General features: G+C 34.9%; 7 protein-coding genes and 4 non-coding genes across 11 annotated transcripts in view; 4 read left to right on the forward strand and 7 right to left on the reverse strand.

The window, feature by feature from the left end:
• Positions 1–8,696: 8,696 nt before the first annotated feature.
• On the reverse strand, positions 8,697–559,655 carry LOC131851627 (nephrin-like; the record flags this gene model as incomplete). The annotated part of the gene is made up of 9 exons (XM_059202146.1): positions 559,314–559,655; positions 443,520–443,682; positions 318,946–319,081; positions 135,544–135,752; positions 122,442–122,555; positions 103,711–103,914; positions 94,282–94,442; positions 9,647–9,791; positions 8,697–8,827 (listed from the first exon to the last, which is right to left on the reverse strand). Coding segments are annotated over exons 2-9 (1,179 nt in total), but the record flags the coding sequence as incomplete, so codon positions are not given.
• A 73,463-nt stretch (positions 559,656–633,118) lies between these two features.
• On the forward strand, positions 633,119–633,200 carry Trnas-aga (transfer RNA serine (anticodon AGA)). The gene has a single exon. It is a non-coding gene; the product is annotated as a tRNA-Ser (tRNA).
• A 14,685-nt stretch (positions 633,201–647,885) lies between these two features.
• On the forward strand, positions 647,886–647,967 carry Trnas-aga (transfer RNA serine (anticodon AGA)). Its single transcript has one exon. It is a non-coding gene; the product is annotated as a tRNA-Ser (tRNA).
• Positions 647,968–655,004: 7,037 nt separating this feature from the next.
• On the reverse strand, positions 655,005–655,086 carry Trnas-aga (transfer RNA serine (anticodon AGA)). The gene has a single exon. It is a non-coding gene; the product is annotated as a tRNA-Ser (tRNA).
• Positions 655,087–658,800: 3,714 nt separating this feature from the next.
• On the reverse strand, positions 658,801–658,882 carry Trnas-cga (transfer RNA serine (anticodon CGA)). The gene has a single exon. It is a non-coding gene; the product is annotated as a tRNA-Ser (tRNA).
• A 271,481-nt stretch (positions 658,883–930,363) lies between these two features.
• Positions 930,364–937,182, reverse strand: LOC131851647 (integral membrane protein 2A-like). The gene is made up of 5 exons (XM_059202165.1): positions 936,970–937,182; positions 936,584–936,784; positions 935,781–935,967; positions 933,229–933,459; positions 930,364–930,768 (listed from the first exon to the last, which is right to left on the reverse strand). Exons 1-5 carry the CDS (start codon positions 937,057–937,059, stop codon positions 930,647–930,649), a joined length of 831 nt encoding a protein of 276 aa, XP_059058148.1. The 5' UTR covers positions 937,060–937,182; the 3' UTR covers positions 930,364–930,646.
• Positions 937,183–937,581: 399 nt separating this feature from the next.
• On the forward strand, positions 937,582–946,272 carry LOC131851652 (importin subunit alpha-4). The gene is made up of 6 exons (XM_059202171.1): positions 937,582–937,866; positions 937,963–938,661; positions 941,448–941,690; positions 943,134–943,406; positions 944,006–944,182; positions 945,503–946,272. The coding sequence occupies exons 1-6, from the start codon at positions 937,804–937,806 to the stop codon at positions 945,593–945,595; spliced, it is 1,548 nt and encodes a 515-aa protein (XP_059058154.1). The 5' UTR covers positions 937,582–937,803; the 3' UTR covers positions 945,596–946,272.
• A 1,226-nt stretch (positions 946,273–947,498) lies between these two features.
• LOC131851668 (uncharacterized) lies at positions 947,499–951,384 on the reverse strand. The gene is made up of 4 exons (XM_059202188.1): positions 951,195–951,384; positions 949,571–949,767; positions 948,306–948,438; positions 947,499–947,580 (listed from the first exon to the last, which is right to left on the reverse strand). The coding sequence occupies exons 1-4, from the start codon at positions 951,264–951,266 to the stop codon at positions 947,509–947,511; spliced, it is 474 nt and encodes a 157-aa protein (XP_059058171.1). The 5' UTR covers positions 951,267–951,384; the 3' UTR covers positions 947,499–947,508.
• Positions 951,385–965,647: 14,263 nt separating this feature from the next.
• On the reverse strand, positions 965,648–985,801 carry LOC131851666 (cytoplasmic protein NCK1). The gene is made up of 7 exons (XM_059202185.1): positions 985,697–985,801; positions 975,376–975,569; positions 974,660–974,917; positions 968,138–968,225; positions 967,645–967,835; positions 966,342–966,519; positions 965,648–965,860 (listed from the first exon to the last, which is right to left on the reverse strand). The coding sequence occupies exons 1-7, from the start codon at positions 985,799–985,801 to the stop codon at positions 965,648–965,650; spliced, it is 1,227 nt and encodes a 408-aa protein (XP_059058168.1).
• Positions 985,802–986,526: 725 nt separating this feature from the next.
• On the forward strand, positions 986,527–993,013 carry LOC131851612 (transcription elongation factor SPT5). Its single transcript, XM_059202131.1, has 4 exons — positions 986,527–986,872; positions 988,086–988,155; positions 989,414–989,545; positions 989,662–993,013. The coding sequence occupies exons 1-4, from the start codon at positions 986,655–986,657 to the stop codon at positions 992,473–992,475; spliced, it is 3,234 nt and encodes a 1,077-aa protein (XP_059058114.1). The 5' UTR covers positions 986,527–986,654; the 3' UTR covers positions 992,476–993,013.
• Positions 993,014–996,922: 3,909 nt separating this feature from the next.
• LOC131851676 (long-chain-fatty-acid--CoA ligase 4) overlaps positions 996,923–997,500 on the reverse strand; it is a 76,883-nt gene continuing 76,305 nt past the window's right edge. The window contains exon 13 of the mRNA XM_059202207.1: positions 996,923–997,208. Coding sequence (XP_059058190.1) covers positions 997,054–997,208 — 155 coding nt within the window. The 3' untranslated portion in view covers positions 996,923–997,053. The remainder of the gene's footprint in view (positions 997,209–997,500) is intronic.

Genomic DNA, 997,500 nt, shown 5'->3' on the forward strand with positions numbered 1-997,500 from the left:
AATTGAATCAGTGCTAATTGGTAGTTTGTATTCACACACTTAAACTTAAAATGTAAAGTAATAATAAAATAATTTAAAAGAGCAACACGCAAATTTCTTGCTCGTTCTTCTTGTGAGAGACAGCTTTTCGAATGAGTGGTAGATTAAAAAAAAACGTGATGACTATTCAAAAGTGCTTTCGCAATGTAAGTTTATTTGAATGAATGATTTTCTATTCCTTAATGTACCGTTCTTGAAAAACTCCAATGCTGTAGTCTCGTGAGAAAACCTCGGCAAGTAGTTCAGTTCATAATCTAAGTGTTTTAAAACTGGAGCAGCACCACTGCAGATTATATTAGGCTCATTGATTTTAGAAGAAAAAATCTAATCCATAACATTTAAAATAAGTAATCATGTTGCTAAGTAACAGTTGATATGTAACGTGCAACAGATCGGAACGAGAACAAATTATACTTACTGCTGTATATGTAATCAACTGAATATCTCCATCAGGTTATAGGCCCAGGTATAGGTCCAACTATAATTAGTGATTAGTATATTAACAGATTTAATTTTGGATATGTTTTTTTCTACTATAGTTCTATTGTTTACTCTTCTGTATATTGTTTTATATTATGTATGTTATTTAAATGTATAGCTGTAGAGTGTCTTAAATGTAATGGATTAAGGGACCGTATTAGGTACATTGATTTTAGAAGAAAAAATGTAATCTATCACATTTAAAATAGTAATGTTGCTATGTAACAGTTTATATGTAACGTGCAACTGATCGGAACAAGAACAAATTATATTTGGTACTGTATATGTGTAATCCACTGAATATCTCCATCAGGTTATCCCGAACAAACAAACATACAAATTACCTCTCTTTACAATATTAATATAGATATTGTGTGACAATATATCACGTAGCTCGTTTAGAGCAAGTAGTTGCGGAACATATTGCTAAACTTAATTCAGGGGAAAGCAGTTTGGCCGCAGCCCGCAGCCGCGGCGCACGTCGCGGGCGCGACTTTAGTTATCCAGATTTCCCCAGACACGTGGCTTCTTTCCCCCCCCCATACCCGGGGTTGTAGTACTCACCCTTGTCGTACCCCAGTATTGTGAATATTATCATTGGTTTTCATTACTTATATTATAAATTCGAAACTAACTCTGTCTATCTGTCGTGTTTTTACGCCAAAACTACTGAATGACTGACTTCTAATAAATGATGAGATAGTTGATAATCCGAATGACATTGCAAACATATTTAATAATTATTATATTGACATGCCAAATTTTAATTCAAATTGTAATTATAATATTATAAATATACAATCGAACCATGCAAGCATGTTTTTAAGACCAACAGATGAGTGATTGAGAATATGAGCTACTTTGTAATGCGAAAAAATTATTGTAAGGAATTGAAATAGGAGATGAAAAGTGGTATGAAAGTATTGTCATTTTTAAAGCTTGAAACTTATTTTTAGGCTGTTGATTAAATATAAATATGACATTTAAAATTAATAAAAATTTTACCCTTAAGAAGAAAAATGAAATATCCTATTTCATTTTTCTATTCTCTTGGAAGTTTATATGGAAATGTGTCATTTTTGAAGCTAGAACAATGAAACTTAGCTAGTAATAGACAAAAAAGTTATCTCTACGAGAGTTGACAACGTGCTTACTTTGAATTCTCTTATTGACTATGACGTCGGAAGCTGACAATGTTTCTTACATGCATAGTCAGGAAATCTAATTAGTATTATACTTTATGTTATTGTACATATATAAATATATTTATTTGATATGTATTATATATGTATATTTATATTTTTCTGTCATCATTGCCTCGCCTTTGTCCCATTATTTGTGGTCGGCGCAGTATGTCATTCTCTTCCACTGCTCTCTATCGGTCATCATATCTGAACATACTCTTCTTTTATTCATATCATCTTTCACACAATCCATTCATCTTTTCTTAGGGCGTCCCCTCCCTTTACATCCTTATATTTTTCTGTATAAAAAAAAATATTAAAAAATCTCTATATATATTTTGATTTGTATTGCTAAAAATATTCGCTCGACCATTTCTTTACTCTTTTCAGAAAGTTACGAAAGTAAACAGATGCCTATACAAATAATCTGTTTGTAATATTGTATTAAGTAGCCTATACTTTTATTTTAAAATCGAAATAATTAACTTTTTTTTTAAATTCCACGCGGACGAAGCCGCGGGTACAGCTAGTATTATATAAATTCCATGCATACGAAGCCAGTAGCAGCTAGTTTGTTAAATAATACAGAACTTGTAGAGCTGTACCCACACGTACACGTGCTGAAGTAAATATCTTACGAGTCAGTTATTGATGCATGCATCCTGCTCTACTATCGCGCCGTCAAAAATAACAAATTATTTTTAGGCAGTTGTGTTATATTTCCCGAACCGACTTTTAACTTTATTGTTTGTATATTTGTTGCGGGAAACAACGGTTCGTGGCTCAGAAATAGTTGTGCACTTTGTCTTGGAATTATTTTATCTGAATACATTTGGACGGGGCCCGATTTTCTGCCTGGTGCCTGTTAGACAGTCAAGATTTCCCAAGGCTCGTGGTTTTCATATGTACTTGCATATAAATAAGTAAATAGAATAAAATAAAATAAAAGTCTTTATTGCTATACTAATATCTAAATATATATAACTCAAAGGTGACGGACTGACGTAGTGATCTATCAACGCACAGCCCAAACCACTGGACGGATTGGGCTGAAATTTGGCATGCAGGTAGATGTTACGTCGTAAGCATCCGTTAAGAAAGGATTTTGATTAATTCTACTCCCAGGCGATAAAATAGGGAATGAAAGTTTGTATGAAACTTTGTCAATTTTAAACCGATCGGGCTGAGACTTTGCATGCATGAGCTACTATGACGTAGGCATCCCCTAAGAAAGGATTTTGATAAAATAGGGGATAAAAGTTTGTAAAATCTTCTTACATTTTGTAGGCCCTAATTTTTTACACACGCTAAACAAAAATAAATCCACAAAAACTACATATAAATAATAATAATACACTAATTAATAATATACTACTACGCGAGCGAAGCCGCGGGCAAAAGCTGGTTTTTACATACGGTTAATATTATCACTACACAGAATAAAACAAAGTCGCTGTCGCTGTCTGTTCTTATGCGTGCTTAAATCTTTAAAACTACGCAACGGACTTTGAAAAGTTTTTTTTAATAGATAGTTTGACTCTAGAGAAAGGTTTATATAATACATGGGTGTAGCGAAGTCAGGGCGAGTAGCTAGTAAAAAATAAATTGTTTGTAGAAATATGTAAAACTATTTATAAAGGAAAAATGATTTTATGGTAATGGTAGACAGTGACATTAGAGAGATTAGAGAATATAAAGAAGTAATAGAAAAAAATAGAAAATAATTTATTCAAATAAACTTAATTTAAGCACATTTGAATAATCATAACAATTTGTTTTTTATCTACCGCTCGTTCGGAAAGCTCTCTCATCACAAGAAGAACGAGCAAGAATCTTGAGTGTTGCTCTTTTAAATAATTTTATTGTTACTTTACATTTTAAGTGAATACAAATTACCAATTAGCACTAATTCAATTAATTAGTCAAATAGAAAAAAACATTAAATATATAACCAACTGGGTAAAGAACTAAATAAGAGGAAATCACTCGTAGTGATTAGAGCAGACCAGTCCCTACAAGCAGCACCCGTTCACGAGTAAGACGGATAAATAAAATATATTAATAATAAAAGAGTTTCTGTAGTGCAATCTGATAATGGACCTGAATTCGTGAATAAAGAATTAGTACATTATTTTACTTTTAATAGTATCTAACATGAAACAACAGTCCCATACAGCCTTTTATAAAACGGTGTGAGTGAACGAACAAATATAATAAAAAAATATATTACTACTCGATGGATTTATATAATTTTGTTTAATTCCGCTACAATTAACATGTGTGAGATTACGAATATTCGGTGTGGAAACCTGACCAGCGCTACTTCTCCAGTGGCGATCAGATTCCGACCGTTATTGAGTCTACACCCATATCGCGACACGTGTTTCGCCTCTGAACGACGTATCATCAGCCGTTGAATGGAGTTCGGGTACAGCTCGGAAGCGTAGTGTTGACTCCTCGGCGACGCGTCGAGTCGCGGTTTGGTTGCCGATGCCGTTGGCCTGACCAGCGCTACGACCTTCTCCAGTGGCGATCAAATTCCAAAAAAATATGGATATATTTTTTTTGGATAATAACACAGAGTCATCTACTCCTAAGCTAAGCAGAGCTTGTGTTATGGGTACTGGATTATTAACAAACAACTAGTGTAGTTTTTTGTACGTCGGTTAGATTCCAACTTTCGACGTTTGTAGACATATATGTTTGTGTTACACTAGCTTATAATTAGGATGAATAAATGTAAATATAAAATAAAAAAAAAAACTTGGACAATTTATACAGCGCCATCTAGTCCCAAGCAAGACAGAGCTTGTGTTATGGATCTTGGATAATTAGTTTTTTGTACGCCAGCTAGATTCAAACTCTTGACCATTATATAGTTATATTGTCTGTGTTTTAAACCACTAGGTTATGATGATGTGACACATATGTGAATATATATCATATTTGACGGCCTCGATGGTCTAGCGGTTTAGCATACCGCCTTATTTCCAATGGTCGCGGGTTCGATTCCTCGCACGGCACAAATATTTGTATTCATGAGTACGATTGATTATATCGGTCTGGGTGTTTTCTATGTATGATATGTATGTGTTTACGAAAAAATTGTTTATGTATTTGTATCAGTTATCTAGTGCCTATAACACAATCTTTAGCTACCTTAACTCGGTACTAGTATATATATAGTAGTTCCAAGGTATATAGGTATTCCCAAAATAGGTAGGTAATGAGTGCAGACGTACTTCCCATGTGATACCGCCGATCCCCTTTTAATGTGCGAGCTAATGTTAACATTAATAATGAATAATTTGGGCTCCCGAGTGGGCGAGGCAGACATTGTCGCGAGAAAGCTTTTAAGTGACCCTCTTACGAGATGACCGCCTCGGTCATTAGCCGGGTCCGTCCGGCCGCCATTACACGCCGCCGTGAAACAAAAATTGTCCGCATCGCAAAAATAACACCAATTAAAATTTATATTACCCATACAAAAATCCCACGACGCGAGGCCCGGCCGCCCCGCTACCAACTGGCCACAGTAAATTTCGCCAGTTTAATTCTGGCGCTGTGGACGCCGCCATTTTTCAAAAACAATCACAATATAAAACAATGACACGTATCGTCGCGAACCTAACAAATGGAAGCTACGTTTAAAGCGCTTTGTAGCTACAAAAAGCGGTGTGAATATTGTAGGAGCGAGGTGGAGTATCTCCATACGATCCGACCATCCGACGCACCGGTCTACCCATAGGTGTGTATAGAACAATCCACTTACGGAAATTCCAAAGATTCCTTCCAAAGAATCTAACATTTTGTTTGTTTCATTGTTAATATATATGTAGTACATACAGTATGCTTGGCAGTGTAGTAAAAAATTAGATTCAGTTTACGGCTACATTATTGAAGTATCTCACGATTTCTTACCGTTGCTTCTCAATTTATATACTCAAATATTCTATATGTTCACAAAAATCTTCACTTATTTCCAAAAATCAGCAATATTCATAATATTAATACCAGATTTAAACATAAACTTGCTGACCTCAAGTATCGTTTAGAGAAAGTCAATAGGCCTTTTATGGGAACAGGTATGAAAATTTTCAATAAGATATCAAAGGATATACTGGAATTAGCCTTAAATAAATTTAAAACATCTATTAAATCACATTTACTGAGCAAAGCCTATTTTATTACTCACTAAACGTTTACTTGAATGACGAGCGTGCATGGCAATAGTTGTTCATGCACTGGATATTAATTATTGTTAGACATAGACATTGTAATGAAATTGCCTTTAAAATAAATGAGTGTCTTGCCAGTTCTTCTCAATTGTATCTATATACTGAACTGGACGGTAGGGAAAAAATTAGAATATAAAAATTTTTGACGTTCATAAGCGGCTAAAATGTCCTACATGAATAAATGATTTTTGAATTTGAATTGGATGATAAGCAAACAAAAGAATTAAAAATAATCAGCACCAACAATGGATAATAACATTAAACAGAAGCTGTCACGTTTCATGAAATATATAGCCAGTGAATCGCCTCAGCATCATCTGACAAAACGTAACGTCCCAATGTAAAACAATCGCATTTGAAACAAGTACGCTCAGTGCTCCGACTGAGAGCCGTCGCCGGGGTAAGTGGGTCGGCCCATGAACAAAAACGTGGAAACAATACAGGAAAACAAGCCGCGTGGGGGGCGGGCGCGGTGATGTGCGACGCGATCCGTGTAACAACGTGCGACTGATTGCCTCTGAAAGGGTGAGTTGAAAAAATAAAAATAAAACTGCTGATTAAAACGCGAACGACACAGTACAAAGCGATTATCGGACCGTACTTCAGCGTCTAGTACTTTACCAACTCGTACATATCACCCCCGCCCCTGCACCCCCGTCCCCGCATCACGCTCCTGTTGCTGCCTCCGCAACTCGTTATTGTTTCACATGATGACGACAGATTTGTTTCAGTTAATCTTTTGTTAGCGATATCAAATTTCAATGTGTTAGATAAAACAAAATAACATTAGACGATCCGCTGCAATTGCAAATTTTGAAATTCAAATTCGAAAATAATTTATTCATGTAGGACATTTTAGCCGCTTATGAACGTTAAATCATTTACATTATATTTTTTCCCCACCATCCAGTTCGGTATATAGATACAATTGAGAAGAACTGGCAAGAAACTCAACTGAATTACTTTATTTTTTTAAAGCCAGTTTATTTACAATGTATATTTATATAGGTGTCTATGTCTAACATTAAATGAAAATCCCGTGCATGAACAACTATTGCCCAGCACGCTTGTCATTCAAGTAATCGTTTTGTGAGTGGCTTTGCTCAGTAAATGTGATTTAACAGATGTTTTGAATTTATTTAAGGGTAATTCCAATATATCCTTTGGTATCTTATTGTAAATTTTTATACCTATTCCCGTAAAAGACCTATTATCTTTTTCTAAACGATACTTGGGGACAGCAAGTTTGTCTTCAAATCTAGTATTAACATTATGAATATTTACAGTGCCGTCATTGTGTTGTCTTCCATGTGAACCTATTTATTTAATTTCTGTATATCAATTGTATTTTTATTTCAGTTACCAATGTTTTGGTGGAATAAAACAAAATAATGAACTCTTCCACAATTTACAAAGTCCAATGGTTTTCAGGCAATTGCCTCATATTTATATTTGCTTCCAAGTAGTGTTAATTTCAACTGCGCAGTGCTTCATTTCGAGTGGAATTTATTTCGGAAGAGTCCCTGATATTCGAAAATTAATTTGTTTTCTGTATTGAGTAAATAAATTGATATATTTTATTTTCTTTCACTACCAATGCTACACAATTATCAGAAAAGGTCCTTAGATGAAAAGTAAAATAGAATGAAAAATTATTTATTCAAATAAATCAACATTTATGCAGTTTTGATATAGTAATAATTAATTTTTTAATCTACCGCTCATTCGGAAAGCTGTCTCGACACAAGAAGCACGAGCAAGAAACTTGCGTGTTACTCTTTTACATAATCTAGGAGAAACTTACATCGTGCCATTTTAAATAATTTGAAAAAGACGGTAAAAAATAACAAAATAGTTGTGTTTATTATGCATTCCCCTATAGGCATCATTGCAACCTTCCGTTTTGGTTGCCAATGTGTTTTTGTTGCTAATTGCATTAATTTAATTTTTTTTACCCTTCAGAATCCCTAATATACCCTTCTTGAAAAACCTCACGCTGTAGCCCCAGCAGGTAGTTTATTTCACAATCTAAGTACACTGGAGGAAATTCTTCTGAAACCGCACTGTCCGAGACCACTTAAGTTCTAGCGTGTATGGATTAATTTCCGATAGCGATCGTAAATGTAAACAATAATATAAATCTACGGCACAAATACCGGCAGTACTAGAGCCTAATGGCATTGTCCGCGAAGACGGGAAACGGCCTGATGGTATGACCCTGGTCCCGTGGAAACTCGGAAAATGTTTAGTATGGGATGCCACGTGTGTGGATACATTGGCACCAAGTCATGTGTCTGGATCGTCCTCTCGTCCTGGCACGGCAGCAACACAGGCGGCAATTTTAAAAAGACGAAAATATACGAATCTGGAGTGGTCGTATTGGTTTTTACCATTTGCCGTGGAGACGTTGGGCCCATGGAGCCCGGAAGCCAAATTGTTTTTGACATATATTTCAGCGCGGCTCATTGAGGTTACTTGTGACCCGAGAGCTGGTAGCTATTTTGCACAAAGGCTAAGTATGGCCATTCAAAGAGGCAACGCTGCCAGTATCTTGGGTACGCTGCCTCGATGTGCCGCGTTGGATTACAATGATTGTTTTTTGTAATTGTTTATATAGAAAATTGATATTGAGGAATTATGTATATTTGTATGACATTTATAGAAAAAATAATATAAATCTTAATGAATGAATATACAAAACAATACCTTGTATACGTTTATTTTATGGTTAAATATATTTAACGTATGTACTTACATCGTGAAGCCACGAGAGCTTCCTGGCGGGCGGGTTGGCTCGCACGTGGCACTCGAAGTAAACATCGTCACCCTCCTTGATATCTCCCGCCGCCAGTGAGCTGCCTAACCGCAGCTTCACTACCGGTGGATCTGGCAATACCAATACCATGATCACAATCTCAATTCTAAATATCTACATTCATGTAGGTCTATTACAGACTTATGATATGTCAGAAACTACCGTCAAGGCTGAGAGCATTAGAGGTAAGGAGAACTGACAAGAAACTCAGCTCGTATTCTTGTATATGTTTATAAAAGTATAGATTGAATTTTAAATTCAAAATTAGTGAGAATAGAGTGACCACCAGCATATGCTATAGCAATTTTGTCAAAAGGTAATAGTCTAATCAGTGGCCGTGAACGGAACAGAACAGTTTAATCTGAGGAAAACTGTACAAAGTCGTATAAAAGATTCAACAACACTTTTACATTTGTTACAGTTTTAGAAACCTCACTGTCATATCAACTTTTGTTTAAATTTGTATTGCTAGGATCTGGCAATACAAATATCATGATCACAAACATCAATTCTAAATATCTACATTCATGTAGGTCTTATGATATGTTAGAAACTATCGTCAGTTCATTATTAGAGGTAAGAAGAACTGACTGAACTGAACTGAAGAAACTCAGGTCTTATTCTTTTCAAATGTGCTTGTACATGTGATCCTTTCTTTTTAAAAACTTTGTATTTTTGATGTCTGTTTTTTTCTATGTCATTTTTGACTGTTACTTCTTCGCTGTGACCCCTTTTGGGAAATATACGCATTTATTAAAGTGAACTTATTTTTACTAAAATAGTCCTTGTGTTCCCGCTCAGTTTACAAAAATACAGATTAATTATTAAATTCAAAATTAGCGAGAATAGAGTAACTACTAGTAATTTTTCATTTACATATTGATACGTACAAACTACACTAATTGTCCACGACGTTTCCATAAACAGTGTGGTCACGTTGGGGTTCTCCGCTCTGCAGGTGATCGGCTTTCCGTCGTCGTCCAGCGTGGGCACGAAGCTCATCACGCTCACCGTCAGATTGTCTCGTAGTTCCTCCTGTTGGCAATATAACAGATGTTTAAATTTACTGTAAAAGTATAAGTATAATTATGAAGAGGGGATGCCACTACACATCCTATGTGGTTGTAGCCCACTCATGTATAGAAATATCTCATTTACACTCTATACTGAGGAGATGCAAACCATCGCTCCTAAGAATATCCCTGAATTACAACCTGACAAGTTTAGACTGGGATTTTTGAAAGAGGGTGAGCACAATATGTTTATACAGGTCGCAGTGCTACAGGTTCCAGTACCTGATAACAGCATTCTCTACCAGCTACCCAAAGGTTAGTTGGTAGATTATGGCATATCACATTAAGCTCGCCTCTTATACACGCTTTATAGTGCAATAAAGAATAAAAAAATAAGATTATTAAATAATTAAACCTTAATAGTTAAGAAATGAATACTGTAACAATCCGCACAAGATGATATTAACATACAATAATTTTCTTAAAAAAACCGACTCCAATATTAAAAAAAACTGTGCCTATCTATATGCATTTTAAAATGAAAAAAAGGTTTCTCAAATCAGTTTCTAAATGACGGAGTTTTAAGTAACAAGCATTAAAAAAAACAGTCATATTTCTATCGTCCTCCTCCTTTTTTGAGGTCGCTTTAAAAGAGTATAATATGCAAAATTTATCTGTAAATTGCTGTAAATTTTAGAAATATATTACACTCCAAATATATAATATACATGAATTACATCAGCCTTATCTGAAATGTCATATTGTCAACCAAATTATTGTATTCTAAAACCATAGTATGTATGTACTACTATTATTAGTCCATGGAGTGATGGAGGGAAAAGAAAGACTTCTTATCATACCAAGAAAGTCACAAAAGGCGACCAGGGAAACAAAGTACAAATAGGTGCTCTAAATCTTTTTGCGCACAGAGAGTTAGTTAATGTCGCAAGGATTTAACAAGTGACACCTTTAGTTTTGCAAACATTCACACTCTACGCTAGACTTATGATATATTTTTATGATTTAGTATGGGCGTTAGTTTAAAAAACAATGGAATTGCTTAAGTATTTTTTTATGGATTGGTGCTTCCACCTGTGCATCTGGTTTACGCTGGCGAGCCACCAGTGGAGGATGAGGTTAGGACAGCTAATCGTTATAAATTCATCAGGAATTTAACACGAAGGTTTCCCTCTGGAAACCAGCCCTCTGGATGCACGTGAAAATCAATTTGACTTGAATTGCTAGTAATGCTTCATACCGATTCATGCATATTTTTTTATACTATGATGGTGACAATCAAGCATACGGCCCATCTGATGGTAAACGGTTACCGTAGCCTATGAACGCCTGAAACACCAGGGGTATCACGTGCGCGTTGCCGACCCTTAAGAAACCTTAATATACCCTTCTTGAAAAACCCCATGCTGTAGTCTCGTGGGAAAACAATCTAAGTGTACGCGGGAGGAAACTCCTCTGAAACCGCACTGTTCGGGACCATTTAGGTTCCAGCGTGTGGGGATGAATTCCCTGTCGATGGCGAGCGGTGCGGTGGTAAAAGGTGGCTGTCGGCATCATGTCGAACAATTCCTCAGAACACAGTCCGTTATCGGTATCATAGAGATCAGGATTATCGACAATTCACATTAAATACCATCTCTCTGAACCGTGTCAAAAGGACCGAGCTGGTATCCAGGTGCTCCCGCCCAAAGATGAGAGCAGTACTCCAAGTGCATTACTAGCAATAAGGGTCTTTAGTCCTCACTACTAACAATTCCCTGTCCCCAATTCCTTATATATTCTTAGTAGTGACTGTAAACAATCAATATTGTTGTAGAAAAGAAATTATTCAAAGTATATTTGAACAGGTTCGACATCTGCGAATCGAGGGGCTTGCGGCGGCCCGCAGGTGGTCGCCCGATACGCAAACAATCCTGTTTGCCTCGCGCCTTAAGCCGGCCATTCACTATGCGTCCAACATTTAAGGGGATAGGATACAATCCCTTTAAACAACAGATGGATGGATGTCATTAAACAATGAATAATAAATATGACGTTGGTCTATAAAAAGTATCTATTTTACCACAATTCTTGCTTCTCAATATATTTATGAAAATATCATGTATGCCAGGAAGAATATAGACAGTTTCAAAAGAGTTAGTGATTGCACTAATAAAAGCTTACGTAACAATAACAAACTGATTTTGCCTAAATGTCGTTTGGCTAAAGTTAGTAATTCGTTTTATGGCAATTGCGTAAGATTTTACAATAAAATACCAGAGTCTGTTATAAATCTGCCAGAAAAAAGATTTAAATGTCAAATAAAACAGTTCCTTTGCAAAAAAGCTTACTATAAAAATGAAGAATTCGTTAACGATAATAAGGTTTTTGTAGAAAATTTTTAAATACATAGCACTGACAATATTATCTGATTACACTAATAATGAGTGCGTAGCGATTTCTATGTTGATTATCGCATGCCTCTTACTTGTTACACTGTAATTATTTACATAAAAAAAAACATCTAATAAAAAGAGCAACACACAAGTTTCTTGCTCATTCTTCTTGTGATGAATCTGCATTCCGAATGAGTGGTAGAATCAAAATATGACTATTCAAAAGTGCTTGTAATGAGTTTATTTGAATAAAGATTATTTCTATATCTATTTCTATTTCACAGTTCCCCTAGAAACCATCGTGATAAATAATGGTGAATTTACCACGATGGGCTAACTGACCTCATTTTCATCTTATCCTTCACTGGTGCCCCGCTAGCGTAAATCGCTAGCGCCACAACCAATGCACCATTCCATCATCATATATTAAAAAATATATATAAGCAGATGTTGTAATGTCTGTTAATCTTTAGTATACATTTTCTTATACGTAATTTCCATTTTTATATATATTATTTCACACCATATCTCTTAAAGGCTGTTGAAACACTCGCAGCGGATTAACGCGAAAGTCTAAAAGGGCCCGATCCGACCCGATTTGTCAGCGCTATTATCAATAATGTAGCGATTACAGCGCTCGATGGGTGCGCCGCTTTATTTCTCCCTTTTTCATCGCCACAACAATCACGTGTGCGCGATAAAACCTAAGTACGAGTGGTATACATCCCGCGGGCGTGCACTGCACCCGATTGTCACGTACGAGTTCCAATGGATGTTATAATGCTTAGAATTATTCTGTATTCCTTTTTCCTCCTTTACGTTCCGCCCCTTTTCATATCGCTGAATGAATACTTGATCTCGTGGAAAGGAATTAGGGTGTCTCACGAGTTATTGCCTGTACCGCGGTCTGACACGTTGCGATGGCGGCGGTTAATCACGACAAAAAAGTCAGGATTCTCAGAAACAGTGCCTTTTGTTGCCTTTACACGAGACTCTTTCACGCGCGATCTGGAGCGCGCGCGATAGAGCGAGATAGCCAGTTTTTTTTGTTCACTCTATCGCGTGTGATCATGTTATTTTCCTATCATTTTTTTTTTTATTTCACAGTGTTTGTATTAAGGTTCAATTAAGGTTTCTTAAGGGTTGGCAACGCATACGTGACCTGCTGTTTTAGGCGTCCATAGGCTATGGTAACCGTTTACGTCCAGATAAAACGTACGCTTGTTTACTACCAACATAGTATAAAAAAAATTCCAGAGACACGTTAGTTTTATAAATTATCTATAACTCTATAATTGTGTCTCTGCTCTATAATCATATAATATATCTTGTCAGTAATGTGGACTGCTGATCTTATTGCTACCATGTGAGGTTGACGCGGTTCACCTGGAAACCATCGTGATAAATTCTTGGTGAATTTGTCACGATTGGCTAACTGACCTGACCTCATGTTCATCTTATCATAGTCCACTGGTGCCCCGCCAGCGTAACCGTTAGTGCAGGCGGGTGCACCATTCCATTATCATTCAGAAAAAAGTGGCTAAAATGTCCTACATGAATAAATGATTTTTGAATTGGGTCGGAGCATGAATTCTGTGGGTCATGCGAAAATCTTAATCACAGCTGACTCGGGTGTGTTGTGCTGGGTCGTAACTCGAGCGGCGGTTGGCGGTCGTCCAACACTGCCGACGCTTATTAAGTTAAGTGATCACCTTACATATTTTTTTTTTCATACTTAAATACATCTTTCCACACATATATTCGTCCGTGCCTTTTTTAATTTACTTTAATATTATAATATTTATTTAATTTCCACTTTTGTACAACTCCAGCCGAGATGTTACAATTTGCCTAACAGTGGCACCGAGGCAGACCTTATCCGTCTGGCCCAGAACCACCGCTGGCCGGCCGGGTGAGTTGACAACATGCAGTGTCACCCATCTTCATTTGGAGGATTAGATTTATCAATATGCATATACAATTATATAAATCTTACACTACTACTAATTTCACAGTTTTCATTACATTGTGCAATGTAAGAATTCATAATGTAACAATACACATTATGAATTCTTACACTGCATATACAATTATATGAAATCTTATTTTAACACTATTTTCAAAGTTCACTATTTGTTATAGTCCAGGTTTTGTTTAATTATTGATTGTTTAATTTCACCTTGCATATTCGCGCTGTTCATGTGCGCGGACCGCCTCCGTATGCCACGCATCTTGTGCGGTAATTAAGCCAAACGACAAAAGTAAGTTAAGAAATGAAGTGCGATTTTTACTATTTAATAACAGGGTAGTATGTTGTTTGTTGATTAAAATCTTTTTTTCTTCTCTCGTTGATTGAAAATGAAATTAAATGATTTCCTTTTTTCGGACTACTCTAATGCTGTTGGCCGTAACTGGCCTTTACAGCTTCACTGGACGTTATGGGGCGAGTGCAGATGGCACTCCAAACCCGCGGAAGGATCAACTCCTGCCTGACGGATACGACTTTAGTCTGAGGGCACCACTAGGGGTTCGAACCTCGGCTCAGGCCGTCGTAATTTCGATCCCCGTTTGAATTGGACGGGGGATCAATCGGAGGGGTGATTTCTTATAATCAGGAAAAAAATTCATTTTATTTCTAAACTTTCTTTTATCGTAAAAGCAATATTAACAAGTTTCTTTAGATCTCATTTTATTCAGGTATATATCAAAAAAATATTTTCGGAGTTAAATCTATACATATAAATAAAATTGAAGTGTCTATTTGTAATATTGAAATAATCGTTTGTTACTACATGCTTATGAATCTAAATATGTACCGTATTTATATTCCACATAACCAAAATAACATTTTAACATATTAATAATTTATTTTTTTCCCTACAGTCCAGTTCGGTATATAGATCCAATTGAGAAGAACTGGCTAGAAACTCAACTTCTTTTTTTAAAAGCCAGTTTATTTCAATGTATATTTATTAAGTGTCTAACATTAAATGAAGATCCCGTGCATGAACAACTATTGCCATGCACGCTCGTTGTACATTCGCCGATGCTTCACAACTACATTTCAAGTACTACAATCAAAGTCAGGGGAAATAAAACACTTTAATTTACGACAAAAGTGTAATGGGATATTTTTTTCGGACTACTCTAATGCTGTTGGCCGCAGCTGGCCTTTACAGCTTCACCGGATGATAGGGGGCGATTGCAGATGGCACTCCAAATCCGCGGAAGGACTTATGGAGCGGCTGAAGGCCAACTCTCGCCTGACGTATACGACTTTAGTCTGAGGGCACCACTAGGGGTCCGAAACTCAGCTCTGGCCGTCGTAATATCGATCCCCGTTTGAATTGGACGAGGGATCGATCGGAGGTGGGTAATAGGATCAATATGTACACAGATCAAAAGCCACTGTCCAATAATAATTATTAGAACTAGTTAGTAACTACAAAACGAAAACATATCGCGTTGTAGAAATTGAACAACGCCATCTAGTGACAACTTAGTAAACTAAATTTACAAAAGACGATTAAACACTCGTCATTCCTATTAAATAGGCACAGGCCATATATAGACAATCCACTAAATGATAATTTGGTATATATTTAAGTTTATTCTATATATATATATATATAAAGAAATTCTTTATAATAATATAATTAAATATTTCAACAATATAAATTTTGGCGCGCTCCGCGCAGTTAATTGTGAAGTGTGTTAGAGGGACCGTTCAAAAACGTGAATAAGTTTATATAAAATATATTATTTTATGTTAGGTTATCTTAGGTTTTTATGTTGATTGTCGCATGCCTAATCCTTATTATTAATTAAATATAAGTAAATCAATATTTATTTAAAAGAGCAGCACACAAGTTTCCTGCTCATTCTTCTTGTGATGAGTCTGCTTTCCGAATGAGCGGTAGAATCAAAAAACTTGACTATTCAAAAGTGCTTAAATGTAATAATAATAATCTTTATTCAAATAAACTTAATAAAGTTTATTTCTATTTCTATTTCTTATAGAAAGAGAGTAATAGTTGATTAATAATTGTAAATAATTGAATAATAATTGTAATAAACTTTAAATGTCGTTTCTTTGTTTACAGGTGAGTTATATATGTGATTCAGTATTTCAGTGTTATATAATTGTTGTTTTAAAATTAAATAAAACATTTCTCTGATTATAGACAAACAATTTTTAGTTTATTTTATAAAGAAATCCTGAAAATATCATAATATACATACAGTATTTTTTTTTGTTCTGTTTATATTTAGTTGCATTTTGGTAACAATTATGCTCTGTAACACATATGGTTGCCTGGTGGAAAATGTCGCATGGTGTTAAGTCCGCCAAATGTACTATTACAATATATTGTATTATGTGGATTAAAGTTAAATAAATAAGATATAAATGGGTAGAGACAATAATGAGATAATTTAAAACTTTTTATAATTACCCCGAGTTATTTCATATTCAACAAAAGTTATTATAAACCTGCTGTAAAGTTGAATCAATCCCTCTTCAAAGTTCCAGAGGCTGTTGTAAGAGGCGGTGTCATTGCAAATTAAATGAACGGCCGGGGGCGAGGCCCAGCCGAGGGTGGGGGAGGGTCATTAACGAATATCTGCGTTTAATTAGCGATGTTTCCTCACGTTAATTGCATTTTAAATTATAGGACATTGAGAACATCGCTATGCTTGCATAATACCTGATTTTACGCAATACTTTATATTTTTTATTAAAAATTTCATACACTTGACAATGTATGTTTATATAGAGATAGTGGATGGATAAAATATGTTTTATTGCATTGAAGAATTATAAAAGACTAGCTTTTGCCAGCGGCTTCGCTTGCATGAATTTATCCCCTTAGGGGTGGAATTTATCAAAATCCTTTCTTAGGGGATGCCTACGTCATAGTAGCTTTATGCATGCAAAGTCTCAGCCCGATCGGGTTAAAATTGACAAAGTTTCATCCCCTATTTTATCTCCTTGGGGGTAGAATTAATCAAAATCCTTTCTTAGCGGATGCCTACGTCATAACATCTACCTGCATTCCAAATTTCAGCCCGATCCGTCCAGTGGTTTGGACTGTGCGTTGATAGATCACTATGCCAGTCACTTTTGAGTTATATATATTTAGATAGGTAGGTACAATAAATTAGTAAACTTAATAAAACTGTATAAATAAATAAATACATAAATAAAATAAATGGACAATTTACACAGCGTCATCTAGTCTCATGCTAAGCAGAGCTTGTGTTGTAGGTTCTAGACAACTGATATAAATACTAAGATATTTTTTTAAATATTAATAACTAGCTGGACTTGCGACTTCGTCCACGTGGAATGTAACTTTATTTTTCTAAAATAAAATGGATGGACATCAGCTACCTGCCAAAAAAAGTCCCGTCACAATCGGTCCAGCCATTTCAGAGAATCATAGAGAGAGAGCGAAACAGACAGATAGACAGACAAAAATTGTGAAAAATGATATTTTGGTGTATGTACCATATTTATATTTATATACACGTAGTAAAAAACGATTATTATAAATATTATTTCAATATTACAAACAGACACTCCAATTTTATTTATATGTATAGATAATATACACATACATAATACACACAGAAAACACCCAGACCGATACAAACAATCATACTCATGAATACAAATATTTGCACCGTGTGAGGAATCGAACACGCGACCATCAGAAAACGGTGTGTTACACTGCTAGACCACCGAGACCGATATATAAATAAGTGTAATAATACAACAATATATCACTCATTTATTTTATTGTATGATGATGGAATGATGCACCCGCTGATAATAATACTAATGCTGATGCCAAGAGCACCAATAGAGGATGAGAAGATCAGGTCAGTCACGATGTCTTCTGAGAGGATGACGTGGAGATCCACCTAATGAGTGATATTACTGGCAGTTGGGTCTCTAGTTCCGTTTCTAACATTGTTCATGGGAAAGAGCTAGAATTAGGTCTTTTTTTTTTTTTAAATTGATCTCTCAGTTATTTGGTTCTTATTTGGTGAAATCCATTTGTTTAGTTACATAAAACAAACTTGTCTAAATTTAAACACTATAATTCACTAAAATGTCCAGACTTGTAGCTGCGTGGTAGGCCGGGCCATTGGGCTCCCTAAAATATGGTCGAACGCAGTGATGGCTAGCTCATCCGTCATATTCGTGAACGGCGTTGCTTGTAGGGACTGGTCTGCTCTAATCACTACGGCTGATTTATTATTAATTCTTTAACCAGTTGGTTGTATATTCAATATTTTTATCTATTTGAGTATTTAATTGGTGCTACTTGGTAGTTTGTATTCACACACTTAAACTTAAAAATGTAAAGTAATAATAAAATTATTTAAAAGAGCAACACGCAAGTTTCTTGCTCGTTCTTCTTGTGATGAGACAGCTTTCCGAATGAGCGGTAGATTAAAAAAAATGTTATGACTATTAAAAAGTGCTTGAATGTAAGTTTATTTGAATAAATGACTTTCTATTCTTTTCTTTAACTTGTGTACAACGTTGGTATTAGTCACTTTAGTCTATGGACAAAATTTCATCGAGTTTAATTAGTTATTCAAAATCTACCCTGTACCATCGTAAGCACAGATTATTATATTAGAGTCCGTTAGTTTGTGTTCCCGCGGTTTCTGTTCCCCTCCCTTACCTACAGTAACAGTAACAAACTGACCGTACAACGGCCTTGACGCGCGCGCGCATTGTGTTGTGAATTAAAATAAATTAGAACTGTGAAACCTATTGTGAAAGTGTGTGAAAGCTAGCGAAGATATCTTCGAGAACCTGAAACCCAAGAAATCCGCAGAACCATACAGGTACGTGACTGACGTTTCCCTAACATTTTGGTAGCAGAGTAGTTTCCCAAACATATAAATTAGTTATTTTATAAAAAAAACATATAGTAATACGTTTCACATGGAAGGAGGGGTTAGGTACAAGCAGTCTTAAGAATGAAATTGAACAAACGAGTATTTCAATTCCTGTTTTCTATGATTTTTAGTTGCAATATCCTTATTCTCTATTTGTTCCGTACAGAGTAGGTACACACTCGATTTCGTACACGAGTATCCCGTGTTTACGTAGAGCTTAACAAAATGAAAGTATAAAAGCCGTGAACGTTGACAAATCGGAACGGACAGCAGAGGTTGAAAAGGTACGGCACAACATCGCGTAATTTACCGGCCGTCCGCTAGTTAAAGCGCTTTAATTATTTTTTTATTACGTATGTGCACAAATTAAGGGATGCCGTCGTACCTTCGTTGTCTAATTAAGCGTGGCCGTCTCCGCTTCTGAAGCGCTTTACGCTGAATAATACCACTTGGTAGTGTCTGATTGTTTGTATGTCTTGCGTTCACTTCACGCTTGTTTGCTTGTATGTATATCATTACATAGTATAAAAGAAAGTCGCTGTCTGTCCGTACCTATGTATGCTTGAATCTTTAAAACTACGCAACGGATTTTGAAGCGGTTTTTTTTTTTAATAGATAGAGTGATTCAAGAGGAAGGTTTATATATATAATACATGTACACCCGGGTGAAGCCGGGGCGAGTAGCTAGTTACATAGTATAAAACAAAGTCGCTGTCGCTGTCTGTCCGTCCCTATGTATGCTTAAATCTTTAAAACTACGCAACGGATTTTGAAGCGGTTTTTTAAATATATAGTGATTCAAGAGGAAGGTTTATATGTATAATATATGTACACCGGGGTGAAACCGTCAAGTTTTTACATTATAATTAATTTTTTTCCCTACCGTTCAGTTCGGTATATATATCCAATTGAGAAGAACTGGCAAGAAAGTCAGTTGAATTACTTTTTTTTTTAAAGCCAGTTTATTTACAATGTATATTTATATAGGTGTCTATGTCTAACATTAAATGAAAATCCGTGCATGAACAACTATCGTCATTCAAGTAATCGTTTAGTGAGTGGCTTTGCTCAGTAAATATGATTTAACAGATGTTTTGAATTTATTTAAGGGTAATTCCAATATATCCTTTGGTATCTTATTGTAAATTTTCATAGCTATTCCCATAAAAGACCTATTGACTTTTTCTAAACTATACTTTACAATGTAATTTTTTTATTAAAAATAATTACTAGTTCTAATATAAATTTTAATCTTCTATTTAAAGATAGAGTGGCATGTGTGTGTGGCATAGCAGGAAATAAGTAATAGGTAAATTCTACTTACTATCTTCAAAGTATCACAGTATCTGAATACAAACTATTGTCGTCAGAATTATACGACTTTGTACAATGTCTCCTTATTTATACCACCGGCAGTTACCATCCAAATATATAACTCAAAGGTGACTGACATAGTGATCTATCAACGCACAGCCCAAACTACTGGACGGATCGGGCTGAAATTTGGCATGCAGGTAGATGTTATGACGTAGGCATCCGCTAAGAAAGGATTTTGATTAATTCTACCCCCAAGGGGATAAAATAGGAGATGAAAGTTTGTATGAAACTTCGTCAATTTTATAACCTATCGGGCTGAGACTTTGCATGCATAAAGCTACTATGACGTAGGCATCCCCTAAGAAAGGATTTTGATAAATTCCACCCCTAAGGGGATATTTATCCCCTTAGTTTACTATTAATAACCGTTGGATTGCGTTGAGATTTATTTAAATGTGATCGCAGAAAAAATACTGCTACGTATATATATGTATGTATATATAGGCACTTCAGGTATATCACGTATGTAGCATAAAGAAAAATATGTTATAAAAATATTGAAGGCAGTAAAGAAATGTAATATAAGTATTTTTACAGCCCGCTGAAAATATGATGTTGGCAGCATTTAATTTATTTTCTTTTGCGAATAAAATAGATGAATCTAGCGATATTATGATATACTAACTGTAACCGCGACTACGTCCGCGTGGAATTTAGGTAACTTTATTTTTCTAAAATAAAAGTAGCCTAATTACATCCTTATTACATCAGCTATCTGCCAAAAAAAGTACCGTCAAAATCGGTCCAGCCATTTCAAAGATTAACCGGAACAAACAGACAGACAAAAATGGTAATAAATGTTATTTTGGTGTATATAGCGTATTTATATGCATGTAGTAAAAAACGGTCATTTCAATATTACAAACAGACACTCCAATTTTATTTATATATATAGATATATAGCTATAGAAAAATGTGTGTATAACGCTGTTGCAGATTAAATGTAATAAAATGGCAGCTACTCTACTCACGTCTATGATCTTGTTTCTGATCTTTGTCGTCTATGAAGTTTGTATCTATTCTTGATGAATACAATTTCGTTTTTAATTATATTTTTCATAACCATATATAGATTATAAAATAAATCTAATATATAAAATTCTCGTGTCACAGTGTTTGTAATTCTGTTACAAACACTCCTCCCGAATGGCTTGACCTATTGTTTGAAATCGTCGATTAAATAGAAAAGATACATTTTTCAAAATTAGAATCTAGAATTGCCTCCTTTTATGTAAGTCAATTAAATTAACTCTTATTAATTGTTTAACCAGTTGGTTATATATTCAATATTTTTTCTATTGATAATTTAATTGAATTAGTGCTAATTGGTGGTTCGTATTCACATACTTAAACTTAAAAATGTAAAGTAATAATAAAATTATTTAAAAGAGCAACACGCAAGTTTTTTGCTCGTTCTTCTTGTGATGAGACAGCTTTCCGAACGAGCGGTAGATTAAAAAAATGTAATGACTATTCAAAAGTGCTTCAATGTAAGTTTATTTGAATAAATGATTTTCTATTTCTATTTAAAGGAAAAAATAATTTAAATACATTAAAAAAAACTTTAAATGCTTGTCTTGTAAAAAAAATTGTACATTTTGAATACTGCCATTTTTCTATTTAACCGACGAAATGTTGTGTGCACATTCAGTAGGTCTGAGAATACGACGTAAACTATTTTTTATAACCCTACTGATAAGGGTGGTTCACCCCAAACATTTTATTTATTTCTCACCCTTCTATCATTAAGCGCTATTTTTAACGATATTAGTACTTTAATAACTTTGTGTTCTCGGTGGTCGATAACGGATTAATTTATAATGGAAAAACTACGTTCGCCGGGTCAGCTAGTGAAAAATTAAATTGTTTTTATAACTTAACATAATGTAGGCCATGTGCCGACCAAGTTGTGTTGTTTAAACACTATAATATTAGGGGGAAGAGAATTGTTAATAATGTGGACTAATGATTCCAATATTAGCAATGAGACATAGGTCAAGCCGCGGGCAAAAGCTAGTTATTGTATAAAAGTTTACTTTCTCTGTTGGATAATTTTAGTAATATAGTAATAGTAATAAACTCAGGACAATTCATACAGCGCCATCTAGATAAAAGTTAAGCTAGCTAAAGCTTGTGTTATGGGTACTAGACAACTGATACAAATACATATATTTTTCCGTAAATACATACATATTATAAATAGAAAACACCCAGACCGATATATGTAAATAATCATACTCATGAATACAAATGTTTGTACCGTGCGAGGAATCGAAGCAGCGACCATCGGAGGTAAGGCGGTGTGGACCGCTGGACCACCGAGGCCGTCACTTACACAAATACTTTAATATTAGGGGGATGGGGATTGTTAGTAATGTGAACTAATGATCCCATTGCGGGTCACCCACTCTTAGGAACCATTATGATAAATTCACTTGATCTGACCTCAAGTTCATATTGTAAGAAGACTACTTATGATGGACGACTGAGGCTTTGAAGCCGGCTACCGCAAGGGAAACCCCAAGTAGCGCCCGTGACTTGTGACACGGGTGTAGGTTTAAAAGGCCCCTTTAGAATGCATTAACTCTCACCTTCACTACTTGCAGCTTCCCCCCAGGCCCAACTAAGACCGGGATAAACCCATTTCTAATACAATTCACTTTAATATCCAAAACACAACCGGCACGCTCTGCGCTCGTCGACTGAATGCCGTGGCTCACGCAACGAAAGAGGATTATTCAACTACCGACCTCCGTATTTATAGACCAAAGTCAGTGTAGTAGGTTGGTCTATAAATACTAGATGGCGCTATTTACAATATTCGTAATAATCCTTACATTGGGTACTTCATTAGTACTAAAAACAAACTACCTTCTTTTAAAATATCGGATTTTTTCTGCAATAATGATATGAATTCTAACAATATTATCATACTCCACTGGTGCCCCGCCAGAGTGTATACACTGACGGGGCACTAGTACGTTAGCGGAGCGATAGCATAAGAGGGTACTTCATTCCATTAACGTCCATTGTTGTCATTATTTTTCAGGTCGCATTTGGCGGACAGTAAAAAATTATCGGAACCGCAATAGCAAGTTGCGAGCAATTATTACATCCTCTACTGGTGCCCCCCCGCCAGCGTAAACCGTTAACGCATTCAGAAGCACTATGCCAGTATCATCCAATAAAAAAAATACTGTAACATTTTACAAATCAAATAAAATAAAAAAATCATTTATACATATAGGAAATTTGAGCCGCAAATTTTATATATTACTAGCTGTCCCGGTAAACGTTGTTTTGCCTTAAAATAAAAAAAATTTAGGGGTGGACTACCCCTAACATTTAGGGGGATGAAAAATAGATGTTGGCCGATTCTCAGACCTACTCAATACCCTCACAAAATTTCATGAGAATCGGTCAAGCCGTTTCGGAGGAGTATGGGAACGAAAACTGTGACACGAGAATTTTATATATAAGATTAATTTTGTTTCATTGTTTATGTATGGACTTCGATGATAAATTTGTTTATATATGTATTTGTAACAAATACATATATACATCTGAGTATCTCCACGGCTGGGAGGAAAGAGTAGGTTCGTTGTATCATGGCCAATCCTATACACACTCTCTTGAAAACATAATAAAACGTTTAGTCCGCATTTGCAAAACTTAATATCGTTTAAAAACGCAAATGAAGAGAATCTTTTCTTGGCAGCGGTGCCCAGGTAGCTGTGCATAATCTGAGATTGCCAATTAAGGAAATAAAAAACAATGCACAGGAGTACCTGTGTATTGTTTTTATTTCCTTTTCAGTTCCTTAGTTTTCCTTCTACAATATTTACCTAATTATTTTTAAATTTGAGAGAATTATAGCTTAGTGGCTATCCCGACTTAGATAAAGGTTGCTACTTCGAATCTCATAGAATAGAAAATCATTTATTCAAATAAACTTAATTTAAGCACTTTCGAATAGTCAACATTTTTTTTAAATCTACCGCTTATTCGGAAAGCTGTCTCATCACAAGAAGAATAAGCAAGAAACTTGTGTGTTGCTCGTTTAAACAATCCTTGTAAGTTCACATTTTACAAGTCGAAACGTGTGAATACAAACTACCAACCAGCACTAATTTATTTAGGCTCAAATATAAAAACACAATAAGATTAAATCAGTCGTAGTGATAAGAGCAGACCAGTTCCTACAAGCAGCACTCGTTCACGAGTATGACGAATGAGCCAGCCATCACTGCGCTCGACCATACTTGTCATATTGGCGAGAATAGAACTCGCGATCATCTGAATTAATGCAGTGTCCTTAACCTTATAGCTTATAATATTATCACTTTAAAATATTCATAAGGTTTGAGAATGAATATAATTAAAGTTATTGTTTCTGTACATATAGAAAGTTTTTTTATAACTAACCAATATATTTAACGTTCCGGATTGTATCTGGCGCAAAGGATTTCTCTAGCAATTCAACGTGGAAATGCTGCGAGCGTTATGGGAACCTATAAGCCAGGTACGATACGGGACAATCATAGCACGACCTCGGTGGTCCAGCGGTCTAGTACACCGCTTTACGACCGATGGTCGCGGGGTCGATTCCTCGCACGGCACATACATTTGTATTCATGAGTATGATTGTTTGTATCGGTCTGGGTGTTTTCTATGTATAATATGTATGTATTTACAAAAAAAAAATCTATGTATATGTATCAGTTGTCTAGTACCCATAACACAAGCTTTAGCTAGCTAATTTGGGTCTAGATGGCGCTGTCTGAATTGTACTAAGATTATTATTATTATTATAGCAATTAACTTTTAGGTTTTTTTCTTTTGTTTTTTTATTGTATATTTACCATGTAATTATTAATGTAATTAATTATAAGATTTGACATTTAATATAATATATTTAATAATAATATTAATTGCAAAAGCCGTCATTCTCAAAACATGCCGTATTGTACGGGAATTTCTCTTTCATCATCCACATATAACTTTTAAATTCATCCTCGCTTGGCTAAGGCCAGCGTGTATGAATGTATTACCCCTATAAAATGGGAGATATATAAAATATCTTATATATAAAATTCTCGTGTCACAGTTTTCGTTCCCATACTCCTCCGAAACGGCTTGACCGATTCTCATGAAATTTTGTGAGCGTATCGAGTAGGTCTGAGAATCGGCCAACATCTATTTTTCATCACCCTAAATGTTAGGGGTAGTCCACCCCTAAATTTTTATATTTTATTATTTAGACAAAATTTTTAGTTCAATATTTTTATGATACAACATACAAAAATATATACAATCCTAAATTTTCACCCTTCTATCATCAACCCCTAATTTTTTTTTTTATTTTAAGGCAAAACAACGTTTGTCGGGACAGCTAGTATATATATGAAATAATAATAATATTATAAATTTATTTAGCAAAAAAGTTAACATTAGTATACCTACATTAAATTACTTTTGCAGTATGTGTACATGAATGAACACATATATATACACACCGCCACTACAATATAGTAAAACAATAATTAAAACCGATCCACTACTAACAATTAGAAATAGAAATAGAAATAATCTTTATTCAAATAAACTCATTACAAGCACTTTTGAATAGTCATATTTTGATTCTACCACTCATTCGGAATGCAGATTCATCACAAGAAGAATGAGCAAGAAACTTGTGTGTTGCTCTTTTTAATAGATGTTTTTTTTTATATAAATAATTACAGTGTAACAAGTAAGAGGCATGCGACAATCAACATAGAAATCGCTACGCACTCATTATTAGTGTAATCAGATAATATTGTCAGTGCTATGTATTTAAAATTTTAAAATTATTTGCTCAACGGGACTCCGCTCAGTATATTGCTGCAGCCGAAGCTACAGCGCTGATTTTCAACGGAGACCTTAGGGTAAATAAAATAGCTCATAAACAAATTTTAGAAAATAATATTTTTTATAATTTTCTAAATTTCTAAATAAATAATATTTATTCAAATACCTATACGAATATGTACTCTATTTGGGACAATCGGACTGCAGTACATTTTATACCTGAACTAGCTGTAAAATTAAAGCTTAGCTTGATACATTCAATTGTTTTATTAAAATATCTACATCATTAGTTGAGCCAACTGAACTAGAAAACTGGAGTACGCGCAGAATATCCTTGCACTTAGAAAATTTCTTTCATTAATTAAATATATTAAATAATAATAATAATATATAATAATCTCAGGACAATTCACACAGAGCCATCTAGACCCAAGATAAGCTAGCTAGAGCTTGTGTTATGGGTACTAGATAACGATACATATACATAGATATTTTTGTTTTGTAAATACATACATATTATACATAGAAAACATCTACACCGATACAAACAATCATACTCATGAAGACAAATATTTGTGCCGTGCGAGGAATCGAACCCGCGACCATCGGTCGTAAAACGGTGTAAAACGTAAAACGGTGACCGAGGTCGTCAACTTTATTTTTCTAAAATAAATGTAGCCTAAAGAACTAAAAAATATTTTGTTCGTTCCATTTCATCCTGCATCATCCCTTATTTTATCCCCATGGGGATTGAATTTATCAAAATCCTATTTAACCGAACGTCTTCATCATAGTAGCTCCAATCTTTAATTTCAGTTCAATCAGTCGAAAATCTAAGATTGAAGAAATGAAGATTTATACAAACTTTATCCCTTATTATATCCCCTTAGGGGTGGAATTTTTCAAAAACCTTTCTTAGGCGATGCCAACTTTATAATAGCTTTATGCATGCAAAGTCTCAGCCCGATCGGTTTAAAATTGACAAAGTTTTATACAAACTTTCATCCCCTATTTTATCCCCTTGGGGGTAGTATTAATCAAAATCCTTTCTTAGCGGATGTCTACGTCATAACATCTACCTGCATACCAAATTTCAGCCCGATCTGTCCAGTGGTTTGGGCTGTGCGTTAATAGATCACTATGTCAGTCAGTCACCTTTGCGTTATATATATTTAGATGTCATCAGTGAAAAACCAAATAATGTGATAGATACGAGTACATAAGCTGTTATAAAATTTCGTAGAAATTTCTTCAGCCATTTAACGTAATAATAAACAGACACTTGTTCCAAGAAGTTTGTTTGTGTTCATTTTACTTAAGCCTCCTTGACTAATTTTAGTACAAAAAATATCTCGATATTTATAGATTCTTTTTTAATTATAGCTACAATTATATATAGCATACATACCTATTAAGTAGTATTATAAATACTGAAGTGAGTTGATTGGTTAAGTTTTCGTTGCTTCAATGGATATACTAATCCTGAAGTTAGCTTTTGATCCATTCTAATGCTGTTGGTAGTTGCTGCTGTTGGTTGTGGCTGGACGATAGGGGGCGAGTGCAGTTGGCTCTCCAAATACGCGGAAGGACTTATGGAATGGCTCAGGCCGTGATAATTACGTTTTTATTTTTCGGACTATTCTATTGACGTTGGCCGCAGCTGGCCTTTACAGCTTCACCGGACGATAGAGGGCGAGTGCAGATGGCACTCCAAACCAAAGAAAGGACTTATGGAGCGGCTGAAGGCCAACTCCCGCCTGACGAATACGACTTTAGTCTGAGGACACCGCTAGGGGTTCGAATCAAAGCTCAGGCTGTTGTAATTTGGATCCCCGTTTGAATTGGACGGGGGACCGAAGTAGGTATAGTCGCTACGCTAGTATGTGGATTTTTCCCTACTTACCAGGTGCAATAATTGTACACACACACAAGTCTGGGAGTTCGCTAGTATATGTATTATGTTGACAAACATCGAGCGAGGTCACTTCATATTATCATAGACGCGTGGCAACATCCGTTTGAGGAGGACTCGGAGCGGGCTCCGCAAACATCTTCTGTTTGATTTCATCTGCACAAACATACAAACAAACAAATACTGGCTAATTGCTCGCAACACCTTGCTATTGTGGTTCCGTTAATTTGTTTACTGCCCGCCAAATGCGACTTAGAAAACAATAACAATAATAGAATGACGGCCTCAAATTCAAATTCAATTTCAAAAACCTGCATGCCAAATTTCAGCCCGATCCGTCCAGTGGTTTGGGCTGTATGTCAGTCAGTCAGTCACCTTTGAGTTATATAATATTTAGACTTCGCTCATACAATGTAATTAAATTTCTTTTTTATAATATTTTGTTCTTTAACCATCCTGTATATAGCGCAGGCGAGGAGCGGTGACGTAGTAATGGTAACCTGAAGGTAATTTTTAAACATTTAGGCAGCTCGTAAAAATATTAAAGGATGAATTTATTTCGCTCAGCGACGGTACATTTTGTAATTTAAATAACATTGTTTTTGCTTGATTTATTCATGTACAAACTTGAGGGACTCCAAGCGGATGGATGTACGGGAAATGTGATTTTATAAAGCATAGGTACCGGTTAGTAATGTTCTATTGAGTTTTTATATGATCCTCTAAAACTGTTTGTTTGTTCTCTTCAGGGATAGTCAGAAGAGGAGGTCTATGCACTGCTACAATTAACTACCAAAATCATCAAATCAATAACATTGTAGACGTTTCCAATATTTTTAAACTGCCTTAACGAAGTCTTATTATCTTAGCATTAATAGTAATTCATTACCGTCGCCCATGAGCACTGGAAACACCAGGGGAAATGCAAGTGCGTGGTCGGCCTTCTAAAAATGAATAAGCTCTTTTCTTGAAGGGTTCAATATCGTATCGGTCGGAAATACCATCGCTGGAAGGTGATTCCACAATGTGGTTGTGCGTGGCAAAAAGATTCCAGAAAATCCACACCATTCATCCAAATGATCGGGAAGGTATTTTAGTTTTTGGTGGGTAGTATGATGGTGAAATTTAGAAGCTGATATTAATCTGAACAATTCCTCAGAATACTCTTCTTGATAGAAAATATCTCTCCGCAAAGCCAATGAGAATTTTCTTATTATGAAAAAACACAAAATTTATGCAAGTAGCATTGTTACATATATTTTTCGGCAGGGAATTCATCCCCACACGCTGGAACCTATGTGATCTCGGATAGTGTGGTTTCAGATGAGTTTCCTCCCGCGTACACTTACATTGTGGAATGAACTACCTGCCGAGGTTTCCTCGCGAGACTATAGTATGGGTATATTAAGGTTTCTTGGACGTTACTGTTGCTGTTTTCGGTAACCGTTTACCGATGGGCCGTATGGTTGTTTGCCACGGTAGTATAAAAAATCTGTATCCGGGACTTCGTCCGCGTCGAATTTAACAAAAAAGTTAATTTGAGAATTTTTCTAGAATAAAAGTAGCCTAAGTGACACCTTATTACATCAGCTATCTGCCAATAAAAGTCCTGTCTAAATCGGTCCAGCTATTTCAGAGATTAGCCGGAACAAAAAATTGTAAAAAATGTTATTTTGGTTTTCATATGCATTTGGTAAAAAACGGTTATTTCAATATTACAAACGGACACTCCAATTTTATTTATATGTATATGCCAAGGTAGTATAAAAAAACGTACTTTGCTATGGCTGTGTCACAATATTAGCGGATTGGTAGGCACCTTTGAATCGTAGTCACGTGTTCCACTCGTAAACCTCTCGAAGTTTTATTGTCTAATTAGCAATGTTTCATAGCGATTTATTACGTTTTAAATTATGCACGAAAGTGCTTCATTTTATCTGAGTGCTCCAAATTGCGGCCGTTTTCATTAAGAGACGTTGCTCGAAAATAAATATAATTTAATTACGGCTGTCCGTCGCGTCCCACCGTCGGTGTCGGGCGGCGTCGGGCAACTTCGGGCAGTTTCGGGAAAGTTCGGGAGACTTCGGAGAGTTTCGGGTTGTGGGACGTGGTATCTTGGCCGCGCCGTCACTTCACGAAGCCGGAGGTTGTTTTTATTTAGATTCGTGGGGGCCGTGGGTACGGTGCGGTCAGGTCCTATATACCTACGTAGGTGTCATGATGTTGGACATCATGTTATTATGTGACAAAATAAGATAGGTATCCGACACGACTAAATTAATATCTCAGGACGATTCACTGAGTATGAATAATACCTCATATAATATTCTTTGAGTGGTATTCTATAAGTTTTTTTTTTATACCACTTAGGTGGCAAACAAGCATACGGCCCATCTGATGGTAAACGGCTACCGTAGCCTTTGGACGCCTGAAACCCCAGGGGTGTCACATACGCGTTGCCGATTCTTAAGAAACCTTAAAATACCCTTCTTGAAAACCCCCATGCTGTAGTCTCTCGAGAAAACCTCGGCAGGTAGTTCATTCCACAATCTAAGTGTACGCGGGAGGAAGCTCCTCTGAAACCGCACTGTACGAGACCACTTAGGTTCCAGCGTGTGGGGATGAATTCCCTGTCGATGGCGAGCGGTGCGATGGTAAAAGGTAGCCGTAGGCATCATGTCAAACAATTCATCAGAACACAGTCCGTTGTATATTCGGTAGAACACACAAAGCGATGCGAAGTCTCGCCTCAAGCTAAGTGTTACATGTATATAATAATATAATACTTCATATAATATACTTTGAGTCGTATTCTATAAGTTTCATATAAAATAAACTGGCTTGTATTCATATCGGTGTATACTGGCTCGCCGCCAGCGCTGCAGCGCTTCAAGAACCGCCTCGGAGTGGCGGCGACTGTAGCCGTCGTACACTATTCCTACACTCATTCAAGGGCTTTTCACCGTCGACAAGAATATCCAATTTATAGTGCAACTAAAAGAGAATTTCTAGAATAGAATAGAAAATTCCTTATTCAAATATACTTACATTGAAGTACTTTTATCTCTCTCTGTACTCTCTCATCATTAAGAAGAAAGAGAAAGATGCTTGCGTGTTCTTTTTTTGAATAATTAAGTCATTTTTTTTAAATTTTTAAGTTGAATTGTGTGAATACAAAGTACCATAGTATATCTAGAGTATTGTACACTCGCCGTTGCTTCACTATTACGATTCAAATACTTCAATTCAACGTTAGGAGAAATAAAACACTTTAATTTACGACAAAAGTGTAATGGGATCAATATGTACACAGATCGAAAGCTTTTTTTTTTCGGACTACTCTAATGCTGTTGGCCGCAGCTGGCCTTTATAGCTTCATCGGACGATAGGGGGTGAGTGTACATGGCACTCCAAACCCGCGGAAGGACTTATGGAGCGACTGAAGGCCAACTCCCGCCTGACGGATACGACTTTAGTCTGAGGGCACCGCTAGGGGTTCTAACCCCTAGCGGACGGGGGACCGATCAGATGAGAGATCAAAAGCCACTGTCCAATAATAATTCTTACAACTAGTCAGTAACTACAAAACGAAAACATATCGCGTTGTAGAAATTGAACAGCACCATCTAGTGACAACTGTGTAAACTAAATTTACAAAAGACGATTAAACAGATCTTTGTAGCAAAAAGGATACTCCTGGGAATATATTCCGCTGAATACAACTATAATAATAATTTATTTTAATACGGGACCGATTTTGACGGCACTTTTATTGACAGATAGCTGATGTAATAAGGAGTAAGTTGGGCTACTTTTATTTTAGAAAAATTAAATTAAATTCATAAAAAGTAAGTTATCTAAGTTAGATAGTTAATTTGACTGGGACAAAACAACAGAAAGTAACATTGAACAAGTTATTGTAACGAAAACCGCAAGATTTGTGGTTTTAATTAAAATAAGTTGGTAGTTAATATTAATGTAAAGTTTGGAAGATATTTATAACTTTATGTGTGTGGATGCTCCTCGCTTAATTAAACTTAGATATTGTAGTTTCGATTAAAATAAACATTTCTCTTTACGACGTCTAAATAAAAAAAAAAAAAAAATATTTTTTACGTACCGAAAATTCCGTCTCATCTTCACGGCACAAATCTTTCAATGTTTGAAGACACAAGTCTTTAACAAATGCATTCTCCCTGGTTACCCCATTTATAACATTTTTATTGTTAACAATTATATATATATATATATTGTTATTAGCGAAATAACATATACACACATATATAATACTAGCTGTCCCGACTAACGTTGTTTTGCCTTAAAATAAAAAAAAAATTAGGGGTCGACTACCCCTAACATTTAGGGGGATGAAAAATAGATGTTGGCCGATTCTCAGACCTACTCAATACGCTCACAAAATTTCATGAGAATCGGTCAAGCCGTTTCGGAGGAGTATGGCAACGAAAACTGTGACACGAGAATTTTATATATAAGATATAACAATAAAAATGTTATAAAAGTCTGTTGCAGTCAAAGTTTTTATATTTGTAATTTATCGAATAAGTATATTAATATAATATATCTGAAATGCAAGGAGTAACTTAGGCTATATTTGACGACCACGGTGGTCTAGCGGTCTAGCACACCGCTTTACATCCGATGGTCACGGGTTCAATTCCTCGCACGGCACAAACATTTGTATTCATGAGTATGATTGTTTGTATCGGTCTGGGTGTTTTCTATGTATAATATGTATGTATGTATTTACGAAAAAAAAATATCTATGTATTTGTATCAGTTATCTAGTACCCATAACACAAGCTTTAGCTAGCTTAACTTGGGTCTAGATGGCGCTGTGTGAATTGTCCTGAGATTGTTATTATTATTATTGTTATTTATTTTAGAAAAATAAAGTTAAAATCCAAGCGGACGAAGTCGCGGGAACAGCTAGTATTGAAATATGAACCTACATCTGTATTATATGTTGTTTTTTTCCAACATACACGTATGGACAGGTTGTAATATATGTTCGGAGAGCTGTCTAAATATTAAAACAATGTTGGTCGATAACGCAATAAAGATGATTTCTTGGTAAGAGAAATAGCTGAGACTGAGTTATCGATACAGACAACTTTATTATTATTTACAACTAGCTGTACCCGCGACTTCGTCTGCGTGGACTATAACTTAATTTTTCAAAAATAAAAATAGCCTAAGTTACTGCTTATTACATTAGCTACATGCCAAAAAAATTCCCGTCGAAATCGGTCCAGCCATTTCAGAGATTAGCCAGAACAAACAGACAGACAGACTAGAATAGTAAAAAATATTATTTAGGTGTATGTACTGTATCTATATTCATATGCATGTAGTAAAAAACGGCTATTTCAATATTACAAACAGACACTCCAATTTTATTGTTTGAGCAAATGTTTGTAGATACATAAGGAAGGTGTTACATATGAATGTGGATAGTTATAGGGGCAGAGTAAGAGGGAAAAAGTGATGGATGAACTGTGTGAAAGATGATATGATAAGAAAGGAAGTAAATAACGCGATGACTGCGAACAGGGATGAATGGAAGAGAAAAACATATTATAATAGGATAAGGAAGAAGCTGATGATGATGATGATGATAATGATGTGTATGCGTGTGCATTTAGTTGAGTACACAGTCGGTACTTGAATAGACTTAGGAGAGCACACACTAACATTCTACTTCAAAAGTAGAATAGAATAGAATAGAAAATCATTTTATCAAATAAACATCATTTAAGCACTTTTGAATATTCAATATTTTTTTTTAAAGCTACCGCTCATTCGGAAAGCTCATCACAAGAAGAATAAGCAAGAAACTTGTGTGTTGCTCTTTTAAACAATCCATATTTACAAGTCGAAACGTGTGAATACAAACTACCAACCAGCACTAATTTATTTAGGCTTAAATATAAAAACACAATAAGATTAAATCAGTCGTAGTGATAAGAGTAGACCAGTCCCTACAAGCAGCACTCGTTCATGAGCCAGCCATCACAGCGCTCGACCATATTTTAGGGAGCCCAATGACCCGGCCCACCATGCCGTCACATGTCTAGACATTTTAGTGAACACGACTACTCATTCCACTCGACCTTGTCATAGCTACTTAAATTTATATACAGTATTCGCACTTTACATGAGGATGCATGCGGCAATCAATACAAAAGTCGGTATGCTATTATATTTCAAGAAATAGAAAAACTCTTTGATGTTATCTCACAGGGCGGCAAAAAACAATGTTTTATCAAACTTTGAACTTGTTCTAAACCTTGCTATAGTTGCTGCTGTCACCTCAACTATTGCTATTATGTACAGACTATTGCAATTGTTGGTTATGCGACCTCGCTGGTTTAGCGCACCGCGTTACTTCCGATGGTCGCGGGTTCGAATCCTCGCACGCTACAAACATTTGTGTTTATAAGTATGACTGTATCGGTCTGGGTATTTTCTATCTTACTAATATTATAATCGCGAAAGTTTATGAAAATGTATGGATATTTTTAAATCTCACGTAAAAACTACTGAACGGATTTTGGTAAAACTTTACAGTAATATAGCTTATACATCAGAATAACACATAGGCTATAAATTTCACTCAGATAAAACTGCGGCCACAGTTATGTATTTAAAAAAAGTCAGTTGTCTAGTACCCATACAACAAGCACAAGCTCTACTTACTACTACTCACTAGATGGCGCTATGTGAATTGTCCTGAGATATTATTTCTATACTAAGGTATAAGAACTTAGTCATCAGGTACAGCAATGCATGAGTATGATACTCATGAATGTCCAAAGCTATTATAATGATTATGATGCGTGGTGGGGCGGGTCGATGTGCTCCCTCAAATATGGTTAAATTGAATAGAATAGAAAATAATTTATTCAAATAAACTTACATTGAAGCACTTTTGAATAGTCATTACATTTTTTTAATCTACCTCTCATTCGGAAAGCTGTCTCATCACAAGAAGAATAAGCAAGAATCTTGCGTGTTGCTCTTTTAAATAATTTATTATTATTTTACATTTTCAATAAGTTTAAGTATGTGAATACAAACCACCAATTAGCACTAATTCAATTAAATACTCAAATAGAAAAATATTGACTATATAAGCAACTGGTTAAACAATTAATAAGAGGAAATCAGTCATAGTGATTAGAGCAGATCAGTCCCTACAAACGTTGAGTGCAACGATGTCTGTAATAGATCTACATGAATAAAGATATTTTGAATTCAATATATATGTGTGATTGGTGTTAACAAGCCGCTACAACGTTGCACGTGCCCACCAGACGGCGCTGGTAACGAAACGATATCTCGACAAATAACTGTAGCATTCCAAGTAATATTAATTAGACTTTATCAGGCAGTTATTTTGGAATGTACGTTTAATATAATCTTAGTTAACCACTTTATAGGAGATTCTTCATGAACAGGCATGCCGTGATTAAATACCTAACAGAATTATGAATTTCCTTTGTAATATAGTGAATTAATAAAATTATCAATCGGGAATCCGAAGTGGAGGCGCTATCGGGATCAGATTATATATATATCTGATCCCGATTGTATATATATATATATATATATTATACCAAGAATATTAGCAGCCTCGATGGTCTAGTGGTTTAGCACATCGCCTTAGTTCCGATGGTCGCGGGTTCGATTCCTCGCACAGCACAAACATTTTTTCTCGAGGAATCGCGATGTCAAATAATAATAATTTTAATATTCATATTCAATAGAGTAATAATTAAGTATTTAAATATTACATTGCACTGATTCTGTGTTCTTCTTGTGATGAGACAGCTTGCCGAATGGGCGGTAGATTAAAAAATGTAATGACTATTCAAAAGTGCTTCAATGTAAGTTTATTTGAATAAATGATTTTCTATTCTATTAAATTCTATACACATAAAAATATAAATGTTTCCTCTTTGTAATATTAGTGTGGAAGTAGCCTGCTGTGAGTGATGCGTCAGTCGGACTCGGTGCTCGGAGCAGTGGGCGTGCTAACAAGCAGTTACGAGGTCGCCGCTCAGGCCGTACCCACGAGGGTACTTGAGCGGCCGCTTCCGTAGCAAAATTAGCGGACCATATCATAGGAAGCCTTTTAAATTCATTAGGAGCCCACTCCGGAACCGGTATCATACTTTGATCGTTTGATATGTCTTTTTTAAAGATGGGAACGTATGTTTAAAAGTTAATATGTTACACAATTGAAATGGAAGTGGCTGAATTGGGTTGCTTTCATCATTATCATCATCTTCGCAGCCCGGAAGACGTCCACTGCTTCTCCCAAAGATCTCCACGGCGGTCCTGCACTGCTCGCATCCAATGCCTTCCAGCGATCTTGACCAGATCATCGGTCCACCTTGCTGGAGGCCTTCCTACGCTGTCTTCCGGTCCGTGGTCGCCACTCGAAGACTTTATTGCCCCAACGGCCATCTGTCCTACGAGCTATGTGCCCTGCCTATTGCCACCTCAGTGTCGCAATTCTTCGGGCTATGTTGGTCACTCTTATAAATAAAATAAAATAATTTGTATTTATTATTACATAGAATAAAATAAAGTCGCTGTCGCTGTCTGTCCGTCACGATGTATGTTTAAATCTTTAAAACAACACAATGAATTTTGAAGCGGTTCTTGTTCATAGATAGAGTGATTCAAGAGGAAGGTTTATATGTATAATGTATACCCATGCGAAACCGGAGTAACTAGTATTTCATAAGCTTAAAACGTGTTCACTATAAAAATTTCTAATAGAATAACAATTGCGAGCAATTTATTTCATTCCAATGGAAATACTGCAATACATTTAAGAGCGACAGTAAACTTGAGTAACAAGTTTAAACTCTTCGAAATCGTAGTTGATGTTAATAATATTATGTATAGAGGACAGTTTCGCTTGAATAGAGCTTTTGCGAAGCTGCGAGCCAATCGAAGCCATCTCCAGCTCCGCTGGGTGGAGTGTTTAGCTTAGGAAATTAAGTTTATTGTAGCTTTAGATTGCCCGAGCACACTCTCGCCGTAACAATGCTCCGCTTGCGTTCTGTAGCGATTTAAGCACTCGAGAGCTGGCCGATATAGACTTATAAAATTGCTTTTCCTTGAAAGGAATTTGGAACTACATTTTTAAATTATAACTCGTAGTTTTGTAAGCTTTAAAAATGCAATAGAGAGCTTTGTGGACTGGTGGATTATTTGCTCAGTTCATCGCAATGGTCATGAGTTCGGATTTACCAGTAATCAGACATTTTTATGTATTTTTTTTATTTTTATTTATATCTGCTGTTTCTTATAATGTCTATTTATCTATCTAAATATATATAACTCAAAGGTGACTGACTGACATAGTGATCTATCAACGCACAGCCCAAACCACTGGACGGATCAGGCTGAAATTTGGCGTGCAGGTAGATGTTACGACGTAGGCATCTGCTAAGAAAGGATTTTGATTAATTATACGCCCAAGGGGATAAAATAGGGGATGAAAATTATTATGAAACTTTGTCAATTTTAAACCATTCGGGCTGAGACTTTGCATGCATAAAGCTAATATGACGTAGGTATCCCCTAAGAAAGGATTTTGAAAAATTAGAGGTGGCCCTAAGGAGATAAATTAACTCGAGCGAAGCCGCGTTGTGTGACAGTAACTGTCACACAACCTTGTTAGACTAAATGCGAAGGTAAAGAATTAAAGAATAGTAAATAAAAGACTTGACATTTTTTTGTTAAGAAGAAATACAAATTAGTTAATTGAGAGAAAAAGTGCAGGTGTCTAGGTAGCTACTAATAAAATTAATAAAGAGGCAAAATAGGGAGGGCCGAGTCGGGCACGTAGCATATTAATTGGTCCGGTACGTTCTCTATAAACTGGTGACCTTTTTAAATTAGAGGGGCTCCCTTAATCGCGCACTATCATCAGGCGACCTGCCGACTCACCTTTCCTTACACGTAATGTCATTCCAATTAATGGCAAGAAACTGTTGAAATAACGCAGAATAATAAACATTTGTTCAAGAAAATATCATTTTGTATATAGTGAAGACCTCTGTGGTGTAGTGGTTTAGCACACCGTTTTACGACCGATGGTCGCGGGTTCGATTCCTCGCACGGCACAAATATTACAAATATTTCATGAGTATGATTGATTGTAACGGTCTGGATGTTTTTGTCTGTTTTAACTTGGGACTAAATGGTGCTGTGTGAATTGTCCTGAGATTATTATATTATTTTAAACAAACTGTCACATTGGTTAGTTAGCTTACTAGAATAAAAGCGGTAAAGAACATAGGACAGTACATAAAGAGCTTGATACATAGAGAGCACGAGTATGTCATTGAACTACTGCTAATTGTTAGTTTGTATACACACGACGACCTCGGTGGTCTAGCAGTCTAGCACACCGCTAGTCCGATGGTCGCTGGTTCGATTCCTCAAACATTTGTATTCATGAGTATGATTGTTTGTAACGGTCTGGATGTTTTTGTCTGTTTTAACTTGGGACTAAATGGTGCTGTGTGAATTGTCCTGAGATTATTATATTATTTTAAACAAACCTTCAAAATTCTAGGAGATTTTCAATTTGAATCTGTTTCTTTTTAAGAATAGAATAGAATAATAATAAAATAATATATCATAATCAATCAAATAAACTTAATTTTACGCACTTTTGAATAGTCATAACAATTTTTTTTAATCTACCGCTCATTCGGAAAGCTGAGACAGCTTTCCGAATGAGTTCCGATGTTTCCGAGACAGTTTCTGATGAATCACAAGAAGAACGAGCAAGAAACTTGTGTGTTGCTCTTTTAAATAATCCTTATAAGTTCACATTTACAAGTCGAAACGTGTGAATACAAACTACCAACCAGCACTAATTTATTAGGGTCAAATATAAATATGCAATAAGATTAAATCAGTCGTAGTTATAAGAGCAGACATGTTAAATTTAATGTTTTATACTTCATAATTCAGTTATATTCATGACCAATTTGAAACTTTCTCTATTTGAAGGAGATACTTTCAAATTGGTCTAATTTTTTTATGATAATGTGTGTTTCAAAGTCAAACGAAATTTAATAAGAATATTTAATATATTAATATTAATGTTAATGTTTTGTGTGAAACACATGTCTGTCGTTACTTACAAACTAATTCGTCTATTTTTTACTAGCTACTCAGCCCGGCTTCGCACGGGTGTACATAATATAATATTAATAATCTCAGGACAATTCACACAGCGCCATCTAGACCCAAATTAAGCTAGCTAAAGCTTGTGTTATGGGTGCTAGATAAGTGATATTTTTATATACATATTATACATAGAAAACACCCATACCGATACAAACAATAATACTCATGAATACAAATGTTCGTGCCGTGAGAGGAATTGAACCCGCGACCATCGGTCGTAAAGCGGAGTGCTAGACCGCTAGACCACCGAGGTCGTCAAAACGTGTATTATATATGTAAACCTTTCTCTTGAATCACTCTATCTATTTAAAAATCCGGTTCAAAATCCGTTGCGTAGTTTTAAAGATTTAAGCAATACATAGGGACAGACAGCGACAGCGACTTTATTTTATACTATGTAATGATTACTAGTTATTACCCGTGATTTCGTTTATATTATTAAAGTTAAAAAATAACATAGTCCGTCTTTATGACGGAATTAATATTCAGGACTATCATTAGAATCCGTTTAGTCGTAAATTTTTAAAGCTAATAACAGACAGACATGCTCCTACTTTGTATATACAATATTGGTATAGATGAGTTTTATATATTTACAAATACAAATCTATATATATATATAACTCAAAGGTGACTGACATAGTGATCTATCAACGCACAGCCGAAACCACTGCACGGATCGGGCTGAAATTTGGCATGCAGGTAGATGTTATGACATAGGCATTTACTAAAAAAGGATTTTGATTAATTCTACCCCCAAAGGGATAAAATAGGGGATGAAAATATGTCAATTTTAAACCGATCGGGCTGAGGCTTTACATGCATAAAGCTACTATGACGTAGGCATCCCCTAAGAAAGGATTTTGATAAATTCCACCCCTAAGGGGATAAATTAACCCAAGCTAAGCAGAGCTTGTGTTATGGGTACTAGACAACTGATATAAATACATGGATACATTTTTTTTTGTAAATAATACCATATTATACATAGAAAACAACCAGACCGATACAAACAATCATACTCATGAATACAAATGTTTGTACCGAGCGAGGAATCGAACCCGCGGCCATCGGATAGTAAAGCGGTGTGCTAAACCACTAGACCACCGAGGCTGTCAAAGTAATACATTTTTACACACAGACTACGTAGTTTGGAAAAGGAACAACAAAAGGAAAGTTTCTAAAAGGACCGAGTCTACGATACTATCCAGTCCTTTTCGTTAACAGTGATTTTTAGTTACAAATTCAGTGACATAAATTATATCAGATATAAGTATCTGAAACTACAATCTGACGGGTATTTAGCTCGCATTCGGGGCAGTGTGTAGGAAGCCAGCGGCGTCTCCCACCCACTTCCGCTAAGCTCAAACCGGTTCCAACTTTCTAATGGTTTTGCATGAGATTAAGAGTTTGTTTAGCAAAATTTAGTGGTTATTTTAACGGAGGTGTTTGAGAATATTTGCTTAATTCATAGCTCGATTAAAACTTTGATACACACCAATATAGTGGCTTCACGGCTTTTAGTGGATACGAATTTTTCACTACAATTTTGTTTTACACTACACTAATGTGATTAGTGTCATCATTGTATATATATGACGACCTCGGTGGTCTAGCGGTCTAGTACACCGCTTTACGACCGATGGTCGCGGGTTCGATTCCTCGCACGGCACAAACATTTGTATTCATGAGTATGATTGTTTGTATCGGTCTGGGTGTTTTCTATGTATAATATGTATGTATTTACGAAAAAAAAAATTATCTATGTATTTGTATCAGTTATCTAGTACCCATAACACAAACTTTAGCTAGCTTAACTTGGGTCTAGATGGCGCTGTGTGAATTGTCCTGAGATTATTATTATTATTATTATATCTTTGTAGTATTTATTGTTTGATTTAGTATATATTTATGTTTATCATATATTGATTATAAATGTAATTTTTTTTTGTTTAGGTATTCAAGTACATATTATATATTATTATATTTTCTTTATCTTTATCTATATTGTATCAGTATCTGTATTTTGGACATTATATTTTTATGTTTAGTTTTAATTATTTATGACATTTTTATAAAAATATTATTTGCACATTTTAACCCACTGAACACTTCCTATGCCACGCTCTATTGGGTTGACTGGAAGAGATCTCTTTTAGAGATAAGTCCTCCTTTGTTAACATTAGCTGTAATTAATATACTTACAAATGTATTCAAGTGCAATAAACAATATTTAATGTTTTTACATTTTTTAACATATATTTATTTGGTTTGAGAAGATCACAGAATTATTATCTTTTTAATATTTATAAGTTCTTTTTATCTAACTTATTTATTTATTAAAACTTTAATGCACAGATACACATAAAGCTACACATGGCTGACTTAACACCCAGAGGCATTTTCTCCCAGTCAACCATAGGGCAAACAGAGATTCATGTGGGCGGTGCATTATGATTAATACACATAACTTAATAATAGATATATACATACATACCAATACATATTAATACAATATATATACAAATCAAAAATGAAAGTCAGGTTCCTGAAGGAAGAGGAGTAGAGGGAAATTAAATGGTATTGGAATCTGGAATAATAGGAATTACTGTAGTCTATTTATTTAATTTAATCTAATATATATATTTAATAAATAACATTTATCATAAATTCTTGGTGAATTTGTCACGATGGGCTAACTGACCTGACCTCATGTTCATCTTATCATCCTCCACTGGTGCCCCGCCAGCGTAAACCGTTAGCGCAGGCGGGTGCACCATTCCATTATCATAAATAAAAAAAAAACCAACAACATCGTATCATATACCCGCAACAGTTAACACTAAATAAATTCTTGTTAGATGTTAAATATATAATATAATTAAATTTAATAATTTCATCAATTTTGACTGTCTGTATTGACTAATATTTTGAGAATATATTAAAGACATATAAATTTAAATTATTTTATGTATGTATAGTATATTATATTCAAGTGATAAATGGCACATGTTGTCTGTTGTATGTCAGAAATGACTAATGTGTTGAACTAATATATGTTAATTATGTTAATCCATCACAGTAAAATCACATTTAAAAAAAAAAACAAAACAAAGGTGAAAGTATCCAGCGACGAGGGAAGCGAGGGAAGCTAACTCGCAGTGCAGTTCGTAATGTAGGTAATGTAGTGGACGCAGTCTGGCGGGTGGCCAGATTGCACGACACTGCATAGAATGTCCAAATTACACGCTGACACTAGGAAACTCGCCATAATCAACTCGGAGCGGTAAAGCAATTTAAATTTTGTAATTACAACTATTATAGAACTGTGAACCGCGCACTAAGACCGAAGCAATTAAGTGTTAAAACCATTTGAATGAGGTACATTTTATTTGCTTAGAAATTGCGTGTATGAGATATAACTTCCCATTTGCATGTATATATCATCATCATCATCATCATCGCAGCCCGGAAGACGTCCACTGCTGGATATAGGCCTCCCCCAAAGATCTCCACGACGATCGGTCCTGCTGCTCGCATCCAATGCCTTCCCGCGATCTTGACCAGATCGTCGGTCCACCTTGCTGGAGGCCTTCCCACGCTGCGTCTTCCGGTCCGTGGTCGCCACTCGAGGACTTTACTGCCCCAACGGCCATCTGTCGTACGAGCTATGTGCCCTGCCCATTGCCACTTCAAAGTCGCAATTCTTCGGGCTATGTCGGTCACTCTGGTTCTTCTGCGGATCTCCTCATTTCTGATTCGATCACACATATATTACATATATTATATAAATACATATACACAAAGCATGTATGTAAGTTAACGTTTAGTTTTTGCAGATAATTGAGGTCTTTGATCTAGAATTTTGAATTTTATTGAATTTTGGTAGAATACAAATAATTTTATAGCATACTAGCTGTACACGCGACTTCTTCCGCGTGGAATTGATCTTTATTATTCTAAAAGTAGCCTAAGTTACTCCTAATTATATCAGCTACCTGCCAATAAAGTCCCGTCAAAATCGGTCCAGCCATTTCAGAGATTAGCCGGAACAAACATACAGACAGACAGAGAGATACAAATTGTAAAAAATGTTATTTTGGTTGTTAATTTTAAACTCTCGTGTTCAATATACATTATTTAATTAAATTTATTTAATGTCGGTTAATAATTTAGAACATAATATTATTCATATGCATGTAGTAAAATACGGTTAGTTCAATATTACAAACAGATGCTTCAATTTTATTTATATGTATAGATAATATATTTATATATACAATACAATAGTCTAAACGCGTAATTAAATAATTATTCATTGCGATTAGATATAAAAAAAATATTGCGATTTATTCTTGTTCTGGAGATCTGTCAAAGAATTTAATGTTGTATAATTTTCTTATAACCATATCTGTTTATCTTCACATAAGGTTCCATGATATGGCCTCTGTCCTTATGAACAACTGTAGCTTCGTTGATTTTTATATCTCGTACTAGCTACTCGCACTGGTTTCACACGGGTAATATATTATACATATAAACCTTCCTCTTGAATCACTCTATTAACAAAAACCGCTTCAAAATCCGTTGCGTAGTTTTAAAGATCTAAGCATACACAGGGTCAGACAGCGACAGCGACTTTGTTTTATACTATGTACTGATAACGCATACATTCCATTGTTCTAGAGTTTCTTTCAGATTTCAGAAATGTATTCTATCTGTATGTACATTTGTTTCATTATCCTTTCTTCTGAAATTCTTTCCACTGGCCTGAAACAGGGAAGTACATGTACCCTTTTCATTTTCGCACCGACACTTCCTTTCAACGCTACTCGTTGCTACTCCAAAGATGAGTAGTTACGTAATAATGAGCAGAGCGTCCGTATATTTATGAAGTTAATTCAAAATATCTTCATTCATATAGATCTGCAATCATACAGACTCTTATGATATGTCAAATCTACCGTCAGGTCGGAATGATTTCGAGATGAGAACTGATAAGAAACTCAACTTGCATTCTTTTCAAATACATGTTGTACATGTTTAGAAAGTTCAAAATATCTTTATTCATGTAGGTCTATTACAGACACTTATGATAGGTCCAATCTACCGTCAGTTCAGAATGATTTCGAGATGAGAAGAACTGAGAAGAAACACAGCTCGTATTCTTTTACACTTATGATATGTCAAATCTACCGTCAGTTCGGAGTGATTTCGAGATGAGAAGAACTGACAAGAAACTCAGCTCTTTATTCGTATTCTTTTCAAATAAACATTGTACATATTTACAATAATACAGATTTATTTAAATTCAAATTTGGAAGAATACAGTGTCCACCAGCATATGCTATTACAAATGCAAAAAGTCTAATCAGTGTTCGTAAGCTGAACAGACCAGTCCCCATAAGCAGCACTCGTTCACGAATATGACGGTCTATCTAATCTACTGACATATGATATTTTGTCGATCTTAGGTTATCCTAAACTTAAACCTTCTAAACCTCAATAGAGAGTTCTTACTAAACAAAGACAGCTTACCGAATGAGCGGTAAGTTAAAAAAAAATAAGTGATGACTTCAAAAATGTTTCAATGTAAGTTTACTTGCGTTAATAATTGTCTGTTCTATTGAATTATCTTGTTGTAGATCTGTGCCGTCTCTCAGTATTATTCACATTGGCATGGTAGGTATTTTGCAACATTTTATGTCGGGCTGCAAAATATTCACTTCGTTGCACCGTTAATGCACGTCGGTGCACCATTTCGGGCACGTGAAACAGCCATCAAAGTTACGACTTTCATATTGAGCCTTTTCACCTAGAACGCCGAGGTTTTTCAGTCTTATTTGCTATTATAAATGTAATAAATCCAGTAAGATAAGCATTTACTTTTATGTACATCTGCAATATCTTAAACGGTAGAATATTCTAGAAAGTTACAGCAGATGGACTTAACGCCTTACGACATTTTCTACCAGTCAATCGCAGGTTGACTGGTAGAAAATATCGTATGTCGCAAGGTCGCAGAGAGTTGCAGGCGGTGCAAATGTAATCAATAAGAAAAATAATACATATGTCATAAATAGTAGTATATATATATATATATTTATATACTTTTTTTTCGGACTACTCTAATGCTGTTGGCCGCAGCTTTTCGGCCTTTACAGCTTCACTGGACGGTAGGGCGCGAGTGCATATGGCATTCCAAACCCGCGGAAGACCTTATGGAGCGGCTAAAGGCCAACTCCCACCTGACGGATACGACTTTAGTCTGAGGGCACCGCTAGGAGTTCGAACCTCGGCTCAGGCCGTCGTAACATCGGTCCCCGTTTGAATTGGACGGGGGATCGATCGGAGGAGATATATATACTAAAAGCAAGTACTATGCATACAAAAATACATACAATATATATAAAACTATAAATAAAAGATATAAATCATATATACCATATTATGGGAGATATTATGTGAGAGATATACACTATTATGTAAGTATGACCACATTTCCAATTTTCGCAGTCAACTCAAGTGGCTTCCCATTCGTCTTCGCAGGAATTTTCATATATTATCCCTCCTTTACTCTATTCTTTTCCACCCCTCCACCCCTGAATATCTAAAAACCAAGTTCCAATTTCATATTAAATCCCCCGGTTCTGCTTTGCGTAGTACCAGAAGCCTATGTTTGACGATCCCTGCTCACTCCTCCACATATTATTCCAACTCCTTCACTGTCCAAGCCATTCGCCTCTGGAACTCTCTACCACTCTCCATTCGATCAGCTCAAACACATGCATCATTTAAAAATAGACTAAGATCTCATTATCTCTTTTCATAGTACATTTTTTTATTTTATTTTTTTTCTCATTTCTTCCAATATGTAGTATATATGTATGTATATCTAGTAGTATAATAAATAGTGTCTTATGTGTGCCACCTACCCTATTCTATGTATATAAGTCCTCTCTTCTAGGTTGTCAGTAAGAGATTTAATTTAGCGATAAGACCGCCTTTTGTTATTATTTTAGTATTTACTGTATTTTCTCATTATTTTATGTGTACACAATAAAGAGTTTTATTATTATTATTATTGTTATTCTTTATTTTTTCTCAGCTATTGCTGGTTTTCTCCACACTTACGGGCCGAAACCAAGTAAGTGCAGAGTGTGTGTATGTGTGTGTGCGCGTGTATGTATGTGTGAGTGTGTGTGTACTTATTGTGTGCCTGGTGTGACTGGTGTTATATCATTTTCATCGATTTCTAGAAATTTTCGGACTGTACGACAAGTATTTAAGATGGCAGCTTTTTGTAGGGTGATGTAAAGTGTTTTTTGTATATTATTATTATTATTATTATGTATATCTCTATAAAGCAGATAAATTACTGACACTATCTAACAGTAAACAGTTATTGAAACTAAATAATTCCAAGTCCAATCCAATAATATCGGTTTCAAACGTTGCCGCCGATAGCAAATGAACTCATTCCATTTATCAATACCTAGGTCTTGGATAGGATTGGATCAGCAAACACGGCAAGTGGTTCCAGCTAAGGAGCAGGCTGTTTGCTCGCTCTGCAAACTAAGCTGAGCGAATCAGTTTTACCGTTGGCTTCGCTCCCCAATGTTTGCCAACCGAGAGCCTTGCTCCGCGATATCTGATTTAATAAAACACCGTCCTCGTAAAAACGTCCCATCCGATTCTTTTCTAATCACCCAAAGGAGACTGAGATAAAACATGTAAACAAGCTCCGAAATTAAAATGCCAAGGGCACGGTGCTTTTGGAAGTGAGTCCTATCCTTAGAGTGGGAGGGTTGACTTTCAAACGGTTTGCTTTTGTAGAGTTTGCTCGCTTTGCCGGCGCGGGCCGTGAAGCCAAACATTGCCGCCCCAGATAGCTTGGAAAGCCAATATGGAACTCGAGCATCTGTACGCATGTTGCATTATATATTTACTCGTTTAATAGTGTACAACATTGGTATTGCAGACGCTCAAATGTTTCATATACGAGTACTAGCGAAATAAATAATAAGTGTTGTTTAAGATTATTATTATTGACGGCCTCGGTGGTCTAGCGGTCTAGCACATCGCTTTGCGACCGATGGTCGCGGGTTCGATTCCTCGCACGGCACAAATATTTGTATTCATGAGTATGATTGTTTGTATCGGTCTGGGTGTTTTCTATGTATAATATGTATGTATTTACGAAAAAAAAATATCTATGTATTTGTATCAGTTGTCTAGTACTCAAAACACAAGCGTTAGCTAGCTTAACTTGGGTCTAGATAGCGCTGTGTGAATTGTCCTGAGATTATTAGTATAGTATTAGTATTGCTTGTAGTCATTCTATTTTTAGTGTAGAATAGATTTAGGTTTATTTATTTGCCATGTTAAAACATTTACATTTAGCTCCTCAGTTACAAAATTATAATTAATCATTAACATACATTTAAATTTGATTCTGATATAAATGGATTTATATGATAAAATAGATAATTTCAAAAAATGACTTCATCAAAATAATAAATTATTTGCGCTAAGAGATAAAAGCTCTGGTTTCAGTTACTATAACTAAAACCAGAGCTATTATCTCCTAGAGCAAATAATTTATTTTTTTATACCACGTCGGTGGCAACCAAGCATACGGCACAGCTGATGGTAAACAATAACCGTAGCCTATGGACGTCTGAACACCAGGGGTGTCACATGCGTTGTCGACCCCTCTTAATATATAATCCCGTACTTGAACAAGTATTGCCACGTATTCTAATGTACCTACATATAAATTTTAGCATGTAAGATCTAGTGGCGGGGCCTGGTGTCCCGTGACACAGTTTCTTCGGATACCTAGTACAGGCACCAGTTCTCCACAAATCTGTATTTTTGCACTCTATATTATGTACGATTTTGTGGAGAAAAATAAATATATTATTATTATTATTCATTATATACCCTATATAATGAACTGTGCACCCTCTTGCATCTCTATATAAAGACAGAAAAGGAAAGTCTGTATGAAAGGTTATCATTACATAGTATAAAACAAAGTAGCTGTCGCTGTCTGTCCATATGTATGCTTAAATCTTTAAAACTACGCAACGGATTTTGAAGCGGTTTTTTAAATAGATAGAGTGATTCAAGAGGAAGGTTTATATGTATAATACATGTACACAAGTTTTGAGCCAATCTAGAAGTCCAGTATTTTTTTTAATTGGGTTGTTTGGGCTATTATCAGGTGTTTGTAGCACTGCGACCTACATAGATCTATTGTGCTCGCCCTTTTTCAGAGTTCGCTACCTAGACTCGTCAGGTACAAGAATTGAAGGATATTCTTAAGAGCGATGGTTTTTATCTCCTCAGGATTGAGTGTAAACTTTCCAAAGGAGATATTTCGTTTATGCATGACTGGGCTATAACCACATAGGATGTGTAGTGGCGTTTCCTCTTCAGTTTGGCAAAATCTGCAAATCTTTGTTGTGTAAGAAGAGAGGTGGTAGGGCAAGACGAGAGGAGTTGATGGCAATAGGGATTAGGTCCACATTGATATTTGGGCCTATCTCCACGTGAAATCGCCTGGCAGTTACTGTTATATTTCCGTGAATTAATTGTTGTTCGGATTAATACCAGCTGCTGAGTACCGTACCACCCGCCAGAAACTGAAATACCATCCTGATCATCTGGATGAATGGCGGTCTTCCACAGTGCGGTTTTCTAGAAACTTTTGCCCCGCACAACCACATTGTGGAATCGCCTTCCAGCAATGGTATTTCCGAACCGATACGATATTGAAACCTTCAAGAAAAGAGCTTATTCCTTTTTAAAAGGCCGACAACGTACTTGCAATTCCCCTGGTGTTGCGGGTGCTCATGGGCGGCGGTAATCGCTTACCATCAGGTGAGCTGCATGCTCGTGTGTCCCTTGTGTTATAAAAGAAAAAAAAATAGTCACGATGAGTTAACTGACCTGGCCTAATGCTCATCTTATTCCCCACTGGCGCAGTGCCAGCGATGGCTGTGCACAGAAGACTGCACCGTATGATTATAATCCGAAATATAAAAATCGTATTGACTGCCTTAACTAGCACCTATAGCTACAACACATGTTCGTACTGAATATACAACGACCTCGGTGGTGTAGTGGTTTAGCACACCGCTTTACGTCCGATGGTCGCGGGTTCGATTCCTCGCACGGCACATACATTTGTATTCATGAGTATGATTGTTTGTATAGGTCTGGGTGTTTTCTATGTATATTATGTATGCATTTACGAAAAAAAAAACTATGTACTTGTATCAGTTATCTAGTACCCATAGCACAAGCTTTAGCTAGCTTAACTTGGGTATATTTTATTTATTTATTTCAGGCTACTAGGTCCATATTATAAATACCTTATAGATTAACATACATATAAAATAATATAAAATTGAGATATTGAAATTGTCTGTGTGATCACGGCACTGACGCCGGCAATAGATGGCGCTGTAGAATAGAATAGAATAGAATATCATTTATTCAAATAAACTTACATTGAAGCACTTTTGAATAGTCATTACATTTTTTTAATCTACCGCTCGTTCGGAAAACTGTCTCATCAAAAGAAGAATGAGCAAGAAACTTGCGTGTTGCTCTTTTAAATAATTATATTATTACTTTACATTTTTAAGTTTAAGTGTGTGAATACAAACCACCAATTAGCACTAATTCAATTAAATACTCAAATAGAAAAAATATCTATGTGTGTGAATTAACCTTAGATTATTATATTATATTATTGTAATATATGAAATACCTAATATAGGTCGGGATGAGGTCGATATTTTTGTATATTTTTCAGGAATTCCGAAACTTTTTATATCCCTATAGTTCTGTCTATATTTTCTGTTTTTCTTACTTTCAATTTGAGACTGTACTTATAATTTGATTATCGGATGATTATGTATTTATTTATATAGAATATTTATACATTTATGGGTTATATTTACATATATATTTATGTATGTATATTGTTATTTTTTTATAAAAATTTATACTTTGCTTTGTATTTTTTGCATTTTGTTTGAAATTTGTAATTATGTTAAACCATTTTTGCTGCCAAAAATTCTATCAATATTATAAAAACAATCCGCCAACAGAAGAGAAAGCGAGCGCTTTTATAAAGCGCTTGACGTGTTTTTGTTACATAATAAAAAAAATTACCGTCGTATTCTGGTGCAGCTTCAATTGAAAAGAACTGGCGAGATAGTCGACTTGTTTTAAATGTAATAATAATAATAATCATCTCAGGACAATTCACACAGCGCCATCTAGACCCAAGTTGAGCTAGCTAAAGCTTGTGTTATGGGTACTAGATAACTGATACAAATACATAGATTTTTTTTTGAAAGAGAGTAATCATCTTTATTGCTTTATCGACCAACATTGTTTTAATATTTAGACAGCTCTCCGAACATATATTACAACCTGTCCATACGTGTATGTTGGAAAAAAACAACATATAATACAGATGTAGGTTCATATTTCAATACTAGCTGTTCCCGCGACTTCGTCCGCGTGGATTTTAACTTTATTTTTCTAAAATAAATAACATATAATAATAACAACAATCTCAAGACAATTCACACAGCGCCATCTAGACCCAAGTTGAGCTAGCTAAAGCTTGTGTTATGGTACTAGATAACGGATGCAAATACATAGATATATTTTTTTCGTAAATACATACAAATTATACATAGAAAACATCCAGACCGATACAAACAATCATACTCATGAATGCAAATGTTTGTGCCGTGCGAGGTATCGAACCCGCAACCATCGGACGTAAAGCGGTATACTAGACCGCTAAACCACCGCGGCCGTCAGGAAAGATTCTGGAGAAATGTAACTTTTGTATTTTTTTAACTTTCTCTGATAAAAAACAAATATTTCTCTCAAATCACATTTCCAAGTGTCACTGCAGGTTTGTTTGCGTCTTGGTATCTCGGTTATCGAGCAGGATACTTAGTCGGAAATTAAAACAGGAAGGGATGGTGCCCAGGGGAGGTCTCGGCTTGGAGTCCGACCGATAAATTGACCCTGCCCCGCCGCGCGCCCCCACCCGCCGCGCCGACCCTACCTTCACCTACATTTTTATCTTTTCAACTCTAATATAAGGTTGTACACGTTGATTTATGTAGCTTTAAGAGTTTCTGATTTTCAGATCTACGCAGGAATGAGTAGGCTCTTACGTGTAATGGAACGTAACAATCCAGACCAATTTTAGTACCACGGTATTGAACAATTGAAATATATATAATATAATAATGATAATTTCAGGACAAATCACACAGAGCCATCTAGACCCAAGTTAAGCTAGCTAAAGCTTGTGTTATGGGTATTCGATTACTGATACAAATACATATAAAACACCCAGACCGATACAAACTAACATACTGATGAATACAATTGTTTGTACCGTGCGAGGAATTGAACCCGCAACCGGATAAAATAGAGGATGAAACTTTGTCAATTTTAAACCGATCGGGCTGAGACTTTGCATGCATAAAGCTACTATGACGTAGGCATCCCCTAAGAAGAGGATTTTGATAATTTCCACCGCTAAGGGGATAAATTAACGCGAGCGACGCCGCGGGCAAAAGCTAGTCTTATATATAAAATTCTCGTGTCACAATGTTACTTACCTAACGTCCTTTGACGGCTTGACCGATTTTTATGAAATTTTATATGCATATTCAGTAGGTCTGAGAATCGGCTACTATCTATTTTTCATACCCCTAAGTGATAAGGGTCGTCCACCATTAATATTCATTCTTATTTTTTGGGGTAAGATTTTTTATTTATATTTTTTATTATGTGTCATTAAAACATACAACCCTAAATTTTCATAAAATGTAGTTATCGATGTTAGTTGAGCAGGGGCAGCATCACTAGCGGCCACCGGCGGTCCCTCATTAAGTAATTAAATATAGAGTTCATATCAGTAAATGCCAACTAAACCAGCTAATGGATTAGAATACGGAAATTTGCCTAACCATGCACTCGAGTGATATAACAGCAAATACACGTGTATTCTATTATAATATATTTACGTGAATCTACTTCCCATACTTCTGAAGTGAAACTTCTATTACCACTATTTGAGTTTTATATTTGGATGGTAACTGCCGATGGTATAAATAAGGAGACATTGTACAAAGTCGTATAATTCTGACGATAATAGTTTGTATTCTGATACTGTGATACTTTGAAGATAGAAAGTATAATTTACCTATTACTTATTTACTGCTATGCCACTCTATCTTTAAATGGAAGATTAAAAATTATATTAAAACTATATACATACGACTAGTAATTATTTTTAATAAAAAAATTACATTGTAAAGTATAGTTCAGAAAAAGTCAATTATGGGAATAGGTATAAAAATTTACAATAAGATACCAAAGGATATACTGAAATTTCCCTTAAATAAATTCAGAACGTCTCACAAATTATATTTACTGAGCAAAGCCTAGTAATCACTAAACGATTACTTGAATGACGATAGTTGTTCATGCACGGATTTTCATTTAATGTTAGACATAGACACCTATATAAATATACATTGTAAATAAACTGGCTTTAAAAAAAAAAGTAATTTAACTGACTTTCTTGCCAGTTCTTCTTAATTGGATCTATATACCGAACTGGACGGTAGGGAAAAAAATATAATATAAAAAATTTTACGTTCATAAGCGGCTAAAATGTACTACACGAATAAATGATTTTTTAATTTGAATTTGAATTCATATAGACGGTGTTGTATTAAGAATATTCGGTCACGAAAAAGCTTTACCGTCGGCTGGTGGCGACGGAGAGAGGACTTCGGATGCCGCTCACCGCGCAGAGAACGGGGAGTCTGCAGTCTCATTGCAAGAGAAAGAGATTTGTCTATTGAATAAGCATATATTAGCTGTACACGCGACTCCGTCTACGTGGAATTTAACTTTATTTTTCTAAAATATATTGCATATTAGCTGTACACTCGACTTCGTCCGCATGGAATTTAACAAAAAAAGTTAATTTGAGTATTTTATTACACTAAAAGTAGCCTAAGTTACTCCTTATTACATCAGCTACCTGCAAATAAAAGTCCCGTCAAAACCAGTTTAGCCATTTCAGAGATTAGACGGAAGAAACAGACCGACAGACAGACAGACAAAAATTGTAAAAAATATTATTTTGGTGTATATACCGTATTTATATTCATATACATGTAGAGAGAAACGGCTATTTCAATATATAAGGGGTAATAGACTTATCAGTATAAATGATGAATGATTATTACTATAATTATTATATGAATTAAAAAGGAATATTTCACTATGTGGTCAATATGACATTATGTTCTATTCTGTTGGATTTCGTAAGAAATAAAACACAATCAATTAGAACCGATTGGGACTGAACGCGAGAATATCTCGAACTAAAATCTCTGCAGTCAGTAAAAAACAAAAGCTTTTGGGAGCGATTAATTATAACAAATGAATTTATTCTATTAGCCATCGATTACACGATCGCATGAGATTGGAAAATCTGCGTTCAAAGGCCATATATCTATATATATAAATAAAATTGGAGCGTCTGTTTGTAATATTGAAATAACCGTTTTTCACTACATACATATGAATATAAATACGGTACGTACACCAAAATAACATTTTTCACAATTTGTCTGTCTGTCAGTTTGTTTCGGCTAATCTCTGAAATAGCTGGACAGATTTTGACGGGACTTTTTTTGGCAGGTAGCTGATGTAATAAGGAGGCATAACTGAGTCTACTTTTATTTTAGAAAAAAATTTTTTTTCGAAAAATAAAGTTAAATTCCACGCGAAGTCGCGGGTATAGCTGGTATATAGATATATCGGGTACAATCAGTAATGACTCGAAGTTTCTTAATAAAGTATTGGACATAAATACTATTACGCTTCTAACTCAATATGTGTTGCGGCCTCTTTGACAGGGCTGCTTGCTGGCCGGTTATAAGAGGTGACTAGGACAGACGAAAGAATTGACAAGACAGACACGACAAGGAAAGAGACGGACAATTACATAGAAATTAGAATAATCAAGAGAGTTTGTTTTAAGAGTAAAATATAATTATAATCACCCAGCAAGCAATCCTGTCAAAGAGGCCGTAACAATATGGATTAACTAAATAAATAAAAAATAACGTAATAAGAAAAAAAATATTCGAAGAGAAATATTAATTACAAATTTTCTTCTCTCACCTCAGTATCATTATTATTACATATTATAAAACAAAGTCGCTGTCGCTGTCTGTTCGTCCCTATGTATGTAACCTGAGAAAGGACATAGGCTACTTTTTAATCCGAAAAAAGGGTTGTAAGGGGTTGAAAGGGGCGATGAAAGGTTATATGGAAGTATCGACAATTTACGCGGACGAAGTCGCGGGCACATCTAGTAATTCATATATATCTCAATCTTAAATATTACATAGTATAAAATAAAGTCGCTGTCGCTGTCCATCTCTATGTATGCTTCTTTAAAACTACGCAACGTATTTTGAAGCGGTCTTTTTAAGTAGATAGAGCGATTCAAGAGGAAGGTTTATATATATAATACATATACTCCCGTGCGAAGCCGGGGCGAGTAGGTAGTTTTAAATATAATATACTAACATGAAAATCCTATCATCAGCGTTATTAAAAATCACACGTCATAAAACATTGCAATACTGGGGGCCTAACTGAAAATCGGCGCTGGAAATTTCTAGCATTATTTATTTTTATTTTTTTTTATTTATATAACTTTAATGCACAAGTACAAAAGTAACAGTACATTTGGCGGACTTAACACCATGCGGTATTTTCTACCAGTCAACCATAGGCAGTACAGAGAAAAATTGTTGGCGGTGCAAAAATAAACATAACAAAAAAAAAAAATCAAGGCATAAAAAATGATATAATAATATTTATACTATTACATTTACAATAATACATAAATATAAACATATATAAACAAAGAAGGAATCTATAATAGGATATACAAATACATACTCATACACAATACACAACTATATGAATACATACTCGTGGCGGTCTTGATATTAAGAGGTAAGTCATTCCAAAGTTTAATAGCCTGAATTATGCTGAGGTTTGGCCACATTGACTCCGTTTATTAATGTGTAAATTATTCTTCTATTTCTTATGTTATTACTGTAAAAACGAGTTAATAAAAATTCTATTCTATTCTATTCAATAATTTATAATACAGAAGACGTCGCATCAATCACAAATATCATTCAGTTATGAAACTGTTTGGTGAGTAAAAACCGCCAAACTGATACACATCTCCCGAGGGCTGCTCTGCGGTCCCGCAACAGCGTGCTCCAAACTCGCTACGTCCCTATCAGTTTGACAGTTGCGTTCTCATTGACAGCACACAATTACATAATAATAGGTACTAGGTACAGTTGTGCAGGCTTATGGTAATGTGTCGACTTGTTTAAGAGCACCATCGTCGCCCGGGGAATAGGCGTCCCAAAAGTTACGGCAACTTTGTAAGGTTTGGACACATGTGACCGTCCCTGCTTTACAATAATGGCCCCGGTAAAACATTAACCGAATCCTGTTTAGTTGGACCTTTTTTAGTTATCTCGGGACAATCTGACTTGATACCGTTTAGAGGAGTGATCCCCAAAGTGGTCTATATCGACCCCCAGGGGTCTATGACAAACTGCAGGGGGTCACGACTGCGCGGTCATGTTGTTGTTTTTAACTCTAAACTTTAGTATAGTTAGAAATTTATAAGTCAACCAGTTTTTGCCCGCGGCTTCGCTCGCGTTAATTTGTCCCCTTAGGGGTGGAATTTATCAAAATCCCTTCTTAGGGGATGCTTACGTCATAGTAGCTTTATGCATGCAAAGTCTCAGCCCGATCGGTTTAATGTTGACAAAGTTTCGTACAAACTTTCATCCCCTATTTTATCCCTTTGGAGGTAGAATTAATCAAAATCCTTTCATAGCGGATGCCTACGTCATAACATCTACTTGCATGCCAAATTTCAGCCCGATCCACCGTCTAGTGGTTTTTTGGGCTGTGCGTTGATAGATCACTACGTCAGTCACCTTTGAGTTATATACATATATTTAGATTTAGTTAAAAATGAATCAAGGAAACTTAATGTATCACAGATTTTTTTTTGTCAAAATTCCCGGAAAAACACTATAAATATTATACGTTTATTGCTAATTCTTTACAAGAATATAAGTAATGTGTAACTTTGTCGTCAGTCACATTTGAGTTATATAGTTAGATACCAGATAAGAACGGGGGGTTTACCCAAAACCGAAAAATATGGCAAAGGGTCTACGACACAAAAAAGTTTGGGAGCCTCTGGTTTAGAGTGATTGACTCGGTTGAAAATAGGACGCTGTGGGAAATTGCAGCTACCTAAATAGATGTAGACGTTGATTGACTGACAGACAACAAGACGCTACTAAACGGATACGTTTAGAACCGTGAAGCTTTCGATCAAGAGTCATTTATAGCGTAGGTAAAGATTAGGAATTGATTTAAGGAAGTTTCAAATTTTCAGCGAAATTAAATTAGTGCTTTTATACAATGTGAATGTTAGGAAACGATTTCGGGAACTTTCCATATTTTTAGAAGTGAAATTACTGTTATTACATAATATATTTAAGTAATTAATTAGCAATAGATATAGAAATAATCATTATTAAAATAAACTTAATATGAACACTTCTGTGTAGTCACATTTTTTTTATTCTACCACTCATTCGGAACGCAGACTCATTACAAGAATGAGCAAGAAAATTGTGTGTTAAATCACATTTTATAAGTCGAAACGTGTGAATACAAACTACCAACCAGCATTAATTTATTTAGGCTCAAATATAAAAATCAATAAGATTAAATCAGTCGTAGTGATAAGAGCAGACTAGTCCTTACAAGCAGCACTTATTCAGGAGCCAGCCATCACAGCGCTCGACCATATTTTAGGGAGCCCAATGACCCGATCCACCACACCGCCACATGTCTGGACATTTTAGTGAGCATGACCACTCATTCTAGATTATTCTCAGATATATAGATAGAGAGGAAAAATCAGATATGGTAACGAAATATGAATCCTTGCAGATCACAGCCTCTTTGTCATTTACTTCGTTTGTTTTCGCTCAGACGCGGTTAACGCTCTCATCCTTTTATTCACAATAGATGAACATAAAAGATGCTGTGTACTCGGGAAACGCTAGTGACACTATTATATGAGTACACACAGAATAAAAGAGGAAACAAATATAGATATGTTATCATTTCATAAATTATCTGTTTTTTTTTAAATGATATGTCGGAGCCTCAGCAACTCCAATAATACAAATGATGATACGATAAATACTTTATCATGTTAATCGCCGCAATAATCTCAGAAAAAATTCACATGGGCCATTGTAATTTTATTAGATAACTAGCTTTTGCCCGCGGCTTCGCTCGCGTTTATTTATCCCCTTAGAGGTGGAATTTATCAAAATCCTTTCTTAGGGGATGCCTACGTCATAGTAGCGTTATGCATGCAAAGTCTCAACCCGATCGGTTTAAAATTGACAAAGTTTCATACAAAGTTTGATCCCCTATTTTATCCCTTTGAGTAGAATTAATCAAAATCTTTTCTTAGCGGATGCCTACGTCATAACGTCTACCTAAATGCCAAATTTCAGCCCGATCCGTCCAGTGGTTTGGGCTGTGCGTTGATAGATCACTACGTCAGTCACCTTTGAGTTATATATATTTAGATTTAGTTAAAAATTTATCAAGGAAACTTAATGTATCACAGATTTTTTTTTGTCAAAATTCCCGGAAAATCACTATAAATAATTAAATGCGGATTCCTTACAAGAATATAAATTATGTGTAACTTTGCCGTCGTACTATGCACAAGTGGCGGTCGGCTCTGTTCGGATATTGTCGGTGTCCTCCGAACGGTCCTCGCTGGTCATGTTGCTGCTTCATTAGAGTACCGTGTAATGAACAGATGAATGTCAATTAAGTGGCTTTTTTATTCTTGAAGAGATATATATTTATATATTTTTTCTATTTCAGTATTTAATTGAATTAGTGCTAATTGGTAGTTTGTATTCACACACTTAAACTTAAAAATGTAAAGTAACAATAAAATTATTTAAAAGAGCAACACGCAAATTTCTTGCTCGTTCTTCTTGTGATGAGACAGCTTTCCGAATGAGCGGTAGATTAAAAAAAATGTGATGACTATTCAAAAGTGCTTCAATGTAAGTTTATTTGAATAAATGATTTTCTATTCTATCTATATTTTTTCAATCTTGGATCACAATGTCTGGGGCTCCGTGTATTTCTGTAGCGAACTTACCCAAGTAACTATCCAATATTTATGATGACGACTTGTGAAGTAATATTGGATGTAATAACATTTATTGTTTGTTCTCTGTATTCATAGATGCCGTAGAAATATGTGAGTATATACATCCACCTCGCGTTTATAGCAACAGGATAACGATTTGTAGAAACCTTATTAGTTTGTTTACTTTTCCTTACAATCACGGTAAAATTATAACTCCTCTAAATGTATTTCCTGTGTTCCTTTTTGCATATATTTACGCATTATTTAAAAATACTTTCTACACGACGTATTTCTTTAAAATACACATTCAATTACTATTTATAATGTATATTTATTTACGAAAAAAAAAATTATGTATCTAGTGCCCATGATACAAGATTTAGCTAGCTTAACTTGGGTCTAGATGGCGCTGTGTGAATTGTCCTGAGATTATTATAAAGGTTGCTGTAAGTCGAAGTCAATAAAAATCGAAATCCGGGTCATTGGGCTCCCTAAAATATGGCCGAGCGCAGTGATGGCTGGCTCATCCGTCATACTCGTGAACGGGTGCTGCTTGTAGGGACTGGTCTGCTCTAATCACTATGACTGATTTCCTCTTATTAATTGTTTAACTCAAATAGAAAAAATATTGAATATATAACCAATATATATTGGTTATATATTCAATATTTTTTCTATTTGAGTATGTAATTGAATTAGTGCTAATTGGTGGTTTGTATTCACACACTTAAACTTAAAAATGTAAAGTAATAATAAAATTATTTAAAAGAGCAACACGCAAGTCTTGCTCGTTCTTCTTGCGATGAGACAGATTTCCGAAAGAGCGGTAGATTAAAAAAAATGTGATGAGTATTCAAAAGTGCTTCGATGTAAGTTTATTTGAATAAATGATTTTCTATTCTATTCTATTCTGATATAGTGGATTATACTGGTCTTATCTGTGTGGATGATAACGAACGCTTTTAACTTGACAGATCAGTTGAAGCTATCACGTAATCATGACATCACCTGATATGATTTGATATCTGAAATGTCATCTGCGTCGCATATTCCTCGTTTTTAAGACATTTTTCATTATTGCTCCGCTCCTATTAGTCGTAGTGTGATGTTATACAATCTGTAGAATTCCTCTGTAGTCAGTTTAATTAATAATAAAATATATTTTCGATCTAAGCAGCTGATCTTTATTAATCTCAGGCTGAACTGGTTAATTCATGTTCAACCAAACAAACTCTATAGCTTTATACATTTATTCGAAAAGAATACGAGTTGAGTTTCTTGTCACTTCTTCTCATCTAGACATCACTTAAAACTAACGGTAGATTTGACATATCATAAGAGTCTGTAATAGACCTACATCAATAAAGATATTTTGAATTTGAATTTCAAATTTGTACAGATGTACAATTTAAACTATATCACATACTTGTTATTCTATTTGATCTCACTTTAAAATGTGTTGGTAATCAATCGTATTATGACAACGGAATACTTGTAGATGAGATTTCGGAGCTTTACGTGGCGGAGCGCCAGCGTCCAGCGAACCCCGAGTTACAGATGCCGGCTACGTGACTGCAACTGTAGATGCACTGGTAATCGATAGCAGAACTGAGCCCCAGGATGTTGCTTGTAATATTGTTCGTGATAGTAAATATATCTTGGGGAGTGAACTTTAATATTGGAAGTCATATTATCTACCGATACATGGTACGCTACGAACTAATATTAATATTGTATTGTTTATTACATATAATAAAGTGAAATTTAATTTTTTTATAAATGGTGATAATCATATATCTATTTACGGTGTTGTAGGTACAATGACATATATATAACACTAGCTGTACTCGCGATTCGCTCGCGTGGAATACAACAAAAAAGTTAACTAGAGAATTTTTCTCAAATAAAAGTAGCCTAAGTTACTCCTTACATCAGCTACCTGCCTGTAAAAGCCCCGTCAAAATCTGTCCAGCCATTTCAGAGATTACCCGGAACAAACAGTCATTTTTCAGACATTTTTTCTATTTGATTATTTAATTGAATTAGTGCTAATCGGTAGTTTGTATTCACACACTTAAACTTAAATTGTAAAGTAAGAATAAAATTGTTTAAAAGAGCAACACACAAGTCTCTTGCTCGTTCTTCTTGTGATGAGGCAGCTTTCCGAAATATTGCTAGGCGACAACTGAGCGAGAGGGCTGAATGTAAAACACGCTGCCACTCGCGCTGCCAGTCCTTTGACTCGCGCATGAAAAACCAGCAATCGAGGGAGCGCCGGGCAGCGCGAGTGGCAGCGCCAATGGCATGGGAAGCATTTACACTCTCGTGCTGCTCACTTCCGTGCTCACTTCCCTGCACACTCGGACTGAGTGTAAATTGGGTATTATGCCCATTTTTATCCCACGACTACCAAACCATACTTATCTTTTTGAAGACAGTTGCAGCTTATTGCAAAACTTTATAATAATAATAATCTCAGGACAATTCACACAGTGCCATCTAGACCCAAGTTAAGCTAGCGAAAGCTTGTGTTATGGGTACTAGATAACTGATACATATACATAGATTTTTTTTTGTAAATACATACATATTATACATAGAAAATACCCAGACCGATACAGACAATAATACTCATGAATACAAATGTTTGTGCCGTGCGAGGAATATTATTATGGAAGTAATATTTATTTACGCTTCACAGTTGCAGTTCTATTAATTGGACTTTCTAACTTTAATATAATAATGAACATTCAATCTTATTGTATATTTACATTTGACCAAAAAATTGAATGCTGGTTGGTAGTTTGTATTCACACGTTTCGACTTGTAAATGTAAACTTACAAGGATTATTTAAAATAGTAACACACAGGTTTCTTGCTCGTTCTTCTTGTGATAAGACAGTGTTCCGAACAAGCGATAGATAAAAAAATTGTTATGACTATTCAAAAGTGCTTAAATTAAGTTTATTTGAATAAATGATTTTCTATTCTATTCTATTCTATTCTAAACAGAAATATATCCGTAACATATATATAAAGGCCATATGTCAGTTTGATATGAGAATCTAAATATATATAACTCAAAGGTGACTAACATAGTGATCTATCAACGCACAGCTCAGACCACTGGGCGTATCGGGCTGAAATTTGGCATGCAGATATATGACGTAGGCATCCGCTAAGAAAGGATTTTGATTAATTATACCCCCAAGGGTATAAAATAGGGGATGAAAGTTTGTATAAAACTTTGTCAATTTTAAACCGATCGGGCTGAGACTCTGCATGCATAAAGCTACTATGACGTAAGCATCCCCTAAGAAAGGATTTTGATAAATTCCACCCCTAAGGGGATAAGTTAACGCAAGCGAAGCCGAGGCAATAGTAGTATTAATATAAAGGCATTTTCTTCCACAACACACAGAACACTTGAATCCATACGTATTATTGTTACGCTGTCTGAATAAATATGCGTAGACCTCTTACTCAGAGATTATTGCTCAGCAAAAATCTGAGTGGAAATTTTCATTGTCGAAATACCAATACCACGCCACTTATAGTCTTATCAGATGGTAATAAATGTCAGGATTTGAACCTTTTGAGTCCTTGCTTGCCGTGTTGATAGAGCAGGGACTGCTCTACGATTAGTCAGTTATCTCCTTGGCATATCATTTTAATTATTCTCTTGTAACCTTGTGTATTCTTTTCTCTTCTCAATACATCTACGAAAATATTATGTATGTATGGAAAAACATTAACGGTTTTAAAAAAGTAGGTGATTACACTAATGAAAACTTACGTAATGTCAACAAACTAGTTTTACCTAAGTGCCGTTTGACGAAAGTCAGTAATTCGTTTTATGGAAATTGCGTAAGGTTTTACAACAAACTCCTAGAGTCTGTAGTCAATTTGCCAGAAAAAAATTCAAATGGGTCATAAAATATTTTCTTTGTAAAAAGGCTAATTATGAAATTGAAGAATTTATAAATGATCATAATGTTTTTGTAGAAAATATCTAACTTAAAATTCATAGCGCTGACAATGTTATCTGATTGAACAGAGATTAAACACGATTAAAGAGCAACACACAAGTTTCTTGCTTATTCTTCTTGTGATAAACCTGCATTCCCAATAAACGGTAGAACAAAATAAAAACTTGACTATTCAAAAGTGCTTATATTAAGTTTATTTGAATAAAGATTGTTTCTATTTCTATTTTAAATCAGATAAGGACAAGGTCATTGGTAATTAATAATCCGACATTAAAATATGGATTATTGTCAAAATGATCTCTTGATTTTACCGGACTATTCATTGTTGATGTGTCTTTAGTATTTGTGTATAAATATATGTGTATAGGTTTGTATATAGTATATATAAGTATGTATGTATTTGGATATATATATTTACTTTATTTATACCTACTTACTTGTATATAATTTTTATTTTTTTTATACTTACAATTATTTAGGAATTTTTATCATAATATGATAATACCAGTCCCATCGTATCTTATTAATAATCTTATCTTCTACTGTACAATGAAAATAAAAATTTTGCTGGCGATGATACAGGATCAGACAGTATACCGTGGTACATACCAACATCAAGCCGATTCAGTCCAAATTGTTCTAAAAACAATTCCCTTTTAACAGCGTCTCGGACACACTCCATTAATATGTGATGCAGATCTTCTATAGTATTGCATGTTTCGTAGTTGGGGAATTCGATTTATGCATCAAAAAGGCAAATGAATTTGACGGATAATAACCATTAAATTGTATTTATTTTTATGTTATTTTCTTAATAATGCACCGCTCACTAATCTCTGTTTACCTCATGGTCGACTGGGAGAAAATGCCTTATGGTATTAAGTCTGCCATTTGCACCAAGCCATTTTTTTATTTTTTGTATTTTTGCATTAATATTTTAATAAATAAATAAATAATTTACTAACTCATTATTTTTATATTGCTAATATTTAATTGGATCCCATTTACGTAAATAAATAAATAAATAAAAAGTGTCTGTGCGGAAGTTCAAATTAACTGCTTCTCACTGAACGTATATAAATTCTTTATTCACAATTAAGATTGACAAATTATTTATTTAAGGCACTTGTATAAGAAAGTGATAAATAAAATTGTCTGCTGTCTGTTTGTTCTTGCTTGTTATATATGTACATAGCTATTGTTATAAGGAGGAACTCGGGCTATACTAAGTAATAATGAAAATTTCTTAATGAAATTTTAGTATTATAAACGCGAAAGTTTCTGGGTATGGATGGATAGAAGCTGGCTGGCTGTGCCCGCGCTTTCACCCCCATGAAATTTATAGCCTATGTGTTATACTGATGTATTAGCTATATTTCTGCAAAGTTTCATCAAAATCCGTTCATTAGCTGTTGCGTGAAATAGTAAAGAACATCCATACTCACAAACTTTCAGCGTTTATAATATATATATATATATATATATATATATATATATGTACATTATATGCCTTACATTTAATATAATCATCCTGTCATTATGTCCATGCGGACATATCTACTTTAAAGTTAAAATTAATATATTGTATACTAGCTGTTCCCGCGACTTCGTCCGCGTGGAATTTCACTTTATTTTTCTAAAATAAAAGTTACTCCTTATTACATCAGACAAATAAAGTCCCGTTAAAATCGGTCCACCCATTTCAAAGATTAGCCGGAACGAACAGACCAAAAAACAGACAGACAAAAATTGTAAAAAATGTTATTTTGATGTATGCACCGTATTTATATCCATATGCATGTAGTAAGAAACGATTATTTCAATATTATAAACAGACATTCCAATTTTATTTATATGTATAGATTGATAATATATATATATATATAATTATATGTAGTTTCCGTTCGTTCTTGCTTTTATCCATTTTAGAGTGTATTAACCACTCTTTATCGTTATATTTGTAGCACGAGACAATGAGTCCCTTTACACTGCATCTACCAAGAGAGGTCTCCCCGGCGGCTAGTTTAGGAGATATAACGATATCTACAGTACATTGACAAACAGACACAACTACTTGTCGTGGCTTATCACTGTCATAAACAGCGTAATACAGTAGTCACTTTACATAACTTTTTCGGTTTGTTAAGGATGTTTTATACGGCTGGAATCCTTACTAACATTATAATTGTAACTCTGTCTGTCTATCTGTTGAGCTTTCACGCTAAAACTACCCCCCTCCGATCGATCCCCCGTCCAATTCAAACTGGGATCAATATTACAACGGTCTGAGTCGAGGTTCGAACCGCTAGCGGTGGCCTCAGACTAAAGTGGTATCCGTCAGGCGGGAGTTGGCCTTCAGCCGCTCCATAAGTCCTTCCGCGGGTTTGGAGTGCCATCTGCACTCGCCCCTTATCGTCCGGTGAAGCTGTAAAGGCCAGCTGCGGCCAACAGCATTAGAGTAGTCCGAAAAAAAAGTTAAAACTACTGAACCGATTTAACTGTAATTAGGTACACAGATAGTGTAGATCCAGAGAAGGGACATAGGCTATTTATTAATGCGAAAAAAGTACTGCAAGGGGTTGAAACGCGAGATGAAGGGTTGTATGGAAGTACCGACATTTCTAAAGCTAGAAGCTTGAAATTTATTTTTCATGCTGTTGATTGAATATAAATAAGTAGCTTCTAAAAGAATGTACATTTATTCAAATTCAAATTCAAATATATTGTGGTATATTTCATTTACAATTTATTATTTGTATTTTTTTTCACTTAGCTATTTAATAAACAATATTAATATATGTTAGGACTACTAATTAAATTAATTACTTAAGTTATTAACTAATTATATCATTTACATAACTTAATTATACAACTACAACCTAAAATTAAAAAGCTTAACTAATATAATACAATAACTAAAATATATTATTAAAAGGGACCCCTTTTAATAATATATTTGAATTATATATTTATATAATTCAAATTCAAAACTCATTTATTCATGTAGGACATTTTAGCCGCTTATGAACGCCAAGTTTTTACATTATATTTTTTTTCCTACCGTCCAATTCGGTATATAGGTCCAATTGAGAAGAACTGGCAAGAAACTCAATTGTTTTATTTTTTTTATGCCTTGTCTTGTAGACAAGCATTTAAAGTTTTAAATTTATTTCAATTATTTTTTCCTTTAAAGTTTTAAATTTACACAAAAGTATTATAATATCATTTTAAAAGTATTTAGATAATGATTAAGACGGCGTGGTTAATTTAATTGACTTATATAAAAGAAGACAATTCTAGCTTCTAATTTTAAAAAACTATCTTTTTTCTATTTAATCAATTTAGGTCGATATAAATTTAGCTATTGCAACCCTATTTACTGCGTCCTGTTTTTAGACTGAATTGTCCTTGTTTTTCCAACTTCAAATCCTGCTTGTTCAAATTTGGCAACCCTACCTTAAACAGCCCTGATATGAGTTTATGCAATGTGAATCGTTAAACTGAAGTGAGCACCACCGTTCCTGCCACCTGCCACCTGCCACCTGCCACTGTAGCACATCAAGGTGCGATATATGCTTCTAGAATTTTAAATTTCATCGTTACGTGCTAGAAATTCTATGTACTCTTTTATGGTACAGCAATTTTCAGTAAATTTCAGTGGACGCTGATAAGGTACATAGTACTGATTACAATGATTTTTATAGAACACTAGCTCTTCCCGCGACTTCGTCCGCGTGGAATTTAACTTTATTTTTCTAAAATAAAAGTAGGCTAAAGAACTAAAAATTATTTTGTTCGTCTAAAGATATTCATTCCATTGGATACTGATAGGTTCAAACTAATACATTTACATCCTGCATCATCCGTTATTTTATCCCCATGGGGGTTGAATTTATCAAAATCCTATTTAAGCGAACATCTTCATCATAGTAGCTCCAATCTTTAATTTCAGTTCAATCAGTCGAAAATCTAAGAAGACTTTCATCCCCTATTTTATACCTTAAGGGTGGAATTTATCAAAATCCTTTCTTAGGGGATGCCTACGTCATAGTAGATCGTCATAGTAGATTTATGCATGCAAAGACTCAGCTCGATCGGTTTAAAATTGACAAAGTTTCATACAAACTTTCATCCACTATTTTATCCCCTTGGGTTAGAATTAATCAAAATCCTTTCCTAGCGGATGCCTCATAACATCTACCTGCATGCCAAATTTCAGCCCGATCCGTCCAGTAGTTTGGGTTGTGCGTTGATAGATCACTATGTCAGTCACCTTTGAGTTATATATATTTAGATTCTAGATTGTTATATCGATGAATAGAAAGAGAGAGGACAACCAAAAAAAGATGAATGGACTGAGTGAAAGATGATATCTATAAAGAAAGGGTAAGCTCACTGACGGCTGATAGGGATCTGTGGAAGTAAAGGATATACTGCGACTACAAATAATGGGAAGTCAAGGCAATGATTCTTGATTACGATTATCCAAATCACATCTGTAGGTTACCTCTTTCGTTTCAATGGCAACTGAATGCATTTTCCCTAGAATATGCGACGACTTTTGCGCATTCTGTCGCATGTTTTAGATCTTTCTTTGTGCAGGATGTTGGGTACAAAGGACAGGTCAATAGGACCATAGTCTAGAAACGCTACATTGACACATGACTACATTTTTATCTATTTCCGTGGCCAAACAACTCACTTTGTAAGTTTTTTTCAGTTGCACAATGAGATACGTCACTGATTTTTTTTATTAAAATACATTATACCAAATCTATATTTTCTATAGTCTATATTAATATAATTATTATATATAATGTGTCACATTTATGTTTTTGTAAAGTTATTAATATAATAATAATTATAATCTAAATATATATAACTCAAAGGTGACTGAAATAGTGATCTATCAACGGACAGCCCAAACCACTGGACGGATCGGGCTGAAATTTGGCATGCAGGTAGATGTTATGACGTAGGCATCCGCCAAAAAAGGATTTTGATTAAATCTACCCCTAAGGGTATAAAATAGGGGATGAAAGTTTGTATGAAACTTCGTCAATTTTAAACTGATCGGGCTGAGACTTTGCTTGCGTAAAGCTACTATGACGTAGGCCGTAGGCTAAGAAAGGATTGTGATAAATTCCAACCCTAAAGGGATAATTTAACACGAGGGAAGCCGCGAGCAAAAGCTAGTTATTAATATCATGCTCATTAATGTTTAATGCAGTATATATTTAAATACAGACAAATATGTGCGTTAGAAGTGATGGCACAAGGAAGTTTTTGTTTTGATTCGGTTCGATTCCCGACCGTAGTATATTTTGAAGAGAAACCGTTCCCGAATACCGTTGTATTTATTTACAAACAAAGAAATGATTCCTTTGAGTGAAATTTGTTAGCATTAATATTTTATGTACTTAATTCTCTCCGCCGCCTGCCTCCATTTGAACCCTGTATAATTCAGGTTAAATACACCGTATTTTAAATAATAACAAACCAGAGCGAGATAGAGCCATTATCTCTATCTCATTTTCTTCCGACTCAAAGAAGGTAGAAGTACGCTTTGAACGCAGTAATAATATTTCAGTTAATTTTTTAACTTCCGTGTTTGATGTACGTAAGTTTTTAAACTGAATTGAAATACTATTTTGTAATATTTGCCATATTAGGTTAATAATATAAATAACTAGTTACTCGTCCCGGCTTCGCCCGGGTGTATATATATAGTACATATAAACCTTCCTCTTGAATGACTCTATCTATTAAAAAAACGGCTCCAAAATCCGTTGCGTAGTTTTAAAGATAAGCATACATAGGGACGGACAGACAGCGACAGCGACTTTGTTTTATACTATGTAGTGATGAAGATATATTTCAGTTAAATCTAAAATATACCACTAATTGTCTACATATAAACAAGTAAGTCTTTAGTTGAAAATGTCAGAATTGTATTTTCATTTCAAGAGTTAAAGTTCTGACCATAGATATTAAAAAAATAAAAATAAAGATATTAATTTAATGCAGTATGAGTTTATTTAAAAAAAAAATTAATAAAATCCTTATTTATTTGCGGTTTTGTTTTGGAAACACTAGACTAATTTACGTTTTAATTTGTTACCCACATAATGATACAGGTTATTATTAAACTAAAATTGTCATAATTATTTCATAAATGGGAAAAATGGCATGAAATTATTTATTTATAGATCCAAAACAATATATGTAAGTTCAACAATTATTAATTTATATTGGAAAAATTGTTTGAAATTATTAAAAAAATATTTATTCAACCAAAACAATATATGTAAGTTCAACAATTATTAATTTATATTAATAATTGTTTAACTTATATTATTTTGGCGACCAATGAATAAAGAATATAAGTTAAATAATTATAGTTATTTATACAATTTAATTAAACAATAATTTCTCAACAATACACTGAAAATACAGGCAATAGTAGGTACTATTCTTCCGAGTAAAAAATTTAACATCTCAGCGCCTCGTTTAAAAAATGGCCCGGTCTGGGCCGTACTTTTCTCGGTCGTTTATAAAATATTCGGTAGAATCTGCATAATTTCGGGGCACGACTAGTGTTGCCAGGTCCGATTTGTTTTAAATCGGTACATGTGTTCAAAAAAATTATGATTTAGCGTTGCAGATCGGGACAGTAAACAAATAACATGGGGTTTATAAAACTGACTTTAATTTATTGCGTTTTAAACTATTAGTGCAAGTATAGTATTATATGAATTACCTAAATTAAATATGTAGAAATAGAAATAGAAATAATTTTTATTCAAATAAACTTAATATAAGTACTTACTTTTGAATAGTCCAGTTTTTTTATTCTACCGCTCATTCGGAATGCAGATTCATCACAAGAACAATGAACAAGAAACTTGTGTGTTCCTCTTTGAAATAAATATTGATTTAATTATATTTAATTAACAACAAGGATTAGGCATGTGACAATCAACATAGAAACCGCTACGCACTTAATCTCTGTTCAATCAGATAACATTGTCAGCGCTATGAATTTTAAGTTAGATATTTTCTACAAAATAATTATTATCATTTATAAATTCTTCAATTTTATAATAAGCTTTTTACAAAGAAAATATTTTCCCGCGTCCCCAGACCCCTGAAAATCGGGACGTCCCGCGTAAATCGGGACACCTGGCAACACTAGATACGATTCATATTACCTGCCTGTGCAGTGTTGTCGGTATGTGGAAGGTCACGCCTTCTGTTACCAAATACATTGAAAAAATTAAATTTCTCTCTTACCCAAAAATCATACTTGAGACCTCTTTGCATAGGAATGTACTTGTACCGAGGATGATGCTGTCTTTCTTACCCGATTAAGTAACTAGTGAAATCGAGTTTATTTACAATTATATCCATGAAACATAATGGTGTTTAATTAAGGTAATCGGACGTAAATAAGATATATTTTTTTGTTTGCCTTTTTTACCTTTCATTTTGTGCATAGACAAAGATTACTTTAATATATATATTTTTATTATGAATATAAAATAACTGTATATTATTGTTTTCGACCAATCAAAGAAATAATTAAATATTCGTTGAAGATTATAAAAAAATAACCCTAGTTAATTCACACAGCGTCCTTTAGTTCCAAGTTATATGTATTATAGGACTGATATAATTACTTAAATACTTTTTGTATATACACGCATATATTAGAATAGAGCCCAATGACCACGCCGCCACAAGTCTGGACATTTTAGTGAGCATGACTACTCAAAACACTAGACCACGTCAAAGCTACTTACAATTGCCATCTGATAGTTATAGTATTCACATTTTACATAAGAATGCATGCGGCAATCAATACAAAACCCGCTACGCTTTCATAATTCTAATATAATTAAATCAAGAAAGCAATGAGAAAATAAAACTATAACGTTGTATGCTAATAAACTAATTATTTACTTGATATGTTGTCATCTATGAATTCGTCTATCCTGTCGTCTGGCTTTCTTACATAAAAATTGTTTAATATAAGATTTGAATTGCCTCTCTGTCAGATTTAATGCAGGTTCTGGCAGTTTATTATAAAATCTTACGCAATTACCATAGAATGAGTTACTGATTTTGTGCAGACGGCATTTAGGTAAAATAAGCTTATTTATATTGGTTAAGTTTCTACTTGTACAGTCTTTGAGTTTTTTAAAACTCTCTAAGTTCTTCCGTGTATACATGATATTTTCATAAATGTATTGTGAAGTAACGGTGAGGATATTTGATTGTTTAAAGCAATAACGTGATGACTCTCTTGAACCCATACCATAAATAGAACGTATAACTTTTTTTTGTAGAATAAATATAAATATAGTATTTACATCGGCTGCTTTATAATATTTATAGCATAGCAAATATCCAGACCGATACACACAAGTAGATTTTGACTACAAATCTTTGTTGTGCGAGTAATCTAAATATACGCATAATAAAGGAAACACCCAGAACAATATAAACATGAGTATGATACTCATACCAATGTGTGTATCGTGCGAAGAATTGAACCCGCGACCATCAGTAAAACGGTGTGCTGCAACACTAAACCATCGAGGTTGTCAAATTAAAATAAGTTTATACTAATTGTTGTGCAATTGAAATACCTTTAGTAACAGTTTTATTTGCAAAATGTAAGTGAGTATTACTACTGTGCCTTGTACCTACAGCTTCCTTTAGTCCCAAGCTAAGCAGAGCTTGTGTACTAGACAACTGATATAAATACTTAATACACTCTTTTTGTATATATACATAGAAACACTCAAAACAATACAAACAATCAGATTCGTGACTACAAATAATCGAACCCAAGACCATCGAAATTAAAACGGTGTGCTAAATCACTCGTCAAGGACCACAGAGGACGACAAATTAAATATAACTTTATACTAATTGTGTGTGCAATTGAAATATATTTAATAATAATATGCTCAGGTCAAAATTTTCCAATATCTCCAAATTCACAGTGGAGCTGGGACGACATAAGCTGTAAATTGACATACGACAACCTTTTGAGCTGTAGTACAGGTTCGGTGCGTGCTAGGCTTTTGGCCATGGGTGCGCCGGCTACTGGCTACTGGCTTCACGCGTACCCTTCGTCAAATACAGGAACATTACTTGAGCCTGACACGCTCCGAATATCAACCTGTCTACGGCTTGGGGTCTGCGCTCCTCACAAATGTCCCTGTGGCAGTGATGTCGACAAACTAGGACATCACGGACTGTCATTCCAAAAAAGTGCAGGTTTTCGAGACATGCCGCACTTAACGATATCATACGCCGGTCCCTTGCCACCGTCAACGTACCAAGTCTACTTGAGCCGACTGGTATTGCAAGAGATGATGGTAAGAGACCGGACGGTATGAGTTTGATTCCATGGAAGATGGGCCGGGTGCTGGTATGGGATGCAACCTGTGCAGACACGCTGGCCCCATCTCATCTATATGGAACCAACAACAGAGCTGGTGCGGCATGTGAAGCGGCTGAAAAAGCCAAAACATGTAAATACAGGGGTCTAGGCTCCGAATATGAATTTGTTCCATTCGGTGTCGAGACCCTTGGTCCGTGGGGTCCTAGCGCTATAAGACTTTTCAAAGAAATAACGAAAAGGTTAGTCGACATCACAGAAGACCGAAGAGCTGGCAGCTACCTCGGACAAAGAATTAGTCTAGCTATTCAAAGAGGGAACGCTGCCAGTATCTTCGGAACGTTGCCTAAAGGGACCCCTTTTAATAATATATTTTAGTCATCATATTATATATTTTCTTTAGGCTTTTTAATTTTAGGTATTTAATAACAAGATGTTTCACAAATCGTGAGTATTACTGTGCACATTTTCCACAAAACCGATGTTATTGAAACATTATCATACCTCTCATATAAAATACGAAAGTATCAAATTTGATCCCACGGAATCCTGTGATGTGTCCGAAGATATGTAAAGGGCCGAATAGGAGCCAGGCTCAAGGGGTTGTACCGGATTTGGGTACATCCACTGCTGTGATCTTTAGACTTAACGTTTGTGGAGTGCATAGTTTGTTATTGTTAGTTTGCTATATTTGGAAGGTAAGTGTGGCAAATAATATTTTTATAAAATTCAAAATTCAAAATATCTTTATTCATGTAGGTTAATCTACCGTCAGTTCGGAATGATTTCGAGATGAGAAGAACTGAGAAGAAATTCAGCTCGTATTTTTTTTTAATGTTGTACATATTTACAATAATACTATTTCATTTAAATTCAAATTTGGGAGAATAGAGTCACCACCAGCATATGCTATATAAAAAAAAAAATCCAAAAATCTAATCAGTGTTCGCAACCTAAACAGACCAGTCCCCACAAGCAGCACCCGTTCACGAGTATGACGGATGAGCCAGCCATCATTGCACTCAACCATATTAGAGGGAGCACATCGACCCGGCCCACCACGCCGTATGGGTGTAGTGTATATGGGTGTAGACTCAATAACGGTCGGAATTTGATCGCCACTGGAGAAGGTCGTAGCGCTGGTCAGGCCAATGGCGTCGGCAACCAAACCGCGACTCGACGTGTCGCCGAGGAGTCAACACTACGCTTCCAAGCTGTACCTGAACTCCATTCAACGGCTGATGATACGTCGTTCAGAGGCGAAACATGTATCGCAATATGGGTGTAGACTCAATAACGGTCGGAATTTGATCGCCAATAGAGAAGGTCGTAACGGTAGTCAGGTTTCCACACCGAATATTCGTAATCTCACACATGTTAATTGTAGCGGAATTAAACAAAATAATATAAATTAATCGAGTAGTGAAATGGACTTCCGCAAAATAACAAAATTGTAAAAATCATCATCAATTATTTATATTATATACAAACAGACAGACAGACAGATAAAAATTGTAAAAAATCTTATTTTCAGCCATTTCAGAGATTATCCGTAACAAACAGACAGACAGATAAAAATTGTAAAAAATCTTATTTTAGTGTATGTATATTTATATTTATATGTATGTAGTAAAAAGGTTCAGCCATTTCAGAGATTATCCGTAACAAACAGACAGACAGACAAAAATTGTAAAAAATCTTATTTTAGTGTATGTATATTTATATTCATATGTATGTAGTAGACGACCTCGGTGGTCTAGCGGTCTAGCACACCGCTTTACGACCGATGGTCGCGGGTTCGATTCCTCGCACGGCACAAACATTTGTATTCATGAGTATGATTGTTTGTATCGGTCTGGGTGTTTTCTATGTTTTATATGTATGTATTTACAAAAAAAAATATCTATGTATATATGTGTCAGTTATCAAGTACTCATAACACAAGCTTTAGCTAGCTTAACTTGGGTCTAGATGGCACTGTGTGAATTGTCCTGAGATTATTATTATTATGTAGTAAAAAACGGTTATTTCAATATTACAAACAGACACTCAAGTTTTATTTATATGTATAGATTACACGAACTGTAAACATTGGCCGCCCCCCGGCCGCATCCGGAGGCATTTATTCCTTTCTTTATTATTCAGGAAACAGGAAGTTTAGGTAGCAGTCGGGTAAAGATCATAATTAGCCAAGGATCTTCTTGTCGTGTTTTTTTTGTGTACTGAAATGCTTTCGCTGTTACGAGCGTAATCAGCAGCGGTTACAGCGCTTCAGCGGTTGTTTTAAAATAAAACTGGTAAGTTTGTAGTATCATTTAGAAAACAGAATATTTTTTTACATTTACACCCAGCTCTGCTCGCGACTTCGTCCGCGTGGAATTTAACTTTATGTTTTAAAATAAAAGTAGCCTAAATTACTAACATAATGTATATAATAATCTTAGGACAATTCACACAGCGCCATCTAGTCCCAAGTTAAGCTAGCTAAAGCTTGTGTTATGGGTACTAGATAATTGATACAAATACATAGATATTTTTTCCGTAAATACACACATATTATACATAGAAAACACCTAGGCCGATACAAACAACACACAAAAGGCATAAACTTTTGTATTCATACTCATGAATACAAAAGTTTGTGCCGTGCGAGGAATCGAATCCGCGACCATCGGATGTAAAACGGTGTGCTAGACCGCTAGACCACTGAGGTCTATTTATATCCGCTGCCCATTTAAATCCGCTGGTCGTCAGCTTGCTATCTATACATATAAATAAAATTAGAGTGTCTGTTTGTAATATTCAAATAACCATTTTCTACTACATGCATATGAATATAAATACGATACATACACCAAAATAACATTTTTTTACAAAAAAATTCTGTCTGTCTGTTTGTTCCGGCTAATCTCTGAAATGACTGGACCGATTTTGATGGGACTGTTATTGGCAGGTATCTGATGTAATAATGTGTAATAAAAAATTATTTTAATTCAGAAAAATAAATTCAAAGTCGCGGCTGCATCTAGTAACTAATATAATTATTTGGTATTTCAGATTCGATCCCACATACTTTATACATCGGCGTAGTCAACGACTAAGCTATGACGTCCACCAAGACATAATAATGGTATTATTGAAACGGATCGTAACGATTCCAATATAGCAATATAAACATTCAACGTAAACACTCAAGATGTTTGTATAACTGCTCATGTTCGCTAACGTAGTGTACACACACTATACATTAGAGCAATTTAGATGATAATACACCGGCAAATATTTATTCCCTCCCCCCCCCCCCCTAACCACCCCTCCTCACTTCAGCCCCGGCCGCGCGCCCGCCTCGCGACCCTTTCTCTTCGATATATTCAAAAATAATACCATCTTCCGCCTTCACTTTGTAAACACGGTCGCAATATTTCGAAGTTGGGATTTTGAAACGTATTACAGACTAGCCGTGCTCGCGACTTTGTCTATGTAACTTTATTTTTGTGAAATAAAAGTAGCCTAAGTTACTCATTACATCGCCTACCTGCCAAAAAAAGTCCCATCAAAATCGGTCCAGCCATTTCAGAGATAAGCCGGAACAAACAGACAGACAGACGAAAATTGTGAAAAATGTTATTTTGTGGTACGTACCGTATGTATATTCATATGCATGTAGTAAAAAACGGTTATTTCAATATTACAAACAGATACTCCAATTTCATTTATATGTATAGATAATTGAATTGTGTGAAGTATGTGAGATCGAATCTGGCCGTAAAAAAAATGAATTAGTATCAAAATTCAAAAAAATTCATAATCTTATTAAATCAATTCTTTTACTAGCTCTCTTGCGATGGGAAACACCGATAATGAACTAAATTGATCTTTGACACAGCAGTGGAATTTGAATTTATCATTATATCTATATATATAAAATAATAAATTTAAAATTGACAAAGTTTCATATAAACTTTCATCCCCTGTTTTATCCCCTTGGGGGTAGAAATAATCAAAATCCTTTCTTAGCGGATGCCTACGCCATAACATCTACATGCATGCCAAATTTCAGCCCGATCCGTCCAGTGGTTTGGACTGTGCGTTGATAGATCACTACGTCAGTCACCTTTGGGTTATATACATTTAGATACACATTGTAAAAGAACCAAATTCAAGTTCAGTGAAAACTTCCGTATGTATCATAAATAAGGAAGTACCGGTAGTAAGGTTCATTATTGCCTTGCCTTTATACCATTATTTCTGGTCATCGCAGTATACCTTCCACTATCTCTATCGGCCTTCATATCTGAGCATACACTCCTATCTTACATATCATCTTTCATACAATCCATCCATCCTTTTTTCGGTTGTCTTCCTTTCCATCCAATCATTTTAAACAGTATATTATTTGTATCAGTTATCTAGCTTAAATTTTTATATATTTAGCTTAAATTGGGTCTAGATGGCGCTGTGTTAATTGTCCTGAGATTATTATTATTATTATTATATATATATACAAAAATATAATTCCTTCTCAAATTATAAAATTAGTGTAGGAAAATGTTTATTTTGTTATGCAGTTAGAATAGCAAACCAGTTGTGTTTCATTCAGTTTACCTACAACGTAACGTTTATAAAACCGTTAGAATTTTTATGAATACGAGCCATCACATAGAACTAAGTTATACGAACCTTTTAACAACCTTTAAAAAGACTTTAACCTGTGTGAGGCTTTCCATCAATCTGATAAAGCTTTTAAAGCTACTCCAAGTAACGCAAGGGAAACGTAAAGAGCAATCCGATATTAGGGAACTGTGAAGTGGCCATTGTCCCTCTTAAGTCGGTGCTATCAGTTTTTAGCCCACGTTTCGGGAGCGATTCAACTGTGAGATTAATAGGGGATAATTATCTGGAAGCTGGCGTATAGCCAGTCCTGCTGTGCACGTTGCTCTCGTCCCAGGGCTGTCGCTAAACACAACCTGGCTTCTACCAGCCACTAATTTTTTTCTAGCTGACCTGTGCTATTTAGTCCATATCTCACTTACTTGATACCAAAATATATAGAATAGAATAGAATAGAAAAACATTTATTCAAATAAATTTACATTGAAACACTTTTGAATAGTCATCACATTTTTTTTAATCTACCGCTCATTCGGAACGCTGTCTCATCACAAGACGAACGAGCAAGAAACTTGTGTGTTGCTCTTTTAAATAATTTTATTCTTACTTTACAATTTAACTTTGTGTGAATACAAACTACCGATTACCACTAATTCAATTAAATAATCAAATAGGAAAAATATTAAATACACAACAACTGGTTAAACAATTAATAAGAGGAAATCAGTCATAGTGATTAGAGCAAACCAGTCCAAACCTCTGGACGGATCGGGCTGAAATTTGGCATGCAGGTAGATGTTATGACGTAGCCGTCCGCTAAGAATGAATTTGAATAAATTCCACCCCTAAGGGGACAAATTAACGCAAGCGAAACCGCGGGCAAAAGCTAGTCTAAATATATATAACTCAGAGGTGACTGACATAGTGATGTATCAACGCACAGCCCAAACCACTCGTCGGATCTGGCTGAAATTTGGCATGCGGGTAGATGTTATGACGTAGGCATCCGGTAAGAAAGGATTTTGATCAATTCTACCCACAAGGTAATAAAATAGGGGATGAAAATTTGTATGAAACTTTGTCAATTTCAAACCGATCGGGCTGAGACTTTGCATGCATAAAGCTACTACGACGTAGGCATCCTCTAAGAAAGGATTGTGATAAACTCTACCTCTAAGGGGATAATTTACGCAAGCGAAGCCGCGGGCGAAAGCTAGTTATAAATATAATACAAATGACACTCGCGACCCGGATCCAGAAAAAGCTAGTATACAATAAAGAGAAACGACATTCCACTAGCTTCATTTAAATAAACGTTATCGTTAAAATAAAACCGTTTTCCAATCGGTACTAAGATAATCGATAATCGACAATCCATTCCCGTTCAGCTCCGAATAATAACCGGTAATAATAATCATGAATAGACCATAGAGCGATTATAAATAACAATGCAAAACGATGGAAAGAACGCTGGCGATGATCCAACTGTGCTGCACGTAAGTGCTCCGCGATCACGCGATATGAGAATATGCGGAAATCGAAAATCAATGCGGTAAAACTTTTATTTGATCCAATTTGAATAGACCTAAAATGGGTAGCCGGTGTTTGACGCTCGAGTGCCTCTCGAGAATCTTGTAACCGGAATATCCGGCGTCCACGTAAGTGATATGACCTCGTATCGGTTCGCATATGCACAGCACTATCTCGGATGCATTGAATATTTTCTGAATCGGAACTGCTATGAATAGGTTTCACAGTTGGGCTCTCTATTATATTTTTATAATATGTGGTTCCAATCTTATAAGTAACTGGCTACTCGCCCCGGCTTCGCACGGGTGTACATGTATTATATATAAACCTTCCTCTTGAATCAGTCTATCTACTAAAAAAACCGCTTCAGAATACGTTGCGTAGTTTTAAAGATTTAAACATACATAGGGACGGACAGACAGCGACAGTGACTTTGTTTTATACTATGTAATGATGATATGATGAACTTTTAAAGATAATAATATAATGATATCTCTGGATAATTGAAACAGCGCCATCTAGTCCCAAGCTAAACAGAGCTAATGTTAAGGTTACTAGACAACTAATACGTTTTATTGGTAAATGCATAGAAAATACCCAGACGAATACAAACAGTCATACTCATGAATACAAATGTACAGTGCGAGGAATCGAACCGGGACATATGACCAAAAAGTCCTGTATCTTAATACCGGCCCCAAGAGACAAGAAAGATCCCTATAAAATTGGTAGTCTGTTATCATGAACGACCTGAAGAAAACAGAAGTAACCGACTCGACGACCCAGGACAGATGTGCCTGGGGTAGAAAGACTAGGAGAGTCGATCCCAAATGAAATAGAGGCTAGGCTAGGCAGAGAGAGAGAGATTGCGAGGAATCGAACCTGCGACTATCGGAACTAAAGCTGTGTGTAAGATAACAAAATTAAGAATAGGCATTTAAAAATAATAAGCTTTATAAAGATTTTATTAATTAGCCATGTAATCAAGAGTGGCAAACAAGCATACGGCCAATCTGATGGTAAATGGTTACCGTAGACTATCGACACCTGAAACACCAGGGGTATTACCTTAATATACCTTTCTAATCGGGTTCGATTCCTCGCACAGCACAAACATTTGTATTCCTGAGTATGATTGTTTGTATCGGTCTGGGTGTTTTCTACGTATAATATGTATGTATTTACGAAAAAAATTGTCTATGCATTTGTATAAGTTGTCTAGTACCCATAACACAAGCTTTAGCTAGCTTAACTTGGGTCTAGATGGCGCTGTGTGAATTGTCCTGAGATTATCATCAATTAAAAAAACATTTCACTTAATCTTTGCGTTGATGACAGTGTCGCTAATCGATATCTAATTTATTCATGGTATGCTACGATGGTGTAAATGATAGTGCAGCCCCTATCCTCGGAGCTTAAATCTCAATATAGCCTGACGTATTCGCAAATAGCCAGTATGAGTTACTGCCGGCCCGCGCCGCAAACTGTCTTTACGGGCTCTGCTTAGTCCCAGTAAATAATGAGTGATGACTTTGATGATACTGATGGGAATTGTGGTAGCTTAAATCTCAATTAAATAGCAAATGTTTAGTTACATTTAATAGATGTATAGTCATTTTATGATCCAAATTTATTAGGTGTATGAGGAACGCGAAATCATTAGTATAGTTAAATGGGTTTTAACACGAATAATTACAATTATATAAAGAACAATAGAATATAAAATCATTTATTCAAATAAACTTACATTGAAGAACTTTTGAATAGTCATCACATTTTGTTTAATCTAACTGAATAAGAGGAAATCAGTCGTTTAACCAGTTGGTTGTCTACTCAATATTTTCTTCTATTTGAGTATTTAACTGAATTAGTGCTAATTGGTAGTTTGTATTCACACACTTAAACTTAAAAATGTAAAGTAAGAATAAAATTATTTAAAAGAGCAACACGCAAGTTTCTTGCTCGTTCTTCTTGTGATGAGACAGCATTCAGAATGAGCGGTAGATTAAAAAAAAATGTTATGTCTATTCAAAAGTTCTTCAATGTAAGTTTATTTGAATAAATGATTTTTTATTCTATTCGGCGGTGTAGTGATGTAGCACACCGTTTTAATTTCGATGGCCGCAGGTTCAATTCCTCGCACGGTATAAACATTTGTATTAATGAGTATGATTGTTTGTATTGGTCTTGCTGTTTTTTATATATAGTATGTGTTTATTATAAAAAAAAATGCATCCATGTATTTATATCAGTTATCTAGTACCCATAACACAAGCTTTAGCCAGCTTAACTTGGTTCTATATGGCGCTGTGGGAGTTGTCCTGAAATTATTATTCTTTCACAATATACATTTTATTTATCCACAATTACCTAGTTTTGTTACAATCACCATAATAACTAACTGAGAAATCCATAATACTCCCCAACATGTACTGAACCCTCAAGTAACTATTACTAAGTCTTTCTATGTATCTACAGATTTGAAAACGTTATTTGTATGTATAATATTCATTAGCGCAGTATTAATAGTGCTAGTTAGTGCCAATGCTGATAACGCTGAACGTGGATTTAGAAATTACAATTTTATTAGAATTCTAAACAGCAAAATGGTAGTCCTATTTATTGTCTACGGCCTTGCATCGCCACTAAGTCGAATGACACTAAACGTGGAACTAAAATTACAATTTTATTAGAATTCTAAACAGCAAAATGGTAGTCCTATTTATTGTCTACTGGTACCGCATCGCCACTAAGTAGAATAACACTAAACGTGGAACTAGAAATTACAATTTTATTGGAATTCTAAACAGCAAAATGGTAGTCCTATTTATTGTCTACCGGCCTCGCATCGCCACTAAGTAGAATGACACTAAACGTGGAACTAGAAATTACAATTTTATTGGAATGCTAAACAGCAAAATGGAGGTCCTATTTATTGTCTACCGGCCTAGCATCGCCACTAAGTAGAATAACACTAAACGTGGGACTAGAAATTACAATTTTATTGGAATTCTAAACAGCAAAATGGTAGTCCTATTTATTTTTTACCGGCACCGGATCGCCACTAAGTAGAATAACACTAAACGTGGGACTAGAAATTACAATTTTATTAGAATTCTAAACAGCAAAATGGTAGTCCTATTTATTGTCTACTGGTACCGCATCGCCACTAAGTAGAATAACACTAAACGTGGAACTAGAAATTACAATTTTATTGGAATTCTAAACAGCAAAATGGTAGTCCTATTTATTGTCTACCGGCCTCGCATCGCCACTAAGTAGAATGACACTAAACGTGGGACTAGAAATTACAATTTTATTGGAATTCTAAACAGCAAAATGGTAGTCCTATTTATTGTCTACCGGCCTCGCATCGCCACTAAGTAGAATGACACTAAACGTGGGACTAGAAATTACAATTTTATTGGAATTCTAAACAGCAAAATTGTAGTCCTATTTATTGTCTACCGGCACTGCATCGCCACTAAGTAGAATAACACTAAACGTGGGACTAGAAATTACAATTTTATTGGAATTCTAAACAGCAAAATGGTAGTCCTATTTATTTTTTACCGGCCTCGTATCGCCACTAAGTAGAATGACACTAAATGTGGAACTAGAAATTACAATTTTATTGGAATGCTAAACAGCAAAATGATAGTCCTATTTATTGTCTACTGGCACCGCATCGCCACTAAGTAGAATAACACTAAACGTGGGACTAGAAATTACAATTTTATTGGAATGCTAAACAGCAAAATGGAGGTCCTATTTATTGTTACCGGCACCGTATCGCCACAAGTAGAATGACACTAAACGTGGGACTAGAAATTACAATTTTATTGGAATGCTAAACAGCAAAATGTTAGTCCTATTTATTTTTTACCGGCCTCGTATCGCCACTAAGTAGAATGACACTAAATGTGGAACTAGAAATTACAATTTTATTGGAATGCTAAACAGCAAAATGATAGTCTCATTTATAGTCTACCGCATCGCCACTAAAGTGTCTTCATGAGCCGTGCTTAGTGGCAGTAATTACAGGACGATGACGGACGCGGCTCCGGCCGACGTTGGCGGTATTCCAGCACGCGATCACTGCAACTCCTAAAATCAATACTGGACTGAGTTTCAAACTTGTGCATCGAATAACTTCAGCGACTAAGCCGGGCTCATCTGCCGCCCTGACAGCAGATAGCCGATAGCACTCTAACTATCCAAACGATAGTTGGAGAGTTGTGGTTGAATCAATTGGTCAAATCTTATTCTATAAATAAAATAATTAATTTTGGTAATCGAGCAGGTTTAGATGTTGTTCGAACATGATACGTTGTTTAATGAAAAGCTTAAACTATAAATAATGGTAGTGGATTGTAATGGTAATGATGTTAAAAATAATATAGCCAACAAATAGTAAAGTCGATAAATATAATAAAATAGAATACAATAGAAAAGTCTTCATTCAAATAAACTTACATTTAAGCACTTTTGAATAGTCATTACTTACTATAACGGAAATGTGTCCCATTACTAGAAGATGAGCAGGAAACTAGTGTATTGCTCTTTTAAATAATTGTTGTAACTTTACATTATTAAGTTAAAGTGTGTGAATACAAACTACATTTGGTAGTTCAAATCAATAATTCATTAGAGTCAAAATCTTGAATACACAATTAACTGGTTGAGTGATTAAATAATATTAATTCAGTCGTAGTGATTAGAGCAGATTAGTCCATAGAAGCAGAATCCATTCACAAGTATGACGTTTAATAATTCCACAATCGAGCTAGATTAGACGGTAGTTCAAGTCTTTAATGAAATGCAGTAATATTAGTATTATGCGATATCACTGCAGTCCTTATTACAAATGTAGTTAGGATGATAATGGAATGGTGCACTCGCCTGCGCTAATGGTTTGCGCTAGCATGGCATCAGTGAAGGATGATAAGATGAGCATGAGGTCAGGTCAGTTAGCGTATCGTGACAAATTCACCAGGAATTTATCACGATGATTTCCAGAGGGAAACCTGATATTGCTAGTAACTGGTCACGAGTCCAAATTACTAACAATTCCCTTCCCTCCTGCGACAAGCATTACACCCATATTAAATTCCGGAACGCACCCCTCGGACCACTGTGCACACTTTTGTGAGTAGCAAACTTCTCAACAAACCCGGGAAAGTTTCTTGGCTATGCTTATTGAAGCGGCTGTTATTAGCACGGCTTTGGCCAAAATCAGCAGTTCGAAACGCGTCTATTGGCTCAAATGGATTAGCGTACTTTGAGCTTCCAATTAGCCTGTATTCATATTATTTCAGACTATATCCAAGTTTTGTTTAATGTTTCTAGTTTGTCAGTTTTATATCGACAGCCTCAGTGGTCTAGTTGTTTAGCACACCGCTTTACTATCCGACGGTTCGATTCCTCGCACGGTACAAACATTTGTATTCATGAGTATAATTGTTTGTATCGGTCTGGGTGTTTTCTATGTATAATATGTATATATTTATGTATCCATGTATTCTATTGTACAAACTCTGCTCAGCTTGGGACTAGATGGCGCTGTGTGAATTGTCCTGAGATATTATTATTTTACAAAAATTCTACAATAATTCTCATCTCCCCTCTTAAGGAGAGGAGTTGGCAACTTTATTATTAGTATTATATATACTGTACCATATTACGGTAGTCTAGCGACTTTACTTCTAAAGTAAGCTGGAACTCGTTACTTTAAAAACGTCAAAGGATAGGTAAATAGGTAGAGGTCTAAAGCCAAGTATTATAATACTAATTTCGCGATGAAAACTGGTATAGTTACAAAAACCCTGAATTAACCAAATGTCAGTAAACATCATATAAGGATTATCACTAAATGCTAAAATAGCAATGGGAGACTGTAGGTTTTGTAAGATGTTTTCCAGTTTGATTGACGGGATTATAAATTCAAATTCAAATTAAAAAATCATTTATTAAAGTAGGACATTTTAGCCGCTTTTTTACATTAATTTTTATTTTTTTCCCTACCATGCAGCACAGCACGAGTCTTGAAGAATACCAAGGTTTGTCTATAGCATAGGAGACAAACGAACTTGAGGCTCACCTGATGGTTAGTGATTACTACCCATGATGGGTGATCATGGGTGGTAATCACACACCAGGAGAATTTCAAGTATAAGTAAATATATGTTGCCTTGGCTGTAGAAAAAGCTCTTGGACTTAAGCTCTTGTCTTTAAGGCTTTAATATTATAATGTATGAAGATTATCACAAATGTCACAAAGTATTTTATAATGTCGTTTTCAGGCATATAAACGCATTCACATATTTACCATTAGAATAGAATAAGAATAGAAAATCATTTATTCAAACAAACTTATATTGAAGCACTTTTGAATAGTCATAACATTTTTTTTAATCTACCGCTCATTCGGAAAGCTGTCTCATCACAAGAAGAACGATCAGGTAACTCGTATGTTGCTCTTTTAAATAATCCTTGTAATTTCACACTTTTAAGTCGAAACGTATGAATAGAAACTATGTCTTTCAAATTCAGTGGTAGGTCGTCTCATAAAAGACCCATATTGATACGATATGGAATAAGAGAAATGGTAACTCCTAAGTATATTAATGTATGAAACTACAAAGAAATGTTAAATGTAATTTTAGACTCGAAAAATGAGAGCTCAAATGAGGTCAACTTTATAAAAGTCGGTGCAACTACAATAAACCAAACTTTTGCCATTGTGAACGTTGGGAAAAGTTGGTTTTAAGGGGCTTCCGCGTTTATTTAGAAATTATTTGAGTACCAGATAAACAGGATGACAATATTGAAGTTTATAACTATCATGATTATGAAATAAATAAATATAACTAAGTAGAATTTATTATAGGAGTAAAATATAATAGTAATGTTAATTTTGTTAAACTTAATTACATAAATAAATATAATATAACATAGCCAGTTCATTACAAGCGTGGGGGTAATGTACAACAACGAAAGAATAATGTAAGTATATATTTGTTAGTAATAGTAGTGGATGATAATAGAATGGTGCACCCGCCTTCAGTTCGGTTCGGTTCACAACATTTACGCTCACGGGGACCTGTGGAGAATAATAATATGAACATGAGGTCTGGTCAGTTAGTCCTTTCTATCAAATTTACTAGGATTTTATCACGATGATTTCCAGGGGAAAGCGCGTGGAGGTCATCCTGACAAGGTACGTTGTTTTAAAATCACTAGTATCCAAGACTTAGGCGTAATGCCGGTTGGTCAGGGAGAGAAACACCTCATGCCTACAATATTCACAATTACCTATCTCTTATTTGTTTTCATAATAATGTAAACACTCCAACTTTTTCGCTCCAAAACTCCCGCTGCCTACGTTCAATCATCCGTCATCACTTGTCAATGTCACAAAGATTACTTTGGCTCTGGCCTCTGACGTTCCGTTTCAGGTTACATGATTATTGACTTTACCATTTTTAATTAATGGTGCGTCACACGATAGTTAACAGTTGTTAGCATTGGGGTGAGCAGTCTGCATCACTAACAATTCCCTCTTGTCTATTGTATATTAATTATGTATTCACAAGTAAAAATATCAGTTGTCCAGTACCCAGTTTTTTTTACTTCTAATCAAATACATCGTCTTCAATAAATTTCTCTTCTCTCTCTCTCTCTCTCATAACAGAAGCTCTGTTTACTTTGGGTCTAAACGGCGTGCTTTGAATTATCCAGGTGATATTATTATTGTTATTGGATTGGCATACACATGACTCGCCTTAGATCTTATTACCCAAGTTAAGACTCGATTCTCTTCCAATTTAATAAATAGTTCAAGTCTTCACGTATTGAACAATTTATTAAATTGACAATCCCTTACGCATCGATGTAACTTGACATGCATTGAGGATAGTGTGCGAGGACTCATCAATAAACTTTTAGGACGGGACTGATAACAATTTCATTATCAGCCGCGTGACAAGGGACCATCGTCCGGCGGGTTACGTATGCATACGTCCGGCCCCACGTGCCTGCGTACATGATCGACTCCGTGCGCCCCGGTACGTTTTGTAAATATTTTAAATCGTATTAGGGTTGAGTATTTGTAGATTGAATGGAATTGAAGTTCGCACCCGTTGGATCTTGATTGGACTGAAGAATTGATCTTCCATGTCAGTGACTGTAGCGAGCGAGTTGTATATTAAATATTATTACGTGAAATAAAATATTTTTACGTGAAATAATTAGGCGAATTGCTTATATATATAAATTATATTGTGTTATGTTATATAAACTATCTCGACCAATGTGTGTTGCCAGTGATGACTTACGGAACAGAGACGTGGTCGCTTAATATGGGCCTAACATGGGCTATGAACAAGCTCAGAGTCACTCAGAGGGCAATGGAGAGGGCTATGCTCGGAGTTACTCTGCGTGATCGAATCAGAAATGAGGAGATCTGCAGAAAAACTAGAGTGACCGACATAGCCCGAAGAATTGCGACTTTGAAGTGGCAATGGGTAGGGCACATAGCTCGTAGGACAGATGGCCGTTGGGGCAGAAAGTCCTCGAGTGGCGACCACGGACCGGAAGACGCAGCGTGGGAAGGCCTCCAGTAAGGTGGACCGACGTTCTGGTCAAGATCGCTGGAATGCATTGGATGCGAGCAGCGCAGGACCGATCGTCGTGGAGATCTTTGGGGGAGGCCTATGTCCAGCAGTGGACGTCTTCCGGGCTGCGATGATGATAAATTATATAAAAAATTGAAACTATATATGGAATCTTAATTTCACTGCAGAAGTATTATCATATTTAATAATATGAACATAAAGAAATATATATCATTCATAATATTTTTTATTACTTACAAAGGTTATGTTATTAAGTTATTATTGTTTTGGAATTATAACAATAACTAGCTTTTACCCGTGGCTTTGCTCAAGTTAATTTATCCCCTTAGGGGTGGAATTTATCAAAATCCTTCTTAGAGGATGCCTACGTCATAGTAGCTTTATGCATGCAAAGTCTCAGCCCGATCGGTTTAAAATTGAAAAACTTTCATCCCCTATTTATACCCTTGGGGGTAGAATTAATCAAAATCCTTTCTTGGCGGATGCCTACGTCATAACATCTACCTGCATGCCAAATTTCAGCCCGATCTTTCCAGTGGTTTGGTAGTCCTGTGCGTTGATAGATCACTATGTCAGTCACCTTTGAATTATATATTATATATGTATTTAGATTTCATTGTTGTTGTTTAAATGTAGGTTGGATGTAATGTTTCTTCCAAGTACAGAATTTAACTCTTGTATTTCACATGTAATAAAAAATTAGTATATAATGCATTGTTTCAGTTTGCATTATATACTGATTTACCGGTTACAAGTGGTTGTGGGAATAGAGTGTTTCTTAAATTTAATAAAATGTTATAAATATGATCTATACTTGATTAAACAAAACACAAGTGTCTGTAATAGACTTACATACATAACGAAATTTGGATTTATATGAGTGTAGCAGCATACTTTCTACACGTGCCTTTAGTCCAACTTCCTAGAATTCTTATCGCACGGCACGTGTAACGTTTGCAACGCAACTGCGACCTTGAAGCCGTTGCTACCTGCAAGGACGTGTACGCTGCACGTGTAACTTTGTATATAAGGCCGAAACATCACCTCAATAAAACCCCCTCCAATCGATCCACGTTCAATTCAAACGGGGATCGATATTACGACGGCCTGAGCCGAGGTTCGAACTCCCAGCGGTGCCCTCAGACTAAAGTCGTATCCGCCAGACGGGAGTTGCCTTTCAGCCGCTCCATAAGTCCTTCCTTTTGTTTGGAATGCCATCTGCACTCGCCCCCTATCATCCGGTTAAGTAAAGGCCAGCTGCGGCCAACAGCATTAGAGTAGTCCGAAAAAAAAACTCAATACAATCACTTCTATTTTATCTGTCGTATCTATCAGTTGAAGCTCCCAACTCGACGAAGTAGGTCCTAGACCTAAACCCTAAAGGGACGTGAACATTCATCCCCTCAAAGATAATATGATCTTAGCGGATATTTTTCATCCATCCCCTATCACTCGTGGTAAAGTAATTCAATTCCTCAAATACCATTACTAAATTTCGTTACGTTATACCTCTTTTATTACGCATAATACAGGTTTTGTTGCCATGGATATCAGTACTTATCAGAATCTAAGAACACGAGTTTCAAACTCTTTGATCTCAATACCGTATTATTGAAACATCCATATCACTCAAAGAAATAATGACGTTTGCTCTAATAGCAAAGTATTTTATATTTTAAGAAATATCTTGAAGAGATGTAATACTATATCTGTTTCCATTGTAATTTAATTATGTAGGAATATATCCGACGTTGCGAGTTTAAGCTTTGTTCCAACAGAACTGTGTTCTCTAATTGCGGCATTCTTGGCTCGATTTCACCAAAGAAACCGATCGCGTTTAGTTCGAACTAAACGCGATTAAAACGTTTAAACGCGTTCAAAGCTTCAGTTTGCATTGCACCACTACAAATTTCGCTAAACGCGTTTATAAATTCTGATCGTCTGATTTCCTACAGTTATATCTTTAAACGTATTTAAAGCAGCTCTCAGTTGTCAAACAGTCGTCAATCAAATTGTTGACAGTATAATGTCGGGAATAAAAAGAAAATTGCCAGTAGTGTAAACAAATCCTCAAAAAAATTATGTCCTGTTAATTTATAGGTAAAAGTTGTTGTTTTATGTTTTGTAGTCGTCGGTACTCATTAAATTAAAAATTAAAAAAACTTATCCTAATTATCACATGATTGTATTACAAATATTTCTTAGAAATATTTTATTTAAATTACCCATTGCATCAAATTATTGTATGATCTTATTTTATGAGCGTGTAACACTGTGAACGAATGTGTTGCGGGTGAATAATAAGATGTTGCTGGTCGAGACGATGTATATTACTGATGATGATAAACTGACAATGTATGCATAGAAATAATGATCTTATATACTAAATAACAATAGGAAAATGTATGGTGGGGTGACACAGTTTAGATACAGCAGTGCCTAGTAGACAATATTGAATTTGTCTTACTAGACATTATTAAATGCAATTATTATTTTGATGTATCAGGTGGACGACTGTGATCCCATAGATATTAAATTATATAAAAAAAATATATATTACACACAAAAAAAAAAATTATAAAAGAAATATATGTAAAATTTAAGATATTATGCACTTTAGTAACAATAAAAATTCATTATACCCAAATAACGACAAAATCTTCGACTGTCGTGGGTTTAGGGTCTCGTCGATTGCTTACCATTTTTTCTTGCGTTGGTTTCATCCCTTGGCTCGTTATATGATAACCAAGAAAATCTAACTCATTTGTGAAGAACTCGCATTTGCTCATATTAATTGTTTGCGGCGAATAGTTTAATTTCGCTAGCGCTCTCTTTGGTCTGTGCTTGTTTTTTATTCATCGAGATTTTTGCTTTCGGTGTCCACCAAAATTGCCTATAGCCAACTGTTAGAGTCGGTTAAATAGCTAGGCGGTTAGACGGATGAACAGCACAGCGTTCCGTATTATTCTGCGTCGATTATATAGTTTTCCGACGGTTGTCTATAGGAGCGCGGCATGTCACGTTTGTATGCCTTTTCTTTATATTTGCGATGATATAATATAAATAATAGTCATTTTTCTGACTACGCAATGACCGTAGGTGCGAATTTGATTTAGATCGGTAGTTGCTGCGTCTGTTTGTGTGTGGCGTAGCGGCTTAACTTCGCGTATATCAGCAATTTCTGATCGCAGTGTCGCAATTAGTGACGACAGGTGTGCAATGACGTCGGCGGTGACTGTTGGCTGTACTTTTGTAGACAGCATTTTTGCTTTATTTTTCCAGTTTCAATTTTTCGTCCAGAGATTATATCCAGCAGGCAGTTGTGTTTACTGGGGGTCAGTAGCACGGCAGGATCCTTGTTGCGCAGTATTGCCAACGACTTTTATGCCTCTTGAATATCCGAGCCGGTGAGACCCGCTTCTGGGAAGCCGGTGGAAATGTGCAATCGTTGGTGGTGCGCAGGATGCCGTCAGACAGAGATCTCTTGTTTGATCTCGTCGTTTTCCCAGAAATATCGTCTCGACCACGTCGGCCAGATCACGTCGTAATTTAATTATGCATTCTTGGCATCTAGAAACGATCGTACGCTGAACGCGATCACGTCGGGGTCACCACTGTTGCGGGTGAATAATACGATGTTGCTGGTCGAGGCGATGTATATTACAGATGATGATAAACTGACAATGTACATAGAAATAATGATCTTATATACTAAATAACAACAGGAAAATGTTGGTGGGGTGACACAGTTTAGATACAGCAGTAAATGCCTAGTAGACAATATTGAATTTGTCTTACTAGACATTATTAAATGCAATTATTATTTTGATGTATCTATGACTGTGTCCCATAGAAATCTAAACTTAATTTTAGTAAACGCGGTCTATATAATGCTGGCGAATTCCATTTAAAGTAAAACGAGATCAACGTCGTTCTTTTTCTTTAGTTTACGCTGAACTCCGTTTCCTTGAACTTGTTTATACTGCGATTAGTGAAATCTAGCGTTAGTATCGTAATCCAGGTTAAATATTATAAATATAACTAGCTACTCGCCCCGGCTTCGCATGGGTGTCCATGTATTATAAACCTTCTTCTTGAATCACTCTATCTATAAAAAATATTGCTTCAAAATCCGTTGCGTAGAAGTGACAATTTCGAATAGAATTTTGGTATAAGAAATATAAAGCTATTTTATATCTATTTTATAAGATGATGGACCAGTGATTCCCAAAGTGGTCTATATCGACCCCTAGGGGTCTATGACAAACTGCAAGGGGTCTACAACACTGGTCATCATGTTGTTTTTATAATACTTTATGTATTTAACACTAAACTTTACTACAGTTCGAAATTTACAAAATATCAATACCAGGTAAGAATGGGGGGTCTACCCAAAACCGAAAAATATGGCAAGGGTCTACCACATAAAAAAGTTTGGGAACCTCTATGATAGACTAAATTAGTGGCCTGTATTTCACAATAGTTGTGTGTGAAACGAGATTATGTTTTACAAAGTAACTACGCCGGCTTCTGATTTATCAGCCGGATTCAATGGTAGTAATCAATTCAGGGCCCATATGACTTGTTATATCTGTACGTACTATGTACCTATTGCTGATGGGAGCATTGGATCAGTACGGATCAGTGCTCGCTAATTACGACTCTCTGTACATTTATACCAGACTCTAATCCAGGGCCGTTTTAATTACAATGACAGCTAACCTATACACTAAAATAGAACAGAATAGAAAATCCATTAAACTTATTCTGCGTAAGGTTTTACAATGAAATACCAGAGTTTGTTAAATCTGCCTGAAAAAAGATTTAAATGTGATATAAAACACTTCCTGTGCATAAAAGCTTACTATAAAATTAAAGAATTCGTTAACGACAATAATGCTTTTATAGAAAAACTTAAAATCCATAGCACTGACAATATTATCTGATTACACTAATAATGAGTACGTAGCGATTTCTATGTTGATTGTCGCATGCCTCTTACTTGTTATACTGTAATTATTTATATAAAAAAAATCTATTCAAAAGAGCAACACACAAGTTTCTTGCTTATTCGTCTTGTGATGAATCTGCATTCCGAATGAGTGGTAGAATCAAAATATGACTATTCAAAAGTGCATGTAATGAGTTTATTTGAAAGATTATTTATATTTCTATTTAAGCAGTATTGAATAGTCATAGCATTTTTTTTATTAAGAAAGCTAATAGTATTGCACAATGGTTATTAGTAATCTATTTAAATATTGAATATGTTAAGCCTTCATCTTTATGTTTACTACTTTTTTAGGGGATGCCTACGTCATAGTAACTTTATGCATGCAAAGTCTCAGCCCAATCGGTTTAAAATTGACAAAGTTTCATACAAAGTTTCATCCCCTACTTTATCCCCTTGGGGGTAGAATTAATCAAAATCCTTTCTTAGCAGATACCTCCGCCATAACGTCTACCTGCACGCCAAATTTCAGCCTGATCCGTGAAGTGTTTTGGGCTGTGCGTTGATAGATCACTACGTCAGCCACCTTTGAGTTATATATATTTAGATGGACACTGTTAATTTTTGCATGCCAGTTTCTGGTGAAAAGTGTGATACATAAATTATAATTTTTTGAAATCCTATAAACCACTTTTCAGGCAAAATAAAGATATTTGTATTTAACATATCACGCCGTACAGGTATCCTCACAGAATCCACAATGAATCAATTTACCGTGTTCTCTTTGACGAATATATACTCGGGTGTAATTAACGTGCTATCAGGAATATATTGCAGGCGGCTTATCATTCATTGACAGCCTGCTGGTAATTTGAATTGGACGTATATGATCGCAGTTTAATACGAGCAGTTCCACCTATATCGACTCTAACCTCTAACTGTCTATATCAGTGATCGACCCCCAGGGGTCTATGACCAACTGCAAGGGGTCTGCTACAGTTAAAATTTTACAAAAATTCAATACAAAGTAAGAATGGAGGGTCTACTACACAAAATGTTTGAGAACCTTTGGTGTACCCCAGGGGTCTATGACATACTGCAAGGGATCTACGACAGCGGCCATCTTGTTTTTACTTTATGTTTTTAATACTAAACTTTGCTACAGTTAGAAATTTATAAAAAATCAATACAATGTAAGAATGGAGGGTCTACTACACAAAATGTTTGAGAACCTTTGGTGTACCCCAGGGGTCTATTATATACTCCAAGGGGTCTACGACAGCGGTCATCTTGTTGTTTTTAAAACTAAACTTTACTACAGTTAGAAATTTATAAAAAATCATTTCCAGATAAGAATGGGGTGTCTACCCACAACCGAAAAATATGGCAAGCAATCTACGACACAAAAAAAGTTTGGGAACGTCTGGTCTATTTGATATGTATTTTTAATAATTTTCACTACAATCAAGTGCTAACAGAACCTATGACACCGCTTTACTTTGATGTAGCGGGTTCGATTCCTCGCACGGTGCGAACATTTGTATTCATGAGTATGATTGTTTGTATCGGTCTGGGTGTTTTCTATGTATATTATATATGTATTTTTAAAAAATAATTAAGTATTTATATCAGTTACTTTGACGACCTCGATGGTCTAGCGGTCTAACACATCGCATTACGACCGATGGACCGATGGACATCTATATCTACATATAAACAAAGGTTGTATATGCATTGTCTTTGTTTGCCTTTATTAAATATTGACATCCTTATATATATAGATAAATGACATCGAAAGTAAAACGGCGTGCTAAACTGCTAGATCACCGAGGACATCCATATCTACATATAAATAAAATTGCAGTGTCTGTTTGTAATATTGACAGCTATTTAGAGACTACCCGGAACAAACAGACAGACAGACAAAAATTGTAAAAATGTTATTTTGGTGTATGTACCGTATTTATATTCATATGCATGTAGTAAAAAACGGTTACTTCAATATTACAAACAGACACTCCAATTTTATTTGTATGTATAGATATATATATATCATAAAGATCCTAGTATGATTGTCTCTGCTGTTCCAATTTTAAAAAAATAATATATATATATGAATTATTTAAAAGAGCAACACGCAAGTTTCTTGCTCGTTCTTCTTGTGATGAGACTGCCTTCCGAATGAGCGGTAGATTAAAAAAAACATTGTTATGACTGTTCAAAAGTGCTTAAATTAAGTTTATTTGAATAAATGATTTTCTATTCTATTCTATTCTATATATATATATATATTATAATTACTCACTGTTATCCTCTTCAGTTGTCGCTTCCCCTTGTGCCAGGTGATGACTGCAGGAGGTCGGCTACCGGCTGACTGGCAGGCTACCTCGTACCTGCGTTCAGCGGTTAACACACCACCTTCGCCCATCTCAGTTGGCTTTTTGATCTCCACTGTGAGTGGCCTCACTGCAAACAGGAACGTAATTAGTCAAGTTAGTTTTCGGACTACTCTAATGCTGTTGGCCGCAGCTGGCCTTTACAGCTTCACCGGACGATAGGGCGCGAGTGCAGATGGTACTTCAAACTAAGGAAGGACTGACGGATATGACTTTAGTCTGAGAGCACCGCTAGGGTTTCTAACCTCGGTTTAGGCCGTCGTAATATCGATCCCCGTTGGAATTGGACGGGGGATCGATTGGAGTGGATTAGTCAAGTATTCAAGTTAAAAGAATATTTAATTTTAAACTTTCGTGTTTAATATACATTATTTACTATTGTACGGATACCATGAGTGCGTTTACCATGTGTGTCGCAAAGTTTCGTTAAACAATCTAGTGACGGTAGTTTTTAAATCTAGTATTAATATTATGAATATTGCTGTTTTTTAGAAATATGTGAAGATATAATCATTATATAGAATAAAATAAAGTCGCTGTCGCTGTCTGTCCGTCCCTATGTAAATCCTTAAAACTACGCAACGGATTTTGAAACGGATTTTAAAGATAAAGTGATTTAAGAGGAAGGTTTATATATATAATATATAGCCCGAAGAATTGCGACACTGAAGTGACAATGGGCAGGGCACATAGCTCGTAGGACATATGGCCGTTGGGGCAGTAGAGTCCTCGAGTGGCGACCACGGACCGGAAGACGCAGCGTGGGAAGGCCTCCAGCAAGGTGGACCGACGATCTGGTCAAGATCGCTGGAAGGCGATTTTAATAGATTGAGTAATTCAAAAGGAAGGTTTATATATATAATACATGTACATCCGTGCGAAGTAAGGGCGAGTAGCTAGTAATATATAATAGTAATAAACAATATACCGATTAAAAGCGATATTATTGGGTAAGGTTTTACAGCAAAATACCAGAGTCTGTTATAGATTTGCTGAAAAAAGATTTAAATGTCATATAAAACAGTTCCTTTGCAAAAAAGCTTACTATAAAATTGAAGAATTCGTTAACGATAATAATGTTTTTATAGAAAAACTTTAAATCCATAGCACGGACAGTATTATCTGATTACACTAATAATGAGTGCGTAGCGATTTCTATGTTGATTATCGCATGCCTCTTACTTGTTATACTGTAATTTTTTATATAAAAAAAAACCATCTTATTCGAAAGTTTCTTGTGATGAGTCTGCATTCCGAATGAGTGGTAGAATCAAGATATGACTGTACAAAAATGCTCGTAATGAGTTTATTTGAATAAAGATTATTTCTATTAAACTGATTAAGGGTAAAATGATTTTTGATAATAGTACATGTGATAAGGATGGTGACCAAATCTGAACTGATTTTGAAAGTAATTTATTTTGGAAATAAATTAATTTATGAAATAATACTGACGGAGCATGAGTATAATGTATGTAAACCATACATTACCATACTAGACTGAAACTAGTTGTTTGCGTGAGTACTTCAATGCTATTTCAGCCACAAAGCAGCTTGATTTGTAAGCTGTATTTAGGTTATATAGTGCAGTTGAGAGGGGATTACATGATAATCCAAAATATCTGTCTGTTCATTACGAACACTGATTAGACTTTTTGCTTTTGCAATAGCATATGCTGGTGGTTACTCTATTCTACCAAATTTGAATTTAAATAAAACTATATTATTGTAAACATGTATAATATTCATTTGAAAAGAATACGAGCTGAGTTTCTTATTAGTTCTTCTCTTGTTAGTTTATTAGCATACAACGTTATAATTTAATTTTATCATTGCTTTCTTGATTTAATTGATTGATTTTAGAAATATGAAAGCATAGCGGTTTTTGTATTGATTGCCGCATGCATCCTTATGTAAAATGTGAATACTATAACTATCAGATGGCAATTGTAAGTAGCTTTGACGTGGTCTAGTGTTTTGAGTAGTCATCCATACTAAAATGTCCAGACTTGGACGTGGTGGACCGGGTCATTGGGCTCCCTAAAATATGGTCGAGCGCAGTGATGGCTGGCTCATCCGTCATACTCGTGAACGGGTGCTGCTTGTAGGGACTGGTCTGCTCTAATCACTATGACTGATTTCCTCTTATTAATTGTTTAACCAGTTGGTTATATATTCAATATTTTTTCTATTTGAGTATTTAATTGAATTAGTGCTAATTGGTGTGTAAAAAGTAATAATAAAATTATTTAAAAGAGCAACACGCAAGTTTCCTATCTCGTTCTTCTTGTGATGAGACAGCTTTAACGAGCGGTAGAAGAACGATGTAATGACTATTCAGAACTGCTTCAATGTAAGTTTTTTTGAATAAATGATTTTCTATTCTATTCTATTCTATTCATCTCGATATCATTTCGAACTGACGGTAGATTTTTAGACTTTTTGCTTTTTCAGTAGCATATGCTGGTGGTCACTCTATTCTACCAAATATGAATTTAAATAAAACTATATTATTGTAAACATGTATAATATTCATTTGAAGAGAATACGAGCTGAGTTTCTTGTTAGTTCTTCTCATATCGATATAATTCCGAACTGACGGTAGATTTGACATATCATAAGAGTCTGTAATAGACCTACATGAATAAAGATAATTTGAATTGAATTTGTCGCGTGATTTTGATTGATTCTATCTCTATTTTTCTGCCATATATTTTTTTTTATAATTTCATAAATTTAATATTAAAAAAAAAAGGAACCAGAAAAATATAGGCTTATTGAAAAGAGTTAGTTATTAAAGTAATAATAACAAACTAGTTTTACGTTTAAATGCCGTTTAACTAGAGTTAGTTATTCGTTTTATTGTAATTGCGTATTTTTTACTGCCACTGCAGCTGAGTCTGTTTTAAATCTGCCTGAAAAACAGATTTAAATGGTATATAAAACACTTTCTTTGTAATTTCAATTTTATAATAAACCTTATTATAAAATTTAAACTTAAAATTCATGCTACTCACAATATTATCTGATTGCCCAAGGAGAGAGGTTGTAGTGGTTTCTGTGTTGAGTATCGCATGCTATCTACTAGTTACTGTGTATTTATATAAATTGACATTTATTTAAAACAGCAACACACAAGTTTCTTGCTCGTTCTTCTTGTGATGAATCTACGTTCCGAATGAGCGGTAGAATCAAAATATGACTATTCATAAGTGCTTGTATTGAGTTTATTTATTTACTTGCTGCACCCGCGACTGCATCCGTGTGGAATTTAACTTTATTTTTCTAAAATAAAAGTAGTCTAAGTTACTCTTTATTGCATTAGCTACCTGCCAATAAAAGTTCCATGAAAATCGGTCTAGCCATTTCAGAGATTAGCCGGAATGAACAGACAAACAGACAGACAAAAATTATAAAATATGTCATTTTGGTGTATGTACCGTATGTATATTCATATGCATGTAGTAAAAAACGGTTATTTCAATGTTACAGACAGACACTCCAATTTTAATTATATGTATAGATTAGTTTACTTATATCAAAATTTGAGCGCGTTTGACCGCAATCTCACCTGACGTTATTATTTTGTTGTCGTTATTTTTATTTCTATTTCCAGTACAAATATCTTATTTATATATACTGTGTGTTGTGTAAAATTGAAAAAATAGTATAAAAACAGCAAAAAATGGAAACATCAGAAAACGGCAAGGGATGTTTTCCGCCACAATATATAATTTAGTGTTTGAGTTTAATACAACGTAATTAATGTGGCCAAATGAATTTTAATAACCGGTGAGACCGCGAGGTGGCGAGTTAGAAAAATGCTGGAACTCTCAGTTAAGATGGAGTGGTCTTTATAAAACGCTATTATATTAATTTTGATTTAATTTGACCCTTAATTAAGATTAAGCGAGCGCTGTTTGTTTAAGCTTCAGAATTTTTCCGCTGTCTCGCAAATAATAATGCCATTAGCTTCTTCAAATTATGATTCACTGCAGACGATTTGTTGCGGAATATTTCTGTTTTCAATTAACTTCTTTGCTATTTGTTTCATTCATAATAATCCTTAATTACAAGATAATTTTTTTTTTTAAATGAGTTAATTCCCAAACTCTCAAATAATAATGCCATTAGCTTCTTCAAATTATGATTCACTGCAGACGATTTGTTGCGGAATATTTCTGTTTTCAATTAACTACTTTGCTATTTGTTTCATTCATAATAAACGGTAATTACTGATAATTTTTTTTTTAAATTACCTATTTCCCAAATTCGAAAATATTTTTTTTTTGAAATGAGCTAATTCCCAAACTCTCAAATAATAATGCCATTAGTTTCTTCAAATTATGATTCACTGCAGACGATTTGTTGCGGAATATTTCTGTTTTCAATTAACTTCTTTGCTATTTGTTTCATTCATAATGAACGGTAATTACTGATAATTTTTTTTTTAAATTACCTATTTCCCAAATTCGAAAATATTTTTTTTTAAATGAGATAATTCCCAAACTCGCAAATAATAATGCCATTAGCTTCTTCAAATTATGATTTACTGCAGACGATTTGTTGCGGAATATTTCTGTTTTCAATTAACTACTTTGCTATTTGTTTCATTCATAATAATCCTTAATTACAAGATAATTTTTTTTTAAATGAATTAATTCCCAAACTTGCAAATAATAATGTCATAAGCTTCTTTAAATTATGATTCACTACAGACGATTTGTTGCGGAATATTTCTGTTTTCAATTAACTTCTTTGCTATTTGTTTCATTCATAATGAACGGTAATTACTGATAATTTTTTTTTTAAATGACCTATTTCTCAAATTCGAAAAATTTTTTTTTTGAAATGAGATAATTTTCAAACTCGCAAATAACAATGCCATTAGCTTCTTCAAATTATGATTCACTGCAGACGATTTGTTGCGGAATATTTCTGTTTACAATGAACTTCTTTGCTATTTGTTTCATTTGTGCGATTCATAATAAACGGTAATTACTGAAAATAAATTTTATTGGGTAATGGTCTATTTCTTTAAAAAAAAAATATTCAATTTATTTCTTAAAACTGTCTTCATTCCGTGTAAGTGTAATATTAATAATCTATACATATAAATAAAATCGGAGTGTCTGTTTGTAATATATAAATAACCGTTTTTTTTAGATACATTTGAATATCAATACAGTATACACACCAAACAAACACTTTTTACAATTTTTGTCTGTCTGTCGGTCTGTTTGTTCCGGCTAATCTCCGAAATGGCTGGACCGATTTTGACGGGACTTTTATTGGCAGGTAGCTGATGCAATAAAGAGTAACTTAGGCTACTTTTGTTTTAGAAAAATAAAGTTAAATTCCACGCGGACGAAGTCGCGTGTACAGCTAGTATTTTATATTTTTGCTAAATAGAGGAAACTTTAGATATTTATAACTTGCTCCACTCTAGGATATCTCCAATTTGGTCGCCGAAACTTGTAAGGATGCCCTCGACCGAGTTACTCAAGGACTGCCTAGATTTCGTAAAGTAACTATATATAGTTGTATAATACGATGGTAGATATTTTTCGTATAACTACAAAACAGTTTTGGTAATACTAGTCGAGTGTTAAAGGAATTTAATGCATTGTATATATCACTTTGAATTTCAGAGATTGTCCGGAACAAACGGACAGATAAAAATGTTATTTTGGTATATGTACCGTATGCATGTAAAAAAAACGGTTATTTCAATATTACAAACAGACACTCCAATTTTATTTATATGCATAGATGTCAGGATAGAAAATCATAAACAGACATTCTAACATCAAAATAATACATAAACTACAGAGCTTTTCGACGGAGTTTTTGGCGATTTTTTTAATGTATCTATACCTTTTTTTTTAAGAGACGACTTCAAAAGAGTACTTACTTAATATTTTTACTGTCCATAGTTAAAAATCATTCAGCAGGTGGATTTTCTATATAATGCAATGTATCTCACAAATTAAAATAACTATATGTTTGTGATTTTATAATAAACCAGATGCCCACCCCGGCTTCGCACGTGTATACATATATTATACATATAAACCTTCCTCTTGAATCACTCTATCTATTAACTTAATCCTTTGCGTAGTTTTAAAGATTTCAGCATACATAGCGACAGACAGCGACAGAGACTTTGTTTTATACTGTGTAATAATTTTACGGTAGGGAAAAAATATATAATGTAAAAACTTGACGTTCATAAGCGGCTAAAATGTCCTACATGAATAAATGATTTTTGAATTTGAATTTGAATTTAAATTCAGAAGACATTCAAAAGTGATTATGTATATTAATTTTATTTGAATAAAGATTATTTCTATTTCTATTTTTATTGACCTCCCGATATTTCGACGGTGTTACAACCACCCTGATTTTATATACCATCTACCCGCTGCTCTTCAGTTTACCCGTGATCATGCCGACATATCGGGAACTCAACAAAAAGAAATATTTTGATAAAGAGCTCGAAGTTTAATATTTATGTATTTTTTTAATAATAAGTATAGTATAAGTAAGGAGCCAACAGAATATCAGCGCTGCAGAGTTATCTGTAACATTATGCTGAGTTGGCTACCTTTTCACTTTTGCGGCACATAAAGTCACCTACATTTCTTTTATTAATTTCATGTTTTTCTGTATATCATGTACGTTATGTGTCTATAATTGTGAATAAAAAAATTATCTATCTATCTGTCTAAAACAAACGTAGTAAGATCCTGTGATTTAATAATTATATCTACGACCATTCGTCCACTTGTTTTTTTTTAATAATGCTTTTTTCATGACCATGGATACAAGTCCTTTAGTCGAATATATTTTTATAATGAATTGAATACAAAACATAAAACTTAAAATATAAGAAATAAACTATTATATAAGTTTAGACAGTACAATTTTAGTAATAATTCATTAATATTAATTTTTTTCCGTACATACTGGTACAATGTAGTTATATATTGGAATAAAATAAGCAAAGTGAGATAGCAAATCTTGATTGTACGTCATATGTATGTGTTGCCAATATTAATAATATATCAATTGTTTCCTCTAATTCTATTATTGAATCATCCTCTTTTTTTAAGGGATAATAAAGGGTATTCCGGCGCCGGAAGCCGGCGACCGAATCAGATCCGGTCATGTCGCCAGCCAAAGTTCAAGTCGTTTCCCTCCTTTGTCGCAGCAGCGGGGGCGGAGTACCATAGACATATAAATAAAAGAGTGTCTGTTTGTAATATTGAAATAACAGTTTTTTACTACACGCATATGAATATAAATACGGTACATACACCAAAATAACATTTTTTACAATTTTTGTCTGTCTGTCTGTTTGTTCTGGCTAATCTCCTAAATGGCTGGACCGATTTTGACGGGACTTTTTTTGGTAGGTTGCTGATGTAATACGGAGTAACTTAGGCTACTTTTATTTTAGAAGAATACAGTTGAATTCCACGCGGACGTAGTCGCGGGGACAGCTAGTGTTTAATATATTACATCAACAAACTAAATTTAAATAAATTTGCATTTAAATATTTATAATTGCATTTAAAGATTTCTTGCTTTACTATTAATTTCTTGCTGTTATAAAAGAACTATATAATTAAAGATATTATGATTTATATTTTAGGGTTTTTTTTTAAATAATAACCACAATCGCCAATAATGGTACTTTTTTTTAGTATTTTTTTTTTTATTTATTTTGGTACAAACAGTCATTACAGTTATAATTATATATATATATATATATATATAGATAGTTGATAGACAACGAGTACCGAAAAGTATTTAGTAGTATTATATTAATAAGTAGTGTTGACATAATGAGCCTAGATATTAAGGTTAGATTTTTTTTTTATACATTTTATATTTTACTATAAACAGACGATACAGTAATATGAAATATAACAAAACAATTATAACATAGACAGTGAAGAAAACATAACTATTAATTATTAAGTAAACAAAGAATACCTATATATTATGGTAGTGCAGTTTACGGCACTAATCATAATAAGGGAAAACATCTACTTAATTGCACCTACTGTTGCTGGACTTTCAAAGCGGTAAATGCGTATCAATTTATGAATTTCCTATTATTTTAATCATTATTTTTTTTTTTTAATTTCTCTCAGCTTCTGCTGGTTTTTTTTTTACACTTACGGGCCGAAACCAAGAGCAGTTTGTGTGTGTATCCGCCTTTGTGTAGCGTGCGCATGTGAGCGTGCGTATGAGCGCGTGTGTATGTGTGAGTTGTGTGTACTAATTTTTTTTTAATTTACTATTTTACGGCTCTGGATACAAGTTTTTTAACCAAACATAAAATACAAAAACTGTGTGACTGGTGTGACTAGTGTTATTATTATTATTCCTGCAAAATTTACGCACGATACGACAGGTGTTTAATATTGCTGCTTTCTGTATTGTGATATATGTGTTCGGAGGTAGATTCAAAACGGGCAGGCTGTGTTGTAGGGTCGTTGGTATTACGCCTACACTGGAGATCACCAGAGGGCCTATGCATGCACTGTGCAAATTCCAAATTCTGACCACTTCTTCCTTGAGCTCTGTGTGTTTATTATTTTTTTCTGTAATGGTTTTATGTAAGTTATGACAATTGGGTATAATAATATTATCTTTAGAATATTTTGTAGAAAAACTTAAAATTCAGAGTGCGTAGCGGTTTCTATGTTGATTATTGCATGCCTCTTACTTGTTATTGTGTAATTATTTATATAAAAAAGAATTTGAAGAATGAATAGATGTATTCAAAAGAGCAACACACAAGTTTCTTGCTCATTCTTCTTGTGATGAATCTGCATTCCGAATTATAACATATAAAATAATATATAATAATAATAATAATATCTCAGGACAATTCACACAGCGCCATCTAGTCCCAAGCTAAGCAGAACTTGTGTTATGGGTACTAGACAACTGATATAAATACATGGATACATTTTTTGTAAATAAATACATATTATATATACAAAACACCCAGACCGATACAAACAATCATACTCATGAATACAAATGTTTGTACCGCCGTGGAATCGAACCCACGACCATCGGATAGTAAAGCGGAGGCTGTCATTTACAATTAACATTTACATTTACAATTAACTTAAATGTAACAATTGTTAAATGTTAAAATTAGTAACTGTCAGCCACGCCATACAGCAGTGCACACAGTACAGTAGCCTAAAATAAATAAATATGGCGGAGCCGAAGGATCGACCGCGGGAACTATTACAATGCACCGCGACTCTGACTGTGGTGACCTGGATTATCCGTCAAAAGTATGTACTTACAGAACATGTCCAGAACAAGTGAGAGTTCCCTGGGCGGGACGAGGCGGGAGTTGGTGGCCTGACACGTGAATACGGCTGCGTAGTCCGCCCGCCGTATGGCTGGCCACAGCAGCCGGTTCTCTATGACATCTCCGGTGTTATGCTCGTATTCTTCATCCACCAGTACGCCGTTCACCAGCCAGCGGACTGATGGCTCCGGTCGGCCTGTAACAATATCAAATGAAATAATTAGATGTCTTTATTCATGTAGATCTATTAAGCAACATGCAGGTTTCTTGCACGTTCTTGTGATGAGTCTGCGTTCCGAATGAGTGGAAGAATAAAAAAATGACTATTCAAAGTACAATAAAAAATGAAATCATTAGATGTCTTTCTTCATAGAAGAATAACAAATGAAATCATTAGATGTCTTTCTTCATAGAAGAATAACAAATGAAATCATTATATGTCTTTCTTCATAGAAGAATAACAAATGAAATCATTAGGTGTCTTTCTTTATAGAACAACTAGCTATCCCGGCAAACGTTGTTTTGCCTTAAAATAAAAAAAAAATTTAGGGGTGGACTACCGCTAACATTTAGGGGGATGAAAAATAGATGTTGGCCGATTCTCAGACCTACTCAATACGCTCACAAAATTTCATGAGAATCGGTCAAGCGGTTTCGGAGGAGTATGGGAACGAAACCTGTGACACGAGAATTTTATATATAAGATAACAGATGAAATCATTAAATTAGTGTAGATCTATTGAGAAGTACGCAAGCTTCTAGCTCGTTCTTCTTGTGATGAGTTTGCGTTCCGAATAAAAAACTATAACAACAAACAGACACTCCAATTTTATTTATATGTATAGATGTATAGATAGAAGTGAGGGTCATTGTAGTACCATTTCCACATCTACTACTAGTATTACCTGATTTCCAAACAAAAGTACTAACAATTCCATTCAAAACAAATGCTTATAAATCTGCTATCTTTCCTTAAACATAACTACGAGCTTCAACGATGTTTCATTTCTAGAGAATATAAAACTGAACAGCAGGCGAGGAGAGTGGACGGACCCGTGGATCGACCCCAATGAGCTGTTTCCGTACGTTGCACGTAAATAAATTTCGCTCAAGGCATTCTCTTAGATCGGACTGCCCTTTGTCCTTTGTTTGTTTGTTTGTCCACCGCAGTGCGCTTTTGTTCGGAGCATCCAAGCTGTCCACTTGGACCAAATTGAATTAGTTCAGGTCTGAAGTGCTGAATCTAATTCCAAAAGTCAATGTATACTTTTGGAAATAGATGAAACATTCGAGTTTCTGTTGACATAAACAGGAATTCCGACAGTGCAATATTCCAAAGTTGATAATTGGATCGAATCTATTCAGACATTTATTGTAATACACGAATGAAAGTGGATTGTTAGTAATGTGGATTGATAATCTTACTGCTAGCAATGTACCAGGTTGACCTCCACTCAGTTCCCCCTGGAAACTATCGTGATAAATTCTTGGTGAATTTGTCACGATGGGCTAACTGACCTGACCTCATGCTCATCCTATCATCCTCCACTGGTGCCCCCCCGCCGTAATCCGTTTAGCACAAGCGGATGCACCATTACATTATCATCCATAAAAAAAAATACACGAAGGAAGCCGGGTCTCATATTCTACCATTTAATAATGATATTAATAATAATCTGAACTTGTTAGATTACATAGTATATAACAAAGTATAACTGTTAAAGTATAACTGTCTGTTCGCTTATATATAATAAGTTACACAACAAATTTTAATGCAATTTTTAGAGATGGATAGAGTGATTCAAGAGAAAGATTTGTATGTATAATACATGTGTGTTGTACATAGAACAAGATAAGAAAATCAAAGACTTGTAAATCATCCGTGCGAAGACGTGACTGGTCGCAAGCTATATAATAAACTAGCTGTTCTCGCGACTTCGTCCGCGTGGAATTTAACTTTATTTCTCTAAAATAAAAATAGCCTAAGTAACTCCTCATTACATCAACTACCTGCCAAAAAAAATCCCATCAGAATCGATCCAGGTATTTCAGAGATTATCCGGAACAAACAGACAGACAGACAAACAAAAATTGTAAATAATGTTATTTTGGTGTATGTACTGTATTTATATTTATATGCATGTAGTAACAAACGGTTATTTCGATATTACAAACAAACACTCCAATTTTATTTATATGTAAAGATTATACAACGGATTTTAATGCAATTTTCAGAGATTGATAGAGCAATTCAAGAGAAAGGTTTGTATAATACAAGTAGTAGATAGAACAAGATGAGAAAATCAAAAATTTGTAATACATCCGTGCGAAGACGGGAGTGGTCGCTTGTTATATTATAAATTAGTGCTGGTTGGTAGTTTGTATTCACACGTTTCGACTTGAAAAATGTAAACTTACAAGGATTATTTAAAAGAGCAACACACAAGTGTTCTTTCTCGTTCTTCTTGTGATGAGACAGCTTTCCGAATGAGCGGTAGATTAAAAAAAATTGTTATGACTATTCAAAAGTGCTTAAATTTTATTTGAATACAGTATTTTGTATTACTATTCTGTCTAATAGAAATTTAAATATTCTATGTATAAGAGAAAATACCCAGACCGATACAAACAATCATACTAATGAATACAAATGTTTGTGCCGTGTGAGGAATCGAACACGCGACCATTGTAAGTAAGGCAGTCTGTTAAACCGCTACACCACCGAGGCTTTCGCAGAATAAACCTAGCAAACTCCAGAAGAATAGAAACAATCATACTCATGAATCCAAATGTCTGTACCGCGCGAGGAATCGAACCCACGATTAGAAACGCCAAATCACCGAGGCTATCAAATTATCAGTCTCAATCATTGTGGAGGTGTAAATAAACAAATGTATTATTCGTCGCCGCTTGGAAATCATTTTCTAAGTAAAAATCTGATTATACGCAGTTCATTGTTCTGTTTGATCTCGCTTTGACAAACAACCGGTATATCTTTGTATTGGATTTCGTTATTTGGCAAACAAACATGGCGTTGCGGATTTTGATTTAAGATCGGGGTCTGATTGTTTTTGAGATCTAACGATGAGTTGAATGTAATTCATACGACAGAATGTAATTCATAATCAGAAGACATGTTGCTGCCGTATTTACATTGTATTTTCTATTAAGAATTTTATTATATAATAATAATAATCTCAGGACAACGCAAACAGCGAATACAAATGTTTGTGCCCGTGTGTGGAATCGAACCCGCGAGCATCGGTCGTAAAGCGTTGTGCTAGACCGCTAGACTACCGAGGCCGTCAAATTAGTTAGTTAATTAGTTATTAGTTACTAGTTACCATACTCCTCTGAAACGGATTGACAGATTTTTATGAAGTATATGCATATTCAGTAGGTCTGAGAATCGGCTACTATGTATTCTTTAATTTATTTTTATACCCCAAGAGATAAGGGTTGTCAACCCCTAACATTTTATTTTTTATTTTTTAGACAATTTTTTTAAGTTTTTATAAAAATGCATTAAAAACACATACAACCCTAAATTTTCAAGCACCTTCCCCTATTTTGTAATTGTAATATAATACTAAAATTTATATGGCAAAACAACGTTTGACGCTACAGCTAGTATACGTATGTAATTAGTAAATCACGGTATTTTTTTTTATGACGCTGGAGACAAATGAGCACCTGATGGTAAGTGATTACCGCCGCCCATGAGCACCCGCAACACATCTTAAATTATGAATGAATGATCTATCTATCTGTATCTATCTGGAAATTTGACCATTTCTTATGTTTCTTCTTTGCACGACTATATGGCTGAATCATCATCGTATTTATCACAAGAATAGATATAAGCTGTGTATTTTAGACAGTGCTGCTGAGTTTCACCCGCCAGAAACTGAAATACCATCCTGATCATCTGGATGAATGGCGGTCTTCCACAGCACGGTTTTCTACAAACTTTTTGCCTCGCACAACCACATTGTGGAATCACCTTCCAGCAATGATATTTCCGAACCGATACGATATTGAAACCTTCAAGAAAAGAGCTTATTCCTTTTTAAAAGGCCGACAACGTACTTGCAATTCCCCTGGTGTTGCGGGTGCTCATGGGCGGCGGTAATCACTTACCATCAGGTGAGCCGCATGCTCGTTTGTCCCCTGTGTTATAAAAAAAAAATATACAGTACCTACATATCATAACATCTATTTATAGTTTTAATAAGTGGACGGAGTACATCAAGTATCACCAGAAATAGTCTGGAGGGATTTGGTTACATTTATTTTCATTGTAACTCACTACCACTATAAGTCTAAGTCCAAGAATAGAAATAATATGTATTCAAATAAACTTAATATAAGCTAAGCTATAATATAACATACACCGACTTATTTTCGCAAACTTTTTATATGTACGCACTTATTTTATATGTGACACCGAGCGTCACCGCGATCATCTGAATGCGACTACAATGTTGTGTAGAAAACGGGTAGATTTATATTAATTACATTGTGCGCACCCTCATATGTATTTATTAAAAAAATTACAAAGAACGAACGTATCGTGTATATTTATGTATATATACTGTTTAAACCTGATTCGAGGATTTGAGGGATGGTTGATAGATATTAAATTATGTTTATGAAATAAAAATGCAATGTTGCGTTAATGTCTCTGATAATTTTTGAATTTTATTCTTTTTTTATCTTTCTTTTTTATTATGCTTTTACGAATATGACAACGCACATATTTGTAGACTGCCAGTTACATTTGTATAGAAATTATACATATACGGATATACAATAATAAAATTAATTTTATAAAAAAAAAAAAAGATACAATATTTTGATAACGTAGTGCGTCGCCTATAAAGCTCTTTCGAATAGTATTTTTTTATTCTACGCAGACCAGACAATAAACATAGAAATAGCTTCTTCTAAATTAAAACACATTATCGACATAGAAATCGCTACGCACTCATTCTTTGTGTAATCAGATAATATGGTCAGCATTATACATTTTAAGTTAGTTATAAATGATAAAGGCCCTCAAATATTTGTTTTTTTTGTTACTAGTAATTCGCCCCGGCTTCACACAGGTGTACTTGAATATATATAAACCTTCCTCTAGAATCACTCTATCTATTAAAAAACCGCTCCAAAATCCGTTGTGTAGTTTTAAAGATTTAAGTGTACATAGGGACGGACAGACAGCGACAACGACTTTTTTTGTACTATATGAAATGAAATGAAATGAAATGAAATGAAAATGAAATGAAATGAAATGATATTTATTCAGTAGAAAACTAAAATACACATTAATCAAACAAAAAATAGAATAACAAACAGTGCGAACAATTACATACAAATAACAGTACACAAATTACATATGTGAGCGTGTGCACATGTATGTCTGTCGAAGCATCCACTGAATAGGTCCGTGCTCAGCATAATGCTGTAGCGGCTGGAGCGCTGCAACGCTGTTTTTCAGCACAAGACCTGGGGTGGTGTATTGCCGTGTTGTACACAATTTATGATATGATACAATACTTAATATATAATAAATTGATATAAATTAATATACATAAATACACATTTAGCTAAAATAGAGATAGTACACAAATGACAAGGCGATAATAGATATAAATACAGTCAAATAAAAGAGATACAGGAGAGGGTATATAAAGATACAGATATATAAATTGGTAATGTATTTTTGCCTAGATTGATTTTTGTACCTGCATGAAGTATTTTTTTAGGTGTCGTTTAAAAGTGTGAATTGATTTTAGATCTTGAATAGGTGGTGGTATGTTATTCCAGCAGTGAGTGGCGGCATATTTAAAACTTCCCCTAAATGCAGCTGTATTATGACTTGGAATTTTAAGTATATTGACATTTAATCGTATCGCGTATTGGTAACAGTTTTGCCTCCAGGTTAATTTATGGTACAGATAATGAGGCTGATTGGATGCCATTATACCGAACAGCAAAGTGGCCAGGTGGAGATTTCTCCTAGCGGTCATTTTGAGAATGTCATTATTATTCAAATATGGTGTTATGTGACTTCTGGGCGGTATTCTAAAACAGAAGCGAGCACAAGCGTTTTGGACTCGTTGAATTAAACGTTCTGTTCTTGATAACAAACATGGTCCATATGCTACATCTCCGTAATTTAATTTTGACAAAACCAGTGAATCCACTAAGCGTTTACGTAACTCCACTGATAGAAAATCGCGCATTTTATACAGGACTTTGAGTCTATAAAAACATTTCTGTACAGTGTTATTAATATGATCCTCGAACCGAAGTCCCGGGTCCATTTTTAAGCCCAAAACACGCACTGTGTCTACACGTTCTATCGTCTCGTCCATTATTTTGACAACTGGTTTACCTGACATTATTTTGGTAATTTGTTTCTTGCTACCCAAAATTATAAACTGAGATTTTAGCGGGTTTAAGACCAGTGAGTTCAATTCTGACCATTTAGAAATTCTGTTTAGATCTTCATTTATATGTTGAATAGCAGTAGATGTCTCACTAGGCATAAATGATATATACAGCTGCAAATCGTCAGCATATAATTGGTACTGACAGTAATGTATGCACTTAACAATATCCGCCGTATATATTATGAACAGCAATGGTCCAAGAATCGAGCCCTGAGGAACACCCCTACGTATTGCAAGTGGCTGTGATGATAAAATAGTTCCGTCCTCTTTTGTAATTTCAACAATTTGTTTTCTTTTTGAAAAGTAACTGTGAAACCAGTTTACCGTAACAGTGTCAAAGCCGTAATAAGCCAACTTAGAAAGAAGCAGTTGCACTTGAATAGCATCGAATGCTCGAGAATAATCCAAAAGAGACAATAGCGTACCCCTACCAACGTCTCGTGCTTCCAGGATGTTACCTATCACGTCTAATAAAGCTGTGGTTGTACTACGTTTCTTCCTAAAGCCAGACTGCAAGTCAGGCAATATAGCATTTGTCTCTAAGTATTCTACCACCTGCGAATGTACCACACGCTCAATAACTTTGGACAGACAAGGCAATATACTTATAGGGCGAAGATCTTTAAATTCAGTGGGATTATTATTTTTGGGAATTGGTCGCACTACAGCCATTTGCCAAGCTTCCGGAAAGCAACCACTTATAATGGATTTATTTATAATAGCCGTGATTGCTTCCAGCGAGTAAGGCAGAGTTAACTTTACCATTTCTAGGGTAATGCCATCATTCCCCTGCGCATTAGATTTAAGGTTATTTATAATTTTGAGTACGGCTGCCTGACTAATTGGTTTAAGGGTAAAAGTACAAGTACCATATCGATTGAACTCATAGAAAGTTAAATAAGATACACTGCTTATATTATGATCACCTGGAATATTTAAAAATGATTTATTAATTTTATCTGGGTCATCAAAAAATGAAGGTAATTCATGTTCATTAACTAAAGGCAAAAGATCATTTTTAATATTCTGCCACAACTTCTTTGAGTTGTTTATATTATTATTTATGTATTGATTGTAATAAGCTTTTTTTTCAGTATGTAAAGCAATGGTAGTGTGGCGCTTTAATTCCTTGTAATATATTTTATCACCATCTAGATTTGAGTTACGAAACTTAGCGTGTGCGTCATTTCTTAATTTTATTAGTAATTTTATATTATCAGTGAGCCAGGGAGTAGGACGAGATGTAATTTTTTTTATTTTTACTGGTGCATGAAGGTCAAATAATTGTAATATCATATTATTGAACGTTACTACCATTTCGTTAACATCATTATAGTCACAGATTGCATTCCATGGCATATGCTCTAAATCCGCAGAAAACAAGTGAGGCAAGATGTCCTTCATCGGGCGAAACTTAACAGTTTTAGGACGCGGTTTATCTTTTTTAACAGTAACTCACACGACAGGAATGAGTGGTGGCCGAGTTCAATTACGTGGTCGACACAGACGTTTCTAGCATTTGTATCAGTACATATTATGTCGATAAGTGTCTGACTGTTATTTATAAAATGTGTAGGCGTGTTAATAATTTGAGTCAGACTACAACGTTTAAAAAAGGCAAGCAACTTCTTTGATTTGCAGTCATTGACATCTATCAAATTAATATTGAGATCTCCGAGAAGAACTAGGTTATCGCAATGAGCGAATGAGGTTATGCTGTCCGTAATAGCATCCAGGAAAACGTCCGTATCGAGCCATGGCGGTCGGTAAGCCGTACCGATAAGTATTCGTTTATTATTTAAATTTAATGTCAGCCACATTTGTTCTACTGAGGGATGGACGGGATGCGCCCGCGCGCGAGCATTAACTCCCACTCTGATGTAAAATCCAACCCCGCCGCCGCGGCCCCCGCGCACCGCCGCCGGCCGCGGCGTGTGCCGTAGCCGATAGCCGGGCACTACGGGCGCACGCCCCTCCTCGCCCTCACGCAGCCATGTCTCATTAATGGCCATGATGTCGACCGAGTGGCGACTCATAGCCAGCAAAAACTCATCGTGTTTAGTCCCTAAAGATCCTACATTGAGAAACCCAAATTTTAAAAATTTATGTCGAGTATTGTGGAATGAGTGATATGAAATATTTATATATCTGAAATAGCATACGAAAATTATGGTAATATAGAGTAATATCACAGATAACATAATACTTGGTAATATGTTTAAGTGTAAAATGACGCTGCGATGCTATACTATACATATAAATCGTGTTGTCATATACAGAATTAAATACAGAAAAAATATTGTACAATGTATTAAGACTTAAGATATTTGTCGGATAATAGTGTAGTTTGATTTCATTTAAACGATCATTGCTAAAACAATTTAACCAATTCTTATAATTGATGGGAAAAGGATATATATAAATTTCAAATATAGGTGTTTGAAGTTCCACAACTAATATAATATAAGAAAAATATAGTAAAGCTAAAATTAGATTTCTGCTCGGTAACATTACAACAACCAAGACATATTTATTTTTACATTTAATACAGTTCGCAATGGTTATAAAGTTATAAGTCCAGTAGGTATAAAAATTGTATTGAGATCAGTTTCACGGCGCAGCACATGAGAGGGACTTGCAGAATCCTTCCTGGCGTAAATACGCCCTCGACGTGACCATACAAACCTCCAGCCCAGACGGCGACCCATTTCCCGCGCTTTTTGAAATAATGCACGGTTATATTTAGTAAGGCGCTCGTTGACATAGAACGGACGTGGAGATGAGGATGTATCGAAGTCCTCTGTAGTAGCACCCCGCCTGACACGAGCATTCCGGAGAATTTCATCTCGTACGTCACGCCGAGCGAGACGTACCGCGATGGGACGCGGGCGGATGGGCACGGCACCTTCGGCGCTCGTCGCATTTATATGGCGCGCTCCCATTCGTTCGGCACTCACGATATCTTGCTGAGTCAGACCAATACCCAACTTACTGGCAACTTGCATGACAATGTGCACAGGATTTTCTCCTTTTTCTTCAGGTATGTTGCTTATATCAATGTCATTTGCGAGTAGTTCCTGGTCCCTGTCGTTCAAGTCCTGCTTAAGTTGATTTATTACATCATTCAGCGGGGATACATCCGTAGGTTCTGATGGTATAGCGAGACGTTTCTCAATCTCGTTAATCCTAATATCCATCTTATCCATACGCTCATTACTAGATTTTATGCATAAACGCAAGTCTGTTAAGTCCGCTCGGAATTCCTGGAATTCACTCCGAATAGCACGCAATTCGTCTCTGACAAATCCAAGCTCAGTCATAATTTCCCTATTTGAGTTATGTTTCGACTCGGCGACGGAATCATCCAAAATGCTAGTATCCATAGCCATGCTCTCCGCAGGGGTGCCTTGTGACACAAAATGTTGAGGACCCCTAACTGGAGTATCAGGCTTGTTGTTCCGGATTACATTTTTATTACACTCAGGACACCGCCAGGTTGGAGCCACAGTGCCAGACAGTGGGCAATGCCACGCAGGCTCGGTGATATGTATTATGGCAGTTATTACATTTTGCAGCGTCCGATGCATTCAGAAACCTGCCGCAACCTCCGCACTTAGCCATTTGTAGTGAATATTGTTTGTTTTCAAACAAACTCCTCCAAGCGTCGTGAGATGGCGTTACTTGTATCAAGACTATGTATCACTGATTGAAGTGCGCCCATAAAATATTGTTATAAGGAGGGTAGGTTACGTATTTACCAGATTTCGTTAGTGGTTTGATTCCGTTTTTCTTTCACAAGACACTGAATTTAGACTGGATAACACTGTATACACTGTATCACAAATAGGTTTGTATGTATATATACTTTTCAGAATGAATTAGTACGTTTATCTAATTATTATAAAGCACAAAGTGACAACACAACCGCTATCAAAGACTGCTGGTGGCGCCCCTATAACTACGAATATACATTTTGGGTTAGCAAAAACAATTTAGATTATTTATAGGTAACTAGAACAACAATGGAAAATATACACACATTATGCGAGTGCCAAATATTGAAGGATTTCAAGTAAGCCTTGTAATGAGCGCGAAGTCACGTGTCTGCGAGCCGAGTGGGAAGCGAGCAACAGGCTTCTGAGTGAACTTCCGGCGACTCTGAGCAGCCTCGATGTAAGCCTTCGTCATTAGAAAGGCATCTGCGTTCGTAGGAATTGATTTTTTTTCTGCTCGCGCCCGCTTTTCGGCAAATACGCTTCAATCAATTTCTCGATTATGCAAATTGGGTGGCCCTCGTCGATTCAAATTTCATTTGAGGGGTATACTATAATCTGATAAAATCCATTCCGATTGGAGTCGTGTAATTTTAACTCGCTGATTTTTCGATGTGCCTTCTGCATGTAAAATGTTTAATCCGACGAACCAAGTGCTATCTGCTGTCCATTCGACGGTTAGGGTACGTTATAACATCTCTATATATATCCGTTTACTTCGTCACTTCATTCATATTCATGTGATTTTGTATTACATATTCTGATGTTAATCCTTACTTCCTTACTAATATTATAAATGCGAAAGTAACTCTGTCTGTCTGTCTCGCTTTCACGCCAAAACTACTGAACCGATTTAAATCAAATTTAATACATATATAGTTTAGAACCTGAGAAAGGACATAGGCTACTTTTTAATCCGAAAAAAGGGTTGTAAGGGGTTGAAAGGGGAGATAAAAGGATATATGGAAGTATCGACAATTTACGCGGACGAAGTCGCGGGCACATATAGTAATTCATATATATCTCCAGCTTAAATATTACATAGTATAAAATAAAATCGCTGTCGCTGTCCGTCCCTATGTATGCTTAATCTTTAAAACTGCGCAACGGATTTTGAAGCGGTTTTTTTAAATAGATAGACTGATTGAGGAAGGTTTATATATATAATACATGTGCACCCGTGCGACGCCGAGGCAAGTAGTAAGTCATAAATCTGGAAAATAGTTCTTTACAAGAACAGAAGGTTATCAATCGGTTTTGAAACACACCTGACGTTAGACAATAAATGCGAGTTTCCTTTACTAACTACGCCATATTTTGTAAGGTCATGGGACCTCATTTGTTTTCAGGTGCATGTAATAACGGGACCTATTATATGTAATAGCAATTGAGTAGATGCGCAGGTGGCGAGGTGGATTGTATTTTGTTGGGATAAAAGCGTTTCTGTCTGCAGGGCCCAAGAGTGGAGCGAGGATGTGGGGGAGATCGCAGGGCGCAGGGCGCAGGGAGGGTGTACCTTACATGGGAGAAAACATACAAGGCTCTTATATACTGTTTTAAGTTCGCGGTCACCATCATTACTAGACCCTAAGAAACCTTATATACCCTTCTTAATATATAATTCCGTACTTGAACAAATATTGCCACGAAATCATTATATATCCTATATAATGAACTGTGCACCCTCTTGCATTTCTATATAAAGACAGAAAAGGAAAGTCTGTACGAAAGTTTATCATTACATAGTATAAAACAAAGTCGCTGTCGCTGTCTGTCCCTTTGTATGCTTAAATCTTTAAAACTACGCAACGGTTTTTGATTTAATAGATAGAGTGATTTAAGAGGTTTATATGTATAATACAGGTACACCCGTGCGAAGCTGGGGCGAGTAATAATAATCCCATCAAAAACATAAATGTGAAATGATAGCCGAGTTTAATATTATGATATATGCCTTGATTGTTGACTTCTACGACAAAAGAGGTGAGATCTAAATGGGTGCCAAGTTCAATGGTCTGTCCTGAAATGTATTTATAACAATATAAAATATCATTTCTTCTTATAACTTAGGATAATATACTGTAGCCTAAGGTCTGACTTGGCCAGTTCTCATATACCAATTATTACTTTCGATTGCTAGTTACTATTAATATTAAAATAGGAACCGACAAGTAACATGTTTAGAACTTGCGAAGGCTACAGTATATTATCCTAAGTTATAAGAAGAAAATATATTTTATATTGTTATAAATACATTTTAGGACAGACCATTGAACTTGGCACCCATTTAGATCTCATCTCTTTTGTCGTAGAAGTCAACAATCAAGGCGTATATCATAATATTAAACTCGGCTATCATTTCACATTTATGTTTTTGATGCACGTGAGCAGCACCGTGTGTATATTACACGGTGCTGCTCGCCAGTTGTCTTACTTGAAACTCGGCTTGACACGCTACCGCGTGTCTAGATAATAATAATAATTCTTTATTCTAAAAAATATTATATTTTACAAAGTAGGGTAGTGTAACGATAATATCCACATCAGTAAATAACACTGTGTCGGGGCCATCCACGACCACCTCCTTGAGACAGAGTAGCTAATTATTTATAAATATAATTAGTAAATCACGGAATCTTTCCACTGCTTGGCTATAGACTCCCTAATGTCTGGAATCCAGTGATTGGTTTAATTAAACAACAACATAAAACACTATCAGAAAGTGTGTGGTGTGACAAGAATGGATAAGATAAAGAATGAATACATTAGAGGAAGTATGAAAGTGGCGCCGGTGTCGGAGAGGTTGAAGAGTAATCGTCTATCGTGGTATGGACATGTAATGCGTAGGAACGAGGATAATATTTTAAGAAAGGTGTTACAAATGAATGTGGATGGTTATAAGGGCAGAGGAAGGCCAAAAAAGAGATGGATGGACTGTGTGAAAGATGATATGGTAAGAAAGGAAGTAAATAACGCGATGACTGCGAACAGGGATGAATGGAAGCGAAAAACATGATGATGACTATCAGAAAGTGTATTAAGACGTGAAGATACTGTGAGTATAGTTTGTCGAGATGAATATCCAGCGAGTTCCAATAGCAACAAACGAAGACGTGTGAAGGTAGACGCATATGTCTGGCCATAAACATTTATTTAACATCTACCCGCTGCTCTTCAGTTTAAAAAGTATTTTTGTCATTTTTACAATGACGTGTAACGTATTAAATAATGTTATATGGGAATTGCGTAAGGTTTTACTACAGAGTCTGTCCAGAAAAGAAGATTCAAATCATATTCATATTACAAATGGGATAGATTGCGAGTATGGATGGATTTTTGTTACTCTTTCACGCAAAAATTACTGAACGAACTTTGCTGATACTTTATAATAATACTAGCTTTTATCCGCGGCTTCGCTCGCGTTAATTTATCCCCTTAGGGGTGGAATTTATCAAAATCCTTTCTTAGGGGATGCCTACGCCATAGTAGATTTATGCATGCAAAGTCTCAGCCCGATCGGTTTGAAATTGACAAAGTTTCATACAAACTTTCATCCCCTATTTTATCCCCTTGGGGGTAGAATTAATCAAAATCCTTTCTTAGCGGATGCCTACGTCATAACATCTACCTGCATGCCAAATTTCAGCCCGATCCATCCAGCGGTTTGGGCTGTGCGTTGATAGTTCACTATGTCAGTCACCTTTGAGTCATATTTAGATGTAGATTATGAGCTGAGCTATGAGCACTTAAATAAAGTATATTGTTCGTACATTATCAAGATATTGTGTGATTTTTCGTAAGTTAAGAAAATGTTGTTATTCGCAAGCGATAAAAGCGTTCCAGTGTCGGAGTGGTCGGGTGTCGCGGGCAAACAGTCTGAAGGGCGACGTCACTCACTTCGCTACAAGCTGTGCGGGACAGAGAAATAGCATCACACAGAAGAGACACCGTTATTGCATCCTCATGAGAGAGAGGACTATTTTTTTTTCTCTTTAATTTGACACATACAGTCATTAAAAAAAACTTATATATTAAACATTATTACTAAAAAACAAGACATTGAGTATAGAAAATTAATTTAACAGTAGTATTTACTAAAATGAATCGCTTCAATAAATTATTTAAAAGAGGAACAGACAAGTTTCTTGCTCGTTCTTCTTGTGATGAGACAGCATTCCGAATGAGCGGTAGATTAAAAAAAAATGTTATGACTATTCAAAAGTGCTTCAATGTAAGTTTATTTGAATAAATGATTTTCTATTCTATTCTATTCTTCGTTGACATTTAATAATAAGCTAAATATGTCAGTTAGAGATGTACACAGGTTTTTGTAAACAGTACATATATATATTATACTTATATAAAAAAATTAAAATTATAAAAGTTCGCTATAAATTCAGGAAAGACAAAGTTTAGTAATTCCTTGTATGTATATGACGCCGATTTTTTTTTTTTGTTATTTTTAAGATTGACTTTTTATAAGTTGCAAGTGAGACATTAAAAGGGTCCAGTTCAGAGAATTCGGTATTGTTTTGTTTTAAGCAACGATGAAATCAGTTTGCAGTAAAATTCTTTTTAAACTAAACTAAATTATTGAAGCTGTTACTACCACGTGCTGATCGATGTTGGGTACGATGACTGTTGGCCAGAAATATCTCTTTAGTTCCCACATTTACTATATCAGTCCATACTTTATGTTATGTAGTTTTACATTGACGAGACGATGTAGGTGGCATACTAGCTGTACCCGCGACTTCGTCCGCGTGGAATTTAACTTTATTTTTCTAAAATAAAAGTAGCCTAAGTTACTCCTTGTTACATCAGCTACCTTCCAATAAAAGTCCCGTCAAAATCAGTCTAGCCATTTCAGAGATTAGCCGGAACAAACAGACAGACAGACAGACAAAAATCGTAAAAAAATGATATTTTGGTGTATGTATATTCATATGCATGTAGTAAATCGGTTATTTCAATATTACAAACAGACACTCCAATTTTATTTATATGTATATATATATATATATATGATAGTAAACTGACGATTGTACATTAAAATATCGATCTTATAGGGAAGCAGCACCCGTTCACGAGTATGACGGATAAGCCAGCCATCATTGCACGCAACCATATTAGAGGGAGCACCTCGACTACCCACCACAAGTTTGAACTTTATAACGAGCAAGACTGTTTCAAGTTACTCCACTACGTCAATTATATTATTACAAGATGTACCCGCGACTTTGTCCGCGTGAATTTTCGATACTTCCATATAACCTTTCATCTTCCCTTTCAACCTCTTACAACCCTTTTTCGAATTAAAACGTAGCCTTTCTCAGGTTCTATACTATATGTGTACTAAATTTCATTTAAATCGGTACAGTAGTATTGGCGTGAAAGCGAGACAGACAGACAGAGTTACTTTCGCATTTATAACATTATAGTAAGGATTATCGCAGTCAGTATCTTACTAATATATAGTTCCTTCCATTTTTCCATTAGCCCTGGTTTTAAGCATATAAAACGTTCGGGAATTACAAACAACGCGGTGGGGGATCGAATGGGCAAATATATCGAATGTCGATAAGCGGCGCTTGTTAATGTTTTAAAAGCAGTACTTAAGTGTTGTGATAAACGACATCATGATGTACTATCTCGCGATTTCATTTGCTTCTTTGTCTTTTTTTTATATAACACAGGGGACAAACGAGCATGCGGTTCACCTGATGGTAACTGATTACCGCCGCCAATAGCACCCGTAAGGGGAGTTGCAAGTACGTTGTCGGCCTTTCAAAAAGGAATAAGCTCTTTTCTTGAAGGTTTCAATATCGTATCGGTTCGGAAATACCATTGCTGGAAGGTGATTCCACAATGTGGTTGTGCGAGGCAAAAAGTTTCTAGAAAACCGCACTGTGGAGGACCGCCATTCATCCAGATGATCAGGATGGTATTTCAGTTTCTGGCGGGTGGTACGGTGGTGAAACTCAGCAGCACTGTCTAAAATACACAGTTTATATCTATTCTCGTGATAAATACTATCTCACTCACTCTCACGCCAATATCACGAAGATATTCAGTCATATGGGGGAGAGATCTTTGGGGGAGGCCTATGTCCAGCAGTGGACGTCTTTCGGGCTGCGATTATTATTCAGCCATATAGCCGTGCAAAGAAGAAACGTAAGAAACGGTCAAATTTCCAGATAGATACAGATAGATAGATCATTCATTCATAATTTAAGAGCTGTACTCTTGTCGGTGGAGCTCCCGCCACCTTCCACGATCTTCTATCAGTCCTTTTAGCTGTTGATACGACACGACTCCAACTTTTTCTTTAACTTGCTTGATATAGCTGTGTCTCGGTCTTCCCCTTCCTCTCTTTCCATCTATTTTTCCTTCAATAATGTTATTAATTAGTTCGTCGTGTCGTATCAAGTGCCCCAACATTTTCCCCCGTCTATTCTCAATAATATCTATGATCTGTCTCTTTTTTTTAACACTTCCAAGCACTTCTTCATTCCTTATTTTATCTTTCCAGCTAATTCTTTCCATTCTTCTCCAACACCACATTTCAAAGGCTTCCAGTTTATCTCTTTCCTTTTGTCTTGTCCACGTCTCACAGGCATACTCCAGATGTAGGTCTTGATATGTCGTTTCCGAGAGGACTTTGATATATTAGCTCTCAAAAGATGTTTTTTATCATTAAATTCTCTTTTAGCTATACCTATTCTAATATTAATGTCCTTAGTACATCTGGAGTCACTGGTAATCAAACTACCTAAATATTTAAATGTGTCTCATTTTCAAATTGTATTTTTTTTATTCTTGTAGTATTTCTGTTATAGGCTTTATGTTTTTCTACTGTGTTTATTTCAGTTTTTTTGGTATTCATATTTAGTCCATATGTTTTAAAATTTTTATTCATTATGTCCAAAAGTGTATGAAGCTGTGTGTAGTCTTCAGCTAGGGCAGCTATGTCGTCAGCAAATCTTATAAAATGTTTGTCCGTTATTTGAATACCTCCCTGGTGTAATTCTGTTATTTCTTTTACTGCAGCATCCATAAAGATATTGAAAAGGAGAGGTGAAAGTGGACATCCCTGTCGTACTCCCTGTTTAATTAAAAAAGATAGATAGATAGTTAAAAAATTTATTCACGTTAATGGCACTCACACAAGGAACTGTAATAATAGGAACAAAAATAAAACAGATATACAATTACATTAGTCAAGTCAAACAAAATACAACACACAACAAATATACAGATAAAATAAAATGCAATACAGTTAGTAAAAAAAACGGTGTGAGTAACGTAGTGTGTGTACATAGCCCATACGCAAAAAGGCAGCATCTCAGTGTATTATTTGCAGCATACAAGCAGAAGACCACTGATATTCAGGCACTGCCCAGAGACATACGCGAGGACGCATGTAACAAGACCACAGCTTGTAATCAGCCTTATTATATTATCATAAATAGTAATAATAATAAAAAAATATATAATAAAACTAGCTGTTCTCGCGACTTCATCTGCGTGGAATTAACTTTATTTTTATATAATAAAAGTAACTTAAATAACTAAAAATTATTTTGTTCGTCTTAATTTATTCGTTCCATTGGGTACTGATAGGTTCAAACTAATACATTTACATCCTGCATCATCCCTTATTTTATCCCCATGAGGGTTGAATTTATCAGAATCCTATTTAAGCGAATGTCTTCATCATAGTAGTTCCAATCTTTAATTTCAGTTCAATCAGTTGAAAATCTAAGAAGATTTATACAAACTTTCATCCCCTAATTTATCCCCTTAGGGGTAGAATTTATCAAAATCCTTTCTTAGGGGATGCCTACGTCATAGTAGCTTTATGCATGCAAATTCTCAGCTCGATCGGTTTAAAATTGACAAAGTTTCATACAAACTTTCATCCTCTAATTTGTCCCCTTGGGGGTAGAATTAATCAAAATCCTTTCTTAGCGGATGTCTACGTCATAACATCTACCTGTATGCCAAATTTGAGTCCGATCTGTCCAGTGGTTTGGGCTGTGCGTTGATACGTTACTATGGTCGAGCTGATACTGTTATGATGGCTGGCTCATCCGTCATACTTGTGAACGAATGCTGTTGTAGGGACTAGTCTTCTCTTATCACTACGATTTAATCTCATTGTGTATTTATATTTGACCCTAATAAATTATTGTTGGTTGGTAGTTTGTATTCACACATTTCGATTGGTAAAATGTGAACTTATAAGGATTATTTAAAAGAGCAACACACAAGTTTCTTGCTCGTTCTTCTTGTGATGAAAAAGCTTTCCGAAAGAGCGGTAGATTAAAAAAAATATTATGACTATTCAAAAGCTTAAATTATTATTTGAATATATGTATTAAATTTCTATTCTATTATTATATATATTCGTTTACCTAAAACTAATAAGATTTTATACGTATAAATTTTATTGTGCTTCTCGTCAAAGCAAAATAAGGTAAATAACTTACCACCGAGAACTCGGCATGTGAGGAGCACGTCCTCCCCTTCTTCGTGAGGGCCGAGGGTCGTGGTGTTGATAACTCGGCCATATCGGTCCACCACCACTGGCTTTTCAGGAGGCACTGTAACAAGGATATAACAATTGTTCAAACTTCAAATTATTAAAAACTAGCTACTTGCCCCGTCTTCGCTCGGGTTTACATGTATTATATATACTACTTCCTCTTGAATCACTCTATCTATTAAAAAACCGCTTTAAAATCCGTTGCGTAGTTTTAAAGATTTAAGCATACATAGGGACAGACAGCGACAGCGACTTTGTTTTATACTATGTAGTGATTAGTAAATCACGGTATCTTACCACGTTTTATTCTCATTGATTTTCCGATATTTCTAATAGTAGTAACAAACGAAGACGTGTGAGGGTAGACGCATATGTCTGGCCGTAAAAGATTTATTTTCCATCTACCCGCTGCTCTTCAGTTTACCCGTGATCACGGTTGAAACACTGCCGAAATATCGGGAACTCAATCAAAATAAAACGCTTATAAACATGTTAAGTAAATGTCCTGGATACCTACGCCACATCTTTCACTTCCTAAGGACTACTATCCGTCATACTCGTGAACGAGTGCTGCTTGTAGGGACTGGTCTGCTCTTATCACTACGACTGATTTAATCTTATTGTATATTTATATTTGACCCAAATAAATTAACGCTGGTTGGTAGTTTGTATTCACACGTTTCGACTTGTAAATGTAAACTTACAATGATTATTTCAAAGAGCAACACACAAGGTTCTTGCTCGTTCTTCTTGAGATGAGACAGCTTCCAAACGAGCGGTAGATAAAAAAAATTGTTATGACTATTCAAAAGTGCTTAAATTAAGTTTATTACTTTTTATTCTACGGCATAATATAGTAATTACTATAGCAATATATAGTATAGTAATTAAATGCTGGAAATGCTGGAACAATTTACCACCCCCGATTCAAAATACTATTCAGTCAGTTTCGTCTTTTAAACATCATTTTAAAAAATATTTACTCAAAGTACTAAAATTTTAAACGTGGCAGATAAATACAGTAGTTATATATACATACTAGCTGTCCAGGCAAACGTTGTTTTGCGTTAAAATAAAAAAAATATATAGGGATGGACTACCCCTAACATTTAGGAGGATGAAAAATAGATGTTGGCCGATTCTCAGACCTACTCAATACGCTCACAAAATGTCATGAGAATCGGTCAAGCCGTTTCGGAGGAGTATGGGAACGAAAACTGTGACACGAGAATTTTATATATAAGACTAGCTGTCCCGGCTACGTTGTTTTGCCTTAAAATAAAAAAAAAAAAATTAGGGGTGGACTACCCCTAACATTTAGGAGGATGAAAAATAGATGTTGGCTGATTCTCAGACCTACTCAATACGCTCACAAAATGTCATGAGAATCGGTCATGCCGTTTCGGAGGAGTATGAGAACGGAAACTGTGACACGAGAATTTTATATATAAGATATATTGATTAAATAAATAAATATATTCAAACTATATTATATTACACAGAAGTCTTTCTATCAACACTTTTTTATCCTTATATATTTTTCTTCCATTGATTACACATATATATAATTCATCCTAACTCACTCTTAATTTTATATATTTAAAAGTCATGCTAAGGAATGCTATTTCTTTTTTTCTAGTGGCTCCACTGAAAATCAGCGCTGTAGTGACACGCTGCGGCACCAGCTGAGTGCCTTTTCAGCAGCGAATTATTTTTTTTATAAGATAAGATAAGATAAGCATTATATAACTGTGTTACATCATATATGGAAACGACCAGTTTATCCATTTCGGACGTACAATACAAGACCGAAGAGCTGGCAGCTACCTTGGACAAAGAATTAGTCTAGCTATTCAAAGAGGGAACGCTGCCAGTATCTTCGGAACGTTGCCTAAAGGGACCCCTTTTAATAATATATTTTAGTCATCATATTTTTTTTTTTTTTTAAGCTTTTTATTTTAGTTCTTAGTTGTACAATTAGGTTATATGAAATTAGAATATACAATTACATCAAATAACCAAATTACTATCTACAACACAACTTAGATCAAACAATTTGTCACTCACCTACACCAAGGTAATATTTATCTAAGTTGTAAAAGCACTTACACAATAACCATTGTTTTAAGGTTCTTTTAAATTGTCCAGCATCCAGTGATTTGATGCAATCAGGCAAATGATTAAATATATTTATTCTACTTATGTAGGTACGTACAACCATATGTAGAAATAATATAAGATGAATTATTGTAATTGTTCTAAGTGTGTATGTATGTATGTATATATGTATATGAGTGTGTGTGTGCATATGTGTATGTACATATATATTATATATGTGTAAAGTGTACAATTGTCAAATGTGTATATGTAATAATGGTTGACAATAAATGTTTTTCTTTCTTTCTGTCTTTCTAACTTTTACTATACATATAACTAGAAGATCTCACAGTACAGATGTCATATTTATATTGCGATCTTAAATTACTCTTTATTTCAGTCCCTTTACAAAAAAAATTAAATTTTCTTTTTTACTCTGTACTCTATTTTATGCTGAATAAATGATTATTATTATTATTACGTTAATATTATTTACCATTAGATATTCCTTCATGGCAAAACACTATAGTGTATACAATAAACCTCCTCTTGTTTAGAATTAATGAGTGAGAGGGCAGTATAGACTGTATAAAGGCCTTTGGTTTTCAACCCTTTTGCGTACAAAGATGCGATTATATTTATATATTCACTTAACTTCCCTTCGTTTTTCCATATACAAATCATGTATCCCAGCTTTGAAGTAATAATTGCTCTCTAGTCGCGCAAACGTGTATGAAAATATCATTATTAAAATTCCTATATCCAATTCCCTTTTTATATCATACTTTATTATTCACTAGTTTTGCCCGTGACTTCGTCCGCGTGGAATTTAACTTTATTTTTCTAAAACAAAAGAATTTTTCTAAAATAAAAATTGCCTATGTTACTCCTTATTACATCAGATACCTGCCAATAAAAGTCTCGTAAAAATCGGTCCAGTCATTTCAGAGATTAGCCGGAACAAACAGACAGACAGACACAAATTGTTAAAATTGTTATTTTGGTGTAAGTACCGTATTTATGTTCATATGCATGTCGTAAAAAATGGTTATTTTAATATTACAAACAGATACTATAATTTTATTTATATGTATAGATATAGAATAGCTGCTTCCCCAGGCTATGCTGTGTATAAAGAAGAATATGAAGCGACGTGTTATGAACTGTCACAATTAAACATATTGTTAGTAAATTAACTTTAGTGAACAAAATACAAAAGGTAAAAAGTGCACGTGGTGGACTTAACATCCTACCTGCGCATTTATGTACATCAATCATGAATGGTGCAGAGAAAGCTTGATTAGTACAAATTTATTAGCCAAATGTAAACAATATTACTGAAAGAGCTCCCGAAACTGAAAGCAATTAATCAGCTCAATACAACGCAGGTGATTGCTAACAGCTCCGTTCGATTAGCATAGAGCCTATTCTACGCTTTCGTTGCACACCTGCTACATACAACACATTAATATTAAATGCCAAACGTACAGGGTCCAAATTCGCATGGCCGGGCTGCAATTGTCAGGAGTTAGTTTACGCCACAGCAACGGTGGGCTATTTTGGCCGATTCCGTTTAAAGCATCAAAGCCCAATTGGGTTTTACATTCGACACGGTACAGCGTTCGTCCAATCGAATTCCAGCTTCTGATAAAAGATTGAATGACGAACTCCGGAGTGTAAAAATACCGCAAATTCCCGGGTTCCCCAAACTCATCAAGTAAGAGTATCAGCCTTTCACGGGGGAGCGGGATAAAACCGTTATGGATTATAATTAAAATGTCAAGTTCGGCAAGACGGAAGAGTTGCGAATTAATTCGAATTCGTCTGTTTGTTGTAATTAACCAAAGTGATTCTTCATAATGAAAAGTAACAAGATTTGCATAGAAAATTGAGAAGGCCCGAGTTCCGATAAGCAAGGCTAATAGAAAGACAACAGAGCAACAATAATATTTTACGTCTCGCCTCGGATACCCGATCGCGTCTGAAAATGATTTAAGTTTCAAACTCGATTGTGTCGGATGATCACTCCCGATAACGACCGTAACACGTTTCGTGGTAGGAGACGATAGCTTCTGTAGACGAGCCTTAAACTAGCGGCCAAACTGACCGTGAAATCGAAAGCTATAGATACCGCCGATTCTTGTTCACCTGACCGTCGAAAAAGAATCCGTTCGCCAAATTGAAGTTTAAATTGAAATTGCTTTTGACGACGAAGCCGTAACGTTTGGTACACATCGAGAATTTATAGGAATGTGTCGTGAATTTACGAGAAGTGCCTCATTTGTCGATTTATTGGATGATGATCGAAAGAGGACAATTCAATTAATGAGTAGCATGTCCATGAGCAATTGCGCGATATCGGCGGAGAGGTTCGTTAGGGAAAACAACTCGTCGACGACGATAGGATAAACAATGACGGAAATGCGATTAAGATAAAAAATAGACGCTCCGCTTCCCCTGTGGTTCTATGGCAGCCGTGACGTTCGGCGTGCGAGTGATCGAGCACCGCATATTACTTTTCTGCAAACATGTCGTGCAAACTGTAGCGTTTTCCCATAAGGGGCTTGAATAAAAAACGAGATACTCGTGAGTATTTCGGAACACTTCTAATGTTTACACGGAGAATTCACTTAATGATACAACGAACAATATTCACTTTGTCAAGTCAACTGATAAAAAAGCGAGAACTATCGGACCCGGCGATTCATTTTCGAGATAATTCAGCATCGAATATTTATGGCAGGCTTTTATTGAAACAGAAAATAACTCGGAAAAGTCGGAACGGAAACAAACGAAGAATGCGATTTGTTGAAGAAAGAATATTTTTCAATTCACTGAAGATAAGGGAGGTGTCCTTTCGATTTATTATCTACAGTGCTGGGTTGTAAATACAGTTTATTCGAAGTAGCTAGCGAATTATGTACAATAAAGCAAGTATGGCGAGGCGGAGCACGCCAATATTGTAATGTGCCGCGCACTCCGCTTCCGTAAGTGATTAGTTTCACTACGAGATATGAGATTCTATATTTGCACTCATGTACTCCGAGCCAATTGCGTCATAATATTATTTTAACACTTCAACACTCGTCCTTACGTTTTATGACTAATGCAATCGAACTATCATTAAAATTAAATTTTTCAGCATCAGAGAATGAGATGAGAATCTAAATGGATAAACACGATATTCCAATTGTTCAGTATCGAATCGTAGAATTGTTATTTTGTAGATGGGAGCAGGTGAAAGCGATCCAGATAATGTTCTTTGTAGAGTGAAATTACAAATACATACGACAGAATTGTAGTAATGTTTCTAATACAATAGTTTGTAGCCAATTCGAATTTCGAATTGAGAAATTTATAGTGTTATTTCATTATGTCAGCGTTTATAATGTACTAGCTACTCCCCCTGGCTTCGCATACTTGTACACCCATGTATTAGATATATAAACCTTTCTCTAAAATCACTCTATCTATTAAAACAAAACGCTTCAAAATTCGTTGCGTAATTTTAAAGATTTAAGCATACACAGGGACAGACAGCAACAGCGACTTTATTTTATACTATGTAATGATCTATATGTATGAATACACATATTTTGTGTTTTTATTTTAAGGCTTTTGAAGCTCATTACAATTTCATTAGTGAAAGAGGTGAGGACCTCGTTTTCTAAGGTACCTACATAACTACTAGGCTAGACGACTTTGTTTAATGTTCTTGCTGAATAAATAATGCAGTAAAAGAGAGCTCGTGTCGATCATGACATTTAATGGAGCTGAAAGTCTCACCTTCAGTGTGAAGAGCGACGAATGAAGGCAATTAGCATTTGCATGACATTTGGACAGAAGGTCAAGTTTTTTTTAGAAAGTCAATAACTGTACTTGAAGCCACTTAGAATAGGAATACTTACACAATAACGAGTTGTGGCTATCGATTTAATTATTTCGTTTTAACGAAAATGCATTCTCCCGAATTTATATTTAACATGAATACGTATTTTTCACGGCAATAGGGGCTTCGTCGGGATACCTTGGAGTTTTTAGTGAGTAGGAGTCTCACAGTACCCGCTTGCCTCCCCCGGGGCGGACGGGTCTCCATGAGGGATTTTCTCCAAGTAAAAAAAAAAGGCCGCCAGTGGAGAATGACAAGGCGAGCATGAGGTCAGGTCAGTTAGCCCATTGTGACAAAGGTTGACCTCCACGCAGTTCTCTCTGGATACCATCATGATAAATTCCTGGTGAATTTGTCACGTTGCACTAACTGACCTGACCTCGTGCTCATCTTATCATCCCCCACCAGCGTAAACCGTTAGCGCACCATCTAAGCATGTACAAGCTCATATGACTTTGAATAAGAGCTGAGTTTTTGTCAGTTGTTCGAAGCTTGAAAGTACTCTGAACAGATCATCATCTCTGCCCGGAAGACGTCCACTGCTGAACAAAGGCCTCCTCCAAGGATTTCCACGACGATCGGTCCTGCACTGCTCGCATCCAATGCCTTCCAGCGATCTTGACCAGATCGTCCACCTTGAGGCCTTCCCACGCTGAACAGACAGTCCAGTGAAATTTTAAATTAAACATGACGTGACAGTTTTGGCGCAATATAAATATTTTTGTGGCTAAACTACAGCAGATAATGAAAAAATTAAGAGTACCTGCTTCGATAGATAAATTCCTGCCTGACGGATACGACTTTAGTCTGAGGGCACCTCCAGGGGTTCAAACCTCGGCTCAGGGCATCGTAATATCGATCCCCATTTGAATTACACGGGGGATCGATAGGAGGGGGTGTAGTAGGTACGATTCTACGTATTCAAATTAGAGATTCGAGTCAACTCGAGTTGCGCATAATTCGAGTTAACTCGAGTTGAATTCTGCCGACTCGAGTTGGAAGAATTTAACTGGTAAATGAAAGAATCACGTGAAAGAGCAAGAGCATGATTCTGTCATCGAACCGACAATGACATGAAATTTTCCGATCATTTCATATCATACAATTTTCACTCGTCACAAATATTTCAGAATTGATTTGAGGTTACTATCATTTTTTTTCGCTTATTCGTCCAATTATGTTATCAATAAAATGATCATGCATTCTATAAGTCCTTCCGCGGCTTTAAAGTGCCATCTCTACTCGCCCCCTATAGTTTGGTGAAGCTTTCAAGTCTAGCTGCGCCCAAAAACATTAGAACTTTTCGAAATAATAAAAAAATAACTTTTTATTCCAGGTAACTCGAGTCAACTCGAGTTAACTCGAGTTACCTGAATTTCTAATCGAGTTGACTCGAGTCATGTTTATTACGAGTTAGCACATCTCTAATTCAAATGTTTAGTTTATTGTTTATTTACGGACTTTGTATACGGAGGGGTTCGAGAGCTCTATAATATATTTTATTGTTATATTTACTCCTAGCTTTTACATTATTTGTATTGGAAATGTATTAAATATGTATGAGCGTTAAGGTACATTACTCTTGGATTACATTTAAACATATATTTAAAGTTTATTTTAGTACTAATAGATCTATACATATAAATAAAATTGGAGTGTCTGTTTGTAATAGTGTAATAACCGTTTACTACATTAATTTTAATATAAATTGGGCCAACTGAAAGTGTATTTATATAGAAACTAGCTATTCGCCCCGGCTTTACACGGGTGTACATCTATTTTATATATATAAACCTTCCTCCTTAATCACTCTATGTATTAAGAAAACCGCTTCAAAATCCGTTGCGTAGTTTTAAAGATTTAAGCATATATAGGGACGTACACACACACATCCCGTTGTAGCTCTATCATGCATAAACGAAATATCTCCTTTCGAATGTTTACACTCTTTCCTGATGAGATAAAAACCATCGCTCCTAAGAATATCCTTCAATTCTCGTCCCTGACGGGTCTAGGTAGCGAACTTTGAAAAGGGCGAGCACAATAGATCTATGCAGGTCGCAATGCTACAGGTCAAAAAATATATAATTCTGTAGAGCAACGAGGACAGCAATCCAGTTCGTAAACTTTCAATCTGTCCTTCCTAAAATAGTAATACAGGAGTAGATTTATTTCAAAATCTAAACTACAGGAATAATATTCCAATATGTAACCTTTCTATTACATATAATAGAATGTATATGATCTTTTATATATTGCTCTTTAGTATGTACATCATCTACTTCTTTTTTTTGGACTACTCTAATGCTGTTGGCCGCAGCTGGCCTTTACAGCTTCACCGGACGATAGGGCGCTAGTGCAGATGGCACTCCAAACGACGGAAGGACTTATGGAGCGGCTGAAGGCCAACTCCCGCCTGAGGGCACCGCTATGGGTTCGAACCTCGGTTCAGGCCGTCGTAATTTCGATCCCCGTTTGTTTTGCCCGCGGCTTTGCTCGCGTTATTTATCCTCTTAGGGGTGGAATTTATCAAAATCAATTCTTAGAGGATGCCTACGTCATAGTAGCTTTATGCATGCAAAGTCTCAGCCCGATCGGTTTAAAATTGACAAAGTTTCATACAAACATTCATCCCCTATTTTATCCCTTTGGGGGTAGAATTAATCAAAATCCTTTCTTAGCAGATGCCTACGTCATAACGTCTACCTGCATGCCAAATTTCAGCCCGATCCGTCCAGTGGTTTGGGCTGTGCGTTGATAGATCACTACGTCAGTCACCTTTGAGTTATATATATATATATTTAGATAAACAAACAAATAAATAAATAAATACAGTTACAACACTCAACACTCGTATAGCACTGTAACAAAACACCCAAACAGTCATTCATCAGGCGAGTTAACGAACCAGAGTCAGCTATAATGCCGAACCATAAGTCTATGGTGCGAGCCGGCGTGTATCCTTGCGCAGTAACAGCAGCCGGCTAGTGTAGAGTCAAACGGCACCAAAGCAAACAATTAAGATCGTGCATTGCTGAACCATTTACGTTATCTATTAGTTTTAGAATAGAATATATTCGGGAACAGAGACGGTTTATAGGGAATTACGTATTATCTATACTTTATACATATAAATAAAATTGGAGTGACTGTTTGTAATATTGAAATAACCGTTTTTTACTACATGCATATGAATATTGTATGGACAAATTACCGGCATCAGTGTGTAGTATATATTATATGGAGATGTATAGCTTCCACACTCATTCATTCAATCATTCATTTAATTCATTTTTTTTATGTGTTCAGTTTAATTCGTTGATTTCCTATTTTGTTATTTTGTTTTAGCGCAAGCCAATACTACATAATTTGTGTTAATTAAGTGAAACCTATAGTGGCTTTAATATTACAACATACATTAATGTAAATTGAATTGTAACGCTGTTGGTTTCTAATAAATAAATAAATAAAAAAAAAATATATATAAATACGGTACATACATCAAAAAAATATTTTTTACAATTTCTGTCTGTCTGTCAGTCCGTTTGTTCCTGCTCATCTCTAAAATGGCTGGACCGATTTTCCCAGTACCAGTTCTCAATTGGATATATATTCCGAACTGGATGGTACGGCAAAAAATAAAATAAAATAATAATGTAAAAACTTGGCGTTCATAAGCGGCTAAAATGTCCTACATGAATAAATGATTTTTTAATTTGAATTTGAATAGAATATAATAGAATAGAAAATCATTTATTCAAATAAACTTACATTGAAGCACTTTTGAATAGTCATAACATTTTTTTTTTTAATCTACCGCTCATTCGGAATGCTGTCTCATCACAAGAAGAACAAGCAAGAAACTTGTGTGTTGCTCTTTTAAATAATTTATTCTTACTTACAATTTAAGTTTAAGTGTGTGAATACAAACAACCGATTAGCACTAATTCAATGAAATAATAAAATAGAAAAAAAAACATTCCATATACAACAACTGGTTAAACAAGTAATAAGAGAAAATAAGTCATAGTGATTAGAGCAGACCAGTCCACACAAGCAGCACCCGTTCACGAGTATGACGGATGAGCCAGCCACCACTGCGCTCGACCATATTTTAGGGAGCCCAATGACCCGGCCCACCACGCCGCCACAAGTCTGGACATTTTAGTGAGCATGACTACTCAAAACACCAGACCACGTCATAGCTACTCACAATTGAATTTGAATATGTCTACGGACTCGAGGAAATCCATCAAAATATACACCGTCCAGGGGTAATTTAAGTATTTTAATACATGGTTTTTGTGGCGTTGACAAGAATTGCTCTGATAAACAACATGATTGTCATGATTGTGACGTAATTTTTAAAATGGTCACCCGCAGATGTTGCCATTATATCAATCGTGACCATTCTTTGACTTAAAACAGGACATTGGTTTTATTCTATTCGTTCTTTCTAGTATATGTAATTGGTTTGTATTTATTAGTTATAATTTTATTTTAATTATTATTATTAATATTTTAAATAGTGCCCTCTCTCTCTCCCCTTTTTATATAATAATAATAAGTTAATAATCTTAATAAGTTGCTATCTCCTCTCCTTAAAAGGGGAGATGAGAATTTTTGTTTTGTTAACGTTTAAAAAATAATAATCTCAGGACAATTCACACAGCGTCATCTAGACCCAAGTTAAGTTAGCCAAAGCTTGTGTTATGGGTACTAGATAACTGATACAAATACATAGATACATTTTATATATATATACTTTTTTCCCCGTTTTGGTGCCACTGAAAACCAGCTATATATTCACATAGGACGTACAATAAAGCGAAGTGGAGCCATTTCAGTGCCTACATGCATGTAAAAAATGACTATTTTATGTTTATTTTTAATTATCTACATGGTAAATTAAGTTTAATTCTATGTACATTATATTTAAACATTTTTTTACGTTTGTATATTTTTTATATTGTAACATTGTTGAAAAGCACTGAATAAATATTGTTTCTTTCTTACTTTCTTTCTTTCTTTCAAGACAGACAATGAAAAAAACAATTACTTAAAGTTATTTATCGAGAAATAGTTAGCTTAAAAGTTAATTATTATCGGATGAACAGATTGCTTTAATATAGCTAGTGAAGCTTTTAGGCTATTGTTTTTTCTTCGGACTACTCTAATGCTGTTGGCCGTAGCTGGCCTTTACAGCTTCACCGGACGTTATGGGGCGAGTGCAGATGGCACTCCAAACCCGCGGCAGGACTTATGGAGCGGCTGAAGGCCAACTCCTGTCCGACGGATACGACTTTAGTCTGAGGGCACCACTAGGGGTTCGAACATCGGCTCAGGCCGTCGTAATTTCGATCCCCGTTTGAATTGGACGGGGGATCGATCGGAGGGGCTTTTAAGCTAGACCACAGATAATATTATATAGTAAGACTGAAAGTCTTGGCACGTTTTTTATAGGTACCTACCCCTTCCCATCGATTCCCCTTTCAATTCAAATGCACGGCTGTTTAACCGATTGTACAGGTAACGTGTGTAGTGTGTTTCAGTATGGAATATATGTGGATATAGAATAAATACAATTGATTATAATGTTGTGTGTAAATGTACAGTGTGGATGTTGATATATAGAATATATAAATACAATAAATAAGTGTATGTATGCCAAACAGGGATCGAAATTGTCCACGGCCTGAGCCGAGGTTCGAACCCCTAGCGGTGCCCTCAGACTAAAGTCGTATCCGTCAGGCGGGAGTTGGTCTTCAGCCGCTCCTTAAGTCCTTCCTTTGGTTTGGAGTGCCATCTGCACTCGCCCCCTATCGTCCGGTGAAGCTGTAAAGGCCAGCTGCAGCCAACAGCATTAGGGTAGTCCGAATATAAAAGGTCACTATTATTCACTTTCATTATCAATAATAATTAACATCACTGGCTCGCTCGATTGAATTGATTGATATTGAAATTTTCGCAGTTTCCGAAAATGGGACAATTTTTGCGTCTTTGAGTTTATTTTGGGGACACCGGGACTCGTAATTATAAAAAGGGACAGTCCCGTTTAAAACGGGACGTCTGGTCACGTTGCCTTTATATCAGGCGTGTTATTAACACGTATCCGTGGAACGCAAACGTAATAACAGGCTAGTCGTGTGAACGCTGACATTGTTTTGTTTCAAGGCCTTTTGAAAATATTCCACCCCGATGGTCTAACGGTTTAGTAGACTGCTTTATTTTTGATGGTCGCGGGTTTGATTCCTCGTATGGTACGTTTTGTGTTCATGATGAGATATATTTCTATTTTTTTTCGGACAACTCTAATGCTGATGGTCCAGCTTACCAGATTTTTACTTTTTTTCTTTGTCGTTTTTAGATAACTAACCGTTAATAACCGCATTTTATAGGTAGCTAACCATATATTTGGTTAAATAACGGTAGCTAACGAATTTTTTACAACTATAAACACCATATACTATCATAACACAACTATATTACCATAGCCTATAAATACCTGAAACAGCATAAGGGCCGGCAACGCGCACGTAATATCCTTGGAGTTTCAGGCGTCCATAGGCTATGGTAAATGTTTACCATTAGATGGGCCGTATGCTTGTTTGCCAACATAGTATAAAAAAACTGTTCACCATCTGCTAGAAATGTACCATATCAGGTTGACCACTACACCGATACCCCTTGAAAATTATGGTAATTAATTCATGGTGAATTTACCACGATCGGCTAACCTGACTCGACCTGACCTCATCCTATCATCCTCCACTGATAAGGCAACTAATGTATGCTCCATTCCATTATCATCCATAAGAACTGTTCACCATCATCAGGCCGTATACTTGTTGGCCACCATCATCATCTGCTTCTTCTCCCATTTATTTAGGGTCGGCGTAATATGTTTTTCTCTTCCATTAATCTCTGCTCGCAGTCATCTTTCACACAGTCCATCCATCTCTTTTTCGGTCTTCCTCTACCCTTATAACCATCCACATTCATATGTAACACTTGTTGGCCACCATCGTAGTATAAAATTACTAAATTTAAAGCAACTTACCAACAACAGTGAGGTTATATCTGAAGCTGGTGGTCTGGGTGTTTCTGAAGTCGACCCTGCAACGGTAGACGCCTTCATCACGACGCTTCACGTCGCGGACCAGGAGTGCGGCGGGAGGGGGGGAGGTGGCGAAGTGTGCTCGCGGACCAAACACCTCAGGGGCGGACCAGTGGCGCGCTTCGGAGAGGTGTTTACCGCGGACGTCGAAGCTGGAAAGAAGAAAGAAAGGAATTAAAAAAAACTCTTTAAACCTTTACATAGTAATAAAATTAAGTCATTTCCGCTGTCTGCTCGTTTAGATCGAATAAATTAAAAGTGTTCTTTACATAGTGTAAAGTAGTTTCTTCTGTCTGTTCGCTTAGCTCTCTTAAAGTACGTAATTTTTTAATTCAGATAATTTTTTAAATAGATAGAGTAATTCAATAGATAGGTTTATATGTATAATACATGTACGCCCGAAGTCAGGGCGGGAAGATAGTTTATAATAACATAATGAAAATATATACATATACTACAACTACTACGACTATTTTTAAATTTCGTGCTTGCATTTTGAAATTCAAATTCAAATTCAAAAATCATTTATTCATGTAGGACATTTTAGCCGCTTATGAACGTCAAATTTTTACATTATAATTTTATTTTTTCCCTACCGTCCAGTTCGGTATATAGATCCAATTGAGAAGAACTGGCAAAAAACTCAATTGAATTACTTTTTCTTTAAAGCCAGTTTATTTACAATTTTTATATAGGTGTCTATGTCTACATATTACATTAAATGAAAATTCAGTACATGAACAACTATTGCCATGCACACTTGTCATTCAAGTAATTGTTTAGTGAGTAATAGGCTTTGCTCAGTAAATATGATTTAACAGATGTTTTGAATTTATTTAAGGGTAATTCCAACATATCCTTTGGTATCTTATTGTAAATTTTTATACCTATTCCCATAAAAGACCTATTAACTTTTTCTAAACAATACTTGGGGACAGCAAGTTTGTCTTTAAACTTAACTTTGAAATTTAAAATTATTTGCTGGCTATATTCCAAATTTAAAAATCATTAATAGTTTCTAGAATATATATGCTTAGTGCATCTTACGTGTAACCTTAAGAGTAAATATATATATATTTGTATTTGGAACCCTAAAAACCATACTGTTCGATTAGCCTTAAAAGCGTATTGGCATACTCCCAAAATCGATAACCGAAACAAAAAGCACGGCCCACAAACAATGCAGCGGAATAAAAATATTTGTCAGTGGCAGCGAGCGGCGCAGCGCGGCCGGGACCGCACACCTCACCGACCATGTATCGCCCGTGCGGTTTTAAGCGTCACTCACATGCTCGGCGTAACACTATACGACAAGAACAAAAATATACCACGACCATGTATCGTACGTTCAAAAGTTTACAAGTGCGGTTTAAGCGTCAGTCACATGCTCGTCATATACAATATACTAGTCAGCTTCGAACAGACGTAATGTAAAAGAAATAAATTTAACAAACATAATTTAGGCAATTTTTAAAGTATATTATAGGAATTTATGAATTTGTAGACCAATGAGTAATATTTGTCTTTAGAGTAGTTTAGATGTAATATAAAAATAAAGTATGTTCATACTAATGTATGTAATTAATTTAGAAGCTATGACGGAGCTAACATGCTTAATATTTCCAGTCTAAGACTCTAAATAAAAAAAGAGAAAAAATATATTTTTGAATAACATACAACATAATATATTCGTTGATAACGTATCTGGCTGACTTAACCGAAACAAAAAACTTGCCCTACATACTATGCGGCGGAATAAAAATATTTGTCAGTCACACCTCACCGACCATGTATCGCCCGTGCGGTTTTAAGCGTCACTCACATGCTCGGTGTAACACTATTCGACAAGAACAAAAATATACCATGACCGTGTATCGCACGTTCAAAAGTTTACAAGTGCGGTTTAAGAGTCAGTCTGATGCTCTTCATATACAATATACTAGTCAGCTTCGAACAGACGTAATGTAAAAGAAATAAATTTAACAAACATAATTTAGGCAATTTTTAAAGTATATTATAGGAATTTATGAATTTGTAGACAAAAGGTTCAATGAGTAATATTTGTCTTTAGAGTAGTTTAGATGTAATATAAAAATAAAGTATGTTCATACTAATGTATGTAATTAATTTAGAAGCTATGACGAGCTAACATGCTTAATATTGCCAGTCTAAGACTCTAAATAAAAAAAGAGAAAAAAATATTTTTAAATAACATACAACATAATATATTCGTTGATAACGTAGCTGGCTGACCTAACCGAAACAAAAAACATGCACCACATATAATGCAGCGGAATAAAAATATTTGTCAGTGGCAGCGAGCGGCGCAGCGCGGCCGGGACCGCACACCTCACCGACCATGTATCGCCCGTGCGGTTTTAAGCGTCAGTCACATGCTCGGTGTAGCACTACATATACGACAAGAACAAAAATATACCACGACCATGTATCGCACGTTCAAAAGTTTACAAGTGCGATTTTAAGCATCACTCACATGCTTGGCGTAACACTATACGACAAGAACAAAAATATACCACGACCATGTATCGTACGTTCAAAAGTCTACAAGTGCGGTTTTAAGCGTCAGTAACATGTTCGTCGTAACAGTATTCGACAAGACAAAAAATATAATACAGCGAGCATGTATCGCCCGATCAAAAGTTTACAAGTACAGTGTTAAGCGTCAGTCACATGCTTATCGCACCAGTATTTGATAAGACCAAACATATCCTAGTCAAATTGAAGAACAGGTGCAGTATTTTTGCTAAAAGATCTAAATTGAAACATATTTATTAAAGGATTTTTTAAAAATATATTATGCGAAACTGAAATCTCCTTTTAAATACATAAGATAGTTACCTAAGTTGAAAATATTCTGTATAATATAAGTGATTTAAAATATTTGTTTGTATTCTTTGTATAATTGTTTGTATTGATAAGTTTTATAATCTGAATATATTCACAGTACTATAAGTCCCTAATTTAATTTAAAAATGTATTTTTCTAATCATGTATAAGACCAGTTGAAAATAATAAGAGCTGTGTTTCTTGTCAGTTTTACTTAGTTCGAAAGTACTCCGAACTGGCAATAGATTTGAAATATCATAAGAGTATGTAAGAGACCTACATGAATAAAAATATTTTGATTGATCGACATTATATTCATTAATTTATTTACATTATACTTTGTCCCCGACAAAATAATAAAATCGGACGGCTCGGAACTGCCAAACCCTCGAATCGTGCCGTGTGACTGCCGCTTAAAACCATATACGTATTGCGTACAGAACTTCGAAACTTCGTTACCTATCCAATGTTCAAATGTTGGTGATATTTCACATGATATGAACGTGTAACTGTCACACTCATGTGGAGCGATACCGCTGACGACTGGTGAACGTTTGTATAGGAAAACTTGAACGCCGGAAGTGTATTGATGGCTTTATATTGATACATGTATTGTGCGGGCGTCGAAATGGAAACTGCAAGCCGAACTGTGAGGCGTTGTTATAGTGGACACGGCACAATTGAAATAGTCTTTATGGAGGTCATATATCACGTTGAACTAGTGTCCTACACTGTATCGTTGCATATAGATATCTTGATACCTTGACGAATCAAGATCTGCTTCTTCCTTATTCCATTCGTTTGGGGCGTAATATGTCTTTCTCTTCCATTCATCTCTGTTTACAGTCATATTGTTATTTACTCCCTTTCTTGCTATATCATCTCTTACACAGTGTCTATTTCTATTTCTACAGTCTTTTTCGGCCTTCCTCTATCCTTATAACCCACAGTTATTCACATTCATAGGTACCTATTACTTTCTTTGAAATATTTTCACTTCTACGCACTACAGCATACCTTGAGAACATGTCCTGGCTAAGTCGAGCCACCTGTGTTATGAGCACTAGACAACTGATATAACTGTGTAGGTATTTTTTTAAATACATACTTAACGTATATAGAAATCATCCAGACCATCAAACTATCATACTCTTTAATACAAATTTTGTACCGTCCGAGGAAACGAACTCGCGACCATCTGAGATAAAGCACGAAGCCGCTAGACTACCGAGACCGTAACTTTTTGGAAAGGCATAAAAATATTAAAATCTTCATGCATAACAAGACTGATCAATACAATTTTAAGTATGGTAATTAAGAATGTATTTTAATTATACCAGAGAATCTTGATTCTTTTTTATAAAATAGGGTAGTAAAAACGTCACAACTACTAATTCGTTGTTTGTTTCTCAAACCGGTCGCATTTATCCACCGTGAGGGATACCAAACGTCGGGCATCCGTTCCGCCGTTCTTCACAATGTAAGGCCTCTGCCCGTCGACATTAGAATAAACAAGGGTTGTATTAAGTGCCAGTCCCGGCCATTAATCATACAAAACCTCACATGCTCCATGATTTTAATGTAGGTAATCACTTGGGTGGAAAATTCAAAAGCCACAGTAAAAATAAAAAGAACGTCGAAATACAGAAGCGCATTCATAAAGGAGATTAAGTGAGGAACATTGTTGAGGCACTGGATTTTTGCTTATCACTGGCTGGACTTGTTGACACTTATTTTTATGCATATAAGCCTTTGAATAATGATTCAGCTGACTCTGTTTTAGTGTTGGAACGGATGCTGGAAACAAGATATGGTCGGAATGAACAAAGTCGCCTCGGATCATGTTAGCTCTTTTATTATAAAAATGAGACCGCCTGCAGTGAGTTTAAATTTTTATTATCTCAACAAAAGTAATATTTCACAGCTAGAATATGGAGATTACGTATATGTAAATAGTTACAGTTTATTGCCTGTAATTATGAATACAGCTAACGTTGAAAGCATTTATGCTACCGTTAGAATTAGTTGTTCAAGCGCTGATTTTGTGACATGCTTGGTTGGGTTTTAACGCGAATAATTAAACGGTAAATATGTAAAATATTTACCGTTTAATACCGTGTATTATAATATCCAAATTTTAGCTGGAATCAGCTTAAAGTTGTCTAATAAATAAGTTTAAAGGAAGGTCAATAATATCCTTCAAACATTTATTGTAACGAGCTACGGAATGAGCTATGCTTGGAGTTTCTCTGAGGGATCAAATCTGAAACGAGGTAATTAGCTAGGTCACCGACATAGCTCTTCGAATTTAAAAGTTGAAGTGGCAGTGGACTGGTCATATCTGTCGCAGAACCGATGCTCGCTGGAGTAGACGTGTTTTAGATTGGAGACCTTGAATCGTCAAACTTAGCGTAGGACGATCTGCAGTAATAACTGGATGAGAAGGGCTGAGGATAGTGTCTACTGGCGTGTCTTGGGTGAGGCTAATGTCCAACAGAGGGCTGATGGTGATGATGATAATGATGATGATACACATTTATTGATTGCATTTGGTGTGGTACAGCGGTTTTTCTTTTCTTTAATCAATTTATTGATGGTAGTTGAGCAAATTGCTGATAACTTCTGGAACTGACATCTTTATTTCTGCAATTAGCTCGTTCGAAAGTGCTCTTGATTCTACATTTACGATTGATTTACTTCAATGGCGGTTTGCTAACCATAAGTGGGGTCGCAACGATTCCGTTGCGACTACGCAGTGAAGACGCAGCGACATTAGCGCGGCGGAACAGTGATGGAGAGTCCGCACGTGACTGCCCTCGCACGCTTTTTATGATACCTCTCAAGTTACTAGCGATTGGTTCAATTTAATCCATACTTATAATTGGAGTGTATGTTTGTAATATTGAAATAACCGTTATTTCCTATATGCATATGAATATACATACGGTACATACACCAAAATAACATTTTTTTCAATTTTTGTCTGTCTATCTGTCTGATTGTTTGTTCCGGCTAATCTCTGAAATGCCTGAACGGATTTTGACGGGACTTTTATTGGCAGGAAGCTGATGTAATAAGATATTATTATAATATACAATTATACATACGCGTCCGCCTGTCACTTGTCCTCGCTGTCATATTTTTTACCGGATCCGTGTTGTTTTTATTTGTGCCGGAGGCCGGGCCCGGGGCCGGGGCTCATCGCGTATTCCGGACGAGTGCGCCGCCCCACTAGTCGCCGTCACTCGCAAAACGATCCAGTGCGTAGCCCCGTGTGTCAATTTGCAGAATTTGCCTCTTTCCTGCCCCACCGACCGCTGCACTGCCGCTAAACGACCGCCCATGAACTGCACTAAACATTTACACTGTTTATGTTTACAGTCTTTTTAGGGATGGACAAATCTCTTGCTTTCTTTACTTTCACAAATTCTTTAGAATTTGCCTCTTTCCTGTACAATAAACGCTGTACTGCCGCTAATCTACCGTCCATGGACTGCACTAAACATTTTCACTGTTTGTTTTCAGTCTTTTTAAAGATGGGCAAATCTATTGCTTTCTTTATTTTCACAAATTCTTTAGAATTTGCCTCTTTCCTGTCCAACGAACGCTGCACTCCCGCTCCAATGACCGCCCATGGACTGCACTAAACATTTTCATTGATGGTGTTGTCAGCCTTTTTAGGTATGGACAAATCTCTTGCTTTCTTTACTTTCACAAATTCTTTAGAATTTGCCTCTTTCCTGTCCACCGACCGCTGCACTCCCGCTCCAATGACCGCCCATGGAGTGCACTAAACATTTGTGTTTTCAGTTTTATTAGGGATAAACAAATCTCTTGCTAATCTTTATTTTCACAAATTCTTTAGAATTTGCCTCTTTCCTGTCCACCGACCGCTGCATTCCGCTAAACGTTTCTTGCCCATGGACTTTTGTTAATAAACATTTTCATTGATGGTGTTGTCCCTTTTTTTATGGACAAATCTCTTATCTTTAATTTACAAATTCTTTAGAATTTATTTGGTCATGATTAATCAATCTACACTCCGCTCCAATATCTATATCCATGGACTGCACTAAACATTTTCATTGATGGTGTTGTCAGCCTTTTTAGGTATGGACAAATCTCTTGCTTTCTTTACTTTCACAAATTCTTTAGAATTTGCCTCTTTCAAGCTAGACAAAGTCAGCTGCTTGAATGACAGAATGGAAACTGCACTAAACATTTGTGTTTTCAGTTTGATCTAAAATCTGGATAAAAAATCTTTGCTAATAATTTCCTTCTATCTGATTTCATCAGATCCGAAGTTAATTTATTTCACTTTCCAGCTATCTTACTCATATTATAAACACGATGGTTTCTGAGTATGGATGGATAAATTTTCCCTTGCATTTATGGTAGTTTCATCTTAAACTATCCCATATGAACGGATCTTTTGATGAAATTAATCAATCTAATATATCTATATACATCAGAATATAGGACACGTAGACTATAGTTTAATTTTTTTTAAATCATATGTAAATTGGGTGAAATATAATGATAAATATGAAACAGACGAAATAGCGCGGGTCAGCTAATATAGAACAGAACATTTTGGCAGACATTTCTTATTCGTTCCCTGTACTAACGCAAAACTTTGTAAACATATATAGATGATCACGCAAAGCAACGCATCGAAATACACCGCTAAGTGATTTGTTTAACACAGTGACATAGTGAAGGATTGTTAGTAATGTGAACTGAACGTGTCAGGTGGTCAATCTGACATGGTACGCGGTTCCCCATGGAAAGCATCGTGATAAATTCATGGTAAATTTACCACGATGGGCTAACTGACCTGACCTCATGCTCATCCTACCATCCACCACTGATGTCCCACCAGCGTAAACGGTTAGCGCAGGTGCACAATTCTAATCCATAGGGCACAGTGACGAGAAAACCTCACCGCTCAATGGCGTATCAAACCCATAAACAATACGCGGGCGTCACGTGTCGCGCATCAAAAAGGGAAACCGTTTTCCGGCCGCGAGACCGCGTCATATCCAGGGCCGTCTTTCTAGAGGCCCTGGGCGTATTAAGATAACGGGGCCCCTATGATCATAGTAATAAACTATTTAGTTAGAATAGACAAAGTAATTTTTGTACATGACTCTACAGATTTATATGATGCCCTACCTTCAAAACATACCAGGCAAAAACAATTTTAAAAAGTCATTTTGTAATGAGGGGTTCTAGTCCTTGCTACTGGACATTTATAAAAAATATAATAAAAATAAATGAATTGACTATAGTCGATAAGTATTTATTAAGACTGATTTTCAGGCAAGAGTAGAGTAGCTATTGGTTATCGTTTGATAATAGAAATTGGAAAATACCCTTAAATAAATTCAAAACATCTGTTAAATCATATTTACTGAGCAAAGCCTATTACTCACTAAACGATTAATTGAATTCGCAATAGTTGTTCATGCATGGGATTTTCAATTAATGTCAGACATAGATACCTAAATAAATATATGTACATTGTAAATAAAATGGTTTTTAAAAAAAAGTAATTCAATTGAGTTTCTTGCCAGTTCTTCTCAATTGGATCTATATACGGAAATGGACGGTAGGAAAAAAATATAATATAAAAAATTTGACGTTCATAAGCGGCTAAAATGTCGCACATGAATAAATGATTTTTTAATTTGAATAGAGTAGGAACTAGTCTAGACTAGGGGGCCCCAATCCATCGCAGGGCCCCTTGTGCCCAGTGGGGAAAATGGGCCTGTTTCTATCGACGGAAATGGGCGCCTTGTTTACGAGTGCCGCCTCATTTTTTTCTGTCATCACTTGGACTTTTGACGACCGATAACACTGAATCGTCCGCGGCGGGGACGCATTGGGAATTTGTATAAAAACAAGTTGCCGACAGAGTTCCGTGACGCGAATTTGTTGATACGCAGACTTTTTGTTCTCCGCGCGTTCGCGGTTTTTTGCAATGTTTTCCATACAAATACAATATTCGACTGAATAAAGAAGGAGATGTGGGGAATATATGAATTTCTGTACTATTCTATAATTCATTTCTGATGAAATTTTTGTACCATTACGTAAAGATAGTAGTCAAAATGTATGGTTGGAATTTGAATTTTGATGGTAGAAAGGTTGTCTGTACTTTTTAAAGCACATTCACAATAATTAAAAGTATTAAATAATTGAGTATTTTTCATATCTGTAAGTAATAAAGGTATTCACACTTAGAGATATAAAAATAAATTACATCATCAGACCTACAGCAGATACTCACAAAATTTCATAAGTATCAGCCGACCTACCATCGCACCGCTCGCCATTGATAAGGAATTCATCTCTACACGCTGAAACCTAAGTGGTCTCGGACAGTGCGGTTTCAGAGGAGCTTCCTCCCGCGTACACTTACGTTGTGGAATGAACTTTCTGCCGAGGTTATCCCACGAGACTACAGCGTGGGGTTTTTCAAGGGTATATTAAGGTTTCTTAAGGGTCGACAACGCGCATGTGCTACCCCTGGATAGCCAAGGTCATCGTGTTTTAGAGGAATCTTCGTACAATTGCAGAGAAACGAGAATTTTATATATTAGATACAATGAATGACGACTAACTGTTGAGATTAATTGCAAAAGCAGATGACTTTACACCACTTCCTTCACGATCACAAAGTATAGTGGCGTGTGTTTGTATAGGATAGTGTAATAGCCCCTTACTACATTAGTTTGTATATACCAGAGATTCCCAAACATTTTGAGTCGTAGACCCCTTACCATATTTTTCGGTTTTGGGTAGACCCCCCATTCTTACCTTCTATTAATTTTATTTGTAAGTTTCGTTCTTTTTGTAAGTTTGCTGTTAAAACCATAAAGTAAAAACAACAAGATGACAACTGTCGTAGACCCCTTGCAGTATATCTCTGGTATACCCCAGTGGTCTACCACTGGGGTATACCAGAGGTTCCCAAACATTTGACGACCTCGGTGGTCTAGCGGTCTAGCACACCGTATTGAGTAGGTCTGAGAATCGGCCAACATCTATTTTTCATTCCCCACGATCAATGTTAGTGGCGTAGTGTTTGTTTTTTTTTTTTATTTTAAGGCAAAACAACGTTTGCCAGGACAGCTAGTATTGAAATAAAAATGAGACAAAAAAAATATATATTTTGTATTTCGATCTATCATTATTAAACTCGTTTTCAGTACTTACAGATAAAACCTATCACCAAATCTATCACTTTATCACTCTAACAGGTTTAGTGTCAGATTGATGACTTCGGTGGTACGTTCTTTGCTTTACGTCCGATGGTCGCGGGTTCGATTCCTCGCACGGCACAAACATTTTTATTCATGAGTATGATTGTTTGTATCGGTCTGGGTGTTTTCTATGTATGATATGTATGTATTTACGAAAAAAAATATATCTATGTACTTGTATCAGTTATCTAGTACCCATAACACAAGCTTTAGCTAGCTTAACTTGGGACTAGATGGCGTTGTGTGAATTGTCCTGAGACTATTATTATTATTATTTTATGTAGTAGACCCCTTGCCATATTTTTCGGTTTTGGGTAGACCCCCCTTACCTGGTAGTGATTTTTTGTAAATTTGTAACTGTAGTAAGGTTTAGTGTTAAAAACATAAAGTAACAACAAGATGACCGCAGTCGTGACCCCTTGTAGTTTGTCATAGACCCCTGGGGGTCGATATAGACCTTTGGGAATCACTGGTCTATACGTACCTAGTACACAATACGAAATTGTATTCATAGAATCGCATAAACACACGTCGATGCTCCATCCCGAACTACAGCTTCATTATTCACGATGTGGTTTTGCGTCGTGTTCTTCATTTTCGTATTTATTTATCAAAGACTAGCTGTGCCATGCGGTTTCACCTGGCATCCAATTTAAACGAAACAGCGGTCATGTTCGGTGGTATGTATACTGTATGTCTTTTGAAACAAATCGTCTTCTCCAACTGCTACATTGCATTTCACGGCACTATTATGTAATTTTTAGTTAATAAATCATTACATAGTATAAAACAAAGTCGCTGTCGCTGTCTGTCCGTCCCTATGTATGCTTAAATCTTTAAAACTACGTAACGGATTTTGTTTTTTTTAATAGATAGAGTGATTCAAGAGGAACTTTTGTATATATAATACATGTACATCCATGCGAAGTCGGGGCGAGTAGCTAGTAAATAATAAATAAATAATCTCAGAACAATTCACACAGCGCCATCTAGTCCCAAGTTAAGTTTAAGCTTGTGTTATGGGTACTAGATAACTGATACAAATACATAGTTCTTTTTTTGTAAATACATACATAATATAAATAGAAATTACCCAGACCAATACAAACAATCATACTCATGAATACAAATGTTTGTACCGTGCGCGGAATCGAACCCTCGACCATCGGAAGTAAGGCGGTGTGCTAAACCGCTGGACCACCGAGGCCTCCAGTTAGCATTTCTTATTTCGACGCCAGGATTAGTACATTCAAGAGCCCTAAAAATCATCATCATTTCAGCCCGGAAGACATCCACTGCTGACCAAAATTATAAGGGGGAGCCCCATATAATGGTCTACACCAGAGGCTCCCAAACTTTGTTGTGTCGTAGACCCCTTGCCATATTGGGTAGACCCCCCCATTCTTACTTGTAAATTTTGTAAATTTCGTTCTTTTTGTAAGTTTAGTGTTAAAAACTCTAAGTAAAAACAACAAGATAAACGTTGTCGTACCCCTTGCAGTTTATCATAAACCCCTGGGGGTCGATATAGACCACTTTGGGAATCACTGGTCTACACGAACTTACTACGAATCAATACTCTAATCGACTAATGGTAAGGAATAAAAACAATATATGCATCATGACTAGGATCCTAATTGGTCAAATTAAAAAAAAACATATGGGAAGCTTAGGCCCGTGCTTAATAAAGATTTGCAGATTTTGCCAATTGGAAGAGGAAACACCACTGCACATCCTATGTAATTGTAGCCCACTTATGTATAAACGAAATCTGCTTTCGAAGGGACACCTTATATATTGATATCCTTCAATTATTGCCCTGCAGGTTGCAGTGATACAGGTCTATATGGAAGGTACAGTCTCTATCCTGAGGAGATAAAAACCATCGCTCTAAGGATATCCTTCAATTCTTGTCCTGCTGGTTGCAGTGATACAGGTCTATATGGAAGGTACACAATCTACCTTGAGGAGATAAAAACCATCGCTCTAAGGATATCCTTCAATTCTTGTCGTGCAGGTTGCAGTGATACAGGTCTATATGGAAGGTACACACTCTACCCTGAGGAGATAAAAACCATCGCTCTAAGGATATCCTTCAATTCTTGTCGTGCAGGTTGCAATGATACAGGTCTATATGGAAGGTACACACTATATCCTGAGGAGATAAAAACCAACGCTCTAAGTATATCCTTCAATTCTTGTCCCGCAATGTTTCAGGTCTCCTAAGAACCGAGTAATATCACAAATCCCCTTCTGGAAACCATCGTGATAAATTCTTGGCGAATTTGTCGTAATTGGCTAACTGACCTGACCTCATGCTCATCATCTTTCACTGGTTCCCCGCCAGCGTAAACCGTTAGCACAGACGGGTGCACCATTCTATTATCTATACTTCTCTACATATAAATAAAATTGGGGTGTCTGTTTGTAATATTGAAATAACCATTTTTTACTACAATACATATGAATATAAATACATACACCAAAATAACATTTTTTACAATTTTTGCCTGTCTGCCTGTTTGTTCCGGCTAATCTCAGAAATGGTTGGACCGATTTTAACGGCAATTCTTTTGGCAGGTAGCTGATGTAATAAGGAGTAACTTCGGCAACTTTTATATTAGAATAATTTCAAATTAAATTCCACACGGACGAAGTCGCAAATACATAAAAAAATTGCTCAAACCCCTTAAAAAATATTAACAACAATCCAGTTTCAGAGATTTAGCGCGTACAAACAAACAGATAAACCCTTCAGCTTTGTATATGAGTGTGTTAGGGGAGTGTGACATAGTTAGGGCGAAGGTATTGTAGTTGAATTGCAAATTTAAACATGACGGCGGCTCATCCGCCGCCCCCAGTCCCCCGCCCCCGCCCCCGCCCCCTGCAGCCCCCGCCCCAGTGTCGCGCGACCTTCCATACATCATATTGCTTCATTCCGGCCTATGTTTGCCTTCATTCAGATTGAACGAACGGAGCGTAGTAAATAGAAGCTACGCAGTCATTTTGTTTTACCATATAAAAAAAATTAGGTATATGGTACATGAAAACCAGCTGATAGATATTCTGGTGGCACTACACATCCTAAGTAGTTGCACACTCATGCATAAACGTAATATCTCCTTTGGAAAGTTTACACTCTTTACCGAGGAGATAAAAACGATCGCTCCTAAGAATATTCTTCAATTCTTGTCTCTGACGGGTCTAGGTAGTGAACTGAAAAATGGCGAGCACAATAGATCTATGTAGGTCGCAGTGCTACAGGTCCAAGCACCTGACAATAGCCCAAATTCCCCCAATAAAAAAAATCTACACAGATCCAAGCACCGTGGCCCAGATCTCCCCAATAAAAAAAACTGGTGGTAGATGGTAACCATCGTCTATATGTGATCCATGCTGATTGATCTGAATCGAACTGATCGAATTGTTAAATTCAAATTCAAAATATCTTTATTCATGTAGGTCTATTACAGACTCTTATGATATGTCAAATCTACCGTCAGTTCGGAATGATTTCGAGATGAGAAGAACTGACAAGAACTCAGCTCGTATTCTTTTAAAAAAAAATGTTGTACATTTTAACAATAATACACAGTCATTTAAATTTAGATTCGGGAGGAAAAGAATTACGACTATAATTGTATTGATTTTTATTAATAAGTTAAATATAATAAAAATATGTTAAAACTGACCTGCTCCTCAAAAAAATATATACAAAAAATCTAGTTGACCTCGCAAACTTTGTTTTGCCATATAAATTAAAATCGCTATTAAAAAATAGGGGTTGATGCTAGAAGGGTGAAAATTTAGGGTTGTATGTATTTTTTAGTACTAAGTAATAATAAAATGAAAATAGATTATTATGTCGAAAAAATTAAAAAAATATATTTAGGGGTGGATATCCCCAGGGGTATGAAAAATAGATAGTGGCCGATTTTCAGATCTACTGAATATGCATATAAAATTTCATAAAAATCGATCAAGCCGTTTGAGAGGAGCATGGTAACTAACATTGTGACACGAGAATTTTATATATGTATAAGATACTTTTATAAATAATGTCACTATATAATATTGTTTTTAATTTTTCTCAGGTAAAAAACTAAATTCCCGTATTTTTTGCCTATTCAAGCGTTTTCCCCTTATAAAAAAGGGTGGTAAAAATCTGGCAACTCTAGTTGTTAATTTGTTTTTTGATAAGGAGGAGTGGTTTTAATTGTAATTTGTGACCTCTTCTCAAGAAGCGTTTATTGCAACAACTTTATTTTTAAAAATTACATAGGGGTGGAGTATCCACCCTTTTTATTGGTGCTCATATATGTCGCGCGATGATCGGTGCTTCCCATTGGTCGAATTTGTGATAGAGATATAACTCGAGTTAACTCGAGTTGCGCATAATTCGAGTTAACTCGAGTTGAATTCTACCAACTCGAGTTGGAAGAATTCAACTGGTAAATGAATGAGTCAAGTGAAAGAGCGAGAGCATGAGTCTGTCATCGAACCGACAATGACATGAAATTTTCCGATCATTTCATATCATACAATTTTCACTCGTCACAAATATTTCAGTATTGATTTGAGGTTGTTATCATTTTTTCGCCTCGTCCGATTATGTTATCATTAAAATGATTATGCCTTCTATAAGTACTTCCGCAGCTTTAAAGTGCCATCTCTACTCGCCCCCTATAGTTCGGTGAAGCTTTCAAGGCTAGCTGCGCCCAAAAACATTAGAATTGTTCGAAATAATAAAAAAAAACTCTATTCCAGGTAACTCGAGTCAACTCGAGTTAACTCGAGTCATGTTTATTACAAGTTAGCACATCTCTAAATTGTGATGCCGTCATCGACGCAATGTTTAACGACCAGTGGTAGTTGAGGATGGTGTTTGTAGTACTGAGCATTATAATGCTCAGCAGAATTGCTACTACTGTTTTAACACTAGTAAACGCGAATATAGACTGAAAAAAAACCGAGGAGTTGCCAACTCTAGTGTAGACGAGAGTCGTTCTCAGGTGGTCCGCAGTCGGCACAGGACATGTTGTGACATGTTGTGACATGTTCAACACTAGTGTAAACACGAATATAGGCTGAAAAAAAAAACCGAGGAGTTGCCAACTCTAGTGTAGACGAGAGTCGTTCTCAGGTGGTCCGCAGTCGGCACAGGACATGTTGTGACATGTTGTGACATGTTCAACACTAGAGTAAACACGAATATAGGCTGAATAAAAAAACCGAAGAGTTGCCAAATATAGTTTTTAAAATCACTAGTATCCTGACGACTTAGGCGTAATACCGGTTAGTCAGGGAGAGAAACACCTCAATGCCTACAATATTCACAATTACCTATCTCTTATTTGTTTTTATAATAATATAAACACTCCAACTTTTTCGCTCCAAAACTCCCGCTGCTTACGTTCAATCATCCGTCATCACATACATCGACACATGTCAATGTCACATAGATTACTTTGGCTCTGGCCTCTGACGTTCCGTTTCAGGTTACATGATTATTGACTTTACCATTTTTAATTAATGGTGCGTCACACGATAGTTAACATAGTGTAGACGAGAGTCGTTCTCAGGTGGTCCGCAGTCGGCACAAGACATGTTGTGACATGTTCAACACTAGTATACACGCGAATATAGGCTGAAAAAAAAACCGAAGAGTTGCCAACTCTAGTGTAGACGAGAGTCGTTCTCAGGTGGTCCGCAGTCGGCACAGGATATGTTGTGACATGTTGTGACATGTTCCATGATACATGGCCTGCACCACGTCCGGTCGTCTTCCGGGCCGCGATTTACGAGTGTTCATCGCAACATTTGTATTGAAAAACTTGAATATATTCACGTTTTTTGTGATTGTTTTATGAAAGTATAAAATTTATTTACTGTTGTTTCGATACTAGTTGCATTCTACGGCGCTGCTTGCGTTGAATACAGTTTATTACTTTTTGATAATATATATATATTTCTGTAAGTGATTTTTCATAATCGGTCCAGTAATATGTGAATAATATCTCTGGACAATAAGCAGAGCTTGTGTTATAGGTACTTGACGACTGCTATAACTATATACATATTTTTTTTTTTGTAAAAACATCAAAACACAAACATTTTTACATTTTACAACATTTGTAAATACAAAAATCATAATTTTTGTAGTAATTACATATAATAAGTATAAAAAATACAGACCGCTACGAAAATTATGATTTTTGTATTGATCTGGATATTTTCTATTTACATATACTTATGAATACAAATGATTGTATCCTGCAAGGATTCAAACCTCAACCATCGAAAGTAAAGTGGTGTGCTGTATTGTAAACAGACAGATCACTAACGTCTGGATGTTTTCTATGTATATTATGTATGTATTTACAAAAAAATGTGTATCTAAGTATATTTATAAGTTGTTTAGTACCCATAACTATAGATTGGGAGTATATAGCGTTGTGTGAAATATCCTGAAAAAAAAACCAATGTAATAACTGTATATGACTGGATCGTTGCTACCTTTTTTTACATATTTATAACTAGCTGTTCCTGCGACTTCGTCCGCGTGGAATTTAACTTTATTTTTCTAAAATAAAATCAGCCTAAGTTACTCCTTATTATCTATCTACCAAAAAAAGTCCCGTCAAAATCGGTTCAGTCATTTCAGAGATTAGCCAGAACAGACAGAAAAATTTAAAAAATCTTATTTCGGTGTATGTACCGTATTTATATTCATATGCATGTAGTAAGAAACGGTTATTTCAATATTACAAACAGACACTCCAATTTTATTAATATGTATAGATTATCATAATTCTAGACACGCGGTAGCGTATCAAAGCCAAGTTCAAGTAAGAGAACTAGCGAGCAGCACCGTGTGTCAGACCTTAGGCTACAATACATCCTAATTTATAAGAAGAAATAATATTTTATACAGTTGTAAATAAATTTCAGGACTGACAATTTAACTTGGCATTAGACCCATTTAGATCTCACTTCTTTTGTTGACAAAGTCAACAACCAAGGCATACATCATAATATTGAACTTGGCTCTCATTTCACATTTACGTTTTTGATGATTACAAAACTTAGTGACGAAAGTTCGTTGATAAGACACGCAAAATGAAACGATTATGCAAAGGCTCGTCAAAATACAAGTAGAAAAGACAAGTTACAACTTTCAACAATAACAACAATGGCATATAAAGTAATACAAGGGCTGACAGGTCCGAGTTGGGGTAACACATTGGAGCGCGACCCTTCCTCGCCAGTCCAGTCACGCCCGTTCTAACGATATTGACTTTGTGCGCTGAATTAAATATTTTCGCCAAGGTAAAGATACACTCCGATGGATATTGGCTGATTTGTTTATGTCTCACTTTACGCGACCGTGTTTTGTAAAGTGACTTGGCGTGGGACGCATCTTATAGTAGGTACATTATAGTAATATCTCAAGACAAAGTTTTTTTTAAACAATTGAATTACTTTAATGAATTTTTCGACCACGTATTTAATTAATAATTTTTCTCTTCTTTTTTTATTTGATGACCTTGGTGGTCCAGCGGTCTAGCACACCGCTTTACGACCGATGGTCGCGGATTCGATTCCTCGCACCGCACAAACATTTCTATTCATGAGTATGATTGTTTGTATCAGTTTGGATGTTTTATATGTATAATATGTATGTATTTACAAAAAATATATTTATGTATATGTATCAGTTATCTAGTACCCATAACACAAGCTTCAGCTAGCTGAACTTGGGTCTAGACGGCGCTGTGTGAATTGTCCTGAGATAATAATTATTATAATAATTGTACTCGTAATTGGCCTCAGAATTGAACCGGAACCTTTATGTACACTAACTAACATGCCCATCACTAAGTTTAGGATGTCATCTCTATATGCTGGTTATTATCATTGGGACAATGACGTCATTTGAATAATGGAGACCTTTCCGGAACGAATCACAGACGGTCCGGTGAATATGACATACAGACAGTATTTCGTATCCTGCGATTCTATACTACATATATTATACTTATGAATTAAACGATTATATATATATATATATATTTTTTTTTTTTTTGTGTAAGAAAGCCTATTACTGGATAGACGAATTCGTAGATGACAACATATCAAGTAAATAATTAGTTTATTAGCATACAACGTTATAATTTGTTTATCTCATTGCTTTCTTGATTCAATTATTTTAGAAATATAAAAGCGTAGCGGTTTTTGTATTGATTGCCGCATGCATTCTTATGTGAAATGTGAATACTATAACCATCAGATGGCAATTGTGAGTAGCTTTGACGTGGTCTGGTGTTTTGAGTAGTCATGCTCACTAGAATGTCCAGACTTGTGGCGGCGTGGTGGGCCGGATCATTGGGCTCCCTAAAATATGATCGAGCGCAGTGGTGGTTGGCTCAACCGTCATACTCGTGAACGGGTGCTGCTTCTGTGGACTGGTCTACTCTAATCACTATGACTTATTTTCTCTTATTAATTGTTTAACCAGTTGTTGTATATTGAATGTTTTTTCTATTTTATTATTTCATTGAATTAGTGCTAATCGATTGTTTGTATTCACACACTTAAACTTAAATTGTAAGTAAGAATAAATTATTTAAAAGAGCAACACACAAGTTTCTTGCTTGTTCTTCTTGTGATGAGACAGCATTCTGAATGAGCGGTAGATTAAAAAAAAAATGTTATGACTATTCAAAAGTGCTTCAATGTAAGTTTATTTGAATAAATGATTTTCTATTCTATTTCTATTCTATTCTATGAATAATTCCGTCAAGGGGTACGGTAGACTCGAACGAAACCTTATGTGAATAACAAAACATAAAAAAATATTGATTTCGAGTCGACAACATATATCCGCAAAATTCGGATTATGGAGTATTTCGTTAAATTCTAATGACACTGACAAACAAACCGCAGTCGCCATCTTTTCATTTCACTAGCATTTTCTTCGGTCGTTGACGTTTCGCGAAAATATTGTTTTTGACACTTTTTTATGATAAAAGATTATATGTTTTTTCTTTAAACCTGAAATTGGCCGGTTGCGAGACAAATTTGAAAATTTTTTTTATTAATTTGTTTTACGGCTCTGGATACAAGTTCTTTTTAGCCCAACTTAAAGTTTTAGAAAAAAATAAAAATTATTTGTATAAAAACTCTTGCACTTCTTATTTATTATATTTATTAAACACCATGAACGAAGCTTTACAAATCTATGCCTTACTTACTTTTAATATTCCATGAGAACCGTTGACTACAGAAATATCTACCCACATTTCACCCGAGCGAAGCCGGGTTTTCGTCTAGTATATATATACTAGCGGTACACGCTTCGTACCCGTGTAATTTAACTTTATATTTCTAAAATAGAAGTAGCATAAGTTACTCCTTATTACATCCAATCTATCCTGAGAAAATAAAAACCATCGCTCCTAAGAATATCCTTCAATTCTTGTCCCTAACGGGTCTACGTTGGGTTCTAAAAAAGGTAAAACTCAGGGCAATGCTACAGGTACCAAGCAACTGACAATAGTCCAAACCGCCCCATAGGGGGGAAAGGGATTGTTAGCAATGGGAACTAGTAACACATTGCTAGCAATGTACCATGTTAGGTCGACCTCCACGCGGTTCCCCCTGGAAACCATCGTGATGAATTCTAGGTGAATTTGTCATGATGGGCTAACTGACCTGACTTCATGTTCATCCTATCATCCTCCACTGGTGCCCCGCCAGCGTAAACCGTTAGCGCAGACGGGTGTCCCATTCCACTATCATTCACAAAAAAAAAAAAACCGCCCCATAAAAAATAAACAGAAAAGTAGATTTTTCTGAAAAAATAAATTTAATTTTACACTTACAAAATTGTGAATTATAATAATTCTAGTTAAAACACATTTTTAGTGATTCCACTATGTAGAAACTCCGCAGTTGAAAGAGAGGGATTAAAATTCAAACTATTGACAACAGAATTTCCAATGGGAAAGCTTCAAAGCCTTGTTAGATTGGAAACATTTTGAGTGTATTGTATTGGAGTGGAATTAAACGATCACTACCTATCACTATCTAATGGTATGCATCCTCTAAAACCTCTTCGGAATTCTTCCGCGGGATCGCACTTTGTTGGAAATTAGAAACGGGAATATCCGAGTATTCGATTATACATTCAAAAGGATAGGGAAATGATTACAATCCGTGGACTTATTTACAATTTTAACTTTTGTTATGAGGTATCTAATTTTCCCATTGACATAGATAATATAATAAACACTATAGAAAGTTATGGTAAATTTAGTAATGACATATTGTAATGTGTGATAACTGTGATTGGTACAATTTATGCTGTAAATAATATAAATGACGTAGTGGAGTAACTTGAAACAGTTCAAACTTGTGGCGGAAACGCAAACAAAACATATGCTCGCTATAAAGTTCAAACTTGTGGCGGCGTGGTGGTCGGGTCGATGTGCTGCCTCTAATATGGTTGAGTGCAATGGCTGGCTCATCCGTCATATTCGTGAACGGGTGCTGCTTGTGGGGACTGGTCTGTTCAGGTTGCAAACACTGATTAGATTTTTTGTTTTTTGCAATAGCATATGCTGGTGGTCACTCTATTCTCCCAAATATGAATTTAAATGAATCTGTATTATTATAAATATGTACAATATTTATTTAAAACAAAATACGAGCTGAGTTTCTTGTCAGTTCTCATCTCGAAATCATTCCAAACTGACGGTAGATTTGATATATCATAAAAGTCTGTAATAGACCTAATGAATAAAGATATTTTGAATTTGAATTTGAATTTATTCCAGGACCTAGATATAAATATACAATGAGTTAATTGCTTCCACATGTAAGAGGAGATGTATTAGGCTCGTCGTAAATGAATCTGTATTATTAATTAAAAAAAAATATTAAGGAATTCAGTTCCCTCCAATTATTATTATATAGTTACTAGCTACTCACCCTGGCTTCGCCCGGGTATACATTTATACGAGTGTCTGTTTGTAATATTTAAAAAAGCTGAGTTTCTTGTCAGTTCATCTCATCTCGAAATCATTCCGAACTGATGGTAGATTTGACATATCATAAGAGTCTGTAATAGGCCTACATGAATAAAGATATTTTGAATTGTATTTTTTTAAGCTTTTTAATTTTAGGTTCTTAGTTGTACCATTAGGTTATGTAAATACTAGTAATAAATATAATTCAAATATTATTTAATGTAATAGTAAAATAATAAATTTAATATATTTTGAATTTGAATTGAATTGAACATGAGAACACTAGTAGTTTTTCTCATTAAATTAATTTAATTTACTAGTACTTATTGGAATTCGTCCATAATTATATTATATACTAGCAATATAGTAATATATATTATTCTGATGTATAAGTAATATTACTGTAAAGTTTAATCAAAATCCGTTCAGTAGTTTTTCATGAAAGAGTAACAAACATCCATACACACAAACTTTCGCGTTCATAATATTAAATATATATGTCAGGACAATTCACATAGCGCTATCTAGTCTCATGCTAAGCACAGCTTGTGTTATGGGTACTAGACAACTAATACAAATACATTATAGAGCGATCTACTGTATGAAGAGTCGTGACTCATTAAGTGAGAAATTCAAAGAGGCAAATATTCTCACCGTTGCTTCTCAATTTATATATTTGAATATCCTATATGTTCATAAAAATCATGACTTATTTCCAGAAAACAGCAATATTCATAATATTAATACTAGATTTAAAGACAAACTTGCTGTCCCCAAGTATCGTTTAGAAAAAATTAATAGGTCTTTTATGGGAATAGGTATAAAAATTTACAATAAGATACCAAAGGATATGTTGGAATTACCCTTAAATAAATTCAAAACATCTGTTAAATCATATTTACTGAGCAAAGCCTATTACTTACTAAACGATTACTTGAATGACGAGTGTACACGACAATAGTTGTTCATGTTCAAGATTTACATTTAATGTTAGACATAGACACCTATATAAATACCTATGCATTGTAAATAAACTGGATTTAAAAAAAAAAGTAATTCAATTGAGTTTCTTGCCAGTTCTTCTCAATTGGATCTATATACCGAACTGGACGGTAGGGAAAAAATAAAATTATAATGTAAAAATTTGACGTTCATAAGCGGCTAAAATGTCCTACATGAATAAATGATTTTTGAATTTGAATTTGAATTTATAACACAAATGTACTAAGTTTTTTTCCAGTAACTTCTAAATTTACGTATATAAAAAGTATACAATCATTTTTGATCCTTATTACACTACTGGTAAGATTCAAGAACGATTACACTAGAACTTATTCAGACCCACATAAAGACAAAACCTACAGTAGCCGAAACATGCCCTTGGTATTTCTCAACCTGAATGCTAGTCCTTTAATTAATCTTCACATAAAACTACCCTTACTGCTGAGCAACGCCCACGCAATCACGACCAGCTTCGGCGCGGCCACAAGTTCTATGTTTTTATGTTTTCCTAGTGTTTCTAACTAAGATATATTTCGGTCGTCGATAACAATGTACCAACTTGGTGATATTGATTTGATTTGGTGAATTTGTTATTTGTTAACTCGTAATTAATAAGGCAAAACAAGGTTGCTAAATTTGAAACTTTTTGCTAGGTATAAAGATTCTCAAAAATCTCGTACGCTAATAAAATAGTTATCCAACCTCATACTATATAATTACATTTTATTACTTGATATACAAACAAAATTTAGTGTACATAATAATTAAAATTTGATTAGAAATTATCCTTCATTGTGGCTGCAGTGTTTTGTGTGTGCATGCATCCTCATGTAAAGTGCGAATACTGTAACTACCATATAGTAATTTTTGTAGCTGTGACGTGGTCGAGTGGAATGAGTAGTCATGCTCACTAAAATGTCCAGACATGTGGCGGCGTGGTGGGCCGGGGCATTGGGCTTCCTAAAATATGGTCGAGCGCAGTGATGGCTGGCTCATCCGTCATACTCGTGAACGAGTGCTGCTTGTAGGGACTGGTCTGCTCTTATCACTACGACTGATTTAATCTTATTGTGTTTTTATATTTGAACCTAAATAAATTAGTGCTGGTTGGTAGTTTGTATTTCGACACGTTTCGACTTGTAAATGTAAACTGACAAGGATTGTTTAAAAGAGCAACACACAAGTTTCTTGCTTATTCTTCTTGTGATGAGGCAGCTTTCCGAAATGGCGGTAGATTTAAAAAAATGTTGACTATTCAAAAGTGCTTAAATTAAGTTTATTTGAATAAATTATTTCCTATTCTATTCTATTCTATTTACTAGCTATAAGTAACCAAGGAAGATCACGTAAGAGGTGTGGGTCCGAAGGCAAAAAAAACAGGGATTCTCGTATTGTTTCGTTCCTTGGGATTTATGAATTATTATAAAGATTAATTAAATTCGTCATATTTATTTAGAGTTTTAATAAAAAAAAAAAAAATATTACGAACATGAACAGCACTACGGATATCACGTTATCATATGACGTCCATGACAATACTCATTTATTGCAAGAGGACTAAGATCTACCCCCTATTCTGTAACACTGGCAGTGCCTTAGGTCAGACTTCAAACATCTTACAAAGCAAGCTACTTAGTAGTTGAAATAAGAAGAACACACGCAAATGATTTTGTACAATGTTTCCTTCAATACATAAAATAAGAATATAATATTACCCTATTACCCTAACATTATAAAACCAACCCTTAATATTGTGAAGCACAGTGAGGGTTTTCAAGCAGTAAGGCTTTATAACTCTTTGGCCAATAGTTTAAAGAAAATACATAATTGCTTTTTAGGAGGAGGTTGCGTTGTTTTCTGTTGGAGCAATCATTTTACAGTGTTGATGAATTTCTTAGCAGCAAAAATTGTATAATTTCAACCACAATATAAATTGTTACTGAATAAAAAAAAAAATATGAATCATCACCAAATTGAAAAAGAAATATAACAACTTAATTCATTATATGTAGATGTAACTCAATGACGTAGCTGTATCAGGTATCGACATTCTCGTATTTTTATTCCCCGCAGTAGCGTGCGGTGCTGTACATTATGTATGTACATACGTCCTCGGTTAACTCGTAAACACGCACCATGTCACATTCATTCACTGTCGTTCATTCAGAATGAATAACTCACTTGGTTGCTTTTTAACATCACTGTATAGTACGACATTTTTTTGACAGAATAGAAATCTTTGTACTCAGTTTACCGCTGTTTCCCGTATTTATTTGGTTTGTTATCGATGTTGCCGTGAATGGAATGTCAGTCAGAAACATAAATTAACACTGAAACGTGTCAAACTTTCATTTTTTTGAGGTTTAAGTCGGACCAATGCATTAATATTCTCAAACGAGAATATTGTTTTGGAAATTCAGCCGATAACTAGTAGGAAGGCCACGGTCGATCGTGCTCGTTTCATAAATAATGTAACAGTACCACTTTGCCCTTTTATAAGCAATAAACGTTAAGCGAATATAAATTGATTGATAGAGGCGTCGTGGACACGAACAAAGAGGAATAAATCTTCTCAAATCAATCGGGCATTTTCTGAAAGCGGCGTCAGAAAGTCTTGAGAAAATTGACATTAGTTATAAATTTGCTGTTACACGTCTCAATATTGTTTAAATATACAAAGATCCTTTTGCATTCACAATAAGGTGATTTTTTTTGTAAATAATAATAATATTAGGACAATTCACACAGCGCCATCTAGACCCAAGTTAAGCTAGCTAAAGCTTGCGTTATGGGTACTGGATAACTAATACAAATATACAATTTTTTTTTTCGTAAATACGTTATTATGAATAGAAAACACCCAGACCTATACAAACAATCATACTCATGAATACAAATGTTTGTGCCGTGCGAGGAATCGAACCCGCGACCACCGGACGTAAAGCGGTATGCTAAACCACTAGACCACCGAGGTCGTCAAAACAATAACTAAGACTATTCAAAAGTACTTATTTTAAGTTTATTTGAATAAAGATTTTTCTGGATACTATTTTTTGTTGGTAATAAAATTACATGAAAGAAAATAAACTTAAAGGGTACTAAAGGTGCCAAAAGGACCCGGTTTAGCAAATAACAACAGGATGCTTCTGTGCGACGCCAGTTTTCCTAACCACACCCTTTTCTATCAAATTCGAACGTAAGATTAGATCCTAACATATGAAATTGGCGTTTTGTAAGGGAATAACCTAAAGTAGATATTTTCAAAATATAATATACCACCTACCACCATGGGTGTACATGTATTATACATATAAACCTTTCTCTTAAATCACTCTATCTATTAAAAAAAAACACTTCAAAATCCGTTGCGTAGTTTTAAAGATTTAAGCAAGACGGACAGACAGCGACAGCGACTTTATTTTATACTATGTAATGACTTATTTAACAAAGTATGTACTATTGCTATTTATGTATTTTAGCATCTCATAGGTAGTTCATTGATATCTTTACTAAAAAAATCATTTGGGCGGAAATCAACGAAATCGTAGTCGCTTTGGACTGCTCCATCGGAGTTGAATTCTTCCCCTGCAAGAAGTTCAAATTTCTAAAAAAACAAACTTCTGTTTTCGAAAAACAAATGCATGAGTAAATAGCTGTATAAATTTGAAATTGGAATTCCTAACCAAAGAGGAGACATTTGAGATCAAAGTGGCCAGTACGACAAAATTTCAATGTCAATTGACTACCTCGGTGGTCTAGCGGTCTAGCACACCGCTTTACGTCCGATGGTCGCGGGTTCGATTCCTCGCACGGCACAAACATTTGTATTCATGAGTATGATTGTTTGTATCGGTCTGGGTGTTTTCTATGTATATTATGTATGCATTTACGAAAAAAAAAACTATGTACTTGTATCAGTTATCTAGTACCCGTAACACAAGCTTTAGATAGCTTAACTCGGGTCTAGATGGCGCTGTGTGAATTGTTATTAGATTATTATTATATTATATATAAAAAAAAATTACCCATTATTTCATAGCCCAAATATTTGATAGAATTTAAACACCATAACTACGTAACTATAAAGTTACGTGAAATACATTTTGCAGTGTTTGCACAACGAGCTCGGCCATTAGTCCTACTGGCTGGAAACGAACAGATGAACAGATTCAACTGTGACGTAGTGCCCGCTCCGGGATTTGGCACGGAAACGGGGCGACCTCCTCGGGGACCACATCGTGTGCGATGTACGAGTGGCCGCCACAGTGGAATACTGGATAGCTGTGGCTGAATTCATGTGGGTAAGGCTTTATTAATATTGAATTAACATGTAGCAGCGCATTGGGGAATTGCTCTATTATTTACATTTTTTTTTTCTCTCTTTTCTTATCTGCAATCAGTCCCGGAACTATGAGCAGATTTTTTGGGTGTGGGAGTATTTGTAGTAATTGAGCAGCCAGTTGATTCGGGTGGTCACATAGTCGCTTTTTATATTTTTCTTTACAATTGAGGATCTCCTCCTTTACTGTCAGTACGCCAAGTTCCTTGTGAATTTCGTTGTTGGTGATGTACCAAGGGACACCCGATATTGTTCTCAGTATAATATTTTGGGCCCTTTGAATGATGTTAACATTTGACTTTTTTTATATACATAGTGTAATAGAAATTGTATTACTTGGATATGATGTAAATTATAGTTTGTTTGTTTGTTTATAACACTTTATTGCACAATAAATACATTTAAAATTACTAAAGATACAACGATCTAAAAAAGAAATATATAAGACATACAATGGCAGACTGGCCAAATGAGGGATTTCTTCCAGTCAACCTTTGAATGACTGAAAGGAATTCTGGAGTGGTGGAAATATATATATTTATATATATATATATATATACATGACAATAACAACAAAGAAAAAAGAAGCAAACGCAATTATATAACTAAAATATATAACAACTATAATATTAAATAAATATTTAAGTATAATATAAATACATATACCTACATATATATAAAATAATAATAATAATAATGTAGAAAGTATCACTTTCTATCTCTGTATATGAGTCGCAATATCAACGATATCTGTTATCTTATGAATATAGCGAACTGAAGAATTGATTGCTCGGAGCTGCTATCAACAATAAACTTAAGAACTAATACCCTAAGACTTAGACAAAGAGCCATATTAAGTGTCCTTGTAAATATGTACAACATTAAAAAAAAATACGAGCTGAGTTTCTTGTCAGTTCTTCTCATCTCGAAATCATTCCGAACATCAGTTCGGAATGATTTCGAGATGAGAAGAACTGTACCATCAGGTAGATTTGACATATCATAAGAGTCTGTAATAGACCTACATGAATAAAGATATTTTGAATTTGAATTTGAATTTGAATTTGAATTTGAATTTGAATTTGAATTTGAATTTGAATTTGAATTTGTTTGAATTTGAATTTGAATTTGAATTTTGAATTTGAATTTGAATTTGAATTTGAATTTGAATTTGAATTTGAATTTGAATTTGAATTTGAATTTGAATTTGAATTTGAATTTGAATTTGAATTTGAATTTGAATTTGAATTTGAATTTGAATTTGAATTTGAATTTGAATTTGAATTTGAATTTGAATTTGAATTTGAATTTGAATTTGAATTTGAAATTGAAATTGAATTTGAATTTGAATTTGAATTTGAATTTGAATTTGAATTTGAATTTGAATTTGAATTTGAATTTGGAATTTGAATTTGAATTTGGAATTTGAATTTGAATTTGAATTTGGTTGGTTGGTTGAATTTGAATTTGGTTGGAATTTGGTTGGTTTTGGAATTTTGGTTGGAATTTGAATTTGAATTTGGTTGGTTGGTTTTGAATTTGAATTTGGTTTTGAATTTGGTTGGTTGAATTTGAATTTGGTTGAATTTGAATTTGAATTTGGATTGAATTTGAATTTGAATTTGAATTTGAATTTGAATTTGAATTTGAATTTGAATTTGAATTTGAATTTGAATTTGAATTTGAATTTGAATTTGAATTTGAATTTGAATTTGAATTTGAATTTGAATTTGAATTTGAATTTGAATTTGAATTTGTCCCTACAGTCAGGACTAAATACAGAGAGAACACTTTCGTTTTACGAGCATGTAAATCCTTCAACCATGTACCACATGATATTGACCTGTTTTGTTTCAGCACTGCCTCAGTTAGGAAACTCATATGTAACCAATTCTTTAACGGTACATAGCTGTACTTTAATTGTGTGTTCTGTGGATACATCGCTGCTTGTGTGTATGTTAGTCTATTTACTTGTACTGCATAACTACAACTGAAACACTGTCACGTGATTACTTAGATATGTTAAAATTGGATAATGAAAAATTTTATCTGGTAATACTATTGGCAAAGATTAAATAGTAACAGCAGAAATATATAAAAAACAATACTACTATATAAAAAAATATGAAGAATACTAAATAAGAATACTAAATGTATTATGTGTACTAGTTTGTGCCCGCAGCTTCTTCTCATATAACTCCTTTATTTGCGAATCAATAGAGTTAGAATAAACACAATTTTTTTTGGGAAGAACACAATGATTTGGTGATAACTGAACTACATCTGTTTCTGAAATCAGACCACACAAACGTACAGCCAAACAGACAAAAATTCTAATCTTTATTATGGATTCTATTAGGTTGATAATGTACCTGAACATTTTTTTCTCTTTTATTCATATATGTATATGTATGTACAGACAATCATCAGATACATTTTTATTATACATATAGATTGAGAGTGATTAAATAAATCAATTCAAAATATCTTCATGTAGGTCTATTACAGACTCTTATGATATGTCAAATCTACCGTCAGTTCGGAATGATATCCAGAAGAGAGGAACTGATAAGAAATTCAGCTCTTATTCCTTTTAAATGATTCTGTACATGGTTACGAAAATATAGACTCATTTTTTTATTTATTTAGAGAGAACATAGACGGCCTCGGTGGTCTAGCAGTTTAGCATACCGCCTTATTTACGATGGTCGCGGGTTCGATTCCTAGCTCGTCACAAATATTTATATTCATGAGTATAATTGTTTGTATCGGTCTGGTTGTTTTCTATGTGTAATCTTATATATAAAACGAGAATTTTATATATAAGATTCTCGTGTCACAGTTTTCGTTCCCATACTCCTCCGAAACGGCTTGACCGATTCTCATGAAATTTTGTGAGCGTATTGAGTAGGTCTGAGAATCGGCGAACATCTATTTTTCATCCCCCTAAATGTTAGGGGTAGTCCACCCCTAATTTTTTTTTTATTTTAAGGCAAAACAACTTTTGCCGGGACAGCTAGTATGTATATATATTTGTATCAGTTGTCTAGTACCCATAGCACAAGATTTAGCTAGCTTAACCGAACTGGACGGAAAAAAATAAAATTATAATGGAATAATTTGACGTTCATAAGCGGCTAAAATGTCTCCTACATGAATAAATGATTTTTGAAGTTGAATTTGAATTTAACTTTTATCCTGAGATTATTATTATTTTTATCTTTTCTGTTTCTTATTTTATAAATTTAAAAGAAGATAATACTCATCCACACGGCCATTAGTCAAGTGTGGGAGAGGTTGTGCCGTGTGAAGATATTATTGAGAAGGTCAAGAATTTTCGAATTATTTATTATTATTATTGTTGTTGGAACTGTATTCACAAATGTATTTTGTATTCTAAATTTGTTTTTAAGTTCTGTATTTCCTTTCATCGCGGGCAAAAGTTAGTGTAATATCTTTTGCCTTTTAGAATTATTCAAAATCCTTTCTTAGCGGATGCCTACGTCATAACATCTACCTGCATGCCAAATTTCAGCCCGATCCGTCCAGTGGTTTGGGCTGTGCGTTGATAGATCACTATGTCAATCAGTCATCTTTGAGTTATATATATTTAGATTGTTGTTCTTGTTACTTCATTTCATTCTGTTATATCAGTGGTCTATCCGAATATATATTTTCTCCGTATACCAAATCTTTTTTTTCATACCTGTAGAAATATAATAAATTACAACAATTATTATACTGACCACTAGCATATACTGTTGCATTATCAAAAGGAAGCAATCAACTAACTTATCACTCATGTAATCACTCATTCATTTGATGACTAATCGATCATTCATCAGTCACGCTTCACAGCATCTTACTGACTGAATGACCTCCATTGTGTGGGAACGTGCATATGGTGTCTATATTCTGCAACTGTAATATAGTGATTATCTATTTGTAATAGTTTGTAATTATAAATGTGTATTGCGGACCGACACGCAGTTCAGTTGTCATTATAAATCTAACTAGCTGTATACGTGACTTCGTCCGTGTGGAATTTAACTTTATTTTTCTTAAATAAAAGTAGCCTAAGTTACTCCTTATTACATCAAAAATTTCACATGCATTTTTTATAACCAATGTTAAAATATAATAATAATAATCTCAGGACAATTCACACACCGCCCTCTAGACCCAAGTTAAGCTAGCTAAAGCTTGTGTTATGGGTACTAAATAACTGATACATATATATAGTTTTTTTTGTAAATACATAGAAAACACCCAGACCGATACAAACAATCATACTCATGAACACAAATGTTTGTGCCGTGCGAGGAATCGAACCCGCGACCATCGGTCGTAAAGCGGTGTGCTAGACGGCTAGACCACCGAAGTCGTCAATGTTATGAGTAACTATGAATACTTTTAATTAGAATTTTTTTTTTTATTTTTATTTTGCGAGGAATGTGGTGTGCCCTGAGGTTATAAAGTGGGTACATATAGTTTCATACAATCGGCCATACATGAAGACTTGTAAAATTTTATTTTGGTTATGTTCTGTAAATCTATATATATATATACATATATACTCGTAACTCAAAGGTGACTGACATAGTGATCTATCAACGCACAGCCCAAACCACTGGACGGATCGGGCTGAAATTCGGCATCCGAGTAGATATTATGACGTAGGCAACCGCTAAGAGAGGATTTTGAATAATTCTACCCCCAAGGGGATAAAATAGGGGATGAAAGTTTTATGAAACTTTGTCAATTTTAAACCGATCGGGCTGAGACTTTGCATGCATAAAGCTACTATGACGGGGGCAAGAGGATTGCTCGTAATGGGAACTAGTAATTCCATTGTTAGCAATGTACCATGTTAGGTCGACCTCCACGTGATTCCCCCTGGAAACCATCGTGATATATTCCTTGGAATTTGTCACGATGGGCTAACTGACCTGACCTTCATACTCATCTTATCATTCTCCACTGGTGCCCTGTCAGCGTAAACCGTTAGCGCAGGCGGGTACAACATTTCATCATCCAGCATCAGGATCCCTTAAGAAATGATTTTGATAAATTCCACCCAGCAAAAACTAGTAATTACACAATTCTGTCTTTCAGATAGCAAACGCCACTCAAGTGAAGTGTGCACCAAGTAATAATGTCATAAAATCTTTATATTTTATTATTATAGTCCCATAAAATTGGACATAAGTATAGTGCGTGTAGTCTTTACCTCGTAATACATTACTATTAGGACTAAAACCTCACTGGTGATTAATGTTCCGGCGTTACAACCAAAAAAATTACAATAGCATCCTCACCCTTATTCCCTACGATACAAGACTCATTATGTACAAATCGATTATAATAAATAGTATCATGTTATAGAATTGGGTCATGTTTATGTAATTGCTATCGATTTGTCCGTATAGATTCTGAAGTTTTAGTGGCTGACCTGACTGACAAAGTACATTTGTAAAGAAAACAGTTTGCATTTATTAAGTCTTAGTTCTTCTCACGTGAAGTTATAGGGTAATTTTTTTATTGTTTTGAGGCGGTAATTACAGTATTCAGTTATATATTAGTATTATATAAACTGTAAATGGGACAACTTAATTGTTCACTTTTTTTTTTATACCACTTAGGTAGCAAACAAGCATACGGCCCATCTGATGGTAAATAAACCGTAGCCTATGGACGCCTGAAACACTAGGAGTGTTACGCGTTACCGACCCATATACCCTTAATATACCCTTCTTGAAAAACCCCATGCTGTAGTCTCTCGAGAAAACCTCGGCAGGTAGTAGCCACAATCTAAGGATACGCGGGAGAAAGCTCCTCTGAAACCGCACTGTTCGATACCACTTAGGTTCTAGCGTGTGGGGATGAATTCCCTGTCGATGGCGAGCGGTGCGATGGTACAAGGTATTTTTTTTTTATTGGGTTGTTTGGGCTATTGTCAGATGTGTAGCACCTGTAGCACTGCGACCTACATAGATCTATTGTGCTCGCCCTTTTCAGAGTTCGCTACCTAGACCCGTCAGGGACAAGAATTGAAGGATATTCTTAGGAGCGATCGTTTTTATCTCCTCGGGAAAGAGTGTAAACTTTCCAAAGGAGATATTTCGTTTATGCATGAGTGGGCTACAACCACATAGGATGTGAAGCGGCGTTTCCTCTTCAGTTTGGCAGAATCTGCAGATACTTGTCGTGCATAGGCCTAGCTTAGCCATATGCTTGTTCAATTTGCAGTGTCCTGTGAGGGCCCTAGTCATCATGCATATGTTGCTTTTACTCAATAGCAGTAATCTATTGGAGTATTTGGTCGAGAAGCCCGATATTAGGTCTTTTGAATGTATTAATCCTGGCATTTCTTGCCAGTGATTCAGTGCTTCTCGTTTGGTTATTAATTTGAGATGTCCCAGTTTTAGGCAACGAGGCACACCACAGAAGGGTTCGGGGCCCAGTTGGACGGTTTTTGCCCCTAACTTTGCCAGATGGTCGGCATTCTCATTGCCTTCAATATTTGAATGCCCGGGGACCCATCTCAGTATAATATTATTTCTGCTTCCTACTTCATTTAGTACAATTTTGGTACAAGGTAGCCGTAGGCATCATGTCAAACAATTCATCAGAACACAGTCCGTTGTATATTCGGTTAGCTGGTGGAGAATGCCATACAGCATTAAGCTTGCCTTTGTACATGCTATATTGCATTAAAAAATAAATAAAAACAACAATAGCATATACCGTAACACAATTTTTAATTGCTCATTGTTTCATTTAATTGTCAGTCTATAGCCAAATCAACAATATTTACGTCTCGTCGTCTCAATTATATATGTAGTTGATTTACATAAAATTAATTATTCAGTTGGTACGTGAATTTGAGATGCCATTTTGTTAGGTACGAGTGTGTGCTGTGAATTGAAGGTGAATAGGATAGATTATTCGATTCCCGGTTTCATTATTCAACGGCCTTGGGTTTATTTATTTAAACTTCAATTATGTCTACACAATACTTGATAATTTCTATTTTATTTCTTTAATTCAGATATCCATCCATATTACATTAGTAAACCAGCTTTTGTATAAATTACATTATAATTAGCGGTTTTTGTATTGATTGCCGCATGCATTCTTATGTAAAATGGAAATCTATAACTATCAGATGGCAATTGTAAGTAGCTTTGACGTAGTCTAGTGTTTTGAGTAGTCATGCTCACTAAAATGTCCAGACTTGTGGCGGCGTGGTGGGCCGGGTCATTGGGCTCCCTAAAATATGGTCGAGCGCAGTGATGGTAGGCTCATCCGTCATACTCGTGAACGGGTGCTGCTTGTAGGGACTGGTCTGCTCTAATCACTATGACTGATTTCCTCTTATTAATTGTTTAACCAGTTGGTTATATATTCAATGTTTTTTCTATTTGACTATTTAATTGAATTAGTGATAATTGGTGATTTGTATTCACACACTTAAATTTAAAAATGTAAAGTAATAATAAAATTATTAAAAGAACAACACGCAAGTTTCTTGCTCGTTCTTCTTGTGATGAGACAGCTTTCCGAACGAGCGGTAGATTAAAAAATGTAATGACTATTCAAAAGTGCTTCAATGTAAGTTTATTTGAATAAATGATTTTCTATTCCATTCTATTCTAATTACTGGCTGCTAGGTGTTGCTGAAGTACCAAAAAGTTGATTTTTTTTAAATTAAATTAAAGTGGTGGTGTTTAAGGCGTCCATAGGCTACGGTAACCGTTTAACATCAGATGGGCCGTATGCTTGTTTGCCACCTAAGTGGTATAAAAAAAAAGTTATACAGAAAGCGTTGTGGGGCAGTTATGTCAAAAAACAATCACAAGATTACTAATAAATATTATATAATACTAGCTTTTGCTTGCGGCTTCGCTCGCGTTAATTTATCCCCTTAGGGGTGGAATTTATCAAAATCCTTTCTTAGGGGATGCTTACGTCATAGCGGCTTTATGCATGCAAATCTCAGCCCGATAGGTTTAAAATTGACAAAGTTTCATACAAACTTTCATTCCCTATTTTATCCCCTTGGGGGTAGAATTAATCAAAATCCTTTCTTAGCGGAAACGTACGTCATAACATCTACGTGCATGCCAAATTTCAGCCCGATCCGTCCAGTGGTTTGGGCTGTGCGTTGATAGATCACTACGTCAGTCACCTTTGAGTTATATATATTTAGATATATGATATGCAGTTAAATACATATATATAATAATATATTATATTATCAATCTACAGGCCATAGTATTTGATATATACATAATAATAAAAAAATATATAATATGATGACTAAAATATATTATTAAAAGTGTTCCCTTTAGGCAAGGTTCCGAAGATACTGGCAGCGTTCCCTCTTTGAATAGCTAGACTAATTCTTTGACCAAGGTAGCTGCCAGCTCTTCGGTCTACTGTGATGTGTAATATATATAATATTATATAATGTCATAAATATAGTTGTTGATGGTTTGTGAATTCATTGCAGGGTGCAGGTACATGCTTCATTATTGTATCTGCATACTATCAAAGAACTCCATTATAATATGGCGGTATGGATATGTAATACGTAGGAATGTAGATAATATTTTAAGGAAGGTATTACATATGAATGTGGATGGTTGTAAGAGCAGAGGAAGGCCGAAAAAGAGATGGATGGACTGTGTGAAAGATGATATGGTAAGAAAGGAAGTAAATAACGCGATGACTGCGAACAGGAATGGAAGAGAAAACATTACGCCGACCACAAATAAATGATGACTATCAAAGTGCTCCAATATAAATAATGTTTTTACTAGATGCATATATATAAATACGGTACATACATCAAAATAACATTTTCTACAAATTTTGTTTGTCTGTCTTTCTGTTTGTTCCGTCTAATCTCTGAAATGGCTCGACCGATTTTAACGGGATTTTTATTGGCAGGTAGCTGATGTAATTAGGCTACCTTTATTTTAGGAATTCCACGCGGTCGAAGTCGCGGGAACAACTAGTAATATTATAAATTTGAAAGTAAGTATGTTTGTTACGCTTTCACGCAAAAACAACTGAACCGATCGTCATGACATTTTGTACACTGTAATATAATTCACGTTGTGATTTAATAATTTCTGTAGCCTAGCGGTTTAGTACACGGCTTTACTTCCGATGGTCGCGGGTTCGATTTCTCGTACGGTGCAAACGTTTGTATTCTAAGTATTATATTTATATCAGTTGTTAAAGGTACTAGATACCTTTAACACAAGCACTGCTTACCGTGAGACTAGATGATGCTGTGTTAGTTGTCCAGGGTTATTTATTTACCATAATAATTTCTTCAACAAAAATCCAAATACTATAACTGAAAAATGACCAATCGAAAGTAAATCTTTTTTTATATAAAAAATCTTATCTTTTAAATAAAAAAAGGTATATTGTACATTTTGTTCTTGGAGATATTACAATGAACATAGGCTACTTTTTATTAAAAATGAACCAAATATTTATAATTCAATGCCAGCGAAGCCGCGGGTAAAAGCTAGTGTTCATATATTTTGAACTGTCCGTACCAATATGGGCTTGTGGTCGTTCAGTCTAATTCAGTTTAATTATGTTGCCCATTCATTATTATTCGATATTTCGATGTGGTTAAATGAAAACACGAAAATCGTTTAAGTATACAATTACTATTGAATGGAATGGATGAATGAAAAATTCTTTATGTTCTCCTCATAGAATAAAATCTAACATTTACATACACTATTATTTAAGTAAGCATATAAATAACTAGTTGTTAACCGCGACTCCGTCCGCGTGGAATTTAACTTTATTTTTCTAAAATAAAAGTAGCCTAAGTTACTCCTTATTACATCAGCTACCTGCCAAAATAAGTCAAGTCAAAATCGGTCGAGCCATTTCAGAGATTAGCCGGAACAAACAGACCGACAGACAGACAGACAAAAATTTTAAAAAGTGTTTTTTTTGTATATATACCGTATTTATATTCATATGCATGTAGTAAACGTTATTACAATATTACAAACAGACACTCCAATTTTATTTATATGTATAGATTTTCGTACAAATGGAGACAGTCAATTTCATATCGTATAGATAAAATTTTATGGACTGCAGGCAGGCGATTCAGTAAATCCACAGCTTAGAATACAAAACTTCGGTCGGATGATTCGCTGGAAACGATCAGATTGAGCGGGCGGCGACAGTGCAAAACCGTGCGGGGCTCACTGCAGTGCCATCCCCTACTACGGGTAATTGTCGCATGTTATCTTTATTACTATTAGAATAGAATAGAATAGAATAGAAAATCATTTATTCAAATAAACTTAATTTAAGCACTTTTGAATAGTCAACATTTTTTTTAAATCTATATCATAAATCCGCTTATTCGGAAAGCTGTCTCATCACAAGAAGAATAAGCAAGAAACTAGTGTGTTGCTCTTTTAAACAATCCTTGTAAGTTCACATTTTACAAGTCGAAACGTGTGAATACAAACTACCAACCAGCACTAATTTATTTAGGCTCAAATATAAAAACACAATAAGATTAAATCAGTCGTAGTGATAAGAGCAGACCAGTCCCTACAAGCGGCCCTATTATATTTTTTATATCAAATCAAATCAAACAATCTTCATTCATCATCTGCTTCTTCCTTATCACATTTATTTGTGGTCGGCGTAATATGTTTTTCTCTTCCATTCATCCCTGTTCGCAGTCATCGCGTTATTTACTTCCTTTCTTACCATATCGTCTTTCACACAGTCCATCCATCTCTTTTTCGGTCTTCCTCTGCCCAAAAGGTGTTACATATGAATGTGGATGGTTATAAAAACATCCACATTCATATGTAACACCTTTTTTAAAATATTATCCTCGTTTCTACGCATTACATGTCCATACCATGATAGACGATTACTGTTCAACCTCTCCGACACCGGTGCCACTTTCATACTTCCTCTAATGTATTCATTCTTTATCTTATCCATTCTTGTCACACCACACATCCACCTCAACATTCTCATTTCAGTTGCATGCAGTCTTTCATCCGTCGCCTTTACGGGCCAGCACTCTGATCCATACAAGACAGCAGGCTGGATCATGGTCTTGTGAATTTGTCCCTTAAGCTTAAGGGGAACACGCGAGTCACACGTCGTTGCCGTAACCTGCCGCCACTTCATCCATCTGGCGTTAATTCTATGCTTTATGGTCCTGTCTAATTCACCGTTGCGTTGAGGAGAGAACCTAGATACCGGAAATCGGAGCTGATCAGTAATGGAGCTCCATTTAGTGATATGGCTTCAGAGCCGGAAAGACCGCCAAAATCACAAAACCTCAAACAATCTTCATTGTCGAATAGAAATAATCTTTACTTAAATAAACTCAACGCAAGCACATTTGCGTAGTGCAAAAGAGCACTCATTCGGAACGCAGACTCATCATAAGAAAAATGAGCAAGTAACTTGTGTGTTGCTCTTTTCAATAGAATATTTTTTTAATTAAATTATTACACACTAATAGGTAAGAGGCATGAGATAATCAATATAGAAATCATATTCTAAGTTTTTTCTACAAAAACATTATTATCATTTACGAGCTCTTCAAAAACTATTGTTAGTCTATTACAGACTCTTATGATATGTCTAATGCAACGTCAGTTCGAAGTGCTTTCAAGCTATGAAGAACTGAGAATCTCAGCTCTTATTCTTTTCAAATGAGCTGTTTCTTATTCTTTAAAGAAAAGAGCTTAGATTCTAGATCTGTATTTTATACAAAATACAGTTTCATTTTTTAATTCAAATTAGGGTAATAGTGACAATTAGCATATGATATTTCAATTTCGTCAAAAGAAAATAGTCTAATCAATGGCCGTAACCCAAATAGACTAGTCCCAATAAGAGGCATCCGTTCTCTACTGTTTTTGTAATTTAACTTTAATCAAAATTATCTATATCTAAAGACATCAAATTTACTGAGCAAAGTCTATTACTCACTAAACGATTACTTGAATGACGAGCGTGCATGGCAGTAGTTGTTCATGCACTGGATTTTCATTTAATGTTAGATATAGACACCTATATAAATGTACATTGTAAATAAACTGGCATTAAAAAAAACGTAATTTAATTGAGTTTCTTACCAGTTCTTCTCAATTGGATCTATATATTTAACTGAACGGTAGGGAAAACATTTAAATTATAATGTAAAAAATTTACACTTAAAATATCCTAGACAAATAAATGATTTTTGAATTTGAATTTGACAAGTTTTTAGATCAACCGTTAAGCGAGTTTCCAGTGAGTTGCAAAACAATGGTAGGTGTTTAGAGGTGCTTTGTTATAGGCACTATACAAGTGCAACTGCGAACTGGCTGAAACAAATCTCGCTTCAGAACTGGGTTATCCCTTCCTGTCTGTTTGTCAGATATTTGTCGGCGATAGAAGCGCGTTTTGCGCGAACACAGTTCCATAACTTGGAAACTGCATCAAAAACTGGCGTGTTACGTCCGCACAGGAAATTAGTTCTAAATAACTGTGTTCAGAGTTTATTTCTCTTTCATGTTAACTCTGCGTTCTACATTTGTAGTTAAATTCGTTTCATCTTTAAACATCATTTAGAAAGATATTTAGACTTATCATTGACGTGGCAGATACATGCCGTGCTTATCTATACATAGAAATAAAATTGGAGTGTCTGTTTGTAATATTGAAATAACCGTTTATTAACATTGTGACACGAGAATTTTATATTAGACTAGCTGTACCCGCGACTTCGTTCGCGTGGAATTTAACTTTATTTTTCTAAAATAAAAGTAGCCTAAGTAGTAACTTATCTCTGAAATGGCTGATGCCGATGTAATAGGGAGTATCCCTACCTACCTGTCTAAAAAAGTCCCGTCAAAATCGGTTCGGCGATTTTAGAGATTAGCCGGAACAAACCGTGTGTACCGTATTTATATGCATGTAGTAAAAAACGGTTATTTCAATATTACAAACATACACTCCAATTTTATTTATATGTATAGATGTATAGATAACATTTATTCAAAAGAACAACACGCAAGTTTCTTTCTCGTTCTTCTTGTAATGAGTTTGCGTTCCAAATGAATGAAAAATATGACTATTCAAAAGTGCATATATTGAGTTTACTCGAATAAAGAATTTTCTATCGACGGCCTCGGTGGTCGAGCAGTTTAACACCCTGCTTCCTTTCCCATGGTCGCGGGTTTGATTTCTCTCACGGTGCAAAAATGAATGAGTATGATTTTTTGTATCGGTATGTATTTACAAAAAAAAATCAAAGTAGTCAGTTGTCTAGTACCCATAAAACAAGCTCTCCGTAGGACTAGATGGCCCTGTGTTAATTGTCTAGGATTATTTATTTCTATTTCTATTTCAATATACTGAACTCAAAATTTAACCTAATCAAAATTATTTATTTATTTATTTATGTCATACTAAGTAAATTGTCTATTAACATAGGACTTAGGGATTTAGCTTATTCTACTGGTTATTCAAATTCAAAATATCTTTATTCATGTAGGTCTATTACAGATTCCTATGATATGCCTAAAACTACCGTCAGTTCGGAATGATTTCGAGACGAGAAGAACTGACAAGAACCTCATCTCGTATTCTTATCAAATTAATATTATACATGTTTACAATAATACAGATTAATTTTTAAATTCAAACTCGGGATCTATATTTTTAAATATGTTTTGGTTGTGAACAACGAAACTTTATTATTAAAACAGCCAGTTTTTATCAGAGATATCTTTCATTATATCTCAAGAAAAAAGGACCAAGAACTGTCTTTGTTTCAAAACTAAGATTCTACAAGTGCTTAGTTAATTGTTTACAATTTCAGCACATTGCTTTTGAGTAATGAGTAAACGGATTATATCATTTTTATAGTAAAACCCAGGAGGCGAGTTCACACAAACTCTGCTTATATTGTGACTAGATGGCGTTGTGTTAATTATCTAGAGTTATTTACTTATTTCTATTTCAAAAATCTCAACTCAAAACTTAACCTCAAAATTCATTCAGCTTATTCTACTAGTTAATATTTTTATTAACTTTTTTGTTTAACATCAAAATTATCTATTAACGTACGTTCCGATTTATTCAACTGGTTATATTTAAATATGTCGTGAACGATGAAACTTTATCTTGAAAATAATGATTGTTTGCAGCCATAATATGCAGCCAGGTATAATGGTCCGGTGGATATAACGAGGCGACCACGACCTGATAAAATTTAGCGTGGCACAGCGTTATGTAGTGCTGGACTGCCGTAGATAAAATGTTTTAAAGTTTCATAGTCAAATATAAAAATTGCAACAAGCAACACACAAGTTTCGTGCTTATTCTTCTTGTGATAAGACAGCTTTCCGAATATGCGGTAGATTTAAAACAAAATTGTTGACTATTCAAAACTGATTAAATTAAGTTTATTTGAATAAATGATCTTCTATTCTATTATAAATTGATAAAATGATTAATTCCTTAACTGTTAAGCAGCTTGCATAATTGTATATGTTACTAGCTGCACCTGCAATTTTGTTCGCGTGGAATTTAGCTTAATTTTTCTAAAATAAAAGTAGCCTAAGTTACTCCTTACCTGCCAAAAGAACACACGTCAAAATCGGCCCAACTATTTCAGAGATTAGCCGGAAGAAACTGACAGACAGACAAAAATTGTAATAAATGTTATTTTGGTGTATGTACCGTATTTATATTCGTATGCATGTAGTAAAAAACGGTTATTTCAATATTACAAACAGACACTCCAATTTTATTTATATGTATAGATTAAATGTGAGGGACTGACTGAAAATCAGCGCTGTGCAGCGTACGTGTAAACGTTACGGTCACAGCATCAGCTGAGTCAGTACCTTCTGCACAGAATATGCAGTGTGAGGTACTGTTCCTATTTTATACGTGGTTTAAGTCACATTTTTTATAGATTTTATTCAACAAACAGTACGAACTCAAATGTATGTTTAGCTTTGTTAAGCTAGTTAAAAAATTCAAATTTAAAAATCATTTATTCATGTAGGACATTTTAGCCGCTTATGAACGTAAAATTTTTACATTATAATTATTTTTTCCCTACCGTTCCCTACCGTTCGGTTCGTTTGGTATAATATATAGATCCAATTGAGAAGAACTGGCAAAAAACTCTATTGAAATACTTTGTTATTTAAAAGCCAATTTATTTATAATCCTATCTATCTATATTTAGATGTCTATGTCTAACATTAAATGAAAATCCCGTACATAAAAAACTATTGCCATGCACGCTCGTCATTCAAATAATCGTTTAGTGAGTAATAGGCCTTGCTCATCATAATAAAGTTGAGCCAACGCAATGAAGTGAGCATGAACATTGGACATTTAATAATTGGTAGTTTCGTTCGCTCGTCTTTATATTATTCATTATTGAAGTTATAATGGTATTATATGAAACATGTTATTACATATACATATATGTATACATAACCTTTCAGGAAGGAAATGGTTTTCATTGTGTACATTATTCACATTACAATAGGGTTCAAACGCCGCTGGCATTTGGAAATTACTGTCGTGTTAATATTTAATACTGGTTTTCCTTCATGGTGACGTACATTTGAATCTTTAATTGTTCAATGTTTCTCCAAAAACAGGAATTCATTATTCATTTTTTTGGTTTATATCGGGGTTCACTTTTATAAATATACTAGAGACTCGCCCTGGCTTCGCACGGGTGTACATGTATCTAAATATAAATAACTCAAAGGTGACTGACTGACATAGTGATCTATCAACGCACAGCCCAAACCACTGGACGGATTGGACTGTAATTTGGCATGCAGGTAGATATTATGACGTAGGCATCCACTAAGAAAGGATTTTTATTAATTGTACCCCCAATTGAATGAAATGAATGAAATTGAAAATTTGTGCGAAACTTTGTTAATTTTAAACCGATCGGGCTGAGACTTAGCATGTGTTACTGGCAGCATATAAAAAATGTAAAGTTTATAAAAAGAATGATAGACAAGCTGCCAGTAACAGCATGCATAAAGCTACTATAACGTAGGCATCCCCTAAGAAAGGATTTTGATAAATTCCATCCCTAAGGGGATAAAATAGGGGATGAAAGTTTGTATAAATATTCTTACATTTTCGACTGATTGAACTGAAATTAAAGATGTTCGCTTAAATAGGATTTTTATAAATTCAACCCCCATGGGGATAAAATAAGGGATCATCCCTTATTTTATCCCCATGGGGGTTGAATTTATAAAAATCATATTTGTAGGATGTAAATATACCCAATTGACTTCTATTATTAAATAAAAACAATGTATGCATCGTGACTACGGCCCTCACTGGACACTGCAATAAATTCACTGCACTGAGATAAACACCATCGATCCTAAGAATATCTTTCAATTCTTGTCCCTTACGGGTCTAACTACCGAACTTTGAATAAGAGTGCGTACAATAGATCTATACAGGTCACAGCACCTGATAATAGCCCAAATCTCCCCAATAAAAAAAAAGACTAGCTGACCAGACAGATTGTTCTGTTTTAATTAAGAATGTTGATAAGCAATGGTAATTAATAAAAAACATCCGCTTCATTTTTTTATTAATAACAACTTTCTCCTGACAGTATTGATTAAAGATATATAAATATATGTTTGATACACAACAAAAAATTAAAGATTAGTAAGAAATATTATAAAAAGTTAGGTATATATTTCTTTAAAAAATGTTGAGAAATATTATACAAAAAATGAGTGATGTTTGGGAGAGCAAAAGATAACTACTTATTTTATATAGAAAATGTTCGAGTATGCCGAACCTCTACTTTTAATAAGAAAAATAGCATGCCAGAAACAAATCTCAGTACATTTTATATCGTACATATACTTATACGCAAAGATACATACGCAAATCAATGAGAGAACGGATATCCAGCGTGCATCCCCTCCATAAACCGGGTCACGTTTATTTATAAGGCAAATTGATTCAGATCCGGAGTGAATTACGGATTGGTTTCAGCACCGACTTACGTACTGAAGAGATTCGTGAGATATAGATAGATAGATAAAAAAATATTCAATTAAATAGAGAACTACGCTCGTCAATGTTAATTATCATATTTATATAAAAAAAATATCTATTCAAAAGAGCAACACACAAGTTTCTTACTCAATCTTTTTGTCAGGAATCTGCTTCTGCAATCGGAATGAGTGGTAGAATCAATATATGACTATTCAAAAGTGCTTGTAATAAGTTTATTTGAATAAAGATTATTTATATTTCTATTTTGAATAATCTCAGGATTATAATAAAAATCTCAGGACAATTCACACATCGCTATCTAGACCCAAGTTAAGCTAGCTAAAGCTTGTGTTATGGGTACCAGATAACTGATACAAATACATAGATTTATTTTTCGTAAATACATATTATATATAGAAAACACCCAGACCGATACAAACAATCATACTCATGAATACAAATGTTTGTACCTTGTGAGCTTTGTACCCGCGTAAAGTTGTCAAGTACCCATAACACAAGCTCTGCTTAATGTGGGACCAGATGGCGCTGTGTGAATTGTCCTGAGATATTATTATATATATATTTCTCTGTAATAAATGCTTATTGTAACATGAAATATTACATCAATATAATTATTATGACAGAAAATATTTCTAAAAGCTTTTACTGATATTCTAATACTCGTAGAGGACGAGAGACGTTTCTTCGAAGTCCATTGGGTATATTAGACCCATGTCTAGGCAGACTGTTTTATTGATAGTCCTGACAGAACAATAATAATGACAGACGGGATTTTATTTAAACATTTATTATATACTTTATATTCTGGAAAAATATATTTACGGCCCCGTGCTCTCAAGTCACGGGTTCGATTACGACACGGTACAAACAATTGTATTGATAGTGTTTATAGCTATTTTGAAAACTGAATTAAATTCCAATAATCTATACTTGGTATGTATAAATACAGACAGACAAAAATTCTAACCAGATACTGTTACATATATGATTTTTTTTAATAATAATAATAATAATCATTAGACAATTCACACAACGCCATCTAGACCCAAGTTAAGATAGTTAAAGCTTGTGTTATGGGTACTAGATAACTGATACAAACACATAGATCTTTTTTTTAGTAAATACATACATATTATATATAGAAAACACCCAGACCGATACAAACAATCATACTCATGAATACAAATGTTTGTGCCGTGCGAGGAATCGAACCCACGACCATCGGATGTAAAGCGGTGTGCTAGACCACTATACCACTGAGGTCGTATTATATCTTATATATTGAAACGGCTTGACCGATTTTCATGAAATTTTGTGAGCGTATTAAGTAGGTCTAAGAATCAGCCAACATCTTTTTTCATCCCCCTAAATATTAGGGGTAGTCCACCCCTAATTTTTTTTTTATTTTAAGGCAAAACAACGTTTGCCGGGACAGCTAGTAGTTATATAATTGAACAGTAGTTAGTCGTCGTATACACTCGAATAACAACAGATCACAATAAAGGCAGTATTTTTCAGACTACTCTAATGCTGTTGGCCGCAGCTGGCCATTACAGCATTACCGGACGATAGGGGGCACTCCTAAGAATACCCTTCAATTCTTGTCCCTGACGGGTCTAGGTAGCGAACTCTGAAAAGGGCGAGCACAATAGATCTATGTAGGTCGCAGTGCTACAGGTGCTACACACCTGACAATATCCCAAACAATCCAATAAAAAAAAAATAGGGGGCACTCGGCACACGGCACGTCAAACCTGCGGAAGGACTTATGGAGCGGTTGAAGGCTCTCGACTGACGGATACCACTTTAGTCTGAAAGCACCGCTAGCGTTTCGAACCTCGGCTCAGGCCGTAGTAATTTCGATCCCCGTTTGAATTGGATGGTAAAGGCAGTTAGTCCTGCCCCATTATATATAGTGATATAAAACAGAGTAGAGCGCTGTGCGATTCTAGCCCTGTTTTTGTCACTTGGGCAAGGTACGCCAGTGGGCGGTGTACTGTTGCATTAGACAGACATAAAACAGTCATGCTCGCTATAAAGTTCAAACTTGTGGCTGCGTGGTGGGTCGGGTCGATGTGCTCCATCTAATATGAGTGTAATGATGGCTGGCTCATTCGTCATACTCGTGAATGGGAGTTGCTTGTAGGGACTGTCTGTACAGTTTGCGAACACTGATTAGATATTTTTTTAATAGCATATGCTGGAGGTCTCTCTATTCTCCCAAATTTGAATTTAAATTAATCTGAAATTTTCTGAAATCTTGAATTATAGAAAATTGATATTGCGGTGTTTGATACTTTATGCGCATTAAAAATCATGACACGAAAAAAAAAAATTAATCTGTATTACTGCAAATGTACATATTTGCAGTAATACAGATTAATTTTTTTTTCTAATAAAAAAAAATCTTGCTGAGCTGAGTTTCTTGTTAGTTCCTTTCATCTCGATATCATTTCGAATTGACGGTAGATTTTCATAAGAGTCTGTAATAGACCTACATGAATAAAGATATTTTGAATTTGAATTTGGTTTACTACCCATAGCTGCAGACTTCAAACATTGTACACGTCAGGTCGACACCCAAAAAACTTTATATCTCAATTTATATTTGTGACTGAGTCTCCTCTGAGAGCGATATTCTAAGTTCCACCCTGGATACCTATACGCATGATCTTGATATCTCCCCCGGGACATTGTAACGGACAATGTTAACGATATTTTCTAGTTTGTTCCATTTCGGATATTGTTTTGTAGTCAGTTGAATCTCTCGGGTATATTGAAAGTTCAGGCTTCTAAGATTGTTGCTACGAATTGTCTATTATCACTAACGTAATAGATAGCAAATGTGTTAAAGGAAACAAAACAAATGAATTCATAAGCATCCAGTATATATTTGGCGACGTCGTCCAAATAGCCAGTAATAAATAAATTAAACAGCCGTACTCAAGCCGAGCCGACGGGTGTAGCTGAACTTATAAGAAGAAACATAAGTCATTAGTACATTGATTTAATGGTGATTTTCATCCATAAGATATCCATAAAACGAGATATTTGTTTTACGAAAGGAAGATTAGCAAATTTATGTCAAATTATAATATACAGCTACATAAATAGTATTTCCATTATTTATTGTGACATCGCTTAATAATTGTATAGGTCCTAATCGCTCTAGTTTTGAGCGAGCGGTGAGAGCGAATCGAGCGATAAGAGCGAATCTCTTACAGTCCAATAACATTTCTTTAGCGATAGTCCAAAGTGATGTACAATATAATATCGCTCCAGTTTATTATAAAATAATAATCGAAGCGTAAATATAACATAAACAGTCTGTCCATTATTTATCATGACATCGCTTAATAATTGTATAAGTCATAATCGCTCTAGATTTGAGCGAGCGATAAGAGCGAGTCAAGCGCTATGAGCGAATCCCTTACAGTACAATTCATTTCCTTAGTTTAGTCCAAAGTAATATATAATATAATATCGCTTAATATATATAAATAATAATATAAATATAACATAAATTATTTCCATTATTTATATGACATCGCTTAATAATAATCAATCGCTCTAGATTTGAATCATCATCATCAAGTATGAAAAAAAAATCGCGATAGTCGCAGTAATATACAATATATATGCTTAAGTTTTTTAAAACTAACAGATTTCGAAGCGTAAATATTTTAAAAGTATTTCCATTATTTATCATGACATGTTTATATATGTGTCCTAATCGCTCTTTTTCACATTTTTCTGTTTTTTCCCTATAGTTCTCTCAATATATTTTTTTTCTTATTTAAATTTGAAACTATACTTATAATTTGATTATCAGATCATTATGTATTTATTTATATATAATATTTAATTTATATATATTTATGTATACATATTTTATATATTATTTTATTAGCGATAGTTTTTTTATATACAATATAATATTATATTTAAAATAATTGGCGTAAATATATATATATTTTTTTTTTACATTTCTCATTTATATTAATCGCTCTAGATTTTCTCTGCACCACTCATAGTTGCCTGGTAGATAACTCCGCGATAGTCCAAAGTAATTAAGTCCGCATATGTACACATTGTTTTTGTGCATTAAAGTTAAATAAATAAATAAACATATAATACATGTACACCCGTGCGAAGCCGGGGCGAGTAGCTAGTATAACATAAACAGTATTTCCATTATTTATCAAGACATCGCTTTATAACTGTGTAAGTCCTAATCGCTCTAGATTTGAGCGAGCGGTGAGAGCGAATCGTGCGCTATGAGCGAATCCCTTACAGTACAATTCATTTCCTCCACGATAGCCCGAAGCGCTGTACAATATAATAACGCTCCAGTTTGTAATGAAATAATAATCGAGGCGCAGCTGGGACGAACCTTAGTTTATTTATCAAGAAATAATATTAGGATTTTGAAGGAGACTCAGGAATTATTACGAGAATAATCCACTGAATGGCGTCTTATTACGGCTAGTAAAAAATAACATCGTACACAGTGGGTTTTATATACCTTTATTACAGCCATCAAAGGAATATTATTAGTATTACATGTCTCTCGTGTTTTATATCTCGCAGCGAACTCATTGATAGCTACGTATTTTGTTTTGTAAATAAAGAGGTCTGATGTAAACTGAATTGATTTTGAGGCTCAATAGGATATGGAGATGTGCGAATCAAAAACTGGTGCATAGGATTTCTAAGATAGCTGGATTTTTTTAATAATATTGTAGTTCTATATATATAATATTTATATCGCCCCGTATATATATTTTATATAAATTTATTATTTTTTTTTATGAGAGGAATTATAAAAAGTTAAAGTTAAATAAAAATTACATCATTAATTTTTTTCAGGCTTTAATAGTGCCTGCTATGGTATAGTATCATCATCATTACATAGTATAAAACAAAGTCGCTGTCGCCGTCTGTCCCTATGTATGCTTAAATCTTTAAAACTACACAACAGATATTGAAGCGGTTTATTTTAATTGATAGAGTAATTCTAGAGGAAGATTTATATACAAGACATCGCTTTTTAACTGCGGCTAATCGCTCGTTAATTTAGCGAGCCCTTAGAGGAAGTTTTTTATGTGGAATTTATCAAAATTCTTTATTAGGGGATGCCTACGTCATAGTAGCTTTATGCATGCAAAGTCTCAGCCCGATCGGTGCAATATTGACAAAGTTTCATACAAACTTTCATCCCCAATTTTATCCTTTTGGGGGTAGAATTAATCAAAATCATTTCTTAGCGGATCTCTACATCATAACAACTACCTGCATGCCAAATTTCAGCCCGATCCGTTTAGTGGTTTGGGCTGTGCGTTGATAGAGCCTAAATAAATTAGTGCTGGTTGGTAGTTTGTATTCACACGTTTCGACTTGTAAAAGCTGGATTTTTTTGAACTTACAAGGATTGATTAATAAAAATGAGAGGAACACACAAGTTTCTTGCTTATTCTTCTTGTGATGAGACAGCTTTCCGAATAAGCGGTAGATTTAAAAAAATGTTGACTATTCAAAATATCTATAGATCACTATATCAGTCAGTGACCTTTGAGTTATATATATTTAGATACATGAAATAAAACAATATGGGATAACGTAAATAACAATTCATATTTATAACAATGTATATTTTCTATTTCTCTGTAATTTGATAGCGTCGAATTGCACTGTGATCATCACTTGCTCGCTTATCTGGTGTCCAGTGGCTTGTCACAATGATTAACGAGACGCAGAAACAATGCCTCCAGACGACACAATGTGATGTAAAAATATATATTACATGTTCATGGAACAATCCAGGAATGATATATTATTTTATTGATATATACATCGTCTATATGTTAATATTTATTTATTCGACGACCTCGGTGGTCCAGCGGTCTAGTACACCGCTTTACGTCCGATGGTCGCGGGTTCGATTCCTCGCACGGCACAAACATTTGTATTCATGAGTATGATTGTTTGTATCGGTCTGAGTGTATATATATATATAATATGTATGTATTTACAATTCAAAAAAAAGTATCTATGTATTTGTATCAGTTATCTACTTGCTCGCTTATCCCATAACACAAGATTAAGAGAGCTTAACAATGCCTCTAGATGGACACAATGTGTGTAAAAATATATATTACATGTTCATGGAACAATCCAGGAAGATTATTATTATTATTATTATTATTATTATTATATTTTAATAAAAAAAAACAATTTACGTACGTATCAACAGTTAGAATTGTAGAGTAGTAAAGAATCATATATTAATCATTACATAGTATAAAAGTCGATTTCGCTGTCTGTCCCTATGTATGCTTAAATCTTTAAAACTACGCAACGGATTTTGAAGCGGTTTTTTTAAATAGATAGAGTGATTCAAAAGCAAGGTTTATGTATAAAATACACGTACACCCGTGTGAAGCAGAGGCGAGTAGCTAGTACTTTATTAAAAAAAACAACCCATTTACGTACGCATCTGCAGTTAGAATTGTAGAGTAGTGAAGAATCATACATTAAGAGATAATTTCTTTTTTACAATTCACATAGCGCTGTCTAGACCCAAATTAAGCTCTACCTAAAGCTTGTGTTATCGGTACTAGATAACTGATACAAATACAAATATTTGTGGCAGGCAAAAATAAATTAGTATCTTTAATAGACTTACTTAATTTAATCTATTTTGATATTTAGATTTTTGTTTATAAAGTTAATTAAATTAATAATAAGCGTTTCTCACAAAGATGCATTTTAAAAGCTTACAACTTTCTCGCTCTAACCCTAAATTGTAGTGGTTACTCAAAATTGCCGATAACAAATTATACAATACTCGAATATAATCGATTTGTGGATTCAGCACGTAAATGAATAGGCAATTTAATCCACAAAATCAATAATGAAGCTTGAAATTTTGACGTTCAAATCTTCGAGTTAAGTTTACGAGTTATGGATAAATTTTGAGCTTGATAATCCAGATTCTGAATTAATTTATCGAATGGCTCATCTCCCGGCGACCTCTTAGTGAAATACTAACGTACTCTGTCTGGGTTTACACTTTGGTTCAAGTTAATAACGTTACATTTCATTTGGATTTCATTAATGTTACCAACTACAGGAACTATAATTACATTTGATCTCTTTATTTTCGAACTTATTAACGACCTCGGTGGTCTAGCGGTCTGGCACCGTTTTACGTCCGATGGTCGTGGGTTCGATTCCTCGCACGGCACAAACATTTGTATTCATGAGTATGATTGTTTGTTTCGGTCTGGGTGTTTTCTATGTATAATATGTATGCATTTACGACGTGTGACGTCACGATTATGCCGCCACCAATAGGAATAGAGATAAAGAGGCCGGGAACAAGGAGTGAGCGGGCTGCTCTCACTCTGTTCGAGGCGACCGAGACGACCACACGTGAATGTACAACGACGCAATTTATGTGAAGTGTAATTTGAAAAAGGAATAAAATAAAAGTACTGCTGCATCGACATATCATTTCTGTAACTTCCCAATAGTTAGTACAAAGAAAAAACCTGTAATTTATAAAGTTTTAATGATCCTTGTATTCTAAAAATATATCTATTTTAATTTTAGATATGTATACAAGTTTATTATATATTTATAACTATTGTTGTACTCATGTTAATGGATATGTTTTGGAAAGAAAATATTAATATCTAAATGACGTAAGAGTTATATTTCCGTTTATATTGTAACGTGGGACGGTTGCCCGTTACTTGGTTCCTTACAGAACATTAATGTACTCCATTCCTTTAGTCAGCGCCCAATTTAAGTATGACCTTAGTGACCTCCGCACCGCTCGCCATCGACAGGGAATTCATCCCCACTCGCTGGAACCTAAATGGTCCCGAACAGTGCGGTTTCAGAGGAGTTTCCTCCTGCGTACACTTAGATTGTGGAATGAACTTCCTGCCGAGGTTTTCCCACGAGACTACAGCATGGGGTTTTTCAAGAAGGGTATATTAAGGTTTCTTAAGGGTCGGCAACGCGCACGTGATACCCCTGGTGTTTCAGGCGTTCATAGGCTACGGTAACCGTTTACCATCAGATGGGCCGTATGCTTGATTGTCACCATCATAGTATAAAAAAAAATGGTAAATTCATGAAGTGTTAGACGGAAGGAGTCGAATCTGGATCGGCCGATTGGTTCTTACCGTTTCACCCTGATGACCCGACCCACCATGCCGCCACATGTCTGGACATTTTAGTGAGCATGACTACTCATTCCACTCGACCACGTCACAAATGGTTAAATTAATTCTTTTTCCACTCATACCAAACCTCTTGACGTTGTGCAACTCCTACGATACCTTTTTCTCGTTTCCATTCCGAATGATTGGATTGAATCCTTATCCGCTATTATATCACATCTTTCACCTGACGAATGCTGCTAAACAGCAGAAATATAAAAAAAAAAACAGCTGCAGTGCTGCTAGTCGGCTTAGAAGAAATCTATATTAGTACTTAAATTTAGAGTGAATAACGCAATATAATCTGCACCTTTGATGTAGACACTCTACTGTATGAAAACAAGAACTCGCGTCCATAAAGTTTTATTACTGTGCTAATAAAGTTTAAGTTTGCCCATGAACGAGACTGAAGAAGCCTTGTAATTCATTATTCATATTCGGAGACACGCGTCAGGAATGCTAATAACGATTATGCGTGATTTTGACGCCGGATAACGTAAATTAGACTTATATTGGTTTAATTGACAATTGATTGACGTTTGGAAATACAAATTAGATAATTGCTAAAGATAAAATTCCCCGCGTTCGACGGACGTCTCAAGAATTGGCTGAGATTTTCATGATAAATTTGTTCTTAGATATTTTTTGTGTACATAGCTTTGCTTTTATTATGACGGGTATTTTAATGGAACGTAATTTGTCTATTTTTGGAATTGGAATGCCAAATTAACTAATGTTCTGCCTGATATCACAATGGACTATATCACGTTAGCAGGACAGGTAACTCGAAGAAACCAAGAGGGATTGTGGTATGAGATTTATTACAAACTGTCAGTACAAGTAAATAAAAAAATGAATAAGTCTACCTAGTTCTAAGCTTAATTGAATCTTCTTTATACGTGGAACGGTTATAGCTGGTAGGGAGGTTACTGACCGTGTGGCACTGAAGTAGCATGCAGAAACGAGAGGTTCGTCTCCATGTATCTTTGTGGCGCCGATCACTGGAGGACGGACCTCTGGGTGTCGATATTCTTCGTTTGGTTATCGGTGTTTGACGATGTTTAGAGATATTATGTTCCGGGGTGGTTGAATCGGGGGGGGGGGGGGGGGTTCTCTAATACTGTGTCAGAATTTTCGTAGTTTTTAATAGGGGTAGGCATACAGAGTTAAGAATGCGGCTTTACTTGTCGCCTCGATCCTTTCAAATTTGAATTATCTTTCCGTTCTCCCTTCGCTCCAGCGAAGTCAGAGGTCAGCACGTCAGCGGATTCTGACGTGCTGACTCTGAGTTTTTTTGCGCAACATGCGAGGAAAAACTTAGAGGCCGAAGAGTCAATACTAGGCTTCGAAGCTATATCCGAACTCTGATTAACGCCTGATGATGCCTCGTTCAGAGGCGAAACACGTGTTGCGATATGTATGTAGACTCAATAACGGTCGGTATTTTTTTTTTAAACAATAATGAACTGAACGAATTAATGATTTGATTTATTTATTATAAATAATAAAGGAACTTGAAAGTAGTAATAAGTATTCAATAAAATTTACGGAGAATTCAATATACGTACAATTTAAATAATAATAATAATAATAATCTCAGGACAATTCACACAGCGCCATCTAGTCCCAAGTGAAGCTAGCTAAAGCTTGTGTTACGGGTACTAGTTTTTTTCGTAAATACATACATATTATACATAGAAAACACCCAGACCGATACAAACAATAACACTTATGTATACAAATGTTTGTACCATGCGAGGAATCGACCCGCGACCATAGGACGTAAAGCGGTGTGCTAGACCGCTAGACCACTGATGTCGTCAGCTCAATCTGCCAAATGACAGCTCAAGCTACCCTCAACACACAGGAAATAAAAATCTATTAAATAGCTAAAGGTATTGTTTGTACAAAGTAGTTTTGGGGTTGCAACAGAACTGTTCGTAGGTATTGTGAGTATTACGGCCCGCCTTGGTTCACAGGAAGTAATATCAGAGCGGGTGAGAGGCTGCACGCACGTTTATATTAAATTTTATATTATTTGATCTCCGGAGATGAGCAGCTTATATATACTTTTTTTTTTTTTTTTTTATCTCAGTACACATCACACACCGCCATCTAGACCCACGTTAAGCTACCTAAAGCTTGTGTTATGGGTACTAGATAACTGATACAAGTACATAGATTTTTTTTTTCGTAAATACATACATATTATACATGGAAAACTGATAGAGATATTCAGTGGATTACGTATACAGTTGTAAATATAATTTTTTTTTTTCGTTACATACAAACTGTTAGTTAGCAACAATACTTATTTTAAATGTTATGGATTATACTTTTTCTACTTCAATCAATGTGCCTAATAAAAACACCCAGACTGATACAAACAATCATACTCATGAATACAAATGTTTGTGCCGTGCGAGGAATCGAACCGGCGACCATCGAACTTGAAGCGGTGTGCTAGACCGCTATACCACCGAGGTCGTATATACGTCACTCATAACATCCCAACTTTAGGGGAGAATTGGATTTTTCTTTTAAATTATTGCTGACTAAGCGCTCTAGGTGTTTTTTCGTGTAATTGAAATGATAAACTATTTGATGGCCCACCGGATGATAAGAGGCACATCATTACATACTGGTCTGCTCTTATCACTACAACTGATTTAATCTTATTATGTATTTATATTTGACGCGAATAATTTTGTGCTAGTTGGTAGTTTGTATTAACATATTTCGACTTGTAAATGTGAATTTACAAGGATTATTTAAAAAAGCAACACACAAGTTCCTTGCTCGTTCTTATTGTGATGAGACAGCTTTCCGAATGAGCGGTAGATTAAAAATAAATTGTTATGACTATTCAAAAGTGCTTAAATCAAGTTTTAAACAGCCTCGGTGGTCTAGTGGTTTAGCACACCGCTTTAGTATCCGATGGTCGTGGGTTCGATTCCTCGCACGGTACAAACATTTGTATTCATGAGTATGATTGTTTGTATCGGTCTGGGTGTTTTCTATGTATAATATGTGTTCAAAATCTACCCTGTATCATCGTAAGCACAGATTATTATATTAGAGTCCGTTAGTTTGTGTTCTGGCGGTTTCGATTCCCCTCCCTTACCTAGTACTGAACTGACCGTACAGCGGCCTTGACGCGCGCGCGCATTGTGTTGTGAATTAAAATAAATTAGAACTGTGTTAAACCTACTGTGAAACTGGAAAGCTAGCGAAGATATCTTCGAGACCCTGAAGCCCAAGAAATCCGCAGAACCATACAGGTACGAGACAGACGCTTCCACATACTTTCCCTAACATTTTGGTAGCAGAGAGTATTTTCCCTAACAATATGTATTTTTATTTACAAAAAAAAATGTATTCATGTATTTATATCAGTTGTCTAGTACCCATAACACAAGCTCTGCTTAGCTTCGGACTAGATGGCGCTGTGTGAATTGTCCTAAGATATATTATATTAGATATTATTATTAAATGATTTCTATTTCTACTATATTAGAATATATGCTCAAAACAACAGTTTTTACGTTCCTCTATTAAAACGTAACATTTGCCCGGAAGCCTTCATCTCTCGTATAGCTGTTCCCGCGACTTCGTCCTCATGGAATTTAACTTTATTTTTCTAAAATAACAGTATCCTAAATTACTACTTATTACATCAGCTACCTGCTAAAAAATGTCCCGTCAAAATCGGTCCACCACACCACATTTCAGAGATTATCCGGAACAAACACACCGCTTTCTATTCTATTCTAATATGCACTCAGATGACTTTCTACAAAGTGTTACCACGTTGTGAAGTTAAAAGTTCAAGTTTGCGAGCACCTACGTAGCAATTTATGAGTTTCCAAATGATTATTAGAGTCTTCAAATAATTGAAGTGTAATCAGAAATTCAAATTTACTGATTGGAAGGCATTTCAAAGTTAAACAACTATACACTGGTCAGTATTTATCTTTGCGTAAATTTTGGACAAATCGACCCAAGCCAAGTATTAACATAAATTTTAACGTTGCTTTCTAACCGTACAATTTATAATAAGTACTAAGTCAAATCTACTTGGAATAATTATGAAATGGAATCATTATATAGTAGTATTATAAAATAAGTCATTGTCGCTGATGTTGACAGGACTATGTACTAGGATCCCTGGTCGTATGGTCGGACGGCGAAGTAAAAATGCTCGGTTGTTTGCACTTAGTAGGAAGGCACCTATCGGGTCGTCATCATTCATCCAGATGATTAGGATGGTATTTCAGTTTCTGGCGGGTGGTACGGTGTTGAAACTCAGCAGCTGGTATTAATCTGAACAATTCCTCAGAACACTCCCCGTGATATATGCGGTAGAAAATGCACAGAGATGCAATATCACGCCGCAAAGCCAATGGGTCGAGTCTGTCACATAGATGTTGATTACTTTTATACAATTTAAAATAGAATATCTGAAAAAAGTCCAAACCTTCACTCGCCTTCTGCCTGCCGGTTCTAAACATTTTCTTACCACTATTATGACTATGAAATAGGCTAAAAGCATGTTTATAAGTTTAGTACCTAAATTAGCTGTCTATTTTTATTACGCTCTATATTCTTTGTTTATAAATCTAGAACCTACCTACGAGTATATGTCCGATCTATTTATATTACCCTATATTCTTTGAGTGGTCAATTATTTGCAGAGTGATATAGTTAATGTTATTTGATGGCACCAGACATTATTTACACTATTGTTATATGACAAACTATCGGCCGGTGTGGGATTTCAAAAGTCGAAACGAAAAGTCACCGTAATATTATTGCGTTAAAGTTGATTCTCCAGTAATACGGGTAGCAGACGCTGTAATTATTTTTATAGCTGTATCATTGTGGCTAACATTTTATGATTCTTCACATAAAGTTTCACTTGAGTGTAAGTCGATCCATAAACTATAAAGAGATCTATTCACGGGTTACGATGCGTTTTTCTTCGCATTTATGTACACATATAACATTAAAATTATTGAAATAGAAATAGAAATAATCTTTATTCAAATAAACATAATTTAAACACTTTTGAATAGTCATAACATATTTTTTTTTTACCGAACCACACACCAACGGAAAACACAGGCACTTGTGTGTTGCTCGTTTAAATCATTCTTGTAAGTTTACATTTACAAGTCGAAACGTGTGAATACAAACTACCAACCAGCAATAATTTATTATAATCAAATATAAATACACAATAAGATTAAATTAGATAGTGATAAGAGCAGACCAGTCCCTACAAGCAGCACTCGTTCAGAAGTATTACGGTGAGCCAGCCATCACTGCGCTCGACCATATTTTAGGGAGCCCAATGACCCGGCCCACCACGCCACCACACGTCTGGACATTTTAGTGAGCATGACTACTCATTTCAATTGACCACGTTATTATGCCAATACCACGACTACATATATCACGTCTAACTTATGGAGAAGTACACCAAAGAAACATGCCGCTTCGAAGCACAAAGTCAAGCTCTGAACTGTCCCTTATAATATAATAGGTAAAACAGAACGGGGCGGGTGTCACCCTGTGTGAAGGTGGTGACGACGGGGGGAGGGCCGAGGGAGGGGGGAGGCTATTCAAAAACTTTCGCTCAATTACACGCGCGAGAGTTTAGTTTAATTCCCAATCCCATGTAATAAGATTACTTGTAATACGATTAGGTTTATTACATCGAGAGGATTTCGTTCAGCGCAACTGTTTGCCGCATTATAATCTTTGGTTTGTTATTGTTTAATTGGGTAAATAGTGTCCGATGTATCGTCGAGATTAATGTAAAACCTCCTGAAATGTGATCTAAAATTCATTAATAAATTATTTATTCGTGATTCTAATCGTTCACAGGTAGACGAGGGAGAACGGTTCGAAACCAACAGTATTAATCTATACATATAAATCAAATTGGAGTGTGTGTTTGTAATATTGAAATAACCGTTGTTTACTACATGCATATGAATATAAATACGGTACATACACCAATATAACTTTTTTTTAAATTTTAATCTGTCTGTCTGTCGGTCTGTTTGTTCCGGCTAATCTCTGAAATGGCTGGACAGATTTTGACGGGACTTTTTTTGGCAGGTTAAGCTGATGTAATGAGGATACTCCTCTCTTAGGTTATTTCTACTTTTATATTTGAAATAAAAAATCTTTTACTTTAGAAAAATAAAGTTAAATTCCACGCGGACGAAGTCGCGCGTAGGTACTGCTAATTATATAGTTAGTAAAAGTCACGGGATATGTGTATTCCAAAAAAAATTAGGGATGACATGAACTTCATGGCATTCCATGGATTTAGAATAGAATAGAAAATCATTTATTCAATTAAACTTACATTGACGCACTTTTAAATAATCATCACAATTTTTATCTACCGCTCGTTCGGAAAGCTGTCTCATCACAAGAAAAACGAGCAAGAAATTTGCGTGTTGCTCCTTTAAATAATTTTATTGTTACTGCACATGTACTAAATAAGAGTAAATCAGTCGTAGTGATTAGAGCAAACCAGTCCCTACAACCTATGAGCCAGCCATCACTGTGCTCGACCATATCTTAGAGAGTCCAATGATTAACCATGTGAGAGGGAAACTCCGAGCAGTTCCCGGTACTTGTGACCCGGATGTTTGTTTAAGCGACTCCTTTACCGACACACGTCAACTCTCACCATCAGCCCTTTGTTTCTTACCCTGTCCAGTCAAATCTGAAAGCCTAGAGCCTGCTGGTGCAGATTTAGATACATATTCTAGTATAGAACATACTGCAGTTCCAGTTTTTTTATTTTTTGATGATAATGGAATGGTGCACCCGCCTGTGCTAACGGTTTACGTTGGCGGGGCACCAGTGTCAGGTTAGGTCAGTTAGCCCATCGTGACAAGCTCACCAGGAATTTGTCACGATGGTTTCCAGGGGGAACCGCGTGGAGGTCAACCTGATATTGTACATTGCTAGCGGGTTATCAATCCACATTACTTACAATCTCCTTTCCCCCCTGCAGTTCCAGTTGGCCAAGATGTATTAGAAGATTGTAGAGAGATTTTGACTATCTAGTACCCATAACACAAGCTTTAGCTAACTTAACTTGGGACTACATGGCGCTATGTGAATTGTCCTGAGATTATTATTATATATTATTACTAGCTTTTGCCCGCGGCTTCGCTCCCGTTAATTTATGCCTTTAGGGGTGGAATTTTTCAAAATTCTTTCTTAGGGGATAAATTAATGCAAGCGAAGCCGCTGGCAAAAGCTACTAATAAATTATTTCTTGTCTCAGCCCGATCGGTTTAAAACTTACAAAGTTTCATACGAACTCTCATCCCTTATTTTATCCCCTTGGGGGTAGAATTAATCAAAATCCTTTCTTAGTAGATGTTTACGTCATAACATCTACCTGCATGCCAAATTTCAGCCCGATCCGTCCTGAGGTTTGGGCTGTGCGTTGATAGATCACTATGTCAGTCACCTTTGAGTTATATATATATATATATATATATAGATTTGAAACTTGTACAAAAACTTACAAGCCAATGAGTAATGAGATATCTAACTTCTCGCTGCTGTTAATAAATTAGATTGCAAACATTTGTAATATCTTGTATTACAAACTTTGTTTTTTCATCTAAATCGCAACGAAATTAATTTCAACACAGGTACGTACCTGTACCAACAAAAATCACAACGATTCAGTTTCAAAACTCAATCTATTAGATAAAACTTGATAACGGCCGACCGCTTCCCGTAACAAACAAGAATAACAACTTAATTCCTGCTGCGAGTCGAGTTCTTATCTCCTAATTCTTTTAATTATGATTTACACTGAAAAATAAATGTCCGAATTGCTCTGCTAACACGCGACGACTTTTTTTGGTTAACAATTTTCTGTCGGCCCGTTTGGGTACGAAGGAGCTCAACTTTAATTCCAAACCAAAATATTTGTTGGTGTACACGATAGAAAAAGATACTACAATTTATGATAGCACTGCAAGGATAAGATAGAAAAAGATACCTACTACAAGTTATGATAGCACTGCAAGGATAAGATAGAAAAATATACCTACTACAATTTATGAAAACACTGCAAAGATAAGATAGAAAAAGATACCTACTACAATTTATAATAGCACTGTAAAGATAAGATAGAAAAAGAAACCTACTTCAATTTATGATAGCACTGCAAAGACACAAGATATAAAAAGATACCCACTACAAGTTATGATAGCACTGCAAAGATAAGATAGAAAAAGATACCTACTACAATTTATGATAGCACTGCAAAGACACAAGATAGAAAAAGATACCCACTACAATTTATGATAGCACTGCAAAGACACAAGATAGAAAAAAATACCCACTACAATTTATGATAGCACTGCAAAGACACAAGATATAAAAAGATACCCACTACAAGTTATGATAGCACTGCAAAGATAAGATAGAAAAAGAAACCTACCATAATTTATGATAGCACTGCAAAGATAAAAATGTAGAAATGATATTAATTATAATTATATTAATCATATTAATTATTAATCAGCCCAGTTTCAATTATATTCAAATTCATAAATAATTTTGTTATCGCTAGCTCCGGATATAGATGGCGCTGGAAGCAAGCACCAACGCCAAAGCAGTATTAATTATTAAAATTACCCGCAGTTGTAATATTGTGAAACTAGATGACGCTAGCGGCGCACTCGTCCCCACTAATACTACTTTACCGATTTTAGAACGCCATCTTATAATGCAGATTCTTTTTGTTGATTGCATTCATTCCGAAACCGTTGAAGTGAAAGGTTAACAGTAGATTCCAAAGTTTGTTACATTATATTCGATTAGATTGGTATTTAGATATAAAATTATTGCAGACAAATTCCAATAAAATTCAACTTATCCTATAATTGTTTAAATGAATTTGATTAAAGAAACTAGATAATTAAATATAATGATTATACCTACATTTATTAATATTTACATTGGAAACTTTAGAATTAAAATCAAAACGTGAATAAATAACTATATATATATCTGTAATGTGTTTAACTCTTTGTTATCAGAAGTGGTATATATTCACGCTTGTTGGTCATCATGGGACGAAAACACAAACGCACCCGGGCACCGTCTACGAGTTCGAGCACGTCAGTAACGATCGAATCTGATTCTTCAAGCACTGGCCGTAAAAGAAACCGTCGCAAACGAAGTAGAAGGCATCGCCGCAAGAGGTCACCAACCGTGAGTCAAAATGCTGTATTGTCTTCAGTAATCCCTGAATTTGACCCACTAGTGGATGATGTAGATATGTGGATTAAAGTGGTTGAGGCTAATGCTCGTGCTTTTGGGTGGGCTAATAGTATGATCAAATTCCAAGCATTGCAAAAATTAAGAAATACTGCTAAAACATGGTTAGATTCCCTGCAAAAAAATGAAACCTCATGGACTACTTGGCGTTGGAAAAATTGGCGTGATAGATTATCAGATACTTTTCAAACCAAGCGGAATATGTATGCGTTACTGAAAGATCTGATCGAAACTAAACCATTACCTAATCAATCTTTATACGAATTTTATTTCACTCAAAAAGGGAAAATAGATAGGTTACAGTTAGAGTTTGGAGATCGAGACATTATATCAATTATAGTAGGATCAATAGGAGATCCCAATATTAATACAGCGGCAGACGCAGGTAGCTTTCGTTATTGTGATGACCTAGCCTCATTTTTACACGGTAAAATTTATACAGTATCTCTTGGCCCTGACAAGAATATGCCAGAAAAATCGGTTACAAAACCTGCAAATAGACACACATCCAATGCAGTATCCAGTGTAGATAACAAATCAGATTCTATAAAACCTCACCGTCCTACTAGTAGCTTGACCGATTTTAATAACTGGTCTTGTTTTCGTTGTGGTGAAGTAGGCCATAAACGAACTAAATGTACCCTTAAAGATAATGTTTCCTGCACTTCATGTGGAAAGTTTGGACATTTAGAAAAAGCTTGTAAAACTAAAGTAAAACCCAAGTTAGAAACTGAAGTAAAAATGATAAATGAAAGTGAAAATAAACAAAAATTTTATAAAAAAGTCTTAGTTAATAATTGGGAATGTGAGGCTTTCTTTGATATGGGTAGTGATTGCTCTTTAATTACCAGTGCTTTAGTTGAACAATATAAATTGAAAACCTTTTCCTTAAATTCTCCGATTAACCTAGTTGGGTTCACTACCAACACATCCACTCAAGTTTCTAAAGCGGTGGCAGTCACACTAAAGGTTGATAATGTTGAACTAGTAATAGTAATGTATGTAATAGAGTCGCTTAGGGGATGCAATATATTAATAGGTCGTAACTTTACGGAAGATAGTTCTATCATGTATACTCGTATAGGAAGTTCATTGACTTTCAAATCAGCGGAAACTTTAAATATATTTAACCTCAACTCGAGTACAAAAAGGAAAGTACCCTACGAATATGAGAACATTTTGAATTCAATAATTTCAAAATACCCACGTTGCGTTTCGGATGATTTGTCCACTTTGGGAAAAACCAATAGCGTTGAATTGGAAATAGTGCTCACTTCTTCAAAACCTGTTTTTTACAGGCCATATAGAATGGCTGAAGCTGAAAAGAGAATCACGCGAGAAATTACAGATGACTTACTTAAAAATGGGATAATTAGACCTAGTAACTCCGCATACGCAAGCCCTGCTTTATTAGTGGACAAATCATCTGGAGCAAAACGACTATGTATTGATTATCGTCAATTAAATAAAATTACTATTAAAGAAAAATACCCTATGCCTATGATTGAGGACTTAATTGACAGACTACGTGACTGTAAATTCTTCACATCTTTAGATTTAAAGAGTGGGTATCACCAGATTCCTATTAAACCGGACTCCATTCACAAAACTGCATTCATTACACCGGATGGACACTTTGAATTTTTAAGAATGCCATTCGGGTTAAGTAATGGTCCAGCTATTTTCCAGAGATTAATGAATACAATTTTGGGGAATTTACGTTTTGGAAAAGTAATTTGTTACATGGACGATTTACTCGTCGCAACTGAGACTTTAGAAGAGAATATAACGTGTTTAGAAAAAGTACTTGAAATTCTACAAAATAATGGGTTAACAATTAACATTGAAAAATGCTCTTTCTTTCAAAATAGTATTACATTCCTAGGATATGATATTTCTGAAGATAAGATTTGTCCGAGTTCAAAAAAATTAAAGGCAATTGAAAAATTACCTACACCTAAGACCGTACATCAATTACGCCAATTCTTGGGATTAATAAACTATTTCAGAAAGTTTATCAGGAAATGTGCACTTCTGTGTAGTCCATTAACCAGTTTGTTAGAAAAATGCAGTTTGGGAATGGGGCCCTCAACAGGAACAAGCTGTAAATGATATTAAAAAGTCTCTTATTAATAATGCTGTTTTGAAAATCTTTAATCCTAATTTACCAATTAATTTATATACAGATGCTAGTCGCGAGGGGGTAGGTTGCATAATGACTCAAGTTACAAACGATGGTGAAAAACCAGTTCATTTTTATAGTCGACAAACAAGTAGTGATGAAAAACGATACCATTCCTTTGAGCTTGAATTATTAGCAGTTGTGACATGCTTACAAAAATTTCGGCATTATCTGCTTGGTACGGAATTTAAAATTATTACGGACTGTAATGCAGTGAGATACGCCTTAACTAAAAAAGAGATAATTCCACGGATAGGGAGGTGGGTTTTACAGACGCAGGAATTTAATTTTGAGATAGTACATAGACCAGGTACTCAAATGCAACATGTAGACGCACTTAGTCGCAATCCAGTTCAAAAGGATGTTTTCGTAGACTCTGATAATGTTATGTCCATAACAGAAGGTGATTGGATGTTGTCTGTCCAATTACAAGACCCGAACATTTGTAGCATTAGAGAAATATTATTATCAGGGGAGGCCGAGACAAATAAACCTATTTTTAATCAATACGAATTACTCGGAAATAAAGTGTACCGAAGAACAGAGTATGGTAGGCGATGGTTGGTACCTAAACGGTGTGTCTGGCAAATAATTAGAGCTAACCATGACGACATAGGACATTTTGCAGTAGATAAGACATTAGAAAGGATAAAATCTAAATATTGGTTCCCTCACTGTAAAAGAACAGTTTCTAAATATATTAAAAACTGCTTGAATTGCATCTATTATAAAAACATCCATGGAAAAAAACCCGGTAAGTTATACCCAATCCCAAAATATGCCCGGCCATTCCATACGCTACACTTAGATCATGTAGGGCCTTTTGTAAAATCTACATATAAAAATTCATACATTTTAGTTATTGTCGATTCGTTCACAAAATTTGTCTTCATTTCGGCTGTTAGAAATACGAAATCTCAAGTTGTCATAAATGAGCTCAATAAAATATTTAAAGTATTCGGAAATCCTAAACGACTGATTAGTGATGCGGGAAGTGCTTTTACTTCTAAAGCCTTCACAGCCTTTTGTACTGAAAGGAATATTAGAAATCATGTAATTGCTACTGCCATACCACGCTCAAATGGTCAGGTTGAGCGATATAACCTAACCATTTTAGAGGCATTGCGGAGTTTGGGTGCAAACACTGATAATAATAAATGGGATCAACAAATCACTAGCATACAACAGGGAATAAATAGCACGATTAATAAAACCACGTCTGCCATCCCTAGTGAGGTTTTCTTTGGATACCGAATTCGTACGAATAGCGATGGTATTATTGATGACAGTACAGAATTACCGGTTGACCTCACGGCATTGAGAAACAAAGTAGACACGAATATACAAAAAGATGCAAAAAGACAAAAAGAGATCTTTGATGCGAAAAGAAAAGAAGCTCCTTTATACAGCATTGGTGACTTGGTGGTAATCAAAGTACCAAGCTGTTCAAATAACGGGCAGAGCACTAAACTTATGCCGCTTTACAAGGGTCCCTTTCAAATTACGGAAGTACTCGGACATGATAGATACAAAATCGCCGATATGAGAGGATCGGAACGAACTTCAAAGCGTTATGAAGGTATTTCATGTGCAGAAAACATGAAACCGTGGATACGTATATCGGACGTTGTTATTATTATATTATTATTATATATATATATATATATATTATTTATACTTGCACAAACACATATAATATGTCATATATAGTCAAATGCATTCTCTTCGAACGCCTAATTCCTGCAGTGAGGGGATAGTATGTATGCGGAGATCCAAAAGTGAACACCGTAGTACACATGGCGATACACAGCTGAGATGATCTGGAATCATCTAGCTCAAGCCATGGCGGGATTAGTTGGCCGCCGATGGAATAACTACTTTCGCTGCTACCTGGCTCTCTGCAGGATGTTTGAGCAATCGTGGGCATTAATAAAAAGTTAAAAGAATATTTATATTACCGGTTACATGAATAAAACTATCAAATAATGGTTATAATTTGTTCTCAGATCATGCATCAGACTTTAACGCTGTCCGAGGACGAACGCGTTAGCAGGATGACCGAATGTTATCGCTAGCTCCGGATATAGATGGCGCTGGAAGCAAGCACCAACGCCAAAGCAGTATTAATTATTAAAATTACCCGCAGTTGTAATATTGTGAAACTAGATGACGCTAGCGGCGCACTCGTCCCCACTAATACTACTTTACCGATTTTAGAACGCCATCTTATAATGCAGATTCTTGTTGTTTGCATTCATTCCGAAACCGTTGAAGTGAAAGGTTAACAGTAGATTCCAAAGTTTGTTACATTATATTCGATTATACTCGATTGGTATTTAGATATAATTATTGCAGACAAATTCCAATAAAATTCAACTTATCCTATAATTGTTTAAATGAATTTGATTAAAGAAACTAGATAATTAAATATAATGATTATACCTACATTTATTAATATTTACATTAGAAACTTTAGAATTAAAATCAAAACGTGAATAAATAACTATATATATATCTGTAATGTGTTTAACTCTCTGTTAATTTATTCATGTAGAACATTTTAGCTGCTTATGAAACTCAATTTTACATTATTTGTACATTATAATTTTAATTTTCTCCCTACCGTCCAGTTCGGTATATAGATCCAATTGAGAAGAACTGGCTAGAAACTCAATTGAATTACTTTTGTTTTTAAATCCAGTTTATTTACAATGTATAGGTATTTATATAGGTGTCTATGTCTAACATTAAATGAAAATCCCGTGCATGAACAACTATTACCATGCACGCTCGTCATTCAAGTAATCGTTTAATGAGTAATAGGTTTTGCTCAGTAAATATGATTTAACAGATATTAAAATGACCTTATAACCATCTCATATTTCAGTAGTTTTTAATTAAAATCAGTATACTAATGAATATTAAAAGATAATTCATTCCAAATCATAAAAAGTAAACGTTCATTAACACTATATTGTGGAAATCAATCACAGTGAAATAACAAAGCGTTCAATGAATATTATATAAATTGCGGTATTTAATTATCGCGTTAAAAGGTTTCAGTAATGTGGCGTACATTCCTTACATATGAGTATATTATAGAGTATATTATATATGAGTATATATATGTATTCAAATATTGTTTGTATCGGTCTGGGTGTTTTTATGCATAATATGTATGTATATACGAAAAAAAAATATCTATATCAGTATTTGCATCAGAAGAATATAGACTTGGGTCTAGATGGCGCTTGTCATTAATTATTTTTAATTAGTGATATTATTATTATTATTATTATTATTATTTATGAAAATATCATGTATGTCGGAATATAGAAGTTTCAATAGCAAACTGATTTTACCTAACAAATGTCGTTTTTACCTAAATGCTAAAGTTAGTAATTCGTTTTATGGCAATTGCGTAAGGTTTTACAACAAACTAGCAGAATCTGTTACAAATCTGCCTGAAAAAAGATTTAAATGTCAAATAATATCTTCCTTTTTAAAAAAACTTACTATAAAATTGAAGAATTCGTTAACGATAATAATGTTTTTATAGAAAAACTTTAAATCCATAGCACTGACAATATTATCTGATTACACTAATAATGAGTGCGTAGCGATTTCTATGTTAATTATCGCATGCCTCTTACTTGATATAATCACAGTAATTATTTATATATAAAACATCTATTAAAAAGAGCAACACACAAATTTCTTGCTCATTCTTCTTGTGATGAATCTGCATTCCGAATGAGTGGTAGAATCAAAATATGACTATTCAAAAGTGCTTGTAATGAGTTTATTTGAATGAAGATTACTTCTATTTCTATTTTTAATATATCATATATATTTATACAACAATATTATCTGATTACACTAATAATGAGTGCGTAGCGATTTCTATGTTGATTATCGCATGCCTCTTACTTGTTATACTGTAATAAATTCCACGCGGACGAAGTCGTGGGTACAGCTAGTAGATAGACAGATCATTGATTTATTGCCAATATAACACAAATAGTACAATTTACAATAAGATACAAAATGAGAAATAAATAATAACATAGAAAGTTGTCAATAGGAGCTGCCTCAGCTGTTGCTAATATAAGCACAACCTTACCATTGTAAGTAGTTTTGACGTAGTCTAGTGTTTTGAGTAGTCATGCTCACTAAAATGTTCAGACTTGTGGCGGCGTGGTGGGCCGAGTCATTGGGCTCCCTAAAATATGGTCGAGCGCAGTGATGGCTGGCTCATCCGTCGTACTCCTGAACGAGTGCTGCTTGTAGGGACTGGTTTGCTCTAATCACTATGACTGATTTCCTCTTATTAATTGTTTAACCAGTTGGTTATATATTCAATATTTTTTCTATTTGAGTATTTAATTGAATTAGTGCTAATTGGTGGTTTGTATTCACACACTTAAACTTAAAAATGTAAAGTAATAATAAATTATTTAAAAGAGCAACACGCAAGTTTCTTGCTCGTTCTTCTTGTGATGTGACAGCTTTCCGAACGAGCGGTAGATTAAAAAATGTAATGACTATTCAAAAGTGCTTCAATGTAAGTTTATTTGAATAAATGATTTTCTATTCTATTCTTAATGAGGTGCACCTATTCAGGCATATATATGTATATGTATATAAAGCAGTATAGCATATATACATAAAGGAAACACGACCAAATAAAATTTGCATTTGAACTAATCTGTTGTACTAACCATCTACTGTCGCCATCGGGGGAGACTTGTTGACGGTTTCTATCAACTGAGACATCAGTTTGAAACTCGAATAGTTTTCCGGATGGTTAGATCGGGGGTGGGTGAATCAGGGGTGAGGGTGGTGGGGGGAGGCTACAAAGGAGTTGCCACGCGATAAATAGCTGCAACTTTGTGCTGACAGCCGACGAAATATTGTGGGCGGCGAGCCTCAACAACTCAACACTTGTCTTACGATAGTTTTATGTTTTGATTTCAATCCGGAGCCAAGTTTGTTTCTAATGCGCCCCTATAAATATTATTCAACGTGAACGAACAATGTTATCTGGTAATAGATTTATATATTAAGTAGCGGCTAGCTTTTGCTCGCGGCTTCGCACGCGTTAAGAAGTATTATTGTTAATTAGGTACAGTTTTTGCGGCTTTACTTTTGTTTCCTTTCTTAGAGGATGCCTATGTCATAGTAGCTTTATGCATGCAAAGTCTCAGCCCGATGGGTTTAAAATTGACAAAGTTTCATCCCCTATTTAATCCCCATGGGGGAAGAATTAATCAAAATCGTCATAACATCTACCTGCATGCCAAATTTCAGCCCGATCCGTCCAGTGGTTTGGGCTGTGCGTTGATAGATCACTATATCAGTCACCTTTGAGTTATATATATTTAGATACGGGAAGAAAATTTGTATTCATGAGTAGCAATATTTATATCGGTTCGGGTGTTTTTAATTTATATTACGTACTAGCTGTACCACGACTACATCCGCGTGGAATTTAACTTTATTTTCCTAAAATAAAAGTAGCCTAAGTTACTCCTTATTACATCAGCTATCTGCCAAAAAAAGTCCCGTCAAAATCGGTCCAGCCATTTCAGAGATTAGCCGGAACAGACAGAAAGACAAAAATTATAAAAAAATGTTATGTTGTGTACTTTATTTATATTCATATGTATGTAGAAAAAAACGGTTTTTTCAATTTTACAAACAGACACTCCAATTTCATTTATATGTATATATTAGTTCACAGTACCCACAACACAAGCTCTGTGTCGCTTGGGACTAGATGGCGCAGTGTGATTTCCTAGTTTATATTATACTTGTAATACTGAAATAACCGTTTTTACTACATGCATATGAATATACGGTACATATACCAAAATAACATGTTTTATAATTTTTGTCTGTCTGTCTGTCGGTCTGTTTGTTCCGGCAAATCTCTGAATTGGCAGAACCGATTTTGACAGGACTTTTTTTGGCAGGTAGCTGATGTAACAAGGTGTAACTTAGGCTACTTTTATTTTAGAAAAATAAAGTTAAATTCCACGCGGATAAAGTCGCGGGAACAGCTAGTATGTAAGACATGTACACCCGGGCGAAGCCGAGGCGTGTAACTAGTATTAAGTATACTCTCAGTTAGGTACCTAATCTTTGATCCTAATATGAAATTCTAAATTTCTAAACAATATCTGAACAAGATATTGTATATATAGAAATTGCTAGAAACAACATCCAAATACACAAACATTTAAACTTTCATATCTTATCTACAATAGCTATACTAACTTTGTAATTGATGTTGCTTTGATTTCCTGAATTTGTAATGAAGTTCGAACTATTTCATCCAGTAACATTAAAATATTTATTACTAGATACTCGCCCCGGCTTCGCTCGGGTGTACATGTATAATATATATAAACCTTCCTCTTGAATCATTCTATCTATTAAAAACAAAGCTATATAACCAATGCGTTCTCCCAGTGATAACATACGCTTGCGTTTAAGTGTGTGTGGACTCTAAAGCCGAAAGGGTCAACAAGCTACAAGTCACCCAAAGAGCAATGGAGCGATCTATGCTCGGTATCTCCCTACGAGACAGACTGCGGAATACTGAGATCAGAAGCCGCGCACTGAAGTTACCGACATCATCCAAAGAATCGCGCATTGTGTACTAAAGTGTCTAAACTGTGTCACCCCACCTTACATTTTCCAATTGTCATTTAATATTTAAGATCAATATTGGTCATGTATGCCTAACATAAGACAACAGATGGACATACAGATCATTAATGTGGCGACCTGTTTGTAGGATGGGAAGACTTTTTTTGAATTTTTCAAAGTATGACGGAGACCAACATTGCCAGATGGTCCGATATATCAGGAAGACGGCAGGACCGACCTGGGACAAGACACCACAGACAGACTGAAGTGGAAAATTCCATGCAAGAGGCATACGTCCAGCATGGATGGACAAATATATGCTGAAAGAGAGAGAGAGAGATTGGAAAAAAACCGCCTCAAAAGCCATTCGTAGTTGTAAAGATTTTAAGTATATATAGTGACGGACAGATAGCGACAGCGACATTTGTTTTGTACATGTAATAACTACAGCTATTTGGGCCCGGATTTTTTGAGTAAATGTGAACATCATAAGAAGAACGTGCAAAAAACTTGTGTGTTGCTCTTTTAAATAATTTTATTCATACTTTACATTTTTAAGCTTAAGTGTGTGAATACAAACCACCAATTAGCACTAATTCAATTGAATACTCAAATAGAAAAAATATTAAATATACAACCAACTAGTTAAACAACTGAATAAGAGGAAATCAGTCGTAGTGATTAAAGCAGACCAGTCCTTACAAGCAGCACCCGTTCACGAGTATGACGGATGAGGCAGCCATCACTGCGACTTGACCATATTTTAGGGAGCCCAATGACCGGCCCACCACGCCACCACATGTCCTAGACATTTTAGTGAGTATGGGACACAGTTACCTAGATACATCAATATAATAATTGCATTTATTAATATATTTAGTAAGACAAATCCAATATTGTGTACTAAGCACTGCTGTGTAGTGTCATTTAGTATATAAGATCAATATTGTTAAGTACATATGGCCAGTAAATTATTATCTTCTATACATATAAATGAAATTGGAGTGTCTGTTTGCAATATTGAAATAACCGTTTTTTACTGCAACGATATATACACCAAAAAACCACTTTTTACACTTTTTGCCTATCTGTCTGTCGGTCTGTTTGTTCCGGTTAATCTCTGAAATGGATCGCTGGATCGATTTTAACGGGACTTTTTTTGAAACATTATTTTATTATTTTATCAAAGTATGACGGATGAGCCAGACATCACTACGCTCGACCATATTTTAGGGAGCCCAATGACCCGGCCCACCACGCCGCCGCCACAAGTCTGGACATTTTATGACATTGACTCTAGACCACGTCATAACTACTTACAATTGCCATCAGATAGTTATGTTAATATTCCATCAGATTTATAGGATCATAACGAGGTAATAGAATAAAATATGGATGCAAAAATATAAATATCTCCCCGATGTAATATGAAATTGAATATTCTTCGTCCATCTATAAAATAACTTTCGATAGAATTTCGAATGTGGATATTTGACCGAACTAATTTCCGTCGCTCGCAGCTTCAGGTACGTTGAGAAAATTACATACAATACAAGTTGCTAAATGGCTATTTTAAAACGGATATTGAACACGAGCTGAGAAAAAGTTTGTGGTGTTGTCTAAACAACAGAAATAGCTGACTGCGACAATACAGTATGCAACTATAAACATTTCGCGACAAAATTCACGCAGCTACAGTTCTATTTGGGTGTAGATTTTTTGAGTAAATGTTTTTTTTACATTATTATATATACATATATATTCTTCACTACCTGTTCCAGTAACTTCTTCCGCGTGGATTTTAAGATTATTTTTCTAAAATAAAAGTAGCCTATATTACTTCTTACTACATCAGCTACCTGCCAAAAAAGTCCCGTCAAAATCGGTCCAGCCATTTCAGAGATTAGCTGGAATAAACAGACTTATAGACAGACAGACAAAAATTGTAAAAAATGTTATTTTGGTGTATGTACCGTATTTATATTCATATGCATGTAGTAAAAAACGGTTTTTTCAATATTACAGACACTCCAACTTTATTTATATGTATATATTGCACTTTAAAATACAGTAGTAAACTTCAATATATACAGAGTGAGCAAAAGTGGACTTATCTCTAAAAGAGATCTCTACCAGTCAACCCAACAGTGAGGCATAGCTACACGCCGATACAAACAATCTTACTTATGAATACAAATGTTTGTGCCGTACGAGAAATCGAACCTGCGACCACCGGTCGTAAATCGGCGTGCTAGACCGCTAGACCACCGAGGTCGTCACACGTATTAGTGAGTGGGTAACACATGTGCAATTAACAATATTATGTTGAAATGTCCAAAATATGAGAAAAAAATACATATAATTACAATTCTGAAGGACTGTTTACTGGTATATACACATTTACGTTTAAGTTTAAATATATTTATTTGAAATTCATAATCAAAATATATATAACTCAAAGGTGACTGACATAATTATCTATCAACGCACAGCCCAAACCACTGGACGGATCGGGCTGAAATATGACATGCAGGTAGATGTTATGACGTAGGCATCCGCTAAGAAAGGATTTTGATCAATTCTACTCCCAAGGGCATAAAATAGGGGATGAAAGTTTGTATGAAACTTTGTCAATTTTAAACCAATCGCGATGAGACTTTGCATGCATAAAGCTACTATGACGTAAGCATCCCCTAAGAAAGGATTTTGATAAATTCCACCCCTAAGGGGATAAACTAACGCGAGCGGAGCCGCGGTCAAAAGCTAGTTGCAAATAAATTTAATCACGCTCGCACAGCATCTCATTTTATATTTTTGTTCAATAACCATTTTTGATATGCAATTATTGAGTACGTAAACCATTTAATACGGACGTATATCGTACATATAGAACGTTAGGTAATTAAATATTTAATTTAATTTATAGATTACCAATAAATTTATATATATATAAATTATCCATGTATTTATCTTATTCAGCCTCGGTGGTCTAGTGGTTTAGCACACCGCTTACTATCCGATGGTCGCGGGTTTGATTCCTCGCACGGCACAAACATTTGTATTCACGAGTATGATTGTTTGTATCGGTCTGGGTGTTTTCTATGTATAATATGTATTTATTTACAAAAAAAATATATCCATGTATTTATATCAGTTGTTTAGTATCCATAACACAAACTCTCTCTAGCACACCGCTGACTAGATGACGCTGTGTTAATGGTCCAAAGAAAAAAAAAATTGTCATTACATTTTTTTATCATAAATCTCTGCTACTCGCTTCTATGTATAATATGTATTATTTACATATAAATATATCCATGTATTTAATCACTATGTTTATTCCAAAACAAACCTCTTACAATGGGAAATCCGTTGTGTATTGTTCACAGAAAAAAAAATTGTCATTACTTTGTTTTTTATTCATAAATCTAAAGCTACTCATCAAGCATATAACACGTGTACATGTATTTTATTTTTTGAATCACTATTATCTATTATAAAAACCGCCTGCGCTAACGGTTTGAGTAGGTACAGACAGCGACAGCAACTTTGTTTTATACTATGCAATGATTACTAAAGCTACCATCAAGCAGGAATTTAAACACGTTGGTACTAGAAGTAACTAACACAACAAATCGCCTCAATGTTTGATCGTTGATAGTATCTATACCAGACACAATGCTTGTACATCGTGGGGTAACTCAGTGAATTTGTTGCGAACTTGATTTACATGCGGCTGACGTTGCATAATAAAGTTAAGTGGCACCGCACTTAGATCGTCAATGAAACACAAAGTTGTAGTGCTAAAGATGGCGGGATATAAGTTCAACTTGACATGTACGCGCACTATGAAACTTACACACGAACTTATAGCAGTTTTGTAGTTTATAATATGTTTGTATTACACTACTTATGGATATATAAGAATAATAATAATCAAATTAATTAAGATATTCACCCCCCAATGACAAGATTAACACCCCATCAAAGGAAGATATATAATATATATATATATATATGTATATATAAATAGAAATAGAAATAATCTTTATTCAAATAAACTCATTACAAGCACTTTTGAATAGTCATATTTTGATTCTACCACTCATTCGGAATGCAGATTCATCACAAGAAGAATGAGCAAGAAACTTGTGTGTTGCTCTTTTTAATATATGTTTTTTATATAAATAATTACAGTGTAACAAGTAAGAGGCATGCGATAATCAACATAGAAATCGCTACGCACTCATTATTAGTGTAATCAGATAATATTGTCAGTGCTATGTATTTAATTTTTTTCTACAAAAACATTATTATCGTTTACGAATTCTTCAATTTTATAGTAAGCTTTTTTGCAAAGGAAGTGTTTTATTTGACATTTAAATCTTTTTTCTGGCAGATTTATAACAGACTCTGGTATTTTATTGTAAAACCTAACGCAATTGCCATAAGACGAATTACTAACTTTAGCCAAACGTATTTAGGTAAAATCAGTTTGTTATTGTTACGTAAGCTTTTATTAGTGCAATCACTAACTCTTTTGAAACTGTCTATATTCTTCCTGGCATACATGATATTTTCATAAATATATTGAGAAGCAACGGTGAGGATATTTGATTTCTTAAAGCACTCTCGTAAAGACTACCTGGAACCCATACTATAAATGGAGTATAGTGTATATATATATATAAACAATAATAATCTCAGAACAATTCACACAGTGCCATTTAGACCCAAGTTAAGCTAGCTAAAGCTTGTGTTCTGGGTGCTAGGTGACTGATACGTATAGATATTTTGTTTTGTAAATACATACATATGCTATAATAATAAACTTTTTTGTTAAGAAAATATTTTATAACACATTTGAATTTTTTTTCTAGCATATTGAGTATTTTGTTATATAACCTATATTACTGCAAAGTTTCATCGAAATCCGTTCAGTAGTTGCGTGATAGAGTAACAAACATCCGTCGTCACAAATTTTCGCGTTTGTAATATTACTAGTCATAAGTTGCTATGACGAGGTCGAGTGGAATGAGTAGTCATGCTCACTAAAATGTCCAGACATGTGGCGGCGTGGTGGGCCGGGTCATTGGGCTCCCTAAAATATGGTCGAGCGCAGTGATGGCTGGCTCATCCGTCATACACGTGAACGAGTGCTGCTTGTAGGGACTGGTCTGCTCTTATCACTACGACTGATTTAATCTTATTGTGTTTTTATATTTGAGCCTAAATAAATTAGTGCTGGTTGGTAGTTTGTATTCACACGTTTCGATTGTAAAATGTGAATTTACAAAGATTGTTTAAAAGAGCAACACACAAGTTTCTTGCTCATTCTTCTTGTGATGAGACAGCATTCCGAATAAGCGGTAGATTTAAAAAAAATTGTTGACTATTCAAAAGTGCTTAAATTAAGTTTATTTGAATAAATGATTTTCTATTCTATTCTATTTATTACAACGTTCTAAAATTAAAAACGTCCGATATTCGAGATAACACCAGTGTAGTAGACAAAGTCTAACCATCTTTAGTATTACAGTTCATCGTTGCCAACCATAAAAGACTAACCTACACGCTCTGGAATTACTATTATCTTTACAGCCGGAAGGTTCCCGGGTTATAACGTTACTGTGAGCTTCTTTGTACCAGTATTGTACTGTGCAAGCCAGTTATAAAGGTGATATACGGATGTATTGCGCTGTATTTTTAATATTGCAGAGTTATTATCTACTCGTGTGCGTATCTTTTATTTGCTCAATTGTTTTTTTATTCTATTGTTCTTTTTTTTTTTGTAGCATGGGGGATAAGGCTTGCTCTGAGCTGATGGTATGTGATTATTTCTGCCCATGAGCACCCGCAACACTAGAGCACAAGTATCTTGGCTGGCCATGTACGAAAGAATAAGTTTTTTTCTTTTTTTATTATCTCAGGACAATTCACACAGCGCCATCTAGTCCCAAGCTAAGCAGAGCTTGTGTTATGGGTACTAGACAACTGATATAAATACATGGATGCATTTTTTGTTTAAATAAATACATATTTTACATAGAAAACACCCAGACCGATACAAACAATCATACTCATGAATACAAATGTTTGTACCGTGCGAGGAATCGAACCCACGGTCATTGGATAGTAAAGCGGTGTATTAAACCACTAGACCACCGAGGCTGTCGAGGATTCTTTTTATTTTGTTGAAGCTTTCAATATCGTGTAAATTTGTTAATACCATTGCTGGAAATGGTTCTACAATGTGGTTGTACGTAGCAAAGAGTTTCTTAAAATCGCAATCAAATCGAAAATCGCACTGTGGAGGACTGCCATTCATCCAGATGATCAGGATGGTATAGTTTCTGGCGGGTGGTATGGTGGTAAAATTCAGCAGCTTGTATTAATGTGAATAATTCCTCAGAACATTTCACCGTGATTTTTTACTGAATTAGCTAAATTTAGGTATATTTAACTAAGTCAGTTTCTAGCTACTCGCCCCGGTTTTGCCCGGGTGTACATGTATTATACATATAAACCTTCCTCTTGAATTACTCTATCTATTAAAAAAACTGCTTCAAAATCTGTTGCGTAGTTTTAAAGATTTAAGCATACATAGGGACGGACAGCGACTGCGACTTTATTTTATACTATGTAATGATAATAATAATAATTATTATTATGATTATCTTATCTTCTACTGGCGTATTATCAAATTCTCTACACAACTCATTAATTAAACTGCATCCTAATAAAACATTCTTAATTGAACTCCAGAAATCTACAGTATTAGATACATGCTCTATAGTTAGAAAATTTTTAGTCCAATAGTCCAATTCCAAACACTCCTACTGATTAAATTAAAATATGAGAACATAGTGACTTGGTAAAAACTCCGTCCTGAGAAATAATGTATACTATTGATGAATTTGCCATTATTCCAAAAAACAGCAATATTCATAATATTAATACTAGATTTAAAGACAAACTTGCTGTCCCCAAGTATCGTTTAAAAAAAAGTTAATAGCTCTTTTATGGGAATAGGTATAAAAATGTACAATAAGATACCAAAGGATATGTTGGAATTACCCTTAAAGAAATTCAAAACATCTGTTAAATCATATTTACTGAGCAAAGCCTATTACTCACTAAACGATTACTTGAATGACGAGTGTGCATGGCAATAGTTGTTCATGCACTGAATTTTCATTTAATGTTAGATATAGACAGCTATATAACATTGTAAATAATCTGGCTTTAAAAAAAAGTAATTCAATTGAGTTTCTTGCCAGTTGTTCTCAATTGGATCTATATACCGAACTGGACGGTCGGGAAAAAATAAAATTATAATGTAAAAATTTGACGTTCATAAGCGGCTAAAATGTCCTACATGAATAAATGATTTTTGAATTTGAATTTGAATTTGAATTCACATAAAGAATATCGTGTATCATAAAGTACTACAATAAAAATAAAATTAATTTCAAATAAGTAAAAATAAAATGAAATACAATAAGTTAGTACCATAATAAAAGATGAATGGACTGTGTGAAAGATGATATGGTGAGAAAGGGAGTAAATAACGAGATGACTGCGAACAGAGATGAATGGAAGAGAAAAATATATTACGCCGACCACAAATAAATGGGATAAGGAAGAAGCAGATTGATGATGATGATTTTGACGACCTCGGTGGTCTAGCGGTCAAGTACACCGCTTTACGACCGATGGTCGCGGGTTCGATTCCTCGCACGGCACAAACATTTGTATTCATGAGTATGATTGTTTGTATCGGTCTGGGTGTTTTCTATATATAATATGTATGTATTTAAAAAAAAAAATATATCTATGTATTTGTATCAGTTATCTAGTACCCATAACACAAGCTCTAGCTAGCTTAATAATCTAGATGGCTCTGTGTGAATTGTCCTGACAATTATTATTATTATTACACACATGGTACCATAATAACGCGCACACACACAATTTACACACAATTTTTTATTGTTAGGCGTTACGAAGTACGGCGGGTCAGCTAGTACATAATAATAATAATAATAATAATAATAATAATAATAATCTCAGGACAATTCACACAGAGCCATCTAGACCCAAGTTAAGCTAGCTAAAGCTTGTGTTATGGATTCTAGACAACTGATATAAATACATGGATGCATTTTTTTTTCTGAATAAACACATATTATACATAGAAAACACCCAGACCGATACAAACAATCATATTCATCAATACAAATGTTTGTACCGTGCGAGGAATCGAACCTGCGACCATCGGATAGTAAAGCGGTATGCTAAACCACTAGACCACCGAGGCTGTCGATACATAATAATAATAATGAAGTTTCAAACATCAATGCATACAGGTGGTTGTATTGTACATAGTCTCGTTTAAATATATCGTGAACGATACGTAAAACAGTTTCCTATCGTAAATTCTTGCAACTAACATATCAATTTGGTGGCAAAAAACTTATTGGAGTGTAAAAACTTTATTTCTCAGTCAGCGCGGAGCATTTATTGTAGTCACTTCCATTAAATTGAAAAGTGTACGCTCCGCTTTGATTGACGACATTCGGAGACCTTTAACTGTGAAAGCAAATTACTTTGAACATAAATCAGGGATTTGGCAGTGTGCGGGTCTGCCCAATACTGTCGATATTGAGAAAGTTCGAGAACGCAAGCTGGACCTATGCGACCTTACACACACTAATTACTCACGCTCTCCGTCCACTTCCAATTCTATGGACCGGTTTGAATTCTTTTTATCTCTCTATACCACTTAGATTGCGTTCAGGACAATTCAACAAAGTTGATTATTAGAAAAGTGTAGACTCCCTCAATTGTCAAACTTGTTAAACATTTGTTAATGGAATGACTTAAGAATGAGACAGAAAGACAAGTATTCCTGAATCTCAATCGGTCTGCAGTCTTTATCTAAATATAACTCAAAGGTGACTGACTGACGTAGTGATCTATCAACGCACAGCCCAAACACTAAACGGATCGGGCTGAAATTGGACATGCAGGTAGATGTTATAACGTAGGTATCCGCTAAGAAAGGATTTTGATTAATTCTACCCCCAAGGGGATAAAATAGGGGATGAATCTTTGTCAATTTTAAACCGATCCGGCTGAGACTTTGCATGCATAAAGCTACTATGACGTAGGCATCCCCTAAGAAAGGATTTTGATAAATTCCACCCCTAAGGGGATAAACTAACGATACTAAATGTAAATCTTATCTCTATTAAAATTACATTTAACTTATCATCCCGTCTAAACCGACCAATAAAACGACGTCACCAATATAAAGTAGCTGGACGACAATGTTTAAAAGAATGAGCTTCACTTCGTCGTTAAATCTGACTTAAGTACCTGTTCAAGATGTTTTCCTGTAACTATGTTATCCGAGATAATACCGTCAGTCTGATGCCACATTTCCTCGCATTAATCCGTAGTAAAAACTCGCAAACTAATCATAAAGTGGACGTTATATCCGTTCATTATGTGTGGTGTTGGTGTACGGACGCGAGTCGAGAGCTCTATTAGCGGCAGTCGTAAAGACAGTTTATTGCCATCCGATAGCGGGGACACAAACTTTCTGATTTATACACTCCTCGTAATACCTTTAGAGTGCGCCGTAATGGCGGAGAGGCGCGGGAGATCTGCCCGCGGAACTCAAGATGTTAGACGAACTCGCGGGGTCCAACGTAATATGTTCAATGGACGTGATATTTTAGTCGTAATATTTTAAATCGCACATAATTATATTTAATTTATTAAACTAAATTAATTATATATATATATATTCGCAGCCCGGAAGACGTCCACTGCTGGAGTATATGTATATGTGTAATTATTTATTTAATATTATGTATTATATATAATTATGGACTAGTTTATAATTATTGTTATTTTTTTTTTTTATTGTTACTTTAAATGGTATACTAAATTTTTTTTTATTATTATTATTTTTAATGCACTACCCACATAGATCTCTGTTTGCCTAATGGTTGACTGGGAGAAAATACCTCATGGTGTTAAATCCGCCATATGCATCTATATTTGTGTATTTGTGCTTAAAAGATTTAATAAATAAAATAAAAAAATAAAAATATTTAATCATTAAGTATATTCTAAAAAAATACAGATTTCTGAGTAAATTACTTAATGTTAGACAATCAATAACACAGAAGTTTACATGATGCCTATGGCTACCTTTTACCATCGCACCGCTCGCCATAGACAGGGAATTCATCCCCACACGCTGGAACCTAAGTAGTCTCGGACAGTGCGGTTTCAGAGGAGCTTCCTTCCGCGTACACTTAGATTGTGGAATGAACTACCTGTCGCGGTTTTCACACGAGACTACAGCATGTATATAGGGAAATAATCTTTTTCAAGATAGAAGTATTTATGAACAGGATATTTTTGAAAATTAATGTAATTCGTCACAAGAAGAATGAAATGAAAAGTTGTTCTTTTGAACTTGACGTTCATAAGCGGAAAAAAATAAAATTAGAATGTAAAATGTCTACGGCTAAAATGTCCTACATGAATAAATGATTTTTGAATTTTGTATTTTGATTTTTATCTAAATAATTACACAATAACAAGTATGAAGCATGCGATAATCAACATAGAAACCGGTACGCACTCGCTCTTAGTGCAATCATATAATATTGCCAGCGCTATGAATTTTAAGTTATATTGTTCATGATTAGTAATATACGAGTAAAATGACATAACATTTGTAATGAAAATAACGACAGAGTCGAATAATTTATTGATAACTAACTACTCGCCCCGGCTTCGTGGTTGTACACGTATTATATATATAAACATTCCTCATGAATCACTCTATCTATTTAAAAAAACCGTTTCAAAATCCGTTGCGTAGTTTTAAAGATTTAAGCATACATAGGGACAGACAGACAGCGACAGCCACTTTGTTATGTACTACGTAATGTTATAAGATTTAGTATTCGATGAAATAAACTTTCGATATTTTACTAAAGTGTAAAGCGAAAATCGTATTCGACTGAGATTTTCTCTCTCTTATAATAAATAAGATATAAGATAGAATAAATAAGATAGAAGCTCAGAACCACAATTATAACTTTGTTAGCTCCGTTATAGCTTCTAAAATTACATTTATTACATGTATATTACATCTAAACTACTTCAAAGACAAATATTCTAAATTACATCCACAAATTTATAAATTACGTTACATAATAATCACGGGTAATCGTGATCATGGTGGTTGAAACACTGTAGAAATATCGGGGACTCAGCAAATATAAAACATTATAAGATCCCGTGATTTTTACTAATTATAATAATGATAATAATCTCAGGACAATTCACACAGCGCCATCTAGACCCAAGTTTAGCTAGCTAAAGCTTGTGTTACGGGTACTAGACAACTGATACAAATACATGGATATTTTTATTTCGTAAATACATACATATTATACATTAAAAACACCCAGATGGACACAAACAATCATACTCATGAATACAAATGTTGGTACCGTGCGAGAAATCGAACCCGCGACCATCGGACGTAAAGACGTGTGCTAATCCACTAGACCACCGATACCGTCAAAAAAAATTATACGTATAAATAACTGTGTTAAGGTTTAAATAGATTGTAATCAATGAGACAATAGTGCTTGCATTCTGGCGCTGTAATAAAATTGAAAAGCGCTAAAGTTTCGTTTTATTGATTTCTCATATGTTATTTGTAATATTAAAATACCTGTACCTGTATCCCTCTGATCGTTCCCCGCCCAATTCAAACGGGGATTGATATTACGACGGCCTGAGTCGAGGTTCGAACCCCTAGTGGTGCCCTCAGACTAACGTCGTATCCGTCAGGCAGGGGTTGGCCTTCTGCCGCTACATAAGCCCCCCGGGTTTGGAGTGCCATCTGCACTCGCCCCCTAACGTCCGGTGAAGCTGTAAAGGCCAGCTGCGGCCAACAGCATTAGAGTAGTCCGAAAAAATGTACCTGTATTTGAAACCGATCAAGAAACCTTATATACACGAGTGTAGTGTTTTGGTTTATAGTCTTAGGACCTTGTGGTTTTACAGACCGCGTCAAATTTAAAACAGTATATTCATCATCAATTCATAAATTACAGTAACTTATTTTCAAGCTGAATCATAGATCATCAGATCACATTAGAATTTTAATGAACTTCTTTAATATCAACATTAACATCACGTACATGATGTTATAGAACTCGATATATGAGGTATAATTTATTATCGCAAACTTCCGTTCTTGTTAATTGTAGGGTGCTAATGTTTAACTGAACTACTGAACAAAATATTGATTGCATTTCAGTACCCGTATCCCTCAGGCGGGAGTTGGCCTTCAGCCGCTCCATAAGTCCTTCCTTTGGTTTGGAGTGCCATCTGGACTCGCCCCCTATCCTCTGGTGAAGCTGTAAAGGCCAGCTGCGGCCAACAGCATTAGAGTAGTCCAAAACAGCCCTTCTTTACTGTATAACTCTATAGTTTGCATCAAGCGAGGAATAGAATAGAATAGAAAATCATTTATTCAAATAATCTTACATTGACACATAGTCATCACATTTTTTTTTAATCTACCACTCATTCAGAAAGCTGAGCTGATACAATTTTATTGTTACTTTACATTTTAAGTTTAAGTGTGTGAATACAAACTCCAATTTGCAATTTTTTTATTTTATTTATATAAAATCATATCGTCATACTCGTGAACGAGTGCTGCTTGTAGAGACTGGTCTGCTTTTATCACTATTACTGATTTAATCTTATTGTATACTTATATTTGACCAAAAAAATAGTGCTGGTTGGTAGTTTGTATTCACACGTTTTAACTTGTAAATGTAAACTTATATAAAAGAGCAACACACAAGTTTCTTGCTCGTTCTTCTTGTGATGAGACAGCTTTCCGAATGAGCGGTAGATAAAAAAAATTGTTATGACTATTAAAAAGTGCTTAAATTAAGTTTATTGGAATAAATGATTTTCTATTCTATTCTATTCAATAGATTGAACGAATATTTTTATTAAAAATAATATCTATTCGATTATTATGAATATCTGTTGTTATTTCCTATAAAATCAATATGCTCAAAATATAATACTTAATAATTTTCCTTGAAGAATCCTTTCATTGTTTACTTAAGAAAAATAATCTCTCCTATTATATATATATACGTACCCGTAATAATTATTATGTATATAAATAGAAGGAGTTTATTTTTTTATATACTTTCAATCCCTTAACTCCAACTCGTATAAGTTTATCAAAATATGTTTGCATTTCATGTTATTTCTAAAAATAAAATAATGTTGCCTCTAGCACACTTAGGGACTTATTTATTTGTTAACGGATATTAAAATTAATTTAATTTTTATGAAATTCTAGCTGATGCCGCGACTTCGTCCACGTGGAATTTTATTTTATTTTTCTAAAATAAAAGTAGCCTAAGTTACTCCTTATTACTTCAGCTACCTGCAAATAAAAGTCCCGTCAAATCGATCCAGCGATTTTAGAGATCCTGCCAATAAAAGTCCCGATCCAACCATTTCAGAGATTAGCCGGAACAAACAGACGGACAGACAAAAAATTATTAAATGTTATTTTGGTGTATGTACCGTATTTATATCCATATGCATGTAGTGAAAAACGGTTATTTCAATATTACAAACAGACACTCCAATTTTATTATAAATAAAATTTGTATAGATTTTTTTAATTGGCAACCCTAGGACACCGGGTCGTGGTATCACTACACGCATTATAAACTTTATAGGTTATATTTATTTTCAGCTGTAAACTGTAATGGCCACTCTGAACTTGACAGCTAATATTTTTATCATTCCAAATGCAGGAAGTGTAATAACAAAATTATGTTTGCTGGCTGTGGAAATAAATTATATTAATGGATATGGTGTATCTGATACTAAAACTCTTAATATATAATGTACTAGCTCTACCCTCGACTTCGTTGGCGTGAAATTATTATTTTTTATGTTTATTTTGTTTATTTTTTAATTATGGTAAATTAAGTTTAATGATATGTACATTTTATTTGCACTTTTTTTTTTCGTTTTATATGTTTATATTGTATTTTTTACATTGCACTGAATAAAATATTTTTCTTTCTTTCTTTCTTTCAAATTTGACTTTATTTTTCTAACAAAAAGTTTTTTCTAAAATAAAAGTAGCCTAAGTTTCTCCTTATTACATTAGCTACCTGTCAAAAGTCCCGTCAAGATCGATCCAGCCATTTCAGAGAATAGCTGGAACAAACAGACAGACAGACAGAAAAATTGTAAAAAAATGTTATTTTGATGTATGTACCGTATTTATATTCACAAGCATGTAGTAAAAAACGGTTATTTCAATATTACAAACGGACACTCCAATTTTATTTATATGTATAGATAATGCTGACAAAAGTTTCGTAATGTTACACTTAAAAGATATAAGGTTTTATCAGTAAATACTGAAAACGAGTTGAATAATGATAGATCGACATACAAAACAAATATATAATAATAATCTCAGGACAATTCACACAGCGCCATCTAGACCCAAGTTAAGCTAAAGCTTGTGTTATGAGTACTAGACAACTGATACAAATACATAGATAATTTTTTTTCGTAAATACATACATATTATACATAGAAAACACCCAGACCGATACAAACAATCATACTCATGAATGCAAATGTTTGTGCCGTGCGAGGAATCGAACCCGCGACCATAGAACGTAAAACGGTGAGCTATACCAGCGAGGTCATCAATCTGACACTAAAACTGTTAGAGTGATAAAGTGATAGATGTGGTGATAGGTTTTATCAGTAAATACTGAAAACGAGTTTAATAATGATAGATCGAAATACAATATATATATATATATATATTTTGTCTCATTTTTATTTCAATACTAGCTGTCTAGGCAAACGTTGTTTTGACTTAAAAAAAAAAAAAAATTTAGGGGTGGATTACCCCTAACATTTAGGGGGATGAAAAATAGACGTTGACCTACTCAATACGCTCACAAAATTTCATGAGAATCGGCAAAGCCGTTTCGTAGGAGTATGGGAACGAAAACTGTGACACGAGAATTTCATATATAAGATAATTTTACTTATTTAAAAATCAGAGAAAGCTACCGTTAGCAGATACCAATTCCATCGTGCATCTAACAAACAGAAAAAAATATGTACCAGTATCATTATAAATGAAATGAAATCTCAATAAGGAAAACTCGGTTCCTCCGATTTCCGAGAACGAAAGAGATAATTGGCGGAGATTTTGGGAACAACCAAACACAAGTATGGCTTAGGCTTACCCTGGACAATGGGCCTTCAACAATAGATATAAATAAAGAGCGGGCACCGCCAGCGATCGTTGGTTCGTGACTGGAGGCATTATCGTAGCTTTCTAAACTGTAATTTGATATTATTTTCATCCCCCTCCCTTGAATAGCCCTCTTTATTTCGCTGCAGTGGTAGATAATAATTGCAGACGTAAAGGAAACCATAACTAACGAATGTAACAGACTCGTGGACTACTTTCAGTTGTTGCGAAGCGTGTTTTGTTGCAATATACAGTACAATATAAATACCAGTAGCCTAACAAAACGTGTAAATTACATAGATTTAGTTCGAGAGATGTGTGCCTTTGTGTTATAAATAAATATAATAGAATAGAATAGAATAGAATAGAAAATCATTTATTCAAATAAACTTAATTTAAGCACTTTTGAATAGTCATAACAATTTGTTTTTTATCTACCACTCGTTCGGAAAGCTGTCTCATCACAAGAAGAACGAGCAAGAAACTTGTGTGTTGCTCTTTTAAATAATCCTTGTAAGTTTACATTTACAAGTCGAAACGTGTGAATACAAACTACCAACAAGCACTAATTTTTGGGTCAAATATAAATATGCAATAAGATTAAATCAGTCATAGTGATAAGAGCAGACCAGACCCTACAAGCAGCACTCGTTTCACGAGTATGACGGATGAGTCAGCCATCACTGCGCTCGACCATATTTTAGGGAGCCCAATGACCCGGCCCACCATGCCGCCACATGTCTGGACATTTTAGTGAGCATGACTACTTATTCCACACGACCACGTCACACGTAAAGGCTTTGAACTTCTGTTTTTCGGACTACTCTAATGCTGTTTTTTTTTATAACACAGGGGACGAACGAGCATGCGGCTCACCTGATGGTAAGTGATTACCGCCGCCCATGAGCACCCGCAACACCTGTTGGCCGCAGCTAACATTTACAGCTTCACAGACGTAAGGGGGCGGGTGCAGATGACACAATCCAAACCAAGGAAGGACTTATGGAACGACTGAAGGCCAACTCCTGCCTGACGGATACGACTTTAATCTGAGGGCACCACTAGAGGTTCGAACCTCGGCTCAGGCCGTCGTAATATCGATCCCCGTTTGAATTGGACGGGGGATCGATCGGACGGGACATTTGAACTATGCCAAATCAATTATAGCAGTCTACTGAATGCAATATTATATTTTCTAATCTGCTGGATTATATAAAATTTAACTATCTGCATCGAGTCTCTTTGCTTTGTCTATGTTAATCAAAAATTTACATTTTCACGAGCAAAATATATAGGTATTATGTTACATTGACATTGAATGACTTTCGGAGAGGATAAGATAAAGGCAGAAGGACGCCTGTACGACACGATATTCAGCTGCTTTGAAATTGTTAGGATTTTAAAAAATGTTGACAGACTATTATTATTAGAACTATGCCAAATTAAAAATCGATTTTTTTTTTCATAAAGTCTTAACATGTCTAGAATACGGTAGTAAAGCGATTTTAGAAAATGCAATATTATAATATATTTTCTAATCTGCTGGATTATATAAAGCAGGTTTAACTATCTGCATCGAAAGGAAGTTTGGGCAACGTCAGCATCAATTTTGTCCAGAAGGCGAAGACAGTTGGTGTAAATCTATGTTAATCAAAAATTTTTACATTTTCATGCTATCAAACCGGTTTTCGAAATATATAGACGAATTATTATGTTACATTGACATTGAATGACTTTCGGAGAGGATAAGATAAAGGCAGAAGGACGCCTGTACGACACGATATTCAGCTGCTTTGAAATTGTTAGGATTTTTAAAAATGTTGACAGAACTATTATTATTAGTACTTATGTATAGAATAGAAAATCATTTATTCAAATAAACTTAATTTAAGCACTTTTGAATAGTCAAAAATTTTTTTTAAATCTACCGCCTCTCTCTCTCTCTATTTATATTTGACCCTACTAAATTAGTGCTGGTTGATTGTTTGTATTCACACGTTTCGACTTGTAAAATGTGAATTTACAAGGATAGCAACACACAAGTTTCTTACTCGTTCTTGTTGTGATGAGATAGCTTTCCTAATGAGTACGTCATAGTAGCTTTATGCATGCAAAGTCTCAGCCCGATCGGTTTAAAATTGACAAAGTTTCATAAAAACTTTCATCCCCTATTTTATCCCCTTGGGGGTAGAATTAATCAAAATCCTTTCTTAGCGGATACCTACGTCATAACATCTACCTGCATGCCAAATTTCAGCCCGATCCGTCCAGTGGTTTGGGCTGTGCGTTGCTAGATCACTATGTCAGTCACCTTTGAGTTATATATATATAGATAGATTCCATTAGACAGACATTTACTAGTTATTTAGTTATATCTATTTGAGTATTCTACAGTACTGCATAATCTCAAAGAAAACCACAGATTCACCTATAAAAGCAAGTAAAACAGAAGTGACATTAACAAAGCAAACGTTGACAGTTGTACTAACGACTCTGCAGTTCGTGCATAGAGAAATCGCAGATTCCCAATCCCAGCAGAGTCGGGAAAGTTCATTATAAGAGCAAAGTTTGGAAACTAAAAGAAAAATATCAGCGAAACAGCTCCATTGCGAGTGAGGTGCTGAAATACAGGCTGTAGTCGAACTAAATCCGAGTACAAGTTTTTGGAGTGGAACTCTTGAGTAAGGATCTGTGTTCAACAGACGTAGCGCGCTGTTATCTATATATGATGCACTACAGTATATCATATATAGATAACAGTACAGCATTACAATGCAGAATGCACTCAAGAAATATAACAAGAGAAAAAGGGAAGTATAATAATATGGCAACGTATTGCATTCATGCAAATTTCATCTGACATTTATTTTGTGATTCTTATTTTAATTTCAAATACCTACTTAGTATTTGAATTTAAAATAAGATAAGTAAATAAAGTACACATTTATTTTGTGATCATGTGTCTTATTTTAATTTCAAATAATAAGTAGGTATTTGAAATTAAAATAAGATAAGTAAATAAAGTACACATTACTTTTGTGATTATGTGTCTTATTTTAACTTCAAATAATAAGTAGGTATTTGAAATTAAAATAAGATAAGTAAATAAAGTACACATTTATTTTGTGATTATGTGTCTTATTTTAATTTCAAATAATAAGTAGGTATTTGAAATTAAAATAAGATAAGTAAATAAAGTACACATTTATTTTATGATTATGTGTCTCATTTTAATTTCAAATACTTAGTATTTGAAAATAACTAAATTACATACTGATACAGTTGTATTTACAAAACTGGGTAAATGATTTACAATAAATAACGAGTAAGTTTAAATAGAGGCTTCTGTGAAGGATTCTTTTTAGGTTGTACACTTGAACTGTTAGCTATATATATATATAATATATATTGGTCTTTTACTTGTTAGTTCAAAAATATTGATACTATATAAATAAAATTGGAGTGTATGTTTGTAATATTGAAATAACCTTTTTTTACCACATGCATATGAATATAAATACGGTACATACACCAAAATAAAATTTTTTACATTTTTTGTCTGTCTGTTTGTTTATTCCATCTAATCTCTAAAATGGCTGGACCGATTTGACGGGACTTTTATAGGCAGGTACCTGATGTAATAAGGAGTAATGTAGTGCTACTTTTATTTTAGAAAAATGTAGTTAAATTCCACTCGGACGAAGTCGCGTGTGCAGCTGGTAATATATACTTTTTAAATTAATATTAAATATAAATATTAAAAAGTATATATTAGTATAGTATTTTAAATATAAGTTCATCAAATTAAAGTCACACGCACACAACCACATTGTGGAATCACCTTCCAGCAATGGTATTTCCGAACCGATACGATATTGAAAACTTCAAGAAAAGAGCTTATTTCTTTTTAAAAGGCCGACAACGTACTTGCATTTCCCCTGGTGTTGCGGGTGCTCATGGGCAGCGGTAATCACTTACCATCAGGTGAGTCGAATGCTCGTTTGTCCCCTGTGTTATAAAAAAAAATCATTCCGAACTGAAGGTAGGTTTGACATATCATAAGAATCAAATTCAAATTCAAATTCAAAATAAATTTATTCATGTAGGTCTATTACAGACTCTTATGATATGCCAAATCTAAAGTCATTCCTGGAGTGCTTTCGAGGTAAGAAGAACTGTCAAGAAACTTAGCTCTTATTCCTTTTAAACCAACGTATATATGATTAAAAACACAGCTTCATATTTTAAATTAAGTGGCAGTTAAGATCTAAAACTACATATCGACCTCGACGACCTCGGTGGTCTAGCGGACATCGCTTTACGTCCAATGGTCGCGAGTTCGATTCCTCGCGCGGCACAAACATTTGTATTCATGAGTATGATTGTTTGTATCGGTCTGGCTGTTTTCTATGTATAATATGTATGTATTTACGAAATAAAAATATCCATGTATTTGTATCAGTTGTCTAGTACCCACAACACAAGCTTTAGCTAGCTTAACTCGGGTCTAGATGGCGCTGTGTGAATTGTCCTGAGATTATTATTATTTAAATTGTGTAATATTACTACTTTCAAGTTTCTTTATTATTTATAATAAATAAATGTACGTATTTTGAATTCTCCGTAAATTTTATTAAATACTTATTACTACTTTCAAGTTTCTTTATTATTTATAATAAATAAATCAGAAGATTAATTCGTTAATTATGATAGTTTATTAGAAGATAATTATTTACTTTGGCTATAAAGAGCCTTTCTAAAGATATAAGTAGTTGCAATTCATTAAGTACCTTTGATTTCACAATAGTAAATAAATCGAATGAATGAACTGAATGACTGACTGAAATGAATGAATGGAAACATGGCGCTACTGTTGGTAACGATATTTTAATAATTTTATGCAAATCATTATTCCGTTTGCACATTGCATGCAGCCCTCTTAATATATTCGTATGTGTATAATTTGTACGACAACTTTAAATTTGCTTGCCATCGATAAGAGCTCGTTAAATTGCATAATAGCTTACTTTCTTTTTATAATAACTTATTCTAGGCTTTGTTAAGAAGTAACACTAAAATATCGCTCCTAGGAATATGCTTCAATTCTTGTCCCTGACGAGTCTAGTAGCGAACTTTGAAAAAGGGCGAGCACAGATCTACGTAGGGTGCAGTGCTACAGATACTTATCTGACAATAGTCCAAACAACCCAATAAAAAAACTAAAATAAGATTTATACATTATGGTTTTTTTTAGGGTTAATAATAGAATGGTGCAATCGGCTGCACTAATTGGAGGGTTCAGTGGAGGCCCCGTCTGCGTATACCATTTTAAATTCATGGTGCATTTCTCACCCCCTATTAAAGGTTGAGCCCTCGGGACGAACCCTTTAACCCCTTTTCCAGGTATCTGCCCCGGGAGCAACGACTCCCCGATATGATGGTAAGATGACCACGATCAGGTCAGTTTGCCTATAGTGACAAATTCACCAGGAATTTAACATGATGGTTTCCAGGCGGAACCGCGTGGAGGTCGACCTGATGCGGTACATTGCTAGCAATGGGGTTGACAATTCACATTACTAACAACCCTAAACTCTATAGTTATATAATACATATTAGAGTAGATATTATTATTAACTAGCTACTCGCCCGGCTTCGCACGGGTGTACATGTATTATACATAGAAACCTTCCTCATGAATCACTCTATCTATTAAAAAAACCGCTTCAAAATCCGTTGCTTAGTTTTAAAGATTTAAGCATACGTAAGGACGGACAGGCAGCGACAGCGACTTTGTTTTATACTATGTAACTAGCTACTCGCCCGGCTTCGCACGGGTGTACATGTATTATACATAGAAACCTTCCTCATGAATCACTCTATCTATTAAAAAAACTCGCTTCAAAATCCGTTGCGTAGTTTTAAAGATTTAAGCATACATAGGGACAGACAGCGACAGCGACTTTATTTTATACTATGTAATGATGATTTCAATTTTTTTATAATTCTTATTAAAAGGCACATATCTCGGGCATCACATCTATCTATATCACATCTATCTAATCACTATGACTGATTTCCTCTTATTAATTGTTTAACCAGTTGGTTATATATTCAATATTATTTCTATTTGAGTATTTAATAGAATTAGTGCTAATTGGTGGTTTGTATTCACACACTTAAACTTAAAAATGTAAAGTAATAATAAACTATTTAAAAGAGCAACACGCAAGTTTCTTGCTCGTTCTTCTTGTGATGAGACAGCTGCATTTTATTATAAATATAAACTAGCTGTTCCGAACGAGCGGTAGATTAAAAAATGTAATGACTATTCAAAAGTGCTTCAATGTAAGTTTATTTGAATAAATGATTTTCTATTCTATTCTATTCTATTCTATTCTATATATATATAAGTATCTGTATTATCGAGTACGTACATTAATCTGTGCAATATACTTGACTTCGTACACCAAATTGACTTGAGTTCGAAAGTTTCTTCTTCTCGATTATCACTACTTCGAGCGAAGCGATTGACCCATCTTCTTGCTTGCATGTACGGTGAACTTCGCAGTAATACAAAATAATAGTAATAATAATATCTCAGGACAATTCACACAGCGCCATCTAGTCCCAAGCTAAGCAGAACTTGTCTTATGGGTACTAGACAACTGATATAAATACATGCATACAATTTTTTTTTGTATATAGTTGGTACTCTAAATATTAATATAAAATGTAAATTAAATTTTAAAAATTATTTTCAGTGTACCAAATAAACAATTTTCTTTCTTTCTTTATTTATTATACATAGAAAACACCGATACAAACAATCATACTCATGAATACAAATGTTTGTACCGTGCGAGGAATCGAACCCACGACCATCGAACGTAAAACGGTACTAGACCGCTGGACCACCGAGGTCGTTAATAAGTTCGAAAATAAAGAGATCAAATGTAATTATAGTTCCTGTAGTTGGTAACATTAATGAAATCCGGATAGTAATCGGTGCTAAACCACTACACCATGGAGGTTGTCAAAATATATTTTGGAACGAAAAGCATTTTTGAGTCTCGATGAGCTGGCACCGTTCATTGACCTTTACAGCCCCTTAAATTTTATGGCTGTATGAAAAAACTCGAACACACCGCGGCAGCTCGTAATAATAACTCAGGTACATTAAAACGAGTGCACTTTTGTGGTTATTATTTACGACGCTGTCGACGTAAAAAAAATTCTAGCTGCATTTTTCTTCGCTCACTGAATTTTCGATAGTTTGCATTTTATTATAAATATAAACTAGGTGTTCCCACAACTTCGTCCGCGAGGAATTTTATTTTATTTTTCTAAAATAAAAGTAGCCTAATTTACTCCTTATTACATCAGCTACCTGCCAAAAAAAGTCCCGTCAAAATCGGTCCAGCCATTTCAGAGATTAGCAGGAACAAACAGACCGACAGACAGACAGACAAAAATTGTAAAAAGTGTTATCTAAATATATATAACTCAAAGGTGACTGACGTAGTGATCTAGACGCGTGTCTTGTCCAGGTCGGTCCTGCCGTCTTCCTGATATCATCATACCATCTGGCAGTTGGTCTGCCTACGATTCTGCTTCCCATCCTAGGTCGTCACATTAAGGATCTATATGTCCATCTGTTGTCTTTGATTCGACATACATGATCAGCCCAACGCCACTTTAGCTGCGCTATTCTTTGGATGATGTCGGTAACTCCAGTGCGCCTTCTGATCTCTGTGTTCCGCAAATGTTATACATGTTTACAAAAATACAGATTCTTTTAAATTCAAATTTGGGAGAATAGAGTGCATATGCTATTGTAAAAGCAAACTGACCAATCTTTTCTTAGCGGATGCCTACGTCATAACATCTACCTGCATGCCAAATTTCAGCCCGATCTGTCCAGTGGTTTGAGCTGTGCGTTGATAGATCACTATGTCAGTCACCTTTGAGTTATATATATTTGGATATGAATACAAGTAATAACTAAAAAGTAATTAATACATAGCATAGTATCCCTTAAGTCAAATGTGTCCAATTTGTCCATTGCTGGGGACTGGAGCGATAATTCTGGAAACGACAAGTAGCGACACCGTAGTATGATTATGTTGGTGGGGTGAGGGAGCGTGGAGTCTAATCGGCCAAATTACACCACCGATTGGGTCGAACTCTGATTGACAGCGATGAAGTGTGTCCTTTCTTGCCCGATCTTATACCTAGTAATACATATACCTTCGTCAAGGAATAAATGTAATATAGTCATTGTTCGAGTCAAAATAGTTTTATACTAGTACAACTAGATGGCGCTGTATTTTTGCATACATATTTATAAAACACGCTAATAAGATATTTTTGTTATTCCTTATATAGATATGTAATGTTTTATATTTCGTTCTTTAAGTACAAACGGTCCTGATCTCCAGAACCTCGATTTTATACAGTCATTATATTTTTATTATAGATATTTAATAAATACAGTAGGAATAAGCAAAATTGAATTTATATTATACAACGTAATTTCGAATAAAAACTAGAAACTCGAAGTTCGAAGAAAATATATGTTGGTGAAAGAATGCTGAAAATTTAGGGTTGTACGTATTTTTAATGACACATAAAAAATTGTGCCCAAAAAATTAAAAAATAATGTTAGTACTGGACAAACCTTATCACTTAGGGGTACGAAATATTGTTAATAGCCGATTCTCAGACCTATATAAAATTTCATAGAAATCGGTCGAGCCGTTTCAGAGGAGTATGGTAACTAACTGTGACACGAGAATTTTATATATAAGAAGATTACATGTCATGTTGTTTGTTCGTAATAGACTCCTAAACTACTGAACCGATTGCAAATTTGATTTTTGCAATTTGATCCAACTTGAAAGATAGGATGGCTTACATCTCAATTTATAGTCGCAATATCATTTAACCTTAACCATAGTAACGCGTAGCCGTGTCTGCTAGTAGACTATATGTTGTCATATATATTCGAACATATATACAGGGTGGCCTAGAAGTCACTTTACATTTTGAAAATTAAATAACTTTATTTCTATTAATATATTTCTTTTTCTCTTTTCAGAATTAAAAAATATAATCCCTGGAATTTTTTATCAATTTTTATCATTTTTATCAAATGGCGCATATACGATCTTTGCGTTGCAACAATTGACCATCCATTTTCAAAGTAAAATTCAATTATCTTCACTCGTTGTTTTTGTTATATGATCAAAAATTTCCAAGGATTATATTTTTAAATTCTGAAAAGAGAAAAAGAAATATATTAAAAGAAATAAGTTATTTAATTTTTATAATGTAAAGTGACTTCTGGGCCACCCTGTATTTGTCATATATATGTTGTCATAAACCTGGCAAAATTAAATTTTGTTATATCAAAAATAGATAGACAGAAATAAATAAATGTAAAGACAGAATTAATCTATAAAAATCTTTGAGTATATTTTAAGATTAATAAAAAAGCTAAAGTTAATGTAACAAACGATCATAACATATAAATATCTTTGGCCTGCCCATTTAAACGTTCAATTAAGTTGGCATCACCGAGTAACTTTAAACGTAACTCGAATTGTTTCTGCGTAATTAAATCCTAACCTTTGAAATATTTTAATTTCATTGTTTAAGTTTCAAAGAGTAATTACTTTGTTTCAATTTTATTTTCAACAAAATTGTTCTATTTTAAACCAGCTACTCGCCCCGACTTCGCACGGGTGTATTATGTATGTATTATATATATAAACCTTCCTCTCGAATCACTCTATCTATTAAAGGAAACCGCTTCAAAATCTGTTGCGTAGTTTTAAAGATTTCAGCATACATAGGGACGGACAGCGACAGCCATTTTGTTTTATACTATGTAATGATGATGATGATGATGATGATGATATCTCTGTTCTGTCTCCAAATTACACATAACGCAATTTGACATCAATATGATATAATGATATTATAAACTAGTCATTCACCCTAACTTCGTGCAACAATATATATAACGCATAGACAGCCTCAGTGGTCTAGTGGTTTAGTACACCGCTTTACTATCTGATGATCGTGGGTTCGATTCCTCGCACGGTACAAACATTTGTATTCATGAGTATGATTGTTTGTGTCGGTCTGGGTGTTTTCTATCTATAGTATGTATTTATTTACAAAAAAATGTATACATGTATTTATATCAGTTGTTTAGTACCCATAACACGAGTTCTGTTTAGCTTGAGACTAGATGGCGCTGTGTAAATTGTCCTGAGATATTATTATTATTATTATAGAGTATGTTCATCAGCTGTCAGGAGAGTTCTGCGACACAACGATGCCAGTCCACATAAAGGGAAATGTTTATAAAACCGCAGTTAGACCAGCAATAACATATGGCGCGGAATACTGGCCACTCACGAAACGGCAATCAGACATACTTCATGTCGCCGAGATGAGAATGCTCAGGTAGTCAGGCGGAGTTGCTCTCTTGGACAAAGTGCCAAATCACTATATCAGAGGCACATTCAGAATAAGACCTATACTGGATAAGCTAGTGGAAGCACGACTTAGATGGTATGGCCATGTCATGAGGAGACCGGAAGACCACTTGACGATAAAAGTACTCGACCTCAATTCGATGTCAGGACCTTAAGGACAACGGAAACATAGAGCCAGCAATAAACTAAAATATACACCACTGGAGAAGACAGATTAGGAGAGTCGACCCCAAATGGAAATGGGATAAGGCCGGAGGAAGAAGAAGAGAGAATCAGAAATAATTGTATTAGCAAGTGCAGTAGTTGCGAATATTATCTCCACATACACACAAACAGAATATCTAAATATATATAACTTAAAAGTGACTGACGTAGTGATCTATCAACGCACACCCCAAACCACTGGACGGATAGGGCTGAAGTTTGGCATGCAGATAAATGTTATGACGTAGGCATCCGCTAAGAAAGTATTTTGAATTATTCTACCCCAAAGGGATAAAAGAGGGGATGAAAGCTTGTATGAAACTTTGTCAAATTTAAACTGATCGGGCTGAGACTTTGCATGCATAAAGCTACTATAACGTAGGCATCCCCTAAGAAAGGATTTTGATAAATTCCATCCCTAAGGGCATAAAATCACGCGAGCGAAGCCGCGGGCAAAAGCTAGTCCTTTATAATACTGATAAATGGACTCTCAAGGAAGCTAATACCACAGTTATGTACTGAGTCTAATAAGAGCGATAGACGAGCCTAAAATATCTCCTCTTATTTGTGGAAGCAATTAACTCATTGTATATTTATGTAGGTCCTAGAATAAATTCAAATTTAAAATATCTTTATTCATGTAGGTCTATTACAGACTCTTATGATATATCAAATCTACCGTCAGTTTGGAATGATTTCGAGATGAGAACTGACAAGAAACTCAGCTCGTATTTTGTTTTAAATAAATATTGTACATATTTACAATAATACAGATTCATTTAAATTCAAATTTGGGAGAATAGTGTGACCACCAGCACATGCCATTGCAAAAAATCTAATCAGTGTTCGTAACCTGAACAGACCAGTCCCCACAAGCAGCACCCGTTCACGAGTATGACGGATGAGCTGATGATATAACTTGAAAAAGTAGTAGGCAGTTTACTACCATTGCGCTAAATCGTTAAATATATAGAATAGAATAGAATACAAAATCATTTATTCTTAATTTAAGCACTTTTGAATAGTCATAACAATTTGCATCTTATCTACCACTCGTTCGGAAAGCTGTCTCATCACAAGAAGAACGAGCAAGAAACTTGTATGTTGCTCTTTTACATTTACAAGTCGAAATGTGTGAATACAAACTACCAACCAGCACTAATTTATTAGGGTCAAATATAAATATACAATAAGATTAAATCAGTCGTAGTGATGAGAGCAGACCAGTCCCTACAAGCAGCACTCGTTCACGAGTAAGTCGGATGAGCCAGCCATCACTGCGCTCGACCATATTTTAGTGCGCCCAAAGACCTGGCCTACCACGCCGCCACATGTTTGGACATTTTAGTGAGCATGAATACTCATTCCACTGGACCAAGTCATAGCTACTTAAAAATACTATATGGTAGTTACAGTATTCGCACTTTACATGAGGATGCATGCGGCAATCAATACAAAAGCCGCTACGCTATCATATATCAAGAAAGCAGTATGAAAAATAAAGTATAACGTTGTCCGCAAATAAACTTATTCTTGCTATATATTGCTATCATCTATAAATCAGTATATATATAAATGTAACTAATTGAATAGCTCAAGTTTAGTTGTTGGTGGCGCAGCGCTGAACATGACAAACGGGTTCGAGTCACGCCTGCTATTTTACCTTAGATTGTAACCTCGGAGTTTGGTGATAATTATAACATAGTGGGCGTTCGTATATTAATACGCACTCACTATACCGTGAAATGATGAAATAATACTCCCACAAATTGATATGAGTTTAGTTATAAATAGACAGATTTTAATCTATACATATAAATAAAATTGGAGTGTCTGTTTGTAATATTGAAATAACCGTTTTTTACTACATGCATGTGAATATAAATATGGTACATACACCAAAATAACATTTTTTACAATTTTTTGTCTGTCTGTGTGTTTGTTCCAGCTAATCTCTGAAATAGCTGGACAGATTTTGACGGAACTTTTTTTGACAGGTAGCTGATGTAATAAGTAGTAACTTAGGCTACTGTTATTTTAGTAAAATAATGATAAATTCCACGCGGACGACGGTTCCTATCCACTAGCCTATGCCACCACTATCCTAGCCTATGGTATCCGGCTCGAAGGACCACTGTCAAGGCCTTAAGGTCTACTATGGGACACAGTTACCTAGATACATCAAAATAATAATTGCATTTAATAATGTCTAGTAAGACAAATTCAATATTGTCTACTAAGCACTGCTGTGTCTAAACTGTGTCACCCCACCTTACATTTTCCTATTGTCATTTAGTATATAAGATCAATATTTGTATGTACATATTGTCAGTATATTATCATCTGTAATATACATCGTCTCAGCCAACAACTTCGTATTATTCACCCGCAACAGTGGTAACCCCGACGTGATCGAGACGATACCTGGGAAAACGACGAGATCAAACAAGAGATCTCTGTCTGACGGCATCCTGGGCACAACCAACGATTGCACATTTCCACCAGCTTCTCACAAGCGATTGTCACCGGTTCGGAAATTCATGAGGCACAAAATTCGTTGGTAATACTGCGCAACAAGGAACCTGCCGTACTACTCATCCCCAGTAAACACAACTGCCTGCTGGATATAATCTCTGGACGATTGAAACTGGAAGAATAACGCAAAAATGCTATCTACAACAGTACAGCCAACAGTCATCGTCAACCAACAACATTGTATAATTCACCCACAACAGTCTGTTTGTTCCGGCTAATCTCTGAAATGGCTGGACCGATTTTGACGGAACTTTTTTTGGCAGGTAGCTGATGTAATAAGGAGTAACTTAGACTACTCTTATTTTAGTCCAATAGAAATAGAAATAGACATAGAAATAATCTTTATTCAAATGAACTCATTACAAGCACTTTTGAATAGTCATATTTTGATTCTACCACTCATTCGGAATGCAGATTCATCACAAGAAGAACGAGCAAGAAACCTGTGTGTTGCTCTTTTTAATAGATTTTTTTTTTTATATAAATAAAGTTAAATTCTGAGTTATAAATTTGAATGTTATTAGAGATAATTAAATTAAAAATGCATAGCCAAGCCATTAAACATTTAAGCTAAACGGAGCTAACCGATATCGCTCGGCAATTTAGTGTTAATTGGCAGAGGTCTGATGTATAGTATTGGTGAATAATTATTGTAAATCAATTAACAGTCGTAAATTAAGCCAGCAATAGTGGCTATTAAGCGGTGGTTTTAATTGCACGCGTGACTTTGTACCGTTTGTTAGGAGCTACGAGAAATTTAGTGGACCAAACAACATATTGTTTGTATCAGTCTGGGTGTTTTCTAGGAGTTGTTTGTTAGGAGCTACGAGAAATTTAGTGGACCAAACAACATATTGTTTGTATCAGTCTGGGTGTTTTCTAGGAGTTGTTTGTTAGGAGCTACGAGAAATTTAGTGGACCAAACAACATATTGTTTGTATCGGTCTGGGTGTTTTCTAGGAGTTGTTTGTTAGGAGCTACGAGAAATTTAGTGGACCAAATAAGATATTGTTTGTATCGGTCTGGGTGTTTTCTAGGAGTTGTTTGTTAGGAGCTACGAGAAATTTAGTGGACCAAATAAGATATTGTTTGTATCGGTCTGGGTGTTTTCTAGGAGTTGTTTGTTAGGAGCTACGAGAAATTTAGTGGACCAAATAAGATATTGTTTGTATCGGTCTGGGTGTTTTCTAGGAGTTGTTTGTTAGGAGCTACGAGAAATTTAGTGGACCAAATAAGATATTGTTTGTATCGGTCTGGGTGTTTTCTAGGAGTTGTTTGTTAGGAGCTACGAGAAATTTAGTGGACCAAATAAGATATTGTTTGTATCGGTCTGGGTGTTTTCTAGGAGTTGTTTGTTAGGAGCTACGAGAAATTTAGTGGACCAAATAAGATATTGTTTGTATCGGTCTGGGTGTTTTCTAGGAGTTGTTTGTTAGGAGCTACGAGAAATTTAGTGGACCAAATAAGATATTGTTTGTATCAGTCTGGGTGTTTTCTAGGAGTTGTTTGTTAGGAGCTACGAGAAATTTAGTGGACCAAATAAGATATTGTTTGTATCGGTCTGGGTGTTTTCTAGGAGTTGTTTGTTAGGAGCTACGAGAAATTTAGTGGACCAAGCAACATATTGCTTGTATCGGTCTGGGTGTTTTCTAGGAGTTGTTTGTTAGGAGCTACGAGAAATTTAGTGGACCAAGCAACATATTGTTTGTATCGGTCTGGGTGTTTTCTAGGAGTTGTTTGTTAGGAGCTACGAGAAATTTAGTGGACCAAGCAACATATTGTTTGTATCGGTCTGGGTGTTTTCTAGGAGTTGATTGTTAGGAGCTACGAGAAATTTAGTGGACCAAACAACATATTGTTTGTATCGGTCTGGGTGTTTTCTAGGAGTTGTTTGTTAGGAGCTACGAGACATTTAGTGGACCAAGCAACATATTGTTTGTATCGGTCTGGGTGTTTTTTAGGAGTTGTTTGTTAGGAGCTACGAGAAATTTAGTGGACCAAATAAGATATTGTTTGTATCGGTCTGGGTGTTTTCTAGGAGTTGTTTGTTAGGAGCTACGAGAAATTTAGTGGACCAAATAAGATATTGTTTGTATCGGTCTGGGTGTTTTCTAGGAGTTGTTTGTTAGGAGCTACGAGAAATTTAGTGGACCAAGCAACATATTGTTTGTATCGGTCTGGGTGTTTTCTAGGAGTTGATTGTTAGGAGCTACGAGAAATTTAGTGGACCAAACAACATATTGTTTGTATCGGTCTGGGTGTTTTCTAGGAGTTGTTTGTTAGGAGCTACGAGACATTTAGTGGACCAAGCAACATATTGTTTGTATCGGTCTGGGTGTTTTCTAGGAGTTGTTTGTTAGGAGCTACGAGACATTTAGTGGACCAAGCAACATATTGTTTGTATCGGTCTGGGTGTTTTCTAGGAGTTGATTGTTAGGAGCTACGAGAAATTTAGTGGACCAAGCAACATATTGTTTGTATCGGTCTGGGTGTTTTCTAGGAGTTGTTCGTTAGGAGCTACGAGAAATTTAGTGGACCAAACAACATATTGTTTGTATCGGTCTGGGTGTTTTCTAGGAGTTGTTTGTTAGGAGCTACGAGACATTTAGTGGACCAAGCAACATATTGTTTGTATCGGTCTGGGTGTTTTTTAGGAGTTGTTTGTTAGGAGCTACGAGAAATTTAGTGGACCAAATAAGATATTGTTTGTATCGGTCTGGGTGTTTTCTAGGAGTTGTTTGTTAGGAGCTACGAGAAATTTAGTGGACCAAATAAGATATTGTTTGTATCGGTCTGGGTGTTTTCTAGGAGTTGTTTGTTAGGAGCTACGAGAAATTTAGTGGACCAAGCAACATATTGTTTGTATCGGTCTGGGTGTTTTCTAGGAGTTGATTGTTAGGAGCTACGAGAAATTTAGTGGACCAAACAACATATTGTTTGTATCGGTCTGGGTGTTTTCTAGGAGTTGTTTGTTAGGAGCTACGAGACATTTAGTGGACCAAGCAACATATTGTTTGTATCGGTCTGGGTGTTTTCTAGGAGTTGTTTGTTAGGAGCTACGAGACATTTAGTGGACCAAGCAACATATTGTTTGTATCGGTCTGGGTGTTTTCTAGGAGTTGTTTGTTAGGAGCTACGAGAAATTTAGTGGACCAAACAACATATTGTTTGTATCGGTCTGGGTGTTTTCTAGGAGTTGTTTGTTAGGAGCTACGAGACATTTAGTGGACCAAGCAACATATTGTTTGTATCGGTCTGGGTGTTTTTTAGGAGTTGTTTGTTAGGAGCTACGAGAAATTTAGTGGACCAAGCAACATATTGTTTGTATCGGTCTGGGTGTTTTCTAGGAGTTGTTTGTTAGGAGCTACGAGAAATTTAGTGGACCAAACAACATATTGTTTGTATCGGTCTGGGTGTTTTCTAGGAGTTGATTGTTAGGAGCTACGAGAAATTTAGTGGACCAAACAACATATTGTTTGTATCGGTCTGGGTGTTTTCTAGGAGTTGTTCGTTAGGAGCTACGAGAAATTTAGTGGACCAAACAACATATTGTTTGTATCGGTCTGGGTGTTTTCTAGGAGTTGTTTGTTAGGAGCTACGAGACATTTAGTGGACCAAGCAACATATTGTTTGTATCGGTCTGGGTGTTTTCTAGGAGTTGTTTGTTAGGAGCTACGAGAAATTTAGTGGACCAAATAAGATATTGTTTGTATCGGTCTGGGTGTTTTCTAGGAGTTGTTTGTTAGGAGCTACGAGAAATTTAGTGGACCAAACAACATATTGTTTGTATCAGTCTGGGTGTTTTCTAGGAGTTGTTTGTTAGGAGCTACGAGAAATTTAGTGGACCAAATAAGATATTGTTTGTATCGGTCTGGGTGTTTTCTAGGAGTTGATTGTTAGGAGCTACGAGAAATTTAGTGGACCAAACAACATATTGTTTGTATCGGTCTGGGTGTTTTCTAGGAGTTGTTTGTTAGGAGCTACGAGACATTTAGTGGACCAAGCAACATATTGTTTGTATCGGTCTGGGTGTTTTCTAGGAGTTGTTTGTTAGGAGCTACGAGAAATTTAGTGGACCAAATAAGATATTGTTTGTATCGGTCTGGGTGTTTTCTAGGAGTTGTTTGTTAGGAGCTACGAGAAATTTAGTGGACCAAATAAGATATTGTTTGTATCAGTCTGGGTGTTTTCTAGGAGTTGTTTGTTAGGAGCTACGAGAAATTTAGTGGACCAAATAAGATATTGTTTGTATCGGTCTGGGTGTTTTCTAGGAGTTGATTGTTAGGAGCTACGAGAAATTTAGTGGACCAAATAAGATATTGTTTGTATCGATCTGGGTGCTTTCTAGGAGTTGTTTGTTAGGAGCTACGAGACATTTAGTGGACCAAACAATATATTGTTTGTATCGGTCTGGGTGTTTTCTAGGAGTTGTTTGTTAGGAGCTACGAGACATTTAGTGGACCAAATAAGATATTGTTTGTATCGGTCTGGGTGTTTTCTAGGAGTTGTTTGTTAGGAGCTACGAGGAATTTAGTGTACCAAACAATATATTGTTTGTATCGGTCTGGGTGTTTTCTAGGAGTTGTTTGTTAGGAGCTACGAGACATTTAGTGGACCAAATAAGATATTGTTTGTATCGGTCTGGGTGTTTTCTAGGAGTTGTTTGTTAGGAGCTACGAGGAATTTAGTGTACCAAACAATATATTGTTTGTATCGGTCTGGGTGTTTTCTAGGAGTTGTTTGTTAGGAGCTACGAGAAATTTAGTGGACCAAACAACATATTGTTTGTATCGGTCTGGGTGTTTTCTAGGAGTTGATTGTTAGGAGCTACGAGAAATTTAGTGGACCAAACAACATATTGTTTGTATCGGTCTGGGTGTTTTCTAGGAGTTGTTTGTTAGGAGCTACGAGACATTTAGTGGACCAAGCAACATATTGTTTGTATCGGTCTGGGTGTTTTTTAGGAGTTGTTTGTTAGGAGCTACGAGAAATTTAGTGGACCAAGCAACATATTGTTTGTATCGGTCTGGGTGTTTTCTAGGAGTTGTTTGTTAGGAGCTACGAGAAATTTAGTGGACCAAATAAGATATTGTTTGTATCAGTCTGGGTGTTTTCTAGGAGTTGTTTGTTAGGAGCTACGAGAAATTTAGTGGACCAAATAAGATATTGTTTGTATCGGTCTGGGTGTTTTCTAGGAGTTGTTTGTTAGGAGCTACGAGAAAGTTAGTGGACCAAGCAACATATTGCTTGTATCGGTCTGGGTGTTTTCTAGGAGTTGTTTGTTAGGAGCTACGAGAAATTTAGTGGACCAAACAACATATTGTTTGTATCGGTCTGGGTGTTTTCTAGGAGTTGTTCGTTAGGAGCTACGAGAAATTTAGTGGACCAAACAACATATTGTTTGTATCGGTCTGGGTGTTTTCTAGGAGTTGTTTGTTAGGAGCTACGAGACATTTAGTGGACCAAGCAACATATTGTTTGTATCGGTCTGGGTGTTTTTTAGGAGTTGTTTGTTAGGAGCTACGAGAAATTTAGTGGACCAAGCAACATATTGCTTGTATCGGTCTGGGTGTTTTCTAGGAGTTGTTTGTTAGGAGCTACGAGAAATTTAGTGGACCAAATAAGATATTGTTTGTATCAGTCTGGGTGTTTTCTAGGAGTTGTTTGTTAGGAGCTACGAGAAATTTAGTGGACCAAATAAGATATTGTTTGTATCGGTCTGGGTGTTTTCTAGGAGTTGTTTGTTAGGAGCTACGAGAAATTTAGTGGACCAAATAAGATATTGTTTGTATCGGTCTGGGTGTTTTCTAGGAGTTGTTTGTTAGGAGCTACGAGAAATTTAGTGGACCAAACAACATATTGTTTGTATCAGTCTGGGTGTTTTCTAGGAGTTGTTTGTTAGGAGCTACGAGAAATTTAGTGGACCAAATAAGATATTGTTTGTATCGGTCTGGGTGTTTTCTAGGAGTTGTTTGTTAGGAGCTACGAGAAATTTAGTGGACCAAATAAGATATTATTTGTATCAGTCTGGGTGTTTTCTAGGAGTTGTTTGTTAGGAGCTACGAGAAATTTAGTGGACCAAATAAGATATTGTTTGTATCGGTCTGGGTGTTTTCTAGGAGTTGTTTGTTAGGAGCTACGAGAAATTTAGTGGACCAAACAACATATTGTTTGTATCGGTCTGGGTGTTTTCTAGGAGTTGTTTGTTAGGAGCTACGAGACATTTAGTGGACCAAGCAACATATTGTTTGTATCGGTCTGGGTGTTTTTTAGGAGTTGTTTGTTAGGAGCTACGAGAAATTTAGTGGACCAAGCAACATATTGCTTGTATCGGTCTGGGTGTTTTCTAGGAGTTGTTTGTTAGGAGCTACGAGAAATTTAGTGGACCAAACAACATATTGTTTGTATCGGTCTGGGTGTTTTCTAGGAGTTGTTCGTTAGGAGCTACGAGAAATTTAGTGGACCAAACAACATATTGTTTGTATCGGTCTGGGTGTTTTCTAGGAGTTGTTTGTTAGGAGCTACGAGACATTTAGTGGACCAAGCAACATATTGTTTGTATCGGTCTGGGTGTTTTTTAGGAGTTGTTTGTTAGGAGCTACGAGAAATTTAGTGGACCAAGCAACATATTGTTTGTATCGGTCTGGGTGTTTTCTAGGAGTTGATTGTTAGGAGCTACGAGAAATTTAGTGGACCAAACAACATATTGTTTGTATCGGTCTGGGTGTTTTCTAGGAGTTGTTTGTTAGGAGCTACGAGACATTTAGTGGACCAAGCAACATATTGTTTGTATCGGTCTGGGTGTTTTCTAGGAGTTGTTTGTTAGGAGCTACGAGAAATTTAGTGGACCAAATAAGATATTGTTTGTATCGGTCTGGGTGTTTTCTAGGAGTTGTTTGTTAGGAGCTACGAGAAATTTAGTGGACCAAATAAGATATTGTTTGTATCAGTCTGGGTGTTTTCTAGGAGTTGTTTGTTAGGAGCTACGAGAAATTTAGTGGACCAAATAAGATATTGTTTGTATCGGTCTGGGTGTTTTCTAGGAGTTGTTTGTTAGGAGCTACGAGAAATTTAGTGGACCAAACAACATATTGTTTGTATCGGTCTGGGTGTTTTCTAGGAGTTGTTCGTTAGGAGCTACGAGAAATTTAGTGGACCAAACAACATATTGTTTGTATCGGTCTGGGTGTTTTCTAGGAGTTGTTTGTTAGGAGCTACGAGACATTTAGTGGACCAAGCAACATATTGTTTGTATCGGTCTGGGTGTTTTCGAGGAGTTGTTTGTTAGGAGCTACGAGAAATTTAGTGGACCAAATAAGATATTGTTTGTATCGGTCTGGGTGTTTTCTAGGAGTTGTTTGTTAGGAGCTACGAGAAATTTAGTGGACCAAATAAGATATTGTTTGTATCGGTCTGGGTGTTTTCTAGGAGTTGTTCGTTAGGAGCTACGAGAAATTTAGTGGACCAAACAACATATTGTTTGTATCGGTCTGGGTGTTTTCTAGGAGTTGTTTGTTAGGAGCTACGAGACATTTAGTGGACCAAGCAACATATTGTTTGTATCGGTCTGGGTGTTTTCTAGGAGTTGTTTGTTAGGAGCTACGAGAAATTTAGTGGACCAAATAAGATATTGTTTGTATCGGTCTGGGTGTTTTCTAGGAGTTGTTTGTTAGGAGCTACGAGAAATTTAGTGGACCAAATAAGATATTGTTTGTATCAGTCTGGGTGTTTTCTAGGAGTTGTTTGTTAGGAGCTACGAGAAATTTAGTGGACCAAATAAGATATTGTTTGTATCGGTCTGGGTGTTTTCTAGGAGTTGTTTGTTAGGAGCTACGAGAAATTTAGTGGACCAAACAACATATTGTTTGTATCGGTCTGGGTGTTTTCTAGGAGTTGATTGTTAGGAGCTACGAGAAATTTAGTGGACCAAACAACATATTGTTTGTATCGGTCTGGGTGTTTTCTAGGAGTTGTTTGTTAGGAGCTACGAGACATTTAGTGGACCAAGCAACATATTGTTTGTATCGGTCTGGGTGTTTTTTAGGAGTTGTTTGTTAGGAGCTACGAGAAATTTAGTGGACCAAACAACATATTGTTTGTATCGGTCTGGGTGTTTTCTAGGAGTTGTTTGTTAGGAGCTACGAGAAATTTAGTGGACCAAGCAACATATTGCTTGTATCGGTCTGGGTGTTTTCTAGGAGTTGTTTGTTAGGAGCTACGAGAAATTTAGTGGACCAAACAAGATATTGTTTGTATCGATTTGGGTGCTTTCTAGGAGTTGTTTGTTAGGAGCTACGAGACATTTAGTGGACCAAACAATATATTGTTTGTATCGGTCTGGGTGTTTTCTAGGAGTTGTTCGTTAGGAGCTACGAGAAATTTAGTGGACCAAACAACATATTGTTTGTATCGGTCTGGGTGTTTTCTATGTATGAACCGGCATTTACTTCCGATGGTCGCGGGTTCGATTCCTCACCCGTTACAAATGTTTGTATTCATGAGTTTGATTGTTTGTATCGATCTGGGTGTTTTCTATGTATCGTTCTTGTTAACGTGTATGGAAACACTTTTTCTTTCTTGTTTCTTCTTGTGATGAGTTGTTATGCGTTCTGAATAAGTGGAAGAATAGTGCTTATAATTATAATAATAATAATAATTTATTAAGTTCATTCCAAAAAGTATAATAGTATTAACATTTCTGTACTAATTGTTAGCTTCAATACATAAATAACACTCAGTTGACTAATTTGTTACTTACATTTCAAATTTAAAACCATAGCGAGTCACGTGATGTTGGTGACGTCACGATTATGCCGCCACCAATAGGAATAGAGATAAAGAGGCCGGGAACAATGAGGGAGCGGGCTGCTCTCTCTCTCTGTTCGAGGCGTCACGTGTCATAGACCCTCGGGTTCTACAAGGGGTCTACGACAGCGATCATCTTGTTGTTTTTACTTTATGTTTTTAACACTAAACTTTACTACAGTAAGAAATTTACAAAAAATCCATACCAGGTAAGTAGACCCCCCATACTTACGGGGGGTCTACCCAAAACCGAAAAGTAACCTTGTAACTTGGGGGGTAGGTGATTGTTAGTAATGTGGATTAATAACCCCATTGCTAGCAATGTACCGTGTCAGGTTGACCTCCACGTGGTTCCCCCTGGAAACCAACGTGATAAATACCTGGTGAATTTACCACGATGGGCTAACTGACCTGACCTCATGCTGCCTGCCTCATCTTATCATCCTCCACTGGTGCCCCGCCAGCGTAAACCATAAGCGCAGGTGGGTGCACCATTCCATTATCATCCATGACAAAAAAAACCAAAAAAAATCGTGTAACTTAAATAGGTTTTACGCAAAATTAAACCTATTTCCTGTGACTTTCTTTTGATACGAAAGTACCTATTCATCCTGGTAATGTAATTTGCTTACTTGCGGTACACACCGTCGCGAATGTCCGCGATGTGTCGCTTCATAACTCATGTTTCCATGCGACGGGAGCTATTGTGGCGGGTGTACTTTTCGGGATTCGACCTCGCTACATGATTGTTTAAAATCACGAAGCGTGCTCTCTGATAAGATTTATGTACTGCTCCTGACACATAATTTTGTTCGTGTTCACCGCTTGACTGTAGACAAGTATTATTTTTCTAAATTTATTTCAGACTGAAAAAGTGAAGGAAATTATTTTTTTGTACGTGAATACATTAAGATGATTTGTACATACGTTTTATTAGCTTAGTGCAATATTTATATAATCTATTGCGATGCTTGGCATTGTATTGTTTGTATTGTACAAGCACATACGTTTTGCAATTTCAAAATTCAAAAATCATTTATTCATGTAGGACATTTTAGCCGCTTATGAACGTCAAGTTTTATATTATAATTTTTTTCCCTACCGTATCTAGTTCAGTATATAGATCCAATTGAGAAGAACTGGCAAGAAACTCAATTGACTTACATTTCTATTTAAATCCACTGTACTTACACTGCATAGGTATTTATATAGGTGTCTATGTCTAACATTAAATGAAAATCCCGTGCATGAACAACTATTGCCATGCCATGATTTAACAGATTATTCTATTTAAGAGTAATTCCAACATATCATTTGGTATCTTATTGTAATTTTTTATACCTATTACCATAAAATACCTATTGACTTTTTTTAAATGATACTTGGGGACAGCAAGTTTGTCTTTAAATCTAGTATTAATGTTATGAATATTGCTGTTTTTTGGTATTTCGAAAAAAATTTTTTATTTACTTATTTTTATTATGTGTCATTAAAAAATACATACAACCCTAAATTTAAACCCTTCTATCACCTATTTTTTTATAGCGTTATTAATTTATATGGCAAAACAACGTTTGCCCGGACAGCTGGTTATAGATAATACTGACAATGCTAGTAATTACTCTATTTAAACATCTTCTGATCACACTGAATAACTTATATAATTTGCCAATTCATGATACGAAGGATTCTAACGACGTCAGCTTAATTATGGATGTATCAATTAGCAGACTATTGTAATCAGAGACACGGATGTGTTTATCTCAGGTGCGGTGTTTACAAATGTTCATTTCAATTTTGTTACCTAATAGATACTTGTTAAGTTCGCGTTTGCATCTATATTTGTGTATTTGTTCATAAAAGATTTAATAAATATATAGATAATTTGATATTAGAGCGATCTACAAAAAGTCGTGACTCATTAAGAGAGAAATTCAAAGAGGCAAATATTCTCACCGTTGCTTCTCAATTTATACATTCAAATATCCTATATGTTCATGAAAATTTTGACTTATTTCCAAAAAACAGCAATATTCATAATATTAATACTAGATTTAAAGACAAACTTGCTGTCCCCAAGTATCGTTTAGAAAAAGTCAATAGGTCTTTTATGGGAATAGGTATAAAAATTTACAATAAGATACCAAAGGATATATTGGAATTACCCTTAAATAAATTCAAAACATCTATTAAATCATATTTACTGAGCAAGGCCTATTACTCACTAAACGATTACTTGAATGACGAGCGTGCATGGCAATAGTTTTCATGTTCGGGATTTTCATTTAATGTTAGACATAGACACCTATATAAATACCTATGCATTGTAAATAAACTGGATTTAAAAAAAAAAAAAGTAATTCAATTGAGTTTCTTGCCAGTTCTTCTCAATTGGATCTATATACCGTACTGGACGGTAGGGAAAAAAAATTATAATGTAAAAACTTAATGTTCATAAGCGGCTAAGATGTCCTACATGAATAAATGATTTTTGAATTTGAATTTGAATTTGAGAATAGAATCCTTGGCCTCCTAATTAATACATATCTAATTAAGTCACCAGCCAGCCGATACGGGGAAAAAAAAAGTTTGTTCTACACTGTCGTTAAACAAATTGGATTTAAGAACATATGTCCTACTCTTGAATAAGTAGCAACTTAGTAACGTACTAAGTAAAGCACAGCTTGAAATTAGGAAATATTGAGAATAATGTAATAACTAGCTATGCCCGCGGGATCATTCGTATGAAATTTATAGCCTATGCATTATTCTGTAGCCTAAGCAATATTACTGTAAAGTTACATTAATGTACCATCAGTAGATTTTACGTGTAAGTGTAACAAACATCGATTCATTAAAACTCACAATTCTTTATATATATAAATATTATATAAATGTTTACAATATTAATAAATACAAAAGCGCGATTAAAAATAAATTGGATTTGCTGTTACAATCTAGTAATAATCCTGATTATCTTTACACCAAGCTAATCAATATTTTATCCGGACAATATGAACAATTTTTCAAGAAAAAAGAAGTTCATGTTAAATCTAAATTCACGGAATGGGCAACAGTAGGAATACTTAAAAGTAGAGATATTTTGTTTGATTTATACGATCAAAAAAAATATCGATTTGATGACAAATTCACCACTTATGTGAAAAATTATTCTAAAATTTAAAAATGTTTGTAATGACTATTCAAAAGTGCTTCAATGTAAGTTTATTTGAATAAATGATATTCTATTCTTCTATTCTTCTATTCTTTATGTTTATAATTAAATATTAGTAAAATATTTTAAATTTTTAACAAATATATTCCGTAATACTCGGAGTTGTGAAGATTAATCTACACATATAAATATTAAACTCGAATAGAAGATGTTTCAATGGAGAGAGCAATTGCTATGTATATCTTATGAGAATAGAATCCTGGCCTTGTTAATTAATACATATCTAATTAAGTCACCGGCCGGTCGACACGGGGACCCGATACAACATAAAGGTTGTTCTACACCGTCGTTAAACAAATTGGATTTAAAAACAAGGTTTGTTGATGAACAATTCTTGATTGAACTTTATTAGGTTAAATACTGTTTTAAACCTGGAAGTATTAGAAAGGATGTATAATAATTGTTGAGCCCGCGTTTCAATCGCATGAAATTTATAGTCTGTGATTCTGGTGTATAAGCTATTTTATAGTAAAGTTTCATCAAAATCTGTTCAGTAGTTTTTGCGTGAATGAGTAACAAACATCCATTCATTTGTCATCTATCCATACTCACAAACTTTCACGTACATCTATATATATATATAACTCAAAGGTGACAGACTGACATAGTGATCTATCAACGCACAGCCCAAACCACTGAATGGATCGGGCTGAAATTTGGCATGCAGGTAGATGTTATGACGTAAGCATCTGCTAAGAAAGGATTTTGATTAATTCTACCCCCAAGAGGATGAAATAGGGGATGAAAGTTTGTATGAAACTTTGTCAATTTTAAACCGATCGGGCGGAGACTTTGCATGCATAAAGATACTATGACGTAGGTATCCCCTAAGAAAGGATTTTGATAAATTCCACCCCTAAGGGGATAAATTAACGCGAGCGAAGCCGCGGGCAAATGCTAGTTGATAGGTAAAACTACATTATATTAGGATATATTGAAAAGGATGTAATAACTAACTGTGCCCGCAATTGCACCTGTATGAAATTTATAGTCTGTATTATCCTGGCGTATAAGCTATATTACTGTAAAGTTTCATCAAAATTTGTTCAGTAACTTTTGCGTGAAAGAGTAAATATTCATTCATACGTCTATTTATGAATACAAAAACTTTCGCGTTTATTAATATTACGATAAGGTTCATAATGAACTCGTACAAAATCGATTCCGGTCACATATGAACACAGCTTTACTCGCTACCTGTAGCCCCTCCACGCCTTTATCAAATAACTGGCTTATCCATAATTCTCGAGGACCGAGAAATGTACCTGCTCACTCTTTGTTCACAATTCTAATTAAATTCTTAAAGAACCGAGTCTAAAAGCCTTCGGAGTCGTAGACGTATGTCAATGTGCTAATAATTAACTTTATTAGATAAAATATACTTAAAATGTGCATTTATATTTACATTAATAACTAGCTGTATCCGCGACTTCGTCTGCGTGGAATTTAACTTTATTTTTATAAAATAAATATAGCCTAAGTTTCTCCTTATTACATCAGCTACCTGCCAAAAAAATCCCGTTAAAATCGGTCGAGCCATGTCAGAGATTAGCCAGAATAAACAGACAGACAGACCGACAAAAATTGTAAAAAATTGTAAAAAATTGTAAAAAATTGTAAAAAATTGTAAAAAATTGTAAAAAATTGTAAAAAATGTAATTTTGGTATATGTGCCGTATTTATATTCATATGCATGTAGTAAAAAACGGTACACCCATGCGAAGCCGAAGTGAGCAGCTATTATTATATATAAAAAAACACACAAACAATCATAGTCATGAATAAAAAAAAATATACCGTGCAAGGCTCGAACCCGCGACCATCAGAAGTAAGGTAGTGTGCCAAACCGCTGGACCATCGAGGCCGTCAATATTATGTACGAGTATATATTTTTATGATCACTACAAATAATAATAAGTATATATGTAAATAAATAACGTAGTATAAAAATGTATACAGTAACATTACTAGGTACAATGTTCTTGACTAGAAGAGTTTGTAAGGACTACAATTTTGTAGTATGAAAGTCGCAAACTGTAGTGGGTCGCGTGTCAAAGTGAAGTTACGAGTGGTGGTAAGAGTAACTGTTTAAAATGGTCGTGTTCAACATTCGACTACTGCTAGTCGTGTGACTTTCTATGAGGACTATATTATCGTATCATTTAGTTGAATGTTAGAAATAGAAATAGAAATAGATATAATCTTTATTCAAATAAAATTCAAATTCAAATTCAAAATATCTTTATTCATGTACGTCTATTACAGACTCTTATGATATGTCAAATCTACCGTCAGTTCGGAATGATATCGAGATGAGAAGAACTGACAAGAAACTCAGCTCGCTAAACTTAATATAAGCACTTTTGAATAGTCAAGTTTTTTTATTCGGAATGCAGATTCATCACAAGAAGAATAAGCAAGAAACTTGTGATATTTTGATCATATATTAATCATTTCTTTTGTTTCACTTTACATATGAATGTGGATGGTTATACGGGTAGAGGAAGGCCGAAAAAGAGATGGATGGACTGTGTGAAAGATATGATAGAAAGGGAGTAAATAACGGAAACGAACAGGGATAAATGGAAGAGAAAAACATATTACGCTAACCACAAATAAATGGGATAACGAAGAAGCAGATTTTGAAAATTTTTTGTTTCATTTTTAGTTTAACACCATATACATATCAGAGGCAGTCCTCGTACTTACGGCATGTTTTTTTTGTAGATGATAATGGTATAGTGCACCCGTCTGCGCTAACGGTTTACGCTGGTGGGGCACCAGTGGAGGATGATAAGATGAGCATGAGGTCAGGTCAGTTAGCCTTTATTTCTGGCTTGAACAGCATTTTTGCCCTTTCTGTAGTAAAACAGTAAGATATGTCCAAAATGCTGCTTATTCCTCTCCATATTGAAAAGGGCACCAACAAAAAACTACTGCGTAGAATTCATTGTAATTTTTCACACACAAACCTTGCTATATGAGCTCTCAAAGCGTATAAAAATTATTCCGCTTAAGTGTGAAGTTTAGTGCAAATAATACAATTAAATGCTAAATTAGGAAAAAACGAAATTACTTTCCGAACAACCTAATATTTATGGTATTTGTGTGTTATTAATTTTAATAATAATTATAAAATTTTAATATGTAATCAAAATATGTAATGAGAAATAATAAATTAAACATTTGGCTTAAAGAAACTATCAATTCTAGATTGCTTTTTTCTTTCTTCTAGCTATCAGACAGATCTTGATAACACAGCAGGCTGCACAAATTATATTATTAACGATGAAACTTCTCTCAAAATCAATCAATCAATCGAGCAAGTAATGGAGTCACAAGAAATAGCTTCTTCTATTAGTAACTCTGAAAAAGAACATACACTAAAAAACTTTCCGTAGCCTTCGCAAATTTTTTTACTAAAATGATCCTTACCTTTTATTCAAAAAATTTTATGGCAATAATAGAAGAAGCTATTTCTTGTGACTCGATTGCTTCCTTTCGTACTTATGCCTCCAATTCAATAAGATCTTCATCAGACAGTTCGTGCGAATGTGAGCATAACAGATCATCAATATCATTAGCAGTAACTGCTTCTTAGTTAATTTTAAACTTTCGTGTTTAATATACATTATTTAAATTATTAACCTGGTCTTAACACGAATAAATTTTGGCAAATAAAGAAAGGTATTTACCTCTCTCGACGTTTCGACTAGGTTGCACTAGCCGTGGTCACGAGCTGACTGGAGTAACAGCGATGTCAATGTAGATAGGTGACAGCAGTTTTTTCTTCATCTACCGTCACTAGATTGTTTAACGAAAGTTAGCGACACACAGCACTCACGGTATCCGTACACTTATTGACTATTGATGCTACTGAACCGATTGAGCTTTTTCTCCTATGCTGGTAATCGAAACAAATTACGTATGCTTGAGGAAAAGTGTCAAAACATTGTTCGACGTAACTTGAAAGTCGAGGACTGCCTGTATATGTATAGAGTATACTGTTCCTAGAGTCCAGTTATATAGTTCGAAAAAAAAAACATCGTCAGTCGTTTAACATTTTATAAAAGTCTTAGCGTTTACAGTTGCGGCCGATATTAGAAGAGTTCGTAAAAAATAACGTTAGTCTAGTCGTAGCGTTTATGGTAAGTATACAGTATCAATTACTGCATTTTTCTGAACAGCTCGCGATGTATAATTTGAAAGTATAACTTACAACCCTGCATTATGTTTGGCCGACAACCTATGTTTAAGGAAGCAATTGTATACCATACGGATAATATTTATGGTATATTCAATTACGTTGCGTCTTTTTGCACTGCACAGAGCTAGGATAGGATCAGAAAATTTCAGCTTACTTCTCTTTAGTGTAAAATGCAATGTCATTACATAGTATACAACAAACTCGCTATCGCTGTCTGTCCCTGTGTATGCTTAAATCTTTAAAACTACGCAACGGATTTTGAAGCGGTTTTTTTAATAGATAGATAGATTTCAAGAGGAAGGTTTATATGTATAATACATGTACACCCGTGCGAAGCCGGGTTGAACGAAATACTGCAAATAATTGCACAGAGCAGCTGTGCAGTTACCAGTATTTCGTAAATCAACATTAATTTCATTTCATTAGACTGATTTTGACGGGACTGTTACTAGCAGATCAGCTAATATTATAAGAGTAACTAGTACTTAGATTTTATAAATTTCATTAAATTTAATTCCACGAAGAAGTCGAGGGTATCAGCTAGGTAGTAGAATATAATTGAATAGAAAAAATCGCATCGTGGTGGTAACGTGACCATGTTGTAGCAGTAAATTAACTGTTGCCAAGTTGTACATTCAATTTAAGCATTCAAAACTGGCAATCACCACCGCGAGCAGGTTTCGTGACGTAATATCACACAAATGGCCCCAACTTTTGTTACTTCCAACCAACGGCGCAGTTTAAGCACCTTTATTAGTAAGTTTTCGTTTTCAATTTGCGTGCAGAACTGGAAACGAGCAGTGCAGCCGTAAACAAATGGAAGAGGTAAAAAACTAGGCAAGTTGCGGCATAAAGGCTTGTTAGGGAGTGCGCTTGTTAGCACAAATGGGGACATTTGGGCGGACGTCGACCGCAGATAGCGCAGTGGAAATTGTCCCATCTGCAACTGGAGTGACGGACACCAAATGTTGAAGTTCCTATGTGAACGTACCTGGAACAATACAGAAACTAATTTAAAATGAACAATTAAATTACCTCGGTGGTCTAGCGGTCTAGCACACCGCTTTACGACTGATGGTCGCGGGTTCGATTCCTCGCACGGCAATAACATTTGTATTCATGAGTATGATTGTTTGTATTTTCACGTATTTACAAAAAAAACTATGTATTTGTATCTATATATTATATATAATATTAATATATTAATAATATTATTATTAATAATAATCTCAGGACAATTCACACAGAGCCATCTAGACCCAAGTTAAGCTAGCTAGAGCTTGTGTTATGGGTACTAGATAACTGATACATATACATAGATATTTTTTTTTGTAAATACATACATATTATATATAGAAAACACCCAGACCGATACAAACAATCATACTCATGAATAGAAATGTTTGTGCCGTGCGAGGAATCGCACCCGCGACCATCGGTCGTAAAGTGGTGTGCTTGACCGCTAAACCACAGAGGTCGTCACAATTAAAAGTATATTTAATATAAATACGTGTGTAGTAATTGAAGGAACTGTAGAAGAATCGTAGAAGGAGGCAAGAGTAATATACAACAGAGGGGTAACAATTCAAATACAAATTCAAAATCATTTATTCATGTAGTACATTTTAGCCGCTTATGAATGTCAAATTTTTTATATTATAATTTTTCCCTACCGTCCAGTTCGGTATATAGATCCAGTTGAGAAGAACTGGCAAGAAACTCAATTGCATGAAAATTGTATATATAAATATTTAAAAATATCCACAATTTTCTAACAATTTAAAGAACTTTCAATATAATAGATTCTCTCTATTTATGTAAATTACAGTTACTTATAATTCAGTCAAAATTAATAGCTCTTAACGTAGATTTTTTCTATAACATCCTGAACAAACGAGCTTGCGGCACATCTGTCTTAAATGATTACCACCGCCCATGAGCACCTGCGACACCAGGAGAATCTCAAGTGCGTTGCCGGCTTATTAAGAAGGAATAAGCTCTTTCCTTGAAGGTTTCAAGATCATATCGGTTCGAAAATACCATTGCTGGAAGGTGATTCCACAATATGGTTATGCGTGGCAAAAAGTTTCTAGAGAAACGAATGGTTGAGAACCGCCTTTATTATAGTCTAAAGTATTGTTAGCAATAATAGATTTTATTTAATGTAGTCTATTGTATTAGTCATATCAGTATTTTTTTTAATATAACGTTAATTTTTTTTAAATAATCTTACATTGAAGCACTTTTGAATAGTCATCACATTTTTTTTAATCTACCGCTCATTCGGAAAGCTGTCTCATCACAAGAAGAACGAGCAAGAAACTTGCGTGTCACTCTTTTAAATAATTTTATTGTTATTTTACATTTTTAAGTTTAAGTGTGTGAATACGAGCTACCAATTAGCACTAATTCAATTAAATACTCAAATAGAAAAAGTGTTGAATATACAACCAACTGGTTAAACAATTAATAAGAAGAAATCAGTCGTAGTGATTAGAGCAGACCAGTCCCTACCACCTAGTCTAGCAGCACCCGTTCACGAGAATGACTGATGAGCCAGCCATCACTGCGCTCGACCATATTTTAGGGACGTACATGAATGAATGAATGAAATACTCGTTTGTGCCAAAAAAAAAATGGTATGGTATTTGGTAATGGTTCCTTATGTTGCTATAGGCGATGGCTTTATGTCGCCGTAAAGCGACATTCAATTAGGTCTAGCGGCGTTCTTACCACACCATGGGTATGAAACTGTTCCTGCATGGTGTTTGATCGCAATATAATTTTATAGAAAAGTATATTTTTATACTTTAATTAAATATGCAACACAACACCTTGTTTGCCGCAAGGCAGCTTGGTTTGCATGCTGTGAAATACGGTTTGAAGTTAAGCTTTGAAGTGGAATATAGTACAGTTACAGGGCACGAAAAGTAAAATAGAAGTACATACACTGAAAGTAAAGGACAGACTAGAGTGGACGGAGATTTGATGTTGATGCCAAAGATGGTGTACCACGCTCGTCACAAAAGTATATATTGACGACCTCGGTGGTCTAGCGGTCTAGCACACCGCTTTACGTCCGATGGTCGCGGGTTCGATTCCTCGCACGACACAAACGTTTGTATCGGTCTGGGTATTTTCTATGTGTAATATGTATGTATTTACGAAAAAAAAATTATCTATGTATATGTATCAGTTATCTAGTACCCATAGCACAAGCTTTAGCTAGCTTAACTTGGGTCTAGATGGCGCTGTGTGAATTGTCTTGAGATTATTATTATTATATATTGCATTTTTGCCGCCACTACCACCACTTTTCATAGGTGCGCTGTCAGTTGTGCCATATTAGTTACCATAATTACTACACTCTATTCTCCCAAATTTGAATCTAAATGACTGTGGATTATTGTAAACATGTACAACGTTTTTGAAAAGAATACGAGCTGAGTTTCTTGTCAATTCTTCTAATCTCGAAATCATTCCGAATTGACGGTAGATATGACATAACATAAGAGTCTGTAATAGACCTACATGAATAAAAAAAAAAAAATATTAATTCGAGACTTAAACATTCATTCTGGTAGTAAAGAAATAAAATTTCTCAAACAGAAGGTGCTATGATAGTTATAACAGGAACTTCATTTGCTTTAAATATTAGATGATAGAGACAATTTTATAAGCAGAATAAAAAAAAAAACGCACTGTAACTTAATTCGTCGAATTACTAAAAAAATCACAAATATATTTACAAATCAAGTAACAACTAGAACTATTTATTATCCGATTAAAATCGTATCTATTACACAGCATATTATAGACGTAATTACGAGCAATTGAAATGATGCCATAATTAGGATCTATTTTGTAAACAAATGGAAATGCAAATTCGAATTGGCTGAATGCGAATAATTTGTTGGATAAATAATATTCTCTAATAGTGTCTACACACGACCCTAAAGTCAGCCAAATCGTCAGAGAGAATGATAACAATGTTTATGATTTATTTATTCATGAGCTACAATATAACATGTGTGGATCGCCTTGACGACCTGATGAGCGATCCAAATTATAGATAATAACAAGGATTTACAATCTGCAGATTTTGCCAAACAGAAGAGGTAATGCCACTACACATCCTATTTTAATTTCTTTTATTATTATGCCGGTTGACTGTGACGCAGCGGTCTATGCGCGTTTGTCGATTTGCTCCACTCAATTCCATCCAATGACCCCCGTTTCCAGCTTTTACACTTTCCCAATTTGTTTCAAGTGGATTAACAGTTTTATCACTAACACCACAGCTTGCAGCTAATTCGAACGTGATTTGCGATGGATCCGCTTCAATAATAGCCTTCAATTCTTCATTATCAACTTTGGACTCCGGCCGCCCACGGGCCTTATTTTGTTGGTCGAAATTTCCAGAACGAAAACGTTGGAACCAAAAACGCACTGTGTTTTCTTTTGCGATACCACCGCCATACACATCATTTCTCATCATCAATTCTTCGAGCCGTTTCTGAAGCACTGGTGCCACGGCGAAACTCGTACTCATAAATAACGCGATATTTTATGTTTTCCATTTTGTAAACTGAGTGACGCAAAGAAAACCAAAAATTGGGAAAACATATGGATCATGATTTTTGAAAAAGAAATACATGAGTAAATAGCTGTATAAATTTGAAATTGGAATTCCTAACCAAAGAGGAGATATTTGAGATCAAAGTGGCCAGTACGACAAAACGACAATTTCGTATGTAAGGACCTAATACATATAAATGTGGACGTTAAGTTTCCTTAATTTTTTTATCTGCTATGTACAAAGCTTATGTGGTGCACATTCAGAGTTAAGACAGGACTTAGTTTTAGATAAATTTATCTTTTAAAACAATCGAGTCCATTGCTACTACGTGAGTTAGTGCTGGCAGAGAACCGGTCTAATTTCTTTGCCATCAAATGTTCAATACAGCGTAAGGCATATGTTGCCGATTGCCATTTTTAACCAGCCCTAATACAGTCCATCCTTCCTTCCATAACAGCATATATAGCAAATTTTGATTCGTTTTAATACTTCGTCTAAGAATTAAGTATTTTATTTCAATGCCTCCTCTGATTCGTGTACAGATTTTAGGACATTGTGTAGATGCTTTAAATTGCGTACATGGTAATAATTAATTGTGGTGAGCAAACAGACGGGACATAATAGTGGGTCGCGGTTCACAAGCCCGCCTTCGTCAAGAACTATTACGACTTTCATTGCTAGTGGATAACTAAGTCTTTTTGATTTATGTTTTAGCGTTTTAACAGTCTTTCCTAGTCCCTTGTTTTAATCATAACAATTTATTTCATTTACTCAATCATTTCCAAATCTGTTATACTCGTGAACGGGTACTGCATGTTGTTGGGGACTGGTGTGTTCAGGTTACGAACAATGTTTAGACTATATACTTTTACAATAACATATGTCGGTGGTTACGCTATTCTCTCAAATTTGAATTTAAAAATGAATCTGTATTATTGTAAACATGTACAACATTTATTTGAAAACAATACGAGCTGACTTTCTTTTCAGTTCTTCTCATTTCTAAATCATTCCGATCTGACGGTAGACTTGACATATCATAAGAGTCTGTAATAGACCTACATGAATAAAGATATTTTGAATTTGGATTTTGAATTCAAATTTTCAAGGAACCGCATAGAAGTCGATCTAACAAGGTTCCTTACTGATAATAGGGTTACTTGGCCCCAATGACATGGGGCCATAATTAGCGACCACGTCTCTGTGCAGTAAGTTATCACTGGCAATATAACTATATAGAACGCTATATTCGGGCAGACATAGGCTTATAGAACCGGCACATGAATAAACGATTGTAATAATTATGGAGTCTAGCCCAAAACCAATAATTTCACTGTAGACCACTATGCAAAATGCGGGCGAAGTTTGACATCACTCTTTTCGATTAAAACAATGTTATCAGATTCTAAGTCCAGTAAAACTAATTGAATGCCTAAGTCCTTACTAGAACTGATTTATTTATGTGAAATACTATTTTCACAATTGAATATTCTGTCAAAATTTTAATCGTTTAACTGAGCGTCTTTTGTTACAATTAAATTTCTTTAATGAATATTGTGAGACCGTGTAATGAGAGCGTCCAAGCTGTTGTTATTATTCTGTGCAATATTTTCTAAATATATCTCTATTGAGAGAAAAATAATATACCTACTTGTCACTATACTACTGTGTCATAACTATATCCTTTCAAAATTCATAATATCTCTATTCATGTAGGTCTATTACAGACTCTTTTGATATGTCAAATCTACCGTCAGTTCGGAATGATTTCGAGATGAGGAGAACTGATAAGAAACTCAGCTTTTTTTTAATAAAAGTAGCCTAAGTTACTACTTATTACATCACCTACCTGCCAATAAAAGTCGCGTCAAAATCCGTATAGCTATTTCAGAGATTAGTCGGAACAAACAGGCAGACAAACAGACAGATAAAAATTGTAAAAAATTATATTTTGGTGTTATATACACCACCGTTACATTCATATGCATGTAGTGAAAAACGGTTATTTCAATATTACAAACTGACGCTCCAATTTTATTTATATGTTATATGTATAGATGTAATCTTATATATAAAATTCTCGTGTCACAGTTTTCGTTCCCATACTCCTCGGAAACGGCTTGACCGATTCTCATGAAATTTTGTGAGCGTATTGAGTAGGTCTGAGAATCGGCCAACATCTATTTTTCATCCCCCTAAATGTTAGGGGTAGTCCACCCCAATTTTTTTATTTTAAGGCAAAACAACGTTTGCCGGTACAGCTAGTAACTATATAATAATCATTGGGGGGAACTGAATTCCGGTATGAGTTGTACATCGCAAATTGTTTGCATACAAACTTATTATTAATTCAATTTATACGTCTCGCGTTTGTAATTGGATGAAATAACTGTGTGCTACCAATAATTATATCGTGAAGATTATTTAACAAAATTCATTTGTACGGCATACTTATAACCCGATCCGGCTTCTTCCGTATACTCGTAATTTTTCGAGATATCTATACATATAAATAAAATTGAAGTGTCTGTTTTTAATATTGAAATAACCGTTTTTTACTACATGCATATGAATGTATATACGGTGCATATACCAAAATAACATTTTTGTCTGTCTGTCTGTTTGTTCCGGCCAATCCCTGAAATGGCTGGATCGATTTTGATGGGACTTTTATTGGCAGGTAGCTGATGTAATAAGGAGTAACTTAGACTACTTTTATTTTAGAAAAATAAAGTTACATTCCACGCAGACGAAGGCGTGGGTGCAGCTAGTCTATAATGTAATATAACATAATCATTATTACTATAGTTAAACGGGTTTTAATACGAATTTGAATACCTCGGTGGTCTAGCGGTTTCGGACACCGTTTTACTTTCGATGGTCGCAGGTTCGATTGTTCGAGTGTTTTCTATGTATATTATCCGCCATCGAGCCTCAAGCTAAGCAGAGCTTGTGTTATTGGTACTAGACAACTGATACCAATTGATTTAAATACATACATAACATACATAGAAAATGTCCAGATTGATTAAAACTATCATATACATTAATATAAATGTCTGTACCGTGCGAGGAATCGAACCCACCATCGGAAGTAAGGTGGTGTGGTAAACAACTTGACCACTGAGGCGTCAATTCAAAAGGTGATCAATTCTCAGAAGGCTGTAACCTTACATTTTTTAACGAATTTAGAAACTAACTAAACTAAGTTATTAAGTGTAAAGTTACACCGCAATAAAAATAATACTTAACTGTAATTATGAATGGTTACAGTGTCATTATTACGTGTTCAACTACTCCAAGTTATGGATGTTACCCTCGACGGTAGTTGAGGTAAACATAAATCAACTGAAACTGCGGTTCAACTGAAACGTGAAAAAATTAAATAGAGATATTTTATTCATAACTTTCGCCCGCAATTCAGTACGCGTTTCGAAGTGAAACTTCTATAGGGGTGTTGTTACATCGAGTACATACTTTCAAATTCATCAAAAAATCAACTCTCTCCTTCCTCGTTAAGGAGTGCCCGAGGTTTGGTCCTACGAGGCTCGACCATGAGACGACCCGTAGCATGGTTCAGGTCTCAGAACCATTCCATCTCCCATCCATCATCAAACATCAATCAACTATCGATACTTTCACATCACACATCTCATACATCATTCACAACCTCAAACATTTTAATCAGACACAATCATCATCACCAACATTCCCATATCATCATCATCAACATTCTCATACCATCATCATCTCCATACCATCATCATCAAAACCACCAACATCTTTGTTTTGTTATTTTGTTTAGACTTTTGTTATTTATTTTGTTTTACTTTCATTGTTGTTTTATTTTGTTCTTTTACTTCTGTTTTATATTGTTACGATTGTCTTCGATATTTTTCTTTATGTGCTCTTTTATTAATAATATATTAAGATATTATATATTTATATATTAATAATATATTTATATTTATAAAAAAAAAGAAACAAGGAGACTTTCGTTGACATTTGACTTATTAAAAGCTACTCGCCCCGGTTTCGGCCGGATGTACATGCATTATACATATAAACCTTCCTCTTGAATCACTCTATCTATTAAAAAAAAACTGCTTCAAAATCGGTTGCGTTGAAAAAGATTTAAGCATAAATAGGGACGACAGACAGCGGCCGCGACTTTGTTTTATACTATGTAATGATACACTACTAAAAGTAGTATAAACCACAGATTTTTTTTTTTAAATAAAAGTAGCAAACATAGTTACTCGTGATATGATCTATCATCATAACAAATTTCATTAGGATTCTTTCAGCCGTTTAGAGTGTTCGTCCGCGTGGAATCAAATTTTATTTTTATAAAATAATAGTACCCTAAGTTACTCCTTATTACATCAGCTACCTGCCAAAAAAAGTCCTGTCAAAATAGGTCCAGCCATTTCAGAGATTAGCCGGAACAAACAGACAGACAGACAGACAAAAATAGTAAAAAATGTTATTTGGTTCATGTACTGCATTTATATTCATATGCATATAGTAAAGAACGGTTATTTCAATATTACAAACAGACACTTCAATTTTATTTATATGTATAGATAAGTATCAATACACATACATAAATGGTACATAAATAAATTATAAGACATAAGTTGAAATGTAATTATAATGTATACATAACTATATAAATATAAAAGTACGGCAGCATTGCGAAATATAATACGATTTTAATTAGCTTTTGAATATTTCAATACTAGAGCTGGCACGTAGTTCTTGAGGTAAAGAGTTCCACAATCGAATAGCCATCACTACAAATGAGTTGGAATATGGCTACCCAGAATGTACTGGAGTCTGTGAGAGTAATTTATTTTGAGATCGAGTGTTCATTTCTGTCGGATGGAGAAAATTTATTTACTCAATATTTACTCAGTGTTTACTCAGTACTTACTCAGTATTTACTCAGTATTACTCAGTATTTACTCAGAATTTACTCAGTATTTACTCAGTATTTACTCAGTATTTACTCAGTATTTACTCAGTATTTACTCAGTATATACTCATTATTTACTCAGTATTATTAAATTCCCGATATTTTTCAGTTAACTAAGAGTTAATTAATGTTAACTAAAAGCGCTATTAGATCATGCAGTAGTTGATATAGGTAGCATGCATATTACAGTAGTTTTCAATATTCATACATCATCTGCGAGACTGATGGACAGTACCGCACCGCCATCACATAGGGTCATCTCTCCGGATTTACTCGGATTTAATTTTCAGCTGACTTCAGGAAAAATAGGTAAAGGTTTAGGTAAATTTGTCATATCATAAGAGCCTCTAATAGTAATTAAGAAAAATCTCCGATATTAATTTTTAACTGACTAAAATAAGTTTTTGGAAATAAGAGATATCAGATTACCTGAACGTCGTTTAACTAAAGTTAGTAATTCGTTTTATGGCAATTGAGTAAGGTTTTACAACAAAATACCAGAGTCAGAAATAATCTTTATTGAAATGAACTCACTACAAGTACTTTTGAATAGTCATATTTTGATTCTACCATTCATTCGGAATGCAGATTCACAAGAAGAATGAGCAAGAAACTTGTGTGTTGCTCTTTTAAATAGATGTTTTTTTTTATATAAATAATTACAGTATAACAAGTAGAAGGCATGCGATAATCAACATAGAAATATCTACGCACTCATTATTAGTGTAATCAGATAATATTGTCAGTGCTATGGATTTTAAGTTTTTCTATAAAAACATTATTATCGTTAACGAAATTTTATAGCAAGCTTTTTTGAAAAGGAAGTTTTATATTTGACATTTAAATCTTCTTTCAGGCAGATTTATAACAGACTCTGGTATTTTGTTGTAAAACCTAACGCAATTGCCATAAAACGAATGACTAACTTTAGTTAAACGGCATTTAGGTAAAATCGGTTTGTTATTGTTACGTAAGCTTTTATTAGTGTAATCACTTACTCTTTTGAAATTGTCTATATTCTTCCTGGCATACATGATATTTTCATAAATATATTGAGAAGCAACGCTGAGGATATTTGATTCCTTAAAGCACTCTCGTAAAGACTCCCTGGAACCCATACTATAAATGGAGCGAATGGCCCTCTTTTCAGAAAACAAAAAAATAACTCGAAAGAAAAATACAAAAAGTGTAATAATAAAAAAAACAACAATCATATTGTTAAGCAGGTCTTAACACGAATATGTTTACATCTCTCGGGAAAAAAAATGTTTTTACAAAAAGGCCATAAATTTTGTAAATGTCTGCTGGCAACCCTAATCATATATGAGCATAAACAAACACACAGCATCGCTCACATGCTATTATTTCGCTTCAGCTATATTAAACTAAAAAGGGTCGCTATTTTGATTGATCACGCCTACTCGTAAACACCGTTAGCTACATATATATATATATATATATATATGTTTATATATATATGTGTACTAACTGTGCCCGCGATTTCGTCCGCGTAGAACAGTGACCTTGGCTAAGATTTTTAATTATTTAGGCTAATCATATTATAAATAAGTCATGCCTGGAATTTGCATTTCAGCTAGAAAAATTAAGAATTTCCATACAAACTTTCATCCACTATTTTTATGTCATATTTATTTATATGTCTAAAAATTTAAGTTTCAAGCTTTAAAAATGATTATACTTTCAGACAACCATTCATCTCCCCCTTACAACCCCTTTTTTGTATTAAAAAGTAGTCTTTGTCCTGTTTCAGTGCCTAAATCTAAACTATCTGTTTACTAAATTTAAACTACTAGCTTTAAAAATGGTTATACTTCTATACAACCCTTCATCTCCACTTTCAACCCCTAACAACCCTTTTTTCGCATTGAAAAGTAGCCTATGTCCTTTTTCAGGTTTAAACTAAATGCTTACTAAATTTGAACTACTAGCTTTAAAAATGACTATACTTCCATACAACCCTTCATCTCCACTTTCAACCCCTTACAAACCTTTCTTGTATTAAAAATTAGCCTATGTCCTTTTTAGGGTCTAAATTTTCTGCTTATCAAATTTCTTTTATATCGGTTTTGAAAATCTTTTAGTTCGGCGTGAATGAGCGATGGCGTGAAAATGGTACAGACAGATAGACAGAGTTACTTCCGCATTTATATTATTACGCACATATATGTGTATAGTTGTAGGTGTGTCGAAGCAATCAGTGTGCGAAGTGGTAAACCTTTTTTTATATCTGGCGAGCGTACGTGACGAATTCAGTAAAAACGGCCGCGCGTGTCGCCGTGCGGCCCGGCCAATTTCTGCTCATGTCTTTGTTTAAAACACACGGCGATCTGTTCACACCACACCAAGTGTTTGTGGTATTGTAGGCAGTAAAGTAGATCCAACATATAAAATACGTGTATTTACATAAGTTAATTTATTAGAATAGAAAATTATGGACATATGTCAAATAGAAATATTTCATATTATAAAATATTCGAACTAGCGACTGGTGGCCAGTATATGACAGTCCTCCGCCGCTATTCTGCAGTATTCTATTCTATTTCTGGATTCCTGGGGCCGGTAGTAGCTGCTCCACGTGCCTGCGCCACACAGCTCCCTGGTCGGTCTGTACTTCGTAGTGCAATCGTCCCAGTCTATTCAATATGTTGCCAAATTCCCATTTTGGGCCGCTTACAGAGTAGTTTCTAGCTTGGACCCGGTCACCTTTTGTATATATTTGTTTAACAGGTGGTCTGTTATTCGATTCAGCTACTGCTAGTGCTGGTGTGGTGCGGAACATAACATGGAGCTTGGTTCTGACGTCTCGATTGAACAGAAGCTGATATGGTGTCCGACCGTTGGAGGTTGGTGTACGTCTGAGTCGTGTCTTAATGATCAGAAGTTTATCGTTAAGGTCACCCCTCTCGTTATATAATTTTCTAATTTTGTAAGTAAACCCCGTAGCGAGGCTCGTGTTTTCTTCAATTTTTTTATATCGATAGTTGACATCGTCGCCAATTTATAAAATACGTGTATTTACATAAGTTAATTTATTAGAATAGAAAATTATGGACATATGTCAAATAGAAATATTTCATATTATAAAATATTCGAACTAGCGACTGGTGGCCAGTATATGACACAACAGTTGATGACAATTTTTTTTATGCTATGAAGATTTATGGATGATAATATGATGGTCCACCCGCCTGAGCTGACGGTTTTTGTTAACGGGGCACTGAAGGATGATAAAATAATAACAGAATATTTGACAGCCTCGGTGGTCTAGTGGCTTAGCACACCGCTTTACTATCCGATGGTCGTGGTTTCGATTCCTCGCACGGTACAAACATTTGTATTCATGAGAATGATTGTTTGTATCGGTATGGGTGTTTCCTATGTATAATATGTATTTATTTACAAAAAAAAAAATGTATCCATGTATTTATATCAGTTGTCTAGTACCCATAACACAAGCTCTGCTTAGCTTGGGACTAGATGGCGCTGTGTGAATTGTCCTGAAATAATATTATTATTATTATTATAGAATATTAGTGATAAGTTTTTTACCACTATTTTAATATACACACGAAGTGTATTGGGGTTTAAAATATTTATAACAGCTTTTTGCACTTGATTTCGCATGCATTAAACATCACGATAAGACTTTTAGGAGTAGAAAAAAACTAAAAATGAAGAAAGAAATAAGTGAAAATTGCAATGAATGTGGACGGGTGATGATTTTTTTAATAGATGATTATGGAAAGGCACTCGCCTGTGTTCACGCTGGCGGGGCACCAGTGGAGGATGATACTCGTAAGATGAGTATGAAGTCAGGTCAGTTAGCCCATCGTTGTAAATTCACCATGAATTTATCATGATGGTTATCAGGGGAACCATGTGGAGGTCAACCTGACATGGTATATTGCTAGCCATGGGGTTATTAATCATTTAAAATCCCTGTTCACCCTCTTTGTGGTATTGTAGGCAGTACAATTTTTTTTATAGGGTTGTTTGGGCTATTGTCAGATGTTTGTAGCACCTGTAGCACTGCGACCTACATAGATCTATTGTGCTCGCCCTTTTTCAAAGTTCGCTATCTAGACCCGTCAGGGACAAGAATTGAAGGATATTCTTAGGAGCGATGGTTTTTGTCTCCTCGGGAAAGAGTGTAAACTTTCCAAAGGAGATATTTCGTATTTATGCATGAGTGGGCTACAACCACATAGGATGTGTAGTGGCGTTTCCTCTTCAGTTTGGCAGAATCTGCAGATTTTTGTTGTAGTAAAATAGATACTACAGTTAATGACTGAGTGTTTTTTTATATGAGGATAAACGGTTTTTTTCTGGTTGACAATGGAATATTGCTTGCGCTGACGGTTTTTGCTGGCGGGGCACTAGTGGAGGATAACAAGATGAGCATGAGGTCAGGTCAGTTAGCTCTTCATGGCATACGGCTTTCGCGTTAAATTCGGTCCCCCTTTTGAATTGGTGTAGAGCACTCAGCGTAGTTGAAGTCGTCGAAACATTTTTACTTAGGTTTATTACAGACTCTTATGATATGTCAAATCTACCGTCAGTGCCTGCGAGCTAGGAAGAACCGATAAGAAACTCAGCTCTCATTCTTTTCAGCTGAACAGAGGCCTCCTCCAAAGATCTCCATGACGATAGGTCCTGTGCTGCTCGCATCCAGTGCCTTCCAGGGACCAGATCGTCGGTCCACCTTAGTGGAGGCCTTCCCACGCTGCGTTTTCCGGTAAGCGTTATTGATGTATGTATGTATGTATATTATTATTATTATATGTATGAAGGTATCCGCAGAATACCACGTGGCATCCCGTCACGATATATGCTGAGCGGAGACCTATTTGGTAATATAAAATTATTGAACCAGTATTTTAGCGACTGAGGCTTCTAATGACTGTATAAATATTTCATATTTTAGCTTTAGTTTGAAGTGAAACTACGGAAACTGGTGGTAAAAAATATATATGATAGATGGAACCTACCACTGATTGCAAACAATCTAAAGTGGCAATTCCAAAAACGAACCATCGGTTAACAACACGTCTACTTAATCTAGATAGACATAACCTCAAAATAATGATAGGGACAATAACGGGCCATTGTTCCTTAAACAAACACTTATACTAACTAATTGACGCTACAGACAGCCCCCTTTGTCGGAGCTGCTTTGAAGCTGAAGAAACGGCGGCTCACGTAATCCTGGAGTGTACGGCAGTGGCCCAACAACGAAAACAAATCCTCGGAACGGTGAGGTCGCTCCGTGAAGCCTGCGAAGACACCAGGAGTCTTCTGCGCTTTTGGGAGGAGCTTGGCTGGCTACTTTAGTAGTCTGGCTCTACACGCACAACGGCCCGAATGAGAGGCTAATTGCGGAGACTGGAGTCCAACATACAATACAATACAATACAATACAATAATTTTAAAAGTGACAAATAATAGAAAAATAGAAAATGGATTTTAAATATATATAAAAAAGAAGTATAAGCATGTGCGTCGTGCGCACTGTATGTAATTTTAAATTTAAAAATTACCTTTATTATTATTTATACTAAATAAACTATATTTTATTTCTTTTTTTAAAAGACCAGTCCCCACAGGCAGCACCAGTTCACGAGTATAACGGATGTCTTTGTTGCAAGAATATACTACATAATGGATACAACTAATTGACGGATTTCGTGTCGATCCGTCTGTCGAACTGTTAATTAATTTAGTACGACGCTCCTAAATAATTATTCTAAACGACCGTGTTAATATAAGTGTAGTAATAGTGCGCCTAAATTACATATACCGGCTAGAAATAAAGTGATCGCTGCCTACTAAAATCGTTTGATTATATACAATTACGTTTTACTAGCACAGCCCGCGATTTCACCCGCGATAAATCTCAATAAAACATATATCTTATGTGTTACTCTGATGCATAAGCTATATTACAGTAAAGTTTTATCAAAATCCGTTCAGTAGTTTCTGCGTGAAAGAGAAACACATTCATACTTACAAACTTTCGCGTTTATAATGATACTAGCTACTCGCCCCGGCTTCGCACGGGTGTACATGTATTATATATATAAACTTTCCTCTTGAATCACTCTATCTATTAAAAAAAACTGCTTCAAAATCCGTTGCGTAGTTTTAAAGATTTAAGCATATATAGGGACAGATAGCGACAGCGACTTTGTTTTATACTATGTGATGATGATGATAAATATGAAGAGTTAGTGAATATTATGTATTTTTTTTATTATGATCATCCATTTTGTTTAATGTAGATATGATGATTGTGATTATATAAACATATAATTTATCTCAATTGATCTCAAGATCAAGACCGCTCAGAATGAAATCAAAAGCTACTATAAAAAAGATATCAGAATAATAGAAATAATCTTTATTCAAATAAACTTAATATAAGCACTTTTGAATAGTCACATTTTTTATTCTACCACTCATTCGTAACGATTGCTGAGTTTTCATCAAAGAATAAGAATAAGCAACTTGTGCGTTGCTCTTTTAAATAAATATTGTTTTAACTAGATTTACATTAACAAGGATTAGGCATGCGACAATCAATATAGAAAGCGCAACGAACTCAATATTTGTTCAGTCAGATAACATTGTCAGCGCTATATATTATTATTATAATTGATAAATTCTTCAATTTTATAATAAGCGTTTTTACAAAGGAAATATTTTATAAGACATTTGAATCTTTTTTCTGGCATATTGAGTACAGTTTTTACAGTTTATACAGTTTGTTGTAATAATAATATCTCAGGACAATTACTAATACCCATAACACAAGCTCAGCTCAGCCTGGGACTGAATGATTTAGGTAGATTACCTTTATACAGATAGTTCAGTCTCACGCTAAGCAAAGCATCTGTTATGAATACTAGACAACTCATATAAAAACACTAGCTTTTACCCGCGGCTTCGTTCGCGTTAATTTATCCCCTTAGGGGTGGAATTTATTAAAATTCATGCCTACGTCATAGTAGCTTTATGCATGCAAAGTCTCAGCCCGATCGGTTTAAAATTGACAAAGTTTCATACAAACCTGCATCCCCTATTTTATACCCTTGGGGGTAGAATTAATCAAAATCCTTTCTTAGCGGATGCCTACGTTATATCATCTACCTGCATGCCAAATTTCAGCCCGATCCGTCCAGTGGTTTGGATTGTGCGTTGATAGATCACTATGTTAGTCACCTTTGAGTTATATATATTTAGATATAGTAGATACGTTCTGTAAATACATATATAACATACAGAAAAGTGTTTATATACGGCCTAGATCTAGCGGTTTAGCACATCGCCTTACTTCAGATGGTCACGGGTACGATTCCTCGCACGGTACACACTTTTGTATGTATAAGAATGATTCAAAATTCAAAATTCAAAATTCAAAAATCATTTATTCATGTAGGACATTTTAGCCGCTTATGAACGTCAAATTTTTACATTATAATTTTATTTTTTTCCCTACCGTCCAGTTCGGTATATAGATCCAATTGAGAAGAACTGGCAAGAAACTCAATTGAATTACTTTTTTTTTTAAAGCCAGTTTATTTACAATGTATATTTATATAGGTGTCTATGTCTAACATTAAATGAAAATTCAGTGCATGAACAACTATTGCCATGCACACTCGTCATTCAAGTAATCGTTTAGTGAGTAATAGGCTTTGCTCAGTAAATATGATTTAACAGATGTTTTGAATTTATTTAAGGGTAATTCCAACATATCCTTTGGTATCTTATTGTAAATTTTTATACCTATTCCCATAAAAGACCTATTAACTTTTTCTAAACGATACTTGGGGACAGCAAGTTTGTCTTTAAATCTAGTATTAATATTATGAATATTGCTGTTTTTTGGAAATAAGTCAAGATTTTTATGAACATATAGGATATTTGAATATATAAATTGAGAAGCAACGGTGAGAATATTTGCCTCTTTGAATTTCTCTCTTAATGAGTCACGACTCTTCATACAGTAGATCGCTCGAACGGCACGTTTTTGTAATATGAATATATTTTTAATATCTGCCGCTTTTCCCCATAGTAATATTCCATAAGAGAGTAAACTATGAAAATAACTAAAATAGACTAATCTAGCAGTATCAGTATCAGTGTACTGTCTAACCTTACGCACGGCAAAAGCTGCTGAACTTAGTTTCGCTGCAAGGCTTTGAATTTGTGCACCCCATTGTGTTTTATTATCTAGTGTGATTCCTAGAAAGACAGTAGATTCTATAAATTCGAGAGATTCGTCATTTAATTTAATATTGCAATTAGTATTAAAACTTTTAGACAGAGAGAAATTAACACATTTTGTTTTTTTAGCGTTTAACATAAGATTGTTAGTTGTAAACCAGTGCAGGAGACGCCGCAAAGCACTATTTACATCGTCATAATTATTAGTCATTCTATTAACTTTAAAAATCATTGAAGTATCGTCTGCAAATAATACTATGCCGCATCTATCCTGCATGGCATATGGGAGATCATTAATGTAAACTAGGAATAAAAATGGACCGAGAATTGATCCTTGAGGTACACCCATTTGCACAAGTGACCCGTCAGACGTAGCGTTGCTAACCTTCACTTTCTGTATTCTATCAGATAGATAAGATTTTATTAAATTTAAAGCATTGTCTTTGACGCCATAAAAAGCAAGTTTTTTTAGCAATGTATTATGATCAACGCAATCAAAAGCCTTAGAAAGGTCACAAAAAACACCTATCGCATCCATTTTAGTTTCCCATGCAGCAAATACGTGTCTAAGCAACTCTGCACCTGCGTCTGTAGTTGAACGACCTTTGGAAAAACCGAATTGACTATTGTGGATTAAATTATTTAAATTGAAATAACTGACAAGTTGCATAAGGATTATTTTTTCAAAAATTTTACTGAGTGCTGGGAGTATAGATATAGGTCTATAATTTATTGGGTCACTCCTATCTCCAGATTTAAAAAGCGGTATGATTTTACTAATTTTCATTATGTTAGGAAATTTACCTTCATCTATACATTTATTGAAAATAAAAGCAAGAGAGGGCGCAATAATTTCCATTATACTATCCAGTATTTTAACAGATATACCCCATAGATCCTCTGTTTTTTTATTATTAAGCTGTTTGAATATTTTCATTATTTCTACTGATGATGTATGTCTAAAATTAAATACAGCTGATGACTTGCTAACATTGTCTGTTAGTAAAGTTTCAGCAGCAGACGGGGAAGATTTTAGAGCCTGTGTCGTAATTAATGGAATATTAGTAAAATAAGATTCGAATGTATGCGCGACCTCTGTGTCGGAATTTACCAATTTGTTATTAATATTTAAAGCTATTTTGCTATTTTGAAAATTAACTTTTCCAGTTTCGCTATTTATTACTTTCCAAGTGGCTTTTATTTTATCTTTAGATTTAGTTATTATTTTACCTAAATAGAGAGACTTAGCTGTATGACAAACCTTTTTAAATATTTTCGAATAAGATTTTACATGTTCATGAAATAAGGGATCGGATATATAGCTTCGTTTTTCGTAAAGTTCGTAAAGATTAGCCCTAGACTTATAAATACCAAACGTGGCCCAGTCACAAAACTTTGATTTTACACTAGTTGAAAATGTTTTTGTTTTAAATTCACTGCTAGCTTCATGTTCAATTAAATTAAAAATATGTTCACATACAATGTCCGGGTCATATTGAGGTACTATGACACTAGATATTTTATGTTCAATTTTATTTTTAAAACGTGCCAAATTCTTTTGTGTTATTTGTCTGCATGTAATTGTTTGAGTCCCTTTGGATCCCTTAGTTTCAATTATAACTTTTTGTCCGTAATGATCAGATCCAAGACAGTCGAAATTCATTTTCACCTTTACTTCACAATTACAAAAAACATTATCTATACAAGTGGCAGAATTTCCTGCGACCCTAGTGGGTTCTAAAAAAAGATTGTGCAAATTAAATGATTTAAATAAGTTAATCAATCTTAAGCTTATTGAGCATTCCGATAATAAATCAACATTAAAATCGCCACATACAAATAATGTTTTATTCCTCCGTGCGACTCGTCTCAATGCTTCCTCCATAGCCAGTTCAAAAGAATCAAAACAAGCCGATGGCGGACGATAAACGCAAATTATTATACAAGTAACTAATTCTACGCAAGATAGTTCAATTGTTTGCTCAATAGAAATATTTACAATGTCTTGACGGTTTTTATATTCTACATCATTTTTTAAAATAATAATTGACCCGCCATGAATGGCATTGTTCCTAGCAAAAAAACTAGCTATATTATAATGTTCAAAAGGACAAATTATTTCATATTGTTTAAGCCAATGTTCTGTCAGACATAACACCCGTACATTGTTAGATTCTAAGAAAAGACTTAATTCTAAATCTTTGCTGGAGAAGCCACGAATATTTTGATGAATAATGACCATATCCTGTGGCTTAACCAATGTCGTAGATGTTAGTTTAAATTAACACATGTCACATTATTAGTATAATTACTAATATTACTAATTAAATCCGTTATACTACTTATAATGGGATCATAAATGTTATACGCTAGTAAACTAGCAATAGTCTTTTTTTGTTTTTTAGGAAGATAAAAATTACCTCCCGTCATATAATAATTTGTAACAAATTTGTTACTTTCAAAATAAAATATATCATTACAATGATATGTCATCGAATAAATTAAATTATTTATACTATAAATGAACTTATTCTGTTCATTAGTCAGGGATTGAGAGTAGGGAAATGCGCATAATAATATTTTACCTATACCAAGCTCCACTATATTATATAATGATTTTATTAAATTAACTATATCAGATTTACGCATATGCAAACAATTCCCTAACGCTATTACTAGGGTCGTGTGAATATCATATTTTTCATTTACTATATTTTTTATAATCTTATATATACCTGATCCCGGAAAACAATTATTTATTACTTGTTGCGAGAGGCAGTTCGATAATAAACTACCTAAATCCTTGCCAAATTCATCTGAATAAATAATTGTTCTCCTGATGGTTTCATGTACAGTGCTGCATTTATTTACTTTTGTACTGTTTCGTGTGGGTAAACATGAAACGTCTGGTTCCGTGACGGATGAGATATCAATGTTCAACTGATTATGGTGGGACGGTTGGATATAGTTATCAGACTCTGGTGAATTACAGTGACATCTATCCGTAAGAGAAACAAACCGCTCCATGTTGTAGTTACCTAATTTTATTAAATTATCCAACTGATCAGAATATTCATGTATTTCATTCTTAGCTGATTCGTATTTCAAAGATAAATTGGACAACGAGTTCTCTAATAGTTTAATTTTTTGTGATAATTCGTCTATTTCTAAATCTTTGTTATATATTTTTTCTTTACAATTATTTAATTCTATTGATAAGTCAATTTTTTGCTTCCTAGTAATAATTGATTTTAAACACTTTTTATGACTTTTCACTAAATTTTCTGATTTTCGAATAAATTTATTTAATTTTACATATTTTTTTAACTTCTTACTACTATTAATAGGTACTTTATTAGGACTATAGGAGCTTGGTGTATTTGTCAAATCTATGGTCACAAGGGGCAGAGCAGATGTTTGATCACTAGTAGTATTTAACATTTCTGTATACAGATCCATGGTCTCGTTATAACTACTCAACCGCCTGTGATCCAACAAAGATTTATTTTGTGATTGAACTTCCTCAAGGTGCCGCTCTAGATGAGTGATTTTCTGCAATGCTGACTCATATGTGTCTCTGCACAGATCATATTTATTTACAATTTCTTGAAGTTTTTCTTTTTCGATATGTAGAACTTCAAAGTCTGTACTGATCTTCACTAGGTCATTCTTCAGAGCCACATATTTATCAGACATCAACTTAATTTCAATCTCACTTTCATCTCGTTCCTGTAATAAGGCCTTATTTAATTCATTGGATTTTTTTAACTCTAAGAGTGTCACCTTGAGCTTAGCATCAAGATCACATGCTCTGCGGGACATCATTTTTAATTATTATGTTAAATATCTACGAAACAAGACAACAATGAATATTATTCAATAGAAGAAATACAGTGTTGAAAGTGCGCTATTTCCCTTCAATAAAATAATACAATAAATAATTTAATAATAAATAAATAAATATTGTTAGTAAAAACTTTAAATACCAATACTGTTACAAAAAAAAATAATTAATCTTATATATTACCACTACAGTAAATATGTCTTAATTTGTCATATGATATCTAGCAATGGCTATGGATTACTAATATTGTATTGTTATTTAATAAAATACATAAGTTTAGTTTCGCACAGCTATTTGGAATATATTATCAATATGATAATAAATAAATTTTATGAGCTGTAATTATTGCAATAATATTTTATGTTAGTGGGTAGTTTTTTTTTTCCTCTCAACAACAACAACCGATCTTCACTATCGAATATTTGACTTTAATATTATTGTTTATTTGTAAACGGATATAGTAATAGTGAAGTGTAATAACTGTATTTAATTATTAAAGGAGTCAATAGAAATCCAAGACTTCTATTGTAAATTACCAATACTTTGACAGTTGGCGGTCCCACAAATTTTGTAACGTAGATTTTTGTCACAAAGAAATCACAGATTTGCACACCAACAATAATCGACGTTACTTATGACCAAAACTCACTGATTACATACACTAGTATCGTTATTTCACAAGTAATAAATTAAAAACAATAAATAAATAAGAGCCAACTGACAAAGACTGTTATCGGCAGTGTTGCCAGAGAGAAAAAAAAAAGGTAATCGAAAAAATTGTATCGATCTGGGTGTTTTCTATATAATAATAATATCTCAGGACAATTCACACAGCGCCATCTAGTCCCAAGCTAAGCAGAGCTCGTGTTATGAGTACTAGACTACTGATATAAATACATGGATATTTTTTTTTGTAAATAAATACATATTATATATAGAAAACACCCAGATCGATACAAACAATCATACTCATGAATACAAATGTTTGTACCGTGCGAGGAATCGAACCCACGACCATCGCATAGCAAAGCGGTATGCTAAACCACTAGACCACCGAGGCTGTCATATGTATCTATGTATAATATGTATGTATTTAGAAAAAAAATGTATCTACGTACTTGCATCAGCTATCTAGTACCAATAACACAAGCTTTAGCTAGCTTAACTTGGGTCTAGATGGCGCTGTGTGAATTGTCCTTAGATTATGATTATATAAGTGTTACTGGTCAAGTACCTACGTATACTCTATTATTACTGTATTCTATTCTATTCTATTCTCTGCTTAGTTTAGGACCAGATGGCTCGCTTGAAAATATATAAATTAGTATGTTCATAGAGAAAATAGTTACTGCAAACGACTCTATTGTCTTCCACTCACAACTGTCATTATTAACACTACAAGAGCCATAAATGAACTATCCAACCCAGTGTCTTTCTCAAACAGCGCACAAAACACTCCAACTCACAATATACATTGTTTCCTAACCGTTCCCAGCATCCGGAGTGGATCTTATAGTGCCAGCAATGTAGTTTGTTTAAAACAATAGCTTACAAAGTCGAGGGAGGTGTAAGTAGCTAGTCTTCATAAGACACTTGAAACTGCCTCGAAACGAGCAGCGCTGGTGACATCTCTTCGTTCAAAGTCCATTGCGGTTTCCGTGTGCCGGATAAGTGTAAACTTGAAGTGAAAGTAGCTATGTAGGGCCGTCTTTAGTGTTGGATTGTTGCTTTTGAATTTAATTTAAGCCTCAGGAAGAGGGATTGTCTCTCGGTTGTGGTAAATGGTATCGTAGAGGTGCTCATTCAGGGCTCTTCAATTTTATATGCGGCGCCGCAGCCCGTCTCAGTGTAGGCGTGGTTATATTACTAGTTTAATAAATATTTTTGGTCATACACCTAAGTTATTACAAATTCTTATGATTAGAAGAAAGTCACTAGTGGAACACTAACAGCTTCATCTATACATGTAAATAAAATTGGAGTGTCTGTTTGTAATATTGAAATAATCGTTTTTTACTACTTGCATATGTATATGAATATGGCACATGCACAAAATAATTTTTTTTACAATTTTTTTGTCTGTCTGTCTGTTTGTTCCGGCTAATCTCTGAAATGGTTGGACCGATTTTGACGGGACTTATTTGGCAGGTAGCTCATGTAATAAAGAGTTAGGCTACTTTTTTTTTTAATTTTAGAAAATTCACACATTCCACGCGGACGAAGTCGCGGGTGCAGCTAGTATGTTCATATATTTAGCAATAAAAATATACTCTTTCTTATTCACACAGTAATTGAAATATAAATCAAAATATCTTTATTCACGTAGGTCTATTACAGACATTTATGATATGTCTAATCTATCGTTAGTTTGGACTATTTTCTGACTAAGATGAGCTGACAAAAAGATCAGTTTCTATTCAACTGAGCTGGTTCAAAAATACAGATTCATGTTCAAATTGAAGTAGACGGAATGTAGTGACCAGGATTACCAAAACAGAAAAAAGAAAAAAATACGATACAAATGAAAAAGTCGCCAAATTCTAAAAATTCCATATCATTCTTTGTATTGAACCAACATCTCCTCTTAATGTGAAGTCTCCTTAATGTGATAATGTGCTATACATAACTATAATATTATATATTGACAGCTACTCGCCCCGGCTTCAGCCGGGTGTACATGTATTATACATATAAACCGTCCTCTTGAATCACTCTATCTATTAAACTAAACCGCTTCAAAATCCGTTGCGTAGTTTTAAAGATTTAAGCATACATAGGGACGGACAGACAGCGACAGCGACTTTGTTTTATACTATGTAATGATAAAATATGTCAATAGCAGTAATAGTAGCTATATAATCTTATATCTTGTAACTCAGTTGTAAATATAATTTAAAGCGTTACATACTGTGGTCACCTAGAAATATAAGAACGATTAGTATAAGATTAGAATTGTATAAAATTACGATAGATTTTTATTGCTGTATCTTATGTTGGTAATCCTTAAAAATAAATAAATAACAGAAATCTATTATTGTCTTCAAGCATGACAAATCAGCGGTAACCATCCCAGCATCCCAGATTCTGTACCTCCAAGTAATACTGTTCGAAGAGGGGCCAAACTGCATGTCCCAGGCGTCTGGCCGTGACAAATGGGCCACGTCTTACCCAGGATCGCCATTGTCTCGAAATGTTATACGACACGCTTTGTTTAACTGCCTAAAACTACCTACATGGATTTTGAAGGTTTTAGTTTGCATTGGTGAATGTTTATGTCTAGATTTCTAAGTTCTGCATGTTTACAATATGAATCTAGTACATATGTATCGTGTACAAATGTAACAGAATTAGTATGTAATACAATTATTATGTATAATTAAATGTATTTTGTGAAAATCTATTTTGAATATATTTGTTGGTGTGGTAATGTTGAGACCACAAATTTAACTAAAACCTTTAATTAACGTAACAATATTGTTAGAGTTTCTAATTTGTCTGAAAGATAAATACAGCCCATTGTTGAGAGTTTTTAAAATCAGTTTTCGATATTTTATTTTTACTTTATCCTAAACAAAAAAGGAGGAATCAATTTTTTATAGCAAATTAGTTCAGAATAAAAAGGGCCTACTACAAAAAGTAGATTTGAAATCAAATTCAAAAATTTGAACAGATTGATATTTGTATATATGATAACGACGATAAATCAAAGCAATTCATATTAATATAACTACAAAACAGTGTCTATTTGTTCGTCACCTTTTCAGGACCAAACAGGTACAAGACTATTATAGAAATTTCACTTGAATATATACTACATCACGTGATCCGATATAATCTGTATTTTGTCTCAATTAGCAGACAAAGTCGCGAGTCAGTAGTCTAGATTATATATCTAAAACCAGTTTAATTACATTTTTCAACTAAATTATAAATTAATTACATCGAAACTATCTTAATCTTAATCATTACATAGTATAAGAGTCTGTTTGTCCGTCGCTATATATTCTTAAGTCTTTAAAACTACGAAACGGATTTTTAAGCGGTTTTTTTAATAGATAGACTGATTCTAGAGGAAGGTTTTTATATATAATATATGACGACCTCGGTGGTCTAGTGGTTTAGCACACCGCTTTACGTCCGATGGTCGCGGGTTCGATTCCTCGCACGGCACAAACATTTGTATTCATGAGTATGATTGTGGGTGTCGGTCTGGGTGTTTTATATGTATGATATGTATGTATTTACGAAAAAAATTATATCTATATATTTGTATCAGTTGTCTAGTACCCATAACACAAGCTTTAGCTAGCTTAACTTGGGTCTAGATGGCGCTGTGTGATGTACACCCGTGCGAAGCCGGGGTGAGTAATATTATAAACGCTTATTACTCTTTCACGCAAAAACTACTGAATGGATTTTGATGAAACTTTACAGTAATATAGTTTATGTATCAGAATAATACATAGGCCATATTTTTTATTGAAATTTAACGCGGGTTATAACATATTAACTTAGCAACTAATTGTAAAACATAGAATGACGTCGCAGTTTAATCGCATCACGTAACAAATCCACATAAACGGATGCTACCGAGCGTCGCGTGACATCGCGCGACATCAGGCGACATCGGGCAAAATGTATCCAACGGGCAGTGGTTGCAAACTCGCATCGTTCTCGCGACAGATTGTCGCACGCGCGACTTGCGGCACAACAAATGTCCAGCACGCACTCCGCGTAGTTTTGCTCTAATGAAATTCGTCAGATGGACTTTAGTCTAAGTTATTAACTTACAGCGGATTGATTTAGATTCTGTCAATAACAAAAATAGCATCAAAATGTCGTGGGATAGGTAATTAACTTCCTTCAACTTGGAGATAACTTTATGAACCCATTTATATTTCTAACCGATTGCTTGATAATAAAAACTCATTTAACAAACGCAATTAATCCGATAAACAAAGGTATGCTGGACCTCCGCCATGTTTTATTAAAATACTAGCTGTACCCGTGACTTCGACCGCGTGGATTTTAACAAAAAAGTTAATTAGAGAATTTTTCTAAAACAAAAGTAACCTAAGTTACTGCTTATTACATCAGCTACATGCTAGTTACTCGCCCCAGCTTTGCATGGGTGTACATGTATTATATTATATATATAAACCGTCCTGTTGAATCACTCTATCCATTAGAAAAGACTGCTTCAAAATCCGTTGCGTAGTTTAAAGATTTAAGCATACATCGGGACGGACTGACTGCGACGGCGACTTTGTTTTATACTATGTAATGAAAAGACGAAAAGTTGAATATGGTTCAGTAGCATATGATTAAAAAAATATAACACTTAATATTTCTTCAATTGCATATGAATAGAAATTCACCAAAATAACATTTTTTACAATTTTTGTCTGTATGTTTTTCTATTTGCTTGTTCCGGGTAATCTCTGAAACGGCTGAACCGATTTTGACGTTTCTTTTTTTGGCAGGTAGCTGATGTAATACGGAGTAACTTAGGCTACTTTTATTTTAGGAAAATAAAGTTAAAATCCACGCGGATGAATCCGGGGACAGCTAGTATTACATAAATCTTTCCGATCTCTGCTATGTGTAAAAATGCATTACATTCTATTATTGTTAGTATTACAAACATCAATTTTTTACCACACTGTTTATCCCTACCTGAGAATATTTGTTACTGATTCCACTCGAGAATATTTATAATCGATTGCGGGTATGAATATTCTCGCCGTATCCGCTAGCGGTTATAACTTGCGGCCGTGACAGCTCACGAGAATTAGCGTAGTATTCTCGCAAACAAAATTAATATATCCCGCTAATTACATACGCGGATTTACTGTGTACACGACGCCGCGCTATTTGCTAATAAAGCCTGCATACACCCTGTTTGATGGCGAAATTTATTGTCTACCTACTAATAGCGTTTTAATTGAATGGTCCATAGGTCGCTGGTTCCTATCCACTAGCCTATGCCACCACTATCCTAGCCTATGGTATCCGGCTCGAAGGACCACTGTCAAGGCCTTAAGGTCTACTATGGGACACAGTTACCTAGATACATCAAAATAATAATAATAATAATGTCTAGTAAGACAAATTCAATAGCACCATCTGTGTCTAAACTGTGTCACCCTAGCTAAAGCTTTGTCATTTAGTATATAAGATCAAATACTATGTACATATTTTAGTCTAAATACATCTTAATATACATCGTCGCGAAAACAACATCGACACAAACAATCATACTACTAAATACAAATTTTTGAATGGTCCGTGCTGGTTCCTATCCCTAGCCTATGCCATCCACTAAAGCTATGGTATCCGGCTAGACCACCGAGGTCGTCATATACACAGTTACCTAGATACATCAAAATAATAATTGGATTAAATAATGTCTAGTAAGACAAATTCAATATTGTGTACTAAGCACTGCTGTGTCTAAACTGTGTCACCTTATCTTACATTTTCCTATTGTCATTTAGTATATAAGATCATTATTTCTATGTACATATTGTTAGTCTATTATCATCTGTAATATACATCGTCGCGACCAACATCGTACACCTGCAACATCTACCTACTAATAGCGTTTTAATTGAATGGTCCATAGGTCGCGCTGGTTCATATCCGGCTCGAAGGACCACTGTCAAGGCCTTAAGGTCTACTATGGGACACAGTTACCTAAATACATCAAAATAATAATTGCATTTAATAATGTCTACTAAGACAAATTCAATATTGTGTACTAAGCACTACTGTGTCTAAACTGTGTCACCTTATCTTACATTTTCCTATTGTCATTTAGTATATAAGATCATTATTTCTATGTACATATTGTTAGTCTATTATCATCTGTAATATACATCGTCGCGACCAACATCGTACACCTGCAACATCTACCTACTAATAGCGTTTTAATTGAATGGTCCATAGGTCGCTGGTTCATATCCGGCTCGAAGGACCACTGTCAAGTACCTAAGGGATTTTCAATAAAATGGACTGTATGTTTAAATACAATGTATTGCGAATTTATAAATTAATCGAATAAGAGAAAGTGACGACGCGCGTCCTTGAAGCCGCTCGTGATGGCATTGAAGAGTGATCGCCGACCGGCCACTGCGACGACCACGATGCTCTCGCACCTCGATGCCCGTCAGCATACATTGCGTAGTAACATCCATGTTATATGTTATATTTTAACACGTTAAACACCACTGTAATAATGACATTTTCGATTCTCGTGCGTCGCGAGGTCATGAGAGAGTTTTGTTGTTGAGCACCGCCCCGCTCCGTTCATTCTAGTACTACAAATACGGCTCATTCGGAAAGTAACAATAAAATTATGTAAAACGTTTAAAACTCTAACAGGTTTAGTACATCGTACCGAGTGTACGAAAAGCTATTATATAAAAAAAAAAATTGTCTGTCTGTCTGTTTGTTCCTGCGTATCTCTGAAATGGCTGTACGATTATGAAGCTTTTATTGATAGTATAAGTAGAAGTAAAAAAATTGTCTAGAGTCTTTTAGAAAAATTTGTTCCTACGCAATCGTTCAGCTAGTTAATATAGATCTTTTTTGTAAACTTAATTTGAAGCACTTTTGAATAGTCAATTACATTTTTTTATTGTAACAATAAAAATGCAAAACGCAGTTTTGGACCGATTATGACTTGTATAAAAAAAATTTGTCTGTCTGTCTGTTTGTTCCTTTATCTTGAAAGATGACCGAGTATGACTTTTATTAAAGTGAAGTAATAAAAAGTAACATAGGCTACTCTTAATTTAGAGAAATTCTTTTATTTTAGAAAAATAAAGTTAAATTCCACGCATACGCAATCGTGAGTACAGCTAATTAATATAGATCTTTTTTCAAGTAAACTTAATTTGAAGCACTTTTGAATAGTCAATTACATTTTTTTATTCGGAAAGTAACAATAAAATTATGCAAAACGTTTAAAACTCTAACAGTTTTATTACATAGTGTGGAGTGTACGGAAACCACTCTAAAACGTATCATTACCCAATACTGAATTCGCTTTCAAACAAAGAAATAACCCTTTGGCGTTGGTCCGTAAAAAGAGGAAAGCCGGCGCTTTTGCAATAAAAACCCCGCTAATACCTAAGCCGGCACAATAATAATAATTTGCATGTGAAGGAAACGCCCTGCCTAAGCGAATTTATTCTCTTTTTTTCGGGGATAAAGTGGGGAAATTCACACGGCTCCGATGCCGCGTGGCGTACGTCCGCCTTTATTACTGGGACGGGGAGCTACGAAGATACGAGTATCACGGGTGTAACAAACGAATCTCACAGAATTATACATCTATACTCATATTATAGAGAGGAAATGTTTGATTGATGAATAGATAGATAAAACTTTTATTCCCAAAATTGAACTAATTGCAAATAATATACATATAAAGTTGGCTGTTCAAAATCTACCCTGTAACATCGTAAGCACAGATTATTATATTAGAGCCCGTTAGTTTCTGTTCCCGCGCGTTCCCTTCCCCTCCCTTACCTAGTACTGAACTGACCGTACAGCGGCCATGACGCGCGCGCGCATTGTGTTGTGAATTAAAATAAATTAGAACTGTGTTAAACCTACTGTGAAACCGAAAAGCTAGCGAAGATATCTTCGAGACCCTGAAGCCCAAGAAATCCGTAGAACCATACAGGTACGTGACAGACGTTTTTCCCTATATATATACATAGTACTTTCCCTAAAATTTTAGTAGCAGAGAGTAGTTGCCCTAACATTGGCTATAGGAACTGCATCAACTGTTCCTGATATAAGTACAACCTCAATGAGGTGCACCTATACAGAGATGGTTACCAGGCAGCCTCCTATTAAAAGGGCCATTACTAACATGCCATTTGACTAATACAGTATCAGTTATGAAGTACCCATAACACAAGCTTCAGCTGGCTTAACTTGTGTCTAGATGGCGCTGTATGAATTGTCCTAAGATTTTTTTTGTTTTATTGTTACAGATTTTCCTGGGTTATTGTGCTACACTTACCGGCCAAAACCAAGTAAGTGCAGTGTGTATGTATGAGTGCGTGTGTATGTGTACTTATTGTTATTATTATTATTACTATACCATGTTAGTTTGTATTACATTTTATCATTGATTCTCTTTTTTTCTTTTCACTGCCTTATCGTGTTCGCCTTCACTAAAAGGACGGAGAGCTACGAATATTTCACGGCTGTATCAAACGAATGGTTCTTAAAGTTACAAACTATGAAATAGCAACATAACTTTTGCTAAACCTAAAATTTCAAACCTCAAATGAAATATAGAAAACGCGGAAATCGAATCTGAGACTTCATTTCTTGAAAATAATATAAACTCTGTTGTATATAATAAATATTGGTTTCTAGAAATTTTTAGAATAACATTAAATAAGATAGTTTTTTTTTAATATTTATTTATATTTAACAATCAGAAGGATCGTTACAATTTTTTTTAACAACAGTTACACTTTTAATACTATATCAATATTTTTAGTATATCTGTGTAGTCTTGACTTATAATAGTTATAGAAGAAGTTTCCGATGTACCTGATGATAAGAGAGTAAGAGATATTGAATATAATTATAAAATTTAAGAATGATATAAAAGTCCATTAAGAAGTTCGCTACAGTTATTAAATACGGAGATAATTGTTTATACATATTGTAACCATATTTTTAGATAAAGAATATGTCAAAAAATCTAAATCTAAATATGTATAACTCAAAGGTGACTGACGTAGTGATCTATGAACGCACAGCGCTTACCTCTGGACGGATCGGGCTGAAATTTGGCATGCAGGTAGATGTTATGACGTAGGCATCCGCTAAGAAAGGATTTTGATTAATTCTACCCCCAAAGAGATAAAATAGGGATAAAATTTTGTATGAAACTTTGTAAATTTTAAACCAATCGGGCTGAGGCTTTGCATGCATAAACCTACTATGACTATGTATGTGTGTATGCATCCCCTAAGAAAGGATTTTGATAAATTTGATGAAGCCGCGAGCAAAAGCTAGTGCAATATATATAAGTGACGGTTACCAACGATTTTATTCTCCTCCAATCGATATAATTTTGATCCTTATTGGAGGGCCAATAGGGCTCAAAATTACCACGGTCTGAGCCCAAACTCGAACCCCCAACAGTGCCCTTTGACGGAAGTCGTATCCGTAAGATAGGAGTTAACCTGAAGGTTAGGTGGCTGAAGCCAGTCTAGAATTTTTCCCACGGATGTAGAGTGCACTCGCCTATCATTCAGTGAAGCTGTAAAGGCCAGCTGCGGCCAACAGCATTAGAATAGTAAAAAAAAACTGTTTTCTTGTCAGCTTGTTTATTATTTCCATTACATAAATAATCGATATTTGAACATAATTCTAACATAGTATCAATACATGGATATTTCCACTTCAATAAATAGAGAACTTATATTATTATGTCTGGTGCTGAATATCCACTTTGTATAATCTCTGGGTAGACGCTCGAGTTAAATCACAAGGAATTACAACATAATCTACTTTACTTTGTCATTTGGTGTGGGAATTTAGTTCAAATCTATGTATTTAAATTGAAAACGATTTATCGTGCAATACCCGAAAACTATAATATGATAAAACGGTAATACAATAAAATAAAACAAAATAAAATAATACAATAAAACGTAATTTGAAACGTATTGAGTTTCTAAATAAATTACATTGATAATGTAATAGTAACAATAACTCTGGACAATTCACACATATATATATATTATATATGTGTGAATTGTCCAGTCCATTGTCCATATATATTATACTAGCTGTACCCGCGACTTCGTCCTTGTGGTATTATACTTTATTTTTCTAAAATAAAAGTAGCCTAAGTTACTCCCTATTACATCAGCTACCTGCCAAAAAAAGTCCCGTTAAAATCAGTACAGCCATTTCAGAGATTATCCGGAACAAACAGACAGACAGACAAAAATGGTAAAAAAATGACATTCTGGTGTATGTACCGTATTTATTCATATGCATGTAGTAAAAACGGTTATTTCAATATCACAAACAGACACTCCAATTTTATTTATATGTATAGATTTTTCATATTTTTCGGAAGGGATAAAAAAATTAGAGAAACGTTGGACTAAGTGTATAGAGCTCAAAGGAGACTACGTTGAAAAATAAAATAACTCTATCTAAAAACCTGTGTTTCATTGAAAAAGTCACAGCCTTATTGACCCACCCTCGTATGATTTGAGAAAACAGAGACTACGTTGAAAAATAAAATAACTCTATCTAAAAACCTGTGTTTCATTGAAAAAGTCACAGCCTTATTGACCCACCCTCGTATGATTTGAGAAAACAATATCACCTCCACGGACCGATCACATTCATCCAGGGCGGGCGTCATGCTTTCAATTTTCGCTATGATTCAGCGAGCTCCCTTTATTTCCCCGCCCGCCGAAATTTGTTATTGCCCAAACTAGTTTTACGGCTTTTGTCACGACGCTTTCCACCGGAACTACTAGCCGTTTCCAAAAATAACCTACACATAGCAACAACACATTCAACTGAACCTAATCTAAACAACCTTCTGTAACCAAAATTTCTAAAGAGTTAGTGATTGCACTAATAAAAGCTTACATAACAATAACAAACTGATTTTACCTAAATGTCGTTTGGCTAAAGTTAGTAATTCGTTTTATGGCAATTGCGTAAGGTTTTACAATAAAATACCAGAGTCTGTTATAAATCTGTCAGAAAAAAGATTTAAATGTCAAATAAAACACTTCCTTTGCAAAAAAGCTTACTATAAAATTGAAGAATTCGTAAACGATAATAATGTTTTTATCGTGATATATGTGAACGAAAACTGTGACACGATAATTTTATATATAAGATTTACAAAACAAAAATACATCCATGTATTTATATCAGTTGTCTAGAGGAAGATTTATATATATATATTTCTGTACCCATAACACACGCTCTGCTTAGCTTGGGACTAGATGGCGCTGTGTGAACTGTCCTAAGATATTATTATTATTAAAATAAGATTATGAAACGTTTTTATCGATACATAAAAAGTTATTGCAAATATAATAATAATAATAATAATAAAACTCTTTATTGTGAATAAAAGAAACAAATAATTACTAAAAAGGAATATAAAAAAAAAAGAAGGATATGCAAACAAAAGGCGGCCTTATCGCTTAAAGCAATCTCTTACAGACAACCTGGGAGATAGAAGCATTGAGTAAGGGGAAGGTAGGTGGCGCACTATAAAAAGTTAGATAATATATGAATACTAAATATACATACATACAAATACCATTAATATACATATATATATATACATACAAATAGAATACATATACATAAATAGAATATATAATTAATTACATGTCTAACAGAACAGGACATTACATTAGAAAGATTTTTAATTGGAGAGAAAATGAGATTTTACTAGTTTTTTAAAAATGGACTGGGATTGGGCAGATCTGATAGAAACTGGCAAGGAGTTCCAAAGACGGATAGCCTGGACAGTGAAGGATTGGGAAAAGAAGTTAGTAGAATGAGGAGGGGTTACCAAACAAAGACGTCTCGTACTACTCTCGGTCTTGCGAATCGTTATGAAACACGAAGCTCTGTTTTAAGTAATCAGGAGTGGAAGGATTGAAAAGAATAGAATAAAGGAGGGACAGTATGTGCCAATTCCTGCGAGAACGGATAGGAAGCCACTTGAGTTTATTGCGAAACTGAGAAACATGGTCATATTTGCGGAGACCAAATATAAACCTTATACACATATTTTGAAGTCGCTCAAGTTTGTTTAGCTGTTCTTCAGTGAGATTAGTATAGCAAGAATCGGCATAATCTAGGATAGGAAGTAGTAATGTATGTGCTAGCGTAATCTTGGTATCCAATGGCAGGAAATTTCGCAGCCGATTGAGACCTCCAATTGACGCAAATATTTTTCTGCTCAACTGCGTATATATTATATATACTTAGTTTTCGATCTAAAATATAATTGATGACACCAAGACAGTGTTTCATCAAAATATATACCTAAGTTTTTAACGCAAACACTATATTCGATGTTATAGTTATTAAAGGTAACAGGAGGAAGATGTTGTGATTTTAATTTGGAGATGTAAGAAGGGCTTCCAATTATGACACATTGCGTTTTTGCTGGATTAATTGCAAGGCCATAAGCTTTACTCCAGTCAAGTATACGAGACAGGTCCATATTAATGTCACGAATGGCGTCGGTTACATTATTTAAGTCAGTCAGTGAGTAAATTTGGAGATCATCTGCATAAAGGTGGTAGGATGAACGAAGATTAAGAGTGATTGAATTGATAAACAATGCGAAAAGAAGAGGAGATAATACGCCACCCTGAGGCACGCCAGCAGTTGTATAGCACCAGGACGAATACTTATACTCTATACAGATTCGCTGCCGGCGCCCATACAGGTAAGTACGAAACCACTCAATTACCGTTGGAGATATGTTAAGAGAACGTATTAAACCGAGCAAGACATCAAAGTCAACGGTGTTAAATGCATTACTGAAGTCCAGTAACGTTAACACCGTCAACTGCGACTTGTCCATGCCACGTCGAATGTCATCGGTGATTTTGATGAGAGCGGTAGTCGTGCTATGACCCGGACGGAAACCAGATTGGAGAGGGTTGAGAATGTTATTTTCTGAAAGGAATTCAAATAATTGACAGTGCACTAGGCGCTCTAAGACTTTAGACAGAAATGGGAGTATAGAAATAGGGCGATAGTCTGAGGAGGTTGAAGGAGTCCTCTTTTTTGCTATAGGGATTATGTGAGCATCTTTCCACAAGGAAGGGAAGACACTAGAGGATATGGAGTTATTGAGTATGAAAGTAATAGTAGGAAGGATGAATTCAAGGACTGGGATGATCATTTTGCGACTAACGCTATCATTCCCTGTGGCATTCGACGTAATAGCTAATATATTTTTCTTAACATCACAATCGGAGAATTGATTGAAAGAAAATGTGGGAATATTAGGGGTTGGAATAGCAGAGAGAATGTTTAAAGTATTTACTTTGTCGTTGTAGTCAAAACCAACGGAAGAGCAGAAATGTTTATTGAGACTTTCGATGTCTATATTGTTATTACTAGAATTTTGATTTTTCCAACTCCCAAAGATTTGAGAAATCTCCAGACCTTAGCAGGGTCTCCATTTTCTACGGAGGTGTGAAAGTGGCGACGTTGAGCATCCCTACACGCCTTATTGCAGATATTTCGATATTATAGCAAAGTCAATATTGTTACTTTCGCTCCAGTCGTCGGATAATCAGTTTTAAGTCAATTATCTCTGCGACATGGACCTCTGGTCGAGTTTTCCTACTTTCTTATAAAATAATATCTCACAACAATAGCTGAAGTGTTCCTCCCGTTTCTTTTGTTATTGTATTCGATTCAGGGTTGTCAACTTTATTTCTATTTTTTTATTTATTTAAATTACTTTTAATTCTCGTCATACATAAGTAAAGAGTACATACTGGTAGGTAGACTTAACACCTAATGGCATTTTCTACCAGGCAACCATCAGTTGTGCAGAGATAAGTTATTAGCAGTGCAAATAATATTATAATATTTTTATAGAACATACATAAATAAATATATACATACAAAAATATATCATAGATTCATAATTACATGACTAACAATCTGATAATGAAATAGTGATTACAGCCGATAGTATAAGCATATTACAACATAGTAAATTATAGAAATAGAAATAGAAATAATCTTTATTCAAATAAACTCTTTACAAGCACTTTTGAATAGTCATATTTTGATTCTACCACTCATTCGGTATGGGGATTCATCACAAGAAGAATGAGCAAGAAACTTGTGTGTTGCTCTTAATATTATTTTAATAAATTAATAGAGCAACACATAAGTTTCTATTTGATATTTTAATATATTTTTGATATTTTTTCTATTTGATGCGCTCGACCATATTTTCAATATATTTGATTAATTGAATTAGTGCTAATCAGTAGTTTGTATTCACACACTTAAACTTAAGTTGTAAAGTAAGAATAAAATGATTTAAAAGAGCAACACGCAAGTTTCTTGCTCGTTCTTCTTGTGATGAGACAGCTTTTCGAATGAGCGGTCGATTAAAAAATGTGATGACTATTCAAAAATGAAACTGAAAACATTACTCAAATCAAATCAAAACATCTTTATTCATGTAGGTCCATTACAGACTCTTATGATATATTAAATCTACCGTCAGTTCGGAGTGCTATCGAGCTAAGAAGCTCTTATTTCAAATCAGCTCGTACATGATTATAAAAATGCAGACTCATTTTTAAATTATATTATAGACTAGCTGTGCCTGCGGATTCACACGCGTTAGATTGCAAGAAAAAATATAGCCCCTATGGTATTCTCACGCATAAGCAAGCTAACTGTAAAGTTTCATCAAAATCCGTTCAGTAGTTTTTGCCTGAAAAAGTAACAAACATCCATACACACAAACAAGAAAGATTACTCAAAATTTTAATTCATTAAAATCGAATTACTTTATTATCTCATACAAAATTGTAGGAAAATGAAAATATTGTCAGTTAAAACATATTTTTTCTCTATACTTATTACCAACCCTGAATTGATTTCCTGTTGAATGTACCTCGAAGTTAGTCGTAAATAGCTATATTACACCTAATTGTATTGGAAGTGCGTTGAAGAAAGAACGATTTTTATTATACTCGAGTTAGATAATATTATTTGTGTTAAACTCCATAATATTGGACAAAAATAGCTCATGATTACTTACAACAATATCAATCTAAGGTCTCGCGGACCTTACTTTGTTATAGATAGATGTAATTGTTAATAAAATAGAATATTCCAGAATTGGACATACAGAATAATTTTGAATTTAAAATACATGTATTACGTACCTATTGTACGAGACATTATTTTTTTTATTTAACTTTAATGCACAATGTGTACATATGGCGGACTTATCTACCAGGCAACCATGAGTGGTGCAGAGAAAGATTGTTGCCGGTGCACTAATATAAATGAGAAATGTCAAAAAAACATATAAATATAAAGAAAAATATTTTAAATAAAAATTTCTATAAACAAAAAATAATAAACATACATAAATATATATATATATATACTAGCTGTCCCGGCAAACGTTGTTTTAACTTAAAATAACAATAAAAAATAGATGTTGGCCGATTCTCAGACCTACTCAATACGCTCACAAAATTTCATGAGAATCGGTCAAGCCGTTTCGGAGGAGTATGGGAACGAAAACTGTGACACGAGAATTTTATATATAAGATATATGAACATTAATATATAAATCTAAATATATATAACTCAAAGGTGGCTGACCTAGTGATCTATCAACGCACAGTCCAAACCACTGGACGGATCGAGCTGAAATTTGGCATGAAGGTAGATGTTATGACGTAGGCATCCGCAAAGGATTTTGATATATTCCACCCCTAAGGGGATAAAATAGGGGATGAAAGTTTGTATGAAACTTTGTCAATTTTAAACCGATCGGGCTGAGATTTTGATAAATTGACAAATAGGCATCCCCTAAGGGATAAAATAGGGGATGAAAGTTTGTTGATGTAAAAAAAAATATATTCATCCCTTATTATTGAATAGGTGAAATATTTTTTTATAGTTATTATTTAAATTATGATTATGACAGAGTAAGACCACGTGGGCTTTATTTTGTTATAGATATCATTGTCAATAAAATAGAATGTTCCAGAATTAGACATTATAATATTCTAAATAATTTTGAATTTAGAATATGAATAGTTCAGCGTAATGTCTAATTCTGGAACATTCTATTTTACACGTATGTATTGTGCGAGATATAAAATCTCTTTTATATTTAAATTTGGAATGCAAACATATATTTGTTTTAGGAACATTTTTTATGTACATGGACTTTATTTTATTACTATATTATGCATGCAAAAGTCTTTTAAATTCGGATTTTGATATAGTTTTCAACAACAGATTGATATTTCAAGAGGAAGGTTTATATATATAAATTTCATACAAACTGCATGCAAATTCTGACAAAGTTTCATACAAACTTTAATCCCCTATTTTATTATCCCCTTGGGGGTAGAATTAATCAAAATCCTTTCTTAGCGGATACCTACGTCATAACATCTATCTGCATACCAAATTTCAGCCCGATCCATCCAGTGGTTCGGGCTGTGCGTTGATAGATCACTATGTCAGTCACCTTTGAGTCATATATATTTAGATACATACGTGTTATAGTATAGAACAAGGCGACAAATTCAAACATTTGTAATGCATCCGTGCGTAGTAAAGACTGGTCGGTAGTTGTGAATAAAGTAGAATGTTCCAGTGCATCCGTGCGAGACCGAGACGTGTCGTTACTTGTCAATAAAATAGAATGTTCCTTCCCTAAAAAGGGAAAAACCTAACCAGAAAAAAAAATAGAATGTTCCAGAAATAGATTACCAAAGACAGAAAAATTTTGAATTTGGAATATGAATAATATACGTATAGTGCGAGCCGTCAAATCTCTTTTATATTTGAATTTAGAATGCAAACATTCATTAAAATATATTTTTTATTGAGGAAAATATTATGATAGTACTGTTTGAGACATAATCTCTTTCATATTTGAATTTCGAATACTTATTATTGAATAGATGAAATATTTTTTTTATATCTTATTTATAGCTATAATTTAAACTATGATTATGACAAAATAAGACCACGTGGACTTTATTTTGTTATAGATATCATGCTTACATAGTAACAAAGTCACCGACGCTGCCTATCTAATATCTTTTAAATGACGCAACGGATTATAATACAACTTTCAGCAATAGACAGAGTGATTCAGGAGGAAGGTTTACATATATACTACATACGTGTTGTAGTATAGAAGAAGCCGACAAATTCAATCATTTTTAGTGCATCCGTGCGAAGCCGAGAGGTGTCGCTAGTTGTCAATAAAATAGAATGTTCCAGAAATAGATTATCTAAGACAGAATAATTTTGAATTTGAAATATGAATAATATACGTATTTTGCGAGATATAAAATCTTTTTTATATATAAATTTGGAATGCAAATGTTCATTAAAATATATTTTTTACAAGCTCCCACAATTTCGTCCGCGTGGAATTAAACTTTATATTTCTAAAATAAAAGTAGCCTAAGTTACTCCTTATTATATCAGATACCTGCCAAAAAAAGTCCCGTCAAAATCGGTCGAGCCATTTCAGAGATTAGCCGGAACATACAGACAGACAGACAGACAAAAATTGTAAAAAATATAATGTTGGTGTATGTACCGTATTTATATTCATATGCATGTAGTAAAACACGGTTATTTCAATGTTACAAACAGACACTACAATTTTATTTATATGTATAGATTGAGAAAAATATTATGATAGTACTGTTTGAGATATAAAACCTCTTTCATATTTCAATCTGGAATGCTTATTATTGAATAGATGAAATAGAATGTTCCAGAATTGGACATTGTACTGTAGTTTTGTCGGTGTGTACATCACCGGACAAACAGTTACAAATATAAATTGACACACAAAAATTTTTAGCATTTGCTAGATTCGAACTCACTAACAACTCACTATTTCACCAGCCAAATTCAAGTAATACAGTCTTTTATTAAAGTCTGTAACGTTTATAATAATTATTTATAAAGATACTAGCTACTCGCCCCGGCTTCACACAGGTTTATATGTATTATATATATAAACCTTCCTCTTGATTTTCCTATGTACTTAAAAAAACCGCTTCAAAATCAGTTATGTAAGATTTAAACATACATAGGGACGGACAGACAGCGATAGCGACTTTGTTTTATACAACGTAATGACACACAAAGATTTTAGAAGTTTTTTGCTAGATTCGAACTGACACACACTAACGACTTTGGTGATAGTAGATAGTAATTATAGTCGCCCTGGCTTCTCTCGGGTGTACATGTATTATATAATTAAAACTTCCTCTTGAATTACTCTATCTATTAAAAAAAAAACCGCTTCAAAATCCGTTGCGTAGTTTTAAAGATTTAAGCAAACACAGAGACGGACAGACAGCGACAGCGACTTTGTTTTATACTGTGTAGTGATAAAATAATCTCCTAACATTGTTAGTATGATATGCCTCTTACTGAGTATGTTTTATGAACAAACAAATTTAATACACGAACATAACTTGTCCATTTATATAATGTAAGAATAATAAACTTTTTATTGCACAGGCACCAGCTTGTGGGTATATTCACGCGAAAGCTCCAGTAATACCAATATCAAACAACAGAAACCTCATTTAGTACAAGAATAACGTATATTGTATTTTAAATTTAAAGCTACCTGCCTGCTGTGAGTTAATTTGGTTTAAGTTAGACAGTTTGCAATTAACTTACTTTGCAATAACTACGAATATACTAATATGTTTAGTTGAGTGTTATATTTGTTTGTTTACTGTCTACCTATCGTTTTTAAAGAATAGAATAGAATAGAAAATCATTTATTCAAATAAACTTACATTGAAGCACTTTTGAATAGTCATTACATTTTTTTTAATCTACAGCTCGTTCGGAAAGCTGTCTCATCACAAGAAGAACGAGCAAGAAACTTGCGTGTTGCTCTTTTAAATAATTTTATTATTACTTTACATTTTTAAGTTTAAGTGTGTGAATACAAACCACCAATTAGTACTAATTCAATTAAATACTCAAATAGAAAAATATTGAATATATAACCAACTGGTTAAACAATTAATAAGAGGAAATCAGTCGTAGTGATTAGAGCAGACCAGTCCATAAAAGAAGGTTTTTATTAAATTGAAGAGTTTGTAAACGGTAATAATAATGTGGTGACCACGGACTGGAAGACGCAACGTGGGAAGGCCTCCAGCAAGGTGGACCGACGATCTGGTCAAGATCGCTGGAAGGCATTGGATGTGGGCAGCGCGGGACTGATCGTCGTGGAGATCTTTGGGGGAGGCCTTTGTTCAGCAGTGGACGTCTTCCGGGTTGTGATGATGATGATATATAATGTTTTTTGTAGAAAGTCTCACAGTTCTTGTCAGTTCTTCTTAGCTAGAAAGGACTGCGTAGAGTCGGTTGATTATACATATGATAAGAGTCTGTAATAGACCTACATGAATAAAGGTACTTTGAAACTTGAATGTTTGTATTTTCATGTTGAACCTTTGCTCATTGGAATAATCCAAAATATAAAAGAAAAATATTACAATCTGACTGATAGTCAAGATTTTAACTTTTGGCTTTATAAAAATCATCTCCTTGGGTAACTCAATTCCATTTCAACCGCTTGACACTGTACCTAGAACTGCTACACAGTAACAAAAGTTAACAATCCAATTGGTAGTCAAAATTTTAACCGAGATTTTTGGGCTTTATAAAAACGTCTACCTGGGTATCTCAGACCTATTTCAACAGCTTGAAATCTAACCTAAAACCAAAATATAGTAACTAAGATTTCTGAGTTTCAGTTAATTAAGGCAGTTACTAATAATACACATTTATTTTTAAATTCAAATTTGGGAGAATAGAGTAACCACCAGCATATGCTGTTGCAAAACCAAAAATTCTAATTAGTGTTCGCAACCCAAACAGACAAATCCCCACAAGTAGCACTCGTTTACGAGTATGACGGATAATAATGACATGATAATAACAGTGCCTTTCTTTTCTCAATGTGCCCTTTATGATGCTCTGAAGAATTATTATATAATCATTCTTAAGAGCAAAGTAAAGGATAAAAAAAGAGAGGTGGACCATCCAAGTCTGAAAATAACGTCGAACAAAGATTAGTGTTAAGTCAACAACAACGCTCATTAACAATTCAAGGGAACTCAAATGGCCAGTATACAAAAATGTCGGCAAAATGTATTTTATTACGACCTAGTAAATCTAACTTAACTACTGACTGCGGCTCCATCCCAATCGCATGAAAAGCCCTTGAAGCTTAATTAATAGGTTTTCGGATTAATTCGTAAGTTAGGCCGAGCTGTACGCCCGGACCGCGCTGTACGCACAAATTACAAGGGACAGCCGTAGACTATTAGTGAAATCACTCCCGCATCTTCCATTCGATGTATTCTGAGTACATTTGGATTCAAATTGTCCGCAATCGCTGAATGGTGAGAGTGAACGGTGAGAAATGGCGGTGATATTTCATGCAGCGGTCCTTTGGGCAGCTCAGTTTATCTAAGATTGTATGACCCGTTCCGGAGAGGGTATAATGAGAGTAATATTAACTAATATTATGTTGGTGCCAACAGAAATTGTGTAATTTATAACAGACTTAGCAAGTTGGGACGGACGAGAACTTGTGTTCATATCTCTAGGATGTGTAATTGTACACAGATGTTGCTGAGTTTTGATGGAGCTTCCTTTAGATCTGTTATCATTCCAGCGAATGTAGCATGGCATAACGAATTTGTTTTATACCATGCTACATTCGCTGGAATGGTAACAGATCTAAATGAAGCTCCATCAACAGACCAGGAATAAAAATTTACACCACGAGTTACAACACGAATGAAAATTTTCTTTCCAAGATGTATTGCTTTGAAGGAAATAAATTACCAAAACGAAAATAATGTTAATACTCAAAAATTGCAATATATTACAAGTACCACAATCCATATTTTCAAAATCTGTGATACTGTCGTCAGTTGTGGTCTGGTAGGCCGTTAGCTTATTTCTATTACCAATCAAATAACATTCACTTCTTGGACACAGGCCAAATGTATTTTTTCATCTTATTTTGTTAATTTTATGAATTATCTTTTCGTAACATTATCTATATCTAATTTTGCAATATCCAGATCAGGTATATATCACTACATAGTATAAAACAAAGTCGCTGTCGTTGTCTGTCCCTATGTATGCTTAAATCTTTAAAACTACGCAACGGATTTTTAATATTAGCAATTTGTCTGTATTACTTTTTTGACGTCTAAACGGCTGAGTGAATTCTAATGAAATTTGTTATGATGATAGATCGTATCACGTATAACTATGTTGGCTACTTATTATTTAAAAAAAGGAATATGTAGTTTATACTACTTTTAGTATTATATCACTACATAGTATAAAATAAAGTCGCTGTCGCTGTCTGTATCTATGTATGCTTAAATTTTTAGACATAGATAGAGTGATTCAAGAGGAAGGTTTATTTATATAATACATGTACACCCATGTGAAGAGTATCTAGTTGTTTATAAATCGGTACCTAATTTAAATTTAAATTAAGTTGCCCTAATTATAGAACATTATACATAATTAAGCAAGATATAGTTAATTGATGTATGTTATACCTAAACATTATATTTAATCAAAAACTGATAAAAAGAATTTCTCTGATCGAGGATCTGCTCGGAGAGATTTTTAATACTGCTCTAAATGCTATATTAGTTGTAAGCAACCAGTTCGTTGACTAATTAACATTCATTCTTCATTACATAGTATAAAATGATCTGCCAATACCATTTAAACGGCTTCAATTTCCGGTTAAAATATCATCTATGTATGTTTTGATCTTAAAAAACTTCGCGGATTTTGATGCGCTTTTGTTTAAAAGATAGAATAGATAGAGTGACTCAAGACGAAGGTTTAGGATATATAACGTCCCACTACTGAACACGGATCTTGAAACGCACGATAATCTATATATTCTATGTCCACGCGGGCAAAGCCGCGGGCGGACAGCTAGTATAAAATAAAGTCGCTATCGCTGTCTGTGTAGACTTAAGCAAAGTCTTTAAAACTACGCAACGGATTTTGAAGCGGGATTTTTAATAGATCGTTCTTATATTTCTAGGTGACCACAGTATGCTTTTAGTTATAAGATATAAGATTATATAGCTAATATTACTGCTATTGACATATCATTACATAGAATAAAACAAAATCGCTGTCGCTGTCTGTCCGTCCCTATGTATGCTTCAATCTTTAAAACTACGCAACGGATTTTGAAGCGGTTTAGTTTAATAGATAGAGTGATTCAAGAGGACGGTTTATATGTATAATACATGTACACCCGTGCGTAACCAATAAAACTGCATCAAAATTAATTACAATGACACAATAAACTTTCTACAAACCCTCTAGAATAGAATAAGAATAGAAAATCATTTATTCAAATAAACTTACTTACTTATTGAAGCACTTTTGAATAGTCATTAAATTTTTTAATCTACCGCTCGTTCGGAAAGCTGTCTCATCACAAGAAGAACGAGCACGAAACTTGCGTGTTGCTCTTTTAAATAATTTTATTATTACTTTACATTTTTAAGTTTAAGTGTGTGAATACAAACCACCAATTAGCACTAATTCAATTAAATACTCAAATAGAAAAATATTGAATATATAACCAACTGGTTAAACAATTAATAAGAGGAAATCAGTCATGGTGATTAGAGCAGACCAGTCCCTACAAGCAGCACCCGTTCACGAGTATGATGGATGAGCCATCCCTGCGCTCGTCCATATTTTAGGGAACCCAATAACCCGGCCCACCACGCCGCCACAAGTTTGGACATTTTAATGAGCATGACTACTCAAAACACTAGACCACGTCATAGCTACTTACAATTGCATCTGATGGTTATAGTACTGATTTTACACAAGAATGCATGCGGCAAACAATACAAAAACCGCTACGCTTTCATATTTCTAAAATAATTGAATCAAGAAAGCAATGATATAAATAAATTATAACGTTGTATGCTAATAAACTAATAAACCTCTAATTGTTAGTATCAATAAAAATAGTCAATCTTAGGAATTATAAGCTCGATTACATGTAGAAACTATTTCAGTTGAAACCGTTTGAAGTCTTGTAGCATCGGTTGAGTGAAGTACCTATTACCGGCATCTAGTAACACCAAATCTCACTTGTAGATATCTCAATTGTTCAACTGCTTCATCGTGTAATCAGTTTAAGTTAGCAACTATACTGTATGCTAAAGATGTTACACAAAGGAATTATATGTATAACATAGTTTAAGAGTACCACAACGGGTCCCAATCATCAATCTATTCCAAACATTACATAAGTTTACAGTACTATGATATAGAGATGTGCTAACTCGTAATAAATATGACTCGAGTTAATTCGAGTTGATTCGAGTTACCTGGAATGAAATTTTTTTTTATTTGTTTTGAACAATTCTAATGTTTTTGGGCGCAGATAGCCTTGAAAGCTTCACCGAACTTTAGGGGGCGAGTAGAAATGGCACTTTAAAGCCGCGGAAGGATTTATAGAAATAATCATTTTATTGATAACATAATCGGACGAATATGGGAAAAAAATGATAACAACCTCAAATCAATATTGAAAATTGTATGATATGAAATGATCGGAAAATTTCATGTCATTGTCAGTTCGATGACAGAATCATGCTCTCGCTCTTTCACTTGACTCGTTCATTTACCAGTTGAATTCTTCCAACTCCAGTTGGCAGAATTCAAATCGAGTTAACTCGTATTATGCCCAACTCGAGTTAACCCGAGTTGCAACATCTCTACTATGATATATCTTACGGAAATAGAATTATGTATCAGATCTGAAAATAACAATATTCATGTCTGGGATATATGGAGGCACACTTAGTATAGCCGCAGCTCTGCTCCCCGAGATCGTCTTGTTAGGAGATAAAGCTGGTGATTCCGCAAAAGCAGAATTTATGGAGCCATAAACAAAATTATGTTGAAACTATTGTGTTATTTCAACTGACAAAAAATTAGCTTTTCATCTGGATTTTTATATATAAACATTGTGCAGATCGGGCTGAAATTTGGCATGAAGGTAGATGTTATGACGTAGGCATTGGCTAAGAAAGGATTTTGATTAATTCTACCCCCAAGGGGATAAAATAGGGGATAATTTAAAAATATACTAACAAGACTACTCTAATTTTGTCTTATGTCGCTTGAAAATTTTTAGTGAACATAATAACTCAAAATTATCGCTAGTTTATTTAGGGGGTAGGTAGAGAGAATAGAACTCTTGCCACATGCATTTCCATAACTCGATTCACACATGCAAGTTACAGAGACTATTAAGTCCTTCATTAGATGATACAGAAGTTATTTAATAATAATAGGTAACTTGGAGAGTTTAAAATGACAAATAACTTTTACAGACACTAAGGTCGGATTTCACCAATCGTAGCATAAACACGTTCAAGGAAACGGAGTTCAGCGTGAACTCGAAAAAAAGAACGACGTTGATCTCGTTTTACTTTAAATGGAATTCGCCAACATTATAACCACTGAAGTTTAGATTTTCATTCGTTCACAGTGTTACACGCTCATACAATAATATTTGATGCAGTGGGTAATTTAAATAAAGTAATTCTAAGAAATATTTATAATTCAATCATGTGATAATTAGGATAAGTTTTTTAATTTTTAATTTAATAAGTACCGTCGACTACAAAGTATAAAACAACAACCTTTACCTATAAACTAGTAAAAAAATATTTTATTGAGGATTTTTTTTATATTACTGGCAATTTTCTTTTTATTCCCGATATTGTATTGTCAAAAATTTGATTGATGACTGTTTGACAACTGACAGCTGCTTTAAATACGTTTAAAGAGTTAACTGTAGGAAATCAGACGTTCAGAATTTATAAACGCGTTTAGCGAAATTTGTAGTGGTGAAATGCAAAATGAAGCTTTGAACACGTTTAAACATTTTAATGGCGTTCAGTACGAACTAAACGTGATCAGTTTCTTTGGTGAAATCTGATCTAAATTAATCGAACGATGATAAAGAACAAGAATTTGTTTCAACTTGTGTATCCAATATTAGAATTCCAATAACCCAAGTAACAAAGATTTGCTGCTACAGTTACACACAAATAAACAGTAACTTTTAACTGCTGGATGCTGTAGCGTATTGGAATTCTCTCAGCGTACAATTTTAGAGACCTCTCCGTCTCTCATTGCATCTCTGATTCCTAGTCAGTGGATTTCATCTTACCAACTTACAGGGATTACTTCAAGTTTTACTAATTAGTAAAGTTTCTATGACGAGCGTTTTGAAAATACGAAAAACCATTTCAGGAAGTGGATAAAGTTACAGTAGGTTGATGTATAGTTGGATATATTATTTCGGCGTTCTTTGTCTATCATTACATAGTATAAAACAAAGTCGCTGTAGCTATCTGTCCCTATGTGTGCTTAAATCTTTAAATCTTTAAAACGCAACGGATTTTGAAGTGATTTTTTTGTAATGGATAGAGTGGTTCAAGAGGAAGGTTTATATGTATAATACATGTACACCCGTGCGAAGCCAGGGTGGGTAGCTAGTTACATAGTATAAAACAATGTCGGTGCCGCTGTATGTCCGTCCATATGTATGGTTAAATCTTTAAAACCACTCAACGGATATTCTAGCGGTTTCTTATAATAGATAGAGCAATTCAAGAGGAAGGTTTATATATATAATACAAGTAGTAGTATAATCTACTACTAGAATTGTTATATGTTATAGTTATAATTTTATATATTGACGGCCTCGGTGGTCTAATGGATTACCGCCTTACTTCCGTTGGTCGCGAGTTTGATTCCTCGCACGGCACATAATTTGTATTCATGAGTATGATTGTTTGTATCGGTCTTTGTGTTTTATGTATGATATGCATGTATTTACAAAAAAAAATATCTATGTATTTGTATCAGTTATCTAGTACCCATAACACAAGCTTTATTTAACTTGGGTCTAGATGGCGCTGTGTAAATTTTCCTGAGATTACTAATATATATAGGTACTAGATAACTGATACAAATATATAGATTTTTTTACATATATATATATATATATATATATATATATATATATATATATATATATATATAATTATATTATATATATATATCGTCGGTTAAATAGAAAAATGGCAGTATTCAAAATGTACATTCATTTACAAGACAAGCATTTTAGAGTTTTTTTTTAATTTATTTAAATTATTATTTCCTTTAAAGTTTTAAATTTACACAGAAGTACTATATCTCTAGCTGTCCCGGTAAACGTTGTTTTGCCTTAAAATAAAAAAAAAATTAGGGGTGGACTACCCCTAACATTTAGGGGGATGAAAAATAGATGTTGACCGATTCTCAGACCTACTCAATACGCTCACAAAATTTCATGAGAATCGATCAAGCCGTTTCGGAGGAGTATGGGAACGAAAACTGTGACACGAGAATTTTATATATAAGATTTTAAAAGTATTTCGATAATGATCAAGACGGCGTGGTTAATTTAATTGACTTATATAAAAGGAGGTGATTCTAGCTTCTAATTTTGAAAAATGTCATTTTTCTGTCAGTGTGGAAATTCAATGAATTCTAAATACAACATTCCACAGAATTCCGCTTGGCTCAACAATGTATTTATGAACTTCACAACTGAAATCCAAAGTCTTTTATATAGTAATTAGTGTTATTGAGCAGACGCCTCCAGTGTCTCAGTGTATCATGTTTAATTATAAAACCCAATTAATCAAAGGCGCGTAGGCAGAACCTTCTAACCTCGTCCGGTTATACTCTGTGCAAAACTAATAAAAGCTGCTAACAATTCCCCGCTTGTAGAATGTACGTACAGCTATTATTTTCATCGCTTTGGTGAAAATTTTCAATTTAAGTCCGAACTGTTTAATACCTGAACGCAGGGTATTGTGCCACGAAACAATGCTCCTTCGGATTATTACGTATATAACGTGAGGTTGGTATGAATACCTCGCTATTTTAAGGCTCACGGTGTAGGTACATGCGCTCGAAAGCTGGAAAACTTATTCAGGTTGATATAGAATGAAAGAAAGAAAGAAAAAAAACATTTATTGACAACCATCATTATATAGTATAAAATAGAAGTCGCTTTCGTTTTCTGTCCCTATGTATGCTTAAATCTTTAAAACTACGCAACGGTTTTTGAAGCTGTTTCTTTTAATAGATAGAGTGATTCTAGAGGAAGATTTATATATATAATACATGATTTCTGAAAATCAGTGTTTTGCTCTTTGAGTGATTCTCCACATTGAGCTATATATTACACAGCTAATATAATATTCTTTAATAATATAATCTCTATAATAGCCTCAGGACAATTCACACCCGTGCAAAGCCGGGGCGAGTAGTGTAGTATAAAAAGAAGTCTAAAACACCTAAGTGAACCTTAAATCTTTTAAATGCACCGCAACGGATTTTAATGCAGTCTTTAGCAATAAATAGAGTGATTCAAGAAGAAGGTTTATATGTATAATACATGTACACCCGTGCGAATCCGGGGTTAGTAGCTAGTTACGTATGTAAAAGGAGGCGGGTATGAATACGCTGCTATTTTAAGGCTCTCGCTTTAGGTACATGCACTCGGAGGCAAACAGCCTGGAAAACCTATTCAGGTTGATATATTGTCTTTTGCAGGTAAGAAGGCAATATGTTGCACGTCAAGATTTTATATGGAACTTTTTTTTCTCTAACCACTTTGTTAGAGCGAGGCTGGTTTGCATAAAATAAGTACATTAGGTACAAAGCTTTTGCTTCACGTATATAGATACACAGATATAGATTATTATATACTTTATTCCTAAAAAATTAAGTATCAAAATCGATCGCAACAATAAATCGACGTTCAAAATCTCTAAGTTTCGTTGATTTGAAAATGTAATGAAAATTATCGAGTTTAATTACAATCGAAAAATCTCATTATATCGAACAAACAATCGAGATGAGGTGAGGTGAGGCGAGGTGAGGTGAAGTGAGGTGAGGCGAGGTAGCGTGACGTCAATCAACTCTCAATAATGAATACCCGCCGTAAGTAATGAACATTGAATAATATAAACAAGTCTATTTCGACTAGTGAATTATCTATAATTCACCACTAAATCCGCTTGTTAATCTGTCGCTAAAAACCAGCTTCGTTTATTTGAAAATGGAATGAAAATTATCGAGTTTAATTACAATCGAAAAATCTCATTATATCGAACAAACAATCGAGATGAGGTGAGGCGAGGTGAGGCGAGGTAGCATGATGTCCATCAATTTTCAGTAATGAATACCCGCCGTGAGTAATGAACATTGAATAATATACGCAGAGGTGGAATAAACAAGCGTATTTAGACTAGTGAATTATCTATAATTCACCACTAAATCCGCTTGTTAATCTGTCGCTAAAAACCAGCTTCGTTTATTTGAAAATGGAATGAAAATTATCGAGTTTAATTACAATCGAAAAATCTCATTATATCGAACAAACAATCGAGATGAGGTGAGGTGAGGCGAGGTGAGGCGAGGTGAGGCGAGGTAGCATGACGTCCATCAATTTTCAGTAATGAATACCCGCCGTGAGTAATGAACATTGAATAATATACGCACAGATGGAATAAACAAGTGTATTTTGACTGTTGAATATAGGGGATGAAAGTTATGCACATTTTTCTTTTTACAAGCTATTTTGAGTCCGAATATTAAATATTTTTATATACAATTCGCCACACTAAATGCGCTTGTTAATCTGTCGCTAAAAACCAGTTTTGTTTATTTGAAAATGGAATGAAAATTATCGAGTTTAATTACAATCGAAAAATCTCATTATATCGAACAAACAATGGAGATGAGGTGATGCGAGGCGAGGCGAGGTGAAGTGAGGTGAGGCGAGGTAGCGTGACGTCAATCAACTCTCAATAATGAATACCCGCCGTAAGTAATGAACATTGAATAATATACGCAGAGGTGGAATAAACAAGCGTATTTAGACTAGTAAATTATGTATAATTCACTACTAAATCCGCTTGTTAATATGTCGCTAAAAACTAGTTTCGTTTATTTGAAAATGGAATGAAAATTATCGAGTTTAATTACAATCGAAAAATCTCATTATATCGAACAAACAATCGAGATGAGGTGAGGCGAGGCGAGGTGAAGTGAGGTGAGGCGAGGTAGCGTGACGTCAATCAACTCTCAATAATGAATACCCGCCGTAAGTAATGAACATTGAATAATATACGCAGAGGTGGAATAAACAAGCGTATGGGAAACAGTTACCTAGATACATCAAAATAATAATTGCATTCAATGTCTAGTAAGACAAACTCAATATTGTCTACTAAGCACTGCCGTGTCTAAACTGTATCACCCCACCTTACATTTTCCTATTGTCATTTCTTATATAAGATCAATACTTTTATGTACATTTTGTCAGATTATCATCTGTAATATATATCGTCTCGACCAACAACATCGTATCATTAGCCGCAACAAGCGTATTTAGACTAGTGGATTATGTACAATTCACTACTAAATCTTGTTAATCTGTCGCTCATATACAACAACTAAATCCAGGTCTTGATAACTTAGTGATTTGATTTTTTGCATAAATACTTGATAGAGCACGTAATAAATAACACTTCAACTCACTCATAATACGAACAAAATCGGTATCCTTCAGATTGAAGCGTAAAGCAATTATGGTAAATATCTAGTTCTAAACTAATAACTTATCCATATATGTATTAAGGGTCTGGGAAATATTTATTTTAAAATCTTATTTTGTTTTAGAATTATAATTGTAACGGATGTAAATTCTTTTTTTTTTTTTTGTAAAATCATATGCAGACCGATATTTGTAGTTACCGACCGATAGTTTACACCGTGCGAGGAATCGAACCTGTGACCATTGGAAGCTAAATCGCTATACCACCGAGGCCGTCTATAGTAATAATAATAATAATAATCTCAGGACAATTCACACAGCGCCATCTAGTCCCAAGTTAAGCTATCTAAAGCTTGTTACGGGTACTAGATAACTGTTACAAGTACATAGATATATTTTTTTCGTAAATACATAAAACACCCAGACCATTCAAACAATCATACTCATGAATACAAATGTTTGTGCCGTGCGAGGAATCGAACCCGCGACAATCGGGCGTTAAGCGGTGTGGTAGACCGCTAGACCACCGAGTTTATAGGTCGGGAATTCTAAAAGAAAGAGTCGTTTCTAAACTGTGAATTTATAAAATTATATAAGTCGGGAATTTAATCCAAAAGATTCCGTCGATTAAAAAATGGAAAATTATAAACTTATAAATTCAGTATTGTAGCGAACGAAACCTTGATACCATAAAAAAAATTTTATACTACATATATCTTTGACATATTCGGATTTTGTTACCTTCTGTTAGGGAAACTACTCTGACAAACAAAATGTTAGGGATCTTTTCATGTATATATGTCAAAGGTAAAGAATGTGACATATGACATGTGTCGGTGACGTACCTTTATAGTTTTTGACAATTTTCTTGGGCTATCAGGGTCTCAAAATATATTTTATTAATTTGTTTCCAGTTTCACAAGGTTTAACACAGTTCTAATTTAATTAAATTCACAACACAATGCGCGCAATGTCAAATAATAATAATACATGTCATGGTCAGCTATATACTAGAGGAGCTTAAAACAAAGAGATTAACAGAGGGAACGAATATGTTTTGTTAATTTATTTTGAATGTTGATTTAAAATAAAAATTATTTGTATAAATACTTATTATTTAGTATAGTATTTATTAAACATAATGAACGAAACTTTGCAAATCTATGCCTTGCTTACATTTAATTCGACGACCTCGGTGGTCCAGCGGTCTAGTACACCGCTTTACGACCGATTTTGAACACCTTCTATTATATATTGCTGTTATATATGTCGCATTATATATTTAATCTCCATATTTTCCTCATTAAAACCTTTAGCTAACCTCCCGCTGTGTCATCAGATATTATTTAATATTCTTTGAGAGCCGATGACTACAGAAATATCTACCCGACCGAATCGGGTTTTCCGCTTCAAGTATATTCAGTATATTCTGAGGATATAATGCAAATACATCCAGATTTATCGTGGAAAAAACATATGCACCGTGCAAATCCGCGGTAATGAGTGCATACGGACCGACGCGCAAATTGGGATTATTCGAGCGCTCAGCGTCACCATGACAACGCCGCGGTCCCAGTCGCCGTCAAGCAGATTTTCAATGCTGAAGTACAAGAATAGACTTTATTGTGTTTTTAATTAATTTCCAATTCCTTTGCACGATTTAACTATATGTGTATGATATTAAAACCTATAGACAACATTTATACATATAAATAAAATTGGAGTGTCTGTTTGTAATATTGAAATAATCGTGTTTTACTACACGCATATGAATATAAATATGGTACATACACCAATATAATGTTTTTAAAATTTTTGCCTGTCTGTCTGTTTGTTCCGGCTAATCTCTGAAATGGCTGGACCGATTTTAACGGGACTTTTATTAGCAGGTAGCTGATGTAGTAAGGAGTAAATTAGGCTACTTTTATTTAAGTAAAGTTCTTAATAAAGTTTAATTCAACGATCTGTCTGTCTGTCTGTTTGTTCCGGCTAATCTCTGAAATGGCTGGACCGATTTTGACGGGACTTTTATTGGCAGATAGCTGATGTAATAACGAGTAACTTAGGCTACTTTTATTTGAGTAAAATTCTTAATAAAGTTCAATTCAACGATCTGTCTGTCTGTCTGTTTGTTCCGGCTAATCTCTGAAATGGCTAGACCGATATTGACGGTACTTTTTTGGCAGGTAGCTGATGTAATAACGAGTAACTAAGGCTACTTTTATTTGAGTAAAATTCTTAATAAAGTTCAATTCAACGATCTGTCTGTCTGTCTGTTTGTTCCGGCTAATCTCTGAAATGGCTGTACCGATTTTGACGGGACTTTTATTGGCAGATAGTTGATGTAATAAGAAGTAAATTTGGCTACTTTTATTGTAAAAAAATAAAGTAAATTCCACGCGAACAGACAAACAGCTAGTCTATCTATAAAAACAATCAAGTGACACGAATTAACAAGATCAAACGTGGCGTGTATACGTCGCGGACTTGTGTGATGTGGGGTCATATTATGATGAATATTATTGTGGTAGTCTGTCTCTCATATGAATATCTACGTAACCTAACATACGCGAATATTCCCACGGTGCTCGGCCCCAAAATAATATATGAAGACAAGAGCCCAAGCGCAGAGCTCGACTACCAATATGTTTGCAAGTTTACGATTCAAGGTTACACCATCTCGTATACTTCCTTATAACGCAACAGAAATTGGATTTTGTTTACAAGTCTGCTCATATGTACTACAATATATCACAAAACATCTTTTTTGATGTTACAAAACATCTGTCAAATTATATTTACACAGCAAAGTCTATTACTCACGAAAGGATTACTTGAATGACGAGCGTGCATGGCAATAGTTGTTCATGCACGGGATTTTCATTTAATGGTAGACATAGACACCTATATAAATATACATTGTGAATAAACTGGCTTTTAAAAAAGTAATTCAGTTGAGTTTCTTACCAGTTCTTCTCAATTGGATCTATATACTGAACTGGACGGTAGGGAAAAAATTATTACGTTTATAAGCGGCTAAATCGTATTTATAGAAGATATTGTTTTCCATCAATTTTTTAAAATCTATGGCGCAGTTACTTTTATATCAGTTAGTTTGTTCACCATATTAGTTAAATCACAATTAGCGCAATACCATTACTAAAAAAATAATAATGAAATGTCAAATTTGGTATGACCATAATGTGGGTTAATTGACGGCCTCAGTGATCTACTGGTTCTGCACACCGTTTAGTTCCAATGGTCGCATATTCGATTCCTTGTACAAACATTTGTATTCCTGAGTATGATTGATTATTTGTCTGGGTACTTTCTAAGTCTATCTAAGTATTTATTATTTATATCAGTTATCTAGTACCCACATAAGCTCTCCTTAGCTTAGCACTTCATTTATGAAAATATCATCTATACCAGGAAAAATATAGACAGTTTCAAAAGAGTTAGTGATTGGCGCCTAAATGTCGTGAATTATATTCGTTTTATGAAAATTGGAGGTTTTTTACTCTGTTATAAATATATAATAAAACAGTTCCTTTGCAAAAAAGTAAATAACGATAATAAATCAAATTAGCACTGACAATATTATCTGATTACACTAATAATGAGTTAGCGATTTCTATGTTGATTATCGCATGCCTCTTACTTGGTAATAATCTGCATTCCGAATTGGTAGAATCAAAATATGACTATTCAAAAGTGCTTGTAATGAGTTTATTTGAATAAAGATTATTTCTATTTCTATTTCTATTATTTCGCTAGATGGCGCTGTGTCAATTATTCTGGAATATTTGTTAATATATACATAATAACTGTAAATAATCAAATTATATCACTGTCTATTCAATTTTAAGTGGTAATAATGTAATTTGAATCACTCTCCTCAGTACCACATGAACGTTTGGAAACTTCTTCAATTTCACTATTTGCCGCTTCAGCTGAGTTTAAGATTGGGATGTCTGCTGAAGGTTGAAGGGTACTCCGGCACCGTACGAGACCAGCACTGCGAGTTTGTGTACAGCAATACTAACTGGAGTTATAAGAAACTTAGTAACAGGGAAAGCTACTGCAGATAATTTAAATGGTCGGGTCATGCCTAAGTTTAATTGGAAAAGGCGAGCAAAGCAATCACAGAGATGGATAGGGTTGTCGACTATCAAATGACACTCGTGGGGCAGGATTTTGATCTTCGTTTTGAGGTACGTCATCATCATCTGCTTCATCCTTATCCCATTTATTTTGATCATTCATCCCTGTTCGCAGTTGATCTCTTTTTTGGCCTTCCTCTGCCCTTATAACCATCATTCATTTCTTTTCTTAAAATATTAGTTTTTTTTTTGATAGACGATTATCAACCTCTGAATAATAATGTATTCATTCTTTATCTTATCCATTCTTGTCACACCACACAGGTACGTCAATTTAATTTTAATTAGTTTTCTTTTTATAATAGAATAATAAATTATAAAAGCGACAGTTTCTGAGTATGGATGGATGTTTGTTATCCTTTCACGCAAAATCTACTGAACGAATTGTGATGAAACTTTATAGTAATATCGTTTATTCATCAGAATAACATATAGGCTATAATTTTTAGATATTATGATATTATGTAAATTGAGCGGAATATAATGATAAATGACATGTATATCTATATAGTAAAGGAGATGCAGTATCTATAAGCGAACCGTTGACAACCCTAGCGTAAGATTACGGCAAACAACGGACTGGTTGAGGTGTTGTGTGTTATCTTTATATATTAAAAAGTCAAAATCGGTCTCGCCATTTCAGATATAGCCGGAACGAACAGACAGACAGAGGTGTTTTTCTTATTAAGAAAATATGGTGTATCTATAAGCGAACTGTTGACAACCCTAGCGTAAGATTACGTCCAAGCAAACAACGGACTGGTTGAGGTGTTGTGTGTTCATTGGGCTTTCATTATTCCAATTAGAAAATAAAAGGCCCGTCAAAATCGGTCTAGCCATTTCAGATATTAGCCGAAACAAACAGACAGACAGAGGTGTCTGGATTTCTTATCTATTAAGAAAACATGGTGTATCTATAAGCGAACCGTTGACAACCGTAGCGTAAGATTGCGTTCAAGCAAACAACGGACTGGTTGAGGTGTTGTGTGTTCATTGGGCTTTCATTATTCCAATTAGAAAATAAAAGGCCCGTCAAAATCGGTCTAGCCATTTCAGATATTAGCCGAAACAAACAGACAGACAGAGGTGTCTGGATTTCTTATCTATTAAGAAAACATGGTGTATCTAGGAGCGAATCGTTGACAACCCTAGCGTAAGATTACGTTCAAGCAAACAACGGACTAGTTGAGGTGTTGTGTGTTCATTGGGCTTTCATTATTCCGATTAGAAAATAAAAGTCCCGTCAAAATCGGTCTCGCCATTTCAGATATTAGCCGAAACAAACAGACAGACAGAGGTGTCTGGATTTCTTATCTATTAAGAAAACATGGTGTATCTAGGAGCGAACCGTAGACAACCCTAGCGTAAGATTACGTTCAAGCAAACAGCGGACTGGTTGAGGTGTTGTGTGTTCATTGGGCTTTCATTATTCCGATTAGAAAATAAAAGTCCCGTCAAAATCGGTCTCGCCATTTCAGATATAAGCCGGAACGAACAGTCAGACAGAGGTGTCTGGATTTCTTACCTATTAAGAAAACATGGTGTATCTATAAGCGAACCGTTGACAACCGTAGCGTAAGATTGCGTTCAAGCAAACAACGGACTGGTTGAGGTGTTGTGTGTTCATTGGGCTTTCATTATTCCGATTAGAAAATAAAAGTTGTGTTTTATTCATTATGCCATTTCTTATTAATTTTGTCTAAACCAGAGAGTCGTGGTGTGTGGCCTTACTACGCGCCTTAGAAAACAGAAAGACAGTGTGTTCAAATTTAGCGTAAGATTACGTTCAAGAAAAAATATTAAGTGTAAATATTAATTTTATCTAATACCAGAGAGTCGTGGTCTAGTGGCTTATTACTCCGCCTTAGACAGAAAGATAGTCTGTTCAAATTTAGCTGGCTAAAAAAATATTAAGTGTAAATATTAATTTTATCTAATACCAGAGAGTCGTGGTTTAGTGGCTTTACTACGTGCCATAGACAAAAAGATATTGTGTTCAAATTTAGCTGACTAAAAAAAACATTCAATGTAAATAGTACTTTTATCTAATACCAGAGAGTCGTGGTCTAGTGGCTTTACTACGCGCCTTAGACAGAAAGATAGTGTGTTCAAATTTAGTTGACTAAAAAAAAATATTAAGTGTAAATATTAATTTTATCTAATACCAGAGAGTCGTGGTCTAGTGGCCTTACTACACGCCTTAGACAGAAAGATAGTGTGTTCAAAATTAGTTGACTAAAAAAAAATATTAAGTGTAAATATTAATTTTATCTAATACAAGAGAGTCGTGGTCTAGTGGCTTATTACTCCGCCTTAGACAGAAAGATAGTGTGTTCAAATTTAGCTGACTAAAAAAAAATATTAAGTGTAAATATTAATTTTATCTAATACCAGAGAGTCGTGGTCTAGTGGCCTTACTACACGCCTTAGACAAGGAGATAGTGAGTTCAGTTAGTAGCTGACTAAAAAAACATTTCTGATACTCGGTGATAGAAACACCGAATATAAACCAGACCATCAGAACTGATTTTTTTATAGAATTAACTAAATAAATAAAAGAAAAAACGAAGCAAAATAGACCTTATGTTATTGGTATACTTAAATAATAATAATAATATCTCAGGACAATTCACACAGCGCCATCTAGTCCCAAGTTAAGCAAAGCTTGTGTTATGGGTACTAGAAAACTGATATAAATACATGGATACCTTTTTTTTTTAAATAAATACATATTATACATAGAAAACACCCAGATCGATACAAACAATCATACTCATGAATACAAACATTTGTATTCATGAGTATGATTGTTTGTACCGTGCGAGGAATCGAACCCGCGACCATCGGATAGTAAAGCGGTATGCTAAAGCACTAGACCACCGAGGCCGTCAAATGTATTTTTCAGACCGATACAAATAATGGATAAATAACTCATGGATACAATTATTTCTACTATGCGAGGAATCGAACCCGAGACCACAGGAAGTAAATCAGTGCGCTACACCGCAAGACAACCGTGGACAACAGTATCAAATACGTTCATATATTTTATCATAAGTTACAATTAGAAGTCAGTTCAAAAACCTTACGTAAACGTAATTTTTTTTAATTTAGGAGAGAAGTGTTGTTTAACTTGAAAGGTATCAGGAAGGATGCAGCAGTCACAAACGATTAAGAATATAATTTCCTATTTTTAAACTCGTTACCAAACTTGTTTGTGTACGGCCAGCACTTGTAATTAGGGTTCAGTGGTAAAAAAGCTAAAACGCTCTATATATATATATATATATACTACTTTAAAATTAATGGGAGATTGAAGGGGAGTAGATGTGGAGATCACCTTGTATCATATTCTAGATCGTCTCGTGTTTAGCGATATTGAAAAAAAAAATTTTTTTATACTACTGGTGGGAAACAAACATAAGTTTATTGAATAAGAACTAAGGTAATATATGTATACTAGGTTTTGCCCGCGGCTTCGCTCGCGTTAATTTATCCCCTTAGGGGTGGAATTTATCAAAATCCTTTCTTAGGGGATGCCTACGTCATAGTAGCTTTATGCATGCAAAGTCTCAGCCCGATCGGTTTAAAATTGACAAAGTTTCATATAAACTTTCATCCCCTATTTTATCCCTTTGAGGGTAGAATTAATCAAAATCCTTTCTTAGCGGATGCCTACATCGTAACATCTACCTGCATGCCAAATTTCAGCCCGATCCGTCCAGTGGTTTGGGCTGTGCGTTGATAGATCACTATGTCAGTCACCTTTGAGTTATGTACATATATATAGATTAATTGCATATATATACAATAGTTCTTAAAACTATTTAGTACCAAGTCCAGTGCAGTAGTGTCTAAACTAGGCCTAGCCTGTATCTCAGACGCCATTGCCCTCCTAAAATCAGTCAGTCAGTATCAGTCACCTTACATTACTGGTTGAGTGTTTCAACCAGCAATCTAATGTGACTGACACTGACTGACTGATTTTAGGAAATATCCGGAACTCAATAAAAATAAAACGTGGTAAGATCCTGTGATTTAATAATTATACTTATAAAGTTTTATTTATATCAGGTTTTGCAACAAAATTGGACACCGAGTAATATCATATTTCTTTGTTTGACTACCATAAATTGTACAGGTATAATCTTGTTATAAATAGCCGGATTACATACTGTTAAATAGGGACCCTCTTCATTGGGCCACAATAAGTAATGCTCGCATTCGATTTCCATAACTACATGGTGCTTAGAAGTGATTGTAATCAAATACAGTATGTTTATGCAATTTAAAAATATAGATTTAAGTAAATTAATTATGTTATATTATAATTATTTATATAGTCTAGCAGATTAGGATTTTGTCTTCCTTTCTAAATGATTGCTTCGATATCCAATCATTACATAGTATAAAACAAAGTCGCTGTCGCTGTCTGTCTGTCCCTATTTATACTTAAATCTTTAAAATTACGCAACAGATTTTTTAATTTTTTTTTAATAGATAGAGTGATTCAAACGGAAGGTTTATATGTATAATACATGTACACCCATGCGAAGCAGGGGCGAGTAGCTAGTAAAAAATAAAGTGTATTAGTGATGTTAATAATCTCCCTAGACAAACCGCTTCAAAATCCGTTGCGTAGTTTTAAAGATTTAAGCATACATAGAGCCAGACAGCGACAGCGACTTTATTTTATACTATGTAATGAAATAGGTTAATAATTGCTTCATAGTGTTGAAATTAAAGGTTTGCTTGACTAATAATTATTTGAAAACATCAGTCATTTGTACGTACACTCATAATAATACTGTACCGTGGCATCAAATAAACCAATTTCATTTTAATTACCCACTCAAATGAACTGATACAGGCATTTCATTAAACGTATATACAGAAATTGTTATAAGTGCCTTTTAATTATTAGTCTGTTGAGTTTGTAGTGAAACTTACACTATATATAACATATATATGTTAAAGGCAATCTAAATATATATAACTCAAAGGTGACTGACATAGTGATCTATCAATGCACAGTCCAAACTACTGGACGGATCGGGCTGAAATTTGGCATGCAGGTAGATGTTAGGACGTAGGCATCCGCAAGGATTTTGATTAATTCTACCCCCAAGGGGATAAAATAGGGGATGAAAATTTATATGAAACTTCGTTAATTTTAAACCGATCGACCGACTTTGCATGCATAAAACTACTATGACCTAGGCATCCCCTAAGAAAGGATTTTGATAAATTCTACCCCTAAGGTGTGGGTACTTTGATTATTAGAATATGGGAGGTACTTAATTAGACTGATATTAGAAATAAAGCAGTCATAGCTCAGCACAGTTGTTTGATTGACGTCTCCTTTATACGAACATACATAACATAAGGGGATAAAATAAGGGATGAAAATTTGTATAAATCTTTTTAGATTTTGTAGGTCCATTTTTTTACACACGCTAAACAAAAGTAAAGCCGCAAAAACTACACCTAATTATGTTACGTTATGACGTAGGCATCCGCTAAGAAAGGATTTTTATTAATTCAAATACATAGATGTTTTTGTTTGTAAATACATACATACTATATATAGAAAACACCCAGACTAACACAAACAATCATACTCATGAATACAAATGTTTATGCTGTGCGAAGAATCGAACCCGCGACCATAGGAAGTAAGCCTGTGTTAAACCGTTAGACCACCGACGTTATCAAAAATATAAATAATTACCTTAAGTGTAATGTCAGTCAGATTTGAACTCACGACCTTTATCATTTATCAATCAGGGTATTAAACCACTGGACCGTAGCACTGTCAAATCTATTACATCTCAAATGTGATGCTCACGAAAAATAAATGTTGTTTACTTAATATAGATATAGAAAAACGTTACAATAAGAAGATCGTAGTCAATTGTGACAAGCCGTATCGTCTCGATAGTAGATGCTCAATAAAATCGCTCCCCACTTTATGCAATAGGTATCACATAAATATCGTTTGCCGCGCACTCAATAAACTCGGCAAATAATTCTGATAGTGACCAAGCCAGTGTTACATTTGTTAGAAGCTTTATCGCAAACCGATAAGGTCTATATTGCTACGTTTACGTGATATGGTTGTATACCGACAGAGTCACGTATCGTGATACCGGTCCGCGAGTAGTTTACGATAATTCCGAATATTCGCGGTATGGGATGGGGCGCGTTATCTAAATTAGAACGGTAATACAGGTTATGGTGTTTGGATTATCTGTAGTGTACATAAGTTATAGGAAGAGTATCTATGTGCGATTTTAGAAATAAATTCCATTAACGTCACTCTAGAACAGAGTAATGCAGAGGACGTAATTCTAAATGTAAGTTGGACTCGATTTTCCGCACTCAACCTCTCTTGTGGGCCGTTGTGCGTGTAGAGCCTAGACTACTAGAGTAGCCAGCCAAGCTCCTCCCAATAGCAAAAATCTCCTGGTATCTTCACAGGCTTCACGGAGCGACCTCACCGTTCTGAGGATTTGTATTCGTTGGGCGGCCACTGCTACGCACTCCAGGATTACGTGAGCAGCCGTATCTTCGGCTTCAATGCAGCCCCGATAAAGGAGATAGTCAGTAGCAACTATTGGATACAGGTGTTTGTTTAAGGGACAGTGGCTCGTTATTGTCCCTATCATTATTTAGAGGGCTTAGATTCAGTAGGCGTTGGGTCAATCGATGATTTATTTTTGGAATTCCCACTTTGCACAGAAAGTTATAAAACAGATTTTTACGATGAGCTTAAATTTTAGAACTGTTAGACATGTTAGGTATAAGGATACTCGTTGTCAGTTACATTTGTCTGCTAAATAAGTCTCCACATAAAAATATATATGCAGTTTGGATTGTTGCCTAATTTATATGTATTGTTGTGGCTATTGAGTATATTTTTCTAATGGTGGACCATAGAACAATTAGTTAACGTTGGATAAAGATATTTGCCACTTCGTAATAAGTGTTCATTTCAGTCGACCCATAGTCAGGATGCTTGTAACAGCGTCAAATCTGGACATTATAAGTAATAATAAATAGCTAATAGTAATTAATTATGAAAAAGAATATATGGATAAAAGAAGTAGGTTAGTTTAACTTACAAAAATAAATCAAGCTAACGCAGAACAGAAGTAAAAAGATTTGTCACCGGAGCAGCGTCATAGTGGCAAGACGCAGTTAGAGCAAACCGGTTTAACCAAGCCTTTCGTAGTTTTAAAAAACTTTATACCGTTCATTAGAGAGAAAGTAACGTGCAGGGGGACGCTCGTTCATTATCCTGAAAGCATTCGCGCGCCACGACCCCTACGTGCTGGCTGGAAACGTAGCCGAGAAGTTTCGAGAGCGCTTTATACGTTTCAAAGAGTGTCGGCGAGCTCGTTTGCTGCAACTCGGTTAGCCGACACAAGGCACCGGCGACCCAATGAAAAACACGAATTTTGCCCCCGAAATGAGCCAACGAACGGTGAAATTACGGCCTCACCGTGAACGAGTTCGCCCCGAGAAAAAACCCTAAAACGGGAGAAGCAATTTGTCTTAAGTGGCTAAAACAGTGAAATATTCGGGAACTTTTAAAGCGTATTAAAGTTTTGCCGGACCTTTTGTAGATGTGAGGAAGATAGGAGTTAGTTAGCTGCGATTCTCTGAAGGTGGCGACGCGGCTCGGCCTCCTTCCTAATTAATTCGAAAAGTTACCCGTGGCGGACTGCGGCCCTTATTGTGCACCTTATTTAAACAAATACACGGGTTATAATGAACAGAAGTTGTCGCCACGCCGCAGCACCGCTTAATTCCTCTGGGAGTAACTTTTAAACTTTTTAAAATAAGGAAATATGAAATCGCGAAGTCAGACAATGAACTCGTTAAGTCAAATATTTCCGTCTCGTATAAATTAAAAGTGGGAACTGCAATCGTGCCTTTCAAATTTTTAGGTGCTAATCTGACTTTGAAATCACCCTTTTGAAAAGTTCGGATACAAGTATTTAACTTGTGCGTCGTTTGCGTACGCTCGTAACTTTGTCACGTATTGAAGCGAAGAATGTTGTTGAAATGAGCTTTGATTTGAAGAAGTATCCGCACGGATGTCCCTTTCAAAAATAATTTGATGTGTGCCTTCAAGTTGTGTAATGAAAACACATTAGAGTTCGGGCAGTAATTTGGTGAGGGGCGGAGCGGGCGGCGGGCGGCGGGCGGCGACGCGGAGTGTCGCGCCTGCCGCTCGCACCCAGCCATGAATTAATTATTGCGCTACAAACGCTCTTGTTTCTTCAGATATGGAGTTTTGTCGCGCCAGCTAAGCCTCGTCGCATTGTGTTGCTCTTACATAATCAACTCGTGTAAGTGTGCTATACAATCGACACGTGTATTCTCTTTTATGGGACTTGCTATTCAAAAATTTGTATTTGCTTTTATTAACTTATTTTTATTACTTGATTTTATTTTAACTTTTTATTTAAGTATCCATATAGAAAATAATTTAGTATTGAATTTACCGCTACATATTGTTATCTAGCTTTTATTACCTAAATATACTCAGACGGGGGGAAATATTATGAAAAAAATCTACCAAAACCATTTTAATATTAGCCATTTTCTGTGGATACTAGACAATCGATAGGATCTAATACTATATAGGTGTACATGTATATTTATATAATCTACATATATGAATACAAAAAGCCATACAAATTAATACAAATCTTATCCTTCCAATAAAGGTAGTATGGCACACAGTTATAGTTACAGTTAGATACATAAACAATAATTGCATTTAGTAATGGCTAGTAAGACAAATTAAATATTGTCTACTAAGCACTGCAGTGGTTAAACTGTGTCGGCCCATCTTACATTTTCCTATTGTCATTTAATATATAAGATAAATAATTCAATATTTTTATGTACATTTTGTCAGTATATTATAATCTTTAATATACATCGTCTCAACCGACAACATAGTATTACCCGCAACAGGTATAATTTTTATCAGTCTTGATTTTTTTTTCATTACAGTCTATTTAATCGCTTCCGCTGACGCCTCCGCGCCTCTCGACAGCTTCACGTTTGCAGAAACTTGCACGTTGTGTGAAAACTTATACTTGGTGGCGGCGCGGCAATTATCGCTACAAGTTCTCACCGAATCAAGCCTGCAAGCTCTCAACCCATATTCAATGATCACAGAAATATTTAAACTGCTTGTCAACTAATATTATTTACTTATATTATCAAACTATCTTTTGCCCGCGGCTTCGCTCGCGTTAATTTATCCTCCTAGATTTATTTATCAAAATCCTTTCTTAGGGGATGCTTACGTCATAGTAGCTTTATGTATGCAAAGTCTCAGCCCGATCGGTTTAAAATTGACATAGTTTCATACAAACTTTCATCCCCTATTTTATCCCCTTGGGAGTAGAATTAATCAAAATCCTTTCTTAAATTTCAGCCCGATCCGTCCAGTTGTTTGGGCTGTGCGTTGATAGATCACTATGTCAGTCAGTCAGTCACCTTTGAGTTATATATATTTAGATAAATTGAAATGGATAGTAAAATTGTCTTTATTCTAATGAAGTTATTTAAGCACTAAGACGTTTGAATAGTGATTATTTTATCTAACTACCGCCCATTCGGAATGCAGATATAGTCAAGAAGAAAATTTAAGAACTTGTCTGTATCTCTTTTAAGTACATATTACTAGCTACTCGCCCGGATTCGCACGAGTATACATGTATATAAACCTTCCTCTTGAATCACTCTATCTATTTAAAGAACCGCATCAAAATCCGTTGCGTAGTTTTAAAGATTTAAGCATACATAGGGACGGACAGCGAGAGCGACTTTGTTTTATACTATGTAATGATAAAACTTTACATATTTATGATTTCGTGTGGATATAGACTACTAAACTGCGGAATAGCATAGACTAGATATGATCATTATTATAAATATATTACATATATGAATAAAACCTAATTTTAAAGCGTGGCTTATCGAGGTTACCTGTGACCCGAGAGCTGGTATCTACTTTGCCCAAAGGCTAAGTATGGCCATTCAAAGAGGAAACGCTGCCAGTATCTTGGGTACGCTGCCTCGATGTGCCGCGTTGGATTACAATGATTCTTTTTTGTAATTGTTTGTATTTAATTATGATTATAGTATTAAAAAAAAAGTATAAATTTTAAAGTACTTTTAAATTTAATACAGAGCCATTATTTTATTTATTACAAACATCTTTAATGTATCTGTAGTATATACAGATACTCTGTAAATAAAATATCAATATAATGTTATTAGAGAAGAAGCAAGTGATAAAAGCAACATTTTGTAGATCTGCTGTATTGAAAAATTCAAGCTGGGCGAAATCAGGACCACTGCTAATATAACAATAATTTATCAGGTCAGGCTTACTTGCCCATTTTGTTAGTATTACAGATTTCTTATAACTAACGTTAGTACGTACAGACACAAATTACACACACACAAAAATAAAATACAAATGATATCAATAATTAATATTAAATTAAATTAAAATACACTTAAAATCACCGCTGTAATCCTATACATTCAAAGATAACAAAAGTAAAATATCGAATGTATGTAAGCGAAGCAAAATAATTGCATTTATTTTTTTCATGTTTATGTAATTAATTTTTTTTGGAAATAAAAGTATTACTCAAAATTCATAGCACTGACAATATTTTCTCATTGCTCAAAGCTTGAAAGCGTAGCGGTTATATTGATTGTCGCGCGCCTAATCCTTGTTTACGTGAATTTATTTAGAAGATTTCAAAAGAGCAACACGCAAGTTTCTCGCTAATTCTTCTTGTGATGAGTCTGCGTCCCGAATGAGTGGCATATTAAAAAATATAACTATATTCAAATGTGCTTGTTAAATTGAGTTTTTTTCAGTAAAGATTATTTCTATTTCTTGTCCGAAAAATACTATTTTTACTTTTTTCTTCGAAATAGAATCTCTATCTACATATATTCGATAACCAAAAAAAATATTGGCTGATGGACACAATAGAAACCAGGGCTAGCCGTTAGAATACTATAGAATAGAATAGAAATAATTTATTCAAATAAACTTAATTTAATCACTTTTGACTAATCATAATATTTTTTTTCAATCTACCCCTCATTCGGAACGCTGTCTCATCACAAGAACGAGCGAGCAACTACTGTGTTGCTCTTTTAAATAATCTTTGTAATTCACATTTTACAAGTCGAAACGTGTGAATACAAACTACCATCCAGCACTAATTTAGTTTATCTAATTCGGTCCATTTGGTTTAAAATTGTTTGATGGGTGGTGTCGAGTTATGAATAATTGATGTTATTGGTCGAGAGGATGTATATTACAGATGATGATATACTGACAATATGTACATAGAAATAATGATCTTATATACTAAATAATAATAGGAAAATGTAAGGTGGGGTGACACAGTTTAGATACAGCAGTGAGTAGTAGACAATATTGAATTTGTCTTACTAGACATTATTAAATGCAATTATTATTTTGATGTATCTAGATGACTGTGTCCAATAGGTGGTTTTCATCGTTATCCAGATAATTAATCTAGAAAAGTTTTAAGCCATAAGACATAAGTAATTAGAGAAATGAAATGTAATTAAAGCTGAGGAATATAAAGGTGAATTTAGTCATAATCAACTTGGAAATTAACAACGTCTTTCGGCATCTTAGAAGCTGCGTACATCAATATGCGTGCTAGGAAGGGGATTGTTAGTAATGTGGATTGATAACCCCGTTGCTAGCAATGTACCATGTCAGGTCGACCTCCACGCGGTTCCCCCTGGAAACCATCGTGTTAAATTCCTGGTGAATTTGTCACAGGATACATATAGAATAAATATATAAATAGGATACATATAGAATATTAACAATAAACAAAAGGATGTATATGACCCACATACACATGTGTCAAATGTATGGTAGTGTAATGTTTTTTTATTGATTTAATGTATTTGTATGTACAATTTTAAATATTCGCGTACAAAGTTGCACTTCCTTCCTTAATATTAGCGATTTCATAATAAAAATGAAATCATTTGTTACCAGCTAAAAGTTCTGTAAAATAAAAAAAATTACATACCTGTAAAGCGGTATACCGGCATCATCCCTGAACCAGAACACCATGTAGACCTTATCGTTAGCGGCGGTGCCCAGGTCGCAGGGGAACTGCGCTACCATACCCTCGACAGCCTGCACGTCCACTGTGCGAACACCAGCTGTGGACAACATATATCATTAAATAACGTTAACAGCCTCGATGGTCTAGCGGATTAGCACAGCGCTTTACTTCTAATAGTCCCGGGTTTGATTCCTCGCAGTGTACAAATAATATTTTACTCATAGGTATCTTTGTTCTTTGTTTGCGTAGGTCTGATTTTTTTCATCTTGCGTAAGAATAGAATAGAACAGAATAGAAAATCATTTATTCAAGTAAACTTACATTGAAGCACTTTTGAATAGTCGTCACATTTTTTTAATCTACCGCTCATTCGGAAAGCCTCATCACAAGAAGAACGAGCGAGAAACTTGTGTGTTGCTCTTTTACATATTTTTTTTCTTACTTTACAATATAAGTTTAAGTGTGTGAATATAAACTACCGATTAGCACTAATTCAATTAAATAATCATATAAGAAGGTACATAAAGTACATTGATCAGTTGTCTAGTACTCAAAACAAGCTGTGCTTAGCTTGGGACTAGATGACACTGTGTGAATTATCCAGGAATAAAAAAAAAACAAAAAAATAGTGCCGTGCCATATTGGTCTATGAACAGAGACTCCGAGAAAAAATGTATAATACGAGAAAACCCGCGAATATCACTCTAGTATTCGTACTTGTGCAAAAAAAATGAAAGCATTGAGTTTTAGTTTATTTCAAATAAGTGCGTTTAATGTACATTTAGATAATATTAATAATCTCAGGACAATTCACACAGCGCCATCTAGACCCAAGTTAAGCTAGCTAAAGCTTGTGTTATGGGTACTAGATAACTGATACAAATACATAGATAATTTTTTTTCGTAAATACATACATAATTTACATAGAAAACACCCAGACCGATACAAATAATCATACTCATGAATGTTTGTGCCGTGCAAGGAATCGAACCCGCGATCATCCGACGTAAAGCTGTGTGCTAGATCGCTAGACCACCGAGGTCGTCGATAATAATATTTAAGCTGAATAGAGATTTTTTTTCTCAACTTTTGGATATTTCATACTAATATTGTTAATTGCACATGTGTACCCACTCACTAATAGCTATGCCCCACTGTTGGGTTGACTGGTAGAGATCTCTTTTAGAGATAAGTCCACCTTTGCTCACTATAAGTGTATATATTTAAGTTTACTGTATTTAAAAGTGCAATAAAGAATATATATATATATATAAATGATATCTAAGATATATATTATATATGTACTTGTAGCAGTAAATTTCTTCACCTTTAGTCCTTGCAACTTCCTAGAATTCTTATCGCACTGCACGTGTAACATTTGGAATGTAGTTGCGCAACCTTCAAGCCGTTTGTATCTGCAGCAGCGCGTGTACGCGACACGTGTAACATTGTATATAAAGCCGTAACATGTCTACAAATAAAAAAAACTTCTATTCTGTCTGTCGACTGTTTAATTACAAGCTCCTAGATTATCAACGAAGCAGGTCCTAGACCTTATCTCTGAACGCACACACGCACCCCCTAAAATACTATATGTCTTCCCTAATTATCGACATTCAAACACACCATTTTTCTCACTCGCCGTTCACAGTTTAAAGCTCACATGACGCCAGCTGTGTGTGGTAGAGACAACATAATACTGCCTTCTCTTTCCCACATATACTACAATATCTCGTAATTTCTTTATTATCGCTGAAGCTTACAATTTCATAGACAAAACAATATAATAATATAATTACAGCAATCTTACGTAACACTCGCTGGCTTAATTAAACAGTGGACTGGCGTATTAAAACGGAGTGGGCACCATAAAGAAATAGCTAAACTCTTTAATGACTGGGTGGAACTAAATCCTGAGCGTTGGTTATTAATGGCGCAGTTTAAAATATTGCTCCACAAACGCGAAACTATATTAACTGCGGAAGAAATTAGACTCTTTATAACTAAATGCTTCTTAATTTGTTGCCTTCAAGATATTGGTAGGTACACATACTCAAAGAAAAGAATTCGTGATGAAAAAACATCTACAATTGCTGACGCCTCTGGCTGTCCCAGCAAGGATTACAATTGCGAAGGTATGTTTGTGTATATCGTAAGTACTTTCTATCTGATATCTGAGATCTATTGTATGTAGTAAAGAGCTCGAAGTCTACATATATACATATATATATTATAAGAGCCAACAGAATGCAGATTTATCTGTAGCTTTAAGCTGAGTTGTCTCTTCATCTTTGCGAAATAAAAAGCCACGTCCATTTTTTATATTGTAAAATTGATATTTCTGTATCTCATGTATGCTATGTGTTTATAATTGGTGAATAAATCATTTATCTATCTATGTATCTAATCTAAACAACTAGCTTTTTATCTTGAGTTTGGCTGCATTTTTGAGATAATAAATGATGGGATAAGGAAGCAGCAGATGTTGATGATGATGATGAAATAGCCTAGGTGTATTTTCGTGACTAAATCTATTTCGGTGGTCTAGCACACCGCTTTACGACCGATGGTCGCGGGTTCGATTCCTCGCACGGCGCAAACATTTGTATTCGCATTACATGTCCATACCACGATAGACGATTACTCTTCAACATCTCCGGCACCGGCGTCACTTTCATACTTCCTCTAATGTATTCATTCTTTATCTTCTCCATTCTTGTCACACCACACATTCATCTCAACAAATCACAAAGCAGTCATATTAGTATGTTAATACATCGAATTATCCAAAACCAACCGGCGGGTCTCTGGGGGGTGCAGTAACAACACAATAATGTACATTCCCCGAGAGTACATTAGCATGATAACGAGATACGGAAGCGAACTTCGGGTCCCAATTCCGAGACGAGCCGGGAAGCCAACTACTAGCGATATAACCACCAAACTTATACACATTTGTTTAGCTTTGGGACTTATTTATTGTTATATTTTAGTTCCCCGGTGTTCGCAACAAAAGTTTTCAATGCAAGCATAACGTTAGGTCCAATATTATATAAAATTTGTATTATATTATATAATATAGAACTAGATGTGCCCGTGGTTTCACTCGCATGAAATTTATAGCCTATATGTTATTCTGATGTATAAGCTATATTAATATAAAGTTACATCAAAATGCGTTCGATAATTTTTGCGTGAAATAGTAACTAACATGCATCTAAACTCATAATCGTGTTTATAATATTAATAAGATTAACTAAAAACTGTAGCTACTATTTTATTTAATTCAAATTATGGTTTCTATGTTGATTGTCGCATGCCTAATCCTTGTTGTTAATTAAATATCAGTAAATTAATATTTATTTAAAAGAGTTTCACAACAAACACACAAGTTTCTTGCTCATTGATCTTCTGATGAGTCTGCATTCCGAATGAGCGGTAGAATAAAAAACTTGACTGTTCAAAAGTGCTTGTATTAAGTTTATTTGAATAAAGATTATTTTTTTCGGATTTCGCACACTTATAGTCCATATAGAGAATAAATAAAGAATCTCAGGACAATTCACACAGCGCCATCTAGTCCCAAGTTAAGCTAGCTAAAGCTTGTATTACGGGTACTAGACAACTGATACAAGTACATAGGTAATTTTTTTTTCGTAAATACATAGATATTATAGGTACATAGAAAACACCCAGACTGATACAAACCATTATACTCATGAATACAAATGTTCGTACTGTGCGAGGAATCAAACCCACCATTGGATAGTAAAGCGGTGTGCTAAACCACTAGACCACTGAGGCTGTCAATGTAATCAATAAAAAAAAATGTAATAAAAAGTATATATATACTAAAAGTACATGTAAATTTAATACGTGAAGCAATAACTTTGTAGCCCTTTTTACGAAAATTGCAACATTAATTTGTATATTTTAAATATTAAATATATATTTTATAAAATATAAATTTAAATATATATCGATATTAATTTATTACTAGTATTTACATAACCTAATTGTACAACTAAGAACCTAAAATTAAAAAGCTTAAAAAAAAAAAATAATATGATGACGTTCCGAAGATACTGGCAGCGTTCCCTCTTTAAATAATAGACTAATTCTTTGTCCGAGGTCCAACACAACAATTTTTTTATTTTTATGGATGATAATGGAATGCTGCTGCCGCCTGCGCTAACGGTTTACGCTGGCGGGGCACCAGTGGAGGATGATAAGATGAGCATGAGGTCAGGTCAGTTAGCCCACCGTGACAAATTCACCAGGAATTTAACACGATGGTTTCCAGGGGGAACCGCGTGGATGTCGACCTGACATGGTACATTGCTAGCAATGGGGTTATCAATCCACATTACTAACAATCCCCTACCCTCTAAGAGCTAGTATTCTAGAAAATGTAAATGCCAACAGTGCCCCAGAGGTAAGTTGCTTATAAAACAGACTGCCGCATCTCAAAACATTGTGTGGGACAGATTATAAAATAGAATATTAGAGTAGTTCTGGGAACAAGAATACAGTATTATATAGAAGGCACTAATAATAAATTTCCCTTTGAAGGGTAAGAAATAGCAATGAAATTACAGCTTTGGGGTAAAAGTTAAAAATACTCTGAATAGACTCGTAATTATTTAATCGAAACTAGCTACACACCCCGGCTTCGCACTGGTGTACATGTATTATATATATAAACCTTCCTCTTGAATAAAAAAAATCGCTTCAAAATCCGTTGCGTAGTTTTAAAGATTTAAGCATACATAGGGACGGACAGACAGCGACAGCGACTTTATTTTATACTATGTAGAGATAAGCGTACAATCAACACGTGTAACAATGATTCAGCGTAGTACAGATTATAGGTGCTTTTATATTTGTCTGATGAGTCGTGACATGACGCATCGACGATCGGTAACAGTTTAGTAGATTTATTATGGTAACATTATTATTTATTATTCTTACTAGCTTCTGGCCGCGGCTTCGCTCGCATTATTTATCCCCTTAGGGCTGGAATTTATCAAAATTCATTCTTAGGGGTGCCTACGTCATAGTAGTTTTATGCATGCAAAGTCTCAGCCCGATCGGTTTAAAATTGACAAAGTTTCATACAAACTTTCATCCCCTATTTTATCCCTTTGGGGGTAGAATTAATCAAAATGGTTTCTTAGCGGATGCTTTCTTAGCGGATGCCTACGTCATAACATCTACCTGCATGCCAAATTTCAGCCCGATCCGTCCAGTGGTTTGGGCTGTGCGTTGATAGATCACTATGTCAGTCACCTTTGAGTTATATATATTTAGATTTATTTTAATTATTCGCGGACGAAGTCGGGTAACAGCTATTTTTTTTTTTAAATATTATATAAATTACGAATTTAGTAAACCAGCCATTTTAAGAAAATATTAAAGGAAAGGTTACCTAACAATGATATGTACAAATACAAAGAAATGTACAATAATAAAAAAGAACACAGCACCAAAAGAAGTTAAGTGGCTACTCCAGCAACAAAACCATTCACACCTACCTGAAGAGGTCTACAATCAAGGCCTCACTTCAGCAGCCATGAAAGAGTAATGACAATAAGAGTCGATAGTAAGTGCTCATAATAGGGGGGAGATTTGACTCATTTTAGTAACGAGCCAACCGTTTGTCACCGAGCGGTATAGCGCTCTCGACTAGTATTGCCAGTTTATTCGTTTTACCACTACAATTTATAAATTAGTGGGCTTATATACTTTTTCTACTACTTTAGTAAAAACACTTTTTTTTATACCACGTAGGTGGCAAACAAGCGTACGGCCAATCTGATGGTAAACGGTTACCGTAGCCTATGGACGCCTGAAACACTAGAGGTGTCACATACGCGTTGCCGACCCTTAAAAAACCTTAATATACCATTCTTGAAAAACCTCATGCTGTAGTCTCTCGAGAAATCCTCGGCAGGTAGTTCATTCCACAATCTAAGTGTACGCGGGAGGAAGCACACTGTCTGAGGCCACTTAGGTTCCAGCGTGTGGGGATGAATTCCCTGTCGATGGCGAGCGGTGCGGTGGTAAAAGGTAGCCGGCATCATGTCACTTGCCATCAACATGTCATGACACTTCAGACAATAATAAAAGATATAGGTCTATATATTGCAAAAATCTGTTTATTTTTTTCATTAAAATCGTTTGTTGTTTGCTTGTAAAAATGAAGTAATTTCTCAAGAAATTACTTCATTACTTTTACCACTACAGTTTTACCCGTTTTGTGGGTAAATATTGTTACTAATGGCTAGTAAATTAGTAGGCTTATTAAAAACAAATTAAATTAGAAATTTGCTACTACAGTTAGACTTATTTTTAGGGCAAATTTTGTTTCTGGTAGTAAATTAGTAAAACATGATTAGAATTAGTTTAAAATAATTTCACATGAGAATTTACTAATTGGAAATTTTGTATGTTATACCCTTGACCAAGACTCCTCATATTCGGGCCGCTGGATGGCATGACGTTTAATATTTTTAAATATTTATATTCTTATACGAATATTGTCTTCTAACCCAAGGTTTTGTTATTCCTCTTGCTTTTTTTTACAATACAACACTATTACAGTTTGTTACGAAATATATTTTTATAATATAGTGTTATACATTCATATTGCGCCTTTAATTACTACCATCATTGGCTGCACCGACCCCATCGCCCTACACACAGTCTCACAGATCTTTTTTGGTGTGCTTTATCTAAATATATATAACTCAAAGGTAACTGACTAACATAGTGATCTATCAACTCACAGCCCAAACCACTGGACGCATTGGGCTGAAATTTGGCATGCAGGTAGATGTTATGACGTAGGTATCTGCTAAGAAAGGATTTTGATTAATTCTACCCCCAAGGGGATAAAATAGGGGATGAAAGTTTGTATGAAACTTTGTCAATTTTAAACCGATCGGGCTGAGACTTTGCATGAATAAAGCTACTATGACGTAGGCATCCCCTAAGAATTTGATGAATACCACCCATAAGGGGATAAAATAGGTGATGAAAGTTTATATGAAAGTACTGTAATGTCGCAATAACTATACCTAATAATAATACTTCTTAACGATAGCGAAGCCGCGGGCAAAAGCTAGTAGATTTATTTAACTGGACACTGAACCAATGGTCTGTGGTTTCGCTATTTACTCTGTAATCTATTACAATTTATTATATGTCGCTAATTAAAGGCCACTTGGGATATCCTAATTATCATCACTGTGTAAACGATGGATCATTAACCATTTTAGTTAAGTTAATGCAGCCCCAGCGATTAGTCGGTGTCAAACGGTAATGTGTAAATTAAATTGCAGATTATTCATTAAAAGTGAATTTAGTATATGCAAATTACAATAGTATACGGGGCCCTCTGCTTTAATTCTGACAAAAAGTGTAATAGTTATTTTTATAGCATAGGAGACAAACGGGCTGACAAAACTTCATACTCGTCTTCTGATCCTTCACTGCCCCGCCAGTGTTTCTGTCAGCGCAAGCGTGTATATCAATCTGAGATAGAAATAGAAATAATCTTTATTCAAATAAACTCATTACAAGCACTTTTGAATAATCATATTTTGATTCTACCACTCATTCGGAATGCAGATTCATCACAAGAAGAATGAGCAAGAAACTTGTGTGTTGCTCTTTTTAATAGATGTTTTTTATATAAATAATTACTGTAATTATATCAAGTAAGAGGCATGCGATAATCAACATAGAAATCGCTACGCACTCATTATTAGTGTAATCAGATAATATTGTCAGTGCTATGGATTTAAAGTTTTTCTACAAAAACATTATTATCATTAACGAATTCTTCAAGAGGAAAGTTTATATATAATACATGTCATTCATCATTCATTGCCTTGCCTTTATCTCATTATTTGTGGTCGCAGTATGTCATTCTCTTCCACTGCTCTCTATCGGTCGTCATATCTGAACATACTCTTCTTTTATTCATATCATCTTTCACACAATCCATCCATCTTTTCTTAGCGTCCTCTCCCTTTACATCCATCCACATTCATATTATACACTTATATACGTATAATACATGTATTACAATAAAAAATACTTTAAATTAAATGTGCAACTATAACAGTTGAGTTATTAAAAACTCTAGATCGTTCAAAATGGGAGTTTTCAATGAAACCTTGTGTTTACTCGTACATTGTAAAAACACTTCAGATGAGTGTACTGCTGGAGCGACTCCATTTTATAATGTTAATCATAGCTCGCAGCTTTTTATCACATTGTTCTTCTCGTAACGAGTAGAATGAACTAGACATTTTAGTAAAATTAACAAATAACGTAATAGTTGGGAGCGTGGCGCTGTCTCTGTTACTCTTTGCGTTTCCAATTAACAAATGGTGTATGTGATATTGCTCCAGTTATTTAGGGTTGTCTCTACGTATTAATTATTTTAATATAATATTATTGTTTCGTTATCATTTTTATTAATTTACTAACTACTCGCACAGGCTTCGCACGGGTGTACATGTATTATATATATAAAACTTCGTCTTGAATAACTCTATATATTAAAAAAACCGCTTCAAAATCCGTTGCGTACTTCTAAAATCATTAGAAAAGGACATCAAACATGCACATTTAAACCTTTTTACAATTCTTTTTGTATCTTATAACCTCAGAAAACAATTACTTTCATTTCCACATCCAGTGATCTCGACCTCTATATCTTTTATTTATAAATAAAAGTAGCCCAAGTTACTCCTTATTACGTCATCTACCAGCCAAAAAAAGTCCCGTCAAAATCGGACCAGTCATTTTAGAGATTAGCCGGAACAAGCAGACAGACATAAAGACAAAAATTGAAAAACATATTAGTTTGGTGTATGTACCATATTTATGTTCATATGCATATAGTAAAACACGGTTATTTCAGTATTACAAACAGACACTCCAATTTTATTTATACGTATAAATAATCCAATATTTTTGCTTTGTGACAACCCTAGCGTGGCCAAACGCGTGTGGTGTGGACACTTAATTACCAACCATTTTATTTACCACACTATTGACGCTACGGTCGATGTCGTTCGAAACAAATGAGCTTTTTTTTAAGAACCACGATCGAAATATATCTTCACATAAAACAAGTGCTGCTGTCTGTACGTTTCTATCTTTTTAATTACTCAACAGATTTTAATGCAGTTATTAGCAATAGATAGAGTGATTCAAGAGGAAGGTTTTTTATGGATGATAATGGAATGGTGCATCCGCCTGCACTAACGGTTTACGCTGGCGGGGCACCAGTGGATCATGATAAGATGAACATGAGGTCAGGTCAGTTAGCCCATCGTGACAAATTCATCAGGAATTTATCACGATGGTACATTGCTAGGAATGAGATCATCAGTCCATATTACTAACAATCAAAGCAGGAGTTTGCGTTGTTTTCTGTTGGAGCAATAATTTTACAGTGTTGATGAATTTCTTCAGCAAAAGTTGTATAATTTCAAACACAATACAAATTGTTACTGAATATATAAATATCAAATCCTTTCCTCCTTAACAGGAAGGTTTATATGTACATATACATATATACATATGTGTTATATTATAAAACAAGCCGTGAAATTCAAAGATATATAATGCATCCATGCGGAGACTGGACGCCAGTGATGTATAATTAACTGCGTTATTGTGAACTCCGTTAGTCCCTAATTTATATCGCGATTATAAATTAAGTACTATATGTATGTTTACAATAATGCTTACTGTAGTCAAGAGTTCGATTCCTCGCATGGTACAAACATTTGTATTCATGAGTATGATTGTTTGTATCAGTCTGAGTATTATCTATATATATATTAAGTATGTATTTACAAATAGAAGTATATATATTATATATCAGTTGTCTAGTACCCATAACACAAGCTCTGCTTAGCTTGCGACTAGATAGCGCTGTGTGAATTGTCCTGAGATATTGTTATCATTATATATTAAATTGGAGTGTCTGTTTGTAATATTGAAATAACCGTTGTTTACTACATGCATATGAATATAAATACGGTACATACACCAAAATAACATTTTCAATTTTGGTCTGTCTGTTTGTTCCCGCTAATCTCTGAAATGGCTGGGCCGATTTTGTCGGGAGTTTTTTTGGCAGGTGACTGATGTAATAAGGAGTAACTTAGGCTACTTTTATTTTAGAAATATAAAGTTGAAATCCACGCGGACGAAGTCGCAGGTACAGCTAGTATCGTAATAAATTTTATCACTTTCGAAGCGTTGCTCGATATTCACGTGAATTCATCACTCGAATGCGTCACCGCTTCATCGCTCAGCGTGGCCGCCGTATGTAACTGGGAGGTTTAAAAATCAAAGTGCATTGAATTTGGAGTTTAAATATTGATGCGTTTAGCATTCACTGGTTATTATACGAAATATACGATATATCATACAATTCTTCTTAATTAATTAAAGTTATAAAGTATACGCCGTCGGCCTCGGTGGTTTAGTGGTTTAGCACACCACCTTACATCCGATGTTCCAGGTTCGATTCCTCGTACGACACAAACATTTCTATTCATGAGTATGACTGTTTGCATCGGTCTGAGTATTTTCTATTTTGTGTATGTATTTACGAAAAATAAATGTATTTATCAGTTATCTAGTACTCATAACACAAGCTTTAGTTAGCTTAACTTGGGTCTAGATGGCGCTGTGTGAATTGTCCTGAAATATTACTACTATTAATATCAAGTGTGCAACATCTCGTTTGCTAATACAGTTTTATAAAAATATCGTAATAAATTTTATCACTTTCGAAGCGTTGCTTGATATTCACATGAATTCATCACTCGAATGCGTCACCGCTTCATCACTCAGCGTAACGTAAAACTGGGAGGTTTAAAAATCGAAGTGCATTGAATAGAAGAATAAAATAGAAATCATCATTTATTCAAATAAACTTACATTGAAGCACTTTTGAATAGTCATCACATTTTTTTTAATCAACCGCTCATTCGGAAAGCTGTCTCATCACAAGAAGAACGAGTAAGAAACTTGCGTGTTGCTCTTTTAAATAGTTTTATTATTACTTTACATTTTTAAGTTTAAGTGTGTAAATACAAACCACCAATTAGCACTAATTCAATTAAATACTCAAATAGAAAAAATATTGATATATAACCAACTGGTTAAACAATTAATAAGAGGAAATCAGTCATAGTGATTAGAGCAGACCAGTCCCTACAAGCAGCACCCGTTCACGAGTATTTAGGGAGCCCAATGACCCGGCCCACCACGCCGCCACAAGTCTGGTCATATTAGTGAGCATGACTACTCAAAACACTGGACCACGTCATATAATTTATTGGAGTTTAAATATTGATGCAGTTAGCTTTTACTATATAAAATATTTATAACATACAACTCTCATTAAATAATTAAGGTTATAAATTGACGGACAAGGTGGTTTAGATTTTAACTTAAAAGGCCATCACCGAGGTTAGAGGAAGGTTTATATATATTAGAGATGTGTCAACTCGAGTTAACTTGAGTTCTGCCAACTCGAGTTGGAAGAATTCAACTGGTAAATGAATGAATCAAGTGAAAGAGCGAGAGCATGATTCTATCATCGAACTGACAACGACATGAAATTTTCCGATCATTTCATATCATACAATTTTCACTCGTCACAAGTATTTCAGTATTGATTTGAGGTTGTTATAATTTTTTTTTCGCATATTCGTCCGATTTTGTTATCAATAAAATGATTATGCGTTCCATAAGTCCTTCCGCGGCTTTAAAGTGCCATTTCTGCTCGCCCCCTGAAGTTCGGTGAAGCTTTTAAGTTTAGCTGCGCCCAAAAACATTAGAATGGTTCGAAAAAATTAAAAAAAAAACATTTTTATTCCCTTACCGGGAATAAAAATGTTTTTTCGAGTTATGTTTATAACGAGTTAGCACATCTCTAATACATATATATAATATGTACACCCGTGCTAAGCCGGTAGTAGCTAGTATTAAATAAAAATCTAATAGAAGCTTCTGAAATTATTGTTGAGTAGCTGGTAGAGAATTTGTCAGTATAAATAAACTCTGTTTTACCTGCATACTCTGTGCAGCTCTAAGTGCAATGTTGTGTTTTGACGTGAAGACTAGAAGATCTAGTGTTACTAACGTAAAACCCACGGGTATCCTAGTTCTTAAGCTAATGATTACTTCAAGAAAACAATCTGACATAAAAAAATATATACTTCTTTTTTTAAGTAGCTTAATAACAATTATAAACAAGCGAATGTTTGTTAATAGGACACCAGCTGTACACGCGACTTCGTCCGCGTGGAATTTTACTTTAAATTACCCTAGGTTACTTCTTATTACATCAGCTACCAGCCAAAAAAGTCACCGCTTTACCTCCAATGGTAGCGACTTCGATTACCCGCATTTATAATAATAATAATCTCAGGACAATTCACACAGCGTCATCTAGTACCAAGTTAAGCTACCTAAAGCTTGAGTTATGGATACTAGATAACTGTTACAAATACAGTTTTTTTGTAAATACATACATATTATACATAGAAAACACCCAGACCGGTACAAACAATCATACTCATGAATACAAATGTTTGTGCCGTGCGAGGAATCGAACGCGCGACCGTTGGACGAAAAGCGGTATGCTAAACCGCTAGACCACCGAGGTTGTCTTTTCAATTCATGAATATGATGAGTATGTGACTAGATGGCGTTGTATGAATTGTTTTGGGGTACTATGATTATGAAATGAAAATCCCGTACATGAACAACTATATCACCTCTAAAAACTCACATTCGAATAGTGCAACATTTCTAAAACATTTAATTTTTACCTGTTTGTCGCTGGAAGAAGGTAGTATCTATGAATAGAATAGAATAGAATAGAAAATCAAGTTCACATTTTACAAGGCGAAACGTGTGAATACAAACCACCAACCAACACTAATTTATTTAGGCTCAAATATAAAAACACAATAAGATTAAATCAGTCGTAGTGATAAGAGCAGACCAGTCCCTACAAGCAGCACTCGTTCACGAGTATGACGGATGAGCCAGCCATCACTGCGCTCGACCATATTTTAGGGAGTCCAATGACCCGGCCCACCACGCCGCCACATGTCTGGACATTTTAGTGAGCATGACTACTCATTCCACTCGACCACGTCACAGCTACAAAAATTACTATATGGTAGTTACAGTATTTGCACTTTACATGAGGATACAGGCTCGGCCTAGTATAGATGCTACTGGTAAATTATATGTATGATGTATATGTAATATTTATAAGGATAATATCTGTAACTACTTACATTGGTGTTATTATCTAAAACATTTTCTTCATGGCAACATTTTGGTTCATTTACAATCAATCAAATAATTTTGGCAATTGTTTAGTCAAATATGAGAATATTAGCGGGACACTCCGGGACAGAGAAGGAGGCTACTGGGGGGTTGTGGGGGTGGGGTATCCTGGTATGGATGATCATCGCCCCACATCTGTCTTCATTACCGGAGGTACCTTTACATCTGACGAGCCGTGGTTGAATCGGATGTCTTTCTTAAAATATCTATACATATAAATAAAATTGGAGTGTCTGTTTGTAATATTGAAATAAGCGTTTTTTACTACACGCATATAATATAAATACGGTACATACACAAAAATAGCATTTTTTTTTAATTTTTGTCTATCTGTCTGTTTGCTCCGGCCAATCTCTGAAATGGCTGGACCGATTTTGACGGGAGTTTTTTTGGCAGGTAGCTGAAATGAGGAGTAACTTAGGCTGCTTTTATTTTAGAAAAATATAGTTAAATTCCACGCGGACGAAGTTGGGTGTACAGCTAGTTTGGAATATAAATATTAGAATAGGGATCTTGAAATAATCTGATTACATGAACAAGCGAAATACTTGCGTGTTGCTCTTTTAAATAATTTAATTATAACTTTACATTTATTAAGTTGAAATGTGTGAAAACAACGTATTATTATTATAAATTATTTTCTATATGTATATTAAGTTTACACTTATTATAAAATTGTCACAAGGAACATGCGCAAGTTAAAATGAGTCGTGCCGTATCAACATTTAAAGAGACTGATGGAAGATCATCGGATGTGGCAAGAGCTCCATCGACAAGAGCTTGGCTCTTAAATTATGAATGAACTAGCTTATTCCCACGGCTTAACTCGCGTTAATTTATCCCCTTAGGGGTGGAATTCATCAAAATCCTTTCTTAGGGGATGCCTACGTCATAGTAGCTTTATGCATGCAAAGTCTCAGCCCGATCGGTTTGATATTGACAAAGTTTCATACAAACTTTCATCCGCTGTTTTATCCCTTTGGGGGCAGAATTAATCAAAATCCTTTCTTAGCGGATGCCTACGTCATAACATCTACCTGCATGCCTAATTTCAGCCCGATCCGTTTAGTGGTTTGGGCTGTACGTTTATAGATCACTATGTCAGTCACCTTTGAGTTATATTTAGATATATTGTTGAGTTATGAATATCTACATCTAAATCAACAGGGAAATCATCCCCACACGCTGGAACCGAAGTGGTCTCTAACAGTCCTGTTTCAGAGGAGCTTCCTCCCGCGTACACTTATATTGTGGAATGAACTACCTGCCGAGGATTTTTCGAGAGACTATAGCATTTTCAAGAAGGATATGTTTTTTTTATGGATGATAATGGAATGGTACTCCCGCCTGTGATGACGGTTTACGCTGGCGGGGCACCAGTGGAGGATGATAAGCATGAGGTCAGATCAGTTAGCATCGTGACAAATTCTCCAAGAATTTATCACGATGGTTTCCAGGGGAACCGCGTGGAGGTCAACCTGACATGGTACATTGCTAGCAATAAGATCATCAGTCCACATTACTAACAATCTCCTTTATTTATTATTTATCTTATTTCCAGAATACCCTTCTGGGGGGAGATTGTTAGTAAATGCACTGATAAGGTTTCTTAAGGGTCGACAATGCGCACGTGATACCCCTGGTTATTCATACGGTATGGTAACCATTTATCATCAGATGGGTCGTATACTTGTTTCATCATCTCAGCCCGGAAGACGTCCACTGCTGGACATAGGCCTCCCCTAAAGATCTCCACGACGATCGGTCCTGCGCTGCTCGCACCCAATGCCTTCCAGCGATCTTGACCAGATCGTCGGTCCACCTTGCTCGGAGGCCTTCCCACTCTGCGTCTTCCAGTCCGTGGTCGCCACTCGAGGACTTTACTGCTCCAACTGCCATCTGTCCTACGAGCTATGTGCCCCGCCCATTGCCACTTCAGAGTCGCAATTCTTCGGGCTATATCGGTCACTCTGGTTCTTCTGCGGATCTCCTTATTTCTGATTCGATCACGCATAGCCCTCTCCATTGCCCTCTGAGTGACTCTGAGCTTGTTCATGGGGCCCATAGTTAGCGACCACATCTCTGTGCCGTATACTTGTTTATTATCGCAGTAGAAAAAAAATGCACTCTCTGGAGTGGGTTTATTGAGGTCGACAACAAATAAGCTATGAAGAGCGAGCGTCTGAACGCGCGCTGTGAAAACCGGTCCCAATGCGTAATTCTCATAGCACTTAGACAATTGGGCCATCTGCTTTTGTTTACCGTGGATGCGGACTCTGTGGTAGCGGTGTGGTATGGTGTGGGTGGCGGCGGGCGTGGTAATTAATATTCATAATAACGTTAAAGAAACACCACAGTTTATCCATCTTCGCTATTTTATGATATCGCAATTTTCCGTTCTGCTAATTAATGGAGGGTAATTTTGTGCAAATGAGAATTGAGTCCCGCCACAGAGCTTATTGAGTAATATTGCTATTTTGTTGCATTTATTTGTTTGTGGATATTATTTACTAGCTACTCACCCCGGCTTTGCACGGGTTTACATGTATTATACATATAAACCTTCCTCTTGAATCACTCTATCTATTAAACAAAATGGTCCAAAATCCATTGCGTAGTTTAATAATAATAATAATTTCAGGACAATTCACACAGCGCCATCTAGACCCAAGTTAAGCTAGCTAAAGTTATGAGTACTAGATAACTGATACATAGATATTTTTTTGTAAATACATATTATACATAGAAAACACCCATACAAATAACATACAAACAATCATACTCATGAATACAAATGTTTGTGCCGTGCGAGGAATCGAACCCGCGACCATCGGTCGTAAAGCGGTATGCTAGACCGCTAGACCACCGAGGTCGTAAGTTTTAAAGATTTGAGCATATATAGGGACAGACAGCAACATCGACTTTATTTTATACTATGTAATGATGGTATGATAAGAAACATATCACATATAAACAGAACCAAGTATCCAATCCAATGCAATAAAATTCTTAAAGAGCCCTCAGTACCATTTTGCGTATGAGCTATGCACACATACTACACAAACAATACAAAAAAAAACTATGTAAGTAACCTTTTTGTATCTTTTTTTATAAAACCGTTTCAAAATCCGTTGCGTAGTTTTAAAGATTTAAGCATACATAGGGACAGACAGACAGCTACAGCGACTTTGTTGTATACTTTGTAATGATGATTAACATTTTAATTGTACTTTAACTACAGCGTTCTGCGTAAAATTACTAATGAAAATACTGCAATAAAATATTTCTTAGTTAATATCATAATCTTAATAAAATTATAAATTCGAAAATTTGTAAGTATAGATGTTTCTTACGTCTGTTAAAATTACTGAAAGATGAAAAGTACTGAACGGATTTTGATAAAATATTGAAACCGCGAGCACAGCTTAAATTATATCATGAAAGTCCTCAACGACATAATAATAATATAATAATAATCTCAGGACAATTCACACAGCGCCATCTAGACCCAAGTTAAGCTAGCTAAAGCTTGTGTTATGGGTACTAGATAACTGATACAAATAAATAGATATTTTTTTTTTCGTAAATACATACATATTATACATAGAAAACACCCAGACCGACACAAACAATCATACTCATGAATACAAATGTTTGTGCCGTGCGAGGAATCGAACCCGCGACCATCGGACGTAAAGCGGTGTGCTAGACCGCTAGACCACCGAGGTCGTCGAATAGTAATACAAATATTTGAATCGAACCTGCGACCATCAGAAAGTAAGTCGGTATGCTTAAACCGTACCGAGATCGACGAGGTCGTGCCTTTGTCGATATTATGTAATATGTACAACGGTATCGCAAGAATTTCTATTGATTTTTTCACAATTACTGGATTTTTAAGGGCAACGGGTCACGCGATCGGCCTCTTGACGGAATGCGATACAGGTCGAGGCCGAAACCTATGAAAAGCTTACTCACTTTACGTACAGGCTTTGGGACAAACATATCCAAAGAATTTCATTACGCCGTTTGAGAAACATAACCTCGGTGGTCTAGTGGTTTAGCACACCGCTTACCGATGGTCGCGGGTTCGATTCCTCGATTTTTTTATGTATAATATGTATACAATTATGGTTGTATTCTTCAATAAAAAAATGTTGGTTAATAATAATAATAATCTCAAGACAATTCACACAGCGCCATCTAGACCCAAGTTAAGCTAGCTAAAGCTTGTGTTATGTATGTATGTAATTGTGTTTGTGTTATGTATGTTATGTATGTAATTTTTTTTATTTTACAGAACTTTCAGAACGATAAGGTGTTCCTACTTGAATAAATATTTTCTATTCTTTCTATGTACTGTATAACTACAACTAAAACACTGTCACGTGATTACTTTGATTAGTTAAAATTGGATAATTAAAAATATAATCTAGTAATACTATTGGCGAAGATTATTAATTGCCACAGAATATATGTGAATGAGATGAGATGAGATTAAAAAAAACGTGATGACTATTCAAAAGTGCTTCAATGTAAGTTTATTTGAATAAATGACTTTCTATTCTATTCTAGAACGGAGGATCTACTAAAACATGAAGCGAGCAAGCGAGACAGAAACAATCACCTAATTCTTAAACGTTATACATTTGAAATTCCACACTCAAACTAGCAACCGGATAATCTTATCTTACACAAACAAACACCGCTCAAATAAAGATCTAAATATTAGTAAACATGTGTCTCTGAACCTAGGTGTAATCTGCTGAAAACAACCTCACCTACCATTGAGGATTCGAGGCGCATTACCACGTACCAAAAGTGCTTCAATGTAAGTTTATTTGAATAAATGACTTTCTGTGTATTTATTAGTTCTAGAACGCGAGGATCTACTAAAATCTTCTCAATTTTAACGGCGCCAACAATGAACAGAAACAATCTCCGAATTCTTAAACGTTATACAGGCTTTTGAAAGTTTTGTTTCATTCAAACTAGAAACAGATATATTTTGTATTTTTGTTTACAAACAAATTTACTCAAATAAAGATCTAAATATTAGTAAACAGTGCTGTCTCTGAACTATGTATGCTTAAATCTTTGAAACTACGCAACGGATTTTGAAGCGGTTTGTTTTAATAGATAGAGGATTCAGGGAAGGTTTATATATATAATTGTAAATCCGTGCATGGCCGGGGCCCTTTAGAAGTATAGTATAAAACAAAGTCGCTGTCTTAAAGTCTTAGCTCGTATGTTTAAATTTTTAAAATCCAATCGATTTTGTGTAATTTTTCAGTTGAAGACTAGTAGCGCGGTTTATCTATATTATACATGTACTCAATTTTAACGGGGCGATCTAGTACAATGAATAAAGTCTTCAAGTTGTGTGTCCGAGTCGCGTAACAAAATAGAGGCTTTTCTAAGTTTAGTGTTTCATTCAGTTTATAAACAGATATATTTTGTGTTTTTGTTTACTTGAAAGATAATTTACTTTATTATCATTATATAGTATAAAACAAAGTCGCTGTCGCTGTCTGTCCCTATGTATGCTTAAATCTTTAAAATTACGCAACGGATTTTGAAGCGGTTTGTTTTAATAGATAGAGTGATTCAAGAGGAAGGTTTATATATATAAATTTTACTGTTAAAACATGAATTTAGATTACCTTTCGTATAAATGTTGCGATTATATACTAGATACTTGCATGTTATGACCAACAGATTGTTATAATTCATTTTATATTTATTGTGGATAATTTTAAATTCATATAAATTTAATTAAAATCTGAAATAATAAAATGAACGTACATTATAGTAGTATAATAATATTGTTGCTTTAAATGCATTTGAATGTAATTAAAGATATTTTTTATATAGTGTAAAACAAAGTCACTGTCGCTGTCTGTCCGTCCCTATGTATGCTTATATCTTTAAAAACTACGCAACGGATTTTAAAGCGATTTTTAATAGATAGAGTGATTCAAGAGGAAGGTTTATATATATAAATCTTCTTATTATATATTATTTCTTTATAATACTATCTGCTCGCCCCGGCTTCGCCCGGGTGTACATGACAAAGTATTACAATAATACATTGTCATGTATACTTATTTATATACTATAAAGTAATATATATATATTATACTATAAAGAGTATAAACAAAATAAAATATAATAGATAAGACTGTACAGCTTGAATAAATAACAAGGTTCAAAGTAAAGGTTTCTGATGACCCTGTACAGGCGTTAATGTAGAGTTAACGCAGCTGGATTTAGCAATGATCTAGTACATTGCAGGTAGTCAATGGATAAAAGACTCAGTGCGACTTCTTATTATGTAGATTTATGAAAGGCTATGATTATTAAATCTATGAAAATATGAAGAAGTATTGTATAAATATCCCTAAAATTGACATGAATTAAACAAGAAATCGATACAGATTTTAATTTAATAGAGAGAATCTCTATTATAATAAATCACTACGTAAATGCAGAGTTGTGATGGTATTCCAAAAAAAAAATTATATTCGAAATTAACAAGCACAGTATATATAGTAAAATTATTAGCTCTTTTGAGTAATAGTATGCCTCACTTAGTTCTTTTCGGCATACTTCTATTATTAAATAGTTCTGTGAATGTATATGCAAGTTTATTACTAGTTAATCATATATATATGTCATAACGATATAATTGTGTATTATCTTATTTACATATGCGTGAAATAGTCTGTTTTTATGTTAAATTTACTGTCATAATTTAATAATACTTTGTCATGTACACCCGGGCGAAGCCGGGGCGAGCTGCTAGTATTATAATAATTTAATAATAATGTATGTATATAAGTACGAATGTAATTAAAGATAATTACAGGCCTACATGAAAGTAAATATTGCTGATCGCTTGTTATTTAATGTGTAAAGCAAATATCAATATTTTTGTACATTTGTCATTACTTACTTATCGTATGTTACTACTTTGTCATCACTTGTCATTACTATGATATTTCATTAAAAAAATATCCAAACACTGGATGTTCCTTGTTATTTAATAATTTATTATTTAAAATCCTTCTCTTTGAGTAGAGATATAGGCTCAACAATGGTAGATTTTTATTAATATAACGAAGTATATAAAAGGCTCATCATCATCATCATCGCAGCCCGGAAGACGTCCACTGCTGGACATAGGTCTCCCCCAAAGATCTCCACAACGATCGGTCCTGCGCTGCTCGCATCCAATGCCTTCCAGCGATCTTGACCAGATCGTCGGTCCACTTTGCTGGAGGCCTTCCCACGCTGCGTCTTCCGGTCCGTGGTCGCCACTCGAGGACTTTATTGCCCCAACGGCCATCTGTCTTACGAGCTATGTGCCCTGCCCATTGGCACTTCAATGCCGCAATTCTTCGGGCTATGTCGAACACTCTGGTTCTTCTGCGGATCTACTCATTTCTGATTCGATCCGATCACGCATAGCCCTCCATTGCCCTCTGATTGACTCTGAGCTTGTTCATGAGGTTCACTATTCTAAAAATTTATAATAATAAAAAAATAAGCAAGTTGTTGCATTTTAAAAATAGTAAAGACTTATAATAATAGACAGACCTCAGAACTCGAGGCGGGTAGTATTTAAATTCCATCTCTTTGAGAAGAGATACATGCTCAGCAGTGGTAGGTTTTTATGAAGAAGATAATAAGACATAAAATAGCTATTATTTTAAAAATATATAACAGTTTATAAGAATCATTTCACATATAAAAAAATCTTTACAGCTAGTAATATTTGTGCTAATTTATGTTTAAAATAGTAAAGACTTACAATAATTGTAGACGTGAGAACCTGAGGTGGGTAGTATTTAAAATCTTTCTCTTTGAGAAGAGATATATGCAGAGGCTTTTATGAAGAAGATAATGAATCATAGAAATGTTACTTCCGAAAATCTATAACCAATTATAAAAGTCATTGTACCTACAGAAATTTCCTTTATAAATGAGTAATGTTGTTTGCAATCAGTGTTTAAAATAGTAAAGACCCATAATAATTGTAGACGTAAGATCCTCTCTTTGAGAAGAGATACATGCTCAGTAGCGGCTTTTATGAAGAAGATAACATAAAAAAGTAACAGTTCAATTATAAAATCATTTTATACAGAAAACGTTTGTGCAAGATTTAAAATATAAGATCATTTAATTGTATAGAAATTTCAGATACATGCTTAGTAGTAGATTTTTATGAAGAAGATAATGAAGCATAAAAAAATAACTATTCCAAAAATCTATAAACGTTTATAAGATGCAAGTATAAGATCATTTCATCTATAGAAATTTCAGATACATGCTTAGTAATAGGTTTTTATGAAGAAGACAATGAAGCATAAAAAAGTAACTATTCCAAAAATATATAAACGTTCATAAGATCATTTCATCTATAGAAATTTCAGATATATGCTTAGTAGTAGGTTTTTATGAAGAAGATAATGAAGAATAAAAAAGTAACTATTCTAAAAATCTATAACTGTTTATAAGATGCAATTATAAGATCATTTCATCTATAGAAATTTCAGATACATGCTTAGTAGTAGGTAATATTATTTGAAGAAGACAATGAAGCATAAAAAATACTGTTAAAAATCTATAATACGTTTATAAGATTTATTTATAAATCTCTCTTAGAAAAGATATATGCTCAGCAGTGGCTTTTATGAAGAAGATAATGAAGCATAAAAATGTTAGTATTCCATAAATATTATTAGCTTATTTATAAGAATCATTTCACTCATAGAAATTTCAGATATATGCAATTAGTTTTAAAATTTTTATGAAGAAGTATATATGAAGTTATATAAAAAAGTAACTATTCTAAAAATCTATAACTGTTTATAAGAATCATTTTGTCTATAGATATTTCCTTTAAGATATTATTTCTGTTTTTATCTATTATTTTTATATAGAAAAATATATATGTAACCTTAATATTATATTATTATATATATGCTTGGCTTTTATGAAGAAGATAATGAAGCATAAAAATGTTAGTATTCCATAAATATTATTAGCTTATTTATAAGAATCATTTCACCCATATATATTTTTCTATATAAAAAAATACATAATAAACAGAAATCTGTTTTTAAAATTGTTGTCATGCATAATTGTATATGTATATATGTAGACGTAAAGTTATATTTATGCAAACACAACCCGTGTTTGCATAAATATAACTACTTATGAAGAAGATAATAGTTAGTGTAAGAATATTACTATTCCTAATAGGAATCAATAATATAATTTATGTACAAAAGCAAAATAGTAGGACAAAAATGACAATGACATATATATTTTTCTATATAAAAATAATAGATAAAAAACAGAAATAATATCTAAAGAGGTGCGTCATGCATAATTGTAAAGCCGTATAATAATTGTAGACGTAAAATCCTCTCTTTAAGTAGAGATACATGCTCAGCAGTAATAGGCTCTTATGAAGAAGATAATAAACTGTAAGAATATTACTATTCCTAAAATCCATAACAAATCATTATCAATAAGAGACCAAGTTATTTCACCTAAAGCAAGTATCTTTTATAACGAGTTATATTGTTTACATTTTATGTTCAAACTAGTAAAGTCCTAATAATTTTCGACGTGAGAATCCGAGGCGGGTCGCGGGTCACTTTATAAATGTTATTAAAAATAATGGCTTTAAACAGCAAATCCGCTTTCATGCGAGCGTATTCAGAAGTATTCATTAATTAAGATAAACTGCAGTCAACCCGCGCGGTGCATCGTTATGTATGCGTGGCAGTCTGTCTGTCTGTTTGTTCCCGTTAATCTCTGAAATGGCTGGATCGATTTTGATGGGACTTTTTTGGCAGGTAGCTAATGTAATAAGGAGTAAGTTAGGCTACTTTTATTGTAGAAAAATATAGTTATTTTCCACGATGTGGCGGGACAGCTAGTATATATGTAGTATGTAGAAGTATTCATTAATTAAGATAAACTGCATTCAACACGCGCGGTGCATCGTTATGCATGCGTGGCGGGAGTCAGTCTGTCGGTCTGTTTGTTCCGGCTAATCTCTGAAATGGCTGGATCGATTTGGATGGGACTTTTTTTGGCAGGTAGCTGATGTAATAAGGATTAAGTTAGGCTACTTTTATTGTAGAAAAATATAGTTATTTTCCACGCGGACGAAGTCTCGGTACAGCCAGTATGTAGAAGTATTCATTAATTAAGATAAACTGCATTCAACACGCGCAGTGCATCGTTATGCGAGCATGGCGGGAATTGACTAATTAAGGACCTTTGTGCCTCACAGCCACCTCTAATGCAATTTGATGAAATATATCGCACGTGTACTCAATTCTAATACGCGGCGACCGTTAGTACTTCAGCATGTATGCAGAATTGCAGATAGATAGATAAAATTTTCATTTACGACTAGCTATCCCCGCGACTTTGTCTGCGTGGAATTCAACTTTATTTTTCTAAAATAAAAGTAGCCTAAGTTACTCCTTATTACAGCAGCTACTTACCACTTTTGGCAGGTCGGACATCTGATATTTTGATGGGACATTTTTTGTCAGGTAGTCTGCCAAAAAGTCCGTCAAAATCGGTCCAGCCATTTAAGAAATTAGCGGAACAAACAGACCGACAGACAGGCAGACAAAAATGGTAAAAAGTATTATATTGGTGTATGTACCGTATTTATATTCATATGCATGTAGTAAACAACGGTTATTTCAATATTACAAACAGACACTCGAATTTTATTTATATGTATAGATTACTGATAATTAAATACTATTACTATACTAATATACTAGTGGGTAAGAAAGTGATATAATTTTTTGGATCCATTAATCAATTAGCGTACTACATAATTCAAATACAAAATGGCTGTCTTTATAAATGCAGCAATATTTTAACTGTACTCGCGAAAGAAGCAGCTTGCGTTGCTCGTTTGTGTGTATGCGTATTAAGACATCGTTAACTTATCTTGGAGCTTTATGGTTGATAACACCTTAACGAGTTCTCAGTTCAACCCCATCCAACCTTTCGCATCCAGTAATTACGCGATATCTTGTAATTTGGGATGAACGTTGTCTATTCAAAAAACAGTTATGGGTAAATCCGATATTTATAAAGTGTTATAGGTTCGGTAATCGTTTGTTAACTTATGGGCTGCATATCGTATGTTCTTTGCTATCATTTATAGTATGGGATCGTCTTTATGGAGTCGTGCTTTAAGGAATCAAATATCCTCACCGTTGCTTCTCAATACATTTATGAAAATATCTTCTATGCCAGGAACTCTTTTGAAATACATAGACAATTTCAAAAGTGTTAGTGATTACACTAATAAAAGCTTACGTAACAATAACAAACTGATTTTACCTAAATGTCGTTTAACTAAAGTTAGTAATTTGTTTTATGGCAATTGCGTAAGGTTTTACAATAAAATACCAGAGTCTATTATAAATCTGCCAGAAAAAAGATTTAAATGTCATATAAAACACTTCCTTTGCAAATAAGCTTACTATAAAATTGAAGAATTCGTTAACGATAATAATGTTTTAATAGAAAAACTTAAAATCTATAGCACTGACAATATTATCTGATTACACTAATAATGAGTGCGTAGCGATTCCTTTGTTAATTGTCGCATGCCTCTTACTTGTTATACTGTAATTATTTATATAAAAAAAATCTATTAAAAAGAGCAACACACAAGTTTCTTGCTCATTCTTCTTGTGATGAATCTGCATTCCGAATGAGTGGTAGAATCAAAATATGACTATTCAAAAGTACTTTTAATGAGTTTATTTGAATAAAGATTATTTTTATTTCTACTTCAATCATTGTAGTGTGAAAAAGTAGGTGAATGACGATGTATTATTGAAATTGAATTGAAATAACAATTAACACTAATTCAATTAAATAATCAAACGGAAAAAATATAGAATACACAACAACTGGTTAAACAACTACATAAGAGGAAGTCGTAGTGATTAGAGCAGACCAGTCCCTACAAGCAGCACCTATTCACGAGTATGACGGATGTGCCAGCGATCACACCAACAATTATAAATAAGTATGTTTATACTTTTATTCTAATAGATAAACAAAGAATGACAATAAGAATAAATAAATACTTGAATCCTGATTGATACATGCAAGCAGCGCCGCAGGATAAAACTAGTATGTAAACAAAACAACTGAGCCTGCGACACAATATACGAATTTAAGGAAATTTGATTCGTAGAAAGAAAAATACAAAATAATAAAGCCGTCATTTGGCGCTCGGGCAGATATTTGGATCATATCCGAGTGTGAACGAGAGTATTGGTTGAGACTCGATAATGAGATGTAATCCAGTAACGTAGCTACTGAGCAGGGTTGCCAACTCTTCGATAGAAATAATAATTATTTAAATGAACTCAATACAAAACCTCTGAATAGTCATATTTTTATTGTACCACTTATTCGGAACGCAGATGCATCATAAGAAGAATGAGCAAGAAACTTGTGTGAACAAACACAATTATCCAATAATATAATAATACGAAATACGTGGGACTAGCAACGAGATCGTGCCTATCCTACACCATCTACCATGAGGACCATGGCCGCCGGAGTCGCGGCAGAATGGTGACGCGATTTCGCGATTTCGACAATGGCGGGTAGGTGTTTTAGTAGAATCCTAAGGGTACATACACCCACTGTTCTTCTCAGTGGACTGAGAAGAAACAAATCCCGTCCTCACCTCTCTGGATGGTTCTTTTTCCACACGATAAGATAAAAAAAGATTCCCAATCCTTAAGACATTGCTGGAATGTGATTCCACGATAGAAAAACGACAAGTTTCGCCGGTAACGTTTGCGTTTTGATTACCATCAATCTAGATGATCAGGATGATCTTAGTTTATGTCGGGTACTGCAATAGTTAAATTCAGGAGCTGGTATTAATTCGAATAATTCCTCAGATCACTCTCCAGACATCATATTCCTCACACATGCTAACGATAGCGGAATTACAGAAAATAATATAAATACGTTAAATAAAGAGGATACTGACTCTGATACTGATGAACAAGAATTTAAGAATCTTGTACCATGAGGACAAGATGATACTACGGTTGGCATCCCTGCTGGTGAGCAGCGTACGAGCGGAGCGGGCGACGTGAGCGGAATACACCCGCGTGTTTGGATAAGCTAATGAGCGAACTAAAGCTCAATTGAATTGTACTAAATTTTGATATTCCCTGCTTATTTAGGTTTACATTGCTGTTAATGAAGCAGGTTAAGGTGCTAATTCTATTTTCTAGCATTTCGTGGTTCTAATTTATTTGGAAAATGTGATGGTCCTGAAATCCTACTTAAACATATCTAAATTTGACTGTCTGTCTGTAATTTTAAATTTACAGCTTTTCACTACACTAAATCTATATGAAAGTGTAACTCAGTGCAGCTCTTTTCCTGATGATTGTAGCATGATGTTATATAACTTATAGCTTTCTTCTACAAATGGGATATCGAACACAAAAGAATTTTCAATTTTACTTGGAAGATACATTACAACCATTCAACTTTACCTCTTTATAATTTAGCTTAGATGTGGCTACTATATTTGGCTGGACAGGGAGAAAAATGAGCGGTGAAAGTAAGTGTTACGTACGTCGGCAATAAGACATCTCGGAGCAGTTCTTGAGACCGATAGACCAGGTGTATGTTTAAGGAAAACCTACACCTGGGTCACAAGTCCTGAGAACTGCTCGGAGTGTCCCTCTGCAACACGATAGACCCGGCACCCGCACGGTAAATTGTTAAGAAGTATATCTCTATTAAAGAAAGCTACACCATATTCCTTTTGTGGTTTTTTCCTTCTACATTGTAGCAGCTTACTTTCTACACGTGCCACCTTTAGTCTTTGCAACTTCCAAGAACTCTTATCGCACGGCACGTGTAACGTTTGCAACGCAGCTGACCTTCAAGCCGTTGTTACCTGCAGCAGCGCGTGTACGCGACACGTGTAACTTTGTATAAAAGGCCGGAATATTTCTACAAATTAAACCCCTCCGATCGATACCCCGACCAATTCAGACGGGGATTGATATACGACTCCCTGAGCCGAGGTTGAAACCCCTAGCGGTGCCCTGAGACTAAAGTCCTTCAGCTGATTTGGAGTGCAATCTGCACTCGCGCCCTATCGTCCGGTGAAGCTGTAAAGGCCAGCTGCGGCCAACAGTATTAGAGTAGTCCAAAAAAAAAAACAAATACAAATAAAACACTTATATTCTGAACCAGGCTCTCGACGAATTGGTCCTAGACCTAAACCCTAAAGGTACGTGTACATACACACCCTTAAAACATCATATAAAGAATAGTCACTTATTATTTATGGCGTCAATTATTGCCTGTGGCGAGCACCATTGAGGTACCCCACACGCATGGGGTCGAGATAAAGCACGTCTCGCACTTGTTCCCCTAAACACTCGGAACAGCGGTGGTAACTATCGAAACGGAACTGGGTCGCACGCACTCACGCCATAGACTATATAAACTAATCCAGAGCCAACACTATGTTTATACATTTTTTTTTAACTAAAACTATCAGTCTCGGAAAACGTTGTTCTGCTTTATAAATTAATATCGCTATTAAAAAATAGAGGTCAATAGTAGAAGACTGTAAATTTAACAGAGATTAAGTGCGTAGCGGTTTCTATATTGATTGTCGCATGCCTAATCCTTGTTTGACTACACAACTGATACATATACATAGATTTTTTTTTCGTAATTACACACATACATATTATACATAGAATACACCCAGATCGATACAAACATACTCATGAATACAAATGTTTGTGTTGTACGAGGAATCGAACCCGCGACCATCGTAGAGCTCAGTCAACATGTCCTCAATACATTTATTTTCAAAATTTTACTCAATTTGCACAGTTAAATTTAATTATATCAATATCAAGTGCAGATTACCGTAAAATATTTAACTAGACAAATATTAAAAACAAAACTAGATATTAAACTGACTGACTCACTAACAGACGGACATTTTCAAAAGCATTAATATTTTATTTATCAAACGCTTCTATTTATTTACAAAGATATTATTCTGAGAATGTTTTGAACTTAACAGTAATAATACAAGTATTTATTATGTCTGAAAATATATAATCTGTATATTTTGTGGGGAGACCTTGCTGAAGGTCGTTTTTTTGGCCAGCTTTTAAACCAATCACATTTGTCTCCAAGCCTGCGGGGGTTGAACACCCCGACGTTAGCGGGCTTTACACACGAGGGCGTAATATTAACAGGCTAGTACATTTCCATCAAGCAAATCCTATTATGATTTGTATAAAGCGGAGTTTTACTGTCAGGCTTTGTTTCAGTCCCCCACATGAGTTATAATACCGATGGTATAAATTATTTCTATAGAATAGAATATAATAGAATTAATTGACATACGTACATGGCAATGGTTGTTTAAGCACGAGATTTTCGTTTAATGTTAGACATAGACATCTATATAACTATTCTTTTCTTTTTTCTTTTTTTGACAATTCACACAGAGCCATCTAGACCCAAGTTAAGCTAGCTAGAGCTTGTGTTATGGGTACTAGATAACTGATACATATACATAGATATTTTTTTTGTAAATACATACATATTATACATAGAAAACGCCCAGACCGATACAAACAATAATACTCATGAATACAAATGTTTGTGCCGTGCGAGGAATCGAACCCGCGACCATCGGTCGTAAAGCGGTGTGCTTGACCGCTAGACCACCAACTATGAAATGTAACAAAGTGGCTTTGAAAATAAAAAGAAATTCAGTTATTGCAGTATCATGCCTGTTCTTCTCAATTGGATCTATATACTGTACTGGATGTTGGGAAAAAGTTATAATATACAGGTATATTTTATTTTTATTTTTGTCTGTCTGTCTATCTGTTTGTTCAGGCTAATCTCTGAAATGGCTGGACCGGTTTTGTTGGGACTTTTATTGGCAGGTAGCTGATGTATTAAGAAGTAACTTAGGCTACTATTATTTTAGAAAAATAAAGTTAAATTCCACGCGGACAAAGTCGCGTGTACAGCTAGTTAGTTTATAAATATGTACCTCAATAATCTTCATACTTGTTTTTGGTCTTTTCTGATTTATATGATATTATCATATAAAACAAAAAACAACGAAAAAAAAATTTCAGAATAATAATAATAAAATTATTCTTTCAGTTCGTTTGATTTTACAGCCAAAACTGACTTGCAGTTTACATGATTAAATAACATCATCCTGTTTTTTTTAAATGTAATGGCAAAAGTTTAATGGACCATCTTATGGATGGTAACCGTTGTGGTGCCCTACCGTTACTTCTATATACAAACAACAACAATATTATATCCTATTTTGTAATATCATTAATTGTATTAATGATTTCTTCTGAAATAATAATAATTTGAATACATTGAAATTTCTCTCTCCTCAACTGAAACTTACAACATAATCTGCTTATCAGACGACCCACGCAAATAAACGTACACAAAATGGTCTAGGGTCATGACCATCAGTGAGTCATGCTCTTAAATGTCCAGACAGGTGGTGGAGTGGTGGCCATCCCACCCCGCCTGTCTGTCATTGGGCTAAAACATGGTTGAGCGCAGTGATGGCTGGCTCACCCGTTATACTCATGAACGGGGGCTGCTTGTAGGGACCGGTCTGCTCTGATAACTATGACTTTTTTGTTACTGAAGTAACTATTCATTTATTTATATCAGCATTGCTTTTTGGCAGTTTGTATTCACAGATTTTTTTTTTAAATATTATTCTGAACAACATTTTTTATGGCTAATGGCAACACAAATCACCGGAGCCAAAGAAAAGAAAAAAAATATTTAAAAAAGGAACACGCAAGTTTATATTTATTCTTCTTGTAATGATTCTTCGTTCCAAATGAAAATAATAAAAAAAATGTGACTATTCAAAAGTGCTTATATTAAGTTTATTTGAATAAAGATTAATTATATTTAAATAATACGAACAAAAATATGAACATTCCTTTTAGTAACACAATCCAAATATATATAACTCAAAGGTCAAAACTGACTGACATAGTGATCTATCAACGAACAGCCCAAACCACTGGACGGATCGGACTGAAATTTGGCATGCAGGTAGATGTTATGACGTAGGCATCCGCTAAGAAAGGATTTTGATTAATTCTACCCCCAAAGGGATAAAGTAGGGGATGAAAGTTTGTATGAAACTTTGTGAATTTTAAACCGTTCGGGCTGAGACTTTGCATGCATAAATCTACTATGACGTAATCGTCCCCAAAGAAAGGATTTTGATCCACCCCAAAGGGGATAAATTAACGCGAGCGAAGCAGCTGGCAAAAGCTAGTAAATAATACGAACAAAAAACATAAACATTTATTTTAGCAACACAATTTCGTACATTCTTGATCGGAACATACATTAGTCTGTGCACTCGCCCGCCGTCTCTCGTTCACATTCTCGACGCCGTATCGACAGGCCCTTGTGACTCTTACCCTCGTAACCTTCTTTGAAGTTCTGCATTTGTGTTGCGAAGCGAACACTCAACTTGTTAGGTTTATATATATAACATTCACGTTTGCCACAGAGCAAATACGACCATAGAAATAATATTATACCGTTATATATTTGATATATCTTCATTTAATTTAACTTCTATAATAATAAAATTAAGGATGTTGTTAGTGAATTAATTAGTTTACTATTACGTGGATAAATATACGTAATAAAGGTATTTGTATCCACAACTTGTTTATTTCACTATACCTCTTAAAGAAACTTCAATTGTTACTTTTTAAATTTACATTTAAAACACTTCTAGAATCCCTATAGGATTTTAGAAGTGTATTAAATGTTCACTTATTAAAAAATGTTCACTCATTTAAAACACTTCTAATATCCCTATAGGATTTTAGAAGTATTTTAAATGTTCACAAAAAATAAAGATATAAATTTGTTTGTAATACTTTATTGTACAGTAAATACATTTAAATTAACTAAACATAAAAAAATAAGTGGTACAATGGCGGACTTATATCAAATGAGGGATAAATAAGTTTTCGATTATATTTTAACAGGTCCTCAAAATAAAGAGAAAGCTTCATATTATTCTTTCTATTCTATGACAGCCTCGGTGGTCTAGTGGTTTAGCTTACCGCTTTACTATCCGATGGTCGCGAGTTCGATTTCTCGCACGATACAAACATTTGAATTCACGAGTATGATTATTATATCGGTCTGGGTATTTTCTATGTATAATATGTAATTATTTACAAAAAAAATGCATCCATGTATTTATATCAGTTGTCTAGTACCCATAACACAAGCTCTGCTTAGCTTGGGACTAGATGGCGTTGTGTGAATTGTAAAAAAATTCTATAACATACTTTCTATAAGTGTTTCACTGCAGTTCATTTTGAAGTTACTTGTGACCCAAGGCTGGTAGCTACTTTGTCCTGATGGTAACTTTGCTCTGAAGGTAAGTATGGCCATTCAAAGAGGCATCGCTGCTAGTATCTTGGGTACTCTATCTCGATGTTCGCGTTGGATTACAGTGATTGTATTTTTGTAGGAATGTTTACACATATATATGTAACTAACTGTGCCCGCGACTTCGTTCGCAAGGAATAGATTACGAATGAGGAATTTCCATTTCAGTCCTATTTTTACCCCCTTAAGGGTAAAATTTGTACAAACTTTGAATGTCATATTGAGAGTCAAAAGCTTAAAAAATAAGTTTCAAGCTTCTAGCTTTAAAAATGACGATAATTCCATGAAACGTTCTCATCTCCCTTTCAACCCCTTACAACCCTTTCTTTGCGTTAAAAAGTAGCGAACAAGCGAATGGTAGGGAAAAAATAAAATTACAATGTAAAAATTTTACGTTCATAAGTGGCTAAAATGTCCTACATAAATAAACGATTTTTGAATTTTGAATTTCGAATTTAGCCTAGGGTTTAGATTATCTGTATACCAAATTTTATTTAAATCAGTGCAGTAGTTTTGGCGTGAAAGCGAGACAGACAGACAGAGATACTTTCGCATTTATAATATTAAGTAAGAAGTAAGAATTATTTATTGTTTGCTAAATAAATGTTGTAATGGATCGGTGGACTATATGAGTGTTAGATAGATATAATATAACATATAATATAATATACAGATAGATTTAAAAATAATTAAAGATCAAACGAACTTACCAAGTGAAGTTCGATCATAATTATGTGACAGCTTCATTCTTAGCGATTTGTGTTCACACATTAAAAGAGGTTGTGGCGGCCGGTCGCCAACAAATGTATATATTTTCTATAACAATCAATATATATTGTGAAACTAAAAAACTTAACTAGGCTTTACTAATCAAACAGCGGTCTTGTAAGCCAAATTGTATCTCCAATCCCGGCCCTCGGTAACACAATTAAACTCGGTAACACAATTTCTGAATACAAAACGTCTTTGGTCTGCGTCAAATGGACAGCAACTGTCCTTTTTTTTTTAATAAGTTCTAGTCTAAATTTTAGTATTTTCTATAATTGATGTTATTCACGAATCAGCGGCCACGGTGATCTAGTGGTTTTGGTCACTATCTTCTAAATATAGATAACTCAACTCACTGACATAGTGATCTATCAACGCACAGCCCAAACCACTGGATGGATCGGGCTGAAATTTGGCATGCAGGTAGATGTTATGACGTAGGCATCCGCTAAGAAAGGATTTTGATTAATTCTACTCCCAAGGGGATAAAATAAGGGTTGAAAGTTTGTATGAAACTTTGTCAATTTTAAACCGATCGGGCTGAGTTTTTGCATGCACAAAGCTACTATGACCTAGGCATCCCCTAAGAAAAGATTTTGATAAATTCCACCCCTAAGGGGATAAAATAGGGGATGAAATTTTGTATGAAACTTTGTCAGTTTTAAACCTATCGGGCTGAGTTTTTGCATGCATAAAGCTTCTATGACATAGGTATCCCCTAAGAAAGGAAATTGATAAATTCCACCCCTAAGGGGATATAATAGGGGATGAAAGTTTGTATGAAACTTTGTCAATTTTAAACCGATCGGGCTGAGTTTTTGCATGCATAAAGCTACTATGATATAGACATCTTTCACCCCTAAGGGGATAAAATAACGCGAAGCCGCGGGCAAAAACTAGTTTAATAATTGTCGTACTGAATTCATGTCACTCTATATTTTATCCACCGTGGCAATGCTTATAAAATATGAAATCACTTATAATTTGTAATTACGAAGAAATTTAGTTTTTTTTTAAGTTTATGTTTGTATGTTTGTAAATAATAAACTGATTTGAATAATTACTTGGCCTGTAGACAGCTAATAACATAGGTTAGATACGCAAGCAGCACCGTAGCATACTGCTGGTTTTACATAATAAAATATATCTAAGATCACTTCCTCATATATCTAGTATAAAAGAGATAAAAACTCATACAAAACTCCCCCATCTGACAACCCTGGTACTGATAACAGTTCACCAAAAGACTAGGTGCTACTATTTGCGAAATACAAACCGCGGCGGGTGTGACCACTCCGATCGCTTACCGCCCGCCATCAATCTTAATAAAGGCTTGAAAGCCATATTTTTCTTCGTTTTCAGGGCGAGGCCCGTGTCAATCAATCTGATAGATTGCTGATAATACTCCGATGGTTTAGAGGTGCCTCAAAGGGCCGAGTCGTTCCAATCAAAGACGATTGTGTCGATGCAAACGTCCGGCGGCCGAACAATGCCTTTGTCTCCTTTGTCTTTACGCTTCCTTTGTGATTATTTACTGATTCGATCCCCGACACGGCTCTGTTTGCGGTACCGGCGATACGATAAATAATTGTGTCTAAATTTGACGCCTTTTGCTTAAATAATTAGTCGCGAAATGTTATCAGAGAAAGGCCCTTTTATTCGTTAAGTTCATTATTTTGAGACGGCCTCAGTGGTGCAGAGGGTGAGCTGAGCACACCGTTACTTACAATGAACGCGGATTCTATTTCTTGTATTCATGAGTATATTTGTTTTTGTTTATTTAAACTTTAATGAATAAAAATATATATAAATGTACATATAGGAATTTAATATATAAGATGAATCATAAGGCAAACTGGAGTTTCTATTATTACAAACACTTATGTAGTATTAGACATACATACGATACATAAATATATATATATACATCATCATCTGCTTCTTCCTTATCCCATTTATTTGTTTTATGTTTCAATTTACACAGTCATCGCGTTAACTCTCTTTGAATAAAAATATATATAAATGTACATATAGCTCAGACACCGGCGTCACTTTCATACTTCCTCTGATGTATACATTTTTTTCTTGTCTGTCCTCGTCACACCACACATCCATCTCAACATTCGCATTTCAGCGCTAAAGGTTTACGCTGGGCATGGCATCAGTGGAGGATTAAGATGAGCATGAGGTCAGGTCGATTGGCCATCGTAACAAAATCACCAGAAATTTATTACGATGTTTTTCGGGGGGACCGTGTGGAAGTCAACCTGACTTCGTAGATACATTACTACATATGGTTACAATTTTTTTCTGTCTGTCTGTCTGTCTGTTTGTTCCGGCTAATCCCTGAAATGGCTGGACCAATTTTGACGGGAATATTTTTGGCAGGTAGCTAATGTAATAAGGAATAACTAAGGCTGCTTTTATTTTAGAAAAGTTCATTTATTTTAGAAACATAAAGATAAATTCCACGCGGACGAACTCGCGTGTACAGCTAGTCTTACATATAACGAATCTGTGCCGGATACGGATATTATATATAACTTTCTTTTTCTTGTTCACTCCTTTGTGAAAAAATCTTTGTATCTTATACATGCGTTTTTTCAAGCAAATAAATTCTGTACGTGTATCACATAAAAACTACGTATTTTTGAACTGCTAACTATAACAATTTTATTAAAAATGAGCAATTCAATAGAGCATAACTGTTCTTGTGGGTATTCGTACGAGTCAGCGAGGCGTGTTCACAACTCAACCGATTGAGTACAAATTGGTAGTTTCATATTATTGTGAGATTTCCACAACGGACTTCCTAAGTGCGCCGGTACTCACGAGCGACTCGCTAAATCGAGAATCAAACGCCACGACTTGTGGCTTTCTGCCTGAGGGCGCACATATTTCCTGCTAAGCAATAACAGGTATTTATTCATGCAATTTGAATATTATAATTGTACAATTTATAATATTGGCAATGCATGGCAATAGTTGTTCATGCACGGGATTTTTATTTAATGTTAGATATAAATACATGTATAAATATACACTGTCAATAACCTGGCTATAGGCCAAAAGAAAAAATAAGTAATTCAATTAAGTTTCTTGCCAGTTCTTGTCAATTGGGTCATTGGGCTCCCTAAAATATGGTCGAGCGCAGTGATGGCTGGCTCATCCGTCATACACGTGAACGAGTGCTGCTTGTAGGGACTGGTCTGCTCTTATCACTACGACTGATTTAATCTTATTGTATATTTATATTTGACACAAATAAATTAGTGCTGGTTGGTAGTTTGTATTCACACGTTTCGACTTGTAAATGTAAACTTACAAGGATTATTTAAAAGAGCAGCACACAAGTTTCTTGCTCGTTATTCTTGTGATGAGACAACTTTCCGATCAAGAGATAGATAAAATGATGTTATGACTATTCAAAAGTGTTTAAATTAAGTTTAATTGAATAAATCACTAAAAATAAAATTAGGTAAAATTTTCGGCACTCAATGTCTATCGTAAAAATTACTTTTATTTGTATATTTATATGTTTTTGTAACGACTGTTTGTTGCCAAAATAAAGAGAGAAAAAAAAAAGATTTTCTATTCTATTCTATTGGATCTGTGTACTAAACTATATATATATATATATATACATATAAAGGGAAAAATTATAATATAAAAAATTTTACGTTCTTAATCGGGTTAAATGTCCAACATGAATAAATGATTTTTGAATTTGAATTTAAAATGTGACAGACACATGGAAGATGTAGGTATGTATTGCAGATTGCCTATCGGTAACTATAATTTATGTCCAGTTACAAGATGGCGGGTATAGGCGCCCAATTGATTTTTACCAAACGTAACTGAACTGAGCACATGTTCTGAACACATCTTATCGGAATAACCATAAATTGTTTCGTCTTTTTAGAGCCGTATATAAGATTGAGCACAAATCGTTATTTTTTTTCAACGAAGAATATTGCGGAATGGCAAAAAATTATATACTTGACTACGAAAACTACAATTGTCTGCGAAGCCGCGGGCAAAAGCTAGTTATATATATGACGGCCTCGGTGGTCTTGTGGTTTAGCACACTGCTTCACGTCCGATGGTCGCGGGTGCGATTCCTCGCATGGTACAAATATTTGTATTTATAAAATATTTTCTTTGTAAAAAAAGCTTATTATAAAACTGAAAATTTTATAAATGATAATAATGTTTTTGTAGAAAATATCTAACTTCAAAATTCGTAGCGCAGACAATGTTATCTGATTGAACAGAAAATAAGTGCGTAGCGGTTTCTATTTTGACTGTCGCGTGCCTAATCCTTGTTAATGTGAATCTGATTAAAACAATATTTATTTAAAAGAGCAACACACGAGTTTCTTGCTCATTCTTGTGATTGAATGAGCGGTAAAATAAAAAAAATGTGACTATTGAGAAGTGCTTATACTAAGTTTATTTGAATAAAGATTATTCTATTCTGTTAAATGTACGATTTAACTATACCTCTATATAGAATATATTCTTGCCTGTTTTACTAAGAGTTAAATATGTTTTAAATATTTAAGCCAGCTAGGCTTTATGACTCAAGTAGGTACTATCGAATCAAAGAGACGTCTGCATGAATAAATTAGTGAATAACTGAAAAGTTTTTAGCGTAGCTCTCAAAGAAAGATGTATAGAAAAACCGCAGGGACCTATTCTATGAAACAATACAAAGTGGAGACATCGTTGAAAAAAGATCCTTTTCAGACAACCTTAATCTGACACTAGAGTTTGAGAGAAAAAATTATGAAGAAATCTCATTAACACTACTTATATTGTTTTATAATAATACTAGCTGTACCCGCGACTACGTCCGTGTGGAATTTAAATATATTTTTCTAAGATAAAAGCCTAAGTTACTTCTTATTACATCAGCTACCTGCCAAGAAAAGTCCCGTCAAAATCGGTCCAGCCAGAGATTCCGGACCAAACAGACTGACAGACAGACAAAAATGGTAAAAAATGTTATTTTGGTGTATGTACCGTATTTAGATTCATATGCATGTAGTAAAAACGGTTATTTCAATATTACAAACAGACACTCCAATTTTATTTATATGTGTAGATTAAACACAGAAATCGCCTAGATCGATACAAACAATAATACTCCTGAATGTAAACGTTTGCTTCGGAGCTGGAATCGAACCCACGACCACAGCGGTTTAGCACAGTACTTTCCTACCGATCTCCCAAGATCCCAAGCTAGCTTATTACTAGATAGAGCTGTATGAATTGTCCATAGTTATTATTATTATTAACCAGCTGATCACGCAAACTAGGTTCCGTCTCAGAATTGTATAATATGTCATAGGTTTTAGAAGGAATAAATTTCTGAACGCACTCTGTTTGACAGGTACGAACAGTTTGTATGAGTAAATAAAAGTGTTGTTTCTATTATTTTCAATGCATTTTTTTCATATCTTACCACCATTCAAACCTTCTCTAGACATCCACGAATATTTCAAGACTAATTTAGCCAAATCGGTTCAGCCGTTCTCGAGTTTTAGCGAGACTAACGAACAGCAATTCATTTTTATATATATATATATATACTAGCTGACATCCCGAACTCCGTTTCGCCACAAAATTAAATACGTCAAAGATTTTGAACAGGACAATTCACACAGCGCCATCTAGACCCAAGTTTAGATAGAGCTTGTGTTATGGGTACTAGATAACTGATACATATACATAGATTTTTTTTTTTTTTTTTTGTAAATACATACATATTATACATAGAAAACACCCAGACCGATACAAACAATCATACTCATGAATACAAATGTTTGTGCCGTGCGAGGAATCGAACCCGCGACCATCGGTCGTAAAGCGGTGTACTTGACCGCTAGACCACCGAGTTTAGTTAAGCAATAACTTTCTGAACACACCCTGTTTGACAGGTATCAGCCGTTTGTATGGGAAAATTATTTGTTGTTTTTACTATTTTACATGCAATGTCTTCATATTATATCACCGTTTAAACCTTCCCTGGACTTCCACGAATATTTCAAGACCAAAATTAGCCAAATCGGTTCAGCCGTTCTCGAGTTTTAGCGAGACTAACGAACAGCAATTCATTTTTATATATAGTAGCTGACCCCGCGATCTCCTTTAAACTCTTTTTAACTCCTTTAAACTCCTTCCGCCTCAAAATTAAATATGTCAAAGGTTTTTGACGTTTAGTTACTGCAATAAATTTCTGAAAGCACCCTGTTTGACAGGTATCAGCAGTTTGTATGGGAAAATAAAATTATTGTTTTGACTATTGTACATGTAAATTCTTAATATTTTAACACAGTGTGACCCTTCCTTGAACTTCCATGGATATTCCAAGACTAAAATTAGCCAAATCTGTTCAGCCATTCTCGAGTTTTAGCGAGACTAACGAACAGCAATTTATTTTTATATATATATATATATATATATATATATATATATATATATATATATATATATATATATATATATAGATATAGATATAGATATATATATAGATATCAAAGCAAGCTGCTTGGTAGCCGAAATGTTGATATAGAGTTATCCACGTAGAGGACTATTGGTAAACAGTAAATATTACATAAATTTCCTTTTTTTTATATGCAAGCAATTATTGAGATTTTCTTAATCCCTTCGCACGAGCAAAATATGCGAGGTAAAATGGCGTAAATTTAAAAAGATTCGAGCATAAAGTGGTCCGGTTGAACGAGCCGGGCCGGACCGGGTCCGAACCGTTCACGTTTTCCGGTTGATAAAGCCTGGGCACGCGTAAAGCCCCGGACTGTGACGCCTTCGTGAAATGGAAGCCATTGCTCTGAAATTAAGCTTCGCAATTATTTGAAGCAGCACTGAGTCCATATTAAGCACAGAAATATGACAGAATTTTTAAAAAAAAAATTTATATTTAATATTGAACGACTCTTGGGTTTTTTTGTTCAATGCTCTGATTTATAAATAAACCAGCTAGTCATGCTCACTAAAATGTCCAGACATGTGGCGGCGTGGTGGGCCGGGTCATTGGGCTCCCTAAAATATGGTCGAGCGCAGTGATGGCTGGCTCATCCGTCATTCTTATGAACGAGTGCTGCTTGTAGGGACTGGTCTGCTCTTATCACTACGACTGATTTAATCTTATTATGTATTTATATTTAACCCTAATAAATTAGTGCTGGTTGGTAGTTTGTATTCACACGTATCGTCTTGTAAATGTGAACTTACAAGGTTTATTTAAAAGAGCAAAGCGCATGTTTCTTGCTCGTTCTTCTTATGATGAGACAGCTTTTCGAATTAGCGGTAGATTAAAAAAAATATGACAATTCAAAAGTGCTTAAATTAAATTTATTTGTATAAATCATTTTTTCTTCTATTCTATTCTAATGCTATTTTCCATTATCAAAGAATTAGTTACCAATATAAACACACGAAGTTTTTGGTGCACGAGAGTGCATGTAAAGAGCAACACACAAGTTTCTTGCTCGTTCTTCTTGTGATGAGACAGCTTTCCGAATGAGCGGTAGATTAAAAAAAAATATAACTATTCAAAAGTGCTTAAATCATTTTCTATTCTATTTATATTAGCAACAGATAGTCTTGCTATTTTCCATTATCAAAGAATTAGTTACCAATATAAACACACAAATTTTTTGGTGCACGCGAGTGCATGTAAAAATAAATGTGTAAGTAGATCCTGCCGCACATACAACTCGAGCGATATTACCGTATGGTATATTTTCCGAGGGTTGGTATATAAAATTAGCATCAAATTTGCTACGTATTCGCATGATACCGCCATTATCTCGTAATACAATAGTTAGTGTAACGCAAAATACAACGCAAAATTCTCGTTTTGGCGGCAATTTTGCAGTGTTATCAAACCTTTCGTCACATAAATTTTTGTTTATGAATACTTTTGTATATCACATTTTTACTTATCAACTACTAATTGATCTTTGAGGGATAATATTTAATTATTTAGACATTTTATTGCACCGTACACAGAAAAATCTAAATATATATAACTCAAAGGTGACTGACATAGTGATCTATCAACGCACAGCCCAAACCAATGGACGGATCGGGCTGAAATTTGGCATGCAGGTAGATGTTATGACGTAGGCATCCGCTAAGAAAGGAATTTGATTCATTCTACTCCCAAGGGGATAAAATAGGGGACGAAAGTTTGTATGAAACTTTGTCAGTATTAAACCTATCGGGCTGAGACTTTGCATGCCAAAAGCTACTATGGCGTAGGTATCCCTTAAGAAAGGATTTTGATAAATTCCACCCCTAAGGGGATAAAATAGGGGGTGAAGTTTGTATAAATCTTCTTAGATTTTCGACTGATTAAACTGAAATAAAAGATTGAAGCTACTATGATGAAGACGTTTGCTTAAATAGGATTTTGATAAATGCAACCCGCATGGGGATATAATAAGCGACGATGCAGGATGTAAATATATTAGTTTTAACCTATCAGTACCTAATGGAACAAATAAATTATGACTAACAAAATAGTTTTCAGTTCTTTAGGGTACTTTTATTTTAGAAAAATAAAGTTAAATTCCACGCGGACGAAGTCTCGGGACCAGCTAGTTAATATATAAATTCAATTGAGAAGAACTGGCAAGAAACTCAATTTAATAAATTTTTTTTAAAGCCAGTTTATTTAAAATGTATATTTATATAGGTGTCTATGTCTAACATTAAATGAAAATTCCGTGCATGAACAAATATTGCCATGCACGCTCGTCATTAAAAAAACTATTAATATTGTAGTAGATGTTTATCTATTACTTATCAAATTATAATACATAAAAGATATAGTAAATATGCAAGACATTGAACTTGTATCAAAGACTTCTAGAAACTTCTAGGAACTCTGACAATAGAACTCTTAACTTAGCATGTACTTAATATAACATACTGCATCGAGTCCATTTGAGTACAAATGGTGAAGCAGTAATTATAGTTGCATTGTATCAAAACCACTCCAGCACGATGGCGTAACCTGAAGTGGCGTCCTTGTCACTTCGCATTGTAGTGATAGAGATAGGTATATATATCATATATATAGAGAACTGTATATGATATAGAGTTAACAGTAGAAACAGTGTTGCAATGTAGAAATTGTTCTCCAGTAAATCATTGCTGGGTAGGAACTCAATTGTTATTGTTTTAAATAGAAATTGTAGTCTCTGACGCTCTCTCTGGCTTTTGTTATCAGTCGTTTAATATAAACGTTAATATGAGTAATGTTTTATATATTAACTAGCTGTTCCCGTGACTTCGTCCAAGTGGAATTTAATTTAATTTTTCTAAAATAAACGTACCCTAAGTTATTACATCAGCTACCTGCCAAAAAAAGTCCCATCAAAATCGGTCCAGCCATTTCAGAGATTAGCCGGAATAAACAGACAGACAGACAAAAATTGAAAAAAATGTTATTTTGGTATATGTACCGTATTTATATTCATATGCATGTAGTAAAAAACGGTTATTTCAATATTACAAACAGACACTCCAATTTTTTTATATATAGATGAAATTATTTTTAAAGCCCCTTCAAAATCGGTCCAGCTATTTCAAAGATTAGCCGGAACAAACGGACAGACAGACAAAAATTGAAAAAAATGTTATTTTGGTATATGTACCGTATTTATATTCATATGCATGTAGTAAAAAACGGTTATTTCAATATTACAAACAGACACTCCAATTTTTATTTATATGCATAGATTAAATTATTTTTATGCATGATTTAAAAAAATATTAGAATAGAAAATCATTTATTCAAATAAACTTAATTTAAGCACTTTTGAATAGTCAACATTTTTTTAAATCTACCGCTTATTCGGAAAGCTATCTCATCACAAGAAGAATAAGCAAGAAACTTGTGTATTGCTTTTAAACAATCCTTGTAAGTTCACATTTTACAAGTCGAAATGTGTGAATACAAACTACCAACCAGCACTAATTTATTTAGGCTCAAATATAAAAACACAATAAGATTAGATCAGAATACTTCACTCCTTCTTTATATAAACTATAAGTGTGCGAAATTTCATACTACTCCATCCAAGCAAAATAATAAGGTGTACAAAGTTTTTGCTTGATGTATTAACATATAGACTATCATCTAAGTAGTCTTAGAATATGTACAGTTTTATTTCTTGCATGCATTCTCAGTTCCGATCTATGTATTTTAACTACTTAACGAACTTCTTATAACTGACCGAAGACCGAAAAAGAGATGGATGGACTGTGTAAAAGATGATATGGTGAGAAAGGGAGTAAATAAACAGATGACTACGAACAGAGATGAATGGCAGAGAAAAACATATTACGCCGACCCCAAATAAATGGGATAAGGAAGAAGCAGATGATGATGATGATGCTGATGAACGAACTTGTTATAACTGTTCCAAGGTGTTCGGTGTTGTGCGGTTTTTTTTTTCGGACTACTCTAATCTGTTGGCCGCAGCTGGCCTTTACAGCTTCACCGGACGATAGGGGACGAGTGCAGATGGCACTCCAAACCTAGGAAGGACTTATGGAGCGGCTGAAGGCCAACTCCCGCCTGACGGATACGACTTTAGTCTGAGTCTTAGGGGTTCGAACCTCGGCTCAGGCCGTCATAATTTCGATCCCCGTTTGAATTGGACGGGGGATCGATCGTAGGGGGGTGTGCGTGTCGAAACACCGAATACGACACGCGCGCTCATTATTCCATTAAATTCTCTGTATTATTAATTTCTATTATTATACCAAGTTACAGTCTATAATGGCATTTAATCTAAAAGTCCTTAGTGTAGGACCCTACATTATGGTCCTTCGAGCCGGATTGTCCTGGCGGTACTATATATATTTTTTTTATTTATTTAATAAAGATAATTGACATTGACTTTTGACATTGACTCGCCAAACTGTAGAACAGTTTATTGGCAAGATATCGCTCAGTTTTTTTTAAATACTATTCTTCCCATAAACTTCTATCCACATAAATAAACGTTTTTACAGACAATTACCTACAATTACAATTTTTGTTTTTAAAGTTTATCTAAAAATGCTCTTTTTAATTTTGATTTCAGTACTGGTCTACTCTGCACGTACAGTGGATATGAATAGTAATGTGAATCCAGTTTTAAATAAATATATTTTAAATAAACTTTTTTTTTCTCGACTGGCAACATTACCGATAACTGTCTTTGTCAGCTGGCCGTAATAATTAAATACTTTTATATAATTTATTACTCGATTTTTTTAGTGCAATTGATATAATTGGTGAGTTTAAGCTATAAGAAGCATCTATTGTTGTTTGTGTTCATTTTTATATTGTATTTGTGTACAAAAATCGACACAAATATTTCCTACCGGTCAACTGTCAAAGTTCGTAATAAACTTATATTTACATCAATCTTGTATATGTTATCGCGTAATTCAATTTAAATTATTATAACATTCCTTTATTATTACTTGTTTTGTGTTACATGTTAATATTGTGGTAATTTTAAAAGTGAATTCAAGTTGTGCGTCGAGGAAAAAAAAAATTACCCACTAACCAAATATTATTGTAAGTACTAACTGTAAGTTCTTACATATAATAATCTTTAGTATTGTTATTTATAATTAACATATTTACCAACATTACTTACATATTATATATTTATAAATAAATTTTATTGTAAGGAAATAGCACAAGTTTTAAATTCCATTTAATTCCTTTATATTTAAATTTATTACTCAGCATATTTAATAATGATGTCCCGAAGAGCCTGTGATCTTGATGCTAAACTTAAGGTGGCACTCGTTGAATTAAAGAAAACCCAAGACTTGAATAAAGTATTGTTACAGGAACGGGATGATAGTGAAATAGAGATGAAATCTCTATTTGACAAATATGTGGCCCTGAAGGGGGAACTTGTAAACATTAATGTATTCTGTGAAGACTTACGCGTTGACAGGGATAGACTTCAGGAAATTGTTAATGAATATGATCACTGCAGGGACACATATGAGTCAAATCTACAGCGTATCACTCACCTCGAGAGACACCTTGAGGAAGCTCAAGCACATAGTGAATCTATGTTGGAACACAAACGGGTGAGTAGCTATAATAACACCTTAGATCTGTATACAGAATTGTTAAATGTCACTTGTGATCAAAAGTCTACTCAGCCGTTGGTGACCATAGATTTAACAAATACACCCAGCTCAAATAGTTGTACTAGTCAATTTAATAGTGTCAATAAATTAAAAAAATATATAAAAATAAACAAATTTATTAAAAAGTCAGAAAAGTTAGTGAGAACTCATACTAAATGTTTAAAATCTATAAATATTAGAAGACAAAAATTAGACCTGTTACAAGAACTTCAAAATTGTAAAACAAATTTACATGATAAGGATTTAGAACAAAATAAATTAAAGAGTAAAATTCAAGAGTTGGAATCTTTATTATATAATTTAACAAATAAATATGAGTGTGCTCAACATGAAATTAATAACTATAGTAAATCACTGGATAAATTAATAGAGTTGGGTAATTACAACATGGAGCGGTTCACCTCATTGACAGAGAAATGTTGTTGTGAGACACCTGAATCTCCTAAATCTTGTCAATATAGCCCTAATGGAAATAATAACAATAAGTCAATCACATCAGTCTTGACTGAGTCAATCACTCCTTGTTCAAATTTACTCAATTCTAACTTGTCTTTAAAAACTGATAATTGTAATGTTGCACCAGTACGAAGGACAATTATTTATTCAGATGAATATGGTAAGGGTTTGGGCCGTTCATTATCAGAAAGTTTATCTCAACATGTTATAAATAATTGTCTACCTGGTGCTTCATTGCCTAATATTTTAAATAAGGTGGTTAATGGTAGGTATGATAAGTTAACCACATTAGTCATTGCTTTAGGCAACTGTTTAAATGTAAAAAAAAGTCATGTCATTAAACTTGTAAACTCTTTGCTTAATATTGCTGAGCTGGGCATAGGTAAAATAATTTTATGTGCATTTCCTTACTGTCATTCTCTGACTATTGAACAAAATAAGTTCATATATTATATTAATAATTTAATTTATAATATGACTTGTCGTCATAATGACTTTTTATTTTTTGATAGTAACAAATTTGTTACAAACTTTTGTATGACTGGAGATAGATTTTATCTGCCTAAAAAACAAATAAGAAATATAGCTAGTTTACTAGCTTATAATATAAATGACCCCATTATAAGTAATATAATGGGTTGCACTAATCCAATTAGTAGTATTTGTACTAATGTTAATACTAAACATTCTGAAAATATTGACATAAATATTGATTCTAGTAAGAATCCTTTTATTTACAATAATTTAAATATGACTGCAGATTTAAACTGCTGAAAAAGACAAAGGGAAAGCTATCAGAATTGAAAATTGTTCACCAGAACATACAAAGTTTTCTCGGCTGTGAATTAATTATTCAATTGTTTTTAGAAAAAAATAATATAGATGTTCTATGTTTAACTGAACATTGGCTCAAAGTGAGCAATATGATGTTAAGCTTAAACAATTATAATATTGTCAGCTGCTTTAATAGAAAAATAGTAAATAGAGGAGGTTCCATGATATTGGTGAAAAATAATATAAAAGTAAAAGAACGTAGTGATATTGGCAATCTTTCCGTTGAGTGTTGTATTGAAATTTCCTGTGTGGAACTAGAAAATTATATAGTTATGTGTGTATATAGACCTCCAAATAGTGATTATAATTTATTTGAAGAGGTAATGGAGGATATTTTAAAAAGAGTATTTAATATTAACAAAAAATTTATAGTGTGTGGTGATTTCAATGTTGACATTTTATCACATAACACCACAAAAACTAAATTAATGAGTTTATTTCAATCTTTTGACTTGAGTAGTGTCTTCCACGAACCCACTCGTATCACAGCCACGTCTGCTACTTGTTTGGATAACATATTTAGCAACAGTGAATATTTAGATAAAATAATATTAAACAACCTTCCTTCTGATCACTGTGGTCAATTAGTAATTTTTCCAAATCACGTAAACAAAATTAGGAAAATTAATTTATTAAAAAGAGACTTGACTAGTTATAAGATAAATAAATTTAAAATATCAGTTCGTAGTAAATTAGATTTTTGTCCTCAATCTGATGAACCTAACAAACTTTATACAGATTTCTTCAATATTGTTTCTTACGAATATAATAAGGCTTTTAACAAAAAAACTATCAGTATTAGTAACAAAACAAAATTTTCAGAATGGGCTACAAAGGGAATTCTTAAAAGTAGAAATATATTATTTGATTTATATGATCAAAAAAAATACCGTTTCGATAGTACATTCGTAAATTATGTAAAAAGATACTCAAAAACTTTTAAAAAGGTATGTAATGTAGCAAAGTCTAATTATCTAAATAAAAAAATTAAAGAATCCAAGGATAAGATTAGGACAGTGTGGAATATTATTAATAAAGAAACTGGCAAAGTTAAAAGTCCATATAATGATTTTACGTTAAATTATAATGATAAACTAGTAACGACCACAAAAGAAATAGTCAATATTTTTGAAAAATTTTTCGCTAGTATTCCAACTGATATTACGTCCTCTTTGGACTCTTCTCCAAGTACAGCTAAATCATTCCTTATTGACAATGTTGCTTCGTGTCCGGTTACATTTAAATTTACATTTATTGACATTGCTACAATTACGAAAACATTTAAACAATTAAATTTAAAAAATACTGAAGACCATTGGGGCATGTCTGTTAAAGTTATTAACACCGCTATAGATGTTATTGCTCCATATTTAGTAACTATCTTCAATAAATGTATTTTTGACGGTGTTTTTCCCAATTTAATGAAACATAGTAAAATAACTCCACTTTTTAAGTTAGGGGATAAAACTGAAGTAGGTAATTATAGGCCCATTTCTATCTTACCAGTACTAAGTAAAGTGTTTGAAAAAATTATGCTCAATCAGATGCTTCACCACTTTAAAATAAATAGACTGCTTCACAGTCGGCAATTTGGTTTCACGGCCGGTAAATCAACTACTGACGCTGGTGTAGCTTTAATGAAACACATTTTTGACTGTTGGGAGAGGTCACAGGATGCTATCGGTGTATTCTGTGACCTCTCAAAAGCATTTGATTGCGTTGATCATGAAACACTCTTACTCAAATTAGAATATTACGGTATTAGATATGAAGAACTATGCATGATGAAATCCTATCTAAATAATAGAATGCAAGTTGTTGAAATAAATGGTGTAAAGTCTGAGGGAACTAGTATTAAAATGGGTGTTCCTCAGGGCTCTATTCTAGGTCCTTTCTTATTTTTAGTTTACATAAACGATCTTCCTTATATGGTAGAAAAGATAGCTGACATAGTTCTGTTTGCTGATGATACTTCATTAGTATTCAAAGTCAATCGACATATTGATGATATGGACGAAGTAAACGGTTCTCTCTCTTATGTTTTAAAATGGTTTACGGCAAATAATATGCTACTAAATGCAAATAAAACTAAATGTATCAAATTTACTCTCCCCAATGTAAGGCCGGTAGATTCAAAAATCGTATTGGACAATAAATCTATTAATTTTGTTGACGATACTGTATTTCTAGGTATCACATTAGATTCCAAGTTGCAATGGGGTGCTCATATTACTAAATTGGCGAGTCGACTTAGTTCTGCCGCTTATGCGGTAAGAAGAATTAGACAATTAACAGACGTGGCAACGGCTAAACTTGTCTATTTTAGCTATTTCCATAGCATTATGTCGTATGGTATTTTGTTATGGGGCAAAGCAGCTGATATAAATACAATATTTACTTTACAAAAGAGGGCCATTCGCTCCATTTATGGTATGGGTTCCAGGGAGTCATTGCGAGAGTGTTTTAAGGAATCAAATATCCTCACCGTTGCTTCTCAATACATTTATGAAAATATCATCTATGCCAGAAGGAATATAGACAGTTTCAAAAGAGTTAGTGATTGCACTAATAAAAGCTTACGTAACAATAACAAACTGATTTTACCTAAATGTCGTTTGGCTAAAGTTAGTAATTCGTTTTATGGCAATTGCGTAAGGTTTTACAATAAAATACCAGAGTCTGTTATAAATCTGCCAGAAAAAAGATTTAAATGTCAAATAAAACAGTTCCTTTGCAAAAAAGCTTACTATAAAATTGAAGAATTCGTTAACGATAATAATATTTTTATAGAAAAACTTTAAATCTATAGCACTGACAATATTATCTGATTACATTAATAATGAGTGCGTAGCGACTTCTATGTTGATTATCGCATGCCTCTTACTTGTTATACTGTAATTATTTATATAAAAAAAACATCTATTAAAAAGAGCAACACACAAGTATCTTGCTCATTCTTCTTGTGATGAATCTGCATTCCGAATGAGCGGTAGACTCAAAATATGACTATTCAAAAGTGCTTGTAATGAGTTTATTTGAATAAAGATTATTTCTATTTCTATTTCTATTTCTATTTTAAAAAGTAACAATATATTATATGCGCACCTCATAGGTAGTCGACGTCAAAAAGGGTATAGGCATAACAACCTCAACCGCATTGGGCCGACAGCGAGTGCGAGTCAATTGCTAATATTATACCTCAACATAACCATTACGATTTCAATTACCTCTGAAACTCGAACTGTTCTCATCTCAGATACAACTTAAAAATAACGCGACACTGAAAGGTGAGATTCGAGGGCCCCCTAAATTTAGCTATTAAGGCCCCTTGCAGGCAAAATTTACAGTTCATTCATGTAACATGACAACATAATTTGCATTTAAAGCATGTGAGATAATGGATAACGATGCCGCGGCAAGTCGTCGGGAGTAACAAGCGCGCGCGAGATAACATCTCTAAGAGTAGCTTAATTATATGAGCCTCAAAGTTCAGTATAACATTTCACAAGAAATTGCTGTTTTCACTTTAGCCGGTGGGTCGGTGGTGCAACGCACAGGCGGGCGCGGACTGGACGTTATATCACTAATTAACTTTCTTGATATATGATAGCGTAGCGGCTTTTGTATTGATTGCCGCATGCATCCTCATGTAAAGTGCGAATACTGTAACTACCATATAGTAAATATTGTAGCTGTGACGTGGTCGAGTGGAATGAGTCATGCTCACTAAAATGTCCAGACATGTGGCGGCGTGGTGGGCCGGGTCATTGGGCTCCCTAAAATATGGTCGAGCGCAGTGATGGCTGGCTCATCTGTCATACTCGTGAACGAGTGCTGCTTGTAGGGACTGGTCTGCTCTTATCACTACGACTGATTTAATCTTATTGTGTTTTTATATTTAAGCCTAAATAAATTAGTGCTGGTTGGTAGTTTGTATTCACACGTTTCGACTTGTAAATGTGAACTTACAAGGATTGTTTAAAAGAGCTACACACAAGTTTCTTGCTTATTCTTCTTGTGATGAGACAGCTTTCCGAATAAGCGGTAGATTTAAAAAAATGTTGACTATTCAAAAGTGCTTAAATTAAGTTTATTTGAATAAATGATTTTCTATTCTATTCTATTCTAATAAACATTCACAAAAATTTACTATTGGATATTTTCATCATTATCAGTTAATTGCAGTCCACTGCTGGACATAGCACTCCAAGACCACGATCTTCACTTCTCGTCCATTTATTACCCGCAATCCTACGTCGTCGTCGTTCCACCTAGCTGCAGGGCGTCCTACATTTTAGCGACATCAAAATAAATGACTGAATAGAACAGAACAGAATAGAACAAATATACTACTTTAGGGAATATTTGTCTGTCTAGTCATTATTGTAACAATTTTTTTATGTAATGTAATAGGCAAATTAACTATTTTATTACATTACCATTCGAGGGATTCAAAAAATCAAATCCTTTGGTAAAATTTCTTATAAGTAACTCGAGATTTTTTAAATTGTAGTACATTTGATAATGCTGTTCACTATCAGTACTACTTAATAACTTAAAGAACTATCACATACCTACTTAAATAATGTTGATGACCGACGATACCAACTTCTATTTTAATATTAAATATATTCTGCTGATATTTCAAATTGAAATATGATAAAGAATTTTTTTGGAACATCCTTTATGACATATTTTTAATAGTAATTCCATTTTTTTACCTTTTACCTCTGGTCTAAATACTAAACATAAAAAAAATCAATATATGATAATATAATAAAATTATATTCATACAAAGTGTACATACTTTAATCCATTTCACGATTATATAATTCACCGATTTGCTATTTATTATGGTTTTAATAAATAACATGTTCAACACCAGAGAGATGTTAGAGATTAAAAAAAAAACTACTAATAAAAAAAAATTAAGTTTAAATTAAAATCGCTTTCAGTTTATGAATTGTGACTGTAAGTTGCTAACACGGCTGCTACAAGCCGTATCAGTATAACAAGGTTAACGCAGTATCGCATCGCATACAACGCGCGACAAAATTTGCCGCGTCATACAAAACGGAAGCAGTGTCCCGTGGGACGGGACTTTATAATATGGGAGGGACTCTATCTTTTATAGGTTAATATAATAACAAAAATTTCTTAAATCTTTGTGACAGACTCGACCCATTGGCTCTGCGGCGAGATAGTGCATCTCTGTGCATTTTCTACCGCGTATATCACGGGGAATGTTCTGAGGAATTGTTCGGATTAATACCAGCTGCTGAGTTTCACCAATGTACCACCCGCCAGAAACTGAAATACCATCTTGATCAGCTGGATGAATGGCGGTCCTCCACAGTTTTCTAGAAACTTTTTGCCTCGCACAACCACATTGTGGAATCAACTTCCAGCAATGGTATTTCCGAACCGATACGATATTGAAACCTTCAAGAAAAGACCTTTTTTTAAAAGGCCGACAACGTACTTGCAATTCCCCTGGTGTTGCAGGTGTTTATGGACGGCGGTAATGACTTACTATCAGGTGAGCGGCATGCACTTGTACTCCACAAATGTACCAGGATGGCAGCGAGGAGAGATAAGTGATAAGCTACTTATGGTGGGTGATATCAGTCTCTTACCACACCACGTAATGACCAGGACCGTTCAAAATATTCAAAATTTAAATTCAAAATATCTTTATTCATGTAGGTCTATTACACTCTTATGATTTGTCATATGTACCGTCAGTTCAGAATGATTTCGAGATGAGAAGAACTGAATTGTTCTGTCAAGAACGTATCGAGTGAGAAGAAGAAGAATATATATGTACACTGAATGAATGAAAAAACTGTCTACAAATATAGATATATAAATTTGAATTTAACTTAATAATAATCACGAATTACTGCTTTAAATCAATACGTTACTATAATCAAATACCAATATCATTATTAATCATAAATTGATTTGTACTTTAACCACTGATATCAAAACAAATCAAACCAAAACAAATCAACAATCATTTATTCATATACTCAGTTTTTGACATTGTGTACTTATGTAGATATCTGTGTCTAACATTAAATGAAAAACCTATCCGCAAGTACAGATATACAAATGGTTTTGAATTTAACTTAATAATAATCACGAATTACTGCTTTAAATCAATACTTTACTATAATCAAATACCAGTAACATTATTAATCATAAATTGATTTGTACTTTAACCACTGATATCAAAACAAATCAACATTCATTTATTCATGTACTCAGTTTTTTTCATTGTGTACTTATGTAGATATCTGTGTCTAACATTAAATGAAAAACCTATCCGCAAGTACAGATATACAAATGGTTTTGAATTTAACTTAATAATAATCACGAATTACTGCTTTAAATCAATACGTTACAATAATCAAATACCAATATCATTATTAATCATAAATTGATTTGTACTTTAACCACTGATATCAAAACAAATCAAACCAAAACAAATCAACATTCATTTATTCATGTACTCAGTTTTTTTCATTGTGTACTTATGTAGATATCTGTGTCTAACATTAAATGAAAAACCTATCCGCAAGTACAGATATACAAATGGTTTTGAATTTAACTTAATAATAATCACGAATTACTGCTTTAAATCAATACGTTACAATAATCAAATACCACTATCATTATTAATCATAAATTGATTTGTACTTTAACCACTGATATCAAAACAAATCAAACCAAAACAAATCAACATTCATTTATTCATGTACTCAGTTTTTTACATTGTGTACTTATGTAGACATATATGTTTAACATTAAATGAAAAAACTGTCTACAAGTACAGATATACAAATGGTTTTGAATTTAACTTAATAATAATCACGAATTACTGCTTTAAATCAATACTTTACTATAATCAAATACCAGTAACATTATTAATCATAAATTGATTTGCACTTGGCGCGGCACTCGACGTAATTAACTCATTAATGTCGTCACTCGATCTAATTATAGCAATTGTCAATAATAAAATAATATAGCTTGATCGAAATTAATGCGTACCAGCCAATTTGTTGTGGGGTGGGGACAACCCCATCGCTGTGGAGTAGGCAGTTGTAAGTTGCGAGAAAACGACAGCTGCTCCGTAAGATTATATAGTCGCTCCACTAAAATCACAATATTTAATATCTGTCTGTCTGCCTTATTTCCACGCCCAGATCAATACATATATTCATCGTAGAAATATTGAGTGCGTAAGGGTTTATTTGATAATATGTATTTATATATTTCCTGGTTAATATGTATTTATTTAGAAAAACATATTATTAAAATCACTAGTATCCTGACTTAGGCGTAATGCCAGTTGGTCAGGGAGAGAAACACCTCAATGCCTACAATATTCACAATTACCTATATCTTATTTGTTTTTATAATAATATAAACACTCCAACTTTTTCGCTCCAAAACTCCCGCTGCCTACGTTCAATCATCCGTCATCACTTGTCAATGTCACATAGATTACTTTGGCTCTGGCCTCTGACGTTCCGTTTCAGGTTACATGATTATTGATTTTACCATTTTTAATTAATGGTGCGTCACATGATAGTTAACAATATATTTAAAAGAGCAACACGCAAGGTTCTTGCTCATTCTTCTTGTGATGAGGCTGCGTTCCGAATGAGTGGTAGAATATTAAAAAATGAATATTCAAAAGTGCTTGTATTGAGTTTATTTGAATAAAGATAAATATTGAGTGCGTAGCGGTTTATTTGAATGTCACATGTTCAGTTCTTGTTCATCATCATCATCTGCTTCTTCCTTATCCCATTTATTTGTGGTGTCGTAATATGTTTTTCGCTTCCATTCATACCTGTTTGCAGTCATCGCGTTATTTACTTCCTTTCTTACCATATCATCTTTCACACAGTCCATCTATCTCTTTTTCGGCCTTCCTCTGCCCTTATAACCATCCACATTCATATGTAACACCTTTCTTAAAATATTATCCTCGTTCCTACGCATTACATGTCCATACCATGATAGACGATTACTCTTCAACCTCTGTAACACCGGCGCCACTTTCATACTTCCTCTAATGTATTCATTCTTTATCTTGTCCATTCTTGTCACACCACACATCCACCTCAACATTCTCATTACAGTTGCATGCAGTCGTCTTTCATCCGTCGCCTTTATGTTAATGTTAATGTTCAGTTCTTGTTAATGTGTATTTATTTAGAACAAAATATATTTAAAAGAGCAACACGCAAGTTTTTTGGTCTTCTTATGATGAGGCTGCGTTCCGAATGAGTGATAGAATTAAAACAATATGACCTTTTAAAAGTGCTTATATTAAGTTTATTTGAACAAAGATTATTTCTATTTCATAAATTCGAAACTTTCTAGACGATAGAATAATACTGTAGGACAAGTCAACCAGAACTATTTCCCGATCCAAAAGATATCAAAAGCTTCAAGAAAACATCATCATGTTGTACATCTTCCTAATAGTTTCCAATAATGACGACCTCGGTGGTTTAGCGGTCAAGCACACCGCTTTACGACCGATGGTCGCGGGTTCGATTCCTCGCACAGCACAAACATTTGTATACATGAGTATGATTGTTTGTATCGGTCTGGGTGTTTTCTATGTATAATATGTATGTATTTACAAAAAAAAAATATCTATGTATATGTATCAGTTGTCTAGTACCCATAACACAAGCTCTAGCTAGCTTAACTTGGGTCTAGATGGCTCTGTGTGAATTGTCCTGAAATTATTATTATTATTATAATTATGCAGGGCACGTATGCTATTTTTTTTTATTTATTTTCGGAAAACCAAGGCTACTTACAAACAGTTATAAACATAATTAAATCAGAACGGCCACTTACAGGTATCACAAATAGAAACGAAAATTTTGTTCTATAAAACAATGTATAATTCTCAAATAAGTTTCGAAATTACATTATCATTATATAGTATAAAACAAACGCTGTCGCTGTCTGTCCATATGTATACTAAATCTTTAAAACTACGCAACGTATTTGGAAGCGGTTTTTTTAAATAGATAGAGTGTTTCATGAGGAAGGTTTATATATATACATATATAAATATATATATAACTAGCTTTTGCCCGCGGCTACACTTGCGTTAATTTATCCCCTTTTGGAGTGGAACTTATGAAAAACCTTTCTTAGGGGATGCCTACGTCATAGTAGCTTTATGCATGCAAAGTCTCAGCCCGATCGGTATAAAATTGACGAAGTTTCATACAAACTTTCATCCCCTATTTTATCCCTTTAGGGGTGGAAGTTATCAAAATTCTTTCTTAGAGAATGCCTACGTCATAGTAGCTTTATGCATGCAAAGTATCAGCCTGCTTGGTTTAAATTTGACAAAGTTTCATATAAACTTTCATCCCCTATTTTATCCCTTTGGGGGATAGAATTTATCAAAATCCTTTCTTAGCGGATGCCTACGTCATAACATCTACCTGCATGCCAAATTTCAGCCCGATCCGTCCAGTGGTTTGTGCTGTGCGTTCATAGATCACAATGTCAGTCACCTTTGAGTTATATATATTTAGATATATGTACATCCATGCGAAGCCGGAGCGAGTAGCTAGTTTTGCTTATAAAAGTTCAAAAGAATATATAATAATTAAATAATTGCTTTTCATAAAACTTTTCATACAATATTGAAAAAACCTTCAATTTGTAGTCCATTGTCGAGTTTCTTTATTTATAAACTCCTTTCTACTAATTTATGAATAGTGAATAGAAATAAAAAAAAAACTTTCACCTGACCTAGTTTGGAAATGTTATCGAAGGTGGCTTCATAAATCGAAGGAGCAAGTACTAACCCGTGAAGCCGCGAGTACAAAACACGACTCCAACAAAAAGACAACGGCCGAACAAGAATGAAAGAGCAATTTGGAAGAACAATTCGGAAACAAAGCTATTTGTGAACCACAAACATTTGCATGAGAACGGATAAATGTCAAGTAAAGTGTAGTTTGTGAACACCTGCGCGTAAGGCATAGGCGGAAGCGTTTTGAGGAGCGATTTTAAATTTTAACATCTATTCATAGGCCTATAATATTAACAAAAATATTTTATTTCATTAGATATATATACATATATATAATAATAATAATAATAGTAATAATAATAGTAGTACACACACTCTGCACTTACTTAGTTTCGGCCCGTAAGTGTGGAGAAAATCAGCAAAAGCTGAGAAAAAAAAAATAATAATAATAATAATAATAATAATCCGCTTAAAAATTCTCCATCCTCATCATTCATCATTTATAATGTCATTGTTTGGTGATTTTTACCCGCAATTATAAGTCTGTTACCCCATCAAAGGGAGATATAATATATATATATAAATAAAGAAACTCGACAATGGACTACAAATTGAAGGTTTTTTCAATATTGTATGAAAAGTTTTATGAAAAGCAATTATTTAATTATTATATATTCTTTTGAACTTTTATAAGCAAAACTACCTGATCGCCCTGGCTTTGCACGGATGTACATATATCTAAATATATATAACTCAAAGGTGACTGACGTAGTGATCTATGAACGCACAGCCCAAACCACTCGACGGATCGGGATGAAATTTGGCATGCAGGTAGATGTTATATATAAAAAAATAATAATAATAATATTTTTTTATTCTTGATACACATTTACATTTTTTTATTTTCACTAGGCTTACAGGTTTACTTATATTGTAGAAGTATATATATGTATATACATACATAAATATAAGGCAGTTGGGTCCAACATTATTTCTAAGACATTTACCTCTTTGGTTATTATAGATACACCAATATAAAATAGTTTTTTTTACATAATATCAAATTTGATTATCTTTTAATACTATGGGACACAGTCACCTAGATACATCAAAATAATAATTGCATTTAATAATGTCTAGTAAGACAAATTCAATATTGTCTACTAGGCACTGCTGTGTCTAAACTGTGTCACCCCACCTTACATTTTCCTATTGTTATTTAGTATATACGATCATTATTTCTATGTACATATTGTCAGTTTATCATCATCTGTAATATACATCGTCTCGACCAACAACATCGTATCATTACCCGCAACAAATACTAAAAAGTAAATTTAGCGTAATAATATAGTTACGTTTGAAATTTTGTTAAGATAACTTAATTCTATTTCATGAAAACTCACGCTAAAGTATAGGTTCTATGACAGCTCTATGTAATGTTTATGATACGTGTATATTACGTTAACAATGTATGCGTGAACTATATTATTCATAACAGGTTATTATTACTCAGTTTCATTTCAACTCATTATCAGCTCAGATATGACAACTGATAGGAAAAACTTGCTGTCACCAAGTATCGTTTAGAAAAAGTCAATAGATCTTTTATGGGAATAGGTATAAAAATATACAATAAGATACCAAAGGATATATTGGAATTACCCTTAAATAAATTCAAAACATCTGTTAAATCAAATTTACTGAGCAAAACTCATTATCAGCTCAGATATGACAACTGATAGGGATTATTGGAAAAAGAAGACATACTGCATCGACTACAATCTTAAATATATATAACTCAAAGGTGACTGACATAGTGATCTATCAACGCACAGCCCAAACCACTATACGGATCGGGCTGAAATTTGGCATGCAGGTAGATGTTATGACGTAGGCATCCGCTAAGAAAGGATTTTGATTAATTATTAGATATATATTAGATATTGATAAATTCAGCCCCCATGGGGATAAAATAAGGGATGACGCAGGATGTAAATGTATTAGTTTGAACCCATCAGTACCTAATGGAACCAATAAATTAAGACGAACAAAATAATTTTTAGTTCTTTAGGCTACTTTTATTTTGGAAAAATAAAGTTAAATTTCATTCGGACGAAGTCGCGGAAACAGCTAGTTAATGGGATAAAGGAAAGGCAATGGCAGACAAATTATTGTCTACAATAAAATACCGGACTCTCACGAGACTACAGGATGGTGATTTTCGAGAAGAGTATATTAAACTTTCTTAAGGGTCGGGAACGTGTACATGACACCTAGTATTTCAGGCGTCCATAAGTACTTGCCACCATAGTCGTATAAAAAAAATGTATACAGGAAAAGCAGTAGTAATTGACTAGTAAAGCGTAATCGCTGCTCGCTTATGCCTTGCGTAATCAATGCCGTAATAGATCGGGGCCGTAACGCGGAGTCGTATTCACGTCGCGCATGGTAATGAAGCCGCACGGTATCCCGTAAATATGGTGTAACTGTCGCCACCCGCTTCCACCTCCGCTAATGCGACGCCACTGTACTCTCACCGCTAATAACTATTCTTTGCGCTTTCGCAATGAATTAACGAATAAATTATTTCAATTATATTTCAAAAATAATATTGTATAGTATGATCTAGTATACAATATTATTTTTGGACCTGCGATTTCTCCGTATGTAATTAAACTTGTTTTTCCTAAAAAAAACTTTATTATCATTTATCTACATGTGGTATTAAATCTTTTTTTTATACAAAAACTTTGTTATCATTTATTTATTTATTTATAAAATTATATTTTATTGGTGTATATCACAAAGTAATACCAATGCTTACATCATAATTTAAAACTTTTCAATTTTATAATAAGGTTTTTTACAAAGAAAGTGTATTACGAGACACTAGAGACATTAGGAAATGAAATGAAATGATTTTATTTTGCGAGAAATGTGGTGTGCACAGATGTTATAAAGTACATATGGTTCCATACAATCCGTCTTATATGAAGACATGCAAAATTTTATATTAGTTATGCTTCTGTAAATAATTACACAATTCTGTCTTTCAGATAGCATATTACATTATTATATTATACAATTTTAAGAAGTTATTATATCTATATTATTATTTAGTCATTATATGTCAATATTATTACTGTTATGTCATTACTATTATACTAATATAATCCAATTCTTAACTCATTTTACCATCAAAATTTAAAGGTATTAGAGACACCGAGCTTCGCATAGGTGTACGTATTATGCATATTAACCTTCCTCTTGAATAAATCTATCTATTGCTAAAAACTGCGTTAAAATCTGTTGCGTAGTTTAAAACATATAAGAGAATAGAGAGCGGAAGCGACTTCATTTTATACTACACTAGCTACTCGCCCCGGCTTCGTACGGATGTACATGTATTATATATATAAACTTTATGTAATATATATTTAAAACTACGCAACGGATTTTGAAGCGGTTTTTTTTAATAGATAGAGCAATTCAAGAGGAAAGATGCATGTACACCCGTGCGGAGCCGTTGTAAGTAGGTAGTATATTATAAAACAAAGTCGCGCCGCTGTCTGTCCATTTATATCTTTTAAAATATACAACAGATTTTAATGCAGTATTCAGCAATAGGTAGAGTGATTCAAAAGGAAGATTTATCTGATATATAAAATTCTCGTGTCACAGTTTTCGTTCCCATACTCCTCCGAAACGGCTTGACCGATTCTCATGAAATTTTGTGAGCGTATTGAGTAGGTCTGAGAATCGGCCAACATTTATTTTTCATCCCCATAAATGTTGGGGGTAGTCCACACATAATTTTTTTTTTTATTTTAAGGCAAAACAACGTTTGCCGGGACAGCTAGTATATATATATATATATATATATATATAAAGCTTCCTTTTGAATACCTACCTAATACCTATATACATATATACATTGATTACACTATTTGCTTTAACAATAGCATATGCTGGTGGTCACGCTATTCTCCCAAATTTGAGTTTAAAAATTAATCTGTATTATCGTAAACATGTATAATATTAATTAGAAAAGAATACGAGATGAGTTTCTTGTCAGTTCTTCTCATCTCGAAATCATTCCGAACTGACGGTAGATTTGACATATCATAAGAGTCTGTAGACCTACATGAATAAAGATATTTAGAATTTGAATTTGAATACATATATAACATACGTGTTATATATAGTATAGAACAATCCGAGAAATTCAATGATTTCCAAAGCATCCATGCAATGCCGAAGCAGATCGCTAGCGTGATATAAACAAAAGAAATATTTCTATTACACAACCTATATTACTGTAGCAACATTCAAATAGTCGGATGTGGAGGTAAAAGCAAAACATGGTAACACCAAATGCGGTCTATCAGGCTGATTGACATGGGGAAACGAAGAAAAATATCGTTATACGCGGTAATTAAGATTGATATCGCAAGGTCTACTCGAATAAATATTATTCTTGGATATTCGTTGCCGATGCCTTGTCATGCTGGATGAAAGGAAAGTCGTCTTTTATCTTGGAAATGTAAAAAGTATGTTAGTATTATTACATGAATCCAGATAATTTCCGGTCTCTTAGGGAAAAGCATGTGAGCCAAAATCATATTTTTGGATACATTTCGTTTTAATTGCATTTCTACCTTTATGTCGGTGTGTTGTTTTAGAGAGTTTTTATTTATGTTTGTCGCGACCAAATTGTGTTGGAGTAATATAATTTTATTTCTGAATACAACTGTAATACAGTTATATCACATGATAAATATATTATATATATTTATTTCAAAATTCAAAATATCTTCATTCATGTTGGTCTTACAGACTCTTATGATATGTCCAATCTACCGTCAGTTCGGAATGAATTCGAGGTGAGAAGGACTGACAAGAAACTCAAACTACTGAACCGATTTAAATGAATTTTGGTACAGATATAATCTAAACCTGAAAAAAGACATATGTGTAGGCTATTCGTTATTGCGAAAAAAAGTTTGTAAGGGATTGATAGGGTAGATGAAAGTTAAGTTAGAAGCTTGATACTTATTTTTTAAGATGTTGTTTAAATATAAATAAATACATATGACAATCGAAGTTTCTAAAAATGTTACCTTTATAATAAAATATGGGATGAAAGTTTGTCTATATAATCGTCATTTACCGAACTGGACGGTAGGGAAAAAATAAAATTATAATGTAAAAATTTGACGTTCATAAGCGGCTAAAATGTCCTACATGAATAAATGATTTTTGAATTTTAAATTTTGAATTTTGAATTTTGAATTTTGAATTTTGAATTTTGAATTTTGAATTTTGAATTTTGGATTTTGAATTTTGAATTTTGAATTTTGAATTTTGAATTTTGAAGTTTGAATTTTCAATTTTGAATTTTGAATTTTGAATTTTGAATTTTGAATTCTGAATTTTGAATTTTGAATTTTGAATTTTGAATTTTGAATTTTGAATTTTGAATTTTGAATTTTGAATTTTGAATTTTGAATTTTGAATTTTGAATTTTGAATTTTGAATTTTGAATTTTGAATTTTGAATTTTGAATTTTGTATTTTGAATTTTACATTTAGATATTGGAATTTTGAATTTAGAATTTTAGAAGCTATGTAGAACGATGACACTTTTAATTTTGCAGTTTTTGTTTATTATTATTTTAAGTTCTAAACTCTACGTTTATGGTGTGATATTCAACGCACCATTTGATCCTAATATTAGCTTCTGATGGTGAACTATTCTGATTAAACCGACCGCATTGAACTCTATCCGTTAGAGAGCTCCACTACCACGATTACAAAGTCAAAGTCAAAATTCCTACAGGACGTTCCTTGTTACTATTGTAGCTCATTTTTTCATTGCTTTTTTAGGATTATAAGGGATTGAAAGTGGAGATACAAACTTTCCTATAAAAGAATTGTCATTTCTAAAGCTAGTAGCTTGAAACTTATTTTTAGGCCTTTGATTAAATATAACTAAATATATTATTTATTCAACGTTTCTTGACAAGAACTTGAAAATACGTTTTTTATTACTATTGCAGCTCATTTTTCATTACTTGTTTCACACTATTTCTATATAGAAATAGAACGTTAGATCTATATTTCGATGTAGATGATTTACAGAAGAACTAGTAAGAAAATAGTGGTAATAATTTTAAGCTTTTTTAAAAGATATTTAAAAAAGCTACTTGCAAGTTCCTTGCTCGTTCTTCTTGCGATGAAACTTCCGAATGAGTGGTAGATTAAAAAGTGTGACTATTCAAAATGGATTATATAAAGTTTATTTAAATAAATAATTTTCTATGCTTTTCATTCTGCAAGTCATCTTAACTGGAGCAGTTTGTTAAAAAGAATACGTATCTAAGCGAGTTATCTATACCTCTATACATACAAATAAAATTAGAGTGTCTATTTGTAATATTGAAATAACCGTTTTTTACTACATGCATATGAATATAAATACGATACACATACCTAATTAACATTTTTTACAATTTTTGTCTGCCTGTCTGTCTATTTGATCCGGAATCTCTGAAATGGCTGGGCCGATTTTGACGGGACCTTTTTAGCAGGTAGCCGATGTAATAAGGAGTAACTTTGGCTACTTTCGTTTTAGAAAAAGTCCTTTATTTTAGAAAAATAAAATAAAATTCCGCGCGGACGAAGTCGCGAGTACAGCTAGTCTTTTAATAAAATAAGAGAGGAAAACAAATTGCGAGATGCATTAGTAGAAGCTTGAAACCCATCGAGACTATTATTAGCTCGTATTGTAAGGAAGCGCTCTCGACTCTTGGACTCCTCACTTTCATCTCCAATTGAATTTTTGATTCCGCTCCGGGCGAGCGCGCAGCGTCTAAGATAAAGTTGTTACTCGGTTGTTTTGTTCGAGCGAAAAATTAACAAACAAACTGCTCTCAATAACTTGGAGTTTAAAGCCTTACAATAGCGAGCCGGGACGGTTACAAATGGGTTTCGTGAGACGTCACTTTAAGAGCAGTGTTGCCAACAAAAATCGAGCCAACCTACTATAATCTACTAAAACCGCAAATATTTTAAATTAACATTAATAATAAATGTAGAAAATAAAATTACAATGTAGCTTGAAAAACATGGCCTTTTTTCAATTATATAGAAAACTGAGTTAAAAATAAATCAGTCAATATTTACATTAACTTTAATTATACACGAGGTTAATCATTCTAAAATTTTATTTTATCGGATAATTTTAGGTGTTAAAACTTTTCCAATAAGTAATAATATTATAATAATAATTCTGAACAATTCACGCAGCGCCATCTAGTCCCAAGTTAAGCAGAGCCTGTGTTATAGGTACTAAATAACTGATACAAATACTTATATATATTTTTGTTTATAAATACATACATAATATACATAGAAAACACTCAAACTAATACAAAAAAATCATACTCATGAGTACATTTACTTATACCGTAGGAGGAATCGAACCCTCGACCATCGGAAGCAATCCGCTAAACCACCGAGGTCGTCAAAGTAACTTCTTCAAAATTCAAAATATCTTTATTCATGTAAGTCTATTACAGACTCTTATGCTATGTCAAATCTACCGTCAGTTCGGAATGATTTCGAGATGAGAAGAACTGACAAGAAACTCAGCTCGTATTCTTTTCAAATAAATGTTGTACATGTATACAACGATACTGATTCACTTTTAAATTCAAATCTGGGAGAATATTGTCACCATCAGCATATGCTATTGCAAACGCAAATAGTCTAATCAAAGTTCGTAACAAGAACATACCAGTCCCACAGCAGCACCCGTTGACGAGTATGACGGATGAGCCAGCCATCGTTGCATTCAACCATAATATCGAATGAAATATTTATTAATTTCAATTCATAATATTGTTTCTGTTTTGAGCACCAAAAAACCATAAAACGGACCAATTCCACCGGTTTTAGTGGTAAAACCACTAAGGTGGCAACACTGAGAGTCAAAGCGCTGGTAAAGTAAAAACAGTGGCCTCTCTAACAACCGTTATACTGGTAACGTATTTCTTGTCGCCCCGTTTGGGATTAAACATCTACGGTTTGAGTGTTTTTGCATCAAACCTGTGTAGATGTTGAATTTTCCAGTCATTATTGTCAAGTAACGAAATAGGTAATCTAAAAGCAATGTTTTTTGTTACACTAGCTGATCTGGCCAACGTTGTTCTGCCATATACATTAACTAAGTTTTGCCCGCGGCTTCGCTCGCGTTAATTTATCCCCTTAGGGGTGGAATTTATGAAAATCCTTTCTTAGGGGATACCTAAGTCATAGTAGCTTTATGCATGCAAAGTCTAAGCCCTATCGGTTTAAAATTGACAAAGTTTCATACAAACTTTCATCCCCTATTTTATCCCCTTGGGGGTAGAATTAATCCAAATCCTTTCTTAGCAGATGCCTACGTCATAACATCTACCTGCATGCCAAATTTCAGCCCGATCCGTCCAATGGTTTAGGCTGTGCGTTGATAGATCACTACGTCAGTCACCTTTGAGATATATATATTTAGGTATCGAAATACAAAATAAGCGGTTGGCAGTAGAAGGGAGAAACATTTAGAAGTTCACTATACTTTCATGCTGCATTATAAAAAAAATTTTTGGGGATTTTTCGGTCTATTCTCAAGGCCCTTATCTCTCAGGCCAACTGTGTATGCATAGAAAATTTCTCCAAATAATTATAATAATAATCTCAGGACAATTCACACAGCACCATCTAGACCCACGTTAAGCTACCTAAAGCTTGTATTATGGGTCCTAGACAACTGATACAGATACATAGATAATTTTTTTTCGTAAATACATACATTTTATACATAGAAAATACCCAGACCGATACAAACAATCATACTCATGAATACAAATGTTTGTGCCGTGCGAGGAATCGAACCCGCGCGAATACACCCACAATATACTTATAAAACGCCCAGACTTATATACACACAATCAAACATCGTACGACGAATATATATTAACTAATCAGTCTTCCAAACTATAGATAAATTATAAGAAAAAATATATACATACTTATATACAGTAAATACACATAACATATATAGAAAAAATGTTAAATGTTTGTACCATACAAAGAATCGAATCTGCGACCATCGGAAATCGATGTACCAAACCGCTAGACCGTCGGCGCTGTCGTCATACGTATCCAATAATGCAGGTCAATAGAAATGCTATCGATTTGATCGAATATGTTGACAATTTTGGTGATATTTTGAAGTAAAAATTACAGTTCGTTCCATCCATCATATATGATGCATTGGTATAGTTTCAACATAACCAGAATGTTATATTAAAAACAAATAGAATAGAATAGAAATAAAAAAAATACGACCTCGATGGTCTAGTGGTTTAGCACACCGCCTTACTACCGATGGTCGCGGGTTCGATTCCTCGCACGGCACATATTTGATTATTTGTATGGGTCTGGGTGTTTTCTATGTATGATATGTATGTATATAGAAAAAAATATCTATGTATCTGTATCAGTTGTCTAGTACCCATAACACAAGGTTTAGCTGGCTTAACTTTGGTCTAGATGGCGCTGTGTGAATTGTCCTGAGATTATTATTATTATTATTATTACCTTAAAGATATATGAGATACTAACTGTCTTGGTAAACGTTATTTTGCCTTATAAATTAAAATCGCTAATAAAAAATAGGGGTTGATGCTGAAAGGGTGAAAATTTAGGGTTGAATATATTTTTCAATCCTAAATAATAATAAAATGAAAATAAAAAATTATGTCGAAAAAATTAAAAATATATATTTAGGGGTGGATATCGCTCCCTTACCACTTAGTGGTATAAAAATTAGATATTAGCCGATTCTCAGAGCTACTGAATATGCATATAAAATTTCATAATAGAATAGAGAATCATTTATTCAAATAAACTTAATTTAAGTACTTTTGAATAGTCATAACATTTTTTTTTTATCTACCGCTCGTTCTTAAAGCTGTCTCATTACAAGAAGAACGAGCAAGAAACTTGTGTGTTGCTCTTTTAAATAATCCTTGTAAGTTCACATTTACAAGTCGAAACGTGTGAATACAAACTATCAACCAGCACTAATTTTTTGGGTCAAATATAAATATACAATAAGATTAAATCAGTCGTAGTGATAAGAGCAGACCAGTCCATACAAGCAGCACTCGTTCACGAGTATGACGGATGAGCCAGCCATCACTGCGCTCGACCATATTATAGGGAGCCCAATGACCCGGCCCACCACGCCGCCACAAGTCTGGACATTTTAGTGAGCATGACTACTCAAAACACTAGACCACGTCAAAGCTACTTACAATTGCCATCTGATAGTTATAGTATTCACATTTTACATAAGAATGCATGCGGCAATCAATACAAAAACCGCTACGCTTTCATATTTCTAAACCATAAAAATCGATCAAGTCGTTTGGGAGGAGTATGATAACTAACATTATGACACGAGAATTTTATATATAAGATATAGCTTTTATGAGATCTTATCATTATCAATACCAATATTTTTTTTTATTATTAGTGCCTGAACTTAAATGGAGGGGAAAATGAAATAAAAGATATGAAAAGATGAAGGCCTCTATAGTCTAGCGGTTTAGCACGCCGCCTTGCGTCCTATGGTCCCGGGTTTGATTCCTCGTAAAATGCAAAACTTTGTATTCATGATTGTTTGTAATAGAAATAATCATAATTCAAATAAATTCATTACAAGCACCTTTGAAGTCATATTTTGATTCTACCACTCATTCGGAATGCAGATTCATCACAAGAAGAATGAGCAAGAAACTTGTGTGTTGCGCTTTTTAATAGATGTTTTTTTATATCAATAATTACTGTAATTATATCAAGTAAGAGGCATGCGAGAATTAACATAGAAATCGCTACGCACTCATTATTAGTGTAATCAGATAATATTGTCAGTGCTATGAATTTAAAGTTTTTCTATAAAAACATTATTATCTTTAACGAATTCTTCAATTTTATAGTAAGCTTTTTTCCAAAGGAAGTATTTTATTTGACATTTAAATCTTTTTTCTGACAGATTTATAACAGAAGTAGTATTTGTAAAAAATATATATACAATTATAAAGCTTCGCTTAGTATAGGAGAAGCTATCGATGTGTGGGTTGTTCAGGGCCATTACTATGTTTAAATAATCTCAGAAACAAAACAAAAAGTATGTATAAAAAAACTAAATATTTATTTCTCTACTATCTATAACATAAACTCTGCTTACCGTGGGACTAAAGAGAGCTGTGTTAATTGTCCAGGATTATTTATCTATTTGAAAAAAAAAACAAAATGTAACACATAATTATTTCCTATAACACAAGCTCTGCCTACCTGGACAATTAACACGGAGCCATCTGGTCCTACCAGTACCTATAACACAAGCTCTGCCTATCGTAGGACCAGATACCTCCGTATTAATTGTCCAAGGTTTATTATTAATTACAAAAAAAAATTAACAATTACAATTGTAATGTAAATAATACATTGCCATCTAACCACAGTAATATAAGAGAGGGACCGCCATCTATCACGGCATGGATTAGAGACAAATACCATTGACCCGCGCCGTGATCGAGCGGTTTATTTTAGGAGGTGGGTTAGGCAATAAATACAGTCTAAAGTCTACAGATTTATCAGGCTGACAGCTTTAGATAGGCATAATTTCGGCTTATTTCGGCATTTTCCTAAAATTACAGGTGTTTCTTGAGCAAGCTTAAGTAATGCAATAAGTTAAGTAATAAATTTTATAAAGTCTGCGATAAGACGGTATAACAATACGTTAGAGTCACGGTTTTGTTTAAAGAAAATGGTTGCTATATATAGTGATTGAACTAGCTCATATAGATTTAATTCGTTTCATCATCGTAGCCCGGAAGACGTCCACTGCTGGACATAGGCCTCCCCCAAAGATCTCCACGACGATCGGTCCTGCGCTGCTCGCATCCAATGCCTTCCCGCGATCTTGACCAGATCGTCGGTCCACCTTGCTGGAGGCCTTCCCACGCTGCGTCTTCCGGTCCGTGGTCGCCACTCGAGGACTTTACTGCCCCAACGGCCATCTGTCCTACGAGCTATGTGCCCCGCCCATTGCCACTTCAGAGTCGCAATTCTTCGGGCTATGTCGGTCACTCTGATTAATTATATAGGTTTAATGTTTACATATTTTTGTACATGTCATAGAGTCTATTCTTTCTCAATTTAGTTTGTTTCGTTAATAACTAGCGACTCCTCTCGGTTTCGCACGGATGTATTGCAAATCTTTGAACTTCTCAGCTTATTCTATACTATAACATGCATATACTATACATTTACTCTATTGTCACCTAAGTTTGAATTTAAAAAAATAATCTGTATTATATTAATTTGAAAAGAATACGAGCTGAGTTTCTTGTCAGTTCTTCTCATCTCGAAATCATTCCGAACTGACTGTAGATTTGATATCTCATAAGGGTCTGTAATAGACCTACATGAATTAAGATGTTTTGAAATTTAAAATTTTCAATATTATCCTTACTCTTGAATCGCCCTATCTATTGATGAAAACTGCATTAAAATTAGTTGCGTAAGTATCTATCAACGCTGGACAGATCGGGCTGAAATTTGGCATGCAGGTAAATGTTATAACGTGGATGCCTACGTTATAACATTTACCTGAAGTAGATGTATGCTAAGAAAGAATTTTGAATAATCCTACCTCCAAGGGGATAAAATAGGGGATGAAAATTTATATGAAACTTTGTCAATTTTAAACCGATCGGGCTGAGACTTTGCATGCATAAAACTACTATGACGTAGGCATCCCCTAAGAAAGAATTTTGATAAATTCCACCCCTAAGGGGATAAATCAACGCGAGCGAAACCGCGGGCAAAAGCTAGCTTAAAAGATATAAGAGAACAGACAGCGGTGACGACTTTTTATACTATGTTAAGATGTGCATATTCAAACATATAAACACATACACACTATACTCTTATTCCTCTTGTATTGGAAATAGAAAATATATACCTATATTTTCTATTTCCAATACAAACAAAACTAACCATTAATACAAAAAACCTATTCCCAACTCATATATCCACAAACTAGCGCAAATAAAACACGTCGAAACCAATAACTCAAGCAATTAGTTCAAACGGTGTCAAACATACCTGGAGGCAGTTCCGTTAGCCGGCAGCCGGCCCGGACCGGCCCGGACCGGCCCGGGCGACGTTTAATTATCCCGGTGCGAAGTGATTCGCCGTCAGAGCCTCTGCGGCAATTACACACACAAATTGGACCGCGACAACCAGCTCCTACACGTATCTATATTGCTTTTAACTCGAATAGGATAAGTTGGAATTAAGTCTTAATTGCTGCTCTTGTGAGGTATCTGAATATTTTTATATTTATATATCTTATCATCATAATCTATATATATATAACTCAAAGGTGACTGACATAGTGATATATCAACGCACAGCCCAAACCATTGGACGGATCGGGCTGAAATTTGGCATGCAGGTAGATGTTATGACGTAGGCATCCGGTTTTTGATTAATTCTATCCCCAAGGGGATAAAATAGGGGATGAAAGTTTGTATGAAACTTTGTCAATTTTAAACCGATCGGGCTGAGACTTTGCATGCATAAAGCTATTATGACGTAGGCATCCCCTAAGAAAGATATTGGATAAATTCCACCCCTAAGAGGATAAATTAACGCAAGCGAAGCCACGGGTAAAAGCTAGTTACATAGTATAATACAAAGTTTTAATCTTTAAAACTACGCAACGGATTTTGAAGCGGTTTTCAAGAGAGGGGGGTCTCGGCAAAAATCACGAATTTTTTTCTGATTGAAACAAAAAAAAATAATACTATTTTGGTGCATTTAATCCAGATTGTACATGCTTATTATACTTATAACTCTCACCAATATTGATTACTAGTCTTAACTAGTCGTAAATAAAAGCACACAAGCAATTTTTTTTTCTTTTTACAATAACAATCCAACGCGTTTACGTAGGAAACCCACATTTTGAAAAATCTCACTTGTGATTGGGAGATTGGGGAGGGGGTTGAATAAAATCTCACGACATCTCACCATTACAGGAAATTAAAAAAAACCACCGCACGTAATTTATGAACGCCCCCTAAAACAAACATTACATGTTAAATAATTGATTTACTCTGTATATTTGTGTTGAAACAACAAATTGCTGATCATCCAATTACACATTTTAGACAAAACAAACGATTGTTGTTCAATCAACATTAGCTGTACCCGCGACTTCGTCCGCATGGAATTTAACTTTATTATTCTAAAATAAAAGTATTTTTAATAGTAAGTTACTCCTTATTACATCAGCTACCTGCCAAAAAAGTCCCGTCAAAATTGGTCCACCCATTTCAGAGATCAGCCGGAACAAACAGACAGACAGACAAAAAATGTAATAAATGTTATTTTGGTGTATGTGCCGTATTTATATTCAAATGCATGTAGTAAAAAACGGTTATTTCAATATTACAAACAGACACTCCATTTTTATTTACATGTATAGATTAGCTTTTGTCCGCGGCTTCGCTAGCGTTAAATTATCCCCTTAGAAATGGAATTTATAAAAATTCTTTCTTAGGGGATGCCTATGTCATAGTAGCTTTATGCATGCAAAGTCTCAGCCCGATAGGTTTAAAATTGACAAACTTTCATCCGCTATTTTATCCCCTTGGGGGTAGAATTAATCAAAATCCTTTCTTAGCGAATGCCTACGTCATAACATCTACCTGCATGCCAAATTTCAGCCCGATCCGTCCAGTGGTTTGGGCTGTGCGTTGATAGATCACTACGTCAGTCACCTTTGAGTTATATACGAACGAGTAGATTGAGATTTACAAAATGCTAGCGCTAAAAGATTTTTTAAATGATAACTGGAATTATAACATTTTTATAGAAATTTCCTCAAAATGTATTCTACATATGAGTCACATAAGTATATGTATTGTTACTCAACTACCGAAAGGTACTCGACTTGGCCGTATTTCGTCGAGTGTGCTTGAATCCACTTTAGCCGTTAAAATATTAGTACATGCATGCAAATATGTATTCATAAAGTAAATAAAGTAATAGGTTTCATTCATTGAAACTACTTCTATTTGAGTTTATTTAAACATTTAGGTCGTGTTAATTAACCGTACGTTGAAGTGGTACATGATTCAGAAATAAAACGCACAGATAAAAAGCTGTATTCCGTTAAATAATGAACACTTCACTAGCTGCTTTTTTTATACTACGATGGTGGCAATTAAGCATACGGCTCGTCTGATTGGCTATTAAGCATACGGCCCGTCTGATGGTAAATGGTTACCGTAGCTTATGAACGCCTGAAACACAAAGGATGTCACGTAAGAAACCTTAATATACCCTTCTTGAAAAACCTCATGCTGTAGTCTCGCGGGAAAACCACGGCAGGAAGTTCATTCCACAATATTCGTTTAATGCGGAAATTAGAAATGACTGTTTAATTGTTGTAATTTTTATTTCGTTCCTATTGAATGTAAAAATTGAAAAGAAAGAATAACCATGCATTGTTCAGAATCTAAATATATATAACTCAAATGTGACTGACATAGTGATCTATCAACGCACAGCCCAAACCACTGGACGGTTCGGGCTGAAATTTGGCATGCAGGTAGATGTTACGATGTAGGTATCCGCTAAGAAAGGATTTTGATAAATTCTGTCCCTAAGGAGATAAAATAAGGGATGAAAATTTGTATAAATCTTCTTAGATATTGTAGGCCTATTTTTTTACACACGCTGAACAAAAATAAAGCCGCAAAAACTACACCTAATTAATAATAATACTAACTACTACAAAAAAACTACTATAAAAACTTGACGTTCATAAGCGGCTAAAATGTCCTACATGAATAAATGATTTTTGAATTTGTTTAAAAAAATGTAAATGAGTATTATATATATGTATGGGCTACGGTCTATCAGTTGAGTGGTACCCACAGAACAAGCTTTGCTTAGCTTGGTACTAGATGGCGCTGTGTGAATTGTCCAGAGATATTATTGACGACCTCGGTGGTCTAGCGATCTAGCACACCACTTTACGTCCGATGGTAGCGGGTTCGATTCCTCGCACGGCACAAACATTTGTATTCATGAATATGATTGTTTGTATCGGATGGGTTTTCTATGTATAACATGTATGTATGTATTTGTATCAGTTATCTAGTACCCATAACACAAGCTTTAGCTAGCTTAACTTGGGACTAGATGGCGCTGTGTGAATTGTCCTGAGATTATTATTATTATTATTTGAATTCATCAGTTTTCAGAGACATATTTTTCAATAAGAGATTTTATTTAATTTAAATATAGATACTTTTTTTGTATATAACACAGGGGACAATCGATCATGTGGCTCACCTGATGGTAAGAGATTACTGCCGCCCATGAGCACCCGCAACACCAGGAGAATTGCAAGAACGTTGTCGGCCTTTTAAAAAGGAATAAGCTATTTTCTTGAAGGTTTCAATATCGTATCGGTTCGGAAATACCATTGCTGGAAGGTGATTCCACAATGTGGTTGTGCGTGGCAAGAAGTTTCTAGAAAACCGCACTGTGGAGGACCTCCATTCATCCAGATGATCAGGATGGTATTTTAGTTCCTGGCAGCAATTGTTCGGATTAATACCAACCGCTGAGTTTCACCACCGTACTTCCCGTACTTGCAATTCCCCTGGTGTTGCAAGTGCTCATACTAGTGCGGGCGGCGGTATTCACTTACCATCAGGTGAGCCGCATGCTAGTTTATCCCTTGTGTTATAAAAAAAAAACGGTGGTGAAACTCAGCGGCTGGTATTAATCCGAACAATTGCTCAGAACACTCACCCCACTTTTCTTCTATTTTTCCCTCTATAATTATTTTCATACATTCATCCTACATCCCATCATCATTAGTTTTTTTAATATTACAAAATCAATACCATACCTTTGACAGTTTATATGGAAAATATGGAGCAAGTGTCCCGTGGGATGGCGACATTAACAATGTAAATGACTCTAAGGACACAGCCATTTCCATATTCTAGTTGGTTATAAAATTCATAACGACATTGCACCGAGCGATCCGCTCCGCCCGACAAAGTAACCACTCTTTAACAAAACAACAAAACGCTGTCTTACTAAATATACGATATTTTGTTGTAAACCTAATCTATACATCTATACATACATATAAATTAAATTGGAGTGCCTGTTTGTAATATTGAAATAACCGTTTTTTACTACATGCATATGAATATAAATACTGTACATACACCAAAATAATATTTTTTACTATCTGTCTGTTTGTTCGGACAAATCTCTGAAATGGCTGGACCGATTTTGACGGGACTTTTATTGGCAGGTAGCTGATGTAATAAGGTGTAACTTAGGCTACTTTTATTTTAGAAAACAAAGTTAAATTCCATACGGACGAGGTCGCGGGCACAGCTAGTTTTATAATATAATAATAACTCAGGACAATTCACACAGCGCCATCTTGTACATTAGGTACTAAATAACGGGAACAAACAAACAGACAGACAGACAGACGAAAATATTATTTTGGTGTATGTACCGTATTTATATTCATATGCATGTAGTAAAAAACGATTATTAACAGACACTCCAATTTTATTTATATGTATAGATTACATAAATATTTATATACCCTACTCCTCTCAATAAAAAGTCTTCTTATTATGATATGACATTGCTACAGGTGTTTTTATATATAGAATCCGAATATATTTTGGTCGCTAACTATGGGCCCCATCAACAAGCTCAGAGTCACTATGACAGTTTCTCTGCGTGATCGAATCAGAAATGAGGAGATCCGCAGAAGAACCAGAGTGACCGACATAGCCCGAAGAATTTTTTATATATAGACAGATGGCCGTTGGCCGTTGGGGCAATATATTTGGACCGACGATCTGGTCAAGATCGCTGGAAGGCATTGGATGCGAGCAGCGCAGGACCGATCGTCGTGGAGATCTTTGGGGGAGGCCTATGTCCAGCAGTGGACGTCTTCCGGGCTGCGATGATGATGATATTTTGTAAAAATTTACCTGCGTTCTACCTTTTTTATCCCTAACATATATATATAAATAACTGCAAAGAGCTGTTCATATTAATATTTCACAGATCACTCCCCGCTGTACATAACAACCTTAATTAATATAAAATAACATCAAAAACCTGATTTGATATTCCAAAAAAAAAAACTTATCCCTTGTAAATGCGTAGAGAGCAATGATTACTATGCAAATATATTCCGTCCCTTTTGACTTGAATACTTGTAAGTTATAAGAGAGAATAATCGATGCATCCCAGAAATTCTGTCTACTAAAACGCCTATTTTAGTAACATTTGAAATTAAAAAACTTTGAGAGTCCGTTATCGCTCTGACATTTTAGATTAGACAAATTGTAGATCTATACTGTTATTGTAATATTAATAAAGATAAAGAAAAGAAAGATAACGTTATAAACGACTCTATCTTTGTAATGTTATCTTTCTTTTCTTTAATAATAATGATAAACTTAGACAATTTACACAGCGCCAGCTAGTCCCAAGGTAAGCAGAGCTTGTGTTATAGGTACTAGAAATCTCATAGAAATACATGAATGTACATAGGAAACTCCCGGTTCAATACAAATCCAGAATGATTGTACTGAATTGAGAAATTCATACACAATTAATAAATTGTTGCAAACTAGTACATTTTTATATGTTTATTTTTGTACCAATTTTAAATGTATTTTCTTTTGGAATTGTCACATATTTTTATTGACACTTTTTGTCTTGCAACCGTTTGTACACGTATCTTTATAATAAATTGTATCGTTTCAATCAGATGGCAATTGTTTTGACGTAGTCTAGTGTTTTGAGTAGTTATGCTCACTAAAATGTCCAGACTTGTGGCGGCGTAGTGGGCCGGGTCATTGGGCTCCCTAAAATATGGTCGAGCGCAGTGATGGCTGGCTCATCCGTAGTAGTAGTTGTAGGGACTGGTCTGCTCTAATCACTATGACTGATTTCCTCTTATTAATTGTTTAACCAGTTGGTTATATATTCAATATTTTTTCTATTTGAGTATTTAATTGAATTAGTGCTAATTGGTGGTTTGTATTCACACACTTAAACTTAAAAATGTAAAGTAATAATAAAATTATTTAAAAGAGCAACACGCACGTTTCTTGCTCGTTCTTCTTGTGATGACACAGCTTTCCGAACGAGCGGTAGATTAAAAAATGTAATGACTATTCAAAAGTGCTTCAATGTAAGTTTATTTGAATAAATGATTTTCTATTCTATTCTATTCTATTCTAATCATAAACTGTGCATTTTTTATTCGCTTACCGCGCGTAATGTTTGGAGTAGTGAAAATCGTAAATTGGTTTGCGCGGTGAACTCACGCATGCACTCGGCTTGATCTACGCGCGGTCTGTCGTCTCGCAAATCGTGATATGATCGAATAACCAGGATAAAAGCATCTCTCTTCGAAGCATCTCGTAGGAATTAAGGTGGAACCAGAACGTCGTACAAGACTCCATCCAAGTAAGTACACGTATCCTTCTTATTAATTGTGATCGCTCCTGCAGTGATACCAGAGTGTGGCGGACGATAGAACTCCACCGCCTCACAGTGTCTGCTACATAAGTATTTACCATTTTCTATCTATTGTTTGATTTACATCACGCGTCCACTCATTCTATCGCCCACATTTTGGTCCCTTTCGTCCTAGGCTACATAAATATTTTTTTTAACACTAATTCACCCAATTCCCATATAATCCAATTCGGTTACATCCGTTCCGAAAAATAAACTAAATCGGTACAGATTTTTTAAATTGTACAACAATTACTAGTAACTTCTTTACTACTTTGACGGCCTCGGTAGTCTAGCGGTTTAGCACGCCGCTTTACTTCCGATGGTCGCGGGTTCGATTCCTTGCACGGTGCAATCATTTATATTCATGAGTATGATTGTTTGTATCGATCGGGTGTACTTCATACATATTATGTAGGTATATATTTACAAAAAAAATCTAAGTATTTATATCAGTTGTCTAGTACCCATAACATGAGCTTTGTTTACCGTGGGACTAGATGGCGCTGTGTTAATTGTTCAGGCTTATTTATTTACTAGCTTTTGCCGGGGCTTCGCTCGCGTTAATTTATCCCCTTAGAGGTGGATTTTATCAAAATCCTTTCTTAGGGAATGCCTACGTCATAGTAGCTTTATGCATGCAAAGTCTCAGCCCGATCGGTTTAATTGACAAATTTTCATACAAACTTTCATCCCCTATTTCATCCCCTTGGGGATAGAAATCAAAATCCTTTCTTAGCGGATGCCTACGTCATAACATCTACCTGCATGCCAAATTTCAGCCCGATCCGTCCAATGGTTTGGGCTGTGCATTAATAGATCACTATGTCAGTCGCCTGAGTTATATATATTTAGATTATTTATTTATAACTAATTAGAATATTGTATGATTTAATAATAATTTTCTTTAATATTGTTTGTCAAAGGGAAGTAATCTTGTACTGCAATATTCCTTCTCATTTCCTTACACGTAGCTCTCGTATATAAATTCCTTGTGTGCGCTCACTGACTGCCAAGTGCATCGTTTCGCACTCCCCACTGTCTAACGGTCCTCACTCGAAATCCCTATCTCGGATTGCCCTCCTTGGCCTCGCTTTTTATTATTCTTTAATGAGAAACGTTTTACGCTTTAATATAACAATAACTGTTTTGTTGAGAGCACCCCTGTTATTAGTAACGTCAAAGGCTGTACCCCTTTATTGCTTTCCCTTTTATATTAAACAGATCCCGTTTATGAAGGTTTCGTTGGAGGTATGTTTGTTAATAAAATTGGTCGATAAAATACATCTATGTAATTGTATTACCTCGTGCATTATTAGAGAATTAGCTACTCGCCCTGACTTTGCACGGGTGTACATGTATTATACATATAAACCTTCTTCTAAAATCACTGTGTCTATAAAAATAAACGCTTCAAAATCATGATGATATGATTTAAGTATACTAGGGACGGACAGACAGCGACAGCGACTTTATTTTTTACTATGTAACTAGCTACCCACCCGGCTTCACACGGATATACATGTATAATATTATATATATAACCCTTCCTCTTAAAACTCACTCTATTAAAAAAACCGCTTCAAAATCCGTAGTTTTAAAGATTTCATACGGATACATAAGGACAGACAGCGGCAGCGACTTTGTTTTATACTAGTTACTCGCCCCAGCTTCGCACGGGTGTACATGTATTATACATATAAACCTTCTTCTAGATCACTCTATCTATTAAAAAGAACCTCTTCAAATCCGTCATAATTAAACACATGTAATGATAATAAAAATGATTATTGCTTACCTTTTATATTAAACAGATCCCGTTTGTGAAGGTTTCGTTGGAGGTATATTTGTTAATAAATTTGGTCGATAAAATATATCTAATTGAATTATCTCGTGCATTATTAGAGAATGACTAAAATCCCGATTAAAACGTCCAATGTTGATTAACACCTGTGGTGTGTGGTCGTATATCTGATAGATTTTCCTGCGAAGCATATTTATCAGTTGCAAATGGATATATTTATGAATTTTAGTCAACTTATATAAACATACGTGGTATTATATTTAAATTTCGAATAATCATTACAAAGTATAAAAAAAATGTCGCTGTCGCTGTCTGTCCGTCCCTATGTATGCTTAAATCTTTAAAACTACGCAACGGATTTTGAAACGGTATTTTTATTAGATAGAGTGATTTAAGAGGAAGATTTATATATATAATACGTGTACACCCGTGCGAAGCCAGGGCGAGTAGCTAGTATATAATATAATAATTTCAGGACAATACATACAGAGCCATTTAGACCGAAGTTAAATTAGCTAAAGCTTGTGTTATGGGTACTAGATAACTGATACAAATATATAGACATTTTTTGTGTAAATACATACATATTATACAAAGAAAACACCCAGACCGATACAAACAATCATACTCATGAATACAAATGTTTGTGCCGTGCGAGGAATCGAACCCGCGACCGTCGGTCGTAATGCGATGTGTTAGACCGCTAGACCATCGAGGTCGTCATTACATATGATCTATTCTGCCAAATTGGAATTTAAAAATGAATTAATTAGTTTTACTGGAACGTTTATTTGAAAAGAATACGAGCTGAGTTTCTTGTCAGTTCTTCTCATCAATCGGAAGTGACGGTAGATTTGACATATCATAAGTCTGTAATAGACGTACATGAACAAAGATATTTTAAATTTGAATTCTTGAATTCTTTAAAAAATATAATAAAGAACAGGTAGAACAAAACGTGTCGTGAGATGCAGGCGACTCGAGGTGGAGGCATCTTCCGAACACTCTGAAAATTTTCTCTCGTCATCCGATAAAAACTTGATAAGTGGATAGAAATTCGCGAACAGAATAAATATCTTCGAATACTTTTTGCCCCGTCCTCGGTCGTTATTTATTATTTATGGAAATAGACCTGGAAACTCCATCGAGGGAAGGTCGTCATATTTTTCTTAAAAAAAGTAATGTTGCCCGGCACGGCGCGTTTGTCATGCAAATTTATGCGATCCGTTTTAGCGTTCGTTTTTAAACCAATAGCGATTTCTAGACGGAATATTCAATCGCATTGTGAATAAAAAGAGTTAATCCTTAGATGTCGGAGTTATATTTGTCGTCACGGAATGAGTTTGACGGTACGTAAACGTAAATTACGGTATTTCAATATAGACGGGTATGGTGGAAATAGAAATAGAAATAGAAATAATCTTTATTCAAATAAACTCATTACAAGCACTTTTGAATAGTCATATTTTGATTCTACCACTCATTCGGAATGCAGATTCATCACAAGAAGAATGAGCAAGAAACTTGTGTGTTGCTCTTTTTAATAGATGTTTTTTTTTTATATAAATAATTACAGTGTAACAAGTAAGAGGCATGCGACAATCAACATAGAAATCGCTACGCACTCATTATTAGTGTAATCAGATAATATTGTCAGTGCTATGGATTTAAAATTTTTCTACAAAAACATTATTATCGTTAACGAATTCTTCAATTTTATAGTAAGCTTTTTTGCAAAGGAAGTGTTTTATTTGACATTTAAATCTTTTTTCTGGCAGATTTATAACAGACTCTGGTATTTTATTGTAAAACCTTACGCAATTGCTATAAAACGAATTACTAACTTTAGCCAAACGACACTTAGGCAAAATCAGTTTGTTATTGTTACGTAAGCTTTTATTAGTGCAATGTGGATTATTGATAGATAAAAATATAGATAGATAATCTTATATATAAAATTCTCGTGTCACAGTTTTCGTTCCCATACTCCGAAACGGCTTGACCGATTCTTATGAAATTTTGTGAGCGTATTGAGTAGGTCTGAGAATCAGCCAACATCTATTTTTCATCCCCCTAAATGTTAGGTAGTCCACCCCTAATTTTTTTTTCGATTTTAAGGCAAAACAACGTTTGCCGGGACAGCTAGTAATTTATATTTGTATCTTAGTACACACATATAGGTTTAATTATGACATCACATAACAAGTATCCGATACATAGTGTTGTGCCTAACTATTATAGAAATAGAAATGATCTTTATTCAAAAAGACTTAATATAAGCACTTTTGAATAGTCACATTTTATTTATTTACCATTCATTCTGAATGAACACTCATCACAAGAAGAATGAGCAAGAAACTTGTGTGTTGCTATTAACTCCACTTACTTTTTTTTCGGACTACTTTACTTGAACGCAGATAGCCTTTACAGCTTCACCGGACTATAGGGGGTGAGTGCAGATGCACTCCAAACCCGCAGAGGAACTTATGGAGCAGCTGTAGGTCAACTCCCGCCAGACGGATACGACTTTGTTCTGAGGGCACTGCTAGGTCGAACCTCGACTAGGGCATCGTAATTTCAGTCCCCGTTTAAATTGTATGAATCGGAGAGGTAAGTAAGTGGTACTTACGTCGAGCCCCCTAAACATGGTTCAGCGCAGTGATGGCGAAAGCCGCTTGTAGGGACTGGTCTACTCTAATAATTATGACTGCTCCGTTGCTCAAGTAACTATTTATTCATTTATTTTGCTCTTCGGTAGTTTGTATTCACATATCCTTAGAAGCTCGTATTCTCAAAATTTATATTCTCTTCAAAATTATTAAATCAAATATGCTTATATTATGATCTCTTGGATAAAGATTATTTCAATTATTATTTACTATACTATCACCATCGCTACCAAGTTATCTAGATTCCATTTTAATTATATAATTTCTCATTCATATCTGGATCTGTTTACCACACAGCTTTACATCTGATGGTCGCGGTTACGATGAATGTGGATGGTTATAAGGGTAGAGGAAGACCGAAAAAGAGATGGATAGACTGTGTGAAAGATGATACGGTGAGATAGAGAGTAAATAACGACTGCGAACAGAGATGAATGGAAGAGAAAAACATATTACGACGACCACAAATAAATGGGATAAGGAAGAGGCAGTTGCAGATGATGATGGTCGCGGGTTCGATTCCTTCCACGATGCTAACATTCATGAGTATAATTGTTTCTATTGGTTTGGGTGTTATAAATATATATTATGTATGCATTTAAAAAAATAAAAAAAACTGTATCTAAATATTTATATCAGTTATCTAGAACCCCTCTATTATATGTGCACATACACCAAACATTGAATTTCTATCATTTATCAAGTACCCATAAACAAGCTCTACTTAGCTTGGGACTAGATGGCGTTGTGTGAATTTTTCCGGATTATTTTTATTTATAACTTTATGGAATAAACATATAATTACAGTAACTAAAACATATACCTACGCAAACACATCTTCACAGCTCACAGTGAGTGCATTAAATCGTATTACTGAATCATTTATCTAAATATATATAACTCAAAGGTGACTGACTGACATAGTGATCTATCAACGCACAGCCCAAACCACTGGACGGATCGGGCTGAAATTTGGCATACAGATAGATGTTATGACGTAGGCATTCGCTATGAAAGGACTTTGATAAATTCTGCCCCCATGGGGATAAAATAGGGGATGAAAGTTTGTATGAAACTTTGTCAATTTTAAACCGATCAGGCTGAGACTTTGCATGTATAAATCTACTATGACGTAGGCATCCCCTAAGAAGGGATTTTGATAAATTCCACCCCTAAGGGGATAAACTAACGCGAGCAAAGCCGCGGGCAAAAGCTAGTCATTTATAAATCCGCATGTTATTACGTCATGTAGCCCATTTGTAGAGGGGCGACCAAGCTCCCCGAGGAGTTATGGAACGGTGCAACATCTGCATAAAGTAGTTGCGATGTTTACATAGCAATGCAATAGTAATAAACGGAAATGACGTCACTTGTGACGACCGACAAGTTTCATAGGGGTGGCATTCAACAAATCTAGCAAGTTACGACTTTCCTTTGATTTCTTGTTCAAGTTTTCGTGAATTTAATCAAAGTAACTTTATCTAATTTAACGTATGTGTTTTGTTAAGTTGCTGTTGCTACTTGAAAGTTTCTCGGCGGGGGTGGGATCTGAATGGATAGTTATAACTTAGTACAATGACAGCCGGGAGTTATTACTAGATGTGTTTAATTAACAAACTAAAAATAGATATACTGTTATATTGTAAAATAATGAAAAACAAAGCAACTTTCTAAAATTAAGTGTTTTTTTTTATTTTATTTGTTTCACTGACTTTATTATTTCAGTGAATCAAATAGAATAAAAGAAATAGCCCAAGTAAAGAGGGAACTATTATTCAAATTCAAATTCAAAATATTTTTATTCATGTAGGTCTATTATAGACTTATGATATATCAAATCTACCGTCAGTTCGGAATGATATCGAGATGAGAAGAACTGACAAGAAACTCAGCTCGTATTCTTTTCAAATATATGTTGTACATGTTTACAATTATCTTATCATATACATATATGTAATATATATATGTAAATGTATAGTATGCCTGATAGGGTATGACTTTACAATTTTAAAAACTAATTGCATCAAATACAGACATTACACACCTCAGCCGCAGCAGCAGACAGCCTCAGTGGTCTAGTGGTTTAGCACACCGCTTTACTATCTGATGGTCGTGGGTTCGATTCCTCGCACAGTACAAACATTTTGTTTTCATGAGTATTATATTATATTTAGTTCTGTTTGTATCGGTCTGGGTGTTTTCTATGTATAATATGTATTTATTTACAAAAAAAAATGTATCCATGTATTTATATCAGTTGTCTAGTACCCATAACACAAGCTCTGCTTAGCTTGGGACTAGATGGCGCTGTGTGAACTGTCCTGAAATATTATTATTATTATTATATATACATATTTATTATAACTCCCTTTTTACGGGGGTAATATTCAAACACGCTGGCCTTAGCCAAGCATGGATGAGTTATGGGATGAAGAAAGAAATTTTCTTACTATTCGGCATGTGTTTAGTATGACGACTTTTTGTAATAGCTCTATTGTAGAGGAGGGGATATGCAACGTGCAATATTTGTTCAGACTATTTGTTATAATTCCTGTGGATGACAAAACTATGGGTACTATGTGAATGGTGTGTGCTTTCCATTGTTTTTTTAATTATTATTATTATTATACAGACATAATACTTTTGAAAGTAATGACAAAATATTATCATCTTAGCGGCTAATTCATTCTTAGCTTGGTACTAGATGGCGCTGTGTGAATTGTCCTGAAATATTATTATTATTATTATTATTATTATACAGGCATAATAGTATTGCAAGAGATGATAAAATATAATCATCCTAACGGCTAATTCATTAAAATCAACAGAACCATGTATATTTACATAGCTAATGTCGCAAGTTGCGGTCCCTTGTACATCTGAGTTGATTGTTAAACGCCGCATGACTGGCGACAAGTGCTCCAAGTTCGCGGACAAGGGTCGTCACCCCCTCCCCTTCATCCCCACCGCATACCGCCCCGGCCTAATGCGAAAATGAATTATGACCCACCATAATAGCACTCGTTATAAAATCATCATGTCTTGTTTGCTCTCACAGTTTCGGACACGGCGACTTTTAAAAACTAATTTCAACTTATAACAAACGTGACTCTCGAAATCATATGAATTGTATGAGAAATTAATTTTATATGATATATTAGTTTTATCTTGCTGTAAAGTTTCATCAAAATCAGTTCAGTACTTTTTGCACGATAGAGTAACAAACATCCATACTTGCAAACTTTCGTTTATAATTTTATTTTATACTATCCGTAAGCGCGACTTCGTCCGCATGGAAATTAACTTTCATTTTTCTAAAATGAATGAATTTTTCTAAAATAAAAGTAGCCTAAGTTACTCCGTATTACATCAGCTACCTGCCAATAAAAGTGCCGTCAAAATCGGTCAAACCATTTCAGAGATTAGCCGGACAGACAGACAAAAATTGTACAAAACGTTATTTATTGTATCTACCGTACTTATATACCTTTGCATGTAGTAAAAAACGGTTATTTCAATATTACAAACAGACTCTCCAATTTTATTTATATGTATATATAAGCTGTAGTACTTCTTTCATTACGATATAATACAGACGTTTCTTTATTGCTTTCTGTATTATGTCAGCAGCTGGTACTTCTTTTATAGCCTTGTTTTCTATCTTTAATACTGAATTATAACCTACACAATTAAAACCAGATGCTCAACGAGAAATTATATACAGTTAAAGTTTGAATTTGTTTCATGAACTCACAGTTTACAATTTGTAATCATCATAATTAGAATCTATTATATTTGTGTTGTTTATTTGAAAATCCGTGCAATTTATTTAAATTTTTGACGACCTCGGTGGTCTAGCGGTCTAGCACACCGCTTTACGTCTGATGGTCGCGAGTTCGATTCCTCGCACGGCACAAACTTTTGTATTCATGAGTATAATTGTTTGTATCGGTCTGGGTGTTTTATGTATGATATGTTACATTTACGAAAAATTGACAGCCCAAACCACTGAACGGATCGGGCTGAAATTTGGCGTGCAGTTAGATGTTATGACGTAGGCATCCGCTGAGAAAGTATTTTGATTAATTCTACCCTCAATGGGATAAAATAGAGGATGAAAGTTTGTATGAAAATTTGTCAATTTTAAACCGATCGGGCTGAGACTTTGCACATATTTGTAGGCATCCCCTAAGAAAAGATTTTGATAAAATCCACCCCTAAGGGTATAAATTAACGCAAGCGAAGCCACGGGCAAAGCTAGTGTTAGAATATTTCGGTAAAAAAAAATGTTTTCTTCAAAAATATCCGAACAATGCAATCTCATCAGCATTAAACTGCGCTAAAGCTAAGCTCTTAAGCATCACGGCGGGCCTCACCTGTCACATTTCCACTTTATGAGGCCCCGCGCTCGACTTGCAAATCCAGCCCATATTTCAGCCGCTGCTTTATCGGCGCCACTCGTAAACAGCCCGAACAACGCACGAAAACAAGTGTTTTTTGCATAGGAATAAATCAACTTGATACAGCAGATGTTCTCGTTTTATCTTCAGATTATCCGTTAAATATAAAATAATTGGTAACTTTGTTTATTCGGAATTAATATTTTAAATCTTTAGACATCATTATTTAAATTACAAAATTGTCTTATTTCTTTTTTTTTATATAAAATTATTTTAAATCTTCATTTAAATTACAAAATAATAATAATAAAAAAAAATATAATAATAGTAATAATTTCAGGACAATACATACAGCGCCATCTAGACCCAAGTTAAGCTAATTAAAGCTTGTGTTGGGTACTAGATAGCTGATATAAATACATAGACATTTTTTTTTGTAAATATATACATATTACACATAGAAAACACACAGACCGATACAAACAATCATACTCATGAATACAAATGTTTGTGCCGTGCGAGGAATCGAACCCGTGACCATCGGTCGTAAAGCAGTGTGCTAGACCGCTAGGGCACCGAGGTCGTCAAAAAACAAAATTGTCCTAATATTGTGTTTGTCATATTATTTTGAAAATATATACAATGTTTGATCTTCAAAACATTAAATATTATTTATTGTATTGTACTGGGATCGAACCTGCGATTATATAAAGATAAGGCAATATATTAAATTTATAGGAAAGTTGCTAATCTAAATATTACGACTAACATGATCTATCAACGCACAGCGCAAAACACTGGATGGATCGGGCTGAAATTCGGCATGCAGGTAGATGTTATGACCGCTAAGAAAGAATTTTGATTAATTCTACCCCCAGGGGAATAAAATAGGGGATGAAACTTTGTATGAAATTTTGTCAAATTTAAACCGATCGGGCTGAGACTTTGCATGCACAAAACTACTATGACGTAGCCATTCCCTAAGAAAGGATTCTGATAAAGTCAACCCCATAGGGGATAAATTAACGCGAGCAATGCCGCGGGCAAAAGCTAGCTGAATTTATGTACTTTGAGTGTCAAATATTATGTATTACTAATAAATTAGATGTTATATATATGAATTATAATAAAAAAATACCACATACGTATATTTTTAAACTATAATATTCTGGTAACTAATTTCTTAATTTGCCTTATGGTTGACTATTAAACAACGCCTTTTGATCTTAAGTTCGCAATATGTACATTTATTTATACATTATATTTATGTAGTAAAGTTAAAATAGATAAATCAATTATAATACAGACAGCCTCGGTTGTCTAGTAGTTTAGCATACCACTTTACTATCCGATGGTCGCCTGTTCGATTCCTCGCACGGTACAATCATGTGTATTCATGAGTTGTTTCTATCGTTCTGGATGTTTTCTAATTATAAAATGCACTAGCTACTAGTATACCCCGTAATACATGTATACCCCGGCTTTGCCAGGGTATACATGTATTATGCATATAAACCTTCCTCTAGAATCTAGAAGAATGTAAAAAAAAACCGTTGTGTAGTTTTATTGATGTAAGCATACAGACAGCACTTTGTTTTATACTATACTAGCTGTCCCGGCAAACGTTGTTTTGCCTTAAAATAAAAAAAAAATTAGGGGTGGACTACCCCTAACATTTAGGGGGATGAAAAATAGTAATGAAAAATTTCATGAGAATCGGTCTCATGAAATTTTGTGAGCGTATTGAGTAGGTCTGAGAATCGGCCAACATCTATTTTTCAAGCCGTTTCGGAGGAGTATGGGAACGAAAACTGTGACACGAGAATTTTATATATAAGATAATGATATATTTACAAAATAAAAAACATATATTTATATCAATTGTCTAGTAATCTTAACATAAGGTCTGCTTATCTTGGGATTAGATGGCGCTGTGTTAATTGTCCTGAGATATTACTATTATAATACCTATTGGAAATCTTGTAATTTGCAACATTAGTCTACATTACGAGTATATCAAAATGTGTAGCATTTAGTACCAACAATGATGCATTGTAAATAACATATCTTGAACCTGCCCACTCCACCCCGGTGGCAATTCTCAATATTTCCCCCTTTGAATTCGTGACTCATTCACGAGCCGTTGTTACTCCTTACTCACAGAATTCCGTCAATATAATACGCAATACTGATGTCATTAGATATTATTTAAGAGCTCATATATTTCAGGTTCTGTGCCTATTTGTTAAATCGCATCCTGAATTATTTAAAACATCTAATGATTTTGAGACCAAGTACACAAGGAGGCGTCCTAATAAATTATATTATCCGTTGATAAAGTCAACGCTAGCAAGCTCTAATTGTTATCCAATGGCCATAAAAATATTTAACAAGTTGCCAAAGGAGTTAAAACAATTAAATAAAAGCAAATTAAAAAAAGAATTGTATAATTGGTTGTTATCTAACTGCTTTTATAATATAGACGAATACCTTTCACAAATGGTGAAAAAGTGACTAATACTAATAAATTAATTAATTATAATAATATATGTATGTAATGATGAGCAATGTATAATGACAATATTTCAATTGACAATTGTCTGTTGCATGTCAGAAATGACTAAATGTGCGAACAATATAATAATATTCAAAATACCACATCCAATGTACCACATTTTATGCAATAAAATTTCATTTCATTTCATTTCACTTTACGATAAAATGCTCTGGAAATCATATTAGTTGAGTAGGTAAACAAGAGATGCTCGCGAACGGAGATAATTTTTATCTTAAACGTAAATATTGAATATTGCGAGTAAATCCTTTTTTTTCTGTTTAATATATATTACAGTAGGTGTTACGGAAGTGTTCTTATATTGTAGACTAAACATTTTTGTGTCGTACACCCCTTGCCATATTTTTCAGTTTTGGAACCTCCATTCTTACGCCCAATTTACACTCAGCCCGAGTAGGCAGGGAAGTGAGCAGCGCGAGAGTGTAAACATGAGTGGAAACACTTCCTATGCCATTGGCGCTGCCACTCGAGCTGCCCAGCGCTCGCTCGATTGTCGGTTTTTCGTGCGCGAGTCAAAGGACTGGCAGCGCGAGTGGCAGCATGTTTTTACATTCAGCCCTTTCGCTCAGTTATCGTCTGGCAATATTTCCGGCAGCGCGAGTGGCAGGGGAAGCGGCTGAATGTAAACATAGCATTACATGGTATTGATTTTTTGTAAATTTGTAACTGTAGTAAAGTTTAGTGTTAAAAACATAAAGTAAAAACAACAAGATGATCTCTGTCGTAGACCCCTTGCAGTTTGTCATAGACTCTTGGAGGTCGACAGACCACTTTGGGAATCATTGTTGTAGACAAAGAGATCCTTGTGCAGAATTATTATTAACACTAACTTCATCCACTTTTTCTAGAACTAATGCTGTTGGCTGCAGCTTCACAGCTTCACTGAACGATAGGTGGCGAGTGGACATGACACTCCAAACACGTGAGACTTATGGAGCTGTTGAAGACCAATTTGTACCTGATGGATATAGCTTTAATCACAATACACTTCACGTTTCACTGGATGCGAGCAGCGCAGTACCGATCGTCGTGGAGATCTTTGGATGAGGCCTATGTCCAGCAGTGGACGTCTTACGGGCTGAGGTAATGATGTTTCACACGTTTCGACTTGTAAATGTAAACTTACAAGTGTTAACTATCGTGTGACACACCATTAATTAAAAATGGTAAAGTCAATAATCATGTAACCTGAAACGGAACGTCAGAGGCCAGAGCCAAAGTAATCTATGTGACCTTGACAAGTGGATGACGGATGATTGAACGGAAGCAGCGGCAGTTTTGGAGCGAAAGTGTATACATATATTATTATAAAAACAAATAAGAGATAGGTAATTGTGAATATTGTAGGCACTAAGATGTTTCTCTCCCTGACCAACCGGCATTACACCTAAGTTGTCAGGATACTAGTGATTTTAAAACAAGGATTATTTAAAAGACCAACACACAAGTATCTTGCTCGTACTTCTTTTGATAAGACAGCTTTCCGAATGAGCGATAGATTAAAAAAATTGTTATGACTATTCAAAAGTGCTAAAATTAAGTTTATTTGAATAAAGCATTTTCTATTCTATTCTATCCTTAAACAATAATAGAACCTGCGTTTCAAGTAAGATAATATGCTAAACTGCTTACCGACGTTATACACTTTATTTTAATAATTAGTGCAATTTTATATTGAAAAGTCAGAGTCGTTCATACTCGAACTACGGCAATGCAGTGACCACGTACATCTAACCGTTGTGGTCTCTAACGTGTATGCATTAGAGATCATTTTGGCGTGTATTTGCTGTTTATGTTAATATATAAAAGTAACGTGTCCGTGCATATATTACAACACTCGCATTTCACCGACACAGCTGTGCTAACGATTTATTATTGCAACGTGATTATTGCATACTACAATTTTGTTGCATGTATCTCACGAATACACGCGTGAGAAATTATCGTTCTACTAAAATATGCATCAAGTTTGATGGTCTTCGTACCAAGCAGCATACATTGCCTAAATGCGGAAAACGGAGTATAATATATACTATAATATATACGATTCAATAAAATGCAATACAATACAATACAATACAATACAATACAATACAATACAATACAATACAATACAATACAATACAATACAATACAATACAATACAATACAATACAATACAATACAATACAATACAATACAATACAATACAATACAATACAATACAACACCAAGCTGCATGCTTTGTAAGATGTGCCATATTTATGCCCCCTAAAAGGGTGAAGGAGCTTCGCAGCGAGCCCTTTTGTCCTGGAATCATCATCAACTACATCTCCAGGTGCAACAAGCCTCGGAATACTGGATTCAAATTCTATAGGCAGGCAATTTATATACAATTGACTTATCTAAGCTACGAGGGACAGCAGCTCCAGCATCTATCTAACCAGACATTGTATTATGCTAGACAACTGATATAAATACATACATAGAAAATATATACAATCATGAATACAAATGTTTATACTGCTAGAAGAATCGAAACAGCGACCATCAGAAGAAAGAAGGTCTCGGATCATTGGGCTCCCTAAAAAATGGTCGAGCACAGTGATGGCTGGCTCATCCGACATACTCGTGAACGAGTGCTGCTTGTAGGGACTGGTCTGCTCTTATCACTACGATTTAATCTTATTGTATATTTATATTTGACCCAAATAAATGAGTGCTGGTTGGTAGTTTGTATTCACACATTTCGACTTGTAAATATAAACTTACAAGGATTATTTAAAAGAGCAACACACAGGTTACTTGCTCGTTCTTCTTGTGATGAGACAGCTTTCCGAACGGTAGATAAAAAAAATTGTTATGACTATTCAAAGGTACTTAAATTCTTCTATTCTATTCTAAACCGCTAGACTGCTGAGGTCGTCAGTACAAGCAACAGTTAACACTTTCGGATAAGTCTTTTTTGCGTTTGCGTGTTTGCAATTCTGATTTCTATTTATATATATAAAAAGGTTTCTCTTTCCTTATTTATATATAGATTCGTGGTACCTCTTTTATTCGCTAGACAAACATGATATATTATTTATCCGACAACATTTGCACAGTTGCTAACAAATAGGGGGCTTTGTTTCGGACCCAGTACTTGGTGTGTGCAGGTAAATAATTTATTATTGGACCGTGGTTATTGTGGGCTTCTTGTTAATATGTTTAGGTCGAGTTACCCTCCGGTTCATTCATGTTTTATGTATCAACACGATCATAATGTAATGGTGAAGTTGGTAATATTCGATGGCGTTGTAATTAAGAATGTTACGGCTTTTAATTGTGTGGTAATGGGTTCAGATTAGTTGGTAAGTTTTTGATGTACAATATTTATAGTTTACACCGTGGCAGTTATGTGAATACTTTGGTGTTCAATTAATTGAAGGTACAGTAACGAAAATTATTATTCAATACTAGCTGCTCCTGTGACTTCGTTCGGAATTTAATTACATTTTTCTAAAATAAAAGTAACCTAAGTTACTCCTTATTACATCAGCTATCTGCCAAAAAAAGTCCCGTCAAAATCGGTGCAGCCGTTTCAGAGATTAGCCGGAACAAACAGATAGACAGACAAAAATTGTAAAAAATGTTATTTTTTTATATGTACCGTATTTATATTCATATGCATGTAGTAAAACACGGTTATTTCTACATTACACATTACAAACAGACACTCCAATTTTATTTATATGTATAGATGTATAGATATACTCGTTTAAGATTAATAAATTATAGTTTCTGTATTAATATATTTAATACTCGTTAAATTGCTCCGCCATACTATCTCTGATCACATTCTCTACCAGTCAACAGTAGCGACTGTTGACTGGTAGATAATGTCATCAGACAGTCCGCTATGTATACAATTTTATGTGCAAAAGAATAAATAAATTATCGACAAATATAGTTACTTCTTATCTCAATAGTCAGATCACCGCCATTTTGCAGAGATAATTGTTAAAAAGAAAAAGGCGCGAAAGTACGCAAAATTTAAGTACGTGGATTACCGCGAGCGACTTACCCCTGCTCTTTCTCGTTCTCTTTCTCTCTTCTCGAATCTCTTTCTCGCGTGAAAGGTGATTCGTGCGTGCAAGAACATACGTAAAGCCAGCTATTATTACAGATGTACAATGTCAAGGTGACTAAAATCATAGTGGTTAATTCTTGGTGTATCTTCTACGATGAGTTAACTTTTGACTTCTGCTGACTTTCATGCTCATCCTATCATCTCCACTGGGCACCAGACCATTCTATTACACATATTGAGCAGCCTGTATAATAATAATAATATATTCTTAGATAATTAACATAGCGCCATCTAGTCCCAAGTTAAACTGAGCTTCTGTTATGGGTACTAGACTACTGATATATATACATAGTTATTTTTTTTTGTAAGTATATAATATACATAGAAAATACCCAGACCGGTACAAAAAATCATAATCATGAATACAAATATTTATATCGTGCGAGGAATCGAACCCGCGACTACCGGTCGGAAAGCGGTGTGCTAAACCACTAAACCAACGAGGTCGTCGAATAATATACGTAGGCATTTCGTAGACTTAAATAAAGACGCACGTAGCACTTACCTGCTATTCCGTAGAATTCTACGCCTAATGTAGCACTGCTACGCACGTAGACAACATCGCTACGTGCAACGCATCGTAGCAACAAAAGCATTGTCAACGTTTCGTTTGTTCAGGAATCACGTAAACATTACTGCGCCGTTTTTAATGGAGTTTTCAATTCTTGATAGTTTATATATCGACTTGATAGCATTATAAATTGATTATTGTAGGGTTGTATTCTTAACTATAAATGAAATAAATCCAGTATACGAATTCATTGACCTACCATAAAACTCAATCAAATAGGTAGATTTGACATATCATAAGAGTCTGTAGTAGACATAGGTCACGAATATTACAGGCTCTTATGATATGTATATATCTACCGACACTTTGGAGTTCTTTCGAGCTCAGAATAACTGACAATATCATGAATATAGTGAAAAATTACTAACATACATATAAATATAATTAAAAGTAATAAATATTTGGAAGTCAACTATGCTGAATATATGCAGTGAAAAATTATATATTATATTAGTTTTAATATAATTAAAAATATATTTTTATACAATATTTTTTCATGTCAAAAACGCTTAGTTATTACACAGCCTCCAATACGAAAGACTACACTCTGTATTTACTAAATTCATAGGCAAATAAACTTAATTGAAATATACAGAGTTAATTTTATTAAATTAAAATTCGTAAGCTCATTTCGGGCAAAATACATGCTATCATTTGCAATGTGTGGAAGAATTAATGTATTATTTAAATGATTGCAAAAAAGCTTACTATAACATTGAATAATTTTCATTAACAATAATAATGTTTTTATAGAAAAACTAAGTATTTATATAAATCCATAGCACAGACTCTGATTACCGTGATACTAGATGGCGCTGTGTTGATTATGTTCTTACTTGTTATATATAATTATTATATATCTATTATCAGTTTTTTATTCTTCTTGTGATGAACATTCCGAATGAGTGGTAGAATCAAAATATGACTATTAAAAAGTGCTTGTAATGAGTTTATTTATAAGATTAAATATTTCTATTAACCGGGTCTTAACATCAAAAAAAAAAAACGCTATATATATCAGAATTGAGATATATTGATCAATTGAGTTTGTAAGAGATTGCTTTAAGCGATAAGCCCGCCTTTTGTTTAGCACATTTATATGTCGTACTTTTTTTTAATATTTTTCCGTGCACAATAAAGTGTTTTATTATTATTATTATTAAATTTAACGAGGAAATATTGAGCAGTTGTTTTCCTTTTTTCATATGTTTGTTTAAAAATATTACCATCGGTAATATAATAACTAAAATAGTTCAAAACAAGCTCTATTACAATGCTGTAAGTCTTTTTATAGCTTGTCTAATTCTTATAATTAGTGACACTAAAGAAATAACTTCTTTTAATACAACAAATACAAAATTACAACAATTATTCCATTATAAACTAGTTTTGTTTCATTATCCTCACTTTTGTGTAATAATTATAGAATTAACATCTAATTAGAGTATATAACTGTGATTAAATTATTTTGAAATATTTCTTAGGGAATATTTTCATTTATTGTACAATAAAGTGTTTACTTGAATAATTATAAATTAACAAATAGTGATAAATATATATTTCTAAGTTATCTAACACCATAATTTTGTAATAAACAAGAAATAAAAAGGCGTTTTTATTTTTTATTTATTCTATTTTATTTACAGTGTTATATTTATCCTTATGATATAAGGTGAAACTCTGCTCCATAAATAGGAAATATCCTGTATTTTAGGATAAGTTGTGTTCATTCCCTATAACACTGTATAGTTTGTATTTATATATATTATGTATGTGTATATGTATTAGTATATAAATTGTATTATATATATATATATATCCGTCAGTTCGGAATGATTTCGAGATGAGAAGTACTGACCAGAAACTCAGCTCGTATTCTTTTCAAATAAATGTTGTACATGTTTACAATAATACAGATTTATTTAAATACAAGTTTGGGAGAATAGAGTGACCACCAGCATATGTTATGCACAAGCAAAAAGTCTAATCAGTGATCGTAACCTGATATATATAATAAACTTTATAGATATATTTGACAACCTCGGTGGTTTAGTGTTTGAGTTGCTCTATTTCCGATCCTTTTCAAATGAGGTTGTACATGTTTATAAAAGCAAATATGTGTGCCCAAAAAATACCAATTAGCTGAGTTAGATTTTACATCATTCATGCTGTATTACTCTACTTACTAACCTATTTGGTTAATTTGAAATAAGTTAGTTTCTATGTTCATATGCTTGTAACAAACTTCACTACTACAATATATAAAGACAACAGATCGCTATGTAATGTAGTAATTAAAATTGTTAGCAGTTAGCGATTTAGTGAGCAACTGAACATTGATAATCATTATATATATAAAATTCTCGTGTCACAGTTTCCGTTCCTATATTCCTCCGAAACGGCTTGACCGATTCTCATGAAATTTTGTGAGCGTATTGAGTAGGTCTGAGAATCGGCCAACATCTATTTTTCATCCCCCTAAATGTTAGGGGTAGTCCACCCGTATTTTTTTATTTTTATTTTAAGGCAAAACAACGATTACCAGGACAGCTAGTATACTATGAAACAAAGTCGTGGTCGCTGTCTGTACGTCCCTATGTATGCTTAAATCTTTAAAACTACGCAACGGATTTTGAAGCGGTTTTTTTAATAGATAGAGCGATTCAAGATAGATAGATAGATATATCGTTTATTTGTTTATTACTAATCACACACAATATGTTCATAAGAATAGATAATACATAATACGACATAAGATTTATAAAATTGTGTTATTATGTGATCTGTAGCAATACAAAAAGCTCGAAGCTCAGCGTGGAACATTGTTCAGGGAACAAAACACTGATTTTCAGCTTCAACCCCTTTGAGACGTGAAAATAATAATTAAAATAATTATAAAATAAAATGAGCAATATTACCTATTGGTGACTGTCTGTGCTGTGTACAAGGTTCGTTTTGTTCGGGTGTATGTATACATATAAACCTTCAAGAGGAAGGTTTATATGTATGAAGCCGCGAGTAAATAATATATAATTTTGATACATGTACCCGAGAAACTATAGAAGACCCACAAATTTCCGCTATGATTGATTACAAAATCATCGTTAATATACCAATATATTTACCAAAAACTATTTTGCACAAGTCCACTTACACAACGTTCAAAAATTATACTGCATTTACCAAACCCGTGCTTGGTAGAAACTATAGAATGACCCACAAATTTCCGCTATGATTGATTACAAAATCATCGTTAATATACCATTTTTATGAAAACATAAAAACTCAACACGACACCAATGGATTAGTGGCTTTAAACTCATGCATAATTCGTTTAAAATTGTTACAATGGCCACTCTCTACTCACGTGTCGTAAATAATTTATTTTACACCAACTCCAATGCCACAATGTTGTACATTTACATTCAAATTTATAATTTGTGCATATAACAATATTAAACGTTCACTGAAATTATAAAAAAAAAAAACTAGCTATTCCAGCGAGTTTGTGGAACAAGCGATGAATGACGAATATACATACAAACTTTCATCTTCTACATGAATTTAGCCCCTTTATTACGAGAAATGGTGAACCCACCCATCTTCATGAAGGACTACTGGCCGAAGGGTGTGGTGTATCGGCGCTACCGTGGCAGATTACCATCATCAGTGCCGTGACCACACAGACAATTTGTATTTATTTTCTTATAATTATATTATTCTTATGTATGTTAGTCTGTAAGGTATTTATGATAGGTGCCATTTGCTGCCTGAATTAAATCTATATATATATATATATATAACTGAAAGGTGACTGACATAATGATCTATCAACGCACAGCCCAAACTACTGGACGGATCGGGCTGAAATTTAGCATGCAGGTAGATGTTATGACGTAAGCATCCGCTAAGAAAGGATCTTGATTAATTCTATCCCCAAAGGGATAAAATACGGGATGAAAGCCCATTTTTTTACACACTCTAAACAAAAGTAAAGCCGCAAAAACTACACCTAATTAATAATAATACTTACTACTATGCGAGCGAAACCGCGGGCAAAAAATGTTAGGACGTAGGCATCCATTAAGAAAGGATTTTGATTAATTCTACCCTCAAGGGGATGAAGTAGGGGATGAAAGTTTATATGAAACTTTGTCATTTTTAAACCGATCGGGCTGAGACTTTGCATGCATAAAGGAAGGATTTTGATAAATTCTACCCCTATGTTGATAAATTAATGTTATGAAAAATTAATTAGTCAGTAAGGTATTTATAATATGGGCCATTAGCTGCCTGAATTAAATAAATAAATAAAAAACTAGCTATTCCAGCCACTTTGAGAAACAAACGATGGATGACGAATTTCCATACAAACTTTTATCTCCTACTTTATTTTAGGCCTTAAATGGTGAAATTTTTACAAAATTTGAATATCATATTTATTTATATTTAATCAATAGCTTAAAAAATAAGTTTTAAATAGAAATAGAAATAATCTTTATTCAAATAGACTTACTACAAATACTTTTGAAAAGTCACTTTTTTTTATTCTATCGCTCATTCGGAATGCAGACTCATCACAAGAAGAATGAGCAAGAAATGTATGTGTAAAAATGGCGATACTATCCACACAACGCTTCATTTCCCCTTCCAACCCCTTACAACTTTTTTTCGCATTAAAAAGTAGCCTATGTCCTTTCATATAAATCGGTTTAGTAATTTTGACGCGAATTTACGACAGACAGACAAAGTTACTCTAGTTACTTTCGCGAGCTTCTCGTATGATGACATTTCTGTTCGAATCTCTCTTCATAGGTCGTCTTATTGTACAAGATGCGGCCTATGAACAGAGACCCATTCTCTCGAAAAACCAGAAGTGGTGACAATTATATTTCATATTTATATTAGTCTCTAAGGTAATAAGGACCATTAGTAACTTGAAATAAATAAATAACTATATTTACTTTAATACATGTGAAACTTATGTGAGAAAAACTTACAAGAGCTCTGAGACGTACGTGTTTACTTTGATTAAAATATCAGCCGATACAAAAGGAATATTTAATGTTATGAAAAATTATGGAAAAGACCTAGTATTCGAAATTATAAGAGAGATTGGGGTCCAAGTAATCTAAATACAGGGATAACATAAATATTACAAGATTAAATTGAACGTACTCACCGAGATTTGGCCTTCAAAGGGAAAAATCCTAGTAATATTGTAAGTAACGAGCTTCTGAGGTGTTTTGGGCTTTTACTGAATCGTATAACTGATTGAAAAGATTTTGATAACAAGTAGGTAAGTCAGAAAACCCATTATCGTCCCATTAGTCCCACGGATGATATGGACCTTTCATAAATTAAAAATACTTCTATTATACTACTGTAGGCTAGATAGTTTAGTGTGTATGTACATGCACATAATTCAAATAGAAATTCAAAATATCTTCATTCATGTAGGTCTATTACAGACTCTTGTGATATGTCAAATCTACCGTCAGTTCGGAATGATTTCGAGATGAGAAGAATTGATATATATATCAATAAGGTAAAAACGATAAAAAAAATTGATATAATTAAAGTAACTGACCCGGAAAACGTTATTTTGCCATATAAATGAATGTCGGTATTAAAAATAGGGTTTGGTGGTAGGAGGGTGAAAATTTAGGAGTGTATGTATTTTAAATGAAACGTCATAATAAAATATAAATTGTGTTAAAAAATTTTCTTTGGGTGATCCACCCTTATAATTCACAATTGGAGGTATAAAAATCAGCAATCTATCCTCAGACTAACCGAGTATATATATAAAATTTCATGAAAGTCGGTTAAGCTGTTTCGGAGAAGTATGGCAACACTGTGACCAGTGAATTTTATATATACACTAGTTACTCGCTCCGGCTTCGCCCGGGTGTATATGTATTATACCTATAAACCAGAAAATTTTATACGGTAAATACAAATTATACCTTAATTACTATAAATAAAGTTTGATTACGTGGTTATCAGTATATAATGAGTTATTTATCTTTGACTGGCTTTATGTATTTTTTTTTATCGAATATGTAATGTTATGTTAAGTAGTATGTACGTTTTTGTATTATGTAAAAGCAAATAGAAGAAAGAAAGAATAGAAAATCATTTATTCAAATAAACTTACATTGAAGGACTTTTGAATAGTCATTACATTTTTTTTAATCTACCGCTCGTTCGGAAAGCTGTCTCATCACAAGAAGCACGAGCAAGAAACTTGCGTGTTGCTCTTTTAAATAATTTTATTATTACTTTACATTTTTAAGTTTAAGTGTAAAACAACCAATTAGCACTAATTCAATTATACTCAAATAGAAAAAATATTGAGTATATAACCAACTGGTTAAACAATTAATAAGAGGAAATCAGTCATAGTGATCAGAGCAGACCAGTCCCTATAAGCAGCACTCGTTCACGAGTATGACGGATGAGCCAGCCATCACTGCACTCAACCATATTTTAGGGAGCCCAATGAGTCAAATGCTAATAAATTAAATATTATACACCCTGGGAAAGTATGTGACATCTGATATACAGTATAATTCTATACTAGTTCAGATGGCACAGTTACACTTGTATGTTCAAATTGTTTTGACTCTTATATACAACTTTTTTTTTTACGTCAAGAAAATCCATCATGGAGAACCATTCCCTTAGGGAAGAATGGATATGGTTTTTTTGCAAAGGAAGTGTTTTATTATATTATACTATGTAATGATAATAATGTGTAATCCTCTACGCATCAGTGTAGCATAGTGTTATAGAAATGAGAAGCTTTATCCCATCTCATTCATCCTGAACGGATGCTGCTTGTAGGAACTAGTCTGTTCGGGTAACAGCTACTGATTAAGTGATTTCCTTTTGATAAAAATACAATAGCACATGCTGGTGGCGACTACATTCTCTATAATTGCATTTAAAACTTAATCTGCATTTTTGTAATTACGTACAAGCTCATTTGAAATGAATAAGAGCTGAGTTCTATTCATATCACTGCACAACCTTCTTAGCTTAAAACAAGACGTAGAAGCGGCTCCACCCCTACACTAGAACTGCATCATCTTGAAATGATGGTACATTTGGTATACCATAAGAGTCTGTAATAGACCTACATGAATAAAGATATTTTATTGGATTTCAAGTTTTAATTCCATATAATATTATCAAATTCATTTTATTTATACTACTATGGTGGCAATCAAGCATACGGCCCATCTGATGGTATATGGTTACCGTATTATTATCAAGCAAAGTTATATTAGATTTAGATTTATTTATTTGCCATGTAAAACAGGTTATATTTAGCTCCTCGGTTCAAAATTATAATTCAATAGCAAAAATTAACATTAATCATTAACATACATTTAAATTTGATTCCGACGTAAATTGATTTATATGATAAAATGGATTATTTTCAGAAAATGACTTCATAGTTCTTCTAAGTTTTAAAATTTGTAATTCGGCTACTCTTTTAGGCAATATATTATATACTAGCTTTTGCTCGCGGCTTCGCTTGCGTTAATTTATCCCTTAGGGGTGGAATTTATCAAAATCCTTTTTTTGAGGATGCCTACGTCATAGTAGCTTTATGCATGCATATCGGTCTGACGATCGGTTTAAAATTGAGAGTTTCATACAAACTTTCATCCCCTATTTTATCCCTTTGGGGGTAGAATTAATCAAAATCCTTTCTTAGCGGATACCTACGTCATGACATCTACCGGCATGCCAAATTTCAGCCCGATCCGTCCAATGGTTTGGGCTGCGCGTTGATAGACCACTATGTCTGTCACCTTTGAGTTATATATATTTAGATTATTATCTACAATGGCTGTCCTTATTTAATAGATTTTCTGCTTAATAAAATAATGAATGAGATAACAAAATAAGATAATGAACAGAGAAGTTAATAGATTTGTTAAAGCACCTACAATAGGAGTATTACGTTTGTAGGTTACGCACAACGTTGGTATCGTTTTGAAACACAATTACCAGCAAAATATCATTTGTCGCTGCTAATTCAATGTTTGAACAGGGTCGGACCCGCGAGGGCCATATACGACATGTGAATTCCCTTCGTGAAATTGGAATTTAAATGAGTTCGCAAGGATGCCGGCCAAATAATTACGAGAGTCGATAAATAAATCGTTTCTCTACCATAATATGATTCCAATGGATATTAACTTTATTCAAATTAACTTCTTTGCATACTTTTAGTATAATCATATTGTAAAAATATATATTTGGTTATTGTTTGAGCATTACGATATCGCATAAAAATACATTTATTATATTTTCTATAAAGAATGAGTTGTCAATGTAGATAGAACTATATGGTGGTATGTGGTTACCCAGTGGTCGAAAATTGACCATAAATCATTTAAATTATAAGGTTGAAGATTAGTAAGGTTCTATTGTTCTGCTTCATGTATAAAATACATATATTACTTTGATAAAATCACAAAAACAGGCCTCGATTCTCTGATTTAAAATTTGAATTACTGTTATAATGTATTTATGTATTTTGTTTGCATAACTTTAAAAACATATTAGCATCTGCACTCCTTCTCTATATAAACTAAAATAATGCGAAATTGTCATCGAGTGCGAACATACTCCACCATCTGCGCAATCTTTGTAAAAGGGTCACAAAATTTTAGTTTCGGCTATTAATATATAGATAAACAAAAGAGTCTGCTGTTGGCGACAGACCTCTTTTTATAGATATTTCTATTTTTAAACCATTTATTTTTATATACAATGTCACCAGTGCGCAAAGTGGTGCCTTTACTCCTAGAGCAGGGCACCCAAGAAAACTGCGCACAGTCGCCACTGTAGATTGGTGCTCTGCACCGGGGCGGGGCGACAGATCTCATATATCTCTATAGATATTTCTATTTTTAAACCATATATTTTTTGTATACAATTTTTGACATATATTTTTTATTATTTTGTTTTGCTACATTGTGTCATGTATTCTACCACTAAATACATCACTATAAGTTTGGTAAGTAATTTTATTTATATTACCTTACTTCACTGCCGTTGCCAGCCGTAATACCTGCTATTTACCATTCCATTTAAAAAAGCTCGCATTATATAGAATGAGTCAGCTAGAGTGTACATCCTTTTTTTTTATCGTGGAGAAAATCTTCGTAGATTCGACCACCCGTCCTGGGGAATGGGTGGATGTGAGATTCGTACATACTAAAAACTCCACGGAGTTCCTCGGTACGCCAGGTCAGCATGCCACGGTAAGTACATTTATATTCTACCGCGATACTGGTTTGGATCAGCCGTCTCGAGGGACTAGTACTTTTTTTTTCGGACTACTCTAATGCTGTTGGCTGCAGCTGGCCTTTACAGCTTCACCGGACGTTAGGGGCGAGTGCAGATGGCATCCAAACCCGCGGAAGGACATATGGAGTGGTTTACGGATAACTCCTGCCCGACGGATACGACTTCAGTCTGAGGGCACCACTAGCGGTTCGAACCTCGGCTCAGGCCGTCGTAATTTCGATCTCCGTTTGAATTGGACGGGGGATCGATCGGAGGGGGGACTAGTACTGCGCTAAATTAGTCTAATTTTGCACTCAACCTGACGGTAACCCGCGTAACAAGAAATATGTAAGCAATGAGATAAAAGACTCTATATCCTAGTATAAATAATAGCATAATAGTATAAATAGCATAAATGAGACGTTTCAATTATAAATATGGCGGTCCAATAAAAATAAACGTAATCTCAAAGATGTGTAAACAATCTATTCCATTTTGCGTAATTACAGAAATGTTTCGCATAAAAAACTCCAATAACTTCAACTTTGAAGCGTTTTCATTTTAATTCAGAACGGCTACGTTTTAATATTTTTTTCCAAAAATACTTCCTATTCACGAATTGTGTTATATATTAAATGGAATTGAAACGACATTGCGAAATATCATTACAGCCATCATAAAATGTAATAATATCGAATAATTGTGAGCAACCACGTGTAACTTGGTTGAACACAATCAAAATCCAATTTCGTTAGCGAAGGATGACAGCGGTGGATGCGAGTCGAGCGCTGCAAGCGCTGCCACGCAGCGGTATTCAGTGTTGCCACAACATTCAGCAAACATATGAAATAAATCATCTAAAAACCTCACAATAACTTATTGACATTTTAAAGGAAAGCCTTAAAATAATGATAAAATTACAATTATACTTTTTTTAGACAATTTTATTTTCGACTAGCTGCTACGCGCGACTTCGTCTGCGACATACTTACTTGACATTTGTCAATATATTCCGCATAGTTTACATATTAATTTCTCAGATTATAGCCAACTTCCTCCGCATGTTCATAAATTGAAGTTGTTCTTTATTAAAAGAAATGTTTTTTTATAAAAAAGTGGCCTAAGTCACTCCATATAACATTAGCTATCTGCGAGTGAAAGTTCCCATCAAAATCGGTCAGTCGAATCAGAGACTAGAATAAATTAAATAGACAGACAGACAAAATTTTCTGAAAAAGCTGTAAATTTAAAATTACAGACACTTCAACTTTATTTATTTTTATAACCTAAAAAATATTAGAATAGTGTGCTGTGTAATTACCCAATTTTCCCAAATACTAATATATCTACTATTTTTTGATGACGATACTCAGTGGATATACAGTAAATATAATTTATTCTTCATTCCATCACAATCGCACGTAAGACATAACTGTTATTTAGCAACAAGAACACTCATTTTAAATATGATGGATTACACTTTAATTCCACAATCAATGAGCCTATTTTGTTTATTTTTAGCCCACAAAAAACCAAAACAAAATTTTATCTGGTAACAAACTGCCTAATATTTTTTGGCTTCTATCCCACAAAAAAAAACTATAGTTAAATTTACCAGTTTTTATCGAAACTGCTTAGATGGCAACACTGTGCCCACGGCAGTACTAAGAGACGAAGCGAGCGCTTGGGGTCAGCGAGCAAGCAGATTCACTCGCAACCAGCGGGGCGGGATTGCCTCCCTCCAACAATATGCATTGTCCGGGACAATTTTGTGCCTTGCCTCGTTGTTTTTCAATCTTTGTAATATGACTTGATTTTAAATAAAAGCAGCAAAAATCATTTTGTATTTGTATTTTAAGTGCACATTTCAGTGTATTCCTCTCGTGCCTTCTTTTGTTACAATAACGGCTTTTAAATGCATTTTAAATGAGAGAAAAATATTTTAAAGGTATTCCTTTTGAAGAAGTATAAATATACTGTTTTAAACTTGACGCGGTCATTATTTATACGTAAAATAATCTTACCACGTTTTATATATATGATATTTCGGTATTTAATACCCGTGTATTAGCGTGATTTTTACTAATTATACGTATGAAGTATAAATACCGTACCACCCGCCAGAAACTGAAATACCATCCTGATCATCTGGATGAATGGCGGTCTTCCACAGTACGGTTTTCTAGAAACTTTTGGCCTCGCACAACCTCATTGTGGAATCACCTTCCAGCAATGGTATTTCCGAACCGATACGATATTGAAACCTTCAAGAAAAGAGCTTATTCCTTTTTAAAAAGCCGACAACGTACTTGCAATTCCCCTGGTGTTGCGGGTGGTCATGGGCGGCGGTAATCACTTACCATCAGGTGAGACGCATGCTCTTTTGTCCCCTGTGTTATAAAAAAAAATATATATGTATATTTAATAATTAGCATTTATAGTATCTTGGCATAAACATGTAGTAAGTACGCTTAGCATTTATCTCAGCTCAGATGAATATCAAATCTCAATGTCAGGGAAAGCTTAAAAAAATTATAATATAGACAACAAATATGTCTGCAATACAAGCAACAATAGTAGTTCTGAAAAATTGACTTTATTTATTGTCACTACAGAGTATAAATTTGTTTACCATTCTCAGTAGTATAATAATTCTCGAGCGTATTAAACTAGAAACAAAATATGCACAATGAAGTGTTATTTGGGGAATGAGTCGTAAACTTTTGAATGGTTGTTTTTGTAATTTGTACCATTTTAACATTAGCGTTGTACACGAAAAGGCTAACAGATTAAACGGATTAAAACTCAGCTGGTGTAGTATCGTGCTGGCCCGGTAATTACGACTGTAATCGACCGAGTCTGTAATAATAATTACGACTACATTGTAATCGACAATTGCGAAGTTTACGAATAGCTCTTACGAACTGTGATTTGGACCTAGTAATTAATATTACAATGGTAGCTAAGGGAGGGATTGGTGTTGTTTATTGAACCGATGGGGTACTTAATTATTTATCGATTGAGTTGAGATTGAATGGACATGCTATAGTTATACTTTGTTGCTGACCATGTACAACACGATTGTAGTATCAGCAATAATAGATCACATGCGATAACGAAGCACTGTTTGTCATACGGTCTCTGATTCGACATTTCATATTTCACCATGAAATCGCGGGTTAAGCCAACAAGAGTGAGTGTAATTCTCAGTATCAACTGGTGACTCCACTACATCAGACTACTGCTTTAAGGGGCAGTTTCAAATATATGGTCTCCAAGTGTTGGAATAACTTGCCTCCTCCAATTCGCACTGTAAAAACTGAAGACAATTTTAGAAAACAACTACGAAAACATTTCCTAACTGAACAAATTACTTTAATCCCTTAGGACGTCCCTTATCTGCGGACCTTTATTACCAGCTGCTTACCCAACTTAGTCCGCAAGCGTTGTCTTGTATCATCTTCATCATCATCAGTCTCGCGGAGCCTTTCACCATATCAATATATGTGTAATCCTTGTTATAGTATTTATGTAGTATAAGTAGTTTAATTACATAATTAATTACATTATTTACAGTTTATTCATATTTTATATATTTTTATAAACAGCTCGAAGTTTAATATTTATATAATTTTTTAATAATAAGTATAGTATAAGTAAGGAGCCAACAGAATATCAGCGCTGCAGAGTTATCTGTTGCTGCTGAGTTGGCTGCCTTTTCACTTTTGCGGCACATAAAGTCACCTACATTTCTTTTATTAATTCGTGTTTCTTCTGTATCTTTAGTATGTTATGTGTCTGTAATTGTGAATAAAGAATTTATCTATCTATCTATCTATATTTATGTCTTCAGCTGAAAAGATAAAGTAAGAAATATATAAGAACAACAGGGAGAAAGAAAAAAGGCAGATATTGAATACTACAGAAAACAGACGAAGGAAAATGTTACGACACTGAAAATTAATATCGAGGGAAAAACAGAAGGAAAGAGGAGGAGAAGAATACCAAAGCAGAACTACATCAAGTAAATTAAAGATAAAAATGGAGTCGACAGTTAAAGAGCATAGTGGAAGATCGTGGAAAGTGGCAAGAGCTCCAACGACAGGAGGGGCTCTTAAATTATGAGTAATTAACTACTCGCCCTGACTGCGCCCGGATGTACATGTATTATATATATAAACCTTCCTCTAGAATCACTCTATCTATGAAAAAAACCGCTTCAAAATCCGAGTCGTAGTTTTAAAGATTTAAACATACATAGAGACAGCGACCGCGACTTTGTTTTATACTACTTAATGATTAAATATTTGTCTGCACTTACTAACATTAGTTACTAACTTACGTTGCTATGGTAAAATATATTAATTTTGTATTTTAATTGCCATGTTTTTAGACAATAAAAAATATTAACTCTTAAGAATGCTGAAATATTAATAAAATAAACAAAAATGTCTATATTTAACTTAACGCCATCCCGGGAACTAAAACGCATACTCTCATACCTTGTAATTTCACTGACATATCACTCCTTCAAACTGGAACACAGTTTACAAAGCAAGTTGCATATCTGCAGAAATATGTTACAAGACAACTACGTACCATGTTTCCTTTAGTAGAACCTTCTACGTGCATTATTTTAATACAATTACGGTATATATAGTATATATGACTCCGGTGTCATAGACTGTCCTGAGTTACTTTCAAAATTTAATTTTAATATACCAGCTAAACGTATCAGATTTACTCCTTCTATTTCTATACCTTCTGTATCATCTAACTATAGGCAAAACAGTTATATGTGGCGAGCAAGTAATAACTTCAATAGATTAAGTAGAGTATTATATATTGATTTGTTTTCCGATAGAATATCTTTAGCGAGGGCCGTGATGAGCAGGCAATTCTTTGAGTTATAAGTATCGAATTTAATGTTACTTATATGCATTTCCATTATTCAAAAATGTTTGTTTGTTAATTTCAGCATATGTTTTAATGTAGTGGATTGTTATTGTTTGATATATGATTTTATGAGTATTTATAACACAAACACGCCTCTCGTGTTAGTACTGTAATTTATTTTATAATACGTTTCTATCCGTGAAAACCTATAAGTGGCCGTTATCATTTAATTATGTTTATAAGTATGTTTGTAAATAGCCTTGGTTTTCCGAAAATAAATAAATAAATAAAAATAAATATGTACTAATATATGTAGTCCGGCTATAGCCGTGCTAAATGTTATTCTGCAAACTATTTAAAGACCAATTAGACCACAAGAAGTGCTGCAATAGTCCACTACAGTACAGCGCTAAGTTAACGAAACTATATTGTCGCGTAGGTTACTTTAATAGCTTTAGTACACTTGCTGCATGCCGCTGCTTTGCTGAGGAATGCGTTTAATTGTTATGCATTTAATTGACGACCTCGGTGGTCCAGCGGTCTAGCACACCGCTTTACGTCCGATGGTCGCGGGTTCGAATCCTCGCACGGCACAAACATTTCTATTCATGAATGCGATTGTTTGTGTCGGTCTGGGTGTTTTCTATGTATATTATGTATGTATTTACGAAAAAAACATATCTATGTAATTGTATCAGTTATCTAGTACCCATAATACAAGCTTTAGCTAACTTAACTTGGGTCTAGATGTCGCTGTGTGAATTGTCCTGAGATTATTATTATTATTATTACTACATCCACATTATAACTTAGTGCTTATAAAGAAAGAAGGGGTGAAACCTCTACATGGTCACTCTAAAGTTTTCTTTTCATTTTATTCTTCAAATTAGTTTTGTCTCGCGGTATTCCTGAGCTAAGCAGACTATGTGTTATGGATACTATAAATCTAATATAAACATATAGAATACATATGTATAATTTACTATATTTTATAGTTTGAATATATATATCATATTACATTAATTAAAGTCAGTTATTTTATCCTAAAAAGGTAATAATCAGAGAGACAATATTTTTTTTCTAATCTCTAAATATATATAACTCAAAGGTGACTGACATAGTGATCTATCAACGCACAGACCAAACCACTGGACGGATCGGGCTGAAATTTGGCATGCATGTATTCTACCCCCAAGGGGATAAAAAAGAGGATGAAAGTTTGTATGAAACTTTGTCAATTTTAAATTGATCGGGCTGAGACTTTGCATGCATAAAGCTACTATGACGTAGACATCTAGGAAGGGATTTTGATAAATTCCACCCCTAAGGGGATAAGTTAACGCAAGCGAAGCCGCGGGCAAATGCTAGTTATGTATAAATTACGAAGCTTGAATGTACAAAAAGTATAAAATTACTCAAGTACGTTCGATTGGATACTCAAATAATATAATAATACTCAGCGGCGACGAGTCTTAATTGCAAAAATGCAATTTTGATATTAGACTTATCTGAACAGTGCGATATCAGCACCTTTTATAATAGAAAGTTCATAAGATTACAATCCTAGGATATTATATTCGTATTATTACCCCGTAACATATCTAACTATATTAGTTAAAATCGAATGTTATCTCCTGAACAGATAATAATCAGACAGCCAATTATGTATAGGTTATGAAGTCTGAATGTACAAAAAGTATAAAATTACTCAAGTCCGTGCGATTGGATACTCAAATAACATAATAAGACTCGGCGACGACGAGTCATAAGTGCGAAAATGCAATTTTGATATTAGACTTATCTGAACAGTGCGACATCAGCACCTTTTATAATGGAAAGTTCATAACGTTATAATCCAGGGAGTGCGCCATTTTGCTAGTCCCGCCAAATTTTATTGCACATCAAACGGTCTTAGCGCAGTCCCCGGGATCCGCACTCGCATTATGTTTTGACATCATCACATTTGTCCGATGGCTTTTGGCTTTAAAAAGTCAACGACTTGTGATTTGTACGACGGATTGTGTTAAATTCATCCTGAATGATATATATTTACTAGCTGTTCCCGAAAACGTTGTTTTTGCTATATATATTAATATCGGTATTAACAAATATAAGTTAGTGATAGCACTTTTTAATTCCACATTATAAAAAAATAACAGAAAAATTGTCCTAAAATTAAAAAGAAATGTCAGGGGTGGACCTCACTTTGGGGTAAAGATAGTAGCTGATTGATCAGATCTATTCTATCTATATATTATAAAACAAAGTTGCTGTCGCTGTCTGTCCTTATGTATGCTTAAATCTTTAAAACTACAAAACGGATTTTAAGCAATTTTTTTTTTAATAGATAGAGTGATTCAAGAGGAAGGTTTATATGTATAATACATGTACACCCGTGCGAAGTCGAGGCGTGTAGCTATTTGTAACTAAAAGTTCTCGACAGTACCCCTGAGAATATTAAAGGTTGAGAACGTATAACAATATCGGGATATCGTCCAAGAGATCCCACCTTAATGAATTTGATACGTACAACTGTGAACTTTGGTTCTGACCTCAAGTTTAGTTATGATATAAATGAACCAGGTGGGTCATTATATAGTATTAAACAAAGTCGCTGTCGCTGTATATGCTTAAGTCTTTAAAACTACGCAACAGTTTTGATGCGTTTTTTTTAAATAGATGGTGTGATTCAAGAGAAAGGTTTATATATAATACGTGTACACACCGTGCGAAACCGGGGCGAATAGCTAGTATAGTATAAAATAAAGTCGCTGTCGCTTTCTGTCCCTATGTATGCTTAAATCTTTAAAACTACGCGTCGAATTTTGAAGCGATATTTTTAATAGATAGAGTGATTCAAGAGGAAGATTTATATAAATAATACGTGTATAACGAACGAAGCCGGGGCAAGTAGCAAGTTACTTATAAAATTCACTTTCACCAAGACACAAAGTATATATTTGCAGATAAATTTTGACTTTATTATATTGAAATTATTAGCATAGATTAATATTACACTTTAAGTACTACTGAAACCATCAAATTCAAAATATCTTTATTCATGTAGGTCTGTTACAGACTCTTATGATATGTCAAATCTACAGTCGGTTCGGAATGATTTCGAGATGAAAAGAACTGATAAGACACTCAGCTTGTATTATTTTCAAATAAATGTTCTACATGTTTACAATGATACAGATTCAAATTTAATTCAATTACTCGGAGGCAAAAAACTAGTATTTCTTACTCCAACCGAAACACATCATAGAAGTGAAACTGTTTGAAATTTAACTCAATAAATGTTTGTACCGTGCTAAGAATTGTACCCACAATCATCGGAAATAAAGCGGTGTACTATACCTCTAGATCACAGAGGCTGTTTATTTGTAATTTCATTTATTCTATTGTAATTGGTATGACATCCGCCCCAAATAGCAGAATAACTATTAAAATATCGGATAAAATCGATTAATCATCGAGACTGGTCGATTTAGTTTCCAAAATCCAACAAAATTGACCGTAACTAAGTACTACTTTACTTTTATATATTGTTTTTTTTTTAAAAAAAACCATCAACCTTTAACACTCCGAAAAGCACTAAAAGAAATTTGTTTGCTGTTTCACCTAATTATATATATATATATATATATTATTGTACAATAATTACAACTAATAACTGCAACTAAATCATTAGGTATATAGAGTTAACATGAATCAATAAAACCCAAAGCCACAAGTCAGAATTGAACAGTTTCGCCGTTGTAAAACCCGTTTAGGGAATCCACAATTAATTCGATCTGAGACGCTACACTGCCCAGCTAAAACACCTGTTCGTATCGTCCAGAGCGGTGCAACTGCAAAATAGAATATAAACCTTACTGCATATGTGTTTTGAAACGAAAACGGGCCAGCATCATCGTGTTTTATTAGAATGTAGTTAGGTGACACCAATATATCTTAATGCAGTTTATAATTTAAATAGAGAACAATATTATTCTATTTTAAAAAAAACATCATTCATATTTATTGCATTCTTGTTTTTATATATTCATCGTGTTTTATTAGGATGTAGTTAGGTGACACCAATATATCTTAATGCAGTTTATAATTTAAATAGAGAACAATATTATTCTATTTTAAAAAAAACATCATTCATATTTATTGCATTCTTGTTTTTAAGTGAAAATAGATCGGCATAATCGTGTTTTATTAGGATGTAGTTAGGTGACACCAATATATCTTAATGCAGTTTATAATTTAAATAAAGAACTATTTTGTTCTATTTTTAAAATACATAATTCTTATATATCACTGGCCATATTGATAGTATAAAGGGACAATTTAAAAAGTATTCAATAGCTCAGGAAAATTTATTCAAAAAGAACATTAGTTATTCTATTTTTAAAAAACATGATTCTCATTCATTGCTGGCCGTATTGAAAGTGAAAAACGAACAATTTAAAAAGTATATTCGATTGCTCAGGAAAACATATTCAAATGAGAGAATTACTTTCAAATATGTTTATTTTTTTATTTCTTATTGTTTATGGTTAAGAAAAAATAAAAGTATTTACAGAATAAGGTGATTATAATGTACATATATTATGCTTATAAACCTTTCTATTGAATGACTAGTATAGATAACTTGATAAAAACTGCATTACAATCCGTTGCGTAGTTGAAAAGATACTGCGAACGCGACTTCATTTTTTACTATGTAAAATATATAAAACAAAGATTTCATTGTTGATTTTAAATGAAGAAAAATGAAATAGTTTATAAAATTCTAATGCTACATTTGCGATTTATACATGGCCTGTAATTTATTTAAAAAAAATTGATAGTTTAAAAATAGAGAGGGGAACCAACTCTCTTTTTAATGGAAAATTTTTTTTTATTTAAAAAAAAAAATATTTATAATCTCAGGACAATTCACACAGCGCCATCTAGACCTAAGTTAAGCTAGCTAAAGCTTGTGTTATGGGTACTATATAACTGATACAAATATATATAATGTAAACACATACATATTATGCATATAAAACACCCAAACCGATACAAACAGTCATACTTATAAATACAAATGTTTGTGCCGTGCGAGAAATCGAACCCGCGACCATCGGAAGTAAGGCGGTGTGCTAAACCGTTAGACCACCGAGGTAAATTTTATTAAGGAAATATAAATCACTTTCCATATAATTATTTGTTTTTTCAATCGATTCGAATTTAGAGCCACTGAATTAGAGTTACATTAATAATTTTATATAAGAAGATAATCAGATTCTTAAAATGCTAATGTACATATTTAAATCCAGGAACAAAAATGTGTGGAGCGACAGTGCGAAATGATGCATTTTAAAAGTTGTCACAGTGGAGTGGAGGAAGCGAGGCGAGCGAAGTTTTCCTTATTTTTTTTTACTCACAGACTGCACACTTTCAGGGTACAGTCATCTACATATAAATCTCAGTGTCAAGCTTTGTTACAATAGTGCATACAAAATTTAATAATACAGAATAACTAAGTGTAAATATAATTATACATTCAAATTCAAAAATTATTCATGTAGGACATTTTAGCCGCTTATGAACGTCAAGTTTTTACATTATATTTTTTTTCCCTACCGTCCAGTTCGGTATATAGATCCAATTGAGAAGAACTGGCAAGAAACTCAATTAAATTACTTTTTTTTAAAAGCCAGTTTATTTACAATGTATATTTATATATGTGTCTATGTCTAACATTAAATGAAAATCCCGTGCATGAACAACTATTGCCATGCACGCTCGTCATTCAAGTAATCGTTTAGTGAGTAATAGAGGAATAACTAACTGTAACTACTTAAATTGGTGTCATTAAATATATTATTATCATTATTAAGTATCGTTTAGAAAAAGTCAATATGTCTTTTATGGGAATAGGTATAAAAATTTACAATTGGTATCTACCAAACCAATTGGAATTACCCTTAAATAAATTCAAAACATCTGTTAAATCATATTTACTAAGTCTATTACTCACTGAACATTTACTTGAATGACGAGCGTGCATGGCAATAGTTGTTCATGCACTGGATTTTCATTTAATGTTAGACATAGATACCTATATAAATAAATATACATCGTAAATAAACAGGTTTTTCAAAAAAAAAGTAAGTCAATTGAGTTTCTTGCCAGTTCTTCTCAATTGGATCTATATACCGAAACGGATGGTAGGGAAAAAATTAAAATTATAATGTAAAAAATTTGATGTTCATAAGCGGCTAAAATGTCCTACATGAATAAATGATTATTGAATTTGAAATTTGAATTATATTAAAAAGATTTTTTTGTCTAATAATTTCACAATCTCCGGTTCTAGGATATTAATTACTTAAAAAATATAAATAGATTTTTAAAAGATATATTTTTTACTAACTGTTCTGTTTTATATTAACTATTATCATATCATCTTTGAGAATTGACCTTAGTCCGCTGTTCATTCGTCCTTCAGACCTCTAAATCTGTTTTTCATAAGGTCACAGTCTGTCATTTTAAATTAGATACTTTGAAATTAGTTAACGGTTCTAATTTCCCAATGGAAGATATAGTTTGTATAATGGAAACTGGGTGAGATTTATAAGTACCATATCACGTGATTGTTAATATTACTAATTTTAATTTACTATATTAATAAAAAATAATTAAAATTATATACCTGTATATTATATTAGTCTGATACTAATACAAGATTTATATTTATATATATTTTTTTTTGTTTTCCTTAATTAAACTTTATTAATATATTTATTATTATTATTTACATAACCTAATTGTACAACTAAGAACCTAAACTTAAAAAGCTTAAAAAATATATTTATTTATTTCAATATTACAACACCATTACAGTACATATCCAAATCGGTGTTGCAGTTCTTTTATACTTGGTGATGGTAACTGTGTACTTGCAGCTGTAGGTTTGGTTCCATTATTATTCACATTAGGGGTTGGTTTGGTTGATTTCAATATACCTGTTGGAATAGTCGGACTAGTGGTAGTTTTTGTGCTTTTTGTAGTTGTAGCTTTATGTGATATTTTCTATGTATTGGCTTTATATTGATTTATTTTTGATATATTTTCTATTTCTTTCACATTTTCATGCAATGACAATAATAGACGGCCTCGGTAGTCACGGGTTCGATTCCTCGCACGGCACAAACATTTGTATTCATAAGTATGATTGTTTGTATCGGTCTGGGTGTTTTCTATGTATAATTTTGTATGTATTTACGAAATAAAATCTATGTATTTATTTTGTTCTGTTTATATAATACTCATAATACAAGCTTTAGCTAGCTGGTTGGTACTAGATGGCGCTGTGTGAATTGTCCTGAGATTACTATTATTATTATTATTGTAAACTTTTGTTGGTTCATTCCAATTGGTTAAAACCAAAAAAATTATACTAGTTAGAATATCGAATACAATTGGGTATGAAGACACGGTCTCAGTCAGTATATAAAATATATCCTAATGTACGTAGGTTGCACTGAGGTTCTCTCTATATATTGTAAAATTAGGCCTTAATAATTTGGCAGAAAGGAAGTTTCCAGAACAGTAAAAGTACTTAATAAAAAAATTTGTCAGGCGTTACGATAAATGTGTCATTCTACGACAACAGATACTGTCAGTTTTCAATCACTCAGTCCGTCATTCTATACAAAATCCGTTATTACGAGTAGTTAGTTTTTTGTGACTTGATATCGAGCTGTTGAAGGAAAGTATTGTTTGTTATATTTAAATAATTAAATTGTTCAAATAATCCTGGTTTCTTTTCTGTCTGTCTGTATATTTGAGTCTCATCTTACTAATACTTAATACTATAGACGCGAAAGTTTACGAGTATAGATGGATTTTTGTTACTTTTGTTACTTTGTGTTTCACGCAAAAATTACTGAACGGATTTTGATGAAACTTTACAGTAATATAGCTTATACATTAGAATAACAGATGGGCTATAATTTAAAAAGATATTATGTAAATTATGCGAAATACAATGATAAACGTCAAGTAAGTGTCAATACAGATGAAGTTGCGCTGATCAGTCAGTCATCGTATTAATATTATAAATACGAAAGTTTGTAAGTCTGTTAATCCTTTCACGCAAAATCTACTAAACAGATTTTAATGAAACTTTACAGTAATATAGCTTATACATCAGAAGAAGACAAATACTATAATTTAAAAGGATATTATGTAAATTGTGAGAAATAATTACATAGTCTAAAACAAAGTCGCTGTCGCTGTCTGTCCGTCCCTATGTATGCTTAAATCTTTAAAACTACGCAACGGATTCTGAAGCGGGTTTTTTAATAGATAGAGTGATTCTAGAGAGAGGTTTATGTATATAATACATGTGCACCCGGGCAAAGTCGGTCGAGTAGCTAGTATAATGATAAATGTCAAGTGTAGATAAAATTGCGCGGATCAGCTAGTCATATATACATACAAAATACACTTAAACTTAAACTTAATAAACCCAATAACCAACTATAAACTAAGAACCAATCTATAACAAAAACTCCAACACTGAATACGACAAGTTCTATTTGGTAACAGTTGCTAAAGTACATAAATACAGTAAGTTATATACACACATTGTAAACTGCTACGATTTGTTACCATGCAAATAGAAATAGAAATAATCTTTATTCAAATAAACTTAATATAAGCACTTTTGAATAGTCAAGTTTTTTTATTCTACCTCTCATTCGGAATGCATGTTTTTCTTTTCAATCTTATATATAAAATTCTCGTGTCACAGTTTTCGTTCCCATACTCGTCCGAAACGGCTTGACCGATTCTCATGAAATTTTGTGAGCGTATTGAGTAGGTCTGAGAATCGGCCAACATCTATTTTTCATCCCCCTAAATGTTAGGGGTAGTCCACCCCTAATTTTTTATTTTATTTTATGGCAAAACAACGTTTGCCGGGACAGCTAGTTTTACAATAAAATAGGGGATCAAAGTTTTTACATGTGTAAATTCATGACTTTTTAAGTTAGAATAATGAAACTGTTTTCTTTGGCTTTTTTGGGTTTATTTATTAAATACCTCACTAATATTATAACTCTCGATCTCGCTTACACGCCAAAACTACTCAACCGATTTAAATGAAATTTGGTACACATAATCTAGACGCTGAGAATGGATATAGGGTATTTTTTAATGTGGAAATGGGTTATAAGGAGATTGAAAGGTGCAAGGTTGTATGGATATATCGCCATTTTCAAAGCCTGAAACAGATTTTTAGGCTGTTGATTAAATATAAATAAATAAAAATTTGACGACCTCGGTGGTATAGCGGTCTAGCACACCGCTTTACGTCCGATGGTCGCGGATTCGATTCCTCGCACGGCACAAACATTTGTATTCATGAGTCTGATTGTTTGTATCGGTCTGGGTGTTTTCCATGTATAATATGTACGTATTTACGAAAAAAAAAATATCTATGTACTTGTATCAGTTATCTAGTACCCATAACACAAGCTTTAGGTAGCTTAACGTGGGTCTAGATGGCGGTGTGTGAATTGTACTGGATAAAAAAAAAATGAGCTGTAATGAATTTAAAAAAGAGTTACATAAATGTCTATATGTAAATATTATCATTTTTAAAGCTAGAATCTTGAAGTTTAAATTTTAGCCTATTTATTAAACATATATTAAGAAAAAGTGTTATAAGGGGTTGAAAGAGTTATGTATAGAAGTGTCTTCATTTTTTAAGATGAAACGATGAAAGCCAATAGAAGCCAAATAAAAATATTTGGCTTTTATTGGGTTAGGTTATTAAATATTTTTCATTATTTGGTCAAGGTCACCATTTTACGCGGACGAAGTCGCGGGTACAGCTAGTACAGAAATAAAATATAAACAAAAACTCCAACACTGAATAAGACAAGTTCTATTTGGTAACAGTTGCTAAAGTACATAAATACAGTAGGTTATATAGACACATTATAAACTGCTACGATTTGGTACCACGCAAACTCTGCATTACCTCACTAGAACGTACATTAATCGTGAATGCATAATCCGAACTAAAAAGTTGGCGAAATATGATATTCAGATACACAAATCACATGGTTAACTAAAGTGCATTACATGCAGACAAACTTAGTAACACAGTGATTTACTCACACGAGTATCTAGTGTGTAAATTATAATATAAGACAAGTGTTAATAATCTTTTTAATATTATAAACTCAAAAGTTTATTAGTATGAATGGATAGAAAAATCGATGGATGTTTATTACTGTTTCACGCAAAAACTACTAAACGTATTTTAATGAAAAAGATTGATATAGCTTATACGTCCGAGTAACACATAGGCATATATTTGATTTGATTATAAATTTCATGTGGGTAAAACCCCGGTCACAGCTAGTATTATAAACGCAAAAGTTTGGAATGAAAATGAAAATGATAAAATGTTTATCTCTTTAAAAAACATATCAGTTACAATAACATAGTGTTGGGATGACCTAGTAAGCATAAATGGATGAAGAAATATGAATGGATGTTTGTTACTCATTCACGCAAAAATTATTAAACAGATTTTGATGAAACTTTACAGTAATATAGCTTATACAACAGAATATCACGTAGCTGTTAATTTCATGTGGGTGAAATCGCAGGCACAGCCACGTAAAAGAGGAAACGTAATTTTAAATACTTTTAAATAGTAACTTGAACAGTGCCTTCAAGATGGTAATGCATGTTATTTATGTGATATCATTGGTGCTGTTTATATATATAGCTACAGTTGCTATTTACCATCTGGAGAAACGACAGCTAGTTTGCTATTCAATATACCAATGCATTGTAAATAAACTGGATTTTTAAAAATGGGTAATTCGGTTGAGTTTCTTGCCAGTTCTTCTCAATTGAATCTATATATCGAACTGGACGGTAGAGAAAAAAATTACAATGGAAAAACTTGACGTTCATAAGCGGCTAAAATGTCCTACATGAATAAATGATTTTTGAATTTGAATTTGATTTTATATATAAAAAAACATGCTTAATATAAATAGAAAAACTATGAAACGTTGTCATTTCTATTTAGCCGTTATTTACGTGCAGTATGATAAAAATAAAATGTTGTATTGCACAAAGAACTCCGATAATGCCACAACAACCTAAGGTAAAAACAATATTTTTATTGCAAAACGAAGAAAGAGAATTATAAAAGTGGCAGCGGTAAATTTTAAAATACAGCAGACCTCGTAAAACGATCAAGTTATTGCCGCAAACGCATTTAGGTGCAATAAAAATACACATCCACAATCGTAATTCAAGTTTGAAATTTTTTTCAGTCACGGCAGTAAAGCATTTTTATACTTCAAGTTTAGAGCCCTCGTATCTCGTAACTCACTCAATGGTGTAACTCTTGTTGTATGAAATGAAAGTCCATTAAGATACCATGTTTTTTTTATTATTTTTAAATACATTTTTTTTTTCTCTTTACTTTGGCAACAAACAGTCGTTATAAAAACATATAGATATACAAATAAAAGTAATTTTTACGATAGACATTGAGTGCCGAAAATTTTTTACTTAATTTTATTTTTAGTGAGCCTAGTGGACTAATATAAAAACAAAACAATACAAATACAAAGAAAAAAGAAATAGGAATATTACAGTACAAACATAAATAATTATAAATAATTTTCCACAGACATATTCGTCCGTGCCTTTTTTAATTTACTTTAATATTATTATATTTCTTTAATTACCACTTTTGTACAACTCCAGCCGAGATGTTACAATTTGCCTAACAGTGGCACCGAGGCAGACCTTATCCGTCTGGTCCAGAACCACCGCTGGCCGGCCGGGTGAGTTGACAACATGCAGTGTCACCTATCTTTAATTATATAAATCTTACACTACTACTAATTTCACAGTTTTCATTACATTGTGTTGTATTGTTAAGATACCATGTTAAAGATAGCTGATACGTATTAATGTACATACTATCCATCTTCTTTTTTTTTAAATAGAAATAGAAATAGAAATAATCTTTATTCAAATAAACTAATTACAAGTACTTTTGAATAGTCATATATTGATTCTACCACTCATTCGGAATGCAGATTCATCACAAAAAGAATGAACAAGAAACTCGTGTGTTGCTTTTTTGAATAGATGTTTTTTTTATATATATAAATATCTGATCCCGCAAACGTTGTTTTGCCATATAAATTAAAATCGCTATTAAAAAATTGGGGTTGATGCTAGAAGGGTGAAAATTTAGGGTTGTATGTATTTTTCAATCCTAAATGATAATAAAATGAAAATAAAATATTATGTCGAAAAAATAAAAGAAATATATTTAGGAGTGGATATTCCTTACCACTTAGAGGTATAAAAAATAGATAGTAGCCGATTCTCAGACTACTGAACATGCATATAAAATTTCATAAAAATCGATCAAGCCGTTTGAGAGGAGTATGGTAACTAATATTGTGACACGAGAATTTTATATAATAGATTTCTAATTTCGATTAATATATTTTTATTACACAAAAGTTCCATTCGAGCGATTTACTGTATGAGTCGTGACTCATTAAGAGAGACATTCCAAGAGGCAATTATTCTCACAGTTATTTTTCAATTTATATACTCAAATATTCTATATGTACACAAAAACCTTATTTCCAAAAAATCAGTCATATTCACGCCATTAATACTATATTTAAAGTTAAACTTGTTATTCCTGAGTATCGTTTAGTAAAGTCAGTAGGTCTTTTATGGGAATAGGTATAAAATTTACAATAATGTACTAAAGTGTAATAGCAAATAGTGAAGTTATATTCCATAACCACATTATTTACTATTTTTTTCATCAATTGACAGCCGCGTGGCTCAATAGGCAGCGCGTTGATTTAACAAAAGTAAAACGGCGGGTAGTTTATGGTTGATGTATTTAACACACTCAGCTATATTACGCCCTCGCCCTCGCATTGGGATCGGGCTGAAATTCTGCCTCGTGTGTTATAAACAAATTAACATACTTGTTTACGCCGAAACGTAACATTATTTCATTTTTACCTATACTTTCTTTACGCAGCGATAGTTCGACCAATACTCTATTTCACTCACACGCAGCCGCGCATCTCGTTCATTCATTTTTAACTACCAATATAATAGAAACATAAGCGCGCGTTTTAATTTGCATATCTGTCTCACTCACGCATACTCATCCCATGTATGTCCTTCCTTGTCCTACTTCCTGAAACCATGTAACATGTCAAAGGACAAGAAGAAATAGAAAGACGACTTCCGCCCAGTTAGTTCAGGTTCAAGTTCACCGCCGGCCGCCATCGCTAACGCTGCTCAATTTGCTATCCGCCTGTACAAAACTATTATACAATAAACGCATAAAGTGAGAATAAATCCGTAATGTGTTGTGTTTGTTAATCAAGAAGTTTTAAGAAAAACATTATAAAAATATTAGTCTTGGTGAATAGAAAAGAGAACCAGCGCCGAGAATCATCGGGAGAAGTCGAAGAAAGGATTCACCGGTGAGCTCCTTTTGTCCTTTCTACCTATTCACTCCAATACTTATATCGTAATATACTGTAAATGTTTAAATTTAATTGTAATTTTTAACATTCTTCCTAAAAAGCGATGATTTAATTAAACGAGAATAAAGTGCAAGCTGATTGTGGCGTGCAAATTAATGATTTTAATGTTTGCTGGTGTGTAACTTTATAGAGCAGTGGAATGAAGTTGCAATGCAAATATTTAAATATTTAATAGTTTATTAAATCCCTATAATTATTTACTTTGCCCTAAAATCAAATAATAAGATAGAAGTTTAGTAAAAGAGTGTAGTAAAAACGCAGTTTAGTTTTATGTCAGTTCTTCCCAACTGAAGTAGTTAGTATTACAAATGTTTGTATCGTGGCAGGAATTGAAGCCGCGATCTTCGTAAGTAAAGCGTTGTGTTTTTCGAACTATTCTAAGATTTACCGCAGCTGGCTTTTACAGCTTCACTAAACAGTAGGGCAGTGCAGATGACACTCCAAACCAGCGGTCACTCTAACTTATGGAGTAGTTGAAAGCTAACTTCTGCATAACGGATACTTTAGTCTGAGGGTACCGCTAGGGGTTCGAACCTCGGCTCAGGTCGTCGTAATTTCAATCCTCGTTTGAATTAGATTAGAATCGATCGTATCGTAAACGGACGATATGGGTAATGATAAAAATTTTGATGGTTAAAGGACGCAATCCGTCTCCTATATGAATATCTGATATATAAAATTCTCGTGTCACAGTTTTCGTTCCCATACTCCTCCGAAACGACTTAACCGATTCTCATGAAATTTTGTGAGCGTATTGAGTAGGTCCGAGAATCGGGCAACATCTATTTTTCATCCCCCTAAATGTTAGGGGTAGTCCACACCCAATTTTTTTTTTTTTAAGGCAAAACAACGTTTGCCGGGACGGTTAGTAATAATATAATATGAATATAACAGTAAATAGTAAAGGATTATGGCAGCTCATTTAGAAAGAATAAGACCTGAGTTTCTTGTCAGTAACTTTTAGCTATAAACCACTCCGAACTGATGGTAGATTTGACATAACATAAGAGTCTGTAATAGACCTACATAAATAAATATATTTTATTTGATATACAATCAACTACATTTGTAGAAAGTGTATAATATGAGTGTGGATGGATGTAAAGGGGGACGCCCTAAGAAAAGATGGATGGATTGTGTGAAAGATGATATGAATAAAAGAAGAATATGTTCAGATATGACGACCGATAGAGAGCAGTGGAAGAGAATGACATACTGTGCCGACCACAAATAATGGGATAAAGGCAAGGCAATGATGATACAATCAACTACATTTATTATTTGCACACATTTCTAAATCTCCAATTAAAAATGTTAATGAAACATGATAACGAATAAAAAACCATAATACAAATGTGGTTTGTTATCTTTTCAATTGAATTCACGGAATGCTTTTAGCGTATAAATTAAAGGAGCTCGTGCAATTTTTAAAGGCTTCATTTGCATGGGTACGCCTGTGACTACGAACATTGCTATTAGAGCGGGCGCCGGCCAGCCGGGCCCGGATAAATTCGCCTGTCCTAAACTTAATGAGAGTCGCAGGAACAAGCGACTGTGGGTTAGTATCCTATGCAGATGTAAGCCCACCACGAGTAATTGTACTATTTTTGATTGGAAATTAACTATTATTATCTGGCAACCATTTTGTTTTTATATGGCAGCCATTTTGTTTTTATATGGCAGCCATTTTGTTTCTATATGGCAACATTTTGTTTTTATATGGCAGCCATTTTGTTTCTATATGGCAACCATTTTGTTTTTAAATGGCAGTCATTTTATTTCTATATGGCAGCCATTTTGATCGTCACTACCTTGTGATGTTCTGTTTAATTATGATTAAACGGTCATATGAAAAAAAAAATCGAATTATATCTAAATATCTTCATTCATATAGATCTATACTTCTGATCTTTTTTGTATCATGTTATATGTGCAATTTTCATGAATAACAACAGAACGAAGGTAAAAAAAAAACATAAATATCATTTACACATTACATATGTGCATATGAATAAAGTCTTTATAAATAAACTAGAAGTATCTGTTTGTAATTTTAAATTGACAACTTTTCATTAAATACTGATCGTATAAAGATCATAACTTTTATTTAAAAAAATCTTGTCTGTCTCTATATTCTTACTAATCAATAAAACAACTAGATCAATTTTTAATCGCAGATACCTAATAGAGTAATGAAGCTACTTTTGTTTTAGAAGTTTTATATATTTTAATTAAAAGAAGTCAAACTTCACCCCGACAAAGTTGCAGGTAACACCTAGTTATAAATACAACGAGAATACTTAAAATTTGTCCAGTCAGAACTCTATATTATACGTTATATATTACGTTTGCGTGGCAGAAACGAAAAAAAATATTCCTAAAACCTAATTCGGGCACTCCCACTAGATTCATTTATAAATCTAAACCATTTACAAACCTATTCAAACAAACACATTTTTATCAATAAACTAAGAAACTTCATATAAAGATAATGGTAATAGACCTAAGTAATAATTATGTCAAGGGCGCCGCCCTTGCCCTCCGCCCTACAGCCGTCGCATCGAACCGCCCGCCCGCGCCATTTCTGTTTGCTCGGCTCCCAGAGGTCGGAGCGCGATATTAAACAGCTTATAATCTTCTTCAAGAATTCGGCTATTGAAATAAAAAAGAAATAAAATCTAATCAGTTCCACAAAACAGTTAACTCGTTCATTTCAAGAACAATTCAAATATGTATTCATATATATATATATCTGTAGGTATGTAATATTTACATGTATATAATGCCATTATTATTACTATAAACTATTACTATTCCATTCTCGAGCCACCTACCACATTTTTTGTCTATCACAAAATTCTTCTAGGCAACTTTTAGATAGACTAAAAGTTGCCTAGAAGAGTTTGCATAAGAGATAAGACCGCTTTTGTAGCCAATTTTGCTTATGCAATCTCTCTTTCTGAGAAATTGCGTAAAGATATGCAATTTCTCAGAAAAACAAATCTGTTAATTTTAATTCCTGTAATATATCTAGTCCAATAAAGACTAATGTTGTTGTTGTTTGGAAAGTAACTTCGTTTTTTCCTAACTTAGGATTTAATTGTATTTTTTGCACTCAACTTCACCCTTAAGCCGTATAATTTTTATATGACTTGAGAGCTCATATAGCAAGCTTGTGTGTGAAAAATTACAATTAATTTTACGCAGTAGTTTTTGGTTGGTGCCCTTTTGAATATGGAGACCCATAAGCAGCATTTTCGACATATCTTCTTGTTTTACTACAGAAAGGGCAAAAATGCTGTTCAAGCCAGAAGGAAATTGACCCACGTGTGTGGAGAAGGTGTGTGAACAGAACGCCAGTTCCAGAACTGGTTCGCTAAATTTCGATCCGGCAATTTTGATGTCGAAGATGCACCAACGGAAGGCCGGTTGAAGCTGATAAAGGCACTGGTTGATGCACAACCCGTGAGATGAGATTGAGGTTAAATTGATCAAATTTAACAATTTATGATTATTTGAAAGGCTTGGAATGTTATAAGTGTTGTTATTCGCCGGTTCATAATATGAGAATAATTAACAACTTTATATGTAGTCATTTAAAAAAGAACATAATCAATACACATAACCGTCTTATTACGTAAGTTCTTTATCAGACAAATATTTCAAAGGATATTCAAATATATTTCTCCATTTCAAAGTTACACCCAAGTCCAGAGTCCAGATCCTTTAAATGCATTTAAATTACAGTCTCCAGTGGAACTAGACAAGTTGTAATTGGACGAGAAGTTTCCCGAACAGATGTTTGACGAGCACACAACTTGAGATTTTAAGATTATATTATTAATTTTATCAACTGAGTGTTCTTTATCGTATTGGACGTTTTAATGTAAATTTATAATTTAATAAGACAATAGGAGATACGAAGTAATGGTTATATAAATAAATAAGAATGAAGTTAGTTAGTCTGTTTGTAATTTCTAATTAAGAGCTTTTCACTAAATGCATTTGAAAGTATTGCTAATTTCTAATATGGCTGGACCGATTTTGACGACATTTTCACTCACAGATAGCTTATGTTATAAAGAGTAACTTGGGTAAATTTTATTTATATTTTAATTTAAAAAACAGTTAACTTCCATGCGTAATAAAAAAAGGTAATTTCGTCACAAGTAATAGCTAGCAGACGATAAGGTCGCGACTACAATTCTGGTTACAAATTTTGTGTGTTAATAGATAAAATATAAATTTCTGATGGTCACGGGTTCGAGTCCTCGCACGGTATAAACATTTGTACTACTAAATATCATTATAGTAAACATATGTAAATTTTTTTTTAATATATAATGATATGTGGTATTTTTCAAGTATTAATATAAAAAAAAATTCTACACTCCATTCCTACTTCGGTATAGATATACTTTACTTATCCCAAATTTCATATACCTACCCGTCTGCGTTATTATCTCAAAGTTTTTGCTTATCGTATACATTTTTTCTTCACTCTTACACTATACACCTATATAATGTAACTGTCGATAATTTTATATACAAGTGTTATTTTCTTAAAGTTTTTGCTTCACGTATAAATATGAAATAAATTAGTTTGAGGTTTAATCTACATATAAATAACCCTTATACAACTGTACAGCTAGTATATAAACAAACTCACTTAAAATACACCTCAATATGGAAGAGGACACTGACTTCTGAACCACAGGTATTTTCTATATTTTCTATACCTACCTCAGAAAGCAGGGACTTCATAAATTATTTATAAAAGGTTGTGAAAAAAAAAAAAAAAAAGAAAAAAAATATATCACTTACCTAGTTTATCCTGCAGAACGGTCTTGGTGTCACAGTGGACAAGACATGCTATGAGGATGAGGACCACGTGGAGCGCCATGCTGCCTCTGGCGGGGGGCGATCAGGTGAGCGGGGCGGGGAGGGGCGCCCGGCCACTCGAGCTTAGCCGACGCATACCTCACAACTGCAAACAAAAGACAACAAGTTCAAATACCATTTTAATATATTACTACTGCCCGCGACTTCTTCCGCGTGGGATAGATAACGATGAATTTCTATAGCAACTTTCATCCCTATTTTATTTCACCCCTTAAAGGTATTTTTTTACAGGCTTTGAATGTTTTATTTATTTATTTCTAATCAAGTTTCTGGCTTTAAAAATGACGATATTTTCATATAACCTATAAACTCCCCTTTCAATCCCTTACAACCCTTTTTCACATTAAAAAGTAGCCTATGTCCTTTCTCAGGGTCTATACTATCTATGTAAATGAATTTAATGAAATCTAGATGTAGATAGATCCCGAAGACGGATATAGGCTATCTTCTATTATATTCTATTTTATATTAACACCCTGACTGATACAAACAATCATACTATCTATACATATAAATAAAATTGGAGTGTCTGTTTGTAATATTGAAATAACCGTTTTTTACTACATGCATATGAAAATAAATACGGAACATACACCAAAGAACCACTTTTTAAAATTTTTGTCTGTCTGCTTGTCGGTCTGTTTGTTCCGGCTAATCTCTGAAACGGCTAAACCGATTTTAACGGGATTTTTTGTGGCAGGTAGCTTATGTAATAGGGAGTAACTTAGGCTACTTTTATTTTAGAAAAATAAAGTTAAATTCTACGCGGACGAAGTCGCGGGTACAGCTAGTCATGAATAAAAGTACTTATACCGTGCGAGGAATCGAACCCGCGACTATCAGAAGTAAAGCGGCGTACTAAACCATTATACCAACGTCGCCGGCGAGCCTTGACTAGTTGTACGGCTCTAACATAAGCTACTTATGAAATGTAATTTCTTTTCAGTGTCTCGAGAGGCTTTTCCTAGTACTCGGTTTCGAATATAAGCTTTAATATACGTACATACATAGTGCTTCTAACAGAATAGTCTGAACATATTACTATATCAATATAATAAATAAATGCTAGAAGAAGTAGACCTCAATTATGCGATGTGTAACAAAAAAATATATTAATTATTCTAGAATAACCTTTATCATTATTTCAATCCCAATTTAATTATAATAATATATAATTCAATTGGCATATGAACTGTAATTAAAAAAAAATACTCGCCACTTTATAAAATCAATAATATAAAAAAGCTAATAACAGTACATAATCATCAAATAAACTCTCAAAACAGGCAATTTTTTTTTATAAATACATACATAAACAATCATACTCATGAATAAAAATGTTTGCACCGTGCGAGGAATCGAATCCTCGACAGTCGTAAGTAAAGCAGTGCTGAACCGCTAGCCCAAACTCTAAAATATTACATTAATAAAATAAGAGATCGTAAAATGCAACTCAGACTCGCCGTAGCAAGATACACGATCAAATCTAATAGAAATACAAAGTTACAGCATCACATGTAACTAAAACAAGCGCACCATGAATAAACTATGAAGTCAAAATGAAATTTTTACAAATCGCAGTGCGCGGCTGCCAAGTGCCCCTTGGCCGGTGCGAAATCCAAAAAGAAATTAACCCGCCCGCTGCCATCCTTCTGACACGGTCACACGGCAGATTTTATTACCTCCATGAATAAATTTCAACACCGGGACACTAGCACCTCGTAAATTATAACGCTTTAAACCTAACCCGATTTACTGCCGCGCCAACTCTCAATATGATAAACAGGGTCTATACAGAACGTGCAATGGTTGTTATATTAAATGAAATCAACGGAATATCAAATGTTGCGAGATACAAGTTTATTGTGTCCACGAGTCGTTTTATGGTCTTCCGTATCTAACAGTGACTGTGGTGTTTAACGATGTGTAGTTTATGTTTATTAAAAACTTTCAGTATAGGACATAAGTTATCGCTCGTACTTTGTGTTATTAGGTACATTATGGGATATAATAGCATTGTAAAGAGTTCCCTTGGCATAATGGTCAATCATTATTATATTCTTTATTGCACTTTTAAATATAGTTCTAAACTTAAACATATACAAAGTGAGCAAAGGTGGACTTATCTCTAAGAGAGATCTCTACCAGTCAACCCAACAATGTGGCATAGCTAGTAGTGAGTAGGTAACATCTGTGCAATTAACACTATTATGTTGAAATGTCTAAAAGTTGAGAAAAATAAAACATTTAAAATTCAACAAATTAAATAAAGTTCTAATTATATTATAATTATAAAAAGATATACAATAATAAATAAAATAAACATTAATAAAAGTTATATATATATACATACATATACAATTACTATAGATATATTTATTACACAAAATACAAATAATAAAATACATGATGAAACTAATCATACTAAGGTCGATAAATAGTGTGATTTCAAACTTTTCTTAAAACAACCAATTGATGGATTTTCCTGTATCTGTACTGGTAGTTTGTTCCGTAACCGAGCAGCGCGAAATGAAAAGGAATTTCCTAAGAATTGTGACTTGCCAAGTGGAAGTTTTAACATTTATATAAGGTCAAACTTGACGAGAATTTAACTCAGTCTAATATACATCATTACATGGTATAAAATATAGTCACTGTCACTGACTCTCCTTACGTATTCTTAAATCTTTAAAATTAGGCAACGGATATTGTTGCGGTTTTTTTAGAGTTCAAATTCAAAATTCAATATTCTTCATTTAGGTAACACAATTTTACAATTACATTCTACAGTCGTTGAAGACTCCTTTCCTTTTAAGCATAAAAACGCCTGTGCCAGGACGCTCCGCTCTTCCATAGCTTATATCAAACATTTGTAAAATGTTTCTAGTTTATTATACTATAATTATATAATTCAATTTTAAAATACATACATTATAGGAATATATATACATATATGTGTATGTGTAGTCTAGTTGTTCGTAGTTACATTGTAATCGTTACTTCAATTGACTTTATGTATTGAAGCTATCAAAACCATTGATAGTGCCTACAATTTACATACCATACCATTAGGTATAGGTACTTTTAAACTCCACGTTCAGCCTGTAATAAAACCATATACTTATTGTACAACTCGGTTAACACAACTATAGGTAAGCCAAGATTTAAAAATGAAAGGTATAACGTTAGTAAAGTGCACTATGGATCCAAAATGTGTATCTTGATTTGTAGATCATTTACCTCATAATATGTACCATTTTAGTACTTACTTTATTGTGAAACTATCTCATAGTTTTATTACCTTACAACAGTGTTTCCCAAAGTGGGGCCCACGCTCCACGGAGGGGCAATTTGATTGTTAAGGGGGGCCATTCGAAAATGGACTCTCTATTAAAATTATATAGAATGTGAATTTAAATTATTCATTATATATTTTATAAAGTTTATTAACAATTAATTTTTCTTCCTAAAACCTATTATATAAGTTTCATAAGTGAACAATTCAATTTTTTAAATTATAAATTACTAGCTTTACCCTCGGTTTTACTCGCATGAAATTTAAGCTATATCACTGTAAAGTTTCAAAAAAATCCGTTCAGTAGTTTCTGCGTGAAAGAGTAACAAACATCCATCGAAACTTTCTCATTTATAATATTAATAAGACGTAGATTACACAGAAGATGGGGGAGGAGAGAAGGAAGAGAGGAGGAGAGAAATAAGAATTTTAGAAAAGCAAAGATGGCTCTATAATCGTTAGGATACACAGCCTTACAATGTTTCAAAATACACTGTATCTAAAGTGGGTATCAGTAGTCTTATTCCAAAATGCATTTAGCATCGAAATAAGCAATTCCAGCATTTGGGATACCACAAAAGTAACACTAACTGGCATAACTGGTATTTGCATAAAGACGATAAATCTCAAGTTACAAAACGTTAATCCTGAACTGGTTTTAGGTAAAGATTCAGTTACATTTCACTTCTGTTTGTGCAAAGTCAAAATCGTATATGAAATTGCTATAGAAAAATTTTGTGGCGAACAAAAAAAAAATCTAAATATCTTTATTCGTATAGGTCTATTACAGACTTATGATATGTGAAATCTAACGTCAGTTCGGAATGATTTCGAGATGAGCAGATCAAAAACTCAGCTGGTATTTTCAAATAAATATTGTACATGTTTTTAAAATTTGGGAGAATAGATTGTCCTCCAGCATATGCTATTTCAAAAGCAAATAATCAGTGTTTGTAACGCAAACAGACCAGTCCCCACAAGCAGTACCTGTTCACGAGTATCACGGATGAGCCAGCCATCATTGATATCAACCATATTGACCTGGCCCACCCATTAAAATAAGTAAATTATTACGTTATATTAAATAGAAACATGTTTTTTACAGTATAAGTAAATTTTTCAATTTTTAAAAAGAAGTTATATAATATTCTCTTGAATCATCAAAATGAGTTATAACTGTATTGCATTGTGTTAGCATTGTATTTAGCTATGTTTAGCATCAGTGCGATATTATATATTTATTACATACTATGTTTTTATACATGTAATATTACTATATATATATTTAGTTTTCATACTGCTTTCTTGATATATGATAGCGTAGCGGCTTTTGTATTGATTGCCGCAAGCATCCTCATGTAAAGTGCGAATACTGTAACTACCATATAGTAATTTTTGTAGCAGTGACGTGGTCGAGTGGAATGAGTAGTCATGCTCACTAAAATGTCCAGACATGTGGCGGCGTGGTGGGCCGGGTCATTGGGCTCCCTAAAATATTTTAGGTTGAGTGCAGTGATGGCTGGCTCATCCGTCATACTCGTGAACGAGTTCTGCTCTAGGGACTGGTCTGCTCTTATCACTACGACTGATTTAATCTTATTGTATATTTATATTTGACCCAAAAAATTTGTGCTGGTTGGTAGTTTGCATTCACACGTTTCGATTTGTAAATGTAAACTTACAAGTATTATTTAAAAGAGCAACACACAAGTTTCGGTCTGGGTATTTTCTATGTATAATATGTATGTATTTACAAAAAAAATATATCTATGTATATGTATCAGTTATCTAGTACCCATAACACAAGCTCTAGCTAACATAACTTGGGTCTAGGTGGCTCTGTGTGAATTGTCCTGAGATTATTATTATTATTACTATTTGTATATACATAAAGCGCCTACAGTTTTTCTCTGCACAGCCTATGGTTGACTGGTAGAAAATGCCTTAAGGCGTTAAGTCCGCCATATGTACTTTTACCTTGGTATTTTGTGCATTAAAGTTATATAAATAAATAAATAAATAAATAACGCTTCTTATATTGTGCATTAAAGAATAAATAAAATTAAACATCAATACATAGAGATATAAATATATTCAATACATAAGTGTATTCCTCTCGCCAAAAACAACTTGATAGATTGTGATGCATGTACCGCATTACATGCCAATGCTCAAGATTAATTCTCTTAAGAGTTCCAATATTACTAGTTGCTCGCCCCGGCTATGCCCGGGTGTACATGTATTATACATATAAATCTTCCTCTAGAATCACTCTATCTGTTAAAAAAACCTATTCAAAATACGTTGCGTTTTTAGAGATTTAAGCATACATAGGGACGGACAGACAGCGACCGCGAGTTTGTTTTATACTATGTAAAGATATATATGTACAGCATTTGACGGCCTCTATGGTGAAGCGGTGTAACACGCCGTCCTACGTCTTATGGTCGCAGGTTCGATTCCTCGCACAGCACAAACGTTTGTATTCATGAGTATGATTGTTTGTATCGGTCTGGGTGTTTTCTATGTATATGTGAATATTTACGAAAAAACTATCTATGTATTTGTATCAGTCAACCAATACTCATAACACAAGTTGTAGTTAGCTTAACTGAGGTCTAGATGGCGCTGTGTGAATTGTCCTGTGATTATAATTATTATTATTATAGCCTTACAGTAGTCGCATAGTACGTGTAGTTTAGTTTAGTAATTTAGTGGAATGGACTGGTAAAATTTATAATAATAAATTTCACCAGTCCATTCCACTAAATTACTAAACTAACTACTAGTAAATATACTAGCTGTCCCCGTGAACTGCGTTCCACCTCAGAATTGAATAATATGGCAAAGGTTCTTTGAAGTTTAGTTACGCAATAAATTTAGAATAGAATAAGAATAGATTTTTTTTTATTAACTCGTTTTTACAGTAATAACATAAGAAATACAAGAATAATTTACACATTAAAAAACGGAGTCAATGTGGGCCACAACTCAGCATAATGCTGGAAATATCTATATATAATATATAATATAATTTCTTAACGAAACACTCATTTCTAACTAAAAACAGTTAGTATGGAAAAATGAATTTGTTATTTTTACTATTTCCTATGCAATTTCTTCATATTTACTCACCAATGAAATCTTCCTTGGAGCTCTACAAATATTTCAAAACTATAATTAGCCAAATCGATCCAGCCGTTTTTGAATTTTTCGAGACTAATAAACGTCATTTAATTTTTATATATAAGATTTAATATAATTGTGCGTGAATTTCATTCTTTATTATTCAAATAAAATTTCTAAAATAACAATAGTTACTCCTTATAACATTAGCTATCTGCAAGCGAAGACCATATCAAATCGGCCCAGCCGTTTCAAAGATTAACAAGACCAAACAGCCAAACAAAATAGTTTTTTACACAATTTTTTTAAAGTAAGTACCGTATAGACTTATTGTATGTTAAAGTAAATTTTATGTAAAGTATGTTTTTAAAGTTATATTTTATAGCATGACTAGCTTTTACCCGCGGCTTCACTGACGTTAATTTATCCCCTTGGGGGAGGAATTTATCAAAATCCTTTCTATGGGGATGGCTACGTCATAGTAGCTTTATGCATGCAAAATCTCAGCCCGATCGGTTTAAAATTGACAAACTTTCATCCCCAATTTTATTCCCATGGGGTAGAATTAATCAAAATCCTACGTCATAACATCTACCTGCATGCCAAATTTCAGCCCGATCCGTCCAGTGGTTTGGGTTGCGCGTTGATAGATCACTATGTCAGTCATCTTTGAGTTATAATAATAATAATAACTCTTTATTGCGCATATAAAAAAAACAAATAATTACAAAAAATAAAGAAAGAAAAGTATGCGAACAAAACGCGGCCTTATCGCTCAAAGCGATCTCTTACAGACAACCCGGGAGATAAAAGTATTCGGTGAGGGAAAGGTAGGTGGCCCACTAAAAAAGAGACTTAAATATTATATGAATACTAAATACATATACATACAAATACTAAAGGTATCTATATATATAAATAATATATATATATATAAATAATATATATATATATAAATAAAATATATAAAAAAATACATGTATGACGAAACAAAACATTAAAGAAAGATTTTAAATTAGAGAGAACGTGAGATTTGATTAGTTTTTAGAAAATGGAATGAGATTCAGCAGATCTCATAGAAAGTGACGAGGAGTTCCAAAGACGAATAGCTTGGAGAGTAAAGGATTAAGAAAAGAAGTTGGTAGAATGAGGAGGGGTTACCAGACAAAGACCTCTCGTTATATATATTTAGAAGATATATCTTCTTGCTATTTTTAATTCAGCTAGTACCCACAAAGCCTGTAAGTGGCCTATCCAATCGCTTGTTTTCTGAATTACAGAGCTGCATTTATGCACGCCGCACAAATGTGAGTTATGAGGCGTCCGATGGTCAGCTAACTGAATTCCATGTCATTTGCCCCATGAGATACTATATTTGTGTGATTTCCTAGACATATTACATTGGTTTAAGATTGGTACATAATTTAACTGGAACTTTAAACTAACACAAATGGGTGTATAATTTTGACAGATACATGAAATGAAATGAAATGAAATGGTATTTGTTCGGTAGATGTTTATACACACGACACTTGGAGGAATTACAAAAAAAAGATCTCAGGACAATTCACACAGCGCCATCTAGACCCAAGTTAAGCTAGCTAAAGCTTGTGTTATGGGTACTAGATAGCTGATACATATACATAGATTTTTTTTAAATACATACATATTATATATAGAAAACACCCAGACCGATACAAACAATCATACTCATGAATATAAATGTTTGTGCCGTGCGAGAAATCGAACCCGCGACTGGACTGTATTTGGACGACTAAAGAAGGCAATTTTGATGTATTTTTTAGCCATACTGCAGTGATCGTAGGAAAAGGGAAATAAGGAACTCACCCAATTGCACAAATTATGGTATAGATGATCTGCGTCGGCGACTGGAAGCATTTGAGGTTTTAAATAACAGTACACCACATTCGCGTCACAAATACAGTTTGTTATAATATTTAAAGAGGTCCTTGTTTTAAATTGATGGTGGTTGTTTCACTTGTTAGATGGCGGCGAATAAATGAGTTGTCCATATTGTGCAGGGGAAGGTGGGCGGGAAAAACAGTGTGGCGGCTTACCAACTTATTTTTTTTTTTATGGTTTTAGAAGAAGCACAAATACAATTTGATTTTATAACCCTCTAAAAGGAAATGCGAGTATAAAATCAGTATTATGATTACATACGGCATTCTTATAAAGAAATACAATTATTTCCTTTATACTCGTAACGATAACTCATTGGAGAGGAACGCAAAATGGCCACTTAATGGCTCATTATGCGGTCGAGCACGTGTATTTTTATTTTGCAGTAAAATTGTTATGAATACTCCGCCTCGGTTGCATTTCATACATAAATAATTTATTGTATCCACACTGTTTTATAAACGACTAGCTTTGTCCGCGGCGTCGCTCGCGTTAATTTATCCTCTTAAGGGTGGAATTCAAAATCCATTCTTAGACGATGCCTACGTCAGAGTAATTTTTTTTTTATGAATGATAATGGAATGGCGTCCCCGCCTGCGCTGACGATTTACTCTGGCGGGGCACTAGTGGAGGATAATAAGATGAGCGTGAAGTCAGGTCAGTTAGCCCATCGTGACAAATTCATCAGAAATTTATCACGATGGTTTCCAGAGGGAACCGCGTGGATGTCAACCTGACATGGTACTTGGCTAGTGAGGGGTTATTAGTCCACATTACTAACAATCCCCTTTCCCCCCTCATAGTAGCTTTATGCATGCAAAGTCTCAGCCCGATCGGTTTAAAATTGACAAAGTTTCATACAAACTTTCATCCCCTATTTTATGCCCTTGGGGGTAGAATTAATCAAAATCCTTTCTTAGGGGATGCCTACGTGAAAGTAGCTTTATGCATGCAAAGTCTCAGCCCGATTGGTATAAAATTGACAAAATTTCATACAAAATTTCAACCTCTATTTTATCCCCTTGGGGGTAGAATTAATCAAAATCCTTTCTTAGCGGATGCCTACGTCATAACATCTACTTGCATGCCAAATTTCAGCCCGATCCGTCCAGTGGTTTGGGTTGTGCGTTGATAGATCACTATGTCAGTCACCTTTGAGTTATATATATTTATTTTGTTATTGTTCTAAAATTATCATTTAAATTCATATAAAGTACTAACTGACGCTGTACTTGAGTTTCCTAAATGTTCTTTCAAATATGTGACTCGGTACAACACGGGGTAGCTACTGTGACGGTTACCATTCTAAAAATGTTAATAATAAGTTGTATGTTTGTTGACTTATAATTATTAATGTAACATGACTGAAAATATTATGTTGAAAGATCGTTTACCATATATTTGTAATATCGAAAGTTATACAGCAAGAACAATATGTCGTATTTGTAAGACCGAAACATTATAGTTGTAAGCAATTCCCAAAATGCTCTAAATTTATATATAAATGATTATTATCTAATTCAACTATACTTGAAAGGAATATACTAATAATAATACTAATAATCTCAGGACAATTCACACAGCGCCATCTAGATCCAAGTTAAGCTAGCTAAAGCTTGTGTTATGGGTACTAGACAACTGATACATAGATTTTTTTTTCGTAAATACATACATATAATACATAGAATAGAAAAAACTCAGACCGATACAAACAATCATACTCATAATTACAAATGTTTTGTACTGTGCGGGGAATCGAATCCGCGACCATCGGTCGAAAAGCGGTGTGCTAGACCGCTAGACCACCGAGGTTGTCAAGAATATAAATCTTATAAATCACATGCATTCAGCTTAAGATTGAATTAAACTCTGTAATATGCGGTACAATACAAGTCCTTCTGAGCTCGGTATTGTGTACAACAAATTGTACGGACATACGCTGTCTTCTTTTCTCTGTCGATACCATCATTGTAGATTGTATCCTATTGTTAACTGAGCACTAGTATGCTTCCCAAATGGCGGGCGCTTGTAAATAGACGTTGTAAGCAGAACTAATGCATTTCATTGATGATACTTATACTATATATCCGCAGAGAAAATATTGGATCTGTAGTATTTATTGTTGTATATCGTCGTGGAGATCTTTGGGGAGGCCTATGTCCAGCAGTGGACGTCTTCCGGCCTGCGATGATGATGATGATGATGATTGTTGTCTGTAGTTTAAATATTAACTGCAATGGTCTGCTGCTAGTTAACCGTTATTTTCAGTTTTAGTGGTAATTTCGGAATATTCTTTTATCAGCTTAAGGGTCTACTTTTAAAGGACATGCCGAAATTTCAACAGGTACATCACAAAAAACTGCTATATTTTCACCGCCCACAAATAATAAAGTAATATAAAAGCATGGTAATGAAGATTATTATTATGGTAAAAAAAGTACAAGGGTTTAGTTATGCATACACAGTATTTTTAATACAGTAGACTCAGTAAATTATGTTAAAAATTTAATTAAAAACAATAAATAATTCGTCTCAAATGAAACATATAACAAACATCTATCCATCCATACTTATAAGCTTCCGCATTTACAATATACGTTTTTTACTACATGCCCGGCTATATACTATAACCCTTCCTCTAGAATTTTTGTATTAAAAAAACCGCTAATATCCAAATCCGTTGCGTAGTTTTAAAGTTAAGCATACGTAGAGACAGACAGCGACAGCGACTTTATTTTATACTAGTTTTTGATAACGGCTTCGCTCGCGTTAATTTATCCCTTTAGGGGTGGAATTTATCAAAATCCATTCTTAGTGGATGGCTACGTCATAATAGCTTTATGCATGAAAGTCGCAGCACGAGGTTTAATAACGGTTTAATAAACTTTCATAGTATATTTCATCCCATTAGGGATAGAATAAATCAAAATCCTTTCATAGCAGATGCCTACGTCATAACATCTACCTGCATGCCAAATTTCAGCCCGATCCGTCCAATTGGTAAAAAAAATGCGTAAAATAAATCACTATGTCATATGTATTTGAGTTATACTCGTATATATTTAGACTATCTAATGAAGTAAACTATTGCTGTAAATTTTAACACAAATTTTGACTTTTTTTTTTAGAATTTAATTACATAATGAATAAATACTAGAATGTTTGTAGTCTACATATGAATGAAACGTCTCGTGCACCGTATTAAATTTCCTATTGGATTATATTGAACGTACTCGTGTACAAAGGATGAATGCAACTTTTCTGTGCTCAAACAAAATGAGTTTGAAGATAGAAGAATGCTCGCGAAAGCTGATACTGCAAATCCGGCAACAACGGTATGCTTTTCTTGCGTGTTTGTGAACCAAGGAATTTTACAAACACAGGTAACTACTATATATACCTTCTTATATATATAAAGTTCCCGTGTCGTAGTGTTTGTAACGAAACTTCTAAAGAACTTGACTGATTCTTATAAAAAGTGAGTATAAATAAATAACCGTGGACAATTAACACAGCGCCATCTAGTCCCATTGTAAGCAGAGCTTGTGTTATGGGTACTAGATAACTTGTATAAATATTTAGATATATATTTTTTGTTAATAGATATATAATGTACATAGAAAACACGCAGACCGATAAAAACAAATAATTATTATTACAAATGTTTGCAGCAAGCGAGAAATCGAACCCGTGACCAATGGATGTGAAGCAGTGTCCTAAACCATCTGAGAATAGGACGTAAATTTTGATCGAACTTTGGTACATAGACAAATATGTTATACACTAGCTTTTGCCCACGGCTTCGCTCGCGTTAATTTATCCCCTTAGGGGTGGAATTTATCAAAATCCTTTCTTAGCGGATGCCTACGTCATAGTAGCTTTATGCATGCAAAGTCTCAGCCTGATCGGTTTAAAATTGACAAACTTTCATCCCCTATTGGGATTTGCCCTATATATACCTTTGGGGTAGAATTAATCAAAATCCTTTCTTAGCGGATGCCTACGTCATAACATCTACCTGCATGCCAAATTTCAGTCCGATCCGTCCAGTGGTTTGGGCTGTAGCACTATGTCAGTCACCTTTGAGTTATATATATTTATTTTGATATTATATATATTTATTTAGTATATTAGATATGAACATTATATATCACACACTGTAATTTATGTATCCATATATTACATAGTATTTTCATTTACTTATATATATATATTATATTAATATGTCTAATCACTATGACTGTTTTACTCTTATTAATTGTTTAACCAGTTGGTTGTATATTGAATATTTTTTCTATTTGAGTATTTAATTGAATTAGTGCTAATTGGTAGTTTGTATTCACACACTTAAAACCATATTTTACTGCATGCTTATGAATATAAATACGGTACATATACCAAAATAACATTTTTTACAATTTTTGTCTGTCTGTCTGTTTGTTGCAGCTAATCTCTGAAATGGCTGGATCGATTTTTGGCAGGCAGCTGTTGTAATAAGGAGTAACTTAGGCTACTTTTATTTAGAAAAATATAGTTAAATTAGTCGCGGATACAGCTAGTCGAATATACAGCTGCAAACGGATCGGAATCTAGGTACTACGGAAGCTAGATCCGACTATAAAATATAGGGAAGTAAAACCCAACAATAAACCTAAAATCGCAGGCACGAGGTGTTGGTATGCGTGTTTTGTGTTCGTGACCGCCTCGGAAATGATTGTCGGCGGTTTGACGAGAGGTAGGGCTGTCACAAAAATATCGATATATTATTCAATAAAAAAATCTATTTTATTTTTGAACTAACTATTGCCTTGATATCGCTCGCTTTTTCCTGTTAGGGGTGGAATTTATCAAAATCCTTTTTTAGGGGATGCCTACATCAAAGTAGCTTATGCAAAGTCTCAGCCTGATTGGTATAAAATTGACAAAGTTTCATACAATCTTTTATCCTCTTAGGGGTGGAAGTTATCAAAATTCTTTCTTAGGGAATGCCTATGTTATAGTAGCTTTATGCACGCAAAATATCAGCATGATCGGTTTAAAATTGACAAAGTTTCATATAAACTTTCATCCCCTATTTTATCCCTTTGGGGGTAGAATTAATCAAAATCCTTTCATAGCGGATGCCTACGTCATAACATCTACCTGCATGCCAAATTTCAGCCCAATCCGTTCAGTGGTTTGGGCTGTGCGTTGATAGATCACTGCGTTAGTCACCTTTGAGTTATATATATTTAGATAGATAGAATTTAAAATTACGACTTGGTAATCAATCAATAAAATGATCTATTTCAATTTAGAATAGAATAGAATAGAATAGAAAATAATTTATTCAAATAAACTTACATTGAAGCACTTTTGAATAGTCATTGTTTAAATTATTAACCGGGTCTTAACACGAATAATTTTATGGCAAATAAAGGTATTTACCTCTCTCGACGTTTCGACTAGGTTGCACTAGCTTGTGTGTCACGAGCTGATTTAAATAACAGCGATGTCAATGTAGATAGGTGACAGCAGTTTTTTCTTCATCTACCGTCACTAGATTGTTTAACGAAATCGCGACACACAGCACTCACGGTATCCGTACACTTATTGACTATTGATGCTACTGAACTTTGCTTGAATTTATTTATGACTGGATTCCACGCAGATGATGGCTTAAAATTAAGCCATCCTCTCTGTTGAAATTGGGATGTTCTTTAATTTCAATCGCCTCCCGGACCATTCGTGGGTCAGTGGCGATCAGGCTAGTGCAACCTAGTCGAAACGTCGATAGAGGTAAATACATTTATTTGCCATACAATTATTCGTGTTAAGACCCGGTTAATAATTTAAATAATCTATATTAAACACGAAAGTTTAAAAAGAATAGTCATTGCTTTTTTTTTTAATCTATCAATGATTCGGCTGTCTCACCACAAGAAGAAAGAGGAAGAAATGAAACTCGTCTGTCATGCTTTTAAATAATTTAGTTATAGCTTTATATTTTTATATTATTTATATTTGATAACTTTATATTATTTATATTTGACCCAAAAATTAGTGCTGGTTGGTAGTTTGTATTCACACGTTTCGACTTGTAAATATAAACTTACAAGGATTATTTAAAAGAGCAACACACAAGTTTCTTGCTCGTTCTTCTTGTGATGAGACAGCTTTCCGAACGAGTGGTAGATGAAAAACAAATTGTTATGACTATTGCTTAAATAAAGTCTATTCAAAAGTGCTTAAATTAAGTTTATTTGAATAAATGATTTTCTATTCTATTCTATTTTTTAAAGTAAATTGTATGAATACAAACTACCAACTGACACTCAGTTATAAGATTCAAAATATTAAATACACAACCAACTGGTTGAGTAACCAAATATGAGTACATCAGTCGTAGTGATTAGACCACTTCCTACAAGCAGCACTCGTTCACGAGTATGACGCAAAATATCCAAGAAAAAATTTTTACACACTTCCCGTTCGTCCCATGTTTTTCGTTTTATTTTTTCCGTTCCCTTGTGATTAGTGGGGCACAAGATGGCGGTTTATGAACAGTGACTCGGACAAAAATGGCATTATATGAGCAGCTCGCGAACAGAATGGACGAGCTAGCACGTGTCTAATACAAACTATTAAAAAGATAAGAACACCCAGAAGTAATAAAGCCCAAAAATTAGGACTGTGGAAAATGAATCGATAATTCATTTAAAATCGATTCTTATATCGAATCGATTGTGCCATCCCTAACAGAGGGTGTGCGGCTGAGAGGGAGGGGGCGGAGCCGGGCGTTATTTTACTGCATAACTTGATAATGCTATCATTGCAGACACGTGACTGCGGGGTTTGCATAATTCTCATCTTAGAGATTAGGAGATGCTGAGAGATATGGTCCACGAGCGGCGGATTATGGAATAAAACATTTAGACAGTTTTGTCATCATGTTAAGTGTATTATAATGTATGCTAAGTTATAATATACTAATAACACGCCGCGGCTTCACACGCGCAATTATAACAGGAATCTGTAATTTTTTTTTTAATTATAACCCTGCACAATTCACACATCGCCATCTAGTCCCAAGCTAAGCAGAGCTTGTGTTATGGGTACTAGACAACTGATATAAATACATGGATACATTTTTTTTGTAAATAAATACATATTATACATAGAAAACACCCAGACCGATACAAACAATCATACTTATGAATACAAATGTTTGTGCCGTGCGAGGAATCGAACTTGCGACCATCGGATATATAGCGGTGTGCTAGACCGCTGTACCATCGAGGTCGTCTAAATTTATACAAATAAATAAAATTTCAGTGTTTGTAATTTCATATTAACAACTTTTCACTAAAAACATATTATACATAGATAAATAAAAAGTATTTAGTCTATATGTTTGTTAGCTAATCTCTGAAATGGCTGGAATAATTTTGACGCGTCTTTCGCTCGTATATAGCTAATGTTATAAGTGATATGAAACTTGGGTTTTTTTTCTGCTATTTTATTTATTTTAACTCCACGCGGCCGAAGTTAAAAATGCAGCGCAGGACCGATCGTCGTGGAGATCTTTTGGGGAGGCCTATGTCCAGCAGTGGACGTCTTCCGGGCTGCGATGATGATGATGATGTTATTGCTAAAAAATATCTTTCTCCCTACTTTTGGGTAATGGTAACATGCAAACAAGGAAAAATAATAGGAATAAAGTATAACAACTTTAATAAAAATAAGCAATTTAAGTATAATGTATACTTCTATGTATAAATCTTTAAGCATTTTTTTTTTTAATTAATTTTATAGAATGCTTATATAAAGAATTTATTTATTTACTAGCTCACCCCGCGGACTCCGTTCCGCCTCAAAATTAAATATGTCAAAGGCTTTTTAAAGTTTAGTTACGCAATAAATTTCTGAACACACCCTGTTTGACAGGTATCAGCCGTTTGTATGGGAAAATTATTTGTTGTTTTTACTATTTTACATGCAATTTCCTAATATTTTATCACCCTTTAAACCTTCCCTGGATTTCAAGATCAAAATTGTTCCGTCTGTTTACCCGTGATCATGGCGATTTCCTGTAATTTCCTGCGATTTGGCGATTCCCGATTAAAATGGCGATTCAATAAAAATAAAACGTGATAAGATCTTATTTACTAATTATATTTCATTACATAGTATAAAATAAAGTCGCTGTCGCTGTCTGTCCATATCTGTCTATGTATGCTTAAATCTTTAAAACTACGCAATGGATTTTTAAGCAGTATTTTAAATAGATAGAGTGATTCAAGAGAAAGATGTATGGATATAATACATGTAGTCTAAATATATATATAACTCAAAGGTGACTGACGCAGTGATCTATCAACGCACAGCCCAAACCACTGGACGGATCGGGCTGAAATTTGGCATGCAGGTAGATGTTATGTCGTAGGCATGCGCTTAGAAAGGATTTTGATTAATTCTACCCCCAAGGGGATAAATTAGGGGATGAAAGCTTGTATGAAACTTTTTCAATTTTAAACCGATCGGGCTGAGACTTCGCATGCATAAAGCTACGATATATATAAGCCTCGGGCAAAAGCTAGTGTATAACATATTTGTCTATGACGATCAAAATTACGAAATAGATCATTTTATTGATTGATTACCAAGTCGTAATTTTAAATTCTATCTATCTAAATATATATAACTCAAAGGTGACTAACGCAGTGATCTATCAACGCACAGCCGAAACCACTGGACGGATCGGGCTGAAATTTGGTATGCAGGTAGATGTTATGATGTAGGCATTAGCTAAGAAAGGATTTTGATTAATTCTACCCCAAGGGTATAAATTAGGGGATGAAAGTTTCTATGAAACTTTATCAATTTTAAACCGATCATGCTGAGATTTTGCGTGCATAAAGCTACTATGACGTAGGCATTCCATAAGAAAGGATTTTGATAAATTCCACCCCTAAGGGGATAAATTAACGCGAGTGAAGCCGCGGGAAAAAGCTCGTATAGTATAAAGTTAAAAAAATTGCAATCAAATAAAGTGCTTTGTAAACTTTTAACTTCTAGTTAGTAGAAACTATTTAAATTACGCCAACAAAATATCGGAGCTAACTTTGAAAATTATCAATTGCAAACTAAAAAACATTTTTCGATTAAATTGATACAAGTCGAGATATTATTTTGAATTTCAGATGATCTAATCAGACACAGTTTGAGAAAGTTGTGTCTGTACTTAAAAGTTGCTCGTTAATCACTCTTTAAGGGAGTTAATTGAATTATTATTGATGTTTTTAACATTCAGTTTGCGAGATGTTAGGAACTTTTTGAAATTAATGACGAAGTAAATTATTATCATAACATATACCCACTTACTTCTAAGAAATCCAAAGATTTTATTCCAATTTAGAACGGCCCCGGTGGTGGAGCGGTTTATGTACACCGTCTTACTAATGGTCCCAGGTTCGATTCCTATTACGATGCAAATATTCATGAGTATGATTGTTTGTATCTGTCTGGGTGTTTTCTTATGAATGTTATGTATGTATTGACAAAAAAAATGTATCTCAATATTTATATCCGATAGGTAGTACTCATAATACAAGCACTGTGTAGCTTGGGACTAATTACTTCCAATGGTCGCAGGTTTGATTCTTCGCACTATGCAAACATTTGTATTCGTTATATGAGTGTTTTCTATGTATATTATGTATGTATTGACATAATAAGCAGATATGTATTTATATCAGTTATCTAGTACTCAAAACACAAGCTTTGCTTAGCTTGGAACTAGATGGCGCTGTGTGAATTGTCCTGAGATATTATACTATTGGAAACTCCAACAAAAATAAGTATTAAAACCTCTTCAATTATTTATTTCATAATATTCAAATATACAACGCTGTGTTCTATATATTACGATTGTCATTTGTTTATCTGTTCGTCAATGTTTTTGTTACACCGGTAATTATATAGACATTTTAATAAATATATTGCGATTTAATTTACAATTTGGTGTTTTTTAATTGTTTACAATGGTTGCATCCACGCACCTCGTCGAGATTCACACATATACAACAATACAATTGACGACATCTTACGAAACAAGTCAAGGCAACAAACCGCTGAAGTGTATGACATAGTTACCCATACAGACATACATATATCTTAGTAACTAACCATTTGTAATTTTTTTTATCTTTGTTCATGTAGGTGAGAGCGTTCTGGATTGGACTCCGTAAGGCTAGTAGACCACTAGCCAGATGGTCTGATGATATAGTAACCATTGCCATGCTGCAGTAACCATTCAAATTCAAAAATCATTTATTCATGTAGGACATGTAGTCGCTTATGAACGTAAAGTTTTTACGTTATAATTTTAATTTTTTCCCTACCGTCCAGTTCGGTATATAGATCCAATTGAGAAGAACTGGCAAGAAATCAATTGAAAAAATTCAAGAGCATAGTAATGAAGTACCGAAGTCTCTAGATGAGATCTTATCAAAGCCTGCACTATTCAAGACTTTATATAAATTTATTTCCAACACTGGGAAGAAATTTTAATTTTTTTTTAAGTTTATGTATTTTATGTTGGGCTAAAAAGGACTTGTATCCAGAGCCGTAAAATATTAAATAAATAAAGAATACTTTTTTTTAAAGCCAGTTTATTTACAATGTACATTTATATAGGTGTCTATGTCTAACATTAAATGAAAATTCAGTGCATGAACAACTATTGCCATGCACGCTCGTCATTCAAGTAATCGTTTAGTGAGTAATAGGCTTTGCTCAGTAAATATGATTTAACAGATGTTTTGAATTTATTTAAGGGTAATTCCAATATATCCTTTGGTATCTTATTGTAAATTTTTATACCTTGTTGGTAGACTATGGCACGGACAAGCTACAAATCGTGCAGCATGTTAACTTATCGAAGAGGCATATGCCCAACGGTGGGATACCCGATTCTGATGATAAAAAAGTAGATTCATGTAGGTCTATTACAGACTCTTATGATACGCCAAATCTACCGTCAGTTCAGAGTGCTATCGAGCTAAGAACTGATAAGAAACTCTTTTGAGATATGCTTGTACATGATTGCAAAAATATAGATTTATTTTATAATTCAATTAAGGAGTTGTATTAAACAGCATATGATGTTTTTTTTATCATAAGAAATTATCCAATCAGTGGCCGTAACCTGAACAGACCTGTACTGACAAGCTGGACCCGTTCACGAGTATGACGGATATGCTATCATTGCAATTACTCATATTGGAGGGAGAACGTTGACCCGACCCACGCCGCTAGCAATGTAAATTTTATAGCGATGGTTCAAGTTACTCCATAATTTTAATTAATGTCCAATTTCAGCCTTCTAATGTACGGATGTAAGACAAAAACATTACTTTATCTAAACCAGAGGTTCCCAAAGTTTTGTGTCGTAGACCCCTTCCCATATTTTTCGGCTTCGGTTAGACCCCCCTTACGTAATATTGATTTTTGTAAATTACTAACTATAGTGAGGTTTAGTGTTAAAAACTTAAAGTAAAAAGACATGTTAAGTTTTTACAAGTTCAAAATGTATTGCGACCATAAAGCAAATACCTACATCCTACACCTTACACAATTTTATAAACATATATATATGTATATATTTTTTAATTCATATGTACTTTTATAAATAATATATATGTCTTTATATTATAAGATAGGTAATGTATATGACGGCCTCGGTTGTCTAGCGGTTTAGCACACCGCTCCAATGGTCGCACGTTCGATTCCTCGCACGGTGCAAACATTTGTATTCATGAGTATGATTGTTTGTATCGGTCTTGATATTTTCTACATATATTATGTATGTATTTACCTACTGAAAAAGAAAAATATCTAAATATTTATAACAGTTGTTTAGTACCCATAACACAAGCTCTGCTTACTTTGAGAGTAGATGACACTGTGTTAATTGTCCAGGGTAATTTATTATTATTATTATTTATAATATAAGTAAAAGGGTACTGTTAGTGTATATTGAGATCCACTATCGTAGACCCCCATTTTCATTTGATGGTTCCAAGATTTTTATTTGGTATTTTTTTGACGTAGACTCACAGGTTGTCATGAGTAGTAGTATATGACCCCCCGTGGGTCATATACTTTGGGAATCACTGATCTAAATCAACAACTGTACATTGTTTAAAAGAACTTAATGGATCTCTGGTGCCGAGTTTCGGAAATTCGATCCAAAAATGAAAATCACGTCAACATTTCGATTGTTTCACTCGAAGCTTATTGTTATTTTTCGATTAAATTCCTAACTACCGCCTTTTTCACTGAGCCGGAAGGAATTATATTTTATTTCATTTTGTATTAATTAATCTTGTCCCTTGACGCGGGTATTCCTTGGAAGTTCATATTTAAATTGGATCGGATTCAAAGTTTGAAAAAGAACAAGTCCCGTCCGTTTATTCATAGTCCGAAGTTTGTTGGTTTATTTAATAATTTCAATAAAAGAAGCAAATTAAACTTGAGCAAATTTAATCGATCATCACTAATTTTATCTTGCGAATAATACTTATATAAATGTTTTTTCTTAATGCCTTATTAATTATCGTATACAAGTAATCTCCTGTGACTTTACCCGCGAAGACTTATGTTGGTCTAGTATTTATTTTTGATGCAGATTTTATGATTGAACAGTAGCATTTCGTTTCTAGAAGAAAATAAAGGAGTAAAAGGCTTAATGCCTTATTAATTATCGTATACAAGTATTCTCCTGTGACATTATCCGCGAAGACTTACGAGTATGTTGGTCTAGTATTTATTTTTGATGCAGATTTTATGAAAGAACAGTAGCATTTCGTTTGTAGATGAAGTAAAAGGCTTAGTGCCTTATTAATTATCGTATACAAGTATTCTCCTGTGACTTTATCCGCGAAGACTTACGAGTATGTTTGTCTAGTATTTATTTTTGATGCAGATTTTATGAAAGAACAGTAGCAATTCGTTTCTAGAATAAGTAAAAGGCTTAATGCCTTATTAATTATCGTATACAAGTATTCTCCTGTGACTTTATCCGCGAAGACTTACGAGTATGTTGGTCTAGTATTTGGGGGAGGCCTATGTCCAGCAGTGGACGTCTTCCGGGCTGCGATGATGGTCTAGTATTTATTTTTGATGCAGATTTTACGATTGAGCAGTAAGTATTTCGTTTGTAGAAAAAAAAGAAGACATAGAAGAATGGGCAAGTAAAATATTCATATATTATTATAATATAATTAGTTAGCTTTTATGTATATAATGATTTGTCCAGATGTTGCCTTCCGAGCTGAGATGGTGATGATGATGCTGTGTATAAAGATTACTACTCTCAATCAAATTTATAAGTAGGCAGATAAATTATAAATGTGTTTTACAAATAATATGTTTGGTTTCTCCATTTGTTCTTGGAAATTTATAAAAATATCCAACGGCCTCGGTGGTCTAGCGATTTAGTACATCGCCTTATTCCACTGGGCGCGGGTTCAATTTTGTATCTGTGTGTTTTCTACGTATAATATTTCTATATTTACAAAAAAAAATCGTATCGGTCTACTACCCATAATACAAGCTGTGCTTAGTTTGGGCCTAGATAGCACTGTGTGAGTTGCCAGACTATTCACATAGCGCCATCTAGTTAGTTAGCTAAGTTAGTTATGATATTATTATTACAAGCAATACACAAATATTCAAATCTAGAATTCTTATTATGTTAAATTTTCAGGTTAGACTATCTGACCGCGATTTCACCAGAACTACCATATAATAATAATAATAATAATAATCTCAGGACAATTCACACAGCGCCATCTAGTCCCGAGTTAAGCTAGCTAAAGCTTGTGTTATGGGTACTAGATAACTGATATAAATACATAGATTTTTTTTTTCGTAAATACATACATATTATACATAGAAAATACCCAGACCGATACAAACAATCATACTCGTGAATACAAATGTTTGTGCCATGCGAGGAATCGAACCCGCGACCATTGGACATAAAGCGGTGTGCTGGACCGCTATACCACCAAGGTCGAAGACACCATATGGGCATACAAACAGACCTAGTTTAGTGAGTCTAACTCCTTGCGGTCGAGCATCCAGACTGATACAAACAGTATCGGTCTAGGTATTTTCTATGTATGATATGTATGTATTTACGAAAAGAAATATACGTATGTATGTATTTGTATCAGTTATCTAGTACCCATAACACAAACTTTAACTAGCTTAACTTGGGTCTAGATGGCGCTGTGTGAATTGTCCTGAGATATTATAAGCAACACACAAAAGTAGAAATCTAACATTCTTATTATCGGTGGTCTAGCGGTCTAGCACACTGCTTTACGTCCGATGGTCGCGGGTTCGATTCCTCGCACGGCACAAAGATTTGTATTCATGATTATAATTGTTTGTATCGATCTGGGTGTTTTCTGTGTACAATATGTATATATTTACGAAAATAATCTACGTATTAGTATCAGTTTTATAACCGATAACACAATATTTAACTAGCTTAACTTGAGCCTAGATGGCGCTGTATGAATTGTCCTGAAATTAATATTATTATTATAAATCTACCGTTTTAGACAATCTGCCCGCGATTGCACCAAAAGTGCCATATGGACATACAAACAGACCCATGAGATGTAATAGTTTAGTGAGTCTAACTCCATGAGGTTGTACTGTTTGTGTGCACAATTACACTAACGATGCGGTTGTATCGTATGTATTGTACACGAATTTAAGATGCCTCAAGGCGGAATGGTACCGCTGAGGGCAGAGCTGAGACGGAACTGTCATATGGCAACGGAAAATGGTATAAACATGACGTCATTATCCAAATATAAACTGTTCAAAATTTACCCTGTATCATCGTAAGCACAGGTATTATATTAGAGTCCGTTAGTTTGTGTTCCCGCGCTTTGCCTTCCCCTCCCTCACCTAGTAACAAACGGACCGTACAGCGGCCATGACGCGCGCGCGCATTTGTTGTGAATTAAAATAAATTAGAACTGTGAAACCTACTGTGAAACCTAATGTGAAAGTGTGTGAAAGCTAGCGAAGATACCTTCGAGACCCTGAAGCCCAAGAAATCCGCAGAACCATACAGGTACGTGACAGACATAGTAAATTCCCTAACATTTTGGTAGCAGAGAGTAGTTTCCCAAACATAAACGAATATAACATAGAATAGACAAATAAAATAATAATAATCTCAGGACAATTGACACAGCGCCATCTAGTTGAGATAGCTAATGCTTGTGTTATGTGTACTGGATAACTGATACAAATACATAGATTTTTTTCATAAATACATACATATTATACATAGAAAACAGTCAGAACGATGCAAACAATCATACGTATATAAATGTGCCATGCGAGGAATCGAACCCGAGACCATCGGACGTAAGGCAGTGTGTTAAACAATTAGACCACCGAGGTCGTCAAAAATATATAATAATCTCAGGACAATTCACACAGCGCCATCTACTAGATGGCGCTGTAATAGATCTACATGAATAAAGATATTTTGAATTCGAATTTTTTATTAAGTGTACTATATTTTTAATGCACTAAATCAACAAACGATTATGAAGGTATAGGTATAACGCCTTAAAAGCAGCGAGTCGAACAATAATCAAAGCCTGGGGAGTCTAAAACATTTCTGTCCATGGTAATAAATAATTATGGAAGGCATTCTTTGCGAAAGCTTTATGAATAAATAATATCCACCGAAACAAGCTCCTTAGACATTTTATTTATCTGAAACGTAAAAAAAAAAATACATCCGGCAGTTATTCGGAGATTTTGCGAAGTATTTTGTTATTAGAAAAATTGTGTTTACGTTAGAAATTATTATATTAAAACTTTTAACATTATGTACATTAAAAGTCAGTTTAGAATCAAAAGCGAAGTGAACACGAAGTATTTGGGGCCCACGCCTGCGGCCCTCTCATCCGACGCAAACTTTGATGGTCCTATCCGGATTTTTCATCTCGAGACTTATTTGAAATTATAATTCGCGGTGAAGAAATCAAATCAAAATTCCATTTAACTTAGGATTTCAATAATTGTTTGTTACACAGCTGCCCGTTATGGTAATCGCTGACTGACCAATGATTCATTACTGTCCTAATAAGTATATTTCAATATACAAAATTAACTATTTTTTATATACTTAAACATTGACAATTGAAAAAAGAATCATCAAAATCTGTTTATTTTTGAAGAAATTACTAATTGCCGCGCTTTCATTCAGTTGTTTCGTAGAATGAAAGCGCGGGCACAGCTAGTAAATAAATAATGTATCATGTGAGACTCGAACTTGCGACCTAAGGCGACATACTTAACTATTAGATCGTAGCTGTAATTTTTTATAGCTGTTACAGAGCATTCATATAAAAGAATACATTCGAATTTAGATCCTGTTTCGGAAAGGCGTGTGACTGCACCCGCTGTGTATGTGGCGTTGAAAATTCAATTACTTTATCAAACTCGATTGGACATGTCATTGTTAAAGGCATTTCAGACGAACGAAGGACAGAAACAAAGGATACACGGGAAATAAAGGCTCCAACGGAAACAGAGCAAATAATAATAAAAAAGGTATGAAAGGATCACAGTCCGCAGCGATACAAAAATAAAATGTCACGCATCTCATAATGACAGTCTCGGTGGTTTAGTGGTTTAGGACACCTCTTTAGTTCTGGTCGCAGGTTCGATTCCTCGCGCGATACAAACATATATTGGACTGGGTGTTTTATATGTATATTATGTATGTACTATGTGTACCCGTGGCTTTTTCCGTCTGGAATTTAACAAAAAATTTAATTAGAGATTTTTTTCTAAAATAAGACTAGCCTAAGTTACTTCTTATTACATCAGCTACGTGCCAATAAAAGTCCCGTCATAATCGGTCCAGCCATTTCAGAGATTAGCCGAAACAAACAGACAGACAAGCAGATAAAAATTCTAAAAACAAATATTTTGGTGTATGTAATTACATGACACGAAATGGACATAAATTAGAATTACCATGATTACGACTTACAAAAACAATAAAACAAGGTATTTACTTAAAAATAAAAATGTACAATAAACTATCAAATAAAACAATGCAATTAACATCAGAACAAAATAAAATCATATTTCGAACATCCTTTTTACAATGTGACGGAATATCAATGTACAATTATGACATTTTCCATTAAGTGACTTTTATTACTATGTTATATATTATTTAATTTATTACTTTGTATACTTATATTTGTAATTGTGAAATAATTATCTTGAAAATGTAATTACTATTGACATGCTGTTGTGTAACGAGATTTGTTACATTTGTGAATAAAGTAATATGAAATATGAAATACCGTATTTATATTCACATGCATGTAGTAAATAACGATTATTTCAATATTACAAACACACACTCCAATTTTATTTATATGTATAAATGTATAGATTGTCTGTATTGATCTGAGTGTAAGTTTCTAAGTATGTATGTTTATTACTCTTTCACGCAAAAACAGATTTTGATGAAACTTTACATTAATATAGCATATGCATCAGAATAACATAGATAACGCGGGTGAAACTGGGGCACTGCTAGTAGGTTATAAATTATAAAGTAATTTTGTAAATTAGGCGAAATATAATGCCAATTTCGATGTAATATTTAATAGAATGCAATGAATACCTACACTGACTAGTAGTACATTATTTTGATTTATCTCGTGGGGTTCAGCCAGCGTTTGCCATGTAAGCACAAAAAGTGTGTTTATTTACGACATCACATGAGAAACCTCTAAATTTATCAGTGTTTCTCTACAATATTATACATGTATAAATATTAAAAACATAAATAATGATCGAGTTTAATATTATGATATATGCCTTGATCAATTACGACAAAAAGATCTAAACGGGTGCCAAGTGCGTAGTTTTAAATGTATTATAACAATATAAAATATAATTTCTTCTTATAACGGACATACAGCGACAACGACTTTGTTTTATACTTTCGATTGCTAGTTACTAGCACTATAATAAAATAGGAACCGACAAGTAACATGTTTAAAACCGGTATAGGTATATTATATATATAAACCTTCCTCTTGAATCACTCTATCTATTAAAAAAAAAAAACTGTTGCGTAGTTTTAAAGATTTAAGCATACATATGGACGGACATACATCGACAACGACTTTGTTTTATACTACTACTAGCTACTCGCCCCGGCTTCGCACGGGTACAGATGTATTATATATATAAACCTTCCTCTTGAATCACTCTATCTATTAAAAAAACCGCTTCAAGATCTGTTGCGTAGTTTTAATGATTTAAGCATACATAGGAACGGACAGACAGCGACAACGACGTTAATTTATACTACTATATCTAGTGATATAAGTGCATAGCACACCTATAGCTATATAGATTCCACGTCACTACCAATTAAGGAAGCCATATATCATTAATATAAGACTATTCAAGCGAGAAAAGCGCCCGAAGAAGAGCTATTCAATATAAATCGCTTTGAAATGAAAATAAAAAGGTCCCTTTCACAGTCCAACATGGCTGCGGTTTTGTTTTAGTTGCCATCTGTAATTTTCTTAATTATACACTTGAAGCTGGCGAATTGAAGCACTCTTTCCGCTTGCCAGCTCCCATTTAAAGTTGATAATTTTTTTTCCCTGCCGTCCGACTTGCAAATAGTTTAAGTGCGGTCTATAATATTTACCACTGTTAAACGTACTACAGGATTGTTAAGTAGATTTTGCAATTTCCGCTTTATTACAATTGGCATTGCGATTATTTTACAGCAGGTAATTTGAGGTACTTCAAGTCTGGGTACTTTGAATTTGTAATTGTGTCACATTCATAGTTCTTTATATACATCTTCATTATTATGAAGATGTCCAGTAGGTAGGTACACAGAAGTCCATAGAGAACCAAATAAACCGTAGCTAGGAATATATTCCTATATTCCTATTTTCCATTACATTTCACAACAGCCATTTTTTGAGTCTACACCCATATCGCGACACGTGTTTCGCCTCTGAAGAAATAGAAATAGAAATAAATAGAAATAATCTTTATTCAAATAAACTCATTACAAGCACTTTTGAATAGTCATATTTTGATTCTACCACTCATTCGGAATGCAGATTCATCACAAGAAGAATGAGCAAGAAACTTGTGTGTTGCTCTTTTTAATAGATGTTTTTTTATATAAATAATTACAGTGTAACAAGTAAGAGGCATGCGATAATTAACATAGAAATCGCTACGCACTCATTACTAGTGTAATCAGATAATATTGTCAGTGCTATGTATTTAAATTTTTTCTACAAAAACATTATTATCGTTTACGAATTCTTCAATTTTATAGTAAGCTTTTTTGCAAAGGAAGTGTTTTATTTGACATTTAAATCTTTTTTCTGGCAGATTTATAACAGTCTCTGGTATTTTATTGTAAAACCTTACGCAATTGCCATAAAACTAATTACTAACTTTAGCCAAACGCCATTTAGGTAAAATCAGTTTGTTATTGTTACGTAAGCTTTTATTAGTGCAATCACTAACTCTTTTGAAAGTGTCTATATTCTTCCTGGCATACATGATATTTTCATAAATATATTGAGAAGCAACGTTGAGGATATTTGATTCCTTAAAGCCCTCTCGTAAAGTCTCCCTGGAACCTATACTATAAATGGAGCGAATGGCCCTCTTTTGTAGAATAGAAGGACGTATCATCAGGCGAGTTCGGGTACAGCTCGGAAGCCTAGTGTTGACTCCTCGGCGACCAAATCGCCGGACTCAAAAACGGTCGGAATTTGATCGTCACTAGAGAAAGTCGTAGCTAGTCAAGTCACACTGAATATTCGTAGTCACACATGCTAATTGTAGCGGAATTAAACAAAATAATATAAATCTATCGAGTAGTGAAATGGATTTCCGCAAAATAACACCTAAATATATTATGCTTAAGAAAGAAAAGAAGAAAGAAAAATATTTTATTCAGTGCAATGTAAAAAATACAATATAAACAACAAACGAAAAAAAGAGCAAATAAAATGTACATATAATTAAACTTAATTTACCATAATTAACAAAAAATAAACATTTTTTACATCCAATAATGCAATGAAATGGCTCCACTCAGCTTTAATGTATGTCCTAGGTGAACATACAGCTGGTTTTCAGTGGCACCAAAAATATATATATAAAAGGGGGGGAGAGAGAGGGCACTATTTAAAATATTAATGATAATAATTAAAACAAAGTTTCCGTCTCAATAAAGTAAGTACATCTTTCATGGGACATTGTATACGTTTTTATAATAAATTGCCAGATAGTGTTTTAAATTTAAGTGAAGGCAAATTTAAGATACATGTAAAAAATACACTTTGCTCTAAAGATTATTATAAAATAAACGACTACTTAAATGACTACAATGTGTGGACTTAATTACAATTTTAACTTTTGTTATGAGGCATATAATTTTCCCATTGATATAGATAATGTAATAACATTAAAGAAACTTATTATAAATATTGTAATGACATATTGTAAATTTAATATTGTAATGGGTGAAAACTGTGATCGGTACAGCCTATGCTGCAAATAATATAATTGACGTACTGGAGTAACCTGAAACAGTCATGCTCGCTATAAAGTTCAAACTTGTGGGTGCGTGGTGGGTCGGGTCGATGTGCTCCCTCAAATATGGTTGAGTGCAATGATGGCTGGGTCATCCGTCATACTCGTGAACGGGTGCTGCTTGTGGGGACTGGTCTGTTCAGGTTGCGAACACTGATTAAATTTTTTGTTCTTTGCGATAGCATATGCTGGTGGTCACTCTATTCTCCCAAATTTATATTTTAATTACTGTGTATTATTATAAACATGGTCCACTATTATTTGAAAAAAATACGAGCTGAGTTTCTTATCAGTCATATCAGTCATCTCGATATCATTCCGAACTGACGGTAGATTTGACATATCATAAGAGCCTGTAATAGACCTACATGAATAAAGATATTTTGAATTTGAATTTGTGTTTATTAAATATATACTAAACTCACAGTCAAAATAAACAAAACAATCCACAAGTTTAGCTGGAACAAATCAAAGCAACACGTCAAATTCACTCGCACTAATCGTAAATTGTTTCCTCTAAATTCACTCGCCCAAGTTCCTATAGAAGTTTGGCTATTAGGGAACAAACGGGTCCATACCTCGTATCCCATTAAGGCGCGCAAACAATAAATTGGAGATAAAGCGAGCAAATCCAGGACGCGCGGCCACTCGCTCCGAGGACCGCCGTAGATAAACTCCGATAAGGGACTAGGAGTAGCCCTTCCCAATCTTATTTATGTATGCCTAACAAATAAGTCACGAGATGTAAGTTTAAATGTTACTGTATAAAAAACTGAAGTATTATCTTAGTAGTATTATTTATTCTTTATTGAACAATGACTCTATGACATGTCTCTCTGTTTGCCTTAAGCTTTATAGCTTGAAAAGCTTAAAAAGCGATGTGGGATAGTAAGTTTAGTAAAGAGAACTGTGACAAATTTACAAATACACATAAATGACTATGCAAGAGATAAATAAATAATAATAATAATCTCAGGACAATTCACACAGCGCCATCTAGACCCAAGTTAAGCTAGCTAAAGCTTGTGTTATCGGTACTAGACAACCAATACAAATACATAGGTTTTTTTTCGTAAATACATACATATTATACATAGAATAGAAAACACCCAGACCGATACAAACAATCTTACTCATGAATACAAATGTTTGTAACGTGCGATATATCTTTGATATTTTTTTACATACATTCCCAGTTTAATTTATTAATTATATGCATATATGAACCCGCGACCATCGGTCGTAAAGCGGTGTGCTAAACCGCTAGACCACCGAGGTCGTCAAATATATATATATATATATGTATAAATAATGTTTGTTTAATTTTAAAATTTCTGTATACAATAACAATTTAATTATAAACCGTAATTCTTCCGAGAACCGGTACGAAATTTTACACCCTCGTTACCCTTTCCAAATCATCTCTCATTTATTATAAACATTTTATAAAGATACTAGCTACCCACCCCGGCTTCGCACGAGTTTACATGTATTATACACATAAACCTTACGCACAACGGCCCGAATGAGAGGCCAATTGCGGAAAATGGAGTCCAACCTATACATAAACCTTCCTCTTGAATTACTCTATCTGTTAAAAGAAACCGCTTCAAAATCCGTTGCGTAGTTTTAGAGAATTCAAATTCAAATTCAAATTCAAAAATCATTTATTCATGTAGGACATTTAAGCCGCTTATGAACGTCAAATTTTTACATTATAATTTTATTTTTTTCCCTACCGTCCAGTACCAGAGACTTAAGCATACATAGGGACAGACAGCGACTGCGACTTTGTTTTATACTATCTGTGATGATTCAAATATACGTTTCGAATCAAGTTACCATCAAAATTATTAACATTTAAAACAGTAACGTTTTTTTTTACTTGGAGAAAATCCCCATGAACCTCCTGGGGGAGGGAGAAAGAAGAAAGAAGAAAGAAAGAAAAATATTTGGGAGAGTACTCTGAGACTCCTACTCATGAAATACCCTGGTTCAGGACACCCTGGCTCAACACAAAAATATATTTTTTATTTTTCCCACAAGATTTTTTTTTTGTTTTACATTAAATTATTAAATGTCATACAGCCTTAAATTTTCACCCTTCTACCACCAACCCCTATTTTTAATAGTGATTTTAATATAGCAAAACAATGTTTGCGGGATCAGCTAGTAACCTATATATATATATATATTGTACAGTAAATTTTGGATAGTGCATTTGGCAACGGAGTATCGAAGGAGTGAAATATAGATGCAAGGCATCGTAACAACTGCTGCCAAAGGACGTGCCTGGACAGTGAATAGCTGTGTGCACTGGAGCTACCGTAATGTTACACAAAATTTTAATAAGGCCCGATTCTCACTTGCAAAATTACTTTACTACATTACTTTGTAATATTAAGCTAGCTACTCGCCCGGGCTTCGCACGGGTATAGATCTTATATATAAAATTCTCGTGTCACAGTTTTCGTTCGCATACTCCTCCGAAACGGCTTGACCGATTCTCATGAAATTTTCTGAGCGTATTCAGTAGGTCTGAGAATCGGCCAACATCTATTCTTCATCCACCTAAATGTTAGGGGTAGTCCACCCCTAAATTTATTTTTTATTTTTTAGACAAAATTTTTAGTTTCTATTTTTGATACAACATACCAAAATACATATAATCCTAAATTTTCACCCTTCAAACCCTATTTTTTATAGCGTTATTAATTTAAATGGCAAAACAACGTTTGCCGGGACAGCTAGTTATATATAAACCTTCATCTAGAATCACTCTATCTATTAAAGAAAACCGCTTCAAAATCCATTGCGTAGTTTTAAAGATTTAAGCATACATAGGGACGGACAGCGACAGTGGCTTTATTTTATTATATAGTATAATGATTTGTTTGTTTGAACGCGCTAATTTCAGGAACTACTGGTTCGAATTGGAAAATTATTTCTGTGTTGGATAGAACATTTGTCGAGGAACGCTTTAAGCTATATAACATTACGCTACGACCAATAGGAGCGGAGCTGTAATGAAAAATATTGCAAAAGGTGAGGAAATGAAACGCAGACGAAGTTGCGCGGGTCAACTAGTTAATAATATAAGAGCCATGCTCTTATTCTAAGCTCTTGCTACTTGATAAGCTTTTTAGGTCACCTCTTTATAATAATAATAATAATAATAATAATAATAATCTCAGGACAATTCACACAGCGTCATCTAGACCCAAGTTAAGCTAGCTAAAGCTTGTGTTATGGGTACTAGATAACTGATACATATACACAGATATTTTTTTTGTAAATACATACATATTATACATAGAAAACACCCAGACCGATACAAACAATCGTACTCGTGAATACAAATGTTTGTGCCGTGCGAGGAATCGAACCCGCGACCATCGGTCGTAAAGCGGTGTGTTAGACCGCTAGACCACCGAGGTCGTCGGTCGTCGTCGTCTTTATGTATTAACACAACTTCAACATTTCCTTATCCAAGCCCAATTAAACTGCTTATTGAATTTTCTATTTATAAAATAACTAACTTTTACCCGCGGCTTCGCTCGCGTTAATTTACATATACCCATAGGGGTGGAATTAATCAAAATCCTTTCTTAGGGGATGCCTACGTGGTAGTAGCTTTATGCATGCAAAATCTCAGCCCGATCGGTTTAAAGTTGACAAAGTTTCATACAAACTTTCATCCCCTTGAGGGTAGAATTAATCAAAATCCTTTCTTAGGGGATGCCTACGTCATAACCTCTACCTGCATGGCAAATTTCAGCCCGATCCGTTCAGTCCTTTGTGCTGTGCGTTGATAGATTACTATGTCAGTCACCTTTGAGTTGTATATATTTAGATTTGTATTCAAATTTATAGTTGTTTTTATTGTACATTCTTGTTTTGTAGACATGCCAAATTTCAGCCCGATCCGTCCAGTAAAGTTATTTGCATAAAGACTATAGATATAGAGATATATCTCAAGTTACAAAACGTTGATCCTGAACTCGTTCTTTTCATTTATTTTCTTGACGACCTCGGTGGTCTAGCGGTTTTTACGCACACCACTTTACGACCGATAGTCACGGATTTGATTCCTCGCACGGTACAAACACTTGTATTCATGAGTATGTTTGTTTGTATCGGACTGGGTGTTTTTTATGTATAATATGTATGTATTTAAAAAAATATGTATAAGTTATCTAGTACCTATAACACAAGCTTTAGCTAGCTTAACTTGGGTCTAGATGGCGCTGTGTGAATTGTCCTGAGATTATTATATTTTTTTTTAATCATCAAATAGTAATACCAAATACACTATTGTTACAATACCAGATGCAGTACTCTGTCTAACAGATCTGCTGCGGTTATAAATGGTTTGGATTATAATAATGGCCGTTTAACATCGTACGGTAGGATAGATCCTCTTACCCTAATGAGAATTGCTCGTAAATCCGATCCTTAGACAGTTTGTGGCCAGTGGTTAATGCACAGATGTAGGTATACACAAATATCCAAAGTAGATATATCAATAGACAAATAGAAATATAGAAATATAGATATTTTCCATTCAACACTGGTCCAGTTCCGGAGACAATTAAATTTCCACCGTAAAGAGACAAATCAAGTTAATACTAACTTTTGCTCGCGGCTTCGCTAGCGTTAATTTATCCCCTTGGAATTGCGTGGAATTTATCAAAATCCCTTCTTAGGGGATACCTACGTCATAGTAGCTTTATGCATGCAAAGTCTCAGCCCGATCGGTTTAAAATTGACAAAGTTTCATACAAACTTTCATCCCCTATTTCATCCCATCCAAGGGGATGACCCTTGGGGGTAGAATTAATCGAAATCCTTTCTTAGCGTATTTTAACTTTATTTTCTAAAACAGATAGCTGATGTAATAAGGAATAACTTAGGATACTTTTCCTAAGTTATTCCTTATTACATCAGCTATCTGCCAAAAAAAGTCCCGTCTAAATCGGTCCAACCATTTCAGAGATTAGCCGGAACAAACAGATAGACAGACAGACAGACAAAAATTGTAAAAAATGTTGTTTTGGTGTACATACACCAATTCATACAACGTCAAATAAATTCGTATTTATATTCATATGCATGTAGTAAAAAAAATGGTTATTTCAATATTACAAACAGATATTCCAATTTTCTTTATATGTATAAATTAGATATAATATATTTATTGTACATGTATGTACAATACATATATTAATATATAAATAATATGATAATAGAATCTGTAATGAGAAAATTTTAGAAAAGGTTGTCCAATGATTGCCCTCAATCTTATCTCATGGGAAGTAATAACGAAATCGAAGATCGAGCCTGGGGAATTCAGTTATTCACTTTTTATTTAAAAGGATCTGGACAACATGAGTCCGGAAAAATACACTTAGAGTTATATAAAGCTGAGAGCCATATAACACAAGGAATGCAGAATTAAAGTGACATCCTCACTCCATCCAGCAGATACGGAGATAGTTATGAAGTAGCGTGAAGCCTGTGAAGATAGCAGGAGACTTCTACGCTTCTGGGAGGAGCTTGGCTGGTGTTCAAATATTATATTAGATTATTATATATTAGAGTCCGTTAGTTTTCTGTTGCCGCGCCTTTCGTTCCCCTCCCTTACCTAGTACCGAACTGACTGTACGGCGGCCATGACGCGCGCGCATTGTGTTGTGCATTAAAATTAGAACTGTGTTAAACCTACTGTGAAACTGGAAAGCTAGCGAAGATATCTTCGAGACCCTGAAGCCCAAGAAATCCGCAGAACCATACAGGTACGTGACAGACGCTTCCCTATATATATACATAGTACTTTCCCTAACATTTTGGTAGCAGAGAGTAAATTCCCTAACAGCTGGCTACTTTAGTAGTCTCGGCTCTACATCTACAGCCCAAATGTAATGCTAAATGCTGGGACTACAGTCCATATTACTTTACAATACATTACACAGTTCATGAAATTCCTGAGAGCACGCTCCAAACTGTGGAGCAGTAAGGCAATTCTGTGATTTATTCTGTACTAAGAACAACACAACTAAACATTTTTTTTTGGGAGTACTCTAATGCTGTTTGCTGTAGCTGGCCTTTACAGCTTCACCTGACGATAAGGGGCGAGTGCAGATGGCAATCTAAACGCGCGGAAGATCTTACGGGGCGGCTGAAGGCGAACTCTCGCCTTACAGATTTTGTCTGAGTTTAGTATGAGGGCACTGCTAGGTGTTCGAACCTTAGCTCAGGCCATCATAATATCAATCCCCGTAAAATATTGCTTTTTAGACGTTAACGCGATTTTTACACCAAATATCCGATTTAGTAGACGTAACGTGATATATATCCGAAGTAACGTGACAGTGCAACTTGTCATAGTGATGGGAAATCCAAATCAGCGGAAGGACTTATGGAGCGGCTGAAATCCAACTCCTGCCTGATGGATTTTGTCTGAGTTTAGTCTGAGGGCACCGCTAGGTGTTTTCGATCCCCATTTGAACTGAACGGGGGATCGATCGAGGACGCAACTGAACATATACTATGACGAACTATAGTATATAGCATCCATATCACTGCACTGTCCAACCACTTTGCCATTAACTCGTTCTAAACCTAATCTATAAAGACATTAAACATAAAATCGAATGAAGCTTCTTAAAATAACACAAGCTAAACGATTCGCATGCAACACGAGCGATGCAGGATCGAATACGTGACCCGAGTCGATTGCAACTCGATACGCTACCGACGAACGGTGGAATCGAGTCTGATGCACGAACAAGATACGAGGCAATTAGGTAAGTCGTTTGCAGTGAATATAAACATCTTATAATTATTTATAAATTCCTTTTATAAAAAAAAACATCGGTCACGATTTTGAAGTAATTTTAATTTTGTTTATTTACTTCAGCTAGTAAATCGTTTCCGTGAGGTCTTTGATATTTTAGCGCGTAAAAGGTATTTTTTGTTGTTAAATGCTTTATTAAAACCTATATCTGGAGTATACCCTTGTATGCGTGTGAGACGTGGACATTAAATCAAAAGGAAAGAGACAAACTGGAGGCTTTTGAAATGTGGTGTTGGAGGAGGATGGAAAGAATTAGCTGGAAGGATAAAGTAAGAAACGAAGAAGTACTACTACTACTACTACACAGGGTAAAAGAAAAAAGGCAGATATTGAACACAATAGAAAATAGACGACGAAAAATGTTAAGACACTTGATACGGCACGATGATTTCATGAAAATTATTATTGAGGGGAAAATAGAAGGAAAGAGGGGGAGGGGAAGACCAAGGAATGGCTACATCAAACAAATTGAGGACAAAATGGGAGTCGTGTCGTATCAAGAATTAAAGAGCATGATGGAAGATCGCGGAAAGTGGCAAGAGCTCCACCGACAAGAGCGTAGCTCTTAAATTATGAATGAATGAATGAACTTCAGCTAGTAACTTCGCACATTACCCAGCGTCTATCAGCAACAACACAATCACGCATTATTTCCTTCTTCGGTCACGTTTCACGAAAAAACGACGCATCCATAGAGCGATTTGTGATACAGGGTAGAGTTGATGGTACTAGACCCGTGGACGATCACCCATGCGATGGACCGACCAAATCAAAGCAGCAATAGGCGGTCCACTCCACGAGTGTACCAGAATGGCAAACAGTAGAGACAAATGGCGAGCTGTTATGCGGCGGATGACGTCAGCCTCACATCCCACTACGTAATAACCACGACCATTCTGACAAAACGAAGCGAATGAGAAGAAGTAACTTCGTGGACGCGGGTGAAGTCGCGAACCTACTAGCTAGTAACTATTATATATTACCTTGACCAAAAAAGAAAATATGGCTAAAAAACTTAATAGTTCTTCTTATTTTAAAAATAATGATTTTCTATACAAACATTCATCACCTATTTTATTTTACTCCCTTAAGGGTAAAAACAAACTTTGAATTTCATATTCATTTATATTTAATCGACAGCCCCAACAGTTTTAAAAACAGCGCCATCCAGTCCCACGTTAAGCAGAGCTTGTATTACTAGATAACTGATATAAATACTTACATTTTTTTTTGTGAATACATATATAATATACATAGACAACACCCAGATACATACAATCATACTCATGAATACAAATACTTGCACCGTGCGAGGAATCGAACCAGCGACCATCGGTAGTAAACTCTGCGGAACCGCTATACCACCGAGACCGTCAATTATTATAATTATAATGATTTTTCTCTACGTAATTATATGAATTCTCGAATTTCATTTATTAGGTATATCATATACATATGTATATTAATGAATAATTAATAATTAATAATAAATTAATGAATAATATATATACTCGTATTTATTAAATAATTAATACGTTAATTACTATTTTTACTCACAATTCCATTCATTTTCCATAAGCTTAATTTTATTTCAAGTATCGTATATTGCTTGCAATTTATTTCAATATAGAGTTTTATCAAAAACTGATCATTACTCCAGTCGTAAATATATTATTATGAATATCCCAATATTCAGAAATGACAATACATGTACAACAACGTTGTTTTTTAAATGCTTATTGGAAATTTTAATCTGAGTTAAATATGGATAAGTTTATTTTATGATTTGAAGGAAACAGTATTGTTTTATCTGCAACGACTGATCAAGAATCAAATATATTAACCTCACCATTCACACTGACAGAAGAGACGCGAACAAAATTTCCAAAAGAATAATTATAACTACTGCTTTGTTAATTTAATTTAATTTTTAATAAGAGTCAGTTGCTACAGATTCATGTATTAAATAGTTGATTTTACACTCACTCAGTAATTAAATATTAATTTTATTATTTTTGTTTTATTACAGATATTAAATTATATATTTCAAAACATGGAATATTTTTAAAACCAAAAGCTTATTTGGAAGAACTTATATACTATATATATATATATAGTTAGAATATCTCTGTCGCATTGATAAGGTTTATTATAATACATTTTTGAAGTATAGTATATTTGCACACATTATATACATATTATTTATAACAAAGAGGTCCCGACATTTCGGTGCTGTTAAAAACGTCTTTGTCAACTGAAGATGTCAACAATTATTACGAGTAGACAAATCTATCTACTCACTTTCGTGGTACACCGTTATCACTATTGGAAACCACTTTATAGTCACGACAAAACACACATACTATATCACTTCGACTTTTAAGCATACCTAGCTTTATACCTAACACTGGATTCCGTACGCTGGACAAGCTAGAACCGAAATATTTATGTTTGTAAATTTGAAATGCTTCTGTAATATATTTATATGAAATATAAAACAGTTAAATAATAATTTAAAGTTTTAACTTTATCCATGGCTACTGTATAATGACTGCTGATTGCTTGTAGACAAAACAATCGTTGGTCCCGTTGCGTGTGAACGAGCTCGCGGCCAACAAGATCCGATAGCGCCGTATCCCGCTCAGCAATATAAATAAACAGGAGCACTCGCGCTCCCAAAAATCCATTTTTATATATAAACTCGCAAATCAGATAATCCAAATTGGTTTTTAGACGTAAACTCAATTTTGACGTGTATTTTACTTTATCGGGGAAGCAGATAAATTGAGTGAGATACCGAGCGGAATGTGGCGAAGTGTGAATCCCGATTCCAAAACCTACAATACCTGCGCCATTGTATAAATCGACATCGTTCTGCTTTTAAATAAGGATTTCATTTTGAATTAAAAAGAAACACTTTAGCAAACTCTGACTTTGGAAACAGGTTCCATTTACAAAAGTTTGCCACCTCAAAATGTAAAGGAGGTCGATTGAGGTGTTTGCTTGGTAATGATGAATTTTTCCTAAACAAGCATTTGTCTGAGCTTTGTATCGACGTTATTTATAATAGAGTTGTTCTGATCAGGATCAAGATACTATCAGAGTTCGAAGCTAAAGCTAATATTCTTAATCTAAAAAATCTAACTTTGTAAATAGAATCAGTAATTGCTATTTAGTCATACTAAAAAAAATCTTGAATTATAGTCATATTTATATGTGGTGAATAACATCAAAATCGGTTAAAATAGTGTCTAACATTAATTGCTAAATCATATTCATATCTAAAAGAAAATTAATGTATATGTTTGTAATTTCAAATTGATAGAGTTGCACCAAATTTGACACGTTGGCTTTCATAGCGGGGCTAGCGCAAAAACTCCAAGTCGCACAGAGAAGTATAGAGCGGAAGATATGCTAGGTGTGTACCTGCGAAACAGAATACTAGACCATTAGGAGCAAAACCCGAGTAGTTGATGTAAAGTACCCGGGTAGCCCAGCTAAAATGGTCATGGGTCGGACATGTACGCCGCGAATTCGATAGCAAATGGAGCAAGTGCTACCTGGAGTAGAGACCCTGTGAGGCTAAAAGTAGTGTAGATAGATCACCAGGTAGCTGGACTATGATATGATAACCACAGCTGGAAGACTATGGCGTCGACGTACCACGAACCGTGCGACAAGATATTGCATCTCTGTCCATTTTCCACCGTATATATCACAGTGAGTGGATCCTCAGAAGAGGAATTTTTCGGATTAATTTCACCATCATTACTGTCCACTAGAAACTAAAATACTATCCTGATGATCCTGGATGAATATTGATCTTACACCGTGCGTTTTTCTACAAACTTTTTGCCAAGCACAACCACATTGTGGAAATGAATATTGATCTTACACCGTCATTTTTCGGTATTTCCAAACCGATACGATATTGAAACCTTCAAGAAAAGAGCTTATTCCTTCTCAAAAGACCAGCAACGCGCTTGCAATTCCCCTAGTATTGCGGGTGCTCATGGGTGGCGATAATCACTTACCATCAGTTGAGCAGCAAGCTCGTTTGGGGACAAACGATCTTGCTGCTCAACTGATGGTAAGCTATAAAAAAAATTTGGAAACAGATCAGAGAGGCACATGCTCGGGTTGAGCATGTGCCTCCCTGATCTGTTGATGATGGAGTAGAAGAAGAGTGTTAACATTCTAAGTGTGTACGAATACACTTTGTCGCAAAGATACGCTCCTACCAAAGATATAAACGAGGTATATCTAAGTTTAATCCACTAAAACCGACTGATCATAATTTTTATAACTATCATAAAACTAGGCAGGTCCATTTCAATAAATTGGAGTGAATCGGGCGAAAAGTAAAGAATTTGTTCTCGAAACGTCGCCTTGATAAGTGGGTCAAAAGATAGCGTGGGCGATCCATTCGGGCCTTAGCGATCAGTTCGATTGCTAGCCCCGCAGACCTTAGCGTGGAGTGTAAGTGGTAACAATGACGGCGTTTTTACTCATAGACATTTGTGCTGTTTATTAGTCAGATTCCATACAATATCTCAAAAATTTGTGTTGATTTTAGATTTCAGATTTATTTATTTGCCATTTAAAACAAGTCATTTTGATTTAAAAAAGTAATTTAAGTAAGGAAAAAAGTGAGTTAAGGTCAATGGGCTCCCTAAAATATGGTCCAGCGCCGTGATGGCTGGCTCATCCGTCATACTCGTGAACGAATGCTGCTTAGGTAGGGACTGGTCTGCTCTTATCACTATGACTGATTTAATTTTATGGTATATTTATATTTGACCCTAATAAATTAGTACTGGTTGGTAGTTTGTATTCATACGTTTCGAATTGTTTAATGTGAACTTACAAGGATTATTTAAAAGAGCAACACACAAGTTTCAACGTTCAAGAAGACGTTCTGTTTATCTTTTTGGTATCCTAGTTCTTATGATCCTTTTTTGTTTTTAATCTTGATCCTTATTAAAATAGCAATTATACTAATATTATACATATGAAACTTTTTTATTTTATTTGTTTATGATGTATAGACTCACAGAAAGCTAATTTCCAAGCAGCGACGCACTTGGTAATGTTCATGAACCATCGATTACAGCAGTAAAGTTAAAATCAATACATTCAAGTTCAATAAACAGAACTAAAGAGCGTGACCCGCTGTCAGCTTATAACTTGTACGTATGGGGAAAGGAAGACCTTTTTATCAGGTCAATGGTTAGGTACAGGGGTCACGCAACGTGTTCTGGTGTCCACCGTGACGTCAGTGTCAGAATCATTGAATTGTAAAACAATATAGGGCGGGCGGCGCGCCGCCTACAGCAATATAGGGCCACCGGTACATAATTCTCGTTCTATCTCATTAGTCCAATTATTTAGACTATAAAAAGGAATAATACTATATTTTTTTTAATAAATAAATGATATAAAGTTAGTAGTAGTAGTTAGTAGTAGTAGAATAGTTTAATTAATGTGTGTGTTTAGTTAATGTTTCTTGCGATGATCCTGTGTTCCGAATGAGCGGTAGAATAATAAAATATGACTATTCAAACATGCTTACATTTATTTGAATTAAAATTATTTCTATTTCTATTTAAAAATATTATGAATGTTTTTAATTTTACTGAACAAAATTTGTTTATAGCAATATTCTGGTTTTATAATTATGTAATTTTTTTATAGGAGTACGGTAGGCTGTTTCTTCCGTTGATGTTGTGTTCCGAATGAGCGGTAGAATGAAAAATGTGATTATTCAAAAACGCTTACATTTATTTGAATTAAAATTATTTCTATTTCTATTTAAAAATATTATGAGTATTTTTAACATCACTGAATAAAATATGTTTATAGCAATATTCGGGTTTTATAATTATGTAAATGTTAGAGTAATAATTTGATATTTTCAATTAGTATAAAAAGGTTTTTGATATATATATTTTTTACGACCTTCGTGATCTATCGATTTAGCACACCGCTTACGCCCGATGGTCGCAGGTTCGATTCCTCACACGGCACAAACATTTGTATTCATGAGTATAATTGTTTGTATCGGTCTGGGTGTTTTCTATGTATAATATGTATATATTTACGAAAAAAAGTTATCTATGTATTTGTATCAGTTGTCTAGTACCCATAACACAAGCTTTAGCTAGCTTAACTTGGATCTAGATGGAGATGTGTGAATTGTCCTGAGATTATTATTATTATATTTGTTTTGTTTTTTAAGTAATAAAAAATTTTGATTTTGATTAAAATGACATTCATCTTTTATATTATGTAAATGTTAGAGTAATAATTTGATATTTTCAATTAGTACAAACATTTTTTGATGTAATTTTTTTAAGCAGTAATAAAATAATTTACGTTTTTATTTTTTACGGTGTTCAATCACTATGATTTAACGTAGATTACCGTATTATAATCAATGGTTACTAACGGCTCCATCCTCATAAATCCATTAGTTAATGGAACAAATTGTCTTGGGTATAACTTTTAAGAAATTACCAGCGAGAGAGAGACGGTCATCAATTATTCTACAGGCTCTTGAATTGTTTTTTTATTAAGCACCAGTAATATCTTTATTTTCGACAGTACAGTGACTTAGTAGTCATGTACATTTATTATTCTACTACCTAACTACCCGCGACTTCGTCCGCCTTTAATTTAACTCTATTTTCCTAACATAAAACTAACCTAAGTTACTCCTAATTATATCAGCTACCTGCCAATAAAAGTCCCGTCAGAATCGGTCCAGCCATTTCAGATATTAGCCGGAACAGATAGATATATTATTATATAATAGATTATTATTATTGCTTACACTCTTGTCGCATTTTCTCAGCTTTTGCTGGTATTTACCACACTTACGGGCCGAAACTAAGTAAGTGTAATGTTTGTGTGTGTATGTATGAGTGTGTGTTTGTGTGAGAGTGCGTGGGTGCGTATGTGTGTGTGAGTGTGTGTGTACTTATTGTGTGACTAATATTATGTCCTTTTCATCGATTTTCAGAAAATTTCGGACATTTTTTTTTTTTAACTTTTAAAAAATTCTCATCCCCCCTTCTTAAAGAGCGATTATTATTGTTATGATTTGTTTACTCAGCTTTTGCTGAGTTTTTACGCTTTGCGGCAAATGCCAAAGTATTATAAACCTATTATTATTTTAACATTTTCTTAGCTTTTGCTGAATTTTTCTCACACTTACGCGTCCAAACCAAGTAAGTGCATTGTGTGTGTGCTTATTGTGTGACTGGTATTATATCCTTTTCATCTATTTCGGACTGATATTATTTTTTTTAACATCTCACTGAGTCCTACTAGTTTTTTTCCCACATATACGGTCCGAAACCAAGTAAGTGCAGTGCGTGTGTGTTTGTGTGTACTTACAGTGTGACTGGTGTAACGTCCATTTCATCGATTTCTGAATTTTATTATTATTGTTAATGTCTCTTTAACTCATATTTTGTTGATTTTTTTCGCTTTATAGCGTATACCACAATTACGGGCCGAAATCAATTTATTATTATCAATATTATTACTTTACTGTACATCTCCACAACTTCATCCTGACAGCCTGTTTCATATCGCAGTGAGATCATGCTAAATTATACTCTCCAGGTGAATACATTATCCAACTCTTCGTGGATAGTGCAAACTTTATCTTCCCTTTTTTTCTGGCACTGCCATTTTAATATCTGCCAGTTTCAAGCTGAATCGCGACACTTCGTGCAACTCCAACATATAGGGTAACGTCATACTTCACAAGGTTCACAACTTAGATGGAGTTCTATCAGCGAGGCAATATAACTTTCTGTTTATAATACCCTTTTTGCAAGCTCATCGTTATTCTGTTGACATATTTAAGCGGGAATACAAAACGTTTCTTTAAAATTTTACAACAGCAAGCTGAATCATATTAATGTAAACGCTAAAGTATGTAAGTATGGATGTTTGTTACTCTTTTACGTAGAAAGTAATGAACGGATTTTGATGAAACTTTACAGTAATATAGCTTATGCATCAGAATAACATATAGGCTATATTTTTTATTGAATTTATCGCGGGTGAAACCGCGGTCCCCTCTAGTTTATAATATCAAAAAATTTAAGTATTTATATCAGTTGTCTAGTATCCATATCACAAGCTCTGCTTACCGTGGGACTAGATGGCGCTGTGTTAATTGTGTAGGGTTATTTATTTAATTACTTACCAACACTTTACTAATGCTTAAAAAAAAGGGTGAATTCCATGCAGACGAAGTTGAGGCTAAGCTAGTCTAAATATATATGACTCAAAGGTGACTGACATAGTGATCTATCAACGCACAGCCCAAACCACTAAACGGATCGGGCTGAAATTTAGCATGCAGGTTGATGTCATGACGTAGGCATTTTCTAAGAAAGGATTTTGATTAATTCTACCCACCAAGGGGATAAAATAGGGGATGAAAGTTTGTATAAAACTTTGTCAATATTAAACCGATCGGGCTGAGACTTTGCATGCATAAAGCTACTATGACGTAGGCATCCACTAAGAAAGGATTTTGATAAATTTCACTCCCAAGGGGATAAATAAACGCGAGCGAAGCCGCGGGCAAAAGTTAGTTTTTATATAAAACAGTTTATGTAATCCTACTTTACGTGAGAGATACAATCAAGTTTTCGGAAATCATATATTTATAGAAATTTTTACAATAAAAAAAGTAAGTGTATAAGAGTATTTTCACTAGACCGATGTTTCATATTCAGGTCAAACAGTATTTTTAGGATTTCGTATATGAGTATGTTTTATGATATTGATAGTTTGCTAGAATTACGAGTACGAAGTAGGTTAACGGACGAAACATTCCGCGGGTCTAGTTGAAATGGAGGCTGAAGATGGAATATCAAAACTAGAATTACGACTTTGAAACCAGCGTCGTAAATATCAAATTGCTTTGATCGTAATAACAGAATGGCCGCTCCATTCATTTCTGTCCATAATCCTATGTATATTTGACAGTCCCTATGGTATAATGGTTACAAATTCAAATTCAAAAATCGTTTATTCATGTAGGACATTTATGAACCGATTTATGAACGTTAAATTTGTACATTATAATTTTAATTTTTTCCCTACCGCCCAGTTCGATATATAGATCCAATTGAGAAGAACTGGCAAGAAACTCAATTGAATTACTTTTTTTTTAAAAGCCAGTTTATTTACAATATAAATTTATGTAGGTGTCTATGTCTAACATTAAATGAAAATCCAGTGCATGAACAACTATTGCCATGCACGCTCGTCATTCAAGTAATCGTTTAGTGAGTAATAGGCTTTACTTAGTAGATATGATTTAACAGATGCTTTGAATTTATTTAAAGGTAATGCACATAACCTCATTCTAGATGGTCGTGGATTTGATTCCCCACACATTTTTAATCATTAATACGATTAATATTTATGTATTTACAAAAAATATACAAGTTGTCTAGTACACATAACACAAGCTCTCCTTAGCTTGGGATTAGATGGCGCTGTGTGAATTATCCTGAGATATATTATATTCGTAACATCTCAGATGGCCTGGTTTTTTTAATATATGAGATAGGATATATGAATGTGAATACACCTACCTGCGGTAACTATTTAGGCTGTGAGAGACCAGTGGAGAATGGTAATATGAAAATGAGGTCATAGAAATAGAAATAGAAATAATCTTTATTGAAATAAACTATTACAAGCACTTTTGAATAGTCATATTTTGGTTCTACCACTCATTCGGAATGCAGATTCATCACAAGAAGAATGAGCAAGAAACTTGTGTGTTGCTCTTTTTAATAGATGTTTTTTTTTTATATAAATAATTACAGTATAACAAGTAAGAGGCATGCGATAATCAACATAGAAGTCGCTACGCACTCATTATTAATGTAATCAGATAATATTGTCAGTGCTATAGATTTAAAGTTTTTCTATAAAAACATTATTATCGTTAACGAATTCTTCAATTTTATAGTAAGCTTTTTTGCAAAGGAACTGTTTTATTTGACATGTAAATCTTTTTTCTGGCAGATTTATAACAGACTCTGGTATTTTATTGTAAAACCTTACGCAATTGCCATAAAACGAATTACTAACTTTAGCCAAACGACATTTAGGTAAAATCAGTTTGTTATTGTTACGTAAGCTTTTATTAGTGCAATCACTAACTCTTTTGAAACTGTCTATATTCCTTCTGGCATAGATGATATTTTCATAAATGTATTGAGAAGCAACGGTGAGGATATTTGATTCCTTAAAACACTCTCGCAATGACTCCCTGAAACCCATACCATAAATGGAGCGAATGGCCAGTTAGTCCATCATCACAAATTCACCTGGAATATATTATAGTTTCTAGGGGGGCCAGATGGGTTGGTAGAATGCCATCATCACAAATTAAATAAAAAGGTACATTTTGGATTGTTTTCATTACAAGCATAAATTAAATTACTGTAAAATTTTTTTTTTTATATTATAGATGACAAATAATTTATGTGGTCTAGCGCCATATAGGCGAATCTTTATGCCTCAACGTGCCATTTTTTCTAAAAATTTGAAATATCATTGACGTGATGAAAATAATAATAATAAATACTATCAAAACTCTCTATGAAATAAAGTAAATGCATGCTGTAAAACTGTGATTCTATCATGTTGTGACAAACTTGGATGTTCTAGCAAAATGCATGCTGAACTGGATCTGTTTCTAACCGAGTTTTTAATGTTATTCATCTCTGAAAATAATGACTCGCAGGTATAGGTAGGTGAAAATATTGTTAGAATAGCATGAGCCAGCTTCTTCAAACAGTTTTATGATCGACGACGTGCCCAAAATATTGTGTCGCGTGCCGTCAGTGGCACGCGTGCCATTAGTTCACCTACACTGGTCTAGCAGCTTACTTGATGGTAAGTGATTACGGCAGCCCATAAGCAAGACCAGGGTAAAACTATTTGCAGTAAGCTCTCCTCTTGAAGGTTTTAATTTCGTATCGGTTCGCTCGCCATCGACAGGGAATTCATCCCCACACACTGGAACCTAAGTAGTCCCGAACAGTGCGGTTTCAGAGGAGTTTCCTCCCGCGTACACTTAGATTGTGGAATGAACTTCCTGCTGAGGTTTTCCTACAAGACTACAGCATGGGGTTTTTCAAGAAGGGTATATTAAGGTTTCTTAAGGGTCGGCAACGCGCAAGTGATAGGTGATAAGCGCGCCCTGGTGTTTCAGACGTTCATAAGCTATGGTAACCATTTACCATCAGACGGGCCGTATGCTTGATTGCCGCCATCGTAGTAAAAAAAAATACCATTACTGGATGGTGATTCGATATTCCACAAGTGGTTGTGGAATATCGAATCACCTTCAATCGGCTTGGCAAAAAAGTTCCAAATGATAATTGTGATGATCTGAAAGTGAAATAAAAACAAGTGCGAACAGAGTCTCATTTATGAAACCTCCCAAAATCATACCTGTATTACAAATACAAATTTGTTACTATAGATGGATGTTTGTTACTCTTTCAAGGAAAAACTACTTGATTGATTTTGATGAAACTGTACAGTACAGCTTAGATATCAGAATAATATCTTATATATAAAATTCTCATGTCACAGTTTTCGTTCCCATACTCCTCCGAAACGGCTTGACCGATTCTCATGAAATTTTGTGAGCGTATTGAGTACATCTATTTTTCATCGTCCTAAATGTTAGGGGTAGTCCACCCCTAATTTTTTTTTTTTTTTTAGACATAATTTTTAGTTTCTATTTTTTTATGATACAACATACAAAATACATACAATCCTAAATTTTCACCCTTCTATCATCAACCCCTATTTTTTTATAGCGTTATTAAAGTATATAGCTAAACAACGTTTGCCGGGACAGCTAGTAGGCTATAAATTTCATGCGGATAAAACCGCGGGCACAGCTAATGTTATACCTACCTACAAAAATGTAATGTAATATAAATATAAATGTAAAATGTGAATATTTTTTAAGACAACCGCCCGCCGAGTGTAAACAAACTTGTTCATGGCCATTACCGAGCTGCTCGTAATACACGTTCATAGTCTCATCAATCACACCACCCAGTTTTGTGCGCTCTCGTATAATTCCAATTTTTTCTTTGTCATTTCTTAATGACTGTAACAATAAATATAAAAGAAAAGTGAAACTAAAATTTATATAGTACTAGCTTTTGCCCGCGATTTCGCTCGCGTTAATTGATCGCCTTAGGGGTGGAATTTATCAAAATCCTTTCTATGGGGATGCCTATGTCATATTAGCTTTATGCATGCAAAATCTCAGCCCGATCGGTTTAAAATTGACAAAGTTTCATGCAAACTTTCATGCCCTATTTTATCCTCTTGAGTAACCCCAAGAGCCTATGTCATAGTAAGCTACTATGACATAGGCATTATAAAAAGAATTTTGATAAATTCTATGCAAAATCTCAGCCCGATCGGTTTAAAATTGACAAAGTTTCATACAAACTTTCATGCCCTATTTTATCCTCTCGAGTAACCCCAAGAGCCTATGTCATAGTAAGCTACTATGACATAGGCATCATAATAGGCATCATAAAAAGAATTTTGATAAATTCTATGCAAAATCTCAGCCCGATCGGTTTAAAATTGACAAAGTTTCATGCAAACATTTATCCCCTATTTTATCCCCTTGGGGGTAGAATTAATGAAAATCCTTTCTTAGCGGATGCCTACGTCATAACATCTACCTGCATGCCAAATTTCAGCCCGATCCGTCCAGTGGTTTGGGCTGTGCGTTGATAGATCACTATGTCAGTCATGTTTGAATTACATATACATTTGACTAGCTACTCGCCCGGGTGTACATATAAATCTCCTCTAGAATCACTCTAACTATTAAAAAAAACTTCTTCAAAATCCGTTACGTAGTTTTAAAGATTTAAGCATACATATGGACGGACAGACAGCGATAGCAACTTTGTTTTATACTATACTAGCTACTCGCCCGGGCTTTGTACGGATGTACATGTATTATATATATAAACCTTTCTCTAGAATTACTATCTATTAAAGAAAAACCGCTCCAAATTCCGTTGCGTAGTTGTAAAGATTTAAGCATACATAGGGACGGACAGACGGCGACAGCGACTTTGTTTTATACTATGTAATTATGATAACTGATTTACGTACAATAATTATTAATAATAATTTAAAAATTAAAATAAAAATTTACAGTTTGATTCCTCGCTCGGTGTAAATACTATGTAGATATTTACCAAAAATCTAAATACCTTTTTTTATATTACAATTATGGACAACAAGCATACGGCCAGTCTGATAGTAACAAGTTACTGTAGCCTATGGACGCCTGCGATATCAGGGGTGTCACGTGCGAGTTGCCGACCATTAAGAAACCTTAAAACAAGCATACGGCCAGTCTGATGGTAACTAGTTACTGTAGCCTATGGACGCCTGAGATATCAGGGGTGTCACGAGTTGCCGACCCTTGAAAAACCTTACACCCTTCTCGAAAATATCTATCAGTTATCTAGTACTCATAACAATCTCTGCTTAGCTTGGGATTAGATGGCATTGTGTGAATTATCCAGGAATATTATTATTGCTACTGTTAAATTCTATCAAAATCTGTTTAGTAGTTTTCATGTGAAAGATATCGCATTTATAATATTAGTAAAATGGGGGGGAGAAAGGGGATCGTAAGTAATGCAGACTGATGATCTCATTGCTATCAGTGTACCACAGGTTGACCTCGGTACCTCCTGGATATCATCGTGATAAATTTCTAGTGAATTTCTCGTGATAGGCTAACTGACCTGACCTCATGCTCATCTTATCATCCTCCACTGGTGCCCATCCAGCGTAACTAACGCAGACAGGAGCACCATTCCATTATCATCCACAAAAAAAATTGATAATAAATCTTTATCTTTAAAACTACAATCCCCTTATGGGGATTCCTTTTTTTTTCAATATTTTGCGAAATATTTCCATTTTCCGGAAACTGTCGGATGTCCGTCCTAAATCTCCGGGGTAAGCAAATAAGGAATTATGTTGTCAATTGAGTGCCCTTGAGGGCAGTCCTGATTCGATTTGTGCGCCCTCTCGGGGTCCTCTCGGGGGGCTGTCCACATAAGTGTTTCAGACCCACATCTCTAATAAGGAGTCACTTGAATTTGTAATCTGCTTCCGCTAATATGGGATTCTTGTACCTTTTGATTTTAGAAATTTTTGTTTTGTTAATCTATACTTATCTATACATATAAATAAAATTGTAGTGTCTGTTTGTAATATTGAAATAACCGTTTTTTTACTACATGCATACGAATATAAATACGGTACATACACCAAAGTAACATTTTTTATAATTTTTGTCAGTCTGTCTGTTTGTTCCGGCTAATCACTGAAATGGATGGACCGATTTTGACGAGACTTTTTTGGCAGGTAGCTGATGTAATAAGAAGTAATATAGGCTATTTTATTTTATAAAAATTTTTTTAGATAAAGAAAGTTACTTCTACGCGGAAGAAGTCGCGGGAACAGCTAGTATATAATCATTATTACATAGTATAAAACAGAGTCACTGTCGCTGTCTGTCCGTCCCTATGTATGCTTAAATCTTTAAAACTACGTAACGAATTTCGAGGCATTTTTTTTTAATAGATAGAAGATTGAAGAGGAAGTTTTATATATATATATAATACATGTACACCCGTGCGAAGCCGGGGAAACTAGCTAGTTATATGTATAATACATGTATACCCATGTAAAACCGGGGCGAGTAACTAATAATATTACGTAATATATTTTTTTTCCAATTCATACAACGTCATCTAGTCCCAATATAAAAAATAAAAAAAAATAAACTGAGCTTGTGTTATAGGTACCAGATAACCGTTGTAGAAACATAGTTTTTTTTTGTAGAATATATATATAGAAAATATCCAGACAAACATAAGCAATTAATACATCGTGAAAAAAAATAAAAGTGAATCGAACCCGAGACCATCAGCAGGAAAGCTGTATCTAACCGCTAGACCACCGAGGTCATGTTGTGTTCAAAAATTTCTTTTGTACATATTTTATACAAAAACAGGAATCAGTTTAATATACAATAGCGGAGTTGTTCCACTGAGAGATGGGGGATGTCTTCCAGTCAACCTTTGATAAGCTGAGACGAATCAATAAGGTAGATAAGGGTGAAATTGTACAGACAGAATAACATATATATATATATATATATATATATATATATATATATATATATATATATATATATATATATATATATATAGTATGTATACTAGCTGATACCGCAAACGTTTTGTCTCGTGTATGTTAAAATCGCTATTAAAAAATAAGGGTTGGTGGTAGAAAGGTGAGAATTTAATACTGTATGTACTTTTAATGTCACATAATAAAAATAAAAAAAATAAAAATAAAAAAAAATATTTTTATAAAAAAAAAATACATTTTTCATCAAAATCGGTCAACCGGAGGAGTATGTACTTTTACCACATAAGAAAAATAAAAAAAAAATGTCGAAAAAAATAAGGTTATAGAAATTAGTTATAAACCTATTCTCAGACCTACTGAACATACATATAACATTTCATCAAAATCGGTCAAGCCGTTTCGGAGGAGTATGTACTTTTAATGCCACATAAGAAAAATAAAAAAAAAATGTCGAAAAAAATGAACAAAATTTTTTTAGGGTGAGCTACCTTACCACTTGAGGGTATAGAAATTAGTTATAAACCTATTCTCAGCCCTACTGAATATACATATAACATTTCATCAAAATCGGTCAAGCCGTTTCGGAGGAGTATAGACACAAAGCCTATGACACGAGAATTTTATATATTAGATATATTATTACATGAATATGTCACAATTTTAATTAATTTTGAATAATTTTTTTTTCTTATTCTATTTCTATACTTGTTTTCTTTTGTTTTATATTTGAAAGTAGCTGTTTTCGCGATTTCGTCCGTGTGGAATTTAACTTTATTTTTCTAAAATAAAAGTAGCCTAAATTACTCCTTATTACTTTTGCTACCTGCCAAAAAAAGTCCAGTCAAAATCGGTCCAACCATTTCAAACATTAGCTGGAACAAACGTACAGTAAAAATTGTAAAAAATCTTACTTTGGTCTATGTACAATATTTATATTCATATGCATGCAGTAAAAAACGGTTATTTCAATATTACAGACAGACACTCCAATTTTATTTATATGTATAGATGAATACAATTAATCGATCAATCAAAAATAATTTATTCATGTAGGCCATTTTAGCCGCTTATGAACATCAAGCTTTTGGTATTAATGTTTTTTCCCTACCGTCTTAGTTAAAAAATCAATTGAGATGAACAGAGAAAGTTATAATATAATATACAGCCAGTTCAATATACAGATTCAATTTAGAACAACTAGAGAATAGAATGTCAAATAGTACATACACTAAAATAACATTTTTTACGATTTTTGTCTATCTATTTGTTCCGGCTAATCTCTGAAATGGCTCGACCGATTTTGATGGGACTTTTATTGGCAAGTAGCTGATGTAATAACGAGTAACTTAGGCTACTTTTATTTTAGAAAGGTAAAGTTAAATTCCATGTGGACGAAGTCGTGGGTGCAGCTAGTATTATATACATTTCTTTTTTTTTTTTTTTATATCATAATTTGAGCGCGTTTGACCGCAATCTCACGTGATGTTAAGTGATGATGTGGTCTAAGCTGTTACACGCAAGCTCAAATAATACCTATTCACTCTTGACTTGAAAGACCCAATGTTGTAAGAGGCAGGAAAAATAAACGCTGGTAGAGAGTTCCACTCCTTAGCTGCTCGCATAAGGAAAGATGATGCAAAACGGTTAGTTCGAGCACCTGGGATGTCAATAGTGTAGGGGTGGAGCCGCTCTCTACGTCTTGATGTACGTTGATGGAACGGTGCTGGAGGAATGAGGTTGTGCAGTTCTTGAGCACATTCGCCAAAATGGAGGCTATAGAACACCGATAGATAATCTACTTTACGTCGGTGATTAAGACTTTGAAGCCTCTTAATACATTTCTCTCTCTGCTTCTCAATACATTTATGAAAATATCATCTATGCCAGAAAGAATATAGACAGTTTCAAAAGAGTTAGTGATTGCACTAATAAAAGCTTACGTAACAATAACAAACTGATTTTACCTAAATGTCGTTTGGCTAAAGTTAGTAATTCGTTTTATGGCAATTGTGTAAGGTTTTACAATAAAATACCAAAGTATGTTATAAATCTGCCAGAAAAAAGATTTAAATGTCAAATAAAACAGTTCCTTTGCAAAAAAGCTTACTATAAAATTGAAGAATTCGTTAACGATAATAATGTTTTTATAGAAAAACTTTAAATCCATAGCACTGACAATATTATCTGATTACATTAATAATGAGTGCGTAGCGACTTCTATGTTGATTATCGCATGCCTCTTACTTGTTATACTGTAATTATTTATATAAAAAAAAAAACATCTATTAAAAAGAGCAACACACAAGTTTCTTGCTCATTCTTCTTGTGATGAATCTGCATTCCGAATGAGTGGTAGAATCAAAATATGACTATTCAAAAGTGCTTGTAATGAGTTTATTTGAATAAAGATTATTTCTATTATTTCTATTTCTATTTCTTAGCTACAAGTGATTCGTCCCCGATAAGTCTCCTTGCTCGTCTGTCGATTGAGTCTAGAGCGTCAAGTTGGTACTGAGCGGATCCATCCCATAAGTGGGAACAATACTCCATGCAAGATCGGACCTGTGCTTGGTATAGCGTTAAAAGCATTTCTCCGAGTAGTCAGAGTTATTTTGCGTGATTAAATCCGATAAGGTATAGAAAGAATTGCATCAATATTGGTAGATTTAATTAACGTTATTTTTGGATTACAATTGAGAGTTTATTTTGAGAGATTCATGTAATATATTAATATTTATGAGGCTTCTCAATTAGGTATGTAATATTTGTTGCTAACGTGAAACAAGATGTTAAACACTCATCAAACTTGTACGTGATGCCAAGAATTATCTATACATATAAATAAAATTGGAGTGTCTGTTTGTAATATTGAAATTACCGTTGTTTACTACATGCATATGAATATAGATACGGTACATACACAAAAATAACATTATTTACAATTTTTGTCTATCTGTCTGTTCGTTCGATCCGGCTAATCTCTGAAATGGCTGGAACGGTTTTGACGGGACTTTTTTTTGGCATGTAATAAGGTGTAACTTAGGCAATTTTTATTTTAAAAAAATAAAGTTAAATTCCACGCGGATGGAGTCGCGGGAACAACTAGTTAATATATAAAACATTATCATATTACTGTTTATATTACGCTACATTTATTTTATAACACACAAGTAATCGGTAGTTGTGTATTCACACAATTTAACTTAAATTGTAAAGTAATAATAAAATTATTTAAAAGAGCAACACGCAAGTTTCTTGCTCGTTCTTCTTGTGATGAGACAGCTTTCAAAATCTACCCTGTACCATCGTAAGCACAGATTATTATATTAGAGTCCGTTAGTTTCTGTTCCCCCCCCTTACCTACAGTACTGAACTGACCGTATGCCGGCCATGACGCGCGCGCATTTGTTGTGAATTAAAATAAATTAGAACTGTGTTAAACCTACTGTGAAACTGGAAAGCTAGCGAAGATATCTTCGAGACCCTGAAGCCCAAGAAATCCGCAGAACCATACAGGTACGTGACTGACGCTTCCACCTATTTTTCCCTATATATATATACATAGTACTTTCCCTAACATTTTGGTAGCAGAGAGTATTTTCCCTAACATATGCAACGGAATAATTTATTTAAATATTTATATTTGACCCAAAAAATTAGTGCTGGTTGGTAGTTTGTATTCACACGTTTCGACTTGTAAATGTAAACTTACAAGGATTATTTAAAAGAGTAACACACAAGTTTCTTGCTCGTTCTTCTTGTGATGAGACAGCTTTCCGAACGAGCGGTAGATTAAAAAAATGTAATGACTATTCAAAAGTGCTTACATTAAGTTTATTTGAAGAAATGATTTTCTATTCTATTAATAGCAACCAGAATGATTTTATTATATCACGTGAAATACAACGGTCATTGAATTTGGTAACGAGCTGAAGGAATAAGCAAATTTATGATCTTCAAGTATGAGCCTTTTACTCGTTTGTATATTTGCGTCTCCGCAACTCGTTACTTGCGCTTGTAACCCAAACAGCACTCGAAATAACAACGGACTACTACTGATCCTGACAGACCACCCAACTCGTTATATTATCCCTTTGATCCGTGATCCGTAGCAACGAATTTTTGCTCTAGAAAATATCTAATATAATAAATTCGTTTTATTTGTTACTTTGTGATTTTGGATTCTGGGATCTTTGATTAACAAATTACAGTTATACCTTTTGTAGGTAATATTTTAGATTTCTTGTTATGATAGGAATGGTGAGGTAAAATCGACAGCCTCGATGGTCTAGTGGTTTAGCACACCGCTTTACTATCCGATGGTCGCGGGTTCGATTCTTCGCACGGTACAAACATTTGTATTCATGAGTATGATTGTTTGTATCGGTCTGGGTGTTTTGGATGTATAATTAAAAAAAAAAATGTATCCATGTATTTATATCAGTTGTTTAATACCCATAACACAAGCTCTGCTTAGCTTGGGACTAGATGGCGCTGTGTGAATTGTTCTGAGATATTATTATTATTAAATAAATAATTAACTCACATATTTATATATTAATAATTTGTGTAAATACGTTTGTATTTTGTGAGGAGAGCAATAAATAATTTTCATTTCAATTAATTTAATTTTTTTTACTAGGAATGAATGAATGAACACTTTATTGTTTCTCTCACAGAAAGAATAATTACATAAATTAATATGTACATATTTGATGAAGAAATAAAAACAATATAATTATAATATAGAGGTAACAATGGGCGGCCTTATAAATAGCGATTTTAGGATGGAGAGGAGTGATTTGTGTTTCGAGGTGTAACAATTAGTTGTTGGATATACAATTTACATATCATATACACATACATAACTACATAATAATCATTATATGTATAAAATATACATACATACACCTATATCTATATATATATATATATATACAATAGCGACGTTACTATGAAGATAAGTTTCGTGAATAATATTTTTTAGTTTTATTAATATTTTAGTATAGTTTGTATATTCAACAAAACAATGTGTACTGTAAAAAGTGGTAAATAATAAACATGATTCAAAATAAAAAAGAGCTCGTACAAACACCCAAGGTCCATACCCTACCTGTAGTTACACAATCGGCATGGATACAGCGATTATCCTTGGAAAGTATGTCCCAATACTTTCCAGCAATTGCTGTCTCAAATGAGCGGCATCCAAGAAGTACGAGAAAAAAGGAAGATTCGCGAACGCGAATAGCAGCACTCATTTATTTAGGTTCAAATATAAAAACACAATAAGATTAAATCAGTCGTAGTGATAACCAGACCAGTCCCTACAAGCAGCACTCATTCACGAGTATTACAGATGAGCCAGCCATCACTGCGCTCGACCATATTCTAGGGAACCCATTGGATATGATCTATTTTTGTATACAATTTCATTTGCGTGAAATGGAACAAACATTAATATGTGATGTATTCTCAGAAAGAAATTTCATTTATTGTAATAGTACGATTATTACGCCTCCATATAAGAGAAGGCTTCAAAATTATAGTTAAAACGGATTTGTTTGTGACGTTTAACTTGTTTATCTGTGGCAATATTTTTCTATCTCTATGTCACAACGCCCATTTCTCGGAAGGTCGGTAGTTGAGGAAAACAAACATTGCTCGTATTTCGTATTTGTTAGTTGATACTATGTTAAATTAGTGATATGTTTTTGAAATTATTAACTTCGTTGTATAATAGTTACCAGGGGCGCTAGAGCACGTTTCAATTTCCAAAGGCATGTTGAAAAAATTGGAAAATATTTTAATTTATACTTATTTTCTTGGATTGTATGTAATCTTATTGTGTATTTATATTTAACCCTAATAAATTAGTGCTGGTTGGTAGTTTGGATTCACACGTTTCGAATTGTATAATGTGAACTTACAAGGATTATTTATAAGAGCAATACACAAGTTTCTTGCTCGTTCTTCTTGTGATGAGACAGCTTTCCGAATGAGCGGTAGATTAAAAAAAAGCATTGTTATGACTATTCAAAAGTGCTTAAATTAAGTTTATTTGAATAAATGATTTTCTATTCTATTCTATTCTATTCTATGGAAAACAAGCTGTATCTTCAACTGATTGACGGTAAGTGGTTACCATCCTCTATATTCGTATACGAACAGCATAACTCATGTGATGGTGTGAGACCATAGATACCACTTATACCATTCCAGAATACAAGTACATAACACCTTAGTTATTTATAAATATTATATATTATATTATGTTAGTAATTAAACATTTTTTTATTTAGTACTGGATAGTAGGGAATAATTAAAATTATAATGTAAACAATTTGACGTTACTAATATTATAAAGTATGTGAGCATGGATAGATAGATAGGTGGATGGGTGGATATTTTTTAAATTCAAATTCAAAAATCATAAATGTTGTTTAAATTTGTATTTGAATATATCCTGAAATTTCACTGCCTTATCGCATCCTACAACCGAAATATATCTTACAAAGCAAGCTTAAATAAATGAGGCTGAGATACCCACAAAGATAATTTTTTACAGTCTAACTCTTATAAGAAAACGGTGGTTTTTTTTAATATAACGCAGGGGACAAACGAGCATGCGGCTCACCTGGTGGTAAGTGATTACCGCCGCTCATGAGCACCCGCAACACCAGGTGAATTGCAAGTACGTTGTCGGCCTTTTAAAAAGGAATAAGCTCTTTTCTTGAAAGTTTCAATATCGTATCGGTTCGGAAATACCATTGCTGGAAGGTGATTCCACAATGTGGTTGTGCGAGGCAAAAAGTTTCTAGAAAACCGTACTGTGGAAGACCGCCATTCATACAGATGATCAGGATGGTATTTCAGTTTCTGGCGGGTGGTACGGTGGTGAAACTCAGCAGCTGGTATTAATCCGAACAATTCCTCAGAACACTCCCCGTGATATATGCGGTATGTTTTCATGAATATAATTGATTGTATCGGTCCAGACCGAAACAAATAAAAAAAAAAACAAAAAAATACATACATATTGTACATACATACACCCAGGTATATGTACAATATGTATGTATTTACAAAAAATATCTAATTAGTTATATCACTTATCTGGTATCCATAACACAAGCTCTGCTTACCGTGGGACTAGATAGCGCTGTGTTAATTGTCCAGGACCATTTATTTTTATTTCTTAATTTCATTGCCTAATTGCATTCTACAACCGAAATCTTACAAAGCAAGCTTAAATAGATGAGGCTGAGATACTCGAAGACAAGTTTTTACAGTCTAACTCTTATAAGAACAGTGGTTTATACTACAGTTATTTCCGGGCGAAAATTTAGTAAAACTCTGAAATTGCGTAGGGAGTGTGCGTGATAACTCATCTATTCTATGGCCAGATGTGATATCACGTTATTTGTATGACTGTATGAGGTTCAAACTCAACCGCGAAACACTATATGCCAACATATTTTATGCACGTTTAGGTAAAATAAAAAAGGTCCGCAATACACGTTCGTCGTTTGGCTGTGGGTCGCTGCCGTCTTTATTTTCTTTTTATTCCATAACGGCTGTTTATCTCGTTATGTTTTGTCGTGATTCTCAAAACGAGATAAAGTGTCCGGAAGGGGAAAGGTTCCCGAGTTAGGCCTGACATGATTTTTAATATATACCCTCTCTGTGTCTGAGTTTTTGTTCTCAACTAAATCGATACGGTCTTTCCTCTGGGTGAATAAATTTGTGTTTGGATGTTTGGCAAAAAGATAAGTGAGTGCTATTTACATTCTAAACGCTGTGGGTGATGCTCGTGGCGTGTAGACGAATCGCGCTCGCTGGGTATGCTGATTTGATCCATACGAACATTACGTCTTATGTCCATATTTCATAGAAATCTCGCGTTATCTTTAGTTCCATTATAAACGTAGTCAAACGTTCTTCGGATTTCAGTGACGAGGAAACATTTGACAAAATTTTCATCTCCCTGTCAATCTACAATCATTTGAGCTTTCTGTTTTAATAATGTACTAAACTAGCTTTTGCCCGCGGCTTCGCTTGCGTTAATTTATCCCGTTAGGGGTGGAATTTATCAAAATCGTTTCTTAAGAGATACCTACGTCATAGTAGCTTTATGCATGCAAAGTCTCAGCCCGATCGGTTTAAAATTGACAAAGTTTCATATGAACTTTCATCCCCTATTTTATCCCCTTGGGGGTAGAATTAATCAAAATCCTTTCTTAGCGGATGCCTACGTCATAACATTTACCTGCATGCCAAATTTCAGCCCGATCCGTTCAGTGGTTTGGGCTGTGTGTTGATAGATCACTATGTCAGTCACCTTTGAGTTGTATATATTTAGATAGTATATTATATACAGTACAGTAAATATAAATGTATAATAGTTGCTCTATCTATACTAAATATTATAAAGCTGAAAAGTTTGTTTATTTGAACGCGCTAATCTCATGAACTATTGGTTCGAATTGAAAAATTCTTTTTATACTGGATAGTCCATTTGTCGAGGAAGGTTACGCTATATTACGCTATGTACGTTATGTACATTACGCTACGACCAATAGAAGCGGAGCTGTAATGAAAAATATTGGAAAAGGTGGGGAAATAAAACGCAGACGAAGTTGCGCGAGTCAGCTAGTCAAAAATATACATATAAGGGACAAGAATACAGTAATGTTATAATGATCATCATCATCATCACCATCTCAGACGTCCACTGCTGGACATAGGCCTCCCCCAAAGATCTCCACGACGATCGGTCCTGCGCTGCTCGCATCCAATGCCTTCCAGCGATCTTGACCAGATCGTCGGTCCACCTTGCTGGAGGCCTTCCCACGCTGCGTCTTCCGGTCCGCGGTCGCCACTCGAGGACTTTATTGCCCCAACGGCCATCTGTCCTACGAGCTATGTGCCTAATGTTATAAAATTTAAGAAATATTTATTTAACTGCCTTATAGAGAAACCTTTTTGGAACCTCGATGGTAGCGGGTTCGATTCCTTGCACGCTACAAACAATTGTATCTATTAGTATGATTGTTTGTATTGATGTAAGTGTTTTCTAAGTATATTATGTACTTTAACAAAATGTGTTTATGTATTTATATCAATTATTTACTACACATAATACAAGCGCTGTTTAACTGAGCATGAGTATATGAGTATGATTGTTTGTATCGGTCTGGGTGTTTTCTATATATAATATGTATGTATTTAGAAAAAAAAAAAAACTATGTATTTGTATCAGTTATCTAGTACCCATAACACAAGCTTTAGCTAGCTTAACTTGTGTCTAGATGGCGCTGTGTGAATTGTCCTGAGATATTATTATTATTATTTTACCGTAAGCATTAATACTGAGAAAAAAATCTTAATTCATCCGTTCTTTACCACACTGGCTCTGCTTAGCTTGGGACTAGATGGCGCTGTGTGAATTCTCCAGAGATATTATTATTATTATTATACCGTGATATTATTTTTACGTACACATTCGCATTAATGCTGAGAAAAAATTCTTAATTCATCCGTTCCTTACTACACAAGCTCTGCTTAGCTTGGGACTAGATGGCGCTGTGTGAATTCTCCAGAGATATTATTATTATTATTATACCGTGATATTATTTTTACGTACACATTCGCATTAATGCTGAGAAAAAATTCTTAATTCATCCGTTCTTCAAATGGACAATTTCTTCAAAGAGACATTTTATTTCATTAGAAACGGAAGCCATTTAATCAAACAAGAAATTATCATTTTGCTGCAAATAAAGAAATGTAATTTAATTTGCTAATTTGAGAAGATATTTCAATTACGATTTCTCTTCAAACTTGGATGCTGGTGTAAACCAGTGGTTCTCAAACTTCTAATTATATCTGTGACTACCTGAGGACATTGTTTTTAACTACCACTATAATAATTAGAATTTAAAAGTTCAAATATATAATAAGCTAAAAGGTAAGCTTAAATCTTATATTAATTTTCGAAGTTACGCTTTGTAAACCACATTTACTGGCTTTTTTAAATATTAATTTAAAAATTTTTAATTTTTATAAATTAACATTTATAAAAATAATGTAAAATAAAATATTGCAATGCAATTGCGGAACGCTGCCAGAATCTTCGGAAACTTGCCTACTGTGACTCCTTTTACTAATATATTTTAGTTATTATATTATATTTTATAATAAAAACAAATTTATAAAATATGTTCCTGGTTGTCAATATAAAACCTGACCGGATCACTGATTGAGAACCACTGCCGTAACCCAAAAACAAGGTTTCATCGGGAACCTTTGCTAATTTTATCAAAGACGATACAATATTTACAATCTATATTCAACAGACAATTTATATATATTTTTATTATATAACTACATAGTACAAAAGTCTCTGTCGCTGTCTGTCCGTCCCTATGTATGCTTAAATCTTTAAAACTACGCAATGGATTTTGAAGCGGTTATGTTTAACAGATAGAGTGATTCAAGAGGAAGTTTTATATATATAATACAAGAAATCATAGTCCTCAGGGATAGCAATGCCTAAGTGGTATTGCAGACATCACTTCTTCACACTGAAATTATAGTATAAGAGGCAAGAAATCATAGTCCTCAGGGATAGCAATGCCTAAGTGGTATTGCAGACATCACTTCTTCACACTGAAATTATAGTATAAGAGGCAAGAAATCATAGTCCTCAGGGATAGCAATGCCTAAGTGGTATCACAGGCGTCACGTAATAAAATTCAGAAAATTTTCAACACTTGGGCGTAAGTGACTTTGAATGAATTATTCTTCTAAAAAAAAATCCAAGAATTTTTTTTCTGTCAATGATAATGGAATGTTGCACCCGCCTGCGCTAACGGTTCACACTGACGGATCACCAGTGGAGGCTGATAAGATAAACATGAGGTCAGGTCAGTTAGCCCATCGTGACAAATTCACCAGGAATTTATCACGATGATTTCCAGGGGAACCGCGTGGAGGTCAATTACCATGTCAGGTTGACATACCATTGCTAGTTTTTTTTTTATACTACGATGGTGGCAATCAAGCATACGGCCCATCTGATGGTAAATGGTTACCGTAGCCTATGAACGCCTGAAACACCAGGGGTATCACGTGCGCTTTGCCGACCCTTAAGAAACCTTAATATACCCTTTTTGAAAAACCCCATGCTGTAGTCTCGTGGGAAAACCTCGGCAGGAAGCTCATTCCACAATCTAAGTGTACGCCGGAGGAAACTCCTCTGAAACCGCACTGTTCGGGATCACTTAGGTTCCAGTGTGTGGGGATGAATTCCCTGTCGATGGCGAGCGGGGCGGTGGTAAGCAAGCTAGTAATGGGGTCATGAGTCCATATTACTAACAATCTCTTTCCCACCTGTCCAAGAATATATATATATAGTATACACGACGCTTACCACTTACCATCAAATTCAAATTAAAATATCATTTATCCATCTGGGACGTTTTAGCCGCCCCTGACCATCAAATTTTTTACATTATAATTTAAGTCATCAGCTAAGTCATCAGCTAAATCATCAAGTGTCCAGAATAAGTATATTTGTCCTTTTTGTTTATCATTATATTAATATCAATATATATATAAAAACTTACGTTCTTCGAATCGAGTCTAGAAATATGTCCTTGATTATTACCTGAAAAAAAAATTGTTATGTCAATTAATATTCCTAGTATTAAAGCTTCTTATGAAATATGTATCTGGATTGTGTGTAATATATCAGAAACTTCAGTCCCTTTCGGATAAAATAAAATGGTTATATATATATATATATATACACATTAATATTATATATATATATACTAGCTGTGCCGGCAAACGTTGTTTTGCCTTAAAATAAAAAAAAAATTAGGGGTGGACTACCCCTAACATTTAGGGGGATGAAAAATAGATGTTGGCTGATTCTCAGACCTACTCAATACGCTCACAAAATTTCATGAGAATCGGTCAAGCCGTTTCGGAGGAGTATGGGAACGAAAACTGTGACACGAGAACTTTTTATAAAAGATATACATTTTCTGAATCTTCTCTCATTTTCCTTGTGATGAGACAACTTTCCAAATGAGTGGAAAAGAAAAAAAAGAACGAGAAAGAAACTTGCGTATTGCTCTTTTAAATCATTACATAGTATAAAACAAAGTCACTGTCGCTGTCTGTCTGTCCCTGTGTATGCTTAAATCTTTAAAACTACGCAACGGATTTTGAAGCAATTTATTTTAGTAGATACAGTGATTCAAGAGGAAGGTTTATATATATAATACATGTACACCCGTGTGAAGCCGCGGCGAGTAGCTAGTAATTGATATAAATTTACATTTTTAAGATGAATTGCGTGAACAAACACTTTCCTCGCAGATCCCACGCTTCTCTAAATACAGAGATAAATCGTTGGCTGTGCATATATGAGTATCAGTATATTAAGTTCAACTAAATAAACTGTTGCACTGAGTACATTAAGTAGTAGGCAGGGGCGGATAGTGAATTTTCGGGGCCCTGGGATAAATCTACTTAGATCTTACTTAGGTAGGCCCTAATTATATTACTCAACATTTATTCAAATAAACTTACATTGAAGCACTTTTGAATAGTCAATACATTTTTTTTTAATCTACCGCTCGTTCGGAAAGCTGTCTCATCACAAGAAGAACGAGCAAGAAACTTGCGTGTTGCTCATTTAAATAATTTTATTATTACTTTACATTTTTAAGTTTAAGTGTGTGAATACAAACCACCAATTTACTAATTCAATTAAATACTCAAACAGAAAAAATATTGAATATATAACCAACTGGTTAAACAATTAATAAGAGGAAATCAGTCATAGTGATTAGAGCAGACCAGTCCCTACAAGCAGCACCCGTTCACGAGTATGACGGATGAGCCAGCCATCACTGCGCTCGACCATATTTTAGGGAGCCCAATAACCCGGCCCACCACGCCGCAACAGGTCTGGACATTTTAGTGAGCATGACTATTCAAAACACTAGACCACTGGAATTAGTATAGTCCCAAAAAAAGTAGAAAGTCTGGAAATTTACATCCGGGAAGAAAGGAAAGGTAAAAAAAGCCTTCTGATAGGTTTTTAACATTCTAGATATTTTTTTATATTCTAAATATCGTTTCAGTGGAGACTGGGGCCCTTTGTATTCTCGGGGCCCTGGGCTGTAGCCCAAAAAGAACTCAGGTAGATCCGCCCCTGATATTAGGTAAAGAGCTCGCCATCTGAACGTACCTTGCGAGTTGACTCACTGAACTACTCTCGCCCAAATATTTGCACATCCAATCTAAAGGCCTCATAACGCTAGGAATATTTAACGCACGCTTTATGTTTGTTAAGTACATATTTTCTTTTGTATGATGTGTTTCCCATAAATTTGCTGTATTGGTTTAAGAAACTATGTAAGTAATTTAATGGCTTGGGTAGGTAGTGGTTTAAAACTGCGTTACTGCCGACGGAAGCGGATTCGATGCCTCGCACAGTACAGACAGTATCCATAAGTATTGTTGTTTATATTGATCTAGATATTTCTTATATATATTGAGTATGCATTTACAAATAATATATTTAAGTTTTGTTTATGATCTGTCTAGTACTTATACCACAAGTAGTCACTCAATTATTTAGGTGGGCTGTAGTGTTGCTTACGCAATTAACGTTGCTTTGTTACACTATATATTGTTTACCCTAAGATCAAATAATAATAAAGGAGTTTAGTAAAAGAGTGTAGTAAAATAAAGCAGTTTAGTTTTATGCCAGGTCTTCCCAACTGAAGTAGTATTACAAATGTTGGCATCGTGGCAGGAATTGAACCCGCGATCTTTAAAAGTAATGCGTTGTGTTTTTGTTAACATATTTTCACAAGTTAAATATGTATGTATATGTTAAACTTAAATAGTAAACAGTCGAGTTTCTTGTTAGTTCTTAGCTCAAACCACTATGAACTGACGGTAGATTGGACATATCATAAGTCTGTAATAGACCTATATGATCAAAGATTTTGATTCGAAGGGATTTCTCAGATCATAAGAGTCTGTAATAGACCTAAATATATAATGAAAGATTTTGATTCAAAGGGATTTCTCAGTTAATACATGTTATGCACTATAAACACTTAACGAATGAAACCTACAATCAAGAGTTATGTCTTAATATCAAGTACAATATACACAAGTTATTACATATTCTGTGGTATTACTTAGTTCATGTAGGAGCACATTGCGGTAAAATCTGGATGAAGGACATTTCTCAATGTATTAGGGGTAGCTTGATGAACGGCGGCCGGCTTGCGATTTATCACGCTGCCCCAAAAACTCGACGCGATTACGTATGACTTAGAAGGACGCCGATTGTGGTTAACATTTACGGTTTATTTTCTTTCTATTATAGTAACTAGTGATCGGTACTGCGAGGAATTCGTTTCAAGTAACCTTTATATAAAAAAAAAATTATAAAATTAATTTTTTTTAATTTATTATTATGCTAACGAATAAATTTGTAAATATATAATATATCTAGTTTTAAATATATAAAAATTATAATAATAGTAAATCTATGTATTGCCAACGACAATAATATTACACAATTTCATTTGTAATTAAATTTTAATTTCATTTTTATTTAATAGCTGTTCCCGCGACTTCGTCAGCGTGGAATTTAACTTTATTTTTCTAAAATAAATGTAGTTACATCGGCTACCTGTCAAAAAAAGTCTCGTCATAATCGGTCCAGCCAATTTAGAGATTAGTCGAAACAAACAGACAGACAGACAAAAATTGTAAAAAATGTTATTTTGGTGTATGTACCGTATTTATATTCATATGCATGTAGATAAAAACGGTTATTTCAATATTACAAATAGACACTCAAATTTTTACATTGCACTGAATCGTAAGAAAAATATTTTTTTTCTTTCTTTCTTTCTTTCTTTCTTTCTTTCATTTGTATGCATAGATAAGGGACAAACGAGCTTGTAGCTCACCTGATAGTAAGTGGTCATAAGCAACTTTCTTACTATTATAGTAACCAGTGATTGATACTGCGAGGAATTCCTTTCAAATAACCTTTATAAAAAAATATAGTATAAGGGACTAACGAGCTTGCAGCTCACCTGATGGTAAGTGGTTACCGCCGCCCATGAGCACCCGCAACACCAGGAGAATTCAAGTACGTTATAGGCCTTTTAAGGAGGAATAAGCTTTCTTGAAGGTTTCACTAGGAAATACCATTGCTGATTTAAGATGATTCCACAATGTGGTTGTGCGTGGCAAAAAGTTTCTAGAAAACCGCACTGTGGAGGACCGCCATTCATCCAGATGATCAGGATGGTATTTTAGTTTCCGGCGGGTGGTACGGTGGTGAAACTCAGCAGCTGGTATTAATCCGAACAATTCCTCAGAACATTCCCCGTGATACATGCGATAGAAAATGCACAGAGATGCAATATCTCGCCGCAGAGCCAATGGATCGAGTCTATCACAATATCCTAGATTTGTTGTCTTTAATTAAAGAGTGTTATAGTAAATTGTTTAGTTAAAGATGAGTGTTATAGTAAATTGTTTAGCAAAAAGAAATATTTCAAGCTTCTTATGAAAGATCTTTTCAAATCCAAAAGAAGATGTATTATTTACACTAAAAGAAATTCATCTCTAATTCTTCTATTTTTAACTGTTTTTTTTCTGTTAATATTTAATGGCTTTTGTGAACGCAGATAAAGAGAGAATATTTTAATTTTTGTTTGTCACTGAATAAACTTAAGAAATGGTTGAGGTATAAAACAAATCTTTCACAATAAGAAAGCTACTTTATCAGAGAGTAATACGGTTTATATTTAATGTGGACAGTGTTGTAAATCAACTTAGGTGTGCTGAAATTAGAAAAAAAAGTCAATTATATAATTACTAGGTGTACCCGCGGTTTTAACCGTACGAAATTTATAGCCTATATGTTATTCAGCTATATTATTGTAAAGTTTCATCAAAATCCGTGTAGTTTTCGCGTGAAAGAGTAACAAACATCCATCCATAGACACAAAGTTTCAGGTTCATAAGATATTGGTGAATTCTAGGTTTGATAAAGACAAAATCAAAATGTTTTTGATCTTTACTTTACATAGTATAAAACAAAGTCGTCGATGCTGTCCGTACGCTTCAAATCTTTCAAACTATGCTGTTCAAAATCTACCCTGTACCATATAAGCACAGATTATTATATTAGAGTCCGTTTAGTTTCTCTTCCGCGCTTTCCCTTCCTCTCCCTTACCTAGTACTGAACTGACCGTACAGCGGCCTTGATGCGCGCGCGCATTGTGTTGTGAATTAAAATAAATTAGAACTGTGTTAAACCTACTGTGAGGCCTACTGTGAAACTGGAAAGCTAGCGAAAATACCTTCGAGACCCTGAAGCCCAAGAAATCCGCAGAACCATACAGGTACGTGACTGACGCTTCCACCTATTTTTCTCTATATACATATATACATAGTACTTTCCCGAACATTTTGGTAGCAGAGAGTATTTTCCCTAACATATGCAACGGAATAATTTATTTAAATATTTATATTTGACCCAAAAAATTAGTGCTTGTTGGTAGTTTGTATTCATACGTTTCGACTTGTAAATGTAAACTTACAAGGATTATTTAAAAGAGCAACACACAAGTTTCTTGCTCGTTCTTCTTGTGATGAGACAGCTTTCCGAACGAGTGGTAGATGAAAAACAAATTGTTATGACTATTCAAAAGTGCTTAAATTAAGTTTATTTCAATAGAATAGAATAGAATAGAAATAAAATATACGATATTGAAACCTTCAAGAAAAGAGCTCATTCCTTTTTCAAAACCGATAATGGACTTGCAAGTCCCCTAGTGTTGCGGGTGCTTATGGGCGACGGTAATCACGTACCACTAGGTAGGTAGGTGAGTCGCATGCTCGTTTGTCCCCTGTACTATAAAAAAAAATGGTATAAAAATATTTTTTTTTATACCATGATAGTGGCAATGAAGTATACAGCCCATATTACCGGGGGTGTCACGTACGCGTTACCGACCCTTAGGAACCTTAATATGAAAAACGATTTAAAATTAATATACATGTATTAAAATATACTAGTTATTTATATATATTATAACCTCTTAGGGGTAGAATTTATCAAAATCCTTTCTTAGGCGATGCCTACTTTATAGTAGCTTTATGCAAGCAAAGTCTCAGCCCGATCGGTTTAAATTTGACAAAGTTTCATATAAACTTTCATCCTCTATTTCATCCCCTTGGGGGTAGAATTAATCAAAATCGTTTTTAACGCATGCCTACGTCATAACATATACCTGCATGCTAAATTTCAGCCCGATCCGTCCAGTAGTTTGGGCTGTGCGTTGATAGATCACTATGTCAGTAACCTTTGAGTTATATACTTAGATACGAGCGAAGCCGCGGGTAAAAGCTAGATTTATAATATCGTAGCGCCTTAATGTTGCCATCTATAACCGAGGGGCGTCAGAAAACATGAAGCCCCGCATTTTAATGGCGCCTACTACGATAATTCGCGACGATTCAAAGCCTTCATTTTGTATTATAAACCTTTCAGAGGTGAGAATTTATAAATGTAAATTTTATTGAGAACATTATATTTAGCCTTGGACGTGTATTTCTATAAAATATTAACCCGCAGGTGAAGGTACATACTTTTTGTATTTATTTACATACTAGCTACTCGCCCCGGCTTCGCACGAGTGTACATGTATTATACACATAAACCTTCCTCTTGTATCTCTCGAAAAAAACGCTTCAAAATCCGGTGCGATGATGTAAAGATTTAACTATATGTAGGGACGGACAGACAGCGACAGCGACTTTGTTTTATACTATACTAGCTGTTCCCGCGATTTCGTCTGCGTGGAATTTAACTTTTTTTCTAAAATAAAAGTAGCCTAAGTTATATACCTCGTAACAAAAGTTACTGTCACATGCACATGGTGTATTCTTCTATGTTTTCTACGAAATACTCTTTCAGTATTACTTTCCCTCATAACGTACTGGTAGCTTCAAAGGCACAAGTACTGAATCTGAAGGAGTAATGGTTTCTGAAGTTTGTTGTAAAAAAATCGGGCCAACGGAGCTAAAATATTTTTGAGGACTATTGCAGTACTTCTCATAGAAATAGAAATAATCTTTATTCAAATAAACTCATTACAAGCACTTTTGAATAGTCATATTTTGATTCTACCACTCATCACCACTCATTACCACTCATCATCGAAGCTACTTCCCATTACGACTACTCATAACATAAGTTTTGCTTAGCCAGGAACTAGATGGCGCTGAATTCTTCAGAGTTATTCTTATCATCATTATCTATACATATAAATAAAATTGGAGTGTTTGTAATATTGAAATAACCGTTTTTACTGCATGCATATGAATATAAATACGGTACATACACCAAGATAACATTTTTTACAATTTTTGTCTGCCTGTCCGTCTGTTTGTTCCGGCTAATCTCTTAAATGGCTAGACCGATTTTGATGGCACTTTTATTAGCAGGTAGCTGATGTAATAAAGAGTAATCGAGACTTTTATTTTATAAAAATGAAGTTAAATTCCACGCTGACTAAATCGTGGGTACAGCTAGTCAGAAATAAAAAAAAATGTACATAATTATAAAACGATTCGTCAACGATAAAAAACTAAAAACTTGACCGTCGCGAATCTGAACTCCGGAACGATGAAAGTTTATTCGTACCTGCATAAAATTTAGATGGAATATTCAACATAGCGGCCGTAATCCGCGGAGTAAAATTAAAGAAGTTATGAATTGCAAACTTTAAAGAATACGGTTAGATGCTCGCGTAATTCCAGCGGATCCCTCTAACGGTTTAATTAAGAGAATTCCGAAAGTACTGTTTCATTTTTAAGCCGTAAAAAAGACACTCTGTGTGGAATACAGGCCACTTATTTGTTTATAACTATTTTATATGCTTTATATTTCGAATACCAAAATTATATTCTAAATTGTCACTACTATCTATTGTTCCTTTTCGGTTTCCCTTCCTGGCCCTAGTTAGTAGTGTTTCTTTATAATATTAATATGTACAATATATATGTATATATCCTACAACTCCCTGGTTTCCTTTATCGCCCACACTCGGTAACGATCGTAACACTTAACTATTTGGTTACTTCTGGATATGTCGCAAAAAATTTAAATGTTACATTCCAATTTTAATTAACATCATGCAATTTGACAAGTTACATTATTTTGCATTCGAGAGGACGCGTTTCACAAAATTGCTCTCATATTGACTAACTTTTACCCGCGGCTTCGCTCGCATCGAATCCATTAAATATGAGTACGTTCCATCTTGTATACAGACACGTAACATCAAAGATTTCAAATTTTAAAATAAAAAGTAACCCATGTTCATTCTAATACTTCCAAGAGCATGTGTACAAAATTTCATGATCATCGGTTCAGTAGTTTTTGCGTGAAAGCGTAACAGATATCCCCACTTTCACATTTATAATTGCATAATATATTGCTAGCTACTCGCCTCGGCTTCACCCGGGTCTACATATATCTATCTAAATATATATAACTTAAAGGTGACTGAAATAGTGATCTATCAACGCACAGCCCAAACCACTGGACGGATCGGGCTGAAATTTGGCATGCAGGTAGATGTTATGACATAGGAAATATCCGCTTAGAAAAGATTTTGATTAATTCTACTCTCAAGGGGATAAAATAGGGGATGAAAATTTTGTATGAAACTTTGTCAATTTTAAACCGATCGGGCTGAGACTTTGCATGCATAAAGCTACTATGACGTAGGCATCCCCTAAGAAAGGATTTTGATAAATTCCACCCCTAAGGGGATAAATTAACGCGAGCGAAGCCGCGGGCAAAAACTTCTAAATAAATTTTACAATTATATTCTAAATTTAATTAGTATGAGACTTTGCATGCACAAAGCTACTCTGATGTAGGCATCTCCTAAGAAAGGATTTTGATAAATTCCACCCCTAAGGGGATAAATTAACACGAAAGAAGCCCCGGGCAAAAGCTAGTTCTATATAAATTTTACAATAGTATTCTAAATTTAATTAGTACATTTTGTATTTTAATTCTAAAACTTTAGTTGGTAATCATAAAAACATTACAAAGTACATTGTGGCTTCTAACATAGTGTGGTTTGCCGTCATTTACAAAAGAATAACTTCTGCGAACATTTCAAACAGGAATTCACATATTATATCCTCTAATCCATTCATATAGCAATCGAACTAGAATTAGTGACTGTAGAAATAGGTGATAATACATCATAATCAGCCCACTGCAGAACACTGCTGGATATAGGCCTCTCCCAAGGTACGCCACTGGGCAGGATCTTCAGCCCTTCTCATCCAGTTACTACCCGCAACCCTACGTATGTTGTCTCTCCACCTAGCTGCGGGGCGTCCTACACTACGTTTACCAATTCGCGGTCACCACTCTATAACACGTCTACTCCAGCGAACATCGGTTCTGCGACAGATATGACCAGCCCATTGTCACTTCAACTTGCAAATACGATAATACATTCAAATGTAATACAGTAAAATACGAGTGCTGCTTGTAGGGACTGGTCTGCTCTTATCACTACGACTGATTTAATCTTATTGCATGATTATATTTGACCTAAAAAATTAGTGCTTGTTGGTAGTTTGCATTCACACGTTTCGACTTGTAAATGTAAACTTACAAGGATTATTTAAAAGAGCAACACAAGCACAAGTTTCTTGCTCGTTCTTCTTGTGATGAGACAGCTTTCCGAACGAGTGGTAGATAAAAAACTAATTGTTATGACTATTCAAAAGTGCTTAAATTAAGTTTATTTGAATAAATGATTTTCTATTCTAAATAACTGTGAATACTTGCGGAGCAAATTACGAAATCCTTCCGCTCCGAGGCTGTCAGTGAAAGGGCTATTTCAGGTGATAATGAACAGCTTAAACGATGAAATATTCTGTCAAATCAATACTAATATTATAAACGGAGAGAACGATATTATTACGAACATATTAAATTCAAGATCTACTGCACCGTTTTAGAAAATATTTCCGTGTTTGAAAGACACATTACAAGAAGACATATTCTAGATATACTGCACCGTTTTGGAAAACTTTTCCGTGTTTGAAAGAGATATTATACATTCGAGATCTACTGCACCGTTTTGAAAATATTTCCGTGTTTGAAAGACATAACTCCCAAGTGACATATTATACATACTAGATCTACTGCACCGTTTTGGAAAATATTTCCGTGTTTGAAAGACACATAATTCCTAAGTGACATATTATGTATTCTAGATCTACTGCACCGTTTTGGAAAATATTTCCGTGTTTGGAAGACACATAATTCCTAAGTGACATATTATGTATTCTAGATCTACTGCACCATTTTGGAAAATATTTCCCTGTTTGAAAGGTACATTATTCCAAGAAGACATATACCTTAATATGTGAAGTAAAAACTTTGTCACTTAGGAATTCCTAAGTGACATATTATGTATTCTAGATCTACTGCACCATTTTGGAAAATATTTCCCTGTTTGAAAGACACATAACTCCCATTTGACGTATTATACATACTAGATCAACTGCATCGTTTTGGAAAATATTTCCGTGTTTGGAAGACACATAATTCCTAAGTGACATATTATGTATTCTAGATCTACTGCACCGTTTTGGAAAATCTTTCTGTGTTTGAAAGACACATAACTCCCAAGTGACATATTATACATTCTAGATCAACTGCACCGTTTTGGAAAATATTTCCGTGTTTGAAAGACACATAATTCCTAAGTGACATATGTATGCTAGATCTATTGCACCATGTTGGAAAATATTTCCGTGTTTGAAAGATACATTATTCCAAGAAGACATATATATATATATAAAAAATATGTCACTTATGTGTCTTTCAAACATGGAAATATTTTCCAAAACGGTGCAGTAGATCTAGAAATGAAATGAAATGATATGTATGTATTTATTTGCATGAAATATGGTATATATACCATATTATATATTCTAGATCTATTGCACTGTGTTGGAAAATATTTCCGTGTTTGAAAGGTACATTATTCCAAGAAGACCTTAATACGTGAAGTAAAAACTTTGTACCCCGTTTTACGAAAATTCGCTCACTTATAGTTTTTATATAAGACTGCAGATTTTTTTAAATTATGCATGAAAAATACATTACACACTCTACCATGTATTAGACACATGCTGTAAATAAATTGGCAAAAGAAAAAATAAGTAATTCAATTGAGTTTCTTGCCAATTCTTCTCAATCTATATACCGAACTAGTAGGGAAAATAAATAAAATTATAATGCAAAAAATTTCACGTTCATAAACGGCTAAAATGTCCTACATGAAATAATAAATAATTTTTGAATTTGAATTTGTATTTGAATTTATAGTCTTTGACAATAGAACCTTAATTCAAATTCAAAAATCATATATTCATATAGGACATTTTAACCGCTGATAAGCGTCATTAATTATGACTTAATATCGACCACAGGGTGACCACTAGTTATATGTTAATACATATGCAAATTATAAAAGTTATGAACACATGTGTCAGACCGGTCTTGACACTAGTAATTCACAAACAACAGCCAAATACGATTTCAATATACAGAATGTTTTAAAAATAAATAAAAACGCTCTCGATCAATTCCTGCAATTTGTGCTGCCATGTTATTCGATACTGCCCACCATTTGTTCCGCCCAGTGAATGGCCAGTAACACGAATGAAACAATAAAAATCTAATTCAATTGAGGTATAAAATAAAAGCGATTCGTTCCGGATGAAAAGTCGTTAGGCGTCGCTGTAATTTTTTGTTGCAGGCTGCATTGCTAACAACACTATTCAGTTCACTAACAACCGTTATAGTACGGTTCAAACACGGCTAGTTGTAACTCAGTTTTGGAGTTCCGTAGTGAGAGGTTTAGTTATAACTAGGTTCACCCGCGAATTTTCTGAAATAAAAGAATTTTTATAAAATAAGTCAACGTCGAATATAACTTTATTTTTCTAATATAAAAGATTTTTTCTAAAACAAAAATAGCCTAAGTTACTCCTTATTACATCAGCTACCTTCTAAAAATAGTCCCGTCAAAATCGGTCCAGCCATTTCAGAGATTATCAGAAACAAACAGACAGACACATAAAAATTGTAAAAAATGTTATTTTGGTGTATGTACCGTATTTATATTCATATGCATGTAGTAAAATATGATTATTTCAATATTACAAACAGACACTCAAAATTTAATTATATGTATAGATTATAGATAGAAGAGAAATGCTCACTTTTGGGGTTCCGTAGTGATAAATATAGATATAGATATAGGGGGAATGGGAAAGCAAATAACAACTTATATTTCCTAGGTTGTCTGTAAGAGATTGCTTTGAGCGATAAGGCCGCCTTTTGATAGCATCACTACATAGTATAAAAGACTACATAGTTTGTATCGGTCTGGGTGACTTCTATGTACAATATATATGTCTATAAAAATATATATCTATCATAATCGTATTTGTATCAGTTATCTAGTACCTAGAACACAAGCTTCAGCTAGTTGAACTTGGGTCCAGATAGGTCTGTGTTATTATATAAATGAAAGGTAGGGAAAAAAAAAATTAGAATGTAAAAATTTGACATTCATAAGCGGCTAAAATATCCTACATGAATCAATTATTTTTAATTTGAATTTGAATTTGAACACTAAGGATAACACGTTATCATGTGATAAACGTGATAACACTCTGGTGACGTTAAGATGTCATGCCTCCTATCCTATAATTTCTCTCCCTACCTCCCATCATCTCATTAATTAATCAAAACCCATGAAGATAGGAGAAAAATATTTAATACAGAAAAAATTGACTTGCATGACTAAAATGTATACATGAAAAATATATTTATTTATTTAGAATTAAAAATAAAGTTTGGCCGATTTTAAAATTAGTTCTCACATACACTAGTAACACAGACAAATTTTCAAACAAACAACGCCACGGTATATAGTTAGTAACGTAACATGTACTTTTAATTTTACTTCCAATGGCGATATAGATTTTTCTCGCTACTGCAACCTAAAGTATGACCATTAATCACTCGAACAGCTGTAACACGAACTTTTACTGACTGTACTAAAGTCGAACACACCTGCAAACTGGGAACTGTCATCGAACATTTAAATAAAGGTACCTCGGTACCTAAAAAACGCCAGCTATGGTATTATTCCACCGGCCACCTAAAGACCCACTCAGGTTTGTCGTTAAAAACCACATTAAAATTCGTTGAGCCATTAACGGTTCGTAGAATCTCTATATACGTACTTTATGAAAAATTTAAAGGGCCCTCGTGCTTCTACTTCAATGAATATGGGGGCTAGTTCGATGGTCATGTTAAATATCAGGTCATTTAGGATCTGTAACATTTTAAGATATATATAGCTTAAAATGTTGTAGCTTAATACATTTTCAGCTATGTTGTGTATAGCTTAAAATGTTGCATTTATTTAATATTATCTGACATTTATATACTATTAGGACCTGCACCAATAGTTCATTAAAGGAAGACTTTGTAAAAAGCAATTTACCTGGGTACCTCCATTCATCTACTGTCATATATCTTACTTTTTAAACTATATTTCGATTTGGATGTAGCATAGAAAAATACTTTATATACACTATCTTACTAATAATATGTAATATTATATTATCTGTGCTAATATTATAAAAGCAAAAGTATTTAAGATAGATGAATAGATAGATGGGTGGGTGGATATTTGTTAAATTCAAATTCAAAAATCATTTATTCATGTAGGACATTTTAGCCGCTTATGAACGTAATTTTTTTTTATTATATTTTTTTTCTACCGCCCAGTTCAGTATATAGAAAAGATCCAATTTAAAAGAACTGACAAGAAACTTAATTGAATTGTAACTCTTACACGCAAAACAGTTAATGAATTTTGATGAAACTTTACCGTAATATAGCTTATCTTTACCGTAATATAGCTTATATACATCGGCTACAAATTTCATGCGAGTGAAACCGCGGGCACAGCTAGGATTTAATATTTACGCTATAGTCCTCAGAAATGTGTTTTGCTATTTATCTAAATATATATAACTCAAAGGTGACTGATATAGTGATCTATCAACGCACAGCCCAAACCACTAGACGGATCGGGCTGAAATTTGGCATGCAGGTAGATGTTATGACGTAGGCATCCGCTAAGTAAGCATTTTGATTAATTCTACCCCCAAGGGGATAAAATACGGGATGAAAGTTTGTATGAAACTTTGTCACTTTTGAACCGATCGGACTGAGACTTTGCATGCATAAAGCTACTATGACGTAGGTAACTCGTAAGAAAGAATTTTAATAAATTCCACCCCTAAGGGGATAAATAAAAGCTAGCGAAGCCGCGAGAAAAGCTCATATGCCATATCAGAGAACCGTAACAACACAAAATTGTTATTAAAAGGCATTATGACATTTAATGCTTCTAGAGCTAAAATGTTGTAAACGCCTCAAAGAATCTAAACATCAAATAATTTCTAGATCTCAATATGTTATTCTCCCTAAGTCATAGGATAAACGAATAAATGAGCGAATGAGCATGTTTAACCGCTTCAGAGCTGGGATTATACGTGTAGGCGCTATCCTGCTGGATGCATCGACCTAACGTCGCCTACCGTCACATGCTGGGGCTAGAATCGTGCGGCGCATACAAAGTATGCCGCCCATGGACCCCGCGATCTTACCACCTCACCCCTATGTCTCCTTTAAACGCCAAGAGAAATTCACATATTTTAGGTACCTTCATGACTACAATATTGAATAGTGTGGCCAGAAGGTGAGATAGATTGTCATTTCGTTTATGTTGTATAAACAACATCTAACATAATAATAATCTAATCTGAAGACAATTCACACGGCGCCATCTAGACCCAAGTTAAGCTAGCTAAAGCTTGTGTTATAGGTACTAGATAACTAATACATGTACATAGATATTTTTTTTTGTAAATACGTACGTATTATACATAGCAAACACCCAGACTGATACAAACAATCATACTTATGAATACAAATGTTTGTGCCGTGCGAGGAATCGAACCCGCGACCATTGGTCGTAAAGTGGTGTGCTAACCGTTAGACCACCAAGGTCGTCAAGTATAGTGAGTGAGATGTGAATTTACCGTTGCAGGAGGTGATTATATTCTCGACTAGTTGTTTAGTCGCGAATTGGTCCGAGTGGAATTGAAATAAATAAAAATTCTAAAAAATTAAAATTGCTTAAATTAATCGTACTAACATTAGCTATCTGCGAGTGAAAGTCCCAACAAAATTGGTCCGGCCGTTTCAGAAATTCAAAATAATTTAATCAAATAACACAATTTTTACTAAGTGATTAGACAGACAGACAACCAAAATATTTATTTTTTATATTAAATTGCTTCTTGTTTTTATGTATGTCTGTATGTGTGCTGTACACACATACAGACATACTTACATAAAAAAATAATAACAAAAATAATAATTTTGTCTGTCTATTAGTCTAACGGTTTGTTTCGGAGATTAGCAACAACAAACAGACAAAAATATTCATAATTAGTGAAAGGCACATGAAAGGATATATCCTTTCATGTGCCTTTCAAATTATTTCTTAATGAAGTACCGTAGGTATACCTACGGTACTTCATTAAGAAATAATTTGTATGTTTATCTGTTTATTCTTGTTAATCTCTGAAACTGCGGAACAGATTGTAAAAAAATATTAATCGATGTTTGGTCATTTAATAAGGCTACACCGTGTCTATGTACTATCGAGACTGTAAGGCTGTATAAGGCAGTTTTCCTCATGAACAAGGTCACGAAGCCAAGCGCCCGATGAAGGGTTTGCGTGCGAGCTTACCGACCACTCATTGGTAGCTTCGAGCTTTTCGATTTCGATGCTCGCATCTATATATTATTCTGTAATTACGGCACCCTCGGTAGTTTAGCGGTTAACACATCACCTTACTTCCGATAGTCGCGGATTCGATTCCTCATTTTATTTTATTTTTTATTTTCCGATTAAGTACATTTGTATTATTTTATGTACTTAATACATATTTGAGCTAATTAAAAAGTTCTTTACTTATACATAGCTATACTAGCAACCTGCTCCGACTTCGGATGGGCCCAATAATTTATTTCGATTTACGAGTAGGTATTTATTTTTTAATTTCTAAACTACGTTGATATGTCAGTTAGTAAGGTTCATCTTTTATAAGATATCTTTGACGACCTCGGTGGTCTAGTGGTTTAGTACACCGCTTTACGTCCGATGGTCGCAGGTTCGATTCCTCGGACGGCATAAATATTTGTATTCATGAGTATAATCGATTGTGTGGGTCTGGGTGTTTTCATGTATAATATGTATGTATTTACGAAAAAAAATATCTATGTATTTGTATCAGTTATCTAGTACCCATAACACAAGCTTTAGCTAGCTTAACTTGGGTCTAGATGGCGCTGTGTGAATTGTCCTGAGATTATTATTATTATATTATTATATCTCCTATAAGTGATTGTGGAAATCAAATGCTGTATAAGACATTTTTTTTATACTAAATAATGTATTTATTTGGATAAAACTTAATATCATGTTTATAAAAACACTTTCGGAAATAATGCATTATTTTAGAAGAAATTCGGTTAAACAAAAGGTTACAGTGATTAACTTTAAAAGATAGACATATGTTTTTACATTTACTTTTATTACAACAATTAGAGATTAATTTTAAAAGATAAACATATGTTTTTGCATTTATTTTTATTACAACAATTAGAGATTAAATTTAAAAGATAAACGTATGTTTTTGCATTTACTTTTATTACAACAATTAGTGATTAATTTTAAAAGATAAACATGTGTTTTTTCATTTACTTTTATTACAACAATTAGAGATTAATTTTAAAAGATAAACATATGTTTTTGCATTTATTTTTATTACAACAATTAGTGATTAAATTTAAAAGATAAACGTATGTTTTTGCATTTACTTTTATTACAACAATTAGTGATTAATTTTAAAAGATAAACATGTGTTTTTTCATTTACTTTTATTACAACAATTAGAGATTAATTTTAAAAGATAAACATATGTTTTTGCATTTATTTTTATTACAACAATTAGTGATTAAATTTAAAAGATAAACGTATGTTTTTGCATTTACTTTTATTACAACAATTAGTGATTAATTTTAAAAGATAAACATGTGTTTTTTCATTTACTTTTATTATAACAATTAGAGATTAATTTTAAAAGTTAAACATGTGTTTTTTCATTTACTTTTATTACAACAATTAGAGATTAATTTTAAAAGATAAACATATGTTTTTGCATTTATTTTTATTACAACAATTACTGATTAATTTTAAAAGTTAAACATGTGTTTTTTCATTTACTTTTATTACAACAATTACGTTATATATATTTTTTGCGTAACTCAGCGCTAAAAATATGTTTTTTGCCATATATTTCATAGCTGTTCCGCTCCTATTGGTCATACCGTGATGTTATATAGTGTATTGGACTCGTCGGTAATATACCTTTATAACAGTGAAAGATTTTTTTAAATCGGACCTTCAGAACCGGAGATGACCTGACCGAACAGACATACATGCTTTCCCTTTTTATTATACCTATATTATTAACGGAGACTGTATTCCACATAGGCAGTACCGCAGTATTCAGTTAGTTGTCACGACATATGCTGAGTGTCAGCCATGTTGCCAACCATATTTAGAAATAATATAAGATAATTTATTGTAATTGTTCTAAGTGTGTATGTATGTATGTATATATGTATATGAGTGTGGGTGTGCATATGTGTATGTATATATATATATATATATATATATGTGTGTGTGTGTAAAGTGTATAATTGTCAAATGTATATGTAAAAATGGTTGACAATAAATGTTTTTCTTTCTTTCTTTCTTTCTTTAATAAGAAATACGGTTATTTTCAAGATGGCAGACGTGAGTTCTTGCGATAAAATTATTAAATTATTAATCTGCTGAAAAAAAACAAAATTGAACCGTCACCTATACCAAGTAATATCAAATTAAAAAATGCGAAACTTTCCAAGGAAGCCATCAAAACGCGCCCACTCCAAACTTCTCCGCTGTTATTATATTGCGTAAAGCACTTGAGCGATGTAAGTTACATTTTATAGTTACAAGCAGAATCTGTTAAATCAACATTAACAGGGGCAGTTTATGTTTGTATTGTGGAATAGTGGCTTTATTAATAAATTTACATATCAGGTCGACCTCCACGCGGTCACCTCTTAAAACGTCCTCTAATGGTGCCTCGTCAGTGTATGCCACGCGTAGGGGGATGTAATAATACTATATTAGGTCGACCTCCACGCGGTCACCTCTTAAAACGTCCTCTAATGGTGCCTCGTCAATGTATACCACGCGTAGAGGGACGTAATAATACTATATTAGGTCGACCTCCACGCGGTCACCTCTTAAAACGTCCTCTAATGGTGCCTCGTCAGTGTATGCCACACGTAGAGGGACGTAATAATACTATATTAGGTCGACCTCCACGCGGTCACCTCTTAAAACGTCCTCTAATGGTGCCTCGTCAGTGTATGCCACGCGTAGAAAGACGTAATAGTACTATATTAGGTCGACCTCCACGCGGTCACCTCTTAAAACGTCCTCTAATTGTGCCTCGTCAGTGTATACCACGCGTAGAGGGACGTAATAATACTATATCAGGTTGACCTCCACGCGGTCACCTCTTAAAACGTCCTCTAATGGTGCCTCGTTAATGTATACCACGCGTAGAGGGACGTAATAATACTATATTAGGTCGACCTCCACGCGGTCACCTCTTAAAACGTCCTCTAATGGTGCCTCGTCAGTGTATGCCACGCGTAGAGGGACGTAATAATACTATATTAGGTCGACCTCCACGCGGTCACCTCTTAAAACGTCCTCTAATGGTGCCTCGTCAGTGTATGCCACGCGTAGAGGGACGTAATAATACTATATCAGGTCGACCTCCACGCGGTCACCTCTTAAAACGTCCTCTAATGGTGCCTCGTCAGTGTATACCACGCGTAGAGGGACGTAATAATACTATATTAGGTCGACCTCCACGCGGTCACCTCTTGAAACCTCCTCCACTGATGCTCATACATTACATCAGCCACAAAAAAAGTCACTTAAATTTTATAAAGTTTATAAACAAAAATGTTAAACGCATACGAAATTGTAGACTGAAGCAGTAGAAAATATTTTTGAAACATTCAGAGAAGAAAGAATGAGAAGAAGAAGAATTAAGAAGCTTCTTACAGTATAAATACTGTAAGAAGCACTAATAAATGATGACGACTTATGCTTTGAAGCCGGCTACCGCAAGGGAAACCCCAAGTAGCGCCCGTGGCTTGTGACACGGGTGTAGGTTTAAAAAGCCCTTTTAGAATGCATTAACACTCACCTTCACTACTTGCAGCTTCCCCCCAGGCCCAACTAAGACCGGGATAAACCCATTCCTAATACAATTCACTTTAGTATCCAAAACACAACCGGTACGCTTTGCGCTCGTCGACTGAATGCCGCGGCTCACGCAACGAAAGAGGATTATTCAACTACCGACCTCCGTATTTATAGACCGAAGTCTGTGTAGTAGGAAAAGAAACGAGGGTAATGGATATCTTATGAAAAATAACTTAATTCGGTCTCTTGAATCACTATATCTATTAAAAAAAATCGTTGCGTAGTTTTAAAGACTTAAACAAACATAGCGCCGGACAGACAGCGACAGGGACTTTGTTTTATACTATGTAATGATAAGACAATTCCTCATAGAACCTTACACAGGTCGAGCCGACGCCACATAAAGAAGTGCTGTTTTTCATATATTATTCCAAGACAAGCCAGTAACTTGAGGGTTGTAGGTACTCATTTCCCCAGAGCTCAGCCCTTTGTGACGTTTCTTGCATTCTAAATTTTACGCAATATGCTGATGTAGAGTTTCACGGCTACAAAAAAGGAATTTCCGAATGAATTCGAATATAACAAAGTATTGAAATAGCAGTGTAGCACACTGCTTTGCCTCAGATGGTCGCGGGTTCGATTCCTCGCACGGCACAAACATTTGTATACATGAGTATGATTGTTTGTATCGGTCTGGGTGTTTTCTATGTATAATATGTATGTATTTACGAAAGAAAATATCTATGTATTTGTATCAGTTATCTAGTACCCATAACACAAGCTTCAGCTAGCTTAATATGGGTCTAGATGGCGCTGTGTGAATTGTCCAGAGATTATTATTAATATATCCAATAATATCCATGCCATTAATATAAAATACTAGCTACTCGCCCGGCTTGGCACGGATGTATAAGTATTATATATATAAACTTTCCTCTAGAATCACTCTATCTATTTAAAAAAAACTTCAAAATCCATTGCATAGTTTTAAAGATACATACATACATAAGGACAGACAGCAACAGCGACTTTATTTTATACTATCTTTTGCCCACGGCTACGCTCGCGTTAACTTAGGGGTGGAATTTATCAAAATCCTTTCTTAGCGGATGCCTACGTCATAACATCTACCTGCATGCCAAATTTCAGCCCGATCCGTCCAGTGGTTTGGGCTGTGCGTTGATAGATCACTACGTCAGTCACCTTTGAGCTATATATATATATAGGCTATGTAATAATAAATTATGAAGGATACACTTTTTAATTTATAAGTCAATCAAATCAAATCAGAAAGAGCAACATGCATGCTTTTTACACATTCTTCTTGTATTGAATTGAATTGGGTATTGAATAGTCTGTGTTCGGAATGAGAAAGAGCAACATGCATGCTTCTTATACATTCTTCTTGTATTGAATTGAATTGAGTATTGAATAGTCTGCGTTCGGAATGAGAAAGAGCAACATGCATGCTTCTTACACATTCTTCTTGTATTGAATTGAATTGAGTATTAAATAGTCTGCGTTCGGAATGAGAAAGAGCAACATGCATGCTTCTTACACATTCTTCTTGTATTGAATTGAATTGAGTATTGAATAGTCTGCGTTCGGAATGAGAAAGAGCAATGCATGCTTCTTACACATTCTTCTTGTATTGAATTGAATTGAGTATTGAATAGTCTGCGTTCGGAATGAGAAAGAGCAATGCATGCTTCTTACACATTCTTGTTGTATTGAATTGAATTGAGTATTGAATAGTCTGCGTTCCTAATGAGTGGTAGTGTCAAAAAAATATATAATAAGTTTATTTGATTAAAGATTATTTTATTTTCTATTTATTTCGATTTCTCTATTCAGAAGCCTTGCGTTCCCTCACTCAAGCGCGACAGCAATTCTTTCAGTCGAAATTTTCCCGTAAATTTTTACGTTCCGCTCTATTTAGTTTACTCTATTATTATAATAAATATAACGATATTCATCGTTATTATAAAAAACTTATTATAACTTCAATGTCTTGTACATTTTTCAAATTATTATTCAGTATTGAATTATTCTTGTGAATGAGCGGAAAGGTGCTTTTATTGGTGAAAATCGAGTTTTTCAGGTAAGAATCATTACATAGTATAATATAAAGTCGCTGTCGCTGTCTGTCTGTCCGTATGTAAGTATGCTTAAATCTTTAAAACTACGCGACGGATTTTGATGCGACTTTTTTTAATATATTGAGTGATTTAAAAGAAAGCTTTATATATATAATACATGTACACCAGTGCGAAGCCGTGGCGAGTAGCTCGTCTATACATATAAATAAAATTGGAGTGTCTGTTTGTAATATTTATTTAACCGTTTTTTACTACATTCATATGAATATAAATACACCAAAATAACATTTTTTACAATTTTTGTCTATTTGTCTGTCTGTCTGTTTGTTTCTTCCTGCTAATCTCTGAAATAGCTAGACCCTTTTTGACTAGGGACTTTTTTTAGCAGGTATCTGATGTAATAAGTAGTAACTTAGACTACTGTTATTCTAGAAAAATAAATCTAAATTCCACGCGGACGAATCGCTGGTAAAGGCTAGTTTGTAATATAACTTGGTTTGTTAATACGCTATAGATGTGAATCACGACATGGTAATTTCGTGTTGTAACGCTCCAATAATATCTCGTACTTAAGCACAGCTTCCAAAAACAATTTCGCATTTGCATGAGGGAGACGATCCTAAATCAACATACCTATTATACATATATTTTTAGAGCAAACCTCACGTTGAAATAACAAATGAAATTTGTGTTAAAAATCTATGACAATCCTTTGTGTGGACTTGAGATGAATTTATGATTAATTCGATTATAAGCCGGCCCCATTGTAAACAGTTTGTGTAAACGGAGCCTGGCGGACGAGGCATGAAACATGGTGGAAATATATTAATTCAACAAGATTTTATGTGTTATGTGGTTTTTTTTTTCTCTTTATCACAGCATATGCTGGTGACTAGTCGCGATGACGGGACATGCCAAGTCTCTCGTTACTTTATTTTTATTAATATTATTCTTATTATTTCTCTTTCTATCTCTTCTTTTATACTGGGCTCCGAATATGATTTTGTCCCATTCGGTGTCGAGACCCTTGGTCCGTGGAGTCCTAGCGCTAGAAGACTTTTCAAATAAATAACGAAAAGGTTAGTCGACATCACAGAAGACCGAAGAGCTGGCAGATATCTTGGACAAAGAATTAGTCTAGCTATTCAAAGAGGGAACGCTGCCAGTATCTTCAGAACGTTGCCTAAAGGGACCCCTTTTAATAATATATTTTAGTCATCATATTATTTTTTTTTAAGCTTTTTAATTTTCGGTTCTTAGTTGTACAATTAGGTTATGTAAGTAATAAATTAATTCAAGTATTTAAAAAAAATACAGCTTATACATCAGGGCATGTTATGCAGAGGAACGAGGACCATGTCTTATGGAAAGTGTATAATATGAATGTGGATGGATGTAAAGGGAGGGGACGCCCTAAGAAAATAGAATAGAATAGAATAGAAAATCATTTATTCAAATAAACTTACATTGAAGCACTTTTGAATAGTCATAACATTTTTTTTTTAATCTACCGCTCAATCGGATTGCTGTCTCATCAGAAGAAGAACAAGAAAAAGATGGATGGATTGTGTGAAAGATGATATGAATAAAAGAAGAGAATGTTCAGATATGACGACCGATAGGGAGCAGTGGAAGAGAATGACATACTGCGCCGACTACAAATAATGAGATAAAGATAATGCAATGATGACAGCTTATACATCAGAATATCACATAGACTATAATTTTAAAAGATATTATGTAAATTGGGCTAAATATATAATAAATGTCAAGTAAGTGTGATGCAGACGAAGTCACGCGGGTCAGCTATATGAAAGATAAGCTATATTAAAAGAGTTAGTGATTGCACTAATAAAAGCTTACGTAACAATAACAAACTGATTTTACCTAAATGTCGTTTGGCTAAAGTTAGTAATTCGTTTTATGGCAATTGCGTAAGGTTTTACAATAAAATACCAGAGTCTGTTATAAATCTGACAGAAAAAAGATTTAAATGTCAAATAAAACACTTCCTTTGCAAAAAAGCTTACTATAAAATTGAAGAATTCGTAAACGATAATATTGTTTTTGTAGAAAAAATTTAAATACATAGCGCTGACAATATTATCTGATTACACTAATAATGAGTGCGTAGCGATTTCTATGTTGATTATCGCATGCCTCTTACTTGTTACACTGTAATTATTTGTATAAAAAAACATCTATTAAAAAGAGCAACACACAAGTTTCTTGCTCATTCTTCTTGTGATATATCTGCATTCCGAATGATTGGTAGAATCAAAATATGACTATTCAAAAGTGCTTGTAATGAGTTTATTTGAATAAGATTATTTCTATTTCTATTTCTAAAAAAAAAAAAGAAACAAATAATTTTTGCCGGCGGTTTCGTTCCCGTTAATTTATTCCCTTAGGGGTGGAATTTATCAAAATCCTTTCTTAGGGGATGCCTACGTCATAGTAGCTTTATGCATGCAAAGTCTCAGCCCGATCGGTTTAAAATTGACAAAGTTTCATACAAATTTTCATCCCCTAATTCATCCCCTTGGGGGTAGAATTAATCAAAATCCTTTCTTAGCGGATGCCTACGTCATAACATCTACCTGCATGCCAAATTTCAGCCCGATCCGTCCAGTGGTTTGGACTGTGTGTTGATAGATCACTATATCAGTCAGTCATTTTTGAGTTATATATATTTAGATGTGAGGTCTGAGTTTCAATTACTATAACAGCAGTCCCATCGCAGTACTAAATGGAATAGAATAGAATAGAAGAACTGAGAACATCAATTACACCATTACATCATTTTTCATCAGATACAGGCTATGAAAATATAAAATACCCATGGGAGATTCACAATATTCCATTCTGAGAATATTCAACAAATATTCGTAGCATTTTTCTCACAAATAACGAAATATATCTTTGGAAGTACACGATATATATATACCTACATATATTGTACAAAATTTAAGAGCCTTTTTTATGTAATTGTCTACATTGAGAACCGATATATTAAAAGTATAGGGAGTACAGTTGCCTCGGTGGTTTAGAGGTTTACATCCTATTTACATCCGATGGTCTCAAGTTCGAATACTTGAACGATGCATATATTTGTATTTATGAGTATGATTGTTTGTATCGGTCTTAGTCGTATATACGAGTATGCCCGTAGCTTCGCTCACGTTATATTATCCTCTTAAGGGTGGAATTTATCAAAATCCTTTCTTAGGGGATGCCTACGTCATAGTAGCTTTATGCATGCAAAGTCTCAGCCCGATCGGTTTAAAATTGACGAAGTCTCATACGAACTTTCATCCCCAATTTATCCCCTTGGGGGTAGAACTAATCAAAATTCTTTCATAGCAGATGCGGTTACTTATATATTAAATAATTTTTAATATAGGTCCATGAGTTTTTGAGTTTTTCCATAACAAACGGTTATAAAAAATCTTTTTCCTTTATAATATTAGTATAGACGATGGTCTGTAGCTACCTATATATATACAACGAGAATAATAAACGGGACATGTTACCAATACCGAATAGATAAAAATCTATTCAAACATTACTCTTAATTTTGCAATAAAAAAATATCAAAATTGCTAGATTTCAGTACGAATGCGAGAGAAAACGCTGTACGTGCTATGCATACCGAAACGGCTACCGGAATTATATGATTTACTGAGCGAGCACAACCTTCGACCAACAGAAATACCGACCCCTACACCGACAGACCCCTGCAATAACTGCCAACAACGATTCCACTGCTTCAACACCGTACATTGCAGTTTTTGATCTATTCAACGGAATTGCAAGAGTAGAAAACATGCAATGTACATGGAACGTGGTGTAAAAATCGGGGGTTGTTGTGGGGTTGGATTGTATAAAATATGTGAGGACCAACATACACTTTACACGTAGTACATAAGTTAGCTTGAGACCTGGAGAATGTATTGCGAAAGTTACAAAGGAGAGATTGTGTACGTTAAATTAGATATCTTACACGAGTTAACAATGGTTTAATAGAAATGTTTGCATGTACATAACATACATTTGCAATTCTAGTTTCGTATGCATTTTCAAATAGTAATAAACAGTATTTATATTATCAACCGATTCTTAACACGAACTAATTTTGGTATTGGTATGGTAAAGAAAGGTATTTACCTCTCTCGACGTTTCGACTAGGTTGCACTAGCCATGGTCACGAGCTGACTGGAGTAACAGCTATGTCAATGTAGGTGACAGCAGTTTTTTCATCTACCGACAGTAGATTGTTTAACGAAAGTTCGCGACACACAGTACTCACGGTATCCGTACACTTATTGACTATTGATGCTACTGAACTTTGCTTGAATTTATTTATGACTGGACACAGAAGATAGCCATCCTCTCTGTTGATGAATGAATGGCATGTTTTTTAATTTCAATCGCCTCCCGGACCATTCGTGGATAATAGTGGTGATCAGTAGAGAGTACCTTAGGCGCTTGTAGTTCAATCCCGTGATTTGTTCCAGCGTTTAAGACCCGGTTAATAATATAAATAATGTATATTAAACACGAAAGTTTAAAAATAATTATTACTAATAAACAGTACCAATATCTTTTTTTTGTATTTGTATAAATCATATGAAATTTAACAGTCAGTGAAAACGATGATTTTTTAATATATAATTTCACTTGATAAATATTTTTTCTTTCTTTCACCTTTATACAACTTCCACTATATAATAAGTATAACAATCACTAACAGATTGACTTACTTAATTCCCATATTATATGCACAGACATACAGTAATATATCTGGCATGATAATATAGAAAGATATAGTAATAATAAGTGAGTGATTAAGATTGTGAGTATGGATGGATAGATGGCTGAATAGATGTTTGTTATTTTTTCACGCAAACACTACTGAACGTATTTTAATGAAGCTATAAAATAATATAGTTTATTCATCAGAATAACACATAGGTTATAAATTTTATACGCGTGAAACCGTAGGTACAGCTTGTACATAATATTTATATTTATTGCACTAATTACTTAATATTACTTTATTTAATTCTGTTACCAGCAATAGCGGGATTAAACAAAGTAATATAATTCCATTAATTATGAAATGAACTTCCGCAAAATAATACATAATTCCATAAAAAATGAATAAACACTTAAACGGTATGTTCGAAAATATAGGAATGTCTCGCGCAACGAAACCGATGTGCATTTGATGTAAAACTAAAAGATCAGTATTCAGAGACAGGAAGTCGGGCATCTTCGACCCTCGCCGTGAAACCGTGGGCACAGCTAATATAAAATATTTATCTGTTATTCAGACTAATTGCATTAATTACTTAATAGAAATATATTAAGTTGCTTAATTCCACTACCAATGATAGCGGAATGAAATAGAGTAATATAATGCCAATAATTATGAAATCAACTTCCGCAAAATAATATATAATTCCATAAAAAATAAATAAATACTTAAACGGTAGATTCGAAAATATAGGAATGTCTCGAGCAACGAAACCGATTCGCATTTGATGGAAAACTAAAAGATCAGTATTCAGAGACAGGAAGTCAGGCATCTTCGACCCTCGCCGTGAAACCGTGGGCACAGCTTATATAAAATATTATCTGTTATTCAGACTAATTGCATTAATTACTTAATAGAAATATATTAAGTTGCTTAATTCCACTACCAATGATAACGGAATTAAATAAAGTAATATAATTCCATTAATTATGAAATCAACTTCCGCAAAATAATACATAATTCCATAAAAAATAAATAAACACTTAAACGGTAGATTCGAAAATATAGGAATGTCTCACGCAACTAAACCGATTCGCATTTGATGGAAAACTAAAAGATCAGTATTCAGAGACAGGAAGTCGGCCATCTTCGACCCTCGCCCCCAATTCCGCACACGTCGCCATTGAAGATTTTCTACGTAATAGCGCGCTGGGGAAACATTCTACAGTGCATAATAAACAGCGTCCCCAGTTATGGAATTACATTTTTTTTTATCTAACTGTATTGCCGAACCACCTGATGGAAAATTTTTACCATTACCATCATCATCACCACCAGGACTAATCATTTAATACCATCCCTGAAGTGAGATCCCATGTAATTTGACTACCATATTACCTTGCTCTACTATGATGTGGTTATATGAAGCATTAGCTGTGCCCGCGACTTCATTCGCGTGGTTATCAAAAACATAATCGCAATCTTTGGAAGCACTCAAGTATAAATAATTTTCCCCGTTTTTGCTTCGCTTCTATTGGTCGTAGCGTAATGTTACATAGCTTAAAGCCTTCCTCGAAATATGGACTATCCAACACAAAAATATTTTATCAATTCGAATCAGTAGTTCCTGAGATTAGCGCGTTCAAACAAATAAACAAACTCTTCAGCTTCATTGACACGGTTCAGGAGTATCACGTCCACGTTGCCGACCCTTAAGAAACCTTAATATACCCTTCTTGAAAAGCTTAACTTGGGTCTAGATGGTATTCTGTGAATTGTCCTAAGATTATTATTATTATTATAGCTAAAAATTACCATTAGGTGTATATAGAATTTATTTATATGCTGAATAATAAAAATTACAATATACCTATATAATAAAAACAAATTGATGTACTGCCTTCATATTATTACTCTGTGTCGATACTGCAGCGAGGGGGCGCGTAGGGTTTATCACGTGTTTATTGCGACCCTTTCCCAATGCTATAATATATATATTATCTGTATTCATACTTGTAATATAAAAGTCGTACAGACAGACTGTCTGACCGTGCAATTGCTCTATCGAAGATCGTACAAAAAAGAGTCGTGTGTTAATTTACTTACGGTATATTTTTAATTGACGGTATGTGTAGTCTGGCGGTTTAGGAGTCCGCCTTAATTACGATGGTCACAGGTTCGAGTCCTCGCACGATTATATCGTTTTGTTTTCATTAGTATGATTGTTGGTATAGGTCTGAACGTATTCTATGTATATTATGTATATACAAAAAATGTAAATGAGTATTTGTCAGTTATCTGCTAGTCATCAACACTCATCATCATCTGCTTCTTCCTTATCCCATTTATTTGGGGTCGGCGTAATATGTTTTTCGCTTCCATTCATCCCTGTTCGCAGTCATTGCGTTATTTACTTCCTTTCTTACCATATCATCTTTCTCACCGTCCATCCATCTCTTTTTCGGCCTTCCTCTGCCCTTATAACCATCCACATTCATATGTAACACCTTTCTTAAAATATTATCCTCGTTCCTACGCATTACATGTCCATACCATGATAGACGATTACTCTTCAACCTCTCTGACACCGGTGCCACTTTCATACTTCCTCTAATGTATTCATTCTTTATCTTATCCATTCTTGTCACACCACATATCCACCTCAACATTCTCATTTCAGTTGCATGCAGACGTCTTTCATCCGTCGCCTTTAACGAGCCACTCTATGTCTTTTATTTATTTATTCTTTCTTGCACTATAATGAGTGTACAAGAGGAAAGCTTCATTAAGTTTTAGCCCAAAGGTTAGCTGGTAGAGAATCCCATATGGAATTCTCTACTAACTCCTGGCGAAAATCTCTGATAATAATACTGTAATTTATTTTTTATACCTTTAGGTGGATAGAGAAGTAAAAATAAGAACATGTGGCGCTCGTAATGAACTCAAATATACATAAATATAAATATATATACATATTAATACATATAGGTATACTTAATAGTACACATACATTTGGAAAGAATGAAGGAAGATTAGTTAAGAGAATAATAAGAAATTAAAGAGAAAGAAAATGGGTTTTAACAGAGGCTTTGAAGCTGGCAAGTGATTGCTCCTAATGCAAGAGTGGAGTGAGTTCCATAACCTAACGGACAGAGAATGATTTAGAATAGAAGGAAGTAACATATAAATAACTAAACAAAATCTATGTCGATATATAATTTATGTTATATAAATATAAATATGCTAAATATAGTTGAAAGTACCAACTCAAAGCCAAAAGTTAAAGCTCATTTTGATGACTCAACAGGTAATTAAATAATATTTTCTAACAATGATAGTTCTTACAACATATTATTATCTAACGATTTACTCTCATATTCTTTAATTCAATTGAGTTTCTTGCCAGTTGTTCTCTATTGAATCTGTATACTGAACTTGACGGTAGGGAAAAAAATATAATATAAAAATGTTGATGTTCATAAGCGGCTAAAATGTCCTAAACGAATAAATGATTTTTGAATTTAAATTTGAATTTATCAGCCCACTAATACAGAAGCTCAGGCATACATATAATATAAAAATTTTGACGTTCATAAGCGGCTAAAATGTCCTAAACGAATAAATGATTTTTGAATTTAAATTTGAATTTATCGACTAATATATTTTTGACATATAATATAAAAATTTTGACGTTCATAAGCGGCTAAAATGTCCTAAACGAATAAATGATTTTTGAATATAAATTTTTTTTTAATCAGGCATACATATAATATTTTTGACGTTCATGACTAAAATGTCCTAAACGAATAAATGATTTTTGAATTTAAATTTGAATTTATCAGCCCACTAATACAGAAGCTCAGGCATACTACTATAAAAGACCTAAACTATAAAGCTTGCGACCATATATTTTTGACCATTTATTCTTTTTTTTTTAATTTAAAAAATATATAAGACGTCTTTATAAAAAAGAAAAAAAATTAAAAAAAAAAAATATAAACGTAAAAAATTAAAAAATTAAAAAAAAAAAATAAGACACAAAAGAAAGAAGAAAGGCTCTACGGAAACCTATTTAAGTGTGCTTAAAATACGTAGGCGTTAGAGCCGGTGGCAACTATCCGAGAACACTTGGAGGTAATTAATGTTTCGCAGCTTACACGCGTATCATGACGCTCTACACATCCTGACCCCCTGCTGTGACCGTGTAATAAGACTTCACTGTTACATTTTAGCCTATTTCAATACTGTTAGTAAAAATGAGACGGTGTTTTGGTTTATGTTATACTAGCTGCGACTTCGTCTGCGTAAAATAATGACCTCGACGAAACGATGAACAAATATTTAATGACCTAACTCAATAAAAGTCAATTACAAAAGTTTCATCGATTTAGCTTCAAAAATTATGAATTTATATATATAAAAATTTTCAACCCCTATTTTATTTTACATCCTTAAGGTAAAAAATTTTTACAAAATCTGATTGTCATATTTATTTATATTTAATCAACAGCCTCAAAAATAGGTTTCAAGCTTCTAGATTAAAAAATGACGATTATTCCATACTATCTTTCATCCCCCATTTCAACCCCTTACAACCCTTTTTACGCATTATAAAGTAACCTATGTCCTTTCTCAGGGTAGACAGGGTAGACAATTTGTGTACCAAATTTAATTTGATTCGGTTCAGTAGTTTTCACGTGAAAGTGAGACAGACAGACAGACAGAGTTACTTTCGCATTTATAATATTATAGAGCAAGAGCCCACGAAGGCCAGACTTATAATATTAAAAAATCTGAAAGTTCTTGTATGTGTGTGAAATGAAACGTGAAAAAATTTAGTTTCTTAAAATAACGAATTTGATATGAAATTGTACACACTGTTGTTATCTAATATACGGTTTCAATGAGTCTGGTAGGATGAAGAACCAAGAAAACTGTCTAGCAATTTAGGAAACTCGGTTTTATAGTTCTCTTAATAAAATATATAAAGTTCAGCTTTATTAAAATGGCGTAAGTTTATTTATAAAATAGTATAGTTTAGGGGGGTCCGGCGGGGGGTTGGAACCACACTAAGTGTCTGGCAATGAGCAGCGCAAGTTATAATACTGCTACGAACAATATATGAAAATATGGAGTTTCTTAAAATAACGAATTTGATATGAAAATTTTTACACCTTTGTTACCTGTTACCTGCCAAAGGAACCACGATCCAGGTTTCATGTTTGGGGATCGTTCCTACCTGTGTTGGGGACACACATACAAGAACTTTCACATTTATTAATAAGACGTCTGGCCGTCGTGGGCTCTTGGGCTATTAGTAAGGAAGTAATGATTACATTTCAATTTAGTCTATTATAATGTTGCTAGATATAACGAGGCAGTGTTTTGGTTGACATAATTTCAGGGGATCACGGATTCAATTCTCGTATGACATAAACATTTAACTACCCAAGTATGATTGGTTGTATTGATTTGGGTACTTCTATTAATTTTACATATAATTACAAAAATATCTTTATTGAGTTTGGAACTAAATGGCGCTGAATTTTAATATATTTATTTAATTTTATTATACTAGCTATGCCCGCGATTTCGCCCCCATGTATTTTATAGCCTATATGTAAAGTTCCATCAAAATCCGTTCAGTAGTTTTTGCGTGAAAGAGTAACAAACATCCAGCCATACTCACAAACTTTCGCGTTTATATTATTAATAAGATATCATTTAACACCAAACTACAATCCGTGATATTTTTCATAAATAAATAAATTAAAAAAGTAAATAAATCAATAAACAAGTAAATAAATAAATAAACAAGTAAATAAACAAATAAACAAGTAAATAAATAAATAAACAAGTAAATAAATAAGTAAATAACTAAATAAATAAATAATGTTCATCGTGAACAACGAATTCTATGTCAATAATAATTCCACATCCATTAGCTTTTAACGTTTTAAGTAATATATTCAAGTAATAACTTATCTGTGGCGAGGCTATCCTTCATCCCCTATAGTTAACGTGTCGAACACCAGTCATCATCTGTCATCATGGCCAGGGTCTATCAATTATGTATACATGTCACATATACCATATTATGTTATCTGTGCATATACTATAGCAACACATTCTTAAAAATGAAATTATAAACAACATTTTTTTAGAATAGCAACACGCAAGTTTCTTGATCGTTCTACTTGTGATGAGTCTGCAGAATGGACGGTAGAAGGAAATATGACTATTCAAAAGTGCTTATATTAAGTTTCTTTGATAAATATTAACAAAAATATGTATTATCCATATATGTATATATTTTTTTTATTATAGCTTTTATTCAGATCCAACTTATACATTATTTTAAAACAAACAAACAAAGCTTTAAAACTTAAAACGAAAATAGTTATTCTATTATTTGTTAGATAGTAGTAATAGTTATTTATTAGATCCATATATATACGAGTATATTAAATTTATAATCTTCTAATATGTATATGAAATTCTCGTGTCACAATGTTAGTTACCATACTCCTCCGAAATGGCTGGACTGATTTTTATGAAATTTTATTCCTTCGATCTGACAATCGGCTACTGCATATTTTTCATACCTCAAGTGATAAGGATTGTCCCTAACATGTATTTTTAATTTTGTTTAGACAAATTTTATTTTTTTATAGTGTGGCATTATGAAATACATATAACCCAAAATTTCACCCTTCCAGCATCAACCCCTAATTTTAATAGCGATTTTAATTTATATGTCTGAGTAGCAGCAGAATTTTATGGGTGCTTTAAAGGAAGCTGGCGTGATGAGATGGTGATATTTTAAATAAAATCCAAATTTTGTTCACAGCACTGTATTGTCTCCGATGTAGCGGCGAGAAGACGGAAAGAATGTTGCCATATTACATAAAATATAAATTTTATTTTAGTGTTGCAATATAAAAAGTTGCAACAACCTCAAAACATCATTTGCGTGTCAGCTAGTTTACTATATTTGTTTACACTGCATATACCCTACTTAATTAAGGTTTTGTTCGATTTGAAATACTCGTGCGAATCCGGGTGACTCACTAGTGTAATATAAATGAAATTATTTCCTTTTAGATTACTTGAAGGTCACTAGGATCAATAAAATGTCAACATCCTGCAGGCATCATTATAATTGGCCCTGTTACTCGGGGGCTAACAAGGGCTGGGGAAAGGGGACGCATTGTAGAGACAATAGAACTCCGAGTTGAGAATAATAAATTTATTGTTTTGATATAAATTTATGTTTATCTATATATATATACACTGGACTAGGTTTATCCCGGGGCGATACCCGAAATACAGATCATGTTACTCTGATAACAACAGCTGCAGGTGAAAGAATTTTTAAAATCGGAAAGAAATGAGGATCTCTATGTTCTAGCGATTTAGTTTTTTTTTTTATAATACAGGGGACAAACGAGCATGCGGGTCACCTGATGGTAAGTGATTACCGCCGCCCATGAGCACCCGCAACACCAGGGGAATTGCAAGTACGTTGTCGGCCTTTTAAAAAGGAATAAGCTCTTTTCTTGAAGGTTTCAATATCGTATCGGTTCGGAAATACCATTGCTGGAAGGTGATTCCACAATGTGGTTGTGCGAGGCAAAAAGTTTCTAGAAAACCGTACTGTGGAAGACCGCCATTCATCCAGATGATCATGATGGATTTCAGTTTCTGGCGGGTGGTACGGTGGTGAAACTCAGCAGCTGGTATTAATCCGAACAATTCCTCAGAACACTCCCCGTGATATATGCGGTAGAAAATGCACAGAGATGCAATATCTCGCCGCAAAGCCAATAGGTCGAGTCTGTCACATAGACGTTGATTACCAATGATTAGTGATCTACTTTACTTCCGATGGTCGTGGGTTCGACACAAACATTTTTATTCATGCGTATATTTCTTTATATGGGTATGGATATTTTCTGTATATTTATATTATGCAAATATTTCCAAAAACAAAGTATTTATTTATTTATTCTTTTGCACACAAAAATGTATACGTGGCGGACTTAATGCCTGATGGCATTCTCTACCAGTCGGTCATCAGAGATAATAAGCGTGTCATATGTTGTGTAGTACCATAACATAAGCTCTGCTTAGCTTAGAACTAGATGGCGCTGTGTGAATTGTCTAAAAAATTTTTTTAACTTATCGGTTATGAAGAATGTAAATGTAAATATTGAAACTTTAAAATATAGGTTTCATTGTTTTTCTGTAACAGATATGGGAAACAATTTAGTTAAATTTAGTACTTATCTAATTTTAGTTCATACTAACTACTTGCCTCGGCTTCGCACGGGTGTACATGTATTATATATATGATCTTTCCTCTAGAATCACTCTATCTATTAAAAAAAACCGCTTCAAAATCCGTTGCGTAGTTTTAAAGATTTAAGCATACATAGGGACAGACAGCGACAGCGACTTTATTTTACACTATGTCATGACTAAAAAAAGGTACCTACTTTATGTAACAAACAATTTTTGGCCAATTTAGTTAAATTTAGTATCTATTTTTAGTTGATACTAGCTGTACCTGCGACATCGTCCGTGTGGAATTTAACTTTATTTTTCTATAGTAAATTAAAAGAAATATTCTAAAATAAAAGTAGCCGTAGTTACTCCTTATTACATCAGTCACTTGCCAATAAAAGTCCCATCAAAATCGGTCTAGCCATTTCAGAGATTAGCCGGAACAAAGACAGACAAAAATTGTAAAAAATGTTATTTTGGTGTACGTACCGTATTTATATTCATTCATTCATTATATTCATTCATACAAACAGACACTCCAATTTTATTTATATGTATAGATTACGCTACACTTTTACAAACAAGCTTTTGAAAGCTGCCAACGCTTTGGAGTTCATGAGATCCCGAAATTAAGGTGCGCCTGACCTTGGCAGGAATTCACCGACCTAAATATATCTGGATCACGAATTCACAACTCTCCACGTACACGACTAGTCGATCGTACCTCAAAATATTCATTTCATTAACGTAGGTATATTTAGCAATCAAATCTAAAAAGCTTCGTGGATTAGTGGTTTAAGGTCTCAATTTATACTTCAATGGTCGTGAATACATAGATATGTACATGTGGATGTTACTTTAAACTGAAGTGGTAACGTAACACCCGTAATACAGTGACATTAATCTTAGACTTTATCCCAAGAACTTATATATATTAAAATAATATGCTGTACTGCTATGTTTAAGCAAATTTATAATAAACTTTCTGAAAATATCAAATTCAAATTGAAATTCAAAATATCCTTATTCATGTAGGTCTATTACAGACTCTTATAATATGTCAAATATACCGTCAGTTCGGAATGATTTCGAGATGAGAAGAACTGACAAGAAACTCAGCTCGTATTCTTTTCAAATAAATGTTGTACATGTTTACAATAATACACAGTCATTAAAATTCAAAATTGGAAAATAGAGTGACCACCAGCATATACTATCGCAAAGAAGAAAAAATTTAATCAGTGTTCGCAGCCTGAACAGACCAGTCCCACATGCAGCACCCGTTCACGAGTATGACGGATGAGCCAGCCATCATTGCACTCAGCCATATTTGAGTACATCGACCCTGACCACCACGCCGCCACAAGTTTGAACTTTATAGTGAGCATGTGTTGGAGATTAAAACTGTTTCAGGTTACTCCACTACGTCAATTATATTATTTACAGCATAGGCTGTACCGATCACAGTTTTCACCCATTACAATATTTAATTTACAATATGCCATTACTAAATTTATAATAAGTTTCTTTAATGTGTTATCAAAATGTAAGTAGTAAAAATGCTCTGCAAAGGAAATGATCGCTCTGTACAATTCACACAGCGCCATCTAGTCCCAAGCTAAGCTGAGCTTCTGTTGTGGGTTACTATGAATTGAGTTTTTTGATAATTCTTCTCGATTGAATCTGTATATTGAACTGGACGGTAGGAAAAAAATTATAATGTAAAAAAATGGACGTTCATAAGCGACCAAAATGTCCTACATGAATAAATTATTTTTTAATTTCGAATTTAGACAGCTGATATTAAAACTGATATTAATACTAAATTATTTTATAACTACACACATTGAAAACATCCCTACTGATACTAACTATAATATTCATATTTTCCATTACATTTTCAAGGAATCGTTCCCACGACCATTGTAAGCATTGCAATGTGCTAAACCATAACACTATCAAGTCTGTCAAATGAGTGTAGAGACAGCATACGCTAGGCTAGAAAAAGCATACAAGGATTTTGTCAGGGCTGGTGAACCATTATCATCAAAACCATGAAATGAGTATGGAGCTCACGCTAGGCTAGAAGAAGCGTATAAGGATTTTGTCAGGGCTGCTGAACCATTACCATCAAAAACATGAAATGAGTATGGAGCTCACGCTAGGCTAGAAGAAGCGTATAAGGATTTTGTTAGGGCTGCTGAACCATTACCATCAAAACCATGAAATGAGTATGGAGCTCACGCTAGGCTAGAAGAAGCGTATAAGGATTTTGTTAGGGCTTCTAAACCATTACCATCAAAACCATGAAATGAGTATGGAGCTCACGCTAGGCTAGAAGAAGCATAGAAGGATTTTGTTAGGGCTGCTGAACCATTACCATCAAAACCATGAAATGAGTATGGAGCTCACGCTAGGCTAGAAGAAGCGTATAAGGATTTTGTTAGGGCGTAACACAAGTGAGCAATCTGTCGAAAGACCTCTCATAGACAATGGTTGGCCCCATGATTTATGCACGGCGCTCCAACGCTAATTATAACTAAACAGCCTCTCATCCATTACGCCTTTATACGCCGAAACTGTCAAATTTCCGAGTTTCGGAACAAAGGAGGTCGCTAGCGTGTAGCCGACCCGAACTTCGTTTATACCAACTCTAGTAAAGCGACACAGTTTAATTAAAAAGGTAAATATTTGTTTATTGTTAGTTTTGTTGTAGTACAAACACACAAGTTTCTTGCTCTTCTTGTGATGAGTCTGCGTTCCGAATGAGTGGCAGATTAAAAAAATCTGACTATTCGAAAGTGCTTATATTAAGTTTATTTGAATAAAGATTATTTCTATTTGTTATTTTTAAAATCGGTTCAGTACATTCAGAAATTACACCCTAGAACATCACAAATTTACTTATACAATACATCAGAAAGTAAATATGCATACGCCCCATCTGATAAAAAGTGTCAACCGTCGCCAACATACATAAAGAACATGATCACCACGTCTTGTAGTGGAATGTAGATTAGTTTATTTAATTTCAGATCTGGTTCTGTATATCTGAAATTAAATAAACTAATCTATGAAATATTATTATTACTCTTTATTTTTTTACTCAGCTTTTGTTGGTTTTCTCTACATTATTATTGGACTATTATTATGTAATATTATTATTATTTGTATATTTTATTTTCTGAGCGTTTTTTACTGGACTTTTTGCGATTTATTATTATTAATTACCTAGCATACAAATCAAGCTGTCTCTTTACTGAAATATATGAAAACAAAGTTCCACGAAAGCCGCCTTTTTTTTATAACACGGGACAAACGAGCATGCGGCTCACCTGATGGTAAGTGATTACCGCCGCCCATGAGCACCCGCAACACCAGGGGAATTGCAAGTACGTTGTCGGCCTTTTAAAAAGGAATAAGCTCTTTTCTTGAAGGTTTCAATATCGTATCAGTTCGGAAATACCATTGCTGGAAGGTGATTCCACAATGTGGTTGTGCGAGGCAAAAAGTTTCTAGAAAACCGTACTGTGGAAGACCGCCTATAAACTCTACAAACAAACTATTAAGACGAGTCATAAATAAGCTAAATAAACCATCAACTATGATATTACAGCGCGTTATCAGGGCAAACATCGTCTAACGCATGTGAATATTAAAACACTAATGAAAACCACATGTTAATCGGTTTCTACTGATTGATTCGAATATATAATGACAATGATTTGACTGCGATCATTAGATTGTATCAAACAGACAGATCCATTAATGTTGTGTTACAATATTTCACGGAATTCAAATTAACATTGCTACAAATGTTACTGCTATATATATATATATATAATACTTGACAATTATATTGTTAATGACTAGTTGACCCGCGCAACTTCGTCTACATTGATATTTATCATTATTTAACCCAATTACGACGACCTCGGTGGTCTAGCGGTCTAGCACACCGCTTTACGTCCGATGGTCGCGGGTTCGATTCCTCGCACGGCACAAACATTTGTATACATGAGTATAATTGTATCGGTCTGGGTGTTTTCTCTTGTATAATATGTATGTATTTACGAAAAAAAGAAAAATTATCTATCTGTATCAGTTATCTAGTACCCATAACACAAGCTTTAGCTAGCTTAACTTGGGACTAGATGGCGCTGTGTGAATTGTTCTGAGATTATTATTATTATTATTATCATAATTTTTTAAATAATATCCCCGCCCCGGCTTCACCCAGTTGTACATGTATTATACATATAAACCTTCCTCTTGAATCGCTCTATCTGTTAAAAAAAAACATTTCAAAATCTGTTGCGTAGTTTTAAAGATTTAAGCATACATACATTAAATTATTAGTATCTATAAGCCCTTTTTTAGCTTAGACATAGATAATAGGTTTTAGCTTAGAAAAAGAATAGGCACTTTATGTATTCAGCTGACTTATTATTGCTAAATTCTTAGAAAATTTCGTTACCTGAAACTATTAAATGATAGGGACTCTCCAGTGAACAAATCCTTGTTCAAATTTCTCATTATGAACTAAGTCTATTATTTAGCTTTGTTGAGAGTTGCTGAGGCAAGTTTTGCTTGGGAATCAAATATTCTATCGACTGATATCAGGTTATCGGACCTAAAGCTGTTAAATCATATTTACTGAGCAAAGCCTAACTCACAAAACGATTACTTGAACGACGAGCGTGCATGGCAATAATTGTTTAAGCACGGGATTCTCATTTAATGTTAGACATAGACACCTATATAAATATACATTGTAAATAAACTTGCCTTTAAAAAAAAGTAATTCAATTGAGTTTCTTTCCAGTTCTTCTCAATTGGATCTATATACCGAACTGGACGGTAGGGAAAAAAAATAAAATTATCATGTAAAAATTTTTGATTAATTCTAGTTTTTATGAATTTAATTAATTAAGTTTGTATGAAACTGTCAATTTTAAACCGATCGTGCTGAGAATTTGCATGCATAAAGCTACTATGACGTAGGCATCCCCTAAGAAAGGATTTTGATGAATTCCACCCTTAAGAGGATAATATAATGTGAGCGAAGCGAAGGGCAAAAGCTAGTGTAAACATAAGCTCTAAGCAATCAGTCATAATGAACTATTACATATGTAGGCATAATGTTCCACAAATCATTACCCGGCCTTGAATGACCAAGGTGTTTAATACACATGTCATTTCTCATAGACAACCCCCTTATTATTAACTTAAACTCTAATTTGTTATCCGTCATACTCGTGAACTGGTGCTGCTTGTGGGAACTGGTCTGATCGGCTTACGACTTTTGCTTTTACAATAGTATATGCTGGTGGTCACGCTATTCTCTCAAATTTGAATTTAAATGAATCTGTATTATTGTAAACATATACAAAATTTATTTGAAAAGAACACGAGCTGAGTTTCTTGTCAGTTCTTCTCATCTCGAAATAATTCACATTCAAATAGATTTCACATATCATAAGACTCTGTAATAGACCTACATGAATAAAGATATTTTGAATTTGAAAGTTATTAACTAGTATCAAATTACACCTACACGTTAATATTTTCATATTCAAAATGATTACATATATTAAATAGCGTAGATGTATTCAAAGATTGCATATTAAAAACTTAGCCAAGCATTACTAACAATGTTGTTATCATATACTATAATAGCTGTTCCCGCGACTTCGTCCGCGTGGAATTTAACTTTATTTTTCTAAAATAAAAGTAGCCTAAAGAACTAAAAATTATTTTGTTCGTCTTAATTTATTCGTTCCATTAGGTTCTGATAGGTTCAAATTAATACATTTACATCCTGCATCATCCCTTATTTTATCCCCATGGGGGCTGAATTTATCAAATCCTATTTAAGTGAACGTCTTCATTATAGTAGCTCCAATCTTTAATTTCAGTTCAATCAGTCGAAAAGCTAAGAAGATTTATACAAACTTTCATCCCCTATTTTATCCCCATGGGGGTAGAATTAATCAAAATCCTTTCATAGCAGATGCCTACGTCATAATATCTACCTGCATGCCAAATTTCAGCCCGATCCGTCCAGTGGTTTGGGCTGTGCGTTGATAGATCACTATGTCAGTCAGTCACCTTTAAGTTATATATATTTTGATTAATTCTACCCCCAAGGGGATAAAATAGGGGATGAAAGTTTCTATAAATCTTCTTAGCTTTTCCACTGATTGAACTGAAATTAAAGATTGGAGCTTTGTCAATTTTAAACCGATCATATCATAAAGCTACTATGACGTAGGCATCCCCTAAGAAAGAATTTTGATAAATTCTACCCCTAAGGGGATAAATTAACGGGCAAAAGCTAGTTCAACATAAAAGCAACATTATCCTCATAAAAATAATCATTCGGGTACAAAAGCAATTATAATTCTCAACTACTCGGTACAAATTTAAACATTGTACCAACAAGATGAATAATTAATTTCATCAAACACCAATTAATGGAGCGAAATAGAAGAAAGTCTCGTCGTTAAATATATATTGTTATTAGAAAATATATTCTTCGCAAACTCGCAGAAGTTTCACATGAAGAACTATTGAAATTTAAGTAAATATCCTTTGAAGTTCATTTGACTTTGAGATAAACGATACTTATATATATAAATAGGTCTACAAAGTACACTTTAGGGACTAGTCCAATTAGTTTAGGACACTGTAGATTGCTCCTTCAGCCCTAATATTATACAAAGCAGTATATTTCGTTCTACAAAATAACAAACTTATACAAGTAAATAATAAAATTATACAAATATAATTATTTCGTTTCAAACAATACGAACACGCGGCGCCATCTATTCACAAATTAAGAAAAACTTGTAATATGGATACCTAGCAGTGCTCATGAGATAAAAACGACTTGTTGCACTGTTCAGACATAGAACCTGCGACCATCAGAAGGTATGGTATTGAAACCACTAAACCACTGGTCTAGCAAGGTAAGGTACCTTTTACTACTGACCGAATTGGGTATAATAAATTAAATTGTAGTAAATTAAAAAATAATATCTCACGATATCTTTGGATGTCAACTGTTGATTCATGGTGAATGGAAATTAAATATTGGTGTTAAAAAACTTTTTAATTATATATTTTACTAGCTGTTCCCACGACTTCGTCCGCGTGAAATTTAAAATTTTCTAAAATAAAAGTAGCCTCAGTAACTCCTTATTACATCAGCTATGTGCATAAAAAGTCCCGTCAACATCGGTCCAGCCATTTCAGAGATTAGCCGGAACAAACAGACAGACAGACAAAAATTGTAAAAAATGTCATTTTGGTGTATGTACCGTATTTATATTCATATGCATGTAGTAAAAAACGGTTCATTTCAATATTACAAACAAACACTCCAATTATATTTATATGTATAGATAATATTCAAATATATAACGCTGTGTTCTCTATATTACGATTGTCATTTGTTTTTCTGTTCTGCAATATTTTGTTACACCGCAAATTATATCGACATTTTAATAAATATATATAATTAGGATTTAATGAACAGATTTGGTGTTTTATAATTATTTACAACGAATACATCCACGCACCTCGTTGAGATTTATACAGAATTCAAATTCAAGTTCAAACTTAATAATCATTTATTCATATAGGACATTTTAGCCGCTTATGAACGTAATTTTTTTATATTATATTTTTGTTCCCTACCGTCCAGTTCAGTATATATACCGTCCAGATCCAATTGAGAAGAACTGGCAAGAAACTCAACATGCCAAAGTTTTTTTTAGATAAATTGTTAATTTATTGCCTTCAACATAATTTTCGTTAGTTAAACGTCAACACATTTTTAAATTCAAATTGTGTCACATTCAGCGTTACTAGTATGTTTTAGCTTTTAAGTTGTATAGTATATAAGATAGATAGCATCTAAGAATACTGTAATGCTGAATAAATGTCTTTATTATTATTATTGTTATTATTATTATATTGTTTATTTTCTCGTTATTATATATTTGATTCTAACACGGCAGGGATTTGGTCTATCTTGTCTTAGATAACAATATTCAAAAATTCAAATTGAAAATTCAATCATTTATTCATGTAGGACATTTTAGCCGTAAGAACGTCAAATTTTTACATTATAACTTTATTTTTTCCCTACCGTCCAGGTCGGTATATAGATCCAATTGAGAAGAACTGGCAAGAAACTCAATTGAATTACTTTTTTTTTTAAAGCCAGTTTATTTACAATGTATTTTTATATAGATGTCTATGTCTAACATTAAATGAAAATTCAGTGCATGAACAACTATTGCCATGCACACTCGTCATTCAAGTAATCGTTTAGTGAGTTATAGGCCTTGCTCAGTAAATATGATTTAACAATGTTTTGAAATTATTTAAGGGTAATTCCAACATATCCTTTGGTATCTTATTGTAAATTTTTATACCTATAACTATACTATAACTCAATAATCTTCAAATATTATGATTTAAAGTTGAAAATTAGCCATCAATTCGGGAGTGGCTCAACGCGTACTTCACGGAAACTTTTCTTTGAAATGTTTTGAACCTCCGTCTTTGGTTACAAGGTTAAACTTTGGGGAGCAAGCAATATTCAAGACAGGGACTATCAATGGATAAATTGACGTTGCTCGGATTCCAAAATTGGACGGCAATAGATGAGGTGCGGTCTGAATTGGATCTTACAAGTGGTCGACTTTGAGCACAAACATTCAAACAATAATACTTGTATTACGAATGGTATTTTATAATAAAACTGTTGTTTTTTTCTTATTTTGCATGACTATTGAGAAAAGGTATATTACAGCGTAATTAACACAGCGCCATCTAGTACCACGGTGAACACAGCTTGTGCTATGGGTACAGGACAACTGATATACTTAGATATTTCTTTAAATACATACATAATATACATAGACCAGACTCGGGCCGATATAATCAATCATACTCATGAATACATGCGATTGTTGGTTCCGTAGAGGAATCGAACCGGCGACCATCGGCAGTAAAGCGGTATGCTAAATTGCTAGACCACCGATCGATGCGTAGCGATTTCTATGTTGATTGTCGCATGCCTCGTCCTTCTTAATATGTATTGCTTAGAAGAACTTTATTCAAAAGACCAACACGCAAATTTCTTCTTCATTCTTCTTGTAATGAGTCTACGTTCCGAATGAGTGGCAGAATAAAAAAATGACTATTCAAAAGTGCTATTATTAAGTTTATTTCAATGGAGATTCTTTCTATTTCTATTAATAGAACACGCAATAGAAAAAAATGCTATTTAAATCCTTTATTACATGATAATTTGTATTTGGTAAAATACAAACATTTTTTTACTCAAAATTGCTAATATTAAATTTATTTCAATAGAGATTCTTTCTATTTCTATTAATAGAATACACAATAAAAAAAATGCTATTTAAATATTTTATTAAGTGTTAATTTTAATTAACATTAAGCTTATGTTAATTTATATGAAGTATATTTGAATTATGTATTGTTATTGTATATCATATTACTTTCACTTGTTTGAAGCGAATGTTTCAATCTATTATTTTAGGACGATCATGGGAAGGTGGATCTGAAAGGGAATTGTATTTTGGTTGCCATGTTTTCATTATAGATTAATTATAATCCTCGTATATCGTATACGATACTTTTTCTTTTATTTATAAACATAGCATTAGTATAATACTATTATTTAATAATATTTAACTAGTTATTACTTACGTGGATTTGATTTATTTTAACTAATTATGCCTAAGTTACTATTACTGAAAAGCTTAAAGAATGTAGACTTAGGTGGTATGGACATATTCTGCGCAAACCTGAAAACCAGTGAGAAAGTGCCTTTCCATGGCTACAACAAAAAGAGGACGAGGCAGGCCACCAACTACCTGGTTGACAAATGTCCATGGGGACATGAAGGAGTTGGGCCTGTCAATTGACGATGTTTACCAGCGAAATGTATGGCGCCCCAGGATTAGAAAAGCCGACCCCGAGTAACGGGAAGAGGCGAGGATGAAGAAGAATTATGCCTAAGTTACTCGATATGAAATTAGCTATCTGCGAGTGAAAGTCCCGTCAAAATCGGGCAGACCGTATCAGAGATTGTGAAGAACTAACAGACATACATTTTTTATTATGATCAATTATGACTAGTATCCGTTTGTATTTTACAAACGGATACTAGTACTTTATTTCTTTATATAGTTACGTTATACTGTGTGTAATATTTAGTCATACTTTTCAATGTTGTCGATACGTTTTTAAGTACAATAAAAATATTGAAAAACAATATAAATATACATAAATACGAATATAAGTGATAATATTTCGATTATTAATAGTAGATAATAGCCTGTACAAACTAGTTCACCCTTATTTTCCATAAAATTATATATATAACCCATTTAACTATAGCAATAATGTGTACTAAATGCGAAAGCTTAAAAATAACAATGTTTACAAAAAAAAAAAGTCATTCAATTGAGTTTCTTGCCAGTTCCTCTCAATTGGATCTATATACTGAACTGGATGGTATGAAAAAAAATATATTATAATATATTTTGACGTTCATAAGCGGCTAAAATGTCCTACATGTATAAATGATTTTTGAAATTAAATCTGAATTTAGATTTTCGAAATATGGACCCCACATTTATAAGAACGTGAGGTAGTATAATAATAATAATCTCAGGACAATTAACACAGCAGCATCTAGACCCAAGTTAAGCTAGCTAGAGCTTGTGTTATGAGTACTACATAACTGATTTAACTACGTAGATATTTTTTATTTCCTAAATATACATATTATATATAGAAAACACCCAGATCGAAACAAACAATCATATCATACTCATGAACACATATGTTTGTGCCATGCGAGGAATCGAACCCGCGACCACCGAAAGAAAGGCTGTGTACTAAACCGCTAGACCACCGAGGCCGTCAAGTATACCGAAAGTGGTCAAATTTCGTACAATTCGTGTTGTTACCTTCGTTGTAGGTTTGATTCTTAAAATCGATTTCCTCCAAAAATAAGATATATTTCAAGGCCCTTTGTCATCAATTCGGGGTTTTTATTAAGTAAGCCTCTATTAGGATTCTCTCAGCGTAGGATCAATATATGTAAGCCTGGTAATTTGACTCCAAATCTCATTACAGGCCTATATATATATATATATATATATATATATATATATATATATCATAATATGCCTTCCCACATACTCTTTTGTCTCTTTGTCATCAAATTCTTTAGACGTTTACTGCTTATCATTTATTAACATTATATTTTATTGAAGTCAAAGGAGATACTAAATTTAATTATATATTTATTATAACGCAATGCGTATGAAATCGAGGTTCTAGAAAATTCTAAAAAATTCAAAATATCTTTATTCAAGTGGTATGTCAAATCTACCGTCAGTTCGGAATGATTTCGAGATGAGAAGAACTGACAAGAAACTCATCTCGTATTCTTTTCAAATTAATATTATACATGTTTACAATAATACAGATTCATTTTTAAATTCAAACTTGGGAGTGACCACCAGCATATGTTATTGCAAAAGCAAACAGTCTAATCAGTGTTCGCAACCCAAACAGACCAGTCCCACAAGCAGCACCCGTTCACGAGTATGACGGATGAGCCAGCCATCATTGCATTCAACCATATTTGAGGGAGCACATCGACTCGGTCCACCACTCCGCTATAAGTTTGAACTTTATAGCGAGCATGACTGTTTCAAGTTATTCCACTAAGTCATTTATATTATTTACAGTATAGGCTGTAACAATCACTGTTTTCTCCCATTACCCGTAAAAAAATACTGATCTCTATGAACTTTTATAAAAACATGTTAATAGTGCGTAATAAAAACTAATTTGGGTATAAATTAATAATTAATTAAAAAATCGTTATGACGCCTCATTCTACATGTACCAGCGCCATCTAGCGGCACTGATAAAAAACAATTTTGTTATTTTATTTTTTTTATTTTACATTTATTTAGGGACTTTTATCATAATATGATAATGCCAGTCCAAATTTGATTCCAAATTTCGATTCCAACAATTTTGATTCAATATCTTTGAAAAATGTCGCCAGACGTAAGTTTTACGTTAGCTTTTTATTTATCGAGTGGAAAAACACTTTTTTTTTTTAAAAATCGTGAATTTAGGAGTCTAAGATACTCTCGATATGTAAAATATGATGTCCAGAGACCAGCTGAAATATTTGCAGGCACCATCTGAGAGCTGATCCATTCGACAATTGGACCAGCCTCATCACTTGAAAGGATTCTTAGATAGATAGATTACATTTTTTATTTGTACATGATTCTTCAAACTATAAAAGATTTCTAAAACTTGAAAGTTCACTTCTTAGTTGTATCTAATATCTACATATATATAAATGAATTGCTGTTCGTTAAATGTTGTTTTGCTAAAACTCGAGGACGGCTGAACCGATTTGACTAATTTTAGTCTTGAAATATTCGTGGAAGTCCAGGAAAGGTTTAAACGGTGATAAAATATGAAGAAATTGCATGTAAAATAATAAAAACAACAATTATATTTTCCGATACAAACAGGGTGCGTTCAGAAATTTATTGCGTAACTAAACTTGGACATATTTAATATTGAGGTGAAACGGAGTTCTATTCGTCAGCTAGTATTTTATTTCTATAAAAGAAACAGCAGATTCAGAATGTTTAAAACAAACAGATTGCCAATAAGCAGTAATGAATAGAAGAAATTTAAAGCACGACAGACGTGAGACTGATAACAATGTTATCAGCGCTGTAAAGTTCAAAACAACGTAACTGGATATTAATATCTCCCACTGAGTCTCGCTCGGAGTAATTGAAAATGAGTTACGAAACTTTGTAATCACATACATATGTACATCCAATTGTAGTTTGGGGCGTTTCACAATTTATTGAACACTTGGAACTAGTTGGCAACTAAATTCGATTGTTTTGTGCGCAAGGCAGATATTTGAGGCTGTTGTACTTATATATGTTCACGGATATCTCTCACCTGATATATATTTTTGATAGTTTATACTAGTATATTTGTGTAGTTAAAAAAGCAGGCCTCTGAGAGGTAACTGATGCACTGGGTCGGGAGGTGACACTAAACTTGAAAAAATCCGAAATTAATATATCAGAGGGTCGCTTAAAGCAACAATATTAATATCTTAGGACAATCTTAGAACACATAGCCACATCTTCTCCCAAATTCAGAAGATCTTATGTTATAGGCACTAGACAACTGATATAAATAAATAGATACATATTTTGTAAAATACATAGAAAAAACCCAGATCGATACAAACAATCATACTCGTGAAGACGTGAAGAGGAATCGAACCCGCGACCATCGGAAGTAAAACGGTGTGCAAAACCGCTAGACCACCGAGGCCGTCAATGTAATGTAATAAGAAATGTAAATAAAGAGTTTGTATGTCCTTTTGAACCGGTTTTCGAACTATCAGTTAAATTAAAATTACTCTTATATTTTAATTGCTCAGTTCTTATGGAAGGTTATTAGTTTATTAAATTTCAAGCAGCAACCTTTAGAAGCCGAGTAGAAATAAAGAAAGGAAAATGAATACTAAACGAATAAGAATGAAGAGGTAAGACAGGAGAGACGAGGGTGTCAGTTATTTTATTTTAAATTAAATAGGGGAACGAACGAACGAAACCGCGGGACGCCGCTTAATGTATTTTCTTATATTTTCTTATATTTTCTTATCTTTATATATAAAAAAATGCGTTAACACGTTCGTCCGCGATGGACTCCTAAACTACTGAACTGATTGCAAATCAGATTTGCATATTGTGTGCAATTTGATCCAACTTGAAAGATAGGATAGCTTACATCTTAATTTATAGTCGCAATATTATTTCATTGCAAATTATCTATACATATAAATAAAATTGGAGTGTCTGTTTGTAATATTGAATTATTTCAATATTACAAACAGACACTCCAATTTTCTCAACAGACACTCCGTTTTCCGTTTACTGCATGCATATGAATATAAATACGGTATATACCCCAAAAATACACTTTATAAAATTTTTGTCTGTCTGACGTTCTGTTTGTTCCGGCTAATCTCTGAAATGACTGAAGCAATTTTAACGGGACTTTTTTTGGCAGGTAGTTAATGTAATAAGTAGTAACTTTGGCTACTTTCATTTTAGAAATATTATTTTAATTTAGAAAAATAAAGTACTTATAACACCACGCGGACGAAGTCACGGGTACAGCTAGTTTTTATATATAAAGAAACTGTTATCCACACCAACGCCCGGCCGGGTCTGCTCATTACATAGTATAAAACAAAGTCGCTGTCGCTGTCTGTCCGTCCCTATGTATGCTTAAATCTTTAAAACTACGCAAAGAATTTTAAAGCGGTTTTTTTTATATATTGTTACTGTCAACGGCAACCGTTCGCCATCTTGCCCCGCTAAAGCAGATTTCTGTGACTACAACGCCATCTGGTTTGAATGAGATAACCACCGCAATATATTTTTATTTAATTAATATTATTTATGGTTATATACTTGAAGTAAATATATAAATAGTAAAGATTAAATCTAATTATAATTATGACATAAAATGTATGGTCTACAAGTTTGATATAATCATGTTTATTATTGAGTACAAGATATAAGTTCTGATTTGACCATAACAGTCCCACCTACCTACTGACTTTAAAATGAACCACCATGTTGTGCACAGATCCTTCCGATCGATCCCCCGTCCAATTCAACGGGGATCGATGTTACGACGGCCTGAGCCGAGGTTCGAACCCCTAGTGGTGCCCTCAGACTAAAGTCGTATCCGTCAGGCGGGAGTTGGCCTTCAGCCGCTCCATAAGTCCTTCCGCGGGTTTGGAGTGCCATCTGCACTCGCCTCCTATCGTCCGGTGAAGCTGTAAAGGCCAGCTGTGGCCAACAGCATTAGAGTAGTCCGAAAAAAAAAAATTATGCAGAACCAGTTCGGTTTAGACGCTCGAAATGAAAAATACATACAAATGAAATAAGAAATAATCTCTCGTTGCTGCTGCCGCCCCGTAACAAGATAGAGTGATTCAAGAGGAAGGTTTATATGTATAATACATGTACCGGACGAAGCCGGGGCGAGTAGCTATATCTTATATATAAAATTCTCGTGTCACAGTTTTCGTTCCCATACTCCTCCGAAACGGCTCGACCGATTCTCATGAAATTTTGTGAGCGTATTGAGTAGGTCTGAGAATCAGCCAACATCTATTTTTCATCCCCCTAAATGTTAGGGGTAGTCCACCCCTAATTTTTTTATTTTATTTTAAAGCAAAACAACGTTTGCCGGGACAGCTAGTATCCTATAAATATAGAATGAATACTTCCAATAGCCCAGTATTTCAGGATACGGTTTCATTTCATGATGTAGTTTATCTGAAAATAACGCTAGTCAAAATACTTGATCGTTAAAATCCGCTCAATCTGCATTGCGATTGCCGTAGTGGAGTTAAAAATGACTAATTATTGGTTATATTTATAATACTTTATTTGAGTCGAGTTTATTTCTACTTCTCATAATTATAAATGAAGTTACAGTATAATATGAAATAGTTATTTTGGACTGCCATACAAAATTAGTTGTAATATTAAGTTTAATTAAAGTTTATTTTCAGGTATCACTTTATAGATATTACTTATCAAATTTCTGGATTATACTCATATATATAGGTAATATATTAAACAGTGTACATTTTCCGCATCATTATCATTATATAGTAAAAAACAAAGTTGCAGTCGCTGTCTGTCCCTATATGCATATAGCGACAGCGACAGGGACTTAAATCTCGATCTCGATCGACTTAAATCTTTAAAACTACGCAACGGATTTTGAAGCGGCTTTTTTTAAAAGATAGAGTGATTCAAGAGGAAGGTTTATATATATAACTAGCTGTTCCCGCGACTTCGTCCGCGTGGAATTTAACTTCATTTTTTCTAAAATAAAAGAATTTTTCCAAAATAAAATTAGCCTAAGTTCCTCCTTATTTCATTACCTACCTGCCAATAAAAGTCCCGTCAAAATCGGTCCATCCATTTCAAAGATTAGCCGGGACAAACAAACAGACAGACAAAAATTGTAAAAATTGTTATTTTAGTGTATGTACCATATTTATATTCGTATGCATGTAGTAATAAACGGTTATTTCAATATTATAAACCAATACTCCAATTTTATTTATATGTATAGATACATGTACACCCTTGCGAAGCCGGGGCGAGTAGCTAGTCAAGTATAATAGTGAAAACTTTTCAGTATAAATCATACCACGGATATGTGTTCCGGCTAATGTAGAAACGTATTTAGCTGATGTAATTTTATTTTTATTTCCACTCCTAAGTTTTCCATTACGGAGTTTTATAAAACTGGTATTTGTTCATTAAGGAGTTTGTTGGTTTGTTCTGCATTCGTCTCTTAACTTCTCAACCGATCTGTATGAAATTAGGCATACAGGTGAAGGGTGTGAGATGAAAAAGATCGCACAAAATTTATCAAGTGATAAGTTTAAATCCAATGACTGAGATGAAGGGTTGGAGATGAAAAAGAACGGACCAAATTTATCAGATGATAAGTATAAATCCAAAGACTGAGATACACGCAATCACGATGTCAGTATGTTCATATTTTAAGTATAAAGAGATTCACTGTATGAATTTCAGAGTTCAGGTCAATTTATTCTCAATTCAAATTCGAATTCAAAATATCTTTATTCATGTAGGTCTATTACAGACTCTTATGATATGTCAAATCTACCGTCATTTCGGACTGATTTCGAGATGAGAAGAACTGACAAGAAACTCAGCTCGTATTCTTTTCAAATGAATATTATACATGTTTTTTTTTGTAACATATTATTTATTTATTTATTTTTATTTATTTATTCTTTAATGCACAAAAAAAACTTGTACAAAGGCGAGTTTAATGCCATATGGCATTCTCCACCAGCTAATATTTAGGTATACAGAAAGCGTTGTGGGGCAGTTATGTCAAAAAACAAACACAAAGTTACTAATAAATATTATATAATATATATGAAATGCAAATAAATATATACAAATAATAATATATATAGTATACCTGATATTATATAATGTCATACATTAATGTTAAATATATATAAATATAATACTAGTACAATGCAATACAGTTATAACTCATTTTGGTGATTCAGAAGAAAATTAAATAATTTCTTTTTAAAAATGGGCTCACTCGATGCTTTACGCAGGTTTACAGGTATATTATTGTATTTGTTAGTTATATATTTTGTTGCATTTTATTTACCACTGCTGCTACTTGTAGGGACTGGTCTACTCTAATCACTATGACTAATTTACTAACTTACTCTAATGTAATTCCTCAACCAGTTGGTTATATATTCAATATTTTTTCTATTTGAGTATTTAATTGAATTAGTGCTAATTGGTAGTTTATATTCACACACTTCAATTTAGAATTATTTAAAAAGCAACATGCAAGTTTCTTGCTCGTTCTTCTAGTGATGAGATTTCCGAATGAGCGGTAGATTAAAAAAAATATGATGACTATTCAAAAGTGCTTCAATGTCGTCAGACGTAAGTTTTAGGTTAGCTTTTTAGTGGAAAAACTTCACAAGATATCGTAGTTTCTAAAAAAAATTGTGAATTAAGGAGTCTAAGATTCTCTCGATTTGAAAAATTATTAAAAAAAAAAAATGTGATGACTATTCAAAAGTGCTTCAATGTAAGTTTATTTGAATAAATAATTTTCTATTCTATTCTATTTATTATATTTGCACCGCCAACAATTATTCTCTGCACCACTGATGGTTGCCTGGTAGAAAATACCGCATGGTGTTAAGTCCGCCAAATGTATTGTACGTTTATATTGTGTGCACTGAAGTTAAATAAATAAATAATTAATAAATTACTATTAAAATTTATATGATATGATGTACAAAATATCATGGTACAAATATAGTATAATCTATTCATAATTAATAAATTAAAATAGACGTGAAAACAAAGCCATTTCTTTCTAGTCTATTAAGAATACTTCCGTAGGACCATAATTAGTAATTAATCATTTATTTAAACTGCCGCATTTTGTTTCATTAACATTCAAGGACTTAGGTACTCAATCTAGCTTAGACGAAATGTATGGCTTCATGAAGTAATAAGGTAGCAGGATCATACTGTTATAATTTTAACTTTCAGAGTTGGGAAAACATCTGGCTATATAAATTGCTTATTATAATTTTACTAGTTATACAGAAAACTAGGATTCAATACGTTTCTAATATAATTTGGATTCTACCCTTTGCTGCATACTACCTAGCGAACCATTGGTCCAAGATTTAAGAATTTGTGTAGGGTATTACATCATTTCGGTTGACTTTGATACATTTTCATTTTTATAATATTGTAAACTGATAAGGACAAATTTTAGTACTTATAAGATTAATATAATCCTGAATCACATTTAATTTAAATCCCATAGGATAATTTTAATTATCCTTGAAGTTATAGGTGCTATATGTAGCTTATAGCGTCGAAAAATTCCGTGTGCTCAGCTTAATAGTCATTTTTTGCTTACTGGCGCCCAACATGGGACGACAAGACAACGTGCCAACGACTGTCTCTGCATTCTCTTTCGACACTTAATAATCCAATTTACATTTTAAAACGTTATCATATAAATCAATCGAAAAATACACCTTAAACACTCACCTCAAAGTATAAAGTCCATTATCCGTGTAGAACGTATTTGTTCATAACACATTCAAAACGTTGATGTAGCGTTTTTAGGTAGCTCTATTTCCTTCACGAAACAACGTTATACTGCTCGGTTAACCAACTAAAACGGTGTTATTTACGCCTTCACGGAAGCTAAATCGCGGCGAACCCAAACTACTTTCTAGCGAACATGTACTTGATTTATGCACGTGTTATACGTAGTTGACACGTGTCATACACACATAGTGATCCACTGCACAGACACTTCACAGTAAGCGGCAATACGTGAACACCGTTCTCTCGGCACGATATTGTGTAGGACAGAGAGACGCGGCGACGCGGCCGATCGGCGCGGAATCGCGGGCACTACTGGGCTGGTACCGCGCAAGCCGCAAAGGAGCTGGGTCAAAGACTATAACCGTTTTTGAGTAGGTAAAATTGTCAACATTCGTGTATACTGTAATCTGAATGGGATATCATACCTTCACGACTGTAATCCCAAATGGGAGCAGAGTTGTCAATTAACAGTGCTGTGGTGGGTGTACATTTGAAATTATATGCACATATTCACCGAGAATAATTTGGTATTAGGGAACGAATTAGGGAAATCTACGCCGTCTTTCAAATTAATTTGCTTTATTTTATATCTGTCGTGAAATATAAATAATTCTTTATTCAGATTAACTCAATACAAGCACTTTTGAATAGTCATATTTTTGATTCTACCATTCATTCGGAACGCAGATTCACCATAAGAATAATGAGCAAGAAACTTGTGTGTTGCTCCTTGAATAGATTTTTTTTATATAAATAACTAGCTACTCGCCCCGGCTTCGTCCGGGTGTATATTATACATTTTAAACCTTCCTCTAGAATCACTCTATCTATTAAAATCCTAGCATAGTTGAAAAGATTTAAGCATACATAGGGACGGATAGACAGCGACTGCGAATTTGTTTTATACTATGTATGATTACACCGTAACAAGTAAGAGGCATGCGAATTCATGCGATAATCAACATAGAAACCGCTACGCACTCATTCTTAGTACAATCAGATAATATTGTCATCGGGGTGGAAAGGCTTGTTAGTAATGTGGACTCTCAACCCCTAGCAATGTACCATGTCAGGTTAACCTCCACGCGGTTCCCCCTGGAAACCATCGTGATAAATTCCAGATGAATTTATCACGATGAGCTAACTGACCTGACCTCATGCTCATCTTATCATAATCCACTGGTGCCCCGCCAGTGTTAACCGTTAGCGTAGGCAGGTGCACCATTTCATTATCATATACAAAAAAAATATTGTCAACGAATTTTAAGTTTGATATCTTCTATTCTCTTCTGCTTGTTATTCCAAACAAAATCCATAATTAATCATCTGAATGTACTAACATTTTTTATAATAATAATAACACAGCGCCATCTAGTGCCAAGCTAACCAAAGTTTGTGTTCTGGGACTACTAACAGCGAATGCAATGCGTAAATAAATAGTCAGTTTATAATCTAATTTTGGTGTTTGACAAGCTTTTAACCTGAAGTACATAAGGCTAGCAAATTACTATACACATGCTTTAATGTCTCATAATGTCTCATACATGAAAGCGTCAGTTACGGAATCATTAGAATACCATAAAACTACCTTTGTATTGATAAATTCAACCTTCAACACCACAGTTTAAAAATTCCCGAACATAATTCCAAATATAATCACCAGCAGATTAAAAAATATGAGTACAATATTATAATAATAATATCTCAGGACAATTCACACAGCGCCATCTAGTCCCAAGCTAAGCAGAACTTGTGTTATGGGTACTAGACAACTGATATCAATACATGGATACATTTTTTTTGTAAATAAATACATATTTAACATAGAACGCACCCAGACCGATACTAACAATCATACTCATGAATACAATTGTTCGTACCGTGCGAGGAATCGAACCCACGACCATCGGATAGTAAAGCGGTGTGCTAAACCACTAGACCACCGAGGCCTGATAACAGTCCTTACTATCTACTTTTTTTTATTTTGATAATACATACCGTGCCATCGATTTCCTAGTAAAGCTTGCACTATATAGGTTCTATGGATACTTCTAAATTACTGACAGAAACAATTTTTTTTATGAATATATATACATAATGTATATAGAACAAAACCTATAACCTCTTGAAGGAAAATGATTTTATTGTACGAGAATCGAACCCAGGTTCACTAGTAACTAGGCGGAGTGCTAAACACATAGGAATAGAAATGGTTGTATGTACGAGAATCGAACTCAGGGCCATCAGAAGCAAGACGGATCACCACATGATAAACAGACTACCGTGACCATCGAGGTCAACATTTCTTGCTAATTACTTGCAGTTTGAATTTGTTTTCATTTGACTGCTATCTGTAAAAACAAAAAAGAAGAAATATATTGTATTATATAATAGTATTAATTTGTATTAAGAAATAAGATGAATATTAAAGAGATATAGCTCGGAATATAATTTTACAATTGTCAAAATCTATACATATAAATAAAATTGGAGTGTCTGTTTGTAATATTGAAATAACCATTTTTTACTACATGCATGAGAATATAAATATGGTACATACACCAAAATAATATATTTTACAATTTCCGTCTGTCTGTCTGTTTATTCCGGCTAATCTCTGAAATGACTGGACCGATTTTGACGGGACTTTTATTGGCAGGTAGCTGATGTAATAAGGAGTAACTTAGGCTACTTTTGTTTTAGAGAAATAAAGTTAAACTCCACCCGGACGAAGGCGCGAGAACAGCTAGTATATAATAAAATATAAAGATATAAAAACATCGACACAGTCAATGACAAGAGAACGATTTAGTTTTCAAAAATTACAATCAAATATAAATTCGGAACCTATATTGGTTTTGTTGTATGTTATTATACGGAACTTGTATTGCTATTAGTCAATCAATTATTTTCTCTCTACCTTCCAAATAATATTTTATTTATACTGTCATAAATGCCTTCCCATTCCGTGTTTTCACTCGGAACATACTAGTAATAGTGCATACAAATTGACGAATAATTCTCACAAAACTCACCCTTCTACTCTGCTGTAATGACGGCGTATGCATTACAAAGATATCTCTCAGATAGTACACATTAACATATGTCACATGAACAGTCCACCAATCAGAACAGAGACAGCCACGCACACGTGTACAACTTAGCCAAATTGTAGTGATAGCACACACGTGCAATTCTCTCACCTTCAAGTTAAAGAGCAAATGTGTAAACAGCAGAGATTGGCGTTTCTTTGACTCTTTACAGTAGTCCGAGGGAGGTTTAATAGGATGCAAACACAGATAAAGCGGAGTGGAATGAATGAAATATTAGTGTGTCTGTGAGGGAACTGGGAAGTTCGGACGTGGTTCCTCAACTGCATAATGAAACAAAAAGATACATTTAATTTAAAACACTGTTAGATCTTATTAAAATTTCAAGACTATTTACGTCCTCTTACTACATACGTACTCTTCAAATAGAATTCATTCTATATATATGGTCATCTGATAAAATGACTGTTGAAAATCTGATGAAATGAAGCGTCTACTCGTACCTGTATGCTCCTGATAGGGTTTCCTGGGCTTCTTAATGTGGGCCAGCATCCAGGAGATGTTTCAAGTGAAAGCATCATCTGGATGCTAGTCCGTATTATGGGCCTTTCACACACTTTTGGACTCGGTTTATAATATTTTTTTTATTTTAATTAGGAAACGTGCGCGCGCGAGACAAGGTGATCTGTACTATCATAGATAAGGGAGAAAGACGGGAAATAGAAACTAAAGGGCTCTAATATAATAATCTGTGCTTACGACGGGTCTATACCCGTGTCTGTGCTTACAACGGGTCTATACGGGTCTATACCCTATGGTATAGGATATAGGATGTTAAACATTAAAATAGCAGTATTTTATATTGTAGTATAAGTAGTTTAATAACATAATTCATCACATTATTTACAGTTTATTCATAGTTTATATATTTTGATAAAGAGCTCAATATTTCATATTTATGTAATTTTTTTTTAGTATTAAGTATAGTATAAGTAAGGAGTCAACAGAATATCAGCGCTGCAGAGTTATCTGTAGCATTATGCTGAGTTGGCTATCTTTTCACTTTTGCCACATAAAGTCACCTACAGTTCTTTTATTAATTCGTGTTTTTCTGTATCTCATGTATGTTATGTGTCTGTAATTGTAAATAAAGAATTTATTTATCTTGTTATAGCTGTTGCTAATACGGAAATTGCTGATGAGGAGCACGGCCTTGTACTTTGTGCCCGTACTTCGAAATGACGAATCAGCGCCCCACATGTTCGTTGACCCACCGCGCTGGGCAACTGCTAACTCGACATCTTAACTAGTGTTTCCGCGTCTCAGTATTTGTCACTTTAACTCAATTCGATACCAACTTCGTCCGAAGATAGTTATAGTCATATATTAGTTTGTAATATTTTATTTTTAATTAAATATATTAAAATAATTTTGTTTTTTTTAACTCCTGCGGCTGCGTCGCACGTAATTTATTTTTTCTCAATGTTTGCATGTAACACTGCGACCTGCAGAGATCTATTGCCTTGCCCCATCTTTCGGAGTTCGTTGCCTAGGCCCGTCAGGGAAAATTCTTAGTAGCGATGGTTTTTATCTGCTTTCAGTATTTTCAAAGCAAAACAAGCTGCATATTTTGTATGCAGCTTCTATAAACCTTCCTATAGAATCACTCTGTCTATTAAAAAAAACCGTTTCAAAATCCGTTGCATAGTTTTAAAGATTTAAGCATACATAGGGACGGATAGACAGCGACAGCGACTTTGTTTTATACTATGTAATGATAAGTGTGCGAAATTTCATGCACTACCATCCGCAAGATTTTTCTAAAACATGGTACAAAGATTTTGCTCAGATATTTATATAATATAGCTGTACCCGCGACTTCATCCACGTGGAATTTAACTTTATTTTCTAAAATAAAAGTAGCATAAGTTACTTCTTATTACATCAGCTACCTGCCAAAAAAATCCCGTCAAAATCGGTCCAGCCATTTCAGAGATTAGCCGGAAAAAACAGACAGACAAACAAAGATAGTAAAAAATGTTATTTTGGTATATGTACCGTATTTATATTCATATGCATGTAGTAAAAAACGGTTATTTCAATATTACAAACAGACACTCCAATTTTATTTATATGTATAGATTAAAATAACGACATGATCCATATTATATTTAACTCCAAAACAGCCATATTGGCGTGAGAATTTCCACGTATCCTGACAAACTGATAAGGTTAGCTGTCATACTATCGATTGCAGTTCAATTCCTTAACTTTAGTATTCACACACTTCGACTTAAAATGTAAAGTAACAATAAAATTAATTAAAAGAGCAACACGCAAGTTTCTTTCTCGTTCTTGTGATGAGACAGTTTTCCGAATGAGCGGTCGATGTGCTCCCTCTAATATAATTGAGTGCAATGATGGCTGGATCATCCGTCATACTCGTGAACGAGTGCTGCTTGTAGGGACTGGTCTGCTCTTATCACTACGACTGATTTAATCTTATTGTATATTCATATTTGACCCAAATAAATTAGTGCTGATTCGTAGTTTGTATTCACACGTTTCGACTTGTAAATGTAAACTTACAAGGATTATTTAAAAGAGCAACACACAAGTTTCTTGCTCGTTCTTCTTGTGATGAGACAGCTTTCCGAATGAGCGGTCGATGTCTAATATAATTGACCCTCTAATACAATGATGGTTGGATCATCCGTCATCCTCGTGAACGGGTGCTGCTTGTGGGGACTGGTCTGTTCAAGTTGCGAACACAGATTATTTGAAACTTTATTAGATTTTTTGAAACAGACAGACAAAAATTGTAAAAAATATAATTTCGGTGTACCGTATTTATATTCATATGCAGGTAGTAAAAAACGTTTATTTTATTTACATGTATAGATAAGAATTCCGCCATGTAATAGTGTGATATTATTCTATATTACCATAACAATGCAGATATCCATTATAGATGAACATATCTTAAAGCATATCTCATACAAAATAGCGTAAAGTTTAGAAAGTTATTAAACTACCGCGTGTTGAAGTTTGCCATGTTAAAACTTACGAGATACTGGTGTGGTTATCATATCTAAACATTTGCTACCCGACTTTAAAGTATATCAATGGTTTAACAGAATAGAATAGAATAGAAAATCATTTATTCAAATAAACTTACATTGAAGCACTTTTGAATAGTCATCACTTATTTGTTAATTCAAATTCAAATTCAAAATATCTTTATTCATGTAGGTCTATTACAAACTCTTATGATATGTCAAATCTACCGTCAGTTCGGAATGATTTCGAGATGAGAACTGACAAGAAACTTAGCTCGTATTCTTTTCGAATATTGTACACGTTTACAATAATACAGATTCATTTAAGTTCAAATTTGGGAGAATAGAGTGACCACCAGCCAACAGCGGATCCAGGGGGGAGGAGTCATGAGGCATACCCCCCCTGAGGTGGTTCTAGGACTTAGTTGGACCACTAATTGAACATAATGATTTTATTTATATATTTTGACACCATACCGATTTTATGTAACTACATACCTTTAATATTTAATTAATTTAATATAATATAATAACTTTTACATTATTAAAATACCTACTTTTTACTTGTATCAAAATTAAATTATAAGTTCTTAACTTGACCACGACTATGTGACTTCTGACGTCAAAGCTTGATCCGCCCTAGACACCAGCATATCTTATTGCAAAGAAATCTTTATTTAACCTTAACCCATTTATATCTTCTGAATAACTATACTCAGTCGTAATATTACCTGAAATTCCCAAATTTATAGTCGATTATAAAACTATTAGAAATTTTGAAGGTGATTAAAAATTCGTAGTTGTTTTTATATGAAAAAATAGAGGCAATGGGGCATTTAATGTTCATAATAACAATTCATAAGGACATAAATGTCCCATAAATCAAACGCATTCCGTTCAAATTAACTTGTGTCATACTATTCGGGTATTATAGTAAAAATATGATGGTAATGAGCCATGGGTGTTGTTCCGTAACATTTGAGGTTATTAAATTAACTTTTCTGTGCTTTTCGTCCGGTTGTACATGTATTATATGTATAAACCTTACGTATACTCTTGAAACAGAGAGCGACAGTGACAGCGACTTTGTTTTATACTATCTAATGATATATAAATATAGCCTTTGTTGGAGAATAAGAAGTTTACTTAAACAATGTATTGGGTTTAATTATCGCAAAGTAAGTTAAAAATATATAAAAGTGATCAAAATAACAAAATAAATTATTTCAATTAACCACAGATGCAACAAGAAGGATGTTATAAGTTTGACATGTCTGAGTGTCTGTGGCTCAGAGGGCTGTGTGAAATTCTCAAACAAATCCACCAACTTCGATGCAAATTTTTTGGTTTGATAGTACACTCACAAGCTCATCTATATAGTTCTTAGCTAGTACAATTTATTAAAGTTTTTTTAACTCAGGTATTGCTTTATATTTTTAATATAACAATTGTTGATTTCGACCTCGATTTGAGTGATTATAAAATTCTAGTTTACAGACCAAATTATATATGTAATGTTATTAAATTAATACCACAAAATATAATAAATTATATCAAGAATGACGAATAACTACTATAAATCACGAAATACATCCTATCTAATTTTGGATCTAAACAAAATGGGAAATAAATATTTACGTCTTTAAAACTTTAAACCAATTGGTTATTAAAAACGCTGCAATTAAACAGGTCAGAGACAAAGTTAGGAAACAGGATAGGCTGAATATAATTAGTAAATTATGTAACAATATAACACATAAAAGTCATCCAAATATACGTACATATATATAAAAATGTGTTTCTGTGTGTGATAAGTATAACTACGGTCCTCCACAGTGCGGTTTTCTAAAAACTTTTTACCACGCACAACCACATTGTGGAATCACCTTTCAGCACTGGTATTTCCGAACCGATACGATATTGAAACCTTCAAGGAAAGAGCTTATTCCTTCTTAAAAGGCCGGCAACGCACTTGCAATTCCCCTGGTGTTGCGAGTGCTCTTGGGCGGCGGTAATCACTTACCATCAGGTCAGCCGACAGCATGTTTGTCCCCTGTGCTATAAAAAAAATTATTGACGCCAAATTTACAAACCTATGTTCAGATTGTTTTAAACTCGTTGTTCGCTATATTACAGAGAATTTACTATTAGTATCAAAACTAGACCGAGCCTGTATTTATGATTACGAGTTTTCCTTGTCCAATACATTAAGTATGTTATACAGAAACTAACGTATTCCAACATAGTATTTATAAGTAGTAAATTTCGCTTCTTAATAAACAGGGAAGGGAAAAATATCGCTGCATAATCTTGGGCAGCGTAGGTGCGCAATCGTGGAGTTCCCCAAGGGATGTATATAGGTCCCTTTCAAATATGCGTGGCCACAAGAAACATTTCGTGTTCGAATACAGGGAATATACGTGTTTATATTTTTTCTAACTGTGTATTTGCAAGCTTACTAGGATTTCTGAATGATTTTATTAATAGTGTAATGATGGTTGATGCATGGTGACTTCACCATGATCCGCTAATTGAACTGAATTCATCTTCATCTCAACTTTCTCTACTGGTGTTTTATGGGTGTATACCATTAGCGCAGTCGGGTCAATTTCTAAGCACTTAAAAGACATGCTTGATATCTTCATTTCACAGTCTTATAATCCTTAGCCCTTCAACCTAAACACAACATACAAGAATAATAATAATAATCTCAGGACAATTCACGCAGCGCCACCTAGTCCCAAGTTAAGCTAGCTAAGGTTATGGGTACTAGACAATTGATACAAATACATATGTAGATATTTTTTTCGTAAAAACATAGAAAACACCCAGACAATACAAACAATCTCATGAAAACAAATGTTTAAACTGTGCGAGGAATCAAACCCGCGACCATCGGAAGTAAGGCAGTACGTTAAACCGCTAGACCACCGAGGCCATCAAAAGCAAGGTACTTGACTGAAATAGGTTAACAGAGCAGACGACTTATTGAAATTCATTTAATTAATTCAAAGTGTAATGGTAGACAAATATATTAATGCAGTTATTATTTATTCTTATTCAATTTCGAATATTACGAGTATCAACAAAAGAATCATCTCGTATACATTACTTCTACCTCATTACCCATCAATTTAATAAAGTAGAATAAAATCATAACTGCATAGATGGTTTTATTGATAAAGCAATATCGGAAAATCAAACGAGTCGAGCTGACGCAGTTTATTTATAAACTCAAAACCCAATATCTACATTATTATGGAAGACGTTGCATTTCCTTTCTATCTTATTTTAGTCCAAATTGTACATAGTTGTCGCCCGTAATATTTAAGCAAATGTGGGATAGTCGGTTCGAAACCCGGGCCCGTCGTGAATAAAATATCAAGTCCCGAAGGGGATAGCGGAGGCAAACGCCGGACCAAACATACATTTACACATAGATGTGGGAGAATGGAACCACTGCAAGGATATGTAACTTTGTAAAACTCGTATGTAAGAAAAACTCTTAAGTAAGAATTAATATTGTTTTTTGTATATCAAATTAAGTAGTATAGTATTAGTATTATGAATTCAAATCACGTGACATCAAGTGTGGCAGCTACCTCGGAGAAAGAATTAGTCTAGCCATTCAAAGGGGGAACGCTGCCAGTATCTTCGGACTCCTTTTAATAATATATTTTAGTTGTTACATTATATTTTTTAAGGTTTTTAATTTTAGGTTCCTTATTGTATAATAAAATCTAAATATATATAACTCAAAGGTGACTGACAAGTGATCTATCAACGTACAGCCCAAACCACTGGACGGATCGAAATGAAATTTGGTATGCTTATGTTAGGTTATGTATGTATAGATGTTATGTGATGTATGTTATATTAGTATGTATTTACAAAAAAAAATATCTATGTATTTGTATCAGTTATCTAGTACCCATAATACAAGCTTTAGCTAGCTTAACTTGGGTCTAGATGGCGCTGTGTGAATTGTCCTGAGATTATTATTATTATTATTATAGAGAAGTCATTTAGAATTCTAATATTTTGTTTAAATTATGCATAAAAATACATTAAATTAATAAATAAACATTACACTAACTACCATCTATTTGACACACACACGCATATGTACTTTTTTGTTAAATTGTTATTGCTGGTTCAAAAATTTACTGTATTTTTTATTATGGTCAAATTTTGACCACTAGGCTGTTTGTGTGCATATATACCAAGTCCAGTCATAAGTTCTGTTACAAATGTTTTTTTTTTCTATGCAGTAGTAAATGCATGAAGCAATGTAATATTATTAAAATGTTTAACGACATATTTATTAAAGTTTCAGCGAAAATTAAAAAAAATATTATATTCGTAATGACCACCACTGGCTTTTATACCTTTAAACTTTTTGGTCACGAATCTATGGATTCACGCATTGTTTCCAAGGGAAATTTCACCATTGATTGTTACAAAAATTTTTTTAAGATACTCTATGTCGACGTGTCGATTAGACTAGGCCATGTCCTCTAAAACTGACCATAATTTGAAATCTAACGGATTGTGAGGAAGGCTAGAAGAGGCTCCAGATATTCACTTTTTCATATTGTAATTTGATAATGAACACGAAAAAATATGTGAAATGGCGCAAATTCAAAAGAAATTTTTAAAATAGCTACGTGTTCCAAATTTAAAATAATTAAAACGTAAAAAAAAAACTTTTTATGTAACTATATTTATGGCTAGATTAGTTTTGGTCAGCTTAATTATTAACTATTGTATTTAGAAACTCCCCGGTGCAATCTGCTCAACACTTCCTCCAGTTCAGTTAGCTTTTCGTCGGTCCGCAGTGTTTGAACGTTGTATGTTGCCAGGGCCAGTGGTCGTCGTTTGTGGTAGCCTGGTCTTACCCGGAGATTCTTCGCACCCCCTGCCCCGCCGTCTCCATGATCGCTACCATGGTCAAGACTAGCGGGGCTGCCGAGGCGTTGGGCGTAAATCCATTTGGTGGGATATTGCCATAATCGCCACGCTTGGCATGCGGGTTGGCGGTCGCAGTATGATGGTAGTTACTCAGTAGAACGCTGCTGCCCGTCCACTGGTCGATGAATCCCTTAGTCGCCTTTTACGATACCCACGGGAAGAGATGGGGTGATGCTATTCTTACGGCAACACTCACGCACGTTTTTTAAAGAAACATGTACATACATATGTAAGAAGCACAAGGACTTAGGCTTTGAAGCCGGCTACCGCAAGGGAAACCCCAAGTAGCGCCCGTGACTTGTGACACGGGTGTAGGTTTAAAAGGCCCTTTTAGAATGCATTAACACTCACCTTCACTACTTGCAGCTTCCCCCCAGGCCCAACTAAGACCGGGATAAACCCATTTCTAATACAATTCACTTTAATATCCAAAACACAACCGTCACGCTCTGCGCTTGTCGACTGAATGCCGGGGCTCACCCAACGAAAGAGGATTATTCAACTACCGACCTCCGTATTTATAGACCGAAGTCAGTGTAGTAGGTCGGTCTATAAATACTAGATGGCGCTATTTACAATATTTGTAATAATCTTTACATTGCGTACTTCATTAGTACTAAACACAAACTACCTTCTTCTAATATATTTTTAAAATATCGGATTTTTTTCTACAATATTGATGTAAACTCTAACACTTATAAATATTTTGAATATTTGGTTAGAGTAAATGTCGTAATTCTTCAACGATGATTAACCTTATAATATTCTATATTGTTGTACGTCAAACAAAATGTACACTATATTCTGTAAACACAGAATATCTGACAACTAATTTAAAATAACTGTAAATATCTCTATATATAATTTATTTATGTTCTAACTATATAACTTTAATAAAAACTAGTTACATTTACCCCAGAGTATGGTTCAAAGTAACTTATGACTTGCTAATTAAGCTCTCAAGCAGAGAATTCTATGTTTATATTATCAAAGAGTGATTCGTGTAATATCCGACGTAATTATTACGTTTCAAAGTGTATTTTATATGTGCTGCTTTCTATTTAATAATGACGTCATTTCCTATATATATGTTCGCGACTATTGTAAATATTTGATTATTGTTAGCTTAATAAAATTTATAATTGTAGTAGTTTCAATTCCCTAATAGGTAGAATTAAATATAATTGTATTGTATGTAAAGTTTAAATTAATAAATAAAGGAGCGAGTAGAGGTGGTCTTTTCGCGCTCTCCGTCCCGCTCGCACCTATGTGCGTAACACAATCGTTACCTAGTACGTGACACGGTGCGAGCGGGCGGAGTATAAATATAGGTGCCGAACGCGGCACAATTCACATTCCGCTGACCGACGCGCTAGCGAACGCACGTATGTGCTCGCCGCCGCCGTCTCGCTGTTCTCTGCTCCCTCGAGCAAACCACCGCGCGCGCGCACGTAGCGCAGTTACGTTCGCGCGTTCTTATTCTTATACTTCGCCGCGTGTTAGGTGCACTCGGTGCACCTAGCGTGGCCCGGGGCCTCCGTGTCCCGCGCCGACCGCGCTCTCGGCATCCGTTCCGACACAGTGCTACCGGACTTTCCGCGTGTGGGACGTGTGCGGGGACGATCCGAGCCGCCGCCGCTGCCACCAACACCCGCCGACGCCTGCTGCCTGCCGCCCGCCGCCGACGCCACCAAGTAGGTTCGCTTAGGTACACATTTTTCACTCAATAAGATTAGTGATCTTACATATTAGGGTCACATATCAATAGGCACTCACCCCCCTGCCTCACCCGGCAGGGAGGCCCCCGCTGACACCGTCGGCTGCACCCGCCGACGACCGTCCTTATCTTAAGTACTGACTTACCCTATTGTTTCATTGTATTGTATTGTTATTGTATTGTATTGTTGTATTGTTATTGTATTGTTTTATATTACTATTTCTACTCTTATTCTATTCTTTTGAACAGTGGTAATTAACATTACCACTGTTCAAAAAATGTCCTTATCAGAGGCCGATATGCCTCTGTTCTTCCAGTTCCTGGAAAAAAAGTGTCCCGGCATCTTAAATGCTTTTATAGCATTCAAAGCCGCCAAGCCCGTCCACTTAGTGTACAGCTCGCCCCCCGCGTCCCCAATGATGACTCACACTGACGAACCGAACACTGACACTGACGAATTCGAGGACGACTCGCAACGGCTCCCGCCGCTTCCCCCGACCCAAGCCGACCAGGCCGAACCCGCCTCGCCCGCCATGGAGCAGGACGACTCCGTCGCGGAGCTTGACGCTCCTAGTATGGAGCTCGACGCCATCCGCGACGGCGACGTCCCCTCTCCCATCCCCCCGGTCTCCTCAGACGAGGACGATTTTATTCTTGTTGGCAACAAGCGTGCCAAGAAGACCCAGGGCTCCCAGCCAGCCAAAACAAAGCGTGCCCATGACGGCACCGCTAAAACCGCCCCCGGTCCGAGTGCACGCAAGTCGCACCCCGAGACCAAAGCCCCGCCCCCCGTCATCATCCAGGACAAAAGTGCCTGGAACACCGTATCCAATATGCTTAAAAACAAGCATATCAATTTCAGCCATGCTAAGGCTACCTCAATAGGGATCAAAGTATCAGTCCCATCATCTGACGACCATCGTCGTCTCACCACCTTCCTGCGGGAGAAAAACATAGGTTATCACACCTATGCTCTCGAGGAAGAGAAAAAGCTCCGCGTTGTAATACGCGGTTTACCCAAGGAGCTCTCAACAGACTCCATCCTTGAGGACCTTCAGTCCCAGAATTACCCAGCGCACGAGGTACATCGTATGTACCAGTCGCGCTCACGCAACAAGGCCGCTATCGACCTTGTTCTAGTTGTATTAGAACTATCCCCAGAAGGCAAATCGATCTTTGATATAAAGAGCGTTTGCCAACTATCCTCACTCTCCGTAGAGGCGCCTCGCAAGCGTACCTACCCCGGACAATGCCACCGTTGTCAGAACTACGGGCACTCTGCCCGTAATTGTTTCGCTCGCCCACGGTGCGTCAAGTGCCTAGGCGATCACGCCACCGCAGATTGCGGCCGTAGGCCCAACACCCCCACGCCCCCCAGTTGCACCCTCTGCCTCACAGAGGGTCACACCGCGAATTACCGCGGTTGTTCACGCGCCCCACGTCCCGCCAAAAAGAAGGCCACCCACACCCAGGGCAACCGTGCTCCGGCACGTGCCCCCGCCAAGGCTCAAACACAACCCGAGCCACTCGTACCCGCCCCTCTGCCTGCTAACAATGCCTGGATTAAACCCCCGACAATTGTAAGCAAGGTAGCACCCAACCCGCCCGCCCAGAAAGCCCCGCCCGCCCAGTCGGCCCCGCCCATGCCCATACACAAACCCGTCCCCAAAACACTGCCCGCGGCCCCCAAGGCCAACGGCAGCTCCCTCGCGCAGGACTTCGCATTGGTCGCTCGCTTAGCCAGCACCATCGACCCTAACGAGATTGCCCTTCTGGCCTCCAAGCTCCGCCTGTATAAGGAGTCGCCCCAAAATAGGCTCGCAGCCGTCTGCGAGCACATCGGCGTACTTACCGCCATCCTCAATTTTAACCTGTAATTATGGGTACTCGAGCTCAGAGAGAAAAGCCTCGGTCCGTTCGAATAGCGTTTTTTAACGCGTTCGGATTAAAAAAACAAAAGGAGGAAATCGCCTCCTTTCTCACTGACCACCAAGTCGATATTCTCCTCGTGCAGGAGACCCTACTGAAACGTTCAGTCCGCGATCCTAGAATCGCCAATTACAACTTAGTTAGGAACGACCGCACCGCCTGTAGAGGCGGCGGTACGCTCATATACTATAAACGGTCCCTACATTGTATACCGCTACAAACACCGCCTCTCACTCATATGGAGGCCTCCGTCTGTCTTCTCGGCATGACCGGCCACCGACCGCTCGCCGTGGCATCCGTATATCAGCCTCCCGGCAAACTACTGCTGGAAAGCGACCTACGCGCCCTCCTAGATATCAACAGCGCCACCATTCTGGCTGGCGATTTGAATTGTAAACACACCCGCTGGAACTGCCACGTGTCCACGACAAACGGCCACAAACTAGACAGACTAGCCGACTCGCTCGAATTCGAGATAATCGCCCCGCTCCGCCCTACTCATTATCCCCATAACGTGAACCACCGACCCGACATACTGGACATGGCACTGCTGAGGAACGTAACCCTACGGGTGAGCTCCCCAGAAGTCCATGCCGAGCTTAACTCGGACCATCGACCGGTAACCCTCCTTCTGGGCCCTCCGCCCGACACGCCACTACCAACCAAAACAATAACAGACTGGCAACGACTCGAGAAATCTCTCGAATCGACCGACACACCGATACTAAACCGTATTCCCGACGTCATAGAGTCCACCGAGGACACTCTCATTGCGATCGACTCGCTTACTAACCACCTGCAGTCGGCAGTCAAGGACTGCTCCAGGGAGGTACCGGCGACGGACGACCGTCGCTGGCAGCTCCCCGATGACGTAAGGAGGTTAATAAGCGATAAGAACGCAGCCACTAGAGCGTACGATCGCTACCCCTCCGAACCGAACCGGGTGCGCCTGCGAGCCTTACAGCGTAGCATTAAGGAGCGCATCGCGCAGATCCGGGACGGCCGGTGGGGCAAGCTCCTAGAAGAGATAACGCCATGCCACACCGCGTACTGGCGCATAGCGAAATCTCTCAAAACCGACCAACAGACAAACGACATGCCCCCGCTAGTCCGACCCGACAACACTATAGCCTTCTTCGACGAAGACAAGGCTGAGTGTCTAGCGTCCAACTTAGAAGCCCAATGCTCCCCCAGCACGCTCCCAGTCGAGGCAGGTCATCTCGAGAAGATAGACACCGAAGTCGAACGCATCGCGTCCACCCCGCCCACAGAATCCCTCTCACCAGTCACGCTTGATGAGGTCAAAACGCTAGTTAAACAACTACCTATCAAAAAATCACCCGGCTCAGACGGCATATCGAATAGATTAGTCAAAAGTCTGCCATCCCAACTTTTGTTATTACTCGTCGCTATTTTTAACGCGGCGCTGTCCAACGCTATATTTCCAGACAGCTGGAAAGAAGCCGTGGTCATTGGCATCCCCAAGCCCGGTAAAAATAAATCCGACCCGTCCAGTTATCGTCCTATCAGCCTCCTCAAGGCTATAGGCAAGCTGTATGAGCGAATCCTCCTCGCCCGCCTAAAGGAGTTTATATACTCCAAAGGCCTGCTCATCAATGAGCAGTTTGGCTTCCGAGCCAAACACTCATGCGTCCATCAAGTGCACCGCATCACGGAGCACATTCACAAAAACACTCTGTACTTCGCCACCAAGTCCCCCAAAGGCGGTACAGGCGTCCTATTTTTCGATGTGGCTAAGGCTTTCGATAAAGTCTGGCACAACGGCTTGATTTACAAGCTTCATCAGTTAGGTGTCCCCGACAGGCTAGTACTCATTGTACGAGATTTCCTGTCGAATCGCTCTTATCGCTACCGTATAAACGGAGCGTTATCCGATCCGCACCCCATACGAGCCGGCGTCCCTCAGGGCGCCGTCCTCTCTCCGATGCTCTACTCGTTGTACACCAACGACATCCCCAAATTCTCCGACTTAAAAGTCGAAATATCGCTGTTTACCGATGACACGGCTCTCTTTACATCCGCCAAGTCCCGTGCGACAATAGCCAGACGGCTTCAGAAAGCCGTAACGATACTGGGCGAATGGTTCCGTCGGTGGCGCATAGAAGTCAATCCCGAAAAAAGTGCAGCAGTGTACTTTAGCAGGGAATTCGACTCTATGAATCACCCGATCGAACTATTCGGCCAAAACATCCCGTGGGTTTCGAAAACGAAATATCTCGGCGTCACCCTAGATAGGAAACTAACGTTTCGTCCTCACATCAAGCGTGTCCGCGACCGAGCCGCCTTTATACTAGGGCGACTCTATCCTTTTATTAACAAGCACAGTAAAATGTCGCTTCGCAACAAGCTGACATTATACAAGGCTTGCATCCGTCCCATCATGACCTACGCTAGTCCCGTATTCGCCCACATACCCTACTGCTTAATCAACAGACTGCAGGTCATTCAGAATAGGTTTCTGCGTCGAGCCACCGGTGCGCCGTGGTTCGTTCGCAGCGTAGATCTCCACCGCGATCTTAATCTGCCCTCCATCAAGCAGTTTATGAAGGAAGCGTCTCGACGCTACTTCGACTCTGCCCAATCCCACCCTAATCCGCTTATAGTCAGTGCGGTCGACTACGCACCGAGGAGTAATATCCGACATACGCGACAACGTCGCCCGAGGCACGTTCTCATTGACCCCGACGACCCCATAACGGCAGGTAACCTCCCCACGGGCCCACCCGTTCCACCCCGACCACACTTTTACACACACACACGACACCGTCCTCGCCGGCGAAGACGACGACCTCAAACACACAATATCGCGCATTCAACCGGGCGCCTGCGCGCGCCCGGGCGCTCCACACCGGCGCCCCCGGGCGCCCCTCCGATCGATCCCCCGTCCAATTCAAACGGGGATCGAAATTACGACGGCCTGAGCCGAGGTTCGAACCCCTAGTGGTGCCCTCAGACTAAAGTCGTATCCGTCGGGCAGGAGTTGGCCTTCAGCCGCTCCATAAGTCCTTCCGCGGGTTTGGAGTGCCATCTGCACTCGCCCCATAACGTCCGGTGAAGCTGTAAAGGCCAGCTACGGCCAACAGCATTAGAGTAGTCCGAAAAAAAAAAAAAAACGGCACAATTCATTCCGCTGACCGACGCGCTAGCGAACGCACGTATGTGCTCGCTAGTCCCGCCGCCGTCTCGCTGTTCTCTGCTCCCTCGAGCAAACCACCGCGCGCGCGCACGTAGCGCAGTTACGTTCGCGCGTTCTTATTCTTATACTTCGCCGCGTGTTAGGTGCACCTAGCGTGGCCCGGGGCCTCCGTGTCCCGCGCCGACCGCGCTCTCGGCATCCGTTCCGACACAGTGCTACCGGACTTTCCGCGTGTGTAGTGTTGTGTTGTGAGGACTGAAGGAGAAACTCTCTTCGTTCATTTTTCACTCAATAAGACTAGTGATCTTACATATTAGGGTCACATATCAATAGGCACTCACCCCCCTGCCTCACCCGGCAGGGAGGCCCCCGCTGACACCGTCGGCTGCACCCGCCGACGACCGTCCTTATCTTAAGTACTGACTTACCCTATTGTTTCATTGTATCTACATATTCCATCGCTAGTACAGACCACCGAACTCTGCTCGAGAGGATACTTAAACTTGTCTTTCTTGTTTCCACCTGCACCCGCAACCTTACAAACAAGTACGGGGAACAGATACCCGTACAATATATATATATATATATCCTGAATATATATATTTTTTATGTTTGATAATGGAATGGTGCACCCGCCTTCTCTAACGGTTTACGGGCCACCAGTGGAGGATGATAAGATGAGCATGAGGTCAGCTCAGTTTGCCTATCGTGATTAAATAATCAGGAATTAACCACGATGGTTTCCAGGGGGAACCGCGTGGAGGTCGACCTAACTTGGTACATTATTAGCAATGGGGACACTAGACTCCATTACTAACAATCCTCTTTCTGGCAATATTTACAACAGTATTATAATAGTGTGGATTCTCAGGACTATACATTTTTTTTCTTTATTCATGTAGGTCTATTACAAACTCTTAAGATAAGCATACGGCCCATCTGATGGTAAACGGTTACCGTAGCCTATGAACACCTGAAATACCAGGGAATAGAATAACAAAAATGTGACTATTTAAAAGTGCCTATATTAAATTTATTTGAATAAAGATTATTTCTATTTACATTTCTATCTTATAACAGGTAAATCTACCGTCAGTTCGGAATGCTTTCGAGATGAGTAGAATCGACACGATGTTGTACATGTTTAGAATATAACATTTATTTTTAAATTTACATATATTTGGGAGAATACGGTGACCACCAGCATATGCTACAGCAATTTTGTGAAAAGCAAATAGTTTAATCAGTGTTCGTAACCAGAACATATCAGTCCACACAAGCAACACCCATTCACGAGTATGACGGATAATAATGTTACGGTACGCTGTAAAACAATCCTCTTTCTCTACTTATATTTTTGTTTAAATTCAAAAATCATTTATTCATGTAGGACATTTTAGCTGCTCATTTTCAACGTCAATTTTTTTATAATATAATTTTTTACCTACCGTCCAGTTCAGTATATAGATTCAATTGAGAAGAACTGGCAAGAAACTCATTTGATTACCTTTTTATTTTTAAAAGTCATTTTATTTACAATGTATATTTATATAGGTGTCTATGTCTAACATTAAATGAAAATCCCGTGCATGAATAACTATTGCCATGCACGCTCGTCATTCAAGTTCACCGTTTAGTGAGGCTTTGCTCAGTAAATATGATTTAACAGATGTTTTGAATTTATTTAAGGGTAATTCCAATATATCCTTTGGTATCTTATTGTAAATTTTTATACCTATTCCCATAAAAGACCTATTGACTTTTTCTAAACGATACTTGGGGACAGCATATAAAATTACTACTAGCAGTACTAATTACATTTCTTCTCTGTAAAATAAGGGAGTTGGTTTAAAATGAAATCTGTTGTAATATTTAACAGACCCCGCTTTGGTTGACTTTAGTCTTTGTTACCGAAATGATAGGGAAGTCAAAACCTTTAGTATAACTCTAAGTACCTAATTTTTATTAGGTTGTTTGGTCTATTGTCAGGTGCATGGACCTGTAGCACTGCGATCTACATAGATCTATTGTACTCGCCCTTTTTAAAGTTCGTTATCTAGACCCGTCAAGGACAAGAATTGAAGGATATTCTTAGGAGCGATGGTTTTTATCTCCTCAGGAAGGAGTGTAATCTTTCCAAAGGACATATTTCGTTTATACATGAGTGGGCTACAACCACATAGGCTGTACCTATATACTGAATATTACTTTATAAAGATCATGTACGACAAAGTTAATGGCAGATTGTACCACAAGGATGACAAATATTTTTTTACGGCGATAGCACTTCAATATACGTCGCTCGTGGTAAAAATTTTGCGACCCGCTTTTGAGAGGCGCTTTTTAGATACAACTCCTGAGTATGTTGGTTTATGTAAATGGTACTATTAAACGAAATGTATGTTTAAAAAATTTTAGTACGACCATACGGTCGAAAGTCGGCAGAGTAGAATGATGTTTATTCAAATAAATTTAGTATAATAATTTAGACTTTGCGACGAGACATTGCATCTCTGTGCAATTGCTGTAAAATGTGTTGTTTCTACTGATATATCGCGGTGAGTATTTTGAGAAAGGGTTCGGATTAATACCAGCTGCTGAATTTCACCATCGCCCCACCCGCCAGAAACTAAAATACCATTCTAAGCATCTGGATGAATGGCGGTCCTCCACCGTGCGTTTTTCCCAGAATCTTTTTGCCGCGCTCAACCATATTGTAGAATCACCTTCCAACAATGGTATTTCTGAACCGATACGATATTGAAACCTTCAAGGAAAGAGCTTATACCTTCTTAAAAGGCAACGCACTTGCAATTTCCCTGGTGTTGCGGGAGCTTATGGACGGCCGTAATCAGTTACCATTAGCTGAGCCGCATGCTGTTTCTCCCCTATGTTATAAAAAGTACTTTTAAAAAGTCATATTTTTATAAATCTACCACTCATTCAGAATGCGGACTCATCACAAGAAGAATGAGCTAGAAACTTTCGGGTTCCTCTTTTAAATAAATATTGTTTTAAGTAAATACATATACAGCGCCATATAGTCTCAAGGTTAGAGCTTATGTTATAGGTACTAAACAACAGATATATATTTTTTATAGACACAAACATAATATATATAGAACACACCTAGACCGATAAAAATAATCATACTCATAAATACAAATGTTTCCACCGTGCGAGGATTCAAACCCGCACTATTGTAAGTTCGGCGGTGAGCCAAACCGCTGGACCAACGTGACCGTCAAAGTAAATACACATACAACGTTTTGGGTGCATAATTCCATTTCCATTCATAAAAAGAAATCCTAGTATATAAGAGGAAGGGGATTGGGAATGTGGACTGATAACCCCATTGCTATAAATGTACCATGTCAGATTGACCACTACTCGGTTCCCCTGGAAACCGTGATATCTGGTGAATTATCGCGATGGGCTAACTGACCTGACCTCATTCTCATTTTATCATCCTCCACTGGTGCCCAGCCAGTAAACCATGAACACCATGCTGATGCACCATTTGCAGATGCACCATTCCATTATCATCCATAAAAAAAATCCTAGTTAATATATTTGTAGATCGCAAGAACATACCGTTCTCAAAATAGATTGCCAATTAATTATGTATTAGCATACACAACGGTTTGTTTCACGCGCACATGTTTGAACTGGCATTATCTTCTGTACTTACATTTTTCAATTTTGGATATCCTGGCTTAGGGCGATAATCCTGCGGGGAGAGAAAACAAGTTGCTGTTTTTATTTCGTAAAGCTCCTTCCGATGTCCCTAAGGTCTAGATTAAAATCAATGGCTTTGTTATAAGGTGTAAAGAATCATTTTGTAGGTGCATCACGTGTATCATGAAAGGTTACATGATGTTACGTGCCGGAGTCATTAGATGTTATTATTTTTTAACCATTTCTCACTTCTAAATATATATAACTCAAAAGTGACTGAATAACATAGTGATCTATCAACACACAGCCCAAACCACTGGACAGTTCGGGCTGAAATTTGGCATGCAGGTAGCTGTTATGACGTAGGCATCCGCTGAGAAAGGATTTTGATTAATTCTATCCCCAAGGGAATAAAATAGAGGATGTAAGTTTGTATGAAACTTTGTCAATTTTAAACCGATCGGGCGGAGTCTTTGCATGCATAAAGCCACTATGACGTAGGCAATCCCTAAGAAAGGATTTTGATAAATTCCACCCCTAAGGGGATAAATTAACGCGAGCGAAGCCGCGGGCAAAAGCTAGTTTTTACATATTTTTTGTCAATAAAATTATGATCCTATTTGCACTATTAATGTATTCACAAGCAGTGTCAGATAAGTAGAGACAAAAATAGAATATAAAAATATAACGTTCATAAGCGGCTAAAATGTCCTACATGAATAAATGATTTTTTAATTTGAATTTGAATTTACATATATCCGATCATCTGTAGCAACAGTGATATCTCATAGTCTAACCCTATTTTTAACTATTATCAGAGGTCCTATAGACATTGTACACGTCAAAGTGTCTCCAGTTACGTCACAAAAGGGAAGCTGTCTTAAATTATTTACTGTATTGCATTTTTAATCAGTTGATAGTCTCGGGAACACTAGCAGCATGCCCAAAAGGCACTAGATATTTGCGTCGTGAAATCTTTCCTCTTTTCCTTTGCATTATTAACCGCTTCATGTCTTTGACGGTGGATTCATGATAAGTTTTTTCTTATATCACTTCTTATATACAAGAGCAAGAAGTTTTGTAAATATCATCAACTTGGAGTGTGTAAATATTTTATTAATCACGGACTAACCGCTCAAAAGTTACTTTATAATTTTTAATTTCAGTAACTTAGCTATAAAAACAACCACCTGCCAGTCCTGTAGACTAATATACATAAATCACATTGAACGGTCTGCTGGTCGGCCGACCGTTGAGAGATGTCGTCGTAGTTAAAGAAAAGAGCTTGTTTTCAAAGTAAAATATAATAATTTAAATATCTATATAATTGTTCGTCTTTTTTCCTTGTCGAGTCTGTCTTGTCAATTCTTTCCTCTGTCCTAGTTACGTCTTATATCCGGCCAGCAAGCAGTCCTGTCAAGGAGGCCGCAACACACATATATAAACATGAATTACAATCTAGGCACTACACTTTTTTTTGTACTACTAAAGTGGTAATCAACCATACGGCTTACCTTATGGTATACGGTTACCGTAGCCGATTGACACATGACAGACCAAGGGTGTCGCTTGCGCGTTCCGATGCCCTTAAGAAACCGAAGATAATATTCTTGAAAAATTCCATACTGTAGTTTTTAGAGAAAACCTCGGAAGATAGTTCATTCCAGTATCTAAATATACAAGGAAGATCCTCTGAAACAATATTTTGTGGTGTCCGTGGTACTGATTGCCAAATCAAGCTTTGCTTTTGTTTTAGAGTAAAAATATGTGAACAAAAAATATTTAGAAAAATATGCATGTAAAATAGGTGAGCCATCTATCTGAATTGTCTAGGGTCATTATGATTAATCTGCATATAAATTAATCATAATGATCTTGGACAATTCACACAGTTATATCTAGTCTGAACCTAAGCAGAGCTTGTGTTAACGGTACAAAGTTTTTTGTGCATTTTCGTGAGATTCTAAAGACTAAACAGAATAAAAACAAATTACTTCTTCCATCATTACATAGTATAAAAGAACGTCGCTGTCGCTGTCTGTCCGTCCCTATGTATGCATAAATCTTTAAAACTACGCAACGGATTTTGAAGCGCTTTTTTTAATAGATAGAGTGATTCAAGAGGAAGGTTTATATATATAATACATGTACACCCGTGCAAAGCCGGGGCGAGTAGCTAGTTGACAATAAACTATGGAATTAATACGTTGATGTATAGTTTACGAGTAAATTGAGGAGACTTTCACTGTGAAACTTTTGACGCCTGCCTCATTGCCTTTATTCCGATGGTCGCGGATTCGATTCCTCGCACGGCACAAACATTTGTATTCATGAGTACGATTGTTTGTATCGGTCTGGATGTTTTCTATTTATAATATGTATGTATTTATAAACAAAAATATATTTAAGTATTTGTATCAGTTATCTAGTACCGATAAAATAAGCTTAAGCTAGCTTAACATGGGTGTATATGGCGCTTTGCGAATTGTTCTAAGATTATTTATTTAACTATATAGTTAACGTTACTGATCGTCACGTCTGCTAAACGTAACAGAGTTCCACGTACGTGATACCTACCTATTATTATACGATAACCATCTAACAGGTAAGTTTAAAGTATTCAGAGCTCGTGCTAATATTCCCTGGGGTACTGCCGTGAAGAATGCGAGATTCAGATTCCACTAACAAGGGTCCTTGCCTGTCCCGTTCGGAAGTTCGTGACATACATTCCCACACATATGTCAACAGTTACTCATAATTACTATATTTATTATATTTTTTTATTACATACTATACTACTCACCCTGGCTGCGCTCGTGTGTATATGCACATGCACATTACCACAAATAATAAATTGTTATTGGTCGTAAACATAGAATATTTGCTCTGCCCAGGTGCAGAAACTTATGTGCTGATCATGCACCAATCCCAAGAGCACTTCGTCTGCTTAATGAGGTCCTGTAATTCGTCCACTTGACATATTTAACATATTTAACTGCACTGCCCCAGAGTTTCATACTATAATACCAGAGTCTGTTATAAATCTGCCAGAAAAAAGATTTAAATGTCAAATAAAACACTTCCTTTGCAAAAAAGCTTACTATAAAATTGAAGAATTCGTTAACGATAATAATGTTTTTGTAGAAAAATTTTAAATACATAGCACTGACAATATTATCTGATAACACTAATAATGAGTGCGTAGCGATTTCTATGTTGATTATCGCATGCCTCTTACTTGTTACACTGTAATTATTTATATAAAAAAAACATCTATTAAAAAGAGCAACACACAAGTTTCTTGCTCATTCTTCTTGTGATGAATCTGCATTCCGAATGAGTGGTAGAATCAAAATATGACTATTCAAAAGTGTTTGTAATGAGTTTATTTGAATAAAGATTATTTCTATTTCTATTTCACAGAGCGGTAACAAATTTTGTGGAGTCAGTATTAGAATATATATTTTTCTTGTCTAAATTATTATTGTTGTTCACTATTCACAATAATACGCACTGCATCAATATCGCGATATCCAATGCCGTAAATAATAAAAAAAAGTAAAAAAATAAAAAGAGATTACGAGGGTGGGAGTCGTTTCGCCTTTGTCGTTGTCGAAAAAAGTGTTCTGATTATCGCGGTCGTAATTGTCGATATTTTATATAGATTTGTTAACTAAATTCGTGAATATTATTAGTTTAAGTATGAAATAATAAAGGAACGCAAGAGTTGATACTGGAAAGCACCTATTGTCGGTTTTGGCGGTAAACAGGTAACCCGTTCAAAAGGTAAGTTCGGACAAGCCCGGAGTTCTGGGAAGCCTTGCTGAAACCGAACCGGCAATCCTCGCAGTACAAGATGAGTGCCTTCCAAATTATCATTTTCTTGCTCAAATCCTATTGTCGTAAATAGTCCACTAAATTTCCTGATCAGTTGAAAATATCCAAAGTAATACCAGTACATAAAAAGAATTCAAAATTAGATCCGAATAACTATCGACCTATTTCTTTGCCACCATTGTTATCTAAAATTTTTGAAAAATTAATTAAAGAGCGACTGTTGCAACATTTGATGAACAACAATATTATAAATAAGAGACAATTTGGATACCAAAGAAATATAGGAACGACTAATGCAATTAGTATAATGATAGACGACATATTAAGTAAATTAAATGTAAAGAAAAAAGTTGTAGGCCTCTTTCTGGATCTAACTTCGGCCTTTGATACTGTCGATCATGATCTCCTGTTGAGAAAATTAGAATTTTATGGCATAAGAGGACAAGAGTTAAAATTATTTAAGTCTTATCTGCAAAATCGACGACAATACGTAGAAATTAAGAATGTTGAAAATAATTGCGAAGTTACTTATTCATCTAAAATGACAACAGTAAAACGAGGCGTGCCACAAGGTTCAATTCTGGGACCTATTTTATTTGTTTTATTTATTAATGACTTAGCAGATTTCATCACACATTCTACTAATGATGCTAGTGTAGTTATGTTCGCAGATGACACAAATGCTATCGTTTCTGCTGAAAGTTTACATGAACTGACTGAGAAGACGAATCACTTACTTTCCATTTTCGATACTTGGTTTTCTGCGAATAATTTAATACTTAACATAGACAAAACACATGCATTGTTATTCAAAAGTACAGCGAAAGTTAAGGACACCATAGATATTGTTGTAAATGGTAGAAGAATTGATCTGGCTGAATCGGTCAGATTTTTGGGAGTTGAATTGGATGAATATTTGAACTGGAAACGTGAACTTAACTCAATGGAAAATAGTATCAGTTCTGCATGCTATGCACTTAGAAGTCTCAGAGATGACCTTACTGTTGATCAGTTGAAGACTGTTTATTATGCTCTAGTGGAATCAAAACTTAGATATAGTATAAAGTTCTGGGGCAATAGTTATGAATACAATATAAATAAGGCGTTTATATTACAAAAAAGAGCTATTAGGACTATTGTCCGTATACCACAAGTGCAATCCTGTAAGCAATATTTTAAAGAATACAGAATTTTGACTGTACCATGCTTATACATATTGGTGCTATTAACAGATTTTGTAAAAAGTATTGTTGGTAGTGAGACCAGGGAGAATCGAGACATAAGGGAAAGTACTCGCAGAATGGATTACCCTAACATTATAAAACCTACCCTTAATATTGTGAAGCATGGTGAGGGTTTCCAAGCAGTAAGGCTTTACAACTCTTTGCCCAATAGTTTAAAGAAAATACATAATTGGAAGCTTTTTAGGAGGAGGTTGCGTTGTTTTCTGTTGCAGCAATCATTTTACAGTGTTGATGAATTTCTTAGCAGCAAAAATTGTATAATTTCAAACACAATATAAATTGTTACTGAATAAATAAATATCAAAAATATCAAATATCAAAGACAGATGTATTCAAAATTATATGTTAGTTATTAATAATTTTTATATTATATTGACATCCATAAAATTGTTATATGGGGCCTGACCAAAATAGATTTACTTAAATAAATCAATTTAAGTCAAACAAAAATGTAAAAATTAACTTAATAAGAGCACGGACTTTGCGTATGTGGTTATAAAAAACAAAATAAAAAAAAAATAATTAATAGATAGTTTAGTTGTGAATAATATTTAACATTTATATCAATCGATCTTATTTATTTATTTATTAGCATACAAAACAGATTACAGTCAATATAATAATATAACTAGGAGCGTGTAGTTCGGTACAAAACTGGATTGTAATCCAACACTATGTATGCCTAAGAGCTAAATTATATAGACGCATTCAATATACGCTAGATAGCTAGATAAGGTTATATAATAAAAAGTAAACTAAACAGAAAATGATATATAACTACGATCTTATTTATATCAAGTACTAAGATATAACAATATATGTTGGAAATAGCTGGAAGTTAAAACATCGTGCTCTGTTCGCAGGAGGGTGGACTAAACCGCCCCTTGGGTAAAATCGTGATAGCTAAGTACCTGTGGTTGTAAACTATGATGTATTTTATCTGGGGTAGTCTGTTGACAGGGCTAGAGAAGTTCAATTAATACTTTTTTTTTTAATAATTTATATTACTTTGATGAATAGAAGCGAAAAACATATTACGCCGACCCCAAATAAATGGGATAAGGAAGAAGCAGATTATGATGAATTTATATTACTTTAACTTCGTCTGCATCCCACGTGACATTTATCACAATATTTAGCCCAATTTACATATCTTTTTAAATTATAGCCTATATTAACACCGTCTAAGTTATTTATACGTTCCGTTGACTGATCAATAATTTCACGACATTGTTCTCCAATAACATGCAATAATTTATTGTTATTTTTATTTATCATCATTATTACATAGTATAAAACAAAGTCGCTGTCGCTATCTGACCGTCACTATGTATGCTTAAGTCTTTAAAACTACGCAACGGATTTTGAAGCGGTTTTTTAATAGATAGAGTGATTCAAGAGGAAGGTTTATATATATATATAATATATGTACATCCGTGCGAAGCCGGGGTGGGTAGGTAGTTTAAAATAAATCATTTATATATGTCTAGTTCCTAAAATACAGCTATTGTACAAAAATAAAATGTTGAATTTATCTGCTGCTTAGATTTTGCTACTCTTACAACCATCTGCATTATATGTATATATATTCTTTTATGTTTTCACTACAGTTTAATTTTCTATAAGTTAATATTTTTAGTTCTCATGTTAAGTGAAGTATTTGTAATTCTTAATGAGAATAAATATCTAAAACCTAAACGGCCTTATTACAAAAAGATAAACCTGGTTTAGCACTAGTAATAAACCATTCACCAATGTATGCCTTATTACAAAATGAAGTTTATCTCTAAACCGTGATTCGTCTATGGTCTAAAGTTAGACCTGCGATGCCCCTAGTTTAACAGTGGTCTAAATGAAAAAAGTGAAACTCCATTTTAAAAATTGTATTGAAAGTTGTTGTTTTTCGGAAAATATTTTAACTAAATTAAAAATATATTAACTAAATATATTTAAAGCTAATTTTAAATAAATAATAATAAAAATATATAAAAGACGTTTATTGTTATTTTTTCACTCATTTGACTGTGAAATAGTCACCATTCGAATCGATCCAATAAAAATATCCCGCCGTTCCTTTTCTCCGTATAGGACTCCTACTTGTAATTTAAAACTGATTTTCAGTCTAATAGTACATTAACAAATATTATATATTAATGAAATAGTTATAATGAAGACATAGATAAATAGAAATAAATTTATTTTTAATTTATACAATTTTATTTGAAGTAATATTATTTTCGATCTTTTCAGTTTTCTGGTAAAACGGAACGTAATTGTACGCTAACAGACATGAGTGACTGATTTCTGTATGTAATACATAATGAACGATTTAACTGTAGTACTAAGTAGTCCTCTGTTAGATCTGGATTCGTAATAATGTTAGGCTTATTCCAAGTATTAACTTTAGGAATGGTTTAAACCACGACCATTTAGACCACGTTTCGTCCGAGTTTTAACAGATTTTTTGTAATAAGACCGAAAATGTTTAAATGAAAAATCTTGGTTATCTAAATGTATTCTCCAAAATCACATATTAATTAATTTGATAGATTAAATAAATTACTTTTTTGTAACTTAATACTGGCACATAGCAATTGCAAAAGAGGTTGTAATTAAATAATAATTGATAATTATAATATAGTAACAATGGGCGGCCTTATCGCTAAATGGCGATTTCTTCCAGGCAACCTTAGGATGGAGAGGAGTGATTAGACTGTGTCTGGTCGAGGTATAACAATTAGTTATTGATTGTACAAATTGTATTATATTATTTTTTGGGAATAGATCTCTGTGAATTGGTCTAGATTGTTATTATTATGATTTTTTTTCAAATGTAGCGTGTATCCAAGTTAATAAAGTCCATTTCTTACAAAGCGATGGGCAACTTAACGTGACTATTTATCACGTAGCCGGAAATGTGTGCCTTCGCGACCAACATCTCTAGTGATGGGACGTGTTCGATTTATTTATCGATATTATCGTTTTTTATTTTATTAATGGAGTTTTATGTAAAATCTTGTGTTAATACTGGCTATGAAATGTAAAAAAACACTGATAAGTAGATTGATGGATTGACATTGAACTGACGTAATCATGGACTACAGGAAGGGGTTTTTCAAGAACGGTATATTAAGGTTTCTTAAGGGTCGGCAACGCGCATGTGATACCCCTGGTGTTGCAGGTGTTCATAGGCTACGGTAACCGTTTACCATCAAATGGGCCGTATGCTTGATTGCCACCATCATAGTATAAATAAAACAACTTTAGATTTGAAGTGGTCTTGTCACTATCCTAATGTAAAGAGAAAACAAATAAAAAATTCCTATGGCACTTCACTCTGTAATTTAACTACCACATGTCATGCTTGAACCGAAACATTCTAACCGAAGCTTGTTAAAGCAAGCAGATAACTGAAGTATGTTGAGATCGATGTACTCACGCGGAAGACTTGGAATAAAGTTTATCGCGGTATTCTTACTAAATTTTATAAATGCGAAAGTAACTCTGTCTGTCTCGCTTTCACGCCGAAATCACTGAACCAATTTAAATGAAATTTGGTACACAGATAGTCTAGACCCTGACATAGGACATAGGCTAGTTTTTAATACGAAAAAAGGGTTGTAAGGGGTCGAAAGGTCATATGAAAGGTTATATGGAAGTATCGTCATTTTACGCGGACGGAGTCGTGGGCGCAGCTAGTATATAATATAAAGGAGAATTGCTTTTCTTTCTTTCTGACTATTCTAATGCTGTTGGCCGCAGCTGGCCTTTACAGCTTCACTGGAAGATAGGCGAGTGCAGATGATGTAGACTCCAAACCCGCGGAAGGACTTACGGAGCAGCTAAAGGCCAACTCCCGTCTCAACGGAGAATTGCAGATAATTTAAGAATTCATAAGCCAATTTATATTCGGATGCAGTGAGTACACAGATGCAGTTGATGGCGCATCTTGTGAAGTTAGTGAAAAAGATTAAAATGTATATTTCCGATACTTTATAGTAATGTAATAAAACGTTAATATAAAACGTTTCATTAATATTATATCGATAAGTTGATTTCCCATCACTATGATAAGTTGCACTGTCACGTTACTTCGCTAAATCGGATATTTGGTATAAAAATCGCGTTAACGTCTAAAAAGCAATCTTTTGGTAACCCTTGTGTGTCAATTTTGTTTACATACATTCATGGTGACAACTGTAACCATTAACCATCCAATTCAAACGGGGATCGATATTATGACGGCCTGAGCCGAGGTTCGAACCCCTAACGGTGCTTTCAGACTAAAGTCGTATATGTCAGGCGGGAGTTGACTTTCAGCCGCTCCATAAGTCCTTCCTGTGGTTTGGAGTGACATCTACACTCGCCCTCTTATCATTCGGAGCGAAAAATCATACTCTGACCAATCGTATCATTAGGGATAACTTGACGGCTTCGGTGGTCTAGCGGGTTAACACACCGCCCTACTTCCGATGGTCGCGGGATCGATTCCTTGCACGGCAGAAACGTTTGTATTCATGATTGTTTGTATCGGTCTGGCTGTTTTCTATGTATAATAGGTTTATGTATGTTACATGTTACACATGTGACATTTAGAACTTCTTTTTTATAAGTCGGTGGAAAATCATCATCATCATCATCATCGCAGCCCGGAAGACGTCCACTGCTGGACATAGGCCTCCCCCAAAGATCTCCACGACGATCGGTCCTGCGCTGCTCGCATCCAATGCCTTCCCTCGATCTTGACCAGATCGTCGGTCCATCTTGCTGGAGGTCTTCCCACGCTGCGTCTTCCGGTCCGTGGTCGCCACTCGAGGACTTTACTGCCCCAACGGCCATCTGTCCTACGAGCTATGTGCCCTGCCCATTTCCACTCGGTGGAAAATATTATAACCAAATACCACAGGCTACCAGGCCAATGGATTGCTGCTCAGTGCTTTAAGAAATCTTATTACAAGGTTAAATTATATGCAGACGAAGTCGGAGATAACAGCTAGTCTGTTATATATATATATAACAATAAACATATAAGTAGTGGCTTCATTGTAATAATAAAACTTTATTCATTCTATCTATTTAAATTTTATTCTACGATAAATATAATTACCAACAATGGAACCAAAAACTTTTACTTTATGTCTGTATTGTTCATTTTATAATAATTATTAATCTCCAAAATATTATTTGTAAGGGGTTGAAATAGGGATGAAACTTCATGTGGCCAAAATCCGCCAATAACCGCCAGTTCTACATACTTGTTTATCTCGGTGATATAGCGGTTTAATACGCAACCACAACGCAGACGAAGTCGAATATAACAGCTAGTCTGTTTTATATATATATATACATGACAATAAGCATATAAGTAGTGACTTCATGATAATAATAAAACTTGCGAACGAGGACGTATCACGGTGGCGAATTCGCACAAAATGTTATTTTAATCAACAAGACAAAAACTTAGGAATCTTTTAGCTGACACACGGGCGGGTATCGTGTATTTACAACGCAGCCATCATAAATTCGAATAAACTAATAAAAAATTGCTTTCAGCTATAAGACCGCTTTGTTGGTACTACCGGCTACAACTTTGTAAGATGGGGTGATCTGTTGACCTGTCCTTCGTTGACGCTGCCCTCTGTCTGTGCACAAATGCTGGACGGTACGTCCGTAATGACGTGATCGCCCGCGACCTCAAGGTCCCATCGGTGGAGCAGTTCGTCGTCTGGTTGACCCGCGCGCGGACAGCGGGCGCGACTCCGCCCCCCTCCACGCGCGCCCACCGGACGCCACTCGCGCGCCCCCGCGCGATCTCCACCGAGTGATCACGTCATTTACGTGACGTGGCGGCGTTACGCCGGCTCGGCGAGCGAAATAATGATTCCCGCCACACAATGCCCACAGGCGGCTGCTGAGGAGCAGCCGTCCTCCGGCCTGTAAAAGAACGACGCGGGGGTGGTTCACCCCAGCAATGCCCGGGCAAGGAGCGCAAGCTCGGGGCTTGTACCCAGCGGTCCACAAAAGGACCAGCGGACGTTAAAATAAAAAAATTAAAATCCAAGATGGCGGACAAAGATGGCGGCTAACTTTGACAGTTTTGCTCGGATCGATTCCGTTCAAAGAATGATTTGGCATGTCTCGGCGGGACCCAGCTTATGACGTAAAAATTAAATTTAGTTTATAAATTCGAATGAACTATTGAAAAATGTTTTCAGCCATAAGGTATTATAAGGTAAGGTATAAAAAACTTTGTCAATTTTAAACCGATCGGGCTGAGACTTTGCATGCATAAAGCTACTATGACGTAGGCATCCCCTAAGAGAGGATTTTGATAAATTCCATCCCTAAGGGGATAAATTAATGCGAGTGAAGCCACGGGCTAAAGCTAGTACATATATAAAGATTCAGACTAATGCATAATAATATAGTTTAAAAGACAAATATGGAGTACAAGAATCAAAATCGAGGCGTTACGACAACGCTACAGTCAGCCGTATATCCCCATATTTGTGGAACCAAATATGTTTCTTTTTTTATTTACCGTAAGAGATAAGTTCAGAATTTCATCCGGCCGGCTGACTTCCATCCAGCTCCGCAACTCCGCAACTCCGCACCTCCGCCGCGGCCACAAACTTTCGGATTGTTTAAGAGTTTTTCATGTATTTATTTTGGTGACGGCACCACTCTGTCTCTCTTGGTTTCTGTTTTAACAGTCGTCACATGTTGAAACTAGAGAGTGCTCAGTGAAAGATTTCCGAACAAAGCCCCTACATAATGTTTTTCTTCGCAATAGCTTTCAGAGATAACTTTGTGCGTGCGGATGTCAACTTTTTCAGTTAGTTTATCATGTGCCGCAGAGAGATATATATTCGGTTTTAAGGAGTTACTTAGTGTAATTGTACATATGTTTGGAATATCATTACTAGTTTTGTATTTGTTGATAGTCTGAACTCGCGTAAGACTTTCAAATTTAAGTTCTTTTTTGCGTTATCTTTTAGATTTTATCTCTATAAAAAATTGTTTAATTGCAAATCAGTTTTCTGTATTGTAGCTAGAGGAAAAGGCGATATTGACGTTTATTATCTAACAGAAAAAATGTAAAATGAATCAATTATTTTGACCGTGAGTTACCATGGCGTAACGCCTAGTAAATTAGTGTGTGTGGCACAATTAGCCGACAGCGCGACACACAAGAGCGTATTACCAGAAATATTGTCTTACTTGTATAATTGATCATTGTATTTCAATTAGTCTTGTTCGATCATTACATATAATTAAACACTATTACTTTGATAATTTTATATATAGTTTTAATTAAATAAAATATATTTTTAAAACGCTAATATCGCCGTAACATAAGTGGCGCACTCGATAGGATTAAGTTACCATTCGCCGTAACATAAGAGACTTTAAAAGAATATTACTTAAGAGTTGAGTAAAGACTTTTTTGTATGTTTGTTTTTTTTTATTTTGAGTGACTTTTTATGTCAGATATATTTAATTACTATCAGAAAAGTATATAATCATTACATAGTATAAAATAAAGTCACTGTCGCTGTCTGTCCCTATGCGTGCTTAAATCATTAAAACTACGCAACGGATATTGAAGCGGTTTCTTTTAATAGATAGAGTGATTCAAGAGGAAGGTTTATATTTTATATGTACAACCGTGCGAAGCCGGTGTGAGTAGCTAGTTGTAAATAATCTAAATCAAGTTATTATCCCAACTCACGCAAAGCCAGGATACAGTTACTATACAGACATATATACATATAGGAAGTTCTTTATAGCACACCGTACATACTTCCTGATAGCATCTTCGGCGCTTCCCGTTGAGCTCGGGGCTAACAATAAAATCTTTATCCAGGGGATCATTGCAAATACAATCGTAAGGATGATGCTCCGCCGCGGGTTGAAACTAAATAACTCATATTTCTATTACCATAAATCGTATCAGTAAGTGAGGAACGCAGGGTTGAAACCAGTGTTACGCACTGGCAGTTGATATCGATAGTAAACGCACTGACGTTTTTTACATTATTATTTTTAAATATAGACTTCTGAGTGTCGTAGCTTGGTGGTTTATAGCCCCAACTTACACTCGGTAGGTAGTGAGTTCAAATTTAGTTAACACAAAAAAAATCTATTCATATTTTTGATAGATTCTACGATAAATATACCAATAATGGAACCAAAAATTTTTACTTTATGTCTGTATTGTTTATTTTTCAATTATTATTTTAATAATGATATATTTATCTCTAAAAATCTATCTATAAGAGGGTGAAATATGGGATGAAAGTTTGTTCAGATGAAATTTGGAATAACAGCTAATTCCAATTTATGTCTTTTTTGTTTATTTCTCAATGATTATTAATCTCAAAATATTATTTGTAAGGGGTTTAAATAGGGGGTGAAACTTCATGTGGCCGAATTCAAAGTAACCGCTAGTTCTTCATATTTGTTTACCTCGATGATCTAGCGGTTTAACACACAACCTTACTTCCGATGGTCGCGGGTACGATTCCTCGCAACAGTAACATTGATTCCGAGTAACAGCTAGTTTCACTTTATATTACCGTTATTGTTTATTTTTCAATGTGTTATAGGCTATTCATAGTTGCCTAGGTAACTGATAAATAAATAATACAAATATCTAAATAATAGGTTGTTTTTCTGTTTTTTTTTCGGACTACTCTAATGCTGTTGGCCGCAACCGGCCTTTACAGCTTCACCGGACGATAGGGGGCGAGTGCAGATGGCACTCCAAACCCGCGGAAGGACTTATGGAGCGGCTAAAGGCCAACTCCCACCTGACGGATACGACTTTAGTCTGAGGGCACCACTAGGGCTTCGAACCTCGGTTCAGGTTGTCGTAATATCGATCCTCGTTTGAATTGGACGGGGGATCGATCGGAGAGGCGCGCGGGGGCGCCGATGCGTCCGGTTGAATGCGCGATATTATGGTTAGAGGTCGTCGTCTTCGCTGGCGAGGACGGTGTCGTGTGAGGCGAGGAACGCGTGGGCCCGTGGGGAGGTTACCTGCCGTTATGGGGACGTCGGGGTCAATGAGAACGTGCCTCGGGCGACGTTATCGCGTATGTCGGATTGCTTATTTTGTATATAACAAATAGGGCAAACTAAAGATGTACAACGGCTACATTTGGCACCGTCACCTGGACCAGTTGCTGTCGGCACCCTGCATACAGCATCCAGGCTAAGTGGGGAGGACTGTTATAGGCTATTCATTCTTGTCTAGGTAACCGATAAATAAATAATACGAATGTCTAAATGATTGCTTATTTTGTATACAACACAATGAATATTTTTTGCAGGGCTATTTGAAATAGGGGGTGAAACTTTATGTAGACGAAATCAATGTAACACCTAGTTTTAAATATTTCTTATGATGATGATGATGGTGATGATGACGATGCTGATGCTGATGATGATGATGATGATGCTGATGATGTAGCTTTTTTTTAATAGTACACATCCGTTTAGTCGTTCAGTTTACATTGCGCAGTGCGTAAGTAATTTCTCGTCGCCCGCCCTACGTCTATGACTCCCGAGGGCGCTATGTAGAATCATAGCGGAATTCTTTACAACTGTACTCACTTAGATGCGATCGGTTTATGTCACCAGCTCGTATAGTTCACAGAACATAGAAGATTGCTTCTATGTTCTGTGATAAACTAGACAAGTTCATTATATTTATTTATGAGGATTTAATGAATCTCCTTTGCGAAATATGACTAAATACATTCCAGAGAAACTAAATGTAAACGAACAATAAATGTGGGACAATTCACACAGCGCCATCTAGTCCCAGAACTAACTAAAGCACTAGACACGTGAATTCACACAGATTTTCTTGTTAATTTTCAATTATAATATGAGTTATGTCAACTCAGGTATTTTTTTTTATTGAATTGTTTGGGCTATTGTCAGATGTTTGTAGCACCTGTATCACTGCGACCTACATAGATCTATTGTGCTCGCCCTTTTTCAGAGTTCGCTACCTAGACCCGTCAGGGACAAGAATTGAAGGATATTCTTAGGAGCGATGGTTTTTGTCTCCTCGGGAAAGCGTGTAAACTTTCCAAAGGAGATATTTCGTTTATGCATGAGTGGGCTACAACCACATAGGATGTGTACTGGCGTTTCCTCTTCAGTTTGGCAGAATCTACAGATTTTTGTTGTGCATAGTTTTGTTTTGCCATTACCGCTAAAAATAATCCATTTATCGTATCGTTATTGGAGATAGTTTGAATGCGTTGAGGGAGTGAGTTCCAGAGCCGTGAAGATTGTGGACTAAAAGAGTAAGGTTTATATGTATAATACATGTATACCCGTGCGAAGCCGGGGTGGATAGCTAGTCATAATATAAATAACTAGGTATCAAATTTATGTTTAATACCTGGCCTTCTATATAATCGTCTCAAACTTTTGTTACTGTACATTTACAAAAGGGCATTAATTTGACATAATTGCTGTTCCACCCTTTCGCCATAACAAAGTTGAGGTGAAAACCAAAAACCCTAACTATTATAGTTAGTAAAGACTGGAAACTTTTAATTGCCGTAGAAAGCATGGGGTTTTCAATCATTATAATGGTCCGCACCTAACCTTGATATTCTATTTTGTTTTTGTTCTAACTGGCTGATAAAGAAATGTGTTTTTTATACTAGCTTTTGCTCGCGGCTCGCTCGCGTTAATTTATCCCTTTAGGAGTGGAATTTATCAAAATCCTTTCTTAGGGGATAGGGCTTCGCTCGGATTAATTTATCCTTATCAAAATCCTTTTGATTTTGATAAAGTCTCAGTCCGATCGGTTTAAAATTGACAAAGTTTCATTTCAAACTTTCATCCCCTATTTTGTCCCCTTGAGGGTAGAATTAATCAAAATCCTTTCTTGGGGGATGCCTGCGTCGTAGTAGCTTTCTTCATGCAAAATCTCAGCCCGATCGGTTTAAAATTGACAAAGTTTCATACAAACTTTCATCCCCTATTTTATCCCCTTGGGGGTAGAATTAATCAAAGTCCTTTCTCAGGGGATGGTTACGTCATAACATCTATCTGCATGCCAAATTTCAGCCCGATCCGTCCAGTGGTTTGGGCTGTGCATTGATAGATCACTATGTCAGTCACCTTTGAGTTATATATATTTAGATTTGTTTTTAAATTGATAGTTGTTTTTATTGTACATCTTGTTTTGTTACTTTCATTCTATTCTGTTATACGTCAGTAGTCTTTCCTAATATATTTTCTTCTCCATCCAAATCCTTTTCTTTTTCTTACCTGTACAAATATAATAAAAATACAACAGTTTTTAACTTAATTGCCGGGGGAAAACGGTGTGGAAGCAAAATTTGTATTCATACAAAAAACTTAATGAGCGACTAAAAGGTCTGATGTAATTTTAAAATTTGAAATTAAGTGTAATATTTTCAGAGCATATACATGAAAGAATTTATAAAAATACTAGTTGGTCCGGCGAACAGAATTCAAAACGAACAAAAAGTACTCAAATTCGTGAACATTAGTGCTGTAACATCATAATTGGGCTCTCTAAATATAGTTGAGTTGGCTGGCTGAATCGTCATACTCGTGAACTAGAGCTGCTTATAGGGTCTGCTCTAATTACTACGACGGATTTTATTTCTTTATTTACTTTCTCTTATTTAGTCAGTTGATTGTGTATTTAATATTGACTCTAATGAATTAGTGCCAGTTGATAGTTTTTATTCACACATTTCAACTTAAAAATGTAAAGTTACAATAATTATATAAAAGAGCAACAAGCAAGTTTATATGGAAATTCGTCATTTTTTTAATCTAGAACTATGTAGAACGTTCAAACTTTTTTTCTTTTACTTATTTGGGTTAGATTATAAAATGGGATTTTCATATAATGTTAGACATAGACACCGATATAAATATATATAAATTGTAAATAAAATGGCTTTAAGAAAAAAAATTTCATTCAGTTCAATTCAGTTCTTCTCAATTGGATCTATATAGTAAACTGGACGGTAGGGTAAAAGTATAATAAAAAAATTAAAATTAAAAAATTTGATGTTCATGAGCGGCGAGAATGTCCTACATGAATAAATTATTTTTGATTTTGAAATATTTTGATCAAGGTCACTATTCCATGTGAACGAAGTCACGGGCACAGCTATATAGTGTATATCTACATATTTAAATATACTATACTTATAATATTATAATATACTTTAATACACTATTGCAAACATAAAGTAGTAGGGGCAGTAAAGTCCTCGAGTGACGACCGCAGACCGGAAGAGGCAGCGTGGGAAGGCCTCCAGCAAGGTGGACCGACGATCTGGTCAAGATCGCTGGAAGGCATTGGATGCGAGCAGCGCAGGACCGATCGTCGTGGAGATCTTTGGGGAAGGATCTTTCAGCAGTGGACGTCTTCCAGGCCGAGATGATGATTGCAAACATAAAACCATAATACACAGTACCTAAAATACAAGTTTCTACTTAGTTTAATAATATATAATATAATAATAATCTCAGGACAATTCACACAGCGCCATCTAGACACAAGTCAACTGATGCTAAACATATATTTTTTCCATAAATACATACAGACAACTATGTGATACAAATGATGATGATGATGATGATTTTTACATACATAGAAAACACCCAGACCGATACAAACAATCATACTCATGAATACAAATGTTTGTGCCGTGGTAGGAATCGAACCCGCGACCATCGAACGTAAAACGGTGAGCTACACCACTAGACCACCGAGGTCGTCAATTTATACCAGGTACCAGGGAACAGTTTAGATTGTAAATATTGGATGCAAAATAAAAATTATTATAACATGACCTTAATGAGAATATAAAGTGACACAGTTTCAACTGTACAAGAAACATAATGCTGATATAGAACTGTTGCAAAGTGGCTTAAGAATCCACCCTTCTGATGAAACATGAATAAAGTTGAATAATTAATAATGTGCAAGACCCATTTAGGGCGCAGTTGACTCTGTCGTCCGTATCAAAAACTCGTCACTTCGACAAGTTCCCCAAGGAAGCGAGGGCACATTAATTATTGTACAATCTCGTTTAGTTTCATAATTGTTTTGTATTGGAAAATTTTGTATTTGTCTTGCAAAATTTGTATTGTAACATCAGTGCTTTAAAGAATCAAATATCCTCACTGTTGGCGACCGACCGCTGAACTCTTTTGATATATTTATTATTTTTAAATTTATATTTTTGATGAGTTCTTTTTTATATGTCATGTTATTTGATATACTTCAATTTATTTTGTTATTCTCTTATTGTCTTTCGTATAGTTCGCAACTATATTCTAATATATATTATTATCATACAAACTATGTGTTTTTATCATTTAGACACCCATACAGTACACCGATCCATTACACTCACCGTTACTTCACAATACATTTATGAAAATATCATGTATACACGGAAGAACTTACGGTCTTATTACAAAAAATCTGTTAAAACTCGGATGAAAATACTTGTAATAAACCTAACATTATTACGAATCCAGATCTAACAGAGGACTACTTAGTACTACAGTTAAATCGTTCATTATGTATTACATACAGAAATCAGTCACTCATGTCTGTTAGCGTACAATTACGTTCCGTTCAGAAAACTGAAAAGATCAAAAATAATATTAGTTCAAATAAAAATGTATAAACTAAAAATAAATTTATTTCTATTTATCTATGTCTTCATTATAACTATTTCATTAATATATAATATTTGTTAATGTACTATTAGGCTGAAAATCTGTTTTAAATTACAAGTAGCAGTCCTATACGGAGAAAAGGAACGGCGGGATATTGGATCGATGCGAATGGTGACTACTTCAAAGTCAAATGGGTGAAAAAATAACGTCTTTTATATATTTTATTATCGTAAAATTAGCTTTAAATATTTTTAGTTAATATATTATTAATTTAGTTAAAATATTTTTCGAAAAACAACAACTTAAAATACAATTTTTAAAATGGAGTTTCACTTTTTTCATTTAGACCACTGTTAAACTAGGGGCATCGCAGGTCTAACTTTAAACCATAGACGAATCACGATTTAGGGATAAACTTCATTTTGTAATAAGGAATACATTGGTGAATGGTTTATTACAAGTGCTAAACCAGGTTTATCGTTTTGTAATAAGGCCGAGAGAGTTTTAAAAAACTTAAAACCTGTACAAGTACAGTAAATAAATATCCACCCAGTAGTTTTTGCGCGAAAGAATAACAAACATACATACTAACAAACCATTTTTTATAATATTACTAAGTCTTAGTAATATATAAGATTAAATCAGTCGTAGTGATAAGAGCAGACCGGTCCTTGCAAGCAGCACTCGTTCACGAGTATGACTTATGAGTCATAATCAAAATGAAAATTTTAAAGCGGCCATTTGTTTTCATGTCTGATATTGTGGCGATACAAATATTGATAAAGGCTATGCACACGTACACGTGTCAGGACCTGTAGTGTGCCTGCAGGCGTTACACTACGTGCCGGGCATGTCAAACGCGAGTGACATTCGGACAGACAGAACAGACAACCTACCACACGTATTTCAATTGTGATTTTCATATATCCACTCGTTTCAATATGACGGAATTTAAGTAATTTATTAATATTGTATAGTAGCTGACCCCGCGACTTCGTCCGCGTGGAATTTAACTTTATTTTGTTAAAATAAAAGTAGCTTAAATTACTCCTTATTACATAAGGTACCTGCCAAAAAAAGTCCCGTTAAAATCGGTCCAGCCACTTCAGAGATTAGCCGGAACAAATAGACAGACAGACAGACAAAAATTGTAAAATATGTTATTTTGGTTTATGAACCGTATTTATATTCATATGCATGTAGTAAAAAACGGTTATTTCAATATTACAAACAGACACTCCAATTTTATTTATATGTATAGATTTTGAGAATTGTAAAATTATATTCCCAGCTATATCTCTTTACTATTCATCTAATTTCTTAATACATACTCCTTATTACATCAGGTACCTGCCAAAAAAAGTCCCGTCAAAATCGGTCCAGCCATTTTAGAGATTAGCCGGAAAAAGATATTTTTTGACGGATTAGACAGACAGACAAAAAAAATTGTAAAAAATGTTATTTTGGTTTATGTACCGTATTTATATTCTTTTTATATGCATGTAGTAAAAAACGGTTATTTCAATATTACAAACAGACACTCCAATTTTATTTATATATATATTAAGCAGCGTAAACCTTTGTTTAAATAATAAGATGAGTACGACTTCGCACAGTTGCATTACAAATCTTTGAATTTCTCGGCTCGTTGTATAATATAATAATAATAATCTGGGGGGAAGGATAGTGTTAGTGATATGGACTAATGACCCTATTGCTAGCAATGTACCATGTCAGATCGACCTCCACGCGGTTCCCCCTGGAAACCATTGTGATACATTCCCGATGAATTTGTCATGTTGGGCTAACTGATCCGACCTCCATGCTCATCTTATCATCCTCACTGGTGCCCCGCCAGCGTAAACCGTTAGCGCAGGCGGGTGCACCATTCCATTATCATCCTTTAAAAAAAAAATAATAATCTCAGGACAATTCACACAGCGCCATCTAGACCCAAGTTAAGCAAAGCTTATGTTATAGGTACTAGACAACTGATATAAATACATAGATTTTTTTTTAGTAAATAATAATTTACATAGAAAACACCCAGACCGATACAAACAATCATACTAATGAATACAAATGTTTGTGCTGTGCGAGGAATCGAACCCGCGACCATCGGACGTAAAGCGGTGTGCTAGATCGCTAGACCACCGAGGTCGTCAATGTACTATGCATATAAACCTTCCTCTTGAATCACTCTATCTATTGCTGAAAAATGTATTAATATCCGTTGCGTAATTTTAATGTTTTAAGCGTACAGAGCGCTGACTATTCAAATCAAATCAGAATATCTAATAATAATAATAATAATAATAACATGCCACATTGTTAGAAAGTTTCTACAGACAGATTAGGCCTACATTTGTATTATGGTATATCCACCTGAAATAGAACATTGTTATGTACTTGACTTAGGCCCGTACATACCAAGATTACCGGAGAAAGTCGAGAAAAAATAATATAAAAAAAAAAATAATAATAATCGATAAAAATGATATAACACCAGTCACACCAGGCACACAATAACTACACACACATTCACGCATACATACACGCCCACACACACATACATACACTCTGCACTTACTTGGTTTCGGCCCGTAAGTGTGGAGAAAACCAGCAAAAGCTGAGAAAAAATAAAGAATAATAATAATAATAACATCCAAAACATATCTCCTACAGAAAGCCACAATATTAAATACCTGTCGCATAACCCGAAAATTCTTAACCTCCTCAACAATATCTTCACCCAGCACAACCTCTCCCACACTTGGCTAAGGCCCGTGTAGGTGAGTATTACCTTCTTTTAAATCCATAAAAGAAGAGAAAAAAAAGGAAAAAAAGAAAAATAATAATAATAATAATCATTTATTTGCTTAAAAAACACAGTATAATCTGTATACATGTAGGTCTATTACATTTAGGTTCGGTTGAGAGCAGACCTTCTCGGGGTCGATCACCAACGAGATGGACTGACATTATAAGAACAGCTACACAGCAGTCCATGGTACAATGTTCTCGTGCAGCCAAAAACCGTACCAGGTGGAGGCAAATTGTAAGGAGCTCTTTCGCCAAGGACCACAACGATACCGTATCACAAAACATACCATCATGAAAGCCATGACCACTCTGCCAAGAGTGAAATGTGTCTGAAGAAGAAGAGGTCTATTACAGACACTTATATTATGTTATACAGGATGTCCCAGAATTCAACGTCAAACCGAAATGGTAACACGATTGATTGTAACCATCATGAGAAAAATCTAAAAGAAAATCTATCCCATGCAGTTTGAATATTATGAGCGTTTAAGAAAAACCTAATAATTAGGTTAAACTGTAACCATTTTTCAGTTATTGTGGTTAAATTTTATTACGTTTTTTCATTTAAATTTTAGATTTTAGATCAATCCTGTCACACCGTTTCGGCTTGACGTTAAGTTCTGGAACACCCTATAGATACATTATAGTTTATTAATTTAAAAAAATCAGATTAAGTTCTGGGACAGCCTGCATATTATAGTTTAAAAAAACATCAGATAAATCATCCCTAAAAGTATTTGCTAGGCCTATCCTCTCAGATGTTTTTTTTAGTATACTAATATTTAGTTAATAGACTTTGGAGACTGTATGTATGAAGTAAAGCGTAAGTAGCTAGTGACGGATCCAGCCTGACCGCGAGAGGATCCGGTCCACATAGTACACAAATGCAACTGGCTGGCTGGCTTACATTTTAGTGTAAAATATATACTTCTAAATTGTATATATATATAAGCTAGAATAATATTAATGAATATAACTGGCTTACATTTAGTGTAAATATAGACTTCTGAATCTATATATATAACTCAAAGGTGACTGACATAGTGATCTATCAACGCACAGCCCAAACCACTGGACGGATCGGGCTGAAATTTAGCATGCAGTTAAATGTTATGACGTAGGCATCCGTTAAGAAAGGATTTTGATTAATTTTACCCCCAAGGGGATGAAAGTTTGAATGAAACTTTGTCAATTTTAAACCGATCGGGCTGAGGATGAAAGTTTGAAGTTGAAGTTAAATAAGCAAAAGTTAGTTGTAATATATGCAACTAAAATAGGTGTTTTATAATGTAAAATAATAATAATATATATCCCTAAAATAGGTGTTTTATAATGTAAAATAATAATAATAATATCCCACAGGACAATTCACACAGCGCCATCTTGTCCCAGTCTAAGCAGAGCTTGTGTTATGGGTACACCAGGTCGTTACAAAAAATTTTTGCACCTTGCGAGGAATCGAACCCGAGATCATCGGAAGCAAAGAGGTTGCTAAACTGCTAACCACTGAAGCCGTCAAAAGGTCTAAATGTTTAACCTCAGTCATCCGGAATGGTAAATATTACCACTTACCAACAGATAGCAGCTTACCATTTCAGTTACGTAAAAAAAATTAAAAACACATTTCTTAATGATATCCAGCAACATTCGAAGATTCAAACTCACAACCATGGCCTTCAAAATCAAGTTGTAAAACAACTAGATCATGGCGTTTCATCTCGATAAAAAATTTTAAATCACCTTAAAAATTACAGAACAGATAATCAATCAACACAGATATCTACCATCCATCTCAATAGATGTCGAAAGCATTGTTAAAACATCAGTTTCCTATTGAAAAATCTTCAAACAAGCGACGTGTCATCTATTATATTCCCGAGGCGAGGTGGTCGAGTAAGGTCACAATAAATCTCGCTAGCTTTGCACCGACGAGCGGTGCTGTGCAGGGATGCCATCTGTACGGGAATCCTCATATAAATACTTGATTTTTGGTCTTTTTTTTCGGACTACTCTAATGCTGGCCGCAGCTAACCTTAGGTGAATGATCCCCTATCATTCACCTAAGGTTACCACTTATGAGGATTATGATGGGATTCCCGTACAGATGTACAGATGGCATCCCAGCTAACCTTAGGTGAATGATCCCCTATCATTCACCTAAGGTTACCACTTATATGAGGATTCCCGTACAGATGGCATCCCAGCTAACCTTAGGTGAATGATCCCCTATCATTCACCTAAGGTTACCACTTATATGAGGATTCCCGTACAGATGGCATCCCAGCTAACCTTAGGTGAATGATCCACTATCATTCACCTAAGGTTACCACTTATATGAGGATTCCCGTACAGATGGCTTAGGTGAATGATCCACTATCATTCCTAAGGTTACCACTTATATGAAGACCTTAGGTGAATGATCCCCTATCATTCACCTAAGGTTACCACTTATATGAGGATTCCCGTACAGATGGCATCCCAGCTAACCTTAGGTGAATGATCCCCTATCATTTACCTAAGGTTATCTGCGGCCAGCATTACAGTAGTTCGAAAAAAAAGACCAGTCGAGAAGACCAGTCAGAACGAGTCTAGATGGCACTCCAAACCCGCAGAAAAAGTTATGGAGTAGCTGAGATCGAAACCCTCTTCTAGCCGAGGATTATTTCAGAGTATTTTAATTCTGTTGTCTGTAATGCAGCTGGCTTTTACAGCCTCAACAAACAATAGGCGACGAGTGCAGATGGCACTCCAAACCCGCGGAAGACTTATGAAGCGACTAAAGTCCAACTCTCTGACGTTCTTCTGTACGAAGATACTTTATGTATGTTTGTCTTTAACTTAAGGAAATTGGTTAAAATACGATGATGTATTTTGAGTGCTAAATAAAGCTGAAGAAAATTTGCACGCCTGTATGCAAGCTGAATACACTGAACATTATATTTTATATGGTATACACCTATAAGTACTGTATTCTGTAAATAAATGATTTGATTTGATTTGAATTTGACCTGAGCCTTGATAAATAAAATGTATAAATTGACTAAATTAGGCAAGGCCTAATTTAGTTAATTTATTTATTTTATTTATACTCTGTATTGCATCAGACAAAAAAAAACAATTAAAAAGGTAGATTACATAAACTGATATAAAACGCGATCTTACGATCTTATTGCTAAGCAATCTCTTCCACGCTACCTTTGGGCAGAGAAGGTAACATTAAGATTAGAAAAGAGTAGATGGTGCACGTCCAATCATTTCCTCTCGCCCGAAAACTTCAAAAATGGTTAAAATTGTTGTACTTATTATGAATCCTAGTGAAAGTCAGCTACGGTTCTGAGGGTAGGTTGAGGAACAGGAACCTTCTAAACTTTTCAATATATTTTTATGGATAATAACAGATAATAATAATCTCAGGACAATTCACACAGCGCCATCTAGACCCAAGTTAAGCTAACTAATGCTTGTGTTGTGGGTACTAGACAACTGATACAAATACATAGATAATTTTTTTTTCGTCAATACATACATATAATACATAGAAAATACCCAGACCGACACAAACAATCATACTCATGAATACAAATGTTTGTGCCGTGCGAGGAATCGAACCCGCGACCATCGGACGTAAAGCGGTGTGCTAGACCGCTAGAACACCGAGGCCGTCATAATAACAGATCTTATCTTTAAATTTATTTCCATTCTTCAGATTTATTTTAACAGGTTGTCTACTGCTCACTAGATGGCGTTGTACAATGTCGACGGCGCTATTAATTTGTTCTTGCTTTTAATTCTTTTGTTAATTTTGAATTGCGACAAAATTGGTCAGATTGTTGTTGCCTCACGTATTACAAGAGTTTTTACTTCTTCATAAGAGACTAACTTTTTTAACGTTGGCAACCCTGATGTTATGTCAGTAATACATATCTTTACCATCCCGTGCATTCGAAAAATGCACAGCAAGGAATATCCACGGTACATCCGTATCGTTTAGCGTATCAGACTAAACATGCAGTTAGGTAAATAAATGTAATATTCAATAATAAATATGGAACTTATTGCTGTCTGTACCTGAAAGATCTATGTTAAAGGAAAACTGTTTTCTTATACTTTATCAAACTCAAAACTGCGATTGTTAAAATTTTGTCAATCTGTGTCTCTTTGGTTGCTAATCTCAAAAACGACTTAACGAATTTGGATGTAGTTTTCAGTAATGTGTGTGTTATACTAAAGTTTAAATTTAATGTTATTTTTAATTTAATCGATAAAAGTTATGAGAGTCGTGAAATGGAGTCAACTTTTCTAAGCATAATTTCTTACTTACTTTGCGACTAAATATATGTGAGATCGTGTATGATGCTATTTGTATTAATGTATTATTTAATTAATTAATTAATGGATTTCTATCATTATTAATTCCGCTTAATATATTATTTAATAGATAAATAAATTAATTAATGGATTTCTATTACTATTTTGTTTAATTCCACTATTAGCAGACCTGACTACGACTGAGCTATTTAACAGTCAAAACTAGACTTCCAAACTCTATTAATTGCCTGGTGATGCCATTTTAAAATGTGAAACTCGTACCGCAATATGGGTAGATCCAATAACGGTCGGAATTAGATGACTGGTAGGAAGGTAGCTTCCATTAGCGGTAGTCAGGTTTCCTCACTGAATGTTCGTAGTCTAATGCTAATAGTAGTGGAATTAAACAAAATAATACAAATCCATCTAAATATATATAACTCAGGTGACTGACGTAGTGATCTATCAACGCACAGCCCAAACCACTGGACGGATCGGACTGAAATTTGGCATGCAGGTAGATGTTATGACGTAGGCATCCGCTAGGAAAATATTTGATTAATTCTACCCCCAAGGGGATAAAATAAGGGATGAAAGTTTGTATGAAACTTTGTCAATTTTAAACCGATCGGGCTGAGACTTTGCATGCATAAAGCTACTATGACGGACGTAGGCATCCCCTAAGAAAGGATTTTGATAAATTTCACCCCTAAAGGGATAAATTAACGCATGCAAAGCTGTGGACAATAGCTAGTTAAGTAATAAAATTGACTTCCGTACAGTAACACCTAATTCGATAAAATATTAATTAATTAATTACAAATCTTATACTATAATAAATTTTGTTAATACAGGTTTTTGTTTAGGGAATAAAGCAAGTACAATAGATGTGATGCAATATATATATATATATATATATTACATCATATCTATTGTATAGATAGAAATGAAATAAAGTCGATGCGGAGTATCTATGTGGATGGCTATTGAATTTCTAAAACTTCGCAAGCATTGAGTTAGGAAAATGGAAAAAAAAGAAGCAATGCAGCAGGAACTTGTACGGTTTCGATCTGAATCTAACTATGCCTTTGCTACGTTTCCGTTCAAATCTACTTTTAGGTTTCCTCTGTGTTTCCACTAAGACAATAGTTTTGTTTATGTAGGTGAATTTCTCTAATCAACAATATTTATTTTATGTTACATTATTATTTTCCCTTTGTTTACTTTTTATATTATACAGAGTATTAATGCATTAAGTGAAAGTAGTTTCATTAAAACTATATTTTTTTTAATCGGATTAGAGCGGCATGTATTGGATAGATTCGAAATGATGTCTCGATGCAGATGTACTTGTTTTATTTCGTTCTCTAATTACATTAATTGCACTACTCATTAATTTTTATACTAACTTATATCATTGATTGGCTGCCTTCAAACGAGAATTGCCGTTCCATCCTTTTTTTTTCCTGCATGTTGGTGGTAGCATTATAGTGACGCTACCAACATCACAATGACATCGTTACTCTATGGTTCTAAATTTGAAATATAAGTAATAAATTACGTTCTGTATACATTGATGCTAACACATGCTAGCCATTAGTTTGTACAAATACAAATACATAATACAAAGTTTTATTAAATTTTAATTAAAAAAAAAAAAGTTAATTTTGATTTTAATTGCTGACGACCAACCTCATGAAAAGATATAATGCGTATATATGTATATAACTCTATAACAACTTCGTATGTGGGATACGTCATAACTCTTATCCTGTTATTTAATCTACTGATTTTTGGTTAATATAGAAACTACTACAAGAGATTTTTTTACATATATTATATATACATACATACTAACTTTATGTGAGCTCTTCTAAATGATAATAATTGAATAATTGAAAGACAATCTGTCCTGGGTCAGATCCGACTAATTTCTACATCGAGAAAAATTCCATCATCCAGTATACCAGGTAGCTGAAGTGTTCTCTACCAACATGTAGCCAATCATATAGTCTTTGTCTTTACGCTTTACTTTATATTCTTCTAGCTGTCCCACACAACTTTGTATGCACCACATTTTCCTCATTCTCCGATTATATACAAGAAATAGCTTATACCGTGTAACGCAGTAACACATAATAGCTACTCTCCTTTCCCTATATATTTTCTCCCTGAATGGCTGGCAACACACTTAGTTTCCCTGTACATTACAAATACCCATGAGCATGTTAATCACTCACCATGCTTAGAAAGTAGTGGTGCTTTCACTTTTCCTGGCGAGGCCCCAAAATCAAAATATCTTCATTCATGCAGGTCTATTACAGACTTATGATTTGTCAAAACTACCGTCAGTTCGGAATGATTTCGAGATGAGAAGAACTGACAAGAAACTCAGTTTGTATTCTTTTTAAATAGGGTTGTACATTTTTACAATAATAAAGATACAAATTTGGGAGAATACAATGACCACTAGCGTAAAATGCTATAAACTAAGTAATCATCTACACCAGGGATGAGCAACCTTCATCACCGTGCTAATTTCACGTTAATTATTTTTGCACATACAGTAACACTTATTAATAATTTACAAAACTTTAATTATACTCGACATTAGAATAATCTAAATATATATAACTCAAAGGTGACTGACTGATATAGTGATCTATCAACGCACAGCCCAAACCACTAGACGGATCGGGCTGAAATTTGGCATGCAGGTAGATGTCATCACGTAGGCATCAGCTAAGAAAGGATTTTGATTAATTCTACCCCTAAAGGTATAAAATAGAGAATGAAAGTTTGTATGAAACTTTGTCAATTTTAAACCGATCGGGCTGAGACTTTGCATGCATAAAGCTAATATGACGTAGGCATCCCCTAAGAAAAGATTTTGATAAATTCCACCCTTAACGGTTACATTAACGCGAGCGAAGCCGCGGGCAAAAGCTAGTCACATATAAAATTAAAGAAATATTTCATATATAAATTTTAATGCAAAATAGAAACTCGTGCAGACACTATCGTTATTGCATGTGTGAACAAGTCGTCTGCAAGTGAGTAACTCGTTAGAAAAAATTGCTTCCGTTTAGTGAACAAATTGAACTACAAGTTCGTTATAATTATACATCGATGGATGGAATTTATGTAATATTTGGTGGGTCGCATGGTTATATTTACTGGACTGCAAGCGACCCTCATGTTGGACATCCCAGATTGGACTATTGTAATATTAATAGTATATCTGTGTATAAATATATATATTGAAACTCGGGTATTGCTCATTTTATGGCACAAAAGCACCCCTTACATGCAATTGTCAGTATAACGGTTACGTACCTGATCCTGCGCAATACTTGAATAACACAATGGACAATCCGCTTACGGCTTACGAGTGGGCATTCAAAGATATCATCTCCTGAAGTTGCTATCGGTTGTTGAAGAATTATGTTTGTGATCCTATAGAAGATCTGATCATATTCTATACTGGGATATATAGCAATAGGAATATACTTTATTCAAATAAACTCTATAACTAACCGCTCTATCGAATGTAATTTCTGCTAAAAAGAATTGCCTGTTGTCTTTTAAAAATATGTTATTTAATAAGTCGTATGTGTCTCGCCTATGTCCAAGAGCGGACAGTTATTTTATATGTGTTATACATATAAACCTTTCTCTTGAATCGCTCTATCTATTGCTAAAAGCTACATTAAAATCTGTTGCGCAATTTAAAAGATCTAAGCGAACAGACATAGGAAGCCGTTTTATGCTTATATAAAAATATATTATATTATAATTAAAAATAATTGTTAAAGTGTAAAAAAGTGTTTCAGTAATAAAATATAATTCATTCTACATTCTAAAACATGAAAATAATGTTATTAACGATTCGAATAGAAAAACAACTATAGAAATAAGATATTTTAACATTGTATTTCACAAAAGATGCCCTTACGAAGGTTGAAAACAAATCAAAATAATACATGTTACAACGAAAAATGTCTTCATTTATAAATACTTAAGCTTGCAGATAACAAGAAATATATAAATTTCAATGGCGGGGAGCAGAAATTTTGTCAATACGAAGCGGTTTAATAACATTATACAGATCAAAGACAACCTGTTCAAACATGTCGGCGAAGTAATGAATATGTTGAATGATGGAATGCTTTGCTCCCTCAATAGGTTTCACTGGAAAGTGGTGTTTATAAACAAAAAATGTGAAGTCGCATTTGTGTATTATAAAATTTTTAATATCATCCATTTTTGACGAATTTTATGAAAATTTAATTAAAATAGCGGTGCCGTAAATTATGTTCTTTCAGACTATTCTAATGCTGGGCTGGTCTGGGGTTCGATACTGGGGTGATGGCACAGATGATTCTAATGCTGTTGGCCGTATCTGGTCTTCGCCGAGGCTCAGATGACAGTCCAAACCTGAAGAAGGACTTATGGAGCAGCGGAAAACCAGCTCCTGCCTTGTGTTATGGGTATATAAATAACATAATGTAGGGTAGAAAACACGCAGACCGGTATAAACAATTTTATTCATGAATCGTTCTAGGAATTACCTTCAAGAAATTGTATTTTCGAATCGATACGATATTGAAACTTTCAATAAAAGAGGTTATTCCTTCTTAAAGGCCGGCAATGCACATTCAATTCCACTGGTGTTGAGGGTGCTCATTGGCGGCGGTAATCACTTACCATCAGGTGAGTCGTAAGATCTTCTGTCCCCTAAGCTACAAACAAATAAAACCCACGACTTGTGTATATTAGCCTAACTACAGTTGACCTTATAACCTCTTGGTCATAATACAGGACAGGTGACCACTAAGTCACGATGCTCTTTAATACAAGAAGCTGCTATGTGGTGTTACTCAGCTTTATATGTGTAACAGACGTAACACATTCCTGGAACTATAACTGGCGGCCACCGGCCATCAAGGCTGGACGTGTGGAGTGCACTTCCAAATGCGTTTGAACGGTTATCTTAATCGCTGAGTGACTGGAACGATAAAGCTAGAAGCGTTCTCTTGTAACCACCAACTTCACGACATTGTGGATGGAGCAATCCACTGAGAATGATGCACTAGAGCTGCTTCATGTATGTAAATGATTTAAAGAAATCTTATAGAGGACTGTGAGAGATGTGATGTGGAAATAGTCAATAATGGCAGTTGCCAACTTGTGTAATTGTTGATTTAAAAAAAAACATCTATTCAAAAGAGCAACATACAAGTTGTTTTACTCATTCTTCTTGTAATGAATCTGCGTTCCGAATAAGTGGTAGGATAAAAAATAACTAAAAAGTGCTATTTCTAACAAACTTTGGTATAACTTTGGAAATATTAATAATAATAATGGACAATTCACACAGCGCCATCTAGTTCCAAGGTAAACAGAGCTTGTGTTATGGGTACCAGACAAACGATTTTTTTGTAAATACATACATAACATAAATAGAAAACACTCAGACTGATACAAATTATTCAAATACAAAAGTTTGTAACGTGCGAGGGATCGAACCCGCGATTATAGGATGTAAAGCGCTGTGAAAAGCTACTAGACTATCGACGCCGTCTTATTAGTTATCTTCTAAATTATTTAAAGAAATCTTATGCAGGACTATAAAGAGAAGCTGGGTATATACACATATTATGTATGCATTTAAAAAAAGTATTAACATCTTATATATAAAATTCTCGTGTCACAGTTTTCGTTCCCATACTCCTCCGAAACGGCTTGACCGATTCTCATGAAATTTTGTGAGCGTATTGAGTAGGTCTGAGAATCGGCTAACATCTATTTTTCATCCCCCTAAATATTAGGGGTAGTCCACCCCTAAATTTTTTTTTTATTTTAAGGCAAAACAACGTTTGCCGGGACAGCTAGTATTTCTATAAATAGTCTAGTACTCATAAAACAATCTATACTTACCTGAAATCGTAAATTGATCACGAAGCCTTAAATATGTTTTTTAACTGTTGTTGTATGCAATCAGTGAACTTTTGTCTTCAAAAGATGCTAGTATCAGTTAAGAAACTCGACCTAATTTAGACAAGTTAACTTCTACCGAGAAGAAATATTGTACCCGCGTTTTAAATTTAAAACTTTTCTCCTGTCAACTGATTTATGTCGCTCCAAACGGAGAGCTCTGACGTTAATTCAATTAAATACAATTTGTTTTATAGAAAAATTCATCATACAACCAGACGAATCTATAATATCTGTTTTATGAATTGACCTTGGAGGTTCCAGGTGCATCGTGTGGCAGAGAGGGATACTCCGAGCAGTTCTCGGAACCCGAGTGTAGGTATAAGGGTTCCCGACGTACGTTGACCGTTCGTGTGGAGGTAAGTGTTAACGAATATATTATAAGTTTGTACAATTACAGAAATGTAAATTAAATTTTAATATTCAATTAGGGAGAATGCACCACCAGCATATGCTGTTTCATTTTTGTCGAATGGAAATTTAATAGAAATAGAAATAGAAATAGAAATAATTTTTATTCAAATAAACTCATTACAAGCACTTTTGAATAGTCATATTTTGATTCTACCACTCATTCGGAATGCAGATTCATCACAAGAAGAATGAGCAAGAAACTTGTGTGTTGCTCTTTTTAATATAAATAATCAGTCAGCCGTAACTCGAACAGAGCAGTTTAGACAAACAGCACCAGTTCACGAGTTTGATAGATGAGCCAGCCATCATTACTCTCAATTATATTAGAGGGAGCATTAATCAGGTCATCACAAGAAGTTTGAAATTTATAGAGTATTCAAGCTGCTCTTCAAATACACCTCAGTGGACAGCAGTATCTCAGGAGCGGCGATTTAAGAACTGGTTTTATTGTTTGAATATAACGCCGAAACGTACTATTTCAAGTATCCGTCGTGAAAACTCAAGAACCACATAATATAGTCCTGAAAACGACATAGTTGCTTAAGTGAAGATAGCATGAACTTACTTCCACTTTACATTAACTGAAGCAGTCCGCTGCAGAATCGAAGTATAAAATTCAAATATAGAATTTATAAAAAAAAACTATTGGTGAAGAATAGCCAGCATCGTAGCTCAAATAGCATGTACTTACTTCCACTTTTAAATTACTGAAGCACAGTCGTAGAATGGCATTAAAAAATTCAAATTTCGAATCTATAAAATAAAGCTATAGATAAAATATACCCAGCATCGTAGCTCAAAACGCATGTACTTACTTCCATTTCATACTAACTGAATCACAGTCAGTTTCAGAATGGCATTAAAAATTCAAATTTCGAATTTATAAAATGAAGCTATAGATTAAATATACCCAGCATCGTAGCACAAATAGCATGAACTTACATCCACTTTGTAGTAACTGAATCACAGTCCGTTGCAGAATGGTATTAAAAATTCAAATTTCGAATTTATGAAACGAAGCTATCGGTTAAAAATTGCCAGTACCATAGCTCAAATAGCATGAACTTACATCCACTTTGCAGTAACTGAAGCACAGTCCGTTTCAGAATGGCATTACAAAATTAAATTTCGAATTTATAAAATGTAGCTATAGATTAAAAATAGCCAGCATCGTAGCTCAAATAGCATGAACTTACATCCACTTTACACTAACAAAGTACAGTTCATTGCAGTATGGCATTACAAAATTCAAATTTCGAATTTATAAAAAAGCTATCGACTAAAAATAGCCAGCATCGTTGCTCAAATAGCATGAACTTACTTCCATTTCATACTAACTGAATCACAGTCCGTTGCAGAATGGCATTAAAAATTCAAATTTCGAATTTATAAAAAAGCTATCGATTAAAAATAGTCTGCATCGTAGCTCAAAAAGCATGTACTTACTTCCATTTCATACTAACTGAATCACAGTCCGTTGCAGAATGGCATTAAAAATTCAAATTTCGAATTTATAAAAAAGCTATCGATTAAAAATAGTCTGCATCGTAGCTCAAAAAGCATGGACTTACTTCCATTTCATACTAACTGAATCACAGTCCGTTGCAGAATGGCAATAAAAATTCAAATTTCGAATTTATAAAAAAGCTATCGATTAAAAATAGTCTGCATCGTAGCTCAAAAAGCATGTACTTACTTCCATTTCATACTAACTGAATCACAGTCCGTTGCAGAATGGCATTAAAAATTCAAATTTCGAATTTATAAAAAAGCTATCGATTAAAAATAGTCTGCATCGTAGCTCAAAAAGCATGGACTTACTTCCATTTCATACTAACTGAATCACAGTCCGTTGCAGAATGGCATTAAAAATTCAAATTTCGAATTTATAAAAAAGCTATCGATTAAAAATAGTCTGCATCGTAACTCAAAAAGCATGGACTTACTTCCATTTCATACTAACTGAATCACAGTCCGTTGCAGAATGGCATTAAAAATTCAAATTTCGAATTTATAAAAAAGCTATCGATTAAAAATAGTCTGCATCGTAACTCAAAAAGCATGTACTTACTTCCATTTCATACTAACTGAATCACAGTCCGTTTCAGAATGGCATTACAAAATTAAATTTCGAATTTATAAAATGTAGCTATAGATTAAAAATAGCCAGCATCGTAGCTCAAATAGCATGAACTTACATCCACTTTACACTAACAAAGTACAGTTCATTGCAGAATGGCATTAAAAATTCAAATTTCGAATTTATAAAAAAGCTATCGATTAAAAATAGTCTGCATCGTAGCTCAAAAAGCATGGACTTACTTCCATTTCATACTAACTGAATCACAGTCCGTTGCAGAATGGCATTAAAAATTCAAATTTCGAATTTATAAAAAGCTATCGATTAAAAATAGTCTGCATCGTAACTCAAAAAGCATGGACTTACTTCCATTTCATACTAACTGAATCACAGTCCGTTGCAGAATGGCATTAAAAATTCAAATTTCGAATTTATAAAAAAGCTATCGATTAAAAATAGTCTGCATCGTAACTCAAAAAGCATGTACTTACTTCCATTTCATACTAACTGAATCACAGTCCGTTTCAGAATGGCATTACAAAATTAAATTTCGAATTTATAAAAAAGCTATCGATCAAAAATAGCCTGCATCGTAGCTCAAAAAGCATGGACTTACTTCCATTTCATACTAACTGAATCACAGTCCGTTGCAGAATGGCATTAAAAATTCAAATTACGAATATTTAAAATGAAACTATTGATTAAAAATACCCAGCATCGTTGCACAAATAGCATTAACTAACAAAGCACAGTCCATTGCAGTATGGCATTACAAAATTCAAATATTGAATTTATAAAAAAGCTATCGACTAAAAATAGCCAGCATCGTTGCTCAAATAGCATGAACTTACTTCCACTTTGCAGTAACTGATGCACAGTCCGTTCCAGACTGTCATTAAAAAATTCAAATTTCGAATTTATGAAACGAAGCTATCGATTAAAAATACCCAGCATCGTTGCTCAAATAGCATGAACTTACATTCACTTTACACTAACAAAGCACAGTCCATTGCAGTATGGCATTACAAAATTCAAATATTGAATTTATAAAATTAAGTTATCGATTAAAAATAGCATCGTAGTTCAAATAGTGAATAATCATGAACTTACTTCCACTCTGCTCTGACTAAAGTTTTAAAACAATTGCAGACTCTCATTAAAAAAAAAACTCAATAAAATAAGTAACCCGAACAGTCCCCAAAGCAGCACCCGTTCACGAGCATGACGGATGAGCCAGCCATCATTGCAATAATCCGAACCCATCAATAATAAACGAATATGTCTGTATATCTAAAATACTGAAATAATGTAACTATTTCAGATTTCCAAATGGCATCCACACAATCCCATTGTTTACATTATAAACAACTACGCGAAATCGAAACAGCGGCTCGGCGGCGTCGGGGTGCATACAGAACGCGATAATTACTCAAATTAATTAGTCATACATTCGTATGTATGTATATATAACATGTGGTAACTTCTATCTGTATGTATTTAAATGTAATCTTGGAATTATAAATTTGATTATCTACTAACTGTACCCGCCACTTCGTCCGCGTGTAATTTAACTTTATTTTTCTAAAATAAAAGTGGCCTAAGTTACTATTTATTACACCAGCTACCTGCCAATAAAAGTCCCGTCAAAATCGGTCCAGCCATTTCAGAAATTAGCAAGTGTAATGTTATTTTGATGTACGTACCGTATTTATATTCACATGCATGTAGTAAAAAACGATTATTTCAATATTACAAACAGACACTCCAATTTTATTTATATGTATAGATTTTAGTATATGTATAGTAAGTGATTACCGCCGCAAATGAGCACCCACAACACTAAATGAATTGCAAGTGCACTGCTGACTTTTTAAGGAGTAATAGGCTCTTATATTGAGGGTTTCTATATCGGTGGAAGGTGATACCACAATATTGTGCAGCAAAAAGTTTCTAGAAAACCGTGTGGGGGACTGCCAATCATCCAGATTATAAAGGTATAGAGGTATTTTAGTTTCTAGCTGGTACGATGGTCAAAATCAACAGCTGGTAAATGCAATATAACTGTATTAAAAGCTTTAACATATGATAAACTAAAAGTAAACGAAAATATTTAACATATGGTAAACTCTACTATTACACTCGTTTTATAATTTCCGCTATACAATTTAGGCAATTCAATTTTTATATACGATTAATTCGTCTCTCCTCTGGTCGGCCATTGTCTCGACTAATGACTCGATTAATTGCCATTCCGAGCGATTTCCCCATTGAGTGTCGACTGCGGCCGGCGCCGGCCAAAGAAAACTCCTCTATTAACACTCACTTAATCGCTATAATTCACAAAGAACTCCACTTTTTAATTCACCGGCTCTGATAAAAATATTTCGATAATCAACTTCCTTTGTGCCGTCGAGAGACGCGTTTTGTTTGTGTAGTTTCGCGTGCGATTTGTTCTTATAATGATTTCTGCGGTTTTCGATCTCTTGCTCGTTATAAGATTAGATTTTATTTAATGGAATTCGATTCAGATATATATAGCTCGAATTCTTAACAATCAAGAGGTCGTAACTCTTGGTTGTTAAGACTCATTTAAAAGAATTATCTGTTAATTTAATTGGAGTCAAATATACCTGTATTTAGTTTATCCATAGGCATCTCCGCCTCGGAACATGGTTTATCTAAACATTAGGAAGGAGGACGTACTATTTTTAACCTTTCATACAAAAATTCAAATTCAAATTCAAATTCAAAATATCTTTATTCATGTAGGTCTATTACAGACTCTTATGATATGTCAAATCTATTTAAAAAAAGTTCGGAATGATTTCGAGATGAGAACAACTGACAAGAAACTCAGCTCGTATTTTTTTTTAATGTTGTACATATTTATTATTATTATATTTCATTTAAATTCAAATTTGGGAGAATATATTTATTTTCATTGTTTTATATGCTATATTTAAAAATCAAAAAAAATTAAAATTATCTAATATTTTTAACTTTTCCCAAAATGAGAGCCGTCCTTCAACATGATATAGATCTGTATTTTTTTGCGAGCTCAAAAAATACAGAGCATACCAGAACAGAACAGAATTAAGATACAAAAATTCCATTTGACCATATGACTTATATAAATCTTAACAGAGCCTTTTAAATTGGTCACTAATGCCAGCGTCAAAACTGCAAATCGTCATGACTCATGAACTGATAATGCACATTTTTATTTGAAAGAAATCAGTGGCCACTTCTAACCGTTTTACATAGATTTTATTTTATATTTACCGTGCCTATTATTAACAGACTAATAGTATAAAACTACTAAGTTTATGTAGTTTTTGCGTGAGAGAGTAACAAATATCCATCTATCCTTCTATCCATCCATACTGACAAACATTCGCATTTATTATATTAACTAGCTTTTGCCCGCAGCTTCGCTCGCGTTAATATATCCCCATTAGGGGTGGAATTTATCAAAATCCTTTCTTAGGAGATGCCTACCTCATAGTAGCTTTATGCATGTAAAGTCTCAGCCCGATAGGTTTAAAATTGACAAAGTTTCATACAAACTTTCATCCCCAATTTTATCCCTTGGAGGTAAAATTAATCAAAATCCTTTCTTAGCGGATGCCTACGTCATAACATCTACCTGCATGCCAAATTTCAGTCCGATCCGTCCAGTGGTTTGGGCTGTGCGTTGATAGATCACTACGTCAGTCACCTTTGAGTTATATATATTTAGATTTAAGATTCCAAATTCAAATATTTACTTTTCAACATGTAAATGTACATTATTATTAATACCCACCACCTCAAAAATTACGGTACAACAAAACAAACGAAACGATTAAATTCATAACAGAACGGTATCGGTTACCTTTCTGGCTGCGAACCGTAAAAACGATTGAAATCTTCAGTAAACATTGTTAACATGTTATGTTTAAATTTCGAATAACATCGATTTATTGGGATATTGAAAAATGCAGTAACAGTTTTATGGCATAGTGCGCAGGTGCACACGGTGATTTAGTGATGAGTTACACGCTAACACGACTAGTAGACCGGGTATTCACGGACGGAGCGGCAACTTTTGATTTGTGCAATAAACTCCTCTTATAGCCCAAGAACCCACGACGGCCAGACATACATCTTGTTAGTAAATGTGAAAGTTCTTGAAACACAGTTTAATAATTCTCTGAATAATATATATAAATTTCAGCTTTATTAAAATAACGTAAGTTTATTTATAAAATATAGTTTAAGGGGGTCCGGCGGGGGGTTGGAACCACACTTAGTGTCTAGCAATGAGCAGCGCAAGTTATAACACTGCTACGAACAATATATGAAAAAATGGAGTTTCTTAAAATAACGAATTTGATATGAAAATTTTTACACTTTTGTTACCTGTTACCTGCCAAAGGGACCACGATCCAGGTTTCATGTTTGGGGATCTTTCTTGCCTTTGTTGGGTGTCCCCATACAAGAATTTTCATATTTACTAATAATATATATGTCTGGCCGTCGTGGGCTCTTGCTTTATTAGTTGTGCTCGGCTTGTGCTGTAACTATATATACTAGCTGTACCCCGCGGTCTCACTCGTTTGTATAAAACGGCTGTCATTCTTGATGTATCCCATCGTATAATGTTACTCGATCTGCTTTTAGTATTCCTATGACTTTCCTATACTGCAACCTATAGTTTGGGCTACTTGTCGGTGTGCAATCTACGGAGAACTATTGTGGAGGGCTATTCAAACATTCCAATATTATACATGAGATATCAAATCATCCCCTAATCCCGTATAATGTCAAAATAATAATAATAATAATCTCAGGACAATCCACACAGCGCCATCTAGACCCAAGTTAAGCTAGCTAAAGCTTGTGTTATGGGTACTACACAATTGACACAAATACATAGATTTCATTTTGTAAATACATACTTAATATACATAGAAAACACCCAGTTCGATACAAAAAATCATACTCATGATAACAAACGCATCATGCGAGGAAACGAACCCGTGACCATCGAAAGTAAGACATGCTAAACCACTAGACCACCGAGGCAGTTGCATAATAACAATTCCAAGTTGAGCACTGCAGATGAGCGCTCATCTGAGATCTGAGAGTCGGAACGCAAAGAAACTGTCGTATTTTAGAAAGGCGAGATTGCAAAATGCAAGGCGAACTGATGTCCCACTCGAACTGTACTAGATTGTATTTTTAAAGTGGCACATAAATAAGGATTCATGAGAGCTTTATGATCAATAGCGAGTCGGGACGGGCGATATCCTATCAAAACTTTAGCCACTAAGTTATTCGGCACGCCGGATATTTCTTACATATACTTGTTACACTTCTGATCTGTAAAACTTTCAAAATATCGCGGATATTGAAGGCCTCGGTAGTCTAACGGTTTCGCACACCTTACTTCGGATAGTCGCAGGTTCGATTCCTCGCACGGCACAAACATTTGTATTCATGAGTATGATTGTATGTATCTGATCTGGGTGTTTTCTATGTATGTATTTACGAATAAATTGTATGTATTTGTATCAATTATCTAGTACCCATAACACAAGCTGTAGTTAGCTTAACTTGGGTTTAGATGGCACTGCGTGAATTATCTTTAGATACATAGATATTATTATAGATACTAATGTTACGTAATACACTATCTCAAATGCAACTGATAATCCTTTCTCATGGTCTAGACTATCTGTATACCAAATTTCATTGAAATCGGATCAGCAGTTTTAGCCTCGAAATAGCCAGACAAGTAAGGATTTACATAATTTTTTATTTTTTTTTTTCTTTAGAACTCCTGATAGTCTGTAGGCACGTAGTTCGGTCTTGGAAGTAGGTTATCATAATGCAAAATAAGAAAATAAATCCTTATTTTTTTAATTCCGAAGATTCTAGATCTTTTTTTTTATACTATTATATAAAAAAAAAAATATTTAAAAATGTGTTTGTCATAAATTACTTACTACTGAAATAAGAATTTATTTTTATTTTTTTTTTATTCCTGATATTCTAGTCTATTTATATATCTAAAAAAAAATTAAGATGTTTTTGTTAAGTTTCTATTATATGTTTTTATTATTTAGGTAGTTTTATTCAGCAGCGACTAACTAGTTGTGCATCCCACATTTTCGGTCATGGGAGGGAGTTTTGTAAGTCAATAGATGATGGTTCCTTTTTAGAATATGTTTTGATACCAAGATGAATTTTTTTACTTATTTATGTAATTTTTATTAAATTATTATTTGCACACTTTGACCCACTCAACACTTCCTATGCCACGCTGTATTGGGTTGACTGGAAGAGATCTCTTTTAGAGATAAGTCCTCCTTTGTTAACATTAGTTCTAATTAAAATACTTACAAATGTATATGAGTGCAATAAAGAATATATATCTTCGGTTATGGAAGGGAGTTTGTTAAGTGGAAAATTTGTATTTTCTGAAAATTTTTCAATACTACTCAATGCTTTTAGTGATATAATTAAAATAATAGGATTTAATATGCATATATTAGTCGCTACGTAGAGTTTCGAGTAGTTAGCGAGGCTTCTTCCAAAACCGTTGACACTCGTTGCAAGGCTCTTTATAATTCTGAATCATATAATACTCCCAGAACAAGTTCTGAAGCTGAAAACTTGCATACGCGATGACTACGTAGTTTGACCCAGTCTCACTCCCCAAGCCTTTGTTATAAACTAGTAAGGATTCCAGTTTAGAAGCAGATCTAAGGGAGATAAATTTTAAAATCGAGATAAATTAGAAAATGTTGCAAATTGCCAGAATTTTTATCTATCCACAAGGAAAGTTTTTATTTATTTACTAGCTGTACCAGCGACTACGTCAGCGTGGAATTTAGCTTTATTTTCTAAAATAAAAGTAACTAGGATGTAAAGGGAGAGGACGCCCTAAGAAAAAATGGATAGATTGTGTGAAAGATGATATGAATAAAAGAAGAGTATGTTTAGATATGACGACTGATAGAGAGCAGTGGAAGAGAATGACATACTGCACCGACCCCAAATAATGCGATAAAGGCAAGGCAATGATGATGAAAAGCAACTAGACCAAGTCACTCCTTATTACATCAGCTATATATACATATTTTTTAATTCCATTATTTGTGGCAGTACATAGCATTTTACTGTCAGATTATTAAATTGTATTTATGTATGGTTTATGTATGTGTATATGTATTCATATAGATTTTTATGCGTATCCTTTAATATATTTATATTTACACCGCCAACAATTATTCTCTTAGGCATTATCTACCAGTCACCCATGGGTGGTGCCACCCATGGGTGACTGGTAGATAATGCCTCATGCTCTTAAGTCCGCCATATGTACTTTAAAATTATGTGCATTAAAGTTTTAATAAATAAATGAGTTAATATAATTAGACACATTCTTGAACATTCAATATCCTAAACAGATCGTGTTAAATTATTGGTAACAGTATTAGGTTGTGTTATATGAACTTGACTCCACCCCGGTCCAAAACTTGTGATAGGTGTACGTTACATCCACGTCTAGAACTGTAGGTATCTATTTCGATAAATCCCAAACTCAAACTTTAGATCTTAGTTCGGAACCTGCATTTGAAATGTTAAGCCTAGCTCGAAATATTACTCACAGATATTGTAGTAATTGATAACAACATCATGATACAAAAAGTTATTTAACCTACCTACTAACTACCTACTTATAATAAATATATAAATTACCTTATTTTAACCATATATTACAGATGTTACTGGCAGCTTGTCTACCATTCTTTTTATGAACTTCATATTTTTCATATCTATTTTTTATACGTCACCTAAGTATACCAGAGTCTGTTATAAATCTGTCAGAAAAAAATATATAAAGTTCCTTTGCAAAAAACTTACTATAAAATTATTCGTTAACGATAATAATGTTTTTATAGAAAAACTTTAAATTACACTGACAATATGATTACATTAATAATGAGTGCGTAGCGACTTCTATGTTGATTATTGCCTATTCTTGTTATACTGTAATTATTTATATTTTTAGCAACACACAAGGTTTCTTGCTCATTCTTCTTGTGATGAATCTGCATTCCGAATGAGTGGTAGAATCAAAATATGACTATTCAAAAGTGCTTGTAATGAGTTTATTTGAATAAAGATTATTTCTATTTCTATTTATATATATTGTTTTGTTACTTCTCGCTGTGAGCCCTTTTGGGAAGAATACACATTTTTACTAGTATTTGGTTTTTATTAAAATAGTAGTTGTATTCCCGCTCCAGTAACAACAGATATAAACGTATAGTAGCTATAATAATAATAATCTCAGGACAATTCAGACAACGCCATCTAGACCCAAGTTAAGATAGTTATCTTCTGTTATGGTTACTAGATAACTGATACAAATACATAGATATATTTTTTTTTGTAAATACATACATATTAAACATAAAAAACACCCAGACCATAAATGCTTGTGCCGTGCGAGGAATCGAACCCACGACCATCACCAAACAATGACAGTATAAATGATGAATCGATTTTTTTAATTGGAAGACAAAAATTTGCGGACTATTCTACAAGTGTGTTCTGTTAGTGTATACTATATACAGCTTTTTGGAGAAGTATGAAAGTAATTGGATGAAGTTTTAATATTTTGAGGCTAGTGTGTAGGGGTGCTGGGATGACACCTGTGGACGAGATAATAATTGGGAGAGTTTTCACTGTTTCTACCTGCCGTTGTATTTTTAGTTCTATTGCCAAAAAGTATATTTAGCAATTTTTTTTGTATGTTTTTGTAAAAGATTTGGTATTGCAATATCTATAATATAAACTATTTTATTTTTCTTATTATTATTATTTCTCTTTTTTTCTCTTCCTTTACAAGTATAAAAGAAGGTAATACTCACCTACTCGGGCCTTAGCCGAGTGTGGGAGAGGTTGTGCTGTGTGATGGTATTGTTGAGGAGGTCAAGAATTTTTTTTTTGTTAAACTTTACAAAAATTCTCATCTCCCCTCTTAAGGAGAGGAGATGGCAACTTACTCCCAGCAGATGCACAGTCGGCCGGGGTTCGGGGCCCCAGAATCTAACAGCACCGCTTTCTGCATCTTTCCCGGGAGTGAGCCGCCTCGGAATCCCAACCGTCTGAGATGTTGTTCCAGACTGGTTGGGATAAGACCGTTCACCGACATAACGATTGGAATGATTTCGGTGGACATCACCCCCCACATTTCGGTCACCTCGTGAGCCAGGTCGAGATATTTTCTCTTTTTCCCAGTTTCGGCTTTTACGAGGTTCTCGTCATATGGTATAGTGACGTCCACCAAAAACACCCTCGATAGTACTCGATCCATTACCACGATATCAGGTTTGTTCGCAAGATTTATTATTATTATTATTACATATACGTTTCTTGAAGATATAACTTTAATTTTAAACATAACTTATACATATGAATGATGTATAAAATTAAATATTTATTGAACGCTTCTATTACAAGCAATAAATCAAACATTTCCGCTTTACAACATCACTTTAGATATTCCGATGATCTCAAAATTAAACAGTCATAAGTGCCATCAGTTCCCGCATGTCTTAAGACATATTATATTTAGTTACGTATCCGCCAAGAGGCTGGCGTACATTTTTTCTCCAAGTAACACCGAGGGCTCGTAACTTTCTGCCGGCTTCTGATAAGGCCATATTGATGTGCCGCGGCGCTGACTGATTTCACCCCGGTTCAAAGCTGACGCCCTATTTTTATTATTAATATAGGAGATACGCCAATGTTTTTCACTGTACCCGTGATGAATTATTGTAGGGTCTTTATGGGAAAATTATGGGTATGAGACAGGATTATGATAGATAGATAAATTCATAGATGAGATACAGAAAAAAACATGAATTAATAAAAGAAATGTAGGTGACTTTATGTGCCGCAAAAGTGAAAAGGCAGCCAACTCAGCATAATGCTACAGATAACTCTGCAGCGCTGATATTCTGTTGGCTCCTTACTTATTGTAGCCGACGTGCCTCGCGACTGCAAACCGGACCTGTAAAATAAAACTAAAATATTAATAAAAATAAAAACACATAAAACATATAGAAATAACCATAATGTATATATAAACCCATACTTACCTTTTACTATATATATATATATGTATAAATTAATACTGTTAAAATATAACTGTAAAATTTAATATTACATCTGTATACCTACTTATTTATCTAAAATATATATAACTCAAGATGACATGACTGACGTAGTGCTATATATTAGCGACACGGACAGCCAATCGTTTTACAAACCACTGGACGGAGTATCGATACAGTTAAGCATGGATAGCTTATTTTTAAAAAAATACATAAATATTAAACTTCGAGCTCTTTATCTAAATATATATATCTATATAATCAAAGATGAAATTTGGCATAGCGCAGCCCAAACCACTGGACAGAGATGTTATAACGCAGGCATCCGCTAAGAAAGGATTTTGATTGATTCTACCCCCAAAGGGATAAAATAGGGGATGAAAGTTTGTATGAAACTTTGTCAATTTTAAACTGATCGGACTGAGACTTTGCATGCATAAAGCTACTATAACGTAGGCATCCCCTAAGAAAGGATTTTGATAAATTCCACCCCTAAGGGGATAAATTAACGCGAGCGAAGCCTAAGTATGAATAAATTGTAAATAATGTGATTAATTATGGTATTAAACTACTTATACTATATAAATACTATAACAAGGATTACACATATATTGATATGGTGAAAGGCTCCGCGGGACTGATGATGACGAAGATGATGCAAGACAATGTTTACGGACTAAGTTGGGTAAACAGCTGATGATGAATTCCCATTGAATTAATAATAATAAACCTGGATAATATACATAGCGCCATCTAGTCCCAAGCTAAGTAGAGCTTCTGTTATGGGTATTACACATATGATTCTTAAACACATTTTTTTTATAGCACAGGGGCCAAACGAGCTTGCAGCTCACCTAATGGTAAATGATAAACGCCGCCCATGAGCACTCATTTATTTAAAAAAACAGACATAAAAAACAGATATAATATTTTCTATGTATGTGTCTACTAAAGTAGGTATTACTTTAGTAGATACATACATAGAAAATATTCAGACTGATATAAATAATCGTATTCATGATTACAAATGTCTGTACCGGGGAACCGAACCCGCGACCAGGTACATACAATATGTACTATAAGAATATTAATAAAAGAAAGGGAAAAAAATTAAATAAAAAAAAATGTAACACGTCTACAGAATGATTAAAATGAAAAAAAATTAGGCCAATTTTCCAAAATGGTTTAATTGACCTGACCTCACGCTCATCTTATCATCCTCTTCTGATGCCCCGCCAGTGTGAACTGTTAAAGCAAGCGGATGCACCATTCTATTATCACCCTTAAAAAAACCACTGTAAAATTAAAATTCAAATTCAAAATATCTTTATTCATGTAGGTCTATTACAGACTCTTACGATATGTCAAATCTACCGTCAGTTCGGAATGATTTCGAGATGAGAAGAACTGACAAGAAACTCAGCTCGTATTTTTTTTAATGTTGTACATATTTACAATAATACAATTTCATTTAAATTCAAATTTGGGAGAATAAAGTGACCACCAGTATATGCTATATAAAAAAAAAATCTAATCAGTGTTCGCAACCTGATTAGATTTTTTGATCGTCTGTCATTAACATATGTTTATAAATTAGAACCTAAATATATACAGGCCTATCACTTAACAAATCTACAACAAGACATCCCAAATGAGATATACAAAATGTTCCCAACATCGGATATCCTGAAAGCGCTGGTTAAAACTACACTAAAGAGAGGTAAGCCTGCGATCCGATCATTACGTCTTCGTATCTATCAACTCAAAACAGTGCGATTAAAACCGGATCCCGTGGTACGCGATCCCGCGGCCCGGGGCCTAAACGCTAAGCTAAAGATAATTGCAACAGATTGTCCCGCCGTAAGCCATCGGCAAAGTTTAAAGAATTGACTACAGTTATCTCGGTTCGGAATTGGCAAGGGTTAATGTGGGTAGGCAGTAATTAAAGTTGGTGATCCCCCGCCGTTCAGTTGCAGGGAGCCGGAGTGCTGCTAATTCGGGGCTCTGTTGTTTTTACTGCTGGATCTCGGTTGCGAAATTGAAAACAGAGAACGGAGCTACTATTGGAGTAGATGCTTTTAAAAGCAGTGATAATAAACTAAGAAACCGAGTAACGACTCCATTGCAGTTTGTTCTATAGAGACGTTATTGCCCTGAAATAATTCCTAAATACATAATAATAAATCCCAACTCCATCAAATAAGTAATACCGAATAATGTTGACTGTATCTTTATAAATTAAAACTTATTTTTGGACCTAATACAATTTTTTTTATTAGAAATAATAATAATAATAATCCTGGATAACTCACACAGCGCCATCCAGTTCCAAGCTAAGCAGATCTTGTGTTATGGGTACTGGACAATGGAAGTATTTTTTTAAATACATACATAACACCCAGATCGATACAAACAAACATACTCATGAATACAAATGTTTACACCGTGCGTGAAATCGAACCCGCGACGATTGGAAAGTAATGCAGTCTAAACCCCTAGAGCACCGAGGTTGTCAAAGTATACCTAAGTATAAAAAACTAATACCTATAAAATTTAGATATAAGTACATTACAATCCAGGGTTTCGATTATATAATCTTATTGCACTCCATTCCGTTGTTAGTCTGTTGTAGTCTTTACCACCAGACTGGGCGTATGTTATATCACCGCTATCATTCCATGAATCCAACAGCCATTTAAATACCCATATATCAAAATTTTCTTAGAAATTTCATTTTATTAAGAAATAGGCAGAAATTAATTACGTACCTACCGATCTGCATTTAATCATTCTGTATTGTCTGTGGTATTACTATAGATAGCTATATACGTAAAGACAAAACAAAGCGTCTATCTATTTTAGAATACCGTTAAAAATGACGAGCCATCGTTCAGAATTAAGCTTGTCGCAGACAGAGAAAATTCACACTGACCGATTTTAACGACTCAAATATAATCATATTAATATTATTCATCATTTAAGAGCCACGTTCCTATTGCTATAACTATTGAAACTTCCTGCGATCTTTCGTCATCCTCTATAAATATTGATGCGACACAATAATATTACTATTATATTCTTAATTCATTCGTCCTTGTTCGCAGTAATCTCGTTATTTACTCCCATTCTTACCATATCATCTTTCAAACAATCCGTCCATCTCTTATACAGCCTTCCTCTGCCTTTATAACTATCTACATCCACATGTAACACTTTCTTTAAAGCTATATCACTGTACAGTTTCATCAAAATCGATTCAGTATAATATGTATGTACGCAGGCCCCTTTTCCCCACTAGGCACATGCCCAGGGCCCCGCGATGGATTGGGACCCCTAGTCTAGTATAGTCCTTACTCCATTACCAAACGATAACCGATAGCTACTCTACTCTACTCTCGCTTGAGCATCAGTCTTAACAAATGCTTACCGACTATGGTTTTGAATTTATTAGTTTTTGTAATTTTTTATAAATGTATAGCAAGAAACAGAACCCCTCATCACACAACGACTTTTTAAAATTCGTTTTCATAGGGACCTCCTTATCCTAATGTGCCCAGGGCCTCTAATAGGCGATAGACGGCCCTGCATGTCCGTATAACTACGAGTTTGTTCCTGCGACCGCGCTACCGTTCCTTGCGTTCCATCTCAATTCGCCACAAACTCAACAGAATTTCTGTAACCAGTCGTAATTCGCGAGGGCGTTTATTGATAATTACCAGCAGTTAATTTTGACGTCTGCTCACAACTCAAACAAAGGAGACGCCTTCAAAAGGACTCATTAAGTCCCTACTTCAATAATGACGGCGCGGCACATTCTAACGCGACGGTGTGCACGCCTCTGATAAGTGTTATCTACTTGTATAATACCAGTATATTTAGCTGATTATATAATGTATCTAAATATATATATAACGTAGAACTAACTACCTTCATGACTAACCCAGATGAAGTCTTATGGTTGATAATGGAATGGTGCACCCGCCTGCGCTAACGGTTTACCCTGGCGGGGCACCAGTGGAGGATGATAAGATGAGCAAGAAATCTGATGAGATAAATCTACGATGAATTTTGATGCATGCACGTAAATTTGTAATTTTGTAACAATAAATGATAAATATACTTTTTTTTTTGTAATTGTTGCAATGTTATTTGTTTATTTTTTTGTTTAAGGTGTGTTTTATTTTTTTTAACCTCTGCCGAATAAATATCATATCATTTCATTTCATGATAGTTTCCAGGGGGAACCAGACATGGTACGTTGCTAACAATCCCTTTGTCAGGCGAGGTCTTGAGATACCATGAGAAAAAACAGGAGGGAACTTTGCTGAAAACTATCTATTTATTATCTAGTTGCCCAAGTTAATTCAGGCAATAAATATTTTATCTCTTTCCGATATAGAAACTACCGTGTTGCCCTTTTAAGTAAATACACATACACATTAACAAGGATGAGGCGTGCGACAATCAGCATAAAGTACTCAATCTTTGTGCAATCAGATAATATTGTCAACACTATAAATTTTAAGTTAGACATTTTCTACAAAAATACATACGCTTCTAAATAAACTCTTTCAAATCTAAATATTATATATATAACTCAAAGGTGACTGACACAGTGATCTATCAACGCACAGCCCAAACCACTGGACGGATCGGGCTGAAATTTGGCATGCAGGTAGAATTTATGTCGTAAGCATCCGCTAAGAAAGGATTTTTATTAATTCTACCCCCAAGGGGATAAAATAGAGGATGAAAATTTGTATGAAACTTTATCAATTTTAAACCGAACGGGCTGAGACTTTGCATGTATAAAGTTACTATTTCTTACTATGATGTAGGCAAAATCATTGGGGCGGAATTTATCAAATATATTATTAATTAACGCGAGCGAAGACGCGGGCAAAAGCTAGTTTATAATATATTTTTTTACAAAGAAACTGTTTTATAAGATATTTGTATCTTTCCTCTGACAGATTTAGGTCAGTCACTGGCAGTTTGTTGTAAGATCTTACGCAATTCTCATAAACTTTAATTAAACAGTATTTTGATAAAACCAGTTTGTTGTTAATATATAAGCTTTTATTAATGTATGTTTTAATATATTTGCCGCTAATTAATGTACCAGATTTGTATATTTACTGGAGTCAAGCTTAGTAACTACGTACATCGTTCAATAGACACTGAATTGAAAGTACATACAATGAGAACGTCAATTACCTGTCATGACATGTCTGCAGAGTGAACTTTAGAAATATTTTAATCTAATTGTAAAATAGTCAACTGTAGTGTACACATACTGCGCATTTTTGTTATCTGCGCTCCTAGCCTCCAATATACAGGTCTGACCTAGTTTAGGGACGACAGATAATTGAAGTAAGAAAGAAAGAAGAAAGAAAGAAAGAAAGAAAGAAAGAATGAACGAAACAAAGAAGGAAACAAAGAAAGAAAGAAAGAAAGAAAGAAAGAAAGAAAGAAAGAAAGAAAGAAAGAAAGAAAGAAAGAAAGAAAGAAAGAAAGAAAGAAAGAAAGAAAGAAAGAAAGAAAGAAAGAAAGAATTAAAGAAAGAAAGAAAGAAAGAAAGAAAAATTTTATTCATTTGCTTCTCAACAATGTAAAAAATACAATACAATCATACAATATAAAAAAAAACTAAAAAAAAAGATCAAATAAAATGTACATATAATTAAACTTAATTTACCATGTAGATAATTAAAAATAAACATAAAATAATCACTTTTTATATACATATAGGCGCCGAAATGGCTCCACTCAGCTTTAATGTATGTATGTCCTATATGAACATGCAGCTGGTTTTCAGTGGCACCAAAACGAGTAAAAATATATATATAAAAGGAGGAGAGAGAGAGAGGGCACTATTTAAAATATTAATGATAATATAAAATTGTATTGTTGTAAAAATGTAAATGTAAAACTAAATAAATATATGTATAGTAGAGTATAATATACTTCACGATTATGAAAGGTAAATTTTCTAAAGTGAATTGGATCGTACATGCAGTGCAAACTCAAGGATTATATAGGCATTATATGTATAAATTAGACTTGTGGATAAACAGAACAATAACATGTTAATACTTTAGTGTTGTAATACTGAATATTGCAATTGTGAGAAAACCTTTAATTGGCTTTATTTTTAAGTACATATTATTTGTTTCGCTGTTGGTTTTCAAAATAAATAAAAAAAATTTAAGTAACTAGCTACTCGCCCTGGCTCCGCACGAGTGTACATGTATTATATATATAAACCTTCCTCTTGAATTACTCAATCTATTAAAAAAACCGCTTCAAAATCCGTTGCTTAAAGATTTAAGCATACATAGGGATGGACAGACAGCGACAGCGACATTGTTTTATATATTACTAGCTGTCCCGGCAAACGTTGTTTTGCCATATAAATTAATAACGCTATCAAAAAATAGGGGTTGATGATAGAAGGGTGAAAATTTAGGATTGTATGTATTTTTGTATGTTGTATCATAAAAATATAGAAACTAAAAATTTTGTCTAAACAATAAAAAATATAATTTAGGGGTGGACTACGCCTAACATTTAGGGGGATGAAAAATAGATGTTGGCCGATTCTCAGACCTACTCAATACGCTCACAAAACTTCATGAGAATCGGTCAAGCCGTTTCGGAGGAGTATAGGAACGAAAACTGTGACACGAGAATTTTATATATAAGATAACCCTCCTCTACCCAAAGGTTGTCTAGAAGAGATTGCTTGTGCTATACGACCAGAAAAAAAAGTAATTTAATTGAGTTTCTTGCCAGTTCTTTTCAATTGGATCTGTATACTGAGCTGGACGGTAAGGAAAATATTTAAAGTATAAAAAAAATTACGTTCATAAGCAGCTAAAATAAATGATTTATGAATTTGAATTTGACCACATTTTGTACCTTATTACTTCTAAATAAATAAAGAAATTCTAAACATATTGAGAGCACAAAATAATTATGTAAAACTACAACAATTTATATACATACATACATATATACATCTATAGAAAAACTCCTGTACTCATAAATGTCAATGTATGTTTAGTTCGAGGATCGAATCCGCAACCTTAGTACGGTGGGGCAGTTTACCAACTTCTAGACCATCGAGCTCACCGCTTTCCGACTTTAATTCACACAGGAGCTGCAATAAATAGAAGGAATAAATATTTTTTAATCCTCATTAATATTATAAAAGCAAAAGTAACTCTGTTTGTCTGTCTGTCTCGCTTTCACGCCAAAACTACTGAACCGATTTAAATGAAATTTGGCACACATATAGTCTAGAAGCTGAGAAAGGACATAGGCTACTTTTTAATCCGATAAAAGGGTTGTAAGGGGTTGAAAGGGGAGTTGAAAGGTTATATGGAAGTATCGACAATTTTCGCGGACGAAGTCGCGGGCACATCTAGTATTTTATATATATGTATTTACATATATATACGCATACTCGACAGTTAAAAAAGTACGGACTGTTAATTATAAATATCTGTATAATATTAATTCTTATAACTAATTATAACATATTAATTTGTTATAGTTATTAAGTATGTTCATATTATGCCAACATTATATGTAGCAGTCGTGGCCGAGCGGTTAAGGCGTCTGACTAGAAATCAGATTCCCTCTGGGAGCGTAGGTTCGAATCCTACCGACTGCGGACTTTTTGTAATGTCAAAATAATTTGACTCATTATGAATTGGAAATATATTTGAATAAATTTAACTGGTCTATGTATTTAAGTATATATAACATGTTCAATGATATAAACTTGACACTACTAATTAATAATACTTAAAAAAGGAAGAAAGAAAGAAAATTGTTTATTTGGTACATAGCAATAATAAAAATATTATTTAAATTTTAAGTTACATTATATAGGTTTATATTAATTTGATAGTACCAAACAGAAAGAAAGAAAATTGTTTATTGGTTACATAGCAATAATAAAATAATTTTTAAATTTTAATTTACATTTTATAGGTTATATCAATTTGATAGCACCAAACAGGTCTCCGCTCAGCATATGTCGTGACGGGGTGCCACGACGCTGGTATTCTACGGATACCTTCATACATATAAAAAAAAAATACACATACATACATAGATCTAGGCGGATAACACAGAGTAAATATTTACGACATACTACCATATATAAATAAATATCAAACATAACTACATAAAATAAACATAATGTTCTGATGATACTAGTTCTGACCTTGCATTACCCTGCATTTGGAGTGTAGACACATCACAGCACAGTTTTTTCAGTGAGGACGCGTAATTATATAAATTTATTTATAAAAATCTGCACAGTTTAAGAATCCTTTATGGGGGAGGTATATTATTCCAGGACTTTGTTATTACATTATTCTAACAAAACAATAAACACCCCAAAATCCAATCTATACACATAAATAAAATTGGAGTGTCTGTTTGTTATATTGTAATAACCGTTTCTTACTACATGCATACCTGGGAAGCATTGGATGCGAGCAGCGCAGGACCGATCGTCGTGGAGATCTTTGGAGGAGGCCTATGTCCAGCAGTGGACGTCTTCCGGGCTGTGATGATGATGATGATGATGATATCTATGAATACAAATACGATACATACACCAAAATAACATTTTGAAAAACCGAAGACACGCCTAGTAATACATATTTAGCAATGACCTTAAAACATTTTTTTTTGTTTTAGCATCATTTTGCTAAAATATAAGCAGAATATTGTAAGACATATACATAGAAACAACATTACAAGGTCACGTCAAGCGCTGAAAAATTCAGCGGATTATTTTAGTGACCTTCGTTCGTTTGATAAAATTGAAAATAATAATCTCAGGACAATTAACACAGCGCCGTCTAAACCCAAGTTAAGCTAGCTACAGCTTGTGTTATGGCTACTAGATAACTGATACAAATACGTAGATTTTCTTTTTCGTAAATACATCCATGTTATACATAGAAAACACCCAGACCGATACAAACAATCATACACATGAATACAAATGTTTGTGCCGTGCCCGCGACCCGCGACCGTTGGAAGTAAGGCGGTGTGCTAAACCACTAGACCACCAAAACAAAATCGCTGTCGCTGTCTGTCCGTCCCTATGTATGCGTAAATCTTTAAAACCACGCAATGGATTTTGAAGCGGTTTTTTAATAGATAGAGTGATTCAAGAGGAAGGTTTATATGTATAATACATGTACACCCGTGCAGAACCGGGACGAGTAGCCAGTAAATGATAAAATTGAAAATGCTACAGTATTGTTTGAAGGATTTTAATTAAATAATGATTATTTTTAATTGTCAGTGTAATAGTTTGACAAACATTCAATATTATATGTTACTAGCTGCCCCGGCAAACGTTGTTTTGCCATATAAATTAATAATGCTATAAAAAAAATAGAGGTTGATGATAGAAGGGTGAAAATTTAGAATTATACGTATTTTTGTATGTTATATCTTAAAAAAATAGAAACTTAAAATTCGGTCTGAAATATAAAAAAAAAAATTTAGGGGTGGACTACCCCTAACATTTAAGGGGATGAAAAATAGATGTTGGCCGATTCTCAGACCTACTCAATACGCTCACAAAATTTCATGCGAATCAGTCAAGCCGTTTCGGAGGAGTATGGGAACGAAAATTGTGACACGAGAATTTTATATATAAGATGAATGAATGAATGATGAAAATACATCCATCTTTTAATTGCATAGTTTTGACAAGTCTTAAATGAGTGATAACTAAAATTCAAAACTTTTATATTAAATTAATAACGTATTTACACGATTGTGTGTACATACACACATACATATACACATATAGTTATTCTTTATATTTGTTTTATTATTATTAATCCTTATCAAAATAAATTCTTTCGTATAAATCAAAATTGTTTCAATACCTGCAGATTTCTTTTTGAATTTTTCAAATCGTAGGTATATATTCCATTCATTGGATCAAGTAATTTGATTTTGACATTTATATTAGTGCACCGCGAACAATCTTTCTCAGCGCCACTCATGGTTGACTGGAAGATTCAAATTCAAATTCATAAATCATTTATTCATGTAGGACATTTTAGCCGCTTATGAACGTCAAATTTTTTAAAATATTTTTTTCTCTACCGTCCAGTTCGGTATATAGATCCAATTGAGAAGAACTGGCAAGAAACTCAATAGAATTTTTATTTCTAAAGCCAGTTTATTTACAATGTCTATTTATATAGGTGTCTATGTCTAACATTAAATGAAAATCCCGTGCATGAACAACTATTGCCATGCACGCTCGTCATTCAAGTAATCGTTTAGTGAGTAATAGGCATTGCTTAGTAAATATGATTCAACAGTTGTTTTGAATTTATTTAAGCGTAATTCCAGTATATCATTATTGTAATTTTTTATACCTATATCGTTTAACACTTAATGAAAAGCTGTTATTTAGAAATCACAAACAGACACTTTTATTGTTTCATCTGTACATTACTCTTGTTATGTTGTAAATGCGAAAGTTTGTTTGTATGGATGTTTGTTACTCTTTCAAAATAACACGCAGATGAAACTGAGGGCACTGCTAGTAAATGAATAAATCCTAATATCATCTACATAATATTGAATTTTAATAACTGTATTTATCATAAACATGTTCCACTATTATTTGAAAAAAATACGAGCTGAGTTTCTTGTCAATTCCTCTCATCTCGATATCATTCCGAACTGACGGTAGATTTGACATATCATAAGAGTCTGTAATAGACCTACCGACCTATGAATAAAGATATTTTGAATTTGAATTTGAATAAATGACCGTGCGTCGGTTTTCGGTCACAATCAGCGCGGCCTCGCCGCTCGTAATTCGATCACCGCTCGTTCACTAATCACTCAATCGTACATTTACATACAATTCATTTGTTTTGTGCTGCGACGGCCGAATTTCGGTTCATTGTTTGACTGCGCCATTTTAGTGCACCCAATGAATTAGTGATTAATAATCTCTGATTGATTTAGCATATACGTCAGCAGAATTTTGTTAGATAGATAGAAATAATAACTCTAGAGTAATTGGGTATCACTAGTCTAGACTAGTCTAGGCTAGACTACTACACTATTACACTCAATGAATTAGTGATTAATAATCTCTGATTGATTTAGCATATACGTCAGCAGAATTTTGTTAGATAGATAGAAAATCATTTATTCAAATAAACTTAATTTAATCACTTTTGAATAGTCATAACAATTTGTTTTTTATCTACCACTCGTTCGGAAACTACTATCACAAGAAGAACGACTCAATGAACTTGTGTGTGATTAATAATCTTGTAAGTTTACATTTACAATTCATGAATACTACCAACAAGCACTATTTTTTTGTCAAATATAAATATTCAATAGATTAAATCAGTCGTAGTGATAAGAGCAGGGTATCACTACAAGCAGACTTGTTTCACGAGTATGACGGATGAGCCAGCCATCACTGCGCTCGACCATATTTTAGTGATACCCAAATGTGGTCCACCACGCCGCCACATGTCTGGACATTTTAGTGACATGAACTCATTCCACACGACCACGTCACGGACAGACTACCAATCATCTTGCTGTTTTCTCTTTATATTTTTAACACTAAACTTACTGAAGTTGGAAATTTACAAAACATCAATACCAGGTAAGAATGGGGGATCTACCCAAAACCGAAAAATATGGCAAGGGTCTATGACATTAAAAAGTTGGTAACCTCTGGACAATTAACATAGCGCTATATAGTTCCACGATTAGCAGAGCTTGTGTTATGGGTACTAAACAAGTAATGTAAATATTTAGATATATTTTTTGTAAATACATCCTTACTAAAATTATAAATACGTAAGTAACTCTATCTGGCTTTTACGGGAAAACTACTGAACCGATTTAAATGAAATTTTGTACCCATATAATCTAGACCCTGAAAAAAGATATAGGTTACTTTTTAATGCGAAAAAAGGATGATAAGAGGTTGAAAGGGGAGAAGAAAGTTTATATGTTAGTATTGTCATTTTTAAAGCTAAAAGCTGGAAACATATTTTTTTAGGCCATTTATTCAATATTAATAAAGGAAAAGGGTTGAAAGGGGTTGAAAGGGGGGATGAAGGGTTGTATAGGCGAATTCTCATTTTTAAAGCTATTAAATATGATATTCGGTAAATAGTTCTTATAATTTTTACCCTTAAGAGGGAGGAGAGGGGGTGAGGGGAGGGGGAGGGGAGAGGGGAGAGGGGATGTATAATATGCATTTATTTAAAAAAAAAGTATCCATGTATTTATATCAGTTATCTAGTACCCATAACACAAGCTCTGCTTAGCTTGATACTAGATGGCGCTGTCTTCTGAGAGACTATTATATTATATTATTATTATTTTAAAATTAAACAGAATAAACTAAATATAAACTAAATGACTGAAAATTAAATATTGAAGAGGAAATCTTTTACTTGTCGTTTAAAATATGAATGGACTTTGCAGTTCTGATAGATACAGTTAGCTGCTACAGATACAGTGACATTGATGTGTTAATTCCACAGATTACCGCGGGAGGTGCTAATCAGTTTATCACTAATATTGTTATTGGTATTGGATTATTGAAATGAGGAGTCTGTTTGATTGATATCAATAATTATCTCGTGACGTATGAATGTAACCGTCTATTATACTACTACTAGCTGTGCCCGCGGCGTCGTCCGCGTTGAATAGTGAATTTAGATATTATTTTTAAGGTAGGGAAAAAAAATTCTAATGTAAAAACTTGACGTTCATTAGCAGCTAAAATGTCCTACATGAATAAATGATTTTTGAATTTGAATTTGAATTTGAAGCTTTTTACATTTAAAAACTGCCAATAGCTTTTTATTAGTATATTTTTTTTTAAGAATTTATATTAATTACTTTAGTGGGTTTTAACTTTATTTTTCTAAAATAAAAGTAGCCTAAGTTACTCCATATTATATCAGCTATCTTCCAAAAAAAGTCCCGTCAAAATCGGTCCAGTCCTTTCAGAGATTAGCCGAAACAAACAGACAAACAGACAAAAATAGTAAAAAATGTTATTTTGGTGTATGTACCGTATTTATATTCATATGCATGTAGTAGAAAACGGTTATTTCAATATTACAAACAGACACTCCAATTTTATTTATATGTATAGATTATATGTCAGCAATCTTTTTTTTTAAACTTTAAAAATTTCAATTCTTAGATATATATAGATTAATATCATATAGATAGATATAGATTACTAGATAGAAATATATTAACAAGTATCTAATAATTTGGAAATTATTTCGTAAACAGAACATATCGGTAAAAATCATAACCCTACTTTTAGCATTTTTTTTTTTTATAACACAGGGGACAAACGAGCATGCGGCTCACCTGATGGTAAGTGATTACCGCCGCCCATGAGCACCCGCAACACCAGGGGAATTGCAAGTACGTTGTCGGCCTTTTAAAAAGGAATAAGCTCTTTTCTTGAAGGTTTCAATATCGTATCGGTTCGGAAATACCATTGCTGGATGGTGATTCGTCGAAATCGGTTAATAAACAAAGGAACACAACCCACTTACATATACCGAGTATCCATAACGTTAATATCCAGTTGATGGCAATTAATACAAAATTCCACTCATAAATATATTGAATTTTTGATATAACATGCAATATTGAGAGAAAAGCTCTCCAGCCATGCATGTACTAGGTATATAGTTTGATGCAGGGAATATTCCAAACAAAATGAATATTATTGTATATATATTATATAAATTGTCGACGACCTCGATGGTCTATCGGTTTAGCACACCGTCTTAATTCCAATGGTCGCGGGTTCGATTTGAGCATGGCACAAACATTTGTATTCATGAGTATGATTGTTTGTATCGGTCTGGCGGTCTATGTATAATATGTATGTATTTACGAAAAAAATGTATGTATTTGTATCAGTTATCTAGTACCCATAACACAAGCTTTAGCTAGCTTAACTTGGGACTAGATGGCGCTGTGTGAATTGTCCTAAATTATTATTATTGTTATTTACACTATTGTCGTATTTTCTCAGTTTTTGCTGGTTTTTTACCACACGTACGGACCGAAACCAAATAAGTGCAGTGTGTGTGTATGTATGAGTGTGTTTGTGTGAGTGTGCGTGTGTGTGTGTGAGTGTGTGTGTGTGTGTGAGTGTGTGTATACTTATTATGTGCCTGGTATTATGTCCTTTTCATCTATTTCCAGAAATTTATTATTATTATTATGCTTCATTGTATATCTGCCAGATTCGAAGTCACTACCTATGGAATCTATAAGTATATTAAACCACTACACCACTCTCCCCTCGTTTAAATATATAACCCCATAGTATTTATAATATGTATAAATACTATAGTATAAATAATATTTTCCGACTATGTAAGCACGACGCGACCCACCCCATAGAACCTACACATAAAACTTTTGATATTACAATATCAAAAGTTTTATGCGAAAGCGCTACGGTGTTATACGGTGGTTATATAAAGGTGTTATGAATAACATATTGTGTACCGTACAAGACATTTACAGGGCCTGAGTTTTATGCTGTGATTTTGTATGAAAAAGCAGCATATATAAAAAATCGTGGACTATTTAAAGTTCATGTTCCTTGCCTTAAAACTACATTCGCAAGTCGCCTACCGAGCTTTACAACAAAATTTTATCAAATTTAGAACCACACAATCTCTTAGGCTATTAAACATATCAAGGCCTACCCACTCGGCTTCACACGGATGTACATGTATTATATATATAAACCTTCCTCTTGAATCAATCTATCTTTTAAAAAAACCGCTTCAAAATCCGTTGCGTAATTTCAAATATTTAAGCATACATAGGGACAGACAGCGACAACGACTTTACTTTATACTATGTAATGATAAGCGTACAATCAACACGTGTAACAATGATAGGTGCTTTTATATTTGTCTTATGAGTCGTGACATGACACATCAGAATGGTAATGGTAAATTTAGTATGGTAACATTCGTATTTATTATTCTTACTAGCTTTTGCCCGCGGCTTTGCTCGCGTTAATTTATCCCCTTAGGGGTGGAATTTATCAAAATCTATTCTTAGGGGATGCCTACGTCATAGTAGTTTTATGCATGCAAAGTCTCAGCCCGATCGGTTTAAAATTGACAAAGTTTCATACAAACTTCCATCTTCTATTTTATCCCCTTGGGGATAGAATTAATCAAAATCCTTTCTTAGCGGATGCCTACGTCGTAAAATCTACCTGCATGCCAAATTTCAGCCCGATCTGACCAGTGGTTTGGGCTGCGTTGATAGATCACTATTTCAGTCACCTTTGAGTTATATACATATATATATGTAGATATATTTTTTTTTCTGAAAATAACACACTCACACACATATACACAACACACACAATACACACATTAACTAGATTGCCGTGGTTGATATTGCCCGGCTGCACTACGCTACCAAGGAACAGGACATTGTCAACTATATCCGGACCAAAAGAATCTGACATTGAGGGTGACGCAGCTGGAATCAAGTCACAACGCGAGCTTCAAACCGTTCGTGGCCCTGGTCCCCACCAACATGCTGCCCACCTTCATGAAGGAGGACTACTGGCCGAAGGGTGTGGTGTATCGGCGCTACCGTGGCAGATTGCCGTCGTCAGTACCGTGACCAATGAGACTATTTGAATTTATATTTTACTAGCTGTTCAATATTTTTGTCTGTCTGTCTGTTTGTTCCGACTAATCTCTAAAATGGCTGGACCGATTTTGACTAAACTTTTATTGGCAGGTAGCTGATGTAATAAGGAGTAACGTAGGCTACTTTTATTTTAGAAAATTAAAGTTAAATTCCACGCGGACGAAGTCGCGGATACAGCTAGTTTTATAATAAGAAACCGTAGGGTCCAATTGGATTTCTGTGTCCAAACGAGACGAAATTCGCTACGGACAGCTGACGCGAACCCAAAGTTAGGCTTGATTACATTTGAATGTTTTTTATTCTAATTGGAAATAGAATCAACGTGTTTTTTTTCTAATTAACTGTACTATATATATATCGTTCAGACATGCGTTATATGTACAGAGCAACTATTTTTACTATGTTCTTGATGTTTATTTTTAATTACCTACATGGTAAATTAAGTTTAATATATACATTTTATTTGACCTCTTTTTTTTCGTTTGTTAGTTGTTTATATTATAACATTGTTGAAAAAAATATGTTTCTTTCTTTCTCTCTCTCTCTTTCTTTCTTTCTTAGAAACCGATCATATCGCTTTTAGGCGTTTTTGAATTGTATGGTATTTTTTTTATAATTTATTTTCACAAATTTATACAAAATAGAATATAAACATTAAGCCAAAAAACGGCTCAGCAGTTTATATGCAGCAAAAGCGCTTAACTTAATACTTTTTTACTATTTATAATGTATATATACACATACATACACATATATATTAACATAAACACATTACTGTAGAACCAGGTATCTTTTCGTAACGAGTGGTAGATAAAAAAGAATTGTTATGACTATTCAAAAGTGCTTAAAGTAAGTTTATTTGAATAAATGATTTTCGATTCTATTCTTATGTCACACAATATGGTAATGTTTGTTAACAAAAAAGTTTAATAATGTTTTGGATACACTTATCTAATAATCTTATATTTTTTGATAACATATTATAATTGTGAAGCGGATCTCGAAATTTTATATCGGTGTTGGTAGTTCAGTCAAAATCTATGAACCGAATACAAAAGCACCATAATTGTTATGAATAAAACAAACTTTTTGATATTTTTTAAAATAATCACTACCAATGCGTGATGCAAAAAATATTCTGTACTAACTGTGCGCGCGGTTTCATTCGCGTGAAATTATTAGCCTATATGTTATTCTGATAACTATACTATAAAGTTTCATCAAAATCCGTTCAGTAATTTTTGCGTGAAATAGTAACGAACATCTATCCATACTCACAAACTTTAGCATTAATTGTAACTAGCTACCCACCTCGGCTTCGCACGGGTGTATATGTATTATACATATATATAAACCATCATCTTGAATCACTCTATCTATTAAAAAAAACTGCTTCAAGAACCGTTGCGTAGTTTTAAAGATTTTAACATACATAGGAATAGACAGCGACAGCGACTTTATTTTATACTATGTAATGATTAAGATAACATTTTAATAAAGCAGGCAGCAAAATCCACAAAATGTTAAAATCAATTGAACCAAGCATCATCGAAAGCTGTAAATATGTCATAGACGAGCCCGCAGGCGGAGTGCGGCGTGGTGCGGTTGTGTACAGCCCGACGCCAGCACAAACACCGCATAATCAAGCTGCAAGCGGTAAGCGGCAAACAAACAGCCAGCACGCTCATTGCTCAGTCTATATCGAGCGTTTGAATTTGGAACGATTCCGATTTAATACGAATTAAATTACACACGAATTAAAAAATAAGCACTCAAGGATTCTGTGTATAAAGCGACGCAAGCACAAACACCGCATAATCAAGCTGCAAGCGGTAAGCGGCAAACAAATAGCCCAGCACGCTCATTGCTCGGACTATATCGAGCGTTTGAATTTGGAACGTCTCCGATTTAATACGAATTAAATTACACACGAATTAAAAAAATAATCACTCAAGGATTCTGTGTATAACGCGATGCCAGCGCAAACACCGCTTAATCAAGCTGCAAGCGGTAAGCGGCAAACAAACAGTACACCACGCTCATTGCTCGGACTATATCGAGCATTTGAATTTGGAACGATTCCGATTTAATACGAATTAAATTACACACGAATTAAAAAAATAATCACTCAAGGATTCTGTGTATAATGCGACGCAAGCGCAAACACCGCATAATCAAGCTGCAAGCGGTAAGCGGCAAACAAACAGCCAGCACGCTCATTGCTCAGTCTATATCGAGCGTTTGAATTTGGAACGATTCCGATTTAATACGAATTAAATTACACACGAATTAAAAAATAAGCACTCAAGGATTCTGTGTATAAAGCGACGCCAGCGCAAACACAGTATAATCAATCTGCAAGCGGTAAGCGGCAAACAAACAGCCAGCACGCTCATTGCTCGGACTATATCGAGCGTTTGAATTTGGAACGTTTCAGATTTAATACGAATTAAATTACACACGAATTAAAAAAATAATCACTCAAGGATTCTGTGTATAACGCGATGCCAGCGCAAACACCGCATAATCAAGCTGCAAGCGGTAAGCGGCAAACAAACAGCCCAGCACGCTCATTGCTCGGACGATATCGAGCGTTTGAATTTGGAACGTTTCCGATTTAATACGAATTAAATTACACACGAATTAAAAAAATAATCACTCAAGGATTCTGTGTATAATGCGACGCCAGCGCAAACACCGCATAATCAAGCTGCAAGCGGCAAGCGGAAAACAAACAGCACAGACTCACTGCTTGCACTATATCGAGCATTTGAATTTGGAACGTTTCTGATTTAATACAAATTACACACGAATTAAAAAAATAATCACCACGGATTCGAACCTTTTTTCGAACAACTTTAAACGTGGATTTATAGTTGTCTGATGTGTCGAGACGTGTCGTTGCGTGACGCGTCATGTCGTGACGAGATGGTCCGGTTTCACATTTATATGACATGTTCTGCTGACGCCTTCTGATGATATTTTGAATCAATACAGCCGTAGGAAAGAAAAACTCCGATGCGTCACAACACAACACTGGGTTGTCATTTGTCTGTCGTATCATGACATCCTGTTCCTATACCCCTCTGAATCAACCGAGATCGTTTTTGATGGACACAACAGAACAGTACGACCGTTACCATACTAAATGTACTAAACCGATACCGTTCTGTCGGGTCATATCACGACACATCAAACAAAAATATATCCACCTTAATGCTGTTATATGCAGCTGGCCTTTACAGCTTCACCGGACGATAGGGAGCGAGTGCAGATGACAGTCCAAACCTTACAGGACTTAGAACGGAGAGCTTAGACTTAGAGCCAACTCCCGCCATTCGAACTATTCGAATTTGGAATGTTAAAATTCCATTGTTTCAAAATAAAAACAAATATATATCAAAACATTCTAAATTTAAAATTATTTATTTATTTAAATTCTAAATGTAAATATTATTGAATATAATTTTCAAAAATAGAATAATTTTTTTTTTATTTATTGTTAGGATCAATTGGTCGATATAGTTTATTTAAGAAGATTTCGTACCAATAAACAGATCTTAGAGTAAATAGTCATTAACATGAAATGGTATAATATTTCTTTTACAATCAATATTTCAAGTAGTTGCATAGATGTAAATTATATTTATTCTTATATATATAGGTATTTTTATTCTCAAGATGGCAGTGCCAACGATTAAAATGTAGTGTTAAGGTATCATCTCAGTGTGACCCTCCGAAAAATCCCTAATTTTCGCAATATTTTTTCTCATATTAATGCTATGTGATGCTTTTTTCTAATGCTAAAAAAACTAATCGAAATAACGAAGGTTTTTTTTAAAAAAAAGATATTTACAAAATGATTTTTTTATGTTCACTCACTCAGCCCTTTTACTTTATTTTTTTTTTCTTCCGAAATATAGGTTTATATGTATAATACATGTACACCCAGGCGAAGTCGGGGCGAGTAGCTAGTTATTTATATAAAAAAACATCTATTTAAAAGAGCAACACACAAGTTTCTTGCTCAAGGTAGAATCAAAATATGACTATTCAAAAGTGCTTGTAATGAGTTTATTTGAATAAAGATTATTTCTATTTCCATTTCTATTTCTAAATAGGTGAGACAGATAGTCCATTTTCCATAAAGTCTCTTTTTTTTTTTAACGTGCGGAAAAATCTTTAACAAGACCGTCACCCCACCGGAGGGATGGCGAGGTGGTGTGTGGGACTCGTACTCACTACAAAACCACACGGCATACCTCGAGGTGCCGCGGGCCGAAGTCCGGGGTTCGCACTTGGCACTCAACCCAGACTTCGGCGGCTTGGCCTGTCCTGTAGATGTTGTAGAACAGGCCCCCTCTCTCTGGTTAGGGTGCTATGACTTGCACCCTACCTTCTCGTGGAGGCGCGTGAGTACACGCGCGCGCCTCCAGGGTCCTGGTTGTGGGCTGGTGCCTCCCTCAAGGCATGCACCCCGGCCCCCGTGGGGAGTAGACTCGGGATGGAGTTGGGCTCGTCCCGACGTCTGCGCCTGGTCCTCCGGCGTCGGATCATTGGGGCGGAAGGATCGTACTCCCGGTCCCTCTCCGCCGCCTAATTCTGTGAAATAACTTCTTCGCTTTTTTTTTTCATTCCATAAAATCTCCTACCAATCAATATGACATTTTATCATATGACATATTAAATTTATAATTCTCGATTACATTTTATCATGTACATCGATTAAATAATAAATACAGATAAACATCGTCATACAGCAAGTGTATTTAACAGAACACCTGTGTATATACAGTTTCACGTGACATTGAATATCTTTATACATGTATTTGTAGAGACTTCGCCTCGCTTTGTGTGTTCTAGAACACAGTCCGTTGTATAACCGGATACAACGGACTGTGTTCTGAGGAGTTGTTCGACATGATGCCGACAGCCACCTTTTACCACCGCACCGCTCGCCATCGACAGGGAATTCATCCCCACACACTGGAACCTAAGTGGTCCCGAACAGTGCGGTTTCAGAGGAGTTTCCTCCCGCGTACACTTAGATTGTGGAATGAACTTCCTGCCGAGGTTTTCCCAGCAACCAGACCAGAGATTACAGCATGGGGTTTTTCAAGAAGGGTATATTAAGGTTTCTTAAGGGTCGGCAACGCGCACGTGATACCTCTGGTGTTTCAGGCGTTCATAGGCTACGGTAACCATTTACCATCAGATGGGCCGTATGCTTGATTGCCACCATCGTAGTATAAAAAAAAATTTGTTCCATCTGTACAATAATAACCTTGGACAATTTATACAGCGCCATCTAGTCCCAAGTTAAGTAGACTGATATAAACATATCCACAGAGTTTCACAGAGCGGTAACAAATTTTGTAGAGTCCCAGTATTAAAGTAGTATTTTAATATTTTTGTAATTTGTATAGTTGCTGTTTTTTTTTTTTTATTTTTTTTTTTAATTTTGTTTTTTTATGACTTTATTGTTATAATTAATGTATGTATTGCATACGTTTATTGCTTGGTGAGTGCATTGCTATTGTACTGTAATACTCACCGAGAGCATGTAATTTTTAAAAATAAATAAATATCATATGATGTAGACAGAATCAACGTCTATGTGACAGACTCGACCCATTGGCTTTGCGGCGAGATATTGCATCTCTGTGCATTTTCTACCGCGTATATCACGGGGAGTGTTCTGAGGAATTGTTCGGATTAATACCAGCTGCTGAGTGTCACCACCGTACCACCCGCCAGAAACTGAAATAGTATCCGCTGATGTGAGCCGCACGCTCGTTTGTCCCCTGTGTTATAAAAAAAATAATAGATACATTTTTTAATGAATAAATATTTTTGATTTTTGATTTGGTTTGATTTGATTTGATTTGAACATTGGTAATGCGACCTATATTGTTCTATATTGAATGCTAACTGCGGATCACCTTAAACATACAAAATTAATCTACATTAGTCTCACAGTTCAGGAGGAGGTCAGTAACATACATACATGATGGCCTCGGTGGTTAGCGGTTTAGCATACCGATTCACTTTCGATAGTCGCGGGTTCGATTTCTCACACTGTGCATACATTTGTATTCATGAGTATGATTGTCTGAGTAATTGTAACAAAAAAATATGTAAGTAGACAGACAGAAGAAGTAGACAGTAGACAACTTGTATCAGTTGGCTATTTGTCCCATTTAAATCTATCCTCATAATACTCTATCTTTTCGTAAAATTTCATTAATATCGATCAAGCCGTTTATTAATGAAAATGTAACAAAGCAACAGACAGACAAACAGACTCTTTAAATTTAAACTATTAATATGGATACACAAAAACACCAAAATTACACCAAACGTGATTAAATATTAATTTTGCTCGGAATCGAACCCGGAACCGTCAGAATGAGGCAACACCATAAAGGTCACATGTACCTACTGCAATTATTTGGTAAACGTGTTTTGGTACCGGATGACCTCGATATGTTGAATTGAAGGCATTGATTCTACCATCTACCATCTGAAGTGAAAGTAATTACGTATTACGTGTGGTATCGTAAAGTTTTGTTTTATTTCGTTATATTAGCATGTAGCAGTCGTGGCCGAGCGGTTAAGGCGTCTGACTAGAAATCAGATTCCCTCTGGGAGCGTAGGTTCGAATCCTACCGACTGCGAAATATTTTTATTGCATTATTACAATTACACATTACATCATTCAGATGTATGTTTGTAATGAAATTTGATTTAGTATCAAGCATATGAATAATATTTTTTTTTCTGGACACGGCGCCGTTATTGCCTAGTTAAAAAAAATTACTCTTATACTATTGGTTTATCATTATTATTATTAAATCTTATATATAAAATTCTCGTGTCACAGTTTTCGTTCCCATACTCCTCCGGAACGGCTTGACCGATTCTCATGAAATTTTGTGAGCGTATTGAGTAGGTCTTAGAATCGGCCAACATCTATTTTTCATCCCCCTAAATGTTAGGGGTAGTCCACCCCTAAATTTTTTATTTATTTTTTAGACAAAATTTTAACTTCTTTTTTTATGATACAATATACAATCCTAAATTTTCACCCTTCTATCATCAACCCCTATTTTTTTATAGGGTTATTAATTTATATGGCAAAACAACGTTTGCCGGGACAGCTAGTAACATATATAAATATACCCAGGACAATTAACACAGTGCCATCTAATCCCACAATAAGCCGAGTTTGCGTTATGAGTATTAGACAACTGATATAAAAAGATATTTTTATATAAATATATCTATACATATAAATAGAATTGGAGTGTCTATTTGTAATATTGAAATATTTATTTATTTATTTATATTTTATTTATAAACTCTTTATTGCACCAATTAATACATAAGAATTATACAGAAATAACCGTTTTTTACTACATGTATATGAATAAAAATATGGTACATACACCAAAATAACAATTTTACAATTTTTGTCTATCTGTCTGTTTGTTCCGGCTAATCTCTGAAGTGACTGGACCGATTTTGACGGGACTTTTATTGACAGGTAGCTGAAATAATAAGGAGTAACTTAAGCTACTTTAATTTTAGAAAAATTCTCTATTTAACTTTTTTGTTAAATGCATGCGGACGAAGTCGTGAGTACAGCTAGTATATGGTATAATATAGATATCACACATACTATTAAAAACAAGTATGTTTATTAATACAAATGTTTGTACTGTGCGAGGAATCGAACCCGCGACAATCGTAAATAAACCGTTAGACAATTTTATGTCGTTTGTATGACTATTTATGTTTATTTGTTGTATACCATAAATACAATGAAATACGTTATACCATAGTGTCGCCTTTACTTTGATAGTTTCTAGACGGGGACCATATAGACCAAAAGTGCATACACGTGACACCCCTGGTGTTTCAGACATCCATAGGCTATGGTAATCATTTACCATCAGATGGGCCGTATGCTTGTTTACCACTATAGTAGTATAAAAAAAAAGTTCCCTTACTAACAATCCTGTCCACTCTCCACTGAGAAGTAAAAAATAATACTTACCTCGACACACATAATTTCTAATATCGGCAAATTCGAACTCATGACCTTTGAAGCCTATTCGACGTATTATACCACTAAACGAAGCTCTACAGATTTGACAATACACGAATAATTGCCAGATAATCATTTTCATTCCTATTGGAATGCAAACATTTCTGAATCCAATTATGAATTAATTGTATCAAGGAATTAATCCAACAAATTGCTGCGATCTTGAATGGAGTCCATTTTACTAATATTCTGCTACTCCATCACTATATTCGATACTAGCTACGCTCCCCAGCTTCGCACGGGTGTCATCATCATCTCAGCCCGGAAGACGTCCACTGCTGGACATAGGCCTACCCCAAAGATCTCCACGACGATCGGTCCTGCGCTGCTCCCGTCCATGCACGGGTGTACATGTATTATACATATAAACCTTCCTCTAGAACCACTCTATCTATTAAAAAAAACCGCTTCAAAATCCGTTGCGTAGTTTTAAAGATTTAAGCATACATAGGGACGGACTGAGAGCGACAGTGACTTAGACTTAGTTTTATACTAAGTAATGTTATATATACAAACGTTCCTCTAGAATCACTCTATCTATTAAATAAAAGGTATTGTTATGAATATTGCTATTTTTTGGAAATAAGTGAAGAATAGAATAGAAAATCATTTATTCAAATAAACTTACACTGAAGCACTTTTGAGTAGTCATTACATTTTTTTTTAATCTACCGCTCATTCGAAACGTCTCATCACATGAAGAACGAGCAAGAAACTTGGTTTGAAGATTTTTGTTGTTGACATATCCAATTAATAATGTTAAATCCAATCTAAATAATGATACAACTATCGACACAACAACAAATTATAAAAGTGTGTATAAACCAATAGAAAATGACTACAATTTAATAATTTGAAAAGTTGAATAACAACAAAATATCGTTAGCAAGACCGCAATGATTGAACAACTGAACTAGTGCCAACAAATCAAATATAAACTTCGCTTTTTACCTGTCAATCCGATATCTAAGTATCAGTTATGTTTAACAAATAGCTTTTATCGATATAATCTAATATACAATTACCAAAGAAAAACAAAGTTCTACAGAGTTTGGTTTTCACGATAAATCTGTTCTAAAAAAAGTAATTCAATTGATATTTAATCGAATTAGGTGTTATTTTGCGGAAGTCAATTTCACTACTCGATGGATTTATATTATTTTGTTTAATTCCGCTACAATTAACATGTGTGAGACTACGAATATTCGGTGTGGAAACCGGACCAGCGCTACGACCTTCTCCAGTGGTGATCAAATTCCGACCGTTATTGAGTCTACACCCATATCGCTCTTATCAGTAGGGAAAAAAAAATTAAATTAGAATGTAAAAATTTGACGTTCATAAGCGGCTAATATGTCCTACATGAATAAATGATTTTTGAATTTGAATTTGAATTTGAATAATATAAATCCATGGAGTAGTAATTCAATTGAGTTTCTTGCTAGTTCTTCTCAATTGAATATACTATATATAATAACATAATTTTATAAATCTTATGTCGTATTATGTATTATCTATTCTTATGAACATGTTGTGTGTGATTAACAAACAAATAAACGATATATATATATCTATCTATACTGAACTGGACGCTAAGGAAAAAATAATATAAAAATTTGACGTTCATAAGCGGCTAAAATGTCCTACATGAATAAAAGATTTTTTAATTTGAATTTGTTCTAAGGAGTAGTGAAATCAAATCTTGACTTAGGATTTCACTATAAATTACTCGAATCAATTATTTGGGGAATTCGGGATTATTTGGTATTTTTTTTGTAATATCCTTGGACAATTCACACAGAGCCATCTGGTCCCAAGTTAAGCTGAGCTTGTGTTATGGGTACTAGACTACTGATACATAGATATTTTTTTCGTAAATACATATATAATATACATAGAAAACATCTTGAAAGATACAAACAATCATATTCATGAATACAAATGTTTGTACCGCGCGAGGAATCGAACCCGCGAACATTGGACGTAAAGCGATGTGCTAAACCACTAGACCACTGAGGCCGTCGAGGCAATTGTAATAGCAAACATGCTGAAGGTCCACCTGATGGTAAACTGTAACCGTCGCCTATTTACTTTAACAGTGCTACGGACATCACGCTATCATTTGCCAATTGACAGCCATTATACCACTCATGCGTTTCCATTCTAGAGGACCACCCCTGCCGTGTTGCCGACCCTTAAGAAACCTTAATATAATACTCTTCTTGAAAAACCCCATGCTCCCAAAACCTCAGTCTCTAGAGAAAACCTCGGCAGGTAGTTCATTCCACAATCTAAGTGTACGCGGGAGGACGCTCCTCTGAAACCGCACTGTCCGAGACTATTTAGGTTCCAGCGTGTGGGAATGAATTCCCTTTCGATGGCGATTGGTGTGATGGCAGTATACCTTTTACTGACTTTTTTTTATTGGGTTGTTTGGGCTATTATCTGTGTGCACTGCGACCTACATAGATCTATTGTGCTCGCCCTTTTAGAGATCGCAACCTAGACCCTTCAGGGACAAGAATTGAAGGATATTCTTAGGAGCGATGGTTTTTATCTCCTCGGGAAACAGTGTAAACTTTCCAAAGGAGATTTCGTTTATGCATAAGTGGGCTACAACCACATAGGATGTGTAGTGGCGTTTCCTCTCCAATATTGCAAAAACTTTCATTATTAAAACTAAGGCAAACTGCCTTAGTTTTGATTTGTCCATCATTAAAATCCATTATTAAAACTAAGGCATACTGCCTTAGTTTTAATAATTCGAGTATAGAACCCTAAAAATATGCCATTAAACCCTCAGAGACAAGGTTAGTTCATGCATAAAAGTTCTCGGGCCTGTTAATGAAACATGCCGATCTCAGCGTGGAGGTATTTTTTAATAAAACCTCCTAGCTACCTTGGGCGAATATGCTAAATTGTTCCTTTGTACGTAGCAGTGTCATTGATGAATTGTTTAATAAAAAAATAAAATATGAGTCTATGCTAAACAATTACTGGCACACGATATGACTTAAAAAAATAACTTTTGGAGGGAACTCGATAGTTCCATCCATATTGACGACCTCGGTGGTCTAGCGGTCTAGCACACCGCTTTACGTCCGATGGTCGCGGGTTCGATTCCTCGCACGGCACAAACATTTTGTATTCATGAGTATGATTGTTTGTATCGATCTGGGTATTTTCTATGTATAATATGTATGTATTTATGAAAAAAAATTATCTATGTATTTGTATCAGTTGTCTAGTACCCATAACACAAGCTTTAGATAGCTTAACTTGGATATAGATGGCGCTGTGTGAATTGTCCTGAAATTATTATTATTATTATTACATGTTAAATAAAATTAAAGTGTGCATTTATAAATTCAATCTATATATATAAATAAAAATGGAGTGTATGTTTCTGATTATCTTATATATAAAATTCTCGTGTCACAGTTTTCGTTCCCATACTCCTCCGAAACGGCTTGACCGATTCTCATGAAATTTTGTGAGTGTATTGACTAGGTCTGAGAATCGGCCAACATCTATTTTTCATCCCCCTAAATGTTAGGGATAGTCTACCCCTAAATTTTTCTTTTATTTTAAGGCAAAACAACGTTTGCCGGAATAGCTAGATTATAGACAGTAATATTATAAGTACAGCCTCAAATTGAAAGTAAGAAAAAATATATAAAGAATATCTTTATATGTACTGTCACAATCGTGTAAATTCGTCATTAATCTATACATATAAATAGAATTTGAGTGTCTGTTTGTAATATTGAAATAACCGTTTCTTATAACATGCATACGAATATAAATACGGTACATACACTAAAATAACATTTTTTGCAATTTTTGTCTATCTGTCTGTCTGTTTGTTCCGGCTAATCTTTAAAATGGCTAGACCGATTTAGACGGGACTTTTTTTGGCAGGTAGCTGATGTAATAAGGAGTAACTTAGGTTATTTTTATTTTAGAAAAATAAAGTTAAATTCCGGACGAAGTCAGGTACAGCTAGTGTTAAATAAAATTAAAGTGTGCATTTATAAATTCAAATTAACAGCTTTTCACTAAATGTATATGAAAGTATATACAGTACTCATATCACACATATACATATTAAAAAAAATTACTGTATGTCTATCTGTTCTTGCTAATATCGGAAACGGCTGCATTGATTTTTACCGGACTTTCACTCGCAGATGTTTGGATGAATAGATTTTAATGTAAAGTTTCACTTTACAATAATATAATAATAATAAACGGTGAACGGTCTTATCCCAACCAGTCTGGAGCAACATCTCAGACGGTTGGGATTCCGAGGCGGCTCACTCCCGGGAAAGATGCAGAAAGCGGTGCTCTTATATTCTGCCCGCATTGTACGCCGGTTTCTCTCCCTGGGGCCCTGAACCCCGGCCGACTGTGCTTCTGCTGGGGGTAAGTTGCCATCTCCTCTCCTTAAGAGGGGAGATGAGAATTTTTTGAAAAAAAAAAATAATAATAAACTTTATTGGCCAATAAAACACTTTTACATTATATAAATATAACTTATACATCAGAATAACACATAGGCTATAAATTTCAAGCGGGTATAGCAGTAGATTATTGTGTAAATAATGTAAATAATAGTATAATAGTGTAAATAATAATGATTTTCCCTATGTGCTTTGTAATTTTAAGAAGATAGAAGATAAAGGATTTTGTCTCTTGTACATGCTAAGAAGAATACATGTTAAGAAGAGAACACGTGAGAAGACAGTTGTATTATTTATATGTAATTGTAAGATATATCAACTCTCATCATCATCATCATCGCAGCCCGGAAGACGTCCACTGCTGGACATAGGCCTCAAAAGATCAACTCAAGATATCAACTCTATGTACTAGTTAAAGTAAGTATTATAATAAAATAACAATTATATAGCATTAATTTAACTATGTCTCTAACACAATTCACTTTAGCATTTAAAATACATCCAGCACATCCTGTGCTCAAACACCGAATGACGTGGCTTACAAAAACCCTCCCCTTTGTACAGGGAAGATATGAAACTACCTTCTTTCAATACTCGTGAACGGGTGCTGCTTGTAGGGACTGGTCTGCTCTAATCACTATGACTGATTTCCTCTTATTAATTGTTTAACCAGTTGGTTATATATTCAATATTTTTTCTATTTGAGTATTTAATTGAATTAGTCCTAATTGGTAGTTTAAGTGTGTGAATACATCACACACTTAAATTTAAAAATGTAAAGCAATAATAAAATTATTTAAAAGAGCAACACGCAAGTTTCTTGCTCGTTCTTCTTGTGATGAGACAGCTTTCTGAATGAGCGGTAGATTAAAAAAATGTAATGACTATTCAAAAGTGCTTCAATGTAAGTTTATTTGAATAAATGATTTTATATTCTATTCTATTCTATTCTAATATTTTTCAACCCTAACAATCGACCATCCTGACAATGTGTGCATCCTCTCGCACGATGCCTGGTGCAACCCTAACATAATATCGATGGTGATACCAAAATTTTAAATAAATTTTATAAGAGCCTCACTTTACTACTTCACACCATTTTCCATTAAACTCTTTAAAATTATTTAGTTACAAAAAAATTCGCAGTCGGTAGGATTCGAACCTACGCTCCCAGAGGGAATCTGATTTCTAGTCAGACGCCTTAACCGCTCGGCCACGACTGCGTTGTTATTACATCTCTATATATTACTATGTATTTTTTATGTCAGAAATAATATTCTCTACGTTAAAGAATTCCAATGATAAAGATGTTAATACACTGAGAGCAGGTAGAAATATGGTATTACACCCAATTCACACTCAGCCCGAGTGGGCAGGGAAGTGAGCACTTCCATAATGAGCAGCGCGAGAGTATAAACACGAGTGGAAACACTTCCCATGCCATTGGCGCTGCCCGGCGCTCCCTCGATTGTCGGTTTTTCGTGCGCGAGTCAAAGGACTGGCAGCGCGAGTGGCAGCGTGTTTTTCAGCACTCTCGCTCAGTTGTCGCCCGGCAATATTTCCGGCAGCGCGAGTGGCAGGGGAAGCGGCTGAGTGTAAACGTAGCATTTAGGAGTTACGTAGGTAAGTATGCACTTACTAGATATCACTACGACTGATTTAATCTTATTGTGTTTTTATATTTGAGCCTAAACAAATTAGTGCTGGTTGGTAGTTTGTATTCACACGTTTCGACTTGTAAATTGTGAACTTACAAGTATTGTTTAAAAGAGCTACACACACGTTTCTTGCTTATTCTTCTTGTGATGAGACAGCTTTCCGAATAAGTGGTAGATTTAAAAAATAATTGTTGACTATTCAAAAGTGCTTAAATTAAATTTATTTGAATAAATTATTTTCTATTTTATATACACTATCTCTATGACTTATAGTAACTCTATCTGAAATCCTACTTACATAGGTATTATAAGATAATTATAAAATGTAAATAGGTCTTCAAAAATACTTAATTTAATTATATTATATATTTGATATAATACACATACATATAATTAAATATATACCTCCGTACTATAATATATACATATATAGATATTTTTTATAAATACATACATAATATGGATATAAAATACCCAATGCAATACAAACAATCATAGTCAAAAGTCTAAATATGCGAGGAATAGAACCCACGACCATCGGAGTAACGCAGTGTGCTAAACCATTAGACTACCGTATAATGTTGTAGACAACTGATATAAATTCTTAGATATTTTTTTGTAAATACATACATAATCATCATCATTGCCTTGCCCTTATCCCATTATTTGGGGTCGGCGCAGTATGTCATTCTCTTCCACTGCTCTCTATCAGTCGTCATATCTAAACATACTCTTCTTTTATTCATATCATCTTTCACACAATCCATCCATCTTTTCTTAGGGCGTCCCCTCCCTTTACATCCATCCACATTCATATTATACACTTTCCATAAGACATGGTCCTCATTCCTCCTCATAACATGCCCATACCAGCTCAATCTGTTACCTCGCAACTTTTCTATAATCATAGTCATGAATAGAAATCTCTAAATATGCAAGGAACCCACGACCATTGGAAGTAACTGCTAAAACAGCGAGACCGTCTAGTATTCAAATTCAAATTCAAACTCAAAATATCTTTATTATGTATATCTATTACACACTCTTATGAGATGAGAAGAACTGACAAAAAACTCAGCTCGTATTTTTTTTTAAATAAACGTTGTACATATTTACAATAATACAGATTCATTTAAATTCAAATTTGGGAGAATAGAGTGACCGCCAGCATATGCTATTGCAAAAAACAAAAAATCTAATCAGTGTTCGCAACCTGAACAGACCAGTCCACACAAGCAGGTATTCTATCGAGGTACGTAATTCACATCACACACAGAGTGCTTATTGTACTCTGTGTGTGATCGGCTTTAACATAAAAATTTCATTACTCATGTACAGCAGCTGTGTATACAGTAATTAAAGGAAAATATTATGTATTATTTCAATTTTTACCCCACTTCAAAAAGGTTTTCCAACTGTATTCATTTTATTTCTATTTTATACTAAACGACATAGCAAACGAACTTGAAATTCTCCAGGTGTTGCGGGTGCTCATGGGCGGCGGTAATCACTTACCATCAGGTGAGCTGCGTGATCGTTTGTCCCCTGTGTTATAAAAAAATGTTATTAGCGCCACCCGAAATAAGTAGGAGTATAGAATATAGACTACGACCTATTTTCAGACCTATTTTTAATTTTAATGTCAGGAAAATCTTCATTGAGACAGACCCCCCTCCGATCGATCCCCCGTCCAATTCAAACGGGGATCGAAATTACGACGGCCTGAGCCGAGGTTCGAACCCCTAGTGGTGCCCTCAGACTAAAGCTTAAAGCTTCAAAATCCGTTGCGTACTTGTAAAGATTTAAGCATACATAGGGACGGACAGACAGCGACAGCGACTTTATTTTATACTATGTAATGATGACATATAATTTATAATATGAGTATAGATGATCTAATATACACTGTGGTTTTAAGTCCCGTTAGGAAGCTGTAAAAACTACTCTAGATGAAGCATTCCATTTGTGACAAGCGGCGGACGAATAAATCAGAAGTGTTATCCAGATAGGGTAATCTAGGATCGAGGGTCGTGGGTTCAGATCTGGGGATAATCTAGAAACGCTTATCGTACATTTTCTTCTTTTTCAGTTTATTAATGCAATAGTTTTGGATCTAGTTTAACACTTTTTTTTTGATAATTCACACAGCGCCATCTACACCTAAAATAAGCTAGCTTTTGTTATGGGTATTAAATAACTGATACAAATACAAACATACTTTTTTATGTAAATACATACATTATATACATAGAAAACATCATAAACATGAACATGAATACAAATATTTTTAATGTGCGCGAAATCGAACCCGCGAATATCGAAAGTAAGGCGGTGCGCCAAACCGCTAGACCACCGAGGCCGTCATCTGGGGATAATCTAGAAACGCTTACCGAACATGATCTATTTTTTCAATTAATTTAGATCTAGTCTAACACTTTATTGATTACTAGCTGTTCCCGCGACTTCATCCGCGTGGAATTTAACTTTATTTTTATAAATACTAGCCTAATTTACTCCTTATTACATCAGGTACCTGCCCAAAAAAGTCCCATCAAAATCGGTTAAGCCATTTCAGAGATTAGCCGGAACAAACAGACCGACAGACAGACAAAAATTGTAAAAAATGTTAGTTTGGTGTATGCACCGTATTTATATTCATATGCATAATAAAAAACGGTTATTTTAACATTAATACAATAAGTGATTATTGCCGCCTATGAGCACCCGCAGCATCAGGGGTATTGCAAGTACGTTGTCGGCCTTTTAAAAAGCTCTTTTCTTGAAGGTTTCAATATCGTATCGGTTCGGAAATACCATTGCTGGTAGGTGAATCCACAATATGGTTGTGCGTGGCAAAAAGTTTCTAGAAAACCTAGTGAGGGTTTGGAGTGGAGGACCGCCATTCAAAAAATAAAAGAAAACAAAAATAAAAAAATGTAAACAAAATGTATGTAACAAGTCTATTTTACTAGTATTATAAACGCAAAAACTTTACAATAATATAATTTATACATCAAAATATCGCAGGCTATAAATTATTCGAGAATGAAATCGCGGGCACAGCTAGTCGAATATATATATATATATATGTATATAATATGTAATGTTCTAAAAGTCTGTAGTGACACCCAAAATCCCAAGGCGAAAGAGTCCTCGACAAGCATCAGCCCATCTTCTCTCCCATCTTTGTAGGCTGAATCTGAAAGTCTTGACTCTACGCTAAATGTAGATCCGAAACACAGATTACATGTATAAAATTCCAGGATCGTTAAAAAATTCCGCAGCCGGTAGGATTCGAACCTACGCTCCCAGAGGGAATCTGATTTCGAGTCAGACGCCTTAACCACTCGGCCACGACTGCTGTACAAACATTAATTGAAATATACTTATTCTACTAAATACAAGAACCGTACTCTTTATGAAGGCTATATATTTATGTACCGCAATTTGCGGTCTGGGTCCCATTGACTCATGTAGACAGTATTTTAAGAAATTGAAGATCTTAACAGTTTCTTCATTATATATTTTGGAAATCGGACTGTTTGTAAAGAAACATCCTGAATTATTTAAAAAAATTGAAGAATGTAATAAAATTACTCAAAGAGATCCTACAAAATTGAGAATGCCTGCAGGAAATAGTGCGCTATTTCATCAAAATTGTAGAATAATGTGTATAAAAATTTACAACAAAATACCTCAAACTATTAGAGAAATGTCTTTTGAAATTTTTCAAAATAGATTACGCAACTGGTTAATTGAGAGATGTTTTTATACAGTAAAAGAATTTTTAAATTTTGATGGTAAAATGAGGGGAGAAAGAGAGTGCACTATTTAAAATATTAATGATAGTAATTATAACAAATTACAACTAATAAATACAAACCAATTACATACACTAGAAAGAATAAAATAGAATAAAATAACATTAATAAATATAAACATTAAACATATATATACAACATATAAACATAAACATAACAACTTCGTAAGATTTATATGTTAAATAGTACATAGACAATTCTGTATAGTTTTTTAAAAGTGAATAGTGATTATATATTATTGAGTACAAGATATAAGTTCAGATTTGATCATAACAGTCCCACCTACCTACTGACTTTAAAAAGAACCACATTGTATGCACAGACCAATTCGGCTTAAACGCTCGAATTGAAAAGTACGTATAAGTGAAAGAAGAGATTAATGATCTCTCATTGCTGCTGCTGCCCCGTAACAGATCACATATGGTATTATGTCAATACCATTATCACGCCGAAATGATTCTGTGAGAGTCGATCCCAGCAACCATGCTTATATCATATTACACTTTTATTCCCCATGACATTTCCCTATCTTATTTATGTACACAATGGGAGACTTCATTTCATTTGTTTATTTGTATTTTTTATTAAGATTTTGCTTTCATACTCATACTGTCACTTTTCAATGGTGCCGTGCCTTGATTACAGTTTCAAAACTCAAAAATCCCTAGCTTTGCCGTTAGAACCCCTAGTGGTGCCCTCAGAACTCTTAGCCGGGCCCTCAGAACCCCTAGAAGTGCTATCAGAACTCCTATCTGGGCCCTCAGAACCCCTAGAAGTGGCCTCAGGACTCCTAGCTGTGCCCTCAGAATCCTTAACTATCTACCCTCCTAACGGTCTCTTTAAAGTTCTCATATTAAAGTCAAAAATCGTCAGGCAGCCCTTAGAACCCTCAGCGGTGCTCTCAGAACCCCTAGCCCACAGACTAAAGTCGTAGCTGTCAGGCAGAAGTTGACCTTCATCCTCCATAAGTCCTTCTGCAGGTTTGGAGTGCCATCTGCACTCGCCCCTTATCGTTCGGTAAAGCTGTAAACTGCGGTCAACAGTATTAGGGTAGGTACCCTCAGAACGCCTAACTGTCCTCACAGACTAAAATCGTATCCATCAGGCCTTCACCCTCCAATAAGTCCTTCCACAGGTTTTTGGTGTCATCTGCATTAGTCCGCTATGGTTCAGTGAAGCTGTAAAGACCAACTGCGGTCAAGATTATTAGAATAGTTCGAAAGAAAACTTACTTTATTACCTTCCATATTGTTAACAGGTGTTTATTTGTTTTTAGATCTGTATGGACTCTGTTAAGACACGCAAACTTAACAAAATTATTGTTAATGTTTTTATAGAAAATCTTAAAGTCCATAGCGCTGACAATATTTTTCCAATTGCACTAAGAATGAGTGCGTAGCGGTTTCTATGTTGACTATCGTATGCCTCTCACTTGTTATTGTGTAATTATTTATATAAAAAAAACATCTATTCAAAAGAGCAACACACAAGTTTCTTATGATGAATCTGCAATCCGTATGAGTGGTAGAATCAAAATATAACTGTTTAAAAGTGCTTGTAACAAATTTATTTGAATAAACATTTTTTCTATTTCTATTATAACAAGCTAGCTTTTGCCCGCGGCTTCGCTCGCGTTAATTCATCCCCTTCAGGGTGGAATTTATCAAAATCCTTTCTATGGGGATGCCTACGTCATAATAGCTTTATGCATGCCAAATTTCAGCACGATCCGTCCAGTGGTTTGTGCTGTTCATTGATAGATCACTATGTCAGTCACCTTTGAGTTATATATATTTAGATTATTTACTTTAAATATTTCTACATCATCTATTAAAAAACCCACAACTGAATTACTGAGTTAGCCTTTGTGCTGTCATCTCTTTCTCTCATTTATTTGAGCCGCCATGTTTGTTTTGTAAGATGTGCCGATTGAGGGGTGAAAAAAGCAGTGAAAATACATTGAAATAGAATAGAATAGAAAATCATTTATTCAAATAAACTTACATTGAAGCACTTTTGAATAGTCATTACATTTTTTTTAATCTACCGCTCGTTCGGAAAGCTGTCTCATCACAAGAAAAACGAGCAAGAAACTTGCGTGTTGCTCTTTTAAATAATTTTATTATTACTTTACATTTTTAAGTTTAAGTGTGTGAATACAAACCACCAATTAGGACTAATTCAATTAAATACTCAAATAGAAAAAATGATAACACATGGGTGCTATTGTATGTGCTCTAGCGGTTTTCCACACCGACCTACTTCCATTGGTCGCGGGTTGGATTCCTTACACGGCACAAGCATTTATTTTCATGAGTATGATTGTGTGTCGGTCTGGGTGTTTTCTATGTATAATATGTATGCATTTACGATAAAAATATATCTATGTATTTGTATCAGAAGTCTAGTACCCATAACACAAGCTCAGCTTAACTAGGAACTAGATGGCGCTGTGTGAATTGTCCAAGTATATTATAGAAAAACAAAAAAAAAACCTGATCTTGTGTGTCGGTCTGGGTGTTTTCTATGTATAATATGTATACATTTACGAAAAAAAAAACTATATACTTGTATGTATCAGTCATCTAGTACCCATAACACAAGCTTTAGCTAGCTTAACATGGGTCTACATATGGGTGACATATTACAAACAGACACTCTAATTTTATTTATATGTATATATGTATAGATAATACTTAAGTACGATAAAATTTTCCGCATGAACAGTAACAGAAATTTACTCCATACCGGTCTATTTATCAACTACAACTCCCACGTTGATTAGTATTGAATAGGTTGGCCATTGTTAATTGATTCACCAATGAATGCAAACCTAGAAGGAGTCCGCACTTAGGATTGTCAACTTTTTTTGACAAAAAAATACGTCTAAACAGATGTGGATATAAAAAAAAGTATTAAGAAAAAAAAAACATTTTTTTTTTGCATTAATAACGTATTTTTATTTGCTTTTAACACTAGAGCTGTCACAACTCACAATTGACATCTAACATTTCGTTCATCATCATCATCATCATCGCAGCCCGGAAGACGTCCACTGCTGGACATAGGCCTCCCCCAAAGATCTCCACGACAATCGGCCCTGCGTTGCTCGCATCCAATGCCTTCCAGCGATCTTGACCAGATCGTCGGTCCACCTTGCTGGAGGCCTTCCCACGCTGCGTCTTTACTGCCCACTCGAGGACTTTACTGCCCCAACGGCCATCTGTCCTACGAGCTATGTGCCCTGCCCATTGCCACTTCAAAGTCGCAATTCTTCGGGCTATGTCGGTCACTCTGGTTCTTCTGCGGATCTCCTCATTTCTGATTCGATCACGCAGAGTAACTCCGAGCATAGCCCTCTCCATTGCCCTCTGAGTGACTCTGAGCTTGTTGATGGGGCCCATAGTTAGCGACCACGTCTCTGTTCCGTAAGTCATCACTGGCAACACACATTGGTCGTAAACCTTCGTCTTGAGACACTGCGGAAATTTGGACGAAAAGATATATCGGAGCTTCCCGAACGCTGCCCATTCGAGTTGGATTCGACGATTGACCTCTTTCTCGAAATTGGATCTACCTAGCTGGATAGTTTGCCCTAAGTATACGTAGTGATCGACAATTTCGAGTGTAGAATCACCGATTTTTACGGGAGCAGGTACGACATGGACGTTTGACATAATTTTCGTCTTGTCCATTCGTTAAGTACCCATAATGAATATTTTGTTTTACGCATCACACTAAAGCATATTTGCATGCTTTATGTAAAGCTATAATTACCAAAATTAAAGTAGGATACGTTATTATAAAGTTATAAAGTATGGTTGGCAGCCCTGTCCGCACCGCACCGGTCGCAATGTTTGAACGCGCCCTTACAAATGAAGGTCCACGAGCGATCCCGAAATCCAATAGCGACGTAATTGAGCCAACCTGCGATTGATAAATAATGACAAACCGACAAACGGAGCTCCACTTGTTATCCTAATGGGGTTTTTGTACGGCTAGGTGTTGTTTCATTTGGGCAATAAAGGTCCTTTTAATTGTTATAGATATACGTATATAAATTAATGATTCGTTATTGATGTAAAAGAGGATCCTGACTGATAGATTGATCAATTATTTAAATACTTTATTAATGATGTACAAATAATAGTATTATACGCTATAAAGCGTAGAAAACCAACAAAGGCTGAGAATATGTAGTGTAAATAATAATAACGTAAAGTACACACACACTCACGCATACATACACGCGCACACACACATACACACACACTGCACTTACTTGGTTTCGGCCCGTAAGTGTGGAGAAAACCAGCAATAGCTGAGAAAAAATAAAGAATGATAATAATAATAATAATAATCTCAGGACAATTCACACAGCACCATCTAAACCCAAGTTAAGCTAGCTAAAGCTTGTGTTATGGGTACTAGACAACTGATACAATATGTACTTGTATCAGATATTTTTTTTCGTAAATACATACTTAATATACATAGAAAACACCCAGACCGACACAAACAATCATACTCATGAATACAAATGTTTGTGCCGTGCGAGGAATCGAACCCGCGACTAAAGCGGTGTGTTAGACTGCTAGACCACCGAGGTCGTCAAAAAATAATAATAATAATCTCAGTACATAAATAAAACAAAACAATATTTCGATTACCTTTCTTAATTTAAACTTTAGAGTAAATTTTAAATTAAGTTTTTTTTTTTCAATATTACAAACTGACACACCAATTTTATTTATTAAATTAATTAAGTTAATGTTCTTTTATAAGTTTTCTTTTTATTATTTTTACTGACATGGCTACGCACATATTTATATGCTGCCAGTTACAATTTGATTTTTAAATAGAATTGTATAGTTATTTAAAAATAGAAAGCGTATAGACGCCTTCTAATTTTAAATAATATAATAGTATATTTCTCAACGGATTGTAGCATTTGTACAGAACGTATTACAGAATAAAATACTGTGGCATTGCTAGTACGTATATAGGTTTTTTTTCGGACTACTCTAATGCTGTTGGCCGCAGCTGGCCTTTACAGCTTCACCGGACGATAGGGGGCGAATACAGATGGCACTTCAAACCCGCGGAAGGACTTATGGAGCGGCTGAAGGCCAACTCCCGCCTGACGGATACGACTTTAGTCTGAGGGCACCGCTAGGGGTTCGAACCTCGGCTCAGGCCGTCATAATTTTGATTCACGTTTGAATAGGACGGGGGATCGATCGGAAGGGGCGTATGTAGGTAAAAAATATCGTACGTATAAATGTGTTTTTACCAATTTTCATTAGAATGTAAGAAGTAAGAAGAAACATTAACAGAAATCCAATAAGAATTATTTTGCAAGAAACTTGACGTTCATAAACGGCTGAAATATCTGTTGCTGATTTATCGATCGTATAGTTTTATATTTCATATTTATATTGTATTTTTCTATTAAGAATTGTATTACTAGCTTTTACCTGCGGCTTCGCTCGCGTTAATTTATCCCCTTAGGGCTACAATTAATCAAAATCCTTTCTTAGCGGATGCCTACGCCATAACATCTACCTGCATGCCAAATTTCAGCCCGATCCGTCCAGTGGTTTGGGCTGTGCGTTGATAGATCACTACGTCAATCACCTTTGAGTTATATATATTTAGATTTTTGTACACATTTTCCCACATTAATAAATTACTTTTTCTTTGATCTGATTTCAATATACAAATTAATTTGTACACCTAAATTTTAATATCAACATTATTTGGCAGATTCTCGAAGAACTATAAATTTATTTGCATTACTAGGTCAAATATGATGTTTTAAGTATTTTATTATAAGAATTAATTTCTATCCACGTTTTTACAAATAAAATATTCAAAATGCTTTTCGTCAAACTATAAATTATCATGAACATAACATAATAAAAGATTAATCTACGATCCGTATGGATACAGACAGCCAGTTCGGTTCCCACCGAAAGTTAAATTTTAATAAATGATAAATCAATACTCACCCTGTTGACTCACCCCCGCGTCACCCTAATGAACGATTACTTTAAAGTTGACTTTTAAATGTATACATTGTAAATAAACTGGCTTTAAAAAACAATAATTGAGTTTCTTGCCACTTCTTCTCAATTGGATTTATATACCGAACTGGACGGCAGGGAAGAATTATGATATAAAATAAATTGACGTAGATAAGCGGCTAAAATGTCCTACATGAATAAATGATTTTTGAATTTGAATTGGTATTGTATTGATTGTAAACTTTTTTTTTCTCTTATTTCATAATTTTTTTTTAATTAAAAAGCTTAAAAAATATGATAATATATTAACTAAAATATATTATTATAAGGAGTCCCTTTAGGCAAAGTACCGAAGATACTGGCAGCGTTTTATTTATATTAAACTGTTGAGATATAACTAATTTTTGGAAAATACGTACCTAATAGGTATTTTTATATCTATATATTTTTGTATTTGAGTGTTTGAAAAGAGTTCAAACACTCAAATACAAAGATATACAAAATTCTATTCACTTTGACGGCGCCGGTAGTCTTGCGGTTTAGCACCCCGCCTTACTTCAAATGGTTGCGGGTTCGATTCCTCGCACGGCACAAACATTTATATTCAGTTTTTCGTATTGAACTGGGTGCTTTCTATGTATAATACGTATGTATTTAAAAATATATATATGTATCTGTATCAGTTGTCTAGTACCCATAACACAAGCTTTAGCTAGCTTAACTTGGGTCTAGATGGCGCTGTGTGAAGTGTGTGAAGAATAATAATCCCAGGACAATCATCCTGGGATTATTATTCTTCACAATTACAAAAAAAAATAGCTATATACATTCCGATAGATATACATTGTCTGTATTTCAAATTTATCGAAAAATATAGAATTACGTTTTAAATACGTTACTTTAGATTAAACTTAGTAAATGGTATTTTTTCTAAAATATCAAAAAATAAAACATAAAATGTTTTTGAAGAACAATCTGTCGATCTAGTCATTAGTCAGTAAGGTCCCCATGGCTAACTTGATCCAACAACTAGAACTTACAATAATTGACATTTGATAACACCGCTTACCACCGAATCCATCAAGTCACTTTGATTCGAATTAAAATTTGTCCAAATTGAGTCGAGTTTACTTAATATTCAAGTAAGAGAACGTCCATTTGTCAAGCGTCAATATTTCATTGTAAAATTTAACGAGGCGCACACTCCCGGATGGAAATTCCCCGGGGTTCGGCCATTTTTTGAGGGAAATTAAAAAAGTTTGGGCGCGAGATTCGATAGGCTCGTCTCTTGCTGTGTCCCGTCACTGGATATGTCAAGAGTGTAGGACAACCAATAAACCAATAGAAAGAATGTGCATTCCACGATCCCGTAGCGAATTCTCTAGAAATAATATCTAGAATAGAAATAGAAATAATCTTTATTCAAATGAACTCATTACAAGCACTTTTGAATAGTCATATTTTGATTCTATCACTCATTCGGAATGCAGATTCATCACAAGAAGAATGAGCAAGAAACTTGTGTGTTGCTCTTTTTAATAGATGTTTTTTTATATAAATAATTACAGTATAACAAGTAAGAGGCATGCGATAATCAACATTGAAATCGCTACGCACTCATTATTAGTGTAATCAGATAATATTGTCAGTGTTATGGATTTAATGTTTTTCTATAAAAACATTATTATCGTTAATGAATTCTTTAATTTTATAGCAAGCTTTTTTGCAAAGGAACTGTTTGACATTTAAATATTTTTTCTGGCAGATTTATAACAGACTCTGGTATTTTATTGTAATAACTTACGCAATTGCCATAAAACGAATTACTAACTTTAGCCAAACGACATTTAGGTAAAATCATTTATTCAAATAAACATGCATTGAAGCACTTTTGAATAGTCATCACTTTTATTTTATTCTACCGCTCATTAGGAAAGACGTCTCATCACAAGAAGAACGAGCAAGAAACTGGCGTGTTGCTCTTTTAAATAATTTTATTGTTACATTTTTAAGTTGAAGTGTGTGAATACAAACTACCGTCTAGCACTAAATCTATTAAATACTCAAATAGAAAAAATATTAAAACAGTTGAAAACAACGGAACAATAAGAAAAGAAACAGAATATTGTCATTTTTAAAGTTAGAAAATTAGAACTTGTTTTTTAGGCTATTAATGGAATATAAATAAAAAAAGGTTGTAAGGGCGAGATGAAGTGTTGTATGGAAGTATCGTGATATTTAAAACTAGAAGCTTGAAACTTGTTTTAGGCCGTTGATTAAATATAAATAAATATGAGGTTCAAATCATCATTACATAGTATAAAACAAAGTCGCTGTCGCAGTCTGTCCTTATGTATGCTTAAATTTTTAAACCTACGCAACGGATTCGGATTTTTTTTAATAGATAGAGTGATTCAAGACGAAGGTTTATATATATAATACATGTACACTCGTGCGAAGCCGGGGCGAGTAGCTAGTAACAAAATAAAATAGTGATTAAAAGTTTATATGGAAATTCGTCATTTTTGAAACCAGAACGATGCAATATTGTCATCGTATTTTTTAAATTAAATATTCTATAATTCTTAAATATTCCACGCAGATGAAGTCATGAGCCGTTTTATTCACGTAGGTCTATTACAAACTAGAAACATCTAGTATTGTATGAAGTATATAGTTAGCGGTTTTCCACGTTGCACGTCCCTGGACGCGGTGAAACGGTAACACCGGAACATCGGTTTTCAAACGCATCTGTTACTAACTGCCTAGGAATCCCTAGTGCGTACACTCAAATAATGGTCAGTCAAATAGCAGATCGTACTTTATTTTGCCATATATTACTGTTACCCTCGAAAGCATTCCGAACTGACGGTAGATTTGACTCTAAGAGTCGGTAATAGACCTACATGAATAAACATATTTTGATTTGATTTTATATAAACGCAATATTATTATCTTCCCCGTACCAATGTATTTTTTTTTTACACATGCAGTGTGGAGTCATAAATAAAATATTACTTAATGGTGGTATCGCTACTTGTGGGTATGTTGGTCTATTTACTTGTACTGTATAACTACAACTGAAACACTGTCACGTGATTACTTCAATATGTTAAAATTCTAATGAAAAATTTAATCTGGTAATATTATTGGCGAAGATTATTAATTGGCATAGCACAATTTGATATGATAAGTAACATGTAAAATTACACTGTTAATCTTCCTAAATAAATAAATAAATAGAAATAGAAATAGAAATAGAAATAGAAATAATCTTTATTCAAATAAACTCATTACAAGCACTTTTGAATAGTCATATTTTGATTCTACCACTCATTCGGAATGCAGATTCATCACAAGAAGAATGAGCAAGAAACTTGTGTGTTGCTCTTTTTGATAGATGTTTTTTTTTATATAAATAATTACAGTGTAACAAGTAAGAGGCATGCGACAATCAACATAGAAATCGCTACGCACTCATTATTAGTGTAATCAGATAATATTGTCAGTGCTATGTATTTAAAATTTTTCTACAAAAACATTATTATCGTTAACGAATTCTTCAATTTTATAGTAAGCTTTTTTGCAAAGGAAGTGTTTTATTTGACATTTAAATCTTTTTTCTGGCAGATTTATAACAGACTCTGGTATTTTATTGTAAAACCTTACGCAATTGCCATAAAACGAATTACTAACTTTAGCCAAACGACATTTAGGTAAAATCAGTTTGTTATTGTTACGTAAGCTTTTATTAGTGCAATCACTAACTCTTTTGAAACTGTCTATATTCTTCCTGGCATACATGATGTTTTCATAAATATATTGAGAAGCAACGGTGAGGATATTTGATTCCTTAAAGCACTCTCGCAAAGACTCCCTGGAACCCATGCTATAAATGGAGCGAATGGCCCTCTTTTGTAAAATAAATATTGTATTTATATCAGCTGCTTTGCCCCATAACAAAATACCATACGACATAATGCTATGGAAATAGCTAAAGTACACAAGTTTAGCCGTTGCCACGTCTGTTAATTGTCTAATTCTTCTTACCGCATAAGCGGCAGAACTAAGTCGACTCGCTAATTTAGTAATATGGGCACCCCATTGCAACTTGGAATCTAATGTGATACCTAGAAATACAGTATCATCCACAAAATTAATAGGTTTATTGTCCAACATGATTTTTGAATCTACCGGCCTTACATTGGGGAGAGTAAATTTGATACATTTAGTTTTATTTGCATTTAGTAACATATTATTAGCCGTAAACCATTTTAAAACATAAGAAAGAGCACCGTTTACTTCGTCCAAATCATCAATATGTCGATTGACTTTGAATACTAATGAAGTATCATCAGCAAACAGAACTATGTCAGCTATCTTTTCTACCATATAAGGAAGATCATTTATGTAAACTAAAAATAAGAAAGGACCTAAAATAGAGCCCTGAGGAACACCCATTTTAATACTAGTTCCTTCAGACTTTACACCATTTATTTCGACAACTTGCATTCTATTATTTAGATAGGATTTCATCATGCTTTGTGCTTCATATCTAATACCGTAATGTTCAAGTTTGAGCAAAAGTGTTTCATGTTCAACGCAATCAAATGCTTTTGAAAGATCGCAAAATACACCGACTGCATCCTGAGACCTCTCCCAAGAATCAAATATATATTTAATGAGAGCTACACCGGCATCAGTAGTTGATTTACCGGCCGTGAAACCAAATTGTCGACTGTGAAGCAGTTTATTTACTTTAAAGTGTTGTAGCATTTGATTGAGCATAATTTTTTCAAACACTTTACTCAATACTGGTAAGATAGATATAGGCCTATAATTACCTACCACAGTTTTTTCTCCTGACTTAAAGAGTGAAGTTATTTTGCTATGTTTCATTAAATTGGGAAAAACACCGTCAGAAATACATTTATTGAAAATAATTACTAAATATGGAGCAATAACATCTATAGCGGTGTTAATAACTTTAACAGACATGCCCCAATGGTCTTCAGTATTTTTTAAATTTAATTGTAAAAGTTTTCCATAATAAACTTTATACTATTCTGCTCCTCCAAACCCTTGTACACTATGTGCATTTTAGGAGTTCAGTTGTAATTACGTAAATCTAGACTTCCTCAGCTAGGTTAAGGAACGTTGGAGTCGCGGTAGAATGCTAAAATGACCTCACAACTCCAGCAGTGGCGCTCGTAGGTACAGCATGTGGTTTTTTAGTGGCTAAGAATCCTATTTATTCGCTCATACCCATTTGGTGAGGGAATGGTCTTGGCAATATTTTTCTACGACACCAGCAATGACGATTACACCCCTTGTACCCATTGTTTTACGGTTGATAATGAAATGGTACACCCGCCTGCGCTAACGGTTTACGCTGGCAGGGTACCAGTGGAGGATGATAAGATGAGCGTGAGGTCAGGTCAGTTAGCCCATCGTGAGAAATTCACCAGGAATTTATATCGATGGTTTCCAGGGGGAACCGCGTGGCGGTCAACTTGACATGGTACATTGCTAGCAATAAGATCACCAATCCACATTACTAACAACCTTTCCCCCCTCGTACTCATTTGGCAAGGGAATGGTCTTTGAAATATTGTTCTACAACTCCAGCAATGGCGCTCGTAGGTACAGCGTGTAGTTTTTTAGTGGCTAAGAATCCCATACACCCCTCGTCATACACCTGGCGTAGCGACGGTCTTTTCTAGATTTTTCCATGCACCACATATTAAAAAAGGGTTGACGAACACTGATGAGATTTTAATATAACTTCTACCGTCATTAAAGTTTCGGCAACTTGTATTGAATTCTGATGAATGTAATTCTCAACGAGTGTTAAAACAACGGAAGATTTTGTCCATGCACCACATATTAAAAAAGGGTTGAAGAACACTGATGAGATTTTAATATAACTTCTCCGTCATTAAAGTTTCGGCAACTTGTAATGAATTCTGATGAATGTAATTCTCAACGAGTGTTAAGACAACGGAAGATTTTGTCCATGCACCACATATTAAAAAAGGGTTGATGAACACTGATGAGATTTTAATATAACTTCTACCGTCATTAAAGTTTCGGCAACTTGTAATGAATTCTGATGAATGTAATTCTCAACGAGTGTTAAGACAACGGAAGATTTCCCAAGAGACGTTCATGTCAATTGTGACACTGCTGGTTTATATAAAATACGGTTACGATGTGTCGTTACGTCCACCGCAGATGTCGTTATTGTTACCACTGAAACAGTTCTGCGAAAGAAACTTAACAGAATAAGTTTCTCACCCAATCCAATAATTAATATTGTGAGGACACTACTAAGGTGGATTTATATTTGTCTAATGAAAAAAAAAATTTCTATCATCATCATCATCATCTGCTTCTTCCTTATCCCATTTATTTGTGGTCGGCGTAATATGTTTTTCGCTTCCATTCATCCCTGTTCGCAGTCATCGCGTTATTTACTTCCTTTCTTACCATATCATCTTTCACACAGTCCATCCATCTCTTTTTCGGCCTTCCTCTGCCCTTATAACCATCCACATTCATTTGTAACACCTTTCTTAAAATATTATCCTCGTTCCTACGCATTACATGTCCATACCATGATAGACGATTACTCTTCAACCTCTCTGACACCGGTGCCACTTTCATACTTCTTCTCTTCTATAACCATCCACATTTTTTCAATGTTACTCTTATTAATATTTTCTTTTTTCTTTTTGTTGATCCTTACCACTCAGTAAAAATTATATCAAATTATACTCTGAACTATTTACTTTATTTTTATTATACACACATCGCACAGACAAACACCAATAATATTGCTTTTTTTTATTTTATATTTATTTTAATCATTATTTTCAAATGGGTTAAAGCTGAAAATCAGTATTTTGTTCCCTGAACGTTGTTCCACGCTGAGCTTCGACCTTTTTGTATTGCTACAGATTTCACATAATAACATAATTTTATAAATCTTATGTTGTATTATGTTTGTCTATTCTTATGAACATGTTGTGTGTGATTAGTAACAAACACATATACGATATATCTATCTATCTATCTATCTAACGTGTCATGACGCGTATCGATTTAGTACATTTTGCATGGTAATGCGTAATGTGATGTGATAGCTTCTGTGGTGTCTCATCAGAACGATTCTTGTTGTATCAGAGCGGAAGTGTGTGGGTATGGGGCGTTATGACACCTCAGACAAATGTACTTAGGTCAGTGTTGTGTGGTGACGCTTAGGAATTTCACCTTTCCTAGAACTACGGCCGAATTGGTCCAAATGTAATTAGCAGGCGTTAGAACACGACATATAAACGTGAAAATTAGTCATCACGACACAACACATCACAACACAACACATCACAACACTTCAGACAATTATAAATACATCTTTAGTTATTACTGACGACCTCGGTGATATAGCGGTTTTGCACACTGTGATAGTCGGAAGTTCGATTCTCGCAAGGCACTAATATTTGCATTCATGAGTATGATTGGTTGTATTGGTCTGGGTGTTTTCTAGGTATAATATGTATGTATTTATGAAAAAAATATCTATGTATTCGTATCAGTTATCTAGTACCCCTAACATAAACTTTAGGTAGCTTAACTTGGGACTAGATGGCGCTGTATGAATTGAAGTGAGATTTTTTATACATATATATATATTATAGATTTTTTTCCAAAATACATAAATGTTATACAAAGAAAACAACCCAGTACCGAAACAAACAATCGTACTCATGAATACAAATATTTGTGCCGTGCGAGGAATTTAACCCGCGATCATCGGAAGTGAGGCGGTGTGCTAAACCACTAGACCACCGAGGCCTTCAAGGCTAATAATAACATAATAAATACAAGCAACAATTTACACATTAAAAAACAGAGTCAATATGGAAACCTAACTTGGTTTTCATATCGACTTTTGAAAACTTCCAAAGCATATGTAATTTACTAGATATTATATAATATACACACGTACACATACACACACACACACACACACATACACACACTGGCTAAATTGTATAAAATATTAATTAAGTTTATATCTACATGTAAGTCAAAACTGTTATCCTTGTTTTGGGAAGGAACTGACTCCTGATATGCAGCTCACGCTAGTTTGGGAGTCAGGGCTGCATCAAACTGTACACTGATGAACGTGAAATAATAAAAAAAACAGCTGGTACGAATATAATGAACATTTTTAACAGTTTGAATGAGGAAGAGACAAGAATCATTGTCATAATTGACTGCAAAAAAGCTGGCGGAGCCCGCATCGGCCCGGCCTCCCCTGATATGGCATCACGATAATTTCCCTTAGGTACGTATCGGAAAATTGACTTATGAAATTGTTGCACGGTCCTGGAATTTTAACAATTCATCATTCCACACCGAGGCGCGTTTGGGGCTCGTTTATATAGACCGATGCTGACGCGATGATGAATCATAAAATTCTTCTTTTAGAAAGAAAGAAAATGATTTAATGCCAACCATGATTAACCACTATTAACACATACTACACATACACTTTTTTATAACACAGAGGACAAACGTGCAGGCTCGCCTGATGGTAAGTGATTACCGCCGCCCATGAGCACCCGCAACGCCAGGGAATTGCAAGTACATTGTCGGCCTTTTAAAAAGGAATAAGCTCTTTTCTTGAAGGTTTCAATATCTTATCGGTTCAGAAATTTGATTTGATTAGATTGATGGTCGCGGGTTCGATTCTTGGCACGGTAGATAGATACATACATACAATTTTTTATTTGTATCTTAGTACAAACATATAGGTTTAATTACAAATAGTACACATTAAAATGTAATGTATAATAAATAAATAAATAATCCTGAACAATTAACACAGCGCCATGTAGTCTCACTGTAAGCAGAGCTTGTGTTATGGGTACTAGACTACTGATATAAATACTTAGATATTTTTTTACGTATATACCTATATAATATACATAGATAACAGTTAGACCGATATAGCCAATCATACTCATGAATACAAATGTTTGTGCCGTGCGAAGAATCGAACCCGCGACCATCGGAAGAAAAGCAGTGTCCAATACCGCTAAACCACCGAGACCGTCAAATGTTCTCATACATTTATTATTTTATTTTAAACCAATGAAATGCGTAAGAAATATGTACTTTGTATAAGTATATTTCAGTTCTACTCCAGTCGAAGACATTAACAATATAGCGTCATACTCGGTCAGTGTGGATCAGTCCTATAGGCGCTACAAGCGTGTTATATTACCAACTTTTTACTTTCGATAACTGGTTTCGAGAAAACGATTTTCTTCTATAATGGAAATTTTCTTACTAACCTTTTTAATACTGCCCCGTTGCGGTCAACGGTATTTGAATATTTATACTCTTTTGATGTAGGTTCAGAGCTCTGCATATAAGATAATCGAAAGAAATTCTGTTGTTCAAACTGATTGTAAATTATAATAATAATAATTTAATTTAGAAAAATTACTCTACACCATCCACCATCAAAAAGCCGCCATTTTGAATACCTGTAGAACTGTACGAAAATCCCTGGAAAATAGATGTAAATGACAAAACACCTATCACATAAATTAAAAGGTTCACAATATATACACACACATGCACTCACACGCGCTCATGCGTATATATGCACACATACACACACGCACGTACACACACACACACACACACTATACTTACTTGGTTTTGGACTGTAAGTGTGGTATACGCCACAAAGCGTAAAGACCCAGCTAAAAGGCTGAGAAAGTGAAACATAATAATAATAATAATAATCATTTATTCAGCATCACACTACAGAGTAAAAACATAGAAATTAAAATTTCTATATTTCAATGAAATTTATTTCTATATTTCAATGAAACTAATATTTCGCTATGAGTTGAAAGGGCCTCCACTGAGCTTGTGCCGCAGCGTGTCACTACAGCGCTGATTTTCAGTGGAGCCACTAGAAAAAAAAAGAAATAGCATTCCTGATGACTTTTAAATATATAAAACGAAGAGTGAGTTAAATGGATGAATTATAAGTATGTGTAATCAATGGAAGAAAAATATATAAGGATAAAACTTTGTAAAAGTGTTAATTGAAAGACTTAATCTAAATATATATAACTCAAAGGTGACTGACATAGTGATCTATCAACGCACAGCCCAAACCACTGGACGGATCGGGCTGAAATTTGGCATGCAGTAGATGTTATGACGTAGGCATCCGCTAAGAAAGGATTTTGATTAATTCTACCCCCAAGGGGATAAAATAGGTTATGAAAGTTTGTATGAAACTTTGTCAATTTTAAACCGATCGGGCTGATCCCGTAATGAAGGATTTTGATAAATTCCATCAGAAGTCCACACACTCCAAAAGAGCAACACGCAAGTTTCTTGCTCGTTCTTCTTGTGTTGAGACAGCTTTCCGAATGAGCGGTAGATTAAAAAAAATGTGATGACTATTCAAAAGTTTATTTGAATAAATGATTTTCTATTCTATTATATTCCTGATCATTACAGAATCACTACAAGATACCTGACTAAAATAAATTACTCAAATAAGTATGTCTGACAAGTAAGACTATATATGTATGTAAGTACATATATATTGTACATTCTGTGTAAAGAATATTAAGGGTACAATGTTATTTAAGTATAATTGTTATAGCGAAACTGGACCACTTTCCGAAACTTGTGGTATCGCGCGGGTACAAATAATTATAAAGTTGTCTACTTACTCCACCAAGGCAACAGAAAGTTCACTGTCCCGAGTTTAATTTTAGAGATGCAAATAAATTTGCAAGAAAACTGCATCTCAAGAATGCAAGTTGAGTGGCCCGGGAGGTGCGTTTATTGCATTTTTAAAGCACCGCTACGCCGCACTCCCTCACCCACAATCCTGTATTAAATATAAGTTCCTTTGTTAACTTTGGGATACGCAAAGCAGATCATTTCATTTTCCGGCGAGCGTTGTTTTGCATTAAAATAAAAAAAAAATTAGTGGTGGACTACCCCTAACAATTAGGGGGATGAAAAATAGATGTTGGCCGATTCTCAGATCTACTCAATACGCTCACAAAATTTCATGGGACTCGGTCAAGCCGTTTCGGAGGAGTATGGGAACGAAAACTGTGACACGAGAATTTTATATTATGCTAATATATACTTCACTTTAGGAAGAATAACAATATTACTACCTACTTTTAGACCAAATTAAGAAGAAAGAAAAAGAAGAATAAATAAAGAAGAGAGAAAAAAGATCTATAGAATATAATAAAAAGAAATAACCCTGGGGAATTCGTACAACGCCATCTAGTCCCAAGCTAAGCAGAGTTTGTGTTAATGATACTAGACAACTGTACGACATAAATGCTTAGATATTTTTTATAAATACATACATAATATACATAGACTATAGACTATAGATTGACAGCCTCGGTGGTCTAGTGGTTTAGCACACCGCTTTACTATCCGATGGTCGTGGGTTCGATTCCTAAAACATTTTATTTGTATTCATGAGTATGTCTGTTTGTAGCGGTCTGGGTCTTTCCTATATATAATATGTATTTATTTACAAAAAAAAAATGTATCCATGTATTTATATCAGTTGTCTAGTACCCATAACACAAGCCCTGCTTAGCTTGGGACTAGATGGCGCTGTGTGAATTGTCCTGAAATATTATTATTATTAAATATTATTATAGAAAACAACGAGACCGGTACAAACACCATAGAAACTAAAATACCATCCTGACATCTGGATGGCGGCGGTTTTCTAGAAACTTTTTGCCACGCACAACCACATTCTAAAAGGCCGGCAACGCACTAGCAACTCCCCTAGTGGTGGCAATTACTTCCCAACAGGCGAGCGACAAGCTCGTTTGTCCCCTATGCTATAAAAAATAGTCATAAATACAGATGTTTAGTGACCACCGTGAGAGGAATCGAACCCGCGACTATCGGAACTAAAGCGGTATGGTAAACCGCTACACCACCGAACCCGTCATTATTATTGTACTTCAATCCTGTTTGTTCAGTCTTGTATTTTTTTTTTACACATGCAGTGTGGAGTCATAAATAAAATATTACTTAATGGTGGTATCGCTACTTGTGGGTATGTTGGTCTATTTACTTGTACTGTATAACTACAACTGAAACACTGTCACGTGATTACTTCAATATGTTAAAATTCTAATGAAAAATTTAATCTGGTAATATTATTGGCGAAGATTATTAATTGGCATAGCACAATTTGATATGATAAGTAACATGTAAAATTACACTGTTAATCTTCCTAAATAAATAAATAAATAGAAATAGAAATAGAAATAGAAATAGAAATAATCTTTATTCAAATAAACTCATTACAAGCACTTTTGAATAGTCATATTTTGATTCTACCACTCATTCGGAATGCAGATTCATCACAAGAAGAATGAGCAAGAAACTTGTGTGTTGCTCTTTTTGATAGATGTTTTTTTTTATATAAATAATTACAGTGTAACAAGTAAGAGGCATGCGACAATCAACATAGAAATCGCTACGCACTCATTATTAGTGTAATCAGATAATATTGTCAGTGCTATGTATTTAAAATTTTTCTACAAAAACATTATTATCGTTAACGAATTCTTCAATTTTATAGTAAGCTTTTTTGCAAAGGAAGTGTTTTATTTGACATTTAAATCTTTTTTCTGGCAGATTTATAACAGACTCTGGTATTTTATTGTAAAACCTTACGCAATTGCCATAAAACGAATTACTAACTTTAGCCAAACGACATTTAGGTAAAATCAGTTTGTTATTGTTACGTAAGCTTTTATTAGTGCAATCACTAACTCTTTTGAAACTGTCTATATTCTTCCTGGCATACATGATGTTTTCATAAATATATTGAGAAGCAACGGTGAGGATATTTGATTCCTTAAAGCACTCTCGCAAAGAGACTCCCTGGAACCCATGCTATAAATGGAGCGAATGGCCCTCTTTTGTAAAATAAATATTGTATTTATATCAGCTGCTTTGCCCCATAACAAAATACCATACGACATAATGCTATGGAAATAGCTAAAGTACACAAGTTTAGCCGTTGCCACGTCTGTTAATTGTCTAATTCTTCTTACCGCATAAGCGGCAGAACTAAGTCGACTCGCTAATTTAGTAATATGGGCACCCCATTGCAACTTGGAATCTAATGTGATACCTAGAAATACAGTATCATCCACAAAATTAATAGGTTTATTGTCCAACATGATTTTTGAATCTACCGGCCTTACATTGGGGAGAGTAAATTTGATACATTTAGTTTTATTTGCATTTAGTAACATATTATTAGCCGTAAACCATTTTAAAACATAAGAAAGAGCACCGTTTACTTCGTCCAAATCATCAATATGTCGATTGACTTTGAATACTAATGAAGTATCATCAGCAAACAGAACTATGTCAGCTATCTTTTCTACCATATAAGGAAGATCATTTATGTAAACTAAAAATAAGAAAGGACCTAAAATAGAGCCCTGAGGAACACCCATTTTAATACTAGTTCCTTCAGACTTTACACCATTTATTTCGACAACTTGCATTCTATTATTTAGATAGGATTTCATCATGCTTTGTGCTTCATATCTAATACCGTAATGTTCAAGTTTGAGCAAAAGTGTTTCATGTTCAACGCAATCAAATGCTTTTGAAAGATCGCAAAATACACCGACTGCATCCTGAGACCTCTCCCAAGAATCAAATATATATTTAATGAGAGCTACACCGGCATCAGTAGTTGATTTACCGGCCGTGAAACCAAATTGTCGACTGTGAAGCAGTTTATTTACTTTAAAGTGTTGTAGCATTTGATTGAGCATAATTTTTTCAAACACTTTACTCAATACTGGTAAGATAGATATAGGCCTATAATTACCTACCACAGTTTTTTCTCCTGACTTAAAGAGTGAAGTTATTTTGCTATGTTTCATTAAATTGGGAAAAACACCGTCAGAAATACATTTATTGAAAATAATTACTAAATATGGAGCAATAACATCTATAGCGGTGTTAATAACTTTAACAGACATGCCCCAATGGTCTTCAGTATTTTTTAAATTTAATTGTAAAAGTTTTCCATAATAAACTTTATACTATTCTGCTCCTCCAAACCCTTGTACACTATGTGCATTTTAGGAGTTCAGTTGTAATTACGTAAATCTAGACTTCCTCAGCTAGGTTAAGGAACGTTGGAGTCGCGGTAGAATGCTAAAATGACCTCACAACTCCAGCAGTGGCGCTCGTAGGTACAGCATGTGGTTTTTTAGTGGCTAAGAATCCTATTTATTCGCTCATACCCATTTGGTGAGGGAATGGTCTTGGCAATATTTTTCTACGACACCAGCAATGACGATTACACCCCTTGTACCCATTGTTTTACGGTTGATAATGAAATGGTACACCCGCCTGCGCTAACGGTTTACGCTGGCAGGGTACCAGTGGAGGATGATAAGATGAGCGTGAGGTCAGGTCAGTTAGCCCATCGTGAGAAATTCACCAGGAATTTATATCGATGGTTTCAGGGGAACCGCGTGGCGGTCAACTTGACATGGTACATTGCTAGCAATAAGATCACCAATCCACATTACTAACAACCTTTCCCCCCTCGTACTCATTTGGCAAGGGAATGGTCTTTGAAATATTGTTCTACAACTCCAGCAATGGCGCTCGTAGGTACAGCGTGTAGTTTTTTAGTGGCTAAGAATCCCATACACCCCTCGTCATACACCTGGCGTAGCGACGGTCTTTTCTAGATTTTTCCATGCACCACATATTAAAAAAGGGTTGACGAACACTGATGAGATTTTAATATAACTTCTACCGTCATTAAAGTTTCGGCAACTTGTATTGAATTCTGATGAATGTAATTCTCAACGAGTGTTAAAACAACGGAAGATTTTGTCCATGCACCACATATTAAAAAAGGGTTGAAGAACACTGATGAGATTTTAATATAACTTCTCCGTCATTAAAGTTTCGGCAACTTGTAATGAATTCTGATGAATGTAATTCTCAACGAGTGTTAAGACAACGGAAGATTTTGTCCATGCACCACATATTAAAAAAGGGTTGATGAACACTGATGAGATTTTAATATAACTTCTACCGTCATTAAAGTTTCGGCAACTTGTAATGAATTCTGATGAATGTAATTCTCAACGAGTGTTAAGACAACGGAAGATTTCCCAAGAGACGTTCATGTCAATTGTGACACTGCTGGTTTATATAAAATACGGTTACGATGTGTCGTTACGTCCACCGCAGATGTCGTTATTGTTACCACTGAAACAGTTCTGCGAAAGAAACTTAACAGAATAAGTTTCTCACCCAATCCAATAATTAATATTGTGAGGACACTACTAAGGTGGATTTATATTTGTCTAATGAAAAAAAAAATTTCTATCATCATCATCATCATCTGCTTCTTCCTTATCCCATTTATTTGTGGTCGGCGTAATATGTTTTTCGCTTCCATTCATCCCTGTTCGCAGTCATCGCGTTATTTACTTCCTTTCTTACCATATCATCTTTCACACAGTCCATCCATCTCTTTTTCGGCCTTCCTCTGCCCTTATAACCATCCACATTCATTTGTAACACCTTTCTTAAAATATTATCCTCGTTCCTACGCATTACATGTCCATACCATGATAGACGATTACTCTTCAACCTCTCTGACACCGGTGCCACTTTCATACTTCTTCTCTTCTATAACCATCCACATTTTTTCAATGTTACTCTTATTAATATTTTCTTTTTTCTTTTTGTTGATCCTTACCACTCAGTAAAAATTATATCAAATTATACTCTGAACTATTTACTTTATTTTTATTATACACACATCGCACAGACAAACACCAATAATATTGCTTTTTTTTATTTTATATTTATTTTAATCATTATTTTCAAATGGGTTAAAGCTGAAAATCAGTATTTTGTTCCCTGAACGTTGTTCCACGCTGAGCTTCGACCTTTTTGTATTGCTACAGATTACACATAATAACATAATTTTATAAATCTTATGTTGTATTATGTTTGTCTATTCTTATGAACATGTTGTGTGTGATTAGTAACAAACACATATACGATATATCTATCTATCTATCTATCTAACGTGTCATGACGCGTATCGATTTAGTACATTTTGCATGGTAATGCGTAATGTGATGTGATAGCTTCTGTTGTGTCTCATCAGAACGATTCTTGTTGTATCAGAGCGGAAGTGTGTGGGTATGGGGCGTTATGACACCTCAGACAAATGTACTTAGGTCAGTGTTGTGTGGTGACGCTTAGGAATTTCACCTTTCCTAGAACTACGGCCGAATTGGTCCAAATGTAATTAGCAGGCGTTAGAACACGACATATAAACGTGAAAATTAGTCATCACGACACAACACATCACAACACAACACATCACAACACTTCAGACAATTATAAATACATCTTTAGTTATTACTGACGACCTCGGTGATATAGCGGTTTTGCACACTGTGATAGTCGGAAGTTCGATTCTCGCAAGGCACTAATATTTGCATTCATGAGTATGATTGGTTGTATTGGTCTGGGTGTTTTCTAGGTATAATATGTATGTATTTATGAAAAAAATATCTATGTATTCGTATCAGTTATCTAGTACCCCTAACATAAACTTTAGGTAGCTTAACTTGGGACTAGATGGCGCTGTATGAATTGAAGTGAGATTTTTTATACATATATATATATTATAGATTTTTTTCCAAAATACATAAATGTTATACAAAGAAAACAACCCAGTACCGAAACAAACAATCGTACTCATGAATACAAATATTTGTGCCGTGCGAGGAATTTAACCCGCGATCATCGGAAGTGAGGCGGTGTGCTAAACCACTAGACCACCGAGGCCTTCAAGGCTAATAATAACATAATAAATACAAGCAACAATTTACACATTAAAAAACAGAGTCAATATGGAAACCTAACTTGGTTTTCATATCGACTTTTGAAAACTTCCAAAGCATATGTAATTTACTAGATATTATATAATATACACACGTACACATACACACACACACACACACACATACACACACTGGCTAAATTGTATAAAATATTAATTAAGTTTATATCTACATGTAAGTCAAAACTGTTATCCTTGTTTTGGGAAGGAACTGACTCCTGATATGCAGCTCACGCTAGTTTGGGAGTCAGGGCTGCATCAAACTGTACACTGATGAACGTGAAATAATAAAAAAAACAGCTGGTACGAATATAATGAACATTTTTAACAGTTTGAATGAGGAAGAGACAAGAATCATTGTCATAATTGACTGCAAAAAAGCTGGCGGAACCCGCACCGGCCCGGCCTCCCCTGATATGGCATCACGATAATTTCCTTTAGGTACGTATCGGAAAATTGACTTATGAAATTGTTGCACGGTCCTGGAATTTTAACAATTCATCATTCCACACCGAGGCGCGTTTGGGGCTCGTTTATATAGACCGATGCTGACGCGATGATGAATCATAAAATTCTTCTTTTAGAAAGAAAGAAAATTATTTATTAACCACTATTAACACATACTACACATACTCTTTTTTATATAACACAGGGGACAAACGTGCATGCAGCTCACCTGATGGTAAGTGATTACCGCCGCCCATGAGCACCCGCAACACCAGGGGAATTGCAAGTACGTTGTCGGCCTTTTAAAAAGGAATAAACTCTTTTCTTGAAGGTTTCAATATCGTATCGGTTTGGAAATACCATTGCTGGAAGGTGATTCTACAATGTGGTTGTGCGTGGCAAAACAGTTTCTAAAACTGTGGAGTGGAGTGGAGCACTGTGGAGGACCGCCATTCATCCAGATGATCAGGATGGTAATTTAATTTCTGGCGGGTAGTACGTACACACACATCCATATGTATGTGTGTGTATATTATTCAGAATTATTTATTTATTTATTACACATTGCATTTTAATGTGTACTATTTGTAATTAAACCTATATGTTTGTACTAAGATACAAAAAAAAATGTATGTATGTATCTATCTACCGTGCCAAGAATCGAACCTGCGACCATCGGAAGAAAAGCAGTGTCCAATACCGCTAAACCACCGAGACCGTCAAATGTTCTCATACATTTATTATTTTATTTTAAACCAATGAAATGCGTAAGAAATATGTACTTTGTATAAGTATATTTCAGTTCTACTCCAGTCGAAGACATTAACAATATAGCGTCATACCCGGTCAGTGTGGATCAGTCCTATAGGGGCTACAAGCGTGTTATATTACCAACTTTTTACTTTCGATAACTGGTTTCGAGAAAACGATTTTCTTCTATAATGGAAATTTTCTTACTAACCTTTTTCATACTGCCCCGTTGCGGTCAACGGTATTTGAATATTTATACTCTTTTGATGTAGGTTCAGAGCTCTGCATATAAGATAATCGAAAGAAATTCTGTTGTTCAAACTGATTGTAAATTATAATAATGATAATTTAATTTAGAAAAATCACTCTACACCACCCTTCAAAAGGCCGCCATTTTGAATACCTGTAGAACTGTATGAAATAGACTGACATAGTGATCTATCAACGCACAGCCCAAACCACTGGACGGATCGGGCTGAAATTTGGCATGCAGGTAGATGTTATGACGTAGGCATCCGCTAAGAAAGGATTTTGATTAATTCTACCCCCAAGGGGATAAAATAGGGGATGAAAGTTTGTATGAAACTTTGTCAATTTTAAACCGATCGAGCTGATGGAATTTATCAAAATCCTTCATTAGTGGATACTAATGAAGGATTTTGATAAATCCACTAATGAATGATTTTGATAAATTCCATCAGAAGTCCACACACTCCAAAAGAGCAACACGCAAGTTTCTTGCTCGTTCTTCTTGTGTTGAGACAGCGTTCCGAATGAGCGGTAGATTAAAAAAAATGTGATGACTATTCAAAAGTTTATTTGAATAAATGATTTTCTATTCTATTATATTCCTGATCACTACAGAATCACTACACGATACCTGACTAAAACAAAATATAAATTACTCAAATAAGTATGTCTGACAAGTAAGATTGTGTATGTACGTAAGTACATATATATTGTACATTCTGTGTAAAGAATATTAAGGGTACAATGTTATTTAAGTATAATTGTTATAGCGAAACTGGACCACTTTCCGAAACTTGTGGTATCGCGCGGGTACAAATAATTATAAAGTTGTCTACTTACTCCACCAAGGCAACAGAAAGTTCACTGTCCCGAGTTTAATTTTAGAGATGCAAATAAATTTGCAAGTAAACTGCATCTCAAGAATGCAAGTTGAGTGGCCCGGGAGGTGCGTTTATTGCATTTTTAAAGCACCGCTACGCCGCACTCCCTCACCCACAATCCTGTATTAAATATAAGTTCCTTTGTTAACTTTGGGATACGCAAAGCAGATCATTTCATTTTCCGGCGAGCGTTGTTTTGCCTTAAAATAAAAAAAAAAATTAGTGGTGGACTACCCCTAACAATTAGGGGGATGAAAAATAGATGTTGGCCGATTCTCAGATCTACTCAATACGCTCACAAAATTTCATGGGACTCGGTCAAGCCGTTTCGGAGGAGTATGGGAACGAAAACTGTGACACGAGAATTTTATATTATGCTAATATATACTTCACTTTAGGAAGAATAACAATATTACTACCTACTTTTAGACCAAATTAAGAAGAAAGAAAAAGAAGAATAAATAAAGAAGAGAGAAAAAAGATCTATAGAATATAATAAAAAGAAATAACCCTGGGGAATTCGTACAACGCCATCTAGTCCCAAGCTAAGCAGAGTTTGTGTTAATGATACTAGACAACTGTACGACATAAATGCTTAGATATTTTTTATAAATACATACATAATATACATAGACTATAGACTATAGATTGACAGCCTCGGTGGTCTAGTGGTTTAGCACACCGCTTTACTATCCGATGGTCATGGGTTCGATTCCTAAAACATTTTATTTGTATTCATGAGTATGTCTGTTTGTAGCGGTCTGGGTCTTTTCTATATATAATATGTATTTATTTACAAAAAAAAATGTATCCATGTATTTATATCAGTTGTCTAGTACCCATAACACAAGCCCTGCTTAGCTTGGGACTAGATGGCGCTGTGTGAATTGTCCTGAAATATTATTATTATTAAATATTATTATAGAAAACAACGAGACCGGTACAAACACCATAGAAACTAAAATACCATCCTGACATCTGGATGGCGGCGGTTTTCTAGAAACTTTTTGCCACGCACAACCACATTCTAAAAGGCCGGCAACGCACTAGCAACTCCCCTAGTGGTGGCAATTACTTCCCAACAGGCGAGCGACAAGCTCGTTTGTCCCCTATGCTATAAAAAATAGTCATAAATACAGATGTTTAGTGACCACCGTGAGAGGAATCGAACCCGCGACTATCGGAACTAAAGCGGTATGGTAAACCGGTACACCACTGAACTCGTCATTATTATTGTACTTCAATACAAGCCCGTTAGTCTCTGTGCTATAAAAAAACTGTCATAAATACAGATGTTCAGTGACCACTGTGAGAGGAATCGAACCCGCGACTATCGGAACTAAAGCGGTATGGTAAACCGCTACACCACCGAACCCGTCATTATTATTGTACTTCAATATAGTAATAACAATGAATATATTAGTGTAGATACAAAATTCAGACCGTATAAATCATGTGTTTCTACTGAATATTGAACATGTTGTATGAAGGGTATCAAAACATTAAATAGTTTACAGTATGCAAAGCAGACGCTAAGCCTTGGTCAAGGCAACCTAGATACAAGTACTTGTATATGACTAAGTTACATCAATAATGGTCATTGTTGGAAATTGAAACAGTTTTATATACATCGAATAAATTTATTGAAGACATTTTAGGGTTTTGTCGAGGGTTTAATAAATAATAGTAATAATCTCAGGACAATCCACACAGCGCCATCTAGACCCAAGTTAAGCTAGCTAAAGCTTGTGTTATGGTTAAAAAAATATCTATGTATTTGTATCAGTTATCTGATACAAATACATAGATATTTTTTTCGTAAATACATACATATTATACATAGAAAACACCCAGACTGATACAAACAATCATACTCATGAATATAAATGTTTGTGTCGTGCTAGGAATCGAGCCCGCGACCATCGGACGTAAAGCGGTGTGCTAAACCACTAGACCACCGAGGGTTATATAGTTATGTATTAGATTACAATCATTGTTGTTTTCAATTGAAACAATTTTACGTACATAGACAAGTTTAGTTTTTTATTTAAACAACTTTATATGTATACAGAGATAGATATATTTTTTTATTTTAATTTTATTTAACACTTTTTTGGGTATCCCCTCCGATCGATCCCCATCCAATTCAAACGGGGATCGATATTACGACGGCCTGAGCCGAGGTTCGAAACCCTAGTGGTGCCCTCAGACTAAAGTCCTATCCGTCAGACAGGAGTTGGTCTTCAGCCGCTCCATAAGTCCTTCCGCGGGTTGGAGTGCCATCTGAACTCGCCCTAACGTCCGGTGAAGCTGTAAAGGCCAGCTGCGGCCAACAGCATTAGAGTAGTCCGAAAAAAAAACTTTTTAGCGTTTCGTCGAGGGTTACATAGTTATGTAGTAATTTTTTTTTATATACTACGATGGTTGCAATCAAGCATACGGCCCATCTGATGGTAAATGGTTACCGTAGCCTATGAACGCCTGAAACACCAGGGGTATCACTTGCGCGTTGCCGACCCTTGGAACCTTAATATACCCTTCTTGAAAAACCCCATGCTGTAGTCTCGTGGGAAAACCTCGGCAGGCAGAAGGCAGATTAGAATCATTGTTAGCAATTGAAACTATTTTGTACAGATAGATTTAGTTTTTTATTTTAATTTTATTTAACACTTTTTAAGGTTTCTTTTAGGGTTTATATAGGTATCTAATAGTTAAGAATACAAAATTCTTTATTCAAATAGACTTAAATGTAAGTACTTTTAAGTAAGCATACCTAATTTTTTAATCTACCACTAATTAGGAGAGCTGTCTCATCACAAGCGGAATGAGCAAGAAACTTGCGTGTTGCTATTTTAAATAATTGTTGTAACTTTACGTTTTTATATGAAAATGTGTGAATACGAACTACCATACATACTATAATTTCCATGCAATTAGTCTACCAAGTTGATAAATAAAAATTTCAACAAAATTTTTTTGAAAATACCTTTCAGAACTCCTAAAGGATTTCCTAACACTTATGTCTCGATGTCGCACCTGGAAAGTATTTCTGTCGAAATTTCGAAAAATTAAATGAAATTTCAGCAAAAATCCTTCAAGATTACTCGAAACTTATTTGAAAATTCTAGAGTATGTATATTTCGAGACTCAGTAGCTTTTAATAAGAAATTGCATTCGTTGTCGATGCTTTCAGTACCCAATAATGTGCCTAAATTAAGAGGACCCGTAGTCCTCTTAATTTAAGAATGCAAAATAAAGTCTAAGATTCACTGCATTTTTGATAGCTCTCGCTTCATCGTTGCCAACTTTCTGCAGGGCGTAACTTTGCTCTAACTTTTGTATAATGCGCAGCGGCGCTGCGTCTCGTTACAAGAAATTATAAAATATATTGGTAACATGTGACGAAAATGCGGCAGATTTTAACTCTAAGAATTCTTTATAGGAACTGCTCTGTTCTGGCTATGGCCACTGATTGGACTATTTTCTTTTGACTGAATTGCAATAGCATATGCTAGTCGCAGTGCTACAGGTGCTGCAAACATCTGTCAATAGCCCAATTAACCCAATAAAAAAAAATAGCATATGCTGGTGGTCACTCTATTCAGCCTAATTTGAATTTAGAATATATCTGGATTTTTTTAGTCTGTATTTTTAAATAAATCTCATTTAAAAGAGCAACACACAAGTTTCTTGCTTATTCTTCTTGTGATGAGTCTGCGTTCCGAATGAGTGGTAGAATAAAAAAATGCAATTTGTTTTAATTTATTTTTTAATTTAATTTTAAAAAATAAAATTTGCAATCCTCATAATTATGAGGCGAATATTTGCGTCAAAATACCTATAAGATGCATATTTTTTTTTATCTCAGGACAATTCACACAGCGCCATCTAGACCCAAGTTAAGCTAGCTAAAGTTTGTGTTATGGGTACTAGACAACTGATACAAATACATAGACTTTTTTGTAAATACATACATATCATACATAGAAAACACCCAGATCGATACAAACAATCATACTGAATACAAATATTTGTGCCGTGCGAGGAGACGAACCCGCGACCATCGGACGTAAGGCGGTGTGCTAAACCACTAGACCACCGAGGCCGTTAAATAATGTAAATGTTCAAACAAATAAAATTTAAAACATAATTTCATAACTTCTTTAAATGTCATTAAAGAAATATTTACTCGACTGGGGAATATAAACGTTTATATTGCGTGGAGATCGAACCTGCAGCCATCAGAACTAGAAGCATTTAAACCGCTACACCCAAAGCCATCGATCAAGGATATACCAAGTAAGTATTCCTGAAATAGGCTGCGAAAAGCTAGATTTATATTATGAATTGAAACATAAATATCACGAATTTATTTGGTTATGATTTCTCATAGTTGTTTGCTTTGATCTCTGTTAGTCTAAGAATGTTCTCGAAAACCTTTATACCTAATATTTATATTCAGAATTACTTCCAAAGTGTGGTGAGATGGAAACCTTTGTGAGATAATTTCGAAATCAAAATTAACTTTTCAACTGCAAGAATAACATATTTATATAGATATTATTATTATTTATTTATTTATTTCAGGCAACTAGGCCCATATCATAAATACCTTATAAACTAACATTATAATAATAATAATCTCAGGACAATTCACACAGCGCCATCTAGACCGAAGTTAAGCCAGCTAAATCTTATGTTATGGGTACTAGATAACTGATAATGTACATAGATATTTTTTTTTCGTAAATATATATATTATACATAGACAATACCCAGACCGATAAAACAATCATACACATAAATACAAATGTTTGTGCCGTGCGAGGATAGGTGGAGGTCAAAGATACTTACTGCTACCGGTTTGTTATGCTTACATGCAAATACTGCTTTTGATGAAACTTTACTGTAATATAGCATATCAGAATAACACATAGACTACATTGTATACTAGCTGTACACGCGACTTCGGCCGCGTGGAATTTAACTTTATTTTTCTAAAGGGATTAATCTAAAATAAAAGTCGCCTAAGTTACTTCTTATTACATCAGTTACCTGCTAAAAAAAGTTTCGTCAAATTCGGTCAGCAATTTCAGAGATTAGCCGGAACAAACAGACAAAAATTGTAAAAAATGTTATTTTGATGTATGTACCGTATTCATATGCATGTAGTAAAAACGGATATTTCAATATTACAAACAGACACTCCAATTTTATTTATATGTATAGATTGTCAGACATGCACTCCTTTCCAATTACTCTCGTTATCGGCCAAGACACAGGGAATGAAACAGTTAGTTACTGATCTTCACCTAAGACGTTCTTTTCTGCATGACTTCGAAATAAATTGTTTTTTTTTAAACTGTGTTATAACCCATTCCGTAACACTTCCAATATTTTTTTTTATTGGGTCATTTGGGCTATTGTCAGGTGCCTGTAGCACCTGTAGCACTGCGACCTACATAGATCTGTTGTGCTCGCCCTTTTCAGAGTTCGCTACCTAGACCCGTCAGGGACAAGAATTGAAGGATATTCTTAGGAGCGATGGTTTTTAACTCTTCGGGAGAGAGTGTAAGCTTTCCAAAAGAGATATTTCCTTTATGCATGAGTGGGCTACAACCACATAGGATGTGTAGTTGCGTTTCCTCTTCAGTTTGGCAAAATCTGCAGATTTTTGTTGTGCATAAGCCTAGTCTAAATATATATAACTCAAAGGTGACTGACTAACATAGCGATCTATCAATGCACAGCCCAAACCACTGGATGGATCGGGCTGAAATTTGGCATGCAGGTAGATGTTATAACGTAGGCATCCGCTAAGAAAGGATTTTGATTAATTCTAATCTTAAAGTTTATCTGAAACTTTGTCAATTTTAAACCGATCGGGCTGAGACTTTGCATGCATAAAGCTACTATAACGTAGGCATCCTCTAAGAAAGGATTTTCATAAATTCCACCCCTAAGGGGATAAATTAACGCGAGCGAAGCCGCGGACTAAAGCTAGTTTTGCCATGTTTGTTTAATTTGCAGTGTCCTGTGAAGGCCCTAGTCATCATGCATATGTTGTTTTAACTCAATAGCAGTAGTCTATTGGAGTATTTGTTCGAGTAGCCCGATATTAGGGATTTTGAATGTAACAACCTTTGAGTAACCTACGCTATTAAATTTAAATGTAATTTGTAAAAAATGTTATAAATTTATCTTGACTCGGTATTTTTGCAATTAAGAACCGACTGATTCAGAGAAAGTTTGCCGAACTTGACGGATTTTGATTAAAACGTACTTTCTCTGTATCTTCACATTTTTCAGGGGTCCGCAACGGTTTTATAAACCTATTCCTCAACTCCCCACTTCTTCACCCGAGTAGAAATTAACTTTTTTTTTTTATTAATTTCTACATTAATTCAGTCTACCATTAAATATATCTGACATACAAATACAAATACTTCTTATACTCCTCATGACATGGCCATACCACCTAAGTCGTGCTTCCACTAGCTTATCCAGTATAGGTCTTATTCTGAATGTGCCTCTGATATAGTGATTTGGCACTTTGTCCAAGAGAGCAACTCCGCCTGACTACCTGAGCATTCTCATCTCGGCGATATGAAGTATGTCCGATTGCAGATTCGCGAGTGGCCAGCATTCCGCGCCATATGTTACCGCTGGTCTAACTTTGGTTTTACAAACTTTTCCCTTTATGTGGGCTGGCATCCTTGGGTCGCAGAGCACTCCTGACAGCTCTCTCCATTTCACGTTTTATAGAGAACCCAGAATACAGTGTGATAAGACTGTCACTTGATCAGTTTTTTTTCAGTTAGCAATTCCAAGTACAATTTATCGGAATGGTAACTTTTTAATTGAATTCGTATTATCATTTACTGAATTTCCTTTTCACGATATTATACGAGTTGGAGCAAAAACGTCTCGCATAATTACATTTAATATTCCTTAGTCGAGAGCATTTACAATTTTAATGGGTAATTGATTTATTACTTAACCTGATTTGTGTAGTGTTCTGCATTTTATTATAGAATTAATCTAAGATTTGATCTATTTCTATAGCATATTTCAATCAATAATGTCTAGATTATAATGACATATTTCTTACTGGCTTTAAGTTACCATAACACAGAGAAACTATTACTTGCATAAACGTACTTACTACATATCATTACAGGTTCACACAGAAACCAAAACACGCACACACACACTATATATATATATATGTGGAAGGAGGATTTATGCATTTTATTTTTATTATAGTTTTATTAATAAGAAGTAACGTAGGCTAAAATTATTTAAAAAAAAATCCTATATTTTAGATAAATAAAGTTAAATTCCAAGCGGACGAAGTCACGGGAACAGCTAGTATAAAATAAAAATAGAAACAAAATACATAATGTACAGAAAACACACAGACTGATACCATCTCATGTATACAAATGTTTGAAGCTAGCGTGGAATCGAACCCGCGAGGAGGCAATCCGAAAATATATAGGAACAGCGCAACTTCTATCACGTTATCATGTGACTGTGATATTATTTAAGCGTTGCCATTCTGGATGACTAAGATGATATGTGTCTATGTATGTATGTGTATAAAAATTTTTATTTTTTGTAGCTTTTCTACTTTTCAGTTCTTGAAATACTTTCTATAACAAATATCTATACATATTTATTAACTTCTATATTTGTGTTATGAGTAAGGTTATTAACATCTATATAAAACATAATTTAACATTATAAGTAAAGTTGTGTTTTTTTAAAGTACCTGTATCATCGATGATTGGATTTATTTGTAATTGTGAAATTCATAAAATATTAAACAAGAATCATGTAATTCGAGAAGTGAATTGTACGTCAGCAAGTAGACCTTTACACCCACACCCGGGTCACAAGTCCCGTTAACTGTTCGAAGTTTCCTCCGCTACACTATGAACCCCGCCCCCTATTAGGCACGTTGAGAAGAAATTCTTCATTGAAGAAAAAGTATAATCCATCACATTTAAAATAAATAATGTTGCTAAGTAACAGTTTGTATGTAACGTGCAACTGCGATCGGAACGAAAGTAAATTATATTTACAGCTATATATGTAAACCACTCAATATCTCTCGTCTGTACGTCTCTCTCGCCCATTAATAAAGTAAAAACATTATGTCAATACATAGTTATCATTAAATGAAGTTAATTAACATAATTTTGTAATTAATTACATCACAATATTCATTATTCATTCACAGCCTTTTTAATTAAGTATTATCACTGTGTTCAGTATAAATCATCCAATTATACACCGCTACAAAGTGTCAACATTGGGAATACAAACAATCTCTGGTAAATACTAGCGAATCTTAATTAGAGACGAGATAAAATGAGTTTGCTCGTGGAACGCTCACTAATACAAGTGGATATGTCTTCGTTACCAATTTGTGTCATATTGCTTTACATCTTATATATAATAATAATAAAACTCTTTATTGTGCATAAAAGAAACAAATAATTACAAAAAGGAAATAAAAAAAAAAACAAAAGGCGGCCTTATCGCTTAAAGCAATCTCTTACAGACAACCTGGGAGATAGAAGCATTGGGTAAGGGAAAGATAGGTGGCGCACTATAAAAAGTTAGATATTATATGAATACTAAATATACATACTGGTTGGTCTATATTGGACCGCAGTTATAGTTATGTGTGTTTCTGCCGGCCGGCCACCGTTTGTGTACATTACAATCAGTCGCCAAAATACAACCGCGAAGACACAACGTCGTTTCATTTAAATTTAAGTACAAAATTTCCACTTCTCCCAAAGCAAACAGAAAGCAGCTTTAACACAATCAACACATACATACAAATACCATTAATATACATATATATATAAAATTCTCGTGTCACAGTTTTCGTTCCCATACTCCTCCGAAACGGCTTGACTGATTCTCATGAAATTTTGTGAGCGTATTGAGTAGATCTGAGAATCGACCAACATCTATTTTTCATCCTCCTAAATGTTAGGGGTAGTCCACCCCTAAGTTTTTTTTTTATTTTAAGACAAAACAACGTTTGCCGGGACAGCTAGTAAATATATAAATGATACTAGCTGACTCCGTAAACGTTTGGCCATATGAATTTAAAAATCAGGTAAAATGATGCTAGAAGGGTGTCAGTTTGGTGTTGTATGTATTTTTTAATGACACATTGTAAAAAGACAAAAAAATGTCCAAAAATGTTAGGGGTGAATAACCCTTATCACTTAGGGGTATAAAAAATAGATAGTAGCCCATTCTCAGATCTATTGAACATGCATGTAAAATTTCATAAAAATCGGTCAAGCCGCTACGGAGGAGTATGGTATCTAAAATTGTGATCCCCTCCGATCGATCCCCATCCAATTCAAACGGGGATCGAAATTACGACGGCCTGAGCCGAGGTTCGAACCCCTAGTGGTGCCCTCAGACTAAAGTCGTATCCGTCAGGCAGGAGTTGGCCTTCAGCCGCTCCATGAGTCCTTCCGCGGGTTTGGAGTGCCATCTGCACTCGCCCCTAAGTCCGGTGAAGCTGTAAAGGCCAGCTGCGGCCAACAGTATTAGAGTAGTCCGAAAAAGAAAAAAAAAACGAGAATTTTATATATAAGATTACTATTCTACCGTGCTGTAGTGATTCAGTGTCAGCAACTCCTAATGAGAAAAATTTTTCCGTCCGCGTAATTATTTCCTTTTTTATAGTCCTTACTAATGTTATAAATGCGAAAGTATCTCTGTCTGTCTGTCGCGCTATCACACCAAAACTACTGAACCGATATAAATGTTTGGAACAGAGATCTAGACCCTAAGTAACCTTATATTTTATTGCGAAAAAAGGGTTGTAAGGGGTTGAAAAGGTCTGAGAAGATTCTGAGAAAGATATAGACTACTTTTTCTTGCGAAAAACCGTTGAAAAGAGACAAAAGGATGTATGGTAGTATCATGAAAGCTAGAAGCTTGAAACATATTTTTAGGCTGTTAATTAATCTATACATATAAATAAAATTGAACTGTCTGTTTGTAATATTGAAATAACCGTTTTTTACTACGTGCATATAAATACAAATACGATAGAAATACTAAAATATCATTTTTTACAATTTTTGTCTGTCTGTCTGTTTGTTCCGGCTAATCTCTGAAATGGCTGGCCCGATTGTGACGGGACTTTTTTTGGCAGGTGGCTGATGTAATAAGGAGTAACTTAGGCTACTTTAATTTAAATTCCACGCGGACGAAGTAAAATATACATTATACATTAGAATAAGACATTGGCTATAGATTTCACGCGGGTGAAGCAAGCAACAAGCAAGAACAGCAAGTACAAGTATTGGATGATAATGGAATGGTACACCCTGTGGCCTGTGCTAACGGTATACGCTGACGGGGCACCAGTGGAGGATGACAAGATGAGAATGTCTTCAGGATCAGGATGTCTTACAATGTCCGCATTCGAAACGAAATCTTTAAGACAAACTGTTGATTGTTATACTGATAGATTATACTTAGATTGTGGAATGAACTACCTGCCAAGGTTTTCGCTAGTGACTGCAGCTTGGGGTTTTTCAAGAAACCCTTCTTGAAAAACCCCACATTAAGTTTTCTTAAGGATCAACAATGCGCACGTAACACCCCTAATGTTTCAGGTGTCTATAGGCTACGGTAACCATTTACCATCAGTTGGGCCGTAGTTTATAGTTGTATAAAATTTAAGTTATCACGTTGCGCACACGTGTTGGCGCGTTGGCGTGTCCGTGTGTTCGTCACAAGCACAGAACAATGGACAATATTAATCGCAGTTTCAAACTAAACAAAGGCAGGTGAAACAGCTGTCCTATTCATATAAAAACTTTAGTGTTTGTTTGGTTTCGCGAGGAGAGAAAAACATTTTCATTTTACTTGCATTATCGTCGTATACAATTTCTGTTTTAGTATTTAAAATTACAATATTATTATATATAATAACTAGCTACTCAACCCGGCTTCGCACGGGTGTACATGTATATAAATATATATAACTCAAAGGTGACTGACTGACATAGTGATCTATCAACGCACAGCCCAAACCACCGGACGGGCTGAAATTTGGCATACAGATAGATGTTAAGACGTAGGCATCCGCTAAGAAAGGATTTTGATGACCATTCCTAAGAGGATAAATTAATGCGAGCGAAGCCGAGGGGAAAAACTAGTTATATATATATAAATCTTCCTCTTTAATCAATATATCTACTAAAATAAACCGCTTCAGAATCTGTTGCGTAGTTTTAAAGATTTAAGCATACATAGAGACGGACAGGCAGCAGCGACTTTGTTTTATACTATGTAATGATGTACTAGATGTGCCTACGGTTTCACCCGCTTCAGATTTTAATAAAAAATAGCCTATATGTTATTCTGATGCATAAGCCATATTACCGTAAAGTTTCATCAAAATCTATTTAGTAGTTTTTGTAGTTTATTAGACTCTGTATTTAATAGTTTTTTAAGTGACAATATTCAAAACCTGACATATAAAAAACAGATGTCAAAAATAAAAAGAATGGTAGACAAGCTCCCAGCAACATACGGATACGTAAGTATAAATTAACAGAGTTTTTGTTGGCAAGATTGGAACTTACCAACATCAGAGTAGGTCGACTTTACACAATATTCTCCTTGGTAAAATGAAACAATTTCTAACAAGCGTTGAGGAAAAATGAAATCATGAACTGCTGTGAATTAATTTGTTGCACCCGCCGGCGCTGCTCGCATGATTCTTGCATGGAACTTCATGGAAGTTCATGGAACTTCAGCTGCGCATATTTAATGCTAATGTAACAACACTAGTTTGTTGCTAACTTGAGAAAGCACTTAATAACGGCTAATTGCTTTCATTGGTGTACATTTTACGGGCGTTTTTGCATGCGACACGAATTTCGTAGTTTGTCATTAGAATGAATACTGTTTAACTGAATAACTAGTTTCCCGTCCACTCTTCGCTTTGCAGTACAACCCTGGCGTTAAGAGCTAATGAGGAAACTGCTATATAATATTAATAAAACTTAAAATCTATGTATATCCTTACTAATATTATATATGTGAAAGTAGATATGTTTGTTACGCTTTCACGCAAAAACTACTGAACTGATCATCATAAAATTTGTACACATGTTCTTAGAGGTATTAGAATGAAAATAGGATACTTTTTATATAAAAAAATCTACATTTTGCTATTACAGCGCCATCTATCAGCATAGATAGAAAATAACTATTCAAAAATACTTAAATTTAGGTTTATTTGAATAAAGATATTCAATAGATAGAACAGAGTAAATTATTTTTTTTATAATCTATATACTGTAATATTTTTAAAGTTCTTTGGTCTAATAATAATTTTCGTATAAACTGACCTGACTCCTGATGTACAGCTCATGCTATCTTGGAAATCAGGAATCCATCAAACACTGTACACTGATGAAGACTTAAATAAATAAATTCCAAAAACAATAAAAAAAATAGATACTGCCCTTCAACCTATCATCCACCACTGGCGCCAGTGTTTAGTTTGTATTGTATATTCATCTAAGAAAAAAAAATCCCAACTCTGAACAGTTGTTCCCTAGTTTTCCAGAATTCTATTGGATGAGTCAGAGATTTTATGGCAAGTTGTAATTTATATCATTGCTTTTTTTTCTTAATCAATGATATACATATATATGTGGGAGTGAGATAATGGAAGAGTCAATAGGACGTATGGTATATTAGACGAGAGGCGAGATGGTAATTCAGACAAGAGTGTGAACGAAGATTCACGAATGAGAGAAATAGAACGTGTGTGTGTGTGTGAAAGAGTGAGTGATAGAGAAATGTGAAAAAGACGACGACGTGTAGATAGTGCTAAAAAGTTTTATCAATATACCTATATACAAATGAATTACAGTTCGTTAGTGTCCCGAAAACTCGAGAACGGCTGAACTGATAGAGATATTGAGTGGATTACATATATAGTAGTAAATATAATTTACTTCGTTCCGATTGCAGTTGCACGTTACATACAAACTGTTACTTAACAACAATACTTATTTTAAATGTGATGGATTATACTTTTTCTACTTCAATCAATGTGCCTAATATGAACCGATTTGGCTAATTTTAGTCATGAAATATTCGTGGAAGTCCAGGGAAGGTTTAAACGGTGATAGAATATGAAGAAATTGCATGGAGAATAGTAAAAGCAACAATTTTAATTTCCCATACGAACTGCCAAACAACCCTGTTTGGCAGTTCGTAAGGGAAATTAAAAGATTTCAGATTATTATTTACTTACCTCTTGGCAAAATCTGCTCACTTTATAGTATTAGGCATAGTTTATTGATTTTGCTTGTTGTTTAACGAGATCACTGTATTAGTTTATAAGCTTACCAACTCTAAACAACTAATAAAGTGGTAACAACAATTCCAATTAGACGCAATTGTGCCAAACAAACGGCAATCAGTAACGAGCAGCAAGACCTGAGATTAGGATGGCCCACTTAAGGGGCCGTGCCAAACAGAAGAGGAAACGCCACTACACATCTTATTACAACCAAATAAGAATAATAATAAACATATATACACACTTATAATATGTATAAAAATTACGTGTCACGTTGTATGTTCGGTATAAAATTTTACAATAAGGTACCACAGGATATATTAGAATTACCCTTAAATAAATTCAAAACATCTGTTAAATCATATTTACTGAGCAAGGCCTATTACTCACTAAACGATTACTTGAATGACGAGCGTGCATGGCAATAGTTTTCATGTTCGGGATTTTCATTTAATGTTAGATATAGACACCTATATAAATACCTATGCATTGTAAATAAACTGGATTTAAAAAAAAGTAATTCAATTGAGTTTCTTGCCAGTTCTTCTCAATTGGATCTATATACCGAACTGGACGGTAGGGAAAAAAATTATAATGTAAAAACTTGACGTTCATAAGCGGCTAAAATGTCCTAAATGAATAAATGATTTTTGAATTTGAATTTGAATTTATGGACTCCTAAAATACTGAACCAATTGCAAATTTGATTTGAATATTGTGTGCAATAATTTGATCCAATTTTAAAGATACATAGGATAGCTTACATCAATTATCAATCTGTAGATTTTGCTAAGCAGGAGAGGAAACGATACTACATATCCTATGTGGTTGTAGCCCACTCATGCATAAACGAAATATCTCATTTGGAAAGTATACACTCTGTTCTGAAGAGATAAAAACTATCGCTCCTAAGAATATCCTTCAATTCTTGTCCCTGACTGGTCTAGGTAACGAATGAACGTTGAAAAAGGGCGAGAATAATAGACCTATACAGGTCGCAGTGTCAACTACAGGTATTAGCACCTGACAATTGCCCATAACTCCCAATCGTAATTATAGTGACTGAAATGTGGATATGTGTCTCTCCAGTAATGGCAACACCGAAATGTGGTTATGTCAAGTATTTTGTTCACTGTCACAGTAGAAGATAATTTTGCCTACCCGGTTTAGGATAAAAGTAGTATAGATTTAACGGACAAAGATATTCCCAATCTTCCAGGAAGTGTCCTCTTAATAGAGTTGCATCATCCGCGAATCCTATCAAATTGCACCAATTCACTCCAACGCCTTGTCCTAAGTGAGCAGCGGTACTATTATATACTATGTTAAGCTACATATGTCCAGATGAATATTAAAATCAACAAATGTTGGTAATTAAATTTTAGGACCATTAATTTTTCATTCTTTTTATAAAAATCGAACGGCAAACAAGCTGATCTGTCCATCTGATTATAAGATGACTATCGCCTATATACTTGTATATGAACAGCACTAAAGACGTCACGATATTATGAGACACCCTTGATAACACTACTCACAGGTCGTTATTCCAGAGGATTAAGATGTCATGCCTCTTATCCTTTAATTGCACTGTCTAATCGCATCGTACAACCAAAACACAGGTTACAAAGCTAGCTGCTGGCGCCTGAATTAGGTAAGTCTGAGATACTTACTTAGACGACTTTTTACAGTCTACCTCTGAAAAGAACGTTTAAATACATATAAGGTAAGAGTAAGCTCAGACATCAGAGACCAGTGGAAGAAGATGGAATAAGGCGCCTACCCAAAACAGTGGAGTAAAAGCAAGGCAATAATGACTTTAATTTTTTTGGTTTATTTGGGTTACTGTCACGTACTTGGACCTGTAGCACTGCGACCTACATAGATCTATTATGCTCGCCCTTTTTCAGAGTTCGCTACGGACCCGTCAGGGATAAAAATTGAAGAGTATTCTTAGGCGCGATGGTTTTTGTCTTCTCTAGATTAAGTCTAAACTTTCCAATGGAGATATTAGAGTGGGCTAGAACCACATTAAATGTATAGGTGGCGTTTCCTCTTCAATGATAATATACTTTTGTCAATGTTTTTGTGTTTAAAGAAAATATAGTTCCTACATTTTTTCGCTAATCCTCACCCTTTTCATCCATCCACGTTCATATAAAATACTTTCTTTTATACATAAAAGTTAAAAAAGATTAATTATCGCATGGCATCACTTATGTAGGACAATACGTCAGTTCCAAAGACAATTAAAGTTACGCGACAGAATCAACAAGGGGCGAGAAGGGGGATGCTCGCTGTAAAGTTAGAACAACTTGGCCGAGGAGCCGAACATGGCCAATGCGGCGACTTGGCGGGCTTTACCCAAAACTTAGCCCTAACTATCCGATCGACTCTCACAAAAGCCTCTCGAGTAATTTGTTCGCAAAAGTCGGACGCTTAGAATTAAGAAGAAGTTAGTGGAAATTAAATAACAGTGCTTTAACTTACTTGAATCACTTATTTTGAGATTGAACTTATTAAATCACAGCAACTTCACTTTACGCTTTGTTAAGCTTGTAAATGGAGATTCAGTTCTTATTTTTATGGGAGACTCGACTGGTCCGCGAATTTTCTTGCGCGACAGGAATAAACGGTAGAATTGTTAATCACAAAAGTATAGATCCTTTTTAAAAGGGCTACAGCGTACTTGTAATTCCCCTGGTGTTGAGGGCGCTCATGGGCGGCGGTAATCACATACCATCAGGTTCGCCGCATGCTCGTTTGTCCTCTGTACTATAAAAATAAAAAAATAAATGATAATTCTGCTTTATATGGATATATAGTAATGTGAATATTAATAGAAAATGTAAAATAAAAAAAATAATAATACAGTGTTGAAATGATCTTACTAAACATAACAATGCTTGTACATCCTAAATTTCACGATAACGGTTTAAGCCGTCATGCCGGAAAAGCGGATTAGACAAATAATTTTTAGAATGATTATTTTTTTATAATCTAAATATACATAACTCAGAGGTGACTGGCATAGTGATCTATCAACGCACAGCCCAAACAACTGGACGAATAGGGCTGAAATTTGGCATGCAGGTAAATGTTATGACGTAGGCATCCGGTAAGAAAGGATTTTGATTAATTCTACCCCCAAAGGGATAAAATACGGGATGAAAGTTTATATGAAACTTTGTCAATTTTAAACCGATCGCGCTGAGACTTTGCATGCATAAAGCTACTATGGCATCCCCTAAGAAAAGATTTTGATAAATTCCACCCCTAAGAGAATAAATTAACGCGAGCGAAGCCGCGGGCAAAAGTTAGTTGGTCATAAAATTACTTGAATAGAATAGAATAGAAAATCATTTATTCAATAATTTAAGCACTTTTGAATTGTTAACAATTTTATTTTTAATTTACCGCTTATTCGGTTGCTTGATGGAAAATAGTGTACTTGAAGTCTGACGTGACACGTCACCACAATCTCACGGTTTATTACTTCAAATTTATCATAATACTAGCTGTCCCGGCAAACGTTGTTTAGCCTTGAAATAAAAAAAAATTAGGGGTTGACTACCCCTAACATTTAGGGGGATGAAAAATAGATGTTGGCCGATTCTCAGACCTACTCAATACGCTCACAAAATTTCATGAGAATCCGTCAAGCCGTTTCGGAAGAGTATGGGAACGAAAACTGTGACACGAAAATTTTATATATAAGATACATATCTATTTAAATTATATAACATGTAGAAAATCGCCAGTATTTTAAACATGTGTCTGTGGATCTAAAAAATATATGTAGTAATTATATATATAAATACAAGGAGAAAACCAATATTTGTATTAAATATATATATATATTGTATGGAGTATTGGAAAATGGGTCATTTAGGTTTGCGCTATCTACATTATTGCTCAGGTATTTTAACAACATTCTCCTAGCGAAATAATATTCTAGAGAAACACTTTGTAACATAGAAATACAGCGTAGACGGGAAATGTTCCTTTAAATTTCAATTTTTGCAATTTGAGTAATATAACGAACTGAAAGTTGCAATTCCACTGCGTCTCCATACTTCCAAATACGAAAGGAAGCTGTCACGAAATGAATATTCCGAAACTAATGTGTGCATTCGAATACTGGAATTGGGTCCCTTTGAAACGTCTGTGATGTTCGTCCATTTTACTATTTGCATTTTAAAATTATTCCCGCCCGTACAAAACTTAGTAACTTCCAAGGAGTTGGGAAGTTGAACTATAGCGTCGAGGTGTACCAACTAAAAATATAATAAGATATTTTAGAACTATTAAAATTTCCTTTCCTCGGCTAGATCTGGATTCAACAGTTAGGAAAACTCAATTAATCTTAGTTGTGCAAGTTGACTGATGAAAGTAGTAATAACTTGAATTTAATTATATATTTTTTTAATTCCTCTAACAACAGCATGAGGGATACCATAAACATTCAATACGGAAATTTGATCACCACTACTGGAAGAATTATAATCTTGTCTATTGGTGATCAAACTTCAACCGTTATTGAGTCTTTGAAAAGGAGTTTATACATTTTGAACCTGTTCAATTCAATTACATATACTATTTTATATCTTTGGCTTACCTTTCTATGTTCTTCATCAGCATTATTAGTCAACTGTTGGTCTCATAGTTTTCCAAATTGTTCGCTCTGCGACGCATTTAGTCCAGGTCGGCCCTGCCGTTTTCTTGATATCTGATCTGCCTATCCTTCTGCTTCCCATCCTAGGTCACCAAATTAGTGATCCGTATGTCCATCTCTCATCTCTGCTGTATATAGGTGGCCGGCTCAAAGCCTTTCTGTAGACTGGAGTAATTCAATGAATTATAATGTGTAAATGAAGTAGAGAGGGGAAGATGGGGGATATGTTTCTTGCTATGGAGGATTATTGCTATGTATTTTACCATATCAGCTCGACTTCTACATAGTCTCCCCTGAAGATCATCGTTAATTTCTGGTGAATTTATCAAAATGGGCTTAATGACCCTTGCAGATTCTATAATCTACAATTAGTGCCCTGAGAGCATATATCCTTAACGCAGACGGGTATGTCATTCCATTATCATGCATTAAAATATATATAGGTTTGTTTATAGTATAGAAAAACTTGGTGCCCAAGTCAAGTTAGACTCAAAAATTCTCAACGAAAAGCGAAAATGTCAATATTCATTTTCACCACTACGTTGTCGGTTAACAATATCTCTGACCGTCCCATTTAGAGTCCTAATCATGAGAATATATTTATATGTATGATAATTCTCAAATCATAACGTTATATTTGAGTTTGCGTTCACTATAAGAATATTTATAACACAAACTTGATTGTTTCGCTAAAATTTATCGGCCTAACAGTTGAAAATCTTTGGTACAAATCCTCTACATAGTTTCGACCGATGCGTACACAAATATGTTCACGACCTTAACCACGAACGGGGTTGTGTTACTACACTATACTACTATATGTAGTGGTATTAGTCAAGGATTGTTAATTATTGGCAGCTTTGAAGCAGTTCTAATAATTCGACAAAAGTATAATTTTATTTATATATTTTTTACATAATTAATACAAACAATCATTGTCATCCAACGCGGCACATCGAGGCAGCGTACCCAAGATACTGGCAGCGTTGCCTCTTTGAATGGCCATACTTAGCCTTTGGGCAAAGTAGCTACCAGCTCTCGGGTCACAAGTAACCTCGATGAGCCGCAAAGTATAATATTAATTACAGTTCATGTAAATATACTGAGCTCTTTGGGTCGCTATACTTTACGACTGTCTCTCAAAGCGATCATAAATTACTTCTTCTTATATATGTATATATGTATATATATAATATAAAAATATATATTTGAATACCGAGCGTAATGTATATTGAAATAGATACTCAATAAACATTAAGAATGAAATTCTTATTTTTATATTACACTCGCAGTTATATTTCGTTCCTTTAAAAAATCATTTCTGTTTCTGAAAAATGTAATGAGAAGGTAGTAAGACTGATATTTCTAGAGGATGACTGTATGTCTATTCGGACTACTCTAAAGCTGTTAGACCTCAGCAGCTGCATTTTACAGCTTCGGCGGATGATAATGAGTCATCTGCGTGGATCTATTGGCATATTCTGCCGCCAAGCAGCATGTTTTCTAAGGTAATTAAAATACCATCCTGATCATCTGGATGAATGGAGGTCCTTCACTGTGTGTTCTAGAAACTTTTTGCCAGCACAGCCACATTGTGGAAGCATCTTCCAGCAATGGTATTTAATAATAATAATAAGTGCTCTTAGATTCTGCCCGCATTGTACGCCGGCTTCTCTCCCTGGGGCCCTGAACCCCGGCCGACTGTGCTTCTACCGGGGGTAAGTTGCCATCTCCTCTCCTTAATGGGTTGGTAATGAGAATGGGGTGGTAATGAGAATTTTTAGAAAAAAAAAATAATTATTATAATCTTTATTTGTTTCAAACAAAAACTTTTCACACAATATAAGTGTTGCCCATAAAATAATATAATTTGAAACTAATGAATGAGACAAAACGGTCTATAACTCAGTGAGGGTAGTGAGTCCACCCTCTTTTTTCCGACCAATGCGATATTGAAACCTGAAAGAAAAGAACTTATTCTTCATAAAAGGCCGGTAAAGCTGGTCTCAGTGGTCTAGCAGTTTAGCACACCGCCATACTTCCAATGGTCGCGGGTTCGATTCCTCGCACGGTACATACATTTGAATTCATGAGTACGATTGTTTGTTAAAACAATATCGATGTATTGTATCAGATGTATAATACCCATAACACAAGCTTTAGCTACTTAACTTGGGTCTAGACGGCGCTGTGAGAACTGTCCTGAGCCCTGTCCTAAAAAAAAGTTGTTGCAATTTATGATGTTTCTTTTAATGGTTGATATTACGAGGTACGAAACGTTGTCCTCCGGAATGGCTGTATGCTTATTTACCACCATAGTAGTAAAAAAAATGGCGACACATCAGTACTAAGGGCGTCATATGATGAAGTAATGCCGTGGTCGTATCCATGTATATAGATCACGGTTTTTTTTATAGGTTTGTTTGGGCTATTGTCAGGTGTTTGTAGCACCTGTAGCACTGCGACCTACATAAATCTATTGTGCTCGCCCTTTTTCAGAGTTCGCTACCTAGACCCGTCAGGGACAAGAATTGAAGGATATTCTTAGGAGCGATGGTTTTTATCTCCTCGGGATAGAGTAAACTTTCCAAAGGAGATAGATATTTTGTTTATACATGAGTGCGCTACAACCAAATAGGATGTGTAGTGGCGTTTCCTCTTCAGTTTAGCAGAATCTACAGATCACGGTTACCAGTTACCATCAGGTTGACCGTCAGCTTGTTTCCTAGTCAAAGACTTTAAAAAGGCTAACATATTTTTTTCTATCTGGCCACCTAAAACAATATACATCTCTGTATGAAACTTTTCTTTATTTAAATCCATTAAATAAATTAAAATATTAATTAATTTTTCAATAAACTAAGTGACCAAATATCTACAATTGGGTTGTTTGCTCATGTGACTAGATCCAGGTTAATATATGGTTACTTGCTGACGCAGCAGACGTTGTTTTGCCACATAAATTAATAAGTTATCGACCGCCGAGAGTAGAAAATGAATAAGGTACTAATATCGGTAATAAAAAATAGGTGTTGATGAAACAAGGGTGAAAATTTCGATTTGTATGTATATTTTAGAATAGAATAGAATAGAATATATATTACTATCACACATCACAACACAACAACAACGATGCTCACAGCAGCATATAAATTATTATAACATATACATAGAAATAATAAATATGTTCAAAATCTACCCTGTATCATCGTAAGCACAGATTATTATATTAGAGTCCGTTAGTTTGTGTTCCCGCGGTTTCTGTTCCCCTCCCTTACCCAGTACTGAACTGACCGTACAGCGACCTTGACGCGCGCGCGCATTGTGTTGTGAATTAAAATAAATTAGAACTGTGTTAAACCTACTGTGAAACTGGAAAGCTAGCGAAGATACCTTCGAGACCCTGAAGCCCAAGAAATCCGCAGAACCATACAGGTACGTGACAGACGCTTCCACATATTATTCCCTATATATATACATAGTACTTTCCCTAACATTTTGGTAGCAGAGAGTATTTTCCCTAACAAAATACAATACAAATCTAAAAAATTTCAATATTTTGCCAAAACAACATTATTACATAGTATAAAATAAAGTCGCTGTCGCTGTCTGTCCCTATGTATGCGTAAATCTTTAAAATTACGCAACGGATTTTGAAGCGGGGTTTTAATAGATAGAGAGATTCAAGAGGAAGTTTTATATATGTAATAATAATGTACTATACTAATGTAACATGTACAATCGTGTGAAGCCGGGGCGAGTAGCTAGTAAAAACTGAAATATAAAAATTGTGGTGGATGGTTTATCCTTATTACTTAGGGGAGGGGTATAAAAATAATTAACATCCTATTCTCAAACCCACTGAATACCAACATAAAATTTCATAAGAATCAGTCGATACATTTCGGAGAAGTTTTGTTACTAATACTATGGACACGAGAATTTTGTATATTCCATTTTATAAGTATACCAAGAAATAATCTATACATATAAATAGAATTAGAATGTCTGTTTGTGATATTAAAATAACCGCTTCTTACTACATGCATATGAATATAAGTGGTAGATAAAAAACAAATTGTTATGACTATTCAAGAGTGCTTAAATTAAGTTTATTTGAACAAATGATTTTCTATTCTATTCTATAAATACAGTAAATACACCAAAATAACAATTTTTACAATTTTTCTCGGTCTGTTTATTCCGGCTGATCTCTGAAATGGCTGGACTGATTTTGACGGGACTTTTATTGGCAGATAGCTGATATAATAAGGAGTAACTGAGGCTGCTTTTATTTTAGAAAAATAAAGTTATATATATATTTTAAGTCTCAAAAATGGTCACAGTAAACAAAAATAATATACAAAAGAGAGTATCAAAATAACGTGTAAATACTTAAGCCAGGCCTGCTAAAACCCGATTGTATAGCGTTCCTAGTAAACGCAGGGCGAGGCGACCCTAAAACTTGCTAAAGGTGAGGAAACTCGGTAATTTGCGGGTTCCGTATTGAAGAGAACCAATTTGTTGACCACAGAGGGTTTGTCGGAAATATTTCATGAAACCCCTGAAAGCGATTGGGTTAGGAAAGCGGAAGCTATGCTTAATGAATTTATAGTACATGACAAAGTGTCTATTGTAATCGATTGGGTCATCGTCTTAAGTAGAGTACCAAGGAGACCGCATTTCGCTCAGCGTGTTTCTAGTGTACCGTCGAAAATATTTTCAAATATTAAAGTAGATTATCTATTCAAATTCAAAAATCATTTATTCATGGAGGAGGATTTAGAGGTCTGAAGGACGAATGAACAGCGGACTAAGGTCAATTCTCAAAGATGGTATGATAATAGTTAATATAAAACAGAACAGTTAGTAAAAAATATATCTTTTAAAAATCCATTTATATTTTTTAAGTAATTAATATCCTAGAACCGGAGATTATGAAATAATTAGACAAAAAAATCTTTTTAATAGAATTCGAATTTCAAATTCAAAAATCATTTATTCATGTAGGACATTTTACCCGCTTATGAAAGTCAAATTTTTACATTATAATTTTATTTTTTTTCCCTACCGTCCAATTCGTTATATAGATCCAATTGAGAGGAACTGACAAGAAACTCAATTGAATTACTTTTTTTTAAAGCCAGTTTATTTACAATGTTTATTTATATAGGTGTCTATGTCTAACATTAAATGAAAATTCAGTGCATGAACAAGTATTGCCATGCACGCTCGTCATTCAAGTAATCGTTTAGTGAGTAATAGGCTTTGCTCAGTAAATATAATTTAACAGATGTTTTGAATTTATTTAAGGGTAATTCCAACATATCCTTTGGTATCTTATTGTAAATTTTTATACCTATTCCCATAAAAGACCTATTAACTTTTTCTAAACGATACTTAGGGACAGCAAGTTTGTCTATAAATTTCAGAAACGACTGGCCCTATCAATTTAGAAGATGCAATAGTATTACGTACAGTCAACCCAGAATTAATTAATTTAGAAATTTTGAAGCAAGTTTAGAAATAGAAATGCCGTTTAGTTAATATCATTATCTATACATATAAATAAAATTGGAGCGTCTGTTTGTAATATTGAAATAACCGTTTTTTACTAAATGCATATGGCTATAAATACGATACATACACCAAAATAACATGTTTTACAATTTTTAATCTGTATGTTTGTTTGTTCCGGCTAATATCTGAAATGGCTGGACCGATTTTGACGGAACTTTTATTGGCAAGTAGCTGACGTAATAAGGAGTAACTTAGGCTACTTTTCTTTTAGAAAAATTCTCTAATTAACTTTTTTGTTAAATTCCACGCGGACGAAGTCGCAGGTACAGCTAGTATTAAAATGTACGGTGTTTGTTTGTAAATTATGTCCATTAATACATGATTGTACTAAAGCTTTGTCAAGCTAATGCTCGCACTTATGGGGACGTTTATAGACGTAATTATCAAACACGTCAATATTAATATCATAAATGGATTTTTCTGTCTGTCTATTTATTAACTTTTCACTACTAAATGGGTCTTCACGAAATTTGATGTGAAGATAGATCTGTAGGCTACCAACCTAGCATTAACTAACCCTATAATAGAAATACATTTACTAAAAAGTATATTGACTAAGTATCAAATAAAATTGCTTGTAAATTTCTGGTTGGTTTAGAAAGTTGTTACATTAATTTTTATTTGTTACGTTATTTCTGACATTATATACACTGTTCTTTATTAAATCTTTTATTAATATCACTCCTTCTGATATCAACACGCCAACCTTACCACAGATGATATTACAACCATACTTTGTATACGATACTTTACCCCAGATATACGTGGACAGATAACATTTTACATTGCAGCTCCGATCCTATTGGTCATAGCGTGATGTTATATATCTTATTGCTGTCTTCGATAAATTTGCTATCAAACACTAAAATAATATTTAAAATCGGTTCAATATATCCGGAGATTATTTCCCACAAAGACACAAACTCAAAATGTTTACCATATTTTGAGCCAATTTATCAAAGACGGCCTGATGATCTCTATGATCAATAGGAGCGGAGCTGAAACGAAAAATGTTACAAAAACGGATAAAATAGTTAGTATCTTATGAAAATCTCTATGGAAAAACGGGTATACAAAATCACAAGAATCAGCTAATATCTTATAAATATCTTTACACATTTTAAAGAGTTTGTCATCTACAGAACTGTTGGAAACTTGGAAAAGATTTAGAAGACAATGCGATTTACAACGCAGGTGATCGGTCCAAACTCACTGACCTGTCCCGGGACTATAGTTTCCCGATATCCCAGTGGAGCCAATGAGGAACACGAACTTCTATCAAGTTCCCAACATTTACACGTGTATGAAATTTCAATTAAATACCCGCAAAACTTTTGTGTTTGCACACACCTCGCTAACTTTCGTTTAGCCTGCAGTTGTTTGTAATGAAATGCAAATACACAATCATTGTTTTCATATCTATATATCGATGGAAATAAACAGTGTTATATTATATGTTAAAGTATATAATAAGATAGCTGACCCACGTAACTTCATCTACTTACAATTCCCGCGCATTATTTTGTTGAGCTCTCCAATTGGTCGTATCGTGATGTTATCATTGCTAATATTATAAATGGGAAAGTAACTCTGTCTGTCTTGCTTTCACGCTAAAACTACTAAATCGATTTAAAAATTTGGTAATCATATAATCCCAGAGAAAGGACATATTGTTGTAGTAATAAGAAAAAAAAGATTTTGTAAAACGGAGAAAATATATTAATAATAGAGAACTAACATATTGACAACAGAAAGAATGAATTGAAGTATCAAAAACAAGAATGTAATATAAAAGAACTATAAATTTAAATACAAATTTAGAATATAAAATACATATCTGATTAGCCAGTTACAACACATATGCTACTTTTTAGTGGGAAAAGGGTTGTAAAGGGTTGAAAGGGGACATGAAAGTTTGTATGAAAGTATTGTCATTTTTGAAGTTAGATAGTTGGAACTGATTTTTCAAGCTATTGATTGAATATAAATAAAAAAAAGGTTGTATGGGGTTGAAAGGGGTGATGAAGGGTTGTATGGAAGTATCATCATTTTTGCTGGCATAAAACTTATTTTTTAGGCTGTTGATTAAATATAAATACATATGACATTCAAAGTCTGTAAATATTTTACCCTTAAGTATAGATTTTATAGAACGATAAGTGGACTATCCAATACTAAAATGATTTTCAAAATCGGTTCAGCAGATCCAGATATTATACCCTACAACTATTAAAATTTTATATCATACACACATCATAACATAAACTGACATCCGTAAAATTATATCAAGACTACAAATCCAACATGTCCGAGGATCATAACGGATCTGTTTCACCAGCAAATTACTCGTAGATCGTACAACAGATAATCACTAATTAAAACACACGCCAAGCCGTACAGGAATACCCCTTTGCCCCGTAAATTAAGCTTTTAACATAAAAAAAATGAGAACCGCAGCGTTATCTGTATAGTGATACTATTTCACAATGATTAATCAACGGTGCTGTTTACCTTCGTCCTGTACTATTATAATCAACATTTACTAAACAGATACGCAAATTTCGTAACGATTGTGTTCATTGCAGTTTTTATTCGATTTAAAGTTGTCTATATGTAATAAATGCAGCAATGTAATTGTACTAGATGTGGGTTTATAGTTAGTGGTTGCATTGCAAGTAGTAGACTAGATTCAGCGACTCCGCCCAGTGTTATCGTATTAGGATCGGCCTTTTTACGTTTGCACCCCTTTCACCCTCGCTGCGTACCCCTTTTGTATTTGCTATTTGCGCTAAATTCTAAACTATCTGCATTCCAAACATAATAAAGATAAAATAATCTGTTCCAATAATATACCCTTAAAGCTATTGTCACATATGGGGTAATCTCAGGCGATTTCAATTGTCGTCTCGGTGTCTACCGGTTTAGCACTCCGCTTAGCTTCCGTTTGGTCGTGGGTTCGACTCCTCGCACGGAGCAAACATTTGTAATCATATTTATGGTTGTTTGTATTGGTCTGGTTGTCTTCCATGTATGTTATGTATGTATTTACAAAAAATAATTAGTTATTTTTCTATCAGCTGTTACACCACACATTAATCTCGACTTTTATACACGTGATTTTGTGCAATAAAAGAAATGGATTCGAAGTCTAAGTCGAGCAAGTAAATATCAGCCTCACAGAATAATAGCACTTTCATAGAAAAAATGGTAGAATAGAATAAAAAATCATTTATTCAAATAAACTTACATTGAAGCACTTTTGAATAGTCATCACATTTTTTTTAATCTATCGCTCATTCGGGAAGCTGTCTCATCACAAGAAGAACGAACAAGAAACTTGTGTGTTGCTCTTTTAAATAACATTATTCTTACTTACAATTTAAGTTTAAGTATGTGAATACAAACTACCGATAAATAATGTTTTTAAAATAACCTATAATTTAGTATTTAACAAATAATGTTTTAAATGTTTTCTGTGATTACTCTTCCTTACCTAATTTCGTTTCGAGCGACTCTTTGTAGTTCAGCATATTTTGCATAATGCCAGACCGTGGTCATAATTGTAAGAAGCACTAATTATGATGGACGACTGAGGTTTTGAAGCCGGCTACCGCAAGGGAAACCCCAAGTAGCACCCGTGACTTGTGACACGGGTGTAGGTTTAAAAGACCCTTTTAGAATGCATTAACACTCACCTTCACTACTTGCAGCTTCCCCCCAGGCCCAGCTAAGACCGGGATAAACCCATTGCTAATACAATTCACTTTAATATCCAAAACACAACTGGCACGCTCTGCGCTCGTCGACTGAATGCCGCGGCTCACGCAACGAAAGAGGATTATTCAACTACCGACCTCCGTATTTATAGACCAAAGTCAGTGTAGTAGGTTGGTCTATAAATACTAGATGGCGCTCTTTACAATATTCGTAATAATCCTTACATCGGGTTCTTCATTAATACTAAAAACGAACTACCATCTTTTAATATATTTTTAAAATATCGGATTTTTTCGGATAATGACGTGACTTCTAATATAATGGAGAGAAAAAGTTCCACGCTCCCTTTATATATGTACAATACTTAATAACATATTATTTGTCCTGCCTTCAATTTCTGTTAGCACATGAAACCTCGTTTCGTATAAAAGCCATAAAATTATCTATATATATAAATAAAATTGTAGTGTCTGTTTGTAATATTGAAATAACCGTTATTTACTACATGCATATGAATATAAGTACGGTACCAAAATAACTTTTTTTGTCTGTCTGTCTGTTCCGGCTAATTTATGAAATGGCTGGACCGATTTTGGCGGGACTTTTTATTGGAAGAATAGCTAATGTTATAAAGAGTAACTTAGGCTTCTTTTATTTTCGAAAAATAAAGTTAAATTCCACGCGGACGAAGTCGCGGGAACAGCTAGTATTACATAACATTTAAATAGTATATGAGTATATGTGTAACATATATAAATTCACCATTATATGCAAGTAGGCAAGTAGCAAATAGCAAACGAATCTAAAACTCTATGACTGCACACTCATTAAATAGAACAAGATGGTAATATCCGACGTCCTGCTCTAACTCATTGCGGTCGACATCAATACGTTACTAATCAATTAATTTGTCGCTTGCTCCTGCCTCCTGATTTCATTCACATACAGGGCCGTTTTTCACCTATTAAAGGCCCTGGGCACATTAAAAAAAAAAAAAAGGGCCCCCTATAAAAACGAATTTTAAAAAGTCGTTAAGTGATGACGGGTTCAAGTTCTTCCTAAACATTTATAAAACAATTAACAAAAACAAACAAATTGACCATAGTCGCTAAGCATTTGTTAAGACTGATTTTCAGGCGAGAGAGAGTATCGTTTGGTAATGGAATAGGAACTAGACTAGGGGGCCCCAATCCATCGCGGGGCCCTGGGCACGTGCACGTGTGCCCAGGTAAGAGGGGCCTGCATATACTGTCATCCGTCATTGGTGCTACAGAGCACACCACTAACACAGAGTAATCATTCATCATTCATTCATTCGTTCATTAAAATTGTAAATCTACTTAGTTGTTACCAACGACTTCCAGATGCTTAGTCACGAAAAAGAAAATGGTAACAACTGATAGATAGAATTAGCTCACTTTTATAACATTAATAAGGTTCACCGGCAGTAGCTGGCTGTTTTTTTAATAATTGTGTAATTATCCCGCTTCTTAACATCCACAGTGAGGGGGGAAGGAAATTGTTAGTAATGTGGACTCATGACCCCATTGCTATCAATGTACCACGTCAGGTTGACCTCCACGCGGTTCCCTCTGGAAACCATCGTGATAAATTCCTGGTGAATTTGTCACAATGGGCTAACTGACCTGACCTCATGCTCATCTCATCATCCTCCACTGGTGATCCGTCAGTATAAACCGTTAGCGCAGGCGGACGCTCCATTCCATTATCATTAATAAAAAAAAACACCCACAGAAACTCCTCTCTATATTACCTGAAAGAAATAGAGTATTTCAGGCTATTAGGCCCATATTATAAATACCTTATGGACTAACATACATATGAACTAATATTATAAAACTAATTATATAATATAGATATATTGATATTGTCTGCATGGTCATGGCACTGACGATGGCAATCTGCCACGGTAGCGGCGATACACCACCCCCTTCGGCCAGTAGTCCTCCTTCAGGAAGGTGAACATTATGTTTATGGACCCGGGTCACAAACGCCTTGATTTAGTAATTCATAAGATTATCATTCATATATTCACATTTTGGTAAGCTAATTAATAATAATCTTAAAAAAATAAACATAGTCATAATCAGTGATAGATGAAGCTATAAAACATGGCGAAAACTAAGCTCCTAAATATCGTCTTGGTTTTTTTTATGGATGATAATGAAATGGTACACCTACCTGCGCTACCGGTTTAAGCTGGCGGGGCACCAGTGGAAGATGATAAGATGAGCATGAGGTCAGGTCAGTTAGTCCATCGTGACAAATTCATCAAGAATTTATCACGATGGTTTCCAGGGAGAACTGCGTGGAGGTCGACCTGACATGGTGCATTGCTAGCAATGAGATCATCAGTCGACATTACTAACAATCCTTTCCCACTATCCTCTCGGTTTCTCTCTCTGACCTGACTTTGACCCACATTATCTCTGTTAGAGGTACACCATAACTCTTCCCTCAAAGTGTCCTCTAAGGAAAGAGTGATGTGATTCGTAAAATAATGATAAGAGATCTATTCATTACAGACTAAAACATGTAAAAAAAATGCGCTTAACAGGCCTACCTTATCACTGTAACGTCTGAATACCTGCAAGATAATCAAATCCGAGACTATTAAGCATCCATTGTGAACTTAAACTGTCGCGTCACTCTTGCACACTTGAATTACTTCGCAATGTAACAAAAACATTCCACAGTCGCCACACAAATGGGTATTTGTGCAAATTTACATTCCATTGAACGAATAAAATGCCTCTGTTGTAACAACGTCCTCGCCACCAAAGAGGCTTGTATCAATAAATGCAAAGTGGGCGATTACCTAAACGACCTGTCCTTAACATATCGCCTAATAAGTTTCCCCTTGAAAAATCGACGCAGCGTCGCTGTTCTCTCTCACACTTGCCTAAATACTAAAACTTGAAGAAATTGCCCTTCGCCCTCATTATATCGGAGGCAGCCAACGCGACGGGAATTTATAATATTCATAGGGAAAATGAATTCTTGCGCTGAGGAAACATGTCACGGACGACTTTACTGTACCTCTTGGTTGTTAAGGCTCTGCTGATGCTTAGTATATCATCACGGCTGTAAAACCAAACAGCATAGACAGAAAGGTTAGATATTTATCATTATAGTAGTACCTGATTACAATTTTCCCACTTTTCATATCATCATCATCATCTACTTCTTCCTTATCCCATTTATTTGTGGTCGGCGTAATATGTTTTTCTCTTCCATTCATCTCTGTTCGCAGTCATCCCGTTATTTATTCTCTTTCTCACCATATCATCTTTCACACAGTCCATCCATCTCTTTTTCGGTCTTCCTCTATCCCTTATAATCATTCACATTCATATGTAACACCGTCCTTAGGATATGATCTTCATTCCTACGCATTACATGCCCATACCACGATAGACGATTACTCTTTAACCTCTTTTCATATATACATATAAATAAAATTGGAGTGTCTGTTTATAATATTGAAATAAACGTTTTTTATTACATGCATATGAATATAAATAGGGTACATACATCAAAAAACCACTTTTTACAATTTTTGTCTGTCTGTCTGTCGGTCTGTTTGTTCCGGCTAATCTCTGAAATGGCTGAACCGATTTTAACGGAACTTATTTCGGCAGGTAGCTGATGTAATAACGAGTAACTTAGGCTGCTTTTATTTTAGAAAAATAAACTTAAATTTCACGCGGACGAAGTCGCAGGAACAGGTAGTCAAAAATAAAATGAAAATTTACCTTCACAGTACACACCAGATTCAGTCTAGGATTTCTTTGAATGTTAAGAGTCTTTTACTCACATACCTAGTACTCACAAGGCTATTCAAGTACTGTTATACTTACTTGAAAATATAATTTATATTATATAGTTCCTTATTAGTAAAGAAGAAGGAGAAGAAGGAATTAAGTTATTATTATATAATTACTAACTACCCGCCCCGGCTTAGTTCAGGTGTACGTGTATTATATATATAAACCTTCTTCTTGAATCACTCCATTAAAAAAACCGCTTCAAAATCCGTTGCGTAGTTTTAAACATTTAAGCATACACAGGGACGTACAGACAGCAACAGCAACTATGTAATGATTAAACAACATAATATTGTAGTTAACAGTGACAACACAAATGAATCTGTATTATTGGATTAGCACTTTGGGACTGCAACAGAAATTTAGGTTATGTAGATTTTTAATTAATGATTATTCTAACACAGTACACTTAACAAGCTCGCCTGCGCGGGTTTGTCTATTACTGCTGTTTCCACCTTTACTTTCATTAACAAAAGCATAACGTTATTTATTATCTCATCTGCGAAGGAACCAATTATTGAATTTATCAAAATCCTATTTAAGTGAACGTCTTCATCATAGTAGCTCCAATCTTTAATTTCAGTTCAATCAGTCGAAAATCTAAGAAGATTTATACAAACTTTCATCCTCTATTTTATCCCCTTAGGGGTGGAATTTATCAAAATCCTTTCTTAGGGGGTGCCTACGTCATAGTAGCTTTATGCATGCAAAGTCTCAGCCTGATCGGTTTAAAATTAACAAAGTTTCATACAAACTTTCATCCTCTATTTTATCCCCTTGGGGGTAGAATTAATCAAAATTCTATCTTAGCGGATGCCTACGTCATAACATCTACCTGCATGCCAAATTTCAGCCCGATCCGTCCAGTGGTTTGAGCTGTAACGTACAGCCCAAACCACTGGACGGATCGGATCGGAGTAGATGATGACGATAGATCACTATGTCGGTCACCTTTGAGTTAGATATATTTAGATTGTGTACACTATATTAGGTTTCATATAGTTATGATATACTATAATTATTAATATCACTCGCATAATACTCAATTCTCTACAAATGCAATTTTGTCGAAATGTCAGATAAAACAGCAAAATGCTTTTTCGTGACAAAGTCCTGAGTTTATGAAATTATGAAGTCAATTTTAAAAGCGTATAGTTGAAGCAACGTTTTATTTGTCTGTTTGTCCAGTTTCATCTCGAGTTAAGTAAACAAATTCAGTGACGCTCTCGTGGAATAGTTTGTTTTTCTATATTAAACTTGTCAGAGATTAATGTACATATATATATGTATTGAAATATTGCGAATCAATACAATAAACAAGCTACAGCTAACAGCTACAGCTACATTCACAGCTACTAACATAGTATGTTAAAATTTTAAAGTTAAATTGTAATAGAAGAATTGCTTCAACCAAAAAAAAAAGAGTAAGTAACTTCTTTTCTGTCTTCGTTCTTTGATAAAGTCTTTAAAATTAGTACGAAAGTCGACGAAATTATTTTATACACATGTATAGCACTACGAACATCCCCATCATGTGACGCGATACCTTTTTTTCTTTAGAATTGCCATTCATGTATGCCAACACTTTGTCAATTATTAGTTTTTTCTTCATTTTTCTATCTTTTTATATTTTGTGCAAATTATAAATTTTGGATGTTATAAGGGTAGAGGAAGACAGAAAAAGAGATGGATGGACTGTGTGAAAGAAATGGAGAGAAAGGGAGTAAATAACGGGATGACTGCGAACAGAGTTGAATGGAAGAAAGAAGCATATAACGACGATCACAAATAAGAGGGATAAGGAAGAAGCAGATGACGATGATGATATAAATTTTGAGCAACTTCGTAGTAAGAAAAAATAACGAGATTTTTATTTGTTTATTTTGCATTCAGAAACATATATATATATATATATATATATGTATATTTTCCTTTTTTTTTATTTCTTGTATATACACAATTATCTACAAATATCATTAATATGTTCATAGTACCTGTGTACCAGGCTTACCTATTTCGAAAGTCAGGGTTAAATATAATAGATTGTATATATTTATATGTTGATATATTTGTGAATAAAGATTATTATTATTATTATTATTATTATTTGTGTGTTTCGCTTTCTCAGCCTTTTTGCTGGAGTTTTACGCTTTGTGGCGTATATTATTATTATAATTGTTACTGGAGCGGGAACACAACTACTTATTTCAAAAAAACCAAATACTAGTAAAAATGTGTATTCTTCCCAAAAGGGCTAACAGCAAAGGGAAGTAACAAATCAATTTGTTAGTCAAAAGTGACATATAAAAAAATAGATAGAAAAATATAAAGATTATAAAAAGAATGGTAGACAAGCTGCCAGCAACAATAACCTTTATAAGTATTCTATAATTTCACTGCTTTAGAAGCTCCAACAGCTAACAAAGCAAGTTGCTTGGCGATATATAAAGACGACTTCAAATTAAGTGTACCTTGGTAAAGGATACTGCCATATAAACTTAATAATTGTGTCTCTTTGTAAGCAGCTTGAAAAGCCAAAGAAAATAGTTAAACTTGAAGCAAGAGACGGTAGGTTTTGGAGGTATTGAGTGCTGTACCTCGTCGCCTTGACAGTCTACTGGTGAGAGACATTTGAGGACGAGAGTTTATGATCGTGCTTTGTTAACGGGCGGGGACGCAGTGGATGGGGAACAATTTCAGCTGAAACATTTCAGTTTAAAGTTGGCTGCTGCAACGAAATTTATTTATCTTGACATCTTCGTACCGCTTCTGTGAACCATGAATTTCAATAAACATTTACACAAAGTATATTTTAATTTTAATACAATACAATAGTATGGAAAATAGTTTACATATTTTTATTTTATTACAAAATGAAATAATAAAACACGGGCAATTTATAAAATTCAGATATTTTAGTAATCAATTTTTATTTATTGGTATTTGGTGATTTTCCAAAGAATGCTAATCTTACTTAAGACGAAAAATTAAAGCTTCATTAATTTAATCAATATTTTTCTTTAGTGACAGTCCAAAATATTAATTAATCATAAGAAATATATATATATAAATGAATTACTGTTCGTTAGTCTGACTAAAACTCGAGAACGGCAGAACCGAACCGCTTGGCTAATTTTAGTCTTAAAATATTCGTGGAAGTTCAGAGAAGGTTTGAACGGTGATAAAATATGAAGAAATTGCATGGAAAATAGTAAAAAAAAATATATTTTTTGATGATGATACCTATCAAACCAAAAAAAAACCTTTAACATTGAATTTTGAGGCGAAACGCAATCGAAACGCGTGGTCAACTAGTTAATTAATTATTAGTATATTGATAAAATAAATTTGACATTTTTTTGTAAAATTTCAATAATATTGTGTTCAATATATAGTGGATATAAAAATTGTTATTATTCCTTAAATCTGTTGTTAAACTGGTATGATATATTTTTATGAGTTTCCTAATATAAAGCATATAAGTATAAGGTATCTACTTTATACGACATTATTATTTTCAATTCCTTCTATACAATTGTGGATTATTAAAGGAAATTCCAATTAAATATATAATAGCATATAAACCCTATCCCACCACGGACCGTTTGTGAGGACGATTGAAATTAGAAGCCTCGTGGAGCAGTCAGGAAGCCGGCGTTACACAGGCGTAAATCGTAAATACGACTGACTTCCCCTTAAGCCGATTATTAAAACGACAAGTATCTGTGGCTCGCTTTTAAAGGAGGCTGTGCAGAAATAGAGCCTTTTGTATTCACCGAATACTCACTCTCCGTTATTATTTTACGTTACTTAAAATTTTATGTTATTATAACTCGAGAGTTTGCTGTTATTGTGTTTATAAGTTCCTGCCTAAATCGACTAATTCCTAAATGAGTTTTAGCTCTACAACTAGATGACCTCGTTGGTATAGATGTTTAGCACACTGCTTTACTTTCGATGGCCGCTAGTTCAACTCCTAGCACGGTACAACTATTTGTATTCATAAATATGATTGTTTATATCGGTCTAAGTATTTTTTGTGAGTAGTCTAGTACCAATAACACAAGCTCTGCTTGACTTGAGTCTAGAATGCGCTGTACAATTTTTTTCGGGTCATAAAGAAACTAACTTTTTTTTTCATTGGGGGGGTTTGGGCTATTGTCAGACGCTAAGACCTGTAACACTGCGACCTGTATAGATCTATTGTGCTCGCCCTTATTCAATGTTTCACTAGACCCATGAGGGACAAAAATTGAAAGGTATTCCTAGAATACTCTTAACTAACGTATGTCCTTAATAACTGATAGAACTACTTATTACTGTAACATACCTCGGTGGTCTAGCGGTCTAGTACACCGCTTTACGACCGATGGTCGCGGGTTCGATTCCTCGCACGGCACAAACATTTGTATTCATGAGTATGATTGTTTGTATCGGTCTGGGTGTTTTCTATATATAATATGTATGTATTTACAAAAAAAAAATATCTATGTACTTGTATCAGTTATCTAGTACCCATAACACAAGCTTTAGCTAGCTTAACTTGGGACTAGATGGCGCTGTGTGAATTGTCCTGAGATTATTATTATTATTATACTTTATTAGATGTCGATAGGTGAATTATCCTGCAGTATTTTTACCTTCCCAGTTGAAATTTGAGTATTTTTAAGCTCCGGTAGTCATATAAATGTGAACTTCTTCTTTCTCACCTCTTCCCGTTGCGAGGGTATTCCTTGAGGCGCCATGCATTTCTCTGATAAGCATCGTCCTTTGACATGCCCAACTCATTCCTGTCCAAATAAACAGTTGGATAGCGGCCTGCCTCGTCCTCTTTTTTTATTATACCTAAGGAAGGGTACTTCTTTACTATGTGGTTGTTAAGAAAAGCTCTGCTACCAAAAGTGTTGAGAATAAATGTCGAAGCGTGTGAGGGATAAAGTCAGTCGTGCCTTTTCGATGCGCCGAGGTTTTCCCTGTTCTTCAGCTCGTATCAGGATCCAGGATAGGTCACGATATCACTATTCAGGAACTTGCACTCATTAGGTTTACACGTTATTACTTTTAGGTTAGGAACGTCACGCGCGCGTGTCGGCTCGGTATGGAGTTCTTTTCAACAGTCCATGTCATGGTAGGGAAAAAAGAAGGAAAAAAGATACCCTCTTTTGGCCAAATATTTCTACCTACATTTTTGAACAGGTAGTCGTAGTTGGGTTTACACAAAATAAAAACCTGACCAATCTTCCCATAATTTCTAGTAAGTCAATCGAATATCGACTTATCTGGACCGTATACAGAATGCATTGTTTGCAAGCGTCGAATGTCATGTTTGTATGTATGAGAACCAGGTGCATGGCGCTCCCATTAACATACAAAACGCGTCGACGGCACTGCTTACGAAATTGTAAACATTCTGAATCTTAAAATCGTTCCAATTCACCGTTGAAATTTCGACTTTGGTCTGCTATTCTTAGCGTTGTTTTTCGAATTGGTTCGTGACAATGTTATTCCGCTTGGAAATAAGGGTAGACACCAGTTCAACCTCTCAATTTTCACCAGGGAACTCAGTCATGCGTGCGTCAAAATGCTAAGTAGGTAGGTAGTAATAAACCATGATTTTCAGATTGAAAGCAAAGTTGTTGCGAGGTTTGAAAGTAAGTGTTCCCGTAAAACGTCGTTGTTATTCCATAGTGCCTGCTATGTTTATGGGTATCAAATAATATTCTTTACTAGGTAATACTGCTGCACTGCCCATGGTTAATATAGTCTAGTTGTATTCACAGATAATGTAGCTTTTTAATGTTTTTTTTTGTTGTATCCCATGATACAAATTTTCTATTTTATATTTTACTAGCTGTACCCGCGACTTCGTCCGCGTGGAATTTAACTGTATTTTTCTAAAATAGAAGTCTGTTTGTTCCGGCTAATCTCTGAAATAACTGGACCGATTTTGACCGGACTTTATTGGTCGGTAGCTGATATAATAAGGTATAAATCAGACTACTTTTATTTTAGAAATATCTTCTATTTTAGAAAATAAAGTTAAATTCCACGCGGACGAAGTCGTGGGTTACCAAATAACTACGGTTTCGAGTACGAGGGCGTGCTCTTCACAATTGGCTCTGTAAATCAACATCTTAACAATTATTTACAAGATGGCTTCGATAACAAGCGAGTGATAGGCGATGATCACGCGATCGCTAATGACACGTCAGGGAAATGATTCCACAAGATAACAATGATTAGGCATTCAAAACTTTGAAGACATATTCTTATAATTTGACGACCTCGGTGGTCTAGCGGTCAAGCATACCGCTTTACGACCGATGGTCGCGGGTTCGATTCCTCGCACGGCACAAACATTTGTATTCATGAGTATGATTGTTTGTATCGGTCTGGGTATTTTCTATGTATAATATGTATGTATTTAGGAAAAAAAAATTATCTATGTATTTGTATCAGTTGTCTAGGACCCATAACACAAGCTTTAGCTAGCTTAACTTGGGTCTAGATGTCGCTGTGTGAATTGTCCTGAGATGATTAATAATAATCATCTCAGGACAATTATAATAATAATAATTATTATTATTATTCTTTTTTTCCTTTTTTTTTCTCTTCTTTTATGGATTTAAAAGAAGGTAATACTCACCTACACGGGCCTTAGCCAAGTGTGGGGGAGGTTGTGCTGGGTGAAGATAGTGTTGGGGCGACGTGGTCGGACAACCTCCAAGTATGGGCCATCCATTGGGAGGCTTCCCCATCCTCGTGGATACGTCCGCAGGGAACGGTGGCCGAGCAATGGTTTGGTTCTGGTGCGCCCTGGGCGGGATAGTAGTCGTTCCTTCGGGATACTGCTACTATGTCGGCCGATAGTCCGGCGAGTAGGAGTAGGCAAATCTTTCTCTTTGACTTTGTCTGTCTTCGTCTTTTCTTTTCTTTGTCTTCTTCTTTTCTGTCTTTCTGTTTTCGTTTCCTTTTTCTTCTTTGCCTACTGGAAGCCAGGTCTGGTGGGTGCTTAACTGCGCAGCCGGACAGCACTTCAGTGCAACTGGCTTCAAACCGTAAACCTGCACTGGGTGTCGGTGATCACGTCTATCGGCCCAGTGTAGGAGCGGGGGCTCTTGGCTTAATTGCCCGGGGCCGCGAGGAGTCAACCTCTATAAAAAACCTCTTGTCTAAGCTCGGTGCCTGGCGAGGGACAGGTCGTCACGCGGAGCACGTTGCTGGAAATTCCTTTCAGTTAGCGTGTTCCCCGGGGCGGCCGGGTCGGAGGAGTAACTCCGGCCGCAAGCGCACCAACCTTTGGGCACTAGCCGCACCCAAAGTGTATGAGGCCGCAGTCGGTAGCAGGGGGCAACGCCGGCTGTGCAACCTTTCCCCCACACTCGTGGGAACAAAAATGGATGACAAACACAAAAAACCCTTTGATGAAAGGTCCGAGAAGGACGGTGTGACGAAGGAGTCCGTGAAGGACGGTGTGATGACGGAGTCCGTGAAGGACGGAGGAAATGCTGGGTCCGTTAAGGACGGTGAGGCGATGGAGATGAGAGGTCTAATGAGCGCGGAAGATGCGGCGGCGTTCAGCACGTTCGCTCGCGAACTGGAGTTGGCGGAGCGGGAACTGGCGTTGGGATCGGATTACCTCTCCAGTTCCTGCATGTCTCTAGTCGAGGATGAGGATGCCAAGACGTCGTCCATAGGTACTCGGAGGTCGTCGCGGCGGAAGAGACGTCGTACGGATCCCAACTCAGGGTCGGAATCCGAATATAGTGGGCGTTCTACTCCGGCCCCCAAAAGGGTTGGGCAGAGCCCCTCAGCAGGTGTGGAGGCCCGAACATCAGGGTCAAAGGTATCAAATCCCTCCCAGGAGTTTGGCTACCGGTTCTACGAAGATGAGAAGTTTATTGAACCGGTATCCCTGCCACCAAAGAGGAAGGGGGCTATATCCAAAGCCATAACCACAGATGGGAGTAAGGAGGCCAGGGCAGGCCTAAAACAAGTCGTCGTCAGCCAGGAGCGATTACGGGACTCAGAAATCGAGCCCCCTCGCAGTAGTGAGCAAGGTGCACCCGCCCCCACAAGCGGTGCTGAGGCCAGCCAGGCTATTAGGTCAGTCAGGATGCAGGTCTACCAGCATGCGGAGAAGATCACCGAAGTCATTCGGAGATCAGCAAATATAAAAGGGACCTGCGTCAAAACGATGAAAGATGGGCTGGCCAGCATCAAACGGCTGGTCGATGCGCTAGAGGCGAGCTTAATCCCGAGTTTTGCGTCGCCACTTTTGGCACAAAATATTCGGCTGGAGCAGGAGGTGGAGTTTCTCAAGCGGGAGGTCGCTGAACTCCGTGCCGAGAAGAACAAAGCCGTAAGGGCGGCTAAGAAGGAAGGAAGGAAGCTCCCGCCGCGAACACCGGAGAAGTTCAGGGACCGGTGGTGGGATCTGAAATGAAGGCCTGGAGGGCACAAATTATGAGGGACGTCGACGGCATAGTCAAAAACCGCCGGCATTGTCGTCCTTCATGTCGGAGATGAGGGAGTATCCCTTCCAACATCCGGAGATGGGGTCGGTTCCACCACCGGTCATAATGCAGGAGAAGAGCGGTCAGGCCGCTCCTGCCACTGCGGTTAGGGGTTCTGCCCCCAATGCCCAAGCTGGCCCGAAAACCAAGGCCAAAGGACCAGGGCCAAAAAGGCCCTCACCCAGGGAGATCACCGTGGGCCCAGAGAGGAGGTGGCGCAGTCGGAACTTCCGACGACGTCATGGGCCACGGTTGTAAAAGGTAAAAGGGGCAAACTAAGTAGTGTCCCCGAGGGGCTACCCGGTGAGCCGTGGAAGTCCCAAAAGCAGGCGTCTGGAAAGCAGCCGAATAAAAGATCGGCACCGGCCCCATCCAAATTGCGGCCGCCTAGCTCTGCGGCAATCATCATAACGATGGACCCGCAGTCCGCGTGGAATTTAACTGTATTTTTCTAAAATAGAAATCTGTTTGTTCCGGCTAATCTCTGAAATAACTGGACCGATTTTGACCGGACTTTATTGGTCGGTAGCTGATATAATAAGGTATAAATCAGACTACTTTTATTTTAGAAATATCTTCTATTTTAGAAAATAAAGTTAAATTCCACGCGGACGAAGTCGTGGGTTACCAAATAACTACGGTTTCGAGTACGAGGGCGTGCTCTTCACAATTGGCTCTGTAAATCAACACCTTAACAATTATTTACAAGATGGCTTCGATAACAAGCGAGTGATAGGGTATGATCACGCGATCGCTAATGACACGTCAGGGAAATGATTCCACAAGATAACAATGATTAGGCATCCAAAACTTTGAAGACATATTCTTATAATTTGACGACCTCGGTGGTCTAGCGGTCAAGCATACCACTTTACGACCGATGGTCGCGGGTTCGATTACTCGCACGGCACAAACATTTGTATTCATGAGTATGATTGTTTGTATCGGTCTGGGTATTTTCTATGTATAATATGTATGTATTTAGGAAAAAAAAATTATCTATGTATTTATATCAGTTGTCTAGGACCCATAACACAAGCTTTAGCTAGCTTAACTTGGATCTAGATGTCGCTGTGTGAATTGTCCTGAGATTATTATTATTATTATTATTATTATTATTATTATTATTATTACATATATATATATTTATTTATTATATCTCCCTTTTTACGGGGGTAATATATTCAAACACGCGGGCCTTAGCCATTATTATTATTATTATTATATTTAACTTGCTGTGCCCGCTTCGTTCGCAAGGAATAGAGGACGAATGAGGAATTTCCATTTCATCCCCTATTTTATTTTCCCCCTTAAGGGTAAAATTTGTACTATCTTTGAATGTCATATTGATAATCAATAGCATAAGAAATAAGTTTCAAGCTTCTAGCTTTAAAAATGATGTTACTTCCATAGAACGATATAGCTCCCCTTTCAACCCCTTACAACCCTTTATAATTAGAAGAATTTAAAACGCTATCTAATCTATATTCCATGCGTACGAAGTCGCGAGCATAACTAATAGTAAATAAATATAAAAAATGATTTTTTTTTGGATTTACTTTCTACTAGCTGGTTTTCATAAACACCAAACAAACTGTACTCTAAGAACAACTGTAGAATGTAAAAAATATTTTATAACTACTCAAAAGTTTATTTGAATGTAGATTATTTCTATTTCTATTTATTTATCACCGCATCTTGTTGGTGATCGAACGAAAATAATTATTTCATTTTTTTTTATTTTATGTGGATGTTAAAGTGTTATGTGTTGTTTTTTATAATTATTTACTATTCTTATGTGCTATTTGAATTTTGTTTGTACTCTCTTTGTTTGTGTTATCGGAATACGAATAAAGATTTTTATCTATCTATCTATAAATAAAACATTTTAAGTTTACACTGTATCTTACGGAGATAAAAACCTTCGCTCCTAATTCAAATTCAAATTCAAAAATAATTTATTCATGTAGGACATTTTAGCCGCTTATGAACGTCAAGTTTTTACATTATATTTTTTTTCCCTACCGTCCAGTTCGGTATATAGATCCAATTGAGAAGAACTGGCCAGAAACTCAATTGAATTACTTTTTTTTTAAAAGCCAGTTTATTTACAATATATAGGTGTCTATGTCTAACATTAAATGAAAATCCCGTACATGAAAAACTATTGCCATGCACGCTCGTCATTCAAGTAATCGTTTAGTGAGTAATAGGCCTTGCTTAGTAAATATGATTTAACATATGTTTTGAATTTATTTAAGGGTAATTCCAATATATCCTTTAGTATCTTATTGTAAATTTTCTAAACGACACTAAAAATATCTTTCAATTCTTCTCCCTGAAGAAAAATGAAGAAGGCTAATTCTTCATATGACAATAGCCCAAATGCCCCAATAAAAAAAATAAAGACAGTTAGTCCAATAAAATTTTAAATTAAACATGTTGTGACCAGTTTTGTCTCAATATATAAAGCATTGTTACTAATTTTCTATAATCATATTCTTATTTGAACTGTGATACCAGTTGATATTATTGTCCACAGTAATCTCGTGTTGAGAGAATACGTAATGTACACTTGAGGACAAAATAAACGTATACTATCTTATCCGGCAAGGCTTATTCTTTCGAGAATCTTTTACAATTTACCTGCGAAATTTTCTTAATTTATTTTAGGTAAGAAACATCAACCACATTTATCTATTGTCACGTCTACTACTGCTACTAAAAAATACCGTGCAAGAGTATTATATGAATGCTCACCAAGGTTATTACACCAGGAAGTTTCATTTCAAAAATTAAAATCACATTATCATCTCAGCCCGGAAGACGTCCACTGCTGAACAAAGGCCTTCCCCAAGGATCTCCACGACGATCGGTCCTGTGCTGCTCGCATCCAATGCCTTCCAGCGATCTTAACCAGATCATCGGTCCACCTTGCTGGAGGCCTTCCCACGCTGCGTCGTCGTTTGTGGTAGCCTGGTCTTATCCGGGGATTCTTCGCACCCCCTGCCCCACCGTTTCTATGACCGCTACCATGGTCAAGACTAGCGGGGCTGCCGGGGACTGGGGGTCAGGACCTTGGGTGTAAATCCATTTGGGGGGATATTACCATAATCGCCACGCTTAGCATGCGGGATGGCGATCGTAATTAAATCTAATAACCATTAAAATAACTCCTAAATTATAAATTCCTTGTACTTTATTTTCACGTATCCTCAAATAAGTTAAAACTGAAAATGTTGTTTTGTTAGTGAATAATTTTCTACAATGAGATTACGTTCTTTTCTTTTGCTGCATATCACATATAACGCGCGGAAGGACTTATGAAGCGGTAGAAGTCCAGCTCCTGCCTGACCGTTACGACTTTAATCTGTGTCGTAATTTCGATTCCCATTTGAATTCGACGGGGATCTTTTGTAGGGACTGAAGATCAATTAGAGGGACAAACTTGTTAATATAGTATCGATCTATGTTTTGTCCATATTTATATAAGTGTAATTGTGTGTTTAATCGATGGACTAACATTATAAAAACGACTACATAGCAGTCCATTGTACAATGTTCTCGTGCAGCCAAAAATCGTACCATATTAAGAGGAGCTCTGCCGTCAAAGACCACAACGATACCATACCACAAGATATACCATCATAAAAGCCACGACCACTCTGCCAAGAGTGAAGAACTGAAGAAGAGAATTGTGTGTGATTTGTAAGAATTTAAATATGATCAACATAAAAAAAAAATACGAGCTGAGTTTCTTGTCAGTTCTTCTCATCTCGAAATCATTCCGAATAGACGGTAGATTTGACATATCATAAGAGTCTGTAATAGAACTAGATGAATAAAGATATTTTGAATTTGAATTTTGAATTTGATGGAATAAAATATTAAAACAATTAAAAATTAACTAGGTGTATAGTTTGTGTGACACTAAGTGCAAGATTACAAGTCAGAAACTATAACGGGAATGTCTCTATAGAGCGCGCGTGTGTTTGTTTAGGTTGGGTTCCGCTTCGCAAATATTACTGGCGGCCCGATTTTGCTATTATAGTTTTTATTATTGTACAATACACTGTGAACGGGATGTCTTGTTCCTTTGGGATTAGCAGAAATCCTCGTGATGAGCAAGGAATTGTGGCCCTTGTTTGAATAAGACGTTCTTGCTCACGAAGATGTATAGGTTGAACTTTGTTGAGTGAATAAACATGGGCAGGGTTTTGTGATTGTTACAGAGACAAACTGTACGTATACAAAATTGAGGGCCGGTGGTCTAGCGGTTTAGCACACCGCCTTACTATGGTCGCGGGTTCGATTCCTCACACGGTACAAACATTTGTATTCATGAGTGGGATTGTTTGTATCGATCTGGGTGTTTTCCTATGTACGTATTTACGATAAAAATGTCTTTATGTTTTTGTATCAGTTGTCTAGTATCTAATTGTCCTGAGATTATTATTATCTATACATATAAATAAAATTGGAGTGTCTGTTTGTAATATTGGAATAACCGTTTATTACTACGTGCACATGAATATAAATATGGTACATACACCAAAAATTTTTTTACAACTCTTGTCTGTCTGTTCTTGTGTGTATGTCTGTCAATCTTTTTTCTTGAAAGTGACAATATCGTATTTTAAATAGCATTGCTGGAAGGTGATTCATACTTATAGATAATGCTAAAACAACTGCCCATACTTTTCAATTCCGTGGAATTCGTACTGATAGCGGAAAAGGTGTTGTTTGCAAGAAGTCGTTATCCTATCACAATATTTGTTAAAGGTCAAACTATGTATACATAGATATATGTTAGGGTTCACATCAATATTGTAGAAAAATCCGATATTTTAAAAATATATAAAAAGAAGGTAGTTTGTGTTTAGTACTAATGAAGTACCCAATGTAAAGATTATTACAAATATTGTAAATAGCGCCACCTAGTATTTATAGACCGAACTTAATTGTTTGTCATAAGATAACTATTACCCCCGCTTTTCTCCCTACTACACTGACTTCGGTCTATAAATACGGAGATCGGTAGTTGAATAATCCCCTTCCCATCGATCCCCCGTCCAATTCAAACGGGGATCGATATTACGACGGCCTGAGCCTAAGTTCGAACCCCTAGCGGTGCCCTCAAACTAAAGTCGTATCCGTCAGGCAGGAGTTGGCCTTCAGCCGCTCCATAAGTCCTTCCGCGGGTTTGGAGTGCCATCTGCACTCGTCCCCTATCGTCCGGTGAAGTTGTAGGCCAGCTGCGGCCAACAGCATTAGAGTAGTCCGTTCTCTTTCGTTGAATAAGCCGCGGCATTCAGTCGACTAGCACAGAACGTGCCGATTGTATTTCGGATATTAAAGTGTATTAGACACTAAGTTGGGCCTGGGTGGAAGCTGTTATGTCACGGGCGCTACACAAAATATCAAAGTTTTATATATATATAACTCAAAGGTGACTCACATAGTGATCTATCAAGCCAAACCTCAGGACGGATCGGGCTGAAATTTGGCATGCAGGTAGATGTTATGACGTAGGCATCAGCTAAGAAAGGATTTTGATTAATTCTATACCCAAGGGAATAAAATAGGGGATGAAAGTTTGTATGAAACTTTGTCAATTTTAAACTGATCGGGCTGAAACTTTGCATGCATAAAGCAACTATGATGTAGGCATCCCCTAAGAAAGGATTTTGATAAATTCCACCCCTAAGGGGATAAGTTTTAACGCGAGCGAAGCCAAGCTAGTATATATATAAAACTTTGATAAGTAGGTATGGTTTTAGAATTTGGTCAGACCATTATTCTTTTTCGGTTTCCCTTCCTGGCCCTAATTACGAAATTGGTATTTGAAATATAAAACTTATAAAATTGATCACAGACTAAAACAAGGGGCCTTTATTCCACGAAAGTCATCATAGACAAATATTACGTAAGAACTAAACCTTACCTTACTGTAATTACGTAGAATAGAATAGAAAATCATTTATTCAAATAAACTTACATTGAAGCACTTTTGAATAGTCATTACATTTTTTTAATCTACCGCTCGCTCGGAAAGCTGTCTCATCACAAGAAGAACGAGCAAGAAACTTGCGTGTTGCTCTTTTAAATAATTTTATTATTTCTTTACCTTTTTAAGTTTAAGTGTGTGAATACAAACCACCAATTAGCACTAATTCAATTAAATAATAAAATAGAAAAAATATTTAATATACAACAACTGGTTAAACAATTAATAAGAGGAAATTAGTCATAGTGATTAGAGTAGACAAGTCCCTACAAGAGCACCCGTTCTCGAGTAGCCAGCCATCACTGCGCTCGACCATACTTTAGGGAGCCCAATGACCCGGCCCACCACGCCGCCACAAGTCTGGACATTTTAGTGAGCATGACTACTCCAAACACCAGACCACGTCATAGCTACTTACAATTTTTATATAATTTTAGTGTAATGATAGATAGAGGAACGAAATGAAACGACTAACCATTTTCTTAAAAAGAGGTAATCGGTTCAGAAAGTTAGTTACGCGCTGGAGTTGGAACAAACAGTAACTTTTAATAAACTTTTAATAACTTTTAAACTGCTTGCAAATAGATTGACTGTTTCTATTATTGCCACCTGATTTCTTATAGTTGTTTGTAATGTGTATACAAACCACAAATCAAGAAAAAGTGATAAAAATCAAGACATTGCGTATTACAATTAGAATGAAGTAACTAAACTAAGTAAGAGCTTAGAGTCCTTTCCATTTCACTTAACATTGTTTAAAGAATAACAATTGTGGTTGGCAATAATCTGGGCCTTTCATGCCTGCGCTGGTATGGGATTGAGCTATAGAATGCTGCCGTCCTAAGTAAGCAACGAAACAAACTGACACACGCCCGCCCACGGACGCCGTGCCTAGGGCTGCCAACCATACTTTAAACGTATCCTATTTTATTTTTGGTAATTACATTTTATACTTTTACATACAAATGACGTATGCAAAATACTTCATTTTCAACCATTACTGAGATGCCTAAAACAAAATACTCATTACGGGTACTTATCGATCAGAGTCAGTTGTGAGTTGTCACAACTGAATCACACACAGTCACACACTATCACAGCTGCTCAATGATCCGCTGGGTTTGTTTATAATTGAAGATTAAAAATGAATTGTTTATTTAAATTTAAATGTTGATTGTCAAACAAGCTTTGCAAAATTTAAAAATAACAAAAAATTGTTAGCATATGCTAAAAGCACACTAAAATATGTTTTTAAAGCAATAAAAACATTCAATTTAAAATATACTTTTTTTTTATCCAATCCAGTTTAAACGATTATTTTTGTCAAAAAAAGTTGGCAACCCTAGCCGAGCCTTATATATACATCTTCTGTAATGCTAGAACAACAGTTTTATTGTGAGAATAATATGCGTCATACACGTGAACGGGTGTTAGTTGTGGGGACTGGTCTGTTCTGGTTACACACTGACTAGATTTGCTTTTGCAATAGCATATGCTGGTGGTTACTCTATTCTCCCAAATTTGAATTTATAAATGAATCTGTATTATTGTAAACATGTATAATATTAATTTGAAAAGAGTACGAGTTGAGTTTCTTGTCAGTTCTTGTCATCTCGAAATCATTCCGAACTGACGGTAGATTTGGCATATCTACCGCATTCAAACCCGAGCAGCCACAATCATTGGTAATCAACGTCTATGTGACAGACTCGACCCATTGGCTTTGCGGCGAGATATTGCATCTCTGTGCATTTTCTACCGCATATATCACGGGGAGTGTTCTGAGGAATTGTTCGGATTGCTGCTGAGTTTCACCACCGTACCACCCGCCAGAAACAGAAATACCATCCTGATCATCTGGATGAATGGCGGTCTTCCACAGTACGGTTTTCTAGAAACTTTTTGCCTCGCACAATCACATTGTGGAAATACCTTCCAGCAATGGTATTTCCGATACGATATTGAAACCTTCAAGAAAAGAGCTTATTCCTTTTTAATAGGATGACAACGTACTTGCAATTCCCCTGGGGGTGTTCATGGGCGGCGGTAATCACTTACCATCAGGTGAGCCGCATGATCGTTTGTCCCCTGTGTTATAAAAAAAATATATATCATTCAGTCATAATTTAAGAGCTGTGCTCTTGTCGGTGGAGCTCCCGCCACCTTCCACGATCTTCTATCAGTCCTTTGAGCTGTTGATACGACACGACTGCAACTTTTTCTTTAACTTGCTTGATATAGCTGTGTCTCGGTCTTCCCCTTCCTCTCTTTCCATCTATTTTTCCTTCAATAATGTTGTTAATTAGTTCGTCGTGTCGTATCAAGTGCCCCAACATTTTTCCCCGCCTATTCTCAATAATATCTATGATCTGTCTCTTTTCTTTAATCCTCTCAAGCACTTCTTCATTCCTTATCTTATCTTCCAGCTAATTCTTTCCATTCTTCGCCAATACCACATTTCAAACGCTTCCAGTTTCTTCCACTTTCCAGTTTCTTTACTTTTGTGTGTCCTTGTCCACGTCTCCTAGACCTACATCAATAAAGATATTTTGTTTTTTTTTTTTTATAGCAGACACAGAGACACTGTTACCTAGATACTATACATCAATATAATAATTGCAATTAATTATGGATAACAATACAAACTCAATATTGTGAGCTAAGCACTGCTGTGTCCAAACTGTGTCACCCTTACATTTTCCTATTGTTACTTAGATATATTAATCTTATATATAAAATTCTCGTGTCACAGTTTTCGTTCCCATACTCCTCCGAAACGGCTTGACCGATTCTCATGAAATTTTGTGAGCGTATTGAGTAGGTCTGAGAATCGGCCAACATCTATTTTTCATCCCCCTAAGTGTTAGGGGTAGTCCACCCCTAATTATTTATTTTTATTTTAGACCAAAACAACGTTTGCTGGGACAGCTAGTATAATTATATAATTATATATAAGATCAATATTGTATTATTATCTGTAATATATATCATCTCTACCGACAACAACCATATTATTATCCCGGAACAAAGACCAGTGTTTCCCAACCTTTTTTTGCCATTTTGCCAAACTTCTTATAAATAAATAAATAACCCTGGACAATTAACACAGCGTCATCTAGTCCCACGATATACAGAGCTTGTGATATGCATACTTGACAACTGATATAAATATATAGGTATTTTTTTTGTAAATATATAATATACATAGTAAACACTCAGACTGATACAAACAATCGTATTCATGAATACAAATGTTTGTGCCATACAAGGAATCTAATCCGCTAATTAACATAATTTTAATACAATTTATAAAATTGAATTGTTCATTTAAGAAACTTAAAAGATAGGGAAACTCAATTAAGAGAAACTTATATGATTAAGAAGAAATCACTAGAATATTGTTTATGACAAAACACAAATAATAAAATAAAAAGTTTATATAGCGAGCGGCTAAAAAAAGGTAAAAAAAAAAATAGATGAGATAAAGATGACTTTGTTCAAAGTCTTGTTTGCAATTCCAATTCTCTTGAATTGGTGTAAACATAGATATTCACAATACACTCGAACATACCGCAATATTCATGATTAAATTCATCAATAAGTATGCAGTATCGCAGGCCGACCGTAAAATAAAAACACTATACGATTTCCTGGAGCAGCGACGCGACTGGACAATAGATGGCGCTGTTCAGCAGTAACTCGCGCTGTCGACGCAAATCATCGTAAAAATGGCCGCCCTGTCGCCAACAGTTTTATAGTGTGCCCGGCGATAAACACCGGTGCTGTATGAGTGGTCACAAGTGGAATACACCTGCCAGGGTTGCCATATTATATATAAATTAGTGTTATGTAAAATAAATGATGATATGATGTGATAATTCTCCAGGTTGTTTTGCCTTGGTCAGGTAATTAATTATAATTATAATGTATTTTGTAAACTGTATTTTTTTTTCGTGTCAAATATGTAAGTCATGATGTAAATGGTCTGAGAAGCGTAAACCATTCCCTCATGATGATATTTTTAAGGCAAAATAATGCATAAAATATGTACATTGCGATTTATTTCTGCATAAAATAATAAAATCTATTAAATAGTATATAATAAGCCTAATATTAGGAAAGAAGATTATCGAATGCTGCCCATTCTGCAGTGACGGGTAAAATCTTTTCTTTGTGGATGAACTAAATGAGAAACAACGAAAAACGGGCGTCCAGTAATGTTTTTTTTTTTATAATCCAGGGGACAAACGAGCATGCGGCTTACCTGATGGTAAGTGATTACCGCCGCCCATGAGCACCCGCAACACCAGGCGAATTGCAAGTACGTTGTCGGCCTTTTAAAAAGGAATAAGCTCTTTTCTTGATGGTTTCAATATCGTATCGGTTTGGAAATACCATAGCTGGAAGGTGATTCCACAATGTGGTTGTGCGAGGCAAAAAGTTTCTAGAAAACCGCACTGTGGAGGACCGCCATTCATCCAGATGGTCAGGATGGTATTTCAAAAAATGTTTGGTGTAATTAATCTAAATATATATAACTCCAAGGTGACTGACGTAGTGATCTATCAACGCACAGCCCAAACCACTGGACGGATCGGGCTGAAATTTGGCATACAAGTAGATGTTATGACGTAGGCATCGGCTAGGAAAGGATTTTGATTAATTCTACCCCAAAGAGATAAAATAGGGAATGAAAGTTTGTCAATTTTAAACCGATCGGGCTGAGACTTTGCATGCATAAAGCTATTATGACGTAGGCATCTCCTAAGGAAGGATTTTGATAAATTCCACCCCTAAGGGGATAAATTAACGCGAGTGAAGCCGCGGGTAAAAGCTAGTAATAAATAAATAAATAACCATCGACAATTAACACAGCGCCATCTTGTCTCACGGTAAGCAGAGCTTGTTTTATGCGTACAAGACCACTAATGTAAATACATAGATACATTTTCTTTTGCAAATACCTACATAATATGCATATAAAACACCCAAACCGATACAAACATACAAACAAGAATGAATCTCATGAACACAAATGTTTGTACCGTGCGAGGAATCGAACCCGAACACCGCTTTTGTTTAACCGTAGACTACCGAGACCGTCAAATTAATGCAAAGGTTACCAAAGGCAATTCATGAGATATATTATTTTTGGTAACTGATAGACAAAAGTGCTAGATGTTATTGAAAACTGGCTAAAGTGGCAACAACAGCGCTGTAATGGAATATGTGATGTTTTTTTTTATGTTCCGATACGGGAGCTTTGGTATTTGAGTATGTTTTATTGACGGCACGAAAATATAAGGGCGGTTACACACCGTCGGTTAAATAGAAAAATGACAGTATTCAAAATGTACATTTATTTTATAAGATAAGTATTTAATGTTTTTTTTTTAATTTTTCTAAATTATTTTTTCTTTTAAAGTTTTAAATTTACACTGTTTAAAAATAAATTGTTTTAAATGAAAAATCTTGATCTTGTTGTATTGTTCAAAAATCACACATTAAGTAATATTTGACATATTAAATAAATTACTGTTTTTTTCTTTTACTTAATACGAGTACTCGCACATAACAATGACAAAAGAGGTTGTATACATATATTAATTAAACATACACAGAATTATTATATATCATTTTAAAAGTATTCAGATAATGATTAAGACGGCGTGGTTAATTTAATTGACTTATATAAAAGGAGGCAATTCTAGCTTTTAATTTAAACGACATTTACGTATGGTAACAGCTGTGGAAGGAATTTAACAAATATTTTATTTCTAGATCTCTTTTAATAAAAAGTTGCAAGTGACACCCATGCGTTTTTTTTTGTGTATGATAATGGTGCACCCGCCTGCGCTAACGGTCTACGCTGGCGGGGCACCAGTGAAGGATGATAACATGAGTATGAGGTCAGGTCAGTTAGCCCATCGTGACAAATTCACCAAGATTTCACGATGGTTTGTCATTCATCACGATGGTTTCCAGGGAGAACCGAGTGGAGGTCGACCTAACATGTTTCGATCAGATAGCAAGATCTAACTCTATGATTCTTTTTTTTGTATATTTATTGGTATCTTAATTGTATGAAGACATTTTTTAAAAATAAATCTTATAGTTCTGCAGATCCTTCCACAAGACTGCCCACTGCAGAACACTATCGCTCGCTATTATGGCTGGATGCAGCGGCGTGCTGGTGACAGCGGCTATAAACAGCGCTGCAGCCGATGCAATGTGCCTGTAAATCTGTACTAATATCATAAAGCTGAAGAGTTTGTTTGTTTGAACGCGCTAATCTCAGGAACTACTGGTTCGAGTTGAAAAATTCTTTCTGTGTTTGCTAGTCCATTTGTTGAGGAAGGCTTTAAGCTATATAACACTACGCTGCGACTAATAGGAGCGGAACTGTAGTATATAAGTGAGTAACCACCAATAAATAACCTTACAGATATCTTATTCGTTCTTCCAGTAAATAACACTGTTCATATTGATACATACAGCTATGATGGGCTGCTCGCCGCGTAACTTATTAATAATCTGTGACATTTTAGCGCGGGAAAATGAAAAAAATAATGTCATATAGTTCCGCACATATATGACTTTTTATTTTACCACAGATAAGATAGTATACAATGTAGATTTATATATTAGTAGCTTGCTTGCTCGCGGCTTCGCTCGCGTTAATTTATCCCCTTAGAGGTGGAATTTATCTTTCAAAATCCTTTCTTAGAGGATGGCTACGTCATAGTGACTTTATGCAAGCAAAGTCTCAGCCCGATCGGTTTAAAATTGACGAAATTTCATATAAAATTTCATACTCTATTTTATTCCCTTGGGGGTAGAATTAATCAAAATCCTTTCTTAGCGGATGCCTACGTCATAACATCTACCTGCATGCCAAATTTCAGCCCGATCCGTACAGTGGTTTGGGCTGTGCGTTGATAGATCACTATGTCAGTCACCTTTGAGTTATATATATTTAGATTTATCTAAAATTTAGAACGAAGCGATGTTTGTAGACGAAATGACAACGGTGCACGGCTGTAATAGTTCATGCACGGCATTTTCATTTAATGTTAGATTCTTTTATATATAAATAAGTAAGGAAACTGGTAAAACTGCTAAGTGGTTCGATATCGTTCGAGAGATTGAGATCATCGACAATTTAATAATATATAGATATAGTAGCTGTATCCTCGGTCTCACCCATATGAATTTTATAGCCTATATATTGTTCAGCGAAAAGAGCATTTAATGATAAAAAACATCGTTTGAGAGCTAATATATCAAAGTCCTCTCGGAAACAACTTATCAAGACCTACATCTGGAGTATAGCCTTGTATGCCTGTGTGACGTGGACATTGACACAAAATGAAAGAGACAAACTGGAAGCCTTTGAAATGTGGTTTTGGAGAAGAATGGAAAGAATTAGCTGGAAAGATAAAATAAGGAATGAAGAAGTGCTTGAGAGGATTAAAGAAAAGAGACAGATCATGGATATTATTGAGAATAGGCGGGGAAAAATGTTGGGACACTTGATACGATACGACGAACTAATTAACAACATTATAGAAGGAAAAATAGATGGAAAGAGAGGAAGGGGAATACCAAGACACAGCTATATCAAGCAAGTTAAAAAAAAAGTTGGAGTCGTGTCGTATCAACAGCTAAAGGGACTGATAGAAGATCGTGGAAGGTGGCGGGAGCTCCACTGACAAGAGCACAGCTCTTAAATTATGAAATGAAAAAAATATTCTTCAGATGTATAAGCTGTATTACTGGAAAGTTTCATCAAAATCTGTTCAGTAGTTTTTGCATGACAGAGTAACAAACCTCCATTCATACTCACAAACTTTCGCGTTGTTAGTAATTTGCGGAGATTAAACCTACTACCATATTAAGGAAGGCAGTGTGTCAACAACTAGACCACTGAGGTCCTCAAACTGAAGTATACATAATGTTTAAAGTGTTAAGTTTAGTTAAACAGCAATTACAAACACGTTTACACGAATATTGTTCAAACTATTTACGATAATAGCTACTCTACTAAACACTAACTAAAAGATGAACTAGCTTGAGTTAATATTGCGTTGGTGAGACTCAATGAATTATTTATACCCGTAAACCACACTGTAATACGATCTTTATTACCGAAAATGGACCTTATGCGTGTATAAATAGAGAACTAAATAAGGATAGTTGCGGAAATTGCGTCTAATAGTTGTGGAAAAAATATTACTTTGAGGCGGGCCGGTGTATTTCAGCGAAGAGGCTAACTTTATAAATTTGTTGATTTCTTTTTATTTTGCTTCCCCTTAAAGTCAGCTGTATTTTAACGATGGGTGTACAAAAACTTATATCGTCTACTATCTACTTCTGTACATATAATAAAATCGGGACTAGATGAAAATCTGTTTAAAGAATAATAAAAATATCTCAATTTACATAGCGCCATCTAGTCCCACGCTAAGCAAAGCTTGTGTTATGGGTACTAGACAATTATAATAATAATAATAATCACGAGGCTCACGAGGTGACCGAAATGTGGGGGGTGATGTCCACCGAAATCATTCCAATCGTTATGTCGGTGAACGGTCTTATCCCAACCAGTCTGGAGCAACATCTCAGACGGTTGGGATTCCGAGGCGGCTCACTCCCGGGAAAGATGCAGAAAGCGGTGCTGTTAGATTCTGCTCGCATTGTACGCCGGTTTCTCTCCCTGGGGCTCTGAACCCCGGCCGACTGTGCTTCTGCCGGGGGTATGTTGCCATCTCCTCTCCTTAAGAGGGGAGATGAGAATTTTTGGATAATAAGAATAATCATCTCAGGACAATTCACACAGAGCCATCTAGACCCAAGTTAAGCAAGCTAAAGCTTGTGTTATGGGTACTAGATAACTGATACAAATACATAGGTTTCTTTATTCCTAAATACATACATAATATATGTACATAGAAAACAACCAGACCGACACAAACAATCATACTCATGAATACAATGTTTGTGCCGTGAGAGGAATCGAACCCGCGACCATCGGACGTAAAGCGGTGTGCTAGACCGCTAGACCACCGAGGTCGTTAAATTGATGCATAAATGCATAGTTTTTGTAATTACATACATTAATATACATAGAAAACACATAGACAGATACAAACAAACATACTCATGAATACAAAAGTTAGTACCGTGCGAGAAATCGAACCTGCTACCGTTGGAAGTAAGGTTGAACTGTTAGATCACGGACGCATTCTCAAATGTCAATGTTGTGAGATACACAACGCCAGATGTGACCACCTTTCGGTGGTCATATTTGAATCTACCGTGATCTGCAGCTCACCGTCTGGATCTCAGTTTTGCTTATTTGATTTTTTAAAGATGTTGTTTTAAATGATTATATAATTATATAATGTTGTTCCTTACTGAGTCTTCGTCAGTCAAGTCACAATTACAGATATAACACATTTTGTAGTCAAGTGTGTAGATAGTATGTTTTAGTTTTATTTCATACTAGCTGTGATCGCGGTTTCGCCTGCGTTAAATATCAATAAAAGTTATAGTTATAAGCTATAGTATATAACTGTAAAATTTCATCAAAATCCGTTCAGTAGTTTTTGCGTGAACGAGTAACAAACATCCATACTTACAAACTTTTGTCTATCTGTTTGCTCCGACTAATCTCTGAAATGACTGGACCGATTTTGACGGGACTTTTTTTAACAGATATCTGATGTAATAAGCAGTAACTTAGGCTACTTTTATTCTAGACAAATAAAGTTAAATATCTCGCGGACGAAGTCGCGTGTACTGCTAGTTCAGAATAAATATCTAATTTCTGATTACCCAGTACAGTAAACAACAATACGCAATACTTTAGATGGAATTAAAAAAACGGTTTAAAAACAATGAAAATAATAATTTCTTTGAGATGTAATTTTTAACTGTACAAGCGGACGAAATTGCGGACGCAGCTGTTTTTTAATAACGTAGAGGAGAGAGGAGATATATAGGGACTTATGTAAAACGTTCCTACAAATGACGTTCTGAATTAAATAGCTACTAGGCTGGACCGATTTCATTAATCAAGCGATAAAGAATTACCGTAGGAGAGTGTACAGTTATTATAGTAATAATTAGGCGTCCATTGGCTGAAATTCTACCAAAATTAATTTAATTTTTATTTATTTATTTAAATCTATTTATATGGGCCTTTATCTAACTGCCTAGCTAAAGGCCTAATATTATAAATACCTTACAGACTAACATACATTCATCGCGGGTTCGATTCCTCGCACGGCACAAACATTTGTATTCATAAGTATTGTTTGTATCGGTCTGGGTATTTTCTATATATGATATGTATGTATTTACGAAAAAAAATATCTATGTATTTGTATCAGTTATCTAGTACCCATAATACAAGTTTTAGCTAGCTTAACTTGAGTCTAGATGGCGCTGTGTGAATTGTCTTGAGATTATTATTATTATACATATGAATATAATATAATTATAAGAAAATACATATAAATTGTCTGTGTGATCACGGCACTGATGATGGTAATCTACCACGGTAGCGCCGATACATCACACTCTTCGGCCAGTAGTCCTCCTTCATGAAGGTGGGCAGCATGTTGGTGTGACCAGGGCCCTAAACGCCTTGAAACTCGCGTTATGACTCGATTCCAGCTGCGTCACCCTCAATGTCATGTTACTCCTGATACATATGTAGTCGATAATGTCCTGCTGGCCATCCTTGGTGGCCTGAAATGATGAATATAATGATGATGACGATATTCATCATTTCAGGCTGTAAAACATCCACTTACCTGAACAAAGGCGTCCCCCAAAAATCTCCACAACGATCGGTCCTGCGCTGCTCGCATCCAACCTTTTCCAGCGATCTTGACCAGATCGTCGGTCCACCTTGCTGGAGGCCTTCCCACGCTGCGTCTTCCGATCCGCGGTCGCCACTCGAGGACTTTACTGCCCCAACGTCCATCTGTTCTACGAGCTATGTGCCCTGCAGATTGGCACTTCAGTTTCGCAATTCTTCGTGCTACGTTGGTCACTCGTTTCTTCTGCGGATCTACTCATTTCTGATACGTTCACGCAGAGAAACCATTGCAGTTGTCTTCTGAGTGATTCTGAGCTTATTTATGAGGCTCATAGTTTGCGACCACGTCATCATTGACATCAGTAAAACTATAGACAAATAAAATTTAACATATTATTTATCTTAAATTTTATTCATCTGTACTCCATTTGAGCACAGACTAACAATAAACAAAAGATTATTGTATGCATGTGTGTGTCAAAAACATGGTAGTATGTGTAATGTATTTTTGTTTTAAATTTAATGTATTTTATATCTGTATTTTAACATTAGCATTCTGCACTCCTTCTCTATATAAACTCTAGCCATTCGTCCCGGCTTCGGACGGGTGTATATCTAAATATATATATATAACTCAAAGGTGACTGACGTAGTGATCTATCAATGCACAGTCCAAACCACTGGATGGATCGGGCTGAAATTTGGCATGCAGGTAGATGTTATGACGTAGGCATCCGCTAAGAAAGGATTTTGATTAATTCTACACCCAAAGGGATAAATTAACGCGAGCGAAGCCGCGGGCAAAAGCTGGTGTATTATATATATATACAAACATTCCTCTTGAATCACTCTATCTATTATAAAAACCGCTTTAAAATCCGTTGCATAGTTTTAAAGATTTAAGCATACATAGTGATGGACAGACAGCGACAGCGACTTTGTTTTATACTACAGTGCGAAATTTCATACTCTTTCGTAGTAGTAAGTACTCGTAATTTTTGTAAAAAAGGTTATAAAGTTATTGCTTCACGTATTATTATAATGATTCACAGCTTGATATAGTGATTATGATTTCTGTAAATCTAAGGGCTTTAACTGAAAATAGTGCGGTTTTAATTGTATGGAAACCCCGGCCGTAGAACGCGGGCCGAAACCGCGTGGTATGAATAATGCATGCTGTAGATAGGGATGCTCCGATACAAGTAATTACGATAAAATACTCGATACTTTTACGATACCATATACTTTTAGCGCGAAACCATCTTGCGACACTTATTCGATATCGAAAGGAAAGTGTTCTTGTCTTAGCAAGATCTTTGAAACAATTTTGACTTTCACTCGCAAGTAGCTAAAATTATAAGGAGGAACTTATGCAAATGTTTATTTAAAAAAAAGTTAAATTAAAAAAAAATAATTACAAGCTGATGAAGTCGTGATGAACTACTAATCTTTGTATATTGTAGTTCTACAATATTGATAAAAACTGAGTGTTCCACTCGGTCGCTTTAAGTTCTTTTGTATTCATTGGATTTCTATTGTATTTATTGGATTTCTATTGTATTCAATCATATATTTTAGTAATAATAATAATATAATAAATAATTATTTATTTATTTACCAAAATTGTTTCAATACAATCACAATAGTATTAATTCCTACACTAGGCTGGGTCTGTCCTATAAGAACCAGAATACGAATGGTCTTATAAAATTTTAAGTCTAAAAGTACAATTTGCTAAGCTAAAATATCCTAAAACTATCTAGCAACACTAATAATGTGTGGGATGGCGAGTGAGTACGTGAGTGTAAGGTGTCTGTGTGTATGTGAATATAGTTGGTATGTTTTATGACAGCGATCTTCACCATTTTATAAATCAAGGGCCAAAAACATTTTTATTCTGCACCGCAGGCCGCACCATAGATATTTTTATAATTTTTTTATTTTATATTAAATGCACTTTTTATTACTTAATTGTTGTCGCTTTTGAGACTGGGTTTGTGCTGTTGGCGGGCCGCAGAAAACACACCAGCGGGCCGCGGGTTGAAGACCCTTGTTTTATGAGATTACTGTGAGTATGTTTTCAAAATCATCATAATTCATACTTTTCTAGAGATTGCTTACGTTAACTTTTGACTGTATAGTTTTTTTGACAATTTGTTAATTTTACTTGTAAATAAATGGAATCATACATGGAGGGAAGCGCTTGGCAAAACTAGTTTTTGTAGAAGGGTTGGGAAGGGTACAGTAACGCTTGGTGGTAGTTCTGGGGTTATTTGGCAGTTTTTTAGTAAGATTATGGCCATAGATGATAATATTGAAACTTCCAAGTAAAGAGGTTGTTCCATCTTAAAAGGCCGGCAACGCATTTGCAATTCCCCTGGTGTTGATGAGCTGCGGTAATTACTTATCATCAAGTTAACCGTAAGCTCGTTTGTCCCCTATGCTATAAAAATATACTAAAATCTTTCTCTTGATCATAGCTGATAATCTATACTTCTTGAATTCAAATTCAAATTCAAAATATCTTTATTCATGTAGGTCTATTACAGACTCTTATGATATGTCAAAACTACGGTCAGTTCGGAATGATTTCGAGATGAGAAGAACTGACAAGAAACTCAGCTCGTATTATTTTTTTTAATGGTTTTCCATTTTGAGTTATGAGCCATTTGGTATTGCTGCGGCATACACATGCAGTTTTACTCATACTGAAGTGTTTATTATTGCGTTTACAAAATATTTAGGATTTTTTATTCATACAAAATCCTAATTCTTTTGTTTCTTATATTTATTTTATTACATGAATTTATAATAATTTTCTATATATTTTATGCCTATATGTTATACCTATTTCTTGTTTTATTATAGTTTTATTATTATTATTATTACTATTTATGATAATATAATAGGGCTGATTAGAAGCTGTGGTCTTGTTACATGTGTCCTCGCGTAGTCTCTGGGCAGTGCCTGAATATCAGTAGTCTGCTGCTTGTATGCAGCAAGCAATACACTGAGGTGCTGCCTTTTTGCGTATGGGCTATGCACACACACTACGTTACTCATACCGTTTTTTTTGTTAACTGTATTGCATTTTATTTTATCTGTATATTTGTTGTGTATTGTATTTTGTTTGACTTGACTAATGTAATTGTATATCTGTTTTTATTTTTGTTCTTATTATTACAGTGCCTTTAACGTGAATAAATTTTTTATCTATCTATCTAAATATATTACGCTGAACAACATTTATTTAAGCAACACGCAAGTTTCTTGCCCTGTTTTCTTGTGATGAGTCTACTTTCTGAATGAGTGGCAGAATAAAAAAATATTATGTTACTATTCAATTCAATTCAGTTCAATTTATTTACTGGAACAGTAAACAGAGTTTCAAACATGCCGTTTCTGGCATGTAAAATTTTACAATAATATTTACATTATTGTATTTAAAATTATTATTACAATAATAATAATAATATTTATAAATAAGTCAATATTAAGTGTATTTGAATAAAGATTATTTCCATTTTTATTTCTGCTTTTTGAATGAGTAGATATCGATAACTTATGGATATCGGTACATCCCTAGCTGTGACTTTTCAACTCTTTCCCTCTGTGACGACTTTTTCTGTCCCATACACAGATATTGTGGTTCCTCGCCGGTCTCTGTTTACTGTATTATACTTTTTGCGAGATGAGTTTTACTCTGGAAATAAATGAATCCGAACGTAAATTAGCTTTGTTATTTTACTTAGATGACATCTGTGGTCTAATTGTGGCAAATTAAATAAACAATAAATAACCCTGAACAGTTAACACAGCGCCATCTAGTTCCATGGAAAGCAGAGCTGGTGTTATGAGTACTAGACAACTGATATAAATACTTAGATGTTTGATTTTTGTAAATACATACATAATCTACATAGAAAATACCCAGATCGATACAAACAATCACATATTTATGAATACAAATGTTTGCACCGTGCAAGGAATCGAACCTGCGCCCATCGGAAGTAAAGCGGTGTGTCAAACCGCTAGACCACCGAGGTTGTCGTAATTATATCCAAATATTGGATAAATATGTTTTTCTCGACAGACGGGTTTTTCAAGATATACCCTATTAAGATTTCATAAGGGTCGGCAACGTGCACGAGATACCCCTGATGTTTCAGGCACCCATAGGCTACGGTATCCGTTTACCATCAGCTTATTTGCCACCTATGTGGTATAAAAAAATTGGATAGACAGTGGCCTATTCATTGTTTGTTACTGAAGTAACTATTTATTTATGTCAACGAGAGAAAATTCTAAAAGTGTAATTGTGAACAATATTTTTTTTAAAGAGTAACACGCAAGTTTCTTGCTCATCCTTCTTGTGATGAGTCTGCGTTCCGAATAAGTGGTAGAATAAAAATATGACTATTCAAAAGTGCTTATATAGAGAAGAATATGTTAAGATAGTTTAGCTTAGAGGAGGTTTATTTGAATAAAGAATATTTCTATTTCTATTTGATGATCTCGTAACATTTTTTTTGCATATAAAGATATTTCTGTTTTTCTTATTTGTCTCGTTATTTTGTATTTATTTCGTACATGAAATATATGTGAATTGAAACTATTTTTATACATATATGTATAAAAGTATACACCTTATTGTTAGGCTCGCTTTACAACAGAAAATAGTTAGATTTGAATATTGCATTTTGTTTTTTTAGGTTCAGTAATTCAGGAATGGTTTAAATTGTCTGAAAATTTAAAACAGTTGATAAGTGGAAAAACACTGGCATTTTTGGTACGAAGTGACTTTGACTATTAGGAATTCTTTTTGATATGAAGTGAAATATTACTTTGACTATTAGGAACTCTTTTTGATATGAAGTGAAATATTACTTTCACTATTTCGAATTCTTTTTGATATGAAGTGAAATATTACTTTGACTATTAGGATTTTTTTTGATATAAAAGATCAAATACAAATCATCTGATGGTTACCAAATCCTAAAAACGCCTGAACTGCTAGACGCTGCTTCACTGCGACGTATCCCCACGTCGCAGTGAAGGTGAAGAAGAGGGTCTGGTGTACTACCCCGACTTGGTCTTCGGAGGACAATTTTAGGAGGCTGCGGGAGTTCGCGCATCATTGGCACCGGAGGCGAAGTGAGTACGAGAGGACTGACGGTGATACGCGTTCAAGAAGAGAGGATGCTGCTGAAGGACTGCTACTCGACACGGAAGCCGTTTTAGTTTCGTCCGCTGCCCCAGAAGGGGGAGAGTGAATAAAGGGACTTTGTAGGAGTCAAGAGAATGCGTGCTTTTCAGGGCGCAATTCCCGTAGATTCGGCCAGTGTAACCGAGAGGTTGGAATGACCATGGTGCAGATCCTTGCATTTGCGATAAACAGAAACCCATCTCCAAAGATGGGTTTTTGTTCATCTCTCATTATGTTCCTCTCATTAAAAATACATCTCAGCAACAAGTCGTCATTTGAAATCGGGTTAATACAACAATCGGCGAAAGCTGCCGCCCGGCTCAGCGTGAACGTTGAATTATTCATAACCGAACGAATAACCGGGTGCCGCCGGATCCGGGTGTGCCCGGCGTCGAGTCGGTCCGGACCCGGCGATGTCTTGTGATTTGAACCCTTTAAGTATGCATGTTTTAATCTGCGCTCTCTCATTTTACAGTTTTACGTGTATGGCCACACTGTCATAGGTGTATTTGGAACAAATTACTATTTAAATTTAATAGTGTTAGTTTTACCGAGTTTATATAAACATGTCTTGGTGTGAGGGATTGTTAGTAATAATAATAATCACATGACAATTCACACAGCGCCATCTAGACCCAAGTTAAGCTAACTAAAGCTTGTGTTATGGGTAGTAATGTGGATTAATACCCCCTTTGCTAGCAAAGTCAGGTTGACCTCGACGCGGTTCTGAAATAGATAGAAATAATCTTTATTTAAATAAACTTAATATAAGCACTTTTGAATAGTCAAGTTTTTTTTTATTCTACCGCTTATTCGGAATGCAGATTCGTCACGAAAAGAATAAGCAAGAAACTTGTGTGTTGCTCTTTTAAATAAATATTGATTTACTTATATTTAATTAACAACAAGGATTAGGCATGCGACAATCAACATAGAAACCGCTACGCACTTAATCTCTGTTCAATCAGATAACATTGTCAGCGCTATGAATTTTAATAATAGTAATTACCTTCCAGCAATGGTATTTCCGAACCGATACGATATTGAAACCTTCAAGAAAAGACCTTATTCCTTTTTAAAAAGCCGACAACGTACTTGCAATTCCCCTGGTGTTGCGGGTGCTCATGGGTGGCGGTAATCACTTACCATCAGGTGAGCCGCATGTTAGTTTGTCCCTTGTGTTATAAGAAAAAATACAACTTGTATATATTTTGTCATTTTTTCAAATAACAGATAGAAATAGGTGGCGTCAGAATGTGAAGATTTATTTGTTTACCTTGGTCTTTAGGTATTTAGGCTTCGGTATGCCAGTTTCTCTAGGCATTTAGGCTTCGGTATGACAGTTTCTCCAGGCACGTAGGCTTCAGTATATCAGTTTGTGGGTATTGCGGTTCTTTAAAATATGGTATAACTAAGAATATCTGTAATATTATTATGTCTTGCTAACTAACAAAACATCTAGATCGATACAAACAATCATACTCGTGAATACAATGTTTGTGGTCTACAAGGAATTGATCCTTTTTATTTACTACACTAATGCTGTACGAATGCAGATGGCACTCCAAACCCGCTGAAGGACTTATGGAGCGGCTGAAGGTCAACTCCCGCCTGACGGATACAACTTTAGTCTGAGGGCTACGCTAGGACTTCGAACCTCGGCTCGGCCCGTCGTAATATCGATCCCCGTTTGAAATAGACAGGGGATAGATTGGAGGAGAAGGAATCGAACCAGCGACCACCGGAAGTAAGGCGGTGTGCTAGACTATATACCGAGGCCATCGAAGATTTATTTGTGATTCTTTAGTCTCTAGACATTTAGGCTTCAGTATGCCAGTTCTGTGATTCTTTCAAATATAACAAAGAACATCTGTAACATTATTATGTCTTGCTAACTAACAAGTCAAACAGCGGGACAGTTGTACACACAAACGGCATAATGGTGCATTCCCGAGGGACAGCATTTATATGTTGAAGTTTTATGACTGTCGCGCAGTGCGGTGTGATTGGGGAATTAAGTTTTGTTGTACTAAGTACGTATTAGTAGAGTTTGTGACACTTGTGTCTGATAGTACTGACGTTAAAGAGAGACAAATAGCATAGTAGTGTATAAAACAAAATCAGTACAATATATCTTGACAGCCTCAGTGGTCTAGCGCTCACACCGCCATACTTCCGATGGTTGTGTTCGATTCCTTGAACGGCACAAACTTTTGTATTCATGTGTACGATTGTTTGTGTCGGTCTGGGTGTTTTCTATGTATAATATGTAATAATAATAATAATAATAATATTCATCATCCACATATAACTTTTAAACTCATCCACGCTTGGCTAAGGCCCGCGTGTTTGAATGTATTACCCCTGTAAAAAGGGAGATATATAAAATATATGTATATAAATAATAATAATAATAATCTCAGGACAATCCACACAGCGCCACCTAGACCCAAGTTAAGCTAGCTAAAGCTTGTGGTATGAATACTAGATAACTGATACATATACATAGATATTTTTTTTGTAAATACATACATCTATCATGGTATGGACATGTAATGGGTAGGATCGAGGATAATATTTTAAGAAAGGTGTTACATATAAATGTGGATGGTTATAAGGACAGAGGAAGGCCGAAAAAGAGATGGATGGACTGTGTGAAAGATGATATGGTGAGAAAGGAAGTAAATAACGCGATGACTGGAATGGAAGCGAAAAACATATTACGCCGACGCCAAATAAATGGGATAAGGAAGAAGCAGATGATGATGATACATAATATACATAGAAAACAACCAAACCGATAAAAACAATCATACTCATATACAAATGTTTGTGCCGTGCGAGGAATCGAACCCGCGACCATTGGTTGTAAAGCGGTGTGCTAGACCGCTAGACCACCGAGGTCGTCATATGTATGTATTTATGAAAGAAATATATCTATGCATTTCTGTCAGTTACTAGTACTTATAACACAAGCTTTAGCTAGCTGTTAAGTTAGCAACACTTCACATAGTGCCATCAGAGATGATGTATAGATGATGAATATGTAAATTGTCCTGAGATGATGTGCAAAGCCTATTACTCACTAAACGATTACTTGAATGACGAGCGTGCATGGCGATAGTCGTTCATGCACGGGATTTTCATTTAATGTTAGACATACACACCTGTACAAATATAAATTGTAAATAAACTGGCACTTAAAAAAAAAGTAATTCAATTGAGTTTTTGCTAGTTCTTCTCAATTAGATTTATATACTGAACTGGTCGATAGGAAAAAAAATATAATATAAAACAATTTGATAAGCGGCTAAAATGTCCTACATAACAGAATGATTTTTTAATTTTGAATTATTATTATTATTATTAAAATATAAAAATTTCGTATCACGTTCTTTATCCACAATGGAATCATAAACTACTGAACCGATTTTTATGAAATTTTATATGTACACTCGGTCGGTATGAGGCTGTTATCCATTTACAGCTACTTAGTTACTAATAAAAATTCTTAAATTTTTTGATCTATTTTTTATTATTATTCATTATTAAAAATATATAAACCCAAAATTTTCACCCTTCTAGCATCCCTATTTTTTTATTGCGATATTAATTTATATGGTAAAACAACGTTTCCTAAGAAAACTAGTTAAATATATATATATATATATATATTATTTTACTTCAGTTAGGATAATAGAAATAGAAATAGAAATAATCTTTATTCAAATAAACTCATTACAAGCACTTTTGAATAGTCATATTTTGATTCTACCACTCATTCGGAATGCAGATTCATCACGAGAAGAATGAGCAAGAAACTTGTGTGTTGCTCTTTTTAATAGATGTTTTTTTTATATAAATAATTACAGTACAAGTAAGAGGCATGCGATAATCAACATAGAAATCGCTACGCACTCATTATTAATGTAATCAGATAATATTGTCAGTGTGTATTTAAAATTTTTCTACAAAAACATTATTATCATTAACGAATTCTTCAATTTTATTTTATTTTAGCAACTTTATACTAAGTTACCATATGAAATTATACAGAATGATAGGTTTGGTTGAATATATGGTAGAACTTGGGTAATATCTGAACGGCCGCTATGAAATTACTCGGATTATGAGTTCAACTAAATTATATAGTTTATATTACTTTTATGGTATACTCAGATACTTTTATAATTACTGGTCATAGGATAAAAGTAATTATAGAACCTAATCTAAAATTATAGTAATAGTAAATAGTAAAAAAGCAGAGATGTTTCCTTCATTTAAACAACCAATTATAAGTAAGTAAGTCATTTATTCGCTATTTAAATTATTAACCGGGTCTTAACACGAATAATTTTATGGCATATAAAGGTATTTACCTCTCTCGACGTTTCGACTAGGTTGCACTAGCCGTGGTCACGAGCTGACTGGAGTAACAGCGATGTCAATGTAGATTCGTGACAGCAGTTTTTTCATCTACCGTCACTAGAGTGTTCAACGAAAGTTCGCGACACACAGCACTCACGGTATCCGTACACTTATTGACTATTGATGCTACTGAACTTTGCTTGAATTTATTTATGACTGGATTCCACGCAGATGATAATTTTAAGCCATCCTCTCTGTTGAAATCTCGAGAGAGGTAAATACCTTTATTTGCCATAAAATTATTCGTGTTAAGACCCAGTTAATCATTTATTCGCATTACAAAACCAACTTTAATCTTGGTGGAGGATTTGAGGGATGGTTGATAGATGTAAAATGTATTTATGATAAATAAAAATGTATTTCGATAATGTCTCTTAATTTGAATTTGTTCTTTTTTCAACTTTATTTTTTATTATGTTTTTCGGACATGGCAACGCATATATTTGTAGGCTGCCAGTTACAATTTAGTTTTTATATATAATTCTATACCATCTTCAACTGTTATTCACTGCTCCTTTTTTAAATATTGTAATTTTATAATATACTAGCTACTCGACCCGGCTTCGCACGGGTGCACATATATTATACATATAAACGGTTGGAAAGCGAGATACACAGATAGAGTGTTACTTTCGCATTTATTATATTAGTATAAATTTCATACTACTCTGTTCGCGCAATTTTCATAAAAAGAGGTACAAAAATGTTGTTTCAAGTATTAATGAATAACCACTTTTCAAATAGACCACCGTAGCTGGGAAAAGCTCGCAACCAATAAATCAGATTGGCGCAAACGCGTAATGGAGGGTCGAAGGGTTTGCGATGATGCCTGGCTTCAAAGGCTTGCTGACAAGAGACGGAAGCGCCACCTAGGCGGCTCAGTACAGACTACTGCCAATAGTTTCCCTTGTCGGGCCTGTGGTAGGCCATGCCGTTCTCGTATCGGTTTATACAGCCACGAAAAAAGCTGTTCACGGACCATTACGCCATAAATCGTCTATAATAGACGCATAGGCCATTATATATATATATACATGTACAATGTTGTGCTCGGAAATGTTTCGCAAGTGTTCATGTAGGTTCAGAAAAGAATCGATCCTTCCAAAAATAGAACTTGTCCAAAAGTGCCTGACATTTATTATTCAAGATGTTAATGTTACATCCTGTATCTACATCAAAGTAAAAAATTATTATTATTTGATTTAACTCAATATTAAGGGACCGGTAATATTTATAGATACACTAGCGGTTTATTGCGGATTTGCGCGACTACTTTATCTCGCATTCTTGTAAAAAAACAGGATGATATCCTGGGATTTTTTTTTGTGGATGATATAGACTGATACACCCACCTATGCTAATGGTTTACGCTGGCGGGGCACCAGTGGAGGATGATAGGATGAACATGCGGTCAGGTCAGCCGATTGTATAGTAATCTCTTATAATCTCAGGACAATTCACACAGCGCCATCTAGTCCCAAGTTAAGTGTGTTACGGGTACTAGACAACTGATACAAGTGCATAGATATTTTTTTCGTAAACACATACATATTATACATAGAAAACACCCAGACCAATACAAACAATCATACTCATGAATAAAAATTTTTGTGCCGTGCGTGGAATCGAACCTGCGACCATCGGACGTAAAGCGGTGTGTTAGACCGCTAGACTACCGAGGTCGTCAATTGTGATAAATTTACTAGTCATTTGTCATGATGGTTTCCATGGTGAACCGCGTGGAGGTCAACCTATATGGTACATTATATACCTATTATATTTTTTTATGTTTTTAATGGAATGGTGCACCGGCCTGGTTTACGCTGGCGAGGCATTAGTGGAGGATGATAGGATGAGCATGAAGTCAGGTCAGTTAGCCCATCCTGGCAAATGGTAATTTACCACAATGGTTTCCAAGGGGAACCGCGTGGAGGTCAACCTGACAAGGTACAGTGCTAATAAGGTCACAAATGTCTTGGTCGACCCGTGGCCAATTTACAAGTTATAAAAAAAAATGTTTTGATCATTTTTTTTATAACTTGTAAATTAAGCTCGGAAGACTCCGAATTGATAGTAGATTTGACATATCATAAGTCTGTAATAGACCTATATGAATAGTGTGCGGGTTCACATCGATATTGGAGAAAAATCCATTAATCTAAAGATATATAACTCAAAGGTGACTGACATAGTGATCTATCAACGCACAGCCCAAACCACTGGACGGATCGGACTAAAATTTGGTATGCAGGTAGATGTTATGACATAGGCATCCGCTAAGAAAGGATTTTGATAAATTCCACCCCTAAGGGGATGAAAGTTTGTATGAAACTTTGTCAATTTTAAACCGATCGGGCTGAGACTTTGCATGCATAAAGCTACTATGACGTAGGCATCCCCTAAGAAAGGAAACAAAAGTATATCCGCAAAAGTTATACCTAATTAATAATAATACTTCTTAACGCGAGCGAAGCCGCGGGCAAAAGCTAGTTTAAAAATATTAAAAGAAGGTAGTTTAATTGTTTCTCGTTAAACTAGTTGCGTATAATCCCCACTCATATGTTCTCTATATAAAACGAGGGTTTTTGTAAGCCACGGCATTCGGTGTTTGAGCACAGGATGTGCTGTTGTATTTTAAATGCAAATGTGAATTGTGTTAGTGACATAGTTAAATTATTGATATATAATTGTTATTTTATTATAATACTTATAGAATAGAATAGAATAGAATAGAAAATCATTTATTCAAATAAACTTACATTGAAGCACTTTTGAATAACATCACATTTTTTTTAATCTACCGCACATTCGGAAAGCTGTCTCATCAAAGAAGAACGAGCAAGAAACTTGTGTGTTTGCTCTTTTAAATAATTTTATTCTTACTTACAATTTAAGTTTAATTGTGTGAATACAGACTACCGATTAACACTAATTCAATTAAACAATCAAATAGAAAAAATATTTAATACACAACAACTGGTTAAACAATTAATAAGAGGAAATTATTTTTTATTTATTATGGAATATATTTACTAGTATATAGAGTTGATAATTCTTATCTATAATAATAATATATTTATTTGTCAGAATATGGTATGTACAATGGTGGTAACTATATATAATATATGTTTCATCATAATCTGCTGTTTCCAGCGTACAAATATTAATTCTGTAATCCTCATTATAAATCAATCAAGTCATTATAAATTCTAAATATTAGTAATTCACAATAACTTCTTACTTTAAAAACATTATGGAATATAATAGAAGGTCAATATTTCATTAATTGTCAACATTTTATTTTAATTCTAAATAATTCAATTAATTGATACTATTTCTAAATACATCACAATCACATTTCTGGCCGTTATTTGTCATTAAGAAATTCATTATCATCAGATGTCATATAAGATAGTAAAAATTAAAGTACGTCAAAGCTACGTAAAAACTGTAAAATTGAACCAACCATTGTGGAAGGAAATAATATCTGTAACACAGGGATTCTCTAGCACAGATATTACGGCCTATAAATTACTGACATTGTGTAAAAAAAGAATGAATAGAAATATATTATTATTATTATTTTCATTCCAAAAATTCTCATCTCCCCTCTTAAGGAGAGGAGATGGCAACATACCTCCGGCAGAAGCACAGTCGGCCGGGGTTCAGGGCCCCAGGGAGAGAAACCGGCGTACAATGCGGGCAGAATCTAACAGCACCGCTTTCTGCATCTTTCCCGGGAGTGAACCGCCTCGGAATCCCAACCGTCTGAGATGTTGTTCCAGACTGGTTGGGATAAGACCGTTCACCGATATAACGATTGGAATGATTATTATTATTATTATTGTTATTCTTTATTTTTTCTCAGCTATTGCTGGTTTTCTCCACACTTACGGGCCGAAACCAAGTAAGTGCAGAGTGTGTATTATTATTATTATTATTATTATTAATTGAATAATAACATTTTTCAAAAACCATGAATATACACGTTTTTTAAAGAATGTGGTATTGAGACTTTTAAAATTGTCTGGTAATTTATTATAAATACGGATCACCATGCAATATACTCTACATATTTGAATAAATGGTCAATTTCTGTCTAGGATTTTGAATTTTATAAATATTACTGCTCCTTTTGCTCAGTGTCGTGCTTTTCTGAAATGAATTTATATTAATATGCACAAATACACATATGTGATAAATATATAGACTGTAGAAATAGAAATAGAAATAGAAATAATCTTTATTCAAATAAACTCATTACAAGCACTTTTGAATAGTCATATTTTGATTCTACCACTCATTCGGAATGCAGATTCATCACAAGAAGAAAGAGCAAGAAACTTGTGTGTTGCTCTTTTTAATAGATGTTTTTTTTATATAAATAATTACAGTATAACAAGTAAGAGGCATGGGATAATCAACATAGAAATCGCTACGCACTCATTATTAGTGTTATTAGATAATATTGTCAGTGCTATGGATTTAAAGTTTTTCTATAAAATCATTATTATCGTTAATTGTGACTGTATGTTACGTCTGTAAACTGTATTATACTAACTGTATAGACTGTATTATATTAGTATTTAGTTTTGATTTAGGAGTCTAAATTATGTCATTTGAAGCTCCATGACCCCCTCCCCTCAACTCAAACGCCCCCACTCGGTCACTCGGCCAATAAATCCCATAATCCACCGCTTCCGAGGCCGAATTCCTATAAGTGGGTTTTCATTAAGTCTCTTGTACTGTTTGAATTCACTCGTTTAATAAAGCTGGGGTGTACGCTGCCTCCTCGATACTGGATGATTTAGGTGCAGCCGAGTTTTCTTTTACTTTTTTATCTTTCCGGGACATTTGGCGGAGCGCCGGGCGGGCGGGCGCCCTGTCGAAACTAATGGCAGTATCTCTTGGTGAATTAAAAATATTACTTTCCTATCGTAACATATTGTTTAAGTGATCTCCGTTACTTCTGTTACAAATATATACACAGTTTAAAATCAATATTTTGTACATACTTTTAAACTTATATCCTTTTTATATACAATACAGATAATTAAATAGAAGTATCAGTGTGTAATTTTTTTTCTTTTCAAATTTTCTGAATGCATATGAAAGTATATATACCGTAATAATATAAAAAATATTGATATTTTTTTCTTTTCACTAAATGCATATAGGATACTTACATCAAAAAATAGTATAAAATAATTCTTTGTAGGTCTGCTTGTTCTTGGTCATCGCGGAAACAGCTAAAGCGATTTTGACGGAACTTTCACTCGCAAATAGCTAATTTTATAAGGAATAATTATGGCAACTTTATTTTACAACTTACATTTATTTTAATATATAAGAAACTAAGGACAAAGACGCGTAACAGCTAGTATTAATACGAAATCGTAGTATTTTTACCGGTAACTTGGCTCTGTTCTGAAATACAAAGGTAAGAAGTAAAGTATCAGAGACTGCTGATGCTATTGATTTAAAATTCATAGTTTAGTTTGGTAGTTTGTATTCAAACGATTCGATTTGTAAATGTAAACTTACAAGGATTATTTAAAAGAGCAACACACAAGTTTCGTGCTCGTTCTTCTTGTGATGAGACAGCTTTCCGAACGAGCGGTAAATAAATAAAAAAATATTGTTATGACTATTCAAAAGTGCTTTAATTAAGTTTATTTGAATAAATGATTTGGCAAACATAAAAATTGAAAAGTTTCAAATATTTTACATATTTTTATCGGTAACTTGGCTCTACTCTGAACCACAAGGTAAAAAGTACACTAGACTGCTGATGCTCAGCATCTTCATTTTTAAAGGTTTTGTCTGTCTGTCTGTTTGTTCCGGCTAATCTCTGAAATGGCTGGACCGATTTTAACGGGACTTTTTTGGTAGGTAGCTGATGTAATAAGGAGTAACTTAGGCTACGTAGCCTAAGTTACTTATTTTAGAAAAATAAACTTAAAAACCACGCGGACGAATTCGCGGGAACAGCTATTTATACTATAAGCTCTGTACAATAACTGTAGTCTACTCAAAAAGTAATTACTCTTATAAACGTCCTCGTGAATAATTAAAAGACAGTGCAATACTCGGCGAAATAGAATAGCATTTTAGTTGCAACGTGCAATATTACGTTAAAATCTGCAAAGAGCCTAAGTGCATTTCCTTATTACCACAAAGTTCTATCTCGGAGCACGCCTGCACAGGGGTGAAACCGTGTCGCCGTGTACCGCGCACAATGAGCCAAATGGGGCGCGGAAAGAAAAATGTCGGAAACGAGCAGCAAGCAAGTGAATTAAAGTAAATCGAATTGACGCCGAACGGTCGGTTGACACGGCACCAAAAGGATCCCTCACACTCACTAAGACTCTATCTATAAACAGTGCAGTCACTGTGCGAATGTCTGTGTCTATTACGAATAACTGCTAAACCTAGTAACGGGTTTTACATAATGAGTATTTGCATCGGATATTATGTAGTATATTAAGTAAAACTGGATTATATTTAAGAAAGAAAGACACTTACCTGAAACTGTTATATAAATATAACTAGCTTTTACCCGCGGGTTCGCTCGCGTTAATTTATCCCCTTAGGAGTGGAATTTGTCAAAATCCTTTCTACGGGGATGCCTACGTGATAGTAGCTTTATGCATGCAAAGTCTCAGCCCGATCAGTTTAAAATTGACAAAGTTTCATACAAACTTTCATCCCCTATTTTATCCCCTTAGGGGTGGACTTTATCAAAATCCTTTCTTAGGGGATGCGTACGTCATAGTAGCTTTATGAATTTAAAGTCTCAGCCCGATCGGTTTAAAATTGACAAAGTGTCATACAAACTTTCATCCCCTATTTTATCCCCTTGGGGGTAGAATTAATCAAAATCCTTTCTTAGCGGATGCCTACGTCATAACATCTACCTGCATGCCAAATTTCAGCCCGATCCGTCTAGTGGTTTGGGCTGTGCGTTGATAGATCACTACGTCAGTCACCTTTGAGTTATATACATATATTTAAATATTTCAGGACGATTCACACAGCATCCTTTACTCCCAAGCTAAGCATTGCTTATCTTTAAGGTTTCTAGATATAAATACACATATACTAAAATGTATTTATGTATATCAATTGATTATTTTTTTGTAAACATATATATTAAATATTAAACAAAAAAAAATAGTTTCATTCAGATATTTAGACATAGAGACAACCCCGGTGGTCTAGTGGTTTAGTACATCACTTTACGCCTGATGGTCGCGGGTTCGATTCCTCGCAAATATTTTGTATTCATAAATATGATTGTTTATATCGGTCTAGGTATTTTCTATGTATATGTTTACAAAAATTTATATATATTTATATCAGTCACACAGGCTACTTACCGTGGGACTAGATGGCGCTGTGTTAATTGCCCACGGGTTATTTATTACTTACTACTTTCGTACGTAGTTTCGATTTCTATCGAAAACTTTCCTCAAAGGATTGTGTTTTTAAAAACATCCACAAATAACTCTAGGTCATACTGTCCGCAAGAGTGAGACAGCTATGGGTTTATGTCGATTTTTTAATAACCTAAACGTTCTATATTTAAATAGAACGTTCAGGTTATTCAAAAAAATCGACAATAAAAGACGCACACTAATCTTGTTAATTGCCGTTTTTTCCCAACACTCATAATAGTAAAAATTTAGTTTTATGACGCAATAGCGGACCATGTTTTTGTTGGTTTTATAGCCTGCGTACTCATAGCTGGTAATAAGTAAAACTAGCAATTGTAACGCTGATATATGCGAGGGATGTCGCTGAAACAATGGAGGTCGCTGGACCACCCGTGTTCTGAACACGTTTAAAAATATTTTCAGAAAATATATATTACTACATTCATAACATTCATTCGGATTTGCGTCTAGACTAGGGATGTTATGGATATAAAATTTCGGATACGGATAGGTTTCGGATATAGAAATTATTGGTCGCTAACTATGGGCCCCATCAACAAGCTCACAGTCAGAGGGCAATGGAGAGGGCTATGCTCGGAGTTACTCTGCATGATCGAATCAGAAATGAGGAGATCCGTAGAAGAACCAGAGTGACCGACATAGCCCGAAGAATTGCGACTCTGAAGTGGCAATGGCCAGGGCACATAGCTCGTAGGACAGATGGCCGTTGGGGCAGTAAAGTCCTCGAGTGGAAGACGCAGCGTGGGAAGGCCTCCAGCATGGTGGACCGACGATCTGGTCAAGATCGCTGGAAGGCATTGGATGCGAGCAGCGCAGTACCGATCGTCGTGAAGATCTTTGGGGGAGGCCTATGTCCAGCAGTGGACGTCTTCCGGGCTGCGATGATGATGATAGAAATTATTATTATACCGGATGCGGATATGAAATTATTTCGGATTATCCGTTAGTTTCGGATAATTTCAATTACGGATATTAATTTTATAAGGAATTTCAAAAATAAATTAAAATAACTAATAAAATGGTTACATAACATGTCTCAATTAGGCTCCGTCCCTATCCGATTTATCCGTAACTTTTATGTCGGATTCGGTTACGGTTATGAATATATTTTTATATCGGATATCCGATATTTTCGGTTACAGTTACTCGGTACGGATACGGAGCTCCCTAACATCCCTGATTTGCCAGTGTATCTCACATTGGGGTCCACGCACGCCCAAGGAGGTTGAGGGGCAATTCGAAAATGGACACTTTATTCAAATTATATGTATATGAATTTCCCAACGGGGGCCCACGCCTTACAGGGAGGCAATTTGATTATTAATTGGGGCAATTCGAAAATCAACTGTTTATAAAAAAAAATATTTGAGAATATTAATAATACAATCTTTTTTTTTTAATTTATTTAATGTTTCATTGACAACTTCATAGGTTTTCTTTATTTAAGTTTCTTACAGTGAACAATTAAATTTTTTAATGTTGTAAATTAAAACATCAATACAATGTATTACTCAACATTGAATTGCCTTTATGAAGTTTATAATATAAATTATTAATTTTAAAAGGGCTAAGGTAGTGCATGGCACTAAAAAGGTTGGGAACCAGTGGTTCCCAACCTTTTATATAATATATAATATTATATAATATATAATACATATTCTTAATCTGATTGTCTGATTCATTTAAATTCAATTTTCAAATCAAATTTGGGAAAATACAATGACCACTAACTAGCAAAACAAAATATATAATCAGTGTTCGCAATCTGATCAGACCAGTCCCCACAAGCAGCTATATTTAGCAAGATCACACAAATACCTACCTTAGTACTTGCTATAATTGAATTCTTTCCCATGGCACAGCCGTTTTATGGGCTGACGTGTGCCACTTTATGGTTTTATTACTCCCTAAAACATCTTACGTTTCGGCGCAAGTCGAGTAACGTATTATACGTTAGCTAAAATGTATTACAAAATATTCTATTTTCGTACACACGGTTACAACATTGTACGAAATGGTTGTACAACATTAATATTATGTTGGACTCATCTCTTAGTGATATTAAACAATGTCGCTGTCCGTTTGTCTTGTTTCCTGTATACTTGGCAGCAGGTTTTGATCGTTTCTACCGTTTGAGATAGGTTTGATTAAATTTGTTAATTTTTAATTTATCATTTACTATATATAACTAATAATATATCTATATATATGACGGCGCCGGCGCATCTACTCCCTCTACGGCTAGCTGTCAATGTCAAGTGACAACCGAACGAGAGTGACAGATCGTGGTTGCTCTAGCGTAACGTACATAGTGTAGAGCGGCATCCGTCGATAGAATAAGATGAATCCTTCTGATAAAGGCTCCTCCGATCCTTTATCAGAAGTGGGATTCATCTTGTGGGCGGAAGTGGGTCGGGTCGTGTGTAATTAAATATCTGTTAATTTTTCAATCACTATTGTACATATATTCACTTCAATCACAATTGTCGAGTTAATAACTTAATAACACAGGTCCATTAGTCCAGAGTAACAATTTAATAATACAGTTCAATCACAGAGCTAAATCACACACTATCCGAACGTTAGCGATTCGTAACGTAAGTCTATCGCTGCAACCGCCATCTTGTTATTCCGCGTCGTCTATTCTATCGACGGATGCCGCTCTACACTATGTACGTTCCGCTAGAGCAACCACGATCTGTCACTCTCTTTTTTTTTTTTTTTCGGACTACTCTAATGCTGTTGGCCGTAGCTGGCCTTTACAGCTTCACCGGACGTTATGGGGCGAGTGCAGATGGCACTCCAAACCCGCGGAAGGACTTATGGAGCGGCTGAAGGCCAACTCCTGCCCGACGGATACGACTTTAGTCTGAGGGCACCACTAGGGGTTCGAACCTCGGCTCAGGCCGTCGTAATTTCGATCCCCGTTTGAATTGGACGGGGGATCGATCGGAGAGGCGCCCGGGGGCGCCGGTGTGGAGCGCCCGGGCGCGCGCAGGCGCCCGGTTGAATGCGCGATATTGTGTGTTTGAGGTCGTCGTCTTCGCCGGCGAGGACGGTGTCGTGTGTGTGTGTAAAAGTGTGGTCGGGGTGGAACGGGTGGGCCCGTGGGGAGGTTACCTGCCGTTATGGGGTCGTCGGGGTCAATGAGAACATCTGTCACTCTCGTTCGGTTGTCACTTGACATTGACAGCTAGCCGTAGAGGGAGTAGATGCGCCGGCGCCGTCATATATATAAATGAATTGCTGTTCGTTAGTTTCGCTAAAACTCGAGAACGTCTGAAGCGATTTGGCTAATTTTAGTCTTGAAATATTCATGGAAATCCAGGGAAGGTTTAAACAGTGATAAAATATGAAGAAATTGCATGGAAAATAGCAAAAACAACAATTATATTTTCCCATACAAACTGCTGATACCTGTCAAATAGGGTGCGTTAAGAAATTTATTGCGTAACTAAACTTCAAAAAACCTTTGACATGTTTAATTTTGAGGCGGATCAGGGTTCGCAGGGTCAGCTAGTATTTATCTATAAATTATATACTTAACTCATGCTCACTAAAATGTCCAGACTTGTGGCGGCGTGGTGGGCCGGGTCATTGGGCTCCCTAAAATATGGTCGAGTGCAGTGATGGCTGGCTCATCCGTAATACTCGTAAACGGGTGCTGCTTGTAGGGACTGGTCTGCTCTAATCACTATGACTGATTTCCTCTTATTAATTGTTTAACCAGTTGGTTATATATTCAATATTTTTTCTATTAGATTATTTAATTGAATTAGTGCTAATTGGTGGTTTGTATTCACACACTTAAACTTAAAAATGTAAAGAAATAATAAAATTATGTAAAAGAGCAACACGCAAGTTTCTTGCTCGTTCTTCTTGTGATGAGACAGCTTTCCGAATGAGCGGTAGATTAAAAAATGTAATGACTATTCAAAAGTGTTACAATGTAAGTTTATTTGAATAAATGATTTTCTATTCTATTCTATTATATATTTAACTATTATTTCCTAACTTTGGTTTCACTGAGATTTATTGAAAAGAAATCAAAATAATGAATAATTATGAAATATTTTAAAGTCATAGTATCTGTATCCGTAAGATGTTGAATTAACTGTACAATCATTCATCATACATCGTCAGTTTGCTGTAATAGCTAACTAGCGGAAAATCGGAATATCCAAATATATATAACACAAAGGTGACTGACTGACGTAGCGATCTATCAACGCACAGCCCAAACCACTGGACAGATCGGGCTGAAATTTGGCATGCAGGTAGATGTTATGACGAAGGCATCCGCTAAGAATGGATTTTAATTAATTCTACCCACAAGATAATAAAATAGGGGATGAAAGTTTGTATGAAACTTTGTCAATTTTAAACCAATCGGGTTGAGACTTTGCATGCATAAAGCTACTATGACGTAGGCATCCCCCAAGAAAGGATTTTGATAAATTCCACCCCTAAGGGGATGAAAATTTGTATGAAACTTTGTCAATTTCAAACCGATCGGGCTGAGACTTTGCATGCATAGAGCTACTATGACGTAGGCATCCCCCAATAAAGGGTTTTGATAAATTCTACCCCTAAGGGGATGAAAGTTTGTATGAAAATTTGTCAATTTCAAACCGATCAGGCTGAGACTTTGCATGCATAAAGCCACTATGACATAGGCATCCTCTAAGAAAGGATTTTGATAAATTCCACTCCTAAGGGGATAAATTAACGCGAGCGATGCTGCGGGCAAAAGCTAGAGGGATATAAAATAAGGAAAACTCTAAATTTATTTCTATACCAAGATTCTAGGCCCTTGAGAATTTATGCTTACGTAATGGTAAACAAGCTAATGTCCTTCCTGATGGTGACGGGTAACCATCCTCTATGAACACCATAAGGACACCATGGACATCACGTTGTAAACAAAAATCGGACATGCTTTCCGAGTTCTTTATTACTTACAACAGTAGTCTCACGCACACAAGTAGAAATAGAAATAGAAATAATCTTTATTCGAATAAACTCATTACAAGCACTTTTGAATAGTCATATTTTGACTCTACCACTCATTCGGAATGCAGATTCATCACAAGAAGAATGAGCAAGAGACTTATTTATTTATTTATTTTATTTATTTCAGGCAACTAGGCCCATATTATGTGTTATTATGTGTTACTCTTTTTAATAGATGTTTTTTTATATAAATAATTACAGTATAACAGGTAAGAGGCATGCGATAATCAACATAGAAATCGCTACGCACTCATTATTAGTGTAATCAGATAATATTGTCAGTGCTATGGATTTAAAGTTTTTCTATAAAAACATTATTATCGTTAACGAATTCTTAAATTTTATAGTAAGCTTTATTGCAAAGGAACTGTTTTATTTGACATTTAAATCTTTTTCTGGCAGATTTATAACAGACTCTGGTATTTTATTGTAAAACCTTACGCAATTGCCATAAAACGAATTACTAACTTTAGCCAAACGACATTTAGGTAAAATCAGTTTGTTATTCATACGTCTCTTTCACACAGTACATTCCGTTTTTTTACAACATAACGTTTTTTTATATAAATAATTACACAACAGCAAGTAAGAGGCGTGTGATAATCAACATAGAAACAGCTACGCAATCATTCTTAGCGCGGCTGATCTGGATCCCGCCCACCACGCTACCTATCTGGATATTTATGTGAGTATGACTGATTAGACCACATCACAACTAAGATTAACCAAGATGAAACTATCAAATTAATCCCATCTCCAAAGGGTCTTGAGAACTTCCCAGCTTCTTGGTAATGCTTAATTTCTTCAGACACCTCATTCTGTTACGAGAAGAAAATGCTACACAATCCTGAGAACTGCAGGTTGTAATTAATAGGAACCCTATCAACAATCCGGGTACAATGTTGTTTTTTGTTGACAATTATACACAAGAACATTGTATTCAAAGTTGCTTGAAATAAATTAGTTTCTTATGAGCTTACATTAACGCTGCCATTAAAACTTTTAATTGAATAAAGCCGTTCATTGTTGTATGAACTAAATAGTAGTAAAATTTCTATAGTTTATTACATCAGTGATTATACATAACATAAAAAATACGTTTCATTAAATGTTCAAATGTTATTTTTTAAATTTATGTTATATTTGCAATAATATTTTATAATTACCTTAATTATAGTCCCGTAGAAATATAAGCTTGAATGATTATACTTTTCACTTAAAGTTTGAAATAGGGCTATTGGAAAGTTCTATATTTCTAATATGTTATTTAGCATCGCATGTACTACTAGATATGTCATGTGTATTCGTCTGCTTTTTTCTGATAAAAGATACCCCATGTCCGTCCTCATTATATTACCTACCTACCTTCAAACCAATTTTATTCAATAGGAGCACAGCCTAACACTTCTGAAGAAAAATGTTGTCAACTCACCCGGCCGGCCAGCGGTGGTTCTGGGCCAGACGGATAAGGTCTGCCTCGGTGCCACTGTTAGGCAAATTGTAACATCTCGGCTGTAGTTGTACAAAAGTGGAAATTAAAAAAATATAATAATATTAAAGTAAATTAAAAAAAAGGCACGGACGAATATGACTGTGGAAAATTATATTTAATTTAATGTTAGACATAGACACCTATATAAATGCATTGTAAATAAACTGGATTTAAAAAAAAAAGTAATTCAATTGAGTCTCCTGCCAGTTCTTCTCAATTCGATCTATATACCGAACTGGACGGTAGGGAAAAAAATTATAATGTAAAACTTGCGTTCATAAGCGGCTAAAATGTCCTACATGAATAAATGATTTTTGAATTTGAATTTATTTTTAAGGAGCACAAGGAGCTGACGGTCTACCGGAAGATATAATGATTTATGCATGTAACCTGGGATTCAGGTAATAACGTTAATCTATAGCAAAATATGTAAATTTTAAATTTGTGATCATTGCCCATCTAATTTTTATTATAAACCCTTATAAAATTGAAGTTATTACCGAAAATGAAGTACAAGGAGTACGATTGCCGGTATCGCGCGGGCGATATCCGAAAGAGGCGGTCCAATAAAATTTATCGCAAGCTTTATAGGACTATAACGGGGTTTAACGAGTTGTGCTGTACTGAATCGCCTAATGAGAGATAAGCCTACGTAGTGGGGCTGAGATGTAGCAGAGTCTGTTTTGAGCTTACTACACGAACTCGCGGCTCGCAGACTATGGGGAAATGTAGAATCTTTTTTTGTCAGTTCTTGGTGAATCTACAATCTCTAAAGTCTTCGTAAAGAATAGAAAGACTATTGTACTATTTAAGAATAATAATAATCTCAGGACAATTCACACAGCGCCATCTAGACCCAAGTTAAGCGAGCTAAACCTTGTGTTATGGGTCCTAGATAACTGTTACAAATATAGATTATTATGGGTATCAGATAATTGATACAAAAAGATAGATAGTAAAGTCGTGGTCGAAGTCGCGGGTACAGATAGTAATTATATATATATATATATATATGTTTGAATAGAGTACTTATAATGAAATAGTTAAATTCTGAATTGAGTTATATCTCAGTTTATTAACAGATTTATTTCTATGCAACTGTATCGGAGGCGGGCTAACTCCGGCGCCGTCGTGGCTGGTACTCCGATTGTTTTTTTTTATATAACGTAGGTGGCAAACAAGCATACGGCCTGGCTGATGGTAAACGGTTAGCCTATGAATGCCGGAAACACTAGGTGTGTCACGTGCACGTTACCTAGCCTTAAGTATAAGGGTAGGCAACGCACACATAACACTTCTAGTGACTGGGGGGAAATGGATGAATGGATGGGGGATTGTTAGTAATGTGGATTGATAACCCCATTGCTAACAATGTACCATGTCGGGTTGCCCTCCACGCGGTTCGCCCTGGAAACCATTGTGACAAATTCCTGGTGAGCTTGTCACTATGGGCTAACTGACCTGATCTCATGCTCATCTTATTAAGTATAAGAGTAAGCAAAACGGCCATGCCACTCCTAGTGACTACTCTTACTTTAATAAAATGTAATACAATGTTAATATTTCAATGAAAAATTATTCTTATGTACATATACATCACATGTATTACACACATATATTACACTAGTTTGTGCCCGCCGTTTCGCTCCTTTCTTAGGGAATGTCTACGTCATAGTAGCTTTATGCATGCAAAGTCTCAGCCCGATCGGTTTAAAATTGACAAAGTTTCATACAAACTTTCATCCCCTATTTTATCCCCTTGGAATTGATAAAAATCCTTTCTTAGCGAATGCCTACGTCACAACATCTACCTGCATGCCAAATTTCAGCCCGATCCGTCCAGTGGTTTGGGCTGTGCGTTGATAGATCACTATGTCAGTCACCTTTGACTTATATATATAAAGATATTCATACGTTTTAATAGAATACTTATAATGAAATAGTTGAATTCTGAATTGAATTATATCTGAGTTTATTAGGAGCAGATTTATTTCCATGCAACTGTATCGGAGGCGGGTTTACTCTGGCGCCGCGCGGCTGATACCCGATTGACGTGCTCATGTATGGTATGTCGTAGGGTTGTCACACGTTTTATACTGTTTTAAATCCGGACCCAATCACTGGATTGAACTACACCAACCAAAAGTATTAACATCAGAACGGCATTATATCCCAAGAAAGGTTAGAGAGGCCAATGAAATACAGAAATATAAAAATTTCAATCGAGATGACGGTTATAGGCTCTCTAATGCCTGGAATCCTGGAATGGAGTGATTGGTTTAATTAAACAAAAACAAAAAACGCGATCGAAAAGTGTATTAAATGTACGTAAAGATACTATAAGTACAGTTTGCCGAGATGAATATCGAGCGAGTTCCAGTAGTAGCAACAAACGAACACGTGTGAAGGTAGACGCATATGTCTGCCCATAAAAAGATTTCATTTTCCATCTACCCGCTGCTCTTCAGTTTACCCGTGATCATGGTGGTTGAAACACAGACAAAATATCGGGAACTCAACAAATAAATATAAAACGTGGTAAGATCCCGTGATTTTTACTAATTATACGTATTGTCACGTGTTTGTTTTAACCGACTTCAAAAAAGAAGCTTCGACATGTGTGTTATTAAGTGTATGATTGATATATTCGTTAATTATTGCATAATAGTCATCAATTGTTTTTTTTTATGATAGGTGGCAAATAAGCTATAAATATTAAGGAACATATGAATGCGGATGGTTATAAGGGCAGAAGAAGGCCGAAAAGGAGATGGATGGACTGTGTGAAAGATGATATGGTAAGAAAGGAAGTAAATAACGCGATGACTGCGAACAGGGATGAATGGAAGAGAAAAACTTATTACGACGACCCCAAATAAATGGGATAAGGAAGAAGCAGATGATGAGGTGGCAAATAAGCATATGCCCCGTCTGATGGTAAACGGTTAAGCTATGGACGCTAGAAACACCAGGAGTGTCACGTCTACTTGAAAAACCCAATGCTGTAGTCGTTCGAGAAAACCTCAGCGGGCAGTTCATTCTACAATCTAAGTGTATGTACTCACAAACTTTATAACATTACTAGCTGTGGCTGCGGCTTCACACGCATTACATTTCAATATATTCTGATGCTTGAGCTATATTACTGTAAAGTTTCATCAAAATCAGTTCAGTATTTTTTGCGTGAATAAGTAACAATCATTCATACTCACAAACTTTCTAGTTTATAATATTACTCGCTACTCGCCCCGGCTTCGCATGGGTGTACATGTATCTAAATATATATACCCCAAAAACAAACTGACATAGTGATCTATCAACGCACAGCCCAAACCACTGGACGGATCGGGCTGAAATTTGGCATGCAGGTAGATGTTATGACGTAGGCATCCGCTAAGAATGGATTTTGATTAATTCAACCTCCAAGGGGATAAAATAGGGGATGAAAGTTTGTATGAAATTTTGTCAATTTTAAACCGATCGGGCTGAGACTTTGCATACATAAAGCTACTATGACGTAAGCTAAGAGGATAAATTAACGCGAGCGGAACCGCGTGCAAAAGCTAGTTATATATGTAAACCTTCATCTTGAATCACTCTATACATTAAGTAAAAACCGCTTCAAAATCCGTTGCGTAGTTGTAAAGATTTAAGCATACGTAGGAACAGCTGATATGGCAGCCATAGCGACTTTTTATACTATGTAATATATGGATTATACATAACCAACCAACTTATTGTTAAAATAATTAAACATCATGCCCCTATACATTGTTTGCGCCTTTTAGTGAGAAGAGGATCTTGATGCTGTAATCAAACTCGGACTAGTAAACCTACATTTCAAGTAATTAATACTTGAAATGTAGGTTTACAGTGGTTGCGTATGATAATCCGTATACAATCGTTGACAGATTTATACAGTTCAATATATTCTATACTGAACTGTAACCGTCGTAATTTTTGGCCCGCCTAAACCCGACGATGCGTGTTGCTATATAAAAAATAACATTTGTTCCACATATAGTACAACCGCGGCTAAACAACTATAATAATAAGATTGTTTCGATGTGTTCGTCCACGTTCTAAATTACTGAGTACTATTTTCTATCGTATTTACATACAATGTTAGTTCTACTATTCAAACAGCTATTATTTATTAATATTTACATTTCTATGTTAAATACAAAGTTTATATTAATAGCAATAACTAATATCTATTCTCAATCAGTGTCTCAGTCAATCCTATGAAATGTAAAGAATAATTTTCGACTGAAATTTACTTTATTTCAAGCCTATTTAACTTTTATTTGAAGCATCAAACGTATAATAAGTCTATAAATATTGTTACAGGAGTATATTTTTTTATATCGGTCTGGGTGTTTTAAAAAAAATATATCTGTGTTTATATCAGTTGTCTAGTACCTATATATACCACTAGCTTTTGCCCGCGGATTCGCTCGTGTTAATTTATCCCCTTAAGAGTGGAATTTATTAAAATCCTTTCTAAGGGGATGCCTCCATCGTAGTAGCTTTATGCATGCAAAGTCTCAGCCCGATCTGTTTAAAATTGACAGTATCATACAAACTTTCATCCCCTATTTTATCCCCTTGGGGATAGAATTAATCAAAATCCTTTCTTAGCGGATGCTTACTTCATAACATCTACCTGTATGCCAAATTTTAGCCTGATCCGTCCAGTGGTTTGGGCTGTGCGTCGATAGATCACTATGTCAATAAGTCACCTTTGAGTTATATATATTTAGACAAGGTCTGCTGAGCTTGGTACTAGATGGCGCCGTCTCAAAATAAATCAGTCATAGTTTTAACAGCATACCAGTTCCAACAGGCAGCACCCGTGAAAGTATAACGGGTGACCTTGGCATCTCTGCACTCAACCATATTTTAGGGAGCCTAATGACCCGTCCCACCATGCCACCACTTGTCTAGACAAGTGAGTAAAGGCAAGTAACTGATTCATGAAACTAGACATGTTCAACATTTATTTCCAAAGAATACGAGCTGAGTTTCTCATCAGTTCTTCTCAGCTCGAAAACACTCCGATTTGATACATCATAAGAGTCTTTAATAGACATACATAAAGGTCTATTACAAAGGTCAAATCTACTGTCTGTTCAGAGCTTTCGAGCTGAGAAGAACTGCCAAGAAACTCAGCTCGTATTCTTTTCAAGTAAATGTTGAACATGTTGACAATAATACAGATTCATTTTTAAAATTAAAATTTGGGAGAATAGTGTGACAACTAGCATATGCTATTGCAATTTTGTCAAAAGGACACAGTCTTATCAGTATTCGTAACAAAATAATATTTTCCAGTGGTAAGAAATCTCATATGTATTTTTTATTAAGACTCATTCACAAGGCAAATACTATTTGTTTTATTGAAAAACAATCTTTGGTATTGAGTATTACATCAATTTCAGTAATTACAATGTCTTTTTATGCTTTTCTATAAATATTTACACTACATTAATTTCCTTTGTTAAACTGTTCATCGACAACCCTAAAATAATCCGAGCACTTAAGCCCGTTTGACAGCCCTGCAGTAATCTAGCCAACTAAACTGGATTGCTATTGAAATGAGAGTTTCCATCGAATCTTTCAATATTCTATAAAGTTTACTTTTTCTATAACCTTTTGAACTATGCGCTCCGATTTATTGCGAAGACCTCTCGCTAGTCTAGATCAGAATTAAGAAGTTTCTTCAGTTCTTTTATAGTGATATCTAGAGATGAACCTGTGAATTAGTTTTAACGGTTGGAGCTTTAGTTTCTTTTTAATAATATTTTCCATATCGAAATTATGTACTTTATTTAATTTTCTATTAAATTACAAAGGTATGGTGTGCTTTTACAACAGCAACATTATTATCAACTATCGAAGTGGTAAAAGCAATAATATTTTCCATATCGAAATTATATACTTTATTTAATTTTCTATTAAATTACAAAGGTATGCTTTTACGACTGCAATATTATTATCAACTATGGAAGTGATCACATTTCACTAAGTATTTTGTATCGAACCTGACAGGGGAATCTAGGATCACCAGAGTCGCGGTAGAATCCTAACGCGACCTAGCGACTCCGCAAATGGCGCTAGTTGGTACACGGTGTGGTTTTTTAAACGCTAAGAATCCCACCCATAACCTTGAAACGATGGAAAAAAATATTTGGGTTTTTATCGATAAATTTAGAAATATAAAATGCCTTCAATTAATGTTATATTGTTGAGCGTTAAGAATTAATCTGCTTAAGCATTGTATGCATTGGCAGCCCTATCGTAATCCAGTGAGCCGTCTCTCGATTCCTGTAGAAATATATTTCAACGTATCTTATATACTTGTATGTTCATATATGTAACTAGTGTAGCAAATGCCTGATATTTTATCTGTGTGTACTTCATTTATGATATTACTCCACGGGGATACATTGTTCGGATAAAAATGTAAAGTTTTCAATACAACTGTACGGGATTGTGTAATGTTTTTCATAGTATGCCGTATGAGCAGCGGGAGACTTTGTAGCGTCGTTTGATTTACCTTTACCTTAGTTCTGCCTTTGAAGATGACGGAGTTGAATAGCCTCTGGAGGATTCGTAAAACAGGTCTACCTCCAGCCCTCAGAAGCTCAGTAATTCCATCATCGGCCGGCACCTTGTTGTTTTTAAGTTGTTTAAGAGCCATACCATCTCGTACAGGCTGACGTCCGGGATATCTTCGGTATAGTGCCGGGTTAATTTGGCTCTAGGGTCTTTTCGTCGTGTTGTTAATTTTACCTACTTTAACTTTACCTACGTCTGCCGTTAACATCACGTCTAAAAAAGTAAACTCAGAAAATCTAGTGACGGTAGTTGTACAAATAATTTCAATACCAACATCTACCATATTGGTTGAGCATATCACCGATTCGATTGGTCCTAGGTTAGATTCCTCACACGGTACAAACAATTATATTTATGAGTATTGTTGTTTGTGTCTGGATGTTTTCTATCAAAGTATTTATATCAGTTGTCTAGTACTCGTGGAAGCTCTGCTTACTTTGGGACTTGATGACGTTGTGTGAATTGTACAGGTGGATTGTTAGTTATAATACATATATATTAAGTGTATTCTATAAGTATATATATTTAATTACAATCATCATTATTTTTACTTATTCGTTTTGCATGCTACCCAACATTTCCTACGCTAAGGTTGACTGAAAATTACTTTCAACAATAGGGTATTAATAACATTACTTGTCGTATTTATACACATACTAGCTGTCTCGGCAAACGTTGTTTTGCCTTAAAATAAAAAAAAAATTAGGGGTGGACTACCCCTAACATTTAGGGGGATGAAAAATAGATGTTGGCCGATTCTCAGACCTACTCAATACGCTCACAAAATTTCATGAGGTCAAGCCGTTTCGGAGGAGTATGGGAACGAAAACTGTAACATGAGAATTTTATATATAAGATATTTGGTTTACTTATTGATTATACTATTTTCTATCCTTGTATAATGCAAATAAAGCATATTCTATCTAACTGGCGATCTATTCTATCTACTTAAATTTAATGATTAGATACCGTATTTATAAAAACTTTTGTCTAATTGTCATTTTAGAAAAATGAATTAAGGAAGAACTATCACATGTCTTATAAAATTATATTGATTTTTTTTTTATAACACAGGGGACAAACGTGCGGCTCACCTGATGGTAAGTGATTACCGCCCATGAGCACCCGCAACACCAGGGGAATTGCAAGTACGTTGTCGGCCTTTTAAAAAGGAATAAGCTCTTTTCTTGAAGGTTTCAATATCGTATCGGTTCGGAAATACCATTGCTGGATGGTGATTCCACAATGTGGTTGTGCGGGGCAAAAAGTTTCTAGAAAACCGTACTGTGGAGGACCGCTATTCATCCAGATGATCAGGATGGTATTTCATTCATATGATTAAAATTAATAAGTGAATTCAAATATTGTATTAATATCATATGATCTCTAGTTCTTCTACGGTTTGGTGATATTTCTAATCTGTATTATATTTTTATTATAGCCTATACGTTATTCTGATGTATAAGCTATATTATTGCAAAGTTTCATTAATGTCCATTAATTAGTTGTTGCGTGAAATAGTAACAAACTTCTACGTTTGTAATAACAGCTAATAAGTTGCGACCACGGTCTCATCCGCATGAAATATGTAGCCTTTCTGTTATTCCTGTGTATAAGCTACACTACTATAAAGTTTCATCAAAAACCTTTCAGTACTTTTTGCGTGAAAGAGTAACAAACATCCAAAATTCAACATTCAAAAATCATTTATTCATGCAGGACATTTTAGCCGCTTATGAACGTCAAATTTTTACATTCTAATTTTATTTTTTTTCCCTACCGTCCAGTTTGGTATATAGATCCAATTGAGAAGAACTGGCAAGAAACTCAATTGAATTACTTTTTTTTAATGCCAGTTTATTTACAATGTATATTTATATAGGTGTCTATGTCTAACATTAAATGAAAATTCAGTGCATGAACAACTATTGCCATGCACACTCGTCATTAAAGTAATCGTTTAGTGAGTAATAGGATTTGCTCAGTAAATATGATTTAACAGATGTTTTGAATTTATTTAAGGGTAATTCCAACATATCCTTTGGTATATTATTGTAAATTTTTATACCTATTCCCATAAAAGACCTATTAACTTTTTCTAAACGATACTTGGGGACAGCAAGTTTGTCTTTAAATCTAGTATTAATATTATGAATATTGCTGTTTTTTGGAAATAAGTCAAGATTTTTATAGGATATTTGAATATATAAATTGAGAAGCAACGTTGAGAATATTTGCCTCTTTGAATTTCTCTCTTAATGAGTCATGACTCGTCATACAGTAGATCGCTCGATCCATCCTGACTCCTAAACTTTCGCGTTTATAATATTAGCAAAAAGAGAGACAATTTTTTTATCTCAGAAATGAAATGACAATCATTTAGATAATTTATAATTTAGTTATTTAAATATAACAATCTTTACTTCCCTTCAGCGTCTCGTTGTCAAGTGACGAAAAACAGTAACTCATAATAACGGATCAACTTAGGTATACATATAAATAAAATTGGAGTGTCTGTTTGTAATATTGAAATAACCGTTTTTTACTACATGCATATGCATATAAATACGGTACATTAGACCAAAGTAAGATTTTTACAATTTTTGTCTGTCTGTCTGTTTGTTCCGGCTTATCTCTGAAATGGCTGGACCGATTTTGGTAAACAAACTCTTACGCTTATAATTAAAAGAAAAATCAAGATATCTGTATTCATATAGGTCTATTACAGACTCTTTTGATATGTCAAATATACCGTCAGTTCGGAATGATTTCGAGATGAGAAGAACTGACAAGAAACTAAGCTCGTATTATTTTCAAATAAATGTTGTACATGTTTACAATAATACACGGACATTTAAATTCAAATTTGTGAAAATAGAGTGACCACCAGCATATGATATTGCAAAAGCAAATAGTCTAATCAGTGTTCGTAACCTGCACAGATATTATAAATAAAAATAAGATATTTGACGTCTATTACAGTTTGTATAGGCTTTGGCTTCTATCGTTCTGATATTGGTGTGGTGGACGGTCTCCCTCGCCGCACACCGGGCTGCACCGCCGTTCATTAATTAAAACGGATTATACCTGAATTCGATTCCATACGATTTCGACATACATTATGTTAACTCGCTAAATAATAGGTTTTCTATTCTGAAGAGAGCGGCGTCAGGTAATATGGGATTTACTATCAGTTCGCTGTTTGAATGGCCTCCGAGTAGGATACCCAAATATTATATTATTGTTTTCCGGATTTAGTAGAAGAAAGGTCGTGAGTTCGAATCTGATCAATAGTTAAAAATATATATATACACATATCTTTTAGTTGGTCATATATATTTCTGACGGTGATAGAGTGCCGACAGTAATCAGAAAAATCCGATAATTTAGCACTCTGCTTCATTGAATTCAAATATATAAGATAAATGTTAACCATAACGTTATAATAATAGTAATCTAAATATATATAACTCAAAGGTGACTGACGTAGTGATCTATCAACGCTCAGCCCAAACCACTGGATGGATCGGGCTGAAATTTTGCCAAATTTCAGCCCGATCCGAACAGATAGATGTTATGACGTAGGGATCCGCTAAGAAAGGATTTTGATTAATTCTACCCCCAAGGGGATAAAATAGGGGATGAAAGTTTGTCAATTTTAAACCGATCGGGCTGAAACTTTGCATGCATAAAGCTACTATGACGTAGGCATCTCCTAAGAAAGGAAACAAAAGTAAAGCAGCAAAAACTATACCTAATTAATAATAATACTTCTTAAAGCGAGCGAAGCCCAGGCAAAAGCTAGTGTGGTATAAGCCACAATGCGGAACAAACCAGCAAAAGCTGTAAAAATGAAGCGATATACTAATAATTTTGAATAATTCATACATGCGCTGTGTTTTTTTTTGTACTTATGTTGTATGCACAGCCAGAATATATATATATAATATATATAAATAAATATGACATATATATATGTATGAATATATTATATAGAAATAAATATGACATATATAAGCATGAAAAAAAAATATGAATGTTAAAAATCTAGGCAATTGGCGTCTCGCCAGTCTTTTCGTTGCGATACTGAACACAAGGGGTTGAAATGAAAAAAGAATAGATATTGAAATATCTTTATTTTAATCAACTTATTTTTAATATTATTTTTTTTATAAAATCAAATATAACTACGCATTTGTATCAGTTGGCTAGTAACCATAACACAAGCTCTGTTTAACTTGGGACTAGATGACGCTGTGTGTTATTTTGTAATTTTCCTGAGTCCTAAAATAACTGTCCTAAGATATATTTTTTAAATAGAATCCATGCAAATTCGTTTAACAATATGCAAGACACTTGTCTATTGATGTTTCTAATAAATATTAAACAGCTTTAATTTTTTTTAAGTGTGAATATTTATATGAACTAATGAAGCAACAGAATTGCAAAGGTGCGCAAGCTTATTATAACTATAATAAGAATAATGTATGAATATTATGAACTAGCAGTTCCCGCGACTTCGTCCGCGTGGAATTTAACTTTATTTTCTAAAATAAAAGTAGCCTAAAGAACTAAAAAATATTTCGTTCGTCTTAATTTATGTGTTCCATTAGGTACTGATAGGTTCAAACTAATACATTTACATCCTACATCATCCCTTATTTTATCCCCATGGGGGTTGAATTTATCAAAATCCTATTTAACCGAACGTGTTCATCATAGTAGCTCAAATCTTTAATATCAGTTCAATCAGTCGAAAATGTAAGATTTATCGGAAGATTTATACAAACTTTCATCCCCTATTTAATTCCCTTAGGGATGAAATTTATCAATATCCTTTCTTAGGTGATGCCTACATCATAGTAGCTTTACAGCAAAGTCTCAGCCCGATCGGTTTAAAAATGACAACGTTTCATACAAATTTTCATCCCCTATTTTATCCCCTTGGGACTAGAATAGATCGAAACCATTTTTTAGCGGATACCTACCTTGCTCTACCTGCATGCAAAATTTCACCCCGATCGTATTTCGTCCCGTGGTTTAGGGCTGTGCGTTGATAGATCACTATGTCAGTCACCTTTGAGTTATATATATTTACATATATACTGTAATTCACATTTTGCTTTGTAGTATTAATAAAAAAATGATATCCGGACGTTATCATTAAATCATAACAGTTGGTCACCATAGCTCTGCGCGTTATAGTACCGCCGCCGGTAGATAAATTTATTTTGAAGCTTATATTCCGCTCAAATTATAAGGAACAATGTGCTTCTGAATGGAATTTGGGAACAAACCATCGCATATTAAAATATCATTTCAAAAACTACGACTTCAATTCGGCTTTTGTTGTCATCTTTGAATTTTGCACTAGTGATATTTTATGATACTGCTTCCATGAAATACAATCCATCAGTATCTCATCGTCATCATCATCATAATCATCATGGCAGCCTGGAAGACGTCTACTGCTGGACAAAGGCCTCCGTCAAAGATCTCCAGTATCTATAGAATTTTAATTAGTTTTTCACTAATGTATGTATGTTGTAAGTGTATAATTTTTTTAATTTTTATACTATTCTCTTTGAGACCAATAAAATTATTAACCATTGTTATTCTCGTAATAAACGCTTACATCTGAAATATATGAATATTTCATTACCCGCTTTTGAGTTCCACTAAAACTAAATTAATATAGCCTAATTACGTGACACAACAGGACAGAACTGGCGGCAACTATTTCAATACTCGTCGACGTGACACGCACCGCGTGACATAGCGTGACACAGTGTGACGGTGCCGTCACGTTGAGTGGGAGATACTACATAAATCACATTTCTGCTATTGCAACTGGTATTTTAGCCTGGCAATTAATAAGCTCTCGGGCCATGCTCAGCAGCTTGTGTTATTTGTAAAATAATATGTATAAGTAATTGTTAATACTTAAATAATATACACAAAAAGAGGGGAAACGGATAGGTAGTAATATGAACTAATTACTACAATGTTAATAATGTATCTAGTTTGGTTGACTTCCACGTGGTTCCCCCTGAGAGCTATTGTGTTAAATTTCTGGTGTATTTTGACGACCTCGGTGGTCTAGCGGTCTAGTCTGCCGCTTTACGACCGATGGTCGCGGGTTCGATTCCTTGCACGGCACATTTGTATTCATAAGTATGATTGTTTGTATCGGTCTGGGTATTTTCTATGTATAATATGTATGTATTTACGAAAAGAAAATATCTATGTATTTGTATCAGTTATCTAGGACCAAGGACAAGCCTTAGCTAGCTTAACTTGGGTCTAGATGGCGCTATGTGAATTGTCCTGAGATTATTATTATTATTATTTAACTGGGGCCAACTGACCTGACCTCATGCTCATCCTATCATCCTCTACTGGCGCCCTGCCAGCGTAAACCGTTAGCGCAGGCGGGTGCATCATTCTATAATGATCTATAAAATATATACATAGAAAATAGTCAGACAAATCAACAATCATAGTCGAAAATATAAATACACCGTGCGAGAAATCGAACAGGTGATCATCGGTAGTAAGGCGGTGTGCTGAAGCGCCAAACCACCCAGTCAGCGTCGGATTCCATATAATCCATCGTGGTGAATTCATTTTGGTACTACGATAGATTCCAGGGCTCACCTGATAGAGTGACCCAAACTACCATTGTAAATTGGATGTTTTAGACTCGTACATTAAAAAAAAATGTGTTATAATATAAATCTTTTATATTTTGGACTAGATAGCGCTATGTTGTTTACTAAAAATTAAAATTAATTAAAATTGGTAAAGTCAATAATCATGCTTCTTTATCTAAGACATCCAGAGTAACCTGAAACGAAACGCTAGAGGCAAGAGCCTAAGTAATCTTTGTGACATTGACAAGTAGATTGATGAATGGGTGGAACTGACATAGCAGTAGTTTGGAGCGAAAAGGTTGGAGTGTTTATATTATTATAAAAACAAATAAGAGATAGGTAATTGTGAATATTGTAGGCATTGGGAGGTTTATTAGTTGGGACTGGGAGGACACCACAAGTAGTGAAGGTGAGTGTTAATGCATTCTAAAAGGGCCTTTTAAACCTACACCCGTGTCACAAGTCACGGGCGCTACTTGGGGTTTCTCTCCTTGGCCAACCGGCATCACGCCTAAGTAGTCAGGATAACTGGTGATTTTAATAATATAAAGTCAATGGTTATTATTAGAGACCGGATTATATGCAACATAAAAAGCTTGTTATATGCATGCAAATATGCATGAAAAATGCCTGAAATATGCATGAAAAATGCTTGAAATATGCACGAAAATTGGCAGAATACGCAAAATTAAATGATAAATTTTAGGAATCCAAAAAAAAATAGAAATGTATTGTTTTTCTTATTTCAAAATCGGCATAAAATTTGTCAATTATTTTTTGATAGCTACAGTAGTTTGATAGGTACAGTGACATTATATGACATTAAAATTATTTTTTTTTTTTGTAAACGTAAGCAAGTATGAACATATAACAATTTATATGTGTAATAGGTGGAACGACTTTGTAGTAGGCGAGTGCAATGTTCTTCTGTGTCTTTCATTTTATTATCGCAACTGTCAAAAAAAAAAACGCGCGCGTCTACTGGCTGCGTTCCGAAATGCAGTAAGAAATCACAATTATTACTCAATAGCTCTTATATTTTGTGACTGTTATTATATTAAATTTGGTCGCATTTCGGAACGCAGGATGAGTAAAAAATATTGTAAATGTACTGATAATATGCATCATAACAACATCTTAGGTAAAATATGCTATTACCTCTGAGAATGGCTAAAATATGCAAATGCATATGCGAATATGCAAATGCATATAATCCGGTCTTTAGTTATTATTATTATAACTTCGTTAGATATGTTTTTTAAGAAATGTGTCAAAATTTATTTTTGCTGACGTCAAAAACCACGAGCGACTATTGAACTGAAATAGTTGTCAATTTACAAATGGCTGTTTGATTTTGCAGTGTATCAGAGTTCACTCGCTCCTTACAAATCTGAGGGGGCGTGCCGCGCCATAAGTCGAAATCTTTCTCCTCATATTGTTTCTCTCCGATCAGCGATAAATAGAAAGGGTCCGATTTATAGTTTGCCGCTGAAAAAATACCACACCAAAATCTCCCTACAACATCTTCTTAACTTACATTACCCTCCACATAAAACGCTCCTCTCAAAATCTTGTTTCAAATATAGCAATGGATTGCGAACTTGTAAAAGTGTCATTTATGAAGTTGGTAACTGTAGAAAAGGCCAATTTATGGCTCATAATATGCCGGACAGACTCCGAATGTAAATGAAAACCGGTCCCCGGTTTATTGAGTCGAAAGATGTAATAGTTTAGAACTGGAATCCACTGAACTGTCAACGGTTAACCGCTCGTTCCAGCTACAAACTCTATATAGATAAGGCCCCGAGACGATTCTTTTGTCGAGCTGCAGAGATAGTAACACTGTTATTTGCGGGGAAGTGAAAAAAGTTGTGTTATACATATGTTATATTTATCAGACGACCTCGGTGGTCTAGTGGTCTAGCACACCGCTTTACGTCCGATGGTCGCGGGTTCGATTCCTCGCACGGCACAAACATTTGTATTCATAAGTATGATTGTTTGTATCGGTCTGGCTGTTTTCTATGTATAATATGTATGTATTTACAAAATAAACATATCTATGTATTTGTATCAGTTATCTAGTACCCATAACACAAGCTTTAGCTAGCTTAACATGGGTCTAGATGGCGCCGTGTGAATTGTCCTGAGATTATTATTATTATTATTTATAATGGAGAAGGGACTTGGACGGATGGGATTTGCGCTTTATATATATAATTATTTTATACTCCCGTACTAATCGTAACTAGTAATAGAAATAGAAATAGAAATAATCTTTATTCAAATAAACTCATTACAAGCAATTTTGAATAGTCAAGTTTTTTTATTCTACCGCTTATTCGGTATGCAGATTCATCACTAGAAGAATAAGCAAGAAACTTGTGTGTTGCTCTTTTAAATAAATATTGATTTAATTATATTTAATTAACAAGGATTAGGCATGCGACAATCAACATAGAAACCGCTACGCACTTAACACTAAAATAATGACAACACAGAGCATTAAATTGTCTGATTACCTTTTTGTTTTTTGTATGTGGTATGAAATAAATATATTTTTTTTTATTCTATATTAATATTTTACCACGCGCACCACATTAAGGTTGTACTTATATCAGCAACAGCTGAACCATCTCCTTTTACCAACTTTGTAAGTTTTTTTTGTTTTTAACTTAATAATGTGTTAATGTTGGCACTTATATGTTTTTTTTTTCTTAATCTTTCTCTCACTAACGTCTCACTCTCCCAGCTTTTGCTGGTTTTTTCAACAGTTACTGGTCGAAATCACGTAAAGTGCAGTGTATGTGTATGCGTGAGTGTGTGTGTGTATGTGTGTGTGTGTGTGTGTGTGTGAGTTGTGTGTTTACTTATTGTGTGACTGGTGTTATTATTATAATTATTATTGTTACTTTATATATGTTTTCTATACCCCTTTTTACGGGGGTAATACTTTACACGCGGGCCTTAGCCAAGCGTGTCTGAGTTGTATGATGATGATAAAAGTGATGAAGAAAGAAAATTATTATTATTAATAACAGATTATTTGTGTTTATAATCAAGTTGTTTTTAATCAAGGTTTTATCTATCTTATCTATTCATTTATACAGTTATTGATATTCGAGATTAGATGCAGCAGTTCACGGAGGAAACTTCAGGATCTCTTGATTATCTCCCGCATTAACGCGATATGGAAATCTATGGAAGTTTAATATTGAAGCTGGGATTAAGAATATAATGGATGCAGTTTGTTAAGAGCTTATTACACTATCATTATATAATGTAGTGTAGTGGATTGAAGAAAATCTTTGATACTCTATTAATATGACCTATTTATATTTTTTATACTCGAAATTTCTAGAAAATACTCAAAAATTAAAAGGTTTTCGGCTACTAGAATAGTTTTAACGATATGTCTACCTTTCGACTTTATCATCGGTTATGAATAAAACAATGTCACCAAACTAATATTCAAGTAAATATTTCATCAATTGGATTTTGCAACTTTTTTCTGTTTAAATATACAATAACATTAAATCAGTCATGATCCACCAAATAATCATACTTATTTTTTAATCTACCACTCTTTCAGAAAGCCTTCTCATCATAAGGAGAACGGGCACGAAACTTGTGTGTTGCTCTTTTAAATAATCCTTGTAAGTTTACATTTACAAGTCGAAACGTGTGAATGCAAACTACCAACTAGCACTAATTTATTACGGTCAAATATAAATACGCAATAAGATTAAATCAGTCGTAGTGATAAGAGCAGACCAGTCACTACAAGCAGCACTCGTTCACGAGTATGACAGATGAGCCAGCCATCACTTCGCTCGACCATATTTTAAGGAGCCCATAACCCGGTCACATTCATTGGGCTCCTTAAAATATGTTTCCATTGATTAGATTTTTTTTCCCTTCTTTTGGCTTAGGCTGTGTTGCCATTAGCCATATTTTGAGATTGCCTGGCCCACCACGATCTATTACAACCTAATCTATATTCAAAGATAGTGTACATTCTAATATATATGATAATAATATGATAGTGTACTAACTCCTTTAGACAATAGGTACGAAAAGTCCGAAAGAATACTAGTTGGTCTAGTGCAATTCGAACTCCGCCATCTGGATTAAGTTAATGCAACGGGATTAAGCATACAGCCACCCAGCCACCGGGCTGTAAGTGGTAGTGATGTGCCCACTGCTAAATATCCGTGGATACGGATATGAATAATTAGTATCTAAATATGGATAGGCTTTTAGGTACTGAAACCGATGCTGAAGTGGTGAAATTTTGTAATTAAAACAATGATTGAACTAAGATATTCTTATTGTCTATGCGTAAATAGCGTGGACCAGGAAAAAATCCTACAACCAACTATAGTAGAAAAGATATACTTCGCATATATATACACACCCATTTTTTACCTGTAAACTCTAATTAATATATAGTTAATTTGTTCATTACCTGAGTTTTTTATTCACTCACTAGGAAATAAGTCTATTGAATACACATATTATATATTATAACTATTCATTCACCCATATCCTATATATTTATACATTTAAACATGTATGTAGTCTATTGTATTAAATTAATTAATTTTCTTCACATTTGTCCGTGAGTCACTTATTTGGGGTTCCACTGAAAATCAGCGACGTGGCTTTTATCATGGCATAATGCTGAGATGGGCCCTTTACACACACCAGTACAGTGACGCGGTGACGATGCTCCGTGGTGGATGCATTTTACTTTATTATTATTATTTAGTATTATTATTATTATTATTATCCAAAAATTCTCATCTCCCCTCTTAAGGAGAGGAGATGGCAACATACCCCCAGCAGAAGTGTGTGCCGGTGTGTGTGCCGGGAGAGAAACCGTGAGTGTGTGTGTATCTAATTGTGTGCTTTTGCATCTTTCCCATTCATGCATTTATACTTTAATTATTATTATTTATTATTATTATTATTATTTATTGTTTGTTACTATGTTGTTATTTTATTTTTTTATTTTTCTGTATATAATGTTCAATAAAATAATTCAATAAATTAAAGATGAACTTTAATTTAATGAATTATTTTTATTAAATCAAATCATTTATACGCAGAATACAGTACTTATATGTGTATACAATATTAAATATAATGTCCAGTGTATTCAGCCTGCAAATTTTTATATATATTTTTTTATATTAATATATTTATGTCATTCTGATTAGTCTATAATTAAATTAAAATAAACATGTCATTGGAATTATTGGCATATATAATTACTATAGATTATGCATTAAATTACTATATTTACGTTTATTTTGTATAATAATTTATATGCAGCTGTCAGCAACGTTTTTATTGTGTTGTGATGTGTGATGTAATAAATGTTATTCTATTCTATTCTATTCTACATATAGGAGCTAACAGAATATGCTGATTATCGGTTGCAGATTTTTCTGTAGATTTATTTAGTTAGTCCCTTACACATCAGTACACAGTGACGCGGTGACGATGCTCCGCAGTGGTGCATACGCATTTTTTTTCTTTGTTATCATTGTTTTTGGTATATGTGTATGTATATATTATTTTCTTTTGTTTGATTTTCTTGTTCACTTTATTTTTCTCTTAATGATTTGTATTGTATTTATTATTTCTATTGATATGTAATCATTTATATGCTTCACTGAGCATCGTCATTGTTGTGTTGTAATGTGTGATAGTAATATATATTATTCTATTGTATTCTAACTTCAATTGCTTTATTAAATCGCTATATAACGATGTTTAGTGAAATCGATCTATTCAGCTTAAAAAAGCTAACATATAAATCGAATGCTACAAAGTTGTTACTTCGTAGTAAGAAACTATGAGATGCTGTGAAGTATTCTTCTTTTACTAGTAAAATTTGCATAAATTAGATGGTATAAGCATTATATAAATTAGACTTGTGGATAAACGGAACAATAATATGTTAATACTTTAGCGTTGTAATACTGAATATTGCAATTGTTAGAAAATCTTTAATTGGCCTTATTTTTAAGTACATATTATTTATTATTATTTGTATTTCGCTGTTGGTTTCCAAAATAAGTAAATAAATTAAGGATAACTCTAAAACTACCGGTCAAATCTTAATCATATTTATTCACGACTAAATAAGAAGCACCAGCTTTCAAATAAAAAAGAAATATTAAAATTTAATAGAAAAAAGTTTTGAAGTAACATATAAAATATACAGTAGAATTCAAAACATGCTCCTTTCGATTAAAAGTTGAGTATAAAATTAAGTATTTCCTCTGTATATCAGTATAAAAATTTGTGTATACTGAACTGGACGGCAAGGAAAAAATTATACAAAATACTTGACGTTCATAAATGGCTAAAATGTCCTACATGAATAAATGATTTTTGATTACACATACAATTTTTATAAATATATTTTAGTATTTTACATTACAGTATGGACATTTACATAACTTAATAGTACATAACTTAAAAGATATGTTTGAGATCTGCCAAAAATAATACATTGAAATTTTCTGTCGGATATCCACGGATACGGATGTCAATACCCGGGACATCTCTAGCAAGTGGTAACCACTTAAATTCAGGGGTGTCACTGGAACACAAAGGTGTCATAGTGCATTTATGGCGTCACTCTAAATAAATGACCGTATTTGCTAATCACTAAATTGAGGTTTCAGTACAACGTAGGATTTTAACTGACTTCAAAGAGGGCTGGTGTTGTATTTGATTGTACGAGTATTTAATATATTATTCATTTTTTATTTAATTAACGTTTAGTTATATCATTTTAATTTAATAGACACTAATTACGTACACATATTACAAATTGGTAATGGGCAGGGCACATAGCTCGTAAGACAGATGGCCGTTGTCCACGAGTGGCGACCGCGGACCGGAAGACGCAGCGTGGGAAGGCCTCCAGCTAGGTGAACCGACGATCTGGTCAAGATCGCTGGAAGGTATTGGATGCGAGCAACGCAGGACCGATCGTCGTGGAGATCTTTGGAGGAGGCCTTTGTTCAGCAGTGGACGTCTTCCAGGCTGAGATGATGATAATAACAAATTAGGAAAGTTTAACTTAATCCAGTTTATTTCTTTTAACGTTTTAAATTAGGATTAAGATTTTTTAAACTAAGATTAGGTTTAAATTGATAAGGTTTTACTTATTAGAGGATTTAATTTTAAATTTTCTATTTTTTTTTATATACAACGATGGTGGTAAAGAAGTATATGAGCTATCTGATGGTAAATGGCTACCGTAAACGGACGCCTGAGACACTAGGGATGTCGATACGCGTTGCTTACTTTTAAGAAATCTTAATATACCCTTCTTGAAAAACGCCATGCTCATTTTATATTATAACACAGAGAACAAACGGGCTGCGGATCACCTGATGGTAAGTGATTACCGCCGCCCAAGAGCACCAGCAACACCAGGGGAATTGCAAGTACTTTGTCGGCCTTTTAAGAAGGAATAAATTTTTTCTTAAATTCAATATCGTATCGGTTCGGAAGTACCATTGCTGGAAGGTGTTTCCACAATGTGGTTGTGCGTGGCAAAAAGTTTCTAGAAAACCGCACTGTGGAGGACCGCCATTCATCCAGATGATCAGGATGGTATTTTATTTTCTGGTACGGTGGTGAAAATCAGCTAGCATTAATCTGAACAATTCCTCAGAACACTCCTCGTCATATATGCCGTAGAAAATACACAGACCGCCAATATAATGACGACCTCGGTGGTCTAGCGGTCTAGCACACCGCTTTACGACCGATTTTCACGGGTTCGATTCCTCGCACGGCACAAACATTTGTATTCATCGGATTGTTTGTATCGATCTGAGTGTTTTCTATGTATAATATGTATTTATTTACAATAAAAAAATATCTATGTATATGTATCAATTATCTAGTACCCATAACACAAGCTTTAGCTAGCTTAACTTGGGACTAGATGGTGTTGTGTGAATTGTTCTGAGATTATTATTATTAATATATTATTAAGATTACACATATATATATATATATATTTACTATACTTACCTAATATGTTAGACACTACAGATAACTAGATATTGCCATAATCTTACTGTGTAAATCTAAGTAGAACCGCGCAACCGAGGGGTGAGTACTGGTCTACTGAGATACAGGCCTCGTGCCTAGTTCAGTTCCCAGGCTCATACAATCACAACATATTGTTTATAAAAAATGAATTTATACCTGTACATGATTGTGGCTTAATAACATTTATTATTATTATTACTATTTTTATCCAAAAATTCTCATCTCCCCTCTTAAGGAGAGGAGATGGCAACATACCCCCGGCAGAAGCACAGTCGGCCGGGGTTCAGGGCCCCAGGGAGAGAAACCGGCGTACAATGCGGGCAGAATCTAAGAGCACCGCTTTCTGCATCTTTCCCGGGAGTGAGCCGCCTCGGAATCCCAACCGTCTGAGATGTTGCTCCAGACTGGTTGGGATAAGACCGTTCACCGATATAACGATTGGAATGATTTCGGTGGACATCACCCCCCACATTTCGGTCACCTCGTGAGCCAGGTCGAGATATTTTCTCTTTTTCTCAGTTTCGGCTTTCACGAGGTTCTCGTCATGCGGTATGGTGATGTCCACCAAAAACACCCTCGAGAGTGCCCGATCCATCACCACGATATCAGGTTTGTTCGCAAGAACGGTCCTGTCCGTGATGATGGATCGATCCCAGTAGAGCTTATTATTATTATTAATATCTCGCCGCTCTATTCTCTAATCGAGAAATAAAAGCAATAGTATAACACTCATCGAATAAATACCCGTTATGACTACAACGAGAACAAAAATGGTATATTGTTAATTAAAAAGTGCGGTGCTCGTTTGGTGTTTTCTGATAAATTTAATTAAATATAGCGGCGCCGCCCGCAGCCGCCCGCCGCCCGCCGCCCATGAAACGTTCGTATAACTCTGCTCTCTTTGATCGTACGCTTATATTTAATAATCTAAATAGATATACAGATTATGGTTTATACTGACTCGTTGCTTGTGTGGAACATACGCGCCTAGTAGCTGTTATTAGCTTCTTATATTTTGTTTCTCACATCAAACTCTAAGATCGGATCGGATTGAATTGATTACTTGCAAATAATGTAATAAATGTTTCTAATCATAGAACATTTTAATAATTAATAATTCTTAAAAGATTTTTTAAAATGTCTTTGTTATTGAGTTTAGTAATCATTACATAGTATAAAACAAAGTCGCTGTCGCTGTCTGTCCGTCCCTGTATATGCTTAAATCTTTAAAACTACGCAACGGATTTTGAAACGGTTTTCTTTTAATAGATAGAGTGATTCAAGAGGAAGGTTTATATATATAATACATCTATACCCGCGTGAAGCCGGGGCGAATAGCTTGTAATAGATAAACAAATCTTCCAAAATCTTTCCAGTTTAATTAGTTTAATGCTTGATTACACCATAGCTCATCATCTTCTGCTTCTTCCTTATCCCATTTATTTGTGGCGTTACGTTTTTCTCTTCCATTCATCACTGTGCGCAGTTATCTCGTTATTTACTTCCTTTCTTACCATATCATCTTTCACACAGTTATTCCATCTCTTTTTCGGTCTTCCTCTGCCCTTCTAACCATCCACATTCATATGTAATACCTTACTTAATATACCATAGTTTAAAAAAAAATGTATTCACTAAACCAACTATGTATATGCCTCATGGGGTAGATAGGTACGGAGTTGTCTCAAATTATTGTATATGTTTATAATATCTCAGGACAATTCACACAGCGCCATCTAGTTAATTTCGACAATAGATATACATACATACACATACATTGACAGACTCGGTGGTATAGTGGTTTAGCACATCACTATACTATCCGATGGTCGCGGGTTCGATTCCTCGCACGGTACAAACATTTGTATTCATGAGTATGATTGTTTTATCGGTCTGGGTGTTTTCTATGTATAATATGTATTTATTTACAAAAAAAATGTATCCATTATTTATATCAGTTGTCTAGTACTCATAACACAAGTTTTGCTTAGCTTGGGACTAGATGGCGCTGTGTGAATTGTCCTGAAATATTATTATTATTACACAAGAATAAACAAGAGTCAGTGTTAACAACGGGCGATTTTAACAAATTTAATATACATTTATCGTTTTATAAATAGTTGTGTATGCAACTGTATTCCCTGTGAGAGGAACAATAAAGAGTTTCATTCATTCATTCAACAATGTTTATTTATTTAATTCAGGCTACATGGCCCATATATAATAATATGTTAGTCTATAAGGTATTTATATAAAATATATAAATACCTTATAGACTAACATACATAAGAAATAATAATCAAATATGTAAAATAAAATTGTCTCTATGGTCACGGCACTGACGACGGCAATCTGCCACGGTAGCGCCGATAGACCACCCCCTTCGGCCAATAGTCCTCCTTCATGAAGGTGGGCAGCATGTTGGTGGGGACCAGGGCCACGAACGCTTTGAAGCTCGCGTTGTGGCTCGATTCCAACTGCGTCACCCTCAATGTCAGGTTGCTTTTAGTCCGGATGTAGTCAACAATGTCCTGTTCCTTGGTAGCGTAGTGTAGGCGGGATAGGTATATTGTCATTTATATTCAATATTCTACAACGAGAGTCGTTTTGCAGTCGTGTGCGACGTAATTTGCTTCTATAGTAGCGTCACTACATCCGAGTTGAAATAGGTGGAGTGTCTGCACGTCTGTTTACAACGAAATTGGATTGTTCAACGTGAAATACATTTATAGTGAACAGACAGTCGGAAGTGCGACGTAAACATTAGTGTTTTATACGCAGTGCTTCGGAGACTCGTTATTTATTCAAAAACAATTAGACGTTACGTTACAGTTGTTAACTACGTACCAGTATATGTTACTGCTACTTGGAACGTACTAGCAGTTGTTAGTTATTTATTACAGTTACAACTGAATTGAACCCACCTAAAAATCAGCGCTGTAAACTATGTACCCAGCATTATGCTAAGTTATGGTTTATATTCGGTGTTGTTACTTATTTATACCTGTTACCTGTTATTTAGTTTGCATGAAGTTTAGTGTATTTTTTTATTAATAACTGAACTATGCCTCATAGAAAATCAACGTTGAAAACTATGTATTATGAAGCAGTATTGTTATAAATTGTATTCCACATTCAGTGTAGTTACTTATTCACTACTACCTGTTACCTGTTACTTAGTCTACGTGAAGTTTATCGTATTTTTTATTAAAAACTGAAATTAACCAACCTTAAATTCAGCTCCGTATTTCAGCTATTTTCATAGCATTATGTCATACGGTATTTTATTATGGGCAGCTGATATAAATACAGCATTTATTTAGCAAAAGAGGGCCATCCGCTCCATTTACTGTATGGGTTGCAGGGAGTCTTTGCGTGAATGTTTTAAAGTATCAAATATCCTCACCGTTGCTTCTCAATACATCTACGAAAATATTATGTAAACATTAACAGTTTTAAAAAAGTAGGTGATTACACTAATAAAAGCTTACGTAATGTCAACAAACTAGTTTTACCTAAGTGCCGTTTGACGAAAGTTAGTAATTCGTTTTATGGAAATTGCGTAAGGTTTTACAACAAACTGCCAGAGTCTGTACTCAATTTGCCAGAAAAAAATTCAAATGTGAAAATATCTAACTTAAAATTCATAGCGCTGACAATGTTATTTTATTGAAAAGAGATTAAGTGCGTAGCGGTTTCTATGTTGATTGTCGCATGCCTAATCCTTGTTATTAATTAAATATAAATAAATCAATATTTATTTAAAAGAGCAACACACAAGTTTCTTGCTTATTCTTGTGATGAATCTGCATTCCGAATAAGCGGTAGATTAAAAAAACTTGACTATTCAAAAGTGCTTATATTAAGTTTATTTGAATAAAGATTATTTCTATTTCTATTTCTGGAAACTACATATGTATCCAGCATTATGCTAAGTTGCGGTCTATAGTCGTTGTTGTTACTTATTTATTACTACCTGTTACCAGTTACTTAGTTTGCGTGAAGTTTAACGTATTTTTTTATTAACAACTGAACTGAGCCCAATCGAAAATAAGTGCTGGAAACTATGTTTCCACTATTATACTGAGTTCTGCTCAACATTGACTCGGTTTTGTAATACGTGTACATTGTAGATTATATTTAATTTCTTTATGTCGTTATTGTTGTGATAAGATGAGTAAATAAAATTCTATTATATTATAAAATACTAGCTGTCCGGCAAACGTTGTTTTGCCGGACAGCTAGTATTTTATAATATAACATTAGGGGCTAACATTTAGGGGGATGAAAAATAAATGTTGGCCAATTCTCAGACCTACTCTATACGCTCACAAAATCACTTTCATCAGTGTACAGTTTGATGTAGTCCTGTCTCCCAAACTAGCGGGAGCTGTATATCAGGAGTCAGTTCCTTCCCAAAACAAGGATAACAGTTTTAATTAATTTACATACAGACATAAACCTAATTAATATTTTAAGCAATTTAGCCAGTGTGTGTGTGTGTATGTGTGTGTGTGTGAGGTATATTGCATTACACATATACATATATATTATATACTATATATACCCTTACATAAACGTATATTGATTTAGTGTCACTCTACTCTGCATATTAATGCTTCAGTCTCACTGAAATTTAATTTCTCCAGCCATATTTTAATTTTTTGTCAAATTTGATAGTTATTAAGCAAAAGTAAAATAAAACATATTTCTATAAAAATAAATAGCCTCAGTTTTTTATTACGATCTGCAATCTTAAATTTTATTTATTTTTTGCTCCGCACGGACATTATACAAAATAATAAAAAAATAATTCAATTTTAACACACACATTTTCGATACTGATGTCCTCTACAAAATGTACGTAACTTTGCGCTTTTGTACATAATTTCCACAGCGTACGGGATATTAAAATTATTTTGGTGTTTTTTCATACGTTACCGAATTTTTCATACGAATTCCTAACAGTTTTACCTAGAGTCAGCTCGTGATCATGACCAGTGCAACCTAGTCGAAACGTCAAGATACGTTTACCACAAAATTAGTATTAATGACATTGATACTGATTTTTTTTATATTTAATATATTATAATTTTTATATCATGTATTTATATTTTTGCATAGTATAAAATGAAGTTTTCCGCTGTTCGCTTAGATCTTTTAAACTGTGCAACGGATTTTAATGCAGTTTTTAGAAATAGAATGATGCAAGAGGAAAGTTTATATGTATGATACTATTAGGTATAATACCTGTAGTCCCGCGCGTAGCCGGAGCAGGTAGCTAGTTCGTGTTTGTCTGCAAATAAATAATTACGATGTACAATGTCAGGTTGACCTCCACGCGGTCCCCCTGGAAACCATCGTGATAAATTCCTGATGAATTTGTCACGATGGGCTAACTGACCTGACCTCGTGTTCATCTTATCATGCTCCACTGGTGCCCCGCCAACGTAAACCGTTAGTAGATAGATAGATAGATATATCGTTTATTTGTTTGTTACTAATCACACACACAACATGTTCATAAGAATATAAAATACATAATACAACATAAGATTTATAAAATTGTGTTTTATGTGTGATCTGTAGCAATACAAAAAGGTCGAAGCTCAGCGTGGAACATTGTTCAGGGAACAAAACACTGATTTTCAGCTTCAACCCATTTGAGGGTACGTGAAAATAATAAATAAAATAAATATAAAATAAAAAGGAGCAATATTATTGGTGATTGTCTGTGCGGTGTGTTTATAATAATGTAAATAATTCAGAATATAATTTGATATAATTTTAACTGAGTGGTAAGGATCAACAAAAAGAAAAAAAGAAAATATTAATAAGAGTAACATAGAAAAAAAAATTATTAAAAAACCATTATGTGAGATTGCAACCGCTTTTGTTTTTCTAATAAGTATTCTTTGTGATGTTTTTTAAAACTGTGTACGGTAGAGACGTGTTTAAAACTGTGTAGAGTGTACCATTCCATTATGATTAATTAAAAATAAACGCGGCTAAAATATCCTAAATGAATATATTATTTTGATTTGCTTATAATTGTGACATAATATATAATAATAATAATCTCAGCACAAATCACACAGCGCCATCTAGACCCAAGTTAAGCTAACTAAAGCTTGTGTTATGGGTACTAGATAACTTACATATACATAGATATTTTTTTTGTTAATATAATACATACATATTATACATAGAAAACACCCAGACTTATACAAACAATCATACTCATGAATACAAATGTTTCTGCGTGCGAGGAATCGAACCTATGAGCAATAATAATGTGGAACTATTATGAGTTGAAATTTTCTCAGTGCACGAACTTTGAAATATGACTATGTCGATATAGAGACGAAGCACTTTGCACCCCACATCCGTCAGTTAATCACATCCGTTCGTGGTACATACCGCTAACTATACGGGCTGGCGACGAGGATGTTCTCAAGTGCAGCTTTTCAACTACTAACTGGAGGTAGATATATCTATAACTGCCACTAGTTAGCTAGCCTTTAACGTGAATAAATTTTTTATCTATCTATCTATCTATCTAGTTACAAGTATAGATTAGAATAGTTAATTGACTCGCAAATTAACCAATAATGATCTCAGGACGATTGACGACCTCGGTGGTCTGGCACACCGCTTTACGTCCGAAGGTCGCGGGTTCGATTCCTCCTGTGAGCCTATGAGCATCGGAAGTAAGGCAGTGCGCTAAACCACCACTAACGAGGCGTCCAAACTTAGTGGTGAGGGTTTTTCTGTGTAAGGACGACAAAAACAAGCAGATTTTTTTAAAAGTAGAAATCATAATATAACAGAACGTGGGGTACAGTGGTTACTTTTTTTTTACAAGTCGCTCACCTTTTGTACCCCAAATTGATCAGTAGTTTAATGAAAACCTAGAAGAATATGTTTGAAACAAGATTGCATAAATAGCCTTACAAGTACTTAGTTTGAAATAATCAAGTTTATTTAATTAAATGTATTATTTATTTATTAACTCTTTATTGCACAAGGCACACTCCAATTTTATTTATATGTATAGATTAAAGAATATTACTTAAACGAAGAAAATTCTGAAAAAAAAAACTATTATATGTTAGTAACTTTTAATTTCAAACATAAAACTCTCAATTGTATAATCAAAACAAAAAAACATCTCAATTAGTGCTAATTGGTAGTTTGTATTCACACACTTAAACTTAAAAATGTAAAGTAAGAAAAAAATTATTTGAAAGAGCAACACGCAAGTTTTCTTTCTTCTTGTGATGAGACAGCTTTCCGAATGAGCGGTAGATTAAAAATAATGTGATGACTATTCAAAAGTGCTTCAATGTAAGTTTATTTGAATAAATAATTTTCTATTCTAATCTATTGATATTAAATGACATAAAACTTGAAAAAGGGAATATTTTAAATATTAAAGGCAGACGTAATACACGTATATTACAACCAATAGGTAATATATTTGCCTAAAATTCGTATTAAACACACCTGCTCGCAAAATTTGTGACTGAGCCACCCCTTATAGATGCGGATTTGTCTAGAAATAGTAACTTTACATATTCATTACTCAACCCGCAAACACCGCTGGGGGTCTGCGTGACCATAATTTCTCAATGTTACTTTTTAACATGTTTAGAAAATGATATTTGTAGACTATTATTATTGTACTAGCTTTTGGCCGCGTTAATTTGTCCCCTTAGGGGAAAATCCCTTTGTCAAAATCCTTTCTTAGGGGATGCCTACGTCAGAGTAGCTTTATGCATGCAAAGTTTCAACCCGATCGGTTTAAAATTGACAAAGTTTCATACAAACCTTCATCCCCATATTTTATCCCCTTGGGGGTAGAATTAATCAAAATCCTTTCTTAGCGGATTCCTACGTCATATCATCTACCTGCATGCCAAATTTCAGCCCGATCCGTCCAGTGGTTTGGGCTGTGCGTTGACACTATGTCAGTCACCTTTGAGTCATATATATTTAGATTTATTTCCATAAGTTAATTGTACAACTAAGAACCTAAACTTAAAAAGCTTAATAAATATAATATAATATCTAAAATATATTATTAAAAGGCATCCCTTTAGGCAAAGTTCCGAAGATACTGGCAGCGTTCTCTTTGAATAGCTAGACTAATTCTTTGTCCGAGGTAGCTGCCAGCTGTTCGGTCTTCTGTGATGTCGACTAACCTTTTCGTTATTTCTTTGAAAAGTCTTATAGCGCTAGGACCCCACAGACCAAAGGTCTCGACACCGAATGGGACAAAATCATATTCGGAGCCTAGACCCCTGTATTTGCATGCTTATTGTATTGTATTTTTAAAATAATAGTGTTATAATTACAATATTATAGAAATGGTTTAGCAAAAATACTTATTCAAATATAAAAATAAAAATAAATATTACATAGTTAAAAAAGACCCTTTCTCAAAGATTTTTTTTATATTCTATAATATTTATTGCAAGTTTATAGCAGTATATTTTATAGAAATAATTCAATTAAACTTAATTTAGACACTTTTTTTCTACCACTTATTGGGAACGCAGACTCATCAGAAGAATGAACAAAAATTGCGTGTTGCTATTTTAAATAAATGTTTGTTCAGAATGTTATTTAAGAACTTTTTGTGAATACAAACTGTGAAATAGCATAATTGACATAATAAATAGTTAGACGATAACAATAAATAGTTGAGATAAAGAGTTGGACGGACTGTGTGAAAGATGATATGGTAAGAAAGGGAGTAAATAACGAGATGACTGCGAACAGGTGTCAATTGAAGGGAAACATATTACGCCGACCCAAAGAAATGAGATAAGGAAGAAGCAGATGATAATGATGGGTTATCAGAGCTGTTTTTAAGTTACTATCATCATGTACAGTAAATAATAGCTTTAGCATTATAACTGTAAGGCATATACACCACTCATATATGTAACATGTACGTATGAATACATACATGATAGCGCAAATTCAATACAATGACTATTTTCATTGTTAATTGATTAATTTAATTATATTCGGCCTATATTAAGCAAATCACACTTATTTAATATTTAACATAATGAAGTATTAAAGTTAAGGATTATTATAAATATTGTAAATAGCGCCATCTAGTACTTATAGACCGAACTAAGTTGTTTATACACACTACTACACGGACTTCGGTCTATAAATACGGAGGTCGGTAGTTGAATAATCCTCTTTCGTTGAGTGAGCCGCGGCATTCAGTCGACGAGCGCAGAGCGTGCCGGTTGTGTTTTTGATACTAATTTGAATTGTATTAGGAATGGGTTTATCCCGGTCTTAGTTAGGCCTGGGGGGAAGCTACAAGTAGTGAAGGTGAGTGTTAATGCATTCTAAAAGGGCCTTTTAAACCTACACCCGTGTCACAAATCACGGGCGCTACTTGGAGTTTCCCTTCAAAGCCTATGTCGTCATCATTTAATTAGTGCTTCTTACACTACTACCCTGACTTCGGTCTATAAATACGGAGGTCGGTAATTGAATAACTCGCGCCCCCGGGCGCCCCTCCGATCGATCCCCCGTCCAATTCAAATGGGGATCGAAATTACGACGGCCTGAGGCGAGGTTCGAACCCCTAATAGTGCCCTCAGACTAAAGTCGTATCCGTCAGGCAGGATTTGGCCTTCAGCCGCTCCATAAGTCCTTCCGCGGGTTTGGAGTGCCATCTCGCCCCCTATCGTCCAGTGAAGCTGTAAAGGCCAGCTGCGGCCAACAACATTAGTTTTTTGGAGTTTCCCTTCAAAGCCTATGTCGTCATCATTTAATTAGTGCTTCTTACACTACTACACTGACTTCGGTCTATAAATACGGAGGTCGGTAATTGAATAACTCGCGCCCCCGGGCGCCCCTCCGATCGATCCCCCGTCCAATTCAAATGGGGATCGAAATTACGACGGCCTGAGGCGAGGTTCGAACCCCTAATAGTGCCCTCAGACTAAAGTCGTATCCGTCAGGCAGGATTTGGCCTTCAGCCGCTCCATAAGTCCTTCCGCGGGTTTGGAGTGCCATCTCGCCCCCTATCGTCCAGTGAAGCTGTAAAGGCCAGCTGCGGCCAACAACATTAGAGTAGTCCGAAAAAAAAACAAAAAATGTAATATCTCTCTTTCTGTGCATAACCGTTGCACCGAGTAATCTCTGGAATTTGATAAAAGTGTTTATTATTTATTATCGTAACGATGAGTTGTCTTGTATCAATACCCGCTCTTACATACATGTATTAGAAACAGACCGTATCGGGATATCAGAAAAGAAAAATTGTAAATTATGCAAACAAGTAATAAAAGTTCTTTAAACCAGAATAATTTATCCAGTTTCAAAGTTCATCTTTGGTACAGCGCCGGTGATTACGGACTTATGCGGAGCGCTAATCGGATCCCGGTCAATACGCGTGCGGAGCTGGAAACGAATACATTTGCATATTTAAAACGTTCATCCCTGATTTTTTTCACTTTTTCCTCCCTACAGTACACTTTTTCTGTACTGATAATTTTCCTTTTTCTCGCCACCCGTCGCCGTGTAATTTTTTTTACGGACCACTCTAATGCTGTGGCCGCAGCTGGCCTTTCCTTCACCAGTAGGATGCGAGTGCAGATGATATTCTAAACCTGCGGAGGTATATATGGAGCGGCTGAAGATTAACACTTTTTTTTTAATTTAAAACGTCAACCCTGATTTTTTTTTACTTTTTTCTCCGTACAGTACACTTTTTCTGTACTGATAATTTTCCTTTTTCTCGCCACCCGTCGCTGAGTAAATTTTTTTACGGACCACTCTAATGCTGTGGCCGCAGCTGGCCTTTCCTTCACCAGTAGGACGCGAGTGCAGATGATATTCTAAACCTGCGGAGGTATATATGGAGCGGCTGAAGATTAACTCTTTTTTTTTAATTTAAAACGTCAACCCTGATTTTTTTTTACTTTTTTCTCCGTACAGTACACTTTTTCTGTACTGATAATTTTCCTTTTTCTCGCCACCCGTCGCCGTGTGGGTTTTTTTACGGACCACTCTAATGCTGTGGCCGCAGCTGGCCTTTCCTTCACCAGTAGGACACGAGTGCAGATGATATTCTAAACCTGCGGAGGTATATATGGAGCGGCTGATGTTTAACTCTTTTTTTTTTAATTTAAAACGTCCAACCCTGATTTTTTTCACTTTTTCCTCCCTACAGTACACTTTTTCTGTACTGATAATTTGATGAAGTTTAACTATTTTTTTTTACTGAAGGACATATGGAGCGACTGAATTCTAACTCTTTTTTTTTGACTACTCTAATGCTATTGGCCGCAGCTGGCCTTTACTTAACCGAATGATAGGACGCGAGTGCAGGTGGCATTCCAACTCCGCGGAAGGTTCTATGAAGCGGCTGAGGGCCAACTCCCGCTTGACTACGACTTTAGTCTGTGGGCAGCGCTAGGGGATCGAACCTCGGCGAACTTTAAAATTCTTGGTGAACTTGTCACTATAGGGTAACTGACCTGACCGTTCATCTTATCATCCTTCACTGGTACCCCGCCAGCGTAAACCGTAGCACAGGCACCATTCCATGATCATCCATAAAAAACGTAATTTTCTATTCTCGTAATTTCGATCCTCGTTTGAATTGGACGGGGATCGATCGAAAGAGGGCGCTGTGTGAACGAGTCACCGGCTCTAGAACCGTCCGGTCACTCAGACACTTGGTCATTTATATATTTAAATCACTCGGCGATGGAGGGTTGCTCACAGCCCTTAACTAGAGAACTTTGCTTACGTTAAATTAATTAATTTGATGTGATGGCCTATGCTTAATTAATTCCAGATCCACTCGGATACACGTGTCAAGTGGCGTTTGAAATCAATTCTACTAATAACAAAGCTGGATTTTTTTTTAAGTTATTTGGTTAATTGAATTTTTTTTTAACATCAAATACTATCTCTATCTACTAGCTACTCGCCCCGGCTTCGCCCGGATGTACATGTATTATACATATAAACCTTCCTTTTGAACCACTCTATCTATTAAAAAAAATATCTTCAAAATCCGTTGCGTAGTTTTAAAGATTTAAGCATACATATGGACGGACAGACGTTATTTTATACTATGTAATGATTAATTATAACAATAATCCTATACAATTTGCACAGTGCCATCTAGTCCAAAGCTAAGCGAAGTCTGTGTTATGGATACTAGTCAGCTGATATCAATACTGATGTTTTTTGGTAAATACATACATAATATATATAATATACACCCAGACCAATACAAATATTTCTACCGTGCGACAAATCCAAGAACCCGAGACCAACGGAATTAAAGCGGTTATTATTAAAAAAAATATATTATTTTATATATATATATATATATGCGGGGCCACACAGTTACTAGGCAAAGCACCGGTCACAAGAGCACTGCGTACATTAAATCATATAACGGAGCAGATAGATCTATTTTCTTGTTCTCTGAATGAGAAATGAAATGAAATGAAATTGAAATGAAATTTATTTATTTGCGTATTATACAGTTAGATATTCGGTAATATGTCCAGGTAATAATATTATTGGCAACTGTTTAATTGCCCCAATTTACGGGCATGCAAATTTTGGGTATATTAAAATGGAATAATCTATAATATTATAATTTAAAATTAATGTCTTATCTAATTATATAGTAATAAAAAAAAAAGTCAACAATCATCAGATAAATATTCTTTGATGTCATAAAAACACTTGTCCAGTAACCAGTAATATAATCGATTTTACAATTTATTTAAGGGCATTTTCCTCAAGTCCGGTGGTAATTTATTAAAAATTTTTTGTGCCATAAATGATACATTCCTTTGGTAAAGCGTCAAATTGCTCTTTGGTACCAATATTTTATTTCTTCTCTGTGATCTGAGACAGTCCTTTATCTGATCATGTGTGTTAAACAAGTTTGGATGTTGTTTCACAAACGTGCAGATATCAAGTATATACATAGAAGGCAACGGAAGAATACCAAGTTTCTTAAATAGAGGTCTACATGATACTCTGCATCCGACATTGCAAGTAAGAAGTAAGTGAGTTCACGAAGATCACTTTATTTATTATAAGTTACAATTAATTTAAAAAATAATGTTTGCTGCACTATTGTATTAGGCTAAGACCTGTAAAAATAGATGTAAGTGTGGAAAATAAATAAATAAATAAATATTTAGTTTCTTCACCATACAAACTCATACAAACAAGGTTGCGGGTAGGTATTGTTGTATATATATTTGTAGGCACCTATAATTCAAAAAGGCAGTTCATACGCGGTATTAAAGGGTCGATAATTGACCAATAAATGTCCCTATTAATTGAAATGGGGGTCATACGGACCCGTTTTTATCTATAGAAATAAATAAAATTTCATTGGTCTGTTTGTAATTTCAAATTAACAGCTTTTCGCTATATACATATGGATGTATACGGCCCTTACATCATAATTAATTTAAAAAAATGTCTGCTTGATTTTACTATACTATATAAAAATTGAATTGAAACTGGCAGCTTATAAATGTGTGTGTTGCCACGTCCGTAAAACATAATCATCATTACATAGTATAAAACAAAGTCGTTGTCGCTGTCTGTCCGTCCCTATGTATGCTTAAACTGATTTTAAAGCGGGTTTTTAATAGATAGAGTGATTCAAGAGGAAGGTTATATATATATAATACATGTACACCCGTGCGAAGCCGGGGCGAGTAGCTTGTACTAAAACTGAATTGAAACTGGCAGCCTATAAAAATGTGCGTTGTCATGTCCATAAAACATAATAAAAAATAAAGTTGAAAAAAGAACAAATTCAAATTAAGAGACATTATCGAAATGCATTTTTATTCTTTTAAATCTATCAACCATCCCTCAAATCCTCCATCAAGATTAATCACTGATTGTTGTAGCTGATCTCCGAAACGGCTGGATCGATTTTGATGAGACTTTCACTCGCAGATAGCTAATCTTAGAAGTCTATTTTTATTTTAGAAATTTTATTTATTGTAAAAAAGTTAACTACATTTATTTAAATAAAATGTTTGTTAAAAAAGTGTCATATTTCCATTCTACGCGGGTGAAGTCGTGAGTAGCAACTAGTTATCGTTTCCAACACGGCTGCACTGTTATTCTGTAGGAATAGTGTCCCTAAATCAACATCGTTCGTGTATATTGAATTATTTAATACAAGCTGTGCCCGCGATTTTACCAACGTGAATTTATAACCCATGTGTTATTCTGTTGTATAATCTACATTACTGCAAAGTTTCATCAAAATCCCTTTAGTAGTTTTCTCGTGAAAGAATAACAAACATCCATCTTTGAGTTATTAGCTTTGAATTATTTAATACTAGCTGTGCTTCACACTGGCGAAACCACGTGTTTCATCAGTGTGAAATTTTTAGTCTATGTGTTTTTCTGATGTATAAGCTATATTACTGTAAAGTTTCATCTAAATCCGTTTAGTAGTTTTTGCGTGAATGAGTAACAAACATCCATCCAACGATCTATACATACATACAATCTTTCGCGTTTATCTATAAATATAAATAAAATTGGAGTGTCTGTTTGTAATATTGAAATAACTGTAAATTTTTGTCTGTCTGTCTGTTTGTCTAATCTCTGAAATGTCTGGACCGATTATGACGGGACTTTTTTTAGCAGGCAGCTGTTGTAATAAGGAGTAAACTTAGGTTACTTTTATTTTAGAAAAATAATGTTAAATTCCACGCGGACGAAGTCGCAGGAACAGCTAGTAATATTAATAAGATCGCGGTTGCAAGAAACGAGACCGCCGAGTAGGATCTTATGGAGATCTTTCCACCTGCGAAATAATATGTAAATTAGATTTTAATGATTCTTTTTGAAATCGTGTTTTGAGCTCTTTGCAATCGAGTGGATTAAGTGTCGTTTGATGATATTAATTGTATTTTTTAATCGAATTAGGTGTTATTTTGCGGAAGTCCATTTCACTACTCGATGGTGACTAAACGGCGACTCGCGAGTCGCGATTTGGTCACCGATGAGTCGACACTAGGCTTCCTAGCTGTACCCGAACTCTATTTAACGCCTGATGATGCGTCGTTCAGAGGCGAAACATGTGTCGCGATATGTCTGTCTGTCTGCTTAGTGTTGACATAGGCTTCCTAGCTGTACCCCAACTCTATTTAACGCCTGATGATGCCTCGTTCAGAGGCGAAACACGTGTCGCGATATGTCTGTCTGTCTGCTTAGTGTTGACTCATCGGTGACCAAACTGCGACTCGTGAGTGATATGGGTGGAGACTCAATAACGGTCGGAATTTGATCGCCACTAGAGAGGGTCGTAGCGCTGGTCAGGTTTCCACACCGAATGTTTGTGATCTCACATGTTGATTGTGGCGGAATTAAACAAAATAATATAAATCAATCGAGTAGTGATATTAATTGTCTTGTAATAATAAAGAACATAATAAATATTTAGCTGGAATTAAATAACCCACTCAAACTTCAATTAGAATAATACGCAAGTTTCTTGCTCATTCTACTGTGATGAGTCGGCGATTCGGAACGCCGACTCATCACAGACGCCGAGTTTGCAATAAAAAAAATATTCAAGAATGTAAAATATTAGTTTTATTTGAATAAAGATTATTTTTATTTTATTCACCAAGTAGTAGCTATTCTTGTACGGGCATTGTTATTCTCGGAATCCATTTGTTTTTAATTTAAATTTTGTTCTATATATTTTATTCATGGGTAGCGTTCGGGAAGCTGCGATATATAGCGAAGCTGCCTATGTCCAGCAGTGGACATAGGCCTCGTCTGAGATGGCGATGATGATGACATTTTATTTTTACTTTACTCTAATGAAGTGTTACTATTCACACACTTACAGAGTTACACTCTACAATATAAATGTCTTATACCTAATAAAGACCTCGCTGGTCTAGTGGATTAGCACACCGCCTTATTTCCGATGGTCAGGGGTCCGATTCCACGCACGGTATAAACATTTGTATTCTTGAGTATGATTGTTTGTAGCGCAGTGGTGGCTGGCTCATCCGTCATACTCGTGAACGGGTGCTGCTTGTGTGGACTGGTCTGCTCTAATCACTATGACTTACTTTCTCTTATTAATTGTTTAACCAGTTGTTGTGTATTGAATGTTTTTTCTATTTTATTATTTCATTGAATTAGTGCTAATTGGTAGTTTGTATTCACACACTTAAACTTAAACTGTAAGTAAGAATAAATTATTTAAAAGAGCAACACACAAGTTTCTTGCTTGTTCTTCTTGTGATGAGACAGCATTCCGAATGAGCGGTAGATTAAAAAAAAAAAATGTTATGACTATTCAAAAGTGCTTCAATGTAAGTTTATTTGAATAAATGATTTTTACTCTATTCTATCAGTCTGAGTGTTTTCTATGTATAATGTGTGTATTAAAAAATGTAGCTATTTATGTATTTATATTTGTAAGCATAATTGTATGGAATGAATAATTCCCATAAACTTAACTAAAGCATTATAATCATTACAAAATGCAACATCAAAATCGGCGCAGAAAAAATCGTAAATGCAATTTAGAGGCAGTATTCGAGGTCGGTTAAGAAGTCAGATAAGAGGCGTACACGAGTATGTAACATATAATAGTGAGGGTAGTGGTGCGGCGTGGAGTTATCTTTCCGGTACATTTGGCGGGCGGGCGGGCGGACGGGCAGGGCGGGCGGCTGATCCGGCAAAAATCCCGTCCATTGACACCCCCACAAACCCTATTGTACCGGATTAACATTATTAATTACAATTTTAACTGTTATCTGCTCCCTCGAATGGAACAGACATATGTTACGTCTTAAATGAATTCGTTTTAGGGTTTTAGTGATGCGTGAATGACAACCTACGCTAATATTTTATCATGTTATATAGGAAACTAGCTACTCGCCGCGACTTTGCACGGGTGTACATGTATTATACATATAAACCTTCCTCTTGAATCACTCTATCTATAAAAAGAAACCGCATAAACAAAATCCGTTGCGTAGTTTTAAAGAACGGACAGACAGCGACAGTCTCTTTGTTTTATACTATATTATCTATTTTTGATATATAAACTGTACTAATATTATAAACCTGAAAATATGTTTATTTGAAAGTGTTAATCTCAGGAACTAGTTCGAATTGATATATTATTTTTGTGTTGGATAGTCCATTTATCGAGGAAGGCTTTAAGCTTATAACATTATGCAATGACTAATAGCAGCGGAGCTGCAATGAAAAATGTTGTATAAAGTGGGGTAATGAAACACAGACGAAGTTGCGCATTTCAGCTAGTTTCCTATAAAGTAATAATGAAAAACTTTCACGGCTCATGTTTTTATGGATGACTAGCTGTACACACGACTCCGGATTTAACTTTATTTTTCTAATTTTAAAAGATTTTTTCTAAAATAAAGATAGCCTAAGTAAGTCCTTATTACATCAGCGATCTGCCAATAAAAGTCCCATCAAAATCGGTCCAGCTATTTCAGAGATTTGCCGGAACAAACAGACAGACAGACAGACGAACAAACTTTGTAAAAAATGTTATTTTGGTGTATGTACCGTATTTGTTCATATGCATGTAGTAAAAAACGGTTATTTCAATATTTCAAACAGACACTCCAAGAAAGATTTGTCCCAAATTTATTCCATGATACTCAAGTATCATAATTGAAGTACAACTACTACTTCTGCAGCACCACATTTCTATCTATCTAAATCTATCTTTTTCTTTTCGGCTCCGCACCACACAGAAATATGGAGAACATGACTAACAACTGTACAACACTAATTCGTACAAGTATAATCAATTTTCGTACAAATACGTATTATGCGTACAACTGTAGTGTACAGCTGGGTACAGAAACATCTGTCCCAATTTCAGTCCATGATACCCAAAGCATTCTTCTCTACTACCACATTCTAGAGATAGAAATTGAAAAGAAAAAGGTACTTTCTTTTCAATTTCTATCTCTGCACCGTACAGAAATATGGAGAACACGAGGAACAACTATAGTGTAGGGCCCGGGTCCAGAAACATCTGTCCCAATTTCAGTCCATGATACCCAAAGCATTCTTCTCTAATACCACATTTCTAGAATGTATCTTTTTCTTTTCAATTTCTATCTCTGCACCGTACAGAAATATGGAGAACACAAGTAACAACTGTAGTGTAGGGCCCGGGTCCAGAAACATCTGTCCCAATTTGATACTCGAAGCATTATTCTCCAGTACCGCATTTCTAGAATCTATCTTTTTCTTTTCGATTTCACGCAGGGCCCACGTCTCCACACCGTACTTTAGCGTACGTTGTACATACTGTTAGCCGGCTGACCCCGTTTGGGTTTAAAAAAAAAACTTTTTAATACACAACACAAAAGTCACTTAATTTTAGATAGTTTATTTCGAAAATGTGGTTTCACAAGTTATTATATTAACAAACTTATCCCAAACTATGTAGGTGCAAGTGAAATGAGTTATCGACGCGGACTGATTTGACTAACAGTCTAAATTGTTTTTATATAACGATCGGTAATTATTCAGGCTCAGCATTTTCTCTATACTGGGCACGGGCGTAACAATACGTACAAATATATGAATCACGAGTAACAACTGTACAACACTAATTCGTACAATTAATTTTCGTACAAATATATGTATTACGAGGACTGTAGTGTACGGCCGGGGTTGCGCGTGTACCGTGCCGTTTTTGCGCGCTGACATTTATTATAATAGCGCACTCCACTCATATTTCTCCCTGTTCTTTGTTAGTTTTTACTTATTACTACGTCGCAGTAGTCGTATGAATAAATTCCCGGCAATGTAGGCACGAGGTTGGTGTTGGCGTGATCATTTCAGATTAAATTTTCATTTTGCGCCGTTTTCGGTTCGCGCCGTTGCACCACGGGTCGGGGTGCGAACGATTTGGTTCAAATACACGCCACATTTTTATGTTATTTTGCAGATGGCGGTATTATTGTGCTATTTCATTGTAGTCGTTTGTAAATATGCTTTAATGTTTGTCGGTAACTGAGGAATTAAATACGTGCTTTATTTGATTAAGTAGCTATGACGTGGTCGAGTGGAATGAGTAGTTATGCTCACTAAAATGTCCAGACATGTGGCGGCGTGGTGGGCCGGGTCATTGGGTCTCTAAAATATGGTCGAGCGCAATGATGGCTGGCTCATCCGTCATACTCGAGAACGCATGCTGCTTGAAAGGACTGGTCTGCTCTTATCACTACGACTGATTTAATCTTATTGTATATTTATATTCGACCCAAATAAATTAGTGCTGAATCGTAGTTTGTATTCACACGTTTCGACTTGTAAATATAAACTTACAAGGATTATTTAAAAAAGCAACACACAAGTTTCTAGACCGTTCTTCTTGTGATGAGACAGCTTTCCGAACGAGCGGTAGATAAAAAAAATGTTATGACTATTCGAAAGTGCTTAAATTAAGTTTATTTGAATAAATGATATTCTATTCTATTCTATTTGATAATAGATAAAATAGCGGAATTATTAAAAAAAAAATCATTCGAGCAAGAATTAAACTCTAGAATTAATTTCGTATCTATATACAATGTTTAATAAAACAATATTGCATAACAATATTAGAACAAAGAAAATATATACAAGCACTTTTGAGTATTCTTTTTTTTATGTTACCACTCATTTGGAATGCAGTGCTGAGTAGAGAAATCAGCATTGCGTTCTGAAATTCAGAAAAATCGACAAGTAATTTAATTTCTGAGTTTCTATGTTATGAAATACAGTATTATCAAAGTTAACATAGACGGCTTGCTGAAATATTGTACCAAGTTCGAAACAAACAGTACTAATTCTACGCACCATCAATAATGAAATAGAAATAATTTTATTCAAATAAACTTAAATTTAAGCACTTCTATTTTTTAATCTACCGTTCATTAGGAAAGCTGTCTCTTTACAAGAGGAAAAATAATTTCAGTGAATTCAATAGTACAAAAGGTTTATATAGATAAACAGACTGTTACTCTTTTACTCCAGAATGAAATTCTATATCGAATTTAATTCTGGAGTTTTTGTGTAAAGATCATATTCTAGATTACTACAGTAAATTACCTACCTGATTCCTTTTATACTACTACTAGCTACTCGCCCCGGCTTCGCCCGGGTGTACATGTATTATACATATAAACCTTCCTCTTGAATCACTCTATCTATTTAAAAACCGCTTCAAAATCTGTTGCGTAATTTTAAAGAGTCAAGCATACATAGGAACGGACAGACAGCGACTTTGTTTTATAGATAGATAATTTATTTGCTTCAACATTTACAACAATAGTACAAATGTTCGCCTCATATTCAGGGGCATGCAAATTACAATTATACTATTATAATAATTATACATTATTATTTATTTATTTATTTATTTATTTTCGGAAAACCAAGGCTATTTACAAACATACTTATAAACATAATTAAATGATAACGGCCACTTATAGGTTATCACGGATAGAAACGTAATATAAAATAAATTACAGTAACACGAGAGGCGTGTTTGTGTCATAAATACTCATAAAATCATATATCAAACAATAACAATCCACTAAATTAAAACATATGCTGAAATTAATAAACTATATATTATAATAATTATTATTACTACTATTATTAAATTCTTCTACTATAACTACGGGACATAGTTAGTATAATAATAAATATTTACTTTTTGTGTGGAGTTTCGGCCCACGGTGCAGGAAGTGGCGCGTCGTGGCGCGTCGTGGCATAGCGTGGCGCTTGGCAGAAGGAACTTCGTTTGTAATATTCATATTGCTGGCTCGCCAAATCTGCATCTGTATTTATTATCTGTGCATGCCGCTGCAAGATATTACTCTGTATATAAAAGTTACCAGTAAAGAAATATTTGTATTGAATATTTATATTGTGTATGCATCTCGAAAACTGTGTTGGCGGATGCAATTTTAAAAATACAGAAGTAGGATATGAAGAGAACGAGAATCTCTTTATACTGATACTAGATGTGCCTGCGGTTTCACTCGCATGAAATTTGTAGCTTCATATTATTGAAGCTATATTACTACGTAAATTTCATCAACATCGATTCAGTTATTTTTTGCGTGAAAGAGTAACAAACATCCGACTTGTTACTCTTTCATGCAAAAATTACTGAGCTGATTTTGATGACACTTTACAGTAATATAGCACATACATAGAATAACATATAGGCTAGAAATTTCATGCGAGTGAAATCGCAGGCACAGCTAGTATCAGTATAAAGAGATAATAAGTATATATATATAAGTAATTTGCCATTAATATAAATAATAAAATATACTGTCCCATACTAAGACACTGGGTGGGACAGGTACTTCGTTAATTTTTTTTTATTACTAAAATACGATGTAAATTATTATTATTATCATGTACGAGCTAGCATCGTACATTATTTCGCAACATTAACATTTTATTTTACACTAGCTGTTCCCGTGACTTCGTCCGCGTGGAATTTTATTTTATTTTTCTAAAATAAAAGTAGCCTAATTTACTCACTATTACATCAGCTACCTGCCAAAAAAAGTCTCGTTAAAATCGGTTCAGCCATTTCAGAGATTAGCCGGAACAAACAGACCGACAGACAGACAGACATAAATTTTAAAAAGTATTTTTTTAGTGTATGTACCATATTTATATTCATATGTATGCAGTAAAAAACGGTTATTTCAATATTACAAACTGACACTCCAATTTTATTTATATGTATAGATTTCACATTTCATTTAAAATCAGTTCGCATTCTGTCATCAAGGACGCCGCGCCTACTCGTTACAATCATTAATCAGTTATATTTTAAGTATCAACATACAGTTTTAATCAAGTTTCTATCAGTATCATTTATCAGTTTTACCTATCAGAATCTTTATAGTTTCGGTACAACCTGAACATTGGTCCTTCGAGCCGGATCTGAACCAGCGACCTATGAATATACAGTCCACATCCATCAGCCGCTGGTCGCTGGTCGAACGTATATATACGTATAAATTAAATTGGAGTGTCTGTTTGATATTGATATTCAAATAACAGTTTTTTACTACATGCATATGAATATAACTACGGTACATACACCAAAATAACATTTTTTACAATTTTTGTCTGTCTGTTTGTTCCGGCTAATCTCTGAAATGGCTGGACCGATTTTGACGTGACTTTTTTTGGCAGGTAGATGTTGTAACTTAGGCTACGTTTGCTTTAGAAAAATTCATTCAAATTTAGAAAAATAAAGTTAAATTCCACGCGAACGCAGTCGCGCGTACAGGTAGTTATATATATATATATACGAGTATAAGTAATATAATATAGTAAGACTAAAAAAAGTAAAAAAGTTATAATAAAAACACCGTTAGAGGAACCGCTATTATGATCATTTTATTAATTCAACGATCAAGGTTTAGTCGCTTAAGAATGTCTTATTCCAATTAATTTATTCAGTTATTTTAGTACTAACGATAAAGACTAAATTCAGCTAATGTACAGTTAACACCAAAAAAATATTAAAACATACAAAGCTGTAGGGTCCTACACGAAGGACTTTTAAAAAAAATTGAATATGGACTGTAGCTTGGTGTAATCATTGAAAATCAGTAATACAGGAATTAAATGGTACAATGAGTGCGCGTGTCGTATTTGGTAGCGAGATCAGAAGTGAGGATCGGTCGGTGCCAGTGTTGCCAATACGACTACTACAAAATATGCTAAATGCCATAAAATTATGCTAAAAAACTATGCTACAAAATCTAAACTTTTATGTTTTAATCAACTATGTTTTCGAATGAGATATCAAGGTCCTACACAAAGGACTTTTAAAATAAAAATTGAATGTGGACTGTAGCTTGGTGTAATCATTGACAATCAGTAATACAGGAATTAAATGGTACAATGAGCGCGCGTGTCGTATTTGATAGCGAGATCAGAAGTGAGGGTCGGTCGGTGCCAGTGTTGCCAATACGACTACTACAAAATATGCTAAATTGCTCTTAAAATGCCAAAAATATGCTAAATGTCATAAAATTATGCTACAAAATCTAAACTTTTATGTTTTAATCAACTATGTTTTCAAATGAGATATCAATATATTGATCTTCATCTTGGACGGATAATGCTGCTGATGTAAACGTGGAAGCTTCATTTCGAAACTGTAAGTCATCATGGTACCTATATCGCAGTACGTCATCCGGAACAGTGTAAGAATAACAACATTTCCCTGCCTTCTTTAGACCAAATCTGATGTACAAAACGTCTATGTGACAGACTTGACCCATTGGCTTTGCGGCGAGATATTGCATCTCTGTGCAGGTAAGCCGCAATCTCGTTTGTCCACTATACTATAAAAAAGTTAATTAATAAATATAGATTTTTTAGACATTATGGGCTTATTTGCATGTATTTTTTACAGGCATTATTGTTTTAATTAGGCAAAATATATGATATATCATTATGCTTAATTAATGTTGTAAATCTGTAAATGTTAACATAATTTCGGCGGCGAGTGTACATTATAGCACCGGTGCGGTGATACAAAAAGATCGTAATTTAAAGAGGTCGTGGCCGTTTTTTCTGAACGTTCATAATCCTTGCTAAAAGGATAATATCCGCAAAAAGTGCCGCCTAGTCGCCCCGTTATAACAGTATAACAGAGAGCTAGGAAAAAGTGTAAAACTAAGGCCGGAGGTGCACACGGCGCAATGTGCGATCAACTAGTAAGCCCATCGGTATCGTGATAAAACTAAAAATTCAGATTTTTCAGAGGGAATTTATTTATTTTATTTACTTACTAGCTTTTGCCCGCGACTTCGCTCGCGTTAATTTATCCCCTTAGAGGTTCTTAGGGGATGCCTACGTCATAGTAGCTTTATGCATGCAAAGTCTCAGCCCGATCGGTCTATAATTGGCAAAGTTTCATTCAAACTTTTATCCCTTTGGGGATAAAATTAACATCATAACATCTACCTGCATGCCAAATTTCAGCCCGATCCGTAAAGTGGTTTGGGCTGTGCGTTGATAGATCACTACGTCAGTCACCTTTGAGTTATATATATTTAGATTCACGTTGCGTTACACAATTATGGTGTATCAATGAATTAATTTTCCTTTTGTTCTCATCTCATATGTAGTTTATGTATGTATATAATGAGTATTAGTGTGTAAGTTTATTTATTTATACTTATAAAATGTATTTTTATCTATATGTGTATTATAAATATGTTCTCTACTGTACGCTTTCTACCTTCTCTATGTAAATAATATCTGTCAATATCAGGTTGTTTGTAAGAAATTGCTGTTAGTGATAAGACCGCCTTTTGTATAACTTTTTATCATTTTTTTTTTATTGTTCTTTGTTTGTCTGTGCGCAATAAAGAATTATTATTAATTCACACACATAATATGCACCTTTTAGACACTGCAACGTGGAAGAGAGGCGGACGTTTTAAATATTGTACTAATCAATATCTTGCAAGTATTCCTCGATTTTGTAATAGGCTTTAGTTATTTTAATTGGTTATTGAATTATTATATCTATTCTCATTTTTTATAATATTAGGTAATTTATTATAATTTTTATTGCCATGGTGATCAACCTGACAGGCTATTACTAACCCTCTCTTCGTATTTTTTATTAGTTGTTATTACATTGTATTAAGTTAAAAACAAATAGAATTAGCCCTTAGACTAATACCATATACATGTACCATGTCAGGTTGACCTCCACGTGGTTCCCCCTGGAAATCGTGGTAAATTCATGCCGATGGGCTAACTGACTTGACCTCATTTTGTTATCCTCCACTGATGCCCCGCCAGCTTAAACCGTTAGCGCAGGCGTGTGCACCAATCTATAATCATTCATAAAAAAACACTAGGATACAAACAATCATACTCATGAATATAAATATTTGTACAGTGTGAGAAATCGAACCAGCGACTATATGAAGTAATGCGGTGTGTTAAACCTTTTAACGCGTTTTAAAGTTGATACAGCGCCATCTATTGGCATTGCATGCAAGCAACATTATTTATTAACTTTTGTTATGAGGTATATAATTTTCCCATTGACATAGATAATATAATAAACACTAAAGAAACTTATTGCAAATTTAGTAATTTTTATTTATTCATTTATTTCAGGCAACTAGGCCCATATTATAAATACCTTACAGACTAACATACATATAATAATATTTAAAAACTAATACAATGATATTGTCTGTGTGATCACGGCACTGAAGACGGCAATCTGCCACGGTAGCGCCGATATACCACACCTTTCGGCCAGTAGTCCTCTTTCATGAAGGTGGGCAGCAAGTCGGTGGGGACCAGGGCCACAAACGCTTTGAAACTCGCGTTGTGACTCGACTTCAGCTGCGTCACCCTAAATGTCAGGTTATTCTTGGTACGAATATAATCGACAATGTCCTGCTAATGTAATGTAATGACACATTGTAATTGAAATAATGTAAATTAAATATTGTAATGGGTGAAAACTGTGATTGGTACAGTTTATGCTGTAAATAATATAAATGACGTAGTGGGGTAACTTGAAACAGTCATGCTCGCTATAAAGTTCAAACTTATAGCGGCGTGGTCGAGTCGATGTGCTACCTCAAATATGGTTGAGTGCAATGAAGACTGGCTCATCCGTCATACTCGTGAACGGGTACTGCTTGTGGGGACTGGCCTATTCAGGTAGCGAACACTAATTAGATTTTTTTGTTTTTTTTTTCAGCATAGCTGGTGGTCACTCTATTCTCCGAAAATTTGAATTTAAATTAATCTGCATTATAGTAAATATGTACACCATTTAAAAAAAATAATATGAGCTGAGTTTCTTGTTAGTTCTTCTTTCTAGAAATCATTCCTAACTGACGGTATATTTGACATATCATAAGAGTCTGTAATAGAGATATTCACATGAATAAAGACATTTTGAATTTGAAAAAAAAACAATTTAATTTGGAGTAACAATATGCGCGGGGTGTGCCACCAACTTTAGTGCGAGTCTGTATGCGCCCTAATTACCGGCCATTTATTACGCCGCGGACCGTCCGTGCCCGTGTCGGTGCGATTTTTATATTTTTTCCCAAGCCAGCCCACTGTGTTCGTGTTGTATTTTACAAGAAAAACTCGCTGATTCTGTAATGTCTTGTATGCGCGGCCGGTTACCACATCCGGTTCCGTTTTACAGTGTTAAACGATCAATTAGTCAAGAACATCGTGTTAAACAGAATAAACTTTTGAGAAGCGTCGTGATCTATTCCTTTACTTGGACTTCAATCGAGATATGTAACTCTATATATATAACCTCAAAGGAATATAATATATCAACGCACAGCCCAAACCACTGAACTGATCGGGCTGAAATTTGGCATGCAGGTAGATGTTATGACGTAGGCATCCGCTAAGAAAGGATTTCGATTAATTCTACCCCCAAGGGGATAAAATAGGAGATGAGAGTTTGTATGAAACTTTGGCAATTTAAACCGATCGGGCTGAGAATTTGCATGCATAAAGCTACTATGACGTAGGCATCCTCTAAGAAAGGATTTTGATAAATTCCACCCCTAAGGGGATAAATTAACGCGAGCGAAGCCGCGGGCAAAAGCTATTAAAAAGATATTTTTTTAGATGCATATTTTATATTATTGGCATAATATTTTTATCATCATCATCTCAGCCTGGAAGACGTCCTCTGCTGAACTGACTCCACGATGATCGGTCCTGAGCTGCTCGCATCCAATGCCTTCCAGCGATCTTGACAAGATCATCATGTATGACTAATATACGAGCGTGCATGGCAATAGTTGTACATGCACTTGATTTTCATTAAATATTATAAATATACATTGTAAATAAAAAAAAGTAATTCATTTGAGTTTCTTGCCAGTTCTTTTCAATTGAATATATATACCAAACTGGACGGTAGGGAAAAAATTTTATTTAAATTTAAAAAATTTTACGTTCATAAGCGCCTGAAATGTCCTACATGAATAAATGATTTGAGAATTTGAATGTAATTTTTGTACTTGAAGTAAATATATTTTTAATGATGTTTAAAAGACGAAACTGACTGAATAATAATTAGTAATACTTTGTATCAGGTCTATATAGATATAAAAATAAAACAACATTTAGTGTAGACTATATATTATACTGCGGAATCTAGTTATAAGCAAATTCCACTGCTTTTTGTCGGTGACCCCGCGTAAGATTCTTCTGACTTAGATTTCCCCAACTGCTTGATTTATTGCGACCAGTGTAATCTGTTGCGAGTTGAGTTTGCTCTAAGCTCGGCTGACCCCAGTTCGCTACAACTTACTCCTTCGCGTTCAAGTCCTTGAAGCTAAGTTCGCTATTAAGTTTTTTCTTTAAGTTTAAGTTTATCTTCTCTGTAATATTATTATAAAGAAATAGAAATAATCTTTATTCAAATAAACTCATTACAAGCACTTTTGAATAGTCATATTTTGATTCTACCACTCATTCGGAATGCAGATTCATCACAAGAAGAATGAGCAAGAAACTTGTGTGTTGTTCTTTTTAATAGATGTTTTTTAAATAAATAATTACAGTATAACAAGTAAGAGGCATGCAATAATCAACATAGAAATCGCTAAGGACTCATTATTAGTGTAATTAGACAATAATGTCAGTGCTATGGATTTAAAGAAGATACATATCATAATAGTCTGTAATAGACCTACATGAATAAAGATATATTGATTTGATTTGGAGAAATATCCTTAGTTTATTTATAATGAATAAATTTTAGAAATATATGGACGGCGTTGGTGTTCTAGCGGATTAGAATACCGCCTTACTTCCGATGGTCGCGAGTTCGATTCCTCTCACGGTACATACATTTATATTCATGACTATCATCGCATTGGTCTAGGTGTTTTCTTTGTATATTATTCACAAAGAATGTACTTCAGTATTTATCTATTTATAACAGTTGTCTAGTATCAATAACACAAGCACTGCTTACTTGGACTAGATGGCGCTGTGTGATGGATCCTCGGAAATTATTATATTACAGATTTACTTAAAAAAAGTGTATATATTTAATTATCTTAAATCTATATATAAACGTTATATGATGCAAGTAAAATAGTATATAATCCAAACGAATTATGCCGCGGTAATTAACTAGGAACTCTAAAAATACTATACTTTACCGATTTTATATAAGTTAACCATCAGTCTATTTATTATGCTCTCAAACCACGCCTGAATTACTCTCAAGAGGTCGTGGAATTAAATCTATATCATTACACTGAGTAAAAAAGCTGTAATTCATTTACAAATCAATAATAAAACAACCTTTCCACCCCTTTCGGTAATATTTCCACAAAAGATTCCATAACCCTGATAGGTCTATGCACATTTTTAATACGAAAGTTTCTGCTAAAATTAATATTGGTTGGCTATAAATATTCCCCCAATTGGGCTATAAAATGTAAGGATTTTCCCTGTTCCCGCGATCAAAACAAGAGGCTTTACAATCCGGGCTACGCAAAATTTTTGGTGCCTTGTTTTTTTTAATTTATCGGTTAACGTTAAATTAAAAACATATTTAGAAGCAGAAATAGTTAACGTTCAAAATAGCAAAATAGCTTTAAATATTTTGAACAAATTGGTAAATTTTCTCAGATATCCCTCTCATTCCACTTCCTTCTATTCTAAATCCTTTTCTGTTCAGGCTGTCAGGTTATGGAACGCACTCCCCCCTTGCATTCGGAGCATTCAGTCACTTGCTAGTTTCAAAGTCTCTGTCAAATCCCACTTTCTTTCCCTTTAAGTTCATATTGTCCTCTTTCTCATAGTTCCCTTCATATTTTCTGAAGATATGTGCATTATTAAGTATATGTATGTTTACGTATGTTTATATTTTATTATATATATTAATAGATATATTTATGTACAAATGTATACTTATGTTCATTACGTGCACCACCTACTATTTTCTTATCTTAATGTTACTTTCTCTACTGGTAGTCTGGAAGAGATTGCTTAGCGATAAGACCGCCTTTTGTATCAGTTTATGTATTATATCATTTTGTGTGTTTTCTTTGTCTGGTGCAATAAAGAGTTTAAATAAATAAATAAATAAATAAATAAATTCCAACACGGAAGTTGCGGATACATTCGAATCTTATTTTACTAATATTCCATTAATTACGACACAGGCTCTAAAATCTTCCCCGTCTGCTGCTGAAACTTTACTAACAGACAATGTTAGCAAGTCATCAGCTGTAACTTTAGACACACAACATCAGTAGAAATAATGAAAATATTTAATCAACTTAATAAAAAAAAACAGAGGATCTATGGGGTATATCTGTTAAAATACTGGATAGTATAATGGAAATCATTGCGCCGTCTCTTGCTTTTATTTTCAATACATGTATAGATGATGGTAAATTTCCTAACATTATGAAAATTAGTAAAATCATACCGCTTTTTGAATCTGGAGACAGGAGTGACCCAATAAATTATAGACCTATATCCATACTCCCAGCGCTCAGTAAAATTTTTGAAAAAATAATCCTTATGCAACTTATCAGTTATTTCAATTTAAATAATTTAATTCACAATAGTCAATTCGGTTTTTCCAAAGGTCGTTCAACTACAGACGCAGGTGCAGAGTTGCTCAGACACGTATTTGCTGCTTGGGAAAATAAAATGGATGCGATAGGTGTTTTTTGTGACCTTTCTAATGCTTTCGATTGCATTGATCATAACACATTGCTGTAAAAACTTGCTTTTTATGGCATCAAAGACAACGCTTTAAATTTAATAAAATCTTATTTATCTGATAGAATACAGAAAGTAAAGGTTAGCAGCGCTACGTTTGACGGGTCACTTGTGCAAATGGGTGTACCTTAAGGATCTATTCTCGATCCATTGTTATTCCTAGTTTACATCATATGCTATGATGCGGATATGAAATTATTTCGGATTATCGGTTAGTTTCGGATAATTTCGTTTACGGATATTAAAATTTTTAGGAATTACAAAAGTAAAATACATATAGGTAATAAAATGGTTATATAACGTGTCTCAATTACGCTCCGCCCATATCTGATATTATCCGAAACTTTTATTTCGGATTCGGTTACGGTTACGATTATTTTTTTATATCGGATATTCGATAGTTTCGGTTACGGTTAAGGAGCTCCATAACATCCGTGTTATTATGTAATATTATGTTATCTGCGGTATTATTAATTTTCTTGTGTACATATTATTTTTTATACTCATATTTGACGGCCTCGGTGGTCATGTGGTTTTGCATACCGCCTTACTATCGATGGTCGCGGATTCAACGGCACGACACAAACATTTGTATTCACGAGTATGATTGTTTGTATCTTTCTGAGTGTTTTCTATGTATGATATGTATGTATTTACGAAAAAAATATGCATTTGTATGAGTTATCTAGTAGCCATAACAAAAGCTATAGCTAGCTTATCTGGGCCTAGATGGCGCTGTGTGAATTGTCCTGAGATTATTATTATTATATATCTACTTGTTTATAGAATTTTGTTTGTACTCGTAATATTGGATACAAATAAAGATTTTATCTATATATCTATCTATATAAGGTACTACATTATCAGCTGATATAGTGATATAGTGATAACATTTGACATGCTTTTTGATAGATTATATTTGTTACAACCATGGTAGGGGCTAATAAACCACCGAAACTCAGATTAATATGAAGCCCTAACGCCCATTACAAAGAGGAGCATTTACTATATGTACTAGGTATATAGAATTTACGAACTTCGGTAACTAGAGTCAGAAGAGTGATTATTATTCATCGAGTACCTAACTTCATGTTAACAAAGGTTTTACCGGGCTACACTTTGTACAAAGTTGAGTAAGTAACTATTTTAGCAAGCAATTTGCTTTAAGGGTTGAAGATATGACAGTCAAAACTTGAATCTTAACTTGTATATTATGACTAGAAACTGCAGAAGAAGTTTGTGATATTTTATTCACCTGCCTGAGAGAGGTATCGGAAATCTCCAGAATACAGTAGAAGACTGAATACTGATAGAAAGAAATAGGAGAATGTGGGACTTACCGACCCACCGATTGGCTTACCTGATGATAAATCGAAGGCCTTGGTACCTTTATGTTTGACTCCAAATATAATAATATCAGGGCAATTCACACAACGCCATCCAGACCCAGGTTAAGCTAGCTAAAACTTGTGTTATGGGTACTAGATAACTGATACAAATACATAGATATATTCTTTTTCGTAAATATATACATATTATACATAGAAAACACCCAGATCGATACCAACAATCATACTAAACAGACAGATATGCTGTGCGAGGAATCGAACCCGGGGTCATTGGAAATAAAGCTAAACTGCTAGACCACCGCTGTCAAACAGTAGATGTTAATTTTATAAGTTTAGAACAAGGTCCTAGCAACAAGCTATTGACGTGGTCTGATCCTAAGGGATGGTTCTATGCAAGAAAGAGATAGTACATCAGTAAGGGCCACAGGTACTTAGACGCCGGTCATGGACGTTTCACAAAAAGGTATTTAAACAATTGTAATTAAATTTCAACGAAAATACAACGCCACAGAGGAATTTTAAGGATCCCTGTTCGTTTAGGAATTCTTTTTAAATGAAATTAAGCCGATTGTCGATGGAAATTGCGTGAACGATTTTTCTACTAATATATTGTGTTGCCAGTCACTTATTTTGTAGAAATAGAAATAAACTCATTACAAGCACATTTGAATAGTCATATTTTGATTCTACCACTCATTCGGAATGCAGATTCATCACAAGAAGAATGAGCATGAAACTTGTGTGTTGCTTTTTAATAGATGTTTTTTATAAATAATTACTGTAATTATATCAAGTAAGAAGCATGCGATAATCAACATAGAAATCGCTACACACTCATTATTAGTGTAATCAGATAATATTGTCAGTGCTATGGATTTAAAGTTTTTCTATAAAAACATTGTTATCGTTAACGAATTCGTCAATTTTATAGTAAGCTTTTTTGTAAAGGAAGTATTTTATTTGACATTTAAATCTTTTTTCTGGCAGATTTATAACAGACATAGACATAGACATAGACAGAGTATTTTATTGTAAAACCTTACGCAATTGCCATAAAACGAATTACTAACTTTAGCCAAACGACATTTTTTTTAATAACGCTTTACATGAATGCAATGGTCCAACTCTACACATGTTGATTTTATATTGAGTGTCGTATGTTTAAGAATATGTATTCACATATATACATCATTTTCATTTCATTTCATTCTATCTTTAAAATCGACAATTTTATTTCTAAATAACTCATGTCTGTAAATAGATATGATATTTAACTCGTACACAATGAAGTAGAAATGCAATCTATCTGTCTTATTCACCGAATTTCATTCTTTATTTCTAAATAACTCATCTCTGTAAATAGATATGATATTTAACTCGTACACAATGAAGTAGAAAAGCAATATATCTGTCTTATTCACCGAATTTCATACTTTATTTCTAAATAACTCGTCTTCGTAAATAGATATGATATTTAAGTCGTACACAATGAAGTAGAAATGCAATCTATCCGGCTTATTCATCGAATTTCATTCTTTATTCCTAAATAACTCATCTCTGTAAATAGATATGATATTTAACTCGTACACAATGAAGTAGAAATGCAATCTATCCGGCTTATTCACCGAATTTCATTCTTTATTTCTAAATAACTCATCTTCGTAAATAGATATGATATTTAAGTCGTACACAATGAAGTAGAAAAGCAATCTATCTGTTTTATTCACCGAATTTCATACTTTATATCTAAATAACTCGTCTTCGTAAATAGATATGATATTTAAGTCGTACACAATGAAGTAGAAATGCAATCTATCCGGCTTATTCACCGAATTTCATTCTTTATTCCTAAATAACTCATCTCTGTAAACAGATATGATATTTAACTCGAACACAATGAAGTAGAAATGCAATCTATCTGTCTTATTCGCCGAATTTCATTCTTTATTTCTAAATAACTCATCTCTGTAAATAGATATGATATTTAACTCGTACACAATGAAGTAGAAATGCAATCTATCCGGCTTATTCACCGAATTTCATTCTTTATTTCTAAATAACTCATCTCTGTAAATAGGTATAATATTTAACTCGTACACAATGAAGTAGAAATGCAATCTATCTGGCTTATTCACCGAATTTCATTCTACAGATAAAATAATAAGCTGGGAAGTTAGCAATTCCTCATTCCACTTACGGAACCCGTAAAGTACTCCTAGCAGCCGAAGCACTAGGCGGTCCGCATCTTAATCTGTGAAATTCAAGTGTGCTAAAACTTTATACTGGCAAAGATAAAGAGCTGCCTCGCTAATACGAGATGAGAAGTATTATCGTGGCAATGAGCCTCTTATCTAACTTCGCAGAGTTGCCTGTGTACAGATTCGCCATTTATTATTGTTTTAAGCCAACTTTACTGTAGATGGCATATTTGCGGAGTATGGTTTACGGTCATAAAATACAGTTGGTCCTAGTTTTAGAGAGGAAAATTGTAAATATGATTTGGTAGCGTTTATATATGTAAGTTTGATGGTTGTTTGTACGAGACTTCAATACTTATGTCAATATTTACGTTACTTACAAGAAAATTAAGTTTGTATAAAACTGTGTAACATTTTTTTAGCATAAATCTAATTCACAAGGTTTTGTTCCCATGTTTATTATTTTTGTATGAAATTGTGCAACTGATTCTTTTTTTAATTATATAATTGAAATTGTTAACAAGAACACCTGGTCTTTAAGTGGTCTTGTCGCTAAAGCAATCTCTTCTAGACAACCTTTAGGTAGACGGGAGAAGTCTCTCGTCACTAAACATGTATTTACGGAGTTACTAGTCAAAATATACTATATGGAAATAGTGAAAGTTTAATTAAAATCGGTCCCACTATTTCGGAGATTGGCAAGAACAAATAGACAAACTTCTTTACAAACAGACACTGCGATATTATTGCATTGCATAGATTAATTAACTTTGGACACTTTAAGTATGTTAATAAATTTAATGTTATTTCACGTCGTTATTGCTGTACACAGATGCGAAAACTTTCTTTTATTATAATTACTGAACTCTTTGGCCATAAAGCTTGAAACAATTTCCAACAATAACAATCCATCATTACCCACGTAGCACGTATTTGAACAATAATCTCCCGATAAGTGCCTCCAATAGGGGCGAAAGGAGATTGCTTGTAACGGGGACTGATATTCTTATGGCTAGCAATGTATGGTCAGGTTAACCTCCATGCGGTTCCCGCTGGAAACTATCATGATAAATTCTTGGTGAATATGTCACGATTGGCTAATTAACCTGATCTCATGCTCATCTTATTATCCTCCACTGGTGCCCCACCAGCGTAAACCGTTAGCGCAGATGGTGCACCATTCTATTATCATCCTTAAAAAAAGCCATAAAGTTTGAAACAATTTCCAACATAACAATCCATCATTACCCACGTAGCACGTATTTCACCAATAATCTCGCGATAAGTGCCCGTAATACCGCCAACATCCGGCCAAGATGCATTTTTATTACGAGAGAAATAAACTCGGGCGCTTGCTTGTTCATGATTTTCTCAAAAGGGCAGATGTCAGCTTTAAAACCATTACTGAGATAAATTATAGGGCTCCCCTCGCGGGCTCGCCGCGCCATAATCTCCGGATAAAGATTTTATTTTTGGTGTAAAATGAAGAGACATCTTTTAGGTTGCTGCGTAAGTTTCGGACGGTGGCGGACGATGTATGTGTGACAGTTCTTCCACGCAACCATCACGAAAAAAAAACAAAATAAAAAAAAATCAAGTTCTTAAAAATGGCAATACATTTAATGTTGTTATTTTTTAAAATTTCGTGTTTAATTTGTTAATTTTATAGCAAATAAAGGTATTTACCTCTCTCGACGTTCCCTAAGTCAGCTCGTGACCACGGCTAGTGCGACCTAGTCTAAAATGAAACATATTCTTCCATGCATACATCTCTAGTAGAAAATTTAAAGTTTTCATAATATCCAAAATGTTTCAATACAGTTGGTATGTCGGAGGAATATTGCAGTATTTGTAATATAATAATAATAAATGAAATCATAGGATCGTTTATACTAAATATATTTATTGGTGACTCCGTGGAATATTCGAGAAGAATGTGTAAATTAAAAAAAACAAATAAATCAATAACGATGTTCAACAACAAACAAATAAATCAAAAACACGTGTTTCGTTCTATTTTCAAATTGAATATTTTTTTTTTAAAACAATATAAGTTTATTTGTTATCAAAAACACATTCTTATATTTATTTCTAAAAATTTTAAGACGCATGAGTACTCTTTCTTTAAGGTATAGTATTCACATTTTGCATTCTTATGTAAAATGTGAATACTATAAATATCAGATGGCAATTGTAAGTAGCTTTGACGTGGTCTAGTGTTTTGAGTAATGCTCACTAAAATGTCCAGACTTGTGGCGGCGTGGTGGGTCGGGTCATTGGGCTCCCTAAAATATGGTCAAGCACAGTGATGGCTGGCTCATCCGTCATACTCGTGAACGGGTGCTGCTTGTAGAGACTGGTCTGCTCTAATCACTATGACTGATTTCCTCTTATTAATTGTTTAACCAGTTGGTTATATATTCAATATTTTTTCTATTTGAGTATTTAATTGAATTAGTGCTAATTGGTGGTTTGTATTCACACACTTAAACTTAAAAATGTAAAGTAATAATAAAATTATTTAAAAGAGCAACACGCAAGTTTCTTGTTCGTTCTTCTTGTGATGAAACAGCTTTCCGAACGAGCGGTAGATTAAAAAAAATGTAATGACTATTCGAAAGTGCTTCAATGTAAGTTTATTTGAATAAATGATTTTCTATTTTATTCTATTCTAAGGCGCTTGGGAATAATTGCATATTATATTAGTTATGGCTATAAGTTTAGTATTAAAAGACTTTACAAAAACAATTTGGAACAATACTGCAAATGCGATTTAGTACACAATGTCTACAAATTGTATTACTTCCACATTATTTCTTTGTAATAACAAAGCAAGCTTGGCGGTAATTTTACCGCCAAGCTTGCTTTGTTATTACAGAGGTCGTGACAGAGGTACCCAGGCAGATTATTTTGTACCAAGTCTTGCTAACAATAATAAATATAATATTATATTTACTAACACAGCGCCATCCAGCCCCAAACTAAGCAGAGCTTGTGTTATTTAGATAACTACACAACAGATATAAATAGACACATTTTTTGGAAATACATACATAGAAAACACTCAGATACAAATATTTACATCGAGCCAGGAATCGAATCCGCGACCATTGGATGTTAAGCGGAGTGCTAATTCGCCAGATTACCGAGGAGAGAATAATGTTCGAAATCATCTCTAATATTTCATTGAACCTGTGCTTCCTACTGATATATATAATATTTATCACGTAACATCTGATCGCTCGCCCCTTACGGCACGCATCACATCTTGTGAGGGTTTATCCCGAGCCTGCCTCGTATCAATATGATTTAGGTATGTACAACTTTTACAAGCCACTTGCCTTAATTAGGTTTGTTGTTCCAAATTAATTTGCCGTTTCCATTCTAATTGCAGGATTTGTTTTGGCTCCAAGTTTTTCCAGTTGGCTCTCTTTATGACACGGTTTATTATTCGTGCTGTGACGAAACGATAGACGCCGCCGAACGGTAATGAGCTGAGCTCCGGGCTAGTGGAGTGGATAATTGAATCGACTTGCGAATTGATGTAGACTTCAGTTCAGGGGTTCGACATACCTTCTTAGCTGAAATAAATGAGTATTCATTTTTAGGGTTGCGTATCTTGTGAGGGTAAAGGGAACGTGTAATGACAGTGTAAATCAAGTAAATAGTTTATCTTCTGGTAAGGACAGTCTATGTATTCTTCTTAGAGAGATAAGTAGAAAGAACAACTAAAGGTAGACAAGTAGAGAGAGACAACTAGAGGGAGATATCGGGAAGGGACACAACTAGAGAGGCAACTAAAACCCAATATTTTCCTCTAGTTCTACCCCTCTAGTTATCTCAACTAGAGGGGTAGAACTAGAAGAAGATATTGGCGAGAAGATAACTAGAGGGATACGATAGGGATATAACACTAAAGGAATACTAGAGGGAGATTATAAAGTTATTTAGGTTAGCATCATCTCACCTACTCTTGCTTCTGTAACTTACTTTGTTTATATGTTCCAGTTTTAAGACACTGCTATTACTAGTCTATGATATTGTAACTTTTTAGCCCTTATGGTTACTACCAATTGTAGTCCCACTGTTGGGCATGAGATTCTCCTTGTAAAAGGACAAATAAGGGAACTATTACCACTGTAATAAAACAACATTTCGGGCAAAATTTCTCAAGCCATTACGTAGTAAAAAAAAAAATATTGTCTTTTTAAAGATTTGGCAACAGTAAGGAACCCTTATGTTTTAGGGAAGGTTACGATTTTTTAAATAATGATACGCTTTATTAATCATGCTGCACCAGATGGGGCGGGACGATAATGAGCTCAGGTTGGGGATTCAGATTGTTAGATAATTGAATTGTGCCCAGAATCAATGGGCACAGTAATGTTTGCGTTTGACATCTCTTCAAATATAAAAAAAGTGTTATCATCTTCCATATTTTATAAAATCAAATTTAAGTTAAAGATTATTTGGCTATTTTTTGCAGTAAATATTTACAAGTCAAAGTTTTCACTTAATCGTCGGAAATAAATAAATAACCCTAAACAATTAACACTGAACCATCTAGTATCACGGTAAGCAGAGCTTGTAATATGGATCCTAGAATGAATATGAATACTTCTTGTCAGTTCTTCTTATCTCGAAATCATTCCGAACTGACGGTAGATTTGACATATCATTTAAGGTCTGTTAGACCTATGTGAATGAGGAAAGGTTTTAAATTGAATTTGATTTTTTTCTTTTTTGTAAATACGTACATAATACATACAAAGAATGCTCCCAGACTGATACAAACAATCATACTCATGAATACAAATGTTTGCACCTTACGAGGAATGTACTACATATATCGCTAAACCACCTGTTAAAATAGTTGCTATTTGTAAATTGGCCAGTTTAGTAAATTCGGTTTGATGTAACGATTTACTAACGGTTTACGCTGGTGGGGCACCAGTGGTAGATGATAAGGTGAACATGAGGTCAGGTCAGTTAGCTCATCATAAATTCACCAAGAATTTGTCATGATGATTTCTAGGGGGAACCGCGTGGAGGTAACTGACATGGTACAGTGCTAGCAATAAGATCATCAGTTCACATTACTAATAATCCCCTTTCCCCCCGTGGTATATATTATAACTCCAGACTAGATAATTGATGTAAATGCGTGGTATATATTATATAATGTTGGGACAAGTAGGCTGTGATTGCAGAAGCGATTAGCTAACGAGTAATCGCCATATTTAAATTGAACAAAGGGCCCCATCACGCGAACAATGTTTTGCATTTTTCGTCAACCGTTTACCTTAAGAGGATTACTGAGAGGGGCGGCCGTAAGAAATTCGCGGCAGCCGTAATTTATCTTTGTAATGGTTAGAAACGGAGGCCACGCCCTTTTTGGATTCGCTCCGCCGGCGGCGAATTTAAAACCGTGCTATTTCTTTGGCAGACGTTAATTTGGCGAAACATTCTTGATTTAATGGTAAGCGTTGTCGATGTAACACAAGATGGATGGATCAGCAGATTAATGTATAGACAATTGTATGTTGGATGATACAACAACATAGGTGGGAAGGAATTTGTTGGTAATGTGAACGCCCGTATACCATTTCAAGTTTACCTCCACATAAATTCCTGGTGAGTTTTTTGATTTGATTTCGTGCTCATCCTATCCGGTTCCCCGCCAGCATAGACCGTTAGCTCAGTCGGGTAAACCATACCATTAAAACTATATAGCCATACCTTATTGGGAAGAAAGGGGATTGTTAGTAATGTGGACTGATGATCCCGTTGCTAACATGTACCATGTCAGGTCGATATCCACGCGGTTCCCCCTGGAAACCATCGTGTTAAATTCCTGGCGAATTTGCCACGATGGGCTAACTGACCTGACCTCATGCTCATCTTATCGTCCTCCACTGGTGCTCCGCCAGCGAAAACCGTTAGCGCAGGCGGGTGCAACATTCCATTATTATCCACAACAAAAACAAAACTATGTGCCATGCCAGGTTGACCTTCCCTCGAATTCTTCTGGAAACCATTATAATAAATTTTTCGTGGATTTACCATAATTAGCTAAGTGACATGACTTCGTGCTCATCCTATTATCCTTCACTAGTGCCTCGCGAGGGTAAACTGTTAGCGGAGTCGGGTGAACCATGCCATTAAAATCATAACATACTAAAAAAAGAAACAAAACAACGTTATTATTTTTGGTTAATGTAATTGGTGTGACAAATCCACCGACATGCCCACAGATGACATACGTGTATAGTCGTACTACAGATATTCCATTATCATATGACATCTGTGGTACTACTACGTGATATAATTGTGTTGCCATGCCACGACTAAGATGGTATGCCTCTTATCCTGTAATTTTTTCCCTATGTAGGTTAGTATAGCAACTATTTTAAAGTCATTTACCCCTGATGCCCACGGAATAGATCAAATCTCAATTTGTATGATAAATCGCACACTGCCATTCACTAGATGCAATTACTGCTATTGTAAACAGTTCCATTACTACAGATATCTTTCCATTACTACAGATATGTGTAAGATAGCCACGATTAGACCGATACCTAAGACAGCTAACCCCACCCAGAAACAGGATTTAAGACCGATCAATATATTGCCTTTTCTATCAAAGATATTGGAAACAGTAATGAATGACCAGATGACAAAATATTTGAACTCTAAGCATATTCTACCTAAGCTTCAGTCTGGATTCCGGAAAGAACATAGTACAGCTACAGCTTTACTGAATGTTATGGACAACATACTCTCAGCTCAGAATTCTGGACAGGGACCTTGCTAGTGTTTCTGGTCTTTTCCAGGGCATTCGAAACTTTAAATTCTGCACTACTCTTATCAAAGTTGTCTTATTACGGTTTCCACTGTGACACTGTCCACTGGTTTGAAAGCTATCTTCAAATGAGATACCAATATGTTGAATTGAAAAGCGAAGATGGTCAACAAACATCTTCTAGCTGCTTGCTTGTCACAAGAGGAGTAACACAAGGGTCAATTTTGGGTCCACTATTGTTTATTTTGTACAGTACTTATTTGACAAAACGTATTCGCCACTGCAATTATCACCTATATGCAGATCTATATTCATTCTCATCCAAACGATTTATCTGAAGCGGTAAGAAAGTTGAATGAGGATTTGGCATACATCGCTGCCTGGGCTAATAGGAATTGTCTCGTAATTAATCCAAATAAATCTAAATTTATGGTATTAGGCACTAAACAGCAAGTTATACGAATTAAAAATCAGTACCCTCAAATTAGAGTAGAAGACAAAATTATACAAAATATATCCATAGCAAAAAACTTAGGTGCAATAATAGTGAAGCTGTTAGAAATTGTTTTTATAGGCTTAGACTTTTATATAGCATTCGTCCATATTTAACTACTTATTTGCGTGTCAGAATATGTGAAAGTCTTGTCCTTTCTAAACTAAATTATGCCAATGTTGTTTATGGACCAGGCATCAATGCTAAAACAGAGAGGATTATTCAACGCGTACAAAATGCATGCGCGTGTTTTTGCTTCAACATCCCTCCGCGGTCTCACGTAACCCCACATCTGAATAAGAGTAATCTTCTTAAAATGAAGTCACGAATGCAGTTGCATTTTGCTGTTTTGCTTTTTGGCGTTATAAAGTCGAAATCTCCTGATTATCTGTATGAGAATCTATCATGGGCTAGTGGTTATAATAGATATCATACAAGGGCTTCGCCGTTTCTTCTTGTAACGCCAATTCATAAAACTACTTTTTACCGGGGATCATTTAAAATAGCGGCCTCAAAAATGGAATGTTCTTCCACCACCTATGCATGAAGTAATAGAAATAATCTTTATTCAAATAAACTCATTACAAGCACTTTTGAATAGTCATATTTTGATTCTACCACTCATTCGGAATGCAGATTCATCACAAGAAGAATGAGCAAGAAACTTGTGTGTTGCTCTTTTTAATAGATGTTTTTTTATATAAATAATTACAGTGTAACAAGTAAGAGGCATGCGATAATCAACATAGAAATCGCTACGCACTTATTATTAGTGTAATCAGATAATATTGTCAGTGTTACTGGAGCGGGAACACAACTACTATTTTAATAAAATCCAAATATTAGCAAAAATGTGTATTCTTCCCAAAAGGGCTCACAGCAAGAAGTAACAAAACAATATAGAATAGTCAAAAGTGACGTATAAAAAAATAGATATAAAAATATAAAGTTTATAAAAAGAATGATAGACAATCTGCCAGCAACATCCCACCCTCCTGTGACATAGTCACATCTTACTGAAAGTCTACTGGCAACTTGACCAGCATTTTCAGTGACTGACGGAGTATACGGCCAGAGGTGGTTACCTCCTACGGTCACTGTTTGGTCCTGGTTGTGGTCAGGGGATCTCCTCAGAATTAGTGTTGGTAAAAACCCCTTAATAAAGCGAGACCAAAACACGTCGACTAAACAATGAGTCTTCCGGTAATCACTTCTTCTGAGAAAATCACCCTCATCTAAATAAACCGAGACCAGATGATATTGGAATGATTCAACTGAAATGAAATGTGTGAGAGCGGGTGAATAGAGCCAACGAACGCCGTCCTGTTGTCCGAATAGATCGTGTCTGGGATCCTCTTCTGCTTATAAAACGCTTAAGGCATATTAGCGCACTGTAGGTGGATAAAGAAGCATGGTCCTAGGTCCATTAAAACATCCAGACGTTAAGCAGGCGAACAAAGCAACGTATCTCTTCTCCTTTCTCCTTCCGACTGTCACCAATATCGGTCCCATATAATCCAAACCAACGAAAGTAAATAGACGACGATAATGGGCTAATCATTCCGCTGGTAGGTCGCCCATAAACCGAATAAATAGTATAGACTTCAAAATAATGTATCTCGGACATCGATGGACAGTGGCACGAAGAGAATTCCTTAAAATCAAGGATCAGTATAATTGTTGTCAAGAATCCAGTATATTTGTTGTAATTCATTGATGACGAGATTTAGTTGGGCATGAACAGTTCAACAATGGTAAAATGAAACCAAAAGACGTACGGTGCAGTTACGGCCATCGAGTATGTAAGGCCACTTTGTATAATCTGGAATATCAGAAGCTCCGACTCTGCCTTGTAAGCGGATGACACCCCGCGGATCTAAAAATGGATATAATCTCCATAAATGGCTACGAGCCTTGAGGGGAACTTGCCTTTCAGTGCTTCTAGCTCTTCATGAAGGGATTCCATCTGACTCTTACGTAGTATGTCTTCTTCAGCTTTGGCCAAATCTTCTGCAGATAATAGTATCAATGAAAGACGAGGTGATGATGATGACGATACTACCTGAGATGATGATGACAAATTTCGTCGTAAAATACGTGAATGATGTGTAAAATTCTCGAGCTTCAGTCCACAAGCACCCAAAAATATTTTTAAAGTCTGTGCAAAAGAAACGTTATAACAGTTTATGTGTTCTTTTAAAAAAATAGTGACTGAAAAAACGAGTAGCTAATAATGCTGCCTGAAGCTCTGGATACATTATGAACCCCGATTCATTACATTACACATATCTTAACAAACACAAACGTAGGCAAATTTACTAGTGTAATTCAACATGCTCTTTATTAAACTGATCAAAAAGATATCAATAAGGAATACTTTAGAATTTAGAAAACTGTTTAAGCCGTTGAATCACATTTGCCAAACTTTAGATTGATCATGATCTAGCAGATCGTCTCAATTCATGTTAGAATGCCAAATCTTTTGAATTAGTACTCTACCTTGAATTGTTATTGAAGAGAGAATACCTATGGATCATATAATCTCATGACGTGAGATAATAGGTAAACATATGGAACCTCTAATAAAAAAAATATCCCGAAATCTCTATCTCTATCAAAAAATATAGTTATATGAATTTCATGGTAAACCTTTTAAAAGGTTTATGCTCTAAATATTTTAATTGTCTGTAGGTCTGCCGATAACAATCAGCCGTTGCAATTAATAAACAATCGGCCCGATTCCACAATAAACCACTAGTCTGAAACCTGCTGTTTGGGAACCTACAAGTAGTAGTATCTAAATTTTGAATAGTACGATCACGAAGAGAGCCAGATGAATGAGGGTGTTTCAATACACCAAGTGCCTCTAATCTAAACTGGCCCCTAAACAGCACGTTCAGAGACGAACTAAGAGTAGGTTCTTTATCAACAACTCTAGCATGATTAATAACTTCGACGGGTTTAGTTTGACTGTCAAAGACACCATGCAATACCCAACCTAAACTAGTAAGGGTCGCAACTGGTTGTGAACGTGATCCCGACCTAATACCACGTGATACACTAAGGTGCCAATTTTCAGCTCCAATTAATATAGTTGGTATGCCATCATATACCAATTCCTGAGATATATCTGACAAATAATCATACTTAGTGATATCAGAATACCGAACAGTTTGTGATGTCAAATTTAAATTGTCTATAGACCTAGCATTTGCAATAGTAAAAATATCCGATCTGAATTTTCCGCGTATTTTAAAATCTACATATTCTACTTTGTCCTCTCGAACCATACCGCCAACACCCTGTACACGAATATGCCCCTTAGGTCCACTGAGACCTATCCGTTTAGAAATACAGGCATCTATAAGAGTAGCAGTCGAACCATCATCTAATAAAGCCAAAGTTTCGATGCTGCCTAATGGCCCTTGGACTACTACCGGAATCATTTTAAGTAAGGCGCTATTTGTGTACCCAGTTGTACTACTGAAATCACGATTTGTATATGTACAATTATTTTCTAATTTTAAACTTTTTGGTTGAGAATCTAAAGAATTAATCGGTATAGGTACGGAACTATTTGGTTCGGTAATTTCTTTTGCAACTGTGACACATGTAGGTGAAAATTTATTTGACGTTGCTGTCATTATGGCACCGTGAAGTAAATAATTATGATATGACTTACAACCATCAATATTACATCGTTTCTTCATATTACAATTGCGCCAATTATGTTTTTTATCACCGAAACATTTAAAACAAAGTCGAGACTTTGTGACAAAATCAAATCTCTCGGTTCTTAGAAATCGCCACTCGAACAACAGGGGCAGCGTCTTCGGACACCGCCGCTCGAGTAAATGGGGCAGTATTTCTATTTACTGCCGCTCTAGCCATCGATCTTGTTTCCATGACGGGAAAGGATAACAAAAAATTAAAACAATACTTACTGGTAAATATGCGAAGGACCAATGTTACTGGAGCGGGAACACAACTACTATTTTAATAAAATCCAAATATTAGCAAAAATGTGTATTCTTCCCAAAAGGGCTCACAGCAAGAAGTAACAAAACAATATAGAATAGTCAAAAGTGACGTATAAAAAAATAGATATAAAAATATAAAGTTTATAAAAAGAATGATAGACAATCTGCCAGCAACAGTCAGTGCTATGTATTTAAAATTTTTCTACAAAAACATTATTATCGTTAACGAATTCTTCAATTTTATAGTAAGCTTTTTTGCAAAGGAAGTGTTTTATTTGACATTTAAATCTTTTTTCTTTTTGGCAGATTTATAACAGACTCTGGTATTTTATTGTGTTATTTTATTGTGTTTTATTGTATTAAGTGAAAACAAAAAGATACTTTCCGAAAGCATTTTAAAGAACATTTGAAACAAGTTCATAAAAATTATTGATACTAACGATAAAGGATTCACTAAAAGCGCGTTGGTGGCGAAATTTTCCTTGGTTCTAACTATTTGCTGGTACCAGAGATCAAGTGTTATGGATATTTTTATTTTAATACCGTTATTAGAATACATAAAAGGCACCGTACGCATTATTGTGAGTATTTTTTTTATAATTGTTTTTTTTTTCTTTTCTCCATTAAGTTTATATTGTTTTACGATTATTATAATTTTCCTTTTCATTATTTATATACTTTTTCGCTTAGATATTATTATTTTTATTTAAATTGTATAATATCTGTGTTATAAAGTTTATGTATATGTATTTTTTAATTGTAATATATGCGCGACCGTACTCTGGGCCCAACTGAAAATCAGCGCTGGAAACTATGTTTCCAGCATTATGCTGAGTTGCGGTCCACATTAATTCTGTTTTTTAATGTGTATATTATTCTTGTACTTCTTATGTTATTACTTTATCAAAGGAGTTAATAAATTATATTCTATTCTACTCTATGGATGTTAATGGAATGGTGCACCCGCCTGCACTAACGGTTTACGCTGGGGGGCCACCAGTCGTAGATGATAAGATGAACATGAGGTCAGGTCAAGCCATCGTGGCAAATTTACCAGAAATTTAACTCTATGGTTTCCAGGGGGAACCGCGTGAAGGTCAACCTTACATTGTACAATGGGGTTATCTATCCAAATTACTCACAATCTTTTTCCCCAACTTATCCATTTACGAAATCTACAGCTACAACCGAAATACATTTAACAAAGTAAGTTACTTGGTGGCTGAAATTAACTATACCAATAGTATATTTTAATAGGATAGTGTACTGATTTTTGTACTCCATATACATATAAGAGTACTCTCTATTTATGTATATACGAACATAGACATCTAGTACAAAAATCTGGAATTTATAAAACTAAATATTAGCGTGATCACGTACCGGTGAGCTTCACGAGAGACCATATTTGTTTATTAAAAAAAAACATTTATAAACACTACAAGTGGTATAAAGGAATATAACGTTGTATGACAGTTCTGGGCGCACATCCCTTGATATATGGCTGCTCATTATAGTCGACAATGAGTGGTGAAGCTCACGCATTCCCGGGGATAAAAATCCACAACCTACTTGTTGTCTTGTAATCTACAACGCTTAATTCACTGAGAGTGTTATAACAACTGAGCCTTATCACCAAAAATAAGTACTTTGGTGTACTGACACCATTGGTGACCAATGTACTCTATATTTAATCGAATTAGATGTTATTTTGCGGAAGTCCATTTCACTACTTGATGACTTTATTTTGTTTAATTCCGCTACAATTAGCATGTATGAGACCACAAATATTCGGTGTGGAAACTTGACTAGCGTTACGATCTACTCTAGTGGCGATCAAATTCCGACCGTCAGAATAATCAACATCAGACTTTGTTTCATACTATGTATAATACATAGGATATAATTTAAAGATATATGTAAATTACTATTTAACATATAATGATAATTGTCAAGTAATTGTAATGCAGGCTAAGTTGCGCAGGTTAGTTAGTATCCTTACATAGTATAAAACAAAGTCGCTGTCACTGTCTGTCCGTCCCTATGTATGCTTAAATCTTTAAATCTACGCAACGGACTTTGAAGCAGTTTTTTTAATAGATAGAGTGATTCATGAGGAAGGTTTATATATAAACCTTCCTCATTCCTCATAATACATGTACACCCGTGCAAAGTCGAGGTGAGTAGCAAGTTCCCTATATAACACGATGATAAAATATTACCTAAAAATGATTTATTACTAGCTGATAAAATACTTATATATAGTACATGTACACCCGTGCGAAGCGGAGTCGAGCTAGTACATTATAATTAAGATATTGAGTTTTGATTATAATGTAACACCACCCTTACAAAGTACAAACGGAATTAATAGCACAGTAGTATTACATCATCCAGTAAAGTTTAAAGCAAGTTTATCTTAAAGCGTAACGCGAATCGCGCGACTGCTGGGTAGCGATAACGCGTGGGCTGTTTAGTAATGGTGCGATTACCTCAGCTCCTCCATTACTCCACTCCTCAACTCCTCCAGTAGGTACTTCAAGTGCCACACCGGCAGCAATATAACAATTATTGCCACATCTTCTGTTACGGTGTGACGTGCTCGACGCTTGACTTCAACCTTTAAAAAATATATCGTCGATTAAATAGGAAAGTTAGAAGCTAGACTTGTCTCCTTTTATATAAGTCAATTAAATTAACCACGCCGTCTTAATCATTATCTAAACATTTTTGAAATGATATATAATACTGCTGTGTAAATTTAAAACTTTAGGAAAAAATAATTTAAATAAATTAAAAAAAAAACTAATTAATGTTTTACAAAAGGCGGTCTTATCGCTATCAGCAATCTCTTACAGACAACCCGGTGTTAACAGAGAGTATTTACATAAAGAGAGAAGGTAGGAGGTGCACTAAACACTCTATTTATTATAGAATTATAGATAAACAAACATTTTATAAACATAAATAAATACACTTACACACCAATACATACAATATACATACATAATAATGGACGAGAGGACGAGATATTATTCTATTATAGGGTTAGATAATACGATTTTAATAATTTTTGAAAAATGGCATATGATTGTGCTGATCGAATGGGAAATGGTAAGGAGTTCCAGAGACGAATAGCTTGTACAGTAAAAGAATCAGTGTAATATTTAGAAGATTACTATATCTTGTGTGTTATCCTTTAACGCAAATATAAGTTTTCTTTGTCTATCTAACTTATAAAAGTATATTCTTATATTTTCTTTACATTAAATAAAATGCTGTCCAGGTGTGGGTTCCGTAGGATATCAAATTATGCGGGCGACGTTACAATACAAAACTGTTATGTCTAGGAATATTAGCTACAGAATACCGCTCCTTTATAGCTCCCCAGTTGACTATTGACACTTGGCGAGCGTTATTTCTCCGCAAATTTACGCTTGCGGCCCAAGACGAGACTATTCCGGATATATTCCGGATAATATTGGATGTAGTTTTAAAATAGAATGTGCTACGTGCAGCAGAGAGGCTTGCTGTTTATGATCTATTTTGTCTATGACAACATTCTGATAGAGCATGCCATAGACTAAATAGAAGAACAGTAGTATTATATGTGGTAGTCTAGTTTAGCACAATTATTTAGTTAGTAGTGAGTTGATTGTGTGTGTGATTCTCGCACAATACAATGATTTGTATTTCATGATGATCGATTTAGGTGTTTTGGATCTACTGTATTTATAAAAAAAATTAAGTACTTTACTTAAATTGTTTTATTATTATATGTAGATAGAAAACACCTATATCAATATACACAATTATAGTCATAAATACAAATGTTTATACCGTGCCATTTGTAGATAGAAAACACCCAGATATATATACAATTATACTTATGAATACAAATGTTTATATAACGCAATTAATCGAACCCACGACCATGTAAGTATGGTTTGCTACAGTTATAGACTATCGAGGCTGTACGTTAATATATCTCATCCTTCAAATAGGAATACACCCTACAAAGCAAGTGTTTACTAAGAAAAGTTGATGTATATTGACCAAATTCGCACTAGCGACTTTTACTGGAATATTTCACCAAAGGGCCACGTTCTTAAATTCTTTTAATGTTAACAATTTATTGTCCGCACCTGACAAAAGCCTTTGTGCTCGACCAAACGGTTACTTTGAAGAATAAATAGCTGCTTGTAGAAATTAATTGTTTCTGTGTGCCATTTCGCTGGCGTATTTGAATTATCTCAATTGAATTCAGTTTCAATTAACTGATTCCTTTGTCGAACTTTTTGAGAGGTATTTCGTTTGTGCACGGTTGAATGTTTAATTTTGTCAATACAATCCACCAACTCATTACATCTTGGATTCTATTGATGGAATGAAGTCACTCGACTCTTATATTCAATTGTGGTACACGTGTATCGAGTACCTGTCGGATCATTGGTGATTTATTGTTATTAGGAAATGCTATTGTCGACACAATGGAGTATTTACACGTGTGGATTGAAGGATGGTAACAATGGTTGGGAAGGGGGTTTTCCGTTTGACGATATTTGAGAAAGAAGGAAGTAAGAAGAATGGTGAAAGAGAGTATCTTTCAGTATTCTTCAGCGGAGATACCTCTTTTCTATCTTTGTAAATAATTTTTTCTTTTATTAATAATGGGATTGCGCTTGGTCTTACCTCATCTGATGGTAAATTATTGTGAAGAATGAATAAAAAGTGCAGGAGATGATGATTTAGAACGTCGGCTATTTACAAATAGAGTTAAAATTCCTAGATATTACTTAATGTAAGGCCTTATTCACAAAATATCTTTAAATGTTACAAGTTTTTATTTATACATCATGCAAAGGTTTATTTTATACAGGTTCATTTTATTAACGTAGTGAAGTCATTTCAATCAGTTCTAATTATAAATATTTGCTATCTAAACATATTTCTTAGAGTACACAACAGTAAACAGCAGAATTGTTCGGGCGTCTGACCCATTTAGAGTTCTATTGTAAAGCGATGATCGCTATAACATTGAAAGTGGTGGCAATGAGATCCCTCCAATTTGGTTGAGTGCAATGATGGCTGGCATATTCGTCATACTCGTGAACGGGCGCAGTTTGTAGAGACTGGTAAACATACTATCAGATTATTTCCATTTACAAATATGCAATAGCACATGCTGGTAGTCACTACATTCTTCCGAATTGAATTTAATAATGATTATTTGATCTATATTTTTGTAATCATGTACAAGGTCATTTGAAAAGAATAAGAGCTGACATATCAGAAGAAAAATCTAAATATTCTTGTCTGTTATTCCTAACTTAGCTTCGAACGAACTCGAACTGTCGGTAGATTTGACGGTAGATTCTGTCATAAATCTGCCAGAAAAAAGATTTAAATGACAAATAAAACAGTACCTTTGCAAAAAAACTTACTATAAAATTGAAGAATTCGTTAACGATAATAATGTTTTTATAGAAAAACTTTAAAACCATAACACTGACAATATTATCTGATTACACTAATAATGAGTGCGTAGCGATTTCTATGTTGATTATCGCATGCCTCTTACTTGTTACACTGTAATTATTTATATAAAAAAACATCTATTCAAAACAGCAACACACAAGTTTCATGCTCATTCTTCTTGTGATGAATCTGCATTCCGATTGAGTGGTAGAATCAAAATATGACTATTCAAAAGTGCTTGTAATGAGTTTATTTGAATAAAGATTATTTCTATTGAATTCAATTAGTTTTTTTTTTGTTATTTCGTCAGATATATCATTATAGACCGCGGCAGTTGTATTATCGTTTAATTTACCAGTGCAATACTGAAACTGTTGAATGTAGGAGACTTCATAGCCTTACGTCTGGAGTAAATTACTAGATGGTTGAGCCACCTGCGAGACCTGGATTAAGTGAACGAGATTGAATTGCCGGGCTGCAACCAGGGATGTGAGAAAATAAACTAATATGGAAAAAATCTTATATATAAAAATGAAATTACGTAAGTAATTATTAATTAAGTTTGTTAGTCTCGCTAAAACTAGAGAACTGCTGAACCGATTTGGTTAATTTTGGTTTTGAAATATTTGTAAAACTATAACGAAGGCTTAAATGTCGAGAGATTATGAAGAAATTGCATGGAAAATAGTGAAAACAACAATTTTATTTTCCCGTACAAACTATTCGTACCTCTCAAGTTCCATCTGCTATCCGTTCAGAAATTTACTGCGTAACTAATATGGAAAAAATCTTATATATAAAAATGAAATTACGTTTGTTAGTCTCGCTTGAAATATTTGTAGAACTATAACGAAGGTTTAAATGTTGAGAGATTATGAACTAATGAAGAACTATTCATGTAATGGAAAATAGTAAAAACAACGATTTTATTTTCCCGTACAAACTATTCCTACCTCTCAAGTTCCATCTGTTATCCGTTCAGAAATTTACTGCGTAACTAAATTTTAAAAAGTTTTGACATACTATTAATTCTGATGTCAAGCTGAGATCAGCGATTTTAATATTCCAAAATATCGATTAAACGATAATACTTTTACTTCATGCTATATTTTATTATAAATTTAATTTCTAAAAAGCAGAATTGGTGATGCTCTGATGAATACAAGAACACCCGCAGGTCAAGAAGTGTAAAAAATATTTCAGACATTAAAGTTAAAATCGTTCTTTTTTAATTTATTAATATGCTAAGGAAAATAAATTGTTAATATATGATACATATCTCGTTTTATATATATAATATTTATAATAATAGTAAATCTATTTATTGCCAACGATAAAACTATAACAGAATTTCATTTTTATTTAATACTAGCTGTTCCCGCGATTCGTCCGCGTGGAATTTAACTTTATTTTTCTAAAATAAAAGTAGCCAAAGTTACTCCTTATTACATCAGCTACCTGCCAAAACAGGTCCCGTCAAAATCGGTCCAGCCATTTCAGAGATTAGCCGAAACAAACAGCCCGACAGACAGACAGACAAATTATAAAAAATGTTAATTTGCTGTATGTACCGTATATATATTCATATGCATGTAGTAAAAAACGGTTATTTAAACGGTAAAAGTTTGTAAAAATTAAAGTGTCTACTTTAATTTTATTTATATGTATAGATTTGCATAAAATAAATTGACAACAGGTACAAATTCAGCTATTGTTGATGCAGCATTACTGGACTGCTGGACTGATTTTCAGTTTTTACCCGACCTCTAATTACATACTCGCATATTCCAGACTTCAAACCGTAATACTATCTATGGGACACAGTCACCTAGATACATCAAAATAATAAATGCATTTAATAATGTCTAGTAAGACAAATTCAATATTGTCTACTAAGCACTGCTGTATCTAAACTGTGTCACCCTTACATTTTCCTATTGTTATTTATTTATTTTATTTATACTCTTTATTGCACCAATTACAGAACAAAAACAACAAACAATTAAATATACACTGATACAAAAGGCGGTCTTATCGCTAAGCAATCTCTTCCAGACTACCTTTAGGTGGATAGAGAAATAAAAATAAGAACAGGGTAGGTGGCGTACGTAATAAACAAAAATAAATATATAGGACTCAAATATACATAAATATAAACATACACACACATTAATACATATATACATACACATACATATACTTAATGGTGCACATACATTTGGAAAGAATGAAGGAAGATTAGTTATGAGAATAATAAGAAATTAATTAAAGGGATATATAAGATTTGACAGAGGATTTAAAGCTGGCAAGTGATTGTTATTTAGTATATAAGATCATTATTTCTATGTACATATTGTCAGTTTATTATCATCTGTAATATACATCGTCTCGACCAACTATATCGTATCATTCACCCGCAACACTATTAAATAAAGTTTAAGATTTTGTGACGCTATTTAGGTATTTTTTTTTGTAATTTATACTTTGGAAGGCAAAGGAATTATTATAAATGGCAGATAGATTGAATGTCTCATCCCTAGCTGCAATTCATCGTGCACTCACCATTACACGTGTCTTTACGAGCCCAGTTGTGTGCAAACCCCTAATTGATTTAATACCAGCTGTATGGGTAGACAGGGTTTATTCAAGTTTTGTCAATCCCTTTTGTACACAAAATGAAGATTAATATCTGTGAATTGGTAATCTACTTGTAATTTATAGTTATGTGTATGGTTAAATAGGATTAAGGTTTTAGAATGTATGATGGTACACTCAGCTTTGTAGAAGTCAATCCAATACTACGTTGGTAATATAGAATACTGACGACCTCGGTGGTCTAACGGTCTAGTACACCGCTTTACGACTGATATTCGCGGGTTCTATTCCTCGCACGGCATAAACATTTGTATTCATGAATATGATTGTTTGTATCGAGTGTAATCTGGATGTTTTCTATGTATAATATATATGTATTTACAAAAAAAATCTATGTATATGTATCAGCTATCTAGTACTCATAACACAAGCTTTAGCTAGCTTCACTTGGGTCTAGATGGCGCTGTGTGAATTGTTCTGAGATTATTATTATTATTATTATTATTATAGAATATTGTGGAGATTTGAAATACCATCCTGATCATCTGGATGAGTGGCGGTCTTCCACAGTACGGTTTTCTAGAAACTTTTTGCCCCGCACAACCACATTGTGGAATCACCTTCCAGCAATGGTATTTCCGAACCGATACGATATTGAAACCTTCAAGAAAAGAGCTTATTCCTTTTTAAAAGGCCGACAACGTACTTGCAATTCCCCTGGTGTTGTGGGTGCTCATGGGCGGCGGTAATCACTTACCATCAGGTGAGCCGCATGCTCGTTTGTCCCCTGTGTTATAAAAAAAAAAAAGATGCATTCGATATGTTACCATACAGTGGTATAAAAGAGATGGAAAAGATCTGTTCGGTTATTGCCTGCTGATTATTAAGATGTTCTATTTTTTATATATATGCATCTATCTGTCTATGCGTCAGTTATAGACGATTTATGTTATGTCCGTGAACAGCTCTTTTCGTTCAATTCTTTCGTGGCTGTATAAACCGATACGAGAGCGACAAAATATAGTAGATATTCAATTTCCTAATGGTTAGACTCATTTATGTTAGTTCTGCTCAGCTCAGATCATATTCTGAATGGACGTTAGATTTAACGTAAAGCAATGTCTTTAATAACATTACAATATTATATTGATTCAACTGCAAGAGATTTACAGGTGTTCGCTCGCTTTTCAAAATATTGGAGAGAAAATATATATATAGCGTTGAAAATGCAGGATACGGAAGCGTCCCTCACCACTCACCAATCACCATCCATCAGGTAAACCGTAAGCGTGTTTACATAAAAAAAATATTACTCATATACTACTAAAAGTCTGCTCACATTAACGAGTTCCGACCTGACGGCCACTGACGTCCGATTGGTGCATTTCCAAAAAGGGCGGGGCGTAGGAACGAATGCGCCAATCGAACGGCGTCGTTGGCTCGAGTCATCAGATCTGCACCGATAATGTGAGCCCACACTAAGGTAGCAAATAAAGCTACGTATATGTAGAGATATAACCCGACTATGTATAGAAAACGTCTCGTATTAGCTTACGTCGTTCAACAATAGAGTTATTATGAAGGCGGATAATACCATTATATCTACAGATTATATTAATTAAGAAGATATACCGTGTACTAAGTAGATATTTGAAGTATCTCAAGGTTTTGTTACTAAGAAGCTCTCGCTATTCTTGCCTCCCTTTTGTTTCTTGTTTTGGTACCTATGACAAGCAATATTCAAATCTAATCTTTTAACCGAACATAGAGCTTAGTGTTACATTAACTATCGTATCAGGGGGAAGGGAATTATAAGTAATGGGAATAATAACTTCATTGTACCATCAACCCTATGGTATAACATTCGATATACATCGATGCGTTTTCCCCTGGACCCCTAGTGGTGCCCTCAAACTAAAGTCGTATCCGTCAGGCAGGAGTTGGCCTTCAGCCGCTCCATAAGTCCTTCCGCGGGTTTGGAGTGCCATCTGCACTCGCCCCCTAACGTTCGGTGAAGCTGTAAAGGCCAGCTGCGGCCAACAGCATTAGAGTAGTCTGAAAAAAAAAAGATTCCCCTGGAAACCATTGTGATAAATTCGTGGTGAACTTGTCACGGTGGTCTAACTAATCTGACCTCATATTCATCTTATCATTCTTATCGTACTGCTGATGAATCTGCATTCCGAATGAGTGGTAGAAGTTTATTTGAATAAAGATTATTTCTATTTCTATTTCTTAAAAAACAATATCTCATGAAAACTAATAGAAAAATGTATCTACTTAATTGGTATCTAGTTACTAAGAGGATTATCATTTTCTCCATCTCTTACTTAGAGTCTTTTATTTAAAATTTTTATTATTTGGTTAAATTTTGTTAGTGTATTATTTTTAATCCGGTTACAACCTCATTATCTGAAAGATCGTTTCGCATTGTCTAGTAAATTAGTAAAGTCGTAATTATTTTGCGTGGGTAGTGCTACTAAGGCAGGTAACCTTGAGCGTACGAATAAAATAACATGGTATTAGTGAAATTTTCCTTATATTATTAGATAATTATTATATTTTGTATAATTAAACATATATAAAGTAAACAACAATCTTAATACACTAATGTGTTTATGCGGATATATATATATACATGTATTTTATTTTTAATTGTACACATTCCTCTAGAGATGGGCGCAAATGACTACCCCACAGTTTTTTTATAAACCAATCTAGTTACTTACTTTTAAGATGTAATTGTATGAATTATGTAGGTATTGGTTTAAATGCATTCTTTAATACTTTAAAAAATCCTTTACTGTATACATGTGTGTGTATGTAACATTATGAATTTGTGTTAAGCGCTTTTGATGCAGATAAACTGCTATTCAGTTTTGCGGTTTGATGATTATATTTTATTTTTGTATTAATTTATATGTAAATATATAAATAAATAAATAAAATTAATAGTCTATTGTATTACATAATTAAATTGTCTCATCTCTCCTAAATATAGGTAATAGGTATTGCGAAAGATTGCACATGCATATCCTTAACCCTTACAAATTTAGCAGAGAAAGAACAGTTAATTTTTCTTGGGCAAAATCCGTATGGAGGCCTGTCCCGGGTGAGGTAGACGGGTACTGCCGTATTCTTACCGGCTAAAAACCCCAAGCTATCTCTTCTCTTAGCCTCAGAGATACAGGAATGTGCGAACCATCTGGAACCCCGATGGAACCTAAGGGATTCTTGTGTCCTACCTCACCCCTATCAGTTTTTTGTTTAATATAAGCCTATAATGTTTTAGGTTCTACAATTTATTCTAACATCAAATTAAATTACTATTCAACGTTCGAAATCTTTTTATTCATGTTCGTTCATTTCATTAGTGACTTATGATATGTCAAATCTACAGTCAGTTCGGAGTGCTTTCTCCGAACTGACGGTAGATAAGCTAAGTACTGACAAGAAAATCAGCGTATTCTTTTCAAATATGCTTGTACATAATGACAAAAACACAGATTCATTTTTAAATAAGTATAATTTTAATATGTAATTTTTTAATTTTAAAGACAACAATACTAAACAAATTATATCATTTGATAGTAGATAGTAGATAGTAGAAAATCATTTATTCAAATAAACTTACATTGAAGCACTTTTGAATAGTCATTACATTTTTTTTTAATCTACCGCTCGTTCGGAAAGCTGTCTCATCACAAGAAGAACGAGCAAGAAACTTGCGTGTTGCTCTTTTAAATAATTTTATTATTACTTTACATTTTTAAGTTTAAGTGTGTGAATACAAACCACCAATTAGCACTAATTCAATTAAATACTCAAAAAGAAAAAATATTGAATACATAACCAACTGGTTAAACAATTAATAAGAGGAAATCAGTCATAGTGATTAGAGCAGACCAGTCCCTACAAGCAGCACCCGTTCACGAGTATGACGGATGAGCCAGCCATCACTGCGATCGACCATATTTCATTTACATAACTATTTAAATTCAATTATGAAGAACGTAGTACATGCTATAGCATTTTTGTCAAAAATATATAAATTTAATTTAAAGCCGTAATCCGAACAGACAGTTTAGTTTAAAGATTACATTATATACAGACATACAAGTGAACCGTCCCATTTATAATATGCATGAAAGTAACCGAGCAGGTTTTAAAGTACCAGTACCTGTCCGGTCATGTTCTCTGATACAGCATTTGTAACATGTCGCAAACGCGACACGTTTTGTGACAATGATATTGTAAACGTGACGTGACATATATATAAACATACAAAACTAGCTGTCCCGGTAAACGTTGCTATGCCATATAAATTAATATAATATAGTGAATAAAAAATAAGGGTGTAGAAGGATGAAAATTTTGTGTTGCATGTATTTTTAATGCGGAATGAAAAATAATTAAAATTAAGAATATTGTCACGAAATAGAAGAGTTTACTTTAGTAATCTTCTTTTTTTTTATTTGATTTCTATTGTTTTTATTGATTATATTTACACCGCCTACAATTTTTCTCTGCACAGCCTGTGGTTGACTGGTAGAAAATGTCTTAAGGCGTTAAGTCCGCCATATGTACTTTTACCTTGATATTTTGTGCATTGAAGTTATATAAATAAATAAATAAATAAATAATCTTAAGCTTTTGCCTTTAGCTTTCGCTCGTTAATTTATCCCCTTAGGGGTTGAATTTATCAAAATCCTTTTTTAGGTAATGCCTAGGTCATAGTTGCTTTATGCATGCAAAGTTTCAGCCCGATCGGTTTAAAATTGGCAAATTTTCATACGAATTTTCATCCCTATTTTATCCCCTTGGGGGTAGAATTAATTAAAATCCTTTCTTAGGGAATGCCTACGTCATAACATCTACCTGCATGGCAAATTTCAGCCCGATCCGTCCAGTGGTTTGGGCTGTGCGTTGATAGATAACTAAATTAACTATGTCAGTCACCTTTGAGTTATATATAGGTAGATTGTATAAGCTATATTACTGTAAAATTCATCAAAATCCGTTCAGTATTTTTTGCGTGAAAGAGTAACAAATCTATACTTACAAACTTTGGCGTTTATACTATTAATAAGATAATGTATATTAATTTTATATACAGCCTAGAATCGGATTTGTTTGTCGGAGTTGGTAGATAATATATATTTTTTTCTTTTTTATCCTGCAATCGGCTCACCAAGCCGGTGTGGTGGTGGTGGTTGGTTGAGACGGGAGAGAACTGTACCTCCAGTGAGGAAACTGTCTCATCGGTGAATAAGATACCATGCTTCCCATGGAGTTTTAAGCATTGCAATGGATCTCGTAGTGCTATTGCAAGGATATTAGTATGCGCTCTTATACGATCTCTGTATACTCTTGTTCTGTGCTCTATTTCTTCTCTGACTGTTCTCATTCTATGATCTATAATAATGAGTAACAATAAAATGAATTTTATTAAATAAAAAAATGTCATTTTCCAATAACCTCTGTTAATTTAATTTTGTTATTTTTTTAACTTTTTTTTATTATATTTTACCGACATGGCAACGCACACATTAATAGACTGCCAGTAACAATTTTATCTCCTCTCAAACGGATCGATCGATTTTTATGAATTCTTATATGCATATTCAGTAGGTCTGAGAATCGGCTGCTATCTATTTTTCATACCCCTAAGTGGTAAGGGATATCCACCCCTAAATATATATTTTTTATTTTTTCGACATAATATTTTATTTTAATTTTGTTATTATTTAGGATTGAAAAATACAAGCAACTCTAAATTTTCACGCTTCTAACATCAACCCCTATTTTTTGATAGCGATTTTAATTTATATAGCAAAACAACGTTTGCCGGGACAGCTAGTCTTTATACGGAATCTTACACATAGATATAAGTATCCAAACGACTAGTATAAAATAAAGTAGTAAATATTCCGTGTAATTAATAAATATTATATGGCAACCATTTTATTCTCGTTCCGTTGCGCAGACAAAGAATATTGCAATATTGCTTTACAATGAATTGTTGGAGCAAACGTGATGCGAATTATATCGTTATCATATTTTATTTCTTTTGCTGTAATTTGCAATGGAATTTGTTGTTATATACAAAATGTTATATGCTTATTGTATACACATTCCATTTTATAGCTCTATAATGCTATATATGAATGTCAAGACACTTGTACAAATCTAGTAGACTAACTATATTGTTTAAGTTCAAATATAAATGGAATTTTATATAGTACTAGCTCTACCCGCGGGTTCATCCGCGTGAATTTTTTTCTTTTTTTTTTAATTTAGATAGGTCAACAAACAGTTACACATTATATATATGACTTATGGCTATTTACTAATAAATTTTAACAAATGTGTCACCCACTACGTTAACCACTGATTACTATAATTATAACAAATACTGCCTAAGGCATGTTACAGAGATTATGTTACTTATTAATTAACTACCACTACCAACTCTTAACAAAACTATTTTATATTAACAAGACAAAAAAAACTAAAAAATTTATGATGAATACACTGTAGATTACAATACTACAAATAATTATTATGTTAGTTACGAAAGATGATATTTACGCCTCAGTTCATTCGTTATTTGGTTTTTGAAAGAAGAAAGTTTACAGGAGAATAAATCTATTTCACTAAAGTCACTATTATAACTGTTAGATATTCGATTAAGTGGTATGCGCTTACCAGAATTAGTACGACATTTAGTATAGGAGAACAGTTGATGTTTGCGTGTTGCTCGATTATTCGTGCGAAACGGAACTCGATAATAAATTTGCCTTGTTAGAGTATTACAATCAAACTTACCATGCACAAGATCATACAAAAATGTCATGTCCAGTTGAGTGTGTCTACTTTTCAAGTCTAATAAGTTATATTTTGATAACATTAATTTGTATGGAAGTTTATTATGAAATTTATAGCCTATATGTTATTGCAATATATAAGCTATGTATACTGTAAAGTTGTATCTAAATCCGTTTAGTAGTTTTTGCGTGAAAGATATAACAAAGATCCATTAGATGGATAAGGTGTTTTCTCTTACTAATATTATAAATGCGAAAGTTTGTGAGTATGTATGAATAGATGTATGGATGGATGTTTGTTACTCTTTCACGCAAAAACTACTAAACGGATTTTGAAGAAACTTTACAGTAATATAGCTTATACGTCAGAATAACACATGCGAGTGAAAGCGCGGGCACAGTTTTATTATAATAAAGTTGTTACAAATTATTCACTAATTGATAATTTATTTCATAAAGTATTTAGTATTTATTGTCATTTATGAAATAATTGTTTTATCAACATTAGAAAAGAATAAAAGAACGTGTCTTAAAGAAATTTTATATGAAAATAGATCATATTATGAGGACGTCCTTAGTCTATCTTTAATTAAAAAAAAAAAGCTGTCGCTTGTAGCAGCCATTTTAAGGCAACAAGAGAATGCAGCACGGATCACAAAGGCAGTGACATCCAACCGTCACGATTGCCGTACAAACCTCACAACACGAATTGATAAGAGCAAACTTTGCAATGGCAATAACAGAACTCGTATCTAACGTCGATATCGCGATATCGGAACAGTTCCACAATATCGGAACAGTTCCACGATATTGGAACAGTTACGCGTATCCTTTAACTGTTATCGTCGCCGTTAACGTTCCGGAGTCAATAACAGGGCCCCGTTTGGTAGCGGCGCGTTCATATAAAATTATACAACACGACACAAAGATCGTACATTTTATTGTATTATTTAAATGATACACGTATAATAACTTTTATTGTTTTTCGGTTTGTTCGTGTCACTTGTGAGGAAATGGCACGCGTGTTGTTGGAACAAATGGTGTCGTTGCGTTTTTACGGGCTCCTCCCTCTCATGATAGGGATGTAATCAGTGCGAATGTTCTTAGATATTTCCAACTTAAAAGACGACTCAGTAGTCTAGTGGTTTAGCACACCGCTTTACTGCTGACGGTCGCTGGTTCGATTCGTCGTACGGTACAAACATTTGTCTTTATGAGTACGATTGTTTGTATCGGTCTGGGTGTTTTCTATGTATATTATTTATTTATTTATTTAGTCTTTTGTATGTGGTAATTATTATATAGTATAAAATAAAGTCGCTGTCGCTATCTTTCCGTTCCTATGTATGCTTAAATCTTTGAAACTACGCAACGGATATTGAAGCGGATTTTTTTAAATAGAGAGTGATTCATGACGTCGGTTTATATAATCAATAATAATCAATAATCTCAGGACAATTCACACAACGCCATCTAGACCCAAGTTAAGCTAGCTAAAGCTTGTGTTATGGGTACTAGATTACTGATACAAATACATAGATAATTTTTTTTTCGTAAATACATACATATTATACATAGAAAATACCCAGATCTGCAGACAGATATGCATAATACATATACATCCGGGCGAAGCCGAGGCGAGTAGCTAGGTAGATAGATAGAAGATAGATGAGATAATTAATTTAGATGTCATAAGATAATTAACCGCGAATGTTCAAATTTCCGAAGTATGTCTTACAACGTACAATTGTTTGCTTCATATATTTTTCTTAACAATACCAATTAATAAACTGAAGATTAAATGTTATGTCCATTCTATCAAAGAGCAACATTATTTTTTTATACTGCGTAGCTGGCAAACAAGCACACGACCCATTTTATGGGAAACCATTACCGTAGGCTATGAAAACTTAATATACTCTTCTTGAAAAACCTAATGATTAAGTCGCTCATGCATGGATAGACAGTTCATTCTACAATGAAAATAAAAATGAAAAACACTTTAGTGTTCCTCTCACAGAAAGATATAACTATAATATATATAAGTATATTTCTAGATTATTGATATTATTGTAATTAGTTGCTGTTTTTATTTTTTATATTTCATTATTTTTAATTTTTTTTTTCTTTTTTTTATGACCTTATTGTTATCACTAGTATTAATATTAATATATGTATTGTATACGTTTTATTCCTTGGTGAGTGCATTGGTATTGTACTGTAATACTCACTGAGAGCATGTAATTTTATAAATAAATAAATAAATAAATAAATAAATAAATAATTCTATAAATTAATATGTACATCAAATATAAAAAAAACAACATAATTATAGTATAGAGGTAACAATGGGCGGCCTTATTGCTAAATAGCGATTTCATCCAGGGAACCTTAGTATGGAGAGGAGTGATTAGACTAATAATTACACTATTACTTAGAGGATATGTCAACGTTATAGCTTATACATCGAGGAACAAATCTTAAACCTAATCTTACATAACAAAGATAATAAACATAAACAATAAAGTAAATTGTTGCAGGCTGTGCTTTAATACAGCCTTTTTTTTTTAATAACACAGGGGACAAACGAGCATGCGGCTCACCTGATGGTAAGTGATTACCGCCGCCCATGAGCACCGGCAACACCAGGGGAATTGCAAGTACGTTGTCGGCCTTTTAAAAAGGAATAAGCTCTTTTCTTGAAGGTTTCAATATAGTATCGGTTCCGAAATACCATTGCTGGAAGGTGATTCCATAATGTGGTTGTGCGGGGCAAAAAGTTTCTAGAAAACCGTACTGTGGAAGACCGCCATTCATCCAGATGATCAGGATAGTATTTCAGTTTCTGGCGGGTGGTACGGTGTTGAAACTCAGTAGCTGGTATTAATACGAACAAGTCCTCAGAACACTTCCCGTGATATATGCGGTAGAAAATGCACAGAGATGCAATATCTCGCCGCAAAGCCAATGGGTCGAGTCTGTCACATAGACGTTGATTACCAATGATTCTGGCTGCTCGGTTCTGAATGCGGTCAAATGGCAGTAGCTGGTATTGTGGTGCTCCCGCCCAGAGATGAGAACAGTATTCCATTGCGGCCGGATCTGCGCCATATATAATTGCAAGCGATGGGCCGCCGTGAAATACCGTCTCACTCTACTGAGCACACCAAGCTTTTTTGAGGCTATTTTAGCCTTGTCCTCCAAATGACCGCAAAACTGAACGTCACTGGATATATCAACGCCAAGGACCTCGAGATTTGGCTTCACATCAAGGAGAGTGTCTTGAAACTGAGGAGATACGATGAATGGAATCTTTTTAGCGGTAATATACTTTTGGTCATTTCTAACGTTTAATATAATAATTAATATCTAAAATAATAATTAATAATAAACGTAATAAAATAAGCTTTTGAATTATATTTATTATTTACGATATTGTGCTTAGTGAGGATGGACTCGAGGTCCAGAGTAAACTAAATGGCAAGAAAAGAGAGTGTTGGCGTGAAGATCAGCAGAACTAAAACTGAATACCTATTCTGCGATTTCGACGGTCTATCCAGTTCCAAGCCTATCTGCCTAAAAGGTGTAATGCTTCCAGTCTGCTCCGATTTTCGGTACCTCGGTTCAGTTATTCAGAACAATGCCAACATAGACCGCGTTGTAAGGCACAGAATTAGTGCGGGATGGATAAAATGGCGACAGGTCTCGGGAACGATATGCGACCCCCAATGCGCTTGAAATTGTAAGGATGAAAAGGTAAAGTTTATAAATCTATCATAAGACCTGTTTTGTATGGATCTGAATGTTGGGCCGTAAAGGGGACGGACGAAAGGCGTGTGCATGTGGCAGAAATGTGAATGTTAAAATGGATGTGTGGGGTCACCAGGAATAATAGAATAAGGAATGTGTATATACGAGGAAGTTTGAAAGTTGAGCTGGTTATTGAAAAGTTGCGAGGTAACAGATTGAGCTGGTATGGGCATGTTATGCGGAGTAATGAGGACCATGACTTATGGAAAGTGTATAATATGAATGTGGATGGATGTAAAGGAAAGGGACGCCCTAAGAAAAGATGGATGGATTGTGTGAAAGATGATATGAATAAAAGAAGAGTATGCTCAGATATGACGACCGATAGAGAGCAGTGGAAGATAATGACATACTGCGCCGACCACAAATAATGAGATAAAGGCAAGGCAATAATGATGAAGCTTATCATTAAATTATCCATATGTAGGGCATAGAATAGAATAGAAAGAATAAAAATCATTTATACAAATAGACTTACATTGAAGCCCTTTTGAATAGTCATTACATTTTTTTAATCTACCGCTCATTCAGAAAGCTGTCTCATCACAAGAAGAAAAAGTAAGAAACTTGCGTGTTGCTCTTTTAAATAATTTTATTATTACTTTACATTTTTAAGTTTAAGTGTGTGAATACAAACCACCAATTAGCACTAATTCAATTAAATACTCAAATAGAAAAAATATTGAATATATAGCCAACTGGTTAAACAATTAATAAGAGGAAATCAGACATAGTGATTAGAGCAGACCAGTCCCTACAAACAGCATCCGCTCACGAGTATGACGGATGAGCCAGCCATCACTGCACTCGACCATATTTTAGGGAGCCCAATGACCCGACCCACCACGCCGCCACAAGTCTGGACATTTTAGAGAGCATTACTCAAAACACTAAACCACGTCAAAGCTACTTACAATTGCCATCTGATATTACATTGTTGTAAGTAAACATAGGTGAAGTCGCAGATTACTATAGTTTATAATAACTGTAAATTATTTTAACATTTTCAACAGCGAGAGAGCTCAAGTTAGACATTCTGACAGGGCAATATGCGACGCCATAAGTTAAAATGGGACGTGGAACCTGCACTATTTCGTCTTGCAACCGACATGTGTCACCGCAAACCTGCTGGTGAATGCGATACGAAATGCGCTGTATACCGTCATACGAAATCTGGTCCCAGCGGACGAATATCAAATAGAGTTGCAGAGTAAACTTAATTATCTCTATTTATAATAACTCTAGCAGTTACCACGTCTTTCTCTGTATATTTGATCCCTTTCAATTTTTTTATATTATGTCAAATTTGGAAGGAAAGTTTTTCTTTAAGCTACGACGAAGTCAACTTGCAGAGTAAACCTAATTGTCTCTGTTTATAGCAACACTAGCTGTACTAAATCTTTCTCTGTATACTTCATATTAGCTTCAATACATAAAGAATACTCGGTTCAATAATTTGTTACTTACATTTTAAATTTAAAACCATAGCGAGTCACGATTATGCCGCCACCAATAGTAATAGAGATAAAGAGGTCGGGAACAAGAAGGGAGCGGGCTGCTCTCTCTCTGTTCGAGGCGACTGAGACGACCAGACGTGAATGTACAGCGACGCAATTTATGTGGAGTGTAATTTGAAAAAGGAATAAAAGATACAGGAAAGTCCATCAATTGGTTGTTTTAAGAAAAGGTTGAAATCACACTATTTATCGACCTTAGTATGATTAGTTTCATCATGTATTTTATTATTTGTATTTTGTGTAATATATGTAGATATCTATAGTAATTGTATATGTATATATATATATATAACTTTTATTAATGTTTATTTTATTTATTATTGTATATCTTATTATAATTATAATATAATTAGAACTTTATTTAATTTGTCGACTTTTAAATGTTTTATTTTTCTCAACTTTTGGACATTTCAACATAATAGTGTTAATTGCACAGATGTTACCTACTCACTACTAGCTATGCCACATTGTTGGGTTGACTGGTAGAGATCTCTCTTAGAGATAAGTCCACCTTTGCTCACTTTGTATATGTTTAAGTTTAGAACTATATTTAAAAGTGCAATAAAGAATTTCTATATATAATATGTATGTATTTACAAAAAAAAAAATCTATGTATTTGTATCAGTTATCTAGTACCCATAACACAAGCTTTAGCTAGCTTAACTTGGGTCCAGATGGCGCTGTGTGAATTGTCCTGAGATTATTATTATTATTATATAAAATAGAAGTACTGCTGCATCGACGTATCATTTTTGAAACTTCCCAATATTCATTCCTTTCAATTTTTATATTATGTTAAAATTTAAGAGTATATTTTTTATACTACGATGGTGGTGAATAAGCGTAAAACATATGATGGTAAACAGTTGCCGTAGCCTATTGACTGAAACACCAGGGGTGTCACGTGCGCGTTGCCGACTGTTAAGAAACCTAAATATACCCTAATACCCTTACTTTACCCAATAATCTTTACTAGTAAAACACTTAATTTCATTCAGTATGGTACTTTGATTTACATTTAGTTTATTTTACTTTAAAATTATTACACACATAATTTTAAAGTAAAATAAACTAAATAGTTTATAAGATGTATATAGTTCACGTAAGTGTTAGATACACTTACACACTGTTTAATATATATATAATTATTATCTATAAATATAAAATAAATATAAAACTCAAAGGTGACTGATATAGTGATCTATCAACGTACAGCCCAAACCACTGGACGGATCGGGCTGAAATTTTGAAAATATGTAAATACAGGGGTCTAGGCTCCGAATATGAATTTGTCCCATTCGGTGTCGGGACCCTTGGTCCGTGGGGTCCTAGCGCTATAAGAATTTTCAAATAAATAAAGAAAAGGTTAGTCGACATCACAGAAGACCGAAGAGCTGGCAGCTATCTTGGACAAAGAATTAGTGTAGCTATTCAAAGAGGGAACGCTGCCAGTATCTTCGGAACGTTGCCTAAAGGGACCCCTTTTAATAATATATTTTAGTCATCATATTATATTTTTTAAGCTTTTTAATTTTAGGTTCTTAGTTGTACAATTAGGTTATGTAAATACTGGTAAGAAAATAATCATCATCATCATCACTTCTAAGCACTTCAAAACCCGCCGCGCAGAAAGAACCGGAAAAATATCTATCTCTACCCTCAAATTGATGGATGAAAGACGAAGTATGGTGCTGGAGTCTCCGACTGACGCTTCTCAGTATCGGCAACTTAGCAGGCAGATCTCTAAGTCCTTGACTCGTGACTTACGCCACTTTAACACAAATTGTGTAAAGGAGGCTATTGAGAGAAACAAGGGCTTAAAAGTCTTTAACAGGGATCTGGCTGCCGGACAGAGCCAGCTGACGCGACTTACGACGGATGACGGCAGGATCGTTTCGTCTAAACCCGAACTTTTGAGGGAAATTGAGAAGTTCTATGGACAGTTATACACGACAACACGGGCACCTGTTAACAACACGGCGAAAGACCCTAGAGCCAAATTAACCCGACACTATACCGAAGATATCCCGGACGTCAGCCTGCACGAGATTGGTATGGCTCTTAAACAACTTAAAAACAACAAGGCGCCGGGCGATGATGGAGTTACTGCTGAGCTTCTGAGGGCTGGAGGTAGACCTGTTCTACGAATCCTCCAGAAGCTATTCAACTCCGTCATCCTCGAGGGCAAAACGCCTCAAGCATGGCAAAGGGGTGTGGTGGTTCTGTTCTTCAAGAAGGGAGACAAATCGCTTCTGAAGAATTTCAGACCCGTAACACTGCTGAGCCATGTTTATAAGTTGTTTTCGAGAGTCATCACGAATCGTCTCGCGCGCAGGTTTGACGACTTCCAGCCTCCCGAACAAGCTGGGTTCCGAAAAGGCTTCAGTACCATAGACCACATTCATACGCTGCGGCAGGTAATTCAGAAGACCGAAGAATACAACCTGCCACTTTGCTTGGCGTTTGTGGACTATGAAAAAGCCTTTGATTCGATCGAGACGTGGGCTGTGCTACAGTCTCTCCAGCAGTGCCAAATTGACTATCGATATATCGAAGCGTTGAAATGTTTGTATGAAAACGCCACTATGTCAGTTCGCCTCCACGACCAGAATTCGAAGCCTATCCAACTGCAGAGAGGTGTCAGACAAGGCGATGTCATATCGCCAAAGCTGTTTACCGCTGCGTTGGAAGATGTCTTCAAGCTTCTGGACTGGAGCGGGTTGGGCATCAACATTAACGGCGAGTACATCAATCACCTTCGATTTGCCGACGATATCGTGGTCATGGCTGAGACCCTGGAAGACCTTAGCAAAATGCTCGAAGACCTCAGTAGAGTCTCACAAGGAGTAGGTCTTAAAATGAACATGGACAAGACGAAAATTATGTCAAACGTCCATGTCGTACCTGCTCCCGTAAAAATCGGAGATTCTACACTCGAAATTGTCGATCACTACGTATACTTAGGGCAAACTATCCAGCTAGGTAGATCCAATTTCGAAAAAGAGGTCAATCGTCGAATCCAACTCGGATGGGCAGCGTTCGGGAAGCTCCGATATATCTTTTCGTCCAAATTTCCGCAGTGTCTCAAGACGAAGGTTTACGACCAATGTGTGTTGCCAGTGATGACTTACGGAACAGAGACGTGGTCGCTAACTATGGGCCCCATCAACAAGCTCAGAGGGCAATGGAGAGGGCTATGCTCGGAGTTTCTCTGCGTGATCGAATCAGAAATGAGGAAATCCGCAGAAGAACCAGAGTGACCGACATAGCCCGAAGAATTGCGACTTTGAAGTGGCAATGGGCAGGGCACATAGCTCGTAGGACAGATGGCCGTTGGCCGTTGGGGCAGTAAAGTCCTCGAGTGGCGACCACGGACCGGAAGACGCAGCGTGGGAAGGCCTCCAGCAAGGTGGACCGACGATCTGGTCAAGATCGCGGGAAGGCATTGGATGCGAGCAGCGCAGGACCGATCGTCGTGGAGATCTTTGGGGGAGGCCTATGTCCAGCAGTGGACGTCTTCCGGGCTGCGATGATGATGATGATGATGATGAAATTGAGAAACGAAAAAGATCCAAGGGTTTCAATGATATATTTTTAATTTCTTCACAAATGCATGCATAAAAAAAGGATTGTTCACGCAAATAGCCTTTTATGTATTCTAAAAATAAAATAATTCATTTAAAAATAGAACGTCCTTCATAAAAGATGTCTTCAATTACGTACCTTTTGATATGTTTTAAAAATAGAATTATTAATTTTGAAAATAGAACGTCTTTCACAGAACATCGATATTGTTTCGTTTCTTTTTATGAATAAATTTATAATAACGAAGATTCTCCTTCTCGAATATTCTGCGGCTTCACCAATAATTATATCAAGTGTACAAACTTACATTTTTTTTCTATTATTTTTCTAATTACTAGCTGTAACCAGCGACTTCATCCGCGTGAAAAAAAGATTATTTAATAAAAATAAATAAAATTTTCTAAAATAAAAGTAGCCTAAGTTACTCCTTATAATATTAGTTTATGATGTGATTTAATAATATATATTCAAATTCAATTTAGAAATTTTATTTATTTTGACAAAAATATCCAATATTTGAAACAGAGGTGTCAGAGCGGCGCGCCTAGCGCCATCTCTGATTTGACTTCAGCAAACGTGTAATAAAATTAATAAATTGTGTTTCACTCCTAATACTAGCGAGCGTACACCGATAGCACAAACTGTATAGAAAGGAGAACACAATGTAAAACAACATATAAAAACCGCGTCTATATATAAGAAGCACTAATTAATGATGACAACTTAGGCTTTGAAGCTGGCTGCCGCAAAGGAATCCCCAAGTAGCGCCCGTGACTTGTGACACGGGTGTAGGTTTAAAAGGCCCTTTTAGAATGCATTAATACTTATTTTCACTAGCTGCAAGCTTCCCTCCAGGCCCAACTAAGACCGGGATAAACCCATTCCTAATACAATTCACTTTAGTATCCATAACACAACCGGCACGCTCTGCGCTCGTCGACTGAATGCCGCGGTTCACCCAACGAAAGAGGATTATTCAACTACCGACCTCCGTATTTATAGACCGAAGTAAGTATAGTAGGTCGGTTTATAAATACTAGATGGCGCTATTTACAATATTTGTAATAATCTTTACATTGGGTACTTCATTAGTACTAAACACAAACTAACTTCTTTTAATTTATTTTTAAAATATTGTTTTTTTCTACAATATTGATGTGAACTCTAATATATATAAGCAGTATTAAGGTGCATTTAATTTAGAAATTTTATATACTTTCCCTAAATAACTCAGAGGAGTCAGAGCACCGCGCCTAGCGCCATCTCTGATTTGACTTCAGCAAACGTGTAATAAAATTAATAAAGTGTTTCACTCCTAACACTAGCGAGCGTTATGTCAAATATAGGTACCCAATAAGGTAAAGGGCCATATTATGGAACATTGTACTAGTTTATGAAACAAGTGATAAAAATCTGAATTACAAATAATTTCTAACGTATTCAGTATTTATAATATTATCTTTATGATCTTTAATAACCTATTTATTGATTAAATTAATTTATTTTTGTAAACACCTTAAAATGTATAGAAAAAAAATATATGAAATGCCCGTGTCAGGTTGCATGAAAAAAGACTGTCTTTTAGAGTTAGAGAATGACACGTGTCATCACAATTGTTTTAACAATTTGAAATATTTGTCAATGATTCAAAAATACTTGAAACATGTCAATCAAAAGTTTGACTTATAATCTACTGATTTATAATGAATTTAAAGTACTTTAATAAGGTATTTATTTTTTATTTAGGTGTTTCATAATTGCCGCAAAAATTTCTAAACAGACCGTATTTATGGAACAGTATATTCAGTGTTCCACGTCCCCCTCACATTCGATTTTCTAAGTGTCCGTAATTATGAAACAGCAATAAGTGGACAATATTTAGTTAATTTCGTGTTAATCATTGTTAATTAATTATAACAAAGCAATTTACGTTAGAACAGTTTATATTTCTAAAAATTTGCATTTAGATAAGTACATAAATTGTAAAATTCCATGAAAATAAAAAACTAACCTCAAAAATGAATAAGCTGGATGATAAATATTGTTTTATATTAATTAAAACATATACTTAATTGGAAAACCTGCCTGAAAAAATTAATAACACTTTATTTTATTCAAAATTTTTACGAAGCACCTACATATCACATTTTTATAGGTGTTTTTAAATTAATAATTTTTGTAGGTAGATACATTTTTTTTTAGAATTTGATATCTTTATTCTATAGACTTATTTTATATTGTTATTTTTGTTTTTGATTGTTTGGTATAATTTTTATAATTTGATGTTGGTTGGTTTTCATGAAATAAATAAACTAACTGTCAAAGAAGTGACGTTGGTAAATTTTAATTTTTAGAGAATGAACAGAACAATAAGAAAATAATTTGATTAATAAAATAGTCGAATGATAAAACTAATGATTACATGACACTTAACAATGATTGTCATTCTTCTAATAAATATTCTCCTCTGATAAATACCAGTACCCAGTCTCAACAAAGCAGCCATTCCTGAGGTAATTACCGTATGAAATTATAGTATAAAATGAACCTTTAGATATGGTTACTGAAGCTCATTCTGGTATTAATGAAAGTAGTAATTTAAATTGACTAAATTTAACTAATATTTTGAAGCGTAATGTTGGTGATGAATTAATATTTGAGTTGAATTTGAAGTCAAGAAAAATGGATTAAAGTTAAGTTATCAGGTAAACTCAAACTACCTTCTGCTGGCAAATCTGATCAATGGATGCAATATGACTCAAAAAAAGAAACTGATCGTAAAACTAAAGAAGAAAAGCTACATAAAAGAAAACAATTACTAAATGAAAAAAAAAGTGATAGCTGATGAACGGAAAAAGCTACTAGAGAACGCATTACTACAAAGGATCAAAGAAGAAATGAAATAGTTGAATTTTTGGTTTAATTTAATGTATATTTAATTGGCTTTTATATCTTGTTTATTAATCCTAAGATTTGAAACTGTTCTTGTCACACTTACTTTGTAAGTGAATATTTATTTATTGCTTGTTTATTCGTATAATTTTTAAATCTAACTGTATTAATAATTAGTAATAAAACTTTTGATACTATGAATAAATAAATTAGTAACTGAAAAATGTTTTTAATGCGAGTACTTCAGTTTATTTTGAGTTCCATAATTTGGGACATTCCCGATGGAACACCCGTACGTGTTGCTTTAGACTGTTTCATAAATACGGCCGTATGTACTTGTCTGTTATTTTATTCAATTTATTTGCATTTTCAATTAAAACTCACTTGATAATAATTATTATCACTTCAGTAGATATCAGGCAAACTATTAACTTAGAAAAATTCAATGTTTTAACTCTATTTTTTTTTAAACAATGTAAAATATTCAACTCCTACTCAAAAGGTGTTTCATAATATGGCCCTTTACCTTATTTGACACAGAGTTGGCAGTTGGGCACGCCTACCGCCATCTCTCAAATTAATTCTGTTTGCAACCAACAAAGAACAAAGAAATATATTACATCTGACATTAAAACAATACGCAAATAAAATTACACAAACCGATAAAATTAAACGGACATTATCGATGGCGCCGCTGACAGATGCACCCCATTCCGGTATTTAACGGCTTATAATTTGCATAAAATTGTCAATAACAATAAAACATACGGCCATTGCGAATAATATTTTATCGTTTATTTATTAGGAAAGAAAGAAAGAAAGAAAATTGTTTATTTGGTACATAGCAATACTGAAAAGAATTTTTAAATTTTAATTTACATTTTATCGGTATATTTAACAGGTCTCCGCTCAGCATATGTCGTGACGGGGTGCCACGACGCTGGTATTCTACGGATACCTTCATACATATAATAAAATAATAATACACATACATACATAGATCTAGGCGGATAACACAGAGTAAACATTTACGACATACTACCTTATATAAATAAATATCAAACATAACCACACACTGAAACATAAAATGAACATAATATTCTGGTGACACTAGCAGGCTGACAACCCAAGGCCTGGGGGGAAGCTGCAAGTAGTGAAGGTTAGTGTTAATGCATTCTAAAAGGACCTTTTAAACCTACACCCGTGTCACAAGTCACGGGCGCTACTTGGGGTTACCCTTGCGGTAGCCGGCTTCAAAACCTCAGTCGTCATCATTTTAATTAGCGCTTCTTACATATACTATACTTACTAATGATTTCTTCTCTTAATTTTACTATCTCTATCCACTCAAAGGTAATCTGGAAGAGATTGCTTAGCGATAAGAGCTCGTTTGTATCAGTTAATCTACATTTCTTTTTTTTTTGTTCTCGAAATTGGTGCTATAAAGAGGATAAATAAATAAATAATATAACACTCTTGAATCACTCTACACTCTATCTATTTCTGAAAACTGCATTGAAATCCGTTGCGTATTTTAAAAGATATAAGTGAACAGACAGCGTCAGCGACATTGTTTTATACTATTATATATGTAGAAATAGAAATACTGTTCATTAAAAAAAACTCAATACAAACACTTTTGAATAATAATATTTTTTAATCTACCACTCATTTGGAATGCAGATTCATCACAAGCAGAATGAACAAGAAACTTGTGTGTTGCTCTTTTGACTAAAGAATAAGAAGCATGCTATAATCAACATAGAGACCTTACACACTCATTCTTATTACATTCAGATAATATTGTCAGCGCTATGCCTAGCCTATTACTCACTAAACGATTACTTGAATGACAAGCGTGCATGGCAATAGCTGTTCAGGTACGGGATTTTCATTTAATGTTAGACATAGACACATAAATATACGAGTACATTGTAATTAAAAAGCTTAAGAACCCGCGACCATCGAAAGTAAACCATTATACTAAACCACCAGACCACTGAAGCCGATTACAGTACTCGGAAAATCTAGTAAATTAACAATCTTAAACAAATTAACCCGAAACTGGAAGGTCTAGGGGTCTGTTCGAATACACAAATCAAAAGTGTTTCAAGTAAGTAGCAAAACAAATCAAAGCTAATCTGGTTAAGAGTGGGCCATAAATGTTAGTTGTAAGCAACAGACTGTTGCCAACTACCATAAATTCCACGGTAATTGTCGTAAATTCCAGTAATTAAGGTTACAACTCATTAATGATCACGGAACCGAAGATAAGTGAGATACGGGATCCCCAGCTCTTTTATTGTCCTCCCAAATTTATGTTTTATTGCTATGTTTTACTGACAGCAGATGTTTATTAATATATATGTCTATATGTTTATAATATAAATACTAGATTTAAAGACAAACTTGCTGTCCCCAAGTATCATTCAGAAAAATTTAATAGGTCTATTTTGAGAATAGGTATAAATATTTACAATATGATACCAAAGGATATACTGGAATTACTCTTAAATAAATTCGAAACATCTGTTAAATCATATTTAGCACAGCCTATTACACAGTAAACGATTACTTGAATGACGAGCGTGCATGGCAATAGTTGTTCATGTAAGGGATTTTCATTAAATGTTAGACATAGACACCTATATAAAAACACATTGTAAATAAACTGGCTTTTTTAAAAACAAGTAATTGAATTGATTACCTTGAAGGTCTCCTCAATTGAATATGTATACTGAACTGGACAGTAGAGAATAATTATAATATAAAAAATTTGACGTCCATAACTAGCTAAATGTCCTACATGAATAAATGATTTTTGAACTCGAATAATTTAATTATAACAAACATACAAAATAAATTATAACATTAACTATCTGCGAGTAAAGATCCCATCAAAATCGGCCCAGCCGTTTCAGAGATTTGAACTGCTGTTTTTAATGTCTTTTCATTATATATTAGCCTGTATCAAATTTATTACAGAAAAAGAGTTCTTTACTACTCTATTCAAAATGCTGAATATAAATCTCTATTCTAAATCGTCGACTACGTAAACGTCACACCTTTCCCACAGACCAACAAATATTTAAGTAGCTCTATGCAGCTTCTATCCGACTTGCCATCTCGTTTCTATTTCTGAGGATATCCATAGGTTTATATATTCCTATACTGGAAATGTCGTAAGTATCTGTACTAGAAAGAAACAAACAAAGAAAAACATTTATTAACAAGAATTATTAAATAAAATATACATTTACACATTTGACATAGGTACATTTTACATATATATATGAATGCACACAGACACACACATACATACATATATACACATGTAGAACAATTAAAAAAACATCTATAATATTTATATACAATAGTTGGCAACATGGCTGACACTCAGCATTTGCCGACTGACATTTGCCTGCCATTACTAATATGTACACAATAAGTAAAAATGTAAATAATCTACATATGAGATCAACTTCTTAAAATACCATGGATTCATCGTGGGAGCAGAGTCCATCGTGTGGCAGAGAGTGAAACTCGGAGCAGTTCCCGTGACTTGTGACCCGGGTAGGTTTAAGGGACGACGTACATTCACCTGATGTATTTCCCTCCTTGCCCAGCCAAAATGTATAAGAACCTGCTGGTACAGCTTTAGATACAAGTGTAAGGTGCACTAAATAAATGAATGACGACTTAGGCTTTGAAGCCGGCTACCGCAAGGGTAACCCCAAGTAGCGCCCGTGACTTGTGACACGGGTATAGGTTTAAAAGGCCCTTTTAGAATGCATTAACACTCACCTTCACTACTTGCAGCTTCCCCCCAGGCCCAACTAAGACCGGGATAAACCCATTTCTAATACAATTCACTTTAGTATCCAAAACACAACCGGTACGCTCTGCGCTCGTCGACTGAATGCCGCGGCTCACCCAACGAAAGAGGATTATTCAACTACCGACCTCCGTATTTATAGACCGAAGTCAGTGTAGTAGGAAGAGAAGCGGGGGTAATGGATATCTTATGACAAATAACTTAGTTTAGTCTATAAATACATCTAGTATTTACAATATATAATAATAATTAAAATTCTTTTAATATCATTTTAAAATATCGAATTTTTCTATAATATTGATGTGAACTTTAACACAAGTTTTAGTATAAAATTTACTACAGTTTTAGAAGATTTACAGAAGATTATTATTATTTTATTAGAAGATTGTATAGAGTTTTATCCGGTATACCTCTCACCAAGCTCTCACTTCATCGTTCATATAAATTAACCATAATTTTTAGTTACTTCGTTTAAATAAAATAGGAGAAGTTTTAAGATTTTTAGGCTTTACTATTTACCTTTAATTCGTCATTTTTGAAGTCAGAAAGAATTTAAAGGAGTTTTAAATGTTTATATGGAAATATTGTCATTTTTAAAGGTAGAAGTTTGAAGTTTAATTTTTAGCCTATTTATTAAATTTATATCGAGAAATAAAAAGTTATAAAGGGTTGAAAGAGTTATCTATGTTAGTTATGTATGGAAGTATCGATTTTTGAAGCAAAAGGGATGAAATTTAATTTAATTGAAATTTAAAAATAATTATTTTAAATTTCGAATGCGCTTCGCATTCATTTGTTTTAAAAATAAAAATATTGTTAGGGATGTGTAAATTCCATCATGGCGTTTCATTTATCTCCACAAATATTGAACTATGATTTATGTATACACACTACGCTCACAAGTCCGTTCCGTTGTACTGTACGTGGAACAGAACTATATTGGTTATTAGCCAGCAATAGTATGTTCGTTATTGCCACTCACATTGGGTACCCTTGTCTCCGCCGAATAATATCCCCAGCTCCATTCGTAAACAAGCCCTCCTTGATACAACAGATATCTGTATCCCATGCAATACATTTATGAGACGAACTCATGCATTGTTTGGATATTTCAAGGACCCCAACATCGTGCTGATTAAATAATATTGTCTGTTTGTTTTGTCTATGATGTATTGTTATATAAATTACTTATTATTTACGAAGTAATGTTTAGAAGAGAAAGAAAATATTTATTAATGCTCGTAAAGACTTAATTAACAATAGACTACTCAAATTTAAGGTATCAAACTCGACCCATTGGCTTTGCGGCGAGATATTGCATCTCTGTGCACTTTCTACCGCATATATCACGGGGACTGTTCTGAGGAATTGTTCGGATTAATACCAGCTGCTGAGTTTCGCCACCGTACCACCCGCCAGGAACTGAAATACCATCCTCATCAACTGGATGAATGGCGGTCTTCCACAGTGCGGTTTTCTAGAAACTTTTTGCCCGCACAACCACATTGTGGAATCACCTTCCAGCAATGGTATTTCCGAACCGATACGATATTGAAACCTTCAAGAAAAGAGCTTATTCCTTTTTAAAAGGCCGACAACGTACTTGCAATTCCCCAGGTGGTGCGGGTGCTCATGGGCGGCGGTAATCACTTACCATCAGGTGATCCGCATGCTCGTTTGTCCCCTGTGTTATAAAAAAAAAGAAGCGATACGATATTGAAACCTTCAAGAAAACAGCTTTTGATCGTTTGTCCCCTATGTTATGAAAAAAAACCAGTATGTTCAAGATATATTAACATTTATATTGTAGTGGATTGGTGGATTTTATTTTTAACTAATTTGTTGTTGGATTCCCGCTCCAACCACTATAGTTGTCTATCTCGTATTATGTACATCATGTTCAAAATCTACCCTGTATCATCGTAAGCACAGATTATTATATTAGAGTCCGTTAGTTTTCTGTTCCCGCACCTTTGCCTCCCCTCCCTTACCTAGTACTGAACTGACTGTACAGCGGCCATGACGCGCGCGCGCATTTGTTGTGAATTAAAATTAATTAGAACTGTGTTAAACCTACTGTGAAACCCACTGTGAAACTGGAAAGCTAGCGAAGATATCTTCGAGACCCTGAAGCCCAAGAAATCCGCAGAACCATACAGGTACGAGACAGACGTTTCCACCTATTTTTCACTATATATATACATAGTATTTTCCCTAACATTTTGGTAGCAGAGAGTATTTTCTCTAACACATCAGATTTAAATATATCACGCATAGATAATTGCCAGGAACGAAAGTCGAAAGTGACTCAGAAAAATAATTATCCGATTCCACGGTTAAAAGAAACCAATTAATGAATGGAAATATAAAAATCGGGGTCCGGGGATCCGACCGCGGTCTATTAATTGCATTCCGAAATTACTAGCGACCGATTTCAAAAGAAAATATGACAAAGGTGCCTCGTTAAAGTTAATGGTCGAATTTGAACGACCTTTCTAGTCCATTTGATTAAAAAAGCGCTTTTTCCGCGACTATTGATTCCCATCTAAGTACAATTCAATCGTGTCAGAGTGCAGTCGGGTTGACTCCTATTGCCGGGCAGGATGGCTTATTTTTTTTATTGTAATAGTATTTAAATTTGCAATTGAACAGAACCTCTTCATTTGGAACGGCATTACGATAAAAGAAAAGGCTTCTCCTGCTGTAGAGATCTTTAAAATTTTACCCGCTATTGTAGCCGCTGAGAAATTTTATGAGTCGCTCGATAGCTCTTTTAATGAATAGAATTCAATACGGGTTACTGTGAAATTATTTCATATTCAGATATTTTTATTAAGGCTTTAGATGACAGTTTTTTTCGGAACTGTAATACTGTTGTCTGTACCTGGCCTTTACAGATTCACCGGACGATAGGAGGCGAGTGTATATGGACACTCCAAACCCGCGGAAGGACTTATATAACGGCTGAAGCCCAACTTCCACCTTGATTTACAGTACGGCGACTGGACCCATTTTGATGAGACTTTCACTCGGAGTTAGTTAATGTTATAAGGAGTAACTTAAGCCACTTTGATTTTAAACTTGCTGACCCCCAACATCGTCTGCATTACACTTACTTGACATTTTAACATTATATTTTGCACAATTTACATAATATCTTTCTAAATTATAGCCTACGTCTTATTCTCTTAATAATAATAGTAATAATAAATCCATAAATAATGTAATGATGTATATGCAATATTACTGTAAAGTTTCATCAAAATCCGTTCAGTAGTTTTTGAGTGAAAGACTAACAAACATCCATACATCTATCCATCCATTCTCACAAACTTTCGCTTTTATAACATTAGTAAGATCTGTTTATTATAATTAGTATTAGTTATAATTTATTTTTCTTGCTGCTTTCTTGGTATATGATAGCGTAGCGGCTTTTGTATTGATTGCCGCATGCATCCTCATGTAAAGTGCGAATACTGTAACTACCATATAGTACTTTTTGTAGCTGTGACGTGGTCGAGTGGAATGAGTAGCCATGCTGACTAAAATATCCAGACATGTGGCGGCGTGGTGACGCGGATTTGGGTCCCTAAAATATAGACGAGCGTAGTTTTGGCTGGGTCATCCGTCATACTCGTGAACGAGTGCTGCTTGTAGGGACTGGTCTGCTCTTGTCACTACGACTGATTTAATCTTATTGTATTTTTATATATGAGCCGTTACGTTTAAGTTTCGACTTGTAAAATGTGAACTTACAAGGATTATTTAAAAGAGCAACACGTAAGTTTCTTGCTCGTTCTTCTTGTGATGAGACAGCTTTCCGAATAAGCGGTAGATTAAAAAAAATGTTCACTATTCAAAAGTGCTTAAATTAAGTTTATTTGAATAAATGATTTTCTATTCTATTCTATTCTATTCTATTTGTTTTAATTCCACGCGAACAAAGTCACGAGTATTAGCTAGTAAGAACTAAAATTCGCTTTTCCAAATTGTCACAAGGCAATTTATAAAATATAGAAACACAATACAAATATTCATTGATTTATCAAAACAACACCAAACCGCGAGCAAAAAGCGGACCTCGTTCAGTGTTTGTTTATGGCAGGGGTGCGCAACCTTTTTAATAAACGGGCCAATTAAAATTTTATTTTTTTTAATTGCGGGCCGCACGTGAATGTATACTTGTTAATAATGTACAAAACTTTATTAGTCTTATATATAAAATTCTCGTGTCACAGTTTTCGTTCCCATACTCCTCCGAAACGGCTTGACCGATTCTCATGAAATTTTGTGAGCGTATTGAGTAGGTCTGAGAATCGGCCAACATCTATTTTTCATCCCCCTAAATGTTAGGGGTAGTCCACCCCTATTTTTTTTTTTATTTTAAGGCAAAACGTTTGCCGGAACAGCTAGTAACTATATATATTTATAAAGTCGGTCCAGTCGTTTCAGAGATTAGTCTGAATATGCATGTAGTAAAAAATGGTTATTTCAATATTATTAATATAAAATATATTAATAAAATTGGAGTGTCTGTTTGTAACACTCCAATTTTATTTATATATAGATGTATAGATAAACATTACAAATGTAGCGCGTTGGTTATCACCTCACCACTGTAGCGTTGTGTTTGATGTGATAATGTATCGCTCATAATTTATTGTTTATTGTAGAGTCTAGATAGTGAGTATACCGGTGCAATAATTATACCATTTATTGTACATTAGTAAGTTTATTAGATAGAGTGCTACAGGGCTTATTAGTAAAGCGTACAATCGACGCGGAGTCGGGACGTACACTGACGTTATTTTTTTTTTAATAACACAGGGAACAAATGCGGCTCACCTGATGGTAAGTGATTTGAGCACCCGCAACACCAAGGGAATTACAAGTACGTTGTCGGCCTTTTAAAAGGAATAAAGCTCTTTTCTTGAAGGTTTCAATATCGTATCGGTTCGGAAATACCATTGCTGGAAGGTGATTCCACAATGTGGTTGTGCGAGGAAAAAAGTTTCTAGAAAACCGCACTGTGGAAGACCGCCATTCATCCAGATGATCAGGATGGTATTTCAGTTTCTGGCGGGTGGTACGGTGGTGAAACTCAGCGTTTAATCCGAACAATCAGAATCGCCGTGATATGTAGAAAATGCACAGAGATGCAATATCTCGCTGCAAAGACAATGGGTCGAGTCTGTCACATAGACGTTGATTACCAATGATTCTGGCTGCTCGGTTCTGAATGCGGTCAAATGGAAGTAGCTGGTATTGTGGTGCTCCCGCCCAGAGGTGAGAACAGTATTCCATGTGCGGCCGGATCTGCGCCTTGTATAATTGCAAGCGATGGGCCGCCGTGAAATACCGTCTCACTCTACTGAGCACACCAACCTTTTTAATACTCAACTTAAATGTATATTTGGAAACGTAAACTAATGAATATATTCAATAAAATATTAAGTATTAACACTTAATATTTTAACAGAATAATAGAATATAAAAATTAAAGATTTCCTACACAAATTTGAATGCAACCGTTCGTTTTGCATATTTGAATAAGAAGCCGACAAGCGAGTGACTCGTGACAAATAAATTGTTTCGGTATAGTATGTAATACCATTTTATTATAATTAATTTTATAACAATATATTATATATTACATATTTCTATATGGGAGAAAGTAGAAAAATAAATTCAGTTATAGAAAATCTTTGCGGGCCGCATAAACTTTTTTAACGGGCCGCAAGCGGCTTGCGGGCCGCGTGTTGCTGGTACCTGGTTTATGGCATTCAATTGGATTTAAAATTCATCCCCAAAATGGAACACGAAAATAATTTTAGTGTTACAATTTTTGTGCTAATGGACGCGTATTTGTGTTCACAATTTGTTTTTTTTTTTATATAAAAGCATCAACTTTTAATTGGTATCGATGTATCGGTGCATGTATTAATTAAATTTAATATCACTTTTAGATTAAACGCCTACTAGCTACATTTATTGAACATAAATAAGAATTGTATACTTTACAACACCTTTGAGTTATATCTTATATATAAAATTCTCGTGTCACAGTTTTCGTTCCCATACTCCTCCCAAACGGCTTGACCGATTCTCATGAAATATTGTGAGCGTATTGAGTAGGTCTGAGAATCGGCCAACATCTATTTTTCATCCCCCTAAATGTTAGGGGTAGTCCACCCCTAAATTTTTATTTACGTAGGCATCCGCTAAGAAAGGATATACTTATATAATATCCGTTTTGATTTTGAATAATTAGGATGAAAATATTTGATTAATAAAATAGGGATGAAAGTTTGTATGATGAAATGATAGGATGAAATAGGGGATGAAAGTTTTTATGAAACTTTGTCAATTTTAAACCGATCGGGCTGAGACTTTGCATGCATAAAGCTACTATGACGTAGGCATCCCCTAATAAAGGATTTTGATAAATTCCACCCCAAGGCGAGAAATTAACGCGAGCGAAGCCGCGGGAAAAAGCTAGTATAATATAAGCACTTTTGTACAGTCATATTTTTTTGATAACCTTTCATTAGGAATGCTGGCTCATCACAAGAAGAATAACCAAGAAACTTGAGACTTACACCGTTTGGTAACCGAAATACCGCTTACAAATCAACCCAAAAGGCAAACCAAAAGTTTACCGTAAATAATATTTTACAGAGAAATTATCTACATTAAAATTTTAGAATCATGTAACATATATAGTAACATATATTTATGTGTATATTAATATTTGCAGCGATCTTCCATCTTCATTGTTATCGGGTGGTACGTTGGAGGCCTGCTCCGAGGCGGCTCCACTGATTGCTGGCTCGCTTCAATACAGCTCCGATAACTTGTTCTCTATTGCAAATAGATGTATTTTTTAATATTTAAAAGCAAAATAAAATGTTGCTACATCTTCATTTTCAGGGTTCCGTAGCGTACTAGAGAATTCATTACGTTTCTATTTCATCCTCTTTTAATAAGTCATTGTATTGTTATTACTACTAGCTGTTATTATTACTACCACAACTTTAGCTGCGATTTCGCCTGCTATTACTAGGGTAAAAATTGACAACTTTCATAAAAATCCATTAGTTAGTATACATCTTTGAATTAGAAGAACATCTGATACATATTTGTAAGTACGAAAAAGTATAATAATAGTTATAGTATTAGTAGTAGCAGTAGTAGTAGTAGTAGCAACAGTAGTAGTAGTAGCTGTAGTAGCAGTAGTAGTAGCAGCAGTAGTAGTAGCAGCAGCAGTTGTAGTAGTAGTAGTAGTAGCAACAGTAGTAGTAGTAGCCCTCTAACCCCAACCCCTATTTTTAATAGCGATTTTAGTACTTAAATTTATATAGCAGAACTAACCTTCAACTGGCCTGGACTGGTTTGCCGGGATGATAAGGGTTATGGTCAATTTTTTACTATTTTATAATGTGTCATTGAATTGAAATTGAAACATATGCTACCCTACATTATTACCATGCAATATTTTTTAATAGCGATTTTAATTTATATGGCCAAACAATGTTTGCGGGCACAGTTAGTTTTAATATAAACTAGCTACTTGTCCTTCAGGCTTAACCATTTACCATCAGATGGGCCGTAGGTGTACATGTGTTATACATGTAAACTTTCCTTTTGAATCACTCTACTTTTAAAAAACTGCTTCAAAATCCGTTTCGTAGTTTTAAAGATTTAAGCATACATAGGGACAGACAGCGGCAGCAACTTTATTTCATACTATGTAATGATATTATTGGGTATATTAATAACTAGCTGTTCCCGCGACTTCGTCCGCGTGGAATTTAACTTTAGTTTTCTAAAATAAAAGTAGCCTAAGTTACTCCTTATTATATCAGCTACCTGCCAAAAAAAGTCTCGTCAAAATCGGTCCAGCCATTTCATAGATTAGCCGGAACAAACAGACCGACAGACAGACAGACAAAAATTATAAAAAATGTTATTTCGGTATATGTACCGTATATATTCATATGTATGTAGTAAAAAACGGTTATTTCAATATTACATACAGACACTCCAATTTTATTTATATGTATAGATAATAATAATAATCCCTGGATAATTCACACAGCGCCATCTAGACCTATGTTAAGCTAACTAAAGCTTATATTATGGGTACTATACAACTGATATAAATACATAGATATTTTTTTCGTAAATACATACAAATTGTAATGATGAAAACGAAATCTGAATGCTATTAAGTCAATATGGAACGTTGTAGTGCTCGCGTGCCGACGTCGAGGCAGGTCGCTATCTCTGACCATCTACCATTACTCCGACACTTCCGCTTACAGCTCACTCACCAGTTAATATATCAGTCGCTATCTGAACAGACACACAACCAGATCTAATAGAAAAGCACAAACCAAACAGTAATCATGTTTAATCATTTGTAAACTATGTTTTGCTTTATGTAACTGTGAGTGGCAAATAAGTGGTCTAATACTCATAACGCAAACTCGGTTTATTGTGGGACTAGATGGCCCTGTGTTAATTGTCCTGGGTATATTTATATATTTACTAGCTGTCCCGGCAAACGTTGTTTTGCCATATAAATTAATAACGCTATAAAAAAATAGGGATTGATGATAGAAGGGTGAAAATTTAGGATTGTATGTATTTTGTATGTTGTGTGTATCATAAAAAAATAGAAACTAAAAATTTTGTCTAAAAAATAAAAAATAAATTTAGGGTGGACTACCCCTAACATTTAGAGGGATGAAAAATAGATGTGGGCCGAGTCTCAGACTTACTCAATACGCTCACAAAATTTCATGAGAATCGGTCAAGCCGTTTCGGAGGAGTATGGGAACGAAAACTGTGACACGAGAATTTTATATATATATATATATATTTTATACTACGATGGTGGCAATCAAGCACGTGTTATTGTATGTTATGTTTATGTGTGTTATGTTACGGCCTATCTGATGGTAAACGGTTACCGTAGTCTATGAACGCCTGAAACACCAGGGGTGTCACGTGCGCGTTGCCGACCCTTAAGAAACCTTAATATACCCTTCTTGAAAAACCCCATGCTGTGGTCTCGTGGGAAAACCTCGGCAGGAAGTTCATTCCACTATCTAAGTGTACGCGGGACGAAGCTCCTCTGAAACCGCACTGTTCGGGACCACTTAGGTTCCAGCGTGTGGGGATGAATTCTCTGTCGATGGCGAGCGGTGCGGTGGTAAAAGATGACTGTAGGCATCATGTCGAACAATTCCTCAGAACACAGTCCGTTGTATAATCGGTAGAACACACAAAGCGAGGCGAAGTCTCGCCTCAACAAAAAGTGACTCGATACCGCCAGAGAGATTGTGATCATCGACAATTCTCATAGCACGTCTCTGAACCGAGTCAAAAGGACCGAGCTGGTATCTAGGTGCTCCCCCCCAAAGATGAGCGCAGTACTCCACGAGCGGCCGACCCTGTGACGTTTATAAGAGAAGTCTCTGGTCCGCAGTGAAGTACCGCCTCGCTCTATTGAGCACAGTTTCTTGGACGCCAGCTTTACCTTTTCTTCCAGGTGACTGCGGAACTCAACAGTACTAGAGATGTCGACACCGAGAATCCCAATACTCTTAGAGATGGTAACGGACGTGTCTTTTGTTTTTTTTTCATGGATGATAATGGAATGGTGCACCTGCCTGCGCTAACGGTTTACGCTGGCGGGGCACCAGTGGAGGATGATAAGATGAGCATGAGGTCAGGTCAATTAGCCCATCGTGACAAAATCATCAAGAATTTATCATGATGGTTTCCAGGAGGAACCGCGTGGAAGTCGACCTGACATGGTACATTGCTAGCAATGAGATCATCAATCCACATACACACTAACAATCCCACTTCCCCCCTAAAACATATTTTTATTATGTTATGTACCTGTACATACCAAATAAACTATTTTCTTTCTTCTTTCTTTCTTTCTAATATTAATAAGATACATAGAAAACACTGTAACCGATACCAACAATCATACTCATGAATACAAATGTTTGTACTGTGATGAATCGAACCCACGACCTTCTGCAATAAGGCAATGTGGTAGCTAACAACAGGTAGACAACCGATGCTGATCTTATTCTGCTATTTCTACTTTCTTCTCTGCTCTGTGTCTACGGTAGCAGTGTGGTAAACAGCTAGACAACCGAAGCAGATCTTATTATGCTATTTCTACTTACTTCTCCGTTCTGTCTTCGGTAGCATCCGCCTGTGTGGTAAACAGCTAGAGAACCGAAGCAGATCTTATTCTGCTATTTCTACTTACTTCTCTGTTCTGTTTTCGGTAGCAGTGTGGTAAACAGCTAGAGAACCGAAGCAGATCTTATTCTGCTATTTCTACTTACTTCTCTGGTCTATGTCTTCGGTGGCAGTGTGGTAAACAGTTAGACAACCGAAGCAGATCTTATTCTGCTATTTCTACTTACTTCTCTGGTCTATGTCTTCGGTAGCAGTGTGGTAAACAGTTAGACAACTTTAGCTGATCTTATTCTGCTATTTCTACTTTCTTCTCTGCTCTGTGTCTACGGTAGCAGTGTGGTAAACAGCTAGACAACCGAAGCAGATCTTATTATGCTATTTCTACTTACTTCTCCGTTCTGTGTTCTTAAATGTTGATTTTTACATAATCATTGATGTGTCAAATTAACTATAACAAATTTAATTGAAACTTCACAAGAACAACTCGTATGTACACACGCTGAAGTTAATTTACCACGATTTGGGAACTCGAGTGCTTAAACTAACTTTTCAAACAAACAAGTAAAAGGCAAACAAACATTCTATTTAGTAATTTAATTTTACTCAAACTTTATGAGTGTTTATATCCTGAGAGAAGGGGGATGGGATTGTATAGTAACATCGACTAATAACCCCATTGAACACATACAAGTTTTTGCTTTCTTACTAATATTATTAACTAGCTACACCCCCGGCTTCGTCCGGATGTACATGTATTATAAACCTTCCAATAGAATCACTCTATCTATAAAAAAAAACCGCTTCAAAATCCGTTGCGTAGTTGCAAAGATTTAAACATACATAGGGACGGACAGACAGCGATAGCGAATTTATTTTATGCTATGTAATGATGCGAAAATAACTCTGTCTCTCTGTCTGTTTTGCTTTCAAGCAAAAACTACTGAACCAATTTAAATGAAATTTGGTAAAGAAATTGCCTAGTTGCACGATGGGCTAACTGACCTGACTACATTCTCTTCCTATTATATCCATCATCCATTAATTGCACCATTCCAATATCGTCTATTTAAAAATATCTGAGACGGGAAACGATATTGCTTTCTTGAGAAACTATAACAGTTAAATGTTTTAAGAAGAGTGCATAAAGGTTTCTCAAGGATCGACAATGCGCACTTGACACCCCTGGTGTTTCAGGCATCCATAGGCTATGGTAACCGTGTACCATCAGATGAGCTGTATGGTTCTTTGCTAACATCGTAATATAAAAAAATGGAAGTGCCATTTATTTTTATTTTTTTTTTATTTAAATAACTTTAATGCACGTCATACACAGGTAAAAAGTACATATGGCGGACTTAACACCTAATGGCATTTTCTACCAGTCAACCATGAGTTGTGCAGAGATAAGTTGTTGGCGGCCCAAACAATATTATAATATTTTATAGAATATACATGAATAAATATATATATATATATATATATATATATATATATATATATATATATATATACACATGTAAAAACATAAATATTCCTAAATATATACACAAAAATATATATCTGACAATGAAATAGCGATTACATTTATATACGGCGACGATTGTCACTTTCTATCAGGTGGCCCGCCAGCTTCGTCTTCCAGTTACATAAAATCTTGGACCATTTATGGTATAAAAGCCCTTAAACGGAACCTACCCGATATACTGAACGTTTAAATTTGAATTATTAACGTAATTAAAGGCGCTAACGGCGCATGTTGCTGCGTAATGCTTGTTATAGGAGAATCAACGTTTCCTCCCGAGCAACAGTCGTTTGGGAAAAATATGTGCTCTTAAGCTGTAAAAGTGGGAAAAATAAATACAATTTACTCGCGTCGGCTGAGAGGAGCACTCGGTTTTAATTCTTCTGTAACTTCTTAACCGACTGTAAATAGAAAGTTACAGAAGACTTTGTAAAAAGCGTGAGTAGTTCTGTGTCTTCATCTTTCGGGCACTACAACTTCGTTTTTCTAAGATGTATTCCAGTTGTAACAGGTCATATGGAAGTGGAGTTATAGAGCACGGATGCATGTAACCAGTTGATTGTGTAGTTTATATTCACACATTTCTACCTAAAATGTGAATTTAAAACAATTAGTTAAATGAGCAACTCGCAAGTTACTTCCACGTTCCTCAGATAATGAAGTAGCTGTTCGATTAAGAGGTAGATAAAAAATAAGAATGACTATTAAAAAGTGGCTAAATAAGTTCAATTAAATAAAGAGATTATTACTGTCCTTTCAAAAAATTCAAAATTTAAAATATCTTTATTCATGTAGGTCTATTACACAAACTTATGATATGTCAAATTTATCAGCAGTTCGCAATGGTTTCTAGATGAGACGAACTGACAAGAAACTCAGATCGTATTCTTTTCTAATAAATGTTGTACATGTTTACAATAATACAGTCATTAAAATTCAAATTTGGGAGAATAGGTAGAGGGTAGAGGTACGGGTAGAGGAAGACCGAAAAAGAGATGGATGGACTGTGTGAAAGATGATATGGTGAGAAAGGGAGTAAATAACGGTATGACAGCGAACAGAGATGAATGGAAGAGAAAGACATATTGCGCCGACCACAAATATGATGATGATGATGATGAGAGTGCCCCTGCTCTACCTACTCTACTGTAATGCAGTCTGTTCTATTTTATTCTGGATAGGCAATGTATAACGAGTGAATGTAAAGGAAACTACAATTTGTTATTCACGAAATGTCATATTCTCCCTAAACATGAAAAAGTTACTTTATTATTGGCATTAGAACAATATCAATGCAATAAGTATAAGGTTAAAAAAACAACTGAGTATAGCATGAGACAAACAACTATAAATAAGTATATTGGACCGGTGGTATGCTACTATTATGGCGAGAGAACGAGAAGGTACATCACGAATATTTAATAAAATTGTTAACGGAAACAATTGTTCAAGTAAAGATATATTTAAATTTAAATTGAAAAGATGGTTACTCGAAAAAATGCATTAGTATAAGTTCTATATTATAGTTAAATTGTAAATTAAGTAGAAGTAAAAATGAGTGCCCTTAACAGCCAACAAACTGCGAATCAGTTTGGCGATAATTGTAAAAATAAATTGTATATATGTAATACTTATAAATAAATAATAATAAAAAATGTATATTGGTGAAGGCTCATCGGGTAGGAAGCTAGCTTACACGCCCTTTCAGTCATATAATCATACAAATTAATACTTAAATTTGCAAAACAACATACAATTTATATTTAAATATTTAGCTTTGTATTTATATATCTTTTTTTGACATAATTTCTCATTTATACTAATGCATCGTCAACAATCTTTCTCTACACCACTGATGGTTGACTGGTAGATAACGCCGCAATGGTATTAAGTCCGCCATATGTACACATTGTTTTTGTGCATTAAAGTTAAATAAATGAAAAAGTACACATACCCAAATATCTATGGAATTAAACTGGTCACAGTGGCGAAACTTGTCGCTATATCAATTTTTAGAGTTTTTAACGTATATTCTAATCTTGTTATCCATCTCTATTAACGATAGCGCGCAGTTGAGGATTTCACGGCAGAGAGGTGTGAATCTACATAATTCTGAGCGGGTACAACCACATTATCATAGCTCGATCAGTCGGCGAGACTTCGTTTCCTAAGTCGGCCTCACGAGACGGCAGCCAACACGAATCACCGACGCTGTTTACACTATACGATTTTCTGCTGTTTGCCTATAGTCCTCTCTGAATTACGAATATTATAAACGCGAAAGTTTGTGAATATGGATGTATGTTATTCATTCGCAAAAACTACTAAACGAATTTTAATGAAACTTTACAATAACATAGCTTATACATCAGAATAACACATCCTTACTAATGTTATAATTGCGAAAGTAACTCTGTCTGCCTGTCTGCCTCGAAAACTACTGAACCGATTTAAATAAAATTTGGTACACAGATAGTCTAGATCCCGAGAAAGTACATAGGTTATTTTTTAATGCGAAAAGAGGGTTGAAAGGGGAGATAAAAATTTGTATGAAAGTATTATCATTTTTAAAGTTAAAAAATTGGAACTTATTGTTTAGATAGTCTATTGAATACAAATAAAGAAAGAAGGTTGTAAGGGGTTGAAAGGGATGATGAAGGGTTGTATGGAAGTATTATCATTTTTGCTAGCACGAAACTTATTTTTAGGCTGTTGATTAAATATAAATAACGATAGCGCGGAAACTAGTCGAGGATTTCAAGTCAGAAGTGTGAATCTACATAAATCTGAGCGGCTACAACCTCATTATCATAGCTCGATCAGTCGGCGAGACTTCGTTTCCTAAGTCGGCCTCACGAAACGGCAGCCAGCACGAATCACTGTCGCTGTTTACACTATACCATTTTCTGCTGTTTGCCTATAATCCTCTCTGAATATCTCTATAATTTTTGTTCTGATACTCCATATTTTTTTTTATCCTACAATTTGATTGTAAGTACGGATCATTAAATATTTATTAATATCTTAATCATATTATAAACGCGAAAGTTTGTGAGTATTGGTGGATGTTTGTTACTATTTCACGCAAATACTTACTACGAGTACAAACCTGTTAAGTCCATATAACTGTACCTGTAGATACACAATCGGCATGGATACAGTGGTTGTTCTTCTTTCCAAGAACATGTCCCAATACTTTCCAACAGTTGCTGACTCAAATGAGCGGTATCCAAGAAGTACGAGAACAAAGGAAGGCAGGTGGACGGTCACTCTAGTTTTAGTCGCGAACGCGAATAGGTTAATTTAGTATAAGATGAATCAATCGCGATTTTTAAATTGTAAGTTAGAATTAAATAAATTAATTAAATGAACTTTCGACCTTTTAAATCGACCTTCAGAACAAAATTCAAAATTCAAAAATCATTTATTCATGTAGGACATTTTAGCCGCTTATGAACGTCAAATTTTTACATTATAATTTTATTTTTTCCCTACCGTCCAGTTCGGTATATAGATCCAATTGAGAAGAACTGGCAAGAAACTCAATTGAATTACTTTTTTTTATTAACGTAATTTACTACTGAATTGATTTTGATGAAACTTTACACTAATATAGCTTACGCATCAGAATAACATATAGACTATATTTTATAATGATAAATATAACGTGGGTAAAACAGAGGGCACAGCTAATGTAATTTGAAAAAGGAATAAAAACCAAGTACTGCTGCATCGACGTATCATTTCTGAAACATGCTGAAATCTGGCATGCAATAATCAACATAGAAACCGCTACATACTCATTCTTAGTGCAATCAGACAATATTGTCAGCGCTATGGATGTTAAGTTATTCTACAAAAACATTATTATCATGAATGAACTCTTCAATTTTATTGTATGACAGCTTTTTCCTGCGGCTTCGCTCACATTAATTTATCCTCTAAGTGGTGAAATTCATCAAAATCCTTTTTTAGGGGAATGCCTACGTCATAGTAGCTTTATGCATGCAAAGTTTCAGCCCAATCAGTTTGATATTGACAAAGTTACAAACGTATACAAACTTCCATCCCCTATTTTATCCCCTTGAGGGTAGAATTAATCAAAATCCTTTCTTAGCGGATGCCTACATCAAAACATCTACCTGCATGACAAATTTCAGCCCGATCCGCCCAGTGGTTTGGGCTGTGCGTTGATAGACCACTATGTCTCAGTCCTTTGAGTTATATATATTTAGTTTTTTTTACAAAGGAAGTGTTTTATGTTTTAGCGTATAAAAAAGAATAATTAACGCAGATCGCTACGTGTAAAGGCGCTCATCATCCGATAACGGGCCGCGTTAGCATTTGTATGGGAAGCAGTTCTCCGCCAAATCCCTGTCGCTAACAAACGATTGGTACAGCCGATGGCCTGCGAATATGCGCAACCCTCACCCTGCCCCTATTTGCCCTTATTATGCCAACGTAATAGAAACGTAGCAGGGATCTCGTATATTTCTCTAACATGTTTCACTAGGCATTTTATGATCATATCGTTGCGTGAACATAATGAAAATACTTTTGTTAAAGTAATAAATGTAGGACTCGAATGGTTGTAAATATTAGTGCGGGTAGATTTTTTTATTGCATAACTAGCTGTAACTCACGTTAAAATTCAATAAAATATATAGTCTATGTATTATTCTGAAGTAGATGGCAAATTACTGAAAGTTTCATCAAATCCAGTAGTTGCTGCATGAAAGAGTAACAAACATCCATACATACAAACTATCGCATTTATAATATTAATAAGAAAACTTAGAGGTCAGTGAAACTCAATTTTGCAAAGGGCCGTATATTAAATTAAGAGTTACATACTCTTAATTTAATATATATATATATGCCAGATTAAAATAAAATAAATGTACCGATTTATTATATTTTATTTATTTAATTATATGATGAAACATGTTTCTTCTTTCTTCTTCTTTCTGTGACACATTGCGATCGCGGGTTTCATTGATACTGCCCGGGGACCGGATGTGGCCCGCGGGCTAATTCTTTGACATGACTTGCATAATAAAACTAGCCTATTACATCAGCTACTTTCCAATAAAAGTCCCGTCAAAATCGGTCCAGCCATTTCAAAGATAACAAACAGAAAGATAAAGATTGTAAAAAATGATATTTTGGTGTATGTACCGTATTTATATTCATATGCATGTAGTAAAAAACGGTTATTCCAATATTACAAACAGACACTCCAATTTTATTTATGTGTATAGATAACACTGTACATATATACATATATATAACACTTCAGTCGTGATTACACAGACAATATCAATGTATTAGTTTTTAAATATTGTATTACATATATGTATGTTAGTCTATAAGGTATTTATAATATGGGCCTAATTGCCTAAAATAAATAAATAATAAAAAAAAATATTCGTCTATATATATATAGTCACCTTTTTTATATATATATATATATAAAAAAGGTAACTGACATAGTGATCTATCACCGCACAGCCCAAACCACTGGACAGATCGGGCTGAAATTTGGCATGCAGGTAGATCTTATGACGTGCCTTCGCTAATAAAGGATTTTGATTAATTCTACCCCCAAGGGGATAAAATAGGGGATGAAAGTTTGTATGAAAATTTGTCAATTTTAAACCGATCGGGCTGAGACTTTGCATGCATAAAGCTACTATGACGTAGGCATATCCTAAGAAAGGATTTTGATGAATTCCACCCCTAGGAGGATAAATTAACGCGAGCGAAGCCGCAGACAAAAGCTAGTTCATATATATATATATTTATTTATATATTCAGTTCAGTACATTGTTTGTGACGACCAAGAATCGAACCTACAAAAGTAAAGCAGTAAACCATCACGGCTGTCTTTATTAAAGTGCCTTAGCGTCTGATTCCATACATATGCCAGTATTTGTATTACATTAGATCTAGTAATTAATTAGGTTTAATATCTAGTCATCTTAATGTTAAATTGCTCCTGAATGAAATTATTCGATAATTAATGGTTGGAATGGAACTGTTTTGGGTAGATAGAGCCCGTCCGTCATCCATCTTTACTTTTATATTCTGTGGTAAATGAATTTTGAGCCCACCGTTATGTGCGAAAGTGTTTTTTTTACAACGCAGGGGACAAACGAGCATGCGGCTCACCTGATGATAAATGATTACCGCCGCCTATGAGCACCCGCTCACCAGGGGAATTGCAAACGCGTTGTGCAAGTACGAATTGCAAGTGTTATGGTATTGTTTGTGATGACCGAGAATTGAACCTGCGTGAGTAAGTTACATTTCTGCACCACCGCGACTGTTAACATTAAAGTGCCTTCGTGGCTGATTCCATAGATAAGCTTATATAGTTTTTTATGACTATTTTTGCACCGCTAAGATTTTTTCTCTGTACTACCTGTTGTTGACTGGTAGAAAGTACCTTTTTAAAGTAGGTTTTAAGTCCGCCAAATGTACTGTTACTTTTATACTGTCGCTACTTTTATTTTGCGCGACTTCGCTCGCGTTTATAAGTATTATTATTGTTTGTATGAGAGTACTGAGTAGTTTGTATGAGAGTACTATAACTAGGTATAGTTTTTACGGCTTTACAGTACTCTCATACAAACTTTCATCCCCTATTTTATCCCCTTGGGGGTGGACTTTATCAAAATCCTTTCTTAGCGGATGCCTACGTCATTACATCTACCTGCATGCCAAATTTCAGTCTGATCCGTCCAGTGGTTTGGGCTATGCGTTGATAGATCACTATGTCAGTCACTTTTGAGTTATATAAATTTAGATAAAGACATGCCAGTATCTGTATGATCTTTACTCTATCCGCGTCGGTCCTGAAAGAGGACCTGGTGCTGACCCCAAACCACTGCTCGAGGTTTTTTAACCACGAAGCACGGCGTCTGCCTGGTCTTCGGCAAAGCCTGGATTTTTCCTTAATTGCAGAAGACTGTTCCGCATTATGTGGCCGTGGTACATTAGAATCTAGTAATTAATTAGGTTTTATATAGTCATCTTAATTGGTTGCCATGACAACGTATAATGTACATATTTAATTACTCCTGAATGAAATTAGTCGGTAATTAATGGGAACTGCTCTGGGTAGGCAGCCAACTTTGACAATTTCCAGTCATTAAAGACAAACAGAGTGACGGAGTTGAAAACGCTGACATTTTGTTAGGTATACTCGTATATTGAATGTTAGTCGCGGTTTTGTTCTGTTCTCTCAACGCTTGAGAGCCTCGGTGAAGCGTGTGAGCGCACCGGTTTGCTTCCGGTGGTCGCGGATTCTGTTAATACATGGCATTGTAGAAACTTATAAATAAAATTGGAGTGTCTGTTTGTAATATTGAAATAACCGTTTTTTACTACATCATCATCATCATCTGCTTCATCCTTATCCCATTTATTTGGGGTCGGCGTAATATGTTTTTCGCTTCCATTCATCCCTGTTCGCAGTCATCGCGTTATTTACTTCCTTTCTTACCATATCATCTTTCACACAGTCCATCCATCTCTTTTTTGGCCTTCCTCTGCCCTTATAACCATCCACATTCATTTGTAACATCTTTCTTAAAATATTATCCTCGTTCCTACGCATTACATGTCCATACCATGATAGACGATTACTCTTCAACCTCTCTGACACCGGTGCCACTTTCATACTTCCTCTAATGTATTCATTCTTTATCTTATCCATTCTTATCACACCACACATCCACCTCAACATTCTCATTTCAGTTGCATGCAGTCGTCTTTCATCCGTCGCCTTTACGGGCCAGCACTTTTTACTACATGCATATGAATATAAATACGGTACATACACCAAAATAACATTTTTACAATTTTTGTCTGTCTGTCTGTCTGTTTGATCCGGCTAATCTATGAAATGACTGGACCGTTTCGGACGGGACTTTTATTGGTAAGCAGCTGATGTAATAATGATTAACTTAGACTACTTTTATTTTTGAAAAATCAAGTTAATTTCCAAGCTGACGAAGTCGCGGGAACAGCTAGTATCTTAATATAAGGACTGGGTAGTCAAATATGAATGGCTTACCCCAACAGCAGTATACTCGTTCTTCTGTGGGCCCACACGGTTCAGGAAGCTCAGGAATTTAGTCACTTTTCTTACAAACAATAATATATGCATGCGTATCAGATCGCAGCGGGAGAAGATTTAAAATAAATCAAAACATCACTAGTTAAGAATTAGTCGACTGGGGTGTCAATGCATAATGACAAACCAATGAAGAGTAGCGTAACCACATATAGTACATACATCTATTATACAAATATCTTTATTTTACCTGAAAAGTGGTTTACAGGAATTTAAAAATTATAATTTATGTATCACACTTTTCATCAGAAACTGGCATGCAAAAATTAACAGTGTCCGTTTATTATTATAAGAGTATACATATTTCTCAGTTTCATTTTTATTTTCATCATTATTAAATTAAATTTAAATTTCTGGGCAAAGTACTACGATTACCTACTTCATGAATTAAAGTACTCATCAACAGAGTAAAAACACTTATTGATCAGCCATCTTTTTAACTCTCTTTTGAACATATTTATCGGTAGTATTTTTATATCATCACGCAACTTATATATATATGCGTGTACACCATAAATACTAGGAGAGGGCTATGCTCGGAGTTTCTCTACGTGATCGAATCAGAAATGAGGAGATCCGCAGAAGGACCAAAGTGACCGACATAGCCCGAAGAATTGCGACTCTGAAGTGGCAATGGGCAGGGCACATAGCTCGTAGGACAGATGGCCGTTGGGACAGTAAAGTCCTCGAGTGGCGACCGCGGACCGGAAGACGCAGCGTGGGAAGGCCTTCAACAAGATGGACCGACGATCTGGTCAAGATCGCTGGAAGGCATTGGACGCGAGCAGCGCAGGACCGATCGTCGTGGAGATCTTTAGGGGAGACCTTTGTTCAGCAGTGGACGTCTTCCGGGCTGAAATGATGATGATGACACTATAAAAACAGTAAATATAAAGTTTAAGAATTCCTAATTTGTATCTCTAGACTATATATTTATCTGTGTTAATATTAATAACGACTTTTTATAAGTTACAATTGAATTATTCAAACATCTTGTAATGTACTTAAAATCATTCACAAATAAATCCTCATTAACTAACACTATAACTAACTTCTTCTTCTTCTTCATTAAAAGTAGTCTACGTCCTTTCAATATTTTTTCTATTTGAGTATTAAATTGAATTAGTGCTAATTGGTGGTTTGTATTCACACAGTTAAACTTAAAAATGTAAAATAATAATAAAATTATTTAAAAGACCAACACGCAAGTTTCTTGCTCGTTCTTCTTGTGATGAGACAGCTATATACAACGAGCATATATATAAAAAATGTAATGACTATACAAAAAGTGCTTCAATGTAAGTTTATTTGAATAAATGATTTTCTATTCTATTCTATTCTTTTTCTCAAGGTCTAGACTATCTATGTACCAAATTTCATTTAAATCGATTCAGAATAGGATAGAATAAAAAAATATTTATTCATATAAACTGCATATAATATAATTACTTTTGTATAGTCAATTACTGTCCGTTTAATTCAGAGTTACTTTTGCATTTATAATGCAAATAAAATAATTATCTATAAACTAGCTGTCCCGGCAAACGTTGTTTTGCCTTAAAATAAAATGAAAAAAAATTAGAGGTGGACTACCACTAACAAATGAAAAATAGAAGTTGAAGCACGATTCTCAGACCTACTCAATACGCTCACAAAATTTCGTGAGAATCGGTCAAGCCGTTTCGGAGGAGTATGGGAAAGAAAACTGTGACACGAGAATTTTATATATAAGATTTATCTTTAATACGGAAAATTACGAGTCAGGCGCCATAGATAATTATAAAATGCAACTCACTTAAAAATATAACACGTTCTGCGGTCAAGACACGTTAGCAGCTTATTGTACAGAGCCTGCAGCGCTATTGTATCAGCCCCGACATCCATAATACAGGAGTTTTACAGCGCTCTGTCGGACACTCGTTATTGCCCAAATGGTAGCCATTACTGCGCAAACGACTTCACTAAATAATAGGCTGCTCCGCGGCGACGACACTGCGAGCTGTGAACTACATATACTGCGAGGTCATCTCTGACACGGCTAGTTTATTTTACAACCTAATTTTTATACGTAATAAACGTTATTTATAAAATCTATACTATCATTACATAGTATAAAACAAAGTCGCCCGTCATTACATAGTATAAAACAAAGTCCGTCCGTATGTATGCTTAAATCTTTAAAACAACGGATTTTGAAGCGGCTTTTTTAATTAGATAGGAATATAATATTCAAGAGGAATTTTTATATGTATAATACGTGTACACCCGAACGAAGCCGGGGCGAGTAGCTAGCTATAATACTAGCTAGTGTATAATAATAATATCATAAAGAGTTTTTTTGTTTGTTTGAACATGCTAATCTCAGGAACTACTGGTTCGATTTGAATTTTTTTTTTTTGTGTTGGATAATCCATTTATCTACGAAGGCTTTAAGCTATATAACATTACGCTATGACCAATATAAGCGAAGCATTAGTGATAAATGTTGCAAAAACGGAAAAAGTTAGTCATATAATAATAAATGTCAAGTACCAGACGAAGTTGCGTGGGTGAGCTAGTACACAATAAACGTTATTCATAAAAAGTTGTACGATCTCACTTCAAGTGATAGTGTTTTGTCTTATTTTTTTTTCAAATTAAGCAAATCACTTGAAAGAATGTAATAAAATTGTTTAAGTCACAGATAAATATTGTCATAGATACAGCACTATGAACTATACACATGGCTAGTCTGTGCCCGGTCATAGTTACAAGCATTACTCTGTGCGCAACGCGCGTCACTGCCCACTCATATATACTACATGTGTCATTACAATGTTTAATAAATAACTTGATATATCAAGTGATTTATTAAACCAGACCAGAGTGACCGATATAGCTCGATTGCAAAACTGAAGTGGCAATGGGCAGGGCACATAGCTCGTAGGACAGATGGCCGTTGGGGCAGTAAAGTCCTCGAGTGGCGACCGCGGACCGGAAGACGCAGTGGGAAGGCCTCCAGCAAGGTGGACCGACGGACTGGTCAAGATCGCTGGAATAATTAGGACAACTACTAATATATAATTAGTAGTTGTCCTTTACTACGACAATGCAAATACGTTATTTTATGAAATTGGAATAGCTAACGGACTATCTTTTTGGAACTATTCTACAACCGTTAGACCACTGAGGCAATCAAATTATTTAAATACAGTAATATTACCCGACGGATGAATGACAGTCTTCTGGAATGGCGACACGTGAGACGACGAGATGTTAGGATTCATGTAGATATTTAGCGGCTACGTTGGATCCAACGGCGGATCCAGGGGGGTCATGGGAGTCATGAACCCCCACTGAGCCCAGGACTTGAACATAATGATTTTATTTATATACTATCTTTTGCCCGCGCCTTTGCTCGCGTTAATTTATCCCCTTAGGGGTGGAATTTATCAAAATTCTTTCTTAGCAGATACCTATGTCATAGTAGCTGTATGCATGCAAAGTCTCAGCCCGATCGATTTAAAATTGACAAAGTTTCATATAAACGTTCATCCCCTATTTATCCCTTTGGGGGTAGAATTAAACAAATCCTTTCTTAGCGGATGCCTACGTCATAACATTTACCTGCATGCCAAATTTCAGCCCGATCCGTCCAGTGGTTTGGGTTATGCGTTGATCACTACGTCAATCACCTTTGAGTTATATATATTAGATATATATATTGTCACCATACTTTTTTAATATGTATTTTTAAGTACAGTACTAAAATACGTACTTTTTACTTGTATCTATTGTTATGAATATTAAATTATAAGTTCATGACTTGACCACGACTATGTGACCCCCTCGTGGCGCCTAAGCTGGATCCGCCTTGGTTGGATCCGCTATTATTTATGTTTACTCTGTGTTTCTTGTATTGTAGCAGCAGTAGGAAAGGAGGAGGTGAAGCGATGAGTGATGATGGCTATTTACATTATGTATATTGATGAAATATATAATTGTTATATCCAAGAAAGTGATTAGTTAGTTATATTTCTTGCTCTGTTTTAACTTGGTCTATCGTAGCTATTCCGGAATGACGGTAGATTGGACATATCATAAGAGTCTGTAATAGACCTACATGAATAAAGATATTTCGAATTTTGCATTTTTAGGCAACGGTGTTAACAGTAAATTCGCCACAAATAGATAGAGTTGCCTGTTACTATCCAATAAGCCACCAGATTGTTTTCCTTTTAATTATATAGATAATAGTAAATTCGCCACAAATAGATAGAGTTGCCTGTTACTATCCAATAAGCCACCAGATTATTTGCCTTTTAATTATATAGATAATAGTAAATTCGCCACAAATAGATAGAGTTGCCTATTACTATTCAATAAGCCACAAGATTATTTGCCTTTTAATTATATAGATAATAGTAAATTCGCCACAAATAGATAGAGTTGCCTATTACTATTCAATAAGCCACAAGATTATTTGCCTTTTAATTATATAGATAATAGTAAATTCGCCACAAATAGATAGAGTTGTCTGTTACTATCCAATAAGCCACCAGATTATTGGCCTTTTAATTATATAGATAATAGTAAATTCGCCACAAATAGATAGAGTTGCGTATTACTATCCAATACCACCAGATTATTTGCCTTTCAATTATATACAAGAACCCAAATAATGGGATAAAAGTACACCAATGATGATGAATTATATACAAAAACTCTACTAACTCTCTTTTATTTGCGTAAAAAATTCACGAACTGAGCTACGGATATTCGCTAATACCCGCATAATTACTTCACTATAAAAATGAAGAGTAATTTTTAATAAAAAGTAATCCACGTTTTATACAAACAGTTTTCCCATTTATTAACTAAACTCTCGATCCCGCGCCGCCTGAAACGTCTCATCCGAAAGTCATTAATCTTCGTGAGAGACCAGCGACTTATTTTCGTCAAGTATCAATTTTACCAGATTCAACCCACCTCACCTGATTCCCAATTATTTAATCGAACACGTATTTTTACTTCATTTTTGTCAATTCCCAATTATGATTGATGGAGTGGAAGCATCTCGGGTATTATCGGAATTGGATATTTTGGATGTGTTTACAAGAGCTCCTGCTGAGTAAACGGTTTATGAGATTTTAGTAATTAATGTGCGTTAGATAAATTATCGGAGTAATATAAAGTTTTACAGTAATAATACTCAGCAATTTACGGGAATCTACAAGTAGATAAAAAGGAATCTTACCGAACAGAATGACTGAGCATGTAGTTTTTCATTTGTTTTGTAATAATAATTTTATATGATCATATATTTCTTGTTTTATAAGTGTACATATATATCCTTCTATAATAAAAGTACATGTATTGGGAACGAACTGACTTCTGTCATACGACTAATGCTAGTTCAGTAGCCAGGACTACACATGAATACTGAAAGGATTGATACTGTCTAGAAAGTGTACCTATTGTATAAATAATATTGTAACGATCGTTCTGAATTTAATCAAGATTATTTTAGTCATCATATTATTTTTTTTTTTAAGCTTTTTAATTTTAGGTTAATAGTTGTACAATTAGGTTATGTAAATACCAGTAATAAATTTAAATTGTAGCGTAGATTCTTTAGGTACTTGTAAATTTAATAATAGTGACTATCCATTAGCCGACAATAAAAGTTTTACAAGATCAAGATTATTATTATTATTCTTATTATATATATATATATATCTGTACATATATCATCATCTGGATGAATGGCGCTCCTCCACCGTGCGTTTTACCATAAACATTTTGCCAAGCACAAACTCCACCTATGGTATTTCCGAACTGGTACGCTATTGAAAGTACCAGGAAAAAAGCTTATTTTTTCTAAAAACGCACTTGCATTTCCTCAGGTGTTGCGGGTGCTTATTGGCGGCGGTAATCAGTTGAGCCGAAAGCTTGTTTACCCCTATGTAATAAAAAAAAAATTCGCACTAAAAAACATCGTCGTGGCGTAGCAGTTACCTGTAGTTGAGTCGTGAGTTCGAAGCTGGTCGATACCTTTATAGAACTACATAATACATAACATGAAGTTAAGGAAGAATTTAATGCCCAATTTACACTCAGCCCGAGTGGGCAGGAAAGTGAGCAGCACGAGAGTGTAAACACGAGTGGAAACACTTCCCATGCCATTGGCGCTGCCACTCGCGCTGCCCGGCGCTCCCACGATTGTCGGTTTTTCGTGCGCGAGTCAAAGGACTGGCAGCGCGAGTGGCTGCGTGTTTTTACATTCAGCCCTCTCGTTCAGTTGCCACCCGGCAATATTTCCGGCAGCGCGAGTGGCAGGGGAAGCGGCTGAATGTAATAATAATCTCAGGACAATTCACACAGCGCCATCTAGACCCAAATTTAGCAAGCTAAAGCTTGTGTTATGGGTCCTAGACAACTGATACAAAAACATAGATAATTTTTTTTTCGTAAATACATACATATTATACATAGAAAATACCCAGACCGATACAAATAATCATACTCATGAATACAAATGTTTGTGTCGTGCGAGGAATCGGACCCGCGACCATCGGTCGTAAAGCGGTATGCTAGACCGCTAGACCACCGAGGTCGAATGTAAACGTAGCATAAGTGTAATATTGTGATCAGCATAAATTCAAAAACACAAATCTATGACACTTTGATCAAGTATAAAAGTGTCATAGGTAATTATTGATAGATTTGATTTCATTAAATATTCTGCTAAATACCTGCACTAGGTATATAATTGAATATTCAATATATTTTGACATTGCATTGTCGACATCGCGTGTTACAAATTTTGATTGTTGTATGAATGTACAGGAAATTGTTCTCACCGTCCCTACTGGGTCTATTGTGATATATTCTGATTCATACGCAACGCGCAAAGCGAGAACGGTTACCTATTTATCGGGACGGAGTAAGTCTACTGATAGTTTTTTTATGTATTTTCAGCTTCATACATATATAACTCAAAGTAAAAATTATATATTCACATAGGATCATATAAGAACTATTCTATTCCGTATCGGCATTTCTTGCACGTCATAATTTTTAATCATTATCTGTACCATCCAATTCCTCTAGCTAATTCATGATTTTATTATATATTTTCAGTTACATACAACTCAAACTCAAAATTATATAAAGTTCATATATAATTCGTAAGCCTGGTTGTTGACCGTCAGATGTAGTTTTATCTCTGAACAGCAAAACTACATCGCATCCATCCCGTCAATGTAAATCCCATCATCAGGCAATGAATAAAGTTCGTATGTCTACTTGTTGACTGTCAGTCGTAATCTTGTTGCTGAACAGCAAAACTACATCGCATCCATCCCGTCAATGTAAATCCCATCATCAGGCAATGAATAAAGTTCGTATATTATTCGTAAGCCTGGTTGTTGACCGTCAATCATAGTCTTGTCATTGAATAGGAAAACTACATCGCACCCGTCAATGTAAATCCCATCATCAGGCAATGAATAAAGTTCGTAAGTCTACTAGTTGACTGTCAATCGTAATCTTGTCGCTGAACAGCAAAACTACACATCATCCATCCTGTCAATGTAAATCCCATCATCAGGCAATAAATAAAGTTTGTAAGTCTACTTGTTGACTGTCTATCGTAATTTTGTCGGTGAACAGCAAAATTACACAGCATCCATCCCGTCAATGTAAATCCCATCATCAGGCAATGAATAAAGTTTGTAAGTCTACTTGTTGACTGTCTATCGTAATTTTGTCGGTGAACAGCAAAATTACACAGCATCCATCCCGTCAATGTAAATCCCATCATCACGCAATGAATAAAGTTCGTAAGTCTACTTGTTGACTGTCAGTCGTAATCTTGTCGCTGAACAGCAAAACTACACCGCATCTATCCCGTCATCAGGCAATGAATAAAGTTCGTAAGTCTACTTGTTGACTGTCAGTTATAATCTTGTCGCTGAACAGCAAAACTCACCGCATCCATCCCATCATCAGGCAATGAATAAAGTTCGTAAGTCTACTTGTTGACTGTCAGTGGTAATCTTGTCGCTGAACAGCAAAATTACACATCATCCATCCTGTCAATGTAAATCCCATCATCAGGCAATGAATAAAGTTCGTAAGTCTACTAGTTGACTGTCAATCGTAATCTTGTCGCTGAACAGCAAAACTACACCGCATCCATCCCATCATCAGGCAATGAATAAAGTTCGTAAGTCTACTTGTTGACTGTCAGTCGTAATCTTGTCGCTGAACAGCAAAACTACACCGCATCTATCCCGTCATCAGGCAATGAATAAAGTTCGTAAGTCTACTTGTTGACTGTCAGTCGTAATCTTGTCGCTGAACAGCAAAACTACACCGCATCCATCCCATCATCAGGCAATGAATAAAGTTCGTAAGTCTACATGTTGACTGTCAGTCGTAATCTTGTCGCTGAACAGCAAAACTCACCGCATCCATCCCATCATCAGGCAATGAATAAAGTTCGTAAGTCTACTTGTTGACTGTCAGTTATAATCTTGTCGCTGAACAGCAAAACTCACCGCATCCATCCCGTCAATGTAAATCCACCCACTGTGTGCAGTGTTCTCAACAGAACAATTATTGGCATAGGCAAAGACCCGCCATTGCCAGCGTGTCCCTCTACCTCGAATGCCGCTACTAATATTTGTATCGCGGGCGGAATATTACGATGCTTGCTATGCACAATACCCGGCAATAGCAAGTGCGGGAATATAGAACATGAACTCGCCGTCTGCCAGCGGTAGGTTTTTAATGTGTGCGGGAGAATCTAATTTATTTCTATGAATAGACTGAACCCTTTATATAATATGCTCATTATGAGCCTCTAGAGTACATTTAGCGGGGCGGAACAATGAAACCGTTATGTGAAGACTACCGTATTCAGTTTTTTGATGATGCTTTGTACTGCTCTGAACTGCTATTATACTGACGGAACCATCGATATCTCAAGCTGACATGCAATACACTCACTCACACATGTTATTCATTTGTTGAAATAAAATATATTGCGTTTTTAGTACATTTATTAAATTTATAGACTATAGTTAGCCACATGAAAATAATTGAAGTGACAAAATGAATACACAAAAAAATATAGTTGCATCGTTAGTTATATGTCCAAAACACTTTAAAGGTATCAGATACTTTTCCTTATTAAAAGGAGATTTTTAGAAATAATTTTTATATACATTAATAAAAAAAGGTTCGTTCGAATTAACTTTATGTTCAGGGTATTGAGAAAGACATGAAGCTTATAAAAAAGCATATAGCTATCGCTTTTGTTTGTGATTTCGTCGCTCCATTTTTCATTTATCTCTAAGGCTTGATATAAGAGATTTTTAATAAGAAAACATTTTTTTCATTTAATCTTGTATAAGCATAAAAATGTCCTCGTATCAAAGCTCAAAAATTTCCACCAAAATTTTGAGAGAATAACTTCGTATAATTCACATCCTTAACGTCTATCAGACAGAAAATCCATAACGAGAAACGTCCCAATTATAACAACCGTCATACCTTACCACTCCTCATCATGGAGTCTGTCGTACTCTTCAGAATGTGATATTAATTGTGGCGAATTTCAACCCCTCACATTCATCCTCTTTATTGAAGACTGGTAATCGTGGTGCCTGTTGTACCTACTATTCAGAATGTAATATTAATTGTAGCCAACTTCAATTCATCCCTCAGAACCAAAAATATTTCATCTGAAACTGCCCAAATATTAAATGAATAAGCTTTATTGATCCTCTTTATTGAAGACTGGTAATCGTGGTGCCTGTTGTACCTACTATTCAGAATGTAATATTAATTGTGGCGAATTTCAACCCCTCACATCATCCTCTTTATTGAAAACTGGTTATCATGGGGACTGTTGTACCCACTATTCAGAATGTGATATTAATTGTGGCGAATTTCAACCCCTCACATCATCCTCTGTATTGAAAACTGGTTATCATGGGCCCTGTTGTAGTTACTCTTAAGAATGTGATATTAATTGTAGCGAATTTCAACCTCTCACATATATACTCTTTTTTATTGAAGATTTGATATCATGGGGCCTGTTATACCTACACTTCAGAATGTATTATTAATTGTAGCGAATTTCAACCCCGCACGTTCATCCTCTTTCCAACTTGATCCCTAATATGCAATATACAAACACCATTAGTACTTCATATTTGACGAGCTCCAACAATGCTACACATTATCCTCTCTCGCTGTTCATCATTCCCACTTTTGTTTATAACGACGAAGCAAATCGTTCATCGTTAGACCGCCCTTTGTGCGCTCGACGCCCTCCCACAAAAAAACTATTGAGAAAATCTCTACATATTCCATTTAACACCTGACACGTTAATGAGAACTCAGATCATTTTAATGGCAGCATTTTGTTATAGTAATGAGGTGGATTGACGTTGTACCTATGGTAAAAAGAGATACATTATGACGTCATGCGTACAGAGTATGTAAACAATACATTTTACTATTTTTAGGCAGCTTTATTGATTTGTCATTCAAATATTTAGTACTACTTGTGCCCGCGGTTTCACACACGTGAAATTTATAGCCTATATAGTAAAACATATTAATAAAAAAAATTACTATATATGTACAATTAATATCTTGATGTTTTTTAATGATTTATTTGAGAGATCGCTTAAAACGATATGACCGCCTTTTGGTTAGCACATTTATGTAACGTTCTATTTTTTTTATGAATATTTTTCTGTGCACAACAAAGTATTATATCATCTTTGTTTTACAGTAAAATTCTTAACATTGAATTAACAAGATGTTAAAATTAATTAATCTAAGAGGCTCGAAAGTAAAGTAACGATGGACGCATCTACTACGCAACAATTTTGGGGGATTACTAAATAAAATTAATTCTGTGTATACAAAATTATGGGAAGAATAATTTAAGGTATATAATTTATCAGCCCCTATAAATAATTGACTGCAAGAAAATGTATTTGTTTGTGCCAACTCCTTTCCGGAGTATCTACACAATGAGATGGTACAAATTTTATACATATTTGCCCGCGGCTTCGCTCGCGTTGATTTATCCCTTAGGGGTGGAATTTATATGTTTACAAATCCTTTCTTAGGGGATGGCTACGTCATAGTAGCTTTATACTAATGCAAAGTCTTAGTTCGATCGGTTTAAATTTGACAAAGTTTCATACAAACTTTCATCTCTTATTCATCTCCTCTTGGGGTAGAATTAATCAAAGTCCTTTCTTAGCGGATTCCTACGTTTATAACATCTATCTGCATGCCAAATTTCAGCCCGATCCGTCCAGTGGTTTGGGCTGTGAGTTGATAGATCATTATATCAGTCAGTGACCTTTGAGTTATATATATATTTAGATTTATCGGTATGTAGAGGGGGTACTCTAAAATTTTCTAATCAGTCAATCAATATCTAGACAACCTCAGTTGAATGCTCCGCTTTAATTCCGATAGTCGCGGCTTCGATTCCTTGCACGGTACAAACATTTGTAATCATGAGTATGAGTGTTTCCATTAATCTTGGATTATCCTATATATATCATGTATCTATTAACAAAAAAAATCTATCAGTTGTTTAGTAACCATAGCAGAAACTTTGCTTAACTTGGAATTAGATGACGCTGTGTGAATTTTCCAGAGAACATTCTTATATTATTATTCCATATTAACATAAGATTATATACATATCATAGATCATAGATCGTATACATATATAGTTAGTGTAACCCGGTGTAATAGATCATAGATCATATACATATATAGTTAGTGTAATCCGGTTAAAATGAGGTCGGAAGACAGAACAATATGTTCGACAATGTTAATTGCAGGCACACTGTACCGAGCATTACATCCAAATGCATGAATTAGTAGTCCACCTAATTACATATTATAGTAACACCTATGGATTAAATACATGGTATTGTTCTCAGCAATTGTATTACGCAAATATGTATTCCAATTTGGTCGGTATATCGAGAATCCGATTCAATTATAGGCGCGGAGTTTCTGAATTCTACACATTCCGGCACTGTGTTATTACCGGTTTTGTTGGACCGAATACTTGGCCGAACTTCCACATAGCTAATGATGGTCCCCACTTCAATCTGATGTGAGCTATTATGTTTTATGGACCTTTTTCAAGTCTCCAAGATTTTTACTATCATCAGTGCTTTAGTTGATCGACTCTATCTATTTATAGATTAAGGTTTTTGTCGATGTATTTTAGTGTTGCAGTTATTTTAGTATTTTTATTAAGTAATTTAACTTTATTTTTCCAAAACATAAGAAATTTTCTAAAATAAAAGTAGCCAAGGTACTCCTTATTACATCAGCTACCTGCCAATAAAAGTCCCGTCAAAATAGGTCCAGCCATTTCAGAGATTAGCCAGAACAAACAGACAGGCAGATAAAAATTGTAAAAATGTTATTTTGGTGTATGTACCGTATTTATATTCATATGCATGTAGTAAAAATGGTTATTTCAATATTACAAACAGACACTCAAAAATTATTTATATGTAATAAATATAACATTCCATAATATAACTGTTAAGACAATAATAATTGTAATAATATTCTTAGACAATTCACACAGCGCCATCTAGTTCCAAGTTAAGCAGAGCTTGTATAAGGAGTACTACTACTATAAGGAGTACTAGGCAACTGATATAAATACATAACCAATTTTTTTTAATGTAGAGCCAGCATGTACGGGTTGCGCTGGCGGATGTACTATTAAATATATATATTTTTTTTTTTTATTTATTAGGTCTACAAAACTGGATGTCTTACATAGTACATAACTTAATACACATAAAACAAACTATTTAAGTAACACATCCTTCTAGATATAGACACAGCATGCATAACTTAATTTTTACACACACAAAATGACACTATACAATAATAATTTGCATTAATAGAGAATTATTTTATAAAGCAAGAAAATTACAATTTAATGTCGGTTTAATATTACTGACTGATGCACCGAAAATATCAAATATGTGTCTGACATTATTATAATTCTCACACATTCGATATACCGGGGAGTATTTGCCATAGTTAGTTCTACACTTGGGGAGATTAAAAGTTTTTCTATTAAGGCGACGCATCGCAAATATTGACCTCAGATACCTTCATTTTTCTCAGCAATTACAAATCATTCGGGGCTGATATTTAGGTATTTCATTTTTCAGATCTTTGACATCATATTGACTGTTCTCGTTACATGATTGATTAACTTTTGTAGCAGAGAAAAAAATCTCAAAGATTGGTCTTATAAAATATATTTTTGATTCGTATAAGAAAACGGGACTGATTTAAGACTCGAATTTTCCAATATACATTATTCTAAATACGCACATAAATAGTACAATTCAGATGTATATAATAACCAATAGTTTTTATTTTAAACAAGATAAACTGTTTTTCCGCAAAAAAATCTCTTGCTCACAAGTTGTTTTGTATGAGAGTTAGAGCAAGTCAGTCAGTCCCCGGCCCCTGCCAACGTTGGACCTGTGCTTAGCGCGGAGAGCTCACTTGAGAACGCGCGCTATCAAATCGTAAATTATTTCGTCATACTATACTGCGTACGCTATAGTATGGTGCGGGTGACAGTTACTAATTTTACATTTAACAATTACTGTATTTAAGTTAATACAGTTAGTAATGATTTATTGTACATATTACGAATGTAATACTAAGTCATAATTTGTAAAGTAGTGACAATTAATTGTTAAAAATGATAAAAAACTTTTAGTATTAATGTAAAGAAATGGTTAAGAAAATATAAACAAATTTTACATTATTTTGATTTCGTAGTTATTTATAAATAAAAATGGGGCACTCCCATTATCTATACATATAAATAAAATTGGAGTGTTTGTTGAAATATTAATATTGAAATAACCGTTTTTTACTACATGCATATAAATATAAATACGTTACATACACCAAAATAACATTTTTTACCAATTTTGTCTGTTTGTCTGTCTGTTTGTTCCGGCTGATCTCTGAAATGGTTGCACTGATTTTGACGGGACTTTTTTTGGCATCTGGCTAAAATAGTCTTGTACGCCGTTTGGTAGGATTTTACATTATTTTATTGTAAAACTAATTTTATTTTTTATTTCTTAACTCAAGAAGTTTTGTTTTGCTTAGATGTTTTTTTATTTCGTTAGTTGCTGAAGTAACAGGTACAGGTAAATAATACTTATTTATGCAATTACCTTTCATTAGACGTTAAGAAGAATTTTAAAATGTTGATAACTGTTTATCTAGAACAGGGGTGAGCAACCTTTTTTATCAACGGGCCAATTTAAATTTTAAATATTTTGACGGGTCGCACCTAAAGTAACACTTATTAATAATAATTTACAAAATTTTATTTGTAATAAATATTTACATGATATTGAGACACAAAACCCTCAATAATGTAGGGTATCCGGCCTTTTTACCAATATGTCTCGCCAAACTGGATGGTCTGTCCGGCTATTAGGATTGGCGAAGTGACAACCCTACACCCAAAGAAAAAATCGACTGACTCATTATAACAAAGTAAAATCGTGGAGTCGTCTATGAATTTATACAAAAATTAAATATTGCTGTAACTTAATTCTTTTACTATTTCAAGAATAGAATAGAATAGAAAATCATTTATTCAAATAAACTTAATTTAAGCACTTTTGAATAGTCATAACAATTTGTTTTTTATCTACCACGAGTATGTAATCAAGTAATGTAATCATTTAGTTACCCTTTTTACATTTTTTACACTATTTTATTTACTTATACGAATAAATGTTATACGTACTAATACTAATAATATATATTGAATCTATAATAAATACTATAATATTGAATCCAAAATAAAGTATTTTTTTTCTCAATGTTACTACATATGTAGTGTAATCAAAAAACTTATTGATTGTCAATAATTTCACAAAAATATTATTTAATTAATCATTGTTGTCTGTCCGACTATATGTTGGAGTATCACATAAAAATTTGTGACATATTTTCAACTTTATTTTCCCCGATAAGTACTTTTTATCTGTAGTAAGTCTAGGTAAGCACTTGTCTTTGTAGCTATGGAAAGCAAAACAAAGTAATGGTGAAATATTTGGCTTCGATTATACTATATAGGCTGTCCCAGAACTCAATTTCAAGCAGTGAGAGATTTGATTGTAACCATCATGAGAAAAATCAGAAAAAAATCTATCCCATGCAGTTTGAAAATTAGGGGCATTAAAGAAAAACTTAGAAATTTGGTCAAACTATAACCATTATTCGGTCATTGTGGTTAATTTTTATTATTTTTGTTCATTTAAACTTTGGAAGCATAAAGCCAAATAACATTTCTAGAATCACAGTAAAAAATAATGACACAATTGCCCCAAGTTTTCTAGAATTAAGACTATTTGTTAAACTATATTTAAAATTTTCATAAATTGTCGAGTTTGAAAGGCCCTCTTTTAAAAAAATGTACTACAGTGCCTTGGCAAGTGCCATTAAAAAAACCTCAAGTAACCCGATTTTTGCTAACCCATTTTACTCCGTTCAAATGTTTCTTATTCACACAAGCTTATAGTAGTAGGTTCTTAATTTTACGGCAAAATGATGAGAGAAATGGGTACTGGACATGTTGTCGTGAGCGAGCGAGACAGATGTGCCACGCAGTGAGACGGAGATGCGTCGTTTAAACGCGCGCGAATGAAACAGATACAGTCGCCATACCAAGCAAATGGCTACGCTACCAGTCCGACACCAGTTAGTACATTTTGCTCATTCTGTTTCAGCTTCAGCTCAGCCTACTGCGCGTCTTTCCGTATTCGCTGTTGTTGGCTTCTCTTTTTGGACTTGGATTTTTGTGAATTGAACTTGTTGATTCCATACCGATAACTTTGGGTTGTCTCTTTTGGAATTGGACTTTTGTGTTGGTATCCTTGTTATTTACTTCACAAAAAATTGCGAACAAGCACCTCATTTATGAGGAATGCAGATGCAATGCAATTGCTGCCGCTAGGCTTTATCGTGAAAGATATCCAAATTTAGAGCGCTATCCAGATCACTGCTTATATGTACCGGCCGCACTCACGGAGGGCGGCCATTTCCCGAATCAAATACGGGCTGGAGGTAGAACTCGCTTTCCTTACGAGGAAGAAGTGTTGCAAAAGGTCGCAGATGACCAAAGTATTTTCGTTTGTACACAAACGAAAATACTTTTCTTCTTTTTTCTTTTTTTTTATTTTCCCGTTCTTTCTTATTGTAATAGCACAGCACATCGTATTTTACAAAGACCCGAAATGCATCCGTTTCACGTACAACGAGTTCAAACTTTTCTTCCTCAATATTATCCTTATTTAAATAAACCTAAACTAGGTTAAGATTTTTCTTTATTTTAATTATTTTACTTACTTTTGTTGACTTTGGTAAAAGTGGCGTCATATCTGTCTCGCTCACTCATGGCAAACATGTCCACTATCCATCTCCCTTATTATTTTGCCGTAAAATTAAGATTCCTTGGTAGGTCCAAGGAAATAAAAAAATAAAAAAGTGAAATAATGAAAAGTATTATAAAAATTTATTAAAACGTATGTATTAATACGTGAAGTAATAACTTTGTATCCGGTTTACGAAAAACAGCGCGGACGGATGAATATGAAATTTCGCGTACTTATAGTTTATATATATAGAAGGTTTGCAGAATAGTCATTAAATTATGCATAAAAATATAAATAATCATGTTCAAACCTATAATTATTCAATAATTTCATTTGTATGAAGTTAATAGATCTTTTATGATTAGGTTGTAATTGTTCACGTCCTTTTTACATGTAATTAAAACTTAATATTTATTATAATAATTTATAAATTGTAAAAAAACTGTAAAAGTTTTACTATTTTGTCATAAAGTGTATATCTTTACGTACTTTACTTACATATAATGTTAAATTACTTACGCATTTTTAAAAATATACTTTCTAAAACATAAAGAAATAATGTCCACTACGCGTATCAAATAAATAAAATTAAAGTCACATACATTATTGCTAAATTTAGGTTTATTGTATCAAATATATAATATATATAGATTTTTTAATTGATATACCTATCATTCACAGAAACGTAGACTTACTGTCTCTTTTATAAAGTAACTAACCTTCGTATATTTTCACATTTCATTTAACGTAAGTAAGTTAATGTAGTATACATTAAAATATCTAGCTGTTTCAAAAAAATGTCGTTGGCAAATAAATAAACGTCGTAATTACCAATTACAATATATACGGAAAACACAAAGATTATTTTTTGGTGTTTCTTTCAAAGATAGTAATAACAGCACTAGTTTACGTTAATTATAATCACGAGAATATGTAACTCTACCTCAATATTTCTATTTAATTCTTTACTTTAAGAATCTTTTTAATTAATTCGTATCGTAGTTAGTTCCACTGTATTGTAAATTCTGAAATATCAATGTGCCTTCATAAATATAAATTATATAAACAAACAGGAAGACTCCGTAATAGTTTTGTTCAATTGGGGACCGAAGCTTCGTCTACTTGATTCACGCGTTACATTGCGACACGGACGCGTGTTCGTGATATCGTGGTACGGGGAGAGCGAGCGAGCGCTGGCGGTCGATCGGCGACACGTAAAACTATCGGGGTGCATGAGGTGCGCAGACCGCGGGGCCCGATTTTGAAGTAATAGTTTATCACGGCGTCGCCTTAAGTAGTCTGCTACATGATCGTGGAACTAATATACCAATATTTTGTAGAATATCAGGGCAATCGACTATTCCGTGTAAGATTTTATATAAAAGTACCAATTCAGATGTTTCCCGACGTCTTGAAAGGGATATAATTCCATAATATTTGAGTCTAGAATTATATATATATATATATATGCTCGGCATACGTTGTTGTCATAAAAATCAGAAATTGACCAACACGGGTAGAAAATTAAAAAACTAGTATAAAAAAATAAGAATTGACGAATAGGTTTGTATGTATGCCGAACTATAAAAAACTTTATAAAATTTCTTTATGAAAATCAAGTGGTTTTGGAGGAGTTTTTGTTACAATTTTATTTCTTAATAATTTTATGTATTAGTGATTTTTTACATTACGTTCTAATCTTAATCATCACGGTGGAGTTTTTTAATTTTTTTTTTTTGCTCTTTATTTCACAATGTAAAGATTACAAAAGGCAAACTTATAACCATATGGCAATCTCTACCAGCTAACCTTTAGGTAGAAATAGAAAGCGTTGTAGTGCATTGATGGTAAAAAACTGTCATTTATACTATAATATATAAATAACTAAATAATATCTAGGTACATACACAATTTATGTTATACAAATACAAAAAAAATATATACAATATAAATACAGAAATTACACAGAATAATTCAGTTTGTATGAAAGTTTTATAAAAATATTTCCAACTTTGAGAAACACAGTCTCATGTCTAATAAAGGCTTACAGTTTGACCTATACGCATTACATTTATTCCAATTTAACTAAGCACACCATCTGTAGCTACGTCTATTTCAAAACAGCCTACTAATTATAAGATTAATGAAAGACCACATAGTCCCGTTCTGACCAGTCAAACGTGTAATTTCGTTTACTCATTCCTAAAAACGCTTCCCACTAAAACAAGTTTTCCTTTGTAAATAATAAATGGTTTATAAGACCACAACTAGAGCCTAAACGCCTCTATTGCTGACTGCTGGATCCACAGAGTATAATTGTTGAAAAATTATCATATTTAATTACAATAGTAAGATAAAACAAAATTTTTTTTTTAATGTTATATTTCTGTTTAACTCAGCACTAGCGTTGGATGTACAATGTATAAATAATGAAAAATTATCATATTTAATTACAACAGTATGATAATACAACGCTGTTTTTTTATTAATCTTTATTTTCTGTTTAAATAAGTACTAACTGGAATGACTGGTGGATCCACAATGTTGAAAAATTATCATAAATAATTACAATAGTAAGATAAAACAAACTATTTTTTGTTAATGTTATATTTCTGTTTAACTCAGTACTATCGATACTGACTAGTGGATGTTCAATGTATAAATAATGAAAATATATCATATTTAATTACAATAGTAAGATAATACAAAGCTGTTTTTTCTTAATTTTTTATTTTCTGTTTAACTCAGCACTAAGGAGACTGACTGAGAGAAATGTGATAATTTTACAACATTTTTACAACAAAATATAATGTGTTTGAGCAGATCTAATAGAAATAGTAGTCGAAATTCGACAATTAAATTATATGTTTGAACGTTATTAGGGTGCTATTGTCAAAGACTATATGTCTGTGTATGTGAAATAGTGTGTGTAATGTTTTTTTTATTAATATGATCAATTTTTTTAGCTCAACATAAAAAAATATTAGGATTCTCCACTCCTTCTTTATATAAACTATAAGTGTGCGAAATTTCATACTATTTTATCCGGCCAATTTTCGTAAAAACACATCACACACATCACATTTTTAGATCAACATAAAAAAAATAATAGGATTCTCCACTCCTTCTTTATATAAACTATAAGTGTGCGAAATTTCATACTATTTTTCCGACCAATTTTCGTAAAAACACATCACACACATCACATTTTTAGTTCAACATAAAAAAAATAATAGGATTCTCCACTCCTTCTTTATATAAACTATAAGTGTGCGAAATTTCATACTATTTTTCCGACCAATTTTCGTAAAAACACATCACACACATCACATTTTTAGTTCAACATAAAAAAAATAATAGGATTCTCCACTCCTTCTTTATATAAACTATAAGTGTGCGAAATTTCATACTATTTTTCCGACCAATTTTCGTAAAAACACATCACACACATCACATTTTTAGTTCAACATAAAAAAAATAATAGGATTCTCCACTCCTTCTTTATATAAACTATAAGTGTGCGAAATTTCATACTATTTTTCCGCCATATTTTCGTAAAAACGGGTACACATCTTTTTCTTCCCATATTAATATAACTGATTGATACATTCATAGATGTTAGTATTATGCAAAAGATTTCTTATAACCTTCTTAGCACGGTCCTAAATCATATGCTTTATCACTGCTACTGCTGCTCTTAGCACTACGGCTGATTTAATCTTATTGTGTATTTATATTTGACCATAATAAATTTGTGCTGGTTGGTAGTTTGTATTCACACGTTTCTACTTGTAAAATGTGAAGTTACAATTACTTAAAAGAGCAACACATAAGTGTCTTGCTCGTTCTTCTTGTGATGAGACAGTTTTCCGAATGAGCGGTAGATAAAAAAAAACGTTATGACTATTCAGAAGTAAATTATTTTCTATTCTATCTATACATATAAATAAAATTGGAGTGTCTGTTTCTAATATTGAAATAACCGTTTTTTACCACATGCATATGAGTATAAATACGGTACATACACAAAAATAACATTATTTACAATTTTTGTCTGTCTGTCTGTCTGTTTGTTCCGGCTAATCTCTGAAACGGCCAGACGGATTTTGACGGGACTTTTATTGGCAGGTAGTTGATGTAATAAGGAGTAACTTAGTCTACTTTTAGTTTAGAAAATAAAGTTAAATTCCACACGGACGAAATCGCTGGAACAATAACAGCTCTATAATATATATAATCCGTTGTCGCTATGTTGAGCTCGACCCTATGCGAGGGTCTCCTAGTGAGTGCACACGAATATAAAAACTAAAGAGTCGCCTTACAAAGTAATTCGCACGTACCGGCGATACTTTCATTTAACAGTAGCGTCTGCAAAACAAACGGCATGATTCTAAACTGCATTACTGGAGCACGAGGTCCGCGCCCCGTCGCACCGTCGCAGCGACGGCAACGGCTGGTGGCAAATAATTTATTTTTATACTTCCTCCGCATCTTGGCTGCGACGCAGCGAGCTCTTGTCTTCGTTACGTACAGTCTTACAGAATTAACAATAAAGATGTTGAATCGCACGCCGGTAGCTTGAAATGTAATCTTCTAAATACGCCATCTATAATAGTTTTTAACTATATAGAGTTAGCTTTGCGTACCTTTTTGGTAGTACTTATATAATAACTAGCTTTTGCCCGCGGCTTCGCTCGCGTTAATTTATCCCCTTAGGGGTGGAATTTATCAAAATCCTTTCTTAGGGGATGCCTACGTCATAGTAGCTTTATGCATGCAAAGTCTCAGTCCGATCGGTTTAAAAATGACAAAGTTTCATATAAACTTTCATCGCCTATTATATCCTTTTGGGGGTATAATTAATCAGAATCCTTTCTTAGGGGATGCCTACGTCATAGTAGCTTTATGCATGCCAAATTTCAGCCCGATCCGTCCAGTGGTTTGGACGGTGCGTTGATAGATCACTACGTCAGTCACCTTTGAGTTATATATATTTAGATATATAATGTCTCAAAACAATTCATACAGCGCCATCTAGACCCAAGTTAAGCTAACTAAACCTCGTTTTATGGGTACTAGATAACTGAAACGAATAGATATATTTTTTTTTCATAAATACAAGAAATAGAAATAATCTTTATTCAAATAAACTTAATATAAGCACTTTTGAATAGTTAAGTATTTTGATTCTACCGCTCATTCGGAATGCAGACTCATCACAAGAAGAATGAGCAAGAAACTTGTGTGTTGCTCTTTTAAATAAATATTGATTTAATTATATTTACATTAAAAGGATTAATTTATTTTTATACTTCTTCCGCATCTTGGCTGCGACGCAGCGAGCTCTTGTCTTCGTTACGTACAGTCTTACAGAATTAACAATAAAGATGTTGAATCGCACGCCGGTAGCTTGAAATGTAATCTTCTGAATACGCCATCTATAATACTTTTAAACTATATAGAGTTAGCTTTGAGTACCTTTTTGGTAGTACTTATATAATAACTAGCTTTTGCCCGCGGCTTCGCTCGCGTTAATTTATCCCCTTAGGGGTGGAATTTATCAAAATCCTTTCTTAGGGGATGCCTACGTGATAGTAGCTTTATGCATGCAAAGTCTCAGCCCGATCGGTTTAAAATTGACAACGTTTCATACAAACTTACATCCCCTTTGGTGGTATAATTAATCAGAATCCTTTCTTAGGGGATGCCTACGTCATAGTAGCTTTATGCATGCAAAGTCTCAGTCCGATTGGTTTAAAATTGACAACGTTTCATACAAACTTACATCCCCTATTTTATCCCTTTGGGGATGGAATTAATCAAAATCCTTTCTTAGCGAATGCCTCCGTTATAACATCTACCTGCATGCCAAATTTCAGCCCGATCCATCTAGTGGTTTGGGCTGTGCGTTGATAGATCACTACGTCAGTCACCTTTGAGTTATATATATTTAGATAAATAATATCTCAAGACAATTCATCTAGACTCAAATTAAGCTAACTAAACCTTGTGTTATGGGTACTAGATAACTGAAACGAATAGATTTGTTTTTTCATAAATTATATAAATAGAAGTAGAAATAATCTTTATTCAAATAAACTTAATATAAGCACTTTTGAATAGTCAAGTATTTTGATTCTACCGCTCATTCGGAATGCAGACTCATCACAAGAAGAATGATCAAGAAACTTGTGTGTTACTCTTTTAAATAAATATTGATTAATTATATTTACATTAACAAGGATTAGGCATGCGACAATAAATATAGAAACTGCTACGCTCTTAATCTCTGTTCGATACATACATATTATACATAGGAAACACCCAAATGATGATTATGTCTATCTGTCTGTTTGTTGCGGCTAATCTCTAAATTGGCTGGACCGATTTTGACGGGACTTTTGTTTGGCAGGTAGCTGTAATAAGGAGTAACTTAGACTACTTTTATTTTAGAAAAATAAAGTTAAATTCCACGCGAACGAAGTCGCGGGAACAGCTAGTATATATACGTACAGATAGTAAGGAAGGGTCAGATAGGAAGCGGTGATCCAAGAATTTGGGCAGTGGCGTGTGAAATCAGGGGGCCGCTGTTTGGAGTTGGAAACTTGAGAATTACTACATCGTACATACGTACATATATATATAGCGGTATACACAATATATATTGATTTATGTACTACTAGCTATTATACCCGTTACTCTGTTTTTTATATTAAAGACGACCGTTATCGGAATCTTAATTTTAAATCTATATTCACAGCATATTTCATTAAAATCGGTTCAGTAGTTTAGTAAAAAGTCGCCATCAGGAATTGAAACGCACGGTATCAAGGGTGTCATATGATAATGTGTTCTCCATAATTGTTCATGTAGGGGTTGTTGATAATGATAATTAATAATCAAAGGGGATGACAAATAAAAGATACGTCCCGTAGTGAGCACTTGATGTTACACATTGATTTATTGTATAGTAATCTATATATCTATACATATAAATAAAATTGGAGTGTCCGTTTGTAATATTGAAATAACAATTTTTTACTACATGCATACGTATATAAATACGGTAAATACACCAAAATAACATTTTTTTTAATTTTTATCTGTCTGTCTGCCTGTTTGTTCCGGCTAATCTCTGAAACGGCTGGCCCGATTTTGACGGGACTTCATTGGCTGGTAGCTGATATAATAAGGAGTAGCTTAGGTTACTTTTATTTTAGAAAATGAAAGTTAAATTCCACGCGGACGAAGTCGCAGGGAACAGGTAGTACATAATAAAATTATATATGCTACGTAAGTGATAATATATATATGATGATTATAGTACGGTGTCCCGTACAGTTAACATATATAAGAGTACATAGGCGACGGTTATTGCTCACCAATGATGACTAAAGTCGAATCCATCAGGCGAGAGCTGGCCTTCAGCCGTTCCATAAGTCCTTCCGCGGGTTTGGAGTGCCATCTGCATTCGCTCTCTATCGTCCGGTACCTCGGACAAGCTGGTCATATCTTTAACACAAAAGTAAGTCTCCATTTCGGTAAGCGTCGACACTCTACTACTACTACTAAAATTCGGTTTCGGTATCAAAACACTTGGGTACGGTCATTACGGCTTAAGATTCAACTACTGAATTTCGGTTTCGGTATCAAAACAGTTGGGTACGGTCACTACGTCTTAAGATTCAACTACTGAATTTCCGTTTCGGTTGCAAAACAGTTGGGTACGGTCATTTCATCTTAAGATTCACTACTGAATTTCGGTTTCGGTTGCAATACTGTTTGGCGTACCAAACAGTATTGCAACCGAAACCGAATCTCAACATTCAACTGCTGAATTTCGGTTTCGGTATCAAAACAGTTGGAGACGGTCACTAGGTCTTAAGATTCAACTACTGAATTTCGGTTTCGGTTGCAAACCAGTTGGGTACGGCCACTTCATAAGATTCAACTACTGAATTTCGGTTTCGGTATCAAAACAGTTGGGGACGGTCACTACGTCTTAAGATTCAACTACTAAATTTCGGTTTCGGTTGCAAACCAGTTGGGTACGGCCACTTCATCTTAAGATTCAACTACTGAATTTCGGTTTCGGTATCAAAACAGTTGGGGACGGTCACTAGATCTTAAGATTCAACTACTGAATTTCGGTTTCGGTATCAAAACACTTGGGTACAGTCACTACGTCTTAAGATTCAACTACTAAATTTCGGTTTCGGTTGCAAACCAGTTGGGTACGGCCACTTCATCTTAAGATTCAACTACTGAATTTCGGTTTCGGTATCAAAACAGTTGGGGACGGTCACTAGATCTTAAGATTCAACTACTGAATTTCGGTTTCGGTATTAAAACACTTGGGTACAGTCACTACGTCTTAAGATTCAACTACTGAATTTCGGTTTCGGTATCAAAACAATTGGGGACGGTCACTAGATCTTAAGATTCAACTACTGAATTTCGGTTTCGGTATCAAAACACTTGGGTACAGTCACTACGTCTTAAGATTCAACTACTGAATTTCGGTTTCGGTTGCAAAACAGTATTTTTTTGTGGATGATAATGGAATGTTGCACCAGCCTGCGCTAACGGTTTACGCTGGCAGGGCACCAGTGGAGGATGATAAGATGAGCATGAGGTCAGGTCAGTTAGCCCATCGTGACAATTCACCTAGAATTTAACACGATGGTTTCCAGGTGAAACCGCGTGGAAGTCAACCTGACATAGTACATTGCTAGTAATGGGTTCATTAGTCCACATTACTGACAATCCCATTTCCCCCCAGTTGCAAACCAGTTGGGTACGGTCACTACAGCTGAAGATTCGACTACTGAATTTCGGTTTCGGTTGCAAACTACGTTTTTTACCTTTTTTTATAACACGACACAAACGAGCATGCGACTCACCTGATGGTAAATAATTACCGCTGCCCGTAAGCACCCGCAACACTAAAGGAATTGCAAGTACGTTGTCGGCCTTTTAAAAAGGAATGAGCTCTTTTCTTGAAGGTTTCAATATTGTATCGGTTCGGAAATACCAGTGCTGCAAGGTGATGGTTGAAGTGAAGGATGAAGGTGATGTCTTAAATTTCAACTACTGATATTCAGTTTGGGTTGCAAAACACTTTCGTACGGTCACTACATCTTAAGATGGCGTGAAACAGATTAAAATTCCCACTTAATTACTTGTCTGTAACGTTTCATTCCACTTTCATGTCTACTTTCTTGGCACTTTATGACACCCAGAGTTAAATTGAAGAAAAGTTCAACTAATTAAAGCGGTAGGTATACCTACTTTTAAAGAGTAAAAGTTTCAAACGCTCCAATTAAGTTGTAATAAGTACTCTCGGCTATCTATCAAAATCGTGATGACTTGAGAAAGGTGTAAAAAGACTGAACAATGAACAGGCTGACAGTATTATCATAGTATAAAACAAAGTCGCTGTCGCTGTTTGTCCGTCCCTATGTATGCTTAAATCTTTAAAACTACGCAACGGATTTTTTAAAGAGATATTGTGATTCAAGGGGAAGGTTTATATGTATAATACATGTACACTCGAGCGAAGCCGGGGTGGGTAGATAGTCCCTAATAAATATAGGATTCGATAAGGTAACTTAACGGGAAAATACCAAAAAAAATCTTATATGAGGTACGCTGCGGAAATTACGATAAAGCAAAGTGATGTTTCATAGAAAAATAATGAAATTTAATTATACATTATATATATCGTCCAGACCATACAACTATTCATATTAATGAATACAAATGTTATATGATACCGTGTGGTACGTGATGATGCGGCTCGAATGATCAGGTGGTAGGTTATGTTGCGGCTCGAATGATAGATGGTAGGTGTTGATGGCTGCAGCAGATTACGGGGTGAATAAATGATAGATTTCGCTTCATTTCTTGAATTTAATTGGTAAATACTGTGATAAATTACAATTTTGGTGGAGTGAACAAATATACGTTAGATCGATCGGTTGATATTTTAAGTCTGTACGTTACGTTGCGTATTTAAATTGGATGGGTGTGCGCTCCAATCAGAACGCTCCAACGCAACGCAATACAAAGGCGTTTTGTTGCTGCTTGTACGCGACACCGTGTGACTCGAAACCTGTGGCTCTCGGAAATAAAGAATTTATTTGAAAAGAATACGCGCTGAGTATTGTCAGTTCTTCTCATCTCGAAGTCATTCCAAACTGACTGTAGATTTGACATAACATATGAGTACAGACTCATATGTTATGTCTTATATATATATAGACCTACATGAATAAAGATATTATGAATTTTGATTTTTATATTTTGAATTTAAAGCAGAGTTACACTGCGAGACAACCAATATATAGTTAAATATTATTTTCGTACATAATCTTCGAAACCTATCGTACTTACGACCCTAAACTTACTATACTAACGTAGAAATCCCCTCAGCTACAACTCTCCCTAATTACAACGCTATATTTGGCAATACAACATGAATTCCTCATATATCCCCGAAAATGTTATACTTTCACAAAACAAAGAGCGAAATAAATCGACAATTACATCGAAGATCGTTCCTCTGTGAGATCTCCGGCGGTATCGTACAATGTACACCCCAAATGTGTGTAATAAAGCAGGTTAAAAAGGCTTATTACAGAAAAGGGGTCCGCGCCCCCGGGACGCCAAATAAATAATGGGCGGCTCGCAAACGGGCAGCCGACACGACACCATCTCTTATGACTGTACGCCAGAATACATTATAAGATTGCCGAATATTCTCCGCTATTTTTCATATTGCGACTTTGAAGTGGCAATGGGCAGGGCACATAGCTCGTAGGACAGATGGCCGTTGGGGCAGTAAAGTCCTCGAGTGGCGACCACGGACCGGAAGACGCAGCGTGGGAAGGCCTCCAGTAAGGTGGACCGACGATCTGGTCAAGATCGCGGGAAAGGGGGAGGCCTATGTCCAGCAGTGGACGTCTTCCGGGCTGCGATGATGATGATGATGATGATTTTTCATATTGTTTTTTTATAACACCGACCACGTTAATGTCAAATATATTACGCAACCCGATTACACTACGCAACCAAGATACGGATTTTTGGGGGGAAAGGGGACTGTTACTGTGGACTGATGACCACATTACCAGTATACCATGTCAGGTTGATGTCCACGCGGTTCCCCCTGGAATCCATCGTGATAAATTCTTAGTGAACATGTCATGATGGGCTAACTGACCTGACCTTATGCTCATCTTATCATTCTCCACTTGTGCCCTGTGCAGGCGGGTGCACCATTCCATTATCATCAACAAAAAAAAACCAAGGAACGGGACATTGTCGATTGTTGTCCCGACTACACTCCGCAACAAAGGAAAAGGACATAGTCGAATATATCCAGGCTAAGAGTAATCTGAACCTAAAGAAGATATAATGTAGAACTCATTGCTAGCAATGGTAGGTTGATCACGACGCAGTTACTTCTGGAAACAATCATCATAAATTCATGTCCTTTAGGACATTGTCGATTAAATGCAGGCCAAGAGTAACCTGAACCTAATGGTGGGAAGTGGATTGTAATGTAGACACCACTACCAGCAATGGCACGTTGATCACCACGCGGTTCCTTTTGGAGACAATCATCATAAATTCCTGGTGAATTTGTCACGATGGATTAACTGACCTAACCTCATCCTCTACTGGTGCCCCGCCAGCGTAAACCGTTAGCGCAGGTACGTGCACTATTCCATTATCATCCATTAAAAAAACTAAACCTTCATAGGTGACCCTGGAATCGAACTGCAAAATAGATAAATAATTATTTAGAAAACATTCAGACCGATACAACTCACGAATACAAATTTTTGTACCGGTGAGGAATCAAACCTTGCGACCATGGGAAGTAAACCGCTTGACCACAGAGGTCATCAGTATACGGGACAGCAGTGAAGGATGTGCGGAAACCTGATCGTTACGAAATTCTCTATTGGTGATCAAATTCCGACCGTTATTGAGACACCCATATTGCGACACGTGTTTCGCCTCTGAACGCGATGATGCCTCGGGAATTTAATAGAGTTCGGATTTATAATAATCAAAACTCTAATAATGATTAAACTAAAATTTCACCAAGGAAATGTAACTGGATGTCCTTCATACATGCCATTTTAATGACCTAGTAAGGACAGTAATGACATAATGTAATATTGAGACTTATGTAACAAATTTGATAATGATGTCATAAAAATGTTCTTTAACAAAATATCATAAATTTATGTAAAAAAATTGTAAATTTCAAAATAAGAGATAATATAGGTTGTAGGCCTAGTGTTAACTCATTCGCAGTTTGGTCGGTAGTTGGTAAACTCCTTAACGGTCGCAATTTGATCAGCAACAGAAATGATCGTAACGTTTTCAGTAGCATTGGTCAGGATTCCGCACTGAATATTTGTGGTCTCGCACATGCTAATGGTTGAAGCAGAATTAAATTGTATCTCTCTCTCTCTCTCTCTCCCTCTCTCCCTCTCTCTCTCTTCGTAGCTATTTAATCGTGTCCCGGACGTCGTCCTCATAGACCTCGCACTATATTATGTCCCTAGCAACAACATCTTCCCATCCCTTCCTTGGTCTACCTCTGCCCCTTCGTCCAGGAACAGAAAGAATTATACATTATTTAAATTATTAACCGGGTCTTAACACGAATAATTTTATGGCAAATAAAGGTATTTACCTCTCTCGACGTTTCGACTAGGTTGCACTAGCCGTGGTCACGAGCTGACTGGAGTAACAGCGATGTCAATGTAGATGCAACCTAGTCGAAACGTCGAGAGAGGTAAATACCTTTATTTGCCATAAAATTATTCATGTTAAGACCCGGTTAATAATTTAAATAATGTATATTAAACACTAAAGTTTAAAAGAAAGAATTATATTGTATAAATTCAATAAATGAAATGAATATCAGCAAAAGAACATAATTCGTAACAAAATATAATAATTTATTATAATATCAAAGCAATATTATACACTCGGCTTTAGAATACCCGTTTATATTGATTTAATACAATATACTTTATCCGGTTGAGTTAGTAACATTGTTACTAAATTGAATTGAATGTTTTTTGTCTTCTGCGCACCGTACATTTTATCATTAAATGATAAATGAGTCAATGAATTATCTAAATATATATAACTTTCATCACACACAATCACTATATCAGTCACCTTTGACTGATATAGTGATCTATCAATGCACCGCCCAAAACACTGAACGGATCGGGCTGAAATTTGGCATGCAGGTAGATGTTATGACGTAGGCATCCGCTAAGAAAGGATTTTGATTAATTCTACCCTCAAGGGGATAAAATAGGGGATGAAAGTTTGTATGAAACTTTGTCAATTTTGAACCGATCGGGCTGAGACTTTGCTTGCATAAAGCTACTATGACGTAGGCTAAGAAAGGATTTTGATAAATTGCACCCCTAAAGAGATAAATTAACGCGAGCTAAGCTGCGAGCAAAAGTTAGTCTATGTATATAATTACTAGTACCTATAACACATACTTACTTTAGCTTGATACAAGATGGCGCTGTGTAAATTGTCCTGAGTTATTATTATTATTAATTTATACTACAGGAATTAGGTAGTAGTTACAATCGCTTAAAGGCCACCAATTTCAGGGAACATTCCTACATTACATGAAAAGAAAATTACATACCTATAACTGTATACTTATTACGCTCACTGCAATTTCAACGAACATACATCACTTTTGCATGTAACTATAATTATATACCTATTACAAACTAAAATTTAGGTCTCTGAAAAATGACATTTTGTTCAACCGCGTGCAAATGCACGTTAAGCGCTGACGAATGAACATTCTAGAAGTAAAAGATTTTTTTTAATTGGACAAGTTTTTTTTTAAGTATATGCTATTCAATAGACATCATATATAGGTATAATAATAAACATAAAAAACATTTTAATTATAATAGTTTACAAGAAAGATACATTTTAATTGTAAGAATACGATTATAATAATAATAATAATAATAATATTTCAGGACAGTTCACACAGCGCCATCTAGTCCCAAGCTAAGCAGAGCTTGTGTTATGTATGAGTACTAGACAACTGATATAAATACATGGATACATATCTTTTTGTAAATAAATACATATTATACATAGAAAACACCCAGATCGATTCAAACAATCATACTCATGAATACAACTGTTTGTACCGTGCGAGGAATGGAACCCACGACCATCGGATAGTAAAGCGGTATACTAAACCACTAGACCACCGAGGCTGTCAAAGATTGTCACTGAGATTGTCACACTGTTAATGATATGTTACTGGAACTAACTACATGAAGCTGAAATATAAGTTATATGACATGACATCATCATCCGTCATACTCGTGAACGAGTGCTGCTTGTAGGGACTGGTCTGCTCTTATCACTACGACTAATTTAATCTTATTGTATATTTATATTTGACCCTAATAATTTAGTGCTGGTTGGTAGTTTGTATTCACACGTTTCGACTTGTAAATGTAAACTTACAAGGATTATTTAAAAGAGCAACACACAAGTTTCTCGCTCGTTCTTCTTGTCATGAGACAGGTTTCCGAATGAGCGGTAAATTAAAAAAAATTGTTATGACTATTCAAAAATGCTTAGCTTGCAAAGTTTATTTGAATAAATGATTTTCTATTCTATTCTACATATACATATATAAATATGTATATATGTATATGTAGAATAGAAATTAAAAATTATACTGGTGCTACTTTTAGAGCCTTTTCGACTCTGTTAATTATGACTGATTTATTCTGTCACTCAAGTAACTATTTATTTATTTATGTTATTTTTGCTATTAGGTAGTTTGTATTTACACAGAATTCTGAACAATATTTATTTAAATGAACAACACGAAAATTTCTTGTACATTCTTCTTGTGACGAGTCTGCGTACCGAATGAGTTGTAATAAAAAAAAATATGACTGTTCAAAAGTGTTTATATTAAATCAAGAGTGTTTATATTAAATTTATATAACATGACATATATATTTTAAAAATTATACTGGCGCTGTTTTTAAAGACTGGTCGGCTCTATTAACTATGACTGAATTATTTTGTTACTCCAGTAACTATTTATTCATTTATATCAACTTTGCTATTTGGCAGTTTCTATTGGCAGTTATTGGCAGTTAACAGAGCCGTTCAGTCTTTAAGTCTGATCGGCTCTGTTAACTATGCTGAATCATTTTGTTACTCCAGTAACTATTTGTTTATGTCAACTTTTCTATTTGGCAGTTTCTATTGGCAATTAACAGAGCCGATCAGTCTCTAAGACTGATCAGCTCTGTTAACTATGACGAAATTAATTTGTTACTCCAGTAACTATTTATTTATTTATGTCAACTTGGCTTTTTGACAGTTTATATTCACACAAAATCCTTAAAAATATAATTATGAACAATATTTATTTAAAAAAACAACAGACAAATTTCTTGATCGTTCTTCTCATGATGAGTCTGCGTTCCGAATGAGTTATAGAAAAAAATATTAAGTTAATTTGAAGAAAGATTATTTCTATTCTTATTCTATCTATAAGTTTAACTTGTGATTTAACTTTGTGGTTTCTCAAACCGATGGTCGGAGGCAAGTCATGAATAAAACCCCAATATAAAACGATGATGCTACAATATCATAATTTTCAATCTCGCCCCTATACTCCGATTGTGAAGTAATGCTCGTTTCTAACAAATTCAATAACGAAACCTGGCAAGCTCTGTTCAAGCGTACACAACATACAAAATTGGAAGAAATTGTTTCATATATCGACCTTACTCACGAAATAATAGAGATCCCGTATCAGGAATATTTTATTTTGTGAGCACTCGTTATTAAGAAACGGTGAACGAGATGGTCGCCATCTTACAAAGGCCTTTGCCGTCCATGAGTGAAATTAAAATAGTTTTAGCAAAGTAAATTTGGGATGGCGAACTCTTGAGCCATTGGTAACTCTGCTGGCTTAGATATCGAATTCATTTCTCTGAGGGTCTATGCGTCTGTGCATGAGAAATTGATAAATAAATAGATACAATATCTTATATATAAAATTCTCGTGTCATAGTTTGCATTCCCATACTCCTCCGAAACGGCTTGACCAATTCTCATGAAATTTTGTGACCGTATTGAGTAGGTCTGAGAATCGGCCAACATATATTTTTCATCCCTCTAAATGTTAGGGGTAGTCCAACCCTATTTTTTTTTTTATTTTAAGGCAAAACAACGTTTGCCGGTACAGCTAGTCTTATATATAAAATTCTCGTGTCACAGTTTTCGTTCCCATACTCCTCCGAAACGGCTTGACCGATTCTCATGAAATTTTGTGACCGTATTGAGTAGGTCTGAGAATCGGCCAACATCTATTTTTCATCCCCCTAAATGTCAGGGGTAGTCCAACCCTAAATGTTTTTTTTATTTTAAGGCAAAAAACATTTGCCTGTACAGCTAGTATTTTATATTTTGTTACCTTATTTCCACTCTTACTCTATTTTTATTTATGTATATTATCTTTCCTAAGGTTGTCTGGAAGACATTGCGTTAGCGATAACACCGCTTTCTGTACCTTCTTCTTTCTTTAATGTATTGTTATATATTATTTTCTATTTTGTATCTACTTTTAATATTGGTGCACTAAAGAATTATAAATAAAAAATACAATTATCATGACCTATGTTCTTAGTGGATTTTCTTAGGGTTAGTTGGCCTATTTATAGAGGATGGTTATGGTCAAAATAACACCACGCTACGGCTATTAGGAGCGGAGCTGCAATGAAAATACGCTGACGTAGTTAGTAATGTCTATTTTATTAACCAAAACTGTTTAAAAATACCTTGAGTTTTTATTTTTTGTTTAGAAAAGCACTGTGAAACCTTTATTTTTACAATTTGCCCTTTATATACTTATAAAATCTTACTGCGTCACAATATTAATTTGGAGTACTTATTATTATATTTAGTAGCAAATACACCCATTCTAATTCAAAACGTAGGTGTCGGTGTTATAAAGCAGGGGGGCTAAGAGGGCCCCGGGGAGCCGGCCCATCGGCTGACATCTACGTCGGATTAAGATATGCAAATCAGTTCTACGCACATAGACAAAGACGGGATACATCCGTTTGTATTGGATCGTGTACCAGCAGACTAATGTCAACGGTGTCGTGTAGCGATAATGGAAACATGGGTTATTTGATAAAACATAAACAATACTAGCTGATACCAGCGATTTCGTCTGCATTTCATGAGATAAAATGTAGCGTATATTCATTTGATAAAACATAAACGTTAAACAATACTAGCTGATATAGCGACTTCGTCTGCATTTCATGAGATAAAATGTAGCGTAGATTCAATCTTCGGGATACATTCTATCTTCATGAGAAATTTCATTAAGATTGGTTCAGCCGTTCAGTCGTTAAAAGGAAACAAACAATTGACTTTCGATAATAATAATGTAATACTTAATTTCTAAGCGTAAATTCCGTGAATATTATATAGTAGGTATATAATGGAATATACATTATCTATTGTATATATTTTTTCTTTTATGCACATTTTCTACGTTATAATTGTCTGCATTTTCTTTTTCTCTATTTCTTACCTTACCTTATCTTACCTCCTTTGTTACGATCTTTCTCTGATTTCACTATTTCATTATCAGACTATTAAGTATGTTATGTGGTATATTATATTTGATTTATATATCTTACTAGCTTTTGCCCGCGGCTTCGCTCGCGTTAAGAAGTATTATTATTATTAAGTATAGTTTTTGCGACTTTACAGTACTTTCATCACCTATTTTATCCCCTTAGGGGTGGAATTTATCAAAATCCTTTCTTAGGGGATGCCTACGTCACAGTAGCTTTATGTATGCAAAGTCTCAGCCCGATCGGTTTAAAATTGACAAAGTTTCATACAAATTTTCATCCCCTATTTTATCCCCTTGGGGGTATAATTAATAAAAATCCTTTCTTAGCGGATGCCTACGTCACAACATCTACCTGCGTGCTAAATTTCAGCCCGATCCGTTCAATGATTTGGGCTGTGCGTTGTTAGATCTCTATGTCAGTCACCTTTGAGTTATATATATTTAGATTTCATGTATATTTAGATATATATTATACGTATTTGTGTATATATATACATGTACTTACTTTTGGTATATACTTTTTCTTATTGATTATATTTGCAACGCCTACAATTCTCTGCACAACCTGCGCTTGACTGGTAGATGCCGTTAGGTGTTAAGTCCGCAATATGTACTTTTACCTTGGTATTTAATACATTGAAGTTATATAAATAAATAAATACTAGTTTTTGTGCATAGAAAAATATTTATAAAAAGTAAAAAAGTCGGCAGCGTTAGGAACGGCAGATTTCAGAGGCAGACAGACAGGATGACAGTTACCACTTATTATCAGTTGAGCGGTACGTCTGTTTACCAGTTCAGGTACATATATAATAATAATGTTAATAAATAAAACATTTATATTAAAACAACTCATTTTCGTAGTGAAATATCTTCCATATCGCACCGTAACTCACTTCAGGCACCTTGCATCGTAGAGTAAAGCGTGTCAGAATGCAATTTGTGTACAATAAGTGGACACAGCGTACCACCGTCCTGTGCCTACATGGCGGCCACCTACAGTGTTGCCAGTTTAACATATTTTATGCTGAATTAGGCATATTTTTACTTTGTTTAGCATTGTGACTGGAGCGGGAACACGACTATTTTCTTAAAAATCAGAATTATAGTAATAAATTTGACGACCTCGGTGGTCTAGCGGTTTAGCACACCGCTTTACGTCCGATGGTCGTGGGTTCGATTCCAGGCTTGGCATTAAAATTCAAATATTTATTGTTTGTATCGGTCTTGGTGTTTTCTTAAGTATGCTATGTATGTATTTACGAAAAAAAAATATCTGTGTATTGTATCAGTTATCTAGTACTCGTAACAAAAGCTTTAGCTAGTTTATCTTGGGTCTAGATGGCGTTGTGTGAATTGTCCCCAGAGATTATTATTATTATAAATGTGTATATTTTCCAAAAGAGCTCACACCGAAGAAAAAAACTAGTCAAAAGTGACATATAAAAACAGATATCAATAATACAAGATTTAAAAAAAAATTATTGCCAAGCTGCCAACAAACAAACATGTTTATTTGTCGTTTAGCATATAGCATATTTTAGCATATAATTATAATTATTGAATAAAAAGTTAACCATGAAATAAATGATCCGAAATAACTCCACTCACAAAAGTTTGTGCTTAGCACACTTGCAATGGTGTATGAAGGGAACAGACTTGTCAGTGTAATTGTATATCTACTTTTTTGTGTTTTGTGTAGCACACGCCTGTAACGTAAATAAAAAAAATATCTATCTTATCAGCATCAACTGTCGATGAAATTTTAAAATAAAAATAAATAAATATTGGTCAGATTTATTTATTTTTATTTTAAAATTTAGGGAATTTATATTAGTCGTGTTGGCAACACTGCCGCTTATGCTACTACCACTACTAACAGGGCCAGGCGTTCTGCATTGTAATGTGTTAACTCGGTTAAAATGTACGTCAATCCACTTTCAACTGTTGTTTGTTAACAAAAAGCAGGTTTAGTTATTAATAAATTATTATTACGAAACAAATAATAGTAATAATAATCTCAGGACAATTCACACAGCGCCATCTAGACCCAAGTTAGGCTAGCTAAAGCTTGTGTTACGGGTACTAGATAACTGATACAAATACATAGATAATTTTTTTTCGTAACTACATGAATATTATACATAAAAAACACCCAGACCGATACAAACAATCATGCTCATGAATACAATTGTTTGTGCCGTGCGAAGAATCGAACGCGCGACCATCGGACGTAAAGCGGTGTGCTAGACCGCTAGACCACCAAGGTTGTCATGTATATTGATGTTTAATATATATGTGTTAATATACATTAATATAGATATATTTGTATTCTATATGGAATTGTGATTGATTTGTACACGAAATTGCGTGAAAGGAGGAGTGTGAACCTTGATAACTTTGTTAAAAAGTGTATGTAGTGTGTCCGACAAAAATCTTTTGAGAATAAATGTGAGAGAAAAATTGACAGTCCTTCAGGGGCCCCTGAATGGGGGCCCTGGGCATTGGCCCCGTGTGCCCTTATGGTAAAGACGGTATTGGCCTTTGCTAACCTAACTTTACCACTAGTTACAAATCTTTAAATTTCTCGGCTTATTCTATACTATTACATGCATGAATATATAGAGAGATCAGCGAACAGACTGCGTCGACGATTATACTATGTATGTTTCACAATAACATAATGGCAACAAACTTTCCCAAGTAATGTGTGCAAATTAATTGAAGTATAAACGTGGACTGACTCAACTAACTGTTCAAACAGTATTATATAATGAGGTAAATCACGAAAGTGTAGCCTCAGCATTTTCTTTAATACTGAGCTGGGCCATATTATTACGAGCAAATGAAAAAGTTCGGTGATTTTCTTATAAATGTACAATGGAAATATGCCGTAATAATGTTATTTATGTGAAAATATGTCTATTTATAATAATAAAAACTCGGGACAATTCACACAGCGCCACCTAGTCCCAAGCTAAGCAAGAAGCAGAGGTTGTACTATGCGTACCTACTAGACAACCGATATAAATACCTACTTATATACATTTTTAGTACATACATAATGTACATAGAAAACTCCCAAAACGATAAAAACACTCATATGATTGTTTGTATATTTGTATTCATGAAGATTTGTGAATACAAATATACCGTGTAAAGATTCAAACCGCTAGATCACCGAGGCTGACAATTTGTCACTATTTGACGAATAAAAGTCTGAACAGATCTTGATGTTTACCATGAATATTGTGTTGAATTTAAACTGAACATTAGATGTCTTTCATCTCAAAAAGGCAGAGGAAATCGCGGGTAAGAAATGATATACATCCTATTGTGTTTCCTTCGCCTTATACAGGGGGAGTGTATGTATGCTGCACAGGGTGTTCTATCTTTATAGTTTCCGTACCGCATATCGGGGACCGAGACATGCATTGCTTGCATAGAATTTGTATGCAATAAGTTCACACCACCGTCCGGTGCACAATAGCCACGCCAGCAAGTCTCACTCGTGCATACTGCATGCATTGTGATCAGGGCCGTCTCCTATTAGAGGCCCTGAGCACATTAGAATAATGGGGCCCCTATGACCATAGCAGTACATATTTTGTTAGAATAGAGAAAGCCATTTTAGAACATGACTCTTTAGAGATATACATGGGGATGTCGTAGTTGTCCTACCTTCAAAACAAACCAGGCATAAATAATTTTAAAAAGTCCTTAATTGATGTGGGGTTCAAGTTCTTGCTAGACATTTATAAAAAAAAAACTAACAAATTGAAAATAGTCGGTAAGCATTTAGCACTGATTTTCAGCCGAGAGTAGAGTAGCTATCGGTTATAGTTTGGTAATGGAATGGGGATTAGACTAGACAAGGGGGCCCCAATCCTTCGCGGGCCCTGGGCACATGCCAACTGTGCCCAGTGGGGAAGAGGGAGCTGATTGTGATGTATTAACAATATCAAGACGAATACGTGAATTCGACATTTCACTCGATTCTATTTTAACTAATGGTAATCGTAATTTATTTAAATCATACGTTTGAACATAACTAAGGTTCTATTAGCAAAGCCTGCATGTGTGTCAAATACATGATAGTATGTGGAATGTTTTATTTTAATGATTATATAATATATATGATTAACTAGCTTTTGCCCGCGACTTCGCTGGCGTTAATCTATCCTCTTAAGGGTGGAATTCCACAAAATGCTTTCTTAGGGGATGCCTACGTCATAGTAGTTTTATGCATGCAAAGTCTCAGCCCGATCGGTTTGAAATTGACAAAATTTCATACAAGTTATCATCCCCTATTTTATCCCTTTGAGGGTAGAATTAATCAAAATCCTTACTTAGCGGATGCCTACGTGATAACACCTACCTGCATACCAAATTTCAGCCTGATCCGTCCAGTGGTTTGGGCTGTGCGTTGGTAGCTCACTACGTCAGTTACTTTCGATTTATATATATTTAGATATAGAATACTTTTGAAAAATATTAGCGTTTACTACCTTACTTGTTTTACCACATCCACTGTACCACATTTTGTGCAATAAAATTTCATTTCACAGATTATTATAATTGTATTAGAGAGATTCAACGAAGTTAAATAACTAACTGAACTGTAAAACATTATTTTTCCATATAAACTAAAGGACTAATATCGTTACCTTAAAAATAGAGGTTTATGGTAGAAGGGTGAAAATCTAGAGCTTAGTTTTTAAAGGTGAATCATTAAAAATACTAAAATAATAAGTGATGTCCAAAAATAATAAAAAAATTAAGTGAACCATCCTTATCTCTTACAGGAATGTAATAGTTTACGTCCTCTCTCATATACGTATTCTCAAACCTACTCAATATACAGACAAAATTTCATAAGAATCAAGAATAAGTAAGAGTTTAGAGTTTTGTTATGAACACTGTGACCCGAGAATTTTATTTATTAGATATTCTTATGAATAAGAATAATTTATTGCTGACAATTAAATTACGTGAAAGAAATACACTTAAAGGATACTTAATTAAAGGCAGCAAAAGCACCCGGTTCAGGGTATGCCGACAGGATGCTGTACGGCGCTGGTTTTCAACTGGACCTATTTCTACAAATTTCTAGAAGATAAATCTTATATCATCTATAAAAAAAATGGTTTACTTAAATAGTTTATCTTATATATAAAAGTCTCGTGTCACAAGTTTCGTGTCCAATAACTTGACCAATTTTGATGAAATTTTATATATATATTCAGCCGGTCTGAAATTCGATTTATAACCAATTTTTACACCCCAATAAATTCTTTTTTAATTTTTTGGTCAATTTTTTTTTTCATTAAAATTTATATGCAACCCCAAAATTTCACCTTTTTATCATCAACCTTTATTTTTTAATAGCGATTTTATATGGCAAAACAACGTTTGCTCGAACAGCTAGTATGCATATATAACAATAACAAACTGATTTTACCTAAATGTCGTTTGGCTAAAGTTAGTAATTCGTTTTATGGCAATTGCGTAAGGTTTTACAATAAAATACCAGAGTCTGTTATAAATCTGCCAGAAAAAAGATTTAAATGTCAAATAAAACAGTTCCTTTGCAAAAAAGCTTACTATAAAATTGAAGAATTCGTTAACGATAATAATGTTTTTATAGAAAAACTTTAAATCTATAGCACTGACAATATTATCTGATTACATTAATAATGAGTGCGTAGCGACTTCTATGTTGATTATCGCATGCCTCTTACTTGTTATACTGTAATTATTTATATAAAAAAAACATCTATTAAAAAGAGCAACACACAAGTTTCTTGCTCATTCTTCTTGTGATGAATCTGCATTCCGAATGTGTGGTAGAATCAAAATATGACTATTCAAAAGTGCTTGTAATGAGTTTATTTGAATAAAGATTATTTCTATTTATATTTCTATTCTATTTAAAATCTTGTACGGGTTTAATACGTCTCCTTTATTAAATTACAACACCTGAGTCGGAGCAAATAAATAAAGCCATTGAACAAAACTTTGGCACCAGGAAATCGTTTGTTGCAATTTATAAACGAGAAGTGGCTATAACTTCGCTTGCTGGCAAGTTATTGCACTTCGCCATTCCCGTTAATATAAATATATAAACATTGTGTGAAATAAGAGGTTTTATTATATATTATTGGAATAACAATAAAGCTGAACCCATCTGAGGGATTTAATTTCGAACTAATGTAATGCTATTGGCCGCAGCCTGGCGAATATAGCTTCACCAAATGGTAGGGATGAGCGCAGGTGGCACTCCAAACCTGTAGAAGCACTTATGGTGAGGCTGACAGCGAACTCCAGCATAACGGATACGCCTTTAGTATGATGGCACCGACATGGATTCGAACCTCGATTATTCCCCGCTTGTACGGGGAATTGATCGGAAGCCAGTACTTTTACTTCATATCAGAAAAATCCAATAACAGGCAGAGATCCGGCCGCATATGGAATATTGTTCTCTCTCTGATCGGAAAAACCACAATACCTGTATCTTCCATTGGACCGCATTCAAAACCGAATAGCCAGAATCATTTTCTACTGATATATCACGGAGAGTGTTCTGAGGAATTGTTCTGATTAATATCAGCTGCTGAGTTTCACCACCATACTACCCGCCAGAAACTAAAATACCATCGTGATAATCTGGATGAATGGTTACCTTCCACAGTGAGTTTTTCTAGAAAGTTTTGCCCACGAACAAACCATATTGTGGAATTAATTTCCAGCAATAGTATTTACGAACCGATACGATGTTGAAACCTTCAAGAAAAGAGCTTATTTCTTCTTAAATGGCCGGCAACGCACTTGCAATTCCCTGACGTTGCGTGTGTTCTCGGGCGGCGGTAATCACTTACCATTAGATGAACCGAAAGCTCGTTTGTCCCCTATGCTATAAAATACAGTAATATCCGTATTATTTCTTAAAACAATAAAATTTGCCGTTGTAACATCGTAACCTACTCGGGCCGGTAAAGAAGAACTTAAGATGCGTAGTTACATCTGATTTGTCCCTTCCGATCGATCCCCCGTCCAATTCAAACGGGGCCTGACGGCCTGAGCCGAGGTTCGAACCCCTAGCGGTGCCCTCAGACTAAAGTCGTATCCGTCAGGCGGGAGTTGGCCTTCAGCCGCTCCATAAGTCTTTCCACGGGTTTGGATTGCCATCTGCACTCGCCCCCTATCGTCCGGTGAAGCTGTAAAGGCCAGCTGCGGCCAACAGCATTAGAGTAGTCCGAAAAAAAAATCAGATTTGCATAACTTCATCTGATTGGGAACCCATTGTAGGGTCGATTCAGCGCTGGCACGTGCTATACAGTTTCTCTCTCTACTACGGTAGAACATAAATATTTACAGCAAAATTTCAACTGAAATTACTACTATCATTTTTCGGACTACTCTAATGCTGTTGGCTGATACTGGCCTTTACAGCTTCACCGGACAATAGGGGGCGAGTGCAGATGACACTCCAAACCTGCGGAAGCTTATTGACTTTAAGCTTATGAAGCTGAAGGCCAACTCCCGCCTGACGGATACGAGTCTGATGGCCGTCGTAATATCGATCCTCGTTTGAATTGGACGGGTGATTGATCGGAGGGGTACTTCAGTGAGAGGAGACGCGAGGTCTCTGAATGGAGATGAAATGAAATGTTATTGCATTAATTGTGGTATATTGTGTGTGGTATTTTTAAATCATAAATTTTGTTCTGCACACACAGTCATTTCTGACATGCAACAGACAACTGTCAATTCGAATGGTCACTTTTTTACCATTTGGGAAAGGTATTGGTCTGCTCTAATCACTATGACTGATTTCCTCTTATTAATTGTTTAACCAGTTGGTTATGTATTCAATATTTTTTCTTTTTGAGTATTTAATTGAATTAGTGCTAATTGGTGGTTTGTATTCACACACTTAAACTTAAAAAGTAACTTAACTTACTTTACAAGTAATAATAAAATTATTTAAAAGAGCAACACGCAAGTTTCTTGCTCGTTCTTCTTGTGATGAGAAAGCTTTCCGAACGAGCGGTAGAAAAAAAAATGTAATGACTATTCAAAAGTGCTTCAATGTAAGTTTATTTGAATAAATGATTTTCTATTCTATTCTATTTCTATTCTATTCATCTACATTATGGAAACACATAGACGACAACCAATTATACAGTTCTTTATTTAATTTACTTCTATTTAATTGCTTCAATTCCTCTGAATATAGATATATAGATAGACAGATAGAACGAATACTGAAGAATATCTAATGTTATTGCGTTGACACACTCGTAACGTTCCATCCAATAAAAAAACAACGTAATCTGCACTCATAACACTATCTCTTCGAAACTAGGACATTATCCGCGATCGCAATGTTTAACTGCAAAACATCGAAACACCAGTTAAAAGATAATGTGAGCGTACGCTCCTAATAACATTTGCATATCTTAATACGGCGCAGCAGCGACGACCAACAACCGATAGATACAGGGCCGGATTGTCCAATGGCAAACGGGGGCACACCCTGAGACGCCCTGCTACTTGCGGCTCGCAGCTTTTTCAAGATATAGAAAATAAACTTAATATAGACACTTTTAATATACACTTAATAGATTTAGAATAGTCATATATTTTTATTCTACCATTCATTCCGAATGCAGACTCATCATAAGAAGAATGAGCAAGAAACTTGCGTATTGCTCTTTTAAATAAATGCTGTTCAACATTCCTTATTTATTCCTTACTAGCTACTCGCCCCGTCTTCGCACGGGTGTACATGTATTATATATATAAATCTTTCTCTTGAATCATTCTATCTATTTAAAAAAACCGATTCAAATTCCGTTGCGTAGTTTTAAAGATTTAAGCATACATAGGGACGGACAGACGGCGATAGCGACTTTGTTTTATACTATGTAATGATTGGCATAAATAAATAGTTATAGGTGAAACTTAGCAGCTGGTATTAATCCGAACAATTCCTCAGAACACTCCCCGTGATATATGCGGTAGAAAATGTACAGAGATGCAATATCACGCCGCAAAGCCAATGGGTCGAGCCTGTCATATAGACGTTGATTACCAATGATTCTGGCTGCTCGGTTCTGAATGCGGTCAAATGGAAGTAGCTGGTATTGTGGTGCTCCCGCCCAGAGGTGAGAACAGTATTCCATGTGCGGCCGGATCTGCGCCTTGTATAATTGCAAGCGATGGGCCGCCGTGAAATACCGTCTCACTCTACTGAGCATACCTAGCTTTTTGAGGCTATTTTAGCCTTGTCCTCCAAATGACCGCAAAACTGAACGTCGTTGGATATATCAACGCCAAGGCCCTCGAGATTTAGCTTCACATCAAGTAGAGTGTCTTGAAACTGAGGAGATACGATAAATGGATTCTTTTTAGCGGTAATATCTACCGTAAATATCTACCGTATGTAGATAAATTACATCAAAATCAGTTAATTTGTTTCAGAAAAGTAGAACAACTAACACTACTATGGCACGAGAAATTTATATGTATATTGATTAATAGTGCATAACTAGTTCAAAGATATGAATCATAAAACTTAACGAATATATATACCTAATTTCAATAAGAAAACTTTGTGTCAAGTCTGAATAAGATAAATAATAAATCTGTGTGTATGTATGAGCATCCACACAGTATCGATTCCATATATATATAACGCTACACTCGCTGGGTATATAATCCCAAAATCTCGGTAAAGCCTCAAACTTGAAGTGACGTAGGCATCCCTTGGGATTTCGGAAGTACCCAAGGATGTGGTCGAGATACGAGTTCCGATGGATAAAACAATTACTTGATTAATTTTATATACTGTCTTACTATTATGTAATAAATTTCACATTACTCAGACAAATGTATTTATAACATGATACCACTGAGGTTTTTATTTTTTTTTATTAGATTGTTTGGGCTATTGTCAGATGTGTAGCACCTGTAGCACTGCGACCTACATAGATCTATTGTGCTCGCCCTTTTCAGAGTTCGCTACCACAGAAGTTGGATTGCAATTATTTTTTTTTTTTGTAATTATCGGTCATAATTAATTTAACATTCAGTCAGACTATAGACAAATAATATTTATCTATTCTCAATTTGACCACAGACTTTAATAATAAACAAAGGAGTAGCTATATACCTATGCGTGTCTGTCAAATAGTGTGTACAATTTTTTTTTATTGATTTAATGTATATTTTATGCATCATTTAAAAAAAAATCTTCTCTATGTATACTATAAATGTAAGAAAATACATACTCCTCCGTTTGCGAATTTTTCGTATAAAGGGGTACAAAGTTTTTGCTTCTCGTATTAATATATAGACTAGTAGGTATAAATAGACGTTCATGGAACATATAATCCGGCTCTGCATGCAGCTTCCGAGTGGATAGTCTCCAATATTAGTACAATGAACAGTGTACTGTACACAAACAAAACAGAACGACACCGAGGAATCGTAAGTCGCAACTATCGATTAATAATAATGGATATAGCTACCTAGTTACATGTAGATATTGTTGAAATATGCAAATATGGGTACGTCGAAGCGGCTTTTCTTGGATTGAACGATGTTTGCTGTACGAAATTGATTGTCTAATGATCGGTCCATGAATATAATGCGAAAATCTAATCAAAATACTTTCTGTAAACCTCGTAAGTATCGGTATTTATAATTACGTCCAACCGTAACGTATATTATTAATAGTAAAATAATATATACTAAAAAATGAATGCAGCTCTTTGGTTATCACAATATTATCTGTGGTTTTCACTGTGTCAATTTTTGGCGCCAAATAAAGTTGCTACGCTAATCACTAATCGATTCATAAAGACAATTCTTTGCAAACGGTATTTTATTGCAGGTGTGAATTTAATATCAATAAATAACTATAGTAAGCCAGACAAATAGTTTAGCGTTTTGTTGTCAAATTTATATACTTACTAGCGCTGTATATTTTTCTCTGTGGTTGTTTTATAATAATGAAACAAAAAATGAAATTCTATATGAGAAAATATCAAAGAACTATTCATATCGACGACAAAGAGGAACGCAGGCAGGCATGACATGCATTCTGTTTGTAGAAGAAAGATGCCGATTTTTTTTTTTTTTTTAAGTCTGCTAGAAATTTGCGATACTGAAACTTAATGCAAAGAGAATAAGGTCAAAAATAGTTAGCGTAATTTATGTATTTAATCATAATATTTATTTTTATCTCTCTAAGCATTGGCACGATTTATAGTTTAACAGAGACGTTCAATTTCGTCATTTAATCTAAGATTGAAATTGCAATCTATTTTTGTAAAACGCGTGCCAATAATCTATCTATGGATTGACATTGCGGATCGCAATCCTTGGATTGACATTTGTATGAAAGTGACGTTTGTGGCGTATTAATAACCAATCTGTACGTTTTGACGTTTCTATCGATCGGGGGGGAAAGGGGATTGTTAGTAATATGGACTAATGCACTTATTGCTAGCAATGTACCATGTCAGGTTAACCTCCACGCGGTTCCCCCTGGAAACCATCGTGATAAATTCTTGGCGAATTTGTCACGATGGGCTAACTGACCTGACTTCATATCATCCTCCACTGGTGCCCGCCAGCGTAAACCGTTAGCGCAGACGGGTGCACCATTCCATTATCATCCATATTAAAAAAAAAAGTAAACAATCTAAATTTGCTATCCTAGAAATTCTTGTCAGGCAGGAGTTGGCCTTCAGCTGCTCCTTCCTGCAAAGGAGCAGCTGAAGGCCAACTCCTGCCTGACAAATACGTCTTCATTCTGAAGGCACCTCTAGGGGTTCGAACCTCAACTTAGGCTATCGTAATTTCGATTTCCATTTGAATCGGACGGGGACCGTTTGGAGAGTAAAAGAAAAGGAAATTTATTAGGTAGGTATGTAAATAAACAACAACATTTGTAGCGATATTTTATTTTAGGCATAATGTAATGTTACAAAATAAGCCTAGAAAAAAACATGTGTGATACATTAAAACACTAAACTTTCCGAATTGAGAATTATAAAGTACACTTTATATTTGAAGCATTTACAATACTCATTCCGGAAACTAAACATGAATGTCGAATATGAAAACCTAAGAACAATAGCTAAATCAATACAAACCGGTGTAAAGTAGCAGCAAAATTTGTCATAAATCCGCGTATGGAGTTACAGATAAGTTAGAAAAGATTGCATAACTACAAATAACAGTTCGAAATCCATAAGATTGACGTTTTCAATAAGAAAGCGTACTAAATTTATAATTGAACATGAGCCAATATGCAACGGTCGTAGAGATATGGATAGAGGTAATGTTAGCTCATTTAGAAAAGTACTGGCAACCCTCAAACTATCGAATGCAATTTTTCCTAACTTATTGGTAAAAATAAGTCAAAATATGATAAAAGCATAGAATTTAGTTACTATTATACTCCGATTTCTATTGCTTTTATTGTTCTTGGAAACTAACAGTCATACTAAACACCTAAATACGTTTAGAGCACAGCTAATATTATCTAAACGGTGAGTATGTTACTAAAAATATTTTAGGAGAGACTTGGCGGCATGTGGGAAGCAGGTATGGCATATGAGAAATAAATACATTGTAATGGCACTAGACCAATAATTCACATTTATTTTACGTCAAATATTGATTGTGATACACCACTAAACCACTATAACAACCACTTCATTCAAATAATCTATATATAAATAAATAAAATGCACTTTATTAAACAATAATATAACAATTTATAGAAACATACCGAAAATTCTTTACCTATTAGTGATTAACATGACTGCGCAATATCAATATGGGTTGCCAGCATAAAATATTTCGAAACAGCCCTTATTTAACCCACACTATAAATTCTTAGCTGTGCTGACCAGCTCAGACAAGTGTGCCCAACTATCTATTCTTACCAGTGCATTTAGTGATGTACCACAACCGTTATATTTATATAAAAAAGTACACCTTATTCATAAAAATGCAACCTACATTTTAACCTTTTTTATGTCCCTTAGTACTATATATATTATAAACTGCGACTTCATCTGTTCTTTTAAGATAAAATTATACTTCTGTACTACTCCCTTACACAATCACTAACTTTATGTTAATCATTAATCAGTTCAGCTGTTTAGTCGTGAAAATGTGGCAAACATACTCACTCACTCTCGCATCTGTAATATTTATACAGAATTCAATATGTGAAAAAAGGACAAAACATGTGTAATGGCTGAAATGGTGTTGCAAGTTTAAATTATTATGAATAAGATGTAATAATAAACTTAAATTCATATTCTAACGACATATAAAGTGTATACGCCTAAACTAGAGATTAAATCGTGTGCTTACATACTACAATTAGGACTTTAATATAGTATTCTAAAATATCATGGGACACTACCGTGACGTTGTTCTTAGACATCCACCACTGTACTTCCTACCACTAGCACACAATCTACCATACAAATAGAATGAAGTTTTCTGTTTTTCAATTTACTTCAAAACTACGCAACAGATTTTGATACGACTTTCACTATCATATAGCATCATTTCTAGTTATACGTCCGTCATATACTGGATTGAGAAATTTATGTTATAAAAAAGAACAAATTTATATTAAAAAAATAATACTTATAAAAACCAACCAGTACATTTATAGCTATCACTTTCCACGCTTCAGGAATGTCACAAGAATTGTATACACAGCCTATTACGATGGGAATGATTGATACAGTTATGTATGGTTTACAAAATTATGTACAATTTACGGCTGTGCCTTTTTGGGTAAGTTTTCAGTTTCATGAATAAAATAGTCATTGGCATTGGTATGCCTTATATGTCTAACTCTGTAGTTTTAGTATAACGTATACTATCATACTATGATATACTATATTTTTGGCAGTATAGAATATCCTGATTACAGATAGAAACTTCCTTTAAATCAAGTTTCAGTACACAACTAATATAACGTACATTTTATTATAATGAAAATAATGCAAAACCCGTAGGTATATATTAAATGCAATAATATATTTTTGAGATTTCCCTTCCATAATATGACTATTAGATATAGCATCAATAGGCTATAGTTAATAACAAATATTCACAATTACTTTTCGAAAGAGATCGGGTGAAATAACTATTATTTTTAAAACTTATATATTATTAAAGTTTGTGAACTGTTTTATTTTCTATTTTATGTAATGATGATAAATTGTGTTAAATCCCTTTCTAAAACCAATTGGAATATACATATTATTGGACAAAACAATACTTTGGTTTACAAGTGAGATCATGTATTAACATTTTTAATTAATAGCGAAAATATAAAATAAAGTACACAAAAAAAAAACGAGTTCATAAATGCTCCACTTTGAGAATTATTAAAACTAACAAATAATACTATTTTCAATACAATATCTTACTTTTTAATAATGTTTTATAATTAAAATTATGAACTAAAAATAATATTTTCCATGTCAAAACTTTTTTTAATGGGTAAACGAAATCCTTCATTACCAATATTTATTTCAGTATTTTCAGACCTTTTGAAATCTTCAGACCTATTATCTTCGCCCGATTAAACTCAGCAAAAACATAACATTTTTGTAAATGTCAAATTATTGTAAAATTTATAATTTGAATACTGGTTTGACCAAATCCTTAATGCTTCATTTTCAATATTTTAATATTTCTTTCAGTATTTTCCAGAGCCCTGATACTCTTTAGATGTAATATCTTTGCCCGATTAAACTCAGCAAAAATATGTATAACATTTTTGTAAATGTTAAATTATTGTAAAATTGATAATTTGAAATCTGGTAGGACCAAATTAACCTCAGCATATAAATATTATTTTTGCAAATGTCAAATTATTAAATGATTAGTTTTACAAACTCAGTTAAAGGAGAATAAGAGAATAAAGAGAATTTTGTACATGTCAAATTATTGTAAAATTTATAATTTGTAAATTAGTTTGACGATATCAAGAGTCATAACTGTGTGTGGTGTGGTCGGTACGATGTGTGGTGGTGCGATGTCGTCCGCCACGTGAGGGCCGATGCTCTAAGCGTGGTTGCGCTCGTACTCGAGCAGCTCGGCCATGTTGCTGATCTGGATCTCCTGGATGTGCTGCCCCGCGAACTGGATGTAGTCGTGCTGGGGCTCGTCCACTGACCGCTTGCGGACTGGAATCAACAAATAATAATAATATTACCTGGGTTTACTTGGCTTACCTGGGTTTGCAATAATAACCAAAATTGACATCTGTTTTGTCTGTTGCATGTCAGAAATGACAAAATGTGTGAAACTAGTTCTAAAGATCTTAAAAACCACACATGTACCACATTTTAAGCAATAAATATTCATTTCATTTCATTTCATTGCCCAGAATGGAAAGCTAAGGAGCGGGTTTGTCCAGAATGTAAAGCTAAATAGCCGAGGCAATGTAATCTGGCCACCCCTGTAAGTGGTATACATGCGGATTGCACGTCGAAAAGTGATGACTTGCTATCACAGGGGCGGGGGGCGGGGGGCGGGGGGGTCACTCACCGAGCAGGTCGGCGGGCCGCAGCATGTAGGAGGTGCGCGGGCGGCAGGCGGTGCGCATGGTGCGCAGCAGGCCGGCGGGGGGCGCGGGGGGCGGGGGGCGGGGGTCACTCACCGAGCAGGTCGGCGGGCCGCAGCATGTAGGAGGTGCGCGGGCGGCAGGCGGTGCGCATGGTGCGCAGCAGGCCGGCGGGGGGCGCGGGGGGCGGGGGGCGGGGGGTCACTCACCGAGCAGGTCGGCGGGCCGCAGCATGTAGGAGGTGCGCGGGCGGCAGGCGGTGCGCATGGTGCGCAGCAGGCCGGCGGGGGGCGCGGGGGGCGGGGGGCGGGGGGTCACTCACCGAGCAGGTCGGCGGGCCGCAGCATGTAGGAGGTGCGCGGGCGGCAGGCGGTGCGCATGGTGCGCAGCAGGCGGCGGCATGTAGGAGGTGCGGGGCGCGGGGGGCATGGGGGGCGGAGGGCGCGGGGGCGGGGGCGGGGGGTCACTCACCGAGCAGGTCGGCGGGCCGCAGCATGTAGGAGGTGCGCGGGCGGCAGGCGGTGCGCATGGTGCGCAGCAGGCCGGCGGGGGGCGCGGGGGGCGGGGGGCGGGGGGTCACTCACCGAGCAGGTCGGCGGGCCGCAGCATGTAGGAGGTGCGCGGGCGGCAGGCGGTGCGCATGGTGCGCAGCAGGCCGGCGGGGGGCGCGGGGGGCGGGGGGCGGGGGGTCACTCACCGAGCAGGTCGGCGGGCCGCAGCATGTAGGAGGTGCGCGGGCGGCAGGCGGTGCGCAGGGTGCGCAGCAGGCCGGCGGGGGGCGCGGGGGGCGGGGGGGGGGGGTCACTCACCGAGCCGGTCGGCGGGCCGCAGCATGGAGGAGGTGCGCGGGCGGCAGGCGGTGCGCATGGTCAGGCCGGCGGGGGCGCGGGGGGCGGGGGGCGGGGGGCAGGTCGGCGGGCCGCAGCATGTAGGAGGTGCGCGGGCGGCAGGCGGTGCGCATGGTGCGCAGCAGGCCGGCGGGGGGCGCGGGGGGCGGGGGGCGGGGGGTCACTCACCGAGCAGGTCGGCGGGCCGCAGCATGTAGGAGGTGCGCGGGCGGCAGGCGGTGCGCATGGTGCGCAGCAGGCCGGCGGGGAGCTCGGAGGGGCGCGCGCGTGGGGTCACTCACCGAGCAGGTCGGCGGGCCGCAGCATGTAGGAGGTGCGCGGGCGGCAGGCGGTGCGCATGGTGCGCAGCAGGCCGGCGGGGGGCGCGGGGGGCGGGGGGCGGGGGGTCACTCACCGAGCAGGTCGGCGGGCCGCAGCATGTAGGAGGTGCGCGGGCGGCAGGCGGTGCGCATGGTGCGCAGCAGGCCGGCGGAGGGCGCGGGGGGCGGGGGGCGGGGGGCGGGGGGTCACTCACCGAGCAGGTCGGCGGGCCGCAGCATGTAGGAGGTGCGCGGGCGGCAGGCGGTGCGCATGGTGCGCAGCAGGCCGGCGGGGGGCGCGGGGGGCGGGGGCGGGGGGTCACTCACCGAGCAGGTCGGCGGGCCGCAGCATGTAGGAGGTGCGCGGGCGGCAGGCGGTGCGCATGGTGCGCAGCAGGCCGGCGGGGGGCGCGGGGGGCGGGGGGCGGGGGGCGGGGGGTCACTCACCGAGCAGGTCGGCGGGCCGCAGCATGTAGGAGGTGCGCGGGCGGCAGGCGGTGCGCATGGTGCGCAGCAGGCCGGCGGGGGGCGCGGGGGGCGGGTGGCGGGGGGCGGGGGGTCACTCACCGAGCAGGTCGGCGGGCCGCAGCATGTAGGAGGTGCGCGGGCGGCAGGCGGTGCGCATGGTGCGCAGCAGGCCGGCGGGGGGCGCGGGGGGCGGGGGGCGGGGGCGGGGGGTCACTCACCGAGCAGGTCGGCGGGCCGCAGCATGTAGGAGGTGCGCGGGCGGCAGGCGGTGCGCATGGTGCGCAGCAGGCCGGCGGGGGGCGCGGGGGGCGGGGGGCGGGGGGCGGGGGGCGGGGGGTCACTCACCGAGCAGGTCGGCGGGCCGCAGCATGTAGGAGGTGCGCGGGCGGCAGGCGGTGCGCATGGTGCGCAGCAGGCCGGCGGGGGGCGCGGGGGGCGCGGGGGGCGGGGGGGGGGGTCACTCACCGAGCAGGTCGGCGGGCCGCAGCATGTAGGAGGTGCGCGGGCGGCAGGCGGTGCGCATGGTGCGCAGCAGGCCGGCGGGGGGCGCGGGGGGCAGGGCGGCGAGCAGCGCGCTGCGCACGCGCGACACGTCCCAGCCGCCGGCGGCGCCCACGCCGGCCAGCAGCTGCGGCGGCGGCAGCACCAGCGACGTCTCCAGCGGCATGAAGAAGCACCGGTCCTTGTCCACGATACCTGCCGACACCACCCGATATTTTAAGTCACCGACACACTATAACGCGCTACGTTCACCAACCCTACTCATTTTTCCCCTTGGCTTATTGTCATACCCGCGCGATCACGATAACGCGCGATTCAATGCGGGGTAAACGCAATCATATATGTATTTTCTCTCTTGTTAATTAATTTCATATTCTCTGTTAAGCTTATAATGTGTTGTTGCCTTTATACGTAGTGATGTAATTTTTTTTTAATTAGTCTGTTGTTATTAATGAAAGCCTGTCAGTGGCTTAGTATGACGTCTATATTTATTTTATTTAAGATATACTTAAATAGCCTTGGTTTTCCTTTAATTAATAAATAAATAAATAAAAATAAATATTTTTTTATTCAGAAACGCATGCGGTTGTGTCTACAGTCCGGCCGCTCAGAGTTTGCCTTACTGACAGGTCGGGATCGAGTGAGCGATGTAGCTTTGAACTGACGTACAATTTACGGCAAAACTTTAAATAGCTTTTATTTGCCTTATTACTATAATGATAACATTAAAAATGTAATAATTATTCCAAATTACAATAAACGTATTAATTTTGGTCTAAAATTATTAACTATTAACTACTTAACAAATATAAAAACAATAGTTTTTAAAAAGCCGGACATTAAGCGATTTGCGCATGTATTAGAACTTTCGTGACTTGTATTTGAAAATCATGCGAGGTACGTAATGTAATTGATGTATGTACAAATGTTTTTGAAGCACTGGATAGTGCTAAAGACAAGAACAAAAATTACAGTAGCTAAATTCTATAATAAAAATTAATTATAACAATTATTTTTTACTACCAAAACTTAATATTTTATAGTCATAATAGCTACGACAATCATAGATTTTTTGCCAGGTAATCTAAGATCGTTCGAATCGTCGAATCCATTTTTATTTCCCATAATATGATCACTAATTACGAGTAATTCCAATTTAACCTGTTACTGTCCATTATTCTGATCCGTTTCCTGTTTGTTAATTAACATTGTGGTTGTGTGAAAAAGCAAATCTGTGCAGGCAACTGATAATAGTCAACTATTTGTCTCCTTGAAAATTAAACTATATGAACGTTTTCTGTGCACTTTTATTTAATAAATACACCTGGCCTATATATATCGATCGCCTATTATGTTATGGGCACTATGCCTCTTGCGAAAAGGAAAAATAAAAAAAAAAGATCCGCCATTTTGATGGCGAACTTTCCCGCGCAATTCAAAGTATTTCATAATGCGTTTTTAAACTTCTTAAAAAAATAATTCATAGTATTCACCACGCGTTTTTATGATTTTTTTTTTACAAATATAGACATACTTTTGAACTTAAATAAGTTGTTAAACGTCAAAGCCTGTTTTAAAGTAAAGTTGACTGTATTATTACATATATTTAAAAGGGTATTTATTATTATTTACGGTAAAAAAACTGAAGTAAGTGTCATATGTTTTAAAAATAATTAAATAAGTGTTAAAGTGTACCTGTTGTGTACATACCTACACTCTGTCCCTTTCAATGTATAATACCCATATCTGCTTCCATTTCCATGCTTACAGTAATTGGTAATGCTAGATTTACATTCAGCCGCTTCCCCTGCCACTCGCGCTGTTGGAAATATTGCCGGGCGACAACTGAGCGAGAGGGCTGAATGTAAAAACACGCTGCCACTCGCGCTGCCAGTCCTTTGACTAGGGTACGAAAAACCGACAATAGAAAGAGCGCCAGGCAGCGCGAGTGGCAGTGCCAATGGAATGGGAAGTGTTTCCAGTCTCGCGCTGCCTGCTCACTTCCCTACCCACTCGGGCTGAGTGTAAACAGGGCATAAGCCACTCTAGTTATATTTATTGTAGGAAGTAGTGTGCAATAATAATAATATTATTAAAAATAACCTTTATTACTGTTAACTCTGGTCACTAAGACTGATTTAATCTTATTTAGTTACTAAATCAGCTTATTGTAATTAGTGCTACTTGGTAATTTCTATCTACAATGTATTATGTGTATGTATTAATGAATATGTATGTATTCACAATGTTAAATACACACATTTCAACTTAATAATGTAAAGTTACAAGTCTCATTCTTCTTGTGATGAGACAGCTTTCCAAATAAATTAATGGTTGACTAAAAATGTATGACTATTCAAAATTTTATAAATTTAAGTTTATTTCAATAAAGAATTTCTTATTCTATTTGATACACTGAATACAGTCAGCATTTCAAATAGGCAGTAGATTAAAAAAAATATACATTAATTTTGCTTGATGTTAGGTTTATTCTATTTCAACAATAAAGCACTCACCAGTCATGTTAATATTGAAGTTATGGATGAACTCAACGTTGCGGCCACTATCAATCACTATGATCCGTTCAAAGTCATCATCAATCTCGAGACGCTCGAGCAGGTCGTCCACATCATTGTCAGTTTCGGTGGTGCTGAACACCTGCACATCTGGGTCAGGGTCCGAGTGCCAGCGCAGCTGTGCATCCTGAAATGTAAAATGTAAATAGATGTTATCCAAACATACATTTTTTATTCAAAGACTGACCATACTTATCAAGATTTTTTTCAGGGTGGACTACTGTCTAACCAACTGATAGTCCCTATGGGACACAGTTACCTAGATACATCAAAATAATAATTGCATTTAATAATCGCTATGAAGACAAATCCAATATCGTGTATCAAGCACTGCAGTGTCTGAACTGTGTCACCCCACCTTACATTTTCCTATTGTCATTTATAATACAAGATCAATATTTTTATGTACATATTGTCAGTCTATTATCATCTGTAATATATATTGTCTCTACCAACAACCTCATATTATTACTCCGCAACAATCCCCAACAATATATATCACCTTAAGAGGCATTGGTTACTGGAATCAGAGGACTAATCAGGACCACCATAAGTGACAATAATTCTACTGGAAATCACTCTACCCGTGACTTATTCAAATCATTGCAATAGACACAGAAAAAAAATTAAAGTATCTGTTGAAAATTTTTTTTCTGTTTTAAGCAACATACTTTCATCTTTATTCATAAGCAGCTTGTTATACATGAATAAAATATTTTTTATTTCAAAAAGAGGATACCAACTGGCTTAGGTTCCCTTGGAATGGAGCAGAATCCCTGGTAGCGGTGGACGATGTTGGTGCGTAAGTACTGGCGGTACAGCAGCAGCCCGCTGATGATGCCCGTGACAGCCATCAGCAGTGCGATCATCGACATGCACAGTAGACCATTAGAACGCTTCTTCTGACTCCAGTAGACCGGTGGCATATGCACCTCCACTTTATCCTAAATAAAATAAGCGATTATATGCATATATTTAAAAACTTTCAATCTCTCGTTTGAAATCTTTATTATTACGGTCATTCAATGTCTCTTGCTTAAGATACGGTTTTAATTATTTATAGATTTGATACAAGCCGTTAAATTAGTAGCAATTTAGAAAAAATAAATATACATTGTATAGGTCTCACCTCATCGCAAATGGTCGTATCATGAACCAATGGAGACTCCGTCACATCAGACTTCTTCAGGATTATACTAGGCTTTGTTAAAATAGTCATTTTATAAGAATTACCCTTATGCGTATTTAAAATACAACCAGAATATATAAATCGATACCGAACAGAATGTATTAAAAAACCAATGGAAATTGTTTATTTTCTTGTTGGCTACGCTAGCCGTATTGCCATGAAACAAATCAGTTACCCGCTTTAATCTATGGTACCCTCAACAAGTAATTACCTACTCTTAAACTACTGTGTCGTCGCTAGTGTTACTTTAACTCGTTTCTCAGTTCAGCCTGCAGTAACATCTATAACTTAAAAGTTTTTTAATAAATGTTAAAAAACTCAGCAAATATTATTGATTTATCAATATTTTTTCCTTATAAACAAAGTAAGGCCATAAAGGATTTAGCGGTACAAACTGGTTTCCAATTTTTAAGTTTTACATTTTGTAGTGAGCGAATCAATCATTATAAATAATTAATTCTTTGAATTTGCTAATATTTCAATTGTTGTACTGATACATCACTATTTACTGTGTCTATAGCAGTTTATGGTCATCTGTCAAAGACAATAGAAATATAGAATGAGCATAGAGAAAAAAAAGAAAAAATAAGTCAAATAGTGAAACGGACCATTTTGTTGTAGAATATTCTGTGTTTTACGAGGTTAAATGAATCACATATCCGTATAGTACTGTTAAAACATGTTTGTTTAATTATTTGTACCGTTATTTTATGTTTTTTCTTTATTTCATTGTCTAATTACCACGTTTATAAAAAGATTGTTAAAACAAATAAAATGGCGACTGATCAGTCCAAGAACCGCATGCATGTATTCAAGAACACTGGAAAAGATGTCGACGTAAGTGTTTTAATGTATAAATAACACGAGTGTGAGCATATCTTTTGTATAAAATCTTTAAGAAAATAAATCAACTTGTTTATTGCGTGTTTTTAGGAAATGCGCAGACGGAGGAATGAAGTCACAGTTGAACTTAGAAAGAACAAAAGAGAGGAGACTTTACAGAAACGTCGCAATGTGCCGATCAGCGACTCGACGGACGAAGACGAGATCGAGAGGAGCTTAGCGGCTACCGATCTTAAGGAGCTGGTAATGAATGCAGCTAATGTTGAAAACACGGAAGTGCAGCTGGCGGCTGTGCAACAGTGCAGAAAGCTGCTCTCCTCTGACAAGAACCCTCCCATCGACGAGTTGATCGCGCACGGCATCCTTCCTATCCTTGTTCAGTGCCTATCCAGAACCGACAATTCAACACTCCAGTTTGAAGCTGCGTGGGCATTAACAAACATAGCTTCCGGAACATCTGCACAGACGACGAAAGTGGTCCATGCTGGTGCGGTGCCCTTCTTCCTACAGCTCCTGATGTCACCTTATGAAAATGTATGTGAACAAGCGGTATGGGCCCTTGGCAACATCATTGGTGACGGACCTGTTTTAAGAGATTTCGTAATTGAGCTCGGGGTAGTGAAGCCACTGCTCAACTTCATCAAGCTAGAGATACCTATACCATTTCTACGTAATGTCACATGGGTGATTGTCAACTTGTGCAGAAGTAAGGATCCCCCACCACCAGTTAAGACCATCCAAGAAATTGTTCCTGCCCTGGATTTGTTAATCATGCACACTGACATCAATGTAAGTACATATATTTCATCTAATTTATTAATTAAACCTTATTATACACAGACAGATGGTCTTTAGTCTAGCAGAATGCCTGTCATCCATTCACATGATGGAAACACTTGTATTCATGAGTATGATTAGTGAAAAAGAATTTGGGGAAAACCATGGACCTGATAAAGCTGCACAGGGTGGCTCTTTTGTCATACCTATATATAAGGTTAAAATAACTGTAGCTGCAACTGTAAAAGTAATGATTCAGTATATTACAGACAATTCTCTAAACAAAATGGTAATCCTCACATATCATTATCATTGCCTTTTTTAATATTTAACTATAAATTTAATTAATGGAGTATATATATGCTTTTTCTTTACAGTAAAAAAGCTTTATCTTCATCGATATAGTCGTCTGATCACTCTCCAATTGATATTTCTCTGGAAATAATTCCTAATAGAAAGAAAGAAGAATGAAGTCAAATCATCATCAACAAATCAAGGTGTATGACCTTCATTTGTTGAATTGACTTCATTCTTCATCATCCTCCACTGGTTTCCCACCAGCATAGATGTATATCGCAAGCCAGGGTATAGCAATCATAATCATCCAGTTAAAATAAAGTAATAAAAAATGTCCTAGTAGTAAAAATATTCTGAATGAAAAATTAGATTGACTTGAACTTCAACCTTAGTATCTAGCTGTAATCTTTACATAATATAAAATGATGGTATATGAATGTAATAAAGTAGCTTTCACTTTCTGTTTGCTTAGATCTTTTAAACTGTGTAACAGATTTTAACACAGTTTTTAGCAATTGATTGAGTGATTCAAGAGGAAAGTTTATATGTATAATACATGCGAACCCGGGGCGGTTAACTAATAACTAGATATATAAAATATCCAGATACAAGTGGCATCAGAGAACCAGGAACATAAGCATAAACTTTCATATAAACTCTTTCTATAACTTTCTATAAACTCTTATTTCTATTCTTAATTCTACATTAAATTGACTGGGAAACTTAACAACTTTTGCCTTATCTATTTTGTTTTATATTGTTTACACTTATAACATCCAATATATAAAGATGAATTGAAAAGATAAATAATCTTACTGGATATACCTACTCAAATTGTATAGGTATTTTTGTTATCAACTGCTTAATTTGCACTATCTGTGCTGAGTTGAAGTTAGTCATTGCTGTTGACACTGCTATGTAAAACAGTACAAAGTTATGAAATGTAGTGCATATATCTCAAGAAGATCAACTGCATTATGCACCATCTGATATATAAAATTCTCAAGTCGCACAGGTTTCGTGTTTATACTTCCCTGAAACCCGACTGTCCGATTATGGTGAAATTTTATATATTCAGTAGGTCTTAGGTATTCAATAGGTTTAAAACTAATTTTTATACCCCTAAGTGTGGCTCACCCAAAAAAAAATTATTTTCAATATTTTTTTATTTTCATTTCTTTATTATGGCCTTAAAAATAAATGCAACCCTAGCTTTTCTCCCTTCTATCACCAACCCCTATTTTTTAATAGTGATTTTCATTTATATGGCAAATCAAAGGTTGCTGAATCAGCTAGTATAAATATATTTTTCTTTCTTTCATTATAGTGTCTCAATGTAAATGACAACTCATGTTTTGGTTTGTTAATGATTCTGTTTTAGCTGCTTGAGTGTACAATTGTTGTTATTTTTCCTAAATATAAGTATATAAGGAAACATTTAAAGTGCTTAATAAAAACAAACTAATGGTCGCCCATTGGTTGAACTTTGACCAACATTAATTTAAATTAAAATTGAAAGAGTCATAAGGTTATATGTTTGTCATATGAGTCAAAGAAAACATAGTGTGTGCGTAATTCTTTTTATATTATGTATTTTTAAGCATTATTAAAAAAATATCACAATTCTGCACTTCGTCATTAAGTTGTTGCCAATTTCATACTCATTCATCTTCATAATTTTTGGTAAATAGGTACACAGTTTTTGTCTGTAATTGAACTAACAAGTAACAGAATACTAAAACTAATATAAAAAATTACATTTTTTTTTAAATTCTATAATAATTTATTTATGTAGGACATATTAGCGGCTTATGAACATAAAATTTTTATTTTTTAATTTTTAATTTTTCCCTACCGTCCAGTTGAATATACAGATTCAATTTCCTGTATGCTATTTGACAAATACCTCTCTCTGACACTATTGTACCCTGTTAACTGCCGATCTTGATGAGAACTATCATAAAATGATACTAATAATTTACTGCCATAAAAACCTGTTAAGACTGGTTACCCGGTAAGAGACGGTTAACAATATAACTTACTAACTACTACTAATAACTATAATTTATAATAAATAAAATACTGTAGGCATCATCATACAGTATTTTATTTATTACTAGCTGTCCCGGCAAACGTTGTTTTGCCTTAAAATAAAAAAAAAAATTTAGGGTTGGACTACCCTTTACATTTAGGGGGATGAAAAATAGATGTTGGCCGATTCTCAGATCATGAGAATCGGTCAAGCCGTTTCGGAGGAGTATGGGAACGAAAACTGTGACACGAGAATTTTATATATAAAAGATTATTTATAGTATTTTATTTATTTATTTTCAAACTTGTGACATTGTTTTGCATGTTTACAGATACTAGTGGACACTGTCTGGGCTATAAGCTATTTATCAAACTTGTGACATTGTTTTACATGTTTACAGATACTAGTGGACACTGTCTGGGCTATAAGCTATTTATCAAACTTGTGACATTGTTTTACATGTTTACAGATACTAGTGGACACTGTCTGGGCTATAAGCTATTTAACAGACGGTGGCAACGAACAAATCCAAATGGTAATAGAAGCCGGCATAGTCCCCAAATTAATCCCCCTGCTGTCACACAAGGAAGTTAAAGTGCAAACAGCGGCACTCAGAGCAGTCGGCAACATAGTGACGGGAACCGATGAACAGACGCAAGTAGTGCTCAACTGCGATGCGCTCTCACACTTCCCCGCACTACTGTCACATCAGGTGAGTGAACTTTTAGCTGACTTTATACGCGCGCGATTTTGCGCGGGAAAGACAGCGCGCGCAATCGTAAGCGATTTAATATAACCATTATTTTTTTATTAACCTAGGCGCGCGTTTTTAAATTTTATTATTTTTTATATCACACATTTTGTTTTCTAAAGACACGTTTGAGATTTATAAATTATTATCAATAAGTATATAATTGTTTTCGCTCTATAGTCAGATGTCCGCCATTTTGCAATGATAATTATTTTTAAAAATGGCGCTAAAATACTAGTAGTAATATAGAACATTCTCGTCGCATATAAAATCAAATTTTTGTCTTACTATATTATTTTATTTCCTACCGTCCAGTTCAGTATACAGACTAAATTGAGAAGAACTGGCAAGAAAATCCTGAATTTCTTGTTTTTTTTTAAGCCAATATTTACTTATATATTTCTAACATTTAATGAAAATCCCGTGCATGAACAACTATTGCCATACACCCATATCCTTTTAGTTAGTACCCTGTCGAAGCGTAACACACTGGTACTGAAAAATTTTCAAGGCGTTTGGTTGACGTTCGCAGGATGTAATTAGTATAGTGAGGAAGAACGCGAAAAAGCGGAAGGCCTCCCCTCTAATCGGTTGTCGCATCACTAGAGCACCGCGTATGAACTATAATTGAACTACAATGAATGAACTACTCCGCAGTTCAATAGCATCTACAATACAAAGCTATTTTTATTTACGCTTCTGTACTACATCTAATTTATGCTAATGTTTTACTTATTTAAAATAGGTATTCAATCAAAAGTCAATTTAATCGTACTTAGAACACTCGTCAAATCGAGCAATTTATACTAAGCTAACTCGAATTTTCAGTAAATTCGTCTTTTTATGCTAAACTGCTTAAAATGGTGTTTTTTATATATTGTAAAATATTAAGAAATAACAAAAAAAATATTAAGAAATATATAAAAATAACGAAGTTACTGAAAATTCGAATTAGCTTAGTATAAATTGCTGGTGTCGAAATTATGGATATCATATATTTTTCCTTTCATCCAGTTCTGTTAGCTCACAGAACAAAATAAGTAGCTATTGTGTTCTGTGCTAGCTACTGCCAGTTGAGAAATGTCGTATATCCAACGGAGTTCATTGCTGAATGTGAATATATGGTCCATGAGCTAATTACAAGCCCTGCCTTTAGGTACTCTGCTTTAATCGCTTCAACTAATTTATTGTTATTTAGATATTCAACCAGTTGATTGTCTATTATATTGTTAGACTCGTAAGAATAAAAAAAAGAATCTCGTATGAAAAATAAAAAAAAAACTATTCATGATTTTTAAGTAGTCGTATAAATTTCTAGATTAACTAAACGTCCTTCCATCTTACCATAGTAGGATGTACGCTCAGTTTAAAAGGGTTTCTCCAAGATAAACATTTCTTCAACAGAAAGAGAAAATCTGCAAAGAAGCCGTATGGTTCTTATCGAATATAACAGCAGGCAACAAGCACCAAGTGCAGGCCGTGATCGACGCGGGGCTACTGCCGAAGATCGTGGAGAATCTCAGCAAAGGCGAGTTCCAGACGCAGAAGGAGGCTGCGTGGGCCGTCTCCAACTTGAGCATAAGCGGTACCAAGGACCAGGTGGCGACCCTCATCTCGTGCGGAGTCATACCACCGTTCTGTAATCTACTGGCCTGCAAGGATACACAAGTTATAAATGTAAGTATTTGCATTTATTCAATGTTCACCTATAGACCGCTGCGATCTGCGGTTTTGTCTAGCCAATTTCATATAATATGATGTTTTATGATGGGAATTCATCCCCACACGCTGGAACTTATAAGTCTCGAACAGTGCGGTTTCAGAGGAGTTTCTTCCTGCGTATATTTAGATTGTGGAATAACTACTGGACGAAGTTTTCTCAAGAGACTACTAGCATGGGTTGTTAAAGAAGGGTTAAGGTTTCTTAAAGGTCCACAACGCGCAGTAACCGTTTACCGTTGGCCGTACGTATTCTATGTACTATGTATTTATTAAAAAAAAAGTTATCTATGTATTCTCTGCAAGCTCTGCTTACATTGGGACTAGATGGCGTTATGTGAATTGTCCAGGGTTACATTATTATAAAATAAAATACGCTCAATTCCCGCAAAACTTACCGCATTTTGGAGCAAACGGAATATTCAACATGTTGTACTAGTTATGTACTTTATATAGTGATTTACAAAATTAGAGTTGTCTCATGTTTGGTGTTGGCACGCTGCCAGCGGGGCAAATAAACATTGCGGTGTGTGTATGTAAACGGATGACGTTCCCAGGTTGTTTTGGATGGACTCAGCAACATGCTGAAGATGGCCGGCGAGAATGCGGAGCAGGTGGCTAACATTATTGAGGAGTGTGGCGGCATTGACAAGATCGAAGCGCTGCAGAGCCACGAGAAGGTGGAGATATACAAGATGGCCTACGATATCATTGAGCAATACTTTGCCGGCGAGGTGAGTCATATATTATTTAACTCGAGTATATTTTTATGAAATGAGTCCTTAAAACATTTATTATGATTGTCTATGTATAATATGTACATATTTACGAAAAAAAAAATCTATGTACTTGTATCAGTTATCTAGTACTCATAACACAAGCTTTAGCTAGCTTAACTTGGGTCTAGATGGCGCTGTGTGAATTGTCCTGAGATTATTATTAATTAATCATGTAATTGAGTTTTGTTAATGTTCTTAGGTATAGATAATATCGTTTCTATATATTGTATTGATTTCGATTACTTGATACCGATACTATTATAACTATATCTATGCATTTATAATATCAGTCGCAATCTAAAATTATAATGCCAAAACATACCGACCAGCTGTCACTGATAACTCGGGTATTTTTTGATGAATGACACTGGAATGGTGCACCCGCCTGCGCTAACGGTTTCCGTTAGGGGGAAAGGGGATTGTTAGTAATGTGGATTGATAACCCCATTGCTAGCAATGTACAATGTCAGGTCGACCTCCACGCGGTTCGCCCTGGAAACTATCGTGATAAATTCCTGGTGAATTTGTCACGATGGCCTAACTGACCTGACGTCATGCTATATTCATCTTGTCATCCTCCACTGGTACCCCGCCAGCGTAAACCGTTAGCGCAGACTGGTGAACCATTCCATTATCATCCATAAAAAAAAACGGTTTCCGTGGGGGGGAAAGTGGATTGTTAATAATGTGGATTGTTGATCTTATTGCTAGCAATGTACCATGTCAGTTTCGCCTTCCCTTCAGTGTTCGAGTCTGCTTTCCTTATTTTTCTCTACCACTTTATCTTGTCCTCAGAGTCCTCGCACTCTATCAGGTATCTTGTATAATATACAAGATTCATGATAGAGTGTAAGAATATATACATGATAAATTATCATATTATGGTAATTTATATTTAACAGATTATCTATGAAAAGGACAAAAACATAATTTTATATTCAATCTATGTTTATTAGCAAAAGATATTGAGTTTCGTTAAATAATTGCACTACTTATTTTAATTGGGTAAGATTATCCTATGTTTATTTTGTCTTGTGATAACAAAGGCAAACTAAAAAAAATTTAATCAGTCATATTACCCACTATTTATCATATTTTTTTTTTTATTAGTTTTGACTCGTATTAGTGTTAGTTGGTAGTTTGTATTCACATATTTTAATTGAGAAATGTAAGCAACACGCAAGTTTCTTTCTCGTTCTTCTTGAATTGAGAAGTTTATTTGAATAAAGCATTTTTAACGTTTAAAGTTTGTGAAATGGATTTGTGTGTGTTTAGGAGGAAGACACGTCTCTGGTGCCTGCGGCGGCAGACTCCGGCTTCCAGTTCGAGCCGACGGCCGGCGGACAACACGATGGATTCCGCTTCTAACTGCCCGCCCCATCGCCTCTACTCGTATTCTCCGACTCGAGCGGCCCGAGCCTCGGCTCGATGGCCGCCCACAGGTCGTACCGGTGACGCGACGATCGAATAGCGTCATCGATTATATTAAAGTAATGTTAACTCTGATAGTGAGGACGCTGCCGTGATGCGTCATCAGGCCGCGGTCCGTCGGCTCCGGACGTCCGGCTCGAGCCGGACGAGTCTAAACCCGGACGGAGACCGTCCGACATAACCCGGACGCTTAGACCGCGGCCGCGCTCGCTCCTGAGCCGCGACTCTACCCGATGAATCCACGAACGACTCCATTTGATGTATTTTGACGGCGCACGAATCCGCGACGTGTTTTTTAAATAATCGAGCAACTGTTAATATATTATCGTTCGTCGATTCAACGGGCGGTTGAGCAAAAAGGCCTTAGCACCGTGGTCCGTTGTAAAATACGCGTTGTAAAATGAAATTTCGTCGGTGCTACGGCTTCGTTGTGATGCAAATTATTGTGATGTTTGAAATGTTTCATCATTGTTTTCGGATTTCGTATATATAAATTGATAGTGGACGATGGACACGATAGCTTTAACGTTAAGTTGTGCATACCGTATGACGTATGTGACTAGTGTATTCTGCTTACAGATTGATGCTTTTTGATATAAATAACATAGTATTTATGTTTCGTTTTTAACTCATGAAATAACCATGCGTTATAGCGGGGCCCCGAGCCCAGAACGACACTATATAATCATGGTTATGAAATTGTTCCGAAAATGAACCCATTTGTATATGCCAATAAATTCTGTCCAATATTACAAATCGTATTTTGATTTACCTATAAATATATTACATATACCTTTGCGCTTTACAATGATTTCAAATTAAAAATGTAATGTTACAACTAAATTATTTAAAGAGCAACACGCAAGTTTCTTGCTCGTTCTTATTATGATGAGACATCTTTCCGAATGAGCGGTAGATTTAAAAATGAGTATAGATATATTAATTATAAATATATTCAAAAGTGCTTAGTTTATTTTTAATTATTTTTTATTGCACAAAATACAGAACTATATCAATTAAAATATATTAACTAGTACAAGGGACGGTTTCATCGCTAAGCAAAGCAAAAGTGCTTAATTTATTTTTTTAATTTTATCAAGAAATATGAAGACATGGCTGTATGGGCAGCAGCCCTTTGCCTTTCCGATGAAGGATAGACAGAACAAAAACAAACATAAACTCTATTCTATTACATTTTCCCAATGACATTGTCACCCGTTGGCGTCCTGCTGAAATTAATTCTTGAAAAGAAAAAAGAAAATAATTTATTTGGTACATAACAATAATAAAAATAATTTTATATTTTAAATTACATACTGATGTATATCAATTACATAGTACCAAATAGGTCACCGCTCAGGATACGTCGTGATGGGGTGCCACGACGCTGGTATTCTTAATGTGGTCATGTTTAAATTAAGTGTGGTAATGGACGAGCCTACCTCCGTCTCGTATCTACCACTCAAGTATACAAAAATAAAACTGTTTTTGGTGTAGAATATATTTAAACTCAAAATACGGGGTAATAAACTATTGACTAGGGCAAGACTACTCAAAAATTTCCTTACTATTATTACAAACACGAATGTTTGTATGTATGAATCGATGTTTGTTACTTTTTCACGCAAGAACTGCTGAACGAATTTTGATAAAACTGCATTAATGTAACTTATACATCAGAATTACACTAAGAAAGTGACGCAGACGAAGTAAGGTAGTCCGCAGGTTGTGGAATAATCTTATAAATAGCAAAGGTTGAGACATATGTCATATGACAGTATAACATATACGGTACATTGAACTCGACTCGCTTAATAAAAATACTAATAAATATTATTAAAATCATATATTTAATTTAAGAAAAGCGCAGGTAGGAGAAGTTCATTTCGTTTTGAACCATCCAATTCAAGTCGAAAGTGTTTCTGAAAAAAAAAATACTTAAATTAATTTTGTAAACATTATTCTTATCCTGCAAACCTAAAGAAAAAAAAACCATTAATATTGCTATACTGATATCATTGAGAAGGCGGAATTCGGCATTTTTCAACACAAAAAAATTCACCCTTCAACCCCTATTTTTTAATAGCTATATTAAATTATACGGTAAAACGTTTACCGGATCAACTAGTATATCATACTAGATATATAACATATGATATGGTTATATCAAACCATAATAATTAAACTAACCATAAACAATATCAAACTAATGCAGATTAGCAAATTGACATCATCTTTTTCACACCCATAAAGTTTTGTTTACGCAAACAACAGCATATGTCTTTTAACAATCTATCCCTACACTCAAATTCGTCAAAATTTGTTCAATTGTTAAATTAATATGTGGCGAATTAACTATTATCGCGCGGCAACACCGTTGCCTAGTTACGACAAACGAATAGAATAACAGGCCTGGCATTCGAGACCGAATCACTTTCTTGTACATACTTATATATTCATTGTAAATATTTCGTAATTATAAATATGTACATAACAACAATCTGGACTCATTTCACCTCCTTCTTTCCCGCTGCTGCTACAAGAACACAACATAAACATAAATAATAGCGGTAACAATATAGACGCTAAAAATACAATGTTTAATTTCGCATTTACAATAAGTGAAGTACAGATTCAAACTCGTTACCTTTTTGAGATTGCACGCGTAACATTTGACGTTGCTGTATGAAATGTCGGGAGATTCGTCAACGTTAGAGCGTGCTGTTACCCTACTGTGCAGAGATTCCGCGTCGAAGAACAGACCCACTTTGTGTTGGAAGCTGTAATTATAGATTTCTAATTAATAGTAAGGGGCCGTTCAAGTATTACGTAAGCACTATAGGGGGGCGGGGGGTCTTTTCTTTGCTTATTTTGGATGACATGGGGGTGGGGGAGTCTGTATGATGATTACGTCATCGGTCGTAATTTACTTTTTTACAGGAATGGCAACCCTCACATTGTCTTTGCTAAAAAAAACAATACATTAATTGAGAGATGTTTACGTAAGCATGGGTGGAGGGGGTAAGAGCTTTGCTTACTTTTGCTGACAACGGGGGATGGGGGGTAAATAATTGTGATAAATCTGCTTACGTAATACTTGAACAGCCCCTAACTATACATTACCAGCGGAAGATAGGTGTGAAATCATTACTTAATATATTTGTACTATTTTGTTTAATTTCGCTACCATTAGCGAATCTGTATTAATCGCGATCCTGAGTCGAGGTTCGAACCCTTAGTGTCCTTAGACTAAAGTCATATCCGTCAAGCAACTTGCCTTCAGCCGCTCCATAAGTCCTTCCGCGGGTTTGGAGTGCCATCTGCACACGCCCCCTATCGTCCGGTGAAGCTGTAAAGGCCAGCTGCGGCCAACGGTAGGGAAAAAATATTAATTACAAAATACTTGTCATTTATAAGCGGCTAAAATAAATTTGAACAGCTTTATAGTAGTCCAAAAAAAACGACTCCTGCGTCAGCATTCCTGAGGACTTTAGTCATTTTTTCATAAATTTGTCATTTCATATCATACCCTTCAAATTAACACTAAAAGTCAGTTTTTTTAACTGACAATCTGTTTATTTTTAAACAATAATCCAATTTGATGGCACGTTTCCTTAAATTGTTTGTATTCCTTACAATTAATGAAGCTGCTCCAATGACTCAGCTCTCAGGCGCTGTCTACGAATATTTCCACTAGGAAAAGACACTACCTATTACTACTGTAGGTACACCTGGATGTCATATCTTCAACCTAAGACTCCCCAATCCCTGCAGTTGTAAAGTTCGGCAAGTTCATTTGTATGTCCGTTTAATCTAAATTCAAATTAAAAAATCACATATTCATGTATAGGACATTTTAGCCAAATTTTATACACTGCTAGCCAGATATTTGAAAAGGATTAATGCACTCACTTAGGTAGAGGTTTCGTCCACTGGTTATCCAGCCGTTTCTCTCTCATAATGTTATTCAACCGCTGCAGCAAACCGAAATTGTCTTTCTGTATCTTGTTCTTCCTGTCAAGTTCCCTTTGGCACTTCTTCAGTTTGAGGACAACATGCGGCCGCGTCGCTGGCGGACGGTCGTCGATAGCAGGGAGGGCTGATTTTACCTCAAATGTATAATTAAAAATAATTTCTCAGAACAATTCAGACAGCGCCATCTAGTTCCAAGAAAAACAGAGCTTGTATTATAGGTACTAGGCAATTGATACAAATTCATGGATACATTTTTTCGTAATTATATACATAATATGCATAAAATAGGGGTACGGGTTTGTTAGGATATGGACTGATCCTAGCAATGTGCCATGGAGGTTGACATCCACGCGGTTCTCCCTGGAAACCATCGTGATAAATTCCTAGTTTTTTTTTCGGACTACTCTAATGCTGTTGGCCGCAGCTGGCCTTTACAGCTTCACCGGACGTTAGGGGGCGAGTGCAGATGGCACTCCAAACCCGCGGAAGGACTTATGGAGCGGCTGAAGGCCAACTCCTGCCTGACGAATACGACTTTAGCCTGAGGGCACCACTAGGGGTTCGAACCTCGGCTCAGGCCGTCGTAATTTCGATCCCCGTTTGAATTTGACGGGAGATCGATCGGAGGGGATCTTCCTAGTGGAATTTACCACTAAGGGGTAACTAATTTGACTTTATGCTCATCTTATCATCCTCCACTGGTATCTCTCCAGCGTAAACCGTTAGAGCAGGCGGGTGCACAATACAATTATCATCCATTGGAATATTCATAGAATTCACACAGACCTAAACCCTGACATAAAATTGACTGTTTGGATTTGTGTCTTTCCGTATCCGTTTAAATAACACCATACAAACTCAGAGACTGTCACGCCCGAACTTTAATAAATATGTTAAATGAAGTTTAGATTATTTTTTTGCAATTTTACAGGCTACGTAAAAACTACCGAACGGAGTTTGAACTTTACAGTAATATATCTTATACATCAGAATGACGCAACCTATAAATTTCATGCAACTGAAACCGCGGGCACAGCTAGTGAATACTAAACCAACAGGCCAGTCTCCGTGACAATGCTAAAACCACAACAGTCAATTTCGAACCAACTTATAACTAACTATATTTAATTCAGTCTCTTTTCAGCTTAATAGACCTACTTGTTTACTCAGTGAGTTAAGATGAATCAGATGCGTAGCGTGCCTTGCGGGGCGCCGTATAAATATTTCTTTGGGGTAAAGATTTCTCACAAAAGAAAAAAAATGCATAAAATTAAAAGAAATATTTATTCATCATAATTATCTGTCAGTATAGCTGTGGCGGAAAAAAAAGAAATTGCTTTTTATCACTTTTGTCATTTGTGAAATAAAAAAAATGGGATGTTATTCTACATAACGCACGTATCAATTATACGGGGTCCCCGGACCACGGGAGGCCCCCATAATTGATGCGGCAGATATGGCGGTAGCTACCCTGAGGTGAATAGGTACGTATGTATTCACTTAGTACCTAGTTAATTTTTTTGTGGAACATATATTTCCGTATTAAAGTCATCGAACTTACTTTCAGTCTGTGATCTTTGTACCGTCGGTCCTCCCACGGCTGCACTAGAAGTTTATCTCGTCTCGATAACATCGCTTTCTAACACGGTCACAGATAAAATAAGACAATGTACGACCGTGTAGCGACAGTCGTGTTTTGTTTTGTCGATATAGTTGCTAATATAAGTTGGTTCGAAATTGACTGTTGTGGTTTTAGCATTGTCACGGAAACTGGCCTGTTAGTTTTGTACTCACTAGCTATGCCCACGGTTTCAGTTGCATGAGATTTATAGAATAGAATAGAATAGAATAGAATAGAAAATCATTTATTCAAATAAACTTAATTTAAGCACTTTTGAATAGTCATAACAATTTGTTTTTTATCTACCACTCGTTCGGAAAGCTGTCTCATCACAAGAAGAACGAGCAAGAAACTTGTGTGTTGCTCTTTTAAATAATCCTTGTAAGTTTACATTTACAAGTCGAAACGTGTGAATACAAACTACCAACAAGCACTAATTTTTTGGGTCAAATATAATCTTGCAATAAGATTAAATCAGTCGTAGTGATAAGAGCAGACCAGTCCCTACAAGCAGCACTCGTTCACGAGTATGACGGATGAGCCAGCCATCACTGCGCTCGACCATATTTTAGGGAGCCCATTGACCCGGCCCACCACGCCGCCACATGTCTGGACATTTTAGTGAGCATGACTACTCATTCCACACGACCACGTCACAGCTACAAAAATTACTATATGGTAGTTACAGTATTCGCACTTTACATAAGGATGCATGCGGCAATCAATACAAAAGCCGCTACGCTATCATATATCAAGAAAGCAGTATGAAAATTAAAATTATAACGTTGTCCGCAAATAAACTTATTCTTGCTATATATTGCTATCATCTATAAATTCATCTATCTTATAATAGGCTTTTTTACATAACATTTGTTTAATATAAGATTTGAATTGCCTCTCTGTAAGATTTAGAGTAGACTCTGGCAGTTTATTATAGAATCTTACGCAATTACCATAAAATGAATTACTAACTTTGTGTAGACGGCATTTAGGTAAAACTAGCTTATTTTTATTGCGTAAGTTTCTACTTGTACAGTCTTTAAGTTTCTTGAAACTATCTAAGTTTTTCCTTGTATACATAATATTTTCATAAATGTACTGTGAGGCAACGGTGAGGATATTTGATTGTTTAAAGCATTGACGTAATGACTCTCTAGAACCCATGCCATAAATAGAACGTATGGCTCTCTTTTGTAAAATAAATATAGTATTTATATCGGCAGCTTTACCCCATAGCAGTATGCCATATGACATAATGCTATGGAAATAACTAAAATATACAAGTTTTGCCGTCGCCACGTCTGTTAATTGCCTTATCCTTCTAATTGCATAAGCAGCAGAACTAAGTCTACTGGCTAATTTTGAAATATGGGGCCCCCATTGTAACTTCGAGTCCACTGTTATTCCTAAAAAAACTGTATCATTAACAAAATTTACTATTTCATCATTAAGCAATAGCTGCGTATTTACTTGTTTTACATTAGGCAGCGTGAATTTAATGCACTTAGTTTTGTTGGAGTTCAATAATAGATTATTACATGTGAACCAATTTAGTATAGCAGAGATAGCATAATTTACATCGTCTAATTGATTACATTGGCGACCAATTTTAAACACTAACGAAGTATCATCCGCAAATAACACTATATCTGCAACTTTCTCTACCATGTAGGAAAGGTCATTTATATAAATTAAAAAGAGAAATGGGCCTAATATTGAACCTTGAGGAACGCCCATTTTTATATTAGTTCCCTTAGACTTTACACCATCAATATCTACAGTTTGCACCCTATCCTCTAGATAACTTTTCATTAGACTTAGGTTGTGTCATTTGTTGTGTCATTGTTGTTTATAGGTTGTGTCATTCTGATGTATAAGATATATTACTGTAAAGTTCAAACTCCGTTCGGTAGTTTTTACGTAATTTACCCATGTATTCTCACAAACGGCGGATGTCAATAGCAGATATAAACCTAGAAATCCAACACGATTATTGTTGCCGTCATGTAGAAGTACACTATATGAAAAAAATTGTTACGTAATGATGGCAAAAATATACAATAATATACCAAAATTTAAAGAACTGCCTTTGAAGCCCTTTAAGTTAGCATTTAAGAAATAGTTAATAGATAAATGCTTTTACAATATGCAGGAGTATTTTCAACGATGATCGACTACTACAACATATCCTCAGCGCTGAATACAAGAAGCTCAACTTCAAACACGGATTATTTCCTATAAAAGATATAAATTGTTATTATTACATTTAATTTTAATTTTGGACATACTTATTATTACTTAATTTTGGACATTTAACAATATAAATAATTATGACATTCGTTGTTAACATTTAACAAGTTATATTAACATGAATTTAAATTTGCACGCTCAAAATGCAGCTGAATATAGAACTGTAAATTAATTTGTAAGAATAATGAACCTATTCAAAGCAAATAAATAAACTTTAGCGTTTATAATATTAATCAGATTAGGAAATAAGTTTAATTTTCATTTTAAAAACAGAATGGAATTCAAATAAATTTTATATTTGGGCACTTTTTAATTGCATTAGTTTAATACGAAATTAAATTAGTATTTAATAAACAATGAACAGTATTGCACAGTTTTTTAAATACTAATTTAACTTTTTTCGTGGCTATTTACAATCGTCTCGTTTGTCATATGTAGAGTATTTTTTATTTCTATTATATTTACACTTTACGATTAAATGTTTATTGAAATGACCAGACAAGTGGGGCGGCGTAATGACCTAATAACAGCTCCCTAAAATATGTTTGAACGTAGGTAATGATTGACTATCACGCGTCATACACGTGCTACACGTAGAATTGTACTTTTAAAATGTACAATGACTTTTATAATCTTGTAACGTTTGGTAGTTTGTATACAAACATTTACTTGAACATGCATATTTTTTATAAAACAATAATATCGTGTTACGTGCTTATTTCCTTGCTTGTGATGATCGATAGAAAAAAAACAAACAAGTGTTCCAATATTTTTTTATGGATGATAATGGAATGGTGCACCGCCCACTTGTCTGCGCCAACGGTTTACGCTGGCGGGCCAGTAGAGGAGAATAAAGTAGATATGAGGTCAGGTCATTTGGGCCATCGTGACAAATTCACCAGGAATTAGTCACGGTTCCCCACGAGAACCACGTAGAGGTCAACCTGGCTTGGTACTTTGTTTTGTGTTATAGTCGTAATACAAAATGAAACATAGCCACTGCAAAATTTAATGCTAAAGTACAAATTTGTGCAGAACTGGTGCCTATACTAGGTATCCGAAGACTTCGAAAATCTGCGTCGCGGGTCAACAATAGTCACCATAATTGCTGGCAATGGGGACATTGAGTCACATTACTAATGATTATTATTAATATTATAGGATATAATATATAGGGAGGAGATTTCCTTCCCCCTATAAAATTTATTTCAATAAATAATATTTGCAGTATAGAAAAGGGCAGGTTGATTAAATAATACAAGTTTGCAAATTAATAAATAAATTATAATGTTAAATATTATACACTGCACTTACAATGGTATCATATCATGCTCTTATATCTGAGAATATACACGAAAACATACAAACACGACGTGGTTACATATCAACTAAATGAAAAATATACTTTGAGCAATATAAAAATAAAAAAAACGAATCACTCCTATAATAGATCTAATCTAATTTATCATTTAAACGTAATATATTAATACAGTTATGCTTTCAATGGAGAACTAGATCAGTACACGGGTGTTATTTGAATATACAAATTAATGATTTTTTTTTAATAAAAAGCGGAATGTAACTTTGTTAATTTATGGTCAGTATACAATCGTAAGCAGTAGCGAAAATGCGAAAACATATTTTTAAAATTAGTTGTTTAATTATTAGGTATCTGTTGCTACTGGCTCCTCAAATATATATAAGTTTGTAATCTATCAGGTTCATAGTTCTGTTCTTGTACGTACAATTTTGTTTTAATCTCCATTTGACAATCTTTCAAATACATTAAATATTTTTCTTATATTGCTAATTACTTATATAAAAATAAAGCTACAACTTGTTTCTTATAAGAACGACTGCAATTGAGACATGCGATTCCGCAAGAACCATTTGACAGCCCAGAACCTCAATTACATCGTTTGCAATGGCAACTGTCAAATTGTACGCAATCACTTTCAATCAATCGTTTCCAATTTCTTTCAAAAGAAAATTTATGTATTATCTTCTCCAATATATGGAGAATAGATTTGGAAGAAGAATATTATTATATAACAAAGTCAATTTGAAGAATTGTTAGCAACTAGATTACTTAATCAACACTGCAATATATTAGTGTTACAGTGTATATAAGATTGTTCTTTCGTCTTTTCGCTACTGCGGTCCGTGATATAAGTACTGACGGGGTTATCTAACCTTGTGGCATGTTCATTGTCACTAAAGCATTCCATATTATAGCTTGACCGTAACCGCCGTACCGCGCCCTAGGTATGTGCGGCGAGGCGGGGGACCGTACCGGCCGCTCTTTCGTCGCACATACCTAAGGCGCGGTACAGCGGTTATGGTCAAACTATAGCGTTAGTATTACTTACAACCAACCCATGACTTATAATATTCCATCGCACCTTTTTTCATAAAGTTACTCAGTCCTTACTAATGACATCATGATGATTTTAATCATTTGTTTACACCCTTACTTATAAAAATGAAAATACAATCCTATTTCACACATTTCTATTAAATAATTACATAAATAAAAGTAAAACGACTTCTAAAATATAGAGTTAGGTTCCATACTTAATTTAGATTTAATAACCAAACTACTGAACTGATTTTCATTAAAAATGATTAATCCTTTAAATAACATTTCATATTTTTTCCAAAAAACATCAATTTATTAAATTTAAATTGATATATATACGGATTACTGACATAATAAAAAAATTACAAAATTCAAAAGCTCATTTCTCCTTGAAGTCGATTAATAAAAATAGACCAAAAATAAATCACTTCAGTTTAATAGTTGAGTACATTAGCCATTTAACAATTTTATAAATAAAGGGTATGTCATGATTCAACTGATGCGTCTCATTGAAACGGAAGACTCGTAGACCAAAAAAAAAATTGTACAAATTATAATTCAACAAAATTCTTATTGTAACATCAACTCTGATAAACCGACTAGACTTAGTGCTATTCCCCAGTCCTCTTATCAATAAAAACACTTTCTTCAAATCCAACTAAATCAATGTTTTGTCACTTTATTTCAAATTATAGACATAACTTGAAAGAAAGGGACAACCAAAGTAATTTAATAGCAAGTTCTTTACTACGTCGTTTTTATGAATAAGCAGGGAAATAATATAAGCAGTCGTTTTAGTCTACCTGCTTTTTCTCAACAGAACTGTTATGTAGAATACAACTGCACTCTGAACACAGAACGAACCAGAACTAACTTCAAACTTCACAAAGACAGCAGAAATAATGATTCATTGTAACTAATGGCATCCAAACTGACAGCCAGTTCAGTCGTAGCTGTAATACGTATCTAATAATATCACCACAACCATCACATTAAGTAACGCCAGAATACCTTATATACGTTGCAATTTTGGAGGAACATGGGAGCTGACTATCATATCGTGAAAATTCCCTGTCACATATCATTCACAGCTTACAAAGGAAGATTCTTGGCGGCAGAAATAGGTGAGTTAGAGATTTCAGACAACCGAATAGACTACCTCGATTCGTGTTAATGAACCGAGCTAGACTTTACAAAGTCTGGCAAGTACATAGCGAAAATATAACAACACGTTTTTTGCACACAATTATGCAGGTAGTAGCAACTCTGTAAACAGTTCTTCTGGATCGTTCTATATTCCAATATTCCTAACATCGCAATACAAAAGTGATTATTGAAAGCTAATTTCTCAGCAGGTTACAACAACCGCGTCTATATGTCTATATAATGTACAAACCTATTTACTTTCCTAATAATTCTCTACGTTGAGTTTGCCTCGCATTACTCTAATTACAATATTGAGTATAAAACGTATTAAATACATCAAAAAGATCTAGTAACTTACTATCGCCGGTTAAGATATGACTGTGCACGTGACTGGCGTACAATTACTAACATATACTACTTGTTTCATTATCAACGCACAGGATTATAAATTATACAGAGTGGAAACTTTCTAGCCAGTGCTCATATGGCAGGGTTGTGACTGTTGCATAGTATAAGATATAAGTTTTTAAAAATATTTATGCAAGTTTCTGGTAGTGTATGGTTTTGTAAATGTAAGAATCTAATGTCAAAATAAATATTTGAGTTTCATATTTTCATTAAGTATTAACAATGCGCACCATACTTTTGCTATTTAAGTATTTATAAAGGCAGTTAAAATATAAGCAATTCCATAGATTATAAAAGTCTATGTAAATTGTTTATAAGATAGACAAAAATGGACAAAAAAATATGATACATATAGTCATGTAATATTAGAAAATACTCAGCAACTCGAGGTGTCAAGATATGATAAAGGGAGTACAATACCACTTACCAATAGCGCCAGTGCCCAAGTTTACGACTCTGTATAAATTTATTACTCTGTGCTGTTACTGTGTAAAATCTACGTTGTGTAACATTATAAAAGAGTTCAACACAAGTCATATCTCAAATGTATCACATTTAATTAATTATAAGGTGCTAGTCCTTACGAGACGGTTACGAGTCGCGGCTTTAAAGCAAATTGTTCAATTTATATAATATTAAAAAAAATACAGTGCAAGTTGGTGCGGGGTGGCGCTAGTGAGCGTGTATTTTGGCATTAGAATGTAAAAGATGTTCAAATATGTTAAAATCACTCAGATCTGTACCAGATCGAGAGACGTTAAAGTTTTAATAATGTAGTTTTGGTACTAGGTAGTTCATCTGCATATCTTTAGATAAACAATATAACTAGCCTATGTCCATCGTGATATATTCACGTAAAATTTTATTAAAATACGCTTAGTCATTTCGTTGCGAAAAGGGAAGAAAGAGAGAGAGAGACCTACACGAATTCCAAGATAGCTCAGAACAACCGTCAAAACCTCACCACCATCTTATACTTGTGGCATTATATATATAAAACATTAAAATAATATAAAAACACACATTACGAGTATATAATATAAAAACATATTGCAATATAGTATGGTTTTTGTAAATTAAGTTACTGCATTGCATCGGGACGCAATCAATTTACGCCTTTATATTTATACTTACTACTACTTTATACTTTTTAGATCACGAGCTAGAATCATATGTGCAACAATGTAACGCAGTATTCTCCTGTTATTTCACAAAGCTAGAAGAAGAAAGATTTAAAAAACTACGATGCAATCAAAATTAGATGCTAATGCGATAGCTAAAAGTTGCAAAATCGAGAAAAGCTAGGCGTTCTTGTGTAGGTATTTATAATAAGGAAATGGATAGTGTGCTATCTAAGGAAGGGGTCAAGAATATCGTATTAATACATAACTATACTAATATTATAAACCTTAAGAGTTTGTTTGAACGCGCTAATTTCAGGAACTACTGGTTCGAATTGAAAAATTATTTTTGTGTTGGATAGTCCATTTGTCGAGGAAGGCTTGTAGCTATATAACATTACGCTACGACCAATAGGAGCGGAGCTGCAATGAAGAATATTGCAAAAAGTGGGGAAATTAATCGCGGACGAAGTTGTGCGGGTCAGCTAGTCATGTATGTTTGTCGATCCTAACCCATTTATAAAAGGCGTAATTCGATACCATCCGATGCAATAACATATTTTCAAACGCAACGTTACACTACACATTACAATATTACTCTTATTTCCTATAATCCGAGTACAAAAGTCGGTGCGTTACAAAAAAGTATAAAATGCTAGATGTAAACTGAAAAGTTTATACAAAAATAAAATCCATTTAGATGCTATTTATATTAATACTTTTCATATGGAGTGCTACAGAATATATTGGACGAAACATCTTACAATGTGTTCTGGTTTGTTATTACGTAACCCTGTTGCTAACAACTGTCGATTGCAACACACTAAAATATACAGTTTCGTAATAATCTTAGTAATGTTAACCGCGAAAGTTTGTGTGATGTATGAATGTTTGTTACTCTTTCACGAAAAATTACTGTATGTATTTTAATGAAACTTTATAATAATATAACTTATACATCAGAATAACATATAGCCTATAAATTCACGAGGGGGTAACCGCGCTAGTTTTATATAAACCGTTTAAGATTTGCAATTACAAGACTGTATGCTTCGCAATTGAAACTAAAATAATCATATAGCTGTCGATTGCAATCGATTTCAAATGAGAATTGTTAGCAATTACGTTACATAATTAAGCCACTGGGTTGTTGATGAGTAAATAATTACATGACTAAAATAAAGCGTTACAGGTTAAATATCTATACATCTACCTTCGAAACTATTAAATATAACGTAATTAGACCCCTTGTACAAAGCGACAAAAACGTCAAATATTGCAGTTGCCATCAAAACTTTGTTAATGTTATTTTTTAAACATTTTTTTTCATATCTACACGTGTGAACTAGGAAATTAAATTACAACCACTGGGCTGCCATTGTTAGTTCTCACAACTAAAATATAACTGAATATATATTAGTACCAATTTTCATTATAACGCAAGTAAATCAACTAAAATAAATTACTTTGACAGAACTAAAATTTAACGGAAATTTAAATATTATATATCATGAATGTAGATTATAGTTCTTCGAAATTAAAACATTAATCTACATTATTTAAATTTCGAATACCTATTGTCACTACAATCTACAATACATGGAACGAGATCGAAATTTAAAAATAAAAAAAATAAAAAATTTTTCATTACATTAATCGGCAAAGGAAATATATATTACGCTGCCATGATTCCTCTCACTGCTAAATATTTTAGTTCTCTCAAAATAGTTCAGTATAACCTACTGGTACTACTATAGTGACAGTGCGTATAATAAATCAAATAGATATAATGAAGCCAAGCATTTTGTGATGTCGGCGTATTGACTAGCGGCAGTCACATCATTGGGAACCAACCGTTGAGATTCCACTCCCACAACCCCAGTTTAAATAACATTAGTCTAAAAAAAACTAAATACTATTCACTCAATCAACTAATAAATTTAAAATTACCGAAATTTATAAATTCATAGTGTATTAATGTAATAAATGTTCAATTCATTGAAAATTGGATTCTTTTTTCTTGCTAATACGAATGAAAATTGAATCCAGTCCATTTTTAACTACCCTGATTTTCAGTAGTAATCTTTCAAGGATTGTAAACATACGTTGATTTCTATAAACTCTTATGTCAACTGGACGTTTGTTCCAAATTCAAACTATTTTCAAACCCGATTGTTCTTTCCTTATTTTTTTAAATTCGTTCATTTATTACAAAATAAAGACTCAGACCAATAACCAGACGTACTTAAGAATACAAATATGTATAAAAATAAAAAAAATACCGGCCAATGTTAATTTAAACTGAGATGGTAGCTCAGCACGTACATATGGGACACTAATTCGTTGTCGCAATACTAAAACGTAGGAAGATTGACGGAGAAGAGTTAAGACTATGAATTCTCACTAGTCAGACTTAAAATCATCAATAGTTGGTACGTGGCCACGCGTCGTGACTTGTAAAAAAGTACAAAATCCCACTTCCACATACAGCGCCGTCTTAAACATATGGGGCCGGGGTGAGCAAAAGAAATGGGTTTAGAGGTTAGCACGTTGAAGATCGTATTGAAAAATCTTATTCCTCACATAGGGACCGCATTTTTTTCTTAATTACGTATATTTTTTTTAAATATGTTTTTAGTGTACAATAATTTGAGGTACCCCTACATTTAATTCGATTAAAGTGCCCACGGGTGATCACCCGATCCCAACGTGTAAATTTACTTTCGTTGCACACCGCAACTCCTCCGACCCCCGTTGGGCATGCGGTCTTTAACGTGTTAATAAAACCTGATTTCTAGCGCCCCCTAGGAACCCTAGGGACGGCTGCACCCCTTGAACTCCCGGGTAAAGACGGCCCTGTCCACAATCCACGTTCTTCCCTGACAATGACTTACATAATACATTTATGTTGCCAAACATCACAACATTTAATTAAGATGTGCGCACACTGCATCCCGCTAGCGGAACTATACTATTTCCGGCCGCTCAGAGTGCGTTTCTGACGGGTCGAGATCGAATAGGATTTGATTATAGAAACAAACAGTTGACATAACCTTGAAACAGCGTAGTTATGGTTTCATTTTTAAAAAATATTGCTTTTATATTTATTAAGTAGTTAATAGTTCATAATTAATACGTTTATTGTAATTTGGAATAATTATTACATTTCTAATGTTATCACTCGTTAATAAGGCAAATAAAAGATATTAAAAAGTTTGCCGTAAATTGTACGTCAGTTCAAAGTTACATCGCCCATTCGATCCCGACCTGTCAGGCCGAACTTTACTTCGCTTGTGGTCATTTCATACAGTCAACATTCGTATTCTTTTATTATCCGACTTTATCTCCGAACTATCTGATATAGATCACATAAATTCCTTCTAATTAGGAATTAGCGATTTAAAACACTTGTCCTCTTATTTATAAAAATCTCAAATATATTTTAGCTTCAACCGTCCTTTTCTTTCAACCAAATTATCTTAATCACACAGATTATATAGCCATACGATAGATGCAGCGCCACTCTAACTAGCATTAGACTACTTTTACCGCTTACGTCATAGCTTACACTAATAAAGCTATGTTTATATTTTGTCTTATCGTAAAAGCTTACGTCTGTTGACTGTACAAATAAAAATCTAATGAACAGATTACAACACGTTCGTTAGAACAGGCCCGTTGCACTGTTATAGATCCGACTTAAATATCCACTGCATCGCATTTGCACTGTGCGCACACCTAACCATACTATTCACAGAAACGTATCTCCAAATCAACTTATTTAACTATTAACATACTTTGTCACTTTCTGTCATATTAGAAATCTAATGTGAGAGAAAGAGACAACCTATCTGAATAGCAAATACGTTGATACGCTCTTATGAATATAGAGTAACGTGTACACATTATACTATTTATAATGATCACATAATCTTTTCATCTGAAGCATTCGTAGGTACAATATGGAGGTGACATTACCTAAATATCGTTCTGTAACCACGATACGTCAACTGTCGCATTATCTATAAACCGTGGTTCAGTTTAAACCATTGAAAAATTACGCTACATTCTTACAGAAACTTATACCTAAACAATATGATATAAGAACGCTTATAGTTATAATTAGAGATGCGGTAAGAAGCCAATTTTTGGTTTATTATTGTAGTAAGAGCAGCGTTGTTTCAACGCATCATTATACTAGATTAGAATATATTAGGATGAAATGGATAGATTCCTCACAAAATAACGTAGTCGAGTGTACCGCCCCTTAAACGGGATTATTTTTTTTATTCTTTAATGCACATTATAATATGTACAAAAAGCGTGCTTAATGCCGTATGCCATTCTCCACGAGCTGACCTTTAGATATACAGAAAGCGTTGATAAACATTATATTAAATATATATATATCTATAGGTATATATAAAAATGAATTGCTGTTCGTCAGTCTCGCCGCAACTCGAGAACGGTCGAACCGATTTGGCTAATTTTCGTCTTGAAGTATTTGTGGAAGTCTACGAAAGGTTTAAGGTGATAAAATTTGAAGAAATTACATGTAAAATAGTAAAAACAACGAATTTATTTTTCCATACAGACTGCTGATACCTGTCAAAGAGGGTGCGTTCAGAAATTTATAGCAGAACTAAACTTCAACACCTTTGACATATTTAATTTTGAGGTTGAACGGAGTTTGCGGGGTCAGAATAGGTAAATATAGGGCTCAGCTAGTAATAAATAATAAATACATAATTGGTAAAACTTACTACACTGTTGGTGATTTCCTGACTGATACATTCACGTAAAGACAATTGATTAATGACTATCGGTATGATGACGTAGTACAGTAATTTTATTTAATTAAACATTCATTGTACCTACAATTTGAAATTTTGCACACCTCTTACGAGGTTAATGTACGGATCTCAACAACATATTTTTAACACCTTATTGTTTACCTACATTTGGCAAATAAAGTATTGTTATTATTATTATTAAATATAATAACGAGATGACTGCGAACGGTGATGGAAGTAATAATAGAAAGGACAATGAATTGGATAAGAAAGAAACACATGCTGATGACGATGATGTTTGAATATTCACAAATAATACAGATTTTGCAAACAGTACAAATGCTCTGAGAAGGTTAAACTAGCAATACCCAACGAACATTACAAGTGAGAAATCCATCCAATTCATTTGTTATATCCACTATAAAACTCGCACATAACCCTTCCTAATGGCGGCCGATCGTACATACTATTTTTATATTTGGAATGAACATATAAATGCAGAAATGTGAATATTTATGTTGTGGATACATTTAAGTAAATTGTCTATGAAAAGTTTAGTAGTTAAAAATATTAGTGTTGCTAGCTTATCTGTTATTACATTCATTTCTAGTCTATCCATCGAGATAGAGTATAATATATATACGTTTAGTGATATCGATATTATTTTTAAAACTTACGTTCATTTTTACACTAATATTTTTATAAATACGCACTGCGCTGTGTGCGAGAGACTGTTGCAATTATTGGTCAATAGGAAGAAGCATGTAGATGAATTTAAAGATGAAGCTAAAACAATTGTCGGCAAAGTTGAAAACACAGTAAAATTTCCAAACACGCTTATAAAAATATTAGTGATAGAAGAAAACAGTCCAATTCTATTAAAATGGTATACGTCATCGAAAAATGCTACCGTATTCCGTACATTTGAAGCTTTTAAAATATTAGGGTTACTTGATGCAATAGTGGTATTAATGCAAGGGTATAGTAAAACAGATGCAAAATAATAAACGCGAATAAGTTTTTTAACAACTGACAATTATATGCATCCATAATAACTGACTAATTGGAATAGCAATTACTGTTTATTATTTTATAATAATATATAGAAGGGCGTCAACATACTGGTTTATCATTTAGGATTATTACTGTAGTCTTATACTCGATTTCATACATTAACAACAGGTTTGTGGCTTAGTTTTAAGCGATTAATTTAAAAAATTTACATATACTGTTCAAAATTATGTGAACATTGTTGACAAATTCGTGCCGTTTCCTCTGAAACGTCTGTCTCATATAATTCGTTTTATTTAGGGCCAGATAATTTTAAAGTAAATTATACTTAATACTTATTATAAAGTAATTTATTAATAGTAAAATGTTTCAATTCATTCGATATTTCAAGTTTTAGGATCTGCGTCGTTGCTAATACTCTGACAGTCTACCTGACAGTTAGCGTATACTATTATAATACCTAAATAGTACTAACATGGTTGTTTTTTGTCACAGAATTATTTAGCACTTACAGTAAATAATCTTTTTTTTTTTGTAATCAAGAACTTCGGAATACCATCTGTGTTTCACACAACTTACTCAATATGGCTGCCCTTAAAGAGAATAGAAATGTAAGGTTATACAAGTCAAGGCCTTTAACTAAAAAATAAAGGTAACAACAGATAAAAAGTTATACTTTGGTAACAATAATTGTTTCGAATATAATGGATCATTCATAAAATAAAAAATGCAACTTTTCTTCAAATAAAATAAATGCATTGTAGGACAAGACAAGCAGTATTATTTAGTAATATTAGCTATAAATTACTAATATTTTAATTGTAATATAAACATTAAAATATCGCCAACTGTACTGTACTTTAACTGGATTTTTATGCATCACATAAATACTTGTATAAAATGAAAAAAAGGAAAGGACCTATAATTGACCCTTGCGATACTCCCACTACTAAATCGGTTCGTTTCAATTTAAAAACAAACAATCTTCACAATTCATATACTACCGCTCGTACATGTTTATACGCAGCATAATAGTTTTTCTGTAATATTCATAAAACGCACACTAATAACATTATCGTTACAGATACGAATGAGTTAAATAAAGTACAAAAAATTGTTTATACGACATCGTCGGCGCGCGACCGGAGCGAGCGATGCAGCGGATCGCGGCGCGAAGAGCTTGCGGTACAAAATAACATCGAGACGGAGAGCGCTTAGGAGAGCGCGGAGGAGAGCGCGGAGGAGAGCGCGGAGGAGAGCGCGGAGGAGAGCGCGGAGGAGAGCGGAGGCGGAGAGGTGCGGCGCTCAGCAGGCGGGCGGCGCGCGCGGCAGCGGCCGCACGAGGTAGAGCTTCTCGCCCTGCTTGTTGGTGTAGATGGGCGCGCGCTGGTAGTGCTGCACCAGCTGCTCCAGCGTCGGGAACTTGCGCTGCCCGATGCAGTACAGCCCGCCCTCCACGTGCACGCGGAAGTGCTTGTTGCGGCCCGGCGCCTTCAGCGACACCGAGAAGTCGCCCACCTGCCACCGCCATCATTTACATGCGTATACACCGCTGCTACTCTATTCTGTTCTGAGCAGCTCGAATGGCAAACGGCCAGCCCGAGTGGAGTGGCAATCGTCGTCATATAGCAATAATAAAAACTCATACAGTGTCGTTTAGTCCCGAAGTGAGCAGAGCTTGCGTTATGGATATTAAATAATTGACACAAATAAATAAGTTACCATATAACAATAATAAAAACACACAGAGCCATTAGTCCTAAGCTAAGCAGAGCTTGTGTTAAGGGCACTAGACAACTGATACAAATACTTAAATACTTTTTTTTTTGTATATACATACATAATATATAAAGAAAACACCCTTACCGATAGATTGTTGATAGATTATAGATTTTTGTACCTAGTAAAAGGAATCGAACCCTCAACCATCGGGAGCATGGCGCTGTACTAAATCGCTAAACCACCGAAAGCGTCAAAGTAATACAATTATAATGCGTACGTTGGTCTCCGAGTCTCGTATGAGGAAGTCCCCGTCGTGTCCGTGCTGGTTGAGGATGGCGTCACAGTGCGTGCGCGTGATGGCGCCGTAGTACCACGCGCGGCCGCCCGCCCCCGCCCCCGCGCCGCCCCCCGCCCCGCCCGCGCCGCCCGCCCCGCCCGCACCCGCGCCCGCCTCGCTGCAACCACACCGCACCGACACTTTACTGATACGAATTCTAGTTTGGACATATATCTGGCATAATCCTTCTTATGTCAAGAAAATTGTTTATCTTAAATAGACGTAATCACATATGTCACAATATGTCCCAGACAAATTAACAAATAAAATTAAAAAAAACCAATGGTACAAAACTTTTCTTGTACAAAGAAATCTTTAAAATTGTGAAGTTTTATGCGTGAGGTAGTCTGCGAGCTCCTGCAGGTAGTTCCGCGGCACGAGCCCGATGTGTCCGCGCGAGTCCCGCGCGCGGTACACTCGGGGCCCGGTACTCGTACCTGTAGGGCTGCGTGAGGTAGTCTGCGAGCTCCTGCAGGTAGTTCCGCGGCACGAGCCCGATGTGTCCGCGCGAGTCCCGCGCGCGGTACACTCGGGGCCCGGTACTCGTACCTGTAGGGCTGCGTGAGGTAGTCTGCGAGCTCCTGCAGGTAGTTCCCTGCGATGTGTCCGCGCGAGTTCCGCGGCTGTAGGGCTGCGTGAGGTAGTCTGCGAGCGGCACGAGCCCGATGTGTCCGCGCGAGTCCCGCGCGCGGTACACTCGGGGCCCGGTACTCGTACCTGTAGGGCTGCGTGAGGTAGTCTGCGAGCTCCTGCAGGTAGTTCCGCGGCACGAGCCCGATGTGTCCGCGCGAGTCCCGCGCGCGCGCGTAGTAGGGCTGCGTGAGGTAGTCTGCGCGCGCGGTTCCGCGGCACGACGATGTGTCCGCGCGAGTCCGCGCGCGGTACACTCGGGGCCCGGTACTCGTACCTGTAGGGCTGCGTGAGGTAGTCTGCGAGCTCCTGCAGGTAGTTCCGCGGCACGAGCCCGATGTGTCCGCGCGAGTCCCGCGCGCGGTACACTCGGGGCCCGGTACTCGTACCTGTAGGGCTGCGTGAGGTAGTCTGCGAGCTCCTGCAGGTAGTTCCGCGGCACGAGCCCGATGTGTCCGCGCGAGTCCCGCGCGCGGTACACTCGGGGCCCGGTACTCGTACCTGTAGGGCTGCGTGAGGTAGTCTGCGAGCTCCTGCAGGTAGTTCCGCGGCACGAGCCCGATGTGTCCGCGCGAGTCCCGCGCGCGGTACACTCGGGGCCCGGTACTCGTACCTGTAGGGCTGCGTGAGGTAGTCTGCGAGCTCCTGCAGGTAGTTCCGCGGCACGAGCCCGATGTGTCCGCGCGAGTCCCGCGCGCGGTACCACTCGGGGTCGGCGGCGGGCCGCTCGATGATCTCGAGCCGGTCGCCCTTCTCGAACGACAGCTCCTGCTCGTTGTTGGACGTGAACGAGTACAGCGCCACCTGCCGAGACACCGTCATCTCTTGTTACCACGACATTAACTAAGCCTACACCGTAATTCAATCTCCCGTCCCGCTCTACGTTTGGGCTCAACTAATTCCCCGCTTCTGGAGTTAAGTCCCCGGAAATCAACCAAAGTAGCTATTGTTTATGTGTAAGTACCATATTTGGAGGGAATAAAACAAAAATGAGATCACGCGAGATCCGAGTACTTATTAGTAATATATGACTGTGCTAGCGTCTTAGACCTTTCCAACTAACACTGAATATATATATTGCCATAACAGAGTGTGGGTATACTCACAACAATATCGAGTACGTTTTCCGCCATTGCGTAGGTATGTACGGAGTCTTCGTTGTCGCCCTCCTCGCTCGTGTAATTCGATGGGAACCTGTTTGAATCAAATCAAAATATCATTATTCATATAGGTCTATTACAAAGTCTTACAAGAAATACAAGTTGTATCACAACTTCAAATTGGAGTGCTTTCGTGCTAAAAAGTATGGAAGAAATTCAGCTCTTATTCTTGTCATAAACTTGGCAATGAACCGGGTAATCCGCACCGCTCTAATAGGGTGCAGGTTGGGGCCTCGTGGCGAGCCTCTTTGCCCCGGCGTCGACTCTGGGGCAAGAATCCCCGGGACTGGATTTAAGACCTTTTATATAGACATGAAATTTACAAAAAAAGAAAAACAATATATGCTTTAAAGATTATATAAAACCTTAACCTAACTTAAAAAACTAGTGTCACATTTGGGGATTTTTATCAATTTTTTTATTTATTTCTTGCCCGCGACCCGCGACTTCGTCCGCGTGGAATTTAACTTTATTTTTCTAAAATAAAAGTAGCCTAAGTTACTCCTTATTACATCAGCTACCTGGCAATAAAAGTCGGCCAAAATCAGCGATTAGCCGGAACAAACAGACAGACAAAAATTGTATAAAAAATGTTACTTTGATCTATGCAGCGTATTTACATTCATATGCGTGTAGTACAAAACGGTACAAACAGACACTCCAATTTTATTTATATGTACAGATTTTTATTTAAGTGATTTTGTACATGATTACATAAATACAGATTCATGTTTAAACTAGCTGTTATTTATCGGTGCTCTCAGATAAAATCGTATCCATCAGACAGTAGTTGGCCTTTAGCCTCTCTGAGTCCTGCGAGTTTGAAGTGTCATCTGTAGAGCTATTCTATAAGTCACTTATAAATTCGAAAGTGGAACCCACGGTGAGATAATACATTGGTTGCCTGTAAAACTCGATAGCGACTGCAGTGCCATACGTGGAGATGGTGGTAAAACAGGCCCTAGTGATTTAGAAATTTAGCAATCTCGATAGCTCAGTAGGAACTTAATGTCGGTTACTAGTGATAGTGTTAGTGTTTCCGAACTATTCTAATGATATCCGCAGCTGGCCTTTACAGCTTCACCGAACGATCGGGGTATTGTTATATTTGATCACTTGTCAAATATAACAAGTGACGACCTCGGTAGTCTAGCGGTCTAGTACTCCGCTTTACGACCGATGGTCGCGGGTTCGATTCCTCGCACGGCACAAACATTTGTATTCACAAGTATGATTGTTTGTATCGGTCTGGGTATTTTCTATGTATAATATGTATGTATTTACAAAAAAAATATCTATGTATATGTATCAGTTATCTAATACCCATAACACAAGCTTTAGCTAGCTTAACTTGGGTCTAGATGGCGCTGTGTGAATTGCCCTGAAAAAAAAAAAAGTGATACGAGTGCCTTGAGTGAAGCTACGAGTGAAACGAGTCGATGAAACGCTTACAGAATACCCATGCTGCGCTCGGTCACTATCGTTCGGTGAAGCTGTAAAGGCCAGCTGCGGCCAACAGTCAAGTGATACGAGTGCCTTGAGTGAAGCTACGAGTGAAACGAGTCGATGAAACGCTTACAGAATACCCATGCTGCGCTCGGTCACTATCGTTCGGTGAAGCTGTAAAGGCCAGCTGCGGCCAACAGTCAAGTGATACGAGTGCCTTGAGTGAAGCTATGAGTGAAATGAGTTGATGAAACGCTTACAGAATACCAATGCTGCGCTCGGTCACTATCGTTCGGTGAAGCTGTAAAGGCCAGCTGCGGCCAACAGTCAGTGATACGAGTGCCTTGAGTGAAGCTATGAGTGAAATGAGTCGATGAAACGCTTACAGAATACCAATGCTGCGCTCGGTCACTATCGTTCGGTGAAGCTGTAAAGGCCAGCTGCGGCCAACAGTCAAGTGATACGAGTGCCTTGAGTGAAGCTATGAGTGAAATGAGTTGATGAAACGCTTACAGAATACCAATGCTGCGCTCGGTCACTATCGTTCGGTGAAGCTGTAAAGGCCAGCTGCGGCCAACAGTCAAGTGATACGAGTGCCTTGAGTGAAGCTATGAGTGAAATGAGTCGATGAAACGCTTACAGAATACCAATGCTGCGCTCGGTCACTATCGTTCGGTGAAGCTGTAAAGGCCAGCTGCGGCCAACAGTCAAGTGATACGAGTGCCTTGAGTGAAGCTATGAGTGAAATGAGTCGATGAAACGCTTACAGAATACCAATGCTGCGCTCGGTCACTATCGTTCGGTGAAGCTGTAAAGGCCAGCTGCGGCCAACAGTCAAGTGATACGAGTGCCTTGAGTGAAGCTATGAGTGAAATGAGTTGATGAAACGCTTACAGAATACCAATGCTGCGCTCGGTCACTATCGTTCGGTGAAGCTGTAAAGGCCAGCTGCGGCCAACAGTCAAGTGATACGAGTGCCTTGAGTGAAGCTATGAGTGAAATGAGTTGATGAAACGCTTACAGAATACCAATGCTGCGCTCGGTCACTATCGTTCGGTGAAGCTGTAAAGGCCAGCTGCGGCCAACAGTCAAGTGATACGAGTGCCTTGAGTGAAGCTATGAGTGAAATGAGTTGATGAAACGCTTACAGAATACCAATGCTGCGCTCGGTCACTATCGTTCGGTGAAGCTGTAAAGGCCAGCTGCGGCCAACAGCATTTTTTTTTTATTTATTCCACAAGTCCCCCCGGATGTCAAATTCCAGGCTTTTTTCTTAGACTTAATTACATACACACATTTTTATTTTTACACTTTTTGTCTTAACCTAGTTCTAATACTTTAGGTATACATTTATAGGGTTTTTGGTCCACTATTATTTTATTACTACACCTAATTATTCTATTTCTATTTATACTGCTTATATTACATTTTACTATTTATTTTCTATTTTTATTACCTTCTTTTATTACTATACTAGTAGTTCCCGCGACTTCACATGACGACATGGAATTTAACTACTTTTCTAAAATTAAAGAATTTTTCTAAAATAAAAGTAGCCTAAGTTACTCCTTATTACTTCAGCTACCTGACAAATAACTCCCAAAAATGGTCCAGCCATTTCAGAGATTAGCCGGAACAGACAGACAGACAAAAATTGTAAAAAATGTTATTTTGGTGTATGTATGGTACATACACCAAAATAACATTTTTTTATGCATGTAGTAAAAAACGATTATTACAATATTACAAACAGATGCTTCAATTTTATATTTATATGTATCGATTGGACATTCGTTTGTATATATATATATTTTTTTTATTTAATAAAGATATGTACATTTTTTTTTACACATTGACTCGCCAAACTGCGGAACAATTTGTCGGCAAGATATCGCTCAGTTTTTTTTAATACTTACCTATCCACTATACTATGCAATATAGTCTTAATTTCTATTCTCGTTGACAACTTTTTCTACTATTTTTATGCTGTATTTTAAATATTTTTTCTCTACTTTTCCTATTTTGTATAATTTATTTTCTATAATGAGTTCCAGTGCGTACCTTATATAAAATAATAAATGTCTTCAATTTACTGTGATTTAATTAATAAACTGATTTAATGAACTGATTTTAATAAAGTTTCTAAGGAAGTTCTAAATGAGTAAACACAGAAAACAAAAAATACAAATGAAATGAGAACCTACTTCATTTTTGAAGTCGGTCGAAAAATAAATATAAAACATTGTATAGGAACGTAATTCGATCCCTGTTATTAGCGAGTTAATTAAGTATCTGTTTAATAATGAATCAATTACTTTCTTTTATTTCTACGCCGATCTCGTCGCTGGTGTTATTTCCTAGCGCACCAAAGCTGTGTGATATAATGTGTGGCCTACAGCATTTTTTTTTGTGGATGATAATTTATTTATTTATTTAATTCAGGCTACATGGCCCATATTATAAATACCTTATAGACTAACATACATAAGAAATAATAATAAAATATGAAAAATAAAATTGTCTCTATGGTCACGGCACTGACGACGGCAATCTGCCACGGTAGCGCCGATAGACCACCCCCTTCGACCAGTAGTCCTCCTTTATGAAGGTGGGCAGCATATTGGTGGGGACCAGGGCCACGAACGCTTTGAAGCTCGCGTTGTGGCTCGATTCCAACTGCGTCACCCTCAATGTCAGGTTGCTTTTAGTCCGGATGTAGTCAACAATGTCCTTGGTAGCGTAGTGTAGGCGGGATAGGTACAATGCCGTGGTCGGTGTTGCGGCACGTAACAAGAAGTTACGTGCCGCAACATCGACCTTCGAATACTATACTTGGAATAATACACCGATAATGGAATGGTGCACCCGCCTGCGCTAACGGTTTACGCTGGCGGGGCACCAGTGGAGGATGATAAGATGATGAAGTCAGGTCAATTAGCCCATCGTGACAAATTCACCAGGAATTTAACACGATGGTATCCAGGGGGAACCGCGTGGAGGTCGACATGACATGGTACATTGGGGTTATTAATCCACATTACTAACAATCCCCGTACCCCCGGCCAGCAGCATTAGAGTAGTTAAAAAAAAAGTAATAACCACAGTTTAATCTCAGCTTAGTTAGAGACCAGATAGCGCCGTAATTACCCGAGAGAACAATTAACAATTTATTATTGTTTAGATACATTGCTTTACGTATTTCATTGTTTTAAACCAATAGTTGTGGTCAGTTACATCATTACTATTAATTTTTTTATCACGCGAATTATCATTACATAGTATAAAACAAAGTCGCTGTCGCTGTCTGTCCGTCCCGTACATATACACGTAGAACAATTACAAAAAATCATCTTATATTATTTATATATATGCCGAGTGTCAGCTGACAGTTGTCACGGCGCTAGTATTCCGTGCCTGCCATTAGTGACATATTCATAGCTATCGCTGTCTGTCCGTATCTATGTATGCTTAAAGCTACGCATCGGATTTTGAAGCGTTTTTTTTTAATTGATAGAGTGATTCTAGAGTATGGTTTATATATATAATACATGTACACCCGTGCGAAGCCGGGGCGAGTGCCTAGTACTGTATATTATGTAGTAATCTATACATATCAATAAAATTGCGAGTGTCTGTTTGTAATATTGAAATAACCGTTTTTTACTACATGCATATGAATATAAATACGGTACATACACCAAAATAACATTTTTTAACAATTTTTGTCTTTTTGTCTGTTTGTTCCGGCTAATCTCTGAAATGGCTGGACCGATTTTGACGGGACTATTTCTGCCAGGTAGATCATGTAATAAGGAGTAACTTACTTACTTATTTTAGAAGAATAAAGTTAAATTCCACGCGAACGAAGTCGCGGCAACAGCTAGTATCATATATATTATATTTATTAGTCAATTAAAACGATAAATTGAGCCTGAATGGTGTGAGTCAACATTTAATGAATTGTTTCATTGATAACATAGCAGAATTTGCAAATACAGTATTTGTACCGTATAATATATTAACATATATTATAGAATGGATGATCGTGACCAAATTCCATATAATTATATTAATTACGTCAGTCCACGTTCATAGGCGAGGTAACGCTATATGTAAAGTACAGTCGGCTTCATAAAATAGCAGTGTAGCGATTAATATATTAGGAGAAATTACAATTTTATGTTATACTAGCTACTCGCCCCGGATTCGCTTTTTTTTCGTGTATGTGCCATACGCATTTAGTGAAAATCTGATAGTTTGACATTACATACAGATACTTTAATTTTGTTGATTTGTATAGATATCTGTATATAATATTTTTTACTTTTAAACAGTTACATTATCAGAGAGTAACATGAACTACATTTGAAAAAAAAAATACAAGTCTATATAACAATAACTTTTTTAATAATTTAAACATATGCATCAAGTCGGCTTCATAAATCATAGGCAGAATGTATATCTGTCTCTGTAGCACAAGTTCCAGAGATTGGCAAGAAAAAACAGACACAAAAAACTTTTTTTTCGTGTATGTGCCATATATACGCATTTAGTGAAAATCTGATAGTTTGACATTACATAGAGACATTTTAATTTTGTTGATTTGTGTAGCTCTTATACTGATTTAATCTTATTGTATATTTTATTTGACCCAGAAAATTAGTGCTGGTTGGTAGTTTGTATTCACACGTTTCGACTTGTAAAAATTTAGAACGAGTGGTGGATAAAAAACAAAGATGGCACTCCAAACCCGCGGAAGGATTTTGGAGCGGCTGACTGCTTAATACAAACATTCTTTATCTTTTACAAATAAAATTTATTACTATTACGTCTACACACGTACCTACTTTATCTGTATGAGGGCACTGCTATATGTTCGAACTTCGAACCTCGGCTCAGGGCTTCGTATTTTCAATCTCCGTTTGAATCTATCGAAGGGGATACCGGTGCCCCCGGTTACTAGATATCTTCAATTCCATACGTGGGTGGGGTACATGGAAGTCTACAGAGGGCGGTACTCACCAGCCGGTGTGTCCCTGGTACTGCCCCCGCCACCAGCCGTCGTTGCTCTTCTCGAGTATGAGTATGCGCGTGCCCTTGGTGAGGGCGAGCTCGTCGGGCTGCTGCGCCTGGTAGTTGTACTTGACGACGGCGGTGCCCAGCGCCTCCGCCGGCTCCGCGCGCCGCGCCGACGCCGGGGACTCCGCCCCGCCGCGCACCGGGGAGTTGCTCGACGGCAGCGTCTTCGACCCGGACCCCTTCTTCACTTTCTTCTTAATACTGCAAGTGATGATAATAAAATAATCGACTATATAAATTTTTCGAGAAAAATTGATTCAAAGTTCAAATATCGATATATCGATAAGATATTGGTTGTATAACAACCAATATCGATAAAAATACAATAACAACCAAAGACTCAGCCCAAATAAAAGCTGTTATTAGCCCTATCATATTAGGAACATATGTAAGAACATTGACAGTTTCTATGAATGTAAATCTCAGGCGTGCTTTTTTTATTATGTCCCCTACTTACCATTACACTAATCTAGAATTTAGCTGGTTTGGCTCGTTTTTGTTTGAATACCAAAAATAGAGTTGAGGATATCTTGTAATAAATATGTTACAAATACATGATTATTTTTGAAAACAAAAACTTCTTTTAAAAATAATATCAAACTGGATCAATTACTTACTACCCTACGGACTACCTATCTATATGAGAAGAAAATACAAACCTGTCGAACAGTGATGGCTTCTCTTTCTTGACATAATTGCTGGGAACATATCCAGACTGGCTGCGCGCGTTCTGCACACGCCACCAGTGCTTGGAATCGTCCAACAGCAGGTACCGCTCGTTCTTACGGAGGTCCAACTCCTGCGCACCCTGCGCCGTGTAGTCATATTTCGCTACGACGTAGCAAACATCGTCCTGGAATTAAAAAACCGTATGTAAATAACATACATATTTATCTAAACATATATAACTCAAAGGTGAGTGACATAGTGATCTATTAACGCACAGCCCAAACCACTGGACGGATCAGGCTGAAATTTGGCATGCAGGTAGATGTTATGACGTAGGCATCCGCTAAGAAAGGATTTTGATAAATTCCACCCCTAAGGGGATAAATTAACGCGAACGAAGCCGCGGGCAAAAGCTAGTTTATGATAAAAATGATAATGGAATGCTGTACCCGCTTGCTCCTTACGCTTGATGCTGTTTTTTTCTTCGACTGGCAACACCAACGACAGTTGTCTTTATCAGCTGGCCGTAATAAATAAATAATTTTTAATAGTTTATCACACGAATATTATAGTTCCGATATCATTATTAGTGATTTAATAGTGCAATAAGTGTCGATTATTGTTTGTGTACAAATTGGAGGTGTATTATTTGCAAAAATCGACATTAAAAAATAGTGTACCGGCCATCTGTCAAACTTCTTTCGTTGGTAAACAACTAAATATTTAAAACTATTCTATAACTATTTGTTGGAGTTATTCAAAGAATTTCATAATATATACAAGTTTTATACAAAATATTCATATCAAGTTAAATTAATATTAATAATTGTGAAGTTCAGTTGTTGCGTACGTCGAAGGAAAAAAAATTACCCACAAAATATATTGTAAGTAATTTTATGTTTTGTATTAATATAATTTGAAGGAAAGGAGCACAATCTAATTCCATTTACTTAATCTTATAAAATATAGGTTGTATATAATATATCTAACAGAAATAATTAAAAATTTTAAGACTTAAAATAAGTAAGGTTCAGTTGCTGTTTCGTTGTGATACTTTGTTTCTTTTAGAAATAACTCACTTCACTCTCCCTAGTAACTATTCATATATTCAATAATGTCACTATCTACCCGTTCCACAACTGCACGGCAGACAGAGATGAAGCTTAAAGTAGCTCTACAAGAACTTCAGGCATCCAAAGATCTTAGTGACAAGTTGATCAGGGAGAGAGAAGAGAGTGAAGATGAAATTTTAAAAATTATAAATAAAAATACACTATTAAAATCTGAACTGTCAGAACTTCATAATAGTCATCAGGAAGTTATTGAGCAGCGGGATCAGCTTCAAGAACTAATAAGTAGCTTTCATCAGTGTAGTGACACCCATGAGCAAGCCTTGAGGTGTATCACTGAATTGGAGCTTGAGTTAAAGCAGGCCTATTCTAAAATTAATGATCTAGACACAAGATTGGAATCTCAGCGAAGTAATGAGATTAGTAATTTATATGAGGAACTTATTAGTGTTGACTGTGTGCCTCCTGCGACTACAGTTCCATACACTCATCCTGTTGTGATTGACCTTACTAGTGATACATCTCCTAAATTAGGCAACTATAACAATAACATTTGTATGTTGAGTCATAATAAATTAAAAAAATATTTAAAACTAAAAAAGTTTATTATTAGGACTCGGAATATATTAAATAAGCGTTGTAAAAAGGGTCAGTTATTGAAAAGAAATACTTTAAATAATTTAAAATTGCATGATTATATTAATAAGTGTAATAATAAGTTATTGGAAAGCCAAAAGTTATATGACATTGATACAGACTACCTAACTTCAAAAATCAATAGTTTAGAATCTTCACTTCATGATTTAAATACAAAGTATATTATCTCTCAGAAACAAATCCAGGAGCATATTTTAGCAATGGATGATCTGATTGATGTCAGTAAATACAATGCTGACCGTTTTGAGTCGTTGACTAAGCATTGTACATGTAATCACACAAATATATCAAATAATAATTCAGTTATAACTGTGCTGGAAAATGAAGTTCAGGGTGTTTGTGCCAGTGACTGTAACCCTAAGAGTAGCACAATGGTGTTCTCTGACAGAATAGGCTGTAACTTTGGATCTATTTTGAAGTATCATCTTAAGGGTGATTTATTAAACTACTGTATGCCAGAAGCATCATTTACACAAATAATAAATAAAATTAAATCTATAAAAATGAACAATATGACCACAATTGTGTTATTTTTTGGTAATAGTATTCAATTAAATAGGCAGGATGTAATTAAAGGAATTGAATATTTATTGCAATTAAATGTGTATAAGATTGTATTGTGCGCTTTTCCTTACACAAATAGACATCTTCATAAAAAAATTAACAGTAAGGTACATTACCTGAATAACTTATTACATATGTTGACATGTCGTCATAGTGACATTTTTACATTTTTTGATACTAATAGTTTTATTAGTGATTTTTATTTGACAAAAGATACAATGTATCTCTCTAAATCATCTAAAAATAAAATAGCCACTTTAGTGGCTTATAATATTGACTACATGAACAGTTTACATGGTAAACTTAAACATAAAAATACTGACATAACAAATAATTCTATTAATATTTGTGACTTAAATACTATGACTGCAGATTTAAACTGCTCACAAAGACAAAGGGAAAGCAATCAGAATTAATAATTGTTCATCAGAACATACAAAGTTTTCCCGGCAGCGAGTTAATTATACAATTATTTTTAGAAAAGTATAATATTGATATTGTCTGTTTCACAGAACATTGGCTTAAAGAGAGCAATATGATGTTCAATTTAAATAATTATAACGTTGTCAGCTGCTTCAATAGAAAGTCAGTTAACAGAGGCGGGTCTATGATAATTGCAAGAAATAATATTAAAGTAAAGGAACGTGCTGACATTGTTAGACTTTCTATTGAGTGTTGTATAGAATTATCTTGTATAGAACTAGAAAATTATATCCTTATATGTGTGTACAGGCCTCCTAATAGTGATTACAATGTTTTTGAAGGGGTGATGGAGGATATTTTAATAAAAATATTTAATAGTCTTAAAAAAATTATTGTATGTGGAGATTTTAACGTTGATATTCTTTGTAACACACCCACATGTACAAAAATTATTAGTTTATTTCAGTCATTTGATTTAAGTCATGTCTTTCATGAACCCACTCGTGTAACTGCCACGTCTGCTACTTGTCTTGACAATGTTTTTTGTAACTGTGAGTATACAGAAAAATTCATAATAAATAAACTTCCTTCAGATCACTGTGGTCAAGTTGTTAAGTTTAACAGTCAGATCAATAAAGTCAACAATAATAAAAAATCAAAAAGACAAATAAATGTTTACAATATTAACAAATACAAAAGCGCGATTAAAAATAAATTGGATTTGCTGTTACAATATAGTAATAATCCTGATTATCTTTACACCAAGCTAATTACTATTCTATCAGGAGAATATGAACAATTTTTCAAGAAAAAAGAAGTTTATGTTAAATCTAAATTCACGGAATGGGCAACAGTAGGTATACTTAAAAGTAGAAATATTTTGTTTGATTTATACGATCAAAAAAAATATCGATTTGATGACAAATTCACCACTTATGTGAAAAATTATTCAAAAATTTTTAAAAAAGTTTGTATTACGGCTAAATCTAATTATATTAATAAACAAATTAACCAGTCTTCTGACAAAATTAAAACCATCTGGGGCATTATAAATAAAGAAACCGGAAGATCTAAATTAGCCTATAATCAATTTGCATTAAATTATGATAATAAATTAATAACAGCAACAAAAGATGTAGTTAATGTTTTTGAAGATTTTTTTGCTAATATTCCGATTAATATTACATCTTCTCTGGACTCATCTCCATCTCGAGCAAAAATATTACTAGAGTCTAATATCGGTTGTTGTGCTTTAAGATTTAAATTTTCACATGTTAGCCCCGTTCATATCATAAAAATATTCAAACATCTAAATTTAAAAAATACAGAAGACCTTTGGGGCATGTCTGTAAAAGTAGTTAGTTCTTTCATAGATATTGTTGCTCCATATCTAGCTACTATTTTTAATAAATGTATTGATAATGGGACTTTTCCACAATTAATGAAATTTAGCAAATTAATCCCACTATTTAAATCAGGAGATAAATTTGAGCCAGGGAACTATAGACCTATATCTATTTTGCCAGTTCTAAGTAAGGTGTTTGAAAAGATAATGTTAAATCAAATGTTACAACACTTCAGGGATAACCGACTGCTTCACAGTCAACAATATGGTTTTACCGCCGGCAAGTCTACCACTGACGCAGGTGTAGCGCTGATAACACATATTTTCCAATCATGGGAGAAGTCACAGGATGCACTCGGAGTTTTTTGTGACCTATCAAAGGCATTTGATTGCGTGGATCATAAAACACTTTTGTACAAGCTCGAACATTATGGTATAAAAGATAATGATCTAAAATTAATGAGAACTTATTTAGAGGATAGGGTCCAAACTGTAGATATTGACGGTATAAAATCTAAGGGAGCTAATATTGGGATGGGCGTTCCACAAGGGTCAATCTTAGGCCCCTTTCTCTTTTTAATTTACATAAATGACCTTCCCTTTATGGTAGAGAAAATTGCAGATATAGTGCTGTTTGCGGATGATACTTCGTTAGTGTTTAAAATTGGACGTCAAACCAATCAATTAGACGATGTAAATTGTGCTATGTCTGCTATATTAAATTAGTTTACATGTAATAACCTATTATTAAATTCCAGCAAAACAAAGTGTATAAAATTTACACTTCCTAATGTAAGACCAATAAATACACAGTTATTGCTTAATGACGAAATAGTAAATTTTGTTAATGATACAGTTTTTTTTAGGTATAACAGTGGACTCGAAATTACAATGGGGGCCCCATATTTCAAAATTGGCCAATAGACTCAGTTCAGCTGCATATGCAATTAGAAGAATTAGGCAATTAACAGACGTGGCGACGGCTAAACTTGTATACTTTAGTTATTTCCATAGCATTATGTCATATGGTATACTACTATGGGGTAAAGCAGCCGATATAAATATTATATTAATTTTACAAAAGAGAGCCATACGTTCTATTTATGGTATGGGTTCAAGAGAGTCATTACGTCAGTGTTTTAAAGATTCAAATATCCTCACCGTTACTTCACAATACATTTATGAGAATATCATGTATACACGGAAGAATTTAGACAGTTTTAGAAAACTTAAAGACTGTACAAATAGAAACTTACGCAATAAAAATAAGCTAATTTTACCTAAATGCCGCCTGCACAAAGTCAGTAATTCATTCTATGGTAATTGCGTAAGATTTTATAATAAACTGCCAGAATCTGCACTAAATCTGACAGAGAGGCAATTCAAATCTTATATTAAACAATTTTTATGTAAGAAAGCCTATTACAGGATAGACGAATTCATAGAAGACAACATATCAAGTAAATAATTAGTTTATTAGCATACAACGTTATAATTTGTTTATCTCATTGCTTTCTTGATTCAATTATTTTAGAAATATGAAAGCGTAGCGGGTTTTGTATTAATTGCCGCATGCATTCTTATGTGAAATGTGAATACTATAAACATCAGATGGCAATTGTGAGTAGCTATGACGTGGTCTGGTGTTTTGAGTAGTCATGCTCACTAAAATGTCCAGACTTGTGGCGGCGTGGTGGGCCGGGTCATTGGGCTCCCTAAAATATGGTCGAGCGCAGTGATGGCTGGCTCATCCGTCATACTCGTGAACGGGTGCTGCTTGTAGGGACTGGTCTGCTCTAATCACTATGACTGATTTCCTCTTATTAATTGTTTAACCAGTTGGTTATGTATTCAATATTTTTTTCTTTTTGATTATTTAATTGAATTAGTGCTAATCGGTGGTTTGTATTCACACACTTAAACTTAAATTGTAAGTAAGAATAAATTATTTAAAAGAGCAACACACAAGTTTCTTGCTTGTTCTTCTTGTGATGAGACAGCATTCCGAATGAGCGGTAGATTAAAAAAAAAAAATGTTATGACTATTCAAAAGTGCTTCAATGTAAGTTTATTTGAATAAATGATTTTCTATTCTATTCTATTCTTGCGGGGCAACAGTGGAGGATGATAAAATGAGCATAAAGTCAGGACAGTTAGCCCATATTGGTAAATGACAATTTACCAGAGGAAACCGCGTGGAGGTCATCCAGACATGGTACATTGCTACCAATAGGGTTATTAGTCCACATTACTGGGGGGAAGGGGATGGTTAGTAATGTGGATTGATAACCCCATTGCTAGCAATGTACCATGTCAGATCGACCTCCAAGCGGTTCCCCCTGGAAACCATCGTGTTAAATTCCTGATGAATTTGTCACAATGGGCTAACTGACCTGACCTCATGCTCATCTTGTCATCCTCCACTGGTGCCCCGCCAGAGTAAACCGTTAGCGCAGGCGGGTGCACCATTTCATTATCATTCACAAAAAAAAAAGTCCACATTACTATCAATCCCCTTCCCCCCATAATAAGTTATAGACACACAGACAATCATTGTATTAGTTTTTAAATGTTATATTATATGTATGTTAGTCTATAAGGTATTTATAATATGGGCCTAGTTGCCTGAAATAAATGAATAAATAAAATAAACATATTATCTATGTATATATATGAAATTAAAAAAAAAAGTCTTTCTGTCTAAAAAGGTAATTTAAGAGCAAACTTTCTTGCTAAAATTTGAAATGCTTGGACCTATTAGATGTTTTTTTTCTTATAACACAGGGGACAAACGAGCATGCGGCTCACCTGATGGTAAGTGATTACCGCCGCCCATGAGCACCAATTTTATTTATATAAATGTATAGATATCTACTAATATTATATATTATATAAATATTTTAGATATTTAATTATGTAATATACTACTAACAATATACTGCCAAATATCAAAATTAAAAAAGTAAATAAATACAAATAAATACAAAATTGAGTAACAAAATATATCACTACAAGCAGCATCCATTCATAAGTACAACAATTAAGCCGGCTGTTGTACTGGCTAATCAGATATGTATTTTATATTCTAAATTTGTATTTGAATTTATAGTTCTTTTATATTACATTCTTGTTGTTGATACTTCAATTCATTCATTCTTTTCCTAATTGTCAGTAGTCTATATTAATATATTTTCTCTGTTTACCTAGTCATTTTTCTTATTACTACAACACCGGCGCCAACACTGTGGTCATGTGAGTTTGATGATTATAATACCCATGTGGATATAACAACAATATATGGCTAGCCCCTCAAATCGATACGCCATCCAATTCAAACAGGGATCGAAAATACGACAGTCTGCGCTGAGGTTCGAACCCCTAGAGGTGCTCTCAGACTAAAGTCCTATCCCTCAGACAGAAGTTTGCCTTCAGCCGCTCCATAAATCCTTCCACGGGTTTGGAGTGCCTTCTGCACTCGCCCCCTACTGTTGGGTGAAGCTGCAAAAGGCTAATTGCAGCCAACAGCATTAGAATAGTTTGAAAAAACTATACCTATTCTGTTGCTTATAGGTAAATGAATGTCTTACTATACAATGATATCACTATAGTTTATGTCACAATACCTCTATACACTGTGAGAACTGTGACACTCTGATTATGTCACATTATGTCATATTAAGTTCACATCTTAAGTTAATTAAATCAATTCTATCAACTTTCTACTTAACAGAAGACTTTATTATTTGTGTTCTTTAAATGGCAATATTGTTGACAATTCTGCATAGATTTAGATAATTATTTTTACAATACACTTAATATATCATCATATAAAATCTTGTGTTAGCCTCGGTGGCCTAGTGCTTTAGCAGACCACTTCAGTACCAGTGGTAGCTGGTTCAATTTCTCACACAGCACAAACATTAATACTCATGAGTATGATTGTTTGTATCGACCTGGGTGTTTTCTATGTATAATATATATGTATTTGTATCAGTTATCTAGTACCCATAACAACCTTCAGCTAGCTTAACTTGGGTCTAAATGGTGCTGTGTGAACTGTCCTGAGATTATATTATTATTATATTGTGTCAGTGTTTGTTTTCAACTCCTAAACAGGTTGACCTATTTTTATTAATCTTTATGTGTTAGGATTGAGATAAGGTCTTAGGCTATTTCTTAGGTTATTTCCCTAAGTGATAAATAGCCCTATCCAGAAATCCCTATATTACATCTGACCTGGACAAGATGTGCCACAGATCAAACAAAGTGGAAAATTATGCAAGAGGCATACATCCAGAAGTGGATTAATAGATGCTTCAAGAAAAAAGAAGAGAGATCCAGAAATAAATCATATGACAATACAAAATTTTCTCAGTCATCATCTGCTTCTTATCCTATTATTTGGGATCGGTATAATATGTTTTTCTCTTCCATTCATTTCTGTTCACAGTCATCTCATTATTTACTCTCATTCTTATCATATCATCTTTCACACAGTCTATCCATCTCTTTTTGGCCTTTGTCTGCTCTTTTAACCATCCACATTCATATGTAACTTATTTTTTAAATGTTCTCAGTAAATTAGTAAGTATATATATTCACCTCACTGGTGGCTTAGATTCATGGGTAGGTAGAGACAATATTAGGGGTCTATATTATAGTAAATAGAAGAATTCATAACGCTGACAATCAGAAATTTAGTGCATAGCACTTTCTATGTTGATTGTCCCATGTCTAATCCTTGTTAATGTAAATCTGTTTAAAACATTTATTTAAAAGAGCAAGGAAAAGCTTGGATGAGAAGAGGAAAAGCTTGTGATGAGACAGTTTTCTGCTGTCTCATCACAAGAAGAATGATCAAGACTCTTGTGTAAGTTTCTTGCTCATTCTTCTTGTGATGAGTCTGCATTCGGAATGAGCGGTGGAATCAAACAAAATGTAATTATTCAAATGGTTATATTAAGTTTATTTGAAATAAGATTATTTCTATTTCTCTATTTCTACTTGAAGTAGGAAAGCAGGGTAGGTAATCTATTCTCATATTATAAAGCTGAAGAGTTTGTTTGTTTGAATGCACTAATTTCAGGAACTAGATTTGAATAGAAAAATTATTTTTGTTTTGAATTATTTTTCCATTTGTTGAGGACGGCTTTAAGCTACATAATATTACACTATGACCAACAGAAGCGAAGCATCAGTGAAAAATGCTACAAAAATGGGGAAAAATATTCATATTTGAGAACTTCTGCTGCCTATGTTACGCGAATGAAGTTGCGGGAACAACTAGTCACCTATATACAAAACCTGATTGTAATAATAAAAGCTTTCAACCTTCAAAATTACCGCAAATTATCTGTCTCATATTATAAAGGTAAAATCTACTTGACGGATTTTGATGAAACTTTACAGTAATGTAATTTATACTTCAGAATAACACAGGCTATAAATGACATGAGGGTGAAACTGCAGGCGCATATATATATTTAAAAATATGTATATTAATATCATAAACCCATTGCTTTCGCAATGTTATTCTAACATTTTAGAATTCATTTACATGTTTCTGTTCATTTAATTAATTCATATACTATTTTGCATTACAAAATGTTAAATCACATTTATATTTTTTATATTTAATGACAGCCACTGTGGTTTAGCTGTTTAGCACACCACCTTACTTCCAATGGTTCTAGGTTCGATTTCTCGTATGCAAATATTTTGTATTCATGAGTATGATTGATTGTATAGGTGGGTATTATCTATGTCTAATATATGTGTATTTAAAAAAAAAATCTATGTATTTGTATCAGTTATCTAGTATACATAACACAAGCTTTAGCTAGCTCAACTTGGGACAAGATTGTGCTGTGTGAATTGTCCTGAGATTATTATTATTAATATAATCTTGTGTGGTAGGTTACATGTACAGAATTACTTGTAAAAGGTATATATGGCATGCTGTAAACCAGTCATAGTATTCATGAAACTAAAAAAAAATTACTGAAGAATCAATGTCCAAAATGTTAGTGTATGACCTTCAATGAGAAAATTTGTGTGTACTCACAACACTGACAGATTCAAGCTATTAACAAAGTATTTATAGAGGCAACATTTAAAAAAATATACCTTAAAGACTATGGTACTTGGTTCTCTGTAAGTAACTCATCAGGGACTTGATATGAAGCTATTATTTTGATACTCTAAATATAAATCTGATACAAGTGCAGATGTTTTGACGTCTGTTGTGTTTACCTGAGCATTCTTTCCATGCCTGGCGTTGGCCATGGCGTGCGGTGCCGGCAGTGGTTTGCTCGCCCACACCGAGTCAGCGGCGCGCATTGACCGCGTCTCCAACATGACACCCCCGACCAGGGATCCCTAGGTCAGCGCCGCCGCCCTCAATGATACATTGCAACACCAAACACTGCACTGCACCACTGCACTATGATTGTCAAGCACACTCGATCGATTCCAATACAATATGCTATAAAGCTTCGTGATTATTTATAACGAATTGTGGGAAAATGTAATCGAAAGCTAGCGAAAGGGGACGTGCAACAGACCGACGACGATATTAACAACTGTTTTATTCAATAAAAAATATTTGTATATAAAGCTACAGAAAATAAATAGTACTATTTTAAATTATTTCACGAACTACGTGAGACTTATTTAAAATGCAGTATTGAAATTAAATATTTTTATTAATTTCACACACAAATCGGTGGGGCAACGAAGAATCAATAGACAAGACAAAGCTTTTTTTCTCCTGTAACCATGAGTTGTCAGAGCGAATAAGCAATAGAATTGGAAGGTGAAACAAACGAGACAAGTATAGTGAAAAAATATCACAATTATATTGTATTGTATAATAAAAAAAGTTTCAAAAATATTAGGTTAAAATTGTAAACTATTATACATTTAAGTGAATAAATAAATTCTGTATAAATTATTTTAATTTTTTGTCAGTCTATGGACTCTGTGGACAAACAACTTTCAAAAAGAAAGTAATGAATTGTTTATAGTAAAGGTTGTCAATGTCAAATTGTTGTATGACAGTTGTAATCTGTCAACAGTGTCAATTGTGTGCGACGTTTCCATTTTAATTTCCTTTGGTCTGTGTTGTGTGCTACGTATTGATTTACTGTGTATTTTTCTTTGCAAAATATAAATGCATGAAGGGCTCTAAAATTCTCTTTTTTAAGTGATCATGTCTGACTCGGAGGGTAGTAATTATTCCGGGAATGCGTCGGATGCAGGCAGCGTGGTGTCGAATCGGTCACGGAGGAGCGTCGCGTCGAATCATTCAGCCAGGTCGCGCTCGAGTTCCAGATCTCGTTCACGCTCCGGCAGCCGCAGCCGCAGTCCGTCGCGGAGCCCTACGCGGTCACGATCCAAGTCCAGATCGCACTCCCGATCTCGTTCAAGGTATTCAACATAATATATACACAACACTATGGGTCTAAGCTGATAGGACTTACTTGAAGGTTTTCGCCGGATTCATTTCTTAGATGATAATTTATTGTGAAATCTTAGTTTAAATTGTGGAAAACTAGTATGATATAACTATGAACTTGCATAATCTATACATATAAATAAAATTGGAGTGTCTGTTTGTAATATTGAAATAACCGTTTTTACTACATGTGTATGAATATAAATAAGATACATACACCAAAATAACGTTTTTACAATTTTTGTCTGTCTGTCTGTCTATCTGTTTGTTCCGGCTAATCTCTGAAATGGCTGGACCGATTTTGACAGGACTTTTTTTGGCAGGCAGCTGATGTAATAAAGTACAACATGCAATGCAATATAATTCTTATGTAGATGCTATTTAGGTAATGGATGGTTATTACCGTCCATCAGGTGAGCTATAAGATTATTTGCTATATATATATTTAAATAAAATTACATTTTCATTGTTTATTAATTATTAGTTGTAAGATTATATCAGATCAGGGAATATTTATTATTAACATTTTATGTAAGGGCCCCACTTAATTTCTTAGTAGTTAGTGTTCATATTTAACCTTTTATGATCAGAAAAAGCACAGTCTAGTTTTCATTGTGAAAATTTAACTTGAAAATGAGTAATTATGAGATGAATAGTGAATTTATTGCTTCTTAAGTAGATAATATAAAATTTCTACTAATTCTTATACCACTGTAACAACAAAATGTCTGGGCCTGACAGGCAAAAGGAAAGTAGGATGAGTGAAAAAAGATATAAAGAATGAGAGAAAGAAAAGACAAACAACCATGTATAGAGAGGGTTGGAGTATAATGGAGGAGGCTTTTAATTGAGGGGGCCACATAACAAGACAAATAAATATAACATATAACACAATTATATGTTAGCAATATGTAGAAATAGAAATAGTCTCATTCAAGTAAACTTAATGTAAGCACTTTTGAATAGTCACATGTTTTTTTTATTCTACCACTCATTCAGAATGCAGACTCATTACTAGAAGAATAAGTAAAGACTTGTGTGTGCTGCTCTTTTAAATAAATGTTGTTTTAAATAAATTAAATGTGTTAATAAACCTGTAATAATAAATTTACTGATTTTAGATAGAAGTATCAAGTAGTAAAAGTATATAGTTTTGGAAGTGTTAATAAGTAAGAAATGTTGTAGGAGCCGCTCAGTTGGATCTGATGGAAGTCATAATGAAGCAAAGGAAGCTTCTGGTGATGAAGATGTGGAGGTAGGAAGATAATGCATTATTTTTTTACCAGTATTAATTACTTACCATGGCTATGTAGGATCAATGACATATAGACTTATACAAGTTAATTCTGTTTTATCAAAAATAGATTTAATGCACAAAAGATAAGACAGACAAACTCCTTAGCATTGTATGGATTCACCATGCAGATCCATCATATGGCAGAGACAGAACCTCCGAGCAGTTCCCAGGACATATGTCCCAGGTGTAGGTTTACAAGGCATTGACATACCATTCTATTTATGGATGGAGTATGTCCAAAAATATTATATATAGGTCTTTTTAAAAAATTGAAAGTTATTACGTGAAAAAACAAACAGAAAACAGTACAGTTGTAAAAATAAATGTGACATCTATTTAGACAATGTTTCTGCATGAAAACATAATTTAATTATAACAATATGTTTTGCATATATTAATTAACTTTCATTATATTAACTAGTTATTTTACACAAAAATGTAGAGATCAATTAGAACAAGATTTAGTATAGAACAGGAGACAAATTTTGTTATATTAAAAAAGAAGTATGAATATCCAACTACACTTGGTGAAGAAATTACAGTTGAATTGAGTACATTCTTTTATTTATCTTAATAATGTTATAAACGCGAAAGTTTCTGGGTATGGATGGAAATTTGTTACTCTTTCACGCAAAAACTATGGATCAGATTTTGATGAAACTACAGTAATATAGCATATACATCAGAATAACATATGGGCTATTAATTTCACACAGGTGAAACCGTGAGCACAGTAAATAATGTACTAGACATTATTTATATTGTTAACTGGGTCTTATCTGACTGATTTAATCTTATTGTGTTTTTATATTTGAGCCTAAATAAATTAGTGCTGGTTGGTAGTTTGTATTCACACGTTTCGACTTGTAAAATGTGAACTTACAAGGATTGTTTAAAAGAGCAACACACAAGTTTCTTGCTTATTCTTCTTGTGATGAGACAGCTTTCTGAATAAGCGGTAGATTTAAAAAAATGTTGACTATTCAAAAGTGCTTAAATTAAGTTTATTTGAATAAATGATTTTCTATTCTTAACAGGAACCATTCTATGCTAAAGAAAGGTATTTCCTTCCCTCGATATTAGTTCAATTAGGTTACACTATCTTCAAGCTGACTATCATCTTATTTATGTCTGTTAATCAGAATTTCCTTAGAAATACACCCTATTTAGAGAACTGATAACTATTCTTATATTCATATTGGAAATTTCTTTGTAGGATGAACAAGAACCAGAAGGAGAGGATCTAGTGGATTCTGAAGAATATGATGAGGATGAAGATGAGGCAAGACAAAGAAAAAAACGGAAGAAGGACAATCGCTATGGAGGTTTCATTATTGATGAAGCTGAGGTGAGATTTACGGACAATTTCTTTAAAATTCACTTCTCTTATACCGAATACTTTGTTCTGAGAAAATAACAAATCTTCTGTCATTGTTATGTAGCATGATTTTAAATTATTTTCAGGTTGACGATGAAGTCGATGAAGATGATGAATGGGAAGAGGGTGCACAAGAGATGGGCATTGTTGGAAATGAAGTGGATGAAATTGGACCCACTGCCCGAGAAATTGAGGGTCGACGCAGAGGTACTAATCTCTGGGATTCACAGAAAGAGGAAGAAATTGAAGAGTATCTCAGAAATAAATATGCCGATGAAACAGCAGCACACAGGCACTTTGGTGAAGGTGGCGAAGAAATGTCTGATGAAATCACACAACAGACTCTGTTGCCAGGAATCAAAGATCCCAATTTGTGGATGGTAAAATGTCGTATTGGTGAGGAAAAGGCAACAGTACTACTCCTCATGAGAAAATTTATTGCATACCAGGACTCTGAGGAACCCTTTCAAATTAAATCTGTGGTTGCTCCAGAAGGAGTGAAAGGTTATATTTACATAGAGGCATATAAACAGACACACGTCAAAGCCATCATCAATAAAGTAGGAACTTTACAGATGGGTATCTGGAAACAAGACATGGTACCTATCAAAGAAATGACTGACGTTTTACGTGTCGTAAAAGAGCAGTCAGGCTTGAAACCGAAACAGTGGGTGAGATTAAAAAGAGGTCTCTATAAAGATGACATAGCTCAAGTGGACTATGTTGATCTGGCACAAAATCAGGTGCACTTGAAGCTGCTTCCCAGAATAGACTATACCAGGCTTAGAGGAGCCTTAAGAACTGTACAGAGTGAAAGCGAAGCCGCTAAAAGGAAGAAAAAGAGGCGTCCAGCGGCTAAACCCTTTGACCCAGAAGCTATTCGCGCCATCGGTGGTGAAGTGACTTCTGATGGTGACTTTTTGATATTTGAAGGTAACAGATATTCAAGAAAAGGATTCTTGTATAAGAATTTTACAATGTCTGCCATTTTAGCTGAAGGTGTTAAGCCTACTTTGACTGAGTTAGAAAGATTTGAAGAACAACCAGAGGGTATCGATATAGAATTAGTCGCACCTGCCAAAGACGACCCAACTAGTTTGCACTCATTCTCTATGGGTGATAATGTAGAAGTATGTTCTGGTGATTTGGCCAACTTGCAGGCGAGAATCATCGCTATCGACGGATCGATGATCACGGTAATGCCGAAACACGACGCTTTAAAGGATCCTCTCGTCTTTAAACCTAACGAGTTGAGGAAGTACTTCAAGCAGGGCGATCACGTGAAAGTGTTGGCGGGTCGGTACGAAGGAGACACCGGCTTGATCGTTCGCGTAGAACCACATCGCGTAGTCTTGGTGTCCGATCTCACCATGCACGAGCTGGAGGTGCTACCGCGCGATCTGCAACTGTGCTCCGACATGGCCACCGGCGTCGACTCCCTCGGCCAGTTCCAGTGGGGCGACATGGTGCAGCTGGACCCGCAGACCGTGGGTGTCATAGTCCGGCTCGAGAAGGAGAACTTCCACGTGCTCGGCATGCAGGGCAAGGTCATCGAGTGCAAGCCGCAGGCGCTGCAGAAGCGTCGCGAGAACCGGTTCACGATGGCGCTCGACTCCGAGCAGAATACGATCCAGAAGCGCGACATCGTCAAGGTGATCGACGGCCCGCACGCCGGCCGCAACGGCGAGATCAAGCACCTCTACAGGAACTTCGCGTTCCTGCAGTCGCGCATGTACCTCGACAACGGCGGCGTGTTCGTGTGCAAGACGCGGCACCTGCAGCTCGCCGGCGGCAACAAGAGCGCGGCCGGGAACCCCTCCCCGGGCTTCATGTCGCCGCGCATACAGTCGCCCGCCCACCCCTCCCACCCCGCCCACCCCGCCGGCCGCGCCGGGCCGGGGCGCGGCCGGGGGCGCGGCGGGGCGCGGGGGCCCGCGCGCGACCGCGACCTCATCGGGCAGACCATCAAGATCACCGGCGGGCCCTACAAGGGCAACGTGGGCATCGTCAAGGACGCCACCGGCAGCACGGCGCGCGTCGAGCTGCACTCCACGTGCCAGACGATCTCGGTGGACCGCGGGCACATCGCGGGGGCGGGCGGCGGCGCGGGGGCGGGCGCGGGGGCGGGGGCGCGGGCGGGGGCCGGCTCGTACGCGCGCACGCCCGCGCACACGCCCTCGTACCGGGACGCGGGCGCCAAGACGCCGATGCACGGCTCGCAGACGCCCGTGTACGAGGCGGGCGCGCGCACGCCGCACTACGGCTCGGCCACGCCCTCGCACGAGGGCGGCCGCACGCCCGCGCACGGCGCCTGGGACCCGGCCGCCGCCGCCACGCCCGCGCGCGCGCCCGACTTCGACTACGGGCTCGACGACGCCGGCTACGAGCCGCCGCAGCCCTACCGCGCCGGGCCCTTCACGCCGCAGACGCCGGGCACCATGTACGGCTCGGACCACACCTACAGCCCGTACCAGCCGAGCCCGAGCCCGTCCGGGTACCCGGCCGGCTACCTGGGCACGCCCAGCCCGGCCGGGTACTCGCCGCGCTCGCCGGCGGCGGCGGAGGAGGCGGCCGACTGGCCGTCGCCGGACGTGGAGGTGCGGCTGCGCGCGCACGAGGACGCGGCGCTGGCCGGGCAGGCGGGCGTGCTGCGCGGCGTGTCGGGCGGCATGTGCGCCGTGTACGTGCCGCTCGAGGACCGCGTCGTCAACGTGCTGGCCGACCTGCTGGAGCCCGTCGTGCCGCAGAGCGGGGACAAGGTCAAGGTCATCGCCGGCGAGGACCGCGAGGCCGTCGGACAGCTCATCTCCATCGAGAACCAGGAGGGCGTCGTCAAGTTCGGCACCGACGACATCAAGATCATGCAGCTCAGGCATCTCTGCAAGATGAGCACCTCCTAAGAGGGTCGCACCTCCGCGCTGGAATAGCGTTCCATGCCTTAATCATGTAACCTCGTTTCCTAAACAATATAGCAATGTATAGTCCGGTCCGCACGATGCCATAATAAAAATCCCGTTTAGCAAAATTATACTATTAATATATCTTCTGATTGTGACAAGTTTCCGAATGAACGGTAGATTAAAAGAAAGATAACTATGACTATTCCTAAGTGCTTAAATTAAGTTTATTTAAATAAATTACTTTCTATTCTATTCTATGTAAAAGGAGCTACTGCTAAAATACCTTATTCTTTTATGCTAAGTTTCAATCAAAATTATACATATTCTGTCCAATATTGACTCACAGAAATCTTTTCGGGCTCTTTTTTTTGTTTTATATTCGTATGTGTGTCGTGCGCCTGGATAGGAATTTGTAGATAAGGTACCCTTCTGTATCACAGCCGCAGTCGAGCATCGTTCACGATGTCACATCGGTCACGAGTGTAATTAACATTATACTAGTTTAATGACATTTCAATTGATAATGCACTTATACATTACGGCATATAAATAAATATATTATTATAATAATTCCGTTTTATTTCAATGCCTACATTTGTTCAGACATTGATCGTCTCGGTAGTCAAAAGTTTAGCACCGCTTTACATACGATGGTCGCTGGTTCGATTCCTCACGGTGAAAACTATTGTATTCATGAGTATGATTGTTTGTATATATTATCTTTATGTAATATTTATATCTATTGTTTTTATTAGCTATGATAAGTAATGGTGCACCTACCTGCGCTAACGGTTTTCGCTGGCTGGGCACCAGTGGAAGATGATAAGATGAGCAAGAGGTAGATCGGTTAGCCCATAGTGAGATATTCACAAGGAATTTATCCCGATGATTTCCAGGGGGAACCGCCTGGAGGTCATCCTGAGATGGTACATTGCTAGTAATGGAGTTATTAGTTCACATTGCTAATAATCCCTTTCCCCTATATCATTGTCTGATACCCATAACCATTATTTGTTGCATAACAAGCTCTGCTTATCGCAGTACTAGATGGCGCAGTTTTGTATCCAAGGATACATCAACTTTGTCTGATTTTGAAGATAAAAAAAAACTTTAAAAATTTTGATTGTATAACAAGTAGGGACCTATTTGAGATACAATCTAACTTCATATCAAATATAATTTCGATAAATTCTATGAAAGGATTCGTACGCAAACAGACATACTTACGCTTAACATTGTGCTGTATAAATAAATTGCTGCTCTATTCATAGTAAATTGGAATCTGCTAATACGAAGAGTAAACTTATGTTGTCTGTGATGACAACTCTATATGTACTAATGTCACCGACCTCCTATTTTTTTTTATTAATGACTAGCAAGCAAGGGATGATCCAGCTTTGGCGCCAGGAGGGGGTCACAGAATCGTGGTCAAGTCAAGAATTTATAATTTAATTTTGATAACAATAGATACAAGTTATAAAATAGCTTTATTAATGTACGTAAGTACTGTACTTAAAAATATGTATTATTTATTGTACACTTCAAAAACTTAACACTTAATAACTTGTACATATAGGTACACGTACATATTGCCATCTCTTGAAGACATCCAGAGAAGCACTATTTAAATATAAATAATTAAATATTGAAGGTATACATAAAATATGTATCGTGTCAAAATATATAAATAAAATCATTATGTTCAATTAGTGGTCCACCTAAGTCCTGAGCTCAGGATCTGAATCCGCCGTTGCTAGCAAGGAATAAATACTCTAAACAGATGACTAACCAACACCCGTTCCGCCTCCGTAATAAAAATAATATGTCAAAGGTTTTTTGAACGCAATAAATTTCTGAACGCAGGGTGCAGGTCTGAGTTACATACGAATAGTTTGTATGGGAAAATTAAATTGTTTTTTTTTCACTACTTTCCATGCTAAATTAGCCTAATAAAGACCGATTTGGATTTTTAGCGAGATCACAGATAACATATTACATAGCGAGACTATGTAATATTATATTATCTGTGGCGAGACTAATAAGTCATTTTTGTATATGAGAGAAATAACGGAATGGTGCTCCCGCCTGCGCTGACGTAGCACCAGTGGACAAATATAAAATGCACATGAGGTCAGGTCAGTTAGTCCATCGTAGCAAATTCACCAGGAATTGATCAACAAAGTTTCATGAGGGAACTGCGTGGAGGTCAGACAGAGACTAATAGTGTTTATTTACATATGTATATTTCTTGGAGCAATTAAAAGTGATATAATATGAGAAAGGGATTCAAGGTTATTTTCAAAGAATCAACCATAAGTAGCCAAGTCTTGCTGCTCAGTGTAAGTAAATCCGCCACAGATGAACAGCACTCGCCTGCGCTAATCGTATATCCTGGGACCAGTGGAGGATTATACAAAGAGGGTGAAGTCGGGTCAGGCAGCCCATAGGTCACCAGCAATAGGGTCACTAGTTCCTATTTCCAAAGGGACGGGTTGGATGAATTTCTTATTTACCACTCTAGTCATGTGTTAAATATTCATTTAAAAGTGCAACACACAAGTTTCTTGTATGTTCTTCATGTAATGAGTGATGAGTTTGCGTTCCAAATGAGTGGTAGAATAACAAATATTGTGACTTCAAAAATGCCTATATTAGGTATATTTGAATAAAAATCTATTTCTATTTCAATCAGCTAAAATTGTGGATATCACAGTTGAATAAAAATAAAGTACTTCCATTTTTCAGGTTTCTGCTCCGTTACAATACAGCGAATTACTGATATAGGAATGAAAATTGAAATAAAAAACAGTAATAATGATTTTATTAACATTTATTGAATAAATAATACAAAAATGGTTTTCGGTTTCAATATTCAAGAATTTCAAACAAAATACACTCACATGACCTGAGCCAATAATTTCTATCAACATTATGTAATTGTTACATATACGATAATTACTTCAATTCATATCAAAACGATTAATTACATCGAAAAATATGTTGCTACCGATTCTAGTAACATGCATATTAAATACGTTATGGAATTATATGTATTATAGGTGAAATATTTAATATACCACATATATAAATTGAATTTCACGCGCCAATACATCGGGTTTACATCTTAAAGGGATGTAAATGCTCAGCGAAATGCGTCGAGGGTAACAATAAAATGCTTGTAATTCCTAGCATCTGACTAGCCACATGGTAAGATTTTACAAAATTACAGCAGCCATACACGAAATAAAACTAATCAACAAACATATCCGCCCGCACCGCCCACCGTGCGTTACGGACCATTGGCTAAATGATTATGCGACATCACTATGCACTAACAAATCATTCGACGCACAAACGATGACAAAATGATCGAATACAATTATTGCGAAATTATTGTTTTAAAAAATATCAACATCAGCAAAGGTAACCCCAGATCCCCTAAGTACTAACAGTGAACTTACGCTAAACACCGCTATATGTCCACACCGAGCAACTGACTGTCTTTTTTGTTTAATGTATAATGAAGTGTTGCCAGGTGCGGAATATAATTACTTCAATTTACGGGCTAGGCCATAAATATTTCGATTCTGACGGGCGGGACCACGAGTATAGCTGTCACAACCGAATGTTGCGCAGACATAAAACAAAAACCGGTAAAAACAGTTAGTCCAGCCAAAATATGTTCATATCGCATCAGAATCGAATGGAAATTAGTTTACAAATTTGTAAATTCTACATTAGTCAGACACAATATGATCCAGTCACACCGATCACTGCTCGCAATTTACACACCGCATCAGATCTATAAATTATCTACGAATCTACATTATACACAATTACAATAAATCTTTCGAGTTACGATTTCATCGACAAACTAAACCAGTAAAGTGTACTTTTTACAGAAAACGTTCGCATGCATCCGTCATCAATCGCACAGATAATTTTTTATACCGCAAATACAAACTACCGCAAAACAAATAAATATGTACAAGACTTATACAAATTAATTAGAAACTTAGAACCGATCGAAGCTAAAATTTTAATCATGATTCATTATTAATATAATTAATTAATCTGGCCCTCCGGACGAGCGACAAACGAGATATATTTCTGGACACCTTCACGCTACGACACGTGTGAGAAAGAGTGAGACGGCACGCGTGCGTCTCGCTCTACCTTGCACGTGCGGCAGTGTACACGTGAAATGCATTCGTTTGTAACTGCGTCCATCGGCCGTGGAATTAAGATTACTCTACAGACAGTAATACCCACATAAATTTGGCATTATTATATAAAACGTTACATTATCTAAAATCTTTACGTGTGATGTGTGCCAATATACAAATACGTTCTATTAATTTTCAGGCCTAATCTCTTTCAAAACTATGTGATTCACAATTACGAACCGAATCTCCGGAGGTTAAATAATTTACAAGACGAAGGCCCCGGGGGAGCGTAGGGCGCGACCCCATCAGTGCTGGAGACCAGCGAGGCTCTTCCTCCCTGGTCTCCGAGAACTGTTGGACCGGAGGAGTGTCGCCGGTGAGCAGGTCGCACGGTGTAGAGGCGGGGGAGCGTTCAGGAGGCGTACATCCGCTTGATGTCCTCCTTGTACCGCTCCTGGATGTCTTTCCGCTTGATCTTGAAGGCGGCCGTGACCAGCCCCATGTCCGGGGACCACACCTCCGTACACAGCTTCACAGCCGCGGGCACTTCGAACTTCTCCAGTCCGCCTGCAAGAATTAAAACAGTCAGCTTAGAACAAACTCTCTACAGGTACTATTAATCCCAAAACATCAGTCAGACACGAACGACAGATATTTATATTCTTGAAGAAAAGCATTCTATGATGATGTTTCACGCTTAATAGATTGTTGATAGTAATGCGAACTAATTACTCAATCAGAGTCTGGTTGATCTCCACGTGGTTCCCCTGGAAACCGTCATCATAAATTCCAAGTGTATAGGTCACGATGGGTCAACTAACCTGACATTATCATCCTCTACTGGTTCCCTGCTAACATA

The sequence above is a fragment of the Achroia grisella genome, unplaced genomic scaffold (assembly GCF_030625045.1).
Source record: "Achroia grisella isolate CSIRO2021 unplaced genomic scaffold, CSIRO_AGI_Agris_v1 utg794, whole genome shotgun sequence".
NCBI lineage: Eukaryota > Metazoa > Arthropoda > Insecta > Lepidoptera > Pyralidae > Achroia > Achroia grisella.

Excerpts from the sequence above, each read along its gene's own strand:
- LOC131851647 (XM_059202165.1), bottom strand. The coding sequence starts at position 937,059 with ATGACTATTTTAACAAAGCCTAGTATAATCCTGAAGAAGTCTGATGTG. Across the intron at positions 935,968-936,583 it reads TTCCAAGGGAACCTAAGCCA|GATGCACAGCTGCGCTGGCA; the intron begins GTTGGTATCCTC and ends TTTACATTTCAG. Across the intron at positions 933,460-935,780 it reads CTTCAATATTAACATGACTG|GTATCGTGGACAAGGACCGG; the intron begins GTGAGTGCTTTA and ends TGGTGTCGGCAG.
- LOC131851652 (XM_059202171.1), top strand. The coding sequence starts at position 937,804 with ATGGCGACTGATCAGTCCAAGAACCGCATGCATGTATTCAAGAACACT. Across the intron at positions 938,662-941,447 it reads TCATGCACACTGACATCAAT|ATACTAGTGGACACTGTCTG; the intron begins GTAAGTACATAT and ends ACATGTTTACAG. Across the intron at positions 944,183-945,502 it reads AGCAATACTTTGCCGGCGAG|GAGGAAGACACGTCTCTGGT; the intron begins GTGAGTCATATA and ends GTGTGTGTTTAG.
- LOC131851668 (XM_059202188.1), bottom strand. The coding sequence starts at position 951,266 with ATGTTATCGAGACGAGATAAACTTCTAGTGCAGCCGTGGGAGGACCGA. Across the intron at positions 948,439-949,570 it reads TGGACGAAACCTCTACCTAA|CTTCCAACACAAAGTGGGTC; the intron begins GTGAGTGCATTA and ends CTATAATTACAG. Across the intron at positions 947,581-948,305 it reads ACGCGTGCAATCTCAAAAAG|AAACACTTTCGACTTGAATT; the intron begins GTAACGAGTTTG and ends TTTTTTTTTCAG.
- LOC131851666 (XM_059202185.1), bottom strand. The coding sequence starts at position 985,801 with ATGTTGGAGACGCGGTCAATGCGCGCCGCTGACTCGGTGTGGGCGAGC. Across the intron at positions 974,918-975,375 it reads AAGCCATCACTGTTCGACAG|TATTAAGAAGAAAGTGAAGA; the intron begins GTTTGTATTTTC and ends CATCACTTGCAG. Across the intron at positions 967,836-968,137 it reads AAAACGTACTCGATATTGTT|GTGGCGCTGTACTCGTTCAC; the intron begins GTGAGTATACCC and ends GTGTCTCGGCAG.
- LOC131851612 (XM_059202131.1), top strand. The coding sequence starts at position 986,655 with ATGTCTGACTCGGAGGGTAGTAATTATTCCGGGAATGCGTCGGATGCA. Across the intron at positions 988,156-989,413 it reads CTGGTGATGAAGATGTGGAG|GATGAACAAGAACCAGAAGG; the intron begins GTAGGAAGATAA and ends ATTTCTTTGTAG. Across the intron at positions 989,546-989,661 it reads TCATTATTGATGAAGCTGAG|GTTGACGATGAAGTCGATGA; the intron begins GTGAGATTTACG and ends AATTATTTTCAG.